Source organism: Orcinus orca, chromosome 4 (genome assembly GCF_937001465.1).
Source record: "Orcinus orca chromosome 4, mOrcOrc1.1, whole genome shotgun sequence".
Lineage (NCBI taxonomy): Eukaryota > Metazoa > Chordata > Mammalia > Artiodactyla > Delphinidae > Orcinus > Orcinus orca.
In genome coordinates, this window is record NC_064562.1 from 78789315 (window position 1) to 79865431 (window position 1076117).

The window sequence follows — 1076117 nt, forward strand, 5'->3', positions numbered from 1 at the left end:
ATTGCATGGCTCTTCTGTCAAATCTCTCTTTCACAACACAGATGTTTTACTTAACATTTAATTTTATGCACCTCTGCTTAGAGGAAGAAGGAAGCCAGCAATCTGCCCCCAGGGAGAAGAGAACCTAAACAGGAAGTCAGGTCTACTGAGTCTTAAAAGGGACAGCTGTGTAAAGACTGATCCAGGCCCTGAAGCTAGCTGGGTGGAAGCCCAAGCCCAGGACAGAGGATCTGGAAAGGGAATCTAGTGTTTAGATTTGAGACATGAGGGCTGGCCAGCAGCCCGTGTACTTCCGGCAGGAGCGCCATGGGGTTCTTGTTCACATCTGCAGGGAAAGGTACCGCAAGCAGAGAATTCGCCTTAGTCATCCCCAGGGCACTGGATACCGTACTGTTGGACATTGGAGAGCCCCCCAGTGAAGTCGGACTCTGGCAAGGTGGGGAAGATTTGAGCCTAGGAGAGCTGTCATGGATTCCTGGGTCAGCTGATGCCAGATGAATTTTATCCATGTGTCATCCTGCAGAGTTTTGTAGGATTATTGACAATAACTCTTTGCATTGCTTTCCTTTATCTTCCTCCTCTCCCCTCCTCACCCCCACCCGCTAATCTCTTTTCTTCAAGACACCAGGTGCAGAGTTGAGGTGAATAGGCACCTTATCGCAGAACACATTCGCATCGACAGACTGTGCAGGGCCCTTCTCTTCTGTAATATTTGCTTTCCTCCATTCACACCAGCCACCCATTCCCATTGCCTGGGAGGGGGGTTTCCCTTCACATTTCATTTCCTTCCCACCTTCCTTAAGGTATGCAACTTGCCATCACTTGAAAAATGTCCTCAGAGTGTTGTTGGTAAATGAAAATGTTTATAAAGTAAATCCAAATTTAAAGATAAATTTTTGATGAATACTCTGTATTCACCACATAAACCCAAGTGAAGGAGGAAATATTTCAAGGTGCTAAACTAAAAAAATAACAGGAAACACTCTCTCCAAGTTTACCTCAGTTGTGCTTCTGAACAAGTGTTGTACCCCTTGCTGTACCTTAGAAACAAATGTACAGTCATTGATTGTAACTTAGGTGTCTTTGGGAACAGTGCTAAATTGCACCACTAGCTTTCCTGGGTCTCCAGCTTAACAGACAGCAGATCTTCTCAGACTTTTCAGCATTCATAATCATGTGAGCCAATTCATCATAAGAAATCCCCACAAATCTCTCTCTGTCTCTTTCTCTAACTCTATCTTTATCTCTGTCTATCCTATTTGCTCTGTCTCGGGAGAACCTTGGCTAATACAGTGGTCTTTGGGGGGAACTGCTGATATTTTCATTATCCTGATTCTAACATGTCAATCCCAGCAATGCAAATTTCTCTTGATTTCTTTTCAATATTTTTTTCTGTCTAGATATTAGCGTGGATTTATTCTTACACACCCATTCATTCTTGTACCTGCAATTATCTCTCGAGCACAGTGAAGGGACATTTCACCCCCGTTGTTTACCCCCCTGTGCAACCTGCAAGAAGAGTCCCTGGGGGCCTACTTACCACTGCATTTCAAGCTCTAGTACTAAGGTCCTGCTAACCCTATACTGAAATGAACTAGTGACTGCATTGTTTTCCTGATGGAGAATCAACAAGCATTTCCTCAGCTCTTGGCAAGAGCTTACTTTACTATTTACCAACTCAGAGGCTGAGAAATTGGCAGAGCCATTGGCAGGAAGGGTGAAGAGCAAAGAGGTGCTAAGTTTCCAGAGACACCTAAGTTACAATCAATGACTGTACAGCTGTTTCTAAGCAACAGCAGGGGTACATCACTTGTTCAATAACTGGGACAGAAGCACAGCTGAGATGAACTTGGAGAGAAACAGATCTTCATCCCATTTGAGAAGACCCAGTGAAACAGGAGGACAATGGGCTGCTCTGGCAGTCAGTCTTAGGAAATTCTGAGACACACCTTCAGGTCCTGCTTGTCATAGCCATGCCACAGCCATGACTGTTTCTTTGCTTTGGAAAGTGAGAGCTACTTCCTGCAGCAATTAGATTTAATTCAGCAGTATCTTCTCATCAGAAAACCCAGGCTTCCAAGGTCCTTGTCTCCACACCATTCACTTGGCTCCAACAAATCCATGTTTTCTCATTGCTCTTGGCAATTGGGTGTATATGTCTAATTTCTTCAAGCCAACATATATGTATTAGTCTCATAATTACATAGTTCTCTGCATCACAAGCTCAGGAAGCAATTTGGTGAGTTGGCGCATGCCCTAGTGTTTACGTCTATTTAGTCCAATTCAGCTCTCTTCGTGCTTAGAAAAGCACCAACTGATCCAAGACAGAAAACTGCTGCCGAGCAGGCCAGGATAATTCCCACACTGCCAATGACTACTGTCAGGAAGTGGCGGGAAGGGGAAAGCATCTCTGTCCTCTTGTCCCAGCCTTCCCAGATCCAGAACCAAATCCTATCCATGCACACGTACAGTAGGTCCAAGGCAGCACTGTAAAGTCCACCAAGAATCTGCACCCCACATTTCTCTATTCTGTCTTTTTTCTCTATTCATGGAGTCCCGTTCCCAATCTCTAGGTACCTGTTAACTCTCTTCTTCTCCACCTTATCACCTCTTTTTAAAAAATTCCTCAACTCTCTTGGTCACCCCAAATATTGATAGCAACTCAAAATATTTTTTTTCCCGAATGTGCCTCCATTTTAGTAAGGATCAAAATCTCTGGTTAAGGGAATGGAGTATTGACAATGGAATTCCAGGCATCACCTAGAATGAGCAGGTAAGAAGGCTTTGTAGGGAGCTGCTTAGGTCCCTAAAATCACACTATGGAGGCAAAGGTACAATCCACCTGCCTTAACCCTGGGTGGGCTCCCAGATGGCTCCTGGATGAGGGCTGGTCTCCAGAAAGACCACGCCATACTTAGAAGCTTGGAATTTTCAGCCCTGCCCCTCATTCTCTTGAGAAAGGAGAAGGGCTGAAAATGGAGTTAATGATCAATCATGTCTACATGATGAAGCCTCCATAAAAATCCCAATAGTATGGGGTTCGACAAGCTTCCAGGTTGGTGAACACATCTACACACTGGGAGGGTGACACACCCCAAATCCACAGGGACAGAAGCTCCTGAGCTTGGGACCCTCCCAGACCTCGTTCTATATATCACTCTTCATCTTGGTGTCCAGCTTTATCTTTTATCATACCCTTTAATAAACTAGTAAATATAAGTAAATATTTCCCTGAGTTCTATGAGCTGCTCTAGCAAATTAACTGAACCTGAGGAGGGGGTCATGGGAACCCTTGTTTGTAGGCAAATCGGGCAGAAGTTGTGGGTAACCTGGGGACCTACTACTTGTGATCGGCATCTAATGTAGGGTAGAAGCAGTCTTTTTTTTTTGGTTTTCTGGTGGTACATTTTTTTTAACTTTTTATTTTATATTGGAGTGTAGTTGATTAACAATGTTGTGCTAGTTTCAGGTGTACAGCAAAGTGAATCAGTTATACATATACATGCATCTATTCTTTTTCAAATTCTTTTCCCATTTAGGTTGTTACCTAATATTGAGCAGAGTTCCCTGTTGTTGGTTATCCATTTTTTTAATTATTATTTTATTTTTTAATTAAAAACATTTCTGGCCACACCGTGAGGCATGTGGGATCTTACTTCCTTGACTGGGGATAGAACCAATGCCCTCTGCACTGGAAGTGTGGAGTCTTAACCACTGGACCACCAGGGATGTCCCAGGTTATCCATTTTAAATATCGCAGTGTGTACATGTCAATCCCAAACTCCCTAACTAACACTCCCCACACAACCTTCTCTCCTGGTCACCATAAGTTTTTTTCTAAGTCTATAAGTCTGTTTCTGTTTTGTAAATGAGTTCATTTATATCATTTTTTTTTTAAAGATTCCACATGTAAAAAAAAAAGATTCCACATGTAAGCAATATCATATGATATTTGTCCTTCTCTGTCTGAATTACTTCACTCAGTATGACAATCTCTGGGTCCATCCATGTTGCTGCAAATGGCATTATTTCATTCTTTTTTATGGCTGAGTAATATTCCATTGTACATATGTACCACATCTTCTTTATCCATTCCTCTGTCGATGGACATTTAGGTTGCTTCCATGTCTTGGCTATTGTAAACAATACTGCAATGAACATTGGGGTGCATGTATCCTTTCGGACCATGTTTTTCTCCAGATATATGGCCAGGAGTGGGATTGCAGGATTATACGGTAGTTCTATTTTTAGCTTTTTAAGGAACCTCCATACTGTTCTCCACAGTGGCTGTGTCAATTTCCATTCCCAGGTTGGTAGCAGTCTTAATGGGACTGAGCACTTAACCTATGGGATCTGACACTATCTCCACCTAAATAGTGTTAGAATTGAGTTAAATCGTAGGACACCTAGCTCGTGTCAAAGAGGATTCCTTGGTGTGGTGGGGGAAAAACCAGCACATGTTTAGTAACGAGAAGTGAAGTGTTTTGTGGTGGTAAAGGAGACACATACGAGGGAAAGACTAAGTTTTTCCAATTCATTATATCAAAGCATGCTCCTGCCTCACAATCTATGTTATGAATGCTCTAACAGTATTGTGGCTGCTGCAGTTGTAGGAGGAAGGATAAAACCTGCCCTGGAGAGTCAGGGAAGGCTTTCACAGAGGAGGGAATGCTTGAACCAGGACATGAAGGGCTTGTGCACATTGCCAGCTGGACATCAGGGTAGGGCAGAGAGAAAAGGCCATGCAAAGGCAGGGAGGTCTAGCACATTTGCGGAGTTACAAAGAGTTTGATGTTCTTAGAGCATAAAATGCAGCATGAAAGGATTTATGAAAGTATGAAATTGGTGTAAGACAAGGAAGTTTAGATACAGAGGGACCATGTTATATTGTCCTGGATGAGGATCCACTGAAGGTTAACAGAGAATTCATATCTAGAGCTGCTTTGGAGACACTATGGTGGATGGGGGGGGTGGGCCAGGAAATGGGTCTGAAGTCAGGGAGACCAGTAAAGGAGGCTAGTGTTTCGTCCAAGCGAGAAGGGATGAAAACTTGAAAAAAAAAAAAAAGGCAGCAACAATAGGAACAGACAGACAAAGGCAAACCTGAGAAAGATTTCAGGGACTAGTGGTCAGGACTTGATGGTTTGGATGTAGAGTCTGTGAAAGAAAAGGGAATCTTGGACGATTCCCAGTTTTGTGGTTTCAACATTTAGTAGATGGTGTGACATCCATTGAGATGGGGGGAAATGAAGAAGACCAGGTCTTCAGGGGAAGATGAGGATCTCAGCTTTGGATATGCTGAACTCCAGGAAACACTCAGTAGACAGCTGGACAGATAGGCTTGGAGGTTAGGAGAAGCTGGTATTGGAGATTAAAGTTGAAACCCATCTGTATATGGTTGGTAGTTGAAAACATGGGAAAGAAAAATTTACCCAGGGAGAATGAATAACGTCAAAAGGAAAAAGGGCCAAGGAAGGACCAATAGCTGCAAGATGTAGGAGGCACATGATAGAAGAGAAACCTACAGAAGACTGAGAAGTGACTAGAGAGATAGGAAGAGAAACGAAGTGGGTGAGTGGTGACATGGAAACCAGGGAGGTGAAGAAGATACATTCCCACTAGGGAGGAGCTCACAACCCACTGAACCAGTTAGACCAAGAGGAAAACGCATCTCCATTTACATGGAGGGTTAGTCTGAGCCAAAAAGTTAGAAAATCTAGGGGCTTCATTCTGGTTTTTCCACTTTTGCACAACTCTTCTCCCAAGGCTTGACTTCTCTTTCTATAAAACAGGCAACTATGAGATTACTTATTATATATAATAATATAATTACATATAATATAATTAGCAGGGTTCTTTTCTTACATGAATGAAGCTATGTTTACAGGATTCTTTGAAGTCATAGGGAAACGGGATTCTCATTTTCCTTTCTCATCATTTTTCCATCATCTGTAAAATTAATAGCTTTCAACATTTGTTACCTTCACTCTGGACTGAAAAACAAAACTAGATCTTAAATTTCTTGATGCCTAGATACAGCCTCTGAGAAACATGTTTCAAATGACCACTATCATTCAGCCACCCATATCAAATGTGTTCAAATTATTTTTTATATATTGAAATAGACAACCAAATTTTCGCAAATACAATGTTAATGCCCACATTTTAAATCTGAGAAATCCATACTATCTTTTGAATAGTTTTTTTAGCCTGAAGATTCTAGAAATCACCTATTTTAAGAAAATGTTGCTACATGTTCAAAATGCTTTTCTTGCTAATAAAATATTTAATATTATCATTTGTTTGAGCTTATTCAATAATATATCAGGTCCACCTAAGGAAATTTGGACATTGTCCTAAGACATGGAGTTTAAAACTGTGTGCCCACCTTGTAAGGAAAATCCTGAGAAATACTCAGGAACCAGAGAGAGACACATGTGAGTATAGCTTCCCCCAACCCCATTTTCCACCCAAGTTTAATATGAGGTAAGTAGGTATTTATAAAGCACTTATTATCATAACACACTGGTCATTTATTTCTCTTCGTCGGCTTGCGTCATCTCTGTTTTTCAGAGTTGCACTTAGTTTTCAACTGCATTGTATTATTTATACAATAAATTGTGATTTTTACAATGACATCATCACCTACATTTGTGACCACTTATCGATAGAAACTTCTATTAGGCCTCTCTGTGCAGAGATATCACTATCATTCTTTATGTCTGGAATAATTCAGGGCACTAGTAACCCTCACTAAATGGTGCTGAAGTTAGGCAAAAAAAATCCTACCAACTTAGAGATGGGTGGGTAGAATGAGCCTCATTTTGAGAGGTTTAAATGTTTGGTGACCAATTTAATAAAGCAGAGGAAGTAATGTGTTTGAATACACTTTGTAAACTACAAAATGTTCTGTAATTGTTGCAGCAGTGATAGGGCAGCTAGAATTTTTACCCTATTTTGAGTGTTTTGAAGGGTATCTATCCTATAGTAAGTACTCACTGAATATTTGTTGAATCAATGGATGATTGAATGAATAGATATGAATTGTCTTCCTATAGACCTTGTGGGCCAGGAGTAGAAGGCCATTACAAAGACCAAGATAATGGACTTGGGGATGACGAGAGGGAGCTAACAGGCAGAAGGAGACTTGTCAGCAACATATGATATTATACCCATGATATTGCTTTTGGGTAACTGGGAATTGGCTATTTGAGTAAGTGGAGATAAAATAGTGTCCTCTTGCTCTATGTCGCAAGAACGTATTTTAGGTAAGACAGCCACACAAAATAACCATTGACTCAGTAGTGATTCCCTTAGGCAGTGGTAAAAATGGAATTGCCTTATACTAACTGTGATGTTGTAAGGTCAGATTAGAATAAAATTTTAATTTTAATCTAGGTGTACAATATACTCCATTCTATTACATTTACCTTTCATTCCATCCCTGTATCTTTTAGCTTAATGTTTTTAAATTTCATGTGTTTTTTTATACTTGTAAAACTTTTAATGCATGCTCTTTCATAAGTAGCTTTGTTTAATTTAACTAACTCACTTACTGTAATAGAGAAAGGCCATGACCTTTGGAGTTAAGCATGGAAGGAGGAAAGAGATCCTGTACCCTAATTTCAGGCTTAAACTGACCTGTGAAAGCTATGAGCTACACTGAGACTGCTAAGGGGATAAGAAAGTGATGGTACTTTGAGCTCAAATCTTACATACTGTTCCTAAAATATTTGAAATATCAAAAGGGAAACAATTAAAATTTTACAACTTTAAGCAGATAAGAGATGACAGTTAAAAAGTTCACCTTTGGGATGGACCTAGAGATTATCATACTAAGTGAAGTAAATCAGAAAGAGCAAGACAAATACCCTATGTTATCACTTATATGTGGAATCTAAAATATGACATAAATGAACTTATATATGAAACAGAAACAGACTCACAGACATAGAGAACAAGCTTGTGGTTGCCAAAAGAAAGGGGAGGTCGGGGAGGGATGGATTGGGAGTTTGGGACTAGCAGATGCAAACTATTATATATAGAATGGATAAACAACAAGGTCCTACTCTAGAGCACAGGGAACTATATTCAGTATCCTGTAATAAACCATAATGGAAAAGAATATGAAACAGAGTATATATGTGTATGTATAACTGAATCACTTTGCTGTACAGCAGAAGTTAACACAACATTGTAAATCAACTATTCTTCAGTAAAATAAATTTTTTAAAAAGTTCGCCTTTGGAGTAAACTACCTTTTTTTTTTCCTGTGCATTTCTTGTATGACAACAGGTTAAGTCGCAATTATCTATAGTTGCATAACAATGCACTCCAGAACATAGTGATTTGGGGCCTCTCAACCAGCTGCAATGGTGGGAGAGTGGTAATGGCTGGAACCTTCAAGAAGGCATCATTCATATGTCTGCAGCCTTGGCAGAGATGACTGGAAGGCTGGGACCTCTATCTACATGCCCTCTCCCTCTACATGGTCTCTTCAGTAGGGTAGTCTGACTTATATGGTGATTCAGGGCTCCCAAAAGTTCAAACATAGAAGCTTCCTGGCCTTCTTTACCTTAGGCCTAGATCTGGCACAATGTCACTTCTGTCTCGTTCGATTGAATACGTGAGTCATGAGGCTAGCCAAGATTTCGTGTTAGAGAGGACTTCACAAGGATTTCATACCAGGAGGTATGGTTTTTTGGGGGGTATATTCAGAGATTGGCTACCATATCTTCTAGAATGGATGGATTTGATACGTGTGGCTCCAAGAAGTTAAAATGCCCTGAATGATAATGTGTAAGGTATAGATAATATATTATTTCTTATTTTTGGTAAAGGCATGCATATGTATTGCTGTGCAAACAGGAAATCAAGACACAAGACTCTGAAAACAGCTGGAGCGTTATTCTCTTGAATTAAAGGAGATTCTAAAAAATAAATTTGATTGGACTAGCTGTGCCTGACCTGGCACTAGACTGTGATCCTATAAAGTACTGAATTAGCTGGACCTCTTGAGAAACTGCTTGCCCAGTTGGGGCAAGGTTAGCCCTGTTGGTTGGGAAGGGGACATTTCTACTGTCAATCATTCTGGGAAAATGTAGGTCCTAGAACATGAGATAAGGCTTCTGGAAGAAGGCTTTACACAGGTGTGAGTGGGCAATTCCATCCTCTACTTGGACCTGAACTCTTGGAAGAGAAAATGTACCCAGTGACTCACTCATGGGTCTTCTCAGGAGAAAAATGATGTTTAGTAGCCTCAGTATGTGACTGCAGGCTGGGGTTTAAGTAAAGCTATGCTCCACGAGGGACTCCTGTGAAGCATTCAAGGACTGTGAAGATTCTAGGTCTGTGTTATAATTCCCTCATGTTAGACACCAGCTTCTAGAAAAATCTTTTCTAAACATTACAGCCTGGTTTCCACTGGTGCTCTGTAGAAATGAGGAAGAGGTCTGTGCCTGGTTGGGATGAAGCGGTAGAAGGGAAAGCAGCAGCAACCAGAGGGAGGGCGTTTTAGGAACTTCCAGGGGAAGAATTTGGCAGAAGAAATGGTGGCCCAAGATGGCTCAGAGGTGATTAGTCACTGCTGAGGAGGAAAGGGACAACCAAGATGAATTTCAGAAGTAAGCATTTTCCAGGAATTTCAGTGATACTTGGTGTGGAAAACACAATCAAAAAACACTAGATTTCCTAAAGGCAAGTGAAATGAGGGCTTAAGCTAATGATACCTGGCAATGAGAGGAAAATGTGGCAGTTTTTGTAGTCTCTGGTGGGAAAGGCCTAGGCCTACGCATTTAGAGTCTATTTAAGATATACGTGTGTGTCTGTCTTTCTATCTATCTATCTATCTAGTGTACATGCATGTTTGTGTGTGTGTGTGTGTGTGTATGTGTGTGTTAAAGGATTTAAGAATTCCTCTATTTTCCCATAGCAATCATTCCTTGGCATGATTCTTTCAAACTAAATTCCCCATTCAACAATTTGAAACACCCCAACGTTCATTGCAGCACTGTTTACAATAGCCAGGTCATGGAAGCAACCTAAATGCCCACAAATGGATAAGGAAGATGTGGTACGTATATACAATGGAATATTACTCAGCCATGAAAAGGAACGAAATAGGGTCATTTGTAGAGACATGGATGGACCTAGAGACTGTCATACAGAGTGAAGTAAATCAGAAAGAGAAAAACAAATATCGTATGTTAACGCATATACATGGAATCTAGAAAAATGGTACAGATGAACCAGTTTGCAAGGCAGAAATAGAGACACAGATGTAGAGAACAAATGTATGGACACCAAGGGGGGAAAGCAGGGGTGCAGGGTGGTGGTGGTGGGATGAATTGGGAGATTGGGATTGACACATATGCACTAATATGTATAAAGTAGATTAACTAATAAGAACCTGCTGTATAAAAAATACATAAATAAAATTTTTAAAAATTAATAAAATTTAAAAAAAGAAAAAAAAATTGACAGCCAAGAGAAACTTTGACACAATCTATTGATACTTAGTTTCTACCTTACATCTCCATGAATACATCATATCTGTTGAAAGTTGTAGTCAGAGTTAGCCCTACAGCTAGCTGTACCAAAAACTATAACAGACCATCTTGGATTTCTGGAGGTGAGCTCATCTAGCCCCAAATTTCCCCTCCAATTATGCTCTGGTCATAAGAGAAACCTACCCTGTTTCCATTTGCTATCGTCATCCCTTTTGTGCTCTACTAGTGATGTATGTAGAAGAACAGGTGAGCTTTGTTACTGGGCTTGCGCTGACATCTGAGCTCTGCCAGTTCATTTTATCCCATCATCTCACTGTGTCCTTCCTGACCTTTGGCATTGCTTGCTTTGTGTGCTGGTCTCACACAGGCAATTGCTTCATTAAATTTTAAAAATTCCTGATGAAAAATTTGATCACATCTATTATCTGCTTCATAGCAACATACCAGGTTGTATTCTTTGTCTACTATGTGGTTTCCTACCCGTTTCCACTTTTTTTCTTATAGTATTTTTGTGTAGCTTCCTGTACTGGTTTCTTTTATATTATTCATCCTTGCAGGATATGAGTTTTTCCTTGATGAGCTGTTTTCAGAAGGTTTGTGTAGGAGAAGGGTCAGGCTAGCTGCAACTTTTCTTTATTTGGGGTTTTAAGTGAGTTTGTTTAGCTTTTGCATCTCCTAAGCAATGAAGATGAGCAGCTGTGAAGTTTTTACAACACAAAGACTCTTCTGTGCTGCCACAAAGACAGGGTTTCTCCCAAATGTGGCTAATCTCCGGTTCCTAGGAAGGTTTATCTTTGTCTTTTGATATGAAACAGGGTGCAGGGAAATTCTTGATACCAGCAGAGACATATTTACCCGAATATAGCAAACAAGAGAGTTAGGTTTTGCCCCTTGATTTGGAGAAGTGCATCCAGCTCTTTCTGAGATAAACAGCCCCCGTGTCCCCTTGCTGTAGGTTTTTTCTCTTCTTGTTCCCACATGTCCCCTTGGTTTTTACTGGTTTTGGCAGCCCTTCCAAATAAATGGGGACCTGGGGTTTTAACTATCTCCTACATTCTAAGAAAAAGAATTTTGTATTTTTGTTTCTCTATCTCTTTGTTGCTTTTGGCTGATTTCAATGAAGAGAAAAGAGAGATGCTACCTTTATATCACCATGTTCAAACCAGAAATTGAAATTCATGGGCTTTCAAGTCAGATAGACCTGGATTTAAATCTTGGCTCCACTACTTGCTGTGTGACAAGCTATTTAACCTTTTTGCTCCTCAATTTCCTCATCTCTAAAGTGGGGCTCTAAAGGGCCATCTCTAAAAAAACTATTGAGAGATTTAAAAGAGGTGATGCTTGTACAGCTCTCAGGACAATGCTTGGTACCCGACACATAAAGCAGGTTCCCTGCTGTTATTTGGGGAAAACGTCCTCCTAAATTAATAGAATCACCTGGAAGAGATCAGGGATTCCAGAAATGTGTCTCACAGGACACTATTCGAGAAATAATTCCTAGGTATGACTCAGAAACCAAGGGAGGGGGTGGATTTCATGGACAAATACACCTAAGAAACACTATGTACCCTTTCAAGATTCACAAGGCACATACCTCTATGATGATGTTGCAGTGGGTTCCACGGGGAATGTAATATGCATTATCATGAAGCACAGAGTGTCTGTTGCATTTATGGGAAAGAGCCCCTCCCACATATGCACGTAAAATGTCTCAAGTGAAGATGAACGAATTGGCAACCCTCCTCCCACAGAGAGAAACTGCAGAACCTTAACCATTAAGTCTGAGAGTCCTGGGATAACAAAGGGAGCTGCTATTCAAAATACTCTCATGTCTTTGTTATTCTGGTAAGCATAGCACTCACAACATGCTGGGCACATATACCAACTCACTACTCTACAACTGTTTGAAGAGATTATTTATTCCCTTTTATAGATGAGGAAAGAATTCTTTTCCAAAGAATAGGGAAAGTGTTCCCCTCATGAAAATAAGGACCTAAATGAGAATTGCTGAATATGTCCTTTCTAGTATGGCTGTACATTTTATTCATTTAACTAAATGTATTCACTGGTAAAGAAACCAGTGTGTATGCAGCTCATACTGGTGAATTACTGAAAGCAAATCCTATAAGAAGAACATAGGTCCCACTGACTTTGAGATCTAGAGGCCCCAGCTCCCTACCCCTTAATGCCCTTGATGTTTTGCAACAGGGACATGGAGCATCATATTAAAGCCCATGTGGGGAGACTTCCCTGCTGGTCCAGTGGATAAGACTCCACGCTCCCAAAGCAGGGGGCCCGGGTCGATCCCTGGTTGTGGAATTAGATCCCACACGCATACCACAACTAAGAAGTCCACATGTTGCAACTGAAAAAAAAAGATCCCATGTGCCACAACTATGACCCGGCACAGCCTAAATAAATAAATAAATATTGAAAGCCTACATGGGGACTTCCCTGGTGGTCCAGTGGTTGACTCCATGCTTCCAATGCAGGGGGCACAGGTCCCTGGTCAGGGAACTAAGATCCCACATGCCGCAAGGGGTGGCCAAAAATAAATAAATAAAGCCTGTGTGTGTGTGTGTGTGTGTGTGTGTGTGTGTGTTCGTGTAGGGCATCACAGTGCTCTTGCAACCAACACCCGTGAAAGGGAAGGAGAGGAAGCAGGATGGGGACAAAGGGAGAAGTTGAGTTGTGCTGCAGACCCAGCAAAGGGCTTTAACCAACCCCACAGGGAGATTCGGGTCTGAAATGGTCCTGCAGAGATGCCCCAAGTCAGAGTGAGGGGGTTGGGCCTTTACACCCTTGTGTTGATTAGTCATTGTATGTGTGCTACCCTTGGAAAGAGGTTGACTTGGGACAAGGCAGTTTTTATCGTTAGAGGCAGTCTTCAAAGAGAGGGCTGACAGGCGAGAGCTGTCTTTTGGCCACATTTCCACAGCAGGGGCAAGTCCTTCATTCCAGGAGGGGACCCAGGGACTACACTGCAGCATCCACACAAGGTGCATTTTGAGACAGAAAGTTTTTATACACTGAATGTGAACAGGTAAACCGCTCCAGGAGTGAGCTCCCTCCTTGTAGTTAAAGCCTGAGTTTTCATAGGAATGAATAGAGCTTTTAGACAAAGAGTCTAAAACAAAGAGTTTTGAAGGAGATTCTTGGAGAAAGGCACATCCTTGTCAACATTTCTTATAGTCTTTTAGATAATGGTCATCCTAATGGGTGTGAAGTGGTATCTTATTGTGGTTTCGATTTCTGTTTTCCTAACAAGTAATGATGTTGAGCATCTTTTCATGGGCTTGTTGGTCATTTGTGTATCTTTTTTTGAGAAATGTGGGGTTTTTCTAAATAATTTTTTTGGCCGCACCTCGCAGCTTGTGGGATCTTAGTTCCCCAACCGGGGATTGAACCTGGGTCCTCGGCAGTGAGAGCTCAGAGTCCAAACCACCGGACCACCAGGGAACTCCCTGGAGAAATCTTTTGTTCACTTTTAAATTGATATATTTGTCTTTTTTGTTATTGAGTTGAAGAATTCCATATATATTCTAGATACAAGTCCCTTATGGGATATACAATTTGCAAATATTTTCTCTCATTCTGTGTGTTTTCTTTTTACTTTATTGGTAGTGTCCTTCAATTCATGAAAGTATTTAATTTTGAAGAAATCGAACTTATCTATTTTTTTCTTTCATCATTTGTGTTTTTTGATGCCATGTATAAGAAAGCGTTGCCAAATCTCAGTTCATGAAGATGCGTTCATGTTTTTCTTCTAAGAATTTTATAGTTTTAGCTCTTACATTTAAGTTTTTGATCAATTTTGAATTAATATTTGTATACAGTGTGATTTTGGGGTCCAACTTAATTCTTTTGCATGTGGATATCTATTGTCTCAGCACCATTTGTTGAAAAGACTATTCTATTTCCACTGAATTATCTTGGCACTCTTGTTGAAAATCAGTTGGTCATAAATGTGAGGGTTTATTTTTGGACTCCCAATTCGATTCCATTGATCTATAGACCTATCCTTATGTTAGTATTGCATTCTTTAGATAACTGTAGGTTCGTAATAAATTTTGAAATCAGGGACTCCTTCAAAGTCCTTTGTTCTTTTGCAAGGTTGTTTGTCTAGTCTGGGTTCCTTGAATTTCCATATGAATTTTAGGATAAGTTTGTCAATTTCTACAAGAGAGCTAGGATTCTGGTAGGGAATGCATTGAATCTTCAGATCAATTTAGGGAATATTGCTGTCTTAATATTAAATGTTCATATCCATAAATACAGATGTCTTTCCATTTGTTTAGTTCTTTAATTTCTTTCCACAAATTTTTTTTTAGATTTTTTTGATGTGGACAATTTTTAAAGTCTTTATTGAATTTGTTACAATATTGCTTCTGTTTTACGTTTTGGTTTTTTTGGCTGCAAGGCATGTGGGATCTTATCTCCCTGACCAGGGATCAAACCCACACCCCCTGCATTGGAAGGTGAAGTCTTAACCACTGGACCCTCAGGGAAGTCCCTCCACAATGTTTTGTAATTTTCAGTATACAAGTCTTGTACCTTTTTTGTTAAATTTATTCCTAGATATTTTATCCTTTTTCGTGTTATTGTAAATGGAATTGTTTTCTTAATTTCCTTTTTGGATTAGTCTTGCTAGTGCATAGAAATACAACTGATTTTTGTATATTGAGCTTGTATCCTCCAACCTTGTTGAACGTGTTTATTAGTACTGTGTGTGTGTGTATGCAAACATACTGAATAGAAATAGTGAGAGTGAACATCCTTGTTCCTGATCGTAGAGGGAAAGCAGTCAGTCTTTCATCATTAAATATGAGGTTAGATACAGATTTTTTGTAGATACTCCTGAGTTATGTTGCTTTTGACTGAATGAAACAGAACACCCTGACTAAACTGATGAAAACCAAAAGGGATCTCACTGTGACACTATAGTGTAAGTCCAGAATTAGGATGGGCTGCAGTAACAGTGTGCATCAGTTTCTCAGTGACATCCTCAGAACTACAATGAGCTATCACCTCACACTGGTCAGAATGGCCATCGTCAAAAAATCTACAAACAATAAATGCTGGAGAGGGTGTGGAGAAAAGGGAACCTCCTACACTGCTGATGGGAATGTAAATTGGTACAGCCACTATGGAGAACAGCATGGAGGTTCCTTAAAAAACTAAAAATAGAGCTACCATATGATCCAGCAATCCCACTGCTGGGCATGTATCTGGAGAAATTCAAAAAGATACATGCACCCCAATGCTCATTGCAGCACTATTTACAATATCCAAGACATGGAAACAACCTAAATGTCCATTGACAGAGGAATGGATAAAGAAGATGTAGTAGATATACACAATGGAATATTACTCAACCATAAAAAAGAAAGAAATAATGTCATTTGCAGCAACATGGATGGACCTAGAGATTATCATACTGAGTGAAGTAAGTCAGGCAGAGAAAGACAAATATCATATGATATCACTTATATGTGGAATCTAAAAAAATGATACAAATGAACTTATTTATAAGACAGAGTCACAGATGTAGAAAACAAACTTATAGTTACCGGGGGGAAAGGGAAGGGAGGGATAAATTGGGAGATTGGGATTGACATATACACGCTGCTATATATAAAATAGATAACTAATAAGGACCTACTGTATAGCACAGGGAAATCTACTCAATACTCTGTAATGACCTATAAGGGAAAAGAATCTAAAAAAGAGTAGATACGTCTATATGTATAATGATTCACTTTGTTGTACACCTGAAACTAACACAACATTGTAAATCAGCTATACTCCAATAAAATTTTTTTAAAAAAAGAACTCAGGCTCTTTCCACTCCTCTACTCCATTGTCCTTAGCTTCACCTAAGGTCGATTTTCCTTAAAGTTGTAAGTTACCTGCCAAGTTATCAGGGCTACAGTGCTTCCTTGTTGAGGCATACCTGGAGAGAAAGGTGGTACAAAAGGGGGTTGGGGATGTCCCGGGAACCATTAGGTATGAGACACCAAGTTAAAGGTACAGGAGGATGCAGATGGTACCTCAGTGAGCGCAGCAAAGTCCCTTGATCTTTTGATATCGCCTGTCATCTTCACAGCTGCAGAGATACAGAGCATCTTGTCTGGGGCCTGAAATGTCTGCTCTTCCCAGTACTTTGGAACAAGGAAGAAAGCTTAATAGTAACACAATTGCTGGGGCTGTATTTATTTATGCTGACTAAGGGCTGTCCCCTCTCAGTGGCAGGTGATTGGATGTCGTCCTTGGGAATGAGGTCAAGCTTCAAATTCTTGAATAAATATTTTAAATCCAAAGAGACAGAGATGATGCTAATGGGAATCCTCCATTCTTTAAAGTTCCTGCAGCTCACTCATTCACAGGTGCACCTGACTGTGCACAGGATCTATAGCCAGGAAATGCCAGGCAGGGCTGCTTTATTCTCTAAGGGGAAAGGCAACTGCCAGAGTCGGGACTGTGCCCCACTTTTGCTGGGTGATAGGCACCTACGACTGACATCAGTCAGGGTCCTGCCACAGACAGATGCCACACCAACAGAGGTCAATGGAGGAAGAGGGTTTAATATAAGGCTATTTACAAGGTGTGGGTAGGGTTAAGGAAACAAATGAGGAATGCTGAGACCCCTCAGGGCTAGAACACCCCCTACCCCAGGTCTAAAGAGACAGGGGGAGGGAGTAGTTACAAAGCTCAGAGACAACAACTGAGAAGAGGCACTGAACAGCTGGACCCTTCAGTGGAAGAATGCAGCCAATCTGAAGCCCAGCTGGAAGGGAGCCAGGGGACTAAATACCCCAACCTTCTCTTCTCCCTCCTCTATCTTCTGCTGTTGCCTCCCATTTTCTTAACCCAACTCAAAGACAGGGCACCAGGGATCCTTGTTGATACAGTTTATAGAGGCCATCCTACTTAAGCACAGAGTGGGGCAGAAAGTGCATCTGGTGGGAAAGAATGGAAAATACCCAGCACACCACCCTTTTATTCATCATTGCACAGTTGGTCTTCCAGGGCAGCAGTGTCTGCCCAAGGAGGGGATTTTCTACCCGCTGGGCAAAAGGAAACAAAGAAAAAAGTAAATATCAGTGGTACTTCTTCAGAATGTCATCCCAGGCTCCCACATATAGTCAAAGTGGATTTAACCTCCTATTTTCTTTTCTGTCTCTGCACCCCCCTGGGTCCCCGTACGGCTCATCACACGGTGATCCTGCACGTAGTTTTCACGAAACAATTCTACTCTATATCTGGTGGTTACTAGGATGCCACTGATCATCATCACTGTCATCCAGTCCATATGTCTAATCGTGAGGGTCACTGTCCACTGTAGACTTCAGTTGAAAGTCTATCTCAGGGAGACTTTCAAATTAATCCAGGCAACACTGATAGAGATACTAAGAACATGTGATAAAATCCACATGCACAGTAATTGAATACATAAGCAGTCGTTAAGGTGTTTGCATTCAGTGGAGACAAAAGGACGGGGTCACTTTTAGCAAGGTAGTGAGTGATGAGGGTATCATGGGGGTTGACACCTGAAAATTTCTCTCCATCCCTCAATCAGAGAAGAAGTAACCTTATCCTCACCTGAAGCAATTGCAGGTGCTTGAAACCTCAGAGAAGAAAGTGTCACAAACACAATGTAATCACCCATGACTAGCCCTGGGTTCTGGACTCATATGAAACCTGGAATGGTAATAAATCTTTTTAACTTGCTGGAAAAAAAAAAAAAGAGTCATGGACAGGACCTGTCTTCATTTAAAATTTTGACGATTTGTTCATCATGGATTTTTTGCCTTAATTTTGATTTGTTAGAATATTACATTAACATATTATTCATCTTGATTGCTAAGTATTTTGGCCACCCCTTACTTGCTTCACTCTAATCCTGGCCCTGCAAGAGCCTTGCTTTTATTTATTTATTTATTTGGCTGTGCCGGGTCTTATTTGCGGCACACAGGCTCTTAGTTGCGTTATGTGGGATCTAGTTCCCTGACCAGGGGTCGAACCTGGGACCCCTGCATTGGGAGCATGGAGTCTTAGTCACTGGACCACCAGGGAAGTCCTGAGGCTTACTTTATGAAACTTTCTGGTGAAGGTTCTTTGGAGAGCTCATCTATTGCACTATGAATAGGAGTCCGTTTAGAAATTTTTCATATAATTTTTCAGGAACAAAGCTAGTTTATAACAAAAGGTATAACTCTTCTCTAATTTTGTTCTTAGTGTTTTAAAGCCCGTAGATGCAACCAAATGCCTGCAATACCATAGGGTGGGTCTCCAACTCCAGGGCTCCAGCTTGTTTTTCCCCCAGCTCCGAAACTTCGCCCAAGCCAACGGGCATTCTTTATTCTGAAGAGAAGTTTGTTTAACCCTGAGTGGGAATTAAATTCAAGTTATGTGAAAACAAAACATTTTTTTAAGTCTCCTTATTTGACTTTCATCCTGGCCCCTGGTATTTACTCAAAGTGCTTTTTTAACAAACTAGTCTGACAGAAACTGATACTGCAGGAAGCTGGAGATCAAAACAAACAACCATATTAAAAAAAAAAAAAAGCACCTAGGTTTAGCCCCTGCAGAGCTGAATAGGCTCCTAGCGAGTAAAACCCAGTTCTTTGCACTAAACTCACCCACCTCCACATCTTATCACTGAAAGTCAAATCCTGGCAGTTAGCCCTTGAATCCCTGTCCCAGGCTTTCCATTGTTAACGGTCTCTCCTAATTCAGTGCCAAACCCAAGGCTCCAGAGATGCCAGATTTCATCCTGTGTCCCTCCCCCTTGACATCCTGAGCAGGGGCTTCACACTAACAGGGCAGAACAGAAGGTTGGGTGCCAGGACACTCCCCAGCTACTTGAGTATTTGTGGGAGATGCACTGGATTCTCTCAAGCAACAGATCAGTAGGCAGGCCAGCAGGGAAAAAGACAATAACATAATTTGTACTTGTACTTTCTTAAAAGAAAAACAAAAAGGACTTCCCTGGTGGCACAGTGGATAAGACTCCGTGCTACCAATGCAGGGGGCCAAGGTTTGATCCCTGGTCAGGAAACTAGATCTCACATGCATGCCGCAAGTAAGAGTTCACATGCCACAATCAAGGAGCCCGCCAGCCACAACTAAGGAGCCTGCCTGCCTCAACTAAGGAGGCTGCCTGCTTCAACTAAGAAGCCCACGTGCTTCAATTAAGGAGCCGGTGAGCCACAACTAAGGAGGCTGCAAGCCACAACTAAGGAGCCCACAAGCTGCAACTAAGACCCAGTGCAACCAAATAAATAAGGTGTTTAACAATGTCAAGTCCATCCAGCCCTACCAGCATACCCTAGCTGCCCGTAGCTCTCAGATTGTTTGATACGCTGGTGCTGCCTGCAAGGCCTGGGTATGGAGGACCCCGCTGCACTGTCTGAGTATTTTCCCACTGCATAAGCCCACAGACTGCCAGCGTTCTGCCTCTGGCCTGGTGTACACCCTGGATCTTTGGCCATTTCCATCTTACATCTCCCAGAGCCCAAGCTGGTTTGAGATGGCACAGGGGTGACCTTTGAAACTGGCCCAGGCTGGGCCTGGAACACACCATCCAGACCCAGAATCAGCCTGAAGGACCAAGCTGCCTGGGGTCGGGCAGTGAAGCCTTGACAAGCACCAAGCTGGCTATTCTCCCAGAGGCAGAGCACGCTGCAGCCCTAGAGGCCAGGAGTTGAGTCCCTTGGAACAGGCTGACCTGTCGGATTAACAGCTGCAAACTAGGGGGTGCAGGGAGCCTCTTCTGGACCTCCTCCAAGCCAGCCACAGGCTTCGTGTACTGGTCTTGTTACAAACTGTTCAAATAGTAAAGTCTTAGGGTGTTCTTGCCTCTCCTGCTAATGCAGGATCCCAGCCCCCTGCAAAGTTCTCCCCACTCCTCATTTTAAATAATTCTGGATGCCCACAGGGACCTTCTCTTGGGTCCTTAGGATTAAGTCAGCTCAGTTACAATATTATGTCCCTGGCCTCTGCTGCCAGCATCCTGCACTGTCCCCTTGCGCTACTGAAGTTCAGGGCAAAGCAGGGGGAGAGTACCTTGTCTCTTAGTTTAAATTTTACTCTGCTTTTAGGGTATTTAAGAGTCATGTAGTAAGCCAAAAAATAGCCCCCAAAAGATATCCACGTCAAATCCCTGGAATCCATGAATGTTATCTTATTGGGGAGAAAAGGTCTTTACCCACGTGATTAAATTACCCATCTTGAGAGGAGGTGCTTATCCTAGTGGGCCCTAAATGCAACCATATGCATCCTTATAAGATACAGACACAGAGGAGAAGAGCCAGACATACAGAGGAGAAGGTAACATGAAGAGAGATTTGGAATGATGAGGCCACAAGCCCAGAAATGCTAAGGCAGCCATTAGAAGATGGAAGAGGCAGGAATGGATTGTCCCCTAGGACCTCCAGTGGGAGTACAGTCCTGCTGACATCTTGATTTCTGATTTCTGGACTTCAGAATTGTGCCACAATAAAGTTCTCTTGTGTTCATCTACCCAGTAGTGGTAATTTTTTTTTTTTTTTTGCGGTACGCAGGCCTCTCACTGTTGTGGCGTCTCCTGTTGCGGAGCGCAGGCTCCAGATGCGCAGGCTCAGCGGCCATGGCTCACGGGCCCAGCCGCTCCGTGGCATGTGGGATCTTCCCGGACCGGGGCACGAACCCGTGTCCCCTGCATCGGCAGGCGGACTCTCAACCACTGTGCCACCAGGGAAGCCCAGTAGTGGTAATTTTTTACAGCCGCCTTAGGAAATGAATACGAACAGTGTTGCTTATATTCTTTCACCGTCTCACAGAGGTTTTTGGTTTTGTTTTAATTGAGTGAGTGTTCTTTAACTGAAAGCTCTTTTATTTGCTGCTCCCATAGCACTCAAACACGATTATATGGGGATCCCGGGCTGAGACACCAGGCTGAGTGGCAGCCCCCAAACTCTACTTGACATCACATCTCTCTTCTGCACAAACTTGTCCTGTCTGGTTCCCTCTTCCTTTAGGAGCAGTCCTCTCCAAGGGCTTCCTCAGCCCCTCATGGCAGGCCTGGGGACTTCAGATGGGCCACCCAGCAACCCGCATGGATGGCAAGTGAAGATCTTGATGATGGCGGGAGATTGAACTCAAATTGGAAATAACATGGGTCCACAGGCCTGCATATACACAGTGTAGAGAACTTGTCTGCCAGGGTGCCTAGCAGATTAAAATGCACAAAGAGAGCAGGACAAGCTGATCTTTTTAGAGGACATAAGATGAAATCCCATTACAAACTGTATTCCAATTGCCCTTCAGCTTCTTGAAATGGTCTTCATTGCCTAAAACATTCTCCTCCTCAGACTTCAACAAGATGGAAAACTCTGAAAATCTTTCTTCTGTTGAAAATTTGTACTGTAATATATTCTTCATCTGGAGAACCAGTTATCTCAGAGTGTAGCAATTTTTAAGGAAAGGTACCCTGAGCCACAGTTTACAAAATTCCTAATAAATTTTGTACAGGAAGAAATTCCTGTAGAAAATTCCTAAATAAAAGATTGTATTTAGAGGCTTCCCTGGTGGCGCAGTGGTTGAGAGTCCGCCTGCCGATGCAGGGGACATGGGTTCGTGTCCTGATCAGGGAAGATCCCACAAGCCACGGAGCGGCTAGGCCCGTGAGCCACGGCCGCTGAGCCTGAGCGTCTGGAGCCTGTGCTCCGCAACGGGAGAGGCCACAACAGTGAGAGGCCTGCGTACCGCAAAAAAAAAAAAAAAAAAAGATTGTATTTAATATGATTGGATCAGTGGAACAGAATAGAGAGCCCAGAAGTAACCCGCACACCTACAGTCAATTAATCTTCAACAAAGGGGGCAAGAATATACAATGGAGAAAAGACAGTCTCTTCAGCAAGTGGTGGTGGGAAAGCTGAACAGCCACAGCACTTCACCGTTTCTAAGCCAATGAAGATAGAACATTCCTTCACACTGTACACCAAGATAAACTCAAGGTGGCTTAAAGTGGCTTCTTAACCACTGCACCACCAGAGAAGTCCCTTTTTTGTGTGTGTTTTGTTTTGTTTTGGGTTTCTTTTGGCCGCAGTGTGCTGCTTGTGAGATCTTAGATCCCCAACCAGGGATTGAACCCAGGCCGCGGCAGCGAAAACACCGAGTCCTAACCACTGGACCTCCAGGGAATTCACCAGCAATGTTTTCTTAGGTCAGTCCCCTAAGGCAAAAAAAATAAAAGCAAAAGTAAACAAATGGGACCTAATCAAATTTATAAGCTTTTGTATAGCAAAGGAAACCATCAACAAAATGAAAAGACAACTTACGGATTGGAAGAAAAAAATTTGCAAACGATGGGACCTACAAGGGCTTAATTTCCATAATATACAAACAGCTCATACAACTCAACAACAAAAATACAAACCACCCAATCAAAAAATGGGCAGGAGGGGCTTTCCTGGTGGCGCAGTGGCTGAGAGTCCGCCTGCCGATGCAGGGGACACGGGTTCATGTCCCAGTCTGGGAGGATCCCACATGCCACGGAGTGGCTGGGCCCGTGAGCCATGGCCGCTGAGGCTGCACGTCCGGAGCCTGTGCTCCGCAACGGGAGAGGCCGCAGCAGTGAGAGGCCCGCGTACCGCAAAAAAAAAAAAAAAAAAAAAAAAAAAAGGGCAGAAGACTTAAATTGACATTTTGCTGAAGAAGACATACAGATGGCCAGTAAGCACATGAAAATGCAAATCAAAACTACAATGAGGTACCATCTCACACCGTTAAGAATGGCCATTATTAAAAACTCTACAAGTAACAAATGCTGGAGAGAACGTGGAGAAAAGGGAACCCTCCTATACCGTTGGGGGGGAATGTAAGTTGGTGCAGCCACTATGAAAAACAGTATGGAGGTTCCTCAGAAAACTAAAAATAGAATTACCATATGACCCAGCAATCTCACTCCGGGCATATATCCAGACAAAACTCTAATTCAAAAAGATACATGCACCACTATGTTCATAGGAGCACTATTCACAATAGCCAAGACACGGAAACAACCTAAATGTCCATCAACAGATGAATAGATAAAGAAGATGTGGTACATATATACAATGGAATACAACGCAGCCATAAAAAACCTGAAATAATGCCATTTGCAGCAACATGGATGCAACTAGAGATTATCATACTAAGTGAAGTAAGTCAGAAAGAGAAAGACAAATACTATATGATATCACTTATACGTGGAATCTAAAAAAATGATACAAATGAACTTATTTACAAAACAGAAAGAGACTCACGGACATAGAAAACAAACTTTTGGTTACCAAATGGGAAAGTGGGAGGCAAGGGATAAATTAGGAACTTGGAATTAACAGATACACTACTATATGTAAAATAAATAACAAGGTCCTACTGTATAGCACAGGGAACTATATTCAATACCTTATAAAAACCTATAATGGAAAAGAATCTGAAAAAGAATATATATATATTCACTGAATCACTATGCTATATGCTGAAACTAACACATCATTGTAAATCAACTATACTTCAATAAAAAATTAAAACAACATGATTATGTTGAGCAGCATGTCCAGTGTAAAATTTTTTTTAATATTTATTTTGGATGCCCTGGGTCTTAGCTGCAGTATGCAGACTTCTTAGTTGTGGCATGCAGGATCTAGTTCCTTGACCAGGGATTGAACCCAGGCCCCCTGCATTGGGAGCATGGAGTCTTACCCACTGGGCCACCAGGGAAGTCCCTGGTCAGTGTAAATTTACTCTTAAAATAACTTTTAAAAAGCTATCAGGGGGCTTCCCTCGTGGCACAGTGGTTAAGAATCCGTCTGCCAATGCAGGGGACACGGGTTCGAGTCCTGGTCCGGGAAGATCCCACATGCCGCAGAGCAACAAAGCCCCTGCGCCACAACTACTGAGCCTGCGCTCTAGAGCCCGCGAGCCACAAATACTGAGCCCAGCTACTGAAGCCCGCGCACCTAGAGCCCGTGCTCCACAACAAGAGAAGCCACCAGAATGAGAAGCCTGCGCACGGCAACGAAGACCCAACACAGCCAAAAATAAATAAATAAATATATTAATTAAAAATATATGGGAACATATGTATATGTATAACTGATTCACTTTGTTATAAAGCAGAAACTAACACACCATTGTAAAGCAATTATACCCCAATAAAGATGTTAAAAATAAATAAAAATAAAAATAGAAAAAAAAATAAAAGCTATTGGAAAAAAATAAACTATCGGAAAAAAGTTACTGTTTTGAATAGGTAATACACTCAAATGATTCAAAAGTCAAAAAGTATAAACGGGTGTAAACATGAAAATTTCCTCTTGTTTCTATCCTCCAGTCATCCAGTCTCTCTCCGTACTATACAGTTTGCTTATTCACAGGAAACAGAGGGGCAGTTTGTTTCTTATTATACTTCCAGAGATGTTTTCTGCACAAATGGTGGCATCCTATGCACAGTTTAAAATTTAAAAACCTTTTAACTGAAGAATAACATAAAGAATAATGCAGGGAATTCCCTTGTGGTCCAGTGGTTAGGACTCGGTGCTTTCACTGCTTGGGGCCCGGGTTCAATCCCTGGTCGGGGAGCTAAGATCCCACAAGCTGTGCAGTGAGGCCAAAAACAAAAATAAAACAAAAAAGAATGCACACTTCAATTAATTTTCATACACTGGACATATTTATGTTACCAGTACTGAGATCAAGAAACATCACTACCTGAACCCCTTGGCCCCCTCAATGTCCTCAATGTCCCTTCCAGTCACTACATCCTTCAAGAGTCCACTATTCTCATTTTTAACAGTATACTTTTGCTATATTTATATAAATAGGGCAACCTTGACTTTTAACAGCATGCGTTACTTTTGCAGTCTATGTATACCTTACATAAATGGAATTATTCAGTAAGATTGTGCCTGGATTCTTTCTCTCAACATTACGTTTGTGAGATTCTTCCATATTGACAGATGTAGTTGTAATTTAGTCATTCTCACTGGTGCTTAATTAATATTCCATTGTTATACATACTATTTTTGCAACTTGCTTTTGTTTTGTTTTACAATATATCTCAGAGAAATTTTTGTATCCATATTTTGAGTGCCCTTATTCTTTCTTTGTGTAGGAGTATTCCATTATGTAAATAACAACTTTTTTTTTTTACTTGTGCCCTAAGATAGACATTTAGCAACAACCTATATTTAAAAGTAATATGTGCTTTTAACAAAACAGGGACTAATTTCATAGGACTCTCAGTACATTGGTAAAATATTTTCTAATGAAAAAATTATGTTTTAAAAATATCTTATCTTTAAAAAATATATTGAGTTATAATAATAAATGTATTTGTTTTATAGAGAACCCAGATTCAGTAAACCACCAAATGCCCCACAGAATGGGACTGTGAGGGCAGAAAAACAGGGTGAATGACCCCCATGACCTGGGGGGCGAGGGGCTGCAGGGAGTGGTGCAGAGCCAGAAGCACAAGTTAGTCCTTCTGACCCCATGACTGAACCATTATCCTGGACCAATCCCAAGGCCATTTGCTCTGCCTGCCAAGTCTAATGGTTTTCCAGCTTTTGCCATTGAAAAACTAGGAATAGAGAAATTTATTTAAGCTACCTCCAGCTAATGAAGAAAAGTAGAAATTCTTCATCTGTAGTTGGGTCATAAACATTTCAGCAAGAACGTAAGTATAATTTTCCCGGGTAACATTGATAACATATTCTAATCCTTTGATGTCCGTGTGGGAAACAACTGAGTAATTTAATAGTGAGCTTATGCTTTAAGTGCAAAGAATTATTGTGGAATAAAATGTTCATTTCTGAATTTAGTTGTCACTTGCTCTTCAAGTACTTGCTCTTCAAATTCATTAACAATAAATGTGTTTAAAAAATTTTTTTGATATCATGCATTATAACAGCTTGATTAAAATTAACCAAGTGCGTCTCACCTCCTATGTCTTTTACACATAAAGATAAGCCCTCAGGTCAAATACTTTTTCTCTTTCTAGTTCGTAGAAAAATGGTTTGCGATTTGGTCTGTTGGGGAGGCAGTTTCTCGCTCTGTCTCTCTCTAATGACAGCATGAGATTACCCGTTACATATCGTTTAAACGTTCATGTTAAACATGCATATTTAACATTCATAGAGACAAGACTGGGGCCAATTTAGGGCAAAATCATGATGTTCACAAATTGAGGGGCTCCTAACCCCTGCTGGGGAAGAGATCAAGAAGCAGAGCACTGTGGTAAAGTATGAACATCCCAATAGACACTCCTCTGTGTTTCTGAACTCTTAGATCATTATGGTAAATTCTTAGGAGTTGAACTGCTGTCAAAGGTAGGTGTATTTTAAATGTTGATGCATATTGAAAAATTAGTTTTTAGAAAATTGGTAACAATTTATATATTTAATGAGTGTGTTTTTCTTACATCCCTGCCTACACTGCACATTGACAGCTTCCCTCCCTGTTTTTTTTTCTTTAGAGTCTGTAAAGTATGGTAGTTAAGAGCATAAGCTATGGCTTCAGAGTACCTAAATTAGAATCACGGCTCTGCTACTTTCTAGCTGTGTGACTTTGAGCAAATTACTTAATATCTCTGTGCCTCAGTTACATAATCTATAATACAATGAGCGTAATAATATGTACTTTTGGGTTGTTGTGCAGATTCAGTGAATTAATTTTTGTAAAGTGCTTAGCAATGAACCTGAATATCTCAGGTTGAGCCATTTGAAATTAATAAACAGTAAAAAAAAAAAACCAGCAATTGCATAGGGTTCAGTGCAAGTGTTAATAAATGTAAGCTATTATTATCTTTGCACATCTGATAAGTAATATGTATTTTTAATTTAATATAGGTGTTATCTAATTAAAGTAGGTTGGTACTGGACTCTGGCTAGACAGTCAAACGAATGCCTCAGGAAAGGGAACTCTGAAATCAACCCAAAACTGTGAAAATTTAGGCTATGATAAAGGTACCATTTCAAATCATAAGAAACAAGGATTTTTAAGTAAATGGTGCTGGGACAACTGGCTGGCCACCTGAAGAAAAGCAAAGCTAAGTCTCCAGTTAATTCTATACACTGAAACAAATTCCAAATAGAGAACAGATGCAAACCTAAAGAGTTTAGCCTATAAATTATTAGAAGAAGACACTGGAAAAATTATTTAAAATCCCAGAATGGAAAAAGACATGTTACCTTGAATTCATAAAAAAGAACATTAAATTATCAAATATTTCTGCATGGTGTGGACTTCCCTGGTGGTCCAGTGGTTAAGACTCCATGCTTCCACTGCAGGGACCATGAGTTCAATCCCTGGTCATGGGACTAAGATCCCACATGTCATGTGGCACGGCCAAAAAAAAAAATTCTGCATGGAAAAAATACCTTAAACAAAGTAAAAGATCCCAGAAAAATACTTAAAACAGTTATGACAGACAAAATGCTAATTTCCTTTATATACAAAGAACTGTTACAAAACAATAAGAAAAATACCAATAGCATAAAAAGAAAAGAAATGGATGAAGGATGTGAAGAGGCAGTTCACAGAAAAAGCTTTTAAACATTGGAAGAGTTGCCCAACTTCATTCATCATTAAAGTAGTGCAAATAAAAAGAAGATATCACGGGACTTCCCTGGTGGTGCAGTGGTTAAGAATCCAACTGCCAGTGCAGGGGACATGTGTTCGACCCCTGGTCGGGGAAGATCCCATATGTCGCGGAGCAACTAAGCCCGTGCCCCACAAATACTGAGCCTGTGCCCTGCAGCCTGCGAGCCACAACTTCTGAGCCCGCGTGCCCATGCTCTGCAACAAGAGAAGCCACGGCAATGAGAAGCCCAAGCCATTTGCAATGAGAAGTTTGTGAACTACAGTGAAGAGTAGCCCCTGGTCCTCACAACTAGAGAAAGCTGGCGTGCAGCAATGAAGACCCAACGCAGCCCAAAACAACTAAACAAGATATCACTTTTCACCTGTCCTATTGGCTAAGAGTTGTACTGCTTGATTCTTTTTATTGGTTGTATATTTATCTTTCAATAAAATAATAGTAGTATTTCCAATAAAACAGTAGTTTAAGCCAATCTACAAGTTTAAAAATGGTAACATATAACAGTGGATTTTGAAACCAGAAATCAAAGACAAATTTTCTCATTTATTCAAAGTTTACCTAAAATCTTGCTTTATTTCAACGCTTCCGAGATCCTTACGTAAATGGACTCTTCCTACTATAATAAGTCCATGAGTATTACACAGAATATGCTTTAAGAGAGGCAAAGCACCCCCCCCATCAACTTTCTCCTCTTCCCTGTGCTGCCATCAAGAAGAAAGTTGGGGGCTTCACTGGTGGCGCAGTGGTTGAGAGTCTGCCTGCCGATGCAGGGGACACGGGTTCGTGCCCCGGTCCGGGAAGATCCCACATGCCGCGGAGCGGCTAGGTCCGTGAGCCATGGCCACTGAGCCTGCGCGTCCGGAGCCTGTGCTCCGCAACAAGAGAGGCCACAACAGTGAGAGGCCCGCGTACCGCAAAAAAAAGAAGAAAGTTAGTATGGATTGTTCAAATTCTAGGACTTTTAAAAATTTTTTTAGGCTGTGTTGGGTTTTCATAGCTGCCCGTGGGATTTCTTTAGTTGCAGTGAGGGGGGCTACACTTTGTTGCGGAGCACGGGGTCTAGGCGCGCAGTCTTCAGTAGTTGTGGCATGCAGGCTTCATTAGTTGTGGTGCAGGGGCTTAATTGCTCCGCGGCATGTGGGATCTTCCCGGCCCAGGGATGGAATCCGTGTCCCCTGCATTGGCAGGCAGATTCTTAACCACTGTGCCACCAGGGAAGTCCCTCTAGGACTCTTATTGGATCAAATTTACTAGCGATTAATGTACATTAAAATGTCACACATTTTGGGTATGGGAAGACTGAAACTCTTTCAGCATTCTCTTCTCTCCATGCTGCAGAACTGGAGGGCATCAGGGCCCATTCCTAGCTCAGTGTGTGTGTCTGTGGGTGTGTGGGTGTGAGCCCCAGGTTGCAAAATAGTGAGTGGACATAGGGCCTGCTTATCCCAATGCTACCCAAGGCCAGCTCTTGGGCTCTTCTCTCCCTTCAATCACTGACAGGCCAAGAGTCTGTTCTCCTTCCTGCTTCCCTTTTGCACAGACACACACAGTGCTCACTACCCCAGCAGCAGTTCAGGCCAGCTCAGCACTGGCAGTGAAAACAAGTACCTTCTATCTTGCTGCCTGCCTGCTTCTTTCTGGACACTCTGTGTCTTGCTGGATGTGTTAGATTGGCTTTCGGTCCGAAGGTTCTTCGTTCTAACCAGACTGGCCAAAAAGGACTGATGCACACATTTCAGTTCAAATCACCCAAGTTCTTCTTACTGAGTTCCAGGTCCAAGCCCAGTCAGCAACAAAGGCACACCAGCTACTCCTGGGTGTAAAGCATCAATGCAACTTCCAGACCCTACTTGCTAAATGGGGAGGGGACTTGCTTAGATGTGGCTGAATGCTCAAGAGCAGCTGGCCTGCAGCTGAGGGGACTGAGGAACATAGAAGTGGACTTGGATTTGATTTAACCCACTGCCAGGGCATAGCAGGGGCTCAATAAGTGTGGACTGAGGTGATGACTGAAGTTGGAAAGACAAAAGAAACACATAGTGAATACTGTTTTCACAATGTAAGAACATGTCATCAAATACTACATTATGAGACACAGCTGAATTTATTAGGAGATTGTGCTAGTTAGGATAGAGACTATGCTACTGCAACAAAAACATCCACAGATCTGACTGGAAGAGGATAGAAGTTTATTTCTCTCTGATATAACAACCATTTACTCTAGGCTACCAAGACAGCGCTACTCTGTGTGATCATTTAGAATCAATGCTTCTTCCACCACTGCTTAGGGCTACAGTTCCCAAGTTGGCCCAAAGAGCCTCAGTGAGCTCACAGGAGCACCATGGGACGTGTCAGATTTTTGAGGAAAACACAGTAATCCTCAACATCTGATACACACCACATAAACTACTAGCTTGAGGTTCTTCACAGTTTCAACATCAGATAGCACTGCTTTCCTTTTGATGACATGAGATATTTCTGAATCTAGGTTTTTGGTGGTTGCCGTGATAAAAAGCAAGTCCTCTAAGAAAATCATTGTGGAACAGGGAATGGGGTAGTGGTGTCCAATCTGATTCCAAGGTTTGAGGAGTTGTGCAGTGCCCCATAGGTATACACATTCCATCATCAAGTGACTGCAGTTGTTTAAAGTAAAATTTTTTTCTTTCAATTTATGCATATTATTTGTTACAAACGTCTACTAAATGTTGGGAGACAATTCTCCATGGATCTCTCATTGTTTTGCATATGTTGTAAGCAGAGGCATTGACTGCCATTGATCCAGGCTATCTTTTTAAGGATGCTTGTATAACTAATAGGCTTGGAAGACAGAGATAGTGACTGTCTCTGGAACAAAGGGTGGGTGGGTCTACTTACTGTCTAGTCTAATAGAAATAACGTTTCCCTTGGGCTTCCCTGGTGGTGCAGTGGTTGAGAATCTGCCTGCCAATGCAGGGGACACATGTTCGAGCCCTGGTCTAGGAAGATCTCACATGCCGCGGAGCAACTAGGCCCGTGAGCCACAACTACTGAGCCTGCGCATCTGGAACCTGTGCTCCGCAGCAAGAGAGGCTGCGACAGTGAGAGGCCCGCGCACCGCGATGAAGAGTGGCCCCCGCTCACCGCAACTAGAGAAAGCCCATGCACAAAAATGAACACAGCCAAAAATAAATAAATAAAATTTTTTTTTAAAAAAGAAATAACGTTTCCCTCTAGGGCAAAGATCAGGCAGGCTTACTACCCGTTACAAAAGATTCAGGTTGCCAAAGCTTGGTAACGAGAGACTCAGGTCACCTCTCCTGTAACGCTACCTGCTGCCTATGCAGGTGTCACACCACCCTCTTCACAGAGCCCCATAGGAACTGGGGCTCAGGAAACCAAAGCCAGTGCTGACACGCTGACTATTGCTCTTGCCATGAGTAATGCATTCCATTGTCTCTGACCCAAGAGTCTCCTGTCTTCTGCCAACACCCATGAAATTGTGGCTGGCTAACTTGTTAGTTTACAAATAGGATAAAACCTCAGACTCTTTACAGTTCTTGACACTAAGTGGTTAGGACATAAGTACTTGTTAGGTTGTTTGGACAAAACTACTTAAAATACAGAACTATTCTTTCTTTTGCCCCAGGAGCACCATGATAAAATTACTGAGACACTAGGGGGATGCTATGAACTGGAAAGTTTGGGAACTTCTGGCTCAGTGCATTGTTCTCATCCACATGTTTAAACGTGAGACCTGTCACTTGCCAGCTGGCAGGGAGGGGAGAGGAGAAAGTCCAGGGAAGCAATTTTTTTAAAAAAGAAAACCAGGTATGAGTTACACACATCTCTCCTGCTCATGTTCCACTGGTGAACTTAGCCACAGGGCTACAGCCAGCTGCAAAGGAGGCTGGGAAGTGGAATCTCTGCACAAGTGTCCCTATGCTTGGCCTAAAATCTATGTCTATGGAAAAGGGGGAGATGGATTTTGGCAGACAACTAGCATTCTACACCACAGAAATATTTCCCTATGGCTGGCATTGCTTGAAATAGTGCAGGGTGAGATGTGTAAACAATCTTTTAATATCTTTACTGTGAGATGGCTCTGTATGGCTTTTATCTGAGAGGCATTTGCCTTGGTAACCTCTGCAGATTTCTTCCTTCCTTAGCCTCTCTTGGCACTCTACCCTAACCCTTACTTTCAGGAGCTCGCTAATGAGAATCTTTTCGTTAGCAGACTCTGGGATGCTCTGCTTCTGGTCCTGGGTGGAAGGTCCTAGGATCAGCAATGTGTATGGCTGGGCTTGGAGCTCTTGGTGAAGGGGGAGCAGTGAGTAGGGAAGGGATACTGGACTCGTGCTTATGGCATGGTGGAGTAATCACATTTTGCACTGTTCAGGCAGGGTAGATCCAGGCTTTTATGTGCCTGAAGCTTATACAATTTGGGAGCCTTCTTTAAAAAAAAAACTAATACAAAATTATGAATACAAAATTAACTATGTATCAAGAACACAAAATAAATATTTATTTAGAATGAGGAAAGAAATCATAGTAATTGTCAAAAAATACACAAAATTAATCTGAAATTAAGGTATATAGAAGAGCAATTTAAAATTGCTTCTTGTATTGATCTCCATAATTATGTAATCAAATTATTTTTATATTACTTACATTGACTTATTAATGGAATGTGTATGGGACTTTTGATACAGGAACCCTTGCTTCTTTGGGCCATTTTCCTGTGTCTATGGTAATGTTGTGTTTGTTTTCATCAACCGATAGACTTTGTCAGCACAAGAAGCACCCGGTAGGCTAAGAGGTAATCTGATTTGATCTGATGCATAAAACATGAGTCTTCATACACAGATGTGCTTGTCATTGACAATACTGCTACAGGTACCTGCCCTATAAACCTAGGAATTGTGATCAATTCTATTTTGCAAGATTTCCATCAAAAAAGAAACAATATATGACGCATTAATAATTGTGTACATTGTACCATCAAGTATATTTCTGAAGTAGCAAACTTTTAAGTAAGTTTCAATGAGAACTGAGCCTTCCACTTACAACTGTACACATCTAATGATTGGAAGAACTTCCTGAAGACTAGCTTTTGGTCCCCTACTTTCCAAACCTTATTTCTCCTCCATTACTTACATCTATTTCTGGTGTTGGGTACCTTGGGACATGTTCATACCACTATTTTGCCCTTGGCTCTGCACTTTTATGTTATGGTGCCTGATGAGTTGGCATGGGAGGGTCAGGAGTATTCTTAGAAGCCATTTCTATACCAGGAGGCCTGTGATAACATGACCAAACCTGGAAGTGACTACAAATCACAGATATATATGCCAGTCAGTCCAAACTTCATGTATCCTCAACTCAACTTCTCTTTAGCCAGTTACCAAAAATGCCTACTGCCACACATCACTGTTCAGTAGGAGAAGACTGATGGTGAGAAAGTCGGAGAGGAAAGACACAGTCGTCTTAAACCGTTGCTGTTAAAATATCCTTATTTCCCAAACTTTATAAAGACGTGAGACCATTGGAATACATTGTTAGGGCTGCTCAATGGGCCTTGGATGGGGCATGTACAAGTGAAGCTTAACCTCCATGAGCTTCCCCTGGCTAGAGGTTGTAAGTGACCCTGAGGAGATCCGTCTTAAAACAAATGCAATATCCTCAAAAACCAACTGTTATTTTGCAGTACTTTATAACTTACAGAGCTTTCATACTCATCACTATAGTTGATCCTCAGAGCAGCCTTTAGGTTGCCAGAGCTGATACCAAAACTTTGGGAAGTAGAATGTTTTGCTCCAGCAAGTGAAACCTCCTAGACTCAAGAGTGAGGTCTTTTTTTTTTTTTTTTTTTTTGTACGTGGGCCTCTCACTGTTGTGGCCTCTCCCGTTGCGGAGCAAGGCTCCGGACGCGCAGGCTCAGCGGCCATGGCTCACGGGCCCAGCCGCTCCGAGGCATGTGGGATCTTCCTGGACCGGGGCACGAACCCGTGTCCCCTGCATCGGCAGGTGGACTCTCAACCACTGCGCCACCAGGGAAGCCCAACAATGAGGTCTTTTAACTTCAGAATTCATGCCTTTCTACTGTATCATTCCAGAGAAGACTCATACAAGACATTTTTGCATGACATATATTAACTGCTCAATAAATATTCATGAGACAAATGAAAGAAAAGAAAGAAGTCAAGCAGGAGCCAGGAATCCTTTAAGGGGCCAAAGAAAGACAATCCGTCAGTAGGAAGGAAAACGGGCCAGAATCCCACCTTTCCAGCTGGGACAGACACTTTCCCTACATTTCTTACAGATGTCAACCTGTTTTCCATGCTCCACGGTCCAGACCAGTATATGGAACAAAACACAGATGATGACTCTGTAAGAGGGCTCTGGGTCCACATGCCCTCATAAAGCAGTTTCTATTTTTCTGGGTAACAGGTGGGGAGAGGGTTGGGTTTTTCTCTGTGGGTGGGGTGGGGCAATGGGGAGAAGATGGATGAGCCTTAATTAGGTTAATTGTAGCTTTGGTAAATAAATAATGAAAATACGCCCAGGTAGATTTTTGATGAATGTGTCATTCACCAGTTCAATGCCTGTTGCTTAACTTTAGTTGTTAAATGAGAGGAGGCAGGAAAGGAAATCTGCACTTTGAATTTAAAGAGCAGCTGGCTTGATCTTTATTTCAGATGTAGTGAGATCAGTGATATGCTCTGTGCTTCTCTTCTGCTTTGTCAGGCCTCAGACAAGAGGAGGCTTTTAATGCTGAATTCCAACACCTTAAAAGCAGACAAAGGGATGGAAACTTAGGAAAGTTGATTTAACATGGCCCAGGCCTTTCAGGAATCTCATGGGTCTCTGGAATTTCTGACAGCCCAGTTTCTACCCTTTAGCATGAGGGCAGAGAAGGGCTTATTTAAAACTGGGGCCCAGGGCTTTCCTGGTGGTGCAGTGGTTAAGAATCCGCCTGCCAATGCAGGGGACACGGGTTCGAGTCCTGGTCCGGGAAGATCCCACATGCCGTGGAGCAACTAAGCCACAACTACTGAGCCCATGCGCCACAACTACTGAAGCCTGCATGCCTAGAGCCCATGCTCCGCAACAAGAGAAGCCACCGCAATGAGAAGCCCGCGCACCGCAACGAAGAGTAGCCCCCACTCACCACAACTAGAGAAAACCCGCGCACAGCAACGAAGACCCAACGCCACCAAAAATAAAATAAATAAATTTATATTAAAAAAAACAAAACTGGGGCCCAGTAATTTGGAGAGTTAAATGGTCAGGATAAGGAGGTCTCAGCCAAGGAGGTGAGGTCTGTTCACAACCAATTCCATCTATGTTTAAAACCTTCCATGCACCCTTTGAGAGCTCAGCTGGTAGAGCGGAGGACTATAGACCTGACATGTGTGGATATCCATCTATGTTTAAACCTTCAAAGGCTTCCTTACTTCCCTTAGAATAAAAGCCAGACTCCTTACTGTAGCCCAGCAGGACTTGCATGTCCTGGTCTCTTATCTCTCTTCCACTCCCCGTCCTCCAGCCACACTGGTGACCCTTCTGGTCCTCACACATGCCACCCCCTTCCTTTCTTGTAGCCTTTGCATATGCTGCTCCTCTGGCTTTTCACAGATTCAGCTTCTTATTATGTTTCAGGTCTCAGCTTAGGGTAGCTTTCTCAGTGTGGCCTTCTCTAACCATCTCATGTAAAGTAGCAGCATAACCTCTGCTCCTGCCACTTTTACCTGCCATCAATCTCACTGTTTCCTCCCTAGTACGTCTTAGTTTATAACGTTCTTATTTATTTAGTTGTTTCCTTACTTAGCTTCTGCTTCCTCCACTAGACCGTAGACTCCATGAAGGCAGAGGACTTATTTCTCTCATTCACCAGCATATACCAGCTCCTAAGACAGTATCCAGTCCGTGGGAGGTGCTCAATACATATTTGGTGAGCAAAGACTGAAAGAATTGTTTCCCTTCAGGGCACTAGCTGCTGTATTGGTGGAAGGTTCCTCTTAGCTCTCATAGTGGTTTTCAAACTCTCAACATGTTTTGTTGCCTTCCTGCCCTGGGCTAAGCCTTTCATCCATCCAAAGACCAAACAAAGTCTTGACTCGGGTCTCTCTGAGGTCTCTCCCCTGGTACACTGAGCACTCTAAGGGAGCAGATGTTTTCTCAATGGGTGAAACAACCTGGTTCTCAAGGGTGTGCCCTCTCCCAGTCAGACAGGATGTGCCCTCAGAGCTTGCCAGGGCACGCTTCTCCAGAAATGCAGGCACTGCTCAAGCTCAACTGAGCCGCCGGAGCATGGCAGCCGGGAGCGTCCACAGGAGACGACCAGCAAGCTCAGGAGAGATGCACATGGAAAAATAAAACTCTTAACTTGGGGGCCAACCTGGGGCTGGAAAGTCCACTTTGAAAGAAATCCCAACAAGAGCCAAGAGAGTTGGAAAAAACAGGAAAACTCCCATCGACACATACATTTTCACTGGAGCCATTCCATCTGTGTTTGTTTCTCCAGGGCCTTGCCGTGAGGACCTTACTTGCATTGACCATCAAAAACATTCAGTTCAGGGACTTGCCTGGCAGTGTGGTGGTTAAGACTCCGCGCTCCCACTGCAGGGGCGGCAGGTTCCATCCCTGGTGGGGAATTAGATCCCACAAGCTGTGCAGCAGAAAAAAAAAAAGAACATTCAGTTCAGGGTGAAAAGGGAGAGGAGAGTAGAATGAAGATAACAAGGCCACGGGCACGGGAGAAGGGCTGCTGTGGAAACACTTCCTGGCTCTAGAGGGTGATGATCTCCAGAGTTTCCCTGGGGTCTCCTTTGGACCCCTCCTCCCGGAGAGGAGGGAGTATGTTACAACAGGGAGAGCCTTGGCCTGACAGCCAGCAGCCCTGGGTTCTGCTGCTCTCAACTGTGCTCCTCGCTTTGCTGAGTGACCTTGGACAAGCCACCTCACCTTGAAACGTGGGTTCTTCTTCTATTAAATGAGAAATTGAACTTTTTTTTTTATTGAGGTATAGTCGATTTACAATATTATAGATGTTTCAGGTGTATAACATAGTGATTCACAATTTTTAAAGATTATACTCCATTTATAGTTATTATAAAATATTGGCTATATTACCTGTGTTGTACTATATATCCTTGTAGCTTATTTTATACCTAGTAGTTTGTGCCTCTTACTCCCCACCCCCGTCTTACCCCCTCCCCCATTCCCTCTCCCCACTGGTAACCACTAGTTTGTTTTCTATATCTGTGAGTCTGCTTCTTTTTTGCTATATTCACTAGGTTTTTTTTGTTTTTAGCTTCCACATACAGTATTTGTCTTTTTCTGTCTGACTTAGAATTTGAACTTTTAAAAAAACATGGTAAAATATATGTAACATAAAATTTATCACTTTCATCATTTTGAAGTGTATATAGTTCAGTGGCATTAAATATAATCACATTGTTGTGCAACCATCACCATCCATCTCTAGAACTTTTTCATCTTCCCAATTGAAATTTCATACCTGTTAAACAGAAACTCCTCATTCCTCCCTCTCCCCTACCCTGACACTCACCATTCTACTTTCTGTCTCTATGAATTTGCCTACTCTAAGTACCTCATATAAGTGGAATCATACAGTATTTGTTCTTTTGTGACTGACTTATTTCACTCACCATGATGTCTTTAAGGTTTACCTATGTTCAAGGTTCACATGTTGTAGCATGCGTCAGAATTTTTAAGTCTGAACACTATTCCATCGTATGTATATACCACATTTTGTTTACCCATTTATCCATTGATTGGTTTGCTTCCGCCTTTTGCCTATTGTGAATAATGCTGCTTTGAACATGGGTGTGCAAGTATTTGTTTGAGTCCCTTCTTTCACTTCTTTTGGCTATGTACCCAGAAATGGAATTGCTGGATCATACGATAATTCTATGTTTAATTCCTTGAGGAACCACCAAATTGTTTTCCATAGTGGCTGCACCATTTTACATTCCCATCAGCAATGCACAAGGGTGCCAATAAAACATTGAACTTTTATTAGTCAGAGAATCCATTTTTCAGAAGAAATGTTCCAGGATGCTCTATATGCAAAAGACATTTAGAGTGGAGTGCTCCAAAGCAGTGGGGGCGAGGAGTCCAGTAACCCCAAGAGTGTCTCTATGGAACAAAATGAAAACTGGATAAGACGTTCTCTAAGGCAGGGGTCGCCAACACCTTGGGCCGCCACAGACCGGTACCTGTTAGGAGGTGATGGCAGGCAAGTGAGCGAAGCTTCATCTGCGGCTCCCCATGGCTCCCTATCGCTTGCATTACTGCCTGAACCACCCCTGCTTCCCCGCCCCTGGCTGTGGAAAAATTGTCTTCCATGCAACTGGTGCCAAAAAAGGTTGGGGACCGCTGCTCTAAGGCTCCTTCACATGTCAAGCATCAATGAGTCTACATTCACGTGACATACTGAGCAGCCAATAGGCATAAGGCATATTTGATTTACTTATACATTACCTGTTCCACAAAGGATTTGAGAAGATTTGCAAAAACCTATACAATAGAAAAGGATAAAATACATAGTCAAGAGTATCAGGGCAGAGAAAGGTGGGAGGGATACCTTTAAGATATATGAGCAGACACTGCCTCTGTCCATAGGCTCTCTCAATCTGAGCATTGTAGGTGAAGGAATGTCAGAGAAATCCAGAGCAAGATTGCCCTATGAACATGTGGAAGCTCCAGAGGCGAAGGAAGACAAGACTGTTTATATTATACATTACTTCACCCAAAGCCACATTGCAAGACTCAAAGAATGAAGAAAGAATCTAGTTGGGGCCTAACAAAAGCATGCTGAGGAAGCAGAGTTAGTGCTTCTAAGAATGCACCTAAGTCATAAGCCCGAGGTTTACATCCTAGCTCCACTACCTGCTAACCCAGGGCACAATACTTGACCTCTTTAAGCCTCCATTTTCCCATCTATAAATGAGGGTGATGCTAGGGATTGCTGTGAGGATTAAGTGAGACAATGCAAGTCCAGGGCCTAGTAGAGTAAGCTATCAGTACATGGTAGCTGGAATTATACTCCGGAGGGTCCCATACCATGTCTTTCTTGTTCATCACTCTCTCCCCAGCACTTAACAGAGTGCTGGTCTTAGTACGTACTGAATGGATACTTGCAGACTTGATTTGATATAGATGCTTTTCCTGTTTGACATGCCACACTCCCACATTGATGGGTGACAGGGTCACAAAGCATGAGGTCAGGCTAGTTAAAGGCGTTGTCCACTAGGTAACACCGAGACTAAATGCTCATGGAGTTTGATGAAATTCATGCTATGGAATGTATATGACCCAGGTCAAGGGCCTCTACTGTGCTCTCCCTCATGCCCTCCCTCTTCAAAGGAATGTGTTTCGTTTATTCCAGTGAAAGATGTAAAATGATAAATTGGATAATAAATTAGGACAGGAGAGATATCAGCCCTGCAAACTTCATTTCAGTTCAAACTTCTACTATTTATTGAATGTTTAACATTTAAGGCTCTTCATTGGGCACTGTTGGAAATTTGAAGATTAGCAAGAAAACACCTCTTCTCTCAAAGCATATACTTTCTAATAAATGGGTAGCATATAGATATGCTACTATGAGAAAAATGCCATAAAGATGATCAAATGAACAATATGGGAAATGAAAGAAGGCAGAAATTACATTCAGCTGTAATTATCTGGTTATGTTTCTCAAGAGAGGTACCCTTCCAGATGGTCTTTGCATTTGGTACCATGGGGTAGGGGAGGAAAGTAGATTAGAGGCAGGGGGAATGAGAGGAACAAAGTATAGCGTGCTTGGCAATCAGTGAGTCATCTATTTTAGGTGGATCATATAATACATGTAGAAGAATAAGTCTAGAAAGAGGGCTTTGAGGGCCTTGAGGTTCAGATGAAGATTTATAGGGAATGGAGAGCAACTGAGAGATTTTGAGCAGGGAAGTCGTGTGATCAGACTGGTAATGGGGAAAATTAAACTAGCAGTGTTATGTGAAAGGGATTGAGGTGGAGCACGGCAGGAAGTGGGGGATGACTTAGGGAGCAGCTGAAGTGGATCTGGGAAGAAATTACGAACGAGGGTGTGGGCAGCAGGAATGGGCAAGAGGGGCCTATTGGAGAGGCTTTGTTGAGGTAACTACGATAGGATTTAAGTCAGTTCCCTTGTTTTACTTGGAGAGAAAATGAAGTTTGGATGCTTCATCTTTCCCAAATCAACTCTCACTATCTTCCAGTGAAAAGACCCCAGGCTTGGAAGCAAAGTGTGGACCCTGGGTCTGTAGTTTGGGAGAGGGGCTTGGAGAGCTGGAAGCATCTCTTATTCTCCTTGGTGCTCCATGTGCTTTAGCCCGGCCTGAGAGGAAAGAGCTAGAGGAGCGAGCTGTGAGAAGGAAGCTTCCCCGCCCCTCCCCAGGTTCTCAGTTCTGTTTGGACAGCCCCACATCACAGGATGAGGCTTGGCACCCTCATCTGTGATAATAAAAACATAGCACAACAGTCATGTATCTCTTGGAATGTGACAACGACCAGCTTATTAGCTTACGTGTTCTTAACCTACTGTCCTTTCTCCCCTCCACACCCTCCACCAACTAAAGAGAGTTTTTTTTTTTTTTTTTACTGCTTAGCTTCTTCCCCTCCTCTACTCTCTAAGAAGAATTCTGTCTACTGATCCTGTTTTTCTTGTGATACAGAAATAGGGAGAGAGAAACCAGACTGGACAGTTAGGAAAAGGGATAAAATTCTGATGGCTTGGTCCAGTTCAGGGTTACCCTTCTCTCTGTAAAATTCACGTCAAGGACTGTATCGACTAGATACTAAAGAATGAAGCCAGAAGATCAAGTCAACCCATATAATACGGACCTAAGAGAGAAGTAGGAAAAAAAAAAAAGAAAAATACTTTGGGCTGGGCTTCAGGGAACATTTGCAGGGGGAGTCTTGATAAATGAAAGGCTCTGAGATAGAAAATATGTTGTTGTATGGTATGGATTGAATCTCTTTTAATACTAATTAAATGTTGCAATTTCGGTTTTGGCTGCTCACAGCTTTTAATGTTTTATGTTTTTAATGTTTTGGTTTTATGTCATACCATGCTTAGACTAGACAATATTGTATTCCAGCTTAACAGCAGGAATTCTGGGACCAAACTCTTGGATCTCAAATCCCATTGCTACCACTTAATAGCTGTGTGACCTTTGGCAAGATACTTCATTCTCTGTGACTCAGTTGCTTTGTCTGCAAAATGAGTTAACAAGAGTATCTACTTCAGAGAGCTGTTGTGAGGATTAAATGAGTTGATATTTGTAAAGCTCACGTAAAGCCCAACATGTAGTTAGCACTACATAAGCATTAGCTATTAGTAGTACAGGAAAATTTGAGGTCATGAGATTTTTCTGCCTTGGTTCAACCAAGATGGCGTAGATGACTGTCAGAGAAGAATTATTCTCAGTAAAACAGATCCTAACTTTTGGGAAGGAATGGAGGTTCTAGGCAGTTGTACTAGGCGGATTTCTAAAATGAAACCCAAAGATCCCCACCTCTGGGTTTTCACACCCTTGTGTAATCCATTTCCCATTGAGAGTGGGCTGGACCTGGTGACTTGTGTATAACTCACAGAATATGACAATGATGGTAGGATATCATTTTCGTGATTAGGTTACAAAAGGTTGTGATTCTGGTCTTGCTAGCAGACTCTTTCTCTTGCTGGCTGTGATGATGCTAAAGCTGCCTTGGTGGGGAGGCCCTCATGGCAAAGAACTGGGGGAATCCTGGGGCCAAACAGCCTGTAAAGAATTGAGACCATCAGTCCAACAGTCCGTGAGGGACTGCCAACAACCACTGAGTGAGCTGGAAATGGATCCGGCCTCAGTTGAAACTTGATTTCAGCCTTTTGAGAGACTCAGGCAGAGATCCCAGTTAAGCCATGTCCAGATTCCTAACCCCAGAAACTGTGAGATAATTAATGTGTGTTGTTCTAAACCATTACATTTTAGAGTATTTTGATACATAGCAATAGATAACTAATTCAGCAATGTACCAAAGGAGGAACTTGGGAACCCAGAGACCCAGCTCTAGGATATGAGGGTGGAAGTTGGGGAGGCCTTGAGGGTGAGAGTCCCCATTGAAGGAGCATCCTATTGTCACACTGGGGAGAGCACACCCTCATCTACGTGGGGAGGAGAGCAACTCAGGCACAGCCCTTCAGGATGAAGTGGCTGAGGCTATCCTAGGGCTTCCTGTTCAAGTGCCTATCAGCCTGGGAACACTTAGTTCTCATCTTGCATCATTGACCTCTTTGCAGCACTGGAGTGTTTACTCTTCTAGAAATGCCTCCTTATCTTTATGACACCACTCCATTCAATTGTTTATTCATTCAGGCAACAGCTATGAGCCGGACACTTCTATGAGGTCTGGATACATTATGAACAAGGAGAAATGGCCCTCACACAGTATAAATTTCTTCTGGCTTTATTCTATCTTTTTAACTTCTCCTCTGTCTTCTTCCCTGGGGCGACTTTTGTTCACATACCCCTTAAAGCCTAGTGTTCTCCATGGCACTGTCCTTGTCCCTCTTTCCTTTTTACCTTACACGTCCCCCTGCATGATTTCAGGCTGTATCTATCACCTAACGCCATGTCCAGGCTGACCTCTCCCATTTCTGAGTTCCTATTGCCCTTAGGGTCAGGACCAAGCACTTAAGTTCAACCTCTGTTGTTTTTTTTTTTTAATTAGTTAATTAATTTATTTATGGCTGCATTGGGTCTTCGTTGCTGTGCACGGGTTCTCATTGCAGTGGCTTCTGTTGTTGCGGAGCACGGGCTCTAGGCACGCAGGCTTCAGTAGCTGTGGTTCGAAGGCTCTAGGGCACAGGCTCAGTAGTTGTGGCGCACAGGCTTAGTTGCTCTGCGGCATGTGGGATCTTCCCGGACCAGGGATCGAACCCATGTCTACTGCATTGGCAGGCGGATTCTTAACCACTGCACCACTAGGGAAGCCCAACCTCTAACTGTTGATCTATGGAACCTTTCCCATGCCTGGGAGTTTTAGTCCACTAGTGAATATCTGTATCTCTTTGTATAATAGAAGGGTATTTGACAAATCAAGAAGAGTAGGTAATTAGAAGGACTGGCAAAACCCAGAGTTGGCAAGACTGTGTAGCAATTGAAACTCTCATACACTGCTGGTAGGAGTGAAAACTGTTCGGCAATACCTATTAAAGCTAAATATTTATATATACTTTGACCCAGTAACTCCATTCTTGGGTAAACACCCAAGACAAACAAGTGCTTATGTCCACCAAAAGACATGTACAAGCATGTTCATGCCAGCTTTATCCATGATAGCCAAAAACTGGAAACAATTCAAATGTCCATCAATAGTAGATTGGATAGGGGCTTCCTTGGTGACGCAGTGGTTGAGAATCCATCTGCCAATGCAGGGGACACGGGTTTCAATCCTTGGTCCGGGAAGATCCTACATGCTGCGGAGCAACTAAGCTCGTGCACCACAACTACGGAGCCTGTGCTCTAGAGCCTGTGAGCCACAACTACTGAGCCCACATGCCACAACGACTGAAGCCCACGTGCCTAGAGCCCGTGCTCCACAACGAGAGAAGCCACCACAATGAGAAGCCTGTGCACTGCAACGAAGACCCAACACAGCCAAAAACAAATAAATAAATTTATTTAAAAAAATAGTAGATTGGATAGTATTTTATACAATAGAATATTACACAGCAATGAAAAAAATAAACTACTGCTATACATAATGACATGGATGAATCTCATAGACATAATATTGAGTTGAAAGAAGACAAACACAAAAGAACATATACTGTATGATTCCACTTATGTGAAGTTCAAGCACAGGCAAGATAATCTATGGTGTCTACACCCTTTTTGCAGAGTTATCTTTGCAGAGTTATGACTGGGAAGGGACACAAGGGAAAATCTGAGGGTTCTGAAAATATCTAAATATTGATTTGGGTGGTGATTATGCAAGAGTATATGTAAAAAGTTATCCAGCTATACACTTAAGATTGGTACATTTCACTGTCTTTAACTTATACCTCAATAAAGAGTTAAAAAAAAAAAAAGAAGAGTGTGTTATAGATAGCTTTTGTTTTTGCTATCCAGCATTTTTTGTCCTTTTCTTAAAGTAATTAACCCTGATTTACCACTGTCCTTTACCTTTACGGGGTGTAGACAATGCTCACCTCATATATATGTCACATGATCCAGGACTGGCCATCAGAGTTTTCCACACCTTGGCCACAGGGATGGACCTGTGATTTAAACCAAAGCAATGAGATTCAAACCCAGGACTTTAAAACAAATCCTATGCTTATGTGTACATTTACAGGGAGGTGAGTGGTTCTATGGCCATATCTATCTGTTGTTAGATATAGCTCCTCAGAGGGAAAAGGACAGAAAAATACCACCTAATCCTCACAATCGCCCTACTGAAGCTGTTGCCTGAGTCTGGGAAACAATTCCCTTCTATGTCCACCCCGCACTTGCCTGGAGGTTGTTGCCTCCCTGGTGAAGTGGACATGAGTAGAAAGAGTATGGTTCTGGGAATTCCCTCTTGGTCCAGTGGTTAGGACTCCATACTTCCACTGCAAGGGGCCTGGGTTCAATTCCTGGTCAGGGAACTAAGATCCCACAAGCTATGCAGTGCAGCCAAAAAAAAAAAAAAAAAAAAAGAATATGGTTCTGGGTTTGTCAGATATCTTCCATACAGACTCAAGGATCACATGATCACAACCTAGCTACAAGAGAGGCTGGGCACTGTAAAAGTGTGAAAACAAACACATTTGGTGGCCCACATCACATCCCCTTGGCCATCTCTGATATCAGCCACGGCTACAATGGACAGTCATCCTATGTGAGCCCAGGTGTTGTTCTGACAGCATTTCTCCTCCAGTGTGAGGTCTCAGCCTTCCGTGTTCTGCCCCAGGGCCTTCTTCAATACCCTAGGACCCTGCTCAGCCTACAGGTAATAGTACCCCAAAGTACAGGGGTGTTAATGTCTCTCTCGGCAACTTCCAACCACTGGGGGATGGAAGCTAGTGGATAAATTCCCTCACCTTTAGGTGAATGGTTGTAGGAGGCCTTCTGTACTGTTCTCATCTTGATAACACATTTTCCTTCTTGACATCACTCTCCCTGCTCCCCCCATTCCTGTTTCAGGGGATCCCTCTTCAGTAAACTACCTGGACCAAGTCCTGCTGTCAGATTCTGCTTTGGGGGGAACTCAAGCTAAGACAAGAACTCATGGAAAATCTGGGGAGCACTAACTGTTCTCAGACAGCAGTTTGCAGGGCTTTATTTGTCAGCTTAAGGTAAGGTAAAGTTTGGAGACGTGAGAATTTATTGGAAAATTACAGGTTAAGGCCTCAGGGGTTTTGCAGAGCCCTTGGGAGAGGCAGGAGTATCAGAATATCTTCGCCTCATTCCTTCAGGGCTACATCTTGGATTTTACTCCAAATCATTTCCAACTCCCATTTATTATCTCATTGGCTTATGTTAGAGCAGAGTTTTGCTGAAAATATTGTTCAGGGCTTAGGTCCTTCATGTAAACGGCAGTGGCATGTTATAATTCTGCTGCCTTTCTGATGAGATGATGTAATTGTGTGGCTTTGATTTTCAAATAAGATTATACCCCAATTTCAGCCTTAATTGTTGGCAAATCTGGCTGACACATACAAAGTTTAATAATTATTACTTAGGCATTATCTTACTTTGCCAAGGTGTGCCTCAAAGGTAATACATATCCTTTAAGTGTCCGATTGGGCCTAGATGTTTCTGGGCTTCAGCAAGTACATTTATAAATTTAAATCCCACCAAATCAGCAGTGGTCAAATAACTACTTCTTAGTAGGGGTTTCAGAGTTTCTCTGATTTAAAAAAAAACACAAAAACATGGGACTTCCGGGAAGATGGCGGAAGAGTAAAACGCGGAAATCACCTTCCTCCCCACAGATACTCCAGAAATACATCTACACGTGGAACAACTCCTACAGAACACATACTGAACGCTGGCAGACCTCAGACCTCCCAAAAGAAAAGAAACCCCCCACATACCAAGGTAGGGCAAAAGAATAAAGAATAAACAGAGACAAAAGGATAGGGACGGGACCGGCACCAGTGGGAGGGAGCTGTGAAGGAGGAACGGTTTCCACACACTGGAAAGCCCCTTCCCGGGTGGAGACTGCGGGCGGCAGACGGGGGAGCTTCGAAGCCGTGGAGGAGAGCACAACAACAAGGGTGCGGAGGGCAAAGCGGGGAGATTCCCGCACAGAGGATCAGGGCCGACCGGCACTCACCAGCCCGAGAGGCTTGTCTGCTCACCTGCCGGGGCGGGCGGGGCTGCGAGCTGAGGCTCAGGCTTCGGTCGGAGCGCCGGGAGAGGACTGGGGTTGGCGGCGTGAACACAGCCTGAAGGGGGCTAGTGCGCCACAGCTGGCCGGGAGGGAGTCCGGGGAAAAGTCTGGACCTGCTGAAGAGGCAAGAGACTTTTTCTTCCCTCTTTGTTTCCTGGTGCGCGAGGAGAGGGGATTAAGAGCGCTGCTTAAAGGAGCTCCAGAGACGGGCGCGAGCCGCGGCTAAAAGCGCGGACCCCAGAGACTGGCAGGAGACGCTAAGGCTGCTGCTGCCGCCACCAGGAGGCCTGTGTGCGAGCACAGGTCACGCTCCACACCTCCCTTCCGGGAAGCCTGTGAAGCCCGCCACTGCCAGGGTCCCGGGATCCAAGGACAACTTCCCCGGGAGAACGCACGGCGCGCCTCAGGCTGGTGCAACGTCACGCCGCCGGCCTCTGCCGCCGCAGGCCCCCAGGCCCCCCCCCCCGCCCCCCCGCCCTGAGTGAGCCAAAGCCTCCGAATCAGTGGCTCCTTTAACCCCTTCCTGTCTGAGCGAAGAACAGACGCCCTCCTGCGACCTACACGCAGAGGCGGGGCCAAATCCAAAGCGGAGCCCCGGGAGCTGTGAGAACAAAGAAGAGAAAGGGAAATCTCTCCCAGCAGCCTCAGAAGCAGCGGATTAAAGCTCCACAATCAACTTGATGTACCCTGCATCTGTGGAATACATGTATAGACAACGAGTCATCCCAAATTGAGGAAGTGGACTCTGAGAGCAACATTTATGATTTTTTCCCCTTTTCCTCTTTTTGTGAGTGTGTATGTATATGCTTCTGTGTGAGATTTTGTCTGTATAGCTTTGCTTCCACCATTTGTCCTAGGGTTCTATCCGTCCTTTTTTTTGTTTTTTCAATTTTTTTTCTTAATAATTATTTTTTATTTTAATAACTGTATTTTATTTTACTTTATCTTCTTTCTTTCTTTCCTTCCTTCCCTCATTTAGACAATGAATCATCCCAAATTAAGGAGGTGGACTTTGAGAGCAAGATTTATGATTTTTTTCCCCTTTTCCTCTTTTTGTGAGTGTGTATATGTTTGCTTCTGTGTGAGATTTTGTCTGTATAGCTTTGCTTCCACCACTTGGCCTAGGGTTCTATCCGTCCGTTTTTTTTGTTTGTTTTGTTTTTTGATTTTTTTCTTTTTTCTTAATAATTATTTTTTTATTTTAATAACTTTATTATATTTTATCTTACTTTATTTTATTTTACTCTATCTTCTTTCTTTCTTTTTTTACTGCCTTCCCTCCTCCCTCCCTCCCTTCTTTTTTTCTTTCTTTCTTTCTACTTCTACTAATTCTTTCTTTCTAATTTTTCTCCCTTTTATTCTGAGCCGTGTGGATGAAAGGCTCTTGGTGCTGCAGCCAGGAGTCAGTGCTGTGACTCTGAGGTCAGAGAGCCAACTTCAGGACACTGGTCCACAAGAGACCTCCCAGCTCCACACAATATCAAATGGTGAAAATCTCCCAGAGATCTCCATCTCAACACCAGCACCCAGTTCACTCAACGACCAGCAAGCTACAGTGCTGGACATCCTATACCAAACAACTAGCAAGACAGGAACACAACCCCACGCATTAGCAGAGAGGCTGCCTAAAATCATAATAAGTCCACAGACACCCCAAAACACACCACCAAATGTGGACCTGCCCACCAGAAAGACAAGATCCAGCCTCATCTACCAGAACACAGGCACTAGTCCCCTCCACCAAGAAGCCTACACAACCCACTGAACCAACCTTAGCCACTGGGGACAGACACCAAAAACAACGGGAACTATGAACCTGCAGCCTGCAAAAAGGAGACCCCAAACACAGTAAGATAAGCAAAATGAGAAGACAGAAAAACACACAGCAGATGAAGGAGTAAGATAAAAACCCACCAGACCTAACAAATGGAGAGGAAATAGGCAGTCTACTTGAAAAAGAATTCAGAATAATGATAGTAAAGATGATCCAAAATCTTGCAAAATGAATAGACAAAATGCAAGAAACATTTAGCAAGGACCTAGAAGAACTAAAGATGAAACAAACAACAATGAACAACACAATAAATGAAATTAAAAATACTCTAGATGGGATCAATAGCAGAATAACTGAGGCAGAAGAACGGATAAGTGACCTGGAAGATAAAATAGTGGAAATACTACTGCAGAGGAGAATAAAGAAAAAAGAATGAAAAGCATTGAGGACAGTCTCAGAGATCTCTGGGACAATATTAATTGCACCAACATTCGAATTATAGGGGTGCCAGAAGAAGAAGAGAAAAAGAAAGGGAATGAGGTAATATTTGAAAAGATTATAGTTGAAAACTTCCCTAATATGGGAAAGGAAATAGTTAATCAAGTCCAGGAAGCACAGAGAGTCCCATACAGGATAAATCCAAGGAGAAATACACCAAGACACATATTAATCAAACTGTCAAAAACTAAATACAAAGAAAACATATTAAAAGCAGCAAGGGAAAAACAACAAATAACACACAAGGGAATCCCCATAAGGTTAACAGCTGATCTTTCAGCAGAAACTCTGCAAGCCAGAAGGGAGTGGCAGGACATATTTAAAGTGATGAAGGAGAAAAACCTACAACCAAGATTACTCTACACAGCAAGGATCTTATTCAGATTTGATGGAGAAATTAAAACCTTTACAGACAAGCAAAAGCTGACAGAGTTCAGCACCACCAAACCATCTTTACAACAACTGCTAAAGGAACTTCTCTAGGCAAGAAACACAAGAGAAGGAAAAGACCTACAATAACGAACCCAAAACAATTAAGAAAATAGAAATAGGAACATACATATCGATAATTACCTTAAATGTAAATGGACTAAATGCTCCCACCAAAAGACACAGATTAGCTGAATGGATACAAAAACAAGACCCATATATTTGCTGTCTACTAGAAACCCACTTCAGACCTAGAGACACATACAGACTGAAAGTAAGGGGATGGAAAAAGATATTTCATGCAAATGGAAACCAAAAGAAAGCTGGAGTAGCAATTCTCATATCAGACAAAATAGACTTTAAAATAAAGAATATTAGAAGAGACAAAGAAGGACACTAAATAATGATCAAGGGATCAATCAAGAAGAAGATATAACAATTGTACATATTTATGCACCCAACATAGGAGCAAATACTAACAGCCATAAAAGGGGAAATCGACAGTAACACATTCATAGTAGGGGAATTTAACACCCCACTTTCACCAATGGACAGATCATCCAAAATGAAAATAAATAAGGAAACACAAGCTTTAAATGAAACATTAAACAAGATGAACTTAATTGATATTTATAGGACATTCCATCCAAAAACAACAGAATACAGATTTTTCTCAAGTGCTCATGGAACATTCTCCAGGATAGATCATATCTTGGGTCACAAATCAAGCCTTAGTAAATTTAAGAAAATTGAAATTGTATCAAGTATCTTTTCCGACCACAACGCTATGAGATTAGATATCAATTACAGGAAAAGATCTGTAAAAAATACAAACACATGGAGGCTAAACAATACACTACTTAATGACGAAGTGATCACTGAAGAAATCAAAGAGGAAATAAAAAAATACCTAGAAACAAATGACAATGGAGAAACGACGACCCAAAATCAATGGGATGCAGCAAAAGCAGTTCTAAGAGGGAAGTTTATAGCAATACAATCCTACCTTAAGAAACAGGAAACATCTCGAATAAACAACCTAACCTTGCACCTAAAGCAATTAGAGAAAGAAGAACAAAAATACCCCAAAGTTAGCAGAAGGAAAGAAATCATAAAAATCATATCAGAAATAAATGAAAAAGAAATGAAGGAAACGATAGCAAAGATCAATAAAACTAAAATCTGGTTCTTTGAGAAGATAAACAAAATTGATAAACCATTAGCCAGACTCATCAAGAAAAAAAGGGAGAAGACTCAAATCAATAGAATTAGAAATGAAAAAGGAGAAGTAACAACTGACACTGCAGAAATACAAAGGATCATGAGAGATTACTACAAGCAACTCTATGCCAATAAAATGGACAACCTGGAAGAAATGGACAAATTCTTAGAAATGTACAACCTGCCAAGACTGAATCAGGAAGAAATAGAAAACATGAATAGACCAATCACAAGCACTGAAATTGAAACTGTGATTAAAAATCTTCCAACAAACAAAAGCCCAGGACCAGATGACTTCACAGGCGAATTCTATCAAACATTTAGAGAAGAGCTAACACCTATCCTTCTGAAACTTTTCCAAAATATAGCAGAGGGAGGAACACTCCCAAACTCATTCTACAAGGCCACCATTACCCTGATACCAAAACCAGACAAGGATGTCGCAAAGAAAGAAAAGTACAGGCCAATATCACTGATGAACATAGATGCAAAAATCCTCAACAAAATACTAGCAAACAGAATCCAACAGCACATTAAAAGGATCATACACCATGATCAACTGGGGTTTATTCCAGGAATGCAAGGATTCTTTAATATACACAAATCAATCAATGTGATAAACCATATTAACAAATTGAAGGAGAAAAACCATATGTCATCTCAATAGATGCAGAGAAAGCTTTCGACAAAATTCAACACCCATTTATGATAAAAACCCTGCAGAAAGTAGGCATAGAGGGAACTTTCCTCAACATAATAAAGGCCATATATGACAAACCCACAGCCAACATCGTCCTCAATGGTGAAAAACTGAAATCATTTCCACTAAGATCAGGTACAAGACAAGGTTGCCCACTCTCACCACTCTTATTCAGCATAGTTTTGGAAGTTTTAGCCACAGCAATCAGAGAAGAAAAGGAAATAAAAGGAATCCAAATAGGAAAAGAAGAAGTAAAGCTGTCACTGTTTGCAGATGACATGATACTATACATAGAGAATCCTAAAGATGCTACCAGAAAACTACTAGAGCTAATCAATGAATCTGATAAAGTAGCAGGATACAAAATTAATGCACAGAAGTCTCTGGCATTCCTATACACTAAGGATGAAAAATCTGAAAGTGAAATCAAGAAAACACTCCCATTTACCATTGCAACAAAAAGAATAAAATATCTAGGAATAAACCTACCTAAGGAGACAAAAGACCTGTATGCAGAAAATTATAAGACACTGATGAAAGAAATTAAAGATGATACAAATAGATGGAGAGATATACCATGTTCTTGGATTGGAAGAATCAACATTGTGAAGATGACTCTACTACCCAAAGCAATCTACAGATTCAATGCAATCCCTATCAAACTACCACTGGCATTTTTCACAGAACTAGAACAAAAAATTTCACAATTTGTATGGAAACACAAAAGACCCCGAATAGCCAAAGCAATCTTGAGAACGAAAGAAGGAACTGGAGGAATCAGGCTCCCTGACTTCAGACTATACTACAAAGCTACAGTTATCAAGACGGTATGGTACTGGCACAAAAACAGAAAGATAGATCAATGGAACAGGATAGAAAGCCCAGAGATAAACCCACGCACATATGGTCACCTTATCTTTGACAAAGGAGGCAGAAATGTACAGTGGAGAAAGGACAGCCTATTCAATAAGTGGTGCTGGGAAAACTGGACAGCTACATGTAAAAGTATGAGATTAGATCACTCCCTAACACCATACACAAAAATAAGCTCAAAATGGATTAAAGACCTAAATGTAAGGCCAGAAACTATCAAACTTTTAGAGGAAAACATAGGCAGAACACTCTATGACATAAATCACAGCAAGGTCCTTTTTGACCCACCTCCTAGAGAAATGGAAATAAAAACAAAAGTAAACAAATGGGACCTAATGAAACTTAAAAGCTGTTGCACAGCAAAGGAAACCATAAAGAAGACCAAAAGACAACCCTCAGAATGGGAGAAAATATTTGTAAATGAAGCAACTGACAAAGGATTAATCTCCAAAATTTATAAGCAGCTCATGCAGCTTAATAACCGAAAAACAAACAACCCAATCCAAAAATGGGCAGAAGACCTAAATAGACATTTCTCCAAAGAAGATATACAGAGTGCCAACAAACACATGAAAGAATGCTCAACATCACTAATCATTAGAGAAATGCAAATCAAAACTACAATGAGATATCATCTCACACCAGTCAGAATGGCCATCATCAAAATATCTAGAAACAGTAAATGCTGGAGAGGGTGTGGAGAAAAGGGAACCCTCTTACACTGTTGGTGGGAATGTAAATTGATACAGCCACTGTGGAGAACAGTATGGAGGTTCCTTAAAAAGCTACAAATAGAACTACCATATGACCCAGCAATCCCACTACTGGGCATATACCCTGAGAAAACCATAATTCAAAAAGAGTCATGTACCAAAATGTTCATTGCAGCTCTATTTACAATAGCCCAGAGATGGAAACAACCTAAGTGTCCATCATCGGATGAATGGATAAAGAAGATGTGGCACATATATACAATGGAATATTACTCAGCCATAAAAAGAGACGAAATTGAGCTATTTGTAATGAGGTGGATAGACCTAGAGTCTGTCATACAGAGTGAAGTAAGTCAGAAAGAGAGAGACAAATACCGTATGCTAACACATATATATGGAATTAAAAAAAAAAAAAAAGTCATGAAAAACCTAGGGGTGAAACAGGAATAAAGACACAGACTTACTAGAGAATGGACTTGAGGCTATGGGGAGGGGGAAGGGTAAACGGTGACAAAGCGATAAAGAGGCATGGACATATATACACTACCAAACGTAAGGTAGATAGCTAGTGGGAAGCAGCCGCATAGCACAGGGAGATCAGCTCGGTGCTTTGTGACCGCCTGGAGGGGTGGGATAGGGAGGGTGGGAGGGAGGGAGACGCAAGCGGGAAGAGATATGGGAATATATGTATATATATAACTGATTCATTTTGTTGTGAAGCTGAAACTAACATACCATTGTAAAGCAATTATACTCCAATAAAGATGTTAAAAAATATATATATATTAAAAAAAAAAGAATTTTTGTAATGATATTATTTTAAAATTAATCTGGAAGAGTAAACATTTTAGAATATCAAAGAAAGTTCTGGAAAAAGATAACCCTGAAGGGGCTAGACATTTTAAAGGGTAAAACTATTTTAGAGTTACAGTCATTAAAACAGTATATTAATAATTCTGGAATAAACAGGTAGTTCAGTGGAACCATCTAAAGTAGAAACAGTCCAACTCAATGGCCTTTTTCTCAGCACAATCTCCTCTCCTTCCATCAGCCTCCTTTAGTTATCCCTGTAGACCTATTTCTTCACCCTTATCAAAATCTTGAATCCCTGGTCCCTCTGCTTCTTAGTATCCATCCCTACCTATTCGTCTCTTGTCTTCACTCCCTTCCCAACGTGATGGAGACTCCATGTTTCGTTTCAACAATTATTTGCTCATACTTTCAACTTCCTTGCTCCATTTCCCTGCCATTATACCCTGTGGCAGAAACCCAAAACAAATAAAGATAAACAAACTTGGATCTAGTGACTGGAAAGAGACACAAAGTTAGTATACTAGGTTGAATAGTGTCTTCCCAAAATTCATATCCACCCAGCACCTCAGAATGTTCCTTATCTGGAAATAGGGTCTTTGTATATGTAATCAGTTAGGATGAGATTGTAGTGGATGAAGGTGGGTCCTAAATCCAATGAGTGGTGTCCTTATAAGAAGGCTATGTGAAGACAGAGAGACACAGACGCAGACATACACCAAGGGAAGAAGACCGTGTGAAGTGGAGGCAGAAATTGGAGTGGTGCATCTACAAGTTGAGGAGGCCCACGGATTGCTGGGGAACACTGGAAGCCAGGAAGAGGCAAGGAAAGGTCCTTCCCTAGAGCTGACACTTTGATTTCACATACTAGCCTCCAAACTGTGAGAGAATGGGTTTCTGTTGTTTTAAGCCATATTGGTTGTAATTTGTTACAGCAGCCCTAGGAAACTATGATAGGGGCTTCTAGGCTGCTGGATATACAAGTGTCTTCTCTGTGTGAATTCATCATGTTATATGTGATGTATGCACACTGCTATGTATATAGTGTACTTCAATTAAAAGTAAAAAAGTAAAAAGAAAAAAAGCATCGCTCTTCCTTATCTGAGCCCACACCTGTGCCGTTCAGCGCTGCTGGAGAAAATCTCCCAACCTCTGTGAGTGGTGCCTAATCTCTGTGGGGCTCTTGTGCTGCCCACCGATCCCTCCATATGTCCCTGGGAAGGGCTTTCTCTTTTCTCAAAATTCTTTCCACAGGAGTATCTCCTCCTTCACTCTCATCAAATGACCCTGCTTCTAACTTGTCAGTGAAAAAGACACCACTTGAAGGCAACTCCAGAGTATCCAGCCATTCCTCCTACACACATCCCACTTTTCCTCTTCCCTCCCAGTTAAAAGAGAAGAACTTTCCCTCCTCCTGCCAAGAATCATTCTGGTCTCTGGATCCCATCTCTTGTCAGCCTCTGAAAAGATCTTACCCTTTTGCAATGTTCTCATATTTATAAATAAATCCACACTCCCTTTGGCTAAATAGAAAGATCTCACCAATCCCTTCTCACCCCATGCCCTGGAGATTCTGAAAGGTTTCCCTAGCAAGGTGTGCTCTGGTGCCCTTTGAGAATCCCTCCATCTTCTCTGTGTCTTCATTGGGTAAGAAGAGTCTAGAGCATCACCTTCGGTCATTTGCCTCATGGAAACATTAGGGGGACTTCCCTGGTAGCATCCACTTGCCAATGCAGGGGACACAGTTTCAAGCCCTGGTCCAGGAAGATCCCACATGCCTCGGAGCAACTAAGCCCGTGCACCACAACTACTGAGCCTGCGAGCCACAACTACTGAAGCCCGCGCGCCTAGAGCCCGTCCTCCCCAGCAAGAGAAGCCACCGCAATGAGAAGCCCGTGCACCGCTCGCTACGAAGAGTAGCCCCTGCTCGCCGCTACTAGAGAAAGCCCGAGCACAGCAACGAAGACCCAACGCAGCCAAAAATAAATAAATAAATTTTAAAAAAGAAAAGAAACATTAGGTACACGTTGTGTGTTGTTTTCTGAACGCTTTGTCCTGGTATTTCCTGTTTACCCTTTCCCTGACCCACATTTAGGAAGCTAGGCAATTTGTTTTGTTGTCTCAGGGATGGGGTGACACAGCAGAATGTGGATAACAAAAGAGGCTCATTTGGGGCTTTGCACTTTCAAAATCCCAGGCCTCAAAGCAAACACAATGAATCAGGAAAAATATAAAAAAGCCAGGCTACCTCTGCAGACTAGATAATAATGAGTGAAAAGAGAGAGCAGCCAGGGGCACCAAATGAGCTCAAAGGCCGGTTGGCCATGGTGAGGGTTGCTGTGGACGCTGCCCAAATCCCCCCTTTAGGACTGAACACTCACCCCTCCCCCAACTTCTGGGAGTGCTGACTGCTGTTGGCTCACACCTGAGTCCCTGCCCAGGTATTACAGAAGGCTGCCTTGCCCAAGATTATGTTCCCTCCCTAGGGACAACCAGTAATAAAGATTCTTCTATGTGGAAGAACAAAGGTCCAGCCCCCTTGCTTCAACTTAGGATAACTCTGAGAGGCCATCCAGTGTCAGAGCTTCCTGAGGCATTGGTAGGGGCCTCTGCAGCAACTGCACCCCAGTTCAATCTCTCCCTTGGCCCAAACGTAGCTGCTGTTCCCAAAAGTCTCCCCATTCCCTCCCCTTAGTAGCTTCTTGCACTCAAATGTTCATCTACCTAAAGGTTCCTGGCACCTCCTGGGAAGACACCTGAAAACTGAGGAATGGAAGTCACCTGGAGAGGTCCCCAGAATCCCTGAAGCTTAGCCTAGTGCAGGAGAGTAGAGGAAAAGTGACATGCAGCTTGTGTCAGCTGAGAAGGCCCAAGTGAGTCTCAGTATTTCCCACAGGCCCGAGCTTCTTCCAGAACAGTACAGGATCACTGATCTGGTCAGGAGGGTCCCAGATGTGGCACTGGCAGACAATGGACTTGAAGAGGTCTCAGGGCTGGGACCTGCATGGACCCACAACTGATGACCAGATGGTAATGAGGGCACCTCAGAAGGCACCACCATGATGGACTGTGATACTGAGAGCACAAAATTCCAGCCCCTCTCCTCAACATCTTGATACTATCCACATCCCCCTGAACTTCCTCAAGAAAAGGAAATCAGCTTGGTAATGGGCAGAAATCTAGTTTACATAGGCTATGAAATCATGTTTACCAAACCTCCATGTGACCTCCAAGCCAATAATCAAAACAAAAAATAAACAGTAGATTGGGGGAAATACTTAGCAAACAGGAAGACAAAGGACTACTGTTTTTATTTTTAAAATAAATTTCGTTATTATTTATTTATTATTTTTATGTTTTGGCTGTGCCGTGTGGCATGTGGGATCTTAGTTCCCTGACCAGGGATCAAACCCTTGTCCTCTAGCAGTGGAAGAGCAGAGTCTTAACCACTGAACCACCAGGGAAGTCCCCATGACTTTTTTTTTTTTTTTTTTTTGGCTGCGTTGGGTCTTTGTTGCTGCGCGCGGGCTTTCTCTAGCTGCGGCGAGCGGGGGCTACTCTTTGTTGCGGTGCGTGGGCTTCTCATTGTGGTGGCTTCTCTTGTTGCAGAGCACGGGCTCTAGGCGCGCGGGCTTCAGTAGTCGTGGCTCACGGGCCCTAGAGCACAGGCTCAGTAGTTGTGGCGCACGGGCTTAGTTGCTCCGCGGCACGTGGGATCTTCCTGGACCAGGGCTCGAACCCGTGTCTCCCGCATTGGCAGGCGGATTCTTAACCACTGCGCCACCAGGGAGGCCCCAGGACTACTATTTTTAATATAAAGAATCCATACACGGGGCTTCCCTGGTGGCGCAGTGGTTGAGAGTCTGCCTGCCGATACAGGGAACACGGGTTCGTGCCCCGGTCCTGGAAGATCCCACATTACGCGGAGCGGCTAGGCCCATGAGCCATGGCCGCTGAACCTGCACGTCCGGAGCCTGTGCTCCGCAACAGGAGAGGCCACAACAGTGAGAGGGCCGCGTACCGCAAAAAAAAAATAAAAAATAAATAAAGAATCCATACACATGGACAAGAAAAATGCAAAGACCCCAAATGGGGAGGGGGAGACACTATACTCTGTTATTTGTATCCATTACCTCATTCAGCTATCTCAGTTGTCTTTTAAGCAAGTTCTATCATTTTCTCTGCCTGAGGAAAGTGAGGCACAGGAGAGGATGGGCATCACACAGCGGTGGAATTAGGATTCAAACGCAGAGCCTGACTCTGTAGCCATGGTCTTGACCAGTATGTTGTATATATATGGGTATACATACATTTATATTTTCTGTTAAAATATTTATAAGGACAATTACAAACATTTAAAATGCCAATGAGATAACGTTACCTAAAAGGTGACCCCCACGAAATGTGTGTGCACGGTGAGTTGTGATTTTCTACGTACATTAACATGCATCTCTGAAGAGGCTGTAATAGTGGTATGCATGATGGTGATTTTTTTATTTGTCAAAGTGCAAAAAAGTAAGTATCAACCAGGAGCATAGGGTTGAACTCATTCATATGTAGTTCAGGTATCTGGGCTGGATCAGCTTCCTCTCCTTCCTATTCCACCACCCTGGCTTATTGTGCCAGGCTATCATTGTTGGTGTCATTGTTTGTGTCCCCAAAAAACACTATGAATTCACAAGAGAACTGGAGATCACAGCTGGGAAGAAGCCAAGCATAGACTTGAACCAAGGGTTTTCTAGATTTGACCCTGTTTCTTCTGACTTCTGTTATAGTTGCTATTTCCAGTCCATCATTCTACTTCCTTCTCTATCTAGGAATTGAAGGTTATTTTTTACAAAAAAATTTTTTGGAGTATAGTTGATTTGCAATGTTGTGTTCGTTTCAGATGTACAGCAAAGTGAGTCAGTTGAAGCCTATTTTTAAAATACACTTCGTATTTTGGAATAAGTTTAGACCTACGAAGAGTTGCAAAGATAGTACAGAGTTGTGTATGGTCTTCACCAGTTTGCCCCAACATTAACATCTTTCAAACTTAACTTTGTCAAAGTTAAGAAATTGGTATTACTATTATTAACCAAATTCCAGACTTTATTCAGATTTCACCAATATCCTTTTTCTGTACTAGGATCCAATCTGAGATACTACATTTAGTTGAAACCCATTTTTCTTTCATACACTAAAAACATCAAAACCCACTCTTTAATTCCAGTGGAAACACTGCATAATTCTGGCTGTGGTTTTCCAAGTCTGCTCAAATAACTTTTTGTTTTTTCAATAACCATCTTCAGGAATATACAGTCTAGTCAGTTTTGACTACAAGGAACAGAGAATACCTCAAACTAGCTTAAATAAGGCCAAGGAGCAAGTCCATGGGTATTCATGGACAGGAAGCAAAGAATCAAGGACAGGAACTGGAACAGCTGTCAGGAACAGATGCTATTCTCTCAAGTTTGTCTCACAGTTTCTCTCTCCTTTGCTTACCTCGGCACCTCTCCTTTCTCACCTCTGCACCTCTCCTTTCCCTCTCCTGACCTAGTTCCCCTGCTTACTTGTCCTACACATGCCCACGCTGGCCACTCTGGCCCACAATCCACATAGTTTAGCATGTGCCACCAAATGCAACTTCACTCTGCTGAAATCCCAGGTCGTATATTCCAGCCAACCCCCAAGCCTTACGGGTGTTAGACAACAGATGGTGGTAAAACTTGGGTCTATTTTTCATCCTAATCAACCTTGAAATATATCTTATATATTTACATATGTACAATTGTATTAAATATATACAATTTTTTGTTATTGTGTCAGAAAAATCAATTTATCTATGATGCAAGTTATCACTGATATTTGACAATAGCATTATTAGAATGCACTCGTAAAAAATTGGAGGAAGGAGATCATCAAAATCGAATTTTTTTTTTTTTTTTTTTGTGGTACGCGGGCCTCTCTCTGCTGTGGACTCTCCCGTTGCGGAGCACGGGCTCTGGACACGCAGGCCCAGTGACCATAGCTCATGGGCCCAGCCGCTCTGCAGCATGTGGGATCCTCCCAGACCGGGGCACGAACCCGTGTCCCCTGCAACGGCAGGCGGACTCCCAACCACTGCGCCACCAGGGAAGCCCCAAAATCGAATTTTTATTTGAGGGGGAACTAGAAGAGAATAAAATCTCTAAGCATTATTAAATACAGGGCTGCAGAGATTCTATCTCAAAGGAATTTGGACAAACTGTATGGGCTTCAAACATTTCCCAGAATCTCAGCTAAAATCCTAGAAAACAAAGTCCACAGCAAATCTAAATCTGCTAATTAATCTAATAGAACACATTGGCTTTTTTTGGCTTTCTCCTTTGGGAAAGGAAAAAAATAACTCTGCTTAAAAACTGATGTTTCCTTAAACAGACAGATTAAAACTTACTGCAGTTCTTCAGGGATTTTAGGCTTCAATAAACCAATGGGAAAGTCTATCCTTGAATACACATACACACCTTGTTACCCAAATAACACTTCCTACCCTTCCTCTCTTCCTCTCCTTCCCCCCGCCTTCCCTTCCTTCATTCCTACTACAAATACTTATTGAACACCTATCACGTGCCACATACAGTTAGTCCTTGGTGAAACAGCAGTGAACAATAAGTAGGGAAGGGGTTTAGAATACAACATCCCAAAATATGCCACTTTGGCATAACGATTATTTCGAGCTAAAGGCACTTGAAAAACAGGTGCAAGAAGGGCACTCTGACATCCCATTTTCTTCCTGAGAGCAGGAGATGAAACTCTCATGTGAAAGATGCCCTCCCAATACCAGGAAGAAAAGAACAGTCGTATCACTAGAGACAGGGAGTCGAGGCTGAGAGAAATCAATAGAAACCGACATTGTTAAAATAACTCTTATCTTCCTTTAGCCCCTTCATGTATTTTACTTACTTTTCCACAATCGTCCCTCTTTGTTCAACCTAGCATATAAACGGGTCTTCATTTTCCTGTGAGGACTCCGATGTACATGTAAAATTTTATTATAATGAAATTTTTATGCTTTCTTCCCGTTAATTTGTTAAGACAGTCCCAGGTGGAAACCCTAAGAGGGTAAAGGAGAAATTTTACCTCCCTTATGGTAGAAAATAAATAAAATAGAATGTTAGATGTGTAATGTGCTTTGGGGAAGTATGAAGCAAAGGAGGGGTCAGGGAGAGTTGGTGAGGGGCACTACAATTTTAAAGGGTCAGGGAAGGCTCCTTACGAGGGTGATATTTGATCAAAGGCCAAAGCAGGTAAGGGAGGACACTTTGCAGATATTTGGGGCAAAAGCAAATGGAAAAGTGCTGCTGATGGAGTATGCCCAGAAGCTTGAGAGCAATAAGGTTCAGGGCTGGGATTAGGGGGAGGCAAATTGTGCAAATGCAGGGTCGGGTCCTGTCTTTCTTCTAACTTTTTTTTTTTTTTTTTTTTGTGGCACGCGGGCCTCTCACTGTTGCGGCCTCTCCCGTTGCGGAGCACAGGCTCCAGACGCGCAAGCTCAGCGGCCACGGCTCACGGGCCCAGCCGCTCCACGGCACGTGGGATCCTCCCGGACCGGGGCACGAACCCGCGCCCCCCGCATCGGCAGGTGGACCCCCCAGCCACTGCGCCACCAGGGAAGTCCCTCTTCTAACTTTTAACATTTTGTGCTTCGTGGATATTTTTTGCATTAATTCTGATATTAAACTAAAATATTTATCTTGATTACTGAGTTTTTTGGCACGTCGAGGCCTGTGCCTCGCAAACTACACTCTAGTTCAGACCCTGGAGTTGTTGGAGGGGTGAGGGGAGAAAGAAGGGAGTGTGAGGAAATGATGTCACAGCAAAGGGCGCAGGGAATCAGAGGGGCGTGGCTTTTACCCTGAGTAGCATGAAGTCACTAGAGGGCTGAATTCATTTTCTATTGCTGCCATGACAAATTACCTCAGACCAAGTGGCTTAAACAACACACATTTGTACCTTGCAGTTCTATCGATCAGAAGTCCAACACGAGTCTCACCAGGCTAAACGCAAGCGGTTGGCAGGGCAGCAGTTTTTACCGGAAGCTCTAGGGGAGAATCTTTTTTCTTGCTTGTTCAGTGTGTCAGCAGAATTCAGTTCCATGCCGGTGTAGGACCGAAGCCCCCCCTTTCCTTGCTGTTGGCCGTGGCCTCTTCCTCCATTTTCAAAGCCGGTGGTGGAGGGTCAAGCCCTTCTCACAGCAGATGTCTCTGACCACTCTGAGGCCTCGCTCTTCCATTTTTAATGACATGTGATTAGATTGCACCCACCTGGTAATCCAGGATCATCTGCCTATTTCGAGGTCCATACCCTGAGCACATCCTTAAAAGCCCCTTTTGCCATGTCAGGTAACAGAGTCACGGTTCTAGGGATTAGGACACAGACATCTTTGGGAGACCATGATTCTGCCCACCATGAGGGCTCTGAGCGATGGAATAATGATCACTCTAGCTGCTTTGTTGAAAACAGTTGTGGGGAGGGGCAGGGAGGCCAAGAAAAGAAACAGGGAAACTGGTAAAGAGGCTAAAGCAATAATTCAGGGGAGAAATGCTGGTGGCCCGGCTCAAGGGAGGGCGCTATGGAGGGGAGAGTTGAATTTGGATAAGTGACAGTAGGTTTTATATGTCACCTTGACTAGGCTACAGTCCCCAGTTATTCAATCAAACACTGACCTGGGTGTTGCTGTGAAGATAGTTAAAGTCTCTAATTAGTTGACCCTTTTTTTTTGGCTGCACTGGGTCTTCATTGCTGTGCGTGGGCTTTCTCTAGTTGTGGTGGGCGGGGGCTATTCTTCGCTGCGGTGCGCAGGCTTCAGTAGTTGTGGCTCATGGGCTCAGTAGTTGTGGCTCGCAGGCTCTAGAGCGCAGCCTCAGTAGTTGTGGCACACGGGCTTAGATGCTCTGCAGCATGTGGGATCTTCCCGGACCAGGGCTCGAACCCGTGTCCCCTAGCATTGGCAGGCGGATTCTTAACCACTGCGCCACCAGGGAAGCCCTAATTAGTTGACTTTAAGTCATGGAACTCATCCTAGATTCAGGGTGGGCCTGATTCAATCAGCTGAAAAGCCTTGTGGGCAGAGCTAAGGGTTCCTTGATGAAGAAGAAGATTTACCTGTGGACAACAGTTTCGGCTCATGCCTGAGAGTTCCCTCCTGCCCTTCCTGATGGCCCACCCTACAGATTTCAGACTCACCTAACCAGCCCCTGCAACTGTCAAAGCCGGTTCCTGGCAATAAATCTCCTACTGGTTCTGTCTCTTGTGGAACCATATATAGTTACAGATACTGAGTACATCTTGTGATTTAGATCGTTATAAATACGGACTAACTTTTGAATGGGGAGCCAACACGATATGCTGGTGGACTGGAAATGGGACGTGAGGAAGAAAGGAGTTAAGGATGTTTCCAGAATTTTCACCCTGAGCAGCTAGAAAGTGGCTCACTTGTCTCCTTCTAAGGTAGGAATCGCTGTACCATGAAAGCCACCCAAAAATAGCCCATTCAAATGACGTGAAGGCAGACGCCCCATTTCCCCCCGAGGCAGCCCCTTGCGAGGAAGGGTGTCCCAGGCAGGAATGGGCAGGTGGGCAGTCTCCAATCCAAAGGGGAAAATAGGGAAGAGAGTCCCCACTGTGTTCCGGGCCACTCATCCAGAAATAATGCGGTTTTCCCCTGCATTCTGGAAGAGCAGATCTTTTTACTGTTCTCTGCTGCAAACCCCACTTCCCCCGCTGGTCTGCACTGTGTGGGCACCAGTTAGCTGAACCCTGTGTCAAAAACAAGCAAGGAGAGCTGAATAGAGACTTTATGAGTAAATGTTGCTCTGTGGGCTTCTTTTTTCCTTGTGAAGGAACAGGGTGTGCTTGAAAGCAGAAAGTGACCTGGGCTTTTGCTTCTGTGGTTTTAAAAATTCTTCCTGGAAGGCAGAAAAGAAAAAGAAAAAAAAGAAAGCACAGTATTTGTTTGTCACTTGTACTGCTCTGGTTAACGCAGTGGTTGGGACCCTGATCCCTCTCCAGGTCTCCCAACCTGGCACTGAATGAAACTGAAGACGTGAAAGGAGCTTTTCCATGAGTCTGGCAGCTCAGACAGAGGCTGAGGCGGCAGAACTGTGAGGTACCAGCTCGCACGCAGAGGCCTCCGTTTCCTTCCACCTTCCAGAATGCGGCAAGCGGAGCTCCACAGACCTGCAGTCCTGTTCGGGCAAACCTCACCTGCACGTCAGCTCTTCACAGAGAATTGAAACCTCCAGTCCTTTGAGCACAGGGTGGATTCCTCAGTTTCTAGCCCAGTCGCTGCCAGTATAAACATTTGAGGGCCTCTCCGGTAAACAAAGCAATAGAGCGTCTTTAATCTGAAGGGCCCAGGTACTGGGCTTCTTCAGTCTCAAACAAATGGCCAAAGATTTCACGCCAGGAAGCACTTCGTTAAACCAGCTTAGATTCCAGAGCCTTCTTCCTCCCTCTCCCTCTATCTGCACTGGACCTCCAGTGAGAAGTCAGAACCAGATCCTTTGACCCAGAGAAGTATCAGGTGTTTGTTTTTCCTCTAAAAGCCAGGTACTCAAGTTTCAGGTGGACTTTGAGTGATTTCTGCAGGGTCTTTGCTCTCTCTCCACCTGAAAGGCTCACTGCTGAGGTAAAATTGGACGAGGTCCTAATCGCCTCAGGTCTGTATTGCAAAGAAAGTGAAATATTTTTGTCCTACCTCCCTCTGCCCTTGATCTCCACAGGAAAGGAGAAAAGCCCCGAGGAGTCTGGTTTGGAATAAAAACATGCACCATACAAGGTTTTTGTGAGGATTAGACAACTTGGGCCAAAGTATCTTGGAAGCTGCCAAGGGCTCTACAGATGAGATATACACAAGTCTTGGCTGCAAGCCGACTTAGATTGGCAAGCATAATACAGATGTAAGAAGCTGAAATGGCCTCTGCAGTCCCCGAGGGGGACAAGGATGGGAAAAGGAGTCTCCCAGGAGAAGACTAGAAGAATCCTTGGCCCAGCGAAAAAGAGGAAGAGGGGGAGAAATGGCAGGTAGCAAAGTAAAAAATGCTAGTGATATAAGAGGATCTGTGGTGTTTTCCCATCTCTAGTTTCTAGGACTTTAGTCGTACGAGGAACACAGTCATTGCCAAGGGCACAGCCCAGGGGTCTGTGGGAAAACCAGCCCTGGGAGTCCCTACCATCTCTGTCTCAGCACAAAGGGTGAAGGACGTGGGATCCCAGAGCGTGGGATCGGGGGAGCGTAGGGAATTTTGGCTCCTATATGGTGTTTCCAAACAAAATATTTGTTACTTTCTGTTCATGAAGCTTCTTTTCTGATGATCTTGTGGTATGCATGCTAGGATGAGGACTGAGCTGGCCATGTCTGTCCCACATCTTAGCTCTTCCCAGAAGTGCTTGGCAAAGGAAAATATGGGTGGAAAGTGTGACAGCAAAATGCCTTGGAAACATGCAGAAGGGTGCGCAGCTGCTGAGGATGAGAACAAAGCTAATGTAAACTGATTGATGACTTGCTATGGGCCAGGCAATCTTCCAAGTGTTGCGTTTGTATTAGCTCATTTGATCCTCAGTACAATCCTATCAGGCAGGACAATTCTCGTCGCCATTTGATGGACGAGGAAGCTGAGGCACAGAAAAGTTAATTTGCCGAAGGTCACACAGGTAAAGCCAGATTTTGAACACAGATCACCTAGCTGCAGAATCTTCCATTAAGTGGATAGAGCGTGTTTCCCTAGCCTGTCTCCCATCAGAAAATGGGGAAATAACATGCCAGCAAAGGCAAGACCTAGGGTGGACTATAAAGACGTAGCATCACAGGGCTTCCCTGTTGGCGCAGTGGTTGAGAGTCTGCCTGACGATGTAGGGGACACGGGTTCATGCCCCGGTCCGGGAAGATCCCACATGCCGCGGAGCGGCTGGGCCCGTGAGCCGTGGCTGCTGAGCCTGCACGTCCGGAGCCTGTGCTCTGCAACAGGAGAGGCCACAACAGTGAGAGGCCCGTGTACCGCAAAAAAAAAAAAAAAAAGATGTAGCATCACAGCTTAGAATGTTAAAATGTTTTTGGCCACTGCATCAGTAAGTTACTCTACAAATAACAATATCTAACCAAAATTAATTAAACAATAAGGACATTTATTCTTTCACATAGCAATAAGTCTGGATTCAGTCCAACTTTAAAAGATTGGATCAATGACGTCTTCAGGATCCAGATATGTTTCATCTCTTGGCTCTGCCTTCCTGGGTATCTCAACCATGTCTCCCTTCTACTAACCAGTTGGCTGCAGCAGTTCCAGGCACCACATGTCAACAACATTATATCCAGTGAAGAAGGAGTTTCCCATAAGACCCTCAGAAGACATCACCAGTCAGTTGGACTAAACTGGGTCTCATGTCTGTGCCCAGCTACAATTCGCAGCTCTACTGAAGGACAAGCTCCTCTAGCAAGTCAGAATGAAGTGGGGTAAGGGGTGTTGTGTCACTGATTTGACCATCTACTTATTGTTTTTATGTTTTATGTTTCTTTTTAAAATTTATTTATTTTATTTATTTATTTTTGGCTGCGTTGGGTCTTCGTTGCTGCACGTGGGCTTTCTCTAGTTGTGGCGCGCGGGCTCTAGAGCGCAGGCTCAGTAGTTGTGGTGCACGGGCTTAGCTGCTCCGTGAAATGTGGGATCTTCTTGGACCAGGGCTCGAACCCTGTCCCCTGCATTGGCAGGCGGATTCTTAACCACTGCGCCACCAGGGAAGTCCCTGTTTTACTTTTCTTTATCTCTAAGATGTAGATGCACAAAGGACAAATCAAGGTCATGACAATGCAAATTGCTAAACCATGACCCATAGCCAGCTCCAGGCACATTTTGATCTGAGGCTTAAGATCTACACAGCCTGAAACATCCACTTCTGATGCTGTTACATGAGTCTCTGAAGAGACTGTGTCAACAGTGAAACTCTACCTGCCCCGGTGTCCCCAGGGTGTCATGGGCAGTGGCAGCCTAGAGTCCCCAATTTTAATGCTGTCCTGCCTCCTCCCATCTATTTAGAAAGACTCTATATCTGTTTCTCTCTCTCTTTTATTCCTCAATCTCATATTTTTCAGCTCACTCGAAAGAGAGACCTGGACAGTGTGGGAAAGACTGAAATTGAGTCATTTCCTCTTACTAGAATTCTTTTTAAATTTTATTTATTTTTTATTTTTGGCTGCGTTGGGTCTTCGTTGCTGCGTGTGGGCTTTCTTTAGTTGCAGTGCGCGGGCTTCTCATTGCGCTGGCTTCTCTTGTTGCAGAGCACAGGCTCTAGGCACGCAGGCTTCAGTAGCTGTGGCACGCGGGCTCAGTAGTTGTGGCACAGGGGCTTAGTTGCTCCGCGGCATGTGGGACCTTCCCGGACCAGGGCTTGAACCCATATCCCCTGCATTGGCAGGCAGATTCTTAACGTCTGGGCCACCAGGGAACCCCCTTTACCAGAATTTTTAATACGAGCAATGAAGTTCCTAATGGCCACCAGAGAGAAATTCTGCTACACCCAGCACCAGAGAGACAGGAATCGTGCCTGTTAGAATTAAGCTCAGCTGCAACAGGGACATTAAACATGGACTAAATATGACTGGCGTGTATTTCCCTCTCATTGTAAAAGTCCCAATTTAGCCATTCAGAGCTGATCTGAGGGCTCCACAGCTGGGCACAGCTAGGGCATGAACTTCTTGTCTCATATGGTTGTCATACCAATTAAATAAGGTCATTTATACAGTGTCTAGTAGATCATAAACCATCTCTTGTTTGATAATGAAAGTAATAATAACTAATATTAATTGAGCTTTATCTGTGTGTCAGGCCCTGGGTAAGGGCTCTCTGCATATTAACTCATTTAATCCTCACAATAGCCCTATGAGGAAGGGATGGTCATTCTCCTCTTTTTACAGATGGGGACACTGAGAGATTAGGTGTCCTAATAAGACTGTCTCCTTAGTTAGTTGGTGCAGAGCTGTGGTTCAGACCCAGCTTGTCTGATTTCTGTGCCCAAGAGCCTAGCCACCAGCCCCACCCCTTACCTCCCCGTGTCACAGCCCTCCCACCACCCCTCTCCTTCACTCCTCTGGCTGGAAGTCAGTCACAGTGTAACCGGGAAAGCAGAGCATGTGCTAATGAAAAGCTGATTCCTAATGCTATAAGGCAGTAGGGGCTGAGTGCCTCATGGGCGGTATGATTCAGATAAGGGAGAGGCTCCTTGCCCTGGAGTGAGCAGGGAAGGGGTCACAGTGGGGAGGGGCTGAATTGAGTTGTGACGGATGGGACAGAGGAAGGTGTGCCAGGCGTGGGGAATGGAGTGGGTAGAGTCTTGGAGGTGGGGAAGGAAATGGTGTAGTTAAGGAATAACAAGGAAACAGTCCTGGCTAAATCACAGGATTCTTACAGAGGAGTCCTGAGGGAGCAATCTGAAAATGCAGATTGGAATTAGCTTAAGAAGAAACTTGAATGCTGTTCCAGAAAGCTGAACTGTGTTCAGGAGACACTGGGTAGTCATGAGGGGGCAAGGTTTGACCAGTGAAATCACATGATGGAAGCAGTTTCTTTAGGGATAACACGGAGGTTGTGGGAAGGGTGTCTTAGAGACATGGAGGCTGGGAGAAGAGCTAAGAGGCTCTTGAAATGATCTAGACATGAGGTAATGAGAACTTGAAATGGAGTGTTAGCATGAGGCATGAACGGAATGAAAGGGATGTGAGAGGCGTCACTTTAGAGCAGAACAGAGGTGCTTGGGAGGAAGAAAAGGGAGGGGTCGGGGCTGACTGCCAGGTTTTAAGCCTGAGTGATGGGAGAGTACTGTTATAAACAGAAGCTCTGACTCTGCTAGTCAGAGGGGAACCCTGTTTTCCACCCATCCTCTGAGGTCTCTGTATCCACTGACCATCTTCACATACTCAGCATTCCCCAAAGGTACCTGGACCAGCCAGTTGTCTCCTTTTTCTTCTTTGCTGCAAAGTACCACTTCCTCCAGAGAAGAATCTAGGGCACAAGGCAAAGCATGGAGTTAGGGTCAAAGATAGGAATTTAAATCTTCCTTCTCTGTCACCAGCATAGTAACCTCAGGCACATTTCTTAATTTCTCTGAGATTCAGTTCTCTTTAAATTAGGGATGACAATACCTACTTGATGGGGGATTTGGGGGATTTGATAACATAAAGCAGTTAGTACTGTGCCTGGCACAGAGTAGATGCTCAATAATAATGGCTAATGCATGGAGCTTATACAAGCACCGCTCTAACTGCTTTACACTCATTCATTCCTCACAACAGTCCTGTGACAGTGATAACACCAGTACCTCCAGCTCAGAGAGGAAGAAATGAGGCACAGAGAAGATACAGGACTCACTAAGGTCACAGGGACAACGTGAGGCTTTACCAGGGCTTGAACCCAAGCAGTCCAGCTTGAGGGTCTGTATTCTCCATCACTATCCTGTCCTTATATTAATAAGCAGAGCTATTGTTTGCACTAAAAGGAGGCAAGGGGGTTATGAAAATACTTGCACTAAAAGGAGGCAAGGGGGTTATTAAAATACATCACCAGAATGGCTAGACAACCAAACTTGAGAGAATGGCTACAGGTCAGAGCTGGATCCTGGGGAAGGTGCAGGAGGGAGTGGTCCCAGGCAAGGGGCAGAGGTAAATTGCTGTGGCATGTGCTAAGGAGGCTCAGGGCAGTGTCTTTAAACAATTCATAGAGAGATGTCAACATCTTAACTTTCCAGTATGGCAGGATAGGTGTTTGCCAGCAAACTGTCAGAACTGGTTATCTCTTACCAGTGTTCTCTAATCAACCTGTGCACAAAACAAATAATGACTTTCTAAGGACATTCTCAGTGTTGAATAGTATACTGTTTTTTAAAATGTATTTTATTTATTATGAATACCATGCTTAAATTATTAAGAAAAAAAGATTTGACATACCTTGTAGTAAAAAACTCTTTGAAAATAAAATCATTAAGACTGGATAAATAAGAAACATCGTAAATATTTTATACCTGAAAACCTAAACTAAGAATATACAATGAAACTGAGCACTAAATTTGGCTCTGAGACTCTCAGCAGCCAATGTGAAATGAGAAATAGGATGAATTTCCTAGTATTGATTATGAAAACAGGCCTAAATGCTTCTATCCACATGCTTAGAATTGATGGGTGCAGGACACAAAGGTGGCACTTTGATATGAAAACAAGAAGCCTCAATTTATATCCTTGCTCATAAAGAAGTCCATATCACATGCTATTCCATGTAAGTATCATATAATCAAAGTGAAGCATACCTTACTAGATACACTTCGGCCCAGTAAAAAGCTAGTCCCCGTTTTCAAGTAAATGACTAAAGAGAAAAGCAAGGAAAAGGTGTGTTTGGTAGCTCAGGAGAGGAGAATGTGATGAGTTGGCCTCTTGCTTCTTGTTGGCCTGCCTAAGAGGAACATGCCCATCTGGGTGGCATCTTGAATTACCTTAAGCAAGATAATGTGCATGTCATTGATTTCCCTCCACTCAAGGATAGGACCAGCCAATTATATGCAAGCTTTCCTCACCAGAGAAATAACTGAGAACTTTGCAAATACCAGAGGGCATCATGGTGCCTACTGACCTTCCTGGGGAGGCAACCACACAAGATGCCTGGGATTCTTTCCTGCAGACCTTCCTTGAATTAAGGGTAAAATTTGCTATTGCCGTTTATTGGCATAAGACCAGACCAAAGTATTTTGGGGGGCCTGTTTCTAATAGAGTCTGCGATTAAGAAGATTACAGTTTTCTAGGATTAGAAGGAACACCTTCCGTATCTTTTTCATTATTATCATATGACCTGAATTTCTCAGATCTCACCACCCAGCAAATGCAAAAGAGATTGCACTGGGATGCCCACCTGCTGACTCAGGGCTTCATATTCCAAAGTTTCCCCTTAAGATTTCTGGGACTCTCCAGGGGGTGTTTTACAAACACTAATAACAAGCCTGCTCTCAGTAGGTATCTGCTAGGCATCCTTATTTGCTGGGCATCTGCTAACTCCTGCCTTTCCTGCTGCCCCTCTAATGACTGCAGAGCAAAGGGGAAAGTGGGCATTTGGCTTCTGGGAAGAGAAGAAAAGGATGTGGTCATGAAAATCTACGCCTGGGCTTGCACAGGACAAAGTTTTAGTTCATAAAATGGTGGATATCTGGGTCTACTCCTCATTTGTTATTTCACCTTGCAAAGGTCACCTTGGTTCTTTTGGCTTCAATTTCCTCTACTTAAAATGGCAAGAATTGGGCTTCCCTGGTGGCACAGTGGTTGAGAGTCCGCCTGCCGATACAGGGGACACGGGTTCGTGCCCCGGTGCGGGAAGGATCCCACATGCCGCGGAGCAGCTGGGCCCGTGAGCCATGGCTGCTGAGCCTGCACATCCGGAGCCTGTGTTCCGCAACAGGAGAGGCCACGACAGTGAGAGGCCCGCGTACCGCAAAAAAAAAAAAAAAAAAAAAAAGGCAAGAATTCTCATATCTTACAAAGATGTAGTAGGAACTGGCTATTTAATGATTGGATGGTATTTTAAAAACATCAAGTGCAAGGTAAGTGCTAGGTTAGAAAAGCCAAAGACTTGTGGCTTCCCTAATGAGGCAGCGGGATGTGCCTGTTTTATTTTCTTTTTGCTTTAGACGTCCAAAGGAAATAAAATTTAAAATGTCTGCCTAATACTGAGAGAGAAAAATCTCAAATCCCCCAAATCAATAAATTGCTCTTTAAGCCTCCTTAAATGAACTAGGTTGTTGTATAGGTGAGACCCAGGTTACAAGGAGGATAAAGTCTTGAAAAATGCTATGCAATATGAAGTTGCATAACTAGGGGCATTAGGACGATAGAAAATTTGGGAGGGAATGAGACCCCATAAGCAATATTTGATCATTGCGTTTTAACAAAAAGGACATTTAATCCTAATATACTCTAATGACATTAAAAGCCTTAATGAAAACCTTTACTTAAAATTTAAAGAAGGTGTTTAGGAGATACAAGAGAATGGCCAGGGCCATGGAAAGGGGAAGATAGATATAATATTTGAAAATTTTACCTGGGATTGGGCCCTGCTCTTCCATTCATACTTTCAGAAACCACGTCAAAAGAAGCTCCTTCTTTCAAAAAATGAGAGACATGTTATGGGTTGAGTTGTGTCCCCCCCCAAATTCATATGTTAAAGTCCTATCCCCCAGTACCTCGGAATGCGACCTTATACGTTAACAGGGTCATTGCAGATGAAATTAGTTAAGATGAAGTCTTACTGGAGTAGGGTGAGTCCCTAATCCAATATGACTGGTGTCCTTATAAAAAGGGGAAATTTGGGGGCTTCCCTGGTGGCGCAGTGGTTGAGAGTCCGCCTGCCGATGCAGGGGACATGGGTTCGTGCCCCGGTCCGGGAGGATCCCACGTGCCGCGGAGCGGCTGGGCCCGTGAGCCATGGCCACTGAGCCAGCGCGTCCGGAACCTGTGCTCCGCAACGGGAGAGGCCACAGCGGTGAGAGGCCCGCGTACCGCAAAAAAAAAAAAGGGGGGGGGGAAATTTGGACAACATACATGCACTCAGGGAGAATACCATGTGAAGATGAAGGCAGAGGTTGGAGCAATGCTTCTACAAAACAAGGAGTAGCAAAGATTACCAGCAAACCATCAGAAGCTAGGGGAGAGGCATGGAATGGTTCTTCTGTTATAGCTCTCAGGGAAAATCAACTTTGCCAAGACCTTAATCTCAGATTTTTAGTCTCTAGAACTGTGAGACAATACATTTCTGTTGTTAGAGCCACTCAGTTTGTGGTACTTTGTTATGGCAGCCCTAGCAAATATAGCACATTACACCCAATTGTTCTACCCTAAACAGTCATAAGTAATGTGGAGAAGAAGAGACTAAAGGTAGTTAATGTAAGGTTCTTCACTACTTATTCCACTAATATAGAGATTTATTTGGACTAACATTATTTTCTTAAAATACAAAAACTGCTTTTAAAGGCTATGATCATCAGTTATTTATACCTTATGGCATATTATATTTTCCAAAGATGGTCACAATATCTCCCAGCCCACATTGCTCTTCGAGAGCCTTGCCATTTCTCCACTGAGGAGTAAGTTTAATTCCTCCTTGAATCCAGGTGGGTTTGTGACTCACTTGTAAGCCATGGAATGTGGCAGAAGAGATGCTGCGTGACTTCTGAGGCCATGTCATGAAATTTGATGTGGCTGCTGTCTTGGAAGCAGAAATACTTGCACTGGAGCAGTTTTAATTGTCCTGAGCCTGCCATGTTGTGAGGAGGAAGCACAAACCAGTTCTTTTGAAGAGAGCACATAGAGAGGCCCCGAGACTGTATGAAGAAAGAGAGAGATACCCAGCAAGACTGCAGCTCCTCTAGCCCCTCTGCTGTTCCAGCTCCAGCCGCTATCTGATTGCAGCCACATGAGGGATCCCAGACCAGAATCTCCCCACCAAGCCCTCCCTGAATTCCTGACCACAGAAACTGGGGAATGTAATAAAATAATTGTGGTTGATTTAAGTCGCTGAGCTTTGGGGTGATTTATTATGCTGTTAATGGGCATGCCTTAATGTGCTACTCTGATAATCCAATTTCTTGACTTTTTTTTTTTTTTTTTTTTTTGCGGTACACGGGCCCCTCACTGTTGTGGCCTCTCCCGTTGCAGAGCACAGGCTCCGGACGCGCAGGCTCAGCGGCCATGGCTCACGGGCCCAGCCGCTCCGCGGCATGTGGGATCTTCCCGGACCGGGGCACGAACCCGTGTCCCCTGCATCGGCAGGCGGACTCTCAACCACTGCGCCACCAGGGAAACTCAAGTTTCTTGACTTTTAAACTAACTGTTCCAGAATTTAATTTTCTTTAGAAAAGAGTGGGAAGCACAGGAGGAAAGATGATCTGGTAACCTAGAAACATCTACATTGCAGATTTCCCCAGAATCTGGTGGGCCATTTTGTGTGCCCCCAAAGCCAGCAATGTCGCTGTCCTTGGCATTCTGCCCCTTCGTTACTTTAGAACGTAAATGTGAAGGAGGTACTGTAGGCTTTGAAACCCCCGGTCACACTAAATGTTTATGTAAATCAGTAAATTCCTGATTGGAGAGCCCTTTTTTCTCTCTATTCCCAGAGGTGTCCTAATTATGCAAAATTGTGCCATTTTGCCTTGGACACAAACTAGTTTGTTATCACTGCCAGAGTCTCGCATGTTGAATTTTCCAACGTTTGAAGACTTCTATTTTCAGTCAGAACCTGGCACTAATTCTAATGATTCTTACTTCATTTGCGATGGGGGTGAGAGGCCTGGGGTGCTGAAGATGTTTGCACTTTGAATAGTCCCCTGCCCTTGGCATCTTCCTAATAAGAGGTCCCTCCTGTCGTCAGCACTGACAGAGCTCTGCTCAATTAATGAAGGACCATTTCCCCCAGTCTTTTCCTTCCTTTCAGAAAAAGCCTGGATCCCTTTGACACCTTCATGTTCCAAATACTCCCTATCAGCCTGTGGCTTGTTTTCTATGGTGTCTTTGATTAAGGCCTTCTTTTATCTGGGCATTTGAATAATAATCCCCTCCGCCTCTCTTTTGTTATCTGAGTTCTTGCTCCGATGCTTCTGGTCTCCAAGACAGCCCTCAGCCATCACTGCCAGGGATTAAGATGCTTGTGAAATCCACCCTTGTGCTGCAAATGCCTTGCAAGGGTGTCCTTTGAAAACATTGACTTCTTTTCCTTTTTCAGCCCTGAAACAGTACTTACTGGGAGACAGTCATTCAGGAAAAAAAAAAAAAAAAAGAAGAACAAAAGAACATGACTATTAGTTTAGAATCTTTGCAGACGATAGTCAAGGGGCAGCAAAGAAACTGAAAAGAAAAGGCTTCATAATCCCTTATTTGTGACTCCCAAGTAGTAGCTCTAAAAGTGACTTCCGCAAGCAGGCATCTGCTTCTGCCATCACTTAATCAGATAATCATAGGGCTGGGAGAGCCCTTAATCCACCCTTCTGCATTAGCCAGGGCCTGCAAGGCTTTCTGAAGATGGTTCCAGAATCTTCAAGTGCTGTCCTCACACCTACACTGGGAAAAGTAAAAACACTTGGGGAGAGGAGACATCTACTCCTTCTTGGAACAGAGGCAGAAAGACATAATTTTTGTCACCCAATCCTCTTTTCTTCCTGAACAATCTATGGATGGATATCAACCCTAGTCCTCTAATACCATATATTGTTATCATTATCCTCATTTCACCTATGGGGAAACTAAGGTTCAAAGAGTTTAAATTACTGGCTATGAAGTGAGAGAACTAGGATAGGGTGACCAACCATCCCAGTCTGCACAGGACTAGGGGGTTTTCTGGGACATGGGACTTTCAGTGCTAAAACCAGGACAGTTCTGGGAAAACCAGGAAGCTTGTTCACCCTAGGTTTGAACCAGATCTCCAAAGGCTTTCCTTTGAACCCTGGTACCACCCTGAATCATCCTCAGCCTGAGATCTGGCCCTGGGACAGATGGGGCATCCACTGGCAGCACCATGACGAATGCAGAGTTCATTTCCCTCTGAGTCAGAGAACAAAGTCAGGGGTGTGAGCTTTGAGAGATCAACTCAGGACAGCAGGCCCTCTTGCAGGCTCCTCAGAACCATTGGAAAGATGAATCCGGGAGCTGACTCTCCAGAGAGGTGAAAACCAGACACAAGGGTGCACCCCACTGTTTATGCAATGCGTCACATCACAAGACATTTTACAGGAGACCTCAAATCACTGCCCACTGCACTGCCAGGGCCTCATTACAGAGACCTCAGAGAAGGTCACAGAGGAGTCAGGGTTTTGCTGAAATGCGTAGAGCAGAATTGTACTGAATTAGTTAACAAAATCAGACCACAGAATATTTTTGCCAAAAGCAGAAATGAAGACCTTCACACATTTTTTTCAGAGATGATCTACACTCCCTTCCCTCCTTCTTTCCCCACCTTTCCTGGGGTTTTCTCTCTCTCTCTCTCTCTCTTTTTTTAAATAAATATATTTATTTATTTATTTTTGGTTGCACTGGGTCTTTGTTGCTGTGCGGGCTTTCACTAATTGTGGCAAGTGGGGGCTACTCTTCGTTGTGGCGCACGGGCTTCTCATTGCAGTGGCTTCTCTTTGTTGTGGAGCACAGACTCTAGGCATGCGGGCTTCAGTTGTGGCTCACGGGCTCTAGAGCGCAGGCTCAGTAGTTGTGGTGCACGGGCTTAGTTGCTCCGCGGCATGTGGGATCTTCCCGGACCAGGGCTCGAACCCATGTCCCCTGCGTTGGCAGGTGGATTGTAAACCACTGCGCCACCAGGGAAGCCCAGGTCTGTAGCTTCTAATGAAAACTCTTCTCTCCCTTCAGCTGATCCACAATTTTAGCCCAAATTATTTTCAACCCTTTCTTTCTCCACTTTATAAAGCATGCAAATTGTTTTGTTCTGTCTTCAAACTTTATATATTTTTATTAGCTCAGTCCTCCTTTCTTCTTCCTCTGTTCCCAAGTAAAATCATTCACAGAAGTCAAGTGTCTTAAACAAACAGAGCTCAGAGCTGGGGGGACCCATGGGGAGGAGTTGGGGCTGCTCTTCGTCTCCTGCCTGGGGCTCTGTGAGTCGCTGTTAGAAGCGGCTGTAAAGATCCGCCCCCGCCCCCACCCCGCCGTGCAACAGTCAGAACAAGGACTGTGTCTGGCTTTGACACCCAGTCAAGCGAGTTTTTACCTAAGGATTTTGTTTTTTTCACTCCTGCTCCCCACCCGCTACTTTCTAAAAGCACAGGGCCCATCCCTGAAATTTCAGTAGTGGGTGTGGTGACACTCTTTCCTCACCCGTGTGTTAGGGGAGTACAAGCAGGCCGAGGTGGCCCCGACCTGCAACATCCTTCAATTATTCATGGAAGAGGAAGCCTCTCAGGTGAGGATCCACCGTCCCCCCACCACCCTGCCCCGCCCCTTGAGAATGGCACACACTGCTTCTCTTGCAGCTCCTGCCAGCGGCGTTCAGTCCTAGTGCTGAGGGAGTCATGGGCGAAGCCAGTCATCCATGGGTGAAGAGAGATGCCTCCCTCCACCCTCCTCCCACAGACGTGGGGGAGGCTCCACATTACCAAGGGCCTTCCCCTCCTCTGACCATTAGCATGAATGGGATTTCAAAGGAAAACAATGCTCATGCCCTCCCTGGGTGAAACGAAATGGAACCGCCTTGCCCAGGCCCACTCATTCATGGGCGCTGCTTATAGGCTGCAGCATCTTAACCCCCAATCATCAGCTGACTCAGGACTCCATGAGGACAACAGATGGATTAGGTAAGGGGATGGAATCCACACTTAGAATGAAATACCCGCAGTTCACCGAGTGGATGACCTAATCATTACTAGGTATACAACAAATTACCACGAATACAGAGTGTGATTATGTCATAACTTCCAGTCCCTCTTCACCAGGGAACTTGTGAAACCCACTGCCGGGAGTAGCCAATGGAAGCACCTCCAACCCAGGCCAGCTGGCATCTTTTTCCAGATCCAGATTCTCTGGCGTCTCCTGATTCTCTTCTACTTCCCACACTGTTCTGCACCCCAGCCAGGCTGGACCAGGAAGGGCACTCTGGGAGTCAGAACTCCCACACCATCTGTAGAGAATTCTCAGTCTCTCTGTCTGCAAGTTCATACCTGGTGGGGCAGAACTTTCAGCAGGTATGCTTCTATATTCTGGTTACCCCTTTTCCCCATTTGCTTCTGTACAAGTCAGATTTTGACCCTTGGGAGGTTTGTATCCTTCACAGTGAATTTTCTTAAATGCCTTTGGTAGTTTTCTATCCCTCAAGGAATGGCTTTTCTCTCTCTGCACCACTGCTTGGTTCCATATGTTCCATATTTGTAATGTGGCTCTCTGCACTTCAGGGATCTCTAGCTTTGGGCAAGAAGAGAACAGCTGTCCAGATATCACTGCCTTCTATGTGGCTCTACCAATCACCTCTGTTTGCTGTAGCACTTGGGGGTTTTAGGTTTAAATACTTTGTGCCCCATCGTGTGTGGGCTCCACAAAGAAGACTAAGGAAAATCTGGCATCCTGTTTTAAGTATTAGCAGTAGCTACTAATTATTGATCATGTACTATGTTCTAGACACTATGCTAAGATAATTTACCTATAGTACGTATAGTCCTTACAGCAAACCTGTGAGATAAGTGTCATTATTCCCATTTTACAGCTGGGGAAACTGAGTCTAAGAGAAGTTATACAACGTTCCCTGGATCACATGGATGGTAAATGGCAGGGGTGGGGCTTGAATCCAAGTCTAAATGATTCAGAAGCCCATATTCTTTCCTTTCCGCCATTCTTCCAGTCACTCAGCAAAAACTTATTTTTTTTTTTTACCAACCCCCAGACATTGCTATTTCCTTGTGGAGCGTAACATCTAGCTCACCTCATCCTTCATCCTAATTCTCGATTGTGACAATTGAGAAGAGAATTCCTGAAGCTTACCACAAGGAAAAGGTCTAGAACAGCGAAGAGAAGAAAGTACCTATCTGCAGGTATTAATTGGAAGTTTGTTAACCACCAGGAGAAAAAGAACTATGTGAGAATTACTGTATCAATCATATATTTCTAGTTCACACATCCCAGGCAGCAGCTGGAAATCTGAGGCAGAGACAGATGCAAACATGTAGGATTATGTTATCCACCGAAATATAATAGACAAGAGGAGGAGCAGGAAAATGAACCTTAAACCCCTATAGCCTGTTTTGCAATCTTTTATAATTAGTTGCAGTATTAGACTTGACGTTTCTAAAACGTCAACAGCATCCTCAATCCCATTTGACACAGGAGAAGAGGAGAGGCTGATAGATGGTGTGCTATTCCTTGGATATGCAGAAAATCAGTGGTCATATAAAGACCTCAGATCTAAACCTATAGAAAAAAATCACTGCAGCCAGCTATTTCCCTTATTTGTGGGTTGATGAAATAGTTTGTGTTGTTTTTTTTTGCGGTACGCGGGCCTCTCACTGTTGTGGCCTCTCCCGTTGCGGAGCAAAGGCTCAGGATGCGCAGGCTCAGCAGCCATGGCTCACGGGCCCATCAGCTGCTCTGCGGCATGTGGGATCTTCCCAGACCGGGGCACGAGCCCGCGTCCCCTGCATCGGCAGGCGGACTCCCAACCACTGCACCACCAGGGAAGCCCGATGAAATAGTTTTAATTTTGCTGAGAGCCAAAGCGTTTTCTCACTTAAAAAAAAAAAAAAAAAGCACACAGAAATTGAGAACTGATATTGTGAAACCCAATTTTTGAGACCTGGATTCGTGCCTAAGCACTAAAGCTGTTTAGGTTATCATACTTTAAAGGATTTCTTGGATTGGCAGAACTGTTGGTAGCACTTCTCAGCTACCTCCCTATTAACTGAACCCTGATTTTGTTTAGATATCAGGGAAATTTGTCTGGGGAATGTGGAACCTTCTCCTGGGCCCATAAAATGAAGCTTGATCAGTGTGATTCATTTCCTCTTTGCAGATGATGGATTTAGCCAATGTGGTGGTCATTTGATCCACTTCTCAGTAAGGAGACATAACTGGAAAACTGCTAAAGTCTTCTGGATAGATTTTCCTCTCTAACAGAGATACTAAGGAGAAGGCCCACATCCCTTCCTACCTGTCTTTGAATGTTCCTGTTTAAGGATGTAATGTACTGAGCTACTGCAGCAACATTGCCACCATGAGGATAGGCAACACTGCCACACTGGGGGCTACAAAATGAAAGATAGAAAAAGCCTGGGTTCTTGGTGACCTCATTACACCACTGGACAACCTGAAACCACATACCTGCAGAGTTCTTAATTGATGTAAAACTGCTCTATGGTTTTAGCCACTTTTAGTTTCATATCCATGATACATGGATAAAGAGAAACAGCTTGAAGCCAATGCATTATACAAGAGCAAAAAAAATGTGTCTGAAGCAAGATGAGACTCTGCTGATGTCAGACCATCTGTCTGTTGGTTTGCACAGCCTTCAAAGGAATTTAGAAACTGAGTAAATAGCACATATTTATTGAGCAAACCCTTATCATGTGCCATACACTGTGCTGGGTGCTGGGGTTACAAGAGTGGACAAGTAGGCAAGGTCATTAAGGTCATGGAAATCACATTCTGGGAGACCGATGATAAACAGGTAAGCACAGAAGAATAGGTGAAAACATTCTTAGGCAAGTTTCAAAATATTTCTTCAAATCAGTCCTGAGTATAAACCTAGACACTGGAACCAGATAGATCTGGATTCAAATTCTACCCTTTGCTGTGACCTTGGGAAAGTCATTTAATTTTTCTGAGTATCAGTTCCCTCATCTGTAAAACAAACTCATAGGGTTGTGAGGATTAAATAAGCAATAAGAAGCTAACTCATAGAGTTATGAGGATTAAATAAGCAAACTCTGTAAAGTGTTTTACACAGAACCTGGCACGTAGTCAGTTTCTCTAGATTCTAGATCACCATGATCATCGTCATCCTCACCGTCATTGTCATAATAATTTGTGCCAGGCACTGTGGGTGTCAAAAGATGAACAAGACATAGACCCTGCTTTCAGGAAGTCTGGGAGGCAAGAATCCAGATTTGGAAGTCAAAGTTAGGCAATGAATTAGGCAGAAACAAAAGAATTCCTCTGGTAACCAGGGTTGGGGTAGGCTAAGACCCCTGTCTCTGCTTTTCTCCCACACATGTTTTATAACCATTATTCCCTTTTCCAAGAGAGAAAGAAATATTCTGAATGATTGCTGCTGTTCTTTCACATACAGCTGCTGTTCCCAAGAGAATCAAGTGGGCCTTTTCTAGCTCCAGTGAAGTGAAAAATATAGGATGTGTATATCTGGGTGGCACTTAGCAGTTTGTGCTGTGTACCAGCAAACACACACAGATATTCCCATAAATGATCTCACCAAACCCTCTCTCTCTTCCTTCATCCTCTTAAAATCAAACCCATTTAATGTGTTTAGTGTCATGCAATTGACTGTTGACTGCTCTATCTAGCTGTAAAATCCAGATAAACACTGACTAACTGGGTCCCCACGCCCACACACATACCCTCACCCTTAGGAGCACTTCCTTTGATGGTCATACAAGCCACTGAACACTTACCCTGAGAGTGCATCTTCCCACAGGCTTGCTCACACACTGGCTTTTTATTTGAGCTCTCTTGGGGAATCTTGCAACTCTCAGATAGGAATTTCATTAACAAAGGAAGGGGAGGGGCAATTGGGAGGGAAGTCCAGATGCAGAGGGAAAGAAATTAAAATTGCTTTCTAAGGGGACCTAAAATTGTATCATGCTAGCCTGATCCTCCCTTATAACTATTATTTGTATGTTCTGTGCCTGGGAAAAAAAAAACAACAACTTTTCATTGATTGGGCAGTTGTCCAGGCTGTTAGCTTGGCATCCAGCCCGCAGAGCTGTGAAATCATCCTCACCAAGCCTACGTTTTTAAAGGAGGCAACATCTAACTGGAAGCCCACTCAAAATAAGGAGCACAGCGCAAGGGTCCAGGGTCCGGTGTTTCTTCCTTCTCTTAGCCGCACATCTTTCATCCGATCTTGCTGAAGAGATCTACTCAGCTAAGAAAGAGATCAGGGACAAGAAGCAGTGCCGAGAAAGTTCCATGAGACGCTCAGAACTCTCCGCCTGAATACTAAACCTGAATAACCAGGAGAGATGGAACTCTCAGGTGTTCTCCTCCTGCCCATGCTGCAGGTTTTTCAGGTCCCCGCTTAAGTGTGCACTCACAGGCATAAATAAACGTGCTACCCACAGCCTGCGTCAGCCAGCCTAGCTATTTAAGCAGGCTGGCTTCAGCCAATTTAGCTTCCAAATCCAGGGCTTGCCATTGCCACCTCCACGTAAGTAACTTTCAGAGGTTTGTTTTCATGCAGGGGAATGAACTTCTATAGAGATTGGACTGAAATGCTGTCATGACCATGTTTGCTATTCTGATGGGAAAAGGTAGAGGTGAAAGGGAGAATGGAAGTTAAGAGCCGGCCCCAAGCGGGGAGCCAGAGAATGCTGTGGGGTGTGAGGCATCAGAAGCTTGAGAACCTGCGTGGGGTGGAGGTGGATTTGGAGCTGGGGGGAGTCCGTGTTGGCCTTTGGGCCAGCAGGTGAGATGTCTTTCTTGCTCTCTCCTATCTGAAAGACACAGTGAAACCAGCGCTTATATGACCGTGCCAGAGGCATATGAATTTCTGTCATTTAGAAGTCGATATTGCAATTCTACTTCTTACTGTAAAATCAGACATAGTATCATTTTAAAATATTTTTTGACCCAAAAGGAGTCAAAACTCCCAGAAGGGGAGGTGTCTCTGGATTGATTAGAGGTGGCTCCACTGAATTTGCAGTGCTATTTGTTGTTACGTCTGGTTCTCATAACGCTTAACAGTTATAACAACGAAAACATCGGTCTTGTTTAAGGTGAAAAGGAATCCCATGCTCTGGGGTTTTGAGGAAATAATAGGTTTGTGATATTTGAGCACCAGGTATCCAGTTAAGTTGTTAAGTAAAGTGGAATAAGAATTAAAGGCACAACACACCACAAAGCTTAGGTGAGAACATCTAAAAGGTAAGAGGAATGCAAAAAATTCCCAGGTAGCCCTGACAATCAACAGGGCCCTGGAGTGTATTTAGTGAGTAGGGTTAAGCATAGCCAGAGCCCAGAGAACAAAACAAAGGTACTGGGGACTGAGGAAGGAAAGAGTTGGGGGAGCAGATAGTAGAAGGTTTATAATTAGATATCATATTCATAAAATGCATGTAGGACTAGAATAAGGAATAAAGCATGGCATGAATTCTATAGTTCCTCCCTTTGGGTTAAGAATCTGGGGAAATCCAAGAGCTTTTCCCAGGTTGCTCCCCTGCCCCCTGCCCCCAACACTCATGTTGATGCTCATTTTCTGGACTCCTGGCAGTCCGTGCTGCTAAATGAAGACCTCTGGTTTAAACAAATGCGTTATGTTTTAACTGAAACTGCTGACTAGGAAGCTACAGAGAAGTAGTGGGGAGTTGAGACCATTAACACAGGAGGCACCTCTTGCCACCACACTGAAGCTCAGTTGTAAGGTCATAAAGGTCTGATTGCCATTAAGCAAATAATGATTAAGGGGCTTCTCTGAGCAAAGATAAATTGGGGGCCAGGAGGAAGAGACAAGAAATAAAAGGTGGCTCTTGTTCTTAAAGAGCTTGAAATCTCAAGTACAAGGACATCAGTAATAAGAAGCCAGGCAAAAAAATAGTACATACTGTATGGTATAAAATGATAGAAAATGCAAACTAATCTATATTAACAGCAAGCAGGCCAGTGGTTACCTAGGGAAGGGGAGCCAGAGAAGAGGGTTATATGGATGAGGAGGGTTTGGGGGTGATGGGTATGTTCACGACCATGATTGGGCAACCATTTCTCGTATGTGAAAATTTATCAGAGTGTACACTTTAAACGTGCAGTATTAGATGCCAATTATACTCAACAAGCAATACTTTAACAATCCATCTTTTTTAAACAATTAAAGCATTTCTAAGGATTCACCTATGCAACAGACTGAAAATGAGTATTTTTGGAAAAAAAAATCCATTCAAAAAATAAAGTGGAGGACCAGACCGTCAGGATTGTGGACTTTTATAGAATTGGAAGGGTCCCAGAGATCATCTAATGCAGTGGTTGCACACCTGGAGAACTGTTTTTAAAAATACCTGGGACTGAGCTCAGCCCCAACTAATTAAATAAGAACACCTGGGTGGGTGGCCCCCTGGCACTGCTTTTTAAAGCTCCCCAGGTGATTCTAATGTGCAGTTGAGGATGAGAACCGGTGACAGCCAAACCCCTCACTTGACACAGAGAGAGGGCAGGGTCTGCCCTTAGCCACACGACCACACAACCCCCGACCACCCTGTCCCAGGGCCCAGGGAGGACAGCAACAGGACCTCAGAGGATGAGGGATCCCCAAGACCATTACTTCTAGGTCCTCAACACCACATTTCCAATTCTAGCTAGGATAGGGTATCCGGCTCATTTCCAGCAAATCCTTAGAACCCAGACATGCTCCCGGCAGCAGGCGGGAGGAATTAGAGCCTCAAAGGTACATTATATAAGGATTGTGCTAACGTGTGAGAAGGGATGTTTCAAAACTTAAAGCTTCGGGTTTCCCTGGTGGCGCAGTGGTTGAGAGTCCGCCTGCCGATGCAGGGGACATGGGTTCGTGCCGCGATCCGGGAAGATCCCACATGCCGCGGAGCGGCTGGGCCCGTGAGCGCAACGGGAGAGGCCACAACAGTGAGAGACCCGTGTACCGCAAAAAACAAAACAAAAACTAAAGCTTCCTTTTGTTTCCTACATAATATCTGGTCTAAGCCAGAAGATTATAATTGTTGAAAAGATCCGCAGTGGACGCACCAGGCGCCCTGCTCCGGGGGACAGCCAGGTGGTTCTTTGCGGAGCCAGCCCGGGTTCTCAGCACTGGGATGGGTTGATTCAGCACCACAAGGTTTTTTCATCGTGATTTCCGGGTCAGCACAGGCAGAAGCGTGAGTGGAGTGAGGTTTGTGGTTTCTGTTCTTCCTGCCTGTCCCTCACCTTGGCACCATGTGCCCCTGAAGGGGTAGCTGTAGGGCCGCCCCTGGGGCCACAGCGCCTCACCTGCTCTGCCTGGGCCAGCTGGTCATGTTTCAAGTGACTTCCCATCTCTCCTCCAAGTCCGATAATTTCTAGTGTCTCATCCCCTTAGGGCTTTTCTTACCCAGCTCTGGAAAACTAATTAAAGTTATAATAGGGCTTCCCTGGTGGCGCAGTGGTTGGGAGTCCGTCTGCCGATGCAGGGGACATGGGTTCGTGCCCCGGTCCGGGAAGATCCCACATGCCGCACAGTGGCTGGGCGCGTGAGCCATGGCCGCTGGGCCTGTGCGTCCGGAGCCTGTGCTCCGCAATGGGAGAGGCCACAACGGTGAGAGGCCCGCGTACCGCAAAAAAAAAAAAAGTTATAATAGACAATAATTGTTTAATGAGTTATGTCCCTCCCTGGTATATTAATAGGTTCCAGCAAGATAATGTTTATCTGGGAGTTCTTTGAAATGTTATATAAATATCATTACCATTTGGAGTAATCAGGAGAATCAAAGTTTTAGGCAAAATTTATAATCCCTACTGGTCAGAATCCCAAGCAGCTTGCTGGGGGAAAATATACCAGAATTGGAAGTTTTCAATAGAAATCCTCAAATCACATCCCATAGGGAACTCCCTGCACACTGTGGGCCTTGAGAGATTTCTTTTTCTGCAACAGTCTATTCTTTGTTAAATGCATTCGTCCTCATCGGAGATGGCTGCATTTCATTTATCTTTCTGAGAAATGGAAAGTCACATTAAGGTCACTACAGTAGAGATAAAAAGTCAATACATTCTGCTCACAGGGCTTTATAAATATTACCAGCTTCCTTCTCCAGGGCAGAAGGCTGGCACTGGCAGAACAGCTTGCCCAGGCTTTGTGACAAGGGGCTTCTTTCCTTGAGGACCCAGTCCTGCAGCTTGGGTCCCCTTAGTTCCTGTGACTCCGACGGCCCTTTCTTCCATACAGAAAGCTCAGATTGCTGCAGCTCTTGTTGGCAAGTGGCAGCTGTACTAGGTAGGTCCAGCCTCTGAAGAGGGATGTGGTCAGGGGTGCACTTAGCCTCCCTCTGGGGAAGTAGAGTCTGCAGGCTGTGGGGAGCCAGGTGGCACAGAGACCTCATTGGTGAGAACAGCAGTGAGGAGGGGAAGGGGAAAGTAAGCATTATCCTGGGTCCCAAGGATATGGGGACCCAAGTGTTTGGGGAAAGGATTAGGCTGTTGCCACCAGGGCGACACCCCAAAATTGGTTTAATGCTGCTGTTCGGAAGCCAAATGTTCCTTCTTCTTGCCATTCAGAGTTTCACCAAAAAAAAAGTATTTTTTAATGAGTAAATTAAAAAAAAATTTTTTTTGCACCGCTGATGAAATAGGGTTGTAAAACAGCGACAGAATTTCTGCCTTCTTTGGATGACTTTTTAAAAAACATTTTCCCCTAATCTTTGTTTCCAAATTCTCTTAGTGTGGAATGGCTTATTTCCCTTGGGCACATTTTGTTAAGATTGTGTCATGACCTATAACACGGATTAGTTTTTTGATGTTGTTGATGGCTTCCTCCAACTTTAAAAAAGCCAGGTGAACAGGGCTGTGCAATGATGAAATTGTTAGAACGTGGCCCGTGGCCCAGAGCGATTTATGAAGTACTAACCTGCCCGTTAAAAACCAACACCTGAGGAGGGACTTCCCTGGCAGTCCAGCAGTTAAGACTCCATGATGCCACTGCAGGGGGTGAGGGTTCGATCCCTGGTCGGGGAACTAAGATCCCTCATGCCACGTGGTGAGGCCAAAAAAAAAAAACAACCAAAAAACCCAACACCTGAGCATCCCAAGGCAGCCCCTGGATCACCCCATCCTGTCCACAGGCCTCGGGCCAGTGGAGAACAGGCTTGAGGCTGCAAATAAAAGGGGCTGTCCTGACACAGGGGCTGTCTGCATCTGCCCCCTTCCTGGCCCTGGCTCCCTTGGCCTCCCCTGCCTTTCATGTGACCTTGATGTGGATTTGGCGTTCCATTGCTGTTGATTCTGAACACAGGTGGGGTTTGGGATGTATGAGTGCCTGACCAAGCAGGTGCAGGTCAGGCTGTCCTTTTTAATTGCTGGGAAAATGCCTTCATTGATCTTTAGGTGATATGGTGAACACTCTTCCACAGAACCCCAGTATAGGCAGGTCCTGGCAGTGTAGACAGGTCTACAGTCCCATGTAGACAGCCTCTCCTGGGAAGCAGAGTAGGGGTCTGGTGGTCAGGAACCCAGTCCTATTTTCAGCTCTACTTCAGCTATAATGGAATTTTAAAGCAGGAGGTAAAAGCCTAAAACATCACTGGTCCCAGTGGATTATTAATAGTGGCCCCTTGCATTCTCAACAATTCCTGGCCATGAGCAATATACTCTATGGTCACTTGTGAATACAGTATATGAAGGTACAAGAGAGTAAAGAGAGTTGCCCTGTATCTTAGGATTAGTTGGAGGCTGAGCTGACTCTGAGCCCAGACCTCCCCATGCCTCATTCTGGCCTCTCTGCCGAGTCACTCACTCCCGCTGTGACTCAGGTTCCCTGTGGGAAGCACTGTATCCGTCCTGCCCGGACAGAGAGCTGTTTATTTATATTGGCTCACTAAAAAGAAGTTCAGTATGAATGCTGGGCGTTCAAGGAATCGTTAATCACAAGGTCAGCTTACTCTGATATTTGCTTTAGGCTCTTGTTAGCTTATGGCCATGTTTAGGTCATGATAGAAGCTCTTTTGAAAGTAGGGAAGTTAACTGTTACCCACCCTCATATAATTTCTTGTAATTTACTTCTGGTGGTTTTGATAAAATGTGACCAAACATAAAAATCCTCTCAGATCTTTCATGAATGAACTATTCTATCTTTACATGTTAAAACAAAAACAAAGTCATAAACAACATAAGGCAGACATTGATCAGCTCTAACCTCTTAGAGTACAGTGGGCAGAAAACTAATGGTGGTCATTCCAGCCATTAGATCTAGATGGATCACGATGGAAATTTCCTGTAATTCTTAAGAACATGACAGATCTGCTTAGATAGTCTAGTCTTTGTTGATGTCTTTTCATTTCCTTCCTGTGAGGTTTCTCCCTTAGGAAATTTACATAAACAATTTTCCCTAGGGCTTATATTCCCTGCCTCCTTTCCGGATTTCTAGTCTATTGGTTCAGGAGTAGAATCTGTTTTATAAAAATCTTTAATTCAATAATTTATGCCCAGAAATGTCTATCACTTTATTGTGTATTCTTCACACTCTTTGTGGATAGTATTGGGTTGGCCAAAAAGTTCATTTGGGTTTTTCTATACGATCTTATGGAAAACCCCAAATGAACTTTTTGGCTGGCCCCAATAGACTAGCATCCTTTGGAAATGACTAAAACTGAAGTTTTTGAAGCAGGAGTGAAGAAAGAGGGAGGCCTCTTCTGCCTTCATTAGCATGGTACCCGGTTCAGGGGTCCACAATTTAAAAGGGAGGAGAATCCTTGGAACTAGCTAAAAAGAGCTCCTAGATGACGAAATAATTTTTCAAAGTCTATAAAGAGTGGCAAAAGGACCTGGTGTTATTTAAATTGGATAAGAGAAGACTAGAAAGCCATTTGATGATGGTGTTGAAAAGCATGGAGTACTGTCATGGAGAACAATGACCAGCTATTCACCTTGCCCTTCGGGGAAGAAACCAAGCCCAGGGATTGGTGTAGGCTGCAGCATGAAGGTTATTAGGTGAGCCATGAAGTATTCCCTCATTATGCAAAAAATACACTGGAAAGAATTACACAGACAAGCTCTGAAAGATGGGGCAGTCCAACAGTGTTCTAATTTCAAGTCCTAATTCATTTCAAGTCCTAATTCATGTTCTAATTTCATTTCTAATTCAAGTCCTTTTTTTGGTCTTTAGGCTCATGTTGAGTTAACACATTCCTGAATTCATAGTGCACACAAGACCCTTCTTAGGTTTTACATCTCATTCTATTTCTTCTGTTCTCCCACTCTCCCTCTTTTTTGCTCTCTCTTTTAACTCAACACCGTATTTTTATGGTCTATCTACATAGCTGATTATATTTCTAATGTTTCCAATGCATTACTTCTAACTCCATATATATAGTAACTTTGCTACTTATATACACTATTGGCTTATCTAATCCTCTAGTGTTGGGCATGTCTTCTGCCTCCAGTTCTCACCAATGATGCCATAATGAATACACTCGCACGTATACTCAACCACCCTTTAGATCTGGTTGGTGGGAGACAGGGGAAGGGAGAGGTGTGGGCTAGATGGCCTACGCTTTCTTTAAGCAATATGGAATATTGAACTGTCCATAAGAAATGGAGATGCATGACATCATAAGTTCTAGTCTAGTATTTCAAACATTTAGGAGATTCTCTGTGTTCCTTTACTAAGACTTTAAAAAGTGACCGAAATAATTTTCTGGAACTTAAAGAGTGTGATCCTCAGCAATCTCTCCTTCTCAATGTCATCTTCTTAAACTTGGCTGGTCAGTGTTAGAAGCATTTAATTTCTCCGTATTGGTGACTGATTACTGGACAAGGCAAATGAAATGTTCTAAGAAACCTTTTTAGGCATAAGTTTGATGAAGTTTCTACAATGTTTTGCTACACTAATGGTCGCAAAACCGAATGTTATTAGTTGCCCAACATTATATCCTGAATCACTGGGAAAGCTGGATTAGAACCTTAATAATGGTATTTTGTATCTATATACTGTTTATAATTTATAATGCTATTCATAAACTTAATCCATCTCACTGAATCCTACTACAACCCTGTGGTTGTAGTATAACAGCTTCAGTTGTAGATGAAGAAATGGAGATTCAAAGCAATTAAGTGAGTTGTCCACAGTCACTTGGGGATTTAAGTGCTACTGCTGGAAGGAGAGTGTGGGTCTTTTGAGGCTCCATCCAGCCTCTTTCTGCAACATTATGTCTGATGCTCAGAGAAAGGATCTACTGTAGGTTCAGAGCTAGCTTTCTGGTGTTATCTGTCCTTTTCAATTATTTTGTGATGTTAATGATTAGGCTAGAGCAGCACACCCTCTGTTTATCCCATTAGTTGAACACCTGTTCATAAAAACCACTCAATGGGGGAAAAAATAAGGTCCATATAACTGAGTATCATGGCAACAAGCAGCATGCATGGCTGGACTTTGGCATAACTTGGAGCTCTACAAAAAACCAGGTGTGTGTTATTTTATCCATTACTTAAAGTACAGTCATAAAATAAGAATGGTAGTTGGACCATAAAAAATAATAACTGATTCAAGTGTATTTGTGCAAAGAGAGAATTCCATTCTATCAAAGAGTCTTTTCTGCAAATGCACAAACAACCCGAGGAAGTTATGCCTGCTTGCATTGGGCAGGTTTCAAAGGCCTATGAGCGGGCACCCTAAACATCTACCGATCATGCATGTGCCATCCCATGCAGGTCCCCAACTACTGTTCCTTACTCGGTAATTAGGGTTCAGGCAAAAATATTGTAGAATCCAGAATACATTTTCAAAAACAATAAATCATGATGACATGTCCCCAGAATTACAAATGAACAGCCCTTTTCAGAGTCAGGCACTGGAATGAGAACATTTTCAGAAAGAAACTAATTTTTTAACATTCTAAAGTGACTGAATTGTCATAGAGAAATATGACAATTCTACTTGATTCTCAATTATCTATGTGTGGCTTATAGGGACTAAATTTTTAAAATATCAGACTGATTTCCATCATCAGCATTTAAATTTTTGAGCATCCCTCCTTTTCTATGCAACAAACATACACGCCTCCCTAATGACTTAATTAATATAATTAATGTTCTACTAAATAAAACATAATTAGGAAGCTCAATGGGTCACACAAAAATTAATAACATACTCTAAAACATAAAAAGAATATTTATCTGCCATTTTGACTTATTTGTGCCATTTTTCTTCTCCACAAACTCTTTAGAAATTTGATCTTTTTGTTACTTGCATCTAGGTTTAGCAGTGCAAATTTCCCTTTATGTTTAATGGTTTTCTTTAGAAATATTGAGACACCACCCCCCCACCAATAACAGAACTCTGTCTAATTTCTTGGTGTATTAGGGAATCAGAGATTTTCAAAGAGGAGAGCTGATGATTCAATTTACTTCACAAGTCTCATGCTTCCTGTGTTATCTGGTTTGAAAAGCCCTGGCTCTGCACCATGGAAATCTCTAGTACAAGCCAGTTTTGTTCCTTTGTTTATATTTGATCATAGGACCAAACTCTGTTTGATATGTAATGGGTATTCACACTTACTAAGCATTAGCACAACTATACTAACAATACCCAAAGCAGGCAGAAGCCCAAGCATTATTCACCCTACCAGATAAATTTCTGTTCTATGTATTCAAACTGCAATAAAAATGAAAGGTCAGGAAATTTGAAGCTATGGTATATCCTCTTATCTTTAACCACAGAGCTGCAACAAGTATGCTTTCTTAAGAGCAAAAAGCAGCCTCCTGTTCATTACTTTGGGTAGGTGTATGTGGTTCTGTCCTCTAAGATCCTAGTAGACCTGCATCTTACTAACAGCAGCTCAGATGCCTAAATTCAACAGGTGCATTTTTACTCTCCCACACCTAAGTGAAAAATTTAACCTTTTACATATAATAAGGGGACCAGATATCTAGGTGTGCCTGGGACATTTCTGATGTAGGCCTGTTGTTCTGGTGTAATTATTCACAGCACCCCTTTTACAATTAAGTGTCCTCACTTAAGTGATGACAAATTATATGTCATGTTAATTTAACAGATAGGCTGAATATTAAAAAGCACCTTGGTTCAAAATATTTCATGGGCCCCTCAGTTGTTCTTTGAAGTGGAAACTAGGCACAAAGTGTTCAGCAAATCAGAGACATAGGCTAAAAGAGGCCACTATACTCCCCTTGCTCAGGTCAATGACATCAGTAAACTGTTGATGAAGAATAACATGATGATTTGAAACCCAGACCATTCTGATCATCAGAATATTAAAAGAGAAATGATCTCACAGGTCATGTGGCCCAATAGCTTCACTTTTCTGGCTGAAGAAATAATCATAACACTTCTAGAAATGTGTATGTTATTTTACAGTTTTCTAAATTGTTTCATGAGAATAATAATCTCACTGGTTCACAACTGGAGTAAATAGGCAAGAAAGGAAGTTTTTAGTCACATTTTACAGAGAAGAAAACTAAGCTGCAAATAAGTAAAAAACAAACCAACCATGGATTGGTTCAAGATGGCGGAGTAGAAGGACACGCTCTCACTCCCTCTTTTGAGAACACCGGAATCACAACTAACTACTGACAACAATCATCGACAGAAAGACACTGGAACTCACCAAAAAAGATACCCCACATGCAAAGACAAAGGAGAAGCCACAATGAGACGGTAGGAGGGGCACTATCACAATAAAATCAAATCCCATAACTGCTGGGTGGGTGACTCACACACTGGAGAACACTTATACCACACAGGTCCACCCACTGGAGTGTAGGTTCTGAGTCCCCCTCAGGCTTCCCAACCTGGGGGTCTGGCAACAGGAGGAGGAATTCCTAGAGAACCAGACTTTGAAAGCTAGCAGGATTTGATGATAGCAGGACTTTGGCAGGACTGGGGGAAACAGATTCCACTCTTGGAGGGCACACACAAAGCAGTGTGCGCACTGGCACCCAGGGGAAGGAACAGTGACCCCAGGGGAGACTGAACCAGACCTACCTGCTAGTGTTGGAGGGTCTCCTGCAGAGGCGGGGGGCAGCTGTGGCTCACCAAGGGACAAGGACACTGGCAGCAGAAGTTCTGGGAAGCACTCCTTGGCATGAGCCCTCCCAGAGTTTGCCATTAGCCCCACCAAAGAGCCCGGGTAGGCTCCAGTGTTGCGTTGCCTCAGGCCAAACAACCAACAGGGAGGGAACCCAGCCCCACCCATGAGCAGACAAGCACATTAAAGTTTCACGGAGCTCTGCCCACCAGAGCAACAGCCAGCTCTATCCAGCACCAGTCCCTCCAATCAGGAAACTTCCACAAGCCTCTTAGATAGCCTCATCCACCAGAAGGCAGACAGCAAGAAGCAAGAACTACAATCCTGCAGCCTGTGGAACAAAAAACACATTCACAGAAAGATAGACAAGATGAAAAGGCAGAGGGCTATATACCAGATGAAGGAACAAGATAAAACCCCACAAAAACAACTAAATGAAGTAGAGATAGGCAATCTTCCAGAAAAAGAATTCAGAATAATGATAGTGAAGATGATCCAGGACCTCGGGAAAAGAATGGAGGAAAAGATCGAGAAGATGTAAGAAATGTTTAACAAAGATCTAGAATTAAAGAACAAACAAACAGAGATGAACAATACAATAACTGAAATGAAAAATACACTAGAAGGAATCAATAGCAGAATAACTGAGGCAGAAGAATGGATAAGTGACCTGGAAGACAGAATGGTGGAATTCACTGCTGCGGAACAGAATAAATAAAAAAACAATGAAAAGAAATGAAGACAGCCTAAGAGACCTCTGGGACAACATTAAATGCAACAACATTCACATTACACTGGTCCCAGAAGGAGAAGAGAGAGAGAAAGGACCTGAGAAAATATTTGAAGAGATTATAGTCAAAAACTTCCCTAACATGGGAAAGGAAATAGCCACCCAAGTCCAGGAAGCGCAGAGAGTCCCATACAGGATAAATCCAAGGAGAAACACGCTGAGACACATAGTAAGCAAATTGGCAAAAATTAAAGACAAAGAAAAATTATTAAAAGCAGCAAGGGAAAAATGACAAATAATATACAAGGGAACTCCCATAAGGTTAACAGCTGATTTCCCAGCAGAAACTCTACAAGCCAGAAGGGAGTGGCATGATATACTTAAAGTGATGAAAGGGAACACCCTACAACCAAGATTACCCTACCCAAAAAGGATCTCATTCAGATTCGAGGGAGAAATCAAAAGCTTTACAGACAAGCAAAAGCTAAGAGAGTTCAGCACCACCAAACCAGCTCTACAACAAATGCTAAAGGAACTTCTGTAAGTGGGAAACACAAGAGAAGAAAAGGACCTACAAAAACAAACCCAAAACAATTAAGAAAATGGTAACAGGAACGTACATATCGATAATTATGTGAATGGATTAAATGCTCCAACCAAGAGACACAGGCTTGCTGAATGGATACAAAAACAAGACCCATCTATATGCTGTCTACAAGAGACCCACTTCAGACCTAGGGAAACATGCAGACTGAGAGTGAGGGGATGGAAAAAGATATTCCATGCAAATGGAAATCAAAAGAAAGCTGGAGTAGCAATGCTCATATCAGATACAATAGACTTTAAAATAAAGAAGTTTACAAGAGACAAGGAAGGACACTACATAATGATCAAGGGATCAATCCAAGAAGAAGATATAACAATTATAAATATATATGCACCCAACATAAGAACACCTCAATACATAAGGCAACTGCTAACAGCCATAAAAGAGGAAATTGACAGTAACACAATAATAATGGCAGACATTAACATCTCACTTACACCAATGGACAGATGATCCAGACAGAAAATTAATAAGGAAACAGAAGCTTTAAATGACACAATAGACCAGATAGATTTGATTGATATTTACAGGTCATTCTATCCCAAAACAGCAGATTACACTTTCTTCTCAAGTGCGCACAGAACATTTTCCAGGATAGATCACATCTTGGGTCACAAATCAAGCCTCAGTAAATTTAAGAAAATTGAAATCATTTCAAGCAACTTTTCTGACCACAACGCTATGAGATTAGAAATCAATTACAGGGAAAATAATGTAAAAAACACAAACACATGGAGGCTAAAAAATATGTTACTAAATAACCAAGAGATCACTGAAGAAATCAAAGAGGAAATCAAAAAATACCTAGAGACGAATGACAATGAAAACACGACGATCCAAAACCTATGGGATGCAGCAAAAGCAGTTCTATGAGGGAAGTTTATGGTTATACAAGCCTACCTCAAGAAACAAGAAAAATCTCAAATAAACAATCTAACATTACACCTAAACGAACTAGAGAAGGAAGAACACAGAAAACCCAAAGTTAGCAGAAGGAAAGAAATCATAAAGATCAGAGCAGAAATAAATGATATTTATGAAATGAAATCATAAAGATCAGAGCAGAAATAAAGAAATCATAAAGATCAGAGCAGAAATAAATGAAATAAAGATCAGAGCAGAAATAAGTATATCATGCCACAAAGAAAACAATAGCAAAGATCAATAAAACTAAAAGCTGGTTCTTTGAGAAGATAAACAAAATTGATAAACCATTAGCCAGACTCATCAAGAAAAAGAGGGAGAGGACTCAAATCAATAAAATTAGAAATGAAAAAGGAGAAGTTACAACAGACACCACAGAAATACAAAGCATCCTAAGAGACTACTACAAGCAACTCATTGCCAATAAAATGGACAAACTGGAAGAAATGGACAAATTCTTAGAAAGGTATAACCTTCCAAGACTGAACCAGGAAGAAATAGAAAATATGAAGAGACCAATCACAAGTAATGAAATTGAAACTGTGATTAAAAATCTTCCAACAAGCAAAAGTCCAGGATCAGATGGCTTCACAGGTGAATTCTATCAAACATTTAGAGAAGAGCTAACACCCAGCCTTCTCAAACTCTTCCAAAAAATTGCAGAGGAAGGAACACTCCCAAACTCATTCTATGAGGCCACCATCACCCTGAAAGCAAAACCAGACAAAGATACTGCAATAAAAAGAAAATTACAGACCAATATCACTGATTAATATAGATGCAAAAATCCTCAACAAAATACTAGCAAACAGAATCCAACAACACATTAAAAGGATCATACACCATGATCAAGTGGGATTTATCCCAGGGATGCAAGGATTCTTCAATATATGGAAATCAATCAATGTGATACACCATATTAACAAATTGAAGGAGAAAAACCATATGATAATCTCAACAGATGCAGAAAAAGCTTTTGACAAAATTCAACACCCATTTATGAAAAAAACTCTCCAGAAAGTGGGCATAGAGGGAACCTACCTCAACATAATAAAGGCCATATATGACAAACCCACAGCAAACATCATTCTCAATGGTGAAAAACTGAAAGCATTTCCTCTAAGATCAGAACAAGACAAGGATGTCCACTCTCACCACTATTATTCAACATAGTTTTGGAAGTCCTAGCCACAGCAATCAGAGAAGAAAAAGAAATAAAAGTAATATAAATTGGAAAACAAGAAGTAAACCTGTCACTGTTTGCAGATGACATGATACTATACATAGCGAATGGTAAAGATGCCACCAGAAAACTACTAGAGCTAATCAATGAATTTGGTGAAGTTGCAGGGTACAAAATTAATGCACAGTAATCTCTTGCATTCCTATACACTAATGATGAAAAATCTGAAAGAGGAAATTAAGGAAACACTCCCATTTACCATTGCAAAAAAAAGAATAAAATACCTAGGAATAAACCTACCTAGGGAGACAAAAGACCTGTATGCAGAAAACTATAAGATGCTGATGAAAGAAATTAAAGATGATACCAACAGATGGAGAGATATACCATGTTCTTGGATTGGAAGAATCAATATTGTGAAAATGACTATACTACCCAGAGCAATCTACAGATTCAGTGCAATCCCTATCAAATTACCAATGGCATTTTTTACAGAACTAGGACAAAAAAATCTTAAAATTTAGATGGAGACACAAAAGACCCCAAATGGCCAAAGCAGTCTTGAGGGAAAAAAACGGAACTGGAAGAATCAGACTCCCTGATTTCAGACTATACTACAAAGGTACAGTAATAAGACAGTATGGTACTGGCACAAAAACAGAAAGATAGATCAATGCAACAGGATAGAAAGCCCAGAGATAAACTCATGCACCTATTGTCAACTAATCTATGACAAAGGAGGCAAGGATATACAATGGAGAAAAGACAGTCTCTTCAATAAGTGGTGCCGGGAAAACTGGACAGCTACATGTAAAAGAATGAAATTAGAACACTCCATAACACCATACACAAAAATAAACTCAAAATGGATTAGAGACCTAAATGTAAGACCAGGCACTATAAAGCTCTTAGAGGAAAACAGAGGAAGTACACTCTTTGACATAAATCACAGCAAGATATTTTTTGATCCTCCTCCTTGAGTAATGGAAATAAAAACAAAAATAAACAAATGGGACCTAATGAAACTTCAAAGCTTTTGCACAGCAAAGGAAACCATAAACAAGATCAAAAGACAACCCTCAGAATGGGGGAAAATATTTGCAAATGAATCATAGGACAAAGGATTAATCTCTAAAATATATAAACAGCTCATGCAGCTCAATATTAAAATAAACAAACAACCCAATCCCAAAGTGGGCCGAAGACCTAGACATTTCTCCAAAGAAGACATACAGATGGCCAAGAAGCACATGAAAAGCTGCTCAACATCACTAATTATTAGAGACATGCAAATCAAACTACAATGAGGGATCACTTCACACCAGTTAGAATGGGCATCGTCAGAAAATCTACAAACAACAATGGCTGGAGAGGGTGTGGAGAAAAGGGAACCCTCTTGCACTGTTGGTGGGAATGTAAATTGATACAGCCACTATGGAGAACAGTATGGAGGTTCCTTAAAAACTAAAAATAGAATTACCATATGACCCAGCAATCCCAGTACTGGGCATATACCCAGAGAAAACCATAATTCAAAAAGACACATGCACCCCAATGTTCGCTGTAGCACTATTTACAATAGCCAGGACATGGAAGCAACCTAAATGCCCATCGACAGATGAGTGGATAAAGAAGTCATGGTACACATATACAACAGAATATTACTCAGCCATAAAAAGGAACGAAACTGGGTCAGTTGTAGAGACGTGGATGCATCTAGAGACTGTCATACAGAGTGAAGTAAGTCGGAAAGAGAAAAAGAAATGTCGTAATTTTTTTTTTTTTTTTTTTTTTTGCGATACACGGGCCTCTCACAGTTGTGGCCTTTCCCGTTGCGGAGCACAGGCTCCGGATGCGCAGGCTCAGCGGCCATGGCTCACGGGCCCAGTCGCTCCGCGGCATGTGGGATCTTCCCGGACCAGGGCACGAACCCGTGTCCCCTGCATCGGCAGGTGGACTCTCAACCACTGTGCCACCAGGGAAGCCCACAAATGTCGTATATTAACGCATATATGTGGAACTTAGAAAATGGTACAGATGAACCGGTTTGCAGAGCAGAAATTGAGACACAAGAGTAGAGAAGAAACGTATGGACACCAAGGGGGGAAAGCGGCGGGGTGGTGGTGGTGGTGGTGGTGTGATGAATTGGGAGATTGGGATTGACATATATACACTGATGTGTATAAAATGGATGACTAAGAAGAAAAAATAAGTAAATAAAAAATAAACATAGGGCTTCCCTGGTGACACAGTGGTTGAGAGTCTGCCTGCCGATGCAGGGGACACGGGTTCGTGCCCCGGTCTCGAAAGATCCCACATGCCGCGGAGCGGCTGGGCCCGTGAGCCATGGCCGCTGAGCCTGGGCGTCTGGAGCCTGTGCTCCGCAACGGGAGAGGCCACAACAGTGAGAGGCCCACGTACCGCAAAAAACAAATAAATAAATAAATAAATAAAGTAGGCAATTACAGTTAGAAAAACGAAACAAACAAACAAACAAACCAAAAAAAACTACCTCAGCCAAGGTCATGTAACTATTAAGTGGAGAAGTTAAAGTTGAAATCCAGGTCTGACTCCTTTCCCAGTGCTCTTTCTATTATTCTATACCAGTGTAGTATTTTCAATCATTAATGAGTAATTTCACTCATTAATGAGTGCAGAATAGTTCCTACATATAATTTATCTATTACAGATATACAAACATTCCCTCTGTAATTAATGCTATATACTCAAAAGAACTTTATTTCTGCTTCTCTTTCTCTTTCCACCTACAAAGAGCTCTGGCCAGCAACTAAACTGTTCTTGTCTGACAGCACCACTTAGGGGCTGGCTCAGGAAACATGAGGCACAAAATCTTTCTTACCCTCTTCTTCCTTGTTCCTTGGGTAGAAGGATGAGGAGAAGACCATGCAAAGTAACCTCTGGCTTTTTCTTTATCGTTCACCATTCACATCATTAATCATATCTTAGGCGACCTACTTTTCACATCAATACTTCTCAGCATTCCCCTTCTTTCCTTCTTCCTCTTTCCACCTCCTTATTTCATCTATGACACACAAAAACTACAGCTCTAATTATTATGCCTTTATATCAAGATAAAGAAAAGTCATACTTCTTGAAGTGAAAAGAAAGTTCAATCAACATGCATTCAATAAGTATTCACTGAACACCCAACAATGTGTCAGGGACTATTGTGTATACTTGGCATATATCGTAGTTGTGCTATAAACCTCTAATATTCTCAAAAGCTCCCTGAAAACCCCTTTAGTATCTGCACCAAAACCTCACCTCTCTAAGTCAAATTTTAATTATTGGGTTGGCCAATAAGTTTGTTTGGTTTTAAGTAAAAATAAAAGACCCATTTTTCATTTTCACCAAGAACTTTATTGAACAACATATTCATTAACCGAACAAACTTTTTGGCCAACCCAATAAAACTGTTTTTTCTTAAGCATTACTTTCAAAATAAACAATTTCTTATTAAGTTTCACTAGGATATTTCATCAGGATTATTTTCTACTTTTTACCAGTTATGAATACATAGCATTTCAGTTACACTCCCTTTTGTGGGTTAGCCTGGGTTTCTATCTACAATTTACAGTGTTCTTTCTAAAGAAAAGATTTTCTGAATTCGTAACAATCATGTGGAGATAGACCTTTGGAAAAGCGACCTGTTTACAAGATGGAGAGCTCCTCTAAGGAGATTGTGGAAATGGGATTGCTCTCTTTCATTTGCCCACTTATTTCTAAGAAGGTAGACTAAATGCTCCACTTATTTCACAGAAGAAGTCTAAGGTTTTATTATTGGCTTTCATCATTTTTCCATGTTTCCACATACAAATCTTTGGATTAGAACATGAGCTGGGTTATCAGTGAAAATAACTCAGTGTGCATGCAAAGAATTTTATATCCAGGGTTAATTAATGATTAATTCACTGCTGGAAATCAGTCACGGACACCCTCCCTTCCAATAGCTTTTCATAATATCTTGCTATTTTCTGTAAGCGGCTGTAAAAAGACTAAACCACGGATGGATTTGTCACAACAATAGTTTAAGGAGGTTCCCCAATCAAGTCAACAAAACTTTGTACATGTAGGGATTAAAACAGCAGCAATAGTCACTAAGGTCCAGCTGGTCTGGTCGAAGCCAACTCTTCTATTCCCTTCTGTCAGATGCTGTAACTTTTTCTCATTTGTGTACTGTATTATTCACATAATGTCATCTTTCACTTACATCTGTACCAATTAAAGAAGAGCATGTGGGGAAAAGAAAGCCAGCCTGGCTGGTGGTGCTGGTGGTATTAACTGAAATCTCTAGCTAATCCATTTAGCTGGGTCAGAGCCACATCTGGTCACCAAGGTTGAGAATCGTGTCACAGGGAGGGAAGCTCTGCTCCCAGACTAGCCCTGCCCCACAAGGAAGCCGGAGCAGACAGAGGACACTGCCTGACTCCTGTCCCAGGTGCACCACTCGGTTTTACTGCCCCTTTTCCACTACCACCCATCAAGGCTCTTCTGTCTACATAGCTACTTGGTACACAGAGGAAATGCAGTGTGGTAGTTAAGAACATGGATGCAGAAGTTAGACTTTCTAATGCCTTTCTAATGGGTTTTAATGCCCGCTCTGCCACTCACTTGATTTGTGATCTGGGGCAAGTTATATACATCTCCTTGGGGAAGGTATATGTTTCCATCAGTTTACACATGTGTAAAATGGAGACAATAAACGTGCCTAACACATAGTGTTACTGTTCCTCTAACGATTAAATGAGTTAATATGTCTAAGACATTTAGGACTGTTCCTGGCACATAGCAATTAAAAAATATATGTTGTTATTATTATAACAGGTGAGGTTTCTGTATCTGATTCAAAAGTAGGAATCAGCTCTGTGTTATTTGAGGCAGTGAGGACCAAAGTGTATTAGGAGGCAAGAATGTTATTTTTCCCAACGTTATGTTTTGGTTTTGAACATGGCAGTTCCTGGTTGTTGAAAACACAGAGCACCGTCTTCCAAACTTTTGTCCTAAATCAAGTCATGCCAGATGCCACTGGTTACATTCAGTTCAACAGTCATACAATGAGCACCTATTAAGTGGTGGAACTCTTAATGAATGCTGGAGAGATGGAAACGTATAAGAGATGACACATCTACCACAGGAGAGCACATGATTTGGTAGGGAAGACAAGCCCATGAACAAATTATTTCAGAACAATTAGGTCATTATTCTCATAGGCCAAGATGGCCTCAAAAAATCTACTCACCAATTCATAGAATAATTGTTCCTGCTTATTATTAACTTCCTCACTACTCATCTTCTGTCCTAGTGATGCTTCCTCAGTAGTAGATGAGAGGAAAGAATAAGTTAGGGAGTGGTGGTGAGGAGTGAGCAAAGAAACAAATATTTTAGTGAAAATGTCAACAACTAAGTTCAAATCAACGTACAATGTGTAGAATTTTGCTAGTGAGAAAACCTGCCACCCCCATGTGTTAGGCTTGAGAAGTTCCATCCAGAGACACATCTTTCAATGAAGCAGTATATACAGCATTTGATTTTTTAAAAAAAGGTTCTGATTTCAACCATTGTACATTACTGTTCCAGAAAGATTAAAAAAGGGATTGAAACCCAGAAAGAGTGAAACTTACAAACAATTCTTACCAGTTTGCCACCCAGAAGATGCCCTACTGAACTCCTTGCTCATGGTCATTTAAAGAACAATAGTAACAGTATCTTCCACAAGCAAGCACTTTACAGTTTAGAAACACTTTCCCTACAATGATATCAGATGAACTTTACAACAGAGCTGTGAGCTAGACTCAGGTGTGTATTATTATACCCCTCTTCGCATGAAAGAAATGGAGGCTCAGCAAAGTGATATTTCAAAGGATTCGTATTCAGGATTTCTAATTATTTGACCTTTTCACTACGTTAACTCAAATTTCATCTTACTCTTAATTCTGCTGGGTTTCCTGAAACCGAGGGGCTTTTAAGCCAAGAGGAAAGCAAGTCTAAAGGGGAGGACCTGGAAAGTACGAAGCTGAATTGGCAATTACACAGAGCACATATAAAAGCGCATGTCAGATATGCAAAACTTAAAAGAAGGCAGCACTTCATATTTTTAAGCCTTGACTTAACTACTAAGAGATATGCAACCTCTGAGCAGGGCTGAAACACTGAAAACCAAATCTGATGACACCTGTGCCTGACAAAACTTGGGGAATGAGACGTACTTGGGATGGTATGGTCACTGGCGACCAGTTGGAATGGCATGAATTCAAGCACTAGTTGGCATCTCAGCCTTCCTGCCCCATGGAGTCAAGTGCAGCATGTTCTGGGAGAACAGCGTGCTTGTCATTGTGAGATGGCGGGTGGTTCTGTGTGTGCCCGTAGCTGTTACACTGGGTCAAAAGTTAGGAGCTCAGATCTTACCAAACTTGAACAAATTTCCCCAGTGTATCTGCACCTCAAAATGTGGAGTCAGAACAAAACTTGAAAGGGGCGATCCCTTTCTCTCTGTTGCCTTGGTGTCAAGTAGATACTAGGGCTTTCCCAGGAGATGTGAGGAGGTCTGCAAGAGTGCTAGGCTGTGGCAGCCGCTTAGGGAATGAGGCTGGAGACCCCACAGTTGGTCAGCAATGGCCTGGCTGCCCCAGCCCCAGTTATTCACTAAACTGACAGACTATGACTAAAATTAGAGCTCAAAGATCCAAGTAGGGGATTCAGTGATATCTTAGAATTTCTGACATCAAGAGAGTATAAGGAGACTACATTTTGGAAGTAGGCATCAATCTCGATGCTCATGACATCAAGAGCTGCCTTTACAGCTGTGGCCAGAATCAAAGAATTCAGAGTCTTTCTTTGATGCTGTAGGTAAGTTAGTTAACCTTTCTCCACCACAAAACAGGACTAATTCCATTCTGACTTCTAAGAGAGGACTGAGAGTGAAACTGGAAGAACGAATGGCGACCTGCTTTTGAACTAGAACTCAGCACCCCCACGATCATGGTATTGCAGTTCAAACACTGAGCACATTATTTGACTTCACATGTTTATATCCTATTTTAAGCCCACAGCCAAATAATCTCTCTCTTTTACACTTCCTATCTATCCCTACATCCTTTCTTCTTCCTTATTCAGTCATTTTAAATCCATCTCTGTGGTTTTCATCTGGAGACTTTGATTTTTGCTTTAAGGGCGGGGGACAATAAATTGATATGGTTATGCAGTTTTTAAGTGCAGAGTCAAGTCCTGATCCCAGGAGATCTGTAGAAGGGAAGATAGTAACATCTTTAGCATCATACAGACAAAAGATCTGCTGTAATTAGTTTTCCATATATCTTCCGTATGGCTCTTGGTGACCAGTGGAGATAACAAGCTAGCCTGGAGACAGAGTCTAAACCCTCCAAAAACACCTCAAATCTCCTTCTGGGCTGGAACAGGAAATACGTTTTTAGAGTAAATAGCAAACATGTGGAACCTTTTAGCCTCAAGAAGTTAATCAGGATGGAAACATAAATAGCTTCAAGTAGCTTTAAATATTATTCATGGACAAAAAGAATACATAACAATTTTGGGAAAAAATTCAGAAGTTTGACAATCCAAGCGTTGATGAGAATGTAGAGCAAAGGAAATGCTATATACTGCTGATAGGAGTACAGTTTTGTTCAACAATTTTGGAAAAGAAGTTGCTATAATGTTGTAAAGCTACTAGTCACATACGTTATGACCAGTTCCACTCCTAGAGAAGCCTTCCTAGATGTGCTTCAGAGGATATATACAAAAATGTTCAGAGAAAATTGTTCATAATAGCAAAACACTGGAAACAACCCAAATATCCACCAACAGGAAAAGACATAAATACATTGCAGTATATTCACTAAATGGAAATAGCACAGAATATGAATGAAGTTCTCTGCATGCTGAGATATGAATGAATCTTGGAAACATGTTGATGAACAAAGCAATAACAAAAGAATTACATATAGTATGATGTTTTTATGTATCTAAAAAATACAAAAACTAAAAGAAAAGGTCTTTTAGGAATCCATACATATGTGATGGAACTAATCTAAAAAAGGAATAATTTTTTAAGAAAAAAATTTTCATTTCTAATTTCAGGGTAGTAAATGTGAAAAAACAGAGCAATAAAAGAAGAAAAATTTTAGGTCATCTGTAGTCTCACTGTGTAGATATAAACACTGTTAACATTTTGTTGTATTTTCCTCCAGTTTTTTTAATATGTAAAACTGGAATCAATAGACCATTAAAAAATGTTTTTTCCTATTTAAATTTGGAATCTTGTTTCTCTGAAGACAGCGATGATACTATGTGTATATGGTGCATTCATAATCTAATGTTCAGCTTTAAGTTGTATTATATAAATTGTCTATATAAACCATAACTTAAACTTTAGCATTACCCTCACTGGAAAATTTAAGAATTTAGAGGACAATCATTTGTCAAGGTTGACAAATCTCTTCCACTGTAATTTTTGGCTTCCAAATCAATTATGAAAATTCGTATGACAAGGTGGAAGGAATTTTTCTTTTGATGACCTGCTTTCTTAAACTCTGATCTCAACAAAAGAATGGGTTTTTCTGAAAAAAAATTTAAAGAGTTTTATATTATTTCTGAATTTTTGAAACCGTGGGGAAATTTCTCTTAATAATTCATAATTTTAAAGACAATTTCCACATTCCTGACCATATATACAAAAGGTAAATAGCATAACGTCTAAATTTCCTCTCCAATGTATATTTTTAAAAGCTTATTCTTTTAAAACTACCTCAACATACTGTCTACTCAAGCGTTGAGACGATATACAGCATCAGAGTTAGAAGATATTTTAAAGCATCTTAACGGTATAAGGTATAAGAAGCTGTAAACATTTACAGTTGATTTTAATGATTAAGTTGCAAACTCTTGTGAGAGCTGAGATACTTTTTGTGTCTCTCCCATGCTGGATTCCTACAATGTGGTTTTGGTTCAGGAGGTCAGCAGTGTGCCTGCACATGTCTGCAGGTGATTCTGAGGCCCAGCCAGGCATGAGAACTATCCTAAGCTTAAGGATATTAACCACCAGGTTCATAAGTAAAGAACAAACAAAAACAAAAAAATCCTTTCTTTGAAAACCAGCCTTGTTGTTAACCCAGGGAAGCAGATCGATATTCCACTCCCATTTGTCAGTTTCTGAGAAACACTGACAGCTTGCATGATCCCCCCTCAAACCCCATCCAGAGTAGTTCAGTAAGTGACAAGTGAGGAAACTCTATCCACTTCCAAAGACCCACCGCTTCTCTCGGGGAAACGGTGGTATATTATTTTTCTCACTTAAGAAAACACAGAATACTTCAAGAGCCCACTGCTTCCAGAAAGTCCACCGTGAGCATAAAGGAGATTCAGGCTAAAGTAAATTGGGAGACAACACTACAGAATGATCCATCTGCTTTCTTTGCTTTTGGTCAGCTCACCATGGGATTGTTTATGAGGAGTATCTGCCACTGATAATCTTCTTCTCTCGGTTTAGAATTAGCGGCATTACAAAGAGGTCAGAATGGCTGGGTTGGGGAGGAGAAGATGGTAAATGTGACCCTAAAGAGAGTCCTGCAGGTTCCAGTTTGTAGCACTCTCCATGAGCTGGTTCATATAGGTAGATACTTTTAAAATAAATGACTACAAGATTAGGGGACAAAGGCAAAGCTGTCTTATTGGCACACATTGTCTACCCAGGCATTGGAATTTAGAAAAAAGCCAGCAGTTTTCATCTAATCTCTTGAAAAGGTTTATGCATTGTCTTCCCCCAATCACAAAAGAAAACACAACCACAGGACAAATTACTCTTTGAATGTTTCATATGAATAACTACAGCAACAATAGAACTTGTGCTCAGATTAAAGTTTAAGAAGCTTTAAAATATTTCTAGTTCTTTTCATCTGACATTGTTTAGACTACCTTCAGAGATACTTTTCAACAGTTTCCTTACTGGAAAGAGTTGAGAAGTTTTATAAGGCCAAGGTTACTAGGGTGATTTGATTTATAAGTTTCCTTTGAAAGAGAGGGAGGGAAGAAATGGAGAAGCAGCAGCAAACACATGTCAACCAAAGAGGGCTGAAATAACAGAGACTGAGTTTTGTGGAGAAATGACAGGCAGATATCTCTATCATGGTTAGATCTTCCATCCTCATTTCTAGAAGTCAAGTTTGTTTGTTTAGTGTACCTTAGAGAAGTAGGTACTTTCAAATTGTCCTTCCACAAGTCTCCTTAGCAGCCAACCAAGTCCAATGGCCCTCAGCCAACTAACCCAAGGAGTACTTTAAAGTCAAGTGGACCTATCCATGAAACCTCGTACAAAGTCCTGTTAACGGAGAGCCGCAAAAATGTAAGAGAAGATGCACCTGATTAAATGTAAGAACATGAGTCACCCATGGATTATATAATAGCAATTAAAAAACCAAAAGAGGGAAGGAAGTACATGTAGAACAGTCCTTGAATCTGAGTCCAGTTTAGAAATCTGTACATTTGATGAACACTTCTGAAGGACTGGGGAGTCTACAAAGCAGCAGCAAAAATTTTCCTGGAAGAGCCAGCATAACTGTGTAACTGGAATTAGATGGAACCTTTCTAGGGCAAGGAATTAAATCAGAGGCAGCAGTTTCCCCTCTCCTGTGTTTTTTCAGGCAAAATGCGCAGTGGTGGGTGGTTCCAGTGGGCAGCTTTGGCTGGAATTGGTGTCCTACGAGGGCAGTCAAAGCCCATTCAAAACTGCAACAAGCCCCTGCCTGCATTTACACGGTTGCCCTCCTGATTTTTTTCTGCCAAACTAAAGACAGAATGGCCCGCTGAGAAGGGTCTAGAAGAGCACAGGACTGAAACTGAAGCCAAGGCTTTCCATTCTAGGTTGCTGGTCACCAAGTTTCTTTCCAGCTCTGAAGTTCTGTGTCAGAGAAAGGGGGAGATGGTGCCAACAGGAGAAGAGGTATTTACCACCTGGCTTGACCCCGTCCTTCCTCAGCACTGTGACAGGAATCACTGGGACAGATTAAGCGGGGGAGCACAGAACTCCCTAAAATCATGAAGATTTCACTATGACCTGATAACTGGCTTAAGCCCAGAATCCCTCACAGTAGAATGGCTTCTTGTCTCACCTGAGAAGCCTCTTCAGGTGACCAAGAGGAGAGGGAAAGACATTTATTCAGGGAGCCCAGGATGCAGGTCCTGGTTGAGAAGGTTGTCACAGCATCGGGGACATTATGCAGGCAGATCAGTGGAGTATGGCTCATCCCCAGGCACAGACCACAGCAAAACCTACTCAGGATTGTGCTGGACGATTGTGCAATTGTTTGTTAAAACAACAAACCAACGGGATTCCCACACTTGTGCTTGTCTTTTACTGTCAGCAATGGCAAGTGCTGACCTGTCTGTCTCAAGTGCTCAGCCAGGAACTTGAAGATAGACTCTAACTTCTATAGTTAGAAGTTAGAGTCTAACTTCCTATACCTCAATACATCTAAGATTGGGGGGAGGGGAGGGGTGCACATCTGCCGTTTTTTGGTCCCATTTCAGAGGCTACTTAGGTATAAGAGATGTAGCAGGAAGTCATGTTGCCCCCGATCTGCTAGAGTAACGTTTGGCTCTAAAGTAAGGAAATACAAGAGACCCTGAAGCTGGTAACCGACCAATTCTCTTGACTTTACAGTTAATTTTAACACAATTAGAGGGGATGTCTGATTTCAAAGACAGCTGCTGTAGATCCTCCTCAGTTGGGTTTTGGCTCTATCTTGGAAGGCCTCATCTAGGGAGGAACATAGCGCAGTGGACTCTGGTGGGCCCTGTGGAACAATGTCCAGGCCACGCTGGGAAGTGAACAGCCGGGTTGACTGGAGGCCTCTGACTCATGGCTTTAGTTAGAAAAATCGGGGGTGAAGGGAAGGAGAAGGAGGTCGCAGATTGTAGAGTGACTCACACAAGCCCTCAGGTGGAACTTTCTCCTTACGCTGTTCCCTGTTCCCGGCCTTAGGAACTGCAGGGGTAAATCACTGCGGACCTACCTTCACCTCTGTAAAAGGAAGAGATTAAAAGCGCCCCCCGATTTCCCCAACTTTGAGAAGTAACTTCTGTCCTGTGGGTCATTTCCCTGAAGGAGGTGTAGGGGTGTGCAGCCCTCCCTGGCGAGGGCTGCAAAGTGCTAAACTACTTTAGAGGCGGCAGGGCGCGCACGGGTGAGGCGGCCCCGCCGCGGACTCGGGGCAGCCCAGCCACGCCATCTGTCAGGACTGTACCCAGGGCAGCTCCTTCTCCCAGGAGGAAGCTTTGAAGACGGCTTTTCAAAATCACCGCCGCGCTTCCTCCACTCCTTCCTTAAAGGCTCACGGCCGGGAGGGCGCGGCGTCAGCTTCTTCCCACCACCCCAGACCACTGACCCCGGGGAAACTTGTAAAAATTCGGGGCAGGAGCGCAGCCCAAGGACGCGCAGCTCAGCGGCGGGACCCCTAGGTGCGCGCCCCTGGAAGGAGCCCGGGCAGGCTCCCGCAGCAGCCTGCAGCGCCGGGGACCCGTGCGCCGTGCGACCCTGGGCGGGGACAGCCCCGGGGGCTGAAGGTGCCCGGCAGCGCTCCGGATCGCCGTTCCTCCCTGCGTCCCTCCCGCCCGGGGCCTCGCTCACCCCGCCGCTTCTCCCTCTCCCGCAGCCGTGTCGGGACCATGTCTGCGGAGACCGCGAGCGGCCCCACTGAGGACCAGGTGGAGATCCTGGAGTACAACTTCAACAAGGTCAACAAGCACCCGGACCCCACCACGCTGTGCCTGATCGCGGCCGAGGCCGGCCTTTCCGAGGAGGAGACCCAGGTAAGCCCCCGCGCGCGCCCGACTCCTGCCCGCGGGGACCCGCCGCGCCCACCCTCGCCTGGGAGATCTCGAGAAGGTTGGGGGTCGCCCTTGCCCTCGGCTCCCGCTTGGCCTCCTTCCCCCGGCTCTTTCGTCGCTTCTGCCCGTACCCCGGGAGCCCAGACCTGTATCGCTCCCACAGCAGCATCCCAGCTCCCCGGCTCCACGGGCGCCAGGTCTGTCCCTCCACCCCAGCCCGGTGGCTCTCGCGGGAGCTGCTTAGAAGCCCCACGCCCACCCTCCCTTCTCCTTGCTTTTCCACTCTCCCCTACAGCACGGGATAAACGCTCTGTCCTCCCTCTGGGCTGGGAGCAGCGTCCCTTGGCCCACTTTTGTCTCGCTTTCCCGGGTTTATTTTCTCCTCTGGGCTGGAAGCGAAACCTTTAGGAGAGGTGCAGTGTGCGCCCTCTGAGCCCAGCGCCCTCAAATCTATTCTCAGAGGGAGTGTCAGAGCTGGAAGGGATCTTAGTGATCAGCTATAAATTCAGTGCTCAGGTTTGGTAAACGAGGAAACTGAGGTTTAGAGGGAGAGACTTGCCGTGATGGCACAGGTCGTTAAGCATGCTCTTTGCATCACATCGCGCTGCAGCTTCCGGTTAGCTGCAGAGCTAAAATTGCACGGAGCCAGGAAGATTTGGTTCCGGTTTTTAAAAATTCCACGGCTGTAAGGTTTAGGGTCCTTTTCTGGAGTTTTCTGAGAAGGTAGACATCTGACATTACAACTGAAGGAACAGGAAAAAGATGTCACCATAAGTGCATTGATTTATTTATCTATTTTAAAAGCTCCTCTATTATCCTGAAAATTGTTTAGGGTAGAGAATGCAACACTGCCCATGATTTTTAACCGCTAGGTACAGTAGGTGCAGTATTGGCTCCTTCAACTGACTTTTTTTTTTGTTTTTTTTTTAAACCCCTGTCTAAACTCTTCTATTTCCCCTTTGGTCATGGAAAGACAATTAGTTCTGCATGATGATACCACTTGGAACTCCTCTAGCACCTCTCCCATGGGAGCCCAAAGCAATTCACACCTCTAGTCGCAGGTCTAAAGCAGAGACTTTCTTATTCTTCCCAACTTATAGACCAGAGCATTCAGACATTTTGTTCTCTCCTCACCATGAATCATACTTAGCTGAGGCTTAAAAGCTTGTCATGGGTGCTCCAGTGAATCCTAGAACCAAGACCCCAAGATCCATTTTGGATCCCAAGCCCCAAATGATTTTTTACCAATTAAGCCTTTGGAGAACTTGCCCATAGAAAATCCTCCCTCTCCTAGGTCAAACAGAAAGTCCAGCATATCAGTCTTTTGCAAAGGGAACAGATATCTGGCTAGCCAGAACCAGAACTTAATGGAAGGTGATGTACTGTAACCCAAGCCTAACAGCTCATGTTTCTCAGAACCCCAGCTCTCCCCAGGAGGCAGCCTGCTGAACTGTTGTCATTTACAATCCCACACTATATTTAGAAAAGAGGAGTGATCACAGAGACAGTAACTCAGCTTTAAGGCTGTGGGTTTACCATGGGCCCCGTATTAGCCTGATTCTCCCTTGGCAAGTGACTGTCATTCCCTAAAGCAGAATGGTTATGCTGGCCTTTGTAACAGATGACACGTGCCGCCTATTGCTCCAGGTACTCTCCGAGTAGTAAATCATTTATTTGCCACAACAGTGCTATGAGATGGGCACTCTTGGCTCCACTGTACAGAAAGTTTAAATAACTTGAAGACCACCACTGGGGAGTAGCAGCGCTGGGATCTGAACCCTGGCAGTCTGGCCCCCTGGCCCAGATGCTTAACTACCATGCTGTTTTGTCTCCACAGAAAAGGAATGGAAACAACTGGGTGGGTGGGGGGGAAGCACTGAAAATTCAATTTATGTTCTATTTCTTCCTGAAAAAAAAATCCATGCAGTAAATGACAGTCATCTCAGGCTATATTCAATCTTTCCTCAAGATTCACCTTATATGAGAGAACTGAACTGAGATCAGGTTGGGGGCAGGAAGAAAGAGAGGGCACCCTTCTATAACTGAGGTCAGTCAGCCAGTTCAGACCCCTACAGAGCAGGTTCCTCTGCCCCTTTCAGGCAGCCCTTCTCCCACCACCCCCCCCCACACTTCTCCCATCCTCAAATGAGTAAATGGTAGACTCAGCCCTGAAGTAAGCATTCGGGGGAATGAGTCAGCCTCATAGCAGGGCTCCTTGCTTCCTTTTCCTGCCGTAAGGCTAACACCTTCTTCCTCCCTGAGATTGCCACGGCTCAGCTTTCCCCTCTGTCTTCCGGCATCAACCACAGGGAAGCATCTGAGACCCAAGAGCTCAGAGAGAGGAAAAATTTAGCAGTTTCAGGGAAAGAGGCTTCCTAGGTAACCCTCCGTCATCCCTTACCAGATTGGATCTCATCTTCCAACTTCCCATCGTTCCCTCCCATCCCCGTAACCCCTTCCCAACCCTCTCACCCCCATGTTATTGGTGGGTGAGAATGGTTTCCCTGTGGGGACCCTTTAAATAACTGATGGAGACCAGGTTTGTTGGGCCTAAACATAAGCAGTGTCTGGTATCAGCACTTGCCCTGTTTCTTCTATTTGTTAGCATTGCCCTTTTCCATGAGAAAAGGTCATCAAAGCCAAAATAATATTTCTTTCATATGCTTGGTCCCTTATGCCTAATACCACCCACTTCCAGAATTGGATTCATATTCATTTTCCTAGAACAAGTAACCCTAGGAGAAGAAAAATAAGCATGTGATGGTCCTATGAGATAGTTAACTCAAGCTGATTCACACTGCTGATACTTTGGCAAAGGCAAGAGGGACTAAAATGCTGAAATATTCTCTGACTGGGGCCTTTGACCTCTTTATAACTGTCCCACTGTAGGACAATGTTCTTTACTTGGGGTGGTGGTGGGGGGGAGGGACACCTATAGGAACCCAGAATGAAGTGAAGGATGCTCTAATGGAAATAACTTTTTAAGGTGCATTTGCTGGGGTCCTAGAATGGGTTTTTTCTCATGACAGTAATTAGATATGTCCTATATTTAAATTAGAGAAAGCTTACAGAATCTCGACCCCTGTGTCTTTCATTATTTTGAAGTCAGTGTGAGAAGGGGCTGGGAAAGCTCTTATCAGCCCCTTGGGAGGTTAGAATGATCTTGCATTTTCTATTATCACTGATTCAATCCCAGTGTAGTTGGCGTTGGTTCTTAGATTGGTTTCCAGGATTTTTATCCCCTCTTGATGTCCTGGGACTCTTCCTAGAACCCTGGTTTTAGTTGTTAGATGTCTTATCAATGGAATAAAGACCTCTAAAGGTCTCCTCCTAAAAAGAATGAAATGTTAGTTACTAGAGAAAAGGACAGGAACAATATTATTCTGCCTCACCCCTTCCCCATCCCAGTGTCTAATTATCATCTGTTCTCTCAGAGTAAATAAACCTCCATCAATGGGCAAGGCTAATGAGGGCATCCATTCATAAGCAAGCAAGGGATGAATGTCTTTCCCGGGGCATGACTGAAACAAAGAAGAGAAGGAGAGAGCCAGGTGGAAAATTAGGATGGACGTGAGTGAGATGCGATAAGATTCAGCTCTGGAGGTGAAAAAAGCAAGCAAGGTGTTTAATGACTTTTGTTGGAGAGCAACTGGTTTGCTAAATTATTATATACATGTGTGATTTAAAATATATACATCTGTGCAAAACAGTTGAGCTTTTCTTGAACCTCCTCCCATCCCCCAATGCTAGGGTGCAATTTATTAATCGTTTGGATGCCAACTCACCGATTCACAGATTTGGTCATTGCTGAAGTTATGTTCAGTAACTGTATGTTAATATTTTGCTTCATTCCTAGTATAAAGGTGTGGGTGGCTCTTCTGAATGAAGCCAGCTCAATCATTCTGTCTTAAAGGAATCCTGATAGAAAATGAGCCTTTCCCCCTCCAAGCTTTAATTAGTCAGTCTGTAAAACTCTGCCATTTATTCAGCTCTAGAAACTGCAAATTCTGTTCAATCAGACCTCGTCGCCTTGAAACCCCTGCAGAGCTACCTCATTAATGAAACTGGAACTATGCTGCTCTCACACCAGATTCCAGAGTTAGCTAAATACACACATGGATCACAGAAGCAAATAGGCCCACCTTTAGCAGTAGAACGTTGGTTAAAGCCACCAAAGATACATGAGCTCTCTATTCTCCTTAAGGTTGGAGATCCCCAGGAGTGAACTATGGCACCCAGAGAGCAACCCCCAAAGAGAAGGCTTCCCTACGAGTAGTCTGCTGCCCTTGGCTTTAGATTACTTTTCTCTGCTGCCACCCCACAGTACAAAGGTATATAAGACAACTGATCTTGACAGGTGTTAGGCTGTCCCTTGCTGTTCAGCCAGGTGAGCATTGGTGCAGAGCCCTAGGCCGTGCTGTGGGCTCACTCCCTTCTAGCTCTACAGACCTTGAGCCTTAGAAGCACTCCTTCCCCTGTGGTTCTCACCCTTTCTTCTCATCTTGGGCTTATGCTGAAATGCCTTTTGACTCCCTAGATCTCCGCAGAGATGAGGTCTTCCCACGCATGGCCCTAGAGCCCACCCTGTTTGTTCAGAGGTTGAATCTGCATCTGGCTGTGCCAAGTCAGAGCCCTCTAGGTGTTTCTCACCATACCATCTCCATCAGCACATTCCAGGTCTGGCACCCATCTCACAACTGTGTTCTTTTTGCTTCCTTTCTGTCCCCTCATCTACTGACCCCTAGAACAGGTAAATTTTAGAGACACTACAAGGGACAGTAGATAGCCCCTAAGTTTACTTCTTCATTTACAGTTGAGCTGACTGGCGCTCTAACTTCCTCAAGTTCTGAGCCAGTTGGTTACAACAAGCTTCCTGTTGGCAGGGCCCAGGACTGGAGAGCCCCCAGTGGTCACCTACCCAAGCAGTATGACATGAAAACGTCTTCATTCTCAAAGTGTGCCATGATGTGTGAAAGGTTGGGAAGCACAGGAGAATAAAGCCTGGAGGTCCTGCCTTCCCACAGAGCCCTCTACTCATCCTCTCCCATGTGGATTAATGCTTGCTGCTTCTATTTCTTCACTATTGCCTCTTCAATGTTGTTGTTCAAAAATCCAGATTCCTCCTGGCCAACCTGGTTCATACCCCAGACTATTCCCCAACATGGGTCTCCTTATCTCCACTTTGCAGAATCCCCCGCCCTTCAGGGGTATAATAAAGGCAGATCTATATGCCTTTATATGCATTTTAAAATGTGTAAAATATGTTTTAGCCCTCACATGGTACCTTGTCTAGAAGTATCCCATCTGGGGCTTTTCCTAAATCCATGGTCACTTTTGCAAGGTGTGAATATTTGGGTCACACAGAGCTAGAAGATTTTGAGTAAACTGGGAATCCCACTTGCTCTTTTCTCACTGTTCAGTGGCCCTGGAGCAGGAACGATTGGTCTAGACTACTCCATGGATCCTCAGAAAGGAGTACCCCAAGGTTGTTCAGCGCTTAGTTTTTCATTCATTTTATTCAACAAATTCTTACTAAGTGCTACTGATGACCAAGGCCCTTGAGATCATCACACATTGATGAGGTATAGCAGCCATACAGATTTATCTGGGGCATCAAGGAGATGCTTCAATTTCTTTTATTCATTCAACAAACATTTATTAATCTCTGTTAAGCCCTTATGCTGGGGCTAATGATGATAAGATGGATGCAGACTCTGCTTTCATGGATCTCATATTCTAGAAGGAAATGTAGATTAAAAACAAGTGAATACACAAATAAATTAATTACAGATATTAAAAGTTCTGTGAAGGTAACAAAGTATGAACACAGAGAATAGGAGATGGATGGAGAATCTACTTGATAAAATGGTTAGGGAAGGCCTTATTGAGAAGGTTCTATTTAAGCTGAGCCCTGAGAATTATTTATCATCAGATAAATAATGAAGGTCAGATATTCTAAGCATAGAAAACAGTATGTACAAAGGTCCTGAGGCAGAAATATAAGTATCACAATGAGATGAACCATCCCCAGGGACTCAGACTGCTTTCCTCTTTTCCAGCTGGGCCACAGAAGCTACTTTTAGAAAGGGAATGAACATTTCAGTTTTTCAGTATGTGACAGGTAATTTTGCACATTTCCCTCCTCCAGAAATGGTTCAAGCAGCGCCTGGCCCAGTGGCGGCTGTCAGAAGGCCTACCCTCAGAGTGCAGATCCGTCACAGACTGAGGAGATGGTGGTCATTGGCGGCTTCCCTCCATGAAGACCATCTGCTGTTTCTCTCCTCAACTTAATCAAGCTCTTTTGGTTTTTCAGTGTAGTGTCATATGCTCTTCTGTTAGCTGTCCTCCTATTTAACACAACGTTGTTTTTTTTTTTTAATGTATATAACTAGAAAAGAAAATAACAATAGGAAGCTATGGGCAGCTTCTGTGTAAAGCAGTGGCTTGGCTGGAAGTGGTGTGGCTTGCATTTCCTTTGGGTCATGATGACAGATGGTGTGAAAACCATCTAAGTTTTCTTTTTGACCATCACCTACCAGTAACAATTTACTTTCACCATCCATTTCAGAGAAGACAAGGCCTCTGTTGAAAAGGTAACATGACCAAGAGGGAGAAACATTTCCTTCTAATTCTACTTTCCTAAGTCATTTTCCTTGTGTTTCATTTAATACACTGAGATTGAGTGAGAATACAGAGTGAATTTGAGTTATTCAGATTCCATAAAGCAGTTCCTTGGATTATAGCTGAATTAACTTGGAAAGCACTCAGGCTGGAAGACAGAAACTTCCACTGGCAGAAAATCAAGTAACTAAGGAAAAAAATCCACAGAAGTCTTGAATTTACCTTATTTAAATGCATTTGTTAAATTCATTTTGCTAAACAAAATGAACAGTGTTTTGTCTCTAAAATGATTTTCTAAATAAAACCTTAACATTTTGTTGAAAATGCATTGAGTCCTCTGCAGATTTTTAACTGAATAATAAGCATATCAAAGAAAAACAGAATAGCTCAACATAGAAGCCGCCTGACAAAAAAGCTGTCATTTTCTAAATCCTTGCTACTCAGAGTCGTCCAGGACTGGCGTCATCAGCATTAGCTGCAAGCTTGTGAGAAGTGCAGAATCTCAGAGTCCAATCCAGACCTACTGAATCAGAATCTGCATTTTCAACAAGCTCTCCAGGTGGTGTCTATGCACATGAAAGCCTGATCAGCACTGCTCTAAAGGACTCTACAGTGGATTTGCATCCATTTTCTGTCAGAGCACATTAAACATCTTAGCAGTCCATTAGTTAAGATTGCGTTTGATTGCATGGAGCAGTAACTTGATTACAATGGATTAACCAAATAGGCTTTTTGTATGTTTGTTTAATTGATTAGTTATTTTTACATAAGAAATCAGCAGGTAGGTTGCTCCCTAAGATTGCCAAGAACTTGCAGACATTTTATCTTCCTACTTTCCTATTTTTAGCATGTGGCTCTTGTGTTTATGGAGACAAGATGGATGCATTTCAAGTAAAAAAGGAAAAAACAAAGGGAAATGCCAGCTAAGACTTTTCCCTGTAAAAAAGGTTCCTGGAGGCCCCCATCTAGGGACTTCTCCCTACATGTCATTGGCCAGAACTGGGTCACATGGCTACTCCCAACTGCAAGGGAGTTGGGAAGGTGAGCCTTTTTAATTGGACATAGTACTGCCTTGAGAAAAATTAGGGTTCTGTTGGTAAGAAAGAAGGGGAGGATGGATATTGGAAAAGCCACTAGCAGTGTCTGCCAGCCCAGCCCAGAATGATGCTGGTATGCACTTCTGAACTCTTACCTACAACGCAGGCACAGTCTTTTCAGTTCTTTAAAATAAAGAGCCCAGAATAAGAAATACTAGCAGTTATGCAGAATACAAATGTTTACAAGATTCTTCTCTAAACAATACACAGTGAACCACGGTCTGAGCAGAACAGCCTCATCTGGCTTGCTCCTCTGCAACCTAACTGATGGTGGTCTGAGAATCTGTCAGCACAGGGCTGGATACTGACATCACTTTCTGGAAAGAAAGAAGGGAGGAGGTGGGGACAATACAGGAATGTGAGCACATCATACATACCCGCATAGAGAGAGTATTCTTTACCTTTCAAAGCACTTTCATAGACACAGACTAACAGAGAGAAAAAAGAAAAGTGCTGTTAATATGACTGTAGGCAAAGCAGATCCAGACAGAGCATGGAGATTTGCCCATGTCAGGCAATGAGAGGGATGCTAAACCAGGTCTAAGCCCCAGCTCAGAAGTCTTTCTCCAGCACACCAGAGACATGATTCTAGAATAAGCCATCTGAGACAAGAAGAGTTAACCAGCTGGGCAGAGAGTGTGCCTTTAGCTGGGAGCTGAGAAGCATGTTTAGGACAGAAGGATCACTTCCTGTGTTTATCTGGCCCAAGAGTCAACAGTCCTTAAATAGCAGGTGCTGGAAGGGAATGAGGATCAGGCATCCTTTAACTAATTAATTATTCAATTAATATATAGGTTTAACTAGAGCCAAGTTTTTTATTTGTTCATTTTTGCATTTGAAGTACTCCTTGATGATACCACAGTCCTTAACCACCACACAACTGCAACCAGCCACTTTGCCAAGTTTTCCTCTCTGTCAGTTTTTCAGAGGCCTACCCATTGCCCTAGTTTCTCGGTGTCATCAACCTTAATTAGGTTGATTGAGTGTTCAGCAGGTGGAGTGAAATCTTAAATGTACCTGAGTCTCCACCTCTGCACTGCTGGGCAGCCTCAGGGAAAGAGTCAGTGCCCTTTTAAATGTAAATTTGTTACCAATATTAACCTCCTTGAGTTTACTTTTTCAACTGTAACACAAAGATAGCAATACTCTACTAAAAGAAAAAAAGCACTTTGTAAATAGTAATAATAATTACTATTGCTAGTACTCTAGAGCGCTCTAGCTCTAGATCAAAATCTTTTTAGAGCTCCCTCCAACTCTAGATCAGCTCTCTTTAGAGCTTGCTGCGCAGTCCAGTTTGGTAGCCACTAGCCACATGTGGCTACTGAACACTTGAAATGTGGCTAATCCAAACTGAGACGTGCTGTAAAGTGCACACCAGATATCAGAGCCTGAGTATGAAAAAAGAAAATGGAAAATATGTCATTCATAACTTTTCTCTTGGTTACATGTTGAAATCATAGTGTTTTGGATATACTGGGTCAGATGAAGTAAATGATTGAAATTTGAAAAAATAATAATAATTACTACTGCTACAAAGTACTAATGAGGACAGGGAAAGGTTCATTTTGATGCCTGAGATAAGCCTTAACCAGAACCCAGATCTCTAACTAACTTTTAATATCAGGAGTCTCTTCTGGACACCCAGGGTCACACAGCAAAGTGGTAATACCCACCCCAGGCTGGGAAAAACTCTGCACAATCCCCTCTTTCTTCACTGTGTGTCCTACTTCTGTTGCTGACACTGTTGGCTGCTTAGCCTGATAATTATTCCCAACCCCTCTCTCTGTTACCTCCTTTGTCTACCAAGGTTGCTGAGGCTGGAAAACCAAAATACAATACTACACCTCCTTACGTGGAGCTGTGGTCATGTGACACAGTCTGGCCAATGAGGTTTAGGTTTAAGGGGGGGAGGGGTGGTGGTGGTGGTGTGGGGAGGGGGGAGGGGGCAGTGTTAGAAGGCTTTGGGGAAGAGTTTTTTTGTTTTGTTTTTTTTGGCTGTGTGGGTCTTTGTTGTTGCGTGCAGGCTTTCTCTAGCTGCGGCGAGTGGGGGCTACTCTTCGTTGTGGTTCATGTGCTTCTCATTGCAGAAGCGTGTGCTTCTCTTGTCTCAGAGCACGGACTCTAGGCGCGTGGGCTTCAGTAGTTGTGGTGCGTGGGCTCAGTAGTTGTGGCTCGCGGCTCTAGAGCGCAGGCTCAGTAGTTGTGGTGCACGGGCTTAGTTACTCCGCGGCATGTGGGATCTTCCCAGACTAGGGCTTGAACCCGTGTTCCCGGCACTGGCAGGCGGATTCTTAACCACTGCGCCACCAGGGAAGTCCTGGGGAAGAGTTTTGTGTTTCTTGCTAAAAGGTACAGAAGCAGCAGGCTCTGTCCTTTTCTCTTGTCTTGAATGGCACCAGTTTCATTTGTTAATTGTAGAAACAGATAAGCAAAACCAACCCCAAACAAACATACAATAAAACAAACAAACCCATAAAAATTAACCATGAGGGGCTTCCCGGGTGGCGCAAGTGGTTGAGGGTCCGCCTGCCGATGCAGGGGACACGGGTTCGTGCCCCGGTCTGGGAAGATCCCACATGCCGCAGAGCGGCTGGGCCCGTGAGCCATGGCCGCTGAGCCTGCGCGTCAGGAGCCTGTGCTCCACAACGGGAGAGGCCACAACAGTGAGAGGCCCGCATACCACAAAAAAAAAAAAAAAAAAATTAACCATGATCTCACCATGCAGAGGTAACCCTAATATTAACCTTAATATTCTTGAGGGTAGGCATGTTTTCAGTGCATAAATACACAGGGAGCTGGGAGAAGAAACTATTTTAGGACATAGCTGCTGTTTGAACCACCGCTCTGAGAGGATGTATAAATGAAAAACTCTTGTTTTTCTCTGCTACAACACTTTACTCAGAATATTTCACTTCTGACACCAGATATGTGGGGTTTTTTCCCCCACATGCAACAGTTCTGTGACACCAATTGGATGTCTTGCAATTCAATTCGGTCTGACACTGTCTACCTGGAGTTAGCATCAGATCCCACAGGTTAAGGGCTCAGTCCCACAAGACTGCCCCCCACTTCAGATGCTAGTTGCAAGCCCAGGTTGTTACCTGTGCTTCTGATTGATTGGCTGCAAATTGAAGGTTTCCAAGACCCCCTCCTCGGATTGGATTGATTTGCTAGAGCAGCTCACGGAACTCAGGAAAAGTTTTCTTACCAGATTACCAGTTTATTATAAAGGATATAACTCAGGAACAGCTAGATGGAAGAGATGCAAAGGGCAAGGTATGCGGGGGAAGGATGTGGAGCTCCCAGGCCCTCTCTGGGCACAGAACTCTCCCAGCACCTTCACCTATTCACCAACCCAGAAGCTCTCTGAACCCTGTACTTTAGGGGTTTTTTATGGAGGTTTCATTATAGAGGTGTGATTGATAAAATCATTGGCCATTTACCATTAAACTCAATTCCCAGCCCCTCTCCCCTCCCTGGAGGTCAGAGGGGGAGGGGTGGGGCTGAAAGTTCCAACCCTCTAATCACCTGATTGGTTCCCCCAGTGACCAGTCCCCATCCAGTGGTTATCCAGGGGCTTTCCAAAAATCACCTCCGTAACATAAATTCAGGTGTGGTTGAAAGGGGCTTGTTAATGAATGACAAGATGCTCCCTTCACCTTTCTCACTCTGGAGCTACTTCAGAAATTGGAACTATTTGAGGGCAAAAGACCAAATCCTGTAACACAAGATGCTCACATGACTCTTATCACTTAGGAAATTACAAGGGTTTTAGGAGCTGTGTGCCAGGAGTAAGATGAAGAGCAAACATATGTATTTCTTATTATGAATCACAATATCCTTAGAAAGATTCTTCCTAAGGGAGAATTTGCTCTTTTGTTTATGAAAGCGTCCTGATGAGTGTTGTTGGCTACAAAACACAGGTCTAGAAGGAGAAAAAAAAAAGGAAGAATTCAGTGGCTGTGCACAATAAAGTAGCAGGAACTTGGGACTGTGTCCCAGGGATGCTCAGGGAGGAGGCTAGCTGGGGCCCTCAGGCACTGAGAGGAGAGATGGAGAAGAATGATCTGGTATGGGCGTGCAGGCTCCAGCAACAAGTCTGCTGACCCAGAAGACTGGTGGATTTGGCTCAGAGACTTCAAAATGTCAAATATTCATTTTAAATGAACACCTGTACGATGCTGGTCCACTGTTGCCATTCAGTCACTGCTCTTTGTTATCTTCTACCTTTAGGAAAGCACTATTGTACAAAATAGCCTTGCATTGGTGATGCTTTGGGAGCCGGGAAAGGAGCTGCTTGGGCCACATGTGTGGCCCACAGTGGACAGCAGAAGCTCTGCTTCTGTCTGCTCTCTTCTTATAAAGGGGTAACAGCACCCCTTTACATTTGGGGAACACCTCCCACTTCATGTGGTCCTGGTAGAGCAGTTAATCACAGTGTCCCAGGTTCCCCACTCTACTCAGAATTAGACACACGACCCAGACTGGCCAATCACAAAGCCACCTCCCTTCACACACAGGGACTGAACCAAGGTATGGGCTCTTGACCTAAGCTGAGCCAATCAAAATCCCTCACCAGAGTTTTCCCAACTGGACCGGGAGGGGCAGTTCTCTATTAACCTTGTGCATGGAGAGTTGTGAGGGTGGAGGCCTGGGGTTGCAGGCAGCCATCTACCCAGCCACGTAGAGAAGGTTACACTGTAATGAGAGAGAATGGAGGCAAGCAGAGATGGAAGTTAGAGAAAGAGACAGACAGACAGACAGACAGCAGCTAGGTCCACTCTTCCCTCAGGCCATCCCAGCCTTCCTAACTCTGTGAACTAGTGAATTCCCTTCTTGGTGTGTCTGTCATTTGCAGCAAAAATAATCCTAACTAATGGGAGAGTGAAGAAAGGAAGAGAGGAGTGCGTGGAAGGAGGAATATTGGCCACTAGGGGAATTATGAATCCAGGAGAAGCAGGAACTTAGAGTAGAAGAGAGCCAGGAATACATAGGCCAACAAACCCTGAAAGTAACTGGACAGAGTACCAGACATTTCTCAATCACTGGGGACTTGAGAAAAAAGATTATTTTTCCATATTAATGGAAAAGATGATTACTAACAGGTAGATAATATATGGATATTAAGTACATACGTTTTTGAATTAAGTGCAAACATATGGTAGATATGACTTTGTTACCTTCCTGGGGACATCTGGCTACTCTCCCTCAACCCTGGCCATCTCCATGTAGAAATCTTGTTCACATATTCCACTGTCCACTAAAGGGTCATTTTAAAACCTCACATCGTTTCAAATGTATCCCTGCCCAAACTCAATGTCAAAGTAACTAGCAATAATAATGGTATAATTTAAAACTTCATATTCTCATCCCATGATGGAAGTACTAGGAGGTAGTGGAGTACACGTAAGTCAGGCAGGGATGCAGGACATGAGCCACGGTTTATGTTAACGAGGAAGGACAATAAGATTTCTTGGTTTTCAGAAGGCTGGTGCTTTGATAGTGTGGTCTCTATGAACAATTATAGGCATGCAGAAGCAAAGGTTTCTAGAGAGCCTCTCCCTTCAGCTTCACCATCAGCTGTATTCTGACAAATATTTCAGCACTGCTGCACTGGGGATGTACTCCTGTAAACATAAATTTCAATGTGGCTTCTTGTAAGAGTCCACCACCTAAACTTAGGAAAATATGAGAGGGCTTCCCTGGTGGCGCAGTGGTTGAGAGTCCGCCTGCTGATGCAGGGGACATGGGTTTGTGCCCCGGTCTGGGAAGATCCCACATGCCGTGGAGCGGCTGGGCCCGTGAGCCATGGCCGCTGAGCCTGCGTGTCCGGAGTCTGTGCTCCGCAACGGGAGAGGCCACAACAGTGGGAGGCCCGTGTACCGCAAAAAAAAAAAAAAGAAAAAAAAAGAAAAATATGAGAAACATTGGACTTGAATCTCAATTTATGTAACTCATCCAACTACTCAGATACAATGACAAACTGACTCACAGTTCCTATGACTCATCCTTGGAATTCCAGATGAGCAATGCAGAAGGATTTTCTTTCTCTTTCTCCCAGATGGAGGCTTCCTCTCCCCACCCCTTTTTTTTTTTAAAAAAAGGTTTCTACTTTGGAATTTGGCATTGCCTGGGAGTGAAGAAGGCAAGTTTCTGGGGATAGTGATGCTGAGGATAAGAATCCTCGGGGCATAGCATAGGAACCATAATCCAGAAGCTTAGAATCTTTTCAAGATACAGAATGTGTGTTCATGTATGAGAAAAACTGTGTGTGTGTATATATATATATATATATATATATATATATATATATATATATATATGTCCCCTTTCTCCAGAGGGGGAGAGCTGAGGCAGAGAATTCTGGTTGTCCCCTTAGCCCTTCTCTCTTTCTTCCTGTAATTTTATCTGAGGAGAATGGCTGTCCAGCTAAAGAGTAAATTTGCTCACTTCCCATATAGTTAGGTTTTATAGCCAGCCTCCAATGAGCTCTGCCTTCTGGTATTCACACATGTGCATAGGTCCTTTCCACACTGAGCAGGGGTTGGTCTGTGTGACCCAGTAAAAAAAGCAGAAATGATGATGTGTCACTTCTGATATTAGTTTCTAAAAGACACTGCAGCTTTTCTCTCTCTCTCTCCCTCTCTCTCTCTCTCTCTCTCTCTGGGATTAGTTGCTCCAGGGAAAGGCAGCTGCCATGTGGAGAGGTCCACGTGGCAAGGAACTAAGGCCCCTGAAAACAGCCAGTGAGGAAAGAGGTCTGCCAAGAACCCTGTGAGTGAGCTTGGAAGTGCGTCCTCCAGCCCCTGTCTAGCTTTCAGACAACTGCAGCCCCTGAGCCACAACCACTCAGCTAAGCTGCTCCTGAAATGGTTTGATAGAATAAAGGTCTGTTGTTTTAATCTGCTAAGCTTTGGGATAATGTGTTAGCCAGCAATAGATAACTAAAGCTCTGGATGTGGTCAGTGAAGTGATGTGTGCTACTTCCAGGTCATGTCCCTAAAAAACTACGTGTGCTCTCTTGTTTCTCCTTCCCACTTCCCATGAGCTAGAATGTGACTATGGTAATTGGTTGTCTCATATCATGCAGATGACCGCAATCCCTTACGTGCTGGAGGGCAACAAAACAGAAAGAGCCTGGGTCTCTGTATTAGTCAGGAAATAGCAGGTTTAGCTGCACTAATAACCAACTTCTGATCTCAGTGGCCTAAAAGCAATGCTTTACTTCTCACTTCCACAAATATGCTGCAGCTCTGAGAAACTCTTCAGGATGGCTGTCCTTCATATCAGTAGTGCTTCCACAAATTTCAGTGAACAGGGAAAGGAATGCGAAAGCCTTGCGCTGGCAACTAAGTGCTTCTCTGACACACCTTACACTCACATTTCACTGGCCAAACCAAGTTGCATGACCACAACTAACCCCAAGGGGGCAGAAGAGCACATTTCTTCCTTACTTCCAGAGGAAGAAGACTGGAAATACTTTTTTCAGCAGAACTAATAATCTACCAAAGCACTCAGCACCATCAAGTCATTCCACCAACCCTGGCCTTCTGTATAGGACTATACCTGATAGAGAAATAAAGTTACATCTTGATTAAGTCACAGTGTTGGGGATCTCTTATTATAGAGCCTAGCCTTTACCCTAAGCAATAAAGGCATATAGATTAAAGAATGGGTCTAGGATCTGCCTACCTACTAACTGATTCTAAAGTTATTGACAAGGAAAATGAAGGCACACAAATGGATAGTCCTATTTGTCCTTCCACATCCACTCGGCATCCTTTTCTACCCGACTCTGTGGCCAAGGAGGGTGACATTACAGATACTTCAACCAGGCTCCCTTGCCCCCTGATTTCTCCTGGGGTTTAGCCAATGATAGTCACTAGCAGGAGATCAGAGGATAAGAGTAGAGTAAGATCAGGGTATTTTTTCCCAGTCTACGTCCATCCAGAGTCATGGTTTGACAGTGACTATGTTCTTCTAGCCAAGGCCACAGCCTCTGTCAGGAGGCCCTTTCCACAGCTATAAGTCTCTCCAGCTTTCAGTAACCTCTTCCTCTCCTTGACCTATTCTAATCCTAGAGGTAGTAACACTTATTAGCCCCAGTGTTTCACTACCCTTCTTGATTTCCCTTAAAACTCCTCAAATCTTTGTAGAGTCCTTTCATTAAATTGTCTTAATTACTTCTGCCATCTATTTCCTGTCAGTACCCTAACCAATGCCACACTTCTCCCTTGACTTATAGTTATTAGTCAAAACAACAAATGACATAAGAAATGGGCAGACATGAAAATCCCAAAAGGGTGATGATGATCTTTTAGATCAACAATGTAATAATGAGATCAAATAGGCATTAGCACCCAAATCTCACAGTGCATGGGAAAGATATCCCCTGTACTGGCATCATCAAGACAGTGAGAAGCCAAGTGGCATCTTAAATATTTGCAACTTTATGCCAAATCGTTCCAGCAAAAGCTCTTTGACATACTTATTCCAAAATTAAAGCTTATCCCCAAATATCTCCATTATTCATTTCAAATATCATTGGCTTACCAACTTAATTCCTTAGCTGGAGTTCCACTGAGTTCAGTGAGGAAGCTTTGAATTAGAACATGGAGTTTGCCAGGTCCATGTTTGAACAAGATTCAAGGAGCCTCCAAAAATCTCACAGGTCAAAGAGAGTACAGCTCACAGCCCAGTTCATCTGTGGTAAAAGAAGGAGAGAGAGAGAGAGAGAGGTTGGGTGGGGAGGAAGGGAGGGAGCAAATTTAGGGGGGGAGGCAGGGAGGAACGAACCTGCCTATCAAGTTCACAGAAAGAAAGATGATTCTTCAAATGAGAAGATGCCTCTTCCACATTAAAAAACCCAAACACCCTCATAACGGAGTGCTCCCCAAGGGGCACACATCTAGGGGACCTAGAAGAGAACGTGGCTTTGCTGCCAAACATGTCAGCTTCCAGTGGGGGGGATCTGCAGTGGCCAAAAGAGGAGACAGATCAAGGAAAATGATTTTTATCCATAAAGATGTCTGGGATATAAAATCCTCCAGGATCAAACAGGACAGCTGAGAGGAAAATAAAAAAATATCAGAGTCTTCATCCATTTATTAAAATATTCACTCATTCTAATCCAAAACAAACAACGCCAACAAAACCACGCGTATTTGTTAGGATGATTTTGGCTACAAGTGAGTGAATATCCAACTGAAAGTGTCTTATCAGGCTTTCTATTTTCTCATATAAGAAATGTAGGAGATTCCAGGTTTGGCTAATTTGACCACCTAACTAGGCCAGAGCTCTGTGTCATCCTCCCTGAGATTCTCTTCTCTTTCTTTTCGTGGTCGCAAGATTACTACTCCAGTTCCAAGTACCACATCCCACATAACACCACCCACCATCCGGACACAGGAAGGAAAGCCCTGCCGTTCTCTTCAGGCAACTCTCATTTTATTGTTTTAGGGAGGAAAAGCCTTTCCCAGAAGCCCCCCAGCAGTCTTCCCCTTGCCCCTCACTGTCTGGAATTGCACCACATGTCCACCCCATGCTTATAACTGGCAAAGATAGTCAGCACTTAGAACAGACTGGCACATAGCAGGAGCTCATTAAATATTTGCCAAATGAATGAAAGGTGAATTGGACTACCATGGTTGCCGTAGACTAATTCCAGCCCATTTCATAGAATCTGTTTTCCTAGAACACACTGTTGTTTGATAGCTGAAGAAAATTTGCATTTTCTTTTCAAAGAAGAAGGAAGGAATAGCTTTTGAGCAGTCAGCCAACAGCTTATGCCACATTATGCCATTTCTTTTTTCTTTTTCCTTTTTGGCCAAGCTGTGCGGCTTGCAGGATCTTAGTTCCCTGACTCCCCGACCAAGTTGATCCCGGGCCCCGGGCAGTGAAAGCACCGAGTCCTAACCACTGGACCACCAGGGAATTCTCACACCCTTTTTTTTTTTTTGCTTTGTGTATTTCAGTATTATCTTTTTTTTTTCAACATCTTTATTGGAGTATAATTGCTTTACAATGTTATGTTAGTTTCTGCTGTATAACAAAGTGAATCAGCTATATGCATACACATGTCCCCATATCCCCTCCCTCTTGCATCTCCCTCCCACCCTCCTAAAGCACTGAGCTGATCTCCCGGTGCTATGCAGCTGCTTCCCACTAGCTATCTATTTTACATTTGGTAGTGTATATATATCAATGCTATTCTCTCACTTCGTCCCAGCTTATCCTTCCCCCTCGCCGTGTCCTGAAGTCCATTCTCTATGTCTGTGTCTTTATTCCTGTCCTGCCCCTAGATTCATCAGAACCAGTTATTTTTAGATTCCATATATATGTTAGCATACAGTATTTGTTTTTCTCTTTCTGACTTACTTCACTCTGTATGACAGACTCTAGGTCCACCCACCTCACCTACAAATAACTCAATTTCGTTTCTTTTTATGGCTGAGTAATATTCCATTGTATATATGTGCCACATCTTCTTTATCCATTCATCCGATGATGGACACTTAGGTTGTTTCCATCTCCTGGCTATTGTAAATAGAGCTGCAATGAACATTTTGGTACATGACTCTTTTTGAATTATGGTTTTCTCAGGGTATATGCACAGTAGTGGGATTGCTGGGTCATATATGGTAGTTCTATTTTTAGTTTTTTAAGGAACCTCCATATTGTTCTCCATAGTGGCTGTATCAGTTTACATTCCCACCAACAGTGCAAGAGGGTTCCCTTTTCTCCACACCCTCTCCAGCATTTATTGTTTGTAGAGTTTTTGATGATGGCCATTCTGACTGGTGTGAGGTGATACCTCATTGTAGTTTTGATTTGCATTTCTCTAATGATTACTGATGTTGAGTATTCTTTCATGTGTTTGTTGGCAGTCTGTATATCTTCTTTGGAGAAACGTCGATTTAGGTCTTCTGCCCATTTTTGGATTGGGTTTTTTGTTTTTCTGATATTGAGCTGCTTGTAAATTTTGGAGATTAAACCTTTGCCAGTTGCTTCGTTTGCAAATATTTTCTCCCATTCTGAGGATTGTCTTTTGGTCTTTTTTTTATGGTTTCCTTTGCTGTGCAAAAGCTTTTAAGTTTCATTAGGTCCCACTTATTTATTTTTGTTTTGATTTCCATTTCTCTAGGTGGGTCAAAAAAGATCTTGCTATGATTTACATCATAGAGTTTCTGCCCATGTTTTCCTCTAAGAGTTTTATAGTGTCTGGCCGTACATTTAGATCTTTAATCCATTTTGAGTTTATTTTTGTGTATGGTGTTAGGGAGTGTTCTAGTTCAATTCTTTTACATGTAGCTGTCCAGTTTTCCAGGCACCACTTATTGAAGAGGCTTTCTTTTCTCCATTGTATATTCTTGCCTCCTTTATCAAAGATAAGGTGACCACATGTGTGTCAGTTTATCTCTGGGCTTTCTATCCTGTTCCATTGATCTATATTTCTGTTTTTGTGCCAGTACCATACTGGCTTGATTACTGTAACTTTGTAGTATAGTCTGAAGTCCGGGAGCCTGATTCCTCCAGCTCCGTTTTTCTTTCTCAAGATTGCTTTGGCTATTCAGGGTCTTTTGTGTTTCCATACAAATTGTGCAATTTTTTTGTTCTAGTTCTGTGAAAAATGCCATTGGTAGTTTGATAGGGATTACACTGAATCTGTAGATTGCTTTGGGTAGTACAGTCATTTTCACAATGTTGATTCTTCCAATTCAAGAACATGGTATATCTTTCCATCTTGTTTGTATCATCTTTAATTTCTTTTATCAGTGTCTTATAGTTTTCTGCATACAGGTCTTTTGTCTCCTTAGGTAGGTTTACTCCTAGGTATTTTATTCTTTTTGTTGCGATGGTAAATGGGAGTGTTTCCTTAATTTCTCTTTCAGATTTTTCATCATTAGTGTATAGGAATGCAAGAGATTTCTGTGCATTAATTTTGTATCCTGCTACTCTACCAAATTCATTGATTAGCTCTAGTAGTTTTCTGGTGGCATCTTTAGGATTCTCTATGTATAGTATAATAAAATCTGAAAACAGTGACAGTTTTACTTCTTGTTTTCCAATTTGTATTCCTTTTATTTCTTTTTCTTCTCTGACTGCTGTGGCTAGGACTTCCAAAACTATGTTGAATAACAGTGGTGAGAGTGGGCAACCTTGTCTTGTTCCTGATCTTAGAGGAAATGTTTTCAGTTTTTCACCATTGAGTATGATGCTTGCTGTGGGTTTGTCATATATGGCCTTTATTATGTTGAAGTAGGTTCCCTCTATGCCCATTTTCTGGAGAGTTTTTATCACAAATAGGTGTTGAATTTTCTCAAAAGCTTTTTCTGCATCTACTGAGATTATCATATGGTTTTTATCCTTCAATTTGTTAACATGGTGTATCACATTGATTGATTTCCATATATTGAAGAATCCTCGCATTCCTGGGATAAACCTCACTTGATCATGGTGTATAATCCTTTTAATGTGCTGTTGGATTCTGTTTGCTAGTATTTCGCTGAGGATTTTTGCATCTGTGTTCATCAGAGATATTGGCCTGTAGTTTTCCTTTCTTGTGACATCTTTGTCTGGTTTTGGTATCAGGGTGATGGTGGCCTCGCAGAATGAGTTTGGGACTGTTCCTCCCTCTGCTATATTTTGGAAGAGTTTGAGAAGGATAGCTGCTAGCTCTTCTAAATGTTTGACAGAATTCGCCTGTGAAGCCATCTGGTCCTGGGCTTTTGTTTGTTGGAAGATTTTTAATCACAGTTTCAATTTCAGTGCTTGTGGTTGGTCTGTTTATATTTCCTATTTCTTCCTGGTTCTGTCTTGGAAGGTTGTGCTTTTCTAATAATTTGTCCATTTCTTCCAGGTTGTCCATTTTATTGGCATAGAGTTGCTTGTAGTAGTCTCTCATGATCCTTTGTATTTCTGCAGTGTCAGTTGTTACGTCTTTTTCATTTCTAATTCTGTTGATTTGAGTCTTTTCCCTTTTTTTCTTGATGTGTCTGGCTAATGGTTTATCAATTTTGTTTATCTTCTCAAAGAACCAGCTTTTAGTTTTATTGATCTTTGCTATGTTTCCTTCATTTCTTTTTCATTTATTTCTTATCTGATTTTTATGATTTCTTTCCTTCTGCTAACTTTGGCTTTTTTTGTTCTTTTTCTCTAATTGCTTTAGGCATAAGGTTAGGGTGTTTCAAATTATTCTTGTTTCTTGAGGTAGGATTGTATTGCTATAAACGTCCCTCTTAGAACTGCTTTTGCTGCATCCCATAGGTTTTGGGTCATCATGTTTTCATTGTCATTTGTTTCTAGGTATTTTTTGATTTCCTCTTTGATTTGTTTAGTGATCTCTTGGTTATTTAGTAGTGTATTGTTTAGCCTCCATGTGTTTGTACTTTACAGTTTTTTTCCTGTAATTGGTATCTAGTCTCATAGTGTTGTGGTCAGAAAAGATACCTGATATGATTTCAATTTTCTTAAATTTACCAAGGCTTGATTTGTGACCCAAGATATGGTCTATCCTGAAGAATTTACCATGAGCACTTGAGAAGAAAGTGTATTCTGTTGTTTCTGGATGGAATGTCCTGTAAGTATTTATTAAGGCCATCCTGTTTAACGTGTCATTTAAAGCTTGTGTTTCCTTATTTATTTTCATTTTGGATGATCTGTCCTTTGGTGAAAGTGTGGTGTTAAAGTCCCCTACTATTACTGTGTTACTGTCGATTTCCCCTTTTATGGCTGTTAGCATTTGCCTTATGTATTGAGGTGTTCCTATCTTGGGTGCATAAATATTTACAATTGTTATATCTTCTTCTTGGATTGATCCTTTGATCATTATGTAGTGTCCTTCTTTGTCTCTTGTAATAGTCTTTATTTTAAAGTCTATTTTGTCTTATATGAGAATTACTACTCCAGCTTTCTTTTGGTTTCCATTTGCATGGAATATCTTTTTCCATCCCCTCACTTTCAGTCTGTATGTGTCCCTAGGTCTGAAGTTGGTCTCTTGTAGACAGCATATGTACAGGTCTTGTTTTTGTATCCATTCAGCCAGTCTATGTCTTTTGGTTGGAGCATTTAATCCATTTACTTTTAAGGTAATTATTGATATGTATGTTCCTATTACCATTTTCTTAATTGTTTTGGGTTTATTTTTGTAGGTCTTTTCCTTGTCTTGTGTTTCCTGGCTCGAGAAATTCCTTTAGCATTTGTTGTAAAGCTGGTTTGGTGGTGCTTAACTTTTGCTTATCTGTAAAGGTTTTAATTTCTCCACTGACTCTGAATGAGATCCTTGCTGGGTAGAGTAATCTTGGTTGTAGGTTCTTCCGTTTCATCACTTTAAATATGTCCTACCAGTCCCTTCTGGCTTGCAGAGTTTCTGCTGAAAGATCAGCTGTTAACCTTATGGGGATTCCCTTGTATGTTATTTATTGTTTTCCCTTGCTTCTTTTAATATTTTTCCTTTGTATTTAATTTTTGATAGTTTGATTAATATGTGTCTCGGCATGTTTCTCTTTGGGTTTATCCTGTATGGTACTCTCTGTGTTTCCTGGACTTGATTGACTATTTCCTTTCCCATGTTAGGGAAGTTTTCAACTATAATCTCTTCAAATATTTTCTGGGACCCTTTCTTTTTCTCTTCTTCTGGGACCCCTATAATTCGAATGTTGGTGCATTTAATGTTGTCCCAGAGGTCTCTGAGACTGTCCTCAATTCTTTTCATTTTTTTTTCTTTATTCTGCTCCTCAGCAGGTATTTCCACCATTTTATCTTCCAGCTAACTTATCCATTCTTCTGCCTCAGTTATTCTGCTATTGATTCCTTCTAGACTATTTTTAATTTCAGTAATTGTGTTGTTCATCACTGTTTGTTTGCCTTTAGTTCTTCTAGATCCTTGTTAGATATTTCTTGTATTTTCTCCATTCTGTTTCTGAGATTTTGTATTATCTTTACTATCTTTACTCCGAATTCTTTTTCAGGTAGGTTGCCTACTTCATCTTCATTTATTTGGTCTTGTAGGTTTTTACCTTGCTCCTTCGTCTGTAACATATTTTTTGTCGTTTTTTTTTTTTTTTTCTTTTTTGATGGGTGGTGCTGTATTCCTGTCTTACTGGTTGTTTGGCCTGAGGCATCCAGCCCTGGAGTTTGCAGGCAGTTGGATAGAGCCAGGTCGTGGTGCTGAGATGAAGACCTCCTGGAGGCCTCACTCCAATTGATATTCCCTGGGGTTTGAGGTTCTCTGTTAGTCCAGTAGTTTGGACTCAGAGCTCCCACCACAGGAGCTCAGGTCTGACCTCCAGCCTGGGAACCAAGATCCCACAAGCTTCGTGGCGCAGTAAAAAAAAGAAAGAAAGAAAGAAAGGAGCAGTACAAATCAAAGAATAATAGGAAAAATATAAGTGAAACAACTGCAACAAGGTAAAATAAAACCACAACAGAAAAAAGAAAAGAAAAAGGGGGGGGGGGGAACAAGCGAAAAGGAGAGAATAGTAACAAAGTATAAAGAATAAAATTAGAAAAATAAAAGATTTATTAGGAAAAATAAAAATATGAAAGAATCAACTGCAGTGAATCAACAAGGTAAAACAGAACCCCAATCTAAAAAAGGAGAAAATAAAATAAAATAAAATAAAAAAGCCTTGACTATGGGGGCGGAGTTTAGGAGGGGTGGGGTTTAGGGTGGGTCAGGCCCTAGGCGGGTGGGGGGGGTGACGTTTGAGCATGGGGTGGGGCCTAGGCTCAGGACACACGCAGCCAGAAAAGGCTTTGGGGGCGGGGCCTAGGCAGGGTGCCGTTCAAGCGTGGGGCGGGACCTCTGCTTAGGATCTGCACAGAAGGGGAGAGGCAGCACGTGGAAAGGGGGGCCTTCGGAGTGTGGAGTTCCGGAGTTTGGAGGTAGAGCCCTGGGTGAGGATGTGTGGGTGGGGTTTAGCCCCAGCGCGTTGGAGGGGGTCTCAGAGGGGGTCACAGAGTGTAGAGGTGGGGCCCTGGGTGGGGGTGTAGGGGCGGGGCTTGGGCTCTACGCATTAGAAGGGAGGATCTGAGGCCCGGGAGCCCAAAAGGCTCCCCGGTGCCTAAGTGGACAGGGAAAGCGCTGGCCCCGTTCCCTTCCGTTCCTTTGTGCCCCTCCCCCCCATCTCCCCCCAGGGTCTCCCCCGTCGCCGCTGGACCCCTCACCATGGGTGGGTCCCGCTGGGTGTAGGAACTCCTCCCCTACCCCAGCCGACCCTCAGGGGTTTCGGTCTCGGAGGTCCGGCCTTTAGTTTTGCTCTGCCTTCCCTCCCTCCCACTCCCACAGGACCCGCCCAGCTGGAGGGGGCCTCGGTGGGCAGACAATCAGGCCCGGGATCTCAGCAGGCTCTGGGGGGCCCAAGTAGGCAGGAGAAGCCTGGCTATGCTCCCTTTTGATCCTCCGCCCTCCCAGTGGTCCCCCAATTTCCTCCTTCGGGTGTGGTATCCCTTCCCCTCCCCTAGCCGCCCCTTAGGGGCACCAGTCCCGCCTGGCCTCCACTTCTCCTCCCCCTTCACTCCCCCCATGCCTCACATCCTACCCGGTCACTGGAGGTTCCTCCCGTTCCCTTAGTCGTCCATGGTTCCCCACCAGTGCCTTGTAGGTGCCCTAGTTGGGCGGAGACACGAATTATGCGTCTTCCTAGTCCACCGTCTTGACGCCGCCCATTTCTCCTTAAAGCAGAGAACAAGAGGAACCCAAGAAAGGGCTTATTATTTTCTAATGGTTACTTTGGGGAAAAAAAAAAGGTTTTTGGATTTAAACAAATTGTTCATGCAAGGGAGTAGTATCTCATTAGGGGACAAGTTACCATATTGTAGAGAGCAGTGAACTTTTTTTCTGCCAGCTTAGGCATCAGTTCTTCAGGATATTCTCTGCCCAAGCTCAGTATGGGTTAGGTGTCTCTCCTGTATATTATCAAGCACCCTTTACCTCCCCATAGTACAGCACTTACCACACCAGATTATACTTCCTTGTCTACCCCTGCAGTAGAGACTGTGTGTGTTCACCAAACTCTTTCCTTTCTTTTCTGCGTACTCAGCTATGTTTCCCAACCTCCTCTGCAGTTAGGTGTGGCCACATGTCTCAGCCCGGTCAGTGCAATGTGGGTAAAGTGATGTCCGCCACTTCCAGGCTTGGCCGTATCATGAAAACTACCCGTGCAGTCTCCTAACTCTCTTTTCAATCTGCTGGCTGAATGGAGAGGGCTCTGTGGACATAAAAGAATGTGGAAGGAGCCTGGGACCCCGAAGGTCTGCATGGAGCAGAACACCCATCCTCTCATCAGCCCAAATCAGACTGAGACGAAACGAGTGAAGAATCCATTTTTTATTGAGCTAAGCCATTGAGAATTAGGTGTCTGTGTGTTTTCATTAGAGAAGTTATCCCACCCTGACTAATACAGTTCCCCATTAGAACGCAAACCTCTTCAAAATAGAAACCTCCTCTATCTTTTCCACCACGGTATTCCTTGCTTTGGCATAATGCCTGTCACATAACAGGCACTTAATATATTTTTTAATGAAATAAATGTAATTCTCTCAACATGTGTCAGGTACCTACTATGTGCCAAAATAGCTTTAACTTTGCAATGATGTATCAGTAGTTTTTGATATCTCCTCAGAGCTCTACATTGAGACTAACAGTAAATCCTTTTAAAAGGGGATTGGGGTCACCTAGGTTGATCATCCTCCTTGGCAACACGAAGGGAGGAAAGAAGCCGACTCTCACTTTTAAACCTTGCATTACTGAGAAGAAGACCCCCAGGGGGCAAAGTGAAAGGTGGAAGCTTTCTCCCAATTTTTATGTGTTTAAAAGAATACTCGACAAAACATTTAATGGTCAAAAAGGTCAGTGTCAGTAAGGTGCTATGATGTAGAGTGAGATGGGAATATTCTTACTTTTATTCCCAGCACACATTATGTGCTAGCATTGCTGAACCTCTAAACAATGTTTTGGAGTAGTTTTTGAAACAACAGTGATATCACCTGGGATATCTCTTTAAAAATGCAAATTCTGTATTTTTAACCAGAATTTTCCTGCCCAGTAAAGTATGAGGAACATTACTACCTACCCTGCTTTTTTTTTTTTAATTACTGTTTTCCAACAGGTTAATTGGAAACAACTTTAGCGTCTCCCTTTCTATCAAATCCCTTTCCCTTTTAACTAGCTAATGTCCCTGCTAGGAAACTATCCCAAAATAGCTGTAGGGTTTCCTTCCTGCTGGTACTGGTTGGGGTGGGACAGTTACAGGCCCCTCCCTGGCCTCTGTTTTTATTGTTTTTCTTTCATCACTCAACCGCAAATATCCCAAATTTTATGCTGCCAGGAAGTTGGCCCAGGTTAAGGTATTTGCTGATTTTCTTTTCATCTCAAAAACAACCACTGGAGTTCTCACTGTTAGTGAAAGTGTGAAATGATACAACCACCTCTGAAAAACTGTTTGGCAGTATCTACTAAAGTTAAACATATACCTACCCTATGACCCAGAAATTCCACTCCTAGATATCTCCTCAAGAAAAATGAATGTGTATGTCTATGAAAAGGCCTGTACCCCCAATGTTCATAGCAGCTTTATTCAGAATAGCCCCAAACTTTAAACAAGCCAAATGTCCATCAACAGAGGACTGGATAAGCAATGTGGCATATTTATATCATGAAATACTACGCAGCAATAATAAAAGAACAAACTATTGATACACATAACAATACGGGTAGATCTCAAAAACATTACGCCATGCAAGAGAAGCCATATACAAATGAAAATATGTTATATGATTCCATTCATATGATGATCAAGAAAAGGCAAAGCTAATTTACAGTGATATGAATAAGAATAGAGGCTACTTCTGGGTGAGGGGAGGAGGCTACTGGGCTGGAGGGGGCATGAGAGAATTTTCTGGGAAGATAGAAATGTTCTAGGTATTGATTTGGCTGGTGGTTTCATAGGTGTATATGTGTAAAAATTCACTGAGCTATATATACTCAAGACTTGTGCACTCTATTTAATTCTAGAAAGATGGCTGATTTCTACTACCTTCAAGGGGCAGATCCACATGCTTCTGCTTGTTACTTCCCTGCCCTTTCTTGTCTGGGTGGGTTTCCTCCACCCCACAGGCCTCTGCAATTTTCTGTGTTCTTGCCAGAAGTTTTTGGAAGTTGCTAGTCTCTGATCAGTCTCCCTTCCAGAGTTCTTCTCTCGTTGTCCCTGTGAGTGGTGCCAGAGCTGATCCTGTGTACAGCTGTCCCTTGGGATCCTTGGGTGATTGGTTCCAGGACCCTCTGCAGATACCAAAATGCCTGGATGCTTAAGTCCCTCCTATAAAATAGCATAGTATTTGCAAATAGTCTGTGTACTTCCTCCTGTATACTTTAAATCATTTCTAGATTACTTATGATACCTAATACAATGTAAATGCTATAGAGATAGTTGCAAATACAATGTAAATGCTATGTAAATAGTTGCCTGCGCATGGCAAATTCAAGTTTTGCTTTTTGGAATTTTCTGGAATTTTTTTTCAAGTATCTTTTGTTCCATGGTTGGTTGAATCTGCAGATGTGGAACCCGGGGTACAGAGGGCCAACTATATTTACCCCCATCACCTACCACCAGGGTGGGTTACTAGCTAAAACCTTACTGGTCCTCCTGTAGCCTAAAGTAGCTGTAGCTGATCCTTTCTTTATGGCTCTTTAAAATCATCTAACTTCTTTTTTTTTTTTTTTTTTTAACCCATTTCCATCTTTTTCACAAATTGGCTTCAGCTTCTGGGGACAAATGAAAAAAAAAGTTAGTACTTTGATTGGTGGATTTAACTAGGACCACTTGTGGTTTGGGACACAAGACCACATGGGTTTGCCAAACAGAATGAATACTGCGCAAAAGCAGGTTGCTGTGCTGCTGGCAACGGAGGATTTAGGACACTAACGGCTAAGGCTCTGGGAGGCCAAGAAGATGGTTAAATAAACTAAAGTATTACAGTTAGATGATAAATACAAAAGAGAGCACATAGGCCCAGTATAAGTCCTCACATTTCTAGCTCATTTCATCTTAGGTTTTTGCTCAGAACTTCATAAACTATAAAATCCAGGTTTTTCAGGGCAAAAGTGCCAACCCATTTGGACAGAATTCAACTTTTGTTCCAAAGTGGAACAAATGATTCTCTGCCCACAGCTGAATCACAGCAACCTAATCCAAAATGAGAAAAACACTGCAAAGCATAAAATATTCCCTCTTTAAATTACGGAACATTCTGGGTCACCCACAGAAAGGAAAATAGTGGTGAATTAGGAGAAACTAAGAGGCCGTCTTGACTTGGAGGAGGAGTCTGTCCTTGAGGACAAGCGGCTTTCTTTGCTGATTACTGTTAATGGAAAGAAGATAGGGTGTGAGAGTGGTCACTTCTTGAGGGAACCCAACTTGCTGAGGAGTCATGATGCTCTAGGCTGGCGGTTCTCAAACTTGGCCGCACGATGGAATTTCATGCGGCACCCTAAAAACCACTGAGGCCTGGATTCTACCCTAGAGATTATGATTTAACTGGTCTGGGGTGTGGCCTGGACATCAAAAATTTTAAAAGCTCCCACGTGATTTTAATGTGCCACTGAGGTTGAAAACCACTGACCTGGGTTCTAGAACCCAGACACAGCAGGGTACTTAGCAGGCTACCAAACATTCAGTAAATATTTGTTACCATTGGTCACAGTAACTTAAAAAAGAATTCTTATTGAGATAAAATTCACATAACATAAAATTCACCATTTTAAGTGTAGAGTTCAGTGGATTTTAGTGTATTCTCAGAGTTGTGTGACCAGCACCACTATATAATTTCAGAACATTTCCACCACCTCAAAAAGAGACTCTGTACCTATTAGCAGGCAGTCCCTATTCCCCCTTCCTCCAAGCCCCTGGCAAACATTAATCTGTTTTCTGTCTTTACAGATTTTCCTATTCTGGACATTTCATATAAATGGAATCATACACTATGTGGCCTTTGGTGTCAGGCCTTTTTCAGTTAGCATAATGTTTTCAAGGTTCATTCATGTTGTAGCATGTATCAGTGCTTCATTTCTTTTTATGGCTGAGTAACATTCCACGGATATACTACATTTTGTTTTTACGTTCATTAGTTGATGGCCATTTGCATTATTTCCACTTCTTGGCTATTAGGAATAATGCTGCTATGATCATTCATGTACAAGGTTTTTTTGTGAATGTATATTGTCATGTCTCGTGGGTGTATACCTATGTAGGAGTGGCATTGCTGGGTCATGTGGTAATTCTATATTTAACTTTTGGAGGAACTGCCAAACTGCTGCCACAGTGGCTGCACCATTTTATACCTCAGTGTGTGAGGATTCCAGTTTTTCCATATTGTTGTCAACATCTGTTATTCTTCATTTAAAAAAAATATAGAACATGGATGGACCTAGAGATTGTCATACTGAGTGAAAGAACTCAGGCAGAGAAAGACAAATATATGATATCGTTTATATGTGGAATGTAAAAACTGGTACAAATGAACTTATTTACAAAACAGAAATAGAGTCACAGATGTAGAAAACAAACTTATGGTTACCAGGGGGAAGGAGCAGGGAGAGATAAATTGGAAGATTGGGATTGACATATACATACTACTCTATATAAAATAGGTAACTAATAAGAACCTACTGTATAGCACAGGGAACTCTACTCAGTACTCTGTAGTGACCTATATGGGAAAAGAATCTAAAAAAGAGGGGATATATGTATAACTGATTCATTTTGCTGTACAGCAGAAACTAACACAACACTGTAAATCAACTATACTCCAGTAAAAAAATTAATTAAAAAATAAAATAAAATAAAATATAGTATGTATGAAGTGGTACTCATTGTGATTTTGATTTGCATTTTCCTAGTGACTAATGATGCTGAGCATCTTTTCATGCACTTATTGGCCATTTATATACCTTCTTTAGAGAAATGTCTATGTAAATCCTTTGCCTTTTTTTAAATTGGGTTATTTGTCTTTTTATTGCTGAGCTCTAAGAGCTTTTTATGTATTTTGGATATTAGACCTTTATTCCATATGTGGTTTGCAAATATTTTCTCCCATTCTGTGGATTGTCTTTTCTTTCTTGATAGTATCCTGTGATAAGTAAAAAGTCACTTTTCTCTCTTTAGCTGGGGTAGGCACCACCTAAGATGGCTTCAAATCCCTACACCCGATATTCATGCTCTTGTGGAATCCCCTCCCCTTGACTGGGCTAGACCCTGTGACAAAATTGATGGGGTGTCACTTCCAAGATTAGGTTACAGAAAGACAGGCTTCTGTTTGCTCTCTTTTGCTCACTCTCGCTCACTCTGAGGATCCTGCTGCCACGCTGTGCACTGCCCTGTGGGGAGGCCCACATGTCAAAGAACTGAGGGAAGTTTCTAGTCGACAGCCAGCAAGGAGCTAAAGCAACCACCTAAGCTGCACCCAGATTCAAGGCCCACAGAAACTGAGATAATAAACACTTACAATTTTAAGCCACTGAGCTGTAGGTTAGCTTGTTACACAGAAATAGATAACTCGTATGATGACTTTCTGCAAAGGCAAAATGAGGAAAAAGGATAAACTAAACTAAAGCTTGGCCGTGAGGCACTCTCGCCTCTAAAGTAAGGCAGCTGGAATTCAGGTGCTTAACCAAACAGTATTCACTGAGCCATCACAGCACAAGTTGTTTTATTTACTAAAGGGACTTCCAATTAAATATATATAATTTATATTTAATATAACATACATTATATGTTATATATTAATATATCAAATGTAAAGTAATGTATTTATCAATAAATTAAATATATGTTCATATTAATGCATTATATATTAATAGAATACATTAAATTTAATATAATGCATATACTTATATATTGTATTAATATATGCTATGTAATGGAAATAATATAATAAAATACAAATAACTAATTTTAGATCAGTAGCACCTGTATCTCCAAAAATTCATTCAGAACACCTGAACCAGTTTGTCTCTTCCCGTCTTTCTCTTACCCGCAACTGTTTGCCATACCTTCAAATTGGTGTGAGGTTACAGAATACAAGTAGTTATAGTATCTGTCTAAGCAAAACAAGTTTAGGCAAATGACTTCGTTAACCAAGTAATATGCAATATACGTAAAGTGACCATACGACTCACTCCCAGGACGGTTTTGATTTCAAACCTCCTTTCTTACATGTCCTGTATGGGGTTCAGAGAACAGTTTGCCGCACATATACCACAAGGTCAAACAGCAACCATTTAAAATCTTTTGCAGGTTTAGATAATTCGGCTGCACTTCACCTAAGTTATTCCATTTGCACCAAGAGTTGGGAGCTGTGAGGGTTAATGAACCAAGAATTCGAGTTTCTGTAATTAATAAATCAATCACAGACCATCTTCAAAGCCCAGAAAGTTTCAAAACAATAGCAGCAACCTAAGAGGTCCTGTTTATGAGTTTAGCTGAGTCTAAACAAGGATAATAAGCAGGGAACTTGCCTTACACAGTCTGGGGAAAAACCACAATAGGATCAGGTCTAACACAAATCCCAGACAGACGGGTTGTTTTGCTCCAAGGAGCTGAGCAGCTGGCCAGAGGAAGAGAAAGCCTTTGATATCCCCCCATCCTGGCCAACGCGGTCATTCCTTTCATCTTCTCTCATCAGGAACCCACTTTGTTGTCCAGTCCTGGTACAAAATACTTATTCCACAAAAGCACATGAGAGTCTGGTCTGACGATAAGAAGGGGTCTTTCCCTCTGCTTTCTACTTCTTTGCACGTTGCACTGCTTGATACTTGCGGAGCACGGAGAACAATTAGAAAAGCAAAGACAAAGAATTAGAATCACCTGAGTCAATTAGTAAAATCAATTTATCTTTTTCAGAGCCTGAGACTTATTTGGGGATATTAAAAGGCTTGGGGAGGTAGACCCAAATTCCACAAACATGGACTAAATGCAGCTCATTTCAGCACAGCACACATTGCAGGAGTGGCCCTGAGGTGGCAGACACAGGGCTGGGCGCTGGGGTGCAGGGGTGAATGAGGCCTGGACCCACCCTCACTAGATCTGCTGCTCAGCACCCAGCCTCAGTGTTTCATACAAATAGCGAGTCATTATGTTGCACACCTGAAACTAATATAATGTTAGCTGTCAATTACATCTCAATAAAAAAATTCTTAAATTGATACAGCTGAAAAAAAGTTAATGGCCTTGACAAGGTTCAGGGCTGTGAGGGGCGGGGGGCGTGGAGAACCCCATCAGCCCTGGGCAGTGGAAGCAGACGAGGAGAAGTGCTTGGAGCAAAGAGCTTATTCCGCCTTCTCCATCAGCGTGGTGCCCTCCCAGTGGTGAGCCACCCACGGCCCTGGGACTCCAGCCCACACAATGGAAACCCGGGAGGAGCTAAATACCACAGCTGCAGGCTCCCTGCAGAGTTGAGGGGAGAATGAATAAAATGCTCATCGGACAACTCACAAAAAAGAAAGTTGATGGGCTCACACACCCCCTTACCACAGATGCAGGGCCTACCCATCTTGGACAAAATTACAAACCTTTGGGTTGGTTTCTGAGACCCTTTCATATTCCATTTCTCACCCCAGTCTGCCATGGGAGGCTGTGGTCTTCTCCTTTCCCCCTCCCACCTTGTTTCATCAAAACTTACCTGTCCTGTGTCTCATTCCTTCAGGGTTTGCTCTTTACTGAGTAACCAAGGTCATCTAAGAGCATCACCAAAGAGCACGTTTACATTTTAAGACAGGCCTTCAGTGCTTCAGCCTAGAGGAGTATCTGATGTGAGGATTCTGGAGAAGCACTGTGGCATTTTGGGGTAGGAGACTCAATGTATGAAGGTTTCTACCCCTTCCCTCCCCCTGCCATAGTAATATGGTTATAACATTCACCATCCTCTTAATAATTTGGACCAAACCTTTTCTATTTGATGAAAAACAGTTTTAGGGCTTCCCTAGTGGCACAGTGGTTGAGAGTCCGCCTGCCGATGCAGGGGACACGGGTTCGTGCCCCAGTCCGGGAAGATCCCACATGCCGCCGAGTGGCTGGGCCCATTAGCCATGGCCGCTGAGCCTGCGCGTCCGGAGCCTGTGTTCCGCAACCGGAGAGGCCACAACAGTGAGAGTCCCACGTACCGCAAAAAAAAAAAAAAAAAAACAGTTTTAAAATTTCACCTGTTCTGGTGAACTGTGTTCAGAGGTATCCAATGTCTCCAAAGGTGGCCCAAAATGTAATAGCTGGCAACAACTAGGAACGGAAGTCTTATGATGTAGCGGCGGGGATGTGACCATCACGACCCCACAGGAGCGCTCCAGAGCTGTCCTCAAAGCTGGTCAAGGCTAAAGGAAGAACAACCAGAGATTGTCAAGGGCACACCTTTTCACTCCACAAATGCTAGGGAGGACATGAGAAAACAACTCATGCTATCAGACAGTCTAAAATATACTAAGGGAGATAAGGCCTCCATACAAATAAAATACATGGCCAAATAATACTCTGAAATATGGGTTTCTTCCTTTTTCTCTGTAGGGTTCCTTTCCCTTCCTTCCATCCCAGCAGGCTCTGGCCTCATTGCCTTAAGGAAGGGATGTACAAGGGAGAAAACATATAGTTTGAAAGTATTTGCTTCTTGTTCCAAAAACTTAAGCCCTTAGGGAATCCTAGGGGTGGGGTGTTGTGGAGAAGATTAAAGAGAACCCGTGTCATCCTCACACTGGAAAGTGTTTTTAACAGGTGGGAGTCTAGAGGGAAAAATGAGAGGTCGTGGATTCCAGGAGCAGAAAAGACCTGTGCCTGGCTTTGCAGCACAGTCACTACTAGTCACTATTAAGGGAAACAATCCCAGAGAGAAAATGGCTGTGTCGAGGCAGATAGGATCAAAGGCAGCCCTGCCAAAGACTCCCACGTGCCACTCACAGAGGAAAGCAGCAGAAAGCGGGAGGACCTGCAGGGAACATGTGGAGAGGGATGACATGTCTAAGCAGTAACCTGCATGGACCATGGCCCAGAGGATCTTCCCCCCCCTCCCCACCACTCAACATCTTGGCACTCGGAGGCTCCTGGAACCCCGGAAAGACGGGAGGCTGTTTTTCCACCAGCTAGGCGTAATAAAGCTTGAGGTCAGAAAGCAACCTGAGTTGGAGAGAATAAAGACATGTTTTTTTCATAGACCTGAGTTTACACCCATGATTCAAGGCAGAGAAGGTGGTGAGTGGCCAGAGGAGAAAGGATGCAAGTGGCTCCAGGGCTGGAGGAGACTGGGATCTGATTGTGAGAGCGAGTTTGAATTCTCTAGGATTACGGAGCTTCCACTGACGAGAGGGGCTTACTGACCTGGTTCACCGCCTGAGCGAAAGCTGTGTGTTCTGATGAAGTTAAATGTGTGATTGCTGATCAACAAGATACTAACAATAAAGCATATATGTTTGTTGATGTGGTGAATCCTGTAGTGAGAATTTCTAAGATACAGGGTTTACTTCCTAAATAAATGGAAGAAGATTTGGAACTTTTCCTATAAAGGGTGAAATGTATTTCTCTGAGTGGATTGACTTAAGGTTCATGATAGTCAACCAAATGGGAAAGCTTATTTTGGCAACGGGTGCAAGACATTCTATTGCTCTCATTTCGTTCTTAATCCTTACACCCTTGCAAAATAAACAGTGCACCTTTAAGCAAAGTAAATAAAGAACCGGAAGCATGTTTTAGCCTGACTTGTGTTGGATGATTCAAGAATCAGCAATCTCTTTGTCCACCAATTTAGTTTTTTTTTAATTAATAGACTTTATTAATTGGGGGGCAGTTTTACGTTTTCAGACAAATTGAGTGGAAAGTACAGAGTTCCCACATACTTCCTCACCCCTACTCCCCACCCCCCAATTTCTCCTGCTACTAATATCTTGTATTAGTGTGGTACAATGGTTATAATTGATGAGCCAATACTGATAATTATTATTAACTAAAGTCCATTGTTTAAATTAGGGTTCACTCCTTGTGTTGTATAGTCTATAGGTTTGACAAATGTATAATGATATACATCACCATTACAATATCATGCAGAATAGTTTCATTCCCCTAAAAATCCCCTGTGCTCCATCAATTTATCCTTCCTCCCTTCCCCTCCCGAAGCTGGTGACCACTCCAATTTGCTTTTATCATTAACACAAACAACTCTGGAAAAAATGAGGACCCAATGAATATAAGTCCTATTTACATAGGTTTAAATTAGGTCCCCATCTTTATCAGTAGACAAGCTTGTATTTTGTCCATAGCTAAAATAACTGTACTATTTTGAATTCTATCAATAATTGTTTTCAATCAACATTATTTCATAGATCTATTTCTATGTGAACTATTTCACAAATCTATTTCTATGTGAACTCAAGCAGAGTTCATATACTTATCATCTCTGATCTTGTCATAATTTTAAGGATGAATTACTTTATAGTTGCCATGAGTTTGCAGAATTAATTGCCCTACAGTTTTGAGATGTTTGTTCAACTTCTAGCTCTTCTACATAAACACCTGCCATTGAATTGCAATTTGATTCTTTGCTCATGAACTAAATGATGTCTTAGCTTTTGTCCATCCTCTTATAGAGAGGTCATATTTTACTCAAGGAACAAGTTTTGGGAGATCTCTCATAAATCAAGCTCATTTTCCCAAAGGAATAAAGAGTATGAGGAATGCATTTGTAGAGTACAAAAATCTATAACTACTGGAGCACATTTTTACTTTAATGTTGCTTTTTTAATTTTTTTTTTGCTTTTAATTTTTAAGCACTATTTAAAATTTTTCCTATAGGGCTATCCTTTAAATTAATAGCATAGTATTAATTTGGTTGATTGGCTTTATTCATACCAATTTATCTAACTTTTATTCTGAACTTTTTGATTTATGGTTGCATTTTTTAAGCCTTGATTTTAGCAATATCATAACTTGAATAATATTTTTATAGGATTTATAAAATCTTTCAAATTATAGTAATAGCATATGTGAGAATAACAATGTAATAAATGCTAAATTTCAAAGAGAATTTCAGATGTCTTCAAATAACCATAGCTCTCCTGGCACGGAGGATGAAGAGGATTTCAGCTTGCCATCTAAAGGGGCACTGCCAGGTGCTAGGCAGCAATAGAGAACAGTTTACAAGTCACTTCCTTATGCAGCAAGACAGTATTTCTGACTCATACTATTGTGGGGACCTAGAGCTGATATGAAGATTATTTTAAGCTGAAGCATTTGAGATTCAACAGATGTGGAAAGAAGCCTTCTCAGAGCTTCCCTTAGCTGACTAAAAGCAGCAACATTTGGGAAATAAGGCTGCCATAAATCCCCTGTCTGGGGTAGTTTTATGGCTGCGTTGGGTCTTCGTTGCTGCGCGCGGGCTTTCTCTAGTTGCGGTGTGCGGTCTTCTCACTGCGGGGATTTCTCTTGTTGCGGAGCACGGGCTCTAGGTGCGCGGGCTTCAGTAGTTGTGGCGCACGGGCTTAGTTGCTCTGCAGCATGTGGGATCTTCCCGGACCAGGGCTTGAACCCGTGTGCACTGCACTGGCAAGTGGATTCTTAACCACTGCACCACCAGGGAAGCCCATCACCAACTTTCTTATCTCCCATTTGTTCTCCTAAAAATCCACTTGTCTTTCCTAAAGAAACCTATTTGTCTTCCCATAACACCTTTTTTCCTCCCTCGTCTCTACTAAGTCAGTCCATAAACTTCTAAATTTAACTATTTAAAGAGCTGACTACTGCTTTTGTTGGTTTTCACATACATACGAATAAACCTTTTTCTCCTGTTAATCTCTTGTGTCAGTTTAACTCACAGGCCCACAGACACTAAACCTAACAGAGTAGAGTAAAAGTTTTTCCTTTCTAACATTTTAGATTCACAAAAGTCAAATTTGCTTACAGTGCATTTCCACAACTAAATGCACCCCTCAGCCTGCCCCGCTGAAAGTCATGTGCCTTAAAAACACGAGAAGTTTATTTTGTTCCCTTAAAGCTGCAACTCATTTTATCTGATCATCAAAAAAAAAAAAATTGGGGGGCTTCCCTGGTGGCGCAGTGGTTGAGAATCCGCCTGCCAATGCAGGGGACACGGGTTCGAGCCCTGGTCTGGGAAGATCTCACATGCCGTGGAGCAACTAGGCCCGTGAGCCACAACTACTGAGCCTGCGCGTCTGGAGCCTGTGCTCCGCAACAAGAGAGGCCGCGATAGTGAGAGGCCAGCGCACCGCAATGAAAAGTGGCCCCCACTTGCCGCAACTAGAGAAAGCCCTCGCACAGAAACGAAGACCCAACACAGCCAAAAATAAATAATTAAAAAAAAAAAATTTGTGTGTGTGGAATATAAGCTGTGTTTTTTGTTTTTTGTTTTTTTTTAGAAAATTGAGGTGTAGTTGACACACATTATATTAGTTTTAGGTGCACACATAATTATTTGATATTTGTATACATTGCAAAATGATCACAATAGGTCTAGTTAACATCCAAGTATTTTCTTTTTTTCAACATGAAAAACTTCCAAGGAGCTGGACAACAGCAACTAATTTAAAGAGGTTTCACCCTGGCTGTGCAAGAATCAGTCTGATTCTTGGGCTATGACTTTATTTTCCTTGAGAAGTTACTTTGTGTAAATTGCAGGCAGGCCGTAGCTGTGGTCTGCCATTTCCCGTGCAGGACTTAACAACTCGCTGCTGCAGGAAGGCCCAGGGAGAGGCTTCGAAACAGCAATTTTTCAGCTAACTTCTTACATTCATTTAGGTAAATGTAGATGCTGCAGAATCCCAGCCAGCCGGCCTTAGCTGTGACTCTGCAGTGCGTGCTAGTGTGCTAGTGCTGCCTATGATTTTATTCTACAAGAGTCACTCCATGTGTATCAAACCTATGTAGACTAGTTTTTGTTTTTTTTTTTACAATGGAGTTGCAGGAGTTCTTTTTACATATTTTAGAGATTAACCGCTTATCAGATTAACCCCTTTTCAGATACAAGGCTTACAAATATTTTCTCCCTTTCATTCTCTAGATTGCCTTTTCACTCAGCTGACTGTTTCCTTTATTGTGCAGAGGCATTTGAGGTTGAGGTCGTTCCACTTGTTTATTTTTGTTTTTGTTGCCTGTCATATAGCCAACCTATGGAAAGAACTTAAATGTCCATCAACAGATAAATGGATAAAGAAAATGTAGTATATTCAGACAATGGAATACTCTTCAGCCTTTAAAAAAAAAAAGGAAATCCTGCAATATGCAATAACATGGAGGAACCTTGAGGACATTATGCTAGGTGAAATAAGCCCGTTACAGAAAGAAAATTCTGCATAATTCCGCTTATATGGGGTATCTAAAACAGGCAAATTCATAGAATTAAAGAGTAGAATGATGGTGTTAGGGGTTAGGGGGAGGGGGAAATGGGGAGTTGCTAACCAACAGGCATAAATTTTCAGTCCAACAAGATGAATAAGCTCTGGAGACCTGGTGTACAACATTGTACGTGTAGTCAACAATGAGGTATTGTACATATAAAATTTGTTAAGAGGGTAGATCTCATGTTAAGTATTCTTACCACAATAAAAAAATTTTTTAAAAAATGTTAACCCATTTTAAACTAAAACAGGGAAATGGGCAAAGGAAAATACAGACACCTTGCCATGGAACATCTCAGTTGGCTGACGAATGATGGTAAAGGAAGATCTTAATATATGAAGATCTCCCGCAGCTTGGAATATTCAGCGGAAGGTCACAATATGGAGAGCCCTCATCTCCTTCTGTGAAAAGACCTCATAATCATCTACAAAGCCCTGGTTCCTGGCTATTTCTCTGACCTCAGACCTCTCTGTCCACCTCTCTACCCTTTGCTCACTTCACTCTAGAGGGAAGGGCAAAGAGAATTCAGAGATCTCATTAATATCAAAGGAATATATAAAAGAAGCCATTCCATTAGGGATCATATTTCTTATAAATGACTCTTAACTGGTGAACCCATACTGTTTCTTTGATCTGTGGAATCTAGAGCCTTCCTACTCAAAGTGATGGGGTCCACACACCCAGAAGAAACCAACCTTGCTGAAACCTTGATCTTGGACTTCTAGACACCAGACTCGTGAGAAAATAAATTTCTGTTGTTTAAGCCACCCAGGCTGTGGTCCTTTGTTATGGCAGCCCTCCGAAAACTAATACATAGCATCAACATCACCTGGGAGCATCTTAGAAGTACTGATTTTCAAGCCCTAACCCAGACCTACTGAATCAGAATCTCTGGGGAGTGAAAGCCCAAAATCTGTGTTTGAACAAGTCCTCTGAGTGACTCTTGTGCAGCTAAAGTTTGAATAGCACTGATCTGGAGCAGTGCTTCTTCAAGCTGTGTATCAGCATCACCTGGGCAACTTCTGAAAGAGAGCAGTGCCTGGGCCTCACCTTAACATTTTGGTCCAGTTGCTTGAGCGTTGGACGGTCAGGGTTTGCATGGGCAGACCTGGTTTAGGTATTTTCTTAAGCTGCCCTGTTGACTCTAAGGTATAGCCAGGGCTAAGCTCCCCAGGTCTAGAGCCTGTTGGCATGATGTGGAAACCTGCAGAAGATATGACTGAGTGTAGGTACTTCGGGTAAAGTGGGGCAGCTTACTAACTCCCTAACCTAAGGAGCTTCACTGGTAGTGTGTGATTTCAAAAACATACCTTATTCCTTCTCTAGAGATAATGACGCATACCTCTTCCACCTGCAAATCCCCACCCCCTCTCCATGACTGGGTGAGACGGTTAGTTTTATATGTCACCTTGACTGGCCATGGGGTGTCCAGACTAAACATTATTTCTGGGTGTGTCAGTGAGGATGTTTTCAGATGAGATTAACCATTTGAATTGGTGGACTCAGTAGATGGCCCTCCTCCATGTGGATGAAGTTCACCCAATCCACTGGGGACCTGAGTAGAACAAAAAGCAGAAACAGGTGGAATTTCCTTCTTTTTTTCTTACCTCACTGCTAGAGCTCGGACATCTCATCTCATCACGTCAAGCCCCCAGACTGGGATTTATATCATCAGCTCCTCTGGGTCTCAGGCCTTCAGACCCCAGATGAATTACACCACTGGCTTTGCTGGGTCTCCAGCTTGCAGACGGCAGATCATGGGTCTTTCTCAGCCTCCATAATCTTGTGAGCCGATTCCTCATAATAAATCCCATTTAGATAGATAGATAGGATGAAAGAAAAGAAAGAGACAAAAAGTGAGAGAGGAAGGAAGGAAGGAAGGAAGGAAGGAAGGGAGGGAGGGAGGGAGGGAGGGAGGGAGGGAGAAAATTCCCTACTGGTTCTGGAGAACCCTGGGCAAGCACAAATGCCAAGGAGGTAAGAGCATCTTACTAGATGGGAGCAGCCTGACACCAGATTGAAAGGGGGAAATTCAGATGTTCTGGACCTAGTGTTACTGTCCTTAGTCTTGCATGTAATTGGGCACGTGCAAGGCTCCTCAAGAACAGCTTAGGGATGTATGGGGCCATTTCTCCTAAGGGATTAGTAAAGCTTATATTCTAAGCTTCCAGGCTTCCTGTTTAGGATTTTATAAACTCCTCCATGCTGAGGTGTAAATGCCTGATTAGGTTTAGTGAGGTACCCTTTCTGCCTGTGTTTACATTTTAAAAAGGGATAAAGCCTTAGGTTATGAGAAAACAATTCTGGAGATGGAATTTTATGCACTAGCAAACTGGCAAGAGAAATGGGGGTTGGACTGGAAAATAATGCACTAATAGCAATAATCACTGAACATTTATCAAGTGCTATGACTATACTTAGAGCACTTCATCCATTGTCTCATTTAATCCTCACAGCAGTGCTGGAGGTAAATGGGAGAACTTGAACCTAAACCATCTGTGCCTACACAGATCACTGTCTACATTAGCATGACTTTTACCCACAGCCTTCAGTAATAGGTTTTTGGAAACTCTTGCCCAGGAAGATGAAGTTACATACAACTTTTGTTATTGTCATGAAAGTACTCCACTGGTCTCATCAATTCTCAAAGACTCCTTTGGAAACCCTCACCCTGCTGTGTCTGTCAAGCCCTTGCACAATCCTAAACAAGCTGAAAACCTATAAATACCCCACCACTGCCCTGTCTTTACTAGATGCTTCTAAAACTCTGCTGAGGTAGGGATCTCCCTTATCTCAGTGAGCTATAAACTCAGCTTTGCTTTGTCCACAAGCTCTTTGGTGGTGCTTTGGGGAGCAGCATTTGACAGCATTATTCTTAGCTCCATTTTGCAAGTGAGGAAATTGAGGCCCAGAGGAGTTAGTTAATTTATCCAAAGACACAGAGCTAGTAAGTGGCGGGTCCTGGGTTCAAATCCTGCCATTCTGATTCCAGAAAGCACATTCCCAGCCACATCTACACTGCCTCCCTGTATTATATGAGATCATATAATACAGTCACTTATGCTTTCTCTACCAGCGATCAACCAAGAAAAATCAACACAAACTGTGAAAGAACATGTGTCTTCAGCCTCCCTCTCCTTACTGCCTGTGCTATGTCTCTGCTGTCAATGGTGGTCATAGGCCAGGACCTCCTCAGATAGGTCCTTAGTTGCAAAACCCCCTGTAAGGAGGAGGGGGGAGGTAGGTAAGGTGGGAGGCTCGGCTCTGTCAGTGAGCAATGCACTCCTCTGCCTCAGTTCATGCAGCTTCTTACTAGACAATCACGGGTCACGGGTCACTTAAAAATCCCAGAGAAGCCAGAACTTAAAATGGCTCCCTGACCTAGGCCATGCTTTAAGCTTTGCTGAAGCCAGGAATGTGGTGCTTTTAAACTATCCAAGCCCCAGGGCACTCCTGCCTGCTTAGATCATTACAGAAAACGCGGTGTGTTACCTGGGGTCTGTTACTGCTTTCCTTTCATGTCCATCTGGCCAAGCCTCAATCACCCTCTCCCTGTTCACAGAGCAGCTGCCCACCCACTGCCTACGTGTCCCTAGTATCCTGGGGTGAATTTGCTCCCCACTTCACACTGAAGACCAGCTGCTTCTTTCTGCTCCCCTGCTCCCCCAGCCCCCTTTCTCTGTCTCCAGCCTTCTGCCTGCCCTGTCTTGCAATCCAGCCTAGGATGCCCAACAACCTGACAGTTCCAACAGACCACGCCCTGGCAACAGAGAGCAGGCAGGCAGGCAGATGCATGCTGCTACGGGTGGGGAAGTTTTCCCACCTGGCAGCACCTCCCAGACTGAGAAGAAAAACCAACACAGGGCTTCCCTGGTGGTGCAGTGGTTGAGAGTCTGCCTGCCAATGCAGGGGACACAGGTTCATGCCACGGTCCAGGAGGATCCCACATGCCGCGGAGCAGCTCTGCCTGTGAGCCATGGCCGCTGGGCCTGTGCGTCCGGAGCCTGTGCTCCACAACGGGAGAGGCCACAACAGTGAGAGGCCCGCGTACCACAAAAAAAAACCCCAAAACAAAAAACAACACAAACTGTGAAAGAATGCATGCCTTCAGGCTCTGTCTTCTTACTGCTTGTGCTATGTCTCTAAGGATGGTCATAGGCCAGGACCTCCTCAGATAGGTCCTCAGGAAGCAAAGCCCTCTGAAGGAGGAGGGGAGAGTTAGGGAAGGTGGGAGGCAGCCCACTCCTCTGCCTCAATTCATGCAGTTTCTTACTGGCCAGTCAGGGATCACTTAAGTTCAGGTCTGCTGTAGGTTAGTTCACACAAGTTGATAAAGGCACTTAAAACAGCTAATTGAGGGAGAAGTGTGTGCCTGCTCCTTTAGCAGACCCTAACCAAGTACTTGCTCACAAACCTCTGAAAATCAGCTGGCTGCAGTCCGAACCCCTTGCTGCCCTCCCTACCACCCACGGCTTCAGTCTCTTACTCTTACTTACTTTCTCTTACTCCTTCTCTTACTCTTTCTCTTACTCTTTCTCTTACTCTCTTACTTCACTGTTTCAGTTCCACACTGCTGAATAACAAACCAACCCCAAAGAGGAGCTTAAAACCATCATTTTCCTTCCTGACCTTTCTGTGGGTTGGCCAGGCAGTCCTTCTGCTGGTCCTGCTGGCTCACTCACATGGATGCATTCAGCAGAGGGCGAGCTGGCCGCCGGGCTCAGAGGGGAGGTCTGGACTTCTCTTGCTATGAGGTCTCTCAGGGAGGCTGGGTTTCTTTCCATGCAGTTCTGGAGCAGCATGCCAAGAAGGCAAGGCTGCTCAGGGCCTGGGCTTGGAAGTCATGCAATGTCACTTCTGCCACCTTCTGTTGGTCTAAGCAAGTCACAGGCACCCCAGACTCAAGGCATGGGGAAGTGGACTCCACTTCTTGATAGGAGGATTGTGTTTTCATTGGGACTACAATGAGTACCACCAGAGGAAGTAAACTCCATTATCCAAAAAGATGTGAGAAGCATCTTAATATCCGCTAATAATAATGACTAAGAAAACAAAACCTACTTACCATGTACTGGATACTGTGCTAAGTACAATACTTCACAAGAACCCAGTGAGGTAGGTGTTAGAGATGAACAACTGTGCTCCCGTTTCCATGTGGAGAGGGAGAATTCCCCAGAGAAGAACTTCCTGGGTTTTGCCCTCACCCACCCCTATTTCCTCCCGTGGGAGCAGTGACTCCTCCCCTGGTGAATCTAGGAGAAGGAGTGCATTTCTCCCTCCTTGAGATCTTAGAGCCATAAGCAGAGTGTGTTCAGCCTGCTCCGGGGGCAGGTGTGTCTGGTGAATTAAGCCAGGGGCTCAGTTCAGTTCAGGAGGAGGGGGATATTAGAAATCCAATTGGTCCACCAAAGTCACCTTCTCCAAACAGCTTTACCAATTGTAAATGAGTTGTTCTGAACTCCATCTGCCTGGGTTTCTCAATTGTTTCTTAACTCAGGCAGGGAAAGGATGGGTATAATGTACTGGAAACTTCCTAATCTTGACAGCAAACACTATTAGCCCTTTTCCATTGAGAAGTTAAGTAATTTGTACAGGGTTGCACAGCTAATACTTGGTAAGGCCTCATTCCAGACCAACCACCTTGAACCAGAAACGGAATTGCCTTCACCCCCTCTCTCCTAGACTGCAGGAAGCCATGTAATATTGATGCTCCAATTTTTCTTCCTTCAACCAAATCCAGGTTAACAAACAAGTCTTTAACACCTTCTCTGTTCCCACTTGTTCACATCTTCTGTGTCAAGCACTTGCAACCTAGAGGTCGACAGAGGTATCCTGACCTTTGAAAATTTAATTAGAGTTGACTCAAAATCCCTCCCCCACCAGAAGTGTGGGGAAAGTCCTGAGTCCCTCCCATTCCCCTGGATTTGGGGTGGGAACACCAGTTTATCTCGTTTTACCTTATTTCTAGTGGGTTGTAAATCCACGATCCTGTTTCCATCAAATTATAAACTAGCTCACCATCTTGTATGTGCTAGTTCTTCCCCACACTGTCCCCAGCCATGGAATACAGACACATTGCCTTGATTTCTCCCCTTAAACAGCCCTAACACTGAATGTGTGGGAGTGAAGCAGACCTGACTGGTATGCAGTGTTGGGGGAGTTCTGAATTGCTCAGGCCCCTCAAGCCTCTGCTGAGACCTGTAACTGTCCATCCTAGCTCCCCTCCTACCTTGCACTTTATTATGTAAAACTTCAAACATATCTAACAGAAGAGAGACTATTGAATGAATAGTCTAGACAATGAACCCTAGGATTCCATCACTTAGTTTCAACAGTCACCAACTCACAACCAAGAGTCGTTTCCTCTATACCCTCATCCACTCCCCTGTTGGGATTATTGCAAAGCAAACTCTAGATATCACTTTATTCACAATTGTCTTAGCTTGCATCTCTAAAAGAACTGCTTTTAAAAGCATAACCACCATACCAATACCCTTCTAAATATAATTAACAGCAATTCTCGAATTTCAGCAAATATCAAGTCAGGATTCCCTCTGTCCTGGCCCTCCCTCTTACCCCGTAGCTCCAACCACAGCTAACTGAGATGACTTGCACATGTACACCTGCAGCAGGTCTCAGGTCTCGACGCTACAACACAGACCCATGTAAGGACTGCCTACCTGAACTCGGCCGACTGCTCCATTGGGCACAGTGGGCCCATTGCCTACAGACCATAACATTTTCAGGAGATTACAAAAATGTTTTAGTTCTTTTTATATGAGAAAAAAAGATGAACTTTTAATTTGAAAAAGTCTTAATATATAATATTTATATATTCATCTTTATACTAATGCAGTCATAAAATATAATTTTTAATGTTATTTTAAGGAAGAAAGGAACCAGAAAAGCAAAAGTGCCTAGGGTCCCTGAAAGTCATAATACAGCCCTGCAGCCGCCATCTCCTTTTAGATGTCTCAAAGGTGTCCTCTAATCTAAGTGTCCTGAACTGAACTCATGCTTTTCCACTCTTTTCTTCCAGTCATCTCCCGGTGTTCCCTACGTCAGTGAAGGGCTCACTGTTGTGGGAAAGATCAGTCAAATGAGAACACACCCAGCCTGTTTATTCAGAGCCTGCTATGGCCAGGGAGTCAGCCACCATTACTTGCAGTTGGCAGAGACTCAAAGGCAGAGGAGTGGGACAGCTTTATAGTGGGGGGGGCAAGGGGGGAAGGGGATGGAGACTTTAGGAATACTCTGTTAGACCCTGTTGGCATGGGGAAGGTGGAGACCGCCTAACTAGAAACAGGGCATCCTATGTGATTGGCTTGGGGAATATATTTGGCCTTCTCTACTTGGTCCTGAGATGGAAGTGGGGGCAAAAAATAGGTATCAATTAGGACCACTGGCCAGATCCTGACCATTCTGGGCTGACTGCTGCAGAGGCTGTGGTTTGGATTCCTGACCTGGTTGCTGCACAGGTGGTGAGTCAGAGTTCTACTGTCATATGTGGCCTGGCCATTGTCCACTTGTATATTCAGACCCTCACTATCTATACATTGTTTCATAAGTCAGAAATCGAGGAATTATCTTGAATGCTTTTCTCTCCCCAACCCCACATCCAATCCGTCACCAAATACTGTGAAAATACACCTCCTCAAATATCTCTCAAGGCCTGTCTCTTCCTTGCATCTCCACCATGGTACCACCAAACTATTTTCATCTTTCATCTGATCTACTAAGTAGCCTCCTAACTTGGTCTATCTACCTCCACTGCCCCCTCCCCAATTTATTTGTAGAAGTAATGTTTTCAAAAGGCAACCATGGTTACATTATCCTTATGCTTAAATTATTTCAACAGCTCCCACTGGTTTTAGTATAAAGACTAAAATCTTCAAGGTGGCCTCCAGGGCCCTGTACAGTCTGGCTTCCATCTGCTGCCTCCTCACTGATCACACAACCCCTTTTTTCTTCCCATCTGAGCCACGCTGGCCTTTCAGTCCCCAACACCTCTACCCATCTGCCACAGGGGATTTACTGCAAGGCTGTGCACAGCTCCTGAGGCAGATGAACAGGGGAGGGCCGCGGTGGGGGCCTGGGCAGCTCCAGGTATCAAAAGTAGGAGAACAGTGAAGTCTCATCAGGGCACCACTACTGGGAACGACCGCCTCCAACTACCCCTGCCTCTGCACTGCTCTGCCCATGATCCAAAGCCCCAGAGGACAGTTCAATGAGCTGGCTCAGGTCACATGCCCATCCCTCGGCCAGGGTACCTGGAGTAAAAGTCTCAATAAACCTTTATTGATGAAGAGAAATCCCCCAAAGAAAATTGGGAGTTCTTACCAGAAGGAGAAGGAATGGGTGCAGGGTCGCCCCCAAATCAACAAATATCCACTAACCACATTTCCCACTACCTGGACTGATTTCCTGTCCTTTCTTTGTTAGTTAACACGACTTAATTTTTAGATTCCAGCCCAACGTCCTTTCATTAAAGAATCCTTCCCTCACCTTCCCAAGGGAGTCAAAGTTCTCTATTCTGTCATTTTATAGCACTATAACCTCTCCTTCATAGCACTTGCCACTGCTGTGTTTTACATTTATTTGTGAATGTTTGAATAACATCCATGTCTCCCAATTGGCTAAATAGCCTATGAGAGCAGAGCCCATATATGTCTGGCTTACTATGACAGCTTTAGTGCCTAGCACAGTGCCTGGCAAAGCAAAGGCATCAAACAAACATTCACTTAATGTATGAATCAAGCCATAAAGATATTTCTTTTCCCAGTGATATGAAGTATGCCACTCCCCCCTTAGAAGGCAAAAGGAGCTAAATTTTAAACAATTTTTTCCAATTCATACTTTATTACATAATGTTCTTATTTACTCTTTACAATAATGCCACAGGAGCTCACTTTATACATAAAGAAACTGAGGTACAGGGAGTTAGGGAATTTTTTCAAAATCACATACCTGGTAAATGATCCACGTGGGATACAAACCCAGGTCTGATTCCAAAATTCAAGTTCAAATCTACCATATGATGTCATATACCAATCTCACCTCAAAAAAAAAAAAGTGGTTGAGGTAAACATATATATATATATATTTTAAATTATATAATTATATAATCTATATAGTTATATAAAATTCTTCCTCCTAGTTCCAAAAGAAGCTATTTAGAATTGCTACTAATTTTTAAAACAATCTGGAGAGATTGTTCAACATGTTTAGTTTCAGTCCTTCAGATAAAAATCCAGAGTACCGAACATTTCATTGATTGTTCAAGAAAAGCATTAAATCCATGGTTAAATCACAATAAAACAACACCTGGATGATTCATAGTTTAGCACTTTTATAGTTAAATAAAGGTACATAACTTCTAGTTCTGTTTTTCAGTAAGAAATCTAAACAAAGTAGAATATCTTCTCTATCCCTTCTTATAGTATAATTGAAGGTAAAACTAATAATATTTGGGAATTAAAGAGGTTAAAATTATTACTTAAATGTGAGGTATTTCTTTGATATTACTTTTCTTTCTTTTTAATAGATTTTATTTATTTTATTTTTGGCTATGCTGGGTCTTCGTTGCTGCACGCAGGCTTTTCTCTGGTTGTGGTGAGCAGGGACTACTCTTCATTGCGGTGCATGAGCTTCTCATTGCGGTGCGTGGGCTTCTCATTGAGGTGGCTTCTCTTGTCACAGAACACAGGCTCTAGGCGTGTGGGCTTCAGTAGTTGTGGCACGTGGGCTTCAGTAGTTGTGGCTCGCGGGCTCCAGAGCGCGGGCTCAGTAGTTGTGGCGCACAGGCTCAGTTGCCCCGCGGCATGTGGGATCTTCCCGGACCAGGGCTCGAACCCGTGTCCCCTCCATTGGCAGGCGGATTCTTAACCACTGCACCACCAGGGAAGCCCCTTACTTTTCAATTATAACTATCAGAGTAATAGTGGTCAATTATTACTCACTAGTACACTATTTAAATTTAGTAAAATACAACACCCATTAACAATGGAATGCTTTCCTTTTTACCTCCCTGTAAAATGTGCTGTTATTTATTAAATAGAGGTATTCATTTTGGCACTTTAAGGTCAGTTGACTTTCTTCATACAAATTTTAACACTACCTTCTCTTTTGAATATTTAGATGAATATATTTAATTTTTCCTACTGTTCAAGAAATCAAAACAAAACATATTTTATATCAGCATTTTAATGAGCTTTTCTTTAATGATTAATTCAATGTGAAGTTAGTCTATACCTGAGTTATGAAAATAGAAAATAATTATTCAGATGCTTGAGTTAGGGGTACAATGATAGTCAAGTATAACAAAATGCTGTTTAATTAAACTTATCTAGTGGGAACTTTCAGTTAAGCTTTCATTTTGTTTTCGAGAACCAGAGGAGGGAAGAAGGGAATATTATCAGGTAAGGCAGAATAAAACAGTTTTAACCTTCATCTTTTGTCCTGAGAAATTTCAGGCCTTCCTGAACTAGTGGCTTTAAAAAAAATCCTTCGATAGTTTAGGTAGACCATGAATAGTCTCACTGATGGCATATTCCAAAATGAACAATCTTAACTTACCTAAATTTCACAAATCTAATAATAACATTCTCCACCTTTCTCCTAACAGGGAGCTGAAAATCACTCCAAGGCTTAACAGAGACAGTTAATACAGTAGTCTGGGAATAAAAGCTGCAGAAAGGTGGACATTTACAGCTATTACACTCGACAGCTAAAAGGGGTGAGAAGACATTTGAGCTTCTTAGCGAAGTTATTATAACTTTTGGTAGTTAATCACAGGCCTCTGTAGTATTCCTCAATGAGATTATTTAATTATAATTTAACCACTTCTTTAACGGATTCAGGAAGTTTTCAATTTACACGCAAACACGTAATAAAGACAAATACAGACACACGTTTATGAACATGCACACACATATACACTCCACGGAACAAGTAAAAATAAATTCAGATTAAAGTACCGGAAACCAAGCAGAAGAGGGGCACAGATGAGCTGTCAATCTCCTGCGGTGGTGGTGGAGGAGGGGATGATGGTGGCGGCTGTTATTGCTTGGTTTCCTGCTATGACTAGTCGTGATGCTAGGAATTTTACTTGCTGAGGGGCTCACCATGTTTGAACATTACATTCATTAGGCTCTAAGATTCTTGTATCCAAGTCAAAGGGAGGAAATAGGCAAAAGGTGAATATAATTTAATTTGAATTATAAATTAATTTTTAAATCTGAATTTAAAAACAGAACCGTAATTCATGGCAAGAAACAATCTGCTTACATGTAGTTTGAATATCACAGACTCTCACCTTTCTTACTGAATTTTCATAGATATCCCTGAATAGATGTTTTTCTTCATTTGTTGTTTGTCCTAAGGGCCATTTCCAGAGGCTTTAATTTAAAAAAATAATAACATTCACTGGAGAGTGTGGTCACTGGAGCTCCCATGACACCTTGCTGGAGGTCCATCTCTTCAGAGTACTTTTTAATGGATACATTTCATCATGTTCTGAAACATACAAACATTGAAGGTATCTCAGAAATGTACTTGGGTTTTATAAATGTCATGACTTATTCTAGACCCAGACAAATTCCAGTTGGACTTTTTGTCCTGCAGTAATCAATTTACATACTAGGTTCAATTTGGGCAATTTAGGTGATTTATTCCAATAGTACAAAAAATACACTTGCTGTGCAATCCAAGGATGGACAAATCTACCACGGGCCTATCTCAAAAAGCAATGACCGTGAAAAGTGACTGTCTCTCTTCCTGTTTGTTGGATTCAAATTCAATAGCTCTAGACTTGTTTATTTTCATTAGAGCTAGGAAAAGAATTTAGCTTCATTTTAATCAATACACCTACCTTTTTTTCCTACCTAAAAAAAAAAAAAAAATACTAAAACAAAAACCAACCAAAACTATTGTATGGTATTGCCTCTCCAGGACACTAGTTATCTCTCTTTTTTTTTTTTTTTACTAGTTATCTCTTTAACATAAAGGCCTTAGAGATAGAACTCATTCATCTGTAAAACTGGTTTTCAAACAAGTTCATTTTCATGTAAATCTAGATAGGCCATAAAAGTTAGTTTACTTTGTAAAATACTAATCCATGGAGAGAATAAAGCAAATGAAATAAAAACTCTGGGCAGATGCAATCTGACAAAGCATTATAATGCTTACCAAACGTTTAGCTTCTTCTGTCATTCATGATAAATGACACTGAGCATGAGTGAAGGAACAGAAGTTGGTGGAGATGTGATCATTTAAGGTAACGTACTCCCTCAATTTCATCTACAGATTATATAAAGCATTTTGACTTAGCCACAAAGGCTTCACCATTTCAGTGTTATTTCTTGGTAATGAGGGGACGTTGGAAAAGTAACACAAGGAATGATTTCAGTTCTCAGGATTTATTAGAGAAGGCACTGAGGTGAGATCAGCTACTGGAGAACACAGATCTCATGGGGAAAAGAAAAGCAAAACCAGCAAATATAAGGAAGAATGTATCTTCAGGTCAGTCAGAGCAATGAGACAGCCAAGATGCACGTGAGGAGATAGTAAGGATAATAAGGCAGGCTATCATTTTCTCTTTTATTGCATGCTGGAGTCCCCAGACCTGCTAAAGACATGATTACCGGTAACAGCAGCAGTGGTGTTCCCTAGAGGTCTCGTGTGCTTTGAGGGAGTGGGGGCTATAAACTGACAGTACCAGACAAGGGAACTAAGTCATCTAATATGTCTTCTAGAAACATAATGAGTTTGACTGATGTGGCTTTCTGTGCTTAACGCGTAAGAGGTTGTGCCAACTCATGGATCCTCGGAGAACACTGTGCTTTCAAAGCAGCTGGCTTGACTTTAAAGACTTCTGGATCGTAATATACAATACGCACAGGAGTCCTGAAATGGAAAAAAGGATTTGACCTAAAATAAGATGAACAGAAAAGGGAACTAACATTTCTCAGGCATCCACTATGTGTTAGGCACTATATTATCTCATTTTGATTTTCTTAAGCACCACATAAAACAGGTATCATGACCTCCACTATACATATAAGGAAATGAAGGCTCAGGGACGTTGTAAGAGTGACCTGTGGTCAAGTCTAGATGTGTATATGTGTCAGATTCCGAAGGCTTTCCTCTTTCCATAGAAAGTAAATTCTGGAAATTTCTCAATAACTTGACGATGTTAAAACAAGCCAGACAATCCACTGGTGAACTTAAAGAAATCAATTTTTTGAAGTTTTCATCCTTAATACCTTAACCACCAAATAATAATCTTGCTACCAGGACAGACTCTTGAGCACTTGGTCTTACTCCTCACCTTCTTTTGTCAGTGTACAGAGAATGAGTGTCATTTCATTTGATGTTGAACTTTTTTTTTTAAGGAAAAACACATTATAAAAATTTTAAAAATCTGGACTTCCCTGGTGGTACAGTGGTTAAGAATCCGCCTGCCAATGCAGGGGACATGGGTTCGAGCCCTGGTCCGGGAAGCTCCCACATGCTGCGGAGCAACTAAGCCCGTGCACCACAACTACTGAGCCTGCGCTCTAGAGCCTGCGAGCCACGACTACTGAAGCCCGTGCACCTAGAGCCCGTGCTCCACAACAAGAGAAGCCACCGCAATAAGAAGCCCGCGCACCGCAACAAAGAGTAGCCCCTGCTCGCTGCAGCTAGAGAAAGCCCATGCACAGCAACAAAGACCCAAGGCAACCAAAAATAAATAAATAAATAAATTTATTAAAAAAATAAAATAAAAATTAAAAAAAATTTTAAAAATATTTTATTATATAAGACCAAACACATTTCCTATTCCCTGAGCTCAAGACTACTACTTTTTCAGTTAGGTTTTCTTGATGGTGCTTTAAAAAGGGGATCAGGTATTATCCCCTGAAGGTAACAAAATGAATTGAGGTTCAGGCAAGTTGAGAGGTCTTCTAAAAAATGAGTAGGAATTAGAGGCAATTTCTTCTTCGTTGAATATATTTTCTGATTTATTTGAAATAGTTCATACATGTACATGATGCAAAAACATTGAAAAATACAAAAGCCTATTTAGTGAAAAATAAGTCTTCCTACCATCCTGGCTCCCTAGGCCCCCAAAGTAACCATTGTTACTAGCTTCTTACATACTCCTGTGAGATAGTATAGGCATATGTAAGCAAATATATGGCATATATGTATTTTTTTCTTACACAAATTACAACATATTATGTTTCTGTTCTGCAACTTATTAGATCAATATATGTTAGATAAATAATCCTTATCAATATATGTTAGATAAATAATCCCATATCCATAATTACAGAGTTGTCTCCTAGGTCTAAAGTTCAATACTAGTCCACTAACCCTTTAACTGTAGCCTTATATTTATGGTAAGAAGACCATAGATTTCTCACAATAAATGTAACAAATAAGATGATTTTTAAAATTTTTACTATTTCTATGATTCATTTCACTGAACTTAATAGGTCAACTTTTCCCTGTCCCTAGCACCCCCTGCCTTTCCTGTCCCATCTTAGCCTCAGATTGACATACCTTGTATTTGGATTAGCTAGTTCTTGAATTCTGGGAGATATCTTGGAATGGATAGCAGCACAAGATACTGGCCAGTAGGCATCCCGGGGAGGTAAATAATCTTGATGAAGAGGCCTGGGCTTAGCTAGAGCTAGTATTCGAGAGCTAGGTTTGGCGAGCAAGGCAGCACAGGATATCTATAGTGGAAAACAAAACGACACAAAAACATACCTCAAATTTCACCACGTCTCCCTCTATTTTCAACTATAGCCCTAATCGAGTCACCATCCTTTCTCTCCTGGATTACTGTAACAGACTCTCCTAACTGATCTCCCTGCTTCCATTCTCACTCCTCCACAACCCAGCCTTCACACAGCAGTTACTGAGGGAGAGAAGGAGCATTTTAACAAGTGTATTCCATGAGCTAGACAGTGTTCTCAGCGATCTGCCTAAATCATTCCCATGCAATCACCATAACAACTTCATGAGGGAAGTACTTTCCAAGGCCCAAGCCAGATCATGTCACTCACAGTGTTTAAAATCTTCCAGTGGCTTTCCATTTTGCTAAGAATAACACCTAGGCTCCTTACTGTGGCCTAGAAGGTCCTACATGATCTGCCTACTATACCCTCCTCCAACCTCACCTTCCTCCCATCCCCACCTCAATCACTATGACCCTAGTCACACAAGGCCCCTCTGGCCCAGCTCTTTCCACCTCAGGACCTTTGCATTTACTAGTTCTGCTTGAAACCCTCTTTCCTCAATCTTGTCATGGCTGCCTCTTTGTCATTCAAGTCCCTAGACTCAAACATCACATCCTCAAGGAGTTCTTCCCTGACCATCCAAGATATATCAGCCTTTCTAACTACCCTCTTCCACAGTACTTATTTAATCTTCTTCATAGCACTTAACAACACCTGACTTAGCTCATTTATTTCATTGTTGGTTATGTTTACTGTCTGTTTTTCCCCACCAGAATATAAGCCGCTTGAGAGAAGTACTTGTTTGCCAAAAGCTAGACTAGGCTCTGTTGTATAACTGGTGCTGAATAAATATATTCTGACTGACTGACTCATCAACTCCCTTTGGTCTTACTTTGGAAACCACATCCGCCAGGAGGCCTTTCTATTATGTTGCTTTACTGGTAAAATAGGAAAGGTGACATATAGCTACTATTCTCTCTCTCAAGTGCTCATTCAAAAGAGTGAGGACCACAGCAAACACCACTCAGTAGCCCTGAAAATGTTCTATATTTGCACTGATACAGATTAGTTTGGGTTCTCAGAGTATGATTATGTGCCATGGTATCACTTTTTTAAAGGATTTTTTAAAACCCCCGAACAATCCACTGAGCGTGCCAGGCTCTGTGCTGAGCACCTGCCTTATCTATTATCACAAGTCTGAACAGCCCTGAAACTGGGAACTGTTATCTTCACAATCCCCTTGCTCACCTTGCTCCACCCAACTTCAAAGCTATCCTACTTAAGGACTTTGTCATGTGCTCTTCCCGCTACTAGAACATTCTCTTATCAGATCTTCAGTTAGCTGACTCCTTCTCATTATTCAGGTTTCAGCTCAAATATCCCTTCCTTAAGAGAGGCTTTCCCTGACTACCGTATGCAAAGAAGCTTATTCTCCACCCCCAGCCATAGTCACTCATTTCCCATTTTATTTTTTATTTTTTTCCATTTTATTTTCTTCATAGCACTTACCACTACCTGACATTATCTTATCTGTTTCCTTATTTATTTTCTGTCTCCTTCCATCTTGTTCACTGGGCACGGTGCCGGGCACACAGTAGAGATTCAAATCCTTATTGAATGAATAACGCTCAGGAAGGTTATTACAACATCACACAACTAGTAGTGGTGAGGCAGGAATTTGAACCCAGCTCTTACTGACCCCAAAGTCCATGCTCTTCATCCTCTACCTGCAGCCCCTCTCCATATCTTGCAGCTAGGTCTTCCTTCCTGCCACAGACCACTCTTTCAAGGTTTTCTTTTCCAATGACTTTGGTCTATACCCTATAGAAGCAAAACAACACCCTAGGAATAAACAGAAAGTGAGCTGAAGGATGCCAAGGTAGTGATGGCTTACAGGACGGATGGGCATTTCAATTCTTTCTCTTTCAAAGCACAGACCCTCTATCTTAATCCTTGGATAGGCAAGGTCTACAGTTCTTGGAGTTGCAACAGCAGTCAGGGCAGACGTCGCAATTTTGGTTTTAGTCTAGGGGAGAAAAAGAAAACAGTACCTGTAAGCATCAATCAATAAACACTATCGCAATCAAAGTTACAAAGTAGTATCTGACCACTGGACCAGACTTCTCAGTAAATCCAGCAAAAAGGATGAGAATACTGCAGTAACCTATGATCATAGCTGAAAGGATCAGTTTCCATCCTTCTCAAACTAGGTTGTATAAATTCCAACCCAGATTTTTTGGAACTTACTGTGAAACTAAAGATGGGGAGAAAATGACAAGTACACAAATGGACTAAGAGATAAATGGCAATGCTGATTACTAGAACAATAAACTCAGCCAAGAGGGAAGTTCTCAGCCCTATCACATGAGAACACTATAAGGGGGAGAGCTCTGCTCTGTTCTTAATTATCTTGCCCTTTGGAAATTGGAATTCACATTATTACAAATCCCCATGCTTAAAATGAATTTAAGTAGCTCTCTTCTAATTGGAATGGACAATACAAAGTAACCAAAGACAAGAGGAAGAAAGGCAGAACAGAACCATATCTCCATAGACAATGTTGTACTGGTCCCCCAAGACACTCCTCACTACCTTAATTGTGGAAATGTGTTCAAATTACATCGTCTTCTATTTAAATTACTTATATCCAAACTCAAAACTTACCACAAAACTTTGAGGTGGGAATATAATCAATAACTGGAAATGAAATAGGGTTTTAACTGTGGGTAGAAAATTAACACACAAGGTATGTTCCAAACCCCTTCTTATGTTGTTTAAAATGATGACGATGGACTTCCTTGGTGACGCAGTGGTTAAGAAGCTGCCTGCCAGTGCAGGGGACACGGGTTCGAGCCCTGGTCCGAGAAGATCCCACATGCTGTGGAGCAACTAAGCCCGTGTGCCACAACTACTGAGCCTGTGCTCTAGAGCCTGCGAGCCACAACTACTGAGCCCACGTGCCACAACTACTGAAGCCCGCATGCCTAGAGCCTGTGCTCTGCAACAAGAGAAGCCACTGCAATGAGAAGCCCGTGCACTGCAACAGAGAGTAGCCCCCGCTCGCTGCAACTAGAGAAAGCCTGTGCCCAGCAATGAAGACCCAACACAGTCAAAAATAAATAAATAAAAATGATGACGATGATGATACTAACACAGACAGTATTTTATACCTATTAATTCATTTATTTCTCACCTGCATATCATTTTTATTTCTATTTCACTAATGGAGAAACCAAGGTATTGTGAAGTTTGGCGTTTTATTTAACTTTATATAGTTTGTAAGTGGCAGAGCTGGGATTCAAACAAAGGTCCTATCTATCTACACAATACCATGAAGTACTAATCAACCATTTCCAATGAATAAAGCTTTGTCCCCTATCAGCCTCTTGGAAAATCAAAAAAATATATGACAACCAGTGCCTTCAATTAAGGCTTACAATCAAAAAGGAAATAAAACATCATTCATTAATTCGTTATACAAATATCTCTTAATTATATTATGTAAGACAAAACAAAGAATAATAAACAGTACCTTTCCTTAAAGTAGTTTTCAACTTAGAAGGAATCATAAACCTATAAGCAAGTCACTGATTATTTGATATCCATAAAAGAGAATAAAGTTTTGAGGAATATCAGAGGAAATATGGGAGAATCCAAGAAGAATTCTCTTTTCATGGATAAAGAGATATTAAATTGGGCCTTGAAGGAAGGATCAGATTCTGACAAGTAGAGGGAGGAGAAAAGATAGGGAGAATGAAGGAAGGAAGATTGAAGGGAAAGTCTGGACACAGAAGCAAGGAGGCATGGAGCAGATTGTGTCTGGTCAGGCAGGGAGATCAGGCTTGCAAATACATCTGAAACTAGGTTAGATGTGGAGGGCACTGCTCACAGCTAGCGAAGAACCATGAAATCTTTTCACTGGAGAGGAAGCATGGTCAGGGCTGGAGATTAATCTGTCAGGCATGTGGGAGAAAGACTGAAGCGGGAAGCCAGAAGGACAATAAGAAAGTATGGCCAAAAGAAGAAAAGGGTATACATAACCTACCCTATTCTAATATATATATATATATATATATATATATATATATATTTAAAATAAATTTATTTATTTATTTTTGGCTGCATTGGGTCTTTGTTGCTGCACGTGGGCTTTCTCTAGTTGTGGCGAGTGGGGCTACTCTGCGTTGCGGTGCACGGGCTTCTCATTGCAGTGGCTTCTCTTGTTGTGGAGCATGGGCTCTAGGTGCATAGGCTTCAGTAGTTGTGGCTCCCGGGCTCTAGAGTGCAGGCTCAGTAGTTGTGGCACACAGGCTTAGTTGCTCTGTGGTATGTGGGATCTTCCCGGACCAGGGCTCGAACCTGTGTCCCCTGCATTGGCAGGCAGATTCTTAACCACTGCGCCACCAGGGAAGCCCTAAAATATTTTTAAATTTACAATAATTTAAGCAAAATGATACTTGCATAAAAATAGATCAGTGTAACCAAATAGAGAATTCAGAAATATTATCTAATACAGTGGTTCTCAATTTTTTTGGTCTAGAGCCCATTTACACTTTTTTTTAATTGAATAAATTTGATGTGTAACATTCTTTACCCTCTTAAAAAGTGACTGAGGGCTTCCAAAGACTGAGACATTTAAGAACATTTATTATTTCAAGTAAAAAGAACCCATTACATGGAAATACAAATATTTTTTATGATGAAGAACTATATTTTCCAAAACAAAAAAAATTGTGACAAGACTGATATGTTTACATTTTTGCAAATCTCTTTAATATCTGGTTTAAGAAGACACTGTTTTTTGTTTGAAGTATATGAAGAAAATCCAGTTCCCCGTACTAGTTGGAAAAGAGTATATTTCAACAGCTTTTTCAGATAATTGTGGATATTCTTCTTTGATACTAAAATAAAACTTGACAAAGGGTAGTTTCTTAAAAATAAGAGTTGTGGGCTTCCCTGGTGGCGCAGTGGTCGAGAGTCCACCTGCCGATGCAGGAGACACGGGTTCGTGTCCCGGTCCGGGAAGATCCCACATGCCGCGGAGCGGCTGGGCCCGTGAGCCATGGCTGTTGAGCCTGGCGTCCGGGGCCTGTGCTCCGCAACGGGAGAGGCCACAACAGTGAGAGGCCCGTGTACCGCAAAAAAAAAAACAAAAAAAAAACATAAGAGTTGCAATGTACAATCTGAAACTGTCAAGGAACTTTTCATACTCCATTACCATAAAATCCATTTGCCTATCTTACACATTGAGTGAACCTTTTACTTGTGCATAATTTTGAACTTTCAGATTACTTAAAAGGTTCTGGGAAACCTTTATGCATACCTGGGTCACATTTTTGAAAACCGTTGCCCTAGTATAAATAACATTGTGGTATATAATAACTGTGGCAGTGAACAAATAAAGGCTGGGGCAATCATGGGGGAGAGGCAGATTCTTACCGCATATTTTACATAGAAATATACTTCAAATAAGTTGAGGATTTATCTACTTTAAAAATAAAAAGAAACCACAAAAATAGTACAGGAAAATAGAGGTGACCAGTGGTGTGCAGGTAAATGTTTAACAGTTAGCTCCTCAGAGAAAAAAGACTGATTTGTAGTGCTTGCCAATTTCTATGGTGCAAAAATTCCCACCATGGTCAATTTCAAACTATGAAGGTGATGGATCTCACTAAATGCAAAGTTAGAAAGAGATGTGTACCATCAGCTCTTGTGAGCCAGTACAAGCACACTACTGGGGGTGATTTTCTGAATTCTTTTGGGGTAGAATTTTCTAATCATAAAGCAATGGAAGAAACCTCAAAATAATAAGATTATGGGTTTTACCACACATAAAATTTTAACCTCAAGATAACCAAAACAAAATTAAAAGGCAAATTAGAAGTTCTGCTTCCAGTAATAGCAGAGTAGCTTGTATTGAACTAATCTTCTTGCCTATAACAGTTAGAGACTCTGAATAAAACATTGAAAACAAAACAAAACAAAACAGAACTCTTTGAAAGCACTGGAAAGAAATCAGAAGTAGGCAGAAACTAGACAGGATAAGACTCTTGAAAGAAGGAAAGCAGTTCATCCTCGCCCCTTCCTGATCATTTGGGAGAGCAAAGCAAGGTAGGTGTCTCAGTCTGGTGGGAAGGGAGAAGGCACAGTGGCCCATAGCAGGATGTTAGGGCCAGAGCATCAAGAGAAGGGTCGACCAAGTAAGAGGGATTGAGATATCAGAGATACCAGTAAGAGATCAGAGCTTTGGGAAGGGGCCTCCCAGTATGAAGTGTCAGAGACTGAGTGGCATAGTGCAGGGTGTAAGAGCCCATATGCAGAAAGAGAAGACAGCAGAGATGGGGGAATGATTATACACAGAGAGGACATGTATTAAGGGTAATGGGAGCCAGGTTTTTAACTTTCAGAGACATTACAAATAAGGCAAGGGAGGAAAAGAATAAACTCGGTAGTGTTGGATCAGAATTGGAGGTAAAGGTGAAAAATCATATATAAATCGATATGGAAATAAATATAGATGAAAATGTGTGTATGTATGTGAATAAACACCAAAGATTCATAATCTTACCCTAATTACAAGAAACATTCAGACAAATTCAGTTTGTCCGCTATTCTATAAAATAACTGGATGGTAATATTCAATAGTGTTCAAGGTCAACAAGGCAAAAAACGATTGAAGAACCATTCCAGACTGAAGGAGACTAAAGATACTTGACAACACATGATTTTGAACTGGATTATTCCTCTATAAAGGATATTATAGAGGAAAAATAAGTGAAACTTGAATGGGGTCCAAAGATGGATACAATGGGGTCCAAAGATGGATACAATGAGTGAAGGATACAATGAGCCTGCGCGTCCGGAGCCTGTGCTCCGCAACAGGAGAGGCCACAACAGTGAGAGGCCCACATGCCGCAAAAACAAAACAAAACAAAACCAAAAAAACAACTCTAAGCAACTATGCACAGAAGTATGCACATTAACAAAATAAAGAGAAAAGATCATTTGGGCTTCTCAGTCAAGAATAATACTTATTCTTGTATCTTGATTATGGTGGTTAATGAATGGGTATATATATTTGTTAAAAGCTTATTAAACTATACAAGATCTATACATTTAAAATTTTATACATATATTATAATTTTAGTATATTATATATATTATTATTATATAAATTATAACCCCAAACTTTAAGTTACAAGCTGGGAAAAATATGCACATCATATATAACAGATGAAGGATTAATATCCCTAAGATGTAAAGAATTTTGTGAATCAATAAAAAATGAACAGACCAGTAGAAAAATAAAGCCATGAACAAATTTAGAAAAGGAAAATACACATGGCAAATAAATGTAGAGAACGATATGACTTTATTAATAATCGGAGAAATGAAATTTCTCCTAATCCATGAGGTCATTATACCAACATGTCTCTCCCCCATCATTCTCAATCTTGATTATTTTCTGAGAATAAAAATTCTAGAAGTAAAATGACTGAATCAAAGGTATGAACATTTTTGAGGTGATTCACATAAAGTCCGAAAATGTGTTACAACAAAAGTGATTTTTATTTACATATTCACTTGCATTATTTGGGCTGCCTTTTTTTTACTGCACATAATATATTAATTATTTTACAAAATATTAATTTTATAATAAAATAGATCTCATTAAAATAGTTATGGATTAAGTGAGCTATGAAACCAACCCCTTTCTTTTTAAGTTTTGAGGTCCTAACAGCTATTATAAAAAGAGACTTGGTATGACATTCATAGAGGTAAAAGGACTTCCTACAGTGTATCCATACAAAGTCTCTGGTGGCAAGTAACCTCAGGTACCTGTAATAGTAACTTGACTTCTTTTGTGAGCATGTGTTATTTTTAAACTCTGAGAAGATTTAGAATTAACTGTCAAAAGCCTAAGAAAATCAAAATCATAGAATTAATACTTTGTCTTAATAATAAATATGTGCAAGAATTGATGGAATTTGAACAGGGACCATAGATTAGTTATAGTATTATACCAATGTTAAATTTCCTGATCTTGATAACAGTATGGTAGTTATATAAGATAATGTCCTCTTGTTAGGAAACACACACTGAAGTACTGAGGAAAAGGGGTATATGATGTCTGTCATTAACTTTCAAAAATGATTCAGGGAAAAGATTAAATACACACACACACACACACACCACGGAGGAGAGAGAATGATAAAGCCAATGGACTTTAACTTTTGCAGATTTTCAGTAAATTTGAAATTATTGTTAAAACAAAAAATAAGTGTATATTATTAAAATAAAAAGCAGGGGGCTTCCCTGGTGGTGAAGTGGTTGAGAGTCCGCCTGCCGATGCAGGGGACATGGGTTCATGCCCCGGTCCGGGAAGGTCCCACATGCTGCGGAGCAGCTGGGCCCGTGAGCCATGGCTGCTGGGCCTGCGTGTCTGGAGCCTGTGCTCCGCAATGGGAGAGGCCACAACAGTGAGAGGCCCGCGTATCACACAAAAAAATAAATAAATAAAAATAAATAAAAAATAAAAAGCAGGTATATGTTTTAAGAGAATTTGGCCTGTAAGAGTGATAACACTACAATTGCAATTTGAAATATATAACAGAGTAACTGTTTAGAATTATGACATTAAGTTGAAATCTTAAATTTATGTCATTCTGAGACTGGCTGGGACCTGAGACCCTTGACTGTAGTGCTTCCACCTTAACAAATGCCTCCTGGAGCAACAGAATACAAATAAACTAAAAGGGACTAAAAAGAACTGCACGCATGCGCAGTTGGGGCAAATTATGAACAATAAGAACATACAAAAAGGCCAAAACCCAACTGCCACTTTTGAGGTACCAGGAGCAAAAGTAGGGTACTATGCATGATCCCTCTACCCAGCACCATCAAGAGGGTGGGCCCACCACGTATGCCACCCCCCAGCCCGATCCACCTATTGGCCCCTATCTTCACCCTGTTTAAAGAACCAGCTCGCCTCCTCTCAGGGAGTGAGCAAGGGCATGTGTTACTTGTTTTCCCTCCCTCCTGCTATAGCACGAGTCCCAGTAAAGCCTTACCTGAATTTCTCATCTGGCCTCTTATCAATTTCTATTGATTAAAGAGTCCAAGAACCTTAGTCAGTATCAATTCTTACAACGTTAAAAAACTTCAGGTTCACTATAAGTTTAAAGTATTAGATTTTTAATAATTATTTAATATTTGAGAAGGTTTTGTTAATGTAGATGGTTGAAATAAAATACTTTAAAAAGAAATCAAATTTAATGTATTTATAAAGTATTTGAAGGTATTTAATTAAGTTTGGAAACCAAATCAAGCATTATTTAGGACTCTTAAAAGTCACTGTCAAAAACTGCTAGAATTGGGCTTCCCTGGTGGCGCAGTGGTTGAGAGTCTGCCTGCCGATGCAGGGGACACGGGTTCGTGCCCCGGTCCGGGAAGATCTCACATGCCACGGAGCGGCTGGGTCCGTGAGCCATGGCCGCTGAGCCTGCGCGTCCGGAGCCTGTGCTCCGCAACGGGAGAGGCCACAACAGTGAGAGGTCCGCGTACCGAAAAAAAAAAAAAAAAAAAAACCCGCAAGCCACGTGGGGTGGTAAAAAAAAACCCAAACAATAACAAAGTAAAACATAAAATTAGACTAGGAAACTAACAGATATGTTAGAAAGAATGCAAAAATAGATGAATCAACAACCGGAAGGTATGTTAGTACCACAATAGTGAAAAAGAGGAGGAGGTTTTTTTTTTTCCCTTCAGAGTCAGAGAATCTGGGTGCATTAATCAAAAATAATGAGTAAAATGATCCGTCTGACAATTCTCATTGCTGCCTAGGTTTCAGGAGAATAACGAACTAACTTTATTAATCAACAGTTCCTGATTGTTACAAAGTGTCATCCATAAATCTCCCTTCATTTTAATAATACTTGCTGAATGCTAAAAAGAAAAGAAAAAAAAAAAGAGGTCATGAAAGGCCTTGGCTGTTGAGGGCGGGGCCTAAGCAAGGGCAAGTTTTGGGTGGTGGGTGGGGCCTATGCTCAGGAACCACAGGGCTGAAAAAGGCCCTGTGGGCTGTGGGGGTGGGGCTTAGGCTCAAGGAACAGAAAGGGCCCAGGCGTGCCCCCTACCCCTGGTCTCAGAGGGCAGGAGACCTCACCTGGGAGCCCAACAGGCTTCCTGGGCTCGAGTGGGCGGGGCAAACTCCCTCCTCTCCTCTCCCACTCCTCCGGTCTGGGGTCCGGGAGGGCCCCTCTCGCCTGCCTCTCCTGATCTCCTGGCCTCCCTCCTATGCCCTCAGGACCAATGGTGGGGGGCCTTGGAGGGCAGGGAACTGGCCTGGGAGCTCAGCAGTCTCCCCAGGCCCCAGTGAGCAGGGCAATCACCCTCTGGTCCTCTCCCACTTCTCCTGGATGGCCCCTCCCCGCTGCCACTCCTGATCTCCCTGGCCTCCCTCCTAAGCCCCCAGGACCCACGCGGCCTGGATGGGGCTTTGGAGGGGGGGAACCAGCTTGGGAGCTCAGCAGGCTCTGTGGCCCCAGTGGGCCAGGTGATCACCCGCTGCTCCTCTCCCGCTCTTCCCGGAGAGTCCCTCCCGCCTGCCTCTCCTGATCTCCCCGGCCTCAGGAGTGCCGATCTTCTCTGGCCTCCACTTCTCCTCCCTCAGTCCCCCTACATCCTACTGGTTCACTCTGGGATTCCTCCCGTCTCCTTGGTGGTTAGAGTCCCCCACCAGCGGCCAGCAGGTGCCCTAGTTGTGGGGAGAGCTAACTCCGCAGCTTCCCACACCGCCATCTTGACTCCTCCCCCCTGGCTGTTGTTTAAAATCACTAAGTTTGGGGGTGGTTTGGTATAAAGCAACAGATAACCAGATCAGAACTTTAAGGATGGGTTCTTTGTTCAGGCATACTGTGTTTTATTGTACTTTGCAGATACTGCGTTTTTCACAAATTGAAGTTTTGTGGCAACCCTGCATCAAGCAAGCCTATCGGCACCATTTCCCCACAACAGCATTTGCTCACTTTGTATCTCTGTGTCAGAAATATTCTCACAAGTGCCCATCATCGGATGAATGGATAAAGAAGATGTGGCACATATATACAATGGAATATTACTCAGCCATAAAAAGAAACGAAATGGAGCTATTTGTAATGAGGTGGATAGACCTAGAGTCTGTCATACAGAGTGAAGTAAGTCAGAAAGAAAAAGACAAATACCGTATGCTAACACATATATATGGAATTTAAGAAAAAAAATGTCATGAAGAACCTAGGGGTAAAGCAGGAATAAAGACGCAGACCTCCTAGAGAACGGACTTGAGGTTATGGGGAGGGGGAAGGGTGAGCTGTGACAGGGCGAGAGAGAGTCATGGGCATATACACACTAACAAACGTAGTAAGGTAGATAGCTAGTGGGAAGCAGCCGCATGGCACAGGGATATTGGCTTGGTGCTTTGTGACAGCCTGGAGGGGTGGGATAGGGAGGGTGGGAGGGAGGGAGACGCAAGAGGGAAGACATATGGGAACATATGTTTATGTATGACTGATTCACTTTGTTATAAAGCAGAAACTAACACACCATTGTAAAGCAATTATACCCCAATAAAGATGTTAAAAAAAAAAGAAATATTCTCACAATATTTCAAACTTTTACATTTTTATTATATTATGCTGATATGTGATCAGTGATCTTTGACATTACTATTGCAAAAAGATTACAACTCACTGAAGGTTCTGATGATGGTTAAGATTTTTTAGCAGTATTTTTTTAACTAAGGTGTGTACATTGTTTTTTTAGACATAATGCTATTGCACATTTAATAGAATACAGTAGTGTAAACATAACCTTTATATGCACTGGGAAAGCAAAAAGTTTGTGTGACTTGCTTTATTGCAATATTTGCTTTATTGCGGTGGTCTAGAACTGAACCCAAAATATCTCTGAGGTATGCCTGTACTGGTTCTAGACCATCTGGAATTTGTTTTCTGAGCAGATTAGATTTAAAGCTATTAATGATCCTATTGCCAGTCGTTTAAAAAAAAAAAAAGACACTGGTAATCCGTGGCATGCACTGACAAAACAGAAAGCAAGATTTGGTAATCAAGCAGCTGCTGACAGAGATCATTTTAGTGAAATAAAGAGGTATAGTGAGGTGGGCTCATTGCTTCTAAGTGCACTGGAGAACTTGAGGAAAGAAATTACCAGCTCAGGCCTTTAAATTCCCACCTTAAGGCATAGTTAAGGGACCAGAAAGTTTTTGTGACTTACCCAAAAGAAACCCTTATCTTTAATGGTCACAGGACTGAAAATTCTCAAAACCAAGCTCAAAATCTAATTCTGTGAGTGGATGAATTACAGCACAAATTGAATTCCCAAACTTATATGGTCTCCTATATTAAAGTTAGGGCAATGATTGAGAAGGAATTGGACCTTAAAAATTGGAATCGGAACATAAGGGCACATTCCAATGAAGGGGGGGCTTTGAAGCCCTGAACATACCTGAGCCTTCCTTAGCAATAGAATCAGCCCTTCCTCCCTTGTCTGAACAGGCAAGACTCTCCTATAATTGCCTCTCCTGAAGTAAATATCTTCTAGGGGACTGCTGAACTACCCCAGTCTCTCTCATTTCTTCTAGATCTATGACCAGACCCAAGTCCCAGCTGCTGTAACAGTCTTCCATAGACTTCTCATCAGCTCCCACAATTGCCTAAGGTTAATTCTATAATATGCATTGTGGTTCTGCTTCTCTCATCAAATCCTGACTGATACATTAGGCACAGGGCAGATAGTCAGAAAAATTCATTTGATAAGAGGGGAAAATAAACATGAAGAAAAGGAAAAAACACATCTAGAAATAAGAGGGGAGCACATTACAGTTACAAACATGCTACATGTTACAAAGTGCATCAGGAACTGTTTCTTTCACATGGACCCACTTACGCTTCTTGGAGGAACATAGTTTGGATTTGTGACTTTGGGTATTGAGAGTTGTAATATCCGGGGAGAAGGATCAGAGATTTGAAGAGAATCTCTTAAGTAATCACTGAAGGGCCTATATGCAAATGGAACATGAAATATTATAATCACTGGAGGAACAATAACTGCATTCTTCATTGCTATAATCAACCTCCAATCAATTATATTTATTGTTTCTATCTTAGGAACATCTTTTCCCATAATCATTAGTGTTCTTTCTACTAGATTGGTGTTTCTTAAAGTTGTTTTACTATGATCCACAGTAAGAAGTACATTTTATATTGTGATACAATATATGTAAATCTGTGTATCTGAAACAAAATGATCATGAAACGATGCTTTCCCTAGGCAATGCATTCTGATTTTTAAATTTTCATTTGATTTCATAAAAACAACAACTGGAATTGATTTCATGATCCACTGATAGGTTGAGACTTGCAGTTTAAAAAACACCTCACTTCCTACCAAAACCTCCTATTAAAACCCTGAGATAAAAATTCCAGTCACTACCAAGAACCCTCTGTGATGGCCAGTCTCCTCTGCAGTGCAGTTTGAGATAGTGCTGGACATAACTCCCAGCAACCTGGCCGATTATCATAGGTGGTTTCCCCACATACTCCTTTCCCAGAACAGAAACCTATCAACCAACAAACCTACAAACCTAATATGGAAAAAGGTTTTCTCAAATAAATATGATTACCCTCTAGGGGTAGTCTGTTAGTTTTAAAACTTGATATATAGTTAACATACCGTAGAAGTTACCCTTTTAAAGTGTACAATTCTATGCTTTCTAGAATATTCACAAAATTGTGCAACCATCACCACTACCTAAATTCAGAACGTTTTCAACACCCTAAAGAGAAATCCTATACCAATTAAAATCCCATCCTATTACCCCCTCCCCAGCCCCTCCCCACCACTAGGAACTAGTAATCTACTTTCTATCTCTATGAATCTGCCTATTCTGGAAATTTCAAATACATGGAATCATACAAATAAGTCACGTTTTGTGTCTAGCTTCCTTCACTTGGCATATTTTTAAGAATCATGTATGAGTATGTCTTTCCTTTTATGGTTGAATAATATCTCATTATATGGATTTGTCACATTTTGTTTATCCATGCAACCACTGATGAACATTTGAGTTGCTTCCACTTTTTGGCTATTTTGGAATGATGCTGTGAATATTCATGTACAAGCTTTCGTGTGAACATATGTTTTCAACTGTCTTGGGTACATGCCTAGGAGTGGAGTTGCTGATCATATGATAATTCTATGTTTAACATTTTGAGGACCTGGAAAACTATTTTCCACGTAAGCTTCACCAGTTTACATTCCCACCAGCAATATATGAGGGTTTCAATTTCTCCACATCCTCTCCAAGTAATTTTCTCTTTATTATTATTATTGCCATTCTAGAGGTGTGAAGTAGAATCTCAGGGTTTTAACATGCAGTTCCAAGATGACTAATGATATTTAGCATCTTCTCATGTGCTTCTTGTTCCTTGTATATTTTCTGTGGAGAAATGTCTATTCAAGTCCTTTGCTTATTTTTTAAATTGGGTTATTTGTCTTTTTTGAACAGTATTAAGAATTCTTTGTATATATTCTGAATACTAGTCTCTTATCAGATATATGATCTGCAAATATTTTCTCCCAATTTACGAGTTGTCTTTTCATTCCCTTGAGAGTGTCCTTTGATGCACAAAAGTTTTTACTTTTAATGAAGTCCAATTTATTGTATTTTTGTCACATGTGTTTTGGGTGTCATATCTAAGAAACCACTGCTTAGGTCATAGAGATATATGCCTATGTTTTCTTCTACGAGTTTTATAATTTTAGCTCTCATATTTAGGTCTGTGATCCATTTTGAATTAACTTTTGTGTATGGTGTGAAGTAGGGGTTCAACTTCATTCTTTTGCATGTGGATATCCAGTTATCCTAGCACCATTTGTTTAAAAGACTATTCTTCCTCAATTAAACTGTCTAGGCATCCTTGTCAAAAATCAACTGACATATACCATAAGGGTTTATTTCTGGACTCTCAATTCTATTCCATTGATCTATATGTCTATTCTTATGCCAGTAATACTGTTTTGATTACTGTAGCTTTTTAGTAAGTTTTCAAATCAGAAGCTGTAAGTCTTCCAACTTTGTTATTCTTTTTCAAGATTGTTTTTGCTATTCTAGGTCTCTTGCATTTCTGTATGAATTTTAGAATCACCTTGTCAATTTCTACCCAAAAAGGAGAGCTGGACTTTTAATAGGGATTGTACTAAATCTGTCGATCAATTTCGTGAGAAGTGTCATCATAACAAAATTAAGACTTCTAATCCATGAACAGAGAATGTCTATGTATTTAAATTTTCAATTTCTTTCAACAATGTTTGTAGCTTTCTGTGTACGTACATTGCACTTCTTTTGTTAAGTTTATTCCTCAGTATTTTGTTCTTTTATTTTTAATTATATTAAAATATATATAACATAAAATTTACCATCTTCACCATTTTTCAGTGTATAGTACAGTAGCATTAAATGTATTCACATCGTTGTGCAACCAACCTCCAGAACAATTTTTGTCATGCAAATCTCTATACCCATTAAACAACTCCTCATTCTCCCCACCCCCTAGCCCCTGAAAACCACCATCTTACTTTCTGTGTATGAATTTGACTACAGTTGGTACTGTGTATAAGTGGAGTCATACAGTATTTGGTTTCTTGTGACTGGCTTATTTCATTTAGCATAATGTCCTCAAGGTTCATCCATGTTGTAGCATTTGTCAGAATTTTCTTCCTTTTTAAGGCTAATATTCCATTGCACGTATTGTTTTGTGCTTTTTGACGTTGCTGTAAATGGAACTGTTTCTTAATTTTATTTTCAGATTGTTCATTGCTAGTGGATAGATATACAATTGATTTTTGTATATTGATCTTGGATTCTGTGCCTTCCTGAACTAATTTATTAGCTCTAATCGTTTTCATGTGGATTCCCTGAGGTTTTCTATATATAAGATCATGTCATCTATGAGTAGAGAGTTATCAATACTTCTTCCTTTACAACCTGAATAGCTTTATTTCTTTCTCTTGCCTAACTGCCCTGACTCAAACCTCTAGTATGATGTTGAATAGAAGTGGTGAGAGCTGATGTTCTTGTCTTATTCCTGATCTTAGGGTGAAAGGTTTTAGTCTTTCACCACTAATTATGATGATAGCTGTGGGCTCTTTGTAGATGCCCTTTATCAAGCTGAGGAAGTTCACTTCTCTACCTAGTTTGTGGAGTATGATACGTGTTAAATTTTGTTAAGTGCTTTTTCTGAGTCTATTCAGGTAATCATGTAGTTTTGGGGTTTTTTATTCTATTAATTTGGTGTATTACATTGATTTTAGTATGTTGAACTCAACATATTCTTGTATTCCTAGAATAAATCCAACTTGGTCATGGTGCATAACTATTTTTATATATTGTTTGATATGCTTTGGTAGTATTTTGGTGTGGATTGCTGCATGTATATTTGGATTTGGTTTGGTAGTATTTTGGTATGAATTGTTACACATATATTCATAAGAGATATTGTCTGTCATTTTCTTCTCTTGTCATTACAAACGTTTTTTGGTTTGGTATCAGGGTAACATGGACCTCATGGAATGAGTTGGGAAGTGACCTACCTTTTGGAAGAATCTGCAGGATTGGTCTAGGGCTTCTCTAAGCATATCATTGAATTCATCAATGAAGGCATCTGTTCCTGAGCTGTTCATAGGAAGTTTTTAAAAAGTATTGATTAAATCTCTTTATTTGTTATGGGTCTGGTGAGATTTTCTATTATTCAGTCAGTTTCAGTGGTTTGTCTTTCTAGGAATTTGTCCATTTCGTTTATGTTATCTAATCTGTTGGCCTTACAATTGCTCATAGTAATCCCTTATAATACTTTTTTCTCTATATAAGATCAATTTGCAACCCTTCTTTTGCAAATGATTCCTTAGAAAGGTCCCTTCTTTCTTTCATGATTTTAGTAATTTGAGCCTTCTGTCTTGTTGTCTTGATAAGTCTAGCCAAAGGTTTGTTTTGTTGATCTTTTCAAAGAGCCAACTTTCAGTTTTGTTGATTTTCTCTGTCTTTCTGGTTTCTGTTCATTTCCACACTAATCTTTATAATTTCCTTCTTTCTGCTTGTTTGAATTAGTTTGCTTTTCCATTTGTAATCTCTTAAGATGGAAGATTAGGTTACAATTTGCAATCTTTTTTATTTTTTATGTAGGTATCTTCAGCTAAAATTTCCCACTAATCACTACCTTAGCTGTGTCTCATAAGTTTTGGTATATTGTTTTCATTTTATTAATATTAAAGTGAGTTATTCTTTGACCCATTGTTTGTTTAGGAGTGTATTTAACTACACATATTTAAATTTTTTCTTCTGTTATTGGTTCCTAATTTCATCATTGTGGTCAGAGAACAGATTTTGTATGAATTCAATTCTTATAAATTTATTGACATTTGTTTTATGACCTAATACATGATCTATCCTAGAGAATATTCCATGTGCACTTGAGAAGAATGTGTGTTCTGCTATTGTTGGGTATAGTGTCCTATAAATGTCAATTAGATATTTTTGGTTTATAGTATTGTTCAAGCCTTCTATTTCCTTGTTGATCTTCTGCTTGTTATTCTTTCTATTATTGAAAGTACAGTATTGAAAAACTGAACTTGTTGAATTATCTATTTCTCTTTTCAATTCTACCAGGTTTTGCTTCATCTATTTTGGGTTCTTGTTGTTAGGTATATATACGTTTATAATTGTTATAGTCCTCTAATGGATTGACCATTTCATTACTATAAAATGTCCTTCTTTGTCTTAAAGTCTAATCGTCCAATATGAGTATATCCACTCACTTCAGTTAGTTTTCATAGTATATCTTTTTTCGTCCTTTTCCTTTCAGCTTATATATTTCTTTGAATCTAAAGTATGTGTCTTATAGACAGCATACTACTGAGTACATTCTTTTAAACCATTCTGTCAATCCCTGCCTTTTGATTGGACAGTTCATTTGCATTTAATGCAATTACTCATAACATGGAATTTATGCTTGCCATTTTGCTTTTGTTTTTCACATGTTACATCTTTTTATTCCTCTATTACTCCATTCCTCCCTTCTTCCATGTTAGATATTTTCTAGTGTACCCTTTAAATTCCTTGTTATTTCTTGTACTATATTTTAAAAATTATTTTCTTAGTTGTTACCCTGTATATCTTAACTTATAACAATCTAATTCAGATTAATATCACTCCATTCCCTCCCCTCTTTGGGCTGTTTTTTAATACATTGTATGTCCATCAACACAGATTTATAATTATTGCTTTATGCAGTTGTCTTTTTTTTTTTTTGCCCATGCCACGCGGCATGTGGGATATTCATTCCCTGATCAGGGATTGAACCTGCGCCCCCTGCATTGGGAGCATGGAGTCTTAACCACTGGACTGCCAGGGAAGTCCTATGCAGCTGTCCTTTAAATTATGTAGGAGAATAAAAGGGTTACAAACAGAAAAATAAATGTATACTATCTTTTATGTTTACCTATGTAGTTAACTCAATTTTATTTCTTTATTTCATGTGGATTCAAGTTATTGTCTAGTGTCCTTTCATTTTAGCCTGAAGGACTCCTTTTAGTATTTACTGTAAAGCAGGTCTGCTGTGATGAATTTTCTCAGTTTTTGTTTAACTGGAAATGTCTTAATTTCTTTTATTTTTGAAGGATAATTTTGTTAGCTAGAGTATTCTTGGCTGACAGTATTTTTCTTTCAGTGCTTTAAATATGTCATGCCACTGCCTTCTGGCCTCTATGGTTTCTGATGAGAGGTCACCTGTTAATCTTATTGCAGATCCTTTGCATATGATGAGTCACTTCTCTTGCTGCTTTCAAGATTCTCTCTTTGTCTTTGATGGTGGACAGTTTGATTATGATGCGTCAGGTTGTAGATCTTTTTGAGTATATCACACTTGGAGTTTGTTCAGTTACCTGGATGTGAAGGTTGTTTTTCATCTAAGCTGGGAAGCTTTTGGCGATTGTTTCTTTAAATATTCCTTCTGCCCCTTTATCTCTCTACTCTCTTTATGAAATTCCCATTATCAATATGTTAATACCCTTGATGCTGTCTTACAGGGCTTTGAGGCTTTGTTTATTTTATTTTATTCTTTTTTCTTTCTGTTCCTCAGACTTGATCATCTTCACTGACCTATCTTTAAGTTTGCTGATTCTTTCTTCTGACTGCTCAAATCTACTGTTGAGCCCTCTAGTGAATCAGCTAAAATATATGTCACAAAGTCCAGGCTCATGTAGTACATTTATTGGACAACCCTGTGTGTCTTCATTAAGCACTTGCATTTTCCCCCTCATACAATTCTGAACAAGCTTGGTTATCTGTTTCCAGAGCACAAAAGATCAGAAAAGAGGCTACTTACAGACTATTCTCCCAATAAAAAGAGAAATGACAGGAAAGCTATGAAAAGTGAATATCATAATCTAAAGAGGTCAGACCACTTAGCCTAAGCAATGTGCTTCATACTTAAACACTTTCTGAGAGGTTTACCAAATTAAATCATTATGTGATAGTTGATATTCATAATAAATATCTCAAGCCAATGGAAAAAGGTTACATGTATGTTCAGTATCAAAAGAATCTCCTTAGGAAAGCAGGGAAACAAACTTCTAAAAATACAGGAAGTTTTAGCACTCAAGGGGGTTTCACTTATATGAAATGTCAATCTCAGATGTGTCAAAAATTGGTAACAGATAATTAAAGTATTCTTCTAGTTTACAGATACAGATCTTTACCAGATTTACATGCATATTTTAACTAACTTAACAGATTTTATTTAATAAACTGACAAATAAGCAAATTTTGTGGAGGAATTGGGCCACTTTTGCTGGATTCTATGATGGAAAAAGACTCAAGTTGTCCAGTTCAACCTATGCCTGAATACAGGAATCTTTTCTAAAATCCATGTACAGTCATCATTCCAGTTTGTGCTTGAACATTTTCAGGGATTTGGGTGGAGTTGGCAGTTGACCTTTCCAAATAAACGCCTCCATTACTGCATAGCTACCAGAAAGATTTTTCTACACTTAGTTGACATCAGCTGCTCTGTAAATTCCTTGTTCTACTTCTAGTTCTGAGTAATTTTACTTTGACTTCCCTTTCCTCTTTCAGATGCTGACCCTTGAAACATAGCTATCACTGCTACTTAGGTGTCTTCTCTAAGCTAAACATATTATTTCTCTTAACTATTGTTCATATAACAGCTTCCAGAAGAATCAACATCTCATTCGTCACCTCTGAATAGCCTCAAATTTATTATCAGTTTCTTCAGGTATAACATCCATAAGTGGACACATATATGTAATGTGTTCTGATTAAAGTAGTGTACAGTAGTACTATCACACTCCACACTTGGTGGAACGTGTCCAGTGTACATATTCCACTAATGCAACCTAACATTTTTTCCAATAACCTTATCACAATCTTAACTCCCATGTGGAAAGTAACACCTAAGCTCTTTTTTTCTTTGGCCATGCTGCATGGCTTATGGCATTTTAGTTCCCCCAGCAGGGATGGAACCCAGGCCCTCAGCAGTGAGAGCATGAAGTCCTAACCAGTGGACCACCAGGGAATTTCCTAATCTGTCTTTTAAAGACAAGGAGAATTTCAGAATTTAAAGCAGAAGGAAGAGCATTTGCAGTCACAGAGGCGTAAGAGAACATGAATTGAAAAAACCTGTAATGTTTCATTTGCATATTTTTAAATTGGCTGACAGCGGTAAGTTTAGTGTGAATTTTAGCTTCACTACAATTTGAGTCAAATGTAATTATTGATGATCATCTTCTGATTACCCACAATTGCTGCAAATATTTGATTTTTCACCCTGATGCTTTGAAACACAAGTGGACTTCTATTCTATGAAATTGCAGACACTAAAATTAGAACAACAATATTGTGACATTCACCAAATTAGATGAGAATTTATGGAGATTCTCAAGGTACTTTACCTATTTATTAGATACCCTTTCTTGAATCTGTTGGGCTGTGCCAGCTTCTGGATCCTTTTGGAAGGTTGGCCAAGCAGTGCAGGAGAAGGGATCTCCCAGATTACAGACTCTCTACCGCAGCTGTAATAATACTGAACCCTGCAAGTTGTAAAAGAGAAAAGAAGTGAACGAAACAGACATGAATTCAAATTACCATAGTAATTTCCAACACTGACCCCCATCCCCCAGGTCTAGGGGAGTGGGTATGACAGTTTATCCCTTCGCTGCTGAGCTATTTTCTACATAGGGAGAAATTAGAAACAGTTATAAGCCATCAAGTTTTCAGCTGTCTTCTAATATCCTATTCTAAAACAGACAATTTTCTGTAATAAATGAAGTTCATTTTCTAAATAGACCAAAAATTACCCTGATGAAGAGAAAATTTGCTGCTTTTTAAATAAAATATTTTCTTTAGCATCTATATAGACAATTTAAATATTTTTACTAAATTTTTAGTTAATAGGATAAATTACATGATGCTTTTCTTTATGTTAAAGACCTCTGAGCTTAGGAATAAATGCTACTTGATCATGGTTTGTAGATTATTTAATCATTATCAGGCTCTGTTTATTAAGATTTTATTTAAGATAATAATATTGTTCTTCTTATCACTCCTGCCCTTCAATCTTTCCTTTATCAAAATATTATCATTAGTGGAAAAAGAAGTGATATTGACTACTTTAACCTGGCGTTAATTTAGATCGTAGTCCCACTCCTGCTTCTATTATTTTCCAAAGGACCTCTGCTCCTTTAGGACATTCATAGATATGGCTCTGCGTTCATCTGCCCAGGCTTCTGTCTGCTGGTTGCTAATATAAGCCTTGGTCTGGGTTTAAGCCTGTATTTCCCTTGCTTTTGACCACTCAGACTTGAGACCCATCTATACCATCACACATCTGCTTTTAAGGGGCTTGAGACTATGCAGCCCTGGCTCTACTGCCTGACAGAGCTGACTCAGCCACTGCCACCCACATACACAGCCAAGCTCTGACAGGCAGAGAACCTCCAGCACTTACCTGGGATTTGCCTTTTGCAGGAACTGGGAGTTCAGTTTGGGAATTGGAGACAGAGAAGGAAGAGGTGATTTTGAACAGGGGGGCATTTGGAAGAGATCAGACCCAAGAAAGGAGGGCACAGTGGGTGGAAGGAAGGAGTGAGCAGCACAAAAGAAAGATGCTCTTGGAGAGTAGGGCAAAGGGTAGAAGTCCAAGAAGCAAATAAAACAAACAAACAAAAAAAAGAAGAAGAAGAAAGATGGGAGGACACCAGAGACATAACTCAATTATTCAACATTCTCTGAGGTGGGAGTGGCTAACACCAAACCATAATACTTATGCCTTACTCTGCCAACAACTAGAAGTACATGAGCATTCTAGAAGATGGAGAAAATAATACATCTTATGGTGGTTATGAAGATTAAATAAGAGAATATAAGTCATTTAATTAAGTTACAAAGCACTATTCAAATAAAATTTTATTAACTAACTTGTATATTAATTCTAAGTTTCATGTGTACATATCTTTTCTGCTTATAGATACTGTATATTAATAGAATGTATAGCTGCTGCCTTTAGGTGCTTCTCCTGTCTTGTAGTCATTTACACACCCAAGTCTCACCATTCCATCAATGTAGCAGGTACTCAAATATTATTTTAATATAGAGTACTCTGCATTTTTCTCATTGTAAAAGAGATAAATATTCATTATAGAAACTTTGTAAGAGCAAGTTTAAGAGAGAAAAACAAAAAGCATATATTATCCTGCCATTCAGAGACAACAATACTTTGGAAAAATATTTCCTGACTCATACACTCAATACTTATTGAGCACCAGGCACTGTTAGGCACTAAGGAGAGAGCAGAAAGTAAGACAGACACAAAATCACTGCTTTCTTGGAGCTTCTTCTCTATGTTGGGAGGAGAATAGCAAAAATTCGGTAGATAGTTGTGATAAGTGCTATGAAGGGCACTGGCTATGCAACAGAGATAGAGGCTTTCCGAGTAGGTTTGTGAGGAGGTGGAATGTTATGTGGAGAAGAGCAGTCAGGAAAGTCCCTCTGAAAAGCTGAGACCTATGCTGAGACCTAAGGACCAGAAAGTCTTAGTCATTGTAAGCATTGCAGGCAGAGGGAGAAATATGAATAAGGTCTTGAGATGGTAAAGATCATGACATGTTTGATGAATAAACATTATTAAAAATAAAAAGAGGATCATATCATAATACAGTTTTCTATTTAATTTTTTTCACTTAATATTATAGCATAAGCATTTCCCACATATAAAAAAAGCAGCAAACATATAAAAGCAGCAAATTATTACCAATAATGAGAAAAATCAATCCCTAGAAACAGACCCACAAATGACATAGTATAGAATTAGTAGGCAAGGAGATTAAAAAATTGAGCAAGTAGAGATAAGATATAAAAAATACCCAAATTGAACTTCTAGTGATAAAAACTATGACACATGAAATAAAAATTACCCTGGATAGGATTCATAGTATATTATATACTACAGAGAAAATGGCTAGTGGAAACACAGAGAGAAATAAAACAGAAAGAGAGGGAAAGAGAACAGATTCAATGAGCTGTAGGACAAATCCAAGCAGCCTAATGTGTAATTGGAGCCCACAGAGAAGAAGTAATAAATACCAATTCTATACATTTTCCGATTGATTCTATGAGGACAGCATTGCCATAAACAAAGACATTACAAAAAACAAAGATATTACAAGAAAACTACAGACCAATATCCCTCATGAACACAGATGCAAAAATTCTAAAATTTTATTGGAACACAGGCATTCTCGGTTTACATATGTCTGTACCTGCTTTCCCAGAGTTGAGTAGTTGCTGCAGATATTTAATGGCCAACTTTATATCTGGTCCCTTCCAGAAAAAGTTTGCTGACTTTTGACTAAAGTTGTATATTGAAAGAGGAGAGAAATGGCTACCTCAATTATCATGGAAACCAAATTTCAGATAAATAATAGCATCTTCACTTTTTTCTTTACTTTAAACTCCCTCACTGCCTGTACCCATCTTCCCTACACCTCACCATCTTTCCTCAAAGAGCCAACCAGCAGAAAGTCCAGTCATTCAACAAACATGCACCAAAAACAAATTTGCAATGGGCGTCAAAAGTCTTAACATTATTACCTTTAGATGCCCTAATTAACTTACGGTAACCATGCCCATGGGTGGTATACAAAATTCACAGTTTCATGCACAAATAAGTTCACCCACAACAGTGTTATATATGGTACATATCCTTGCATACTACCTTATTTTATTAAAAAATCAAAATTGTGATAAGCCAAGACACTATAAAATATAATACAAGTCTGCAACAGCTAAATATTAGATGTTGCTCTGGAAAAGTTTTACTGTAGCATCAGATTGGAAACAGATATAGAATCCCTAATCCCCAATAAATTTGTGTTCCTGATAACACACAAATACTAACCTGTTAGGTACATATTCGTGGGACACTTCCTTAGGCTGGGCAAGGTTCTCAAGTCTTTTGGTCAGTTGAGCTTTCAAAGCATTCCGGGAAACAGGGCGAATAGGATCTTGATTTCCCCAAAACAGTTTTCTGTTAAAAAGCAGAAAAATATAATGGTAAGAAATTCACTGCTAATTGGCATCTTAGAAATGGCTCTTGATGTCTTCTCTACTAATTTTACTTCACTTCAAGAACTATCTCTATTACAAAATTTTACAGTTTCCAGACATCAGAAGCTGAATAAACTACTTATGGAAGTAAGAACAAGACTGTTGTATCTACTGTCTTAAAAGATGCTGACCAAAAATGAACCTATTAGAGATAGTTCTATTTCTGCCAACATGTAATTAACACTGTAATTTATAGTCAGGTCAGCAAAAAATGGGCATGCCACTTATCTACACTGTGCTCCCAGTTTGGGTAAAGCACTGTACCAGGTGGTCAGACCTAATCAACTCCCAAAGGCCCCACCTCCAAATACCATCACACTGGGGGTTGGGATTTCAACATATAAATTTTAAGGGGACATAAACATTCAGTCTATATCATCTGATAAAATACTGGTATTCAAAATATACAAAGAACTCTTAAAATTCAACAATAAGAAAACAACCCGATCAGTGGGCAAAAGATCTGAATAGACACTTTACAAAAGACAATATACAGATGGCAAATAAGCATATGTAATAGGCTCATCATCATGTCATTACGGAATTGCAAATTAAAATAATAAGATAGCACTACACACCTATTAGAAGGGCTAAAATATAAACCACTGATGACACTGTGGAGCAACAGGAACTTTCATTCATTGCTGGTGGGAATGGTGCAGACATGCTGGAAGACAGTTTCGTAGTTTCTGACAAAGCTAAGATCATATTCTTACCATATGATCCAGTAATTGCACTCCTAGGTATTTATCCAAATGAGGTGAAAACTTGTATCTACACAAAACCTGCATATGAATATTTATAGCAACTTTATTCAAAACTGCCAAAAATCAGAACCAACCAACATGTCCTTCAGTAGGTGAACAGATAAACTATGGTACATCCAGACTACAGAATATTACTCAATGCTAAAAAGAAATTGCTACTGAAATGAAAGCCATGGAGGAACCCTAAATGCATATTTCTAAGTGAAAGAAGCCTGTCTGAAAAATTTACACATTGTACAATTCCAACATTATATGGCAATCTGGAAAATGTAAAACTATAGATATAGTTAAAAGATCAGTGGTCACCAGGGGTCTGAAGAAGAGGGAGAGAGGGAAGGGATCTATAAGTGGAGCACAGGTAATTTTTAGGGCACTGAAACTATTCTGTATAATAATGTAGTAATGAATATATGACATTATGCATTTGTCAAGACCCATAGAACTGTACAACACAAAAAGTGAACCCTAATGTAAACTACAGACTTTTGTGAATAATAATGTGTCAATATTCATTCATTAATTGTAACAAGTATATCACATTAATGCAAGATAATAATGTTAATAACAGGGGAAACTAGTGGGTGGTAATATAGAAACTTTCTCTGTACTTCTGTTGAGTTTTTCTGTAAATCTAAAACTGCTTTAAAAAATAAAATCTATTAATTTAAAAAATAAAAAAGCAATAGGAGATCAGAAAAAAGAAAAAAAAAAAAATCAGGCTTCACTCGGGAGCCAAAAAAGAAAAGGGGGAGTCCTGTGACCAAAAGTGGAAAGACAGTGGGTCCAGCCTGCTGGAAATCTAGAACACAGATATGCTCTAGGCAGGGGCTTCGAGACAGCAGGACCAGCTGTTAGAAGCAACAAAGTTGAACTTGGAGGATAGACACAAGTGTTTCACGTGAGTGTGGAATAATGCCCTGGGACAGCCGTTGGAATCATCTGGGGAGCTTTTCTCTCTGTGTTTTCACTAGCCATCAGCGTATTGGAATCATCTGGGGAGCTTTTAACACTCCTGAAGCCTATGCTGCACCCTAGGCCAAATGAGTCAGGATTTCTGGGAACAGGACTCAAGCATCAGTCAGTTTTAAAATTTTCCAGGTGATTCCAGTGTGCAGTCAAATTTGAGAATCAATGACCTAGGGTTTGCCTTCTATGTGTTGACTCAACTGAGGTGAAAATATTGATTCAGTGGATCCAGTTAGTGGACAGGTAAGAATAATACTTACCTACTTAATGTAAGGAATACATCATCACACACAAGACTACATAATATTTATTGCCTTACCTATCTGGGGCTCCCCATTGTTTCTTAGGCCTAGAAAGATCTTGAATTCTCTTCCTAGAAAAAGAACTAACAAATACCAGCTGATTAATTCAAAGAGAATGTTTAACAAATATGATTACATTAGATGACTCCTACTCAAACAAATCTCATTAGAGGAAGAAAGAAAAACCAATGTCTTATTTAATGTGATTTTTTTTAATTTTCTTTTTTTTTATGTAGCAGGTTCTTATTAGTTATCCATTTTATACATATTAGTGTATATATATATCAATCCCAATATCAATGCCACTTTCCCCCCTTGGTGTCCATAAGTTTGTTCTCTGCATCTGTGTCTCAATTTCTGCCCTGCAAATCAGTTCATCTGTACCATTTTTCTAGGTTCCACATATATGCGTTAATATACGACATTTGTTTTTCTCTTTTGGACTTACTTCACTCTGAATGACACTCTCTAGATTCATTCAAGTCTCTAAAAATGACCCAATTTTGTTCCTTTTTATGGCTGAGTAATATTCCATTGTATGTATGTACCACCTCTTCTTTATCCATTCATCTGTCGATGGGCATTTACGTTGCTTCCATGACCTGGCTATTGTAAATAGTGTTGCAATGAACATTGTGGTGCATGACTCTTTTTGAAGCATGGCTTTCTCTGGGTATATGCCCAGTAGTGAGATTGCTGGGTCATATGGTAATTCTATTTTTAGTTTTTTAAGGATCCTCCATATTGTCCTCCATAGTGGCTGTATAAATTTACATTCCCACCAACAGTGTAAGAGGGTTCCCTTTCCTCCACACCCTCTCCAGCATTTGTTTGTAGATTTTCTGATGATGCCCATTCTAACTGGTGTGAGGTGATACCTCATTGTAGTTTTGATTTGCATTTCTCTAAAATTAGTGATGTTGAACAGCTTTTCATGTGCTTCTTGGCCATCTGTGTGTCTTCTTTGGAGAAATGTCTATCTAGTTCTTCTGCCCATTTTGGGATTGGGTTGTTTTTTTTTTAATATTGAGCTGCATGAGCTGTTTATATATTTTCGAGATTAATCCTTTGTCTGTTGATTCATTTGCAAATATTTTCTGCCATTCTGAGGGTTGTCTTTTCATCTTGGTTGTAGTTTCCTTTGCTGTGCAAAAGCTTTTAAGTTTCAGTAGGTCCCATTTGTTTATTTTTATTTCCATTACTCTAGAAGGTGGATCAAAAAAAGATCTTGCTATGATTTACATCAAAGAGTGTTCTTCCTGGGCTTCCCTGGTGGTGCAGTGGTTAAGAGTCTGCCTGCCAATGCAGAGGACATGGGTTCGTGCCCCGGTCTGGGAGGATCCCACATGCTGTGGAGTGGTTGGGCCCGTGAGCCATGGCCGCCAAGCCTGCGTGTCCGGAGCCTGTGCTTTGCAACGGGAGAGGCCACAACAGTAAGAGGCCTGTGTACCGCAAAAAAAAAAAAAAAAAAAAAAAAACCCAGTATTCTTCCTATGTTTTCCTCTAAGAGTTTTACAGTGTCCAATCTTACAATTAGATCTCTAATCCATTTTGAGTTTACTTTTGTGTATGGTGTTTGGGAGTGTTCTAATTTCATTCTTCTACATGTAGCTGTCCAGTTTTACCACCACCACTTATTGAAGAGACTGTCTTTTCTCCATTGTATATCCTTGCCTCCTTTATCATAGATTAGTTGACCACAGGTGCATGGGTTTATCTCTGGGCTTTCTATCCTGTTCCATTGATCTATATCTCTGTTTTTGTGCCAGTACCATATTGTCTTGATTACTGTAGCTTTGTAGTATAGTCTGAAGTCAGGGAGTCTGATTCCTCCAGCTCCGTTTTTTTCCCTCAAGACTGCTTTGACTATTTGGGGTCTTTTGTGTCTCCATAAAAATTTTAAGATTTTTTTGTTCCAGTTCTGTAAAAAATGCCATTGGTAATTTCATAGAGATTGCAGTGAATCTGTAGATTGCTTTGGGCAGTATAGTCATTTTCACAATATTGATTGCTCCAATCCAAGAACATGGTATATCTCTCCATCTGTTTGTATCACCTTTAATTTCTTTCAGCAGTGTCTTATAGTTTTCTGCATACAGGTCTTTTGTCTCCCTAGGTAGGTTTATTCCTAGGTATTTTATTCTTTTTGTTGCAGTGGTAAATGGGAGTGTTTCCTTCATATCCCTTTCAGATTTTTCATCATTAGCGTATAGGAATGCAAGAGATTTCTGTGCATTAATTTTGTACCCTGCAACTTCACCAAATTCATTGATTAGCTCTAGTAGTTTTCTGGTGGCATCTCTAGGATTCTCTATGTATAGTATAATAAAATCTGCAAACAGTGACAGTTTTATTTCTTCTTTTCCAATTTGTATTCCTTTTATTTCTTTTTCTTCTCTGACTGCTGTGGCTAGGACTTCCAAAACTATGTTGAATAATAGTGGTGAGAGTGGACATCCTTGTCTTGTTCTGATCTTAGAGGAAATGCTTTCAGTTTTTCACCATTGAGAATGATGTTTGCTGTGGGTTAGTCGTATATGGCCTTTATTATGTTGAGGTAGGTTCCCTCTATGCCCACTTTCTGGAGAGTTTTTATCATAAATGGGTGTTGAATTTTGTCAAAAGCTTTTTCTGCATCTATTAAGATGACCATATGGTTTTTATCCTTCAATTTGTTAATATGGTGTATTACATTGATTTGTGTATATTGAAGAATCCTTGCATGCCTGGGATAAATCCCACTTTATCATGGTGTACAATCTTTTTCATGTGTTGTTGGATTCTGTTTGCTAGTATTTTGTTGAGGATTTTTGCATCTATATTCATGAGTGATACTGGTCTGTAATTCTCTTTTTTTGTAGTATCTTTGTATGGTTTTGCTATCAGGGTGATGGTGGCCTCATAGAATGAGATTGGGAGTGTTCCTTCCTCTGCAATTTTTTGGAAGAGTATGAGAAGGATGGGTGTTAGCTCTTCTCTAAATGTTTGATAGAATTCACCTGTGAAGCCATCTGGTCCTGGACTTTTGTTTGTTGGAAGATTTTTAATCACGGTTTCAATTTCATTACTTGTGATTGGTCTGTTCATATTTTCTATTTCTTCCTGGTTCAGCCTTGGAAGGTTATACCTGTCTAAGAATTTGTCCATTTCTTCTAGGTTGTCCATTTTATTGGCATAGAGTTACTTGTAGTAGTCTCTTAGGATGCTTTGTATTTCTGTGGTGTCTGTTGTAACTTCTCCTTTTTCATTTCTAATTTTATTGATTTGAGTCCTCTCCTTCTTCTTGATCAGTCTGGCTAAAGGTTTATCAATTTTGTTTATCTTCTCAAAGAACCCATTTTTAGTTTTATTGATCTTTGCTATTGTTTTCTTTGTTTCTATTTCATTTATTTCGCCTCTGATCTTTATGATTTCTTTCATTCTACTAACTTTGGGTTTTGTGTGTTCTTTCTCTAGTTCCTTTAGGTGTAAGGTTAGATTGTTTATTTGAGATTTTTCTTGTTTCTTGAGGTAGGCTTGTATAGCTATAAACTTCCCTCTTACAACTGCTTTTGCTGCATCGCACAGGTTTTGGATCATCGTGTTTTCATTGTAATTTGTCTCTAGGTATTTTTTTACTTCCTCTTTGATTTCTTCAGTGATCTCTTGGTTATTTGGTAACATATTGCTTAGCCTCCACGTGTTTGTGTTTTTTACGTTTTTTTCCCTGTAATTCATTTCTAATCTCATAGCGTTGTGGTCAGAAAAGATGCTTGATATGATTTCAATTTTCTTAAATTTACTGAGGCTTGATTTGTGACCCAAGATGTGATCTATCCTGGAGAATGTTCCATGCGCACTTGAGAAGAAAGTGTAATCTGCTGTTTTTGGATGGAATGTCCTATAAATATCAATTAAATCTATCTGGTCTATTGTGTCATTTAAAGCTTCTGTTTCCTTAGTATTTCTGTTTGGATGATCTGTTCATTGGTGTAAGTGAGGTGTTAAAGTCCCCCACTATACTGTGTTACTGTCTATATCCTCTTTTATAGCTGTTAGCAGTTGCCTTATGTATTGAGGTGGTCCTATGTTGGGTGCATATATATTTATAATTGTTATATCTTCTTCTTGGGTTGATCCCTTGATGATTACGTGGTGTCCTTCCTTGTCTCTTGTAACATTCTTTATTTTAAAGTCTATTTTATCTGATATGAGTATTGCTACTCCAGCTTTCTTTTGATTTCCATTTGCATGGAATATCTTTTTCCACCCCCTCACTTTCAGTCTGTATGTGTCCCTAGGTCTGAAGTGGGTCTCTTGTAGACAGCATATATGAGTCTTGTTTTTGTATCCATTCAGTGAGCCTGTGTCTTTTGGTTGGAGCATTTAATCCGTTTATGTTTAAGGTAATTATTGATATGTATGTTCCTGTTACCATTTTTTAAATTGTTTTGCATTTGTTTTTGTAGGTCCTTTTCTTCTCTTGTGTTTCCCACTTACAGAAGTTCCTTTAGCATTTGTTGTAGAGCTGGTTTGGTGGTGCTGAATTCTCTTAGTTTTTGCTTGTCTGTAAAGCTTTTGATTTCTCCCTCGAATCTGAATGAGATCCTTGTTGGGTAGAGTAATCTTGGTTGTAGGGTGTTCCCTTTCATCACTTTAAATATGTCATGCCACTCCCTTCTGGCTTGTAGAGTTTCTGCTGAGAAACCAGTTGTTAACCTTATGGGAGTTCCCTTGTATGTTATTTGTCGTTTTTCCCTTGCTGCTTTCAATAATGTCTTTAATTTTTGCCATTTTGATTACTATGTTTCTTGGCGTGTTTCTCCTTGGCTTTATCCTGTATCAGACTCACTGCACTTCCTGGACTTGGGTGGCTATTTCCTTTCCCATGTTAGGGACGTTTTCTACTATACTCTCTTCAAATATTTTCTTGTGTCTTTTTTCTCTCGCTTCTCCTTCTGGGACCCCTATCATGTGAATGTTGTTACGTTTAATGTTGTCCCAGAGGTCTCCTAGGCTGTCTTCATTTCTTTTCATTCTTTTTTCTTTATTCTGTTCCACGGCAGTGAATTCCACCATTCTGTCTTCCAGGTCACTTATCCATTCTTCTGCCTCTGTTATCCTGCTATTGATTCCTTCTAGTGTATTTTTCATTTCAGTTATTGTATTGTTCATCCCTGTTTGTTCTTTAATTCTTCTAGGTCTCTGTTAAACATTTCTTGCATCTTCTCGATCTTTGCCTCCATTCTTTTTCTGAGGTCCTGGATCATCTTCACTATCATTATTCTGAATTCTTTTTCTGGAAGGTTGCCTATCTCCACTTCATTTAGTTGTTTTTCTGGGGTTTTATCTTGTTCCTTCATCTGGTACATAGCCATCTGCCTTTTTATCTTGTCTATCTCTCTGTGAATGTGGTTTTTGTTCCACAGGCTGCAGGATTGTAGTTCTTCTTACTTCTGCTGTCTGCTCTCTGGTGGATGAAGCTATCTAAGAGGCTTGAGCAAGTTTCCTGATGGGAGGGCCTGGTCACCACTGTATTCTTCTTATTGGGCCACAGAACCACATCAATTTATTTGATTCAAAGTAGATACTTTGTCCTAGAGTCTGTAGGCACCATCCTCAAAAAGAATTATATCTGAGCTGCTGCTTCAGCTGTGCCTTCGGTAGGTTGTTCCATCATTCAGTGAGGCCAGCAGCTTCTCCAAAGTCCGCAACTCCACACTCCAGAGGCCCTCCTTTCCACATGCTCTATTTTATGTGATTTGAAGAGTGCTAAAAAGTGCAAAGTATTCAAAAATATTGTGGACCCAAAATACTCACTTCTAAAATCATTAAAAATACAGTACATAATAAAACAAAGATAATATATATACAATATAACCAAGAGCATATTGCCTCCAGAAGAACCCAGGTAAAATGCACACTTAATGGCAAACTCCCACAATTTTCATATTAAGTAATTTAAGTAATTTTGTAAATGGCTTGATGGCATTGGATTCTGAAGAGACTGTATAGATAAATTTCAGACAGAATATCTGGCTTTGAGAAAACTATGAAACAGGCAAAATATACACTGGGTACTGCTCATCCCCTGTTCTGCCCTACTCTGCTCCCTTGGACCTTCCCTGACTATTCTGAATCCACTGATAGCAGACACAGTTTGTGCTCCCCAAGTATCCATGTGATCCTTTACATTTCCCAGCCTCCTTTGCGGTTGTTTGAAGCCATGTGACCACTTATGTCTACGTTTAGCAGAAGTGTTGGGTATCACTCCAGGGCAATGCACTTAAGAACTAGTTTCCTGGCGGGGGGGATGGGGAGGGATAAATTGGGAGACTGGGATTGACATATATACACTACTATATATAAAATAGATAACTAATAAGAACCTACTGTATAGCACAGGGAACTCTACTCAATACTCTGTAATGACCTATATGGGGAAAGAATCTTAAAAAAAAAAAGAGTTGATATGTGTATATGTATAAGTGATTCACTTTGCTATACAGCAGAAACTAACACAACATTGTAAATCAACCATACTTCAATAAAAATTTTTTTATAAAAGAGAGAGAACTAGTGTCCTCCTCCTCCCTCTCTCTTTTCCTGTTGCAGTGACCCTAGAAACTACATATTCTGTACAGCACAGCCAGCTAACTCACACTGGATCGTGACATGAGGGGTAAATACACTTTTATTGCATCTAGTCATTGAGAGTTTTGTACCTTGTTTGTTACTGCAGCATTGCCTATCCTATGCAGACTAATACACCACATATTTTACTATAGCTCATGTTATAATTATTTATGTACTTGCTTGGAGTTTGAAGGACCCAATAAATAACAACGCTTTTTGCCTACCACAATTAGTAACTAACTGAAAAATAGGCACAGAAGTCAGACAAGTAGAAAAAAAATACTTCCTCTGTTATTGATAAGATGATATTGAAGAGAGTCCTGCAGATCCCTGACATCCCTGTATTGAACTTGTCCCCCAAGGCTGCAAGCCTCCCCCTTCAGAGGCTAAGTTTGCTATGTGACAGAAAGCAGATCACAAAGATCATTCAGTGTAGATAAGCAGGTCCCAGAGAGAGAGGACCCAGAAGTGACCAGTTCTCTCTCCCAATCCCATCAAACAAATGTCACTTCTACCCCCTGGGGGGTCTAATTATGGGATAAGGAAAGAGGCCAGAAATACTCAAGGAAAGTGCTTCTATGTACAAAAAGGCAGGTGAGAGGAAAAGCATTCTCCCTAACACTTGCCTGAGCTCTCTAATAGGCTCTAAACTCTTTATGTTAAAATAAGCTCTGGCCCTGCCTGGTGTCAGGTAGGATTCGGGCAAACCCTTACATGAAGTCTTCCTAATTAAATGGTGATTGATGCATCATGAAGCTCCTTTTAAAAAGTGGGAGGAGGCAAGGGGGGATTAACAGGAACTCCCGAGGCTGTACAGTCACAAAACTGGGCCATCCATCCTGAAGATCAAGCTGAAATCTTTCAATCAGTTTATCTATTTCCATGTTACTCTCTGTTTAATTCAACAACTTTTGTTGTCCCTCAGCCTTTAGTAATGACTTATTTGCCCCTTAATGCCTTGCCTTAGCTGTGCTAGCAGAGAAATGCAAGTCAGGATTCTAGGCACGCATCCAGGCCACAGCATTAACAATGGAACATTTCCCCTGAGGCCAGTGTGATGGTGGCAGCACTCAATCTTAGAAACACGGAACGTTTGATCCAACCATTTTTCTCATGTAAGAGATTATTATTCCAGTACCAACAATGGATATTCTGTGTTTTCTTATTTTTAAATGAAGTGCTATTTTCTTACCCCGGAGCAAGTTACTTAATTCTCTCAGCTTTCATTCATCTGTTCAACAAATATTTATTGAGCACTTACTATGTAACAAGTAGTGTTCTAGGACTGAGAGTATATAGGGGAACAAAACAGACAAAATCTTTGCCCTCAAGTCAGGGCGGAAAGACAATAATGAAAAAATAAATACACAGTATATAAGATGTCAATAAGAGCTACAAAGAAAAATAAAGTCAGTAAGGGGATGAGGAGTATGTAGAGGGGAACGGGGTTGCAATTTTAAATAGGGTGGTCAAAGAAGGCATCACTGAACAAGGATAAGGTATATAAACTTTTCAAGAAAAGATCATCCCATTGAAGCAGTGATAGTAAGTGCAAACACCCTGGGGCAGAAGCATGCCTATATGTCTGAAAAATAACAGGAGGCCAGTGCAGTTAGCCTCATTTGTAAATAAAAATAACTATATCCATCTTGGAGGGTTATGTACCTAGCACATTCTAACCATGGAGTGAGTACTCAATAAATGTTAGTTCCTTTTTCCTTTCTCATTCACAGCACCTAGTATGATACCTTGCATGTATAATAGTAAATGCTCAGTAAATGCTAATTGAATTGAATTGAATTGGTATTTAATTGTTTAAAATATAAATTGAGTTTAAGCATCTTATAAGGGAAAATCATGGAACCATCAGTAAACCAGATAAAGTAATACATTTAAGATTGTTTAAACTGTGTTATCACTCAAAGAATTTGCTAGGTAAAATACAGGTTTGAAGGCAGTAAGAACAGTATACTGCTTCTACACCCTTTTCCCCCAGTGTCATATTCTGGACTCTTCTAACTACCCCCTTTCCTATTGCAACTAACCTAATCTGCATTTTGTCCCTCAGGACTACTCTGATGCTTACCTCAAGGGTTCCCAGCCTAAAGTTCCCCAAACCTTAGGAGATCTATGAAGACAATAATGGGAGTCCACAACCTTCAGAACATCTCAGAAAATCAAATGGACTCTGACACCACCCACTAACAGGCTGTTGAGGCTCCCCAAAACACCAAATTTGTTTCTGAACTATATCAACTCCATACATTACTTCAGGCGGATAGAAGACTCTGTTTAGTACTTTTGCATGTCCTTAATTTTTTTTAAAGTTAACAAATATAATGAACAATAACAACAAAAAATATTTCCAAACATGAAATCGTGGTGGTGGATTGAGATAACCAAAAGATCCTTTCGTGGTGAAAGTTTGAGATCTGCTATGTAATTGATACAATGCAATCCCTAAGACATGTTACTGTCAGGAAACAATGAAGACACTGTCCATTGCCAGAAGGAAAAAAAAAACCCAAAAAACTACACCCTTACTCAATAAAACAATGGTTTTGACATGCAGGTACTGTTTGAGCCCTGCTGAGACAGCCTGAGCCAACTCCAGGGGAGGTGGCTTGGTAGAGGAAAACAGCAAGCCTTAGTGCAGACAGAACATTTTATTATATATTAATCTTTGCAAGCAAGTCAGCTTCTGGCTCCCATCATCACCTCCAAGCCAAGATTTCCCTCCCTACCTTTTCTTCATCAGCTAAACAATATTCTTTTAATGTACCATTTTACACAAGACAGTTGACAGTTTCCTCGTTTATTCCTATAGATACTTAAATTGGATTGTTACTTCTATTGGAAATTATCTCATTAACATCTGCTAATCCTATGTGGAGGTCTGATTAATATCTCTCCTTTTCATTCACTTATTGTGTATTATGTCACCATAGCTACATCTGCAACCTACATCTCTTCATCTTAAGGCAGGCTTCCCTTCTCTCTCAGGTATTATATTACCTCACAATGTCTAGTCGTGATCCTGTGCAGAAACAAGAAAATGTGGTCGAAGGATTTTAACTCTTGAAGGCAAATTTTTTTTTTAATAAGGATTCCCTTGCTGTTCCATGTCTTCATTGATAATTAGTCTCCTATAGTTTGACAATAGCTAAGAAAGTTTTGGAAATCCTTACCTTAGGTGCAGAGCAATAAATATATGTTTATATAGCAACAATTATGGAAATGATTTCAGGTCTGAATTGATTGGGTAACTCAAATAATTCTCTCTGTCAGTCAAAATGCTCTTTTACACTTGACTATTTTGCTTATATTCAGAAAATATTTTCTTTTATAACAATCAGGTACAGCACATTTGTTTAACAAGGTTGTTTGAGAGGACTGGGACAGGGATAGAAAATGGAGATAGAACAATTTTCTCACAGAATCAAACCAAATTAAGCAATAAAACAAAAGCAACAAGTAGTATAACAGTAAAAACAAAGACATTTTAAAAACACTCTCTTGGGCTTCCCTGGTGGCACAGTGGTCGAGAGTCTGCCTGCTGATGCAGGGGACACGGGTTCGTGCCCCGTTCTGGGAAGATCCCACATGCCGTGGAGTGGCTGGGCCCGTGAGCCATGGCCGCTGAGCCTGAGCGTCCGGAGCCTGTGCTCCGCAACGGGAGAGGCCACAACAGTGAGAGGCCTGCGTAACGCAAAAAAATAAAATAAAATAAAATAAAATAAAATCTGATATTATTTACTTCTCATCTATATGAGCCATTGATATGAACCCTTGGTATTTTCTCTTTAATGATTCTATTCTGTTACCTCTTCTAAGTATATCTTAGCCAAACCAAGAGTATGCATCTGTTTTCAGGAGGCATGTAGTTTATACACTGTATGTACACACATACACACATTTTTTTTTCATAGAGGTCACTTTCTTGAAATTTCATTAACTACTGAATTTGAATTAGAGGCAAGAGGAGACTGGGATACATTAACTTGGAGCTTCACAAAATCTATGACATGAGATTGTCAGTGCAGAATCCCAAGTCCCTTAAAGGTTCAGCCCTATTATGTGACACACATAGCATGGAGCAAACAAGTAAGCACTGAGTGAATATAAGAAGAGTTCTCCTAAATCTTCATTTTAATCACTTCACCTCTCTTCTTTCCTTTTTCCCACAGGAATTACCATGAGAAAAGGGCTTATGACAAAGGGAAAGCATAGGAATCTTCTCAAAACCCCCAAGACAGGGCTTCCCTGGTGGCGCAGTGGTTGAGAGTCCACCTGCCAATGCAGGGGACACGGGTTCGTGCCCCGGTCCGGGAAGATCCCACATGCCGCGGAGTGGCTGGGCCCGTGAGCCATGGCCGCTGAGCCTGCGCGTCCGGAGCCTGTGCTCCGCAACGGGAGAGGCCACAGCTGTGAGAGGCCCGCGTACCGCAAAAAAAACAAACAAACAAACAAACAAAAAAAACCCCCCAAGACAGGCTTTCACCTCAAATGCCCCAGATTGAGTGCCCCATTCAGCTAGTAAAGTCTGGGAAAATGGTACTATATCTATAGTCTTACCATTTCCTTACAAAGTCACAGGGACTAGGATCTGCAAAAAGAAAAGTAAAAGCAAAAATTAGATTCAGTAAGAATCAAATATATGATAAAAACAGCCATCACAAATCAATAAACAAAGGAGCTAGGAAAAGTAACTATTTAGGGGAAATACCAAATTAAATATATCACACTACTTTATCAAAGTAAACCACAGGTAAATCAAAGATTAAATTAAAAAAAAATTGAATTAGAGCAAAAATAAGAGAATACCTACTTAATCACTGGATTTTAATCTGCATTAAAGGTGACAGAAGATACAGAGGAAACATACAGATTAAAATATTTAAAACAAAACTTCTGTGTGTCAAAAAATAAAACTTAGAATAAAAACTTGGAGAAATATTTGTTAAAATGATAAAGGCTTTATAGTCTTAATAACTGAAGAGTATAAAAGGATAGATGAATAAGGAAAACACTAAGGAAGGTGTCAAAAGTTAAATGGACAAAGAAGAGGAATTCATCTATGGAGACACAAAGGGCTAATAATCATAAGAAAAAGTTCAAACTTGCTTGTAATCAAAACAATGCAAATAAAAAATGAGATTTTTAAAAACTATCAAACGAGCAAAATTTTTTTACAAAGGATAACAATGCAGGGACTTCCCTGGTGGTCCAGTGGTTAAGACTTTGTGCTTCCACTGCAGGGGGCACAGGTTCAGGTTCAATCCCTGGTCAGGGAACTAAGATCCCACAGGCCACAAGGAGCAGCAAAAAAAAAAAAAAACAATGCTGGAGGGGTAAGATGAAATGAGTACTTGCATGCTGCTGGGGGATATTTAAATCAGTACACTTTGTGAAAAATAATTTGGTAGTACGAGTCAGCAATGCTTATACTCCTTAATCCAATTCTACTTCTAAACATGTACCCTAAAGAAATAATTCCAACTGTGGGCAAAGATTTATGCACAAAAATGTTAATGGTGGTATCTTTAACAGTAGAAAGCTGGATACACCTGAACTATTCAAAACAGACAAAATGGAAGCAAATTAAAATTCATGTTTAGAGCAACTTCCCTGGTGGCACAGTGGACATGGGTTTGATCCCTGGTCCGGGAAGATCCCACATGCCGTGGAGCAACTAAGCCCATGTGCCACAACTACTGAGCCTGCACTCTAGAGCCCGTGAGCCACAACTACTGAGCCCGTGTGTCACAACTACTGAAGCCTGTGAGCCTAGAGCCCGTGCTCTGCAACAAGAGAAGCCACTGCGATGAGAAGCCCGCGCACAGCAGTGAAGAGTAGCCCCCACTTGCCGTAACTAGATAAAGCCCGCACACAGAAACGAAGACCCAGCGCAGCCAAAAATAAATAAAATTAAATCTTAAAAAAAAAAAAATTATGTTTAGAAGTTTTTTTTTTACTATGGGAAAATATAGGCGATCATACAGGCCAAATTATCCAAAGGCCTATTATAACAGGCCTCATTATGACAAATTGTTCCAGACAGTTTCTCCTTGGGAGTTTTTAATCACGTCTGGGAGTCCACCCTCTGGAGTGTTTGGGGTAAAGGAAAGTGGGTGTGCTCTGGCATCAGACAGACATGGCTCAAACCCCAGTTTTGTTACTTACTCAGCTGTACAATCTTGGGCAAATTCCTTAACTTCTCTGAGACTCAGTTTCCTCTCCTCAGATAGGAGGATAATGGGTAGGTGTGTGTAAAGATTAGTGACATGTATGTAAAACACCCTGCATATAATAGATGCAGACAGTAGATGAATGGTAGAATTATTAGTTACAACTTTAGTGCATCAATGTAGGAGCACTGTAGGAAACACAGCACTCAGGTATTGATTGGGTTTCTAGTATGTGCAGCCTGGTGCCAAAGTTGAGAGAACAAAATTTATAAGATACGGTTGGTTTCTCTTTACAAGGAGTTTACAGCCCACTAGGAGATAGGCTATGACCTTAAAAAAAAAAAAAAAAAGTAAATGAAAATTTTGAGTTCGGCTATTTTCTATTAGTCTCCTTTTAAGGCTAAACTGACTCAGACGTAAGGAAGAGGGGAGGGTAGTCTACAAAAATGCCCTTGTACACAGTCATGCTGTCCCTCATGAAAGATACAGCACTTGTTTTGTGGATTCTGATGCATCACCAAGCTTGGTTTCCAGCTTTATATACACAAGTCAGAGTCAATATAACACTGAGTTAATCCTAAAATAACTTCTACAAATGCTGGTAATACGAATGAATTATGCTATTTCCTTTTGCCCTTTCATGCTATAATTTCTCCCACAGGTAGAGCTTTCATGCTTCATTTTAGAAACACATTTTTGATGTTATCTCATCAACTGGCAGGAAGGAATAGCTCTCAGGTGGCCATTGTGTCAGCTATGTCCCAAGCAAAGCAGTATTACAATGGTTTCCAAACTTGTCTGCACATTACAATCACCTGGAAATCTTTTAAAAATTTTGGGTCCCAGCCCAGTTAAGTCACAACCTCAGGGGGTGGGACAAGCACTGGTATTTTTTGAAGCAAACAGCTTTAGGGAATACTATAATATTGTTTAATGGATAGGACCACTGGCTCTGGAATCAGACTGCCTAGAACCAAATCCTGGCTCCAACCTCTGATCTTGGGCAAGTTTACTAAAGCTCTCCATACCTTAGTTTTCTCACGGTCATGTACCACAAAAGGTTGTTGTCTGAAAGTTAAATAAGATAATACATGTAAAGCACTCTGCATAGTGCCCAAAACATAGTAAATACACAATAAATCATAGCTATAATCCTAAAAATTTAAAAATTAAAATTAATTTTAAATGCTTAAATTTCTGTAAATAAAAAAAAGTTTAAGTAACTGTTAAGTTTCAGTAATTGTAAAGTTTAAGTATTGGGTTGACCAAAAAGTTCATTTGGGTTTTTCTCCAACACCTTACAGAAAAACCTGAACGAACTTTTTGGCCAACCCAATAATTTACTATTAAAGATTCCACCTATGAAAATTAATGAAATGAGAACCTAATTGTGATCATGTACTCACATGTATTTTCATTGGTTTCCTTATGTATTTATACCCTCCCCTCATTTCTAAATGAATTTTAGATTGCTTACATAAACGCATACACTACAATAGGATATTATCTGTTTTAAGATGAAAAATTCAAGGAGAGATAGAAAAATAGTGGAGGGAGAAGAGAAAGGAAAATAAAATGAAACAAAAGGAAGAATGTATAATTAAAGCCTTGTACAGTTATATCTGAACATTCTAATTCTACCATTGAAAGCAAAAAACATCAACTTTTCCTAATATTGAAATCTGAAAGAAACTTCTCTTGTGAGGTCTCAACGGTGTTATACACACACAAAATAAATTATAGGACTTGAGAATGAAAAGGTGAAGAGAATCCTATTTTCTTAGTTTTCTTCCTTCTTTAAACTTTACTCTTGATATATGCGTTTCATGAAACCATGATAAATTTTAAAAAATAAGAAGTTTTCAGTAGAGCACCATAAATAACTGAGTATAAGGAAAGATTTTGTTCCCAAAAATTATTCCTCAGAAACGAGGTTACCTTGCATGCAAGTTCTTATAAATCTCATCTTATGAGACACTTTCTCAATTACTTTATTTTCCCAACAAAGAAATGAGAAATGAAAACATATCAGCCTGAAACAACTTCAATTAATGCTAAAATAATTATAGAGCTCTCCCTACAATTTAAATTTAAATCAGTATTTAAAAAGAGGGACGAAGTAAAGAAATTTAAAACAGATTTAATAATTATTCTTGGGGATATGCTTTTGTAATCCTAAGCATTGGATGTTGCTCTAAATAATTAAACATCATTTTAAAAAGCAAAATAGAAACACAAAGAATGAGGTAGTTGTATTGTGCAGATAAAAGTACAGCTACAGAATGAATTTTTTTTAAAGTTCTGTTACATTACATGAATGGGTTCTGATGGCTTGTTACATAATTTCTAGTGACAGCATAAAACACAGGTTCAAAAGGTGCCTATCTTATCCCTAATGATATAATGGAATCTAGGCAAAGAACGAAACTGGCTGCTGAAACCAGCTGGTAAAAGGTGGATGGGGAACTTTACCATGGAGGGGTTGAGCCAACCTCACCTGAACTCACTCATCAATCTTAGAACCACCACAAACGTCAGAGCCTGACAGCGTATGCCCCCAAGCGTGGCACCACCTATGAAAAATTCTTGCTTGAAACTATTTTCAGTCTAAGCAAGCCTCTTAATCTATATGCTTTGCAAAAAAAAAGGGGAGCTAGAAGAGCAAGTTAAAGACGTCACAAAGAACAAATTAAATTCAGAATATGGTATATTTTACCCAAAGTTTCTAACAAACGTGTTTGAAAAAGGGAGAGAGGATTAGGGTAGGTGTTAAAGAGTAACAGAGGGACTTCCCTGGTGGTCCAGTGGTTAAGACTCTGTGCTTCCACTGCAGGGGGTGCAGGTTCCATCCACGGTCTGGGAACTAAGATCCCACATGCCGCTCAGTGCGGCCAAAAAAAAAAAAAAAGAGTAACAGAGAAGAGACAATGTGTGGCCCTTGTGTGAGGGCTAATTCAAACTAACCAACTGTAAAAATACACTTTTGAGACAATTAAGCTTAAATATTTAGCAGGTATTAGACAGTATTAAAGAATAATTGTAAATTTTAAGTGTAAATAATGGCATGATAATTTATGGGTTTTTTAAAGTCCTTAGCAATGAGAAAGGCATATAAGATACTTATGGGCAAAATGAAATGGTGTCTAGTATTTTCTTTAAAACAACTTGTCTGATGAGGCCCATGAGTGATGTTGCACAAGCAGATGACAGGTTCCCCAGCAAAGGCAGAATCAGACTAACAAGGCAGCTTCTGGAACTGTGCTGTTAAGTACAATGCCTGGTACCATAAGTATTTGTTCAATAAATTAATAAATTTATCCTTCAAGAAAAAAAAATACTCAGCCATAAAAAGAAACAAAATTGGATCATTTGTAGAGACGTGGATGGACCTAGAGACTGTCATACAGAGTGAAGTAAGTCAGAAAAACAAATATCGTATATTAATGCATATATGTGGAAGCTAGAAAAATGGTACAGGTGAACTGGTTTGCAAGGCAGAAATAGAGACAGAGATGTAGAGAACAAACGCATGGACACCAAGGGGGGAGAGCAGGGGGTGGGGGGAATGAATTGGGAGACTGGGACTGACATATATACACTAATATGTGTAAAATAGATAACTAATAAGAATCTGCTGTATGAAAAATAAATAAATTAAAAAAACAACCAAACAAAAAAACTTGTCCTACAGGAAGCCCCAAAATGTGTGTGTGTGTGTGTGTGTGTGTGTGGTAGGAAGGGTTGGTAAGAGAATACCTAGATGAAATGAGATTAGCAAAATGTTAATAATTATTAAAACTAAGTGATGGGTATACGGGGGTACACTATAACATTCTCTATTTTGGGTGTGTTTGAAAATTTCTATAATAAAACTCTTAAATTTTCTATCTCAAATAACTTAAGAAATAAAAATGATTTTCCTGGAAAAAGTGTTAAATTACTCAAAAGGTAACTCTAGTGATGTCAAGCATGCAAGTGAAAAAGTTGAATAAAACGGCTTTTCCATGAAATGTAACGTTAGAAATAAGAACTATTTCTAAATTATATCATTGATTTTAATGTTATTTTAATTTTATAGGTGTTAATATACATTAACACCTTTCTAAATAAACATTTGTCTAACTATCTTTCTTCCTAAAAGTTTATCTATTCAAATTGGCTAGAGTTTTTCCAAATTTCCTTATATTCAAGAATATATAGTAATCTCATTTTGGCAACATCTTGCTGTATCAAATTAAGCAGCTGTATTAAAATCCAGATTCTCAGCACTAGAATCCTCATTTCACTAGGAAGGAAACAGACATGCAGCTATGACAAAACCAGAACTAACCTCCTAGTTTAGTGCCCTTTCCAGTGGCATCAAGCTCCCTCTTCTACTATGTGCTCAAATTGAAATCCCCAGTATGTGGGTGGAGCCGTGACTCAGGCACAGCAGTGTTCAAGCATTCACATTTCTTTGGGGGCAGGGGCAGGATTTCAAACATCCAATCCATCCTAGGGGCAGATCTTCCTGAGTACAACTCCAGTATCACTCCCTGTTCCTAAAATATTTCCCAGCTCCTTTTTCCTAGAGAGTAACAGCAGTGCTTCTTTTCTCCATTCTCCATTCTTTTCTCCTGTATAGCCACTGCAGTATTTCACAGGCTTTGGATCAAACTAACAGGGCTTTGAATGCTGGTCCCACCACTACATGCCCACAGACAAATGCTGAGTCTCAGATTCCTCATCTGTAAATTGAGGACAAAAATACTTTGCAGAACCTTTTTTCAGGCAGCTTGGAAGATGGCGGACATTCAGACTGAGCGTGTCTACAGAAAGCAACTGACCATCTTTCAAAATAAGAAGAGGGTCCTGCTTGGAGAAACTGTCAAGGAGAAGCTCCCGCAGTACAACAAGAACATCAGTCTGGGCTCCAAGACACCGAAGGAGGCCACTGAGGGCACTTACATTGACAAGAAATGCCCTTTTACTGGTAATTTCTCCATCTGAGGGAGGATCCTGTCTGGCTTGGTGACCAAGTTGAAGATGCAGAGGACCACTGTCATCTGCCGAGACTACCTCCACTACATCCGAAAGTACAACCACTTCGAGAAGCACCACAAGAACATGTCCGTGCACCTTTCCCCCTGCTTCAGGGACATCCAGATCGGCGACATTTACACAGTGGGTGAGGGATGGCCCCTGAGCAAGACGGTATGCTTCAATGTGAAGGTCTCCAAGGCTGCCGGCACCAAGATGCAATTCCAGAAGTTCTAAGACTGGACCCCTGCCCACTGTGCCAAACAAAATAAAATTATGTTCCCAGTCAAAAAAAACAAAACAAAACTTTGCAGGGTGGTACAAGAATGGGAGATAATTGTATGTAGAGGTAGAGTGTCTGGTTATGGTTGGACTGAAGGCCACATCACTCATCTGGGCTCTAATTACATATTTTGCTACGTTTATGTCTATATTATTTCCCTAAGCTTGTAAACATGTGAGGAAAGACTGCTTTATTTTGTAGTCCTCACAGCACATAACATACACAGTTGAATAGATAGAATAGACAGGCCCACTATTTACAAAACACTATAATATCTATTGAGCACTTACAATGTGCCAAGCACTGTGCTGAGCTCCTTCCCCTCACTATCTTCCTATCTACTTCCCCTGTCACCCATAGCACCTAGCACAGGTAGAAGTGTGGTGGTGAAGTGGAGCAGGGTGTGGGATTGCCTGCCTGGGCCCAATATCTGCTCTGTTACTGTGTGTGTGGCCTTTGGCAAGTCACTTACCTCCTCTCTGCCTCAGTTTCTTCATCTGCAAAGGGGGGACACAAATAGCACTTACACCAAAGGGTCGTTTTAAAGATGAAATGAGATGGTGTTAAATACGTAGGACACTCAATGGACCTAAGTTGCTGTGAGCTGAATAACGACGACTGGGTGAATCTAGACCACGTCCATATGAATGACTTTTATTCGGAATTCATCTCGACGTTCTAAGCTTTGGACTAGAGAAGGGTCAAGATAAAGTCCCTGTCCTCCCCTCAAGCAGTTCGCCTTTCAGGTGGACAGACAGACAATAAGCAGGTGAACAATTTCAGACGGTGGTGAGCACCGGAAGAAGATAAACTAGCATGACGTTCACTGCGTGGAAGGAAGGGGGCACCTAGCTTAGGGAGATAGGGAGGCGTCTTCGGAGGAAGTGACACTCTACCTGTGGAAATGAAAGACAAGAAAGGGCCAGATATAGGAGAGGGGAGAAAGGGAAATGAGAGAGGAAGAGCATTTCAGACCAAGAAACAGCAAGTGTGAAGGCCCTGAGGTGAAATTAAGAGAAAGGCGCAGCAAGACAGCAGTCAGGGTGGCTGGAGGAAAGGGAGCAAGGAAGAGGAGAGCAGGATTTGTGGTGAGGCCAGATCACAATGAGCCCTGGAGGAGTTTGGCTCTTATTATAAGGCCAACAGGAAGGAGCCTCTAAAGGATTCTGAGCAGAATGATGACTAGCATCTCCCTTTAAGAGATAATCAGAACGTTATGGCTGTGTTATGCCCTTTAGATGTTTGTATTTTATTCCGCAGCAAACAAACCACACTGCTCCTGTTGCCACTGGAGCCAACAGTGGGATGATCTGGCTTGTGCTCCAAGCCATCTGCTGGGGAAGGCTGCCATCTGCTGGGAGGAAGCATGATTAAAAAGCTGTTGTTCCCTGATGGGGACTGAGGCACTCCTACACGGGGATTCCCGTTGCATGTAGAAGTAAAGCGTTTTGTAACACCGTAAGGATGAAATGTCAAAGTATAACTACTCTCCACTTGCCCTCTACCCTGCCTCCTTAAGGAGCCCATGTGTGAGCTGCTCAGCCTCAGGTACGAATGGGATACCACTGACCTATAAAGGAAAGGCAGGGAACACCTCTCAGGACAGAACTAGGGGGCACAGGCGGGCAAGAGAGAGGCAAGCTGCAGCTTGAGAGAAAGAGGAAAGGTATTTGTGGGGAACAGCTGCCATGGTGACTGGGACTTGGGAAGAGATGTGCCTCAAGAATATTTCAGCAGGATTTGCTCTGTGTTAGATGGTAGAATTCCCTTGAAGGTACTTCGGTAAGACCTAGGTTATTTCTCAAAGCTTTCTGAAGTAAAATTTGTGCTTGTTTTTAGGTACACTATGGTTTTGAAGATCGGTCTTAAAGCAGTCCAGGTCTATGCTGGGTATGACCATGTAAACAGACATTGGGATGTTCTCTGACATGACAGATTAAGCTATATAATCATTACTACTATTCATTCTTCCTCAATCCTCTCCTAGGCACAGCTCCCCACTGCCTTAGCTCAGGGTCATTTGGGCAAGAGATAGGAGAATGTGGGAAAGGGTTTTGCTTGAGGGTGAGAAGGCAGAGGCAGGAAGAGGGCAAGCCCTTCCATCTGGTTCAACAACAACAAAAACTGGGACCTCCATGCAAACTAGAGCTCAAAAATATCACATCACCAAGCTAACTATTAAGCTGTGTCTCCTCTCACACCCCCTCGGTCTGCATTTTTGTGACCTTTTTCTCTTGTTTCAAATATATGTTTCATGTTCATTTTCACCTGATTTCATCTGTGTCAAGATAGCACTGGCAACTGAGTAGGCACTAAGAAAGCTGGGTTTATAACTCATACCATACACCAGGATAAATTCTAAATGGATCAAAGATTTCAATGTTTAAGAAAAGAAAACCCATGGTGAATTCTTTCATCACCTAGAAGTAGAAAGAGACATTTCTAATTATGATTCAATACAGAAGCCATAAAAGAGGTCAGTACTGCCATTTAACTCAGAAAAACGAAGTGACAGTCCTATAGGATACTCCAGTCCACTTTACTTTCTATGCCAGGGATGTGTTGAGGATGTGTTTGGCCTCCCCAACCACACTGACAGTCCAAGGATGGGATCCACGTCTTATTCATCTACAGCTCAGTGCCTATGCCCTGAACATAGTAAGTGCTCAATAAAGTTTAACAGTGACAGTGATGATTAGTGACGACACATTAGTAAGGTGTTAGAATGATGGAACTTACTCTACAATATACATTTTTTAAATGTGCACACAACCAAAACTGCCATGTCTCAGTCATCTCAACACCCTCACAGGACACAGAAGAGTGCCTCAGTATATTCTCAGTAAACGTCTTTCATATGAAGGAATGTTTGAGTTAGAGGGGCATGGTGACATGCTGACTACATATGGCCTAATGTTTACATTATTTTATGTAAATAATATATAAATATACTCGCTGCTTATTGAATTAACATAAAGACTTACTGGAATTTTTAACAAGGAAAATCTAGAAGATAAATTCAGAAGATAGAAGCTTTAAAGTAGTCCTTTCTAAAGCAAAGTCTGAAAACTTTCTATACCGGGACTTCAGGGGGGCTATTGTGGGGCAGCACAGACAGGCAAGGCCCTCTAAAAGGTAGGCTTTCCCACCCTTTAAAAACATGGGCTGAGATCTGAACAGGAATTAACCATGAGATGATCCTAGGAAAACAATAAACATCTAGGGAGAGAAAACCACCCATGCAGATTCTGAAGCAGGAGCAAGTATGGGATTGGCCTTTTAGGGGAAGAGAAAAGAAGCCAGTGTGACTGGGGCAGAGTGAGCAGTAGGGAGAGTGGTAGGGAGTGAGGTCAGAGAGCCCGTGGAGCTCTAGAGACCCCTATAAAAGGTTTGGGTTTATCCTAAGAGCAATGGGACACCACAGGAAGGATAATATAGTAAGGGAAAGATGTGATCCAATATGGTTTTTAAAATATCCCCTCTGGCTAAGGTAGTAAAGACCTGAAAGGGAACAAGAGCAGAAGCAGGGAGACTACTCAGGAGGAGAACGTAGAAATCCAGGTGAGAAATGACTAAGCAGGATGAGTGGGATGATGACTGTAAATGACCGCAAGTAGCAGAGGAAATGAATGGATTCAGGAAATGGTCTGGAAAGAAAACAAAGAGAACTTACATTGGATGCATTGGATTTGAGGGTGAAGAAAAAGGAATCAGGGAGAAATAGATTTTGGTGGGGGGGAAATCTTCAGTCTTCAGTTGGAAGACCAAAGGAGGAACAAGATTGGGAGGAAAGTCAAGACTTCTGTCTCAAAGCATATTATATTTGAGGTGCCTATGATACATCCAAATGAAGATGTCCAGTAGGCAGTTGAATACAAAAGTGTGGGACTTTAAAAACATGAGCAGACCAAAGAGTGTATTTTTGGCAGAGTGATCCGGTACACCTTTATAAGGAGGTTACAAATACTTGAGGGAAGAGTGTCCTGGCAGAGGAAAAAGCAAGTGAAATGATCGAGGTGGGAGCAAGGAGGCCCACGTGGCTGGAGAGCAGAGACAGTGGGGAGAGTGGTGGGACACGAGGCTGGAGAGGCAGGTCAGATCATGTGGGCCTTGTAGGCTTACCTAGGACTTTAGACTACAAACTCTGCAAGATGAGAACCCCCTCTGGAGAGGTGAGAGCAGGAGAGTTGTGCGTAATTTATGTTCTAAGGGATCCCTGTGACTGCCACATGAACCATGAACTGGTGGAAATGATGTGGGGAAGGCATGAATGTGGCAAGAGTGGAAGCTACTGAAGCAGACCAAGCAAGAGATGACAGTGGCTTACAAAGGTGATGAATGCTTGGATGTTAAGAATGGTCATTGTCGGGCTTCCCTGGTGGCGCAGAGGTTGGGAATCCGCCTGCCAATGCAGGGGACGGGGGTTCGTGCCTCGGTCCGGGAAGATCCCACATGCTGCAGAGCGGCTGGGCCCGTGAGCCATGGCCGCTGAGCCTGCGTGTCCGGAGCCTGTGCTCCACAACGGGAGAGCCCACAACAGTGAGAGGCCCCGCGTACCGCAAAAAAAAAAAAAAAAAAAAAAAAAAAGAATGGTCATTGTCATGACATATTTCAAAATTAGGGTTTGCTAATGGCTTGGAGGCAAAGTGTAAGGGAAAAACGGGTGTCAAGAATGACTCCAAGGTTTTTGACCTGAGCACCTGGATGAATGAATTGTGGTGCCATTTGCTAAAATGGGGAACAGTGGAGGAAGAGCAAGTTTGGGGGCAGAAGTAAGAGTTCAGTTATGGATATGTTAAATTTTACATTTCTACTAGATATTCGAGTAGGGCTGTTAAAGAGACAATTGGTTACAAAACTCTGGAGCTCAAGAAAGAAATGGAGGCTGGAGATAATTTGGGAAGTCATCAGCATGCAGTTAAAGCCACAGAACTGATGACATCATCCAGAGAGCAAGGAAAGTTCTAAAGAATCTGAGAGAACTGAGCCATCGCCCACTTCAACCTAGAGGCTGGGAAAACAAAGATGATCTAGCAAAGGAAACTGAGTCAGGAGCATTCAATGAGGTAGGATGACAATGAAGTGGTATCCCAGAAGTCAAGTAGAGAAAGACTTCCAAGAAACAGGGAGTGAATGTGTCAAACAAGTAAGATGAGGATGAAGAATTAGCCATTGAATTTGGCAAGGTAGAGGTCATTGTGATCTCAACAAGAGCAACTTCAGCTAAGTAGAGGGGATAAAAGCTTAAGTCGGTTCTCAAGAGAATGGGAAGAGAGGATGGAGACAATAACTCATAAACTATTTTGAGGAATTTTCCTCTAAAAAGGAGCAGAGTATAGGAGTGGTATCTGGAGGGGTACATGGGGTTAAGGGAAGGTTTGGTTTCTTCAAGATAGGAGTTATTGCTGCATGTTCATGTGCTCATGGGAATGATCCAGTGGAGAGGGAAATAAAATGATGTGGGAAAGAGAGGGGCTAATTTTAGGGGCAAAGAGCTTAAAATTAGGTGGAATAGGATTCAACATACAGGTTGAGAGAATGGCCTCTGGTAAGAACAAAGACAGCTTGTCTATTATTAACAGGACAAAAGATAGAGTATATATGTATAGATCCTGGTAGTTTGGTAGGTTCCATGTTAGCAAATGAATTGATTAGGGAAATGTAGTATGACTGCCACACAACCACTGAGAGCAATGAAAGCACACTTGAAGTTCAAGGTCATGGATTTAAAGATCAGTCAACACAGTTGTTTGTTTTCCCTTGTCATCTTTTTTTTTTTTTTTTTTTGCATCTTTTCAAGTGCAGGCAAGAATTGGATTTAACTAAGCAAGAATGACGAGAGGGAGAGACAAGGGAGCTAATACTTGCAAGGAAGTGATTCCATTGGTAGACTATGGACTAAGGTAAGGAGAGACAGAAGGACATAAGGTAGTAAGTGGTATATAATGAACAGTTGATAGCATCAGTGGATTAGAGGTCCCTTTGAAGCTGAAGAATTGAGAGGGTACAAGGAGGAGTAAGTGAGCTGGAAAGATAGATGTGCTTAGAGATTAGAGTGCTTGAAACAGACATTTTGGAAGTGCTACAGCAATTGACATTATCAAAGGCTAATGCAGTGGGTGTCTAAGATGCAGTGAAGGATCCCATCATTCAAAGTGAAGAGGTCAAAGAACTAAGAAGGCAAACGGATCACCTATACTGAAATATCCACACAAAAGGAGACAAAAGGGTTGGCGGTGGGAGAAAGACAGTAAACTAGAGCAGTTTCAGTGGAGTGGAGGAGAAAGACGCCTAACTAGGTGGGTAGAGAAGAGAATGGCAAGCAGGAAAAAGGAGTCAGTGAGTACAGATAACTCTTTTGACAAGCTCTGTAGTGACTTGCAGAAAAATGGGGCTGATGGTGCGAGAAGGAAGGGTCTGAAGAAGACATGGGGTTAAGGGTTATTTCAAGATAGAAGATTCTGCTCAACATCATTAATCATTAGAGAAATGCAAATCAAAACTACAATGAGATATCATCTCACACCAGTCAGAATGGCCATCATCAAAAAATCTACAAACAGGGGCTTCCCTGGTGGCGCAGTGGTTGGGAGTCCGCCTGCCAATGCAGGGGACGCGGGTTCATGCCCCGGTCCGGGAGGATCCCACATGCCGCGGAGTGGATGGGCCCGTGAGCCATGGCCGCTGGGCCTGTGCATCCGGAGCCTGTGCTCCGCAGCGGGAGGGGCCACATCAGTGAGAGGCCCGCATACAGCAAAAAATAATAAAAAAAAATAATAAAATAAAAAAAAATTTAAAAATCTACAAACAATACATGCTGGAGAGGGTGTGGAGAAAAGGGAACGCTCTTGCACTGTTGGTGGGAATGTAAATTGATACAGCCACTATGGAGAACAGTATGGAGGTTCCTTAAAAAACTAAAACTAGAACTACCATACGACCCAGCTATCCCACTACTGGGCATATACGCTGAGAAAACCATAGTCCAAAAAGAGTCATGTACCACAATGTTCATTGCAGCTCTATTTTCAATAGCCAGGACATGGAAGCAACCTAAGTGTCCATCGACAGATGAATGGATAAAGAAGATGTGGCACATATATATACAATGGAATATTACTCAGCCATAAAAAGAAACAAAATTGAGTTATTTGTAGTGAGGTGGATGGACCTACAGTCTGTCATACAGAGTGAAGTGAGTCAGAAAAAGAAAAAATAAATACTGTATGCTAACACATATATATGGAATCTAAAAAACAACAACAACAAAATGGTCATGAAGAACCTAGGGGCAAGATAGGAATAAAGACGCAGACCTACTAGAGAATGGACTTGAGGATATGGGGAGGGGGAAGGGTAAGCTGGGACAAAGCGAGAGAGTGCCATGGACATATATACACTACCAAACGTAAGGTAGATAGCTAGTGGGAAGCAGCTGCATAGCACAGGGAGATCAGCTCGGTGCTTTGTGACCACCTAGAGGGGTGGGATAGGGAGGGTGGGAGGGAGGGAGACGCAAGAGGGAAGAGTTATGGGGATATATGTACATGTATAACTGATTCACTTTGTTATAAAGCAGAAACTAACACACCATTGTAAAGCAATTATACTCCAGTAAAGATGTTAAAAAAAAAAAGATAGAAGATTCTAGAGTACATGTGTATGCTCATGGGTCTGATTCATTAGAAAGAGAGAGACTGATGCTGTTAGGAGAGAGAGGGGATAACTGCAGGAACAAAGGTCTTCAGGAGACAAGAGAGGAATCCAAAGCACAAGTGGAGGCTTTTGCCACTCATAAAAAGAGGCACAGTTCTTCCCTGAAATATGAGAAAAGGCAGAATCCATGGGTGCAGGTTAGAGTAAGGCAATAGATTAGTGGTAAGAAAATAAGGGAGTTCATGACATCGCTTCTATTTTCTCAAGTGTGAGGCAAAGTCTTCAGATGTTTGGGGTCAAAGGTGTGAAGGCTGGAGTAGAGTAAAGAAGGCATTTAGTCATCTCACAGATTAGGAGAACTAATTTATTAGGTGAATAAAGTGGGCTTGCCAGGCAGTGCCAAGTGACCAGCTGAGATCTGTGGTTATGAAATTGAAATAAAAGCAGTCAGTATGATTGTGTGATTTTGTACAGGAAGAGTCAGATGCTCAGGTGTAGGCAGAGGGTGGATGGGTGGGCTTAACCAGGGTTGAGGTTCTCCCAGGAGAAGTACGGTGAACAGCCAAAGAGCCAATGGGGAGGTGAAGATGTTGTAAGTAAGCAACTGACATGACAGACCATAGAATCAAGGCTGATAAAGACAAGTCAAGGAGAAAATGAGATGAAACGTGGTCAGCCAAGGAACTGGAAGCCCAGTGTGGACAAGGAATTGTTCTGGGTGGAGTCATCAATGAGAGGCCATAAGTGAGCTGGATGTTTATACCCAAGTCCCATCAGCCCTGTTAGCTTGTGAACTTGGTGATGACTGAACATACAGCAAGCACTTAGTAAACATACTGTTTGAATTTTTGTTCAATGAGTGTTTTGTTACTACATCTTTAACAACATAATAGCATTTATTGAGCACCACCATGTGCTAAACACTGAGAAAACTATCCTCCCTTCAAGGATCCCTCCCCTTAGCTGAGGAAAAAGATAGTGATATAACCCAAAATCTTAAGTGCTATAATAGAGGTATGTTCAAAGTGGCAACCCAGAGGACTGCAATGACTAACTGTAGAGAAGCCTTAAGAAGGGCTTCAAAAAGAAGTGACAGTGATTAATCGAGGACAGCTAGTGACAGTGACTAATCAAGGACAGCTAGCAAGTCCCCAGGTGGAGAGAGAGCAGAGTGAAGAGATTGTTTCATCACCAGTCTCAATTTCCCATCAGAGCTTCTTGAGGTCCAAAGACAGGGCATTGCAAAACAGCAGGTAAATGACACAAGTGTTATCCTCCTTTAAAACAAAATGGGGGGGGGACTTCCTTGGTGGCACAGTGGTTAAGAATCCACCTGCCAATGCAGGGGCCACGGGTTCACGCCCTGGTCAGGGAAGATCCCACGTGCCGTGGAGCTACTAAGCCCGTGAGTCACAACTACTGAGTCTGCACTCTAGACCCCGCGTGACACAACTACTGAGCCCTCGTGCTTAGAGCCGGTGCTCCACAACAAGAGAAGCCACCACAGTGAGAAGCCCGCGCACGGCAATGAAGAGCAGCCCCGCTCGCCGCAACTAGAGAAAGCTCGCGCAGCAGCGAAGACCCAGTGCAGCCAAAAATAAATAAATAAATAAATTTATATTAAAAAAATAAAAGGTTCCTTGCAGGCAAACCTTCCCATTAGAACCCCCAGAGGGACCCCCAACACCTACCTCTCAGGGAAGATGGCAGAAGCCGTGGCGGGGATCTGGTCAGCAGAGACGGGGAGATCATCACGCCAGCTCTGGGAAGCAACTCGACTTCGTGAGGCTTGTGGGGCTCGCGGGCCTCACGGGGTGGATGAGGCTTGTAAGGTGCATGGGGTTTGGGGGGCCTGTGGGGCTCACAGGGTTGGTAGAGCTCATAGGGCTTGTGGGGCTTGGGGATCTGGTGGGACTCTGCACACCCCTCTGACTCGCCTGGCTGGTCTTCCTCGCCGGCCTCCTCGGCTAACCCCGGCTCCTCGGACTCCCCAGGCTGGTTGAGCACGTCAAATATCCTGACTACAATGGGCTTCTGGAGGGCTTCTGAGCGAGTGGATATTTCTGCCATGTCGTGCCCATCGGACAGCCCAGAAGAACCCGAAAACTCCTGGCTCTCCATTGGCGGCCCAGAAGCTCCCGCTGGGCGACGACCGGAGGCTGCTCACCTTCTAGAAGATGGGAGAGGATGGGCTGACGGCCCGCACTCCGCGCGCCCCGCCCCAGCGCGCCCAACTCAGACGCGACGAGGCAGCGCGTAACAAGCCCCGCCTCTAGGCCCCTCCCTGCACGTTCTCCCGTTGCCAAGACGACGCGCCAAGTTGCGGGGGCCCACCTGGGGCCCCGCCCCTTAGAGAGGAGGCAGGTGAAAAAGAGAAAAGGGGCAGGCTCCCTGATCAGCTGTTTTTGCTTCCCTTACTTTAAGTCTGTTTCTAAGCGCATACACTTGCATGTAGGATCATTACATCTTGCAGAGTTGACCTCTTTATTATGTAATTCCCCTCTTTTAAAAAATTATTTTTCCAGTTTTATTGAGAAATAACGGACATACATCCCTGTATATGTTTAAGGTGTACAGCATGATGGTGTGATTTACATGTATTGTGAAATGATTACCATGATAAGTTTGGTTAACATCCATCCTCTCATATTGATACAATAAAAAAAAATTTTTTTTCTCCTTGTGATGAAAATTCTTAGGATCTACTCTCTTAACAACTTTCCTATAATGCATACAGCAGTGTTAACTAGAGTCATCATGTTGTAGGTTCCATCCCTGGTGCTTATTTATCTTATAACTGGAAGTTTGTATCTTTTGACCACCTTCCTCTAACCGACCCCCTCCCCCCAATCCATATAACCACAAACCTGATTCCTTTTTCTGGGTTTGGTGTTTGTTTAAATTCCACACATCAGTGAGATCATATAGTATTTGTCTTTCTCTGTCTTGTTTTGCTTAGCATAATGCCTTCAAGGTCCACCCATGTTGTTGCAAATGATAGGATTTCCTTGTTTTTTAATGGCTGAATAATATTCCATTGTATGCATGTTTGTATGCATGTATATACATATATATACACTACAAATTCTTTTATCCATTCGCCCATCCATGGACACTTAGGTTGTTTCTATGTCTTTGCTACTGAAAATAATGCTGCTAGGAACATGGTGGTGCAGATACCTTTTTGAGTTAGTGTTTTCATTTCCTTTGGATATATTCTCAGAAGTGGAATTGCTGGATTGTACGGTAGTTCTATTTTTAATTTTTTGAGGACCCTCCATACTGTTTTCCACAGTGGCTGTACCAATTTACAATCCTACCAAGAGTACCAAAGATTCCCTTTTCTCTACATCCAAGCTGGCATTGGTTATCTCGTCTTTTTGATGATGGCCATTCTAATAGGCTTGGGGGGATACTTCATTGTTTAACTGGCATTTCCCTAATGAGGAGTGATGTTGAGTATCTTTTCATGTACATGTTGGCCATTTATAGATCTTATTCAGGAAAAATGTCTATCAGGTCCTTTTCCGTTTCTTATTTTATTTTTTCTGCTATTGAGTTGTATGTGTTCTTTATATATTTTGAATATTAACCCCTTATCAGATATACAGTCTGCAAATACTTGTCCCATTCCATTGGTTGTTTTCTCATTTTGTTGATGGTTTCTTTTGCTGTGTAGAAGCTTTTTAGTTTGATGTAGTCCCACTTACCTTTTATTTTGTTGCTTGTGCTTTAGGTATAATTCCCCTCTTTATCTTTGATAACTTTCATTATTCTCAAATCTTCTGTGTCTGAAATTAATATAGCTACTCCTGCTTTCTTTTGATTAGTGTTATATCTTTCTTCATTCACATAATTTTAATCTATATGTCTCTTTATATTCAAAGTGAGTTTCTTGTAAGCAAGAAGTGTGTTTATGGATCTTTTATTTTTTAATCCACTCTGAAATTTCTGTCTTTTAATTGGTGCATTTAGACCACTGACCTTCAAAGTGATTATTGATTTAGTTGGATTAATAGCTACCATATTTTTACTGTTTTCTATCTGTTGTCCTTGTTCTTTGTTTCTCTTTTTGTCTTCCATTCTTTTTCTACCTTTTGTGGTTTTAATTGAGCATTTTATTTGATTTCATTTTCTCTTTTCTTGGCATATCAGTTATAACTTCTTTTATTTTTTTTAGTGGTTGCCCTAGAGTTTGCAATATACATTAACAACAAATCCAAGTCTACTTTCAAATAACACTATACCACTTCACAGGTAATGTGAATACCTTATAATAACTAAATAATCCAAATTCCTCCCTCTCATCCCTTGTATCATTGCTGTCATAACATTTATACACACATATAAGCATACATAGTCAAATATAATGTTGCTATTATTATTTTGAAGAAACTAATGTTAGATCAATTAAGAATAAGACAAATGAAAGTTTTAATTTTACCTTCACTTATTCCTTTTCCAATGTTCTTCCTTCCTTTATGTAGGTCCAAATATCTGACCTATATCATTTTCCTTCTGTCTAAAGAATTTCTTTTTAACATATCTTGCAACAAAGAAGTACTGGCAAAAAATTCCCTCAATTTTTGTCTAAGAAATTTTTCTCCTTCACTTTTGAAGGATTTCACAGGGTACAGAATTCTAGGCTAACGGTTTTTTTTCTCAACACTGTGAATATTTTACTCTACTCTTTTCTTGTTTGTGTGGTTTCTGAGAAGCCTAATGTACTTATCTTTGATCCTCTATAGGTAAGGTGTTTTTTCCTCTGGTTTCTTTCTGGATTTTTTCTTCAACTTTGATTTTCTGCAGCTTAAAAGTGATATGCCTATCTATAGTTTTTTGTTGTTGTTGCTGTTGTTTTTTTGTGGGGGAGGGCATTTGTCCTCCTTGGTGTTCTCTGAGCTTCTGGGATGTGGTTTGGTGTCTGACATTAATTTGGAGAAATTCTTAGTCATTGTTTCAAATATTTATTCTGTTTCTTTCTTTTCTTTCTTTCTGGTTTCCCATTACACACATGTTGCAACTTTTGTAGTTGTTCCACAGTCCTTGTATATTCTGTTCTGTTTCTTTCTAGTCTTTGTTCTTAGACTTTCAGTTTTGGAGGTTTCTATTGAGATAGTCTCAAGCTCAGAGATTCGTTCCTCAGCTATGTCCAGCCTTTTAACAAGCCCACTAAACACATTCTTCATTTCTGTATGGTGCTTGTGGTATCTCTTCTGTATGTTTTGTGTTTTAGTATGTCTTGTTGTTTTTCTTGATAGCCAGGCATGATGTACTGGGTAAAAGGAGCTGCTGTAAACAGGCCTTTAGTAATGTGGTGGTGAGGTTGGGGCGGGGGAGGGGGAGCGTTCTATAGTCCTATGATTAGGTCTTAGTCTTTTAGAGACTAAGTGCCTCTGGACTGCAAACTTAAGTCTTAGTTTTCTGCCCTTTTAGGTGGAACAGAATGTCTAGAGTGGGCTGGAGTTGGGTATTTCCCCCAGGTCAGTTAGGCTCTGGTAATAACCCAGCAGGCTAGGCTCTGGTTAACTAGTTTCCCCTGAGGGCAGGCCTTGTTAAGAAGGACAGAGTGCTCTGGCATATTTCAAAAAAATTTTTCCCCTCCCTTGGAAGCACCAGGGGATTTCTCTCCAATATTTATTATAGGAATCTGGTCGAGGTTCTGGAGGTAAATCTCAAATAATTGGGGGCCCCTCCAATGACTGGGTTCCCTAGAGTGTTTTAACTTTCAGATTACACCACTTGGAGCAACCAGCAATTCATCAGTCACCGTTCCGTTTTTTCTACCCTGGGGTTCCCATGGGCAGTTTCCCACTATAAGTCTCTGCTCTGGTAAATTGTTAATCTCTGTATTCTCCTGTTGCTCCCTCCAATGCTGATTTTTTAGTCTGTTCAGCTTTTTAACTTGTTAGAATGGAGTGGTGGCTTCCAAGCTTCTTACATGCTGGGCTCAAAACTGGAAGTCCTTTTTTTTTTTTTAAAAAAAAAAGATCAAGACAGGACACTAAGGTTCGAAGTTGGATTTATGTCTGTAGGTAAACAGAGTTATCACTCTTACAAAATATTTCTAGTAAAGAAAGCTTACCTATATAAAAAAGCTAAATAACAAGAATTTAAAAAACAAATCCTCACGGTGTTCTTCTTTTAGTGCAATAGTTTCTTAAAAAGAAGCCTTTCCTAAATCTTTCTGAATGCTGTTAATTTATATTTCTATGTGGGTTTGATAGTGCTTACTTTTCTTATTGCCCTATCCTGATATTTTTTTCCCTACAGTATTAAACGGATCCACTTAAAGGAAAGACACCTGGATTTTTACTTGAAAAGAGAAAAGTTATTAAAATATTTTAATGTAAATCTCATTTCATTGAGAAACTACAAATGGAATGAATGCTTCCTACTGTTCACTTTAATTTGGTTGATTAAAAATCCAAATCCCGGGAATTCCCTGGTGGCACAGTGGTTAAGAATCTACCTGCCAATGCAGGGGATGTGGGTTCAAGCCCTGGTCTGGGTAGATCCCACATGCCATGGAGCAATGAAGCCCGTGCACCACAACTACTGAGCCTGCGCTCTAGAGCCTGCGAGCCACAACTACTGAGCCAATGTGCCACAACTACTGAAGCCCGTGCACCTAGAGCCTGTGCTCCGCAACAAGAGAAGCCACCGCAATAAGAAGCCCATGCACCACTACGAAAAGTAGCCCCCGCTCGCTGCAACTAGAGAAAGCCCGCATGCAGCAACAAAGACCCAACGCAGCCAAAAATAAATAAAAATTAAAAAAAAATCCAAATCCCTCTAAATACATTGTTTTACCAATATTTTTAAAGTTCAAAATATAAATAGAGATCCTCTTAATCAATTAACATTATCTTATATATGTGTATATGCCCTGCATTGAGAAAATAGGAAATGCCTTATTTTTTATTGGAAAGTGGAAACTTTTGGCTTCCAGCCTGCCGCTAAACATTCCCTGGTGACGTTCAAATCATGAGCCTCACAGTGGGCCTAGGCCTGATCACTGCATGTCTGCAGCCAGCTGTGCAATCAGGTCTCTGGCATCTTGCATGATGGAGGGTATCTCTGAGCCATTCTCAGTCACCTGGGTTCCAAACAAGAACATCTTCCTGTCATTTCCCACCTCAGATAATGCCAAAGCTTCATGGATATCTGTAATGTGATAGGCTGCTTCAAGATCCTTCACCAAGAATGAAAAAAGAATTGAGAAAAAGTTGGTTATTTTGCAATCTTTTTGGATAGATACATTTATTACTCTCATTTATTGCTCTCAATGACCCCACCTCCATTCTAATATGGAGGATACTGTAATCCCATTACTATGATCTTAATGATTGTTTGAATATAATGATTTTCATTGGAATTATATCAGCATTTATGAGTTATCACCAAAAAAGTATGTTCTGGAATGAAGTTAAGTCGATATAATACCTTAATCAATTTCCTAAACAGTGCAATCTATCTGCTTCTAATTTTGTTTTTCCATTTTTATCTTTATTTTCCTAATATTATTTTTAATTTGTCTTAACAATAGAAATTTGATTCATTAATTGGTTTTTGCCCATATCATATTTTATTGATTAAGCATTTGCCAAATGTGAGTTTTCCTTTGCAACCATTATTTCTACTGAACAAAAAATTTTGGATCAAATTTGGAGGGATGGAGGGAGACAGAGAAGGGATAAGGGAGGAAGTGAATTTAGAAAATGGAGTAGTGGGTAAAGGAGGCTAAGAGGGGAGGGACAGGTGGAGGGAAAAAGGACAAGATGGAGAAGCGGGGAAGGCTTAAAGGACAGAAACCCACTGGGAGAGGTAGAGAGAGGAGAGATTAAAATGAGGAGACAGAAAGCATGTGTTTATGCTGCATGCCAAGGTCAAAACCTCCTTGAGGTCAAAATGCCAAGGTCAAAACATATTTCTTTGCCTCTCACACATCAAGAATTATTTATGCAAATGACCTCTGACATTCCCTCTTCTAAATACATACACAGATTCAGTTATAGTTTTTAAGTCCTTTGCAAAAGTTTAAGTATTTTCACTCCTAAAATTGCATTTGTATTTGGCTTTTTGTTGTTTCATAGTGTTTTCCCATAGCTTTAGGACATCATCTGGAAATAGTCCAATATTGTGTCATTTTTTTCTTGTACTAATATGAACCTATCAAATTCCATAACTGGGAGCCTGTGAGACTTTTCCTGATGTGGTATGATTACCTTTCTGGTCCTCCCAATATATTGCCTGTCTGAAACCTGAATTCACTTATTCCTAGAGCCCGCAGTGAATTTTGCAACTGTGTTAATGAATCTAGTAACATGTGGACAATGTCTCAAGTTAAAAAAAAAGTCACTGATGGAATTGGAGAGGAAGAAAATAGAAGGAGGGTGTTGCGTGGGAGGAGGGGCTCCTTGTAATGATAAAAGCACATCAGGGATAAATATCAGATGCATTCCACACTTACATAACTGTGCCTTAATAGAGATCATCACTCAAAGAGTAAAGATAGTAAGTCGACGTTTTAAAAATACTTATGTAATAACTTGAACCAATGAGTCATACAAAAAAATAAATTACTTTGGCCAAGGAGCATCAACCAAGATGCATTACACTTAAACTAGAATATCCAAACCTTTTATTATTAAACCCCAGTAAAAGTTATAAATTTGACACAAAATAGCTCTGTTTATTCAATTTGATGAAGAGATATAAACCACAAAGGAGAGTATTGCTAAATTTGTCTATTAAAAATGAAAACCTGGGACTTCCCTGGTGGCAGAGTGGTTAAGAATCTGCCTGCCAATGCAGGAGACACAGGTTCGAGCCCTGGTCCAGGAAGATCCCACATGCCACAGAACAACTAAGCCCATGTGCCACAACTACTGAGCCTGTGCTCTAGAGCCCATGAGTCACAACTACTGAGCCCGCGTGCCACAGCTACTGAAGCCTGCGTGCCTAGGGCCCGTGCTTCACAACAAGAGAAGCCACCACAATGAGAAGCCGGAGCACCACAACAAAGAGTAGCCCCCGCTCACCACAACTAGAGAAAGCCTGTGTGCAGCAACGAAGACCCAACACAGACAAAAATAAAAATAAAAAAATTTATTTAAAAAAATGAAAACCTATGTATTAAAAAGAGAACCATAAACAAAGTAAAATCATAAGCTAATAGATTGCTGGGGAAGATATGTGTAATGTATGTAACAGACAAAAGTTTTTCCAAAGGACACGAAAGACTCCTACAACTCAAAGGAGAAAAGATAAACACTGTAACAGGAATTTGGGGAAAGATATTAAAAGATAATTCACAAATGTGGAAGTTCATTTCAAAGAATGAAACTAATTTGAAACTAATAACCAGTGAACATCTGAAAACATGTTCAAGCTCACTAGTAATTAAGGAAATGCAAATTAGAATAATAAGATAAAATTTCATCCCCATGAGACTGGCAAAAATGAAAGTTTGACAAGCCAAGTATTGACAAGGATGTGGAGCTATAAAAACTGTCATATACTGCTGGTAGGAAAAATAAACTACTTCAATATCTTTGGAAAGCAACTTGGTAATATCTAGCAAAATTGAATATGGACAAATCCAAAACCCAGCAATTCCTCATGCACTAGAGAAATGTTGGTACACATCAACGAGGAGACACATACATGAAGATTCACTGTAGAACTGATTTTAGCAATAAAACATTGGAGATAAACCAAATATCCAACAAGAAAATGGTAAAGCCTTGGTATATTCATGCAATGGAATACTATACAGCTTACTTAAATGTACCAGGATCCTCTAAATCTTTACAGTTTGTGGTACTTAAGATGCTCATTAAAAAAAAATCTCCAGCTTTTCTTTTAGAAATAATCTGCTGGACTAGCATCTCTGCTGGACTTTAATATAGGCTCCTACTTTTAGATCATTTGTAATTATTTAGTTTACTTCCATAAATATTCATCCATAGAAGTAGTGGAAGAAATGGCAGGAACTGAGCTCTCTTATGACTGGCAACCCTAGCAATTAAGAGAGGGGTTTTAGCATTACAGGCATACCTCAGAGATATTTCAAATTTGGTTCCAGACTACTGCAATAAAATGAATACTGCAGGGCTTCCCTGGTGGTGCAGGGGTTGAGAGTCCACCTGCCGATGCAGGGGACACCAGTTCGTGCCCCGGTCCGGGAAGATCCCATGTACCACGAAGCGGCTGGGCCTGTGAGCCACGGCCGCTGAGCCTGCGCGTCTGGAGCCTGTGCTCCGCAACGGGAGAGGCCACAACAGTGAGAGGCCCACGTACCGCAAAAAAAAAAAAAAAAAAAAAAGAATACTGCAATAAAGCTAGTCACATGAACTTTTTTGTCTCTCAGTGCATATAAAAGTTATGTTTACACTATTGTAGTCTATTAAGTGTGCAATAGCATTGTCTAAAAAAAGTACATACCTTAATTAAAAAATACCTTACTGCTAAAAAATGCTAACCATCATCTGAGCCTGCAGCAAATTGTAATCTTTTTGCAATAGTAACATCAAAGATCACTGATCACAGATTATCATAACAAATATAATAATAATCTTAAAAGTTTGAAATATTGCAAGAATTACTAAAATGCTACACAGAGACATGAAGTGAGAAATGCTTTTGGGAAAACGGTACCTATAGACTTGCTCGATGCAGGGTTGCCACAAACCTTTGATTTGTAAAAAACAAAATATCTGCAAAGTGCAATAAAATGAGGTATGCCTGTACAATGCTATAGATGTCTAATACCTTTTTTAACTTTCTTTATTGTAGTAAAATACACATAAAGAAATTTGCCATATTAACCAATTTTAAGTGTCCAGTTCAGTGTACAAAGAAGTACATTCACATTGTTGTACACCATCCATCTCCAGAACTCTTTTCAACTTGTAAAACTGATACTCTGTACCCATTAAACAATAACTTCCCGTTTCTCCCTCCCCCAGGCTCTGGCAACCACTATTCTACTTTTCATTTCTATGAATTTGACTGCTCTAGGGACCTCACAAAACTGTTTTCAGGGACTTCACTGGTGGCGCAGTGGTTAAGTATCTGCCTGCCAATGCAGGGGACATGGGTTCGAACCCTGGTCTGGGAAGATCCCACATGCCATGGAGCAACTAAGCCCATGCGCCACAAGTACTAAGCCTGTGCGCTAGAATCCGCAGGCCACAACTACTGAGCCCGTGTGCCACAACTACTGAATCCCGCATGCTTAGAGCCTGTGGTCTGCAACAAGAGAAGCCACCACAATGGGAAGCCTGCACACCGCAACAAAGAGTAGCCCCCATTCACCGCAATTAGAGAAAGACTGCACGGAGCAACGAAGACCCAGTGCAGCCAAAAATAAATAAATAATTTTTTTTTAAAAAGTGTTATCATACAGTATTTGTCTTTTTGTGACTGGCTTATTTCACTTAGCATAATGTCTTCAAAGTTCATCTATGTTGTAGCATGTGTCAGAATTTCCTTTTTTAAGGTTGAATAATATCCATTGTATGTATATATCTCATTTTGTTTATCCATTCATCTGTGGATGGACACTTGGGTTGCTTCTACCTTTTGGCTACTGTGAATAAGTCTGCTATGAACATGGCTGTGCAAATATCTGTTTGAGTTCCTGCTTTCAATTCTATTGGTTATATACCCAGAAGTGGATTGCTGGACTATATGAAAACTCTATTTTTAATTTTTTAAGGAACTGCCATACTGTTTTTCACAATGGCTGCACCATTTGACATCCCCACCAACACTGCACAAGGGTTCCAATTTCTTCATGAACATTTAATATTTTAATGCATGTGTGTGAAATAAATTCAGGTCAGGCTAATTGATCTAAAACCACTTCTTTATACATATTAAACACGCAAATATTTTGTAGAAATCAATTCAAAAGTCAATAAATGTTCACTGAATTAAATTCAACGATTGGTTCAAGATGGTGGAGTAGAAGGATGTGTGCTCACTCCTTCTTGCAAGAGCACTGGAATCACAACTAACTGCTGAACAGTCATCGACAGGAAGACACTGGAACTCACCAAAAAAGATACCCCACATCTAAAGACAAAGGAAAAGCCACATTGAGATGGTAAGAGGGGCGCAATCACGATAAAATCAAATCCCATAACCGCTGAGTGGGTGACTCACAAACTAGAAAACACTTATACCACAGAAGTCCACCCACTGGAGTGAAGGTTCTGAGCCCCACATCAGGCTTCCCAACCTGGGGGTCTGGCAACAGCAGGAGGAATTCCTAGAGAATCAGACTTTGAAGGCTAGCGGGATTTGATTGCAGGACTTTGACAGGACTGGGGGGAAACAGAGACTCCACTCTTGGAGGGCACACTCAAAGCAGTGTGTGCATCAGGACCCACGGGAAGGAGCAGTGGCCCCATAGGAGACTGAACCAGACCTACCCACTAGTGTTGGAGGGTCTGCAGCAGATGACTGGGGGTGGGCTGTGGCTCACCAAGGGACAAGGACACTGGCAACAGAAGTTCTGGGAAGTACTCCTTGGCGTGAGCCCTTCCAGAGTCTGCCATTAGCCCCATCAAAGAGCTGGTAGGCTCCAATGCTGGGATGCCTCAGGCCAAAGAACCAACAGGGAGGGAACCCAACCCCACCCATCAGCAGACAAGCTGATTAAAGTTTTACTGAGCTCTGCCCACCACAGCAACACCCAACCCTACCCACCACCAGTCCCTCCCATCAGGAAGCTTGCACAAACCCCTTAGATAGCCTCATCCATCAGAGGACAGACAGCAGAAGCAAGAGTAACTACAATTCTGCAGCCTGTGGAATGAAACCACATTCACAGAAAGATAGACAAAATGAAAAGGCAGAGGACTATGTCCCAGATGAAGGAACAAGATAAAACCCCAGTAAAACAACTAAAGGAAGTAGAGATAGGCAACCTTCCAGAAAAAGAATTGAGAATAATGATAGTGAAGATGATCCAGGACCTCGGAAAAACAATGGAGGCAAGGATCGAGGAGATGCAAGAAATGTTTAACAAAGACCTAGAAGAATTAAAGAACAAACACCTAGAAGAATTAAAGAACAAACAAACAGAGATGAACAATACAATAAATGAAATGAAAAATACACTAGAAGGAATCAATAGCAGAATAACTGAGGCAGAAGAATGGATAAGTGACCTGGAAGACAGAATGGTGGAATTCACTGCCATGGAACAGAACAAAGAAAAAAGAATGAAAAGAAATGAAGACAGCCTAAGAGACCTCTGGGACAACATTAAATGCAACAACATTCTCATTATAGGGGTCCCAGAAGGAGAAGAAAGAAAGAAAGGACCTGAGAAAATATTTGAAGAGATTATAGTCAAAAACTTCCCTAACATGGGAAAGGAAATAGCCACTCAAGTCCAGAAAGTGCAGACAGTCCCATGCAGGAAAAACCCAAGGAGAAACATACTGAGACACATACTAATCAAATTGGCAAAAATTAAAGACAAAGAAAAATTATTGAAAGCAACAAGGGAAAAACGAGAAATAACATACAAGGGAACTCCCATAAGGCTAACAGCTGATTTCTCAGAAGAAACTTTACAAGCCAGAAGGGGGTCGCATGACATATTTAAAGTGATGAAAGGGAAGACGCTACAACCAAGATTACTCTACCCAGCAAGGATCTCATTCAGATTCGATGGAGAAATCAAAAGCTTTACAGACAAGCAAAACCTAAGAGAATTCAGCATCACCAAACCAGCTCTACAACAAATGCTAAAGGAACTTCTCTAGGCAGGAAACAAAAGAGGAGAAAAGGACCTACAATAACAAACCCATAACAATAAAGAAAAGGGTAATAGGAACATACATATCGATAATTACCTTAAACGTGAATGGATTAAATGTTCCAAACAAAAGACACAGGCTCGTTGAATGGATACAAAAACAAGACTCATATATGCTGTCTACAAGAGACCAACTTCAGACCTAGGGACACATACAGACTGAGAGTGAGGGGATGGAAAAAGATTTTCCATGCAAATGGAAATCAAAAGAAAGCTGAAGTAGCAATACTCATATAAGATAAAATAGATTTTAAAATAAAGAATGTTACAAGAGACAAGGAAGGATACTACATAATGATCAAGGGATGAATCCAAGAAGAAGATATAACAATTATAAATATATATGCACCCAACATAGGACCACCTCAATACATAAGGCAACTGCTAACAGCCATAAAAGAAGAAATCGACAGTAACACAATAATAGTGGCAGACATTAACACCTCACTTACACCAATGGACAGATCATCCAGACAGAAAATTAATAAGGAAACAGAAGCTCTAAATGACACAATAGACCAGATAGATTTAATTGATATTTATAGGACATTCCATCCAAAAACAGCAGATTATACTTTCTCTCAAGTGCCCACGGAACATTCCCCAGGCTAGATCACATCTTGGGTCACAAATCAAGCCTCGGTAAATATAAGAAAACTGAAATCATATCAAGCATCTTTTCTGACCACAATGCTATGAGATTAGAAATCAATTACAGGGGAAAAAACGTAAAAAACACAAACACGTGGAGGCAAACAATATACTAAATAACCAAAAGATCACTGAATAAATCAAAGAGGAAATCAAAAAAAACCTAGAGACAAATGACAATGAAAACACGATGATCCAAAACCTACGGAATGCAGCAAAAACACTGCTAAGAGGGAAGTTTATAGCAATACAATCCTACCTCAAGAAACAAGAAAAATCTCTGATAAACAATCTAACCTTACACCTAAAGGAACTAGAGAAAGAAGAGCAAACAAGACCCAAAGTTAGCAGAAGGAAAGAAATCATAAAAATCAGATAAGAAATAAATGAAAAAGAAATGAAGGAAACAGTAGCAAAGATCAATAAAACTAAAAGCGGGTTCTTTGAGAAGATAAACAAAATTGATAAACCTTTAGCCAGACTGATCAAGAAGAAGGAGAGTACTCAAATCAATAAAATTAGAAATGAAAAAGGAGAAGTTACAACAGACACTGCAGAAATACAAAGTATCCTAAGAGACTACTACAAGCAACTCTATGCCAATAAAATGGACAACCTGGAAGAAATGGACAAATTCTTAGAAAGGTATAATCTTCCAAGACTGAACCAGGAAGAAATAGAAAATATGAACAGACCAATCACAAGTAATGAAATTGAAACTGTGATTAAAAATCTTCCAACAAACAAAAGTCCAGGACCAGATGGCTTCACAGGTGAATTCTATCAAACATTTAGAGAAGAGCTAACACCCAGCCTTCTCAAACTCTTCCAAAAATTGCAGAGGAAGGAAAACTCCCAATCTCATTCTATGAAGCCACCATCAGCCTGATACCAACACCAGACACGGATACTACAAGAAAAGATAATTACAGACCAATATCACTGATGCAAAAAACAGAATATGGATGCAAAAATCCTCAACAAAATACTAGCAAACAGAATCCAACAACACATTAAAAGGATCATACACCATGATCAAGTGGGATTTATCCCAGGGATGCAAGGATTCTTCAATATACGCAAGTCAATCAATGTGATACACCATATTAACAAATTGAAGGAGAAAAACCATATGGTCATCTCAATAGATGCAGAAAAAGCTTTTGACAAAATTCAACACCCATTTATGATAAAAACTCTCCAGAAAGTGGGCATAGAGGGAACCTACCTCAACATAATAAAGGCCATATATGACAAACCCACAGCAAACATCATTCTCAATGGTGAAAAACTGAAAGCATTTCCTCTAAGATCAGGGACAAGACAAGGAGGTCCACTCTCACTACTATTATTCAACATAGTTTTGGAAGTCCTAGCCACAGCAGTTAGAGAAGAAAAAGAAATAAAAGGAATACAAATTGGAAAAGAAGAAGTAAAATTGTCACTGTTTGCAGATGACATGACACTATACATAGCGAATGGTAAAGATGCCACCAGAAAACTACTAGAGCTAATCAATGAATTTGGTAAAGTTGCAGGATATAAAATTAATGCAAAGAAATCTCTTGAATTCCTATACAATAACAATAAAAGATCAGAAAGAGAAATTAAGGAAACAATCCCATTCACCATTGCAACAAAAAGAATAAAATACCTAGGAATAAACCTACCTAAGGAGACAAAAGACCTGTACATAGAACACTATAAGAGACTGATGAAAGAAATCAAAGATGACACAAACAGATGGAGAGATATACCATGTTCTTGGATTGGAAGAACCAATATTGTGAAAATGACTATAGTACACAAAGCAATCTACAGATTCAATGCAATCCCTATCAAATTAACAGTGGCTTTTTTTTACAGAACTATAACAAAAAATCTTAAAATCTGTATGGAGACACAAAAGATCCTGAATAGCCAAAGCAGTCTTGAGGGAAAAAAACGGAGCTGGAGGAGTCAGACTCCCTGACTTCAGACTATACTACAAAGGTACAATAATGAAGACAATATGGTACTGGCACAATAACAGAAATATAGATCAATGGAACAGGATAGAAAGCCCAGAGATAAACCCATGCACCTATGGTCAACTAATCTATGATAAAGGAGGCAAGGATATACAATGGAGAAAAGACAGTCTCTTCAATAAGTGGTACTAGGAATACTGGACAGCTACATGTAAAAGAATGAAATTAGAACACTCTCTAACACCATACACAAAAATAAACTCAAAATGGATTAAAGACCTAAATGTAAGACTGGACACTATAAAACTATTAGAGGAAAATACAGGAAGAACACTCTTTGACATAAATCACAGCAAGATCTTTTTTGACCCAACTCCTAGAGTAATGGAAATAAAAACAAAAATAAACTAATGGAACCTAATGAAACTTAAAAGCTTTTGCACAGCAAAGGAAACTATAAACAAAACGAAAAGACAACCCTTAGAATGGGAGAAAATATTTGCAAACGAATCAACGGACAAAGGATTAATCTTCAAAATATATAAACAGTTCATGCAGCGCAGTATTAAAAAAAAAAAACAACCCGGGCGTCCCTGGTGGCGCAGTGGTTGAGAGTCCGCCTGCCGATGCAGGGGATATGGGTTCGTGCCCCGGTCCGGGAGGATCCCACATGCCGTGGAGCGGCTGGGCCCGTGAGCCATGGCTGCTGAGCCTGCGCGTCCGGAGCCTGTGCTCCGCAACGGGAGAGGCCACAACAGTGAGAGGCCCGCGTGCCGCAAAAACAAAATAAAAACAAAAACAAAACAACCCAATCCAAAAATGAGCAGAAGACCTAAATAGACATGTCTCCAAAGAGGACATACAGATGGCCAAGAAGCACATGAAAAGCTGCTCAACGTCACTAATTATTAGAGAAATGCAAATCAAAACTACAATGACGTATTACCACACCAGTAAAAATGAGCATCATCAGAAAATCTACAAACAATAAATGCTGGAGAGGGTGTGGAGAAAAGGGAACCCTCTTGCACTGTTGGTAGGAATGTAAATTGATACAGCCACTATGGAGAACAGTATGGAGATTCCTTAAAGAACTAAAAATAGAATTACCATATGACCTAGCAATCCCACTACTGGGCATATACCCTGAGAAAACCATAATTCAAAAAGACACATGCACCCCAATGTTCATTGCAGCACTATTTACAATAGCCAGGTCATGGAAGCAACCTAAATGCCCATCGACAGATGAATGGATAAAGTAGATATTGTATATATATACAATGGGATATTACTCAGCCATAAAAAGGAACGGAATTGGGTCACTTGTAGAGACATGGATGGACCTAGAGACTGTCATACAGAGTGAAGTAAGTCAGAAAGAGAAAAACAAATATCATATATTAATGCATATATGTGGAACCTAGAAAAATGGTACAGATGAACCGGTTTGCAGGGCAGAAATAGAGACACAGATGTAGAGAACAAACATGTGGACACCAGGGCGGAAAAGTGGGGGTGGTGGTGGGATGAATTGGGAGATCGGGATTGACATATATACACTAATATGTATAAAACAGATAACTAGTAAGAACCTGCTCTGTAAAAAATAAATAGATAAAATTAAATTAAAAAAAATAAATTCAACAGGTGTTTGTTGAATTCCTACTATGTACAAGGCATTATGCTAGGTTTTACAAAGGACACAAAGGTGAATGATAGTCTCTGTTCTCAAGGAATTTACTGCTGTCCCTTGGTATCTGAGGGGGATTGGTTGCAAGACCCCAGCAGACACCAAAATCTGAGGATGCTCAAGCCCCTTACATAAAATGGCACAGTATTTGCAAATAACTTATGCACATCCTCCCATATACTTTAAATCATCTCTAGATTACTTATAATACCTAATACAATGTAAATGCTGTGTAAATAGTTGCCTGTGTACGGCAAATACAAGTTTTACTTTCTGGAACTTTCCAGAATCTTTTTTTTCCCAATCCACAGGTGGTTGAATTCACAGATATGGAGGGCTGACTATATAATCCAATAGATCTAATAGTATAAACTGAACTGAACGTACAACATATTATTGAATATCTTGCTATTAAAAGTAGACATTTCTACTTCTTGTATTAATAATAAAACTATTGAGTACAATTTATATTTGCACCAATTTTTACCTGTTTGTTTGCAAACACAACCAGAGGAAGGATTGGATTTGTCCCAATTAGTTGATGAAGGTGCTTCTTGGCTTCAGGTAATCTGTTGTGATCTGCTGAATCCACCACAAAGATTAGCAGCAATCCCTTGGACAGGTACATTTCCCAACAGGAACGGAAAGGTTTGCTGCCACCAACTACAAAGAAGAGTAGAGAAGGAAGACACACACAAAAGCCTCAGGAGAGTCCACAGAGGGGGGCAGGAAAGACACATTTTGATAATTCGTGAACACTGGATACATATTCTAATAAAAGACCTCTGTGAGACTCTACCCAATTCTTCAAACAACTTCAGCGATGTTACTGGGGAAATGATTGGTGGGAATATTTACCCTCCACAAGCGGGTCACTCATTCTGGAACACAAAGGAGCAGCATAAAGATCTTAAATTTGTACTACAGTGGATGCCTCCTGATCTGTTATACACAGCAGCCACGATGGCCAATGCCTGTCTGTCAGGTATAGCTCAGCGAATGGGAGTAGGATACTAAAATAATTCAGGGTGGTGGGTTAAAACACATATTTCTCTAAAATAAGTTTTAAATGGACTGATTTAAATGTCATTGGCTAGCCTCACTTGCACAACTTTTTTCCTTTGTCAAAATCCCAGAACTAATTTCCTCTCTTAATCTTGCACAAAGAGTTAATATGATCCTGTGGGCATTCAGGAATACTTGCTTCAGAAAAAATTCCTTTGGGTTATTTCATTCTGCTGATTCTTCCCAGAAGAGACCTTTTGGAATGATAATAATTCATACACAATGAATTCAGTTTTTATTTTTCTCCTGGGACAGAATATGACAAACAATGGCCCACAGCCTAAATCTGGCTCACTGCCTATTTTTGTACAGCCCACGAACAAAAAATGGATTCTACCTTTTTAAATGTTTGGGGAAAAAAAGAATACCATTTTGTAACACATGAACATTATATCACATTTGGATTTCAGTACAAATAAAGTTGTATGAGAACACAGGCACATAGATATGTGCACATATGGTCTCCGGCTGCTTTCGCAGTACAACTGCAGGGTTGAGTAGCTGCACAGAACCCATGCCACAGAGTCTACATTAGCTACTCCCGAGCCCTCTGCAGAAAAAGTGTGCAGACTCCTGTTATAGGGACTTAACAATACCATTTAAAAAAAGAATAGGAAAGGGTGTTGATTTCTCTTTGTTTTCTTTTGTATGGAGAGCCAGGCTAGTCATTCTTTGAAGTATTTTGTGTTTCTAATTTTTTTAAAGAATGTGTATAATCCAAGTAATTCATATGGTTTTAACACATGTAGTTTAAAGATGAACATGTCGTCCCCCATGTTTTTGGCAACACCATGACATTTCACCTACACAGGGATTGCTATCTTTTAGGTATTAACTTCTAACTTGACAGCAATGTAGTTGAGAACACAGTTTGTATGATGCATCCTCTTTGAAAACTTTGTTAAGACTTGCTGTATGGCCCAGTAAGCGGTTTTTGCTGGTAATTGTTCTGTGAGTGTTTGAGAAGAACGTGAATTTTAACTTTTGTATGTGGCTAAAATTGTCTAATTGGACAATTTTATATTATTCACTAGATCGAACTTGTTGACTGTGTTCAAATTTTATATATCTCTGCGGATATTTTTTCTCCTTGATCTTATTAATAATTGACAAAGATATGTTGAAACCCCCACTCCAACGGCAGATCTGTCCATTTCTCCCCCTAATTGGAGTTTTCTTTTTCTTTCCTATCTCCCTTTCTTTTTTTCCTTCCCTTTCCTTTCCTTCCCATTTTTCTCTTCACTTTTTATATTTTGAGACTTTTGTTAGCCATCCATTTCATTAAAAATATTGTTTCTTCCATAGCTTCTGGGGAAATTGAAAACTCTATTCTTAACAATGCTTTTATCATAAAGATTTGTCTGCAGGCTTACCAATTTCTCTGCCCACCATTTTCTCTTCGCAACTGAATGAAAGCAAAAATTCATAGCATTTTACTAGCAGGCTGGAGGTGGGGTACAAAAGGGGGTACAGAAAACTCCCAGTTTTCTGGCTTGAGCATGTTGATGGGTGAGGAGACATTTACTGACCAGCTGGATTACAAGGGAAAGGAACAGATACGGAGATATATCAAACATTTTGTCTTGACGATATTAGGCTTGAGAGGCCAGTGAGATAGCCAGGTAGAGATGTCAGGCAACATCTGGATATGTTTGGCTGGAGAGATAAATTTGGGAGTCATTAGCATATAGATAGTATTTAATGTCAAGAGGAAAGGTGAAATCATCCTAGGAGAGAGTGTAAAGAGGAGACAAGAGGATCTAATGCAACTTTGGGGTACAGCAATATTTTGAGAGGTGGTGACTCCAGAACTGCTAGAGGAGGGGTTTCTGGGTTGCCATCTGGTTACAAGAGGTTTGGAGGTTACCGCTATTTGCATTTGCAGAGAAGGAAACACACTGTATTTACTTAGATTGCATTTATATTTGGGGTAGTAAGGGAGGAGGGAGGCTGTTATAGGAGGGGTGCAAAAGCCTTCCCCTCAACTCCCCTTTATCGCCACCACTGCAAAAAGAAGAAAATGAAAAGAACAGAAAGTGATTCCCACACTGTACCCAAGCACTAAACTACACATGCATTCTGAAAGTCTAGGAAAATCTGACCCAGTGTTTCATTTCACAACGACCCAATGTTGATAACATTAAATCTGGCTTAAGGTATAACAATAATGTGGCTATAGGCTATCGGTTATCCCCAGAACTACTGAGAAAGACAGCTTACTCTCCAGGAACTCCAACTGGCTGTCTTCAGTGCTGATGCACACTGCATTGAAACCTTGGGTTGGTGCCACGCTGTGCTGGACTCTGTTTAAAGCTAGAGAGTGGAGAACACTGGTCTTTCCTGCTCCATCCAGGCCCAGCACTAGGATCTGCTTATTTTTCTCCTGTGAAACAAAAGATAAGTCAATAAACCTATGCTATCAGGGCCCTGGTTTTCCTGACTCCTGGCAGTGTGCCTGCCAATAATATTGTGGAATTGTAAACCAGGACAAAATATCGCAAAACATTTAATAGGTCTAGAACAAACTGTACCAGTCAGTTTGTATTTTATATAATCAGCCATCAGTTATGTGATATTAATTGTATACCCCCTCTCCATCCCCCAACTCCTGGTCAATCTATCAAATATATACTATATATATATATATATATATATATATATATATATATATATATATCAGGATTTATGGGAGGTACCATAAATCTTCAGGGTCAATTTTCAGACTTCACTTTGCTTCCTGAGTTCATGTCTATTGGAGACTGCAACAGAATTCAATTTGTTGTATGGGGTCTTGGGGCCTACTTGTTCCATATATTGACTTTGCCACTCAGCATGTAAGCATCTAAGGTCTCATATTATTAATCTGTCTTGTCTTCCCAGTTGAATCACTAGATTAAAAGCTCTTAGGGCAAGGTTACCCTCATAAATGAAAAGGCGAAGATTATAGAAACTGTTAAACCTGTTCCAATCATAATTGAGTATTTAAAAATCTGATGCTAAAACCTGATGAACTAGATGTAAACTTTAGGAAGAAGCATTCTACCAACATACCAACCTTAGAAAATTTTATGACAAGTGATTGAGGGGCAAGAAGGGCAGGCTGGTATGAAGACAGAAATAGAAATTTCAGAGTGCTCAGAAAGGTGACTTTTAGGGTACAAACTTTAATGTAAACCAGTAATAAATGAGCAACAATCCAGCCAGACTACTCAGAGGAATTCCATTTCTCAAACAGCCTACTAAAGAGATTTCTCATGCATAAAAAACACTAATAAATGTCTTCAGTGGCATTGGTTTAAAAATAATAATCTTATACATTTCTGCTTGAACACTAAATGTTGACATTAGACTTAGACCGGATTTCTGTTTAAAAAAAAAAAAGTGATCCTAAACAGCACTAAATGTCTATCCCACCTCCCACCTCTTTTTTTATTTTTTAATATATAAGATCTATGTAAAAGTAAGATGGTTTAAGGTCTGGTCTAATAGGGTCTTGTGTACAGGGCAGCATTTAATAACCTGTCTAGTGAATAACAGAATGTTTGTTTTTGGAGTGAATTCTTGATGGCTCTTAAAGCAAAAGGTATTTCCATAGGTGTTTCCTCTCTCCATCCCCACTTCCTCCCCGTTCCCTCTTACCCACACCTAAATGTCATAGTATCATTCTGAGAGAGTGATGGTAAGGAAGAGGGACTTGATGCATGAAGGGGATGTTTTAAAGCAATGATGCCACCAAGAACTGGCTGCAAGATGTGGATTGTGTCCCCCTCATTATCTCCACCAATGGCTCTACTCAGGCTATCCCAACATATTTCATCAGTTCCAAGATGCTGTTTGTTTTCTGTTTGTTTGTTTTTTTTCACATTTTAACATCTCTGAAATGAGGACTTTACAATCTATGGTATGTCATATTTTGGTTGGCAGCATTTTTTTTCTTTGTTTGTGTTACCTAAAATACTGGCACCTTAGATCCTATGAAATTTTGTGAATAAAAACAGTTCCCTACTCCCTTTCCAACCACATCGCTGCTCCTAAACCCCTAGAAATTCTGCAGTCACTGATGCTTTACATTTTGCTTATTTTTTAGTCTAAAATACAAGCCTCCTCATATTTATAATCTCTTAAGAAAAGCTGGGGTTACTGTAAACCAGGAGTTCAGACCCGAAATGTGATTCTCAACACCACTGTTCCTTGCAAAAGTTATTCATTTAACTATATGTGAACCTATGTAGCCTGTGTTTTACCAGAGATCAAATCTCCATTAATAATTCACATTGTTTAGAACTAGAAAGCAGCTGTGAGCTCAGGAACTCCAGGAGCCCAGAGCCCACTGAGCTGATCCAAATAATGCCTGTTTTTCCTTCTTCCCCCTCAATTTTTAAATCGTGGTAAAATACACAACATAAAATTTACCATCATAACCATTCTTTAACATACGGTGATATTAAATCCATTCATAATATTGTGCAACCATCACCACTATCCATCTCCAAAACTGTTCATCTTGTAAGATTAAACTCAAACTCCGCACTCCCCCTTCCCCCAGGCCCCACCATTCTATTCTCTACGATTCTGACTACTCTAGGTACATCATATACATGGAATCATAGGTATATGTCCTTTTGTGACTGCAGTGCCTGGTTTCTGAGACCTCTCAGTTAAACCTTTGTGCCCGTCCCTTCTGGGCGCTGGTGGTCTGAAAACAATGGAAGTAGTAACCTCAGCGCCCACAGAAAATGTCCAGAGGGACCCAAAACACATCCTGCACAAATTCAGGAACCCTGCACCTTCCCACATGGAACTTACGAAACAGAAAAGACTGGGAGAGAGAGCGCATGTGTGGTGAGGGTTTGGGACTGGTTTCAGTGTCGTGGGCGGACTGGGAGCTAGCGTTGGGCGTCGGACAGAGATGGGGCTGGAAAGAGGGCTGTTCCCCGCGCTCCCGTGAACCCGACTAAAGCCTCCTCTTCAACACTAGACCAGACGAGACCTGACCTTCCTCAACACTAGACCTAGACCTTGGACGCAGGGTCGGGGTTAGGGGTGAGAGCGGGCAAGGGGCTGGGGAGATGGCGTTCGCAGCTTGCCACACCTGTTCCATCCGCGGTTACAAAGCCCGCACACGAGACCGGATTCCCTCCGGCGCGAGAGCCGGCGCTCCGGCCAGAACGCTGACAACGGCCTTGGATGAGGGTCTGAGGCACCCGTCTCTTACCGGCAGCTCCAGCGGCGGCTTTGCCAACGTGCTGTTGTCCTTCTCTTTCTCTTCTTTTTCCGTAAATTGTTCCTTCCCCTTCTCCGTCTCCCGCCCTTTCCTCTTTTCCTCTTCTTTACTCTTACTTTTCTCCTCCCTCCCCCTTTCCTTTTCTTTTTCCTTAATTTTCTCCTTCTCCACCTCCTTCTTTTTATCTTTCTCCTTTCCTTTTCCCCGTATTTTCTCTTTCTCCGGCTCCTTTCCCTTCTCTCTCTTCACTTACCCCCTCTCCATCCCCACCACCCTTGTTTCCCTCCCTCCTCCCACGCGCCCGCGCGCTGGAGCTGCGGTGCGGGGTCCCGGCAGGAGTGGCCCCTGCGGGGGACGCAAGGAGGAGACGCAGGTCCACGCAGCATACAACTCCCCCGCAGTCACCACGCGGCGCCAGCACCCCAGCCCCGAGGGGCGACGACTGCAGTCCGGCGCTCGCTCGCCGGGGGCTGCGCGCAGCGGATTCGCCGAGCCCTGGGGCGGTATGCGAATTGGAGAGGGTAAGGCGCGGGTAGCCAGAAGGGTCGAGCCCAGGCGAGGGGTCTGGGAGGCCCGGCCGCGGGAGTTCGGAAAGTCTGGTCAAACAGGAAAATCGTCCCCAGGTGCCACTTCCTCGGGAGATCCCCTCGGGCTGAGCAGGGTGTCTCAGAAAGGCCTTTCGAGACGCCCAGATCTTAGCCTCTCACCTCTCCCGCCTCCTCCCTGAGCCCGCCCAGCCCTGTGTCTCCGACCCGGAGAACGCTTGAGGCGCACCAGAGGATGCCTCGCCAGTAGTCACAAGCCTGGAGAGTGAAGTTAGGGATCTCTCCGCCCTCCGTCCTGTTTAAGTCCACCAGAAGCGTCTAGAGAAACTATCCAGGATGCTTAAGGAAAAACAGGAATGTGAATGGTTCCCTTATTTTAAATCTGTTACATTTCACTTAAAAAAATTTCTCTGGAGATCAGTCTGCCAGGATCACAGATACTGGTAATACCATGTATTAAAACCACAACTAAACAAAATAGCCTAGTCTCTCCCAATGATCTAATATGTAACAAATTAGGCACCCACGGGGCTTTGCAAAGGTGGTGTGACGTTGCTTACACTGCTTGAGAAGTATATGGATGGTTCTTTTTTATTATTTTGTTAAATTGGACCCTTTAGTATAGTTTACAGTCTAACAAAATTATCTTAATGCAATAAACTGACTTACCTTCATCAGATCTACATTTCAAACAGGCTTAAAGGAAACAATGAATGAACTGCAGGTTTCAGAAAGCTTCAGTGATACAACAGTTTTTAAGTAGTTCCTAAGGTTAGCAGTTTCCAAGCAGTCTTGAAAATGCTATGCTTAAAAACTGAAAAAATGTATACTCAATTTGTTTATATACAGATATCAACATGATGAATTTTCAGTCAAGTTAAAACTGGGTTCTCTCAATCCCATTAGTTTAGTTTTCCCGTTTTGGGGGGAGAGGCAGGGGATAATTTTAGATACTCAGCTTAAAAAATTCTTAGATATACTAACAGAAGTCCTCTGTAAAACGCCAACACCCCAGAACACCTTAATCCATACTCACCGCTAGATTATTTTATTTTAAAATGTGCTACAGTGAATGGATGTATCCATATTGGCTTTTATAAATGCACACACACACACACAGACACACACACACACAGACACACACACACACACAGACACACATACACAAAGTATATAGGTCATTGGTTAAAGACCTGTCCAAAAGAATAATTACTAGAAAGTTAATGTAGGTGTTTACATTTCATTTGACAATTACAATTTATTTGAACTGAGGTTTCAGTTGCTTAATAATGACTGATAATAACGACTGGCAATTACAATGACTTAGAGAACTATAAATTTCTCTGTGTGCCTTGGGTCAAAATTTTCATTGGCGGATAATTTTCACCAAAATTCTGTAGCTTAGTTAACCTAAAAAATTATTATCCTTCACCACAGAAATTTAATGGAATCCTAAAATCATAAATTTACTAACAATTATTTTTGTAATGGGGTTTATATTCAGAAGGAATAAATATCTGTCACTTACCAAAAGACTGTTCTGAGAGCTCAAAAAGTATAATGCCATAATAAATCATTCATATATGAAGGTCTCTTGTTTAGATGCTGCCACAGTTTATGTTAAACAGAAAGGCAGCACCACATTTCTTACTCTTGTAAAGGAGGAAAGCCTTTTAAAAAACTCTTTGAAGAAGTTTCAGTAGATATGTTCAGAGTCAAACACAGCAGCACTTTATTAACAAGGACAGAGCAATATGATCACAAGGAAATACTCATAAGTCTAAACTGAATGCTATCTTGGGCAGCATAAAAGGAATACTAACAAGTGTAGGCATCCCAGTGTGTCTGTCTCACACCTGTTCAATGGGAAGGTGACTCATAAGCAAGGCAAGAACAGAGCGACACTGATACCACACACTGACTACTTCATTACTTTGAGAAGGCTAGTGAATGGTCATACCCCCAACTAGAAAGAGGAATCATTTGAGACCTATCAGTTGGGCCAACAGTTCTGTTAAGCTTTAATACTGCCTACTCCTGAACTCTGGTATTAACCTCCTCTCTGTGTAGGAAGTCAATGTTCATGCTCTTGATAGGGGCTGTTTAAATCTTTCTGATTTCTGTCAAATCCATCTGACCTCAGAGCACTGGGTCTAAGAGTCAACTTCTTGCAACATTGATGTCTTTCCCTTGAGATCTTTAATAGTGCTAAATCAGCATAATGTTATAATTTGAAAATGACATGGGGGCACAAAAAAGTCCTAATTTATATACATGTGTATATATGTATATACATACACATTCTTTTCATTACTATATGTGTGTGTGTGTATATATATATATATATATAGCATCCCATATTCCAGTATCACATGGCAGAGAATTTACAGTCAGAATAATCAAGACATTTAATTTAGTTTTCCTGTGGCCACTCATGTAGTGAACTGAAAAATACCAGTGTATTAATAAGGTCCCTTTTTATTACATGCTATTTCTAAGCAGATATTTGGAATGCTCAGAAGACTCCACTTTCAGTCTCCTAAGGCCTCCTAAGACATAATTTAAAGTGGGACTTGATAGAACAAATATCTTTGCACTCTAGTTGAAACAGAAGTAGCTTCTGTTTATATCCTAGGAAACCTTGGATAACATGCCTTGTTTGTGAAATTGAAAAAAACAGCAGATCAGCACACAAAGAGAAAGGATGCAACAGATCAAAGTGGGTAAATGCCCAACTATTCTGACTCCTCCTCATCTGTGCAAAGCAAGGTGGTACAAGTAGGCCAAGTCTGACTGGGCAGAGTTTGAGGAAGATGCTTTTCTGTTTGATGAACAAGAAAATAATTTTATGAAAACGTGGGGATGGGAGAGGGAGCAGCTCTGTGCTTCTTGCTGTGTTACCTTTTTTATGTTCCCAGTGTCACTGAGACTAGTTTAAAAATAGCCTACAAAAAGAATGTTCTAATCACCAGCCACCTTTTCCACCTTTCTTCTTTTTCTGTTGCTGTTTCTTTTTTGTTGCTGGAGCCCCTGCAGGTTTCTGGTGTCTTGGGGGTATGATATTACTTGTAGATGTAGATGCTGTTGCTGCGCTGCCAGGTCGTGGGGAGGTGGGTGGGCTGCTCACAGTTTTACTGGCATCCCTGAAATCATCAGATCAGGAAAGTGTTGGTCATTCATATATTCAACAAAGGAAAAGGCTATAAAAATGTATGTACATGGATTTCACCTCTCACAATCTCCCACACACATTTTCTTTTTCTTCCTTTCTTTCTTTTTTGGCCGCGCCACATGGCATGCGGGATCTTGGTTCCCCGATCAGGGTTGGCACATGTGATCTTGGTTCCCAGACCAGGGATGGAACCCGTGCCCCCTGCAGTGCCTCCAAGCTCGGAGTCTTAACCACTGGACTGCGCGGAAGTTCCCACACATATTTTCTTTTAAGGTGCGTTCCCCAACTCCCTATCCATTTTTCTTTTGAATAAAATTTCTACTGCGTTATAATTTTTAAAAATGTAATTGATGGTACATGTCAATTTTTAGAAAGCTTAGAAAATAAAGAAAAAAAAAACTTTTAACGACCTATAATCCTTCCATGTAGAAATAACTGATTTAGTAACATTTTAAATTCTGCTTTCTAGTCAAATTATTTATTTATATCTGTTTCTCTAGATATTTAGTTAGTTGAATTACTCAGTGTATATAGTTTCCTTTTGAAGGTACTGTAATCCTAACATCTGCAATACAATCCTACAATTCTAGTATTTACAATACAACCAAGCCAGAAACAGCATGTTTTCTTTCCTTTACATAAGCATATTACAAAACATTTATTAAAGATATCTGACTATACTTCTCATACTATAAACATAACTCAAAAATTCTTAATGATGACCCTGAGTCAATCTCAGAAAGAAGCAACCTATGCCCTGAGGACTGGGAAGCAATGACTTACAATTCAGATGAAGCTCCTACAGTTGCTCCCTGGGTCCCTTTTCCAATCTGATCCTTCTTTTTACCCTTCTTTCTTCCTCGGTAGTAAGAACGTTCACGCATTGGTAGCCATCTTTCTGGATCTGGGGTCACTTTTGGGTCATAATTTTTAGGCAGTTTTCCTGTTTAACAATTAATTGATAAAGAAATGAGAGATCTGTCCATAATGTTTTCGAGATAGTTTGTTTAAACACTGTGTCCAAACCTGGGAATAAATAACATTAAAACTGAAATAAACTTATCTGAGAAAGTTTTATTTGTATAATCTAGCAGCGGAAAAAGGACTTATTTCTAAGCATGACACAAAATTCAGAAGGCATAAAAAGATTTCATAGATGTATCTGTATAAAAAAGTTTAAATTTTCATTTGGTAAAAGATAATTTTTAAGAGAAATAACAAAACAAGAAAACATTTGCGTACTATGTAACAGAGCGAATTAATATTCTTAATATAGAATGAGTTCTTGATAATCAGTAGGTAAATCATGTAAAGAAAATGGGCATAGCTGTAATTAGAGTAAGCCAAGAGAAATAAAAGTCATTAACTATGTGAAAAGATGCATGACCTCACTAATTAAAAATAATAAGGATAGGGGAGTTCCCTGGTGGCCTAGTGGTTAGGATTCCAGGCTTTCACTGCCGTGGCCGGGGTTCAATCCTTGGTCAGGGAACTGAGATCCCATAAGCTGTGCAGCGTGGACCCCAAAAAAAAAAAAAAATAAATAAAGGATAAAAAATTCTATATTAAAAAGTGTAATATGCAGTGTTTGTGAGATAGTGGGCAACTCTCAAACACTATGGCAGAAGTATATACTAGTATAGCCTCTGTAGAAAGCAAATAATTGGCAGTACCAGTCAAAATTTATACTTTTAGAAATTTATCTTGCAGAAACTCCTAAGTCACAAAGCTATATATGTGTTAAGAATACTCTCTGTGATATTCTTGAAAACAGCAAATTAACTTAAATGTCTATCAATAAGAGAATGATTATAGTATCCTCACACTATAGCAAGCTATAAAACTGAGTTAAAAAATGAAATACATCTATATTTAATAATTTGGAAAAATGTCTGCACAATATAGTCTAAAGTAGAAGATTAAAACAAATTATCCTGATGTGTTTATATCAGTTTTGTAGAAATATTAATTGAGCATGTAAATGTGTATGTGTTTATATATACAAAAACCGTTAAGTAATTATCTCTGGGAGAATGAATTTGGGGTAGGGAATTTTCCATTCTTTATGCCATTCTATAATGACAGAAGTCTCTTACCTTTATTTTGTTTTTATTTTCTTTTGTTTTTATAATGAACATATCTCTTGTAAATTAAAAAAAATACTCATCTGGAAACCACGAAAACAGAAAAACTGAAACTGGAGATTACTGATATCTACAGTTATCAGCTATTTCCTGGCAGTATTACTAATAAATAAAACAACATGAAACAAATACTTTAGTTTTTACCAATTTCCAAGTACAGTGATAAAAGTGAAGAACTAGTAAGACTTGTAGGTAAAGACAGTGGAGTGAATGCAACACTGGCTTCTGCACTATCCAAAACTCCACTAAAATAGTAATAAACCCATTAAAAGGAAGAATAGTAGAAAAGATATTTTCAGTAAAATTCTAGAAGCTGGAAAACAGATGGAGGAGTGGTAATAAATTTAGCAGATTTGGGAAACCTGAATCCTTGATTTTGCACTAAGCAAAATCAAGAAGCAAACTGATTTCTACCACAGATTTCCCAAAGACTCGGGAACAGGGAGGTGGCTCCAGGGATATCCTCTGACTAGTTGAAGCCAAGCATGGTAATTCTGCCCTCTCTTGCCATGGATTAAAATAGGTAAGCCAATCAATGCATGACATTCCTCTGGTTAATGGTTCAGGGCTGGACACTGACCTATACTGGCCCAATCAGGTTAATGGGAAAGACTTGCCAAATGCAGAGGCTCTCTTTACATCCTGCTGGATATAAATAACAAGTATATGGCTCTGTTTCCAACAAACATCTGATTACTCTAGTGGGATTCATTTTTGTGTACAGAACAAAGAGATACAACTACTGGATAAACTAACCCTGATATAACCTTCCTCTACACTGCCAGTTTCATAAACAGTAAATTTTCTTAAGCCAGTTTCACGGAGTTCTATGGTACTTGTAGCCAAAAGCACTCTAATGTAGAAGAGCTTACTGTTGCCAGGCACTGTTCTAAGAGCTTTACATGTAGTATCTTATTTAATCCTATGAGGTACATACTATCATATTCCATCTTACAAATGAAAAACTCAGGAAGGTATGTTAACCTGTTCACAGTCACAGTGACAAAGAGCAATGTTACTAGAGCAACAATTTGAATTCAGGCACTCGTAAACTTCAGAATTGCACTCTTTAAAGTTATAAATTTAAGTAAATGTTAGCTATAGTCAAGACAAAACTCAGTTTCAAAGATATGAGAGTTTATGTCTGAAGATTTCTATGTAAGGCCAAACTCAAGCTTTTACCTTATAGAAAGAAATCTAAAGATTAAAAAAAAAAGCCTTACCCTTCTTTTTTTTCTTCTTTTTTTTCAAATCTCCCTGTCTACAAAGAGAAGAAAAATCATTACCATCATTGTGATAAAATATTTATAGAGCATTAAGCATGTGCAAAAGAGTGAGCTGGGTACTTTGTCATAAAGGTGTTTAAGATTTGGCGTCACCTCACCAAAGCTAATAAACCAGTTGGTTTATTAATTTAATCAAATTTAATCAAGCTTCAAACACCATTACTTTTTGGAAGGTACTTTAGAAAAGAGGGGTGACAACTGTTTTCAGAAAATAGATACCATTTACACTGGCACATATTAAGTCTATGTAAAAAGGTAAGAAATCTGTACAAGCATAAAAATCTATAGTTCTATGCTAAGTTACCTTATATTTGGCAAAACTAGAAAACAGATAATTTAAACTCTTTGCCAGAAGAACATGTAAAGGTATCATACATGCAAAGAATATTTCTGGGAGGATATGCAAGACAAGTAACATTGGTTGTGGCCTTGGGTGGGAAGAGGGCAGACAGGGGTGGGAGGAAGACTGTACGTTTTTGATCTTTCAGGCTTTGAACCCTGTGAGTTTACTGAATTTTTTAAGTAAGTAAAATCTTTACTAAGTACACTGACAAAAAATAAATAAAGGTATTTAAAGAGCATAAAAAGTCAGGGGAATACTTCAAAATAACTATTAAGTACTCTGACAGCTATACTCTGACAGCTACAGTAGAAAAGAGGAAGACATTAAAAAAATCCCTCTGGATACACTCATGTGATATATCTCTACGGGAACTATGAAACAGTGAACCAAAAAGATAAGACAGCAACAATGTCTGCCCAAATTTCATTCTACCAAGTCATTCAATTGTGAAAGTTCTTTTAGGGTACCCTGAAGAATAAGAAATGCAACATACAGCATCTTACTTTAGAGCTTCATCTCTCACTCAGACTATGCAACAGTCTTCTGAATTGTCTCCCTACAAATCATACTACACAGCCATATCTGCAATTTCCTAAGACTCTCTGCCATTTCTCACTTCTTTGCCTTTGCTCACATTTTGCCCATCTCATCCTCGTCTTCCTCCAGAGTCAACACAGTCACCTCCTCCATGAAGCCTCTCCTAACCTCCCACCGTCCCCAGGAAGGACTGACTATTCGCTCTGGTGTACTCCTCTATGCTTGCACAATCACAGCACGTGCAACCTTTATTTCAATTACTGGTTAAGTATATTTCCTTCTGTTAGACTGAACTTCTTTTCAGCAATGATTTACTTTCGTCACCAACACAGTGTTTAACTTCAAAAGAAACTACACCTTTTTATGTGTCCAAAAGTCAACATAAAATGAAAGACATTAATAATGCCTAATGAAAATACTGTGCTGAAACTGAGAAGCTTTAAAGTCAATGTACATCTTAATAATTGTCTAATGGAAAAGATAAAGACGATTAAAGGATTAGAAAAGAACTGTATGTTCTTACTAATTACCCAACCCTGTTTTGGAAAAGGTAAAAAAATTCTGAAAATATTTAAATACACATTGTATGAAAATCTCCTAAGACCTGGCTTTAATTCATTATTTTGGAGTTCTTGATAAGGCTTGAAATTGGGATCATGATAAAATGAAATTTGGAACAATGCAATATCTCTGAGACTGTAATTTCTTATTTAACTTTTAAAAATCTATTATGAGGATGGTAATACCTTTTTAACAAACACAGAGTTCATAATGAAGTCAATCATATACTGTTGCTGATATATATATTTTTTTAATTATGAAAAATCAGATTTCAAAAGTCATTCAAAAAAAAGAGAAAACTGAAAAATTATGAAAGTCACAAAACTGGGGAAGTGCTATATCGCTTCCATTCTCTATTCATCCTGAGTGAAAAACAGAATCTTAAAACAGTTTATTTAGTAGGCCTCTGCTATTTTTGAGATGACAATATACGAGAACAAGAAAAGAATTGGAATTTGACTTCTTGTAAGTTATTGAAGCTGGCTAACTTTCCTCCAAATCAGCAAAATAAACCTTATCTGAAATTTGGTCTAGAATTCTAAATGATGTACTAAATGTACATCAATATCTCACAGGTAAATAAAGTAAGACACATCCAGCCTATGGAATACTATGCATAAAAAGAATAAAATATGTCTACATTGAGAATATGGAAAAATCTCTAAGACTTATTAAAATGAAAGAAAATTCGAAGACAGTTAAATACAATATAATCCCATTTCTATAAAAAAAAATCTAATCTAAGGAAAGTATTTCTACATCAGCTCTGTGTGCAAACACAAAGAAAAAGATCTGGAAGTAAACACACTAAATTAGTATCAGAGGTAAATTGTGGGTGGGGAGGAGGAGGGGAAACAAGGACAAAAAGCTGGGCACAACACAAGAGAAGGGAAAAGAAACAAAGTGGACTTAAACTTTATTCACATAGAATTTTTACAAGAGTGCATTTTTTATTCCTTATATAACTTAAAATCAGCATTAGTGAATGTTACAATGAAAAACATTACCCTTGCTCCTTTGGTTGACTATCTCCAGCAACTTTTCCACCCTTCTTCCGAATGTACGTAGCACCAGGAGAATTTTCAAGAGCCTCAACATCTACTTTTAGAGACATACTATCTGATGAAGGCAAGTGTTTACTAAGGCTGGGATAGAACAAGAGTTCAGGAACACAATATATATACATATATATGTTTGGATCTATCACTGTATTTTTCAGGCACATTGATCAATAAATTCTCATTTTTGCTTTTACTAGTTAGAGGAGGGGTTTTGTTTGTTGAAATTTATAACAAAAAAGCCCTGGTCAAAACAGGTAAGGGAAGGGATTTATTGCACTACTTGGGAGCTGTCTAGAACAATCAAAAGGATACGCTTTTGCCTTCTCAGGATCTACAAGTGAGTAAGCAGAAATAAGCTGTGCCAGGGTGTGAATATCTTTTGGATTTTGTCTAAAAGAAGAAATAAGAAAGTCACTAAACAGTTTATAAAACTGGAGAAAGTAACATAAACAAGCAAAATAACTCCCTCATATCAAATAAAACTTGGATTTCTGCACCTCCACCTTTCAGAGCTTACTTCCATAGCTGTTCTAGGTCACTAATTGCCTCCTTCTTCCGTCCATATTTGAGTTTGAAGTTTGCAGCTTCTCTTATCAAAGACAAATGAGCAGGAGATTTGGGCTATAGATTCAATAAAGAAAGAAAAAAAGTTTTAAGCTAAATATCTAGCAAGTCAATGAAGTTATATTCATTATATCTTTAAAATGGACCTACCCATTAGATTTCTCATCTTAAGTTTTACTGAATGCACGAAACAACAAAAAGAAATTCACACACACACACACACACACACACACACACACACACACACACACAGAGGGAAAGACAAATTAGTACAAGTGAAGACCAATTTATGAATTTGGTATACAACCCATCTCTATTTAGATTGTCTTGTCTACAACTAGAAATATTGCATAACCAAATCTTAAAGTTACGTCACTATCGTTCTCAAACATTAATTTGACACAATACTTCCTAGAACACTGATATCTCTTCACTGCTAATAGTGCTAACAGTATTAATGCCCCCTGTGTGTATGTATATCTATAAGTTGGATAATGCCTATGCAAAGACCCATACTGGAAAAAACGAAGATGTTCCTATTAGATAGAGATACACAATTATTCTATGTACTGCTGTTGTACCAAGTACTACCATCCATGGGCTCTCTAGCCACTAAAGATGAGCTGTCTTATACACAAGCACGTACAATTAATATTCTTATTTCTTGAGATTACACACACAAACACACATACATACACTCAGGAAGGAGCTTCAGAAAATATAACTGAGCTTTTTTTTTTTGGTAGCCATTTCTTTCTTCTAATAACATTATCTGGATCTGGTATACATAAAAACTGAGTGACAGTCTAACAGCATTCCATTTTTTAAACAGTGAGTTGAAATGTTTCAATTCTTAATTTTGAGTTCACTGCTGCAGCTTTTTATTCTTATGCAAAAATGTACCCTCATAACATTTTACTCCATCTTTTTACCTGACGGTTTTGATACCACTGGATAGCTTGTGTGAAGACCTCAATGGCACTGTCAATATCTTCCTCATGGCTGTACATTGTCACTAATGCAGACACCTACCCAGCCAAAGGTATAAATTAGTGAACAGAATTCCTCCTTCTCTCTCAGAATAAACTTTTTGAAAATGAATAAAGTTAAAGAAACAGTAAATAAAGGTTGCTAGGCTCTGTACTAGTACCTAATTCATCATAAAAATTGCTAATGCATAACTAGAAATACCATGAACAACAATGGTGTTTTCCAAACACAAAGGTGATTATCTGTAAAAAAAATACCTCCCCTAAAGCTCATTCACAAATGGTTTGTTACCAGTACACAACAAGGTAAATACAGAAGTTGAGAAGAAGCACTTAGAAAATTAGTTTATATCATCACTGAGGTACACACACTAGAGAGGCTAAACTTGCATGTGGCCTCCACTACATGAAGCCAATGAAAGCTTGCCTAGTGTGCTGGAGGGACAGCAAAGAGGGCCATGTAACTGGAGTGGAGTGACAGGGGGAGGAGCCATAGGCAGATGAGGACAAAAAGGAAACAGAAACAAAAAGCCAGATCATTGAGAAAAATCAATAAAATTAACAAACCTCTGGCTAGACTAATTAGAAAAAAAAGATAATAGGAACAAAATGTCCTACAGATATTAAAAGGATAAACAGGGAATATCTGAACAACTTTCATGCCAATAAATCCAACAACCTAGATGAAACATTATTGTTAGCCAGATATAATATTTGATTCTAACATAATCACAGCCCAGTCTTAAAGTATGATTCTTCAAAAGAGAAAACACTACCATAATACTATTATACATTTATTGAGTGCCATTTGTAAACAAGCTGTGTTGGAAAATGAAACAGTCCCTGTACAATAAATGTACATACCACCACTACAGAATGTTTTTACTTCGAAACAGATGTGCTCACAGCTATATTAGTGATCTAAACCTGTGATGCTTGAATAATCAGAGAACTAAAAACTAAATTCGTAGGCCATTATTACCAAATTGTTTTAACTCAAAGAAATCACACTGAAGACATGATAAAATAATAGGCTAAGAAATTCCCTATATATGTCTTAGGATATTTAAGGTTGGCTTTCAAGTGGTAATATAAGGCCTAAACAGTTCCTGACACATTTGACTAAATAATAAATCAATGCAAAGCAGAGCATAAAATGTAATGAAATTTACACCAGAAAGCTATTATTTTAACTACAACTTCTACATTTTGAATAAAGAAATAAGCAGAAATTAAAGTGAAAACAAATATCAGACATACCAATGAACTATTAATTCCATTACTTTTTCAGTCTTAAAATATTTTAGTTATAAACTCACCATGCCTGGTTTATGCTTTAACTGCTCTATGCTTCTCAATATCAAACATGCTTTGGAAATATTACCTTAATAGAATAAAAACAAAATCAGCATCACATTGAAGAAAGCATCTCATGGAGGAAAAAAAAGATAAAAAATTTAAGAGTCATATTTTGTAACATCTCTAAACACTCAAGCTTTGGGACCTTGGGAATAATGTATTCTATTTATTCATTTTACAAACAAAGGAAATTAAATCCTAAAGAAACAATATATCTTGCTTATGCCCACAAAGTTAATGGCAGAGCTGCTACCAGAAAAAAAGTCTCCCAGCTCCCAATCCGTTGAGTTCTATTTCTCCCTTTTCAGAGTGTAACTTAAAAGGTAGGAGTCCTTCCCTAAAGGCCTTGAAATTATTACTGTAGATATGAGTGCAATGGATAGTTTCCTACAATGTTAAAGTCTGATTTTCTACTCATTGCAAACCTCAATTGCAAACCTACTCAACAAACCTTCCAAAGTCTTTAAAGACAAAACAATAACCATGTAACAGACTCATTCTCAGTAATATTAGTATGATAAATAATCCTCACAAAAATAAACTGAAAACTGGATGAGAAAAGAAGATACAGAGGAAAGCAAGAAAAAGAAGAAAGAGAGGTGGGAAAAGGAAAAAGAAACAAAGGAGGAAGATAAGAAATGTGAGAATAGGGTAGCTATCAGGTCTCAACCTGATTTTCATTACTACCCCACTGAGGTGCCTTTTTAGACATTGTTTTTTCCTAATTGCCAACTCCCCTCCCCTCTACCCATGAACTTTTCATTTTAGCCATCACAATATCTAAGATTTTTTTCAATCCTGTGCACCAAACCAATTATCACCTCCACTGAGAATGTATGGTCTACACCAGAGTTGTCTGATGGAACTTTCTGTGATGATGGAAACAGCCTCTATCTATGCTGTCCAACTACACACATGTGGCAATGAAACTTCTGAAATGTAGCCAGCACAACTGAGGAACTGAATTTTAAATTTAGTTTAATTTTGGGACTTCCCTAGTGGTCCAATGGTAAGAAATCCACCTTGCAATGCAGGGGACGCGGGTTCTATCCCTGGTCAGGGAACTAAGATCCCATATGCCGCAGGGCATCTAAGCCCATGCGCCACAACTACTGAGCTTGCGCACCTCATCTGGAGAGCCTGTGTGCTGGAAACTACAGAGCCCACACCCTCTGGAACCCGCATGCCGCAACTCAGAGCCCGCATGCATTGGAGCCTGTGTGCCACAACTAAATGAGAGAAAAAACCCTCACACCACAACTAAAGAGAAGCCTGTGTACCACAGCAAAGAGCCTGTGCACTGCAATGAAGGATCCCACATGCTGCAACTAAGACCCAACACAGCCAAAAAATAAATAAATTAATAAAATAAATAAATCTTTAAAAAAATAAATTCGGTTTAATTTTAATTTAAACTTAGAATAGCTACATATGGATAGTGGCTACCAGACAGGGACAACACAGCTCTAGATACTCAACACTGGTTCAAAATTATAAACAAAAAACTGTCAGTTCTCTGTAAGCTTCAAAAACACAAGTTCTCATTAAACGTACTTGCCTCTTCTCTACCAAAGATATGGGTTATAGAGTATAAATGAAGAATAAAGGGCTAAGAAAATTTGAAAACTAGGAAGCAAAGTAACTCTTAATTCATGCAAATACTACCAAGTGACAGATATAAGCATTTCTACACATGACGTACACAGGAAATTCAAGTATAGAACAGGGGAATTCTATGCTTCTACAGACTTTCAAAGCATGGATTGAGAAACATTCTAACAATTTAGGAATTAACCCAAGAAAAGGCCTCCTAACATTACTAAATATGTTGGAGTTCACACAATCTAGCTTCATATTTGAAACAGCATTATGCTTCACTATTATGCAAAAATTTTTAAAAATCACATAGTCCACAACTATTTCAGAATCATTCCAATCATATGTTTCCATTAACAGGGTTATTTTAATCATAATGAAATAATCATGACTACCTTGGGAAATTTTCAGCTGTGCCATGGTCAGCTTAATTTCAGCAGCGTTTTCTGGATGCTGATCTGCAAATTCCTAGAATTTTTTTAGTTGGGAAAAAAAATCACATTTACACAACTAAGCGCACATATTCTAATTACTTATTTCAGCCTCATTAAATTTTTTTTAAAATTAATTAATTAATTAATTAATTGATGACTACATTGGGTCTTTGTTGCTGTGCGCGGGCTCTCTCCAGTTGAGGCGAGCGGGGGCTACTCTTCCCTGCGGTGCACGGGCCTCTCACTGCGGTGGCCTCTCCTGCCGCGGAGCACGGGCTCTAGGCACGCGGGCCTCAGCAGTTGTGGCACGTGGGCTCAGCAGTTGTGGCCTGCAGGCTCTAGAGCGCAGGCTCAGCAGTTGTGGCACACGGGCTTAGCTGCTCCACAGCATGTGGGATCTTCCCGGACCAGGGCTCGAACCCATGTCCCTGCATTGGCAGGTGGATTCTTAACCACTGCGCCACCAGCGAAGTCCCCTCATTAAATTTTAAATCCAGTTTTGAAACATTAAACTTCTGGTTTCAGGTCAAAATTTTAAATTTGGAAAAATTTTATTTGACATCCACTTTGCTTAAAATTGTGCTCTGAGGGCTTCCCTGGTGGCGCAATGGTTGAGAGTCTGCCTGCCGATGCAGGGGATATGGGTTCGTGCCCTGGTCCGGGAAGATCCCACATGCTGTGGAGTGGCTGGGCCTGTAAGCCATGACTGCTGAGCCTGCGCGTCCGGAGCCTGTGCTCTGCAATGGGAGAGATCACAACAGTGAGAGGCCCGCGTACCGCAAAAAAAAAAAAAAATTGTGCTCTGAAAGAAACTGCAATAATGTCAAGTCTCTAGGAAGTCACCAGTAGAGAAACAATAATTAAAATTACTACATAGATTTTTCTTTTTTTTTAAAGAAAGATACTCAGAAAAAAAAAAGACGACTCCTTACTGAGGATCCCTGCTTGGCAACTTTGCCCCTCAGGATGGTCCTAATTTTATGCTGTCCAACTTTCCAACGTAGTCTACTCTCAGGAAATTCGAATGTGATTTAATGTTTGGTTTAGCTTAATTAAAAACCAAGTCAGTATCTCTGTAATTGTTTGAGGTTTTGGATTGGGACTTACTAGAAAATACATTATTGAAAAAGGGGCTAAGCATGTTCTGGTATTTTAAGTCTAAAACAAACCGTTAACTAGTGTTACATCAATCTCCAAATGAAAAGCATTCTTCGGAGTTTACAGCAAACATTTACTAATGCAAATTTATATAAAACAAAGCTGCGGCCCAAGAATTAACTAAAGTGACACTCTGGCATGTGTATAGTGGTATATTACCTATTAGTTTTCCCATGAAATTTACAAGCTTGTACATTATTTTAATAATGAAAATAAAACAAGGCTACAACTACCTGACATCTCATTAAAAATGCAAGTAATTGTTTTACCTGAAGCAACTCTATTGCTTTTGTGTGCTGCTTTTCACGGCAGAGCTGGGCAGCTTGGATTAACACAGGAAGGAGATGCTCAGGACTTTGGGACTGTAAACTGGCAGATATTTTGCGACACTGTTCTGCCTAAAAGACAGTATTTACCCCCCCACAAAAACAAGCCGGTTAATTAAATCAAACATTAAGTGAATGACCAAAAAGAAAGAAGGATGGGGAGGTGGAAGGAAACCAGCTGAAACAAAATAGTAAGTGAAGAACTACCTAGGGTAAGAGAGGTGGTTTACAGTACCCTCAAGTTTTTCCTGAAAGAAAAAGATTTCCATTTACTGAATGTAAGCTATGAGTTCTTAAAGCATTTAGGAAAGAATAAGTCCTAAACATTCATTTGGATGCTTAAATTGCAGAATTTTGTTTAAAAAAACCCAGAACACATCAAGTGTCAGCCTCTGCTTCAAAGCAACAAAACGTATAGGTATTTCTTGCTACAGTATTTAGGAACAACTTGACTCAGTTCTAAATAATGAAAATGTTACTGCCTCTCAGTCCCCCACTGAAAACCTCTGCTCTAGAAGAGTACAAAATCATAATTTAATTAGAATTTACACATATTGGAGTTAGAACTGCCCTTCTTATTTATAACTTGATGTGATTATGCACAAACTAAAAAGACGGATCTTACATTTATAATCACGATCAGCATCTTTGATGATTTTTCCTTTAATTCAGAGAAATTAGAAATAAGGTAATGAGAGAATTTTCTCATTTACAGCCGTGAATAGTGTTTTCTTCTTAAAAGCCACCACTGTAGACCTTTACAAAGAACTGGGCAAATTACTTACTTAACAGATAAAATCTATGATACATGACCTTCTGAAGACTACATGAGTCTAAGACAAAATATAAGCAAAAATATAAACAGACTGGACTGATACACCCATTATGCCTCATGTGCCATACTCCAAAAGGTTTAGCCAGGGGAACCAGAGGTCTGTTGCTTACCTGGTTTGTGTACATAGCAAGTAAAGCTTTGTTAAATTCTATAGCTTGCAGTTGTTTCTTGGAAAGCTTAAACTCCACTCCTTCTGCATTGGTTAATTTCACCTTCTTCTTGGAGTCAAAGACATTTTGGTCCTGACAAAGAAAAGTTCATTCACCATTAACAGCAATCTCAGACTTCAACTCTTTTAACACTCCAAGGCCTTATTCCTCTTTCATTTTGTTATTTTATGTAAACACAACAAGAGAGCTTGGAAGATAATACACCTACCTGGCTGGGGTGCCTATGCTCCTAAGGTACATATAAATTTGGCTTGGTTTCTTGGTTTGGTTTTATCTTTCTACTATTAATTGCTTTCTTTAGCTTTTTGATGAAAAGTACAAAGGGACTGCACAAATCTTACAGTGGAAATTAGGACTACAACGATACCTAAATTTGTAATATCTACAAACTATCTTTAGAATTTAGATGACAAATGAGGAAAGTAACTTATTCCTCTCTGACATATTATCATACATAAGCAAATGGAATGGAATAAGAATGGAAGACAATTAAGTCACACTGCACCCTGAGAAGGACAAAAAGGGCATCTAAGTGTCTACTATGTGCACAGTATTCTAACTTTGTTAAATATTATTTGCAAATATGTGTTACCATTGTGCTTTTTAAACCATGTTTTCTACTAGTTTAAAGACTAAAAGGAGGCAAAGAAGAAATCTAAAATAAATTCTGCTTTTAACTGTGAAGCTCCAAACCAATGTGAAATTATTTTAAATGTACAGCAAGAAACTGGCTTTCATATAAATCAATCCTCAAGAAACCATATTTCTAGTTGGTACTCCTATGTCACTATTTTAGTACTTAAACTCACCATGCATGCCACTGCCAGACTTCTCTTAAACTTTACTACCATGACACTTATTAACATTTTTGATTTTTCAAGGTCTCCCACACCTTGGTTATTATTCAATGTAACCTTTTTTTTTTTCTTAACTAGCCAGCATGTATGTATCCTCATATATTTTGCTCTCTCACTTTCCCTCCATAAGTCATTTGCTTATGCTGTTGCTTAACCTTCAAACCATATCCCTCCTTCAAGGCTCTATTCAAATTAGCCAACCCAGATCTTCCTTCACCAAATACTGTAGTTACAAGTATACAACAAGAAATTTAAATGTGCACAATTTTTTTCAACACTAGAATTTTTTATACTATGTAATGATTAAGATGACGTTTCATATTTATTTTTGCATTTCCTATTGCATCCAGCACCATACTGAATAAAAAATTAGAAATAAATGTTAACTGAAGAAAAATTAAGTGTATAAATACATTTAGATTGAGATATTTAGTACTTCACATACTCTCCTCCCCACAATTATATATCGGATAAAAACAATTTGTCCTCACTGGCATTTCAAATTGTTCATAAACATAGGCAGGTACATCTTGCTGCTAAGAGTCAAATGCCAGCATCAATTTTTGGAAACCTAAACCATGCCAATGCCCTACAACATCCTATATCTATTACGCCCCTAATGCCATTATCCTACATCTGAGAACCCTCTGAATTTCTGCTATAGGGGGAGAGAGATACCACACAGGCCTAAAGGACAGTGCATTGGAGTCAGAGACTAGAATCTGAATCCAAGTTTTACCTCTTAGTGGCTGTGATCTTATACAAATCACTTGACTCCTTTTAGCCTCAGATTACATTCCTATAAATTGGAGACATGTACTGCCACCTAAAAAGATAATTGTGAGGATGAAATAAGCTGGCACTTGGAAAATCACATAGCCTATCAAAAGAACCTAAATGTTACTTTTCTAATTTTCTATTGACTTGAATTTCAAATTTGAACTTGAAATATCTTCCCATTAGAACAATGTTCCAAAAGGTGGTTAATTTGACTAGTACAGTACTCTTTAGGATTGTTTACATACATGCTTGTAATAGTTTACACAGGGCTTGCGGGCGGCGGGGGCAGAGAAGGAGAGAGAACCTGCCCATGCCTCCTCTCCCCCAAAATAAAAACCACTGGAAAGAGAAAAACTATATACGGAAAACTTGTATTCAGACTTACTAGATGAAGAAATCAAAGTCCAAACAACTTATTTCTCTAATAAGTATTCTCCATATAATGATAATAATGGGAAATAATATTATAATTATATTAATATTATAATTATATAGAATAATAACTTTAAAAAACAATGGGAAAAGGGTAAGATTTTTAAGTCCAGGGTATGTAACTACAAAATAGTTTTATTATTTGAATATACCTTGCAGAATCATTATGCGAGTTAAATAAAACTCTCCATTGTGATTTTGCTGCAACTGGACTCTGTCATGGAAAAACTTATCCTAGAACAAGGCTGGAGTAATATGCTTCCAGCAAAAAACAGTGTAAGAAAACCATGGATATTCCATACCTTGTTAATTGTAATGATGTTATTTGCAATCACAGCTAGCAGTGCTACATCTGTTGGTCTGCAAACAAAAAGCACCAGTCAAAAAGGAATAAACCTTTAAAAAGAAAACTCATACCCTATAAAAGACACTTCATTTTAATAACCCACTTACTTTAGTTTTATTATCTGATTGTAAAGTTGCAAAGCCTCCTCTGTATGACCCTGAAGCTGCATAATATAGGCCATCTGCCCGTGGATGATGGCCAGTTCTGCCTGTGGGTCTTCTTCAGTCCCATCCTAAGCAGAAAAAGAAATATTTTTTTTTCCTGTGAGTTCTCCAAATTGATCCACATATTAACCAAGTGATCCAAACATTCAGAAGATATATCATCCTAAAGAAGACATACAATTTTCAGGAATTTTCCTGTAAAGTCAGTTTGTTAAAATTTAGGAATAGCTACCAAAAGAGGGAAGCTTAAATGAGAATGGCAAAAAGACAAATTCTGGAAGGACATGGCGACAAGCTCAGGAATACCATTCACTGATCATTTTTATTCTCTAAAAAGTTAAGACTAAAAAAAAAAAAAAAATGTGAAAAACAGCATACAAGTTTAACTTTTTACAATACCCCTAAATTCTGGAAACAATTTTCTCATAAGAAACACATTTTCAAAATGCTTCACTCTTAATTCTAAAATAATTCTAATCCAAAGACTACAAAATTCTAACTAGTAACTATCACTGTACAAAGAACTTCAAAAGCTGAAATTAATTCTGTAATTAAAGTAGCAGCTCTCTTAACTGATACCCCAGATCAATCTGTATTTTCCATTCCTTTGGAGAGGTTGACTGATGCCCACGTAGAGAGAATGCTCAAGGCTAGGAGGCTGCTCTTTTTTGCCATACCAGGCGCTCCTACTCTCACCTGGTAAGCATATGTTGACCAGGTCAGACTTGTTTGTTTCCAATCCCATTATGCCAGTTGTGTTTGATAAAGAAATGATAAAACTTAAGTATTGCAGTAAGACAAGAACTATGCATGAGAAAAGAGACTTGCTTCGATGAAAACTATGTTGAATGCTCAGAAATATTTGACAAAGGTTGAGTTCCTAAAGAAAATTACTATCTAATTAGGTATGAGCCAGAAAATGAAGAAAAAAAAAAAGGACTCTGTAATGAAACTAATTCACAACTGTCTTTAAAGTATTGTTATACTTAAGGAAAAAACCCTGGAGATCATGACTGTTGGATTATGTATAGTTTATGTAAGGAATATGCATGGAATTCCTATGAATAGGACCTTACTCAAAGACCTGAGCCCTACATCTAAAACAGGAGAATTAATTTATATGAATTTAAAATGAAATGCATAAGGCATATAAAATTTTGTATTGTCATTCTCACCCTAAGAGAGTCCATCAAATAACTGGTCAAGAGGGTTTCTGTGATTCTTATCTAATGAATCAATATCATTTCAAAAAGTCAGTAAATACTACAGAGAAGGCTCCTACAAATTTATATTAGCAGAAGTGTAAAATCTGGGTTTAACCACAGTGGAATACTTACAGAGTCTTCTGATAATGAACGGCGGCAAAGATCTATAGGAGAAAATGGTTTTAAAATTAACATTGCTGGGTAACTCTCGTTTCTTTCATGTTCCAAAGAACAAGAACTAAATTCTTAGGGAGAAGATTTAAGATAATTTTAATAACAAGCAAATTTGGAATTTATCGTTAACATCAAATATATTACATAAATATTATCAATCCTTGATTACTCTAGCTCTTTGGCATTTTCTTTCACTTGCAATCCCTATGTTAAAAAAAATTTTTAAGGGAATTTAAAATATATAAATGTAACAAATGTTGATTGCAAAAAATCAATTATAGAAAAGTATAAAAATAAGGACAATAATCCTGTCACCCAAAGATAACCACTGTAGCATTTCAGCTATTTTTTTTAATGTAAATGCACAGCTACATTTTTAAATGAAAGTGGGACAGTCTACTATTTTGAAACTTCCCTTCCCCCATTTAATATACTGTGGACATCTTTATGTTACAACACATTTACATCTACATTATTATTTTTAACATGATTATTGTTAATGACTGCATGGTAATCTATTCTGTCATTATAATAAAGTCTTCTAATAGGACAGAAACTCATGTTCCTAAATTTTTGTTCTTATGAACATCCCTTCAATTAAATTCAAATATATATATATATCTGTATGGATGTTATCTAATTATTCCCTTATTTCCTTAAATTTCTAAAAATGAAATTCTTAGATCAAAGGGTATGAAAATTTCAAAATCTGCTACAGCACCAAACTGCCCACTGCAAAGCCTCTACTACTTTTACATTCATACCTGCAATATATGAGGATGTCCTCCCATACCACTGTCAATACTGGGTATGATCCAGAAATTATCATTATTAAACATATTTTTCTCCTCATGATGCTCTAACCTCTGCCCTTATTTTAACCATCAATATTTAAGAATAAAACAGACCCTGTTTCACCATTTTTCCTTCCCACCATTCATCGCAGTCCCTACAACATCACTTTTATAGCTTCCAAGGGAAATGTATGGAGAAGAAAGTCGAAATGTTTCAGGAGTTGAGACCAGACGTAAGTTCTCTAATAAATTATTTTCTTTTTCACTTAAGAGCTTCAAAGCATGCAGATATTGTATATGGAAACATACTAAGTGGAGTTAAAATGTGCTTGAATAGTGTTATCAATGCATAAATGTGGCACACCATATTGTTACTATATTTGTGTACTTGTTTAATACCAATAATAATGATGATAATAATATTTACCGAATGCTTACTAACTCGGTTAATTTACATTTAACATTCACAGTAAGTTGTTCAAAAACCTACTCCTCAAAACTCAAAATTAAGGTTTGGTGTGGCTGAAAATGGACAAGTAGACTGGCTTAGGAATAACATAGTAACAGAGGAGAGACAACAGTCAAGAACCCAAGAGAAAGGCTAGATGGATTTTGAGAAATTTCCACTGCATCAATAATTTCCATTTAAAAACTTCCCAAAGTTTTTAACTTTTTAACTTTTGGAAATACTTTGCAAAGTTATATGCACATTACATTTACATATCATTTTAACAAACTTCCAACCTTCAGCTTTTTGCAGGATTTTCATTGCCTGGTTCAGCTGGCCTTGTCCTATCAGCGCACATGCAGCATTGTAGCACAGTTCGTGTGTGCCTTCTTGGAGACCCAAGTTCTCCTGTCACAGAGAATACCAGTCAAACACTAGACAGGAATATTATGTCATGGCTGTGTAAGTACACAGAGATACTCACTGGAACCACTTTTTCCCAGTTACTTTGAGCTGCAACAACTGCTGAAAGGTTTGTTTTTCTCTCCTCATCATAATCATCTTGAGAGTTTCGGACAAGATCTCTATACACAGCCAGGCATTCATCATAGCGTTCTAATCGGTACAACTGAAGAGATAAATAGCAAGTAAAAAATCAGAGAAGACAAATATTGTGTTACATCCCTAACACCATATAACCCCTTTTTTGGAACCACCATGTAAGAAACCTAACTCAGCATAACGTGGGCAATTAATTGTTTTTCCTTTACAATTTTTCAATTAGTTCTGTATGCTACTAATACTTCCCAAAAGTTACTTGCAATGAATCTCTACTATATTGCATATTTGTAGGCATGATTCAGTTAGAAAAGCCATTGTATTGACCATCTTGAGGTGAGGTAAGTGCCTAAGTGGGTTGTGATAGAAAACCATTCTGTAGAAATCAACCAATCTGACTTACAATCCCACAAGTTTACTAAGCCCCAGTAAACAGGAACAAAATTAGATGTTAACAAAAGGACTTACTATTTCCTAGTTCATTATACTGAATCTTCATTTCTCTTTTCCAGAAACCAACTATTGTATAGGGTAGTATCAAGTATACACAACATAATTCTTGCTTATTTCATTCAAGTTGTTCTTAAAGGGCGATAAGAACTGCCACTTGAGTCAATTAGTCTACATGTATGACAGAGATGGGTGCCCTTCATCAATATCAAAATGCTGGAATCTACCCTAAGCTAACCCAGTTTACATGAAAAGTTCTTTATAGACCTACAATCCATGAACTTGCCCAAATCTCTGTTAAACTCACACTACCTTTTGCGGACAATATATTCAATACATTATTTGCCCTAAACTGACATTTTAAAAAATTTTAAGAGGGTTTTGCTAGTTCTAATATAACATTTCTGTCCTCTTATCATAAATAACCCTATTTTACATTAGGCTTAATTGTATGTCTCAAAATTCTTTTAGAATAAGATATTTCCAGGGATTTAATGAACCATCTGAATTCATCCAAATTCTTATTCATCATGATTTTCTTTATTTTACATTTAGAATATCAGTTAAAAACTAAAAAGACTGTTTCAAAACTGTGTAAGTATATAAGCTTACTGGCCTTCATCTTTCCAACTAAAAAGTCCAAATTTCATAGGATAGTTCTTAATTTTCCAATTACCCTTAGGAAGTCATTTGTTCATAGAACACTATACATGCAATTGTTCATATGAAGAGCAAGGAGAGGGAATATGTTCAAACCTCAAGCACTGGTTTGGTGGCAAGTTTTATGGAGCATCAGGATGGGCTGGGGTTCCTCATCCCTGCTCCTTGCTATAGGTAGAATCACTTTCATGCAGGATGACTGTCAAACAGGGATTTTAAGGCAGTAATTACCACTTGTCCATAAAGCTCCTTTAGTTTGTCTGTCTGCTGGTTGGCACTTTCTATTGTCTTCAAGGCATTCTCAATTCTGTTCAGCCTGTACTCACAGTATGCCTTCTCGAAGGAAAGAGAGTTACTGAAAAAGGAAAAACCAATGTCTGATTATTAGCTAACACTGCAGAGCACCCACTGTAAGCCAGACACTGCTCTAAGCACACTTGATACATATTATTTAATCCCCATTAACAACAGACGACAAAGGTTAGCGACTTGTCTAAAATCAGACAGCTCGTAAGTGGCAGAAAATATTACAAAGATTTCCCTAGGCTCTCTTGCTTTCATGGATATTCTTATTAGAATTACTGGCCTTTGAAACGAATATATAAGAATGAAATCCTGAATTAGCTAAAAACTGTTTCAGATATAAAGACAATCTGAACATGTTTTAAATGGGTTGTTATAGAAGTTTCTTAAATCCATTTAAGAACCTATGATAAGCCATATAATGCTACTCTAACTTGTCAAGAAGCAAATAATTAGCAAAGAAAAAGTAACAAGAAATCTTAAAAGAACATAGAACTTGTAATTAAACAACTGGTAAACAGACAACTACAAAAACACTACTTACATACACAGACTTAAAAATTCATCTACATTAATGTCACATATGAAACATTTTGAAGTTTCAACCATAATCTGTGAGGAAAAATAAACATCAAGCAAATGGCAACATCCTTTATTCACCTAACAAAAGATTATTTGAAAATTTCCCTCTCTCACAAAATGGCCAAAAATCAAAACACTGAATTTTAGCATAAACATGTTTACTAGTAGAAAGCAGTTTCCCTTTTATTACCCTTTTATTTTTAATAAAGTTTAAAAATTTGTTTTTAATCTGTAATACATGCAGTTGGCCCAAGTAAAAAAAAACAAAAAGGTATACATTGAAAGGGTTTTACTCCCACTGTTATTCAAATCTACTCTGTTCCGCTCACCTCCTACAAGTAACTATTTTTATTCATTGTTTCTCCATCTATTGTTTGTCTTTGCATATACAAAAAAATACACATAGAAATTCTTATATCCTCCTTTTCTTATACAAAAGGAAGTATACAATATACTGTTCTGTACCTTATAAACATTAAACAATAAATATGCTGCAACCTTCATTTCAACACACATTTCTTTTGGGGCTTAGGCATAACTGTAAAGAAAAATGAAATTACAGTACCAATTCAGATTATAAGTTCACGTTTCATGAAATGATAAATTAAATAAATAAATGAAAAAGATTAAGAATAATAAAAAACTGCTATAGGGCTTCCCTGGTGGCACAGTGTTTAAGAATCCGCCTGCCAATGCAGGGGACACGGGTTCGAGCCCTGGTCCAGGAAGATCCCACATGCCTCGGAGCAACTAAGCCCGTGCACCACAACTACTGAGCCTGCGCTCTAGAGCCCGCGAGCCACAACTACTGAGCTCACGTGCCTAGAGCCCGTGCTCCACAACAAGACAAGCCACCTCAATGAGAAGCTGGTGCACTGCAACGAAGAGTAGCCCCTGCTCGCCGCAACTAGAGAAAGCCCGCACGCAGCAACAAAGACCCAACGCAGCCAAAAATAAATAAATAAAAAAATAAAAAGTAGATTGAAAAAAACTGCTATATATTCTAAAGGCTGCTAAAGAACTCTGACACTGAAAGATCTTGGCCTAAAATCATACTCACCTAAACAATTCTCAAAGGAGGCAGGCACAGAGGTCAGGCTAAGACTGCCATACCATCCTAGAGGCCTCGACTAATACATCCCTACCCTGTATGTTCTGCCCTCTCTGCTCTTTTTTTTTAAATTAAACTTCTGCTGAGTTGTTCTCCCTATGTCCTCCAAGAAATCTTGCGACTCTTGTTTATGCCCCACATCCCTCCAGTTTCCCTTCTTAGTGGTTCAAAGGGAAGACAGGGTAAGGAAAAGGTTCCTTAAAGCAGAAAAGAACAAAAGTTACTATTGCTCTTTCCAGTTTCAGAAGCACCATTGGCAGGCAAAAGGAAAAAAGGGGAAGGAAAGTAAAAGGTCAAAAATCACTGAATAGTGGGGAAAAAAACACGGAAATGGTTATAGCTATGGTAAACATGCACAAACAACTAATTAAATCACTTACTTGGCAAACACTTTGGTGTGAGTATTGATGACATTCAAGGCTTCCTTGAAACTTCCATTCTGGATAAGGCACACAACTTTACAGTGTAGGGCAGTTACATCATCCTTGTTGATCTGCAGTACTAGACAGCAATTTTAGGAAAGCAATTTTTAAATCCATTCCCTTTCCACATTTCCCATCTCAGGAAGCTACATTTCCAATTTTACTGCAGCAGAAATGATTAGTCAAAACATTTTTTTAAATGACTGATCTTTATTTTTAAGTTAAGAAGTGACAATAAGGAGAGTTAAGTTAGACTTTCCAGTGAGATAGCTTCCCAAGATGCATGTACCAAAAAAGTAAAGTGAGATAAAGAAGCAAGAATGAAGTTGTTTTCTACTGCTTTTTCATCTTGCAATGCATGCTATATCCTACATATTTCATTACTTCACAGGGAAAGAAAAAAGTTCATATAAAACTTGGCAGCAAATGACTTAGGTTTGAGTACAAGCTTGTCACTAAATGCCTTGAGGTCTTGGACAAGTCATTTGATTGCCAAATCTCAACTTTCTGATCTGCAAAACGAGTATGAAAGCATTACCTATTTTACAAGGTTATTAAAAAAATTACATGAGAATATTTTGAAAAAAATCTATAAGCTGTAAAGTATACAAACACAATTTGTTTTGCTGGCAATATTTCCAAACACCATTCAAAATTTCCCTTTTCAGGGAATATAACTAAAGAGAAGTGCAAGGAAGGAGTCAGGTGGCCAAATTTCAATGCTAAACAGCTGTTCAGTGTCAAAATGACTAGGATCACTCCCCTTGCTCCTGGGCAACTATAGGAATTCAAATCTCAGTCTAAGAATCAGAGTAATTTCTATCAATTAAGAAAATATATATTGGAGGGCTTCCCTGGTGGCGCAGTGGTTGAGAGTCCGCCTGCCGATGCAGGGGACACGGGTTCGTGCCCCGTTCCGGGAAGATCCCACATGCCCCAGAGCGGCTGGGCCCGTGAGCCATGGCCGCTGGGCCTGCGCGTCCGGAGCCTGTGCTCTGCAACGGGAGAGGCCACAACGTGTACCGCAAAAAAAAAAAAAATATATATATATATATATTGGAGAACTGACAGCCCTTGCTGATTAAACAATTCCTGCACAGTACTTACTACATTGCTGATTAATATTGGTTGCAGGCCTAGCAAAGGCCAAAGTCAATTCAAAACAAGTTTAACAATCAAATAATTGTCATTAGTAGCTGTTTTCCTCAATGTCTGAAATCACCAAAAGTGCACTGTGGGCACAATCATTTCTTTTCACATTAACCCATCAATAGTTTGTTGAAAATTCACACTTGTACGTTACAGACATACCATGTATGTTATTACTTCTTTCAACAGTCAAACCCTGTCCTGGTAATTACATTTCCAAACCTAACAAATACAGGCAACACCTTCAATAAAGAATTTAGCACGACAGAGAGCATTAAAAAGCATGGCCGTATTACAGTTAGGCAGTAAAGGATAACAGAATATAATGAGTTGAACCTCACACCGAAGACAGTTCACTCAAAATGATCAGTTACCGGGCAAAAAACAGGATTAACATTTATCTTTGCAACGTTATTGCAAATGTTAGCGCTTTCACACACACATTTTCTGGTCTAAGGACGCTGGAGGGATTCTATCTGTGGGAATGACAGGCCTGACATCCAGATCCAGCCCTTCCCTCTACCCCGAGTCTGTACAGCTTCCACTTGTCAGCGCCAGCTTCCAAATTACGTGTCCCAGCCAGGTTCCTCCCCCCGCTGCGACCCAAAAGAAAAAGCTCCCTCAGCAATACTATCTTGATCACTCCGCTATAAGGAAAGCGAAAAGGAGGCAATGTGGAGTATTTGCGAAATAAGGCGTGAAAACAACGGAGTAAAATAAGAAAGCAGTTTGGAAGAGACGTCGGGAGCTGCGGTCTCTTTAAATCCTTCCCTCGCTTTCTGCTTTGGGGGGGGGGGAAGACGGAAGTACACGTGGCTCTAAGCTACCCAGGACACAGGGCTGGCCGTGGGGAGCTGAGGCACCGCGACCCGCGCCCACTGGGCGTTCGGGCCCTAGCAGCGGGCGGCTGGGGTCTCCCCTCCCGCTGTCTGCTCGGAGGTGGTCACGCGCCACGGAAGGAGGCTGCATCCTCCCACCTGCCCGGGCCCGCCCCCGCCCCGGCGCCCGCCGGGACACTTACTCTTGTTGACGGTTTTGAGAGCGCGCGTGAAGTCGCCGTTCTGGCCATAACGGTTCACTTCACTCCAGAGCGCAGGTACCGAAACCCCCCCACTGCCGCCGCTCGCCATCTTGGAGGAGAGGCGGGGCGACCTCTTGCCCCGGAAGAGGATCTCGGAGGTGCCTAAGCGGAGAAGGAAGCCGGTGGTTGCTAAGCGTTTCGCAGTCGGAAGCGTCTTTAATACTGAGTTGGCGTCAAAGGCCGCAGTCTTCACTCTCGTACCTAGAAATTTGCGAAGATTGAGTCGATACTCCTTTCTAGAAGCGGGTCTGGAGGAACGAGGCGTCGGATCCTGGGAAGGGGTTTAAAAGGATTCACCAAACAGATTCGGCTAAAAACAGCGTGCGTTTCCGGGGCGACCGCTGGGGGCGGAGAAGTGTCCAGGTCCCTAGAGGCGGAGCTGGGCGAAGGTCTATGGAAAATAAATAACAGATCTATGGCGTGGTAAAATACCAACTAGAAACCGTAGGGGGTCATCTGAAGGAGTGGGAGAGAAGGGGAGGGGGAGAGAGACGGCTTCTTGCTGCCTGGGAATACTTCATAGAGGAATTGGTATTTGAATGGGATCTTGAAAAACCTGGGGTTGGTTCTGGGTAAAGTTCAGAGAAGCGAATATGAGGAAAGGCAAAGAAGAAGAAAAGAATCTCCAAGTGCAAAGCACGTTTGGTGAAAACCCCCTGGCTACCCTTTGGGCTGCATTTCAGGAGCAGTTGGCAATAAGGCTGGAAGGGTGATGTGTTTTGGTGTGAGAATACCCAGGTTCAGACGCTCTAGATGTCTGACTTGTGAACGTGTTATCAGAGTCCCAGTTTTCCCGGCTGTAAAATAGGGATAATATATAATTGTTCTAGGGATAAACGATACTTCCTGCACCCTGTCATAGTAAGCACTCAAGTAACACAGAGACATAGGGGATTTAGAGTTTTTGTAAGACCTTAAATATCAAGATGTGCTTGTCCAAACCGAGTACCTACCGAGTATTCTTGATGAGAATGACAGGACATTTTATTGAACGCCTACTGCAGGCTCATTTCTGGTAACGATCCTACCAGTTCCTGCCTCTTCCCCCCTCCTCTCTTTCTCAGCAAAGTAGCTAATTCCTTTTCATCCTTCAATATTTCTGTATCCTTCTGGTTCCAGGTTAAAAGTTACCTCTTTGACTTTGCAGACTGTGCAAGGTTCCCCATTACACTCTCTTATGGAGCTCTCTACTTCTGAGCACTGCTCATCGTTTAAGGCCTGTCTCTCTCCAGATGTACTGTAATTTCCATGAGGCCAAGGACTATATTTGCCTTGCTCACTGTAGCATCCCTAGGATCTAGCACACTCCCTGGCATATAGTTGGTACTCAACTTTTTAACTGAGTGAGTGTTTGCTTCTTTCTCCCTTAATCTGTGAGTTCCTTGTGAGCAGAAACTATGTCCAGCTCATGGCTATATCCTATGGTGCCTGGCACATTTCATGTCTGGTTAATATGTACAAGGCAGAAACAGCAGTAATGATCCAGTGAGCTCTAGCTCAGGAGGTTATAATCTCTGTGAATTAGTAAAAATCATGAGAAGGGCTGTGGACTTCTACTAGCTGTGGAACTGTCATGTATTTCAAGCTAATTATGCTTGGATTTCAGAGGGTTTAAAGGAGTTCGGGAAGACATTTGGTATACGCAAAATTTTATTAGAATTTTTCTGAGGAAAGATTTTGTAGCTTCCATTTGATTCTCCAAAGGTGTTTATACTAACTCCCCTCTCCCCCTCCAAAAGCTAAGAACCACTGCCTTAGTAGTGCATTTCTCTCTTTTCAGAATATTGACTTTATGTAAGGATTCACAGTTTTGGTTTCTGTATCAGTCTGATCTCATATACTTGGTAGCTTCTAGAAATTTCCTCAGAATTCTTCTGCTGTGGATTCCTGTGTTTCTGTTTCTTCTGTCATTTTTAATGGGGTTTTGTGGCAAACAAGATATAAATGTATGGATTTAATTTGCCCCTTTTGAAACAGGAGTCTTCCAAACCAGAGTGATTTTTTTAAAAAATAAATTTATTTATTTTAGGCTGCATTGGGTCTTTGTTGCTGCGCACAGGCTTTCTCTAGTTGCAGCGAGTGGGGGCTGCTCTTTGTTGCGGTGCATGGGCTTCTCATTGCGGTGACTTTTCTTGTTGCGGAGCACGGGCTCTAGGCGCATGGGCTTCAGTAGTTGCGGCACGCCGGCTCAGCAGTTGTGGCTCACGGGCTTAGTTGCTCCGCAGCATGTGGGATTTTCCCGGACCAGAGATCGAACCCGTGTCCCCTGCATCGGCAGGTGGATTCTTAGCCAGTGCTCCACCAGGGAAGCCCCAGAGTGATGTTTTAAAGCATATACCTGATGTCACTCTTCTATCCTCCGGATGAAATCCAAACTACAAAGCCTAGCATGTAAGGTCCTTTATGATATTTTGTTACTGTCTACTCCCCTTGCATGTTATACTCCTCTAATATTTAGTTATGTATGGTTCCATGTTGCCATACCTATGGGAATTTGTACATATATTCATTACACAAATATTTATTGAGTGCCTTCTAAATGCCAATGTCAGGCATTATATCAGTACTAGTCGCTTGGGATACAATTAACAACAAAAAGACAACCTAGTGTACTCATGGAATGTATTTTCTAGTTGGGAGAGAGAGGCAATAAATAAATATATACCATGTTTGGTGGTAATAAATTCTACGAAGAAAAGTAAGGAAAGGTAAGAGGGATTGAGGACAGAGTGCAAGGAGTTACTGAAGCTCAAAGAGAAACGTGCCCAAGGAAATCTTTTCATTCCCATTCTACTGCTATTTTCACTGTACCACAGTGCTGGGTTAACAACCCCACCCCAAGTATTTGAGGTTGTGAGGAGTTAAATGCAAAAGGCACCATTAAAAGTAAGCGTTTCCACTGGCTTTCCAAGGACTGCTGGGCTGAAGATGGCAGGGAGAAATTGTGGATGTTCTATGGCCTGTCATGTTTTATTTAAGTCACATTATGCTGACTCTGCCCTTTTTTCCTGTTTTTAGAAATTAAATCAGCTGAAGGGAATATCAAATTCAAGGTAATTTTCATGGAATCAACTCTACTCATTCTATACAGTCAGCCAAATAGATTTTTACATAATGCATTCATGTGCTAGGATATACTTTACATATATTGACTCATTTAACTCTCAATCACCCTGAGGTTGGTAGTATTAGTCCCACTTTACACACAAGGAAATTGAGGCACAAAAAATTTAAGTAACTTGTTGAAGGTCACATCTTCTCTCAACTGGACTACAGTAGCTTCTTAACTAATCTCCTTGCTTCTCCTCTAATCCACACAACAGCCAGAGAATACTTTAAAACCTGTTGAATACATCATGTCAGCCCCTGCTCAAACTTACCAATGGTTTTTCCTGACACACTTCAGTGTGGTCTGTAGGCCCTAAGTTATCTAGCCTTTGCTTACATCAATATCTCCTTCCACTCTTACCCTTGCTCACAGAGCTCCAGCAATATTAGCATGTTTGCAGGTCCTCAAAAAGGCAAAGCTATTTTACTTTCTGTTCTTTTAGTCTGGGAAACTATTTCCCCATATCTTTGCATGGCTTCCTCTTTTACATCATTGCCCTGCTCTCCTTAAAAACCTTCCTCTTACCCCATCACTGTCCTCTCACCTTGGCTGTTCTTCATGTGCACTTAATACTTCCCTGAATCTATCTGATTTATCTTTTATGGTTTGTTATCCCCAATAAAATGTAAATTTTGTGAGGGCGAGGGCCTTGTCTCTGTTCAGTGTTGCTTTCCTAGGGCCTAGAATAAAATAAGGCAAAATGTGTATTTCACACATGGATGAATGAATAAAGCTTCACACAAGAGCTTATCCTTGCCTTTTATTTGGCTGCTTTGTTTTAAATTTCAGGAGGCATTAAAGCAATTCTAAGTGTGGCTTTAAGATATAAAGTTTAAGTACAGTGTTATTCGGACACAATTTTTCTTCCTCTATTTAACTATAAGCCCACAGAAAGTATAAACACCCAAAGATGGCAAACCAGGTAGGTTTGTGTAAATTACTTTTTATAACAGTTAAAATACTTTCAAACAAGTATTTACTCTAGCATTGATGAACTATACTACTGAGGGTTATATGTACTCTATTAAGAAACTAATAATGACCATTGATAAAGGTCAGTCCTATCTATGAGTCTCAATCAGTGTTTGAAATTTTTATGTACTGCACAGAAACAGGTGGAGCTTTTGCTCGGTAGGGACAGAAGAGTTGAAATAGCAGCCAATGACTATTCAGAGACTATGAAGCCCAAGTTCAAAGATGTTAAAATTAAATCTTTTTAATTGTTCTTGTGATCTAACTTTAGAAAATAAAGCAGTACATGATTTTTATAATTCCCCCATTTCTAACAGACAGCTAGGCATTAGCACATCAGAGCATAAGACAATGTAAGGGAAATAAACTGTAGAATTACATTTTCTCCTCTTTGGGAGCTTACAATCCAACAGAGAAAGTACTTGTAGCCACTGTAGCTGGAAGGTTTATCAGGGAAGGTTTCATGGAGAAAGCGAAGATGAAGCTCTAGTAACTTAACAAGTAGATTTTAATGACAAATGAGAACATTCTAAGAACTAAACGTACAGATATGCAACAGTCTGAAAAAGAGGAAAGCAAGTTCCCTTGATGGGTTACAACAGCAATTCTTAACCTACAGACTATGGATAGGCTTCAAGGAACCCAGGAACAAATGGAACCTGTTAGTAAACATACTGTGCAATTTTCTAGGGAGAGGGTCAACAGCATTCATATTTTCAAAGGAGTCTATGTTGCAAAAGAAATTTATTTAAGAGTTTTTGTTGTAAGTCCTTGGACAATCAACCTCAAAAAGGTTGGGTTAAGAAGGAAGACCTAGGGCTTCCCTGGTGGCGCAGTGGTTGAGAGTCCGCCTGCTGATGCAGGGGACACGGGTTCGTGCCCCGGTCCAGGAAGATCCCACATGCCGCGGAGCGGCTGGGCCCACGAGCCATGGCCGCTGAGCCTTCGCGTCCGGAGCCTGTGCTCCGCAACAGGAGAGGCCACAACAGTGAGAGGTCCGCGTACCACAAAAAAAAAAAGACCTAGATCAGGCTAATACAGAATTTGACCCTTGCTTGAGGTTTATGTACAGTGGATGGGTAAACAGGGTAAATTCAAGACCTGGTAATGAGTTAGAAATGAAAGGTCAGAGAAAAACATCAAGGATAAAATTAATTTGGGACAGTGAGTGCAGCCAGATACAGGCTTGGTGGAAGATGAGTTAAGTTTAGACCATTCAGACAGAAATGGACAGCTGAAAATACAAGTCTACAGACATTGTAAAGAATTAAAATTATCCTACCATTATTTGTAAACAATGAACTCAATAGTAGGAAACATCAATACTTAAGGGAAAGAGTAAAATATGAGGAATGATTAAGATTGAGGTTGGAACAACTTGGTGTATAGCCCAAGAAAGGAAGTTAGGTCAGTCATACCGCACAGAGATCAGGTGAAGGAAGTGATGAGATGCCAGCTTGCTAACAGTTGAGAGGGAAGTGAAAAAGCATAGACCGGGTAGGCCAGTGTCAAGATTTCATCTTGATTTGTCAAGATTTCATAGCAGAGATTCTTAACATTTTGAGGGGGGGGGGACACATCTTTTTGGTAAAAATTGATTGCCCCCTTCTCATAGAAGTGAACATATACATAAAATTTTACATGTAAGCTTAAGGGGTTCATAGACACCTGGATTAAAGTTTCATGATCTATAAAATCCTCAAGGCTGTGTAATGTAACACTGATATTTCCAAATATGGTTTATAGACTCATGATGAACTATCATACCTCTCAGTAACAACTGCTCCTTTAGAAGTGCATTTTGCTGGGTATACTAGACTTAATACTATTACAAGAAAGAAACTAGTTATGGGTATTAACTGGGAGATTCCAATTTTTGAAAATGATGGTAGTTTGGGGATTGTTAGTCTGGCTAAAATATGTTATCAGAATTAAAAGAATTTTATGACCTACAGAGCCAAGTAAGATTTACTAACTCATTTGCAATGGCAAAGGTGACTCTACTTCTTTTCCATGGGAAATTGCCCTGACACTTAACAGAGAAGTTCTCAGAAGTCTCTCCATGGTTTCCACAGTGCCCCTTCATCTTAATTCATGTCTTTCTTACCCCCAGAGTCAATCTCAGCTTTTCTTAAAAAAGGCAATATCAAACCCAAACATCATCTCTAGCTATAGCTAGAGATAAATACAACATCATTTTCTGACATACTGACTGCAAATAAAAAACCATGCCCTAGAGTTTTGTAAAGATCATAATGTGAAAGAGGACTATATTGCTCTTAACCACCCTAAGATACAACCATTTTAAGTTTCTAAAACTTATGGACTCAGATGTAGGAAGTAGTAACTTTAGAGCTCTATAATAGAACATTATTATCATTTAAGAAATATATTTAATTATACTGCCTACCTAACTGACCATATGTGGGTAAGAGATTAATTTTAAATGTATACTAATTTCACTACTTATAAAGAAATACTAATAAATATGTACATTTATTCTACTAATTCATGAATCTAGAGAGGCATTCATTCACTTTTAAATTTTGTTTTCTCTGATTGATTTAAAATCTTTTCATCTTGCTTGATTTCTTTTTTCTGCAGCTAAACTAGAAATTTATAGTTTTTCTCCTAAACAATGCAATGATGTTCTTTCTTATAAATTGCCCTCTCTGATTTTCTTGTCAGCCTGCTTCAAGGAAATCCAGGTGTTCAATACACTTGCTCGCAGTTTGGCCCAAATCAAATGGTTGTTTAATCCAAATATCTGAGCAGCAAACTGAGCTGATCCTTCTGGAGAAAGTATGGTTGAACAGCCAAGACCTATTCATAAAAGAAAAGACAGAAAATTGAGCTGTAAATTAATAATGAAAATACCACTTACCCAACTATTTTATACTCTCAGAAGCCCTGCTAGCCACAGACAATACAGCTACAATATTATCCTTGTCTGAAGTAAGATCTGTAGAAGGAGTTTCCATCTTTACTCTTTAGAGTGATAAAGTGATTATAAGATGATAAGTAATATTTATCAGCCAGGAACAGATATTTTATATACAACTATCACTCTTCTCACTGAATCTACTTGCAAAGAAATTTACCTTTTTTCAAAGTTCTTTTCACATACATTATCCCTTTAAATCCCTGGTGAAACGCAATAGAAATAAAACAAGGAATGAGGTAGAATCATCTGTTCTTAGACAAACCTGAGGTATGTTAATTATTTTGGTAATTTTCTAGTTATTCCTTTTGTTTTTGCACTTGAATTATCCTAACATTTTTAAGCAGTGGAAAAGTCAAATCCATAAAATAATTTTAAGAAATATTATAAATAAATTCAATAGTAATAAGATCTAAAAGACAGTAGACTAGAAAGTAACTTCCTCGGGGACCACAGGTTTGCTCAGGCAGTTTCTCGAGGTGGTACTATTATGTCTGTGTCATTAGAGTCAAGGACTAAATAGGTTATAGATCCAAAAGATCCAATTTCCCTAAATACTCTTGGAATTCATCAGGCTCTTTGATGCTCACTATCCCCAATAAGAACAGACTAAAATATAAATCACAAGATTTAATTTGTATTAATAAATCAATTTACACAGCTCTGCTACTTACTACATAACCAACATCAGCCAAATTAATTTTAGTGTCCTTATCTGTAACATGGGGATGATAACTAGTAGCTACCTTATGTGAGGATTCAGTGAGTTAATACAGATAAAGTGCTTGGAGCAGTGCCTGACACATAGTAAATACTCAATGAATGTCAACCATTAGTAGTAGTAGTAATAAACTAGGTAGAGCATTCCACTCTAACAACTGAAGTACCTGTGCCTACTGCCCATGACTCACTTTCTGATGTCAAGAAAACCTAATTAGCAAAAAATTAAGTTACCTGGTGAGCATGCCATAAGAGCAAGAGGAACGAAGTTTTCAGGATCTTACACAGGCCACTGTGAAAACACTCCTCAAAAGATTCTCCCCAATTCTAATGATCAGAATCTAAAAATATTCTAGGTTCTGTCTCTCCCTGGATATTACTAGGTAAAAACTGCCACATATTTGCTCAAAATTCCTTTTTCTAAGCTCCATGGATAATAATATCTATACTATTCCTCTGGCATAAATTTGGGTATAGTTTCATCTATAGTTACAGATTTTTAACTTGGGAAGTTGATATAATCAGATCAGTCTAGCTAAAGACAGATTAGTCACAAGATGTATGTATCTCTGAAACCTATAAAAACAACAGTAAAGGGAGTAAAGAAAATAAACATACACAAACAAAGAGATAACAGCAATAACATTTTGGCAAAGGGAGTACTAACTAACTTAGCAGACCAAGAAAATTTAATCCTAACTAGAAGCAGGGAAAGATGAGAAGCAGCCTGACATTACAGAACCCACTCAAAGGTTCAGGAACTGGTGACACCAGATACCTTTTAGGGGAGGAATCAGGTTGAAAATGGGGCTAAAAAGAAGAAGACTGAGTGAAAGTCAAGAAGAAGTAAGGCCATCAGATCCTCCTCCCCACTCTATGTACCTGAACAATGGCCCCTTCTGCACCATGGCAGAGTTTTAAATTCTTCTGGAGGCAAAACAGACTTTAGTCCAGACTTCTGTGCCAACCGGGCACAGGTGAAGTAAGGAATGCCACAGTGAAAACATGGGATTAAGTTTGCACATGTTAACAAACTCAGGCAGGAGACTGAGACTAAAAATGTTCTCTGGGTAATTCTGGCCAACACATGAGAAAAGATCAAAGACACTGATGTGAGGGGTTATTCAAAGAATGACCCTACAAGATCACTCACAGTGGAGGCCACTTTTGACAAGCCCTACCCACTTGCAGAGCTTCCAATTGGTTTTTTATGACACTTAAAAAAAAATTATATTTATTTATTTGGCTGTACCAGGTCTTAGTTACAGCACACAGGATCTTCATTGCAGGATGTGGGATCTTTTAGTTGCGGCATGCATGTGGGATCTAGTTCCCTGACCAGGGATGGAACCCGTGCCCCCTGCATTGGGAGCGTGAAGTCTTAGCCACTGGACCACCAGGGAACTCCCTCCAATTGGTTTTTACAGTGCCATTTTTAAACAAGAGAAAACAGCCAAGGCTTATTAGCAAACAGCTATGGAAAGGAACTAATATGAAAGGAACAATAATAAGCTCAGAGAGATAAAGGAGGTTATTGCAAAGATTAAACAAGAAAAGGATGTTTGGGGAGGTGGTAGGGGGAGACCAGAGAACAAAAAAGAGCTGTAAGAAATTCAAAATACCACATTCAAAATGAAAAGCTCAATAGATGGGTTGAAATGTGAAAGATGGGTTGAAATGTAAAGTTGAAGAGATCTTCCAGAAAGTATGGCAACAAGAATAAGAAAACAGGGACTTCCCTGGTGGTGCAGTGGGTAAGACTCCATGCTCCCAATGCAGGGGGCCCGGGTTCGATTCCTGGTTGGGGAACTAGATCCCACATGCATGCTGCAACTAAGAGTCCACATGTCACAATGAAGTTCCTGCGTGCTGCAACTATGAAGTCTGCATGCCACAACTAAGACCCAGCAGAGCCAAAAATAAAATAAATATTAAAAAAAGAAAGAATAAGAAAACAAAATAGAAATCAAGGCGGTGAAAAGTAAATCCAAAAATGAAAGAAGAAAGAAAATGGAGGCGGAAGGAAATTATTAAGTAATTCAAGAAAATTTCCCAGGACTAAAGAATCAAAGTTCCAGATTAAAAGAGCCCACTACAAGCCCAGGATGAAAACAGACTCACCAAGATGCATCTTCGTGAAATTTAAGAATAATGGATTGATAAAAGATCCAAGAAGTTTCCAGAAAGAAACAAAATTCATAAATGACCTAGAACCAGAATGGTGGAAGGGCCCTGGAGTTCTCAATAACTCTGGAAGCTAGAAGACAGTGGAGTAATAACCTCAAAATTCTGACAGGGCTTCCCTTCCTGCCTGCCAATGCTTCCCTTCCTGCCTGCCAATGCAGGGAACACAGGTTCGAGCCCTGGTCCAGGAAGATCCCACATGCCACGGAGCAACTAAGCTCATGCACCACAACTACTGAGCCTGCGCTCTAAAGCCTGCAAGCCACAACTACTGAGCCTGCCCACCACAACTACTGAAGCCCGCACGCCTACAGCCCAAGCTCCGCAACAAGAGAAGCCACCGCAATGAGAAGCCCGCACACTGCAACGAAGAGTAGTCCCTGCTCACTGCAACTAGAGAAAGCCTACAAGCAGCAACAAAGACCCAATGCAGCCAAAAATAAATAAAATAAATAAATTTAAAAAAGAAAAAATTCTGGCAGAAAATAGTTTTCAACCTCGAATTCTATTCCTAAATTATCAAATCAGACTGAGCTGCAATAAAAACGTTTTAGGTATACAAGGTCTCAAAAAGTTTATCTTCTGTACCCTTTCCTCAGAAAGTTCACTAGAATGCTCTCCAACAAAAAGTAAACCAAGAAGGTAAAGATATGGGACCTAGGAAACGGGAGATCCGAGACTAGAGAAAGGCAAAATGAATGTCCAGGATGCTGTAGAGAGAGATCCTAAGACGAGCAGTGCAGCAGGCCTAGAGAGAAGCCAGTCCATATGGGAACTTGTCAGAGGGCACACTTACTTAACACGTATCAAGAGCGGATTTACACTTACACGACTGTGAGAAAAATATGAGGTATATTAAGTGATAAGCAAATCGACTCTTACTGAAACAGTATTGACACTCAGGCCTTATAGATCAGATCATTATCTTGGACCATGATGAGCATACAACAATATTGTTATTTTATGAGATCCTGCTCAGCCAGCCAACTGATGAAACTTCCTTGGTTTTAATCATTCTAATACCTAAGTTTTAAATATTTTATTTCCTCTACAGAAGTAACAATCACATTTACAAAAAACAAAACAAAACAAACAACAAAATACCATGAATGATGTATTCTTGGGTGGGGGAAAAAACAAAACCCAAAACCAAATATGAACTTGATCTAACTACAGATTTTACCACCACTTTACAGAAAATGGGGGATGGAAGAGCATGTTAAACAACACCCAGGAATGTAATCAGCTAAGTCCAGAATGCGGAAAATTCTATAGGAGAAATGAAAGAGGAAGAAAAAAAAAGAAGATTAAAAGAGACTTTAGGGCTTCCCTGGTGGCGCAGTGGTTGGGAGTCCGCCTGCCGATGCAGGGGACATGGGTTCGTGCCCCGGTCTGGGAAGATCCCACATGCCGCGGAGCGGCTGGGCCCGTGAGCCATGGCCACTGAGCCTGCGCGTCCGGAGCCTGTGCTCCGCAACGGGAGAGGCCGCAGCAGTAAGAGGCCTGCGTACCACAAAAAAACCCCCCAAAAAACAAAAACAGAACAACTAAAAAAGAGACTTTAGAGATATATCAACTAAATGCAATATAAGGGCTATGTTGGATCTTAATTTGAATAAACTGTAAAAACAAATGAGACAACTGGAAAAATGAACACTAGTTGGAAATTAGATTTTAAGAAATTACCATTAATTTTCCTTAGGTGTGAATATGGTATCATTATGATTTTAAAACTAGAGTCTTTATCATTTAGAAAGACATATGTAAATATTGAAGTATAAAATGCCATAATTTCTCAGATCTGCTTTAAATAATCCAGCAGGAGAGGGCTATAGATGCAACAAGATGTTAATTTCTGAAGCTGGGTAATGGGTATGTGAGATTTCATAATGTTATTCTCTCTATTACAGTGCATAGTTGAAACTTTTTAATAAACTTTTTTTAAAAATTCAATTATCTTACCACTGGGTAATCGAAGAGAAGACCACACATCCTGAGCTCCCCAATCTGGAGTGAGGGGAGGACAGCTGATAACTGGATATGCTGTGTTACCAGACATCACTGGTCCTAAACCATTGCTTCTGCCTGCCACTGCCACAAATACAGTAGGAATGCCATCCCCTAGGCAAATTACAAGTTTATAATTAGGCTAAGCACTCAAGAGATTTAAAGATAGGTTAAAAAAAAAAAAAGGGCCCATGTGTAGTAACTCCTTGAGTTAACAGTAGTCTCCAGAAAAAGCACTATATTGACACTATTATTAAATATATATTCAAAATATGAGGTTCACTCTGCCACTTACTGTATATCAAGTAATGAAGTAGCAAGAAGAAGTTTGGCCATCTTTGAGATCTGTAGTATAAAGGAGGTATAACACCAGGGCGTGAGTGAGGGAATGGTTCAAAGGCCCCTTCCACTATTGCTACTTTGGCTCGCTGAAGCAAAGAATGACACCACCTGAAGCGGCATCTGTCCTGGTGTCTTTCAACCAACAGGGTATGGGAGATACAATTAATAGAGACTAGAGGTTTAGTGACACTTCTTTTTTTTTAATTTTTCTATTTTATCTTTTTTTATACAGCAGGTCCTTATTAGTCATGAATTTTATATACATCAGTGTATACATGTCAATCCCCATCGCCCAATTCATCACATCCCCACCCCCACCCCCGGCGGGTTTCCCCCCTTGGTGGCCATATGTTTGTTCTCTACATCCGTGTCTCGATTTCTGCCCTGCAAACCGGTTCATCTGTACCATTTTTCTAGGTTCCACATATATGTGTTTAGTGACACTTCTTGAAATAAGAGTTGAGGAACTGAATTCAATAATATAGTACCAAAATATTTAAGACCCTTCAATATATTTTTAAACATACCTCATAAATATTTTATTCTTTCATAAATTCATAAGTTATTCCTTTGTTTCCTACAACAGTGATTCCGAACTTAGAATCCAAAATTTTACATTTGAATTTTTCTGGAGAAAGAGATCTGGCTTTTATTAGCTTATCAAAGAGGTCTGAGACCTTCCCACCCACCCCCTGAAAAAAAAAACCCTCCAAAATTCAGTAAATATGCTCCTATAGCAACTACCTTCAGAAGGAATACTCAACCAATATTTTTTCCAGTTGAGAAACATTCCAATCTACAGGGCTCCATATTTTAGATGCTATCCCATCAAGACATTTCTTTTATATACTAAATTCTGAAACTATTCCTTAATTTCATGTTTGACTGCCTCCCAGGAAAGGCTGACCCTTAAAGATACTTGAGAGGATCTGCTGCTTCAACCCTAGGCCCTCCTTCTGTAATTGACGTGGGGCCTATCTTCTGTTGGAGCATATTAGAAACGATGCTTGAGGGGATTAGGTAAAGACTAATTCTAGTCTTCATTTTCCTCCCATGCTTGCATTTTCAGTTCTTTCTCCCTGGTCCATTCTTTTTTATAAGCTCCTAGAGCACCTTAAAACTTTTGGAGGTAAACATCATGAAAGCCTAGATATCACATTTTTTCCCTTGGAATGTGGTGAAACTATTTTTCAGCATTATTAGTCTAAATATAAAATTTGGGGCAAAATCAGGAGAACTTCCTGAAATGCTCCAGTTATTCTACATTTACCTTCATACTCAGCTTTAATCCTCAGAGTTTCATCTGGTCCTTTATGGGCAGATGTTACCCTAAGTTCACAGGGAATGCCAAAATTTCCACAAGCCTTCTTAATTTTTTCACAGTGACTAAGATCAGAGGTTGAGCCCATCAGTACTACAACCCTGCACTGACTTTCTGGTTTCAGAAGCAACTGGAAAAGAAAAACATGAATATGCAAAAGAAGGCAAAGACAAAAATGAATAAATATAGGAATGAGTACTGTAAGAACAGTCAGTTTACAGAGCTATAGCTTATAGTAAAATTACAACCTGCCACAATATTTCCTTTAATAGACCAAATTTAAGACAGACAAGCAGAACAAAATGATAGAGGATTTATTTTTCAAAATAACCTCTCTATATAAAGGAAAGTGGTCTTCATAACTAAGACCTAATGAGTAAGATTTTTAATCAGATAAATTGTTTACTATTGTAATAAAAAGCAAGGATAAATACTCAAACCTTTTAATTAATATTCAGGAAGCTACAATATAAAATATGTCATTGAAGATTTGTAGTACATTCTGTTCAATGGGGGTTTTAAGGTATAATCAGCCATAATAGAAGTCATACTATAAATCTTTTTAAGTTAGTTGCTTGGAATTCAAAATGCATGTTCCTATGGAAATGATGTTCTAAAAAGTAGTTACTACCCTTGGATAACCATAAACCCCATTCAATTTCCATGGAATTATACTAATAATAATAATACCATAAATTTTAGAGTGACATTTTAATGTCACATGGAGTTCCAATTCTAAACTCTTGCTAGTGGAACTCTGAGTAGCAGTGGAGAGGTGGGTAGGAAATGTAAGGCTTCTCTTATAGGGGGCAGGGAGGAAAGGATTCCAGGTTTCCCCAACAGGATTTGGGAGATGAGGACTGGCCAGTTTCATAGCAGGGAGTTCCAGTATGCCAGTGAGGATAGTTCAGCTGGTACATTTTTTTTTTTTTTTAACATCTTTATTGGGGTATAATTGCTTTACAATGGTGTGTTAGTTTCTGCTTTATAACAAAGTGAATCAGTTATACATATACATATGTTCCCATATCTCTTCCCTCTTGCGTCTCCCTCCCTCCCACCCTCCCTATCCCACCCCTCCAGGCTGTCACAAAGCACCAAGCCAATATCCCTGTGCCATGCGGCTGCTTCCAACTAGCTATCTACCTTACTACGTTTGTTAGTGTGTATATGTCCATGACTCTCTCTCGCCCTGTCCCAGCTCACCCTTCCCCCTCCCCATAACCTCAAGTCCGTTCTCTAGGAGGTCTGCGTCTTTATTCCTGCCTTACCCCTAGGTTCTTCATGACATTTTTTTTTTCTTAAATTCCATATATATGTGTTCAGTTGGTACATTTTTTAAAGGTGCTCCTTTCTTTAAAGTCACTGGAAAAAAGAAAAGCACTGCACCCTCTCATTTTTTTTTTTTTTTCTTTTTGAAGCAAGATTTTCTTGGAGAAAAACATACAATACAACTGATTTATTACAAAAGGTTTACCTCTACTCTTTCTGCAACCCACTCAAAATTTTTCTTTACCATCTGCAGCCCTTCAGGAGTTACTTCCTTGAGGTCACGATACGACTAGAAAATAAGATAGAAAGTTTAGAATACAACTACTAGATGTGCATGAACTCCCCCTACTCCTTCCCCCAAAAAACACCCAGCAACTAGATCTAGTAAGCAAAGATGACTGATGTGAGCCACCATTATAGAGACTCACTACCTCTCACCCAATTCCCAGACCTAAGTCAGTTCAAAGAGCCAGAATTTTCTGATAGAAAAGAAGACAGGGTAAAGTATTCCATTAGTAATATTCTTCCTATCTGAAATTATTTGGTTTCTGAGTTTTGGGTACAGATTATGAAGAGTTTGCATAGCAAAGGATATATCTGAAAATGTATGTGAGTCAACAAATTGATTTCCTGAATTAGACTAGAGAAACTTCAGATAGTGATGTATACTTGTATTTTCATTTGAGTTACTACACCAGCAACTACAATTAGCTGCCCTGACAATTCTTACGTATTAAGTATAGAGAGGGTCTTGCCCTAATTTTGTTTTTCACAGGAAAGAGCAGATATGGAGCCTGATAAGATCTGCAAGACCCGAGTTCCAGATCTGCCACTAACTCTTGTAACTGTGAAGATATCTATCATCTTAGAGCCTTAGGTTTCAATTAGCCAAACAAGGATAATACTTACTCTGTGTGAGAGTCTATTAAAATAACAAATGAGAAATCTGCTTCATAAATGTAAAGTATCACTCCTATCTTTTTTCCATGATATATGAAACATAAGAGATATTTATCTTTAAAAATAAATAGCAATCAACAACTCAGGTTCATATCATAAGTAACAATAACTGACTTTTCTTTTCCTCCCATCTTCCCTTTCTCTTCTATCCCAGCCTGATCTTGCAAAGGATTAAAGAAAACCTGAAGCATTACCTACCTGTTTGTCTTTTTGTTGGCTTCGATCTCCTGATGGCCAGAGTCTCCAGGAATCATTATCAATAACATCAGCAAGAACAATTTCTTTGGTGGTTACATCAACACCAAATTCAATCTAGAAATAGCACATCACCAAAGAGTTTTTCAAAATTACTACTAAAGACATTTCTCGGTTATAACCTTTACTTTCAAAACTCCATTTCATTTGTACCTTCATATCAACCAGTGTACAGTTCTGGGGCAACCAGGATTTCTCCAGTATTTCAAAAATAGCCTGTGTAGCATGACTTATGATATCCACTTCAGTTTGGCCTATAACAAGTCCAGCAAAGCAAAAATTTGCAGCAATTAGCTGTTCCTCAGACCACTGCGGATCATTATTAGCATCATCCTGAGAAAAAAGTACAGAAGTACAATTAAATACAAAAATTTTGAACTTTTTCAGATAAACTGAAATCCTTTTTCTCTTGAGCATGATAAATTCCTCAGAAATATTCATTTTCTCCAAATATTTGATGTTCGTTTAAAATACCCTTTAATTCACAGCAATCATTTTAAACTCTTCTATTTTCAATAGCTACTTTAAAATTCAAAATTTTGGGGTAACTTATTCTATGTCATAAAGTATTTGTAAAGAATTTGCTTTCCATATATAAATAATTTAAATACAAGTTTGTGATTTTTACCTTTCCTTAATCAGAGGCAACAGAGATGGTAAGAAGGCCAAAACACATTTTAGTCCACAAAATCTTTCCAGAGTGCAACTTTCATAATCCCCTGACATTATTTTTGATAAGAATTCATACAAGACTATAAGTCCTCAGTGACATTACTTGATAATTCAAGAGACTTCGTGCAAAGTAAAGAGATGCGTGAAAAAATAAAATACTTTCATTTTATTCTAAGTAAGTGTCCCGACTGAACACGAAATTTTTCTTTTATGGATTCTTGATTTATATAATTATAAGACAATGCTTTAAGCTGTGCAGTTCACTGAATAAAACTGCAACAGCAGGGAATTCCCTGGTGGTCCAGTGGTTAGGACTCCGTGCTTTTACGGCCGAAGGCCTGGGTTCAACCCCAGGTTGGAGAACTAAGATCCCACAAGTTGCACAGCGTAGCCCATAAAAAAATAAATAAAAAAATAAAATAAAAAGCAACAATAACAGTGCTTCTGAAATAGAAGAAATATACTTAACAGCATAAACAAAGATGAAAAGAAAAAAGCAGTTTCAATAAAGAAAACCAATACAAATTCATGACCGTTGATTCCTACATCCTTTATTGTATGTTTTTGATTATAAGAAACATTGAGAGTAACAGTTTTTCTGTATTAGACTATAAAAAGATCCCCTGGGAGTTCCCTGGTGCATAGTGGTTAGGATTCCAGGCTTTCACTACTGTGGCCTGGGTCCAATCCCTGGTTGGGGAACTGAGATCCTACAAGCCACATAGTGTGGCCAAAAAAAAAAGAATATAAAAAGGTCCCTTATTAGCCTTTACCTCAAAATCTTCAATAATAGATTTAAAAATTTACTAAATTGTTACTTTTCTCTTCTTCCTAATAACTGCTAATTGTACTTTTTATTTATTTATTTTTTAACATCTTTATTGGAGTATAATTGCTTTATATTGTTGTGTTAATTTCTGCTGTATAACAAAGTGAATCAGCTATACGAATACACATATCCCCACATCCCTTCCCTCTTGCGTCTCCCTCCCACCCTCCCTATCCCACCCCTCTAGGTGGTCACAAAGCACCGAGCTGATCTCCCTATACTATGAGGCAGCTTCCCACTAGCTATCTATTTTACATTCAGTAGTGTATATATCTCAATACCACTCTCTCACTTCGACACAGCTTACCCTTCCCTGTCCCCGTGTCCTCAAGTCCAATCTCTACATCTGTGTCTTTTTTCCTGTCATGCCCCTAGGTTCTTCAGGACTTTTCTTTTTTTTTTAAGATTCCATATATAGGTGTAAGCATACAGTATTTGTTCTTCTCTTTCTGACTTACTTCACTCTGTATGACAGTCTCTAGGTCCATCCACCTTGCTACAAATAACTCAATTTCGTTTCTTTTTATGGCTGAGTAATATTCCATTGTATATATGTGCCACATCTTCTTTATCCATTCATCTGTTGCTGCACACTTAGATTGCTTCCATGTCCTGGATATTGTAAATAGTGCTACAGTGAATATTGTGGTACATGTCCCTTTTTGAATTATGGTTTCCTCAGGGTATATGCCCAGTAGTGGGATTGCTGGGTCATATGGTAGTTCTACTTTTAGTTTTTTAAGGAACCTCCACACTGTTCTCCATAGTGGCTGTATCAATTTACATTCCCACCAACAGTGCAAGAGGGTTCCCTTTTCTCAACACCCTCACCAGCATTTATTGTTTCTAGATTTTTTTAATGATGGCCATTCTGACTGGTGTGAGGTAATACCTCATTGTAGTTTTGATTTGCATTTCTCTAATGGTTAGTGATGATGAACATCCTTTCATGTGTTTGTTGGCAATCTGTATATCTTCTTTGGAGAAATGTCTATTTGGGTCTTCTGCCCATTTTTGGATTGGGTTGATGTTTTTTGATATTGAGCTGCATGAGTTGCTTGTATATTTTGGAGATTAATCCTTTGTCAGTTGCTCTGTTTGCAAATATTTTCTCCCATTCTGAGGGTTGTCTTTTCATCTTGTTTATGTTTTCCTTGGCTGTGCAAAAGCTTTTAAGTTTCATTAGGTCCCATCTGTTTATTTTTGTTTTTATTTCCATTACTCTAGGAGGTGGGTAAAAAAGGATCTTGCTGTGATTTATGTCACAGAGTGCTCTGCCTATGTTTTCCTTTAAGAGTTTTATAGTGTCTGGCCTTACATTTAGCTCTTTAATCCATTTTGAGTTTATTTTTGTGTATGGTGTTAGGGAGTGTTCTAATTTCATTCCTTTACATGTAGTTGTCCAGTTTTCCCAGCAGCACTTATTGAAGAGGTTGTCTTTTCTCCATTGTATACTCTTACCTCCTTTATCAAAGATACGATGACCATAAGTGCATGGGTTTATCTCTGGGCCTTCTATCCTGTTCCATTGATCTATATTTGTTTTTGAGCCAGTACCATACTGTCTTATTACTGTACCTTTGTAGTATAGTCTAAAGTCAGGGAGCCTGATTCCTCCAGCTCCGTTTTTCTTCCACAAGATTGCTTTGGCTATTCAGGGTCTTTTGTGTTTCCATACAAATTGTGAATTTTTTGGTTCTAGTTCTGTGAAAAATGCCAGTGGTAGTTTGATAGGGATTGCATTGAATCTGTAGATTGCTTTGAGTATTAGAGTCATTTTCACAATGTTGATTCTTCCAATCCAAGAACATGGTATATCTCTCCATCTGTTTGTATCATCTTTAACTTCTTTCAAGTATCTTATAGTTTTCTGTATACAGGTCTTTTGTGTCCTGAGGTAGGTTTATTCCTAGGTATTTTATTCTTTTTGGTGCAATGGTAAATGGGAGTGTTTCCTTAATTTCTCTTTCAGATTTTTCATCATCAGTGTATACAAATGCAAGAGATTTCTGAGCATTAATTTTGTATCCTGTAACATTACCAAATTCATTGATTAGCTCTAGTAGTTTTCTGGTAGCATCTTTATGATTCTCTATGTATACTACCATGTCATCTACAGTGACAGTTTTACTTCTTCTTTTCCGATTTGGATTCCTTTTATTTTTCTTCTCTGATTGCTGTGGCTAAAACTTCCAAAATTATGTTGAATAATAGTGGTGAGAGTGGGCAACTTTGTATTGTTCCTGATCTTAGTGGAAAAGGCTTCAGTTTTTCACCACTGAGAACAATGTTTGTTGTGGGTTTGTCATATATGGCCTTTATTATGTTGAGGTAAGTTCCCTCTATGCCTACTTTCTGGAGTTTTTATCATAAATGGGTGTTGAATTTTGTCAAAACCTTTTTCTGCATCTATTGAGATCATCACATAGTTTTCATCCTTCCATTTGTTAATATGGTGTATCACATTGATTGATTTGCATATATTGAAGAACCCTTGCATTCCTGGGATAAACCCCACTTGATCATGGTGTATGATCGATCCTTTTAATGTGCTGTTGGATTTTGTTTGCTAGTATTTTGTTGAGGATTTTTGCATCTATGTTCATCAGTGATATTGGCCCATAGTTTTCTTTTTTTGTGACATCTTTGTCTGGTTTTGGTATCAAGATGATGGTAGCCTTGCAGAATGAGTTTGGGAGTGTTCCTCCCTCTGCTATATTTAGGAAGAGTTTGAGAAGGATAGGTGTAGCTCTTCTCTAAATGTTTGATAGAATTCACCTGTGAAGACATCTGGTCCTGGGCTTTTGTTTGTTGGAAGATTTTTAACCACAGTCACAATTTCAGTGTCTGTGATTGGTCCGTTTATATTTTCTATTTCTTTCTGGTTCAGTCTTGGAAGGTTGTGTTTTTCTAAGAATTTCTCCATTTCTTCCAGATTGTCCATTTTATGCATATAGTTGCTTGTAGTAATCTCTCATGATCCTTTGTATTTCTGCAGTGTCAGTTGTTAGTTCTCCTTTTTCATTTCTATTTCTGTTGATTTGAGTCTTCTTTTTTTTTTTTGATGAGTCTGGCTAAAGGTTTATCAATTTTGTTTATCTTCTCAAAGAACCAGCTTTTAGTTTTATTGATCTTTGCTATCATTTCCTCCATTTCTTTTCATTTACTTCTGATCTGATCTTTATGATTTCTTTCCTTCTGCTCACTTTGGGTTTTTTTTTTTTTGTTCTTCTTTCTCTAATTGCTTTATGTGTAAGGTTAGGTTGTTTATTTGAGATATTTCTTGTTTCTTGAGGTAGGATTGTATTGCTATAAACTTCCCTCTTAGAACTGCTTTTGCTGCATCCCATAGGTTTTGGGTTGTCGTGTTTTCATTGTCATTTGTTTCTAGGTATTTTGTGATTTCCTCTTTGATTTCTTCAGTGAACTCTTGGCTATTTAGTAGTGTATTTTTTAGTCTCCATGTGCTTGTATTTTTTTACAATTTTTTTCCTGTAATTGATATCCAGTCTCAGCATTGTAGTTGGAAAAGATACTTGATATGATTTCAATTTTCTTAAACTTACTTGATTTGTGACCCAAGATATCTATCCTGGAGAATGTTCCATCAGCACTTGAGAAGAAAGTGTATTCTGTTGTTTTTGGATGGAATGTCCTGTAAATATCAATTAAGTCCGTCCCGTTTAATGTGTCATTTAAAGCATGTGTTTCCTCACTTATTTTCATTTTGGTTGATCTGTCCATTGGTGAAAGTGGGGTGTTAAAAGTCCCCTACTATTATTGTGTTACTGTCGATTTTCCCTTTTATGGCTGTTACCATTTGCCTCATGTATTGAGATGCTCTTATGCTGGGTGCATAAATATTTACAATTGTTATATCTTCTTTTTGGATTGATCCCTTGATCATTCTGTAGTGTCCTTCTTTGTCTCTTGTAATGGTCTTTATTTTAAAGGCTATTTTTGTCTGATATGAGATTTGCTACTCTAGATTTCTTTTGATTTCCATTTGCATGGAATATCTTTTTCCATCCCCTCACTTTCAGTCTGTATGTGTCCATAGGTCTGAAGTGGGTCTCTTGTAGAGAGCATAAATACAGGTCTTGTTTTTGTATCCATTCAGCCAGTCTATGTCTTTTGGTTGGAGCATTTAATCCATTTACTTTTAAGGTAATTATAGATATGTATGTTCCTATTACTATTTTCTTAATGTTTTGGGTTTGTTATTGTAGGTCTTTTCCTTCTCTTGTTTTTCCTGTCTAGAGAAGTTCCTTTATCATTTGTTGTAAAGCTGGTTTGGTGGTGCTGAATTCTCTTAGCTTTTGCTTGTCTGTAAAGGTTTTAATTTCTCTGTCAAATCTGAATGAGATCCTTGCCGGGTAGAGTAACCTTGGTTGTAGGTTTTTCCCTTTCATCACTTTAAATATGTCTTGCTACTCCCTTCTGGCTTGCAGAGTTTCTGCTGAAAAATCAGCTGTTACCCTTATGGGGATTCCCTTGTACGTTATTTGCTGCTTTTCCCTTGGTGCTTTTAATATTTTTTCTTTGTATTTAATTTCTGATAGTTTGATTAATATGTGTCTTGGCATGTTTCTCCTTGCATTTATCCTATATGGGACTCTGCACTTCCTAGACTTGATTGACTATTTCCTTTCCCATATTAGGGAAGTTTTCAACTTTAATCTCTTCAAATATTTTCTCAGTCCCCTTTTTTTCCTATTCTTCTTCTGGGACCCCTATAATTCGAATCTTGGTGCGTTTAATGTTGTCCCAGAGGTGTCTCAGACGGTCCTCAATTCTTTTCATTCTTTTTTCTTTATTCTGCTCTGCAGTAGTTATTTACACTATTTTATCTTCCAGGTCACTTATCCCATCTTTTGCCTCAGTTATTTTGGTATTGATTCCTTCTAGAGAATTTTTAATTTCATTTACTGTGTTGTTCATCATTGTTTGTTTGCTCTTTAGTTCTTCTAGGTCCTTGTTAAACATTTGTTGCGTTTTCTCCATTCTATTTCCAAGATTTTAGATCATCTTTACAATCGTTACTCTGAATTCTTTTTCAGGTAGACTGCCTATTTCCTCTTCATTTGTTTGGTCTGGTGGGTTTTTACCTTGCTTCTTCATCTGCTGTGTATTTCTCTGTCTTTTCATTTTGCTTAACTTACTGTGTTTGGGGTCTCCTTTTCACAGGCTGCACATTCATAGTTCCTGTTGTTTTTGGTGTCTGTCCCCAGTGGGTAAGGTTGGTTCAGTGGGTTGTGTAGGCTTCCTGGTAGAGGGGACTGGTGCCTGTGTGCTGTTGGATGAGGCTGGATCTTGTTTTTCTGATGGGCAGGACCGTGTCTGGTGTTGTGTTTTGGGGTGTCTGTGAACTTATTATGATTATAGGCAGCCTCTCTGCTAATGGGTGGGGTTGTGTTCCTGTCTTGCTAGTTGTTTGGCATGGGCTGCCGAGCACTGGAGCTTGCTGGTCGTTGAGTGGAGCAGGGTCTTAGCACTGAGACAGAGATCTCTGGGAGAGCTCTTGCCGATTGATATTACGTGGGGCCAGGAGGTCTCTGGTGGTCCAATGTCCTGAACTCGGCTCTCTTACCTCAGAGGCTCAGGTCTGACACCTGGCGGGAGCACCAAGACCCTGTCAGCCACAGGACTGTAGATAACAGTAATTTTTTCTTTAATCTTTCTACTGGTTTTCCTTTTAGAAAACAGGTAGTTCAATCTCATTATGTGAAGGCCTCACTCTGGCTTCACCTAATAGGGTTCAAAGAGTACAGGTGATTTGAACCTGGTTCTTGTGTTCATCTTCTTTTCTTCACCCAGGCTTCCCACCAACCTGTTCCTGGCAATTCCCTGGCTGTCCAGTGGTTAGGACTAGGGCACGCCTTCAATCCCTGGTTGGGGAACTAAGATCCCACAACCCACCTCCAAAAACAAAAAACACCTTTTCCTGAGGACAAAGTGTCACTCCATGCTTCTGTGAAAGGCTCTCCCAGTGACTCGTAACTGCTAATTTTAATTTGTTCATTTTGTTAGTCACGTTGGTCCAAAATAAGATAAGCAGATTTTCAAAGGTTTTCTTTTAAAAATCTGAATTATCATTGCTAATTAAAGTGTACATTTTTGACAAATATTTCTGGAATGACAACTGTAGTATCAAAAGCTTTGATAATGTTTAAATCTTTTGACTTTGTAATAAACTTGTTGCTATGTTATAATAAGACAGAGAGGTATAAAATAATTACCTTGAAAAACATCTCTACTTTAGGTGGGTAGAACTTATATCCTTCCTTGACACCAGGATTTCTTTTGAGAAAAGAACCAGTTGCTATTCTTCTACAAACCCATTCAATTGGAATCATTTCACACTTAGGTGCAATGAAAGCTGTCTCTCCACATTTTCTGGTGAAAGCAGTTTTGATACCTACAGATTGATGACAAAAAGAAAAAAAAGCATTAAAATTGTATTTAAAAAGGGAGATCTGAGGCATAATAAAACTCTACCCTTTACAAACAACAAAACAGAAAGCCTATGTAGCCAAATGCATTACCTTTAAATGGCACTATCAAAAACAAATGTAAATTTTTTTAAAAAGGCAGAAGTAGAAAAAAAAATATTAATATGGCTTTCTACTGCTTATCAAAATATTCAGGAATATTTCATGTTAATGTTGCAAGGCAAGCTGGATCAAAAAATCTGGGTCCCGATGTTTTTACCATCATTCATTTGTTCAAAAAATACTATCTCCTCTGCCACTGTGCACCTAACTTTGCACAAGGCACATGACTAAGTGGCACTAAATCATCTCTAAATCAGATCTGGTGGCAGAATTCTCATTCTATGGTCTGGGATTATATGGGCCTTATAAAATATTAATCTATTTATCATAATCAGATACAGCTGTAAATTCTGGACAGCCTTTTTCTCTCAATATTTAAAGCAAAGAGTCCTTGAAAAAAGCATTCAACAGGTAGCAGCAGGAACATGGAGGCCAATTTGGCCAAGAGCAAAGAAAATATTTGCCCATCCTCTGTTCACTCTTAAGCAAACTGTTACTGGAAAACTAAGATAAAGAGCTAGTTTACGTGGCGGCCTTGGAAAATAACAACCTCTCTTATAGTGGTTACAATGTATTATAAGCTATATGATCCAGCAATTCCACTCTAAGTATATACACAAAAGAACTGAAAGCAAGGTCTCAAACATATTTGTACACCAATGTTCAGAGTATCATTATTAACAATAGCCAAAAAGGGGGAAATAACCCAAGTGTCTAACAACAGATGAGTGTAGTGGACAGACAAAATGTAGTTTACATACAATGAATTACTATTCAGTCACGAAAAGGAGGAAATGCTGATATATGCTACAGCATGATGAATGATTCATGAAAACATTATGCTGAGTGAAATAAAGGTGAAAATTGTATAATTCCACTTATATGAGGTACCTAAAACAGGCAAATTCATAGAGACAGAAAGTAGAATAGAGGTTATCAGGGGAGAGTTATTGTTTAATGGGTCAGAGGTTCTGTCTGAAATGATGAAAAAGTTCCAGAAATTGATAGTGGTGATGGTTGCACAACATTGTCAGTGTACCTGAACGCCACTGAATCCTACACTTAAAAATGGTTAACATGGTAAATTTTATGTGTGTGTATTTTACCACAATTTGCAAGACCTACTTTAGGTCAGGCATTATAAATTTATTTTCTTTTTGCTTAATCCTCATAGCACCTGATAAGGTATGATGTTCATCCAGTGAAACAGATAACAACACTGAGACACAGGAGTTATGTCAGCTAGTACTAGGTAAAGCAGGGTTTCTAACCCACACTCTCTGAACCCTTTACACTGCTCACTTAACCACTATGCTATACTGCCTCTCCTAGACGTGTTATTACATCATAGCACTAACGTGAATTAAAGTATCTCCTGGAAACCTGCATGGGTTTAACATAATAATGCTCATCTTCGGGCTACAATATTAGTACCTCCAATCCCCAACTAAACCTCTAATAAGGTCAAATTTTTCTTACCAGGAAAGGACTGAAGATCTTTGATCTTTATGTATCTATCTATGTATGTACATATGTATGTATCCATATGTAAAGGGAACCTACATTTATGGAAACCCTGCATCATGCTGAGTGTTTTATTTATTTATTTAAAAATTATTTATTTACTTTGGCTGCACCAGGTCTTAGTTGCAGCACGCAGGATCTTTAGCTGCAGCATGCAAACTCTTAGTTGCAGTATGCATGTGGGATCTAGTTCCCTGACCAGGGATAGAACCCAGGTCACCTGCATTGGGAGCATGGAGTCTTAGCCACTGGACTACCAGGGAAGTCCCCGAAGTGTTTTACATATTATCTCATTTAACCATACATAAAATTTTTGAGGTAGCGTTATTATTCACATTTTATAGTGAAAGAAGTAGAGGCTCACAGCAGTTAAGTAACTTAACAAGTTAGGTCATGCTGCCAATCCGTAATGGAGCCTGGACCTGAAATGCACTATCCAGTTTTTAAACCTGTACTGTTTTCTCCACATTCCTTCTGGGTTTGACCAGGAAGATGCAATTAAAACAGGGAAAAGAATAAATTGTGGACTGCCCTGGGGGCGCAGTGGTTAAGAATCCAGCTGCAAATGCAGGGGACATGGGTTCAAGCCCTGGTCTGGGAAGATTCCACGTGCCGCTGAGCAACTAAGCCCATGCATCACAACTACTGAAGCCCGCGCACCTAGAGCCTGTGCTCCACAACAAGAGAAGCCACCACAATGAGCAGCCTGCTCACCGCAATGAAGAGTAGCCCCCACTTGCCGCAACTAGAGAAAGCCCTTGTGCAGCAATGAAGACCCAATGCAGCCAAAAATAAATAAGTTTATAAATAAATAAATAAATAAATTGTTGTATGCTGCACGAACAGCAACTCTGGGAAAGAATGTTAAAAGTGTCAATATTTAGGCCATTTTAACCTTTAATGAATGATTGGGCTCATGGGCAGGCAGATGATTTAAATCAATCCTTAACTTGAGGTGGTAAGTACATGTCTGGGTTTAAGAGCTCTTCTTCTTTTTTTTTTTTTTCTTTTTTTGCGGTACGCGGGCCTCTCACTGCTGTGGCCTGTCCTGTTGCGGAGCACAGGCTCCGGATGCACAGGCTCAGCGGCCATGGCTCACGGGCCCAGCCGTTCCACGGCATGTGGGATCCTCCCGGACCGGGGCACGAACCCACGTCCCCTGCCTTGGCAGGTGGACTCTCAACCACTGTGCCACCAGGGAAGCCCAAGAGCTCTTCTTTTTTAGGTTTGTTACCTAGTAGTCATATTTGCTCAGTTGTCTATCAAGCTTGATAGACTAGTATCCAAATCTATTGTTCAAATATACACAACAGTTACTGTTACTCAGAGGAAAGTCCTCCCCTATATCTAAGGGAATCAAAACCACAGAATCAACTTATGGTAATGATCTTGTACATTAAAAAAAAAAAATTGCTACTAAGAAAAAAGAGATTCAGTTTAGATGATATAATGATTGCTTCTAATATACGTGTTAATCATTAAAGCAAATTCCATGGCTTCATACGGTGAGAAAAAGAAATCCTCCCATTAGTCTCAGTTGTTTACAAAATTCAAAACTCCTATCAAGACTACTAAGAAAATGTAAATGTCATTTCACATTCTGAATTACAATGGCCAAGTATGACAGTGCTGGAGCCATCCCTCTATTAAGGTTGCCCAGCTCCCCACCTGTGGTTTAACAACTGCCAAGACTGTTAGTCATATCACTACTATCACACCAAAATGTAATCATAGTGTGTATCTGTGCAGGAGGGAACTGAAACTTAAAAGGTTAAATTTTGATTTTTTAGTAATGAGACTAAACTCAGGAACTTCAAAATTCAGGTACAGCATGTGTAATACAGTCTTTTACAGTTTGCTCATGAGTGACAAAGAGAAAACTAGAATTATGATTTACTGATTCTCATTCTAGTGCTTTTTCCATTCCAATTTCTAGAAATATCTTAATTTGGAATATATGCCTGTTTATAAAGAAAGCAGTTTTATTTTACTTTTTAAATAAACTTATTTATTATTATTTTTTTTAATTTTATTTTTGGCTACATTGGGTCTTCGTTGCTGTACACAGGCTTTCTCTAGTAGCGACGAGCAGGGGCTACTCTTTATTGCGGTGCACGGGCTTCTCACTGCGGTGGCTTCTCTTGCTGTGGAGCATGGGCTCTAGGCTCATGGGTTTTAGTAGCTGTGGCACGTGAGCTCAGTAGTTGTGGTTCGCGGGCTTTAGAGCACAGGCTCAGTAGTTGTGGCACACGGCCTTAGTTGCTCCGTGGCATGTGGGATCTTCCCGGACCAGGGCTCGAACTCATGTCCCCTGCATTGGCAGGTGGATTCTTAACCACTGCGTCACCAGGGAAGCCCCAAGAAAGCAGTTTTAAATAGACCACTGATGGTCAACTAGACATAGCATTTAACTACTAGCAAGTAAAAATTATATAAGGCTTAACAGAACTCTTAATCCATACCATAAAACTAATCATCTGTTTAAGAATTTTTAAAACCTTAGATTTTCCACAGTATATAAAACCTGGAAAACACCTTTCAGCATTTCTTGTGAACCCAGTAAGTTTTAGCTATGTTAAGTGTGCCAAATAGATGACTGCTGGAGTACTTCACGTGGATGACCAACCTTCCCAGCTGCATGCAGGACTTTGAGAGTCAAAACTGGATCACCCGAATTCACCTGTCCTTAAGCCCTGGCAAGTACACTGAATAGGTGCCTTATTAAATAAGCAAATAAAAACTTGGGCCTGTACTTATCCCCCATTACTTAAATGCATATATATGATCCCATAGATGGGTACAATTACTATGGGGACACAGAAGCTAGTTGTATTGTTAACAGCTTATAGTGTTAGCAACTATAAACCATTTTAATATGTATGGGGAGGAGACAACTTGTGAGGTTAAAAAATGGAGCACTTATTTGTACTGCAAAAGAAACCTAATATTAGTTTGATGCTCTCTCTAGAAATCTACTCAGTCATTGGGAAACCACCAATCAAGGAGGCCTTGAAGTAAAAATCCTGGGTTGTATTACTTATGAACTGAGGGAGGTGCTTTAAATTTACAGCAATATTTTCACCCTCAGTGCATAGAGGGATTTATGATATGGATGACAATTTAGGTTGTCGAGTAAACATATTTTTTACACACTAATTAAAAATGTGAAACAGGGTACTCTGAAAGAGGCAAAACTACTCAAGAACCTATTCTGTATGGACGGAATGGGTTTAACTTGAATTACCTTGTTATTTTGTGGAAGGCAGATCTACACTGGAAACAAAGGTATTAAATTCCCCTTTGGATTTAAGAAAGAGTAATTAATTAATTTTTAATTACTAATAATTAAGATTAATGCTTACTGGAAAATCTAAGAAATGTGAGGGCAACTGGGAATATTGGAAGTAAATGGAGACAATGATATTAAACTGTAAAATTAGAACTGGAATGATAAAGAACAAAGCTTTTACTTTACAGATAAGGAACTGGAGGCTTCACACGTTGAATGATCCAAGGCACAGGGTCTCTTACACTGTAGGCAAAGAGCTCAAATCTTTTGCTAGCTGAGATTTTATACACTACAGACCAATCAGCTTTTGCCTGAATCCCTGAAGAAAAACCATTATCCTAATTTCCCTTCTTTCACTCCAAACGCCCTCCACAGAATGTTTTGATCTGAATTTCATTTTTTGAATAGATTTCTCTATTGGAAATCATCTTCATTCAGTTTTAGAGCAGGAGGTAACCCTGCAGATCTTGATCTAGTCCAAATCTCTCACTTGGGGTATGACAGGATGAGAAGGCGTGGTTGCAGTATTCAATTACTTTTTAGGGCTTTCAAGTAGAAGAGGGATTTGAAGTTCTGTATAATCTTCAATGGGTGGAGCAAATTTATATAGAATTTTAGGGACTAAATTTCAATTCATCAATTAGAGCTGCCAAACACCAGAATGTGCTTCTTTCACAGGTTAAGTTCCTTCATAGGTAAGCCTCTCCTAAGATGTCCTAGCAGAGGAAAGCTGCAGAAATACATGCCAGACAAAGACTGTAGCAAACTGTTAAGATTCCTTTTAACTAACTGAATGATACTACTTAAGTAATTCCAAACCAAGTAAAGTGTTACAGTGAAATTTAAGTTTCTGGTTTAATTTAAATAAGTTTAGCATGTGAGGCATCCCCAAACATGTTGTTAAACCGGATAATGCCATCTCCCCATTAAAGAGATCAGAGTGGTACAGGAGGCTGTAGGGGGAGTCACTTACCTGCTTCCTATAACAACTGAAAAAAAAAAAAATCAACTGGTTATCAACATCTTATTTATCCAAATAATGTCATTTCCTGATGAAAAGGACCAGTATGTATATGTGAGAAAGAACATGAAGGGGGAGGCTACTGGGAGAGCCACTCACCTGCTTCCTGTAACAGCTGAAAAATACAACTGGTAATTTTATTTGAGATTGCAGCTTTTCCTTCAAGGTGATTCTTCCTGGCTGCATTTCCTGCTGTAATCTGGTCCTTGGACTGCAGGAGGACTTTTCCTGGACTATCCAACAATTCATAGACTTCTTTTGTTTTACCCTCATAGAGTTTTTTACCAATCTTCAGTACTGTGGAAATAAAACAGAAACATCAGATTTCAGGAAGTTTCGTAGAGAAGATAATTCAGAAGACTAAATTGTCTAGAATGATGAATCAGTGAACATAGCATAATTAAATAATTTTAATAAAAATGAACTCATCTGCATAGAACCTTACATTCTACAATTTTTAATGCATCATCATCACATTTCATTCATAAAATTTTGTGACAATTTTAATTATGTAAATAATTATATAGATTAGGAAACTAAGTATCAAAAAGTAGAGGTCACACAGTTAAGAAAGAGCAGAGCCAGAAAAAACCCTGTCTTCCAATATCTAATGCTGTGTCGTGTTCTTTTCACTATCAACCTGCCTCTCACAGCAAGCAAAACTGAAGTAGAATTAGTTAAAATACATTAAAATTAATGCAACAACATGAGTAGTTTCATATATGTTCTCACAATACAATAACTAAACTAGCTTGCAGGTAAAAAAATGCTGTATTTTTCCCGTCTTCTGCTTTCCATGGCAGGCAAAATGGGAAAGTTCAGCCAGATGTGTTTCTTTTCTTTTTCTTTTTTTTTTTTTTTTTGCGGTACGTGGGCCTCTCACTGTTGTGGCCTCTCCCGTTGCGGAGCACAGGCTCCGGACGCGCAGGCTCAGCAGCCATGGCTCATGGGCCCAGCCGCTCCGCGGCATGTGGGATCTTCCTGGACCGGGGCACGAACCCGTGTCCCCTGCATTGGCAGGCGGACTCTCAACTGCTGCGCCACCAGGGAAGCCCCAGATGTGTTTCTTGATTTCAAGTTAATGTGCAAGAGGAGGCACCTCCACCCACTGAAGTTAGCCCATTTGGAAGCACCCCCCCATCCTTGATCCCCTCTCCTCACTAACAGCTATAGAAAACTGTGAGAAGTAAGGACAAGAGAATCCAATTTTGATACAGGTCATCACACCTAAAGAAAAGTAGACTTGGGTCATTAGAAAGAATGATTTCGATGAAGATCAGAGATAATAGACATTTAAGGACTTAAAATTTCCAAGAGGAGAAATCACCCCTCATTCTCCCAGAACATCGACTCATTCTCAGTATCTGCATTTTTTAGTGTCCATGTGCCAGGTACTAGGGATGTACCAGTAAACCAAGTTCCTGCTCTCAAGTGACTGGAGTCTGAGGGAAGCTGAAATTAAACATCATAATGAGTATAATGTGAGAAAAACACAGACTATGGGATCACAGGTTCATAGCAGGATCACTTAACCTAACCTCTGATGTCTAGACGTCAAAGAAAGAAGTCTAGAACAAAGTGAGGATTAGGCTGAGATCTGAGGAATAGTCAAAATTTAGTTGGAAGACGGCAAGGGGTAGGGACTGGTGGTGAAAAAGACCAGGGGATGAAAGAGCACCTGGCAGAACTTCAGTATGTTTGGAGGACTGTGTGTGTACATTGCTGTTGGGGGTGAAGGGGTGGGGCATGGGATCCGGTAGCAGCTAAGGAGTAGAAAGGGAAGGCAGGAGATAAGCCTGAGGAATTGGGCAGGGATCACATCACCAGTTAATGAAGGTAACGATTAAACAAAACAGTTACAATTCAATTTAATAGTTGCCACTGCAGGGTACCTAATTCAGAGGATGAATTCCCATCCTCTTACTGTAATGTCTTGATTCACTGACAAGGTTTAAAAGGTCTTTCCAAGAATGGAGTCCTAGCTCAGGGCTCCAAATTCAGATTTCTCTATTCCCTTCCTAGAACTCCAACTTTGTAACTGAATCTCTACATCCTCCTCTCAGGCTTCTAACATGCTCTTCCCTAGGCCTGAAACACTGTTTCCTTCCCATTTCACTACTCACCCTTGGGGTCTCACAAGCCATGCTGACTGAGTTTACACTTTATCCTAGGAGCAACTATAAAGCTTTTAAGTACTTCAGTAAAATGACAGTTTCTATATTAGAAAGACCATTATGGCTGCTGTGTGGAGAATGAAATGAGGAAGGGGTGGGTGGAAGAAAACTAGAGACTGAGAGACCACTTACGATGCTGTGGCAGCAATCCAGGCAAGAAATGTCCTGGTCTAAAGAAAAAGCAGTTGGGTAAGACTCAAGATATTTAAAAGGTAAAAGTTTTTATAACAATTGACTCAATATGGGGGATAAAAGAAGGGAAAGTTCAGATGTTGCCTGGGTTAGATAATTTGTACCTACTGCTCCTCTCTCTCGATTTATTTGAAGTGGTATGTATGTATGTATGTATTTATTTACATATGGCCTCGCCGTGCGGCTTGTGGGATCTTAGTTCCCCAACCAGGGATCGAACCTGTGCCCCCTGCAATGGAAGCAAGGAGTCCTAACCACTGGCCCGCCAGGGAATTCCCTGAATTGGTATTTATTACTTAATTTTTAAACTGGGTAGGAATTTCAACTAATGGATAGAAATAACGTAACATCATAGGAGACATTTGCTATAAGTGCCAAAATGCCTGCTACAAATTCATAGATGAATTCAGAAGAGATTGATAAGGACTGAGAATAATTCATAGACCTGACATTTAAGAGTATTGAAAAGTACAGAACTTCCACAAAGAGGTAAGAACATCTAGGACTGTGCTGTCCCATAAGGTAGTCACTAGCCACATGTGGCTATGAAATACTTGAAATGTGGCTACTCCAAATTGAAATGATGTAAGTTAAGCGTAAAATACACAGTGAATTTCAATATGAAAAAAAGGTTTGCAAAAATCACAATTTTTTATATTGATTACATGTTGAAATGATACTGCTTTGGATATATTGGGTTAAATAATATATATTAAAAATCAGTTCACCTGTTTCTTTTTACTTTTTAAAATGTCGCTACTAGAAAACAAAGTTACATAGAGTGTCACATTATATTTCTATTAGACAACACTGTTCTAGAAGGAACAGCAAAAACAAACATAGAGAAGAGTAAACTTGGTGAATTAACCTGCCTGGAATGTAGGCTTAGGATTCATAAGAGAGAAAAACCTAAGTAAGGGTTGAAGAGTTTGGAAGGAAGCAGTATGCAGGATGTGAATGAAAAGTTCTTCAGAATGGATTTCAATAGCTTTCGCACTGCCAGAGAACATTTTTGGGCAATGAAGTGCCATTTAGAAACCATAAAAGTGAAAATTTGGAATAATTAACCTGCCCCCCAAAAAATGCAAGATGGAAGGAAGTGGAAGAGCAAAGATTTTAGAGATCTGTCAGTTTAGAGGTATGGCAGGGAAAATTCTGGTCTAACGCATTGATTTTATGGAGTTGTTACTTGTTATCAGGACCATTTTGTTCAGTCTATAGTTTTTTACCTAAATTTAATTTTTCTATGTGGAAGAGAATGTAGTGACTGGCCAACACAAGGAATTTGGTTCACCGTAAGTATGGGGGATGGGGGAAAACGTTTTACAGTAAAAATAGCACAAACGATCTTTCCTGAGTATCCTAATCACGAGTGGCCAAAATGATTATATAAATATGTAATATAATAAGTGCAAAGTGAAGGAAGGAAACTTTTCCCTGGTGGTTTTGTAACTCTCCAAAGCCATCACTGGCATAAAAAGGCTAAAAACACTCATAAAATCTGCACAGAAAATAGCAAATTTTTCAGAAGGGTCAATTATTAACTTTCTGGAATAGCAGGTTATTATTAGCCTAACAGGAGAAAGCAAGACTTTGGTTTCAAGAGTCAACACTAGATGCTTCTGCGATTGTTTTGCAATATCTACTGATGGCAAACGCGATTTCCAAGCACGTCTCCAACCCCTGGCCATTTCTCTTCCTAATGACCCTTTGCGCCTTTTCCCCATCCCAGAAGCAGTTCTGGATGTTTCAGAAAGTTCGGAGGCCCGGGAGCGCTTTGTTTCCGACGCACCGCTCGGCAGCTCCTGGGCCACGTGCCCGCCAGCCCAGTGGCCTAGTGGGGCGGGTGCAGGGAGACCGGGTTCTGCCCGGGGAAGGCTGCCGTCGGGGCCGCGGAGCGCGCACGTGCCGGCGTGAACCCTCGAGCTCAAGGCAGAGAGGCAGGAAGACTGTGGATGGCAGGGAGTCCCAAGTCCTGGGGACGCCTGTTACTCACCCTCGGCTGTCGCCATTATCCGGAGTGGTCTGGAAGCAGCGGCAGCTCTAGGAAGAGAGGCAGGACTCTGGAAAAGAGGAGTGATCAGAGAGGCTCACGGGGCGGGGAAAGGAGGCACGGCCCACAGACACGCCCCCGCCGGGGCCGCGTAACCCAGAGTGCCCCCTCGCGGTCTCTTCGAGCACCACCGCGGTGACGGAACCTCGGGGGTCTCTGCGGATCGAGAGGAACTTGGACTCCGGGAGCTAGTGCCTTCCGCAAGATTCCCGCCGCGCAGGCGCAGCGACGTGGACCGTACCCCGCCCTGCGCGGGCGCAGTTACAGGAAAGAGGAAAAGTGGCGCGCACTGGCGGCCCCTCCCCACCCTACAGCAGCTCGCTGACTTGGCCCCCTCCTCGGCAGCGAGAGTGGCTCAGAGGTTGGAGCATACCAAGTAGTGACGGCCTGGGGGAAAGCATGTGGGGAGGGACATACAAAATTTACATCCTCTAAGACAGAAATGACGTTAACCCCGCTAGTCTCATCATCTCAGTCTTGGGTATTGGAAAATAACGGAGATTTCCACGTGCAGAAAAATGATCTTCCCCCAGGGCTCCGGTGGAGGGCTAGCTCCACCCCCACAGGGCCTTTGACTCCGCCCCTCAGCCGCGGAGCCTCTCCCTCCGTCCTCGGTCATTGGTGGGCCTGTAGGGGCGGGGCAGGGTGGCGGTGGGCGAGCTAATCACTCTCACTTAGGGAAAGCACGCGCCGCCGCAGTAGCGAGGGTCGAGCCGCTGGTTAGGAAGCGGCTGCAGCTGGCTCGAGCTTCTGAGGCTTACAGGCCGAACGAACAACTGGTTGGTGCTTAGACCCCTGCCGCAGCGGCGGGTCCCTCCACGTGCTTTCGGCGGCGACATGGAGCTGGAGGAGTTGGGGATCCGAGAGGAATGTGGCGTGTTCGGATGCATCGCCTCAGGAGAGTGGCCCACGCAGCTAGATGTGCCTCATGTGATCACTCTGGGACTCGTGGGGCTGCAGCACCGGTGAGCGACTGGGTGAGGGGTGGGGATGGCGGCGCGTGTGCTTCTTCATCTGCCCGAGCCGCTTCCCGCGGCCGGAGTTGGCGATCTCGTGGGCGCTTGAGGACCGGAGGCCGGATCTCTCCCTTACCTGGACGGGTACCTGCCTGTGGCGTCCACCGATTGCCAAGGAGTGCGCGGGGGCTACCTTGCCTCTCTGGATTTCAACCTGTCCCCGCAACTCTTCATGCTCTTTTGGGGCTCTCCCCTCTCTTCCGGTGTCGTGCACCCCTCCTTGGTCTGGCCAGTTTATAAGGCTCCGATTCGCTTGGACTAGCCCAGTCGGGGTTCTTTCTTGACTGCTTGCGAGTTTTAATCTCCCAGAGCCTGGAGCTGTTCTTGTGATAGGCTTGTGTGGGGTGACTGCTGGTCCAGGACCTACAATACACCTTGAGGTTTCGCGCGGAGCCTGCAGCCACCACAAGCTTTTGTTTGCAAGGGCAGAGCTACTGGGCAGTTTGTGTATTTGAACGTAGGCATAGCTGTGGGAATTTAGGGATTCAAACCCGGGGAAGCTGAATTAGCTTGGTGTTCGAAAGGAACTACCGGTTCTAGATCTCATCTGAATTAACAGAAAATAACCCAATCGCAGGGAAGAGTGCATCTGTAAAAAATTCATTGGTAAACGTTTTAGATAACGAATGAAAAGGTTGGTAGTAAGGAAATGCCAAAATAACTCCCCTCTTTAAAAGAGGGAGAGGAAAGTAGTTCCTGTCTGACAAGATACACATTGACTTTGAAAAACTGATAGATCCTTTGAGTTAAAAAATAACTGCTTCTGTGATCTTTCCACTTCCTACTAACTGAACTAACTGGAAGTTGATATAAACAATTTCCTTAAGAAATATAAACCTAAGTTTGGCATTATCACTGAAAGTATTACAAAGTTTCCATAAGGCAATACCTCAGCAACAACTTCTAGAACAGTTAAGGAACTTGGCAATAATGCTTATGGGCAGTATGAGAGCAATATGTATAAATGCATTACAAATGATTAGCTTTCCCTCACCAAACTTAAATTAGAAGTAGTCTCAGCTTTTTTCAGGGTCCTGAATACTTGAGTTTGAGTTTCACATCTTGTGTACTCCCTGTTTACTAAGAGCTGAGAGTAACTTAGAATCTGGGATGAATCAAAAAGAATATTTCTAGTTTGACTTACTCTAATCTTGGATAATTGTGGGTTAACCATAATAGAAATCTTATTTTAAAATACATTTACATTATTGAGAGGATTATATATAATCCAAGGAAAAACTGAAAGCTATTCTTATGGTAGTCCAGAGCAACATTAGTTTATAACATTCTTCGGAGAAGTTATTGTGGATAATCTGTCATGGGAAGAGGTATAAAAAACAAGGGATCTTTAGAATTGCCTGGTGGTCTGTGAGAAAGAAATGAACTGACCTTGAATTTTTTTTTTAACTATTTATTTTTTAGCTAAAATAACTCAGAAAGTTCATCCCAAGATCTCCTCTTTAAATGTGTGTGTAAAGAAGAGGGGGGTGATTTTTTTTTTTTTTTAATGAATAACTTCATTCCTAACTACATGCACTTTTCTGCAGTGACTTTTAAGTGAAAGAATTATGAGATTAGATAATACAAGGTAAGGGCAATAAAAATGTGATTACTACATGATGGTAGAGAAAATTAAATGGATTCTATCAGGCTGCTTATTTGATGGAGCAAGTATTTGTTAAACTGTAGTATTGAAAATTGACCTTGTGATATTTTCAATAACAGTGGCAAAAAAAACAGTAGCTTCTGGGGGAGAAAGATGTTAATGGAAAACTATTTAAATTTTCCTTGTGTAGGCATAGAATCATTAAGGTTCATTGAGAGGGCTGGTTCTTGCCCATAATCCTATCCAATTCAAAATTTTAAATTAGCAAAAGTCCTCACCCTTTAGGGAAACTGATTCTGATTCTAAGAATATGAAACTTCTTTATGCCTAGAAGATAAAATCTTCTGCTTCTCTAAGCTCGTAAGTAGGGGTCGAAGGTTAAGAAATAATGTTTTTAATGGAATGGTTAAACAACAAGGTCTTACTGTATAGCACAGGGAACTATATTCCATATCCTGTGGTACCAGTAATGGAAAAGAATATGAAAAAGAATGTATGTATATGTATAACTGAATCACTTTGCTGTACAGCAGAAGTTAACCCAACATTGTAAATCAACTATACTTCAATAAAATAAACTAACAAAAAATGTTTTTATATGGCATTGAATCAAGGAATGTCAAAATTAGAAGCCTAGATAGGTTATAGTTTAATATAGAGTTAGTTATATACAGTGTACACTGGCAAGTGGTGGTTTGTTGCAGAAGGCTCTATCTACCTCTTCACCCTCCTCCACTCAATGGCTAGTTTTAAAACAACAGCAACAAGATTCAATTGATTTTTTTCCCCCATTTTTGATGAAGGGATTTATCCCTTACACGTTTTCTTCCTAAGACATGGAATCTAGAAGGTGAAATTTCTATCACTTTTGCATTGTATTTGGTTCTGTTTTTGTCTTAGGCATAGACATTTAGTGTCAGGGATAACAGAATACCTGAAAGTTGTAATGTTATGTATTTTATATATAAAAACAAATGGAGTATCAATTACTAGACAGTCATGTACTGGATGCTTAATTCAGATGGGTTCGTCCAGAAGTACTTCTTTTTAGTAGTCTGGCTATTTGCAGATTTATACCATAGCTCTACTTTCTGTCAGGGGGACTTTTCTTTCTTTTTTTTTTTTTTTTTTTTGCTGCGGTACGCGGGCCTCTCACTGTTGTGGCCTCTCCCGTTGCGGAGCACAGGCTCCAGACGCGCAGGCCCAGCCTCTCCGCGGCATGTGGGATCTTCCCGGCCCGGGGCACGAACCCGTGTCCCCTGCAACCGCAGGCGGACTCTCAACCACTGCGCCACCAGGGAAGCCCCTGTCAGGGGGACTTTTCAATGTTAAACTAACTAGTTGTCCTCTTCAGCTGTAAAACTGTGTGTGCATGCTTGTTCATGCCAGATTCATATAATCACCAAGTGCTTTTTCAGCCCTAAAAATATTAGTTCAGTGGTTTGCACAATTCTGGACAAATCACACACCCCCTGACAGATCAGAAATCTTTAAACCACAGTCACATTTTATGGAGACTAGAATGACATGGACATATTTGAAGGTTCCATAAAAGGAATTACTAAAATTTCATAGATTTATCCCATGAATCAACTGGCTAGCCTTTCCTTGGTTAGTTAGGAGATGAAAATGCCTTTCAGTGAATTATCATTTCCCTGGGTTAGGAATTGAACCCTACAACTGATAAACATTTTCATACTTTTTCTAAAAATTTATGACATTTACCTGATGAAGTTGGGTCACGTAGGGGGTCTCCTGACTGCAAAAACATTCTGTACAATCTTTTGGTTCTGTTCTTCTTTGAGGAAACTGATTTGCAGTGATCTCAGGAGCAGTTTTCTTAAGAGATACTGCCGCTGGTTCTGCAAACAGAGTATATAACGTATCAGTAGAAAGACACTTGCGAGATAGAGAGATGAACTCAGACCAACCTGGGGAATTAGTTCCCAGTTATCTTCATTTAGTTTGTTGGAGAACACAGGAGTAGATTATCAGAGAACTTGCTTTGAGTTGCATATTAAGGCTGGAGTTAACTTTTTTGATTTTTATCTCTTAGAAATAATGACCAAACATGTTACATTCCTATAGTGTTTTACAGTCCCTTAGTTGGAAAAGTGACTTATCCCCAAAAGGGTCTTAAAGTACTACTGCTTTGTCATTCTGGTGAGTATTAGGAACAGCCTCTTTAACATAAGACTTGAAATCTAGTCCCAAGTTTGCTAGTAACAGTTTGATCTTGGTCAAGTCTCCTTAATTTCTGAGTCTGGTTTCTTACCTGTTGGGCTAGACTTATGTATTTTAAAGGTCCAGTACACAAATTCAGTGTATTGGGAATGATACTTTTGTGTGGTTAATCCTTAGCAGTTTCCCTTTTCAATAGCATATCCATTAAAGGGCATTAAGAGAAGGCAAACATGGGGCAACTCGTCTGATTTGTAATTTATGTCAAAAAATGGAGAATAAAATCTTCAGCTCACTTGAGGTATAAGCATTGTTGGCAGGGCTGGGGGGCAGTGGATTCCTGCTATTCTCTAATACTTTATTCAAAAAATATTTGCTGAGCTCTTCCTGTGTGTATGCAAGGCACTAGGAATACTGTACTACGCAGGGCTGATGTGGTCCCTGCCCCTCACAGAGAGGCAATGGAGCAACAGCACAGACTTCTTTATGCCTCCATTTCCTCCTCTGTAAATTGGGGATGATGATAACACCTATACCTCATAGGGTTGTAGTAGGGATTAAATGCGTTAATATATAAAGTGCTTAGAACAGTGCCTGGATATATGCATACCCAGTGACCCTGCATCCCACTCTTGGGTGTATACTCCACAGAGATGCATACATATGTTTATTGGGAGACATGCACAAGAATTTTTATAGCAGCATTATTCATAGTAGCCCCAATCTGGAAACATTGGATAAAGAAGGTAGTGGGATGTATGTTCCTATAATGGAAAATTCTACGGCAATAAAAAAGAACAAACTCCTGCTACAAGTAAAATCATGGATGAATGTCACAAACAATGTTGTGTAAAAGAAGCTTGACATTAAAAAATACATACTAAAGAAAAAACATACTGTATGATTCTAAAACTAATCTGTGGTGATGGAAGTCAGAATATTGATAACTGTTATGGGGGCTAAGAGGATGATTAATGATGATGGGGGGCCTCTAGGGTGCTGGTAATGTTTTATATCTTGACTTGAGTAGTAGTTCCATAGATGTCTTCACTTTGTAAAAACTGAGCTCTTTAACTATTTATGTGAACTCAAAACAATTCAATAAATTATAAATCTATATGCTAAAGTTGGATCATCTTAGAGATCCAGAGAGATGCAGTCATTTGCTCCGTGTTGAATTTTTCAGGTAAAGGGAGACTAGAACTCAGGTTTTCTGAGTCTCAGACCAGTGCTTTTTCTTATATTCTCCGTTTTTCTTCTCTGTGCTATACTATATTATGTTACCTTTTCTGATACTTATAATGGGTCAGTTTGGAATTACAGCTCCATAATTAGCTGGCTTCTGCGTTTGGCTTATTTGTAGAATTATCAATACTAAAATGTCACAACCATTGCTGGCTACCTTTGGAGAAAACCAAAATTCAGAACTTACTAGTTTGTGGGGGGTTTTCCTTTTACATCCTAGTCTTCTAATAGCAATCACTGAAAAGTGTAATTTAAAGGCTCATGATAAATGCATAGCTGTGCAGAAATTTCTGATCTGGGAAAGTTTCTGTTTACTTTCTTACTTTCACTCTTAATAAGCTATGAAAGAAATCATTTTTCAGCATTTTTTGCTCTCACACAACTCAAACAATATAGTCTAATTTGTCAAGGACAGGAATAAACATCTCTGATCAGGAAAAAGCTACAGAAGTTTTTCTCAGTGTGGAAAAAGTTGGCATTTCTCAGACTCTTACCGTCTTCATGTGCTCTTCTCTTGATTCTCAAAGTTCTTGGGTTTTGGGTATGACTTTCAAATAATTCTTAAATGAGAACATAGGAGAAGAATCATTATATGACATCGTCTAAAATACATTAGTCTTCAAGCATTCAAATCCACTAAAGTTAGAACATTTAAGCAGTTGGACAGATGAAGAATGAGTTTAAGAATTAGGAATATTTTGGTACAAGATTTGAAAAGACATTGAAATTCTTGACTTATATTAGGTATGTGATTTATAATAATTTAGGGGGTCATTTGAACATAAAATAGTGTTAGGAATTTACTACTGAAGAATATCTTGCTAAGTTAAATGCAAAGAGGAAAGTTTATAGTATTTTCATTTTGAAAGGGTCACTTCCAAGGTTACCATGTTTCCATTTGGCAGTTCTGAGAGATGGTTGTCTTAGGAGGCCATCAACTTCTTCATAAAATCTCATTTTTCCTTGAGGGTTGCCAGTTTTCTTTTGTAAAACTCTGTATTCATATTTAAAATTTTTGTATTTGGTACGACATTGTTTCCAGTCTCTGTCTATTCCAAACTGCATTAGTCTTCTGGCAATTTCCTCAAATATTTCTTTGTTTCTTGTGGCCCCTTCAAGCATTTGCTTAATTTTTTCGTCAGACCATATGTTTATAAGTGCTCTGACCTCATTGTCACACCAGTGTTTTCCAGCCTCTGTGTTGCTCACTGTTATAATCTGTAAATGACTTTTAGCATCTTCTAAAGGAATATGATTACCTATGAATCGACATGGGTTACAATTATTCAAACTTTTAGATACATCCTGTATTTGAATATCATTCATTTAAAACAACCTGGATTGATGTAAAGCACTGAGAATTTCAGTATAAGGATCATCTTTTTTCATATATTCATATGCAAACAAAATATTTTTTAAATTATAAGGCAGACTAATCCCCAATATTAGTGAGAATATTAGCTGCTTTTCATCAGTAGGTATTCTTCATTGGATATTTATGAATATGGAGAGTCTCTGTATTTACAGATTTTTTTAGTAAGAAGTGGGAATAGGGACTTCCCTGGTGGGGCAGTGGTTAAGAATCCGCCTGCAGGGGACACGGGTTCAAGCCCTGGTCTGGGAAGATCCAAGGTGCCGCGGAGCAACTAAGCCCGTGCGCCACAACTACTGAGCCTGTGTTCTAGAGCCCACGAGCCACAACTACTGAAGGCCGCGCACCTAGAGCCCGTGCTCTGCAACAAGAGAAGCCACCGCGATGAGAAGCCTGCGCAGCACAACGGAGAGTAGCCCCGGCTCGCCGCAACTAGAGAAAGCCCGTGCGCAGCAACGAAGACCCAACGCAGCCAAAAATTTAATTAATTAATTAATTAACTTAAAAAAAGAAGTGCGAATAGACATTTTCTTTACTCCCTACCATATTCTCTACCAACTCAGGCATTTGGGATAATACATAATAGAGATCTTCCCTGTAACTATTTAAACTGGTATATATTAGATTTTCAGTATCAAAAGAACATTTAAAATTCAACAATGTATATGCTGTACCTGACCCAGTGATACTGTGCAGTGCTGTGGGGCCACGCACCTCTTCTGAGGCAGTACTTACAGTGTCTTCCTCTGTCAGAAAACAAACAGTAGCAATTTAAATTTGTTGTTCACAGAACCCCAATCTACTTTTGCAATTGAAGATTGTGCTGAAAAAGTAGTAAGACTGGATCCCAGCATCAAAACTGTAACCTCAAAGCCAGCAACATTTGCCATCTGTAACCAAACTTTGAGATGCCCTTATAGAATTCACCACCAACACCAAAATGTTGGAAGTATGCTGCCTTAAAAGTCTCGAGGCAGTATGCTCTGTTTGGGAGTATGAAAGTGCTTTGTGATCCAATTTGGTAACGTCTTTCATTGTTACATTTTAATGCCTGCCAGAGTGCTCTTACATCTCTTTTTTCATTTGATCCTCCTTTTAACTGAGAATGATCCTTATTGCAATACATATAAAGGAATGAAAGACTCTTAAGATTTTAAGTGGTTTTAGCAGTTTTCACATTCAGATGTTAACAGCAGATAAGTGATAAATATTTTAAGGAACTTAAAATGCTTAGCCCGGTAAATATAACAGGGATTTATTCTAGTGGACCAGTATGTGTTTAGGATGTTTACAAGTCACATGTTTGTAATTTGGGGACGGCTCCTCATATGGGTATGTTGGATTGCTATGTTGAAGTACAGCAATGCTGTGACAGTCTTCTTTTATCCCAGCTGTACTTTCCTATACACTGGGATATTTAAAAAGAAAATCTATATTACTATGATTAGGTGTCTAGTTGCTTGCAATGATTATTGTAAAATTAGACAAAGGTTTGTATTAGTAGATCTGCGAGGCAAAAATGTAGTTAAGAGGGCAGTAAGCATATGCAGCAATGGGTACGTGGAGATTTTATAAACCGTAATATTCTGTTACTTCAAGGATACTGACTGGTACAATCTGCCACTATGTTCTGATTTCCCAGATCTTATTTGCACTCATTTGTGAATGTGTGCATGTGCACTTGCAGTGTGTATTAACTTCTATAATAATTTTATCACCTTTGTAGGTTTGTGTCTTTACTATCAAGGTCAAGATACTCAACAGTTTCATCAAAAGGTTGCCCTTTTATAACTACACCTACCACGTCCTTCCATGCCCAAACCCTTCCCCTACCCTTGCCTCAGTGGTTACTTTTGGAGATCCCAAGTCCACGGTAAACTTTGAGCTCAAATCTCATTTCAGCAAAACATGAATTTATACTTCAGTGAACATTTTACTTAAGTGACTAAAACTGTCAGTTCCTAGGCTGAGGCACATGTTCTATTCCAGGACATAACATTTACAAAGATTAGGTATTATGGAGAAATTTTGAGTAATTAGTTCTAGACAGTAAAATGTCAATGTGGGGGGGGAGGGAGGAATCCCTAAATTTAGTATCTTTTAAGGAAAGAGGAGCATTTAGTTTCTGTTATGTCCACCCCAACTGTGTGTACGGCAATTCAATTCTGACACTAACTGCCCAGAATTAGCATCAGACTCTGCAGTTTTAAGGACTCAAATCTTCCACAAGACTGCCTTTACTTCACATGCCGGCCACACTTCTGGCTGCCTGGCTATAAATTCAGGGGGTGCCATGACCTCCTCAGGTTCGATAAATTTGCTAGAACGACTCTTGAACTTAGGAAAGTGCTATACTTAGGATTACAGTTTTATCGTAAAAGAACTCAGGAACAGCCAAATCAAGAGGCATGTAGGGCAAGACTGAGCCGGTCCAGGAAGCAGGATGTGTCACCCTTCCAGCATATCAATGTGTTCATCCAAGAAGCTCACCTGAGTCAGAGTTTTCATCCACATGATTGATTTATGGCATGACCTACCTCCTGGAGGTCAGGCTGGGCCAAAATTCCAACTCTCATCGCAAGGGTGGTTTTTCTGGTGACCATCCTGAAGCTACCTAGAAACCCACCCTGGATCACCTCATTAGAATTTAAAACAAAAACAACAAAAAAACCCAAAACACGTCTACCACTGGAAATTCCAAAGGTTTTTGAAACTCTGTGCTAGGAACTAGGGGCAAAGACCAGACATAAGCTTTATTTTGTCACAGCTTTTTAAAAGTTTATTAAAGTATAAACAGTAAGAATTAGAAAAATGACACCTTTTTAATTAACAAGTTGCCTGTGTTTAAATTTATCAGCTTACCTACGTCTTAGCTTTTTTTACATGCTTATAATTTTTTAAAAGTTCTTAACACTGTTTCATATGACTAAAGTACATTAGAGTATATAATAACTTTACTGCTAAGTTTATCCAAATTGTATACAAAATATACAGAAGTGTTTAAATATTCCATTTTAAAGAAAACTAGACTATTCTTCAGTCTGTTAAAAGAAATAAATGAATTGGAGAAAACAAAATGCTTGGCATGCCTTCTGAGGTACTATCAATAGATACTTTAATGCCCTCTGCTGGCCATCACATTGCTAATTTTTGTGAAATTGCCAAGCTAGTGACTATTTTAATTTTGGAAATACATTTTACTACAGCCAAAAGGAAAATAGTTTTAAGATTATTCTTAAAAGAACCATGTAGTCTTTCACATGTGAATTTTAGGCTGACGATAAGAGTGGCCTCTAATAGGATATATGTGCCGGTCTCTACCCCTCTGAGTTGATCTACCTGTGACTGTCCTATACTAGAAAGCAGTGACTTTGGCCAGAATGCCAAGGTATTGAGGTATTCTACCTCATTTAAATAGCAACTGATACGGAGATTCATTAAGGCAATTTAATTTCTCCATATTCAGAAGAGACAGGTAGCTAGCTGATAAGATTGTCAAACACAAATTTCCCTTCAGACAACCAGTCCTTTCTCCCGCGGTAGCTTTCTGATTCCTTTTCTCCTCTATTGCCTATGCTCAGACCGGGAGAAAAATAAATTTATTTTAGATCCAAAGAAGTAGTTATTCCGTTTTCATGGGCCATTTCTTTTTACTTAGGCATAGCCTAAGAGTTCTATGATTCTTCCCGGTGATTGATTAACTTCTTCATATTTCGTTGGTCATACATTTTTAAAGTGATAATTTGCTGGAAGTAGCTGATTTTTCTACCCCAAGTGGAATCAAATTGAATTTTATGTATTACTGTCTTCAGCCGTTTGCTGGTATTATTCTCTAAAACCACGACAACCTGGCTGTGCTTGATGATCTTCTCTAAAAATACAGGTGCCTGAATCCACTCTACAACACACACTAAACCAAAATCTCCAGGAGTTCTAAGTTGGGAACTAATTACTTATCCAGAATTCAGGGGTCCACAGCTCTAGCTGGATTTTTATTTGAAATACGAAAGAAGCTTATAGTATACTTTTAAGGTAGGAAAGTGTTACTTTTGGGAAATCGGTTTTATGACCAAGTGTCAACATTAACAATATGGAGCAATGGCAACTCCGATAATAATATTTATTAGTAAAATGTATAAAAAAAATGAGGTGACCTCTACCTATTGATGTGAACTTTTTTTCTAAAGATAAATATCCATGTCTTTAACCTCAACAGAACAATCTTCCAAATAGTGGACTGGCAACTTGTGCATCAAGTGGTATATATTGCAGGTGTGCCTAAAATTCTTGCCTATTTAAATTGTTTTCATACGTATTTAGCTGCTGAGATCCATGTGGGTTTATACCTTTGCTTTTATTTTCACCTGAAGATTTAAAATAGTATTATTTCTAGAATGACTGTAAACATCCTGTTTCATATTTTCTAAATATATTCCATACTAACATGTAAATAAACCAAACAACTTTTTAAAACCTATCAGTTTACATCTGACTTAATATTTTCCTTTTATATATAAAAAATTACCTTGAGGTGTTGTACTTAAGTGAGTTTTCCAGAGGACTAACAAGCTTACATCTTCTGAATGCTAACGTTTTTAACTTTTTTCATGGAAATCCTTCTGCCTTATTAAACACTATAAGTAGTAATCTGATTTTAACTCCTAATGACAAGGGCCATTGCAGTGATATCTTTAGAATCCTTAGGAGCACAGAGCTTTGTTTACTTTTGTTGTCTCACTCTAGTCAGCTGCACATTCCTGTCTAGTTAGTCTCCTTAATTTCTCCCATTTATACCTGTCAGTGTTCTGGCAGCTATCCTTTCTCCCATCAAGCTTTTTATCTGAAGTTTGCCAAGACCGTGGGGCACCTGAGTTTTTAATCAGCATTGGTCTGTATACTTCCCAAGGCTATATGAAGCTTTCGACTGAAAGACTACATACAAGGTCTGTGATGGCTAGGCTTGTGCTTGGGGGCTTAGTGATCCCCTCTTCCCCCAACTTTGGTTTGTGTAAAAGGCAAACCATCCGATAGGAGAAACACACACTCTTCATCCCCTTACTACCCTATACCACAGGGCAGTGGTTCTCAAATTTGACATATATCAGAATCACCTGAAGTACTTAACAGATTGCTGGGCCTCACCTTCAGAGTTTCTGATTCTGGATGGGGCCCAAGAATTTGCGTTTTGAATATGTTCCCAGATGATGCTGATGCCGCTACACTTTGAGAACAACAGCCTTAGGGAACTTTACAGTCATTAATAATTTCCACCTTCCATTTCTGTATTTTGGAAATGTATTATCCAACAGTACTCCATAATGTTATAACATTCTCGTATATGTTCTTTTTTTTAAATAGATCTTTATTGGAGTATAATTACTTCACAATACTGTGTTAGTTTCTGTGGCACAACAAAGTGAATCAGCCATATGCATACACATGTCCCCATAAAACTCATCATGAAGGCCTCACCCTTGTGACCTCATCTAAACCTAATTATCTCCCAACGGCCCCATCTCCAAATGTAATAACAGCGGGGGTTAGGGCTTCAACATACGAATTTGGGGGTGACACAGTTCAGTCTGTAGCAGCATCTTATAATAACATCTTATGTATTTTGTCACAGACCAAAAAAGAACCAAAAACGAATACTGTTTTACCTGTGCCAGGGCTTTGTCTCGTATCTGTCTCTCTTAGGTCTTCTGACATATTACTGACCGAGTCATCTTCAGCTGCATCTCCAGTAATGACTGTATGAACATAGTGGGATATATGGTGGTTTGTTTTTTATTCATTTTCAGATTTGTGTTTTAAGTTCTGATATATTATTTTCCCCTTTAGAGTGAACCTGATACTAAAAACTGTGGTTGTTCACTTTTCTGTAGCTTAGATTCCCCATCCTTAAACATATTTTTTAGTCTTAGGTCACTATAAATACCTGGTGTTACTAGGTCTTCTGACATAAAACTGACAGTCATCTTCAGCTGCACCTCCAGCAATTACTGTAGGAACATAATCAGGCCGCTGCTGTTGGGCTACTTGATCACCAGTTATTTTACATTTTAATTTTAATGGGGGAGATGTATAGTTCTCCAGCAGACCAGTTTCTTTTCTTGTCCACCAGTGAAATATTTTAGGACTTCTCACCACCCTTTCCCAATCCTAACTCTCTATCATTTCCCTCTCTTTCCCCTAGACACACACTCATACTCTTAAGAATTAGAACTGCATCATTTAATGATGTTGAGATCTAGAAACATTATGTTTGGTAGAGGTCTTTAAGAACGTCTTGTCCAGTCTGACCTTTTACATAGTCAGGTCTAGAGGAGAGACTTGTGAGTTCAAAGTTCCACAGAGACTTGAGTTAGAACTTGGATTTCCTGACTCCTGGCCTAGAACTCATACAGTTTATTTCATGCTGTCTGTCATGTCTTTGTGTATATTGCATCTCAATCCTCTGGGTTAAACTCGTTTTGAAGAACTTTATGATGTGTCCCAGGACAACTCACACTTACATTTTCACAGGTTTTGTATTTTTCTAAGTTTTTCAATGCCCCTTTTCTGTTTACTCATGATTTTACCACAACTGGTATGAAAATTTGCTTTAACTTCTGCCATCTGGAATTGCATTTTTGCTTTATTAAAATTGGTCTTTTTAAACTTCTAGAAATTCAAATTTCTTTCCTCCTTCTGTGTAACTCTGTACTATTTTCTGTGTTCTGATCAAATATATGTGAAATCTGTTTCATGATAAATTGAGCAATTAGCTTGTTGAATAGCATTTAATGAAACCTATTTAACTTAAACTGTATTCATGTATTGACATTTTTTTATATGGTAGCATGATGTTAAGATTACTTTTCTTTGCCTTCCTACCTGTCTGATCCTCTTCCATTTTTACATTGGCACATCCTGTGGCTTCCTTTCCATCGTGGGATTCCTGTTCTTGTGAGTTTTCTGTTTTACTGTGTCCCAGAATAGCATCCAACTCAGTAAAAAATTTCATACTCTTAGTCATGCCTAGGTCTTGAGCCATTCTTACAATCTTGTATTCATGTTTTAAGTTTTTGTACTTTGTTCTGCACTGCTTCCAGTCTCTCTCTATTCCGAGTTTCTGAAGCTCGGCAGCAATTTGTTCAAATATCCTCTTATTTCTCACTGTTCCCTCTAGTTGTTGTTGTATGCCTTTATCAGACCAGATGCCTATCAGAGCCCTGACTTCTGGCACAGTCCAGTGTTTTCCTCCTTCATTTGCTACAGCTGGAATGAAAGTTGGATTATTAGGGGGTTCCATTATTGGTGGAGAGTTACCTGTACCGGGTGGGGAGGGAAACAGATATATGGGTTACACACGTCAGCTAAGATAAATAATCGGATGCAACATTAGTAAAGGAAGTAATTTTCTCTGTAGGAGATGAAATGTAAATCGTAGCTTAGCTTTTCTCTTAAACTAGTTGGGAAATGGAAGCACAGAACCTGAATCTGTTCCTTACCGTGACAGTGACTGGCTTTAATAAAGCTGTGTTTTTAATTAGTTACATTTCGATCAACTTTCTTCTCTTTCGTTTCTTTCTCTTCCATTCCACTCCTTTAGTATGTGGGATGTATGTTAGTATATAGTGAAAGTCGAATATATAATTTTGTAATATTTATTTGTCAAAAGCAATAAATATAATTACATAAGAAAAGAGCTTGTTGAAGACAACTTTTTCATGATAGGTGTGAGCAATTTATCTCCTTCCCATGCTTTTTCTTTATCTAATGGTTTCCATTTGCCGCATATCAGAATCTCCTAGGGAGCTTTTATAAACCACTGCCCTCACCCCTCATCCCTGGATTGTGATTCTAGTGTGCAGTTCAGGGTTGAGAACCAAGACTATTCATGAATGAAGGGCTTGGAAGAGGCACATTAATAACTGGTGCTTCCTACTCTTTGTGAAAATAAAAGATGTCCCATTGGTTAAAGACCAAATGCCAAAGTGAAATATTATATTCTTTTAATGCAAGGAAATGTGCCAGAAATTTCATAATGCATTAGGCAGAATGTCTCCACTTAGTTATAAATATTTTAATAACTTTGTATTACATCTCTGGTACAGTTTTGCAACTCGTTTTATGGTAATGGCATTACTTGACATTATATTGGTTATTTAACAACCCATTATCTTGTTTTTCTCAGATTTCATGTTTAATAAAAAGGTAGTTTGGACCTCAGCATCCATAACATTACTCATTAAAAAACACTGTAGTATTTACTTGAGGTAGGGAGTTGTTTTTATTTTGTGGTGTATTTAATTTCTTTTCTTTAAGATGCTTTTCAGTATTTTTCCATACTTGGATTAACTTTCAGTAAGAATTTAGAAGCAAGAAAGAGATTTATGTTGACTTTTTGGGTCAATAAAATCATCCTTGACTTCATTATGGATTTGATATTATTTACTTTCAAATATAAAATTCTGTTCTTCTTAGACCCCAGAAATGCTGAAGTCATATGCTCATTAATATTAAGCACTTACTATGTGTAATTTTGGCCATCAGATGCCTTACTATATTTAAATAATAAAGATTGGAGGTTTGAAGGCTAATATTTCCAGGCAATTTACATTTTGTTAAGGAAATCATTTGTTTTAGAAATGATTTTCTTTTTTTTATAGGTTGGTAAAAAAGAGGGAAACATAAATTAATCTTAAGTGTTTCTACCAGGAAAACTCATCCATTTTCTCAGATTTGAAACCAATCTTACTTTCCAATTTGAAATTGGATCAGTTTCACTATATATTTGGCCCACCATACCATACCTACCTAGTTCCATTGGTCTGACATGAGAAACCAAAAGTAAAGGATTTCCTGGGATGTCTTCCTTGTCTACTGATGTAACTGACATTTTGCCTGGAAAGAGAGAATTCCTTTTAGAAATAAGTACGAAGGAAAATTAAAATTGGATTATAACTGATAATGCTAATAGTTTGAGTTGAATTTGTTCATATTCATGAAGGATTATAGATTTAGGTTAGATGCTTTTTGTAATAGTGGTATAATATGGTTTAAATATTTATGTCCATAAAGAGAAATCTAATTTCTTCCATCACGTTGACATTTTGAACTTCCACTAGAATTGTTTGCTTCTTTTATAAGTTTCTAGAGATGGTTGTAGTTAGTTTTCAAATTAAATTATGTCTTTAAAATGAGGTATTTTCTTTTTTTTTGTATTTTAGGTGCTTTAACATAGTCGGCCCTTTAAGTGATACTGGTAATGTGAAAGAGAAATCCTGCAATGAGATAATCAGAAAATCTTGTTTTATTGGCATATATGGTCAAATAGCTGAGTTTGTATGTATCGTATGTAACTAGTTGATTGATACATACTAAACTTTCCAGAAATTAATCTAAGTTTTGCTTAAATGGACCAAGGAATGTACCATTTAAAAGAACCATGCCAGCCTTGAAAAATGAAGACATCCCTCCTTGATCTCCTTATATCATTTCCACATGTTTTTCTAATTTTGTTTTACTGAGTAACAGAAATAGCATTTTACATTAGGAGATCAATGTTAGGTAAGATTTTGATGGTGTAAACGTTCATTTTAAAATTACTATTCACCATTATAATTTCAAGGCATTCCATTAAAGAATAAGAAAATGAATGCTGTTTATCATCTTAAACATTATACTGGGGATTCTTATATTAAAAACAAACAAGTGAAAAATAAGGGAAGTATCAGTGTTTTCAAATGGCATAATTATATAAATTTAAAACTCAATATAAAAATTGTCAGTTTTTAAAAAAAAAAAATTGTCAGTTTTTAAATCAAGTTTCATAATTATTTGAGGCTAAACTGCAGTTAGGGGATGTTTTGGATTTAGTTGGGAATATGGGAAATAAAAATCTGAAGTTACATAAAAATTCTCTTTAGAGAGAAGAACAAAAGATGTTAATATCCCCAGGTAATTTAACAGCCGAGCTTGATGAGAACAGAAAGGAAAGGTAGGGTTTGCTATTCTGTTTTCAGCTTTAGGGCCTACTTTTGTTTACTGAAAAGGTCCTGGAGCTGAACATACAGGTGGGGGGAAGAAAAGAAAAGCTCTCTCCCCAACTTCTTCGGGGGATTTCTCTTTTTTTCCCTTAGGTTGGTCATTCCTAGCATGAATCCCAAAATTGTATGTAGGGGCCCCATGCCATGGAGATTTTAAACTGAAACTCTTAAGTCATTATTCCTAATGCACCTGTATGTAGGAAGAGGAGGAAAAGAGAGCGGAAACTTTCTTTCAGCGAAGGAATATGATTTGGCCGCAGTCGGCCAAAGGTATTCTGAGGTTGAGGATAATTATAACTTCCGGAACATGAAGCGTCTTAGAATTTGTATTTGGGTCTTTTGCAAAGGCTCAGTCAGACTACTTGCTGCCTAACAGAAGGGACCAGATCCTCTGTCCTTACCCCTTGCATGAATGAGGTTGATCCCAACAGTAGAAAAGGCACATTCATTTCCTTCCCTTCCTCTTTTTACCCTACACCAATAAAAATTCTGCTGCTTCCACCAAGAACACCAGAAGACATTATAAATGAATTAGACCTGGAGAAAGGAGAGCTTTCTAAGCCTTAGAAAAGAAACTATGTGACTATATTAAAACTTTCAACTTTTGTGGGTCGCATAAGAATCAGCCAAACTTGTAAGGCCAAAGAGGTCATGCAGATTTTTCGAAGACCTCAATTGACATGAACAGTCAATTTGTAAAACTGAATAAATATGTAGGAAAATGTTCCACAGCACTAGTAATTAAACAAATGCAAAGTAAAAGTTATTTATTGCATACACTGTTGTACTCGGTTCTTTATTAAATTAGCATACTCCATTATTTATTAAATTAGCAAAGTCTCTCCCCCTTTCAACCTCACTCCATAATCTTACTTGACAGTGTTCTATAAAAGGGACAGTCTCATTGTTAAATTACAATTCTTTTGGAAAGCAGTTATTTTAGCAATATGTTTCAAAGTAATTATACCCCCCGCCGAACCAGAAATTGAATTCTGATAGTCTATCCTAAAGTAATAATTTTAAAAATGGACAAAAGATAATTGTAGGGAATTCCCTGGCGGTCCAGTGTTTAGGACGTGGCGCTCTCACTGCTGGGGCCCAGGTTCAATCCCTGGTCAGGGAACTAAGATCCCGGAAGTCGTGCAGTGTGGCCAAAAAAAAAGAGAAAGGTAATCGATTGCAGCATCCGTTATATAAGGGGGCAAAGACCCAAACTCTGGTATATGCACTCAGTTAAATATTATGGAACCATTAAGTAACATTTAACCCTAAATTATGGTCAATTCTGGGTATAATTTAAAGATTATTTTAAATGTAAACAAAATGCTAATTGTTTGTAATTTTATAATTTAAAAAATTGTATAAAAACAATCAGTGGCATTGTGGAAGATAATGTGAGAAGGGGCTGAAAACTGGGGAGGCCAGTTAAGAGGTTATCCTAATATTCCATGCGATGAAGTTCTGGATGGTGGTAATGAAAATGGAGCAGAGAGATAAATTTATGAAACATGTCAGTAGATTTTTTTTAAGGACTTAGTGACTGACAAAAAATCAAGGTTGTCTCAAACATTTCTATTTAAGTGACCAGAAATACAGTGATAGTAAGGTGGAAGCAATTTGTAGGAGGATCAGTTTTGATGGGGGAAGAGAGTTGGTTTTAGAACTGGGTGTTTGACATACCTTAAACATACATGGTTAAGGTGTATTGTGGGCCCTCTGCTTATGAGTGAAATGGGGAGTTTGGAGCCATGCAAGTAGCTGAAAGGGCTAGAAGATCCCATTAAGAAGTGGAGATATTACCATCACATCTTCATTACACCAACCTGTGGTTAAATCAAGGCCTTTCAGAAGCTCAGTGAGTGATTTACTTATTGTTAATCAATACTTAAAGCATTTAGATGATGATGAGTGCAGAGTGATAAACTGAATAAAATAATATAATTACTGTTTAACTTGGTAATGACTGCAAAGCTTTCTCAGAATTTGGTTTGGTATTAGAAGTGTAAAGGCAGTAAGTTGGGTGGATTTTTTACCAAAGGATTTTATTATTGAGCTTTAAACACGAAGTTCAGATAACCCAAGTTAACTCAACTGTAATCTCTCATCTTTAACCCCCCTTCTTATTTGGTACCTTTATTATACCACTTACCACTTTCTTTTGGGTTACATTTATTCACAGTTCCCTCCTTTCTGTGGTTACATCCATGAATGCATGTAACTCACTGCTTTGCACACGGTGTACACAGACAGTAGGTATTAAACAGATTTTGAATTGAATTGAACAACTCTGTTCTTAAAAATAGCTACGCTAAGATTTTGGCCATGGGAGAAATCTCATTACTGCCATTGATTTTTCCCAATTTGCCTAGTGATACATTCGGCTTCCACAGCGAGCAAATTCTATGTAAATAGTGTTGGGTTTAACAACACAGCAGCTCAAGAACCTTGTTTTAATAAGGCATATATTACTTTTCAGATATTGTATTTTTGGCAGATTAAAGGTTTGTGGCAACCCTGTGTCAAGCAAGCCTGTTAGCGCCATTTTTCCAACAGCATGCTCGTTTCTGGTCTCTGTGTCACATTTTGGTAACTCTCAAGATGTTTCAAACTATTTAATTGTATTATGGTGATCTGTGATCAGTGATCTTTGATGTTACTGCTACAACTCACTGAAAGCTAAAATGATGGTTAGCATTTTTTTAGCAATGAAGTATTTTTTAATTAAGGTATATACATTGGTTTTTTTTTTTAGACCTAATGCTGTTACACATTTAATAGACTACAGTATAGTGTAAACATACTGTATATGCACTGTGAAACCAAAAAGTTTGTGTGACTCGCTTTGTTGAGATATTTGCTTTATTGCAGAGGTCTAGAGCTGAACCCACAATATCCCTGAGATATGCCAGTATTTAAATCATTAATCATAAATCATTTAATCTATCAAATCTATTTGTTTTACTTACTGTTAAAATGGAGATGTTCTTCCAAACAAGTAAGGAAGTTCTTTATCAGTTATTAGTATTTTAGTGCTTTTATTTATAAATTTAGGAAAATGGGAACATAATATAGAGCAGAAAGTTCTATCTTATTTGGAGCTGTGGGAAAACAACAGTTGAGCAATATATTTTTTTTTCACGACTCTTATAAAATTAAGACTTAAAATATTTTCAGAACACAATCCATTTTCCAAAAACTGCATCAACATGGGTAAGGAGCAGTTGGCACTAGCAGTTGGTGTCATTTTAACGTGTTTTTTCTGTATTTTACAGGTTTTTAAAATGGTTGGCATTAAACTCTTTTGAGATTAATTTTTACCTTGTGCAAAATAGCATATACATAACAGGTCAGTTATTTTTCTCAACCTTGATATTTCAGGCTATATTTATCATATGGACTCAAGTCTGGTTCTTTTACAGTTTGCTGGGTAAAAACAAAAGAATGGTACTTTTTCTTTTTACCTTCTGTGATCTCTGGGGCTGTACTTTGGCTCAGCGTTGCCAGGCACCTGTCATTTGCATCTTCCTCTGTTAATTGTGTGGCAGGTTCATACTGCAGGATCGCATCCAAATCATGGAAGAACTTCATAGTTTTAGAGCTGTCTCCAGAGTTGTGGGCATATTTAACCGTTCTGTATTCATATTTGAGATTTTTGTACTTTGCCCGGCACTGTTTCCAATCTCTGTATACTCCTAGTGCTTGCAGCCTTTTAGCAATGTAGATAAATATTCCTTTATTTCTCAGGGTTCCATAGAGTTGTTTTCGTATATTTTTTTCTGCCCAGATACTTAGCAAAGCTTTAACCTCTTCCTCAGTCCAGTGCTTTCCTGCTCCACTCTCCATGTTGAAAGTGACCTGGAAATGATTCACTATTTCTAGCCAAGGTTTTGTTTCCTAGGAAACCAGACGGCTGGTTGTCAATAAGCTCTGAAGAGCTGAAAGGATCTAGTTTAACTGGTTCAAGCTGCCTGAGGGGAGTAACTTGAGAAACTGCCAAATAAGCAGGCTTTGTGATTAAAGAAGCCTGGACCTAAATGATTCCTAATGTTATTCATTTCAGCTTTAAAGGAAAAATTACCCTTGAGACAAAAGGGAAAGAAAACTTTTTTTGTGTTTATTTCTAGTTTACTATATGATTGTTGATTTTTTGTTTGTTTGTTTTGGAAATGGTTGGCAGAGGTTCTTTCTGCCCTAAGGTTTATGGCTAACATTTTTATTTCTCCTCTGATATGAATCACTTAGTCTTTGAACATTGGTTAACTACAAACCACATCATTTCACTAAATAAATAAATCCTAAGTCACAAATTATTCATTTATATAGGATGTATAGTATTACGCATGTCTGTTTTCAGCATGATAGTTCATAGTATTTAAAGCATTGGTAATTTAGTAAAATCACTTCAATTTTAACTTTTTAGATTTTTACTTTGCAAGTACATTTAATATTGTAATTTTTCTTGTCATTAAAATGTCTAAACAATTACAATTTTGGAAAAGATCCTTTTTACCAAATAAATCATGTATTAGTTGTTAATGTATACATACATATTATGGTAGAGATTTACTTTTTATTTCTACCCTGATATATATTCTTTGGAACAAAAATTTGTTAGTAAACATCTAGTATTTATAGCACTTGTTCAGAACTATTAAAAATTGTTGAGCACTTTGAACCTTTATTGTATCTTTTGAGTTTGTACTCCACTGTGGTACAGATCCTCTAAGTCTTACCAGTGTGTTACCCTACCTAGCTAGGAAGCCTAGCTTCTGGCTTTCTTTGTATCATCACCTAAAAATACTAATGCAGGAAATGAGATACAGAGTGTCTCATCAGCTTGGGCTTTTTTGAAGTAGCATTTATTTTCTGAAGACAAAAGTGATAGGTATTTGACAGAAAAAATTTGATGAGTGCAAAAAGCAAAACAAAACAAAAAAATTAATTTTGTTCATAATTCCAGTACCCACAAGCATGTTGCCTGCTACTTTATTTTGAGCTTTTTATTTATATCTACATACTCAACCTTATTTAGAGGTCACATAATACAGAGGTTAGAAGTCAGAAGTTTTGAAGTCAGATTGTCTGTGTTCTAATCCTGGCTGTGCCACCATTCTCTGTGTGACATGAGACAAGTTACTTCTGTTTCTTTAGTGTTGTCCTTTTCTGTAAAATGTGAATGGTAATCATAGTACCTACTTCAGAGGATTGTTTTCAAAGCCTAATAAATTAGATCATTCATGTAAATGCTTAGGACAGTGCCTGGCATATTAGTTAGAACTCAGGCAGTCTCATCTGCAGCTATTGCTAATCGTTGTCATTGTCATCATCATGAGTGGAAGTGGCACCAGTGCTAGTAGCATTTAATGTGGTGTAAGACTGAGTTCATGGATGTTACTGAGAAAAGTATGTTTCATAAAAGTCATTAAGAAGCTTATCAATGGGGTAAATTTAACAGCTGATACCTTTTTATATTCACAGGGGTCAGGAGAGTGCTGGTATTGTGACCAGTGATGGGAATTCGATACCAACATTCAAAACACACAAGGTATATTTAAGCATTAAAAAATGTTGAGTATAAAGGTAACAATAGCCCGAAGATAATTAGTATATAGTGGTGAGGGGAGGAACTTTGAATAAAAATAATTTGTAATTAGAAGTATAGTTGACCCTTGAACAATGCAGGTTATGGACGCTGACATTTGTTCAGTCCAGTATCTGCATATATCTTTTGACTTCCCCAAAACTTAACCACTAATAGCCTACTGTTGACGGGAAACCTTAACTGATAACATAAACCGTTGATTAACACATATTTTTTATGTCATATGTATTATATACCGTTCTTACAATAAAGTAAGCTAGAGAAAAAATATTATTAAAATCATAAAGGAGGGAAAATACATTTACAGTATAGTACTGCCTTTATCGATACAATAAGCTTATGTTGTCTTTTCACAAGATAAATTCTGTTGGTACCTATGTTAATGTAGTCTTAATACAGAACACTGTAGATGTTATATGTATTACTAACACTAGACCTCAAAAATGAAAAGATAATGTGAAAAACTTCATATTTATAGGTATAACAATTCATGCATTGGTAACAAAGAAGAAGCAATATGATTGCTTTATGGTTGCCTAGCCTATACACTAATAAATGAATCGTTATAAAATATCACTCACTTTATGCCTATGTAAAGATGGGCTGTCCACTTTAATACCGGTCTTCCACATGATATTGTACACAATGACTACTTAGGCAATGGTGATGGTGGTGACACCAAAATGTCTCATATGGTTTCTGCTGTACAGTTACTAGATTTTCACAAGAAGACTCTCACACATCCACAACAGGTAAGTTTATTAACTGTACAGTATGTTGATGATTCACTCTTCATTAAGTGGAAGTGAATCATCATAAAGGACTTCAACCTAGTAGTCTTCATTCCTAATGAGTAGGAGGAAGAGGAGGGGTTGGTCTTGCTGTCTCAGGTGTGGAAGAGGTGGGAAGGGGAGGCAGGAGAGGCAGGTACACTGTATGTAACTTGATGGAAATATGTCATAATTTCTGTCTGACTTTTTGCTTTTTTTATTTCTCCCAGAATGTTTCTATGTGGTACCAATTGTTCCACGGTTTGCTTTAGTTTCAGTGCCTGTATCATAGAAGGGTCCATGTTGTAAAAGAAGTCCAAAAAGAGTCTTGAATAATCGGAACCCTACTGCCAGAGTGTCAGTTTGTTTCTGGCACTGCTTCTTCTGTGTCTTATTCCTCATCATCTGGCACTGGTTCGAAAGCACTCATCTCCACCAAGTCATCTTCTGTTAATTCCTCTGGTATGGTGACTGTTAGCTCTTGAATTTCTCCAAGATCCATATCTTCACTTCATCCCCCACCATTTTTATTTATTTATATTTTTTATTTTTTTTACCATATCCACAATCTCTTTCATGATTTCTTTGACTGGTTCTGTCGTAAATCCTATGAAGTCATGCACAACATCTGGACACAGTTTTCTCCAGCAGGAATTTATTGTTTCAGGTCTGACGGCTTTTCCAGCTTTTCCTATAACAACTGCGGCAACTTCAGTGGTGTAATCCTTCCAGGCTTTCATGATGTTCTTTCTGTTGGGTTTGTCTTCCATGGCGTAGACAGTGCTCTCCATAGAGTACCTTGTGTAATGAGCCTTGAAGGTCCTTATGATCCCCTGATAGGGAGGCTGAATTAGAGGTATGTTTGGGGGCAAGCACACCACTTTGACCACTTGGGTCTGACCGTGTTGAACTCATGGGGTTCTGGATGGGAGGGGCGTTGTCCAATATCAAAAGAACTTTAAAAGGCAATCCCTTACTAGCAAGGTACTTCCTGACTTCAGGGATAAAGCATTGATGGAACCAGTCCAGAAAAAGTGTTCTTGTTGTTCAGGCTTTCTTGTTGTACAACCATGTGTTAAAAGACTAGCAGCCAGACTTCCCTGGTGGTGCAGTGGTTAAGAATACGCCTGTCAGTGCAGGGGACATGGGTTCAAGCCCTGGTCCAGGAAGATCCCATATGCCACGGAGCAACTAAGCCCATGCACCACAACTACTGAGCCTGCACTCTAGAGCCTGTGAGCCACAACTACTGAGCCGGCATGCCACAACTACTGAAGCCCGCATGCTTAGAGCCCGTGCACTGCAATGAGAAGCCTGCGCAATGCAACGAAGAGTAACCCCTGCTCGCCACAACTAGAGAAAGCCCGTGCGCAGCAACAAAGACCCAATGCAGCCAAAAATAAAATAAATAAATAAATAAATTTATTTTAAAAAAAAAGAAAAAAGACTAGCAGCTGCTGTTTATCTTTTCCCCTTAAGGCTCGGGGTGGGGGAGGGGGTGTTAGCAGCTTTATAGATAAGGGCAGCCCTGATCCTAAACCTGACTGCATTTGCACAAAACAGGAGAGTTAGCTTATCCCTTACTGCGTTAAGTCCTGGTGTTTGCATTGCTTCACTTCCTTACTGATAAATGTCCTTTGTGGTATTTTATTTCCCACAATAGGTCTCTTTTGCTTTGCGTTAAAAACCTGTTCAGGCAGATATCCTTTCTCCTCAATGATTTTCTTAATGCTGTCTGGGAGCTTGCCTGCTGCCCCTTGGTCTGCAGAAGTCACTTCTCCTGTTATCTTGACATTTTTTAAGCTAAATCTCTTCCTAAAAGTATCCAGCCATCTTTTGCTGGCATTTAATTCTGCAGCTTTAGATCCTTCACCTTCCTTTTGCATTGCTATCATATAATGACTTCACTTTTTCTTGAATCATATTAGATAGGTACGCCTTTCTTATAGCAATCATGCACCCACATAAAAGCTGCATTTTCAATATAAGATAAAAGGGTATTTCACAAAAAGTGCAAGATTTTTGTGCCCGCTGGTATAGCTGCAGCAACGACTTCACATATTTCCTTTTCTTTTTTTTGCAATGGTCTTTATGCTGGATTCATTTATCTTGAAATGGTGGGGCAGCTGCAGCTGCAGACCTCAATCTACAGTAGACATCAAGCAATTCAACTTTTTCTTGTAAAGTCGTGACTGCTTCTTGGGAGCACTTTCAGCATCACTAGTGGCACTTTGAATGGGTCCCACGGTGTTACTCAAGGTTTACGGTATTGCAGTAAACACGAAGAAAAATACGCAGGAACTGGGAGAGGAGACTTTTTACTGCAATAGGCAACTTGAGGTAGAGATGAAGGGCTCACCCGGAGAGGATTAGTGTCACATGGAATTTTAAGTGCGTACTTGCAGCACTTGAGCTCCCTGCAATATTAACAGGAGGTGGCTCCGAAATTATTACAGTATTACAGTACGGACTGCAGTTCATTTTATGCAGTTATGATGTAATACTGCACCTTTATGTTTGTTTACATTTCTCGAAACAGCAAATAGCACAGTTTATGGTTTGTGTTTGTTGTGTGCATAAGTTTTGATAAATGTTAACATTTTATAATAGGATTGTGTATATTTTGTGGTAGTAAATGGTAAAATAGACTAGTATCTAAATATATTTTATTTATGACATACCCATCTTTTTCTTAATTTTTTTCAGTTACTCTAGGCTACACGGTTCATCTGCCAAGTATTTTTAAATTGTTGCAAATCTCCAAAAAAATTTTCTGATATATTTATTGAAAAAAATCCATGAAAAAGTGGACCTGTGCAGTCCAAGCCTATATTGTTCAAGGGTCAACCACTTCTATTTGTCATTACTATTTTTATTTCTCTCCCAGTGATGATTTGCTAGACTGACTCAGACAAGTCATTTATTTGAATACTTTAACATGCTTTAATTTAAAATTACAAACAATTTAGTTTATTGTATTTGACAAATGTTAACGCTTAGTACATCTGTTCTTCAATGTTTTATCAAAAAGTATCTTATAAAACAAGCACTTCAACATTGTGACCACATTAAATACCACTGAATTTTTCACTTTAAAATGGTTAATTTTGTTATGTGAATTTTACCTCAAATATATATTTTAATGCATCACAGTTCTTACAATTAGGTTAGTCCCCCCTTTGTTTTTTTTTTTTTTTTTTTTGCGGTATGTGGGCCTCTCACTGTTGTGGCCTCTCCCGTTGCGGAGCACAGGCTCCGGACGCGCAGGCTCAGGACGCGCAGGCTCAGCAGCCATGGCTCACGGGCCTAGCCACTCCGCGGCATGTGGGATCTTCCCGGACCGGGGCACGAACCCGTGTCCCTTGCATCGGCAGGCGGACTCTCAACCACTGCGCCACCAGGGAAGCCCACCCCCTTTGTTTTTTAAGATTAGAATTCTGCAGCACAGAGAAATTAAGTGAACTTCATTTTCTAATTTGGGATTGTCTGAGCAAAGGCATATAAAAATGCTACTAGTGTTTTTTTCCCTAAAATGAGCTCTAACTTTGACTTTGCAAGGGAATGGGTCTTGTAAATCACGTCTTTACTGAAGACAATTTGAAGAAATTATATACTTCAAATCTTGGAATTGGACACACGAGGTACGCCACTAAAGGAAACTGTGAATTAGAAAATTGCCAGCCCTTTGTTGTTGAAACACTTCATGGGAAAATAGCTGTGGCACATAATGGCGAATTGGTAAATGCGGCTCGCTTAAGGAAAAAGGTAAGGTTTTTTTAATGCATTTTCATGATTGTAATAAATTACTGAAAAGAAGTTATTGAGGAGCTTGGAAAAGGGTATTACCCTATTGTTGCTACCTGTTATCTAACTTCAAAGAACAACTGTATCAGAATTAGCTGGAGTACTTGTTATAATTACAAATTCTAAGAGATTTCCCCCCCCCCCCCAGAGTCTGGGGAGGGGCCGGTTGCTGAGTCTGCATTTTAATATGCTCCTAGGTGATTCTGATGCACTGCTTTGGAGTTGAGATTTGTAAAATTGATTTAAGTATTCCCAGAACTTTGTCCTGCCCTCTTCTTAGCCTCTGCCATTGTCGTTACTATAATACAGTTTTTTTGCTCCGAAATGAAAAAAAATTTTTTTATTCAGTTTAAAAAATATGAAGTAAAAATTATTTAAAAACTCACTATTTAGAGGTACCACTGGAAGTTCCATTCTAAACAATACCCAGGGCATTATTTTTCGCCTAACCCCTTACCCAGATGCTAGACTTCACCTCTACACATTTCGCTGCATCAGGGATGATCAGTGAGGATGGATAGCCACCATCGCCACCACCAAAAAACCTGAGTTGAGAGTCTGCACTGCAGTGTGCCACTCTTACAGGAATGTGTCCTTTCTCTCAGGAGTGTCGAGGGCTGAAAAAGTTAGAACCATAATCCCAAACCCTCATGCTTTCTCCGTCCCCCTCCTCCAGCCACCCACTGCAGGTCTACATTCCATCAAATTTAGTTTTCAAAAGCTTTCCTGTATACCTCCTAAAGCACTTTTTTTTCCCCCTTTTTTTCCTGTTTGAAAAGATTCAGAGACTTCCCATTGCCTCCAGCAGCGGTTCTCCGTTATTATGCATACATACCTACCATTGGTAGGATGCAGGATTCCTTAACTGAGCATCTACAGGATGCCTGATCTCTTTCTGTGATGGCAGGCTATTGGGTGAGGGGTGAGTTAAAGCTTCCCCTCTAATGACTGCAACTTTTCTCCTTTCCAAATAGCTTCTGCGTCACGGTATTGGTCTGTCAACAAGTTCTGATAGCGAAATGATCACCCAGTTACTGGCGTATACCCCTCCTCAGGAACAAGATGACACCCCAGACTGGGTGGCAAGGTAATGGTAAAAGTAGGCCGAGTGTGCAGGTCTGGTAATGAGAGCTTGGTCTTGCATGTGTTTGTAACTAAAATTATTCATTCAATTATTTAATTGATTCCAGGATTAAAAACTTAATGAAGGAAGCACCCACAGCATACTCTCTGATTATAATGCACAGAGATGTGATTTATGCAGTACGAGATCCTTATGGAAATCGTCCTCTGTGCATTGGTCGTCTTATTCCTGTATCTGATATAAATGATAAAGGTAATGAACTTCAAAAGAAATATAATTTTATAATGCTTTCCCAAGTCATTATCCTACTATTGGCACACCTTGAAATCTGTAGGTATAAGGAGCTTATTGAGTAAAAGCTAGGTAAAAAGGAAAAAAATGACAGTTAGTTTTCAAAGTACATTTCCTTGAGTATTTCTGAGCTGAGCCATTTTTAATATATTTAGTGGACGTTCCTGTTTTGTCCTGTCTGAGTGGCCTATTCATATCCTTTGCCCAGCTTTTTCATTTGTGCAGTATGATTTCAGCGATTTTCTTTTTGACTTATCAGATGTCTTATTCAGGCCATGAAACCATATTGTTTGAAGGAATCTTGGGATTATTAATTTTATCTTTGGCTCTAGTCAAATGAGGAACCATATGCTCTTAAAGTCATAGTAATGGATATTCTATGAGCTCTTTTGCTTATCTATTTGGTGTTTAGCTGTTCTCTTGAAATACGTAGCCTCTTTTAAAATTTCTTGAATTCAGTAACTGAATCGATTGTCTTGTGATTTACAGAAAAAAAGTCTTCAGAAACAGAAGGATGGGTGGTGTCTTCAGAATCTTGTAGCTTTTTATCTATTGGTGCAAGGTAAGTTTTATCTCACTCCGCACATCAACTTTTTCCACATGGATAAAAAAAAATTTTTTTTTTTCTGATGTCTGCAAGAATACATGTTTATCAATGCAGTTCCTTTTGTGCATTGTGCTCAGCAGTTGCACTGACATTAATGTCCCAGTAATACCTTCTAATCCTGGAACTGGCATCCTGTTTTCAAAATACCATGAGACTTATTTTAGAAAGGAAGAATCTCCTCAACAAGTAATAGTTATGAGCAAAACATTTAAGCCAGGATAAAAATGTTCTCTTTAGACTTCATGCTTTTAAAAATCAATAAAATATAGGGCTTTTAATTTTTTTAATTCTAAATTTGAATTTAGGGGTAACAGATTTATGGAAATTACTGCTGGAGGAATACTACTTTTCTTTTTTAAAATTTATTTATTTATTTGTTTTTATTTTTGGGTGTGTGTGGGCTTTCTCTGGTTGCAGCGAGCAGGGGCTACTCTTTGTTGCAGTGCGCGGGCTTCTCATTGTCATGGCTTGTCTTGTCGGGGAGCATGGGCTCTAGGTGCGGGCTTCAGTAGTTGTGGCTCACGGGCTCTAGAGCACAGGCTCAGTAGTTGTGGCGCACGGTCTTAGTTGCTCCGCGGCATGTGGGATCTTCCCGGGCCAGGGATCAAACCCGTGTCCCCTGCATTGGCAGGTGGATTCTTAACCACAGCGCCACCAGGGAAGCCCAGGAATACTACTTTTTAATTTTTTTAGCCAATAGACTTTATTTTAAATTGAACCATTTTTCCTTCATAAGGGAAGGGACTCTGTGTGCTTTATAACAGATAATTTGCCTTAATTTGACTGGTTTATTTTTAGTCTTCTTTAATATTGTTTCCCAAGATATTACCGTGAAATCTTGCCTGGAGAAATTGTGGAAATATCCAGACATAATATCCAAACTCTTGATATTATACCAAGGTCTGAAGGAAACCCAATGGCTTTCTGTATCTTTGAATATGTTTATTTTGCAAGACCAGATAGTATATTTGAAGGTAAGTAAAGTATCTCTAACTATTGATATAAATCTATTATTTACCTCATTGAAACATGACAATTCTTGGGCCCAAAGGCTTACCTGGTTCTTTGAAGGCACATAGTTATATGTTGTAAATTTTGGGACTGAGCTTACAAGTCATAAAAATCACAGTTTTTCCTTTTCATCTGACTCTTGGATTTTGTTTTCCTTTTAGGAGTAAGGATTATGATTTTCAGATATGTATTAAGGTTAATTCTCTTTTTAAAGAGTGAATTCCCCCAGTTTATGTGTTTCCACTTTAGTGTTTTTTTGTCTTGCTTTTCTTTTTCAATTAATTAATTAATTAATTAATTTTTGGCTGTGTTGAGTCTTTGTTGCTGCACGCTCAATTCTGTAGAGTTCTAACAAGCTAGTTTCTTAGAATAGTGATATGCTGTGCTATATTATACTAAGTAAAAATTTGTTTCCTTTTCCAAACATTCCAGACCAAATGGTTTACACAGTAAGATACCGTTGTGGTCTGCAGCTGGCAATTGAAGCCCCTGTGGATGCGGATTTAGTTAGCACTGTCCCGGAATCTGCTACGCCTGCTGCCCTTGGTTATGCAGCAAAGGTATTTTCTCTTAATTAACACACAGTGAATTGCTCATTTAGCACTGAGATTAGAAGTCCATGTATATAAAGAGAAACTCATCAATTTACTGTAAGGAAAAAGAAAGTGTTGGTTCTTTTGCAAGAGTTACTTATTTTCCAGCCTTTTCATTCAGTGGCACTATTTTTTAATGGGTCCACAAAAAGTTTACCCAAAGACTAGGAAAACGATCCCCTTCATTTAAAAAAAATAATATCATGACTATATGTAGAAGTTAGTGGTAATATTTGCTTATTATTAAGTACCTTCACAAACCACTGGTGTATTTATTCCCTACTGAGTGTGGGTGATAATAAAGTTGTTTATGTTAATTTTGTATAATGTTCTTAGTACTATGCTTAATTTCATTTTTCATAACCAGGAAGGATATGTAGTTATAGTGATCCTGGTGTATAATACCCAACATTCACTACGTTGGAAAGTTTAGTTTGTGAATTTTTAAAAGAAATAATATGCATACATTTTAGAGAAGTATTACCTTGTTAGATGGATAAGTCACCTTCTGTCCCTCAGAAAATATCTCCTTAGCCTACCGGTTTTAATTCATTTCCTGCTGACAATTTTTAAATATGTGAATTTTTCTGACAGTGATTTATTCTTTGTCATGTGTTCACATTCTTGGTGTTCTTTTCCAAGATAGAGAAATAATATGTGTTTAAGAAAGAAGCATTACAAATTCTAGCAAAATGAGTTGTTTTTCCTACTAAGTAGAGGACTTTCAATAATTTTTCTTTTTGCCTTTTCTTCCCTACAGTTTAAATAGTGAAGGAAAATTATAATCTGATGATGGAGAACTCAGAATAACAACCACATTTAAAATTTTTTACGTAGATGTTATAACGGAAGCATGACCTAGAGAAAACAGAACCCTAGAGTTCTCTGTATATGTGCTGCTCATTGTACTTTTATTCCTTCTCTGTCAGTGTGAGCTTCCGTATGTGGAGGTGCTATGTAAAAACCGGTATGTAGGAAGAACATTCATTCAGCCAAACATGAGATTAAGACAACTTGGTGTTGCGAAAAAATTTGGAGTATTGTCGGACAACTTTAAAGGCAAAAGAATTGTTCTTGTAGATGATTCAATTGTGAGAGGCAATACCATTTCACCCATAATCAAATTGCTCAAAGAATCTGGTGCAAAAGAGGTAAGTAATATTAAAACACCTATCCTAAAGCACCAATAATTACAATATGATAGTCATGAAAATTTTATGTTAAAAGTTTTATAAACCTAATTTTAAAACTAACAAACCACAAAATAGAATACTTTTAAATTTGTAGAGTATTGATTACTTTTTCTTTTTGAAGATATGGAAGCAATCCTAGTGTAATAAATTTGACACATTAGGTTATATTTTCAAATCTCAAAGCTTATTCTAACTAAATAGTTCAGTAATTCGAATTACTGAAGTGAGATGTCATTTACAGCTAATAGTTGATCAGATTTAGAAATAAAATCTATAGTGGAGAAAATGGTATAGAAAGCATTATGACAGTCTATTTAGAAAGCATTACAATAGTAAAAAAGAATAGACACAAATAAACAAACAAAAGAACTGGAAATAGCTCATATATCTACCAGCAGGAAATAATTTAGTAAATCGATACATCAGTATAATGAAATACGATGCAACCATTAAAAACTATAATTATGAAGACTGCAAAACATGGGAAAATCTTTGCTGTTACAAGAAAGGTAAAAAGTAAATGTAGACACTGATTACAGCTGTGTAAATGTTCCTGACAAAAGGCAGAAAATAATGATAGATAAAAAAATAGACAAACACAGCTCTTTGTAGTAGTAGTAAGGTTTTTATTATATCCTGGTAGATGTTATTTTTCTTTTTAAAAAGGTTAAATAAGAGGTAGGCAAAAGTGTCATTCAAGTGTTAGAGGGAAAAATGAAGATGGTCCTAGGAATATAATAAATGAGAAATGACAGATCAGAAGAAAGAAATGTCCTTGTTAGTAGGTGACAGAAGGAAACAATGGGCATCTCTGTAAAAAGAACCCTTTACAAGTGGCTAACATTTTGAAATTCTTGTTCAGGACACTTTGGAGTCTAGGACAGGGCTGCTTAAGTAGGATTCTTGGTAATGAATTAATTCTAAAAGTAGAATTACTTTTAGAACACTGGAGTTCTATATGTATATCACATGATTTTATAGGATTCTTTTCCACCTATTATAGTGAAAGAAATTTTTTAGTATGCTTTATTACCCGTATGTTGTTAAAGTATTCTGTAAAACAATTTTATGTTGTATTTGTCAATGACAGAATTTTGCATAATTGTTCTCACAGTGAATGTCAAACTAATGAATGTGTGAAATGCTTTCTTTCCAAGGTACACATTCGCGTAGCTTCACCACCAATTAGATATCCATGCTTCATGGGAATAAACATACCAACAAAAGAAGAGCTTATTGCCAATAAACCAGAATTTGAGCATATCTCAGATCATCTAGGTAGGTATTACAATTTCTATAAATTTTATCTTTATTCATTTATTAACAGAAAATCCAAGCTTGTCAATCTTTACACTTTTAATAAAAAATAGTGTTCAGTGTTTATTGAAAGTAAATGTTGTATGTGTTGAGCAGATGAATAGTGAAGGAGCCTGATATGTGTGGACACCATAATGAATGCTGTGATGGAGAGCTAGGCTAAGGTGAGATCAGAGAAGAAGGAAGAAAGGCTTTCCTAGTAGAGAAAACTGCTAATCAGTTAAAGCCTCCCAAAGGTCAGATCAGAATAAAAACAAAAGTAATTTCACCACAGATTCTAATAGAATAATTTGGATGTGAGTACAAATCAAAAAGTGAAAAGCTTATGTAGGCTTATCTTTAATAATGAGGTCAGAAGTCTTGGAGATGGAGGTTATCCTTGATAAGACATTTGCCTTTCAAATTCAGGTGAGGTATAAACTATAAATATCACATACATGTTCATCTATGTATGGTACCTCCACACTGATTGTTTACAGCTGTTGTTTCTCTTGAATGGTCATACCTGTACCTTACCAGTTAAATTTTTTTTTGTAAATTTATTTATTTATTTATATTTTATTTTTGGCTGCGTTGGGTCTTTGTTGCTGCGTGCGGGCTTTTCTCTAGCTGCGGCAAGCGGGGGCTACTCTTCATTGCGGTGTGCGGGCTTCTCATTGCGGTGGCTTCTCTTGTTGCAGAGCACGGGCTCCAGGCGCACGGGCTTCAGTAGTTGTGGCGCACGAGCTTAGTTGCTCCGCGGCATGTGGGATCTTCCCGGACCAGGGCTTGAACCCGTGTCCCCTGCATTGGCAGGCGGATTCTTAACCACTGTGCCACCAGGGAAGTCCCCAGTTAAATTTTTTTTTTTTCTTTTTTTTTTTTTGCTTTACGCGGGCCTTTCACTGTTGTGGCCTCTCCCGTTGTGGAGCACAGGCTTCGGACGTGCAGGCTCAGCCGCCATGGCTCACGGGCCCAGCCGCTCCACGGCATGTGGGATCTTCGCGGACCGGGGCACGAACCCGTGTCCCCTGCATCGGCAGGCGGACTCTCAACCACTGCGCCACCAGGGAAGCCCCCCAGTTAAATATTTTGAATGTCAGCCAACTGATATATTGTGAGCACTCACTCTTTGCCAGGAACATATCTATATTATCATAATAACATCACAAAACTGCTACAATTAGGCAATATTTCCCTTATCTGATAGCTGAAAAAAAAAGTCTTAGGAAAAGTAAGTGACCTTGAGCTTAAATTTGAAGTCTTTCGGACTTCAGGATCTGTTATTCAAGAAAATGACTCCTAAAGCCTTCTGAAGCCATTCTAGACTTAAATCCTCCACTGCTATTTTAAATTGTTATCCCTTAAATTCCAATTTAAAATTAAAAAAAAAAAATAAAGGCCCTGAGTTTTACTGATTCTCCAGCCACCACCACCCCCGCCTTTTTTTTTTAAGAGAGGCTAATGGAGAAAATTCCCTGGTGGTCCAGTGGTTAGGACTCCAGCTCTCACTGCCGAGGGCCTGGGTTCAGTCCGGGGTCAGGGAACGAAGATCCCACAAGCCACGCAGCCAAAAAATAAATAAATAAATTTTTAAAAATTAAAAAAAAAAGAGAGATAGGGGCTAAAGGAGAAATTTTTATTTTGGCTTATGTTTTTCTGTTTGTAACTATTCTCCGTTAAGGCAATTCTTCCTTTCCAAAGGAAGTCTCATGACCTTTTTCCCTGTCTTTCCCCCGTAGGAGCAAACAGTGTTGTGTATCTGTCAGTAGAAGGACTGGTTGCATCTGTACAAGAAGGGATAACATTTAAAAAACAGAAAGTGAAAAGGCAAGATATTATGGTTCAAGAAAATGGGAATGGTCTGGAATGTTTTGAAAAGAACGGTCATTGTACAAAGGAAGATGTTATTGTTCAAGAAAATGGGAATGGTCTGGAATGTTTTGAAAAGAACGATCATTGTACAGCTTGTCTGACTGGAAAATACCCTGTGGAACTGGAATGGTAGCTGCTAGGGGCAGACACGATGTTTCAAAACACAAAGTTAGTGGAGAAGTTATAGTGGTTACACCTCCATTTACTGTTACTCGGTACAGTGTGAAATGCCACGTGCTTGTGTTATAAGTTTTGAGATTTTTCTCTGAAAAGGGTACCAAAGTGCTATGATTTCTTTAGTAATCCTAGATAAATATTTTGGTATTATCTAGGAACTTGGATGATCCTTTCAGTTTTATTTAGTAGTTTAGTACTTTTATTTTTAGAAATCGTGTACATTTAACTTCAGATCATCAACAGTAATGCAACGAATCGGTAAATTTCTGTTCAAGAGAGGATTGCCAGGTACTCTACTCTCCCACAGGTTCTTAGAGAGTTTTGTGGAATGTTTGAGAGTTATGGAAATTCAGTTATGGAATATTTTCATAATTGAACCTTGCTAATTACATATAAAACAACAATATGTGGTATTCTTTTTTTTCGCTCAAGCATTGGCTAGCCTTTTTCACCTGGTCAGAGAAGGTAGGTGGTCAGTGGCATTTGCCAGGTCCATGCTTTAAAGAGTTTGCAAGAGGTTAGACTAAGGTGTTGTGATGCAAACAGGACATGTGAGTTAAGTATAACATTTCATGCAAACCTTGAATCCATTATACCCCAAAGTTACCTAGTATCAAGAGTTCTCTTTAAAAAAAACAAAAAACAGAAGAAACACCTTTTTGTGCCTCACTTTCCCCACCTGTGCAATGAGGTGCTTATATTACTAAATTAAATAACTTACAGCAGTTATTTTGGTGGTTAGAGCCATTATTCCACCCCTCAGTTTTAAGACAGTGCATGATTATTAGCTTTTGAAATGTTGGCCGTTGGTCTGCAATTGAGATTTCAAGAGGGAGACATACAGCAGTAATTTGCAACCTATCTTTGAGATGCTCTGAGAATGACTGTAAAAACATGGCTGTGCAAAATATTTTCCTACATTTGACTAGAAAGTATGATCCAGACTACTTAGTGCCCTTATAGTAGAAGCCCAGCAAGTAACCTGGTACATTTGAAGTAAAAAATAATTTTTTAGATTCTAACAAACCTTTTATCCTTAATTTGATTATATGCTTTTTTAATGAAGTGCTTGATCACTTGCAAATATACTGTGTATGCAATGAGATGATCAAGTAGAAACATTGTAGGGGCCAATTTTATGGAACAAGGAGACAACAACTTTTTTCAGTTAGCATGCTCATCTAATTCTGAGCATCAACGTATCACTTTTTCTACTTTGTTTTATTGGGATCTAATGAATTAGATTTTTTTAAAGGTTTTTGTTTGTTTTTTAACATCTGAGATTTAAAACTTTAAAATGACTTGCCCTCAACCCTTGTTTATGTAAGATTTTGAAAACATAAAAGGGTTTGTTTCTGTGTTATTACTATGATTTGGTGTACATAGTGTCCAAATCCACCTAGAATTGTAATATTTATTAATAACCATAATCTTTTGTCTTCATTTGGTATTTAGTCTCATGTGTTGTATCATGGCAGGCCAAGAGAAAACGTTGACAGCTCTTTAAGCCCATGTGCAGCGGGCAGCAGTGGGTCAGATAACCCTGTGGTGGTACCACAAGCAAACTGGCATCTGAATAAAGCCCTGGGACCATTTGTGTGTATAGCCTCTTGCCTTAAATGTATTCCTCATGGCAGCATATGGAGGAGGCAAGACCTTATGGGTCAGTTTTGAACCAGCCTTACTTTGATTTTTTTAAAAACAAGAGACTCAGGGAAAGTACTAAACCAAAATCTCTGATATGACTTGTGTTTTCCATAGTTTTGTTTTATTGAGATGCTTTTATAAAGGAAAATGATACTGTGACAGTTTGGTAATTCTACAAATTTCTTACTCTTTCTCCATCATGGCCTTTTATTTCACAAGTTTCTGAAGTGTGAATTACAATTTTATACCGGTGTAATCTCAAATGTTGTTTAACTGCTTTAAATTTTTATAGGTATTGTAAACTGCAGAGCAAATGAGAAATGTGTTTTCACAGGATCTATATTGTGAACTAAACTAAGCCTACTTTTTGTGACTTCCTTGTGATGCGTTGGTGACAAATACATGTAATGAGTACATTGAAATATGTGTGTGTACTTTTTCTAAATAGTGACTTTCAGGTACTGCATTGTAGTGAGCAGCACAGTGACAGTCACATCCAGGATCCATTCTTGGTGCCAGCTAGTCATATCTTATTTCTCTGGTTCAGGCATTTCAGTAAATAGACCATCTCTTATGAACCAGGCAAAACTGCTGGCTGAGTAGGAGGGACAAATAAAGTAAATAGAAATGCAGTGCTAAGTAAGCGCTATGTTAGTGCCAAGTTCTGTGGAGACACTAGCAAGAATAGGGAAGGTGTCACAGAAGAGGAGGCTTAGATTCCCAAACTGCGTGTGTGTGTTGGGGAGGAGTACTTTTAAAAATAAAAATAAAGTAGGTACATGAATAAACTGTGGTATATCCAGACAATGGAATATTATTCAGTCTGAGAAGAAATGAGCTGTCAAGCCATGAAAAGATGTGGAGGGAACTTAAATGGATATTACTAAGTGAAAGAAGCCTATCTGAAAAGAGTACATACTGTATGATTCCAACTATATGACATTCTGGAAAAGGCAAAACTATGGAGAGAATAAAAAAGATCAGTGGTGGGCTTGCCTGGTGGCGCAGTGGTTGAGAGTGGTTGAGAGTCCGCCTGCCGATGCAGGGGACACGGGTTCGTGCCCTGGTCCGGGAAGATCCCACATGCCGCGGAGCCTGCGCGTCCGGAGCATGTGCTCCGCAACGGGAGAGGCCACGGCAGTGAGAGGCCCGCGTACCGCAAAATAAAATAAAATAAAATAAACATCAGTGGTTGCCAGGAGCTGGTGGGGAGAGGGATGAATAGGTGAAGCACAGGGGATTTTTAGGATAGTGAACATATTTTGTATGTTACTATGATGGTGGATACATGTCATTATATATTTGTCCAAATCTGTAGAATGTATGACACCAAGAATGAACCCTCATGTAAACTATAAATTTTGGGTGATAATGATGTGTCAGTGTAATGATCACCTGTAACAAATGGACTACTTCCGGGGGGGATATTAATAACGGGGAAGATTATTTTATGCGGGGGTAGGGGGCATATGGGAACTCTGTACCTTCTGCTCAATTTTGCTATGAACCTGAAACTACTTTAAAAAACAGTCTGTTTAAAAATAAAGATATCAGGGTCCTACCTCTAAAAAAAACGATCAAAATAATACATGCATATAGTTAAAAATGAAGAAAATAAAGAGGTCACTGCCCTCTCCAGTCCTCTGTAGTGCATCCACATTTAAATATTTTTTCTGTTGTTAATCTCTATGTTTTAAACAATTAGCTCATACTATTTACTTCTTACTGTACCAACTTTAGATATTATCTCTATTTCTTCCCTGGAATCTAGCAAAGTTTGCTCTGACAGGTAGACTTAAGTTCATCATATTAATATGATTAACTCAAGTACTTGTGTTTCTGATGCCTTTCTTAGGGTTTCAAGTAGGGTGTAGTCAACTCCTCTAAGGAAAATTGCCTTCATGTTTCATAAAGAGGTCAAAAAGAAAATCCAGCCCTCTCAGAAAAAAACTGCTCACTCAGACATTTTAGAGAAAACTGCAAAAAATGCCATGTAAATTTATGTTTTTGTGTGCAGAAATTGTTTTCTCATGTAGCTGAGAATTTGTTGGATGGCAGGAACCAATGCTTTTAACCTTTTTAGAATTTCTTTTTTTTTTTAACATCTTTATTGGAGTATAATTGCTTTACAATGGTGCATTAGTTTCTGCTTTATAACAAAGTGAATCAGAATTTCTCACTGCACTATGACAAACAGAAAATGATTACACAATGCAGACGCAAGTGGGTGCCTGCACTCTACCTCAATCATTGAAGATTGCTTGTTTGGCTCCACTGATGGTATGTTAGATGTGATGGTTAATTTTATGTTTCAGTTTGGCTAGGCTTTGGTGCCACGTTGTTCAAACACCAGTCTAGACGTTGCCTGGAAGGTATTTTTTTTTACCTGGGATGAACGTGTAAATCAGTAGGCTGTGAGTAAAGCAGATTACCCTCCGTAATGTGGGTGTGCCTCATCCAGTAAGTTGAAGGCCTTAAGAGTAAAGACTGAGGTTTCCAGAAGAAGATAGAATTCTCAAGACTGCACCCTAGAAACCCTACCAGAATCTCCAACCTGTTTCAAGACTGCAACATCAATTTTTTTTTTTGGCCACGGCATGCAGAATCTTAGTTCCCCAACCAGGTATCGAACCCATGTCCTCTGCAGTGGCAGCGCAGAATCCTAACCACTGGACCGCCAGGGAATTCCCTCTAGAGAACTCGAACGGGCTCACTCTTGCAAAGAGCCTAATTTCCCTCATCCCTCCGTTCTTTCACAATCACCTGACAAAAATGCCAAACCTGAATGAACCCACGGGCAGCTGAGCTCCCTTAGAGTAAATCACACACTCCTGTCCCAAATGTGATGTGGGCTACAGTGCTACCAGAGCACATAACAGGGACCTAACCTTGTCTTGGGGTAGGGTCAAAGGTTTTCAAATTTTTTTGTTGTTGTTGTTTAGAAATTTTTTAAGCGTATTTTTTATTTTTTAAATTTATTTATTTTGGCCGTGCTGCGTGGCGTGCGGGACCTTCCCCGACCAAAGATCGAACCCGTGCCCCTTGCAGTAGAAACGCAGAGCCTTAACCACAGGACCTCCAGGGAAGTCCCTCAAAATTATTTTTGAAATAATTTTTATTTTCAAAAGAAACAATGACATTGACAACTGAGAGATGAATTGGGAAGTAGCTGAAGAGAAGCAGTGAAATGAGAATGTACCAATAAATGTGCAAAGGATCAGCAAGGTACTGGGGCAGGCATTTGATACTTGTTGGGAATTGGAATGATGTAGTAAATAGATGGGGAACAGTAAAAAGATAGTTCAGGAAACAGGTGCAAAACACATGAATCTCTGCTGTCAAGAAGGGATTAAATGAAGACAGACTTGGAAATAATGCAGCTGTTACAGGTTCTATGAGAAGTGTAAGTCACTGTTTGGGAAGGCTTGTACCCTGTTTAAAATCTAATAAGCCAGTTTGTTACTGTTTCGTGGTAGCGGACATGAGATTCCTGAGTCAAAGAGAACTTCATTACTCATGGCAAAAGCAGTAGCCGCAGCTTCATGTCTGTCAATTCTCCATGCCTCCTAAGACCCCCTCGGGTAACTAAGATAGACATAAATGGATGTCTGCACACACAGTGGGTTGCATTACAGGAAAGGAATACTAAGTTTGGGGGGATTCATTCCTTTTACAGTAAGTGGAAGAAAGCTTGCTGCTTGGGGAAGACATTACCTCAGCTCTGAAGATTGATCACCCCCAACAGCCCTGAAAAATGACCTGGATAAAGAGCAGTCAGTACCTTGCATTCTTTGCGTACCCAGCAAAAATTTGCAGGGACACTCGAGGCCCATGGCAAATTGATTTTCCCAGCAGTATGCTAGGTTTATGGGATGGGGGTTGGAGGAGGATAGGTAAATTCTCATACAAGGCTTGAAGAAAGGCATTGAGGAGGTGATGTTAGAACTGTTTTCATATGAGGAATAAATGTTGATCAAGCAGGTGTGGGGAGGGAAAGGGTTTTTCAGCCTGTGACTCAGCCAAAGCACAGGTGTGGAAACTTGATAAGGGCTTGGTAGGCTCAGAAGACTTACTAGGGTCTTATTATAGCTGGCTCTTACAGTACCAGGTGTGGGGAATGTGGAGCATGGGGTGAGGAAGCAGTAGCCAACTGTGAGGGATTAGGCTAGAAAGATAACGAACTATCTTGTTTACCTTGCTAGAGTCTGAATGTCATCCAGGCAATGAGAGGCCACTGAAGCTTCTTAAGCAGGAGAATGCTGTTACTGCTCTGGTGTATGTTTTAGAATGATCGCTCTAGATTACCAGGTAAAAATGAACATAGTCTTCTACATTTGCTCCCTCTTAGACCCCCTGAAAATGACAGTGAAGGGATTTTTAGAGTCACAAACTCTCAAGGATAGAGCGAAAGAGATAACAGAAACAAAATTTTAAAATCAAAAGCAAAGGGCTCAGGGAATTCCTGGGCGGTCCAGTGGTTAGGACTCTGCGCTTCTACTGCAGGGGGCATGGGTTCAATCCCTGATTGGGGAACTAAGATCCCGCATGCCACATGGCGCGGCCAATAAATAAATAAATAAACAAACTCATTTACTTTTTTTAAAAAAGCAAAAAAGCAAAGGGCTCGGCTGATTTGGAAAAGCTAGACTAAACCAGCAGTGAGCAAAGCCAATAAGCAATCCTATTTACATCATAGAGCACCCTTAAAAACTGAGAAACTGGCATTTGGAAGCAGGGGTAAAGATGGTAACTAAAAGGATTGGAAATTCACTTAGGAATGAGTTATACCCTTATGCTACCTCCCATCAGTCACCCTTAAGCTTAACTCTGAAGGCCATTTTGTTTGGGAGAGAGTAAAACAGAGGGTCTTTGGAGGACATCAGGCACCTGGAATAGAATTAAGTGAAAAATTTTATTCTGAATTCTGAGACCCTCCTCCCACCCCTGCAGCCCTTTTCTCTCACTTGATTTTCGAAACACTTGCTCCACGGATTCAGAGCTTCCAATCAGCTTTTAAATGCCCACTTTTAAATATGATCAGATAATCAATGATTATTACCAGACACCCGTGGAAGCCTCTAACATGAAAGAATCCAAAACCGACAGAAGAAATAGAGACTGCAAGGGGGGAAAAAAACTAAAAAAGCTATCATTAATATCAGAATTGAAAAATGATATTTTCAATAATGAAACAGACATTATCCTGGCAGCAGTTCAGAGTCTACTGTAGCCAAGCAAGACTGGAAGGGCTTTAGGGAAACACTGACCAAGAAGACCTGAACTAAGATAGCAGTAGTGGAGATGACGATGTTATCATTTAAAGAATGCAGATGGGGGGCAGGGGAGGAATGCAGATTGCAGGCCCCTCCATCACTAGAAAATGAATTCAGAGCCTCTTGGGATGGAGATCCAGGAATCTGGAATCTGTGTTGTTTAACATTACCACAAGCGATTCTGATATAGACAGCTGGGCATTGGTCTAGAGATTGGGGAGTAGAGGACGTAGGATCTAATTGCATACAGGAAGGTAAAAAAGAAGTTGGGTGGGAGTGGATATCTAGGGTTTCTTTACTGTCTCACTGGGTGGATAATGGTGTCATTCCCAAATATAGAAACAAAGAGACACCTTTGAGTGGCCCCTCCCCAAATAAAAGACCCATAGTACAACTTGGTGAAAGTCTCATGGGCAAGTGGAGGTATGTCTTGCTTGGATTACTGCTACAGTTCCTTGCCACCAACACCTAAGGACACGAAAGCATCCTATGCCTTTTCATGTATCGTTTGTTGATGCCCGGCTGCCTCCTCAGTCCTTCCCCTAGCCAAAACAAAACCAAAACCCTGATCACTTTGTAACTGAGCAAGGGATCCTGCGTGCGGGGTGCAGAAAGCCAAACTCTTTGACAGCAGGTGTTTGCAGCAAAGTACGGGTTTATTTGCAGGGTGCCAAGCAAGGAAGTGGGAGATAGATCTCAGATCCACCCCATCTTGGTCTTTGAGTTAGGGACGTTTTAAAGGGGAAGAACAAAGAAACGGGGGTTAATCACAGTCTTCTTACATTTCTTAATCATGGTTTTGTGAGTCAGGTTGTCTCCAGTTTATGATTCTGGCCAGGTGATACAGGTCTGTGAGCTCATCTTACCTTGGAGAAACATCCTGAGTTTGTATGTTAATGATGATGCATATATCTACAACAGCAATTTTAGTACATTAACGATGTTATCAACAACAGCAGTCTTACTCATCTGACTTTGATTAGTGTTCAGTTAACACAGGATTGAGGTCAGAGGGGACAAGAAAGGGAATACAGTTGTGGAGGGAGAGATTAATCATAAACTCAGTAGGGGGGACTCGGTTTCAATTTCCTCTCTGCTACCGGCACAGTAGCTTTAAAAAATATCACTATTATTGCTGTTGACATTTTAGATAACTAACTTAAACGCCTCCAACTAAAATTCCCTTAAAAACAGATTTTTATTCAGCGTATAGCTTAAGTAACTCTCCTCAGACCTGTTTTCTTTATAGCTGTTTGAAAGTTAAAATTTTCTTAGTTACCGTTTAAATTCATCTCTTCCAATTAAAATGTCAGCCTACTTATGACAGGGACTTCGTTTGCAGGCTTTATTGTTGAACAGTTCCCCACAGTGTAGGGCAGGTTATAAAAAAAAGTCCAACGCATGAAGTCCAGTCACTCTTATTTCACAATGATTTCATCGCTCTTCACGTTAACTCTACGTAATATCTTTATCCCCACTTTGTGAACGAGGAGACACCTGCTTGGAATTAAAGTTTCTTGCCCAGAGTTTCTTGGCAAATATGAAAGGGTACGACTCCGACCAGGTCAACTTCAAAGTCCTTGCAAACCCTGTCCAAAACCCAGCAAGGCCGCACCTGAGATCTGAAACGAGACCCGCCAGCAAAGCAGCCAACACTTCTCTCGCATTGGCTCCGTAGCTCCGGGAAGGGGCGGGGCAGCAGGACGCTGCTTGCCCCGGGTCGCTCGTGCTGACGTCAGCAAGGCGACGGGGAAGATTTCTAGGAAGCCGAGAGCCCGGTGGGCTGCGCGGTGGGCCGGCTTTAAGGTGTTGGTTTATTCGCTGTATGTGAAGAAGTGTTGGGGTTGGATTGTCGGGAGAAGGTCCGGACGGGCTCGGACCTCCCCGCTACCTCCTCACCCCTACGCCTTCTGAGTGGGTCTCGGCAGGAGGCGGTATCCACTGGGGACACGTGCGAGGGAGGCGAAGTACGAAGACGCCTGCGGCTGACTGCGCACAGGTTTGCTTAGCTTCGGGCAACCGCCTGGCTCGGAGTTGAATCAGTGGTGTCTGGAGGGATGGAGTGGTGCAAAAGCTGAACTTGACCCGTGTGCTCTCCCCTCACCCTGCCTTAGGCCCTCTGCTCCTTATTTCGAATGGAAATAAGCCTACCCTGTCTTGTTAGCGTGGTTTCGAAAAGCAATTGAAAAAATGTGTTGGAAGGTATAAAGTGCATTGTTATTAAACGTAGTTGCTTAGTGAAAGTTAAGAAGCCGGTGGATACGGGAAAATAAAGTTTTTAGATTATTTATGTCTTTACAATAGCCAATAACCTAGGAAGAGCCCCTGAGACTTCTGATAACTAAAGTAGCAGCCTCTACAGATAGAAAGTAGCAAATATCTTAAAACTTAATGATCCCATTACATATATAATCTGTTTATCAGATTTTGCTTCCCCCCGCCCCCTTCTTATATGGTCCCAGAAATGTTTGGGCATCCAGTTATTATAAAATTCTCTATTGGAGCGAATGTATTTATGATTCAGTTAATGAAAATGAAAACCTTAGACAACAAGAATAGATTTTGCCTTAATTCTCTATAGCAGCCACTGGGAAACTGGCAATTAAAAGTTTAAAAACATCTTCATTGTTGTATAGCTATGTGGGGCGAATCTTGTAATTTGTCATAAAAAAGACTTTTTAAAAAAGAATTTAATCCATTTTATAATCTTGCCCCTTACTTTGATGTCAAGGGATTTTAGATTATAGTATATTAATTAGATTGTCCTCCTGTGGAAAATTAACTGCTGGATGTGTTTTTGCATTAAAACAATGCTTTTTTTTTTTCCGTGTAGACTATAACTTTTTGTTAAAATGCTTTAGTATAATACATTCTGTAGTATAGGCAATTTGTTATTCATTTGGGGAGAGGGAAGCAGAAGGTCCCCTTCTGCACTTGCAGAATGGACTCATTCCCATAATCTTAGTGCATGTTATGAAAAGCTTTCCTTATATTTACGTAATGGTCATTTGTGTGTATGAGGAAAGCTTACAAATTTTATCTTGTGCATCACAGAAAGAGCTAGTATTTATAGAAAAGACTAAGTACTAAAGTTATTTTATATTTTAAAATTTTGTGTTTAGAAATCATAGCATTTCCAAACCTTATGGGTGTCAGCAGTTATTGGTTCATTTTGCTCTCTTTAGAAATGTTTTATTTTCTGTAATTGATATTGATTAAATGACATGGATGAATCAGTAGGGAAATGAGTTCAAATAAGTATAAACAAATAAAAAACTTGAATAATTAAAATAGACTGTTTGATAAATCTTATTTGCTTTGAAATCCAGAAAATAAATTTCACAGCGGGAAAACAAAAATCACCTTTACCTTCAAGGAAATACTAGGAGTTGTGAAGTTTTTTTGTTGTTGTTCAGTCATCCCTAAAGTTTCTTTGATGAAATACTGTTTCAGATTTTCCTTTTTTTTAACTTAAAAAAATTTTTTTATTTTATTTATTTATTTTTGGCTGTGTTGGGTCTTCGTTGCTGCGCGTGAGCTTTCTCTAGTTGCGGTGAGCAGGGGCTACTCTTCGATGTGGTGCTCGGGCTTCTCATTGCGGTGGCTTCTCGTTGCAGAGCACAGGCTCTAGGCATGCAGGCTTCAATAGTTGTGGTGCGCGGGCTCGGTAGTTGTGACTCGCGGGCTCTAGAACGCAGGCTCAGTAGTTGTGGCGCACGGGCTTAGTTGTTCCGAGGCATGTGAGATCTTCCCGGACCAGGGCTCTAACCTGTGTCCCCTGCATTGGTAGGCAGATTCTTAACCACTGCGCCACCAGGGAAGCCCCAGATTTTCTTTTTATAGAATCTGCATTGAGAAGCCCAGAGAATATTGTATTGATACAATACTTTATTGAGTTGTAATACTATATTTAGAGTCTAAATTTAAATGAACTTATTGACAATTTAAAAATCAAACTAGAGGGAATTTCCTGGCGGTCCAGTGGTTAGGACTTGGCGCTCTTGGGGCCCTGGGTTGGATCTCTGGTCGGGGAACTAAGATGCTGCAAGCTGCCAAACAAACAAACCAAACAAAAAAACAAATAAATAAATATCAAACTAGAGTATGAAGAACTTACTTCTTAACAATTATAAAAGTGGCTTGCTGTGTTATAATAATAATAAGCACAGTTTTTATATACAGGACTAAAACTGGATGGATGTAAAGGTTTTTTCTATCAGAGGTTGGTTTTGCTTTCACCTAAATTCAGTTCCTAAAAGCAGACTTCATTTGCATTAGTCTTTTCAAAGTTACCATGCAGGATTGTAACCACTTTATTTTAATCAATCTGTAACAACTGAAGAAAAATGAAAAAATTAAGCATGTGGTACTTTAAATTTGCTTTTATTTTGGGTAATTATTTATTATTATTCATTTCTTTTTTACTTTGTGTTCTGTTTTGAGAGAATTCTACATTTCTGCTTGTTTCATCCTCATCTATGTATATACCATTCCCCTCTCAAGTTTTCTTCCACCTCTGACAGGGAGTTAGGTTGCTTGTATCAAAATTTCAACCTCATTGTTCTCAGCAAAGTTACCATAGACAGTTGGTAGTTCAGAGATTCTTTAACTGTGTGTCTTTGATGTAGTTATTTTTGTGAGGAGTGATTGTATAGAATTTTTTCTCTACTTCCCGCCCCCCAGCAAACTCTCTAAAACTCATTGTCCCCCTAACATTTCTGGAAATAGGTAGAACTCTCTGCTACCAGTGATGTTCAGATAAACTTCAGTGAAATGACTCTTCAGGAATTGGTGCATCAGGCTGCCTCCCGTTATTCGGATAAAATAGCTGTATGTTTTGATGAGTGTAACAACCAACCTCCAGTTTATTACACCTACAAGACTGTGGTTAACGCTGCTTCAGAATTATCAAATTTTCTGCTGTTACATTGTGACTTTCAAGGAATTCGGGAAATTGGTCTCTACTGCCATCCTGGGATAAACTTACCCTCTTGGATTTTAGGGTAATATTTTTTAGAACTAAAAATTTGATATCTTAAAGTAAGATTGTTTTCAAAAGATATTCTGTGCTGACTCTGTACTTTGTTTCTTTAGAATTCTCCAAGTCCCTGCTGCTTATGCACCTATTGATCCAGATTCACCACCAGCATTATCAATTCATTTTATGAAAAAATGTAATCTAAAGTATATCCTTGTTGAAAAACAGCAAATTAATGTAAGTGTGGGTATCTAAGTTGTTTGTTTGTATTTTTATGTGTTATATTTACTTTTCAATTGAAGGGGTCCCATCCCCTGTCTTGATTTCTAAATTCACTAACTCAGCAAAATTCTTGGTCTCAGCACTGACATTTTGGGTTGGGTGTTTGTTGTGAGGCGTGTCCTGTACATTACGGGATGTTTAGTAACCCCCATGGCCTCATCTAATAATTACCAGTAGCACCCCCTAGTTGCAACAACCAAAATTGTCTTCAGACATTGCCAAACGTCTCCTGGAGGCACCCTCCACCCTACATGCTCCACTGAGAACCACTGCTCAATGGCATGGACGTATCTTCTAGCCTCATAATAATGTATTGTGCATTGTTTTGAATTTACTTTCTCTTTCCAAAGTTGTTTTTATAGTAGGAAACTTTTATAATACTTGATACTTTTATCTTGGTGTATTTATGGTAACTTACAGTGGTCAGCAACATTAAAGAACTATATCCAAGCTTAGATTTTGAAAAAGAGATTGGCACTTAAATCAGACCTTTCTGGAAAACTAAATTTATTACTTTTTTTTATTTTTAAGTGACTGCCAACCAGAGATCTAGCAAAGAAACACTGCTTTAGGGGCAAGAATTGGTATTATATGTTAAGCAGGGTACCCCATGTTTCATTATTATTTCTTCATTTCTTGCTTATAAAATATTGTTTTACCATGGAGAAAACATTATAGAAACTATATTCAATTTAGCCTATCATTACCCATTACCTATATGAACCATTTTATATTGGGGGTAACTTAAATGAATTTTACCTATTTGTGTATATGTGTATGCATCTATATCTGTAATATATAGCAGTAAGACAATTCAAAAGCTTCAGATATTATATGGAGGACTTCCTAGAGAATAATGGGTATTAGAGTAAGGCCTCCAGAAAGAGACAATAAAGTATTAATTTAGTTAATAAATATTTTCTAAGTACACATATATCAGTGTCTGGCCACAGTTTTCTCTTCTGTTCCTCACATTGGTTATTTGTTGATAAGTTAGAAAGACTAAAATGAGGATGTGATATTCATTTTTTTAACAACCTTGGTGAAAGTTTTTATAGACAAGGTGGGTGGGTGGGAGAATTAATTGTCAATATCAAGCTATTCTTCATAACTGCATATAGGAAGGAGTTGAGTACATAGCAGCAAACCCCACAGAAAGTACCTTGCTTCCTGTTCCATGATTTTGATGATGGTGTAAGTGTTCTTCCTTCACTTAACACAGGAACAATCAGTGTATTTATTGAGCATCTACTGTATGCCCATGATCCACTAGAGTAGTGGTTTTCAGCTGGCCATGATTTTACCTGCCAGGAAACATTCTGCAATGTCTGGAGATATTTTTTATGGTCATGATGGAAAGGGGGTGCCACTGGCTTCTAATGGGTAGAGGCCAGGGATGCTGCTAAAAACCCTACAATGCATAAGACAGTCCCCACAAAGATTTAACTGTTCCAGAATGTCAGTAGTGTTTAGATTGAGAAACTCTGCACTAGAGACAGAGTGTTTGGGAGGGCATTGGTATGTGAAAGCAGTCTAAGATATGATTCTTGCCCTCTAGTTGCTTATATAGTTGGAGAGAAAAGGTTAGTACTTCCCAGGTCTGCATAGTGTGATATTGCCCTAAGTGAAGTATACGTAGCCCAGTAGAGACAGGACAGTTTTAATGGAGGAGGATGGTTTTTGAGCTAGGTCTTAAGAATATGTGGGCCTTAATTTTTTTTACATTACAGAATATACCACACCTTACACCTAAAACCACAACACAGACACAAACAGAAAACTCCTGGTCCTGGGTTGTGATCTTTTCCTCTCGTTTAAATTGATTTCTTTATTGTGAAAACTTGTTATGCTTCATTAAGCTGCTGCTTATCAACCTAAAAAGATATACTCAAAGGAAACTTCTGTATTAATCTATTTCCATCTACCAAGTAACTGAGCCAGAAACTCAGCAATCTTCTCAAGCTCACTCCCTATCCAGAAAGTCATCAAGTCCTATTGATTCTTTCTTCATAGACCCTTTCTGTCTACTTCTGCTGCAACAGACCATTCAGGCCCATATAGCATATCTGAATTGTTATGAAAGGTTCATTAAAGGCTCTCATTTATCAGAGTCTTGCATATAAGTCTCTCCTTGACAAGCAAAGTCTAGTCTGTGCTACTGCCACTTTCTGTTGGATCCCATCACAGGTTAAGGTCTAAACTCCTTGGTGTTGAGTACACAGTTATTAAGGATTAGCATCTCATCTCCTATCAACAGCACTACTTATCTTCTCCATCTTCCCCAATTCTGCAGCTTATTGGAATGCTTACTGTTCTCCATAACACCAGCTTTGTCAGGTCAGATACTGTGTATTGACTTGTTTGTTTAAAGTACCCCTCTTTATTTGGAGAATAGCTACTTATAACACACAAATATTACATATGAAGAATCAATCTCTGACCTTCCAGGCAAGTTAAGTTCAGCCTTCTCTGTTCTCATTCATGTTTTTAAATTTTTTTTGATTGACGGATTGATTGATTTTGGCTGTGCCGCGGTATGTGAGATCTTAGTTCCCGGACCACGGATCGAACCTGCGCCCCCTGCAGTGGAAGCATGGAGTCTTAACCATTGGACCACCAGGGAAATCCCCTGTTCTCATTCACATTTAAAGCATATTTCATTATTACACCACATTGCACTGCAGTTGTGTGTTTTTATGTCTCTATTTTAAAGATGAGTTTGAAAGTAAGCAATGCACTTTATTCTTGGAGGTTTCTCATTTATCTTTTTATTCTTGGATATATAGCAAGTACAGTTGACCCTTGAACAACTCAGGGGTTAGGGGCAGTGACTTCTGCGCAGTGGAAAATTCGCCTATAACTTTACAGTTGTCCTTGGTACCCGCATCCGCAGATTAAACCAACCTCGGATATAAGTGGACCTGCGCAATTCAAACCCATGTTCAAAAGTCAGCTGTACTTAAAAAAAAAAAAAGCTGTGTTGAATGAGTAAATGAATACTTAATATTCTATATAAAAGAGAATGCGTTTTAACATATTAATGGTGTAAAACTTTGTTCCCCATTTAACATAGAAATTCAAATCTTCCTATGAAACGTTATTGAACTATGATACGTTTACAGTAGAACATAATGACCTAGTACTCTTCAGACTTCACTGGAAAAATGTTGAGGTGAGCTTGATGCTAAATAATAGCATAAGAAGAGAGACATATGAAAAAGAAAAAATGACAAAGAGTGTGAATTCTGAGAACAGCAGTGAAGAAAAGTTAGAAGAGCACATGGATGTGAGGCTAAAGCATTGCTTGGCCTATGTTCTCCGTACATCAGGCACCACGGGGATACCTAAGATTGTCAGAGTCCCTCATGCATGTATAGTGCCAAACATCCAGCACTTCCGGTAAGTTCTATCCTTAGAATCCTTCTTCAGAACTTGTAATTTAAAGGGAAAAATGAATTTTGAAATACCTGTTCTTTATAACTCTTGTTCCTAAATTGACAGTCCTAAGTACTTGGGTCTCTTGTTTCAGCTATATCTGAACTTTAGCTCTCTTTAGCAGAGTAGGGCTTTACCTGTTTGATCCAGACCTGGAGCCAAACAGCAATCAAATGATACGGCTGGAAGCTTTGCTTCTTAATTATTAGTAAGAAGAGAGGAAACATATTCCTGGCAGAGGTACCTACAGAGGTATGGGAGAAAGAAGGAGTTTGGCTTGCTAGAGTGTACTGGGCAGAGCTGAAGAGTGGGAGGGTAGGAGTCGTATGACCTGAGGGGGCAGGCATCTGGTGTGCTCTGTTGGAGAAGTTTGAACTTAATCCAAGGAACCATTAAAAAATTTTGCATTTCATTAAGTTTACTCTTGTAGCATCGTTGAGTTGGTTTTACTGTTATGGGAAATGAGGAATCTCTATAAAGTTGAGATTCTCAACTTTTGAAGAAAGGAGGAAATAGAGGAGGAAGGGAACCAGAGAGGAGTAGGCTTAGAAAATCAGAGGAGGAAACAGAAATAGAAATGGAAACCTCATGGGACACATCTGTAATTTTATGTCATTATAAGTTTTATGTAATTAAAATTTTTTTAGTAACCACATTTAAAAAGTAAAAAGTGGGGACTTCTCTGGTGGCGCAGTGATTAAGAATCCACCTGCCAATGCAGGAGACATGGGTTCGATCCCTGGTCCGGGAAGATCCCACATGCCGCGGAGCAACTAAGCCCGTGTGCCACAACTACTGAGCCTGCACTCTAGAGCCCTCGAGCCACAACTACCGAGCCTGCATGCCTAGAGCCCGTGCTCTGCAACAAGAGAAGCTATCGCAATGCGAAGCCCGCACACCGCAACAAAGAGTAGCCCCCGCTCACCACAGCTAGAGAAAGCCCGTGTGCAGCAATGAAGACCCAACGCAGCCAAAAATAAATTAATTTAAAAAAAGTAAAAAGTGAAATTAATTTTAACAATATATCTTATTCAGTATACCCCAAATATTTTAATATGTAATCAATATAAAAATTTAGTGAGGTACTTTACAATTTTTTTTTTTTAATTTTTTAAATTTTTGGCTGTGTTGGGTCTTCGTTGCTGCACAAGGGCTTTCTCTAGTTGCAGTGAGCGGGGGCTACTCTTTGTTGCCGTGAGCGGGCTTCTCGTTGCAGTGGCTTCTCTTGTCGCAGAACGTGCAGGCTCAGTAGTTGTGGCTCGTGGGCTCTAGAGTGCAGGCTCAGTAGTTGTGGCGCACGGGCTTGGTTGCTCTGCAGCATGTGGGATCTTCCTGGATCAGGGATCGAACTGGTGTCGACTGCACTGGCGGCAGTTTCTTAACAACTGTGCCACCAGGGAAGTCCTACATTCTTTTTTATATACTAATTATTTTCAAAATCTAGCACGTATTTTATACTTAAACATCTCTATGTGGACCAGTCACATTGTTAGTGCTCAGTAGGCACATGTATCTAGTGGCTACTATATTGGATGCCCAGGTCTAGAAGGAAGGAATGGTTAAATGCTGCAGAGGTATCTATTGTAATTGGCAATCTGTATTTTTTTGGTTTTGTTTTGTTTTTAATATTTTATTTATTTATTTAAATTTTTGGCTGCGTTGGGTCTTAGTTGTGGCATGCACAATCTTCATTGTGGCGTGTGGGATCTTTTGTTGTGGCGCATGGGCTCTTCATGTGGCTTCTCTCTAGTTCTGGTGTGCAGGTTTTCTCTCTCTAGTTGTGGTGTGTGGGCTTCTCTCTAGTTGAAGTGTGCAGGCTTAGTTCCCTGACCAGAGATTGAACCCGCACCCCCTGCATTAGAAGGCGGATTCTTTAACGCTGGACCACCAGGGAAGTGCTGACAATCTGGTCTTTAGTGCTTTCACTTCTAATTCCCAGGGCTGAAGACAGTACAGGCTGGAGATAAGAGAATGAGAGATAAGGAAATGGAGACAACAAAAGTAAAGTGTTATTTTCTAGAAACTAGTTTTAATAGAAGAGAAAGGATTCTGGGAGGGTGTAGCTTTTTTGTCTTTGTTTTTAGATGGGAGAGACTTGTAGGCTGAGCATAAAGACCTGGTAGAGAGGATTGGTTAGAAAAATCAAGTGGTAGGAATATGGTAAAGGAGTAAGATACTTTGAGATGGGAGGAGATGATATTTAAAATACTCTCTGTTCTTTAGAGAGCCTTAAAAGGATAAGAGGGATAATAAGTTACATAAATTCTTTATGTAATAAGGAATGTTAGAGGAAGTTGATGGATTGTAACTTTAGAAAGAAATAGGATGCAATGTCCTATGCTAACGTTATGGGAAGTGAGGTGGGGATGGAGATACAGGCAACTTGAGGAGAGTGGAGCTGATTTGGAATCTAGGAGAGGTGGGAGAGACAGCTGACTAAGAGGCACTGGGCCTAACAGGCAGGAATTGTCTGTAAGGTGAGAGCAAATATGTGCTCAGTGAGGGATGAGGGGCTAATTTGTGAGTAGAGTGTACAGATTTCTTGATAGCTATTTTGTGCTTGAACTTAATGAAATCTATTTGCTTATTAAACCCTTTTTGGTTTACTTTTAGGTTCACAAGTAAGCAAAGTGCTAAATAATTGGATTCTGAAAGATGAAATGTTCAGATATCCAATTTAGAAATTGAAACAGTGATGTTAAATTTTCTATTTGATTTGGACTTAAATCACCAAGCTAGGAAGTACCAAATTTCAGCTGACTCCCCAGATATTATCAGAATAACCTGATAGTAAGATAAAGCTGAGTTTATTGCTTACATTGGTAGGAGAGAATGTTGCCTACCTCCAAGAGTATGATGGTCTCAGAGGGAGAAGGGCAGGATCTGATTTACTGAGATTTTGAAGTAAGGTAGATCTTTTTTTTTTAATTAACTAATTTATTTATTTTTGGCTGCATTGGGTCTTCATTGCTGTGCACGGGCTTTCTCTAGTTGCAGCGGAGCAGGGGCTGCTCTTCTTTGCGGTGCGCGGGCTTCTCATTTCGGTGGCCTCTTTTGTTGCAGAGCATGGACTCTAGGCTCGTGGCCTTCAGTAGCTGTGGCTCGTGGGCTTCAGTAGTTGTGGCTCGCGGGCTTCAGTAGTTGTGGCTCGCAGCCTCTAGAGCACAGGCTCAGTAGTTGTGGTGCATGGGCTTAGTTGCTCCACAGCATGTAGGATCTTCCCAGACCAGGGCTCGAACCCGTGTCCCCTGCATTGGCAGGCGGATTCTTTATTTATGTATTTATTTTTGTCTGTATTGGGTCTTCGTTGCTGCGTGAAGGCTTTCTCTAGTTGCGACGAAGGGGGGCTACTCTTAGTTGCGGGTTGCGGGCTTCTCATTGCAGTGGCTTCTCTTGTTGTGGAGCACAGGCTCTAGGCGCGCGGGCTTCAGCAGTTGTGGCTCGCGGGCTCTAGAGCACAGGCTCAGTAGTTGTGGTGCACGGGCTTAGTTGCTCCGCGGCATGTGGGATCTTCCCAGACCAGGGATCAAACCCGTGTCCCCTGCATTGGCAGGCAGATTCTTAACCACTGCACCACCAGGGAAGTCCCTGGCAGGTGGATTCTTAACCACTGCACCACCAGGGAGGTCCCTAGACCTTTCAATACAGGGGCTTAATTTAAGGATTGGGTAAGGTTTGTGATATAACAATGATGGATTGGTGGAAATAGCAAAGGAACTTTTGAGGAAAGAGGTTCAGAGAGTCTTGGGTTGTAAACCGTTTTTGATGCTTTTGTTAAAGAGATGATTTGGTTTTCATTAATGAACAGTAAAGTTATATGTAACTTCTGTTTTCTTGGTTTAGAATCTCCTAGAATAATAAAACTGTGCTAATGAAGACAATGTAAATAGTAAGTCCTATTAATATAGGCAGTAAACTCAGCAAACTGTGTGAGGGTAAACCTTTTTTGCTTTGTTTTTTTTAGCTGTGACAGTGCTACTCTCTGAAAGCAGATTATGGGACTTTGATTTGTTGTTTGTCTTTTGCTTTATTGTTTTATAAGAACATGTGAGAAGAATTGTGTTGTTTATGCCCACAGGCATTTTACAAAGACAGATATAGTATCTTCTGTAGTGATAACATGGAATTGAACTTCCCTTAAAATATTTACTAATCTTTCTAGATTATGCCAAAAAAAAAAAAGAAAAAAAAGCTGAATAGCTGTGCATCAAATATATAGTCTTTAGTTGTATAAGCATTTGTGAGCCTTTAGGGTTTTTTTGTTGTTGTTTTTTTGTTTTGCGGTACGTGGGCCTCTCACTGTTGTGGCCTCTCCCGTTGCGGAGCACAGGCTCTGGACGCGCAGGCTCAGCGGCCATGGCTCACGGGCCCAGCCGCTCCACGGCACGTGGGATCTTCCCGGACCAGGGCATGAACCCGTGTCCCCTGCATCGGCAGGCGGACTCTCAACCACTGCGCCACCAGGGAAGCCCTGTGAGCTTTTAGTTTATAAGGAACTATTTTGTTTTTGTGCACAATTACCTAGTTTGATTGCAGAGTCAGAAATGAAGTGGAAATTTAAAACTCCTTTTGTTTCAGTCAAACAAGAAAAGTAGCTCAGTGAAGTTAAAAAAAAAAGTAAAAAAAAGAAAAAAAAAGTAGAACTTTTCTATTATTTTATTGTGGCTTCTTTTTTTAAGCCCCCTTTTACTTCTGGAGCTTGATGACTTAATATAGTACTCTGAAGGAATGCCCAGCAAAACTTATCCTTTTTATATATTTGTTTAGATTATTTATCTTGTTAAATATATTTTTGTAATCATATCTTAAAGAGAACTACATGGACTTCCCTGGTGGCGCAGTGGTTTAAACTCCACCTGCCAATGCAGGGGACATGGGTTTGAGCCCTGGTCCGGGAAGATCCCACATGCTGCGGAGCAGCTAAGCCCGTGCACCGCAACTACTGAGCCTGCGCTCTAGAGCTCACGAGCCACAACTGCTGAAGCCCTTGCACCTAGAGCCCGTACTCCACAACAAGAGAAGCCACCGCAATGAGAAGCCCGTGCACCACAACAAGGAGTAGCCTGCTCACTGCAACTAGAGAAAGCCTGTGCGCAGCAACAAAGACCCAACGCAGCCAAAAAAAAAAAAAAAAAAAAGAACTATAGTTATTTTTCTTGCTGAATTCTCTTCTCAGTTGACCTTCCTAAAATAAATTGTTGGACGGACATCTTTTCTAATATTACATATCTTGGATATTCTGTTGAAATTAAAACAGGAACATACAGTTGTAAAGCCTTTTAAAAATGATATTTAAGTACTATTTTTTTTAGTTGATATTTATGACTTTGTACAAGTTACTTAACCTCCCTGAATTTCCTTTTCCTCCATTTTTAAATGGTGGTAATAACCATATCTGCAACATAGGGTGGTTGGGAAAATGAGAAACAATAAGTTAGATATACAGCACGTAAGCCTCAGAAGTAGTAAGCTCAACAAATATTTGTTCCATGCTATCTCTTTTCTTCTTTAAAATCTGTCTCTTTTAACTTTTCCTATACTGGATACTTCTTAAGCTACGTTCCTTAACTTCCAGATTCTCCATGAATGCTTAACACTGCCCACTTTGTTCACAGAATTGAGACAAAAAAAATGATTTTCAGGGCTCAAGCATTATTGAAAGCCTGTTATATGTTCTCCCCTGAATTCTAACTAGGAAACCAGACAATATTTGTGAAGAATAAGTCCATTAAAAATTGAAGTTTGAGTGTAGCTTTTATCGTACATTGATTTTTTTTAGCTTACCTGAGACACAAATATATAATTAGATTAAATTATAATCAGATTTAGGGCTTCCCTGTTGGCACAGTGGTTAAGAATCCACCTGCCAGTGCAGGGAACATGGGTTCGAGCCCTGATCCGGGAAGATCCCATGTGCCATGGAGCAGCTAAGCCCGTGCGCCACAACTACTGAGCCTGCACTCTAGAGCCTGCGTGCCACAACTACTGAGCCTGCGTGCCACAAGTACTGAAGCCCGTGTACCTAGAGCCCGTGCTCCACAACAAGAGAAAACACCGCAATGAGAAGCCCGTGCACCGCAAAAAAAAGTAGCCCCCGCTTGCCGCAACTAGAGAAAGCAGCACAGCAGTGAAGACCTAACGCAGTCAAAAATAAATAAAACAGGGGGGATAAACGATCTTTTACAGTGGAGGAGGCATTCACATCTTTGAGGAGGCTTGGTTAATGTGTAATGTAGATGCACGCTGCACAGTTGGAAAAGAGGTGGGGGAGACCCAAACAGACACAGGGAATTTTATGTTTAAATTTTCTTCTCCCACCTTAAAACGTAAATTTTATTTCATCACTTTTTACCCTCTTAGGGTTCTTTTTGGCTAGGTCTGAGAATTAGATTGACAAAAGAAAGGTCAATGGAAGAAAAGCGTACATTTAAGTATAACAAGTTTTATGTGACACAGGATCCTTCATAAGGAATGACCCAAAGAGATGACAAGACTATATTAGGTTAAACAAAGAGAGACAATTGTGGAAAAGTGACTAAACTGTGTGGGGAGGCTAAAGGAAGATAAGAATTATTTTAACCAAGTCTGTTTTGTATAGAGTTCTCTTGCTTTCAGCGTCTCATCCTTGATATTAAGAATATTACTTTCCTTCTGGTATAGGGAGGACATCTTTCATGTGGGAATTTCATCTGCCTTTATGAAAAACAGGAAGGTCACAGTGTTTTTGTTTTGCAGTTTTTCAAGTGCATTTAACTCAAAATGGTCAATATACCAGAGCTGCATATTTTGGGATAGCATGTTCTGAACTCCATCATTAAATGCTTAACGTTGGGGCTTATCTACCTAACTTAGTAGGGGAAAGGGAAGGGAAGAAAGGCTTCTATGGGAAATACAAATTGGTTTCTTTAGGAAAGACAAAAGCAGATAAGAAACTTTGTGGTAATGTTGGCCTATGCATATGAGGGTAGTTTCATCCTGTCGTCAGGGCCATAAAACTCCCCAGTAGAGGGGGTTTATGGTAGGTTTACTCTTGGTGTACTTTTGGGAGTAAAAGTCATCCTGAAGATGGAATTTATGGTAGTCTCATTCCCCAGAAGTTTCTGCTATCAATCAGAAAAGGGAAGCTCCAGGAAGGCTTCTTTCTGCATCTGTTGAATCCAAAATGTCTTCAGCTTAAAATAATCTTCATACCAACCCTGGGGTTCCAAGTGGGTGCCCACAATACCATACTTGAAGATATTTTGAAGTTAAGGTAATCCCTGCTTTTAGATAGAATGAGTTTTGTGTCTTTAAATTGAAGAGTGTTATAGGCTCATTGCTGACCATCCATGCTCTATAATACCCTTATCACATATATTCTGTTCTGCTCTTTGTTGAGTTACTGAGAGAAAATGCCAAATAGTGGGAAAAGGGAGTCAGAGGTCTCTATTAATCATCATTCAATAAGTAGTATAGAATAAGTCAAGATTCTACCTGAAAAACAGAACTGGGTGTATATATCAGAGATCTATTACAAGGAATTGGTTTACACTTGTGGGGCTGGTAAGCAAGACTGCAGTCCATTGGGTAGACAATTAGGGGTGATTGTGAACAGACTGGAATCCCACAGGCATGTGCTTGTCCACAGGCAAGTCAGGAAAGAGGATCCAGGGGAAAGGGAGAGTAATTGCTGAACTAGCTAATTGCTGATCCAGCTGCTGTTTGGAGTCTCTTCAGAGAACGCCTAAACACTCTCTTAAAGGCCTTCCAACTGAGTAAATCCAGCCAACGCAGGATAACCTCCCTTTTGATTAAAGTCAGCTTATCAGGGACTTTAATCATATCTACAAAATCCCTTCACAGCAGCACCTAAGCTAGTGTTTGATTGAATAAATGGGAGAAGGTGTGTGTGCTGTCAAATGACAGCTGTCCGCCTTCTGTCCTCCAACTGTCTAGAGAGAATTTCCCTTGTCTTCTACCCTAATGGGAAACACACTATCAATAGAAAGGGAATTCTGAGGACTGTAATTCAGTCCAGTCAAGTTGACGCATCAGAAGGGCATCACATATGATAAAATACGTCATGGTAAAAAGTGGCTTTGCTTTAAATGGCTTTTAATCCTTATATTTATAAAGAAGAGTTCTAGAATTAATAGCACCGTTTTGGTTAATCTAAGAGAAAAAAAAATCTGGCCAACATCTGGAAACTTAATGGTTATAAATACTTCTTTAGGATATGTGTTTACTAAGGCATTTCTCATAATTAGGCATTTATTTATGCCTTTATTTATTATTCTCATAATTAGGCAATTATTTCTCATAATTACATTCTGTTTTGCCTTAGGGTGCTTTTTGAGATCACTCAGGAGGATGTTTTGTTTCTGGCTTCACCTCTGACCTTTGATCCTTCTGTTGTGGAAATATTTGTTGCTCTATCAAGTGGTGCCTCTCTGCTTATTGTACCAACTTCTGTCAAAGTGCTCCCATCAAAATTAGCTGCTGTTCTCTTTTCCCATCACAGAGTGACTATTTTACAGGTACATTTTAGTAGCAAATGAAATGTTTTGTTTTTAATGATTCAATATTTTAAGTGTGTTAGAGAATATTTTATATTCCTGTAGCTCTTTACAATGGATTAATGATAATCTAGTTAGAATGTCAAGGGCTGTCTTCCTGATGATGTCATTTGTTTGAGAATGAAAAAAATCAGTTAATTCTGTCTAGAAAATTCTTTTACTATGCACTTTGTACATACTATAATAACTAAGGGAACTTTTACTCAAATCCATTGGGATATGCCTCTCTTGTCTTAAAGTATTGAGTTTATTGTGTTTCCCACTAAAAACTGCTTTAAGTAAGTTAAATTATAATTGACTTAGAAATTTAGATTTTCTGATTTTTACATCGGTATGTTTTATATTAACCTAAAAAATGTATTTTTTAAGTTTGGCATTTTTGAAGATTTAAAAAATATATATGTGAAAGTATGTGACTTGTACTGTAGACTTAAGATATAACACTGCAAGTGGTTAATGAAACTAGAGAGAATTAATAAAATTATATGCATATCATGATAAATGAAAATTTTTTTAAATGAGACTTGAGAGGATGTTAAATTTCTTCCCAGAGACAAAATTTGATGCTGACTTTCTTTTTAGGAAATGTGTTTTTCATCCTATTAAAAAAACCATTATATATAAATGAAATGAGTATAGCAATGCAGTTTTGCTAGGTATCAGTGGTATAAATTCTCATCTCTTGGTGAATCATTCTATGAATCTGGGCAAGATTTTAATAATACAACTTTTAGGGGCTTCCCTGGTGGTTGAGAGTGGTTGAGAGTCCGCCTGCCGATGCAGGGGACACGGGTTCGTGCCCTGGTCCGGGAGGATCCCACATGCCGCGGAGCGGCTGGGCCCATGAGCCATGGCCGCTGAGCCTGTGCGTCCGGAGCCTGTGCTCCGCAACGGGAGAGGCCACGACAGTGAGAGGCCCGCGTACCGCAAAAAAAAAAAAAATAATAATAATACAACTTTTATTTTCCTGTAAAATTCAAGGAGCATAATTTTTCAGGGAATATTTGCTAAGTACCTTAATAGTGTCTTATACCTCTTTAAATCTGACCCCCTTGCTTAATGTTAAAACACAATCTCAGATAAATTTACTTTAGCAGTGGTTTTTTTTAACTTTTCTGGGATCATAGATCCTTCTGAGAAATGGATACACATTTACTAACTCTGTTCCCAAAATACAGCAAATTTTGCATATAGTTTCATTGTGATTTTATATAACTCACAATACATATTTACTTGGAATATTATGAGCAGATCACATATGACTTGGTTTGAGTAAGGAAGAAAAGCACAAAAGCTGACAGGCTAACCTTTCTTTTGTATAAGACACATGTCTTATAGTGTATTTTTGCTTTATTTTATTATCATCGTTCATCTTTTCCCTCCAGAGTCAATTTCTTACCAAATAATATGTAAGTCATCATGGATATATATATATATATATATATATATACACACATATATATATATATATATATTTTTTTTTTTTTTGCGGTACGCGGGCCTCTCACTGTCGTGGCCTCTCCCATTGCGGAGCACAGGCTCCGGACGCGCAGGCCCTGCGGCCATGGCTCACGGGCCCAGCCGCTCCGCAGCATGTGGGATCTTCCCGGACCAGGGCACGAACCTGTGTCCCCTGCATCGGCAGGCGGACTCTCAACCACTGCGCCACCAGGGAAGCCCTATATATATATTTTTAAGAGCTTCTTGTACAGATTTTATTTACAAATAACCTTGCCCAAACCTAATTGGATATTAAGCAAGGATCTTAAAAGCTCTCAAAGAGAATACATGCTACTAAAGTTTTGAAAATTGGAAAAAATAGAATATCTTGAGTTACTGCGGGAGAGAAAGGCCCCAAAGTGAGATGGACTAAGCTTTTGAGGAAATTAAGAACCTCTTTATCTCAGGAATAAGAGTTTTCTCTTGCGAAGAAAGGGCCAGTATCTGGTTTCTTAGAAACCTAAAGTATATTTGGGAATTTTTTGCATACTCTGGGTAACAAAGTTATATTATTTAAACTTGATGCCTTTTAAAAGTGAAACCTTTTAGTTAGAGCAAAATCTTAGGTTGCTATCTACCAAAGTGTCAACATAAGTGTTTTTCATTTTTACATAAATTTTTACTTAGGCAATCTGGAAGAAAACTATAACATTTTCTATCACTTTTTTCTGTTATTTGCTAAGTCCTGTTTCCCTATGCCTAAGATGATTTGGTAGCAAAGGATGTTGAGTTGTCCTGTGCCAATAAATTGATGATTTCAGTTTATGAGTATCCGAAAAGTGTTACTATGCTTTACCTTGCTGAATATTCATAGTTGTGCATTCATTTGTAGAGTTCAAAGTTGAAATTATCCTTAACACTAGAAATTAGGCCAGAATGTTTCAGATTTGCTTTACTGAAAATGGAGAGCAGGACCATTCAGTCGTCATTTTGACAAGAGATTTTCCATATGATAAAAGTCTTGGGGGCTTCCCTGGTGGCGCAGTGGTTAAGAATCTGCCTGCCAATGCAAGGGACACGGGTTCGAGCCCTGGCCCAGGAAGATCCCACATGCTGCGGAGCAACTAAGCCCGTGTGCCACAACTACTGAGCCTGCGCTCAAGAGCCCGCAAGTGACAACTACTGAGCTCACGTGCCACAACTACAGAAGCCTGTGCGCCTAGAGCCCATGCTCTGCAACAAGAGAAACCACGACAATGAGAAGCCCATGCACCACAGCGAAGAGTAGCCCCTGCTCACCGCAACTAGAGAAAGCCCACGCACAGCAGTGATGACCCAACACAGCCAAAAATAAAAACAAACAAATAAATAAATAAATTTGTTAAAAAAAAAAAAAACCCAAAAAACTCTTGGTGGAACAGTTAAGAGCTTGATTTAGGATCATTTCAGGATAAATAGGATGACCACTGTAATTTATTACCAAAAACTTGGAATCCTGAGAGTGAATGAAAGCACTAAGTTCCCAGATAGTAATCTGGAACAATAAGTACGTACTGGGATATAGGGTCATCCTACTGCTTAAATATTTTGACAAGCCATGACCTTAAATAATCTCCCCAAATTAAAATTCAGGTTGTCCTTTTAGCTTTTATTGAAAGAAGCCATTTTAAAATCTTCATTCATGTAACCTCTGGCTATAGCCAAGTGAGGAGGTTGGCAGATATTCTTCCCAAAAAGCAACTATAAAGCTGGACAAAATTGACAAAAATAACCATTTCAACACTTTAGAAATCAACTAAAGGCATATAACTATCTGAAATATGTTTTTTTGTTTTTGTTTTATTTTTTTTTACAGAAATATGTTTATGTTTTTAAAAACTGCTGAATTTTGCTTTAGAAAAGGGAATCTGTGGCATTCTAGCCAGCAAGAAGGGCCTACAGCTCCAACAGCCTGAGGTTGCTATGGTGAGGAGGGCAAGCACATTCCTGACTGACCTTGAGGCTATGTGCATGCACATAAGAGACACAAAAGAGCCCATGGAAAATAAAAGCTGGATCAGACTTGAAAATGACGTAACTTTGAATGAGCTCCCCTATCCACACACAGATCCATCTACACAGACAATCTGTCCAGTCACTGGTTGACATCTGAGCTATGCAGACATGAGGCGACGCTTAGGAAGTAAGACTTAAAAATGAAAACAAGAATATGTATTTTGGGACTTCCCTGGTGGTCCAGTGGTAAAGAATCCGCCTTACAATGCGGGGGACACAGGTTCGATCCCTGGTCAGGGAACTAAGATCTCACATGCTGCGGGACAACTAAGCCCGTGCGCCACAACTAGTGAGCTTGCGCACTTCAACTAGAGAACCTGCGTGCCGCAAACCACAGAGCCTACGCACTTTGGAGCCTGCGCACCACAACTAGAGAGAGAAAAACCCTCATGCCAAAACTAGAGAGAAGCCCGCATGCCGCAACGAAAGATCCTGTGTGCCGCAACTAAGACCTGATGCAGTCAAAAAAAAAAGAATATTTTAGGAATTCCTTGGTGGTCCAGTGGTTAGGATTCCAAGCTCTCACTGCGAAGGGCCAAAAAAAAAAGTATTTAATTTAATTTATTTTTTGGTCATACCATGCAGCTCGTGGGATCTTAGTTCCCCCACCAGGGATTGAGCCTGGGCCACGGCAGTGAAGATGCTGAGTCTTAACCACCAGATCACCAGGGAGTTCCCAAATACCTATTTTAAAAGCCAACTGAGCAGTGACATCAGTGACCATACGGGGGAGACGATTCACATTTAGCCCAGGCAAGTTACAAACAAAGAAATAAACAAGCAAATAAAAAATCAGCAACAAAACATTTCATAATGATAAAGTGGTCAGTACATCAAGAAGTACATTGCTGGGACTTACCTGGTGGCGCAGTGGTTAGGACTCTGTGCTCCCAATGCAGGGGACCCGGGTTCGATCCCCGGTCAGGGAACTAGATCCCACATGCATGCTGCAACTGAGAGTTCTCATGTCACAACTAAGGAGTCCGCCTGCTGCAACTAAGGAGCCGGCAAGCAGCAACTAAGGAGCCTGCCTCCTGCAACTAAGACCTGGTGCAAAATTAATTAATTTTTAAAAAAGAAGTATATTGTTATATCAAGAACATGATATCTGCCTGAAAATAGAGGTTCCAAATACATGAAGCAAAAATGGACAGAACTGAAAGGAGAAATAGATGACTCAATGGTTTGAAATTTTAGTACCCTACTTTCAGTAATTCATTGAAAAACTAGACAGAAATCAGTGTGCATGTAATAAAGAAGACTTGAATAACATTATCAACCAAATTCCACATGTAGAGCACTCCATCCACCAAATGCAGAGTATACATTTCCTAGGATAGGTCATATGCTAGGCTACAAAATAAGTCTCAGGAAATGTAAAATGTGTTGATGAATAATTAATTAGTCAATCTAAGAAAGAAACAAAGAATGTTCTTTGAGCCAAACTGAGGATTATAACCCGAGGGACAGTCTTTCAGAAAGATCTGAGGACCCTCCTGCCTGTTAGAAGTCAAAGCACAGTTATATACATTTTCGAAACAAAGAGTTATACATCAAAGTGACATATTGATAGTTTACATAGTCTAGATCTGCACATATAAGGCGAGTAGTGGGTCATTGTGACCCATCACAGGATTAAGAAAGGAATGTTATCTTCTAAGGAATTACCTTGTTGGTGTGAGGAGAAATTTGCTTTTTACGATGTAGCAGGTATTTCTGTGTCTTCTAAGGTGGTCTGGTTAATGTATAATGCAGATGCACATTGCACCGTAAAGCGAGCGTAGTGGGGCCCAAATGGGCAGAGAGAGAATTTTATGTTAAAATATTGTTTTTGTCCTGCCTTAAAAATAATTTTATTTCATCAAATGTGACTAAGTGGGATTTGTCCCAGGAATGCACATTTGCTTTAACATCCAAAAATCCACTGATGCTATATACTAGATAAAGAATAATGAACAAAAAGCACATAATTATGTCAGCAGATGCAGAAAAATATTTGGCAAATCCAATGCCAATGATAAAAAAAAGTCAACAAACTAGGAATAGAAGGGAACTTCCCCAACATGATAAAGGATGTCTACAAAAAGACTACAGCTAACATTATAATTGGATAAAAGACTGAATGCTTTCACTCTAAGATTGGGAACAAGGCAAGGATGTTTGCTTTTTCACTTCTTTTCAACATTATTCTGGTTGTTCTAGGCAGTGCAATAAAGCAAAAAGGAAGAAGGAAATTAAGCACCCACACTGGACAGGAAGAAGTAAAACTATTTGCAGACGACATGGGGGAACTACTAGAACTAATAAACAAGTTCAGCAAGGTTGGAGGGTACAAGATCAATATGCAAAATCAACTATATTTCTACATTATATAAAAAAAGCCCAAAAATGAAATTAAGAGAATAATTATATTCACAATAGCATCAAAAATAATAAAATAGGAATAAATTTAAAGAAGAGCAAGGCTTGTACGATGAAAACTATAGAACATTGTTGATAGAAATTGAAGAGCTAAATAAATGAAGAGACATTTCATGTTTATGGATTGGATGTCTCAATATTGTCAAGATTGCAGTTCTCCCTATAAATTAAACCCAGCCCCTATCAAAATCCTGATGGACTTCTTTGGGGGAGAAATTGACAAGCTGATCCTAAATTTTATATGGAAATTCAAAAGGTAGTCCTGATCCATACAATAGAATAAAAAGTCCTATGGTCTGAGTGTTTGTGTCCCCCCAGAATTCATATGGGGCCTTTGGGACTGCTTAGGTCATGAGGGTGAAGCCCTCATGAATGGGATTTAGTGCCCTTGTAAAAAAGACCCCACAGAGCTTCCTATCCCCTTCCACCATGTGAGGACACAGCAAGAAGTCTAACCTGGAAGAGAGCTCTCACCAGAACTGGACCATGCTGGCACCCTGGTCTTGGACTTCTATCCTCCAAGAACTGTGAGAAGTAAACTTCTGTTGTTTATAACCTACCCAGTCTACAGTATTTTGTTATAGCAGCCTGAACAGACTAAGACAAAAAAGAATGAATTATTGATATATACAACATGAATCACAAAGTATTTTCACTGAACATAGAGTAAAAGATGCTAGGTCAAAACAGAATACATGTTGTATGATTCCATTTTTATAAAATTCTAGAAAATGCCAGCTGATCATCAGTGACAAAAAATAGATCAGTGGTTGTCTGGAAGAGAGGTCCAGTTGGAGGGAAGAATTACAATGGTACATAGGTGATTTTAGGGTTGAAGGATATGTTCATTATCTGGATTGTGGTGATGGTTTCACCAATAATATATCTCAAAATTTGTATTGTACACTTTAAATATGTATAGTCTATTGTATGTCAATTATATTATCTTAATAAAGTTGTTTTTTAAAATCTTTATTCATTGTTTTGCTTAGGTACTTCCTTAACACTTTTATATACTTTTTCTACATAGGAATAATGGGAAAGGAAATGTAAATTCATTTAATAAATTTTTGTCCTTTAAACCTTTTTGTCTAAACTGCATAATGAAACATAATTAATATTTGCTTGTTTTTTACTGAAGCAAAATTTATGTCCACATTAAAAAGGTAATGCTGCTTCAGTAGTTTTCCAAATATGATTTGCCATTTAGTAAACACAGCCTTAATTTCCTTGTGAGCTCCCAATGTTAAGCTTTGGACTAATCACTACAGTGTGGTTTTTTGTTTTTTGTTTTTTTTTTTAAAGAAGTGAAGGGAAAGAAATAATTTATTTTTAATGTATCTACAGGCAACACCGACATTGCTTAGAAGATTTGGATCTCAGCTTATCAAGTCAACTGTTTTATCAACCAATACTTCTCTTCGAGTATTGGCCCTTGGTGGCGAAGCATTTCCATCATTAACTGTTCTCAAAAGCTGGAGAGGAATAGGCAATAAAACACAAATATTTAATGTTTATGGTATCACCGAGGTCTCAAGTTGGGCGACTTTTTACAGGATACCAGAGAAAATTCTTAACTCTACTTTGAAGTAAGGGTTTCAGTTACTTCAGGGTAGGGTAGAAACTGTTATTTTTCCAGTATCTTAACACAAATAGTATTTTTGATAGGCACTGGAGTAATATTTTATAAACACTATTTTATCTAGAATTTTAAGCTGGGAATCCAGAACCTTTCTTATTTTAACTGGTGCTACAGATCCTGCTAGAGGTTTTCGTAACTAAACAGCAATGAATAACATAACTTTTCCACCTAACCTTTTCCTCTTGTCAATCTTTGAATTATAACAAAAACTTTTTTTTTCTTTATTTGGTACAATGTGATTTAAATACACTGGTAAATATTCTATTCAAATGAAAAATTTTTAATTTGGTTTGGGTTGTTGTGTTTTCATAGATGTGACTTGCCTGTACAACTGGGATTTCCACTGCTTGGAACAGTAGTTGAAGTCAAAGATACTAATGGTTTCACAGTTCAAGAAGGCAATGGCCAAGTATTTTTAGGTTGTTTTACATTTGTTGATTGGGAATAATTTTTTTTTCCAAGAAAAAAAATCTGATGTGTTAATTTTATTCTTTCCTCAATTATTCTTAAGTCTAGTATTCTTTTCGGTGATGGTAATTTTTAATCTCATTCTCACAGTCATGAAACATTTAATTAGTTACCATAATTATTTCAGATAACAATGTCTAATACTCTAAGAGAAGATATAAAAGTAATTTAGAAACTGTAAATTGGTTGTTTGTATTTCTGTTTATAGCCAAAATTCTATTAGTATTTTAAGAATGTTTTTAATCACATGTATTTTTAGAACTAGATTGTGTTTCATCCCTTTGCTTACTTTACTAAGGTTCTTATTGTATATAATTTTATAAGATAACATTTAAAAGTGAGTCCCCCTTTTTATATAAATATTCAGACTTTGAAACTTAGTAACTGAGCTTTTGGAGATGTTCTGATTTCTTGGTTTTTATTATATTTTCCATGAATTTTTAAAATTACATTGTTGTTTATATCTTGTGAAGGTGGCAGAAATAGAGTATGTTTTCTTGATGATGAAATGACAGTACCACTTGGCACAATGAGGGCCACAGGAGACTTTGTGACTATAAAAGATGGAGAGATATTTTTCTTGGGACGAAAGGACAGTCAGATCAAACGTCATGGCAAACGTCTTAACATTGAACTTGTGCAACAGGTAGAACTGTTTAAATATTAAACATCTATTAATATATGTAGGTATTAGAGGCAGCCATAACTACTCTTCTGTTCCAGGGTTCTCTGTCAGTATTATTTAAACCTAAGACTTTTGTGTTAATGATGAATTACAGTAGAAGATATGGATAATTCATTGTGCACTTTATTCTCAGCATGAAGAGTTGTTTTTTAAATAAGTGACAAAGGGGATTTTGATAACTGAAGATAAGTTGACTTATTTTGCTCTGGGAGCTATTATTTTTGGAAAACATTAAGAACCCAGTGTGCTGGTAATAGTGATAGTAGGAAACAATTTTTTAAAACTCTCTAGTGAATTCCAGATTTTAATTTGACTGTATTGAATGCAGAGTATTTAGGAAGTTTGTTTTTAAATGTCCTTATTGGCAAATTGAGATAATCTCTCTCATAGGTTGCTGAAGGTCTTCAACAAGTGGAATCTTGTGCAGTTACATGGTATAATCAGGAAAAATTAATTTTGTTCATGGTGTCCAAAAATGATTTAGTAAAGGATTACGTCTTTAAAGAACTGCAGAAACATCTTCCAAGTCATGCAATCCCGGATGAGCTTGTATTGACTGATTCTCTACCATTTACATCTCATGGTAAAATAATTTGAAGCAGCTATGTTTCAGTGCCAAATGATACTAATTGTATTAACTAGTTTAAAGGCCACTTAAATCCTTATTATTATAAGTAATACTAATATATATTGTGGTAGACCCTCTGTCATTTTATCTCCAGAAACTCCTGTGAGTAGGTTGTATTATTCCCATTTACTTATGTGGAAAATAAGGCTTAAGAGGTTAAATAATTTCCCCAAAATCACATTGCTAGTTAGTAGTAGAGTTGAAATTCTGTAGGACTGTTTGACTTCAAAACATGTGCTCTTAATCACCATATTCTATTACTTTCCCAATTTCATCTTTAATATTTCAGAATGTGGTTATTGCTCAGTAAATAGTACCATTTCTTTAGCTCTTTAAATGAGAGCAACATTAGCCCCTCCTTTCTTTTTTTTCTCTTTTATTTAAAATTATTTATTTTTTGGCTGCATTGGGTCTTTGTGGCTGTGCGCGGGCTTTCTCTCCTTTTTTTTTTCTTTTAAAAATATTATTTATTTTTGGCTGCGTTGTGTCTTCGCTCCTGTGCGTGGGCTTTCTGTAGTTGCGGCGAGCGGGGGCTACTCTGTTGTGGTGCACTAGTGTTGTGGTGCGCAGGCTTCTCATTGTGGTGGCTTCTCTTTTTGCGGAGCATGGGCTCTAGGCTCGCAGGCTTCAGTAGTTGTGGCTCGCAGGCTTCAAAGCACAGGCTCAGTAGTTGTGGCGCACGGGCTTAGTCGCTCCGCAGCATGTGGGATCTTCCCAGACCAGGGATTGAACAGGTGTCCTCTGCGTTGGCAGGTATCGGATTCCTAACCACTGCGCCACCAGGGAAGTCCCTCCTTTCTTCTTATCTGCTACCCACTACATTCTGGGTAGCATGGGACTGTCTTCTTGATTATTGATTCTGCATGACAAACTATTTTATAGGATTTCTAACCTTAACAATGAAAAATGTGTGTATTGTGACTAACAAAGACATGAAGGGGTCAAGCTGAAATTTAAAAATTGTTATTTCTCTTTTGTATTAAGGCAAAATTGATGTTTCTGAGTTAAATAAGATTTATTTAAACTCCATAAACTTGAAGTCTGAATGTAAACTCAATGGAAAAGAGGAACTTTGGGAAAAATTACATCATTTGTGGAAGGTACAACTTTTAAGATACAAATTTGTTATTATAAAGAGGTCGTTGTATATCTTCAGGGAATGTAGCATCCTAATAAGTCTGATAAAATTTTCTAAGAATATTACTGCTGCCCAGATGTTAAGTAGTATAGCTTTGTTTTATTCAATTTGTATTCAAATAAGGGTTAGGTTCTCTACTGCAAGATTAGATTAAGCTCCCTATATAGAAATTTATTGGAAGTGAGGTAGTCATAAAAGGCACGAGTAGACAAAATGCCTCTTGACATAACTTTTCCCTAAGATGGTCAGTCAAGTGCAGTAACACTTGTCAGAGTTGAAAAAATAGCCAAATCTTGCTGTACCACAATCTGTGGTATAAAGGCTTAACATAATTATTCCAGAAGAACTTTCAGTAACAACATGTATGCTTCTGCTTAAGGGAATTAATATATATATGTATATAACAATTAAAAACTTATTTTAAAATATATATATTTTATTACCTATGATTTACAGGTCAGTATAATTTTTCTTAGATAAAATTCGGAGTTTTCTAAAGGGTTCTAACAAGAGGATGTAACTGTACAGTCTTGTCTGAAAATAGATATCTAGATAAAAGTAATATCCACTTCATTTTTAGATTCTTGGAAAATAATTTCGGTTTATGTGAAGTTAATGAAAATAATTATTCCCATATTATAGAAATATCAGATATTGTTAATATCTGATATTAAATTAGGTGTTTTTATAATTCCATTCCCTATTGTATGGGTAGAAAAACTGCTCTAAAGGGAAGTATAATTTGCAGTTCTAGGGTAGTTTGTGACAAAATTGGTAGCATAATGATGGTCTCCTTTACTATATAGAAAATAATTTTAAAATTTACTTTAATTGTTAAAAAATTTATTTTGTGTTCATCTCATTAATGTAGTTACCATCATCTATATATTACCTTTAAATGCTGAATTCTTTTGGTTTTAGATCTTTAACTTCACCATATTTCTCACTTCTCTAATCTGTAGTCTGTTCTGAGTCTCTCAGAAGACCCTTTGAAGGTTCCTGATGAGTCACTCTTCTTAAATAGTGGTGGAGATTCTTTGAAGTCCATACGGCTCCTCAATGAGATTGAAAACCTTGTTGGCACAGCAGTACCTGGGCTTCTGGAAATTATTCTTAGCAGTTCTATTTTAGAGATTTACAATCACATCCTTCAAACAGTGTTTCCAGATGAAGATCTGACATTTAGCAAGAATTATTCCACAAAAAGAAAATCCAGCGATGTTAATCAAGAGGAAACCAGTGGAAAATCTTTACATCAGGCATCTGTCATGCCTTTAAATTGTGACAACGAGATCAATGCTTTTATTGCACTGAGCCGAGGGAGTCAGATTTTGTCTCTGAATACTACTAGGTTTTTAACTAAGTTGGAACATTGCCCTTCAGCCTGTTCTTCTGATATAATTTCACAGACTAACATTCAAAATATGAAAAGCTTAAATCCTCCAGCTCTTATTGGGAAGTCAAAAGATATGTCCTGTGTTGCAAAAGTTTCTGAAGAGGAAACATCTGTGATGGGGGCTGAGAAAATGGAGTTTCATGTGAGGTGGAGGTCAGACACAGGCAAATGTGTGGATGCTTCACCTCTGCTTGTAATACCAGCTGTTGATAAGTCATCTGCAACTGTGTACATTGGCTCCCATTCTCATAGAATGATGGCAGTTGATCTTTACTCTGGAAAGGTGAAATGGGAACAGATTTTGGGAGATCGCATTGAATCCTCAGCATGTGTATCTAAGTGTGGAAACTTTATTGTAGTGGGTAAGTTTCTGAATTTGAGGTTTATAGAGTTAAATTTAATTACCATATGGTAATGCTAGTAGGGCCAAGTTAAATTTAAAAAAACCTATGCATAGTAGGTTTGGTTGCTGTCAAAGAATAATAGTTAACTACATGCTGATTCATAGTGTGGGCCTTGGGTCAGAGTTTCTGGATTTGAAGCTAACTCTAAAGCTGTTACCAGCTCTGTGACCTTTAACGAGTTGCTGAACTTCTTAGAATTTCAGTTTTCTTATGAGTATATGGGCTTAATAAATAAAACATGGTGCTGCATCACAGATTATCGCCAGACTTAATGGTTTAGAATAATAAACATTTATTTATTTATTTATTGGGATATAGTTGCTTTAATAAACATTTATTATCTCACAGTTTCTATGGGTCAGGAATTTAGGAAGGGTTTAGCTGAAAGTTCTGGCTCATGGTTTTTCATGTGGCAGCAACCACCTGAAGCCTTGACGAGCTGGAAAAATCTGCTTCTAAGATGGCTTATTCACATTGCTGCAAACAGAAGACTTCAGTTTTTGCTGGCTTTTGGCAGGAAGCTTCAGTGTCTTGACACATGGGCTTCTCCGTAGGCTGCTTGAATGCCCTCGCAACATGGAAGCTAACTTCCCTCAGAGTGAGTGACCCAAGAGAGTGATTGAGGAGGAACGCAGTACTTTCAGTGTCTAAAGTTGTATACCATTATTTGTGCCTTATTCTGTTATTAGAAGAACATCATTAAGTCTGGCCCACACTCAGAGGGAGGGGAATTAGCTTCACCTGTTGAATATCTCTGAGTATCAAAGAATTTGTGGATATATTTTAAAACTACCACAATAATCATAGAGCTTTTGAGAGGATTAAATGAAATAATTGCTTGTGAATCCTTTAGTACATTGCTAGGGACAGACTAAGTGCTCAAAGAATAATAGTTAACTACATGCTGATTCACAGTGTGGGCCTTAGGTCAGAGTTTCTGGATTTGAACCTAGCTGTAAAGCTACTACCAGCTCTGTGACCTTCAACAAGTGTTAGCTACTACCTTCTCAGTTTCATTAAGGTGTAGGTGACTCTTACTTTACAAAGATATGGGGGTCTAGGCGTAATGTCTCCTGAACTACCACTCTCTTTTTACCCCCCAAACTACATCAAGTTTTACTTTAATGCTCATGGCATGTGCTTACCAAAGCTGTTCAGACTAAGTGCTTAGGAATATATCTCCCTACTTATGTTAGCCTGGCTAGAATCTACTTGAATCTGAGTTTGATTCTTCTGTATTGAAAACTTACATTTTGAAAATTATACTACAGGAAACTTTCAGTTATACATGTGAATGATCATGAGTAATCCCTATCCATGAAAGTCAGCTCATTGAGGTTACTGTTTGCATTCCAAGTGTCTAAACCCAAAGCCTCTGGCACGTGGTGGTCACTTAGTACTTTTTTTCTCTTTTTAAAAAAATTTCCAGTTTTATTGAGATGTAATTGACATACAACATTTTATTAGCTTAAGGTATACAATATAATGTTTGATATGTGTATATTGCAAAATGATTACCATAGTAAATCTAGTTAGCATACATCACCTCAAATATACAGTTCAGTGTTGTTAACTATCACTTAGTACTTTAAATATTTGTTATGAATATAATATACAGTAAAACCCTTTTTAGTATATGGTTTTATATTTTGACAGATACATACTATCATGTAACCACTACCACAATCAAGAGTCCACTGCTCCAGGGACTTCCCTGGTGGCGCAGTGGTTAAGAATCCGCCTGCCAGTGCAGGGGACACAAGTTTGATCCCTGGTCCGGGAAGATCCCACATGCAGCAGAGCAACTAAGCCCGTGCTCCACAACTACTGAGCCTGTGCTCTAGAGCCCATGCGTCACAACTACTGAAGCCCACACGTCTAGAGCCCATGCTCCACAACAAGAGAAGCCACTGCAGTGAGAAGCCTGTGCACCGCAACGAAGAGTAGCCCCTGCTCCCCGCAACTAGAGAAAGCCCGTGCATAGCAACGAAGACCCAACACTGCCAAAATTATATATATATATATATATATGCATATAGTAGCACTTCACTGTGAGCATTACATGAGTTAACAGATATAAAATTCTTAGAGTAGTACCCTTCACAAGGTAAAAGGTCAATAAACATTTGGTCATTGTTAATGTTAGCATTTCTGGAACACCTACTATGTACTGGGCATTTATCCTAATTATCACAGTAACCCTGCTGTAGATGTATCCACATTCAGCAGAAAGATAATCTAGGCCCAGTGATGCTAGGTAATTTGCTCGAAGGATGGCCATGACAAGATCTGAATCCAAGTTGTCAAAGCCTCTTTCTGCTGCAGCATGTTCATGTTCATTGTTTTCCTGGTAGTGAAGCACTTTATGGTACTTTTAAAATGTAAGATGTACCTACTAAATAGGTTTTTTATACAAATGGTTGCTGCTTTGCTGAAATGTAAATCGAGCCAAACATAGAGCCTAAGTACACATGAAGAACATCGAATATATATTGTCATGATTTAAGCCAAATAATTATTTTCCAGTGACATATCTAAATCTCATCTTTTGTATTTTGTTTCCCAACAGGCTGTTATAATGGGTTGGTTTATATTCTGAAGAGTAATAGTGGAGAAAAATACTGGATGTTTACTACTGATGATGCTGTCAAAAGCTCAGCAACTGTGGATCCAACCACAGGACTTTTTTACATTGGTTCTCATGACCAGCATGCATATGCTTTAGATATATATGTAAGAATTCACTTCATCAATTTCATACCATAAGCATAGATAGAAGAGTGTGAAACTATCAGGTGGTGGTGACTAGGGGAGCAGGTATTAACTATTCCCAAGTTTGTGATCTGGGAAGATTAAGGGGTTAATTAACAGCCATAATATCTTAAGACAATTTTAACTTCCTTACCGAATTTTCACAAATAAATTTACTACTCAGAGTTTTGAAATATAAGGAACTTAGAATGCCATCTTGACAATAGAGAAGAATCACAAAAATATCAATAAGAACTGATTACATAAAATTTTTAAATTTAAGAATTATAAAATTAAAAAGAAATAAGTTGGGAAAAGTTTTTGAAACAAGTGTGACAGAGTTAAAATATTCATAAGTATAAAGAGCAAATACAAATTAATAAGAAAAATGTAAAGGTCCAGATAGAAAAATAAACAAGGGATATAAATGCACAGGACCCCAAAGAAGAAATAGCTAGTAAATGTATTTAAATATTTCATATGTTTAAGAATCAAAGGAATGAAAATTTAAAACTTTGAGATAAAGAAGCAAATGTTATTAGAGTGTAGCATTAAATGCTGGTGACAATGGTGGGAGGTAAATCCTTCGAGGAAAACAATTTGACCATAGGTAACAATTTCATATCCTTTGATTCAGTAAAATTCTTCTAGGAATCTGTCCTGGCAAAATAATCAGAAACATGGACAGATATATGCACAAAGATGTCTATTTCCAAATTGTTTATAACACCAAGCAATTAGTTCAAGACAATTTTCAATGATAAGGTTGAGAAATTATTTTGTGTTCATATGGGATATGATTCATTAAAGTAATATTTAAAGAGTTTTACAAAGTAAGTGAGCTAAATTAGATACAAAGTGTATGATATTCAGAGTGATGATCTCAAGTATATTAAGCTGTGTGTGTGTGCGTGTACCAACAAGATCACAAGGGAAAATGCTAAAATGTTAACAGTGGTAATCTCTGGGTATTGGCTTTTGTCATCTTTTTATACTAACTTGATTCTCCACAGTGAGTATATATTATTTTTATACTAAAAATAAAAGTTATATTAACTAAGATAGACATAACATCAGGAGGGACAGGATATGTATATTTTGTTAATCACCAGCAGAAACCAATTAATTTGCTTTCTTTTTCTTTTTTTTTTTTTTTAATTTGCTTTCTTATTTGCAGAAAAAGAAGTGTGTTTGGAAGTTGAAATGCGGAGGAACTGTTTTTTCTTCTCCTTGTTTGAGCCTGATTCCATATCACTTGTATTTTGCTACGCTGGGAGGACTTTTGCTGGCTATAAATCCTGTAGGCATAAAAGAATATTTATTGATTTTATTACCTGTTTTTCTTTAATATTTTTTATTTTTGCTTTGAATTCTGCAAATTTGAAGTAGATCTCAGTTAGATATAGTCCATACATTACTGAACCAGAATTCATTAAAAATGACTGACATAAAGTATAGAAAGATGAGAAAAATCTAAGTTCTGTGTATGTCTTTTATCAATTTTTTATTTTATTTTATTTTTTTGGCTACGTTGGGTCTTCATTGCTGTGCATGGGCTTTCTCTAGTGGCAGAGAGCGGGGGCTACTCTTCATTGTGGTGCGTGGGCTTCTTATTGCGGTGGCTTGTTGCAGAGCACGGGCTCTAGGTGCTCCGGCTTCAGTAGTTGCAGAGCATGGGCTCTAGGCGTGGGCTTCAGAAGTTGTGGCGTGTGGGCTTAGTTGCTCTGTGGCGTGGGGATCTTCCCGGACCAGGGATCGAACCCATGTCCCCTCCTTTGGCACGCGGATTCTTAACCACTGCGCCACCAGGGAAGTCCTATCAATTTTTAAGTTGGCAGACTGTTCTCGGTCCTGTCAAGAACTTCGTGTCCGTTCTAAGGATGGAGTTTATGTGCTAGTTATTTCTTTCCTGGTTTTATTGCAAGTTTTTAGCATTCATAAGTAGCACTCATTAATTTTATAGCTGTGTATATGTGTACTAGCTTCATTTATAATGTCAGCATGCCATTATAGCATTTTCTGGTGTTTATAGCTTTACCTCTGGGAGATTTATGAGTTTATTTTATAAAGGGTAGTTGATTAGTAGAATGATTTAAATGCTGTGAATTGCTTTTTGCCCCTGACAGGCCACTGGGAAGAGAGTTTGGAAACATTCCTGTGGAAAGCCACTCTTTTCTTCTCCACGGTGTTGCCTACAGTATATTTGTATTGGCTGTGTAGATGGGAATTTTCTCTGCTTTACTCACTTTGGAGAACAGGTAAAAATTTCTAGTTCTGTTTTATTTACATTTCTCAAAGGCATAGTAGCTGGTGACAACTGAAGTAAAATTTTAAACATTATTTGACCCATTGTGTTGAAAACTAATTCTATTTTAATTGTCAAACCACGGGTTTTTAAAATTTTGAATGACGCTATAATAGATTTAAAAGATTCTATCCAAACATTGTTTTACTTTTGCCATTCTCCTCTCACAATTTAAAAAATGTCATCAGCTTTTTTTTTGTTTTTTTTTTGTTTTTTTGCGGTACGCGGGCCTCTCACTGTTGTGGCCTCTCCCGTTGCGGAGCACAGCCTCTGGACGCACAGGCCCAGCAGCCATGGCTCACGGGCCCAGCCACTCCGCGGCATGTGGGATCTTCCCAGACCGGGGCTTGAACCCGTGTCCCCTGCATTGGCAGGCGGACTCTCAACCACTGCGCCACCAGGGAAGCCCATGTTATCAGTTTTTAGCCAACTTTATTATAACCTCTATTCCGATTGTGAACATAAACTCCTGCTTTTTCTATGAAAACCTAAATCTGTTACATAACCCAATTTGCATTGTGTGGAAGTTCCATCTTCAACTTCATGATCCGCAGGGTAGGCTCCTTCTGAGTCATAATAGGTCTTTCGTTGGGATAATAATCTCTACTTCTTTACCCATAAGTGACTGTGGCACAACTTCTGTGTTTTTGATTTTGGGGATTATTTTGTGGACTTGAGAGTGTACTAGTTCCAACATAAGTTAGCCCATTGCTGGCTAGAGTTGACTTTGGGTGCTTTTTATTCTACATTCACCCCTCATAGCCTAGCAGTTTCTTTTGTTCTGTGTGACAATTACTTTGTGATGAAATCTTTTATTAAGTTCACTTAATATTTTTTATTTACAAAGTAATTTGAATATATTCTCACCTTTGGATTTCTAAAAAGCAGCAAATGCTATTACCCCTTTTTTTTACCTTTTCTGAATGAACCAAAGAAAGATTAAAGTGATTTTGTCCAAGTCAGGGACAGAATTGAGATTACAAATCATATTTCATGAATATACCCACTCTTTTTATTTTGCTTTTACTGTACTGCTATTACTATGGATTTGTAAACACTATCTTAGACTTATGCTTTTTCTTCCTTGTGTGTTTTCTTTAAAGTATGGCTGACAAGTTAATCTATAGTAGCTTTGAAATAAGCAAACAGTGTATATATCTACAGGGTAGACACACAACTCATAGCTCTTTGTTTAAAGCTTTAAATTATTGCACATAAACTTTTCCTTTCAGCCTACTTACCCCCTTATTCCTCCATTAGGAGACCAGAATAAGATACAATTTTTAATAACATACACTGAAAACTGTGTAGTTTTTTCTTCGAAATAAGTGTCTCTGAACATATAAGTAATAACTTTTGAATGGGGTTCGAAATGAATTTTACTTCATAATATTATGCATAGCGGTGATTTATGTAATAAGGACACTCACTGGTGGGTTTTGTGCTAGATTTTACCATTGGGACAGAGGTCTAATCTGAGGGTGCTACTTTTGGGAGAAAGCCATTATTTTCTCTATGTATAGTTACCATTCAGTAGCCTGCGTCTCTCACATTTTATTAAGAATTTCAAAAAGCTTTATAGAATTGTTGAAATGAGATGAATGAATTATTTTTGCCTTTATCACCCTTCAGATTTGGCAGTTCTCTACCAATGAACCAATCTTTTCATCCCCATGTACCTCAGCATCAGAGCAAGAAATATTTTTTGGTTCCCATGATTGCTTTATCTACTGTTGTAGTATGAAAGGTCACCTCCAATGGAAATTTGAAACTACTTCAAAGGTGTATTCAACACCATTTGCTTTCCATAACCACAGTCGTGGCAATGAAGTGTTGCTGGCAGCAGCATCTACTGATGGGAAGCTATGGATCTTGGAATCTAAGAGTGGAGAGTTGCAAAGTGTGTATCAACTTCCTGGAGAAGTTTTCTCTTCTCCTGTGGTCTGGGAATCAATGCTTATTATTGGATGTAGAAATAATTATGTTTATTGTCTGGATTTATTGGGTGGCAATCAAAGATAATGAAGGACAGTCTTTACTAGAAAATATCTGTGAGATGTTGGAAAATATTTTACATTATGGAGCATGTGGATAGGTCTTATTTTATGTTAAAGATTATATTTTGTTTAAGAAACTTGTCTATTACACTTTATTGGAAAACAACCGTATTTTACTTCCTATAGGAGCAACAAATGCTTTTAAAAGGAATTATGCTTTTAAAAGGATGCTTTTAAAAGGAATTATAGAACAAAACACATCAATATGTTAAGTGACAGTTTCTTTTAATTAGGCTACAGATGTTCTACTTGGTTTTTTATAAAAGACTTCTGGAAAAAAAGATCAGAATATACTTGGTGGGTTAAAAAATTAGTCTGTGATGAGTCCATTGAGTCCATTCACTCATTTATACTGAGATTCATAACAAGATTTTCAAAGAAAGGATCTATTTATCAAATTAGTTTCCATAATTTTAAATTTTTTATTATTATTTTTATATTTTATTTATTTATTTATTTGGTTGCACCAGGTCGTAGTTGGGGCAGGCAGGCTCCTTTAGTTGTGGCTCATGGGCTCCTTGGTTGCAGCACGTAGCCTCCATAGTTGCGGCTCGCCAGCTCCTTAGTTGCGGCACGTGGGCTCCTTAGTTGTGGCTCACGGGCTCCTTAGTTGTAGCACGCGAACTCTTAGTTGTGGCATGCTTGTGGGATCTACTTCCCTGACCAGGGATCGAACCCAGGCCCCCTGCACTGGGAGCAGGGAGTCTTAACCACTGCGCCACCAGGGAAGTCCCTGTAGTAGTCTCTTATGATCTTTAATATTTCTGTGGTGTCAGTTGTAACTTCTTCTTTTCCATTTCTGATTTTATTGATTTGGGCCCTCTCTCTTTTTTTTATTGATGAGTCTGGCTAAAGGTTTATCTGTTTTTTTTTTAAGCTTTTCAAAGAAGCAGCTTTTAGTTTCATTTTATTGTTTTTTAAGTCTCCTTCATTTATTTCTGCTCTGATCTTTATGATTTATTTCCTTATACTAACTTTGGGTTTTGTTTGTTCTTTTTCTAGTTTAGATGTAAGGTTAGGTTGTTTGAGATTTTTCTCATTTCCTGAGATAAGCTTGTATTGCCATAAACTTCTCTCTTAGAACTGCTTTTGCTGTGTCCCATAGATTTTGGATCATTGTTTTTCATTTTCATTTGTCTCCAGGTATTTTTTTAAAATTTCCTCTTTGATTTCTTCAGTGATCCATTGGTTTTTTAGTAGCATATTGTTTAGCCTCCACGTGTTTGTGGTTTTGCAATTTTTTTCTTGTAGTTGATTTCTGGTCTTCTAGCGTTGTGGTTGGAAAAGATGCTTGATATGATTTCAATTTTCTTAAATTTACTGAGGCTTGTTTTGTGGCCTAGCATGTGATTTATCCTGGAGAGTGTTCTGTGTGCACTTGAAAACAATGTATTCTGCTGCTGTTGGATGGAATGTTCTAAATGTGTTTATTAAGTCTTATCTGGTCTAATGTGTCATTTAAGACACAGTGTTTCCTTACTGATTTTCTGTCTGGATGATCTGTCCATTGATGTAATTGGGGTGTAAAACTTTCCTACTATTATTGTGTTACTATTGATCTCTCCCTTTATGTCTGCTGGTATTTGCTTTATGTATTTTGGTGTTCCTATGTTGGTGTTTATATATTTACAGTTGTTATGTCTTTTTGAATTGATCCCTTGATCATTATGTAGTGTCCTTCTTTGTCTCTTCCAACAGTCTTTATTGTAACATCTATTTTATCATATATAAGTATTGCTACTTACCCTGGCTTTCTTTTGATTTCCATTTGTGTTCAATACCTTTTGCATCTCTTCACTTTCAATCTGTGTATGTCTTTAGATCTGAAGTGAGTCTCCTGTAGGCAGGAAGGCGGGATATATATGGGTCTTTTTTTTTTTTAATCCATTCAGCCACTCTGTGTCTTTTGATTGGAGCATTTAGTCCATTTACAATTAAAGTAATTATATGTATGTTCTAATTGCCATTTTGTTAATTATTTTAGGGTTTTTTTGTAGGGCTGTTTTGTTCCTTCTTTTGTTCTCTTGTGATTTGATGACTATCTTTAGTGTTATGTTTGGATTCCTTTTCTCTTCTTTTGTGTATCTATTATAGATTTTTGGCTTGTAGTTACCATGAGGTATTTATATAGTAATCTGTATTTCTACATGATTGTTTTATGTTGTTGATCTCTTAATTTCAAATACATTTTAACAATCCTGCATTTGTATTCTCCTCCCCTCACAATTATTATTTTTGGTATCATATTTTACCTCTGATTGTTTTGTGTAACCCTTAACTGCTTATTTTAGATATAGATGATTTTACTACTCTCTTAACCTCCCTGCTAACTTTGTGCATGGATGATTTCCTACCTTTACTGTATGTTTGCCTTTACCAACGAGTCTTTTCATTTCATAATTTTCATTTATCTAGTTGTGGCCGTTTCTTATTTGTTAAGAGAAGTTCCTTAAATATTTCTTGTAAGTTTGGTGGTGCTGAACTCTTTTAGCTTTTGCTTGTCTGTAAAGATTTTGATCTTTCCATCAAATCTGAATGAGAGCCTTGCTGGGAGTATTCCTGGTTGTGGGTTTTTTCCTTTATCACTTTAAATATGTTGCCGTTCTGGCCTGCAGAGTTTCTGATGAAAAGTCAGCCGATAGCTTTATGGGAGTTCCCTTTTATGTTATTTGTTGTTTTTCTTTGGCTGCTTTTAATATTGTCTCTGTCTTTAATTTTTGACATTTTAATTACAACATGTTTTAGTGTATTCCTCTTTGGGTTAATCTTGTATGGGACTCTCTGTGCTTCCTGGACTTGGATGTCTGTTCCCTTTCCCAGGTTAGGGAAGTTTTCAGTTATTATGTCTCAGATATGTTTTCAGTCACTTTCTGTCACTCTTCTCCTTGTGGGACCCCTATAATGAGAATATTAGTGCACTCAGTGTTGTCCCAGAGGTCTCTTGTACTGTCCTCATTTCTTTTCCTTTCTTTTTTCTGTTCAGCGTCAGTGATTTCCACTACTGTGTCTTCCAGCTCACTGATCTGTTTCTCTGTATCATTTAGTCTACTGTTGATCCTTCTAGTGTATTTTTAATTTCAGTTATCATGTTCTTCATCTGTTTGGTTATTCTTTATATTTTCTAGCTCTTTGTTAAAAACTTTTAATTTTCACTCTGTGTATCCATTCTTTTCCCATGTTCTCTGATCATCTTTATAATCACTGCCCTGAGCTCTTTTTTGGGTATTTGCCTGTCTCCACTTCATTTAGTTTTTCTTGTGGGGTTTTATCTTGTTCCTTCATTTAGAACATGTTCCTCTGTTGCCTCATTTTGCCTAAGTTGCTGTTTGCATTTTTATGTTTCTGGTAGGTTGGTTATGTTTCCTGACCTTGGAGAAGTGGCCTCCTGTAGGCGACGTCGTATGTGTCCCAGCAGTGCATTCCCCTCTTAATCACCCAAGCTATATGCTCTGGTGGTTTCCTGCTACGAGGGCTGTGTGGGTCCTTCTGTTCTGGTGAGCTAACTATGTGGGCCGTCTGGTAGGCTTGGTTGGCCCCTGTTCAGGTTGGTTGCTAAGCCCTGCCCTGTGCAGAGGCTGCTGGCCACTGGTTGGCATGACCAGGTCACAAGATGGCTGACTGCAGAACCCCAGGGGCCCCAGGGCTAGTGCTGGCTCACTGGTGGGTAGAGTCAGGGTCTAGAAAACACCAGGGCTGTTGCCCATCCTATGGTGGGTGAAGCAAAGTCCTGGGGTTAGTGCTGGTCTACTGGTAGGCAGAGCCAGGTCCTGGAGTCTGGATGCAAGGCCAATGGTCCCAGATCTGTTGTCAGATCGCTGGGGGGAAGGGGGAGGGGCTGTTCCTGACACAGTTGGGTATGGGGTTTGCGATGTCCCAGAGCTTATGTTGGCCTGCTAGTGGCCAGGGCCAGGACCCAGGCCCAGAGAGTCCCAGGACATGGTCTGGCCTACTGATGGGCTGGATGGGTCTGCAGCCTGTGGGATTGTGGTTTTCTTGCATCTGGTGTCTGCCCCCTGGTGGCTGAGGCTGGTCCAGAGGCTAGAACTGGCTGCCTGGACAGCACGGCCAGGGCACGGCTGGGTCTTGGGGCTAAAAACCAGAGGGAGGATTTGACAATGGCCCTTGCCAACACCAATGTCCCTGTGGTAGAAGGAACTCCCAAGAATGGCTGCCACCAGTGTCTATGTCCCCAGGGTGAGCTGCAGCTGCCTCCTGCCTCTTTAGAAGACTCTCCAAGATCAGCAGGTAGGTCTAACCCAGGCTTCTATCAAATGACTGCTTTTGCCCTGGGTCCTGGATCATGTGAGATTTTGTGTGTGCCCTTTAAGAGTGAAGTCTTTCTTTCCCCCAGCCCTCTGGGACTCCTGAAAGTAAACCTTACTAGCCTTCAAAGCAAAATGCTCTGGAGTCTTGTCTTCCTGGTGCAGGACCCCTGGGCTGGGGAGCCCGATGTGGGGCTCAGACCTCATAGTGCTTTGGGAGAACCTCTGCAATGTAGTTATTCTCCTATATTTGGGTCTTCCTTCCAGGGGTATGGGACTTGACTATATCACAAATCCTACCCTTCTACCCATCTTGTTGTGTTTCATTCTTTATGTCTTTAGTTGTAGAAGATCTTTTCTGGAAGGTTCGGGTCTTTTTCATCAAAGGTTATTCTGCAAATAGCTGTGATTTTGGTGTGCCCATGAAAGAAGGTGAGCTCAGCATCTTTCTATTCCACTGTCTTGGCCAGTCCCTCCAGAATGAATTTTTAAAAGAATATTGAGTCTCCTGCAGAATTACAAAGAGGGCTAGAGCTATATACAGCCAGAAACAATGAATGCCTGAAATCATATCATTTTGGCCAGAAGTAGCTGCTGTCCTTGAGGCTCTAAATGCTTATTACCTTATGGCTGACCCCACTAACGCTGGCCACTGTTTCCTACCACTGCCAGACTTCCTCACAGTCCCCCCATCTTTTGGTCAGTTGCTCCCAAACCACAGTCCCTTCCAATTTGAAGTGAAACATGTTGTTATGCCCACGAGAGAGTATAGGAAGGCACCTAACAGGCATTTCAGCTGCCCTCTACCAAGACCCACAAGGTAGAGATTTCCGCAAACACAGAAAGGGGATTGAGGCCATAGGTGGCCCAAAAGAACATATCTTCTGCTAGGTTTTAGACCCGTGCGGATTCATCTTTAATGTATTAACCACCTGGAGCTCTTGCTAAATGCACATTACAATTGAGAGGGCTGGAAGGAGGGGGGCTTGGCTTAGCCACACTGGAGACTGAGGCAAAAGGAAAAATCAGTAATACTGACCCTGTCTTTATTTAAAATTTTGATATTTGTTCATCATGGAATTTGCGTTAACCTTGATTTTTAAAATATTGCATTAAAATAGCATTCCTCTTGATTACTTGGTTTTTTGGCACCCAAGGCAAGTGCCTTGCTCACGTCACTCACCTTGCCCTTGTCTGGCCTCGTGAGTCAGTAGGTCTGGTCTGTGGCCCTAAGCTGCGTTTCTCACATGCTCTCGGCTTGTGCCCATGCTGTTGTTCCATGGCCCATGCTTTGAGTAAAGAGGTTGTAGGATCATTTTGTCTGAGATGCCAGACCATTCAATTCCAGTTTAGGATTGAGATAAACATTTTATTTGTCCCTACTCATTATTTTTCTCCAAAAACATCTAGTTAAAAGTATAATAAGGTACCATATAAAATGCCTTGAAATTTTTCTTTCTCAACAAAAGCTTTGTATAAATACAAGCTTTCTATAGATGGTCACTGAAATCAGTAAAAACTTCAGCTTGAAATTCCATCAGTGCCGAAGATCTTGTGGGTATTTTTTATTGAAAGATCTTTTTCCTTCAATAATGGACATTTTACATTAAAACTTTATACAACCAAAATCTCAGGATAATAATAAAATCACACTAAGGTATTTTTATTGTTAAGTCTCTACTTCATTTTATTGTTGATAAAAATATTGCAAGACAATTGTAACTCTAATGTTTCTGCTTTAAAATAAGCAATTAAAACTAAACATCACAAGAAGAGACAATGAATACATACTACAATTTGCTAATAACTGGCTAAAATGATAATTTAATAGTAATTAATGTATAAGAAACAATTGCACTTGAAAAATTAAAAAAGTAAAGAAAAAACCTCTAGTTTTGTAATATGTTTTATGAACAGAGGTTAATCATCTATAACCTTGCCAGGAGAAGTGTATGTTTGTTTAAATTAAAAAAAAAAAAAAGCTTGTGTATTTAACTAGCAATCATTCATTTCTTTTAAGTCTTGAATTTTTTATATGCTTTATAGAATTTCCCCCGTAGTTTGTTGATCAGAAAAGACTGCAACACAACTAAAGCAAAATAACACTTCATTGGTATTTAGTGCAAAGTAGGAGTAATTTTTACATGAAATATTAAACATGTAGCCTTTAGAAGTTGTTGGAAGTAAGTGTTATGACTTACTTCCAGTATACTTTCCTCAGTATCACTCTTAAAAAGATTTTGATGGAAATTTTTTAACTGAGGTATTTCTCCTCCTTTGTATGGGATCAGTGGTAGGTAAGCCAGTACAGAGTTGACTGGTCTACCATTCTTTGTTAATCTGATTTATGCACCTGTTCTCTGCCATTACTGTGATATTATTCAAAGCTGACAGGATGACAGAAAAAGACAATGCAGAAGAATTAATGTAGCAGTATAATTCCAGGGCTCTAGGTGGAGAGATTCCTATTAACAAGTGTTATATTAGTGAGGAAATCATTGAAACTAACAAATGTCTACATATTTGATTTAGAAATGAACATCACTGTGGAAAACATGCAGTGGAATATTAATTGCTTCTCATAGCCATAAAAAAATTAACGTTCCATTGATTCTTAACAGTCTGAAGGTCCACTATATATAATATTAACTCCAACTTGCAAAAGTACAACTATCCACTTCACCACACATGCCAGCTGCTACCATGAGGCTGAGCCATCGTTTCCAGAAAGAAAATGCCTTGTATATGGTAAATAACTTTGCTGTCATCCTTTCTTTAAGGTACATAATAGTGTAACAGCACACTGTCTATTGAGTAAGCATAGAGGAAAATGATACTAATAAAATACTAATGTGTTTTTGTAGGAGAGGAGAAAAGGATGTAATTCCTTCCCCTGCTGTACTAGGCAAAGGATTTGTACTTAGATTTTGAAGTCAGGATTGAAGAAAAAGGTAATATGCCAACACCACGAAATGTAGGTTAGTACCAGCAATGTGTGGGTTTGCTGTATTTCTGTGTGTCATGTAAAGCAAATTTAGGGAAATAAAAGTGAATATATGTGGCTTTTAAATTGCCAAGTCCTTTTTTTTATCACGTGTATAACAACAAGGCCACTTAAAACTCTGAGATGTTTTTAAAGGTAGCAAGGTGAATGCTCTACATTATAAATGCTATTGAACATTTGACTCTAAATATGAATTACTTGATTATGGTAAAGAAAGAAACTTCCCACAGGAAGTCCTTTAGTACAAAGACTTCAAATCTTGTCTTACTGTTAACTTTCCCTAAAGATTTAAAAGATTTTCAGAGACATGTAATGTCAATAAGACTCTTATACCCTGTAATAAATGGCTGGTTTGGGGGGGTTTTATTATTTTTCCTGTCTCACTTTTGCTGCTTTGGGTGAAATGAGCCTCCCCTTCAGAGTTTTAAAAACTAGATTACACTAGAAGCAGTGTGTCCCACACTTCTCAACCTCTGTGATATACCGGAAGTATCTGAAGAGTTTTTACCAGAATATACACATCTGGCCCCATCCTCACAGGATCTCTGATGATTGAGCAGGTCTGGGAGGGAGCCTGAACTTCTTAAGAACAACTGCACTAGATGGGGATTCTCAGAGACAGAGAATTTGTAGCTTCTTTTTTTTTTTTTAATCATTTTAAATAAAAATGTTCCCTAGGAGCCAGCTGGGCCAAATGGTTAACGTGTCCTTGAGGAGAGTTGTGGTATAACGGGGCCCGTAGCTCAACAGTGCGGTAGAAGAGTCAATGGACTCGCTGTCTGTGTTACAGTTTCCTGTTGGGGCAAAATCATGAGAAGCAGACATGGGCAGAGTTGGGAGCCAGACTTTAACTTGCAATTCCCAGTTACTCACTGCATTCAGGCGAATGGGCACTCTTGTTTATATAAGATCCTTTCACCATTACTATAGAAAAGGGTAGAAATCCCCAAGCACATGGTAAATGGTTTGGAACAAAGAAACAGGAGTACAGAATCGAGAAAACTATTACAAAGATTGGCAAAAGTACATGTTCTGAGTGGTGTGTGGGTGTACGTGTGTGGAAGGGCCATGGAATAGGTGTGGCAGGCGCTCGTGAGAAGTTCTCAGTCTGGAGATTTTGCTTCATGTGGTCCCTAGGACGGAATTTTCTCTTTAGAATTAGGAGGACCTCAAGGCACCAGGACCTAGGGCTGTGCAAATACACTCTTTACAAGGAACACCACCAGTTCAGTTTCTGAACATTATTTTAGAGCCTATAAAACATGCTGCTTTTCCCTAGCTTCGTTTCTTTCTTTACCTCATATAAAAAATAAATAAATAAAAAGGGCAAGAGAAGAGCCAATAACTGGCAGTAGGAATGGATAAGAGTCACTCTTTACTTAATAATCTGTGGACAGTCGCTCCAGGCCTTGGCTTTCCTTTTGGCCAAAGCCAGCCAGGCTGGTTCTGTTGACACGGGGGCAGCGTCTGGGGTAGAGAATCTCTTTGTGACTTCTTTCACCAGTGGTGCTGGGGGAGCCGAATCAGAGATCTCCACTAGATTGCATTTTGAAGGAAAAGGAGAAAGGAATAAGTCAGAGCCACATTTTGATTTAGCAGAAGTATGAGATTCAGAAAGGAAAACCCAGTGAAACACTGGGTATCTTTGGCGAGAAGAATTAGAGAAAGAAAGCTACGTGATCATAACTGTTACATACAGAATTATGGTGATCACAGTGCAGTCGATTCTAATTTCAGAGAATTTCTAGAAACCTAATTTTCTCTGTGCACAGAAGCTATGCCTGTGTAATAATAAGAGGTAAATTCTGTGATTCTAGGCATACAACCAGTCAATTACATGAAGAAAAAGCTTAAACCAAGTAGTTTGAAGTTTGAACCTGTTAGCTGGTGAGGTTAAAAGCTACCTCCTCTACCAAGCATGCCCTGGGTCCCTCCTCCCTCTGAGGCCCATGGATCCTGCCAGCTCTTATCACTCAGACTCCTCTGACAATTCCTTTGCATCCTATCACTATTTATCAGACCTTAGAGGCTTTGTGTGGTGAGTGTTCCTTTGTGTGGTGAGGCTTTGTGTGGTGGAGCCAGCTCTGAATTGCATTAACCCTTTGGTGCTCTAAGAAATCAGGCAGACAGAGGTTGATCTCTGACCTTGGAGCTTTCACTATTCTGCAAGAATTCTCTCTTGACACACACCAATATGATGTTTAGAATCCTTAATTCCTGAGTATAAGATCAAACGAAATAATGCCCTTGGAGGTTCTTGAGAAAATGCTCCAAAGTGGTTTTCAAATATAAAGTTTTTTTCTCCTCACCTAATAGTAAATATAGCTTTAATAGTGAGACCTCTTTACATTTCCAGACCTCAGCTAGCAGGTATCCAAGGCATAAAAAAATCTTGGGTCCAGAAGTTGGGTGTCCTCTGAGGAACAGGGCTGCCTAGTGGGAAATCAGATGCCCTAATAACCCCTGAGAGGAAGTTCTTTCAGACCCTCCATCCTCCAAGTGATATGTAACACAGAAATAGTTAAAAACATTATTGGATCATTTTATCTTTTAACAGAATAAAGAGTTTTTTTTTTAATGTGCATGTGTCTCCTATGTGTCATGAACATATAAACACTGCTGTTGTTAATTAACATCAAGGACTTAGAGCACAACAACTTTGTAAAGTCACACCTGGGTCAGAAATTTGCTGTCTGAAATCACATCAGTGAGAAGGGACCAGGGACCACCCCACTTTTGCCTGGAGCATCTGAGCCACTTGGATGACCATGATTCAGAGAAACGATTTCCATTTCCAACTGGAGCACAGCTCCAGGTAGGGGTTTTCCAATGTAGCTTCCTCACATTTACCTTAAGTTTGTGGTATCAAAGGAAACAGGCTCCTGAGTCCACTTTTCAGCTCAGGCTTGATATCAACTACTTTGTTTTGAGTCACTGCTTCATTTAAATTTTACCTAAAATTCACCTTTCCCCTGAATCCTAATATAATCTTATCTCTTGTTTTGTTTAGAAGGTGCTTATGGTGTGCAGTCTTCCTTGCTGCAGGAAGTTAATAAACCTAATTTTGTTGGACTACAGGCAGTGGAGTTGGAGAGGGCTCATATCACCTTGTTAAAGGTTCAGGAATATAACGAGTCACTTGGTATCACATTAGTAGCTTGAAATTAGCCATGGTTGCGAGTATATACACCACAGCAAATACTACAAATCAGAGGTCTCTCCACTCCCTGAAGAACTGATTGTTAAAAGTTTATCATCACACCACTGATAGTGGGTGAGTTTCTGATGAGCTTTATCAGTGTCAGAGTTGATGAATGGGGTTCTGAGAAAGCTTGTGCTCTGAAATGCCTAAAATGCTGTGCTTGTTATGACGCTAGAGGAAATAAAACACACCCTAAGAAGAAAAACTTTTAAGTACGGTTAAATAGAAATGGACCTGTTCTCTACCTGTCACAGATGTAGGAAGAGTGTTGGCCTTTTTCAGCTGTTCTCGGCGCTCGAGCCTGGACGCTGCTGTCTCTGGCTTCTTCTCTTCTGGCTGAGCGGTGGACTTGTGCAGGGAACCAGCTCTGCTGACACTGCTGCTTCCAGGCTGCGGGCTGACACTGACCTGGATGGACAGAGAAAGTCAGGGGGAGACTGACCATGCAAGGCAAGGCCTTGGAGGCTTCCATTGGCCAGCCCCCCGTTCTCTGGTCCCAGAGGAGGGGCCAGACTGCAAGGGGGAGCAGTGTGTGCTCAACCACCGAGCTGCTCAGTGCACATGTCCCGAAGAGGGGATGCTACATACTCTCCCAGAAGAGCCCTTCAAATTAACTATACCGTCAGGGCCACAGAGCAAGATTCCTAATTTCCTCTCGACTCACTGCTCAAATAAAATGCTTCTTGTATTTCTCATATAACCTGTGTGAGCGGATTCTGCCAAATCAGGCTAACCGAAGAGCATAAGGAAACCAAATTTCTAACCTAAAACGCCTCCTTGTCCTAACAGTGGTCAGCTTATTTATTGCTCTACTGTCTAAGTATTCTCCACCACTCTCAGCTAGCCTTGTTTTGTTATTGTCGTCTTAAATCCTGTGAACTAAAAGAGCCAAGCTCAGGAACTCCCTGGCGGTCCAGCGGTTAGGACTCGGCCCTTTCACTGCCGGGGCCCAGGTTCAGTCCATGGTTGGGGAACTAAGATCCCGCAAGCTGCGCAGCGCAGCCAAAAGAAGAGAGAGCCAAGCTCAGGAAAACAAAGTTAAAGCTGAAGGCTAAGCTACTTACGTTTTCTTTGGAGAGCTTTTCGGCCTGCTTGGCCTCCCTGGCTTGCTTCCTCTCCTCTCGAGTCGCTTGCTGCTCCCGAAACCCCTTCTGCTTTTGCAGTGCCAACGTTATCCACAGTGGCTGCGCGGTTTCAACTTTCTCCGCAAGTTTGGAGCTGTCTAAAGAGTGTCTGCTCTGAAGCGTCGGCTTTTCTGTGGGAAAAATGACTGTGATATTGTGATGTACAGTAAGAAATACTTATTTGGTCTTTGTCCCTGTTTCTGGCACAGAACTAAAACCCTTGCGGTTTCCTAAGTGATGAGAGCATAAAGGTGTCTTCTGTTCTGCTAATGAGGTAACTTTTGGAAAGCACCTAAAGATGGAGGTTGGTTGCCAATAGAACCAATCATGTGATTAGAGTGTTAGAACTTTTAGTCCCACCCCCAAGCTCTCGGGGAGGGGCGAAGGGTTGGAGGCTGAGTTCAATCACCCATGGCCAATGATTTAATTGATCACAACTATGTGATGAAGCCTCCATAAAAAGCCAAAAGGACTGGTAAGGAGAGCTTCTGAGTTGGGAACACATGGAGGTGCTGGGAGAGTGACTAGCTCCAAAAGCATGGAAGCTCTATGCCCCTTTCCCCATTCATCTCTTCCATCTGGTTGTTCCTGAGTTCTATTCTTTATATATAAACTAGTAAGTGAAGTGGTTCCCTGAGCTCGTCTAGCAAATTAATTGAGCAACGTAAATTTGCAATTGGCATCTAATTAGATGGGGGCAGTCTGGTAGGACTGAGCCCATAACCTGTGCAATCTGATGCTATCTCCAGGTAGAAACTCAGAACTGAGAGAAGTGAGTTGAATTGACACCAGCTGGTGTCAGAGAATTGTTTGGAAGTGTGGGCATCCACCCCCCACATCTCCCCAACAGAGTCAGTAAAAAATCAGATGTGCATTGAAACTAACTACTCACTTGTCTCAGTCCCTCATCCCCTAAAGCTAGTGACAGTCATCAGGCCAAGAAATAGTCAACTATCCCTTTCTAACACAAACACGGTGCCAATACCTGAGTGACTCCACTGGGTGGGAAAGTAATATATTCAATCAGTGGAAAAAAAACAGGAGCATGTGTCTCCCCTCAAAATGGAAGAAAAAGTAGTCTCAAGTGTCAAAAAACCTCAGGCCTACAGAGAACCCAGGTAGTTATTTGATTCATTGTCCTGCTTTTATTTATTGCTTTTTCACATTTTTTTCAATGGAAACTTCTCCATGTCCCCACCCACCCCCCTCCATCCAAACAAGTGGAATCCCAACGTATGAAAGAGGAAAAGGGGACACTGCAGCCTAGTGGGGCTGCTGAGGGCACCAGGACTCTGAGGAACACAGTGGGAAGCTGTGATTTTGGTCCAATGCCCTCATTTTTGCTTTAAATTTTTATTTATTTATTTACTGGCACACTGGGTGGCGTGTGGAACTTCCACGACCAGGGATAGAACCCGTGCCCCCTGCAGTGGAAGCGCGGAGTCTTAACCACTGGACCGCCAGGGAAGTCCCCAGTGCCCTCATTTGATAGATGTGAGTACTTGGGTCCATAACCATCAACTGCAGTGACCACGGTCACCCAGCACTTAGTGCACGAGCTGAAGCCTGAGCCTAGGACTTCTGACTTCCAGTCTGTGCTTTTATTGTGGTGGACTGTCTTGCCTACGCAACTGGGGGCAACAAACTTCCCAGGTAGATGGGATCAAACACTGAGTAGTAACTGGGCTCTGGAATTGAGCAGACCTGGGTTTGACCTTATGTGACCTTAGAAAAGCTACTTAACCTCTCCAAGCTTTCATTTTCTAATCCATAAAATGGAGATGAGAATGGCACATGCCTCATCAGGCTGATGTGAAGATTAAAAGAGGTCCTCGGTATGAAAACATTTAGAATAGTGCTTGGCATGTAGTAACCGCTCTACAAAAGTGAGTGTTCTTGTTATTTATGTCTGTGAGACAATGATCCCCACTCCCCTTCTACTCCCCAAGTAAAAATTATGTGCTTTTAGAGATAACCATTCTGGCATTGGCATTGAATCCTTTGCTATCTCCAAGGGAAAGGGCCCATTCTAGTCCTGTTCTTTGAAACCAAACAGAAGTCTACACTTTGATCCAGACCTTACCACACAGGGCTTTCAGTTAAGTGAACTTCATATTGAGGAGAAAGAACCAAAATAAGTTTGAATTGGGAATTCAAGCACAAAAATTCAGGCAGATCCTTAATCTTCTACAGCTCTTAGATCTGTAATGCTGTACAAAGAATTCATATAATGAGCCTTGTGAATTGTAATATTCCTAACCAAATAAGGATTCAGTTATGATCTAACATAGGAAAGAAAACCGACACATTTCAGAAGTATATTTTTAAAAAACTAAAACTGAAACTGAAAGGAGTTTTTGACTAGTTAACCAGAAAATCAAAAAATATTTACCACTTCCAGCATTCTACTTAACTGAGAAGCTTTACGTACATTGGAACGAAATGAGTTTCACCTTTTTACTCAAGGGCTGTGTAACACGTGTGCAAAATGGCTAAAAACCAAATTCCCCAGGTCTAAGTGATCTCCATTTAAAGCAGTTATGTAAAAGAGTCTCACCTGAACTTGCTTGGGAAGGTCATTCAAGCAACAGGCCAGTTTCCTGCCAACAACTTTGACTGGGTTTATCACAAGGGTCGAAATACCTTTAAAGCATAATTGCCTAAACTTACAGTTGACTAAAATCATTTGAAAAGATAAATCTCTAGCCAATCTCTAGATCTGTAGTTTGAATAGTACATCCTGGAGTTATGGACCAGACTCTTTGAAAGGCTGTCACATAATATGTATTAAGGGCCTAGCGGGTCTGGATTGTAGTTGGGGATCAATAAACAGAAAACAGGATGTTAAAATGGGACTCATGCCTGAGTTTCAGCCAGGGATGCCCCAAAAGGTCGTAACAAATAATAAATGGCACTTCCTCCCGTGTTCTGAAGTGATGTGCTTGATCACCTACTCAGTACTAGCCAACGAGGTGACCAAAACAGCCACCTCAAGGTCCTAGGAAAATCAGAGCTGAGGCAGAAGCAGCTAGCATAGAGAATTTCTTTGAAATACATTGTTGGAGCATGGTGTGTTCCCACGTCCTCTCCCCAGCAGAGGAAAGGGGGCTAAGCCAAGTGAGAGGATCTCTAATGAGAGCACTCAGATAAACTCCTAGAGTCTGTGGGGCACAGACTTGAGGTTCTATTTACACCAGGAAAAGTCCAAAGGCGAGGACGGTGGCTGCCAGGGGCCTGGAGAAGAGGCGTTTGTGCTGGGAAGACATCTGTTATTGAGTGATGCTTGAGGTTCAGGTGCTAGCCATGTGGATGGGGGAGAGAGGGGCAGTCTGGAGGGGAACCAGGGACCCAGGGCTGCCTGGAGGAGGCACCACTGAAGTAGGGGAATTGCAGGAGGAGAAAGAGCCCAGGTGGCACATGAGGGGTCTGAGGAACACACAGAAGAATCAGCACTGAACATCCCCCAAGAGCAGTGAACGTTGCTGCCTCACCTCTCTCCCTTCCTTTGCTCTAGCTATGGAGCCTGTTTCTGGGCCAGGAGGAAGGGCAGAAGTCGACCAGGCCTGCACCCCCACTTTAGGCATTTCAGCCCAAAGCAGGCCAAATTAGGAGGGAGACACTTAGTTTGAAATACTGTTTGGAGTTTGATTATGACACTGGAGGCAGCATATAAATTACTCACATGAGATAGTTGTTACTAAAGGTGCCTAGAGGACTTTTTACTATCAAAAAGTAACTGAAAAGATAGAACTCCAACTCAACAACAACTAAAAAACCCAATTAAAAAATGGGCAAAGGACTTAAATGGACATTTCTCCTAAAAAGACATACAAATGACCAACAGCATATGAAAAGGTGCTCAACATCATTAATCATCAGGGACATGCAATCAAAACCACAATGAGGTATCACCTCACATCTGTGAGAATGGCACGTGTGTGTGTGTGTGTGTGTGTGTGTGTGTGTGTGTATCTCCCAGAAAATAACAAGCGTTGAACAGAATGTGGAGAAATTAGAACGCTTGAGTGATGCTGGTGGGATATAAAATGGTGCAGCCACTATGGAAACAGTAGGGTGGTTCCTCAAAAAATTAAAAATAGAATTACCATATGATCCAGCAATTCCACTTCTGGATATTTATCCAAAAGAACTGAAAACAGGATCTAGAAAAGATATTTGCACATACATGTTCATAGCAGTGCTATTCACGATAACCAAGAGGTGGAAGCAACCCAAATGTCCATCAACAGATGAATAAACAAAATGTGGTGTATACATACAATGGGATACTATTCAGCCTTAAATAGGAAGGAAATTCTAATAGGTAACTAATGAGAACCTATTGTATAGCACAAGGAACTCTACTCAATGCTGTGTGGTGCCCTAACTGGGAAGGAAACCCAAAAAAGAGGGGATACAGGTATATGTATAGCTGATTCACTTTGCTGTACAGCAGAAACTAACACATTCTAAAGCAACTATATGCCAATAAAAATTAATTAAAAAAAAAGGAAATTCTGACACATGCTACAATATGGACAAACCTTAAAAACATTATGTTTAGTGGAAGAAGCCAGTCACAAAAAGGACAAATCCTGCATGATTCCACATATGTGAGGTATCTAGAGTAGTCAGATTCATAGAGACAGAAAGTGAAACAGTGGCTGCCAGGGGCTGGGGGAGATGAAAACGGGAATTGATTAATGGATACAGAGTTTCAGTTTTGCAAGACGAAAAAGTTCTGGAAATTGGTTGTACAACAGTGTGAATGTAGCATTACTGAACTATACACTGAGAAATGGTTAAGATAATAAATTTTACATTATGTATTTTTTACCACAATAAAAAGAACTTGTAAAAGTGACTGAAAGAATTATGGGGGGGGGGGAATCGGGAAGACGGCAGAAGAGTAAGAGGCGGAGATCACCTTCCTCCCCACAGATAAACCAGAAATACATCTACATGTGGAACAACTCCTACAGAACACCTACTGAACGCTGGCAGAAGACCTCAGACCTCCCAAAAGGCAAGAAACTCCGCCACGTACCTGGGTAGGGCAAAAGAAAAAAGAACAAACAGAGACAAAAGGATAGGGATGGGACCTGCACCAATGGGAGGGAGCAGTGATGGAGGAAAAGTTTCCACACACTAGAAGCCCCTTCGCGGGCGGAGACTGCGGGTGGCGGAGGGGGAAGCTTCAGAGCCGCGGAGGAGAGCGCAGCAACAGGGGTGCAGAGGGCAAAGCGGAGAGATTCCCGCACAGAGGATCGGTGCCGACCGGCACTCACCAGCCCGAGAGTCTTGTCTGCTCACCCTCTGGGGCGTGCGGGGCTGGGAGCCGACGGTCGGGCTTTGGTCGGAGCGCAGGGAGAGGACTGGGGTTGGCGGTGTGAACACGGCCTGAAGGGGGCTAGTGCACCACAGCTGGCCGGGAGGGAGTCTGGGGAAAAGTCTGGACCTGTCGAAGAGGCAAGAGACTTTTTCTTCCCTCTTTGTTTCCTGGTGCGCGAGGAGAGGGGGTTAAGAGCGCTGCTTAAAGGAGCTCCAGAGACGGGCGTGAGCCGCGGCTAACAGCGCAGACCACAGAGACGGGCATGAGGTGCTAAGGCTGCTGCTGCCGCCACCAAGAAGCCTGTGTGCGAGCACAGGTCACTATCCACACCTCCCTTCCGGGGAGCCTGTGCAGCCCGTCACTGCCAGGGTCCTGGGATCCAGGGACAACTTTCCTGGGAGAACGCACAGCGCACCTCAGTCTGGTGCAACGTCCCGCCGGCCTCTGCTGCCACAGGCTAGCCCCGGATCTGCACCCCTCCCTCCCCTCGGCGTGAGTGAGCCAGAGTCCCTGAAGCAGCTGCTCCTTTAACCCCATCCTGTCTGAGTGAAGAACAGACGCCCTCCGGCGACCTACATGGAGAGGCGGGGCCAAATCCAAAGCTGAGCCCCGGGAGCTGTGCGAACAAAGAAGAGAAAAGGAAATCTCTCCCAGCAGCCTCAAAAGCAGCGGATTAAAGCTCCACAATCAACTCGATGTACCCTGCATCTGTGGAATACATGAATAGACAACGAATCATCCCAAATTGAGGAGGTGGACTTTGAGAGCAAGATTTACTATTTTTTCCCCTTTTCCTCATTTTCTGAGTGTGTATGTGTATGCTTCTGTGTGAGATTTTGTCTGTATAGCTTTGCTGTCACCATCTGTCCTAGGGTTCTATCCGTCCATTTTTTTCTTAAAAAATTTTTTTTTCTTAATAATTATTTTTTATTTTAATAACTTTTATCTTACTATATTTTATTTTATCCTTTCCTCTTTCTTTCTTTTCTTCCTTCCTTCCCTCCTTCCTTCCCCCCTTCCTTCCTTCCCTCCCTCCCTCCCTCCCTTCTTTCCCTTTCTTTCTCCCTCTCTCTCTCTCTCTTTCTTTCTTTCTTTCTACATTTTCTCCCTTTTATTCTGAGCTGTGTGGATGAAACGCTCTTGGTGCTGCAGCCAGGAGTCAGTGCTGTGCCTCTGAGGTGGGAGAGCCAACTTCAGGACACTGGTCCACAAGAGACCTCCCAGCTCCACATAATATCAAATGGCGAAAATCTCCCAGAGATCTCCATCTCAACACTAGCACCCAGCTTCACTCAACAACCAGCAAGCTACAGTGCTGAACACCCTATGCCAAACAACTAGCAAGACAGGAACACAACCCCACGCATTAGCAGAGAGGCTGCCTAAAATCATAACAAGTCCACAGACACCCCAAAACACACCACCAGACGTGGACCTGCCCACCAGAAAGACAAGATCCAGCCTCATCCACCGGAAAATGGGCACTAGTACCCTCCACCAGGAAGCCTACACAACCCACTGAACCAACCTTAGCCACTGGGGACAGACACCAAAAACAACGGGAACTACAAACCTGCAGCCTGCAAAAAGGAGACTCCAAACACAGTAAGATAATCAAAATGAGAAGACAGAAAAACACACAGCAGATGAAGGAGCAAAATAAAAACCCACCAGACCTAACAAATGAAGAGGAAATAGGCAGTCTACCTGAAAAAGAATTCAGAATAATGATAGTAAAGATGATCCAAAATCTTGGAAATAGAATAGAGAAAATGCAAGAAACATTTAACAAGGACCTAGAAGAACTAAAGAGGAAACAAGCAACGATGAACAACACAATAAATGAAATTAAAAATACTCTAGATGGGATCAATAGCAGAATAACTGAGGCAGAAGAACGGATAAGTGACCTGGAAAATAGTGGAAATAACTACTGCAGAGCAGAATAAAGAAAAAAGAATGAAAAGAACTGAGGACAGTCTCAGAGACCTCTGGGACAACATTAACTGCACCAACATTCGAATTATAGGGGTTCCAGAAAAAGAATAGAAAAAGAAAGGTACTGAGAAAATATTTGAAGAGATTATAGTTGAAAACTTCCCTAATATGGGAAAGGAAATAGTTAATCAAGTCCAGGAAGCACAGAGAGTCCCATACAGGATTAATCCAAGGAGAAACACACCAAGACACATATTAATCAAACTGTCAAAAATTAAATACAAAGAAAACATACTAAAAGCAGCAAGTGAAAAACAACAAATAATACACAAAGAAATCCCCATAAGGTTAACAACTGATCTTTCAGCAGAAACTCTGCAAGCCAGAAGGGACTGGCAGGACATATTTAAAGTGATGAAGGAGAAAAACCTACAACCAAGATTACTCTACCCAGCAAGGATCTCATTCAGATTTTATGGAGATTTTAAAACCTTTACAGACAAGCAAAAGCTGAGAGAGTTCAGCACCACCAAACCAGCTTTACAACAAATGCTAAAGGACCTTCTCTAGGCAAGAAACACAAGAGAAGGAAAAGACCTACAATAAAAAACCCAAAACAATTAAGAAAATGGTCATAGGAACATAACATATCGATAATTACCTTAAACGTGAATGGATTAAATGCTCCAACCAAAAGACACAGACTTGCTGAATGTATACAAAAACAAGACCCATATATATGCTATCTACAAGAGACCCACTTCAGACCTAGAGACACATACAGACTGAAAGTGAGGGGATGGAAAAAGATATTCCATGCAAATGGAAACCAAAAGAAAGCTGGAGTAGCAATTCTCATATCAGACAAAATAGACTTTAAAATAAAGACTATTAGAAGAGACAAAGAAGGACACTACATAATGATCAAAAGATCGATCCAAGAAGAAGATGTAACAATTGTAAATATTTATGCACCCAACACAGGAGCACCTCAATATATAAGGCAAATACTAACAGCCGTAAAAGGGGAAATTGACAGTAACACATTCATAGTAGGGGACTTTAACACCCCACTTTCACCAATGGAGATATCATCCAAAATGAAAATAAATAACGAAACACAAGCTTTAAATGATACATTAAACAAGATGGACTTAATTGATATTTATAGGACATTCCATCCAAAAACAACAGAATACATATTTTTCTCAAGTGCTCATGGAACATTCTCCAGGATAGAACATATCTTGGGTAACAAATCAAGCCTTGGTAATTTAAGAAAATTGAAATTGTGTCAAGTATCTTTTCCGACCACAATGCTCTGAGACTAGATATCAATTACAGGAAAAGATCTGTAAAAAATACAAACACATGGAGGCTAAACAATACACTACTTAATAACGAAGTGATCACTGAAGAAATCAAAGAGGAAATAAAAAAATACCTAGAAACAAGTGACAGTGGAGACATAACGACCCAAAACCTATGGGATGCAGCAAAAGCAGTTCTAAGAGGGAAGTTTATAGCAATACAATCCTACTTTAAGAAACAGGGGCTTCCCTGGTGGCGCAGTGGCTGAGAGTCCGCCTGCCGATGCAGGGGATGCGGGTTCGTGCCCCGGTCCAGGAGGATCCCACATGCCGTGGAGCGGCTGGGCCTGTGAGCTATGGCTGCTGGGCCTGCGCGTCCGGAGCCTGTGCTCCACAACGGGAGAGGCCACAGCAGTTAGAGGCCTGCGTACCGCAAAGAAGAAAAACAAAAAAAAAAAACAAACAAAAAAAGAAACAGGAAGCATCTCAAATAAACAACCTAACCTTGCACCTAAAGCAATTAGAGAAAGAAGAACAAAAAAAACCCAAAGTTAGCAGAAGGAAAGAAATCATAAAGATCAGATCAGAAATAAATGAAAAAGAAATGAAGGAAATGATAGCAAAGATCAATAAAACTAAAAGGTGGTTCTTTGAGAAGATAAACAAAATTGATAAACCATTAGCCAGACTCATCAAGAAAAAAAGGGAGAAGACTCAAATCAATAGAATTAGAAATGAAAAAGGGGAAGTAACAACTGACACTACAGAAATACAAAAGATCATGAGAGATTACTACAAGCAACTGTATGCCAATAAAATGGACAACCTGGAAGAAATGGACAGATTCTTAGAAATACACAACCTGCCAAGACTGAATCAGGAAGAAATAGAAAATATGAACAGACCAATCACAAGCACTGAAATTGAAACTGTGATTAAAAATCTTCCAACAAACAAAAGCCCAGGACCAGATGGCTTCACAGGCGAATTCTAGTAAACATTTAGAGAAGGGCTAACACCTGTCCTTCTCAAACTCTTCCAAAATATAGCAGAGGGAGGAACACTCCCAAACTCATTCTATGAGGCCACCATCACCCTGATACCAAAACCAGACAAGGATGTCACAAAGAAAGAAAAGTAGAGGCCAATATCACTGATGAACATAGATGCAAAAATCCTCGACAAAATACTAGCAAACAGAATCCAACAGCACATTAAAAGGATCATACACCATGATCAAGTGGGGTTTATTCCAGGAATGCAAGGATTCTTCAGTATACGCAAGTCAATCAACGTGATACGCCATATTAACAAATTGAAGGAGAAAAACTATATGATCATCTCAATAGATGCAGAGAAAGCTTTCGACAAAATTCAACACCCATTTATGATAAAAACCCTGCAGAAAGCAGGCATAGAGGGAACTTTCCTCAACATAATAAAGGCCATATATGACAAACCCACAGCCAACATCGTCCTCAATGGTGAAAAACTGAAAGCATTTCCACTAAGATCAGGAACAAGACAAGGTTGCCCACTCTCACCACTCTTATTCAACACAGTTTTGGAAGTTTTAGCCACAGCAGAGAAGGAAAAGAAATAAGAGGAATACAAATCTGAAAAGAAGAAGTAAAGCTGACACTGTTTGCAGATGATATGATACTATACATAGAGAATCCTAAAGATGCTATCAGAAAACTACTAGAGCTAATCAATGAATTTGGTAAAGTAGCAGGATACAAAATTAATGCACAGAAATCTCTGGCATTCCGATACACTAATGATGAAAAATCTGAAAGTGAAATCAAGAAAACACTCCCATTTACCATTGCAACAAAAAGAATAAAATATCTAGGAATAAACCTACCTAAGGAGACAAAAGACCTGTATGCAGAAAATTATAAGACACTGATGAAAGAAATTAAAGATGATACAAATAGATGGAGAGATATACCATGTTCTTGGATGGGAATAATCAACATTGTGAAAATGACTCTACTACCCAAAGCAATCTACAGATTCAATGCAAACCCTATCAAACTACCACTGGCATTTTTCACAGAACTAGAACAAAAAATTTCACAATTTGTATGGAAACACAAAAGACCCCGAATAGCCAAAGCAATCTTGAGAACGAAAAACGGAGCTGGAGGAATCAGGCTCCCTGACTTCAGACTATACTACAAAGCTACAGTAATCAAGCCAGTATGGTACTGGCACAAAAACAGAAAGATAGATCAATGGAACAGGATAGAAAGCCCAGAGATAAACCCACGCACATATGGTCACCTTATCTTCCATAAAAGGAGGCAGGAATGTACAGTGGAGAAAGGACAGCCTCTTCAATAAGTGGTGCTGGGAAAACTGAACTGGTACATGTAAAAGTATGAGATTAGATCATCCCCTAACACCATACACAAAAATAAACTGAAAATGGATTAAAGACCTGAATGTAAGGTCAGAAACTATCAAGCTCTTAGAGAAAAACATAGGCAGAACACTCTATGACATAGATCACAGCAAGATCCTTTTTGACCCACCTCCCAGAGAAATGGAAATAAAAACCAAAATAAACAAATGGGACCTAACGAAACTTCAAAGCTTTTGCACAGCAAAGGAAACCATAAACAAGATGAAAAGACAACCCTCAGAATGGGAGAAAATATTTGCAAATGAAGCAACTGACAAAGCATTAATCTCCAAAATTTACAAGCAGCTCATGCAGCTCAAAAACAAAAAAACAAACAACCCAATCCAAAAATGGGCAGAAGACCTAAATAGACATTGCTCCAAAGAAGATATACAGACTGCCAACAAACACATGACAGAATGCTCAACATCATTAATCATTAGAGAAATGCAAATCAAAACTACAATGAGTTATCATCTTACACCAGTCAGAATGGCCATCATCAAAAAATCTAGAAACAATAAAGGCTGGAAAGGGTGTAGAGAAAAGGGAACCCTCTTGCACTGCTGGTGGGAATGTGAATTGGTACAGCCACTATGGAGAACAGTATGGAGGTTCCTTAAAAAACTACAAATAGAACTACCATATGACCGAGCATTACGACTACTGGGCATATACCCTGAGAAAACCATAATTCAAAAAGAGTCATGTACCAAAATGTTCATTGCAGCTCTATTTACAATAGCCCAGAGATGGAAACAACCTAAGTGTCCATCACTGGATGAATGGATAAAGAATATGTGGCACATACATACAATGGAATGTTACTCAGCCATAAAAAGAAACAAAATTGAACTATTTGTAATGAGGTGGATGGACCTAGAGTCTGTCATACAGAGTGACGTAAGTCAGAAAGAGAAAGACAAATACCGTATGCTAACCCATATGTATGGAATTTAAGAAAAAAAATATATCATGAAGAACCTATGGGTAAGACAGGAATAAAGACACAGACCTACTGGAGAACGGACTTGAGGATATGGGGAGGGGGAAGGGTGAGCTGTGACAGGGCGAGAAAGAGGCATGGACATATATACACTAACAAACGTAAGGTAGATAGCTAGTGGGAAGCAGCCACATGGCACAGGGATATCGGCTCGGTGCTTTGTGACCGCCTGGAGGGGTGGGATAGGGAGGGTGGGAGGGAGGGAGACGCAAGAGGGAAGAGATATGGGAACATATGTATGTGTATAACTGATTCACTTTGTTATAAAGCAGAAACTAACACACCATTGTAAAGCAATTATACCCCAATAAAGATGTTTAAAAAAAAAAAAAGACAGGAATAAAGACACAGACCTACTAGAGAATGGACTTGAGGATATGGGGAGGGGGAAGGGTAAGCTGTGACAAAGCGAGAGAGTGGCATGGACATATATACACTACCAAACTTAAAATAGCTAGCTAGTGGGAAGCAGCCGTATAGCACAGGGAGATCAGCTCGGTGCGTTGTGACCACTTAGAGGGGTGGGATAGGGAAGGTGGGAGGGAGGGAGACGCGAGGGAAGAGAGATGGGAACATATGTATATGTTTAACTGATTCACTTTGTTATAAAGCAGAAACCAGCACACCACTGTAAAGCAATTATACTCCAATAAAGATGTTAAAAAAAAAAAAGAATTATGCCCAAGATATTATCCAAGAGATGGGGGAAAAATGAGCAAAACAGCCAAAAAAAAAAAAAAAAAAAAAGAAAAGTAAATAAAACAAGGTTTTGCTAAATTCTATGGAATTTTTGAATAATTTTTTTGAACAAATATATGACTATGGTCATTCAGTCCAAGAAGTAACATTAGGAACATTAATGTAAAAAGTGTTTCTAGAGGCTTAATTACAGCATTTTACAAATACCAGGTGAGAATTACAGCAAGAAGTCCTAGAGTAACAAATGGGAAGATCATTTAACCCGGGAAAGAACTCCTCATCCAGGTTTTACCACTATGAGCAACAGGCAAGTCACCTAACTTTTTGGATGTTGATGTCCTCATCTGTGAAATGGAGCCAGGACAATGCACACGTGCTGTGAGATGAAATGAGATGGTGTAAACAGAAGCCCTTTGTAAGTGATTAAGCACAAAGGATTACTGTTGTTGAAATTTTCCACAACAGTAAAATCCCTAACTTCAGTCAAGGTTTTAAAAGACAGAGTTCTTTGTTAATCGCATAATCTTTTTAATGGGGGAGTTCAAAGTGTCTAATTAAAATTTTATTTTGTGACAATGCTTAAACCTATTCTCTTTCATTCTAAACTCACTGGATGAGGAGAACCACAGCCAGCCCACTCAAGTTCCCCCCTCTAGGCTCTGGGGAGACGAGCAAGTGTATCCTGGCATCTAATCACTGCTCCTGTAGGTCACTTCTTGGGAGAAAGGACCACTTAGTATCTGTCCTACCCACTGGAAGGAGGTGAGAATCTCAGCATGAGATGATATCTGGTGATCTCTATAATCAAAGCATTGGAGGACAGACACTGGGGGATTATCATTGCTATTTCCATTCCCACTGGAGTGGGTTCAGTCAATGCCTTCCCAGGGCCTTGGGCCCATGTATTGGTCCTTGCTGACCTCTACCTAGGGAATGGAGACTCCTTTCTAAATCGGTGTCTCCAAAAAAGTGTGTGTGTGTGCCTTCAAGGATGTGCAAGGCAATTCACTGAGAGTGAAGAAAGAAAAGATTAAAATTTCTATTTACCTATTTTAAAATCCAGAAATAATAGAAGCAAGCTTTTCTAATACTGAGTACCCAGATGCAGACACCTCACTCAGCCCATGTATCGGAAGGCCGTGTATAACCAATGGTATGTTTAAGGACTCCGGAGGCGGGGAGGGATGGAGATGGCAGAGTAGGAAGATGTAGAGCTCTCACCTCCTGCCATCAACACATTAAAAATACATCTACACGCAGAACACTTTTCATGGAACGCTAGCTGGAAACTGGCAGAAGAACTCCTATCAACCAAAGTTGCAAGAAAGATTTCCACATGACTGGGTAGGACAGACAAAAGGCATAGGGTTGGGACCCCTGCCCCTGAGAGGGATCTGAAAGGAAGAGAAGGTCGGTATGGGTGGACCCTTGCCCTGGGGAGCCAGCAGGTTGAGCCACAGACTGGGCATCCCAATCCTAGTGTTGTACATGGAAGGAGACAAGTCCCCTTGGCTGCCGGGAGAACCTCTGGGACAGACAGAAGGGCTGGAGAAGCCTAGACTCCACTCGTGAGGAGTGTGCATGCACTGGTTGGTCAACAATCATGGTGGAGAGAACTCTGCACTGGTGGCTGCCACCTTGCTGCACTCCCCAGTCTGAGCTGGGTGAACACCCCAGCCCCACTCACTCCACACCACCGCTTGGCGTGAGACCTGGGCCAACTGGCCCCCTGGGGAAAGACTCAGTCTAGCTACACAGAGACACACTGGGGGCCCTGGGTGTGATCCGGTGGGGTGGTGGTCACTGTCAGTGTGTGCTCAGGCGGCCCCACAGGAGCATGCCGCAGTTTGTCTCCCTGCCTAGCAAGAGCGCCCCACCCACTCCACACCGCAGCTTCGCTCTGGATCTGGGGCAGACAGGTCCCGGGAGAAAACGGCCACAGAGGCAGCCCGTGCTTCTGGTGGCAGCACAGCCATCTCAATTCCTGCAGCCACAACACCCGGGTCCCCAGCCTACTCCACGCCACAGCCTTGCACCAGATCGAGGATGAACACGACAGGGGAAGGGACGTAACCCTGCGCTGCGTCTGAGCAGAACCGCGGACGCCTACAAAGGAGGTGCACAGGTCCTCTGGACATGTGGGCCTCACTTGCTTCAGCAATCCCCTCCTTTGGGGCAAGGCTTGGTTAAAAAGGATGATAGTGTCTTCCATAAGGCAAGTAACCAAACCAACATCTCTGGGAAACAGCTGTTTTCTCTGCAAAAATCACCCCAAACCTAAACAATTACCTAAATCTTCCCTAAAAAACCTGAGGGGAGAATTTCTCTGAGAAATACGAGTAACTTCCTGGGCTATGAACCACACGTGACCACCTACTCTGCAAAACAGAAAAGAAAAAGTATCAGGTGAAGGTTCTTGGGGCCCCAAAGCCAATCCAGGTGATCACCATGCTGCCCCAAACATCCAGCATGAAGAAACACTAGGGGCAGAGGCAGGAGTAACGGTCGCTCTAAAATTTCCGTATCGGAGGGCTTCTCAGTGGCAAGCTGGTGGGGTCAGGATGTATATGTGGGCATTGTGCATTAAACTGAGACAAACTTGATTATGCACACAGAGGCTCCTTAGGGGGGCTGTCCAAAGCCCCCTAACTTCCCACCTGGGTGCCGCTAAGTGCCCAGAGACAGAACACAGACACGGGTCTAGGAAACTCCAGTCTTTGCTGTCACTGCACAGTCCCCCTCATAAAGATTAATGACATCTGCATTAACTTGGACCACGTTTCAATTTCCACTGCCAATCGAAAGCGAAATCAGTCTCTGCCAGCACCTCCAACTTATTACTTGGGTAAGTAAGGATCATTAACAGTGTGAACTGCAGACACGCAACCGTCAGTCCACGTTTCCAAAACTGTAAAGAAAAGTAAAGAGCCTCACTATGATCCATGAGTGAGGGCCCCTGGGGAACTGGGCACCAGCCTCTAATTAAAGGAAGTGCTCCAACGCCAGCTCCGGGGGCTACTTCTGGCCCTGGGCACGGACAACAGGCTGGACAGAGGCAGAGGTTCTGCAACCTACGGTTACGCACCTTTCCTCCCCGCCTCGGGTGTCGCGGAAGGCTTTTCCTGCCGGGCGGCAGACGGCGCCGGGGAAGCTGGCTTCCTCTCTGTTTCCACCTCTTCCTCCTCATCCCGCTTTTGGTCCTTCCTCTCCTCAGTCGGCGGGGGTGAGGGCGTCCGGGGGCCACCGTTGTCCCGGCCCTCCTTGCATGGCTCGCCGGGCTCTGGGTCAGGCTTCCCCGCCCGGCGAGCCAACAGCTCCACCAAGTAGGGCCTGCTCAGCTTGGAGATAGGGGAGGACGGCGGAGTCTGGCCCGCGGGCTTGGGAGCCAGGGCTGGCTTCTGGGCCAAGGGCGTTCTGTTTGCTGCCCTGTCCTGCTCTGGAGCCGGGGGCCCAGGCTGGGCTGCAAGAGGAGAGTGGCTGGGAGGGCTTTCAGCAGAGTCCTTCCAGGGGGCCGGGGCTTGCTTCCTCTCGGTGGGGAGGGACGGGCCATGCTTGAGGGCCGCAGCCTCTGTCTCTCTCTCTCCAGCTGTGCTCCCCGGAGCTGACGGCGCCCCATTGATACTGTCCCCCGTGCTGCTGTGCCTTTTCTTCTTCTTTTGTTCTGTTTGTTGGTCGCAGTGGAAGCGCAAGGAGTAGTTGGTCCTTCTCAATTTTATTCCAAAAGGGGAAGCTTTATCCTCCCCACCTGGCATCACGGGCTCCGGCTTTCCTGCTCCACCTGTGGTCTCGCTGTCCGAAGTGACCACGGGTTCTGCTTGGGCCACTGCTTTCTGTGGAGGGTAAGGAAGGCTTGGAACAAGGAAAGATGGAAGGTCTTTGGCAAATTTGCACCCCTCCGTGGTGTCCGTTGGCTCCTGGTGTGCCCCCGGTTTCTCTGCACCCTTCACGGGCTCTTTAGTATCAGCAGCAGGGAGCTGGGGCCGGGCCTCTTCGCTGGGACCCGGCTGGGATCTTTTTCTAACGCTTTCCGCTTCCGTGTTCTGTTTGGAGATCTCCCCGCCCCCATCAGAGAATTTCTGCCAGGCAGGCTTAATGGAGAACTTTGCATTTACCGGCGGGGTCCTCCGGAGGTTCCCGCGGGAATCACATCGGCCCCTGGGCGTGTGTTCATCACCCGGCCGAGACTGGTCTCTCTCGCCGCGCTGGTCACTCTCTGCGTTCCTCAGGATTCTGGACCGAATGGAAGCCCATTCAGCGAGCGCGGTCGCGCTGCTCGGAGACTCCTGGGAGGGCCTGGTCTTCCCACTGCCTGCCCGGGGGTCGCCTGGGGCTCGGGGTGGGTTCTCCAGGGCGGGGACATCCACATGCTTCTTTTCTTCTGACAAGCCCAGGAGAGACTTGCACGCCGTGTCCTTGATCTGGCTCAGGTTGACGGCCGGGCCGCAGAGCTGGGCTCCCGTGACCAGAATGGCCGTGTGTGGGATGCTCAGGGACGAGGGCAGGGCGTGGGAGGCCGGGCTGGCTTTGGGGGCCTTTGGCTCTTGGGGACCAGAGGCGAGCCCCTCATCTTTCATGGGCTTCACGGGGCTCAGATTGACTTTGGGGAAGAGAATTTGTTTCCCTCCGGATGACACCTGGAAGGTGTAGGGTCTGGGCATGGTCTGCCTCTCATCTACCTCCTGCCATCTGAGCTCCTCCACCTTTCTGTCTGTTTCTGGAGCGGCAGCTTCTTTCTTCTCTCCTGGAGCCAACGCCTCTTCCACCTGGGCCTCTTGTTTCTGGGGCAGCTCTGCGTTGGTTTCTTCCCTCTTTTCCCGCCATCCACAAGGTTGATCCCCGGGAACATCCCCCTGCTTTCCGGCCTGCTCGCCTGATGGCTCGGTGGCCTCTGGGCTCTGCTTCACCCAAACACTCGGCTCCTCAGAGTTTTCTCTTGGCTTCTCGGGTGTCAGATGTTCTTGTTCTGCTTTCTCTGCAGTGTCGCTCTGAAGTGGGCTCCTCAAGCCCCGTTTGTGGTCCAGCAGCGGCTGATTCTCCTCTTCCACTCTCGGTGCTTCCTGAAGCTTCTCTTCCGCTTCCTGCCTCCTCTTCGCCTCCGCGTCCTCCTGCCGTCTCTGCGCCTCCAGCTCTTCCTGCCTTCTGAGCTCCTGCAACCGTTTTTCCTCCGCCGCCTCCTCCTCCCGCCGCCTCTGCGCCTCCAGCTCCTGCCGCCTCTCCTCCTCTTCCTGCCGCTGCTTTTCGGCCGCCCACCGCCCCTGCTCCTCCAGCCTTCTGAGTTCCTCCAGTGCTCTCTCCTCCTCTTCCCGCCGCAGCTTCTCGGCCTCCTGCCGGCTCCGCGCCTCCAGCTCCTCCTGCTGCGCGCGTCTCTCCAGGCGCCGCGCCTCTTCCTGCAGGCGACCCGGCTCCTCGGCTCCCAGGCGCCCTTCTTCGTCTTGCTCCCTCCGAGCTGGGCCTGGGCAGCCCGGCTCTTCCGGACTCTGCGCCTCCTCTTCACGCTGCCTCTTTGCTGCCTCTAGCTGGACTCCTTCCTCCTCTTCCTCCCCTTCCTCCTCCAAGAGCTCCTCCTGCCTTCTTTTCTCCTCCCAAAGCCTCCTCTCCAGGGCCTGGAGCCTCTGCTCTTCCAGGCGTCGCCTCTCTGCCGCTTCGGCCTTTTGCCGTTTGCACTTGGCCTCAAGTTCTTGCCAGTATTCTTCTTGGCGTCGCTTCTCTTCCTCCGAGTCCAGCGCCTCTGGCTCCTCTTCATGCCAGATTGGCTTGTCTTCTCCAGGGTGCCCATTCTGGTCTAGGGACAGCTGATGCGGGAAGCCACCTTGCTCGTTCTGTCGATCCTAACATTGGTAAGGGAAACAGAATTAGCTTTCCTTGTGCACAGGCTACCATTACAATCCTACTCACAATGTGGGTGGCCCTCCTAATCTCAAAAGTAGGGGCAATGTTCCCCTCTCTACGCAGAGACAGGTAACCTTGGGTATCCCTCACACCAAGAGTAAACTGGGGGTGGGGAAAAGAATTTCATCTTTGTGTTTCCTCTCTACATGTCATCCTCAAATTCTTTTTTTTTTTAATACACATGAATAATCATAGGAAAACTGGTAGTCCAGCATTAGAAAGGGGAGGAAAAATGCAATTTGTGCTTCATCAACGTCCCCTGAAACTTGTGACTGAGAAGTCTCCTCTAATCAAACTGAAGAAGCTTTGGCTAAGCCGTGGCACAGGAAAGTGGGCCACCCGTCTGTTGCAAAGCACACAGTGTCCGGAGCCCCTCCGCAGGCAGCCTCTCTCTCTCTGAGGTCCACCAGCCACCGGCGGGCAACACGTCAGAAAGGGTGGTGGAAAGGAAATGGGCCCCTTCACCCTTGTGCCTGAGACACAGCCATCCCCAACGGGGACAGACCGAGTTCCTTCCATAGGCCCCTCAACAGCACCATCCTGCTAGGCAACATTAATGCCCAGCCAGCAAGGGTGTCTACCGGGCCATACGTACCCCGACAAGTCGCCTGTGCTTCCTTGACACCCTCTGGTTTTTTGGCTTAATGGACAGTTTGTGCTTGGCGGCACTGTTGTCCAGGCGGGCGATGGCCAGGGGGATGGCATCTAGGTTGACACTTTCGATGGTGCCGGCAGAGGAGAAGTGCCTTTTTGGCCGAGACGTTTTAACTGGAGCAGCCTACGGTGGAGATTGAAATGTGAAGTCAGTCCGGATCAGACAACAACCTGCAAGGAATCCCGGCATGGCGGCACTGGTTGGAGCTCGCACCTTGCCCAACCTGGCCCAGGAGATGCTGGCATGCGGGCGGGGCTTGTGGGCACAGTGAACACTGCTTTTAGAATCAAAAGACGTTGAGTATTTGTTTTGCCAGTGATAATCTGTTATTAACTTGTAAAGGTCATTTAATCTTTCAGGGACTAATTTTCCTACTCTGAATGGTACGGGGGTTAGATTAGATCAGGGGTCAGTAAGACACAGGCGAGGTGGGCCAGTCCTGCCTGAAGACTGTTTGGCTGAATAACGTTTTCCTGGTACACAGCCACACCATTGCCCTTGGCTGCCTTTGCGCTGAAAGGAAGAGCAGAACAAAGCAGAGTCTGGTAGTTGCAACTTATGGCCACGAGGCCTAAAATAAGTAGTAGTTTGCTAAGCGCTGGACTAGCTCATCTCTGTGCTAAGAACTCTGTAATTCTAAGAGCCTTCCACTGCCACAGACATGGTGTGTACATACCTCAGCTCCTACTTTAGCCTCCTCAAACAGGGAATGTGTCTTTCTGGCCTTTGTATCAATCCTCTTTATGCCCAAGTAGCAAATCTCATTTGGTAAGTGCTCAATAAATATTTGCTAAAAGAATGAAGGAACAATAAAGTATAATAACCTCTCTGCCTAGGGCATAAAATTTCTAATCAGCAAAAATGTTTTAGCACGATCATGCCAAAGTCACCGAGCACTGGTGCACTGGAAGTGAAAAGGAGGAGGCCTGGGTGAGAAGGTGAAGGGCAGAAATGTGCTACACACAGGGGAAAGGCAATTCTGCAGAGGATGAACCGCAGAACTGCTTGCGGCTCTGTAATACAGGTGTGGTCACTTACAAAGCGCAACCTCAGACCAACCGTATACATTTAGTTAGGTCAGAGAGACCCAGGCTCACAGTCCACGCTGAATCAGATGGTAAGGAGCCACGCCTGTAACTTCAGAGTATTCACAGGCAAGCAGCGAGGCAAGGGCTCCTGGCCACAGCACGCCACCGCACAGCAGAGGGCGCTCACGGCCCTAACTGCCTTCTCCAGCAGCTGAGCTACAGGCTCAGCATCAGCGGAGGCCAGGGTGCCCCTGTTTTGACTGTGTCCGTGCACAGTAAGGGCAGAGTCAATGGGGTTGAGCTGGTGGCTTTGCTTTTTGCAATTATCTTCCATATTTATGCACAAAGATAAAGGAGCCAGCTAGCTCCAAGAGCAAAACGAACGCTCGGTAAATACTAATTTATGACAAGAAGCACGGAAGTAAGGAAAAATAATCCCAGCCTTTGGTCTCCTAAGCTTTTATTTATTTATGGTTGTCTTTATAATAGGTGTCAAATTCTAAACTACTGTTGAAGAGAGATGAATTAAACATTTATTTCCATCCCCTAATGGATGTGTGAGTAAGAGGAGTTAAAGCCAAATGTGATAGACTGAAGACGCAGATAAAGCATTTCAAGCTGAGATTTAATGCCATGTTTCGTCTCTAGTTATTCAAGCTGGGCCTCTTCATCTGGGTGGTGGAACTGTCTTGAGTCATCCCCTTCAGAAGACTCAGGGACATGCCCTGTTCTCACCGTACTGTCTGCCAGACCCCGGGAAGACCCCTGGACCCCTGTGCAGGTGAAAGGTCCTCATGCGAGCGGACTGGCCTCTGTAGAAGTGGCGCACGTGATCTCCACAGGGCTCCCTAGGCTCCTGCAGGTAACGTCGCAGGTTTCAGTGGAACGTGTGTAAGTTAAAAACCAAAAATACACACAAGTAGAGAAATGCTAAGGTCTTTTGGGAGGCATCTCTAAATAGAAGGAGACTTTTCCTTACACACTCTTTACGTTCAGGTGTTTTTGAATGTTTTTTTCAATGGCTTACTGGTGTCTTAAAATACACGCTACACCTAGGAAAACTACCAACACCTGAGACCCCAAACACAGGCGTGGCGGGAGTGTGGCTCTTTTTCAGAGCAGGGTTCAGTTCCAGCAGTTACATCACCATAGAAACAGATGCTCCAACATCTACCACTGGTTGCATTTTGAAGGAATTTAAAGTAATGGACAAAGGTAGCATTTATGAATGGGAAAATGAGGCAGCAGATCGCCCAACAAAAGGAAGAATAGAAGTTAAAGTAAGGAAGCTGCATACACAAGTTCAAATCATACTACCTTCTCTTCCATCTCACTTCCGGCTCCAGGCAGATTCAGAGGACCCGGAGAACTTGGCGTCTCACTGGACTGGAACAGTAGAGAGAGTGCTCAAGTCAAACGCCAGCACAGGAAGTCCTGGGCAGACAACCAGACAGTGTCTGTGCAGGCAAGGGCCACCCCCTCCTCCACGCAGGGGCGCAGCTGGCTGCAGAGAGCCGGCAGGTTCACGGCGGGGACTCTGCTAATGTCCGGACTCCACCAGGGCTCCCGGGGCACAGTGTGTGCTCCCCTCTCCCCCGAGTTCAACACATCTCCCATCTGGGCGGTCTCCAACCTCCGTCCTTGATGTGTTTCCCCACTGATGAGAGAATCTCAGGTGCTGCCCTGCTGCCACCCTACCTGGGAAGCAGGGCCCCAACTTCAGAGCTCTCGGCTTTGCTGGCTGCCTTCCACCCCATGAAAAGGAAAGAAGGGCCCTTCCAAGGGCACACAGGGGCTGGGCTGAGGAAGTGGATGACCAGAGGAGGCAAGAAAACTTGGAAAGAAGGGAGGAAGGGAGGGAGGAAGGAAGGAGAAGAAAAAGGCTGATGATTCACCTCCCAGTCGCCCTGCCTGCCCTGGGTACATGCACATCACGTCATCTGCACCAAGCTATACCTTCTGTCTTGTTTCGCCCATATTTACAAAAGGGTCTCATTGGGGGCTTCCCTGGTGGCGCAGTGGTTGGGAGTCCGCCTGCCGGTGCAGGGGACGCAGGTTCATGCCCCGGTCCGGGAAGATCCCACATGCCGTGGAGCGGCTGGGCCCGTGAGCCATGGCCGCTGAGCCTGTGCGTCCGGAGCCTGTGCTCCGCAGCGGGAGAGGCCACAACAGTGAGAGAGGCCCGCGTACCGCCAAAAAAAAAAAAAAAAAAAAAAAGGGTCTCATTGTCTCTTACAGAGCCATAACATCAGCTTGCCCTACCTCAGTCCCTTTTCTGTACCACACTTAGAAACACCTTTAGAAAACACAAATCAGATTATCACTGCCCTGCTTAAAACTACTCAGAGGTTTCCTATTACTTTTTGAACAAAATTCACCCCTTCTCCTGTGGTCTACATGATCCAGCCTCTATACTGTGCTCTACCTACCCTTTGCCCTCATCCCCACTGGCCTGCTTTCTGTTCCTCCTTCAGGACAAGCTCAGTCCCACCTCTGGGCCTCTGTACTTGCTCTCCCTTCTTCCTAAAACACCCTTTACCCCTCCGGTTCTGCTCATGGCTATTCTGACCTCCTTATCTAAAGAAGCAGCCTCTCTCCAACCATATTACTCACTTTTCCATCACCCTGTTTTATTTTCTGTGCAGCATTTTTATTAATCCGAAATTATGATGTGTATCTATTTGTTGACTTGTTTGTTGTCTGACTCTCCTCTCATTAGAATGTAAACGACACGGAAGCAGCCCCTTGTCTAATCTGACCCATCTCTGCGATGCCCACAGCTGGGGGAGCACCTGCTGAACGAATGACCCTCCTTCTCCCCCAGGCCACAGTGCCCTGCACTTATTACATCTTCAGTAACAGGGAAGATATTTGCTTTGGTCCATAGGAAATCCCTGAATCAAGGCTGATGACCCACGCTGCTGCCCAGCACTCAGGAGGCTGGAGAGAGCATTGTTGGACCAGTGGGAGAGATGGGCCCCACGCCTGCTTCACCACCACCCACAACTGTGGGTGCCAGGAGTCATCAGGGCCAGGGCCAGGGCCAGGCAGAGATGGGCAACAGAGGAGACTGTCCACCTTTTCTTTCCTTCCTTTGCTCTACAAGTCACTTATCTTTTGTTCTACTCTTATGACATGTTAGCTGATAACAAGCACAACTTCTTCCAGGGGCATCTTAATAACACCCAGTGTCATTTCAGGCACCATGGTAGGCACAGCACAGAGAATACTTTCTTTTAAGCCTGGGAAGACTCAGAGCCTCAGCTAGAGAACAGTTTATCTAGCTACTGGTAGGACTTTTCTTCCTTTTCCCGTAAGAGGGCTGAGGGTGTCCCTTCTGCTGCTAGAGGGACTCTCATTTCAGGATATGCTCCGAGTGTTTCTTTCAAAGTGTCAAGAGACCAAATTTAGATAGGACAGTGCTGGACCAGTGTGACTTTCTTTCCACACTAAGTAGACTTCAAGCTGGTCTGTTTGATATGTTCTGTCTTATTGAGCACCTACTTCTTTCCTCATTTCCCTTTAAATTAGTCCAATTTGACAAGTAATCATTCAGTGCAAGTAAGCAGTAACGATGTCCTGGGGAGACAGAGACACGTAAGATCCAGTCTGTCCTCAAGGAACTCAACGTTTAGAGATGCAGAGAAAATAGTTACGTGGACACAGATGCAGACGGAGTACAGATGTGTAAGAAGCACTAAGGATGCACAGTGAAGGCACAGAGGAGATAGTGCAGCTTGGAGGTGAAGCCCGGCAAGGCTCCCAGAAGAGGTGGGTCAGCCCGGGTCTCCGGGAGTAAGTGGAAGACACTGGGAAGAGCTGGGGCAAGGGGCACGTCTCCCCTGCCTCCCCCTCTTCCAAGCTGGCCCCCCTGCAGATCAATGCACTGTCCCGGGAAGTGCCCTCCAGCCCTGGGCTACTCATCAGGAAAGCTTCTCCCACCTTATTCCCTACATTGCAGAGCCCAGGGTTACTGATGCCCCTGTCCACTGCCCAGCACCCTCCTGGGCTTCTTAGCAATCAAGTCATTCCCTGGAGGAGCCTTACTTTGTTCTCGGTGTCTGAGAGGATGACGTCCTGCTGAGTCACAATTTCCATGGGACTGGTCAGGACCGGATCCTCTTCCAAGCGAGCCTCGCCACTGTCTGCCTTCTTCATGGGAATGGCATTGGGTGGTGGCTGCCCAAACTTGATGTTCTTACCCAACTGTCGCTGGAGAGAAACAAAAGAAAGACATTCTGAAGCAGTGAAGCGGTTCACAATAACCACAGCCAGATTCCCCATAGCTAGCAGGCACTGAGGCATATTCTGTACACGACTAGTTTCCAGACTAGACACCATGCCAGTAAACCCTGATGCAGTCCTGTAATAACTGAATCTGTTTCCTGGTATTTCTTTCCCACCTTCGAGCCGTGAGCTTTTTCATCCAGCCACCTCTTTCATGGAGATGCCAACATTTCCAGGGGGGTAGAGAGACCGTATTTCTGATCCAAAAGTTGGGCATGACAAAAATTTTTTGATTAACCTATAAGTTTATTTATATAAAAGTCTTTTAAAGGTACAAAAATTGGATAGAAAATAGTTTCATGAAATGCAAAAACCACTGGGGGAAATCAAGACCCTTGTGGTTGCACAAAGAAGGGAACCCTTCAGCCCTTTTGGACATATCTCCCCTTGAATATTTAGGTTTCATCTACCTTCCTCACCAGCCCCTAGCTTGAACATCCTGTTCGGGTTACAGTGGGTACCACTGCCAAATGGAAGAAGACCCCAGGGCCCACAAGTCTTTCCATGATTGATGCTGAGTTCACGGAAAAGATGGAAGCAATCTTGTCCTGCCAATAGGACGGCCTCTTCACCTTGCTGCAGCTACCCACTGTGCCCTACCGGCCGGAAGGAACCAAGTGGGTAAGGGACAGAGAAGGAGGCCAGAGGAAGGGCCAAAGAGGGACTGATCACTGGTGGGAGGGAGCTGAATGGATGGGGAGAAGGAGGGAAAAACAGGGGACAGAAATTAGGAAGATAAATAGTATTCAGAATTAGAGAAAAGCCAGATTAAAAAAAGGAATTTTATTCCCTGAAGAAAAATATATAAACATAATAGTTTTTAATAAGAGACAAAATATTTAATGGGCTAGATATATTAGATATAAAATATTTAACGGGTAGAGAAAGTGAATGACACTCAGGAAGGAAAAGAGGTAAGCCGTGGTCATCTGAAAGACTACTGTACTGAATCGAACATATTGTACAAACTACTGCCTTTATCTACATCAGGGATTCTCAAGCTCGGCGCTACTGACATTTGAGGCCAGATAATTCTTTGTTGTGGGAGCTGTCCTGTGCACTGTAGGACGTTTAGCATCACCCCAGGACAGCAGATGCTAGTAGCAACCCCTCTTCAACCTGTTTAGACAACCAAAAATGCCTCCAGGCTTTGACCAATGTCCCCTGGGGGCTAAAGTCGCCTCCGGCTGAGAATTACTGTTCTAGATCTAGGTACTTGGGTTTCACAGTCTTTTTATGCTTCAAGGGGAAAAAAAAAAATAGAGACTACATTATCGGATATTTATCTCTAATGTGACCAATATTTAATCCCACAAAGCTGCAAAAAGCCTTAGCAATCACATTATCCAACCCCCTCACTTTACAAAAAAAGTCAGAAGTCCAGTGGGGAGAGGTGACTGGCTCAAGCTTATGGAAAGAATGAGTGGCCCCAAAGGGATTTGAATCCATGTCTTCTAAACCACATTCAGTGTTATTTTCATTGCACTCCACTGGTTCTCATAAATTTAACATCACACTTCCTTCTTCTTTCAGGGGCAGAAAGAGAGAGGATGCAGCATTTTTTACTACCTCACTGAAGTTCCCCAGCAGAGGGCTCTCTCGAGGGAAATATTCCCCTTCTCTCTCTGAACTCCAGGATATCAAATCCACCCACCTTCACTCAGCTCCCCCTCGGCCTTGCATGGTGGATGGTGAGATTTGCAGAGACATGAAAGAGATGAGCCCCAGGCCCCCCTCCCCACATCCCGGGGGGCACGCACCCCAGCATGCCAAGTCAGGAGCACAGAGAGACAAGGACTCGTATTTGATCTGCTGGTATCTCAGCCTGAGCCTGGCTCCCCTGGCACCCCAGGGAGGGAGCACACATCAAAAGCCCGAGTTCAGCCAGTGAAGTACAGCTCGAGCAGCCTAAAAGGGTTTCGGGGAGGAGAAGGCTGAAAAATTGTATCTTCTAAAAACAAGTTTAGCAGGAAGCGGCAGTTAGTATCTACTCTAAGCAGATCAATAAGCAGGCACAGTTAGAACAGCCGATGGCGTCAGACGAGAGGACACGGTGTAACAAAGCCACAGGCCCGTCTCACTTGCTGCCCTGTGGGAGAGGGTCACGGACGTGGGCAGAAGTGGCCGGAGGAGTTCCAGCATCCTAGTGACAGCCTGAGCAGGGATTCATTCTGGGACTCCCAGCCCAGCCTTTGGTTGACCAGTTATCCCTTCTCTAGGAGTGCTGGCCAAGAGCTGGAAACTTCCCAATCACCTTAGACAGAGACCCCCTGCTGTCAGGGTGTACCATCTACCAATGCTCTTGAATGTCTAAGATGAGGGTATTTCTTCTTGAATGTCTAAGATGAGGGTATGTTCAGAAAAGAGTAGGCTTAATACCCTAAATGCCCTTTAGTTAGGATTTCTGCCACCATCACAGAAAAGAATGAATATTATTCTTCATTAGGGCACTTTTTAGAACACTGACGTTGGTCCACCGTGATGCTTAGGTTAAAAAAAAAGAAAGAAAGAATATGGCCAAATGTAATCCTAGTCTGGATTGAAATAAACTCCAAAGATGGGATGGGTATCATGGCTGCCAATGGAAAATGAAAGAGAAAATGGGAGAAAATAGTAGATGCAATAGGAACAGGTGAAATAAGGTACATGGGACAAAGCTGGGAAATGGAGAGAGTGATATTAAGAAATGAAGTAGAGAGTTAAAGAGGGGGCAGAGAAGAGGCACAGGGAGAAGCTGCAGCCTTGGTGGCAGGGACAACAGCTGAAGGGAGCGGGGTCGGGGTCGGGAAGGTGGGTGGGAAAGAAGGAAGAGGAAGAGGGAGGGAGGGAGGGAGGGAGGGAGAATGTGTGTGTATACCAGAGGGTTGATTTATGTCACAGATATGGGCATCCTGGCAAAAGAAACACAATGCTGTTGCCTTTGAGAATAACGATGAGCATCTCCATAAAACAGCTGGATTTAAAATCCCTCTAGAGAAAACAAGTTTGGGCTGCTGGCTAGGGAGCTTGAGAGGAGGGCGTGGGATGGAGGAGGGGAGGACCCAAGTCATGAAAGAAATAGGGCTTCCCTGGTGGCGCAGTGGTTGAGAGTCCGCCTGCCGATGCAGGGGACACGGGTTCATGCCCCGGTCCGGGAAGATCCCACATGCCGCGGAGCGGCTGGGCCCGTGAGCCATGGCCGCTGAGCCTGCGCATCCGGAGCCTGTGCTCCGCAACGGAAGAGGCCACAACAGTGAGGGGCCCGCGTACCGCAAAAAAAAAAAGAAAAGAAATGACGGCCATCGTCTAGGGAGAGGGCTGCAGCCTCTCTGTGCAGACAAAGGGCTGTCTTCACAGACACACCCTGCAGTGGTTGGGAACGAGACAGTGGAACAGGCCAGACCAGGGCTGAAGGTCCAAGGCCATGGTGAATGAGCCTTGGGCTCTCGAGGCCAAGGCTCTTGTACCTGCCCTGTGGGGTTCCTACTTCAAATGCTTCCTTCAGCTGACTCGAAGGAGACTGGGCTGTTGGACACTTTGTGTGATTTACTGACAGCTAAAAGGTGACTGCTGAAACCTATCTGGCAATCTCAGGTGTCGAGTGAATTGAATATGGGGATAAATGTGGCTTTTTGGTGACTTTTATTCTGCCCACCATTCAGGCATTGTCATGGGAAGAACTGTGATATAAGCAATCACTGAAAACCAGTCTGTTGAGATGAGCTTGCCCTTAAGTTTTCAGGAAAATAAACTATTACCACTCCCTCCATATATAGATATATATTTTTTACATACTCATGGATTCTTTATATGTACTGAGATAATAGCCAGAGGGGAGAGTGGAACCGCTGTGCCTAAACTGAGTCCATGTTACTTGTGGCTATGAATGGAGTTACTGTTAGACTGGAATGTGAGCTAAAAGGGGTGATATTTTATTCACTCAAATGGGGCCATTTTGTTGTAATATGGAATGTTGGAGAATGATGTTATAGGAATGCACATCCATATTTATGAGGCTTTTCTCCTATGGTGTGGAAATTCCAAGCCCATCATATTCTGCAGCTCTCACACTGCCAGTTTAGATTTCCCCAGACTTTTCACAGCCATCCTTCAGACCACGTCTGTAAGAACAAGGCAGAAGAAGAGTAAAGTTGCTGTCCTCTTGAGCGAACTACGTATACTCCCATAGTTAAAATGAATTTAAAAGAACAAGCAAAATCAAAAGCACACAGATTTAAAGACGTTCGCTCTGTGCACAAGTGGCTAAGAGCAGCTATTTATTCTTTGTGTCCTCGACAGCTGCATGAGGTGCCCAAATCCTCAAAGGTAAGACACTTTGGCATTTTTTAAAGTGAAATCCAGCTCAGCAGGAGATAGCAGCTACTGAATATGGAGGTTTTCCCTCCTGAGCTAAACAGTCTGTGGACTAATAGACTAAGCATTTTCTGACAAAGATCTGGTATAATTCTAAAAAATCACTTGCAGGCTTAGACTGTGATGTTCCTGAGTCTTATCATCGATAGGTGCATACACACTTCACAGCCTGGTTTGATCTGAAATAAACAGCCACCTCCCTATCTGTGCTCTGGGCAGCTGGAGGGAACATCAAGGTCACTGTGGTCCAAAGGCAGTGAAGTGCAAAGCTTACAAAGCCACTCTGTGCTACAGCAGGTGAACAGTGATTCTGTATAAATGGCAGATTTTAATAACTGGAGGGGCCCTTCACATCATCCATCACATGCATCCTCCTATTTTTCAGATAGGGCACATGAAGGTCAGAGAGGTTAAAGGACCTGCTCCAAGGCTGCACAGCTAGGTGGCGGCAGAGGCCTGCCGGGGGCTTTTTATTTCACCCACTGGCCATAGAACAACCGGCTGTTATGGATAGGGTCCTCAAAAAGGGCAGCACTGTTGTTTCTGTCCCTGTAACTGTCCTATATATTAAAATCTGTTCTCACTCTGCACATGAATTATTTTTATACTCAGGGGAAAAAAGTAATTTTTCTTTTAAAGGTTCAGTTGCTTGCCACAGAAATTTTGGCAGGTGGTAGATTCACTTTGTTCAGAGAAGATGTTCAGAAAAGAGCAGGCTTATTTACGCTGTATTCAGTCATTCTGTACTCAGCATCAGCAGACAGATACTAACCATCACGGGTGCAACACAGGACAGTTCTGGCTGAGATGACTACATGTGGACACTAGGGGGCAACCTTTCCAAGTGCAGTCATTACAGGCGTGGCTCCGGTTTCCAAGGACTAGGAAGTTTCTTAAGCCAGAGAAAAATGGCATTTTTTTTTTTTTAAATGACATTCCAGTAGAAATCTCATTTCAAAAGAATGTCTTAATAATGGTGGCAAATCAGCTTGCTAGGACATTTACTGTCAAATAGGTGTTAGCCATTAGTTCTCTCTTTTTAAAATAAACATACACACATACACAAGGACAATTTCAGACATAAAAAACATACATGCCTCTGACGTAACTAAACACCCTCATTCCATGCTGGAGTCTACGAGGGGGCGGTCTTTTATGCTGCTGACTAAGCATCAATACCAGCATAACGTTTTTATGGAAAAATGCAAAGCATTCATGCAAGTTAATAAAGTTAACTACTATTTCTACAACTTACCAGGAACATACTGCTTAGTCGACTGAAAAATAAAGCACAGTCTTTTGGGGGTGATACAGTTATATCTTATGTCACTCCAAAAATCACATTTGCTATGATACTGGTCCCCATTTCCCTCTTCGAAGAGCAAAAGTCTCTTATTTTATTGTTTAAAAACATAACTTTAGAGCTGTAAGGAAGCTCGTGAATCCATGCAGCAGAAGCAAAATTAGGCAGACCTTGTATGAGTAGATAATGTCCAAAGGAGAGCACTCCAATTAGACAGCTATTCTGCTTCACTCACATTTCTTCTCCTGTTTTATCAGAATTGTTGCTTCAGGGAAGTTAGTTGTTTTACATTTTATTAGTTATGAGATCAGATTCTTTAAACTTATGGCTTACATCATTAAGACAACCAACTGGCATTCACATATTTCTATTGAGTTTCTGTATATTCAATACTGAGGAATTATCTATTTTTTACAACTCCAAATCCACTTCTTGGAGTGGCAGTGGCAGGTGGTGTGACATTACAAAGCTGACACCATTTAAGACGACAGACTATTATCTGATTTTTAAAGAACTCCTTGAAAGCCCTTGTAAAATACAGTTGTTTTGTAGACTGAAATCTGTAAGTCATTCCCCTTAGAAAGGGAGTATTATGAGGGTTCATTACTTCGTAGCAATAATATTCCAGGAAATAAAAGACTTCAAGAAGGAAAGGTAAGGAGGAAGGGGATCGAGGTTTTCTTTGGCCGTCACACCCTTCCCCCTTCTCCAGCTTATGAAAAGACACAGCTGACTTTTTCTTCTGAGTCTATAAAACGTGTGGCAGTACAACCAGCAAGAACCAGAACGGGGGAGCTAGTTAGGAAAGCTGAAACTTGAAGGAATGCCTAGTTTAGTTCTGAGGGCAGGACTATGGCCTTGGGCAGGGGTGTGGTAGGTACAAAGATCTAGGCAAGTTTGGGTGTGGTTTCAGGGTGTTGGCTATTTCCCACCTCACCATATGCTATATTCAGCTGAGTGTGTGTGGAATATGTAACCAAACAGAGATCACAAAACACATAGCTAATAACCAGTAGAAACAAGAATATTTCAAGAAAATAGAAAAATTTGAGTGTCAGTAGCTATTCAAGCCAGCTGTCCCCTTTATTTTTTATGTTTTTGCTGGTTCATTCACTCATTCATTTATTGGTTCATTCGTTGTTGTAGACTTAGATGGAAACCAGCAGACCAGAGCCCCCTGTTCATCGTCTGCGTTGCCTCCAAGCACCCCCAGCTCAGAGAAGTGCTTGCCTAGGCACTTCTGTTGGGTGAGTGAATTCTACTGAGCACTCGGGCAAACTTACTTGGTCAGATCCCAGGGGTCTTTGCTCCCCTTGCTTTTCCTGGACTTCCCATTATTTCAATCTCATTTAGTGAAAAATTATTTTATTATATTTTCATTCTTAAGGAGTTACCATCTGAGTCAATTTTATGTAGGAAAACTGCCCAACTCTGCAGTGTGAACAGGAGCGAAGCTGAAGAGCTTCGCAGCACCCCTCTGAGACAGGGTGGCTCAGGGCAGCCAGATTTACAAACACAACAGAAGAATAAAGAGTCTCACCATTCACTGTCCAAGTATGGAGACTTGGAAAGGGAACACTTGCTGTGCATACCCTCAGCTGGCAGTCAACCCTGTGCTCAGGGATTATGGCCAACACTCAATGGTCAGGAGCTCTTTCCTCTCACCCAAGTTCTGCAGCCTCTCTAGGGTACTTGTCCTCATTAAGTCCAGTTAAAAATGAGGGAACAACTTGAGAGAAAAGGAGAGGGGGTGTTATGTAGGTACAACGGTGATAGTGAACCTCTCACAGGTGGACAGAGGCTTCCAGAAAACTGAGTGAGGTTTGAGAAAGCAAACATTCTCCCCAGGAGCTATCCCCTGGACCTCCCAATCCACTACTCAAGGCCAAGTTAGGAACTTTCCCCACTTCCCTCCATAGCCGGGCCCCTTCCCTATGGCTCTGACCTTCCAATCTCAAGCTGTCTTACCTGAAGAGTTTTGACTTTGCCCAGGATGTTGTCCTGTGACATTGCTTGAACTGTCTGCTCACTTTCTGCTCCCCCATCAGGGATAAAAATACTGTCATGGGAAAACGCCCGGGTTCCCACAGAATAGTTGAAGGACCTGGAATGCAAATCATGTGCTTCATTTTATTAGGATGATAAGATTCCTTTTGGCAATTCAATTTCCTTTTCTTCCTGATTTAGGGGACTCCACCCACATCCCCGGTCTCATTCAGAAAGCACTTCCAGCATGGTGTCCTTTTCTGTGAGAGGTCAGCCAAGTAGCTGGGTAGACAGAAGGGTCCCACTGGAATAAGGGAGCATGTCTCCAACACAACAATGTTTCAGAGCCACTCAGTGGGAGAACTCAGACTGCTACTTGTTTGTAGAGAACCCAGGACAGAAGCACTGCAGAAATGTTAACTGTAGGAGCCTTTCTCCTGATGAGCTGTCACTATCAGTTTTAGCTCAGTAAAGTCTTGCCAACAAGTAGTTTTTAAGTAACATGCAGATCTAGAAGTAAGAGGCAAGAGTTTCTTTCTTTCAGATTGCAATCAAATTGGAAGAAAGATATATACATCTAAAACAAAGACTTGATGAGGGCTGAAATTGCTATAGGGACTACAGGAATAAAGAGTCTCTCTGGCGAGACTCTAGGAATTCAGAGAAGAAGAGGGGAAATGTGTGTTAAGGAGATTCTAATGGGTGTCATGCATTGGGCAGCTTATAGGTGGTAGGTACCCAACAATAAACACTTTTCAGTTGAAAGGTTGGACTTCAAGGAAATCTGGACTTCTGACTGTGAGGTATAGGCCAGGTGAACTGCAGCAAGAGGAAGCAGCAGACACCAACCGTTCCTTACTTGATTTTGGAAATTAAGTTACCTCTGGGAAGGAACACACAGGGGCAGAATCACACACTCCCCATAAGGCAAGGCAGGCACATTTCCATGATGCCAGGCACACAGGCAGGTCTCTCAGGGTGAGAGAGCCCCACTTCTCCCTCTCCCCTCCCCAGAAAGGGGTTCCACCTGGAGGTTTTATCAGTGACCTAGGGCAAGAAAGAAGAGGCAGTACTGGGGGAAATGGGCCGCCAGCTGTACCTCTGAACTGAATTACAGAAATGCAGCAGGCAGGTTCCCGACCAAGTTTAGACCTACTTGGAAAGACTGAGTACCAAATTTTTTCATCAAATTTGCCAAATTACGAGCAGCATGGTAACAAAGCATGTGAGGTTTAGAAACAGAAGACTGGGATGTGAGCCTCCTGGCTGTGTGATCTTCGGCAATAATACTATATATATATTAAAATTTATTTATTTATTTTTGGCTGTGTTGGGTCTTTGTTGCTGCTTTCTCTAGTTGCGGCGAGTGGGGGCTACTCTTCATTGAGCTGCGCGGGCTTCTCATTGCAGTGGCTTCTCTTGTTGCAGAGCATGGGCTCTAGGTGCGCGGGCTTCCGTAATTGTGGCACGTGGGCTTCAGTAGTTGTGGCTCACAGGCTCTAGAGCACAGGCTCAGCAGTTGTGGCACACGGGCTTAGTTGCTCCGTGGCATGTGGGATCTTCCCAGACCAGGGATCGAACCCGTGTCCCCCTGCATTGGCAGGCAGATTCTTAACCACTGCACCACCAGGGAAGCCCCCGGCAATAATAATAATAACCACCAATCCCTACTTTGATGAAAACACTGTGCTGAGAGTTTTACTTTCATTATCTCATCACCAATATTTTGTGGCAAATAAAACTCAGGGAGTAAATAACCTTATTTAAAGTCGCCTAAATAGAAGTTGTAGCATAAGAAACAATTCAGATCTGCTGAATACAATCCCAGGCCAGGCAGCTGAAGTGTTTTAAAGTGGTGGAAGGTCTCTAGTATTCCTTCCCATGAGTGAGATGGGGTTTGGGCGGATCAGTGGGAGAGGAAGACAGGATGCCAATGCCATGTGGGCTGGAATATGGGAGGGCTGGAGACACTAAACAGCTGGAATAATGGGTAAGCCTTCGGCTAAATAGCACAAGGCACTATACCCACTTTATGAGATATGAGGCATTGTTTTAGGATATGAATATGAATATGAAAAGGAAATTAAATGTACCACTATCTCCCTGTCCTCAGAGACTTTGTGATCTATGCTACAAAATGAACTTCCAAGTTCACCTAAAGATGCTATGAAATAAACTTTCCATTCAAAGTTATGGAATCAAACCTTTTAATATTGTGTCTAAACTTTTTTCTCAGATCCCTGGCTATGATTCAGATGAAAGAAGAGGTAACTGACTTCATTTTCTACACAGTGTTTTTACAAATGGCTTATATACGCACTCAGGCTCTGAAATATTCTTATAAACACATATATGGACAAGTCCACTTTAGATGCTTAATAAATGCTTACTAATGTCTCACAGTTGTATGTACATTACACACCAGCGCTAGGCCAAGTTCCCTTCCAGTTTCCAAGTCAATCTTTTGACTGATTCATGAAATTTAACTCTCTGCTCTAATTCTTTTTTCCAGAAAGGCTAAGAACTGACAGTTTCCTGCTCTTCTGTGTTGCCCCAAATATTCCTTGTTGCCAACCAGGATTTAATGTCCCCACTTCCAGATGATCTTACTGAAAAATAGAGAAAATGAATAGTAATCGTAGTAGTAGTGATAATTATAATAATAGTGGTAGTCACAGTGGTAATATTAATACTGGCTAAATGTTACTGGGCACTTGCTATGTCCCCTCCATGTGTGCTAACTTCTTTAATATAACACCTAAATCCTTGTGATATATAATATTTAAACCTTATGTGGAAGGCACTATTATTAAGCCTATTTATAGATGAGGAAACTGAGGCTTAAAGACAATGAGTGACTTGTCGTAAATTGAATGACTGTATACGTGTGAACCTGTTTCTGGACTGTGTTCTACGGGTCTATTTGTCTGTTTTTACAGCAGTAATACCACACTGTCTTAGTTACTATAGCTTTTTAATGAGCCTTGATATCTAGCAGTTTATGTTCTCTAGCTTTGTTTTTTTTTCCCAGATGGCTACTCTTGTCTCTGCATTTCTACATAAACTCCCCCCCCCCCCCCGCCCCACACACACAGACTGTAATACACTCCTAGGATTACTTTTGTGATGGTATTGGATCTATAGATAAACTTTGGGATACCTGACATCTTTACAACAGTCAATCTTTTAATCCATGAACACTGGATATTCCTTCATTTATTAATATTTAGATGCTCTTTACTTACTCTCAATAATGTTTTGTAGTTCTCTGTATAGAGGTCTTTTACATATTTTGATAGATTTATTGCTACATATTTGATGTTTCTAAATCTACTGTAAATGGTATGGGCTAAAATTTTTATTTTTCTAATTGTTTATTGGCAGAATATTAAAGTGCCACTTGGTTATTGATTATTGATGTTATAACTAGGCTTAGATAAATTTATTTGTTAATCATAATGACTGTTGATTCTTTTGGATTTTCTATGTATACAATCATGTTATCTATGACAAAAGAGTTTTATTTGTTCATTTTCAATCTCCTTCTCTCCTTCCTCCCTTCCTTCCTTTCTCCTTCCTTCCATACTGCAATTAGCTAGGATCTTCATATGAACTTAAGTAGAAGTGGTAATGGTGGACTTTGTCATATTCCCAAACTGAGCAGAAAAGTATTCAATATTTTACCTTAAGTTATGATGTTAGCTATAGAATTTCTATAGATGCACTTATATTACTGCTTCTTTGAAAAGACAAGCAGTCTGTCTCTTATAGCTGACTTTAAGATTTTTCTTTGTCTTTGGTTTTCTCACTTTTAGTCTGTTGTGGCTAGGTGTGAATTTCTTCTAATTTATCTAGCTTAGGGTACATAATACTCCTTAAACCTGTGGCTTGGTGTCTTTCATCAGTTTGGGAAAATTCTCAGCCATTATTTCTTCAAATACTGCTTCTGCCCTGTTTTTCTCTATTCCCCCTCTGATTCTCCAGTGTTAGACCTTTTCAACATGAGCCACATGTTTTTCATGCTCTTTTCTGTATCTGTTGTTCTTTTTACTCAATATGATTCAGTCTGGATTTTTCTACTGACCTAGCTTTTAGCTCATTAATCCTCTCTTTAGTGGTGTCCAGTCTGTTGTTAAAACTACCTACTGAGTTCTTACTATCAGTAGTATTTTTCAAATCAAGAATTTCCAACCAAGCGTAAAATCGAAAGCTCGTGGGAAGCAGCCGCATAGCACAGGGAGATCAGCTCCGTGCTCTGTGACCACCTAGAGGAGTGGGATAGGGAGGGTGGGAGGGAGATGCAAGAGGGAGGGGATATGGGGATATATATATAGCTGATTCACTTTGTGATACAGCAGAAACTAACACACCATTGTAAAGCAATTATACTCCAATAAAGATGTTAAGAAAAAGAAAGAATTTCCATATGATCCTTTTTAATAGATTCTAGTTCTCTAGTGAAATTATCCACCTTGTCAACTCTTTTGTTGAATATATTAATCACAATTGTTTAAAAGGCTCTGTCTGAAACTATAATATCTTAGTCCCCTTTGGGTCTATTTCTATTATCTCGTTTTCCTCATAGCCTGATTCTTAACTGCCTGGTAATTTTTTAATTGAATTCTGCACATAATGCACACAAAACTGTAGAGGCTGGGTTCTCTCCTTTCAGAGAGGACTTGCTCGCTCCTCTAGCAAGCAGCAAAGGAGCAAAAACACCTCAGTCCAATCAGAAACCAAGCTGATCTTGGCTGGTTAGCAATCTTTGTCAGGCTCAGACTACCTCTGCTTCATCCCCACTTGTAGGGTACAGGCCTCCTGGAGTCTTAACTAAGAATCCGTGTTATTTCCTAAGGTCCTTCTCCTTGGTGGATTCTCAAACTCCAATTTTTGTCTTTCCAGCACCATAGACTGCCCTGTTTTTCAGCCTGCATTCCTGTGCAGCTGTATCAACAGATTCCTCAAAAGGAAAACTGTTGCCTAGATTTAGGTTCATTCTGGGCTTCTCTTCTCTTGGGGGGAACTTAGTCCCTCAAGTCCTGGCTGTCATGGCAGCCTCAAACTCTAATTTTTGTGTTCCCAGCTTCATGAGATTGCCTACAGCCCTGCTGCCTTCTCCTCCTCTTGGCAGCCACCCTGAGCCTTGACCTGCACCTGAGAGTCAACTAATGCCAACAGGAGAGAAGCAATTTGCAGAAAGTTGGCCTCAACTCAGTGGGCCTCCCTTCTCTCCAGGATCTCACTGCTCAAGTCTGGTGCCTTAGCAGCAATCTGACACCTTCAAACAGATGTCTCTGTTTTAATATTTTATATGTATTTCCAGTTGTTCTTGGTGGGAGCACCGATTTGCTACAAGCTACTTCATCATAGCCAGAAGCGAAAGTAACTAAATAATTTTTTGATATTTATTAACTCTCTACACATGACAGAATCTACTTTTTTTTTTTTTTTTTTGTGGTACGCGGGCCTCTCCCTGTTGTGGCCTCTCCCGTTGCGGAGCACAGGCTCCGGATGCGCAGGCTCAGCGGCCATGGCTCACGGGCCCAGCCGCTCCGCGGCATGTGGGATCTTCCCGGACCGGGGCACGAACCCGCGTCCCCTGCATCGGCAGGCGGACTCTCAACCACTGCACCACCAGGGAAGCCCCAGAACCTACTTTTTGATAAGGCCATTGTTCTTAAGAGGATTACTTTTCAAAGTGATAAAAAACATTTGTACCTTTTTCTTCCTATATTTGGTTTTTAAAGCTCTGAGAAGAAACAGTACAGGAGAATGGTCATTGGTTTATTAGTTACACTAATGAACACTCTCTTCTAAATAATTCAGTTTACATAATGCAAGTTAACATTACATCCTTGGCAATTTGTGTCACTTTAGATCTTCGGTCATCATGGTTACCAATGTCGGCTCCAAACAACTCTACAATGTAGATTATTTCCTTTTCTCTGAAGGGGAAGCTGAGACAAAGAGTGGGTAAGAAGGTTGCCCAAAGTTCCAGATTTTCAGGCAGGGTTGGAATGGAAACTGAATAGCCCACGTGTGGCGATCTCAGCTTGAAATTATGTTCTAGTGAACAAAGAGCTCGGTGGGAATATTTGTCCTTAACCAGCTGGGAACTATAAACTACATGATTAGGAGATGGAGGGGCAATTTACCACAAATTGTACCTTAACCGAGTTCATCTGGACTTCTTTACTCTTGACATTTAAAGATCTTTCACAACTGATTGCACAGTAGGCCAATTCTCCCCCCTTCCATTTACTATGAGTGGGTCAAGAGGCGAGGGGCCTCTGAGCCTCAGTGCTGCAACTTACCCTCAGACTATCTGCTCAGATGGAAGAAATGGGACTTGCTGTGTGGGAACCTTTTCTTGTGATGCTTAGAACACGGAGTAGCCTCTTGATCGATAGTGAGATATAGAAAGGCCTCTAAAATCCCCCAGATTTTTAACTTGTAACTGAAGGATTGTCAATACAGTCATTTAACAGACATCTTAATGTAAACAAGACCTGAGGTCAAATGTCAAGCACATGTGGGAAAAGCAAACTCTAGAAGGAGAGGAAAAGAGGTCCACTTGGGAAATCTGGAACAACATGGGGCTCTGAGGAAGAGTTTTCATAAGCTTAGAGAAGAATCGCAGAGCCATGACTTACAGATGCCAGAAAAATGGTCCGTTTGGACTTAGAGGTCCAAAGAGCAGAAGTTCCTGGGGCCTTTATGCAAAGAAAGGTTTTGTTGTTGTTGTCATTGATGATATTGTTATAGGCAGAGAGGTTGGGATTCCAAACATCTAATCAGAGGCTTCTAAGCAGCCCATGGAGGCCAGCTTTGCATCTTCTCCTCAACTCTTCACTGACTTCTATGGTTATCTTTCCAAAGGCAGAGAGAGTAGAACAACCTGAGGCTACTCCTTGGGCTTTAACAATCACTTTTAATAACTGTCTATCTAACTCCAATACTACACTCTCTTCTAGCCACGTGTCTCCAGCCCACTGTCTCTGCAAACTCAACATGAACAAAACCAAACTCATCAAGCGTTTCCCACAAAACTCCAATCTTTCCTATTTCTGTGTGACTATCATCCCTCAGGTTCTGTGCTATATTATTTTGTAAGTAAGGTCAGACCCAGGTTAGGGGAAAGGTATTGTGCAAAAGACCTTAGTGAGTAACATGATCTGTCCTTTCACAGGCAGAAATCCTTCAAAAACGATACAGAAATCAATGAGTAGGACTGCAAATCCTGAGCTCCCAGACCCATTTTAGGCTTGCACTGGATTCTGCCTGCCACACTCCTCCACGACTGTGCTTGGAGGCCCGGAGAGCCGCTCATCACATCTCTAGTGGGTCTCTAATGGAAATGAGCATCAAGAGAGGGAGTTGTGAATCCAGGGCAGCGGCAGCTCTGGCAGATGGCAGCCCCGGCACAGCCAGCAGTCTCTGCTGACTCTGTGATCACGGAGGCCACGACTGGAATCCTTTCGGACAAAGAAGCTAAGGCGCTGGGAGCTCAGGCCCTGGAGAGACTTGATCAAGACAGAACTGAAACCAGGGGGACAGTGACAGTAATACTCGCTGGCCTTTCGACTGCCCTCAGAGGATCCTCTGCTCATTTCTGTAATATGTTGACACCTGTAAATGGTCTCCACCTGAAGTCCTCTCCAATTCCACTTCCTCTCAAATCCTACATCAATCTTCAAGCAATTACTTTGCCAGCTCAGAAACCTCTAGTGCCAAACCTCTTTTTGCCAAAGTCCTAACAGACAAAGCTGTAATGGTTGCTTGGCATTTAATGCTCTTCATGTTTGGCATTTAAGGACACTGAACCACTCTGGCTCTATGAAACAGAGTCCATGCAGTGCAGGGATTTAGCGCTCAGACTCAGGCCAGTGTGCCTCCTTGTGAAACCTGGTTCTCCCACTTCTAGCTGTGTGGCCTTGGGCACGTCACTAAACCTCCAGGTGCCTCAGTTTCCTTATCTGTACATGAGGAGGATAATAGGACCTACCTCTTGGAGCTTTTGTTAGGATTAAATGAGTTAAGTTCTTATAGAAGTGTTACCTATTATTATCAAATGTCACCCTACTTCAAACATCCTGTAAGGCAAACCCAACCATTCAGTTCCCCAAATACCCTCTCTGGGCTCTATCACTGCATGGGCTCTTCCTCCCCATGGATGGAATGCCCAATGCCAATCTCTCAGTTCAGGTCCTACCCATCCTTCAAGGTCCAGCTCACATCTTATCAACCCCCACACAGCCTTTCCTGTTTCCCTGGAAGAAGGGGATCTTTTCTCCCACTGAAAGCCCTATGCATGCATCTCTTGTTACATACATGTCTATGTTATGGTTACTATAATCATGCCTTAAATGAGAGGGAAAATAAAAGTGCTTTGCATGTTGTAAAATGCTCCACAGATGTGATTCTAATAATGATAATGGTATCATCTTGTCTCCACCACAGTACTAGGAGTTGCGTGAGGGCAGGGATCACATCTGTTAACTTTGTTTCTCCCACAGAACTTTACCAAATAAAGTTTGTGAATAAGTTTTTTTTCAGTGGACGAGTAAAGGATTAACACTGAAGGGTAGCTAACCGGATGTGTTTCCCATGGAGAGGTCACTGAGGGAGTGAAAGCATGATGCAAACATACTGATGGGAGGAGGGGGAACATTTTCTGATGGTGGGTATTGTTCAGGGAGGGCAGGCCTATGTAGGAGGCCATCAGAGAAAGTTCTGAGAAGCCAAAGGGTGGGCAAGTCAGGATGTTCAGCACCTTTGAAGGTTCCTTCCAGGCCTCCTTTTCAACTCAAACCAGGGAATTGCTCCAGGCTTTGTTTCCCACCTTCTATTTCATGCCGTCTCTCTCACCCACCAAGTTTTTCAGGTTTCATTCCGTGTCAGTTATAGTTCTTTGCTGCAAGTTAACAGAAACTAACTTTGTCTCACTCAACCAAAAGAAAATCTACTAGATGAACAGTGAGGGCTCAAAGAACAATGAAAGCTAGAGTCAAAGCTTGGAGAAAGACAGGGGTAAAGAAAGGTCTAGAGGTCTAGGCATCAGGGACCACAGCGGCCATCACACGGTGCAAAGAGCCCAGTTACAGGCTGCTCTCGTGGTTGTGTCCTTACTTCCTGGACCCACCTGCCAAGTCAAAGCCCTAGGAGACAAAGACTGATGGGCCAGGCTGGGTCACATGCTCCTGCCAGGCTTCAGCGGGAGGGCAAGTAAAAGATCTGGCCCTTTTGGCTTCTGTCCTAGGAAGCAGGCACTACATCCTGTCATAAGGGCACACAGCGAGGCAAAGTTGATTCCCTGAAAGGAGATGTGGGTGCTGTTGAGAAGAAGAACCGCATGCTAACAGCTGAATGACCAAAAACAGCCATCACACTATGCCTTTGGATCTCCTTTGGATTCTCCTTTCCCACCTAGCCCCTCTGCATGGACAGCTCATTTGAACAGTTCTCTGGTGTTCTGATATCACTTCTCCCCCAAGAGGCTGCCTTTCTCTCTTGGTGGCATATGCTGCTGCCTGAGAGCAAAGGATGACACGCCCCATGCTCCTAGGATGTCCAAGCCCAGGTCCAGTGCCCTTTGCCCATGCTTATCTGCAGAAGTGGTAGAGGTCAGACAGAGGGTGTGTGATGGGCCTGTGGCCTGGAGCTTAGGCACTGGAAGGTGACAGTAAAGAGAGAAGGTGAGAAGGAAAGCAAAACCAAGTTATCTCTTAGACATGCTATTCCATCCTTCACCCACTGCGCAGTTAGTGCTAAGGAGCACAGGGAGGAGTCAAGCAGAGCCATCTTCATTTTAAGTTCTGTTGTCTGGAACTACTGTTTGCAGTGGGGTCTGCTGTGAAAGGAACAATGAAAAGGGAGGGAAAGTTTGCTGGGTGAGGCGTTTCTGGGCAAGGTCTCCTCATGAATAAAATGTGACACAGGACAGGGACGATCCCCTTTCCGTTCCTGGTCTGTGTCGTCTGCATGTGACACCTGGAGCAGTGGCAGCCATCTTGGAGCTATGAGGTAACAAGCCTGAGGACAAGAGCCTACTCCCTGAAAATACGAGAGAAAAAAAGGAATCAGACTGGATCTTGCTGATGTTGCTGGGTTGCTTCATTAATGGACCTTGGAACTTGGAAAGTCTTCCAGACTATCAGGAATCAGATAATATATTTCCTTACTGTTGAAGAAAGATACCAGTAGAAGTGTCTTCTGTTACAACTGAAATCATCCTACCTGATACAGTCTTCTAGCCACTACTCTAAACTCTGGGCACATCTAAGACCCACTGACATCATCTAACCTTGGAGTATGAGCCTACAGAGGGAAATTCTCCCCACCCAAAATAGGAGAAGGCTCTCTGCAGCTGCACAGTTAACACATGTCTCAGGCCAGCCCTTCTACTTCTCCTTTGTCTTTTTTGGACAAGCATCATGTAATTTGGGACCATAGATATTGGGTAATTACCATGGCAATGATTAGGGATTCACTTCAGGAATAAGGAAATATAATTATAGTCCAATTGCAGCTTGTTTCCATGACAACAGGGGCAATTGTAATTGATCAGCACTTTTCTTCCTAAGCAGATCCGTGAGTCTCATTCAAATGAAATGCTAAAAAGCAATTAACTATCCTCATCAAACAAACTAGAGTTGCTGGAAGAGCCTGAAGTCAGATTACACTTTGTGTGGCGTCTTGGAGGTTCATCCTGGACTCTGGTAGTTTATGAAAATATTTGGTACTCAATAGGCTATAGAGTACCAAATCACCTAATAATTACAATAGAAACAGGATACGTCATAAAAAATTCAAGGAAGAGGAAGAAAGTCTGGAATCTTAAAACACAGATTCTCAGAACTGGAAGTCAAAGGATCATCTACTTCAGCCCCTTAGCTCAGTCCCATGCCTAGATCACGTAGGACGAGCAATCGTCTAGCCTGCCTCTAACGCTCTGTAGGGGTTCCACGGGCTTCCACGCTATCTGTTCCACTCCTCAGATGCCCCACCTGGAGAAAGATGTTTTCATAAACCTCTCTAGCCAGGCTTCCCTGGTGGCGCAGTGGTTAAGAATCTGCCTGCCAATGCAGGGGACATGGGTTCGATCCCTGGTCCAGGAAGATCCCACATGCCCGTGGAGCAAGTAAGCCCGTGGGCCACAACTACTGAGCCTGTGCTCTAGAGCCCACGAGCCACAACTACTGAAGCCCACGTGCTCCGCAAAAAGAGAAGCCACCGCAATGAGAAGCCGGTACACTGCAACACTTGCGCACTGCAACAGAGTAGCGCCTGCTCGCCGCAACTAGAGAAAGCCGCGCACAGCAGCGAAGACCCAACACAGCCAAAAATAATAAATAAATAAATTTATTTAAAAAAAACCAAAAAAACCTCTCTAGCCACTGTTGGAATCAATTTAGTCTTGGTCTATGCTCTGGAAATAGAAAGCTAGTTATCGACAACCTCTTTATCTCAGTAGTAATATTATGTCCTGCATTTGTAAAGTGCTTTTTTATAGCAGATAGTGTAATGTCATGTGCATTTTTTTGTCCTCATAATAATCCTTGAAGACGGCATATCCATTTAACAGATAAAGAGGCTGGCTTGGTTAAGGTCACACAGCTCATGAGTGAAAGCACCTGTATTCACAAGAGGACCCTAGTTCCTGATCTGCTGCTCTCCCACATCTCGTATCTCCAATAATTGCCGAAACTGATTCATCATCCTTCTTTCCCCCAGACTTACTCAGCCCAGCTCTATTTGTTCTCCTGCTTAGTCCTAATTTTCATGCATTTAATGCTTTTGTACCTCTTCTCTACTCCCTGTTCAATTTCAGCACATTCCAGGTTCCTATGGACAGAGGATAAATGATCAAGTAAAATAAGTCTTTTCTGACTTCATCTTCTGAAAAGCAGCAAGGCCAAGGGACCTAAGCACACGTGGTAATCAGGGAGCCTGAGCTTCACTGTAATTTCACTGGTGACATGCTGTCTCACTACACCAACCGTGTAATTTTCCTCTTCCAGCAGGTCAGAGGGACAGCGATACTCTTCATCATGATGGGAAACTGAAGGATGAATTAGACGAACACTGACTGGTACAGTGGGAAGAGTCAGTATGGTAACAAGGGCAGGATTTATGTACTCATTCATTCAATGAATAATTACTGAATGCCTGCTATGTGCCGGGCACAGTGCTAGAGGCTGGAAATACGATGAAAGGCAAGGCATGCAGGCCTGCTTTTACGGAAGTTGTGTGAACATTGGTGGCAGGGGTCCTGATCTAGGCTCAGGGGGCCAGAGAAAGCTTGCTCCCTCAAGGAAGGTGCATTTGCGCAGAAAACTGAAGGATGAAGAGGAATTAGCTGGGGGAAGGAGGTGGAGATGGGGGTGGGGCTGTTCTAGACGAAAGGATTACCATGTGCAAAATCAGCTGACCTGGAGTCCAGTCATATCTCTAACACTAACTGCACTTGTGAAGGTACTGGATCAGCACTAAAAACGACCTGAAATTTTAACACTGGTGTGCGCACGCGCGTGTGTGTTTGTCTGTAACTGTGTGTGCTGGTGGCGGGGAGAGACTACTGAATAAGGGTCTCATACAATTTACATTATTGGGGGGGCAGGGGTGTGGGGTCAGCCAGAGGCACATATTTCAAGTAGGCAGCCTCAAACATGACCTGTATCTTTCCCCAGGTCCTCTCTCCGCTATCAAGATGCCCATGGACCCCCCCAATGCAGGGCACAAAACCCTCAAGTAAATGGGAGCAGCTGCTTACCCTTCCAAGCTAGCCTGTTACACTCTGCACCTATGTCCTACTTCAAAATTATCCCTTTCTGTTCCACCTCAAATTCCTACCTCCTATTTTAGGGTTTCAGAGGAGGAAAATATGCCCCTTGTCTCTCCTGCCAACATGAACTTAACCACCTCAGCCAGGTATAACCTCATCAAGGCTACATTTATTCCTTTCTTAAAAAACATCTTAAACGGGTGGGGTCCGTGCAGTCCGCCCAGAGGATTGAACCCGGCGATGGGTCTGGCTGTGCTGGCGGCCCCAGCGGATCATTCCCGCTCCTCGTTCCTCCTGGCCTCTCCCTCTGCGTCTCCGCGGGTGGGTGTGTGTGTGGGGGGTGGTCCGCAAGGGGGTGGGCGGGGCCGGGGGTGGGGCCGGTGGGGGACTGACCCCTGGTTGGTGACCGGCCGCCACCAGGCGCACTTCCACTGCAGCAGTGTGCTACGACCAGCTCCGGGACGGCTGGGAAGGCCGTCAGGGAAGGTTGCTCGGGGGAGCCCCGTCATCTCCACAGCGGGCCCACTCTCCCTGACAGTTACAGCCCCCCAGCAGCAGGGTTATAAATATATATGCACCCAACATAGGAGCACCTCAATACATAAGGCAACTGCTAACAGCTCTAAAAGAGGAAATCGACAATAACACAATAATAGTGGAGGACTTTAACACCTCACTTACACCAATGGACAGATCATCCAAAATGAAAATAAATAGGGAAACAGAAGCTTTAAATGACACAACAGACTAGATAGATTTAATTGATATTTATAGGACATTCCATCCAAAAACAGCAGATTACACTTTCTTCTCAGGTGTGCATGGAACATTCTCCAGGATAGATCACATCTTGGGTCACAAATCAAGTCTCAGTAAATTTAAGAAAACTGAAATCATATCAAGCATCTTTTTTGACCACAATGCTATGAGATTTGAAATAAATTACAGGGGAAAAAATGTAAAAAAAAAACACACACATGGAGGCTAAACAATATGTTGCTAAATAACCAAGAGATCACTGAAGAAATCAAAGAGGAAATCAGAAAATACCTAGAGACAAATGACCATGAAAACATGACGATCCAAAACCTATGGGATGCAGCAAAAGCAGTTCTAAGAGGGAAGTTTATAGCTATACAAGCGTACCTCAAGAAACAAGAAAAATCTCAAATAAACAATCTAACCTTAAACCTAAAGGAACTCGAGAAAGAAGAGCAAACAAAACCCAAAGTTAGCAGAAGGAAAGAAATCATAAAGATCAGAGGAGAAATAAATGAAATAGAAACAAGAAAACAATGTCAAAGATCAATAAAACTAGAAGCTGGTTCTTTGAGAAGATAAACAAAATTGATAAACCATTAGCCAGACTCATCAAGAAAAAGAGGGAGAGGACTCAAATCAATAAAATTAGAAATGAAAAAGGAGAAGTTACAACAGACACCGTAGAAATACAAAGCACCCTAAGAGACTACTACAAGCAACTCTATGCCAATAAAATGGAGAACCTGGAAGAAATGGACAAATTCTTAGAAAGGTATAATCTTCCAAGACTGAACCAGGAAGAAACAGAAAATATGAACAGACCAATCACAAGTAATGAAGTGGAAACTGTGATTAAAAATCTTCCAACAGGGGCTTCCCTGATGGTACAGTGGTTGAGAGTCCGCCTGCCGATGCAGGAGACATGGGTTCGTGCCCCAGTCCAGGAAGATCCCACATGCCGCGGAGCGGCTAGGCCCGTGAGCCATGGCCGCTGAGCCTGCACATCCGGAGCCTGTGCTCCGCAACAGGAGAGGCCACAACAGTGAGAGGCCCACGCACCTCAAAACAAAAAAAAAAAGAAAAGAAAAATCTTCCAACAAACAAAAGTCCAGGACCAGATGGCTTCACAGGTGAATTCTATCAAACATTTAGAGAAGAGCTAACACCCAGCCTTCTCAAACTCTTCCAAAAAATTGCAGAGGAAGGAACACTCCCAAACTCATTCTATGTGGCCACCATCACCCTGATACCAAAACCAGACAACGATACTACAAAAAAAGAAAATTAAAGACCAATATCATGAATCCTGCAATTTTCCTCTGCAAAAATCCTCAATAAAATACTAGCAAACAGAATCCAACAACACGTTAAAAGGATCATACACCATAATCAAGTGGGATTTATCCCAGGGATGCAAGGATTCTTCAATATACGCAAATCAATCAATGTGATACACCATATTAACAAATTGAAGAATAAAAACCATATGATCATCTCAATACATGCAGAAAAAGCTTTTGACAAAATTCAACACCCATTTATGATAAAAACTCTCCAGAAAGTGGGAATGGAGGGAACCTACCTCAACATAATAAAGGCCATATACGACAAACCCACCGCAAACATCATTCTCAATGGTGAAAAACTGAAAGCATTTCCTCTAAGATCAGGTACAAGACAAGGATGTCCACTCTCACCACTATTATTCAACATAGTTTTGGAAGTCCTAGCCACGGCAATCAGAGAAGAAAAAGAAATAAAAGGAATACAAATTGGAAAAGAAGAAGTAAAACTGTCACTGTTTGCAGATGACATGATACTATACATAGAGAATCCTAAAAATGCCACCAGAAAACTACTAGAGCTAATCAATGAATTTGGTAAAGCACCAGGATACAAAATTAATGCACAGAAATCTCTTGCATTCCTATACACTAATGATGAAAAATCTGAAAGAGAAATTAAGGAAACACTCCTATTTGCCATTGCAACAAAAAGAATAAAATACCTAGGAATAAACCTACCTAGAGAGACAAAATACCTGTATGCAGAAAACTATAAGACACTGATGAAAGAAATTAAAGATGATACAAACAGATGGAGCTATATACCATGTTCTTGGATGGGAAGAATCAATATTGTGAAAATGACTATACTACCGAAAGCAATCTACAGATTCAATGCAATCCCTATCAAATTACCAATGGCATTTTTTATGGAACTAGAACAAATCATTTTAAAATTTGTATGGAGACACAAAAGACCCCGAATAGCCAAAGCAGTCTTGAGGGGAAAAGATGGAGCTGGAGGAATCACACTCCCTGACTTCAGACTATACTACAAAGCTACAGTAAACAAGACAATATGGTACTGGCACAAAAACAAAAACACAGATCAATGGAACAAGATAGAAAGCCCAGAGATAAACCCATGCACCTATGGTCAACTAATCTATGACAAAGGAGGCAAGGATATACAATGGAGAAAAGACAGTCTTTTCAATAAGTGGTGCTGGGAGAACTGGACAGCTACATGTAAAAGAATGAAATTAGAATACTGCCTAACGCCATACACAAAAATAAACTCAAAATGGATTTGAGACCTAAATGTAAGACCAGATACTATAAAACTCTTAGAGGAAAACATAGGAAGAACACTCTTTGACATAAATCACAGCAAGATCTTTTTTGATCCACCTCCTAGAGTAATGGAAATAAAAACAGAAATAAACAAATGGGACCTAATGAAACTTAAAAGCTTTTGCACAGCAAAGAAAACCATAAACAAGACAAAAAGACATCCCTCAGAATGGGAGAAAATATTTGCAAACGAATCAACAGACAAAGGATTAATCTCTAAAATATATAAACAGCTCATGCACCTCAATATTAAAGAAACAAACAACCCAATCCCAAAATGGGCAGAAGACCTAAATAGACATTTCTCCAAAGAAGACATACAGATGGCCAAGAAGCACATGAAAAGCTGCTCAACATCACTAATTATTAGAGAAATGCAAATCTAAACTACAATGAGGTATCACCTCACACCAGTTAGAATGGGTATCATCAGAAAATCTACAAACAACAAATGCTGGAGAGGGTGTGGAGAAAAGGGAACCCTCTTGCACTGTTGGTGGGAATGTAAATTGATACAGCCACTATGCAGAACAGTTTGGACGTTCCTTAAAAAACTAAAACTAGAATTACCATATGATCCAGCAATCCCACTACTGGGCATATCCCAGAGAAAACCATAATTCAAAAAGACACATGCACCCCAATGTTCGTTGCAGCACTATTTACAATAGCCAGGTCATGGAAGCAACCTAAATGCCCATCGACAGACGAATGGATAAAGAAGAGGTGGTACATATATACAATGGAATATTACTCAGCCATAAAAAGGAATGAAATTGAGTCATTTGTAGAATCGTGGATGGATCTAGAGACTGTCACACAGAGTGAAGTAAGTCAGAGAGAGAAAAATAAATATTGTACATTTATGCATATATGTGGAACCTAGAAAAATGGTACAGATGGACCAGTTTGAAGGGCAGAAGTTGAGACACAGATGTAGAGAACAAACGTATGGACACCAAGGGGGGAAAGTGGCAGGAGGTGGGGATGGTGGTGTGATGAATTGGGTGATTGGGATTGACATGTATACACTGATATGTATAAAATTGATGACTAATAAGAACCTGCTGTATATATATTTAAAAAACCCCTAAAAAACAAAGAAACAAAATTTTTTTGAGATGCAATTCCAAAACCATAAAATTCACCCTTTTAAAGGGTACATTTAAATGATTTTTAGTATATTCACAAAATTGGGCAACCATCACTGTCACCTAAGTTTAGAAGATTTTTATAACCCCAAAGAAACCACGTACCCATCAGCAGTCACCCCCACCCTACCACACACCTGGCAACCGCTAATCTTTCTGTCTCTGTGTATTTGCCTGTTTGGAACATTTCATATAAATGGAATCATATAACAGGTGGTATTTTTTTATTTGGCTTCTTTCACTTAACGTATTGTTTTCAAAGTTTATCCATGTTATACCATGTATCAGGATTTCATTCTTTTCCATTCCCAAATAATATTCCATTGTATGGACATGCGCCATGTTGTATTTATCCATTCATCTTTTGATGGACATTTGGATGGTTTCCACTTTGGGGCTATTATGAATAATGCCGCTGTGAACATCTGTAAACTAGTTTTTGTGTGGACATATATTTTCATTCCTCTTGGGTATATACCTAGGAGTGGAATTGCTGGGTCATATGGTAACTCTATGTTTAACATTTTGAGGAGCTGTCAAAGTGTTTTCCAAAATGGCTGCATCATTTTACATTACCAGCAATGTTTGAGGGTTCCAATTTCTCCACATCCTCACCAACACATACTATTGTCTGTCTTTTTTATTATAGCCTTCCTAATGGGTGTGAAGTGATCAGGTCAGAACCTGCGTCCCAGGGAGGGGTTTCTGAGGGAAAGGCAGATTATATGGGCAGAGAACCTCCCTGGGGAGTGAGGGGTTCAAGCCACATATTGGATGCCCCAGTCCTGGGGTCCAACACAGGGGAGACGAGCCCCTTGGCTGGTTGGAGGGCCAGTGGGACTAACAGGAGGGCTGTGGGAAGCCTGCACTCTCCTCAGGAGAAGTAGGTACATTGAAATGCAAAAACCCTAATCTCGTATTTTGCAGTCTGTTTCAACTTTATTAGTCAAATGGTTTATTTGTGGATTCCTTAGGATTTTCTATATACAGGATCATGGTATCTGCAAATAGATAGCTTTTATTTCTTCCTTCCCAAAATTGATGCCTTTTATTTCTTTTTCTTGCCTAACTGTCCTAGCTATAACCTATGGTATAGTACAGTACAGTGTTGAATAGCCATTCTTGTCTTTTTCCTGATCTCAAGGGGAACACATTCATTCTTTCACCATTTAGTATAATATTAGCTGTGGATTTTTGTAGATGTCCTTTATCAAGTTGAAGAAGTTCCTTTCCATTCCCAGTTTTGAGTGTTTTTATCATGTAAGGGTGTTGGATTCTGTCAAATGCTTTTTTCTACATCAACTGAGATGATCATGTGGTTTTTGTCCTTTATTTTATTAACATGGTGTGTTATATTGATTGATTTTTGTATATAAAATGAACCTTGTACTCCTGGCTTAGATCCCATTCGGTCATGGTGTAGAATCCTTTTTTATATGTTTGCGGATTCAGTTTGCTAGTATTTTGTCTGGGATTTTTTATGTCTTTATTCGTAAGAGCTATTGGTCCGTAGTTTTCTTTTGTGTGTGATGTTTTGGTGTTAGGGTAACACTGGCCTCACACAATGATTTGGAAAGTTTCCTCCTATTCTATTCGCGTCACACTCATTCTTGTGTGAAAGTCTCTGCTCATGCCATTCCGGATCTGAAACACCCGTGCCTTGCCTCTCAGCACTCCAAGTCCTGTCCCTTGTTGGGAGACAGCTCAAGTTCTCCTCATTCCTGAGCCACTTCCTATCTGCTCCAGCCCCACAGTGAGCTCACCCTCCGTGAAGCCCCTTCGGTTCTCACCATGCTTACAGCTGGCGCTTACTGTAAAGTGCTGTAGCTATTCATGATCACAGTAAATGCCAGGTGTTAGGCAGAAATTGGAAGTAGGACAAGTGGTGTCCCAATAAGTAGCAGAGCCTCCATCAGGCAGCTGAAGGCAGGAAGATACCTGAGCCTGGTGACCCAGGACCAGCAGGACAACTCAGGGCCATATGACTAGCTCCCTAGTACGGCCGCAGCAGAATACAGAGGCAGAATAGCAGCAATGCACTCGTTACTGCTTGAATAGTGGCTCAGCAACTTACTAGCAAGTCATTCTCTAGCCCTAGTTTTCTCATCTTTGAAATGGGAATAATAATGTCAATCTCAGAGTCACGGTAAATATTACAGGAATTCACCTATGCAAAACACATTGTATTAAGTTTAATACATGGTAGCTTTAATATACACCAATGGATATTCTCTGTGAAACAAAAGTTTGTGGTTAAATCTTGGAAATGCTGCAAACTACAACCCTCTTCTCGGAAACTCCCAGGGCACACTGGCATAGTAAAAGATCTGAAAAGTCCCATGTAAAGAATCCTATTTAATTCATTTTGGTCCAGGATTTCCCAGATCTCTTTGTCAAACTGACCCTCTCCCCCTTTTAAATTTAACATCTATTCAACACACTTTGGGAAACACAATATTAGCTGTATTTAGTTACTAAAGGAAGTCACATTCAATTGTTAAAAACTGATCACGTTTTACTGTTTTGCTTTTCCCATAGGCATGTATAATTTAAAAGTAGTAGCCTAGGAGAAATAAAGGCTTCTAACCTAGAGAGAACAGAATGCTTTGAAACCCAAAGGAAATGAGAAATTTCAGGCAGAAGGAGATCAATAAACAGCTATTTTTGGCCATGGAGACATTTCTAGAATTACAGATCCTTAGAGTTTGACAGCATGTTAAAGTTCAGCTCCTTTAAATTCTCACCTAGTACAGAAGTGCCCTTCATCAGTTCCAATGCCTCTGGCACATACCCAGCCTCCCCATTTTTAAGCAGCTCTAGTAATTAAGAAATTTTCCCTCACATTGGGTTGAAATCTGCCTCCTTGGAACCTCCACCAGAGATCATGTTAATGGAATTTTGACTTTTGTGCTGTAGTGAGAGCTGCCCATTTTGGAAATAGCAAATAAAAGGCACAGACATTTTTTGAATCCTTACGCAATGTGAAGTAACGTATCTGTTAATTGAACAGTGAACTGAAAATAAGAATTGTTGGAAGCAACATTTTTCATTTTCTCCATCTGTAAATAGGGCGAATAATCAAAAGTTCAGTCATACTGTAAGTGATGCATGTAATATTTACTTTGTGGGCGGAATTATTTTTCAATTGGAAGTTTCTGAGTAGGAAGAGGGAATATATATTTTAAGCAACTTCTGTTTTCCTATTTTTTTAATTTTAAAGAGCCTTTTTTAAACTCATTGTCCCAAGCTTATCCTTCTAGCTTCCTGTATTATACAAATAAGTATTAAATAATTAAAATATAGTATATGTCTCATAAATATAGATTTATCAATAAGAACAGGTAACATTACCTACATTTAATGGAAATGTAGCTGTTTGATCCAATGTAGATTTCCCCAAGGCAAATCTTAAAATCTTTAAGTTTTAAAACTTAAAACCTTAAGGAAAACCCCAAGGGGTAAACAGAATACCACTTAAATGGGAAGAGAACAAGGGTCTAGGGTCTTCTAAGAGTCTAATAAAATTCAGCAAGAAATCAGAGACTTGACAAAACCATAACCTGTTATAAAAAGGACAAGTTGTGTTTTCATAGGACAGTCCTTCCAAAGGAGAACTTTCCAAACTTGATCTCAGATTTTGCCTTGAACTGCTGCTTGGTCACATTTTAGTATCTGTACCTCATTCTGATGCTGTGAAGCAAAAAACGTTCACATTCTTATTTTGCAAGGGAAGAAACCAAAGTAAAGTCAAACCTGATTCGTGCTGGCCAATACTCAATTCTATATTGATACTAACATTCCAACAATTGGGTTAGTTTGGTGCTAGCTGTGTTCTCCTTTCAGTGAAATTGTTCTCTTTGGTTAAATTCAATAGTTTCCCTAATAAAGACAATGGAAAACCAATATAGGCCTGTGGAGGAAAAGAGTCAGCATTACTTAGGGCGAACAAATGCTGTTGTGGGCACTGTAATGCTTAATGTGCACGGCTTGCCTGAGGATTCTGTAACCTGGGCTCAACTGTAGTTGACAACACTGTACTCACAGACAGACCACCGAGGCTGTTTTCGTCTTTGTCCTTCAAACACAGTGAGAATATCACAGGTTACATCATCTATGCCTCCAACACGTACTAGGGCAACTTAATGCAGTGCCAGTCATTCATAGGAAACACTTTTTGAGTGACTAAGGTGAGGCTGAATAAAACCTGGTCCCTGGCTTCACAGAACTGGCAGCTGAGTGAGAGAGACAGACTAGCCGATCAATCATTTCCAAAGAAAGTAACAAGTTCTTTGCGGGAGCCACGCAGTCAAGGGCAAACGAATCAGATCGGGTAGTGGGAAAGGGCTTCTCAGAGGAGCTGACTTCTGAGCTGTCAGTAGCAGAACGTAACCATCTCTGACTTCAATTCCCAGCACTCAGGTGAGAAAGTACCTCCTTACCCTGCTTGTCTGAGTTCTTGACACGGTAACAGCCAGATGTAGTGCCTGTGCTCTAAGAGGAAGAGAAAGAGAGAGAAAAGAGGAAAGAGCAACGAGAAGGAGAGAGAGAGGAGAAGGACGACGAGAGGGAGACGGGAGGGGAGGAGAGAGAGAGAGAGAACAAGAAGCAGAAACTAAAAGTCCCATTGTAGGCAGGGTCTGGAAGTTGCTAGACATGGCCAGGGGGATGAAGGGTGACACCCTGTGCCCCAGCAGTTTGCATCCTCAACGCGGGTGTAAAACCTAGTGTACGAACCACCCTTCCTCCTTGCCAGGCAATGGGACAGGGGGACATGGTCTCCTCCAACTCAAGGAGCTTGGGTTGAGCCAAGGCAGTGAGCTGCTGCCTTCCTCCCCCAGCGAGGGCAGCAAGATGAAGGCGCACATCCCTATGCTCTCCCACAAAGTGAGGCCAGACACGTATGCTAATTCCCCGAGGTAACGTCTCCGCACAGAGCGCACTCGCACCCCGGTCCTCCACCTTCCCAGAAGTGGAGCCCATGATGATGCCGCTCTGCCTCCTTCGGGACCCCACTCCCCACCCCGGAACTCCGCTGAAGGTCAGAAAAAAAAGTGCGAGTGATTACCTCAGGCTGTCCTCCAGGGTCTCCTCGTCGGAAGAGAAGGTCCCATTGCTGACACTCGGGGGAGAGCGACACTTGCGCCCTGCAGACGCCTCCCGGGCCGTCGACGTGCCTTTCTTTTTCCTTTTGCCAAACAACTTCTTCAAAGGCTGGAATTTGCCTCCCTTCTTCTTGTCTGTGGATTACAAGATAAACACAGGCTGCAGTTTGACAGGGCTGCCCCTCTGAGCCTAGAGCGAATTACCACCAGGCTGCGAGCCGGGGCAAAGGGCGGCCCAGCTGTTGGAGCCAAGAGCCACCCGGCCGCGCGCCAGCGCCGTTGCTGGGCAGCCAGTGCGCGCAGCAGCCGCAGCAGTGGGCGAGGCGGGCCCCGGGCATGGGTCCTCCGCACCCCACCCCACCCCACCCCCGCCCCGGCTCTCGACAAGCGCCCGCGGGCACCACGAAGGGCTTCCAAGCTTCACGGTGGTCAGCAGGGCATCCCCTGCACGTGCCACACGAAGCTGCTGCCGGCTTTCTTTTAACAAAGCAGATGGCCAGGGCCCCTTTCCACGGAAGAAGCTGAGAAAAACACCTATGTCAGACAGGTGGTTAAAAGATTTATATATCTATGTATGTGACTTACATATATATATCATCTCCCCTGAGAATCACTCTCTTTCAGCCTTTGTTAGGTAACCGAAGATAACTGCTAACTCATGGCGTAAGCTTTGTCCCCAATTCCCTCCATCCCCATGTATTTCCAGTTTATTCCTCTTGTCTCCTTTTAAGGTCTACTATGAAGAGCCCCCAGAGGAGCTGCTATGAACATCTTTCCATATATTACTTGATCCAGTCAGGACCCAGGCTCACTGCCAGCACTTTCTACAGATATTTTAGGTAATACCTTTCAGTTCTGCTCCTTCAGATACAAATCCCTCCAAATTACTCCATTCCTACCCCAGAAAAGAAAGTGTAAATCACCCTCTACTAGGAGAAGTATCTTCTCAGATCTTTCCTTAAAGAGTCATTTATCCAGTGGTCAATCTTTTTTTAAAATTATTTAACCCTTACTATGCATGACTGCTCTAAGACCTTTACAGATATTAACTCAGTTATCTTCAAAACAACCCTGGGAAGTAGATACTACTAACATCCCTATTTCACGGATGAGGAACCTGAGGCCCAGAGAGATGAAATTACTTGTCTGTGTCATGGGAGACATATCTTGGAAGCTGAAGTCAGGAGCTATGAGGGAAAAGGAGAGATGAACACTCACAATGTGTATAGAAAAGTACTTGCACAAAACACACAGGTACGAGCCCGCAGCTGGGTATCAGAGCCCCCAGATCTCTGCTGGCCAGAGTCTACAGAGAGATCTGGGTACAAAAATGAGGTTAATGATGTTCAAGGTAGTCATCTCATTTCCTCTGGTGATCTGCAGTTCTGGCCTTACTAGGAGTTCACAGAAAATCTGACATGAGGAAGAAACTACTTTGCTCTGAGCAGTGGTGTGAGACAGTGAGGAAGCAGAAAGTATAATCACCAATTACAAAAAGATAACAGTCTGGGCTTCCCTGGTGGCGCAGTGGTTGAGAGTCCGCCTGCCGATGCAGGGGACACGGGTTCGCGCCCCGGTCGGGGAAGATCCCACATGCCGCGGAGCGGCTGGGCCCGTGAGCCACGGCCGCTGAGCCTGCGCGTCTGGAGCCTGTGCTCTGCAACAGGAGAGGCCACAACAGTGAGAGGCCTGCGTACCGCAAAAAAAAAAAAAAAAAAAAGAAAAGATAACAGTCTGGAATCCTTAGTATAAATACAAACACACCTTCAAACTTCATCGATCCCTTAAATAACATACTGTATCACCCTTAAAAGGAAAGGAGATTTACAACATAGCAGATGCCCCCATACATAAGGCACTGTGCTAGGTATGTAGTCCTCAGAGTTACATTATTTAAAAGACAAGGAAATGTGCAATATAATTGAGATCATATCATTTAAAAATGGTAAAAAAAAAAACAAACCCTAAAATTGGAGTGTTTAATTTCAGAATGTCTGTATGTTTTCGGTGGTTATTTATTCAGGAGTATAGGCCAGAGATTTTCACGAAACCTACTTTTGGTTCCCATCAGTAAAATCTCCAAAGGCTAATATAAAAAATTATAATCAGTAGTTTTTGAAGACCACCACAGAATATTAGGGAAATGTTAGAAGAATTGATTCTATATAAAATGAGTCAATTTAAAAAATTTAAATTAAAAGAATTCTATAAGGTGCCACAAGTATCATTACATTACTACAGAATTGGTCTTTGGCACTGCCTGATGAAATAAGTGAGTACTTTCTCTACAACTGTCCAAGGCTCAAAATATGTAAGTGACATCTGATTCCTAAGTTTGACAGCATCATAGTAAATGGTCAAACAGTCACTTATGCTACATTTCACTTATTTCTGAGGTAAAATTCTTTTTTTTTCCTTTTATATCAATTGCTTTTTTTCCCACTGTAGAAATACCTAACCCCAAATTCTCTAATCAGAAATATTCTAAAAGGCCATAGCAAAATTCTAAAAGTATCAGTTATGATAACATCATTACCTCCAGCCTTGGCCCACAAATCTAGCTTTTAAGCTAAGTAGAGAATTTTAGAATGTTAGAATTTATTGATGGGGGAAAAAAGTCATCCCTTTCTCTAAAATCAAGGTGGATTTGGTGGGGCTCAGTTGAGCTGGAAGCAAGAGAGTTAACTATAATTAAAGGCAAATTAAATTACAGTTTCTTGCATGGGTATTAACTAATGGGTGACTTGGTCTACATGGTCAGCCAAGAAGGCTGATGAGGGCCTTTGTAATGCTCGGTGTCTTTTTTTTTTTAATTGGGGTATAATTGATTTACAATGTTGTGTTAGTTTCTGCTGTACAGCAAAGTGAATCTGCTATGCAAATACATATATCCACTCTTTTTTAGATTCTTTTCCCATATAGGCCATTGCAGAGTATTAAGTAGAGTTCCCTGTGCTATACAGTCGGTCCTTATTAGTTATCTGTTTTATATATAGTAGTGTGTATGTGTCAATCCCAATCTTCCAATTTATCCCTCCCCCCATTACCCCCTGGTAATCATAAGTTTATTTTCTACATCTGTAACTCTATTTCGGTTTTGTAGATAAGTTCATTTGTAGCCTTTTTTTTTACATTCCACATATAAGCGATATCATAGGATATTTGCCTTTCTCTGACTTACTTCACTCAGTATGAGAATCTCTAGGTCCATCCATGTTGCTGCAAAGGGCATTATTTTGTTCTTTTTTATGGCTGAGTAATGCCTCAGTCCTTTTTTTTTTTTTAATTTATTTTTGTCTGCCTTGGGTCTTTGTTGCTGTGCGTGGGCTTTTCTCTAGTTGCGGTGAACGGAGGCTACTCTTCATTGCAGTGCACAGGCTTCTCATTGCAGTGGCTTGTCCTGTTGCAGAGCACGGGCTCTAGGCATGTGGGCTTCAACAGTTGTGGCACATGGGCTCAGTAGTTGTGGCTCATGGGCTGTAGAGCGCAGGCTCAGTACTTGTGCACGGGCTTAGTTGCTCCGCGGCATGTGGGATCTTCCCGGACCAGGGCTCGAACCCATGTCCCCTGCATTATTAGTAGGTGGATGCTTAACCACTGCAACACCAGGGAAGTCCTGCTTCAAGTGTCTTGAATGGGGGCAGCCACCAGATAAAATATTTGCTGCACTGGTCATATTGGGGGGGGCGGGGCAGAAAGTGAACAGACAGTCTGGGAGAGGACACCAGGGTATGGAAGCCTCAGCTCGGAGAACTTGGTGGGCTTCATGAGGGTACAGAATGGCCTCCTTCAGGTGACCTATCTGTAGAGCTGGCCGCTTGAGGACTGCTTGTAATCCAGGCAGCCTAGCACTTTGTGCTGCATATTATATGGGCAATCACTTGGCATGAGTCCATACACATCATCCTGGAAGACGTGTCAAAGTCCAGATGTCAGATAGCACCCGCCCTTCTCATAAATTACTTGGGGAAGGCTGCTTCATCAATGCCTTACTTATTAACCGGAAGGTAAAAGAACAGTAAAACCTACCTGAACTCTCCATCCAACAAACAATCCTCTTACCATGAGAAAAAAAAAGATTCTAAGTCCTAAGAACACCAATCTTTCTTCGGAGGAGGAGTCAGAACACAGAAGCTTTTGTTAGAAGTCTGCTTCAAAGTCTTAGTGTTTGGTGACATCTCAGTTATAAAAAAAAAAAAATTTCTCCCATTCTCATTTCCGAAATTAATTATACATTCCTGTCAGAAATATCTTTACATTTTAAATAAAATTTAAAAGTTTATTTTTATGATTATTTTATTACTGACTGTGGCAATTAATTATTTTTCCAGGATTAACTTTAGAAAAAACTCAGTAATTGCAACGAGGTCCACCCAACATTCGGACAGCAAACTGTGATTTAGCAACATTAATAGGGAATAAAATTTTATAAATCAGGGAAGGAGCTATACTCTTATTTACTTGATTCCCCAATTTTCTTCTCAATGTTTAGGTCTAAGATCTTTTATATCAAAAAAGCGAGTACTGGGCTTCCCTGGTGGCGCAGTGGTTGAGGGTCCGCCTGCAGATGCAGGGGACACGGGTTCAAGCCCCGGTCCGGGAAGATCCCACATGCCGCGGAGCGGCTGGGCCCATGAGCCATGGCCGCTGAGCCTGCGCGTCCGGAGCCTGTGCTCCGCAACGGGAGAGGCCACAACAGTGAGAGGCCCGCGTACCGCAAAAAAAAAAAAAAAAAAAAGCGAGTACTAAGAAGCAGCCCGGGTCTCCTCCGAGTCTCAATCTTGTAGATCCCACTTCGCTACACATTTAAGATGCCTCGTGGAAGCCGAAGCCTCACTTCCAGCGTGGCCCCTCCGGCCAGCCGGGCACCTCAGATGAGAACTGCACCCAGGCCAGCGCCCGCCGCTCAGCCACCCACAGCGGCTTCACCACCTGCTGTTGGCTCCCCTGCTGCTGCTTCCCGGCAGCCAGGTCTGATGGCCCAGATGGCAGCCACTGCAGCCGGCGTGGCTGTGGGTTCTGCCATCGGCCACACTCTGGGTCATGCCCTCCCTGGTGGCTTCAGTGGATGAAGTAATGCTGAGCCCTCAATGCTTGACGTCACTCACCAGGAGCCTCGAGGAACCCAGCCTGCACAGCAGCAGCAGAGTGGCCCATGCTTTTTTGAGGTGAAACAGTTTTTGGAGTGTGCCCAGAACCAGGGTGAACTTAAGCTGTGTGCAGGTTTCAGCGAGGTGCTGAAAACAGTGCAGATTGGCGAACGGGTTAGCTTCATCACGAAGTTTCAGTTGGAGGCATGAAAAATCATCTCTCATGACCACGTTGGTTTAGCATTAAAAATATAATTGATAGTGAAGATATAAAGTGTGAAGCCACCAGTTAAACCTCTCCTCGATCATTAATAGCTTTTGTGCTTCAGGACTGCAGTGGAAGAGGGTATTCTCACTATATAGAAGCTCACAGTGATGGTGTTGAGTTTGGGGCTGGGTGCATGTTTGTGTGGCCACTTAAACATGCTTTTGTTTGTGAATTAATTAGACTAAAGTGATTTTCTTTCCAAAAAAAAAAAAAGCAAGTACCTAAATTTTATGAAGCACTTGCAATTCTATGCTACAACCACCATTATGAAAACCTGAGCATGTGTCCGCACATAGCCACTCAATAAACTATTTTATGATCAGTTTATGATTTGGGGGCTGTAATAACTGTCTGTCTCCCTGGAATCAACTGGATTAAGTGCACGGTCATCAACAGCAGCTATTTTTCTTGACAAATAACGCCAATTGTCATTGTGAATATATTTGTACAGATGGGGCCTAAAAGATCAAAGCAATTTTCACAATGCAGTAAAACAGAGCACTTCTGCAATGCTATTAACATTCCAAAATACAACGGTCATATAGAAGGAGTATGGCTTCGCAAAGTATTCTCTAACATTAAAGTATTTAGAATGGCATTTTAGAAGTTTACAACAGAAATTTACTTTTGTTGGGTGGTTGGGACAGTGGGGAGAGGAGGGGAGGGAGAAAAAAGAAATGTTATTTCTACTAAATTTGTTTTTTTAATGACTGCAGCTCTAGTTAGGGGTTAAGCATGTAGGCCCCAGAGATGAGAGCAGTTGGCCTGAATCCTGATCCCATGTCTTACTAGCTATGAAACATCTGCTTACCAGCCTCTGTGGAAATTGACCATCTTAAATGGTAAGATTGAGTTTATAGGAGAAAAAACAGTGGGTATCACATTTTCTTAATATTTCAGCATTTCTCTGCCATAATTTTTCACATGAAAGAACCTATATCTGCACATACACTGCTTCAGGGATCACAGTAATTTTCATTCTTTAAGTACTGAATTGAATTAATTTATTTTCATCATCCAATAATTACTTTAGGGAATTTGTTTTCATTTAAAAAAGTACTCACTATCCATTATTTCATGGATATAATTACATACCATTTGATGGCTGCATCATCATAATTGCTAGTTTATATAGAAGATTCTAAAAATTAAAAATCGCTGGGCAAGTCAAGCAAATCTGATTCATTTTCCATTTGTCATAAGAATGCACTTCTTACATTTTCATTTCTAAACCTAAAATAATAAAAGCATACAATTTCTCTGCATTGGATTTATACGCTACACTTCCAAATGAGAAACAGAATTTCCTCTCATAGTTCTTCTGGAATCATAAACGCCTTAGTCTGGAGTTTCTCAGAATGTGCTCTGTGGGTCAGTACCAGGTTGTTATTCAAAGACAAGTACATTTGAGAATCCACGTAAAACAAAGTTAAACATGCTTCTTTACTATGGGACCTTTCAGAGTCTTTACTATGCTGATATCATTATTGTGCTCCAGAAGGGCAGAGAATACGCAGTGCTGCCCAAACTTGACTTTCTGGACATCCATCATGACTAGTGTTCCTCTGAACACACTCGGGGAAACAATGTCTTCACTATTTCTTTCAAATACCTTTTAATTTCTTTAGGTACCATATATTTTATACACACTAAATTCCTCCCCTAAATTCCGGAGCACACTGCTCAGTAAACATGAGTTTACATTACTAGAGTGTACGTCTAGCAATCTTTTTTAACTGAACAGTTTCTTCTCTAAAGTATTCTGATGTTCCAGGGCTAAGAAAAGCACTGCAAAATTCCTCTTAAATTAGTAAAATGATAGGATTCAGGCAACTGCTGTGTACCGTGTCCTAACACGATGCCTCACACAAAACAGACACTCAGTATACAGATGGACTGTTCCCTATTCCCTTAGAGCTAGACATGCTTTAGAAATCAGAAGTTTTCAGATTGTACAGAGGCATATTTAAACCCCAGTGGGGTCTGTAACAGCGCTTTACAATCAAATGCAGTGTTTCTGGAAAACATTTATATTCACCTTACTTTTTGCTAACAAATGAATTTGCGCCAAACTTACAAAGAACCTTTGTGAGTTTGAAAGTACAGATAAAGGGTGGTGATCTCTTTAGGCAGCACCGTTAGCCCCGTAATCACACTTGTTCTGAAAATGCAAGTTTGTTCCAATGTGATTGACATATGTTATCCCATCCACGAGAAACACTGAGTGCGGAAAACTGCACTCAGCTGAATTGAGGTGTGTAGGAACACACAAACCCCCCCACACATACACCTCAAATGTCTACCAGTTCCCGCAGATTGCCACCTGCGTTATGAGATAAACCCAAGCACATGTGGTATTACAGCTTTCTGTCCAATTTTGGGAAAAAACTCCTTCCACAGCCCCACGATAACTCACAAGTTGCAGCCATCCGATGCTCTAGTCCACGAGAAAACTTTATCTTTTTCAAGGTAAAGTACTATATATATTGGAGTATTGTTTTATTTCATCATCATTTAACATGTGTAAAACTGTGCTACAATTTTTATTAGGTGCCTACCCTTTTCAATAAGTCACAATTTTTTGTGTTGTGCGCCTATCCCATTTTCCCATTAGCCCTTGGTTTTCACTTTGTGATTCTGCATAGCTCATTGATTTTCAGCAATACCTATGTCATGTTATAGCAAAATTGACTGTACATGCTAAGCAGAACCTACTGAAATAGGTTTGTACTGTATTTACTAGGTCTAAGCAAGGACCAATCGTTTCTTTGGCCCTTTATTTCTCCAAACCACATTAATGGTTCATTTTTCTGGTTTTTCCCATTGGACTATCTCAGAACCCCCTTTTCCATGTTTCACAATTCACAAGAGAAACCAAATAATACTGAGAAGCAGTAACAGAGGCAGATACGATTTTTCATGTGAAGTTTCAGTGTTTGGCCACATTTCTCCCACATGCTAGAAGACGTGTGGGTGGTGGTTCTTTTCACTGCCAATTTCTGCCACTTGAGTTTCAGAGGGTGCTGTGAATCAACGCCCGACTCTGAGCGGAGAATATGGGCAGGGGGAGCTGCCCGATACCTTGCCCTGCATATTTGGTTCAGCAGCCAACTACCTCAACAAAGGCTACCTCTACACGAGGGCTGAACACCTTAAATTCATTTCAATTCAACACATACTATTGAACACCCAACACCTGTGGGGTCCGTGAGGGGCCCAGCTGGCAGCACTAATGGGTAAAACAAAAGCTTTAGGGATATCTGAGGCTGTATCAGTCAGAGTTTAATCAGAGAAACAGAACCAGCAGGAGGTGTTTTTGCACGGGCATGTGTGCATGTGCATGAGTATGTGCGTGTGTGTGTGTGTGTGTGTGTGTGTAAAATACATTAAGAGATTTATTGCAAGAAATTGGCTTATGCCAGGTGGAGGCTGGCTAAGCAAGTCTGAAACCCATAGGGCAAGTCCTCAGGAAGGGCAGGCTGGAATTTGCTGCTGGTTCACAGGTGGAATTTCTTCTCCCAGGGAAGCCTCAAGTCCTGTTTTTAAGGCTTTTCAATTTATAGACTCAGGCCCACCCAGATTATGCTGCTTAATCTCCCTTGCTTAAAGTCAACTGATTATGGACTTTAATTACATACAAAACATCTGCACAGCAACAGCTCAATTAAACAATATTTGTGTTTGATTAAATAACCAGGGAGTATAGCCTAGTCAAGCTGACGCAGCAAAATGATCACACTCCACCCTCTGTCAACTTGGCACTTGTGCTCAGCTCCTCAAACCACGCTTCATTTCCACATAAAGCCAATAACAAAGCCATACTTCCACTGACATGATACAAGTATCCTCCGTACATCTGAAAACACACTAACCCGTTCCCCAGAAGAAGTGAAGTCCTTGAGTGATGCTCACACTTCTCCCGTAACTTATGAGACATAGAGTTATTATTAATACATCTTATGTTAGATGACAAGGAGATAAGAAAAACATATTTGGTTAATATATATACACAAACATATTCATAACAAAATAAGGAAGAAATACTCATAGCTATCATGGGTTGTTTCTGCAACGGTCATGTGGTTGTACCTGGTCTTTATAGCTATCTTCTTCCACTACCCATTCCACATTCCTTTTGCTCTCGGCAAGGACCTCAGCTGGTTGTGGTTCTTTGCCTGGTGAGTTGACTCAAACCTGCATTCCTGAGGAACTTGGTCCATCAGCTGTCCTGAACTGGGTTGTTGTAGTTTTTGATTACCGCACAGGACATGGGAATGCTAGTATGCCCTAAGGGACCTCCTCTATTCCAGAAAAACTCTTCCTTACCTCCATTATATAGTAGCAGCAATTTTCCCTTGGTAATCAGAATCAATCACTCCAGCTCATACAGCAACCCCCTTCCTTGCCTGTTGATTGAGAGGAACCCAAAGGAGCCATGTGAGAGTCTCAACAACTAGTTCAGTGGAATCATTGTTGTGTCTCCTAGTGGAAGCATTCCACCTATTGGAACTAAGAACTCTAGACAAGCAGAACCTAAGGTCAAGGGGACAGAAAGAAAAATCTTCCTGCTGGATCACTAGGGGTAAAAGAAAATGAAGTCACTCCCATTTCCACCCACTGATTCCTGGACCAATAAGCCTGGCTATGAGAGAAACAGCACCATATATTGGATACTGACTTAGGACATATACTGCATCCAAGAGGACATTGTCCCAGCCCCACCAAGTATTGCTACCTCACTGGCACTGTAACTGAGTCTTCTAAAGGCCGTCCCACCACTATATCAAGCCAGCTGCTACAGGATGATGGGGAACATGGCAAGACTAGTGAATTCCATGAGCATGGGCCTATCAAGTTCCTTGATCAGAAGTGATGCCAGGTGACCTATCATTATAGTAGATGAGATAGTATGTAACTGCACGGATGATAGTTTTGACAGAAGCATTGTATGCAGAGGAGGCAAAGCTGTATCCAGAATGTCTGTTCTAGTAAGAACAAAGTGCTGCTCCTTCCATGATGGAAGCAGTCCAATTTAATGAACTTGTACCAGGTAGCTAGATGATTACCCCAGGGAACGATGTCATACTGGGGACTCAGTGTTGGTTTCTGGTCCTGGTGAGTGGAAGTCAATAATGCTGCTGAGCTCACCCACATCCTCCATCCCTGACACCATGGCCATTTTGTTCATGAGCCCATTGGGCAATGACAGGGGCGTGGCTGGGAAAAAGGCTGACAGGTATCCATAGAATGGGTCATCCTATCCCTTGACTATTAAAATCCCCCTCAGGTCACTCTTTGGAGAGCATCTACATGAGACACAAATATCTTTTTTTTTTAACTTTTTATTTTATATTGGAGTATAGTTGATTAACAATGTTGTGTTAGTTTCTGGTGTAAGTGATATCATATGATATTTCTCCTTCTCTGTCTGCTTACTTCACTCAGTATGACAATCTCTAGGTTCACCCATGTTGCTGCAAATGGCATTATTTCATTCTTTTTAATGGCTGAGTAATATTCCATTGTATATATGTACCACATCTTCTTTATCCATTCCTCTGTTGATGGATATTTAGGTTGCTTCCATGTCTTGGCTACTGTAAACAGTGCTGCAATGAACACTGGGGTGCATGTATCCTTTCGGACCATGTTTTTCTCTGGATATATGCCCAGGAGTGGGATTGCAGGATCATATGGTAGCTCTATTTTTAGTTTTTTAACGAACCTCCATACTGTTCTCCATAGTGGCTGTATCAATTTACATTCCCACCAACAGTGCAAGAGGGTTCCCTTTTCTCCACACCCTCTCCAGCATTTATTGTTTGTAGATTTTTTGATGATGGCCATTTTGACCGGTGTGAGGTGATACCTCATTGTAGTTTTGATTTACATTTCTCTAATAATTAGTGATGTTGAACATCTTTTCATGTCTTCTTTGGAGAAATGTCTATTTAGGTCTTCTGCCGATTTTTTCACTGGGTTGTTTTGATATTAAGCCACATGAGCTGTTTGTAAATTTTGGAGACGAATCCCTTGTCGGTCACATCATTTGCAAATATTTTTCTCCCAATCTGTGGGCTGTCTTATCATTTTGTTTATGGTTTCCTTTGCTGTGCAAAAGCTTTGAGTTTAATTAGGTCCCATTTGTTTTATTTTTGTTTTTATTTCCATTACTCTGGGAGATGGACAGAAGAAGATATTACTGAGATTTATGTCAGAGAGTGTTCTGCCTATGTTTTCATCTAAGAGTTTTATAGTGTCCGGTCTCACATTTAGGTCTTTAATCCATTGTGAGCTTATTTTTGTGTATGGTGTTAAAGAATGTCCTAATTTCATTTTTTTAACACGTAGCTAGTCTGGTTTTCCCAGCACCATTTATTGAAGAGACTGTCTTTCCACCATTGTATAGTCTTGCCTTGAGACACAAATATCTTAAAATCCTTCACCCAATCAGGGAGGTCTGTCAACATACTTCTTGCCCAGATCTCTCTGTCACCAATTTTCCAATCATATTCCTTCCAAGTCCCTGACCATCCTGCTGAACCACTGGCCACAACCTATGAATTGTTATAGACTTATACCATTTCTCCTTACCAAAAAACAAACAATCAGATGTGCTGACCGACATTCTACCCACTGGAAGGATTTCCCTTCCCCACTGTCCTTCAGGGCTGCCCTAGGATGGGGCTAGAGCATTACAACTTTCAAGTGGTACCTGAATATCATGCAAAACCATCAATAACGAGCCCCAATTTTTCTCTTCCTCAGTCAACTGGTCATAGGGAACTCCCCATGAGGCCATAGGTGCAAGCTGGGAGAGACAAGGCAGTGAGCAGGAGTGGGGACCAGGGGCATCTGGGCCACTTCTTCATATGATTTACTTGTGCCTTCAGGGCCTGCCTGAACCTGATTTAGTCTATAGCACTTCCTTCTGATGATGGAGTGCTGCCATGCATGCCCAGCTTTATGGCTTAGTGGGTCAGACAACACCCAGGTCATGAAGGGCAGCTCAGGTCACATGGTAACTTGGTGGGCCATGGTTAAGCGTTGAGTCTCTGCTAACACCCATGGGCAAGCCAAAAGCTGTTTCTCAAAAGGACAGAGTTATCTACAGAGGATGGTAGGGTTTTGTTCCAAAGTCCTAAGGGTGTGTGCTGTGATTCACCTATAGGGACCACCAAAGGCCCCAAACACCATTCCTATCTGCCACTTAGACTTCAAGCAGCCCTGCATCTACTGGATCATATGGCCCAAAGGGCAGAGAAGCTTGTGCGGCAGCCTGGACCTGTTGCAGAACCTTCTCTTGTTCTAGGCCCTACTCAAATGAAGAGTTTTCAGGTCCCTTGGTAAATGGGCCTGAGACCCAGGTGAGGAATATGTTGCCTCCAGCATCCAAAGAAGCCAGCTGGGTGCTGGACCTCTTGCTGGTGGTGGGAGGGGCCAGATGCAACAACTTATCCATCGCCTTAAAAGGGATATCATGACATGCCCCAGGCCACTGACCTCTAGAAATTGTATTAATATGAAAATCCCCTGAATTTCAGTGGGATTTATTTCCCATCCTCTGGGCATGAAAAGATTTTACCAATATGTCTACAGTAATTGGTCTTCTCTGCTTACCATGTCCAATCATCATGTTTGCAAGGTTGTAGCCTCTGTGATATTATTATGCATCACTTATTTCTTTAAAAAAAACCCGATTTTTAAAAGATTCAGTGGTCTCAGTTTGCTATTCTTTCAATATTGAACTGTTAACAGTTCAAGTTCAAAATCTTTATGTCTTTACATTGGTACCTTCATTAAAGTGAGAGCTGGGTGGTACTCATAAACCAGAAAAGGGCCCTAAAGAATGTAATGCTTAGGGCTTCCCTGGTGGCACAGTGGTTGAGAGTCTGCCTGCTGATGCAGGGGACACGAGTTCGTGCCCCGGTCTGGGAAGATCCCACATGCTGCGGAGCGGCTGGGCCCGTGAGCCATGGCCGCTGAGCCTGCGTGTCTGGAGCCTGTGCTCCGCAACGGGAGAGGCCACAACAGTGAGAGGCCCGCATACCACAAAAAAAAAAAAAAAAAAAGAATGTAATGCTTACTGAGGATTGATGAGTGGAGGATATTTAGTAACTCATGTGACTATAATGGGTTTAACTGGAAATGAGCTAAGTGGTTAGACAGCTGAAAATTCTGAGAAAAAAATGTAGTAATTATTGATAATAGAGATTCAATTAAGGTTAGTTAAATAATTAGTTACAGATTTCAGAATGATTTGATTGACTAATATTTTTTTTTAATTTATTTATTTGGTTGCTTGGGGTCTTTAGTTGCGGCACGCGGGATTTTCGTTGCGACATGCAGGATCTTTAGTTGCAGCATGCGGGATCTAGTTCCCTGACCAGGGATCAAACCCGGGCCCCCTGCATCGGGAACGTGGAGTCTTAACCACTGGACCACGAGGGAAGTCCCTGACTAATAATTTTTTAAACTTAAGGGCAGGTGCAGTTTTAATCCCCACAGGATAAAAGGTGACTTGAGGGTCAAATTCTCAAACCTTGCCTGAGTATGTAAAATTCTTAGGGATGTAAGACAGAAGCCACTAGGTTCTACTATGTGAGCATCGATTCTTGATAAATTTAGCAGGCATTCTCGATGGTACTAGTGGGAAATGAACCAAGGTCAGAGTGACATTCATGGGTCTTGGAGCCACTGGGCTAAGTGCTTGTTGCTTACTGAGTCGATGACCTTGTGAAATACAGACCCAAGTGGAAGCAGAATGAAACCGCTAGTGTTCAAATGGTCTAGGAAAGGAATACAACCTCACCTGGTCCTCTGTGCCTACCTATGGGTAGAGCTACTCTGATATCATTTCTGAAAACAGAAAAAAATACTGTTTTAAAAGATTTTCAGATGAAATTATATAGTCTGTCTCAGTACTCCAGGTTGGGTCAGACAGTCCGGTCAGGCTATGCTTCTTTGATCCGAACGCCATTCCTTTGCACTAATACCAAGTTTCTTTCTTTTGGCCCCTTACTCTGTTCTCACTGGAGAGCACTCTGTGGGGATGAGGCAGTCCCTTGAGAATCACTGCCCTCCCACCAGGTTTCTCATGCCCAGACTAAATCTTGGACAATAGCTCAGACAGGTAATAGATTCACTCTAGCAACGTCCTATCCTGGAGAGACAAAAAAGACACAACCACTATCTGTTTTGTAGAACCTTTCCATTAATTCGTGCACCAGATACTGGCAGAATAAATGACAACTTAATTCTGAGATTCCAAGGGTCAGTGATTGAAATTAACACCCGTATCTTGGATGTGTTACTTCTTTGACTAGTAACCACTGGGTTTGTGTGATGTGGGATCAGGGGAAAAAATCCAAAGCTGTCCTTTGCCTTTTATGGTTGGGAATCATTTTGGTGAAGAAATCTAGGTTCTGTGGTGACAAGTGTCTTAGAGATGCAAATATTTGCCACACAACTCACTGTCCAAAGCCTTCAAGGAGAGTCACAGGAGCTCTACAACAAACATCAGGGAACCTCACAAAGGTCACTCCTGAACCACTATGGCTTTAATTTTATCACCTAAATGCAGCCCTCTGGGCAAATATTTCTGCTTTTTGGGTTGTCTGTTTAGCATCACCAAGTCCAACAGTGGCTAAAACTGTGATGTTTTTGTGTGTACTCTTTCTCAACAATAAAGAGACATGCTCTTCATCTCAACAGGTCATGAGAATGTGGGGAAACAAGCCCCAGAATCTTGAAGATCTGGGTTTATTTAGTCACCACTACCATTTTCTTGCTTCTTGGGACCTCAGTTCCCACGTCTGTAAAATAAAGAGACTAAACTATATACTATCTAAAGTCCCTCCCTGTTCGAAAATTCTATGAACCATTTCTTTAAAAAGTTAGGGAAGTTTAGAATGTATTCTGGCTCATAAAACCTGTAACTCTTTTCATAAATTATCTATTAATTATATTCATTATATTTTCTCCATTCCTGGTTTGTCTCCTAATTACACTTGTTTTGTTACATCATGCTTATTTTGCAACATTAAGGACCTTCAGGGTTTGGAAGAGGCAATATCATAGTCTGCAAGTTGGCAAAGAGAGCCAAGTCATTCCATTTCTTTGTGTCAGAATCCAGGTTCCCAGTCCTAGGAATGACAGTGCTGATAGAGAAGGAATAGTGCCACAATCCTAGAACCTGAATCCCCAAACCTCATCCCCCAGCTGCCTTCCTGGGTCGGACTCAGTGAGGTTTTCTAAGAAAAATGACTACTATGAGCCTCAACTCTGGGCAAAACATGTGGACCTGCCTTGAGACACACTTCTAAGATATCAGGGATTACATTAGCCACTCAGGGTTCTTTTTAAGTTCTGAAGGGCAAAGTCAGATGGGTCCCAGACAATCTCAGATTTATGGGTCAATGATACAAATGGAGACAGCTTTAGTCGATGACCAATTCTGCCCCAGTACATTCAGATTTTGCCAGCCTTGGATTTGCCTGTTTTTCTCAGTTGTATATTAAGGAATGTACACCCTATCTGGATTCTCATTCTACCTAATAATCCCACAACTTTATGCCCTGTCTACCAAACTCAGTCCATCTATGGAGAAGCAGTGTTATTCTGTCTAGCACAAGTCAGCACTACCTCTGCAAGAGCCCTGTTTCCATGGTGATCAGTGCAGATCCGGGATGATGACTAATCAACAAATATTGACTGCAGTCCTACTGGGTACAGGGCACTGAGCTGGCATTGGCATAACACAGGAATTCTTGAGTTCCTCACACCAGCTAATACTCAAAATTTAGAAGGAGAATAATTTGTTTTTCAAAAGTCACAAAGTTTTCAAGATTCTGGCCTCCTATGAGAAAAAGTTGGAGTCTTGCTAGGGGAAAACCCCCTGATAGCAGTTGATAGGGTTTTCTCTATCCAACGATCCAAAGGTTTTAGTGGTAGTGGCGACGGCGGTATGTGTGTGTACTGGGCGTGAGCTGAAAAGAAGATGTAAAGTCTTCCCTCGGGGGCTCATAAAGCCACGGAGGTTTGGTCTAAGGGGAATCCTAAGGCCAGTGTCCTTCAAATAGTGGGTGACAGCCCATTTAGTAGACCCATTTAGTAGACCAATTTAGTGGGATTTAGAATGTTTTAAAACTCAGTAGAAAAGAAAAGAAGAGAAGAGAGTGGAGTAGAATACAAAACAGGGTGAGTACAATTTCATGAAACTTATGTTTCTAGTTTATATATGTGTGTTTCTGTCTATGGGTATTTATGACTTTATACCCACATATGTTCTGATATAAGATATATTTCTTGCTCTAGATCAAGTCATAAATACTTGAGAAATGCTAATAAAAAAATTAACACACTTCCCAGTAAGCTAGGCATGCATTTCGATGCAGGAGTCAACAACTATTTATCGACACAAGCCATGGCATATGTGGCAGGCACTCTGGCTAAATGAGAGAAAGTAATGCATGCAAAAACAAGCTAAGAGCTGCCAAAGTGATTAAATAAGCTCCCTGACACTGCCAAAGTCAGACCTGACGTTCATACTGCTGAAATCTCTACTCTGGCTTTGATCATTCTGCTTCTCGAGCAGCGAAACTCTATCTCAGAGTTGACCAAAATCTTCCACTTCTTAATTTAAAAAGGAAGAAATCTTTATTAAACTTGAGTCTTTATGGCTGTTGAGCTTGGTTTTGGAGCATTACTTTAAAACTCCTAATTTGGGGCCTAACTTTAAAAAAGGTACTATGCTTTACCTTTTGTATATGGTTTCCCTTCAATATAAAATTCCTTCAATAAAAAATTTCACGCAGGAAGTCAACTCTGCTTGCACCAGATTCATTTCTGCCCATTCACATCACTTTAGTTTTCAAGTGCCTTTCACAGAACAATTTCAAGGAGTTGGGAGTGACGGTTAAGTCACTACTTGCTTTCCATGTCGGACTAGAGAAGCTAAGTTAGCTGAACAAGGTCAGATGCCAAGTGAATGAAGAAAACAGGTCCCCGGACTCTGAGCCAGGCAGGCACTCAGATCAGAAGACAGTCTGTTGAGGAATACTCTATTCCTCTCCATCACTTTTGGGAGGATTCCCTTCCTAGACCAATATCTATCCTTTCCTAGACCAATATGAAGCACCAGGATATTAGGCAAAAGACTGAAGAAGGGCATTCTGGAGCTGTTAAACAGAAGTAACGTATTAGGCTACAAATCATGTGGGAAATTTCAGAACTTGGTGCTCAGCCCCCCAACCACATAGGATGAAGATATGAATGGATTCAAGGAATCTTTAGATATACTCATGAATGATAAATTCCCAGTGGTTACAGGGGACACTTAAGAGATATTTCAAAATATGTTCGTAATGAAATGAAATTGCTAGCAGAGGGGGTAGATGCTATTTTTTCCCATAAAGAATAAGACTAGTAAACTTTGTTAAACTTTGGCTATGTGCCAGGCTTAAAGTTTTACATGTAATATCACACAGCCACTCTGTAAATTATTATTTTTCACATTTTATAAGTCAGGAAACTGAGGCTCAGAGAGGTGAAACGATTTGTCCAGTGCTACATGGCTAAGAAGTGGCAGTGCTGAGATTCAAACCAAGTCTGTCTGATTCCAAATACCACGATCTTAACCATTTTACTGCATTCCCAACGTGTGTCTTGGTGACACTACTTGACACCAAGTCAAGTACATGAGGCAGATGAGCTCCAGGGTCAGATACTGGGTTTGAGTCTCAATTCACTTACTAGCTATGAGACTCTGGGCAAGTTCCATAGTCTCCTAAATTTCTGTTCTATTGTCTGTAAAATACGAATAATACTACAAAGCTTACTGACATCTAAGGATTAAATTAAATACTGCATATAAAGTATTTAGCAGAACGTCAGCATGTGGTAAGTACTCAAAAAACGTTAGCAATTATAGTGCTAGTTAGTATTAAGAGATTCACTGAATTGATGAATGGGTATGTCTTGACCTTTATGGGGCATTTCTTAGTTGTTACTAAAAAGAGAAAAGATGAGGAAAAGGAGAAGGGAGAGGAGAAGAGTGGGAAATAGGGGACCAAACGGGAGAAAGAAGAAAAAAGAGGAAAAAAGAATGTTAAGAAGTACTTAATGAGAAAAAAAGTTAAAGAGCTTTAGATATTTGTCAGAGTAATTCAGATTTACTCAGAAAATGTAAATAAGGTTTCTTGATCCTGTTTCACCCCAATCCCAGAACATATTAAATCTCACTGGCACGTGGTAGTATTCTAGATAGTGAAAGTAATGTTAACCCTCTTTCAGGGTGCCTACGATTCTAGACAAACATATAAACAGGTAATGTTGGTAACATACAGATATACAGGCAATAATAGACATATATACAGTTTGCAATTAAAGTTCAAATAACCATGAGGCGAGGCATTCTCTTGTTTTCTAGGAGGGCTAGAAACCGACCTATGTCCTGATAATAGCACTATCTCTGCAGGTGCTGCCAGGCTCTGGGGTAAAAGGCACACAGACACATTCCTAGAGGAATCCTCCGCCCTCCAATACAATCCAAGAGGACTCTGGAAATGGAGGCTTTAGCAGACTCTGAAAGACAACTGTCAAGATAGGGACCTGGTGTTTCAGTGAAATATAGTGCCTCTAAATAATGCACTGAGTCTTGACTGCATCTTAATTTTTAAAAATCCATGCTGATGTTTTCTCTCCAAGCAGACCGTAAGCTCCACGAGGGCAGTGTTCTCTGCTTCCTTGCACCCACCCCTTATGTGACCCACCTAATTGTGGTGGAAGCAAGGAGGCACTTAATAAATATTTCCTGGCTGAGCTGTACTTCTAGCTCACTGAAACTGAGCAGGTTAATTACCAAAGGTTTAAAACACAGAGTCTTTCATGCATGAGCAACACCAGGTCCCTCAAATGTGCATTTTTCCTAGTAAGGCGCCAGCTCTGACTCAGGATGAGTTATTTCGAGAAATATTTTCTAATAACTTGAATGAAGGAAGCTCTCTGAAAACAAATCGCACCGTGCCACCCTCTGTGATGCTCCTTACTTTTCAGTGGGAAACAAATCAGGCTCCTGGTCTGTCTGCAAGGAGAGCCTGCATGAGAACGATAAGCTGAGTATTCTCTAATGGGATCCCACAGCCCTGCCACTGGGAAGAAATTCCACGTCTGGGGCTGCTGGGATGTTTTATTCATTTACTTATCTATTTGGGGAAGGGGGTACCATATAGAATTATCCTCAGCCTCACGGAATCCACTCTCGCATATTATTTATCTTGATAAGATACTGTGGGATGCTGAAAGCAGGAAGCAACCCATGCAAAATCCCCTTCCAAATTTTACGACAGAACTCTCTGGTGAGTTTTCCTCTCCCAGTTATTGATTGGAAGGTCCCCAACTATGGGAAGAGAGGAAAGGAGTTGAGATCCCTCATGTAACTCTGCAAACCAAAATGGGCTTTTCTTTAGATGCCGGAGTCACCACCAGCTGCCACTCAATGACTGCCAGAGGACACAGCCGGAAAAGTGGCTGATACATTATCACTCACTCACAACACAGAAATAAAGCCAGGTGAGAAAAGACCATGCGGAGAACAGTGCTTCATTGTACAGGATAGATCTAGCAACTCTTTTGAGACTTAAGAGTTTCAAAAGATATTGACTACATCTGGGCCCCGACTCTCAGCTGATGAGACAGAAACAGAGGAATAGTTTGCAGAAGGGTCTCAAGCCACAGTGGTTCTTAGGCTTTTAGTCTTTCCCACAACCCCCATGACAGGTGATGGTCACAGAGCACAAAGCGTGGATTATGTGTAACTCCCTGCCTTAGCAATAATGCATCCTTTTCCCTCACATCCAACAAAACTTATTAAAATGAAGGTAAGTGGGAATGGTTTGCAGACGGCTAACTCTGAATGCCCTCAGACTTCTTTTGAGAACTTAAGTCCCTGACTAGTAATAACAGAGTGCTTAGGGGATACACTGCTATAGAATACTGTTGGATGGAGGCCAGAAGCTGGAGGCCATGCTCTGATGTCATTAAGGGTGACACTGGTGCCTATGTTTCCCCCATTGCCCAATTTCAGACGGCAAGTCCGGGGCCTTTTCTTCACATTCCACACACTTACCTTCTGGGCTCACTAAAGCCTGAAGTTTCCCAATCAAACAAATGAGACTCTTCCAGCTGGCAAATTATCCCAGTCAGAGACACTGCAATATGGGGGGATGCATGGCCCAGTAGGGTACGTAGGGTAAAATCTTCCACAGCACGACTCAGGTTAGGTACAGGTACCGCGGGGTTGGCTTTTGACGTGTAAGGAGAAAACAGCCAGCGGAGGACTCAACTCAGGATTCTGTCCCTGACAGTTACTCCAAGAAACACTGTGTGAAACGGCAGAGCTGCCCTCCACGCTACTGTGCCTGCTTTCCTTCCTGACCCTGAAGTTATCTGTACGCCAACTAACTTCACTTACCTTCACCTCCCACACGTGGCCCCAGGTGAAGATATGTACATAGATAAATAATCTTGTCATTAAAGTAAGGGAGTTGAGAGGGAAGAGATTAGATATTTTAGTTCCATTCAGCATTTCCTAGTGTTAGAGGATAGGAAAACGGCATCTCAAGGAAGTTTCCCTTCCCCTATATCTGGCAAAATAAAGATCTTCGGAGCATTGCAGACAGGAGATGCGGTCAGGCGCTCAGGCCGGCAGGTTGGGGCTGGATGTCATAGTCTTAAGTACCCGCGGGGCTCTGCCAATGCCTCCTCTCCATCATGTCTACCTAGAGCAAATGCCAGACACGGCCTCTGAGCAAAACAGACTGAGCCATCACATGAGAAACACATCATAGTCTATCTTTTGCCTGAATCTTATTTAAAAGAAGAGAGAATGAAAGGAATTAGATGTATGCTAATATAACAATAACCTTAAGTGCAAATTATCTGCTACCTCAACCAAACATTGGAAGTTTGATTTTTATTTCACTTCAATGCAGGGCAATAGGAGAGTGAATGTTTGAGAGAGATTACAGGTAGCAAGGTACCATTAGGTATTCTGCTCTTGCATCTGACTTCAGGAAAACACTCTCCCAGCCAAAGCAATGACTCATCTGCTGCTGCCAATGTTACAACACGAGCTTGATTTGCTGCAGCAGAGCAAACAATGTAACACTCCTTAGAAGAAAAGCTCTGCTGTAGCATTTCTGAAAGATTAAAGTCAGTGCAGAAAATGGAAAAACACTATCACTATCACCCTTTTACGTTAAAGAGAGATGACCCAACACGACTTGAAAGTACCAAAAGCCTTAGTTCAGAAAATCAGCAAACATTTCTACATCTGTTTGTTTTTCATTGTTGCTGTTTTGTCTTATTTTGCCTTTTTGGCATGTAATGAAATATTATATTATAGAAATCAGGCCCAGGGAGATTTGGGGAGAACCTGAGGTTATACTACATGGACATTCTAAAGAAATGATGAAACCGCTAGCAACTATATGCCAATGATAATTGGTAGAGAGTCTTTAAATTTAGATTCATATTCTCATTCACCCAACAATGATTATGGCCTATCCACTATGAAAAACTCTCTATAGAAAGGATAAAGATATCACCAATATAAGATAGGAAATGATATGCCACATGGGAAGGGGATGGTTATTTCAAGGAGGGAATGATCATTTCTAAGATAAGGAAGGCTTTCTGGTAGAAGAGGAAAAGGGACTGGCCTTGAGGATGAATAAAAACACGGAATGTTCAGAAATCAGGGTGAAGACTTTATGAGTAATGAGCACAGAGATGAAGGTGAGAAAGCGCAGGGAGTCAGGGAGCAGTGAATAGTTCAGATTGCCGGAGGCAGACAAGACTTAGGAGAGCTACCAGATTGGGAGGCCAGATGCGTGGAAGGTCATGACACAGACTAGACAGACACACAGATACATGGAGAGTGGGTTCAGCCTTCCCGAGCTGTAAGCAGGAGTGAAATAAAAACTTTAACAGGACAGCTACAGGGCTGGGACAGTCCACTTCTGGGCCTGATGTTAACTCTTTAGTTCCTGTAAAGGATTGAATGGGTTAGGATAGGAAGCGTTAGGACAGCTAGGGTGTGGGGAGGGGTGGCACTGGGGGGCTTGGAAGAGGTTACCATTTACCAATGAGTACAGAGTATTTCATAATTTTAGCAACTGACACAACCAGACCAATGTATGCTAGCTGGATTTCAGTTCTAAGGTAAGGTAGATAGATAGATAAAGAGAGAGACAAATAAATAAGTAAATACATGCCAAAAACTAACTAAAGCTTCTGTTTTTCAGATCTGTGGACTGGATCTCTACTTGGATATCCCATAGACACCTCAAACTCAGTAAGTCTAAAACGAAACCCATCATATTCTTTCCTAAGCAGGTAACATCTTATGATCACTTCAGGAAACAGCATCATAAACTACTCAGGCACTCATGTCATGATCTGGGAATCACTATCAGGCCTATAACATCATTGCCAGCATATGAACCCCCTTCCTAGCTTGGGGGAACCATCATTGTGTGAATTTTGATGGGAGCCAGGTCAACTCTCTCTTTCACTCTCTATGCTTCTGTCTTCAGAACCTTCTAAAGTTTCCAGAACATATCAAATATAAGGTGGTCCTGAATCTCAGGCATTCTCACATTTTTCCAGGAAGACCATCTTCCCATTCCCTGACTTCGATCACTATACATACATAATATTTTAGGGATATAGTTGAAATACAGTCAAACATGTTCTTAAAATATTATATTAATTTAATTATGCCTATGTTAAATTAAGTAATATATTAATCTGGAAATACTCTATTATTCAACTATGACATTTTATAAATCAATAATAAACAAACTGTTTTTGATAATTTCTTTAATAATCTTTCTATTTCTCTTCCCACTCTTTCTGAAACTTATATTAATAATATGTTGGACTTTACTGGAATATTCTCCAGTTTTCTCACTTTTTCTCACCATTGCCCATCTTTTTTTTTTTTTTTTAAACTCTCTGGGAAATTTCTGCAATTTCATCTTCCAAACCTTTTACTGAACTATCTACTTTGTAAATGATTAATTTCCGAGAGTTCTTTCTTATCCTCTGAATGAAGAGCATCCTACTCTTTTTTCTCATAGGCACTGCCTTTCTCTTATCTCTTTGAAGATTTAACTATGTTTTCTTTGAAGTTTTCTTCTGCTCCCTGCATTGCTTCTGATGCTTTTGAGTTCCTTTTTCCTGTTTCTTCACTCTGGTCTCTGCCTTTCATGCTGGATGCTTTAATCAAATGTCTAGTGATTCTCAGCCGTCTATTCATATTTCATAATGAAGCACGAAAAAGCTGTTTTGAAGCTAGCATATGATATGAACTGGTAGGCTTCACTATAAAGTATTTGAGCAAAAAGCCAGGTTGATTTTTTGTTTTTCAATACATAGTATATAGGTTACAGGCTAAGTTGCTACAACAAAGAGGTCCCCAAATACAGTGGCTCGTACATATTAGGAGTTCACTTCTTTCTCTTTTAACATTCCATAGTCGATGGTTGGTGCTGGACAGGCTGCTGCTGGTCTATTCTTCCTATTTTGCTGTTCCACTGTCCCCCAGAGTCTTGCCCTTGTCCACATAGCTGAGGCTGTCTCACCAGCAACACATCCACATCCCACCCTTGAAGGGAGCAAGAGAAAGGGGAAGACAAGCAAGTTGAAGAGAGTGAAGCAGAAGCTGCTCACAGGGCTCAGAAGAATTTAGTCAGTGGTGGCACCTCGCTGCAAGGGAGCCTGGGAAATGTCCCCGCCTAGGCAGCCCTGTTCCTTACCAAAACTCAGAGGTATTCTGCTGGTAAAAAGGATAAAAGGGAGAATAGATACTGGGGGGCTTTAGAGTCTTTTCCAAATCAGGGACTCTCAAATGTCAGGATCCCCAGGTATTTCTTCTAGAGGTGGATCGTCCAACCTCTCCCCTGGCATATGCAGGCTGCTGGCATTCACTGTCAAGTGTACATAAGGTTCCTTACTCCTACCTCCTCTGTGCCTGATATCTGAGTCCAGCGGTCCTCTGGTTTACTTCTTCCAGAGGATAAACTGCTGGTTTTATGTGAGGGTGGAGGGGGAGGAGGCCTGGTTTCCTGTCCATTGGGAATGGGGGTGGGGAAGTGGGGTACAATAGCTCCTTGGACACACTTTCTTCTAAGACCCCTATTCTCAGCCTCCCACCCCTCCCATTTCCTGTGGTCCCAGACGCCTTTATTTCTGAGCTTTTCAGGAGTTCTCTTTAAACATCTTTATGGGAGTATAATTGCTTTACAATGGTGTGTTAGTTTCTGCTGTATAACAAAGTGAATCACCTATACATATACATATTACCCATATCCCCTCCCTCTTGCGTCTCCCTCCTTCAGGGGTTCTTTGGATGCCTGAAAATGAGGGAACCTAAGTTTGACCTTCCTGTTCTCTTACCATTCCTCTGACACTTTTCAGTCTTCAAAAATTCTAGTTCAAGGTTACATACATCTTCTAGCGTCCTCAAAGGTGAAGTCTGAATTTCTGCTTCTTGTTCACTTTATTATTTCAGGGAATTGAAAAAGGAGAAGGAAATGAAAATGGCTTTCCTTTACTATCTTGAAACCGGAAATATTTTTTTCCTCTGTACATGATGTTATCACTGGAAATTTTATCTCAAGCCACAAATATCCATTTGCTTAAAATAAGAACAGTTTTATTTTTCCGTTCATCCTGTGGGTGTATACTCATTATCTCCACAAAGTAACCACTAATTGTATTTCATTTTAAAGTGATCTTTAAAAGGTTCATTTGCGATGATATCCAAGATGTGCAGTTGTGAAGTCATTCCCCACCCCTGCCCCCCAATACTTATTAAATCTATATTGAATTTCTTTGCTTCCTTTGTCAAATGACCTCTATAAGCATGCAAACCAGCAGTGACATAGGTAGTTCGGGGCTATTGTGTCTTTCCTAAATAATTCTTTGTAGTTCAAAATAAAGTAATTGTGAGAGTGTCTTATAATGTAAAATGGTTTTACAGACCTGAATATAAGGCAACTCTCTTTATCCTGAAAGATAATTTTTGGGAACAAAACTTTATATAAAAACTTTATAATCTGGCATGAAAGAACTGGACTTTTACTTTCCTATTTTTGCCTATGTTAGATTATGTACACGGTACACACTCTACAGCTTCTTTCTCTGGCTAACTCATACTCATCCTTCAAGACTCATTTCAGGTGTCAGCTCCTACAAGAAGCCTTCCTTGACTGCCTCCCAGATCTCTTCCAAAGGTGCTGCCCCTCTGTTTCCATATCACTCAGTGCTCCCCTAAATTGCATTTACTGTATTGTAATTCCTGGTTTGTCCTTCTCCTCCACTAAACCGTGAGCTCCTGGAGGACAAGGTCCATGTCTTATTTATCCTTACATCCCCAGCACCTATAAACCATGCCTGGAACATAGCAGTTGCTGGTTATATATTCGCTTATTGAGTGAATAAGAGAAGTGCTGGTTTCCAGTTGGAAATAAAAGTCTCTTGATGAAATGAGGAGAAGAGGAATCAGGAGGGATCATTCCCTTTGGTTACTTCCATTCACTCCTTCCATCAGTGGCTCAACATAAACTGAGCCAAGCATAGAAACCGTCTTCAGTAAGACTCAATTGAATGAAATTTCAGGAATAGAAATTTACCTCGGAGAATTAAGCCAATGGATTGCTGGTCAGATAAAAAGATGCATAAACGTGGGGCTTTGAGTATTTGTTTTAGTCAAGCCCCTTTTGTTGCAATGGACGGAAACCCATCCAGGTTAAAAAGGGGGTGCGGGGGAGGTGGGGAGAGATTGGGACTGCCCTGGTGGTCCAGTGGTTAAGACTCCACGCTTCCACTTCAGGGGGCGCAGGTTTGATCCCTGGTCAGGGAGTTAAGATCCCACATGTGGGATCCTGCGCGGAATGGCCAAAAAATAAAAAATTTTAAAAAGGGGAATTAATGGACTCAGAAAACACAAAAGCCCTATAATGTGCAGCCATATTGGAGAGAATAGCCATAGAGGGTAGGGAAATTTCGTGAGCACTGGGTTATAGTCTGCCCTTTTCTATATGTCAACCAGATACGTGGAAGAAAACGGCATCTGCTCTAGCATGGACTCTGACTCGTAGGCTGAACAGCAGACTGCAAGGTTGGAGCTCCTCTACTGCTTTCCTCCACTGCAGCTGCCATGATGTGACCCATCCATCAGGCAGACAGTGTGGCGGGACGTCTCCCAAGCCATGGGGGATGTGCCTACGGACTTAATCACAGCTGCGCTAATGCAACTCTTGGGAGGTGGGAGGACATAAGTTTCTGAGATGTAGAGGAATGGGCTGGAGGAGCAGCAAATACAACCTACGAAACTTCCTTTTAATGATCAGCCATGCAGCTGGCTAAATGCAAGAGCAACCCTGTGGCTGAGCCCAGCCACCCAGTCCCCCGCTTATAGTCGTGGTTGGTCTCCCAGGACCAAGCAAGCAAGGAAAGAGGCAAACAGAGCAAAACGTGAACCACATATACTCAGCAAGACGGTGTTGATGATATTTGTGTCGTTTACCTATCCCTCCAGGGACTGTCTCTTGGGGGTGCCCCACTCCCCTACCCCAGTCTGTGTTAGGTGCTTCCTCCCCAGCCACCGAGTGCTTTGTCAGATCTTTGGCGTATCTCTCTCAGGATATTTATCGTCTGCATTTCTTGTCAATCTTCCCCACTTCTTGAGGTTGGGAATGATAGCATATACCTTTTGGTAGGAAGAAGGGTATACTTTTAATAAATGAATATTATGCCATGTAGCTCTGTATTTCTTGGAGCCTAGTATAGACCTGGGTCATGTTAGATGAATGAACAGTAAAAAAAAAAAAAAATCAAGAATGAAATGAAAACATCTGGAATGTAATTGCTCTTTAAAAAGTTCTATAGGTTTAATAGTTTCTCATGACTTTCATCTGATTTCACACATTAATACCAGCAGAGCAGATGTCCATCTGTCCTTCAAAGAGTATTCATCTTCCAGAAGTCTGTAAGTTTTGAGGTAATTATAAGACAAAACTTTATTATGGTCTGGTGTTCTTAACACAGAGGAGCGGGGGTGGGGTCCACGACATCCTCAAGCAGAGGGCTAATCAACTCTGATGGGGGCTGATTTTATTTTCACAATGGTTGATTTAACCTGACAATAACCATCCTATTTCTAGATTTAGACACTTTTTCCCCGGGTGCAAAGATGACCTGAATTTGCTCCAGGTTCAGTCCTGCTTAAATGCATTTAGATGCGGTGTAGACCATTGCTCATTTCCGCTGAACTTGGGGGAAAGGGAAGTTTTGATGGTTCTCTTTATTATTCTTTGATGTCGATGTTTTACATTAAAGGTCAATTTCCACATCTGTTCATTGAACGTGATGACATCCTTCTCCCAAGGCTACGTACGGTGAGGGATAAATGAGACGACGTCAGTTCACCACAGTGCCTGGGACATGGCAGGATTTTGGTATATGTTTGCGGATCTGAATCAGTTTAATTAAATAAGGATTCTAGTTCAAAGATGCTTTTATTTATTTTTTTCCTCATGGAAGGCAACTTTCTTACAAAGAATTTCTTTCTTAGGGCACTGCCGCAGAGAAAACAGAACGTTTTGATAAAACAGTGGGGAATAAAACGTCTGCAAAACAGAGGATCTGGAAGTTGTCCCCATTTCCCTCTAAGCTGCTCCATGCCACTCAATTCTCTTGTTGAGAAACCCTAGGCCTTCATTGTGCTATTTCTCCTCTGCTTCAGGAAGTGAGGAAAAGCCAAAGAGAAGTCAGAGGGCATGTCAGCCGGCTTCTTTCCCTCCCTTGCCCTGCTGGAGCATCGACTCAGAAGACCACAGTTCACTCCGGACAGCCTTGGCACCACAGGGCCACACTGAAGTTGCTCTGACATGTTAGGGACAGATTTAGAAGAGGACACCGTCAATAAGGGCAAAGCACTTCAGGGCCCCGGGATACAGGATGAATCAGAGAGTACTGAAGTGTGAAGCAGAACGGCAGTAACCCCTACCTTAAAATATTTGTCACATTTTTGCCTATCTACCTCCAGCACCCTTGTCCAAGACACTCTCATTTTTGCTTACCGACCCCAGCCCTTTCATAGTAGCCAAAGGATCTTTTAACAAGTAGGTCAGATAAGGGCCAGAAACTTGATTGTTGGCTCACCTGCTCTGGCCTTGCCTGCCTCTCCAGCTTCATCTTTGCTCACTCCCCTCAGGGAACATGGATATCCTTTCAGTTCCCCCTTTCTTTGGGTCTTTGCCTCCTCAGGGAAAACCCTTCGCCTAACTCTCGCTGCCTCGGTATTCCTACACTTCTTTCAGGTTTCAGCTGAAGTGTCACTACCTCAATAGCATTTCAATAGACCCCCTACTTGGTGTTTCATGCACCCTGCACTTTTCCTTCAGGACATTCATGGCAACTTACAATTTGATATTTGTTTTTGTGACTCTTTGTTTCTTGTCCATTGCTACTGGCAGAGGAAAAGCTCCTAAGGGCAGAGAGTGGGTTTTACAAACCACTGTGTATCCAGGACCCAACACAGTGCTTGACTCATTGTTGAGGAAGTGGAAGCAAAAAGGCGTCTGTTAACCACATATTCTTTTGTTGGGGATGTACTCTGGAGTAGTACTGAAACCTTTTCTAAGAGATATTATATAGTTAGGATCCTCTTTATAGAGACAGGGTTCCTTTTCACAAAATTTCTACCAAGACATTATCTTCAGCCCATCACAGTTCCACATACTGGCTTATTTTCCATCAAAGCCACACCCATCCAGTGTTTAGTATCAGTTCGAAGTGCTGAATTACCTGTCATAAGCTTTACATTGAGTTCATGGAACTCTGACCTTGGGGCTCTTTGTGACTCAGTTTCCCTATCAGTGAAAGGAAGGGGTTTGAAGAAACTGCCCTCTGGGACTTGAATTTAAAATTAAACTTATAATAAGATATTATGACTATCTTATTATTTCTGGAAACTGTGAGAACAGGCAGCTCACAAGATAAATAAAAATGGCCAACAGTAACCAAAAAAGTAAATTAAAAAAATGAGGTATCTTCTCTGCTGATCAGATTGGCAAAGATGAAAATAATAATACCCTTGTTTAGCATTTCCTTTTTCAAAAAAATAGTTTTCATCACTGTACAATATTTGAAGTGGGCTGTTTGGCACTGTGTATAAAAAATCTTAAAAACATATGTAGCAGATTATATTTTCCAAAGATGGCCACACCAATATAGCCCATCATCCCATTATGCTCTTCTGACAATGTGGTGCTAATGCCCCTCCGTTGAAAGGTGTGAGTCTATGTGCCCTCCGCAACCTTCATGGGCCTGTACAATGGAAATGATGCTGCAGGATTCCAAGGTCAAGTTAGAAAAGGCCACATTGCTTCTACCAGTGCTCTACTGGGACACAAGCCTTTGGAGCCCAAAGCTGCCATGTGAGAAGCCTAGCTACCCTAAAGCTGACATGCTAAAAAGACCACATACAGATGGAGAAAAATGCCTGGGGAGTACCAGCTGTTCCAGCCCCCAGCTATTGAACTCTCCCCTGCCTAGTACCACACAGGTGAGTGAAAGCCTTCAGAAGATTCCAGCCTCCCTGGCTAATGTCAAATGGAACAGAAATAGGCCATCCTAACTGAGCCCTGTCCAGACTGCAGATTCATGAGTAAAATAAATACTGTTTGAAGTACTAAGTTTTGGGTAGTTTGTTATATAGCACTAGATAACTAAAACATTATATATACTGCTGGGTTAAAAGATATCTATATTCATATATATATATATATACACACAAATATAGAGTTCTGCAGTAGTTTGTTATATATTACTAGATAACTAGAACATTATATATTATATATATGTTAATATATCAGAATATATCATAATATATATTGCTGCATTTAAAGATATCGATATAATTTATACATCTGTATTTATGCATCAGTCTATCTATATACATACAGATGTATAGATATAGGTATCTTTTAACCTAGCAATTTCAGTTCTAGGAATTTACGCTAAGAAAATACTTGGAAAATATACAAAAATAGCTCCATAGCATTATTTAGAAAATTAAATATTTTGAAGCCATCTAAAATGTTCAGCAATAGGCAAGTGATTAAATATATTACTTTATACTCATATGATCAATTACTAAGCAGTCACCAAAAAAGTGATGATGTGAAGCTGCATTTGCTGACAAGACAGTGTGTCATGGATCAAAAATTATAATTAATCAAATTATTTGTGCCTAAGGTCCATTTTTCTTACCAGTTTTTTTTACAGGAACTTATGTGCAAATAAATGGACCTTAGGTGTAAAAATCTAGATTAATCATATTCATCAGTGGCTCACGCGTGGCTCTTTTTAAGTTATTTATTCATACAAAGATATTAAAGCATATTTCCCTGCACCCTCACCAGCAACTAACTACCTCTCTCTCTCTCTCTCTCTCTCTCTATCTCTCTCTGTAATGGGTAGAAAACAGTCTCAGTGCTATGCACTTTTTAATGTATCTAAGATATAAACCACTTGTCATATGTTGCAAATATTTTGCCTGTTTGCTTTTCAACTGTTTTCATGGCATATTTTGTAGTGCAAATGTTATAATATGGTCAGATTTTTTATGGTCAAATCTATCAACCTTTTCCTTTATAGTTGCTTACACCTTTGTTTTAAAAGCTAAATACACTGTTAATGATTAGCATTAGTGGGTACGGGAATGGTTGAATAGATTCATCTGGACAGGATTGTCCTTTCTACACTGAGCACCTGAAGTATGACCTTCAGTTAATAGTTTGCTGCCACTGTTCAGGGAGACTGTATACTTGTGTAATTATGAGTTCTAGATGAGTGGTTTGTCTGATACCTTTGTTCAAAAGAGAGCAATTCCATTCCTCCGTGAACTTAGCTTTACTGACAGGGATGTGAGTTGGTATTTAATGAGTCTATAGCACTACAAAGCATGCTAATCTATTTCTTGTTCCTCCAAGGGAATAAAAATAACCTTCAAAATAAGCTTTCCACAGACATCTCATAAAGTGCAAGTTTCTAAGTTCTATAATTTTTCACTGTTCCTAAACAGAATCCTTTAGTGGTTTATGCAAATCCAGGCAGCTCCAGCTTAGATGTCTTATCTGCTTTTGATGAAAGCCTTGACTTGACAAATACCCTAAGATTTATTGCTTTATGGCATCTGGTCAGGTATGAGTTAGTAAGAGATTTTATAATTCTTCCCCCAATCCCACTGTATCTTTTCAAACACATAATCTTGCGTTTTTATCTATCAAATGAAAATAGGGCGAGGCACTTTAATTATTTTAAAATCCACAGTATGAAGACACCTTAAAAGTCAATTTTGGGCTTCCCTGGTGGCGCAGTGGTTGAGAGTCCGCCTGCCGATGCAGGGGACACGGGTTCGTGCCCCGGTCTGGGAAGATCCCACATGCCACGGAGCGGCTGCGCCTGTGAGCCATGGCCGCTGAGCCTGCGCGTCCGGAGCCTGTGCTCCGCAATGGGAGAGGCCACAACAGTGAGAGGCCCGCGTACCGCAAAAAAAAAAAAAAAAAGTCAATTTTATCCTAAGTCTACAAATGTCAACGAATTGTTGAAAACAGCAAAAGTTGAAAACAATGATCTGAAACACAATAGGACGCTACCCTTGAATAAGATCAGAGGGTGGAGCGAGGGCAGTATATGCTTAATTCCTTATTAATGCTTGGGAAAAATCAGAAAGCTCCCCTGGCTTTAACAGTACTGCCATGGTAATTTCTAAGTCTGTATTTTCAGCCTTAATCTTCCACCTAAGTTCAAACTGTCCACCAAAACTTTTCCACTTGTGTTATATACAATGATGTCATGCAAAACCAAATCAATCAACATCCCCACCATTTCCCAGCTCTGTCAATGGCACCACTAGTGCTTGAAATGTTGTAGTCACCTTTGCCCCTGCCTTTCCTTCACCCTATCAAACCTGTTGACTTTTTAACCATTTATTCATTCAATAAACATTTATTGCACATCTATTCTTTTTTATTGTAGTAAAATATACATAACATAAAATTTACCATTTTAACCATTTCTTAGTATACAGTTCAGTGTCATTAAGCACCTTTACACTGTTGTGCAACCATCACCACCAACCATCTTCAGAACTGTTTCATCATCCCAAACTGAAACTCTGTACCCATTAAATAACTCCCTATTCCCCTACCCCTAGGCCCTGGCAACCACCATTCTTTCTGTCTTTATGAGTTTGAACACTCTAGGTATGTCATGTAAGTGGAATCATACAGTATTTGTCCTTTCGTGAGTGGCTTCTTTCACTTAACATTATGTTTTCAAGGTTCATTCACATTGTAGCATGTGTCAGCATTTCCTTCCTTTTAGAGACTAAATAATATACTACTGTATGTATATCCCACATTTTGTTTATCCATTCATCTGTCAATAGTGAGAAGCCTTCATTTTTTGCATGTATTTTCCCAACATCAAAGACTGTCCTTTCTCCATTGAATGGACTCGGCACCATGGTTAAAAATCCTTTGACCATATATGCGAGGGTTTACTTCTGGGCTCTCCATCCTTTTTTTTTTTTTTTTTTTTGGCCATGCCGTGTGGCTTGTGGGATCTAGTTCCCTGACCAGGGATTGAACCTGTGTGCCCTGCAATGGAAGCATGGATGCTTAACCACCAGACCACCAGGGAAATCCCTCCATCCTATTCTATTGCTCTATATGTCTGTCTTTATGCCAGGACCACACCGCTTTGATTACTGTAACTTTGCAGTAAGTTTGGAAATCAGAAAGTATGAGACCTCCAACTTTGTTCTTTTTCAAGATTGTTTTGGCTATTCAGAGTGGTCTCTTGAGATCCCACAGAGCCTGTAGGATGGGTTTTTCTATTTCTTAAAAAAATCATTGAGGTTGCACATCTACCACATGTACGGCAGTGTTGCTTGTATTTATTCCTTTCTTTCCACTTTCATCAGTCACTTTATGAATATGCTACAATTGCCTCCTTGCTGGTATTCCTCTCACAAACTCTCCACACTATAATACATTCTACAGGCTGCTACAGATAAATAGCCCTAAAACATCACATTTTTATATTACTCATTGGATTAAAGACCTATAGTGCTTCCTAGTGCCCATTCATACACCTCTTCTTGCCATTTAAGACCCTGCATCATTTGTCCTTGATCTGCTTATAATCTTTATTTTCTACCACTTCCTGGCACCAAACCTTCACTCTCATCATTCTGTTTTCCTTTCCCCATGCTTTCCTATCATTTGAAATAACCTCACTCCCCCACTCCCCCATTCCACATTTTTATATAACCTCACCCATCCTATACGGCCCATTTCTAGCCCTGTATCCTTAATTAAACCTTTAGTGACAATACTGTCTCACCATGATCACATCTTTTCTAAGTTTTTTGTCCTACAATTTTCCCTTTCTACAAAATTAATACTTTATTTGTAGCAAACTGAGTTTAAAATTGGTAGAATCACCACACAAAAACTTGTATACAAATGCTCACAGCAGCATTATGGATAATAGTTTAAAAGTAGAAACAATCCAAATGTCCAACAATTGATGAATGAATAAATAAAATGTGACAGATTTCCATACAATGCAATATTATTTAGCCATAAAAAGGAATTAAGTACTTATTCATGCTACAATATAGATGAATCTTGAAAACATTATGTTACATGAAAGATGCCAGTAACAAAAGGCCACATATTGTATAATCACAATTATATGACATTCTAGAAAAGACAAAAAGTAGAGGGACAGAAAACAGATCAGTGATTGCCAGGGGCTATCGGGAGGGGAGGAAATGGGGAGTGACTGCTAAAGGGTATCGGTTTGTTCTTTGGGAGATGAAGATGTTCTAAAATTGATAGTGGTGATAACTGCATGACATTTTGAATGTGCTAAGAAACACTGAATTGTATAGTTTAAAAGAGTGAACTTTATAGTATGTGAATTATATCTCAATAAAACATAAAAATTATGGAATCTACAAATAAGTTACCGGAACTAGTAAATGAGCAGCAAGATTGCAGCATACAAGATCAATATATAAAAAATTGACTGTATTTCTATGTGACAACAATAAACAATTAGAAATTAAAATTATGAAAACAATACCATTTGTAAAATATAACATACTTAGAATAAATCTGACAAAAGATGTGAAATCTGACAAAAGACCTGTACATGGAAAAAATACAAAACACTGATAAGAGAAATTAAAGATGACCTACATAATTGGTGAGATGTACCACAGCCACGAATTGGAAGACTCAGTATTATTGTCAATTCCTCCCCAGATTGACCCACAAATTCAACATGATCCCAATCAAATTCTCTTCGGGGTTTTTTTCTTGAAACTGACTGATTCTAAAATTCATATGGAATGGCAAAGGATCTAGAACATGAATAAAATGGGAGAAATAACACTGCCTGATTTCAAGTCATAAAGATGCAGTTAGCAAGATAGTGTGGTACTGGCAAAAACAAAGAAATAAAAGATAAACAAAAAATAAATAGAACAGAGTCCAACCCTCATATACATTGTCAACTGATTTTTGACAAAGGTATAAAGGCAATTTAGTGAAGAAATGTTAGTCTTTTCAACAAATGATGCCAGAAACTTGGATATTCATATGTGAAAAAAGAACTTTGACTCACTCTCACACCATATACAAAAATGAACCAAAAATGTAATATAGACCCAACTATACAACCTAAAACTATAAAACTTCTACAGGAAAACAGAGGAGAAAACTTTTGAGAACTTGGATTAAGCAAAGATGTCTTAGACTTGACATCAAAAGCATGATCTATAACAAACTCATAAACTGGACTTCATCAAAACTAAAAACTGTTCTTCAAAAGACACAGTTAAGAGAATAAAATGATAAGCCATAGACTGGGAGCAAATATGTACACATCATATATCTGATAAAGAACTTGAGTCCAAACTATATAAAAAATTCTTGCAACTAAGTAACAAGAAAACCAGTTACCCAATGAAAAAATGGGGAAACATTTGAACAGACATTTCACCAAAATAGATATAAAATGGCAACTAAGCACATGAAAAGTTCAACAAAATTAGTTACTACAGAAATGCATATTTTAAGCTACAGTGAGATACCACTATTACATTAGCTAAAATTAAAAGGACTGAACATACCAATTGTTGGCAAGGATGTGGGGGAACTGTAACTCATATACTGCTAGTGGGAATACAACTCTGGAAAACACTTTGGCAGTTCCTTAAAAAGTTAAGCACACAGCTACCAAACGATCAGCCATTTCACTCCTGGGAATTTCCCCAAGAGAAATGAAAACATACCCAAGAGAAAAGAAAGACTTATACTAGAATGTTCATTCATAGCAGCCCCAAACGGGAAACAACCTAAATGTCTATCAACAGACGAATGGATAAACAAACTGTGACATATCCATACAATGGAACACTACTTGGCAATGAAAAGGAACGAACCATTTATACATGATACAACACAGATGAATCTGAGTTGCTCAAAATAATTATCCTGAGTTAATAAGCTAGACAAAAAGGAGAATAAACATACTGTATGATTCCATTGTATAAAATTCTAAAAAATGTAAACTAATATAATGTGACAGAAAGCAGATTAGTGGTTGCCTGGTGGGTGGTGGGGGAACAGGAATGGGAATGGAGGAAAGGGGCAGGAAGGGGGAGGGTTACATATATCTCTGCTGTTGGAGATGGATTGTTTTCATTTTTCTCCATGTTTATAAATGTAACATAACTGCCATAAATAGCATTATTCACCGTTAGTATTCCTTTATGATGTATAGTATATATTCAATAAATGTTTTTTAGTGAATTAATCATTGGGTGACCAATTGTATAGCTGCTTGAATGTAAAGTCTGAAAAACTAAATTGCTGGGTCAAAGAATAGCCACATTTTAATACTTTTTATACAATGGCAAATTTTATTCCAGAATGATGCCAATGGTTAAGTGGGTTTGTATTTATCTATTCCATACCATAATTTACCCATACAAACAAGCTGCTGATTTGTAGATGAAAATGTTCACTCTCCTTTTGATATATAATTACTTATCTATTAATGAGTTTGAATTTTTTATTGTTTATTTGCTTATTAGCCATTTTCACTCCTTCTTCTAGCTCTTTTTGCACCAAATTTGTATAGCACACAATTAGCACTATATTATATATTTTTATTTGTATTGAAAAATTTGGCACTTTATCATCTTACCATACAACGTGGTTATATATGTTGCTGTTGTCCTTTCTGTATCTTAATGCAGAGGCGTGACAGGGTCGCTTATGAGATGCCGCTGTCAGTCTTATAATACCAGCATGCAATATTATTATTCACTAAGTGTTTTTCCCATGCTGTATATAGAATATATTTGTCTTTTTTCCTTTTTCCTATATATTTTTATTCATATTTTAAATTAACTGACATAGGGACCATACAAATTATACATTACCAGTATAAAGGCAGATTATGGAATCTCGTTATATGTAATTAGTGGATGATCTGACTCGAAACATAAAAGATTATCAAAGGACAGGATGGAGTGTTGGTCTGATATGATTCCAACTGTGGTTCTTGCAGCACTATTTTTAAGTGATTTAGAGCACAATCCTTTATCATCAGTTTTCTCCCATATAAAACGTGTGCAAAATCAGGATAAGGGGGCTTCCCTGGTGGCGCAGTGGTTGAGAGTCCACCTGCCGATGCAGGGGACACGGGTTCGTGCCCCTGTCAGGGAAGATCCCACATGCCGCGGAGCAGCTAGGCCCGTGAACCATGGCCGCTGAGCCTGCGCGACTGGAGCCTGTGCTCCGCAACAGGAGAGGCCACAACAGTGAGAGGCCTGCGTATCGCAAAAAAAAAAAAAAAAAAGAAAAATCAGGCTAAGGGCATCAACTTTGCAGAACATCATAAATAAAACAGTATAATGACTACCAAGAGCCCAGGACGGTGCTCCTATTCACAGATCCTGCTCGTGGGGACTATTCATTCTATCCTCTCAACAAGTGCTTGAGTCCCATCAGCTGCTGAGGATATAATAGTGATCAAGCTAGACAATGTTCCTGACCCCCCAAAACTTAAAATCTGCTGTGGAGAAGAGAAAAATAGACAATTATAATATAGTGTGATAAGTGCTATAACAGGGAACTATAGTGACATCAGAGTACATCCAAGGGGTACCTTAATCAATAGATGCATAAGAGATTCCATTCTACCTTTTTAAGTGAAATATGATTAAATCCTTAAAGTACTTAACAGTGATTTACTATTATATTGGATGACCTATAATTTAGAAAACTACAGGAGGTCTTTCAAAATTTTATATATAATATACATATGGAAAGCTCATATGTCTTAAGTGTACAGCTTGATTAGCTTTTGCAAACTGTTACAACCATGTAACCAGCCCCTAAATCAAGAAATCAAACAGTGCCAGCACCCAGAAGCCCTCCCCATGCTCCCTAAACTGGCTTCTAACAGCACAGATTGGTTCTTCCCGGAACTTTTAAATGGAATCACGTGGCACGCACTCTTTTGTGTCTAGTTGTGGATTGTGCATTAGCATTGCTGTTTTGTATTCCTTGTGTGAATCCACAGATCTACCTCAACATATGTTGACAGGCTGCTGGGTCATTTCTACTGGGTTGGCCAAAAAGTTCATTCAGTTTTAAGTAAGAATAAAAGACACATTTTTCATTTTCATGAAGAACTTGATTGAACAACGTATTCACTAACTAAACGAACTTTATGGCCAACCCAATAGTTTAGGGCTATTATTAGTATTGCTCCTACAACATTCCAAAACTTGTCTTTTGGTGAATATAAGTATGCATTTCTATTGGATATTCACTACGAGTGGAGCTGCTAGATCCTACAGTGTGCATATATTCAGCTTTAGAAAACAGGCAACAGGAGCTTCTACTATCACAGAACAGGCAGAAATATAACTTTTACATTTGCTTGGGATTAACTTAACAAATAACTTGATTAGTTACTATTTTCTGAGCACCTCCTGTTGGCCAGGCATTGTGCTACGTGTTTGTTATATACTGGCTTTTGCCTTGCAGCCCTTAGGAAAACATCTCTGCTCTAAGATTAAATAAAAAGCCAGGATATAAAACTGTGTGTGTATATATACTCAAAACTATGTTAAAATATCATGGTATACAGGAAAACGACCTGGAAGGAAAATAAATCAGCAATGTAAGAATGACTGTCTTTATTAAGTAGATGATCTATTAGCAATATTTTTCTACTCTTCTGTATTTCTAGGACTACCAGCCATATAAAATTTCACATACGTTTTGATCCGAATCCATGGAATACCTAACTGAAGACAGTGTGGTGTTCAGAAGCTACGATATTCTCCAATCTGCAAGGAGCCTAGTGAAAGTTGAATGACTGATGGAGAATTCTGTCACACGCTTAGCATGTGCTTACATATGTTCTTATATTTTGTTGCAAAGGCATAGGCTCACAAAAAATCAGAATTGGAAGAGATGCTTTCAAATACTTTTATCTCTGCAAGACTTCATTTGAAAATTTACATGGAAACCTAATGTATAAAAGTGAGAGACTTGAAGCACTTGGAAGAAGTCTTGGGAGCCAGAGCCCACCCTGCTTATTTAGCACGCTAAGGTAGATGGTCTTTGTAAGGCCAGCAGGTCCGGGGAAGGGCCCAGGGAGTCAGACGGAACCCCCGCCAGGGTGGCTGATGCAGCCAGACCCACGAGTAGCATCACCCCGGGACTTTCCACCTGCTCAGGAAACAGACCCGGGACTTTCCACTCGGCCCCGGTCTTCCCGCTCCCCGAGGGGCGGAACCAACGGCTCTGAGGCTGATGCAACCGACCGCTCCCCGAGGGGCGGAACCAACGGCTCTAAGGCTGATGCAACCGACACCTGACATTGCCACAACACCCGAAAGATTACCAAAAAAAGGGGGCTGCTTCACACAGCAAGCGCCTCCCCTGCGTCCACCCCTATAAATTTTGTTCGCGCCCGCACTCAGGCGCGACTTCTCTGGCCCCTTTCTCTCGGACCAGTGAACCTCGCCCGGGAGCGTTCCCAAATAAAGCTTGTTTAAGCTCTCCTCCGTTTTTGGTGCTGTTCCTTACAGTCTTAGGTGTCAAGAATCTTTGAGAGAGGCTGTTTGAAACCATTGATCCAATTCAATCCATTCATTTTCTAGAAAAAGCTGAAACAAGGCCATAAAGCAAGATAGCTGCAGATCTTCTGACTTGGAGTCTAATCTTTTCCAACACACCATTGCGTTTCAAGCGGACTCTACATTCTCCAAATTGCAGGAGCAATGCCTTACACCTCCGTGTCTCCGATCCAGGCCAGCACAGACAGGCAGCAGTGCTTAGAACATCTTTTTAAATCAGCTATTCAACTAGAAAAGGCCAGATCACCACCCAAGGTGAATTACATACAGAAAAAGCCTACGCATACTTTTTATAAAGGAACTAAGGATCCTTTCAGTCTCCATACCTAACGTGCTCATAATAAGAGGAAGATTAACAATTTAAACAATAAAGCAGCTGGGGTTATGAAATGGACTTAAAATCAACAGCAGGAAGAAGACCTATATTGAAGAAACTCCTTCCGTCCCAGAGCCATTAATGTGGTGAACAGATGGGAAGGGAAGTGGATTATTTTCAAGCTTTAAAGATAAAAAACACAAAGAAATAATAAGCAGTAAGGCCCACAGTGCAGGGGCAAACACGAAGGCATGTCTTTCTTTTTTTTCAAAAGATATTTGTATTGCTATAAAAATATTACTATACTTGCTCCAAGATCTATCCTTTTAGTTGTTTTTCCATTAATAAAGGAACTGAGTACTGGAGAGATGGAATAACACAACTAGAGAGAAAGTGCAGAGCAGAGACATCAACGGAAGCAATGGGGACGAAAATGGGCTCCCGAATTCTGGTATGTGCCTTCCCCTAACCGAGTTTATGAAAGGGCAAGCTTCCCTTTATTTAGAAGATACCATATAGTACTTTTAGAATTGAAGCTTATAATGATGATCATGAGGTGGCATTTGTATCGGCAAAGAAGTATCAGGGTATATGTTCAATGAAGTCTTACTGTGGATTCTTAAAATAGTGTTTGTGTTACTTCTCCATTGGTAATCCATACACAGCACAGTACAGGTTCTCTTCAGTGATTCACGTGCTACTGAAACAAGCTTGTCTCCTATGTCTCGTTCATTACAAATCCCGTGGCTCATACCTACACGTGCACTCTTCCTGGATCACCACTGTCGTAATATCATTGCAGTGTCTGGCATTTGTAGAGAATGTTACGACGTTCAAAACACTTCTCCCATCTATTTTTTCATTTCACCCTCATGACATCTCTGTGTACTTGCCATTTGACAGATAAGGAAACTTAGGCTCAAGGACTGCAAGTAATGACTTCAAGGTCTCCGAGTTAGTAAGTGGCAGCATTGAAATAGGAACCTTGAACTTCTGGTTTTTAGTCCATCATTCTTTAATAAAAACTAACTTTCCACTAAACTACATTAAACACCATCAAATGTTCCCTATTGTCCTCTTGATAAACTCCTCAGCCTCAGCGTGGCTTTCCAGTTCCTCCCCACCCGGTGCCTTGCCCTGGCTAACCTTCTCTCCCACTCCCCTCCAATACACTCTAGCTGCTTGCTCGTAACAATACCCTCCCTGGAATGTCCTCCCTTCTTCATTTCACCAAACTCTACATGGCTTTCAAGGCTCAGCACAAGTGTCTGGTAGAGATAATCTTCCACCAAAAGCAATTCACGTCTGAAATGCATATTTTAGCATTTCATTATATTCAATATAATTAGTAGTAAACCACAGTTATTAAATTATTTGTTACACCATATTAGTTAAATTATTTTATATTAAATTGTTTAACATGTCGAAGTCTTGTTTCTGCTAAAGACCAAATCCTTTGGCAGTAAAGGGAGGTATCACATGCTTTGATTCATGGACATGTACCAGTGTCTAGCACAGGGTAGACACTCAATAACAAAAGTTGATTATTTTGGTTTTGTTTCAACGAAGTGCCTAGTGTTGTGTAAGGACATAGTCACTGCCATGACTGGGGTTAGGAGGATAAGTTAGAATTTCAGTCTTAGAGGAACTGAGGTACCAGGAAGCCTCCAAGGTAGAGATCCAAGCCCTGAAACTAAGTACACAGTGAAAGCAGAACAAGTAGCAGGGCTGACTTGATGCTCCTTACACATTTTCTGCTTACGAAAGAAAATTAGCTTCAATACTGGGCCAGGACTGAACTATGGGTGGAGGTTAAGTAGCTCCTAAAAGACACAGAAGGAGAGGAAGACAGAAAAAGGGAAAGAGAGACGGTGACAAGGTAGAACGTTGGTGGGCTGTGTGCCATAAAATAGTTACCTTCTGTCGGACAGTTTGTATGATATATAACGCACCTGCTGCTGATCATGGGAAGTAGCACTCACTCCAAGAATCCACGTAATTCTCTAAACAGACTTGTGGTTACCAAGGAGGAGGGGGAGAGGGAGAGGGATGGCCTGGGAGTTTGCGGTTGGTAGATGCAAACGATTACATTTAGAATGGGTAACAACAAAATCCTAATGTACAGCACAGGGAACTATATTCAACATCCTGTGATAAACCATAATGGAAAAGAATATAAAAAAGGAGTGTCTATATGTGTATAATTGAGTCACTCTGCTGTACAGCAGAGATTGGAACAACGCTGTAAATCAACCATACTTCAATTTAAAAAAAAAATCCATTCTCTAAAACAAGGTCCAGCCCACACTTGTTTTTGTAAATAAAATTTTATTGGAACATAGACACACCTGTTTGTTTAAGCACCGTCTATGGCTACTTTTACACTATGAGGATTGAGCTGAGGAGGTGCAGCAGAGCTTAAAATATTTGCCATCTGGCCCTGTACAGAAGCTTGCCGACCTCTGCTGTAAAATCTGGTTCTGCTTTTTATAAGGAGATCACATAGCAATTTTTGACAAGGGAGACCCAGAAGCTGTCAGTAGATTCAGAAAGGCCAGAAAGTTTCCTTCCTTATGATCCGTTGCTCTGGTCTATGACCCCATCACTCGACCACTCTGTCTTACTTTATCTATTTGTGAAGCTGAGGTTATTCTTCCCACTCTTGGGTCTTGGATCTGAAGTTTTCTAGCACGTGTGCACTGTGTCTAACTATAATTATTCCCTAATGCTCATGTTCATATGAAACATGTTAGGGTAGACAAAGAATGAGTTGTTCATGCAATAGTCGGTAGAAGGAGTCAGAGCAACAACTTGCTTTATCTGACCATAAGGAAGTAGCATATTTTTTGAGTTAACAGAAGTATACCCTCATATTATGTTTACTACTTTTAATGGAATTTTAAAGTCTTAGCAACAGCCTATAGAAAACATAATTTAACCTCTTTTTGCTGACTCAGACTCGTCATAATGAAATTTGTTACATTGTAGGCCTCTGGGACCACCAAGGAAGGGCAGTTAATTGAGCTAACACAAAGAGCTGAGAAAATTGATTTTATAAGTTCTTGTATCTGCTTTTCTCCTTCCCTTATTCTCAGAAGTCATCCTGCCCTGGATGCCAGGATTGGAAGGTGATCTAAGTCAACCACCAATCTCATGCCGAAATTCCTAGATTAATAAAAACACTGCCTATCTATTGGGATGGTCTGTGTCTTAGTCCTTTTGGGCTGCTATAACAAAGTACCACAGACTGGGTTGGGGGGCTTATAAACAACAGAAATTTGATTCTCACAGTTCTAGAGGCTGGAAGTCTGAGATGAAGGTGCCAGCAGGCTCAGGTGAGGGCCCTCTTCGGGGCTGCAGACTTTTATATCGTCACGTGGCAAAGGGGCCAGGGAGCTCTCTGGAGTATCTTCCATGAAGGCTCTAATCCCATTCAGGAAGGCTCTGCCTTCATGACTGACCACTTCCCAAAGGCCCCACACCTCCTAATACCATCACACTGGGCATTAGGATTTCAACAAATGAATTCTGGGGGCACATAAACATTCAAACCATAGCCATCAGTCAAGTTCACCAAATCATCAAATATTTACAATATGGCTCCTCACGGTTTTAAATTCAAAGATAATTAAGACATAATTTCTGCCTTTATGAAACATAAGATTCCATCCTTGGTAGAAAGCCCAATGTTCTCATATAAGATTGTATGTGGATAAGAAGGCCCCATTTCACCTTTTGCTATTTTGCTCTTTCAATGCTATCTGATACAGTCAAATATCCTTTTAGGGCCCCCCACACACAGTTATTATATTTTCTGATGACAGTGAACAATGTCTAAATGGATAAGAAGAAAGTTCATGAACAGTCAGAATACTTGCTTTTCATGGTCAGGATTTTGCCTCACAACAAGAGCTTTAAGATGTGGTTTCCAAGAATAAATTCTATCTTAAAATGGAGATTTCTCTGTATTACACTGGAATATCTCAAAGAGTTGTTTTACAACTAATGTTCTGACCTTGAATTACCTCCTAAAGGTCCAAGAGACATTAGGGAAACTCCAAAATGAGGCTCCTGCTGCTCTAACCTGTCATTCCTGCCTCAGTTTCATAACGATGAGCTAAAAGAGAGTCCTAAATATTTCTACCTAATAAAGCATGGCTAGTCCAGCTATAAGATTATTTCTTTATAAAAAGAATTTAACAACCCCAAGACTCAAAATCAAATATAATACAAGGAATAAGGGGGAACCAGGAAAAGAGAAAAATGGAAGAGAGAGAAGAGAAAAATAAAAACAAAAGAGAGGTAAGAAGAAAAGTTTCCAGGGAGGCAGAGGGAAATGGAGGTGAAAGAAAAGAGGATCAAAAAGAGTAACACACACGTCCACCTGAGACTGACACAACATTGTAAACAACTATACTCCAATAAAATGTAAAAAAGGGTAATATACATGTCCACCTGAGATGACACAACATTGTAAATCAACTATACTCCAGTAAAATGTAAAAAGGGGTAATACATAGATGGGCTTCCCTGGTGGCGCAGTGGTTAAGAATCTGCCTGCCAATGCAGGGGACACGGGTTCGAGCCCTGGTCTGGGAAGGTCCCACATGCCACAGAGTACCTAAGCCCATGCGCCACCACTACTGAACCTGCGCTCAAGAACCCACAAGCCACAACTACTGAGCCTGCATGCCACAACTATTGAAGCACGCGTGCCTAGAGTCCGTGTTCCACAACAAGAGAAGCCATTGCAATGAGAAGCCCGCATACTGCAACAAAGAGTAGCCCCTGCTCACCACAACTAGAGAAAGCCCACGCGTGGCAACAAAGACCCAACACAGCCAAAAATAATAAATAAATTAATTTTAAAAAAAGAGTAATACATAGAAGGGTAAGATTCAATCAAGATCTCTATTCAAAAATTACAGTGTTGAGAGAACACCCAACTCTCCCTAGATCTGATACCAGTTGATCACACCTGGCACCCAGCTCCAGGGCAAAGGAGGGAGTTGTGTCACCTGCTGCCAGGTAGTGCTGGAAAAGTTGGATTTAAGCCAAAGCAACTATGCAGTAAAATAGTACTAGCAGCTGAGGAGAAAACAGGTGTGAACCAGGATTAAGTAAGTGAAAGAGTTAGCCAACACAATAAAAAGGAATTAGATGAATAAAAGACTGGAATAGAGTAAGTTAAACTATACTATTTACAGACGATATGATGAAAAACCAAAGAAAGTCAACTGAAAAAGTACTAAAATAGAAGAGAATTTCTAAGTCTGATGGCGTATGGATCAATGGCTTCATAAACAGCAAAGAGAAGATATAACAGATGAAAAGTCCTTAATTATAACAACAGCCAAAACAACAAAATACCTAGGAATAAACTTAATAAGAATTTGAAGGGATTGTATGAAGAAAACTTCAGGACACTTCTAAGGGACAGACAAGTGATCAAATGGAAAGGTATACCATGCTCGTGGGCAGGAAAACCTGACATCATGAAGACATTATTTTCCTTAAATTAACCTAAAAAAAGTCAAAGGCAATTCCTATAAAAAAGAATAATGAGCATAGCTCTGAAAAAGAAGAGTAACAAAGGGAAACTAGCTCTACCAGATATCAAGATGTTTTATATACCCTCAATAACTAAGACTGTATGAAACTATTGCATGAATACACAGATAGATAAATGGAACAGAATAGAAACTCAGAAAATAGACCCAAATACATTTGGGAATTTAATATATGATAGAAGTGTCATCTTAAATCAGTGGGGAAAGATTGGTTCAAGATGGCGGAGAAGGACATGTGCTCACTCCCTCTTGCAAGAACACCAGAATCACAACTAACTGCTGAACAATCATTGACAGACGCTGGAACTAACCAAAGACACCCCACATCCAAAGACAAAGGAGAAGCCACAATGAGATGGTAGCAGGGGTGCAATCACAATAAAATCAAATCCCATAACTGCTGAGTGGGTGACTCACAAACTGGAGAACACTTATACCACAGAAGTCGACCCACTGGAGTGAAGGTTCTGAGCCCCACGTCAGGCTTCCCAACCGGGGGGTCCGGCAACAGGAGGAGGAATTCCTAGAGAATCAGACTTTAAAGGCTAGCGGGATTTGATTACAGGACTTCGACAGGACTGGGGGAAACAGAGACTCCACTCTTGGAGGGCACACACAAAGTAGTGTGCACATTGGGACCCAGGGGAAGGAGTAGTGACTCCAGGGGAGACTGAACCAGACCTACCTGCTAGTGTTGGAGGGTCTCCTGCAGAGGCGGGGGGTGGCTCTGTCTCACTGTGAGGACAAGGACACTGGCAGCAGAAGTTCTGGGAAGTACTCCTTGGCGTGAGCCCCCCCAGAGTCCACCATTAGCCCCACCAAACAGCCTGGGTAGGCTCCAGTGTTAGGTTACCTCAGGCCAAACAACCAACAGGCAGGGAACCCATCCCCACCCATCAGCAGTCAAGCAGATTAAAGTTTTACTGAGCTCTGCCCACCAGAGCAACAGCCAGCTCTACCCACCATCAGTGCCTCCCATCAGGAAACTTGCACAAGCCTCTGAGATAGACTCATCCACCAGAGGGCAGATAGCAGAAGCAAGAACAACAATCCTGCAGCCTGTGGAACAAAAACCACATTCCCAGAAAGATAGATAAGATGAAAATGCAGAGGGCTATGTACCAGATGAAGGAACAAGATAAAAGCCCAGATAAAACAACTAAATGAAGATAGGCAAACTACCAGAAGAAGAATTCAGAATAATGATAGCGAAGATGATCAAGGACCTCGGAAAAAGAATGGAGGCAAAGATTGAGAAGATGCAACAAATGTTTAACAAAGACCTAGAAGAATTAAAGAACAAACAGAGATGAATAATACAATAACTGAAATGAAAAATATACTAGAAGGAAACAATAGCAGAATAACTGAGGCAGAAGAACAGATAAGTGACCTGGAAGACTGAATGGTGGAATTCACTGCTGTGGAACAGAAAAAAGAAAAAGAATGAAAAGAAATGAAGACAGCCTAAGAGACCTCTGGGACAACATTAAACGCAACAACATTCACATTACAGGGGTCCCAGAAGGAGAAGAGAGAGAGAAAGGACCCGAGAAAATATTTGAAGAGATTATAGTCGAAAACTTCCCTAACGTGGGAAAGGAAATAGCCGCCCAAGTCCAGGAAGCGCAGAGTCCCATACAGGATAAACCCAAGGAGAAACAGGCCAAGACACATACTAATCAAATTGGCAAACATTAAAGACAAAGAAAAATTATTGAAAGTAGCAATGGAAAAACAACAAATAACACACAAGGGAACTCCCATAACGTTAACAGCTGATTTCTCAGCAGAAACACTACAAGCCAGAAGGGAGTGGCATGATATACTTCAAGTGATGAAAGGGAAGAACCTACAACCAAGATTACTCTACCCAGCAAGGATCTCATTCAGATACGATGGAGAAATCAAAAGTTTTACAGACAAGCAAAAGCTAAGAGAATTCAGCACCACCAAACCAGCTCTACAACAAATGCTAAAGGAACTTCTCTAAGAGGGAAACACAAGAGAAGAAAAGGACCTACAAAAACAAACCCAAAACAATTAAGAACACGGTCATAGGAACATACATATCGATAATTACCTTATATGTGAATGGATTAAATGCTCCAACCAAGAGACACAGGCTTGCTGAATGGATACAAAAACAAGACCCATATATATGCTGTCTACAAGAGACCCACTTCAGACCTAGGAACTCACACAGACTGAAAGTGAGGGGATGGAAAAAGATATTCCATGCAAATGGAAATCAAAAGAAAGCTGGAGTAGCAATACTCATATCAGATAAAATAGACTTTAAAATAAAGAATGTTAAAAGAGACAAGGAAGGACACTACATAATGATCAAGGGATCAATCCAAGAAGAAGATATAACAATTATAAATATATATGCACCCAACATAGGTGCACCTCAAAAAATAAGGCAACTGCTAACAGCTATAAAAGAGGAAATTGACAGTAACACAATAATAGTGGGGGACTTTAACACCTCACTTACACCATTGACAGAACATCCAGGCAGAAAATTAATAAGGAAACAGAAGCTTTAAATGACACAATAGACCAGATAGATTTAATTGATATTTATAGGACACTCCAACCAAAAACAGCAGATTACACTTTCTTCTCAAGTGCACATGGAACATTCTACAGGCTAGATCACATCTTGGGTCACAAATCAAGTCTCAGTAAATTTAAGAAAACTGAAATCATATCAAGCATCTTTTCTGACCACAACACTATGAGATTAGAAATCAATTACGGGGAAAAAAATGTAAAAAACACAAATATATGGAGGCTAAACAATATGTTACTAAATATTCAAGAGATCACTGAAGAAATCAAAGAGGAAATCAAAAAATACCTAGAGACAAATGACAATGAAACCACGATGATCCAAAACCTACGAGATGCAGCAAAAGCAGTTCTAAGAAGGAAGTTTATAGCTGCACAAGCCTACCTCAAGAAACAAGAAAAATCTCAAATAAACAATCTAACGTTACACCTAAAGGAACTAGAGAAAGAAGAACACACAAAACCCAAAGTTAGCAGAAGGAAAGAAATCATAAAGATCAGAGCAGAAATAAATGAAATAGAAACAAAGAAAACACAGCAAAGATCAATAAAACTAAAAGCTGGTTCTTTAAGAAGATAAACAAAATTGATAAACCATTAGCCAGACTCATCAAGAAAAAGAGGGAGGGGACTCAAATCAATAAAATTAGAAATGAAAAAGGAGAAGTTACAACAGACACCACAGAAATACAAAGCATCCTAAAAGACTACTACAAGCAACTCTATGCCAATAAAATGGAGAACCTGGAAGAAATGGACAAATTCTTAGAAAGGTATAATCTTCCAAGACTGAAACAGGAAGAAATAGAAAATATGAACAGACCAATCACAAGTAATGAAATGGAAACTGTGATTAAAAATCTTCCAACAAACAAAAGTCCAGGACCAGATGACCTCACACGTGAATTCTATCAAACATTTAGAGAAGAGCTAACACCCATCGTTCTCAAACTCTTCCAAAAAGTTGCAGAGGAAGGAACACTCCCAAACTCATTCTATGAGGCCACCATCACCCTGATACCAAAACCAGACAAAGATACTACAAAAAAAGAAAATTAAAGACCAATATCACTGATGAATATAGATGCAAAAATCCTCAACAAAATACTAGCAAACAAAATCCAACAACACATTAAAAGGATCATACACCATGATCAAGTGGGATGTATCCCAGGGATGCAAGGATTCTTCAATATACGCAAATCAATCAAAGTGATAAACCATATTAACAAATTGAAGAATAAAAACCATATGATCATCACAATAGATGCAGAAAAAGCTTTTGACAAAATTCAACACTTATTTATGATAAAAGCTGTCCAGAAAGTGGGCATAGAGGGAACCTACCTCAACATAATAAAGGCCATATACGACAAACCCACAGCAAACGTCATTCTCAATGGTGAAAAACTGAAAGCATTTCCTCTAAGATCAGGAACAAGACAGGGATGTCCAATTTCACCACTCTTATTCAACATAGTTTTGGAAGTCCTAGCCACGGCAATCAGAGAACAAAAAGAAATAAGAGGAATACAAATTGGAAAAGAAGAAGTAAAACTGTCACTGTTTGCAGATGACATGATACGATACATAGAGAATCCTAAAAATGCCATCAGAAAACTGGTAGAGATAATCAATGAATTTGGTAAAGTAGCAGGATACAAAATTAATGCACAGAAATCTCCTGCATTCCTGTATACTGATGATGAAAAATCTGAAAGAGAAATTAAGGAAACACTCCTATTTACCATTGCAACAAAAAGAATAAAATACCTAGGAATAAACCTACCTAGGGAGACAAAAGACCTGTATGCAGAAAACTATAAGACACTGATGAAAGAAATTAAAGATGATACCAACAGATGGAGAGATATACCATGTTCTTGGATGGGAAGAACCAACACTGTGAAAATGACTATACTACCCAAAGCAATCTACAGATTCAATGCAATCCCTATCAAATTACCAGTGGCATTTTTTACAGAACTGGAACAAAAAATCTTAAAATTTGTAGGGAGACACAAAAGACCCCAAATAGCCAAAGCAGTCTGGAGTGAAAAAAGTGGAACTGGAGGAATCAGACTCCCTGACTTCAGACTATACTACAAAGCTACAGTAAACAAGACAATATGGTACTGGTACAAAAACAGAAATATGGATCAATGGAACAAGATAGAAAGCACAGAGATAAACCCACACACCTATGGTCAACTAATCTATGACAAAGGAGGCAAAGCTATAAAGTGGAGAAAAGACAGTCTTTTCAGTAAGTGGTGCTGGGAAAACTGGATAGCTACATGTAAAAGAATGAAATTAGAACACTCCCTAACACCATACACAAAAATAAACTCAAAATGGATTAGAGACCTAAATGTAAGATCGGACACTATAAAACTCTTAGAGGAAAACACAGGAAGAACACCCTTTGACATAAATCACAGCAAGATCTTTTTTGATCCACCTCCTAGAGTAATGGAAATAAAAACAGAAATAAACAAATGGGACCTAATGAAACTTAAAAGCTTTTGCACAGCAAAGAAACCATAAACAAGACGAAAAGACAACCCTCAGAGTGGGAGAAAATATTTGCAAAGAAATCAACCGACAAAGGATTAATCTCCAAAATATATAAACAGCTCAGGCAGCTCAATATTAAAGAAACAAACAACCCCATCAAAAAATGCGCCAAAGACCTAAGTAGACATTTCTCCAAAGAAGACATACAGATGGGGAAGAAACACATGAAAAGCTGCTCAACATCACTAATTATTAGAGAAATGCAAATCTAAACTACAATGAGGTATCACCTCACACCAGTTCGAATGGGCATCATCAGAAAATCTACAAACAACAAATGCTGGAGAGGGTGTGGAGAAAAGGGAACCCTCTTGCACTGTTGGTGGGAATGTAAATTGATACAGCCACTATGGAGAACAGTATGGAGGTTCCTTAAAAATCTAAAAATAGAATTACCATATGACCTAGCAATCCCACTACTGGGCATATGCCCTGAGAAAACCATAATTCAAAAAGACACATGAACCCCAATGTTCATTGCAGCACTATTTACAATAGCCATGTCATGGAAGCAACCTAAATGCCCATCGACAGACGAATGGATAAAGAAGAGGTGGTACATATATACCATGGAATATTACTCAGCCATAAAAAGGAATGAAATTAGATCATTTGTAGAGACGTGGATGGATCCAGAGACTGTCATACAGAGTGAAGTAAGTCAGAAAGAGAAAAACAAATATCGTATATTAACGCATATATGTGCAACCCAGAAAAATGGTACAGATGAACCAGTTTGCAGGGCAGAAATTGAGACACAGATGTAGAGAACAAACGTATGGACACCAAGGGGGAAAAGTGGCGGGGAGTGGTGGTGGTGGTAGGATGAATTCAGCGATTGGAATTGACATATATACACTAATATGTATAAAATAGATAATAAGAAAAAAAGATGCTTATCAAAAATAAATAAAAATAAAATGAATAAAAACATTCAGATTAAAAAGAATCAGTGGGGAAAGATTGATCATTCCATAAATGTTGGAATTACTGGATAGCCAATTGGAAAAAGATAAATTTGTAAGCATACTCACACCATACACCAAGAAAAACTCCAAGTGGGGCAAATATTAAAATGTTAAAAATGAAGCCATAAAAGTACTAGAAGCCACAGAAAAAGAGACAGCCTGGTATTGTCTGCCCCTAGCTGGAAGAGCACACCACCTATGAAACAGTCTTGGGAAAAAAATCTAATCTAAATCTGACAGTGCTTTGATCCAACTACCAATTTACAAAAAACACAGAGGACAGAGGAACATATAAACTCCACTGCAGGGATGCAATCAGCAAAATCCAGACTGTGGGAGACTCTACAGGACACTCACAGTGCAGAACTCCAGTGAAAACAGCAAGCACTGTGTGCCTGACATACATATTTGTTATAAGGGGTGAAACAATATAGATTAGTCTCTTCTTATATATACATGAAAAAATCTCTGGCGAGATTCACATAAAACTAAAAACAGTGGTACCATGGAGAGGGGGAAATTGACATGAGAAATGGGGTGGGAAGAAGAGTTCACTTTATACCTTTTAAACTTTGGTATTTTTGATATATGTAAATTCATTACCTGTTTAAAAATTAAATTAAAGAAAGATTTAAAAACCCAATGAACTTCAAAAAAAAAGCGCAGCAGCTCTTAACCTTGTAACGACCATAATAAATGCTCCTGAGTAGAAGCTCCTGAAGAGGTTAACAGCAGGCAAGAGGAAATAAGCACCTGAACCAAGGAAATAGGTCTTGCTTTTCTCAATGTGCTATTGCAATAGTTTCCAAATTCATTTTCCTGACCGTGGTTTTGGGCCTTGCAATCCATACTCCATGTGGCTGTCAGAATGATCTTCCTAGACTGCAGATCTGATCATGTTTAAAAACTTTCAGTGTCTCTCTTACCCCACAGGGTCAAGTTTAGCTCCCTAGCATGGCACAACATTGACATCTTTCATAATCTAGCCTTAATCTACTCCTTTTCCAGGGGTTTGCCCCGTCTCTTCTTACTACAAACCCTCAAACTCAAGCATGCTGGATTACTGGCTGCATTCTGAATACATCAAGCACTTTCTTCTTTGCCATGGTTATCCATCTGCCTGGAACTTCCTTTCACTTCTCCATCTAGTGAGTGTTTACTCTCTACCCCTCCTTTGAGACCTAACTAAAATGCTACATCTAGGAAGCCTGCCCTCACTTCCTCCAAGCAGGACTCTCAGGGACCGTGTTCCCCTTGCACTCATCTCCCCCCTTCCACTAGGCTCCCAGAGTCCTTTGTTCAAGCCTCTAATATAGTGTGTGTCACTGCATTCCGTAACTATTATTTCTTCTAGTCGATATTTAATAAATGAATAATCATGCCTTACAGCCAACCAAACTCCTTCTCCAAGAGTTCTAAGCTCAAAGCACAAAATTCAAAAAAAAAAAAAAAAAATCAAAAGACAGGCTTGCAAAAAAATTACTAGGCCATTAAAATGAATTTATTGGCTTGTCCTCATTGCAGATGGTCCTGAAATCAACATCCTGTATTATTCACACAGCACACCAAGAACTGCAGTGAGGCTTGTGCCCTTCCTCCAAAAGGCTCCAGCAGGCTATCCAACTCCTTCAAATAAGGGCAAGTTTCCCTTTGGCATAAACCAACTAAAACCCTACCATCTCATTTCTCAGGGAGAGGAGTGAAGTTCAAAGAGCTTGTTTATGGAGAGCCAAAAGCTGGTCACAAGAGCGGAGACTAGAAATCACAAGTCCTCCTAATTAGACTCCTGTGCTGATCTCCTAGGAAGAAAAGAAAGCCTGTGATCTGATTACTTTTTTCTTGCATGTTCAGGATATTTGAGATTATGGGGAAAGTAAATATTTGGCTTCAGAAATACACCTGAGCGGTAATAAAGATACAGGTGTGGCTACTGATCAAGGTACTGGAGGAGAGGGGGGAGCAGGTAGGTGCCTGCCTACCATAGCCATGGGTGGGTTTCTGAGAGCTTCTACTCCTCCTTTTCTTTCTTTCACTCAAATAAATCTTTTGGTCTCCTTTCTCATATTTCTTACAACTGAGTTTCCCCAATTCGTTTCCTCATTTTACCTCCTTGCAGTGTAAGCCTCAGTGCACCTGATAATCATTCATGTTTTCACAGATTATGTTGAGTCTCTGACCCAACACCTTTTAAGACTTCCCCAAGCACAACATTTGGGCACTGACCTAAATCATTACTGTCTCTTCTTGTGTAGCAGTGACTCTGGAATCACAGGACTTTAAGTTGGAAGGTCACCTAATGATCTAATGCCCACACCGTACCGTCAGTAAACAGAAAGGTGAATTTACTTGTCCAAGGTCACGTTAGTTAATTGCAGAATCTTGACCAGAGTCTGTTTCCCTAATATCCGGTTCACTGTTATTTCTATCACATCAAGCTATCTTCATTCCTTCCATTTTATTTCCTTAATCTTAGATATTATATTCAAATTTCTGTTTCATAACAAACTGTGATTGAGCCCACCAGAATCTTCAAATGGAGGAATTTCCTGATACTAGAAACATCTTCCCGAATTATATTCAAACTCCTCTTAAAACAGGGCGTAGAAGTGGTGGGGAAGAGAAGAACTGGGGTCAAGAACTGGGGTTCAGATTCAACTAGAAGAACTCATCTTCAGGTCACCTACCAGTTAGAAGGTTCTGAGGTGACCTGCTATTATCAATTCTTTCACAACATCTTGTATTCAGTCAGTTGTATTCAGGCCAGTGAAGGTCAAAAGTCAGCCCAGGCTCCACTGCAACTACTTGGCCAAATATCAGAAAGATGGTAGATTTAAATGCTCCATGTTACAGCCCAAAATAAATAAAAGGAACCATATCACTATAAAACAAATAATTCTTGTGAGAGTCTTCCTGCAATCATCCAAAAGTCTTTTAGGGCACAAATTATTTGTAGCTATTATAAGAAGAAAATTTCTGCATATTCAAGTAGACATCTGTTATGAGTTGAATGGAGTCCCCTCCAGAAAAGATTTGTTAAGAGTCCTAACCCCCAGTGCCTCAGAATGTGACCTTATTTGGAGACAGGATCTTTACAGAAGCAATCAAGTTAAAATGAGGTCTTTAGGGTGGGTCCTAGTCCATGACTGATGTCCTTATAAAAAGGGGAGATTTGTACAGAGACACACATAGAGGGAAGACGAGGGAAGACGATGTGAAGACACAGAGAGAACATCATGTACAAGCCAAGGAACACCTGAAGCTACCAGAAGCTGCGAGAGAGGAATAAACATTCTCTCTCACAGCACTCAGAGGAATCAAACCTGCCAACACCTTGATTTTGGACTTCTAGCCTCCAGAACACAAAGAACAAAACAATCAATTTCTGTTATTTAATCCATCCAGTCTGTGGTACTTTGTTATGCCAGCCCTAAGAAATAATAACAACGTGTGAGGATCAGTGGGTTTCCAATGAACACCTGCCAGTGCTGGCAGGAATCAACTTCAGGTTGCCAGAGGGAATACCTCTGAATGTTAACAGAGGTATATAGCTTAGCTTACTGCAGAAAATAAATCCAAGGGTTTCTCCACTTTAGAATATGTAATTTACATATTTATGCAAAGGCCAATTTTAAATCATGCTTCTCTGTAAATATCACACTGCTACTTTTGCCAAACCAGGGTACAGAAAGAGGTCACACACACAGAACTCCCCCACACAGAGTATATTCCTGTATTTGGCCTCGAATAGACTGAAAGTTCCCACAGTTGCTAGGACAATGATTCCAACAATTCCTGTCGGTTTAGCAGATGAGATTGGAACAGCTGCATCTTCAGTACACATCATTGTCTTAAAAAGATGCTCAGAGTGAATTACAATTAAATTACAGAGCTGTCAAAAAGGGTTATAATTATAGCATTTATTCACCACATTTACAAGGCCAGACATACACAAAAGGAACTGAAAGCTGAAGAGAAAAACAAAAAACCCACTCCACATTCCTTACCTCAGCAGGAAATCTGGTTGAGGGGAGAGGGGAAGATGAGTTAGTTATCATGCAAAGAGCCCATTTACCTCAACAACAATGCTTCCTGCTTCCAGAGGGTCTTCCATTCCAGAAGTCCAAAGCACTTTAAGACATCTGGTGGCAACTCATCTCTCTTTTACAATTGGAAAAAGGAGGGCAGCAAGGTTGCCATGACTCACCCACAGTTACAGACAGCAAGGGAGGAACTGGGACCAGAACCAAAAGGAAGGACACTGCCGCCAGTGGGCTGCACAGGGAAAGCAAAATCAGGGCAGCCAGATCTGACCCCTTGTTTTGCTGTCATCTAGACAAGGATACTAATTTATCCAGCAATTATTTATCATGAAGCTTGGAGAGGCTTGAAAATTGTCCTTCACTTCTCCTGCCAAAACGACACAAGGTAAAAGAGAGGAAGAAAATCCTCAACTGCCATTTATGCTAGTAGTCATTCTGCTTACTAATCAATAATGCATTCAGAACCACCGGAAGAATGGTATAATTCACTTAGTCACCTTCAACCTCAGCGTCCGGAAGACAAATAGAGGTAGTAACGCCTATGCAGTGAGCAAACTCCTTGAATACACACAAAAAATTGCAACCTAGAACATCATGCATGGTTTCAATCCAGCAATCAACAAATATCTATTGCACTCTTTCTCTCTGTGTAAGAGGTTGTGGGTAGACTTTTTCTCAAGACCTCATACATAGCTAGCTGAAGAGAAAAGACACATTAAAAAGATAAAGCAAAACAAGGCAGCACACACAGAATTTGAAACTACAAACTCAGTCATATAAACAAATTCAGAGCTAGGAGAAAATTAACTGATTCTTACCAATCTGTTTCTCACCTTTTCTTTTCTGAATATGATCACATAATGGTGGCTTTCTTAGTGCCTTCAGGTTTTCTTGTGTGTTCTAAAAATTTATCTCACTTGGTCCTTCAATTGAACCTGCCTTTCCACTAGTCAGTGGTATTTCCCTTATATATAAAATCCCAATCGCATCCTCCAATTTAAATACTTGCTTGGTGGCGATGGAATGAATCATTGGGAAAAAAAGAAAACATCCCTTAACAGTGCTACTGACAACAAAATCTATGACTTTATAAGAGTTGTTCTCTGAATTAAGATGATGAAAACAAATATACGATGTTATTTTCCTATCCTGGGCCCAGGCAGGTATCACTTATTGATCATGTAATTATTTTCCTGTTCAGTGCAAATACACAACTACAATCCTTCTTAACAAGCCACAGGCAGCCACTGGCATATAATCAAAATTGACTGGTGATACGGAAGCCATTTGCAATTCATGTCAGATTTTGCACCTAACTGCTTTTTTTGTTGTTGTTGTTGTTGTTGTTTTGTGGTACGTGGGCCTCACACTGTTGTGGCCTCTCCCATTGCGGAGCACAGGCTCCGGACGCGCAGGCTCAGCGGCCATGGCTCACGGGCCTAGCCGCTCCGCGGCATGTGGGATCTTCCCAGACCGGGGCACAAACCCGTGTCCCCTGCATCGGCTGGTGGACTCTCAACCACTGCGCCACCAGGGAAGCCCTTGTTGTTTTTTTTAACATCTTTACTGGAGTATAATTGCTTTACAATGGTGTGTTAGTTTCTGCTTTATAACAAAGTGAATCAGTTATACTACATATGTCCTCATATCTCTTCCCCTTGCATCTCCCTCCCTCCCACCCTCCCTATCCCACCCCTCTAGGTGGTCACAAAGAACCGAGCTGATCGCCCCGTGCTATGCAGCTGCTTCCCACTAGCTATCTATTTTACGTTTGGTAGTGTATATATGTCCATGCCACTGTCTCACTTTGTCCCAGTTTACCATTCCCCCTCCTCGTATCCTCAAGCCCATTCTCTAGTAGGTCTGCATCTTCATTCCCGTCTTGCCCCTAGGTTCTTCAGAGAATTTTTTTTCTTTTTTTTTTTTTAGATTCCATATATATGTGTTAGCATACAGTATTTGTTTTTCTCTTTCTGACTTACTTCACACTGTATGACAGTCTCTAGGTCCATCCACCCCACTACAAATAACTCAGTTTCGTTCCTTTTTATGGCTGAGTAATATTCCATTGTATATATGTGCCACATCTTCTTTATCCATTCATCTGTTGATGGACACTTAGGTTGCTTCCATGTCGTGGCTATTGTAAATAGAGCTGCAATGAACATTTTGGAACATGACTCTTTTTGAATAATGGTTTTTGCAGGGTATATGCCCAGTAGTGGGATTGCTGGGTTGTATGGTAATTCTATTTTTAGCTTTTTAAGGAACCTCCATACTGTTCTCCATAGTGGCTGTATCAATTTACATTCCCACCAACAGTGCAAGAGGGTTCCCTTTTCTCCACACCCTCTCCAGCATTTATTCTTTCTAGATTTTTTGATGATGGCCATTCTGACTGGTGTGAGATGATATGTCATTGTAGCTTTGATTTGCATTTCTCTAATGATTAATGATGTTGAGCATTCTTTCATGTGTTTGTTGGAAATCTGTATATCTTCTTTGGAGAAATATCTATTTAGGTCTTCTGCCCATTTTTGGATTGGGTTGTTTGTTTTTTTGATATTGAGCTGCATGAGTTGCTTGTATGTCTTGGAGATTAATGCTTTGTCAGTTGCTTCATTTGCAAATATTTTTTCCCATTCTGAGGGTTCTCTTTTCGTCTTGTTTATGGTTTCCTTTGCTGTGAAAAAGCTTTTAAGTTTCATTAGGTCCCATTTGTTTATTTTTGTTTTTATTTCCATTTCTCTAGGAGGTGTGGGTCAAAAAGGATCTTTCTGTTATTTATGTCATAGAGTGTTCTACCTATGTTTTCCTCTAAGAGTTTGATGGTGTCTGGCCTTACATTTAGGCCTTTAATCCATTTTGAGTTTATTTTTGTGTATGGTGTTAGGGAGTGTTCTAATTTCATTCTTTTACATGTAGCTGTCCAGTTTTCCCAGCACCACTTATTAAAGAGGCTGTCCTTTCTCCACTGTATATTCTTGCCTCCTTTATCAAAGATAAGGTGACCATATGTGCGTGGGTTTATCTCTGGGCTTTCTATCCTGTTCCATTGATCTATATTTTTGTTTTTGTGCCAGTATCATACTGTCTTGATTACTGTAGCTTTGTAGTATAGTCTGAAGTCAGGGAGCCTTATTCCTCCAGCTCCGTTTTTCTTTCTCAAGATTGCTTTGGCTATTCGGGGTCTTTTGTGTTTCTATACAAATTGTGAAATTTTTGTTCTAGTACTGTGAAAAATGCCAGTGGTAGTTTGATAGGGATTGCATTGAATCTGTAGATTGCTTTGGGTAGTAGAGTCATTTTCACAATATTGATTCTTCCAATCCAAGAACATGGTATATCTCTCCATCTATTTGAATCATCTTTAATTTCTTTCATCAGTGTCTTACAATTTTCTGCATACAGGTCTTTTGTCTCCTTAGGTAGGTTTATTGCTAGATATTTTATTCTTTTTGTTGCAATGGTAAATGGGAGTGTTTTTTTGATTTCACTTTCAGATTTTTCATCATTAGTGTATAGGAATGCCAGAGATTTCTGTGCATTAATTTTGTATCCTGCTACTTTACCAAATTCATTGATTACCTCTAGTAGTTTTCTGGTAGTATCTTTAGGATGATCTATGTATAGTATCATGTCATCTGCAAATAGTGACAGTTTTACTTCTTTTCCGATTTGGATTCCTTTTATTTCTTTTTCTTCTTAATTGCTGTGGCTAAAACTTCCAAAACTATGTTGAATAATAGTGGTGAGAGTGGGCAACCTTGTCTTGTTCCTGTTCTTAGTGGAAATGCTTTCAGTTTTTCACCATTGAGGACGATGTTGGCTGTGGGTTTGTCGTATATGGCCTTTATCAGGTTGAGGAAAGTTCCCTCTATGCCTACTTTCTGGAGGGTTTTTATCATAAATCGTTGTTGAATTTTGTCAAAAGCTTTCTCTGCATCTATTGAGATGATCATATGGTTTTTCTCCTTCAATTTGTTAATATGGTGTATCACGTTGATTGATTTGCGTATATTGAAGAATCCTTGCATTCCTGGGATAAACCCCACTTGATCATAGTGTATGATCCTTGCACCTAACTTCTTAATAAGCTAATTATGTTATATCACATATAGTGCTCTGGGTTCAAAATGTGAGGAGCAGAATGATCTCAGAGATGAGTATGACAGAGACTGACAGCTGTCAGTCCCCCAGTGTCCACTCTCCCTTTCTTCAACGACATTAAGCTCCATGGTTTTCAGCGAGGTGCCTGGCTGTCCACTATGAAATTTATGGCTAAGGTCTGGCTAATGAGATATAGGCAACTTCCAGGATGTGTGCTTAAAGGGAAGGCATATGCTGTTTTTCTTCCCCTTCCTCCATCTTGGTCCTGAGAACATGGACATGGTAGCAAGCCACCTGGGACCACATTGGTGATGAACACACACTAGTGATGGCCGAGTAACAAGGGAGAAGGAACTTAGGTCCCAGAGTAGGGTCACCATACTGTCCTGAGCCGTCTATCCCTGAGGTGTTACAAGAGAGAGAAATACATTTCCATTGTATTCCTGTTACTTGGGGTCCTGCTCTTCATGGTCAAGCTTATATCCTAACTAGTAAAATAAGCACATATTAATTCACACTAACCTAGAGATCCAATTCTTTTATCAGAAACAAAGCAGTATGGAAGAGTAAAAGGAAATTCTGCTTTCAAATAAAAATCAAAGAAAATATTCTTCTCATCTGCCTTAAATACTTTTAATGGCAGGAATCTAATATTCCTATAAATTCCAGATCTATCTATAGGAAAGGGGAACAAGAACACATGCACACATATTATGTATCTTTGTTTATAAATCTGTTCATATAGAATAACTCTAAATTCACAGTTACAATACTAAGCCACAGGAGTACCGAAATCTGTTTCAAAACCATAGACCCTGAATTTCTGCCATCAGAAATGGCAAACCAATCAGAAACAAATGTGAGGCTCCAAGCAGGTAAATAAAAGAAAGGGTTTTTTTCTGTAATAAGTACTGGACTTTTTTAGTTTCCAGCCCTCTCCCCAACACACACAGACACATGTTCCCACGCTCACACACACATATGCACTCACACACACATTTAAACAGGTAATAAAAGAGTTTAGCAGAGTTCATGGGGGCTTAGTCTGTTTTGGATGATTTTCCCCTGTGCCCCCTCAACCCATTCCTGGGCTTGACTGTAATCTGAATGCCAGGCTGCATGGTCCGATAGCAACTCAGCATGGCCCTTCTGCTGCTTTACTGTGATTTCATGGGAGGAATGTATGCAGCGTTTTAAACGGCCAACATGAACAGATTCCATCTCCCACAACTCTTTCTGCGTGTATGCATTATTTCCTTTTGGTGGGTGTGGAAAGAAGGGAATCTGACGTCCTTTTAATTTTTAACGTGTCAAAACCCAGTCTGAAAAAACCCTCTCGAGAACCTGACTTCACTTGTTTTTCTCCTCTCTTACCTCAGTCCTCACGTTTCCCTGGCTTACTCTAAAGCAAAGCTATCCAGGAATCACAAAACACTGTAAAGAGTATAATAATTCATGCTTCTTTTTATATTTCATTCATTTCTTTTGTTTAAACGTATTCCATCTTAGGAGTGAGACTGAAAACCCCACCAACTTAAAACAGAACGATGGGAGGAGAGTCTAATGGATCTGTACCTGCTACTAAAGAAACTCATGCAGCAAAGCTAAGTAGATGGATCCCAATAACACACGATTTGTAATCATAAAAAAGGAATTCTGGAAATAAGTGAGCAAAACCAAACAATAAAAAGGGCAAAGAAGCTTAGCCTAGAGTGCAAATCCAAGAAGCCTCAAGTCAAGTGATTGGGATGGTCATGTGGGAACAATTAAGGAGAAAGGACGTTCTAGCCTGCTGACCTTGCCATTCTGTGACAAGGGATCAGCCAGGTTGTTCCCTGGGCAAGGCGACTGTGTAGGATTATGCAGCCTATTCCCTGCATGAAGGATGCCCAGTCAGGCATGCTGGAGGTGAATGAAATCCAGCTTGCCTGCCACTCAGCGAGTGCTGAGCCCCAGCACAGGGCTGTGTCTGCAGGAGGGAAGTGCAGTCTTTTTTGAATGTGTACAAGGTGTCAGATGGGCTACGTGTGCCCAGAAAGGACACTGTAGGATAGCAGAAAATGCCCCCCCCCAATATATGCCACTCTACCATAAGGATTATTTTGAGCTGAAGACAACCGAGAAAAAGCAGACACAAGAAAAGATCTCTGTGTCCCCCTATTTGCCTAAAAGCAGGACATAAATTTACAAAGGTGTCCCCCGTCTCTCTACCAGAAAGGACAAAAGTTAACCACCAGAGACAACTTTAGACCTGTGTCAGCCCAGAGGTGGCACCAGAGGAGTCTGCATGACAAACCTTACTGACTGGCTCTTATTCCTTATCCATTAGTTTCCCATATACTTGCTAACAATTTGCTGTCCCTAGACACTCAAAGTCCTTTTCCTTTCTCTTGTCACTTCTCTAAAAATGTATTGTTATTTTGCTAAGGTGCTATATAAGCCCAAGTTCTAACCATCCCTTGGAACTACTCAACTCTGGGTACTCCCATGTGTAAGTGTTTTGCACATGTTAATAAACGTTTGTTTGTTATCCCCTTGTTAATCTGTCCTTGTCAGTACAATCTACAGGGCCCCGGGTGGAGAACCAAGGAGGGCAGTAGGAAAGAGAATGTGTTCCCCCACTACAATACCTGTTCTTATCAAAGAACAGTTTTGTTCCAAGGATCAGAAGGCTGGTAGCCCCGTACGATGTTAAGTACTAGATGAACTCAAAAAAGGAAAGGAGGAGGAATGAGGGTACTATCTATGTGCCTTCTGTCAGTAATAGGAGACCTCTGGTCAGGAGGTAAGGCTAAGGTGAACAGAGCCAGCTTCGTGGGCAGGCAAACTGCAGTTCCAAAAGCCCCCCACCCCCGCCACCACCTGTTCTAATGCTTTGCCTACACTGTCTCAAAATTCTACATTTTTGAACAAGGGGCCCACATTTTTGTTTTGCCCTGGACCCCACAAACTATGTGCCATTGTTAAGGTGAGGATGGCATAGTAAAGTGCCGAGGAGTCGGAAACTACCCAATGTTCTGAATGTAGTTAGAAGCTACTCAGAGCCTGTGGGAGCACAGCTCACTACGCAATTTTGGACTTGGGGGTGAAGGGAGGAAGGGATCTCAAAAAGCTACTGACCAGAACTGCCTGTGACGTATGGGCTGATCACGAGGGAGGAATCGGGGTCTGGCATGGCAAAGGGGAGACTTAAGGAATACTACCGGGGTGAGAAGCGTAGGATGGTTAACTCTGTAATCCAATCTCTCCTCCTACAAGTATATCGTGAGGGTCAAGTCCCTCAGAGAATTACTCTCCGGGTACCAAGTAACACAAGTACTCAGGTCACTGATGGTTCTTTCCACTCTCGCCAGCTCCTCAATGATTGTTGGTTGGCTGCCAGCACTGACAGCAGGAGGGGAGAAACAAAGGGAAATCGCTTTACTGCCTAGTTTGATCACAGCCACTTCTACTCCCTTCTTTAATAACGTGAAAATGTAGGAATTGCCTGTCACACTTGTCTGTCACTGGAGCTCCCTTCTTTTTTTACCTTTCAGCATTTCTATCCTACTCTTTTCATTCTGATTACAACATGCAATATTACCAAAGCTAATTTTCTACAGGAAACATTCAGGGAACTTCATTAAGATTGTACGGATCCCACCTCTAATTCAGCAATTAGACAAGGTGGTTAGGGTGATGCACACACTCATTGTGAAAATAAAATCGTTTTGAAATTTCAAGTTGATGGCACAGATGAGGTTTTAAGACTTAGCCTACTATTATCTCTACGTGATAGAATTACAGGTAATTTTTATTCTCTTCTTTATATTCTTATTTTTTTCAAAGTGTTTTATAATGATATTTTACTTTTATGATTAGAAAAAAATAAAAATTATTTCAAAAGATTTAGCCTGAGTAGACACTATTTCCATCTACTTTAGAAACATCTTTTTCCATAAACTGCTGATATACTAATTAGAAATCAATGCTAGCTAGTCATTAAAGCTGGTTTCTTAAGGAGTTCCACCTGTCAATACTTCAACAGCCTGGCTCGAATTGTTGCATTCTTTCATCTGTGAGAGACTTAAGAATGTCACTTAATTTTCCAAATTTGGGGTTTGAAAAACGCATGGGGGAAAAAAAAGTAAAAATCACTCACAATCCAATCAATTGAAAAATCATATAAAACAAAAAGTAAAATAACCCTCAACCTGTTTTCCTACACATAGACAGACTTACCTACAAATGCATTTATTTTTTAAAAAATTTTAAAATTTAAAAAAAAATTTTTAATTTTTTTAAAAAATAAAAGGGAAGTTATAATAGTTCCACTTTTTTAAAAAAATAAATTTATTTATTTTTGGCTGCATTGGGTCTTCATTGCTGTGCGTGGACTTTCCCTAGTTGTGGCGAGTGGGGGCTACTCTTCGTTGCAGTGCACGGGCTTCTCACTGCGGTGGTTTCTTTTGTTACGGAACACGGGCTCTAGGTGCGGGGGCTTCAGTAGTTGTGGCACGCGGGCCCAGTAGTTGTGGCACACGGGCTTAGTTGCTCCGCAGCATGTGAGATCTTCCCGGACCAGGGCTCGAACCCGTGTCCCCTGCATTGGCAGGCGGATTCTTAACCACTGTGCCACCAAGGAAGTCCTAGTTCCACTTTTTCACATGTACATCTGTGCTGGGAAATACATATATTATACCTTTTCCATTTTATTGTCTGTCTGAACCATAATTTATTTAACCAATTTTCCTATTGCTGAGCAACAGACTGTTTCAAATTTCTTGTCATTGCAAGTATGGCTTCAATGGACATCTCTGTACATGTTTTTATATATAATGATATTACTTCTGCAAAATTCTTAAGAGTGGTATTCTTCAATTAAAGATGATAGTCATTCTAAATAAATACTATCAAATTAGCCTCTTAAAAGACTGAAACATTACACTCTCAAAGTATGTGTCTCATTTCCCATGTCCTTTACTGCATTTAACATAACCCATTTTTTTCAATTGTTCTTACTCTGATTCCAGAAAAAAAAATGTTTTCATTCACATCCCCAGAGTATCTTTTCATATATTTTTTTGCCATTTGTGTAACTTCTATAAATGTGTTCAGATCCACTGTCTATGTTTCTACTGTCTTTCTCCTATTGTTCACTCTTATACACTTATTGTCCGACGCTCATTGAAATCACTCCTTCACAATGCCTAGTACTGAATCTGCCCTTAGTTTAAGGGGACATCATCATCTAAGGACATTCCAGCTTTATTAAATAAGTTAAGCTTTTAATGTTTTCATACTGTAGCACAATGGAATAAAAGACATCTGTTCACTACTAGTGACCAAAAGTCTAAAGCTTTAACAGTGCATTGGATGCTCAAATACCAAGAGAAATAGCATCACACCACAGCATACACAGCCATGAAGTTATTTCTTCACTTGAATAATTTCATGTCTACACACAGCAGTAAGAATCACAGCACACTTCATCACACTGGGAGCAGCTTAAAGAGACAAAGCCATCTACTCTCAAAAGAAAAATTTTGAATAATGACGTAGAACACTCTCATCATTCTTCATAAAAATATCTCAATGCTAAAAAATCTAAAATAAAATGCACCCAAAATGACAAGAATTTAGTTAGAATGGGGAGTTAGAAGGATATTTTTTCTTTTTCTTTATATTCTCTAAATGATATTTTAATTTCATCATTTAAAAGTAAATTTTAATTATGAACTTAGAGTGGTGACGGTTGCACAACTCCATGAATATACTGAAAAACAGAATTCTACAATTTAAAAGGGTAAATTTTATGATATGTGTATAGTATCTCAATGAAGTTATTTTTGTATAAGTAGAATTTTAAAGTTAAAATACTACACTGATTGACTTTTCTGTGAACCTAAAACTGCTCTAAACAATAAAATGTATTTAAAAAAAAAAACTAGAGTATCCTGTGTTAAGTTCCCATTAATTTCATGTTGAAAATTCTGGAAGACAGTAGGATGCATAAAGCTATAGCATGACAAGCCTCTTTGCAACCCCTTGTTCTTGGCAATGATATCTGATGAGCAGGTGGAGTGGCTTCTTAGAGAATCAGTGAAGGGAGTGTCAGCGTATCCAAAACTTCTGGGTGACTTTTATCCTAAGGCAACTTATAGAGCCTGCATAAGAGTGATCCACGTTCCCATTATGCTTATTAGTATTAACACTGTTAATATTGGGAGAGAGGGACACACAGTTTTGAGGGCATTAGCCTCCTGTGGCCTCCTTTGCCTGCCAAAGCAATAAAGCTATTCTTTTCTATTTCACCCCCCCCAAAAAAAATATTGGGAGAGACATAGCCATTCCTTCTCTTTCTATTCTGGCTCAGCTTCTGGGGTCCCAGCTGATGATTACTGAAAATTTCATTGAGTAGAACTATTTCACAGGGAAAAAAAACATGTAAGTTCTAGGTTAATTAAAAAGCAGCAGAGAATAAATTAATTCCATTTATCACTAGCATAACATAATGGATGAGAGCACCCTGGGGCCTGATTATGCTTTTAGAACGTCCTATATGAATGCTAAGCCAAAAAGAAAGGAGAACCTGCAACAAATATTGCATCTAGGATGCTAATCAAGAAGCCAGAGTAGTCATCAAGATACAAGTGAAACTGTTTTACTCAATGAATTTGATAAAAATAGACTTCTGCATGTTTTAAAGTTTCCACTCCTTGAAAGGAAATAATAAAAATAAAATCCATTTTTATTCCCAAATCGAGAATGAGGGACTTCCCTGGTGGTCCAGTGGTTAAGACTCCACGCTCCCAATGCAGGGGGCCTGGGTTCGATCCCTGGTCGAGGAACGAGATCCCCCATTCATGCCGCAACTAAAGATCCCACATGCCGCAACTAAGACCAGGCACAGCCCAATAAATAAATAAATAAATATTGAAAAAAAGAATGGGAACAAAAGAATATTTCCACATTATGGCAGTCTGGTCGATGGAAAGAGCCACTGTCCTCTACCTGGGAGTCTAAAAGTCAGAAACTTCAATTAACTTTCAGTGATATGAAATCCGTTCTTGGAAGTTCAGGGAGGAGAATATTTCTTTCTGGAAGGAAACTTGAGGTTTTCTTAGGGAGTGAGGCATAAATCACACCAGTATCAGTCAGACTTCGAACTAAGGGCATAAAGAAACGTTAGGTTCTCTCTAACCAAGCCTCTCCCTCATTTCCAAATTAACATACCACCAAAAAGCATGAAAAAGATTTAAACAATATTTGCCACAGAATTCCAGCACTTCTACTTTCAGTTTGGCACCCTGACAGTATTTTTGTGGGCCACACCTCATTCTAGTGGCTGTATTTTCCAGATCTTCCCAAGACAGCGTAACTTAGGAGGAGCATCTAGGACTGGAGATAACTTCCTTTAGGATTTGTCTTTCCTGCTATGCCTCATGCTGGGGGGGCTGACCTCCCTAAAAGGTCACTCATTTCTTGGAAGAGCTGAGAAGGAACCCACCAAAACACAAAGGGAAACCTGGGAGCTGATAAAATACAAGGAAATCCACTCGACGAAGGAAAACGGGGGGAAGATTTTGACTGAAGCTAAGTGATCTATGGCTGCTCAGGTTTTACGAAATTTGAATCACCAATCAGCAGCACAAAAATTCGTGCCCTAAGATAACATTTTGGTCTCATTTTAAAGTACTTTATCTTCTCTATGCCATTTTATTTTCCCCTTCAACTTTAAGGACACCGATCTTCTATTCTGCCTTTTCTTTCTTTTAAGTCAGCATGGGAAAGGGACTAATTTTCTTTTTCTATCCTGTGTACAATATAGCCATGGCTCTAAGAAAAAATCATTCCTGTGAAGTAATGTAGAGTACAGTGCCCGGCACACAGGAGGTAATAAAAAAAACCAAAAAACTCCTGTAGGTACAGAATGAGAGCATGTTTATGTAGGTTTCATGTGTCTTCTTTGCCACAGGTACTAAGCAGCTCAGCAAATACTTTTTCTTCCTTTCCTTTTCCTGTATTAAATACTACCCCTACCCTGTGCAAGGAATAGATAGAAATATCTTACTGTATTACAGGAGTGTAGGAACGAGATCATTATAGGTTTGTTTCTTTACCAATTAAAGGCTAGAGTCAAAGACCTATGATATCACAAATTCCCTCAGGAAAAATTGCCTTCTCCCATCTTCTTATCGAGGTTCATGGTCAATGGGCTGAACCATTTCTTATATCTCAAAGAAACGATAGCTTAAAATAGATGGCAGGTGTACTGCCATTCTATGTATGGCAGTATACATGCATTTTTTTCTAATCCAAAAATGGAATCTGGTTAATTTGTCGGTAAGGTAAGAGGAACTTAAGAAACCGACACTTTTATACCCCAGATAACAACACATAATTGTAGAACTATGTGGATGAATCACACAGCAAAGTTGTGATTTCTAATGAGGTAAGATAAATAATGTTGTCAAGGCAGGCATCTGATCAAGAAAAATAAAATACATTTCCTAAAACAAAATCTACCCTACACAATAAGGAAATAGGGAAGTCTAACAGACCTTGCAACCTCCCTAGAAATGTAGTAAAAGCTTCACAGCACGAGTCACAGAAAGTTACTCTCGGGACAGCCTTTCACAAACACACTGTAAAGTCATATTGGCCAGATGGGTTTATGTTGGGGGTAAAGAGGGAGAATGGGAAGTTTAGTGCAGGCATCATGCAGAATGTCTTCCAAAGCTCTCACTTACCCTAACTGAGATTTCTACTGTCTCAAAGAGAAAAGTGTATAACAGCCAAGTAATCTATTTTTAACCTACTATTTTTTTTAAAGGGAGAGAAACTGCTCTGGATAAAATAAAACAAAATAAAAACACAGAACACCCAGGAAATTAACCAGCAAGAATGAGCTAGTATACACTAGTTCCTTTTATCTCTGCCAAGGAAAGTAGGGTAAATCCAATTGTTGGCAGTTTCCATGTAATTCATTTGAAGGAATTTTGAGGAAAAAAAAAAAAGAAATTGAAGGGGGAGTTGAAAATCAAAATGTTCTGATTACTAGCAATAAAAATAGATGTATTTTAAGGGTTCATTCAATGCACTCTATTATAATGCTTATTTATATGGTATTATTGAAGGAAGAGGTTAACTATATGTTATCCCTATCAGTATCAACATTTTTAAAAACTAAAACATTTTGAACAAAAATTTCTCTGTGAAAGATTATACATTGAATAGAATATAAACTGTTCTTGATGTCTCAGGGCTATTACTACTAAGCTTAGATGCAATAAAATGATATCTGGAAGAGAAACTAGACAGGATGGTCTCTCCCTATCAATGGCCCATCTGCCTTCAACAATGTTTGTGCCTGCTCTAAAATAAGTATTCTGCCTCCTTCTTTCACATGTTTAAATGTCACTTCTTATTTGGTTGGTGAGTCTGATTATACTTCCTTCTCCTTTCTAATTTAGTGCTTCTTGTGCCTATGAGTTAGGAAGTTAGATCATCCACCATGATAGAATTATACGTAAAGGGAAAATCGCCAGGTGCTGAGCGAAAGCCTAGGAAGCTCCCCCGAGAGTTTAGAGGATGAATTGGCAACTCTTTCAGCTGCCTTCGCCTTGCTTCCCTTACATCTGGGTGCTTCCCTCTGTCCCAGACAGCTGAGATGATTGCACGGGTTATTTGTGGTTAATCCGCTAAAACCAACAGGGAAAAGATGGCTTCTGTCTCTTTAATTTGCAACTCAAGAGTAGCCGCGTTGTACCATACCTGAAACATCAGCACTCAGAGACTCAGCATGGACATTTTGTATAAGTTTAATTTCCTCCATGGCCATGATTTTGTTAAATGTTACTGAAATAAAAAGTACAGCATACAATCTATGAGCACAGAGCTTCTGAAAGGGGAAAAAAAAAAGTGGCCCACACTTAGATTACCAGTTCTGTTCTACATCTTCCGCTTCAGCGAAAGAAAACACATTACCTTTCAGCATGTTGATGCATATAATATGCAATAAAATGGAAGAGGTGGAGGAGACAAAGTGATACCTGTAATAAAACACTGAAATTATTATTGTATTTCACAGTCCACAAAACTGCAAATTCACTGAATTACAGTCTCCATCAAATTGCTGACCCCTGCCCCCAGGGAGAAATCTACTGTGACCCCTGCCCCCAGGGAGAAATGTACTGTATTCCTCATACCTGAAAAGGAAAGGTAGGATTAGTTCAGGGATGCTTTCCTTTTAGTAGTAATAGAGCCAATGTTTATGCTGGGTAAAACGACATAATTTCCAAACTATGCATAAAAAAATATATCTTGCCAAATTTACAGCCTTCTCATAGCTCACCTCTTCTGTTTCAAAGTGCTCTTTAATACCCAAGGTTTGTATTCTGTTATTACAGTCTAATTTCTCTTAATATTTTTAGGATAAGAGAAAAGGTTTAAAAAACATCATCATCATCATGTTTTCTTTTGTTCCTGCATTATTTTCCAAGTAACTCAAAATTGTTTGCAAATATTCATCCTCACAGAGGTATTGGAGAAAAAATTATCCTGGATTGACAAACTAAGGCAAAAATCATTTTTGAAACATTTACACACTTATACAAGGTCAATGATTATCCTCCTGCTTTGCCAGATATAACACATTTCCATTTTAAGTTCTCTTTCTTTAGAAAAATTAAATTCCATGAGCTTTTCTAGCTTATGCCCACAGGTTCCTCTGGCCATCTTTCTACTTGGTATAAGTAATCTCCAAAATTGTCTTAATATCATAATGTCATATATATCATTTTACCTTTATTAAACTTTTTCAAATACCAATCACTTTTTTTTTTTTTTTTGCGGTACGCGGGCCTCTCACTGTTGTGGCCTCTCCTGTTGCGGAGCACAGGCTCCGGACGCACAGGCTCAGCGGCCGTAGCTCACAGGCCCAGCCGCTCCGCGGCATGTGGGATCTTCCCAGACCAGGGCTCGAACCCGTGTCCCCTGCACTGGCAGGCTGATTCTTAACCACTGTGCCACCAGTGAAGTCCCCACAATATTGCTTTTGAATTCAGTTTCCTGGGGCTGACTCATAAATGTCCTCTGTTCCATTGGCCTGGAATCAGATACATGTTTTCTTTTATAGCATCTATTGCCACTGTATACTGCAAATTACTGCCTGTGGATCTGTGTTTTACAATCTACCCAACCGAATGTGAAACTAGTGAAGAGTTGGGAAAATATATCAATATAGTTCACTGTATATGAAAATGTGTTTCTAATCATTTTCTGCCTACCCACACTGACTTTTACAGTGCTCCTATTGGTATATTTTCCCATTTAATCCAAGTCCTCTGCTACTTACTGAGGGCGCATGAAGCCCACACAATTGAACTACACAAATTGGGGATAGAAAAAAGAGGCATAAATCGTATTCTGTCCTCGGCAAATTTATAATCTCAACGGAGGCAGGATAGAGAATGCTCCAGTATTGGAATACAAACAAAAGAAAACTCTTCTACCTAATCTTCTAAAAGTAGCCTATGAGCATTCTTTGATTAAGTACTTGCCAATTTGATTATCTGCAAGTGATTTTTGAGATTATGTATACAACAGTGGCATACAACAAGTAACAATATGCAATTTAGTTGAAGAATGATTCTATAACTTAGAATCAACATTGGAATCTCAATATACTTTTGTTGTTCTCTATTGATAGCGCATATGTTTTTCGATGGAAAATTTTAGTATAACTGTAGTGAAATTAACATTTTGGGAGTGAAGAAAATCTCTAGACATGTCCTTTGAAAATCTCAACATACCATACTCTTTTTCTTTTCTCATACACCCCTTCTGTGTCAGTTTTTTCAAACATAATTTCCTCAAAATGAGTCAATATGCAGGAAGGGACCAACTCTGCAACCGTTTTACTTGGTGAGCAGCAAACACTATGACAATATGCCACATTACGTGTGAGGGCTGGGGACTCGAAGATTAATCAGACATTGTCCCTGCCCTGGAGGAACTCACTGTCTTATGAGACAGTGCTGTCTGTGTGGGGTGAGGGGAGGCTGGCATTAATCAGTCTTACACTGCTCCCTTTTAATGACTGAGATTATAATTCTGTGTGGAATTTCAAAGACCTTTCATGCTGTAGTTTGCAAGAAAAAGTTCATATTTTTGAGACTAGGGAAAAGTATTCTCATTCTACTTATTTGCAATCAAACATCTTCCTTTGATAACTTGGTTTCCTCTGCACAGGACAATGTTTATGGATTTTTCCCCCAAAGTCTTTTAAAACATGACACATGTTAGACTTCAGTTCATAACTCTATCCCTTGGCCAGCTTTCTTTTCAACTCTAGTTTCATTTTTCCACTTGTCCTCACGGTCAACCTCTTCCCACAAGTCTTCAAACATTCTTAACCTTCTCATACACCATGTTTCTATTTTAATACTTGCATCATGCCCTACTTAGTGACTACAGTATTGGATAGCTGTTGCTGAAGTCTACAGGGCAGTGGGCAGGACATGTTTAAAAGTTAAGACTACCAGCAGAGTATAGCCTCCTGAACAAAGAGTAAACTCATTACAAATGATGTACAATAGGTTTGTATTTATCTACAGTTTAAAAGGTCTTGAAAAACTCTGAAGTGAAAAATGATGCTAGTGGGCAGTTCTATCATAAAATTTGTCTGATGTACTCTGAAAACGAGGGCTATATACCTGGGACTGCGAGAGAAGAGTGTAACCAGATTTGGGTGCAGGAAGGCCATCAGTGATCTTTATTGTTATAACTGCTGAGGTTACTATACAAAGAGTTCACAGTTTAATCCATGGTTGTGTATCACAGATGTGAGTTTGTTTTGTACCACAACTCAGAATCCACTTTCCCTTAGAAATAATGTTATACGTGGTGGGTATTCCACCCAGTTCTCTGTTGGGGAATGAAAGGCTTATTCCCCTAAGTGCTGCAGTGCTGCAGACACATGTAGGTAGAATAACGGCCCCCAGAGATGGTCACTTTCTAATCCCTGGAACCTGTGAATATGTTACCTTCCATGCAACGGAATTTTGCAGAGGTGATTAAGTTAAGGGTGTTGCAATGGGAAGATTATCCTGGATTTTCCAGGTGGGCCCAATGCAATCACAAGCACCCTTATAAGAAGGAGGCAAGAGTGTCAGGAGTCACAGGAAGAGATGTGATAACAGAAGCAGAGGTCAGAGAGGGAGAGAGATTGGAACGTACTACTGAAGGCAAGCAGAATATGTCACCCTAAAACATGCCATTTTGACACACTGATTATTTAGAATTAAAGTTACTTGGGAAACAGCCAGTACAAGAAGGACACTTTGACCCTCCCGTGTCCCCCCTAAAAGTGGGAAATAAATCTCCCATGTGAAAGGTACCCTCCCTGCACCAGAGGATGGAAGGCATCCTTATCACCAGATATAGGGAATTCAGGGCCAACAAACAAGCCTTGTTACTTCTTCACTAACTTACTATTCCAAGCCCAAACCACTTTGTTTTGTCAATTCTTCACAAATTTACTGTTTCTTTGTCTAAGAGGTATAAAAGCTTCCTACTTTGGTGACTTCTTTGAGTCTCATATTTTTATGGGACTCTCATATATACAAAATTAAATTTGTTTTTCTCCTGTTCATCTGTCTTATGGCAATTTAATTATTAGACTAGCCAAAGAACCTAGAAGGGAAGAAGAGAAAAATTTTCCATCCCTATGCTACATGGCCAGCTTTGAAGATGAAGGGGCCACAAGCCAAGGAAGCCAGGAGGTCTCTAAAAGCTAGAAAAGGCAAGGAAAGGGATTCTCCCCTCCAGCATACAGAAGGAACACAGCCCTGCTGCCTCACTTTAGACTTCTGAAACTATAACTCCTCAATGCTTACAATTTGAGAAGTTTTACAATAGGAATCCTGTTTAACTTTGTTGAGAATTTCCCAAAGTATTTAACCATAGACATTTTAAGGATTATTTTTTAAACATTCTTTAAAATAACTGTTCATGGAACCTATTTTAGGAAATAATGGTTTAAGGATTTATGCTATGGATGATGGCATCTGGAAGGGATGCAGACATTCCTGGATACATTTAGTGAGACTGAAATTCCATCCACTGTCTCCATTCAGTGAATTATTACCAAGTGTCTGTTATGGCTTTACGTTGAGATATGTATTGGGATGAGGGAAGAAGGGATGAGATATAAAGACATAAAGAAAATATCACTGGGACTTCCCTGGTGGTCCAGTGGGTAAGATTCCATGCTCCCAATGCAGGGGGCCCGGGTTCGATCCCTGGTCGGGGAACTAGATCCTGCATGCATGGCACAACTAAGAAGTCCACATGCCGCAACTAAGAAGTCCACACGCCATAACACGGCATAACTAAGAAGCCCCCATGCCTCAATGAAGATCCCTTGTGCCGCAACTAAGACCCAGCACAGCCAAAATAAATAAATATTAAAAAAATATATATATATATATATATCACTGACTCTACAGGAAGTATCATTTAGTAGGGGGTATGAGATATTTACCAAAAAATTATAAACCAGGTAGAAAATGTTAGGTTTTGCGTGTGTATGGGTGGAGGAAGGGATGACGGTGCAGTGAGCTGCTGTGGATGTTCGGAGGACAAAAAAAAGAACCACTTCTGGAAAGAGGGGGAGCTGTCAGAGAATGAAGTATGGAAGATCTGGAATATGAATTTGAAGTCCTTTAAGGACAGCTAGGCTGATGACAGGAAGAGCAAGAGAGAAGACGGGGGGGTGGGGGGGGGCCGGGTGAGCAACCTTAGCTGTTACAGGCACTACCCAACTCAAGAACGACATGGGGAAAGCAAGACAAGCCTAGCTAAGCCACATCCTTCTCTGTGCAATAATCAGAATTATAAATCGGGGTTCTAGTTCTAAGAAATTCTTAAGTCCCACAAAACACCAAAATTTATCACAAATAAATGAAAAAAAAAGCGACAGAGGTTCTTAAAAGACTTGCGTATATATAAGCAAATGCTTAATATAAAATTTAAGTCTGTCTTAAATGTTCCTTTTGGGGGTATTTTTCCGCATGGGAAGGACCTTCTGAGGCTTCTTAAAATATATACCAGTCAAGTTTAGACTAAAGGTGCTTTTTCCTTTTTCTGGTAAATCTTCCGGTAAGTATAGTTCTCCTCAGTGTTCCCTGGGCCTCTAAACGTCTAAACTTCAGTTCAGGATTACAGTCATTTATTTCGAAGAGTCTCAATGTCAATTCTGCGTGCATGGAAGACTTTGCTTTAATAGTAAACGGTAGAGAAGGCGCATTTCTGTGCTGATGTTAGCTTCCTGTTTGGCGTGCATTTCAGGCTCTTTGGGTGCAGAAACTGTCTCCCCGTTGCTTGTTTGTAAGCCTCTGCTGCAGAGGAGTTGCAGCCATCCTGTACACGTTTGCTACAATGGTGAGAGGCTCATGGAAGTGAAATCTTGGCTCCAACTCGAACTCGTTTAGGAAATGAAACTTTGAATTTTTAAAACTTATTTCAATATGGAAAAGTAAGATTAAAGCAAGTGGCGTTTTAGGGGTGAGGAAGTCAGCAGAGCTTTATTTTGGTGGGGGAGGGGCTTTAGCCCCTAGAAGAAACAAGCCTGTCACTTTCTGCAAAGATGCCTATTCTGTCCCAGGGCTATATCCAAAGCAAATCAAGCAAATCATTTACTTCCTGAAATTTCATTAAAGAAGGAAAGGGTAGGATTTAGAGGATCAGAGAGCCCCTCCCAAGAAACATATTCACACAGGTGTGACCTCTGGAGACCGTGTGCCCCCCTTGTTTGTCTGGCAAACACCTTCTCATCTTTCAAGACAGCTCCAATGACACCTCTGGGAGGCCCTCTGGTTCCCTTTGGCAGTTGTTTACTCTGCCTTTTGTGCTTCCAGGCACTCTGTGCAAAAACTCTCTCAAATATCACTAATCGAATTTTACCCGGTTATCTGTTTACATATCTGAATTCAATTCAATAAAGTTCTGCTAGGGCAATGCTAGATTCAAAGGCTCAAAGGCAGGAAGAACTCTGGCCTTTAGAAGCTACTTCCTACCATAGGTGACAGACAAATATACAACTGCTTAGAGTTCTCTGTAATAGCAGAAGAACAGAAGGCAATGGAGAGAAGAGAGGAAGGAGGGGGTGACCAGGATCTCCTGGGTGGCAGGGTCTAATTTCATATCCTTAGCCCTTAGCACAAGGTCTGGTGCATAACAAGTTCCATACATGTTAATGAAGGGAGGGAGATGGGGAGAGAGGAGAGAAGGAGGGAACAAGGGAGGGAGGGAGGGAGAGAAGGGAGGGGAATCAACAGAAATGCCCCACCGCATCCCAGTCACTGCTGTACGCTGTCAAATCCATCAGTTACTCTAAAGTGGTATTTTCAGGCTCCTGGAAGAGATATTTCAGAGCAGACAGTTGATGATTCAATTTTACCTAGCACATAAAACAGTACATGATAATGACCAACTGAGGGAGACAAGTCATAATTTGTCCCATATTTAACTGTCATCCCACAGAGCATGTTAATAACACTCCCAGGGGGTCTACGGAAAAGAAACTTGCATTCACTAAACCACTAGCACTACACCAATTATTTCTTGGATTCTGCATTATTAGATCAGCAGGCTCTTTTGCTCCCACAAAAGGATTTAGCTAGGATTTTCGTCCCCTTAGGACCTTGTTTGCCATCCAGTTCCCCATTTCTTTGCCAGCTTCATCTGTGCAACTCATCTTGGGTTACCTCTGGCAGATGGAGAGAGGAATCTAATTTCAAGCCTCTTCTGTCTGCATCCCAAAGCCCTCCCCCAACAGCCTCTATTTCATCAGGAAGAGAAGGGAGGAGGGAGGATGAGCAACCTCCCTAAGAGAGGAGAGTGTAAAGTATTTCTCAAATTTTCGTCTTCAACGGCTGGTATCATTTTACTCCCTGAGGGGAGACTATGCTTTGTTGTTTAGGCCAGCCATATAATCTCTAGTATCCCGATGCCACAATATCAATTACAGGTTCATTTGGATAATGGGATAAATTGGTGTCCAGACTGCTAGACAAGACATAAATTGGAGGTGGTGGGGCATGGTGGAGGGGAGAGGATGCTGGAGGGGATTGAGGATATAAGTGAAATAAGGTAAAGTCGAATTCTTCATACCCTTGCAAATTAAGTAGCTTAATTCTGAACTGTTACTTGTCTCATGAAGAGAAGCTCACCAGCAACCAAAGTGAAGCAGATATTCCTGAAGAGGTTTTCTTAGGTCCTAAGTAGAGAGAGATGAATTCTCCCATAGCACCCCAGCTCTCCCAGTGTAATGCTAAGAGCAGACAGGAAAAATAAATGACTTGTAATTTAAAATACATGTTTTACCAGACACAGAAAGTCATGTATCATAAGATTCTATTTATATGAAATAGCTAGAATAGGTAAACTCATAGAAACAGAAAGCAGAGTGGTGGTTTCCAAGGGTTGAAGAGAGGGAGAAACATGGAGTAATTACTTAATGGGTGTGGCGTTTTATTTGGGGGTCACGAACACATTTGGGGACGAGATAGAGGTGTTGGTGTACAATATGGTGAATGTATTAAGCGCCACTGAATAGTTCACTTGAAAGTGGTTAATTTTACGTTGTGTGCATTTCACCTGAATAAAAAATAAATATTTTATAATGAGATGTTTTCTAGTTAATGGCCTAACTATTTCTCATTGCTCAACAATCTACCTGGAAACAGGGAGGATTTTATTTCCTTCCATAGTGAAAAGAGGGATTAAATAGGTCTCTAGGTTCTAATATTTGTCACCTTTTGGTTCTTCTTACAGAAAGTCTAGTGTTTTCCCAGAATGTCTGTTGCACAGAAGTAATTCTAACCTACTACCCCTGACTTGCTTGGCCCTGTACCATCAGCAGCAGTGACCGGTGTGGCCGGAGAATCACAAGTGGATGGGGTGCACCTGTGTTCACTAGCCCCTGCGCCCCCTGCCGGCCCGTGTGACCCAGCCGTCCTCTGGGGAATGCCCTTCTGTGGTGGTGACATCAGACAAAACTACGGGTCATTTCAATTCAGTACCAAAATACGAAGAACTGGCTCTCTCCACACACTTTTAGGATCAAAGAAAATAGATTTTAACAAAGAACAGAAACATCTTTGGAAGAAACACAGTTTTTTTCCCCTTCTTTTTGATACTAAGAAGAACATACGCTTCCACACACAGATCCAAAGCGGTCAGCTGTTAAGCGGAAAGAAAAGCCCAAGAACTTAGGAGGAATAAAAATATTGAGAACAGAGGTAAATAGAAGGGAACTTGAAAAGAAACTGAAAGATTATGTAACAACAACAAAAAAAATGGCTAACAATCATATTTAGGAAAAGCAGGTATGGGACTGCTCAGTCTTACCCAACACCTTCCGCCTTGTGCCCTACGCCATGCAGTCAGGGCCATAGACTAACAGGCCTCCCAAACCGTCACCCAACCAATTTTCTAAACCACTCAGTTGGTCTCCCACTCTACTTCTTGATGTAGCTGTAATCTTTCTGGTTTTGCCCTAATGACATTTTTTCCAACCATGGCTCGGTCTCATCTCCTAGACTTAATGCTTAGCTTTGAGTGTTTGGTTTCGTTGACCAAGGTTTAGACATTCTTCTGGGACTCCTGCCTTCAATGGCTTCATGCATTCAGCCTGGACCAGGGATGCTGAAACAGAGTCCCCCTAAAACTGAGTTCCTCTGCTGAGTTTATGACTAACCTCTCTATCCAAAACTTTACTTCCTTTCTTTTCCTGAACCTGTTCCCCTTAAGACTGAGGAGTATCAAAGAAAAGGGGAGACTGAAACCGTATACAAGCCCCCGTGTGTCTGTCCTTTGAAGTAAAAGGCTTTTGCTTTCGTCTTCCAGGCCTCCCTTGAGTCTCTAAACGCTGGCTCAAGATTTAATGATTATGAAATGTGAAGATGCAGAAACAAAGAATAGCTGTTGGGCCAGGAAACTGGTAACAATTTAGACTATAAATCCAACATATCGCAGAATCACCAAACTCACAGTTCCTTGAAAGATATAGATAAAGGCCTGACACACATTCCTATGCTGTTTTTACAGGAAGCAGCCCCTACCAGATGAAAACTGTGACCACAAGCACATAGGCCCTAGACTGGTTGAAACCAGAAGGCTGATGAAGTTTGAAACTTCACCTTGATGCCAACCAATCCGAGAATTGTCCATGAGCTGATATGCATCCTGAAGACCCCTCCCTCACACTGCCTTTAAAACCCCTTCCCTGGGCTTCCCTGGTGGCGCAGTGGTTGAGAGTCCGCCTGCCGATGCAGGGGACACGGGTTCGTGTCCCGGTCAGGGAAGATTCCACATGCCGCGGAGTGGCTGGGCCCGTGAGCCATGGCCGCTGAGCCTGCGCATCCGGAGTCTGTGCTCCGCAACGGGAGAGGCCACAACAGTGAGAGGCCCGCGTATCGCAAAAAAAAAACAAAAAACCCTTCCCTAAAAGCCATCAGGGATTTCAGGTCTTTGGAGCATGAGCTGCCTGTTCTCCTTGCCTGGTGCCCTGCAATACATGCTGTACTTTCCTTCACCACAACCAAGTGTCAGTAGTTGACTTTACTGCACGAGGGTGAGTGGACCCAGGTTTGGTTCTGTTAACGATGTCACTCCTCCCTGTGACTCACGGAAAAGTGTTCAGTTCTGTTTTGGTGAATCCTTCCTTTTCTTGGTGTATCCCTCAAGACTAAGCCTAAAATAAGGTTCTAATATTGATTTCAGGCTCACAAATGGCTAGACGAGCTGCATATCAAGAAGAAATGTTTAAATATAATGAGAAAGCAAAATATATTAAACGCTTTCAAAATCCCCTAATTCTATTGCAATATGCCAACTGACTCAGAGAGTCTTATTTTTTCCCCATGTTGTGTGAGAAAAAAACATGTGGTCCTGTCACAAAATGTTCTACATGCCACAGAAGTTGTAGCATGATTTTTCTGGAAAAAATCCTAAACGAGGGGAAAAGCATCTGTTTCCTATGTTTGTCATGCTATGAATGAAATGCAAAATGGGGAGTGGGCTATGCAGGGGCATCTATTTTCCCTTTGATAGCAATGCTGAGGTAGAGCATCAATTTTAGGCTATCTTATGGTTAAGCAGCATGGATGAGGACTGCAATGTCGTATGTGTGTAACTCCTGTCTTAAGCTGAGCAATTCCCTGTCACCTCCATCCTGACATCACTGCCACACCATGATAAAATCACACTGATAAAGCCCATGATAAAATCACACTGACCAGGCTCTTCCGCTTACTGACTCTGACCTTGGGCAAGTCATTTAACCTTTTGGAGCTTGTTTCTCCACTTTCAAGATGGTAATAGTAATGCCTATTATTTATTATTTAAGGTGCCGCTATGGTTGAATGTGTCCCCCCGAAAGATGCATTGAATTCCTAACCCCCCAGTCCCTCAGAATGTGACCTTACTTGGAAATAGGGTGATTGCAAGTGTCATAGTTAAGATGAAGTCACACTGGAGTAGGTTAGACCCTTAATCCAGTATGTCTGGCGTCCTTATAAGAGGAAGGACAGCCAAGGGAAGACACAAACCATAGGGAGAATCTCACATAGGGAGACACAAACACATAGGGAGAATGACTGTGGACGGAGAGACTGGAGTGAGGCAGCTGCAGGCCAAGGAGTGGCAGCCAATGCCAGCCATCACCACAAGCTCCAAAGAGGCCGGGAAGGATGCTCCCCTACGTGTCTCTGAAGGAGCACCGGCCCTACCTTGCTTTTGGACTTCTAGCCTGCAGAAATGTGAGACAATAAATTTCTGTTGTTTTAAGCCACCCAGTTTGTGGTATTTTGTTACAGCAACACTAGGAAAGTAATAGGGTGGTGGAAGTGTAATTTACTTATTGTATGCGTGTATATTTTAATTGCGGGAGGAAAGACACTTAGGATAAACCAGATAGACAAGAAGAAAACAAGGTAACTTTTCTTATGTATCTAAACCAAGGAAATGACATTATTTCCTCTGGAGCTGACATTGCTACTCTCCTTCCCACCCACAGGCCTCCTGGCTGTGCCTGCGACATCTGACCGTGCTCCCTTCTTAGGGGCTTTGCATCAGCTGCATCTCTGCTGGGAACACACCAGGGCTAACCCCCAAATTCCTGTCATTCTTCAATAAGGCAGACCCTGCTACTCCATTTAACCCTGCAAACTGTCCTCCCACCCACCCAGCATATTCCCAATTCCCTTTACTTGGCTCTACTTTTTTCTTTTTTCCATATTCTTACTGACTTCTAATAGCCTAGTAATTTATTTAATTCTCTATCTCATGCATTATTTATTATCTTTCTCCCTCTGTGATAGAACAAGCTCCAGGAGGGCAGGGATCGTCACCTGTTTTGTTCATTGATGAGAACAAGCATCTAGAACAATACCTAGTTCATAAGAGGTGCTCAACAAAGATTTTTAAAAATCCATTTTTTTTGTGGTACGCGGGCCTCTCACCGTTGGTGGCCTCTGCCGTTGCGGAGCACAGGCTCCCGACGCGCAGGCTCAGCGGCCATGGCTCACGGGCCCAGCCGCTCCGCGGCACGCGGGATCCTCCCGGACCGGGGCACGAACCCACGCCCCCTGCATCGGCAGGCGGACCCTCAACCACTGCGCCACCACAGAAGCCCCCATTATTTATTTTTAATTAGCCACTTTATAATTACAGAAGCTGTACCTGTGCATCAAAAAACATTATAAAAAATTAAAAACTTCAAATTCCCTCCATCCAATAATATCTCCCCAATCACGATAAACCAAAACAGTTTTTATCTCCTTTTAAGTGATTCCCTAAGGAATCCTGTCTCTTGAGGAAAAATGTCATGATAGGAATAACACCCATCTTCCAAGGCTTGGTATGTGGATTAAACCAAACAATACTTAATACAATGCTTGTTGTAACAACTACCACAGGTAGCTGTTATTTTCTCTCCTTTGATCTTGTCCTTAACTTCCACCCTTCCCCGCCCAACTTTCAAAAAGTAGGTGACAGATATCTGCAGCAAAAAGAATGGTGTGATGCTGTTCTTACAGGGGGGCAGGTGGGGAATGCCTTCCACTCCCGGCACTCAGGACAAAGCCCCCAAATTCACGGTACCAAGCTCTAAGGTCCAAACGCACCATGAGACACAAGGCCACCAACTATTCCATAGAATTTTACAACAGCAACCAATAACAGTAATTAACAATAACAATTAACACTTTTATATTGCACTCTCCCATTTGCAAAGCATTTTCATATGAAATTTTCTTTTATAGGTGAAAGAACTGGGGCTCTGAGAATTTACATGATTTGTCCAAGTTTACACAGCTGGTAAGTAAAAAGACTGGGAATTAAATCTAGAATTAGAAGATCATCAGTGACAAGGATCTTTTAACTTGCTACTTAGTGAAATGTGTACTATCCATTTTGAGTTCCATTCACAATAAATGAAATATTATTTAGTATTTTCTTTGTAAGCTACTTCCTTCCCCATCCTCTAAACAAATGACTTACCTCTCTGAATAGCCACACGGCCTTTCCTTGTTAGAGAGCTCTCCTCCAAAATTTGCTTCTTGTAAAAAGGAGACTTCACCCTCAGTGGTACATGGGCCAGGAAATAGAGTACATTGTTGAGAAAGCCTGGGAATCACTGCTCTTGTGAACTGTTGAGAAAAAAACAAAACATCAAGAGCTTTATATCATCAGTTCTCTCCGGGGACACCTTTAAAATAAATCCCTTATCCATTCTTTGGCAGAAGTCATTACAAAAGAGGCTTTTTGTTTTTGTTGTTTTTGAGGTTTCCAATTAGGTTTAGTAATATATTTTTTAATGAATTTATTTATTATTTAATTATATTTGGCTGCGTTGGGTCTTAGGTGCTGCGCACGGGCTTTCTCTAGTTGCGGCGAGCGGGGGCTACTCTTTGCTGCGGTGTACAGACTTCTCATTGCGGCGGCTTCTCTCGTTGCCGAGCACGGGCTCTAGGTGCGCGGGCTTCAGCAGTTGCGGCACGCGGGCTCAGTAGTTGTGGCTTGTGGGCTCTAGAGTGCAGACTCGGTAGTCATGGCGCACGGGCTTAGTTGCTCCGCGGTATGTGGGATCTTCCCGGACCAGGGCTTGAACCCGTGTCCCCTGCAATGGCAGGTGGATTCTTAACCACTGTGCCACCAGGGAAGTCCTAGGTTTAGTAATATTAAATTTGCATTCCTTAGCCTAAATTTATTCTAGGGCCTTCAAAGCATTTATTATAAACTGTTCCCACTTTTGAAGGGACTGAAAGAATCACATTCATGACTACTGAGGCTCCCATCCTTCCTATCTACAGAATTCTCGCATTTATTTTTCATTGTAATTTAACTAAAATTCAAGGAGCTAGAAGACACAAAGTCAACCCAGCAGAGAAGTGAAGGCAGTAATCATTAGATTATTTCCTCCCCCAGAGGTAATAAAGCACCTTTTTATTCAAATACCAACCACTGTGTTAACTAGGTTGATGGGCTCCCCGTGGGCAGGGCACACACTATCGCTTCTAAACACATGAAATGAAAACCATGACATAATGACTGTACATTTTAACTGGAAAGGAGGTGGGAAGTGTCCAGGAAACAATCCCAGATTCAAATATGCCCTTTGCAAAGCCCAGGAAAAGAAGACAACATTCTGGGGCAATGATGCAGGAAGAAATCACTTCAATTGTCAGGATGACGATGGCTGTTGGGCCCTTTTGAGGAGTTCACAGTGTGGGCTTAGAGAAGGATTCCCAGTCCTGGCTATGAGGGACGAGCTTGTATCAGACCAACTCCCACTGAACACAGCTAGAAAAGCTAGATAAAATTATTTTTAAAACCTATTTGAAGGTACTGGAGTGCTACCATGGCAGCCAGGACATGAGAGGACAAGATCTTGGGAGAAGGGAAATAGAAATGAGGCAAGTCATCATACTACTTTTCCCCTCAAGAGATCTACTGATCTTTAAGAGGCGCAGGGCAAAACTGCTGAGAAGCCAAGCTGAAAGCTGCTGCTTAGAGGCCTGCTTTTGCCAGGTTCACAAGGCTGAGGAGACTCCAAAGAGAAGGGAAGTCCAGAGAAGCAAGCTCAACATTCCGCCCCTCTAAGCGTTCGCTCATTGATAAATGACGTAACCCAAGCAGAAGACGGCAGCTAAGTGGCTGAGGAGTTAAACAGAGCAGTTGCCAGTTTCATGATGCTGGAGGAATGAAAATTAGACTTCAGGGCCCACCAGGCCCAGGTAAACAACCCATGCTTTCAGTTAGGACCCCTTAAAGGGCTACACCCTAGGATGAAGGCCTTAAAAATACTGGAACTGAGCCTCAAATCAGGTCAGTCCCTCATTAAAGAGGTCTGCCTTGCTCTAACTGCCTATCAGAAGCAAAAGCCAGCCTCTGGAGAAGGACACCATCATCCACAGTCTCTATGATTCGTTATACATAATGTCCTGCGTTCAATCAACAATTACTAGGCATACCAGGACACAGGCTTAAGAGAAAAAGAGACAATGAAAACAGACCCAGAGGTGACCCAGATAAAGTCATGGCACATGGTCTTTAAAATACCTATGATTAATATATTTAAAATTGTAAAGATTATAAAATATTTTAACACATATCTCTCAGTAACTCACAAAACAAGCAAAAAAAAAAAAAGTAAGGACACAAAAGATTGGAACAACACAATTTACAAACTCAACCTTAGTAAATTTATTTAGAATACTGCACTCATCAACTGATTACGTAGTGTTTAAGGTACACACATTGACATTTATGGAAATTAACCACACGGATCATAAAAGTTTCAAGAAATTTCAACAAATGGAAACCAGAGTACTTTTTTGAACCTATTATTTAGAAGTAATACAGATTCACAGGAAATTGCAAAAACAGTATCATTTTTTAAATTGAAGTAAAATTTACATACAGTAAAATAGACTGGCTTTAAGTGTACAATTTTATACATTTTGATAAAGAAATCCAACTGTGTAATCGCCAACAAAATACAAATATGGAAACATCACTCCAGAAAGTTCCCTAAGGTGCCTTTTAGTCGATCCCCACATCCCAGAGGCAAGCACTGTTCTCATTACTATTACCACAGATTAGTTCTGCCTGTTCTTGAACTTCATAAAAAATGGGCTATAGTATGTACTCTTTCGTGTCTGGCTTTATTTACTCGGCATAATGTCTCTGAGATTCACCTACACTGCTGGGTGTCTCAAGAGTTCACTCTTCGTTATTGCTAAGCAATACATAGTCCATTGTATGAAAATACCACAACCTTTTAATATATTCCCTTATAGATGGATGTTTGGTTGTTTCCATTTTAGGGTTATTACGAGTAAAGCTGTTATAAATATTCTTATACAAGTCTTTCTGTGAATATATATTTTCATTCCTCTTGGATAAATACCTAGGAGTAGAACTGCTAGATTACAGAGTTGGTGAATATTTAACCTTACAAGAAACTGCCATTTTCCCAAAATAGCTGTATCATTTTACACTCCCATCAGTAACACGTGAGAGTTCCAGCTTACACAGCCTCATCAACATTTGGTATTGGCAGACTTTTAGTTTGTGCCATTCCAGTGAGAGGTTCTGATGTGCATATCTTCTTTGTGCAGTGTCTGTTCAAGTCTTTAGTCCAGTTTTTTCAAATTGTGTTTTTTTTTTAATTACTGATTTATAGGAGTTCATTTGATATTCTGATGCCAGTCTGCATCAGGTATATGTATTACTTATATTTTCTCCCAGCCTGCGGTTTGCCTTTTCAATTTCTAACAGTCTTTTGATGAGCAGAAGCTTTTAATGCTGATGAATCTTGACTTATCATTTTTTTCTTTACATTTAGTGCTTTTGACATCCTTTAAGAAATCTCTGCCTACCTCAAAGCCTAAAAGATATTCACCTACTTTTTTTTCAAGAAGTTTTAGTGTTAGCTTTATGTTTATGCCTATGATATATCTCAAATTAATTTTTGTTTGTGGTGTAAGGAAGGGGTAAGAGGTTCATCCCCCCCCCCACTTGTTCCCCTTCATCAAAGTTTTGACATATATTACAGTACATTTTCAATTAAGCTAGAAATCAACACAAAAACGTTAACCAGAGAAATCTCAAATGTTTGAAAATTAAGCAGTACACATCTAAATAGCATGAGTCAAAGAAGAAATCACAAGGGTAATTAGAAAAAAATTTGACTTAAGTAATAATAAAATGATGACAAATAAAAAGCAGTGAAATGCAGCTAAGCTATATTTTAAAAGGTCAGAAACCAATAATTTATATATCCATATCGAGGAATTAGAAAAAGAACATAGAAATAAATCTGAAGAAAGAAGAAATAACAATAAGAGCAGAAATAAATGAACTAGATAGAAAACAATCATAAGTAGAGAAAAATCAACAAAGGCAAAAAGTTGGTTCTTTGAAAAAGATAAACACTGATTAACCCTTTAGCCAGTCTTCGAAAAGCAGAGCCAAAGCTTCTCACCCCAACTCTATGACCCAAGAATCTTCTCCCTACAACACTGATTTCAGACAGAACAAGTCTCCTCATCTCCCCTATTGTTGGTCTGAAAGACACAAGGTCTATTTTACTTGTAAGAGTTTTGCTTTTATTCTTTACAGAGAAACAAATAGAGGAAAACAAAAATAAACACAAGGACGTCGCAAAGCTTCCAGAATTTCGAATGTGAGCTCTTGGTCAACAACGTTATGAGGTGAAAACAACGTGGACCTGATGTTTCATGAGACATCAGCTCCCAAGATGTGAAGCTGTCAATACGAGTATTTGAAATACTGATTTACATCCACTATCATTAGGAGTGAACCCTATTCTAAGTGCCTTAAAAGGACAACTAACAATACTGTACAGCCAGTGTGATCAGCAAGACATTTTACAATTAAGTCTACAAAATGTGAATACAAATCTATTTTTCACTGACGTGAAGTCACTATGATACTCAATACAACACTCAGTAATAATTATTTTTAAACAAAAGACAACAAGCCACACGTCATCTGTGAAATATTTGTTCTCCCTGCCTCTGTAAAAAATGATTTAAATAATACACAAAAATCAACCAATGGTATTGATAATTTACTGATAATTAAATAATGCACAGATGAAAATTGGCAATCAGTCAAATTCACTCCTTAGTCAATAGATGAAGAAAATGTTGGTAGAGATCTGAGGAAATAAATATTTAAAAATTACTTGACATGCAAAATTTATCATACTATTGGATGAAATACAGATGTTTCTGTCTCAATAATGAAATTCATAAAGAACTATTTTTTTAGTAAGCCACTAAAGGAAGAAGGACAGCAGAAGAAATATACGTTCTAATAATAAATGACTTCTTTAATAAAAACAACTGTTTTATGGAGAGCCTGTGACATCGATGGAGTGAAGAAAGGAGTCCAGGAAAAGATAATACCAGCTGTGAAAGGCATTTGTTGCATCGTTCAGAGGCAAACTATTACATAAAGGAGGTTGACTCTGGAAAAGCACCAAGTTCGACAGAATGTCAATGGCACGGTTAACTTAGTAGAATCCCTGTAAAACCTTGGCATAACATGGGATTGAGCATGAAAATATTTTATACTACACAGTGGTTCCCTGGTTAGTTCACACCACTGCACCAAGAAGACTTGTCAAATTTTAAGTTGACTCACATTTGCTCTTTTCAAGTAGATGTGTTCTAAAATATCCTGACTGCCTCAGTGAAGGCAACTGTCAGCTCTATGCTTCAGAAGAGATGTTTTTAGGTGGAGGAAAAAAAAAAAAAAAAAAACCATATATATTCTTTTTTTCCCCCTCCAGATTTTCTAAATAGCGTTCAGGCTGATAAGTTAGTTGTCATTTACTTTTCTGATAAAGTTGATGCTTTGATAATGAGTGATAAATAACCACTTTTCAAGGAAACTGACTCTAAAAAGAATACTTTGAAAATGGGTGTTTGGAGAGTTTTCCATCAGGTGATTTTGTTGTTGCTGAAAACGATGGAAGTCATCACCTTCAGGAATCATCCTTAAATGATGATTCACACTCTCTTTCTCACACTTCCCACGACGAATTGTCCCGAGCCTAATTTTCTTGTCCGACAACTAACTGATATACCTTTAAAATACATCAAGACCACAACCACTTCTCATCAGCTACGAGGCTCCCAGGCTAGTCCCAGCTACCATCATCTCCCTCCCAGATTACAGCAGCAGCTTCCTCGTTGATCTGCCTGCATATACTCCCCCAACTCCTTCACTGCACCATTGCCCCCAGCAGCCAGAGTCATTCTGTTAACAATCATCTGCTCAAAACCATCTAATGGTTTCTCATATGTCTCAGAGTAAAAGTCAAATTCCCTACAATGGCCTACAAGCTCCTATGTGATTGGTCCATTATACTATTACCTCACTGACAGCATTTCTTCTTCCCCTCTTCTTTACTTACTCCACTCCAGCCCCAACGGTACTATGACTCAAAGAAGCCAGGCACATGCTGCCTCAGGGCCTTTGCACTGGCCGCTCCCTTTGCCTGTAATATTTCCCCAGATACCTTCCTGCACCTCCTGCAGATTTTTACTGAGATATCACTTTCCCATGAGGCCTTCCCTGGCCCCCATCTAAAACAGCAACTACTCCCAACACTTCCCATCCCCTTTAATTGCTTTATTTTTCTCTTTAACGTTTATCACCATCTAACATATTTTAACTACACTTGTTTATCTGTTATTGTCCATCTCCCTCTCCCACTGAATGAGGGCAGGAATTTTGTCTGTTGTATGTTCATTGTTCTAGCTCCAAAGTCTAGGACAATGGCTAGCAATAATACTTGAATATGTGAATACTTGATGCTCAAAGAACAAGTAGCTTGTAAAGACCTTCATATGTACACACTTTTAAAAACTTGGAAACAGAATTTTCTAAATCTTCCAAATGAATTTTAATGAGTTTTAACTCTTTGTTAGAAATATAAAAATGTAATACCTTAATAATAATTTGTAAGAATAATTGTATGGCATGGGAAAATAACATTAGCTGAATTGAAACAAAAATCTTGGCATAGTTGTTGAATGTGATTGAAAAAAAAATATTTTGATTCACTAAGTGCAGCCAATGATGTCATTCTTCTATTTGGATCAATACCTCTTTATGAATTATCTCTTTTGGCTGTTAAAACTCAATTATCAAAATAAAATGAACTCATAACCACACCATCAAATGTATCACACAGCGTTAAACCAAAACAAAACAAAGCAAAACAATGATATATATTCAGTTGCTGTGCTCTCATAAAGCAAAGGGAATTTTTTTGAAATGTTAATCAATAAAATAAAATTTAAAAATTTTATCTTTATCTCACCCTTTAAAAATTTCAATTTCATGAATGTTTTATGATATTCAATATATTCAACACTTATAAACAAACATTTTTTTGTTTGAAGGAAGCGAATCTTCATTTATAGCTTGGAAACCGCTGTGCTAGAGAGTTGGGAAAGAGGGAAGAGGCACCTCTTGCCCTAGCTGAGAGAAACAGAAAAATCATCAAATAATTACCACCATGTTGTAAGTATCATGATAAAAGGTCCTTTATGACTTGGCCTCTGCCCTCTATAGCTTTGTCCCTCACTACTCCCTAAATGACTCCAACTCTATAAAGCTTATGCTCCAGCAACACCTAATTTCTGGTAATTTCTCATGCACAACTCTTGATTCTGGACCGCTTTGCATGGATCTAGGGTTGCCAGGAAAATACAGGATGCCCAATTAAATTTGAACTTCAGATAAACAATAAATAATTTTTGGTGTAGGTATATCTGATGCAATATTGGCGTCTCCTGCATTTTATCTGGCAGTTCTATGCCATGGAAACCCACAATTACGGCCCCTAACTCAGGCTGAATTGGAAATGCTTCCTCAAAAAGGTAATGACTTGAGATGACACTTGTCCTCCGTTTCCTTTTCTTAGGGTGTACAAACCCTTAAAAGGATAAAGCATTGATGGCAATTCAATAATCTTGGAGGATATCTTTGGCTACTTTATAAGATTTCAGAATAAAAGTGGAGTGAGGAATCTTAACATAATACAGTATCATATTGTATCTGTCAGGATTCATTTATTGCATGTAACAGAAACTGACTTAGGCAAGCTTGAGCAAAAAATTATAGTTATTATAAATATAATCTATTATAATTATACTTACATATTTACACAGAACTTTTGGGATAAGTGTACAGATTGGCTGTAGAAAAAAAGTTTAAAACTTGGACCTACAGACCATTGCTTGTATCTGCTTCTCTCCTTGTATCTACTATTTGTTTTTCTCTCTACAGGTCATTTTTGGTACTCTATAAGGTAGGCAGAAGATGGGTCATGTCACCTTTTTTAGATCTCTTCTTTTTAACAGTACAGCCCAGATTAAGGTTAAAATCTCTTAATTCCAATTCAAATTGGACTCTGATTGGGCCCAACTGGGGTCAGTATAATTTACTATAACCTGAGAGTCAGAGTTAAACACTGTGTAAAAATGGGTGCCAGGGAGTCATCCCTGAAGAATGGAGGCCAGGGAGTGGTAATTCCCAAAGAAAAAGGAGTTGAAGGCATGGACATTTGGGCGAAACTACAAAAGGGCACCTAGCACATACATCCAAGTGTGGGCTACACACAACACTCACGTCCACCACCATCACCCTCCCCATCATCACCTACTGCCATCTACAACTACCACCTCTACCACCTCTACCACCGCCTTCACGTGGTGCACATCCTCCTGTCAATCTCCACTCTTTTTATCAAGCAGGTAATCCTTTCCTGGCTTTAAGGAAGAGGTAAGGCAACTAAAGACTGGGGTCTTTGTTACTGTCTATGCCTCCCAGCAAGAGTTTGGCTCCACCAAACCAGCTTCATGGAAGCCCCTGTACTGTGTAGGCAGCAATTTAGAACTCATCTTTCGTCCCACGCTGAATACTTAGGTTTGAACCCCCTCCCCATCTCTATTCATTTCCTATGTCACATCCTCAGGAGGAACTTTGCAGAACCCTTGAAATGTTAACAGTTTGTTTGCAATTCAAGAATGACTACATCTGGGTGTTTCCAGACACAAAAACAAAATCAGGAATAATGAGGCCATATATAGTTGGTACCATACCCTAGGGCCTGGCTGTGATCCTTCAGTGGACCCAGAGTACGTATCCCCAGGTAAACTCCTTTGAATAAACTGAAATGTGGACATTTGCCATTTGCCATGGCCATGTGTAGGATGTTTCACAGCCCCTGCTGGCTGTGCGGTCCGCCCCCAGAAAACAAGTGCTAAGAATCAGTTCCCTGTATTTCAAGCTCTCGGTCCAGCAGTCAGGAAGCCTGGGTGTCAGGACCACATCTCCAGGATTCATTTACTTCTGCAAGTCATGATGCCTGTGACCTGCCACTTGAGAACAGATTGTAACAGAGAAACTGCAGCTGAATTTCTTGGAAGGTTTCTGCCTAGACTGGTAACCGTGATGCTGGGTCTGGCCAGGGAGAATTAGGTTTCTGTCTGAGCGGCTTCAGCTTTGCAGGCAGACACAACTTCGAGCCGCGTATGCTCAGCCCATTCTCAATACCAATTGGCAAGAAAAGCGGTGACACCAGTTTTGGTGACTCTTAGCGGACAGCAGGACCTGAGTAGTGATACTATCCTCCTTTTCCTCCTGTAAGGCCCCCAACCTGACAGCAGGGTGCAGTAGAAATGATATGGACTTCAGGCCAGGAGAGCCATATTCCAGTCTTGGCTGGATGTGAAATTACATTGTGCAGTTTAAAAAAACTGATATAAATGACCTCCTTCCCTCTCTCCTCCATCTCCACGCACTAGCGGGAGGAGAACAGAAATTCTGCTCCTTCATCTCTCCCTTTCCCAGCCTCTTACCCAACAGAACTTCTAGGAATGTGCAGGTACAAAAGATACCCCCCTAAAGCCGTGTGGCTGGAGATATAAAGGGGAACAATCTAAAGCCATTAGCACATGGAAACATCTTCACAGATGTCCCATCCACAAGAGTCAGGCTCAAGGATTGAAATCCACCCTTTCCCCTTCCCAGATCTTATAATTTTCTACTATTCCTCTGCACAGAAAACACTTAGCTGAACTACAAGTTTGGGTGACCTATAAGGTTGCTGCTACTATTAATGGTCATGAGTTAATAGTTTCCCTTTCACTGTTAAACTTCAGAGGCAAGTGGTCTACATCTTTTATTTGTCTCAGCATTGTTCTCTCCTTAACCCCTCCCCCAAATCACTCCTGATCTCACTGTTCTACTCAAATTGTACTTCTGAAAGTCACCAATGACCTCTGAGTCCCAAACAAGTCTGTGCTCAATTCACATTTGTCTTGACACTCACCACCCTCCCATCGACAGCCCTTAATATGTGATGCTGCCAACTGGACGTCACTGTTTGAATTTGTCTGTTTCTTTAGGTTCCTTGAAAACTGTCTTCCTGATTGCTTTTAACCTTCTACATACTCTTTTTCCCTTCTACTGATAAATCTTCAAAGCAAAGCAAATATTACACAGTTTTTCTAAGACTAACACTTGTCATTTTACTTTTTCATTTCCGTCATTCTCCATGCCTGGTTAGTTTTTTTTTTTTTTTTTTAATCTTATTTGTTTCTTTCCTTGATGCCTCTTTAATCTGTTTTCTCTGTTAATCCAGGCTCTCATCTAGTCATGCCTGACTTTCTCAATATCCCATTATTCAGTTAGTCTGCCTCTGCTATGCCCTAAACATTACTGTCATATTAATTCAGGAAATTCTGCTTGCATTAAGTTACTCCCTTTCTACAAAACATGCAATGACTCCCCGTTATTTATTTCAGAATAAATTTCTAGCTGAGTCTGGCATTCAAGACCCCCTCATCCAAAAACCTGGCCCCATTTAACCTACCCAAGCTATTTTTATTACCTAACATCTACCATCCCCCATCACAAATTATCTCTTGGACAAATCAGTGTCCTTGCATCTCACAAATATCTAGGATGAGTCTCAACTCTAAGCCTCCCTTACTTTCAATGAGCAGCAGAGAAAAACACCTGGTTTTCTCTGGACCTTCCATTTAACATTCCCACTACCACTGTGATTCATGGTCACCATTTCCAACAGAGCCACAGCACACGCATACCCCCCAGCAAAGAGCTTGCAATCTTCAGGGCTAACTGGATTCTACCAGGAAGTATTACTCCACTCAAACCAGAATGCATGTGATAGGCAGGGAGTGGCAAGCCAAGAGATGAAGAGTCCTCTGTGTTTGTAAAACAAGTGCAAACAGAACCTGAGCATCATAGACTGAACTCATTCAATTCTTTGAAGTAAAGTAGCTCACCAGATAAATACCTCTGCTGGTTGTTTGAATTACAGATGAGTAAACTAATCTGTTTCTTTATCTGTAACTTCTCAAAGGCAACTGTTCAAAAGCACATCTTAAGGAATAAACTGAAATCTCTCTGATATTTGGTTGGAGAATAAATGGCTATTTATTTCCTATATTCTTAAAGGAAATTCTAGGGTTCAGGCATGAGAGGCATGAGACTTAGCATGGGATCACGAACTTGTTCACCTGTTCACCAGGTATGGAAGGTAGAGGTTTGAGAGAGATGGCCAACAATCCTTCTGAGAGTACAGTACGTACTACTACTTAAGCTAAGGCTAAGCAGCCATGGTTCTTGACCAGATGATAAAAATGATTTATACTTTAGACATAATTCTAAGACAACAATTCTCAAGTGTGTAACCCTCTTGATGGCTCTCCAGAATTTCCAATTCTCCTATTTTCATTTTCCCATCTCTTTTTCACCTCGTTTTACCTTGTAAAGTACTTTTTGACCCAACCCAGCTTTGGTCTCCTTTGATGGGATTTGAGAATACAGTAGAGAATCTTCCCTGATTTAGCTACAAAGAAACTTTCTCACCATTTGTTTGCTCTCTAGCCGTGGGAATAGACTTCCAGTGATCCAGCCACACTCCAGCCCCGGATGAATCTTACCCGTTTCAGTAATGCCTTTTTTTGTGGCATTAACATAGGTAGTCTTTAACCCCCCAAAATATGATTTTATATATTAGTTTGTAAAGTCAGCCTCTGTTTTATATGTTGGTCTTGCATGTTGGCTTGTAAAGCCAGTTGTGAAAATGCTGATGGTCTGTTCCCTATAGAAACCATGTGATAAATGGTTGTTAGGCTCTCAGGCTGGTTTTGTGACTAATTATCCATACCACTGCAGTAGTATGAGAAAGATACAAAGTCTTTCTGTTTCGTGTTCCTGAATTGCATTGATCTCAAGGAAGGTGGGTAAGGATGGTTTCAGCTTCTTCTATGTCTTTCCAGGGATTCTCTGTATATATAATATACATGTGTATGTCCTCAACTCTTTTTCCCTTTCTTTTTCTTAACACAAAAATTAGATATAATACATGCTGTCCTACATATTTCTATTTTCCCTTAACAACTGAGGCGATTGCATCAGTACAATGTAGATCGGCGTGGTTTTTTTAAATAGCTCTATGGAAACAACATGGCTTACTAAAAAAAATTAAAATATAAAGGTATTAATAATTTAATAAACTGTGTAAAGTAAATTTTAAATTCCATTTTTCACTGTTAAAGCCACCACAAAAGAAAAATCAAGGCATTAAAAAATTATCCACAATCCCACTAAACTATGTTGATTTAGTTCTTTTAAGATAGTGTTCTTAAAGTCTGGTGGGGCTTCCCTGGCAGTGCAGTGGTTAAGAATCTACCTGCCAATGCAGGGGACACAGGTTTGAGTGCTGGTCTGGGAAGATCCCACATGCCGCGGAGCAACTAAGCTCATGTGCCACAACTACTGAAGCCCACGCACCTAGAGCCCGGGCTCCGCAACAAGAGAAGTGACCACAGTGAGAAGCCCGTGCACCGCAACGAAGAGTCGCCCCCGCTCGCCGCAACTAGACAAAGCCTGCGCGCAGCAACGAAGACCCAACGCAGTCAAAAATAAATAAATCTATTAAAAAAAAAAAAAAAAAGTCTGGTGGGTGGACTGTTCACCCCAGAATCACGTCAGGTGCCTGTCAAATAGGCAGATTCCAGGGCACTCTCATACACTTATTAAATCAGAATTTCTGAGTATGGGGCCTTAGCACTGCAAGATTTACAGTTCAAGTTTGCAAACTGGTACTTGAAGGCCTTTGCTTTGCCTTAAGAGAAAAGTTTCAATTATAGGTGACATGCAATTCTGTATTCCCACTTTTTTCAATATTTAAAGCTAATGTTTTATAATAAGCATTTTTCCATATTACTAAATTGTCTTCACTATCACCATTTTATTTGCCTGCTTACTACTCCATTTCTTAATTTACTTATCTGTTCATCTGTTGTGGACTTTTAGGATCATTCAAATTTTACCTTCACATTTCTTGCTCTTTCGTATTGTCCTTTGAAACAAGTAAGTAGTTGAAAGCCAAGACTGATACTTACAAACACATTATTCACATACAGCTCATTGAATACAATTTCGCATTTGAGACAAGTTGATTGAAGCCCACCATGTCCACAGTACTGTGCATTTACACTGGGGGCCAACCAAGATGAGGAATTCAAGACCCTACCTATCAAGGAGTTTAAAATCTAGCAGATAGTTTACAATCTGGAAATAATCAGCCAAAGTTCTATTTAATGTCAGTCCTGGGAGGCAAGAGAAACAACTTAGGCAGTTGGAATGTCCTGACCCAGATGGCAGTTTTAATGCCTCCAAGGTAGCTACTCCTATGATCCCTAGTTTGCAGAGGGAGAAACTCCAGCTTAGGTTAATCAAGCAGTTTGCGCAGCATCACACAGTAAGTGGAAGAACTGAGATTTGAACCTGGACGGTATGACTGTAAGGCAGGGATTTGCAAACGTCTTCTGTAAAGGACCAAACAGTACATGTTTTAGGTTCTGGGGCCAGACGGTCCCCGATGCAAGTACTCAACTCTGCTGTCGCAGAGAAAAAGCATCCACAGAGGATACTTTAATGAACAGGCGTATCTAGGTTCCAATAACTTTACTTCCAAAAACAGGCTCCTGTTCTAAGATATATAGTCTTTATTCCCAGGCTATTCTACTTCCTCATTCAGCCAGTCTGATATATTGAGCATCTTCTCCATGCAAGGTAAACGCACAAATGAAGCCACAAATGAGGCTGCAAAATGAATAAAATGAGTCTCTGCCCTCCAAAACTCCAAGGTGAGAAAAAGATCATGTAACTTCGAGTAAGACATTTAACCTCTGTCAATGACTCCATTTTAAAACTATAAATATTGATAATATTTCCCTCATACAACACAGATGTTGTGAAGATTAATGAGACAGTTCACGTATTCTGATTTACTTAGCTGAATGACTTTTTCTTATGTTAAATTGTTCCTTGCTCTTTCGAAGTCCTAAAGGAGATGAGTAAATAAACCAATCTATCCTTTGCTCATGTAGGAAGGCATCCCCTTACGTTAGTAAACTAGCAATTTTTATCCAGTATTGCAACACTTTATTTTTATGAAGCACTTTTAAAATTTATATGTAATTTTCTACTGGGACCAAATAGTTTTGTTTTTTTTTTAATAAATTTATTTATTTTTGGCTGCCTTGGGTCTTTGTTGCTGCGCACGGGCTTTCTCTAGTTGCGGCAAGCGGGAGTCACTCTTCGTTGCGGTGCACAGGCTTCTCATTGCGGTGGCTTCTCTTGTTGCGGAGCACGGGCTCTAGCGCGCAGGCCTCAGTAGTTGTGGCACACGGGCTTAGTTGCTCCACGGCATGTGGGATCTTCCCGGACCAGGGCTCGAACCCATGTCCCCTGCGTTGGCAGGTGGATTCTTAACCACTGTGTCACCAGAGAAGTCCCGACCAAATAGTTTTTAAACTTTTATTTCTTAACACAATAGAAAGGAACACAAAGGAAAAATGGAAAGGAACACAAAGGAAAAAAAATATGTATAATTCAGAAACACCGTGATATGTGCTCAAAGTTACACATCCACGATATCCTCCCGTTATTTAGATTTTCTGAGTTATAAAAGTTCTTTACTTGTACCTCACAGTCATTCTGACATTCATGGAGTCTCTGTAAAAACAGTCAGGAAGAGTCAGTCATTTACTCTTACAGGGTAGTTTTTAAATTGCTCAAAAAAGTATACACCCAGAAATAAAAAGGGAGGTGACTCCCCTGGTGGTCCAGTGGCTAAGACTCCACGCTCCCAATGCAGGGGGTCCTGGGGTTCGATCCCTGGTCAGGGAACTAGATCCCACATGCATGCCACAACTAAGAGTTCGCATGCCACAACTATAGATCCTGCGTGCTACATCTAAGTCCCGGCACAGCCAAATAAATAAATAAATATTTTTTTGAAAAAGATTAAAAGAAAAAGAAATAAAAAGGGAGGAGATACTGATACATGCAACAATGTGGATGAATCTCAAAAGCATTATGCTGAGTGAAAGAAGCCGGACACAAAAGACTGTATGATACCACTTACATGACACTTGGGAAAGGGCAAAACTGTGCAGGCATATTTCAGATCAGTGGTTGCTGAGGCTGGGGACAAGAGGAGGGGACTCATGGTAAAGGGATGTGAGGGGACTATCTGGAGTGATAGGAATGTTCTGTACTGATTGTGATATGGCCACATTGTTCAAAGTGCACCTGGAAAGGGCCGAAGTTTGCTGTTTATAAACTAGACCTCAATAAACCCGTCCAAAACTACTATAGAGAGTTCCTCGGGCAAAGATAAATGGAGAACAGGCCCCAAAGGTTGCAGTCAATTGCTCTTCAGGTTAAATTCTGAACGGGAGCTAGCACTGGGATCTGGGCCAGAGGCACTGCATTTGCTGACTCTCAAAGACAGCCCAGCACGCACCTGGGGCAGGGCCAATCTCCGAAAGCAACTGGGAGGAAAGAGAAACAGCGTGGGCAGTTGGAAGGTCCTGACCCAGATGGCAGTTTCTGGCCATTCTTCACAGACTCCTGAGAAGCTCCTGTTTCCCTGTGTTACGGAGGCTGAGGTAAACTGTACCACTTTCTCCTATGTACAGACTGACCCACATCTCTACCTCAAACTGCCCGGGAAAAAGAAAAGTGCCAATTGCACACACTTGGGTGGTCCTATTACTGCTCTCAATAATGTTTCTAGGACTAGTCATTTAAGGAACACCCACTGGGGATTCTGCTGAGCACCTGACGTAGCAGCAAACCAGACTGAAGGCGCTGCTCTCCTGGAGCCTGCCTTCTAAAGGATGGCGAACAGCTCACATTTATTGAGTGCTTGCTATGTGCCAGGTGCTACGGGGACTGACACATTGAATTGATACAACTATGGAGTGCAGAGGCTATTATTACCACACCTATTTAAAATTTAGGAGCCTGAAGCCCTGCAAGCAAGGTAACTTGACCAAAGATGTGCAGCTAGAAGGTAGCAGAATCTGGCTTGAAACCCAGGCAGACTCACTCCCTCAGTCCATGCCCTTAGCTACACTGTCTCTCTGAGTGGTGGACAGGTCAGCAAAAAGACTGTCCTTATAGGGTCCCAGAATGTCAGTACTAGATGCCTTGGGAAATATCTGTAAACACTGAATAAAGCTATCCCATTTACATAGAAAGAGTGTTACCTCATGAGATAAAAGGTCAAATATCACTAATAGACAATTTCCCCCCCCCCAAAAATAAATAAACACTAGTTAACGTACCTACAGAAAAATGATTACCTTACAATCGAAGGAATAAAGCAATACAATGGGATGTATGTTTTGCTTATTAAATTAGCAAGCAAAGAGTTCAAATGCAGACAGCTAAGATGAATGCACTGCTAATGGAAATGCAAATTAATACAGTTTGGAAGGCAGTTTGCATTCTGAACCATAAACATATTAATTCCTCTTAACCAGTTTTTCCATTTTTATGACTTTATCTTTAGGAAATAATCCAAAGTATGGGAAAAGTTATGTGCAGCAAAGATATTTGTTGCAGTGAGTGGTGTTTATAAATTTATGACAACATTTATTATTTATACAATATATTCTCTATATAATTTATTCAATTTAGCAATCCAATCATAAAAATAAAAAGTAAAATAAAACCTACACATCTCTGATCCAAAACTGTGCTTTTCAAAAAAGTAGGTCTCTATAGTTTCACCTGCCCTGGTTAGGCTGTGGTTAATATCAGCTAACAGACCGCTTAAGCAGAAGTGTGTCAAAACACGAAGTATCAACAGTTTAAAAAGGAATATATTTCACTTGTCAGAAATGCAAAGAGTCTGGTGGGCATACTGATAAGATCATTCTGGGGCCCCAAATCACATCAAACTGTGTGGCCCTTCAGAAAGAGTTTTTTCTTTCCGCAGTCTCTCCTAATTTTACACATTGCTTAAACATGCAAAGGTATGCAAAAGCAATATACTATTTTAGTCCTTCCTGATAGAATCACTTTCATTAAGTGATCTTCCTATAAAACCAAACATCTCATGCTGTCTTACCCCTAGAAATCCAAAGGCTGAGAACTAGTTAGGAATAGTAGGAATAATGAACATTTCTCAGCTAATTATTTTCTTTATAGACATCAATGGTTTTTTTTAAACTATAGATTTTATTTAGGATGAGGAATATCTCTGTAGTTATCTCACTATATCCAGAACCCCCAGGTAAAGCCTTTGCCTGGAGCCCTTTATCTTCCTCTACATCTTTCTCCTGCACTAGTGAACAGCATCAGATGCAAAGAGAAATGAGTAAATCTTCACAAGGTATTCTGGTCTAGTTGGTGAACTGCAGGAAGTTCAAATGGCAGAATCTCAGAGGGCAAAGGGCACTGACAGTGAAGCTCTACAGGTAGGTAGAGGTGAACAGACTAAAAACATTATGTAACAGTTGTGCATATGCACATCAAATCATTTCATTTTCTAAAATATTTATTTATTTATTTTTGGCTGCATTGGGTCTTTGTTGCTGGGTGCGGGCTTTCTCTAGTTGCAGCGAGTGGGGGCTACTCTTCCTTGTGGTGCACGGGCTTCTCATTGCGGTGGCTTCTCCTATTGCCGAGCACAGGCTCTAGGCGCATGGGCTTCAGTAGTTGTGGCACGTGGGCTCAGTAGTTGTGGCTCGCAGGCTCTAGAGCGCAGGCTCAGTAGTTGTGGCGCACAGGCTTAGTTGCTCTGCAGCGTGTGGGATCTTCTCAGACCAGGGCTCGAACCCGTGTCCCGTGTTGGCAGGCGGATTCTTAACCACTGTGCCATCAGGGAAGAACAAATCATTTCATTTTTATAGCGCCTGGGAAAGGTAAGCATAACTGTCCTCATTTTACTGGTGAGGAAACCAAGGCTCCCAAGGTTTAAGCAGATTGCCCGAAGTCACATAGCTGACAAAGGGCAAAAGCAGAATTCAAACCTGGATTCAGTGCACAGTCTCTCTCTATTTGGTGTCCTTAATGAACTGTCATGCAGTACCTGTCTTCTGTAAAGAGGGACACATCTTCTGTAGAGTCTGCTCATATTAATATGAACTTTATAAGTCGCTTGGTTTAAAAATCAGGTAGCAGAATAGTATAAAACTTTTCCCTATTCAAAATATGGGATGGTTAAAAATGTCAAAACACAGTAGTGACTTAGCTATGAGTTTTCTTGTATGGCTGCTTTTGCTAGATTTTCTATAATAAGCATTAATTTTTATACAAAGGTAAATTCGAATAAAAGTTATTTTTAATAGTTTAATATTTTTAAAGTCCAAGATAAGAGCACAGGTGCTAAGTAGCACGACACCTGGGAGGCGGGGGTTAGTTAACATTGGTGACACAGCATTTGGACAGCGTGACTACATTTAGAAAGATTTTGTATACCTTTACTAAAGAGACCCTCTCCCAAGAAATAGGAGAAAATATACTAGAGATACGGCAGTAAGTGCTAGAAATTTTTTCCTCCACGGTGAATATTAATGACAATTTTCCTTCCTTTTTCATGATAGTTTCATGACAGGACTTTAAGAGTGAGTCTTCCCCTAGAGGGGTGAGCTATCATAACACTAGAAAGTAATAACTGCTATCACATAACATACAACATGCAACTACTTCTGCACAGAGGAGGTGGGCAGTGGTCCACAGAGAAAATGACTTTGGGCTGAGTATGAAGAATGAGTCAGATTTTTGCCTGCTAGGAAAGCAATAGAGCCTTTAAAAGTTCAGAGGAGCAACAGGGCGAGCTTGTATTTCTCTGGAGTTCAAATGACATTACTGAAAAAGAAGCTGTGCTCTAAAATCTGTCCTGAAATGGTTCTCTATCTTTCATCAATATGCAAATTTAGAATTCAGCCAGAATCCTTAAAGAGCTCATTGCTGGCGGTGCTAACTCAGTGACATCACCCTGATGGATGTAGCGCTGTGCTGTCACCTTGGGACATACATTCTTCTTTCCTGTTGACATATCATCACAAAGGTGACAGCCAGCCATAAAGATAAGGCATGATTTCCCCTTAAAACAAATATCAAGTAGACAAGCTGTAGGTCTTTATGCAGAGATTTATCCTGTTCTACAAACCACTAACAAAATAGTTGCCAACCGAGCTGAAATGGTCACAACTCCCCAAAATGTCCTTTTTTGAGAATAACAGGCAGAGCACAAACAAGGTCTACCTTTATCCAAGAAGGCAAGAACTTACCGGATGATCTCTGCTCTTTCCTTTGAGGAAGTTAGAAAAAACATTAATTTATTTATAGGATGGGCCAAGAGACTTTCAGGAAAAAGCACTACTTTAGCAAACTGAAAGAACACAAAAGTAGGCCACTCATCTTCAGAAAGCTACACCTGCCTGAGCCATACACTTTAAAGAACTTATTTATACCATAGGAACCAAAGGGACAACGCAAAGAAACAGCATATGTTAGTTCTACTTGGTCTGTGGAAAAGAGATTCTTCCTACTGTCAGCAACCCAATTTAGAGGGCTTTGTATAATAAGTAGTTGTTTTGGGACTGTAAGAATTCATGCATGTGTATTTATTTATAATTTACCTCATTCTATAGGGATTTGGCGTGGCTTTCAGCAAGTACATGTGTAACCAAATGACAGTAATATACTAATAGACATTTTAAAGTCCAGACAGGGAAAACATAAGTGAGAGCAGAAATTCAAGACCACTGAAATGAAAGACACAAATATATGTGCTATAATTATACTCCAAGTTTGACTCTGGGGCTCCAGGCAGTCAAAATGAAAGAAGGGGCACAATTAGCCACATCATTCTCATAAGCAGAAAGGAGGAGGCATGAAACACTTCGAGAAAGCAAAGTGTTCCTAGCCCGAGCTTTTAAAAAGAAATTCTCAAATGGAATGTTCTTTTGGGTGCGGGGGAGAAGGGACTGAATTGAGACACTAGACGCTGCCCTCAAATCTTCTGTAATAAAGGCAGTAACTGATTTTGTTTTTATTTCCTTGTATCATCCTTTGATTTTTTTTTTTTTTTAAAAACACAGGACAAAACATTAAAACTCAACTCTGTGCAGGGGATTCTTTGTGACTAAGGTGATGTTGCTCAGTGGTGTTATCTGCTAGCAGATTGAATGATAGGACTCAGGAGTTCAGAAAAAGAATGGATGGATGACATTTCTTCCCATCGATCTTTCAGAGAATAGACACTCATCCATCCATCATTTGTCCATTCATTTCTTGAGCTTCTCCTAAACGCTGGGAATCAAGCTAGGTGTGTGGATTCAGAGGCACAGTAAGACACAGTCCCAGTTCTTGAAGAACTCATGGTTTGGTAAACTCTATTTTCAAAGATTTTTTTGTCAGGGACCTTGTCTCCACAAGTTTTGCCTATAACTCTTCATGGCAACTTGGAAAGAATGAGACATAGAAGAGTATTTACCATGCTTCACGAAAAGCATTCAAAAAAAACCCCACATAATTTCAAGGTAATGCAAATAGACATCTAGTCAGAGTGTCATCAAAGAATGAAAAATAATTGTCTAAGAGTACTTGTAGCCTTAATTTAACGTTAAAAGATACAGTCTTGGGGCTTCCCTGGTGGCGCAGTGGTTGAGAGTCCGCCTGCCGATGCAGTGAACATGGGTTCGTGCCCCAGTCCGGGAGGATCCCACATACCGCGGAGCGGCTGGGCCCGTGAGCCATGGCCGCTGGGCCTGCGCGTCCGGAGCCTGTGCTCCGCAACGGGAGAGGCCACACCAGTGAGAGGCCCGCGTACCGCAATCTTGATGGTTTACTTTTAAAACATTAACTCATTTTCCTACAGAAATCTCAAAGAATTAATTTTTTTAAATAGAAAGGATGTTTTAATTCAATGATAGTGAATGACGAATCATTATATGCCAATAAATGTATCTAATAATCAGCTAAAATTTAATCTCTGAATATTCAAAGATTAAAATAAAAGCAAAGATTTAAAAAAAGCACTTGCTACATGATTTCACCCTGCCCTTTAATTTTTTTTTCCTCTACAAGGCTTATCATATTCACTCATTCATTTAACAACTATTTATTGAGTACTTATTATTTCTAGGCACTGTTCTTGGCACTGGGTTATAGCCATGAAATCACTGCCCTTATGGAGAGCATACATTCTAGCAGGTAATGATATATATCAGGCAGAGATCTAAACTAATTAGATATATTAATTTAATCCCCACGATAAGCCAAGAGATAAAGGTATTATTACTGTTTCCATTTTAAAGATTAGAAAACTAAGGCAGGATAAGGTTAAATACCAAACTGACACAGTGAATGCATGGTAGAGCAGGGATTTCAACTCAAGCAGTCTGGCCTCAGAGTCCGTGTCCCTAACAACAGGGGCTCAGGAAATATCTGTTGAGTGAATCAACAGAAGAGAAGAGGACAAAAAGGTCAGAGAAGAAGTCAGGAAGAATGTTATAAAGATTCATCAAATCCTTATAATTTTGCAGAAAACCTTAATGGTCACAAAGTACTTTCAAATGAAACGTTACTGAAGCTTCATGACCATTCTATGAGATATATATTTTGATCCTTTTTACTCAGAGGAGATAAAGCCTGTCCCCAGGTCACATGGTTGGTAAGTGGTGACGTCTCCTGGGCTCTTTCTAATGCACCTCAGAGGCAGGAGTGGCAAACTCAGCTTGAGGTGCCAAGGAAGGTTTCCCAAGGGAAGAGACATTGAGCTGTACCTTTAAGAGAACCAGCGGGATTTTAATGTCACACTTCTAGCAGATTAAGAAAATCAAGAAAACCAAAGTGCTAGGCAAACAGTATGAACTCAATAAATACATGAACCAAGTATATTTATTTCCATAGGTTCACAAATCAGAATGCTGATATGAAAGACAAATTGGAATGGAGAGAATTCTCAGGTCCTTAAGAGATCAATGGATTGGTCCATCTAGTTATCACAGTTAGTATCCCTTTAAACTTTTAGCTCCTTGGAAATATACTATACCTAGGAGAATAACCACTCATACAATTTAACATCAATCATTATGCTGCACTGTCCTCAAAAAGCACACACAAAATGTTTCAATCAACAACTTGTCTCATTCTCAAATTTCCTAGAGTGAGGATGCCTTCAAACCTAGATGCCTGGGTTTGAAGTCTGGCTCTGGTAGTTACCAGCTGTGTGGACTTGGGCCTCAGTTTCCACACCTGTAAAATGGGAGTAATTAATAATACCTATCTGATAGGATAATTGTGGGATTCAATGAGTTAATAAATGTAAAGCATGTGAAAAAGTACCTGGCAAATAGCATTTGGTAAATGTTTGCCAATGTGGTACATTGTCCTACTGTTTCCAAATACTCAGTTCCCTTCCTGGTTCCTCAGGTATCCACAGGATGTGCCCTAGTACCTCCACTGGTTCCATGTGGTTCGCAGGATGCTGTAGGAGGATTACTTATCCCCAAACCACTGACAATGGGCTTCGCCATGTGACTCGCCTTGGCCACTAGCCTATGAGTAGACATGACATAGCTAATGCCTGATCAGAAGTTTTAATGGGCAATACATGTTTCCACTGGCTCTCTCTCTTTGCCATGAGCACACCATGTCCCAGAGAGAGGCTGCTCCTTTGGCCTGGATCACAGAATGAAAAGACACAGGGCGCAGGAGCAGATTCAATGCCAATCTGACAAAGACATGTAACGTGGGCAAGAAATAATCCTCTGTCCTTGCAAGCCACTGAAATTTGGGGGCTATTTGTCATCACAGAAGAGTTGACTAAAACAGCCATTGTTATCGTTATTGTTATCATTATTATTGTTATCATTATTATTATTATCATTATCATTATTATTAACAGCTATTATTATCATTATCAGATTAGATTTCTATTTTAACCAAAAAAATTAGCTTTGAAAAACTTTAAAAAATCAATAGGTAAAAATCTCAGATCTTCACAACAGATCTCAATGGGTCTAACTGTTACAAAAAGCTCTTAGAAAAGGAACTGAGTTCCTATTCCTTACTGCTGATTGTTTTCCCTTTACCTAGTAACCATGTGCCCTGACAAAACCTTATAGATAGTGACGAGCATCTCTGCTGAGCTCAGTTTTCCACTCTGCGTATAAGTACAGTACATCCTTCTTGGAAGCCATGATTTACACAAAGAAAGTTGGGAGACTGGCTTTCAAAAGCCTCTCTCATAAGCTCTACAGCCTTGTAAAAGAAGCTGTTTTTCATTTTAAAGGTAAGAGAACACACTGATGCAGATTTCATCATGGTTTATTAATAGATTCTCACTGATTCTGTTTTCCTGTCTCAGCCTTTTGTAGTTTTGGGAAAATTAGCTTCTAAAAATCATTTTATTCTCTTACATCAACAATAGCATTTAATCTTCTTCTCCATACCTCAAAAAGGGTGCATTTCCTCTTTTAGGCAATTGCACTGTGTTCATTTCTGGTGGCACTGAGTACTGAACCACTGTTACTTTCTTCTAACACTCTGTTAGCACTTGGGCACAGGCTGCTATGCTCCTGAGCCTGCAGTCTAATGGGGAAAAGAAAACAACAAGCAAGTAAAGAACCAAATGCCTTCAGAGCATGTTAAGTACTATGAAGAAAAGAGGGTGTTTAGTAGAGAGTAATGAGGTATGGGGAGAGATGAACTTCAATGATAATCCAGGAAGATCCATCTCAGGAGGGGACAATTAAGGTGAGACCTGAAGGCTAAGAAAAGTGCAACTGTGTGAAGGGCACGAGGACACATGTTCAGATGAGGCCTTGAGGTAGAAAAGACCTTAGAAGGTTTAAGGAACTGAAAGAAGGGACTGTTGCCCTTGCTCTCCACATTTTAGCAAGAGAAAGAGGAACACGAGATGGAGTCGAAGAACAAAGCAGAAGTAAGAGCATGTGGAGCTTCATGGGTTTGGACTGGATCCTGAGAGGGATGAGAAGACATTACAGTGTTTTAAGCAAGGAAGTGACCTGGTCTGATGTGCACTGATAAAAGGTGTGTGGAAATGGACTTGAGTGAAGCAAGAATGAAAGTGGAGAGGGCTTCCCTGGTGGCGCAGTGGTTGAGAGTCCGCCTGCCGATGCCAGGGACGCGGGTTCGTGCCCCGGTCTGGGAAGATCTCACATGCTGCGGAGCGGCTGGGCCCGTGAGCCATGGCCGCTGAGCCTGCGCGTCCGGAGACTGTGCTCCGCAACGGGAGAGGCCACAACAGTGAGAGGCCCGTGTACTGCAAAAAAAAAATTAAAAAAAAAATAAAAAAGAATGAAAGTGGAGAAACCAGTAAAGAGGCCACTGTAAACATCCAAGAGGAAGGAAAGAGTGAGCCAAGAGGAACTGGAGAGAAACAGACAGACGTGAGGCATATTTAGGAGGTATATGCACAAAACTTGCTGACAGTCTGTATCTGGGTGTGGTGGGGAAGACAGCAAAGACTAAAGGCTGACATCTAGGTTTCTTGGGCCTGAGGAAGATGACGATGCAACTGAATGAGATGGAGATGCCTAGGGGAGAAACCCATTTAATGGGTAATGTCGGGAACTGTATTCTGAACAAATAAAATTTAAGATGCCCATTAGCTACCCAACTGGAAATGCCAGATAGGCAATGGGATAGACAGGGATGAAATTCAAAGGGGAAATCTGAGCAAGCAATAAATTTGGGAGCGGTTACCTATAGGCAAAGAGGGCATTCCCATGGGAGGATGACTTAGCATGGAGAGTCGATGCCAGAAAGAAAGGAAGTAGTAATAGAGGGTGAACGGTCAAAAGACAAGTCAGCTTGAAGTGACTCTCACTGGCCAAAAACACTTATTTATTACAAAAAGAGAAAAGAGTAATTGTATGATGGAGAAGCTCAGCAGTCACAACCTTAATCAAGTGTTCATCAGCTGCAGCAGTAATAAGATGAATCAAAATCATCCGCCACTGGATAGGATGCAATGAGAAGAACACAGTAGACCATCTTCTGTGATACTCCTGGAAAGATATCTAACTTGAATTTAATCATGAGGAAACAATAGACAATCATAAACTGAGAGATATTCAACAAAATAACTGGACTAATATTTGCAAAAGTATCAAGGCCATGAGAGTCAAGACAAGAGTGGTTCCAGACTGGAGACCAGAGGTATGTGGCAACTATACACAGTATGCATTCTAAACTGGATCCTTTTACCATAAAGGACATAAGTCAGACAATTAGTGAAACCTGTAGGGGGTTTGTAGATTGGATGGTCACGATGTTATCAAGTAAGTTTTCTGATTTTGTTGGTTATATTATGGATACATAAAAGAATGTCCTTGTTTGGAGAACACACAAACTAAAGTATTCTGGGACATTACAGTATCATGTTGGCAAATTATCCTCAAATGATTCAAGAAAAAGGTTATTTGTATTGTACTTGCAACTTTTCTGTAAGTTTGAAAGCTTTCGACAAAAGTCAACACCCATTTATGATAAAAACCCTGCAGAAAGTAGGCATAGAGGGAACTTTCCTCAACATAATAAAGGCCATATATGACAAACCCACAGCCAACGTCGTCCTCAATGGTGAAAAACTGAAAGCATTTCCACTAAGACCAGGAACAAGACAAGGTTGCCCACTCTCACCACTCTTATTCAACATACTTTTGGAAGCTTTGGCCACAGCAATCAGAGAAGAAAAGGAAATCAAAGGAATCCAAATCGGAAAAGAAGAAGTAAAGCTGTCACTGTTTGCAGATGACATGATACTATACATAGAGAATCCTAAAGATGCTACCAGAAAACTACTAGAGCTAATCAATGAATTTGGTAAAGTAGCAGGATACAAAATTAATGCACAGAAATCTCTGGCATTCCGATACACTAATGATGAAAAATCTGAAAGTGAAATCAGAAAAACACTCCCATTTACCACTGCAACAAAAAGAATAAAATATCTAGGAATAAACCTACCTAAGGAGACAAAAGACCTGTATGCAGAATATTATAAGACACTGATGAAAGAAATTAAAGATGATACAAAAGGATGGAGAGATATACCATGTTCTTGGATTGGAAGAATCAACATTGTGAAAATGACTCTACTACCCAAAGCAATCTACAGATTCAATGCAATCCCTATCAAACTACCACTGGCATTTTTCACAGAACTAGAACAAAAAATTTCACAATTTGTATGGAAACACAAAAGACCCCGAATAGCCAAAGCAATCTTGAGAACGAAAAACGGAGCTGGAGGAATCAGACTCCTTGACTTCAGACTATACTACAAAGCTACAGTAATCAAGATAGCATGGTACTGGCACAAAAACAGAAAGATAGATCAATGGAACAAGATAGAAAGCCCAGAGATAAACCCACACACATATGGTCACCTTATCTTTGATAAAGGAGGCAGGAATGTACAGTGGAGAAAGGACAGCCTCTTCAATAAGTGGTGCTGGGAAAACTGGACAGGTACATGTAAAAGTATGAGATTAGATCACTCCCTAACACCATACAGAAAAATAAGCTCAAAATGGATGAAAGACCTAAATGCAAGGCCAGAAACTATCAAACTCTTAGAGGAAAACATAGGCAGAACACTCTATGACATAAATCACAGCAAGATCCTTTCTGACCTACCTCCCAGAGAAATGGAAATCAAAACAAAAATAAACAAATGGGACCTAATGAAACTTCAAAGCTTTTGCACAGCAAAGGAAACCATAAACAAGACCAAAAGACAACCCTCAGAAAGGGAGAAAATATTTGCAAATGAAGCAACTGACAAAGGACTAATCTCCAAAATTTACAAGCAGCTCATGCAGCTCAATAACAAAAAAACAAACAACCCAATCCAAAAATGGGCAGAAGACCTAAATAGACATTTCTCCAAAGAAGATATACAGACTGCCAACAAACACATGACAGAATGCTCAACATCATTAATCATTAGAGAAATTCAAATCAAAACTACAATGAGATATCATCTCACACCAGTCAAAATGGCCATCATCAAAAAATCTAGAAACAATAAATGCTGGAGAGGGTGTGGAGTAAAGGGAACGCTCTTGCACTGTTGGTGGGAATGTAAATTGATACAGCCACTGTGGAAAACAGTATGGAGGTTCCTTAAAAAACTACAAATAGAACTACCATATGACCCAGCAATCCCACTACTGGGCATATACCCCGAGAAAACCAAAATTCAAAAAGAGTCTTGTACCAAAATGTTCATTGCAGCTTATTTACAATAGCCCAGAGATGGAAACAAACTAAGTGTCCATCGGATGAATGGATAAAGAAGATGTGGCACATATATACAATGGAATATTACTCAGCCATAAAAAGAAACAAAATTGAGCTATATGTAATGAGGTGGATAGACCCAGAGTCTGTCATACAGAGTGAAGTAAGTCAGAAAGAGAAAGACAAATACCATATGCTAACACATATACATGGAATTTAAGAAAAAAAAATGTCATGAAGAACCTAGGGGTAAGACAGGAATAAAGGCACAGACCTACTAGAGAATGGACTTGAGGATATGGGGAGGGGGAAGGGTAAGCTTTGACAAAGCGAGAGAGGGGCATGGACATATATACACTACCAAACTTAAAATAGATAGCTAGTGGGAAGCAGCCGCATAGCACAGGGAGATCAGCTCGGTGCATTGTGACCGCATGGAGGGGTGGGATAGGGAGGGTGGGAGGGAGGGAGATGTAAGAGGGAAGAGATATGGGAACATATGTATATGTATAACTGATTCACTTTGTTATCAAGCAGAAACTAACACACCATTGTAAAGCAATTATACTCCAATAAAGATGTAAAAAAAAAATGAGTTCCAATAATATAATCTACATACCAGATTGTACAAATTAAAAGTCTAACCTGGACTTCCCTGGTGGCTCAGTGCTTAAGAATCTGCCTGCCAATGTAGGGGACATGGGTTCGACCCCTGGTCTGGGAAGATCCCACATGCCTCAGAGCAACTAAGCCCATGTGCCGCAACTACTGAGCCTGTGCTCTAGAGCCTGCGAGCCACAACTACTGAAGTCCATGCGCCTAGAGCCTGTGCTCCACAACAAGTGAAGCCACCACAATGAGAAGCCCGTGCACCACAATGAAGAGTAGCCCCTGCTCACTGCAACTAGAGAAAGCCCACACACAGCAACAAAGATCCAATGCAGCCATAAATACATAAATAAATACATAAATTTATACTAAAAAAAAGTCTAACCAATACCAGGTATTTGTGAGAATATGAAGTAACAGAAACCCTCATTCAGGGCTAATGAGACTGAAAATTTGAAGAACAATTTTAGAAAAATGTTTAGCTTTATCTCAGAAAATCGAAGATGCATATCCTTTATGACTCAGCAACTGCATTCCTAGAGAATCTCTTGAATATGAGGACCATGATGTTCATAGTGGCACTGTTTTTAAGAATCAAAAACTGATGGGCTTTCCTGGTGGCACAGTGGTTGAGAGTCCGCCTGCCGATGCAGGGGACACGGGTTCATGCCCCAGTCTGGAAGGATTCCACATGCCGCGGAGCAGCTGGGCCCGTGAACCATGCCTGCTGAGCCTGTGTTTCCGGAGCCTGTGCTCCGCAACGGGAGAGGCCACAACAGTGAGAGCCCTGCGTACCGCAAAAAAAAAACGAATCAAAAACTGAAAATAGCTTATATATCCATCAATAATAAAACAGACCAATAAACTGTTTATATATTTATATAGTGGAATACCATACAGCGATGAAAAGGAATGAATTAGAGCAACACTCATCCACAAGGATGGTTCTCAATGATAGTGCTGAATGAAAGCAGCAAAATACAATCATTTAATAGAGTCCAAAAATAGTCAAAACTAAAATATATTGTTTAGGTGGTAAAACTTTAAGTAAGAAAATGGTTATAACAGATGTCTAGATAGTGGAGGCAGGGAGGGAATGAGCTACGATGGGGATAATGCACAGAGAGTCGGTTTCTTGAGGCTGGCACTGTTCCATTTCTTGCCACTGGAGTGATTCCATCAGAGCTCATTTTACTATGATTTGTTAATGTGTACATGCATGATTTGATCACTTTCTGGATATATATAATTTTTAATCATTTAAAAATTACTAAAAACAACTGCTTACATTTACTGAATGCTTACTATGTATCAGCTACTCTACTGAGCATATAAACATGTTTTATCCTATTTAAACTTTCCCAGCCTATGAGGCAGGTACTATTACTATACTCTCCATTCTACATATGTTCAAACTGAAGCTGACTTATCCATCATCAGCAGTAACAAATGGGGATGTGAGGCTGACTTGGAGCTTGCAAATTTAACCACTAAGTTATGCTTTCAAGTACTGCTTTGATTTTTCTCTATTTTTTGATATATGTTATTAGAATTTGGATTCATGAAGGATTTCTCTGTAAGTTTCCATAGTATTTAGTACACTGCTTTAAAACTGAGGCTTGATAAGTATTGTTGACTAGCTGAGCCATTTGTTATTTCTAATAGAACCATAAACTATTGTGTAATGTGCTGAGATATTTTTTAGTCCTTCCATCAATGCTGAGAGCCTGAGTTTTAAATTATAAGGCAGAAGTCTTTAAAAGCTCATTTAAACTAGAAAAGCATTTACACTGAAGTAAAAGGCAAGAGGTTTACATGATTTTGACAGCAAGAATGCATGTAAGTACATTAAAACACTCTCAAAGAGACTAATGGGCATGAGACAGCATTCCACTACAGCCCATTTGAAGGAATTATGTGTAACCATAAAAATTCAAACTCACTCTGAAAACCAGGTTTTTATACTTGACAAAAATCTACTGAGCCAAATTCACTATATCGTATTTTCAAAAGAAATCATAGCTTTTGATTTTCTTCACTGGCTTTGGATTTATGTAACGTCTTTCTCCCTAAAAAACTTCACATTTTGTTTGCCCAAACATTATCCCACTCACTTTCCATTTTTCAGGAGTTAACATTTCCAAAATTTACAGATAAATAAATATAGAACTTTTTAAAAAATAACTTTATTTATTTTATTTTTGGCTGTGTTGTGTTTATTTTTGACTGTTCATTGCTGTGTGCGGGCTTTCTCTAGTTGTGGTGAGCGGGATCTACTCTTCGTTGCGGTGCACGGGCTTCTCATTATAGTGGCTCCTCTTGTTGCGGAGCACGGGCTTTAGGCGCACAGGCTTCAGTAGTTGTGCCTTGCGGGTTCTAGAGTGCAGGCTCAGTAGCTGTGGCACATGGGCTTAGTTGCTCCGCGGCATGTGGGATCTTCCTGGACCAGGGCTCAAACCCGTGTCCCCTGCATTGGCAGGCGGATTCGTAACCACTGCACCACCAGAGAATCCCAATATAGAACATTTAAAAGAAACTTTAAAAGGCAACGCCCAAAAAGGAATCAAATTTTTTTTTTTTCTATTTGAAAGATTTACCAATCTCAAGCTGTAGGACTCGAGAAGTTTGAGAATTGTTATCTTTCTTATTGAAAGGCTAGAACTTTGTACTGAACTTTCAGTACAGTTCAGCAATAGGTTTCATCCCTTATGTGACTCTTATTTGTTTTAAGATGACAAAGAAAACAGAGTTGAGATCAATAAGCAGCAATGGTAGGGGATCAGGGAGAAGAGTTAGCAGTCATGGTACTGGTGAAGAGAAGAAAAAGATTGCTTTGGGTTCTTGCCATGGACAGAAAATATATGTTTAAATACATTCATAAAAACCTAAGGGTTGGGAGTTTCCCTGGTGGCACAGTGGTTGAGAGTCCGCCTGCCAATGCAGGGGACACAGGTTCGTGCTCCGGTCCGGGAAGATTCCACGTGCCGCGGAGCGGCTAGGCCCGTGAGCCATGGCCGCTGAGCCTGCACGTCCGGAGCCTGTGCTCCGCAACGGGAGAGGCCACAACAGTGAGAGGCCCGCGTACCGCAAAAAAACCCACCAAAAAACCTAAGGGTAAACATTATTACAATTGAAGTAGGATTTTTAACTTATGAATCTGATCAATTCAGCAAAAGATAGGAAAGAAAATTAAAGGAACAACATGAAATCATAATAAATAGAAGACATTAAAAAATGCAAGGGATAATAACAAATATAACCTTCCTACACTGTAAGATGGTGTAACCACTTTGGAAAATAGTCTGTTAGTTTCTCAAAAGGTTAAACATAGGGTTCCATATTATCCAGCAACTCTACTCCTAGGCATATACTCAAAAGAAATGAAAGCATATGTCTACACAAAAACTCGTACATGAATGTTCATAGCGGTATCATTATAATAGCCTGAAGTGGAAACAACCAAACATCCATCAACTGATGAATGGTTAAATAAAATGTGAAATATCCATATCATCGAGTATTATTTGGGAATAAAAAGGAATGAATTATTGATACATGTTACAACATGGATGAACTTTGAAAATATTATGCTAAATGAAAGAAGTCAATCACAAAAGGCTACATATTATATGATCCCATTTATACAAAATGTCCAGAACAGGCAAATCTATCGAGACAGAAAGTGGATTAGTGGTTGCCTAGGGCTAGAGAGGGGAGAGAAGTTGGGGGAAAATGGTAGTGACTGCTAGTGGATACAGGGTTTCTTTTTGGGGTGATGAAAATTTTCTAAAATTGACTGTGATGATAGTTGCAAAAATCTATGAATATATTAAAACCCACTGAATTAATATACTTTAAATAACTTAATTATATAGTGTGTGAATTATATCTCAATAAAGCTGTTAGAAAAGAAGAAATATGTCATTGCCAAAATATATGTAAATGGATTAAATTCCTCTATTAAAAGGGCAGGACTCTCTGGGGATGTAATGTACAGCACGGTGACTATAGTTATTAACACTAATATACTGTATATTTGAAAGTTGCTAAGAGTGTAAATCTTAAAAGTTCTCATCGCAAAAAAAAATCATAACTGAGTGGTGATGGATGTTAACTAGGCTTACTGTGGTGATCATTTTGCAATATGTACAAATATTGAATCATTATGTTATATACATGAAACTAATATAATGTTATATATCAATTATACCGCAATTTAGAAAAATAGTAAGCAGAACTCTCAGCATGGGTTAAAAATATCATATATTAGTGACAAGAAATACATAAAATAAAAATTGCAAAGAAATTTTGAAAATAAAGACTGCGCAAAAATATATATCAGACAAATGTAAAAAGAAAAAAGGGTGGCAATATTACTATTAGATAAAATATTCTCTGATCATGCTTACAAAAAAATTAATAAAGTACTGAACACATTTATATTTAGTCAACTGTAAATTAAAATGACAAGCAAGAGACTTCCCTGGTGGTCCAGAGGTTAAGACTTTGCCTTCCAATGCAGGGGGTTTGGGTTCAATCCCTGATCCGGGAGCTAAGATCTCACAGGCCTCGCAGCCAAAAAAACAAAACATAAAGCAGAAGCAATATTGTAACAAATTCAATAAAGACTTTAAAAATGGTCCACATCAAAAAAACATTTTTTAATAAAATAAAATGACAAGCAAAATCTAATGAATCACTGGATACTAGAAAGCACTCTTTAAAATAATTCTTGGGTAAAAACAACAGTCAAAACTGAAATGACAGGTTATTCAGAAATTAATGACAAAGGATATATAAATAATAAAATCTACAGGATGTAGTCAAAGCTATATGCAGGGGAAAATTAATAGCCTTAAAATGTTCTTTATGATAACCTTGAAAGCTGCTAATGAAAACACTAGGCATTTAACTCTAGGGAAATAGAAAAAGAACAAGAAAATAAGCCTAAAAAAGTAAGAAAAAATAATATAGTTAATGAATTAGAAAACAAAGAGGGAATTAATAAATAAAACTAAGAGCTAGTTCTTTGAAATCATCAAATTGTGTTTCACTGAATACCCATTATAGGAGCTATTAATAGATGTTCTGTGGGGAGGAAAAGATTTTGTAGCAAAAATGTATGAAAAACACTGCTTAGTAAACCTTCCACTTAAGAATTCATAATGCAGATTACCTTATTCAAGATTCTGAAAAATCCTAAAGCATGTAACTATTTCAAATAGTGGGATCCAGTCTCACAAAGTTATTTGAGCATGAATACTTTTACTCATCAGCATTCTTTGGAATGCTCCATGGAATACCCATTTGGGAAATGATGATATAGGTAAATCTCTGATATGTATAATCAAAAATAAATGAGAAGATATGAATATGGAGCATCTGGAATGGAAATGAGGTTTAACATAGAAATGGATGAGATTAAAATAAGAGGACTGCACGTAAGCTTTATACTTAAAATTTTACAAATATACACAAAATGGACAATTTTCAAGAAAAATACACATTACCAAAGTTTATTCAGAAAGAGGTAGAAAAATGAATCATCTAATAAACATGTAAGGATACAAAAGGTTATGATTAAACACAAGTACAGTCAAAATCAATTAACTCTTCTTGGAACAGAGGAACTTCCTAATTCTGTAGCATTCAGCTACCCTACTTTTCACTACTGCCATCCCTCTCTAGGATTAACACAACAGCTTTCCAACTGGTATCCTCCTTTTCTATCCAGCAAGTGAGATTCCTCCAATAAAGAAATTTGATCATACCACTTCTCTGCTTAAAATCCTTTAATGACTCCTCATTAATCTTGGGAAGAAAAATCCAAACTTCTGGACATATTCTACAAAGTTCTGTAAGTTCTGATCTGTAGGAAGCACTCTAGCCTCATCTCTCAACTCTTTCCTTCCCCGACTTTTGCTCCATTCCTACTGAACACTTTTCCTTTTTTCAGAAGCACCATGTTCTCCCTCACCTTCGGGTCTTCCCACAGGCTCTTCCATCTCCCAGGGACACTCTCGTCTCCACTCCACTACTCTTTTGAATGGAATTCTTACTTAAATTTTGTTTTAAATGCTGGAAATCATCTTCCAATTTCCCTAAATATAGGATAGAGGCTCCTCCTATTTTTCCCATATCCTTATTGTAGCATTTACACAACACTGTTCTAATATCCTGTTTTCTTAACTGCATTCCTCAATAGACTACAAGCTCCAAGATGGCAGAGATTTTACTATCTTGTGTACCACTTAATCCCCAGTACCTAACAACATTCCAGGCACCTAACAGAAATCCAATGTAAGTTTATTGAGAGAATGAATGAAATTGAACATTGATACCAAAGATAAAAAAGATAGCATCCATAATAAAACTGTAGGTCAATCGTATTTATGAATATAGATGTAAAATCTGAAATAAAATATTAGCAAGTCAAATCCAACAGTCTAACAAAAGAATACTATATCATGGTCAAGATGCATTTACTCTAAGACTACAAGGATGACTCAACATTAGGAAACCTAAGAAGAAAAACTATATAATTGTTTTGATAGATGATAAAAAACATTTGATGGATTTCAAAATTCATCATATAATCATTCAATAAATTTAAAAGAGAAAGATATTTAACTTGACATAAAGCATTTATTGGGAGAGAACAGAAAATTCTATCTTAATGGCGAATCAACAGAGACAAAAACAAATAAGACAGGAGGCCTGTGAAAACTGCTATTATTGTTTTGAACATTTTAGCTGAAAGGCAGTAAGACAAAAAAGAAACAGTAAAAATACTGGAAAAGAGACAAAAGTCATTATTTTAGCTAATGACTATCTTATTACTACTTAGGACTAATTGGAAATTTTAATAAGTTTTCTAGTTACAAGATAACTTTCCCACATTAACTAGTTAGAAAGTATAATGGAGGAGGAGAAAAGGTATCATTCATGAAAACAGCAAAAATATTAAATTCCTGAGAATAAACATAACAAAAAAAATACAGAACTTAAAGGAAGAAAAATTTCCCAAACTAATCCTTAATTTATTAAATCAAGTCCAACAAAGTCAATGAAATTTTAATGTCTGGAATTGGATACTATAATCTAAAATTCTTCTGATAAAATAAATAACTGAAAATATGTAAAACAAAATTGTGAGAAAGAAATTCAATGAAAAAGTGCTTGCCTTGTAAAATGAAATACAACACTGAAATTTAAATAATGTGCTACCAGACAGAAATATCGAAAATAATCATGGGGCCAAGCTGGAAAATATATAAATAGATGTAAAAATTACCAGAATTCAATATAGGTGACATATGGACTTTTAAATTAGTGTGGAAAGAATGTATAGCTTAGTAAATTCTCTTCTGACAACCAAATAAACATTTGGGAAAAATTACGATGGATGACTACTTTATAAGTTATACCTAAATATTATCCCAGGTAGATTAAGAGAGTAAATATTTTAAAAACTCATTAGAATACTAAAAGAAAATGTTAGAGTGTTGAAAGATGTAGGCTTTTATAAGCATGAAAACAAAGCCAAACACATGAGAGGAAAGACTGGTAGATATAATTACATGAGAATTTACATTTCAACTAGTATAAAATACTTAGCACAAAAGTATTCTTAAAAAAGGTAAATTGGGAAAAGAACTGATAATTCCCCGATTTCTCAAGGATATGGAGAAATGGATATTTTTCTTACAAGGTTGATAGTACAAAATTGTATAAACTTTCAGAAGCACACTCTGGAAATATTTTCACAAAAAAATAAAAATGAAGAAGTGGAATCAACCTACATGCCATCATCAGAGAAGTGGTTAATTAAATTGTGGCATAGCCATGCAATATAACACTATGTAGCCATTAAATATATATCGGTCTACATTTCTTTTTGGAAGAACACCCACAATATATTCAAAAGAAAAAAGGTTTAAGAAATAATCTGTGTAACATAATCCTTTTGTTGTAAAATACTTACATATATATAAAAATAGACAATAAAATGTTAACAATAGCTACTTCTGGGTTTAAAAAAATGGAAGATCTTAAATTTCTTCTTTAAAACTTTTCTTACATCTAATTTTTTTCTTTGAATACCTATTTCTTTCATAATTACTGAAGGGTATTAAAACAATCAAAACAAGAGAAATTGAAATTTTCTGAACTGAACAAAAATTATCTTTAAGGAAATTTTATTCGAAGTTCTAGGGTATCTCTTGAAAGCTTTCATGACAGGTAAATCACTGTTAGATGACAGGTAACTACAAGAAAATATTTCCAACAAGTTTTAAAATCCTCTGTCTAGTATTTCAAGACCTTCCAACAACTGGCCAAACTTTATCTTCCAGTTGCCCGTGACTCCCTATGTAAACGTTCTGTCAAGTCAGTCTGTATTCCTTTAGTGGAAAATATACAAAAATCTGTTTTGCGTTTATCTCTGGTATGTAGAGTTTAAACAACTTTAGTTTTGTTGTTAAATATTTGGGTTTGGCAATTCATAAAATCCTGCTTGGTAGCAGATACCAGAAGTAATGGCAGGAAACTGAAGAGAAGGTAAACCTCATCCCTTCTCTGATTATCCCAGTCCACAATGATCTCCTCTTTCTCCGACTTCTCTTGTGTGCCACCATAACTTTCTACTTGTTCATATACTTTGAACAGTACTTTTCTCTCGTTCATTCATTCATTTATGCTTGGTTGTCTGATTTAGTGTTTTCCAGATGAACTCAGCAGCCTGGGGCAGGCATGGAGAAAAGCAAAAATTTGGGATTCATTCAGGATTTGGCTTTTGCAGGGCTTGTATTATGGAAGGGCAAGAAAGTTCAGGATATTGCCAAGAGCATGGCTGAGAGAATGGACTATGGACTCTTAATGTGGATGGGATAAAAATGAGGACGAGAGAGCTGACAGGGAGAAAGTGGATGTTTCAAAGATCTAGCCCTATGAAAGGCTCCCTAGGCTTTGCAGGATTGTTTTTCATTTACCTTTCATTATCTGAGACTATGACTACACATATTCAGAGAATAGTAATATTTGTGTGCACCAGTAATTATATCTTAGGAATATTTATGTCATTCTGCTAGGAATAAGAAACAGAAATTCAATAGTAGAGAGAAGTTCCATCAATCACACTTATTAAGGAAAGATTTTTCTCTTTTTTTAACGGTGAGTATAATGCATGCTTCCGAGACTGAGCTTATTAAAAGAGCAAAACAAACACAAATAACAAAGGGCAACTATAGTAGAAGGTGACGGGCCACCAAAAAGAGCGTGTTAATAACTAAGCAGTATTTATTAGCCAATGTAACTTCCCCAAACCCATTCAAAAATCATTTGTAGTCTCTGCTATGATCCAGAGCAAAGGCTAAAGAACAAGGTAAATGTGATGCACAGTGACAGTGCTTGAGAGACTTCCAGCCCTTCTAGATCTCAGTTAAAATGAACCTTGGAGAGGTTCTGTGGACAGAAGGGATAAAGGGCAGGGCAGCTGAGGCATAAAATGTGAAAAGGGGTTAAAATACACATTTCCCCAAAGAAGAGATGAAAATTGATTTTGTCTTCTGGTGACCATATTTTTTGGGGTTTTTTTTGCGGTACGCGGGCCTCTCACTGTTGTGGCCTCTCCCGTTGCGGAGCACAGGCTCCGGACGCGCAGGCTCAGCGGCCATGGCTCACGGGCCCAGCCGCTCCGCGGCATGTGGGATCTTCCCGGACCGGGGCACGAACCCGTGTCCCCTGCATCGGCAGGCGGACTCTCAACCACTGCGCCACCAGGGAAGCCCTGGTGACCATACTTTTAAATTTACTTATTTATTTATTTTTGGCTGCACTGGGTTTTGTTGCTGCACGCAGGCCCTCTCCAGCTGTGGCGAGCAGGGGCTACTCTTCGTTGCGGTGCACGGGCTTCTCACCACGGCGGCCTCCCCCAGTGCGGAGCACAGGCTCCAGGCGCACAGGCTTCAGTAGTTGTGGCACTTGGGCTCAGCAGTTGTGGTGCCTGGGCTTATTTACTCCGCGGCATGTGGGATCCTCCCGGACCAGGGCCCGAACCCATGTCACCTGCATTGGCAGGCAGACTCCCAACCACTGCGTCACCAGGGAAGCCCTGGTGACCATACTTTTATAAATATACTTAATTATGCAAAACTAAATGACTTCACAGAAATCCAGAAAAAACCTGTTGAAAGTGTGTAAAATTTGTACTATGTAAAGCTGACTTAAAAAACCTGAATATCAAGTTGTATTTATGTTCTGATTTTTATTTCAAAATCTTTATGCATGTGGGCAAATATTGAAAGGGAACAGAAAAGTTTAAATTGTGGGGATGGTCATGGACTTTTCCCCTTTATTTATATATACATATATATGTAATTATATTTGTACAAAAAAGAAAAATGCAAAAAGAAACCCACACTTTTTTCTCTTATGTAAGAATTTTCACATTCACTGTATTCCCAGGGACATAAACTCATGTTCTACCTATATGTCAATTACCTCAGCATACTGAAGCATTTCTCTTCCTCTCATATGGTCACTGTTTCATTAGCAAGCATTCCTTCTGAGGTAGGTTGGAGATTCAGGGACTGTGATATAAAATGAAAACTGAACAGACAATGCCTCAGCATTCGTTTCAGAACCTCCCCTTTCTTTCATTATCTATTCAAAAACAAAGGAATCCATATATATGTGTTAGCATACGGTATTTGTTTTCCTCTTTCTGACTTAACTTCACTCTGTATAACAGACTCTATACATATAGCTGATTCCCTTTGTTATACAGCAGCAACTAACACAACTACGTAAAGCAATTACACTCCAATAAAGCTGTTAAAAACAAAAAAAGGAATTGCTCTAAGCTTTCCAGTTACTACGTTTAAGGAGGATGGCTTTTCCTGTCTACATCCTTGCCTCTGGGGATAAAGCAAAAAGGAAAGAACAAGGCTCTTTGCCAAGCAATCATGAAAAAGACAGAGAGACAGACACAAAGAGAGAGACAGACAAACAGAGAGACGACTCTACTTCAAGACTCAAAAAGAAGAGAAAGAAGTAAGGCAAGGTTTTTTCCCTTGCTCCTAAGAAAGCTTCAGAGGCATGACAGTAATATTATGACATACAATTATTATTAAATATTAAAGCAATTTCACAAGTCAAGTATCATAAGGAAAAGAGATTTGATCACTTAAAGATATTTGTAATTGAGTATATGGAAGAATCTTTTGGTGAAAACAAACTTCAAAATGACTTTTCTGCCTTAATTTGGACCCACTGATAAATAGACGCCATTGACAACTTCATTAGGACTTTTCTTTATGTCATCAGTAGTCCTCCCTTTCATTAGAAGTATTATACAGACTGGCCTAATTTTGAAGTCTACTGAAGTTATGCTTATTATTGGAGGCACTGATAATCACAGCTTTTTGAAATCTACTGAATAAAAAGAAGATACCTTCAGAAAAGTCTGAGAAACAGAAATCATCAAATGTGTTTTCTTTGTTGAATGAAAGAGAGACAAGTTATTTTCAGTCTTCTAGGTCAAAAGGTTTCAAATTAGAAGAGGACTTTCTTCTAGTCTTAGGTAGAGTCAAACCTTTTCAAATCTCATGTTTCAGACTCTTCTGATAGAGGATGATAAAATGTCCTTTTACACACAGGTAGTTCAAGTGCAGTCACATGGTACAGAATAGTTAATACATAGAGACTGAAGTGTTATCATTCCTTCATCACTCAATCTATCTCTTAAATCAATGATTTAAACCTTTAGATCATACAGGCTTCCATGGTGGCACAGTGGTTAAGGATCTGCCTGCCAATGCAGGGGACACGAGTTTGAATCCATGGGCCAATGCAGGACATGTCCTGGTCCGGGATGATCCCACATGCCGCAGAGCAACTGGACCCGTGCACCACAACTACTGAGCCTGCGCTCTAGAGCCCAAGAGCCAAAACTACTGACCCCAAGTGCCACAACTACTGAAGCCCACGCGCCTAGAGCCCGTGCTCCGCAACAAGAGAAGCCACCGCAATGAGAAGCCCATGCACTGCAACGAAGAGTAGCCCCCACTTGCCCCAGCTAGAGAAAGCCCACACACAGCAACAAAGACCCAATGCAGCCAAAAATAAATTAATTAATTTTTTAAAAAAAACCTTTCGATCATAATCTCAGAGAAAGTCATGAAGGCCAATGTAGAAAAATTAGGGGCCACTGTCACCCAAACCTGGACTAGAACATCTAATCCTCTGAAAGACATATTCAAAGGAAAGGCTTAATGAGCTAAACTAGGCTTAATGCAAAAGCTCTCCGCTGAGTTCAGTGGAGAAAGAAGCCTTATCTAATTTTGCTACCCCCACCCTTAAATCAAAATGATCAGAACAAATGGGACCTACGTGAACTCAGAAGATTTTGCACAGCAAAGGAAACCATCAACAAAATGAAAAGACAATCTACATATTGGGAGAAAATATTTGCAAACAATGTGACCAACAATGGCTTAAGTTCCAAAATATACAAACAGCTCATACAACTCAATAACAAAAAAACAAACAATCCAATCGAAAAATGAGCAGAAGACCTAAACAGACAGGTCTCCAAAGAAGACATACAGATTGCCGATAGGCACATGAAGGATGCTCATCATCACTAATTATTAGAGAAATGCAAATCAAAACAACAATGAGGTACCACCTCACACTGGTCAGAATGGCTGTATCATTAAAGAGTTTACAAATGACAAATGCTAGAGAGGGTGTGGAGAAAAGGGAACCCTCCCACACTGTTGATGGGAATGTAAATTCGTGCAGCCACTATGGAAAACAGTATGGAGATTCCTTAGAAAACTAAAAATAAAGTTGCTATATGATCCAGCAATCCCACTCCTGGGCATATATCTGGAAAAAGTGTAATTCGAAAAGATACATGGACCTCAGTGTTCATAGAAGCACTATTTATAAGACATGGAAGAAACCTAAAAGTCCATTGATGGATGAATGGATAAACATGTGATATATATACTCAGCCATTAAAGAGAATGAAATAATGCCTTTTGCAGCAATATGGATGGACCTAGAGATTATCATACTAAATGAAGTAAGTCAGAAAGAGAAAGACAAATACCATATGATATTGCTCATATGTGGAATCTAAAATATGATACAAATGAACTTATTTATGAAACAGAGGCAGACTCACAGACATAGAAAACAAACTTATGGTTACCAAAGGGGAAGGGAGGCGGGGCAAGGATAAATTAGGAGTTTGGGATTAGCAGACACAAACTATTATATATAAAATGGATAAACAACAAGGACCTGCTGTATAGCACAGGAAACTACATTCAATATCCTGTAATAAATCGTAATGGAAAAGAATATGAAAAATATGTATATATATATGCATAACTGAACCACTTTGCTGTACAGCAGAAATTAACACAACACTGTAAATCAACTATACTTCAATTAAAAAAAAAAGATCTGAGTATCTGAAACAATACTCTTTAAATCCACACTCTTTGCATTTTTCTCATTCTTTAAAATGTTATCTGAATTGTGGCCATGATGAAGTAAGAGGGACCAGATTTTCCTTCTCAGCTTAAAACAGCTAAAAACTGGACAAAATATATGAAGCAATGTTTTTCAGACACTAGATAACCATCAGTGCAGGACAACAGTCCCCAAGAGAAGGGAAATAAAAGAGGTAAGCCCTACAATTGCCCTAGTTTACTGATTGGAGAGAATCAGTAAACTATGGTGCAGGAGGAAAGAGACTGGGAGCAGCCCAGTGATATCTCTGAGTTGAGGAAATAGAGTTGAGAGTTAGGAAAACCAAGTCAGCTGGCATTCAGGGACAGGGTAGTAATAAGGAGAAGGCTACAGAGAGAGAGGTCTGGAGATCTGTAGAGGATTACCCTGAGTCTTTAGCAGGGTACTGATTGGCAAATGCATGGAAGAAACTAAACCACGGATTAGAGGGCACAGTAAGTGGAATTCACACAGGACCATGAATAGTTCATGTTCCCAACGGCCTGAATGGAAAGACCTTCTAACATATGGGCAAGGAGTACAATCCTCAGAGGGTATTGCCTGAGTTGTGGAAACAATTGAGCACTAGACTAAAGGCTTTTATGAGCTCACTTAACAAAGGCCAATAGGAAAATTTGAACAGATCAACTGTTTCTCAGAAGGTCAAACTGTTCCCCAGTTAGCTGCATCCTAGTACAAAGTTCAAAACTATTCTAAGGAATTAAAAAAAAAAACTATTTTAAGGAATTACAAAGTCCAGCACCCAACAACATCAAACTCACAAGGCCCAGCGTCCAAAAAAAATTTCCAGACGTAGGATGTAAACAAAAAAAATATGACCAGTAATGAGAAGAAAAATCAATCAATAGAAACAGACTTGGAAATGACATGGACAAGAAGCTTAGTAGACAAGGGTGTTAAAATAGCTAATAGCCTGAGGATTTGTTTATCGGACTCTAAGCATATATAAAATATACTCAACATGTTTCAGAAGATACAGTCAAATATGAGCATGATAGAGAGAGAAATAGAAGATATAAAGAAGGCCAAATAAAACTTCTAGAGATAAAAAATACACTGGATGGGATTAACAGTAGATAAGATAGTGCAGAAGAAAAGATTAGCAAATGTGAAGACACAGCAATAAAAATTCTCCAAAATGAAATACAGAGAGCAAAATTACTGAAATAAAGGAAACAAACAGACCAACAGTGGGCTGTGGGAAAGAGCAGTGGCCTAACATAAGTGTAACTGGAGTTTCAGAGGGGGAGAATAAAGGTAAGAAGAGAGAAAATTTATTTGAAGAAATAATGGTGACCATTTCCTGAAAGCTATATATTCAGATCCAGGAAGCTAAACAAATCCTCAGGCAGAAAAAATACAAAGAAAACCATACCAAGATACAACAAAACCAAATTATTGAAAACCAGTGGTAAAGAGAAAAATCATTAAGGAGCCAGAAAAAAAAAAAAAGATACAGTATACACAGAAGAATAAAGAATGGCAGTGGATTTCAATAGAGGCCAGATAATAGTAGTATGAAATTTGTAAAGTCTGAAAGGAAAAAAAAACTTGTTAATACAGAATTCTCTATCCAGTGAAAATATCTTTCAAAAATAAAGGTGAAATAAAATTCATCACCAGCAGTACAGCACTACAAGAAATTTTAGGTAGAAGGAAAGTGATACTAGATGGAAATCTGAATCTACACAAAAGCACCAAAAATGGTAAATTTGGAAGTAAATACAAATACCTGTTTCTCTTAAATTTAAAGTATCTTCAACAGATAATGAAATGTTTAAGGGCTTCCCCAGTGGTGCAGTGGTTAGGAATCCGCCTGCCAATGAAGGGGACACAGGTCTGAGCCTTGGTCCGGGAAGATTCCACATGCCACAGAGCAACTAAGCCTGTGTATCACAACTACTGAGCCTGTGCTCTAGAGCCTGCGAGCCACAACTACTGAGCCCACATGCCACAACTACTGAAGCCCACATGTTTAGAGGCCGTGCTCCACAACAAAGAGAAGCCACCGCAATGAGAAGCCTGCACACCGCAACAAACAGTAGCCTCCGCTCACTGCAACTAGAGAAAGCCCGCATGCAGCAACGAAGACCCAGTGCAGCCAAAAATAAAATAAGTAAAATAAATAAATTTTTTTAAAAAGATAATTAAATGTTTAAAGCAAAAATAACAATAAATTACAGGGTTTATAATCCCAAATCATGTAGAAGGAAAACATATGATAACAATATACAAAAGTCAATGGGGGAAATAAAAGCATACTATTATAAGATTCTTATAGTGTATGTGAGGTGATATAGTATTACTTGGATATATAGTAAATTCTAGAGCAACCACAAAAATATAACTAATAAGCCAATAAATGAAGATAATTAGAATCATAAAAAATACTAAATCCTGTCCCCCCAAAAATACTCAATGCCAAAAGAAGGCAGGAAAAGAAGAAAAGAGGACAAAGAACAACTGGAACAAATGAAAAACAAGTAGAAAGATGGTAGCTTTAACTGCAGTAACCAAAACAGCATAGTACTGGCACAAAAACAGACATATATATCAATGGAACAGAACAGAGAGCCCAGAAATAAACCCACACACCTATGCTCAATTAATGTATGACAAAGAGGCAAGAATATACAATGGAGAAAAGACAGTTGCTTTAATAAGCAGTGTTGGGAAAGCTGGACAGCTACATGTAAATCAATGAAATTAGAACACTCCCTCATACCATATAAAAAAATAAACTCGAAATGGTTTAAAGACTTAAATTTTAAGACATGACACCATAAAACTCCTAGAAGAGAATGTAGGCAAAACATCCTCTGACATAAATTGTAGCAATATGTTCTTAGACCAGTCTCCCAAAGCAAAAGAAAAGAAAGCAAAAATAAACAAATGGAACCTAATCAAACTTAAAAGCTTTTGCCCAGCAAAAGAAACCATCAACGAAACAGAAAGACAACCTAGGGAATGGGAGAAAATATTTGCAAAAGATGTGACCAACAAGTGGTTAATATCCAAAATATACAAACAGCTCATACAACTCAGTATCAGAAAAACAAACAACCCAATCAAAAAATATGCAGAGAACCTAAATAGACATCTCTCCAAAGAATATATACAGATGGCCAACAGGCACATGAAAAGATGCTCAACACTGCTAATTATTAGAGAAATGCAAATCAAAACCACAGTGAGGTATTACCTCACACCAATCAAGATGGCTATCATCAAAAGGCCTACAAATAATAAATGCTGGAGAAGGTGTGGAGAAAAGAGAACTCTACTACACTGTTAGTGAGAATGTAAATCAATAAGATTGATAAAGCTCTACCCAGATTGATGAAGAAAAAATGAGAGAAGACATAAATGATCAATATCAGGAATGAGAAAAGAGATATCGCTACATATTTTAAAAACATTAATAGCAAGGAAAATTAAATAAAATGGACAAATTCCATAAAGACATAAGCTATAATAACTTCCTTGGAAATAAACAGATAACTTGAAAATCCCAACAGTTATTAAAGAAACTGAATTTTTAGTTAAAGACATTTCCACATAAAGACCTCTAGGCTCAGCTGCCTTCACTTATTTTTTTTTCTTTCAGTTTTATTGAGATATAATTGACACATAGCATTGCATAAATTCAAGATGTACAATGACTTGACTTTTATTAGATGATTATTACAATAATTTTAATTAACAGCTATTATCTTCCTTAGATACAAAAAAGAAAAGAAAAAACATTTTTTTTTCCTTGTGATGAGAACTTTTAGGATCTACTCTCTTAGTAAGTTAGCACTTATTAATTCCACCTATCATTTAAAGAGGACATAATACTATTCTACAAAACTTTTTCAGAAAATAAAAGATGAAGGAATATTCCCCAATTCATTCTGAGGCCAACATTACCCTGACACCAAAACCAAAGACACCAAAAGCAAAAAACAAAAACAAAACAAAAACACCCTATCTACCTATCCCCTTCGTGAATGTACACACAAAAATACTTATCAAATAAAATCTAACAATATATAAAAAGGTTAATACAAAGACCAAGCGGGGGGCTTCCCTGGTGGCGCAGTGGTTGAGAGTCCGCCTGCCGATGCAGGGGACACGGGTTTGAGCCCTGGTCTGGGAAGATCCCACATGCCGCAGAGCAACTAGGCCCGTGAGCCACAGCTACTGAGCCTGCGCATCTGGAGCCTGTGCTCCACAACAAGAGAGGCCGCGATAGTGAGAGACCGGCGCACCGTGATGAAGAGTGGCCGCCGCTTACCACAACTAGAGAAAGCCCTTGCACAGAAACGAAGACCCAACACAGCAAAAATAAATAAATTAATTAATTAAAAAAAAAAAAAAGACCAAGCGGGTTTTATTTCAGTACTGCAAAGTTGCTTTAACAATAAAAAATCAATCAATTTATTTTACCATATCAACAGACTAAATATGGAAAATATATATCATTTCAATAAATATAGATAAAGTAGTTAACAAAATCCACATCCATCCATGATAAAAGCTCTCAGAATACTAGGAACAGAAGAATAAAGAACATCTACAAAAAATCTATAGCTTACAACATATCTAATGGTGAAAGACAATGTTCTTACCCTAAGATCATGAACAAAGCAAGGACGTCTGCTCTCACCAATTCTATTGAACACTACTAAGAAAATCACAGCCAGTTCAATAAAACAAGAAAGAGAAATGGCATACAGTTTGAAAAGGAAATAGTAATGTTGTCTTTATTTGTAGATGACATTACATTAGCAGAAAATCCTAAGGAATTTATAAAAAACTACGAGCACTAATAAGTACACGTAACAATATTACATGATACAAGATCAATATAGAAATAAATTATATTTCTAGACACTAGCAACCCACAATTTGAAATTGAAATTTGAAAAACAATACCATCAACAGTACTATGAAAATATGAAACACAGGGAAAATGTGACAGAAATATGCAAGATGTACACTGAAAACTCTGAAACATTGCTGAGAGAAATTAAAGAAGACCTAACAAATAGAGAGTAATCATTCATGCTCGTGGATTGGAAGACTCAATATTGATAAGATGTCAATTCTCACCAAACTGATCTAAGTGATTTAATGTAATCCCAATCAAAACTCCAAATCCCTGCAAACATTTTTTTTCTTTGTAGAAAAGAGAAACTGAGTCTAAAATGTCTATAGAAATACAAAGGACCTAGAAGGGCAAAAAATAATTTTGAAAAAGAACAAAGTTGGAGGACTTTATGTGTTTTCAAGACTTATTATAAAGCTACACTACTCGGGACAGTGTGGTATTGGTGTAAAGACAGACCTAAAGATGAACAAAACAGAACAGAGAATCCAGAAATAGACCCATGCATATATGCCAACTGATTTTCAACAAAAGAGTGAGGGCAATTCAGGGATGATATGCATAAGCAAAAAAATAAATAAATCTTGCTCACTCCTTACTCACACCATAAACAAAAGTTAACATAAGACGGACAACAGACCTATGTAAGAACTAAAACTAAAACTTCTAGAGGAAAACATAAGATAAAATCTTTATTTTGGATTAGGCAAATATTTCTTAACAGGACACAAGCACAAACTAGAAAACAAACAATACAGTGGACTTCACCAAAACTAAAAACTGCTGCTCTTCAAAAGACACTGTTAAGAAAATGAAAAAGCAAGCCGTAAAGTGGGAGAAAATATTTGTCAAGTATCTATCCAACAAAATACTTGAATCCAGAATATGCAAAGAACTCTCATAACTCAATAACAAGAAAAAAAGCCCCCAGTAAGAAAATGGGCCAAATATTCAAATAGATACTTTACTAAAGAGGATATACAGATGGCAAACAAGCACATGAAATGTCATTCAACATTCAATGTTCAACGTCATTAGTCATTAAACAAATGCAAATTAAAACCACAAATAGACACCATATCCAGTGGAATGGCTAAAATTTAAAAAGACTGACAATAGCAACTATTGTGGAGCAACTGGACCTCTCAAATACTGCTAGTGAGAATGCAAAATGGTACCGCCACTTTGGAAAACAGTTTATCAGTTCCTTACAAACTTAAACATATATGTACCATACAATCCAGCCATTTTACTTCTACATATTTTTATTCAAGAGAAATAAAAGCATACATCCATACAAAGAATGGCACATGAATGTTCATGGCAGCTTTATTTTAAATTTCCATCAATGGGAAAATAAACAAAATTATATACCCATACAATAGAATACTACTCAGCAATAAAAAGGAATAAGCTGGTATATACAACATGGATGAATCTCAGAATTATTATGTTGAGACTAAAAAGAAGAGTACATATTGTATAATTTCATTTAGATAAAATTCTATAAAATGCAAATTAGGGGCTTCCCCTAGTAGCACAGTGGTTAAGAATCCGCCTGCCAATGCAGGGGACACAGGTTCGAGCCCTGGTCCGGGAAGATCCCACATGCCGCGGAGCAACTAAGCCCGCGAGCCACAACTACTGAGCCTGCATGCCACAACTACTGAAGCCCGTGTGCCTACAGCCCATGCTCCGCAGCAAGAGAAGCCACCTCAGTGAGAAGCCCGCACACGACAATGAAGAGTAGCCCCTGCTCGATGCAACTAGAGAAAGCCCGCGTGCAGCAACGGAGACCCGATGCAGCCAAAAATAAAATAAAATAAAAAAATTTATTTTTTTAATGCAAATTAATTTATGGTGACAGAAAACATATAAGTTGTCTGGAACGGAGGTGGAAGGAAGGATGATTTCAAAGGAGCATGAAATATTCTTAATTGTAGTGACAGTTTCCTCATTATTTCCCTAAGAGAGTAGAATACAGTTCAGGTGTATTCATATGTCAAATTTAATCAAATTGCACACTTAAATATGTGCAGTTTATTGTATGCCGATCTCATCTCAATAAAACTGTTAAAAAAACAAATACCCTGGGCATTCAACTGTTCACTGTTCCTTCAACAAGCAGTTTCACATTTCCTCATTCCCAACTCAATAGCTTTTTAAGTGGCGTTGGCATCCATCCATGAAATACTATTTTAAATAAGACCCTGTTTTCCTCTACTAGAAAGTGGAGGTGGAGGTGACGGCATCCGGAAACAATAGAGCAAACACCTGATCAACACTAAGGGAGAGTGGAGGGAGCACTGAAAGTGGACGCTGGAATTTCCTCGTTCCTTTCTATGCCATCTGCATACCCCCTTAACCTGGAATTGCTTTGGACCTCTCAAAGTTAACCTGTCCTTCTTTGCCAAATAACACACTGTTCCAAGAAACTGCTTGAATTGCCACATGGCTTTTAGCAAAAACATAACTCAGCTTGTGTTCATAACTCAGCTATTACTACATGCTAGTCAGAAAGAAAAAAAAAAAAAAACTGTGTGAATCTTTTCTTTCCATCTGAATCACAGACACAGCTCAAGTTCTACCATCTCGAGGCAATCAGCCTTCCCTGACCATTCTAGGACCCTCTGACCTCCCTTCTCCCTGATCTCTGCTCTAGGTAGAATTCTCTGTTTGTGTCATGCAGTTTATCATTGCAGTTGTCCGTTTTCTTACCTAGTGTAGAGGGATTTCTTCTATTCCTCTCCCCAGGTTTCCAGCTTTGCCTATACCATGGGAACTTCTGCCCACAGTTTTGCTCTCTTAGGGAAGTGATGACGAGGAAGTTTTCACTCTTACCATTTCTCATATTTCCTCCCCTTAATAGACATAAACCATCTAACTGGGGAGAAAGGCAGTGCTCAGGCATGACCGAGCTTCTGGTTGGCCCCTTTTCTCAGACAGAGCCTCTTGCCCATAAGCAGAGCACATCCTCCTCTGGAAGGCAACATGCAGTTTCGCAGCTCATGTGCCTCTGAACGAAGAAGACACATGAAATTGAGTAGAAGGAAAAACTTTGTAGGCCCCATGGGTCCCAGGCACATTCCTCAATCCAGCTTGATCAGCAATTCATCTGATGAGATATTTTAATCTCTACCACCAACAGGCGTGGATGACAGGTATGATTAATTAGCACCACCATCTAGAATGCCTTTCCTTCTTTCATTTGATGGTCAGAGTGTCTACCCTTCTAAACTGACTTCTTATTCATGGAGTCTTTTGCAATTCCTGAGGTCTCGATTAATGATTTTCTAGTCTTTGCCCCAAAGTACAAGCTTTATTCTGCCTGGCATTCTAGTCAGTTGCATATATCTTTTTCAACACTTAAAGTATAAGCTCCTTAAGAAAAGGGGCTATGTCATAGTTATCTTTGTATCAATCAATGCAGTTTCATTTTATACACATTTAATCTAGATCACCTTTGTAATTACCTGTTTACTGTTTGTTTTCAGGCAGATTATAAATTCAAAGAGGCAGGGAGTCAATTCTTGTTAACTGCTGTATCTCTTCCACTGGCACAGGGCTTGACACCGAATAAATGCTCTGTAAATATGTGTTGAATTGAATTACATTTTCTCTCACACATTTATAATCATGCCTGATAAATATTTGTTGATCGATTGCTTATTTGATGGAAGGGTGAGATGCAGCAGATCAATCTAAAATCAAAGTGCCATCTTTTAAAAATCCAGAGTAGGGTTTCCCTGGTGGCGCAGTGGTTGGGGGTCCGCCTGCCGATGCAGGGGAAGCAGGATCGTGCCCCGGTCTGGGAGGATCCCACGTGCCGCGGAGCGGCTGGGCCCGTGAGCCATGGCCGCTGAACCTGCGCGTCTGGAGCCTGTGCTCTGCAACGGAAAAGGCCGCAACAGTGAGAGGCCCGCGTAAGGAAAAAAAAAAAAATCAAAATATCAATATATCAAAATATAAAAATATCAAAATATCAATAAATAAAAATATCAAAAAATCAAAATATCAATAACAACAAATATGCACTTCCTTTGAAGACAATGTTGAGATGATGAAAATTATTCCCTTTCCCACACTACATACTGTCTTTTGGAGTTTTCGTACCTATAAGTTACTAATCTATTAAGAGCACCTAATTCAAAGGGTAAAATCCTTGCCTCATCACTGATTGCTCTAGTCTCTAAATGATCAATTTATAACGAAATAAAGGTTTTTCACATTGCAGGTATAAGAAAATGCTGAAAATAGAATCCAGCCCATTTAACAGAGTTCTGAAACAGTGACTCAGCATATGAGTGTAAGGTACAAGGGCAATCAGACCTCCAACTACTTTCTGCTGTGTTGTTTCTATTGCAAAACTGTTCAGTATTAGAACTCTCTGCTCTCCACAGCCAGTGGCAATTGGTGCCTCTTGGCCTCACAGAGGTCCCTGGACGTTTCTCCAATAGCTCAGTAGCACTATATAGCATTTATTTTAGATGTTTGAATTTAGATGTATTAGTTAATTGATTAAAAGGCAAAAAGAGAAAAATAAAGCTCAAGAAAGTGCCGAATAACTTAAAGAAGTAAGTACCTAGTAAATGACTACTGACCATCCAGTCTTATGATGGGTCCTCTGGGAGGAAAGTGTCTGTCCTCTAGAAGTCCACAGGATGTCTGATTTATACTGAAGCCATCATACAACAATATGAAGCAGAATATAAGGAAGTGTGAGTGATGGCGGTACAGCCAATCAGAGCAGAGGAGAAGGGTAAGGGGGGTGTTTCATTGAGAAGCTGAGTCTTGAAAAAAATGTAGGATTTAAACTGGTAGAGGTGAATACAGGAAAGGAGGTGAATCCCCAAAGTCACACTCTACTTGCAAGAATACTTTCAAAAGCTCTTCCTCAGAGCAGGTAACAGTCCATTGACAGATATGGGTTACAAAATCAAACCTGATTAAGACTCTCCTGAGTAGCTTCTGAGTGGGTCCCTGTTTTAGAAAAGCCCCTGAAATTGCTGCAATCACTAAGGCCAGGAAAAGGGCACCCCACAGTTGATACATACTCAACAGAGCATTTACTATGACCATTGAATGATTACTATTTTACAGCAGACTTTCTGGAAGATGTCACCTACTAGTAAACTAGGTACACCTGGGTGACTTGTCTATCTTTCTCTTTCTGACTTACTTCACTTAGTATGATAACCTCTAGGTCCACCTATGTTGCTGCAAATGGCATTATTTCATTCTTTTTCATGGTGAGTAGTATTCCATTATATATATATATATATATATATATATATACACACACACACACACATACCACATCTTCTTTATCCATTCATCTGTCAATGGACATTCAGGTTGCTTCCATGTCTTGGCTATTGTAAATAGTGCTGCTATGAACATTGGGGTGCATATCTTTTTGAATTATAGTTTTTGTCTGGATATATGCCCAGGAGTGGGATTGCTGGATTGTATGGTAACTCTGTTTTTAGTTTTTTAAGGAACCTCCATACTGTTCTCCATAGTGGCTGCACCAATTTACATTCCCACCAACAGCATAAGAGGGTTCCCTTTTCTCCACACCCTCTCCAGCATTTGTTATTTGTAGACTTTTTAATGATGGCTATTCTGACCAGTGTGAGGTGGTACCTCATTGTGGTTTTGATTTGCATTTCTCTAATAATTAGTGATGATGAGCATCTTTTCATGTGCTTATTGGCCATCTGTATGTCTTCTTTGGAAGGTGTCTATTTAGGTCTTCTGCCCATTTTCTGAGTGGGTTGTTTCGATCCACTGAGTTTTGATATTAAAAAATTTAGGTAATTGTTTTTAATTAAAAATTTGTTTTTAATTTAGGGTAATTTTAAGATGGTTTTAAACCAAGATTGGCATAAGAATTGGTTGTTAACAATGGGAGATTAACCAGATGATAATTAAATATATTAGGACATTTATATTCTTTTAAATTTTGTTCCAAATAACTTTCCTACAGGTATTATATTAATTATTATTTTTAGTAATTGGAGACCTAGCATTTTTGATTTGAGTTTATGCTTATAATTTTCCACAAAAACACAACTTATATAAGTATGTTTTCTTGGAATCAGTTGTCTGCAAGACTATCCTCATTTCAACCTAACTCACAGTCACCCTCAAGGTGCGGCTCCATAGCAGGTCCCTTCAGGACATCTTCCATAAAATCAAGGTTAGCGATTTGTTTTCTCTTTGTCCTTCTGGAGCACTGTATGCATAATTCTAGTGGTTTTGTGTCTGCGTCTTACAGGCAGGGATTCTGTCCTATTCATCTTTGTATTCCCAGCACCTCACACAGTGCCTGACGCATAGTAAGTTCAATAAACTCTTGTTAGATTGCTGAATCACTGCCTTCCAGTTTCCAGTTTGGAGCCCGTAGCAATGGCTAGGCACCAGCATCCACCTGGTGGCAGCAGCCCCATGGTGCAGAATAGCAAGGAGGAAGTAAACAGTCTATGGAGAATTACTCTTACAAGCCTAAAACATCTGCAAAGCAACAGTAAATCTACATATACTCCAAATTCCCCACTTTCCCTCCACGTCCTCCCCCACCTAAATATCTAAATCCATACAACAAAAAGCCAGTTCATACAAAGTTTTAATGCTTATCTGTTTTCTCAGAATCAATCAGATGCTTGTGATGAACATTGCAAGAAAAAAGTTTTACAAGTAGATAAAACAATTCAGTAGTACTGTTAGATTTTTTTAAAACAGATTCCCAAAATAACTATGCTTGACATATTTTCTACAGAAAATAAATACTAGCAAGAAATTTTATCTCAGAAGTATTGTTGACTCAACATCATTTATTTTAAAGTATCTTTAGCACTTGTCCAGTTATCACAGAATATGGTCTTTGATTGTTTTTCAATGCAGAAGAGGACATTTTACGTGGGAGGTTCAGCAACTTAAGAAATATTTGTATTTATATCTTATTTGAACTATTATTTTTATCCATCTACTGCATAAAAATAAAAATTGAAACACCTTCCTAATTGCCTTACCAGTTTGTTTGCATCTTAAAGCAGCAGAAAACGATGCAGTCACCCTTGTCAAGAAGCATTTAGGGGGATGGGATGAGGGATCTGCCCAGTAAACAAATTAATTACAATATCAGGCATCAGACTAAAGGATTCCAGAATCAGCAGTGACTAAGGATTCCTTTACACACAAGGAGAAAGAAACAGGAACTCCGTTGCATCCTGATAAAAGCTCTGTGATCGATGTTCTCAAGGGTCTGCAGATCACGCTTTGCAGACTATTTTATACTCTATGAAAAGCAGTAAATTAAAGTCATCTATTATTTTACAGACTCTCAGTGTAGCCTGTTTGGGTTAAAATCATTCCCTGGTTTGCCTACATTTTAAGAAGCCTGTATTTTTCCAGCATTATTTAACTTCCACCCCTCTCTACACCACCACGGCCCCCTCTACACACACATACAGACCAGGAAATATTGTTAAGATGGGACCTTGTGACAACTTCCATCTTATTTTGCTCAAATTCTACTGCCTGCTTGTACTTCAGTCAATCTTCCACTACAAGAAAACATCAGCGAGAAAGTGGTAACATTTCCCTCTTCCACCCACTGTGATACCAAGGACACTGTAAGAGAAGTGTCCCTTTGTGCAAACAAAGCCTACAGACAGCCACAGTCTGTGCTGCCCTGGAGCTGGCTTTGGCTCTCTGGAGCAAGGCCGAGATGTATTGAGGCTTTCCAGATAGAAGGTCACAACGGTGTGTTGAATAGCACGGTTTCTGCAGAAATCCTTAAAAACTACATTAATCCTAAAAAAACTGCATATGGCTCAGAGACAACTGAGACATGCTAATAGAAAATACCCGGTGACCAATGACAGCATTTCATAAAGCCAGCCACACGCACCCAGATACCTATCTTAGGCGACCCTTAGGTAACAGGTGCTGTACCAGAGGGAAAGCTCCCATTCATAGGGAGAAGAGTTCCATCACCCATTCATGTCCCAAAACGTTGTGTTGGCCTCTGCCTCCAAAGATATCAGCAACGTTTCACACTAATATTAGAGTGAAGAAAGCAAGAAAGAGGAATTATAGAAAACATAATTTCAGTAACAAAGAATTCTATTCTTTTGAAACTGGAAAACTCAGGTGCCCTGCTTCCATGGACTCTTGTCCTTAAAATAAAAATCCACTCCTCCTCTCTTCACTCTATAAGGCCATTCTTTTTATTTGAAGATCTTTTTCTCACTACATTCCAGAACGTTTTGTGAGATATAGCGGGGGCAAACCAGCTGTTTTTCATGAGGATAAAAAACAAACAAGCAAAAACCTCTAGGCTCTAGTTTATTTCTGCTAGTGTATAACCTTAAGGAAGTCACCTAAACCTTCACAGACCCCAAGCTTCCTTATACGAACATAATAGGGCAGGGTTGGAACACAACCTAGGATCTTATATAAGGGGGGTTTCATAGAGATAACTGGGCTTTAGAAGTCTAAGAACCCAATAAAATTATATGTAAAATGTTTGTGTATGAGCATTTTTCCTGGGTTAGCAGCCACTTTCATCAGATTTTCAAAATGGGCTGAGACTCAAAACTGGCAAAGACCCACTGGTTAAGACAGTTTCTAAGTAAAAAGTTGTAAACTGAAGAGTCTACAACTCTGATTCTTCAGTAACAACAGAGCAGGTAAAATTTTAATTGGAAGAGAAAAGAGTCTACAAATTTTCATCCTTAGAGAATAAACAAATGTCAGTGGAAATCATACTCTATTGACAACGCTAAGGGATCTGTGATGAAGGGGTTGCCTCAGCACCTGGTATCTTCCCTGGTATCTATAAGGGCCTGGTATCTTCCTTCCACCCTCAGCAGAAGATTTAGGGCCACGTCAAAAAGGACACGGGGGCTTCCCTGGTGGCGCAGTAGTTGAGAGTCCGCCTAACGATGCAGGGAACGCGGATTCGTGCCCGGGTCCGGGAAGATCCCACGTGCCGCGGAGCGGCGGGCCCGTGAGCCATGGCCGCTGAGCCTGCATGTCCGGAGCCTGTGCTTCGCAACGGGAGAGGCCACAACAGTGAGAGCCCCGCGTACCGCAAAAAAAAAAAAAAAAAAAAAAAAAACGTACACGGAAAGAAGCAATGAGAACACCGAGTGCCCAGATCTTGGTTTTTAAATACCGTTCCTTACTACAGAAGTGGGAACCCTTGAAGAAACAGCTGAGTTCTAATCTGGGGGAGGGGAAAGTATGAGGCGACCCTGAGATGTCTTGTTGGACAAGGGAGTGCTGGAAGACTAATGCATCATGTTAAAAGCTGACAGGAGCTGGTGTGAAGGGGATCCCACTGGCCAAATCTAGGCAATATGAACATCAAAAAGGATGACAGTAAAAGATTATAAACATTAAAACTTTTAATCCCATGAGTATAAAATGAGGAAATTAAAAGAGGGTGTGGAATCTGAGCATATCAAAGAGAAAAATAAGGAAAGTTTTTCTTTACAGAAGAATGCCAACTAACAAATGAAGAAAAAACAATAAAATTAGAAAAATCACCATTTTGCAACCCCCATGTAATCACTGATTTAGGCACAGATCATCAATGGATATAAAAATCACTGGGCAATAAGACATTTACATGGTCTCAAAGTATCACGCAACATATTCCTTAACACCAAAGTTTCCATTTCTTGAATCTAGACTTTAAGAATAAACATAGCATTGCATATTCTAATTAAACTGTATCCTAATTAACAGAAATTAGTGTTATTGAAATCTGTGAACTTATTAGTTTTCAAAGAATTAGAACATATCAGTTAATCCATACTCAGCATCATTTGATAATTATCTGAGGATTCAGAAGGTCTTCCTGTACCTTTCTGTGCCTCTTTATTATCAGTATGAACATAAAAGATAAAAGGATCACTGCTCAGAAAGAGGTCCCCAATAGCACACTGGGATCATCAAACTAGCTGTTGTCCCTCTCAGCTTCCCAGTGGCCAGTGGTTCCACTTAGGGATATCACAGTCCACACTGTTCTACTATCCTCTCCTACACTTCAGGGAAGTGAAAAGCAACTCTTTCTCACCCAAAAGTTAGAGAAAGACAACATAGAAAATTCTAAAGAACAAATGACCATGTTTCTTTGACAAGTTGTAAGAGGGGGAAAGAATAAGGAAGAGAGAGAATGTTGATGGGTTGAAAGAGACTCAAGAAATATATCAACCAAAAGCAACATAAGAATATTATTTGGATCCTGACTCAAACAGGAAAATTTGAACACTGCTAGATATTAGATATTAATTAATTAATTTTAATTTTTAGGTGATAATGTGATTGAGATTACACTTTTAAAAGAGTCCTTTTTGAAAAATAAATAAATAAAAGAGTCCTTTTTGGATAAGATACATACTGAAAAACTTGCAGCTAATACGATGTCTGAAATTTGCTTTAAAATATTCCAGCGAGGGTGGCAGTGGGGGGGGGGGTGGGATATAGAGGGAACAAGAGTGGTCACTTGATAATTGTCAAATCTGGGTAATGGGTTTGCAAGCGTTCATTATACTATCCTCTCTACTTCTGCCTATGTTTGGAAATTTCCATTGTTAAAAATCTTTTTTAAGTAAGGAAGCCCTATTAGTCATAGGTATGAACAAACTGTGGTTAGTCGGGATGTGTTCAGAGTCTGGATTTATGTATAATTAATTTTATTTCAGTTAATTTTATTTCAGACCATTTACTGACTGCTTGCTTGGTTCTGGCATTTCTAGAACTAGGTGATACTCAATGGTCCTTTTAAGTACCATCGAGAGTGTAATGCTTAATTGTGCAGTGTCTGGAGCCAGATGGCCCAGACTAGAATCCCAGCTCTGGCACCTACTAGCTGTGTGATATGGATAAACTGCTTGATTTCCTTATGCCTCAGTTTCCTCATCTATAAAATGGGAATAACAAGAGTACCTACCTCAGCAAACCTGTGTGAAGTACTCAGAACAGTGTACTTAGAACATAGTAAGCACTCAACAAATGTTAGCTATTAACAGCATTCACCAGCTGATCATATTAAACGTAAATCTATGACTTCTACTCCACTGCCATATAAAATCTCATATAAAACACTGTCTTACTTTGACAGCTATCAAACACTTTGATACCATTCCAGATTTCCTAAAATTTAACAGATGTGGCATTTGGTGGTGACACATCTATGCTTATAACAGTTTGAGGAAACATTATGTTCCTTCATATTAATTGACCAAAAAAGATATCAAGATGCAGAATAGCAAGAAGTCACCCCAGCTGCCCTTTAGTAAATCAATTTATTTGAAAATACATCTTGTCCTCAGGCAATACATCACTGAACCTCATCTGCACATATGAGGTCAGACCAGGATAAGCAGGGCTGGAAAATGCAAATCAAGATGATTCACCAATAACATTTACTACTATTGAGATTTTGAAATATAATAAAACTAAAGCTTAATAAAAAGGGACGACCTCCCGCCTCTTCCCTGACAGCCAGTGTTTGATGAAACTGCTTATATTACTGAGGATGAGGAATGAAGGTCAGGAGGGAAGATGTAGGAGATACTGCAGGCAACTGAATCTGGGACAACTGAATCCGGGACAGAGGTCAGGCTCCACCTGAGGAGAATGTATAATGCATGTTCATCAGCATAGGTTGCAATAAATGAAGACATGAAAGAGAAATCAAAACAACTCAAGACTCTGATCAATGGTGTCCAAAGCGCAGGGCAGTGGGAGTGGTCTGCTCTAGTATATAGAATTTAAAAACATGGATAAACTGATGAAAACCCAGTGCACGTTATATTATCATCATGCGCTGGCAAATCAAAACAGTGATGAAACATTCCTCCCCCAAAAAGTCTTTTGTTAGTCTAAACTCTAAACCACTACCGCAGTCACTGTCAAATTTTAATAAGATACATGTAATCTTCAAATTAGCATATTTTTCTAATTTTGTAACAAACAGAAAATTTGTAACAAAATTTTCTAATTTTGTAACTCATTTATTCTATATACAAGTTAGGCAAATGCCCATTTATACGCCTGTGGAAACAGATTCAGCTACAAAGATTCATTTTCAGAGTAAATGAATTTGTAATGATTCAGAATTGTTCAATCTGGCTTCACAGTTCATGTAACCCCTGACATGCCACATATTCCTGCACTGAAACAACAGATCCAAATAAACAATGATAGTCCAGTGACTGTCATGAAGAAACAGAATTTTAGTTACTTCATTTCTGTCATTTAGGTAACCATCTGACATTTTTAATTTCATTTAAAACACTGAGACTTGAAAGATGCAATATTTTTGTTTGGTAAGTGTAAAGTTTATTTTATACAAGAAACACTTTAATGAATATAAATAATACCTTTATACTTGGAATTTATTATTGTTTATAACTGTTTTTTTAAACTAAAGTATATAATAATTCTTTAATGAAATGATTATTTACTGATAATGGGCTTCCCTGGTGGCACAGTGGTTAAGAATCTGCCTGCCAATGCAGGGGACACGGGTTCGAGCCCTGATCAGGGAAGATCCCACATGCCGCGGAGCAACTAAGCTCATGGCCACAATTAGTGAGCCTGCGCTCTAGAGCCCGTGAGCCACAACTACTGAGCCCACGTGCCACAACTACTGAGCCCACGTGCCACAACTACTGAACCCTGCACACCTAGAGCCCATGCTCCATGACAAGAGAAGCCACCACAATGAGAAGCCCAAGCACCACAACAAAGAGTAGCCCCCACTTGCCATAACTAGAGAAAGCCCACTTGCAGCAACGAAGACACAGTGCAGTGAAAAATTAATTAATTAATTAATTTTTAAAAAAGGGCAGGACAACTCAAATCAGATAGATAACTGTCTTTCACAAAAGAAATATGAAACGAGACCCAAATTGCTAATTGCTGGAATTACTGCTACTGAATCATGATTCACAAATGAACATTTATAACTATTCTAGTTACTGTGGCATACTATCTACCTTATTTTCATATCAGATTTTAGGATCCTTCAGGCAGGAAATCAGAGACTGGAGCTTTATAATCAGAGTTGAAAGGACACTTGATTAATAGGTAATGAGCAGCTACTCAAGATTTTTAAGCAGAGACATTGTATATTCTGAGATTTAACCCTTTGTACTGTGTGAATTGATGTTAAAAAGGCTAAAATTTTTCTAAAGTTATTTCACTGACTGCTTATTAATAGAGAACAATTCGATAACTTCTTAGAAAATTACATTATGCTTTCCTAGTCTATTTGTGGTTAATTTTCATTTTTAAAATTATTGTGAATCAGTTCTTCAAACACCAAACATTATTTAAATGTTTGCTCTGTGTCTGGCACTGTGCTTGTGGGTGGTGGTTGGGTCTTTCAAAGACACATAGGACCACAGTCTCTGCTATTCAACAGAACGGTAAACATAAACAAATAATTATGAAAATGTGACTAGTGAGATAACAGAGATACATACAAAATGCTACAGGGGCAGAAAGAATTAGCTCATAGTAAGTTCTAAACCTCAACTACTTTGAAATCTAGACAGAATTCTGACATGTATGTTGAAATTAAATATATAACCAGTGAAAATTGATTTTGCATGGACTTTCTCTTCACATTCAAGCAGTGTGATCATTTTGAACAGTTTCATCTTCATGAAACCTATTTAATAAATCAAGCCTATTTAATTAATTCACCACAAAATCCTGAAATCAATGTATTAAATAAATGGGCACAATGAAAATGGCAGATTAAAGTGAAGTCAGAGCAGAAGCAAGAAGAACTACAATTCTGCAGGCTGTGGAAGGAAAACCACATTCACAGAAAGATAAACAAAATGAAAAGGCAGAGAACTTTGTACGAGATGAAGGAACAAGATAAAACCCCAGAAACACAACTAAATGAAGTGGAGATAGGCAAACTTTCAGAAAAAGAATTCAGAATAAAGATAGTGAAGATGATCAAGGACCTCGGAAAAAGAATGGAGGCAAAGATTGAGAACACGCAAGAAACGTTTAACAAAGCCCTAGAAGAATTAAAGAACAAACACCAAGAAGAATTAAACAACAAACAAATAGAGATGAACAATACAATAACTGAAATGAAAAATACACTAGAAGGAATCAATAGCAGAATAACTGAGGCAGGAGAACAGATAAGTGACCTGGAAGACAGAATGGTGGAATTCACTGCAACAGAACAGAAAAGAGAAAAAAGAATGAAAAGAAATCAAGACAGCCTAAGAGACCGCTGGGACAACATTAAACACAAAAACATATGCACTATAGGGGTCCCAGAGGAAAAGAGAGAGAGAAAGGACCCAAGAAAATATTTGAAGAGATTACAGTCAAAAACTTCCCTAACATGGGAACCCAATGTCCAGGAAGCACATAGAGTCCCAGGCAGGATAAACCCAAGGAGGAACACACGGAGACACATAGTAATCAAACTGACAAAAATTAAACACAAAAAAATTACTAAAAGCAACAAGGGAAAAATGACAAATAACATGCAAAGGAACTCCCATAATATTAACAGCTGATTTCTCAGCAGAAACTCTACAAGCCAGAAGGGAGTGGCATGATATATTTAAAGTGATGAAACAGAAGAAACTACAACCAAGATTACTCTACCCGGCAAGTATCTCATTCAGATCTGACAGAGAAATCAAAAGTTTTACAGACAAGCAAAAGTGAAGAGAATTCAACACCACCAAACCAGCTCTACAACAAATGCTAAAGGAACTTCTCTAAGTGGGAAACACAAGAGAAGAAAAGGACCTAGAAAAACAAACCCATAACAATTCAGAAAGTGGTAATAGGAATATACATATCAATAATTACCTTAAACGTGAATGGATTAATGCTCCAACCAAAAGACACAAGCTCGCTGAATGGATACAAAAACAAGATCCATATATATGCTGTCTACAAGAGACCCACTTCAGACCTAGAAACTCACACAGACTGAAAGTGAGGGGATGGAAAAAGATATTCCATGCAAATGGAAATCAAAAGAAAGCTACAGTAGCAATACTCATATAAGATAAAATAGACTTTAAAATAAAGAATGTTACAAGAGACAAGGAAGGACACTATATAATGATCAAGGGATCAATCCAAGAAGAAGATATAACAATTATAAATATATATGCACCCAACATAGGAGCACCTCAATACGTAAGGCAACTGCTAACAGCTATAAAAGAGGAAAATGACAGTAACACAATAATAGTGGGGGACTTTAACACCTGACTTACACCAATGGGCAGATCAACCAGGCAGAAAATTAATAAGGAAACACAAGCTTTAAATGACACAATAGACCAGATAGATTTAATTGATATTTATAGGACATGCCATCCAAAAACAGCAGATTACACTTTCTTCTCAAGTGCACATGAAACATTCTCCAGGATAGATCACATCATGGGTCACAAATCAAGCCTCAGTAAATGTAAGAAAACTGAAATCATATCAAGCATCTTTTCCAACCACAATGCCATGAGATTAGAAATCAATTACAGGGAAAAAAAAGTAAAAAACACAAACACATGGAGGCTAAACAATACATTACTAAATAACCAAGAGATCACTGAAGAAATCAAAGAGGAAATCAAAAAATTCTTAGAGACAAATTACAAAGAAAGCACAACGATCCAAAATTTATGGGATGCAGCAAAAGCAGTTCTTAGAGGAAAGTTTATAGCAATACAAGCCTACCTCAAGAAACAAGAAAAATCTCAAATAAATAATCTAACCTTACACCTAAAGGAACTAGAGAAAGAAGAACAAACAAAACCCAAAGTTAGCAGAAGGAAAGAAATCATAAAGATCAGAGCAGAAATAAATGAAATAGAAACAAAGAAAACAATAGCAAAGATCAATAAAACTAAAAGCTGGTTCTTTGAAAAGATAAACAAAATTGATAACCTTTAGCCAGACTCATCAACAAAAAGAGGGGGAGGACTCAAATCAATAAAATTAGAAATGAAAAAGGAAAAGTTACAACAGACACTGCAGAAATACAAAGCATCCTAAGATACTACTGCAAGCAACCCTATGCCAATAAAATGGACGACCTGGAAGAAATGGACAAATTCTTAGAAATTTGGAAGGTATAACCTTCCAAGACTGAGCCAGGAAGAAATAGAAAATATGAACAGACCAATCACAAGTAATGAAATTGAAACAGTTATTAAAAATCATCCAACAAACAAAAGTCCAGGACCAGATGACTTCACAGGTGATTTCTATCAAACATTTAGAGAAGAGCTAACACCCATCCTTCTCAAACTCTTGCAAAAAGTTGCGGAGGAAGGAACACTCCCAAACTCATTCTATGAGGCCACCATCACCCTGATACTAAAACCAGACAACGATACTACAAAAAAAGAAAATTACAGACCAGTATCACTGACGAATATACATGCAAAAATCCTCAACAAAATACTAGCAAACAGAATCCAACAACACATTAAAAGGATCATACACCATGATCAAGTGGGATTTATCCCAGGGATGCAAGGATTCTTCAGTACACGCAAATCAATCAGTGTGATACATCATATTAACGAACTGAAGAATAAAAACCATATGATCATCTCAATAGATGCAGAAAAAGCTTCTGACAAAATTGAACACCCGTTTATGAAAAAACTCTCCAGAAAGTGGGCATAGAGGGAACCTACCTCAACATAATAAAGGCCATATACAACAAACCCACCGCAAACATCATTCTCAATGGTGAAAAACTGAAAGCATTTCCTCTAAGATCAGGAACAAGACAAGGATGTCCACTCTCGCCACTATTATTCAACATAGTTTTGGAAATTCTAGCCATGGCAATCAGAGAAGAAAAATAAATAAAGGAATAAAAATTGGAAAAGAAGAAGTAAAATTGTCACCATTTGCAGATGACATGATACTATACATAGAAAATCCTAAAGATGCCACCAGAAAACTACTAGAGCTAGTCAATGAATTTGGTAAAGTTGCAGGATACAAAATTAATGCACAGAAATCTGTTGCATCCCTATACACTAACAACAAAAGATCAGAAAGAGAAAGTAAGGAAACAATCCCATTCACCATTGCAAGAAAAAGAATAAAATACCTAGCAATAAACCTACCTAAGGAGGTAAAAACGTGTACTCAGTATCCTATAAGACACTGATGAAAGAAATCAAAGATGACACAAACAGATGGAGAGATATACCATGTTCTTGGATTGGAAGAATCAATATTGTGAAAATGACTATACTACCCAAAGCAATCTACAGATTCAATGCAATCTCTATCAAATTACCAGTGGCAATTTTTACCGAACTAGAACAAAATATCTTAAAATTTGTATGGAGACACAAAAGACCCGAATAGCCAAAGCGGTACTGAGGGAAAAAAATGGAGCTGGAGGAATCAGACTCCCTGACTTCACAATATACTACAAAGCTACAGTAATCAAGACAATATGGTACTGGCATAACAATAGAAATATAGATCAATGGAACAAGAAAGAAAGCCCAGAGATAAACCCACTCACCTATGGTCAACTAGTTTATGACAAAGGAGGCAAGGATATACAATGGAGAAATGACAGTCTCTTCAATAAGTGGTGCTGGGAAAACTGGACAGCTACATGTAAAAGAATGAAATTAGTGCACTCCCTAACACCATACACAAAAATAAACTGAAAATGGATTAGAGACCTAAATGTAAGACCAGACACTATAAAACTCTTAGCGGAAAACGTAGGAAGAACACTCCTTGACATAAATCACAGCAAGATCTTTTTTGATCCATCTCCTAGAGTAACGGAAATAAAAATAAACAAATGGGACCTAATGAAACTTAAAAGCTTTTGCAAAGAAAGAAAACTACAAACAAGATGAAAAGATAACCCTTAGAATGGGAGAAAATATTTGCAGATGAATCAACAAAGGATTAATCTCCAAAATATATAAACAGCTCATGCAGCTCAATATTAAAAAAACAAACAACCCAATCAAAAAATGGGCAGAAGACCTAAATAGACATTTCTTCAAAGAAGACATACAGATGGCCAAGAAGCACATGAAAAGCTGCTCAACATCACTAATTATTAGAGAAATGCAAATCAAAACTACAATGAGGGATCACCTCACACCAGTTAGAATGGGCATCATCAGAAAATCTACAAACAACAAATGCTGGAGAGGATATGGAGAAAAGGGAACCCTCTTGCGCTGTTGGTGGGAACGTAAATTGATACAGCCACTACGGAGAACAGTATAGAGGTTCCTTAAAAAACTAAAACTAGAATTACCATATGATCCAGCAATCCCACTACTGGGCATATACAAAGAGAAAACCATAATTCAAAAAGACATGTGCACCCCAATGTTCATTGCAGCACTATTTACAATAGCCAGGTCATGGAAGCAACCTAAATGCCCACCGACAGACGAATGGATAAAGAAGTTGTGGTACATATATACAATGGAATATTACTCAGCCATGAAAAGGAACGAAATTGGGTCATTTGTAGAGACGTGGATGGATCTAGAGACTGTCATACAGAGTGAAGTCAGAAAGAGAAAAACAAATGTGGTGTATTAACGCATATATGTGAACCTAGAGAAATGGTATAGATGAACCGGTTTTCAGGGCAGAAATTGAGACACAGATGTAGAGAACAAACGTATGGACACCAAGGGGGGAAGCGGCGGGTGGTGGTGGTGGTGGTGTGCTGAACTGGGCAATTGGGATTGACATGTATACACTGATGTGTATAAAATTGATGACTAATAAGAACCTGCTGTATAAAAAATAAAATATAATTCAAAAAAATTTAAATAAAATAAAGTGAAGTCAGCTATAGGATGATGGGGAAAAAAAGGGCATCATCTGGTTGCCTGTGCTTTGGAGAAGGGCATAGACAGCAATGCCATTAACGAATTCTGGAATAAAATGAGTAGATCGAATGAGCATCTCATAAATTTATTTTTAGACACAATGAGTATGAGATGTCTATGGGACAATAATATGCACATGTCCAGCAAAAGGTGGAAAAGCAGGTCTGGAGTCATAAGAGAGGCGGGGCTTGCTGATTTAGCTTCAGCACTCATCAGTTGAGAGATGGGAATTCGAATCAGCAGGTTGGATGAGATTGGCTAGAGGGAGTATGTGTAAGTGGAAGAGAAAGGACTAAGAATGGAACTTGTTTATACATGGTTTCACATTATTGCTCAAAATTTTACCTTGCCATAAAAAGCAAAAACTTTCCTAATCCCTAGCTTTTACTTCTTTCATCCAGAGTAGCTGTTAAGAGCATGGGCTCTGAGAAAGGTAGTTCTAACTCTGCCACTAGAAGCTCAGTGATTATGGGTAAATTTCGTAATCTCCCTGGGCCTCAGTTTCCTTATCTGTATAATAGGGATATCACAGTAACCACCATGTATGGTTTTTGTGAGAATTAGATGAGGTGATGTGTGTAAAGTGCTTAGCACAGTGTCTGGCACAGGGAAAGCACTCAATAAATGTTAGCTACTATGACGGTGGTAATGAAGAATCCTCCACAGAACTTACTACAACTCTGGCCATATGACAGGAACTTAATAAATACTGGCTGTACTGTTCTATGGTTTTTGTGTGTGTGTGTGTGGTATACGGGCCTCTCACCGCTGCGGCCTCTCCCGCCGCAGAGCACAGGCTCCGGACACGCAGGCCCAGCGGCCATGGCTCACGGGCCCAGCTGCTCCGCGGCACGCGGGATCCTCCCGGACCGGGGCACGAACCCGCGCCCCCTGCATCGGCAGGCGGACCCTCAACCACTGCGCCACCAGGGAAGCCCTGTTCTATGTTTTTAACATCTATTTTAATTTCTCAGTGGGTGGCTCGTATAAAGAGTATTTTGTTGATTTGAGTAAAACATAATTCACTATATAATAAATACAGACTCAGTGAGCACAGGGAACTGTATTCAGTACCCTGTAATAAACCACAATGGAAAAGAATATGAAGAAGTATATATATATATATATATATATATATATAAAATATATAACTGAATCACTTTGCTGTATACCAGAAACTAACACAACATTGTAAATCAACTACACTTCAATTTTAAAAATATATATATAGACAGTGTATTCTCTGATTATGTACATACAGTAACATATTGTTACTATATAAAAAACTTGACTGAGAAGTTACTGCATTGAAAGAAATGGCATTCTTGTATTCTTTTCCTGTTGATATTAGTAACAACCTTCTGTCTCTGATCCTTTCCTACTTTAAACATTCCAAGAATCCATGAACAAAAATAAGTTTCCTAATCATCTACTACAAAAGGATGAAACAGGGGCATGCAGGACAGGAAAATGGATAATTTAGACTGTACAAAGTAAGGAGGGTGGGCCAGATGATCTCTGCTGTCCCTTCTGGTCCAGTCGATGCTGAGTCTATGGTTGATGCATCTTTTAATAATGGCATTACATATGTCCACTGTCATTAATGATGAAAATCTGTCAGTTGAATAGAATCAAATGATACAGAGGACAGGCTTTGTTTTAGTTGTTTCAATATTCAAAAAGTATTGCTGTTTTTATGAAAAAGCAATTTTAAAAATAAAAAATCCAGTCACTTGGAAAAAGCCAAAAAGATGTGTTATGGCACATATTTTTTAATTGCTTAAGTTTACGTACAATAAGGAGACTAAAAAAAGACAGGGCAGAAATTTGACAAACTTGGTGATGAGAACAGAAATTACTGCAGCAGAGTCTATGAATATCCCAGCCTTTTAAGAAACCTACTATTAAGCAATCTCTTTCTATGTCCTATATCACCAACGTGCAGCACAGAGTGGAATTAGAAGGACCTGAGATTGAATTACAGCTCCATTACTTTGACTTTGTAAAATGAAGACAAGAACATCTACCCCATAGATATGAAGACAATGATACCCACACTGGTTGTCTACAGGGTCTATCCTGCCACGTCTAGGCTGTAGATAAAATTGGTTCCGTTTATTTTGTTCTTAGAAAAGTTCCTTTTCCCCTATGCTATTATGAAACCAGAACATCAGTGTCAGGCTTCCTGAGTCAAGCAGCAGGAGTCACATCCTTTATGCAACTGGATAAGATCTATATACCCACCTGAGAAAGAAAATTTATTATAATCTCTGATAAGATAGAACTGGTACAACTTATCACCTTCCACACCAGCAGAGAAGATGACTAAGCTTGTTGGTTAAAGCAATTATTCAAGAGTGCAGGCAGAGGAAAACAAGGAGCGGCCAACACCTAACACTGACTGGCAAGGAGACAGATTCGCTGATGTTTTTGATTCTGAAAATGGGTCACTGTATCGCCAGCAGTAACCTTGGAATTCTAATGACTGCAGAACCCAGTCGGCGAAACAGAGAATGCTGACCAGAGAACAGAACAGTGGGGACGAAAACAATGAACTTTGGTAGTTCTGACTACATTAGTATCACATAATTTGCAAAGTGTGAAGTCACTTTGTTTCTAGCAAGAATAGGTCTTTTTTTTTTAACATCTTTATTGGAGTATAATTGCTTTACAATGGTGTGTTAGTTTCTGCTTTATATCAAAGTGAATCACAGAACAGAAGATCTTAAAATAGCATTCTCCCAGGTTCTCACTTCCTCTTCCCTCTTAAAATTACTAACTGGAGATAGTAAAACATAGCAACAGACTGGGAAGTCAATGACCCAGGGGGGGTTCCTGGTTTATGCTTCATTACTTTAACTTCTTTGAATCTTCATTTCCTCAGTATAAGTTAGGTGAGGTTGGACCACCTATCTCTGAAGGATCCTCCAACACTAAAACTCCAAGTCTAGGTGCACTCTGATTTTAAAACAAACTTTGTTTTATCTTACTAGCAACACCAATCTTATATTTCTATAATAGCTTTACCATTATCTCACTGGAAAAATAAATGAGCACATATATGATCCTATTTTTTTCCAGTAAGATAAGAACAGCAATTACTATCTGAGACCTGGAAGTAAAGATGATTTGTCCAAAAGTCACCCTAATATTCTGGGATTTAGAAAATGCAGTCATTTTTTTAAAAGCCAAAAGGAATAGGTCCAGAGTGAAGCAGTGAAATAAAGGTATTCTTAAAATTCTTACAATTCTAAAATATTTAGTTCTGAAATGGGCCCAATCAGCTCTGACACAGGTGTGAACAATGCCCAGTGCATTATGGGAGCAGGTAAAAAGGAGGACCCTCTGATCCATCAAGTCTCAGTTCAAATGCCACACTCCCTTCAAAGACCTTTCTGGTCTGGACCTCTGCTTACCCCATCCCCTCCCCGTTAGAATTACTATCAATCGAACTCCACTGACCTCACACAGCACTTTTTATCAGTATCTTTTATAGCACATACGGCTTTCTTCCTAGATTACAAATATTTATGCACATGTTTTATCTCCTCTATTTTAAGTTCATCACATTGCTTGTAATAATAAATAAATACTTGTAAGATCAATGATTCTCCAGAAAAATGGCTCTCTTTTTTTACTAGAATGCACAGGTAAGAAATATTTTACATTGTGACCCAGTACACATGTACTACGTATAAATATAAATATATAAATGAAACAATAGATAGCTAGTGGGAAGCAGCCACATAGCACAGGGAGATCAGCTCAGTGCTTTGTGACCACCTAGAGGGGTGGGATAGGGAGGGTGGGAGGGAGATGCAAGAGGGAGGATACATGGGGATATATGTATACATATAGCTGATTCACTTTGTTATAAGCAGAAACTAACACAACATTGTAAAGCAATTATACTCCAATAAAGATGTTAAAAAAAAAAAAGAAAAAGAAAAACCAAAATAAATAAATAAATAAATGAAACAAGTATTTCACAAATACTTGCCCTAATCAAGTTAAGATACATTCTGATATTCTCTATTCTTTTCTATTTTAGTCTGTTTCATTTTTTTAAATCATGGTAGAAACTGACTAGATTTATGTTTATGAATATCAGCCTACAATCTGAAAATTAGTGCTCTATGAGAGTTATTGAAAAGAAAAAAAATTTAAAGGAATATCTATTTTCTGAAATTTATTTTTTTAACAAAATTATATCATCTTCATTCTTGGGCTCCCATCCTTTTTTCTTAATTAGTTTTTACTGGAATATAGTTGATTTATGAAAACTCATTTTATACTTGGACTACCCAAAAGTCATTCATGATTTACTTATTCCTCACCTTCCTACAGATGCTGAAAAGCTAAATATTTATCTTCCCAGGCTCCCTTGCAGCTATGCACAGTCATGACCCATTTCTGGCAAATGAAGTATAAGCAGAGTCACTGGAGTGCCTTCAGGAACGTTTTCTAAAGCGGGCAGATTCTCCTGCCATGCCCCTCAGCCCTTTGACTTCTCCCCCTTCTTCTTGTCTGAAATGTGGAGACAACATGTGGAGGTGTGATGGGCACCTGACAAGCATGATAACAAGACCTACAAGGAGTGGAAGAAGAGAAGGAACCCAAGTCCACGGTATCATCACAGAGCCACCAGCTCAGCCATGGGCTGTCCACCCCAGACATTTTATTACGGCAGATAAACAACATCCTTACTTGCTTTAGCCACTGTTAGGTTTTTGGTTATTTATAGTTGAACATATTCCAAAAGATCCTACACTCAATAAACCTTTTTTGGATTCAATGATCCTCCATGGGAGGTAAATTTTTTAAAAAGGAAGGGTATCTTTTCTGAAATTTATTATGGAGGGCCTCCAATGCTTTTATTTATACAAGAAAGGCTTTGGAGACCTCCAGTATAGAAAATGCCTACAGTGATCAGTTCACAGAATTCTTTTTTGTAAAAATTTTAATTATGTATTAGTTTAATTTCATCCTCAGGCACAGTGCTAGTCACTGAAGATACCACAAAGACTAGAACCCTAAGAGGCTTATAGTCTGGTGCAAGAAGTAAAGAGATAACAGGTCTGTACAATATCATGAGATAAATGCTGCGATAGGTGTCACCAGGGCACTGGGAGGGAACCAAGATGAGGCAGAAGGGATTCACATGCCTTTCAAAGTGTCACAGGCAATAAAAACTAGCAAACTTTGTTCAATTGTCTTCATTCTCCTCTAAAAATGCACTGAACAGGATTATTTGTAAATGGAATAATGTGGAGAAATATCTTCCCGTGGCCTCCAGTGAAACCCTTCTACGATCGCTAAAAATGTCCCATGGAAAAGAACTTCATTTTTTCAATTAAATCTCCAAATAGCTTTTTGCAAACTAGGAAAAAGACTTAGTGCCTATCATCTCACATCACACTTATTTTGCATCTGTCAGTTAAACTGGTGCCATTGTGGGTATCAAATGACTTCTATTTTAGCACTTTGAAAAGATCAACAATCAAAGATAACTGATATTTTTATTAATCATCACATCCTAGAACAACAGACAGTTGACTAACCAGAAGAGTAAGACAGTAAATGTTGTCAAATTAAAAAGATAAAAATAAAAATTTTAAACAATGCATACTAGAAACAAGGATTTTTATTAATACAGCAACTTAGCTAATCGAATCAACCTATTAGAGCCAAGTCCACATTAAGATCACAGTGACCTCAATACAGTAGTTTCAACATTACAACAAGACTCTGAACAGACAGACAGATAGATCCACTTAAGTCTACCTATTTTTTTCTTTTCTTTTTTTTTTTTTTTGGTATTAGATCCAACACCTTTACTCACAGTGGCCGTTATTTTCAAACCAAAAATTAATTGAGCCTAATTACTAAGACTGAAACTAACCTAAAAAACCAGTGACAATACAAATAAACACCATGCCTGATCCCCAGACAGCCAGAAGAAATGGGGGTGAGGGAGAGTAAGGACTGAGTTAAACACAGATTTCAAGCAATATGGTTTAGGTGCAATGTTAGCCCATAAGTCTTTTTTTCTGAAAGAAAACAAAAGGTTTTCAAGAAGGTTTAGGTAAGCAGGACAATTGGCAAATTGTCATGTACACAAAGTCAGTGCCTCCTCTAACTATAAATCCTTCAGCTGCTTTTTATCCCTCTTAAGGTTGCCATTCAGAACTATAAAAATTCACTTCTTAGGGCAAATTAAATATTTTTAACTTTCTGAAAAACTTACACCTGGAGGGTGTTTCCACTTCTATTCACTTGTTTTCCTTTTTTATATTTATGCTTCCTTGACTCCAAAGTTACACACACAGGTAGTTTACAGAATCAAATCGTTCTGCATGGCCTATTACACAAGCAGTGTCTTCCCACCCCACTTTTCCCACTTCCCAGAGGCAACCACATTCAAGTTTTTTAGTTGTTTCTTTTAGCACTGATCTCCATATCTTCAAATGCAATGTTTCTACTCTTGGTTTCTTAGCTATGAAAGTTTATTATCTTCTGCTTCCGCATTATGGAAACCAACCCTCCTCCCAATCCACATCTACACACACCCCTACTTCCCATCCTCCCAACCATTTTGAATGGTTCTATATTCAATGTCTATGTTATTACCATGTAAACACTTACAGCTGAGCCAAATGGTACACTAATGATTATTCTTCTTTTCTTGAAAACCTCCTATTCCTAACCCCACCCTCAATGACTGTCTTATCTTTTAGTTTTCTTTATGTATTTAACACCAATTATTTTTGAAAATGTTCCACAAACTGTTTAAGTCTTCTCTTAATGGGTTAAATCAAGATTTACATCAATTTCATCTTGGAGACACGGCCCCTGAATATTTCTGACCTGCTCAAATTTGGACTACTTTGCTCTCAAGGCCTCCCACAAAGCTGTCATCTGGAGATTTTCCTTCACTGTCATCCTGAAGATTCCCTTTGCCTCACTTTTATGTTGAATCTATTATTTCTTGCTTTTCATGTTTTTCTATCTTTTTTGACACCCTTACTTCTACAAAGCCTACCTTCCAGTAACTTCCCGGGAAGTAAAATTTTTGAGACCCTGAATATCTGAAAATGTATTTATTCCACCCTCATTTACTGCTGACCAAAAGACAGCATCCTAGGGTGAAAATACTTCACTGAATTTTGAAGGCATTTGCTTCATATTCTTACTGTATTCTTTCCACTGCCTTATAATGTCCATGTATTTCAACAGTGCTGTTGAGAAGTCTGATGCCATTTTGATTCTTACCTTTGGGTATGTATCATGTGTTCTCTCTTTTCTCTGAAAGCTTTTAAGACCTTCTCTTTATCCCCAATATTTTGCAATGTCACACCAGTACGCAGAGTAGGTCACTGGCAACTATTATGCTGAGTGCTCAGTGGGCCTTCTCTGTATAGAAACTCACGTCCTCCAGGAAATTGTCCTGAAATATTTCCATAATGATGTTCTCCCTTCCATTTCTCCTTCTTTGTGGATTCCCTGTGATTGGGATGTTGGGCCTCCAGTACTGATACTCTGATTTTCTTCTATTTTCTATCTCTTTTGTCTTTTTTCTCTACTTTCTGGGAGTTTTCTTCAACTTTATCTTCCAAATCTTTTTATTATATTTTTAAATTTACCTGTGATATTTTAATTTCATCTTTTTCATATTTAATTTTGAAATAATTTTAAATTTAAATAAAAGTTGAAAAATTTTACAGAGTTTATACATACCTTTCACTCAGCTTTCCCTAATGTCAACAATGTACACACCCACCTTAAAACTAGCAAAACCATAAAATTAACATTGGAATAATACAATTAACTAAACTTCTAACCTTATTCAAATTTCACCAGTCTTTCCCCTAATGACCCTTTTCTGTTCCAGGATCCAATCCAGGATCCCACATTGTATTTAGTTGTTACGGCTCCTTAATCTCCTCTAATCTGTGACAGGTCCTTAGTCTTTCCTTATCTTTCATAACCTTGGCACCTAGGATGAGTACTAGTCAGTTAATAGTATTTTGTATAATCTCTCAATTTGAGTTTGTCTGATATTTCCTCATGATTGGATTGAGGTTATGCATTTTTGATAAAAACACCAGAGAAGTGATGTTGCATCCTTCAAAGGGCATTGTATCAGGGATACTTGCCTGATACAAAAATACATTGTATTTTTGGTGGTGTTAATCTTGATCACTTAGTTAAGGTGGTGCCCGCCATGTTTCTCAACTGTAAATACAATAATTTCCCCTTTGTAATTGGGAAAAGGTAGCAGGCAGGCAAGCACCTAACTAGCCCATTTTAACCAAAAGTAAGTGCTCTGGGTTAACTTGTTACTGTTTTTCCTGTACTCCATCGAAAACAAACAGAAAAGGGCTCTTTTCCTTCTGAAAACTTCAAAAATAAGTAGTTGTCCAGGGAAAGAGGACTCCCAGCATCCTTAGATCTAACATAGTCTGGGCATCTACAAACATAGTGTTTATGTTTATGTTATGGTCCCTTTTGTTAAATAGGACTAAAATTTTGGCAAGTAGCTAGCAATGGTCTAATGTTTGAATCCTAACTTGGACAAAAATATAGGTACCTCCGGGCTTCCCTGGTGGCGCGGTGGTTGGGAGTCCGCCTGCCGGTGCAGGGGACGTGGGTTTGTGTCCCGGTCCGGGAGGACCCCACATGCCGCGGAGCGGCTGCGCCCGTGAGCCATGGCCGCTGAGCCTGCGTGTCCGGAGCCTGTTGCAGCGGGAGAGGCCACGGCAGTGAGAGGCCCGCGTACCACAAAAAAAAAATATATATATATATATATATATATATATATATATATAGGTACCTCCCGAAGGAGAAAAGGATTCACATACAGTGTGTCAGCTCTGTCACCCATAATGTCTTCTCCAGCTCAATCAACCCATTTTTGTCTTGCCTCCCAGCAGTAAATGCCCATCTCAGCTAGGACACCAGCTGTGTTCACCTTCTCTAAGGTAGAATGAATGTCTGGGTTCAATGATCTGAAGACGAAGCTCTAATTTGGAAACTCCATAAATGAAAAGGACATCTCTTTCCACTACAAGAGGTGTCCCTGAATAGATCAAAGGGACTGCCAAGGGCTGGCGGTCCCTGGGGAGGTCAAAAACTAAAGACATGACAAGTTGGAAAACTGAAAAGAGGGAAAGAAGAGATGAAAAGAAGTGTCAGGTTAGAAACAAGAAGAGAGAAGAAAAGGAATAATAATACTAGCTAAAATTTACTAAGTACATATGTGCCACTGTTCAAAGCGCATTATGAACACAGCAACAGCCCTTTAAGGTGGGTACTATCACTGCCCTCATTATACAGAGGGAAAAATGGAGGCAATAAGAGGGTAATAACCTGTCCAAGGTCATACAGTAAGTGGCCAGTCCAGGATATGATCCCAGGCCATTTAGCCACTAATGCTCTTCAAATATTATGTCCGCAGCCTCCATTAGAAGTCCACATACATGGTTGGCAAGTTCCACCAATTACCTCCGGTGCCACCCATGGCACTATTATCTTAAGTTGCATAGCCTTAGTGCGGAAACAGAGCTCGGCCTTACATATGCCTTGTGCTTTTCTAGTAGATATATTATTTGTGCTTTTCCACAAGGACAACCATCACAGTTCAACGGTGTTCATTAAATATTCTCAGGTTCTTGTACAACCCAAATGATATCTGATTATTAAAGACCAAGCTATTACAGAGGAACCAAGAAAAAAGAGGAAAAAACAATAATGATTTCCCTTACTGCACTCAGATAAGCCAGCCTGCTATTTGCTTTAGGGAACTATGTGACCTGCTCTGACTAGAGAACAGCTTTCTTATGGCTGCTGAGAAAACTTCCACACAGCTAACACTGAAAAGGTCTGCAGACTGGAATAAATCAATCTTGCCAGCCTAGGAACTTTCCAAATATACTATTCAGATTGACAAGTGTCAGAAAGTCAAGACAAGTACAGATCTCCTTCGATAAGGATGAGTGTTTTTAAACACAAGCAGTCTTCGGGGTTTGGTTTTTATAATTCTGTAGAGTAGGATCCACTCTTGGGACTCTTCATGTCTCCTCTCACTGTGCTTTTGGCTGTTTACAGTTTATAACTCTGAGGATCCCATGGGCCTTTCCTGACTTCTGCAGAAGTCTAAAGGACAGAAAGGGTTTGGCTTAAAGATGTGTGGCCTGGGGACAAATGAGATTATAAAGAGCTTTAAAAAAACAAGAAGCCCAGACTTGCAGGGACAGCCTGACTCTGCATCCAGGCCCCCAACTGGGAGATCAGAAAGGATGCTGCTGAGAAAAACGCCCTACGTACCATTTCAGCCTGGCCTGAAAGTCCTTGAAGAGAGACCAAGCTCTAACATAATAACTTCCACATACACCCAGAAACTTTCCAGAAAGCAGGTTTTAATGAGGACAAGAGCTTGGGGATGGAAAAAAGATTCTGAAGGAAGTCAGATGTCACAAGGATTACTTGGAGGCACTAGCCCAAAGCTCAGGAAGAAAGAATTAGATTTTCCGGGGATGGATTTGCAGAGTTTCAGGAGTGGAAAGAAGAGAGTACGATTAGATGTAATATATGTCCAACAAACATCACAGACAGTCCACATTTAGAATCGTATTCTAGCTAATGTTCAGACTCAATAAATTTTGACAGAAAACAAAGGCATTAACGGTTGGAAAGGATGCTGTCTCATCACTGAAAAAAGACAACCTAGGTTTGTTATCGTGAAAGGCATCAGATAATAGTAATAACTATAAATAATTAATAACCAACACTTAATATAGAGCCTATTATGTGGGAGGCAAGCTCTAAATCTATAAACTCATTTCTATTACCCATGTGACACACAACCATATCAGGTAGGTCCTTTAATGACAGATTAGTAGGTCCTATTATTTTATTAGAAATGAGAACAGATTTAAGTGTGCACTTTGCTCCTAACACATGAAACAACTCAAGCTCACTGCTCCAGTTATTTTTCCTTTGTCAAAAATCAAAATAACTGGATATTCATAATAACTACCTTAAAGAGTCCTTTGAAAGATCAGTGATATACTACAGGCAAATATCTTCTCTTCTGTAGCAAAAGACATGACTTGGCGGCAGGTAGTTTTATTTAATTAGCTTTGATGTTCTTACTCTGCATTCTTGCAACATCTTAGTTGCTCTTTGCTTTTAATGAAAACACAGAGCTCAAAGAATGTGTTCCACTGAGAGCCCTGAGTTCCCAAGGCTGTGAGCAAAGTGAAGACTTGCAAAAGTTCTTAACTCCTTGCCTAAGAAATAGATACCAGAGCTAAATAGAAAATAAGACAATTCGTTATCATCCATCTTAAAAACATGTGTTTGCTACCAACTGCTAAGTGAACAATGCTAAGAGAATTTCTTTCTTTTGATAATGAGTTAGGAATAACAGAAGAATTATAGCTATTTAATGTTTTTAATAGAATTATGGACATGCCTACAAAAAGGTAGAGATGTCTCCTCTCTTCTTCTATCTTAGGCAATGCTGAGTTTACAAAAGACAAAGGATAGAAAATCTAATAATAAAAGTAAGCTTTCTACTTGGATGTAGAATCTCACCACTTGGACTTTGCCAGGAGTTCCATTATTCTTTAAGAATTAATGTAATGAAATGATTAGTCATATATAGAAGCCGCTTTCATCTTGTGCAAGTAAAAGTAATCATTTGGGAGGAGGGGAACACAAAACGGCTTCTTACTCTTATACTGTACACTCATTTTGAGTTCTTCAAACCAGAATCTTGGAAGGGAAGGCCCAGCTAAGATCTACTCAGAGGTTTCCCCCTCTAAGTTAATAATAAGGGCTTCTAGAGTAGAAGTGACCCATCCTACCACGGTCCAGACCCTCTTGGGTTTGGAGTTTAGCCAGCCAACCAGCTGTACTGGAAACCCTCAAAGGGAGCTCAAATGGCCCACCCTAGGGGCTGCCTGATTAGGTACCTACTGATCTAGCGCTCCTTTTCCCAAGGACCAATTTGGTATTTTTCCTTTTTCTCCTCTTCTGCCTATCCTCTTGCCATATCCTTTAAGCTATGAGGGTAAATCTTTAATACAGTCCATCTGGTTTTGCTCTCTTCCGGAAGAATAGGGTTAGGCGGCATAGGGTTAGGCTGAGAAGGAAATGGGGGAGTCCAATTAGATATAGTTTTGCCTCCAGGGAGTTAGGTAAGATGAACTTCTTAAAGACTCTGAACATTTATTCATTCACTTATTCCACAAATAGTTATTGAGTTCCAACCATCTGTCAGGCACACTGCTAAAAGCTAGGGATAGAACAGTGAGTGAGCAGAAACAGATGCAGGCCCTGACTTCGTGAGACTCAGTGACAGATGGGGAAAGAGACCTTCATAAACAATCATACATGTAAATGTAAATCTGCAGCTGTGGTGAGTGCTGTGAAACGTACAAGGCCTTGAGAGCATAAAGGAGGGATGTGGTCTAGTAGGAAAGCTCAGAAAGGCTTCCCTGAGGAAGTGACAGCCGGAGCTGAGAGCTACAAGCAGAGAGAACCTAGGGCCCTGTTGAGGAAGGGGGCTGGCTGGGCAAGTGTGAAGCCAAAAGCAAGCCTTATGGCCAGAAGAAAGACAGTGAGGGATACAGGAGAGCTGGAAGAGGCAGTAGGGGCCCCATCCAGCAGACTGAGCTAAGCAGCTCTGACTTTCAAGCAAGCAGTGGGAAACCAGAAGGGTTTTCGACAAGGAGGTGATGACTCAGGTTTGCAGAAAATTCAGATACAACAAAATCCCGTACGTAATCCGCCCACAGTCACCAATTAAACTCTCCTGATAGGTCAGTTTAGCCCTGGACCCTATTCGCAACAACACCAAAAAGGTCATTCATCCAAACACATGATGTGGCTATTTGGCATAAGAGAAAGAACAGTCGACTGGGAGTTTTTGTCTGTTTGGGGGCAAAGAACTAGTCACTACATTTCTCTAGTATATCCCTTTGTTTCTGCCTTTTTTTAATGAGGAGGTGGGCACTGGACCACTTAGTCCATTCTGGCCCTGGGACTCTGACTGAAAAAGGAAAAAAAAAAAAAAAAAGATATACTTTTAAAAACTCAAGTGGCCAATAAACGTGGAAGAGATGATAATATTCATACATAACTAGAGAAATTAAAATGCATTCGATTGGCACAAAAATCCTGCCAGCAAGGATGTGAAACAACGGGAACCTACACTATTAAGCAGGAGTATAAATAGGTACAACCACTTCGTAGAACGATTGGGTGGTATCTTGAAAAGACACAACCCATGACTTAGCAGTTCCACCCACAGATACCTGCCCTAAATAAACTTTCACACATGGAAAGTTTATGCACAAGGAAATATATACAAAAATAGTTATAGCAGCATCATTCCTGAACAAAGTAGAAACAGCCTAAATATTAGCAAGAGAATAGAGAAATGTAGTATACTCATAAAAGGGAAAACTCTACAGCAGTGGAGATGAATGAGATGGAGCAATGTATACAGCAACAAGGATAAATCTCATAGACAAAACTGAGTGGAATAAAAACAAATCGAGAAGTATACATTTAACATGATATCTTTACATAATGTTTAAGACATACACAATGATGCTCTATGTTGTTTAGTAATATAGTCATTTTTGGTAAAAGTACAAAGATACATGGTAAAACTAGTCACCTCTAGGGGAAGGGAGGGAAATATGACCAGGGGAGGACTCTAACTCAGTTTGTAATATTTTAACTGCTTCAAGGAGGCAGTGGATATACAAGGTAATTATCATGTTACCTTTATGCCTTTTTGTATATAGAAAGTATTCTTAACAACAACAACAGAAAGGATGGGAGGAAGGGAGGAAGAAAAACAGGTTGCTTTTCTAAATCAAATATGTCAAAACAGTAGAACTTGATTACGTATATACAGATACAGCCTTGAGAAGAAAAGGAGTTGGGCTCGGCTTTGAGCCAGAAAGTGAGAGACCTGGGCATGGAGTTGCCCATACGTAATACTGCTCCCCTGAATCAATCCTCTAAGCACTCCAGGTGGTAGTTCCCTCGTCTGTAAATCAGGAGGTTGCAACAGAGGATGCCTAAGGTCCTTCCTTTCCAGACCTAAAATCTCATGGTTTTCTACTATACTCCACCTCCACAAGCCCCATATTAGCGGGGACTCTGGCACTGGCAACAGAGAGGCTAAGCCCTGATTTTCCCCACTCAGATCATTTGTAATCTAAATTAAGGTTTTAAAACTTGCATTTAGCTTTTTATCTATAAAATCATATGTTTTTATTCTCTTGCTCACACCTGATATGTGTATTAGCGTGCTAAGGCTGCTATAACAGAGTACCACAGACTGGGTGGCTTAAATAACGGAAATCTTTTTTCTCACAGTTTTGGAGGCTGGAAGTCCATGATCAAGGCAGGGTTGGTTGCTTCTGAAGCCCTCTCTCCCCTTGGCCTGTAGATGGCTGCCTTTTCCCCATGTCTTTACATGGTCTTCCCTCTGTGTGTATCTGTGTCCAACTTCGCTCTTCTTATAAGGAAACCAATCATACTGGATTAGGGCCCACCCTCATTTTAACTTAATAACCTTGGTAAAGACTTTATCTCCAAATGGTTACATTCTGAAATACTAGGGGTTAGGACTTCACCATATGAATTTTGGTGGGGGACATAATTCAACCCATAACAATAAGAAAGCCCTAAATCTTCCTACTGATAGGTTTGTGGGAAGAAGTAGCAAAAACTTACTAACTTACCACTAATTTAAATTTGTTAGCTACTCTAATTCTATAACTGTTTACTTCCTGTCACTAAAATGTCACACATTTATCTTAGTTGCGGCATGCATGTGGTAGTTCCCCAACCAGGGATTGAACCTGGGCCCCCTGCATTGAGAGCATGGAGTCTTGCCCACTGGACCACCAGGGAAGTCCCACTATGTCTTTTCTTTTAAGAAAAACTCATTCATTTTCTAGAAATAATTTGGTTGGAAAAACACACAACTGGTTTCCAAGAACTAACGTCTGGTGCCAAAAATGACACACACACACACACACACATATATATATATATATATATATATATATATATATATATATATATACACACACACACACACACACACATTTATATATGTGCCATATATGCCATTATACATATATATATGTGTGTGTGTGTATATATATATGTTATATATATATATATATATATATAATTTCTCCAGCATATCATTTCACTAGACTCTGCTAATGGAGAGACATGGTCATTTCAGAGTTAGTCCACAGCAACACATACGGCATTATATGATGTGTAATTGGCCAGTTTGTCCCACTTCCAGCGTGCTACTCACTTAATTTAGCCCAGTGAGTGACAAACTGAACTCTGTTGGCTTGGCAGAAGTCTCAATGTCTGCTAACCCACACAGAGCCTCCTTTCTTGAGCCTGTAATCATAGGAAAGAGAGCCAGGTCTCATTAGGGCAAAACCATCAAAGGACACTGGGAGTCATGGAAACTGGCCATTCTGGAGCAGTCAATATGCCAAAACCTTAAATGGCCAGTGTGGGCAGCTGAAGGACACTGTTCCTTAAGCCACAGACATGTCTATTTTTCACTTGGGGAAACTGTGGTTTTAGCCAAGACATACCTTACACCAAAGACAGGTGAGTACATCATCAAAGCATGTCCCCAGAGAGCAGGTACTTAGAAGATCCAACTTCATTTGGAACAACAAAGGAGCCAGAGGAAACAGAGAATATCAAATACTAATGTCAGATCCTGGTCGTAGAAATGGTACTTGAATAAGGTAGTCACTAGCAGACAGATACAAATCCAGCAGACCCAAAGTCTTCTCGTGAAAGATGAAGAGAGACTCTCAAAAGAGTCTCTCAAAAGAGACTTTGATGATTCAGATAGAGGCCCAAGGTTACCTAAACCTTCAAGTGAAACTAAACAGCTACCTGTTCCTCAATGAATGGTCACCGAATCTATACGATCACTGTTTCTCATGTAATTAACAGGGCAGAAATTCAGCAGAGAGTTCATGCTGTTTACCTTGATAAAGAATAGCTAATGGTGGCAGCATCAAGTTTAAATGTGGAGGTCTCTTGGGAGACAAGCTGTTGACCCCTGGAATTATCCTGTTGACACCTTAAGTTCTCATTATTATTAAGTGGAAGAAGTGTTAAGTATATCAGTTTTATTAAAAATGAAGCAACAGTGCTCTAAATCTGTGACAACTGATATTATTCTTAAAGCGTGGGTCAGAATAAGCCTCAGTAATTAATGTTCTTTTTAAAGTTGATCACACTTTGTAGAATTTCCCAAAACCATAATAATATTTACTTACATTGTTACCAAAGCAGTATAAGTATATGCATACATAAAGAGTTAACATTGAACTTATGTCATCATATGTGAAAAAGAAAAACTTCAAAAGTTTTTCAAAGTTTCATATATGAAAATATGAAAAATCAAGGCAGATTTTGCAACCTGTCCATAGCAAAATCTATCACGCTGCTCCACCAGAAAACCTTAGGTCCTTACTGGTTTTCACATTATGCTTTAAATGCCAGAAAATTTCACTACAATTTCAAAGAAACTTTACTCTACGTATGCTGCAGTAAAACATTTGTCAAGTAAATGTGCAAAGCTAGCTTAAAGCACCGGAACTTCAAACCAGAAGGTCTAAATTCACTGGATTTGCCAAAGGGCATTTTGAAAGTATTTTAAAGAAGGAGTAAAAACCAGCAAAGCACTTAGGGCTTTAAAAACTTTTTTTTTTTTGAAAACTAAACACACATATAAATGTTTTCATTTTAGTTCTTTTTTTTGAATTTTTTTTCATTTTAAGGTTCTTTTGGAGAAATTTAAGCGTTGGTTAACAACTGAGGGGAGAGTAGGTCAAAGAGATAATTGTTTTAAGTAACTGCCAACTAAAAATCAGATAAAAAATGAAAATGTCACTTCTCTAAAACGATCAATAACAACAACCCCTCCATCCAATTCTCTATCACTTCCTTTTTTTACTCCAAACATCTCTAAAAATTTCTTGACCCCTCTGTACTCGCAAATACCTTTTTCACCATCATTCACTGTTTTCTTGTCCTCAGATGTCATCTAAGCCAGTTTCAATCCGTGGTCTATCATAACCATCACTTCCCTGCACACACCTTTACCTCGCTCACTCCTGTTCTCATTTCATCCTATTCACACGTCAAAACACCAAACCCAGCGAAACCCAATCCTTACCTCTTCCACAACTGTGCCAGTGTTTTTGAACATGGCTAGAAAAATACAGTCAACTAGAATGACAGGTCAAATTTTCAATTCATGGTCATGAACCTCAAGCAGTGGAGCCCTTAGCGTGGTCAGGCAATCCTAATATAGTACCATACCATCCATTCTTCCACTGTCATGGACAACCATTCCATACCTTTCCCCTTTCCTCCAACATCCAACAGCGGCTCCCCGCACCCTCACTCTCATCTGGTGGAATAGAGGCAACCAGAAGAGAACTTCCACAAGCTCTCAGCACTGAATCTACTTACCTGCCTGTAGCTGGGCCCACTTATGGTATTCTCTCTTCCCTCCTATTACTATGGATGACATGTCCATTTCCCTAAGACCAACCCCTCCACTTTGTGCACTAGACCCCATTCACTCTCATCCACTCAAGGGGAAACATCCAGCAATTCTCCCCCTTCTCCTACATCATTAATTTTCCCACTCTACTTGGACATCCACTGGCACATATGGGAGCACAGAAACATACTATATTTCCCATCTTAAAAAAAATACCTTTCTTGACTCTTGTTTGCCTTTATAGCTTTGGTTCCATTTCTCTGTTCCACATGACAGTAACCTCAAAAAGTTGTCTCTATTTGCCGTCTTCAATTCAACTCCTTTTATCCCTTAAACCTATTCTGATCAATTTGTCGCCACCAACATTCCACTGAGCTGCTCCTGTCCGTGTCACCAATGATCTTCATACCATTAAATCCGATGGTCAGTTCACAGTCCTCATCATCCTTGACTTCTCAGCAGCATTGGAGATGGTGGGTCGTTTCCTCCTTTCCTGAAACACTGTCTTCTTCAGAACTTCATCATCACTGGCTCACCAGAGGCTTTCTCAGTTGAGTCCCCCGCTTATCGCAAGCCTTTAAACATTAAAGTATTCGAGGGCTCAGTCCTTGAACCTCTTGCTTTTGTCATTTATACTCACTCTTTGGGTTACTTCATCCAGCCTCACAGGTTTAAATACCAATTATGGACTGATGCTTCCCAAATGTGTATTTCCACCCAGATCTCTCCCCTGAACACAAGCCTCATGTAGCCCTCTGCCTCTTCTACATCTCTACTTGAACGTCTAATACACATCTCAACTTACTTTGTCCAAAACTGAGCCTCTGGTCTTCCCCTCCAAACGTGCTCCTTCTACAACCTTCCTCATCTCAATAAATAGCAACTCCACCCTTCCAATGGCTCAGATGAAAAAACTCTGGTGTCAGCCCTGACTCCTCTCTCTCACCTCCCACATCCAATGCATCATCAAATCCTGTTGGTTCTACCTCTGAAAAATATGAAAGATACAGACATATTTCAAATCTGACCATTTCTCACTACTCCATAGCTAACACCATGACACCTCCAAGGGATGAACAAGAGCCTCTCACCTGGTCTCCCTGACCCCTCACTGTTACTCTCCACACAGATGTCAGAGTGACCCTGATAAGTCAGGTTCTATCCCCCTCTGTCAGAACCCTCCAATGACTTTCCACCCCTCTGAGGTAAAAGCCAAAGCTTCTGCAATGACCTACAAGGTATCAGGCATGAGGGTATCAGGCTACTTCATCTCCCACTACTCTTCCCCCAACTTACTCCATTCCACCCACATGATCTTGTTCCCTGAACAAGCCAGGCACACTCCCACCTCAGAGCCTTTCCACATGCTCTGTCCTCAGCTTGGTTCATTCTTTCCCATTATAACCACATGCTACCATCTCAATTTCTTCAGGTCTTTGCTCAGATGCCACCTCCTGACTGAGACCTCCCTAATAATTCTACTTACAATTGTAACACTCCCTATTCCTTTTCCCTGATTTTTCTCTATGGAAGTCATTGATATTTCTCCACTGCAGTACTGATAGTACCGATAAATTACATGTTCTTGATTTTTAGTTTATTATCTGTTTCTTCCACAGTGCAGGAGAGCAGGGATTCTTGTTCACAGTTATATCCTCAGAGCCCAGGAGAGTTCCTGGCATATTATAGGAAATAAGTATTTAGAATGAATGAATGAACATATTACATGATTTAAACTATATACTATAATATGTTTTAAATTTTGATATAGTCTAATTTATCAATCTTTTTCTTTATTACCTATGCATTTTAATGTCTTATTTAAGAAATCCTACTTGACTCAGATATAACTTTATGCCATTTCTTTAAAAAGAAACAAACAGGGACTTCCCTGGCAGTCCAGTGGTTAAGACTCCACACTTCCAGTGCGAGCGGTGCAGGTTCAATCCCTGGTTGGGGAACTAAGATCCCACATGATGCACGGTGTGGCCAAGAAAATTAAAACACAAAACAAAACAAAACATAAAATAAAGTGAAACAAACAGTACAAATTATAAAGGAGGGAATTGGTAAGTTGCTTTACTTCTTCCTAAGACAGCATAAATAAAGCTAAAAGACAACAAACAGATGGAGGTAAGATCCAAAATATATAAATACTTCCTTGAAACTAGAAAGAAAAAGACCATAAGAATTGAAAAATAAGGGCTTCCCTTGTGGCGCAGTGGTTGAGAGTCCGCCTGCCGATGCAGGGGACACGGGTTCGTGCCCTGGTCCGGGAGGATCCCACATCCTGCGGAGCGGCTGGGCCCGTGAGCCATGGCCGCTGAGCCTGCGCGTCCGGAGCCTGTGCTCCGCAACGGGAGAGGCCACAGCAGTGAGAGGCCCGCGTACCGCAAAAAAAAAAAAAAAAAAAAGAATTGAAAAATAGACAACACTGATGATGAGGCAATTCACAGAGAGAAGGTTCAACAGGTCAATAATTCTAAGAAAAAATGCTCAGCCATACTGCTGATCAGAAAATGCAGATTGAAAGAGCTGTGAAATACCATTTTATATTCATGAAATGAGGGGAAAAAATCAAGCTATCTGCTAATAGTAAGTGGTGGTAAGGATGCCAACAAACTGTAACTTTCACACTTTTCTGGTGGATGTATAAGTGGGTATACAAAATAAATTATATTTCTTTTATTACAGGAAATTTAAGTTTTAAGATTTCTAGTAGATAATTCTGTTAAATGTATATAGATAAATGTGCATGGAGTTATGGAATACACATAAACGAATATAGATGAAGTCACTATATAAATTCCTTCCGTATTTTCCTATGCCTACATTTCCAACTAAAACATGGCAGTAGCCAACAGAGTCGAGTCGCAAACATTATTATGACTTGTTAGGGAAGAAGGAGAAAGCTCTTTGTGACACAAGGATTCAAAAGGAACAAGCGATTATTGGAAGAAAAGGTATATGTACACCGACCCAGCTTTTATTGCATTTCAAACAGTTTCCTTCAAATACAGTTTTAAAATCTCTCAGACATTTAATAAAACAGCAAACTATTTTTCCAACATTGAACTCAATAACTGCTACTTGAACTAAACTTTAAGCAAACCTTTCCACGTTATGCAATCAACTCCTAGTGACCATCTTAAAACAGAGCCAAATTCAGTCCTCCAAATGATATCATTTCAAGGTGTCCTTAATTCAAACCAAATTATCATGACTGGGTGTCCCAATCTGAAGCCTAGAAACTGCCAGCCATGGTGCATACATTACTGACAGGGAAGGAAAGACCTTTGTGTTTCTGCCAAAAAAAAGAAAGAAAGGCATCAGCATTTTCTTCTAACCAATCACTATCTAAAATGGCAGGAGGCCAGAAGGGCCTCTGATTACCTACCCTCCTGAAGCATAAACAAGGTCTTCAGGATTCTGATATTGTCACTTGTGTAGAACAAGAGTATCAAAAACATTCAGAAGATAAGGCATCGCTTTGGCATGGAACCTGGCACCAGAATTCCTATTCAGGGCTTCCAGTGGAAGAACTTACCTACCTTGTGGAGAAAGACAAGAGCATTTAAGGGAAGGGAAGTTGGCCTGGTCGCAGGAAACATGAGGCCAGCCTCTATGTGCCTAAAGGAACTCCAGAGGGCCACTCTGGATATAATGTAATCTCTTTACTTGTAAAATGGGAATAATTATTTTCATCATACGATAAAGACCTCGGAAACCTCACGTGAAAAGAATAAGACAAAAATGCAAATGAAACTACTGTCATGAACATGCATAGCCATTTCTCAACACAGCCACTCTCTGAGTTCCAAACATATTCCCAAATACCCACAGGCAGGTATGACTAACTTATGTCACATCAGAAAGTGAGGGAAGGAACCAACATTTATAAATCAGAGGCTAGCAGGATTTCCCCGTGCCTGATACACAGGAGACACTTGACCAAAGCTGATTTAACCCTCAAAACAACCCCACAAGGTAGTATTTGCCCCATTTGATAGATGAAAAAGGCCTGAGGAGAATCAAATAAATTGTCCCTAGTAAAACAAACACAGAAACTACCACAAAATCCTTAAGTACTCAAACCCCCATCAGGCTTGAGTCCAAAGCACCGGCTAATTCATCTACACCAGTGCCGTCCACTGGAAACATAACACAAGCCACAGATGCATTTTTTAAAAAAATATTTGGATCTACTTCCTTTTTTATTTTTTTTTTTATTTTACATATTTCTATTGAAGTATAGTTGATTTATAATGCTGTGTTAGTTTCAGGTGTACAGCACAGTGATTCAGTTACATCTATAGACACATATTCTTTTTCAGATTCTTTTCTCTTATAGGTTATTACAAAATACTGAGTATAGTTCCCTGTACTATACAGTAGTTCCTTGTTGGTTATCTATTTTATATATAGTAGTGTGTATATGTTAATCCCAACCTCCTCATTTATCCCTCCCCCACTCCTTTGGTAACCATAAGTTTGTTTTCTCTGTCTGTGGGTCTACTTCTGTGTTGTAAATAAGTTCATTTATACACAGATGCAATTTTTATTTATTTATTTACTTTTGGAGCCGATGCAATTTTTAATCTTCTAGTAGTCTCATTAAGAAAGGTAAACAGAAATCAGTGAGATTTGTCAATATGTCAAAATATTATCAATTCATTGTGTAATCCATATAAAAAAATATCGGAGGGCTTCCCTGGGGGCGCAGTGGTTGAGAGTCCACCTGCCGATGCAGGGGACACGGGTTCGTGCCCCGGTCCGGGAAGATCCCACATGCCGTGGAGCGGCTGGGCCCGTGAGCCATGGCCGCTAAGCCTGCGCGTCCGAAGCCTGTGCTCCGCAACGGGAGAGGCCACAACAGTGAGAGGCCCGTGTACCACAAAAAAAAAAAAAAAAAAAAAAACTGGCAATGTTTACATTCTTTTTTTCATTCGAAGTCTTTGGAAGTCTGGTGCATATTTTACACTTACGAACATTTTGGTTTGGACTAGCCACGCTTAGTGCTCAAGAGCCACTTGTGGCTAGTGGTCACGGTACTGGGACAGTCCATGTCTATACCCCACTGATTTCCACAAGCAAGGAAACTGTTCCTCAGGGCCCAAGACTGACGAGTGCTCTCCATCTCACAGCTGGTGGCATGAGGGGCGAGTTCCTGGAGGCATCATGTTCCCTTCTTTCCCTGGGTCAGATGCCTCTCACCTGAAAACTTCCCTCTTTAGTGGTGCCTTTCCTGACCCAAAGTCACTCTCCACCCCACCCTGGCCACCTTCTTCCACCACATCCTCTTTTACTTTTCTTCATGGCGCATATCACTAACTAAATTATCTGGTCATTCATTTGTTCACTGTTTTTTGCCCATCTCCCCACCCTAAAATTTAAGCTCCGTGATAGCAGAGCCTTTTCCATATCTTTCATCACTGCTGCCAAAGCTTGGAGCAGTGCCCGACACATAGAAGGTATTCAAAAAATATTTGTTGCATTAATGAACTGTTATAGCCAAAGGGCAGAAATTCTCCTTCCCACCAACTAGGAAAGGCATTTACCACAGAAACAATGTCATATGGAAGTCAGTTTCCCAGACTAGCCCACCAAAGTCTACTTAAGCCACAATGTATCCAAAACCTAGGAGGAAATAACAGTACGTGGGACAATGTCAGCAAGTGGCTTAGTAAAGAGCGAGTCAAAACCTCCTCCAAGGCCCAGGTCATTATAATCACTTTACTTTCCCAGGTCCTGGTATAATCCCTGGGACACAGCAGGCCTTCAATATGAATGAATGAATCCATTCAAAGGGGAAACAGTAATCAATTCCAGCTATGCGTTAGATCATCATGTGTAGGTTATCCTGGGAATCTAACCAACAATTACAACACTGTGTAAAAATATGCTGTAAGTGGCTTTCCCTGATTCCTTGATTTGGGTTAGGTCCCCATGCTATACACGTCTGTATTACAAAAGACTGCTCTGGTGTCATCCAACAGAAATTCAACCCAAACTACCTTAAGTAAAGAAGTGATATTTATTGTAAAGATTCTCATGGAGAACTCTAACCAGAAACCCAAACAGTGTGAGAACTTTCTCTCCATCTCTGGTACCCACACCTCTGAGTATCAGGTTCATTTCCTCCCATTCTCTTCCTGTGGCTTCCTTCCCTCATCCGGGCCTTATGGTGACCCTAAAGGCTCCCATGCTTTCACATTCCTGTTTAGACACCCAGAAATTCCTTGGCCTTTCTGTCTCTGTTCCATCTTCCAACATTCCTGGGGAAGAATAGTTACTGGCCTAGTTTGACAGGTGCTCACCCTTGAACCAATCAACTGTGACTCCCAGCATTGGTTCAACTTGTAATAACCATGTAGATGCTTGGGTATAAGAGGTGATTCCTAGAAAAGGGGTGCCAGGTAGACAAACCCACTGCAGTCCATTACAGTCCTCTAAACCCTGCATTTCCCCTTTCACTATATTCATCACACATAAGTACAACTACTAATTTAAAGTTTACCTTTCAGATTATGCCATAAACTCAAGGAAGGCAGAATATGTCTCCCTCTTGGTCTCTAGCCCCTCACCGGGAGTAGTTTCTGGCACGTAGATGCCCTTCAATATACTTCTGTTAAATAAATGAAACTATTTTAAAAGGAAAATTTAAGGTGAAGACATACAGGAGAGGTAAAACTCCTCATGGAGAACTTTGTATATAAATTAATGATATCAACCCATGAAATAAATCCTCCTCCTTTATAAGCAGACACCTGCAGCAATTCGACTGGGAATCCAGTGTTGCAGACCATAAAACCCTATAATACCCTCACCAAAACCACTTTGTCTGAATGACTCCTGTACACACTAGCTAGGCTCCCTACAGGAAGTAGTGCCCAAAGGCGGCAACTTAACAGTAGACATTCTATCAAGAAAAGTGATAGGGTTCAGAAAAAAAAAGTCTGCAAAGTGAACCCTCAGGTAACAAAAGCAACAACAGAGCAGTGCGGGAGAGGGAAGCATCGTGTTTACAGCTTAACAAAAGGAAGGATAAGCAGCCCTGTGTCTGGAGCAATACAAGCTCCTTTCACTTAGAAAGCGACCCAATTTAGCTGGCATTTGAAATCCTACTTTGGAGCAAAGGTATGAACTCTTCAAGACATGTACATTTGTACTCCCAGAGTTTTGTAGGGCATTCTGAATGTTGTACTTTACCGGTGATACTAAGTATTAACTCATTTACTCCTCAAAACTAAAGGAAAATATCTCTAATACCGCAAAGAAACGACCATAATTTGCCAGAATTTGGTCTCTGAGGTGTACCCACATGTGTAAACTCAAATGAAAAACTAAGTTACAAGTCCTATTTGCATAACCCTTACAAAGCACTCCCACATGCTGTATATGGTTTGAATAAAGGCTCAGGGGGAGGAAGTAACTCGGCATGAATCAGTTTGGCTAGAAATGCCTAAAACAATACTTCAAACTAAGCCTTTGATACCAAACCCATTGTTCTTTTTTTTCTTCCAGTTTTATTCAGATATAATTGACATACAGCACTGTATAAGTCTAAGGTGCACAGCATAAAGATTTGACTTCCATAACATCATGAAATGGTCACCACAGTAAGTGTAGTGGACATCCATCACCTCACATAGATACAACATTAAAGAAATAAAAAAGGTATTTTTTTCCTTATGTTGAGAACTCTTGGGATTTACTCTCTTAACTTTCATATATAACATACAGCAGTGTTATATTTATCACGTTGTACACTCTCTCCCTAGTACTTATCTTATAACTGGCAGTTGGCACCTTTTGACTGCCTTCATCCTATTCCCCCACCCCCCGCACTCCACTGTTCTTTCTACTGCCTCAAAAATCACAGGTAAATTCTAGTAAAGTGAGTATTTCTTAAACTTACGACTGCAGGTTACTTGTTTCACTCTGGATGCATAACTAGCATGTGTAAATACTAACTAAATCCCAGCTCTCCTGCTACACAGCTACGTAACATTGAGCAAGATGTTTATTTAGCTTCTTTTGAGCCTTAGTTTCCTCATCCATAGAATGGGTATAATAATGCCAGCTGCATGGGGTTATCATAAGTGTTAATTGAGAGGGATGCTCTGGATTCAATGAGAAACAAACAAGATTCCTCTGTCTTGGAAGAGTGCACAGTCCATGAGTAAGACATAGATAGCAACAAATAACTTCAATAATAGTGGTAAGAGAGGGATGCACAATGTGTGGGATCAAATATGAGCTGAAGTCCATGAAAAGGAACAGTTGGGACTTCTCTTGTGGTGCAGTGGATAAGAATCTGCCTGCAATGCAGGGGACACACGTTCAATCCCTGGTCCGGGAAGATCCCACATGCCGCTGAGCAAGTAAGCCCGTGTGCCACAACTACTGAGCCTGCACTCTAGAGCCCAAGAGCCACAACTACTGAGCCTGCACGCCACAACTACCAAAGCCCACATGCCTAGAGCCCGTGCTCCGCAACAAGAGAAGCCACCGCAATGAAAAGCATGCACACCACAAGGAAGAGTAGCCCCCGCTCACCGCAACTAGAGAAAGCCTGCGCGCAGCAACGAAACCCAACGCAGCCAAAAATAAATAAATAAAATAAAATAAATAAATTTAGAAGAAAGAAAAGGAACAGCACAAGGAAGAGCATGGAAACATGAAAGAGTATAGAGCTCCCTGAACTCCGAGAAGGTGGTATTACTAGGCAGCAAAGGACAAAGAATGTCAGGAAACAGGTCTGGAGAGGTGGAGGTGCCAGATCTAAGGAGCTGGGTTTTATTCCGTAGATGATGGGTTGCCACTGAAGAATTTTAAGGAGTGTGACATGGTAACAGGTGTGAATTTTAGATATGGCTACAGAGGGAAGGATGGATTTAAGGAGGACAAAACCAGAGAAAAAGATGGCAGAGAGAGGTGATGAGGGCCTGAATTAGTGATGTGGTAGCAGAGAAGGAGGGATACAGAGGAGAGGCAGTGATGGGATAAAATCGGCAGAGCTTACTAAGTGACTGGAAGGGGAAGGGAACGGACAAAGGAGAAATGTCGAGGTCTAGGAAGATGTTCGTGCTTCTGGCTTGGGAGAGTTGGTTAATGGAGACAGGGAACAAAAGAAGAGCTTCAGGTTTGGGGGAGAAGGTGCTGACGTTAGTTTTGCACAGACTGAATTTTGTGATGCCCATGGGGAATCTAAGTAGTGATGTCCAAGAAGGCATCTGGATAAAGGAGTGTGAGGTTTAGGAGGAAAGGCTGGGACGAAGATGCACATTTGGCAAAGCAATGCCTCAAGAATGAACGAAATCAGCTCAAGAAAGCACGTAGGAGAAGAGGGTTTTGGAAAGCACCTGGGGAAGGGAAACTGCCACATTCAAGTGGTGGGCAGTGTGGGAGCCAAGAGAGGAGACCACGGGAAAAGGAGCAGAGAAGCATGAGAAGAATCCAAGAAACCTGGTAAGAAGGCATCTCAGAGCGTCAATGGCTAACAACGTCTCTGTGACAAACACGTTCAGTTAGAGAAGGACTGAAAAGGCATCCATTCTATGTATCAATGCCCAAATTACTGCCATCCTTCCGAAAGAAAAAAAAAGGCAGAGTGCATTTTTGTGGAGTAGGGGGAATGATTACCAAATTACTGAGGTGGAGGAGAGAACAGGTGAAAAAGTGGAGTGCAGGCTTCTTTTTGAAATGTGCCTGACTGAAAAAAGTGTTCACAGCGGTTCTGGAGTCAAAACCCCAAGGTCATATTCAGACTCCAAGGTCATAATCAGACCCCCTGGCATTACTGGAGGCTGGGACAACTCACTAACTGTACCACCAACAGCAACAGCGCAGAAAGTTGGAAGAAACTCACTGGGCCTTGCTGGGAGAGTGATATGGCTGGACAGTTCCTGACCACCACGGAAATCAGATAAGAGGGGCAGAGAAGAGGAGGAAACAGGAGTGGGCACTGGACTGGGGTGTACGGGTGGGGGAAGAGGTGGAGGGAAAGCGGGGGAGTTTGGGGCACACGGTCCAGAGCGCCCACTTCTGGGTCTTGTCCTCCGGGAAACCAAAACGCCAGCACATCCCAGTATGGGCTAAGGGGTCTCTTTAAATAGAACTTTGGACTCTTGGTTAAGTGTGAGCAACAGGATGCAACTCTATCAGAAAGGAAGGACTGGGGGGCTTCCCTGGTTGCGCAGTGGTTGACAGTGCGCCTGCCGATGCAGGGGACATGGGTTCGTGCCCCGGTCCGGGAAGATCCCACATGCCGCGGAGCGGCTGGGCCCGTGAGCCATGGCCGCTGAGCCTGCGCGTCCGGAGCCTGTGTTCCGCAACGGGAGAGGCCACGACAGTGAGAGGCCTGCATACCGCAAAAAAAAAAAAAAAAAAAAGAAAGGAAGGACTGGGGTATTTCTTAACATTCATTCCCACCCCCATTGCCATCCCCTGCTCCCTCCCAGCCACTCTCTCCCAAAATTCAGAGCAGCTGGGGTCAGGCCTGTTTAATACTTATTTCTTTGCTTAGGCCTCCAGGGGCAATAAAATGGCTGCTTTCTTTTAGTAAGTGAAAGGTCACATCTCCATCTGCAAAGAAAGCCATTCCTCTAACTAGTTTGCTTCTCTGGGCAATTTGTATGCAATAAGAAATCTGCCGAGTGCTACAAAGGGTAGACAGCAATATGCTTGTAAAGTTGAAGAGTAGGACTTAGGAGTGAAATCAAATTTAAAACAGAGAAAATTACAAAACGGAAACTGTGTCATGAATAAATACATAATATTTAAAATAAAACAAAAAGCCAACAAGCAAACAAAAACCCTTGCCTCCAGAATCTCCTCTCTAGCCTGGTGTTCCTCAGAGCCTTACCTCTAGAAAGTGGCAGTTCAAACTCCTCCTTTTGACTTTCCCCTGTCCTTTTCTATTATATATTGGTATATCAATAGATTGGGGTGGGCAAACGAAGGCAAGGGAGCCAAAGTCAGCCCCCAACCTGCTTATGTGTGGGCTGGGAGCTAAGAATGGTTTTTATATTTTTTAAGGGTTATAACAAACAAATAAAACCAAAGTAGAATACTCAAGGGCGACCGTATGTGGCCTGGGAAGCCTGAAATATTTACTTTCTGGTCCATTACAGGAAAAGGTTGTCCCCTGAGTACGATGAAGACTTTGGTGCGCAGCAGGGCAGAGACTTTCCTGGAGCCACACAGCTGTTTAGCAGGAGAACTTCCACAAGAATCCTTGGCTCCCAGCCCCGGGCACCCTCCCAACCACCGCACTGTAGAGCTGACAGAACTGTCAGCCAAACACAGACTTGCAGTAATTCCCACTTGAAAATAAAAAGGGGAGACTTTAAGGTTTCTGAGAGAGCCACATAAATAAACGTGAGAGATTCTACTACTATTTTTTAAGGACTTCTGGTTGAGGGTATGAAACGGGAGGGAAATATTTACTGATGGGCAACACACATCCCTCAGACTCTCCCTTTCTACACTCACCTTTTCCTCTAACGGTGCCTCCTGAAATCTAATCTCTGTCCCCTGGATAAGAATGTTTGTAGAAAAGATATGTCAGGAAGTAGGATTTGTTCTTGGCCAGGCACCACTCCGCTCGGACCTACCCGCACTCACGCATAAAGCCACACTGTGAAGCTATGTGACAATCACACTGCCTGCAGGGAAGGCTATGCCCCAAGAGATTTTTCATGTGGCTTAAGTGGTAATCCAAGTCAAAATGTCTCTCTTTTAATATTTAAAACTGTTTCCTACGTAATTCATTTACCTAACTTTTGATGAAGTTATGTGTGATAATCAAACTCACCTTGAAACGGCCAAGGAAAATTCACATGGTACTGACCCCTGCATAAATCTTTCCATACTAACCAGACTATTTTCCGGTTTACCTCTCTGTCCTGAATGGCCATTCAGAAACAACTCATCTCGAGGCAGATATTTAATATCATTCACTAAGAAAGGGTGGTGATAATGTATCTGTCTTTCTAAATCACAACACATCCCCACTCATCTCATCAGACATTTCTCAGTGCCCGTGGCCTCATTCTATCCTGGAGCTGGGCAGAGCTGATCCTGATGATAACAATATTATGAACACCATCATAAAAAACCTAAAAGGCGGGCTTCTCTGGTGGCGCAGTGGTTGAGAGTCCGCCTGCCGATGCAGGGGACACGGGTTCGTGCCCTGGTCCGGAAAGATCCCACATGCCGCGGAGCGGCTGGACCCGTGAGCCATGGCCGCTGAGCCTGCGCGTCCGGAGCCTGTGCTCCGCAACGGGAGAGGCCACAACAGTGAGAGGCCCGCGTACCGCAAAAAACAAAAACAAAAACCTAAAAGGCAAGAATCTGGGACAAGAAGATAAATGCAGATTTCATACTGAGTATTATTTTCAAATGTTAAAGTAAATTTTAGAAATCTAGTCCAGGTTTTTCAAAAAGATACTAGGACATCATCATAAATAACAGAACCCAAGTATAATGTCTTAACTGAGTGTTCTTTCATGTCTCTTAAGAACATATTAATAATTCAAAAGAAAAGAAAAAGGAAAGATGGAGGGAAGGAAAGGGGACGGATGAAAAGAAAAATCCTCAGCCCAATGTACTTCCTGACTTTTCAGCCCAATGTAGTTCCATGGCTTTTAAACTTTCTCAATTACTTTTATTATTTGTAATAGTTTCACTGGTCTTTTGGGGTGAAGCAGACTGGAGGTCCCAATAACATACCTCCTTTTACAGTACACCTAGCATGTTTCTTGGTCTTCTTATTACACATTTATCTAAAATCCCTGTTCCTCTTATCTCCTTGTTGAATTGATTCATTTGTAGGTCCTTACAGATTGCTAGTAAACACATTTTTAACCAATATCCAATTTTAAGAAAATTAACAGTGAGTCTAGGATGGCTATAGATCCTACTTACAATAATCAAACAAAAAAAATCTCAAATTGTTTTTCTATTCTAAATGGAGACTATTACGTCAAGAAATGTAGGTGGGTTTAGGGTATGGTATGGCATGGTATGGAATGTATGCATGTGTTTACTGTGTATTTGTTTATGAGTTTATTCCCGCAGCTCAGCTTAACCTGTTAATTGATGGTTAATTTCTCACTTTTTCCACTAAGAGGAAGAAATCCTTCTGGGAGCCTCTTTTCTTTACAAAACGAATAATTGTACATTGCTACTGATTTATTTTTCAGGTCATATTCAACCTGCTGCTTAGCTAATAACAAACTGTAAAAAAACATTTTCATCCTGGAAACATTTCAGGGTACAAGATCCTTTCTAATAACAAAGAATGGAATCAAGGCAATTTCCTACTTTTGAAAACGATTTGGTCTCATTTGCTTTTGGTTGGTGTGCTGGTGTCACTTCCACAGTCAATTACAAGAAAGAAAAAATGTTGTGACCTCCTTACAAGCCTCCAGATCTGTCTTTGGCTCTAAGGGCAGAAAGCAGGAGAATGCAGAATCTGAGTGGGAATGTGTGTCCTTTGTGTCTCTAATTTTGAGCGTCCGTCTCTTTTGTCCGTAAATTTTCTTTCTGTATCTTTCCATCTCTGTGTCTTTCTCTGACTTGCTTATTGCTCTTGTTTGTATTTTCCACTCTTTTTTCTTTTCCCCAAACTTCCTGTCCCACTTCTGCTGACAGGCCAGCCTGTAGAAAATACGATACATTTATAATGTTTTTTCTCTTTTTTCCAAATGTATTGAATAGAATGTGATGTCTCTGTTCTTGGAAGCACTGGGGAAAATCTTTTGGTTTTTACCAAATCTTAAAAGCCTACCCCCTAAGCCCTATCTTTTCCTACCTCTGTATCTGAAACCCTTGGCTCCTTTTCTCTAAATTCCATCCTTTCTCCAAAGTTCGCCATCATTTACCCAGTTGCTTAAGCCAGAAATCTAGAAGTCATCTTTGATTTCTAATTTCCTCATATCCCATTTCATTTTTTTAAAATTCTCATATAGTTGATTTATAATGTTGTGTTAGTTTCAGGTGTAGAGCAAATTGATTCAGTTATTAACTATATATATATATATACATATATATACATATATATATTCTTTTTCATATTCTTTTCCCATATAGGCTATTACAAAATATTAAGTATAGTTCCCCATGCTATACAGTAGGTCCGTGTTGTTTATCTATTTTACATATAAAATATATAACACCCTGATATCCCACTTCAAATCCATAAGCAGATGCTGTAGGCTCTACACCCAAAACACATGCCAAATCTATCCACTTCACCCCATGGCCCCTACCACCCTTCTGTAGAAGACACCATAATCCCTCACTTGGACTTCTATAGTCGCCCCCTATTTAGTACCTCTGCTTCTGCTCTTGCCTTCCTGAAATACATTCTTCACACAGTGTCCATAATGAAATTCAGAAACCAGCTCATGGCCCTGCTTTAAGGCCTCCCATTGTTTACCACTGCAATTAGCATTTCATCCAAACTTATCAAAAACCCCACAGGTCCATATGATCTGGGATCCCTACCAACTCTCCTGATCTCATCTTCTTGTTCCTCAAACATACCAAGCTCCTTCCTGCCTTGGGGCCTGGGCACCGGCTACCCCTCTGCCTGGAGGGCCCAAATGTCACATGGCTGCTTCCTTCTTGTCATTCAAGTCTCAGTTAAAACATCACCACTTCCAAGCAGCCCATGTTGACCAACAATCTAACGTAATCTCCCAAGGTACTCTATCATACCACCCTATATTAAAGTTCTGCAAAACCATTATCAAATATTTCTTGTTAAATAGATTTTTTTGTTTACTGTCTTGTTCTCCCACCAGAACATAAGCACTTTAAAAGCAGAGAACTGGTAAGTCTTGTCCTCTGCTGTATGCCCAATACCTAGAGAGATTCCAGGAACTTAGTAAGATCTCAATAAACCTTTTTCTATTTTTATACAATTTTTAAAGGTTACTTTCCATTTACAGTTATTAGAAAATATTGCTATATTTCCTGTGTTGTACAATAAATCCTTGAGTCTATCTTACACCCAATAGTTTGTGCTTCCCACCTTCCACGATTCTTGACCACTAGTTTGTTCTCTATATCTGTGAGTTCACTTCTTTTTTGTTATATACACTAGCTTGTTATATTTTTTAAATCCCACACATAAGTGATATCATACAGTATTTGTCTTCCTCTGACTTATTTCACGTGGCATAATGTCCTCCAAGTCCATCCATGTTGCTGCAAATGGCAACATTTTGTTCTTTTTTTGTGGCTGAGTAGTATTCCATTGCATATGTATGTGTATGTGTGTGTGTGTACACACACACACACACACACACACACACACATCTTCTTTATCCATTCACCTGCTGATGTACACTTAGGCTGCTTCCATATCTTGGCAATTGTAAATAATGCTGCTGTGAACATTGCTGTGCATGTATCTTTTTGAATTAGTGTTTTTGTTTCTTCCCGATATATGCCCAGGAGTGGAACTGCTGGGTCATATGTAGTTCTACTTTTAATTTTTTGAGAAACCTCCCTACTGTCTTCCACAGTGGCTGTACCAATTTACATTCGCACCAACAATGTACAAGTGTTCCCTTTACTCCACGTTCTCGCCAACATTTGTTATTTGTGTTCTTTTTGCTGATAACCATCTGACAGGTGTGAGGTGATAACTTGTGGTTTTAATTTGCATTTCCCTGATGATTAGTGATACTGGGAATCTTTTCATGTGCCTGCTCACCATCTGCATTTCCTTTTTGGAAAAATATCTTTTCAGGTCTTCTGTCCATTTTTAATCAGGTTGTTTGGTTTTTCTGGGGGGGAGAGGTCTTTTTTTTTTTATTATTGAAGTATAGTTAATTTACAATGTTGTGTTAGTTTAATCGGGTTGTTTGTTTTTTTGATGTTGAGTTGTATAAGCTATTTATATATGTTGGATATTAACCCCTATGGGTCATATCATTTGCAAACATTTTCTCCCATTCAGTAGGTTGTCCTTTCATTTTGTCAATGGTTTCCTTTGCTGTGCAAACGCTTTTAAGTTTAGTTAGGTCCCATTTGTTTATTTGTACTTTTACTCCCTTTACTTTGGGAGGCGGCTCCAAAAAAATATTGCTGCAATTTATGTCAAAGAGTGTTCTGCTCTTGTTTTCCTCTAGGAGTTTTATAGTATCCGATCTTACATTTAGGTCTTTAATCCATTTTTAGTTTATTTTTGTTTATGGTGTTAGAGAATGTTCTAATTTCATTCTTTTACATGTAGCTGTCCAGTTTTCCCAGGACCACTTACTGAATAAATGAACAAAAATCCCCACAGTCTGCCCAAAGTCGCTCCTTACCACTCTAGCCTAAAATGATAATTTTCCTTTACGACTTCAGAGCATTTATTTGACTCTTTGTGCCTTGCTACATCTCTTGTACTGATGCTTTCAATAAATACATGATTTAACTTTTCATGATGTCACCATTATCAACCACAAATATTATAAATATTAAACATGTACCTCCTATAGTTGAATGAAGAGAGGCAGGAAACAAAAAATATTTTGGTCAGAAAATTAATTAGCCTTTTTACCTGAGCATTCTACCTCAAGGAGATCTTTGAGTTTCTGGCAGTCATGCTGTACAGGTGCTCAGATCATTAAAAATAAAACTATACCTGATACATTCTGCATACACCATCCAGGTGAGTCTTAGGCAAAATAGTACTAAGTATAAAGTGGTGTTGATATGAAAGAATTTGAACAGAAGATGTCACATAGGTGTTTAATTTGATCTATGGTAACTAGATATTTGGGGCAAGAGAAAATAAGTGTACAGATCTAATATAGCTTGAGAAATGAGACATTTTTGGAATTTTGTTTTTAGAGAGAAGGGCATCGCTGCTCTAAACATATCATTTATCTTCGTTAATAAAGGTCTGGTGCCTTGCTTGCTGGTCACAAAAGGGCGGATGCCTTTAAAAGCAATAAATATTTTAAGTCTTGTCACCTTGACTTTGCCACTGAAACTCTCTGTTGATGAGAGAGGGGCCTTTATTTTGTAACTATATCTTCTAGAAAACTGACCTTACTAATGAGTTGGCAAACTACCACCCGCTAACACAGCGTATTCCAGTTCAAAGGAGGTTCCATAAAAGTGGGAGCCACTCTTTAGTTTATAATCAGAGATTATCTGACAAACAAAACAAGACTTCTTTAATCACCCATGCAGTAACGCGTGTGTGTAACATCACTGTAAAAAAATAAATAAATAAAATGAAAACGTATGTAGGGCTTCTTAAGCAGAGGTGACATCTGATCTCTAGCCACACACCACAACAGGTTCTAAAGGCGAGGGAAAATCTGATGCAATTTAATATCTGATCCAGCGTATGTGGTCGCTTACAATGTAAGATGATTTATGGAAATCAAACTTAGAAATGTTTAAGCCATTGCTGAAAAAGAATATAACATTCTATGGGCCAGAACCCATGATCATATTGAATTGTTTAAGCCATCGCTGAAAAAGAATACAGCATTCTATGGGCCAGAACCCATGAGCATATTTCCAGCAAATGCTACTATTTTATTTATTTATTTATTTATTTTGCAGTACACGGGCCTCTCACTGCTGTGGCCTCTCCCGCTGCGGAGCACTGGCTCCGGACGCGCAGGCTCAGCGGCCATGGCTCACGGGTCTAGCCACTCCAAAGCACGTGGGATCCTCCCGGACCAGGGCACGAACCCGTGTCCCCTGCATCAGCAGGTGCACTCTCAACCACTGCGCCACCAGGGAAGCCCAAATGCTACTATTTTAAAAGAATTCCTTCCAGTTTTCTTTTTGCCACCATTTCTTTTAACATCGTTCGGAAAAGTAAATTTAAAATATTCAATACTCAGCTAATAACACAAATTATAAGCCATTAGAAAACAGTGCTTCTGAGTTGCAGTTTTCCTTATCCTGTCTCCTATACCCCCTCTCATCTCACTCTTCTAGCGCTCATGTCCTGATCACTCAAATTATTAAACTGTTCACATGGTAAACCGACACTTGCCTTCTGTTGCTGGGGAAAAGACAAATCTGCTATTGCACAAAGTTGCGGTTTTTTCATTTTAAGGAAGAGAAAGAAGATTAAAAGAAAAGGTTATTAGGGGGACATGAGAAATAAGCTTGGTTTAGACCCAGATGCAATCAACAATTATTAGACAAAAAAAAACAAATCTTAAGCATCTAACCTATAAGCCATGTCTATTCCTACCTCCTCTGAAAAGGGGAAAAGAAACCAAAACAGGGTGATGATTCAAATATGAAGTAATTAAAAATATATATTTTTAAATCTTCCTTCCAAAAATGAAATCAGAAAGGAGACATCTTTGCATATAGACCTTTAGAGTTGATGGTAACCTTCAGTATACACAGTGCACTGAAAAGTCTATTCAGCCTCCCTCTGAAGTCGTTTTGGGAAAACCTCCAGAGCCTGGGGACTGGGCCGGCATGGTGCCTTTAAATGGCTTCCCCTGCCCTGGCAAGACACGCTGGACTTCACATAAAAGGAGCCTTCTACCACCAGACAAGTGTCTGCAGACTTCGTTTTCTGAACAGCCCAACTTCACCTGCCCAGTTTTTTCGCTCCATTCCCTGGACCTGCTGTGCCTCTGAGAGTTCCATCTGTGGATTCTTCCCTTGTAACTAAAATAACCCAGACTCTCCCAGGTTCCTCCCAGCCACCCTGCTGTCTCACCTTCTTGGTTGAATGCATTCCATTAATTGCATCCGGGGTAAACTCTCTCTGCCAACCAGGCTAAAAGACACATTTTCCCCATGTACTTCAGCAAATAACCCCCCTCCAGGCCTATCGTGGCGGCCCAGATGAGAGCCAGACAATGAAAACTCAAGGGAAAAGGAAACTTGGGGTCTGCTTAGCAAAAAAGGAACCAAATGGTACCCTGTTCTGTGTCTTCTCCTTAAAAACCTAATAACAATTTAGTCAAATGGGCAATACTAGGTTTTAATCTGGATGTTAAATTAAGTACAAATACAGGGAATGACAAAGTAATTCACTCTAATGCTCTGATACAGTCATCACAGGCTTTTCTTTCATTTTATTTTGAGTTATGAAAACACTAGAGCAACAATATTAAAGGAAATTCTGAAAAAGGAAAAAGAAACCTACTGATAATTCCACAACCATAAAACACCAACTATTTATTTAGGGATATTCTTTTTCAGTTTTTTTGCCACATACACATTCATCTTTGGACCAGATCTTTCCATAGGTTGGTGCCTTTGTGTATTTCTTTCCCACTTTTCATGTGGCAAATTTCCACTCTCCTTTCAAACCCAGCTCATATATGATGTCCTCCCAAAATATCTCCAGGAAGAGCATCTGCTGGGCTCGTCAGGCCTCACAGCATCCTCTCTCTATCTCTGCTGTAGCACTGAACCTGCTGAATTCATCTGACCCTGCAGAATTCATCTGTTTTCATGACCAGTCGTGAACAAACTGCATGCTCCATGAGAACAGAGGCCTCCCTTAGTCAACTTTATATCCCAGGACCTAGCCCACCACTTGCAGGTGGTACATGAAAAGAAGGAATGAAACAATTACAATTGTGTTGTACATACAATTTGGATTTACTTTGGTTAGCTTCATGTTGTATCATAAACATTGTCCAATACCCATCTCAAGCAACTGCTGAAGGAAGGAGGAATCTGTTTGTATCACAATCTCCAATAAGAAGTACTAGGAAACTATAAAAGGACTAATAGGAGTCTTTTTTTTTTTTTTTTTTTTTTTGCAGTACGCGGGCCTCTCACTGCTGTGGCCTCTCCCGTTGCGGAGCACAGGCTCCGGACGCGCAGGCTCAGCAGCCATGGCTCACGGGCCCAACCGCTCTGCGGCACGTGGGATCCTCCCAGACCGGGGCATGAACCCGTGTCCCCTGCATCGGCAGGCGGACTCTCAACCACTGCGCCACCAGGGAAGCCCTAGGAGTCTTTTTCAATGAGGTAGGTAGCATGAAATCCTCTGGGGAACAAGTCAAAGTTGAGTCCATTATACACATACACACACACATACATACATGCATGCACACATATATGCCACACTGGCAGAATATGAAAGGGACCTACAGTACATGCAGAGCAGATCCCACTAGTATTCTTTTGTACTTAGAGACAAAACCACACCCATTATGACAAATAATTCAGATGAATTATTAGAGAAGCAGCATGGTATTGTTGAGAAAGAGCTGAATTTAGATGCTAAAAAAACTAAGTTCAAATTATTAGCTATAAGATCTGATACATCCATAAACAAAATATCCTGGCACTCTGCTGGATGCTGGAAATTCAGTGATGAGAGACAGAGCTCCCATTCACAGGGCTGCCAATCTGGTAAAGGAAACAGACAACAAACGGGCAACACAATTCAGGTGGTTGGCACCATGGTGGGGAAATAGTACTAAGAAGGTTAGCAGGTCAGGGAAAGCTAGGTCCTGAAAGAGTTTAGCAGAGAAAAGAGGTGGTACGTAGGGAGGCAGGGAAGTGTCTTTCTAGGCAACAGGAACGACACGTATAAATGCCCACAGGCATCTATAAGATAGGAATCTGAATGCCAAAGCACCGCATGGAGCAATTCTGAGGTTCAAATTAGATATTGGTGTGGAAGGGTAAATTCCTTTGTGAATGGTACTTATTAATAAGATTATAAAATTGAAAAACAATTTTGCAATTTTTTAATAACATCGAGAACTGGAAAGAAATAGATGTGAATTTAAAAGAACGTAAAATAGAGTAAGTTATTCTACATTGGTGTTTCTCAACCCTTTTGTCATGATTACCCCCCTTTATAAGTCTGCTAGGGATGCCATAACAAAGTACTGTGGCTTAAACAACAGAAATTCATTCTCTCACAGTTCTAGAGACTAGAAGTCCCAGATCAAAGTGTCAGCAGGGTTTTCTTCTAAGGCCTCCCTCCTTGGCTTGTAGATGGCCACCTTCTCCCTTCGTCTTCACATGGTCTTCCCTCTATGCTCAACTTTGTACTAATGTCCTCTTCTTAAAAAGACACCAGTCATATTGGATTAGGGCCCATCCTAATGACCTCATTTTACCTTAATTACCTCTATAAGGCCCTATCCCCAAATTAGTCACGTTCTGAGGTACAAGGGGTTAGGACTTCAACATATGAATTTGAGGGAGAAGCACCCCCCAAGGAACCTTTTAAGACATTTTCTTCCCTAATCACTCCCCTCACCCATGAAATGTAAATATCTGCTTATATATTGTGGCATTTTGGAGGGCCACAAACCATTGTTATATCTAAGATTTTAGCCCCTCCGAGAACCAATTTTTGTGCCCTTGAAGGCAGTATCCTCCCTGTTGAGAACACATGCTCCTCATTATAAACAACCAGATCAAGGGACTTCCCTGGTGGTCCAGTGGTTAAGACTCCCCGTCTCCAATGCAGGGGGTGCAAGTTCATCCTCTGGTTGGGGAACTAAGATCCCGCATGTCACACGGCACAGCCAAAAAACAAAACAAAACAACCAGATCAACATCCAGCCAAAGGGCATGAGATGGTGAATTATACTGAACTAAAATGCCATGTGACCCCAATGTGGCTAACAGGATGATTTTTACTTTTTTGTTAATACTTTTCTGAGTTTCATACATTTTTTACAATGATTATGTCACATTCTCTTTAATCAGGAAGCTAAGCAAACTATGTTTTTTTATTATCTATTTGGTGTCAAGACAATTCAATGGGGAAAAGAAGAGACAATTCCACATCCACAGGCAAAAGAATAAAGTTGGGGTCCTACCTTACACCATATACAAAAATTAACTAAAATGGATCAAAGGCTTAAAGGGCTAAAACTATAAAGCTCATAGAAGAAAACATAGGCATAAATCTTCATGACCACTGATCAGGCAACGGTTTCTTATATTTGACATGAAAAGCACAAATGATAAAAGAAAAAATAGATAAATTGAACTATATCACAATGTAAAACTTTTGTGGTTCAAAGGACACCATCAAGAAAGTGAGAAAACAACCCACAGAACAGAAGAAAATATTTGCAAACCCTATACCTAGAATATATAAAGTACTCCTACAAAATAATTTTTAGAAAACCAACCCAATATAAAATTGGCAAAGAATCTCAATAGACATTTCTCCAAAGAAGATATACTAATGGTCCATAAGCATATCAAAAGAAGCTCTAAGTCATTAGCCATCAAGGAAGTGCAAATCAAAATCACACTGAGATACCATTTCATAGCCACTAGGATAGTTATAATCCAAAACACTCTCATAATAATAAGTGTTGCAAGGATATAGAGAAACTAGAACCTTCATACACTGCTGGTGGGAATGTAAAATGGTACAGCCACCTTGGAAAAGTCTGGCAGTTCCTCAAAATATTAAACACAAGTTACCACATGATCCAGCAATTCCACTCCTAGAAATACACCCTAGAGATTGAAAATGTACATCCACTCAAAAACTTGTCCACAAATGTTCATTATGTACAAAGTATAATATAAAAATATGTACCCAGATAGAAAAACTTATCTAAAAATAATTTATGAGAGTGAAAGGATAAACAGAAGCATAATTTGTGTCTCTTATACTATGAACTTTAGTCGGAGTTTATACTTTATCTGAACCCAGATATTCCAATTTTGAAACTTTTGTAAGAACTAAAGAAATAAATAAATACAACCTTCACTAACAGTGATTGTTACCATCACAACATATTAAGGTAGAGAAAAACAACCTAGATCTTCTATTGACAAGGTAAATACAATTTACCTTGAGCAAAGGTAAATACAAGAGGATGGATCCTTCATTACTGTCACCAGGGAAGCTCTGGTATATCTCAGACCCTGAAGGAAGAAACTGCCTACCTGAAAAGATACCAGCTAGCACGGGTACACATCACTGTCACCAGTATCTTTCTTGCAAAGAATCAGTTTTCTCTTTTCCTTGGTTGTCCTAAGTTTATCCTAGTGCAAAAACTTAAGGGGAATGAAAGTCTTAACCAAAAGAAGTTAAGTATTTGATTCTTAGAAGTTGTCAGTACTAATAGGGTTCTTAACGCTAGCTATTTTAATCCAGATACTAATATGAGAGGAATCCAACTTTAAAGCCTTACAAGGTCTTTTTACAAGGTAATAAAGACTGGCAAAATGTTACACAGGTCATGCCAGACACAACACAAAACTTCTGCTAGGAGAGACTCATCAGGCGAGCTGCCAAGCAGAAAAGACAGTTTTCCTCTCGCTGGGAACCCAAAGGTACACCTGCCCATGGGGGTGCCCTGTGCATGTGTGCTCACACGTACACACACACACACACACACACACACACACACACATACACAACCCACAGCCCCTGGGCTGCTTTCCTCCATATTTACCCAGCAGGTTCGGCTCTGAGGCACAGGCAGGAAGCATCTGCAGAAGAGGGATGGGGGACTGGAAGCTAAAGCATTCTACTCCCCACTACCACCACCAGCATAGCTGCAGCACCCACATATTGTCCTGGGAATCATGCTAAAGAATTTCAAAGAGGAAGAGAGAAATGTGACTAGACAGGTCAGGAAGGAATTCACAGGTGTTGTCAGAGCTGTGAAAATGGGCCAGGACCTGGACAGGGAGAGAGGAAGTGGGAGGGGCTGCAGGCAAAGCACACAGGGGGAAAGCATGGAATTGACAGGGACGGATGGCAGCAGAGAGGGGGTGACTGGAGGCACTGAGCAGAGGGTCGAACAAGAGAGTGAGACGCAAGACACGGTGAGGGAGGAAGGGGGAGGGGGAGGAAGTGGAATGGAAATGGAGCTGGAACCAGAAAGCAGAGAGCCTTAGGTGCCAAGCGAATGACTTTTCACTGATTTCTCTTTTTGTGTAGCTTAAGGGAATCGTTGGTTCCTGAGCATCTGAGTCTCAATCTCCTTATCTATAAAGTGACAGTTTAGGATTAGAAAATAGCTATTAACTAATAATAATTACATAAGTTGCTCACCCATTACATGTAGAGCTGTGTGCTGTGCGTGTACACACACTATCACATTAATTAAGCCCCTTCCAGTCTCAACCTGCTACAACTCTTTGAAAGAGTCTGTCTCTCTAATTGATTCTAATTCCTCCTTTGACCAGGCGTATTCTCTGAAGTGGGAGAAGAGAAAACAGCACACAGCTTCTCTGCCGCTCCAATTTATTCTGGCAGCTTTCTATGCAAGCTCATTCTTGAACTGGATAAAGGGTCCCCCATCCTTTCTTCCTCCTCTGATATAAAGTGTTCCCTGGTGGAAGATATCTGAGGTTAGTACAGAACAAAAACTAGGGACTTTCCATGGCGGTCAAGTGGTTAAGCCTTCACACTTCCACTGCAGGGGGCACGGGCTCCATCCCTGGTCGGGGAACTAAGATCCCACAAGCCATGTGCCATGGCCAAAAACAAGAAAAAAAAAAAAAAAGGTAAAAAATTAGTGGGGAAAAGGAGATAATCTGAGAAGATGGGAGGTAATAAGGTCAAGAGAACAAACACAAAGTTTGACTTCAGAAAAAGAGAAGTTTTTCTTCTGGAACACTAAAGAAGAGAAGCTTGGGTAAAGATTAAGTGAGATTAATGTATATGCAAGCACCTTGTGAAGTGTACTGCTCCCTCTAAAGTTAGTTATTATGCAGCATCTACCAAATGCCAAAAGAGCAAGCATTCAAAACGTGTCTTTAAAAACAAAAATGAAAACCATGTCTGTTAAAATAAATGAGATCTTGGGTCTTCCCTGGTGGTGCAGTGGTTAAGAATCTGTCTGCCGGGCTTCCCTGGTGGCGCAGTGGTTGAGAGTCCGCCTGCCAATGCAGGAGACACGGGTTCGTGCCCCGGTCCGGGGAGATCCCACATGCCACAGAGCGGCTGGGCCCGTGAGCCATGGCTGCTGAGCCTGCGCGTCCGGAGCCTGTGCTCCGCAACGGGAGAGACCACAACAGTGAGAGGCCCACGTACCGCAAAAAAAAAAAAAAAAAAAAAAAAAGAATCTGTCTGCCAATGCAGGGCACACGAGTTCAATCCCTGGTCCAGGAAGATGCCATATGCCACGGAGCAACTAATCCTGTGCGCCAAAACGACTGAGCCTGCACTCTAGAGCCCGCGAGCCAAAACTACTGAACCCACATGCCACAACTGCTGAAGCCCGGGCGCCTAGAGCCCGTGCTCCGCAACGAAGAGTAGCCCCCGCTCGCCGCAACTAGAGAAAGACTGCACGCAGCAACAAAGACCCAATGCAGCCAAAAATAAATAAATAAATAAATGAGATCTAGAGGAAATCTAAGATAGTGAAATAGTTATGGGAACTGAAATGCTTAAGAAAAAGAGAAGAGAAGCAAGTTCATGCTGAATTTCCTGAGAAAAGCAAGAGACTAAGTCACCCAAAATTGAAGGCAGATTTGAAACGTATGGAAAAGGTTTGAAATAACTGCTTTGAAAACTGCGTGAAGCAAGAGGGAGGAGATATGGGGGATGTATGTGCATGTATAGCTGATTCACCTTGTTACAGAGCAGAAACTAACACACAGTTGTAAAGCAATTATACTCCAATAAAGATGTTAAAAATAAATAAAAATAGGGGCTTCCTTGGTGGCGCAGTGGTTGAGAGTCTGCCTACCGATGCAGGAGACAAGGGTTCGTGCCCCGGTCCGGGAAGATCCCACATGCCGCAGAGCGGCTGGGCCCGTGAGCCATGGCCGCTGAGCCTGCGCGTCCGGAGCCTGTGCTCCGCAACGGGAGAGGCCACAACAGCGAGAGGCCCGCGTATCGCAAAAAAATTAAATTAATAAAATTTAAAAATAAATAAATAAATAATAATTTAAAAAGAAAACTGCATGAAGGAGTCAAGGGCAGTAAAATAAGTCACTGAAATTTTTAATTAGTATTTTATTGGAAACCTTTTAGTCCTGACAAACAATGATGGCTCAGTCAAGGACTGGCAATATAAATGTGTAACTAACAGTGAAGAGGACTGGAGGCAGGGGTGCAGCAGCTGAGGTTGGGGGTGTCTTTAGGGTGTTAGGAGGGAAGTACTGGTGCATATTGACACGTTTGCTCATGGAGCCCAGGCTGAGCATGAGGGTGAGTAAAACGAGGAGACTGATGCACTGGGCAAATGGGAGAGGGTAGAAAAGGGGAAAAACTCAGAATGAAGGCAGAAAAGAAAGACTATCACTATGAGGAAATGGTGGGACTGAAAGGCAAGAAGAAGGCTGTGGTCAGAGAAGGAGGCTCCATCCGCAGGGTCTGGAGCAAGAAGTCCAGAATGCTAGCAGGTGGGGATGAGCTCAGCGTTCAATCCTGAATCCTAGCTGTCTCTACCCTTTAAACAGCACAGAGATATTGGACAAAATGAGATCCGCTAAGGCCAAGGTCCAAAAGTTCCAATCTACTCAGAATGAGAAAGTGCGTATTTATTTCTTCTCTTGTTGCAAGGTTGGTGGGTGGTATGGAATTTATATTAAACTATTCTTAGCTCTGGGACAGATGCTAACACATTCATCACAGCCGAAGGAAGGAGGTCAAAGAACACTGCGAGACTCTATAACCTGAGGCTAGGTACAGAAATGGCTCATTTCTTTTACATTGAAACATTACTTGGTGCAGTAAAACTCTGAAATATCCTCTAAGGAAATACTTGTTTCCTTATTACATTTTTAAAGATACTGGCTCTCTAACCAATCAAAAACAAATACTCTATTTGGAGAAACTATTTTTAAACAAGTTTGCATAAAAACAAAGTCGTACGTATATATGTACATGCACATTTATACACATAAAAAATTCCGTAACTGTAAAATTATTCCAGCAAAGCAGTTTTATGATGTTTCATAAAACTTTTTAAAAAAATAAAGATTCAACTGCATCTAAGAATAATCCTTGTTATCTTACAAGAAGACAAAAATGCCCCCCCAATTCTATACTGGCTGAAACTATTTGTGCAATACTGGGGACATGAAATTTACCCATTCTTGAGAACTGAGATGGCACCCTGGGATTGGAAAGAGGACATGATTAATAGCTCTATTCTAGTTTTTATATTAATCTATTCGTCAATACCAATTTTACACTTGGAGTTGATCTCATGCACAAAAATTGGGTTCTTCTATGCACCCCTCTTATCAATTAAAGATGGAACTATAGGGCTTCCCTGGTGGCACAGTGGTTAAGAATCCACCTGCCAATGCAGGGGACACGGGCTCGAGCCCTGGTCCAGGAAGATCCCACATGCCGCGGAGCAACTAAGCCCGCGAGCCACAACTACTGAGCCTGCACTCTAGAGACCACGAGCCACAACTACTGAGCCCACGTGACACAACTACTGAAGCCCACACAGCTAGAGCCTGTGCTCCACAACAAGAGAAGCCACCGCAATGAGAAGCCCACACACTGCAATGAAGAGTAGCCCCCGCTCGCTGCAACTAGAGAAAGCCCATGTGCAGCAACAAAGACCCAATGCAGACAAAAATAAATAAAAACAAATAAATTTATAAAAGAAAAAAGATGGAACTATAGTGGTTAGCATCTTTGCATCTCTACAGACATGTCAGGAAACATCACTAATTCTAAACTTCTTAACAACCCTCAATCTCCTAGAGAACTATTTCTGTTTTGTTTTGATTTTACATATTAGACTTAAAGACAAGGGACCACATACTGAAAACTTATGCTACCTCCTCATGCCGTTTCTCCATCTATCACATGTAAAGACAATTTCCTGAAAATCTGTACTGCAAGTTTTTTGCTTACTTACTCAGCCTCACATACCACCACAAATTCTTCGCCAGCTTGAGAGAACCAGTAAGTACACAGTTGGGACTTCCCTGGTGGTGCAGCGGTTAAGAATCCGCCTGCCAATGCAGGGGACACAGATTCAATCCCTGGTCCAGGAAGATCCCACATGCTGTGAGGCAACTAAGCCCGTGTGCCACAAATGCTGAGCCTGCACTCTGGAGCCCACGAGCCACAACTACTGAACCTGTGTGCCACAACTGCTGAAGCCCACGTGCCTAGAGCCCATGCTCCGCAACAGGCGAGGCCACTGCAATGAGAGGCCTGCGTGCCGCAGCAGAGAGTGGCCCCCACTCACCACAACTAGAGGAAGCCTGCGTACAGCAATGAAGACCCAATGCAGCCAAAAATAAATGAAAAAAAGAAAAAAAAGAAGTACACAATTGTGTTTTCTTCCCATTGTCCTAAGTATGAGTTTAGGGAGATAATAAAGGAAATTTTCTTCATTTTAACAGTGAAAACCATAAGTACCACCACTGTAAGCTTCAGGTGATAAACAAACAATGACCGTTCCAGTCAAAAAGGCAGATTGCTTGAGAAAGTTGGATACGGCAGCTGCAAACAGAAGATTTATAATTTAAAAAATCTTGTAGGTGGAAATGTAATGGATAATCCTGTCCCCAAAAGAAATAACAAGAGTGAAAGTGTATCTGGTTACTCACTGAACTAGTGTACAGCTTTTCTCTCACCAACATAAGAGACACTAGGACAAACATACAATTAGCACAGAAGGAGATACAACAGGGAAAAGCAGGTGAGCACCACAGGCAGAATATCACTGCTGAATCAAAGTGGATCAAAATTTGTAAGAAAACCAGAACATGGGGTTATCAGCAAAGTTTTGGGAAGCAACATGGAGGAAAAATATATGAATGACCAATACTAAACTACACTCTATGTCAGATGCCCTGGCTGTAGGAAGCCCTACATTTCTCAGTATTCATTCATGGCTTTGCCCACTGGCTTCCCAGAAGGAGCACTTGTAAACTCTCAGGGACCCTGAATCCAGATTGTGACTCAGAGACTTCATCTTGTCTTCTCCTGGAAGCTTTAATCAAACAGCATCAATATTACCATCTACTTGAAGAGCTGAGTTTGTGGCTTGCTTTTTAAGCCTCTTCCACATACATATATTAACTTTTACAGTTAAGAAAACATGTAAACACCATCAAGAAAGTGTAAAGACAACCCTTAGAATAAGAGAAAATAGTTACAAATGATGTATCTGATAAGTGATTGATATCCAGAATATATAAAGAATTCCTACAACTCAACAACAAAAAAAGCAAACATCTCAATTCAAAAATGGGCAAAGGGGGCTTCCCTGGTGGCGCAGTGGTTGACAGTCCACCTGCCAATGCAGGGGACACGGGTTCGTGCCCTGGTCCAGGAAGATCCCACATGCCGCACAGCAGCTGGGCCTGTGAGCCATGGTCGCTGAGCCTGTGCATCCAGAGCCTGTGCTCCACAACAGGAGAGGCCACAACAGTGAGGGGCTCACGTACCGCAAAAAAAAAAAAAAAAAAAAAAAAAATGGGCAAAGGGGAGAGGGGTTCTGGGAAGATGGCAGAGAATCTGTCTCCCCACCTAGAAAACAACTGCACTGGCAGAATCTGTTAGATGTAATTATCTGGAATTCTGGAGTCTGTTGAAGGCTTGCAATTTCCAGAGAAAGACCTGGGCTGTAAGTTGTGGTTAATTTAAGTCAACTTCAGCTCTTAGCACCATGGCAGTTATCATCCCCCACTCCAGCCACATGGCAAGCAGCTGTGCATGGTTACTGGAGCAGCTTGCACACAGCCTGAGACAGCCAGGGTGGGCAAAAAGGAATCTGTCCTCCAAATACTTGGGAACTGTGCTGTGATTGTTGATTGCTGTCCCTCATCACAGAGGTGCAGACAAAGGGGCTGCCAGCCATTGCTGTATCTCTTCCCGTTGTTGTAAGCCCCTCTCCCTGTGGCTGAAGTGACTTATGGGAATTTACAAGGCCAGTGCCCTTCCCCCACCACCACCATTTTTCACTTTTTCCCCTTTTTGGAGCCAGATATTGAGGACTAGGACATTCAGAAACAACTGCATATATGGGGAAAATTAGAAAGTGGCCATACATACTCTGGGAAAGGTTCAGAAAAGATCTGAGAAGACATTAAGTTTACACTTCAGACTAATTCTCAGCACAGAGACAGCCTACAACAATCACAAAAATACAAAGTAAAAGAAAATAGCAAATCCCAGAGAAGGTAGAGAATCTGATTTCCAGAGTTAGAGTCAAATGTCCAAGGTTCAACAAAAAAATAACATGGCTTACAAAGAAACAAGAAAGCAAGGTCCATTCAAAAGAGAAAATAAATCGATAGAATAGTAACTGTCCCTGAAAAAGACCTAATGGCATATATACTAGACAAAGACTCTAAAACAAAGACTCTAAAACAACTATCTTAAAGATGCTCAAGGAACTAAAAGAAGATGTGGAGAAAGTCAAGAAAATGGAAATGTCAAAAAAGAAATACAAAACTTGAAAAGAAATTCTGGAGCTGAAAAGTATAACAAAAAGGAAAAATTCACTAGACAGATTCAAAGGCAGATTTAAGTAGGTAGAAGAATGAATCAGTGAACTTGAAGACAGAACAATGGAAATTAATGAGGCTGAGGAACAGAAAGAAAAAAGATTGAAGAAAAGCAAAGAGAGCCTAAAGGACCTGTGGGACACCACCAAGCTGACCAATATTTGCATCATGGGAATCCTAGAGTGAGAAGAGAGGGAAAGGGACAGAGAGAGTATTTGAAGAAATAATGGCTAAAACTGCCCAAATTTGATGAAAGACATGAATATACAAATCCAGAAAGTTCAATGAATTTCAAGTAAGATGAACTCAGAGACCCACACCAAGACACATTATAATCAAACTTTCAAAGCAGCAAGAGAGAAGCAAATCATCACATACAAGGAATCCTCAACAGAAAAAGACCTGAGATTATCAACAGATTTCTCATGGGAAACTTTGGAGGCCAGAAGGCAGTGGGCTGGTATATTCAGTGTGCCAAAAGGAAAACACTGTCAACCAAGAAATCAACATCCACCAAAATGTCCTTCAAAAGTGAGGGAGAAATTAAGACATTCCCAGATAAACAAAAGTTGAAGGGGTTCATGATCACTAAACCTGACCTGCAAGAAATGCTCAAGAGAGTCCTGCAAGGTGAAATGAAAGGACACCAGACAGTAACTTAAAACCATATGGAGAAATAATGATCTCAATAAAGGTAACCATATGGGCAATTATAAAAGCTAGTATTATTGTAACAATGGTTTGTAACTATGCATTTTGTTTGCTTTCTATATGATTTAGGAGACTAATTCATTTACAGAAAAAAATAATTATTAATATAAAGCTAGTATAACTGTAACTTTGGTATGTAACTCCAAATCTTGATTTCTACATAAGTTAGGAGACTAATGCATTTAAAAGAATTAATAGAGTATGTACTTTGTCATACAATGTATATAAAGATATAATTTTGTGACAAAAACAACCAAAAGGGATGGGGACAGAGCTATAAAGGAGCAGTTTTTGTATGTTATTGAAGTTAAGCTGATATAAAGTCTAATTAGAGTATTATAAATTTAGGATGGTAAATGTAATCCCTATGGTAACCACAAAGAAAATAACTATAGAATATACACAAAAGGAAATGAGAAAGGAATTTAAACATTTCCCTAAAAAAAATCAAGTAAACAAAGATGACAGTAATGCAGGAAATAAGGGATAAAAACATCATAGGGCAAATAGAAGACAAACAGCACAATGACAGAAGTCCCTTCTTATCAGTAATCACTTTAAACGTAAATGAATTAAACTCCCGAATCAAAAGACACAGACTTCGCAGAGTAAATAAAAACACATGACCCAATAACAGGTCCCCTATTTATGAAGGCTCAGTTCATAATTCTTTGAATTTACGACAGTGCTAAAGCAATATGCATTCAGTAGAAACTGTACTTTGAATTTTGTTCTTTTCCTGAGCTAGTGATATGCAGTACAATACTCTCTGGTGATGATGGGCAGCAGCAGCGAGCTGCAGATCCTAATCAGTCATACAATCATGAAAGTAAACAACCAATACACTTACAACCATTCTGTTTTTCACTTATAGTTCAATAGTCAATGAATTATATGAAATATTCAACACTTTATTATAAAATAGACTGTGTCAGATGATTTTGCCCAACTGTAGGCTAAGTGACTGAGTGACTGAGCACATTTAAGGTAGGCTAGGTATGATGTTCAGTAGGTTAGGTGTATTAAATGCATTTTTGACTTATGATAGTTTCAGCTTATGATGGGTTTACTGGGACATTACCCTACTGTAAGTCAAGGAAGATCTGTATATGTTGTCTATAAGAGATTCATTTGAGATCCAGAGATACAAACAGGTTAAAAGTGAAAGGATGGGAAAAAGATATTCCGTGCAAATAGTAACCAAAATAGAATATGGTGGCTATACTAACATCAGAAAAAATAGATTTTAAATCAGGAAAAGTTTACAAGGATATTATAAAGTAATAAAAGGTTTAATACATCAAGGAAATATAACAATTACATAAACACTTAGGCATCTAAAAACAGACCATCAAATTATATGAAGCAAAACTGACAAAATTGAAAGGAGAACTAGATAGTTTTAAAATAGCAGTTGGAGACTTCAATATCCCACTCACAATAATGGATAGAACAACCAGACAAAAGATAGATAAGGAAAGAGAGGACTTAAACAACTTAATAAACCAACTAGATCTAACAGACATACAGAACACTCTACCCAACAAGTGCATGTGGGATATTTTCCAGGATAAACCATTTGTTAGACCACAAATTAAGTCTCAAAAGATTTTAAAACATAAGTATCATACAAAGTATCTGCTCTGACCATATCAGAATAAAGTTAGAAATCAATAACAAAAGTAAAAGTGAAAAACTAACAAAATTGTGGAAATTAAACAATACACTTTTAAACAACCAATGGGTCAAAGAAGAAATCACAGGGAAATTAGAAAATAGAGATGAATGAAAATGAAAACAACAATATACCAAAATATATGAGACACAGCAAAAGCAGCACTAAGAGGGAAATTTATAGCTACAAACACTTACATTAAAAAACAATAGGGCTTCCCTGGTGGCGCAGTGGTTGAGAGTCTGCCTGCCAATGCAGGGGACACGGGTTCGTGCCCGGGTCCGGGAGGACCCCACATGCCGCGGAGCGGCTAGGCCCATGAGCTATGGCCGCTGAGCCTGCGCGTCCGGAGCCTGTGCTCCGCAACAGGAGAGGCCACAGCAGTGAGAGGCCCGCGTACTGCAAAAAAAAAACAAGAGCTCAGGGGCTTCCCTGGTGGCTCCGTGGTTAAGAATCCACTTGCCAATGCAGGGGACATGGGTTCGAGCTCTGGTCCAGGAAGATCCCACATGCCATGGAGCAACTAAGCCCGTGAGCCACAGCTACTGAGCCTGCGCTCTAGAGCCCGTGAACCACAGCTACTGAAGCCCGCATGCTACAACTACGGAAGCCTGCACACCTAGAGCCCATGCTCCACAACAAGAGAAGCCACCGAAATGAGAAGCCCGCACACCGTGACGAAGAGTAGCCCCCGCTCAGCGCAACTAGAGAAAAGCCTGTGCACAACAACAAAGACCCAATGCAGCCAAAAATAAATAAATAAAATGAATAATTTAAAAAAAAAAAAAAACGAGCTCAAATCAACAACCTAACCTTATAACTTAAGGAACTAGAAAAAGAACAAACTAAACCCAAAACTAGCAAAAGGAAGGAAACAATAAAGGTGAGAGCAGAGATAAACAAAATAGAGAATAGTAAAACAGCAGAGAACATCAATGGAACCAAAAGTTGGTTCTTTGAAAAAAATCAACAATATTGACAAGCCATTAGCTGGAATAAGAAAAAAAGAGAGAACACTCAGATTACTAAAATCAGAAATGAAAGTGGGGGTCATTAGTACTGATTCTATACATATAAAATGTATTATAAGAAAGTACTATGAACAACTGTATGCCAAAAAACTGAATAACCTAGATGAAATGGACAAACTCCTTGAAACAAAAAACTGACAGCTTCACTGGTGAATTCTACCAAACATTTAAAGAAGAACTAATACCAATCAAACCTCAAACTTTTCCAGAAAATTCAAGAGGAGGCAACGCTTCCTAACCCATTCTATGAGGCCAACATAACGCTGATACCAAAGCAAAACATACTACAAGAAAAGAAAACTATAGACCAGTATCTCTTAGGAACACTGATGCAAAAATCCACAATAGAATACTAGCAAGAAAAGAAAAATACCACATGATCATCTCAACTGATGCAGAAAAAACATTTGACAAACTCTAACACCCTTTCATGATAAAAAGACACAACCAAATAGAAATAGAAGAAATAGAAGGAAACTACCTCAACATAATAAAAGCCATATATTAAAAACCCACAGCAGGGCTTCCCTGGTGGTGCAGTGGTTGAGAGTCCACCTGCCGATGCAGGGGACACGGGTTCGTGCCCCGGTCCAAGAAGATCCCACATGCCACAATGCAGCTGCGCCTGTGAGCCATGGTCACTGAGCCTGCACGTCCAGAGCCTGTGCTCCGCAACGGGAGAGGCCACAACAGTGAGAGGCCGGCGTACTGCCAAAAAAAAAAAAAAAAGCCTACAGCAAACATCATATTCAATGGTAAAAGACTGAAAGTTTTCCCCCTAATATCAGCAAGAACATAAGGATGTCTGCTTTCACCACTTCTATTCAACATAGTACTGGAAGTTCTAGCCAGAGCAATTAAGCAAGAAAAAGAAAAAAAGGCATCCAATTGGAAAGAAAGATGTAAATTATCTGTTTACAAATGATAGATCTAGAAAATCATAAAGACTCCACAAAAAAAGCTGTTAGAACTAATAAATGAATTCAGCGAAGCAGCAGGATACAAAGTCAGCACAGAAAAATCAGCTGTATTTCTACACACAAACAATGAACAATCTGAAAAGGAAATTACAAAAACAATTCCATTTACATTAGCATCAAAAAGAATAAAATACTTCACAATTAACTTAACCAAAGAGGTGTAGACTTGTACAATGAAAACTGAGGAACACTGCTGGAAGAAATTAAAGAAGACATAAATAAATGGAAACACATCCCATGTTCATGGATTAGAAGACCTGATATTGTTAAAATGTTAATACTACTCAAAGCCATCTATAGACTCAGTGTAATCCCTATCAAAATCCCAATGATGTTTTTTGGCAGACATGGAAAACTCATCCTAAAATTCATATGGAATCTCTAGGAGCCCCAAGTAGCCAAAATGATCTTGAAAAAGAAGTACAAAACTGGGAGATTCACATTTCTGAATTTCAAAACTTACCACAAAGCTATAGTAATCCAAACAGTATAGTATTGGCATTAAGGACAGACATATAGACCAATGGAATACAACAGAGAGCCCAGAAATAAACTCTTGCATATAGGGTCAAATGATTTTTGACAAGGGCACTAACACCATTCAATATGGAAAGAACAGTCTTTTCAACAAATGGTGCTAGAAAAACTTGATATCCACCTGCAGAAAAATGAAGTTGAACCCTTGCCTAACACCATATACAAAAATTAACTCAAAATGAATCAAGGATCAAAACGTAAGACCTAAAACAATAAAACTCTTAGAAGAAATCATAGGACAAAAGCTTCACAATATTGGATTTGGCAATGATTTCTTGGATATGACACCAAAGACACAGGTAACAAAAGAAAAAATAGACCAATTGGACTTCATGAAAACTTTAAAATTTTGTGCATTAAAAGACACTACCCACTGAGTAAAAAGGCAACCATAGAATGGAAGAAAATATCTGCAAATCATATATCTGATAAGGGATTGATATCCAGAATATATAGAGAATTCCTAAAACTCAACAACAAAAAAAGCAAACAATCTGATTCAAAAGAGGGCAAAGGACTTGAATAGACATTTCTCCAAAGAAGATATAGGAATGGACAATAAGCACATGATAAGATGCTCAACGTAACTAATCCTTAGGGAAATGCAAATCAAAACCACAGTGAGATATCACTTCACACCTGTCAGGATGACTATTATGAAGAAACAAAAGACAATAAGTACTGGAGAGGATGTAGAGAAATTGGAACCCTTGTGCACTGCTGGTAGGAATGTAAAATGGTATAGCCACACTGGAAAACAGTATGGTGGTTCCTCAAAAAATTAAAAATAGAATTATCATATGATCCAGCGATTCATTTCTGGGTATATATCCAAAAGAACTGAAAGCAGGTTCTCAAAGAGATATTTATACACCCTTGTTCATAGCAGCATTATTTACTATAGCTAAGACATGGAGGGAATTCCCTGGCAGTCCAGTGGTCAGGGCTTTGCACTTCCACTGCAGGGTGCACTTAGGGGAACTAAGATCCCACATGTCGCACGGCACAGCCAAAAAAAAAAAAACCACCCATGGAAGTAACACAAGGTTTCACTGACAGATGAATGAATAAACAAAATGTGGTATATACATACAATGGAATATTAATTGTTATAACAAGAAATCACCAGTGAGGCTGTGGAGAAACTGAAACCCTTGTACATTGCTGGTGGGAATTTAAAATGGCATAGTTACCATGGAAAACAATTTGGCAGGTCCTCAAAAGGTTAAACAATGAATTACCATACGACCCAGCAATTCCACTCCTACCTATATATCCAAAAGAATAGAAAGCAGGGACTCAATCAGATACCTATATAACAATGTTCACAGCAGCATTATTCACAATAACCAAAAGGTGGAAACAACCCAAATGTCTATCAACAGATGAATGGATTTTTTTAAATGTATACACACACACACACACACAACACACACACAGTGGAAACTTATTCAGCCATAAAAAGGAATAAAGGTCTGCTATTTGCTACAACATAAATGAACCTTGAAAATATTATTCTAAGTGAAATAAGTCAGCCACAAAAGGACAAATATTGTATGATCCCACTTCTATGAGGTACCTAGAATTCATAGAAAATTCATAGAGGCAGAAAGAAGAATAGAGGTTACCAGCGGATGGGGGAAATGAAGAGTTATTGTTTAACAGATACAGAGTTTCTGTTTGTAATGTAAAGTTCTGGAAATGGATAAAGGTGATGGTTGCATGACTTTTTTTGTTTTTTGGCCACACAGTGCAGCTTGCAGGATCTTAGTTCCCCGACCAGGGATGGAACCTGGGACCCGGGCAGAGGAAGCACAGAGTCCTAACCACTGGAGGACCAGGGAATTCCCCCCAACCTTTTTTTTTTTTTGCATAACATTTTGAATGTACTTAATGCTAATAAACTGTACACGTAAGAATGGTTAAAATGATACATAAAATGATACATTATAAATATTTTACCATAATAAAAAATATTTTTAACATTTGAAGGAAAAAAAGCAGAATATTGTAAATTCATATATAATGAGCAAATCAAATACTAACATGACCTGTTAGTACAGTGTCCAAACAGAATTCCCTTTCTTCTTTCCCTCCTTTCCTTCCTTCCTTGCCTTCCTTTCTCTTTCTTAAGCTATACCAAACAACAAAACATTCTAAGGAAGACAGATGCATGAGGGAATTATAATGAAAATTTAACTTTAAAAAAATAAATCATATTGCAACAGAGACTGGCAGAATGAGGTAATCCAGAGCAGGGATTATAAAAAACTAGCAGGCAGAACCAAAGACCAGGAGGTATTTCTATCTTCAGTAAAAGTGAAAATGAAGAAAAGACAAAAATGTATATGCAAGCCCCAAATTTGTAAGTCATTTAGTTCTAGAACAACTCCTTGTAATTATCTTAAAGGATGAGTTAAATAATTCAGGTGGGGCCAGTCTCACTGGCTGTGAACTACTAGGCAAGGAGACAAAGCAACAGCCTGGATTCCATGCCAGCGGAGGCCAGGGATCACATCTTACACCATCTCGGAAAGTACAGTCTACCACTCTAGCTTCCCAACGCTGCAGACATAATTTGCGGGAAATCAATTTAAAACTCTATGTGAGGGGGCTTCCCTGGTGGCACAGTGGTTGGGGGTCCGCCTGCCGATGCAGGGGACGCAGGTTCGTGCCCCGGTCTGGGAGGATCCCGCGTGCCGCAGAGCGGCTGGGCCCGTGGGCCATGGCCGCTGGGCCTGCGCGTCCAGAGCCTGTGCTCCGCAGCGGGAGGGGCCGCAACGGTGAGAGGCCCGCGTACCGCAAAAAGAAAAAAAAAAAACTCTATGTGAGGAAAAAAAAAAACAACTCTATGTGAATGGTCCTCACTAAATAGTAAGTCCAGATTTCCCAAGCTCATAGCTCATGTTCAACAACAAGCCAGTTTTAAGCATGCTCTTCTGCGGATTACTGCTCAGCTGTTTCACATCTCCAAGAAAAAGGTTTAGGGCCAAAGAAGAATGTTTGTATTCTTCTGCCTTTCACTTGATTCGACAAGAATCATCTATAAAATAAACTTTAAGACCTCAGGAAAGACTCAGCTTATTAAGGATTCTTTTAAAAAATCATGCCACTGTTACGATTATAACTGGCAGAAATGGTCTCCTAAGATGCATTCCAACTCTAATTAAAACAGAGCTTTCCCAGGGCTCCCACTTAATTTTAATTTATATTACAATAGAAGAGCCATTCAATATACTGAACAACCACCCTAAATCTAGTGGCTTAAACAGGAGCACCTTCCCCTTTCATAAGCCATAAGCTTTGAGATGGGTAATGCGCTGAGGGATAACGTGCAGAATTACCCACGCAAGGGGGATTTTTCCAAAACACTGAAGAAATTGTTTTCTAAAATGCGATTATGCTGTACTTAGTCGATTATGCTGTACTTTCAAAGATGGAGCACTAAAAAGAGTCTGTCCATCGACAGCCATACCGGTGGACCTAATGGAAACTGTAAGAACAACATCTATTTGGAAACTGACTTTAATCAATATTGAAGAGATTGAACTCCCATAGCTTTTCACTTAATTATACCTATGATTTGAGATCTGGAAGAGATTCCAAAGAGTCCCATGGCTTCTTTCACTTCATCCAAAGTTTTCTGGGCTGCTCTGTGGAAACTTCTCACTCCACTCGCTCAGCTTGACTTTCCTTACAGCACTTATCACGACATGACACCGTGCTATATACTATTTGTGCACTGTTTCTTGTCCCTCTCTCCCACCAGAATATCATCTTCACAGCACAGGAGCCCTGGCTGTATGTCTGCTTTTGTATCCCAGCACCAAAAGTAGCACCTAGCACAGACCAGGCCCTTGGTAAGTCCCGTCTTTGTTTACTGATTGACCGGATAACTCTTGCCACACCCTTTTGGGGTTTTTTTGTTTTGTTTTTTTTGTTTTGCAGTACGAGGGCCTCTCACTGCTGTGGCCTCTCCCGTTGCGGAGCACAGGCTCTGGACGCGCAGGCTCCATGGCATGTGGGATCTTCCCAGACTGGGGCACGAACCGGCGTCCCCTGCATCGGCAGGCGGACTCTCAACCACTGCGCCACCAGGGAAGGCCCACCCTTTTGTTTTATACACGAGATTATTCAAGGCCCAGAGGAGTAAAGTGACTTGCCCATGGTCACTAGACTAATTAGAGGGAAAGCTGGCCTTAGAGCCAAGCTTAACTCCCAGTCATCCTTCCAAAGTAGATACAATTATGCCACGCCCTGCTTTTGATAGCTCCTAAAAATTGTCAGTATTCTTCAGCCTTTCAAATCTCTCCAAATTTTGCCTGATCCCCTTCCTCTAGTCTTCTCTCCTGCCACTCCCTACCATGCCTGAATGTTCCTGCCACCTCAGTATACCATGGCCTCATGCTTGCCATATCTTTGCTCACTCTGTTCCCTACCTCTGGAATACCTTTCCATCTCCTCTCGATCTGTCAAAATTCTACCCACCCTTCAAGACCCAGCTCAACTATCACTTCCTCTGTAAGCAACCTCCTTATCTTTCTTCATTCTATCCTCCTTCCCCCGAACAGTCACTCCTTCTTCTGAGTCACCATAGCACTTGGACCTTCTATCACAGCACATTTTACATTCTTGTCTTTCTTCTTTACTAGAATGTGAATTCTTCATTTTGGCAGTGCCTGGTATGAACAGCTGGATCAGGGAAAGAAGGAGAAATACAGGGGACATACGCTACCTTTCCATATTCAATATGATTCCCAACATGACAACAAGCCTCCCAGCACCCCAACTGACTGTCCCAATGACCCAAATTAAAAAAAAAAAAAATCGGTTACAACTAGAAATGGGACGTGACAGCACATGAAATCAACTAGTGAATTGTATGACATAAATCATAATGCATTCATTCATTCTGCAGCAATGTAAAAACGCTACATTCTTTTCTCAAGCTAGAAACTACAAGAAAAGTTCTCATTCAAGTGACCTGTACTTCCCTAATCTTTGTTCTTTTCACGCTATGTCCATGGTGCCCAGCCCACGGTTCGCAGCACTCAACACACGTCTGCTGACGTGAGATAAACTGGATTTACGATGACTCAGGCTGCATGGGATGTGGATGGTCATGGTACTTTTCATTAAGCTTCATACCGCAGGACACAGTTACTTATTTCTGGCCTACTCCAAGGTAAGCATTTAAGACTGCTATCTTGTTTTGTTCCTCCGATCAACTTCGGCTGTTTGCAACAGACAAAAAGCATAGAAAAATGATCTCTTGATATATTTTTATAAGCCACCCTTCTGGAAGTAATTGCCTATCTTCTCTCAACCTCCACACTGCCCCTAGTAAAAGGATAAGTTCGTGCACATTACTAGCTAGTAGGGATGATGAGAGTAATTGAAGTGTAAAGAGGTTGCCTGACAAAGTTGCTGCTCATGAGTTGTCACTGATAACAAACTGATAGTAATTTACAACTCTGTATGGGCAAGGGGGAGAAAAAGACAGACTAGATCTGAGCTGCATAATGAAAACATCTTTAAGATGTTAATCTGAGCTGCCTATGTGGATTAGGAAAACAAAAATCTCAACTAAAAATAACAAATTTGGTCCTGAGGTTTTCTTCCTCTCTATCTTTGCCAATTAAAGACTACTATGTCACAAAATTGACAAGAAGCCCCCACTGGGGGCCACGGCTTTCGCACCACCTGATCCTGGCTATTTCTTCTTTGACTGGAACATCAGTCACATCCATGGTTAAGAGATAGTCACTAACAGCTCATAAGCTCTTCCTGTGGAACACCGGCTAAGCAATCTCTCTTCACTTCAGCTCTCCTCCCTCCAAAAGGAATACAGCCTTTAAATCTTGCTGCTTTGTCCTCAAGCGTCATTCAAAATTGTCTGAAATCTTCACAATGTATATTAAAGTATTCACTCAATTGAGCACCATATTTATTCCAGAGTTACAACTGTTAATGTCTAATAATTTAATGTGCTTTTCTCATAACTAAATAAAGCCATAGGGCTTCTGGCCTATAATAGGAAGGTAAAACTGAGCCTAAAAATCAACACCATAAACAAAACAAAGCCCCCCTCCTACACACGCACGCGCATGCGCGCGCACGCGCGCACACACACACACACACACACACACACACACACACACACACACACACCCCTGGCATAATACCTAATATGCAGTGACTCAGGCACAGATCTTGCAACATATGATAATTGCCATGCAATAAATGGTCTTTTAATGGTTCAAAGGGTTCCCATCTTCCTGAACACCTAACCTATTAGCAGGGAGAGATTACAGGCAATGGAAAGAACTCAGCTCAGTTACTTAACCTCTGAACTTAGCCTTCTCATCTGTAAAATGAAGGGTTGGTCTAGAACAACAGCACCCAATAGAAATATAATGCAAGCCGCATATGTAGCTTTTATTTTTCTAGTAGGTACATTTTAAAAAGTAAAAGAAAAAAAAAGGTAAAATTAACTTTAATAATGTTTTAGTCAATCTAACATAGCTAAAACATTATTTCAACATGTTATATTTTTAAATTATCAATGATATATTGTACATTTTTTTCATACCAAGAGTTTGAAATCCAGTGTGTATTTCAAACGTAGGGCTGCTCCCAATTTAGACAGGCCACATTTCAAATGCTCAATAACCACATGGGGGACCAGTTACTGTATGAGACAGCACTGGTCTAGATGATCTTGGATATTTCTATCGACACTAGAAGTAATTTTAATAAAGAGAATAAGAGATTTGGAGATGAAGGTATGCTTAAAAAAAACTATAAAGTGTTTTCCGAATATTCTCAGTCTATTCATTCTCATTCAAAATGGTGTTTTGCTTTTTTTAACTTTTATTTTTTTAATTCAAATGGGGTTGGATTTGTAAACAACTGACTAGGTCGTCTAATCTATTACTGTCAGACTTACCCTGTTCTCACTAACAGAGCCACTGTCCTACAAACCTATAAGGAAAGCTAACATTCAAGACAATGTATAACTGATAAATAAATGAGACTTCTAAAACCTCAGAACTAGAAAAAACAACTGTTAAAATGGGAGTTCAACAGAAATGACAAAGAAAATTATGGGACAACCATGTTATCTTCCACATATTAAGATAATGCCAGGAAACACCAAACGTGCACGTGCTTTTGGAATTGTTTCTCTAATTACTCAACATCCACTGAGGAAGATTCATGCTACTCCTCCCACACCGGTCTTGCTTATTAGTCCCTTTGTGATCAATGATCTGCCTTCGCCAGATGGCTGGTCTGCGTTAAGAGCACAATATGAGATCAGAGAACAAAGCAAAGCTAACTGGCCTTCCCGGGAATTGAACCTGTGACCCTGACCTCATTAACTCTAGAAAACAGTTAACCCATCACAAACATGCCTGGGCAGCTGCATCCTAAGTCGTGCCAAACAAGCCCACTGCATCTGTCACAATAATACTCTGGTAGAGAAAGTCACTCTACATCTATTAAGAACTTTTCAAAATGAAGAAAAGCTGGAATGCAATCATTGAGGGCAGCTGGAATTCATCGGCAGTGTCTTACCAGCTCTGCTGAATCCATCGCAGGCTTCCCTAAGAACTTCAGCAGTGGCCCTGGCCTGAGATCACAAATGGCTTTGACAATGGGGTCCTGATGTTTCCTCTTCCAAAAACCATGATCTTGGGGCCATGGACTTTCCTTTTTTTTCTCCCAAGTTGGGAAAGTGTGGGTTAACAATTACATACAAGAACTTTCACAGATTATTTGTTGAATCCGGCTTATCCCTGATTTAAACAATAACTGAGTTTCTCTGTTGCCCCCGCCTGCTCCCCTTCTCCCCTATTAGTGCCAGCCAATCCCTGACCAGGGGAGTGGAGACAGGCCCGTGGACCTCTGGGTGGCTTATTCCTACTCTCCCTGGTAAAAAGCCCAACACCTTTTTTACAAGTGCTCCCTCCTTTCTTGTTAATGAGAATAATTCTTAGCAGCTGGTATCAGCTCTAAATTCTACTCTAAAAACCTGTCTCTAGTGAGCTGAGTACTTGCTGCCAATTTCAATATTTCCCAAAGTGTTTCAGGGATGCAGCTTCTGTATCTTTTCCTCAAAGACACATTTTTAAAATATTACCAGTTTCAGAAGTAAGTTTATTAAAATTTCCACGCAAGCCTCAAAGAATACTATTTGAAAAATTCTACAAACATCTGGAAGAGCTGGTGAAGATTTTAAAATCTGAAAATACTTCTGCATTTCATTTTTGACATTTTAAATGGAATCATCTTTCCACATGCAAACTCACTAGAATATAAAAGCTATTACGTACAGTTGTTCTATTTGGCTTCTTAAATATTTCTGATAACATGTGACTAAAGCATTCAACATCTCTTAAATGTTTTTACTCGGTTTTTTCATTTCCACAAAGTTACTTGAGATAATTTTTAAATTTATGGATTAATTTAAAATTGTAACCTTGCACTTCTCATGTAACTGTGGAAATCATACATATAAGTAGATTCAAAATATGCCTATGTATCCGCCTCAAAGGCACTAGTACAAGTACATATCTAAATTGATTTTGCTCTTTTTATCTCAAAGAATTTTCACATCAAGAATAAAAGTAGTACAAAATGTAATGGGAACCCAGTTTACTTGCCTGAATGTAAAAACATCACAGTGACCATTCAATAGCTGTAATGTTTCTTGATGCTCATAAAAACTATACCAATCCACTAAGGGTCAAGTGTTAGACAAAAGGAATAAATTAATAAAATAAGCATAAAACATAAGCTTATGACAACTGTACACAATTTCGTCAGGGGCAAAACAAGTTTTTGAGGGCTCATCTAAGGATAAAATCTGATGTCCAACAATAAATGAAACAATATACTCACTTTTATCTAATCTTAACAGAAAATGATGGTTTATGAAAAATATGTGGTTTCACATAAACCATGAAACTGCTGATCTTTGTCTAATATAGCATCATGATCTACACAAACTCTGATTTTAAAAAATTGTCAGTTTTGAAAATACCAACCTTAATTCAACAAATAAACTAGTTAAACATACCGGTGAAAGTTCAAAGCTCCATACACACGGAAGCTATAATGCAAAAGCAAAAGCGTATTTATATATCTTTAAGCACCTGGTATTTATCTTATTTATAAGATACACTCCTACGCGTTCAACCAGACACTGAAAAAGCCTGAATCTGTCAGACATAAGTGTGAAAGAAACAGTGAAATTTGCCTTTCCATTGTCATGTAAAATTATCTATTTGTGTTTCAAAGTACTCTTTATAAAATATATTTCCTAAATTCTTTCTCACAATATTTTTTTCACAATATTTTTAAAAGAGGAGGAAAGTCCCAGAACTACCAAAAAATTAAAATTAAAACACTGCTAAAAATTTAAGAAACATTTGCAAGGAAGTGAAACACAAAACCAAAAAATTAATAGTACAGTTAGTGGTGGTTTCTTACAAGTACTTTACAAAATAAATACTTTCAAAAATAAATAAATAAATACTTTCACTGCCTGGTGAGTTTGAAACAAATCAATATCTATAAAGTACTCTCTCTCGTAGCTCTTAAGTCTTCATTTTGTGCCTTAACAAAAGCCGACATTCATTTGTAATGAAATCTTTTTACAGTGACACAGCTATTTCATGTCTCTTCTGAATATGTATTAAACCTTTGGGTACACAATAAAACTGACCAATTGAGTGACTCTGTCATAAAAACCTGAGAAATTATTCCAAAATGTTTACATCAAAGACCAGCCAAAGTCAAAATGAAGTACTAGTCTATGCAGTATACTTTCTTACTTTACTAACTTGAAGATTTTCTTTAAATGGGTCCTTTCAAAGGAAACTACAAAAGATGTACCACAACCGGTAAGTTCTCAATATTACCATTCAAATTTATGCAAAAGAAGGAATGATATGTCTTCAGAAATCACTGTGAGAGAAACTCAGAACACAGTGTTGAGGCTGAAAGAGTATAGAGCTTTGGGGTCAAACAGAACAATTCTTGCTTCAACTCTCACTAACTTTGTGACCTTGTGCAAGTTCCTAAAACCACTTTGAGTCTTAATTTCAATTACCAAATGGAAACAGAAGACCTTCTTACAAGGCTGTCATGAGCACTAAATTAGATAACATACAAAAATAGACTGCTTAGCACCGTACCTAGATGGTAATAAATACTCAATATGTGGTTATAATTACTAAGAAATGTTTAAAAACCTATTTTCAGTGTAATTTAATATTCAAATTCCAAAAGATGCTGTAAATCATTAGAGGGAAAAACAAAGATTCAATAACAGATTTTTCTTTAAGGCACTCATTAACCTGATTATCCTTTACATTAGTGCTTTTCAAATTGCAGGTCCTGGTGCATTAACGGGATATGAAATTATTTCGTGTATCTCAACCAGCATTTCTAAATAAAACAGAATGAAAAATATAAGAATGCATTGCACATAGGAAGTATGAGCACTGATTAATGAATTTTTTTTAATTAAACACACTTGTAATGTATCTGTATACTGGATGGCAAAGTAAAACTCATCTCTTATTGTGCCCCCAAAAAAAGTTTAAAAGCCACTGCTTCGTTACAATAATGAGAATAAAAGTAATTAGCTGACACTGAATGCTTAGTTTCTACTAGACACTGTGCTAAGCATTATGCTAAGCACATTGTTTCATTTGATCCTCCCCCAAATCCTGTAAGGTAGGTAGGTACTATTACTTTCACCATTTTACAGATGAGAAAACTGAGACTTAGAGAGATTAAGTCACTTGCCAAAGATGCAGAACTAGTGGCTGGTAAATCCAGAGTTCAAGTTTAGTCACCTGTCTCCAGAACTCGCACATTTAACCACTTCACTAAGTAGTGGGTTATAAGATATAACTTTTCCTTATGTAAAAGTTATTCAAAAGGTAGACTTTAATAAGGCCTAATTCAAGAGAGATTTTCTGGAGGTGCAGCGTATCTTGGAGAAGACAGTGTGATTCAGAGATGAAAGCACCAGGCGTGAGGTCGAGCTTCTGTCCCTGGCATTGTTGCTTCAGTGGCGAGGAGTTGGCAAGTCATTTAATCTCGCTGTGTCTGGATTTCCTCACCTACAAAACGGGAATGATAGTATCTGCCCTGCCTCCCCACAGGCCATTGTGAGAAAGTATTTGTACATATAACAAGTGAAATGTTCTATTGTGCTACTCAGTTACATGAGATGATCATTAACATGACCCAAGGGGCCCCAGTCTTCATAGAAACATACATCACACATGATCAAAAAAGGAAGGTCACCAGGCTTTTATTATAAACTGTGTGTGGAAACAGTCTGTACAGTTCTTGGCACACAGTAGGACTTCAGTAAATGTTCATTAAACTAAAAGAAGTAAACCAATTCGATCTGTATGCATATTTTATCCATTTGCATTTTATTTTTCATTAATTCATTCTTTCTGCAACTATTTATTGAACACTTAGTATATACCAGACTGTCCCTTACCCTGGAGAAGTTCATATTAATTTCAAGTAATTTTCCCAAAATTGTGTAAGAGAAAACTGTAAAATACAGCTTCTTCACCTAGCTGTATAATATAATAACTTATATTTATTACAGTGCTTTACAGTTTTTGGAAAGAACCATGTGGAAGCTTTTGTTTCTCACACCAATTGCCTAAGTGTGTCAAGTCAGTATTATTATGTTCCTGACTCCAAATTCAGTGCTAAATGACTGCTAAGTCTTTAAAGTGAAAGTTTCCCCATTTCTGAATATTGGATTTGAAGAAGCTACCTTTTAATTCTGGAAAGGGGCAATCTAGTAGCCTGATTTTCCTCCCTTCACATGTCTGAGCTGAAGTAACGCAACCATATCGCCTACATAAGATGCATTTTTCAAAATGTTTCTTAAAAAACCTGCCTTTGAAATCTTTTTTTCTTACAGTTAATTTTCTGTTGAATATATTGAACTAGGATTCAGTTTTCTCATAGCATAAAGGAGGGAGTAGTGGAAGTGTCTTTCCTTTGTTGACTTTTTAAAATTACTCAAAATTGTTGTTTTCAGATTCCTGAGTCACATACAACACCAAATAATTGTTAGCCTTTTTATATATAATTCAACAACTACTACAGGTGATTTTTACAGGGAAACGATGATTTAATGACAACTTGATGAACTGAAAATTTGCTACATGATACTAAGAAGCCTTTACTAAAATTGCCTTATCCTTTGTATTCTAACCACTCCCTCTCCATCACCACCACCCCCAACACACACGCACTCCCTCACCTACACCAGATCAGTTTCCGGGCCATTATTCTTAAAACCATATTAAAATTTCACAACACACGGTGGTAGTTACTAGGTTTTCTGCCCCCTGCCACCCCGCCCATTCACTGAATCACTGTGTCTTTAAATATATATATTTTCTCTGAAAATGCAAAATTCAGAAGATGATTACGATGCCTCTATTCTGAGACTATCTCAAATGTAGCCGTCTGCCCTTCTGTTTACTGATAAGCCGGAATAAAAGCCATACCCCACGCACCGTCTCGGTAGGGTTAGGAGGTCCAATCTCGCCACTACAGAGCTCTGCAAGAAAGGAGGGTTATAGAACCAGAAAAACCTCTGGGAGGAGATAAGGAAAACACATTCTACACCACTGGCAGCGTGCAGTCTCCCGATTCCAGCCCTTGTAAACAGGGAAAACCTTTGTCTTGCCTCAGCCATCAAACTGGTGGCTCATCAGAATTGGAGCAACAAGAGTTCGTGCGAAATGGCTCGGCAGAGGTTAAACAAAGCAATGCAGTCAGGCCCGGGGAGAGGGCTGAGCCAGGTCAGCGTCCGAGATCCCAGACGGCGAGGTCTCGCTTTGACCCCCGCCACAGTCGGGACCCGAGCCGGGGACCCCGGGACAGGCTGCTGCGGCGCGGGAAGGACAGAGGGAATTAGAAGGTCCCACGCTCTCTGCAAGTTCCCGGGGGCACAGCCGGTCCGCAGGTTCCTCGGGTGGGATCTAAAGCGGCGCACACCACGACCGGGTGCCTCAGGGAGGGTCCGCGCAGAACGCGCGGGGACACCGCCCCAAAGTCCACGGCCCGCCACGCCGAGCCCACGCCCCCAGGGCAAAGGCAAGGTCGGGGACCCCGGGACGCCGCGGGGGCCTGGCCCGCGGGTCGCGAGGGGAAGGGAGAAGCCCGCCCGCTGCACCCATTGTCTGGCTCTGGCCGCGGGCCGGGAGGGCGCTCACCTGAGGTCCCCGCCTGGAGCCGGGGCTGGCAGAGGGGCTGGACGGCGACGGGTGGTCCCGCGCGGGCGGCGGGCGCGGATGCACAGCCCGCGGCGCTGCCGCAGCACCAGCAGACTCCTCAGCAGCACCGGCAGCGCACCCGCCTCTCAGGCGCCCGCGGCCTCCATTGCTCTCCCCGCCGCCGCCAGCGCGCGGCACTGCGCTCCCGGCCCCGCGCGGCGTGGTCACATGCTCCGCCCGCGCCTCGGGCGCTCGGACCCGCGCCGCGGCCCCGCCTGGCTTCGCGCGTGGACCGCCGGGCCCTGCTGCGGGGCGCGGGGAGCCCCGAGTTCCCTTTCGCGCCCTCCAGGAAAGACAGGCGCCGGACGGCTCCCTTCCCGGGGAAGTACGGGGGGGGGCCCAAAAACCGGAGCCAGGCACAGGGAAGGGCGTGGGATTGGTCAGTGCCCTCCCTACCACTGCAGGGATGTCCCGGCTGAACCCGTGGCGTCGGAGGTTACTGTGGTGAGCTCCCAGGGAGGCTCACGTGGGGCAAGAACCGGGGACCGTAAGTCACCACCCCACGGGATGCAAGTCTGGCCCCTGGTACCTGGATGAGTCAGAGACTCACGGGAACGACCTGGACTCCAGAAGGAGTTGCGCCCTGCAGAGCCCAGACAGTGAGAAATGGCAGTGGACTCCTGAAAGTCAAGTTGAAAGATGCTACACAAATAGAAAGGCTCAAAATTGCTTTGCTGAGTCGCTGTACGTCTGAACAGACTGACACTGACATTGGGCATTATTATCCCTAGCCATAATTAAATATTGACTTTGATATTTTAAGAAAACTATTTATCTTTTCCTTTTTTGGCCTAACTGGAAACACTAAGGTTTTTTCTCCATATGTTTTGCTATGACTATTTCGATGGAACTTGGAAATCCGTTTCTAGTGATCTTTTCCTTCAGTATGCATGCAAAGATGCTAAAAACAATTTTGTATCATTATTAATCAAGAAGTTGAAAACAAAGCAAAAAAAACAATTTCTGTGACAAAAGATGCAGAAGATGAGGGGTAAACTTAATAGGTGCTCCATCTTGAGTTGGATGTCCCAATGCCAAAACCAGGGCTACTAATTTAAATGCAGGTGCCTGACTTACAAGAGCAACTTTGATAGTGGGAGAATAGTGCATATTGCCTTATCCAACTGAGTTTTTCTAGATAAACAATTAACTACAGAATATGGTTGTGTATTTTTGTAAATATAGATATCATTGTTCAGTGTATGCATATTCTAAATGATGTCTGCTTTATTCCAAATAAGCATAATGAAGAGTTGTATAAAGGCTTGAGCAAGTTCTCTTTGATTTGATCTAGTAGCACTAGAAGTTCTCAGAAGCCAAAAATTAAATCTGTGTAGAACATATAACTGGGGTCTTTTTCTTGACATATTATAGTCTTGCCAAGGACATGAATACACACACTATAAATATTCAAATTTACATAAATCAAGTGTAGGTCTACTGTCTTTTAATTTTGCAGGGCAAGGAATACCAAATTATACACCCTTAAAATATTGAAAGAGTTCTAGAGGATTTATGCTTATGTTAGAGTTCTCTAGCTCTAATGGACTTTTTGTCTCATGGGCCTCAGAAATCAGCAGCAATCAGGCACCACTTTTGACAGGTGCTGTTTTTTCCCTCACTTTTCAAACACATTGGTTCCTAGTTACTACATTCAGGGCTATAATAACAATGTGGCACATCAAACCAGGTATCAGTCCACTATTCCACTTTTGACATGTAAGACATGGATTTTCAGAGACCATAATACAATACAAAAGAAAGATGCAGAACATTAAGAATTTTTAAAATATTTAACCATTTAACTGCTGTATTAGAGGATACAGGTTAAAGGATATAAGAAAGAAATTATATAGTTAAACCAACAGTTCTCAATTGTGAGTGATTTTTCCTCTAGGAAACATTTGGCAGTTTCTGGAGACATCTTTAGTTGTCACAACTGGTTCGTAGGTGCTACTATGAGCATCTAGTGGGTAGAGGCCAGAGATGCTGCCAAACATTCTACAATGCACAGGACTACCTCCACAACCAAGAATTATCTAACCTAAAATGTCAACAGTGCCAAGGCTGAGAAACCCTGAATTAGATCATGGACTTCCAAAACCTCAGGATACTATACTCCACCATGTCTGCTTAACATCCCTTTCCCTGTGTATTCACATGGAATTTTCTTAGTGCTCAGGAAAGGAGTACAATAGTAAAATCTTTCACTGGGAGGAGAGACCAATGAACTGAATAGGACAAAAAGTAATGGTGCAAATAAAAGTTATATAGGTAATAAATAAATAAAGATAGGAAAAAGCTAAAGTAGTAGAAATACTGTGGTGTAGGAAGTATCGTGATTGTCCCTTGCAACTTCTTCAGAACCTTGTTGTGTTCCCAACAGCCTTAACCTCCAAAGTGAGTAAATTGAAGTATGACATCATTTTGCAAATTTCTATTAGTCAAGGATAAGGTTAGTAATTCCCTTCTGACCACTCCAGGGGATGGGCTGTTGTGAATATTCAGAGTTCAAGGTGAGTGAGGTGGACTTATTTAAAAGACTCAAAGGGCAGGCAGTGGCTCTTGGGATGGGGTGACACTCGGAATAACACCTACCCTATCCATAGTACTGGCTCTGTGTTCTGTGCATGGGATAATTCACTTAATTTCAGACGTTTCTTCAGGTCTGTAAAATGGGGATAATTGTTGCATGTTACATATCTTACATCTAAATTACAAAGTTATTCCTGTGATAAACCATAATGGAAAAGAATATGAAAAAGAATGTATATACATGTATAACTGAATCACTTTGCCATACAGTAGAAATTAAAACATTGTAAATCAAATATATTTCAATAAAATAAATTTTAAAAAATAAATTACAAAGTTATAATGGTGTCTAAAAATAAAGTAACAGCAAAGTATACTAGGCAAACACTAACAAAAAGAAAGCACATGGAGACAACTGGATATTAGTATGCAAAAGAATGAAACACCATCTCACACCATATACAAAAATTAATTCAAAATAGATCATAGACCTAAAAGCAAAAGCTAAAACTGTAAAACTCTTCAAACAAAACATAGGAGTAAATCTTCACATCCTTGGCTTAGACAATGGTTTCTTAGCTACAACACCAAAAGCACAAGCAACTAAAGAAAAAATAAATAAGACTACATCAAAATTCAAAGCTTTTGTGCTGCAAATAATATCATCAAGAGAGTGGGACTTCCCTGGCGGTGCAGTGGTTGGGAGTCCACCTGCCAATGCAGGGGACACGGGTTCGAGCCCTGGCCCAGGAGGATCCCACATGCCGCGGAGCAGCTGGGCCCGTGTGCCACAGCTACTGAGCCTGTGTGCTGCAACTGCTGAGGTCCGCACGCCTGGAGCCTGTGCTCCGCAACGAGGAGTGGCCCTGGCTCACCGCAACTAGAGAAAAGCCAGTGCACAGCAATGAAGACCCAATGCAGCCAAAAATAAATTTAAAAAAAAAAAAGTGAAAATATGACCCACAGGGTGGGAAGATATATAGGTTTCCCCTGCTATCTGAAAGCAGAGCATTCTTATGAAGACTTTCATAATCCAAAGTGGTGTAAAGCAAAGAAGCAATTACCTTAGGACACAGCTTGCTAACAGATGCACAAAATAAATCAGGGTAAAGCACTTAGACAATAAGGTCCTCCCGTATAGCACAGAGAATTATATTCAATATCCTATGACAAAACATAATGGAAAAGAATATAAAAAAAGAATGTATACATATGTATAACTGAATCACTTTGCTGTACAGCAGTAATCAACACAACATTGTAAATCAACTATACTTCAATAAAAAAATAATAACACAATTTTAAAAAGATAAGGCACAGATACATACAGACACAGTTCAAACTATGGCAGCTTGATGCTGAGATGCTAAGTGTAGTTTCTGGGGAAAGAGCTTGGCAGTACCACTCTCACTGCTTGGGATGCACATCTTCTCTATAACAGCTTGCTGTAGAACGCTGACCACTATTTTTGCTTTTTGACTTTTTCTGTAAAGAGAAAATCCTCTTTGGATTTCTTTCAGTTAGCAAAAACAGGTACTAATACAACGAAGCGGCATAAAGCAAACTTTTGAAAATCCGGGGATACCTGTATTTGCAAATCATATATGTATCTGATAAGGGACTTGTAGGCAAAATATATAAAGAACTTGTACAACTCAATAGTTTAAAAGAGAAATATCCGAATTTTTAAATGGGCAAAGGATCTCAACAGACATTTCTCTAGTAAAGATATACAAACGGCCAATAAGCAAATGAAAAGATGCTCAACACCATTAACCATCGGGGAGATGCAAATCAAAGCCACAATGAAATACCACTTTACACCCACTAGGATAGCAATAATTTAAAAGATAGATAATAACAATTGTTGGTGAGGATGTAGGAACATTCAACCCTCACACATTGCTGGTAGTAATGTAAAATGGTGCAGCCACTTTGGGAAATAGTTGGCAGTTCTGAAATATGTTAAATATGGAGTTACCTACCATATGACCCAGAAATTCCACTCCTAGGTACACACCTAAGAGAAATGAAAGATATGTGGCACAAACAATGTACATGAATGTTTATGGTAGCGTTACTTATAATGGCCAAAAGTGGAAATAATCAAAATGTCCATCGACTCATGAATGGATTAAACAAAAGGTGGTATTATCCATACAGTGGAATATTTGGCAATAAAAAAGGAATGAAATACTGATACATGCTACCACACGGATGAACCTTGAAAACGTTATGCTAAATGGAAGAAGCTAGGCACAAAAGACCATATATCACATGATTCCATTTATATCAAATGTCCAGACAGGCAAATCTATAGAGACAGTAGGAGATTCATGGCTGGGGCGAGGGGGAGTGGGGAGAATGTAGAGTGACTCTTAATAGGTATGAGGTTTCTTTTTAGGATGATGAAAATATTCTAAAATTGGTTGTGGTAATGGTTGTACAATGCTGTGAACGTACTAAAAATCATCAAATCATACAATTTAAATGGGTGCATTTTATGGAGATATATAAAGTATATCTCAATAAAGCTGTTCAAAAAAGAGTAGAAAGCATAAGCAGCAATATTAATATTTGATAAAAGAGATTTTAAGGTAAAAAGTATCAAATGCTAAAAGGTACAAGCCAACAACAAAAAAACAGTCTTGAAAATTTACGTATCTAACAATAGAAATTTTGAATTATTTAAGCCAAAAACGGAAATAAAAGGAAAGGTTAAAAATCTGCTGTCATAGTGGGAGAGCTTTCAACTTTTCTTAGAAATTGACACATCACATAAACAAAGATAACTACACAGAAAATTAACAAGCTTGATTTAAAAGATGTCAAGAAATGTGTATCCAACAGAAAACATGCACATTCCATACAGCACCATGCGGCACAGTCACAAAACTTTACCAAGTCTTAGCGCCACACACCCCCAAAAGCTCAATAAATTAAAAAAAAAAAAATCCTTGCAGACCACATTCTGTGATTAAAATATAGTACATTACAAAGTTGTAAAAAGATCCTATGTCCTATGTGAAAAATTTTAATTTCCTTTTAAATAACTCATGTTAAAAATAGGGTGGTTCACCAGAACCTTTCTGGTTCACCCTAAACAGTCCCAGCTTACACTTATTGTCTGGACATAATATGCATATTTCACTCACGAAAGTATCCCAGTTTGGATGGTGAATTATATAGTGACCCCAGTTAATGAATAATCCAGAACAGAAAAAGGAATCTATTTAGAAAACAATGACAAAATACCTTTGGGGGTACAGCCCAAGGTTCTTAGAGGAAATTTAAGAAAGATTAAAAGTAAACTAAGTATATAACTCAAGAATGAAAACACATAAAGGCAAAGAAAGCAGAAAAGAGGAAATGAAAGCAGAAGTAATGAAATAAAAACAAACAGTAGATGTGATCAGCAAAATAAAATGTTGATTCTTAGGAAAAGGTCAGTCAGTGAAGAGACACAAAAAATAAGCGTTTCACAAGAGAAACAATTAAGGTATGGATTTTTTAAAATCTAGATGAAATAGATTTTCCAGAAAAACTGAATTTCCAAAAGTGACTTGAGAAGGGGAAGAAAATCAGAATAGATGAATATTATAGGAGAAATCAAAAAGGTGGTCAAATGTTTTCTTCTAAAAAAGACACCTACCCAGGTAATTTCATTAGTCAGCTCTAACAAACGTTCAAGGAGTCAACAATTCCCACGTAAGGCAAAGGGTTCCAGGGCATGGGAAAAGAGAAATTTCACTACCCATTCCAGGACATTATTGGCCAGAGACGTATTAATACGTCTTTTGTTACCCGAACGTTATTGACCGGAGACGTATCAATACGTATTTTAGAGAGTGATTAATTAACATCACCTTGTGAAGCTGTTAGAGCTTAAAATTGATCAAGAGTTAATTATACAACTTATGATTGTCGTTATCATTCATATTTCGCTCTGTTAGGTTTTTGTTCCAACCTTGTGTGTATTATAAATGCAAGTTTATTACCATAAAATTTTCAAAAATGACACCATGAAATTTTGAGTGAAGAATTTTTCAGTGAATTTTATGCAGATACTTTCTCTGATTGTCCAAGTGACATATATACTAATGTCTCAGAAGATGATAGTTCTTCAGACGATGTGAATATTAGACCAAGAGAAAGACAAAAAACGTTAGTGATTGATTCTGATACAGAAAGTGAAAATGAAACTCATGGTGCTGGAGAATGCTCCTTTGCTTCTACAGAAGAATGGATTGAACATTTCACGAAAAGTAGAAGACTTTACAGGTGTGTCAGGTGTAACTACTGAATGTAATAACCCGCAAAGTGTTAGTGAAATAACAGAATTAATTTTGGGTAACGACTTTTTTTTTTTGGTTCATTGGGTCTTCATTGCTGCGCGCAGGGTTTCTCTAGTTGCAGTGAGCGGGGGCTACTGTTAGTTGTGGTGCACGGGCTTCTCATTGCGGTGGCTTCTCTTGTTGCAGAGCACGGGCTCTAGGCGCCTGGGCCTCAGTAGTTACGGCTCACGGGCTCAGTTGTTGTCGCTTGAGGGCTGTAGAGCACAGGCTCAGTAGTTGTGGAGCACGGGCTTAGTTGCTCCACTTCATGTGGGATCTTCCCGGACCAGGGCTCAAATCCATGTCCCCTGCATTGGCAGGCGGATTCTTAACCACTGCGCCACCAAGGAAGTCCCGGTAATGACTTTTTTGAGTTGGTTGCTTCTCAAACAAACTTGTATCGTCAACAGAATGAAGAATCATATAAAAAGTATGATAAGGCTTTAAAATGGACTGATGTAGCCAACAGTGACATGAAGAAGTTTCTTGGATTAATAATTTTGATGGAAAAAATAAGAAAGTCAAACTGGAAAAATATTGGTCAACTGATCCCTTACTTGAAACAATTATCTTTCCAAAGATTATGACGAGAAGAAGTTTCAAACAATAATTTCTTCACTTTAACAATAACTCGGAAACTCCACTTCCTGTGGACAGAATTTCAAAAGTTAAACCTCTTTTGGATTATTTTTTCTACCAAAATTTCAATTGATCTATATACCCAAACAAGAGCTATCGCTTGATGAGGCAATGATAAAGTGGAGAGGACAACTCAGTTTCGAAACCTATAATCTCGAGGACTTCCGTGGTGGTCCAGTGGACTCCACGCTACAGCGCAGAGGGCCCGGATTCAATCCCTGATCAGGGAACTAGATTCCACACGGGCCAACAAAGATCCTGCATGCTGCAACTAAGACCCGGCACAGCCAAACAAATAAATATTTTTTTAAAAATCCTATAATCCTGGAAAACTTACAAAATATGGAGCTTTGGCCAGGATGGTTAGCGAAAGTGGAACTGGATATATATGCAAGCTTGAGATTTACACAGGTGAAGGAAAGAAACTGCAAGAAACAATATTATCAGTCCTACAACCTTATCTTGGTTCATGGCACCATAGTTACCAAAACAATTATTACAACAGTGTGTCCACATCTGAAATATTGTTGAAAAATAAAACCAGAGTTTGTGGGATTATAAGAGAGAATAGTGGTCTACCAAATCAATTAAAGGAGAAATCTAAAAATCTACAGAGGGGAGAAATGACATTCTTACGGAAGGGAGAAGTGATTCTTCTCATGTGGAAAGACAAGAGGCTAGTCCACATGGTGACAACTATTCATGACACCTCCATAGCATCTCCAGGAAAGGAAGACAGGAGGACTGGCCATCAGATACCTAAGCCCACTTGTATATTAGAGTATAATAAATATATGGAAGGAGTTGATTGATCCTATCAATATCTGGCAAACTTCAATATCCTCTGGAAAACTCGAAAATGGTATAAGAAAGTGGGTTTCTATTTGAGTAATTGCAGTTTATTCAATGCGTTTAAAATTTATTGTAGCCTTAATGCACAGAATAAAATGACTTACAAGCAATTTTTGTTAGCACTAGCTAGAGAATGGGTAACTGACCATTCTTGTGAATGTAATGGTAGTCCAACACCTGGTCCTTCTTGTGGAGTTTCTAAAAGAGCCCCCTGCAAAGATTCACCTTGCCGATTATCAGGTAAAATAAAGGAATATATTCTAGAGGAAATAATACCCACAGGACTAAGAAAAAAAGTGCCGCCAGAAAGTGCAGTCTGCTCTTCCAGGGAAAGGGCAGTGAAACACGGTATAGTTGTAATAGATGTTCTGTTCCCCTGCACGAAGGTGCCTGTTATAATGCCTATCACACTCTAACAAAATATTAAAATGCCTTAGTATGACATGTACGAAGTTTCAAATAAATACATGAAGTGCAAAAAATGTTGTTGATATTTACTCAAATGCAGGTGTTTTAATATTCACTTACATAACACATCACCGGACACAGGCATTAGTTTCTGCAAAAATCCCCTCGTCAATAATGTGCTGGTAAGCAAGGATGACTATGACATCAAAGCTAGACAACACTGCTTTCACACAAAAGATGACTATGGGCCAGTCCCACCTATGAACACAGATAAAAAATTCAAATTAAATGCAAAACCAGCGGTGCATTAAAAATAATATTACAGCTCTGGAAATGAATAGTGGTGATAGTACTACAACATTGTGAATGTATTTAATGCCACTGAACTGTACACTTAAAAATTGTTAAAATGGTACATTTCATGTACATCTTACCAGAATTTAAAAAAAGATAACATTACAGATGTTGGAGACAACTCTACACAGAGCTCTCATTTCTGCATGTTTTTTTCGCTGAGGTAGGGACAGTTTTTGTTCTGAACAATCTTTTCAAGGATGCTTGTAAAGCTTTGGGAGGTAGAGACAATGTCACCCCAGAGAACAAGGCAGCTTTGTTTACCATCCAATATAAGAAAGATAACATCTCCTTCCAGGGCAAAGGTTGTGCAGGTTTGCTTGAAGCCCCTTATTTGAGACTGAGGTTTCCTAAATTCCAATTCCTCAGTTGGGATATAAACCCATTGCATGTGCAGCATCCATCTAGGTCTGCCTGAATGCCCCCTGTGGGATATGGGGACAGGAGGAACTGGTGTAAAACTCACACTGCCTGCTGTGCAGTGATAAAGAGCTTCCTCCCTGACCCAGGAGTCTCTTGTCCTCTGCTGGCGCTCGTGAACCTGTGGCAGGCTACATACCAGGCTGTGAGCAGAACCAAGTCTCAGATCACTCACGGTTCTCCAGTTTGGGCCACAAAAGGATGGGTGCTGACAGACATGGCTCTCTGAAGAGAAAGGATGAAGTTAGGGGACAGGAGAAGGTTGCGCAGGAAATGATTGTAGTGAACGCTCTCACCCAAGTGTTGAGTGAAGGCGAGGAAATAGGCGTCCCGGACTGTCCTACCTGTTAGTGAATATTTAGAAGCTGAGCCATGAGAGGTAGGATTGAAACAAGCTGTTGGAATGGTGTTCTGCTCAGGTGGGACAGGAAAGAGATGTCATCGTGACAACGGGCAGCAAGCCCTACAGCCCCAGTCGAAAGGCAATACACTGTGGCTGCTGAAATAAATGGTGTCAGCAATAAGGACATAGAACTTTGGTTCAGCCACTTGAAATTAGAAGTCAGTGCAAAGCTTTGCTTATTGGGGATGTCAACTGAAAAAAAAAAAAGGTACAACCTAAAAGTTGGGAATTATGTTTTATTTGGTGGACCAAACTGAGGACTTAAGCCTGGAAGACAGCCTCTCAGCTCTGAGGGACTGCTCCAAAGAGGTAAGGGAGGGGCCCGGGTACATAAGGGAGGGGCCGGTTTTCTTTGCAACAAAAACCAGGTAGTTGGAACATCAAAATGTTACTGTTAATTAAAGAAAAACAGATCTCTCAAGTTAATGAATTTGGTGCTTTTCTAGGTATGGGAGGATGCAAGGGTCTGGGCTCATTGAAATCATCCCTTTGATATGAACCTTAGCTATCCAGGGCCAGGATCCTGCTTTTGTCCATCCTGAAATGCAGTCCCTGATGCAGTCACTGATGGCTTGATGGCCACAACATCCTTAGCTTACTGATATGGCAGGCGACATTCTTTGTCCAAAGGGAGGAGCTGCTCTCTCCCTCTGCGCCCTCCAATCTCCCCCTCCTTCTTTTTTCTGACCTCAGGAAAGTCTTGTTACTCTAAGAAACCAAATGTTTGGGTTTGTCCCAAAGGAGGACTGAAGGCCATACACACTCTGTACAAATATACTTAGGAACCTCAGGGAGGGGAGGGACTCAAATTTCTATGGCTTCCTTGGATATAGGCACCCAAGTCACCATCCTACCTGGTCCACTGATGCTCAAATTTAATTGATGGGATTAGGACAGGGTTCTGAATGGGGAAGAGAAGCTAATTTGACCATATGGATGGAACTAATTCCATGTGCTGCTGTTGCCTGTACATCTGAATAAATAGTAGGAATTGAGGTGCTATAGGCTTATACTCCCATCCTGTAAGAATCAGAGGGGATTATCCCAATCAGGGAAGTATAGAAAGTAGAGACATGCTTGTGAGATGAACTCCCTGCCATTTGTCACTAGTGGGTGTGCCTTTACCCTCTGATTTCAAAGTTTTCACCCTATAGATGACATCCTATTGGTTGGCAAGTCAGAAGCCTCCATCTCAAGGCCCCTATCACACCTACACTAGCGGGGTGGCTGATAAACCCTAACAAAATTCAGAGGCTGGCTTTCCAAGTGAAGTTTCTTGGACTTAAATGGGCAGATTCACAACCCTCTATTTCTCTGGCACCCCAGGAAAAAGTGCTGTATATCTGCTCCACCTACCGTCTTCCTCCAACCACACCTTTGAGGTTTAGCTTCTTGTTGGACTTTTGGGGAACTGGAGAGAGTATGTGCCCACTTGGTCTTTCTATTTAGTCCTTTATATCAGCTAACCCACAAATCAGCATTTTTTGAGCAGGGCCCAAACCAATAGCAATGAATGCTCTCTTTGTCCCCTACAAAAAGCCTACATTGCAGCCTGCAAAAAATCATATGGTCTGCCTGAAGCAAGAAACTGCAGTGGCTGGCAATCTGACCTGCTGCTGTGTCTGTCACTCCTGTCCACAGGCTATGAAAACAGAAAAACTCATCCACTCTTGAACCATTTATTTTGCTTCGCCCAATGCCATCGATGGAAGCTCCCAGGCATGGACTCCGCCTTGTACATGTACAAACACACACACCAACACAATCTTTTAAAAATCTGATCGATACAAATTCATATGCTTCTCCTGACTGCTGAGCAGCTTTGGGTTATGCCACATACAACTCTCAACGCTATCACTACCCAGTGACATAGCCCAGGTTTCTCAACCAAACCAGTGCGATGATGATCCCAATCAAGTTTAACCACAAACCCCAAACTGGAGTGACCTGTGACCTTTGGGCTATCTGTTTGTATGTGGGGGAGAGATGGCCATGGACTCTCCATTGTGGATGAGGGTTGCTTTTTTGCTCATCTATTGCCCCATTGGCAATGACACCAGAGATTAACCAGTCAATCTAAATTGCATGAGTCATAATGGATAACAGAATGACTTTAGACCACATCCTTCATGTTTAAAATAACACCCTCTGCTCCCCATGATAACTATAGTGGGCTACGTCTGGGATCCTGGAAGGCACAATTGAGATCAGTACTGCTGGTTAGCCTCTTCCTTCTGCTTTTGGGATCTTACTGATATTAGCCTTAATTAATGCTATATGAGACACATTGAACAGGTTTGGTCCCAGCCTCTGTTGGGCATTTTCAGCAGGTGGTCAATGGAGTGGCATACTCAACTTCGGCCAAGAATGTATTAAGATCAAGGGATAGAATATCCTTGGGAGAGGCAATGTGCCATACACCCCTGAGTATCCCTGTACATTCTTTATAAAAATTTATTTATTTTTGGCTGCATTGGGTCTTCGTTGCTGCACGCGGGCTTTTCTCTGGTAGCGGTGAGCGGGGGCTACTCTTCGTTGTGGTGCGCGGGCTTCTCATTGTGGTGGCTTCTCTTGTTGGCACAGGCTCTAGGTGTGTGGACTTCAGTGGTTGTGGCACATGGGCTCGGTAGTTGTGGCTCGGGGGCTCTAGAGCGCAGGCTCAGTAGTTGTGGTGCACGGGCTTAGTTGCTCCGCAGCATGTGGGATCTTCCTGGACCAGGGCTCAAACCCGTGTCTCCTGCATTGGCAGGCGGATTCTTAACCACTGCACCACCAGGGAAGCCCCTCCCTGTACATTCTTGTTGTGGGTATGCAAAGAATGCAAGGCCCTGATTTATCTTCATCCAGGCCATTTCTCAGCATTGTGTTTGCAGTGAGCAACCTTGGGGGATGAAGTGATGCATCCTTCTGGGACAAAGAGCAGGCTTACTAATTGCTTGCTATAAAAGAGATGGATTAACTAAGTTCAGTGCTCTAGGCTGCTACGTGAACCTCTGCATGCTTAGTATTCATCTGGGCCCCTCCACATTGCCCCTGTGGGGATTGAGGAGGTAAGGAGGTAAGTGCAAACATGATGCTTATGCTGCTTGCTGTGCCATGAGTAATAAAGGCCTCTGTCTCTGATCCAGGAGTCTCCTATTTTATTCCTGCATCTAGGAAACAGTAATAGGTTAACTTATTAGCTTGCAACTAAGGTAAAATAAAATCCCAACCATTATATTTGACTGTCTCTCAATTTCTTTAGTACATATTGTTCTCGTTGAGTTCTATTTTATTTCTTGTACCAAGTTTCAGCATTTTTAGTTTTCATTGCATTTATCCATTTCATATATTAACATATGTTCACTCTTCATACTTTTATTTTCTTAATATCTAAAATATTTGTAGTTATTTCTCCCTTCTGTGTTTTGACTATGTATTTGTCTTGTTTCAAGTAAAGTTCATTAATCAGTCCTTTTATAGATCCAGCTCTTAATTTTGTAAATCTCAATTTTTGTGGTTGATATTATTGTTCTCCAACTCATTGTTTTTTGTCCTTTATTATTTCTGTTATTTTTGGCGGAGGAGGAGCAGGGGTTACTGTTACTTTTTTCCAATCTCTTGATTTAAATGCTTGCTCATTTGTGAACAGTTTTATTTCCTGATTAACATATTTAAAATTACAGGTTTCCTCTAATTACTCATCTTTAGCTGTGTCCCACAATTTTGATTTTAATGGTTTATTACTTGATTATCAGTCTAAATTATTTTACTTTCTTTATGATTTTCATCTTTAACAAAGGGTAATTTAGAAAGACATTTTTAGTTTCCAGACATATTGAAGTTTTTTCTATCCTTTTGAAAAATTATTTTCTAATTTTATGCATTATGGCCAGAGAAATGATTTATATAATTCTTTTGAATCTGAGGCTTCCTTTAAGGGCTACTATATGGTCTATTTTTTCAAATGTAAGAGATATGCTTGAAAAACGTGTATTCTCAGTTTATAGGGTGTGGAGTTTTATACATGTATGTACATATATAGCCATACGTTTATGTTGGCTATATCTTCTTGTTCTATTGTACTTGTTATTCTTCTTGTTGTTCACCACTATTTCACACTTTTTCTCCACCCCAAGATTCTATCTTTTTAGATAATAAGGTTAGTACTCCAGCTTTCTTTTGGTTCCCATTTGCCTGGTGAGTCTTTTTCTTTCCTTCTATTTTCAAATTTTAAAAAGCATATCCCTCTTGTAACGCACATACTGTCTTTTGTTTTAATAAATTTATTTATTTTTTAATATTTATTTTTGGCTGTGTTAGGTCTTTGTTGCTGCGCGTGGGCTTTCTCTAGTTGCGGTGAGTGGGGGCTACTATTCGTTGCGGTGCGCAGGCTTCTCATTACAGTGGCTTCTATTGTTGCGGAGCACAGGCTCTAGGCACGCGGGCTTCAGTAGTTGTGGCATACAGGCTCAGTAGTTGTGGCTCGCAGGCTCTAGAGTGCAGGCTCAGTAGTAGTGGCACACAGGCTTAGTTGCTAGATGGCATGTGGGATCTTCTTGGACGAGGGCTCGAACCCATGTCTCCTGCATTGGCAGGCGGATTCTTAACCACCGCGCCACCAGGGAAGTCCCCTGTCTTTTAAATCTGATTCTTTTTTAAAAAATAAATTTATTTATTTTTGGCTGCATTGGGTCTTCATTGCCATGCGTGGGCTTTCTCTAGTTGCTGCAAGTGGGGGCTGCTCTTCGTTGCAGCGCGTCGGCTTCTCATTGTGGGGGCTTCTCTTGCTGTGGAGCACAGGTTCTAGGCACGCAGACTTCAGTAGTTGTGGTCGTGGGCTCAGTAGTTGTGGCTCACTGGCTCTAGAGCACAGGCTCAGTAGTTGTGGCTCACAGGCTTAGTTGCTCCGCAGCATGTGGCATCTTCCTGGACCAGGGATCAAACCCGTGTCCCCTGCACTGGCAGGTGGATTCTTAACCACTGCATCACCAGGGAAGCCCCTGATTCTTTCTTTTTATTGATGGATTTTATCCATCAATTTACAATTTATTGTGGTTACTCTTGCATAAGGATTTATTTCTGCCATTTTGTTTCATATTTTCCATCTACTGTACTTCAATTTCGTTTTGTTTTGATTTTTTTTCTCTTTTCCTGCTTTCCACTGCAGACGTCAAGTGTTCTTCTGCTGGTTTAAATATTAAATCACTTTTGAAAGCATCCCAAAATGACTTCATCATTATTAGTTAAGTGGTCATGGGCAAGTCTTGCCTGTGCTCTCATCTGTAAAATGAGAATAAAGGAGAATATGGTTGTTGTGGGAATTAATTAATATATGTAAAACTCTTGAGAAAGTGCCTGGTAAGAATAAAGTTCTATGTGTTTACTGTTATATCATTTTGATAGTTGCTCTTAAGACACCTGTTTGTGTTACCCCTCCTTGTTGATTTCTGAAATATCGAGATTTGTATGTTCTCCTGACAGGTATTTTACCTCATGTGCCTTTCTTCTCTTTCTGTCCTCCTCCCCACTATCTAGCATGTTGGTATTATCCAGATTCTAAAATTTTTGGTCTTAATTTTTATAGATATATTTTGTTTCTTTTTTTGGTCCCTCCTCTTCTTAATATGCTTTACCAAGCTATTTGATTATCTTTAATTATCACATCTCTTGCAGCATCTTCTATACCTACTTCTCTAATTGATTACTTCCTTCAAGTTTTTTCAATGTTGATCTTCACTTGACATTCTGAGACTTTGTATGCCTAAGAACATTTTTATTACACCTTCAGATTTGAATGACAGCATAGTTATAAAATAGGTTCAAAATTCATTTCTTTCAATGTTCTGAAAATACTATGTTGCTCGTTTCCAGTGTAATTATTGAGAAGGTTGATGTTGTCTCAGTCTGTTGGAATTGCTATAATAATTTACCATAGATTGGTAAACAATAAAAATTTATCTCTCATGGTTTTGGAGGCTAGAAGTCAGAGATAAGGTGCCAGCATGATCAGGTTCTGGTGAGAGCCCTTTTCTGGGTTATAGACTGCTGACTTATTATTGTACCCTCATACAACAGAGAGTGCAAGAGCTTTCTGGGATTCCTTTTACAAGGGTACTAATCCCATTCATGAGGGCTCCATCCTCATGACCTAATTATCTCCCAAAGGCCCCACCTCCTATCACCACATTAGAAAATAGGGTTTCCACATAGCAATTTTGGGAGACACATTCAGTCCACAACAGATGTAAATCTGACCCTTGTTCCTTTTTAGGTGACCTGTTTTCTCTCTGAAGCTTTTATAATTTCTCTCCTGTCTTCAATATTGTGTCTAAATGTGGGTTTTTCCTTCTCTCCTACTTGGCTTTCTCTGAGCCCTTTTAATAAAGACCTCAGACTTTATTAAAGTATGCTTAATTTGGGGACATTTATCTCCATTATTTCTTAAACTATTTTCTACACTCCTGTCTAATATTTCTCATTTCTAAGGCTCATTATTACCTGGATGTTGGCACTCCTACACATATCCTCTATGATGCTCATCCTTTCTTTTACATTTTCAATCTCTTTTACTGATGCCTTCTGGAAGAAGTCCTCAATCTTATCTTCAAATGCACTATTTTAAAGCTATATCTGTACCTAATCCTTCCTCAAAGAAAAATAGGAGCAGTATCAAACATAACGAAAAAGCACTAAGTGGAAAGATTAGGTATGAAAAAGGTAATAGTGGAAATAAAGAACACATGGGGGTTGTTGGTGCCTTGATAAGAATGGTTTGACTGGAGTAACGGGAATAAATTGTGATTAGGTGATTAGAATAGTTCAAGAAGGAAGGGTGGCATGAAGTGAGTATGGATAACTCCTTTCAAGGAACTTTTGCTACAAAGAGTATGAAAAATGGAATGGTATGGTTCAAGAGGGTTTTAAAATGGGAGATTAAAAATGGGAGGTATTTTTTGATGATGGCCATTCTGACTGGTGTGAGGTGATACCACATTGTAGTCTTCACTTGCATTTCTCTAACGATTAGTGATGTTGAGCAACCTTTCATGTGTTTGTTGGCAGTCTGTATATCTTCTTTGGAGAAATGTCTATTTAGGTCTTCTGCCCATTTCTGGATTGGGTTGTTTTCCTGATATTGAGCTGCACAAACTGCTTGTAAATTTTAGAGATTAATCCTTTGTCAGTTGCTTCGTTTGCAAATATTTTCTCCCATTCTGAGGGTTGTCTTTTCATCTTGTTTATGGTTTCCTTTGCTGTGCAAAAGCTTTGAAGTTTCATTAGGTCCCATTTGTTTATTTTTGTTTTTATTTCCATTTCTCTAGGAGGTGGGTCAAACAGGATCTTGCTGTGATTTATCTCATAGAGTGTTCTGCCTATGATTTCCTCTAAGAGTTTTCTAGTGTCTGGCCTTCATTTGGGTCTTTAATCCATTTTGAGTTTATTTTTGTGTATGGTGTTAGGGAGTGTTCTAATTTCATTCTTTTACATGTAGCTGTCCAGTTTTCCCAGCACCACTTATTGAAGAGGCTGTCTTTTCTCCATTGTATATTCTTGCCTCCTTTATCAAAGATAAGGTGACCATATGTGTGTGGGTTTATCTCTGGGGCTTCCTATCTTGTTCCATTGATCTGTATTTCTGTTTTTGTGCCAGTTGGCCATCATCAAAAAATCTACAAACAATAAATGCTGGAGAGGGTGTGGAGAAAAGGGAACCCTCTTGCACTGTTGGTGGGAATGTAAATTGATACAGCCACTATGGAGAACAGTATAGAGGTTCCTTAAAAAACTAAAAATAGAACTACCATACAACCCAACAATCCCACTACTCAGCATATACCCTGAGAAAACCATAATTCAAAAGGAGTCACGTACCACAACGTTCACTGCAGCTCTATTTACAATAGCCAGGACATGGAAGCAACCTAAATGTCCACTGACAGACGAATGGATAAAGAAGATGTGGCACATATATACAATGGAATATTACTCAGCCATAAAAAGGAACGAAATTGAGTTATTTGTAGTGAGGTGGATGGATCTAGAGTCTGTCATACAGAGTGAAGTAAGTCAGAAAGAGAAAAATAAATACCGTTATGCTAACACATATATATGGAATCTGAAAAAAAGAAATGGTTCTGATGAACCTAGGGGCAGGACAGGAATAGAGACGCAGATGTAGAGAATGGACTTGAGGACACGGGGAGGGGGAAGGGTAAACTGGGATGAAGTGAGAGAGTGGCACTGACATATATACACTACCAAATGTAAAACAGATAGCTAGTGGGAAGCAGCTGCATAGCACCGGGAGATCAGCTCCATGGTTTGTGACCACCCAGAGGGGTGGGATAGGGAGGGTGGGAGGGAGACGCAGAGGGAGGGGATATGGGGATATATGTACACGTTTAGCTGATTCATTTTGTTATTCAGCAGAAACTAACACAACATTGTAATGCAATTATACTCCAATAAAGATGTTAAAAAAAAAAAAAAGAAAGTGCCTGGAATCTGAGTTCAGAGACTTCTCCATATCCCACCATGATAAAATTTGATTTGAATAAATTACACTTAACTTTAGAATTAAGAATATTGCTACCATTATACAAAATTATTTCTAAGAAAGAGAAAATAAATGGACTGGAAAGTTTATTGGAAAATCTATGTCAAGCTCCATAATTTAAAATTATTTAAAACAAATTAAAAACATCTATAAAAGGTCAGAACATTCAGTATTTCAAGATAAAACTACTTTAAAAAATTGTATCATGGTTATGAAAATAACAATTATGGCAAACTATACATTTTTAAATTATAGAAACATTAAAAATAAAATATTGAACAAAATATGCCTTGCTGTTGTTTTGGGGAAAAGGTGGGGACAAATTTTAAAATTTTATTTACATATATTTATTAAAAGATTTTCCATATGACATTGTAAATAGTCCCATTTCTATTGTATTTTGCTGTAATACATGAATTCACACACAGGAGATAGAATACATAAAATTACATAGATGGTGAAAAAGTAAGCCACATCACACCAAATACACAATTACTGCAAAGGGCATAATGAGAACATATAAGGAATATTAGTTTTAGAAAAAGAGTGCTGTCCACCCCCAGGTACACACAAACACTCACACATAAGCTCCACTTTATTAAACCACAGGAGGAAATAAAATGTATCATAAATAATTGGTCTTCCATTTTCCAATGCTAGTTTTTAAGTTCTTTTTCGATCATAATGAAATCTATTAAGAACAGGATTTTCTTCAAATGTATGGTTTAAACACGATTAGTTTTTGTATGACAATCTATTTTGTACTTTTGTTCTTTTATTAATATCTGTATATATCTAAATCCTTTAAAGTTACAACTTTGAAAATTCACTGTAAAAAGCTGTTTTCTATCTAATATGCCACAACAGGTCAGTGTTTACATACTATTCTGGAAGACTGATAAATTACAACACACAGGTTTAGAAGCAAAAAATTGGATATTATTGAATGTATAATGGAATTTTAACAAAATGTTTTACTGTATTTACCCTATATATTGATATTTTTGTATTCAAAATTTTAGATTCGTACAGTGATAAATTTTATTTACTGAAAAGTATCCCAAATTTCTGTTCTATCGTTTTACAAAATTCTAAATACAGCTTTTAGTTTAATTTTGATAGCGTTTATATTATGTGAAGAGTCCATGTGGTAGCCAAAATAGTATATTGTATATAATATATGAATGTATCTTTTCTATCACAGTTCTTCTAGTTGGCAATAACAAATTATATATGGCAACCATTATTTTATCAAGACCTTTGCTATTATAAGAATAGACCTGAATATAGTCCCCTCAATGATAGACAGCATATTGGTGCATAATTAATTTTACATTTAGAAGAAAAAAGTTAAACATGACAGCATAGCATCAAAGTTGATCATCCCTTGTGAATGTATTAAAGATATGGGTTATAAACACAGGCATGGAAATGAGAATATTTATATACATATATCATGGTTCATTAAGAAAAAAATTATTAAAGCATAATGTGAGTAATACATCATAATAATTCACAGTATAAACACACTTTGAGAAGTAATTTAAGTCAGGAATAATAAAAATACAGATATAACATTAGCACTATCCATACATATTCTGTTCTGTCATATATATGAAAATATACACATGGATATAGCTCTTTTAAACCAAATTTTTACATAAATATTCACTGATTTAAATAAAAGTTGACAGAGGTAGAATTTGTGTCAATGTTCATAATTTTCAGGAACAAGTGCTTCAAATATTTCATTACTGTCTGTCCTTTAAAAAAATCCATATAGCCAACTCATGAAAGCCATCATTCTGAAAAAGCGGGGAGGGGAAAGGTGGATTAAGAAAAAAATGATAAAATTACTCAGTACTTTCATGAAAAATTGCAATTCAGTAATGTTTTAACTGAAATTATAATCTCTAATAAAATCTTTGCCCACAAATTATAGTTAATAGTCAAGAAGTATTGTTCTATATTTCAAAAAGATATTCCCTTTAAACTATTATACAAAAGCACTTCAAAGTATAAGAGTACTGAAAGAATGATACACAGTGAAAAGAATGGGGTAACATAGAATGTTAATTGAGAAAAATCGTTCAAAAGAAGGGATACTATGATGTATAGGTTTCATAAAATTACAAACAAGTACTGTAAATTATGTTGTCTGAGTCTTAAAATAGCATGTTAAGGATAGTCAAATATTTTTCCAAGTATTTTGACCTTACGTGCTATCTAACCACCCTCCCAATTAAAAAACACAGACATTAAAATATAAAAAAATCACACAATGGAAACACTGAGAAAGTAATTATTTTTTTCTATATTGAGGAAGACATACTTAAGAAGAAATTATCAGGCAGGTTGTCAAATACTGATGTAAAACATTGTTTATAAGAAAAAAAAAGCTGGAAACAAACTATCGATATATGTTCCATAAGAGGAGAATGATTAAATAATTTATGGAATATCCATGTGATCAACTGTTAAATCACTATTTTAAAATGGCATTTTTGAAAATGCTTTTAATGATAAGAATAAATGTATGCAACTATATTAAGGGGAAAACCCCACAGAACAGAACAGAACAAAACAAAAAAACTGATAAAAACTATTTTGAGTATGATTTCTATTAGAATTATACATGTATGTCTATGCTTGTGTGTATATTTATTACAAATTAAACATAAGAAAGGAGTAGGGGCTTCCCTGGTGGTCCAGTGGTTAAGACTCCATGCTCCCCTCCCAATGCAGGGGTCACGGATTTGACCCCTTGTTGGGGAACTAAGATCCTGCAAAGATTCTGCATGTCGCGTGTCACGGCCAAAATAAATAAATAAATAAAGTTTAAAAAAAGTAAATAAATAAACCTTTTTTTTTTCTTTTTAAAAAGAAGGGAGTGTACCAAATGGCTAATTGCTATTTTCTCTGGGTTGTAGGATTAAAAGTGATTTTGATTTGTACATCCATGTTCACAGCAGCATTTTCACAATAGCCAAAAGATGGAAGCAAGCCAAGTGATGAATGGATAAACAAAGTGTGCTATATACATAGTATGGAATAATATTCAGCCTCAAAAAGGAAGGGGATTCTGACACATACTCCCTCCCTCATGGATAAAACTTGTAAACATTATAGTAAGTGAAATAAGTCAGTCACAAAAACACAAATGCTGCATGATTCCACTTATTTAAGGTACAAAGAATAGTCAAATTCATAGAGACAGAAATTGTCACGGTGATTGCAAGAGGTTAGGGGAAAGGGAGAATGGGGAGTTAGCGTTTAATGGGTACAGAGTTTTAGCTGGGGAAGATGAAAAAGTTCTGGAGATTGATGGTAGAGATGATTTTTGCACAAGAGTGTGAATGTACTAACTGCCAGAGAAATGTACACTTAAAAATGGTTAAAATGATAAATTTGACCTTATGTATATTTTACTCCAATAAAAAAAATATAAAAAGAAGTGATTTTGGTTATCTTCTTTCTACTTTTGTATTTTATGTTTTCTCAGTGAGCATTTTTTAGATGCAATAATCAAAACAGTAAAAGCAAAACTGGATTATATATGTTAACTATTAGAGACACTGTAAATACGACTTGATATGAATATTTCATATTCATTTCTGGGTACTTATGGGGAAATCCCTTAAAATTAGTTTTGGTGACAACGTTAGAAAATATGAATGGAAATGTGCTACCAATTAACAACATCATTAGGATACTCTGGGAATTTGTTAATGGTTGTAGACATTTTCTAATCTACATCTACTAGAATGGCTATAATAAAAAAATGGAAAATAACAAGTGTTGATAAGGACTTGGAAAACTGGAACTCTTAGACTGCTGGTGAGAATGGTACAGTTATGTGGAAAAAGTTTGGCAGGTATTCAAAAAGTTAAACATAGAATTACCTTATGACCCAGCAACTCTAGGTACTCACAAAAGATATTAAAACAGACTAAAACAGATACTTGTACACCAATGTTCACAGCAGCATTATTCACAATAGCTAAGAGATGAAAACAACCCAGGTGTCCATCAACTGATGAGCAAAAGAACAAAATGTGGTATAAACACAAAGGAATATCATTCAGGGATGAAAAGGAATGAAGTTCTGATACATGCTACAACACAGATGAACCCTGAAGACATTATTCTAAATGAAGTAAGCTAGATGCAAAAAGACAAATATTGTATAAATTCACTTATATGAAAATCTAGAGTAGGCTAATTTATAGAGATAGAAAGTAGATTAGAGGTTATCAGGGGCAGGGAAGTGAAGACAGGGGACTGGAGAGTTATTGCTTAATAGATACAGAGTTTCTGTCGGGGTGATAAAAAATTCTGGAAATAGTGGTGATGGTTGTACAACATTGTGAATTTAATGCCACTGAGTTGTACACTTTACAAAATAGTTAAGAAGGCAAAGTTGAGGGACTTCCCTCGTTGTCCAGTGGTTAAGACTTTGCCTTCCAATGCAGGGGGTGTGGGTTCGATCCCAGGTCAGGGAAATAAGATCCCACATCCCTCCTGGCCAGAAAAAAAACAAAACAAAGCATAAAACTGAAGCAATATTGTAACAAATTCAATAAAGACTTTAAAAATGGTACACATCAAAAAAACTTAAAAAAAAAGTAGGCAAAGTTCATGTTATATATATTTTATCATAATTTTAAAAAGTTTTCTAATTCATTACAGCTTTAGAGATTGCTGGAAAGCACTATGTTCTAGATCAGTGGTTCTTTTTTTTTTTTTTTTTTTTTTGCGGTATGCGGGCCTCTCACTGTTGTGGCCTCTCCCATTGCGGAGCACAGGCTCCGGACGTGCAGGCTCAGCGGCCATGGTTCACAGGCCCAGCCGCTCTGCGGCATGTGGGATCTTCCGAGACCGGGGCACGAACCCATGTCCACTGCATCAGCAGGCGGACTCTCAACCACTGTGCCACCAGGGAAGCCCCCAGTGGTTCTTAGATTATAGTTTGGGGATCCCTGGGAGTCAAGCCTCTTTTCATAAACTAAGGAATTACTTGCTTTTTCACTCATATTATCTCACAAGTATACAGATAAGTTTTCCAGGGGCTATGTGACATGAAAGGCCAGTTAGTAAATAAATATTTCAGATTTGCGGGCCACAGGGTCTCTGTCACAACTCCCTAATTCTGCCACTGCAGAAAAGCAGCCTGAGACAATATGTAAACAAATCGGTGTGGCTTAATAAAGCTTAATTTACAAAATTAGGCAGTGGTGTGGATTTGGCCTACAGGGGCCTAGTTTACCAACCCTTGATCTAAAATGCAGCTGTGAATCAAGCATGAAAAAAATGCTTGTGTCACAACTGCCAAGAGGCTTTATAATGAGAAGCAGAACCTCCATCTAATCACATTCAAATTAATGCAGCAGCTTAGAAGTTGTGAGGACAAAGTGACTGCTGCCAGCACTAGGAAGTGGTCCTCAAAGTGAAAGAGGAAGTCAAATGTTTTAGTCAAATAAACAAACACAAAAGCAAAAAGCACAGCAATCAGGAATCATTTAAACATAGGCCCTACAAATACCAATAAACCCTGGGGCATCAGTATATTAAAGAATAGAACATAGCTAATACTCTTATGAGGATTCTGAAGTCACCAAGGAAATGCTTAATTATCTCCTATAAAATTCTATTGAGAGAAGCCAAAAAATGAATAATTTTTAAAAGGACTGACTTTACTATTTCTGTCAATAAGCCTGTACTTTTCAGTCATCTACTTTTCAAACCCTAGGTCTGACATGCTTCTTTCCCATTCACTCCCATCTCCAATGAATGAGCACATCACTTTGACCCTTCCTCAGCCAAATGTGTCCTAGCTCTTTACAATCACTCTGGAAAACTGCCTTACTATAACTACTCAAGCTCGAACACATGCACGTCCAGTGACCTGACAATCTCACCCCTAAGTGTATACCCAAAAGAAATGCACACATCTGTTCGCCAACATAAGGTACTAGAATGTTCATCATAATTCTATCTGTAATAGCCCAAACTGGAAATTATCACATGCCCATCAAAAACAGAATGAGTAAATGGACTGTGGTATGTTCACATAATGGAATACTATACAGCAACAAGACTGAACCAACTACAAGTACACAGCAGTATGGATGAATGTCACAGAGGTACTATTGAGAAAAAAGCCAGAAATATATGATTTCATTTATAAAATGTCCAGAAACAGACAAAAGAAATCTATGCTTTTAATAACTGAGACAGTTACTTTTAGAGTAAGGCTTATGACCAGAAGGACACCCAAGAGAGGTCATGTTTTGTTTCTTGATCCGGGTGCAGGTTGCATAGGTGTGTTCAGTTTGTAAAAATTCATTGAGCTGTATATCCTATGATATAGCACTTTTCTGTATGTATATAATAATTTATCTTAAAATATCTAGCTTTCAATATTAAATAATATTTTCTATGTCTTTGTCCACACTTTCACTATCTGTTATTTGTACCTTGAGTTTGGCACTTTATCAAATATTACCCTGTGATACATTGTCATTTAATTTTTGTTGTGGATGTCTTCTCTCTCTCTCTCTTTTTTTAAATCTGCATCGGGTCTTAGTTGCGGCGTGTGGGATCTTCATTGAGGCATGCGGGATCTTTCGTTGCGGCGTGCAGGCTCTTCCTTGCAGTGCACGGGCTTCTCTCTAGTTGTGGTGCGTGGGTTTTCTCTCTCTAGTTTTAGTGGCACATGGGCTTCTCTCTAGTTGTGGCGTGCAGGTTTTCTCTCTAGTTAGAGCGGCACATGGGCTTCTCTCTAGTTGTGGTGCGTGAGTTTTCTCTCTCTAGTTGTAGTGGCGCATGGGCTTCTCTCTAGTTGTGGCGTGCAGGTTTTCTCTCTAGTTGTAGCGGCGCGTGGGCTTCTCTCTAGTTGTGGTGCGTGAGTTTCCTCTCTCTAGTTGTGGTGTGCGGGCTCCAGAGCATGAGGGCTCTGTAGTTTGTGGCACCCAGGCTCTCACTGAGGCGCGCAAGCTCAGCAGTTGTGGTGCATGGGCTTAGTTGCCCCACGGCATGTGGGATCTTAGTTCCCCGATCAGGGATCAAACCCACGTACCCTGCATTGGAAGGCAGATTCTTTACCACTGGACCACCAGGGAAGTCCCCAGATGTCTTCTTTTTTAATTAATGTATAATTTATGTACAATAAAATACATGGACTGTAAACGTTCAGTTCAACGAATTTTTACAATTGTATACAGCCATGTAACCATCACCACCATGACACAGCACATTCTATTACCTCTGAAAGTTCCCTACCACCTTTATAGGCAATCTCCTCTCCCCCCACACAGAAAACAACTCTTGTAATTTTTATAACCAGAGATAAGTTTTGCTTGTACTTGGTGTTACATACATACCTTTCTGATAATCAGTTTGTATGTTCAGGAGAATGTAAAGGAGACTTCAGAGTAGAACTAAGGGGTGGTGTGCGAAGACCGTGCCGACGCATCTCTTGGATTGCTCGTTCTCTGTCAATAAAGACAAAATAAGAGATTATACCAAGAAGTGGTAAACAAATAAAAGGTCCTGTTATTGTTGTTAAGTAATTTCTACTCAATTGATTAATTAGTATTTCTACTAAATTTAAATCCTTTGAAGGGACTTCCCGGGTGGCACAGTGGTTAAGAATCTGCCTGCCAATGCAGGGGACACAGGTTTGAGCCCTGGTCCAGGACGATCCCACATGCCGCGGAGCAACTAAGCCCATGTGCCACAACTACTGGGTCGGCGTTCTAGAGCCCGTGAGCTACAACTACTGAGCCCACGTGCCACAACTACTGAAGCCTGCACGCCTAGAGCCCGTGCTCCACAACAAGAGAAGCCACCGCATAGAGAAGCCTGCACACCTCAATGAAGAGGAGCCCCTGCTTGCCATGGCAACTAGAGAAAGCCCACGCAGCAACAAAGACCCAACGCAGCCATAAACAAATAAATAAATCCTATGTCTTTATATCATTTCTAAGTTGAGGATAAAAGATGTCAATTAAAGGAATATGTACTTTAAGAGATTGTTCAAAGCCCTTCTGAATATAGATTTTCAAAGTTGGTTGGTTCCCCTCTCTGCCCCTACCTTTCCCACCTCTTCTTGCACATAAATCTAGTCCTCTTCCTTCCTGTCTCAAAACGCCCAAATGTTAGAAGTAAAATAATCTACTTTCTGTTATGTCTGGGTCTGCCCCACAAAGCATGATGACTGTGTTGCCACCTCTACTGTGGGCTATTCACAGTCCCTGGCCCAGACTTTCTGACTTGAGCTCTTCAGTACCTAGGATTTCTACCTAGACGGGTGCTTCACAAACTTTTTTCATTATAATCCCCTACAAAAACTTTTTTAGATGCCCCTCCCCAAATTATTCCCCCTCCGTCCAATTTTAATACATCAGATTTTAATACATAGATACACTGTTAATACACTGTGGCCCTTCCGAGGGCCATAAATCACTGTAGTACCTAAGGTTTCTTTGCCATTCCCTCTCCCCCAAGAATCTATATTGTTCCCTGCAGGGACAATATCGCCTCTTTAAAAATGCAAGATCTAGTTGCATGGTAAACAGAAGGAAAGACATGGTCATGTGGGTCAAGGTTTCTTTGGGGACCAGGGGCAAGGAAAAAGGAGAAGAATTAAGGGAGTCTATAACCCTAGGCAACAGAGGGCTTGGTTTAGGACCCTTGAATTGAAGAGAATTTCAGTTGTCATTAATAAATGAAAATCATTACATATATACAGTTTAGTACATTCAGAAAATAGATCTTCTAAATAACAAGAAATTAACAACACTGCTTTCATGACACTGATGCAACCTCAGGCTTCATTTCTCTTTGAAATCACAAATACTGATTTCCTAGCAAATTCCATCTATAATCCAAATTGCACATCACTTAAAAGTTTTGAAGCAAATGGTTAAGAATAAGATTAGAGAACTCAAAATATTGACCTAAATAAGCAATCTGACCACTATTTGAGAATGAAATCTTAGGAATGCTGATGCCTATGGTATTAATACAGTAGGAAAGAATAATGGAAGAAAAGTAAATTGACAAGTTGATTCACAAATTAGACTTGGATTTTAACTGTTAAAGCAGGTCTCATTCCTGTCTGTAACACTTGGAGATTAAAATTTTCAACATAATAAAGCAAATGAACTGAAATATAAGTGTCTATAAAAATTCCTAAGCTGTAGGGAATATATTGAAAAGATTAAGAGCACAGGCTTTAAAATTAGACAAACCTATATGGATTTTAGTCTTGGCTCTGCTATTTACTATTTGCGTGACCTTAGTTTTTAATAACAATATAGGCACAATAATAGATAGTTAATAGGATTAATCAGATACATACATAGTATCTGGCATATATTTGTTAAGTGCCCTTAAGATCATCAGTATCATCGCTTTCATGATGATTTGTATTTGGAATTTCCTATTGGACCATAATGTTTTGGGCTCTTGTAGAATCCTTACTAGCTTGCTGATTCCCTAACTATATCCTTTGAAATAATGCCCTAATTTTGTCCTGAGGAATGCTACAGCAAACATTCATACAATACTTGCTACTTTATTGTGGGGATATTATCTTCTACAACACTTGTTGCCTTTTTAGGAAGAATTACCAAAGAAATTTATTTTACATATTAATGCTAAGAAAAGTTTGCTATTTGTAAGCCATATTAAATCCTTTTGGAATAGAATAGGGAATAAATAAAAACGCTGTTCAATGCTAAAAATATATTCTTACCGTTCATATCTTTCAGTTGAAATCTGCCTTTTCAGAACATCAAGATCTGTTTGTAATTGTGCCATTTTAGCCCGAAGCATGGTGTTTTCCCGGCTTTGACTATTTCTTAAAAACAAATTTAGAAAATCAAATAAATAATAAATATTCTGTTTTATAGCATCAAGTGCTATGGATTTTTGTTTTTGTTATTAATAAATACAAACGGAGGTGACATATAAGGATGAAAAAAAGAGAAGACTTTCCAACAATAATTCCATAAACGTCTGGAGCTTCTATCACAAAGTTTTCTTTTTCATTCATCTCATATATTTAACAAACATTTACTAAGCTTCTAGTATGTGCTAGGCACTGCAGCAATGCTGGAGATACCAATGTGAGAAGACATGAATTGTAACATCAAAAAGTAAAGTATCTTTATTGGCTCTTTCTTGATTCCTACCTCAGAAAGAGATATATTTCTAATTCCTTTTAAAAGTTAATTATTCCACTCATACTATCTACTCTATGTTTCCTCCCTTCTTCCAAAAATATGTCCAAACTTCTCCATTATCAATCTCCTAAAAGGTAATCAATATTATGAGGGTCAATTTTCATGGCCTTTTCAAAGTCTTTTTCCTAATTCATAGCATGAAACACAGCCAGTTCTCCCCATTCTGAAATGCTCTCCCCTTCGCTGACTTCTCTCTTCAGTCCTCAAATTTAGGTATTTTTCTAAAGTCCACTCGTTCACTTCCATGGGTACCACCTCTGTGGAGAACATATACAAATTACACGCCCAAACATGATGTCTCTTCTGAGCTAAACCCCCTGAGTTTCCCAAAGCAGCGGCCATGTAATCAAAATACTTTGCTTTGCACTCCCATCCCCCAGTCCCCCAACACTTTGAAAACAAAATTTTTTTCGTTCCTCCACTATTTTTCTATCATTTGTTTTATGCTACAAATCTATAAAAAATTATTCATATTGAAAAATTATTTGTGACAAGCTATTTTCCTCACATAAGTTGATTCATGACGCTTACAATTTGCTTTCTGAAAGGGTTAACTTCTCTTTAAGTAGCTGAATTTCTGTATCCTTCTCGTGGGAGGTTAAATGGGAATGAAATTCTTTATCTCTATTTGTAGCCAACAATGATTCAAGGTTTTTAATCGTATGTCTCTCACTTGACAGTTGTTTTTTTAACAGCTCTGATTCTGATTTTACATTTTCTAATTCCACTGCAACCTACAAGAAAAACAAAGCAAGATTACTTCAGTATAATTTTAGACTTACTCTGAAAAATTATCTGCACAGCTATACACACATCAGTTGCTTCATTTTGGGTACTGATTAAAGATTCTGTAATACTTTTCACATATAGGAAAAACATCTTATTTTCAAAATAATCTTTGTTATTTTTAGCAAAGACCTATCCCAACCCTCAAATAGTTTTCTTTCATGTTATCTTGTCAAGAGGGGGTAATTAACGTAAAATCCTAAAATGTGGCCACCCTATCAGTAAGGAGGCCCTTCTGGTTTATTAAATATGTATATTCTGTTTACATAGTCAAACCAGTCTTGAAGCTTCTCAGTACCTGAAAATAAAGTTACTACTAAATAAGTGAAAACTGGAAACACCCATGTTTAAAAACACACATTGGGTTGTTTAAAGTAATGCTTTGGTTTGGGAATGGGACGTTCCAGTTAACTCGACTTTTAAAATTAAGTAAGATTTTTATCAGGAAAATATTCCACTTAGAAAGGAATCAACTGCTCAATTCTTCATATAAGTCTTACTTTTAAGCAGAGAAAGAATGTATTGGGATATGTTCCTATTCTATAATTAGAAGACTTATATTCTCCTAAATACCCATCTGCTTCAAAACAGCACCTAATTTTATCATCATGTTTGCCAAAGAAACCTCGACAAAAAATGTAGTAGTCAAATTAGAGTAGGGCTGAATAAAACAATATGCTACTGGGACTTCCTGGTGGTGCAGTGGTTAAGAATCCGCCTGCCAATGTAGGGGACACAGGTTCGAGCCCTGGTCCGGGAAGATCCCACATGCCTCGGAGCAACTAAGCCCGTGCGCCACAACTACTGAAGCCCACGTGCCACAGCTACTGAAGCCCACGCGCCTAGAGCCCATGCTCTGCAACAAGAGAAGCCACCGCAATGAGAAGCCCGCGCACCGCAACGAAGAGTAGCCCCCACTCGCCACAACTAGAGAAAGAGCGCATGCAGCAATGAAGACCCAATACAGCCAAAAATAAATAAATAAAATAAGTAAATTTATATATAAAAAAACAATATGCTACAATATTATCTTTTAAGTTCTTACCCTCTCAAATTCAAGGTTTTTGGAATTCAATTGCTGGGTCATAATATCTTTGCCTGAATCAAGCTTAATGCAAAGGTCTCTAAGAGATGACACATCATTTAATACTGCTGCTTTCTCATCTTCTTGGTGTCTCAGCTCTTCTTCTAATCTAGACATGGCTTTTGCCATGGATGAGATCTGAGATTCATAAGCATGATGTGCATTTATGTGCTGAAAATAAGAAAACAGGTAAAAAGTTAAAGTAACCCAGTAATATTAAAGGTTTGAATCTGTGTAACTACAACGTCCCTTTATATAACTATAAAAGCCAATTTTTGCAATTTAAAAAATTTTGCAATTTTAAGATACTCTCAGGAAGCTGTCTTCTATTTAAAGATGGCCTATTTAATGCTTAAAAAAATAAACTGTGTTTAATTATTAATCATGGTAACTAAGTACCTCATGTATATATTTGGAAGATGAAAATTACTGCTTTAGGGTTGTGAACATGAGAGATCTTTTAAGTCATATTAAATTTTTCCTTTATAAACTCTGTTATAATAATGCTTTTTAAAGTAACATATATACTTATCACTCCTCAACTGCCTTTAAATTCTGAATTTCAAAAATGGAGTTTGCTTTAAAACTATATACCTAAACTCATATTTAAATTTAACTTAACCTAATAATAGTATACAACTTTATAAGATTTTAATAACTGAAATGATGAGCAAAATTTGAAATACTGATAAACACTTCTTTCCTAAAGTAATATACATTAAAAAAAATTAATTTATTTATTTTTGGTTGCGTTGGGTCTTCGTTGCTGCACACAGGCTTTCTCTAGTTGTGGTGAGCAGGGAGGGGCTACTCTTCGTTGCGGTGTGCGGGCTTCTCATTGCAGTGGCTTCTCTTGTTGCGGAGCACGGGCTCTAGGCGTGCGGGCTTCAGTAGTTGCAGCACACAGGCTTCAGTAGTTGTGGCGCACAGGCTTCAGTAGTTGTGGCTCATGGCTCTAGCGCTCAGGCTCAGTAGTTGTGGTGCATGGGCTTCATTGCTCCGTGGCATGTGGGATCTTCCTGGACTCCTGGGCTCGAACCCATGTCCCCTGCACATTCTTAACCACTGCATGGGCCACCAGGGAAGTCCCAAGTAATGCACATTTAAAATTTTTCACAATTTAAAATGTGAGTGATAAATACAAACAGATATAAACTCTACTTCTAGAATTTAGGAAGAATTCCACATTTGAAAATTAAATTATTAAACAAGCTTTACTAAAATGAATCAACATTAAAAATCTAATACACTGCTATGAAGATTTAATAAATTTCAACAATTGTAGAAAAGTACTTGGATTTTCCAAATACTAATGAATTAATTAATCAAAATTCCCCCAAAGAAATATAAATATGTAAGTCAATCTTATATACCACATAAGAACATGAACAATGACAAAGAACAAAAGAACTAAAGAATAGTTTCTCCCGAGAACTATTTTGAAGGTTGAAAAACATTCCTTTAGTTATTATACTCTTAACAGAAAAACTTACAGAAATAGTGTATTCGTTTCCTAGGACTGCTGTAACAAATTACTGCAAATTGCTGGGTGGCTTAAAACAACAGAAATTTATTCCCTCACAATTCTGGAGGTTACAAGTCTGAAATTTAGATGCTGGCAGAGTTGGCTTCTTCGGGAGGTTCTGAGGTAGAATCTGTTCCACGCCTCTCTCCAAACTTCTGGTGATTGCTGGCAATCCTTGGTGTTCCTTGCCTTGTAGACACATAACTCCAATCTCTGCCTTCACCTTCACTTGACATTCTCCTTGTGTCTTCTGTGTCCAGATTTCTCTTATCTCATAAGGATACCAAACATTAGGTTATGGCCTGCCCTAGTCCAGTATGACCTCACCTTAAATTGATTACACCTGCAAAGGTCCTATTTCCAAAAAGGTCACATTCACAGGTTCTGGTGGTTAGCATTTCAATATATTTCGGGGGGGCATAATTCTATCAACTCTCTGGCTCCCCCAAATTCATGTCCTTCCCATGTGCAAAATATATTCATTCTATCCCAACATTCTAGCATCAACTCTAAGTCCAAAATCTTATCTAAGTCAGAATGGGTAAGACTCTGGGTATGGTGCTTCCTGGGGCAAAATTCCTCTCCTTCCACAGACCTGTGATACTAGAAAACAAGTTACCTCCCTCTGAAATAAAATGGTGGAAAAGGCATAAAATGGTCCTATTCTGAAAGGGAGAAAATAGAAGGAATAAAGGAGTTACTAGTCCAAAGTAAGCCTGCAGCCAAGTAGGGCAAATTCCATTAGATTTCAAGGCCTAAAAATAATTATCTGTGTCTTGATACTCTGTCCTCTGGACCTGCTAGGGCAGCCCCACCTTCTCAGCCCTCAGGTATAGCCCCATCTCTTGGCTCACAGTGGCAGTGGCGCTGCTTTCTGGAATCAAGGAAGAAATAGCCCAGTCCCCTGGGCCTATGGTAGCGTAGCAGGTCCACCAGCTTTTGAGCTGCCCTTGGCAGCCCTGCTGATCTCTGAGCCACCTTCATTCTTCCCTTTTCTTGAAGAAGAACATATGTTCATAACTCTAGTGGCCTGTTTTCTGCTAGTAGGATCCAAGAAGTTTAACCTTCTTTCCTTGTATCCTGTTTCTGTCCCTTTCAGCCCAAGCTGGCAGTGTTTCTGCTGAGGTGATTGGTTGGGTCTATGAGTCACTCACCTACTCTCTTTGCCTAGCCACACTCTCGGCCCTGCCTCCAGAACACGCTATCTGGATAGGCTAAGACTTTTCCAAATCATCAAGTCCCAGCTCTTTTTTTGCTTAGCAATTCCTTCTTCAATCTGTCTCTTTCCTTCACATCTTACTATAAGCAGCAAGGAGAAACCAGGTTGCACCTTTCATACTCTGCTTGGAAATTTCCTCAGCTAAATATCTAAGTTCATAACTTATAAGTTCTACTTTCCTAAGAGTATACCATAATTCAGTCAAGTTCTCTGACATTTTATAATAAGAATTACCTTTTCTCCAGTGTCCAATAACATGTTCCTCAATTCCATCTGAGACCTCACTAGAAGAAACATTCTTATTTCTGGACAAATTCCATTCATGATGATTTATGTATTTTGTAAATAATAGAAGTTTTCTCTACAGCTTTCCTCTTTTTTTCTGCGGTACGCGGGCCTCTCACTGCTGTGGCCTCTCCTGCTGTGGAGCACAGCTCTGGACGCGCAGGCCCAGCGTCCATGGCTCACGGGCCCAGCCGCTCTGCGGCATGTGGAATCCTCCCGGACCAGGGCACAAACCTGCGTCCCCTGCATCGGCAGGCGGACTCTCAACCACTGCGCCACCAGGGAAGCCCTCCTCTTTTTTTCTGAGTTCTCGCCAGAATTGCCTTTAATATCCATCTTTCTATCTACAAACTTTTCAAGGTTGTCTAGACTTTTCTATCACGCACCTCAAAACTCTTCCAGCCTGTACCCATTACTCTTCCAGCCTGTACCCAATTCCAAAGACCCTTTTTAGGTTTGTTACAAAAGCATCCCACTTCCTGGTACCAAAATCTGTACTAGTTTCTTAACGCTGCCATAACAAATTACCAGAAACTAGATAGCTTAAAACAACAGAAATGTATTCCCTCTCAGTTCTGGAGGCCACAAGTCTGAAACCCAGATGTCAGCAGGATCGGTTCCTTCTGGAGGTTCTGAATGAGAATCTTTTCCACACCCCTCTCCCAGCTCAAGTGATTGCTGGCAATCCTTGGGGTTCCTTGCCTTGGTAGACACATCATTTCAATCTTTGCCTCCATCCTCATATGGCATTCTCCCCTGTGTCTTCTGTGTCTGAATCTCCCTTATTTTACAAGGACACCAGTTATCAGATTAGGGTCCATCCTACCCAGTGTCACCTCATTTTAACCGTCTTAAAAAGTATTTATTTATTTTTGGCTGCATTGGGTCTTCATTGCTGTGCACGGGCTTTTCTCCAGTTGCGGCGAGCGGGGGTTAGTCTTCGTTACGGTGCACAGGCTTCTCACTGCGGTGGCTCTCTTGTTGCGGAGCACGGGCTCTAGGCTCACGGGTTTCAGTAGTTGTAGCTCGTGGGCTCTAGAGTGCAGGCTCAGTAGTTGTGCGCACGGGCTTAGGTGCTCCGCGGCATGTGGGATCTTCCCAGACCAGGGCCCGAACCCGTGTCCCCTGCACTGGCAGGCGGATTCTCAACCACTGTGCCACCAGGGAAGCCCACCTCATTTTAACTTGATTAAATCTGCAAAGATGCTATTTCCAAATAAGGTCACATTCACAGGTACTGGGAGCTAGGACCTAAATATATTTTTGGGGGGAGGGGTGCATAATTCTACGCACTACAGATAATCAATACTTTCTTCTAAAAAATAAAGACCAACTACGATACTATACCAACAAAACAAAACAAAAGTAGAACTAATAGCCAACTGTTCCTTATCAATCTAACTTATTTAGGGTCCCTATATTTTAACTAAACTCAAAATTTTATCATGAGACTTTTTTTTTTTTTTTTTTTTTGCAGTATGCGGGCCTCTCACTATTGTGACCTCTCCCATTGTGGAGCACAGGCTCCAGACACGCAGGCTCAGCGGCCATGGCTCACGGGCCCAGCCGCTCCGCGGCATGTGGGATCTTCCTGGACCGGGGCACAAACCCACGTCCCCTGCATCAGCAGGCGGACTCTCAACCACTGCGCCACCAGGGAAGCCCTAAGAGACTTTTATTAGACTGTCTTTATGACAAAAGCTTATTTAAATCCATATGCAAAAGAATGAAGTTGGAACCTTACCTTCTATCATGTATAAAAATTAACTCAAAATGGATCAAAGACCTCAACATAAGAGCTAAAACTATAAAACGCATAGAAAAAACAGGGGAAAAGCTTCATTATGTTCGATTTAGCAACGATTTCTTAGATATGACACCAAAAATACAGGCAAGAAGAAAAAAATAGATAAATTGGACTTCATCAAAATTTAAAACTCTTGTGCATCAAAGGATAAAACTGAGTGACAAGGTAAGCCATGAGATGGGAGAAAATATTCACAAATCACATATCTAATAAGGGATTGAAATCCAGAATATACAAACAATTCCTACAACTCAACAACAACAGAAAACAACCTGATTAAAAACTAGGCAAAGGGGCTTCCCTGGTGGCGCAGTGGCTGAGACTCCGCCTGCCGATGCAGGGGACACAGGTTCGTGCCCCGGTCCAGGAAGATCCCACATGCCGTGGAGCGGCTGGGCCCGTGAGCCACGGCCGCTGAGCCTGCACGTCTGGAGCCTGTGCTCCGCAGCAGGAGAGGCCACAACAGTGACAGGCCCGCGTACTGAAAAAAAAAAAAAAACTATGCAAAGGATTTGAATACATATTTCTCCAAAGAAAATATACAAATGGCCAATAAACACACAAAATACGCTCAACATCACTAATCATTAAGAAAATACAAGTCAAAACAAAATGAAATACCACTTCACTCCCATTGGGATGGCCATTATTAAAACAAAAAAAAACAAAACAAAAAACCCCAGAAAATAACAAGTGTTGGTGAAGATGTGGAGGAACTGGAAGCCTAACATTGCAGGTGGGAATGTAAAATGGTGCAGCCCCTGTGAAAAACTGTATGGTGGTTATTCAAAAAATTAAACATAAAATTATAATATGATCCAGTAATTCCATGTCTGGATATATCCTAAAGAACTGAAAATAAAGACTTGAATAGATATTGTACATCCAAGTTCATAGCAGCATTATTTTCAATAGCCAAAGATGGAAACAAACCAAATGTTCATTGACAGATGAATGTTTAGAATGTGGTATATGCATACAGTGGGATATTATTCAGCCTTAAAAAGGAATGAAATTCTGACACATGCTACAACATGGGTGAACCTTGAGATTTAAGTGAACCTTAGGCCTAAGTAAAATAATTCAGTCACAAAAAGACAAATATTGTATGACTCCACTTATAAGAGGGACATGGAGTAGTCAAATTCATAGAGAGAAAGTAGAATGGTGGTTGTCAGTGGCTGGGGGAGGGGAGAACGAGGAGCTAGTTAGTATTTAATGGGTACAGAGTTTTAACTGGGGAAGATGAAAAAGTTCTGGAGAAGGATGGTGGTGATAGTTGCACAACAATATGCATGTACTAACTGCCACTGTATACTTAAAAATGGTTATAATGGTAAATTCGATATTATGTATATTTTACTTACAATATAAAAGTAATGGGGCTCTCCTAAGCAAATTATCAGAATGACAGATTACCATTGAACTTGATTTTTACCAATGCTTAAACCTCACTTCAATAAAGTGCCTTTGAATGTTTTCTGTTTTACTAAATTCTGTCTGTGCAAGACAAATGAATATATTACCTCCTGAATTTCTTTTTCTAGTAGCTCCACTCTTTCTCGAAGGTGTCTCCTCTCGGTGTCAATAGAAAGAAGTTCCAGTCGAACTGAGCTGCTTTCTCCCTCAGCTTGATGGGCTTTGACCTCCCAGTCTTCAGCACGGTCATGAAGCATCTGAAATCTATCTAACAAATCTTGATTTTCTCTTTCCTGGTTTAACCACAATTAAATTGTTTCTAAATTAGTCATCATTACTCACTGGAATATCCATGTCATAAACATATACACACACTGGGATTTTTGTTTTAATTTAGGAAGCATAAGCTATCTGTGCAGACACTATACTAAGTAAGATCTGTAAGAAAATATACAAAGACAGTAGGCAAGATCTCCACTTTCATATGTTAATATCTAATAGAGGAGACAGAATAAAGAAACATGAAAAAGTTAAAAAAAAAATCAGTCTTAAATCCAACCTAAACAATGTTTTTTCACCTTAGAAGCCATTAAGCTCTCCCATCGTGACACTTCAGTTATGTAATTATGAACTCTACTCTTCATTTCTTCTTTTTCTTGCACTGCTGCTTCTAATTCCAATGAAATTTGCTATAAATCAGAAAATTGAAGACAAATCTAAAATGAATGTAGCACCTAATGAGTTCTATTTATGTTCAAATAGCTCTTTCTGAATTTGGGGAATAAGTGAGAGTAGGAAAAAAGGAAAACTGTTCCTGACCATTATTTTCACATGTTTTTCTGGACTGATCTTGACTTTTTAACCAAATATTACCATATATCTCCCACAACATATGTGACCACATATCTGGTATTTAAACTAAGGGCTAGCTACACTCAGGGGTTGACATTTTTAAAAATTTATATATCAGCAATATACTCTATAATGAATAATGTTTAAAAATAAAATATTTAAAATAAGAAAATTATTGGTTTTCTTGGTGTAATCCTTTGATAAACCAGCACAAACAAAACCAATACCTTTTAGTATTTGCCATTCTAAAATATTCATTAATTAACTTACAGGCATATCTCTAAGCCACTGGAAGTAAGTACGAATAATTAAAATCTATCATGGGTCTTTAAAACACAGCAACTTTGCCCTGGGAGTGATGCTGAGGTCCTCACCCAGTAGAGTAACACCAATTTCTGCCATAGAGAACACCATGCTCCCAGCTTCAGGATTCCTTGCAACAAAGACCACAATGGTGAGGGGACTACAGTTGTACCCATTACACACCCTGTAATATACCGCAGCATTCTAAACCACATTTTAAAATACCCTTATAAACACTATTCTCCTTAAAGAATTATTTCTTTTGTTGTTGATATTTATATAATTAAAATTTAGAAAGCATATTTAAAGCTTTAAAATTTAGCAAACAACGAATACATTGTATAACTGTATACTATAAAACTATCAAAGTTTATGCTTTATGCTCATACCTGGTTTTCTCTTGCCACTGTAGCCAGATCATCCTGTAATCTTCTGTTTTCCTTAAAAGACATTTCTTTAGATCTTCCTACTTCATCAAGTTCCTTGTGAGCTGCATCAAGCTGGCGCCAGAGGCTGCTTATCTCACGGTCCCGATTAATCAATGTTTCCTTTAGGTGGCTGTTACATGGGTGGTATAGCAATAATAAAGAAAGCTTTTTGGAAAATTTAGTTCATTTAACTGTTGTACTCTGATTTAAGTATACTAGGAATGCAAGAAATTACAACTACTCAACCTATGGACTGGGAGAAAATATTTGTAAATGATGTAACCAATAAGGGTGTATACCAACAGCTCACACAACTCAATAACAAAAAAACAAACAACCCAAGCAAAAACTGGACAGAAGACCTAAATGGACATTTCTCCAAAGAAGAAACGCAGATGGCCAATAGGCACATGAAAAGATGCTCAACATTGCTAATTATTAGAGAAATGCAAATCAAAACTACAATGAGGTACCACCTCACACCAGTCAGAATGGCAAACATTAAAAAGTCTACAAATAGGGCTTCCTTGGTGGCACAGTGGTTGAGAGTCCGCCTGCCGATGCAGGGGACACAGGTTCGTGCCCCGGTCCGGGAGGATCCCACATACCGCGGAGCAGCTGGGCCCGTGAGCCACGGCCGCTGAGCCTGTGCGTCTGGGCCTGTGCTCCGGAACGGGAGAGGCCACAACAGTGAGAGGCCCGCGTACCGCAAAAAAGAAAAAAAAGTCTACAAATAACAAATGCTGGAGAGGGTGTGGAGAAAAGGGAACCCTCCTACACTGTTGGTGGGAATCTAAATTGATACAGCCACTATGGAGAACAGTATGGAGGTTCCTTAAAAAAGAGAGTTACCATATGATCCAGCAATCCCACTCCTGGGCCTATACCCAGACAAAACTATAATTTGAAAAGATACACACGCCCCTATGTTCATAGCAGCATTATTTACAATAGCCAAGACATGGAAGCAACCTAAATGTCCACTGACAGTGAAATCTATAAAGAAGATGTGGTACATATATACAATGGAATACTACTCAGCCATTAAAAAGAATGAAATAAAGCCATTTGCAGCAACATGGAGGGACCTAGAGATTATCATACTAAACGAATAAGTCAGAAAGAGAAAGACAAATACCATATGGTATCACTTATATGTGGAATCTAAAATATGACACAAATGAACATATCGAAGAAACAGACTCACAGACAGAGATTGTGGTTGCCAATGGGGAGGGGGCTGGAGGAGGAAAGGATTGGGAGTTTGGGATTAGCAGATGCAAACTAGTATTACAGAATGGATAAACAACAAGTCCTACTATATAACACAGGGAACTATGTTCAATATCCTATAATAACCATAATGGGAGACTTCCCTGGTGGTGCAGTGGTTAAGAACCTGCCTGCCAATGCAGGGGACACAGGTTCAATCCCTGGTCCGGGAAGATCCCACATGCCTCGGAACAACTACGCTCGTGTCCCACAACTATTGAGCCTGCGCTCCAGAGCCCACGTGCCACAACTACTGAAGCCTGCGTGCCCTAGAGCCTACGCACTGCAACTACTAAAGCCCGCGCACCTAGAGCCTGTGCTCCACAACAACAGAAGCCACCACAATGAGAAGCCTGCGCACCGCCAACGAAGAGTAACCCCCGCTCACCGCAACTAGAGAAAGCCTGCGCGCAGCAACGAAGACCCAATGCAGCCAAAAAAACAAAAAAAACATAATGGAAAATAATATGATAAAGAATATATATATATAACTGAATCATTTTGCTGTATAGCAGAAATTAACACATTATAAATCAACCATACTGCAATAAAATTTAAAAAAAGAAATTACAACTACTGCATTAAGATACTGATTAATTAGGTGAAGCAGATATTTTAGATCTCTACCAATCATTATGTGCAAATAAAGTCATAAAATAAATTTATTATTCCAAAAGTCAAGTAAAAACAGAAGACTTTCAAGTGTTAGGAGAACATAAACGATTTAATTGGCAAACACTTATTTAATGTTTAAGTCCCCACTATTATATAATATGTAAGGGTGTATAAAATAAATACAATTAGTGACTTTCGTCTTGAAGTAGAGACCAGACATAAAATGTAAAGTCTTGTAACAATGTTCAAAAAGGTTTAGATGTGGAATAAATTAAACACTGGCTACTAGGGTAATCTAAGTTTTAATGATTAGGGCCTGCACAGGGTAATTACTGTAGAAATAAGGAGCAAGTAGATATGTAAAAGAATAATTAATAAGACATAATTGTTTAGATGTGGATGACAGAGGAGGGAAGAAAGTTAAAGAGGATAACATTTCCATGCAGGAGACTGAGAAAATAACTGCTACTGATAAAAATAGGAAAATAGAAAAAGAAATTTTCCTATTGCCAGATTGCTATTCAAATAGATAAAGCTGCATTCACTGAAAATTTCTAAAAAAACCTGGATGCCGGGGCTTCCCTGGTGGCGCAGTGGTTGAGAGTCCGCCTGCCGATGCAGGGGACACGGGTTCATGTCCCGGTCCGGGAAGATCCCACATGCCGCGGAGCGGCTGGGCCCGTGAACCATGGCCACTGAGCCTGCGCGTCTGGAGGCTGTGCTCCGCAATGGGAGAGGCCACAACAGTGAGAGGCCCGCGTACCACAAAAACAAAACAAAACAAAACAAAACAAAACTGGATGCCGTTCCATTGATTACTTACTTCATAGAAGATTCATACTCTGAGACTGTTATCTTCATCTGAGTAATAGCTTTTTCCTATAGAAATTATAAAAATATGTAAGATTCTAAACCATTCATATAGAAATGTCTTCATTTGAATTGATACAATGTCACATTTATATAGTTTAAATCCAATTATATAAATTATATTATAAAAGAAACCTCCAAGTAAACATATTTCCATGTACCAATTATATTTCATATATTGGCATATTTCTACTCACTAAGAATTTGAATTGTTCCTTGAGTTTGCTATAATCATATATGATAAAACTGTCTTCTAGAAATAGAACTTTTAAAGATTCAAATTATTGGTATAAAATGAAATTTAAACACATTAGAAGATATGGCTTTGGGTCTTAGGAGCTTGTACACAGGCAATAAGAACTGCATACCTAAAACAGAGAATAAAATAAGCTTTTCTGTTCAGATGCTGGATAACATTACTTAACAGTCACATACTTTATTAGCTAGGTTTTCATGCAAGTTTGCAATCTTTTCTGTCTTCTCATCTACAGTCTCCTGAAGAATGTCTTTTTCTTTATCAATAACACCAATGGTCTTTTTCATTACATGAGCCTCTTCATTCTGTGAAGTCATCTTGAAGTGTAGTTTATCTATAAATGAAAAAGAAATGTTTGTTAGACAAAGTAAATTAGGATTGCAAAAACAAAATTGAAGAATACTTACCTATTTTTTCCTCCAGTATTTTAACTTGTGCTTGTGCTGATTCAAGTTCACTTCTTTTCATGGAAAGTTGGTGCTGATGGTCCTCAAGTGACCGCTGTAGCTGCTCATTTACTAGCCTAAAGAGTCAGTGGACAAAAACAAATGGTATTCTTTATCTCTGGTAGAAATAATTTTTTTTAAATGAAAGATCTTAAAAAATATTTTTATTTTTAAAGTTTCTTTTATTCCTTATTTTAAAGCTCTTCCAGTATAATCAATGGCATTATACTATATATATTATTCCTTTCTTCAAAACTGTTCCATCTTCCTCAAAATAATACAGTGTAAAAATCAAATTAATTGTATACTTTTTTCTAGAGGCTTCCTAGTAGTTTTAAAGCTTTTCTCCGTTTCCTAATCACAACCCTCTTTCTCTTAAAATCTATTTTCAATAGTCAAGGCAAAGGAAAAGTCTTGCTTTTACAGAATGGCCTAGCACTTCAACATCCTGACCATCCTGACCAGCAAGCTTTGAATTCTGCTTCCCATTCTGACTTTTTTTGATAGGTAGTCAACGGGAGGTCACAGTAAACAGGGAAATAGGTATTAACTGTAGTGCAATGAGGATTTAAGACTAAAGATTGGTTTCAGGGAGCAAAAAAAAAAGACATACAGCAAAAATAAAGACAATTTCAGACGAATCCCTTACTGATCAGTAAGATTAATTTTTTTTCAGAAGTAACAAGAATTTGCTCTCATGTCATCTAGGGTCTTTGGAAGCTTTTAGTCCTGGCCTAGGAATTCTTAGTCTGGCCTTGCTGGAAAAACATGGCTCTCACATTAGGCTATTTATTGGGGACTTCCACAGGTTCCTTTTAGGGTTTGTTTGAAGATGAGATAGTAGAAGATACTAAAGGTGGCTTAGTTTAGAATTACCTAATAGGGAGGAGGTTGGATTCTGAAACCACTAGTAAGATGGGACATCTCCCACAGAAATGAAAAAGTTTTACATGCAACACTGAGATATTCTGAAACACAAAAGACATGACCTTGACTGCTCTAATAGCAAATGAATGATGACCCAGAGGCAGCGAGGGAAGTCAAGGTGAGGCTGACTTCTTTAGAATTGCACAACCAAATAAAACCAAGTCAGAAAGACTCTCGGTTCAAGCAATTTTACTTCATAAAATCATCTGTGAGGTCCAGGTGACTCACTGTCACTGCTTGTAAAAGCTACAACTATTACTCTGAGGGATATAACTACACGGAGTGGAGAAAAAAGAAAGCTAATATTCACTGTACTGATAATTTACAGACATTACCTCATTTATTCCTAGAACAGTTCCATAATTAGAACCATTATCTTGATATTATAGAAACAAATAATAACTTGTTCAAGATGGCAAAGCTATTAAGGCAAAGAAAATATATAAATCCAGTTTAGTCTACCCTGATATCAATGTTTTTCTACTACATCACACTGCCTACTACGAAGAGCACAGGACATCTTCCGTGTGGAAGGGAAAATGTCTGCCAGTAAGCTATAAAGAATCCTTTCAAAACTGGAATGGCTCCCAGAGTTCCTACTGAAGGACACTGAGTAGTTGGCAGTGCTTGAAATCCTAAGTAGAAATGTAAAGATTTTTTTACATCTAAGTTCATTAGCAGGGTTAATTCCTAATGAAAGTAGGGTTGATAAATGAAGGCAGGATAACATCTTGATTGATTATACATATAAAGGAGGCCCTTAGTGAGTCTTAAAAATAGCTTTGCCTTTTCATATTCTAGTGTAGGCAGGCAAGGGAATAATAGAGATTCCACACAGACCTCGGCAGTAACTTTCTGACAGAAGGATTGCTGCTAAGATAAAGGTCTTCTTAACGAAAGAACTGAGGTATAAAGTTCATAGGAAAGAATAGTTGAGTGACTATCATATTATTTGTCATCATGGTGTTTGGAAAGGAAAATTTGAGAACCTGTTGAGAAGTAAGTTGCTAGGATGAGCTAATTTCTTAGCTTCGAAAGTGCTATAAGCAAAAAGCAAAGGGAAGTGATGACTTCCCACCAGAGAGTGAAGCAATAAAACTTAGAATCAAAATTCTAGCTCTCCACTTACCAGCCATGTGGCTGGATAAGACCATCTCTCTGAGCCTCAAATTCCTGAGTTTTATTACAGTACATGGATGTATACATGCTCTCATCTTAGGGGGCAAAAGTAATTACTTCTCTTCATGATAGAGTATATTTTAAACAAAGACAGCATCATAAAGGGTCCTTTATTCATAAGAAGTGTTCAAGTTGTAAAATGGAGCTGAAGCTCTATCTAAGAGGCATAGGTTTGGAATTTTAATGGCCTCTTAGAAGAAAGAGAGATTGATATGGTATCCCTGTTTTTTTTTAATTAGTTAATTTTTGGCTGCGTTGGGTCTTTGTTGCTGCCCATGGGCTTTCTTAGTTGCAGAGAGTGGGGCTACTCTTCATTGCGGTGAGCAGGCTTCTCATTGCAGTGGCTTCTCTTGTTGCGGAGCATGGGCTTTAGGCGCATGGGCTTCAGTAGTTGTGGCTTGCAGGCTCTAGAGTGCAGGCCCAGTAGTTGTGGTGCATGGGCTTAGTTGCTCTGCGTTATGTGGGATCTTCCCGGACCAGGGCTCGAACCTGTGTCTCCTGCACTGGCAGGCGGATTCTTAACCACTACGCCACCAGGGAAGCCCAGTAACGCTGGATTTTTTTTTGGTATCCCTGTTTTATTTCAGATGTCTCCAAGACTCTATGGTTATGACCACCACTAACTGAGAAAGTATCATCTCTTGATAACTGAGAGAGGGGAATAGGGATAAGGACTGGCTTTTCTGTCACATTTCTGCAAAAGGATGATGATTTATATCTGGTGGTCCTAGGTCCCTTGGCCCTTCTAAGTCCAGTTCCATGAGCTCAGCTGTCTTTACTTAGGGCCCTGGCTCCTCTTCCTGTCTTGGTAGAAAAAAATGTTAGACATGCCCAGAAGATAATTCTTAGGCATCCTAAGGAATCTATGAGCCTTATCTAAAATGGTTCTCAATTCCCTTAACAAATAAATACTTCTCAAAGGAGACCAGTTATATTTGGTTTTCTGAATATACAAACACACTCTACTATAAAAGCTGATACTTATTGCCATAATAATAACTCTAACTAGAGCTTATGGGCTCTTCCCAGGAAAATCAGCTAATGCATTTATTTGATCCTGGATAAGTACATAACCCTCTAGTTTTAAAGAAGGTACACAGAATAACTAAAGACTAAGGTGAAATGAAAACAGTCTGACGGTATTTTCAGCTGCAGAAATCTAAATGTTTAGAGGCTCATAGCTAGCAGTGGTGAGGATTAAGGCTATTGTCCTCTGCTGCTGCACCAAGAGACTAGACCAAAGATCCTCTATTTGGACAATTAGAGACTGTGCTTGATATAGAAAAGACTGTTTGGTGGCACTGAAATTTGATGAAATATGCCTAACTCAGGAAGGGAAAGAGAAAAATGGGCCCACCAGGTGGATGAAAAGGAATATATGCTTTATCTATCTGAGTATCAGCTTCTTAAATGTCTTCATGTTAAGGGAAACAGAACTTGATGTGATTAAAGCGACAGCAAGATCTCTATTAAACATATCAAAAGTTGCATGAGGTTTGGACAAGGCGACTTTATTTCCATACAGTTCTTGGTATTATGTTTGTATTGGGTTCAGCTTTGGATGTGAACCTGACAGCTTGAACTCATAGTTCTAATGTTTACTGATGTATACTGATATGGAGAATATGACTGACACACCTTCCTCAGAGACAAGTCTGATATTTGTCAGAGCAAAAAAAGTTATGGAATCCTGCAATCCCCCCATTATTACCTGTCTCTGTTTACAGACAAACAAAGGTAAAGAGAAAATTCTCCACAACCCATTCCTATAACAAGGTAAAGAGAAATTCTCCACAACCCATTCCTATAACACAGTGACTGGATTATTCCTAGGTGAGGGAAGTAGGAGGCTGGGTAAGAGAAAAGGGTATTAGTATAGCGGAGAAAACGCCCAAGGAGCTGCACGGTAGGGGATCCAAGGGAGGGCACTGAAAGCTCTGTCTTATAAGACTGGAAAGGGTATCCTATGAGGGAAGGAAAGGGGAGTTATAGCTATAGTTTGAAGGAAAAAGCAAAATGGACTAAATGCAGCTCCAATCATCTGGACACAAAACGGAAAAGGGTAGACTAGTAATTCTGGGTGACAGAAATATACCATGGTATTTGTACTTTGGAGTTGAACATAGATAGACATGAACCAGAGGGGGAGAGGCCAATCCATTCAGGTAGCTCTCCTTCATAGGATGTATGTAGTGCCTTGCAAGGAAAAAAAAAAAAAAAAAAACGGAAAAAGAAGCTTCTACCTTAGTTCTTCCTAAACAGTATTCCTTAATTAAACAGACAAACAGCCAGTTCTTGGTCTTATTACATAGTTTGTTTTGATTTTGTGTAACAAATGTTTCCTGAATCTCGCCACTGTTCTCCAAGTTCATTGCCACTGTTTCACTCCAGACACATTGTCTCCATTGTCTGCCATCAGTCTCTTAAGACTCCAAATTCACCTTCCCTATTTTTGTGAGAGTTCACTTCCTAAGAGGCATGGTAGGAAGTCATCCCCTTGGTTAAAAATTTGTTTGTTCTCCATGTTTATAAGATAAAATCCAGACACTCTTGGTTATCATACCAAGTTCTTTATTACCTGACTTCAACCTGTAGATACAGCCTACTTGGGCCATACTGACTTTTTTTACCATTTTTCAGACACATCACCTTTTAGACTCTGTATATAAATATTCTGATTTTACACTTCTTTGAAAGAAGAACGAGAAGAACAATGACATAGGTAGCAAAAAACTCTGTAATTTCCAGCAATTCTACACTAAGGAGTACAAATAATCTGAAGTACAGGCATACCTTGGAGATATTGTGGGTTTGGTTCCAGACCACCACAGTAAAGAAAATATGGCAATAAAGTGTATCATGTGGATTATTTGGTTTCCCAGGGCATATAAAATTATGTTTAATACTCATAAACATAAAAAACAAACTTATGGTTAACAAAGGGGAAGGGGGAAGGGGGAAGGGGGAAGGGGTAAATTAGGAGTTTGGGAATAGCAGATACAAACTACTATATATAAAATAAACAACAAGGTCCTACTGTATAGCACAGAGAACTATAATCACTATCTTGTTACAAAACATAATGGAAAGAATATGAAAAAGTATATATGTGTGTATATATATAAATATATATATATATATGCATATATGTATTAGTGAATCACTTTGCTGTACACCAGAAACTAACACAGCATTGTAAACAACTATATTTCAATAAAAAATATTAAATTAAAAATTCAAAGCCATTAAAAAAATAAGTAAATGAAAGTTATGTCTGTACTATACTGTAGTCTATTAGGTGTGCAAAAGCATTATGTCTGAAAAAAACGATGCACACACCTTAATTTAAAAAACCTTATTTCTATAAAATAGTAACCATCATCTGAGCCTTCAGTGAGTTGTAGTAATAGTCAAAGCTCACTGATCACAGATCATCATAACAAATATAATAATTACGAAAAAGTTTGAAATATTGCAAGAATTACCAAAATGTGACACAGAAACATGAAGTGAGCAAATGCTGTTGGAAATACGGCACCAATAAACTTGCTTGATGCAGGTTTGCCAAAAACCTTCAATTTGTAAAAAACACAACATCTGCAAAGCACAATAAATTGAAGCACAATAAAACAAAGTACACCTGTATCTGTTAGGGAGATTTTAGAAGGAGGTAGGTACAAAAATTTGCCTGCAATCATATCAAGCTATGAAAGTCTTTAGAAGTACAGATACGCAAAACTTACCCAGATTCACTCAGTGAACAGGAACCTCCAGAGATCAGTCCCTAAATCCATACTTTACAAAAGCTCCCCAAGTGATTCTGCTGCAAAGCCAACTTTGAGAACTACTGCTTTTCAAAGGCCTAGTCCAAAATGCCACCATTATGAACCTTATATAGCAACAAGCTTGTTCCCAGAAGAGAAATGAAACTTTCAATAAACTTACCTAAGTGAGTTCATCTCTGTTTTCTGATGAGATGAGTCACCAGCCACATGGCTAAGTTTTTGAGCTTGGAGTTTTACTTTTTTCTCTAAAGACTCTATTGTTTCTTTCATTTTTAACATTTTAGACTTTAATTCACATTTTTCGTTTTCAAGCTATAATTAAATTTTAAAAATTAATAGGTATATGTCTCAGTTTCTTTTCCTTAAGCACTCTTTCATAATATCTCTGGAAGAAAACTAAGGAAATAAATTAGATTTATTTAAAAATACTTTAAAAGTCACGTGTACACTTTAGGTTCTAGATGTCAGAATAGGCAAACACATTTTTCTCTCTCTCCTCTTCAGTATCATTGAAATCAAAGAAAAGATACCAAAAAAGAAAGGCAAGAAAGGAAGAAAAGAATGTATCCATAACAGCAATGAAGGGAAACCACTAGCAGGCCAAAATTTTGAGAAATTTCTAAAAAAAAAACGTAGCTAGGACTGAACTGAAGAAAGATCAGAGCAGAAAATACCGTAACCCAAACACAAAATGGACAAGATTTATATGAGGAACCTGTAACATGTTCCTGAAGAGCATAAAACACAACCTGACAATGTGAAGACACACCATATTTCTGAATGGGAACACAATATTGGAAAGGGATTAAAATTTCCTGAAATAATTGTAAATTCAATAAAATTTCAGTAAGAATCCTGACACAACCTTTTTAAAATTAGATGGGTGACTCAGATTTCATTCTAAAATTCATTTAGGAAAAAAGAAAGTTAAGGAAAAACAGTAAAAATGGGGGGCGGGAGGAAGACTGCAGTTAGGCTTGCTTTATGAGATATCAAAATAAATGAAAAAGCTACTATAATTAAGACAGTATGGATTTCACATATGGATAAGCAGATACATCACAGATGTAAGTTTAGAAAAGGCAGCATTTTAAGAAAGTGGGAAAAGAATAAACTTTTTAAAAATAGAGCTGGGATAGCCACTCATTGAAGACAAAAAATTAGCTAGATTCTATTTTATTTTACGTACAAAAATAAACTCCAGATGCAATAATGATCTATATACAAAATTCAAAACCAAGAAACATTAGTGATAAATTTCAGTCTTCCAGTTGAAACTGTAGACTGACCATACACATTTTTAACACCCTTCTTCTGGAAACAGTGCTAAAATGACAGTAAAGAAATAAGGTTATATACTCATAAGGACAGAGAGAACAAGAGAGAAAACAAGGGTGAACAAGTGACTTCAAAAACTTGTGGAAGACAGAGCAGAGAGTGGTTCAGAGTGGAAGAAAGAGATATACAATCTAAAGCAGGGTCTGAACCTAGGAACTAATGACCTTTGAGGCCAGATAATTGTTTGTTGTGAGGGCCGTCCTGTGCACTGTAGGACGTTTAGCAACATCCCTGCCTTCTGCTTACCAGATACAATAAGTACTTTTTCCCCTAATTGTGACAGACAAAAATTCTCCAGATATTGCCAAATATCTCTTAGGAGGCAGAACTGGCCCCAGTAGAGAATCACTGACCTAAAATGGCCACAGTAGGGAATACCAATGAGCGCAGCCAGTTGACGTAGCCTGAAGAAGCTCAACACGTGGAGGCATGAAGCCGTGAGGTGGGGTCACAAAGAGAACTGAACAAGGAGATTGGCTGAAAGTCTATATACTGGGACACTCATACCCCAGTTATCTCTTTCTAGAAAGTTCTCTTGGAAATCAAATATATTTAAAAAATCAATAGAAGGGCTAAAAGACAAAGTTGAGGCAATCTCCCAGAAAGTTGAACAAAAAGTCAAAGAGAAAATAAAGGAGAAAGGATAAGAATATTAGATCTCTTTAGGAAGTCTAAAACCAACAAATAAAGCTCCAGAGAGAGAAAACAGAAGAGTATAGTAAATTGAAGACATAAGATAAAGAGAAAACCCCAAATCCTTTCAGAAATAAAAACATGTCATGTACAGAGGACTCAGAAAAGAATAGCATCAGACATCTCAAAGAAAGCTGAAAGACCAATGGAGAACAGTATTCAAAATTTTTAGTGAAAATAATTTTCCAATCTGGACTGCCATATGCCTAAGCCAAATCATAAATTATAAAAGTTCAATAAAGACATTTTCAGACAAGTAGAGTACCAAAAAAATTTCCTCCCATGTATTCTTTTTCAGGAAACTGCTGGAGAAGATGCTATACCATAATGAAGGAATAAACCAAGAAAAGAAGAAAACATGAGGTTCAACACAGGAGAGGGGGACAGGGAAAGTCTTATGAGGACAGCTATGGAGAGACATAGCCCATAATGAATCAAGACAGAAAGCTCAAGAAGGAGGAAAAAGGGGGGAAAAGACCAGAACTGGTTAAGTTTGAAAACTCAAAAAATATTGAAAGGCATGTGGCAGAGATGGAGTTCTTGATAAAAATTAGCAATGAAAAACAGAAAAGTAACAAAAAACAAAATGAAACAAAACAAAACAAAAGCAATTATTAACTCCAGGAAAATGGTCTACAAGAAAAAAGGTAAGAGTAGTACTGTCCCACTTGGCTGAGCCGTAAACCACGAGAAGTCTTGGTAATATAAACAATAACTACTTAAGTGAGCAAAATATGTAATTAAACTATGTAATGGGGGAAGAAAAGGGGAGTGCTAATCCATCATCTACCATCACGGAGACTCACTAAATAACCTTAAATCAATAAAGACTAAATAGCACGAGCACATTATTTAGAAACAGGGAAGTAAACACCAGGAAAGAGAGTTGTGGATGGTAATTTGTGGGATATGGAGGTGGGAAAGGAAAAAAAAATTTTTTTGCACTAAAAATCTTCCAGAATTCTTGTTCAAACAAGAGTACATGTGTGGTATAAAGACTAAAAACAGGAACGTTTGTGTACCCATCACCTGGCTTAAAAAATATTACCTGAACCTTTGACACTACTGTGAGCAGTCTCCAGTGACATCCCCTAACTCCTGCCCACAGTATCCACTAACCTGAGTCTTCTGTTTCTCATTTCTTGCTTTTCCTTAGCACACCACATTTGTATGAATCTCCAAACAATTTACAGTTTAGGTTAGCATGTTTTTCAACTTTACATAAGCAGAATCATACTGCATGTTTTCTTCAACATCATATTTGCAAGATTCATGCATGTTGATGTTTGTAGCTATTATTCATTCATTTTTGTTGCTCTGTAACACGCATTGTATGACTTACCACTGTTTATTTTCCTCACAACTGACATCCAGATTGTTTTCTTTTTTCTGTCAGAGAGTAAACATTTTAGGTTTTGTGAGCCATATGGTCCTTTGCCACTACTCTACTGTAACAAAGACACAGCCATAAACAATGTATTAACAAATAAGCATGGCTGTGTTCCAATAAAAACTTTATTACAAAAACAGACTGGAGACCAGATTTGGTCTAGAGGCCATAGTTTATTGACTTTGATCCAGGGTTCATATCTAGAAATGTATTTGCTGGCTAATAGAGCATGCCTTTGCTAACCTAGAACAATGCCAAATTATTCTCCAAAGAGGTACCACCAGTTTGCACTCCCAGAAGGTTCACAAAACTAATAATACTAGCCATAACTTGTTAATTTCTGATGGATGTGAAATGATTTTGCTGTGGTTGTAATTGGTATTTTCCCTCTTATTGAGGTAGAACATCTTTTTATATTTATTAACCATTTATAATTTCTTCTGCCATGAAGTGTCAATTCACATCTTCTGTTGAGGTTTTTTTAGGTTAAATGTATAGTAAGTTGTTCTCTGCATTATTGGCTTGTCTTTTCAATTTATGGCAATTTGATAAACAAAGATGTTCTTGTCAATGTGGTCCTATTTATCTAAATAGGACTTATTTGTGTCTTGTTTAGGAGCAAACACTGGCACCTGACACCTGCTAGCTGTGTGATCTTGGGCAAGCTTCCCCTCTGTTTCTTTATCTGTGAAATAAGGATAATATTAGCATTTACTTCTTATGGTTGTTGTAAGGATTAAAATTATATACATAAATATATATAAAATGTTGAGAATAGTACCTGACACACAGTAAATGCTATATAAATGATTGCTATTATTATTATTTTGTCAAGGTAAAAAAGATTTTTCTCTTGTATTTTCTTCTAAAATTTGTAGCTATTTCTTGAACATTCAAGGTTGCAAGTAACCTTGAACTGATTTTTGGGTCTGGTATATTTTAGGTAGGATCCAATTCTCTTTTATTTTTTATTTAAAAAAATAGCTAGCTAGCTAGCTAGCTAGCTATCTACCTATCCATCCATTCATCCATCCATCCATCCATCCATCCATCCATCCATCCATCCATCCATCCATCCATCCATCTAGCTAGACTGTGCTGGGTCTTAGGTGCGGCACACAAGATCTTCATTGCAGCATGTGGGATCTTTTAGTTGCGGCATGAAGACTCTTAGTTACGGCATGCGTGTGTGATCTAGTTTCCTGACCAGGGATCAAACCTGGGCCCTCTTCATTGGGAGTGCAGAGTCTTTCCCACTGGACCACGGGGGAAGTCCCCAATTACTTTTTTATATACATATATATGAACAATTGTCCCAGAAACAATTTTGTGGGTTTGCTCTCTACTGGGTTTTATCACTCTCTTAATCCCTGAGCACTACCACCCTATCTTAATTAATGACTCTAAAGCCTTTATATCTAGTAAGACAAGTTCCACACCACGTTCTTCTTTAAAATTTCTTTGTGATTCTTGGTTCTTTGCTTCCATGTAAATTTTAAAATCTATTGTCAGTGTTCACTCTCACACACATCCACCCACCCAGCCATCTTCTTGGGATTTCAGCTGAAACTACATCAACTCTACAGATGAATTTGGCAAGAATTTACATTATTTTATAAACATAATATCTGTCACCTTTTTAATAAATTGGATATATCTCTCCACTTATTTAGGTCTTCCTTAATGTCTTTCACTAAGGATGCAAAATGTTTTCTATTAAGATCCTGCAAAATTATACATAGGTATCTTGTATTATTTATTGCTACAAAAATGGTATGGATTTTCTTTTTATCTTGCTTAGGATTTGTCATGCTACTAGAATTCACTGTACATCCTGAATCAGAGGATTCCTGTGTTTTCTATCATACCTAGAAAAGTATCAGTTATTATGTCTTCAAATACAGCCTTCTCTCATATTTTATTATATTCTCCTAGAATTTTGACTAAATAAATGTTGGACCTTCTCATTTTATTCTCTAAGGCTTTAACTTATTTTATATTTTCTATCTCCTAGTCTCTTTCCAATGATTTCTAGTACTTCAGATATATTTTCCAGTTCATTAATTCTTGCTTTCAGATTCTGGGCAGGCTAGAGTGACAGGGACCCTTCTACCTGAAATAACTAAAAATTTGGGCAAAGCATATGGAACAATGGTTTTCAAAACACTGGCCATTAGGCAATGATGGATAGTGACCCCTGAGAGATGAAACAAGTGAGATGAGCCCTATAATTGTTCCAGTTTATTGCCTGAAGAATTTCCAAGCTGTGGCACAGGGAAAGAAACCAGCTGGACCTGGTGATTCCCGTAAGTTCAGAATACAGGACTGAGAGTCAAGGGAGGCCAAAGCCGTTAGAATTCGCAGGGCGGATACTGGAGGAGAACTGCACAGAGTAAGAGCACCAGAGATCTATAAAGGGTGCCCCTTGAATCTTCAGCTGAGGAGAGCACAGCTCACAGAGAGCTACCCAAGGCCAGGGAAAGAACCATCAAAGAATTAGAGGGAACAGTACTGAGGGCTCATGCAGGGCCAGGAATAGGTTCTTTTCCCATCAGTCATTTGAAAACCTCATAATTCATGAGGCAACTGGTAGTGAGCGTACTCAAAAAGATTTGGATTCAGTAGTAAAACAAAATTAGTCCGAAACTAAATGCCATTCTAGTCCCACCTAATTAAGCTTAAAAGCAAAACCAAAAAGTAACAAGCTACTTCCATCTGACTTAAGCGTATCCCAGAACAAACTTCAAGAGTGTTTCTAGGAATACAAGCTCTCCAGCAACCAAGAAAATAAAATTCACAATGTCTGACATCCAATCTAAAGTTACCAGGCATACAAAGAAGCAGGAAAATACAACCTATGAGGAAGAGGGAAAAAAATCAAGTGGCCCAAAGCTGATAGAAACAGATGATAGAATTAGCAAATAAAAACAATGAAGACAGGGAAAAAGAAACTAGTCAAAACAAAACACAGAAAGCAAAAAAGACTATCAGAACACATACCAATTTGTTAAAAGCCCTATCTCTAGTGAGAGCAATAAGGAATGAAAATGATTTTCACTTTTTACTCTAAGTCTGTATTACATGATTTTTTAAACAAGAGCAAAACAACAATAATCATAGCTAACACTTACTGAGTGCTTACGATATGTCAGTAACTATACTAAGTTCTTGATATCTATTAACTCATTTAATTTTCACAAAAACTCTAAGAAGTAAGTATTAGCACCATTTCTATCTTACAAATAAAGAAATTAAGGGATGAAAAGTTTAAGAAACTTGCCTACAGGTAACAGGTGACAAAGATGGATTTGAATCTAAGTAGTCAACCTTCAGAGTACATACTCCTAGTCACTGTTATACAGTTTCTCTAACATATTATTTTTTAATTTTAAAAACATAAAAAAAAGAAAAAGAAAAACAAATACCATATGCTAACACATATATATGGAATCTAAAAAAAAAAATGGTTCTGATGAACCTAGGGTCAGGACCGGAATAAAGACACAGATGTACAAGATGGATTTGAGGACATGGGGGCTGGGCGGGGGAAGGGTAAGCTGGGATGAAGTGAGAGAGGGCATGGACATATACACTACCAAATGTAAAATAGATAGCTAGTGGGAAGCAACTGTATAGCACAGGGAGACCAGCTCAGTGCTTTGTGACCACATAGAGGGGTGGGATAGGGAGGGTGGGAGGAGACGCAAGAGGGAGGGGATATGGGGATGTATGTATACATATAGCTGATTCACTTTGTTATAGAGCAGAAACTAACACAATATTGTAAAGCAATTATACTCCAATAAAGATGTGAATTAAAAAAAATGATAAAAACAAACAAAACATACAGTACATTAAAACTATAATTAAAATAGTCATTCATACAACAAAATATACCCCAAATTCAGTTTGATAAATTACCTGGTGATTAACACATGTCAAATGTTCAACAGTTTTCTCTAATTCGGATTTTCCCAAAATACTCATTTCATGGAGATTCTGTAAGAGAATTTTATAGATGTTCACTCACGTCAGATAATAAAACAAAATTACCAAAGTAAGCAATGCAAGTCTACAGTACTATTTTATCTGTCTTTTTATAACATAGAAATGTTTTAGAAAGAAAATCATTCGAAATTTTACCAAAACAATGCTTTTGGTTGAAAACAAAAACACAAGAGGTTCTCATCTTTTATGCTTTACCTCCATGTATGACTATAACAGAAGACACAGATTGGTATGGGTTCATTTATAAAGATTTACACAGATCAATCCATTAGCACAACTATAAAGGGAAAAACCCAGCAGGTTAAGTAAGCTCAGGAGAATGCCCTCATGAGAGGAGATGAAAGAGGAAAAGAGTATAAAGGAAGAACAGATGGGATCAGAAAGACACAGGAAGCAGAATGCTACAGGGCCATGCAAGTGATCAGTTTCAACAATGAGCTGGTCAACAGCGTAAACACGAGTGTTGTTATTTTTGGTTATATTACCTTATCCAACTTTTGCTGATGCTAAGTCTAGGACAAGTGATATGCTGGTGTTCTGTGAGAATTTTTCGTGCAAATTCTTACTTCCATCCATGTTATTCATTAAAAATAAGTAAAGACATCTGATGTTTGGATTATATATTTCATTGAAAAGATCACTGTGCTGTATGCATTTTTTTGTTTATTAAATCATTCAACCGGTATTGAGTACATACTATATACCCAGCACCAAGTAAGGTATTAGGAATACAGTAAAATGGATAAAGTCTCTGATGTCATAGACATTATAGTCTATTAAAGACAAACCTTAAACAGATATTAAAATAAAATCCATGAATATTCTGCTAGGAAAAGGAACTTTATGGCGACATACTGAAAGGAGTCTAGGATCTAGGGTTCATTTCCTTTGTGAGGAAATGATGTTTAACTTGGCTATAAAGGATGAACAGGAATTAGCCAGGTGAGGGGACTGGAAGGGGTGAAGGATTTTTTCCTTAGAAAGTTGAGGGCAAGAAAAAGTCCATTAAGCCTAGCGTTGAGAAACTGAGGGGTGAGGAATAGGGGGGATGAGCTTGGGGAAAAGAAGCTAGACCTTGAAGTAGGCAAGGGCCAATCATCGAAGTCCCTGAAAACAGTTAATGGATTTTAAATAGGAAGTGATGTGATCGGATTTATATCTTTGAAAGATGACTCTGACTTCAGTGTGAAATACAGATTTGAGAGGCCGCTAATACACTAGTGCAGTTGAGAGAGAATAATGGCCAGAATAGGATGGTAGCAGGGGAACAGAAACAAGTAGGCTGATTGAAGAGAAACCAGTGTGAGCTGAGGAGCCAGATTCTTTGTGACTTCATTAGCAGGTGATCTTGGACAAATTATTATTACTGCTTTTTTAAAATTAAGGTATAGTTGATCCACAATATTATATGTCTTAGGTGTACAACGTAGTGACTCACAATTTTTAAAGATTATACTTCATTTATAGTTTTTATAAAATATTGGCTATATTCCCTGTGCTGTACAATATATCCTTGTAGCTTATTTATTTTATACATAGTTGTTTGTACCTCTTAATCTCCTACCCCATTTTGCTCCTCTCCCCTTCCCTCTCCCCACTGGTCACCACTAGTTTATTCTCTGTATCTGTGAGTCTGATTCTTTTTTGTTATATTCACTAGTTTGTTTTATTTAGATTCTATATATAAGTGATAACAGACAGTATTTGTCTTCCTCTGACTTACCTAAGCATAATACCCTCCAAGTCCATCCATGTTGTTGCAAACGCCAAAATTTAATTCTTTTTTTATGGCTGAGTGGGTACTCCATTGTGTGTGTGTGTGTGTGTGTGTGTGTGTGTGTGTGTGTATACATATATATATATATATATGTATATATATCACATCTTCTTTATCCATTCATTTGTTGATGGACACTTAAGTTGTGTCCATATCTTGGCAACTATAAATAAGGCTGCTATGAACATATATCTTTTCGAATTAGTGTTTTCATTTTCTTCAGATATATACCCAGGAGTGGAATTGCTGGATCATACAGTAGTTGCATTTTTAGGTTTCTGAGGAACCTGCATACTGTTTTCCACAGTGGCTGCACCAATTTACATTCCCACCAACAGTATACAAGGGTTCCCTTTTCTCCACAACCTTGCCAACATTCGCTATTTGTGTTTTTTTTTTGACGACAGCCATTCTGACAGGTATAAGGTGATATCTCGTTGCGGTTTTGAATGTCATTTCTCTGATGATTAGCAATGTTGAGCATCTTTTCACGTGTCTGTTGGCTGGGCAAATTATTTAAACTCACTGTAACTCAGAGACCACATCTGTAAGCATTACCTGACTAAAAAGGCAATTGTGAAGATTTGTTGAGATAGCTCTTGTAAAAAGCACTCAGAACAGAGCTTCCCACATGGAAAGGGCTTAATAAATGTTAACTATTATTTAAGAGGTAGCATCAATAGGACTTTGTGATTAAATGAGAGATAGGAGCTTTCAGGGAAAGAGGACTCAGTGCCTGGGTTCAACAACTGGGTAGATAGTGGAACAACAGGAAACTACTAGAGAAGACTTAAAGACTGAGAGGATTAGTTCAGTTTTTATGTAAAAGACCTATTGCAAACTCATAAATCCTGACTCTTGTAATCCAGAAAGATTCTGGTCATATGAATGTCACTTTTTCTGAGTTTTTGGTACAAGTGCATTTTTTTAATCCTGTTTTTACATTCCTTAGTCATTTCAATGATATGGAAAAGGCTAAACCAGTAGCTTGTACTAAAACTTGCCATATTGCACAGAAGTTTTCCATTTGGTAATTTTAACAATTATTTTTATAAAAAAGCACTTTCTGGAAGGCAATATTCCAAAGGATCCCAATTAAAAGTATTTTGTAGGGGTAAAACTTTAACTGAAAATTTATGACATAAAGACTACCCTTATAATACTTAAAATGTTTTTATTCTTAATCTTAGCGACTAATTTCTAAGCATTAATTCAATAATATTTATTGGAAGTAAATTATGGACTCTGTAATAGTTAACAGTAATAGTTTAATATTGAGTTCTTATAATGTACTGAGCAGTATGAAGTGCTTTATGTATATTAAAATTTTGGGGGAGATTATAAAATATAAAATACTGTCCCTAGATATTATACCAAAAGCACACGCAATAAAAGAAAAAATAGATAAATTGGACTTCATCAAAATTAAAACCTATCTGTGCTTCAAAGGACAATACTAAGAAAATGAAAAGACAACCCACTGAATGGGGCAAAGTATTTGCAAATCATATATCTGATACGGGGACTATATTGAGAATATATTGATACAAAGTATTCTTATAATTCAATAATAATGAGACAACCCCATTTAAAAATGGGCAAAGGATCTGAATAGACACTAAAGAAGATATACAAGTGACCAAATAAGCACTGAAAGTAAGCACATTAGCTAACAGAGAAATGCAAATGAAAACCACAATGGATACTACTTCACACCCACCAGCATGATGATAATAAAAAACCTAATAACAAGTACTGGTGAGGATGTACAGAAATTAGAACTCTTGTACACTGTTGGTGGGAATATAAATGGTAAAGCCACTTTGGAAAACAGCTTGGCAGTTGCTCAAATGGTTATAGTTATCATATGAATCTAGGTATATGTCCAAGATAAATGAAAACATATATCCACATAAAAAGTTGTATACAAATGTTCATAGCACCATTATTCATAACAGCCAAAAAGTAGAAACCACCCCAATGATAAAATATTTTCTATCCATAAAATGGAATATTATTCCACAATAAAAAGGAATAAAGTATTGATACATACTACATAATGGATGAACCTTGAAAACATTATGCTAAGCTATGGAAGCCAGACATAAAGAAACACTTACTGAATGATTCAATTTATATGAAATGTCCAGAGTAGGTAAATCTAGAGATAGAAAGTAGATTAGTGGTTGTCTAGGCCTGAGAAGGCTGGGGAAAATTAAGAGTGGCTGCTATTGGGTACAGGGTTTCTTTTCGAGGTAATGAAAATCCTCTAAAATTGATTGTGGTGATGGTTGAACAAGGCTGTGAATGTACTAAAACCAAAGAATTGTACACTTTAAATGGGTGAATTATATAGTAAAGTGAATATCTCAATGAAGTTGTTTTGCAAAAAAAGATAATGCCCCTCCACATGAAGGACTTCCTATTGAGATCAGAGGTTGGTTCTTTTCTATAAGGAACCAGATGATAAATATTTAGGCTTTGTGGACCATACAGTTTTTATCGCAGTTACTCAACTCTGCCACTGCAGCACAAAAAAAGCTACACAAAACACATAAACGAATGAGTATTCCAATTAATGAGTATTATCAGCAATGAAATCTGAGTTTCATAATTTTCATGTCTCATGAAATATTTTTCTTTTGATATTTTTTCAATGATTTTAAAATGTAAAAACCATTCTTAGCACACGGGCCATACAAAAACACAGCGTTCTGGATTTGGCTCATGTGCCATTGTTTGCCAACCCCTGATCTAGATTCAAAGTAGTCATGTCACAGGAAAACATATAAAAAGACCTCCCCTTTTCTCAATAAATTATCTTTTAAAAATAAGTCAATTAAGTCAATACGTACTTTTAACTTTTCTTTTAAAGCTTCTCTTTCTGCCATAATCCTTCTTAAGTCAGATAATGCAAGTTCTTTTTCCTTTTCCATAAGACTAACAGTATTATGGGAGACTGTGGTTTGGGCAGATTCTTGTCTGAGTGCAGATAATTCTTCCTGAGCCTTAATGTATTAAAGATATAAATTAAAAAACATTGGACATGCTCCCAGTTTAAAAAAGGCAACTAAACATACGCTACTTTTGCTCTCTTCCCAAATGCCACCAAAATGAGAGTAAAAGGATTAATGTAATAACAGTAATAATAAAAACAAAGGACAAGGAGATTGAGGGAAGTGCCAGCCACAAAATTTGGGAAACCAAATAGCACATGGACAACTAGTAATAAACTAAGCAGTCCCAAGAAAGCAGAAATCTAAGCTAACAGTGGGAAAAGCCCAGAAGTGGATCAATTTGTACTGCAGAATCCCAAAAAAGCACCAGAAGTGAAAACGGCTTTTTCAACTTGGCCTCTTAACCCGTATGTCCTTCTCTCCCTCTAAAAAAAGCAATAGGATTTCATGGGAGATTGGTATGGGAACAAATTTTGGTGATAAACACCATGCTTTGCTCAGACTCACCTTGCCCTCTAACAACTGAGGCTTTATAATTAGCCCAAACTGTATTGAATCTCCCCTCCCTATCCCTAGAGGCTAAGTCCTTAATATCCAATTAGTGAGTGCTACCCACTGTTTCATAGACATACCCCAACATGTCTGAATCCCAAGGATACACTTGGCTCAGAGTCAGGCTGAGACTCATTCAGTAGTTTTAGAAATAGGGAATTATCCCTAACTGACCTGACCCATAGATAAGCTAGAAAAGAGGAAGAATAAATATGAAAAAGCAATAGAAATCTCTGCTTTGGGAACAGAATGATAGTAGAAACTATTACTTATTAATTCTAACTCTGAAGGAAAATCACTAAGGTCCATATATTACAGTAATTTAAAGGATATATACTGGTACCATTACAGTTAACTGGTGCTATATAATCTGTTGGCTTAATTATAATCAATATCTTACTTCATTATATAAGACACTTAGTTTATCTCTTTCTGCTGTCAATAATTTAACATTGGACTGTATATCCTCCATATGTTTTTCAAATCTCTCTAGCATATGCTGAAGTTCATCTCTTTCTCTTGTGATCACATGAATTTCTGAGTTGTAATCACCCTGAAACATAATTCAAAAACAGAAGTTATCATTTGTTATAATTATCACCATTTGGTTGCCACAAGGATGCTGATGATGAGACTGACTGAAAGATGCTAACAGACAAAAAGAACACAACTTCCTTTAATGTAATTAAGGAACACAATTTTTAATCTATAAGGAGAGAAGGAGAGAGAGTGCTGGCAGTACTGGGGCAAATTTCCTGGCCTTCAAGTTCCCAGCAAGGGACCCAGTTGCCACTGATACTACTTGATCAGATTCCATGAGATGTTTCAACTGTCATTCTCCCTGAGTTGTTTATACTGGTGGTAACTAAAGTATAATCCCCAGACCAGAAGCATGTAGCATCTGAGAACTTGTTAGGCATGCAAGTTTTGGGGCCCACCCCAGACCTACTCGATCAGAAACTTTGGGGACAGGGCCCAGTAACTGGTTTATCAAGCCCTCCAGGTGATTCTGATTCATACTGATTGTTGGGAATCCCTAGTTTATAACCCTCTCCAGGGGAGGAATTAAGAGGGTATGTGTATAGCTGCTCATCCAGTACAAGTAACTGTACAGCCTAGCACATTCCTCAGTGTCTTCTGTGACTGAATCTAAGATCAATTTCCCTAGCACACCAAACCCCAACTATCCCAGCTTCAAACCTATGTGAGGTCTATTTTTGCAATCAGATAAATATAAATATTTCTTTTTTTTAAGATTTATTATTTATTTATTTTTGGCTGCATCGGGTCTTAGTTGCAGCTCACGGGCCCTTTGTTGCGGCACGTGGGATTCTCTCCAGTTGTGGAGTGTGGGTTTTCTCTTCTGAAGTTGTGGTGTGCAGGCTCCAGGGAGCATGGGCTCTGTAGTTTGTGGCACGCGGACTCTCTAGTTGAGGCGGGCGAGCTCAGTAGTTGTGGCGCGCGCAGGCTTAGCTGCCCTGCGGCATGTGGGATCTTAGTTCCCCGACCAGGGATCGAACCCACGTGGCCTGCATTGGAAGGCCGATTCTTTACCACTGGACCACCAGGAAAGTCCCAATATAAATATTTCTACCAGACGGTGTACATTAGGGATGTTCACTGAATAAGCAACTACTTCCAACATTTCTAAAACAAGATTTTGCCTATTATTCCAGTACAATTCAAAAAATCCACTATCTTCATAGCTATTGTAGAAAATAAATACAGTAAATGTAGACTTGGGATCTGTGGTATATTAATGTTCAAGTACTAAATGCAGAAGCTCCAGATAGTGATAATCTGATAATTTGGTACACTGGGAAGCATCCTAATCTGTTATTCAGTATCTACTGTGCACATACCATGACCAATATAGACTTGGTAAATGGTAGATATCTGTGAAGTTCCCTTCACCTGCCACTTGGAAATAAGTTATCCTCTTGGTTAAACAAGCAAAATTAAGGCATAATGGATGAGATTAGCTATATGGACACCTTAAAGGACAAGATGTATTATAGGACAAAAGCAATTAGGGTGAGGACTTAATCAAGGTTTAAATAACAATAAAAGAAAATCTGTAACTTAACAGTATCTAAATAAAAATATCTTACAGAAGGGAGGTGGGCTGCCTATGTTTTAGAAAGGAGAGCTCAATGAATAAGGATTTGACAGTCTATTTTCATTACTGTCTAGGTCTCAGCTTAAACATCACTTTCTCTAAGGAGTCCTTCAGGATTCTCCAACCTAATTCAGATCTCCCTCAATGTACTCTCATAGCATTCTGAATCTTTCCTGTATTCTTTCCTCATTAACACTTACTTTACATGAGATTATAAAGTTATTTACATGATTGGGTGTTTAATGTGTCTTTACCACTAAAATGTAAGCTCTATCAGGGACACAGTAGGTATCTGGTCTTACCACATCTTCAGAACCTAGCATGGTACCCAGTAAAATGAATGAATTCTCTACTTTTCCAAATAGATCTTGTATGTAGGCATTTATATTTGTGTTAATAATTCCCTTTTACCACTCCATTGTTCCTAATACACACACACACACACACACACACACACACACACACACAGGCACACACACAATGCTAAAGACTGTGAGGATAGGAAACAGGTCTTCTTTATCGCATATTCTGGGTGTCTCATTCATAGTACATTCTCAGTGTATGTCTACTGAACTGAACCTAACTTTCTACCTAGACCTGATGTGCTTTGAACCAGCAAATAATAAGGAAATGAAACATTTACTAGGAACTAGGTGTTAATGCTGAACCCTTCTACAAATTATCTCATGTAACCTTCACAAGAGGCTGTAGTTACTTTCCTCACTTTGCAAATGAGGAAACGTGAAGTTAGGTAACTTGCCTAAGGTCATAAAGCCAGTGTGCAGAGTTGAAACTTCTATCAGGTTTCCAAATCCAAAGCACTTTCTGCTACACTATACTCAAAACTCACATTTGGAACCCTAGTCAGTACAACGTGAAAGAGGACAGTGCCGTCCCTACACAGACAACAGAGAATCAATGGGTGTACTGTTGACAAAAATCATTGATATTAAAAATGTCAATATTTTACTGAGTTGCTGCAATCCCAAGAAACTCTGCCTAACAATTTGCCATAAAGCAGGGGTTGAAAACTCACAGTCTGTACCTAATTCAGCTTTAGAGAAGTCTTTGTTGTCTGCCAACAAGTGTTTCTAAGCACGTTTAAAATACCCAATTTTAGGTGGGAATTTACTCTAGTTCCCAGCACTCACAACTGTCTTACACTCCATCCATTTCACTCATGTACATCACCTATTATTCCCCACCATGCCTGAAATTTATTACTGGGACTTTAAAATGCTATCAATGTCCCAACTTTCTAAACTTTAGAAAGTGAATTCTTTATCTACGTCAGGTAACATTAGAATATTTCAAGAAGTAAATAAGTTGAAGGGGGAGAAAGTCTCTCCTAATTTCACCAGTACCTTACCAGTACATCTCAATTTGTCTTTCAATTATGAATTCACACCAAGCAAACAAATCAAATATTTAAAAGCGTTGAGGTACTTATCTACTCAGTTCTATTTAATAAATACTTGATTAAACTCATCAACCATCTTGTAGAAGATTGTCTGACACAATGAAGGTGATCAATTCAGTGATTTTTCCCGATCCCTAGGTATATATGGATCTTGAAAACAACTCAGTACACATAAATTAACTTACACTGCATTTTCCAGCAATTCATTGTGCTTGTAACAGATAACACAGCATAGTGTTTAAACTAAACTTTGTAAGTCAAATTCAGCCACTAGCCAATGAGGTTAAAAAACAGTCTAATCAGAAAATGACTCAAAACCATTTGACAATGGACAGAGATCTTCAGGAAAAAGATGACATAGTTGGTTAATAGAGCCAAGTCTGAAATCAAATGTTCTGAGTTTTAATGATTTTACTCCTAACTTCCCCTAATTTTATCTAGTGTGTAGACAACATTAGGGTCACATAAGCCTCCAGGACTCCCATAGCTCCAAAGCTTAAAATAAAGAAAAATCTAAAGAACCCAAATGATATTTATAAAATGTTGAAAATAATTAAGACCTAAAATAGAGACACATGCTTTTAATCTCTTATAAATCATGGTTAACTTTAAGTAATATATGTCTTTAGACTACCGAGTTGCAAATGTGATTGTAGTGGACAAATGGGATGATCTGTCCAGCACTCACTGACATTTTGTACCTTCCCCTGTTGCATAGTTATCATGGAAGATGACTGGTCTGTACAATGTGGCCTGGCTTTCTGACTGGTCCAAGGCTGGGAATGGCATGAAGCCATATAAACAAAGCCACTTTGCTTCAAGAGACAAAATGCATCTGATACAGAAAGTAAAGGATAGAAAGAGAGGGAATATCCAATAGCATGAGTTCCAGTTTCTGGAAGCTCAGATGCCCCTGCACTCCTCCCATATATATAATGAGCTATTCAATCTTTCCTTAATTTCCAGGAGTCAGTATGCTTTGCTTTGTTCTTAAGTAGTTTTCCTAATTAATACAGTGTTCCTAAAGTACAGGTCATGGAAGAAAACAAAAATCAAAATTAAGAAAGACTTCTTAAAAGCAAGTAGAATAACGTTAGATTTAATACAATAATAAACCATAAAAGTTTGCTCATAAAGATACTTTCTTGCCTTATCAATTACTCTCATAAAGAGATATTACCTTTTCTAGTGTCTTAATTACTGGAATTTTTTCACATGTAGAATGACTTCGAGAGCAAGATCTTCGCTGTATTAAATGCTGGAGTCTTTCTAGCTCTTTCTTATAAAAATCTCGTTCATCTTCTATACCTTTCAGAAACGTATCTAAACGAGAAGGTGACTTGTCTCGTCGTTTTATTCCATGTTCTAGCCTCATCCTCTCAACTTCCAAAGTAAGTTCTCTTTCTGCAAATTAAAGTATAAAATATTAAAACAATGTTGCATATAAAATGTATAATCAGCCAAATAAATTGTATCAATAACTTTTACAATGTAAGTTACTAAAAATCATTAGCTATTTCGTATATCACCTATAACTGCCAGGTATCAAAGAGGTAAATGCTGAAAGGAAAAGAGAAAAAAAACAAAAGCAAAAATTAAAAGTTTAAATAAAATCCAATAAGTCAAAGTCCTCTGCTTTTGTCATATACAAGGATAGGTACTATTTAGTACTACACAGTGAAGCAGTAAATCATCACATGGTACATTCTGATGACCTGAAAATGCACTAAAAGAAAATTTACCTGTAAACAATTGATCATAATGTGGGCAATTTTAACATTAAGCTTGAATTTAATATAGTATATATACAAAGAGGTCAAAACAACTAGTCTTTCTTTAAATAAACACAATTATTAACTTTTACCATAGAAATCACCTTTTCAGGAGTCATAAGTAGCCTAATACTGGCAATTTCATATAGTTCAATTTAACTGATATTCTTTATAGCTCTAAAGCATGAAATGATTTTCAAGACATATTCTGATTCACTTCCCATCTTTTCTTTCATTCATTCCACAGATAATTATTGAGTATTTACTATATGCCCAGCATGAGCTAAGGATACAAGTATGAAAAACATAGCCAAGGTCAAATAATTATTCTAGTTGTAGTAGTACAAGAGCTACAAAAGAACAGCATGCAATGCAATCTGGAGGATGAATAGGGAAATTCATTCTGAGGAGTGACCAGAGAGGTAAGAAAGTATGAGAGTGGAAGGAACAGGCAAATGTGTTAAATGCTAAGTCAAATAAACTGATGAATGGAAAAGTGTCCACTGCATTTAGCATAATGGAGGTGAGTGGTGACCTTAACAAGAGCTGTTTTATTGGTGACGTGAGGACAGAGCCAACTGGAGTGGACTGAGGTGATAAAGGGTAGTTGGTGATCAAGCAGAAAAGTACAGATGACTTTTTAAGGTGTTAAAGCTATGATGAGAAGGAAAGAGTGGCTGGATAGGAATGGGTACAATTTTTGCTTTTAGAATGGGAGAAGGGTAAGCATGTTTGAACACTAATGGGAAAAAAACAGTACAAAGGCTAAAGTTAGGAAAGGAGATAATTAATATGAAAGCGTTATAAAATTAGAGAGAATGGGATCTAGAGAACAGATGGAGGCAGTGGCCTTTCATAAGAGGTACAAGTAACAGGAGGGACGATAAAGATGGACAGGTTCAAGATCTGGGGACAGGAAACCGACAGAATGCCTCCCTGATGGCTTCCATTTTCTTAGGGGAAACCAAAGGTTAAGATCATCCTCTTAGAATGGGTTTACTGAGAATGAAAAACACTTGAAAATGTTCCCTGCAGAGACTGGGCAACTAAGCAGTAAGAAGTATAGAGTAAGATTTCCACACATCACTGAGGGGTGGGTGCTGTGGTTTGGGACCATACAAGTTACAGTGCCGTTGATACTGTCGGGTGCACACGCAAGGACTGCTTAGCTGCTCATGTGTGAGTACTTTGGTTGATCCATGGCTAGGTTTTGTGCAGGGGGATATATTCAAAACACAAAGGAACGAGGGAGTTTCAGGTATCTGAAAAATTACACTGAAATGGCAGGATAGAGCTAGCATGAAAGGAAGTAAATTGCAAAGTTTTATATGTAGGTCTAAGCACTTTAATAATATATTAACCCATTTAATCCTCACAACAACCTTCTGGATTAGGTGCCACCATTAACCACACAGATATGGAAACTGAAGCAATGCTAAGGAACATGCTCAGGTCATAAGTAGAGAAGCTGGTAAGTAGAGAAGGTTAGACAGATTATCCACATGAATGCTGAAGAGCCTAGGATATAGCTTCTTCTTAAAATAGCACACTGGCTTTCTTTCACTACATGGAGTTTGATGGCACCAGGCTTCCACACTTGCCATCCCCTCTGCCTGGAAAATTGCCCCAGATCTTCATATGGTTGGTGTCCTGTCACTAAGCCCTTGGATCAGTTGATCTCTAGCATACCCTCCCATTGTATTTGAAAATTCTTACCACCTAAAACTAACTTCTTCACTTATGTGCTACTAGTTTGTCTCCCTAACTAGATTAAAGCCACCACAAGAGCAGGGGCCTTTGTGTATCTTGTTTACCATTATGTACCCTGGCACCAAAACCGGTTCATAAACACTTGTCAAATGAATGAATGAACAAATGAATGAATTCTTACAAGTTCCTTAAATCAACTCATTTAGGATGGGGTACCTGGCAGAAAGCCTATTTCAAGTGTGTGTGTGTGTGTGTGTGTGTGTACTTTAAGGTGATAAAACTGCATTTACTTAAAAAGATTCTATACTTCAATTTTCCACTATTTCAGAATGGTCTTCCGCGTAATCGTAATTAATTCTATTACTGCATGCCTCAAAGAAGGATATATGTACATTGAAAAATATTCAAACGGGGTTCCCTGTACCAACTAGTCAGAATGTAAAAGGCCCCTGTAAGGTCCCTGAGACAGAGAGGTTTTCTACTGTATCTCAGTGCCTACTCTGGTTTCTGATACACAGCAAGCACTCAACAAATATTTATTGAATGAATGAATGAAAGATCATCTACTACTAAAAATAATACATTAAGAAGACATCACAATCATTTTTTAAGTTACCAACATTTCATATTTTACCTGTAACTGCGAAACTTTCAATTTTTTTGTTAAGTCTTTGCTTTTCTTGTTCAAGCTGATGAACAACAGTTTCCAGGTCTGATTTTATAAGGAGTTCATCACTCAGCCTCTCCTTTTCTTTATGACATAAGTTTAATTCCTGAAAATTTTAACACTATAATTAAGATTTCTAGCAACTTTATAAATATAGCACTTAAAACAGATATTTGTAAGCACATTTATTTAAGAGTAAGTCACATACACACTTTTAGTCAGTCAAATATATATGGTTTCAATGAAAGTTAATTATCAATTATGGCTAAAAGCAACAATAAAACCCAAATTCAACAGTGCTCCTTTCTAAAGTAGTAGAACTATCAGATTTTATTTTCTTTTAATTTGTTTCTTTTAATTTGTTAGCATACTGTCTTTTTAAAAAATGAATATGTACTTGTGCAATAAAAAATTTTAAAGTTTTTTATGTTTAAAGGAAAGCAGAAGTTAAGACAGTGCTCTAAGACTACCATAGGTATACATAAGTACAAAGGTTTCTCTCTCAGCCTCATCTGCACAATGAGGATAAGACCAGTACCTGGACACTGAGGATTCATCTATAAATGGATGACTCTGTGAATGTGAAGCACTCTGTACAGTGTCCGGCACATGGCAAGTACTTAATAAGTGTTAGCTAATGATATCATTAGTATTTACCTTAAAAAAAACAAAAAATGTAGTGCCAATGGAAAAAATAAGAAGGTCAGAAAGTACAGCAACATCTTGCTGTCAGGCAACAATACTAAAATTTGGTCAGAGTTCTGAGATAAGCATTATGAATCACATATAACTGTATACAGCGTGCATAAAAACAGCACTGAACAAACAACAAAAATCCCTGTCCTCACAGAGCTTACACTGTAGTGAAAACATCAAAACATCTACTTTACATTTATTGACCTCACTGGAGAATTTAAAAATATCTACGAAACTCAAGAGTAGACAACATTTAGCAGGTTTAGCTAATTCAATTATTCAATATTGAGCTGAACTGAATACCTGCAGTTGAGTAAAACAGGAAGCCATTGTGATGCACTGTTTATAGTGAGCATATAAAAATCAACAAGTATTTGAACACCTACTATGTGCCAGCATATCACAAATGGCTTTGTTTTTTAATTTGCCTTATGACTGCCACCAGAACATTACAGCTTGACTGTAAAAAGAGTATAAGTAATGAGAAAACTTGGAAATTAGTATTAGTCTTTTCATTATTAGTGGAAACTCATCCAATTTAACAGGCTATTAAAAAAATTCTTAACAATCTTTTGGATGACCACCTAGAAATTTCTACCTGTAAGACATTCTTTCTGCCAGTTCTAGACTCTAAGACTATATGCTATATCTAGGTTTATGCTGGGATGATTATTAGTTTTCTCATTTGAAGACCACCAGAACAAACAATATGACTAGTAAAACGGTTTGTAATGCCAAACAAAATTATTAAAAGACGACTGAGTGCTTTTAATAAAAGTCAACAAAATTTTACAAAGTAACTATCAATTTTTAGTTTAAATATTAGTAAACTGACAAGTCATGAAGTCATTTAAAGAATATAAAATTCCTAACAGGTTTTCCAAATTTGAGTGTAACTTGCTACCTATTATATATGATATTAAAGAATTATAAAAATATAAATGAAACTAAATATATACATACAATGGAATATTACTTAGCCATAAAAAGGAGTAACGATACATGCTATGACATGCTTGAACCTTGAAAACATTGTGCTAAGTGAAAGCCAAACACAAAAGGTCACATATTATATAATTCTATTTATACAGAATATCCAGAATAGGCAAATCTACAGAAAGAAAGCAGACTAGTGGTCGCCAGAGGCTGAGCAGAGGAAAATGAGGGGTGACTGCTAATGGATATGAAGCTTTTTCCTGGAGTGAAAAAATGTTCTGGAATTACATAGTAATGAAAAAAACCACTGCACCTCCTATCTTCCTCCTCACTTTTTTGCCCACGCCAGCCTTGCCAATGGCAAGTTAAAGACTGACCAGACAGCCCCTCAGGGAGTAGATACAAAACTGTGGGAGCAGAGTAGCAATGAGACCCCCGAGAGATGAAGATCATTTTAATACCTTAAATTACTTTCCCACATTTTCTAAGAAACCAGTTCATTCATTGGAAACTCTGATGCCTTTGTCTTACTCTGCTTACACTTTAGATGGCTTTCTACTGTCCACTAGAATAAAATCCAAACATCCTGCCATGGTTTAGAATGTCTTCCATAATTTGGACAAACTATGGTTGCACTCCTTTGTGCCTATACCAAAACCGCTGAATTGTTCACTTAAAAGAGTGAATATCATGATAGGTTAATTGTATCTTAGTTAAAAAAAAGTATAATAAAACATAAAAATTTTCTTGATGAAAATGCTGGCAATTCAATATAACAGCAGTCCCCAACCTTTTTGGCACCAGGGACTGGTTTCGTGGAAGACCATTTTTCCACGGATGGGGGTGGGGATGGCTCAGGCGGTAATGCGCGTGATGGGGAGCAGCAGATGAAGTTCTGCTCATCCGCCGCTCACCTCCTGCTGTGCGGCCCGGTTCCTAACAGGCCACAGACCGGTACCAGTCCACGACCCGAGGGTTGGGGACCCCTGCAATATAACACCTACTTACCAGTTGAAGTTTTCCCATTGTTTCTTCAAGATTCTGCATTTCAGATAGCTTTTTTTTAATCTCTTTCTAGGAATAAAAAGCCTATTAGGTAAATACCTAAAAGTCAAGAATACTTATCACTAAGTCACAGTGCAAATGAGACCAAGCCATTTTCCGAGCAGTTCATGTTCCCTCTCACCAGTGAGACCTGAGGCATTAGCCAGCCCTAAGCCTCAGTTTCAATGAGGAGGAGGCAAAGTTTAGGTTTCTCTAATTTCTTGGTATCCTGAATGCTTACAGGGACCTATCTGTAACATATGAAACGAGAGGGCTACTTGAAAATCTTTTTCTATCTGTATACTTGTAGGACTTTTCTTGATCCTTGATTTTTAGGATTCATCTTGTGGCCCTGTCATTTCCTGACTTTCCTATCTTATTTGCTTTCTCACCACCTGCTACTACCAACCTGGATCCTCTACACTGCAACTGAGAGTGCTGAATGCCAAGATTAAAATATTATAACCTAGGGGCTTCCCTAGTGGCGCAGTGGTTGAGAGTCCGCCTGCCGATGCAGGGGACACGGGATCGTGCCCCGGTCCGGGAAGACCCCACGTGCCACGGAGCGGCTGGGCCCGTGAGCCATGGCCGCTGAGCCTGCGCGTCCGGAGCCTGTGCTCCGCAACGGGAGAGGCCACAACAGTGAGAGGCCCGCGTACCGCAAAAAAAAAAAAAAAATTATAACCTAATAGGAATCTTCTATTGAGCCAAGGTGTCATTCTTGATTACTGCCAATTGGACACGTGAAGCTGTGTTCAATATGTTGTATGCACAGCACAGAATATGCAAAAGGAAGTGGAAAAGGAGAGGAATGAGATATAGGAGTGTTGCAATGAAACTAAAGCCACAAAAGCAAAATTAAAACTGCAATAATTATGTTCTTCATTTTCAAGGCTGTCTTGACTATTCTGGGTCCCTTAAGATTCCACATGAATTTTAGGATTATTTTCCTATTTCTGTAAAAAATGCCATTGGGATTTGGAGAGGTATTACACTGAATCTGCACATTGTTTTGGGTAGTATGGACATTCGAGCAGTATACAGTCTTCCAATCCATGAACACAGGATATCTTTCCATTTATTTCTGTCTTAATTTCTTTCAGCACTGTTTTACAGCTGTCAGGGTACAAGTCTTTTGCCTCCTTGATTAAGTTTATCCCTAAGTACTTTATTCTTTTTTGATGCTATTGTAAATGGGATTATTTTCTTAATTTCCTTTTTGTATTTTAATTACTAGCATATAGAAATGCACCAGGTTTTTATGCAATGATTTTGTATCCTGCAAGTTTGCTGAATTTATTAGTTCTGTTTTTGTTTTTTTTTTTCTTTTTAATGGAATCTTTAGTGTTTTCTACACATAAGATCATCTCATCTGGAAACATAATCTTACTTCTTTCTTTTAATTGGATGCCTTTTATTTCTTTTTCTTGCCTAATTCCTCTGGTTAGGACTGCCAGTACTATGTTGAATAGAAGTAGTAAGAATGGGCATCCTTCCCTTGCTCCTAACCTTAGAGGAAAAGTTTTCAGTCTTTTGTCACTGGGTATGATGTTAGCTGCGGGCTTTTCATAATATGGCCCTTATTATGTTGAGGTAGTTTCCTTCTATTCCCCTAATTAGTGGAGGTGACACTATAAAATTAACTCATATTATTCAACTGATATAAAGTAGTGATCTTCAAACTAGGTTATACTCATTCCTGGGATAACATAAAGACTATCCAAGTATTATGTAAAACTATCATATATATATATATATACACACAAATGATATATTATTTACAATATATATTATATATATGTATATATAGTTTCAAGGAATCAATATCTGGATTTTTTTTTTTTTTTATAAATTTATTTATTTATTTATTTTGGGGTGTGTTGGGTCTTCGTTTCTGTGCGAGGGCTTTCTCTAGTTGCGGCGAGCGGGGGCTACTCTTCGTCGCGGTGCGCGGGCCTCTTACTGTCACGGCCTCTCTTGTTGTGGAGCACAGGCTCCAGACACGCAGGCTCAGTAGTTGTGGCTCACGGGCCTAGCTGCTCCGTGGCATGTGGGATCTTCCCAGACCAGGGCTCGAACCCGTGTCCCCTGCATTGGCAGGCAGATTCTCAACCACTGCGCCACCAGGAAAGCCCTGGATTCTTAAATTTGCACATACAGTCCTTCTTAAAAATTATCTACCTGAGAACCTGCTTGTGCTCTAGGTATCATGTGAGTTCTTCTTTCCCACTTCCCCTTCCAAAACTGCCTTTTCTCCACTTTTCAAAAGAAGGGCATGCATCTAATGTAATTCTATCTCTACTTATAAAAAACTTCCGAAGCACCAGACAAAAAGATAACCTGAAATGTTGGAGCTGGCCGAAGCCTTTGATTAAGACACTATTTTCTCCCATTATATCTTACTAAGAGATGTATTTCCAATAAAATTTTACTTTTTAATTTAATAAGTATTTATCAACATTTGTACTACAGTTGTCACTTTGATCCACTGATTACTAATAATTATAATGATAACACTATTTAGAGGAAAATACTAACACTCTGAACCTTACAGTCGCAGGACATTTTTTAAAATAAAAAATTTCAATTCATGTATTTTTTTAACTGCAGAGACATTTGATATGAGTTATTATAAAAAGATATTCAAGCATAAAATATGTTAAAATAGGATAAAATTTTGTGAGGATTTCAAGAAGGGTCATTTGGATTATACTGGCTATATTTAAAAGAATGATATGACAGTTTTAAGAGATCAATACTTACAATTGATTAGAAATTACATCCTTTGCATCTATTTAAACCTGAAGATGAAAAATGTTAGCTATCAACTTAAAAATGTGCAAGGACATACACAGTTTTAAAAAATACCTTTAAAGGTTCATGAGCACAAAATGACCTAGAGGACAAACTTCAGAAGCCTGCTCACAATGCAGAGATAAAAGGACAGAGATGAAAATCTTGTAGAAAAAGAGGATAGAGTCTGGAGAGCTGTCCTAGGAAGAGATGTGCTTCAGAAAGACAAACAACTAGAAAAAGGGCAAGAATTTAGGGGATGTAAACAACACCTTAGAAAAACGTGAATTACAAAACAAACCAAAAGGCCTGAATAGGACATCAAAAGGTCTCAAGCTCACCATACTCTAGGAGAATTAATGAGCACCTCCACAACCTAGACACACCTTTGCTTCCTCAAGTTCTTTGTCGGCAGTCTCGAGCACTTCTTCTTTATGTCTTTCCAACTGCTGTGCTAACTGGTCTATTTCAGTTAATTCCTGGCAGAGTTTTTCATTTTTATTACTTAAATTAACAACTTCAGTAGTTACTGTTTCCTTGGTTTCCATAAGCTCTTGTATATGCTTTTCCAGGTCTTTATTAGCTTGCTGAAGAAAGTCAACCTAAATTGAATTTGTAATTCATAAGGTATATAAATTGGAAAATTATTAAAATACTGAACTTCCAAAATATTTCAAAATACTATATTTAAAAAAAACCCAAAAGTTAAAACCCCAGCTCTTTTACATTTGCAAACTTATACTGTTTCTATTTGCAAAACTGACAATGTGTGGTTTAGTAAAAATATATATCCACTGTCTTCAATTTTCAAGCATGGACGGAAAGGATAAGTAAGAAATTTGTGTGAACTTTTTCCCAATGCAGAGTTTTAAAAATATGACAAGATTATCACTACGAAGATAATATTAGTCTAGAGTGCTGTCCAATATAGTAGCCACTAACATCCACACATGGCTACTGAGCACTTAAAATGTGGCTAGTCCAAACAGAGATGTGCTATAAATGTAAAATACAAACAGGATCCCAAAGACTTAGTACAAAAAAAAGTAAAACGCTGCAACGATATTTGACAACATTGATTACATGTTGAAATGGTAATATTTTGGACATATTTAGGTAGATACATTATTAAAATTAATCTCATCTGTTTTCTTTTTACTTTTTTAATCAGGCTACTAGGAAGTTTTAAATTACATATGTGGCTCATATCCTATTTCTATTGAACAGCACTGCTCAAGAGTTACTGCTGATATTTGGGGCTTACTCTATTCTGGTTGCAGTCTAGGCAGCAGTGACATTTAAATTTCTGAAGGTCATGGAAACAACCTAAATGTCCATCAGAAGAATGGATAAAGAAGTTGTGGTGTGTAAATATATACACACACACAACAGAATCTTACCTAGCCATAAAAAAGAATGAAATAATGCTATTTACAAACACATGGATGGGCCTAGAGATTATCATACTAAATGAAGTAAGTGAGAAAGAGAAAGACAAATACCATATGATACCACTTATATGTGGAATAAAAAATAATAATACAAATGTACTTATTTACTAAACAGAAACAGACTCATAGACATAGAAAACAAACTTATGGTTACCAAAGGGGTAAGGGGATGGAGGATGGATAAATCAGGAGTTTGGAATTAGCAGATACAAACTACCATATATAAAACAAAGAACAAGGTCCTACTGTATAGCACAGGGAACTATATTCAATATTATGTAATAAAACATAATGGAAAAGAATATGAAAAAGAATAATATATATAACTGAATCACTTTGATGTATACCAGAAACTAACACACATTGTAACTCAACTATACTTCAATTAAAAAACAAATAAATAAATTCCTAAAGGTCATTTGTCATGCTTCATAGAAGTCTCTTGTTCTTTCACTCTTAGGTCAAATGCATGACAAGGGAAACCACTACATAGGTAAGTGAAAACTATATGTTTAATTTTTATATTTATTTTAAAAAACCACCTTTTATATATTATAAAAGAAATACTGTCATAAAAATTTTGAAAATGGAGAAAATCATAAAGAAGACTATCGCATCACACAAAGATAAACATTGCTAGTGTACTTTGGTGTATTCTCTTCTAGTGTTTTCTCTTTCTGAATGCATACACACATTTTTTTGGTGTGTGTGTGTGTGTTCACCTAGTGTTTTTTTTATTTTTTTATACAGCAGGTTCTTATTAGTCAGCAATTCTATACACACACACTTTTTTTTAAAAGCAAATTGAAGGTTACATTTTACCTATGGTTTATTCTCTTCTTTTAAATATTTATCATTATGGTGTATATATTCCTACCTCATTAAATATTCTTAAAAAACATGAGTTTTCAATAGCTGTACCCAATTTTGGATACTTTGACTCCATCAAATTTTTTCCACCGTAAATAACAGCCAAGAAAACAACGCTGTCACTTTCACAAACCCACAGACCATTATAAACACTTATGATTTCATATGCTCAGTGAAATAATTATAAAACTCATTACCTGAATATTTAAATGAGCAATAAGCTTTTCGTTGGCTTTATTTTTAGTCTCCAGAGAAAGGATATCAGGGGAGCGACCCCCATCCAATGCAACCGACAGTCGTTCTATCTCTCGTTCTCTTAGTTCAATCTGAAGACATAAAGTCGTGCTATCATTTTAAAAACTCGGGTTTTCAACTGAAATGATTAACACTGGACAAACATTTATTTGGATATACTTCCATTTTTCTTAGGTCCCACAATATATACAAAAGATTAACATTCATATATATACCCACACATAAATGGGATTACGAAATGCATTTATGCAGAGCAAAAATATACACAGAAAATATCAACCTAAGAACTGTCGACATAGGTTTCATAAGTATTTTTATTGAAGAGATTCTTCCTAATTTTTTTGTTTTGTTTTTTCCTCCTCTAAGAGTAGGCAATGTTTATATAAAAAGAAACTACTAACTACTGGAATTGAGTCTGAACTACTTCACTGCCTGGTGGAATAAATGTGGGATAAACAAATGAATGTAAAACACAAAGGAAAGTGATTTGCTACTGAAACTCAATATTAAAAAGGATATGAGGCTGGAGTGAATTTAATTAATTATCTATTATTTAGAAAACAACAGACTATGATTAAAAACATCACTACCAACCACGAATTCACATACAAGAATCTGGAAAAACAACCTGAACCAAGATGGCGGAGTAGAATGACGTGCTCTCACTCCCTCTTAGGAGAACACGAGAATCACAACTAGCTGCTGGACAATCATCGACAGGAAGACACTGGAACTCACCAAAAAGGATACCCCACATCCAAAGACAAAGGAGAAGCCACAATAAGACTGCAGGAGGGGCGCAATCACAGTAAAATCAAATCCCATAACTGCTGGATGGGTGACTCACAGACTGGAGAACACTTATACCACAAAAGTCGACCCACTGGAGTGAAGGTTCTGAGCCCCACGTCAGGCTTCCCAACCTGGGGGTCCAGCAGCGAGAGGAGGAATTCCTAGACTTACAGACTTTGAAGGCTACTGGGATTTGACTACAGGATTTCGACACGACTGGGGGAAACAGAGGCTCCACTCTTGGAGTGCACACACAAAGTGGTGAGCGCACTGGGACCCAGGGGAAGGAGCAGTGACCTCAAGGGAGACTGAACTAGACCTACCTGCTTGTGTTGGAGGGTCTCCTGCAGAGGCGGGGGGGTGGCTGTGGCTCACCGTGGGGACAAGGACACTGGCAGCAGAAGTTCTGGGAAGTACTCCTTGGTGTGAGCCCTCCCACAGTCAGTCATTAGCCCCACCAAAGAGCCCACCATAGGCTCCAGTGTTGGGTTGCCTCAGGCCAAACAACCAACAGGGAGGGAACCCAGCCCCACCCATCAGCATTCAAGCAGATTAAAGTTTTACTGAGCTCTGCCCACCAGAGCAACAGTCAGCTCTACCCACCACCAGTCCCTCCCATCACGAAACCTACACAAGCCTCTTATATAGCCTCATCCACCAGAGGGCAGACAGCAGAAGCAAGAAGAACTACGATCCTGCAGCCTGTGGATCAAAAGCCACATTCACAGAAAGACAGACAAGATGAAAAGGCAGAGGGCTATATACCGTATGAAGGAACAAGATAAAACCACAGAAAAACAACTAAATGAAGTGGAGATAGGAAACCTTCCCGAAAAAGAATTCAGAATAATGATAGTGAAGATGACCCAGGACCTTGGAAAAAGAATGGAGGCAAAGATCGAGAAGATACAAGAAATGTTTCACAAAGACCTAGAAGAATTAAAGAAGAAACAAACAGAGATGAACAATACAATAACTGAAATGAAAACTACACTAGAAGAAATCAATACCAGAATAACTGAGGCAGAAGAACGGATAAGTGATCTGGAAGACAGAATGGTGGAATTCACTGTTGTGGAACGGAATAAAGAAAAGAGAATGAAAAGAAATGAAGACAGCCTAAGAGACCTGTGGGACAACATTAAATGCAACAACATTTGCATTATAGGGGTCCCAGAAGGAGAAGAGAGAGAGAAAGGACCCGAGAAAATATTTGAAGAGATTATAGTCGAAAACTTCCCTAACGTGGGAAAGGAAACAGCCACCCAAGTCCAGGAACTACAGCAAGTCCCACATAGGATAAACCCAAGTAGAAACACAACAAGACACATAATACTCAAATTGGCAAAACTTAAAGAAAAAGAAAAATTATTGAAAGCAGCAAGGGAAAAATGACAAATAACATACAAGGGAACTCCCATAAGGTTAACAGCTGATTTCTCAGCAGAAACTCTACAAGCCAGAAGGGAGTGGCATGATATACTTAAAGTGATGAAAGGGAAGAACCTAAAACCAAGATTACTCTACCCAGCAAGGATCTCATTCAGATTCGATGGAGAAATCAAAAGCTTTACAGACACACAAAAGCTAAGAGAATTTAGCACCACCAAACCAGCTATATAGCAAATGCTAAAGGAACTTCTCTAAGTGGGAAACACAAGAGAAGAAAAGGAACTACAAAAACAAACCCAAAACAATTAAGAAAATGGTCATAGGAACATAATATCGATAATTACCTTAAACGTGAATGGATTAAATGCTCCACCCAAAGGACACAGGCTTGCTGAATGGATACAAAAACAAGACCCATATACATGCGGCCTACAAGAGAACCACTTCAGTCCTAGGGACACAGACAGACTGAAAGTGAGGGGATGGAAAAAGATATTCCATGCAAATGGAAATCAAAAGAAAGTTGGAATAGCAATACTCATATCTGATAAAACAGACTTTAAAATAAAGAATGTTACAAGAGACAAGGAAGGACACTACACAATGATCAAGGGATCAATCCAAGAAGAAGATACAACAATTATAAATATATATGCACCCAACACAGGAGCACCTCGATACATAAGGCAACTACTAACAGCTATAAAAGAGGAAATCGACAGTAACACAGTAATAGTGGGGGACTTTAGTACCTCACGTACACCAATGGACAGATCATCCAAAATGAAAATAAATAAGGAAACAGAAGCTTTAAATTACACAATAGACCAGATAGATTTAATTGATATTTATAGGACATGCTATCTGAAAACGGCAGATTACACTTTCTTCTCAGGTGTGCATGGAACATTCTCCAGGATAGATCACATCTTGGGGCACAAATCAAGCCTCAGTAAATTTAAGAAAATTGAAATCATATCAAGCATCTTTTCTGACCACAACGCTATGAGATTAGAAATGAACTACATGGGAAAAAACGTAAAAAACACAAACACATGGAGGCTAAACAATACATTACTAAATAACCAAGAGATCACTGAAGAAATCAAAGAGGAAATCAAATAATACCTAGAGACAAATGACAATGAAAACACGACGATCCAAAACCTATGGGATGCAGCAAAAGCAGTTCTAAGAGTGAAGTTTATAGCTATACAAGCCTACCTCAAGAAACAAGAAAAATCTCAAATAAACAATCTAACCTTACACCTAAAGGAACTAGAGAAAGAACAGCAAACAAAACCCAAAGTTAGCAGAAGGAAAGAAATCATAAAGATCAGAGCAGAAAAAAATGAAACAGAAACAAAGAAAACAATAGCAAAGATCAATAAAAGTAAAAGCTGGTTCTTTGAGAAGAGAAACAAAATTGATAAACCATTAGCCAGACTCCTCAAGAAAAAGAGGGAGAGGATTCAAATCAATAAAATTAGAAATGAAAAAGGAGAAGTTATAACAGACACTGCAGAAATACAAAGCATCCTAAGAGACTAATGCAAGCAACCCTATGCCAATAAAATGGACAACCTAGAAGAAATGGACAAATTCTTAGAAAGGTATAACCTTCCAAGACTGAACCAGGAATAGAAAATATGAACAGACCAATCACAAATAATGGAATGGAAACTGTGATTAAAAATCTTCCAACAAACAAAAGTCCAGGACCAGATGGCTTCACAGGTGAATTCTATCAAACATTTAGAGAAGAGCTAACACCCATCTTTCACAAACTATTCCAAAAAATTGCAGAGGAAGGAACACTTCCAAACTCATTCTATGAGGCCACCATCAACCTGATACCAAAACCAGACAGAGATACAAAAAAAAAAAAGAAAATTATAGACCAATAGCACTGATGAATATACATGCAAAAATCCTCAACAAAATACTAGCAAACAGAATCCAACAGCACATTAAAAGGATCATACACCATGATCAAGTGGGATTTATCCCAGGGATATGAGGATTCTTCAATATACACAAATCAATCAGTGTGATACACCATATTAACAAATTGAAGAATAAAAACCATATGATCATCTCAATACATGCAGAAAAAGCTTTTGACAAAATTCAACACCCATTTATGATAAAAACTCCCCAGAAAGTGGGCATAGAGGGAACCTACCTCAACATAATAAAGGCCATATATGACAAACCCACAGCAAATATCATTCTCAATGGTGAAAAACTGAAAGCATTTCCTCTAAGATCAGGTACAAGACAAGGATGTCCACTCTCACCACTATTATTCAACATAGTTTTGGAAGTCCTAGCCACGGCAATCAGAGAAGAAAAAGAAATAAAAGGAATACAAATTGGAAAAGAAGAAGTAAAACTGTCACTGTTTGCAGATGACATGATACTATACATAGAGAATCCTAAAAATGCCACCAGAAAACTACAAGAGCTAATCAATGAATTTGGTAAAGCAGCAGGATACAAAATTAATGCACAGAAATCTCTCGCATTCCTATACACTAATGATGAAAAATCTGAAAGAGAAATTAAGGAAACACTCCTATTTGCCACTGCAACAAAAAGAATAAAATACCTAGGAATAAACCTACCTAGGGAGACAAAAGACCTGTATGCAGAAAACTATAAGACACTGATGAAAGAAATTAAAGATGATACCAACAGATGGAGAGATATACCATGTTCTTGGATTGGAAGAATCAACATTGTGAAAATGACTCTACTACCCAAAGCAATCTACAGATTCAATGCAATCCCTATGAAATTACCAATGGCATTTTTTACAGAACTAGAACAATCTTAAAATTTGTATTGAGACACAAAAGACCTCAAATAGCCAAAGAAGTATTGAGGGAAAAAAACGGAGCTGCAGGAATCAGACTCCCTGACTTCAGACTATACTACAAAGCTACAGTAATCAAGACAATATGGTCCTGACACAAAAACAGAAACACAGATCAATGGAACAAGATAGAAAGCTCAGAGGTAAACTCACACACCTATGGTCAACTAATCTATGACAAAGGAGGCAAGGATATACAATGGAGAAAAGACAGTCTCTTCAATAAGTGGTGCTGGGAAAACTGGACAGCTACATGTAAAAGAATGAAATTAGAACACTCCCTAACACCATACACAAAAATAAAATCAAAATGGATTCGAGACCTAAATGTAAGAGCAGACACTATAAAAGTCTTAGAGGAAAACATAGCAAGAACACTCTTTGACATAAATCACAGCAAGATCTTTTTTGATCCACCTCCTAGAGTAATGGAAATAAAAACGAGAATAAACAAATAGGACCTAATGAAACTTCAAAGCTTTTGCACAGCAAAGGAACCCATAAACAAGAAAAGACAACCCTCAGGATGGGAGAAAATATTTGCAAACAAATCAATGGACAAAGGATTAATCTCCAAAATATATAAACAGCTCATGCAGCTCAATATTAAAGAAACAAACAACGCAATCCAAAAATGGTCAGAAGACCTAAATAGACAGTTCTCCAAAGAAGACATATAGATGGCCAAGAAGCACATGAAAAGCTGCTCAACATCACTAATTATTAGAGAAATGCAAATCAAAACTACAATGAGGTATCACCTCACACCAGTTAGAATGGGCATCATCAGAAAATCTACAAACAACAAATGCTGGAGAGGGTGTGGAGAAAAGGGAACCCTCTTGTGCTGTTGGTGGGAATGTAAATTGATACAGCCACTATGGAGAACAGTATGGAGGCTCCTTAAGAAACTAAAAATAGAACTACCATATGACCCAGCAATCCCACTACTGGGCATATACCCAGAGAAAATCATAATTCAAAAAGACACATGCACCCCAATGTTCATTGCAGCACTATTTACAATAGCCAGGTCATGGAAGCAGCCTAAATGCCCATCGACAGACAAATGGATAAAGAAGTTGTGGTACATATATACAATGGAATATTACTCAGCCATAAAAAGGAACGAAATTGGGTCATGTGTTGAGACGTGGATGGATCTAGAGACTATCATACAGGGTGAAGTAAGCCAGAAAGAGAAAAACAAATATTGTATATTAACGCATGTATGGGAACGTAGAAAACCGGTTCATCTGTACCATTTTTCAGGGCAGAAGTTGAGAGACAGATGTAGAGAGAAAACATATGGACACCAAGGGGGGAAAGCCCCGGTTGGGGGGGGGGATTGTGGTGTGATGAATTGGGCGATTGGAATTGACATGTATACACTGATGTGTATAAAATTGATGACTAATAATAACCTGTTGTATAGAAAAATAAATAAAATAAAATTCAAATATTAAAAGAAAAAGAAAACCCCACACACTTTCAATATTTGGTTTTGTTTTCCAAAAAATTTGAAAACAAAAACCAAGTATTCAATTTAACAAACAATTATTGAGCTTTGTTCTTAAGAATACAAAGATGAATAAAACACAGTCCCTTACTTTCAGGAACACACAGCTTTACAGGAAAAGCAAGCAAGCTAACCAATAATTGCTTTAATATGTTATTCAATGGTAAAAAAATAGAAATAGGTATATGGTACCAAAGTAGTCAAGGGAATAGAGTGATTTAGACTCCATTATACAATCATTTCTATCGAAATTAATGAAGGTCTTATCAAATAAACAAGTCTAAAAAACGTATAAATGATGCTAGTCAGAGAAGAAAGGAGGGATGTTCCAGGCAGTGACAGAGAAGCATAAAGCAACACGATATGTTTGAGGGAGCAGAAATGACTCAGTATGACTGGACTGTAATGTGCGAGGAAACTAATAGTTGGAGATGAGTCTGAAGAATTAGGCAGGAACTAATTATGATAAGCACTGAATACTTCGCTGGGAGAAATATTACTCTGGACTAAAGGATGAATTTGATAAGAATAAGACCAGAGGCAGGAAGACCATTGTAGGAATATATGAGAGATGATTAGGGCCAGTGGGATAGGGCAGAGCAGAAGTAGTAAGTTTAAGAAGCACTCAGAACTGACAGAGCATGGTGAGTGGTGTGTGACAGGAGGAGAATGAGATCTAGAAAGACTACAGAATGTTGGCTTGGGCAAATGCTGATGCTTCCAACCAAAGTAGAGAATATAGGAGGAAAAAGAGATTTGAGACAGAAGTTGGGAAGTTCAGTACTAGGCATATGTGTACAGAGAGCATTCATCCAAGTGAAAATGCCCAGTGTCAAGTTGGGTATATGGGTCTGGACCTCAGCAGAGAGGTCTGAGCCTGAGACACTGGGGAGTCATCAGTATTCAGGTAATAAACTAAGAGAGTGGATGAGACTATTTGAGAAAACACAGAGGGAGAGGAGAAGGAGTCAAAGACAGAGTCTTGAGAGACAGTGATATTTTAGGGAGCAGGCAAAGGAAAAAAGCAAAGAAGATATTATAAGAGGTTAAAAAAAAAAAAGCAAGAAAAGGAAAACCAACAGAAAATGAAGCCATGGATGAGTTTCAAAGAAAAATTATGAATGATGTCAAATACTACAGAGTGGGTCACAAAAATGAAGACTTAAAGTATCTTTCTGGAGGTAGCAGTTGATGTCAGTGGTATCAATTACTAGGTCAATTTATAAAGTGTGGGACAGAAGCCAGAATGCAAAAGGTTATGGAATGAACAGGAGGTGAAGAAGCAGAGAAAGAAGAATAAGATACTCTTCAGAGAAGTACTTATGAGGAAGAAAACATTAATTAGCAAGAGGGAAAAGTAGTTAAAAGAGATTTTTAACGGGATATTAGTGATGACACTAGTGCCTCCTCACCGGACTGTTAAGAAGACTAAAAAATTTATAATTGTAAAGCGGCCATGTAAGCTTGTTAAAGAATAATTGATTAAAGCAATATCCTAAGGAGAAGAGAGGAAATGGGGCCAAGTGCCCAGGCAGAAAGACTAAACCTTAAACAGGAAGAAGTACCACCCTACCCACTAAGTCTTAAGGAGAGCCTGAGTGTGAATATTGCTCATTTTAAAGGGGTAGAGATAGGAAATTGAGAGAAAGGTGATATCCTGAGAAGGAGGGTCTTATAGTCCAGGGAAAGAGCTTGAAGAGAACAGTAAAATCTGGAATATATGCTGAAAAAAACAGAACAAGTTCAAACAAAAAAAAAAACTGATAGGGAACAGAGTGGACTCAATCAAGATTGATAACCACAATAGATTGGTGGTTTCAATCAGAATGGTCAGGTTATTTTCTCCAAACACCCCAGCCACCTCATGCAGAGATAGTAAAGATTGGTCAGTTTATGTTCATAAAGTACTTGGAAAAAAATATGATGAAAGAATGACTGAATATAAATTGAAAAATATCAATACAATTCATCTCATCTCCATGAAGTAAGTTTTTTGGTTGACATTATAACAATTCCTTTTAACTCCATTTTATCCAAGTAATCTTCAAAGTACTTTATAAACTTAACAGTTACACCAACACATAAGTTACATCTATATTTGTATGTGCAGATTTCTTCACTCCAAAAAAACGTAGTCATGTGCAGAAAATGAAAAACATGTTACCCAATTTAAACTTCAGTAAGCTGTTAAGAAAGAAAGCCTATAATTATCCAAGTCAGAATTTAGCCAAGACGTCAACAGAAAGTAGGAAAGAACAAAGCTTGTTAAAGTTATAATCTAACTCTGCATCTATTAATTCCCCTGCTTCTTCAGAAAACTGTGTTATGGGGTACTAGTGCTTGTAGCAAAAACATGCAACAAATATGGTAACACAGAAAAGTAACTTTCGAAGAGCCTTATATTCAAAATGACAAAATCTATAGTAAGATTAAAAAATTATTTAAAATACCATTACAAAGCATAACACACTTTAATAAAATACCTCCTGAGATGGAAACAGTTAATATGGTTATATTTGGGGAGACAGATGATTCACCTTAAAAAAATCAAAACAAAACAAAAAACTACTATTCACCTCCATGCATAATGAAGGAAATGGACTGAATGCCCTGAAGCCATCTAAGCCATTCCATCTATTAATTCTAAATATTAACAAATTTATGAAAAAGAAGAGCTGTTTTAAAAACTCAGTATCAGTAATATCAAATATAACTTAATTTCACTTACAATCACACCTACTATGCAAGTAAATAAAAATCCTACCTGCTTGTTATAATCTCTCAGTCCACTTTCCATCACTGCTAACTTTTCTTGTAACTGGTAGACTTCTTGCTGAAGTTCTTGAATTCTGAAACACATTTATAACTAATGTCAATATACTTTTGTTAAGAAATACAAAATAACAAGAAATGAAACTAGATGCCTTCTCTTAAAAACCCTCTACTTTTTGTTTCTCAGTGAGGTAGGAGGTGCTGTGCCAAAGGGTTCCGAAGCCATGGCATAGAGTACATCATCTTGCAGATTTAATTTTCCAAGAATAGACAAAAAATGGAGTGGTAAATAATTTGAAACTCAGATACATTATGCCTACTACTGCATTTTAATCCTCAGGACAACTCTTCCAGGTACTGTTGCCAATTCTCAGGTTCAGGGAACTAAGCGTCTAGTCCAAAATTCACAATATTATAAAGTGAAATAAGGGATCCTACATGACCCTGTATTTTCTAATGAACTATCCTGCAATCCTAGAAAAAAGAAAAATATTGAGAAATACTACCACTTTCCAAGTAACTACAGTAAAAAACCTACTCCTTTCCAGAACTCGTTAATTCTAAGAGAAACAAGATTTGTCTAAATTATCTGAATTCTGCAACTGCCCAAATGTATTTGTTTTACATCAAACTTTGCCATGCATTAACATAAATATGACACAACCACTTTCATACCAGAAAAATAAAGCCTGAAGCCAGGTCTGCTTTTAAGAGAGGGGCTTCCCTGGCGGCGCAGTGGTTGAGAGTCTGCCTGCCAATGCAGGGGACACGGGTTCGTGGCCTGGTCCAGGAAGATCCCACATGCCACAGAGTGGCTGGGCCCGTGAAGCCATGGCCGCTGAGCCTGCGCATCCGGAGTCTGTGCTCCACAACGGGAGAGGCCACAGCAGTGAGAGGCCCGCATACCGCAAAAAAAAAAAGAGATTTTCCATGGAGTAGGGGTGAGTAAGGCTAAACACTGCTCGTCCCTGCCGTTACTGGAACCAACATTTCCTACTAATCTAGGTGTAGGAGAGCAGTATGTATGCAACCACACTTACATATGCACGAATGACTCTGAATACAGTTAAATGTGCACATGCAAATTAAAACAAACAAGATAATCAAGAGACTAATGCTACCTATGATGGTTTGATAGAAAAGAAGAATGAAGAAGAACATTAAGGTGAAAGAAAAAGACAGAAAATGATAACACATGTAGCCCCCAAAAACTTCTTGCATAATACTAACACACTGTCTAAGTCCTAGATTATAACTGTACCATAAAAACAAAACACGAGGTATTTCATGGGTAAGGTCAGATAACTATATAAATACAGGTACATAATACTGTGTGAGATGAACTGAGCTAAAAGATCCTAATTGGTTCCTCAATCAATGTCTTTTTTTTTTTTGCTATATTGAGATTAATAAAGTAGAAAACTCCCCCATATTCTCTGCATAATCTACAAAGTAAAAAGCTAACTGCACTAACCATTTCCACTAGTGTGTTCCGTACTTTAAACTGTTTCTGCAGCTAAGACCACAGAGGCTGTCACTAGTGCTCTCTCACTCCTCTGTACCTCTTATAATTTTCTTAATGGCATTTTGTGTATTCCTTTGTCTCATCTTTATTATACTGGGTTATAAGCTTCTCAAGAGCTGCAACACCACCTTATTCATCTTTACATCCCCAGAACAGTTACATAGTGCCTTTTCCAGAGAACTTAATGAAGTTTTAATTAAAACAATTTATATCTGATTCCAATTTAAGGAAATATCAACATATACAGCTAGAGAATCATGAAGCAGAATTTCAAAGCCAGTTACAAGTCTACTCATGTCTACTGGTATTTGACAAAAATCTGAAGTTATAAGGAGTCTGTAAAAGATTTACTGGGTGATGAAACTAAATGTCAAAGCAACTCTACTGAAATAGGCTCTAGATGGCACTAAATTGTTTTAAATCAAATATGGACAGAAACATCAGATACATGATCTCTTTGAAATCAAAAGTTTCAAAACAAGTAAAAACCTTCTATATTCAGAATACACTCAGAAAGCATTTACTGAGTGCTTGTGCAAAGTTCTGTGCTAGGCACCAGAGATACGCTAGTTAAGAAGACAGAAGCCCTACTATGAACAGACTGAAGGGGAACCAAGTGATCAATTAACTGAAGCCAACAAAGAATTATTTAATGCACCTGTTATCAGCCACTTGCAGGAGGTCTGCAATGTAAGGGTCATCTGGCTGAGGAACTGGATAAGAACTGACTTCAGAGGGAGGGACTGGTTCATCAATTTGCATACGCTGGCGCCTGAAAGCAATACTTCTTTTCTTGCCACCTAAAAAAAGCAAATGTGTATTTCAAAAAAAAAAAAAAAAAAATTAAAAACAAAACAAAACACTGTCTTAGAATTAAATATTTCAGAAGGTTAGCCTTTTAGTTATAAAGTGTGTCTCTAGCTCATATTACATACGGATAAAATGTTTTCTTCCTTATATATAAATACCCACCTGATCTTTAAACAATGCATTCCTAAAAACCTCAACAAGATATGGTTATAAAACAAGCTTTATTTTCTGCATGCTTGGTACATATGCCCAGATTTAATCCGTTCCTCCAAGAGATGAGGACCAGCCCTCGGCAAGATGAAAGTTGAGTGTGCCTTGTGGTATTCGCTATTATGAGCTCAAGAAATCATCACCAGCAGAAAACTGTCAAACGAGGAGCTTAAGGTAGTGATAACTAAAATAAACATGCTTATTAAGCAATGCCAAAGGAGAAGATAACTGAAACTTTAAGAAGCCAAATTAGGATATAGTGGAATGTATACCCTGAATTAGTATAATTTCTTAAGTAGTAAATTGTCTCAATTATCCTTAAAACTAGCAGGAGTAATTTATTTTTATGGTTAGATATATCTTGCCTTGGTCCAAGCCACATGGATAATTTACCTTTTCCAGTATCTGGCCCAGATTAGACATGTACTTGAAAAACTAATCGACCCTCACAAAGAAAAAACATAACTCTCAACTTTGTCTTCATTAGAACCCTAACAAATTTTTTATACTCCTAATCTTTTGTTTTGAGGATGAAGAAACCGGGTCAAAAGTATTTAAATGACCTGCTTGTATACACACCTGAACAGGTAAACCATTTTCTTCTTCCCTTATCTCCTGGTTTTCCTCCTTGGTTGCTCCTCAGTTTCTTTCAAAGACCCTCTTCTTCCACCTGTGCCTTAAATGCCAATTTTCCTAGGGTCTGTCTTTGGTTCTCCTCTCTTTCCAGTCTACATAATCTTACTAGATAATTCCTACCACATTCAGAGCTTCAATTCTCATGATATTCCAATGATTCCCAAATGTGAATCTCCATCTGGGAATCATACTGCTGAGAACAGATCTACATATCCCACTGCATACTAGAAATCTCAGCGTGAATGTCCTGTAGGTATAACATACTCAACACACCCTTTGTGGAGGGTGGACTCCTGTTCTGCTTTCCACATTCTCTACCTTAAGAAATATTACCATCATCCACCCACTCATTCCCTTCTAACAGAAATTTAGGAATTCCTCTACTTCCCAAGTCTACCATATTCAGTCACTAAATTTTAGAGATTACACCTCCTAAATCTCTCTTGAATCTGTCCCACTCTTTTCTCAGAAAATCCTCTTTTTTGTTTTCTTAATCTTCTAGGTACTTCTGAGATCTTCTCCCACATTTCTCCATCTTTTCTGCCTTTGGCTCACGGTCCTCCCTCTCCATCTCATTTCCTGCCATTTCAAATCCCACTGATTCCTCCCCGACCCTGACCCCTCGGTTCACAATTCCTCAACTCTCATGAGTCTCCTCTTCACTCAGCTATAGGCCCACAATAACATGATTACGCCTGGACTTTGTCACTGGTTAGAACTGTGCCAGTGCCCAGATCTTCAACTCTCTTCTGATGGCAATCTTCATTCTGACCAAATTACTTCAGTCTCTACCTAGTCTCATAATTCAGCACTTTCCTACACCTCACTTACTTCCATAATCTTAATCCCATGGTTTAGACATCTCAATGATCTGGTTACTAATACTGGAGATTGTTCCACTGACTTTATGACCAGACAACCACCAACTCTGCATATACCCCATCATTTCTTTTTTCTTGCTTGAGAACTACTGAGCATAAAGCTAAAAAGAGTAAAATAGGGCTTCCCTGGTGGCGCAGTGGTTGAGGGTCCGCCTGTTGATGCAGGGGACGTGGGTTCATGCCCTGGTCTGGGAGGATCCCGCATGCCGCGGAGTGGCTGGGCCCGTGAGCCATGGCCGCTGGGCCTGCGCGTCCGGAGCCTGTGCTCCGCGGTGGGAGAGGCCACAGCAGTGAGAGGCCCGTGTACCGCAAAAAAAAAAAAAAAAAAAAAGAAAAAGAGTAAAATAAACTAAGAAATAAGAAAGTACATCATTTCCAAATTCTTTAATGAGTATGAATTACTTTTATAACTGAAATAATAATAATGATAAAAATAATAGAAAAAAGAATTTAAATTAATGATTAAGGAAATAAAACTCTGGGCACTGAAGCCAGACTACTTGTATCTAAGAAGTTATTATTACATAAATTTCTAAGCACATGTATAGAATATAAGCTGGATCTTCAGAAATAAATTTAAAAGTTTTTGTGACTAGCCAAGTACATCTTTTCAAATACTAAAGTCTAAGCATGAAAATTCAAAGTCCCATTTCAGTCAACAGTTCTAATACCTTTAAAATATTACATACGTACAATTTGTTTTGAGAGGCAACAGACTCACCTGGAGTTTGTACTATAGCTTGCAAATTCTTTTCTTGAAGTTGTTGAATTTTTTCATTCTTAGCTTTACTCTCTTTCTCCAAAAGTTTGAGCTTATGAACATATTGATTATTTAGAAATTTCAGATCAGCTGTTTCACGTGCACACTTTTTCAATGTGGTTTTCAACTCTTAAAATGAAAAAGATTCAAAGAGTATTTTACAATCTAGAAATTCTTCCATTTCACAAAATACAAAAAGTCATAGTAATTTGAAAGGCTCCACCTGATTCTCACGTATGCTTTGTTAGAAAGGCTATACCTTTTCTACCACTATTAACAAACTGCAAATAAGTCACTAAGCACAAAAAGGAATTATATTTTTCTTCTGTGGTATGAGCCTAATATAAATCATGACTTTTGATCCAGTAAATTGAATATGAAGCTAAGGGATTATGAATTCATGCCAGGTATCAGACAGGGCTTCCTATTGAATATGAGAAGATTTTATAATAAGTTAGCTATATAATTACCCTTTGCCCAGTACCTTTGAAATCATTCTAATTCTACCTTCCAGATCAAAGACTGGATATTAAAGAATCAGAACGACAGATACATGGCTTTCTCTCAGTTAAGAGAAAAACAAAAGTTATTTCAAGAACATTTCTTCAGTTCCAGCATTTAATATTTTCTACAGCAATTTTTTTAAAAATTAATTAATTTATTTATGGCTGCGTTGGGTCTTTGTTGCTGTGTGCGGGCTTTTCTCTAGTTGCAGCGTGCGGGGGCTACTCTTTGTTGCGGTGTGCGGGCTTCTCCTGTTGCACAGCATGGACTCTAGGCACACAGGCTTCAGCAGTTGTGGCACGTGGGCTTCAGTAGTTGTGGCACATGGGCTCAGTAGTTGTGGTCCATGGGCTTAGTTGCTCTGCGGCATGTGAGATCTTCCCAGACCAGGGCTCAAACCCATGTCCCCTGCATTGGCAAGTGGATTCTTAACCACTGTGCCACCAGGGAGGGCCCTCTACAGCAATTTTAATTCTAAAAATTTAATCCACATAAAGTAAAAATGAATACAGTTATGGAATGCAAATTTACTTTCCTTCTTGGAAACTCTTCAACACACCCTACAATATTTCAAGAGGTGTCAATAGGATGACTATCACATTTTCTAATCAACAGTTTTAAAGGTAGACTAGGCTTTCTTACATATAAAATAAAAAGGGCAAAAATATTGCATTTTAAAAATCACAAAATTTGGGCTTCCCTGGTGGTGCAGTGGTTGAGAGTCCACCTGCCGATGCAGGGGACGCGGGTTCGTGGCCCAGTCCAGGAAGATCCCACATGCGGCAGAGCGGCTGGGCCCATGAGCCGTGGCTGCTGAGCCTGTGCGTCCAGAGCCTGTGCTCCGCAACGGGAGAGGCCACAACAGTGAGAGGCCCGCGTATCGCAAAAAAAAACCCAAAAAAACCCACAATATTTTACCTTTAATGTGTTGGCCTGATTGTTCTCTCAGTTTCATTAATTCCAGGTATAATTCATTATTTTCCTTACTCAATCTTGCATTTTCAAGTTTATAAGGTTCCAATACAAAATCAAAATTGGCACTTTCTTTTTCAGCTTTCACAGCAGATAATTTTGATTTCCGAAGACTTTCTGTTGTATGAACTAGATCACTAATATTCAAGAACAGAAAATGTAAATACAAGGAAACATTCCATTAACTTTTAATAACTAAAAACATATTTGTAAAAAGACTTAAAATAAATGTTAATGTTAAGTGAGCTCAAATCTAAAAACAAACAAACAAAAACAAACACTAGGAGTCTTTCAAGGTACCAGAAAGTACTCAAAAACTTCTCAAAACAGGATTAAAGTTTTTTTTAATATAAATTTATTTTATTTTTGGCTGCATTGGGTCTTCGTTGCTGTGCACAGGCTTTCAGTAGTTGCGGTGAGCAGGGGCTACTCTTTGTTGTGGTGCACGGGCTCTAGGCACGTGAGCTTCAGTAGTTGTGGCACGTGGGATCAGTAGTTATGGCCTGCGGGCTCTAGAGCGCGGGCTTAGTAGTTATGGCCCGTGGGCTCAGTCACTCCGCGGCATGTGGGCTCTTCCCAGACCAGGAATCGAACCTGTGCCCCCTGCATTGGCAGGCGGATTCTTAACCACTGAGCCACCAGTGAAGTCCCAAAACAAGATTAATTAAAAGTTATGAAACAGGCTTCCCTGGTGGCACAGTGGTTGGGAGTCCGCCTGCCAATGCTGGGGACACGGGTTCATGCCCTGGTCTGGGAGGATCCCATGTGCCGCAGAGCGGCTGGGCTCGGGAGCCATGGCCGCTGGGCCTGCGCGTCCGGAGCCTGTGCTCCACAGCGGAAGAGGCCACAACAGTGAGAGGCCCACATACCGCAAAAAAAAAAAAAAAAGTTATGAAACATATACACACAGGCAGAATCATCTTTCAATCCCCCCTCTAACTTACCCCCCCATGTCTAATTAGTCACCTAATCTGGTGGAATCTGTGAAACTTATTTGTTCATTCAGCAAACATTTACTGAATACCTGCTATATGCTGTGTCAGGGACGCAACAAATAATGAGTCAGTTCCCGACCTCTAAGAACACAGACCAGTGGAATATTCATTCCATCAACATTTATTGAGCAGGGCACATGGTAAAGAACCCACTATCACGGATCTTATATTCTACTAACAATTTGTCAAAAGTTATAATACTATGTGATAACCTCAACAAATATTTCAGTGCCAACAATGTGTTCAGCCTGTTCTAGGTATGCCAGTTATAAAGTCAGTCTCTAGTCTCATGGAGTTTGCATTCTATCGGGAAATAAAACAAGTTTCCAAGAATGATAATAGCTAATAACATGCAGCAGATGTGACAGAGTCCTGCAGGCCATATGGCTAACTGAACATAAGGGCAAGGCAGGAGGGAGAAAGGGACTTTATAGGCAGATACAATAGCATATGGAGAGACCAAGGGAGAAAGTGAACACATGTTTAGGAGCTTCAGGTGGTTAATACAGGGGAGATGAAGGTGTACGAGTATAAAATCACTGTGGAAAAAGTTTGTCAGTTTCCTGAAAAGTTAAATATACTTCTACCCTATAACTCCGAATTGTCGATCTAGTACTCGATCATGAAGGATTCTGCAGGCCATGCTAAAGACCATAAAGTATCTTTCATCCATTCTCTCCTTTCCATCATCATCACTTATAGTCCTACTGCAAAAGCCTCCTAGGCCACTTCCCTGCTCTAGTCTCAAATCACAGTAGTAGAATTCATGTGGAAAAGAACAAAAATCACAAAGACTCTTTCAGTTAAAGTAACAAGTAACAGCTAAAGTCATGGTCAACCACATTAGAGAAACATTATAAATGTAACAGTAATTAGAGACCAGTGACTAACATAATGTCAACTATATTTCAATAAAAAATTAATGATCAGTGAATAAAGCAGTTACAGAACTCTCAACTAGATCAGAAAATCACATTAAAAATTGTACTTTTACTCACAGACAAAACCTGCAGAAACATTCACTCTGAATAGTATAGTGTGAATGGTGACCCTAGAGTTTTGCAATGTGGAGGCCCTGAATGACGACAGCAGAGTAGAATCTAAGAAGAATAGAGAAACTTCAGATGACTTAAGGACTTTTAAAAAATCTACCCATTTCTCTACTGAAGGATAAAGTTCAATCAGAAACTAGATAAATGGGATTAAGGATCACACAGGTTTAGAACCGTATTTTCATCTTTACCTGAAAAGTTTTTCTACCAAAGGTAAACACTCCACTGTCAGAGTCTGGCGGTATCCCAACTGATCCAATCTTTTCCTAATATTAATATATTTTCTTTCTGCAGCTGTAGTCATCTTGTCTTCCAAACTGGTTTTATTCATTTCCAAAAGTTAAAATCCTAAAAGAAAAGAATGAAACATCATTCTGTTATCAGCTATTATTATTGTTTCACGTTAAGAAGAAAAGAATCTTTTAATATGAAGCACTTATTCTTTGTTTCTTTTCAGGTAGGCAGTCTTCTGGAATATTTAGATTGATTTAAATCCAATGTTTATGATATTCACATTGCTGCATTAAAATAAACATCTCCTCATAAGCCTATACAGAAAAGTTAAAACAGGGACTTCCCTGGTGGTGCAGTCGTTAAGAATCCGCCTGCCAATGCAGGGCACATGGGTTCGAGCCCTGGTCCAGGAAGATCCCACATGTCGCGGAGCAACTAAACCCCTGTGCCACAACTACTGAGCCCGCGTGCCACAACTACTAAAGCCTGTACGCCTAGAGCCCGTGCTTCACAACAAAGAGAAACCACCGCAACGAGAAGCCCACGCACCACAACGAAGAGGAGCCCCCGCTTGCTGCAACTAGAGAAAGCCCACGTGCGGCAACGAAGACCCAATGCAGCAAAAAATAAATAAATAATTTTTTTAAAAAAAGTTAAAACAATAAAGCTTCTAGGAAAAAAAAAAAATTTTCCCAAGCCTGAGACAGGCAAAGAATACTTAGAAAAGCCTCTTTTAACAGCATTAAATACAAAGGAAAAACTTGATAAATTGGATTTCTTTAAATTGAAAAGTCTGCTCATCAAAATATGCCCTTTTATTTGACAAACAAAAACAAAAGAGTAGGAGAAAAATATTCATAATATCTAACAAAGGATTTGTATATGGGATAAAGAACCCTTACAATTCAATAATAAAGACAACCCAATAAGAAAATGGGCTAAGACTTGCAAAAGATACCTGAATGGGAATAATCATATGAAAAGTTGCTTAATACCATTAGACATCAGGGAAATTGAAACCACAATGAGATACAATTATGCCCATACTCGAATGGCTAAAATTAAAGGTACAATATCAAATGTCATTAAGGACTTGGAGTAACAGGAATCTTCACATTGCTGACAGGAGTGTAAAATCTCTGTGGAAAAAGCCTGGTAACTTCTTATAAAGTTAAACATACTTCTATCCTACGACTCTCTAATTCTATTCCAAGGTATTTACTCAAGGAAATGAAAATAAGCATCTACAAAGAGACTCTACAAGAATATTCGAAGCAGCTTTATTCATAATAGCCCCAAACTGCAAACAAACTATTTATCCATCAATAGAGGAAAGATGTTACATAACATACATATACTGTATGATTCCATTTATATGAAGTTCAAGAACAGGCAAAATTAAACTATGTGCACAGAAATGAGAACAGCAGTGGCCTAGGGCTATGCGGGTGTGAGGAGAGCCTGACTGGAAGGGCTACAAGGGAACTTTCTGAGGTAATGAAAATATTGTGTTGATGGGGACAGACGTCACACCAGTGTATACATTTATCAAAGCTTTTCAAATAGCACACTTAAGATCTGTGCATTTCACCATGTAAATTTTACTTAGTTTAGAAAGAAAAAAAGACACAAACGCATAAGCATCTCTGTACATGTTTTTATCCTTGTCTTTTTAAATATTTATGAATATATTATCTATCAACCTGCCCTAAAATGGAGTCATTCAAAAATCACTTCTTGGGCTTCCCTGGTGGCACAGTGGTTGAGAGTCCGCCTGCCGATGCAGGGGACACGGGTTCGTGCCCTGGTCCGGGAAGATCCCACATGCCGCGGAGCGGCTGGGCCCGTGAGCCATGGCCGCTGAGCCTGCACGTCCGGAGCCTGTGCTCCGCAACGGGAGAGGCCACGGCAGTGAGAGGCCCAAGTACCGCAAAAAAAAAAAAAATCACTTCTTAAGAAAAATGTGCTCTTTTCTAATTTTGCCAGGTAAATATGGTCCTAATACTCGTATTTCTAAACCAAATAAAAACTCTGTTATATATCTCTACTGTTCACAATTTATAAAACATGCAAGTATATGAATACATGCAAAATTTGGTCCTCACAACCACCCTGTGAGGGAGACAGGGTGCAGGACACCCTCCCTGTTCAAAGATGAGGTAAGACTGCCTCAAGAGAGTAACTTTCGGGACTTCCCTGGTGGCGCAGTGGTTAAGAATCCGCCTGTCAATGCAGGGGACACGGGTTTGAGCCCTGGTCCGGGAAGATCCCACATGCCGCGGAACAACGAAGCCCGCGTGCCACAACTAATAAGCCTGCGAGCCACAACTACTGAGCCCGTGCACCTAGAGCCCATGCTCCGCAACAAGAGAAGCCCACGCACCACAACGAAGAGCAGCCCCCGCTCTCCGCAACTAGAGAAAGCCCGGGCGCAGCAATGAAGACCCAAGGCAGCCAATAAATAAATAAAAAGAGTAACTATATTCCCAAACCACAAGGCCACGAAGTAGGTGGGCATTCAGGTCCCCTGAGTCCTGATCCAGCACTCTGGTTTCTGTACTATGCTGCCTCAACTTATCAAATCACTAAATTAGTACCTCTCCTTGATTACTCCTTTCTACAAATCTTTCCTTCTCCACACTCTTGCTAGCCTTTTCTTTGAATGGAGTCCCCATTCTATACTAGGTTCCTTCTAGGTTCCTTCCACAAGAGGGACCTGACTGATGCAGGGTGTTCTAGAAAAAGTCCTGGAGACATCAGAAATTCACCGGTCAAACCAAGAACTAGTAGGGCCTCAACATTCAAACATGTCTCCATTTTGTCTGGTACCCACTTTGGTTACCCAGAAATAATACTTCCTCACATCCTTCTGAGAGAGAGGGAGAATATGAATATGAATCAAAAAATCATCCACACACAGGACAGATGAAAAAGATTAAAATCCTCCCAACAAGGACAAAAAACACGTATTAGGCTTTCCCCACCCATAGGCTGCTGTCCTCCACCACCGCCCCCATCTCCATTACCCAAACACTGTGGCTATACTGAAAATTTCTAGCAAAACAACATAAAAGGTAAGGTTTGGAGGTCCTCCACACATACGTGTTTAGAACCAGCCACTTGCTTAACTCTGGGGGGTTGACGTCTGAAAGCCACTACAGCTTATTTTTACAAAAATATCCTGTGCGTACATATGCACAGGGGCCAAAAAAACAAAACATAACAAACCCCCAAACCAACCTTAACTGAGTTTATCTCGGGAATCCTCACTCATTTCAGAGAGTGGAAGCAAGAGGGGATGTTTACTAAGGTGCTGGCCAAGGGTTAATAAACGACTCTCGTCCTACGCTTTGGGGCACTTTTGTTTTTACAAAGAGCCTGTATGATTCTTATATGAAAAGAGCATTTTAACTTTTAAATCAACCCATCAGTCAGTAGGAGGCGGGTCCGCGGGGGCCGCACAGACGCTCGCGGCGAGAGGGTTAGGAGGAAACAGGGGGCTCCCGCGGCCCCAGGCCGACCTCTGGGCCGCAGCTCCGCAGTCGGGTGTTGAAGGGAAGGGGTGTCAGCAGCGGGGCGGCGGGGAGTCTCCGCGCCCCGTCCGCCAGCCCGCCCGGGCCCCACTTCCTCCCAAGGTTGCGCGGCCTCCCTCCCGGCCGCGCCCCGGCCCGCCGGGACCGCCCGGGAGGCGGAGGCACTGCCCAGCTCGGCCCTTCCGCCCCGCGCCGCGCTCACCCGCAGACCCGGCCGCTGCTCCCTCCGCCTGCGGTCGCATTCTCCCTCGCGCCTCGCCTCCCTTGCTGGCTCCTTCCGCCCCAGACACCGGTTCCGGCTCCAGGACAGTTTGAAAATGGCGCGGAGAGACTATCAGGGCCGGCGCGGAGGAGGCGCCGCGGTTGCCTCGGTAACGGGAGCAGCAGTCGTTTCGCCGCGCGCGGCGGGGACGCGCCTGACAGAAATGGCGACGCTAGGCCCGGCCCGGAAACGCAACGGCCCGCACGGCGCGACGCCGCGGCAACCCCTAGCGGCGGGCGAACCCCGAACCTCAGCGGGCGCCAGAAACTGTGTCATCCTCCCCGTCGTGTGCCTTAACCTTCTGGACGCGGGGTTAAAACCCTGCCCAGCCCTGGTCCCTGCTGCGGATTGGCCTTCACCTGCTAGGGGGACGCCTACTCACCACGTAAACTCCAGCTTAAATAGCCAGTTGTCTGTGCAACTTTCCCTGAGAACCACCCACACCCACGTCCCCGATGCGTAGACCCTTATATTATATTCATCCCATTATGATGAGTATAATATCACTATGTTTTGATCCCATGAGTTATAACTCATCCCGTCAAAAGGTAATTATTTGTTTATATGTCTCTCCCTGCCTCCTCCAATTTTGAATTCCTTGAGTCAAGATTATTTTACTCAGCTAGTTTCTCTGGCACCGACCGCAGTAAACATGTGTGAATGAAATTACATTTAAATCAACTGGTTATAGAGAGCCTGCTCATATATAGAAAACACATGGTCAAATCCTAGAATTCCATTTCTCGCGTGAAAACTTCTAGATGATCAGAGAGAAGCTCATTTCCTCCTTTCTATTTACTACTCTCTAAAGTAGGACTTCCGTTCTGAAAATGTACCTAATCTTTGGGTATCACCTAACTGCTCTGTGGGTTGTGAATACTTCGTACTCATTCATATATTGCTTTAACCATTTTCATTGTGTGTGCCTTGTCTGTTTTCCCACGTGCTTTAATAAGTTGTTTTATGAATTGTGGGGCAATCCTGTTGGGGCCACCCTCAAACCTGATAACTGGGGGGAGGAGAGCCAGATGCAGAGAGAAAAAAAAATAACCTTTCACTGAAAGTGCGCTTACAAACCAAAAACAATGAAGAAATCTAATGCTAACAAGGATAGCCAACAAAATAAAACATCAAAACATGAATTCTCTCTAGATGAAATGAAAGAGTCTGATGAAGCCTTTAAAATGAATATGTGTAAGGTGATCTAGATCGAAGTTTCTCGACCTTGGCACTTTTGACATTTTGGGCTGAATAATTCTTTGTTTTAGAGGGCTTGTCCTGTGTATTGTAGAATGTTTAATAACATTCTTGGCTTCTACACACTAGATGCCAGTAGCATCCCCCAAGTTGTGACAACCAAAAATCTCTCCAGACATTGCCAGCTGTCCCTTGGGAGGATAAATCACTCCTGGTTGAGAACCACTGGTCTAGATAGATGGAAGGAATAACAGCCATTAGAAAGAACAAGAATTGTTAAATGAAACAAGAACAGATGCATATGAAAGGGAGTCAATCAGAAAAATTGGAAATTAAAAATACAGTCATCAAATTTTTTTTTACATTACGTGGGATGAACTGTAGATTAGATATAGTGAAAAGAATTAGAAAATTTACCTATAACCTAGTGCAAAGGAATATATTTAGAAAGCAATAAAGAAATACAAATAATAGCTTCAGAGACTCAAAGAAGGTCCCAGAGCTATGAAAGGCAGACGCCCCCCGCAAAGGTGTCTACACCCAAATTTCTGGAACCTATGAATATTACATGGCAAGAGGGATTTTCCAGACATAATTAAGGTCGTTAAAGGCCTTAAAACCAGGAGATTGTCCTGGATATTCCAGGTGGGCCCAATGCATTTGCACAAACCCTTAAAAACAGACAAGTGTGAGCAGGACTTGACGGCTGTTGGGGGTTTGAAGATGGAGGGTGCGGTGTGATGAGGAATGCGGGAATCCTAGGTCAGCTGAGGGAGGCTAAGAGCCTGCAGAGTATCATGAACCTCAGCCCTCCAGGAGCAAGGAATGGAATTCCTGCCAACAACCTAAGTGAATGTGGAAGCAGATTTCCTCCTTTATTCTCCTACCTTGAGATAAAAGCCAGGCTACTGACACCTTGATTTTGGCAGCAGGGCCTACCTAGACTTCTGACCTACAGAACTATGAGATAATCAATTTGTATTGTCTTAAACTGCTATGTTTATGGTGACTTGTTACAGTAGGAAGAGAAAAACTAATTCAGCAAAGAAACAATGTTTGAAGAGATAATCGCTAAGAATTTTCCAGAACTGAATCAAGGTACAAATCTTCAGATAAAAATTTTGCATCATTTTAATTAAAGATGGCAGATTAAATGTACACATTAGCTTCAGCCTTCCTCTCGCCCTCCCTCCCTCCTTCATCCTTTTAAAATGACAGTAAAGGTACTTTCATTAATTAATTAATTAATTTTGGGCTGTGTTGGGTCTTCGTTGCTGCGCATGGGCTTTCTCTAGTGGCGGCGAGCGGGGGCTACTCTTCGTTGTGGTGTGCGAGCTTCTCATTGCGGCTGGAGCACGGGCTCTAGGTGCGCGGGCTTCAGTAGTTGTTGCACACGGGCTCAGCAGTTGTGGCGCATGGGCTCAGTTGCTCCGCGGCATGTGGGATCTTCCTGGACCAGGGCTCGAACCCATTTCCCCTCATTGGCAGGCCGATTCGTTGTGGTGTGCGGGCTTCTCATTGCAGTGGTTTCTCTTGTGGAGCATGGGCTCTAGGCGTATGGGCTTCAGTAGTTGTGGCTCTTGGGCTCTAGAGCGCAGGCTCAGTAGTTGTGGCTCAAGGGCTTAGTTGCTCCGCGGCATGTGGGATCTTCCTGGACCAGAGACCGAACCCTTGTCCCCTGCATTGGCAGGTGGATTCTTAACCACTGTGCCACCAGGGAAGTCCAAAAGTACTTTTAAAAGCCTTTAGAACCAAGAGAATAGTGGAGGAGACAAGATCAGTAAAATTTGGGGACTGGCAAGCAGTTGGACAGCAGAAAACAGACTTCTCAGCCTTGAAAAATCTGAATCCCAAACAGCAGTGGTAAAAGCTAAGAAGTAAGCTAACTACTCTGCAGAAACCCCAAAGGCCCAGGAACTGGTAGTATCAGGTAGCCCTGAGGGGGCTAACAGCAGCAGACTTGTTCTTGGTAGTTTCCTACTGTCTTGCTCTGTAGGCAATCTGGAGCTAGTTCCATGTAGCTCCACCTTCATCAGGAGTAGATGCTTTGCCCCCTCACCTTCATTACTTCATTACAGGTCCCCCAGCAGGATGGATCAGATGCAGGCTGAGCAAACTCTGGGGGTACAGACAGGAATTATTCATGCCAGCCCTCAGCAAGCTATTTGCTGGCTGCTATCAATGTGGGGTGCTCTCCAGATAGTAATGAGAAAGACAACTGAGAAAGCTCCTAGACACAGTGATATACACGCACAGACTAACCTGTCTCCCAGAAGCTCCTTGGCACTTGCTTGTTCAGTGTGTGGGGCTGTGGAAGGCAGGGATTTCCTAGGCTCTGGGCTTTGATATTGATTCTGTTAAGTCCATCTGATCCCTCCCCTACTTTCACTCCCTGTATTAGTTTCCCGGCTGCCATTATAAATGATCACAAACTGGGTGGCTTACCACGACAGAAATGTAACCTCTCACGGCTCTGGAGGCCAGAAGTCCATGTGTGTCTTTTATAAAGGCACTTATCATTGGATTTAGGGCCCACCCAGATGATCTCTTCATCTCAAGGTCTTTAACTTTTCACATCTGCTAAGATCCTTTTTCCAAATAAGGTAACATTTGCTGGTCATGGGAATTAGGATGTAGACATGTCTCTTGGGGGGGCTACCATTCAACCCACCACACTCCCCTAGTTTTTGACATTTTTATTTAGTCTGGGTGAGGGGAAAGACAAAATACCATGTCATGTATTCTACAGAGCCTCACACTTGCATAAGGTTTTTCATCTTTTGTTTCCTTCCTTTCTTCCTCCCTCACTCTCTCCCTTTCTGTTTCACTTAAAAGCTGAGAACTTTCTATATTTGCTTATTTGTTTAGTTATGGCTGAGGTGGGAGAGGGATGGAGAGGGCTGTCCAGGTAAAAGTGAAAGAATTCAGTGAAGTGTAAAAGCATTATTCTGTCATTGCTGTATAGTGAAATAGAGCAGCCCAGCAAAATAAGAGATAGCATCTCAATGGAAGTGAGATTATAAAGCCAGACTATAGGGCAAATATCACATATTATCAAATACATATTTTTAAACATTAGATCACATTCAGAGTGACTAGATGCTGAGTTTCCAAGAAGCAAAACGAAATTGCATCTGACTGAGTGAACAGCAGAATCTCATCTTGCATCTCAATTTCCCCTGGGGAGCATAAATAAAATAGTGGGTAAAACTGCCTAGATTATTCAAATTGTGCTTTTTCCTTTCTTCCTATTTTTATAGTTCTTGGCTGAGAGCATTTTGCTGAATTTAAATGAGTGCTTTGTGTTAGAACTTTATATATTGTTATGGGTTGAATTGTGTCCTCCCCAAAATTCATATATTGAAGTCCTAACCCCCTCAGAATGTGACCTTATTTGGAAATTGGGTCATTGCAGATATAATTGATTAAGATGAATTCATATTGGTGTAGGATGGGCCCCTAATCCAATATGCCTGGTGTTCTTATAAAAAGAACACACTATGTAAAGAGAAAGAGACACATACAGAGAAAAGACAATATGAAGACAGCGAGAATGCTGTCTACAAGGAATGCCGAATATTGCCAACAAACCACAGTTAGGAGAGCAGCATGAAGCAGATCCTCCCTCACAACCCTCAGAAGGAACCAGCCCTGCCAACACATTTATCTCAGATTTCTAGCCTCCAGACAATAAATTTCTGTTGTTTGAGCAGCCCAATTTGTGCTACTTTGTTCCTGCAGTCTTAGCACACTAATACATATATGTTTAACTACCAGTTGATGGCACAGAATAAGTGTCTCAGGAATTCATAAAAGAAAAAAAATCCTTTGAGGAAAAGGACAACCAAAATTTCATGGATCAGATGGAACTTGGAGTTGAACCTTGAAACAATTAGAACTTAGATGTATAGAGAACAGGAACAGACCACTTCCAAGCCCTCTCTTTGTGGCTGTTGGCAGCATGGCTTAGTTTCTTCCCATGTGGGTCTCCCTGTAGGGCAGCAGGAGTGTCCTCATATCATGGCAGCTGGCTTGCCGCCAGAGAGAGAGAGGTCAAGGAGGAATCTGCACTGCCTTTTATGACAGTCTCCGAAAGCACCCACAGTCACTTCTTCCATTTTCATCATCATCGTCACCATCATCGTTGTCACCATCATCGTTGTCATCATCATCATCACATCATCATCATCACATCATCATGTATTCCATGGTAGCAAGCCACTAAGCCAGCCTATACTCAAGAAGAGGGGAATTATACTCCACCTACTGAATGGAGCAGTGTCAAACAATTTGTGGATATCTCTTAAAACCATCACATTCCCAATAGAGGATGAAACCAGGTCAACAGGGGTAGGTTTAAACCAGACGATACACTGAGAGATATGTTGGTACATCTGCCTGACTGCCAGCAGCCTGAAGATGCTTATTTGCTAGTCCTTGGCTTGGTGTCTCTGAGACTCAATTATTTGCTGTCTCCCTTAGAAGGAATTGACAAAGAAAGGGAATTGGATCCTTCTAGCTGAGCCACTAAAGCTGATTTAATTGGAGTAAGGATTTGTCAAGCAAAGGGAGCAAATGTGAATTAGATATTAGGTTACTGGGCTGAAGAAAAGTTCACAGTTCAGATTCAGGGTGAAATAGATGATAGTATCTGGAAGTCAGGTCCCCACCAGAATCAATGCTGGGTACTTAATCCCTCCAACCACACTACCTTAAACGGACTTGAGCAGGCTCTCCCATCCAAGAAGCCACTTCTCAATAAAGTAGGGAACATCTGGGAACTAGAAATGTCTATCTGTGCTTGACTGCTCCTTTAAATCCAGTGTGCAGGTTAACTCTATGGGGTCCCCTTGTCCTGGGCTTCCTGATGGAAATGTGTTCTTGAAGAGAACCAGTCCTGTCTTCACCCTCAAGAGAAACTTATATGAAGCTTGTCAGTTCAACACATTCTTAGTGAATGTCTACTGTATTTCTGGCACCCGTGACCAACCAAGTTTTTAGAGCTTTCAGGCATCTTCAAGATGCAAATTTCTGTTTAGATTTACGCTCTGCCTCTTCCTACCATATTCTTATCTATAGCCTTGCTTGCTTTAGAATATACTTGAATGAGAAGCATTGCTGCTGAGGCAGCTTATTCAAAAAAAAAAAAAAAGTACTTCTTCCACAAGTCAGGAGCTCATATTTAAAGCACCTTTAAATAAATTTTCTTTTTCCTTCTGATTTTGAGATGGAGTCAAAATAGATGGTCTTTTATTTATTTATTTATTTTAACTGTTTGGGTTACCAGCTTTTTGGGACTCTCAGAATTTACTGTCTCAGTTCAAACATTTCCATTAGAATGCAGCCTGCTAGCACTGTTTACAACAGCCAAGACATGGAAGCAACCTAAATGTCCATTGACAAATGAATGGATAAAGAAGATGTGGTACGTATATACAATGGAATATTACTCGGCCAATAAAAAGAATGAAATAATGCCATTTGCAGCCACATGGATGGACCTAGAGATTGTCATACTGAGTGAAGTAAGTCAGACAGAGAAAGACAAATATTGTATGATATAGCTTATATGCAGAATCTAAAAAAAAAGATACAAATGAACATATTTGCAAAACAGAAACAGACTCACAGACATAGAAAACTTATGGTTACCAAAGGGGAGGGTGCTGGGATAAATTGGGGGTATAGGATTAATAAATGCACACTACCATATATAAAATAAACAAGGATTTACTGTATAGCACAGGGAGCTATATTAAATATCTTGTAATAAACTATAATGGAAAAGAATAAAAAATATATAGATACATATATATGTATAACTGTATCACTTTGCTGTACACCTGAAACTAACACAAAATTGTAAATCAACTATATTTCAATTAAAAAACAAAACAAAAACTCTCACCCTGCCATCTTTCTAAGAGTGGGAGGCTGGCAGAGAGGAGCTGAAATGCTTGATAGTCATTTGGCCACACTGAGATTTCCAAAGGGAGCACTTGCCAGTGCTTGAAACCAAAATTCCTGGACACTTCAAACTTAGAGAATCCCATGAATCCAGCACAGAATATCCATTCTTGCTCCAATGTACCCACTTACTCTCTATCTTAATGTTAAAACAAAACAAAACAAAGCGAAACCTCTAGCCCAGACCAAGGGTAATTTTACAGGAAACCAGGACAGCTGGGGAGGGACACTGTAGAGATAAGGGGCAAGAAGTGTGGTGAGCCATCCTGCACCCATTGTCTGTATCCAAGTCACCGAGGACTAGGAGCCAGTGCCTCTCCTTCACCTGAAGATGGAGCCCATCTCTTTGCACCTGGGTGAGGAGACCCTCTGCTTCCCCAGGGATCAATCCGAAAGATGTCCTGCAGAGCCTAGAGGACACTCTCATTTGCAGGTGTCCAGTTAAAGCATCTTTTAAATATTTTATATATATATATATATATATATTTTTTTTTTAGCTGTACGTGGGCCTCTCACTGCTGTGGCCTCTCCCGTTGCGGAGCACAGGCTCGGATGCGCAGGCTCAGCGGCCATGGCTCACGGGCCCAGCCGCTCCGCGGCATGTGGGATCTTCCCGGACCGGGGCACAAACCCGTGTCCCCTGCATCGGCAGGTGGACTCTCAACCACTGCGCCACCAGGGAAGCCCCATAAATATTATATATATATATATATATTTAAAAACCCTTTCCTGTCTTAGTGCCACCAGTGGCCCAGTTCCATCCATTCTGAATGGAAAAGCAGAGACTGCCAGTACTTTCCTTGGTCTTCTCTTCATCTCTGTTGATCTGGAAGTTCCCCTACCCATCCCATTTATCTCTCTGTTGTGGACGGATTACAGAGGGCACCAGGCAGTCCTGTGTGACTCCTCCATGATCAGTATTTTTGTGTCTTGTTTTTGTAACTGTCCTTCTGAACCAGCAGGTGTTTGGAAATTAGGGAAAAAATTAAATTCTCACCAGTAGTTGCTGTTATAGTTAAATCAATAAAGATCTTGAGTATTAAAAAAAGAAGAGCGGGTAAAAAAAAAAACAAAAATGGTGCTTTGTGACCTCCTGGAGGGGTGGGATAGGGAGGGTGGGAGGGAGGGAGACGCAAGAGGGAAGAGATATGGGAACATATGTATATGTATAAATGATTCACTTTGTTATAAAGCAGAAACTAACACACCATTGTAAAGCAATTATACTCCAATAAAGATGCAAAAAAAAAAAAAGAAAAAGAAAAGCGGGAGAGAGAGATTTGGAGAGGGGAGAAAAGGAGGAGAGGAGATAACATGATGAGAAAGATACTTATGGGGAAGATGACTGCTTCAGTAATAACAAAGGCAGCAAACTGATGGGGGCAGAGTGGCATAGATGACAACACTGGAAATGAAAAGTGATATCAGGGGGTGGGTGGTGGTGGTGGGATGAATTGGGAGATTGGGACTGACATATATACACTAATATGTATAAAATAGATAACTAATAAGAATCTGCTGTATAAACAAATAAAATTTAAAAAGACATGAAAATGAGCACTGAATTAAATAAAAAGTGATATCAAAAGACTAAAACAGTCACCGAATGTTAGATTTCAGAGCTTGAATTTTATCCAGTATATAATGGAGAATTACTGAACATCTTTTAAACTGGAAAATTGCACGATGAAATTAGTTTGGGGAAGGTTAATTTGGGTAGTAGAAGGATGGAATGGTGAATGGTGAAGAAAGCAATATTATCTAGGACAAGAGATTATTTTAACGATGAGATAAAGGCCTGAGGGAAATGTGAGAAATATTACAAAGGAGGAATGGACAGGGCATAGTGAGGGGCCAGACTCTAGAAGAGAAGGAGTGGAAGGAATCCAGGTAAATGTCAAGGTTTTGAGTTTCAGAGACTGAAGAATGTGCTGTCGTGCAGACCCCTGGGTGTATAATCAGGAGGCCATCTTGAAGGGTGCTGGGGCAGGAAGGTGACAAGGGGTGGATGGTAAGCGTGGCCTGTAAGATAAGGGGCTTGAGGTGATATTGCAAAAATGTCTTGGGGTGGCATTATAGGAGAGATGTTTGGTCTTTTTCCCCAAACAGAGCATCTAAAGTCCTTGGAACTTCCTGAGTGACAAGGGTGAGAGGTACATCTTTTGTTCTAATGAGTGACAAGGGTGAGAGGTACATCTTTTGTTCTAATGAGTGACAAGGGTGAGAGGTACATCTTTTGTTCTTCCTGAGTGACAAGGGTGAGAGGTACATCTTTTGTTCTAATGAGGTGACTGTCAACAGGGCACTGGATAGCTTCAGGATGGGGCTGGTCACCAGAAAGACCAAGCCTTGATTAGAAGCTTGGAATTTTCAGCCCCACCCACAATCTCTAAAGAGGACAGAGGGACTGGAGCTTGAGTTAATCACCAATGGCCAATGACTTAAACAATCATGACTACCTACCGGAACTCTGTAAAAACCCTAAACTAAGGGGTGGGATCGGGAGGGTGGGAGGGAGGGAGACGTAAGAGGGAAGAGATACGGGAACATATGTGTATGTACAACTGATTCACTTTGTTATAAAGCAGAAATTAACACACCATTGTAAAGCAATTATACTCCAATAAAGATGTTAAACAAACAAACAAACAAACAAACCCTAAACTATGGGAATCAGAAAGCTTCCAGGTGGGTAAACACATCAGGTGCTTGGAAGGTGGTGCACCTGGTGAGGACTCAGAAGCTCTGTGCCCCTTCCCCGCTTCCTTGCCCTGGGCATCTCTTCCATTTGGCTGTTCCTGAATTCTATCCTTTTTAATAAACTGGTAATAGTAAGTAAAGTGTCTTCCTGGGTTCTGTTCTAGTAAATTATCCAACCTGAGAGGGGGTTACGGGAATATCCAATGTATAGCTGGTCAGTCAGAAATATGGGAGGCCTGGGACTTGTGACTGGGATCTGAAATAGGGACAGTCTTGTGGGACTGAGCCCTTAACCTGTGGGGTCTCTACTAACACAGTAGTAAGTAGTTCGTGTCAGAAATGAATTGAATTCTGGGGACTTCCCTGGTGGTCCAGTGGTAAAGCATCTGCCTTCCAACGCAGGGGACACGGGTTCAATCCCTGGTTGGGGAACTAAGATCCACATGCTGCGGGGCAACTAAGCCCGCACGCCACAACTATTGAGCTTGCGTGGCCTGGAGCCCGCGCGCCACAACTAGAGAAGAGAAAACTCACACGCTACAACTAGGGAGAAGCCCGCATGCCACAGCCCAAGGGCCGCGGTGAAGAGACCGCGTGCCGTAATGGAAGATCCTGTATGCCTCAGTGAAGATCCCGCATGCCGCAACTAAGACCTGAGTCAGCCAAAAAAATAAGGAAAATAAATAAATACTTTTCAAAAAGGAAATGAGTTGAACTCTGGACAAGTTGGTGTCCAAGAGAGTTGGAGAAGTGGTTTTGGAAAAGATACCACGTACTTGGGGGTCAGGAGGAAAAAACCCTCTCATTTGGTGTTTAAAGTGTTGTGAGTAAAGAAAATTCACCAGGAAACATCTGGGTGTATGCAGATAACATCTAGGAGAAACTGAGAGATAACTTGAGGTTCCTTTTTCAGGTTTCTGCTCTGTGTATTCAAAACATATTCTGTGTATCTGGATGTTGCTAACTCACTCTACTGTAGTCACAGATTATCCTGTTTCCCCTTTTAGACTGTGAGCTCCTGACAGTACACAGAAGACTAATGTGTTCTTTTTTGTGCCTATAACCCAGGCAGAGTGTCTGGCACTTAACAAAAGATCAGGATGTATGAACTGAATTGAATTGAACAGAACTGAACTGAATGAACCAGGCCTTCTGATACAAGTCCAGTATAACAGAGCTGCCTCCTTTCAGTGACTGGCCTAAAGATGGGGCTGAAATATCAACATTCCTGTCAACGAATTCAGGTCCTTTTATTTAAACAGCAGGGACTCAATTTCCCTATTGCCAGAGGTGTATAGTTTGGCTGGCAAGTTCATTACTTACCGGCAGATAAGGATAATGGTTATGATAGTTCCAGTCTGTCTGGAGTCTTGCAGTGGAGCCTCTGTAGTGACTTGGCTACAAAATAATCAGGTGCTATGAAAAGCTATTCTTTAGCAGCAGAAACACTGGAAAATTATTGGCAAGAAAGGGCGAGTCCCTTTTAAAAGCACAGTGCTGAAGCATCTTGATGATGGAGTAGTTTATTTTGTGTGTCTACAAAGACATCAGAATGTTCATTTCATAATTTTAATGCAAGGAACTACACCTTTAATCACCTTTTGGAGTCAGTAAGCATAGAGATAAGAGCGGGGGCTCTGCATGAATAAAAAGATTAATAAATACTAATATGTATATTAAAAACCTTCTACATGCTCTAACCTTCAAAGGAAACTTCAAAAGTTCTATGGCCAAAAGACAAAGGATAAGCTGGGGAAAATGTTACAACTATTATCATAGACCTAATATATAAAAAGCTCCTACAAATTGCTAGTAAAATGACTAACACATGATAGAATATATCAGGAAATTAATTTTTAAATGAAAATGTAATTGCTCAAATAGCTCTTTATCATGTGAGAAGAGACTCAAACTCACTGAAAATAAGAGACATATACATTAAAACCAACAGAGACTTGAAGGATGAGTAGGTAGCCAAGTGAAAGGTGGAGAAAGACAATAGTGAAGATGCTAAGAAACTAATAACAACCATTGGGTATTGAGTGCTTGTTAGGTTCTATTTTAAGTGCTGTGCATGCTTTACAGGTACTATTTCATTTAATCACCATACTAACCCTATGAAGTAGGAAGTATTGGTATCCCCATTTTACAGATGAGATTGAGTAATTTACCAGGAGTCACAAAGTAAGTGATAGAGCCTTGACTTTAACTCTGGAAGTTAAAACAACTCTGAATTTGGCAGACTATCAAGGAAGGGAACGCTATAGGACAACGGCTAAAAGGAGAATATTCAGATGATGATCAGTTAAACTTGGTGGAGACAGAGAGTTGTCAGGGTCCTAAAATGTCAATTAGACCAACTTCCCACATCAAACACAGATTTCTTCCGCAATGCCTCCAACAGATGGCCATCCCAGCTGCCACCTGACAATGACAAGAGGACTCACTACTTTTCAAAGCAGCTCATTTTATTGCTGAAATCTTTGTTAGAAAAATACTTCTTTATATGATGCCAAAATCTGCCTCTCCTTGTGTGTGAGCAATTTGTTCTGAACAATCAAAAGAAAGTGAATCTTTTCCCTCATACGTGAGATGACCTTTCAGAATACTCATATCCTTCCGCCTTTGCTCACATGACAGGGTCTCCAAGCCCATCACTTATCTGGCTACTTCCTCTGGAGTAGAAACACTGTAGTTTCTCAGTTTTCTTATTGAGATTTATACCCAGAAATGGTTGCATCAGATTAGGACTGAAGCTTGGGATATATTTGTTTCTCTTGCGATATCTGCACAGTACATTCAATGTATCCTAATACTGTCTTAGTATCACATTAGTCTTTTTAGTAACTGAGTCACATTCTCCAGTGAAGAACCATGCACGAGCCTCTTTCTACAGCTGACCGGTTTTTAATATCTATATTTATGTATATTATCCTGAATGCAAATATGAGGTTTCTGGTACAGAGATCAGTTTTTATTACTTACATCAATAATTATCCTTGCTCAACCCCCCAGGGCGAGGTGAAGGGAGTCAGATGCTGCCGTATATGTACCGGGTTCTGTACTGCAGGAGAGGAACTCCCCCCGCAAATAAGAATCTGAGAGTTTATGTATGAGAGGAATAGCTCTCTTCCTTCCTCTCTTGAGAAAGGGAGAGAAAGCTTTGCTGCCTGGTTAACACTAATTTTCCTCGAGAAGATAAGGGAAAGGTCCTGGGCTCTGACCTTCTGGAATATAAATAGATGTCTCGGGGAAGACAAGTGAAACCTCTCCTGGCTTAAATATCCTGGGAGGTTTCCTTAGTTCCAGGTTTTGCCCCCATTTGAAATGTAAACACATACCTCCAGGGAGGTAACTCTTTCCAGAGTTTTCTCACTATCTATTCTGTCATAGTCATAATTAAACTTCCAAGCCTTGTTCTTTAACCCGGGTTCTGGTAAATCTTACTCAGAAAGTCCTGACTGTGCAGAAACATGAAAATACTCACTTGCTGACTTGGGCTCCAAATCACTCTCTCTCTCTCTCACTTATCATGGGTTCCAGTGATTCACCCTGAGTGTCAGTCAACATGCATTTGGCTGCAAGTATCAGAACGCCTGACTAAGAACTGGTTAAGTAATAAAATCCTTTCGTGGTCTCACTTGACAAAATACCTGACAGAAGTGAGTCCTGTCTTGGTTTGTCGTTCAATGGAGCCATCAAGGACCTGACCACTTTTCATGCTTCCACTCTCTCTCCTCAGTGGATGACTTTCATCGTCAGACCATTTGCCCCATGGTCACAGGATAGCTGCCACAAGTCTAAGTAACAGGTCCACGTGCATCAGCACCCAAAACAAGAAGCGAGGGCAGGGAGCAGGTATTTCATGGCAAGAAAATAAGAGGTTTTTCCTCATAGGCCTTTTTCTCATCAAAGAGAAATGTCTCCCAGAATCCACTGGTAAAGTTCCCTTTACTGGCCAGAACCGGGTTCCAGGCCCCCTCCTAGAGCAGTCACTGGCAAAGAAGGCCTGAATAATTTATGACCTATTCTCATACCAAATTAGGGTTCTATTAACAAGTGTAACCAAATGTTAGAAGTGATCCAGGAATTTTTGGAGGACTCCTCTCTTCATCTCAAATCAAGAGAGAGGGCACTTAAAAAGACCACTTAATTCGTGTCCCCTGAACAAAGGAGAGAATCCTGAGTTAAGGGCATCCTCTCACACTTTGCCGTATCTTTTCCACAATCAGGTATGAGCCTCATGTGAGAGATCTCTGTTCCTGTACCAGATCCTGTGAATTGGGTCCCTTGGCATCAACTCCAGGCTCCTGGCATGCCTTCCTGTCTGAGAGGCTGGAAAGCTGAGTGTTGTTTTTCCTGGATTGCCTGCAGCTGAAGTTCCACCACCATCTGCACTCATGTGAGACACATTAGGAATGGGATAGAGGAAGGAAAGTGGGGGACCGGAGGCATCCACTTGGCTGGGATGGGTGGTGGAGCAGGTAGCTTCAGGAGCTGCCGGCAGCATTGGTGGAAGCTTTCCTGACCACAAAGGAGATGTGATCTTGGGAGTGGGAGCTGTTTCTAGAACAGCTGTTCCTCTATCCCTTCCAAACAATTCTGTAAGCCTCCTGCAACCTGGTTGTAAGTCCATTTCCATTGAAACAATCTAAAGGGGTTTCTCTGGTCTGCAACTAAACCCTAACAGAAGAAGGTCCTGTCTAGGAAGGCCGGCAGGAAGACGAGGCGTCTTCTGCTGAGGGGAGCTGGGGCTGGTGCCAGTTCGGGAGGCAGAGAAGAAGTAAGAGCCCGCTGGGAATTGAGATGCACTGACTCTTGGCAAATGAGCTGTAGGTGAGAAACCCACAGAGCAGGGAGGAGGGTCTCCAAAGCATCTGCAACAATAGTCAGGTTTAAACACCCTAGAGCAGACGTTGGAGCACATAAACACTGGTCAAGTAAGAACTTTCCTGCCTCTCCCCTCCTCTCCCTCCTGTAGCAATTTGGGTAGAGGAGGAATTGAAGTGCGAATGGGAAAAGAGGAAAACAAGGGACCACTTCCCTTTGTTTCTCTGCCAGCAGTGGACCCAAGCTGGAAAAGGGTGAGAACATTGACCACCAAGCCACATTTAATGTTCTGCTTATGACAGGGAACTGTTGTAGGTATTTTAATTACTAACCAAGGACTTCTTCTTCAGAGACACAAAAAAAGTCATGGGTTCTGCCTGAGCTATTATCCAGGGGCAAGAGGAAGAACTGGACGTGAGGAAATAAAACTTATGTTTTGAGCCATTCTGAGCAAACTATGCTTACTATCTAAACCTCAAACATAAATAAACATGGTGGCTTCCTTTTTTCTCAAAGTAGGGGAAAAACCATCTGAAGAGGAAGATGCTGATACACAGAGAACCTGCCTTGCCTCACTCTTCCTAACTCACCAAAATTGGGTGATGACGAACAGAACTTTCCGAAATAGCCTCTAAACAGAGATTTAAAGCCTCCAAGAAATGGTGCAGATGTATAAAAATGTTCAAGGAGAGTTGTGGAAATCACTGGATGCCAAACTGGTGATATTTTAAGGAATGCCCTTAAGTTTCCAGTTAATGAAATGCCAAGTCAAAATCAACCACGCTCCCTCGCTCGGCCCCTCAGCACATGTGCACTGGTTCCCCTGGGAGGACCAAATCCTGGGTGGGATGCTCTATGGGTCTGATCTAATACATTAATTACTTCTGCTGCATAGAGCTCCCATAGCAGCTTCTTTTCATAGCATTTAATACCCTGAATTGTAATTGATTTTTAGACTGACTTAGCAGGATTGTGAATTTAACTCACACCACATCTCGGAAGTTTGGAGAAACTGTGGTCCCTTTGTTAACTGATCCAGCCTTCTTCCCTGGTCCGCACCTGCTGGTAAGGAGTAAAAACAATTAATGTTTAGATCTGACCCAGTAACTTAAGCACTCCCTTTAAAGGGGGTTGTTAGTATGTCTAGGAAAATAAAAGCTCAGTCTGTCAGATTTCTCACCCTTTGGGCTCCAAGACGTGAACTGGGTGTATGCATGTGGGGAGGTGTGGAGTTGCCTCACCTTGTAGCTGAGGGAAGACTGTGGGCCTTGGGAACCTCTTCTACCCTTGTCTACCTGGTTGCTCTTACCGTTGCCGGCATTGCAGCTGCCTGTGGCTGGTGTGAGGCATGGATCTCTCTTTGTCTCCCTGGTGGCGCTCTCTCTCTGCCTCCCTGGGGCTCCTCCCAACACAACTTATTCCTCTGACTTCTGGCTGTGACTCGTCCCAGCCCATGTCGCAGGCCCTCACCCACCTCACTGGCACTATGAGTCCCCAGCCAGATTCTTGGAGAGTCTTGGTCACAGGGGCGCCATGAAGAGAGTATAGCTGACTCTAAAGTTAAACCTCATGACCTCCCTCTGCCTGGTCATGCTGGCCCCACTAGGGTTGATATGAAGCAGGCTGGAATGAGGCCTCTTCTCCAAGTCTCACATGGGGAGTGGAGATAAGCGCCCCCTTCCGCCTTTGACGTCTTCCCCAGCTAATACTACATGCCAGGATGCGTGTCTGACCACTCTGTTCCTCTCTTGCTCTTTCCTTCCCACAATCCTGGGGCTGAAGGGGAATGGCTCCCCTTCCCATCCCTCTGTATCACACCTTCCTTCCACCATAGAGTAATTAGACCCTCTCCAAGGGGTGTCTTCTCTACCCCAGGTGAGAATTCTCTGAGCCAAGGCATCCAGGCTTAGTACCTAATGGATGGGGGCTGAAGGTGAATAAAAGAATTTAGAATATCCCCTCCCAATACAATAGCCTGGCTTTTGAACTATTGTTTGGCTGCACAATCTTATTTTGAAGGCCAGAAGCTGAGTATTAATTCTTTCTCCTTGCATTACATGTAAATTGCTTACAGCAGTGTCTGGCACCCAGTAAGCAATCAGTGTTCTCATTCTGTAACAGATCTCTTTGTCTCCTTCTGAGACTGGTTGATGTCTTGGGCCAACTAGAAAAATATGTGCTAGGAAAAGCAAAAGAGAGCAATTATGTTGATGATGTCTAAGATATTAACCTTATTAACATTTCATTTTACCATGTTTCAAATTTATCAACTAGTATATGCTTGTAGAGGAATTCAAACCATACAGGAGATTACAAATCAAAAGTCACAAGAAACTTCTAATATTTTCCCTGCTCTGGTCCCCCATTTTACTCTTTTCTCTAAAGATAATGACTGTAAGCATTTGGGTTGGATATTTTTACTTGCCCATCTCTACCATTACACTATGCGCTTTTTGATCTTGTCTCTGTAGCCCCACAGGCCATTAGTAAGTGTTTGATGAATGAATAAATGATTGAATAATGAATTATCAAATAATATAAGTAAATGAAATGTCTTAAAAATTTGCTGTTATGTAAACTTGTTAAGATGCTAGTTTAGTTACTTTTTGGGCTTTCTTCATAGGATTACATCTGATTAAAATAGAACAGCAATTAAATTATGATGCTTCATTTACAGTTTTCTTTTAAATGCTTCCCATTATACTTAAGGAACCTTATACTGAGTAATAGAATGAGGAGTTTGGATGATGACAAGGCAATTCATCAAGGCTTTTGGGTTTTTGTGTGAATACCTGATACCATAGCAGTAATGTCCACAGCTTCATGGTTTATTTTATTTTTGATGTGTTATAAAGTATAGCCAGTATATACTCTGCTATCTAATGTGCTCAAGTAAAATGAACTGTGGCGATTGATCAATTGGATTCATCAATGTTTTAAAAGGTAGTAATATAATTCTTTTTTAAATTAAAAAGGATGTAACTTTGGCGGTCTGATTAAAATGGCAGAAGAGACATGCCAATCTAGTGAATAGATCATTGGTGTAGGAATAAGAAACAGGACTCAGTTCATATCTAGTTTCCAGGATCCGTGAATGAGCCTCTTTTCCATGTCATTTGGGGGAATTCGAAACCACTTTCTTGGAAGTCTGGATGAAGCTAGAAACTTTCTTCTGTGCTTTGTCTCACAGGTTTGCGAAAGGCTAATGAAATAACATTAGCAAGTTACTAAAGACTTTGTGGGTAATGGCTTCACAGACAAAAGACTTGATGAGACTCCCTCTGTCCTGAGAACGTATGTGAGTGCGTCATCCACTCACCCTGGAGAGATGAGTCCGATTTCTCAACCATTGCAAAGAAATGCATGATTGATTTGTTTCTTTTTAAAATTGAATTTTTATTAGTACTGTGCTAAACATTTTACAAACATTATCTGGTTTAATCCTTACAATGAACCTATGAGAGGAGTACTACTCTTTCCATTTTACAAATAGGGATAATGAGGCACAAAGGCTGACTTACTTGAACAAGATCATACAGCCAGAGAGGGGAGGATTTGAGCCCAGTTCTCTCTGACTTCAGAGCCTGAGCTCTTAGCTCAATGTTACACTGCTATTTATCTTCATGGCTGCTGCCCAATGGATGGGTGAAGGTAACTCAGTGATGCATATCCCAATTTCTTTATAAAGTCTTTCTTGACTTTATCAGACCACAGATATATCTAAGTCCTCTGAGCTATTACAACACTTACTGTCTGTATCGTACATTTGGCATCTATCATTTATTGTCTTATATAGTTGGTTTGATTTTGTGTACATACATGTTTCAGTCTGCATTAATTGGGGCTCTTTGGTTGCAAGCTACAGAAACTAACTTCAGCTAACTTAAGGGCTCCCTACCACTCCCTGACTGCAATATGGGAAGGATATTGGGTGATTCACAGACTCAGAGGAAAACAGAACCACTTGATCTTGGGAGGAACAGAAACGAGGACAACTTTGGAGATCTTTATAGAAGACATTTATGGGTGGTCTCTTTTGGTGTGACCATTGGAATGATTTAACTCTAAGTGCCTTCATCCCACTCAGAGTCACTCTACCCAAGATTCAGATTCCTGGCAGAGAAAGACAGCCTGATTGGTCCAGCTAATATAGTCATCTGCCTAATCTTTGTAGAGCATGGAGACTGTGATGGATAGTCTTACCAGGATCCAGAATGATTCTACTATTATATAGAAGGAGAAACAGTTCAATTCATTTCTAGATTATTTTGATAAATTTTATACCCCCTGATGAACAGCAATACTATAATATTTCAGGCAGAAAAAAAAAATCTGTGGTCCAAAGACAAGGCTAAGAGGCAGGAAATTATTTAAAAGACAAGGGACCCTGAGAATAAGAAGAGAAATCACAATTCTTAAGGTGATGCCCTAGGGAGAGGTGCATAATTTCAGGCTACATCAGTAAAGGTTAAAGTATTCATCTATTACACTCTCATTAACGGTTGCTCCTCTCTCTTCTACTTAGAGAACTGTTCCCTGTGATAAATGTTATGGTTTGAGCAATCTTACAGAAGATTACTCCTCCTGAATAAACAAATATGGGAATGACTTTTTATGAGCACAAGTTAGATATAGTACATTTATAGCTGTAGTTAATTTAAAGTAAACTTGGCTTAAAAAAGTAAGTAAAATTATAATGAGTAAATTTTAATACAAACCACTTCAAGATTCTTTGTTTTTTCAAATTAAATTTAGGGCCTACAAACTGTCTCAGAAAAGCATGTGGTGTTTTGGATTAAATGTTGTATTATTCCACTACTTAGAAATCCTTTTAGAAAGTTCTCTTTCCCTAAGTGCTACAATATTGACTGTCAACCTGACCTCAAAGTAGTTGCAGAGAATCGATATTGGCTTAGTTACACCTTGGCAAAGTCTAGGGGAGTAAAATAAGAACTGTTGGTCCAGAAAAATATCCAAAGATAAAGGGCTCTTTTAAAGTATAGCAAATGAAAGAAATATTAAATTCTAATAAAACAACATAAAATTTCTTCCAAAGAACTCTCAGACCTGTTTGCAATACGATTATTTAAATCGTCTACAAAGCTAAAAGGATCATGATTGTGCAGTGAAAATTAAAGAGAAACCTCTAATGATTAATAGTAACATTTAGATAATCATTAAAGAAATTAAATCCAATACCCTAAAATTTCAAATAATTGTACCTACTCTCTCTACTGTTTATATACATATTATTTTTTGACATGTATCATTCCATGATTTACATTTTCTTTGATGGCTCAGGTAATCCTCCTACCTTCATGATCCTACCTCATGATCTCTTCATATCACAACGTACCAAGAAGGAAGAAGACATAGAGGATAAAGACCCTGCATATCTTATGAACTTCCTCTTACGTCAGGGTGGAAAATCTTTTCTAGGACCCCTTAGCAGATTTTTCTCTTACATCTCACTGACCAGAACTGGGTCGCATGGATGCATATTCCTAAATTAACTACAGGCAAAGGAGAGCTGGATAGTCATGGCAGGCTTAGACCAGGGCAAACATGCTGCCCATTATAATCACCCGGGAGGTTTGTAAAAACTTGGGCTCCACCTTCAGAGATTCTTATTTATTTGGCCGGGGTGGGGTGCAGATATCAGTATATTTAAACGTTTCCCCAACAACTGTAATATGCAGCAGGTTGAGATCCAAGCGTTTACGCCAACCTTGATTTTTCACTTTTTCTGGCATGTTCCTACTCTGTAACAAGCAGAGCTCTGTTAGCAAGGAAGAGTAGGCAGACGCCATAGCCCACAGTATCTATCAGAGGAATTGACAGTAGATCTAGAAAACCCTCCTCCCCAAAAGAGCATATCTGAAGTCTACAGAAGACATTGTTTATTTAGGTCCTCCATGAATTTAATTCATCAAGTCTTTGTTGAATTTATATCACTGTGCAAGACCCTGTATAAAAACAGGGAGTAGAGCAGTTTTTCTTTTTGCTTTATCTTGTGGCTCAATTTCCTTATAACAGGTCCTTCACTCAGCACCTAGAATGAACATTATCTTCCACATCTAGTTACTGAGCACTTAAAGCAAGGTGGCACATTAAGTGCTGGGCTCAAGCAGTGAACAAAGCAGGCAGAGCCTCTGCCCTAATGCAACTTACTTTCAAGAATATGGTTGTACTGTAAACATGGAAGAGAATCGTAAAGAAATACACGTGAAGGTTTCCTCCTTTCATGCATTAACAATTCAGGTCTCCCTGTTCACTTTTTATTTATTTATTATTTAAAAAATATTTTTTATTTGGCTGCATGGGGTCTTAGCTGCGGCACATGGGATCTTCGTTGCCGCATGTGGGATCTTCCTTGCGGCCTGTGGGATCCTTTTAGTTGTGGTGTGCGGGCTCTTTTTTTAGTTGTGGCATGTGAACTCTTAGTTGCGGCATGCGGGATCTAGTTCTCTGATCAGAGATCAAACCCGGGCCCCCTGCATTGGGAGCTCAGAGTCTTAGCCACCGGACCACCAAGGAAGTCCTACTTTTTACTTTTTAAATTCAACATTTATTAAGTACTTACGTGTGCTAGATAGATACTGGTAAACAGAACAATCTTGATTCTAGTCATAAAGACTGCAGGCTAAGTAGGGGAGATAAGACACTGAAGAAGTAGAAAGACAAATAAATATACTTCATATTATGGTAAATGCCATGAAGTAAAAGAATAGGCTCTTACGAGAGAATTAAAGGGCAATGTAATTTACAGGAGATTCGGAAAGGCTAACTGTTTAAAATTAAATGGAGACAAGTATAAAATTCAGATTAGAGCACATTCCTTCAATTTCTTAATTTCTTTTCCACTACCTTCTCCTCTATCTAACTAGGCTGGAACTTCTTGAAGGACTCACCATCTTGCAAGTGAAATTGATTGAGATGCTGATCTCACAGAAGCTGCTTTCTCAAGATGGTTGGGCAAGTGATTTGCTCATAGATCGACGTTGCTTTGTCTTGCTTGCTGTATTCTCCATTGTTAGCACCTGCTTTCCCTGTCCGTTTTCATATATACCTCTCCCCGTTTCCATCTACCCCACTGTCTTTTGAATGCTCCCCCTCCTAAATGCATTTAGTACTATACTCAGTCAGGGATTAAGTGAGCATTATACCATGGTATCACGGTGCCACCAAATATTACAAACTGAGAACTCTTTTAAAACCACAAGCATAAATGTCAGCTATCTCCCAAAGGTGAACAAACCCAAATTATCCTGATTTGTTCACAGGTATGAATGATGTAACTCTACATCACTGTTAAGCTTTGCAACACAAACTGTGGGCTGTAGACCAGCGGCATTGATATTACCTGGGATCTTGCTGGAAATGCAGAATCTTGGACCACACAAAATCTGCTGGATCAGAAACTACATTTCAACAAGATTCCTGGTTGTTCCCTATGTACAATAACATTTGAGAAGTGCCGATGTAGAGGATCCCAAAGCAGATAGTTATGAGAAAATAATCTTACGTCTTTGACACCACTCTAATATTGCATATTTAACCTTCCTGGCATAGCCATTTTTACTTTCTCAGCACTTTTTCATTTATTTATATTCTCTAAGTCAGCGGTCTCCAACATTTTTGGCACCAGGGACCGGTTTCGTGGAAGACAATTCTTCCATGGACTGGGGTGTGGGAGGATGGTCCAGATGGTAATGCTAGTGATGGTTCTGGCAGTAATTCAAGCGACGGGGAGCGGCAGATGAAGCTTCGCTTGCTTGCCCACCGCTCACCTCCTGCTGTGCGGCCCGTTTCCTAACAGGCCGCGGACTGGTAGCAGTCCACAGCCTGGGCGTTGGGGATCCCTGCTCTAAGTTATCATCTTCAGTAGTTTGTTTAAAAGTTCTCTGTTTCTCCTTCCCTATCCCATCTAGTATACAATAGTATAGATCTTTAAGATCCAGAAAACTATAGCTGATGGGAGTCATCCACTGCCTTTTCTTTCTTTTACCTGCCATACCACCTCAGGTAAAATTAACCTTTGCCTGTTAATGGAGATATTAGATAGTGTTTGGTCCTTAGATGTAAGTATATTTATATTTGTATCATTCCTGCTATCAACAGGGTAAAAGAAAGGCCAGCACTTTGAGAGGAAGGTTATTGTTGTGTGGAATATCAGCTCTGTTAATATTTGGCTTAGACCCTGAGCAAGTCACTCGATCTTCTTTGGCTCCAGATCACCATCTATAAATGTTCAAGTTTTATTATGTATCAATAAAGATATATACACACATATATGTGAGTTTGATTTTATGTTTTTAAATTAAATGTTGAACTAATATAAAATAAGATTTATAAGGTATATGTAAGGTATAAAGTGTCATGGTACAATGAAATCCATGTAGCCACTACCCAGTTAAGTAAAAGAACATGACAATATGCCTTTAACATCCTGTCCCCGGGGCTTCCCTGGTGGCGCAGTGGTTGAGAGTCCGCCTGCCGATGCAGGGGACACGGGTTCGTGACCCGGTCCGGGAAGATCCCACATGCCGTGGAGCGGCTGGGCCCGTGAGCCATGGCCGCTGAGCCTGCGTGTCCGGAGCCTGTGCTCCCCAACGAGAGAGGCCACAACAGTGAGAGGCCCGCGTACCGCAAAAAAAAAAAAATCCTGTCCCTGCTAGGTACCATAAACTTCCCTTCTTGGTCCCTAATCACTCTCCAGAATTTTATGATCATTTCCTTGCTTTTCTTCAGTTTTACCACATTTGCAACTCTAAACAACATATAGTTTAATTTTGGGTTTTGAACTTTTATAATAATAGAATCATACAGTATGTATTCTTTTTTTTTATCTGACATTATTTTCCTGGCATTTATCTGCACTGTTGTATGTAGATAAAATTCACTATTTTTCACTACTGTATTGGCATATAATGAAGATACCTTAATTTATCCATCTACTGTTAATGGACATTTGGGATATTTGCAATTTTTTGCTATTACAAACTGTACTGATAGGGTCTTTGTTAAGACTTTGTGCTAATGCCTAAGTACATGAGTCTCTTTATGGCAGTGATTCTCAATCCACACTGAGTACCAGAATCACTGGGGAGCTTTGAAAAACTATAGATGCCTGCCCTCCACCCTGGCTCAGCTGAAATTTAATGTCCCAGGCATCCGTATTACACAAGCACACCAGGTGATTCTAACGTGTAGTTTGGATTCAGATTGACTGCGTTGGAGCACAGACTTAGGGGTGGAATTGCTGAGTCATAGGTTACACTCATCTTTAACTTTACTAGACAGTGTTAAATTGTTTAAGTGATTATACCAACTTAGGCTTCCTCCAGAAGCATTTGTGTTCTGTTGACCTCACATCCTTTTAAATTTAATTTAAATTCAATCAGGGAAAACATTTCCCTAATGTCAAGTGAACGCTCCATGTGCTTATTAGTCATACTGTCACTTTCTTCTGTGACATGCCTGTACGTTTTTTTTTTTTTGTCCTTTTTGTCTATTGGTTTGTCTTTTTCTATTTTTGCTGCACCGTGTGGCTTGCAGGATCTTACTTCCCCGACCAGGGATGGAACCCTTCCCCGCTGCAGTGGAAGCTCAGAGTCCTAACCAGTAGACTGACATGGAATTCCCTGGTTTGTCTTTTTTGTTTTAAACTGATTTTTAGGAGCTCCTTATAAGTTTTGGATGCTGATTGTCGTATGTGTTGCAGTTATCATCTCTCAGTTTGTGGCCTGTTGTTTCATTTTCATGAAAGATGAACACAAGTTCCTAATTTGGACATAGTCAAATCTATCAACTTTTTTTCCCTTATGATTTGCATTTTTGCGTCTTGTTTAACAAAATCTTTCCCATTCCTGAGGTAAAAAGATACTCTCTTAAGTTCTATAGTTTTACATTTCACAATTAGGAATCCAATCCATGTGGAATTCATTTTGTACATGGTGTGAGATAAGGGCTCGATTTTTACCTTTTCTCTTACGGACAACCTGTTCCAGCACTATTTATTCCAAGCCTATCTTTCCCCCATTGATTTGCCATGCCACATCTGTAATAAAGCAAGGGTCTCTATTTGTATGGGTCTGTTTCTGGACTCCTGGTTTTGTTCCACTTGTTTATTTGTTTATTTATCTTTGCACCAATACAATGCTGCTTTAATTATAATTCTTGATAAGGAAATTCCTTCTACCTCATTCTTCAGGAGTGTCTTGGCTATTAGCCTTTTGTTTCGCTGTATACATTTTAGAAACAGCTTGTTGGGTCCTATGAAAACCAACCGAACCAAAACAGTTGTGACTTTGACTGGAACTGCATTGAGTCTTTAATCTCCAAATATTTTGGGATTTTCCCGTTATCTTTCTGTTTTTGGTTTCTAGTTTAATTCCACTGTGATCTGAAAGCAGACATTAGATAATTTATATTCTTTCAAATTTATTCTGAACCATTTTTTATGGTCCAGAATGTGGTCTATCTTGAATGTTCCATATGATCAGGAGAAGAATGTGTACTCTGCTGTTGTGGATGAAGTAGTCTATTGATGTCCATTATCTCCATTTGATTGATGGTACTGTTGAGTTCAGTTATGTCCTTACTGATTTTCTGTCTGTTGGATCTGTCCATTTCTGATAAAGGTATACTGAAATCTCCAACTATAATAGTGGATTCGTTTATTTCTCCTTGCAATTCTATTAGTATTCGCCTCACATATTTCAATGCTCTGTTGTTAGGCATATACACATTAAGGATTGTTAGGTCTTGCTGGAGAATTAGCCTCTTTATCATTATGTAATGCCCTTCTTTATCCCTGATAACTTTCCTTACTCTGCAGTCTGCTCTGTCGGAAATTAATATATCTACTCCTGCTTTCTTTTGATTAGTGTTAGCATGGTATATTTTTTCCCATCCATTTGCTTTTATTCTGTATATGTCTTTATATTTAAAGTAGATTTCTTGAAAACATATGGTTGGGTCTTGTTTTTTGATCCACTCTGACAATCTCTGTCTTTCAATTGGTGCATTTAGACCATTGACATTCAAAATGATTTTTGATATAGTTGGATTAATAGCTACCCATATATGTTACTGTTTTCTATTTGTTGCCCTTGTTCTTTGTTCCTAGCTTTGTCATTCTTTCTTTTTCTGTCTTTTGTAGTTTTAACTGTGCACTTTATATGATTCCATTTTCTCTCCTTTCTTAGCATATCAGTTATACTTCTTTTAAAACTTTTTTATTGTTTGCCCTAGAGTTTGCAATATACATTTACAACTAATCCAAGTCTTTCAAATAACCCTACAATGTGTCATGGATAGTAAGAGTAGCTTATAATAATAAAATAATCCTAATTCCTCCCTCTCATCCTTTATCACTGCTATGATTCATTTCACTTATACATAAGCATATTTATATATGCATAAATAATTGAATACATTGTTGCTATTGTTATTTTGAACAAACTGTTATCTGTTAGATCAATTAAGAATAAGAAAAATAAGTTTTAATTTTCCCTTCACTTATTCCTTCTCTGATGTTCTTCCTTTCTTCATGCAGATCTGAGTTTCTGAACTGTGTCATTTTCCTTCTAAAGTTCTTTTAACATTTCTTGCAAGGCAGTTCTACTGGCAGCAAATCCCCTCAATTTTTGTTTATCTGAGGAAGTCTTTCTCTCTCCTTCACTTTTGAAGAATAATTTCACAGGTTACAGAATTCTAGGTTGGTTTTTTTCTCAACACTTTAAATATTGCACTCCACTTTCTTCTTGCTTGCATGGTTTCTGACAAGTGGGATGTAATTATCTTTGTTCCTCTATAGCTAAGATGTTTTTTTCCCCTCTGGCTTCTTTCAGGAGTTTTTTTATCTTTATCTTTCATTTTTCTGTAGCTTGAAAATGTATGCATAGGTATAGTTTTTCTGGCATTCATCCTGCTTGTAGTTCTCTGAGCTTCCTGGATCTGTGATTTGGTGGCAAACATTGATTTGGGGTTAATTCTCAGTCATGATTGTTTCAAAGATTTCTTCTGTTCCTTTCTGTATTTCTTGTCCTCCTGGCATTCCCATTACAAGCACATTATACCCTCTGTAGTTGTCCCATAGTCCTTGGACATTGTTTTTTTAAAAAAAATCTTTGTTCTCTTCGTGTTTCAGTTTTGGAGGTATCTATTGTGATATCCTTAAGATCAGAGATTCTTTTCTCGGCTGTGTCCAGTCTGCCAGTAAGCCTATCAAAGGCCGTCTTCATTTCTGTTCTTGCATGTTTTCTACTTTATCCATTAGACCCCTTAGCATATTAATCATAGTTATTTTGAATTCCTGATCTGATAATTCCAACATTCCTGCCATATCTGAGTCTGTTCTAATGCTTGTTTTGTCTCTTCAAACTGTTTTTTGCCTTTTAGTATGTCTTATAATTTTTTCTTGGTAGTCAAATAATGATGTACTGGGTAAAAAGAACTGTTGTAAATAGGTCTTAGTAATGTGGTGGTGAGGTGTAGAGGGAGATGAAGCACTCTATAGCCGTAAGATAAGGTCTCAGTCTTTTAATGAGCCTGTACTCTTGACTGTGAACTTTACCTGTGCTTTTCAATGCCCTCTCCCCCTTTAGGTGGAAAAGGATGACTAGAGTGGGCTGAAGTTGGGTATTTCTCTTCCATTCCATGTGGAAGGCTTGAGCCAACTGGATTTGGGTATTTCCCTTCTCCCAGATCAGTTGGGCTCTGGTTAAATAATTTCTCCTGACAGCAGACTTTGTTAAGAGTAGAATATTCTGGCATATTTCGAATTGGTTCCTTTTTCCCTCCCTTTGCTAGAAGCACAAGGGAATTTTTCTCCGATATTCAATGTGAGAACTTGGTAGAGCTATAGGAGGTAAAACTCACAAAAGTTTTACCCCCAAAGACTGTGTTCCCCCAGAGTTTTTCTCTGACTTATCCACACTCATCTCCAGCAAGCTGTCAATTACAGTTCTTTTTCCTACTTTAGCACTGGTTCCTATGGAGGTTTCAATAAGTTGTAATTCTCCCTGTTCTCCTATTAATCTCTCCAACTGTGGCAGTGGTTTGCCCTGTGACCTTGCTTCTCTTACAGATCTAAGAAGTTGCTTTTAAGTTTTTTCAGCTTTTCACTTGTTGTTAGGACGGAGAGGTGACTTTCAAGCTTCTTACTTGCTGGACTGGAAACTGGAAGTTTGCACTGAATTTTTAAATTTGGGAATAACTCTCATTTCTACCATGTTATGTGTTCTTATCTGGAAACATGAAATCATCCTCTACTTATTTAAGCCTTTAAAAATATCTTTTAATAATTTTATAATTTTCTCCATAAAGGTCTTATACTCATCTTGTGTTAGTCAGCTCAGGCTGCCATAACAAGATACCAGAGATCAGGTGATTTAAACAACAGAAATTTATTTTCTCATGGTTTGGGAGGCTGGAAGTTTGAGATCAGGGTGCCAGAATGGCTGTGTTCTGGTGGTCTCTCTCTTCCTGCCTTGCAGATGGCTGCCTTCTTGCTGTGTCCTCACATTGTAGAGAGAGGGCTCTGGTGTCTCTTCTCATAAGGGTACCAGTTCTACTGGATCAGGGTCCACCCTTATGACCTCATTTAACCTCAATCACCCCCTTAAAGGCCTTATCTCTAATACAGTCACACGGCAGGGCATGGTTAGGGCCTCCATATAGCAATTTTGAGGGGACACAATTCAGTCCATAGCACATGTTTCGTTAGACTTAGTCCTAAATACTAAATGTTTTTAATGCTATTATAAATGCCTTTATTTTTCTTATTATTATACTTTTAAGTGGTTTATGGTAAATGGACATGTAATTCATTTTTATATACTGATTTTATAAGAACTTGCTTTTATACAAATAGCATGATAGATCTAAGAATAATACAACCAAATTTTAATTTTTTTGAAAACTTCTTTATTTTAGATTCACTGCTACACAGAGTCACATAATCCTCAAATTCCAAGTTTACAACTGATCATCACAAGATCCCTATCCATATATACATTAGTTAGAGGGAAAAAGTTCTATACAAAATTTTAGTAGTAACATTTGTAAGCAATACTGAATTAATGAAAGCTGAAGAACTCCCAATGCATTACACATAGGATAACCACTCTTTTTTTTTTTTTTTGGCGGTACGCCGGCCTCTCACCGTTGTGGCCTCTCCCGTTGCGGAGCACAGGCTCTGGACGCGCAGGCTCAGCGGCCATGGCTCATGGGCCCAGCCGCTCTGCAGCATGTGGGAACTTCCAGGACCGGGGCACGAACCCGCGTCCCCTGCATCAGCAGGTGTACTCTCGACCACTGCGCCACCAGGGAAGCCCAGGATAACCACTCTTAAATATAAGAAGCGAGGCAATACAGGAAAATTTCCTGGACAGTCTGGAAAAATGATAAAGGCATTTATGATGAGATAAATGCTTTAATTATTTATTTTTGGCTGTGCTGGGTCTTCGTTGCTGCATGTGGGCTTTCTCTAGTTGCAGCGAGCAGGGGCTACTCTTCGTTGTGGTGCGCAGGCTTCTCATTGAAGTGGCTTCTCTTGTTGCAGAGCATGGGCTCTAGGGTGTGTAGACTTCAGTAGTTGTGGGAAACGTGCTTAGTTGCTCCACGGCATGTGGGATCTTCCTGGACCAGGGCTTGAATCCATGTCTCCTGCATTGGCAGGCAGATTCTTAACCATTGCACCACCAGGGAAGCCCGAGATAAATGCTTTTAGTACACAACCTATTGGGCAAATGAAACTGCCACATAGGTTGGTACTTTCGCTTTTGAATATTTGTGGTATGGTATTACCCATTTATCTGACATTCATACATAAAATTTTAAGTCTGGTTCTCAAAACGGTTGCTTGATGTTTTTGAATAGTGTCTGGTGTACTCAGAGTGGTTTTTTCATTTATCTTTTCTTCTTTTGTAAGGTTTAGTGGGACTGCGCAATGCTGGAGCAATAGTCCAGAATGTCCTGAATAGTGAATTCCATTGTAACACCAGATCCAGGATAACAGCGAGCTATCAAACCTTCAAAATGCTTGTACTGGCGTATAAATTCATCCTGCATGGAGTGCCACACCACCTATAATAAAAATGAAAATAAGAGTCGTTAAAATATGAATGGAAATAATACAGTCAAGTATGTAGAAATAATGTCAGGATATATTCTAAGGATTTAGAATAATAGTTAAGAACATACATTCTGGAGATAGAAACTGGCTCCTTCCACTTATAAGCTTTGTGACCTTGAGTACATTACATCATTGCTCTGTGCCTCAAGTTCCTTATCTGTAAACTGGGGTAATGATAATAATACCTTCCTCACAAGCTTCAGGTGAGGTTAAATGAGTGGATACACGTAAAGTGCTCAGAACAGTGTGACACAGTAAGCACTCATTACATCTAGCTGTTATTATATTTACTCCAATATCCAACACCAATGTGGATATGCACAACTATGTATGAAACTAAGACTAATGATTAAATGAAATGCAACACTGAATGCCTGAATTTCATTTCATATGAAAGTTTAACAATTTCTTTATCTAAAATTGATGATGCAAAACACTGCTTGATGCCATGGAGGACACCAAGATGAGTCAGACCAATCATCTGCAATCAAAGGAATTTATAATCTGGAAGTGGAAATCACGATGCAGACAACTATCAAGATAGAATCTGATACACACACTGACATATGAGCTAATATTAATAGGTTATATTTATTGACTTATTTCATATCAGCACAGTACAAAGTGCTTTATGTATACATTATCCTTTTTAAGTCTCATGACAACCTGGTGAGGGTGGGTACTATGAAATCATCCCTATCTGCCAGTTGAGGGGATTTTTCCTTATAAACCCTAAATCTCATAAACCCTAAATTCCTAATAGACAACTTAAGATGATTTACTAAACAGTTTTACTTACACTTTTTTGCTTCTCATCTTTTAGCTCATGGTATTTCATCCACCTGGAAGGCCACTTCTCCTACTTTATCTGTTAAGTTAGTATCTGACTTTCAGAGGCTAACACAAATGCTTTCCTTCATGAAGCCTTCCATGGTGTTAAAATCAGAATTATTCTCACTCATCTCTGGGCCTTTTAGTACGGCTTATAAAGAATGATGGCTCAGTTGGCAGTTTAAATCTGACTCTACCATTCATTAGCTATAGGATCATGGTCATATTACTCCACCTCTCTTAGCTTTGATTTTCTCATGTATAAAATGGCAATGACAGTAATAGTAGTGGCCAGTATACAGAGGAGGTATTATTTCTACTTTTCAAATAAGGAAATTGAGGCTCAGAGAGGTGAAGTAATTTGCCCCAAACCATGAAGCTTTATCTGAAGCCAGATTATGAAACCAATTCCAGCTCCAACCCCTATGCTCAGAATCACTCCACTGTACTATACACCATTCCATTTCCTTGCCACCCTCAAAACTAAAACAAAACAAAAAAGCAACGAAAAAACCCATCCCCAAACAAAAGAAAAACAACTTAATGCCTCAAAACAATAAGAAAGAAATACAAAATAAACAGGAATAGTCATATAAACTTATATAAATATTATTCCTTTCTTCCCCTCACAATTCATTAATCTGGTCTGTACCTTGTGGAACTTTCCTCCTTTTCTAATTTCCTAAAATTAGAAAATGCATAGTATTTCTAGAGGAATATTTTGGAGAAAAGCGACATATGTAAGGATGTGCAATCTAGGATGGTTCAAAGAACTAAAGCATACCTGAAGTAAGTTCTCCTCTTCACATAAATGTTTGTCAACCTTCTTGTAGAGGTTATCTAGACCTTTTTTTACTTCCTTTCCAGGATACTCTTTAATAACTTTTCGGAGTTCTTGTTTGTTAAATGCAAGTTGATAGCTTACTTCCTCTTCTCTTATACCCTGTGCTACCCGAGCTTCAACGCCTTCAAAGAAATGCTTCGAGGAAATGGAAAGAAATAATGGCTAAGAACTGCTTTCATTACCACTTAAATTAAAAAAAAAAATCTGATTATAAAATAGTATATATTCATTATGTAAAAATCAGTGTGTGAAAATATAAAGGATAAAATAATAATCAGCTATTATCATGCCACTCAGAGATAACCACTATCAACATTTTAGATTTCCTGCTAGTCTTTTGATGTGAGTACATAAATGAGATTATAATTTTGCACGCTGCTTTTCCACTTAATATTTTATATGTTTTCCCAAAGTATACATTTTAATGGCTGCATAATGTTCCATCCAATGACTGAACTACAATTTGTTTATTCATTCCTCCAGTATTGGGTATTTAATATTTTTCACTCTTTTTTCTTGGAGTTGGCAAAATCTACTCATCAAAAAAAAAATAAATCTCTTATAAATACAGTTGTCACAAATAACTTTTATACGTAAGTGTTCACCCACATTACTGATTACTACCCAGCATAAATTTCTAGACTATAATTCCTCAGTTGAGGAGTATAATTGTTAAGCATTCTGAAGACTCTTCATATACATACACAAATTGCTTCCCAGAGAAGTTTATATTTATATATCAATCGGTTTATATTTCTGTCAACAGTATATGAGACTTTTACCTTACCATACTATCATCAGCATTAGCACAATTAAAAAACAAATCTTTGCCACTTTAAAAAGTGAAAAAAGTTTGTCATTTTATTTCACAATTCTTTGGCTATAAATGAAGTTAACCTGCTTTTCAGATGCTTAGTGGTACATTCAGAACCCTTGCCCATTTATATGTTGAGGTCTTAGTGCTTTCCTCATTGATTTTAAAAAGATCTTTTAGATTAAATATACTGACATGGTGTTACAAATATTCTCCTCAGGTTGTCTTTTAATTATAATTGGTCTTTTAATATGCATATTGATTGGCAAGTCTTTATTTGAGCACAATATGACTTAATACCGACAAGCCAAATCCAGTCATTACTTTTCTCTAAAATTTTCTTAGCAATTATTATTTATTTATTCTTATAAATTATTAATTTTTTGACAGTAATTTTTGGACAAGTCTATCCCTGGTAATTTTAAAATTTTGTTTCTACAGAGACTTTTAATTGGTTATTATAACATATAGGAAATAAACTATTTTTTGATATATTTATCTTGAATCCTATTACTTTACCAGATAAAATAATTCCAACATATTATATACAGGTAATTATAACCTTGACTCTCCTTTGTATATCTTTATGTTTCGGTCTTATTGCATTGGCTAAATCTTCCATAACGATGTTAAATAATAAGGGGTCTATCAATGTTTCTGCTTTAAATTTGATTTCAAAGGAAGTGCCTCTATGTTGCAGGTAAGTATCATGCAGGCTTTAGGTCTGAGACCAACCTTCTACCCTAAAGGAATATCTGTCAGTTCTTAAGTTTTAGAAAGAATTGGTTCTGCATCTGATTAAATGTCTTTTAATCAAAACAATTATTTGAATTATTGACAACAGATACATAATTTTTATTTGACTCATTTCAAGTTAAAAACTTATAGAAGATGACTAATCATACTGTGGACAAAGTTAGTTAGACGGGTCCATTTAAGCTTCTACTATGTTGCACAATTCTCTAAAACTATCATTTCTCACTTTTTAAAAATATTTATTTTGTTTATTTATTATTTTTTGGCTGTGTTGGGTCTTAGTTGTGATATGCGGGCTCTTTTGTTGTGGCGCACAGGCTCCAGAGCACGTGGGCTCTTGTAATTTGCGGCACTCGGGCTCTCTAGTTGAGGTGCACGAGCTCAGTAATTGTGGCACGCGGGCTCAGTTGCCCCGTGGCATGTGGGATCTTAGTTCCCCGATCCCGTGACCCCTGCATTGGAAGGCAGATTCTTTACCACTGGACCACCAGGGAAGTCCCTCATTTCTCACTTTTAATGATCAGACTTGCTCTGGGGAATGAGAAGTCAAGAAAAGAAGCGAAAAGAAAAGGCAACGAACCAAACAATTTTTGGTTTTCCTTTTATCTTGATAAAGTTTTCAAAATCTTCATCTGAACTAGGGATAAAGGTTAGCCATTTATGAGGTAAGAAATAAAAGTCTGGTATAATGGAAAAGCCTAAATCTACAGTTCACCCCCCAGCTTTGCTACTTTCCAGTTATTATAACTTTTCATTTACTTTCAGTTTCTTCGTTTGTAAAATGGGGATAATACCATCTTACTCCACATCACTGTTCATAGGAATTAAAAGAAATAATGTATATAAAACATCTAGCAGTGTCTGGGCACACTGGCAGCTTAAGTATCTGAGTCTCTCCTTCCTTATCCTCCTGCATCAATATATGAGCAAATTTAAAACAAATGTCTGTTGTGTTATTCATATGTACACAGGTTCAAAACCAGGAAATATATACTGAATGAAAATATACTTACATTTAGTTTTTCAAGAGGTTGTCCTAAAGAGTAAATGACATAAGACTGAAGGTGATCTGTGTATTTTTGTTTGGCTTCTTTTTTTTCAGCTTCTAGACATGAGATTTTCAAACGAGAAAGTGTTGCAAAAATATGGTGGAAGTTTTCCATCATGACTACATCCCTGGGCGTCTTCTGGCTTTCGTTAGCTACTTTCTCCACTAAAATGAAAACAGAAAAAACATAGTAACATCCTGATATAAGTATAACCATATTTAGCTAGGAAAAATTTACAGGATTTTTTTCATTTGTAACTTTAAGAAGTAAGCACATTTCTGGACTTAATAGAATAAAATATATTGTATTGAAGGATTTTCACATCTACCTAAACCTAATAAAAAATCATTCTAAAACAGTCCCATATATATATATATATATACATATATATATATATATATATATGGAAACTTAGTATAGAATAAAGGTGGCTTTTCAAATCAGTGGGGAAATGATGAATTATTCAAAATGTTTAGGACAACTAGCTGGTCCTTTTGAATACACTAAATTTGGATTCTTATTTCACATCTTTCAGACAAACAAATTCTAAATTGCTCAAGTACTTAAAATGTTAAAAGCAAGTAAATAAATGAATATAATCGTAAGTACTAAGAAAAATAAAGTAAATTAAAGAAATAATTTTGTGATAGTACGAACTCTCTAAGAATGGCACAAAACTTAGGATCATAAAGAGAAAGACAAATAAATATGATGAATAAATATTTCAAATAAAATTTGAAAGCTCTTGCACGGTAAAACATATCATAAACAAAACTGATTTATAGTCTTTCAGGTTTACAAAGAATAAAAAGATTGATAATACCTAGTAATATTGGGCTTTGATGCAGATGTGACAGAAACTTTCACCAAATGCTCAAAGCACTAAACTGGTATAATCTTTCTGTGTGGCTATTTGGCAAAAGCCTCAACACAGACCCAAAATTTTTGACCCAGTAATTCCATTTCTAATAATTGATCCTAAGGAAATTATTGGACAAGTGTACAAAAATATATGGAGGAAACTGGAAACAAACTAAATGCCTATTAACAAAAGATCTGGTAAATAAATAATGATACATGGAATACTATGCGATCATTAAAAATGATTATGGTTATCTATATTAATAGACAAGGAAAGACACTAGAAGTACAGAGTCTAGTAGGTTCCAAAACAGTGTGTAAGGTATGATAAAACTTTTAAAATTAGAGAACACACACACACACAATATGTACATATACACCAGTGAGAGAGATATACTCAAAAGTTTAGCAGGGAAAAAATTAAATGTTATCTTTTCATGATTAGATTACAAATTATCCTTATTTTCTTCTTGATTTTTAAAATCAGTTTGCTGATTTTTGGGGGTATGTAATGAGCATATATTACTTTACAATTAGAAAAAGCAAAGCTACTTTGAATTTTAAAAGAACTATCAACCATACAAACATTCAATCATATAATTTATCTATCTTTCCCCTAAACCTGTTTCCACTGAAAATATGTTATCTATAACTGGTGATATCATTCCACTTCCTGTCAATGTTTTAGCTTTAACAATTCCTGAATAGATGCAATCAGATCATTTATTTCAAATTAAACAACACATCCACACTGTTTCTGTAACTTAATTGTGTGATCTGACATAGGAAGACGGTGAATTATAGTATTTTAGCATTAATCTACCTTATGTGACACATATGAAAACAGGCCTAAAGAAGTGAATTGATTTGTTTAAGGTTACACAGACATCACTGCTGATCATCTCTGGAAGACTCTTGCTAAAAAGCAGTGTAATCCGGGAGATCATTTTTTGTGTTTAAACAATGAATTTCAATTTTGCATAGTGATAAGCACATATGAACCCTAAAATATAAGTGGTTCCTGGTGAATACAAATGGGTTTTATGTATTGCTTATTTTTCAAATTTAAGAAATCTTTAATTTCAGAAAACTTAAAAAAGACTATAGAACATGGAAAATAATGAACATATCTGTCCCCAACTTCTAACATACCAGAAATAATGAAAACCAACCAAAAAATTCTTTAGAATGTAACAAAAGCTTACCATTAACAAACACTCCTCTGATAAGTTTAGTATATGCTTTATCTAGATCTCCACGACGCTCAGCATTTTTAAAGATTGATTCTGCAAGTCCAGCAAACTCTTCAAATTCAGCAACAAATGGGAGAATTCCTACTTTACTCTTCTTTGAGATCTTTACTTCCTCCATTTGCCTTATTTGGTTACTCTAAAGATAGGCAGAACGCAAGGGAGAAAAATAGCCAAGCAACTTAGAAACAGCATATAATTTAAAGCAAATGCATACATCATAGAGACAGGACATAATTTAATACCTAGAACATTTTGAATGTTTACTAAATAAAGATGAATACAATACGGATAACTAAGAAAAACTATTTCTACAGATTAAAAAGTACATATATTTTACATAAGAAAATAAAGTCAAAAAAATATACAAATTATTTAAAACAAGATGCAATCAAAGCTTGTGAACCTCAGGTCTTTGTTTAAAGTAAAAACAACCAATAAACATTTTTATCATTTACGAAAGATAAGTATACAGTGATTGCCCATTCTGGGACAGAGCAGATATCAGAGCACACACGGGATTTCTCAAGATTATTTCTGGTTGGTGGCTATGCAGTCAAGTTTGAGAACCATAGCTTATTTCCAAATCATAGCAGCCTAAAACTTGTTTGGATAGAGAAGTTCTGTATTTTTGGGGTATGAGGACAGAGAAGGAGAACAGGCATTTCTACCATGGATTTGCATTATATAATTTTCCATGTATCTATTAGTTACTTATTCTAAATTTGTAAGCAAAGTGCTTCTGTATGATGGTGACAAAGTGCAAAAGGGATGTTTCATATAGACAGAATCTAGACACTTGGGTTCAAAATGATCCCTGGGTTCAATTACGGTTCTGTGTACTTCTCAGGTTATCTAGATCTATTCACAGTAAGAATTACATTGCCAAGTAGTGTTGGATCATTTTCAACTCTTACCTAAAATTTCACTGTGTTGAGGTTTTGGGGGTAAAACCTGAAAACCATATGACATGTGGATTAGAAAAGTAATTGTTCTTTTATTCAATATGTTATTGCAAGTCCCAGTCACAGCAATCAGGTAAGTAAAAGAAATAAAAGGAACCTAAATTGGAAAGGAAGATGTAAAACTCTCACTATTTGCAGATGACATGATAGTATACATAGAAAATCCTAAAGATGCCACCAAAAAACTATTAGAACTAATAAATGAATTCAGCAAGATTGCAGATAACAAAGAAATCTTGTTTCTGTATATTAACAAGGAACCATCAGAAAGAGAAATTAAGAAAACAATCCCATTTACAGTTGTAACAAAAAGAATAAAATACCTACGAATAAATCTAACTATGGAGGTAAAAGACTTGTACTCTGAAAACTGTAAGACACTGGTGAAAAAAACTGAAGACAACACAAATGGAAAGATAAACCCTGCTCAACGACTGGAAGAATTAATATTGTTAAAATGACCATACTTCCCAAGGCAATCAAGAGAGTCGATGCAATCCCTATCAAAATACCAATGGTATTTTTCACAGAACTAGGACAAATAATTCTAAAACTGGTATGGAAACACAAAAGACCATAATAGTCAAAGCAATCTGGAGAAAGAAGAACAAAGCCAGAGGTATTATGCTCCTTGGTTTCAAACTATACTACAAAACTACAGTCATCAAAACAGTATGGCACTGGCACAGAAACAGATACATAGATTTATGGAACAGAACAGAGAGCCCAGAAATAAACCTGTGCTTATATGGTTAATTAATCTATGACAAAGAAGGCAAGAATAAACAATGATGAGACAGCCAAATCTTATCATTTTCAAAGGTTTAAGAGTGCAAATCCATGTCACTATAGTGTGAGGAATCCTGAAAAGCAAACTAAACGCAGCTAAGAAATGTACCCGATTGCAGAGTCCAGCTTGGTAGTACTTGATGTGTCAGTTACTTTCTAATTTTATCTCTGGTTCTTGCTAGGCTAACATTTTTAGCACTGTTCCTTGAAGAATAGTTTGGGCTTGGCCACCAGATGAAAGTGCCAAACTCAGGTGCTATCTATTCCACTTTCTGCAGTCATCTGACATTCATGTTTCTGTCTTAATACACAAAGACCCATTCATTACCCATTCATTATGCCCTAGGTTCTGATCTTGTCCCATGTACCAAAACATGTAACACTGAGCAAACACAATCAACCAGACACTGAGAAGATGTGAGTTAAAATAAGACACAGAGAGTGATGACAGTCAGCAGAAGGAACCATCCTTCTCCCTTTGGTGATAAGAGGTATATCCTTTAGAAATACACGCAATTTAGGAGAAAATGAGTTTATACGTTTGTCTAGGTTAATTTTGCTTAATTTCTTCACTTCCCACTCTTGAGAGTAACATGAACATTCTTTAATAAACTATTATTAATTACTAGTACTATTATCACCATCACCATTGCAAGTGATCCATTAGTAAGCTCTTATTCTGTGCCAGGCAATGTGCTAAGCACTTCTTTTGAACCCATGTCTACATCTACCTGATACTACATCTTACGCTTTCAACAACTATGTTCTATTGGGTTGAGAGGTATTATATAAAGTTATATTTTCCTGATAAAAGCAACAGAACCTTCATATTCTGTAAATATATAGTGTCCTCATGATTCAGTGTTCCAGTTATGTTAAATGGGACTCATTATCTTAGCCTTTGGTAGTTCTTCCTTTTCCTTTTGGCTATCAGCTTGCAATCAGACCTTCCAGGTTTATCATCACCTCTGGAGAAGGCAGGGTAGGGAAGAGGATAAGCCTTAAATGGTTAAATTTCATAATACTTCAAATGCCAAGTGAAATCACTTGGTAGGGAAGGAGGATTAACAAGACTGTTGAGGTGACATTTAAGTTTCTACAGTGGACACAGACTGTTTTTAAACTTTTAGAATCTCAATAAATATTTTTAGAAAGTATAAAAAAGAATATGGATTTTAACTGCGCTTAATATTTTTATTATTCTCCCATTCTTCTATGGCTATTCAAAAGCTGGATTTAACTTAGAGGTTACATAGTAGAAAAATTCAGATAATAAATATCCACTTTTATATACTAAATATATTAATAAAATGAAACTTTTTTTTTAGAACCTGGCCCAGTCCAGTTCATACCTACAAGCTTACCAAAACCTAACAGAAAAAAAAAAGTTAATGATCTTTGTTCCCTATTAGAAGGAGGAAAATGGTGATTGCCAAAAGTTAACGTAAGAACAATTTATTCTTAAAATAAAGCAATATGATTATTAATTAAAGCTATTAAACTAATAAACTAATTTAAGTAAGCAATTAAAATAATCCAGTTATTAATTATCTTATTGGAGTATATTAAAAGAAGCAAAACAATAAATTCAAGTGATAGTTTCAATTGTTTCATTAAATCTATGGTCATTAATAGTCAACTGAAATTTCAGTTACTTAGTGGATCTCTTATGCAGCTGCTGCCTCTATGCCACCTACTCCAGAACTTGCCAAGATTCACAGTGTAGATGGGAAACTAGATGGCACAGCACCATCCAACTAGCTCTGTTCATGTAAATTGTAGCCAACACTCTGCTTCAAGGCTTTGGGCAGTAGATCCCACAGTGGAAAGCTGGAAATCTCTTGGTTTAAATACATTTTTTTTGCAACGATTAGAATTCTAAGTTACTAAAAAACAAACAAAAACAAAACAAAAAAAACGAACTTACAATACATTTATCAAAGTTCCTTTTGACAGTCACCAAAACATTTCCCAATGTAGTACTTAGAAAAGAAGCAGGGTCCACATTTTGTGCAGTCCACACATGATGACTCATTTTGACTAGCATGTAAAGGGAGTTAAAGCTATCGATTTTGTCTCCTAATGCAATCAGGTTGTTCAGTTCTGGCTCAATGCAGCGAAATATTTTAATCATCATTTGGCGAATCATATCTTTCCTGTTCAGAAAACATACAAAATATAGAAGTTATTACAAGCTTCAGGTGTATTCATCTTCAACTTTATCCCCCGGGTATACATAAAATGACTAAAATTTGGTATTTCAACTAACACTGTCCAAATATGATGAACTAATTATCCTATAGTGGTTTCCAATATAAACATATTTTTTTGAAGTTAAGTTTTATCACTCAAAGTAACTTGGTCATTTGTAAAACCGGGTCCTGAAATGTACTTTGTGATTTCTGAGAAATACACTGCAATTCAAATGCTACTTCCTACCAGCAAATATCAAAATTGATTGCATTTCTGTGGCTGCTATAGCAAAAAGAGCCGAAGAGCCATAAACAGGACCAATTTTACTTCAGTAAGATGTTCGATAAGACATTGGGCACACAGGCTGATGCTCTGAGTGCTGTCAGTTATGGAGAGTCATGTGAACTCTTCACTGAGCAGCACTCCTTCCTGCTCAATTTAAAGTTTATTTTTTTTCCAAAATAAACAACAGATAGTAACAAACACATACTCAGATGAAACAGGCAGTGGTGTGCCAGCATTATGTTGCCGTGACGACGTTCCTCCATCTAGCTCCTCTGCTTCAGTCTGCAAAAATTATTCAGGTACTTTACATAATAAAAGACCAACAATTTGACTAGTTTATATAGCAATAGCCTGCTCAGTCTTAAAATTCCTAGGAGAGAATATATTATGAGAAATAATGATTTTTAAAGGCAGTATTACCGACAAAACTATACAATTTAGGATGCTGTTTAAGAATGCTCAGGAAGTGCTATGTTCTTAGATTTTATCTTAGAATTACTGTGGCATGAGAAGTTGTGTTTGTGTGTGTGCAATGAGGGGAAAGGAGGAGAGAGAAGGTTGAGGAGGCTCAGAGGAAGCATGGGAATGGAAAGGCAGCTCAACAAAAACATCCAGAAACAACTTTCAAGAGAGAATTTTCAAAATTAAAGAAATCTCAATGATCATTTTAATAAAATTTTGGTATTAAAAAATGCTATCGAAAGTTCTTACAGAAGCTAACAAGTAAACATATTAACTACCTGGACCACCTACAACAACAAATCCCTAACCATTTAAAATAATTAATTTGTCATTCATTTTAGGCCTGCTTTTGATATGTTGGTTCTCTTTTTTAAGATGCCCTTAATCTAAAAAAAAACTTATCTCAATTTGCACTGTGCTTTTAAGTTCTTCAAAATATTCTTACAAATCTCTCATTTTACTTTCTTACACTTATGCCATCAGAGAGGCATGATGAATAGGTACAATTATACCTATTGCACAGATGAGGAAAAACAGGGATTAAATAATTGCTTTAAGGACTCATAGCTAGTTAGTAACAAAGCCATAAGATTCAGATTTGAGGCCTCCACATTTTTTTTCTTTCTTACTTTCTTTTTTATAAAGACCATGGTATATATACACAAACATCTTTTTTATTTTTTTAATCCTATTTTTTCTTGATGATTACTAAAACTGTTTTTTAAATAATGTTTTGTGGGAACTGCCTAGCAGTCCAGTGGTTAGGACTCCACGCTTCCACTGCACGGGGCCTGGGTTCCATCCCTGTTCCGGGAAGATCCCGCATGTCACACAGCACAGCCAAAAAAAAAAAAAGTTTTTTGCAAAGTAAATTCAGACATTCTCCCCCCTTACTAATTTAGACAATGTTTAGGCCTAAAATAGTCTGGAATATTAGATTAGATGCCCAAACTCTATCATTGTTTTTAGTATCTTGTATGACAAAACGTATTTTAAAAATCCTTAATTATAAATTTTGTCTTTTTCTGTTCTGACATTGAAATTGTGGCAATATATTAATTAGGCTAATTATGCTACAGGTCATAAATACTAGCCAATAAATAAATGTGAGCCATACCATAGTTCCAGGCATGCTTTGATGTTGCTGTAGTTTGAAAAATTTACTTATGAAGTCCTGTTCTGCCAGACACAGGGGCTCCAGTTCACTTAGTACCTGTTCAAAGATCTGAAGAAAACCAAAATGATCCTACAAAGAACTGAACAAAAATGCTTAAAATAACATTCCACATTTAATTACTTTTCTGCAGGGACCAGGGATGCTTCATCTATAATCTCAATAGAATCCCCAAAACAAACACTTTCAAGATTGAAAGGACAATACAGTATTATCAAGGCATAACAGGGCCAGAACATACTTGAAATAAAACTCACAACAATTATTTACTCAAAATCTGGAAAGAGGAACACAGAGATAAACTTTTTTTTTAACATCTTTATTGGAGTATAATTGCTTTACGAGATAAACTTTTTAAACTTATTTAATGCATTGCAGAGAACAGTTTAGCTTCATAACAGCTATTTCCTCTTTACTCTGTAGTTGCTCAAATAACTGGATTTATGATTGCAAGCACTTTATGATTTATAACAAACTTTAATAAAACTGTTATGTCATTTAATTGATAAATCACATTTCAGTTGACATGTGACTATTTTTTTCAGATTCAGAACTGTAAAGTAAGATATGGTTAATTAAAAGAGCCAACGGAGCCCAAATCTTTGAACACAATTAAAGGAATAACAAACTGATGCTAGAAAACTAATAGTAATGTTTAAGAAGTACTTGTTATTTTATTTTACCTTATCAAATTTGGTTCTGTCGGCAACATCGAGATCAGAGGCTGACATGTTTCCCATATCCAACAAGGAAGATGACTGAGATCTGCGATTCCCTGAACTCTGAACACTGAGTTTATTTAGACTAGAAGTAGATCCAGTTAATTTCCCGGAACTTCCATGAAGACCTAAGAAATAATACAACTTTAAAAGTTGTGAACTTCATGAATAAAAGATCCATAGCATAAATCAGGGCTATCTTCTACTGTCTTGGTCTTCTGGGGCTCATACTAGTTAGGGCACAAATCTACCACAGAGGAGAGATTGGAGGCTGTCCTTCTCTTTCATTAACATTTGTGTCCTATTCCTGAATATACTGTAAAGAGTAGTGAAACTATACAGCATCACAGAATAGGACTGAACAAGATCTTAAAGATCACATTATGCCCCGCCCAGTCTCACCATAAAGATTAAGCTGCCTGATGATTTCTCTAGACTAAAGTAGATGAGGATTTCTTTCCCACTCAAACGACATGACTATGGATGAAAGTCACTGACCCCCTAGTGTACTAGTTAACATGACAGTTATATTTCCAAAAAAACCTGCCATATCCCAAAATTACTCACCTCCACATCAAATCAACACATTAGGTGGAACCATATCAAATTAATCTTGCCCTACCAAAAAGGTCAATTATACACGATTCAACTTAATACACTCCTGAACCCAGAAACTCTTTTACAGTAAGTGAACTGATTAAAGTTCTTTAAAAACTAAACAAAATGAAGAGAAAAAAAACAACACCCTGAAAATTTGTTATATTTAAAATACAACTAAAATATAATACATACATCATTAACTATAGATATATATTTTTTTAATTTAATTTTTTTATACAGCAGGTTCTTATTAGTCATCCATTTTATACACATCAGGGTATACATGTCAATCCCAATCGCCCAATTCATCACACCACCATCCCACCCCCACCCCGCCGCAGCTTTCCCCACTCGGTGCCCATACGTTTGTTCTCCACATCTGTGTCTCAATTGCTGCCCTGCAAACCGGTTCATCTGTACCATTTTTCTAGGTTCCACATATATGCATTAATATACAATATTTGTTTCTCTCTTTCTGACTTACATCAATCTGTATGACAGTCTCTAGATCCATCCACATCTCAACAAATGACCCAATTTCGTTCCTCTTTATGGCTGAGTAATATTCCATGGGAATATATATACCACATCTTCTTTATCCATTCGTCTCTCGATGGGCATTTAGGTTGCTTCCATGACCTGGCTATTGCAATGAACATTGGGGTGCATGTGTCCTTCTGAATTATGGTTTTCTCTGGGTATATGCCCAGTAGTGGGATTGCTGGATCATAAGGTAATTCTATTTTTAGTTTTTTTAAGGAACCTCCACACTATTCTCCATAGTGGCTGTATCCGTTTATATTCCCATCAACAGCGCAAAAGGGTTCCCTTTTCTCCACACCTGCTCCAGCATTTGTTTGCAGATTTTCTGATGATGCCCATTCTAACTGGTGTGAGGTGATAACTCACTGTAGTTTAGATTTGCATTTCCCTAAAGATTAGTGATGCTGAGCAGCTTTTCATGTGCTTCTTGGCCAGCTGTATGTCTTCTTTAGAGAAATATCTATTTAGGTCTTCTGCCCATTGTTGGATTGGGTTGTTTAATATTGAGCTGCATGAGCTGTTTATAAATTTTGGAGATTAATCCTTTGTCTGTTGATTTGTTTGCAAATATTTTCTCCCATTCTGAGGGTTGTCTTTTGGTCTTGTTTATGGTTTCCTTTGCTGTGCAAAAGCTTTGAAGTTTCATTAGGTCCCATTTTTTACTTTTGTTTTTATTTCCATTACACTAGGAGGTGGATCAAAAAAGATCTTGCTGTGATTTATGTCAAGGAGTGTTCTTCCTATGTTTTCCTCTAAGAGTTTTGTAAGTGTCCGGTCTTACGTTTAGGTCTTTAGTCCATTTTGAGTTTATTTTTGTGTATGGTGTTAGGGAGTATTCTAACTTCATTCTTTTACATGTAGTTTTCCCAGAACCACTTATTGAAGAGACTGTCTTCCCTTCATTGAATATCCTTGCCTCCTTTGTCATAGATTAGTTGACCATAGGTGCATGGGTTTATCTCTGGGCTTTCTATCCTGTGCCATTGATCTATATTTCTGTTTTTGTGCCAGTACCATATTGTTTTGATTACTGTAGCTTTGTAGTCTAGTCTGAAGTCAAGAGTCTGACTCCTCCAGCTCCAGTTTTTTTCCTTCAAGACTGCTTTGGCTATTAGGGGTCTTTTGTGTCTCCATACAAACTTTAAGATTTTTTGTTCTAGTTCCATTAAAAGTGCCATTGATAATTTGACAGGGGTTGCACTGAATCTGTAGATTGCTTTGGGTAGTATAGTCATTTTCACAATATTGATACTTCCAATCCAAGAACATGGTATATCTCTCCATTTGTTGGCATCATCCTTAATTTCTTTCATCAGTGTCTTATAGTTTTCTGCATACAGGTCTTTTGCCTCCCTAGGAAGGTTTATTCCTAGGTATTTTATTGTTTTTGTTGCAACGGTAAATGGGAGTGTTTCCTTAATTTCTCTTTCAGATTTTTCATCATTAGTGTATAGGAATGACAGAGATTTCTGTGCATTAATTTTGTATCCTGCAACTTTATCAAATTCATTGATTAGCTCTGGTAGTTTTCTGGGGGCATGTTTAGGATTCTCTATGTATAGTATCATGTCATCTGCAAACAGTGACAGTTTTACTTCTTCTTTTCCAATTTGTATTCCTTTTATTTCTTTTTCTTCTCTGATTGCCGTGGCTAGGACTTCCAAAACTATGTTAAATAATAGTGGTGAGAGTGGACATCCTTGTCTTTTCCTGATCTTAGAGGAAATGCTTTCAGTTTTTCACCATTGAGAATGATGTTTGCTGTGGGTCTGTTGTATATGGCCTTTATTACGTTGAGGTAGGTTCCCTCTATGCCCACTTTGTGGAGAGTTTTTATCATAAATTGGTATTGAATTTTGTCAAAAGCTTTTTCTGCATCTATTGACATGATCATATGGTTTTTATTCTTCAATTTGTTAATATGGTGTATCACATTGATTGATTTGCGTATATTGAAGAATCCTTGCATCCCTGGAACAAATCCCACTTGATCATGGTTTATGATCCTTTTCTTTTTTTTTTTTTGTGGTACACGGGCCTTTCACTGCTGTGGCCTTTCCCGTTGCGGAGCACAGGCTCCGGACGCACAGGCTCAGCAGCCATGGCTCACAGGCCCAGGTGCTCCGCGGCATGTGGGATCTTCCCAGAACGGGCACGAACTCGTGTCCCCTGCATCGGCAGGCGGACTCTCAACCACTGCGCCACCAGGGAAGCCCTATACGATCCTTTTAATGTGTTGCTGGATTCTGTTTGCTAGTATTTTGTTGAGGATTTTTGCATCTATATTCGTCAGTGATACTGGTCTGTAATTTTCTTTTTTTGTAGTATCTTTGTCTGGTTTGGGGATCAGGGTGATGGTGGCCTCACAGAATGAGTTTGGGAGTGCTCCTTCCTCTGCAATTTTGTGGAAGAGTTTGAGAAGGATGGGTGTTAGCTCTTCTCTAAATGTTTGATAGAATTAACCTGTGAAGCCATCTGGTCCTGGACTTTTGTTTGTTGGTAGATTTTTAATCACAGTTTCAATTCCATTACTTGTTGATCTGTTCATATTTTCTGTTTCTTCCTGGTTCAGTCTTGGAAGGTTATACCTTTCTAAGAATTTGTCCATTTCTTCCAGGGTGTCCAGTTTATTGGCATAGAGTTGCTGGTAGTAGTCTCTAAGGATGCGTTGTATTTCTGCGGTGTCTGTTGTAACTTCTCCTTTTTCATTTCTAATTTTATTGATTTGAGTCCTCTCCCTCTTTTTCTTGAGGAGTCTGGCTAATGGTTTATCAATTTTGTTTATCTTCTCAAAGAACCAGCTTCTAGTTTTATTGATCTTTGCTATTGTTTTGTTTCTATTTCATTTATTTCTGCTCTGATCTTTATGATTTCTTTCCTTCTGCTAAGTTTGGGTATTGTTTGCTGTTCTTTCTCTAGTTCCTTTAGGTTTAAGGTTACATTGTTTATTTGAGATTTTTCTTGTTTCTTGAGGTATGCCTGTATAGCTATAAACTTCCCTCTTAGAACTGCTTTTGCTGCATCCCATTGTTTTGAATCGTCGTGTTTTCATTGTCATTTGCGTCTAGGTATTTTTTGATTTCCTCTTTGATTTCTTCAGTGATCTCTTGGTTATTTAGTAATGTATTGTTTAGCCTCCATGTGTTTTTCACGTTTCTTCCTCTGTAATTCATTTCTAATCTCATAGCGTTGTGGTCAGAAAAGATGCTTCATATGATTTCAATTTTCTTAAATTTACTGAGGCTTGATTTGTGACCCAAGATGTGATCTATCCCAGAGAATGTTCCGTACGCAATTGAGAAGATAGTGTAATCTGCTGTTTTTGGATGGAATGTCCTATAAAAATCAATTAAATCTATCTGGTCTACTGTGTCATTTAAAGCTTTTGTTTCCTTATTTATTTTCATTTTGGATGATCTGTCCATTGGTGTAAGTGAGGTGCTAAAGTCCCCCACTATTATTGTGTTACTGTCAATTTCCTCTTTTACAGCTGTTCGTAGTTGCCTTATGTATTGAGGTGCTCCTACGTTGGGTGCATATATATTTATAATTGTTACATCTTCTTCTTCGATTGACCCCTTGATCATTGTGTAGTGTCCTTCCTTGTCTCTTGTAACATTCTTTAAAGTCTGTTTTATCAGATATGAGTATTGCTACTCCAGCTTTCTTTTGATTTCCATTTGCATGGAATATCTTTTTCCATCCCCTCACTTTCAGTCTGTCTGTGTCCCTAGGTCTGAAGTGGGTCTCTTATAGACAGTATACATATGGGTCTTGTTTTTGTATCCATTCAGCAAGCCTGTGTCTTTTGGTTGGAGCATTAATCCATTCACGTTTAAGGTAATTATCGATATGTATGTTCCTATGACCATTTTCTGAATTGTTTTGGGTTTGTTTTTGTAGGTCCTTTTCTTCTGTTGTGTTTCCCACTTAGAGAAGTTCTTTTAGCATGTGCTATATAGCTGGTTTGGTGGTACTGAATTCTCTTAGCTTTTGTGTGTCTGTAAAGCTTTTGATTTCTCCATCGAATCTGAATGAGATCCTTGCCGGGTAGAGTAATCTTGGTTGCAGGTTCTTCCCTTTCATCACTTTAAGTATGTCATGCCACTCCCTTCTGGCTTGTAGAGTTTCTGCTGAGAAATCAGCTGTTAACCTTATGGGAGTTCCCTTGTATGTGATTTGTCATTTTTCCCTTGCTGCTTTCAATGATTTTTCTTTGTCTTTAATTTTTGCCAATTTGAGTACTATGTGTCTCGGCGTGTTTCTCCTTCGGTTTATCCTATGTGGGACTTGCTGTAGTTCCGGACTTGGGTGGCTATTTCCTTTCCCACGTTAGGGAAGTTTTCAACTATAATCTCTTCAAATATTTTCTCGGGTCCTTTCTCTCTTCTCCTTCTGGGGCCCCTGTAATGCGAATGTTGTTGTGTTTAATGTTGTCCCACAGGTCTCTTAGGCTGTCTTCATTTCTTTTCATTTTTTCTTTATTTTGTTCTGCAGCAGTGAATTCCACCATTCTGTCTTCCAGGTCACTTATCCGTTCTTCTGCCTCAGTTATTCTGCTATTGATTCCTTCTAGTGTAGTTTTCATTTCATTTATTGTATTGTTCATCTCTGTTTGTTTTTTAATTCTTCTACATCTTTGTTAAACATTTCTTGCATCTTCTCGATCTTTGCCTCCATTCTTTTTCCGAGGTCCTGGTTTATCTTCACTATCATTATCCTGAATTCTTTTTCTGGAAGGTTTCCTCTCTCCACTTCATTTAGTTGTTTTTCTGGGCTTTTATCTTGTTCCTTTATCTGGTACATAGCCCTCTGCCTTTTCATCTTGTCTATTTTTCTGTGAATGTGGTTTTTGTTTCACAGGCTGCAGGACTGTAGTTCTTCTTGCTTCTACTGTCTCTTCTCTGGTGGATGAGGCTATCTAAAAGGCTTGTGCAGGTTTCCTCCATCATTAACTATATTAATATGGGACATGTGAGTTTAGGTATAAAGAAAGGTATCTATCGTAGCCATGGGGAAAAATGATAACAATATGTCTGGACAATATCCTACATACATAAAAGAATTAAAAGATTCCATTTACAAGAAAATGTCATGTTTTTACTAGAATTAAATTTAAACAATAAAAACATTTTATTCTTCTTGAATATTTCTCAGCTAACCTGCATTATCTGCTTATGGTCAGGAGGGACAAATGGTATAATAAGTGCTAAAAAGGTATAAAGACAATTAGAGATAAACTTTGGTTTCATTATGCAAAATCTGACCATACCTACAAGAATTTTTATAGTTTCTAAACACAGCCTGAAAACAAAAGTATAATGGTTAAAGACTTTTTATAAATTTCTGACTACCCACCAAATATTTTTAACTATATTATGTATTTCTTGGATGTAGTCATACCACTACCATTATGTTGTTTTTCTTTCACCAATACCTGGCAACTCAGAGAAATCAGTATTTTTGGTGTAACTTTTTTCAAGAAAAATAACTAATTTCTAGACAAACAAACATGCATTGAGAATACCTACTAATACACTAAGCATACTCACTCTCTGTTTCCTGTTTGACAGCACTTTCTTTTCGAGGCAGTGTAGCTGTGATGGATTAGGTTGCAAGCATCAAAGACAAAGACAAGTTAATAAACTGCAATTTGCACAAACCATGCACAAGAGGAAGTTAAAGCTCTAGTTTTAAAGACACATGCAAAGAACCATGAGCATCAAGTAACGAGAGATGCAACGTATGTTTAGTTGGTCAGCTATTGTTTGAAAAATTATATGAGAGAAAAAACTTTACTAGTCTTTTAATGTACTGTTTTATGCAAATATTCAGGTAAAAATATCTACATCTGTAAGCCTCCCCCACACTTTTAAAGGATTTTTTAAAGTTTATTGAGCTGATGTACTTAAATTTAAAGACTATATTTGCAAGTATTGTTTTCTGAAGAAAACAGAGTTCAAGTAAATAATTTAATACAGTGAAAATTTATCAGAATGAAGTTGTAGATTTAGACTTTAAATGCATTAACAGTCTTGTATTCACTGAAAGCTCCTGAAAGGAATCTCCACTGTACTAAATAATTGTACACTCCATTTGACAGAACGTTATACAAGTGGGGCTTTAAAACCATTTTAGAATAACAACCTGAACTACTAAGAAACTTAAACTGGCTTTGTGAACACCTAGAATGAAAGGTATGTATAAAAATACTAATTATTAGGAGATGGGTAGATGGAAGGGTAAAGCTGAGGGAACAGGTTTAATGGAGGAAGTGGAGCTCTTTTAGGGTCATCTGGCATTTCTTTTATCTAAAATCTCTCTCTAGAGATTAGATCAATTGTAGAGATCATCTTGTGAAACATTCTAAACCCAAATTAGAAGTTAATTTGAAAGGCAAAGAAAGAAATTACAGAATGAAACAGAAAATTAAAGAATATAACTCTAATCTAGAAATATTTAAAAAATAGAAAATGTGTCAACTGTCACTATTCCTGCCAAACTTCAAGGCACAATCCCAAGTATGAACTACTAACTTGCCACACCAGAGACATGTGAATGTTCCCAGCCTTGGCTACCCGAAGCTCAAGGGAATATGAAACAATAAGGCTGGACATTAAAGTGGCAAGCAAGGAGGGATGTGCTGGAGCTACTAGTTGGCCATCCTGAATAGTACCTTCTGGTGGCCTTAAGTTGTCACTCTACTAAGTTCACCAATTCCAGAGCAAAGCCTAATGCTTTACATATACACACACACATACATATTTTAATAGTCAATAAAGAATACAGAGTTACTAGTAGTGTCCCATTTGGGGCTCATAAAAACTGTATATTATCACCAACAAGCAACAATATGCTGGTAAACTTTTAAATATCTTTAAATAATTCCTGCTAGACTATAAGCTTAAAGAGGGTAGGGTCTTTGCTCATTGCTGGATTCTCAGTACCTAGCAGTGCTTATTACATAACAGGTAATTAATAAACATTTATTGAATGAATCTTCCAGTCAGGACTAAATTCAGTCTTTCATTCAAGACTCCCTTTGGAATCAACAAGATTTCTTAATTTAGTGGAGAAACAATGAAAAAATGTTTCAGGCATATCAATTTTAAATTTTGGATTATAAATATGAGGAAGTAATTATGTAAATGTATATGTTAATGGGCTTAAGTAATATATGTATCTGTGTCTATTTCAGCTGCAGAAAGAAAAAAAAACAAGCAACTTAAAAAATAATTACTAAATTTCGTTTTCCTGACTTTTCATTATCTGTAGACTACAAAGGGAAAACAAAACACCAAAGTATCAATCTTGGGGGGAAAATTCACCTTTGAGGATATCAAAGTAAACCTACAGATCAAAAAAGGCAGACCTACAAAAAGTCCTTATCACAAAGAAAAAGTACTTTACTGGCATTTTAACATTATTTTAAATTATTTGAACTAAGTAGATGTTAAAGACTTGAGTCAAGAGTGATTGAAAAAGAGAGAATTCCCCTGAATCTCCATGACTATACTGACTACACAATTTCCTTTTGTAAAACACATTCAATCTGACTTCCTACTCTTATTAGTATCTGTGACCCAGCATTTTCACAGCAAGTCAAAAACAAAACAAATTAAAATTTTACTCATAATTACTTAATTTTAATTCATTGAAAAGTTATCTTCCCAAAGTTTTAGATGTTCCTTTTAATTATAATTTCTACTAAAAACTAATTTAAACATAATTTATATCACTGAAAAGATACCTTTAGAAAGTTTACATTCTACCTATTTAAGAACTTCTTAAGCCATTTGTATTTAACTGGAAATTTATTTTTAAATGTTGACTAACAAGTTAGATCTTCAAAGATGAACAAAACCGTTTTTATCTTCTGAATTATTATTTAGTTTTTCTTCTCTTGTAACTGATAATATCAAAGTAATAGAAACTATAATTTTTTTGATTACATCAACTGTTACAAATTACTCTCCTATTCTTTATTATTTAATAGATACATAGAAGAGATATAATTTTAACACTGTTTTAAAACTATAAAAGTATCTTCTGTATCTTGTATTAGGTTAATTTAAAAAATTTTTTAACAAGATAATTAAAGAACTTCTCAAGGGGTAAGAAAAGTAAAAACGTAACATTTCAGGTTAATGCAATGATACCGTTAAGATACTACTGTACTTGATTTAAATTAGATTTCTATTATGTCATTTATCTCAATGAGAATCTTAGGCTTGATAAACTATTATGATATCGGCATTAATAACCTCCTGAGGAGATAATTTTAGAAAGATTTCTCTTTTACTTCAGTTTTCACTGTAGAAGAGTTCTCTCAAAATAAAATGGTTCACTAACAAGTGGTGACAAATATACTAAATGAAAACATTAAACATGTAACTGTATTAATATGTCATTTACTAAAAAAAAAAAGTATAACATACCCATGGTGAAACATTAACAAGGATATAAACACACTGCTTTTTAAGAACAATTAACCTTTAGGATGAGTTAGCATTTCTGTTTCCAAAAGCCTATTGTCCCAAGATTCTTATCAGTGTCTTTACCAAGTGTAATCAATGCATTTGTACACAGATTCAAACCATTTAAAAAATCTGGACTAGTATCATCAATATATTAGTGTTGGATTTAAAAAACAACAACCACAGGGCTTCCCTGGTGGCACAGTGGTTGAGAGTCCGTCTGCCGATGCAGGGGACATGGGTTCGTTCCCCGGTCCGGGAAGATCCCACATGCCGTGGAGTGGCTAGGCCCGTGAGCCATGGCCACTGAGCCTGCGCATCCGGAGCCTGTGCTCCACAACGGGAGAGGCCACAACAGTGAGAGGCCCACATACCGCAAAAAAAAAACAACCACAAATCAGTGTGATTCACACGAAATAATTACCCACTAAAGATAGTCTTCTTTGTCCTAAAGAAAAGAATGGAAAGATGAGCTATCAATTTCAATCCTATCTCCTGATTACGGAAGTTGCTTAGGGCATAGGCTCCTTTCAACAAGCAAATGCTAAACTCATGGTTCTAAAGGGGAGCTATGCAGACACACTGAGTACACACTGTAGCCATTTAAGGCCAGGTTTTGACTTGAGTAGGCACAGAACTCCATCCAAAAGGAAGTCCAGAGATGGGTACATGCAAGAGCAGAATGTGGCCTCGGCAAATCACTTCCTCGCAACTTGATACTTTCACTGGTTATCCTTTTAAATCATATTTTTGATTGTTTTAACATATTTAGAAGCAACAAAAACCAACTTGTTTCAAAAATATCTCTTTGGAAAAATAAGGTATAATTACAGGAGAAATTTTGGTGACATTTTTATAGCCCCTTGGCAGGGGAGAAAACACTTAAAACCTTCTTTTTGATTCAAAATAGCCAGTGAGAAGTAAGAAGCCAGGAATCACTTTCACTTCCGTGTGGAGAGCAATGACTTAAGAGATCACAGACTTGCCTCCAACTGTTATGAAAGGTCTTTTAGGAAATCAGAAACTGAACTTTCAATATGTGTCTCTTAGTTTAGTTCTTTCCTCTATCAGACTGCACTTCGTTTTCTGGTCAACTGCTTCTCCTATGAATATACACAGTTATCCCTCGGTTACTGTGCAGGATTGGTTCCAGCACCCGTCGTGGATATCAAAATCCATGGATGCTCAAGTCCCATAGGTGGTCCTCCATATCTATGGGTTGCACAGCTGCGGATATGAGGCTAATTGTACTTTTAAACATAGCATGAATACACAATTGCTGTCAGATTCACATACTGCAGAATTTTAATTAGTAAAAAAACGTATTTACAGATATAAATATTTTTTCTATGAAATACCTATAAATTAAACCAATGCATTAGATTTACTCTTTCATTAATTCTACTGTATCTCCTTCCACCTTCCCTAAAAAGTCTCAGAATTATTTGTCATAAATAAAAATAAAACCATTTTTAATAGAATAGAAAACAAGGGACTGAGGTGCCTAAGCTTACCAAACTTCTTGCTTTCTTTAGTTGTGCCAGTCATCTTGATCTTTGCAACTTCAAAGAAATCTTTAATTTCTCTCTCATAGAGTCGTGATAAATAATCCATGTAATTCTTAAAAAGAAAAGTAACACGTACTTCTTATGAATAAAACAAACATAACAATTTCCATTTTCCACCCCCCCCCACCACCAAGTCCTTTGTGCTTGTTCTGAATTTTGTGGTCTTAAAATTTTTTTTTGAATTTTATTTAATACAGCAGGTTCTTAGTAATACGTATTAGCGTATATATGTCAATCCTGATCTCCCAATTCATCAACCCCCCCCCCGCATCCCGGCTTTCCCCACTTGCTGTCCCTACGTTTTTTTCTTTACATGTGCTCTTAAAATTTTGATGCATTTCATAGGATATAAAAAGAAGGCTATTTTCTGTCCTTTAAAAAAGTTAAACACATAACATTAAGAATTTACAAAAATATGAAGTTGAACATAACCACACTTACATTTTCATTTTTACGTATTACCTTTCACATACTTTAAATATAATTGCAATCATACTGTATAGGGTATTTGGGTTACAGCAATTATGTTTCTCCAGTCTCACACTCTAATGACTGCACAGTATTACGCTTTGTTGATGTGCCACAATTTAGTAAACCAATCTCCTAACACAGGCCACTTCAGTGGTTTCAATGTTTTGCTATGATAGTGTTACAATAAGCTTTTCATCTCTAATGAATTGTTTCCTTGGAATCATTTCCTAAGGGTGGAATTACAGTGCCAAAGAATAAGGGAATCTTTATAACTCTTCCTCCATACTGCCATGTTGCTTTAAAAACAATTATACCAATAGACAGTGTCAATGGCAATGAAGGAGTACACTGAGTTTTACCATACCTTGCCAGCATGGGGTATTACATTACCCCCAAATAGGTTACTTTCAACAAGAATTTAATTAATACATCTTACAGTTTTCATAATTAAATAATTTATTTTTAAAAAAGCAAATTTAATTTATTCTAGTTCAAATAAAAAAATTATTATTTAACATGAAAACTCATTTCTTCATCATATTTGCTTATCATCACATAAAAACATCTTATACCCTTACGAAAAGATTCTTCAACAGTGGGAGACCATGTATTTTTCCAAGTCCTATGTTAAATGCCACATGTAGAGTTTCACTAAATTTAAATAAATCTACAGCAGAAAAACTGTTGTACCTAGCTATTCTTTTAAATTTATTATGGAATCTATGCTTCAACTTCCTTTATTATTTCAAATTAACATACCCAGTTTTAGAGCAGGTTTACTTTGCTTTAAACATCAGATGCACCTTTCAAAGGTATACATTATTTAAATATTTGTATACTGATTCATAGTCCACCACTGATTTTTTTTAGATATTTTATAGATATATCCTTATAAAACAATTTTTGGATAAAACATAATATAGATCCTGCTTTTGTCTATCTGTAGGCCATATACATTCTCACACAGTCTCTGTAAGAAAATTAGTCAAACAGGAAATTCTTTCCTGTGATCTTTGTGTAACTTTAAACGGAAATATAAATTAAAATATACCCTAAAATTATTCCTATTTCATTGGGCTGTTTCACATTTTCAGCATCTCATTTTTTCAAGTTTAAATTCTCATAAAAATATTGATCACTGCAAATCATTGTAAAGGACTGACAAATGGGAAATTAGCTTCTTACAATTCATAAAATCTTCATTAGTGGTTTCTACTCAAATCACTCAATATTACAGACTGCATTCCAATACCCCAATTGTTTAAAGAGCAAATTATGACCCAAGCAATTTAAACAGTTTCAAAACAGCTATTTTGGTATTTTGAAAACAGTGATTTGAGCAGACTACTGAAAATCATCTTCGTTTTCAATGCAATTCAAATGACTGAATAGCTTCCCCCAGGTCCTCAACAGAATTCACTGGTGGGAAAGGCCACAGACAGGTGTGACTCTCAGTTCATTCATTTACTAAATTCTGACAGATATCTCTCACTGTGAGTACGTATTCTTCTTAGCACCTTGTATACAGCACCTTACTTAAAATTTAACTATTATGAGTATAAATACTGTTATTTCAGGTAGTGTTTTCAACTTTATTTTGTGCTGACTGTAGAGCCTTACAGATAACTCCGTGTTTCACTTTCTCTTTACACAAAAAGAAAATTCCACAAATGTAAAACTGAGGTTAAGAGAAGATGTCTGAGCAATCTTCAAGACTGACTGCCAACCTCAGGGGGCTAATTAGGAGAGGAAACCTCATTTCCTACCTAAGCATGGATGGACCATCTCCATTATGAATTGCCCTACATGCATAACCCAGAGCCACCATTGGCGAGGAAGGACTCTGACAGCAGAGCTCATTACATGACCAAGGCACCTCTATTTTCCTTAAGCTCTAATTATGTATACCAAAAATCAGGGCTTTGCTTAGATTCAGCCATAAGTAGAGTTGGGACAGGGTCTAGTGATTCTTATCCCTCAAGAATTTAAAACAGGCATTTCCTGGTCCTGCCAGAAAGTGTGAGCTGTGTACACCCAACCAAGTGCAAATAGTACCTGGATTTAATTATTTCTTACTAAAGAAACACTGGTTTAGACTGTTTCCTTCTTTCATTCCTTTCTTCCTTCTTTCTTTTTAATAAAATCCTGTTTAGGAAAACACTTCAGCTACCAAATTAGATTATGAGGCATAAAATACATGGTCTGTCAAAAGTTCAGAACACAGGATCAAGTAATATTCCTGGGAAATAAGTCAATTTCATTTAAAAAATCACATTAATATTGTCAGTTAAAAATATTCTGTGAGCAGAAAATGATTCCATAATTCAGTGCTAGATTGGCTATCGTCATGTTTCTTCACTTTAAATTACATTAATGAATACATTATATATAAAGATAGGGCAATAATACTCACTGAGAACACAATTAGGCAAAAAAGCTTACTGAGTATTTTACTTATTTGAATACTCACTAGGGGACAAAGCACTTGTTGGCACAAAACTCTTAAGGAGATGTAACCATGTTTAATTATCCAAAATATTAATCCTCTTACAACTTCAAAAGGCAAAGATTCCAGTAATGCAAATATTTTTCTTTAAGCTATCTGCAAATCAGAATTCTGCTGAATCAAAACAAAACAAAACAACACACAACAGTAGAGTACTGAACCCACGGATTCCTGCTACGATGGCCATGTATCTAAGTCAGATCGTGTCATTCCACTACTCAAAGCCCACCAACACCACTCCCCCATCTCCCTCAAAGTAAAAGCCCAATCCTTACAATGGTGCACAGTCTCTTCCAGATCTGCCCTGCCACACCCACCTTACCTCTCCCACCTGCCCTTCTAATCCTGAACCTGGCTCGCTGTGCTCCAACTACACTGGCCTCCTCGCGCTCCTCAAGTGCTCCAGGCTGCTCTTGCCTTGGGGCACTTGCACTGTGCCGGGAAAGCTTTCCCTAGAAACTCTCGCTGCTCACCCCTCCTTGTTTTTAAAATCTGTGCTCAAATGTCACCTTCTCATGACACCTTCTCTGACCATCCTTTTTGAAACTGCAAACCTTTCTGACGTCCTGGCATTCCCTGCTTTATTTTCTCTAGAGTCCTCAGCAGTACCTTCCAACAGGCTATACAACTGACCTTTGTGTCAGTCCTTCTCCACCGGCACATGCACTCTGAACAGGCAAGTGTTCACCTACTTCCTTCAGCGCTGCATCTCTAGAGCTTACCACAGTGTTAGCACATAACAGGTGCTCAATTCATTTGCTTAATGAATATATGAATGACTCTTATCTTGTCCACTTGCTGATATTTAGTCAGTGGTATATACCACTGTTCTTCTAATCTCCAAGTCTAGCAAGTTTGGCATCATTCCGTCCCTTGTCTTTGGATTCTCTCTCTTTTTATTTATATTCTCTATTCCTATTATCATCTTTCTGGTTCAAGATTTCATTTCATTTCAGTTATTACATTAAGTTCTAAATTAGTTTCCCCCATCTAGGCTTTTCCCATGTGTGAAGAATGCTGTTAGGTCTAAAGGTTCAGATTCTTTACCCTAACTTCTCACTCTTCCAGAATACGGAATTTCTGCTTTAATCAGGCTTGCCTTCTTATAGTCTTGGGAAAAGGGCATATTTTCTCACTTTTGTCTGCACATCTTGCTCCTCATCCCTGGAATGCCCTTCCTCTTATTTCTGGCTAATTTAATTCCACTCATTACTTAAAAGTCAATTCAAGTCCAATGTTTTCCATTAAGTTTTCCCCCGTGGCTTCCGTTCATGGATTTCCCTTCTCTAAACTGCCACATATTTAAACTCATTTCCAGTTTAGCACTTAATTTTTTGCTGATTGTTTTAATTATAATTGCTCTTCCCAGTTGTCCCACAACCAGGAATAGAAATACCATGTTTCTGTGTGCCTAGAAGAGTGGAATGTTTGCTTAATAAAGAGGCACACTGCACTTGCTTAAAAGAACAGATTATAGATTCTTAGAGGGCAAATGTCTCACAGCATCTTCATACTCCCTAGTTTCTATATTGTATATAAAGAAACTCAGGAAATAATTATAGCATTTAACTAAACTGAATGATGCTTCAGGTTACAGTATGGCCTAAAACTACATTATATTGGAAGTTCAAAATCTAGCTCTTCTCCACCCAAGTAAATAAAATAAATGTTCTCCCTGGCTAATGAGCACTTAGAAATTCAATTATTTCCTACTTTGCCAAGAATATACAATAGTATTTCAAATGTCACCTGGGGAACTGAACACATGGCCTCTTGATTCTAAAAGATTATGCTCTATACTCAGTAACTGGCATCAAATCCATACCTTTGTTAGTCCCTCATATTTTCCATAATCGGTACTCTTTAGCCACTCCATCAGCTTGGCATATCGGAGCAAGTCTCTATGAAATGGATGATGATTAGGTAAAGTCAGTTCAACAGAGTGCTGAGCAAGAGTTGAACTCTGATCATGGCCCTAGAATGAGTAAGTAAGTAAATAAATATCATAGACAGTATAAAGAAACATTGTTGTAACTAAAAATTCTAAACAGTGATCAAATATGGCCAAGCAAAACCAACAGCACATAGAAAAATAAGAACTGAGTACTTACTTGGCTTCTTTTATCATCCTGTGTATGTGAACTGAACACCACCATTGAACAGTCATAAACACACAAGAGTGGTTCTCTGATAAATCAACTACTTGTTTTATCTTCTCAAGGAGTTGAGAATGAATGTTTTAATCAAGCTTGCCTCTCCCATATCATTTTACAATTTACTAAGCAAATAAATATCATGATACAAACAGTATTAAGAAACACAGCAAATAAGGAAGTCATTCAGAACAAATTGTCTACATCTATGGTATTTCCATTGGAGTCTACAATATTTAAAGCAACAAATGAAAATATATAGGATATAGAATTTCGGAACTAGGAAGGACTACAGATGACTATAACCTGGGCTTTCCAGGATAACCCCTAATAATAATGTAATTTTAATTTTCCCAATGATCTGTTAAGCAAATAAATATATGATTTTGTTTTTCATCCTTGACATGACTTATATAAATTAATAAGTTTTCAAACAGTCTGAGACAGATAATGCTTTCTGACTTTTGTTTTAGAGTATATGGAACTAGTAGATCATCTGATCCAATAGAAAAATTGAAGAACAAATTGAAACTCAAAGAGTTAAGTGATTTGCACAGGTCACACAGGAGGAAAGCTAGAATCTGAACCTTAGTCATCTGAGTCTCACTTCTGTTTTCTTTTAAAAACATGTCAAACAAAATCATTTTAACCAGACTCAAAAATTGCCAAAGGTCAATACAAACATTACATTAATGTTTTCTAATGGCCACATCAGAAGGATGACTGGGATTCCATTAAATCACAGATATTAGACACTAGGCATAAATAGATATTATAGTTTTAAGTCTGCTAAGGTCTCCAAATTGTCTTAACTAGTTACACTGACTAAAAGCAAAGAACATTTGACAAAACTGTTATAGCTTATAAATGTTTTTCAAACATTCTGTCTTTATTAATAACAATATTAGATATCTTTTCATTATCCCAATCTTCCTCATTAATTTTTCTCAATGACTTAAGACTCAAAATCATTGTTTATTTTCTTCTACAACTGTGTACTCAGACCATTACATGTTAAGTTATATTATTTAATTTAATGTCAGGAAAGCTCTTCAATTAAAAACCTTCACTTCTCCTGCAAAATGGAAGAGTTAACATTTATAGAGGATTTTACAGTTTACAAAGATCTTTCACATATATTACTATTCAAAGCTTTCTTTTGCAACAGCATTTTAAAGATCACCATCATTTGAAAATTCACTGATATAAAGAACATCATTACCTTCAAACTATTACTATTAAGATAGATTAAATGTTATTAGTGTTAACAGAAAGATCTTAGAGAAAATGGTTCCAAAATACCTATAGGAAACAGGAAAATCAAATACTTAAATTGTTTAGTTCAATCAATAATATAGAGGGACTTCCCCCGTGGTCCAGTGGTAAAGAATCCACCTTCCAATGCAGGGGACAGGGGTTCAATCCCTGGTAGGGAAACTAAGATCCCACACGCCGCTGGGCAACTAAGCCAGTGTGCCGCAACTACTGAGCTTGTCCGCCTCAACAAGAGAGCCCATGTGCCACAAACTACAGAGCCTGCACGCCACAACTACAGAGCCCATGTGCGCTGGAGCCCGTGAGCCACAACTAGAGAGAGAAAACCCGCACGCCACAACTACAGAGAAGCCTGTGTGCCACAATGAAGAGCCCGCATGCCTCAACAAAGACCTCACGTGCCACAACTAAGACCCGACGCGGCCAAAAAAAATAAAGAAAATAAATTTAAAAAAAAATAGAAAACGATCACATCTAGAACTCAAATGTGCTAGGAATTTTATTCTTTATATATTTTTAAAATTAAGACATTGTTTAAAGTTTCTTATTATAAATAAGTAAATTAGTAACAATAACAATACCATGCTAGGTTCTTTATATATATAAATTCTAATCCTTATAATAACTCTGCAGACTACTCTTCTCCTCATTTAAAAAATAGCAAAACCCTATTATTAACATAATTTAAAAATAATATACTATATTTTTTCCAAATTAAGCTAAAACAAATACGTTTTCTAGGAACTTAGTGAATTATAAATTTTCATTAGTGTGTATGTATATATAATATATATTATTATACTATAATAATATGTATTATTATAATATATAATATATATTAATATAATATGTAATGTATATATAATATATATACATATACCTGGAATTTATAATAAAATTAGCTAATTTTGAACACTTTACTAAAACCAAGCACTGTTCTAAGTGCTGACCATATAACAACACATTAATCCTCATACCAACCCTATGAAGTAGGTATTTTTATTATCCCCATTCATTTGATAGGGCAACTAAGATGGCACAAAGAGGTTCACTTGCCCAAGGTCACCCAGGCAGCAGAATCAGGATTTGGAATCCAGGAAACTTGGCTCCAGCATCCATACTCTTAACCACTATGCTTTACTGCCCTTCTAACAGAAATGACACATTCATGTTAAATACTGAGCAAATTTTCAAGATTTGGGAACTCTTTCTATGTTATGGCATGTTTATTTTTATTTTCTTAAAGGAAAAAGAAAATATGAGCAAAGTTTCAACAAATATGAAAACCGATCTTAAGTAATCACAGTCCTTTCTAAGTTTTTAACCACATCAACCTATGTTTAGAAGATTGTGAAATGTGCTTAAGGAAATAATTTTTGTGGCATGAACTGAATATTGTTGGTTTATTACACAGGTTTTATTTTGCTATATGATGTTTCTATAAATATATGTTGAAAGAAAAATTTCCAAATTTAAGCATATAGCAAAACCTCCCACAACTTCAGTTTTTTCCTGGCTGTACTTTTAGCTCAGTGCATAATTGGTCTTATCATGTTGCTAAAAGTGGAGCACAGAATCATGAGGTCTCTGTAGAACCAAAGGGGGAAAAGGGGCAGAGAACAGTTATCCTTTCAAGACAAATCTTTCAAAAAACCAAAAAATTTTTTACAATGACATATCCCTTCTGCAAATATTTCCTCAATTTTATTAGCCTTAATTTGATTGCCTGCTTCCAATATCAGAATCCTAATTAGTGTAACTGGTCTGATTCCCCCAGATGAATATATTTCTAGATACATGAATCCCTAGTAAACGTGTAAGTTATGGGTAAGAGTCTATCATTTCAATGGAAGCTGAGTATGTAAAAAGATCTAAAAGAGCCAAAAAAATCTGCCAATTGTTAAAAATATTACTCATATTACAGTAAGAAGTGAATATTAAAAACACATTTCAAGTTTCATTAAAATATAGCTATGTGGACGTATTACTGTGAAAGTTGCATCACAGAGAGTGTGCTCTGAATCAGTGATTCCCAAATATGAAGATGTTCTCACTGGCCCGCAGCAATAAGAAAACAAGAAAAGGATGGGAGCCAGTTTCTCATAAAGGTAAATGTATTAATTTAGAAAGTCTGAAATTATGTTCTTCCTTTTTTTTTAGTACCAAATGTCATTTTAAAAATAAAACGATAGTGAAAGCAGATGGAGATATTTCTTTTTTAAGGTTTTTACTTGGTAAAATAAATTGGTGACTTGGTCAGTTTCCAAATTTAATTTTATTGATGTGTGAATTTTAAAAAGACCAGAAATCAGTGCTCTTAAATCGCTGTTATGTTGTGGTCATTAGATTATTTCCACCAGATTCTTCTGTACAGTAGTTATATTATACCTATACATTTGCTATAAATTGCATTGCAAGAACTCTGTTCAAGACTTGTCTTAATCTGTGATGCCATATCTGACTATTTAAATCCTCAGTAAACTCACTTTTGATTAAACCTCTTTAGCACTTATACATATGAATATTATGTATATGTGGCTATACAACTAGCAATTTAATATACAAGCATATCTCATTTTATTGTGCTTTTACTGCGCTTTGCAGAAATTGCATGTTTTACAAATTGAAGGTTTATGGCAACGCTGTGTCAAGCAAGTGTACTGGCGCCATTTTTCTAAGAGCATTGACTCACTCCATGTCTCTGTGTCACATTTTTTTTTTTTTTTGCGGTATGCGGGCCTCTCACTGTTGTGGCCTCTCCCGTTGCGGAACACAGGCTCCGGACGCGCAGGCTCAGCGGCCATGGCTCACGGGCCCAGCCACTCTGCGGCATGTGGGATCTTCCCGGACCGGGGCACGAACCCGTGTCCCCTGCATCAGCAGGCGGACTCTCAACCACTGCACCACCAAGGAAGCCCCTTAAGTCTTATTATTTAAGAAATAACATTTTGTAAGGCCACTGCTGCCATAGATATAGTGATTCCTCTGATAGACCTGGGTAAAGACCACTGAAAACCTGTTGGAAAGGATTCACCACTCTAGATGCCATTAAGAACATTCGTGATTCATGAGAAGAGATCAAAATATCAACATTAACAGGAGTTTTGGAAGAAGCTGATTCCAACCCTCATGAATGACTTTGAGGGGTTCAAGACTTCAGTTGAGGAAGTAACTACAGATGTGGTAGAAATAGCAAGAGAACTAGAATTAGAAGTGGAGCCTGAAGATGTGACTGAATCGCTATAATCTCAGTTAATGGATTTTAACGGATGAGGAGTTGCTTCTTATGGCTGAGCAAAGAAAGTGGTTTCTTGAGATGGAATCTACTCCTGGTGAAGATGCTGTGAAGACTACTGAAATGCCAACAAAGGATTTAGGCTATTACATAAACTTAGTTGATAAAACAGTGGCAGGATTTGACAGGACTGACTCCAGTTTTGAAAGAAGTTCTACTGTGGGTAAAATGCTATCACCAGCATTGCATGCCCCAGAGAAATTGTTTGAGAATGGAAAAGTCAATCATTATAGCAAACTTCATTGTCTTATTTTTTAAAATTGCCATAGCCACCCCACTCTTCCGCAACCACCACCTTGATCCCTCAGTGCCGTCAACATCGAGGAAACACCCCCCACCAGCAAAAATATTATGACTCATTGAAGGCTCAGATGATGGTTAGCAATTTTTAGAAATAAAGTATTTTTTAAATTAAGGTGTGTACATTTTGTTAGACATAATGCTATTGTACACTTAATAGGCTACAATATAGTGTAAACATAAATTTTACATGCACTGGGAAACAAAAAAATTTGTGTGACTTGCTTTATTGAGATATTCATTTTATTGTGGTGGTCTGGAACTGAACCTTCAATGTCTCCAAGGTACTCTGTATACACTGCTGTAGAGCTTTAAGTACATTACTTTAAACACCTCCTCACAAGCATCTTGAGGGTGGGAGTCATTTCTTATTCTTATATATGGATGACACTGAGTACAAAACAGGCATGCAATAAAAATCTGGTGACTGACAAAGAGATAAACCATAATATGGTAATCAAATTTTCCCAGCTAGTGTGTCCCACAACCAGGAATAGAAATACCCATGTTTCCCAACTCTTTTGCTAGGTGACACAATGCATTAAATTTAACACACAGAAAATCTCTTTTCTATACTTGGGACATTGTCCTCCACCTTCTTCAGCACATTCTAGGTTGTTGCAACATTCTGGTTTTCAACATGCATTACTCACATGTAACAATACATATTAGATTTTCAGAACTCGGAAGCATTCACTTTAAACAAAGCCATTAGTTTATAAGGCAAGGAAGCAAAATCATAAACAGTAGCATGTTACAACAAACAATTAAGGGTGCAGAAAGGATTATCGTTTACTGACTAGTATTTTCAGTACCATCTACAAGTGTGGCCTGTATCACTGTCAACAGGATTATTTTTAAAAACTAGGGAACTGTGTAGAAATAGATATTATTGAAATAATAGTGTAAGTAAAATGTGCATTAGTATTTCCTACATGATTTCTAGGTTTACTTTTTTCTTGATGCTTTTCACGTCAAGTAAAATGTTAAGAGAGTCTTCCCCAATTTCCCCCTTGCATGCTTAGTTAGATGGCCTTCCTTTATGCTCCCACAGTACCACTATCATAACATATACCCCCCCTCAGTCCATCAGTCTATTATATCTCCCTTCTCTAGACTGTGAGTGACTTGAGGGCAGAATCAGCCTCTCATCTATTCCAAGTAAATGTCTGGTATGCATCTCTAATCACTTGGCAAATGATTTCTAAATATATGAAGGAGAAAGTGAGTGACTGATAGAATGACAGGAAGAAAGGCAAGCAGACTGAGATTAAATGCTTTTTTGGCCTAAATAAACTTTTTGTTATGGGACATTAAAAAACTGCTATAAATATGGTTAACAGGTAGCTTAAATCAGTAAATTATAATCTATAAAGATTCTGCTGCTGTTAAGTTTAGTAAACTTTACAGAAAAAAGAAAAGAATCAAAGAAGCTGGAGCCAAAGTTGATGTACTCACAGGCACCGAAAGAAAGTAGGACCTGTTATAGAGTTGAAGGAGGGCCTGAGTAAACTAATCAGAAATAAAATATAGTAAATACAATTGTTTTAGAATACTACAAAGTGAAAACAAAATAAGAATCTAGTATTTCAGACAGCATTTCTTGATGAACAGAGTTTCCCTCAATTTTTTTTTTGCCCAATAACCCTATTAAAATAAAGGAGATGAAAAATATATGAAACCTAATTTATTAAAATGCCCAGATATTAAAATGCCTTCTATTCAAATCCCTCTAAGGTACCCTTAATAATATTATTAGCATTATTATCATTGCCACAACCTTAATTATAATATCCCTTTCCATATAAAAATGCAAAGGGTTTATATAAGATTAAATCAACTGGAATTTACAACTGACTTAGTCATTTTTCTCATATATGTAAGTACATGAAGCCAATGAAACACTTCAAACATGGAATCAAGTCCTAGTTCTCAGTATTCAAAATACTAAAAAATAAAACAAGCCAAACAGTAAACATGTTAACAGGTTTGGACTTATTTTTATAAATAAGAATGTCTAAATGGTATATGCAACATGTAAGCATAGTTATTTAAAACTCAGGGAGTTTTAGCTAAAAGGAACTAGACTGTCTTCCTAAGGAGGCCACTGAGGCCCCAAATACATCTACGAGCAAATATGCGCGTATTTGCTTGTAGATGTTATTTACAAATATTAAAATTTAAAAATATTAAAATCAAAGAAATGTGTGCAGGAATATACTGTGATCCCAATTAAACACATTAAAATTTTTTCTGGGAATTTAATTTTAAGCTAATATATATTATTTTTAAGTTAATATATATATAAACAGGTTACAGGAACATGCCGGTATTAATAATAAAATAAAATTACCTGTTGAACAAAAACATTGTTGAGGTGACTGGCTAGTCTCCGGGCAAAATGCTCTCGCAAATCACTGAAACGCTGCTGTTGCTGTTTGACCGCCAGAAGCATGTCATGGCCTGAAATCATAACATTTTTTGACTTATTTAATGCGTAAAAAGAGTTCCTCGATGTTTAATGAATACCTTTATAACAGTATCCATATTTCAGTTTTGAAGAACCCAAAGTTTTACTGGTTTATTCGTATGCTTTGTAAAAGAAAGGTAAAGGGAAAAAAATAGTATAGCACAGTGGTTCTCACAGTGTGGTCCTGCCTCAGCATCATCTGGGAACTGTTAGAAATATGGATTCCAAGGTCTCAGCCCAGACCTACTGATTCTGGAGGTGGCACCTGGCAATCTGTATTTTCGTAAGCCTTCTAGGTCAGTGGTCCCCAATCTTTTTGGCACCAGGGACCAGTTTCGTGGAAGACAATTTCTCCACAGATGGTGGTGGCGGGGATGGTTCAGGCGGAATGCGAGCGATGGGGAGCGGCAGATGAAGCTTCGCTCACTCGTCCGCCGCTCACCTCCTGCTGCGCGGCCCAGTTCCTAACAGGCCGCGGACCAGTACCAGTCGCAGCCCCGGGGGTTTGGGACCCCTGCTCTAGGTGATTCTAATGCAAACTCAAGTTTTGGAACTGCTGGCATAGCAAAACCTTATGTCATCTACTTTGTGCCAGGTTCTATAGACAGTACTGAAGAAAAATCCTGGTGTTAACCAGTCATTGATGGTCAATCAGAAGGAACTGAAATGAAAAATTTCTTAGTGCTAATATGAATTATGTTTGATAATAAGTGAAACTTGTTTTAATAGCTAAGAATGTAACCCTAAACCACTTGCCCCATGCACTTCTTGTCAAAAGCTTTATACTAAGTCACAGGCTTAGTCTCAGGTTCTTGGGCAGAGTTTGTTGTCGTACCTGGTCGAAGAGCCACATTCATGCACTGCAGAAGGGCATCCGCGGCGTTGGTACAGGCCTCGATGCCCCTGGAGGAAGCAAGATCTCCTTCCTGAAGGGCCTTTATATGACCTTTGGCCAAGTCCATGTGGTTCTGGAATATATATAAATACACCGTTTGTACATGTACTCTTCAGGAAATTTACAGGTAAGATGCTACTCAATCCTGTTACTAGCTCCTTGGAATTTCAGTATTTTTAAATCTTGCTCTCCTAAGGAAATTAGAAAATGTTTACAAATGGGCTTTACGTATTATCATTAGATTTTTTTTATTGTTGTTGGTAACTTATAATCATGCTTACCACAAGGAACTCTATCTCTGATAGGAGTTTTACATTATTAGTGTTACTAAGATGAATCAGGTGGTTGCTCTCAGAGATCTGATCCATTTGTTCTTTTACACTTTGGAGCATTTCCTCATAACTGCTCAGTTTCAATTCAATCTGATCCACCTCCTTTAGAGCCTCGTCCAGCAAGTTCATTAGGATGTTTACTTGCTTTTCGGAGGCCATGATTGACTGGATGTTGGCCTACAAAGTTAAAAAGATAAGTAATACTTTGTATTCTTCAAATGTGTAAAAGAGGTATAAAAATGAAATATTGATAAATCTCTTTGACAGCAGAGTAACAAAGGTTGACATACACATTTAAACATCTAATTTATCATTTTGTGTTTACATTCCACTTTTTTACACAGTATTTCAGGAAAGTACACTTTTCCTTATATCAAGGTTAGGGACCATACCTCAGTATTGCATATTTCTGCAGACTGAACAAGTAGGGCTCTGCCCCACGATGTATCATCAGTAATGGTATATTCTCATTTCTATAAATTAAGTGGCATTACACTATGTCATCTCTGATACTTCTTCCAACTCTATTAGCTATAAAAATTTTCTATACTCTGTAATATTTACATAAAACCCTAAACAAAAGCAGAATCATCTATGTTAATACCTTAGTCAAGAGGGTAGCAGTAGTATGCCAGCCTTTGAAGAATTCATGGAACTAATTTATAACTGTTGTATGATTTCTACTAACAGGATGTGGAAGAGCCTGTTGCCATAAGATAGCTCCTTCTATGGTATTCTTTCTTTTCTCTTTCATTTGTGACTACTTTTTTTTCGAGGCAAAACAGTAACAAACCACCATCCCTTTATTAATGTTTTCTAAATGATTCTGACTATTGATTCTGAATTGACTGAAATATGGAAGCTTTCAAATACAAAATTAAACTGCAAAGTAATATGATGACTTGCAACACAGATGCAATATTAACTAGAAGATAATACAAATCACTAAGCCACATTAAGAAGGCAGATAACACAATATGAGGAAAAAATTTGGAAAAGGAATTAAAAGAGTATCATTGTACAGTTGATGTTATAATTTCACATGTGTTATTTTATACACTATTCATAATAACTCAATTGTAGGTGCAGCCCAACTGTAAAGGCAGTAGGGCTCAGACCCACTGACATCAAGCAGCAGAGATGGGCTTGAACTGACCCAGGACAATTTCTACTTTAACATCTTGAAGTCTCTTCTAGGCTTTACTTCCAGAGGGTTTTATAGATTTGTAAGCTTGGACTGTTCGTGTAATCTCTAGGCCTGAGTTCAATCACATAACTTCTGTACCTTTCATGTACCTTAACATTCTTTAAGTCTTTAAATATTTTTTATTCTCTGAGGATTTTTCTTAAATGCATACCTTGTCTAAACAAAATAAAAAACCCCCAAATGTTCCCATTTTAGGCTTTTCTCACAACAGAGGTGCTACCTGCAGCTTTTTACTTTCTAAAAAAAGTAGATAAATAAAGATACAAACTTAGAAATTTGCATACAAATGAATAGAGTCTATTCCAAAACATTTCAGCAGGGGACTCAAACATCCTTTTCCCCTGGCTCTCTGTTTTCACCACACTATCTTGCTCTCTTTGGGTACATGATTCACTTCTTTCAGCCCAATTTCTCTCTTTCTAACCTGTACCTTTTTTTTTTTCCTTCAAACCACAAAAACGCTATTCTTTTGCATTGAACTATTCTGAGGTGTTTCAGAGGCTGGGGGAATCAACCCTCAAGTTGGTTTCAGGCTGGCTACTTTTTACTTCCATCACTTCAAATCAAGAAGCTCCCCAAATCCAGAACCTCAGCCAACTGCCTTCATTGGCCTATTAGGAATGGTTGTCTTTTGAACAAGAACAGTGAAAGACTGATGGCAGCTGGTAATGCACTTATAGAGAAAGACAGCAATAATCACACTACCCAGGCTTAAGTGCTCAGGCAGTAAAATATGAACATCACCAGTCTCCTCAATTCACTACACACACATCACTAATCATAGATTACAAGAAAGGCTTACCCCATCTAGCACCTGCAGCTCTCTGGACAACCTTTCTGCAAAGGCCTCGGCATTTGAAATTGCATACTCACAGCCTTCCATCATTATCTCAATATCCTGCTCTTCTCTTGCATTTAACTCTTGGTATTCATCCACTGCTTCTTCATCGCCTCCTGTCACACTCTGATTTTCTCCACTTGGAACAGATTCTTAAAGAGGGTAAAAATTAAAAATAAAGTAGTAAAAAAAAGTAGGATGGACAATAGCACTGTACTTATAGGTAAGGTCAGTTATAAGCACAGGTCACATTTAGTGGCTGAAAAATAGGAAAAAATGATTCAAAATATATGAAAAAAAACCCTTATTATTATGAAGAACTGCACGTGTTAACATAATTATTATAACAAAAGCATGCAGTCTAATTCACTGATTTGTGTTAAAATAGGCTTTAGTCACAGTTTCCCAAAACATAAACTATAAAACAAATACAAAACCAGAAACAAAGCATGTGTGCAAGACTAACCTTTCCCCCTACCTGAAGTGACTGTCGCTCTAACAAAACAATGATTATGAGTTCGGGACACATGAAAAATAATTCGCTTCCCTTTTTTTCCCAGGTAACATTTTCTTCTGTTATCTTTGTTCTTTTTGTCTTTGTTATGTTTTTTTTCTCCAAATAACTTTCAATTGAAATTTTAAAAATGCATCTACAATTCACAATTTATTTTGGGCACTGAAAATATTAACTGAATTTTCCATTTCTTTAAAAATTTTTCACATGTGTTAATAAAATTTCTAAAGATCAGCTAATAGAAACTTTCTCAGTAACTGTATACTGTAGTAAGAAGAGCAACAACTACACGGCTGAGTGAAATTACAAAAATTTAAACTGTTTTCCTGCTTCAAAACAAAAGACCATGAGGTCAAATCTGAGATGCTTTCTGGGTAAATGTCTCAGTTCAGTTTTTTGAGAGAATACACTCAGCAAGTGGGATTTATATAAATCTTGAGGTTAAGAGAGGTAAAATGAAAAAAATAATTTTTACCCCTAAATAAACCTCGAAACAAAGTCATTGATTTTCATCAACTCATGTGACATGTTAAAATCACAAACATTGGATGTTTGAAATATTCATTATTTTGTATGAAAATGAATATTTGCATTCAGTGTGACATATGTTCATTTGTCCTAGAACAAAAAACACCTAATTCAAAGTAACAAACAGTTTACTCTTAAGAATGGCAATTAGGCCGATTTAGATAATGTCCCAGAAAAAAAAGGAGGGGGTAAACTTTTGGTACAGGCAATTACAGATTACAGTATATAAATATAAGTTCCCTACAGTAGCATCACCGAGCTCCTAGTCCTTTGAGACAGTCACTGTGGAAATGTTAAACTGTCATGTGTGACAGCTTCTTAGCCACTAGGGGGCAGGGAATGCCTAAACCATTCTGTACAGCTCCTTGCACAAGTAAATATTTAAAAATAAACAAATATTTTAAATGATCATAACTGCTTCAGAAGTATTTTCTCTTCCATAAAACAGCCCTTTGGAAGTCAATAATGAATACTATCATCGATTTTTATTACCATATGGATTTTGTAGTAATATACTTTTCCCTGCACACAATTTCATAAAGTATGCAACCAACAGTACATAACAACGTCAAGTAATAAAAATCTATGGAATAGAATAAGAAGAAAAGGTGTTACGCACCTTCTGTAACTTTAGGCAGTTCTGGAGAGTAAAAAGGTATGAAAAAAGCAGAGGAAAGTAAGCAAAGAATATTAGCTGGCTAGAAACGTACACAGGTTTAAATTTTAAAAATACTACCCATATTTCATTCGAACTTCATGCTACATTAAAGCTTAAAAGACAATGTCAAATACAACTACAAACTGGAAATATCCACAAGAAGCTAAATTTCCAGTGTTCATTTTTTTAATTCATTTTCTGACAGTGACTAAAAATACATTTATCTTTCTATTTTCTCTTAGTCATTTATGAAACAGTACTGCCGAGTCCTTGGAGGAGAAAACTGGGAAACAGATCACTTCCTGGGGATTGCTTATAGGTCAGTTGTGACTCATGCGTTTAGTCTAGTTATTTTCACTCAAGGCCCAAACCTTTACCCAGACACTCCCTCACAATGGATTAGTCATAAAACATTGTTAGAAAGGACAAGATGGAAGCAGTTTAAAAAAACACACACGATCATCAGTTCAAGCTGGCTTTTAAGGATTCAAGTCAAAGATTTAAAAAAAAAATCTGGCTGCAAGAAAGAAAAAGAAAAGCCCAAACAAAAACTTCACTCTACTTCAACTGCTAACAAGGTCCTGCTTTAAGAACCTTATTCTACTAAGAAGCCCCAATTATTAGCACGAACATTCAATTGTCACCAATAAAAACTACTAAAGCTGCTACTGCTAACATTCCCAATGAACAGTCTTACTTACTTGAATGATTACTTAGCTCTTAAAAGGAGATGTTGATAATTTCTCATTTGTTTTCTAACATAACCCAAAGCTTAGAGACTTTTTTTTAAAAAATGGGAGTTAGTGGTCATGATTTTAAAGTCCAGTAAAACATTAAACAAGTTTATGGACATTAATAAAGCTACTATATGAACTCCATTAAACCAAAGCAACAGTTACTAATTTATAGAAAGTGATTTTCAAAATGAGCTCCTTAAGGATCTCAGTATTCTTAAAATTGATCTCAATTAGGTAATATTTATAAAAATAAAAATGTCTACACCTTCATTTAAGGCCCTGAAAAATTAAATGTCTTGTCTTTTTTTAAAGCTAGTCACCTCATTCTCAAAAAACAGCAATACTCTTCTCATTGATTTTGGTAATATTCCTTAATGAGGTAAATACAGGTAGGTATGTACTTGCCCATATTGTTGACTGAATGAAATATATTGGTTTAAAATACATCTCAGGCAATAAGTAACATCTGGAAACACATCATATTCAAAAACAGAACAGAAAGCTTATGAATCATTCACTGATCAGAATGTTCAACCCTGAAATGGTTAAAAAAAAAAAAAGAAAGCTACTCAGAACAAATTAAGCCACTATTCAAAGCATGGAAAATTACCATAAATTTCTTAAAGGTTATTCCCTCAACACACTCAACCAAGACACTGGAGGCTTAATGTTGGCGAGATGGCAACCCTGAGGGCTCCGACACAAGGCCAGCCCCACTGTAGGGAGAAGCATGTGGCCTGAGAGATGTGACTTGCCTCTGCCAGTTCCAAGCATCAAGCCTGAAACCAGTAATGGCCTCACTAATTAATAAGTGATGGACAAGAATACTACATTTAGGGAGAGAAAGATAGATGACCAAACAGCAAAGGAATTAAGTAAAACAAAATGGAGAAAGGACAGAGGCAAGTGACTAAGTCAAAGAATAGTCTGAAGCATCTGAAACTGCCATTTTTATAGGTCAAACTGGTTGAATACTGGCAATTTCAGATGTTTCACTTGACAGAACAGAAGCTTCTATTTTGAAATGCTAATATACAACTTAGGACAAATCTAAGTTTTCTTTCTAATATATAATTTAGAACAAATCTACTTTTTTTTTCCTCAATAAAGGGGCAACAACTCTGTCCACCTGCTGTTACTTCAATTGCTTTCTTTGAGATAAAGAATACAACTCAAATTGCATCCCCAAGGCACACAGAACCCATCTTCTCACAATGTGTATGTCTTCATAAAAGATATTTTAAAAGAAAAAAACCTCATTGTATGTTTTCAACAATTAACAGTAGAGTTTTTGTCTTATAACACAAAATAATCCCTAGTAATATTCCTGAAGACACACTGATCTAAAATACCCTAATTAAGCTCACATCTTAAGACTTTATCCTGATAATAGAATAATAATTGTTAATATATAATTGAGTTCTTACTATATATCTGGCATTGTTCTCATCATGTTCATATATTAATTTAATCCTTAAAACAATCCTATGGAGTCGATACTATTATTATCTCTGTTTCTGACATACGAGAAACTGAAACATAGAGTAACCCAAGGTCACACACAGCTATAGTAAGTGACAAAGCCAGTATTTGAACCCAGGCAGTCTGACTCCAGAGTTGTTTCTTAAACACTACACCTACACTCTACACAAAAATACAGCTACAAGGATATTCATCTCAGAGCTGTTTAAGATAAGCAAAGATTGGAAAAATTTTTTAAAGTGATTAGTTAAAAAAATTACAGTATATCCAATACAATGGAATACTATGGTGCCATTAAAAATAATGTCGGGGTAAGTGTTTAATAACGTGGAAAATGTTCATGAAACATTATATGAAAAGGCATGTTAGGTAGCAACATAAATTTCTTTATTTAAAAAAAAGCATTTCAGTATGCATAGAAATGCACAGTTATCTCCGAGGATTAAGTTTATAAGTGATTTTCATTTAATTTAATGAATCAGTTTTCTATAATGAACAAGCATCACTTCTGCAATAAGAAAAACTATCTTAAAATTCCTTTACAAAAAAGATAATTCAGAGTTTTAAATACTTTGAGTAATGCCAAATTATATATTCACTTACAGATATACCTGATTTTACATATACATTTTTATTTAACTTTACCTTCCAAAAGCTGTGAGCTAACATTGACAAAATCAATTTTCTTCCGGAGATATCGCTGGTTCAGTTTCCAAATGCATGAAATAAATGCATTCTTTTCAGCAGTGCTGCTGGCAACCCATTTATATATTTTTTCAAAATGCAAATCAAATTCAGGATTTTCCTGAAATAAAAATATACAAAAGATATTGTTTTTGATCATATCCTCTTTTCATTATTGTAAAATATATATTTCAATAAAACAAAAAGAAGTTGAAGCTGTTGTTGGAAAAAAAAATTACCATTACAAATCTACTAAAAGGGGGACTTCCCTGGTGGCACAGTGGTCAAGAATCCGCCTGCCAGTGCAGGGGACACAGGTTCAAGCCCTGGTCCGGGAAGATCCCACATGCCGCAGAACAACTAAGCCCATGCACCACAGCTACTAAGCCTGCGCTCTAGAGCCCGCGAGCCACAACTACTGAGCCCATGTGCCACAACTACTGAAGGCCTCATGCCTAGAGCCCGTCCTCCACAACAAGAGAAGCCACTGCAATGAGAAGCCCATGCACTGCAATGAAGAGCATGAGAAGCCCATGCTGCAACTAGAGAAAGCGCGCGCATAGCAACGAAGACCCAACGCAGCAAAAAAAAAAAAAATCGACTGAAAGGATTTTTCCCTCACTGAAACTGGTAATGTCAGCACAAGCAAAACTAAGTTATGTCAATATAATGTCATACCTAAATAGCTACACAAAGAGATAGTCTCCAATAACTATAAATAAATCAAAATGAAATTCTACTCGAAATAGATGAGATGGGGAATAGATTAGTGGTTGTCAGGAGTCAGGGATTGTTGAGGGGAGGAAAGAGGATGGGTGTGCTATAAAGAGGTAGCTGAGGGAGCTCTTTAAGGTGTTGTAATACTTCTGTATCTTGATTGTAGCAGTGGTTACATGGACCCGCACATAATAAAATGGCAAAGAACTGCGCGTGCACGTGCGCACGTGCGCACACACACGCACACGCGCACACGCACACACACAATCGACTAAGTGACTTGCAGAGAATGGTTCGGAGAATTCAATTTATAGCACAAATTTTGTGTACCTCTCAAAAGAAGCTGGATTAAAAACAACATATTATTCTGGTAATTTCCTTTCTATGCCCCTTAGGTCTATGAGTGAAAGTATAGGATGTCTGATGGCCTGTGGCTCAGCTTCCTAGTTTATAAGATGGCAATGGTTTCTGGTTTTGATGTGGACCTAATTTTTCTTTTTAAATTGCCTATGGGGTTTTACAGTTATACTTTTTCTTTGATAATGTGCTATTATTCACAGCTGTGAATCTTCTCATTATAACATGTGAGAAAAAATACAATCTATACCCTAGTGTGATTTCCAAGAACAAATGAGGTGAAAAGCAGGGACTGCTCCTGTTTACAATTCTGAAAATACAGAACAATTAAAGGTGTCTCAAAAGTAAAAAATACAAGCCTTTTAAGGTCATTTCAAATGAAAAAGAAGTTCAACTGGTGTGAGAGAACTGCACTATGCTTTCTACATGTCTCTTAAGCCACATTACAGAAATATTTTCATGCCTTGATATTCTCCCTTGAATTTAGAACTACTTGACTACTGTATAAAATATGGAAACATATGGATGTATACTTTCCTTCACATCCAAGGAATTAAAAATAGGCTCAAATGTTTTTAATGTTCTATAGAAGGCTAAACATGTATTCAATTAACTTAAAGTGTTATTTAGGGGGAATAAAATGTAATAAAGACCATAAGTAGGCAAGGAAAGTGATATGACTTTCACTGTGAAGATCTGGGATAATTTAGGGATCAAGACTTACCTATGGTACAATCATATTACAGTAGCATGGATGTACTAATGAATTTATAGCTCAATAAGCAGAATTAAAGTGACAAAAGATTAAAAACTTTCACTTATAACGAAAAGGTAATTGCATTATAAGTTGGTGCAGCCACTATGGAAAACAGTATGGAGGTTCCTCAAAGAACTAAAAAGAGAGTTGCCATATGATCCAGCAATCCCATTCCTGGGCATATACCTGGACAAAACTATAATTTGAAAAGATAAATGCACCCCAATGTTCACTGCAGCACTATTTACCACAGCCACGACAGAAAAACAACCTATATGTCCATCGACAAATGAATGGATAAAGATGATGTGGTACATATATACAATGAAATACTACTTAGCCATAAAAAAGAATGAAATAATGCCATTTGCAGCAACATGGATGCTACTAGAGAGTATCATACTAAGTGAAGTTAGTCAGACGGAGGACAAATACATATGATATCACTTATATGTGGAATCTAAAATGTGACACAAATGAACTTACCTGTGAAACAGAAACAGACTCACTTACATAGAGACCAGACTTGTGATGGCCAAGGGGGAGGAGAGGTGAGGAAGGGATGTACTGGGAGTTTGGGATTAGCAGATCCAAACTATTATACATAGAAGAGATAAACAAGGTCCTACTGTATAGCACAGGGAACTATATTCAATATTCTGTGATAAACCATAATAGAAAAGAATATGAAAAAGAATGTATATATATATGTATAACTGAATCACTTTTTTGTACAGCAGAAATTAACACAACATTGTAAATCAACTATATTTAATAAATTTTTTTTAAAGAAAGGTTATTGTGGACAAGGATGTCCACTCTCACCACTATTCAACATAGTTTTGGAAGTCCTAGCCACAGCAATCAGAGAACAAAAAGAAATAAGAGAAATACAAATTGGAAAAGAAGAAGTAAAACTGTCACTGTTAGCAGATGACATGATACTATATATAGAAAATCCTAAAGATGCTACCAGAAAACTACTAGAGCTAATTGATGAATTTGGTAAAGCAGCAGGATACAAAATTAATGCACAGAAATCTCTTGCATTCCTATACACTAACAATGAAAGATCAGAAAGAGAAAGTAAGGAAACAATCCCATTCACCATTGCAACAAAAAGAATAAAATACCTAGGAAAAAACCTACCGAGGGAGACAAAAGACCTCTATGCAGAAAACTATAAGACACTGATGAAAGAAATTAAAGATGATACCAACAGATGGAGAGATACCATGTTCTTGGATTGGAAGGATCAATACTGTGAAAATGACTATACTACCGAAAGAAAACTACAGATTCAATGCAATCCCTATCAAATTACCAATGGCATTTTTTACAGAACTAGAACAAAAAATCTTAAAGTTTGTATAGAGACACAAAAGACACCAAATAGGCAAAGCAGTCTTGAGGGAAAAACACAAACTGGAGGAATCAGACTCCCTGACTTCAGACTATACTACAAAGCTACAGTAATCAAGACAATATGGTACTGGCACAAAAACAGAAATATTGATCAATGGAACAGGATAGAAAGCCCAGAGATAAACCCACACACCTATGATCAACTAATCTATGACAAACGAGGCAAGGATATACAATGGAGAAGACAGTCTCTTCAGTAAGTGGTGCCAGGAAAACTGGACAGCTACATGTAAAAGAATGAAATTAGAACACTCCCTAACACCATACACAAAAATAAACTCAAAATAGATTAGAGACCTAAATGTAAGACTGGACACTGTAAGACTCTTAGAGGAAAACATAGGAAGAACACTCTTTGACATAAATCACAGCAAGATCTTTTCTGATCCACCTCCTAGAGTAATGGTAATAAAAACAAAAATAAACAAGTGGGACCTAATGAAACTTCAAAGCTTTTGCACAGCAAAGGAAACCATAAAAAAGACAAAAAACAACCCTCAAAATGGGAGAAAATATTTGCAAACAAATCAATGGACAAAGGATTAATCTCCAAAATATATTAACAGCTCATGTAGCTCAATATTAAAAGAACAAACAACCCAATTCAAAAATGGGCAGAAGACCTAAATAGACGTTTCTCTAAAGACATACAGATGGCCAAGAAGCACATGAAAAGCTGCTCAACATCACTAATTATTAGAGAAATGCAAATCAAAACTACAATGAGGTATCACCTCACACCAGTTAGAATGGGCATCATCAGAAAATCTACAAACAACAAATGCTGGAGAGGTGTGGAGAAAAGGGAACCCTCTTGCACTGTTGGTGGGAATGTAAACTGATACAGCCACTATGTAGAACAGTATGCAGGTTCCTTAAAAAACTAAAAATAGAATTACCATATACCCAACAATCCCACTACTGGGCATATACCCAGAGAAAACCATAACTCAAAAAGACACATGCACCCCAATGTTCATTGCAGCACTATTTACAATAGCCAGGTCATGGAAGCAACCTAAATGCGCATTGACAGACGAATGGATAGAGAAGATGTGGTACATATATACAATGGAATATTACTCAGCCATAAAAAGGAACAAAACTGGGTCATTTGTAGAGATGTGGATGGATCTAGAGACTGTCATACAGAGTGAAGTAAGTCAAAAAGAGAAAAACAAATATCATATATTAACGCATAGATGTGGAACCTAGAAAAATAGTACAGATGAACCAGTTTGCAGGGCAGAAATTGAGACACAAATGTAGAGAACAAACGTATGGACACCAAGGGGGGAAAGCAGTGGAGAGGCGTGGTGGTGGTGGTGGTGTGATGAATTGGAAGATTGGGATTGACATGTATACACTGATGTGTATAAAATGGATGACAAATAAGAACCTGCTGTATAAAAAATAAAATAAAATTCAAAAATTCAAAAAAAATAATTGCATTAGTATTTATAAAGAAATCTAAGAGTCTTGGCAACTCATATGAAGCTTGACGGGAAATGATCTCTTCCCTGGGAATATTTCACATAATGCCATAAAAGAGGCTGACTGCACCAGCAGCAACACTCACACAAATCAATGCGTGATGCAGGGACTTCCCTGGTGGTGCAGTGGTTAAGAATCCGCTTGCCAATGCAGGGGACACGGGTTCGAGCCCTGGTCTGGGAAGATGCCACATGCCGTGGAGCAACTAAGCCCAGGAGCCACGACTACTGAGCCTGTGTGCCACAACTACTGAAGCCTGTGTGCCTAGATCCCGTGCTTCGCAACAAGAGAAGCCACGACAATGAGAAGCCCGTTCACCGCAATTAAGAGTAGACCCCGTTCACTGCAACTAGAGAAAGCCCGCGCGCAGCAATGAAGATGCAACACAGCCAAAAATAAATAAATAAATAATATTTTTAAAAAAATTATTAATGTCTGATGCAAAATGGCTAATGTTAGGCTATGTATAAAAATATTATGTTTTATATCCATATGTAGCGTACACACACCAAGGTGCCTGCATAAAATGAAAAAACTCCATTAAGCAAGTCAGCAATGAGGTGTCAGCTGAGGAAAGCATTCAAATAAGCATTCAGCAATGTTAGTGAATTACACAAGTCAACGGGGTTATGAAGTGTGGAACTACTGAAGAGAAAAAGGCTTTTTAATAAAGGTGAATTTCTAAAAAGCCTTTCAAGTATTTTGTCTTAAACAGAAAATCTCTACTCTTGATCCTTCCCATAATAACAGAAATTATTAAATAATTGAAGTGTTTTTTAAAATCTCATTTTCATGTTCTTTCCAAATACATATACATGCACCCACATTCAAAGCACCTGTGAGACCCCGTTTTCCACATCCCCCATTTTTCTAAAAACTGGGTGCTTTTTAGGAATAAAGCAAAGGCCCAGTTTGCCTAAAATATTTAAAAAACAGGCATTCTCTACATTTTGGAAGAAATCTCAACTCTACAGATATGCAGGACTCTCCTAAAGCTGTTTCTGCTTCATTAAAAAAATCTTCTTGCACCTGACTCAACTGCCTGTCATGCTGTCCAGCTTTTAGTTCCTCAGAGGTTTGTACCAGGTCAGCATAAAACCAGACTTTTATTTTATCAGACTGCTCTACAAAGGTAGTTTTCACTTCTTTGTGCCTTTTTAATCACTGTATGAGACTTGTAGAGTTCAGTCAATGGACACATGTAGTTACAGTACTGTAAGCCTTGCTATCAGCCCCATCCACAGTACAGTAGATGTGGTGCAAGGCATTCCCTAGAGCTCTGGAGGTGCCTCTGGGCTGCAGAGGAAGATGAGGGGGAGGGTTAGAGAGGCTGAAGAGGAAGAAGCACCTACTTTAACCTGAGGGGGTCTACTTTATTTCTTTTTTTTTTTTTTTTTTTTTGCGTTATGCGGGCCTCTCACTGTCGTGGCCTCTCCTGTTGCGGAGCACAGGCTCCGGACGCACAGGCTCAGTGGCCATGGCTCACGGACCCAGCCGCTCCGCGGCATGTGGGATCTTCCCAGACCGGGGCATGAACCCGTGTCCCCTGCATCGGCAGGCGGACTCTCAACCACTGCGCCACCAGGGAAGCCCTATTTCTTTTTTTTTTTAAAAAAAAGGGTATTGCTGTGAAAAGCCTTGAACTGTCAGGAATAAAGGTGGCCCTTTATCACGATTATCGTATTATTCAACTTTCCTGGAGTTTGAGTGTGACTTAAGGTGTAAGGTATCTTATTAATATCTTATTTAATATCTTATTTAATGTCTTATATCTTATTCTTCAAAGTCCTTAAAATAAGGGGTGAAACTTACTATCACTGCCATCACTTGAGCCACAATATTCAAACCACAGCTTCAGAGGGCCAGCTTGGCTGCCTCAGCTGGTGATTCTACATTATTTTTAAGGACTACCTAAGGAAGATTCACTTTGGTTATATTTTCTGTGATTTCTGAACTAGGTTTCGCCAAAACAATGATTTTTTAAAAAACTACTCACACAACACACCACTTTAAAATCCATACTAATTTATGGATTTTATACTAAGTATACCTAATCTAAATACAGAAATGTACAGTCAAGGTTATTTTGCTCTAGTTATGTAGCCTGTGAACAAACATAATTGTAGCTAAAAAAAAAAAGCACAAACAATGAAACAAGCTTACATACATACTTATTTTAAGTAGCCTGAGAATGAGAAGTGAGAGAATGGAAGGTTGGATAATACACTTTAGACTAATTGCTAGTTAGGTGGTGAACTACTGGGTCACAAAACAAGTTTAGATCATCTTAGAAGACAACATACTATGTTATAAAATGAAAGACACTTTCTGAATTCATGTCAAAGAACAAAAACATACTTTAATAGCATCCTTGGCATCTACCACAGCAAGGTCTCGAAGGGCCCAAGCAATCTGCCTTTTGTAGAAATCTCCTTTATCAGATTTCTTGACTTTGACCACCTTCACCTGCACGGGGCGTTCAGTTGTCACTGTTGAATAAAACACACACTTTCATTAGAGACATTATTCATTTCCTCATTCTTCATTAATTCATTGCAAACACAGCTGTCAGGTGTCTGTACACAATACTAAAACAGGAATAGTATTTCATAACAAATGCTATGACTGAGGAATACACAGAATACTAATGGAAGAATCTAAATCAGACTAGAAGGTCAGAGGCAGATTACTTGAGAAGTAAAACTCTTAAAACTCAAAAATAAGAAAAAAAATTCAGATTAAAAACATGGGCCAAAGACCTTGACAGACACCCGACCAAAGAAGATATATAGACCACAAATAAGCATATGAAAAGATGCTCCATAGCATATGTCATCAGGGAAACGTAAATTCAAATGACAATGAGATACCACTACACACCTATTAGAATGGCCAAAATCCAGAGCACTGACAACGCCAAATGCTGGTGAGGATGTGAAGCAACATGCACTGTCATTCACTGACGGTGGGAATTAAAAATGGTACAGGGGGCTTCCCTGGTGGCGCAGTGGTTGAGAGTCCGCCTGCTAATGCAGGGGACACAGGTTCGTGCCCTGGTCCGGGAAGATCCCACATGCCGCGGAACGGCTGGGCCCGTGAACCATGGCCGCTGAGCCTGCGCGTCCAGAGCCTGTGCTCCGCAACGGGAGAGGCCACAACGGTGAGAGGCCCGCATACCGGAAAAAAAAAAAAGGTACAGTCACTTTGGAGGAGAGTTTGGCAGTTTCCTAACAAAACTAAACGTACTCTTACCATATCATCCAGCAACTGCATTCCTTGGTATTTACCCAAAGGAGCTGAAAACATACGTCCACACAAAAACCTGCACACGGATGTTTATAGCTGCTTTATTTATAACTGCTAACTTGAAAGCAACCAAGATGTCCTTCAGTAGGTGAATGGATAAATAAACTGTGGTACATCTAGACAATGGAATGTTATGCAGCACTAAAAAGAAATGAGCTATAAGCCATGAAAACACATGGAGGAAAGTTAAATGCATATTACTAAGTGAAAGAAACCAATCTGAGAAGGTTACATACTATTTGATTCCAATTACTATATGACATTCTGGAAAAGGCAAAACTGTGGAAACAGTAAGAAGATCAGTGGTTGCCAGGGATTGGGGAAGAGATGAACAGGCAGAGCACGGAGGATTTTTAGGGCAGTTAAAATACTCTATATGACATTATCCATTTGTCCAAACCCAACACCAAGAGTGAAACCTACAGTAGACTATGGACTTTGGGTGATTATGATTTGTTAACGTAGGTTCATTCTTGCTAACAAATGTACCACTGTGGTGAGTAGTGTTAACAAAGCAAAAGGCTATGCATGTGTGGGGAAAGGGGCATAAGGGAAATCTCTGTACCTACCTCTCAATTTTCTTATAAACCTAAAGCTGCTCTAAAAAAAATAAAGTCTTAAAAATGTATTAATGCTAACAGGAGTTATTATTTACAATAGTATTAAAAATCTAGGAATAAATAAATATCTAGGGGTAAATATAAAATATAACACATGTGCAAAGCCTTTAAAATTATAAAACTTGGGATTTCCCTGGTGGTCCAGTGGTTAAGACTCCATGCTCCCAATGCAGGGGGCCCAGGTTTGAGCCTTGGTCAGGTAACTAAATCCCGCATGCCGCAACTAAGAGCCCACATGCTGCAACTAAAGATCCCACATGTGGCAACAAAGATCCCTCGTGCTGCAACTAAGACCCAGCGCAGCCAAATAAATAAATAAACATTAAAAAAATAGTAATAATAAAATCATAAAACTTATTGAAAGTCTTTAAAACTATAAACCTTATTACAAGGCATTAAAGAAGACCAAGATAAATGGAGAACCACACCATATTCATGAACAAGAAGACTTAATATCATAAAATGCAAGTTCTCTCCAAAGTGAACTACAGATTCAAAACAATTCCAATCAAACTCCCAACAAAATTTGGAACTTGATTCTAAAATTCAGATGAAAAAACAAAATACCCACAAGACAACATAAAATCCAGATATAAGAACGGACCCAGAAACAAACACACTCACACTCATCACTATAAACATGGACACAGGTAAATCAAAGACTGAAATGTGAAAGGTAAAATTATAAAACTTGTAGAATGTAGTATAGGAGAATACTTTTATTACTCCAGGGTATGGAAGGATATCTTAAATAAGACACAAAAAGGGGAAGCCATAAATGATCAGACTGATTAATCTGATTTCATTAAAAAGCATCACAAAAAGTGAAAAGATAAGCCATAAACTGGGATGCATACAATCAGCAAATTAGTATCCAAATTACATACAGAACTTAAAGAAATCGGTAAAAGGACAACCAACAGAATAGAAAAACGAGTAAAAGGCTTAAACAGGCAAATTTCTTAGGCAAGAAAATTAATGGCTAATAAATCCATGAAAAGAGGCTCAATCTCATTATTATTTAGGGAAATGCAATTTAAAACCACGAGATTCTATTTCACACCCACCAGATTGGAAACAACAGTCTGTCAAAACCAAGTTTAGACTAGGATGTGGAGAACCCGAAACACACACTGCTTGTGGGAGTGAAACCCAGTACAACTACTTTTGAAAATAATCTGGTATTAGGGTAGTGTTGACCATTCACTGCCTATGACCCAGCAAGCTCACATTTAGGTGTCTACCCTAGAAGATTCTTGCCTGTGTACACTGGCAGACAAGGACAAACATGCTCACAAAAGTGCTGCCCGAACAGCAAAATCTGGAAACAAACCTCCTGGTCATCACTGGTAAGATGGGTAAGTAAACAGCAGTACTCTCAGAGCAGAATACTACACAGCAGTGGAAATGAAAGAATTACAGCTATGGGAGAAAAACAAGAGACACTCACAAACATACTGTTGAGTGGAAAAAGTCACAAATGAATACCTGTGCTATGATTCAATTTATGTAAAGTTCAAAGACACGCAAATACAACAATGTATATTCGAGATTACAAACACATATGGTAAAATGATAAAGAAAAGCAAGGAAAGAGTAAATCAAAACTCAGGATACTAGTTACCTCTTAATGAGGGAGGGAAGGGAATGGGAGCAGGGCAGGGCACACAGGAGACTTCAAAGGTAATGGTAAAATTCTTCTTATTCTGGACAGTGGCATACACAAGTGTTCACACCTTGTATGTATGTTACAGAAATACTTTTGTGGGACTTCCCTGGTGGTGCAGTGGTTAAGAATCTGCCTGCCAGTGCAGGGAACACGAGTCTGATCCCTGGTCTGGGAAGATCCCACATGCCACGGAGCAATGAAGCCTGTGCGTCACAACTACTGAGCCTGTGCTCTAGAGTCCTGAGCCACAACTACTGAGCCCGCATGCCGCAACTACTGAAGCCCAAGCACCTAGAGCCCGTGCTCCACAACAAGAGAAGCCACCACAATGAGAAGCGCAAGGCAACTAGAGAAAGCCCGCGTGCAGCAACAAAGACCCAACACGGCCAAAAATAAATAAATAAATATTTTTAAAAAAGAAATACTTTTGTATCTACTCAAGATTTAATTAAAGACAATTGAAAAAAACGAATTTTTTGGCCCGATTTTCCAATCACAGAAACAATGAGAATATTTTATTTTTGAAATTGAATTTCTTTTTTTTTTTTTAAAGTGATACATGGTCATTCTTTTATTTTTTAAATTTATTTATTTGGCTGCATCAGGTCTTAGTTGCAGTTCACAGGATCTTCTTTGTGGGATGCAGGATCTTTCACTGCAGCACACAGGCTTCTCTAGTTGTGGTGCGCAGGCTTAGCTGCCCCGTGGCACGTGGGATCTTAGTTCCCTGACCAGAGATCGAAGGCATGTCCCCTGCATTGGAAGGCAGATTAACCACTGGACCACCAGGGAAGTCCAAGAATATTTTAAACAATGAGGAAATGACCCCTAGGGAATAAAAGAATGCCAAACAAGAACTTTGACTTACTAAATACCCACCTGTGGCACACAAAAAACAGTTCTTTTTCTTTTTTCCTGCTTTGCAGACATTGACAATACTCAGCAGGCGTTCATCATTTGGTGTAAAAATGTCTCTTTGTAATGCGTGCTTGATTGCTGTCATCTTTACTCAACTGAAAAAATTCAGAGTACAGATATTATACTCATTCTCAAAATCATTCTATCTTACATTGTTCCATTTAGGATTAAAAAAATGATCTTATTTATGGCAAATAAGTGTAGGATGAATGATTTAATACACTAGTACACCTACATCATAAAAATAAAAAGCTGTATGTTTGGAAAAGAAATTAGAGAACCAGTGATATCAAACTCTAAAATCTTTGGAAGTGTTCACCAAATATTATAATATTTTTTAAAAATTTAGGAAAAAATTAAAAAACCCATGCCCAATCCTCAAATATAAATTTCCTATATAAAGAACTCTTACAACTCAACAATAAAAAGACAAGTATCCCAGTTAAAAACTGAGCAAAGGATCTGAACAGACATTTCTCCAAGGAAGAGATACAAATGGCCAATAAGCACATGGAAAGATGTGCAACATTAGCCGTCAGGGAAATGCAAATCAAACCACATTGAGATACCTACCACTTTACACCGCTAGGATGGCTAAAAATTAAAAAGACAAGTGTTGGTAAAGGTGTGGAGAAAAAGGAAGTCTCATATATTGCTAGTGATTATAAAATGCTGCAGCCACTTCAGAAAACAGCTTGGTGGTTCCTCAAAAAGTTAAACATGGTTTACCATATGACCCAGCAATTCCACTCCTAGGTATATACTCAAGAGAACTGCTAAACATATGTCCACACAAAATCGTGTACCTAAATGTCCATAGCAGTATTGTTCACCACAGTCAAAATGTGGAAACATCTCAAATGTCCTGATGAACAGCAAAATGAAATATATCCATACAGTAGAATATTATTTGGCCATAAAAAAGGAACAAAGTACTGATACATACTACAACATCAGTGAATCCTGAAAACATGATGCTAAGTGAAAGAAGCCAGTTACAAAGAACTACATATTTTATGATTCCATTTATGTGAAATGTCCAGAGTAGACAAATCCATACAGATGGATTGATTTGTGGTTGCCAGGGGCTGAGGGCAAGGAGGAATGGGCAGTGACTGCTAATGTGTATGGGGCTTCTTTTTGGGGTGATGAAAATGTCCTTGAGTTAGGTAGTAGTGATGTTTTTATAACCCTTTGAATATACTGGAAACCGCTGAATTATATACTGAAAAAAGGTGAATTTTATGGTATATTAATCATCTTTTTTCAAATATAACTTAAGTTACATATTTCAAAAAAACACTGCAACTTTATTTTTTGAATATACTGTATATATATATTTGTGTGTATATACATTATTATTTCCAATGCAGATGTATAGTATTTCATACGTGTGAGCTTGCTTAGGAAATTAACTCCTAGTTCTAACACTGCTGCTATGGGAAAATGAAGAAATTATGAGTTTTAAATAAATGACTTAGAGTGAATTTTTATAACACACAGACACTTTTGTAAACTATAGGTATCTCCTATATTTTACTCAATCTGTAAAACTTCTATCTCTGCTCCAACTCAAAAAATTGCTTTTCTCACAAAACTCACACTTCTATCCCTCTTTCACCTCATCTCTCCCTCTAGTCTCCTGACGGCCCCCTCCTTCCTGTTCTCCTAGTCCATCTGGCCTCTCCAAGCTCAATTTCTTTTCCAACCTAGCCTAGAGGCAGTGTTCATTTCCCTACGCCCACACTATCCCCTTCAACATCTTGCTCCATTTGTAGACCAGTTCACTCTGTTCACCAATCTCCATAAACTGTCTTTTTTCTCTACTTCTCTTGGCTACCATATGCCATTTAAGAAGGCCTCATATCCATGTTCACTGCACTCATTACAAATATTTAAATCCAATTAAAGCTAAACTTTCAAAGTTGCTCAGCAATTCCTTAATACCTTCTTTGATGATTCCTCTTCCTACTCCCCATCAGTATTGCAAATCCTTATTTCTCTCCTTCAACCCCCAATTCTAGTGTCAGTCACCTCCCTCTCTGCAAATGGCTTCACCATCTACCCTGCAGAGAATATAGAAGCTATGAAGATCAAGTTTCCCCAACTGCTTTCTTCTTCATCTCTCTACATTTTTACCCATCCTAACCTCCATTCCACCTATTATAAAATGTCCATGTTACTATCCCTTAATACGTTCTAGGGCCTACACACTGTGTTAAAAGCTCAACTCTATCCTACGCCCAAGCCACGCTGGATACTGACAGTTTGCTTTTCTGTCTCTAGGCTCTTGTTTGTGCAATTTCTTTTTCCTGAAATTCTTTTCTCCCTGGGAAATTCCAATCCATCCTTAAGATCCTGCTGAAATGTCACCTCTTCTGTGAAGTAGTCACACACTCAAAGAAAAAAAAAATTCCTTTCCCACTTCTCTAATATTCCCCTCTATTCTGCTAACATAGCACTTACAAACCATATTGTCTAGCTAGTTGTATTCTCTCCCCCATTAAAAGTATTTCCTTGCAGGCAAGACCACGTCTTATTCATCTTTGTATTCCAAAAACTTGGCAAAGACATACCAGGCATTTAATAAATTAACCAAAATGACAGCACCAAATAACATGACAACTAAAGCATTCTGCTGATTTTCCTTCATCTACACATAATTTATCCTTTCTGCTCCTGCTGCCAACACACTAACCCAGGTTCACATCAACCACATCTATTAAACACCACAGCATCTGGTTACCTCTTTGCAAGCTTCTACAACCCCAAAACTCTCGACAAATAGTATTAAAACATAGCTTTCATCACGATATAACCTTGCTCAACATTTTCCTAATGTTCCCAAATACAAACCTTCCACTCCAAGCTCTCTGTTCATTCTGGTCTTTAAATCTTTGCTTAGGAGCTTTTCCATGCAGGGAGTATCATGTATCCAAACCCTAATTACACTCCATAATTTATATGAAGTTGATTCAATAAAGATCTTAATCCAAACTGATCTCTCCTCTCAACTGCTACAGCACTTATTGCATTTACTAAACAATCAAGCACTTGCTGTCCAACTGGTTCGTAAATCACAAGCTCCTGGATCTCAACAACTCTCTTGAAAGAAAGGAGGGATGGGGGGTGTTTTAGCATAGTTCTGTGTCCTTTATTTTTTTTTAATTTTTTTATTTTTGTGTCCTTTATTAGTGGGTACTCAACAAATATCTCTTGTGGTAACTTGAACTGAATAGTAAAAACTGGTTAAATGAATGACTAATAGTGGTCAGCATCTACCACCCAGACCCTCTTTGGTCAAAAGCAAAGGACTGACTGTATGGTAAGTGGTAAAACAAGACTGGACTGGGCAGAGTTCATAAAGGAGTTAGTCATAATGAAAAGCACTATGCGACTCTCCTTCATTCGGCAAATATCGATGCCTGCGAAGTGCCAGGCACAATTCTAGGTTACAGTGGTGTGTATGACAGATATGTCCATGAAGACAGAAAGAGCCATGCCTCCAATGGCATCTACATTCTCAGGGTGAAGTGATTAACTCTCCAGTCTTTACAGTACATTTTTTGTAAGTCAGTGAATGAACCATTAGAGGTCCTCCAAAACTATTTCCCCCGTTTAAGAACCCATGTATGACCATGTTCCAGTGGCAGTCAGCCACAATACTCTACACGCTGGTTCTTGTTTCCTTAAATTCAGCTGGATCATAACAGGGTGTGGCAGGTAACTTGTCTGTAGGAGTGCCATGTCAGTGAGTGAGTGTGGGCTGGGTCTTGTATGCTCTCGAGACATCTTAGCGCGTGGAGCACTGTCCTCCAGAAAAGAACAAGGTGCCTGGAGCCAGGGAAATGCACTTAAAAGATTTAGAAGAAAATGTGGATTTGGACCCCTCCTGGTTCACGCCAGAGAGCAAACGGATCAGGGCCGTTTTTTACAGTGAAATCAGGTTTTCATGGGCGGAACTGGAAAGGGGTGTCAGGATTGCACTCCCAGCCCCTCCGGGGCGGGGGATGCTCCTACTGGACTCTGCGTCTTACCCAGACAGGCAGGAAGAGAAGAGGGCCCTGACGGCGGCGGGAGCGGCACCCGACCCCCCGGTGCTGGGCCAGCAGCGGAACTGAGGAGCCGCCTCAGACCCTGGCGTCCACCCGTCCGCTCGTCGGTGCGCCGCCGCCAGGACTGCCCGGCAGCCGCGGCCGAAGGCTTACCACAAGGCCGGACCGAGCCCGCCTGTGCCGAGGCGGATCCTCCACGACAGAGACGGGACGGGGCTGTAGCGGCCACGGCTACGAGGATGCGCTCCTCAGTCGAGCGGCCAACCGGAAGCGGCCGCTCGGCCCCACCTCCCATATCCGGGCACGTGACCGGCCTCCGCGCCGGAAGTCGGTCGGGTAGAGCCGGAAGGAGTCGCGGCAGAGGCCTTGGCGAGGGGTGGGGTCAGGTCTCGCCGTAGGGGAGCGTCTAAGACAGGCTGGGGCGGGACCCCGTCGCTCGGAGACTGACGCGGGAGCTGGGGCATTTGGTACTGCGTGTTAGTTCTCTTGAAGTTATTTATTCAGCTGTTTTCAGCAGTTCATTTAAGAAGATATGCGATTACATGTTTTCTTTCTTGCACACATAAAGCTTTGTTAACTCTAGATACTTGCTGCTTATGGCATGGAGAGCTTAAATGAGTTAAATCAGAATTTGGGGGGGGGACGCTGGGGACCAAGACACCAGCACTTAAAAAATTTTTTTTTTTTACTTTTTTAGGCCCGCAGCACGCGTGATATTAGTTCCCCTACCAGCAATCGCACTCGCACCCCCTGCAATGGAAGGGGGGAGTCCTAACCACTGGATCACCAGGGAAGTTCCCACCAGCACTTTTCACATCTTTGGGGAAAATTCTAATATGCAGCTATGGTGGAGAACCATTGATACAGTGACGTTGGTATTTTAAAATGTGGTCTGTGGACCAGCTGCTTGGGCATCATCTGGGGGTTCTTTAGAAAATGCAGCCTCTCAGGCTTACTTCAGATCTACTGAATGGTAATCTACACCTTAACGAGATGACGCCTGTGCACGTTTAAGTTTGAGAAGCACAGGTGATGCCAGTGTTGCTGGTTGCAAGGCAAGTGATTTATTTATTCCATATGTTTGGCACCTGTTTTATGCCAGGCACTTTGATCGAGGTGCAGAGGTGATTCAGACATGAATCTCAACCTGAAGACGTTCCTGGTATGGTAGGGCCAAACAAGGTATACATAAAAATACATATAAAATAAGACAAAATAAATGACCAAAGAGAGATACAGGTCCGATAAATGTGCTGGTAATTCAGAGGAGCGACGTCTTTGCTCTAGCTCAACACCATCCTTTGCATGGGTTCTGCAGGGACCCATTCAATGCAAGCATTCGTTCATTTGAAAACAGAGCCACCTCAATGCTGGACACTGTATTAGGTGCTGGAGATACAAAGACAGGGATCCCACTAAGAAGGGAACACACCGTCATTGGAGAGACAGAATTAAATAGAGGGATAAATTACAGTCTAGTGTGGTAAAGTAAACAACAAAAGTAGAAAAAAAGAGATGTAGCGCCATAGGAATGCAAAAGAGGGTGTAACTCACTCTGTCAAGATGGAATCACTGAGAAAGGGACAAATGAGCTGTGCAAAGTATCTTTCAGTGTTTAGCTGAAGATATAATTTGGTGGAAAAATCAGCAGACATAGTAGGGACCTGTTTGCTACTGAGATTAATATGCTCTAGTCAATGCTACTTGAAATGCTTTTCAGTTTCATTGAATGACTTCCCTTTTAAGAGCAGGATCTGATCTGATCTTTAGAAAGACCTCTTGGGTCCTTCCTGCTCAGTCCCAGAATGCTTACTGTGGACACTCTTTATATGACAGTTGCATGTGCTATTTTGTCGTGTTTTTTTTCCTTTCTCTTTTCTTTTCTTCCTTTTTTTTTAAACCTGTATGTTTACAGCCCTCTTCAAAGTTAGGAAGTGAATTGCTTTTCAGAAGCCTGGACTTCTTCCCTGAACTCTAGATTTGTTGTTGTTGTTCTCTAGGTTTTTGGTTTTTTAAATTAATATTTACTGCAGTATAGTTGATTTACAACGTGAACTCCAGATTTGTGTATCCACTGCCTCTCCAACATTTCCACTCGGATGTCCATTAGGCATCTCAAACTAAATTTTAAAAATTTCTGGGCTTCCCTGGTGGCGCAGTGGTTAGGAGTCCGCCTGCCGATGCAGGGGACGCGGGTTCGCGCCCTGGTCCGGGAGGATCCCGCGTGCCGCGGAGCGGCTGGGCCCGTGAGCCATGGCCGCTGAGCCTGCGCGTCCAGAGCCTGTGCTCCGCAACGGGAGAGGCCACAGCAGTGAGAGGCCCGCGTACCGCAAAAAAAAAAAAAAAAAAAATCTAAAAATTAAATTCTCCTTTCTTCCCTCCCTTTGGATTCCCCTCAAATTAGAGGCTGAAACAAAGGCTTATGTGCAGTATTTTATTTGGGGCTTTGATAGCAGGGAGCAAGAGTGAGAGAAGAGGGAGGGGAGGTAAAACAAGGAAGAGGGAGAGGCAGTATAAGGATGTATTATTGAGTTCGTGGTCACCATATCTGAATGTTTTCTTGATCCCTTAGGACTTTCTGGGAAGCTTCGTGAGATGATTCGCAAAACTGTCCACTGAAAGCCAGAATGGAAGAGACATTTATCTGTCAGCTCCTGTCTCCCTTTGATCAAAGGTTAATGCCCCTGGCCATTAACTACTCCACACTTCCCAAATGCACAATTGTGAATGCCAAGCTGACTTCCACATCAGAGAAGTCCTGAGGAAGAAGAGAGGTGCAGTCATGTCGTACTTGCCCAAAGTTCATCAAACTCTCTTCAGAAAAGTTTGCTGCAGCAGTGGTTGGAATAAGTGGCTGAAAGGATTTGAGGTGGTGACAGAAGATACACAGATGCTGTCCATTTCAGTCCACTCTTTGTACCACTCACATCTGCTTGGCCTTTTGTTATGTCTGGTCTTTTACAGAGTCCCCTTCAAGGTGATGGCCACCTACTATCTCTGCGAAGACTTAATATAAGAGAGTTGGTGGAATAAGCTTCAGTCCCTGCTGCTACACTGATGCCAAGACCGTGCTTGTTTTCATTAACTCCCTCCTCTACTATCCATCCTAACCTCCCTTCACCCGCACATCAGCTGATCTAGGTTGTTTCCTCAGCGAGGTAACTGGAACCTTCAGCCTTTGTTTACCTTGCTCTGGTTGGGCCATGATTGTGTAACTGCCTGTTCAACTTATCCTGGGGTACAGAAACACCAAGGTAAGCCTCAGTTGAATTCCTTCCAGATTTATTCCTCCCTACTGCTATTGTATAGCAACAATCCCAGATTTTTTGCCAGTCACAGTTGAGTACTTCCACTACTATAGTAACTCTTTCTGTTGCTACGTGACTACTGCCATGAGAAACCAAGTAACCAAATGATAGTGAGGGAGTTTCAAGTTCAGTGAAGCATCCTCCACCCAACTCGTGGAGAGCTAATTATTGTAATCTAGCAAAGCCTAAATTTGGGAGGCAGGAAACACAAATTCTGTGAGTGCGTCACTGGAAGTGATAAAATGGGCCAATCCTGCTCCCGTTCTGGGGTTTCCAGAGCTATGTCTTTAGCTGTTGGGGACACTCTTTATTGTTTGGTTTTAAGCATTTACCACATCAGAAGCTGGCTACTTCTGAGTGATGAGGGATATGGCAATATCAGTGGAGTCTCTGGTCATGTGTATATTGTCACCTTTTTTTTAAGGAGGAGGCTGTAAAGTGGATTCCTTGGTTAAAGTAGCATTGATCAGGATACTATAATTCTGGTGTTATGGATGTTGGCAGAGTCACTTCAGGCAGGAAAGACAAACCTAGGAGTCTGTAAATATTTGTACTTCGGGCCACTTCTCTCTATAAACAAAGCTAATAATAAAGAATACTGCTCCCAGCTCTACCAACTGGCAAGATTTCACTTCACCTTTGTTCTTTAAAGCCACCGCTGAGTGGGGCTATGTGCAACAGCAGTCCAGTTTAGTGTCCAGCAGTCTCTGGTTTAGTGGGTTCACTCTTACAAATAACCCCCTGGTTTCTATTAGACAGTTTGCAATTCTTTTTGAGTTCATCTAGAGTTCAGTGGTTCTCACCTGGGATGATTTTGACTCCCAGGGGACGTTTGGTAATGTCTGGAGACATTTTTGATTGTCATTATCAAGGAGGTTCTACTAACATCTAGTGAGTAGAGGGCAGGGATGCTGCTGAACAGCCTGCAATACACAGGACAGCTCCCACAGCAAAGAATTATCCAGCCCCAAATGTCACTAGTGCCGAGGTTGAGGAACTCTGGTCTGGTTCTCCCTGGAGCAGGGATTGCAATCCCCACATAGGTTTGCTGAGCTCTGACCCTGGTTACAGGCTTGAGGCAGTGGTCGTTGGGGGAAGATATTGGGAAAATTAAGGTAATAAATTAGGCTCTTGCCTCAGATATATTCTTTGAAGTAGTTCCAGACAAGAAGAGGCTGCTTTCCTTTATCAAGAGAAAGGAGTCTGTTGGCACAGAGGATGACAAAAAATCTGGGGGTTTAAGATTATAAGACATGTGCACACAAATGTCCCCATTCTAGATCTCAAGGTTTCATTATTTTCCTATCAGAGCCCTAGGTTTGACATGGGTAATATTTTAAGGCTGTGCATTTAGACACTTTTGCCGCTCTGCCACCCTTTTGATTATATGTCGGAGCTGATTTTTAGCACAGTCGGCTCAGTGGCTACTCTGCCCTAGAGGCTTCTGGCTTTCACAGTGTGCCATGATTTGATTGTTGGCTGAATAGAGCCTGTCATTTTCTTTTGTTAAGATCTCCAAAGCAGTTAACAGATGTCAGCCCACTTTGTGACTATCATTGCTCCATAACGCTCAAGTACCATAGCCACATGTAATTCAATGTTTCATCTTCTGTCTGCACCTCATTCTAATCTATAACAGTAGAGAGTCTTGGTAATTAGCAATCCTACTGTATGCCAGGGGTTGTCACCACTTGCAATTTACCACCAACTACTTAACCACCAGCAGGGGTCCTTATTGTCTTGTGATCAGTGCTGTAGGATCAGCCTCCAAAATCCCATACTGAGGCTTTACAATCTGGAGTCACCTTTTTTTTAAATCGGATTATAGTTGCTTTACAACATTGTGTTAGTTTCTGCTGTACAGCAAAGTGAATCAGCTATATGTATACATATATCCCCTCGTTTTTGGATTTCCTTCCCATTTAGGTCACCACAGAACACTGAGTAGAGTTCCCTGTGCTATACAGTAGGGTCTCTGGAGTCAATTTTGATGCCCAGTGTTCCCCTTAAAGCAGAGCCCCAAACAAAGGCTTAGGTGCTCGTAGTTTATTTGAGAAAATGAGTTCAGGGAATAGACTAAGGGGCCCAGGGGAAACAAAATAGAGAAAGCGGAAAAGCCAATACAAGGATGCATTATTGAGTTGACAAATGCAGTGGGCGATTTGTTGATTGATACTGTGGAACCTTCTGAGAAGACTTAGCGAAATGGGTCTCAGAATTCTGTACTGAAGTGAAGAAGAACAAAGAGGACGCACTTATCTATCGGCTCCTGTCTGCCATTGGTTAAGCTTGCACCACATGCTTCTAATTGCGCATGTGCACTGTGGGCTGGTTTCTGCAGTATCCCACGCGAGAAGCAGGGAGTGAGAGAGGCAAGGTGCTGGAATATTGTTCTTGGGAGATGATCTTGAGGTTGAGGCCTGCACAGAATTGGTCACTGCAGCAACACCTGGAATAAGAGGTGAGGCTGAAAGGATTTAAAATAATGCATGAAAGATTTCTAAACATGGCTTCTCCCTGGGTTTTCTCCATTTGAGTTAATGGTATCTCTACCTTCTCAGCTGCTCAGGCTGGTCCTTGACCTCTCTCTTTCTCTCATATTCTACATCCAATCTCTCAAGAAGTCTTATGGGTTCTACCTCTAAAGTATTTCCAGAATCTGACCACTTCTCCCCATCTCCATTGCTACCCTTTCCTTGATTATTGCCGTTATCTTGTCTCTCCTGAATGACTGCTTATCTCCCTACAGTGTATTATTAACACAGCTGCCAGAGGGATCCTTTTTTGAAACATGAGCCATATCATGTTACTCTTTGCTCAGAACCCTCCAGTAGCTTCGGAGTGAAAGTCAAAGTTCTTAAAATGACCTACAAGATCCTGCACAATCTCCCCATTTCCCCACCCACCAGGACTTCATCTTCTACTGCCCACCTTGGTCACTCTACTCCAGTTCCTTAGACCTCCTTGTTGTTCCTTGAAAAGTCTGGGCAAGCTGGACTTTTGCTCTTGCTTTTCCCTCCGCTTTTCCATTAAATATCTGCATGGCTCACTACTGCATCCCTTTCATGTCTTTGCTCAAAGGTTACCTCAGTGAGGCCTTCCATGATAGCCCTATTTAAAATAGTGCCCCAACCTAGCATTCTTTATCTTTCATTTTTGCTTTGTTTTTCTTCATGGTTCTTATTACATCCTGCAATACTATGGCATTATATCTGATATATATATATCAGATATAATGCCATATGTGTATATATATAAATATATATAGTTAATATATGTTATTTGTTTATTTATTTACTTATTCTTTCCCTTTCACCAGAATGAAGCCTTATGAAGACAAAGACTTCTGTTTTGCTCACTGATGTATTCCCAGTTCCTAGAACTCATATCAATTCACTTATTATGTTCTCTGTACTATCCTAAGCATTTTACATGTATTAACTACTTTGGTCCTATGAGGTGGGAATCTTTATTATCCTTATTTTAAAGATTAGAAAACAGCACAGATTATTTAGCCCAAAGACACATAGTAGGCACATGGTAGTATTTCAGTGAATATCTCTTTATATTACTATAGTTCGCTGCATAAAGTACACTTGGGAAGCAACATAAGACAGTGGAAAGAACATGGTTGCTGGGGTCATGCAGACCTGGGTTCAAATCTGGTCTTTACTGGTTCAGTGATCACAGGGCAAATTACTTAACTCTTCTGAGCTTGAGTTTCCTCATCTGTAAATTCAAAATTATAAATGCCATCTTTTGGGGCTGTCCTGCAATTCACTGAGATATATTTCTTGTAAAGCACTTGCACATTACTTGGCACATAGTAAGCACTCAATAAATGGTAGCTATTATTTATATGCAGGTTGGTTAGAAGATTAAATTGGGTAGATTTATGTTCTCAAAAGACATGAAATAGTCACTCAAGCCCTGCAGTCCTGCTTCCCTTTCATAGGCAGAAGGCCACATATATTAACATATATCATATATGAGGCAATCTCATATTTGGATAGCATGGAATAAATTTTTCATTGTTAATGAGCTCCAAGGGAAAAGTTTCTTCTAAATGGCCAGGAGTAGTGAGTATTGATGTTTGAACAATATTGGTAAAATTGAAATTGGTTCAAGATGGCGGAGTAGAAGGATGTGCTCTCACTCCCTCTTGCAAGAGCACCAGAATCACAACTAACCGCTGAATAATCATCAACAGGAAGACCTGGAACTCACCAAAAAAGATACCCCACCTCCAAAGACACAGGAGAATCCTCAATGAAATGGTAGGAGGGGTGCAGTCACAATAAAACCAAATCCCATAATTGCTGGTGGGTGACTCACAAACTGGAGAACAATTATACCACAGAAGTCCACACACTGGATTGAAGGTTCTGAGCCCCTGGGGTCCGGCAATGGGAGGAGGAATTCCCAGAGATTCAGACTTTGTAGGCTAGCAGGATTTGATTGCAGGACTTCAACAGGACAGGGGGAAACAGAGACTCCACTCTTGGAGGGCACACTCAAAGTAGGGTGCACATCAGGACCCAAGGGGAAGGAGCAGTGATCCCATAGGAGACTGAACCAGACCTACCAGCTAGTGTGTTGGAGGGTCTCCCGCAGAGGCGGGGGGTGTCTGTGGCTCACCACAGGGACAAGGACACTGACAGCAGAAGCTCTGGGAAGTACTCCTTGGCATGAGCCCTCCTATAGTCCACCATTAGTCCCACCAAAGAGCCTGTAGCCTCCAGTGCTGGGTTGCCTCAGGCCAAACAACCAACAGGGAGGGAACTCAGCCCCACCCATCAGCAGACAAGGGGATTAAAGTTTTACTGAGCTCTGCCCACCAAAGCAACACCCAGCTCTACCCACCACCAGTCCCTCCCATCAGGAAGCTGGCACAAGCCTCTTAGCCTCATCCACTAGAGAGAAGACAGCAGAAACAAGAACTAAATCCTGCAGCCTGTGGAACGAAAACCACAGTCACATAAAGGTAGACAAAATGAAAAGGCAGAGGACTATGTACCAGATGAAGGAACAAGACAAAACCCCAGAAAAAAAACTAAATGAAGTGGAGATAAGCAACCTTCCAGAAAAAGAATTCATTATAATGATAGTGAAGATGATCCAGGACCTCAGAAAAAGAATGGAAAAAAAGATTGAGAAGATGCAAGAAATGTTTAACAAAGACCTAGAAGAATTAAAGAACATACAACTAGATAGGAATTAAAGAAAAAACAGAGATAAGCAATACAATAGCTGAAATGAAATACACACTAGAAGGAATCAATAGCAAATAACTGAGGCAGAAGAACGGATAAGTGACCTGGGAGACAGAATGGTGGAATTCACTACTGTGGAACAGAATAAAGAAAGAAAAATGAAAAGAAATGAAGACAGACTAAGAGACCTCTGGGACAACATTAAATGCTCCAACATGTGCATTATAGGGGTCCCAGAAGGGGAAGAGAGAGAGAAAGGACCTGAGAAAATATTTGAAGACATTATAGTCAAAAACTTCCTTAACATGGGAAGGGAAATAGCCACCCAAGTCCAGGAAGCACAGAGAGACGCAGGCAGGATAAACCCAAGGAGAAACATGCCGAGACACATAGTAATCAAATTGACAAAAATTAAGGACAAAGAAAAATTATTAAAAACAACAAGGGAAAATGACAAATAACGTACAAGGGAACTCCCATAAGGTCAACAGCTGATTTCTCAGCAGAAACCCTACAAGCCAGAAAGGAGTGGCATGATATATATAAAGTGACAAAAGGGAAGAAACTACAACCAAGGTTACTCTACCTGGCAAGGATCTCATTCTGATTTCATGGAGAAATCAAAAGCTTTACAGATAAGCAAAAGCTAAGAGAATTCAGCACCACCCAACCAGCTCTACAACAAATGCTAAAGGAACTTCTCTAAGTGGGAAACACAACAGAAGAAAAGGACCTACAAAAACCCAAAACAGTTCAGAAAATGGTAATAGGAATATACGTATTGATAATTACGTTAAATGTGAATGGATTAAATGCTCCAACCAAAAGACACAGGCTCACTGAATGGATACAAATCAAGACCCATATATATGCTGTCTACAAGAGACCCACTTCAAACCTAGGGACACATACAGACTGAAAGTGAGAGGATAGAAAAAGATATTCCATGCAAATGGAAATCAAAAGAAAGCTGGAATAGCAATACTCATATCAGATAAAATAGACTTTAAAATAAAGAATGTTATAAGAGACAAGGAAGGACACTACACAATGATCAAGGGATCAATCCAAGAAGAAGATATAACAATTATAAATACATATGCACCCAACATAGGAGCACCTCAATATATAAGGCAAGTGCTAACAGCTATAAAAGAGGATATTGACAGTAACACAATAATAGTGGGAGACGTTAACACCTAACTTACACCAATGGACAGATCATCCAGACAGAAAATTAATAAGGAAACACAAGCTTTAAATAATGACACAATAGACCAGACAGATTTAATTGATATTTATAGGACATTTCATCTAAAAACAGCAGATTACACTTTCTTCTCAAGTGCACATGGAACATTCTCCAGGATAGATCACATCTTGGGTCACAAATTAAGCCTTGGTAAATTTAAGAAAATTGAAATCATATCAAGCATCTTTTCTGATTACAATGCTATGAGATTAGAAATGAATTACAGGGAAAAAAACGTAAAATACACAAACACATGGAGGCTAAACAGTACGTTACTAAATAGCCAAGAGATCACTGAAGAAATCAAAGAGGAAAACAAAAAATACCTAGAGACAAATGACAATGAAATACGACGATCCAAAACCTATGGGATGCAGCAAAAGCAGTTCTAAGCGGGAAGTTTATAGCTATACAGGCATACCTCAAGAAACAAGAAAAGTCTCAAATAAACAATCTAACCTTACACCTAAAGGAACTAGAGAAAGAAGAACAAACAAAACCCAAAGTTAGCAGAAGGAAAGAAATCATAAAGATCAGAGCAGAAATAAATGAAATAGAAACAAAGAAAACAGTGGCAAAGATCAATAAAACTAAAAGCTGGTTCTTTGAGAAGATAAACAAAATTGATAAAACACTAGCCAGACTCATCAAGAAAAAGAGGGAGAGGATCAAATACTTCATTGTATTATAGTCATTTTCCTGTTATGCTCAAATTGTCTTGTCTTAGGCCAGTGGGAGCGACTTCAAGTTGGCTCCTGTGTCCTTGGACTGGCCCCAGTTGACTTTGATAGCTTCCTTTCTTCCTGGTACATCAAGATGTCCCATGTTCATCTTGTACATTTTCTGTCCCAGACCTGGAATCAGTAATTTCTTTAAATAGACTCCAGTCTTTTCAGTGGGAGATGGTATTGGCAGAACACTCTTGCATGCTAAGATGCTCATGCCTCACGATGTCTTTGCTTCACGGTTTCAGTAGACAAATCTAGAAAATGCGTGCTTTTTTTTTTTAAAGAAAGAGGGGTTTATATTAGTAAGTTTATATTACCATTTCCAGTTAAATTTACTGTTACTGGGCTTTAATTTCTTTGATTTTTTTACTTGTATATTCCCTCTGTTAGGCTTAAAAATCTCGGTTTCTAATGACATTAACGTGATAACATGTGTTTAATCTTACAGTACTCACACTCCTATGATACTGTCAAAATAACACTACCAATATTACTAACAATTAAGCTTCTGGATATACTTTTAGGTTCGATGGATTTTGACAAGTGTATACAGTCATGTAACCATCACCATAAACAAGATATTTCTGAATATACAAATGGACAATGGCCAGATTATATATAAAAATAGAACTCTGCCCCACCACCTGCAGCAACCAGCTGAGGAAGCCATACTAGTATGTTCAGTAACCAGTCCAGGAAGTCAAACTACTATCTGTAGCAACCAATCTAGAAAGCCTAATAATAGCCCCTGTAGTAATGGGCCCCAAATGACCAGGACTTGATTAATAACCCAGCTTCCCTGATTTTGGCCCCCACTTCTGACTTAGGACCAACTATAGAGAAAGCCATATACATACCTTTAACCAATCACCTAGTATGCTTGGCTTCTTGTTAGCCCGCCAACTCCTCCGCCATGCCAATGACCTCCAATCAGGCCTCTTCCTCTAAAGATGGATATTCGGACTATTTGAAATATTTCACTCTTGCAAACAATGTCACATGCCTTATGCATTTGTCATTCTGTATCTTTGCCAAAGTACCTTTGGGATGCCTTTGAGTCCTAGAAATAAAATAAAATTTCCATATAAAAGAGTAAATGTATACATAGTTCTGCAAGATATTCTCAAATTCCTCTCCTATCAGATTTGTACTCTCTTGCATTTCCAACAGCCGCGAATGAGGGGAACTGTTTTCCCATTCCCGATGGAATATTGTCAAAGTTTTGAATTTTTTCCAATAGAGAGGTAAGAAACAGGATCACACTGTATATTTAATTGGTATTTCTCCTATTATGGGCAAGGTTAAGCATCTTATATGTTTAAGTGTCATTTGCAATTCTTTTTCTATGTATGTATCTTTTACTAATTTTTCAGCAAATTGCAGTTAGTTTTTTTAACTCTTCAATTTTAGGAGCAATCTGTATATGAAAGGTATAAATGTATTGCTACATAACTGGCACTTTTTCCAGTTTGTCATTTGTCGTTTGACTGAATATAGTTTTTCTTTTCATGCAAAGGCTTCTTATATTGATGTAGTTAAATTAATCATTTTTCTTCATTGTTTCTAGATTTGAGTGATAGCTAGTTTTCCCCACTCTCAGTTTATAAAAAAATTCACCCATGTTTTCTTCTAGTAGATTTAAAGTAGTCCTTTTTTTCTTGTTAACATTTTTATTGATGTATAATTCACACACCATGCAATTCACCAATTTAAAGTGTACAATTCAATTATTTCTAACATATTACATTGTTTTTAAAAATTATGGTATAATATATATAACATTAAATTTGCCATTTTAACCATTTAAAAATGTATAATTCAGCAGCATTAATTACATTCACAGTGTTGTGCAACCATCACCACCATCTATTTCCAAAACTTTTTCATCACCCCAAACAGAAACCATTCAGTAATAACTCCCCATTTTTTCTTCCTCCCAGCCCCTGGTAACTGCTAATCTACTTTCTGTCTCTGATTTTGCCTAGTCTATATATTTCATATAAGTGAAAGCATACAATATTTGTCCTTTTGTATCTGGTTTATTTTACTTCACCTATTTTTGATGTTCATCAATGTTGTAGCATGTATCAGAACTTCATTGCTTTTTATGGCAGAATAATATTCCACTGTATGGATATATCACATTTTGTATATCCATTCATCTGTTGATGGACACTTGCATTGTTTCCATATTTCGGCTACTGGGAATAATGCTGCAATGATTATTGGTGTACAAACATCTATTCAACTCCTTGCTTTCAATTCCTCTGGGTATATACTTAGGAGTGAAATTGCTGGGTTGTTTGGTAATTCCATGTTTAGCTTTTTGAGGACAAGTCAAACTGTTTTCCACCATGCTATACCATTTTACATTCCCATAAGCAATGTATAAGGGTTTCAGTTTCTCCACATCTTTGCCAACACTTCTTGTTTTCTGTATTTTTTAAAAATAGCCATCCTAGTAGGTGTGAAAGGGGTTACATTTTGGTTTTGATTTGCATTTTCCTAATGAGTAATGATGCTGAGTTTCTTTTCTTGTGCTTACTGTATACTTTGCAGAGATGTCTATTCAAATTTCTTGTCTATCTTTGAATTAGGTGTTTGTCTTTTTGTTACTGAGTTGTAGGAGTTCTTTACATTAAACCTTTATCAGATATACAATTTGCAAATGTTTTCTTTCATTCTGTAGGTCTGTTTTTCACTTTCTTGATAATGTTCTTTGATGCAAAAGTAACTGTTGAAGTCCAATTTATCTAATTTTTCTTTTGTTGCTCTTCCTTTTGATGTCATAAAAATCCATTGCCAAATCTAAGGTCCCGAAGATTTACCCCTATGTTTTCTTCTAGGAGTTTAATGCTTTCAGGTTTTACATTCACACCTTTAATCCATTTTAAGGATATTTGTGTATGCTGTAAGAAAGGGGTTCAGTTTCTTTCTTTTGCATGTAGATATCCAGTTGTCCCAGCACTAATAATAAGAGATTATTTTTTCTCCTTTGAATGAACTTGGCATCCTTTCCAAAAATCAGTTGACCATAGATGTATGAGTTTATTTCTGAACTCTCAGTTCTATTCCATTCATCTGTATGTCTATCTTTATGCCAGTACTATACTGCTTTGATCATTATACCTTTGTAGTAAGTTTTGAAATTGGGAGGTGTGAGTCCTCCAACTTTGTACTTCTTTTTCAAGATCGTTTGTCTATGTGGGGTCCCTTGCAGCTCCATATGCATTTGACTATTGACTTTTCCATTCCTACCAAAAAAGCCATTGGAATTTTGATAGGGATTATATTGATCTGCAGATCACTTTGGGTAGTACTGACATCTTGACAATATTAAATCTTCCTGTCCGTGAAAACAGGATCTATTTCCACTTATTTAGACCTTTCAAGGTAATTTTTGGTACCCCTTAGTAGAATACTAGTTTAGGCAAAACCATCCAACTCCTTCCAAAGTTACCATAGGCAAAAGTCCAGAATATTGAATGAATGCATCGAAACACATTTCACTGCAATTCACAAAGCATCACTTTATTTTCATATGAATAGTAGTCACTGATAAAGGGAAAAAACAAAATCATGACTATCAATATTTACTTAGGGAACCATTTTCATAGAACACTGATGAAGGAACATGGTATACATATTCAGAGTGGCAGGGGACACAGGGAAAAGCACACTAGACTGAAAGCATAAAAGCATATTCTCATAAGGACCAAGCAATCCTTGTTGTTGGAGGACCAAATGGAATCATCATTAATGTAAGTAGAATCAAAGTTCACGATCCGTAAGTCCTTCTTAAGGTATGCATGATTCAGCTTGTTTACAGTTCGAACAAAGGCATATTTGGAAGCACAACTATATGCTTCCAAAGTGTACACTTTCTTGAAGTGCAGATCAAAAAATGGATTGTCCTAGAAGAAAAAGAGAGACATGATTTAGCTTGTAGCCAGGAAAGTAGCTAGATTTCCTGGATTCTCTCATATTGATTGTTGTATTGATTGTAAAGTATCAGTATCAAACATTTTCCCAAAATCTACAAATGAGCTTTCCAAAACTACCTGTTTCAAACATGTTGCTTCTATAAAGAACAATAAGAAAGATTATTTTTGAAGCATCTGTGATTTTTCAATTATGCAAATAAATATGTGTCAAAATGTGCAGTTACCAAGTCTTCCCAGGGCAGTGAATTTGAGAGGATGGATGGGGATGGAAGAAAAGAATAAACCCAATTATAGACTTCCACAGGAGAGAAAAGGTTTCTCCTTTTCTCTACTAGGAGGTCAGTCCCTTGTGCTATTTCAATAGTAGAAGGGGGAAATACAGAATGGCTAAGCAGCCTTTGGCATACAACAGATCACCAACTTGCTGGCTTTGAAGTTAATAGCAAGGAATTACTTTTAAAGTTAATAGCAAGGATCATTAAATCATTTGACTGAAACTGACAATTTACTAAAGACTGACTCACTGGATTGCTCTAGGCTGTATACTTCTAGTGGAGATGTTTCAGGGAAAAGTAGGCATCAAACCTGACCTAGGTCCTACATGTTAAAATAATAATCATTGCTACTGTTACTAATAGCAGTAACAACTGTGCCTTGCATTTATAAAGTGCTTTTCAGTTTACAAAATGCTTTCGCATTCATTATCTGCCTGACTCCTAACTCTCTTTGAAGGCAGAGGTTTTCAGTTTTTTATCTTTTGTGTATCCACTCAACAAATGTGTGGTGAACTGATCTGAAGTCATCCTATAAAAAGAGAAGTGGAGGTAAACATTGCCCTAAATGTTAAAGAGGCAGAGAGACCAGACCAAGCAAAAGTATTAATGACTTTTTACCATGAGGTGTGTAAAGTTTGTATATAAGAACTTATGTATTTGCAATTTCTTTTTCAAATAGGAAAATTCTTAGAGGAGACAGGAAAAAGAACAAGGGTTTTGGAGTTAGCCAACCATTTTGACTCTGATGTAACCATGGGCAGGGCACGTATTATATTTGGCCTTCACTTTTTGGATAGGGTGGCTATGAAGTTTGTATGAGATTAATCATTTAAACTGTGATACTAGTGTGGAGCTTAATGAATGATAATTCCTTTTCCCAAATCTGTCCCCAAAGATTGTGATACTGGTGTTAATATCACCTTGCTTTACACTATTAAAATTTTTAAAAAACAAAACAATACTTTAAGAAAAAGAATGTACAAGGGTGTTGTGATTTTCAGTACAATGTTCTCTAGTCATACCTTGCAAAATGTTTCCTAGCTGTCATGATTGCAGATCGAAGGACAGTTCTTTAGAGAATTTCAATGAAAGGAAATCACACCCATTCCATCACCAGATACTAAGCATACTCCTTATGTAGTTTCCTCACAGAAACATTTACTACTTATCATGTAGAAAATATCCTTTGTTCTTTTGAGATACTTGGAGAGGATTAAGTTTTTCCATTAGCCTGATAATTGAAACCTAAGCAGGTATGAACATAGAATACAAGTTCATCCATCTGTCCCTTCCTTCCTTCCTCCCTCCTGCCCTCCCTCCCTTCCTTCCTTCCTTCCTCTCTCCCTCTGTCTCCTCCTTCCTCTCTCTTTCTTTTTTTTGATAGAGCTAAAAGGGAATCTCATTGTTCATTCAGTAATCCCTTGTTTATAGTAGGTTAAATATAATATAATATAATGTAATGTAATAGTGAATAATAGTTTCCAGAGGGGTGAAGCCCAGGTCACACATGTAGTTATTGGCAGAGCCAAGACAAGGACTAAGCTCTCACTCAGCCCAACCCCATTTCCTGCTACATCATTCTCTCTTCTGTTGCACCACGTCAGTCTCCAAATCCCCAGTCATTCTGATTTCTGCTTTATAAATTGACTTCAATTTCAATTCCATTCCATTTTAAAGTTGACAACTTTTGGCTTGAAATAGCTCTATTTAAAACTGTATCATTGCTATCGAGAAAAATATAATATATGCTGACTCCTGAGGATTCAATTACAAGAGGGAGGACAAGTGGAAATTCCCAGAACAACTGAGATATTTTTACTTCATCCACAGAAAAGAAATATTTAAAAGAACTACTCTTTGGATATTATAGGTTTTCTTCTGGCAGTTTAATATTTTAGGCCCTAAAGTGATCAGAAAAATAGAAATACTCAATTTCCCTTTTGTATCTAGTTCACTATGAAAGATAACAATCTTCAAATGGGAAAGGGAATAATTAACAACATAGAGATGGAATTAAAGGCCAGAAAGGTGAGGAGAAAATAGAGCAGAGCTAGCTGCTTCCAATGAATCTAAGCTGACAGGCTTGATTAATACATCCCCGGGCACTGACCAAGCTTATAGAAAATAATTATGACATTAGTAACATTTGGGGTATTGTTCTTGGGGTGGGTATAAAAGATGGGGTCTGTAAAATCTTTCTTTCTTAGAAATTTATTTCCTAGTTCTGTAGAAATGGTTGTATTAGATGTTCTCTATCATTTAATAATATACTTGCAGACTAAAAGATATAAGTGCTGTATAATTGGCTGTATAAAATCAGCCAATTATGTTAAACTAGCATATCTACCTTTATTGTGTTTGTCATTAGCCTGAATAGAAAGACCTTTAAAATTGATTTTTTTAAGAAAGCATTTGAATGCATTTTGTTTGGCATTATATTTATTCAATAAAGTATTTAATTAGTGCTAAGTTGGACCCTGTTGCTAAGCCCCAGCAAGCAATCATCCTAGATAGGGTTAAACCCCCAGTAAAATTGCCATATTGCACATGTCTTAATGAAGTTTGAATGTTAAATAAATTGTATATTCACTTGAGGACTTGAGAAAAAATTAAGAAAATGGTCAAAAAAAGAGGTGAGCATGATTAATTCTTGAAACTACAGATTAGTGAACTTGACACTGACTTGTGATAAAATTCAATGCAGTATAGAAATTTTGGCAAATACCTAAAAGTATATAGAAGAAAGTACTTTAAAAATTTGTACTCTTATGACACAGAGATAATTATTGTTGAAGTACTGGTTAGTTTCATATATACATTTACATACCCACATACATTTTTTTGTATTAAAATTTAAGGTTCAGCTTTCAATTTTCAATACTATGATAAATTAAATATGTAAAATGAGATAATATTATAGAAAAGTTTTGTATTCAGCTGACTTTTAAAAAACGTATTAAATGATGAACAATTGTGTTCTGAGGTATTCTTTTGGAAACATGACTTTTAATGACCATGTAATGTTCCAGCATAATGACATGAAAAAATATATTTAACTATTTCCTAAGTGTTGAACATTTAGGTAGAATATAATATCAGAAAAATGCTATGTGATTACTTAGGAAAGAAAGCAATGAAATCCAGCATGTCTTCACCAAGAAGTCATGCCAAACACACCAAATTTTAAAAATAGGATTCCTAGGTGATAAGATAATAGCAGATAACATATATTGATTTCAGTAAAGATCTTAAGGGAAAAATTTAGATATTCAGACTAGATAATTAATAAGACAGAATTAAGTGGCAGAATTAAGAGCTTGTGTCCATCTAACTTACCACCGTATCCTCAGAGCCTAGCAGAGCCTGGTATACCATAAATTCTCAGTGAGTGACTGAATACACAAATTTGTAGAGATGATAAACAGCCAGTCCAAAGAAGACAAATTGATAGATTTGGAGGTAAAGTCTAGTTCCATCTCTATAGTAGTTATTTGACCTTAGGCAAGTCAGTTAATCTCTTTATGTCTCATTTTCCTCATCTGTAAATCAGGAGTAATGATAGAATCTAATTCATGGGATTTTTGTGACAATTATGTGAAGTTACATATGGAAAGAGCTTTTTGTGGTTCCTGTCATCTGGTAAGAGTTTACTGAGTGTGAGATGGTAGCAGGTAGCAGTACTACTAGTAGTGGTAATAATAGTAGTAGTAATGGTAACCTATCAATTACCTAGAGGTATGCACTTAGCCCTGCCTGCTTCATCATTTTTATTATTGACTTGAATGAAGTCCTAAATGCTGTGTGCATTAAATCTGCAGCATACTATACTGAATATTAAAAAATCAAAATATTAGAAGATTTGATAGGTAGGAACAATAGGCCAACCTAAGAATATGGCATTTAATCAGATTAAGAAAAAATGAGCTTAAATTCTAACTCATCCAACAATAACAGAAATATTTATTGAGTCCCTGATAACTGCCAGGCAGAAGGCTACAATAAAAGATGAAAAGGAATGGTTACAGTTTTTTATCCAGAGGGGAGACAGAGTAAGCCAACAGTTGCAGTTTGCTGGATTATTTACATCCACTGTGCAATGGGGTTATAGGGCAGGGGGACATGAGTAGGACTTTACTCCATGGGGAATCTGAGAATGGGGTGAGGGATGGAGGTGACTGAGCTTTCTAAGCCCCGAGAGTATTAAAGCACCTTTGCTGTATAAAGTTTTAGGAGAAATGACCAGATATAAAGAAGCCAGATAATGAAGGGCTTTTATCTAGATTTTATTCCATGTGCGTGGCAGGTGCGGCAGATCAGGGTAAATGGCAATTCATGCCCCAAAGACCTGAGGTCTCAGTTGAGTGTTTACTAGAAATAAGAATCCAGATCAAAGGAAATACAAATTGGTCACGCTAATTCTAAAGTATTGTATTTAATTCTGGAAAAGCTGAAACATTCCAGAGGAGAAGAGATTGCATAGTGAAGGGTGTTGCAGCAATGTCATGGGAGAAAATAACAGCGCTATGACCTCTTAGTGTTTGTATAACCTGTCATATTAACTTATTTGATCTTCATATGAACATTATTTAAAGAATGAAATGGTTACATTTAACCCAGAAAAGAGAAAACTTGAGGGAACCTTATTAGTGTCTTCAAACATTGGAAAGGCTGCTATGTGAAAGAAGGATTGGGTTTGTTCTGGTTGGTTCAAATGACGATGCTAGGACTGATGGGTGGATGTTATAGTGAAGGAGATTTTAGTTAAACATAAGTGGGACATGTAAAAATAAAGGATGTTAATTTGGAAGTAGAATGGATTTACTCATGTGGTAATAAGTTCTCCATCAGTAGAAGAGTTCAAGGAGAGACTGGGAAAACCACTTTCAAGTGGTCACACAAGAGATTAAAGTACACACCCTTTCCCCACTTTCAACACTGAGGTTGTAGGATTTCCAAGGGTTATTGATCCTTCCAGAGGATCAAGCAGCTAACTGACAGTAAAATCTGAAGAAGATGATGAAAGGAATCCCCACAAATTATGGAGGAAACTGGGCTGGGAAGAGAGTGGCGGTGGAAGCATCAGATATTTAAAATTTCATAACTGGCTGGAAGATTGTGTTTAACCTGTTAAGAAGACCTTGGGAAAGATGCTTTAACTCTAATCGAAAAAATTCAAATTTAAACTCATAAAAACAGAACAAACAAACCAGTAGATCATCCCAGTAAACTGTACCACTTAAGAATAATATGTCATTTTAACTGTCAGTACATGCCAAAAATATATGAAGTAAGATATTAACCATAAAGGTCTCCAGCATATTGATCCCATATCTCCCTTACAAAACATAACACTTACTGTATCTGCTTCTTTTCCATCGATCATCCGCAGATCGTTCAAAGACCACTTTTTGGTTACTTCATATTTTTCATCTAAACCTATTCTGTAGTGTTTCACCATAATTATTTTTACTTCTTCAGTTTTGGTCACTGTAGGACAGAAAAACACTTCGTTTACCTAGACTCTTAGAATATAATAAATTATTCATCATCATATTTTTCAGTATTTATGAATCTCCTTTTCCTATAATAAGCTTGAACATACATTGTATCTGCACCCCAGTTATGAACCCTGAGGTATCTGAAGCTTCATGAGTATGCCCTCAAATTTCCTCAGTGTGTTAACTTTATTTTTGCTGCAATTGTGGTCACATACAGCTGCGGTAATGTCTGTCAGATAGAACACCGAGCTCTGTGCTTTCAGCTCTGAGCTTTGTGGTGGAGGATAGAGTTCAACTCAGGGCAGGAAATAGGAGGCTTAGTGTGAGCATACAGTCAGTGCCAAAGTGTTTACCAGAACAAGTTGGAATTTTAATTTATGACAATATAAGAAAATGAGCACAGGAAAGTAAACAGTTCTGCTCACACAGCAACCCACTGTTGAAGACTGACCATGCAAATACTTGTGCACACTTTTATTTTTTTAAGTTGCTGTGAGATTTTTGATGTAAGAGTGCTTGCAAAACAGCAACTACTGACCTATTTGGTATCGTTTGAGATTTTTAATCCTCCGTAGTGTGTATCCAAAATCCTAGTATTCAAAATGTGCCATCGAGACAAAAAACTTTAGTTCTATACTTTGAAAGGTATGGGAAAATCATTGCTTATTTTATGTGAACAACATGAGGGAAATAATTTCCTCGTCTTAAAATCATTGTGTTTGGTCTCATATGAACACATTAGAAGAATCAACATTTGATGTTAGAGTTCCTGGACTGAAAGTTATCAATGAATTCCCAAGGGAGTATTTACTGGGTATCCACTATTTGCCTGATAGAACTATTACAAATGCCACAGGGGGTACAAGTATGAGACATGGTCCCTGCCCTCTGGAAACTTATGGTTTTGTTGAAGAGACAAGGCTAACACACATGTGTCACATAAAATATATAATATGAATGTGTACAGGTATATTATAAAGAGGTGGCAGTGGTAACTGAATATCTTAAACTTTCAAGGTGGATGATGTCACTTGGAGAGTTACAAGCTGGTTCTGTCTTCTAAGAATGAGACTGGAATTTGTCTTTGGGGAAGACTCTCTTCTGGTTCTGGAAAGCATCACTTTGGCATGACCTCCGAGTTAAGAAGATTAAAACAATATATTACAATATAATCATAGGGATAGATAAGCAATATGGAACAGACTGTATGTTTAACAGAAGTTCTAAGAAGGGAGAGGATTCGAATAAAGGAAACAATTATGGAAGAAATAGAATTGGAGATAGAGCTTTAAAATTAGTAAAGGCAAGGATGATACTGACGGCATTCTAGGTGAAGGACAGTATGACAAAATGAGTAGACAATAGACCCTGAACTTCACCGGGTAGGATTAGAGACAGTGGATTGTATAGATTGATTGGTGTTAGGATATGGTGGACAACAAGGTTAACCAGGTTGTGAATATGTTTTGAAAAGTGACAGAAACCACTGTGGACTCATGGTGTCTCAACCCCCCTCTGATGGGAGGGATTGGAATCTGGCCTGGACAGTAAGGGCTCCAGAGTTGGGACTGGTGAAGGGAGTAGTTATCCTCTGTAAGTGCAGGTGATACTGAAATTAAGGCAAACAGTTGAGCTTAGACTTCATGATGGAGCTGAGCTCAGTCTCCCAGAGAAGGGAGTCTGAGAAGGTTGACAAATCTAAGAAGAGGGCACTATGTCAGTTCAGTGAAAGCTCATACTGTAATACATATTCAGTAAGTCTCTTTCCTCCTTGAACAGGAGACTAATACAGTGGTGCCCTGTTGAAGGAGTATTTTTCTGGAATCAGTGATGCCCAGGATACACTGAAGAAGAAAAGAAAGAAGAACTGGAGGTCCCTAGAAGAGTCAGTGTGTCTTAGTGGGCTCTGGCATTAAACATTCCAGATTCAAATCATGACACCACTTCTTACAGTGTGGTCTGTAATCTCATTATTTAATCTCTAGAGAGATTAAACCTCAGTTTTCTCATGTTGTAAAGTGGACATCAGAGTGATACAAACCCATAGGGTATAAAGATTAAAGTATATAAATGACTTAGGGTAGTGCCTGGTTTATAGTAATTGTTTCCGTTTTTGTTTTGTTTTGTTTATGAGGCTGTTGTTGGAATCTAGGCGTAGGATGTAGGCAATGGAAATAGAGGTGGTAAATCTAAGTTAGATTTTAAATGAGGCATTCACACCACTGGATGGAAACCAAATACGTAAGCATGGTTGGGCGGAATAGTGAATTTAGTCTTTGATGTACAGATGAGCTCCATAAACTATCTCAGAAGAGAAGGAGATGATGGAAGTTTATAGTTTAGGAATGAAGGTACAGACTTGGGATTTTTCTGTGGGGACAGGCTTCCAAAACTAGGTTTATAGGGAAAAGAGCAGAGGAAAGAGGTGAAACAGAGTAGAGAATAAAAAAGGTGCCAGTAGAGAGGTCTAAGAAGGGACCGGCAGAAAAGAGACAAGCCCAACAGTGCAATCTATGGAAATCAAGAGGACAGAGAATTTCAAGAGCTGGAGACAATCCCATGAAGTTACATTGTTGGGTAACTTTGTTCAGTCCTGGCACGGAATCTGACTTGGGGAAGATCATTGATTTCTTCACTGAGGGCAGTTTCTCTAGAATGGGGAGGGCAGAAAACAGCTTGTAGAGTGCTCCTTCATGGACTAACTATACTGAGTGTGTACTATGCGCCAGTTCTCATGTTAGGTAGGGTTTAGAAAGAGAGATAAGAGAATAAAGGCTATGATTTAGATCACATATTCCAAGAGTCTGGAAGAGGAGTGATGGCATATTTTGAGGACAAAAGGAGTGATTGAGGGGCACGTCCTGGAGGGGACCTAGTGTGGAAGATCTTAACCCTGGGTAAGAAAACTGGCTCAGAGCCTGTGAGTCTCCTGAAACTGTGCAAAATTTGGTGGGTTTCTGCCCGTGTATACTTCTCCAACCCTAAAAAAGGTCCACTTCCACTGGTCTAGATGTTAGCTTTGGGAAGAGGAAAGGAAAAGAGAAAAGAAGCCATTAGGCTGGTGTGTTGAAGTGGAAGCATGGTTGATTCTGTCATACTTACTTAGGACAAAATTTTGGAGGCAGTTCCTTCCCCTAGTAGGTAATTGTCTGTCCAGACAAAGGCTCTACCTCAGAACCAAATAATAATGTTCTTGTTCTGGCTAGCTGTCTCACTGGTGACTTAGGAAGTGGGAGAGGATGGGGAGAAATAACTGGATACTGTATAAAAATATCATTTGAAGCAAATTCACTGCCTCATCTACATGTTACGATAACCAGCTAATTGACTGTAGACCCACTGATTTGTTTCATTAATTTGATAAGTATTTGAGTGCCCCTTTTGTACAAAGCCCTGGGCTAGGCATTGAAAAAGTGCATTCCCCTATGGCACTGTTCCTGCTCCTGCTGAGATTACAGAGAGTGGGGTTTCAGAGAGAAAACACACGATCAAGTGCTGTGGATGAGGCATGGACAGGGTCTTATAGGAACATGGAGAAGGGACATCTTCATCCCACTAGGGGTCAGAGAGAGCTTCTTGAAGGAGGTTATCTGAGTTGTAAAGGACCATGGGAGTTAGCAGAATGAAGAAAGGGGTAAAGGGAGTTCTGGAACAGCATGTGGACAAAAGCGTAAAATACTTGAATCTTTTGAGTCCTTACAGGCATTTAGTATTGCTGGCATGAAGGGCAGGGGTGAATAGGTGGTAGGAAGCAGGGTAGGCAGGAGCTGGTTCCTGAATGGTCTAGAATGCTACGCTAAGGAGTTCAAATATTATCCTGAAAGCTCTGTTTTTGGGGAGATTGATGAGGGTGAGGAGTGTTGTCGCTGAAGGACTTTAAGTGAATGGTCAGGCTGAGCTTTACATTTTAGAAAGTTTTCTTGAGCAATTCTGTAAAGGATGGGTGGGAGGGAGGGAATGAAGAAAGAGATGTTAAGAAGGTAGGATCTACCAGTCATCAAGTTTTCTTGCATTAATGGTCACTGTCCCACTAATAACAAACTAAGAAAATAAAATGCACGCTTTAAAAGTTAACCTTTTGATATAGTGATGCAGCACAGAGACGGTACAACCTACTCAATTTGGCAAAATAGTCTCCTCTGTAGCCAAGGAGTTTCCAAGAACTGTCTTTAGCCAAGAGTCAAAGTCTGATCAGGCTGGAGTGGACCCAATCCCTAAGTTCCATACTTGTGTTCTGCTGCTAGCTAAAATTAAATGGCCATATTCACATTAAGGCAGCGGCAAAGTGGAAACATCACATTGTCTTAAAACAGAATTTTGTTTGTATAGTCAAAATGTTAACAGAGTTGGTTTCCGTAACATCAGATGTGCCGCTAATTATGATTTAGTGATATCTATAGACCCAGGGACTTTCAGAATGAACCTGCTCCAGTTTCACTATTTTAGTTAGCATTTTCAGAACAACCATCTTAACTTCATGCTAACAACTTATCTTCACTTTTAATTTCAAAATAAACATTGTTGTTAATAACTGCCTCTATTATCATGGTGAAATAATCACTATTATTCATGAGGCTAAGTGGAAAGAAGATTGGCCAAGTGAACCAATATAATTTGGCAGAACAGGAAAAACAGTAGCTCACGAGTAAACTGCACAGAAAAACTTTAAATACATAAACCACTGTTATTTTACAATCCCAGTGTTACATAATTGTTTTCATCATTGAAATTAAGTAATAGGGAAAAACTACCATGAGGTATCAAAGACAAGAAGCCTCAGTGAACATGTTTCAGTGTATTGGTGATGTCTTGGGGTTGTTGAGAATGCTATTATAGATTTCATCAAAAAAGTAACTTTCAAATAATTTTTCTAGAAATATTTTAATGAAATCGATTTTGGGGCAATACTGGGTACTCTAGGTTTAATGTTTGTCCCTCCTTCCCCTCAATTCCTATGTTGAAATCCTAACCCCCAAGGTTATGGTAGTAGGAAGTGGGGTCTTTCAGAGGTGATTAGGTCATGAGGGCAGAGCCCTCATGAATGGCATTAGTGTCCCTCTAAAAAGACCCCAGAGAGCTCCCTTGCCCTTTCCACCCTGCAAGGTTAGAGGGAGAAAAAGGTGGTCTGTGAGGACACAGATCCCCACCAGACACCGAATCTGCAGGCACCATGTTCTTGGACTTCCCAGCCTCCAGAACTGTGAGAACTAAATGCTTGTTGTTTATAAGCCACCCAGTCTCTAGTATTTTGTTTCCTTTTCTTGTTAACTTATTTAACACTCTTTTTGTGAACAGTATAAATGATTTCACAAAATTATTCAATTCTCCGGTTCACAGAGAAGAAGTTCTTTTTTGGCATCAACATGTAATAGGTATGGAGAATTTATGCATACCATCTTCATAATTCTAGCAAATGCCATTTATTTTCAAATGAATTACCTGTGAATGGAGAATGTTTTTCTAAATATATGTGAATACTTAAATCTGTATCTGAATATGTATACAATTTTTATTTATAAAATATAAATACTTCCATATGTTTACTGTATATTTTATTTTTTTATAAATATTTATTTACAGCATATACTATTTATACATAAATACTTCAGCATATGTTTTCACAATAGATACATTCTTTTCTGTAATTTTAACAATATAACCCCACCTTCCAATTTGGAATAAAATTCTAGCCCTATTTGAAGTAGAATTTATCATTTTTTCCCCCTAGTTAGGATTTAAGAGGAGAGCACTATGTGTAGATGTAAATGTTATTATTTCTGGTTCAGAGAGGTCAACACGGAGGCCACAGCGTTGCCCCATATATCACAGCTGGCAGGTGGGCAAAGCAGAGTCATGTTTCACACCAGCTGTGTCGGACTCCTAGCCTTCCAAAGTCCATTCCACCATGCCCTGCTACTTCCCATCCAATCAGCCATAATCACTTTACATACGATTTCAAGTCCTTCAGAATTTCTTTAACTCATTTGCATTCTCATCACTGCACAACTGACTTGTCAGTTTCTTTTTCCGTACTTTATAGAGCTCCTCCCTCCTTCCTAAGAAGTTGCCGCTTTTAACAGCCAGGGATAATGATGGTCTAGGCTAGGGGAAGCTAATTTCAAGGGGAAATGACCATGTAAACCCTGATGTGGGAGGAGACAGAGGTGCCAGGAAATCCCCAATGTAAATCCTAGCAAACTTCAGAGAGGGAGACAGGATTTAAGACATCTGCTTTTTGACATTGACCAAGTAAGTTATCAAGGCAACAGTAAATCACAATCATCTGGTTGTGAGACCCCTGCAAAAGCCAGACTCTGATTGGATAAATAGAAAGTTTAACTTATTTAAACATATCTTCTTTAATTTGAGAAATGCATGTTGGGATTTAACTACTCTAGACTTGATTCTCACAAATTTAGAACTGCTGGATTGTAGAATATAAAGAGGAAATCATAACTATATGTCTCCCTACTCCCAGAAGGTGGCCAACATTCAAAACCTAGAGTTACCTGCCTCAACAGTTGAGATATGGCCTGCTTGATTCCTATCAATGGAGATTTTCTGAGTAAAGCATAGTCAAAGATTTAGGACTAGCAAGCATCACCCTGACTTTATTTTAAATTACTGTTCTGTCTAATTGCATTCGAAATGGTCATAAAGAGATGCCAAATTTGGGGAAAGTGCTCTCAAGTTGATGGATGTGATATGTAGAAGAATCATAAAGTTGGTGAATGAACATGACTTATAATGTTAACTTTTACCTGGAATATCACAATATTGTCTTCTCTTTCTCACATCTAAGAGAACCTTGTTTTTCCTTTGCTTCTAACATGACAGAATCATTGAATTTTACTAATGAAAGTGATCACCTACTTTATGTGGCCATTGTCCAGGTGAAAACATTGAACCCTAAAGCAGTTGCCTTCACACATGTTAACAATGCCAACCCCTTGTTGTTCCAATCCTGGTTAAAAGGATTCATGTCATTTATGAAAACAGACAGCAGGTGACCCCAGCCCACAGTGTCTTTCTCAGAACTTGAGGATATTGGGGAAAAAATTACATCCATTTCCAAAAATTTAATTCTAGGAGTGTTTTTTTTTTTTCCATGCCAGATAGAACAAGTTAATTATATAGTTGGAGGCGGGCATTAAGATACATGTGGTAAATTAGATGTAAATAATGCCTGGTAAATAAATATTCATTATTGATTGTTCTATTTTTTATAAGTTTCTTAAAAAGCACATATACACTAATGTTATGTGATGAGTAATTAGCTTTATAAAGTAGGATTATAATAGGCATAAAATTATTAAATTTTCATGTTGGAATGAGCATATTCTCTAATATATTAAGTCAAGATGCTTTGAGATATAGTGATCTGATCATTTGTATATAACACAGTTTCTAAAATTGTTTCATTTGACCTTTTTCCCAGACTGATTTTAAGTTTTTTACCTTGCTGATATGCTAAGCCTTACACTTTTTATTTATTTGGCAAAATATGCTAGGTAACGTATTAGATAAATGTTAGTATTCTTATGATTAAGTAAATATTCGTATACTTATTAGGAATTACAGAATTTTAAAGAGTTCTTAGCACTTTCTCTAAAGATGTTCTACTTCCCTTATAGTAGCCCCTCTTGACAACTTTTGAAAGTTCTTCTATGCAAAGTATCAGGAAAGGAGTTATAACAAATTTTCTGAAAATGCTGAACTGTGTGCCTTAAAAATCAAAGTCTACAATGAAAACTTAGAGTTTCTAAGCTCTTTCCTCCGAAGCCCCTGAGAACTATTAAAAAGCATGGATTGGGAAAAGGAAATGCTTATATTAAATTCAATAATGGCACAAGAATTTCTGTCTAAATTCAGCACAAAAATTACTGGTTAGGTAAATCATAATTAAGTGCAAAAGCTTATTCCTACCTTTGGACAATTTTCATGAATTTTTAAAATATGAGGGAAAATATTTTAATTAGTTTAGAGAACATTTCCTTAAAGTTCCATCTTCATGAACTAATTTCTATCATTAAAATAGTGTTTCTGTGAGCATACTGTGAGAAAGAATTTTTAAAAGATCATTTCTCTTTTCAAAATAAGCCACCAGGAAGTCTAAATAAGCCTCAGAAGAAAATCTAAGGTCTTTTTTTTTTTTTTCTTTCCTAGCATGAAAAGGGAGAACCCTAGTTGTCCAGATTGGTTGGAAATAGAGCTGTATAACTCAATTCTCCAATATGTTTAAAAATATAAAGAGAGCTCTCCGTTGAATTTTTTAAAACAAGCTCTTACACAAGAAAACTGCATGCCATGCAAGTGAATTAAATAAAAGACAGGAGACTAAATAATCAAATCAGCAAAAGCACATACCCAGTTTCATTTCTGAACAATTAACCAAAATATTTTTAATACAATATTTTTTTGTCTTCCATTTTAGCACTTAAAAAAATTCTGTAGAATCCACATTCTTAATCTTCGCATAGTTAAGTTCTATCACAAGAAGATACATCTGCTGTTATTGCATAGGAAAATAAACACCCAAAAATGTCCTTCTATCACCCAAGCATCTTGGGGTTATTTACGTTTTGAAATGATAACAGAAAGAACAGATTACCTGACACACAGAGGTAATACCTGTCCTGGACCGAGAACTCTATTTCAATAAACTCGTACAGATTCTGCGAGAGTGGCTTAAATAGTTTCTTCTCCAAGTCCTCCTTTACCAATGATGACATTTCCTCCAGTTCCACTTGGCCTGAGGTCCTGGCTCCAGCTCGCTCTTTCTCTCCTTCTGCTCCCTAGATTTCTTGTTTTGGTTTGCAGCTCCTATGTGAGTCCTGCCCACCTCCCAACCCTCACTTTCAACTTCTCATTCCTAGCCAGACCCAGGCTCCTGAGAGCACTCAGCGCAGTCAGACCCCTCACTGCGGTATCTGCCCAGTGGCAGCAGCGACGGCAGCCAAAATACAGCAGCGGCATCAGCCCCGCTGTCACTCTCCAGCATCCAGGCTCAAGGAGGCTGCTCTCTGGAGCTCTCCTGTGGTTTGGGGATGGGCAACATATTTATGAACACCAGCAGATACACTTGTGGAGTCCCCTGGCCTCCCTAGTCTAGTAACCTTTTCCGCTTTCACATCACTCTGCAGAAGAAGACCACTACTTCAGCTTGATTCCGTTACATAAATCAGCTGTCTGGCTCTATCGATTGGGATCATCTTCCATTAAGAACTTTGCTGTCATCGGCAAGAGAAAAAGCACCCGTGCTTTCTCCTGACACTTCCAACAAGTCTCTTTCCCTCCTTTCTTTCCCCTCCTGCAATTCATTCAGACCTTTGTTTTCAAGAGAGTCAGCATCCATTCCTGCGTCCAAATTATTTTTTAAATGGGCTTACTTTAATGTTCTTCATTTCTTTACTCACAAAGAGAAATTTACTAGGTACCTACTGGAGCAAAGCATGGTATCTGTTTCTTGGGAGGGTGGATTTCCTATCCTCAAGAAGCTTATAATCTAATAGAGATGAGTACACCAAATAATTAACATAAATGTTTAAAAGTGATAAATGGCACAAGAGAAAGGAAATATAGAAAAGTTATTTGTACCTGGAGAGTGTCAGAGACAGTGCTATGGGGGGGAAGATCTGGAACTTGAAGGGTGAGAGGGAAGTATCCAAGTGGAGGAGGGGGAGATGCATATTCTGTGGAAGGAATGTTGGAACGAAAGCTCTGATCAGTAAGCCACAGGGGGTGCTTGGGAGGACAGGAAGCAGTCCGGTTTGCTTAAATTATATAATTTGTGGAAGTAAAATATAAGGGTGGAAAGGTAAATTGAGTGGGACTGGCTCATGAAGGGCCTTGAATGCCAGAATAATCCTTTGGACTTTATTCTATGGAAGTAGAGAACCAATGAAGATTTGGGGGCATTCATTCATTTGACAAATATTTTTCAAGGGCTGATTTTTGTGCCAGGCTCTGCTCTAGGACTGGGAATATGGCAATGAAGAAAATAGGTCCATTCCTTGCTCTTCTGGAGCTTAGTGGGGTAGATGGAAAATAAATAAAGCAGGAGTCCATCCAAGGTATACTCAGCTGCAAGTAACAGAATACATGACATCAAGTTGTAAATAGGAAAGACGTTAAACAATCTCTCATAATAAGAGGTCTGCAAGTAGGCAGTCCCAAATTTAGCTCAGGACTCATAGGTGAGGGTCCCAAGTGCTTGCCATTTTCTGATCTTCCGTCCTCAGAGGCTGGCTTTTTATCCTCAGGCCACTGTTGTTCAGCTCCAAAGACAGGAAGAAAGAGGAGTGGTTGTTGCTGTCCTTGATTTCTCTTTTTGTCAGAAGCAAACTCTTTCTCAGAAACCAGCCAACAGGCTTTCTTTTACATCTTGGTGGCCATGACTGGGTCACATGGCCATTCCTTGGAAAGCCAGAATTTGTCATTTTTGGTTTCTATCACGGGAAGACAGATTTTCTAACAAGGAAGAAGGGCTGGGAATGACTGCAAGCAGGGAGCCAAAAATGTCGTCCGTGGCTCCCCTAAGAAACGTTAATGGCATGTGTGACTAGGCTGAATCGTGGGGTCCTGGGTGAGACATTTGCCTTTCTGAGCCTGTTTCCTTATCTGAAGAATGATCTCTAGGCTCTTTTCCTACTTTAACATCTCCTATTCTGTTTGTGATTCTGGGAATCTATTAAAATAATTTGGGTAAGAGGACCAGAGAACTGGTACTCTGCTTTTGGGTATGGAAAATGGAGAAGAAGGAATGAATATAAGATATATTTGGATGATAAAATCAATAAGCTGTGGCACCTAATTGGATGTGAAAGGAGGAAGGTGGAGTCAATATGACACAACTACTTTCCACTTTCATCCAGAGAATGAGTAAATGGGTTCACATCACAGGAGGTAGGTTTTCAGAGAATTATTTTCAGCTTTCACTTAAAAAATTATTTTCCTATGGAGGAAATAAAGACTGGAACAACTCATCAGCAATACTGTCATAAATATTTGATTAGATATTTATTTATGTGATTCTTTGTTTTATGTTTTTCTCCCCTCCTAGACTGTAAGTTTCATGAGGGCGGGAACCCATGTTTTTCCCACTTGCTATACAACCAGGGTATGTGATACACAGTACCTAGCACATCATAGGCATTCTTGCATTCATTTATTCACTCAATTTATTTGTAACAATTTACTAAAAGAACAAATAAGAATCAAATAGTCTTCTAATGACTTAAATTTTTTTTTGCAAAGTTGATTTTGCAGTGAAATATCTTCACAGCTGGAGCAGACAGCTGTTAGTGCTGGGGAGGGGGGAAATTTCCCTTTACCCCTCTTGAATTCTTTTGGCTGGTCTAATAATTAAATTGATGCAAGACAGATTAACAGGAGAAAAAAAAACTATTTAATTCGTACACACGGAGGTCTCATAGAAATGGGACTCCTGAAGTGGCCAAAGCAGGCTGTATACATATCATTTTTAGATAAAGAAACAATTATTTGTGAAGATTTAACAAAACAAAGAGGATTGTGCTTGGGGTAGCAGACTAATGGAGAAGTAATAGGGTTTTTCTATACAGCTTTCTTAACCTTGAATTCCCTAACAGTGATAAGGATGCTTTCTATCCTCCTGGTATAGGGAAAATAACTTCACATGGGAAATTTATTTCCTGCTTTCAGCGGGAAAGAAAGGGGTCAGAGTTGTTTTTTTTTTTTTTTTTTTTGCGGTATGCGGGCCTCTCCTGTTGCGGAGCACAGGCTCCGGACGCGGAGGCTCAGCGGCCATGGCTCACGGGCCCAGACGCTCTGCGGCATGTGGGATCTTCCCGGACCGGGGCACGAACCCGCGTCCCCTGCATCGGCAGGCGGACTCCCAACCACTGCGCCACCAGGGAAGCCCCAGAGTTGGTTTTTTAACATCATTTTTTTCCACTGGCTGTTTCTCAAGTAACTTTAATTCAAAATAATCAATATGTCATTGAGGCACATTTTGGGGCAGCCTGTCTTGGCCTCCAACATTAGTGTTACCAATCACTTATCCTGTATCAATATGCATTTGCTCCTGTTGCCATGAACACATGGACTTTAGCTGTGAGACTCAAATACACTTCTGAAGGAAATAAATGCTAAAACTTTCTCTGGACGTTCTTAAGAAAAGAGTGGCTGTGCCGAGATAAACCCATGCACCTATGGTCAACTAATCTATGACAAAGGAGGCAAGGATATACAATGGAGAAAAGACAGTCTCTTCAATAAGTGGTGCTGAGAAAACTGGACAGCTACATATAAAAGAATGAAATTAGAACACTCCCTAACACCATACACAAAAATAAACTCAAAATGGATTAAAGACCTAAACGTAAGACCGGACACTACAAAACTCTTAGAGGAAACATAGGAAGAACACTCTTTGACATAAATCACAGCAAGATCTTTTTTGACCCACCTCCTAAGGTAATGGAAATAAAAACAAAATTAAACAAATGGGACCTAATGAAACTTCAAAGCTTTTGCACAGCAAAGGAAACTACAAACAAGATGAAAAGACAACCCTCAGAATGGGAGAAAATATTTGCAAATGAATCAACAGACAAAGGATTAATCTCCAAAATATATAAACAGCTCATGCAGCTCAATATTAAAAAAACAAACAACCCAATCCAAAAATGGGCAGAAGACCTAAATAGACGTTTTTCCAAAGAAGACATACAGATTGCCAAGAAGCACATGAAAAGCTGCTCAAGATCACTAATTATTAGAGAAATGCAAATCAAAACTACAATGAGGTATCACCTCACACCGGTCAGAATGGGCTTCATCAGAAAATCTATAAACAACAAATGCTGGAGAGAGTGTGGAGAAAAGGGAACCCTCTTGCACTGCTGGTGAGAATGTAAATTGATACAGCCAGTTTGGAGAACAGTATGGAGGTTCCTTAAAAAACTAAAAATAGAATTATCATATAACCCAGCAATCCCACTCCTGGGCATATACTCAGAGAAAACCATAATTCAAAAACACATGTGCACCCCAATGTTCATTGCAGCACTATTTACAATAGTCAGGTCATGGAAGCAACCTAAATGCCCATCGACAGACGAATGGATAAAGAAGATGTGGTACATATATACAGTGGGATATTAGCCATAGAAAGGAACGAAAATGGGTCATTTGTAGAGACGTGGATGGACATAGAGACTGTCATACAGAGTGAAGTAAGTCAGAAAGAGAAAAACAAATATCGCATATTAATGTATATATATGGAATCTAGAAAAATGGTACAGATGAACCGGTTTGCAAGGCAGAAATAGAGACACAGATCTAGAGAACAAACATGGACGCCAAGCAGGGAAAGCGGGGTGGGTGGTGGTGGTGTGATGAATTGGGAGATTGGGATTGACATATATACACTAATATGTATAAAATAGATAACTAATAAAAAATAAAAAGAGAGTGGCTGTGTATTCCAGTGTGGTCTCAAGTAACATTGAAATTAGAGGCTCAGGAACCGACATAGTGAGCTTTCAGTTCCAAAATGAAATGTTTGCTATCAACTAAGTGTGTTTGGAAATGATTCGCCAGCTGGTTTGAATATTCTTAAAGTATCAATTTGGTTGACAGGGGAAAATCGTGTTAAAATGATAATAAATGTCTTTTTTAAGGTTTTAAATAATTCTATAAGAACGATCTATCAAAGCATTATCTACATTATAAAGAATCAAAAGAGTCAACCTTAAAAGAAATGCAAATAACAATTCATTAAAAGTGGAAATAAGGAAGATCTTTAGAGACCCTAATTTCTTTGTCATTTAAGAGGAGTACAGTACTAACCCTTTGGAAACATCAACAGAAGAGATAATAGAAAAAAAAACAAATAGACCCTCCCAAAAGTGTTCATTAAGATACTTAATAGAGATATTAAAACGTTCTTTTCTCATAGCCAAAGATTATTCTAGTCTCTAAATTTATTTTCTGAAATGCTATAGAATTGTCAATGAGATGAGGGGAAAACCATAACAAAATGGCATATTTCTGGAAACACTTATTTTTAAAACTCCAACATTCCCTAAATATATTTCCAACCGGGAAAGAATTTTTAAAAATCCATTGATTCACTAATGAGGCCCTGATAGTCCACAATCCTGGGTAAAGTAATGAAGCTCATGTGTATGTAGATATAGCCCAGCTGGTGTACAGGGAGGCCAATTACTCAGAAGAATTTCCTTGCATATAAGACTCATAGATTAATGAACTGTTGTGTTAATTGAGGAACGGAAGCCTGGATTCTAAAAGACCCACAACTACAAGAGTGGACTATAATTTCTAAGTCTATAAACTCTTACTATTCTTTTTCAGAGACCAAGGAACTCTTTTTCTTTTAATTTTCAGTTCTGGAATCTTGCTTTAATCACTTTCCAACACAGTCTTTAAAAATTTTTAATTCTCTTGCAACCACAGAATGATTTATTTGCTGAAGAAATTGGGGAGCAAGTGTCCTACCTGTCCATAAGTAACAGGATCACAGTGTTCAAATGGTAATATGATTCTCCCTTTTGCACATTCACAAATTAAAGGAGGGTAGGTCTCCACAGAGCTCAAGGCTAAGGCAGCTCATTGGTCTTCAGGAATTACACATTTGGACTAATTGGGAGTATGTTGACCAAAGTTCTGTTCTTCTCAGTGTGCCTGAGGAAGTAGTGGTAAACACTATAAATACAGGCTGGGCCCCAACTCTTTGTCTTCTTTCAGACTCACATCCCACATCCCTTTTGCTTCAGCAAAATGCTTTGGTTGTGTCCACCCTCATGTGAGTAAGTCTTAGAGTGGCCTCCAGGAGAGGAGGGAAAATACTATTTGTCAGCAGGAATCATTGCCAGACTCTGTGTGTTGGCCTTTGCAATACATGTTGTTTAATCTTCCAACAAAGCTAAGAGATAAATATGATTGTCCCCATTTTTCCTCTTAGGAAATAGAGTATTCTGTGGAAACGTGGTAGCCCTCCTCAAAGCTTGACGAGGAAGATGATGCACCTGTGTCCCACATTTATAGCTTCTACCTTTGGTAAGAATATCTTCAGTAGTAAAATGTTTTGTAAATCTTCATTCATAGATCGTGAACTTGATACCTTTTTATGTGTGATTCTATACCAGATTGAAAAACGCCAGTTCTATGTTGTATTTGTTAAACTTTTATTGCAGGAATCAGGATCGTGTTGGTATCAAAACATTTAACCTTCTTTATACACAAAAAATTCTATTACTGTACCATATCATATTTTACTTAATCAAGCAAATATTTGTTCTTTAATCAAGGTATTCCTTGGTAATTCTAGTTTAGGGACATTGTGTGTATGTGTGTGTGTGTGTGTGTGTGTGTATGTGAGTGTGTGCAATGGGCTGAATATTTATGCCCCCTCAAATTCATATGTTGAAACCCTAACCCCTAGTGTGATGGTATTAGGAGGTGAGGCCTTTGGGAGGTGATTAGGTCATGAGAGTGGAGCCCTCATGAATGGGATTAGTGTCCTTATAAAAGAGACCCCAGAGAGCTCCCTTGCCCCTTCCGTGAGGAGGACACAGGGAAAAGAAGCAGAAAGCAGGCCCTCACCGGAAACTGAATCTGTTGGCACCTTGAACTTAAACTTCCCAGCCTCCAGAACAATGAGAAATAAATTCTGTTGTTTAAGCCACTCAGTCTATAGTATTGTTACGGCCGCCCGAACAGACTAAGCATGAGTGTGCGTGTGTGTGTGTGTGTGTGTGTGTCTGTGTGTGTGTGTGTACACACTTTGATGATTTAGGATAGATTCCAAATAGATGTACTTTGTAAGGTGTTTTCTCTTGTTTCTATTTGTTTTCTTCCAGGTATGGATACTCCATATAGTCCCATAACTCTGACTGTTGTAAGAGTTATTAGAGAGCACAGCCCTATCCCTGAGAGGAGAAGAAATGCAGTTCCTTCTTTTCATGCCCATTCTTCCCCGACATCTTAACATTCACCGACGAGGCCTTGCTGAGAGACTCAGTATCTGAGACTTCAGCTTATCACTAATGTTGCAGAATGTGTCACTGTTGGAAGGCTTCAGTGGTTCACAGTCAGTGCCAGAGTCCTCATTAGGAAAGGGTTTCTCTGACTCAGCCAGAGAAGGAGTACATTTCTTGCTCGGAATACTCAGAGGCAGTTTCCTTTTAAAAACAAAAAAAGAAGTTCTAAAAGTACTCTGTGAAAAAATGTTCTTTTGACAAGATATATACACAAATCCATTTTCAGGGAAGAGTTTTTCTTTTCATACAATTTTATAAACATTTAAAGAGAGACGATAAAAGAAAGGTTTGTATTTTCTTCCATATGCTGTAGAATAACACGAAGAACCAGTTTTTGTTTGCTTTTACTTGGTTCCATGGGATACATGATTTAAGTTCATAAAGAGACAGAAAGTAGTGAAAAGAATAAAATTATTTTTATAGAATGGCCTCTTTTGGGGCTTCCCTGGTGGTGCAGTGGTTGAGAGTCCGCCTGCCGATGCAGGGGACGTGGGTTTGTGCCCCGGTCCGGGAAGATCCCACATGCCGCGGAGCGGCTGGGCCCGTGAGCCATGGCCGCTGAGCCTGCGCATCCAGAGCCTGTGCTCTGCAACAGGAGAGGCCACAGCAGTGAGAAGCCCGCGTACCACAAAAAAAAAAAAAAAAAAAAAAAAAGAATGGCCTCTTTTGTGGGTGCTAAAATATACATAGCAGTTAGATACTTCTAAACAAAAAAAAATTTCTTATTTTGAAGATAAAAGCATTTCAAATTAGTTAATGGAGAGAAAGTCGCATTACTTGATATCCAGCTAATAATGGCAAATTCATAATAAGTGCTAATGGTCATATAGTACTTACTTACTATGTGACAAGAGCTATTCTAAGAGCTTTACAGATGTTAGCTTTTTAATCTTCCCACCAATCCTAGGAGGTAGGTATTATTGTTATTCAAATTTTGTATGTGAGAAAACTTTCATAAAAGTTACCACTTCCCTGCCCCATGTCACATTGTAGTGAGACTGGATTTGAGTTCCTGCATCCTGCTCTACAATCTGTGCTCTCAACCATGCGGTCTTCCTGCCTTGTTCTCATTTGACCATGAGTAGTATTTTAAAACTTTGCTACAAAGGTGTAGATACATCTCTTAGGACATTTAATCTGTAAATAAAGGTACCATTTTCTTGTCTTAGCCTTTTTTCCAACTGCCTTTTCATTTTTAGACCTTTTAATTCAGCCTGTGTCCACAAAGATATCAGCGGTCCAGGACTAGTGAGGATGAGCTCCTCTTATAGTAGGTGCTTAATAAACATCTCTTGAATGAATTAAAATGCAGTTATCATTCTTAAAGAAAGGCTTTAAGTTTTCCTTTCCTATATGAACAAATCCAAATAAAACCAGATGTTTTAAGGTCAAAATACAACATACAAAGGACAGCTATTGTTTTTATTTGCCTAGCACTCTCCTTTCTTCTGGTTGAAGAATCCATCTGTTCTATGGAGAAGCCACTCCATGCATAGTGGTGGGGCTGCTCCTCCTACCACTTGGTTGGTCACAGCACAGGTATGAGCACATGACCCTGGCCTGCTGGTCACAGGGGAACCTATGACCTGAACCTGGTTGGTTCAGGACTGTGTGGTGATCCAAGTAGGATGGTGCCTAACCTATTGTCTCTCCAAATCCACCCTTCTTTGCCTTGCTTTTTGATCTTAAAGCTGGGCCCTTTACCTGCTAATGGAATACTAAACTTCATCAATAGAAGACAATAGAATGACCCTGCATGGCAATAGCAGGAGGAAGATACTTCCCTTCCTGCTTCTGGTCCTCCATCATCACTACTATTTAGGATGGGAGCCTAGCAAGTGCACAGGAGAATTCTAGCTGTGCCCTCAGGCCATGCTCTTATCAACAGCAGCCACCTATCCCCTCTGGCAACAGTTGACTCTTGTACGGATCAGCTGCAGCCTGTCCACACCCTCTCTCAAGGGCAAGCTGCTTCTATGGCTTGGCCCTGGCTGGTGCCCTGTGGCAAGTTTCTTGGCCAGCAGCAAGCTTCTGGCCCTTGTGTTAGTTCTGCCCTCTTCAAAGAGGCCTGAATCTCATCCTGGGTGGAGAGGGGTCTCCTTTGGTCCTTAGTCTTTTATTGTTCAGTCATCCTTAATCTAAAGTAAATAACTGCTGTTTTGTATCTGTTCCCTGATCCAATATCCAATGTGGTTTTTATCTCCAGACTGGATACTGACTGATGTAAACGTCCATCAGTTTCCTCTCTGAAATTTTACATAGGGAATCTGGGGGAAAAGAGATGGCTTCTCTCCTTACAGAATCGAGAGCTGTAAGTATAAAGTAAGCTGGAGCTGCTTGAGGCCATTGTCCCCAAACACAGAGAAGCTATTTGGAGTTTAAAAAAAAAAAAAAGATGAGGTCATGAATAGAGATAAATAGATGTGAGAGACAAATGAAGATGGAGAGAATTCTGATGACATCATTTGACCTCTTATACCCAGCCATGCCTGTAAATTTTTTTTTAAATTCTATTTAAAAAACCATTTTATTGGAGTATAGTTGATTTACAATGTTGTGTTAGTTTCTGCTGTACAGCAAAGTGAATCAGTTATACATATACATATATCCGCTCTTTTTTAGATCTTTTTTCCATATAGGTCGTTACAGAGTATTGAATAGAGTTCCCTGTGCTATACAGTAGGTCCTTATTAATTATCTATTTTATATATACTAGTGTGTATATGTCAATCCCAATCTCCCAATTATCCCTCTCCTCGCCTTTCCCCCTCCATTTTTTTTCTTAAGCAAGTTTGAGTTAGATTTCTGTCTCTTGAAATTGAAAGAACACTAATTATGATACAAAGTAGTTTTGCCATAAAAGAAGTAACCAGTCTTATTCATTTTTCATTTTTTGTTTTAATAGTATCTTTAATTTTTAAAAGGATCACTTATCTAATTTTTGTTCACAATCTCCCAAAGGCAGACTCAGAAGGCTGTCTGCTGTCAGCCCTCCTTCACTGAAGGGGGATTGGGGCCATGTGTTGCAGTGTCCACCTCAGGGATGCCTACCTTAGTCTGAGGGCCTCCCTGAGAGAGTGACCACCACTGAAATGACACACAATCGTATATGAGAGTTGTCCAACTCCAGCAAAGTTTAAAAGTCAAAGAGAGGATGTATTAACCTGTCACTCAACATACCTTTACTGAGTCTCTCCAATATTATGTACAAAGGATCGCGGTGGGTGTCAGGGACACAAAACTAAATAAACTCCCTCCCATACTTTTAAGGAGATTGTATCAATATTAACCGTGTGTTTTATTTTCTGTACTCTGTTGGTTTAACATCTGCGGGCTTGCTGACCCTGGAAGGGTCACACCCACATCACCTTCTTTATCAGGTTCTCATACTCTGGGCCACTTGTCATAATCACTGCAGAGCCATGTAGCAGACATACAGGGACAGCCCCTAGCCCCAGAGCCTGCTGAACTTAATCAAGCTAGCCAATCCTAAGCCTGCTTACCCTACCTTGCTTTTTCCTTCCCTTTCCTTCTGGTGGAAACCACAATAAAGACATTTGCCCATGATTTCCCCCTCCCCCTCTGCCTCCTGACAGACCCCGGTGCTCCCCTTGTGGTCCCCTGTGGTGTGGCATGGCATGCCCCCTCCTCTTGGGATCTGTGAATTTAACAAACCATCTCTTCAGTGACAATTGTCTCCTGAACTTTTGATCTTATTGAACCTCCAATATCCTATTTCTATACTATATTTAAAAACAGAGACCATATTAGGGAAATTAAAAAATTTTTTCCTACTCCCAACTAATCTAAAGCTCATTGAAAACAGAGGCCGTGCCCACCTGTTCACCGTTGTATCCTTACCAGTAACTCAGTTACTATTATAATTATCACCACTGAATTTCCAAGCGTTGTTCATCTTGTATCACTTATATTCATTTCTTCTGTCTGATTTCTACTGATTCCACTCCACTCCAGGCTCTTATTGGCAGCTAAGTAGGCTCGCTCTTCTGGTCATTCCCTGCATCTTTCCCTCTTTCACCTGTTCACTGTCAGTTCAAATAGCACTAGACCCACAAAGCCTCTTCTGACTCTCTCAACTACGTGTATGCCTTGTGTTTCATTAACTGCCACGCTGATTTCTTTCAAATTTAATTGCACATTCTACCACTTGTTCTAGTTATCTGTGGCCTTGTTTTAACTCTATCAGATTGTGAGCCCCTTGAATGAGAGAGCCATATTTTTAGACATCTCTGTATTCTTAACTCCTGGCACAGTGCCTGGAAGGAGGTGCTCCATTACTGTTGAATGCATAGAAAAATACTGGAGTATAAATTCCTTGAAGTCAGGGACCATGTTTTACTTCTCTTTGTATATCTTGGAATACCTACCTATAGATGATCTATAAACACTTAGTGAATTGAGTAAGCCTGTAAGGTACATGGAATAAGTAGTATTAATAATCCCATTTGGCAGATAAGGAAACTGAGGCTCAGAGAAGTTAATGCTTTTCCCAAGGTCACCAAGTTAGTATGAAGTAGTATAGCTGGATTAGAACCCAGGTACTTTGCCATCTACCAGAGTACTTCTCACTACCCACCATCACAGTAATAGCTGGCATACCTGAGTCATTCTTGCATACTAGAAGATAAGGATGTCCTCTCACAGGGCAAGATCTTGTTCTCTATTATATATGTTGTTGTGGACTGAATGTTTATGTCTCCCCAAAATTCGTATGTTAAATCCTAACTCCCAATGTGATGGTATTACCAGGTGGGGCCTTTGAGAAGTAATTAGGTCAGGAGGGTAGAGCCCTCATAATGGGATTATAAGAAGAGGCTAACAGCTAGTTTACTCTCTTTCCTTCATATGAGGATACAAGGAGAAACCAGCTGTCTGCAACCCAGAAGAGGGTTCTCACCAGAATCCGACCATGCTGGCACTGATCTCAGACTCCCAGCCTACAGAACTATGAGAGATAAATGTTTGTTGATAAGCCATCCAGCTTATGGTACTTTGTTATAATGGCCCAAATTGACAATGACATAAGTTTTTGAAATCTGCTTGATTTTCATAAGATTAGAAATGTATCATGACCTTTATTGACAACAAATACTTGGATATGTCTCCAGTATTGATCTAATAAAATGTGAAGATGTAAAATAGCATTTCTGCATAAGATGAGGAATTGGCAGGTATGAGGAATTTAGCATTATTTTCTCGAGAATGACACATTGTAAATTGATCTGAATCTCTTTGATTTCCCAGAATTTTTACTGGCTGAGTGTATTCCACACACCACCCCTTCTACCTTGGCAATATCTCATGAGCTATTGATAAATTATTAAGCTCTGATGCAAACCCAAGTGCCAGCATTAACCATAAAATTGTGTATTCATCAGGGTCTAGTCAAGAGGCAGAAAACACAATGGTTATTTTGACAGAGAAAAATTAATATGAAGATGATATAAAGAGTCTTTATTGAAAAGGTAAAAGAAGCATTCAGTGTCATGGAGGTAGCAGGAAGCTACCACCACCTTAGGACTAGGGAAACAAAGGAAAGAAGTTGAAATTATTAAGACTTAGAAACTAAGAGGAGAAGCCTCCTGGAGCTGAAAGTCAGGTCTCTGAGGAGGGGTGCTGTTAGGCTGGTGTGTTGAGAAATGTACTTGGGATTGTTTTTAATCAGGTATGGAGGGCTTCCCTCGTGGCACAGTGGTTAAGAATCCGCCTGCCAATGCAGGGGACATGGGTTCAAGCCCTGGTCCAGGAAGATCCCACATGCCACAGAACAACTAAGACCATGTGCCGCAACTACTGAGCCTGTGCTCTAGAGCCCATGACCCACAACTACTGAGCCCGTGCACCTACAGCCCATGCTCTGCAACAAGAGAAGCCACCACAATGAGAAGCCTGCGCACCGCAATGAAGGGTAGCCCCTGCTCACTGCAACTAGAGAAAACCCGTGCGCAGCAACGAGGACCCAACGCAGCCAAAAATAAATAAATAAATTTATATAAAAAAAATTAGGTGTGGTAAGACATGCAGACAGAAATGGTTTTCATGCAGGAGGAAATTTATACTCATAGATGTCTGGAAACAGGAGGTACAACATTCCACCCAGGGCTGCATAGGGAAGCACCAGGGTGGGTCAGGAGGCAGAAGGAAGAGGAGAAAGCATGGGCACAAGCTTTACCGTGATCTCTTCAGGAAAGGCAAAGCAGGGCACATTAAACAGTTTAGGATTGGGTAGTTTGAATAATTTCTTCAGGTTCTGGGCTATAGTAGTGGTTCCTAGCTATCTAGTACCTAGCTCTGGAGTGATTTAGGGCAGGGGGAATATTGGCTTGGTGTGTGAGAGTTTGATGAAAGAGGTGGTTGGAGTATGGGCTCTGGATTGGTTGATTTGCATATAAAGGCATGCTCATGACAAGTTGTTTCCATCTCTAGAAACTAGCCAATCCTGGGAGGGGCAGCCCTCCAGGGTCTGCAAGGCCCCCACAATGTCAAAGTATCATAAAATATAGAAAACAAAAACCATGATTAATAGAGCTGGGCTGGTGTTCCTAAGTTCCGAAGGCTGCCACCTGCTTTCCCAGGCTTCTCTTCCCATAAATTAAACCTCCTCCCTCCTTCAGGATCCGAGAGGGTAGCTAGCATATACCTTTCAACGGGAAGAGAGTTTCTGCCCTAATCATTGAACTTAATGGCAATTCAAAGAGTCTATATTAGAAGTGACTACCTAAGTATTCTAGATATCCTAGAAGAATAAACACACCCATCTCCTCACCTTACTTGAAGACTTTCTCTTTTAGATTCTATGTTCATTACTAAACATCAAATATCTGCAGAGAGCAGTGATGTTAAACTGCTTTTTAAACTGGAGACAAAAGTGGGGGCCTGTGATGAACATTATGTTACCTTCTATCTCTTCTGTGCTTCCTCCTGTATGTCCCATCTCCCCATTATCAGGACTCAGGAGATTTCAGGGAAAAAAAAAATTTTTTTCTAAGATAATTGCCAGCTGAGTTTGTGAAAGGATATTTTTAATCTGTAAGAATTTTATTTCTCCAAAATGGAAACTTTTATGGTTTGAGTTGACTGAAAAACAGAGCCCAAGACAAAGCCTTCATGTGAATGTTTTATTGGGGGGTGCAATCCCAGGACAGCAAGAGTGAGGAAAAAGGGAGTGTGAGGCAGAGAAGGGTGGACCACTCCTGCACTGGCCACAGCTTCAAAAGAAAACACAGCTGGACATTTGCTCACACACGATGTCTCCAGATAGGCCATATGGAACCACTGCATGTTGAAGCAGTTCATTGCGGGAAAGAAACGAAATGAATTTACCTGTTGGTTCCCTCCTTATGACTCTCATCAGTCAAAATTTGCCCCATTTTTGTTGTGTTACTTGACCCCTTTGGACATCTGATGGGAAATTCATATCCCAGGCTTCGCAGCCCAGAGCCCCTGTGGGTCTATAAGAGCTGCCATGGCTTCTGCTATGGTGGGCCATGCCAGCCTCCAGTCTTCCCCCCGTAGAAGAAGGAGACTTCAGCAGTGTTCGGTGGAGCGGCAATGGTGGCAGTAGGCAGAGCTCTCAAGTTGCAAGTGGCAAAGAGCCCATGTGAGGATGCACATAAATCGCATCTGATATAGATAGTAATGGGTAAGGAATAAATCAGAGGTTGGAAATATCTGTAAATACAAATGAAATTAATTGGAGAGATGAAAAGTCCCAGAATGATATGTCTGGACTATGCGTTTACAGAACATCGGAACCAGAGGTCTCTATCAACGCATGGAACCAGCGCGTGTGTGGGGGTGGGGAAGCCCTGCCTCAGGAGGGCAGGAGACCTCGTCCCAGTTCCCTGTCTTCCCTTAGCTGTGGCAGGATCTTAAATTAGTTTCTTCTCTCTGAGCCTCTGCTGCCTTATTTAAGAAATGAAAGAGAATCAAAGCTGACGTTTTTCTGTTCTAAGATACATGTTTCAGAGAAACAATTTTACAGGAGTAATCTACATGTACAGTCTTTTCAAATTTCATTATAAGAAAATGAGGAATTATAATCAAGAGCATCACAAGACAGAAACCCATTTTTTAAAATATCTCTACTGGAGTGTAATCGCTTTACAATGGTGTGTTAGTTTCTGCTTTATAACAAAGTGAATCAGCTATACACATACATATATCCCCATACCTCCTCCCTCTTGAGCCTCCCTCCCACCCTCCCTACCCCAACCCTCTAGGTGGTCACAGAGCACCTAGCTGATCTCCCTGTGCTATGCGGCTGCTTCCCACTAGGTATTTTACATTTGGTAGTATATCTAAGTCCATGCCACTCTCTCACTTCGTCCCAGCTTACCCTTCCCCCTCCCCGTGTCCTCAAGTCCACTCGCTAGTAGGTCTGCATCTTTATTCCCGTCTTGCCCCTAGGTTCTTCATGACCAATTTTTTTTCTTTTTTTTAGTTTCCATATATATGTGTTAGCATACAGTATTTTTCTCTTTCTGACTTACTTCACTCGGTATGACAGGGTCTATCCACCTCACTACAAATAACTCAATTTTGTTTCTTTTTACGGCTGAGTAATATTCCACTGTATATATATGCCACATCTTCTTTATCCATTCATCGGTCAATGGACACTTAGGTTGCTTCCATGTCCTGGCTATTGTAAATAGAGCTGCAATGGACATTGTGGTACATGATTCTTTTTGAATTATGGTTTTCTCAGGGTATATGCCCAGTAGTGGGATTGCTGGGTTGTATGGTAGTTCTCTTTTTAGTTTTTTAAGGAACCTCCATACTGTTCTCCATACTGGCTGTATCAATTTACATTCCCACCAACAGTGCAAGAGGGTTCCCTTTTCTCCACACTCTCTCCAGCATGTATTGTTTGTAGATTTTTTTGATGATGGCCATTCTGACTGGTGTGAGATGATATCTCATTGTAGTTTTGATTTGCATTTCTCTAATGATTAATGATGTTGAGCATTCTTTCATGTGTTTGTTGGCTATCTGTATATCTTCTCTGGAGAAATGTCTATTTAGGTCTTCTGCCCATTTTTGGATTGGGTTGTTTGTTTTTTTGATATTGAGCTGCATGAGCTGCTTGTAAATTTTGCAGATTAATCCTATGTCAGTTGATTCATTTGCAAATATTTTCTCCCATTCTGATGGTTGTCTTTTTGTCTTGTTTAAGGTTTCCTCTGTTGAGCAAAAGCTTTTCAGTTTCATTAGGTCCCATTTATTTTTGTTTTTATTTCCATTTCTCTAGGAGGTGGATCAAAAAGGATCTTGCTGTGATTTATGTCATAGAGTATTCTGCCTATGTTTTCCTCTAAGAGTTTGACAGTGTCTGGCCTTACATTTAGGTCTTTAATCCATTTTGAGTTTATTTTTGTGTATGGTGTTAGGGAGTGTTCTAATTTCGTTTTTTACATGCAGCTGTCCAGTTTTCCCAGCACCATTTACTGAAGAGACTGTCTTCTCCACTGTATATTCTTGCCTCCTTTATCATAGATAAGGTAACCATATGTGTGTGGGTTTACCTCTGGGCTTTCTATCCTGTTCCATTGATCTATATTTCTGTTTTTGTGCCAATACCATACTGTCTTGATTACTGTAGCTTTGTAGTATAGTCTGAAGTCAGGGAGCCTGATTCTTCCAGCTCCATTTTTCTTTCTCAAGATTGCTTTGGCTATTCGGGGTCTTTTGTGTTTCCATACAAATTATGAAATTTTTTGTTCTAGTTCTGTGAAAAATGCCAGTGGTAGTTTGATAGGGATTGCATTCAATCCCTAGATTGCTTTGGGTAGTAGAGTCATTTTCACCATGTTGATTATTCCAATCCAAGAACATGGTATATCTCTCCATCTATTTGTATCATCTTTAATTTCTTTCATCAGTGTCTTATATTTTTCTGCAGACAGGTCTTTTGTCTCTTTGGGTAGGTTTACTCCTAGGTATTATATTCTTTTTGTTGCAGTGGTAAATGGGAGTGTTTTCTTGATTTCACTTTCAGATTTTTCATCATTAGTGTATAGGAATGCAAGAGATTTCTATGCATTAATTTTGTATCCTGCTACTTTACCAAATTCATTGATTAGCTCTAGTAGTTTTTTGGTAGCATCTTTAGGATTCTCTATGTATAGTATCATGTCATCTGCAAACAGTGACAGCTTAACTTCTTCTTTTCCGATTTGTATTCCTTTTATTTCCTTTTCTTCTCTGATTGCTGTGGCTAAAACTTCCAAAACTATGTTGAATAAGAGTGGTGAGAGTGGGCAACCTTGTCTTGTTCCTGATCTTAGTGGAAATGCTTTCAGTTTTTCACCATTGAGGATGATGCTGGCTGTGGGTTTGTCATATATGGCCTTTATTATGTTGAGGAAAGTTCCCTCTATGCCTACTTTCTGCAGGGTTTTTATCATAAGTTGGTGTTGAATTTTGTCAAAAGCTTTCTCTGTATCTATTGAGATGATCATATGGTTTTTCTCCTTCAATTTGTTAATGTGGTGTATCACGTTGATTGATTTGTGTATATTGAAGAATCCTTGCATTCCTGGAATAAACCCCACTTGATCATGGTGTATGATCCGTTTAATGTGCTGTTGGATTCTGTTTGCTAGTATTTTGTTGAGGATTTTTGCATCTATGTTCATCAGTGATATTGGCCTGTAGTTTTCTTTCTTTGTGACATCCTTGTCTGGTTTTGGTATCAGGGTGATGGTGGCCTCATAGAATGAGTTTGGAAGTGTTCCTCCCTCTGCTATATTTTGGAAGAGTTTGAGAAGGATAGGTGTTAGCTCTTCTCTAAATGTTTGATAGGATTCGCCTGTGAAGCCATCTGGTCCTGGGCTTTTGTTTGTTGGAAGAGTTTTAATCACAGTTTCAATTTCAGTGCTTGTGATTTGTGTGTTCATATTCTATTTCTCCCTGGTTCAGTCTCAGAAGGTTGTGCATATCTAAGAATTTGTCCATTTCTTCCAGGTTGTCCATTTTATTGGCATAGAGTTGCTTGTAGTAATCTCTCATGATCTTTTGTATTTCTGCAGTGTCAGTTGTTACTTCTCCTTTTTCATTTCTAATTTGATTGATTTGAGTCTTCTCCCTTTTTTTCTTGATGAGTCTGGCTAATGGTTTATCAATTTTGTTTATCTTCTCAAAGAACCAGCTTTTAGTTTTATTGATCTTTGCTATCATTTCCTTCATTTCTTTTTCATTTATTTCTGATCTGATTTTTATGATTTCTTTCCTTCTGCTTTCTTTGGGGTTTTTTTGTTCTTCTTTCTCTAATTGCTTTATGTGCAAGGTTAGGTTGTTTATTTGAGATGTTTCCTGTTTCTTAAGGTAGGATTGTATTGCTATAAACTTCCCTCTTAGAACTGCTTTTGCTGCATCCCATAGATTCTGGGTCGTTGTGTCTCCACTGTCATTTGTTTCTAGGTATTTTTTTATTACCTCTTTGATTTCTTCAGTGATCACTTCGTTATTAAGTAGTGTATTGTTTAGCCTCCATGTGTTTGTAGTTTTTACAGATCATTTCCTGTAATTGATATCTAGTCTCATAGCATTGTGGTCGGAAAAGATACTTGATAAAATTTCAATTTTCTTAAATTTACCAAGGCTTGATTTGTGACCCAAGATATGATCTATCCTGGAGAATGTTCCATGAGCACTTGAGAAAGATGTGTATTTTGTTGTTTTTGGATGGAATGTCCTATAAATATAAATTAAGTCCATCTTATTTAATGTATCACTTAAAGCTTGTGTTTCCTTATTTATTTTCTTGTTGGATGATCTGTCCATTGGTGAAAGTGGGGTGTTAAAGTCCCCTACTATGAATGTGTTACTGTCAATTTCCCCTTTTATGGCTCTTAGTATTTGCCTTATGTATTGAGGTGCTCCTATGTTGGGTGCATAAATATTTACAATTGTTATATCTTCTTCTTGGATCCATCCCTTGATCATTATGTAGTGTCCTTCTTTGTCTCTTCTAATAGTCTTTATTTTAAAGTCTATTTTGTCTGATATGAGAATTGCTACTCCAGCTTTCTTTTGGTTTCCATTTGCATGAAATATCTTTTTCCATCCCCTTACTTTTAGTCTGTATGTGTCTCTAGGTCTGAAATGGGTCTCTTGTAGACAGCAAATATATGGGTCTTGTTTTTGTATCCATTCAGCCAATCTGTGTCTTTTGGTGGGAGCATTTAGTCCATTTACATTTAAGGTAATTATCAATATGTATGTTCCTATTCCCATTTTCTTAATTGTTTTGGGTTCGTTATTGTAGGTCTTTTCCTTCTCTTGTGTTTCCTGCCTAGAGAAGTTCCTTTAGCAGTTGTTGTAAAGCTGGTTTGGTGGTGCTGAACTCTCTCAGCTTTTGCTTGTCTGTAAAGGTTTTAATTTCTCCATCAAATCTGAATGAGATCTTTGCTGGGTAGAGTAATCTTGGTTGCAGGTTTTTCCTCCTTCATCACTTTAAATATGTCCTGCCAGTCCCTTCTGGCTTGCAGAGTTTCTGCTGAAATATCAGCAGTTAACCTTATGGGGATTCTGTTGTGTGTTATTTGTTGTTTTTCCCTTGCTGCTTTTAATATGTTTTCTTTGTATTTAATTTTTGACAGTTTGATTAATATGCGTCTTGGCGTATTTCTCCTTGGATTTATCCTGTATTGCACTCTCTGTGCTTCCTGGACTTGATTAACTATTTCCTTTCCCATATTAGGGAAGTTTTCAACTATAATCTCTTCAAATATTTTCTCAGTCCCTTTCTTTTTCTCTTCTTCATCTGGAACCCCTATAATTCGAATGTTGGTGCGTTTAATGTTGTCCCAGAAATCTCTGAGACTGTCCTCAGTTCTTTTCATTCTTTTTTCTTTATTCTGCTCTGCAGTAGTTATTTCCGCTATTTTATCTTCCAGGTCACTTATCCGTTCTTCTGCCTCAGTTATTCTGCTATTGATCCCATCTAGGGTATTTTTAATTTCATTTATTGTGTTGTTCGTCGTTGTTTGTTTCATCTTTAGTTCTTCTAGATCCTTGTTAAATGTTTCTTGCATTTTGTCTATTCTATTTCTAAGATTTTGGATCATCTTTACTTTCATTATTCTGAATTCTTTTTCAGGTAGACTGCCTATTTCCTCTTCATTTGTTAGGTCTGGTGGGTTTTTATCTTGCTCCTTCATCTGCTGTGTGGTTTTCTGTCTTCTCATTTTGCTTATCTTACTGTTTGGGGTCTCCTTTTTACAGGCTGCAGGTTCGTAATTCCCGTTGTTTTTGGTGTCTGTCCCCAGTGGCTAAGGTTGGTTCAGTGGGTTGTGTAGGCTTCCTGGTGGAGGGGACTAGTGCCTGTGTTCTGCTGGATGAGGCTGGATCTTGTCTTTCTGGTGGGAAGGTCCACATGTGGTGGTGTGTTTTGGGGTGTGTGTGGACTTATTATGATTTTAGGCAGCCTCTCTGCTAATGGGTGTGCTTGTGTTCCTGTCTTGCTAGTTGTTTGACATAGGATGTCCAGCACTGTAGCTTGCTGGTCGTTGAGTGAAGCTGGGTGCTGGTGTTGAGATGGAGATTGCTGGGAGATTTTCGCCATTTGATATTATGTGGAGCTGGGAGGTCTCTTGTGGACCAGTGTCCTGAAGTTGGCTCTCGCACCTCAGAGGCACAGCACTGACTCCTGGCTGCAGCACCAAGAGCCTTTCATCCACATGGCTCAGAATAAAAGGGAGAAAAAGTAGAAAGAAAGAATTAGTAGAAGTAGAAAGAAAGAAAGGAGGGAGGGAGGGAGGGAGGAAGGAGGAAAGGAAGGAAAAAAGGAAGAAAGAAGATAAAGTAAAATAAAATAAGATAAAATATAATAAAGTTATTAAAATAAAAAAATAATTATTGAGAGGAAAATAAAAAAAATTAAAAAAAACAACAACGGACGGATAGAACCCTAGGACAAATGGTGGAAGCAAAGCTATACAGACAAAATCTCACACAGAAGCATACACATACACACTCACAAAAAGAGGAAAAGGGGAAAAAATCATAAATCTTGCTCTCAAAGTCCACCTTCTTAATTTGGGATGATTCGTTGTCTATTCATGTATTCCACAGATGCAGGGTACATCAAGTTGATTGTGGAGCTTTAATCTGCTGCTTCTGAGGCTGATGGGAGAGATTTCCCTTTCTCTTCTTTGTTCTCACAGCTCCCAGGGGCTCAGCTTTGGATTTGGCCCCACCTCTGTGTGTAGGTCTCCGGAGGGCGTCTGTTCTTCGCTCAGACAGGAAAGGGTTAAAGGAGCCACTGACTCGTGGGCTCTGGCTCACTCAGGCGGGGGGCGGGGGTGGGGGGTGGGGTGGGGGGGTGGAGGGAGGGGCACGGAGTGCGGGGTGGGCCTGCGGCGGCAGAGGCCGGCGTGACGTTGCCCCAGCCTGAGGCGCGCCATGCGTTCCCCCCGGGGGAGTTGTCACTGGATCCCGGGACCCTGGCAGTGGCGGGCTGCACAGGCTCCCCGGAAGGGGTGTGTGGATAGTGACCTGTGCTCGCACACAGGCTTCTTGGTGGCAGCAGCAGCAGCCTTAGCGTCTCATGTCGGTCTCTGGGGTCTGCACTTTTAGCCGCGGCTCGCTTTAAGCGGCGCTCTTAATCCCCTCTCCTCGCGCATCAGGAAACAAAGAGGGAAGAAAAAGTCTCTTGCCTCTTCGGCAGCTCCAGACCTTTTCCCGGACTCCCTCCCGGCCAGCCGTGGCGCACTAGCCCCCTTCAGGCTGTGTTCACGCCGCCAACCCCAGTCCTCTCCCGGCGCTCCGACCGAAGCCCGAGCCTCAGCTCGCAGCCCCGCCCGCCCTGGCGGGTGAGCAGACAGGCCTCTCGGACTGGTGAGTGCTGGTCGGCCCTGATCATCTGTGTGGGAATCTCCCCGCTTTTTCCTCCGCACCCCTGTTGCTGCGCTCTCCTCCGCGGTTCTGAAGCTTTCCCCCTCCACCACCCGCAGTCTCCACCCGCGAAGGGGCTTCCTAGTGTGTGGAAACGGCTCCCTCCCACTGGTGCAGGTCCCGTCCCTATACTTTCGTCTCTGTTTACTCTTTTTACTTTTGCCTTACCAAGGTACGTGGGGAGTTTCTTGCCTTTTGGGAGGTCTGAGGTCTTCTGCCAGCGTTCAGTAGGTGTTCTGTAGGAGTTGTTCCACGTGTAGATGTATTTCTGGTGTATCTGTGGGGAGGAAGATGATCTCCGCGTCTTACTCTTCCGCCATCTTCCCGGAAGCTCTCTACAGACCGTCAACCCCCACGTTCTAACAATGAAATCTCTTCTTGAAAGTTAATAAAAACATAAAGCACTTTTAAGAGCTATGTATTTCATGTACACTTAACATCGTACATTCTAAACAGTTCATACTACTGTTACGGCAAAAGAGAATAAAAAATTATACTTCTATCAGGGACAAAATGAAGTAGGTGAAAAAGTTTATTGAAATAGATTTCTAACAGATAAAACATTTTCTAACATGTTCAGCAACTGATCTGAGGCAACATAAAACTACAAATTAAATATTTAATTCTTCACTATTGGAAATGATAAAGCATAGTAGAAATTCTTCAGTAAATGCAATGTAATATTTAGTGTATCAGATGCATCAAATATGATACAATCTAGAGTCTGTGTGTGAGATAATAGAAAATATATATATTGGTCTATGTCCCTGGTTCCTGACACAGTGCTCCCCAAACCTTTGTAAATTCTCAAGTGGCAAGGGCACTAGAAGCATCTTTTTTTCTATTGCATCGACTCTGAGTGGGCTCCTAGATGGGGGCTGGTCACCAGAAAGACCACGCCATACTTAGAAGCTTGAAATTTTCAGGCCTGCTCCCCATTTCTCCAGAGAGGGCAGAGGGGATGGACATGGAGTTAATAATTGATCGTGCCTACGTGAGGAAGCGTCCATAATCCCAGTGGTACTCTTTGGAGAGCTTCCAGCCCAATGAATACATTCACCTTTGGAGGGGTGATGTACCCCAGCTCCACGGGGATGGGGGTTTCTGCGGCGGCACCCTCTCAGACTATGTATGTTTTCATCTGGCTCTTCATCTGTATCCCTTACTTATCCTTTAACAAACTGGTAAACATCAGTAAGTTTTTCCCTGAGTTCTGTAAGCTATTCTAGCAAATAATCGAATCAAAGGGGAAGTGGTGGTGGGAAATCAGACCGAAGTTGTGGGTAACCTGGGGACCTGCTACTTGGGATTGGTATCTGAAGTAGGGCGGGAGCAGTCTTGTAGGACTGAGCCCTTAACCTCTGGGATCTGACATTGTCTCCAGGTAGATAGTGTTAGATTTGAGTTAAATTGTAGGGTACTCAGCTGGTGAGGTAGGGAATTGCTTGATGTGGGAAAAACCTCCATATACTTGGTGTCCAGAGGTGAAGTGTTTTGTGTGAGTAGCAAAGGAGAAACACAGAAGAAAGACACAGCAGGAGAACTGTAGGTTAATTCCAATGCACTGTTTCTCTCCTAGGACCCTCCACTCTTGAAGGTCTCTGAAAAGACAATGTAAACTTGTTATTTTTTCTCTCCAAGAAAACATAAAAAGGCAATCTTCTTCTTCATTTGTATTTTCTCCCAACTGAACATTGCTGTAGAGAGATTCCATATATTACTGGCATAATTCCATTTTGAGGCCTTTGTAATGGAAGGAACCTGTTACGTGGCAGGTGTCTGACGAAATTGTAGGTGTTTGACGAAATTCTAAGTACTTGAAAACAACCAAAGTGTATCTAACTTCGTTTACCAGGAAACTTAAAGCAAACGGGGCTATTCTGCTGTTAAGTTGCCCCACCCAAACGGGCAATCACATAAATCGGCCTAGTAAAAGACCTCCTAGGGCCCTTTCAGCCGTCATCTACACTACAGCCAGTCTCTTGGCTTTCACTGCCCAAGTTCCCTCAAGTTCTGCTTGTGGTTGTTTAAAGCCCGTCCTTACAGTTTTTGCCAAGAAGGCCCAGATGCAGCAGGTCTCACGATGTTTCAGTAAACGAGTTTGACCGCAGGATCAGGAGGTGGATTTGAGGTCCACTTCGCAGAGGAGCTCGCCGCGGGGAAGCTCCACGCCCAGCGCGGGACAGGGCATCTCCTGGATCCGGGCTCAGGGCGTGCAACGAGAGGCAAGAACTCGTTTGCAGAAAGAAGTATCCGGGTAGGTGACAGCATTTCTCAACCTTGCCCCCGAGGGCGCCTCCCTGCAGATCGCTACCCCGAGGGTCTCCCTCCCCTTCGCTGAATTTATTTTAAAGTCATGTATTATTCTAAGAACGCATGCATATGTTACACTTACTTCCACAGCTTAGCCTCATTAGTTTCAGTATAAAAATAAAAGTTCACTTTTCTCCACCTCCACGCACCCATTTCCGTTCCTGCCGCAGCGGAAGGTTTGCGTGTCCTCCCCGGACCCTGCCCCTCGCCCCTCACCGCCTCCCTGTAGGGAGCGGAGCCCACGGCGTCCAGGGGAAGGGGAGGCTGAAGGCTTTCCCGTGGCCGTGGCCGGGCTTCCGAGCGCCGCCGACTCCTCCCGACCGCGGCCGGCGGGGGCTAGGGGAAGGCTCCTGCGGCCGGCCCGGATCCTGGCGCACGTCTGCGGATTGACCCAGTGCAAGAAAAGGTAACAGCCGCCCAGGGGCCTTCCCGCAGCGGCCAGGTCCGCCTCTGCCGCGAGGGCTTCCCTTGGTGTGCTTATTCCCAAAAGCCGCCGAGCTGAGGCGAGCCAGCCACCTCAGCGAGACCCGCCTCCTCGAATTCGCTGGCATTCCTTCCCTCTCCTGGGAAGCGAGTCTAGTCGCCACTGACCCATCCCACTTTCTTTAGTCAGCTGTAAGAGATGTCAATTTGGTTTCCAAAACTAGGAGAGAGAACGAGAGGAAGAGTCTAAATTTTATGTGTATTTGCTTCTGTAGAATGCAAGAACCAGAGAATTAGCCCCTGGGACTTTAAGTGTTGCTCCAAGTATGGGGTGTATCTGTGGGAACTCTGTTGCTTGAGGAAGACTGGTTTCATGATTGGGGTCACGCAGCATAGGTGAGAGAGGGGTTTTGTTTTTCCTATTACACTCTAAATGAAGACCATTTAATGAGGATCTCCCACAGAAGTAAAAAGCAGCTGATGTGGGGCTTCCCTGGTGGCACAGTGGTTAAGAATCCGCCTGCCAATGCAGGGGACACAGGTTGGAGCCCAGGTCTGGGAAGATCCCATGTGCCGCGGAGCAACCAAGCCCGTGCACCACAACTACTGAGCCTGCTCTCTAGAGACCGCGAGCCACAACTACTGAGCCCATGTGCAATAACTACTGAAGCCCATGTGCCTAGAGCCCGTGCTCCGCAACAAGAGAAGCCACTGCAACGAGAAAACTGCGCACCGCAACGAAGAGTAGCCCCCGCTCACCACAACTAGAGAAAGCCCGCATGCGCCCAGCAATGAAGACCCAAATGCAGCCAAAAATAAATGAATATAGACATAAATTATTTTTTTAAAAAAAGCAGCTGATATTGAGATACCACCATTCCCACTCTTTAAAGAGAAACAGAAAAGGTTATCCTTGCTTGATTCTGAACTTGGGGAAAATGTCAGATAAAATGGATATGTTTATCTAGGGAGTCACCTAAATGTGAAATCTTTAGATTGCCCTTAATTAAGTAATGTTGGGGCAAAAATCTCTCCCGGGTGTGCAGCTGTGTAGGGCGTTTGGATTACACTTGGGCAGTGAGACGCCCAGTGTGGACATCTCTGAAGACACAACAGCAGCAATAACATTTATTGAGCATGTGCTATGTGTGATTCTAAGCGTATGAAGTAGCTGATGTCGTTAGTCCCATTTTACAGACGAGGAAACGGAAACACTGGGTTTTTCAGATGGGTAGGTGCCCTCATTCTCCAGCTGCTATGAGTATAGGCTGCCAACAGCTCACAGTTGTACCTTCTCTCAAGAACTGCCCTCGCTGATGGAAGCTGCCTTTCCAGGACATGCCCAGGTGGTTACACCCCAAGGCTTTCAGGTGTGGTCTGTAGCTAAAGGATGATTGCTAGGAGGGCTCCTTCCTGCTCCAGGGGGAACAGGTTGGCAGTGTCATTCCTGCTCCACAGTTGCTTGTGGGATCAGGCTGGGGTGGACTGCAGCGGCACCCACATCTTTGCTTTGCTTCTTCCCTTTCCTTGTCTTGCACTCCCCATTTCCTTATAGTTTTCACCTGAGAGCCTCAGATCACTAGCACAAGAATCCCCATCTCAGGCTTCTGTGAAACCCAACCTAAGACAGCTACTGTGCTCCACATGCATACCTCAGGTTCGGTTCCAGACCACCGCAATAAATCGAATGTCACAATGAAGTGATTCACATGAATTTTTTTTTTGTTTCCCAGTGCATGTAAGAATTATGTTTACACTATACTGTTGTCTATTAAGTGTGCAATAACATTATATCTAAAAATGTACATACCTTAATTTAAAAGTGCTTTATTGCTAAAAAATGCTAACCATCATCTGAGCCTTCAGTAAGTCGTGATCTTTTTGCTGATAGACTTGCTCAGTGCAGGGTTGCCACAAGCCTTCAGTTTATAAAAGCAAAAAAAAATGCAGTGTCTGCGATGCACAATAAAATGAGGTATGCCTGTACTGGATTGTGAAGTTTTCAGAGTTTTATTTTTAATTCCCTAGAGATAATTCTGTGGAAAGACAACCCACTAGTTTCGAACATATTTCAGATGAGTTTTTCCTCTGGTTAATACAATGAAATACATTAAGGAAGCTATGCTGCTAAAATACTACTTTATTTGCGTAAAGGAAATACTAGAATGGCTTCTATTAGATGCCGTTTGGCCAAGAAAACATTATTTCTACCAGGGATGGAGATAGCCAGAGTAGGTGATAGATAAGTATTTATTCATTAATTTCTTGATTGGTGAAACTGATTATGAGAAGGAAACATGTTAATACTGTTTTTAACAGCTTTATGGAGGTATAATTGATATAATGAAGGTGCATATTTTGATAATATATGTGTATACCGATAAACTATCATCACAATCAAAATAGTGAAAATATGCATCACTCCCCAAAGTTTATTCAGCCCCTTTCTGGCTCCAGGCAACCGCTGCTTTTTGTTTTAGTAACATAAGGTTGAAAAAGGTCCTGAGCTTCAGGTGTTCAGTAGTTGGGCATGCCTGAGTGCAAGGCATGCAGGGATTTCCATGGGGTAAGAACATGAGTGAAGTTGAATTAACTGGGGCCAGGCTGCCTTCTGCTTATTGGAAAGGAGATGGATACAAAGCTGGACGCTGATGACAACTTTGGCATCCAAGGCACAGATTCCGTAGCATGTGGCAAATTCTTATGAGGTTCAGGCAAACTTTGGGATTGGGACAGCCTGGGGTTTTGTTATAGGTTAAAGGAGGCTCTGTGAGGGAGTGATGCCATCTTTGAAATGCACAACCAAAATAAAAACATACAAACAAAACTCTCCACCCAGACTCAGAACTCCCAGGCTGACACTGGAAAAAGAATCTCCTGGGTGGTGGGGCAGGGGAGGCGGGGGGAGTTGGCCAGCTGATTTCTGCCCTTCCAGTTCATTGTCCTCTTGGTTCTCTTATTGGCAGTTCCTGGATACAGGAGACATACTTTCCCATTTTAACCCTTGGGCTCAAGCTTGCTACCTCGTAGTCCAGCTCAGACATGATTAGTGTTCTGAGGTACTACTGAAGGCTCTGGCAGAAGCAGCAGAGAGATAACACAGTGAGAGCCATAGTTCTAGAAAATCTGGCATTTAGAACCTAGTTTTCTCATCTTTGCTTTATGGTCCTTGCTCCCATGCCTGGAAATCCCCTTCCTTGACTCCAGCCAAACCCAGTTCACAGCTAGCTCCTTCCTCCTCTCACTTCTTTGCTCCTTTCTGGAGTTCTTAGAGCACAACAACGGATGGTTAGCTTCATAATCTAGCCCTTGATTTCAGTGGTCTAGATCTCAATGGTGTAGGTCATTGCTGTCCAATAGAAATATAATAATGTGAGCCACACATGTAACTTTAAATTTCCAGTGGCCACATTTTTAAAAAAAGGGGAGGGGAAAAACAGGTGAAATTATTTTTTAATAATATATTTTCAACTCAGTATTTCCAAAATACGATCATTTCAACAAGTAATCTATATAAAAATTATAATGAGATATTTTACATCCTGTTTTATACTAAGTCTTTGAAGTCCAGTGAATGCTTACAGCTCACCTCTGTTTGTATGAGCCATATTTACGTATTGCACATTACAAGTCTAGATATAACATCATGGCCTGGATCCAAAATTAACTAAGTGTTCTGTGGGGAAGAGAGGAAGAATATGAGTTTTCTTTTGGACACACTGAGTTTGGGATACTGGTAAGCATTCTTGTTGACAGTGACAATAAGCTTTTGGGAATGCAATTCTAGAACAGCAAGACAGCATCTTTCAGCTTCATTTGTCAGAGCAGCTAATACACCTCCACAGTAAGTTCCCAATTTCATCTTGTTTTTTGAATCCATACCTTAGAGTTTTTCCCCGCCTCCTAACTTGCACATTAAGGATGTTCTATGTATGTTCTACTCCAGTCAGTTCATCTCCACATTAGCTGGTTTTCCTGTACGTTTTCTCTATCAAGTAAGTACTTATCATATACATTTTCTGTATATTTATATCATCTCTCCTTCAGATACCTTGAAAAGAGTTGAGCAAAAGGATGGGCACTGTTTTACTTGAACATAAAGAACCATTCAGCTAATGAACTTTTATTCAGCATGAGCAATTATCCTAAATATAGCTTGGTTAGTATTTTTTAACTGCATCCTAATTAATAGCTATCTAGAATTTGCTATCTAAGAATAGCAAAACCTGTAATGTCTTAATTTTTTTTCTAATTGTAAAAGCGACGAATGATAATGATATCACTCTGAAGTTTTAAAAAAGGGTGACAATACTCAGTATTTAAAAGATACAAAGAAGTGGACACTTTTATCCATTGATGGTGGGAATGTAAATTTCTACAAGGATTTTGGAGGGCAATTTGGCAATATTTATTATAATTCAAAATGTGCATACCTCTGTCTCTGCAACTCCAGTTTTAGAAATTTATGCCATGGGAATAATTGGATTAGTGCACAAATTTGTGTGTGCAGGAATGTTGATTCTATTATTGTATTTTTATTTAAAAAAAGGAAACAACTTATATTTCAACAGCTATTTATTGGGCACTATAGTAGGTATGGGGCTACAACATTTAATCAGACATAGACGGTCCCTTATGGTTTAGGAAAGAAGACAGTCAGCTAGACATTCATTGAGTGCAGTGTTGACAGATAGATTGTGGTTGAAATGCATCTGAAGGGAGCTGAACCCAGACTTGGGAGGAAGTGAAAGCTTCTTTTTTAAAAAAATTTATTTATTTTATTTATTTTTATTTTTGGCTGTATTTTGGCTGTGTTTTATTTTTATCTTCGTTGCTGCGTGTGGGCTTTCTCTAGTTGCAGCAAGCGGGAGCTATTCTTCATTGCGGTGAGCAGGCTTCTCATTGCAGTGGCTTCTCTTGTTGCGGAGCATGGGCTCTAGGCACATGGGCTTCAGTAGTTGCGGCGTGTGGGCTCAGCAGTTGTGGCTCGTGGGCTCTAGAGCACAGGCTCAGTAGTTGTGGCACTCAGGCTTAGCTGCTCCACGGCATGTGGGATCTTCCCAGACCAGGGATCAAACCCATGTCCCCTGCATTGGCATGTGGATTCTTAACCACCGCGCCACCAGGGAAGCCCTCTTATGCTTGTTTTCTGGAAAGACTTTACCAGTTTATAGTTTTGACCAACTAACGTTAATTTTGTCATTCCTACTAATTTTTTTTTGGAAGCACCTTATAATTTATTATTATTTTTAACATCTTTATTGGGGTATAATTGCTTTACAATGGTGTGTTGGTTTCTGCTTTATAACAAAGTGAATCAGTTATACATATACATATGTTCCCATATCTCTTCCCTCTTGCGTCTCCCTCCCTCCCACCCTCCCTATCCCACCCCTCCAGGTGGTCACAAAGCACCAAGCTGATCTCCCTGTGCTATGCAGCTGCTTCCCACTAGCTATCTACCTTATGTTTGGTAGTGTATATATGTTCATGCCTCTCTCTCGCTTTGCTTCTTAAGTGATGTCTAAACTGGGTTCTGAGGGGTAATTGACAAATTATATAATGGAGTACAATGCAGCTATTAAAAGTAACTGTGTACATGTGGAAAGAAGTAAATAGTATGTCACTGAAGAAAAAAAAATCAAGCCAAAAAACAGAATAGTATAATTTTATTTTTATAAAATTATGTATGTTTCTTTAGTGTACAGATATGTATATATGTGAATATATATTCATATACACACACAGAAACAGAGACACAGAGCTCTAGAATGCATCAAAATATAACTATGGTTGGTAGGATTTCAATAGATTTTCAGTTTTAAATGTAAATATATTATTTTCATAATCAGAAAAAATTGAGCTATTTTTTAAAATTTGAAATAAAAGTAAGGTAATACAGGTTAAGTGTAGGAAATTTGGGTTTTAAAAAGATGAAGAAGAAAATAAAAATGACCAAAAATTCTATACCCAGGGAGACAGATCATCAATTATGACATTCTGGTGTATATCCCTCCATTCTTTATATGCATGTGAATGTATTAGCTCTTTTCATAATGATATGTGTTTTGTAGGCCAGTTTTAAATTTTAATATATTCAGTATTAAAAGTAATTTGAACTTATATGTATTCTATCTATCACAGAGTAAAAGTTAATTCCCCAAATTACAGTTTATTATGCTTAATAGAGTTAAATTCTTATATATATTTGGGGAATATATTGACATCAAATGAAACAACTCACTTGCCTCTGTTTTCTTTTTTTAATTTGGCACAATTAACTTGTTATATGTTAATCCTATCAGTAATTTCTTCTTGTTGCTGGCATTTGTATGAGTACATTATGGGTAAAAATTCACTTTTCATGAGCACAGATGAATAATATTACTAGATCCCGTTAGAACAGTGCCGGCCAAGATGGGAGTGCGTCACACTGTGCAGTGTAGTTTCCAGCGTAGGCAGGAGATGTAGTGAAGCACAGTTCCTTGATTTAAGGATTATGTGTTGCATCATCTCTGCTATATTGCTTGGGTAGACTGTGGTAGTGTTGTCATTCATTCCATTTTAAAAATAGCTACTACAAACCAGAAGAATTAAGTCAGCATATTCCCTGTGTCATTGACAGGCATGTTAAACAGCCAGAGAGTTTATTCCTTACATAGGAAGTCAAAAAATATAAACTGCTTTTATGAGTTAATGGAGGTAAAGTACTTGAAGCAGTGCCTGGTACATAATAAATGCTCAATAAATTGTTATTATTACTATTAATAAGAACAAACAAGCTATCAGAATATGTCTAGGAGTATCTTAGATCTATATTCAGTTTCTCATCATTGCCTATGGGATATGAAGAGTAAATTGATATCAAGATTTGGCTGGAGGTCATGCTTTTTCATGTTGATGCCTAAGACCTGGAATAAAAAGTTAAGGAAAGACGCTGTATTGGGATAAATAAACTTAACTAAACTGAGTTGTATTTCACCTTAGAGTGTAGCCCTCAGTCAGTAACACTGTTTTGAAACTGAATTCCCTAGATAAAAAGGAAACAGTTACTCTTGATACTTTTGTGTAGGTTCATGGACTCTGGTGAATGTGATCTCTATTCAACTGAGCTGACATGAGAGTAGGTTACATTCATGGGGTGACTTGTAACAAGCAAACAACTCTCAACTTGCTATAATGGTCCTGTTTGTTAGAATCAAACTTGTCTGTCTATAACATGACAGTGAATTCCATGCTTGGTGCTTTAGTTGTTTTAAGTAAATATGTTTCTTAAAGTTATTTCAACAAAGTTTACGTGCAAAGTTAGAAGTCACTATTACATAAATATAACACTCTATGTTACCCAGGCTATAAATGCTTTCCAAATTTTTAGAAGAAGTTGTATCCTTGGGGACAAGTGGGATGCATTCAATGTAAATACACTTTGTTTTACAGAGCAAAGAATTTGGAAAGCTGAAAACATTGTTGTTCATTCAGCCTAAGCAAAGAAGCCAAGAAAATCTCAGAGAGGTAAAGAAATTTAAAAAGTTTTTTTCTGATAATGGTTATTCCAATGTTATTAATAGTGCTTTTCTTCTATAATTTTAAGCGATACAGGTTAATACTATGAAAACATCATGCCAAATTATTTTTCTTATACTTCTACTCTCCTAATCTTTGCCTTAATTTTATGGTTTTATTTTTTTTAAAGAAGATGTTAGGGGTAGGAGTTTATTAATTAATTTATTTATTTTTGCTGTGTTGGATCTTCATTTCTGTGTGAGGGCTTTCTCTAGTTGTGGCAAACGGGGGCCACTCTTCATCGCGGTGCGCGGGCCTCTCACTATCGCGGCCTCTCTTGTTGCGGAGCACAGGCTCCAGACGCGCAGGCTCGGTAGTTGTGGCTCACGGGCCTAGTTGCTCCGTGGCATGTGGGATCCTCCCAGACCAGGGCTCAAACCCGTGTCCCCTGCATTAGCAGGCAGATTCTCAACCACTGCGCCACCAGGGAAGCCCAATTTTATGGTTTTAGAAAACAAAATGGGATTAAATAAAGATGGTTGTAATATTTATATTTTATTTTGGTCTAGTGAAGCAATCTTTCATTTATTTCATATATGAATTAAAGAAATACTGATCATTGAGTTCCTACTGTGTGTTATGTTTGAGGTATATGTTTAAGATAAATCATTGATTTTGAATATAAATAAATTTATTTAAGCCTATTAAAATGTTTTCTGTAATTTTAATTTACTAATCTTTGAACAAACTTCAAAGCAATCCATTATGTAGCTATGAATTTCTGTTCCTAAGATATTAGGTGGACCTTCTCTACTTCTATTAAAATTTTTAATATACTTAGGTAAATTGGATTTACATTTGTTGTTTTTTAGCCTCTAAAGGATGTTTTGTAAACCAGCTCTAAAGTAAAAAGAGATATTGATTTTAAACATTTTAAGGTATAAAGCATTTCAGAGTATCCTAAACAATAAAGTGCTATATTACAAGTATTCATCATCTTTGGCATCAGACGTTTCTAAAAGTCACTGTTTTCTGTGCTTATGACATTGTCTTGAATCCACCTATACCATTTTAGTCCAGGAGATTCCAACACTGGTATCATAGCCATGTAAGTTCTTGTAATAACGAGCTGAAATTCTTGTCTGGTTACACACAGTCCTCGACTTAGCAGTGAATTTACAATTTGGAAAAAGGAGTATAAACAAACATGATTTAAGTTCAATTTATCTTTCTTATAGAATCTAATTTAAATATAGAATTGTGTTCCTGAGGTGTAAAAATAGATATTTACTCTTTATGAATCATAGACGTACTATGAGAGATTTTAGTTTGGAAAACTTGGACATTCAGATTGCATGGGTGAATAGTAATAACTGGATACAGCTGATTTGCTTTTATTTTGGGCTTCAGTTACGTGGGATTGAGACCCATTTATTTCAAATTACTGTGTTTAGCTGAAGCTAAAAAATTTTTAAACTTTTTATGTTGATAATTTTAGGCTTACAGAAGAATTGCAGAGATAGTACAGATAATTCTGGTATACTCTCTACCCAGTCTCCCCAGATGTTAACATCTCATGTAGCCATGGAACAATGACCAAAACTAAGAAATTAAGATTGGTTCAACAAATACTGTAAATTAAACTACAGACTATTTAGATTTCCCCAGTGCTTCCACTGTCTTTTTTTCTGTTCCAGGATTCAAGTCAGGAGACCACAGTGCTTTTAATTTTCATGTCTCCTTACTCTCCTTCAATCTGTGACAGTTCCTCATTTTTTTTTCCTTGTCTTTCATTACATTGACAGTTTTGAGGTGTACTGGTTAGATGTTTTGTAGAATGTCCTTCGGTTTGGGTTTACTTTTTTTTCTCATGATCAGACTGAAGTTATAGATTTTGGGTGCATGACATTAATGTCTTGTTACTGGCGATGTTATCCTTGATCAGTTGGCTAAGGTAGTATCTGCCAGGATTCTCCATGGAAAGTTACCATTTCCCCTTCCCATATTCTGTCCTTTGGAAGTGAGTTACTAAGTCCAGCCCAGTCCAGGGGAATTAAGGTCCATCTTCTGGAGGGAGGAATATTTAAGAAATTGTAGGCAGATGTTAAACCTCCACAGTTATTAATAAATATTTTATGGGAGATACTTGGAGGCAATGTGGATACCCTGTTTCTCTCACTAATTTTAGCATTCATCAGTGGATCTTCCCTGCAGCAATTATTACTTTGGTACTCTAGTGGTGATGCTCGGTTTTCCTCATTCTTTTTGCATTTATAATTCTTCTGAAAGGAAGAATTGCCTCTTTTCATTTATTCATTCATTCATTTGCTTGTATATTTATATCAGATGGTCTCATAGATATTTATCGCCATATGGATATTTATTTTATTCTTTGGGTTATAATTCTTTATTATCATTGTTTATTATATGGCTTAAATTATTCTAGCTCTGGGTATCAGGACCTCTTAAGGGTGGCTCATGTGTCCATTTGACAGACCCATGTCTTTTATTTATTTTATTTTTATTTCATTTATAATAATAATTATTATCACCAACTTACTTTCTGGCACTGTAAGATTCTCCAGGCTTATCTTGTATTTTCTATGCCCTGGCCCAAGAACCAGCCATTCTTTAAGAAGTATAGCTCCTTTTATTGGAGAATGGTATTTAGAAACCAAAACCTGTCCACTAGGTGTTCTTGTTGCAACTGGAGAGTCATTACTTCTAGGCCCTCTCAGTGCATAGAGCTGGCAAGTGTTTGTAGTATATTAACCCATTTATCTATATTCATTTCTGTATATATCCATCTGTATATATATTAAAATAAACATTAGTTCAAATGGATGTCTCCAACTTCAGCCTGTTACCATCGGATTTATTCTAGCATTCCTCCTTTGCTTGTTTGAAACGTCCTTCTCCTACAGATACAGACCTACTGTCATTATCTGTTGTATAGTACCATTTGTTGGAGAGACTGTCCTCTCCCCATTGTGCATTCTTGGCACCCTTGTTGAAGATCAGTTGACCATACATGTATGGATTCATTTCTGGGCTCTCTATTTTGTTCAATTGATCTATATCTGTCTTTATGCCAGTACCATACTGTTTTAATTACTGTAACTTTGTAATATATTTTGAAATCAAGTAGTGTGATATTTCCAGCTTTGTTCTTCTTTCTCAAGATTGTTTTGGCAATTCACTGTCTTTTGTGGTTCCATATGAATTTTAGAATGTTTTTTCTATTTCTGAAAGAAAAGCTGTTGGAAGTTGATAGGGATTGATTGAATCTGTAGATTGTGTAGTATGGACATTTAAACAATATTAAGTCTTCCAATCCATAAACATTAGATGTCTTTCCATTTTTTGTATCTTCTTTAATTCCTTTCATTAATGTTTTATAGTTTTTAGTGTACAGATCTTTTACCTCCCTAGTTAACTTTATTCCTAAATATTTTCTTTTTGATGCTATTGTGAAGGGAACATCCATTGTGGCAGTGATCTTAGCAATTATTTCATTGATATGACAGAAGCTCAGGCAACAAAAGCAAAAATAGATGAGTGGGACTTGGAACTTCCCCGGCAGCCCAGTGGTTAGGACTCTGCGCTTCCATTGCAGGGGGCATGGGTTATCCCTGATTGGGGAACTAAGAGCCACATGTGGTGCAGTGTGGCCAAAAAAAAAAAAAAAAACCATAGACAAGTGGGACTACATCAAACTAAAAGGCTTCTGCACATCAAAGGAAATAATCAACAAAATAAAAAGGCAACCAATGGAATGAGAGATAATATTTGCAAACCATTTATCTGATAAGGGCTTAATATCCAAAATATGTAAGAAACTGCAACAGCACAATAGCAAAAAAACAAATAACCAGATTAAAAAATGGGCAAAGGAACTAAATAGACATTTCTCCAAAGACATACAAAAAACCAACAGGCAAATGAAAAGATGCTTAAGGTCAGGAAAATGCAAATTAAACCACAATAAGATATCACCTCACAGCTGTTAGGATGGCTATTATCAAAAATTCAAAAGACAAGTGTTGGCAAGGATGTGGAAAAATTAGAAACCTTGTATACTGTTGGTGGGAATGTAAAATGGTGCAACCACTGTAGAAAACAGTATGGAGGTTCCTCAAAAAATTAAAAATAGAACTACTCTGAGATCAAACAGTCTCGCTTCTGATATTTTTCCAAAAGAATTAAAATCAAGACCTCGAAGAGATATCAACACTCCTGGGTTCATTGCAGCATTATTTACAATAGCCAAGATGTGGAAATAATCTAAATGTCCATTGACAAATGAGTGGATAAATAAGTTGTAGTATATCTGTCTAGTGGAAAGTTATTTAGCCTTCAAAAGGAATGACAGTTCTGATACACATAATCGTATGGATGACCTTGAAGACATTATGTTAAGTGAAATAAGCCAGTCACAGAATGACAAATACTACATGATTCCACTGACATGAGGTATCTAGAGTAGTCAAACTCAGAAGCAGAGAGTACAACAGTGCTTGCCAGGGGCTGGGGTGAGGGGTTATGGAGAGTCATTACTTAATAGTTACAGAGTTTCTCTATGGGGTGATGGAAAAGATTTGGAAACAGTGGTGATGGTTGCACAACAGCGTGAATGTAATTAATGCCATTGAAATGCACACTTAAAAATGGTTAAAATGTCATTAAAAATTTTAAAGGTATGGTCATAACATGTAGAAGTTGATACTTAAGGTTTTAAGCACCCTAAAATTTCAAAATTTTTAATCAAATTGCTTTGCAGAAAACTTACCTAGCAGGTCAGAAAATGAGGTCTTTTAGTTAGTCAAGTGTTTTTATAAATAGTAAATTAAGTCTGTACATCATAAACACCAAATTTCAAAAAATTAAAATAAAATATTAACACAAAACTATACTCATTTAGGAATTAAATGGAATTTTAATTAGTAATGAAAAGGGAAATTTAAGGATCATCCTTATAAATATCCTTCAACAGGTGAATGGATAAACAAACTGATATAGCCATACAATGAAATACAACTGAACAATAAAAAGGAACAAACTGTTGATTCATACAAGACGCGGATGATCTTAAATGCATTTTGCTAAGCCAGACACAAAAAGTAATGCATTGTATGATTCTATTTATATGATGCTGTGGATGGTAAAACTGTAGGGAGAGAAAACAATTAGTGGTTGCCAGGAATTAGGTGTCAAGGAAGGGGTTACCTAAGAGTGGAATTGCTGGGTCGTATGATAATTCTGTAGCTTTTTGAGTAATTGCCATACTGTTTTCCACAGTAGCTGCAACAATTGCATTCCCACCAACAATGCCCAAGGGTTCCAATTTCTTCACATCCTCATCAATACTTGTTATTTTCTACTATTACTACTACTATTATTATTACTGCTGTGCTAGTAGGTGTGAAGTGGTATCTCATTCTGTGTTTGATTTGCATTTCCCAAGTGACTAAGGTGGTTAAGCATCTTTTCATGTACCATTTCATGGCCATTTGTATATCTTCTTTGGAGAAACACCTATTCAAGTCCACTGCCCATTTTAAAATTGGCCTGTTTGTCTTTTAGTTACCGAGTTGGGAGTTCTTTATATATTCTGGGTATTAAACCCTTGTCAAATATGTGACTTGCAAATATTTTCTCCCATTCTATAGGTTAGTTTTCTTTTCATTGTCTTTGATAATGTCCTTTGATGCAAAAAGTTTTAAGTTTGGATAAAGTCCAGTTTATTTTTTCTATTGCTGCTATACCCCTATATTTTCCAGTTTAATATTTTTGGATCTTATATTTACATCACTGATCCACTTTTTGAGTTAATCTTTATATATGGTGTGAGGTAGGGGTTATGAACATATCTTTGTTTTCAGACCTTTTAGAAATTCAAACATTTTAAAGATTTAGTAGCCACCTCACAGTTCTTTCTCAGTGATAGCAGGCAGATGCAATATTAATGCGTATTAAAACCTAATACTTTGGAAAAGGAAAAAAAGGCATGCTTGAACTTTTTACCTCAAAGTCTTCCAGTAAAGGATTCCTGGACACCATCAGATTTTACTTTTCTGGTCCTTGGTTTGTCCTAACTGTTTTGCTGGGCAATCTAGGTTCTGAAGGATTCCTTACGAACTTCTTCACAGAGGTTGAGGGCCTAACACCATGGAACTTCATGAGTACTGGGGAAGACCATCTCCTCAGTGTCTCAATGTCTCCTTCCTTTCCATAGGAAAAGTTTTGCTCTGTTAGGATCATACCAAATTCTCATGAATCCAGATATGGAAGATTTTAATTACCAATGTCTATCACATAAAAAATGGCTGGACCTTGGGAAACACATAAAATCTACTCTTGTTTTGGTTATCAGAAACGTTGAAGGGATCTGAGCTAATTGCAGAGCATCATAATCTTTTTCCTTTAGCTCTTTTCTACGCTATTATTTATTTATTTTCTTTCTTCTTTTTGTAAAAGCTTCAACTATGTCTAAAGAAGAATAGGTCATTACACAGTTTGCCAAATGAAGTACAGCTTCAACTTTGCCAGACCACAATCTATCAAGAGTAAGTGACACGAAAATATTCCATTTGGGTCTTGGCAATCCCCTAAGATAAGCAGTGGCAGATGGTGAATAGAGTTTAACAAAACTTTGAAGACAAAAGACATGTTACAAATTGAATGTTGATCAAAAGAAATGTGTAATAATTTGGGGTTTGTGCTTTGAACTCTGTAATGTAATGATGAATTTTCCAACCAACCTAGAATTGAAAATAGGATGAAGATCAAACTTATAAGCAAAATTCCAAAACAATAAAAACATGACTGGACTACTATAACAGTCTACTTATTTGTCTAGAAAGAGGAAAAACATGGCAAATATATTAGATAAGGTACCCTGAATTTTATGATAAAGTTGAAGTTGACATTTGCAATCTGGGGTTACCCAAAATCTTTTGAAAAAGTGCTACATTTTTATATTTCCCCATAATGTAAACCCTGCCATCTCAGTATAGAATATTAACCAAAACAAAACAAAAATCTGCCTTTTCCAGCCCCTCCTCACTTTCTTTTAGTGTATCAGTACAAGGTTTAGATTCTGACAGATGTATCTTCATGACATTTGGTTTGCAATTAATATATGGGGCGGGGAAGAGTAGGACATGGGACATCTGTTTTGCTGGTGCAGGAACTGGCAAAACCCACAGGATTCCTTGTTTAGGTGTGGTAGCTCCAGTTTCCTGACTGTGGTGGAGACAAAGTGGTTCTGGGATCTGCCCAGCATTTTCATCAAAGTTATTCCTGTAAGTTTGGCTTAGAAACTATTTCACTAACCTTTCCAAAGATTCTATAAGCTATCTAGTACCTGTAGTAAATCCTTTCTTTCTTTAAACCGATCAGAGTGGATTCTTTTGTCTGGAACCCAGAACCCTGCTTAATACAAGATCCATTGTGTATGTGAGTCTTTCTTGGAAAAAGTTAAATAATGTAGTATTAACATGAAGTCTCATTTTTAAAATCATGGATATCTAGAAATTTTAATGGGGAGTTACTTTTATTAAGCACCAGGTCATTCAGTGAAGAGTGATATTAATATTTATTCAAATTTACCATTTTAAATGGAGAATAAAACCAAAATGAATCAGTGTATCTATAAATAATAATATTCATAGGTTTTTCTTAGAGTTCAATATACAATATACATGTATAGCCATATGTATATTAATGAGGACATTTTAGTTTTTGATTGTGAGGGTATTAAGTCTTCCTTTTTCTGTTCCTAACAGAAGTACTCTGATTTCTATATTTGTCAGGTTGGAACAGTTGTAGCTATATACTAAACAAGAAAACAATGCTTGAGGAAGATGATGATTCGAATCAAATTGTAAATATTCACAAGTGTGTCAAATGCTCCGGAAGTATAAAATTAAATGTTAAACATGAGAAACCTATTTAGTATTGTCATTCCTTCACATCACTCATGTAGGCTATTGAAGAATCATTCCAGAGTTACAATATAATACAAAAGTAGAGTACAGGCCCATGTGAATATTTTATGGTTTACTGTATGTGTGGCGTTCTTAAATTTTAATGCTGCAGGAGAAATGGGTAGCCCTGGAATCCTTGTGTCAATGAGATATAGAGGAAACTGGTGATCCAATTAGTATAATGGGCATCTGGCAGCCAAATGATGCACTTCAAAACCTGGCTGGGAATGACTGGCTCTCATCTGCACTTGTACAGTATAACAGAGAGAAAACAGAATGTGGAATCCTCCTGCTCTTTCTGTGATGCTTTAAATCCAATTGCGTGTTGAATTCCAGACTTTATTCATTAAAGTGCTTGTCCTAAATTTATTAGTTTTCAATTCCCCACACCTTCTCCTTCCTTTTCCATCACATACTTATTACTGGCCTCATTCTCATGATTCCTCGGTGCTCCTATTGACTGTTCTCCTATTCTTGGTTCATAGAAACTAATCATTATCTTGAGGATATTTCTGGGATGTGGCAGTTACTTCAGGAATTTTTGATATTTTGTTCAAGTCTACAAAGTTTGAGTAGTGGTTTTTAAAAATTGCTATTAACATAATCGAAAGTCAGGAGTCTTCCCATTGTAATCTCGTGAATCCTTTTCGCAAAGGCAGTGAAAATAGCATTGTAAAACTTCTCCTTGTATTTTTTTCCTTTTGGAACTAGAATCATAATTCTTTAGGTAACCGTCTAGCTTTATTTTAAAATTCCATTCATTTGTATTATTATGCCCTGTATGTTGAGATACAGTCTGCTTGGAGCTTCTTGTGTGCCTAAACTTCTTACTGAATGTACTAAAATCCCAAGGCTTCGACTGTTCTTTTACCTGGGCCATTTCTCGGATTGGTTATGCAGCTGGCAGTCCTGAGAAAAGTAATGCATTGCTGTTCTTCGTGGCACCTGGTTGCCTTCCAGACAAACCAGCTTGCTTACTGCCTGTTATAAAAGCAGCAGATACCCTATGCACAGGATCCTCCCCTGTGATTCACCCCACTGCATATGCGGGCTCCACTGGGCCCCCCACATTGCCTTGAGGGATTTGGGGACTGGTGCAACAATACTGATACTCTTGTTACTCCTTTTGCTGCAACTAGTAAAGTCCTTTGTCTCTGACTCAAGAGCCCCATGCCTTCTGTCAGCATCTATGGAACTGTGACAGGCTTACTTATCAGCTTGTATGGTTGTTTTGTTGGGAGTTTTCCTGCTTCTAACTCTCCTTCACAACATCAAACTTATTGAAGTAGGGCAAAAAATCCCAATACTTTATAAAATATTTTCCTTTTGAATAATTAAAATCATTGCTATATATTCCATGTTTTTATGTCTATTAAAGTTTACCATGTATTATTACTAGAGGTAGGTTGTTTCTAGAAATTAAGGGTGGACAAACTGCTATTTCTGGCTAAAGACCTATGAATAGGGGAAATAGCAGATTTGCAAAACTGATCTTGAATATAGTACTTAAAAAAAGTCTTGATAAAAGGAACGCCAATCAACACCAAATTTATGTCTCCCAGAAAGTGAAAAATCTGGCCTTACGTCATGAATTCAGCAGTAGTAGTTTTAAAAAATACCTATATTTTGTGAAGTAGCAGGGCTCATCTAATGAATTAATTTGTAGGGAGACCTTCTGTGGTTGTGTGACACCCCTATTTTGCCTATTCATAAATCTACTCAGTATATATTCATTGAGTGTCTACGTTCTGAGCCAAGCACCATTCTAGGCTCTGATGCTATAGCTGTGGACAAGTTGGCTAGGGTCCCTGCTTCAAGGTCTTTACCAGAAGAGGATGAAAATTGCTTCTTAATAAAAAGTAAAATTCTTTACAGATGAAGTTGACAGGATTTTGTTAGCCAGTAATGACTTCAGACTTACAATTTTACAGAAGAGATGTTTTTAATATTCTTTCTACTCAGATTTGAAGCTGAAAGTATGATTCTAAGACAAGGACACATACCCTTAGAACACTACTTGGTTCTTGCTGGACATTTAAAGGTCATGTCAAGTAATACAAGCACAAACAAAAATACCAACTCTGAAATTTTAAGTGAGTTTGAAGAAGGTTACTTCATAGGGGTAACTACTATCTTAATTTCTCAGTCTCTCATCATCATTTTTTAGATTACAATGTAAAATAATTATGTGTCATTGCATTAAAATAATTAACATAGTATGCTATAGTATTGTCCTTGAGTATTAAATTATTTCAGTAATTGAAGTGCTTAGAAAAAACATGTTTCTTTAACATTGTAGAGCCAATATATAGCCTGTTATATAGTTTATCAACGTACAGGACACACAGGAAGATTCACGAATGATTGCTATATGAATGACTGACAAGTTAAATGAATGAGTTACAAACCATGTAGCTTGGGAGGCAGGGTGGTATTAAAAAATAGAGAAATTATACCAAAACATTTATTGATTCAAGGAGCTCTTTTTGATTCTTTAAAGAAATTTATGCTTCCAAAAGATTTTATGCAAAAGGGATAAGATTTAGGCTAAGAAAAGATGCTTGTATGTAATGGTAAAACTTGCTTCATTTCTATATTTGGTCAAAGGCAGATTGGATTTAGAGATCCTTGAATCCAAAAGTCTCTAAGTGTAGAGATCTTGGGAGGTGAGAGCTGTTGCTGGAATTGAGGTCAGATACCACATTGGAAACAATGCTAAAGAGTCTGGACTTAATTCTACAGGCAGTGGAGCTCACTGAGGGTTTTTAATTAGGGAGGGAGATGGATCATATTAACATTTAGATAGATGACTGGTGAGATGATGTGGGGCTGTATTATCAGAGAAGGAACAGCATGGAATTGGAGAACAGTTGGGAGATCAGTGAGCAGACCCTGGACCAGGGCACTGATCCTGGGAATACTAATTAGGAGATGAATTCAAGATATTTTATTGGTAACAAATTCAATGAGAAGGGCAGAGAAGAAATAAATCAAACCTGATTTTTCCATGGCATTCCTACTGTTAAATTAATTATGAATCGTCATCGGTGAGTAAAAAATTTCTTGATAGGTTGAGCAGTGGTTAAGGGTTGGCCAGCCTGGGCCTGAATGGACCTTCTAGTGCTGGAGGCTCTTTGGAGGCACTCTTAGAACCTGATGATCCTCCGTGGACTCCAAGATCTTCCGCAGGATCAGCGACTGGTAGTGTTAGATGGAGCCTCACAAGTCAGCCACACAGAGCCTTTCACTTTACACCTTAGCGAATGGAGAACCAGGGTGGTTCACTGAATTGCTCACGTTGACACAGGTAGTGGCAGAAATGGGAGCAGAACCCTGAATTCAGTGCTCTGTTCACTCTGCCGTGCTGCCCCAACTGTGTGCAGATTAAATAGAGCCATTGGTTTTTCAACTGAAGAGAGGAAACCTGGAGATCATCTGTACTGGTGTTTCTCAGCCAAAATCTGTACTAGTCAGCGTTTTCCAGAGAAACAGAACCAATAGGATATATTATATAGATATGTATAAGAGGAGATTTATTATAGGAATTGGCTTATACTTGCATGGAGGCCGAGAAGTCCTATAATCTGCCGTCCGCAAACTGGAGGACTAGGAAAGCCAGTGGTGGAATATGGTCCGAGTCCAGAGGCCTGAGAACCAGGGGGACCAATGGTGTAAGTCCCAGCTGGATTCCAAAGGCCTGAGAATCAAAGGGCCAGTGGTATGAGGCCCAGTCCAAGTCTGAAGGCCTGGGAACTAGGAATGCCAATGTCCAAGGCAGGAGAAGATGGATATTCCAGCTCAAGCAAAGAGATTTAAAATTCTTGCCACTCTCCTTTCTCTAGGATAATCTCACCTTGATTCTTTACTGCTAAATCTTTTCAATATTATAATCATTAAAGTGTTACAGTTTTTGTATACAGTTACACTAACATCATCCCCCCTAACTGAGCATCATGGATGCAGGTCAGCGTCTCCACCCCAAGTTTGCTGTCTTCAGAACAAAGCACCCTCTTTTCTTAGTAATAAAGTGTTGAGTGGAGCTAGGATATAGCCTTGTGCATGTTTGTAGATCATGCTGCTGTTTTAGCACATAAATATTCCAAACTAAGAACTCATTCAGCCGGGCTTCTGTTTTTATAATGTAGTTTGGGGGCTACAAAATAATCCTGCTGGGGCTGATAGACCATGTGAAAGTCCAGGCCAGTCGTTATTTATTAATCCTATAAGCTCAACTTTTATTTAAAAAATCATTTGTTTACAATGATGCATACTTATAATTTCACACGTTCCCAGAGTTTCATTGTAAGAATGTCAGAAATTATTCTACAAGATATGCATTTGTTTTTATTTTTCAGGAAATTTGCCTGTTAACGAATGCAAATTGACCTACTTCAATTTTATGTAGAACAGGTGTAAAACTTCTAGTAATAAGTAAAGTATTTGATTATATTCATAAAAATGATTGTTTTTTTTTTGTTTTTTTGTTTAACATCTTTATTGGAGTATAATTGCTTTACAATGTGTGTTAGTTTCTGCTTTATAACAAAATGAATCAGCTATACATATACATATATCCCTATATCCCCTCCCTCTTGCGTCTCCCTCCCACCCTCCCTAGCCCACCCCTCTAGGTGTTCACAGAGCACTGAGCTGATCTCCTTGTGCTATGTGGCTGCTTCCCACTAGCTATCTACCTTACGTTTGGTAGTATATATAAGTCCATGCCACTCTCTCACTTCGTCCCAGTTTACCCTTCCCCCTCCCCGCGTCCTCAAGTCCATTCTCTACGTCTGCGTCTTTATTCCTCTCCTGCCCCTAGGTTCTTCATAACCTTTTTTTTTTTTTTTTGGTTCCATATATGTTTGTTAGCATACGGTATTTTTCTCTTTCTGACTTACTTCACTCTGTGTGACAGACTCTAGGTCCATCCACCTCACTACCTCACTACAAATAACTCAATTTCGTTTCTTTTTATGGTGGAGTAATATTCCATTGTATATATGTGCCACATCTTCTTTATCCATTCATCTGTCAGTGGACACTTAGGTTGCTTCCATGTCCTGGCTATTGTAAATAGAGCTGCAATGAACATTGTGGTACATGACTTTTTTTGAATTATGGTTTTCTCAGGGTATATGCCCAGTAGTGGGATTGCTGGGTCGTATGGTAGCTCTATTTGTAGTTTTTTAAGGAAGCTCCATACTGTTCTCCATAGTGGCTGTATCAATCTACATTCCCACCAACAGTGCAAGAGGGTTCCCTTTTCTCCACACCCTCTCCAGCATTTACTGTTTGTAGATATTTTGATGATGGCAAAATGATTAATATTTTAAGGAAACTTTCTTGGGAAGCCTAGATAAATTTCAAAGCCAAAAATATTTACATTGAGAATGAATACTAAGGCAAATTAAGTGTCCATATTTTTTAAAAATGTTAGATCTTAATGCTTTGTGCTGATGGGTCAGTGGATTTAATTAGATAACAAACCATCACAGATGTAGGGGAGGCAAAATTTTCTCTCTATCCTCTTAGGGTTTTTCAACTAGGCCTGAAAATCAAACTAACATAAAACAGATTAACGGAAAAGCATACAAATTTCCATAAGGTTTACATGACACAGGAGCCCTCATAATGACATGAAAACCCAAAGAAGTGACAAAATCTAAATACTTTATACCAGGCTGAACAAAGAGAGGCAATTGTGGGAAAGTAACTAAAATACATGGGGAGGCTGAAGGAAGATAAGAATTATTTTAACAAGTTCTGTTTGTGAAGAATTCTCTTGGCTTTGACTGCCCATGGAAGAATGTTTCTTTTCTCTTGGTACAAGGAGGGCATCTTTCACATGGGAATTTTTAATATTCTATTTTCAGGAAGAAAAGGGAGATTAGAATGCCCTTCTTAACATGTTGTTTTTTAAGTGTCTTTAGCTCTAAATAATTCTTATGCCAAACTGGTGTATTTTGGGATGGTATATTCTGTCACCTATCACAGACCATAAAGGTTTTTCAGGGATTAAAATAGATAATGCACATAAAATAATAGATCGGTGCCTGGCAGAACAACACTCAGTAAGTGGTAGTTGTTACTTTTGTTGTTACTAATTATAACAACAATCATGTGCTATTGATAGATACATGCCCTTCAAATTAACTTTAAAACAGTGTGCTTATAACTGCTGCATTGTTAATGAAGATGGTTGGCTGGTTCATTGCTAGGTTTATAATTTGAACTTAAAGTGCTTATTCACAGGGATGTGCTGTGATGCTGCTGAAATTCTTGCTGAGGCAGGAGTTGTGTGTGATTCTCTTGGTTGGCAGTTGAAGTGCATTTTGTTATACAAGCCTGTGTCAAGCGCAAAGCAGAGTTTTTCATTTTCATTATTTTTGGAAAGTGATTTACAAGTGTTTAACAGTTCTTAGAGCAGGCTCAGGGGTGTACTATCATTTCCGTATTATTTAAAAAATATTTCTAAGATAAATTTCATGAGACATTGCATTAGTTTCAGGGTGTTGGTAATCCAACAGCAGCTGCTGTAAGTTGTGTGTTTTTTTTTTTATTATTCATTACTCAAGACAAATGGCTTTCCAAAACTATTTAGGCCATGTGTTCCTAATCTGCCTATAAATCTTGATGTGCCAGCTACTGGAGCGATTGCTTAGTTGATCCCTTGGGAAGCCTGAAGTGAAAGCATTGATTAGGCTTTTTTGGGCTGAGAGCCCTTTTCAGCTCTTTAGCTGGCGGGAAAGTCTTCATTTCTTCATTAGAGAAGCTAGTGGCAGGAGAATCTTGCCTAGAGCCATTTATTACTTTTAGCATGGTCACAAGCACTGGCTACTATCTACTCACAAGTTCTGTTGGTAAGCCATCTGGAAGCAAAGGAATGCTCTTGAATCTGTGTTTGTTTAGAATGTTTTAAATGGAGATCTTTGTCAATACTTAGCAGATAAAGCTCATGAGATTTTCTGTATATTTGCTAGGATAAATCATTCTGTGATACACTCCTCGAACTCAGAGTGGAATGTACTATCATCTGATTTGAAAATGGCATAGGAAATTTCGTGAACATTTTACTATTGATAAATATAAATTTAGTAGACACATGCTGTGTACTTCTTTACTGAACCCGTGCTGTGGGAACTTGATGGACTGTAACAATTATGGCCATAGTAAGTGCCGGTACTCAAATGTCCTATGAAAAAAAGCATCAGAAATACAATGATGTGCAGGATGTGGTTTTCTTTTTAAATATTATATTTGATTTATTATTTATGGACTAAAAAAGGAAGGTGAGCTCCATTAACCCAGTGACCTTTATTTATTCCCATACAGGATAATTGCATTATAATGGAAATATAGGAACAGTAGGTATTGTAAATACAACTCCCTGTACAAGTGGGGCTGCTCACTTTAGCCTCTGAAAGCATCCAGTGGGTTTCAACATAAATTTATAAGCAACTCAAATTCTTTACTACACAAAATAGAAAAATGATGTCAATGTGTTAGCATCAGGAAAATCTAATAATGTTCCTGGAGTTAATCTTATATTTTATTTAAGTGTATTATGTTCTCTTTAAAGTAATGGTCATCAGTTTCATTCAAGACTGAAATTACAGCCTTCAATGTCACTGTGGCGTATCTCAAAGATTGCAGTCATGGTGCTCTTATTTGGGAGTGCTATGCACATCTTGTGTGAAAACCACAAATTTAGGGCTCCTATTCTGACCACTCCTCACAGACTTTCTGTATTTTTTGATCTGATCACATCTTCTGAATCTTAAGAGACTTAATTTTGAGAACTTCCTGGAATCCAGCCAGGAGAAGGATGGAGTCTCAGTTCTGCTTTTGGGTCCTTGGTGTTCTGGGGTCACAGAGAGATGCCCAGGGGAGGCTGTCAGTGGTTCTTAAATGCTAGTTCATGCATCATTGATATTCTCTGATATTTCTTCACCTGCCAGAGAGCAAATGAGAAAGATATGGACAAGGTATGCTTTTCAGAAAGCTGAATTTATTCAAAATTTAAAAACAAGGTCCTGTTTTAGATGTTCTTTCTTTCTTTCCTTCTTTCTTTTTCTTTCTTTCTCTTCCTTCCTTCCTTCCTTCCTTCCTTCCTTTCTTTCTTTCTTTCTTTCCTTTCTCTCTCTTTCGTGCTTAAGTATCATTTATTTCATGAAATAATGTTGACAGTCCTTGGTAGCTGTTGTTTTAATGTTCTTACTTGACACACACAAGCAAAACAGAGGTTGCCAGCTGCACATCGTCTTCTTCCACTGCCCAAATTAAAAAAAAAAAAAAAAAATGAACTGAACTGGGAAATCCCCAAATCTGGATGCTAGTGTACTTTGTTAAACTGTTTTGTCTTTATGAGGGCTCAGAGCTCAGTGTTGGGAAATGCATCCTCTAAACTGCTGGTTTGCTATTACTAGTTATATGTTATCTATCAAAACAGCATTACTTAGTCTTGAAGAGCCTGGGCTGCGAGCCCAGGCAATTATGGTTCCAATTTCAGTGCTGCCTTTGTGAGCACTGGGCCACTTATTTAATCTTTCAGAGCCTCAGGTTCTCATCTGTGTAAACAGTGACAACAGACTGCTAATTCATAGAGGGTTGTGACCACTGAGTGAGTTAATACATGTAAAATGTTTAGAATAGTGGCTGGCATATATTAACATATATGAATTTTGCAACTGATTGTATTTTCCTTCTTTGTTTTGGTAACAGAACATTTATAGCCAGACTTGTCCCTCTTTAGCCCAAGATTGTCTGGGACACGATCAAGTGAAATCATATGGCTGGCCTTGGTTTTTTCCAAGCTGTATTCTCTCCACCCTCTGATTCCCTCAACTGTTTATTTCCACCATTGATTATGTACATTTTAAAAACACCCCACCAATATTGGGATTGGGGTAAGATATAAATACATTAAATAATTAACTTAAGGGACTTTCCTGGTGGTCCAGTGGTAAAGAATCTGCCTTGCAATGCAGGGGACACGGGTTCCATCCCTGGTCAGGGAACTAAGATCCCACATGGCGCGGGGCAACTAAGCCTGCGTGCACCACAACTACTGAGCTTGTGCGCCTCAACTAGAGAGCCCACATGTCTCAAACTACAGAGCCTGTGTGCCCTGGAGCCTGCGCGCCACAACTAGAGAGAGAAAACCCGCACACCACAACTAGAGAGAAGTCTGCGTGCCACGACAAAAGATCCCGCCTGCCTCAACGAAGATCCAGTGTGCCGCAACTAAGACCCGACACAGCCAAAAATAAATAAATAATAAATCTTTTAAAAAAGTAATTAACTTAAAAGTCCCATTTCCGGCACCAAGCCTTCACATGCCTCTTCAGGCTGGAGTGATTTCACCATCCTCTGACTTTAGAGCTGCTTTGATTATGCAACTCACTTGGCCATCCATGGACTCTTAGAATATTAGAGCAGGAAATGTAAGTGAGTTGGCTATGGCCTTGAGGCTCTGTGGGACCCCAGAGAGCCAGCTGCCAAGAAGAGGCCATTGATAGAGCCAAGCCCAAGTAGGAGAGGAGCAGAGGAACTGACACAGCTGTAATTCACAGTATCAAACACTACCATTTACTGGACACCTTTTAAAAAAATTGGATTTGTGATAAGTATATTACTTGCAGTAATATTTAATTCATTTAAGTCTCATAACTCTATTAGCTTTTATTCTTTTTTTTTTTTTTTTTGTGGTACGCGGGCCTCTCACTGATGTGGCCTCTCCCGTTGCGGAGCACAGGCTCCAGATGCGCAGGGTCAGCGGCCATGGCTCACGGGCCTAGCCGCTCTGCGGTATGTGGGATCTTCCCGGGCCGGGGCACAAACCTGTGTCCCCTGCATCGGCAGGCGGACTCTCAACCACTGTGCCACCAGGGAAGCCCTATTAGCTGTTATTCTTATTCCCTTTCACAGATTAAGGAAAAAAGCTAAAAGATCTTTTAAAAGTTGTTCCAGGGTCCAAGACTAATAAGCTGTTGGACTTATTAGCCTCACACTCAGAGTCCCTGACTCTAAAACTCTGCTCCTAACCCCTGTAGTTTGTCCATTGAGTTATTTCTAGGGAGTGAAGCAGTGAAAGATATAGGTCTCCCATAAAGTTCCAAAAGATTGCCCTGGCAAGCTTGGAGAGATAGTTGTGAAACTTCCTGATTTCCAGGATAATTAAAAAGGCCTTTTACAGAAATATAGATCAATGGGACAGGATAGAAAGCCCAGAGATAAACCCATGCACATATGGTCACCTTATCTTTGATAAAGGAGGCAAGAGTATGCAATGGAGAAAAGACAGCCTCTTCAATAAGTGGTGCTGGGAAAACTGGACAGCTACATGTAAAAGAATGAAATTAGAACACTCCCTAACACCATACACAAAAATAAACTCAAAATGGATTAAAGACGTAAATGTAAAGCCAAACACTATCAAACTCTTAGAGGAAAACATAGGCAGAAGACTCTATGACATAAATCACAGCAAGATCCTTTTTGACTCACTTCCTAGAGAAATGGAAATAAAAACAAAAACAAATGGGACCTAATGAAACTTCAAAGCTTTTGCTCAGCAAAGGAAACCATAAACAAGATGAAAAGACAGCCCTCAGAATGGGAGAAGATTTTTGCAAACGAAGCAACTGACGAAGGATTAATCTCCAAACTATACAAGCAGCTCATGCAGCTCAATCTCAAGAAGACAAACAACCCAATCCAAAAATGGGCAGAAGACCTAAATAGACATTTCTCCAAAGAAGACATACAGATGGCCAACAAACACATGAAAAGCTGCTCAGTGTCACTAATCATTAGAGAAAGGCAAAACAAAACTACAATGAGGTATCACCTCACACAGTTCATAATAGCCATCATCAAAAAATCTACAAACAATACATGCTGGAGAGGGTGTGGAGAAAAGGGAACCCTCTTGCACGGTTGGTGGGAATGTAAATTGATGCATCCACTATGGAGAACAGTATGGAGTTTCCTTAAAAGGCTACAAATAGAACTACCATATGCCCCAGCAATCCCACTACTGGGCATATACCCTGAGAAAACCATAATTCAAAAAGACTCATGTACCACAATGTTCATTGCAGTTCTATTTACAATAGCCAGGACATGGAAGCAACCTAAGTGTCCACTGACAGATGAATGGATAAAGAAGATGTGGTACATACACGAAATTGAGTTATTTGTAGTGAGATGGATGGACCTAGAGTCTGTCATACAGAGTGAAGTAAGTCAGAAAGAGAGAAACAAATACCATATACTAACACATACATATGGAATCTAAAAAAAAAAAATGGTTCTGAAGAACCTAGGGGCAGGACAGGAATAAAGATGCAGATGTAGAGAATGGACTTGAGGACATGGGGAGGGGGAAGGGTAAACTGGGACAAAGTGAGAGAGTGGCATGGACTTATATATACTACCAAATGTAAAATAGATAGCTAGTGGGAAGCAGCCACATAGCACAAGAAGATCAGCTCAGTACTTTGTGACCACCTAGAGGGGTGGGATAGGGAGGGTGGGAGGGAGGGGATATGGGGATATATGTATAATATAACTTATTTACTTTGTTATACAGCAGAAACTAACACAACAATGTAAAGCAATTATACTCCAATAAAGATGTTAAAAAGAAAAAGTCCTTTTTATTCGTGTCAAGATTTATTGTATAGCAGTCCATCCCATAACATGCCAGAACAGATGTATGAACCTAGCTTTGTGGCCTGACTCACTGTCTTAGTCACAGACTTGTACACTCTATGCTTACTGTCTGGTTGAATCACGGGTAGAAATGTTTACTTACTATTGTATATACTTCCAATTTTCCCTAATTAAAGGTGGTGCTGGGTACTGAGCAGTAAGCAGCTGGCACTCCTAGGCCACTTTGCACTTGGCAGCCGAGCAGTCAGGGAAACCTGAGCAATGGAAGTTCATCTCAGGATGTAAGCATGTCCGAGAAGTCAGTGACTGCCCTGTATTTGGGATAAGAGTTTCACGCAGGTACATCTAGTACCATGCAGGTATTCTTTTCTTGTCAGGCAGTGGGGTGGTCTCAGCAGTGTTTGCCTTTTGGGGAAAACAAATACTGTGCCGGAGACTGAGTAGCCACAGGAAACATGGAAGCCCTCATTTTATATTTTGAACACGTGCATTACAGGTTGTACCTAAAATTGAGTGGGTGGTTATCAGCGGTACCTGGTGTGGTTGCCTAAGAAAGTTGTAGTGGACATTACAACCTCACAGTTTTCTTTTACTAGTTTTGTTTTGTTTGTTGTTTGCTCAGAAACTCAATGCATCAAAACTATTTCAGGTTTTATGGGATCTGGAGTCCTAGAAAAGAGAGTTCTAATTATTGAGAACTGGATATTCCTTTGGGAATGGCAATGAAGCCTCTTCAGCAGCATGCGGCTGATTGTTCAGCCAAGGTCCAGATTATGTAAAAGCTTGTCCCCAACAACTTTAGGAAATTGAGTGATTTTTGCATGTATTTTATCCAGTTATTCACAGCACACTTATAGTTTCCAGTCTTGACTTTATTTCTAATTCAGTTGGAACAACTCATTTAATATAAGCAACTTACTCAAGAAGTCTGAAAGCACTATAGTTTAGTGAACAGAGTTTTGCAGTCAGAGAGGGCAAAGTTCTAATCCTGGCTCTGTCACTCCCTTGCTGTGTGACTTTGGGTAAATGACTTACCCTCTCTGAGCCTCAGAGAACTCATTTTTAAATTGGGGATGATAAGGCCTGTCATGCAGAGTGGGTGCAAAATGAATTCAAGAAAGCAACTCAAAGTAGTTACTGAGCCCTTACTATGTGTCAGGGACTGTTCCAGGCTTATGAATACAATGGTGAACTTGAACGTGCCTTCAAGGAGCTTGTGTTCAAAGGAGGGGGCCAAGCTAATGAGTGATTACAATAAAGCAATATGCAGGCTAAGATAGTTTGAAGCATGAAGGGCCTCAGGTGCTCAGGGAAAATAAGTAACTCAGTTTAGCTCAGTGGTTGTCTGCCTTGACTATTGATTAGAATTCCCTGGAGAGTTAAAAAAAAACCCAATACCCTGGACACACCACTGACCAGTTAAATCAGATTTCTAGGCTGTAGCTTGGGGATCAATAATTTTCAAGTCCCCCCAGTGATTCTGATGTGGAGCCAGGTTTGAGAACCACTGGTTTAGGCTGTGATCCAGGGGGTAATCAGAGGAAGCTGAACTCTTGAGGCTGAAGCCTGCAGGACGATCCAGAGATGGACAAATGTAGAGGGTTGTGAACCATATGTAAAACAAGAAAAGCCGTGTGTGTGTGTGTGTGTGTGTGTGTGTGTGTGTGTGTGTGTGTGTGTGTGTGTTTATAGAGCTGCAGGGGAAAGGCAAACGATTCTGTCTGGGTTGAGCACGGAGTCAGAGAAGAGTGGGGTGGGAGAGTTAAGCTGGGGTTGGAACCCAGGGGTCTTGAATTACATTCTAATGAAATGCCTGTGTAGAGGGCTTAGCGCTGGCTCGTGGCAGGTCATCAGTAAATGATAACGATGGCTATTAAGTTCTTAGACTCATTTACATCTGGGGTGGGAGGGACATTCTAATTATGTCTGCTCAGGGGTCTTAATGGAAAATTAATTCTCAAAACATTTCAATATCCCAGCCTTGTGAGCAGGAAGAAGAGGTTACACTGTCTGGGTTGCTGGTTTCACTCCATTCAAATTGTGCCTTCTGAGTCTAGTGAGTGACTAATTCCTCACTAGATTTTTATTTGTTTTTATTGTGGTAGGATATACTTAATACAAAACTTACCATTTTAACCATTTTTGAGTGTACAGCTCAGTGGCATTAAGTACGTTCACGTTGTTGCACAACCATCACCACCATCTACCTCCAGAACTTTTTCATCATTCCCCAATGAAGGTCTGTAGCCATTGAACAAGAACTCTCATTCCTCCTTCCCCTGGGCCCTCGTAACCTCTTTTCTGCTTTCTGTCTCTATGATTTGACTATTCTAGGTACCTTATATAAGTGGAATCATACAATATTAGTTCTTTTGTGTCTGGTGCTTTTCACTTAACACAATGTCCTCACTAGATTTTTTTAAAATTTTATTTATTTATGGCTGTGTTGGGTCTTTGTTTTTGTGCATGGGCTTTCTTTAGTTGCGGCGAGCGGGGGCCACTCTTCATCGCGGTGCACGGGCCTCTCACTGTCGCGGCCTCTCTTGTTGCGGAGTACAGGCTCCAGACGCGCAGGCTCAGTAGTTGTGGCTCACGGGCCTAGTTGCTCCGCGGCATGTGGGATCTTCCCAGAGCAGGGCTCGAACCCGTGTCCCCTGCATTGGCAGGCAGATTCTCAACCACTGCGCCACCAGGGAAGTCCCTCCTCACTAGATTTCAATAGGTCTTTTGCTTGGACCTTTTTTTTTTTAAATTTATTTATTTATTTACTTTTGTCTGCGTTGGGTCTTCGTTTCTGCGTGCGGGCTTTCTCTAGTTGCAGCGAGCGGGGGCTACTCTCCGTTGCGGTGCGTGGGCTTCTCATTGCGGTGGCTTCTGTTGTTGCGGAGCACGGGCTCAAGGGCACGTGGGCTCAGTAGTTGTGGCTTGCAGGCTCTAGAGCACTGGCTCGGTAGTTGTGACACATGGGCTTAGTTGCCCCACGACATGTGGGATCTTCCCGGACCAGGGCTCAAACCCGTGTTCCCTGCATTGGCAGGCGTATTCTTAACCACTGCGCCACCAGGGAAGTCCCTGCTTGGACTTTAAACTCCAACCTTTTAACAGTGTAGGAGTAACTTCAGTGTTAGGGAGTTCATAATGTTTCAACCCAGCATAACATGACAAAGCAGTGTCTAGAGTGTGTGCAAAGTCCTGCTGAGTCTCCATGACAAAGGTATGAGCGTCCTGAATTACCTGCCATGGCTTATCTCTCTCTGTTTCCTCAGATGACATAAGGACAACGTACGGGTTGTTATTCTCTCTTTATTTTTCTGTCAATCATATTTTTTGGTTGTAACTCATCACTGTAGGCTATTTATACCTGAGTCAAGTACTAGACAAATACAGTGGCTTTCAGATGTCTCTTTTCTTCAAGCTTGATAATACGTAGGAAATGGTTTTTAAATAATCTCAGTTTGTGTTTATATTAAAGCAGGGACAACTTGCATCTTCACAGCCTTGTGTTGTAATGAGTAGTCCAGTTACATGACTGATCTGTTTTCACAGTTTTCTCTGTCCTCCGAAAATGTTTATGAAAACTACTCAAAAGGATGGAAAGCACTTGGCCTAACAGTCAGCTTAATCTTCTGGAAAGAACCTGAATTCTTTCTCTTTTTTTCCTTATCTTACTTTTTCCTTTCTTAAAATTTTATTTATTCAAAAATATTTCTTGGGTCCCTAATATATGTCAAGCACTGCATTAGGACCCCAAACAAACAATAGATATGGTGTCTATTCTTGTACAATCTGATGGGGTTGATATCGGTTATTGATTTGTAGAGTTGATTTCTGATTCACCATCATCTACTGCTAAGTTCACAGGATATTAAGTGGATCATGTATTCTTACATGTTTCTTTTTTTGTAACATGAGAGGGTAGAGCCACTTAAGGGGGTCTAGCTGACTGGCTGCTAAGATGCCCCACAGGGTGGTGAAATTCCTGTCATGTGGGTTTGATGTTAGATTTGTAGTTCCAGAAGTTTATATGCCAGTGCCTCGTAATATAAGAGGAGAAGACAGACTCATGTTAATATATAAGAGAATGGTGTAAATCCAAATGTTGATTTATTAATTTTGATGGAGAATATCTGTTTCCAGCCAAAAACATATTCATTTTTTATCATTCTATGAATCCTTTCTGCATCAGGGTAACTGAGGGGCTGAATTCATAGTCAAGGGGATACTTAAGTGAAGACAAAATTGAGGTGAAGTTATGTAGGTGGTCTCAAGGGATGTTTTATCCAGACCAAGAGATGGCTGGTGTAATCCAAACCCCGTAGCTGAGAGTACATGGAGGGTGAACCGATGTATCCCCCCAAGTCATGTCTGGCCAGTGATGGGTCCTTACTGCGCTTTCCTTTCTATGCCCTCTTTCCTTCTGGTTCTAGGCTGATTACTGTTCTGAGTGACACATTCCCTCATCACATATGCTAACATCATCAAGATTGAGCTGTAGTCAGATCAGACTCTTAATTGAGCTATTCCATCTCTTATCTTTGCTTAACTCTGATCTCATCCGTAATGGGTTATGATTGCCAGCCAAACTCTAAGAGTTCTAGGACTCTTCTTGTATCTCTGTCTAATCATACTGTTCTCTCTCTCCACTATCACTGCATTCAAAAAAGTGCTAGATTTTTTTAGGACAGAAACATTACCCTTACATAATCCATGAGGGTTTTTTTTAATTAATTAATTAATTTTATTTTTGGCTGCGTTCGGTCCCTGTTGCTGCACACGGGCTTTCTCCAGTTGTGGTGAGCGAGGGGCCACTCCCCGTTGCGGTGCACGGGCTTCCAATTGCTGTGGACCCCCATGCTGCAGAGGATGGGCCCTGGGCGCGTGTACTCAGTAGTTGTGGCGCATGGGTCTAGCCACTCCACAGCATGTGGGATCCTCCCGGACCAGGGCTCGAACCCATGTCCTCTGCATTGGCAGGCGGACTCCTAACCACTGCACCAGCAGGGAAGCCCTGGTTAGGCCTTTCTATTCCTTCATCCATTGAATCCATTTCTACTGTATTTGCCTATTGACTAAATTTTAAGGAAGTGCTTTGAACTGAATTCAGACCCAGGCTTTCAGGGAAAGAAGATTTGGTTCTTCATCATGACCTAGACTGCAAGGGTTTAGTTTGAAAATATCAGAAATACCCATTTTTCACTCTTTCATCACTTTCTCAGGGATCCCATTTTGCCCTGAGACTGGGTCAGTTTCCCTGCTTCTGGAAGCCAGTCTCCTCCTTTTTCCTGTGGGCCCTTTCTAGACGGCAATGTCTTGACTGGACCTACTTGAGTTATAACCATCTTGGATTTATGTGCCATTTTTATGAGAGTCTTTGAAATGTGATAAGGTAAGCAGCCATTTGTTTTATATGTACTAAGTCTGGGCCTTTGTCCAGATGTCTTTATATTTTCAAAATAATACCTACTTAAATTTTATACTTTTATATTATATTCCTGACAATTTTACATTATCTTTCATAGCTGGAGAGAACTGAGTTTCTTTTGTTCATGGACTTCTAACAGTGACTTCACGCCCCTGGACTTCATTATCCATTTGCAACCATCTGTTGGTAAATGCAAACTATGGAGTTTAACCCTTCACACTTCCCACGTGGGAATATAGTGCATTGATATCATCTTTGTCATCACTTATGATATTGCTTACCTCTGGAAAATTAATGTGCTGGCTAGTGGCATTTTCACTTCCCATTTTAGGACTTCTGGGTGTGATGCATTTTTATGAACTGTCCAGTATATTAATAATGGACGAGCGATGGAGTCATACAAGCACACGGGGCCTTGGCGATTAAGGTCCCTGGGGATTCAGAAGAGCAAATTACAGAGCACATTTTATGTCTTGGAAAGGGAGCAGATACTATAATGAATTTTTAAGTTAGCATTTTGTTCAGTCTTCTGAGACCCTGGCAGCTTGCTGAGTTTACAGGGGTAAAAAGCACCTGCAGAGAGGAATTTCTGTCAGAACCGACATTTAAAGTAGTGGTGTGTTCATGCTGAGACAGAAATCCTGCATGCATTTTTTAAAACTTCTAGCTTTTGCAGCTGGATCTAACGAATGATGCTCCAAGAGGTTGAGCCAGCTTGCCATTTTCCAGGCTCCAGTTCCATTATTTATGTCCTTTCCAATCAAGTCTATGGCACATACTTAAATTAAAGACTTAGCTTTGCTAAAAGTACAGCCCAGTACCTGAATGGACGCCTGTGTAAATGCCGTTGGACCTCCATGGTTTTCTTCTTAACCCTGCTATTCTTATTTAGGTATACTCAGCGATTTAACTTAAAATCAAGTACGTTTTCAAAGATTCTGAGTTCTTGAGGCTCTTCTTTGGAGAACGAATCTTATGTGATTAGTGTTTGATTAAGTGTTCAAAGGGGACAGTTTTCATCACAATGTCAAGTGGAGATGTGTCCTAAAAAATCGGATCAGAACTCAAAGGTAAATTGAAGATTCCATGAATTTTTATGATATTAGCACAGAGGAATTTGAGATTAAAAAGAGAAACCAAGTATTTTGGCAGTCTTCAGCAACAGGCTAAAGAAGTTATGACCTAAAATCAAATGTAATCCTATAGGCCACAGTTTTTTTAAGGCACCAAAACCATGGAAGTAAGGAATATATAATCTACTCTCCTGTCCACCCCCCATCAGAGCAGAAGCTATGGACCTTGACTCTTGGACAGGCTGACTAACTTCTGATACCGTGTTTGATAGTGCACACGTGAGCCCCATATAGGCCTTGAGTACACATGTAGTCCTATTGTTGTCCAGATCATAGTAAGTCTTGGCCACCATTTTATCGTTTCCTTAAATGTCCCTCCGTATTTCAGGCATCCCCAAGGTGGTATCTTCTTGTGTTTCGGAACTTATGCACTCAAGTTCTTCTGCTGCCCTGGGAATGTTTCTGGTCACAGAGCCAATTCTATACTATGATCTTTCGGTCTGTTGCTGGATGGGGTGGGCTTCTTCTCCAGGGCCTTCAGTTTCATGGTTAAACCTTCTTTCCATCACGGTTCAGACCAAGGCCTCGGATGGTGAAGGGCAAGACTCCATCCTATTCCACCCATCCATCTCCCTGTCTTTCTTCCTCCAGGCACCCCTGCTAACCTGGAAAAGAACTGATTCTTCAGTCAAAGAATGATCCCCTTTGATTACCAACTCAGGCTGATAGATTTCTGCAAGGATCACTAGGTTGTCAGTTCTGTAGACCACAATCAGTTTGGACACAGGACACCCTGCGGCAAATGCAGTTTACGTGAACAGCAGGAAATGAAGGAGCTGTAGAGATACACTAGTCAGTGCAACAGTGAGTTTTCAGACAAGCTTAAAGGACAAACAGGATTCATCCAAGGAATGTTAATACCTTTTGACTGATCTTTGAGATTCTCTGCTGTCCATGATAAATAGAACCTTATTTATTTATCCCTCATTCCTCTGTGCTACAACTGAACACTAAAAAAGATGTAAAAACTGTAGAAACTTCAAAATGGAAATCCAGTGTTTCTACGCTCAAGAAGTAACCCCTAAAAATGATCCATCATATATAACTCTCTTTTTCATGTGTGCATGCTCTCTTTCTCCACACACATACATTCTGTATGTTGTATGATATATCTTCCTTTTTTCTCCTTTATTGGCATATATAGATGTACTTCATTTTTATAAATTTATTTTATTTATTTATTTTTGGCTGCATTGGGTCTTTGTTGTTGCACATGGGCTTTCTCTAGCTGTGGTGAGTGGGGGCTACTCTTTGTTGTGGTGTGCGGACTTCTCATTGCGGTGGCTTCTCTTGTTGCAGAGCACCGGCTCTAGGCGCACGGGCTCAGTAGTTGTGGCTCTCAGGTTCTAGAGCACTGGCTCAGTAGCTGTGGCACATGGGCTTAGTTGCTCCGCGACATGTGGGATCTTCCCGGACCAGGGCTTGAACCCTTGTCCCCTGCGTTGGCAAGCAGATTCTTAACCCCTGCGCCACCAGGGAAGCCCAAGATGTACTCCATTTTTAATAGGTATATTGTATGGTATATTATGTAGAAAATTAGAATTTTATTAACTAGCCATTCATTCATGGACATTTGAATTATGAAATATTGTATTTAGAAACAAAGCAATATAGCAAGATTATCTGTCATAAATAGCAGTTGAATGCCTGCCAGTGTCACAATGCATTTTTCAGCAGAATCAAGTCTGGATACTTTCTGTGCTGATTATTCTAATCAATGTTCACAGCAGCAAAGAACTCTGAAGAAGGATCTTGTTTGTGTTTATTCCATCTAGGTAAATCAGTTGTGTGTTTAAATTATAGGTTTGCCAAATCATTAGTGTTACAAGTGTGGTTGAGACCATAAGTTTAGTTCAAAAGCATGCTTGGAATTTTGTAGTTTCACCATTCACAGCAAGAACCAAACTGATTCAGTTCTTTCTAATAAATAATATCTTTAATAACTGTCCTACTTAAGCAGGTAAATGATTATTCTTTGTTGAACAATAGAACCAGAATGGTGATTAATTAATTTTCTGGTTCTTTCTTTCTGTTCTGTTGTGCCTGCACTGCCAGCCCCTCCCTGTGTACAGACAGGTGAAGGAGGCCCTCACCCCCTGGCTGCTTGCACAGGCCACCGCACTGTCAAGGTCAGCAGGAGAGGACTGTTGCCCAGTGGCCCCGTGTTGTTCAGCTTGGCCTGGACACCCAGCCTCCCCAAGGGCTCATCAGAACTGATCCCCTCAGCCTCTCATCCCACCGGAAGCCCACACCCCTCCAACGCTTCCACCTTGTCTGTGCCCTCTGCTACCGCTCACCACCTCCACTCATCTGACCCAATTTCCCGCTGTTCTCCAACCTCCCAAAACTCCTCCCTGTGCCATTTGAATTGATGGACTGCCAGGGCAAACTGGTGCTCTGAAGGCCCTTACCACCTGCCTGACCTAATCGAAGCCCGGGTGCTTCCTGTGGACATCACTTCCCCTGCAGCCCTCTTCAGTGGAAGCGGCTTATTTTCACTGTTCTATTATGATTATGTTATTATTAGTACTAGTAGTCACAGTGCAAGTACCACAGGCCCTTGAGCTTGAGGTGAGTGTCCTCCTAGCACCCCATTGCAGCTTCCAGACCATATCTCTTCTGTCTTCCTTAGAACACCCAGCTCCTTTGAATTTTGTGCCTTCAGACTTGACTTCCCATCTCTGTTGCTGTTATCTACAGCCCCTATGTCCTCCCCATTCATTGCTGACCAGACTGCTTCACTGTCTTCCTGTCACTAGTGCCGGGCATCGTTCTTGGAGATTTGCATCCAGCACCTCGCTTCTTTGATCCTCTCCCCCTCTGTCACTCCTACAGTCCTAACTTTGACCTTTCTGTCACCAGTAACTGGACTACCTCCCAGATCTTTACTGCAGACATTCATCTCTTGACCACTATCTTCTGTGCTTCCAGCTTGCCTCTTCCAGTCCTCGCATTTCAGGTCGTTTGGACCTTTACTCCATTGACCTTTCTTTCTTTTTGTTTTTCTTTTACTATCATTCTTCTGCTCCTATTGTTGGTTCCCTCCATGTCCAGCTTAGATTCTTTGTTCTGTCACCGTGATCACACCCCAGCAAATATCCGTACCCTTTCTTGTCTCCTTCCCTCTCTTAAACCTGAAACTAAATAAATAATGTTAGCCAGCCTGTCTTTAAATTCTTGGCCACTGCACCGTAATTCTACTTTATTTCCTTGATATATTAGCTTTCGCATTTCCTAAAGTGACTGTTTCAATTAGTTTCCGCTCCTGAATTCTTCTCCCCACTTGCATTGATCCAATGATCTTGCCTTTTATACTGCTTAATCAGATAAATAATAAAGCAGGAACCCCCTTATCATTCTGTCATGGTTCCATCAAACAGCTTCTCTCTACCTGTAACCACAGTCTTCAATTCACTCCTGTTACTGTGGATGAAGCTCTCCTGAGCATATTTTTTATTTAAAAAAATTTTTAATTGAAGTCTAACTGCTTATTATATTAGTTTCAGGTATACAACATAGTAATTCAATATTTTTATACATTACAAAATGATCACCATGATAAGTCTAGTTACCATCTGTCACCATACAAGATTATTATAATATTATTGATTATATTCCCCATGTTGGACATTCCTGAGCATATTGAACATCAACCTCCTGTTGTGCCCTGGTCCTGTCATAGTGAGAGCTATGAGTTTCACTTTTATTTGGGAACTTGCTGAGGACTATAGCCCGGGAGACAGCCTCTCAGTAGCTCTGAGGAGCTGCTCTGAAGAGGTAGGGGAGGAACCAGGAGGTATATATGAATTTTCCAGGCTGGGAAATACATGTAGTCAAGCATACATCTTGGCAAAAGGTTACTGCTAGCCACGAGGATCAGATATCTCAGTTAATGAATTTAGTGCTTTTCTATGTATGGGAAATGCAAGAGTTTGGGCTCATTGAAATTCTCCCTTAGATATGCATTTTAACTATCGAGGGGCCCATATATCCAAAACACAGAATGCTTCATCCTGAGTTCCTCTCAGGGTGTCCTTGTAGGTCAGCGACTTGCAGTGGCCAATGACTTGACCCTTGTAGGACTGGAAAGGCGGGCAATGTTCTTTGTTGACCGTCCCGTATCCCCTCTCATTCATGTCTTGGGGTCTGGACTCCAGTGGTAATCACTTGCCTTGGTGGCTAAGTACACAGGCAAATCTCGTCTCTGCCACCTCCTCGGTGCATTTAGGAAAACTATGTAACTTTCCTGTGCCTCACTTGCCCCATCTGTGAGATGCGGTGTTAATGTTGTATACTTTGCAGAGTTTTTATGCAGATGAAAGGTGAATTTAGTGACGTGCATAGGACAGGCTGTGTCTGCCTTAGCTGTTCTTCACACGTCAGCCCTTCCCTTCAGCAGGCGGACTTGCTCTAGTAATTTCATCTTGAACCAATAGACCCTTCCCTTCTCTTTACATTTCCTTTGACCCCCAACTCCCACTTTGTTTCTCTGCTCCTCCAAACCACAAAGCTTCTTGTTTTCATCTGCTTCTCTTCACCTTCAATCATCTCGCTTTAGTCCAAGCTTCTCTTGCCTGGATTGCTGCAGTGGTTTTATGATACCTTCATTGTTAATCAGATAATGTGACTGACTTTAAAAACCTCTCCCAGGAATAAAACCAACACTCTTATTCTGGCATACAGAGCCCCACAAGATCAGGACTGGTTAGATATTGCTTCAGTGATACTGAGAAGCAAACCACCCTAAAAACTCTGGCTTAAAACAACTCTCGTTCTCCTGGATCTGCTGATGTCAGCTAGTTTGCCCATGTGCCTGCAGGTTGGCGGGGAGGGCTGGGGTTGCTGGCTGACCTGGGCTCTGCAGACTGGGCAGCCCTGCTTCACGCTGCAGGTTTGCTCGGGGCCAGTCTGCTCCAGTTGTCTCTCATTCTCCTCTTGGCATCAGTCACCAGTGGGCAGTAGCAGAGCGCAAGAGGGCTGCCTATGCACCCGAGCACAATTCTTGTGTCCTATCTGCTGACATCCCATCGACCAAAGAAAATGTCATGGCAAACCTGGAGTCCAGGGGTAGGGAAATACTTCCTCTTTTGTGAGAGGAGTTGCAAAGGACATGGCGAAAGGCATGGACACGTGTGTGTGTGTTTGTGTATGCATGCATGTGAGGGAGAGAGAGATAGATTGGGTCTAATATTTCAATTTACCACACCGTCCTATGACATCTCACACCAGTTACCTCCTTGCGCACAATGCTCCAGCCATACGGGGCCTTTTCCCTGTTCCTTGAACACAACCAATTCCTTCCCGTTCTAGGGCTGTTTGTACTACATTACACTATGCTATAAATTTACATGTAGATTTAGCACTGGTTTGTTTTCCAGAGGATTCCAGTGACATGACAGCTATTCCTTTTCTCTCTTCTCTGTTTTTAGCCCTTAAATTTTATTTTAGTTTTGATGATCTATTCCCTTAGAGTCTTCATTAACTTGAGGATAAATCTGAAAGCCTTTCAGATTTAACATCAAATCAACAAAACACTTTTATTTTCCTCTAATACTGTGAAACCTGCCAGAAGATGAAAAACAAATTAATTTTCTCTACATTTGCTCAATAGGAATAATGGATAACAGGCAGAACACTATGAGGAAAAACCAAATTTAATGGAACTTCAGTATTTGGGAGTTGAGATGATTTGGATTTTGTGAACTTCTGCATTTAATAGATGTCATTTTCTAAGCATTTGTGAGCTCGTTTATTTTCTTTATTCACATTACAACATATTCAGTGGTCAGTTGGGTGTTAATTTGCCAAGTGCATCCCAGGCAGCTTGTGGGGTATCCTGTGACTCTGGGGGAGCAGGGTTTGCAAAGATGGAAGGACCCAATATAAAGTGCAGGTTGGGGTTGGGGGTCGACCCAGGAGGCCCTTCAGCAGCAGGTTCATGGATGAGAGGGACCAGTGGAGGGGGAATTCAAAGCGTGGTACTTTTTGCTTCCAAGAGAGGAGTTTGGGACCTGGGAGCAAGGCATGCTGTTTTCTTATTCAGCAGGCATAGGGAGAGCAGGCAGGAACCACTTTCCTGGTGGAGAAAAAGGGCAGCTTTACAGCATTGCTTGGTAGCCCCAGGCCCAAAGTGGGGGAGGGTGTGTGTGTGTGTGTGTGTGTGTGTGTGTGTGTGTGTGTGTGTGTGTGTGTGTGTGTGTCCTTCTGCACAGCTGAAAGGCACATGTTTATCACGATCGTGATTAACATAACAGCAGTAGCTAACATAAGTGAGGGCTTTCTGCAGGTCAGCTATTATGACAAATGTTTTACAGCTGAACTCATTTAACCCCTGTAATAACTCTCAGCAGCTCTATTAGTGCCATTTCCATTTTAAAGATGAGTTAATAGAGGAGCAAAGAGTTTTCAGAGGACATTCAAGTGATAGAATCAGATTTGAGCTCAGGTCTGTCTGATGGTAGCACCGTGTGCTTAACCGCTGTGTGACTCTGCCCCATGCAGGGGGCTGCAGAGGCCAGGTGAGAATCACCAGGACCCACTATAGCCTGCAAACCCCTCTACTACACCCCCTCCAGGGAATGCAGTACATACAGCACCTGGGGCTCCAGGAGTGGCAGCAGCCCAGCAGGGAACAAAGGGACTCAGTCTGCAAGCTGCTACTGCCTGCGTTTCAGCCACTCTGGGAGGGAAAGGTACTGTGACTGCGGTGGCCACAGGTGAGGATTGCGTCAGAAGCAGTGAGCTTGTTGACATCTGGGTCAGGAACAATCTGTGGGGCACCGTGGGCCCCTTCTGGACACCAAAGGGCCTAACACCCCTAAGAGCCCTGGCTGAGTTGTATCAACTGGGAATTCACCTACCTTATTACCTATGCCGTCATGTTATTTATTAACATGAATCCAGCAAGGTACACCTGGAGCAGACACCCTGCCTTCTCATTATGAATATTTCTGTCGCTCTTCAGGGACGCAGCTGCACGCTGGCACAGCTCCGTGTCCTCAGATCTGATGACCAGGCTTCATTACCCTGGGGCAGGGGCGGGGGGGTTCCTTGGGTCCCACTACAGCCCTGTCCTGTCACTCACCTCCCCTCTGGCCCCACCCACTCCACTCCTGGGATTATTCGTGCGGACAAGGAATTGGGAGCACTCAGAAGGCGGGAACTAGAATGGATGAAGCTGGTGGGCATGAGAGCAGCTTGGAAGGAGCCTTGGTCTGGGTTGGTCCCTCCCCTTGTGTCAGTCTGATTGGCTGATGTGGAAGACCAGAAATAGCAGAAGCAGTGCACACTGATGAGTTCGTTCAGCTGAAATGCTCTGCAGCATATTCCCACTTTCCTGTACCTTGTATCACCAGGGGCTGTTATCAGGATCAAATGAGATGATGTAGATAGCGTATTTCATGAACTATAATCCTAGGTATAGGGTACTTTTTGAGCTTGCAGAAGACTGTATTATTTGTAAACATTTAATGGCTCTCTGTGGAAGGACTGTTCATCCCCACCCTGTTGCTATCAGGCTTGGTCATGTGACTTGCTTTGGCCAATAACCTGTGACTGGAAGTGATATATATGTCATTTCTGGGCAGAAGCTTAAAGACCCAGCCCATGGTTCTCCATGTTCTCTCTTCCCTGCCTCTGTCTTCATTAGGATGGAGCCAATGTCAGCTTGGGTTCCCTTGTGATTCACTGAGCAAACAAAGCCCATTGCTGACCCAGGATGGATATGCACATGAGTGAGAAATAAAGTTTGTTTTAAATTGCTGAGAGTTTTCAGGTTGTTTGATCCTGTAGAATAGCCTAGCCTAGCCTGAATGATACACAGATAAACCCTGAACATCTTCAGATATTTCTGGAAATTAGTGCTCAGTTGTGAAATGCAAATGCTGCTATCAATAACCAAGTTTGTAACGCTTAGGAAAAAAGCAGAGGAACAATCCCATCCTTGGTTTCAGTTTGAACAGAATAGAAAGATGCCTTTTTATTCATTGTTGTATTTTTTATTTTTCTCCATATCTTGTGCTTTGGTCTTTAGTGGGAGTTTGGTTTTTAACTGGCATGTACACATCCCAGTGTGCAGAAAATGCAATACAGTGTATTTCTTTACCTTCACTGCACAAATTTTATATATTTTTTATATTAGTGCTAGGGGATATGACAAATCTGATTATTGTCTTAAAAATTATTTTATACATTTGTACTCCATTATCTTTTTATGTAGTATTATGCACTTTGTGGAAAAATATCATCTATGACATAGATTAGCTTGTTTGAAGCAATTAATGTCACTACAATTTATATCTAAAAATGAAGGAGAAGTTTATTTTAACAAATTTACTTTAGAAAAATTAAGGCTACCTGAAAGTATCATGCATTTAAGTTTTAAGTGAAAGTGGAAATACTTTAAAAATATTACTGCCATTGAAATTTATTTCATGAAATAAATGATGAATTTTTTTTTAACAAATCTGCACCCCAGGGGAGGTATATGAGATGTAAAAAAATTCAAGTCTTGTGGCTTGACTGGAGGAAGATAGAGCAGATGACTTTACAAGGTTGCTTCATATGTGTGTGTGTGTATAGTTTTGTGTGTTTTTGTATATGTGTGTGTGTGTAGTATGTGTGTGTGGAGAGAGGGAGAAAGACTTATTCTTTTTTATTTTGGTTTTTAGGATTTTTATTGTATTCTTGCACAGAGAGTACAAGAACAATATCAAGAGACTTGCAGCTTTTTAAGGCATGCATTTCCTGTAGACAATTCTTACAATTTTAAAGGAAAGTCATTAACAGATTCATCTGATATTTTTGACTTGAAATTCAGGGCAATCTCCTATAAATGTTCACTGTGGTGGAAGGCAGCAAAGGGTATTAAACAATACATGGGCCTTAAAGACACACAGACCTGGATCTGAATCCCAGTGTTATCACTTCTTAGTTATGTGCCTTTGGACAAGTAAATATACCTCTTACCCTCAGTTTTTTTCATATATAAAACGGACATAATGGTGCAGTTCTCTATGCTATAGATTAAAAAAATAAGACAGAATTCTTTTTTTGGATCTTTGTTTTAATCAGGATACCTAGAACAGTGCTTGAAACATGTTCAATAAATATTTGTTGAATGAATGAATGATTGAATGAGTGAATAGCATAGGTAAAAATACTAAAACAGTTCTATAAACCATATGAGTTTGTATCTATTTCTGGATCCCTTATTCTCTTCCTCTGCTTTGACTATTCCTGGAACACCACCAAATCAGGCAGTGCAGTCATCTGTCAGAAACCAGTAGTGTATTTGTGTGTGTGTGTGTTCTTTAGAATACTGTTCATTTTAAGATTTCATGACACCAATGCACCCAATAAGGTAAATACATTTTCATGCTTTTAATTTACATATGATTTATGCATTTCCCACAACTGATATCAGACCAGCTGTATGTTACATTACCTATGAATAAGTGCATGAATTAAGACAAGACGAGTAGTGGAAACATTTTTAAAATCAACAATAATAATCACCAAGCAACTGAGAGCCACGAAGCTTAAAAGCAGCTCAATTGGTTTCTTATTTCATTTATTTTTGGTTTTGTTACTGCAGTATTCTTATAGCTCATTTATGCTCATGCCTCCTTCTTACAGCCTGGACTTTTACATGGGAATAATGGCTCAGAGAAAGGAAAGAACAAGAGACACAGGATACTTTTGTCAATAGGAAGTTTGTAATCTAAAAAGAGACAAGCCACAAAAATGTGTCATTCAGTCCAATAAGGTACCAGTAAGGTACCTTAAGGTACTTTGTAAGTGCACCAGTAAGGTACTATGTAAAGTCTCAAAATGTGTAGCACAGACAATGGGAAAATGAGAGTAGATAATAAGGAACAAAATGTGTCTAACTACACCAAATTCAGAAGTCAAGGTAGGGAGAATCAAGGTGAATGGGCATTTTCAAGAGAGGCTTCACCTATCAATCTTGAGGTAAGGGCTACTGATCCCACAGTCGCATATTCAGATCAGAGTCTTAATAGCATCTTAGAAATAGGAAAACCGCTATGTATCTTTGCAAAAGATTAACCATACCATGATATGTAATATCAATTCTAAATGACAGGTAAGTGAAAAATTAGCCATTGATATTCTGGGTAGGTGTGAATTCTCTGTGTTATTGCTTGAAGGGAACAGCACTATTGTAGCTTGGGCGTTTGCTTCCAAAAGTGATATTTTCCCTTCCAAGAAGGATCAAAAAAATCTTTTTCATGGGGTTTTGCTTTTGCTATTGTGGAGTCTGAGTCCTACGCCCCATATTATCCTACAAAGAGACTGGAGTCCCCGGACCAGCGGGAGGTTTGTGGAGGTACAGTAGAAGTAGTGTGGCATGTTAGCAAGGAACTGGGCTTTTTAGTCCTGGTGTTGCCTCTGATTAGCTCTACAACTTTGGACAAGTTCCTGAACCTATTTTAGAGTATGTTTGGATATAAGTGTATTAACCATGCTTCTAGCTTCTATAAATTTGATGCTTTCACATCTGCCTTAACACGCATATGCTGGACATCCCTTGTTCTGGGCAGCCCAATAATATGCCTCAGTCACTTTTCTTGGCCTCCCACCTCTCTCATTCCCTCCCGGCCCCCTCAGGAGGAGCCCTCTCACCAGGGGCACACTTCTGCAATGCAGACCACCCAATCCAGAGTTCACACCACCGACCATCTCCTTTCTCAGGCTCTTACACTCTGGGCCATTGCACACTTGTTCTAGTGACCCCAGGGCCAGGCACCAAACAACTAGGGACAGCTCCTGTGCCCCAGAGCTTGCTGACATTCTTCAAACTTGTCAATCCTAAACCTACTGACTCTGTCTCCCCTGTCCCTTTCAGTGGGAACCACAATAAAGGCTCTTGATCACTGTTCCCGTCTCCTTCTTCTTAATGAGCAACCCCGGTGCTTCCTCCTGTGACCCACTGCTCTTGGGAACTGTCTTTCCATGGCAGTCATCTCCTGATCTCTTGGCCTAACTAGACCTCAACTTTTCTATTAATATACTCTATTTTAAGACCGTAAGGAACTGACTCCACTCTAAGTCCACTTAACTATAGTGGAGGCTCAGAAGTATGAGAACTGGGAACTGTGGAGAAAGTTTTTCTAGGTTGCCAGGGCTGCTTCTCTGTGCTTTGCTTTGTGCACCTGCTTCATTCCTCTTGCTTTCTGAGAGCTGGCTTCCTTTGCTGTCCTGGGCGTGACTCATCTGCACTGCCCTCAAATGGTGCCCTTGGCTGACAAGTCTGTTCAAACCCAGAGTTAATACCTTACTGCCTTAGGCTTTCTCTGTCCTTCTTCCAAATTCCTGTGAGAAAAAAAAATCCCATCAGGCCAGTCCAGACTTGGGTCAGTTGTCCATTAATCAGCTGCTGCCAGGGGGTAGGCCGGACATGGCTTACAGAGGGGAAATGGGAGGAGCAAGACCTTTGACTAATGTCTAGTACCTGAGGGCATTTTGCAGTATTTTTTCAAAAAAGTATTTAAAGGGATTCTATTTTAAAAAATCATAAATAACTGAAAATATGACAAGTTATTATTCTTCAAAACCAGATTTGCTTGGTCAGGTAGCTCACTTCCCAAAGAACAAAGATAAAATTGAGAGGTCTAGAATGTTATTAAGTCCAATCTCCTGATAGGAATTTTAAATTGAAGGCTTCCCAGAGTTCTAAAGCAAATCTGAAAAAACGTCGTACCTATTGTTTACATTATAAGTAACAATAAATTTTATTTTTTGAAGTCCCAGGAAAGCTAAAACTTGGAAATTATTTAGCAATAAAGGAAGGATTGTTTCAGAGACCAAGTTGAAACATTATGAAAGGCTAGCAAATAAGGTAACAGCAAATATACCTATTAGAGTTTGAAAAGATTGTAGGTCAGGGTAAAGAGATTTGAAAGTAATTTGGCTAAAATAAAGAATCCAACATTAGAACTTATAATTTTAAAAAATGAAATGATTTAATTATCAATATTTTGGTTTCAAGAGGAGTTCTGCAAATGATAAAGAAGTACAGTGCAGCTCCTTTATTATGGGCTGAATGTTTGTGTCCCTTCCCCCACCCCCAAATTTGTATGTTGAAGCCCTAACACCCAGAACAGCTGTGTTTTGAGATGGGGTTCCTTAGGAAGTAAAGTTAAATGAGGTCATAAGGGTGGTGCCCTGATCTGATAGGTATAGTGTCTTATAAGAAAAGACACCAGAGGGCACTCTCTCCATGTGCATGCAATGAGGAAAGGCCACGTGAGGACACAGCAAGAAGGTGGCTGTCTGCAAGCCAGGAAGAAGGTCCTCATCAGGAACTGAATCAGCCAGCACCTTGATCTTGGACTTCTAGCCTCCAGAACTATGAAGAAATAAGCTTCTGTTATTTATGTCACCCAGTCTATGGTATTTGTCATGGCAGCCCAAGCAGACAGACATCTTTTGTCTTTTTTGCCATGATACTTTTAAAAATATCACGGTTTTTAAAATATCATGGTTGTGTCCTCTATGAGTTATTTCCATGCCAAACAAAGAACAAAAAATTCTGCACTGTTTCCTGGAGAACTCTGAGGAAGGAAGCTAATATTTTTCTCTTTAAAATGTGTAAATGGTGTCAACATCTTTCCTACGTCAATTAGCAATTGGTTGCCTCTTATTGCCCCAGTAGAGTGTATGGATGGGGAAGCTTAGTTGTAAGGTAAGATGGCCCAAATTTGAGTTAAGGTATTTTTTGCTTAAATATATTCTAAAACTTGCATATTAATTTGTTTGGAAATGCAGTGCAAACTTCAAGCCCACGAGCTCCACAGCTGCTTTTCCCAGCTCTGCTAAATTGTTTCTAGCTGGAGCTGAAATCTGAACCTTGGATTATTTCAAGGCACATGGATAGTCACAGGGATAAAAGGCCACTGCCAGGACATCTTAACTCTCCATGATCCTGTATTAAGACTTTGTTAAGGAACAGGGGATAATGACACAGACTTGCTGATTGTGAAGTGGTAGAGGTTCTTGGGCATGGTAAAAGTGATGTGCTTAGGGATTGAATTGGGTTTTAGCTGCAGACTGCTCATTCATAGTCTATCATCCAGTGAATGAAGTCCAAATTCCCACAACTTCAAATCAGAGGTTGGCCTATGGGCCACTCCTGGCCTGCAGGCATTTTTTGATAAATTCTCTCATAAAAATCAAGCTTTTCGGCTTCCCTTTATTTTTCTGTTAATTTTTATTATTTATTTATTTAATTATTTTTGGCTGTATCGGGTCTTAGTTGTAGAATGCAGGATCTTTGTTGAGGCATGCAGGATCTTTCATTGAGGTGCACAGGCTTCTCTCTAGTTGTGACGTGCAGGGTTTTCTCTCGTTGAGGCACGCAGGCTCCAGGGCACATGGGCTCTGGAGTTGTGGCGTGTGAGCTCCAGAGCACGTGGGCTCTGTAGTTGGCAGCACGCAGGCTCTCTAGTTGAGGCGTGCAAGCTCAGTAGTTGTGGCGCGCCGGCTTAGTTGCCCCATGGCATGTGGGATCCTAGTTCCTTGACCAGGGATTGAACCTGCATCCCCTGCACTGGAAGGTGGATTCTTTACCACTGGCCCACCAGGGAAGTCCCTTGGCTTCCCTTTAAAAACAGAAAGAACTGGCAGGATCAGAATATTGTATACCTCTGTGGACAAGTCATGAGGTCTCTAGGTCCCCAGTCTCCACCACTCCCTAATGTCTTTGCTTGTCCCCTTCTACTCATTCATATTACTAGTGGGTCATTTGGGATCAGAGACGTTTAAGACATTTGCTCCAAACCAACCTTCTCTTTCTCAAAAGTCAGTGGGCAGCTAGATCAGGACAACTGGCTAAAACACTATAAGTTAGTCAACTTTAGTCATTATTTACAAATAAAATATGAAAGAGGGGTTCTAACAGGATGACGGTTTCTATGTAAAACAGATGAACAAAAACTCCTCCTTGGAAAACACAAACCTATCCTTGAGAAGAAAGATTCAGTCTCTGGAAGAAGACTGAATTTTGCAACTTCAAATATATTTGCCTTTGTACTTGAAATTTAGAAACCCCTTAGATTTTATGAAATTAAGCATAAGCGAGCCCCTTAGCCACTCTGAAGACTCAGCGGTACTCATAGAGGCAGGACAAGCTTAAAGTGTAAACAGAGGCAGGAGAGATTGGATATGAAATGAAAAGAGGGAGAGGAGGAGAGAGAAAAAGAATGAGAGCCAAAGAGAGGAAAAAGAGAAGGGATGAGCCTCGCAGGGTTCCATCACCCGTTGTTTCAGAGCCATTTTGATTCACTTTTGTTCTGGGCTGTTATTGTTAACTAATCCACCAGGTGGTGCTCTGAAATACCAAATAAATTTTGGTCCTTAATTTTAAAAAATTACATTTGCCTGGACTTTCCAGTGCGGATTGTTATCAAAACTGGAAAGGATACATGTCTGATTATTCTTTATTTGAAAATATTTATATTATAAAAATACATGAAGTATTTTTATAGAAGGATGAAATTTAGGAGGAAAATTTGAAATCCATTTAAATTATGTTATTATCAGCACTATTAAAAATGTCGTTATAAATTACAATGAATATTTGTGCCCCCCAAATCAATATGTTTACATATCCTCTTCCCAGTTTCTTAGGGCTGAAGCCCGCCCCCTGTTAGAGCCATCTGTCCCCACTATGTGCCTGTGGAGTGCTGAGAAAAGTTCACTGGAGGAGTCTAATTTTCTGTATTCAGCCTGGACTCACCAGTCACACCCCAGCTCCATTCTTCATGTTTTGGTCTCTGCTTTTGGTATAGCTGTATCCTCTGGGGACCCTCAGAAGCCTAGGTCTGGCTTGTTCATCCAGCATCCGCTTTCCTCTTAGCCGGCTGTTTCCAAGCACCATTCCAGGATAGGTCTGACTCTACTCCCCACCCCAGAGCCACTGGAAGTGAATTCAGACTATTTTAAAAGTCTCTAATTTATGGTACAATATAATTCAAGGAGGAAAAAACAAATGCCATGAGGAGAAATATGCTTTGGGCAAATATGCATTGGGGGCTGTGTTCTCAAAGATTTGGCGTTAAATAATCATAAATATGATAAATGATAATGTGAATTTAGCAACAATATCTTTTGAGTTAGACTGTCCTGAGTTCAAATTCTGCTACCCCACATGTTACCTCTGTGATTATGGCAAAACTAGATAGCCTCTTTGAACCTCAGTTTTCTCTCCTGTGTAATGAGGATAATTCCTATTTTGCATGGTGGTTGCGGGGATTAAATGAGATCATGGTGCTTAAAGCACCTAGGTTAGTCAGCTGCCTAGCAATTTCAGTGCCCTTTCCTTTCCCTTCCTTACCTTATACCTGTGCTCCAACTCTAAATTTGTACTCCAGTGCCAGTAACAAGGACAATTCTGTGCTCCCCGAAGCCTTACTCCTGCCGCGGTAATCTGCTTCCAAACTTTCCCGACCCTGCCCACTAGCTGCATCTCCACCATCTTGCTTCTTCTAGCTGCTCATTGCCCTGTGCTCTGTCCTGCTGGGATGACCACCTCATGTGGTTTGTTGTACCTCTTTGTGGCCTGTTGTCTACCTGCCTTCTGGAATGGCTACTATCCCTAACACCATGCCCTCTGGGTACATCTTCCACTCCCCTTCCCCCAATGAGATCCTACTCCCGCTGCTGGGTTAACCCCCTAACTAGTTAACCCACTTTGAAGATCTCTTCTTAATCACTGGGCCTGATACTTTAGGAAGAGAGCTGTCCAGCTGCACTGTGCATAGTATCTCTTGCACACCTGGACGTGTGCAGAAAAGTTATGATTTTTAAGTTGGACTTGGAATCGGGTGGTCTGTATGTCCTGACAGAGACTGCTGGCCTCTGGTAGTACAGCTTGAGGATCTGCAAAGGGACCCCCTGGGTCCCTCATAAAACCTGTCTCCTCCCTCATAAAACCTGAATCCTTTCAAGGCAGGAGTCCACCTAGGGGAGCCCAAGGCAGCATTGCCAAGGTTGTAATAGGAAGTCTGAAAAGTGAGGGGAGGCTATCAACAGAAGACTGAATGAAGAGCTCAGAAGCTCTGTGTCCTCAGAGCAAGTGGTTCAGGCTCAAGTCCAAATACACTGACAGAAGTAGTTATAGGAGCCTGTGGGAATGGAAAGCTGCCAGCCGGGAATACCCATTAGAGACGTGTGACTGTTACAGTAGTGGTTTAGCTGGGCATTCCCATTTACATATATTTAAAAACTAATTTAATAGTTCCTGGATACAACTTGCTACCATATTTCTGAAACAGTTTTTATGCTACAAAGAGCCCTTTAGGAAGTCCACTTTTCTGAATTATTTTGCATTCTCTACAAATCCTCTTTCTGCCATGAAGGATTGACTCAACTTATTAAAATTTAGCCTCACACAGATTTTACATTAAAGTCTTAAAATCAAAGCATTTAAAATTCTGAGAGAAGTAACAAACATATTTTAATAGACTCTTTGCAAATGTGCCACTTTGTTTATGATAGAAATGGTTGTGAAAATCTGCTCCTTTTCCTAGATAGTATTCCTGATTGCAGATACAGAAATAGTACAGTAATTGGCATTTGATCAAGTTCAGGGTTCTGTTAAACTCGTTCTTTTTTTTTTTGTGGCTGTGTTGGGTCTTCGTTGCTGCACGCGGGGCTTTCTCTGGTTGCAGCGAGTGGTGGCTACTCTTCGTTGAGGTGTGCAGGCTTCTTGTTGCAGTGGCTTCTCTTGTTGTGGAGCACAGGCTCTAGGTGCTTGGGCTTCAGTAGTTGCAGCACGCGGGTTCAGTGGTTGTGGCATGCGGGCCCTAGAGTGCATGACCTTCAGTAGTTGTGGCACACGGGCTCCGTAGTTGTGGCATGCAGGCTCCGTAGTTGTGGCTCATGGGCTCTAGAGCGCAGGCTCGGTAGTTGTGGCGTAAGGGCTTAGTTGCTTGTGTGGGATCTTCCCAGACCAGGGATCAAACCCGTGTCCCCTGCATTGGCAGGTGGATTCTTAACCACTGTGCCACTAGGGAAGTCCCTACACTTGTTCTTAATGCAGATTTTATCTTCAAAACTTTAGTCTGCTCTCCACAAACAGTAACAACTATTTGAGCAATAAACCAAAATGCTTGTGGTTCCAGTGATCCCAATGTCATAGTTTTAGGGAGGCCAAAATAAGATGCTTCAACTTGCCAAAGCCGTTTCTTCTTAACCTCCTCCAAAGAGTAATGCCATTAGCAGCTCTGCATTTCATTCCAAATTGCACATGCAATCATTCTCTCTCTTTTAAAAAACAAAACACTAATTATTCTGAATTTTTTTTTCCCCGAATAGTGCAAGTGGAAAAAACTTAGATAAGTTCTGATCACAAGGTGTTTTTGGTTTTATTTTAAGTTTTGCTTAAGTGAACTTTAAAAATCAATGTAAAGGTTGGATCTTAAGGGCAAACACAAAAAGCCAATCTCAAAAGCTTATGTACTATATGATTATATATTATAACAGCCTCCAAATGACAAAGTTACAGTAATGGAGAATGGATGGGTGTTTGCCTGGGCCAGTGCTGGGGGAGGGGTGTGACAATTAAGGAATAACACTGGGGAGTTTCTTTGTGGTTATAGAACAGTTCTATATCCTGATTGAGGTGTTGGTTACTTGAATCTACACCTGTGGTAAAACTTCATATAACAATAGACCAGAAAAAGAAAAGAAAAAAATGTATGTAAAATTTGTGAGATCCGAGTAAGGACTACATGTTAGTAATAAGGTGAGTTAATAATATTGAAAAACATCAATGTCCTGTCTTTGGCTATGTGCTAAGGCTGTGTAACATGTTATTATTGGGGAAGCTGGGTGAAGGGTACATGGGAACTCTACTATTTTTATAATTTCTTGTCTGCCTTAAATTACTTCAAAGATAAAGTTTATTTTTTAAGAAATACTTTTAAAAAATGAGTGGAAGGAAATAATTAGATATATGAAAGGTTTCTTTTTTCTTTTTAATGCCAGAGTGTAAGTTCTTTGAGTACCTATGGAAATGATATTAAATGTTTTAGGAAAAAAGGAAGGTTAGCAATAATGCGTAGCAACTTTCCAGTAATGATTTCCTAAATAATGTTTCCTTTTAGTCATAGTTTCTTTTTCCCTCAGTAATTTCCATTTATAGTTATGAATTTGGTCCCTAGTCTGTGTGCATTTCTGCGTATTTCTGGAGAGAGGATAGGGTATTGGAAGAATCTTGACCAGCAGGTATAGGTGAGGCAGAGAAGAGAAATTCTTATTTTTTTATACTTACCAAGGGTAAGAACCTAAGCATTTAAACTTATGAATTATTCCTTTGCATGGCAAGGATGCATTTAGATTGGAAAAAAAAAAAAAAACTACAAATGAATAAAGGTACCTCCAGTTGCCCTCAATCCCTAGATGGCTCACTTTTATGAGTGTTCTTCAGGAGACATTTGGGAAGGGGCTGGAATAAACAAGAATAAGGTGGTAATATTTTCTGCAGTATTGGCCTTAGTCAAAGTGTTAGCAATATAAGAACATGCTCAAAATTGCTAATTTTCTCATTCCAATGCAAGACCTCTTCATACTACAGAGGTCAAAGTAAATTTTCCCAAAATTGTTTTAAGGTTGATGCTTACCCTGAATCTTTAGGTCAATATGGCACCAAATATCAAGGCAATACTCCTGAGTTGATTTTTAGTCTATCCTTAAAAGGAAAAAAAAATATCAATGCAAAAGAAGATTTCTGTTTGATATTCAAGAATGATTCTACATTGCTCAGTAATATAAACAAACTTTCGAGATTCTTGGAAATGGCTTGCTAAGTTTAATTTCCTTTGTAGTTTTGGCCACTCTAAACTCTTCTCCAAAGCCTTTGGACATTTTGAGGTCAAGGGAGGCCACAATAGGAATTACAATTGCAGCTACATGGAGTGTCTGTGTGGAATGGAGAATATGACTTCTTTTATTAAATATGACACAAATAATTACCAAAGTGGACCCTGGTACCTACGGCTATATAATATGCTTTGGTGCTGTAGAGTAGTAGTAGTTGCAGATGAATCATGAAATTAACATTTATGAGACATTAATTAGTCCCTTTCTAATATCATTCAGTGCCTGTATGTCTTCTCTGCCTTTCATTGATTTTGAAATAAAGAAAAAAGTTGCCCTGGTTCTAGTGAGCCTTATAGAAATGACGGCAGAATATCTCTGGATGGGGTTCTTGTTGATTTAGGACCCAGATAGCATCGTCATTCCTTTCTCAGTGTCTCTCCAGACATTTTAAAGATATCTTAAATATCCCGAATGATGATTTGAGAATCCCTAGAATATAGATCCCTTGAAGACAGGGCTTTTATCTGTGTTCCATGCAATACCCCTGATGTCAGAACAGGTCCCGACACAAGTGCTCAATAGCTTTTTCATTGACTTGAATTGGTCACTTGGTGTTGGGAAAAGAACTATCTCTGGAGTCAGACCAACCTCGGTCAGTATCCTAACTCTGCCACTGGATGACCTGGGACAAGTTGCTTCACTTTCCAGGAGCTTCAGTTTTCTCATGTATAAGCTGCTCTCCAGACTGAAATAGCATGAGCAAAGTGCAAGGCACAGAGCTTGGGAGGTACTGAAGGGCTTAGTGAGTGACTGACCATTCCCTCATTAACTCCCATCAATCCCATCCTTTTCCTGTTAAAGCTTTCTGTTTTTCAGAATGTCACTGATTTAAAAGGAAGCATTTCAGAGAAGGCTATCATGATATCTAAGAATTCCTGGGCAGTAGAACTAACTCCTTCTTGTATTCCTCAGCTTTACCAACCCTAAATGAACTTCCACATTGGATCTACGCCAACATATACGTGGAAAGCACCACTTTCTAGATTTCCACCAATGTTCACATTCATTATTTTCAGGTAGGAGGGGAAGTCTGGGTTTTGTTGTGTTTTTGTTTGTTCTATTTTATTTTCCAGTTATCCAGTATATTCATATTTGGCCCTCTTGGATGTCTAGGATGGCCCAAAGAGCTAAAAATGCAGACCTTTCTTCTTCCTTGACATTCATGGTTGATACATGAAATTCCTTGACATTCATGGTTGATACATGAAATTCCTTGACATTCATGGTTGATACATGAAATTCCTTTAACAAATGATTTTCAGGCATTCTAGTCTTTGCAGTTGATAAACGTTCTCACTATCACTCAGCAGTGATATAACTTAAGCCTCTCATTTATTTGATTAGTTAATGCTGTAGTCAGTTTTTGATTGCTTACTGTGTATCTGTGCATTCTAGTGCTGTGAAGGATAAGTAGGATTAAGAAAGAAGTTGAGGGGGGCTTCCCTGGTGGCGCAGTGGTTGGGAGTCCGCCTGCCGATGCAAGGGATATGGGTTCGTGCCCCGGTCCGGGAAGATCCCACATGCCGCGGAGCGGCTGGGCCCGTGAGCCATGGCCACTGAGCCTGCGCGTCCAGAGCCTGTGCTCCGCAATGGGAGAGGCCACAACAGGGAGAGGCCCGCGTTCCGCAGAAAAAAAAAAAGAGAGAAGTTGAGAGTATGGACTCATTCTCAGGGAGATAATAAATATAAAGAAAAATTTTAATATATTATTGTATTTATAAAATAGCTTGCATAAATAAAAGTGTTAAATAAGTGGTTAGTATAATTTCTGGGTTTATGGTTAAACTCTGTAGACTAATTTTGTATGCATTAGACAACAAGGAAAAATATTTGGGAATATAGGCATATGCATGACAGTGTGGTTTATGCCATATTTATATGTTGTTTTGAAGAGCAAGAATGATCATAAATAGGCTGCTTACATCATAGGCTGTCCAGCAAAGAGGAAGCTGCCAATAAGGACCAAAAGAAACTAATGGGTATAAAGAGCTGGTGCCCTTTCAGGAAGGCCCAGAGATTAAAATCACCATGTCCATGGAATGTAGAAAATTCCGTTCTGGTATGGGCCTGCAATTCTGTTCAAGGGAGTGAATCCAAGAGGGTCAGCAGATGGGGGTAGGAACTCTTAGGTAGAGATGGTTCTCTATAGGCAAGTGACAAAATCATGTGTCAGGGAGGTCCTTCTGGGTAAAAGAACTGTCATGGTCTGGGTGACCCTGTCTGTAAGACATGCTGGGAATGTGGAAGGAAGAAGGGCTGGATTAAGAGCTGGCCGGGGTTGGAACCAGGGGGAATTAACTGGGACAAAAATGTTGACCTCCCCTTTAGAAAGGGACTAAAAGTCCAAATCACTAGGTCTAAGAAGGTATAGCAAACTCTAATTCACTTTTTCCCTAAGTGGCAAAAAGTCCTAGGGATGGATCATCTAGGATACTTGTTAAAAATATGTTGTCAGGCCCTCCTTGGATGTCCTGAACCAGCACCTCTAGGAGAAGGGCTCGGGATTCTGTATTTTTCATGAGTGCACCTGACATTTTATGGCAGTAAGTTTGGAAAATGCTGCTTTAGTCCAATGCAGTCTGGCATCAGAATTCAAGTTCTGTTACCCAAGAGGCAGGACAAGGCTGGGAAGCAGGGCTTTTTGGATTCAGAGGGATATTGCAAAGAGTATGTCAGGAAGGGATCCTGGAAACAGGATGCAGTCCTGAGAAATAGGACTGTTACTTTCTGGGTGTTAGAATTAGGGCTCCGGTGAACTGATCTCCTTACATACGGCAGGGCTCTAGTGCTCATCGGAAACTAGAGGAGATCCTGAGAGACAAAATAGCAGTCCAGCATCCCAGCCACAGATGAGTGTGGTGGTAAAACTCCTCCAGCCCTCTTGATGCAAATGAAAGATTTAGGCTTGTGTGGTATTCCTGTCTGATGGCCTGTGGAGGCCATGGGGTAAAGCCACACACTTGTGGGCAAGCAGCAGGTGGTGTCTCTCTTGAAAAGGATCTTGTTCCTGGATGACAGCCATTGGGGAAAATGGATAGTCCCTGACCAATTTATTTCAAGCCTTCATTCTTTGGGTCCAGATGTTAAAGGGTCTGGGTGTCCTTGAAGCTTCACCCTCTTGAGTTCATCAGGGTCATGTGATAGATCTCCCTAAAGAGAAAGAGGGATATGAGAGGATTTGAATAGTGCTGTGAAGCTGAGGAGACCCTTCCCACAAGAGAACCTAGTCTCCTGCAGCCTTGGAAGATGCTCTGGAGGTGGACATTACTCTCAGGTGAGGCTAGAGCAGGCAGGTAGAGGTGAGCATGAGATGTAAGGAAATGATTAGTGGGTTCTATCAGGCCAAGAGTAGGACTTGCTAGCCTGGGAAGTAGTGCATTTTGACTTTGATCTCTCCTAGAAACTGAATGTCTGTGTTCCCCACCCCCCCCAAATTCACATGTTGAAACCTAATGCCCAGTGTGATGATGTTTAGAGGCATTTGGCAGGTGATTAGGTCATCAGGGTGGAGTTATCAAGGATGGGGTTAGTGCCCTTTATATAAGGGGATGAAGAGACCAGAGTTCTCTCATTCCACTCTCTGAGGACATAGGAAAAACATGGCCTCTGTGAACCGGAAAGTGGACCCTCACCAGACTGAATCTGCTGGCCTCCTGATTGATCTTGGACTTTCCAGCCTTTATAACTGTGAATATTAAATTTCTGGTGTTTATAAACCACCCAGTCTATGATATTCTGCTTTAGTAACCCGAATGAACTGAGACAATCATAGAATGAATAATAGACATTACAACTGCTTAAAAAAATTCAAATAGTAGCTTGGAGTATCCTTAATCCTAAATTCTGATAAATTTGTTTTCCTCTCTCAACTGGAATCTCCCATTATTCTTTTCATGGCCGAAAAAAAAGATAGACTTCCTGGTTCACTGTTCGTTACGCCGATACTACCAGTTATATTGTTATATTTTGTATCCTAAGCTTCTCTCTTAGAATCAGTAAATAAATATTTGAGCAAAATTTATTAAACGAATTAGAAGAGTAGGCTCTCTTCATCTATCAGAATCCTCTCTGCCATCACATTCCTATCTATGCTTATAGGAGTGTCAAAATCACCTCTTTGAAACCTCACTGGGCTTCTGTATCCATATGTGACTTCTCCATCCTTTGAAAGCCCATAGCACCTTGGTTTGTAAGTCTTTATGACACCCATTCACATGGCACTGTTTACATTCTTCCTTTTGCTCTTCAAGAACATTTCATTTACCTTTATATAGTATTTACTTATAACACTTCTTGTTCCATGAAGGAAACCTGTGAAAGAAAATATAAATAAAATGGTAAGAAGGGAAAATAAAATAGGAATATGAGATAAAGCCAACTGTTACAAACATTTATTGGGTACTTGCCATGTCCTACATGCTAGACAGTCCCTGCTTTCCTGGAATGCAGAATTGAGTCAGGGCAGAGCTGTGACTAATAGACCAGTTCAACCCTAGGAAGCTCTCAGACACCAGCTTCAAACCATCACCAGAGGTTTGCTGTTAATAATTTAGCCCCCATACCTACCCAGTTTCTCCCTGAAGCACCCACTTCTTACTATTGTTCATCCCAGAAATCGGTCAACATTGTATTCTCAATTTTCATTAAAGGACTTATTTTCTAACTCCACGGATATCTTGGTAGCTCTTTCCTGAACCTTCTTCAAGGTTGAAGGGCTTGCATACCAGACTGTAAGACCATTCCTATAATTATGCTGGGGAGACAGGGTATCCCTCAATTTTTCCAGGGAATTTCCATTCCAGCTTGTAAGTACTTTAACATATAATATGTAGGAAAATGATTCCTTGTCAGTTTTTCATCAAGTTATAGCTGCCTTTGTAAAAGAAACCTCATTTGTATGTTGTTTTCTCTACATTGGCTAAATGGCAGCAAATAAGATAAGGAAATGATTATCATTTTTTAAATGTTATGAGAGCAACTGATGGCACCAATGTAGTCATTTTTGGCTCCAGAGCAAACTGTGAATGGAAAGTTATGACTATACAAATATGTGGAAATATCGATTATTACCATGGTAATGTAAAAAGCTATAAATTTCCCCCAAATCACTACCTAATTTCTATATTTTGACCAAAATAATTCTGGAGGAAGGTCCCTACTAGGTCATTTTTAAAAGCAAAGCATTTGCACTGGGAACATTTGAAAAAATTATAAGAATATTTACTTTAGTTTTCTATTTATATCTCTATGTATGAAGCAAGAATAAGAAAAAGTATGACTGCAGTATAATTGTCATTCTAATTGACCTTTAAAATAGTATTTTTATTATAATAACTATCACCTCAGACAATAACTAGTAATTAGAATTTTTTAATGCTGAATTTTTGCTGCTCTATTTTCAAAATTTAACTAAGTTGTTATTTTAAGATCATGGGTTTAATTGCTCCTCCATGAATTGGAGTTTTACTCCTAGGGAGCGCCAAGAAATGTTCCTCAGTCTTATTTTTCATTATATAATAAAGTCAGTTACTTTAACATGGAAAGAGGATATTAGACCCTCCTCCCTAAAAGAGCCAGCTGTGTGCATTTATATATATCAGGAGCTTTGCCATCATCATCTCTGGGCTTTTTCTTGAGACAAGTTTGGATCTGGTACAACGTAAGAGAGAAGAGTGTAGAGACCAAGGCACACAGGGTTAAAGTGGATGGCTGCATGCAGGGGTCAGCCTGCGATCCATGGGGCAGGCAGGGTCTAACCTGGGAGGTCATTAAGTGATGCTCGGAGCCAACAGGGGTGACATCAAAAGCCAAAGGGAAATAAGCCAGGAGCCCAGGAGCAAGGGCTAGGGGGATCCAAATAAATGTGCAAAAGGTAGCTTTCTCACTTAGGATAAATATGTAGTCAATCTCTGGCCATATTTCTCAAGGTTTTCTGATCATAACTTAGTAAGAAATACATTTTATATCATGGTCTAATGCACATTCACACACAGCCCTGTGTCAGATTTTTAAAAATATCCTTGCCCTCACCATGGAAGAGGCACTCTGAGGTGCTATTCTATTTCCTGTAAAAGTTGTTGGTAGGAGGCTTACAAATCTGATTTCATGATCTGCTAATTGATAGAAATCCATAGCTTAGAATGTATTGTTTTGGAGACTGGGGAGATGGGTTGAACAGAGTACCAAAAAACCCCCCAAAACTAAAATAAACAAACAAACAAGAAAACCAAGAAACAAAGACTGGAGGACATGGTATCTGATTTTAAGGAGATTGAAAGTTCTTTGGGAAGTTAGCATGAAACAACAAAATAACATATTTGGAGTAGAATAAATCAAAATAAGCAAATTAATAGGCGTCACTATTAATGCAAGTTAGTTCTAGAAGTGTCTGCTTGAGATGTGAATAGTTAAGGTCAGTGACTAGAGGTTTCCTGGAAAAGTAAGTGTAAAGCCTGCTTTTGAATTATATGGATTGAAGGAGGGTCCAGGGAAGTAAACAGCCCAGATAGCATAACAGCAGGTTCCTACAGAGGACCCTGAAGTGTGGTTCTTGGTTGGAGTAGAGAGTGCATGTAGCACAGAAGGAAGATGAAAATAACTCAGGAGAGAGGAGGTAGGTAGAAGCTTTCGGTACTTTAGCTAACCTCAAAGGCAGTAGAGGAAAACTACCTTTGCTTATAGAAATGACATGATGTAACTGTGTTTAAGCATTATTCTAGTGACGTTGCTGAGAGAGGATGCATTGCCATCAGATTTTTTTTTTATTGCAGTATAATTGCTTTACAATAGTGTGTTAGTTTCCACTTTATAACAAAGTGAATCAGTTATACATGTACATATGTTCCATATCTCTTCCCTCTCGCGTCTCCCTCCCTCCCACCCTCCCTATCCCACCCCTCCAGGCGGTCACAAAGCACCGAGCTGATCTCCCTGTGATATGCGGCTGCTTCCCACTAGCTATCTACCTTATGTTTGGTAGTGTATATATGTCCATGCCTCTCTCTCGCCCCGTCACAGCTTACCCTTCCCCCTCCCCATATCCTCAAGTCCATTCTCTAGTAGGTCTGTGTCTTTATTCCTGTCTTACCCCTAGGTTCTTCATGACATTTTTTTTCTTAAATTCCATATATATGTGTTAGCATACAGTATTTGTCTTTCTCTTTCTGACTTACTTCACTCTGTATGACAGACTCTAGGTCTATCCACCTCATTACAAATAGCTCAATTTCGTTTCTTTTTATGGCTGAGTAATATTCCATTGTATATATGTGCCACATCTTCTTTATCCATTCATCCGATGATGGACACTTAGGTTGTTTCCATCTACGGCTATTGTAAATAGAGCTGCAATGAACATTTTGGTACATGACTCTTTTGGAATTACGGTTTTCTCAGGGTATATGCCCAGTAGTGGAATTGGTGGGTCATATGGTAGTTCTATTTGTAGTTTTTTAAGAAACCTCCATACTGTTCTCCAAAGTGGCTGTATCAATTTACATTCCCACCAACAGTGCAAGAGGTTTTCCTTTTCTCCACACCCTCTCCAGCATTTATTGTTTCTAGATTTTTTGATGATGGCCATTCTGACTGGTGTGAGATGATATCTCATTGTAGTTTTGATTTTCATTTCTCTAATGATTAATGATGTTGAGCATTCTATCATGTGTTTGTTGGCAGTCTGTATGTCTTCTTTGGAGAAATGTCTATTTAGGTCTTCTGCCCATTTCTGGATTGGGTTGATTGTTTTCTTGTTTTTGACCTGCATGAGCTGCTTTTAAAGTTTGGAGATTAATGCTTTGTCAGTTGCTTCATTTGCAAATATTTTCTCCCATTCTGAGGGTTGTCTTTTGGTCTTGTTTATGGTTTCCTTTGCTGTGCAAAAGTTTTGAAGTTTCATTAGGTCCCATTTGTTTATTTTTGTTTTTATTTCCATTTCTTTAGGACATGGGTCAAAAAGGACCTTGCTGTGATTTATGTCATAGAGTGTCCTGCCTATGTTTTCCTCTAAGAGTTTGAAAGTTTCTGACCTTACATTTAGGTCTTTAATACATTTTGAGCTTATTTTTGTGTATGGTGTTAGGGAGTGATCTAATCTTATACTTTTAAATGTAGCTGTCCAGTTTTCCCAGCACCACTTATTGAAGAGGCTGTCCTTTCTCCACTGTACATTCCTGCCTCCTTTATCAAAGATAAGATGACCATATGTGCATGGGTTTATCTCTGGGCTTTCTATCCTGTTCCATTGATCTATATTTCTGTTTTTGTGCCAGTACCATACTGTCTTGATTACTGTAGCTTTGCAGTATAGTCTGAAGTCAGGAAGCCTGATTACCCAGCTCTGTGTTTCGTTCTTAAGATTGCTTTGGCTATTCGGAGTCTTTTGTGTTTCCATACAAATTGTGAAATTTTTTGTTCTAGTTCTGTGAAAAATGCCAGTGGTAGTTTGATAGGGATTGCATTCAATCCCTAGATTGCATTGGGTAGTAGAGTCATTTTCACAATGTTGATTATTCCCATCCAAGAACATGGTATATCTCTCCATCTACTTGTATCATCTTTAATTTCTTTCATCAGTGTTTTATAATTTTCTGCATACAGGTCTTTTGTCTCCTTAGACAGGTTTATTCCTAGATATTTTATTCTTTTTGTTGCAGTGGTAAATGGGAGTGTTTTCTTGATTTCACTTTCAGATTTTTCATCCTTAGTGTATAGGAATGACAGAGATTTCTGTGCATTAATTTTGTATCCTGCTACTTTACCAAATTCATTGATTAGCTCTAGTAGGTTTCTGGTAGCATCTTTAGGAGTCTCTATGTATAGTATCATGTCATCTGCAAATAGTGACAGCTTTACTTCTTCTTTTCCGATTTGGATTCCTTTTATTTCCTTTTCTTCTCTGATTGCTGTGGCTAAAACTTCCAAAACTATGTTGAATAAGAGTGGTGAGAGTGGGCAACCTTGTCTTGTTCCTGATCTTAGTGGAAATGCTTTCAGTTTTTCACCATTGAGGATGATGCTGGCTGTGGGTTTGTCATATATGGCCTTTATTATGTTGAGGAAAGTTCCCTCTATGCCTACTTTCTGCAGGGTTTTTATCATAAATGGTTGTTGAATTTTGTCGAAAGCTTTCTCTGCATCTATTGAGATGATCATATGCTTTTTCTCCTTCCATTTGTTGATATGGTGTATCACGTTGATTGATTTGCATATATTGAAGAATCCTTGCATTCCTGGAATAAACAAACCCCACTTGATCATGGTGTATGATCCGTTTAATGTGCTGTTGGATTCTGTTTGCTAGTATTTTGTTGAGGATTTTTGCATCTATGTTCATCAGTGATATTGGCCTGTAGTTTTCTTTCTTTGTGACATCCTTGTCTGGTTTTGGTATCAGGGTGATGGTGGCCTCGTAGAATGAGTTTGGGAGTGTTCCTCCCTCTCCTATATTTTGGAAGAGTTTGAGAAGGATAGTTGTTAGCTCTTCTCTAAATGTTTGATAGAATTCGCCTGTGAAGCCATCTGGTACTGGGCTTTTGTTTGTTGGAAGATTTTTAATCACAGTTTCAATTTCAGTGCTTGTGATTGGTCTGTTCATATTTTCTATTTCTTCCTGATTCAGTCTTGGCAGGTTGTGCCTTTCTAAGAATTTGTCCATTTCTTCCAGGTTGTCCATTTTATTGGCATAGAGTTGCTTGTAGTAATCTCTCATGATCTTTTGTATTTCTGCAGTGTCAGTTGTTACTTCTCCTTTTTCATTTCTAATTCGATTGATTTGAGTCTTCTCCCTTTTTTTCTTGATGAGTGTGGCTAATGGTTTATCAATTTTGTTTATCTTCTCAAAGAACCAGCTTTTAGTTTTATTGATCTTTGCTATCATTTCCTTCATTTCTTTTTCATTTATTTCTGATCTGATTTTTATTATTTCTTTCCTTCTGCTAACTTTGGGTTTTTTTTGTTCTTCTTTCTCTAATTGCTTTAGGTGCAAGGTTAGGTTGTTTATTCGAGAGGTTTCCTGTTTCTTAAGGTAGGATTGTATTGCTATAAACTTCCCTCTTAGAACTGCTTTTGCTGCATCCCATAGATTTTGGGTCATCGTGTCTCCATTGTCATTTGTTTCTAGGTATTTTTTAATTACCTCTTTGATTTCTTTAGTGATCACTTCGTTATTGAGTAGTGTATTGTTTAGCCTCCATGTGTTTGTATTATTTACAGATCTTTTCCTATAATTGATATCTAGTCTCATAGTGTTGTGGTTGGAAAAGATAGTTGATACAATCTCAATTTTCTTAAATTTACCAAGGCTTGATTTGTGACCGAAGATATGATCTATCCTGGAGAATGTTCCATGAGCACTAGAGAAAAATGTATTCTGTTGTTTTTGGATGGAATGTCCTATAAACATCAATTAAGTCCATCTTGTTTAATGTATCATTTAAAGCTTGGGTTTCCTTATTTATTTTCACTTTGGATGATCTGTCCATTGGTGAAAGTGGGGTGTTAAAGTCCCCTACTATGAATGTGTTACTGTCAATTTCCCCTTTTATGGCTCTTAGTATTTGCCTTATGTATTGAGGTGCTCCTATGTTGGGTGCATAAATATTTACAATTGTTATATCTTCTTCTTGGATCAATCCCTTCATCATTATGTAGTGTCCTTCTTTGTCTCTTCTAATAGTCTTTATTTTAAAGTCTATTTTGTCTGATATGAGAATTGCTACTCCAGCTTTCTTTTGGTTTCCATTTGCATGGAATATCTTTTTCCATCCCCTTACTTTCAGTCTGTATGTGTCTCTAGGTCTGAAGTGGGTCTCTTGTAGACAGCAAATATATGCATCTTGTTTTTGTATCCATCCAGCCAATCTGTGTCTTTTGGTGGGAGCATTTAGTCCATTTACATTTAAGGTAATTATCGATATGTATGTTCCTATTTCCATTTTCTTAATTGTTTGGGGTTCGTTATTGTAGGTCTTTTCCTTCTCTTGTGTTTCTTGCCTAGAGAAGTTCCTTTAGCAATTGTTGTAGAGCTGGTTTGGTGGTGCTGAACTCTCTCAGCTTTTGCTTGTCTGTAAAGGTTTTAATTTCTCCATCAAATCTGAATGAGATCCTTGCTGGGTAGAGTAATCTTGGTTGCAAGTTTTTCTCCTTCATCACTTTCAATATGTCCTGCCACTCCCTTCTGGCTTGCAGAGTTTCTGCTGAAAGATCAGCCGTTAACCTTATGGGGATTCCCTTGTGTGTTATTTGTTGTTTTTCCCTTGCTGCTTTTCATATGTTTTCTTTGTATTTAATTTTTGACAGTTTGATTAATATGTGTCTTGGCGTATTTCTCCTTGGATTTATCCTGTATGGGACTCTCTGTGCTTCCTGGACTTGATTAACTATTTCCTTTCCCATATTAGGGAAGTTTTCAACTATAATCTCTTCAAAGATTTTCTCAGTCCCTTTCTTTTTCTCTTCTTCTGGAACCCCTATAATTTGAATGTTGGTGTGGTTAATGTTGTCCCAGAGGTCTCTGAGACTGTCCTCAGTTCTTTTCATTCTTTTTTCTTTATTCTGCTCTGCAGTAGTTATTTCCACTATTTTATCTTCCAGGTCACTTATCCGTTTTTCTGCCTCAGTTATTCTGCTCTTGATCCCATCTAGGGTATTTTTAATTTCATTTATTGTGTTGTTCATCGTTGTTTGTTTCATCTTTAGTTCTTCTAGGTCCTTGTTAAATGTTTCTTGCATTTTGTCTATTCTATTGACAAGATTTTGGATCATCTTTACTCTCATTATTCTGAATTCTTTTTCAGGTAGACTGCCTATTTCCTCTTCATTTGTTAGGTCTGGTGGGTTTTTATCTTGCTCCTTCATCTGCTGTGTGGTTTTCTGTCTTCTCATTTTGCTTATCTTACTGTGTTTGGGGTCTCCTTTTTGCAGGCTGCAAGTTCGTAGTTCCCGTTGTTTTTGGTGTCTGTCCCCAGTGGCTAAGGTTGGTTCAGTGGGTTGTGTAGGCTTCCTGGTGGAGGGCACTAGTGCCTGTGTTCTAGTGGATGAGGCTGGATCTTCTCTTTCTGGTGGGCAGGTCCACATCTGGTGTTGTGTTTTTGGGTGTCCCTGGACTTACTATGATTTTAGGCAGCCTCTCTGCTAATGGGTGTGCTTGTGTTCCTGTCTTGCTAGTTGTGTGGCATAGGATGTCCAGCACTGTAGCTTGCTGGTCGTTGAGTGAAGCTGGGTGCTGGTGTTGAGATGGAGATCTCTGGGAGATTTTCGCCATTTGATATTATGTGGAGCTGGGAGGTCTCTTGTGGACCAGTGTCCTGAAGTTGGCTCTCGCACCTCAGAGGCACAGCACTGACTCCTGGCTGCAGCACCAAGAGCCTTTCATGCACACGGCTCAGAATAAAAGGGAGAAAATGTAGAAAGAAAGAATTAGTAGAAGTAGAAAGAAAGAAAGAAAGTAGGGAGGGAGGGAGGAAGGAAGGAAGGAGGGAAGGAAGGAAATAAGAAAGAAGATAAAGTAAAATAAAGTAAGATAAAATATAATAAGTTTATTAAAATAAAAATATAATTATTAAGAAAAATTTTTTTTAAAAAAACAGAGATAGAACCCTAGGACAAATGGTGGAAGCAAAGCTATACAGACAAAATCTCACACAGAAGCATACACATACACACTCACAAAAAGAGGAAAAGGGGAAACAGTCATAAATCTTGCTCTCAAAGCCCACCTCCTCAATTTGGGATGATTTGTTGTCTATTTATGTATCCCACAGATTCAGGGTACATCAAGTTGATTGTGGAGCTTTAATCCGCTGCTTCTGAGGCTGCTGGGAGAGATTTCCCTTTCCCTTCTTTGTTCTCACAGCTCCCGGGGCTCAGCTTTGGATTTGGCACCGCCTCTGCGTGTAGGTCGCCAGAGGGCGTCTGTTCTTCGCTCAGACAGGACGGGGTTAAAGGAGCCTTTGATTCGGGGGCTCTGGCTCACTCAGGCCTGGTGGAGGGAGGGGCACGGAGTGCGGGTGGAGTCTGCGGCGGCAGAGGCCGGCGTGACGTTGCACCAGCCTGAGGCGTGCTGTGCATTCGCCCGGGGGAGCTGTCCCTGGATCACGGGACCCTGGCAGTGGCGGCTGCACAGGCTCCCCGGAAAGGGGGTGTGGATGGTAACCTGTGCTCGCACACAGGCTTCTTGGTGGCGGCAGCAGCAGCCTTAGCGTCTAATGCCCGTCTCTGGGGTCCGCGCTTTTAGCCGCGGCTCGCATCCGTCTCTGGAGCTCCTTTAAGCAGCGCTCTTAATCCCCTCTCCTTGCACACCAGGAAACAAAGAGGGAAGAAAAAGTCTCTTGCCTCTTCGGCAGGTCCAGACTTTTCCCCGGAATCCCTCCCGGCTAGCCGTGGCGCATTAACCCCCTGCAGGCTGTGTTCACGCCACCAACTCCAGTCCTCTCCTGGCACTCCGACCGAAGCCCGAGCCTCAACTCCCAGCCCCGCCCGCCCTGGCGGGTGAGCAGACAAGCCTCTCGGGCTGGTGAGTGCCGGTCGGCCCGATCCTCTGTGCGGGAATCTCTCCGCTTTGCCCTCCGTACCCGCGTTGCTGTGCTCTCCTCCGCGGCCCCGAAGCTTTCCCCCTCTGCCACCCGCAGTCTCCGCCCGCGAAGGGGTTTCCTAGTGTGTGGAAACCTTTCCTCCTTCACGGCTCCCTCCCACTGGTGCAGGTCCCGTCCCTATCCTTTTGTCTCTGTTGTTTCTTTTTTCTTTTGCCCTACCCAGGTACGTGGGGACTTTCTTGCCTTTTGAGAGGTCTGAGGTCTTCTGCCAGCGTTCAGTAGGTGTTCTGTAGGAGTTGTTCCACGTGTAGATGTATTTCTGGTGTATCTGTGGGGAGGAAGGTGATCTCCGCGTCTTACTCTTCCGCCATCTTCCCGGAAGCCTCTGCCATCAGATTTTATTGGAGACAAGGAAGACTGTTGTTGTAACCTAGGGAGTGTGAAAAACTTGATCTAATGTCACGGAAATGAAAATATAAGAAGGGAGGGTCCAGGAGGTGGGAACACATTTGGCTGTTGTAGATCAGCTTTGTGACTTGTCTTCTTAGTATAAACCTCCAGTGCTGGGTGTGACTTGAGAGGTGATTAAAGGGGCTAGTTGTTCACAGTTATATCTTTGTTGATCTGGCAAGGCACTGTCTTTCCTCCAACTTGACCTGGAATTGCCAGTGTTCATCGCTGGGTTAAACCACAAAGACAAAACTCATTTGAAAGTCTTTGTATCTGGTAGGGTGGGACAGTAACCTTTTATCAGCCTGCCTCCCATCTCTGAAAAGTATTGTTAGTATTTAAGGAAATCTGCCAGCTCTTTTGAAAAATCGGCCGTAGACCCTCCAAGGCAATGAAAGTGGCTGGACCTCACAGCCCAGGCTTCTCTTTCTAGAGGTTCATCTTTCCCTTGGAGATCTCACAGATTCCTCCCGTTAGTGCTGGAATTGCTCTTCTCTACCTCTCCTACCTAGGAAGACCCAGGCTGGGGTTCATTAAAGGAGCTTGATGACAGGTGCAAGAACCTATTGACCTAAAGCAATGCTGTACCCCAGAACCTCAAAAGTTCATAAGTGGCAGCCTGTGTGGGATGAAAGCTCAGCCCTCTCTTGGCCCTCATGCCCATGCCGTCCCCGCTGTTCACTGCTTTGAATAAAGTTGCTCATGTATTGATCTCTCCTCCTTATAAGGTCCCTTATAAACAAGATTAATGCCTTATTCATCTTTGTAGCCCCTTACCGTTGAACACACAGTACCTTGCATTGGTGCTTGTAAGTACGTTAACAGCACAATGAGAATATACAGCATTGTTGTTATTCTAGGTTTATTTAGGAAAATAACCCTAAATTAATTAGTAGAAATCAGTTCATCAGATTAGTTAGGATAAACTAGTTTAGTAGATGCTTTAGTAGAAATTAGTTTGTCAAATTAGTTATTTGGCCTTGGATTAGCTTTGAGGCCGTGGATAGTGAACATCAAGGCCTTAGGAAAGTGCCAGGGAGCCTCAGAGACACCGAAAGAAAGGAAATATATAAAGACAGAAGCAGAGAACCAAAGTCAAACTTCATTTACTTAATAATCTTACCTCAAATTATTCTGCCTATACCATTGCACATTCACTTGAATGATATCTCCGCCTGCCCTTTTTTAATGGTGTATTTCCTCAATATCTCCAAAGAGAGTACAAATAGAGCATAGTATTGCTTTTCAAGACTAGGCACTGTGGGCTGTCTCTCCCCCCAACCCCCCGCCCCAAATCTATAATATTGGCACAAAGACAATGCTCAAGAATTGCTTGTGAGTGGAAAATACATAAAACTTCATACAGTGAGGCACTGTCTCTTTCTTGTTCCTTTTATCTTTAGCCTAGCATGCAGTAGTTTCAATGAGTATTTTTGTATGAATAAATATATTTTCTCGGTGGTCTTTGAATCCAGCCCCCCACCTTTTTCAGGGCTGGAACAACCAATATCTCTGACAACTTAAACTCTCACTCCCTTGTATTGATCACATCTGTAAGTACACAATAGGAGCATTACACACTTCAGTTAAAATTCCAGCAGGGAGCTATGACCAACAATTACTTCCCTTAAATGACTTTCATATCTGTGATCAGCTCTAGAGCTAAGGGGCTAGTTGAACCTGACCACAGATGACATTAGATGATTTAATAGTATCAACTCGGTTTTGAAGTTGTAAGTTAAATAACGTTGATATGTCAATATAGAAGATGACGCATTTAAGAACCCCAAGTTTCTTTCATATTCAGTTATTCAGAGTCTTTTTCAGGGTCATTGTCAGATAATTGCTCAGATGAACTCTAAGGAAATACCTGTATGTTCCAGTGTAATGAAGACCAGTTCTTGCACCCTGAAAGAAGTCCACACCATTCCTCCATCAAGAGGAACTCTTGATGTAACTGGAAGAATTTTAGAAAGTAAGAATATATCTGTGTAATAATGTTGCACAAACACTGGAATTTATTTCTGAGTTGCAGTTCATCAATTCTGGGTCCATATGCTTATTTATTTTTATTTATTTATTAATTTATGATATGAATTATATATGTAATTTGTATATTTTATTATATTTTTATTATATGAAATATTTTTCGATATACCATAGAAAGAAGGAAAATTTTAAATGAACATTAACTTTTTCATTAAATTGTTCTATACTGCCATTTTAAGAAGTACCTAGTATTCCATTCATCCATTCCATGAATGGATCATAATGTGAATAAGTTTAAAATAAAATTTGCTAAAACAAAATATCTTCTCTTAGTCAGCCATCCACAGTTTCTTCCAAGACTTCATTCTCAGCTGCTAGGGAGAAAACACTCAACACAAAAGAACCTCAGCTCCAGGTAAGATAAATGGTTTAAATTTCACTTAAAAAAAAATTGAAATAGAGTTGATTTACAATGTTGTGTTAATTTCTGCTGTACAGAAAAGTGATTCAGTTATATGTATATATATATACATATATATATATATACACATCCTCTTTTTTAATATTCTTTTCCATTATGCCTTTTCACAGAATATTGAATATATTTCCCTTTGCTATGCAGTAGGACCTTGTTGTTTATCCATTCTATATATAATATTTTGCATGTGCTAACCCCAAACTCCCACTCCATCCCTTTCCTCCCCTCACCCTTGGCAACCACAAGTCTGTTCTCTATAACTGTGACTCTGTCTCTGTTTCATAAAAGTTATTTGTGTCATATTTTAGATTCCACATAATAAGTGATATCATATGGTATTTCTCTTTCTGACTTAACTTCACTTAGTATGATAATCTCTAGTTCCATCCATGTTGCTGCAAATGGCATTTCATTCTTTTTTATGGCTGAGTAGTATTCCATTGTATATATGTACCACATCTTCTTTATCCTAAATGGTTTAAATTTGATGTCTCATTGAAGATCTGGATCTCAGGTTCTTTTCTCTCTAAAATACAGGAGGTTGGTCCCAGGATGCCCAGTAGATACCAAAATCCAGGGAGCTCAAGTCCCTTATGGCATAGTATTTGCATATAACCTATGCAATCCTCTCATATACTTTAAATCATCTCTAGATAACTTATGGTACCTAATATAATGTAAATACTATGTAAATAGTTGTAAACACAATGTAAATGCTATGTAAATAGTTGCCTTACATGGCAAATTCATGTTTGGCTTTTTGGAACTTTCTGGGTATTTTCAATCTGTGGTTGGTTGAATCTGCAGATTTGGAACCGTGGATAAGGAGGGCTGACTGTATCAAGGATCTTTGTTCCAGGGGGTGCAGAGTAGACATAGAAAGATCCCTTTTGTCTTGGTTCTCACCAAGGGAGCACCCCAAATTCCTGTGTTTGTTTCTTTAAGTCTTGGGTAGCACCTAGATGTCAAACAGATAATTTCTTTTTCAGGAAGTTTTCTGGATGAGAAATCCACTCCTTCTCTGTGATATAGGGTGGTCTAGCAAGCTAGGTAAAATAAATAGCAAGATTTTGTAGGCTCTTCCTTGATTATACTTAAATCACGTTCTTGCTCATACTTAAAGTATAAATCCACAGTCATTTATAAAGCAGCAACTCTTTGCTGAAATTGGGGCACAAGCATGAGTAAGACTGAATCTTTTAAAGAAGAGAGCTTTCCATCTCTATTGGCAAAGTGAATCATTATTGTAAATGCTTCTGAAGAATGTAAATTATTTGTAAATAACATTTGTAGGGTTTTTTAAAATGTAAAATTTATTGTCATACATATATTTATGGCATAAATGGCCTGACCTGCTTCTTTCAGAGTCTCATACTTCTTCTGTCTTGAGGCCCCATACCTGGGACTTCGGGTTGCTTCCATATTTACTAGTCCTTAGTAATAAATTACCAATAAAGAAATGTTTAATAACTAAAGACAGAAGTTGTATTTGATATCTACATTGATAATCATCAACTTGATGCCATTCCTTAATGTCCCACAAAAACACATGTTCTTTCAGAGGAGGATCTAACCATTGCATCTTCCTCCATTTTGTGGATGTCCTATCAGTCCTTCTTAAGGTTAATGGCTCCCTATTCAAAGAGGGATTTCTGTCCTCCTCGCAGCACTAGCCACGTCTTTTTTCTTTCATTGATTCATCAGATATTTACTGAGCGCCTACTCTATGGTACTGTTCTCTGCTTATGATACCACGTCTTGGGCCCAAGGCATTTCCCTGCGTCTGTCAAAGTCACAGTTTTGATCATCGTTCCAGCACACGTCCTAGATACACTAGAGGTTTTCCCTGGGACTTGGACTAAAAGTAAGGTAACTCAGCTTTAATTGAATATGCTCTGTCTTATTTGATGAAACTAATGAAAATTACAAGCATTTAAAATTATGAATTACTTTAATAAGGACAAAGTAATTTCATAAATTAATTAATATATCATTTATTAACTGCCATTAAATCCTTGTTAATTAAGTAAAATGGTAAAGTTAAATTAAAAGATGGATGATTTCCTAAAGGAGATGAAATTGTGATTTAAACATCTTTTCTTAATTGGTTTAATTGACAAGCACGGCATTGTACAATATAATTCATCCAGGACTGGGAACTACAGGCTGACAAAAGATGTCACACAGATAGAGCATTTTGTGAGCAGGAAGCAGTGAGGATTATTCTCTAGAGAATGATCACATTGTATTTTACTCTACTCCAGTGGTTATGAACTTTGTCTTGGTTAAGAGTTCAATATACATAAGTCAACTAATGTTTATTGAGTATCTCTTATATGCCAGGCATTTAGAGTATAAGAACTAAGGATTTATTTGAACAAAAATAGATCCTTTTGAGAATTTGATGAAAGCTAAAGACTTCTTCCAACAGAATAAATAAAATATAAACATGCAAACTCACACCAGCTTTTACACGCAAACTCTCAGGAGGTATATAGACCCCTAAAGTTCATTCATGGAGACCCTCAGGTCTGTGGACTTAATTTAAGGACCCTCCCCTATTTGAAGTTATTCAAGCAAGGAATGATGTGTGTGTCTTAGGACCAGGCACTTCACCTCTCTAGGCTTCCATATTTTTGCCTATTAAATGAGAGCAGTAGATGAAAGCCTTCCATTTTTAAAAATCTGTAAATCTATGAATGGGTGTTTATATGCCTGTGTGTTTACATCATCTGTCTCTCTGTTGCTCATATTTGTGTGTGGAGGTAGGAAAGAATAGCACAAAACAGAGCATAACAAAACAGAATAGGAATCAGAGAATCCTCTGGAGTTTAGATATCACATCAACTCATCCATGAGAAGAGACAGTGGCAATCCAGATGGTAAATGGTCCCACAGTGAGTGAGTGTCAGAGTCGGGACTTGGCTCTGCATTTCCTGACCTCCAGTCAGCTGACCACAGTGCCGCAGTGTGTATGAAGATTTATCTCCCACTAATGCCTACAAGTGGTTACACTAGCTTAATAACATCTTTCAAAATGGATATCAAAATTCATACATTGAAGTTCCACCCCCCAGGACCTCAGAATATGATCTTATTCTTTACCAAGGTAATCAAATTAAAATTAGATCATTAGAGTGGGCCCTAATCCAATATGTCTGTTGTCCTAATAAAAAGGAGACATTTTGAGATGGGTGCTCACACAGGGAGAATGTCATGTGTAGATAAAGGCAAAGATCAGGTGATGCTTCTATAAACCAGGGAACACCAGATGTTGTTCACAAACTTCCAGAAGCTAGGAGAGTCTTGGAACACATTCTCTCTCACGGCTCTCAGAAGAAACAACCTTGATTTTGGACTTCCAGCCTCCAGAAATGTTGTTTAAGCCACCCAGTTTGTGGTACTTTGTTACAACAGGCCTAGGAGGTCAAATGGCCCTCTGGGCTTTGGTTTCCTCATCTGTCAAGTGAGGGGTAACCCAGATAGGTAAGTAGTTCTCAGATGGTGTTCTGGGAGCCCTTCAGGGGCCTGTGTGTTTGTGATACAAGAAAACTGCGAAGAAAAAAATATATCTATGTATGTATATAAGTAAGTATGTCTGTTCGTTCAGGATTCCCCTCACGCCTTCCTCCTCCTCTGTACCAGCTGCTTCCCCAGAAACAAGTCCTCTCTATTTTCCTGTTAGGGAAAGATCTCTAAGATACTGTGTGGAAAAAGCAATCATGCCGCAGTGTGTATGGTATGCTCTCTTATTTTGTATTTAAAAATTGGAGGTAATCGGGGCTTCCCTGGTGATGCAGTGGTTGAGAGTCCGCCTGCCGATGCAGGGGACACGGGTTCGTGACCCGGTCCGGGAAGATCCCACATGCCGCGGAGCAGCTGGGCCCGTGAGCCATGGCCGCTGAGCCTGCACGTCCAGAGCCTGTGCTCCGCAACGGGAGAGGCCACAACAGTGAGAGGCCCGCGTATCGAAAAAAAAAAAAAAAAAAATGGAGGTAATCAAAAAGACGAACAGTAGCAACTGTTGGTGAGGATGTGGAGAAATTGGAAACATGCATACATTGTTGGTGGGAATGTAAAATGATGCAGCCCCTTTGGAAAATAGTCTGAAAGTTTCTCAAAAATTAAACATAGAGTTGCTATGTGACTATTAGTTCTACTCCTAGGTATATCCCAAGAGAACTGAAAATATGCTTACACAAAAACTTATATGCCACTGCTCTTAGCAGCATTACTCATAGTAGCCAAAAAAAGTGGAAACAACACAAATGTCTATCAGCCAATGAATAGCTAAACAAAGTGGATTTAAAATTCCACTAATGGGCTTCCCTGGTGGCGCAGTGGTTGAGGGTTCGCCTGCCGATGCGGGGGACACGGGTTCGTGCCCTGGTCCGGGAGGATCCCACATGCCGCGGAGCAGCTGAGCCCATGAGCCATGGCCGCTGAGCCTGCGTGTCCGGAGCCTGTGCTCCGCAGCGGGAGAGGCCGCAGCAGTGAGAGGCCCGTGTACCACAAAAAAATAAATAAATAAAATTCCACTAATGTAATTAATATAAACTTCCATTTTGTATTCTTAAAATGGAATATTCAACCATAGAGAGGAAGGAAGTACTGATACATGTTACAACATAGATGAACCTTGAAAACATTATGCTAAGTGAGAGAAGCCAGTCATCAAAGGCCACCATCAAAGGCGATCATATGATTCCGTATATATGAAATGTCCAGAATAGGCAAATCTATGAACTCAGAAAGTAGATTAATAGTTTCCTAGGCATAGGGGAGTTGCGGGGGGGGAGGTGATAGCTGAGGGATGTGGGCATTCTTTTTGGAGTAATGACAAAGTCCTTTAGTTAGATAGTGGTGATGGTTGTACAGCCTCGTGAATAAACCAAAACCCACTTAATTGTACACTTTAATTTGTACGTTTTTGAATTTTATGTTATGTGTATTGTATTTTAATTTAAAAACCCTCTGGAAGGGAATAAAAATTTTTTAAAGGGAGGCAAATAGTTCATATTTTCTTGACTATGCACAAAGAAATTCTGTAAGGAGACATAAGACACTTATCAGTGGTTACCAAGATTGGGATAGGCTTCGGAGAGAGTGGGAACTGAGCAGATGCGAGACAGATGAGAGAGAGAGATTTTTAAAAAACCACAGAATTATATACACCTTTTTAAAATGTATTTATTTATTTTTGGCTTTGTTGGGTCTTCATTGCTGCGCGTGGGCTTTCTCTAGTTGTGGCGAACGGGAGCTACTCTTCGTTGCGGTGCACGGGCTTCTCATTGTGGTGGCTTCTCTTATTGCAGAGCACGGGCTCTAGGCGCGCAGGCTTCAGTAGTTGTGGCACATGGGCTCAGTAGTTGTGGCTCGTGGGCTCTAGAGTGCAGGCCCAGTGGTTGTGGTGCCCGGGCTTAGTTGCTCCGCGGCATGTGGGATTTTCCCAGACCAGGGCTCGAACCCGTGTCCCCTGCATTGGCATGTGGATTCTTAACCACTGAACCACCAGGTAAGTCCCAATACACCTTTTAATATTTTATAATTTTATATTAAAATTTGAACCATGTGAATAGATTGTCTTTTGAAATTTAGGTAAGCATAAAATTAATTAAAACTATATATGTTGTATTAGCGTTTTATTATGGTTAGTTTGGTATCCTATAGGTTTCAATTCCTAGATATGAGATATTGAGTACACATATTTAACTTTTGTTTTTACAACATTTGGTTAATTTATCATTAGGAAACGGGTTTGTTGGATCCCTTTTGTACATGATTATGTTGTTTGATTACCCATGCTGGACAATCCTTTCTCTTTATTTTTTTCTTTTTAACTAATTAATTAATTAATTTATTTTTGGCTGTATTGGGTCTTTGTTTCTGTGGGAGGGCTTTCTCTAGTTGTGGCAAGCGGGGGCCACTCTTCATCGCGGTGTGCGGGCCTCTCACTGTCGCGGCCTATCTTGTTGCGGAGCACAGGCTCCAGACGCGCAGGCTCAGTAGTCGTGGCTCATGGCCCAGTTGCTCTGCGGCATGTGGGATCTTCCCAGACCAGGGCTCGAACCCGTATCCCCTGCATTGGCAGGCAGATTCTCAACCACTGCGCCACCAGGGAAGCCCTCCTTTCTCTTTTTGATGCAATTTCTTTTTTTAATTATTATTTTTTTACTGAAACATAGTTGGTTTACAATATTATGTTATTTTCAGATGTACAACATAGTGATTCAAAAATTCTTAATAGACTGTACTCTTTTAAAGTTATTATACAATATTGGCTGTATTCCCTGTGTTGTACAATATATTCTTGTAGCTTATTTATTTTATACATTGTGGTGTGTACTCTTAATCCTCTATCCTTGTCTTGACCCTCTCCCCTTCCCTCTCCCCACTGGTAACCACTAGTTTGTTCTGTATATCTGTGAGTCTGTTTCTGTTTTGTTGTATCATTCGTTTTATTTTTTAGATTCTACATATAGGTGATAACATACAGTATTTGTCTTTCTCTGTCTGACTTATTTGCCTAAGCATAATACCGTCTAGGTCCATCCATGTTGTTGCAAATGGCAAAATTTCAATCTTTTTTATGGCTGAGTAGTATTCCTATGTGTGTGTGTGTGTGTGTGTGTGTATCAGTCACATCTTTATCCATTCATCTGTTGATGGACACTTAGGTTACTTCTGTATCTTGGCTATTGTAAACAATGCTGCTATAAACATTGGGGTGCATATATCTTTTCAAATTAGTGTTTTTGTTTTCTTTGGATATATACTCAGGAGTGGAATTGCTGGATCATATGGTAGTTCTAGTTTTAGTTTTTTTAGGACCCTCCATACAGTTTTTCACAGTAGCTGCACGAGTTAACATTCCCACCAACAGTATACAAGGGTTTCCTTTTCTCCACATCCTTGCCAACATTTGTTATTTGTGGTCTTTTTGTTGATAACCATTCTGACAGGTGTGAGGTGATATCTCATTGTGGTTTTGATTTGCATTCTCTGATGATTAGTGATGTTGAGCATCTTTTTATGTGCCTGTTGGCCATCTGTATACCTTCTTTGGAAAAATGTCTTTTCAGGTCTTCTTCCCATTTTTAATTGGATTGTTAAGGGGTTTTTTTGATATTGAGTTGTATGACCTGTTTATATGTTTTCGATAATAACCCCTTATTGGTCATATCATTTGCAAATATTTTCTCTCATTAAGTAGGTTGTCTTTTAATTTTGTTGACAGTTTCCTTTGCTGTGCAAAAGCGTTTAAGTAGGTCCCATTTGTTTACTTCTGCTTTTGTTTTGTTTGCCTTAGGAGACAGATCCAAAAAAATATTGCTATGATTTATGTTAAAGAGTGTTCTGTCTATGCTTTCTTTTAGGAGTTTTATGGTTTCAGAGCTGAAATTTACCTTTTTAATCCACTTTGAGTTTACTTTTGTATATGGTGTGAGAAAATGTGCTAATTTCATTTTTTACATGTAGCTGTTCAGTTTCCCCAGCACTGCTTATTGAGGAGACTGTCTTTTTTCCATTGTATATTCTTGCCTCCTTTGTTGTAGATTAATTGACCATAGGTATGTGGGTTTATTTCTGGGCTTTCTATTCTGTTCCATTTATCCATATGTCTGTTTTTGTGCTAGTACCATACTGTTTTGATGACTGTAGCTTTGTAGTATTGTCTGAATTCAGGGACCATGATTCTCTTCTTGGTACAATTCTTATTTCTTGTAGGACTATTCAGTTTACCTTTTATTTCTCTGCATTTGTTCTTCTCAGCATACATAAAAGGAAATAAGTACTCATCTTGTATACACATAAGCAGACATGTAATTAATGAAACAAAATGCCTACGTGTAAGACTATTCCTACTTATCAAAACCTTAAAATCAGTAAAAGGGAACCTTATCCTTTTTCATTTCAACTAACTTTTTGTAATTTTAATCAGTGTTTTATAAACTATAGATTGCAACTAACTGTTTTTTTATGCAGTTAGTTTCTTAAATTGATTAAAAAGTTGAATAAAATAGAAATAAACAGTTCATGAGACATAAGAAGAGTGAGTAGAATTTTGTGTAGCATTTAAGGTGTGTGATGTGTATGTGTGTATAGTATAATTCTAGCTGTGGGCCTTGGTTTAAAAAAATGTCTGAAAGTCACTGCTTTCTATTAATTCTTTTCTTTAGAGTATTGTTATGAACTTGTGTCTTTTATAGACTTGATTTATTTCAAGTAACCAAAATGATGTGTAATTCTTATTACTCAGGTTACTAATTACTATTATTCATATTATTATAATTAATAATAATTATTGTTTTCATGGATCGCCAAATTATGACAACTTGACTAGTGAGAGATCTTTTACATTGACTCCTGTGAGATTCATCAGTCGTAGTGTATCAGTAGTTTGTTCTTTTTTATCATACAGAATTTCATTGAATCAATATCCACAATTCATTAGTCCATTTTCCTCTTGATGTATATTTGTGTTATTTCTGTTTTGAGACTATTATTAATAAAACTGCTACAAACATTCTTGTATAAGTCTTTTTGTGGACATAAGCATATCTTTCTCTTGGATATACTATATAAATATATGAGGGGTAGAATTATAGGTCATTGGGCAGGCAGATGTCTGTTTAACTTTCAGAGAAATTGCCAAGCAGTTTTCCAATGTGGTTGTACAGGTTTATACTTCCACCAGCAATGTATAAGAATTCTTATCGCTCCATATCATTGCCAGCATTTCATATTGTTAATCTTTTAATTTTAGCTATTCTGATAGGCATGTGGTGGCATCTCATTGAAGTTTTAATTTGCATTTTCCTGATGACTAAAGATATTGAGCACCGATTCAGCATGCTTATTGGTTATTTGGATATCTTCTTTTGTGAAGTGCCTGCTTAGCTCTTTTGCTCATTTTTTTAAAATTACTATTTTTTAAAATCTTTTCTGTTAATCTGTGGCTTGCTTTTTCACCATAATAATGAATTCTTTTGGTGAACAGATGTTTTTAAATTTGATGAGATCCCATTCATCTAATTTTTTTCTTTTAGGATTAATATCTTTTTTGTGTTAAGAAATCATTGTCTACCCCAGTATCTTGAATAGTGAGCTATTCTGAACAGAAACAGAGGAGAGGATTTTTTTTAAATAAATTTATTTATTTATTTGTTTTTATTTTTGGCTGTGTTGGGTCTTTGTTCTGTGCGTGGGCTTTCTCTAGTTGCAGTGAGTGGTGCCCGGGCTTCTCATTGTCGTGGCTTCTCTTGTTGCAGAGCACGGGCTCTAGAGTGCAGTCTCAGTAGCTGTGGCACACGGGCTTAGTTGCTCCGTGGCATGTGGGAATCTTCCCAGGCCATGGATTGAAGCTGTGTCCCCTGCATTGGCAGGCAGATTCCCACCCACTGTGCCACCAGGGAAGCCCAGAGGATGTATTTTTTTAAGGTTATGAGTTCACATCTATTTTTAAATTTCGCCTATTATTTATTTGTTTCATGTTTATTTCTTATTTAGCTTATTATTCTCTACTTTCCTCATAGTATTGATCACTAAGACTTTCTACTGCATTTATAACATAATCTTTTATTTGAAAAAAATGGTGTTGAAACTTAAGAGAAAGATATATGAAACCCCCTACCAGACTAAATGGTATTTAAAGTCAATATCATCTTTTAGATATTACGATTCACTGTGTGAGGATAATCTAGGAAGAATTGCATACAAGGGACAAATCCAGGTTTTATGGGACTTGGAGCTTATATGAGTTAGAGATCGCCTTTTTTTTTTTTAAGAAGATGTTGGGGGTAGGAGTTTATTAATTAATTTATTTTTGCTGTGTTGGGTCTTCGTTTTTGTGCGATGGCTTTCTCTAGTTGTGGCAAGCGGGGGCACTCTTCATTGCAGTGCGCGGGCCTCTCACTATCGCGGCCTCTCTTGTTGCGGAGCACAGGCTCCAGACGCGCAGGCTCAGTAGTTGTGGCTCACGGGCCTAGTTGCTCCGCAGCATGTGGGATCCTCCCAGACCAGGGCTCGAACCCACGTCCCCTGCATTAGCAGGCAGATTCTCAACTGCTGCGCCACCAGGGAAGCCCCGAGATTGCTTTTTAAGAAACAGAATTTTACAGGCCATTTCTCCTGGGGTTGCCACATTTCAAGATGTGTCAGTCATGCCAAGATGTGATCTGATGTGTTGAGATGCATAGATATGTGAGTTTGCTCACAGAAACACTCATTGTTTGTGGTGTTGCTGTAAATTTGTACCCTACATTCATAGGAATTGTAAAAACTTTTGTAAGATTTCCATAAAAAATACATATGATGTATTTATATTTGTATACATTGCAGTATAGAGCATATATATGAAAAAAATAGAAATTCCATTTTGACTAGGAGACAATGAGGTCAAACCTTCAACTTACAATTTTATACATCTGATAATTGGAAGAATTCCTCACAGACTAGCTTTTGGCTGTTACTCTCCAGTTTTCATAACACAATATAGTCAGTGCCCTTCATCTTCATATCATGATGCAAGATGAGTCAGAGTGGGCACTGGAATTGTTCTTGGAAGAAATTATGTCCTGGGAGGCTAGCAGTACCTAATTATATAGAAGAGTGACTGATAACTGCATCAGTTTATCCCACTAAATCCAAGTTAACTGTGTCTCCAGCTCAACTTCCATTTAGCTGGATGTTTAGAATACCTCTGGTCACTGCAATATCACTCAACAAGATGGAAAATGTGATTGTATTGGAAAGAGAAAGCTACCTTAAACAGTTATAATTAAAATATTTCACTTCTACAAAATTTACAAAAATATAAGTTCATGTGAATATGTTGCTGGAGCCTCTCCTAGACTTTGGAAGGGGAGTGGCTCTAAAGCTTAAGATTCATTATTTCATGGTAAATTTGCCTCTGCTTATTACTTAAAATTAGAAATTTAAAAGAAGCATGATATACACATTATTTAATAATTACTCCCTGCTGTAAATATTAGATAATATTTAAATTTTAGCTTAGAGTATATTAGGTGCTGATGCATATGCAAACATCCACCATGTGTTGTAGAAAACAACCCCTCAGTACCTGGTCCATATCATGTGGTCAAGAATGTTTTAGGAATAAGTATATGCATGAAAAAAATACTTAAAATATGTGATAGTGAGGACCATTACCAGAGACTAATGTAAAAGTAACATATCCCCATTTTCATTAGATCTTACTATTGAAAATGTCATGTGATAATGTAATAAAAAAAGGTTCCATTTATTGTTACTCTGTGCCAAATATCATGAGACAGATAAATATACTATGTTACTTTATTTACATTAGTATCTTTCTGAAATCTTTTTAATATTTCAACAATTATAAGGGCTATGCCTTTTTATACCACTAAATGACTCATGCACTCACTGATGTCAACAATATTTGAGTATTTGAGTTAAAATGTGGTTCCAACATTAAATAAATCTACCACATTTCACAATGAGTATTTTTAGAAAATATTTTCCAGTATCTATTTTAGTAGAAAAATAGTACATTTTTCCATTAACTGTTTGCCCTGATCTGAAAAATATTTCTGGCATCCACAGTTACATATTTTGACAGTCATGTGAATCTAATAAGAACAAAGCAAACTCTGAGGTACTGAGAGAAGATACCATGGAAAGAGAGATAAAATAATCATTATGGAGGAAATTATTATTTACTCCATGGCATAATTCAAATGCATAAAATGAAAAAAATTTTAGAACAATTATAATAAATTTTGTAAGCATATTTTTAAAGCATGATTACTGCTATAAATTATTTGAGAATATGCTTAAAAATGTTATAAAGCATACTGAATATTTTAAGTTTGACATTTTCACGATGACGAGGTGGGTCAAGGCAGAAATTTAGGAGTCTGAAGAATGATCTCTTGGGTAGCTAAATTAGTTTAACCAGCATTTTTAAGTTGATAAAAATAATACATCTTGTTTGTCCATCCTAAATGCATAATGTTTATGTGTGACTCACATTTTATTCCATTTAATTAAATAAAATTATTCATGCAAAGTACCAAGATCCTTGCCTGGAACAGAGAAAATTCTTAAGTACGTTATTGCAACCCCTTATCTCTTAATTATATTTAACAGAGATGTCAGTTGCATACTGTTGTGACCAGTTATGGCAGATTATCTAATTAAGAATATATATCTTTTGTTTAATTTATTTAAGATTTAAATGTAACTCAGACTTTGAAAAAAAACTGTGAAGAGTAGCATTCAATCCAAAAAATATCGATTTAGGGAATTCCCTGGTTGCCCAGGGGTTAGGACTCCACACTTGCACTGTAAGGGGCACGGGTTCCATCCCTGGTGGGGGAACTAAGATCCCACATGGCACACTGCCAAAAAGGAAAAACAAAAAACAAATAATATTGATTTAAGTTTCAAGCTATAACAGGTAAGAATTTTTTTAAAGGATTCTGACATTGTCTCTACCCTTGAGGAGTTTATAGCTTTGCTGCCACAATTTGAGAATAAAACCATAAGCAAATAGACATTTCTCCAAAGAAGATATACAGATTGCCAACAAACACATGAAAGGATGCTCAACATCACTAACCATTAGAGAAATGCAAATCAAAGCTACAATGAGGTATCACCCCACACCAGTCAGAATGGCCATCGTCAAAAAATCTACAAACAATACATGCTGGAGAGAGTGTGGAGAAAAGGGAACCCTCTTGCACTGTTGGTGGGAATGTAAATTGATACAGCCACTATGGAGAACAGTATGGAGGTTCCTTAAAAAACTAAAAATAGAACTACCATACAGCCTGGCCATCCCACTACTGGGTACATACCCTGAGAAAACCGTAATTCAAAGAGTCATGTACCACGATGTTCATTGCAGCTCTATTTACAATAGCCAGATCATGGAAGCAACCTAAATATCCATCAACAGATGAATGGATAAAGAAGATGTGGTACATATATACAATGGAATATTACTCAGCCATAAAAAGAAACGAAATTGAGTTATTTGTAGTGAGGTAGATGGACCTAGAGTCTGACATACAGAGTGAAGTAAGTCAGAAAGAGAAAAACAAATACTGTATGCTAACACATATATGGAATCTAAAAAAAAAAAAAAAGAAAAGGTTCTGATGAACCTAGGGGCAGAACAGGAATAAAGACACAGATGTAGAGAATGGACTTGAGGACATGGGATGGGGGAAGGGTAAGCTGGGACAAAGTGAGAGAGTGGCACTGGTATATATACACTACCAAATGTAAAATAGATAGCTAGTGGGAAGCAGCTGCATAGCACAGGGAGATCAGCTCGGTGCTTTGTGGCCACCTAGGGGGGTGGGATGGGAGGGTAGGGGGGAGACGCAAGAGGGAGGGGATATGGGGATATATGTATAGGTACAGCTGATTCACTTTGTTATACAGCAGCGACTAACACAACATTGTAAAGCAATTATACTCCAATAAAGATGTTAAAAAAATCATATGCAAATAAGTGCTCAATTGTCTTATATAAATGGCAGGTAGGTAACCCTTTAGGGAAGGGCAGTTGCATGGCCTGGACTGGTCAGATAGAATGTGAACCGAATCTTAACGAATGGGAAAGGTTTGGCTAGGCGATGAAGAAAGAGCTTCCTGGGAGAGTAAATGTTTTCTCATTCATAAGTAGAGCAGGTAGTTTTTTAAAACTGTTTTGAAATTTACTCTACAGATTGTGACATTTGGTGATGCCCTGTTAGATTTAAGGTTATAGAACCCTCCTTTAACAGGTGCTTTGCTTAGGTCATGTTCAGAATCTCCTTTAGAAATTCAAAGGACTCAGAATAACCAAAACAATCTTGAAAAAGAAGAGCAGAGTTGGTCAAGGTTGTGCTTAAACCTCCTTAGCCAGTTATTTTTACCTTTTACCATTGAATGTGTGTGCAGCTCAGAGGCTGCTACATAGTTCAGAGAGTTTATTACTTTGGTTGTGTTTGTTGTTGGACCTTTATAGCCAGAAGCAGGAGCTTGGAGCTTTCTTCTCTGATTGCTCCTGAGGTATGTTGGGAAAACATAATTAAAAACAAAATCTCTCAACCCAGGGAACTTCTCCATAGAGACCATAGAGAAAGAAAACAGTTTTATTATCGATTAAGAATTAAACCAGAATGTGATGTGCATCCCTGACAATCACTAAAAGATTGTAAAGACAGAAAGAAATCCTCACTCTTAGGCAGCCAAGCAGGTACAACCCATCGCATGCATGTTTTCCAGATAAACAGCGGCTAGTCAAGTAAGAGGTCTTGATGGCACGTTTTGTCACACATAAGTTTGTACTAACTTTACCTGGTAATTGGGGTGACCATCTGTGTTGGCTAATTGGCTTTATCCAGAAAAAAAAAAAAGCGAATTTCTCATGTTTTTATGACAGCTGGTAGTTTTGCAGCTTGGAACAAGGTCCCAGGCTCTTACCTTCCCACAGACACTGGGAGATAGAGGTGCTGTCTCTGCTGATCACTGATAGTTACATTTCAGAGAGATGGCTCCCAGGTCCTTGAAAAAGACAGTTCTGGGTCTTAAAGCTGAAAAAGGCTAATCTAGTCTTCGAAAGGATTTATATACATTTCAAAGAGAGGAGAAAGTACTTACCATTATAAGTTTTCTACAGCAAATGACCTGAGAAAAAGGAAGGTAGGCACACAGTTTTCTAGCCCACCAGGGGTGACTGTGGTGTTATTTTTAAGCCTGGCTTCCTAGGAGTTGCCCCGCAGTCAGAGCAGCTTATTGTCCAGTCAGCATTTGCTCAGAGGTTGTGTTTAAGCCCCTTGTGCCAGTGAGCCTTCTGCCCTGGGTTGATGGGTCTGTGTGCAGCTTGGAGAATGCTTTCCACTTTGCCCAGTGATTGCTTCTGAGTAGGGGCTGCCCAGGCTTCCTGACCCCTAGAGTTGACTCTGATCCCAGGATGCCTCTTCTTGGCTATTTCTTTCCTGTTTCTCTCTCTTAAACTTCTAGCTGCTTTACTGTTTGGCTAATTCAAGGAGCTACTAGCCACCTCTTAATGGTTCTCCGCTGAGATGGGTATTATTTTTCAGCAATGCCTGTAGGCATGGAGTTCTTCATTCTCAGTTCCAAATAAAGTCATTCTTCTCAGGCAGAGCTACAGACCTTCATCATGTGGACTGCCTTTCCTCTTGGGAAGAACCCCCTTTCCACTCTACCACATTTGGCTGTGAGGACTCGCTTTCCCTGGAATGACACTCCTGCTCTATTAGTTTGCACTGAGGTGGGCGTGGGGAGGAGTTGGCAGCCCCTGGTCTTCTCAGCTTGCGCCTCCAAGTGGGAAACTTTTACCCCATGAATGAGCTGGGGTGGGGGTAACTGGAGCCCCAGGATATTTGACCTTCTGTACCTGGGGTATAGCTTCTGCCCTATGAGTGGGGCGTTGCGTAGAGGATGAGAGACCTGGTCCTTAGCCATGCCTGCCTATAATAGAGCTTCCTAGAATAGATGAGAACTGTCAACAATGTGTCCTTCCTGGGATGAAACTGTAGCCCCAGACTGTAGCTGAGGGGGAGAAGGAGCTCCCATTTTTTTGTCTGCACATGAATAGAGCTTCTATAATGAGGAGCTGGTGAGATAGTGGAGTGGGTTGTGGTTCAAATACTACTATTTTTACTGATATTTAGTAGATTTTCTTGAATGAATATTTCTCTATTTGCTGTTTGCCCCAGGACAATTTCCAGACTTTAAAAAAATAAAAAATTATTTTTTCACCCGTTAAATTATTTTGCTGGAAATTCAATTGAGCTCCTTACTTTATCATTCCATAAGTCCCACTTCTCACCTTCATTTTGAAATATGTTTTCACTAGATATAGAATTCTTGAAATCTTGGTTGACTTTCTTTCTTTCTTTAAGTATTTTGAAGATGTTGCTGTATTGTACTTTGACTTGCATAGTTTCTAACAGTCTGATGTCATTCATATCTTTGTTCTCTGCAAGAATTTTTCTTTATTTGGCTTTCAGCAGTCTGACTATAATGTGGTCAGGTGTAAATTTTTTTCTATTTTTCCTGCTTTGTGTTCTCTGAGCTTCTTGGATTTGTGTTTGTTGTCTACTGCTAATTTTGGAAAAATTATCAGCCATTATCTCTTCAAATATTTCTGTTGATCTGTTCTCTCCTTCTGGTACTTCAACTATATCTATACTAGACCATTTGATATTGTCCCCAGAGCTCTTAAGATGTTCTGGTTTTGGTGTTATTGTTTAGGTTTTTTTCTCACTCTGTTTTTACTTTGTGTTTCAGTCTGGATAATTTCTGTTGGCTTATCTTCAAGTTCGTTGATTCTTTCCTCCGTTATGACCAGTTGCCTAATAAGCCCATTGAAAGAATTTTTCAACTGTGTTACTACAATTTCTTCAATTTCTAGAATTTCAATTTGACTGTTTTTTATATGTTCCATCTCTTTGTTAAAATTCTCCATCTGTCTGATGTTTCTACTAGAGACTTTAACATATTAATCATAATTATTTTAGTCTCTATCTTAACATCTGAGGCATCTCTGGTTCTACTTGTATGGGCTGCTTTAACTTGTGACAATGATTTGGCTTTATTTGCTTTTTGTGTCTTATAACTTTTAAAATTGAATGCTAGAAATGTGTAAAAGAACAGCAGAGGCTAAAATTACACCTGGAAATGGACGTGCTCTTTCTTCAGTTAGGTTAGTCAGTAGTTTAGCTAGGTTATTCGTTGCCGTACTTGCCTTCAGTATAACATAGACTTCAAATTCCTCCATCAGTGGATTACTGATACCTGTACTTAGTGTGGAACCTGGAGTGAAAAAGAGTTTTTCTTAGTTTTCCTGCTCTACCTTCAGTCTTCAGTGGGCTCTGCATACTTGTATCACAAAGAGGTTCTCTTGTCCTCCCCCAACCCCTGGCCCACCAACAGTGGTATACTGTTATTGCTTGTTACTTGGTACAATAATTAGGGTGGGGACATGGGGTTTCTCAGTTCCCCTGCTCTGTTTTCAGCGATGGATAAGCCCTGTGTGCCTGGGCCCTAGAGCTAATGTCTTTCTCAGCCTTTCTGTCCTTTCATGTCAATGAGCTTTGCTTTGTTTTGGTGGGGGATCTTTGGCAGGAGCTAGTTTCACACCTCCCCTTCAATAGATGTGGGCCTTTCGTTTGTATTAGTGTGGGATTCTGGGCCTGAGTAGGTTTACTTCCCCTCTTCCAGTGGCAGAGAACTTTTGTTTCTATCTCTTTCTCAGTGAAAAAGGGCATCCTGGGGCTTCCCTGGTGGTGCAGTGGTTAAGAATCTGCCTGCCAATGCAGGGGACATGGGTTCGAGCCCTGGTCCAGGAAGATCCCACATGCTGCGGAGCAACTAAGCCTGTGGGCCACAACTACTGAGCCTATGCTCTAGAGCCCGCATGCCACAACTACTGAAGCCCACACGCCTAGAGCCCGTGCTCGGCAACAAGAGAAGCCATCACAATGAGAAGCCCGCGCACTGCAACCAAGAGTAGCCCCTGCTCGCCACAACTAGAGACAGCCTGCGCGCAGCAGCAAAGACCCAACACAGCCAAAATTAAATAAATTTATTAAAAAAAAAAAAAGAAAAAGGGCATCCTCCTAGAATGGGGGAAATTGGAGGATTTCCTACCCCTCCTCCAATGGTAGCAGGTCTTTGTCTGGGACCATGGGGTGGGAGTGTTTCCTTTTCTTCTCCTGGAATCTAATATTTTTTGCTTTTTATGAGACAAGGGTCTTTGAAGCAACTGGGTTTCCATGTCAGTTACCTGGTGGGGGGGGGGTGGTTCTCTCAGTTTTCCTACCCTGACCCCAGTTCTTTTTGTGAGTACCCAGTGACTGTCCATGGAAATAGCTGGTGAGAAAGTTCAGACTCCTTTTGTGTCTGGGGTTCCTAGAGATTCTAAAGCGTTATGCTATCCCACACTCATCTTTTAAGAATTCTTTGGAATTTCATTTATTTTCCGTTTGTCTGCTTTTTGGGCAGCCACCTCTTCTCTGTCAGCTCATCTCTCTTTGCAGGGGCTTGTTATCCTTTGGAATTGTTTTTGCCTGGTTGCTTTATGACCTCAGCTCTCTGATAGTGGTGTGTCAGTCCATTACAATCATTATACTTTGCCTAAAGGCTAAATGTTTAGCCTTTTTTAAACGTTTTTCCTCCTTCATTTTGATTCCTGTACCTTTGGGGATGACCCAGTAATCTTTGAGTGTTTCCTTCCTTTCTGACATAATAAGATAGCCCAGTCTCATCTTGTATGTTTCCTGCTCTACACCTGGTATTAGACGTTTCTTCAAGAAGATCTAGTTCCTTTTAGTGGGAAGTAATATTTAGAAATCACACTCTGGGGACTGTGGCTGTTTTTGACATTGAGTTGTATTTGCTTCTACACTTTGCCTTTATAGTACATAGAGCTAGAAAATATGTGCTTTTCTTTAAGAGGGAAAAATCTTATGGTTTATACTGATATTTTTAGTTCATGTCTAAGATTATTTAATGTGTTTAATTTTATACTTGTATTGTTTTATGTTACAGTTGAAATCTTGGTTCCTAATGACTATAAGATACTTATTTGCTTTATCCTACAATATATATGGAATACTTTCAAAACAATGATACAACTATTAACGGTAAGATTCTTGAATGCAGTTTAAGATTTCTTTGCAATTCTTTTAGTCATTAAGATATATGCCAGTGAAGTACAAGTGTCCAACTCAAAATCCACTTTCTCTGTGAGACCTTTGTGTTGGTCTACTCTACAATAGCTTTTTTCACCTCTGAACTTTTATAATTTTGATCTTAAATCTCATACTCCGCACCTGACTCAGAAGATCTTGAATTGCCTTTTCCTTATTTAAATATCACAGTTGAGTATAAGGCAATGAGAACAATCTTCCTGAGAGGCCTGTGGAGTCAATCTAATTTATTATTGCCACAGTAAACTCTGAAGGGCAGGTGCATTTCTTCTTTTATATACCAGAAGGAAATAGTCTCCCTAATTAAATTAAGTGTAATTAGATTCTTTTGAGAACTTGTCTCAGAATAACACAGACTGGACAGGTAGACCCTCTCCCAGGATCAGGAAATAGGAAGGATCCCCAAGATTTAATGAGAGATGACAGGTGGGACTAAGGTCAGAAAAAAGCAGGGCAAGATATTTGAGCATCTGTGCCAGTCCATTGAAGCTGGATAGTATGCAGATGAACGGATCTTGTGTTCAGAAACCTACACTTTGGAAAGCTATCTTCCCCTTCACATTTAGTAAATTTCTCCTTTAGAAATGTTTGCTCATCTCAGACAAGGACAGGATATTTCTTTGTCCTTGCATGAACCACCATACTTCAGGGACTTGGACAAGATGAACTCGATAGAAATCAAAGCACGAGAACCCCAAGAGGGAGCCACATTCAGGAAATCAGAGTGAGAGATGGGGCATAGTCACTTTTTCCATGCCTTTCAGAGCTGAGCCAGCCTTTGTTTTCTTTGGGTGAGTGGCCATTACCTCTCATGTTCCCCACTGAAGCACAGTGTCAGGGGGAGAGCAGAGGGACCTCAAGCTATAAATTAGAAGATTCAAGCTCTAGTCCTTATTGCTTATGCAGCATCAGAATAATCCCTAAAGCCCAGCATGATCTGACAGCTGCCTCCCACGCTGGCCTTAGCTCGTATCGTCTCCCACGCTCTCAGCCCAGTCACTGTGCTCAGTGGCCAGCTTGACTCCAGGCCCGCTGCTTCCTGACTGACCACTACACTTACTGTTTGCTCTGCCCGGATGCTCTTCCCATGCACTTTCCTCTCATTGTTCCCATCTCAGGTTTACAAACCACCTCTTCAGAAAGGCCCTCCCATAACATGACCTCTTCCCACCCAGTCTCTCTCACATGTCTTTATCAAACTTTTCAGAGCTCTTATAAGTTTCTGAAATCATCTTGTATTTCTGTTTGATCTCATGCTTATTGTCTATCTTCCTCCCTCTGAATGAGCAGCTTCACAAGGCACTTGGTAGGCACTCAATAAATATTTGTTGAATGAATTGAATAAATGATGGTGAAGTGATTTCTAGAAGAAGTTATATGTATGTGTATGGGTGTGTGTGTGTGTGTGAGCATGCATTTATTTATGCCTTGATTTATTTCACAAAAGGGTATGAGGTGGCTTATGAGAAATACCCGACCTTGAGTCTAGGGAGCAATTGATTTCTCACTTTATTGGTACTTATGCCATTTTCATTGTGATCTGCTATTCAACTGCAGTAAAGGGCATAGATTTTACTTTCTGGTTCTCACTGACTATATAAAATGGCTGCCTCTCTTCTTCCTGTCTGTGACACACTGTTATTAACCTATTGCTACAGTTGCTAGTTATTTATCAAGTCACCACTAGCTGTTTCAGGTTTTTTTTTTTTTTTGCTCTGTTAGATACAGTATAAAAATCTAGGAGCAACTAAAACAAGTTATATATTTTATTGGCAAAAAGATCAATGAGTTTTCTTCAAATGCGAGAGTACTTGTCAGTATTTTGTTGACCTACCAGGTTTATTCCCATAAGACATGAAATTTTAGTAAATTTGCATCTCTATCATTATTCATGACCAGTGAAGACATGTAAAAAGAGAGGTCAGATTAAAATTTTTAAATGACATAATTATAAGGCAGAATGCCAGACCCCAAATTGCTTGCTGTCTCCTTGCAAGAATTAATTTTGCCATTCAGGCAATAGAAAAAATGCATCTAATTGGTTTGTTTCTTGTATATAATTGGAGTATGGAAGGATAGCAATCCATCATTATAATAGGAATTAAAGGAGTGAGACTATCATTTGAAGTAGAGTCCAGGGAAACCCCACGAAAGTGGTTTTCAGTAAGTTGCTTATTATGTCTTTGTTTATTATTCCTGCCTGTCTCCTCATCTGTAAGTCTAGAAGATTAGACCCCCCTAAGCATCCACTTCTAGCTCTGGAATTCATTGATAGATCTGTCTTCTTTCCTCAGTCTCCTTTGGTTACATTTCAGAGGACACCAGTAGGCATCCCCAAACTAATATAAATTTTCTAAAATGATCTCTTGTGAATTTGGGGAGAGCAGAGAAAAAGTTTCCAACTGAAGAGGTGATGGGCAATACTCCTACCTGCTGGGCATCTCTTCAAGTTTATATCGTAGTCACAGCCATCTTGGACCTCCAGTCTGGCCTGTGGCTCGTGGTCAGCTTGTGGGACATCGTGTTCAAAGGACAAACATTACAAACATTACAAGATACAAATTTTCCTTTTGTTGTTAAAAAGAATCTCCCGATTAGAATTCACCATTTATCAGCGGTATCTGGACATTCAAGCTACGTGTGGATTAGGTTGTTTTTATTTAATCGTTTGCAGTGTAGTTTATCTCAAAGTATATGGTCTGTGGACCTCAAGCATCTGAGATCTCCCCCACCCCACCCCTCCCTTTGTGTGGCTAAAATACACATTCCTTGGTCTCACCCCAGACCTGCTGAATCAGAATCTGGTGGAAGCAGATGGTGCCCAGGGATCTGCAAAGTTTCACAAATTCTCCAGGTGATTCTTACTCACACTCAGGTTTGAAAACCATCATGTTAATGAGCTGGAAATAATTCCTCTCTTGACTATCCTGCTGAAAGCGTAGAAGTAAGGCAGACCTACACAAACTTAGTAGGTGAATCCTACATCATTATACTGAAAGAAAATGAGCTTGACCTATATATAACAGGTTGATTTGCCTTGTAATATGTAATTTGTACAACAACTTCATTTGAATATTGTCCTCTTTAATTTCTGTTCTTGAATTTATTTTTGAGTGATTGTAAACACAATTTGTGGTATTTCTGCTGTTTTAAGCTACTATTTAATTAAAAGTAATAGAAAACATCATTTGATTCCCTTCTTGATGTTCCAAAAATATATACTAGTTTGATTTAATTTAGCATCAAGTGGGAGGTACAGTGTATAATAATTTCTTTGACTATGAACCACTACCTCCCTCCAACAAAAAACAAAATAAGAAAAGAAACACCTCACACTTTTTTTTTTTTAAGATTTATTATTTATTTATTTTTGGCTGTGTCGGGTCTTAGTTGCGGCACGTGGGATATTCATTGAGGCACGCAGGATCTTTCGTTGCAGTGCGCAGGCTTCTCTCTAGTTGTGGCATGCAGGTTTTCTCTTCTCTAGTTGTGGCATGCAGGCTCCAGGGCGTATGGGCTCTGTAGTTTGCAGCACACAGGCTCTCTAATTGAGGTGCGGGAGCTTAGTAGTTGTGCATGCAGGCTTAGTTGCCCTGTGGCATGTAGGGTCTTAGTTCCCTGACCAGGTATCAAACCCACATCCCCTGCATTGGAAGGCGGATTCTTTACCACTGGACCACCAGGGAAGTCCCCCCTCACGCTTTAAATGTTTTGAAACTAACTCTTTTATATCATGTTCATTGTTCATAGAGCCCTTTAATGCAGTTTTTAATTTATTAAAGATCATCAATATATCATCAGTATATTTTAAAGTCATAGCAAAATACACTTAACATAAAGCTAACCATCTTAGCCAGTTCGAGGGTAAGCCTGTTCACTTGTGTTAAATATATTCACATTGTTGTACAACCAATCTCCAGAAATTTTTTATCTTGTAAAACTGAAATTTTATAACCATTAAATAACAACTCCCCATCTTCTCCCTCTCCCAGCCCCTGGCAACCACCATTCTACTATCTGTTTCTATGGATTTGACTATTCTAGGGATCTCATATAAATGGAATCATAACAGTATTTGTCCTTCTATGACTGGCTTATTTCACTTAGTGCAGTGTCCTCAAGATTTATCCATGTTGTAGCATGTGTCAAAACTTCCTTTTTTTTTTATAAAGGAAATGAATAATATTCCCTTGTATGTATGTACCACACTTTGTTGATCCAGTCATCCCTTGATGGATACTTGGGTAGCTTCCATCTTTTGTCTATTATGAATAATGCTGCTATAAACATGGGTGTACAAATATCTCTCTGAGACCCTGCTTTCAAATTTTTGAATACATACCCAGAAGTGGACTTGCTGGATCATATGGTAATTCTGTTTTTAATATTTTGAAGAACTCGCATACTCTTTTCCATACATTCCCATCAACATTGCACTAGGGTTTCGTTTCTCCACATCCTCGCCAACACTTATTATTTTCAAAGATCATCAATATTTGAATTTTTTCTTTTTCTGGAACTTCACCAGCAATATGTTTTGTTGAGATAAGAGTTCTGGAACAAGGTGAAATTTTTTCAAGTCTCTTTAATTTATTATTACAATTCATTTCTGATTGAAAATTTTGTTTCATAGGTTTATTTATTTAAATAAGTACATAGAATTCATATTTTATCAATCATGCATGGTCTATAATATAGCAAATCATGACTTATATTGAACTAAGTATAAAAGCAAACATTTATATAGTGATTTATATAGTGATCTGCAGTTTACAATGGGTCTTCTTGTTTTCTTATAACATTCTCATACTGATTCTCCACTCTATAGCTATAGTCTTTCTCAAATGCAGATTTGATCATTTCACTCTAACTTAGGGGTTTTTAAAGATTTCCCAATGCCTGTAGAATAAAATGAAACCTCCTCAGCATGGCAGATCATCCTCCCTAGCCTCATCTCTAGCTGCGTCTTCCTTCCACCCTGCGTTTCAGCCGAATCAGGCTGCATGTAGTTTGCTGGCTATCACACTATAGCATACCTTTGAGTATTTACTTATGTGGTTCCCTCCAGCTGGAACACCCTTTCCAGTATCACACCCCAGATTCACTGGGAAAAATTACTTATACTTTGCCAGCTCGTGCGTCACTTCATGACGCCTGTCTTACCCCTCGCATGGTGTCAGTGAGATGTCCTTCCAGCCACCTTTCACCAAGTAGAAGTGACGTCTCCTTTCTGCCTGCTGTGGCCAAGACAGGTTTTCTTTACAGCACCCACCACATTTTACTCCACTCCTTTGTGCCTTCCTTTATATTCGTCTGTTTCTCTTCCTAGACTGTGGACTCCTTGAGGGGAAAGTATGAATCTAATTTAACTCTAAAATGTCTCCAGTGACTGGCACTTAGTAAATGCTCAATAAATGTATGTTGAATGAATCATTGAATAAATGAATGGGTGGGTGGATGAGTAGGTAGGTGGGTAGGTGAGTAGATGGCTGGATGGAGTCAGATAGGTATTAATATTCCTACAAGATTAAAAGCGATTAAATGAGCTGCCCAGGATCATACCACAGTAATCTGGGGGCTAAAAATCAAATCCAGATTTTCTAATCTAATGATTTTTCCTCTCCACAGTGTTGTCTTCTAAATTTAAAATGCCAACATTAAAAGCATTGCATAACAGGACAGTAATACATTTATTTAAATTTTTGAGTCTTTTTAAATAGGTGGATAAAGCTAATCTGATTCTTTTTTTTCAAATTTTATTTATTTATATTTTTGGCTGCATTGGGTCTTCATTGCTGCACGTGGGCTTTCTCTAGTTGCGGTGAGCAGGGGCTACTCTTCGTTGCGGTGCGCGGGCTTCTCTTGCGGTGGCTTCTTCTCACCGGCTCTAGGCATGCGGGCTTCAGTAGTTGTGGCTCGTGGGCTCTAGAGCGCAGGCTCAGTAGTTGTGGCGCACGGGCTCAGTTGCTCCGCGGCATGTGGGATCTTCCCGGACCAGGGCTCGCACCCGTGTACCCTGCGTTGGCAGGCGGATTCTTAACCATCGCGCCACCAGGGAAGTCCCGCTGATGGTTTTTCTTAGGCATGTGTATTTATAAAGTACTTCTCAGTAACTTTTATGGATTATCATTCACTATGTATCTCAAACAAAGAAATGACTTTTCCTGGAATTTCAGATGGTCACCAATGAAGTTAAGGTGACTGATGATGGCCTTTGCATGTTGTCACCATGCTACATGTTTATGGATGGGGCCCAGGCAGAGAATCAGAAACAAAGTTCATTTGGCTTTTATGTTATCTGGCTTTTTATACTGACTCCATTCCTGATGATCTCTGGAGGAAGGAGGCTTGAGATTAAATTATAGTCTTCTCAGAGTCTGCTATTAGAAATCTAATATATACAGTATTTAATTTTTAGATTGCATAGATGTCATTAAAACGGTCATTTTCAAATTAATATTTACATATTCCCTCAGAGTCTAGACAACTATAATTTTTAGATTGAGGACGTCTGTGCTCCCTCATACAAAAGGAAAAGTCTCTCATTTGCTGAGTACCTAATACAGGAACACTGCACTAGGGGTTTCATGTATGTTCTCTCATTTGATCCTTACAAAAACCTTGTAAGTTAATTATTATCTCTGTTTTACAAATTAAAAAAGAAAACAAAACTGGGCTCCATGGAGTTAAGGCTCCAGGGTCCCTTAGTTAGTAAGTTGCAGGACCAGGATTGATAATGGGGTCTATCTGTCTGATTCCCCAACTCCTACTCTTATAATCATAACCAGTATTTTCCAATGATGAGACAAAAGATGTGGAAACATAAGCTGGAACGATGTTCACAAACTTAAGTAAGAACAAGGTTCACAGGTAGTAGAAAAACATCACCAAACAAATTCAGACATATGTTCCAGAAAATTTTAATATTTTATGTGGAAAGAATTATTAAAAATTTTCTTTTTGGCAAAACCTATATTTGATCAGAAAAATATTTCTAAATAATTTTAAGTTGTTAAAGGCCAAAATATTTTAATTAATAACAGCTGTATTAGACTAGCCAAACTGTTTGTTACATAATCACATACGTGCACACTTTGAAAAGTTCTGTTTTTCCCTCCACAAACATTTGCTTCAGAGACATTAGAAACACCTAGCTTTGGGGTGCTGAATCCTCAGATTGGCTTGCAGGTTCCTTCTTATTTCCAGTGTTTACTTTCTTGTATGGAAGTGCAAACTCAATGTTGATCAGATGTTCACCAATAAACGGTCCAGTTCTGGGTTCCATAACTTAAGAGAACTGTGTAAAAATCTCATGAGTTAAGGAATGAGGATCATGTATGGGTGGGGTGGTAAATAAGACACATCATATTGGTTACTAAGTAAATGGAAAGTAATTTAGATCATGTGTCCTCCAGAGAGAAAACTGTTCTGTTCTACAAGTTCCAGCTTAAGTCCCACTAACTCAAAAAGTAATAATCATTCATTTCTGCTGTTAGGAAGAATCTCTTAAAGCTTAATATAAATATAGATTATCTGCCTTGGATATGTTAAGTTTTAATTGGTGGTGTGGCTCAGTCCTTGTAAATATATGGTTCTTGGCTTTATATGGATTTTAGAGTACTGGAAACATAGGTTAGATTCCCATTTTATTGACTTCTGGAGAACCATGTGTAGGTCTATTGCTATAGTAGAAGTAATCAAAATCTATGTTTCTGCTTCGACTCTTCTCGTCTCTTGCTTAATTTAACTGATGAAGAGTTACCTTTGATTTTTAGTGACTTGGGTTCTCTTACAATTTTAGGGCTTGGTAGAAACAGTGGACAATTCATGTGATCTTCATTTGTGCCTGGTAAGAGCAGTCCTTTTTCCAAAGTGGTCTCTGAATCATTCTTAGCAAAGTCATGTGCTTTGTCTATCTGGTCAGCTCGCAGGAGCTCACAGACAAGACAGGGTTTCTAGCAGCATTTTACAATGTAGAAATCCAAAGAGGAGGATGGTCTCATGGGAATCAAAAACTTTAGGTTCAGAATTATTGAAACAATTTAAATAGAATTAATTTTTTTTTATTTGCCTTGGAATTTTACTTGGTCTTACTGTTTTTTTTTTCCCTCCAAGAGTAAATACCTTTCTTTGATCTGCCATTTTCCATGTCATATGTATTCAGGATTTATCCTATATTAACTAAAACCTTATAGATTTTCCTAAGAGTAGATAGACTCTTAGGCTTTTTTCTAACATTTTGAGATTCACAAAAGTTTTCAAACAATATGAAGTAAGATTATTCGAGGAAGTTTTGAAATTCATAACCAGTGCAGAGTTAGCCTGCAGAGCTGTTCACTATGAGGCCATCTCTGTCCTCTAGAACAGGCAGTTGCAATGGAAACATCTGTGTTGGAACAGAGGCACAACTCTAGAAGAAGAGCCACTTAAGTAATAAGACTGCATTTCAGGCATATCCAACCTAGAAGATTCTCTTTTCCTCTTTTAAATTTTTAGAGGGTTCCAATTCATTCCCATCCTGCTACAGAAAGTATTTAAGAGGCCCTAATTTCTGATACATTGGCATTGGGCAATAGCAATTTTAAAAAGAATGAAAATTGCAAAGCCAAAAGAAATAACCCTGCTGAAACTTGAGCGTGAAGATTTTTTGAATAATTGAAGAGAGAATGAAGCCTAATATGAGAAAGTGATCAGTCTCTTATTCACAACTCTATCCCTGGCACATAGAGACCCATCTAGAACATAGAAGTGTATAGTAGAGGTCAGAAGCATAGAATCTGATCCAATAGAAGAAAAGAAAGATCTGGACTGGGACCAGAACAGAGGCACTATGTCCTACAGAGGGAAGGTTAATAATTAATATCAGACCCATACTCCATGCTACCTGCAAATTGTGATATAACTACCTATGTTATATACAAACTGTGTATGGCTTGTCCCATTAGGAGTTCTTTTTTTTTTTTTTTTTTTTTTTTTTTTGCGGTACGCGGGCCTCTCACTGTTGTGGCCTCTCCCACTGCGGAATACAGGCTCCAGACGCGCAGGCTCAGTGTCCATGGCTCACGGGCCCAGCCGCTCCGCGGCATGTGGGATCCTCCTAGACCGGGGCACGAACCCGCATCCCCTGCATCGGCAGGCTGACTCTCAACCACTGCGCCACCAGGGAAGCCCCGAACTTTGCAGATTTTGAAAGACTAACACAGTAAATAAAGAGGGGAACACACCTAAGCAGAGCTTCATGTTACATGAAACCTGTATGTTATCCTAGAAAAGTTAAAGGCAGTATTATCATGAAGTACTTCAGCAGATGCTTATTGGTGTCCCCACCTCACATACTCTCAGCCCCCCTATGATTTCTTCTGTGTTTGCTTTGGCATGTTGACAGCGTCGCACATCCAGTGCCCACTCTGGAATTCGGGTTATGTGGATAATTGCCTCAGCCTCCCAGACTGTGATGGAAGGTTTCTGAGGTGTATTAATACAGTTCCTCAAAGGGTCCTATATTAGTTACCTGTGTAACAAATTACCTCAAACTTGGAGGTCTAGAATAACAAAAATTTCTTGTTTCAGAATTTCTATAGGTCAGGAATCAGGGAGCGGCTTACTTAGCTAGGTGGTTTGGGCTCAGAGTTCCTTACAAGGTTAACCATGTGTCAGCCAAGACCGTAGTCATCCGAGGTGTGACTGGGTCTGAAGGATTCACTTCTAACTCACTCATGTGGCTGTTGGCAGGAGGATTCCCCTCACTATGTGGACCCCTTCCTAGGGCTCCTCACCATATGGCTTCCCCCAGAGCAAGTGGTCTGAAAGAGAGAGGGCCAGTGCCCAAAATGGAAGCCGTAGTCTTTTTTATGACCTAATCTCAGAAATGACATAACATCACTTCTGCTGTATGCTCTTGGTCACATAGACCAACCCTGGTGAAGTCTGGAAGGACACTGCACAGAGGTGTGATTACAAGGAGGCAGGGACCACTGGGGACCCACTTGGAGGCTGGCTACCAACAGTCCCCATCAGGATTGAGTCTCAGGTGACTACAGGGAAAGTTAAACTAATAATGAGTTCTTGTGTTGTCTTTTTCTTCTTCCCTGTGTCGCTCTCCCCATCCCCTCACTTCTGTCTGCTTCTTGAGATGACCCTCCTTCCAACCCCAGAAAAAACTGACCTAAACCTAAGTCTGACTTAGGTTCTCATTTCAGAGGGACCCTAAAGAAGAGAAATCCTGCCCATTATGCAAAATGTCAGTCAGGGTCTACCTTGAACTTTGCTAGTTGAGAAAAAATGGGCCCACTTCAAATTTTTAACTTTTTATTTTGAAATAGCTTAAAACATAAAGTTACAATAATACTGTAAAGAGCTCCTATATACCTCTACCCAGATTCACCAGTTTTTAATGTTTTGCCACATTTACCTTCATTCTCAAAGGCCTGGATTCTGAACCTAATTAAAATATCAAGTGTCATTCATGCTTTGCTGTTATTCTATATTCACAATATAATTTAGTTTGATTTCATTTTCATTGAATTTGCATTTATCTTTGGGAAGCCCCTCAATCTTTTTACACTTGCTTTCTCATCTGAAATGTGAAGATATTTATGGTTTAGGGTTGTTACAAACATTAAATGAGACAGCGCATGCAAAGCATTTAGCACAGGGCTTGGCACACAGTAACTGCATAATAAATATTACCCTTTTGTTCACTGCATCAACAAATATTTATTGAGAAACTGGATGTTGTTGTCGTTATTAAGTGTCTTTGATGACTGATAGATAATTCAATCCCAGGAGGTAAGCACTGATAATAATAGTTAGAATTGGAAGGGGCAGAGCCAAGATGGTGACCTGGGAAGATGCAGAGTTCGCGTCTCCCCACCACTAGGGTGCCTTCCAGATGCTGGTGGGGGACCTCAACACCCAAGGAGATGGGAGGGACCCCTAAGCAAACCGGTAGGATGTGGGGGAACTGAAGGGGAAGAGAAGTGGAGGCCAACAAGACCAGTGCCCCAGAGGGGTGGCTGGGAGTGGGGAGGGGTTCCCATGCCTGGGGGGACCCTCGGAGGCTCGGATCAGGGGGAGATTGAGCCCAGCGTTTCCCCTGAACAATCGGGAAGTCTGCCCGGCTCTCAGGCCATGTCCTATGCCCTCAGAGGCCCCCTCCAGGCCATGTTGGTCTTGGGGACATAGGAGGGAGGTGGGGGAGAACAGGAGAGGCAGGCCAGGAGGGGCCCTCCAGGACCAGAGGAATGGGAGAGGAGCAGAGGGTGTTTGCCCCACCCACTTGGGCGGGGAAGCCTGCTGGGCTCCCAGGCCAGGTCCCTCACCCTCTGAGACCAGAGGCACGTCTGGGCCCCTTCTGTTCTGTTGGGCCTAAGCCCCACCCCACACCACCCTGAAGGCCTTGTCCAGCCCTGTGGGTCCTGAGCATAGCCCCCACCGCCTGCTGCCTAAACCCCACCCCTGCCTAAGCCCCTCCCCTTCCTAAGCCCCACCCCCACAGCCAAGGCCTTTTCCGTCTTTTTATTTTTTTCCTTCTCTTTTTTACTATTGTGGTTCTGTTTTACCTTCCAGTTGTTGTTTCATCTATATTTTTATTTTTATATTCTAACATATCTGTTAGTTTCCTAGTCTAATTTTATTTTTTACGCTTATTATTGTCCTCTTTTTTCCTTTTTTTTTTGCTGCCCCACGTGGCTTGCTGGATCTTGGTTCATGAGCCACAGGTTGGGCGGAACCTCCTGCGGTGGGAGCTCTGAGTCTGAACCACTGGACTAACAGAGAACCTCAGACCCCAGGGAATATTCATCAGAGTGAGGTCTCCTCAGGTTCTTGTCTCAGCACCAAGACCCAGCTCTACCCAACAGTCTACAAACTCCAGTGTTGGAAGCTTCAGGCCAAACAACCAGTAAGACAAGAACACAATCCCACTCATAAAAAAAAAAAAAAAAAATTAAACGGCCAAAAAAATGTGTCACAGATGAAGGAGTAAGATAAAAACATATAAGGCCAAATAAATGAAGAGGAAATAGGCAATCTACCTGGAAGAGAATTCAGATTAATGATAGTAAAGAAGATCCAGAATCTCAGAAATAGAATGGAGACATGGATTGAGAAAATACAAGAAATGTTTAACAAAGATCTAGAAGAACTAAAGAACTAAAGAACAAACAAACAGAGATGAACAACAATAACTGATATGAAAAATACACTAGAAGGAATCAATAACACAATAACAGAGGCAGAAGAACGAGTAAGTGAGCTGGAAGACAAAACGGTGGAAGTATCTGCTGAGGAGCAGAATAAAGAAAACAGAATGGAAAGAATTGAAGACAGTCTCAGAGACCTCTGGGACAACACTAAACACACCAACATTCGAATTATATGGGTCCCAAAAGAAGAAGAGAAAAAGAAAGGGTCTGAGAAAATATTTGAAGAGATTATAGTGGAAAATTTCCCTAACATGGGAAAGGAAATAGTCGCCCAAGTGCAGGAAGCACAGAGAGTCCCAGACAGGAAAAACCCTAGGAGAAACACACCAAGACACATATTAATCAAACTAACAAAAATTAAATTCAAAGAAAAAATATTAAAAGCAGCAAGGGAAAAGCAAAATATAACATACAAAGGAATCCCCATAAGGTTATCAGCTGATTTTTCAGCAGAAACTCTTTAGGCCAGAAGGGAGTGGCAGGATATACTTAAAGTGATGAAAGAGAAGAACCTGCAACCAAGATTACTCTACCCAGCAAGGATCTCATTCAGATTCAACGGAGAAATCAAAAGCTTTTCAGACAAGCATAAGTTAAGAGAATTCAGCACCACCAAACCAGCTTTACAACAAATGCTAAAGAAACTCCTCTAGGCAGGAGACAGAAGAGAAGAAAAATACCCACAAATCAAACCCAAAACAATTAAGAAAATGGTCATAGGAACATACGTATCGATAATAACCTTGAATGTAAATGGATTAAATGCCCCAACCAAAACACACAGGCTGGCTGAATGGATACAAACACAAGACCCATATATATGCTGTCTACAAGAGACCCACTTCAGACCTAGGAACACATACAGACTGAAAGTGAGGGGATGGAAAAAGATATTCCATGCAAATGGAAATCCAAAGAAAGCTGGAGTAGCTTTGATACCAAAACCAGAAAAAGATATCACCAAAAAAAAAGAAAATTATAGCCAATATCACTGATGAACATAGATGCAAAAATCCTGAACAAAATACTAGCAAACAGAATCCAACAACATATTAAAAGGATCACACACTATGATCAAGTGGGATTTATCCCAGAAATGCAAGGATCCTTCAATATATGCAAATCAATGTGATACACCATATTAACAAATTAAGGAATAAAAACCATATGATCATCTCAATAGATGCAAAAAAAGCTTTTGACAAAATTCAACACCCATTTATGGTAAAAACTCTCCAGAAAATGGGCATAGAGGGAACCTACCTCAACATAATAAAGGCCATATATGACAAACCCACAGCAGACATCATAAGCAATGGTGAAAAACTGAAAGCATTTCCACTAAGATCAGGAACAAGACAAGGATGTCCACCCTCACCACTCTTATTCAACATAGTTTTGGAAGTCCTAGCCATGGCAATCAGAGAAGAAAAAGACATAAAAGGAACACAAATTGGAAAAGAAGTAAAATTGTCACTGTGTGCAGATGACATGACACTATACATAGAAAATCCTAAAGATGCCACCAGGAAACTACTAGAAATAAATCAATGAATTTGGTAAGGTTGCAGGATACAATATTAATGCACAGACATCTCTTGCATTCCTATACAGTGACAATGAAAAATGAGAAAGAGAAATTAAGGAAACAATCCCATTTACCATCACAACAAAAAGAATAAAATACCTAGGAATAAACCTACCTAAGGAGGTGAAAGACTTGTACTCAGAAACCTATAAAACACTGATGGAAGAAATCAAAGATGACATAAACAGATGGAGATATATACCATGTTCTTGTATTGGAAGAATCAGTATTGTGAAAGTGACTATACTACCCAAAGCAGTCTACAGATTCAGTGCAATCCCTTTCAAACTACCAATGGCATTCTTCACAGAATTAGAACAAAAAATTTTGCAATTCGTATGGAAACACAAAAGACCCCGAATAGCCAAAGAAATCTTGAGAAAGAAAAACAGAGCTGGAGGAATCAGGCTCCCCAACTTCAAACTATACTACAAAGCTACAGTAATGAAGACAGTATGGTACTGGCACAAAAACAGAAATATATTATCAATGGTACAGGATAGAAAGCCCAGAGCTAAACCCACGCACATATGGTCACCTAATTTACGACAAAGGAGGCAAGAACATACAATGGAGAGAAGACAGCCTCTTCAATAAATGGTGCTGGGAAAACTGGACAGCTACATGTAAAAGAATGAAATTAGAACACTTCCTTGGGCTTCCCTGGTGGCGCAGTGGTTGAAAGTCCGCCTGCCAATGCAGGGGACATGGGTTTGTGCCCTGGTCTGGGAAGATCCCACATGCCACGGAGTGGCTGGGCCCGTGAGCCATGGCCGCTGAGCCTGCACGTCCGGAGCCTGTGCTCCGCAATGGGAGAGGCCACAACAGTGAGAGGCCCACGTACCACTAAAAAAAAAACACAAAAAAAACCCACTCCCTAACACCATACACAAAACTAAACTCAAAATGGATTAAAGACCTAAATGTAAGACCGCACACTATAAAACTCTTAGAGGAAAACATAGGAAAAACACTCTATGACATAAATCACAGCAAGATCTTTTTTGACCCACCTCCTAGAGTAATGGAAATAAAAACAAAAATAAACAAATGGGACCTAATGAAACTTAAAAGCTTTTGCACAGCAAAGGAAACCATAAACAAGATGAAAAGACAACCCTCAGAATGGGAGAAAATATTTGCAAATGAAACAATGCACAAAGGATTAATCTCCAAAATATACAAACAGCTCATGGAGCTCAGTATTAAAAAAACAAACAACCCAATTAAAAAATGGGCAGAAGACCTAAATAAACATTTCACCAAGGAAGACATACACATGGCCAAGAGGCACATGAAAAGCTGCTCAACATCACTAATTATTAGAGAAATGCAAATCAAAACTACAATGAGGCATCACCTCACACCAGTTAGAATGGGCATTATCAGAAAATCTCCAAACAACAAATGCTGGAGAGGGTGTGGTGAAAACAGAGCCCTCCTGCACTATTGGTGGGAATGTAAATTGATACAACCATTATGGAGAACAGTATGGAGGTTCCTTAAAAAACTAAAAATAGAGCTACCATATGACCCAGCAATCCCACTACTGGGCATATACCCTGAGAAAACCATAGTTCAAAAGGAGTCATGTACCACAATGTTAATTGCAGCACTATCTACAATAGCCAGGACATGGAAGGAACCTAAGTGTCCATCGACAGATGAATGGATAAAGAAGATGTGGCACATATATACAATGGAATATTACTCAGCCATAAAAAGAAACGAAATTGAGTTATTTGTAGTGAGGTGGATGGACCTAAAGTCTGTCATACAGAGCAAAGTGAGTCAGAAAGAGAAAAACAAATACTGTATGCTAATGCATATATATGGAATATATAAAAAAATGATAGTGATGAACCTAGTGGCAGGGCAGGAATAAATACGCAGACATAGAAAATGCACTTGAGCACATGCAGCGGGGAGAAGGGGATGCAGGGCTGAAGTGAGAGAAGCATGGATATATATACACTACCATATGTAAAACAGATAGCTAGTGGGAAGCAGCCGCATAGCACAGGGAGATCAGCTTGGTGCTTTTCGACACCTAGAGGGGTGGGATAGGGAAGGTGGGAAGGAGGCTCAAGAGGGAGAGGTTATGGGGGTATATGTATGCATGTGGCTGGTTCACTTTGATGTACAACAGAAACTAACACAGCATTGTGAAGCAATTGTACTCCAATAAAGATGTATAAAAATATACGTATATAAAATAATAGTTAGAATTCCCGGAAATAAAATGACATGTGAGCTTTGCTTCAAAATAATTTGTAGGGGGAACGGGTGATGGGTACATGAAGTTTCATTATACTGTCCTCTTCTTTGCATATGTTTAAAATTTTCCATAATACAAAGTTTAAAAAAAGCACAAAGATACACATACCAAATTAACCATTCTCAAATGCCTAGTAAATGTTACATTTTCCCAGAGTTGGGTCATTTAATTGGTTTGAAAAATATTAAAATGAGTCAATGAATCTTAAGATTCCAGTGGTCACAGAGGTCGGCTTCCTGTACTTTCACCATTAATTTGACAGCCACTTTTCTGCGGTTTTTAAGCATTGAACCTTGACACTGTTGTGTCCAGAAAATTACCCATTGGCTATGGCTGAATAGTACATTGTTTGTTTATATCTTGCTTATTCTGTTATGTAGGCATTCAGAAAACTACATTTATAAATGTGATTCTTAAATCTACTAATCAATTCAGGCCTTAATTAATGGGAACTCAAACAGCTTCAGTGCCATGAAGCCAATATAGTTTAAATTTGTATTATGAATGGCAAAATTTTTTGAATTATTATTATTTTACTATATTACTTTGATAAGAAGAAACAAATATAAGCAGTAGAGGAGTTGTAAAGCTGAATAGTTTCTGATTTAGAGAACTCTGAGCTTTTGTAGCAGACCTCTGGAACTGAGTCTTAAAATGACTTTTCAGATGAATGAGCATTTGTTAGACCCCTTGCACTTCTTCCAAAATCTTGCTCCATTAATTATCTCCTTGCCAACTGTATCTTCAGTCTTTTTCCATGTTCTTACTTTTTTCAGTTTTGTCAACAAGTCTGATATTATATTTTTTATCTTAAAATACAACAAAACTCTTCCCAGGCACAAAACTCTTGTAGATGCACAAGACGGAAACAAGAGTACATACTCTAGGTGTTGAGACACCTGGACAGAGAAAGCAGTGACTGCTGAATGTCCCAAGGGTAGAGGCCATGGAGTGTGGCACTAATTTGTCTTCAAGCTGCTTCTCACATGGCCATCTCTGGGCAGCATGTTCCAGGAAAAATGAGAGCAGATATATATTTAATAACAATGGATGCATCTCCGAAGACTAAGCCAGAGAGTAAAGAATAAAATAAGTTGCACAGAGAAATTTAAATGGGTAAAGAGTTCATTTTGTTCTCTTTAAGGCCAGAATCAGCTCTGGGCTATTCCTTCATGAGCCTCTGTTCCTTCTATTCGTTCATGATCCCCTCTGCACACCTCTCCTGACAGCAGGAGCCCAAAGTCTGGCTTCAGTCTTCCATCAGAGGTACATGGTTTTAGAATGTGAAAGTTACATTTAAAAAAACAAGGAATTCTAAATGGAGGCTTTCACTGCTGGTGACATCCTGGTAAAAGGGAATTTGAATTTTTTCATCTCTGTCCTTACACATTTGGACTCTTTGGAAGGACTCGCTGGAAACAGACTCAGCTGGGCTTTGTTTAGTGTACTCTTAAGAAAGGCTAGTCGGAATCACTGGGGTGGTTCCTTATTTTAGTTCTCACAGTTGCTTCCCACAAGATATTAACTTAATTCTCCCTCTCCCATTCTTTGTTAATTATAGCTATGGCTCATCAAAAAGGAGTAATTCCAATATTCAAAGTCCATAATATGTCTTCAATGAAGTTAGATATGACTGCAGTTTGGGATGGAAACCTGGTCCCGAATGTCATACATTTTCGTTTTTTCTTTTTCTGTCTTAAGGTGTTAAACAGATTTGCTCCAGGTAATCACCAGCTCTTAGAATGGAAAATTCTCTTATACATCAGTGCAGGCATTGATTCAGAACCTAGCTCCTGGAACACAGTATGTGCTTAGCAGATATTTGCTGACTGGCTTGAGCTGGTTCAATCGTTCCACCAGCACAGGAATATTTTCAACCCTTTGCTTGAAAGATGGTCCTTCATATCCTCTGCTTGAATCTTTCTAGTTCTGGGGAGACCCTTCTTCCTCCTCCTCTGCCCCTCCCCTCCCCTCCTTGTTCAGGAGGTCTGTGCTGAGTAGATCTATGCAGGCACCGTGCTGGGCTCTGGGATACTGTGAGTAACGATACATTCCCTGCCCTCGTGGAATTCATGGGTTAGTAGGGGAGACAGACATTATTAAAGGGCCAAAGAAGACAAGTAAAGCCACAACTCTGACAAGTACTAAGAAGGGGAGCACAGAGGGCGGAATGAGCTCCTCCAGGAGGTAGAAAGGACTCCATGAAGATGGGAAAACTGAGATCTGAAGGATGAACCGGAGTTGGTTTGGTATAGAAAAGAAGGAGGGCCACACAGGCAGAGGGACCTGCACATTCAAGATGAGAGGTGGTAAGGAGCCTGCTGTGCTCCAGGGACTAAAGAAGGTCAGTGTGGCTGCAGCCAGCGGAGTGACAGGGAGTGGATACGAGCTGGGGCTGGACACCAGCTGAACGGCCCGTCCACAAGGAACTCATAAACTCTACTAAGGACTTTGGACATTATCCCAAGAGGACTAGGAAACCATCCAGTGGTTTTTACAAGGGAGCAACATGATCAGATTTGCATCCTATGCACTGCTAGACGTGTGTGTGTGTGTGTGTGTGTGTGTGTGTGTGTGTGTGTGTGTGTGTATGTGTGCATATGTTAGAAAGTTCTTCCTTCCATTGACTTAAAACTGCCTCCATATGACTTTCTCTCACTGCTCTTGGTTCTGTCTTTTTTCTGGAGCTCTGCAGAAGCAAGCCCTCTCCCTATTCTCAGTGAGGACTTTCCAAATTCCAGTTCTGTTTCAGCTTCTTAGTATCCTGATCATATCTTTCTGTACTTCCTGCATCATCAGTCATCAAAAATGCGGTTCATAGAGTTGAATACGATCCTCCAGAAAGTTTCAGAGAACAGATTAGTTGTTTTCTGTGATCTGGACCCTATGCTTAAGCCACACACGTGACCAATAGTTTCATGCTAATTTTGTAGTCTATGAAACAACCCCAAAGCCCAACTTTTTCGGGTGCAATGCTAATAAATCAGGAGGTCTCTCTTTTTCTGTTTTTGCTCTTGTTTTTTAAAACACAGATAAGTAAAACAGCTCTGGCTTTCAGCCCTGACACTGCCACCAATCCTGGAAAGTTCACATATTCTCTCTGGGCCCCCATGCTTTACAGAGGGGCAAACTTCTCTCCCCACTCCTCATGTTTCCTTCTGTGTGGTGGGAACCCCATTCCTGAACCAGGCCTGGGCTCTCTCCACTCCTCTCACTCAATCTTCCCAAAGGAGAAGTGGCATCATCTGATGGGAGGAGGAGTGACTTCATCTGATGGGGAAAATGGACATCCTTAACTCAGTGCCTTTCTCTCTCCTCTTTGGGAGCAAGCTGGCCCACAGAAAGCACGTGCTCTGGCCTGCTCTCCCTGTGCTGTAAGTTTTGCAAAGAATTTTCGTCCCAGGGAGCCAGCAATAGTCCAGTGGGGCTCTGTGAAGCCTCCTTGTCTACAGATTTAAGTCAGTTTCTTCATTATCAACTTTATCAGTAATAAAGTAATAGTCTTGCCCGAATGGCCTTATGTCATTATCTTGTTTCTCTATTGGTTCAGCACTCAGTGCTATTTATTGGGCTCTTCCAAACAATGAGAGGATAACCAATGATGGTTTTCCCAAATTCCTTGTCCCTAGGAACATGACATTACATTTATCCCACTAAATGTCTTCAGGTTGGTTTCAGCCCATTCTTCATTATAGCCAAAATTAGCACTAATTGGTACCCAGTGGTCTGGAGGAATTTACTCATGTCCTTCACCAATTAGTTAACTCCGAGGAAGTAATGTTGGCCCTGGGATCCATTCTAGGTTGCAGTATGCTGGGATGTTGCCATAGCTTTATTCTCAAAGCCATATTACAATTTTATGGGAGCCCCCATTAGTAAAATGTCATTTCAAAATCAGATCTGCTCTGTATTCAATTCCACTCTATCGTAGCTAATGTCACAGCAAGATCATATGCTTCACATTTGACGTATCTTTGAAGAGTTTGTCCGTGGTGCCTGTCATGTAACAAATGCAGAAGTAATCATACACATTGATGATGGTGATGATTCAAAGTGTTAGTAATAGTAGTTTATATTTGCCGAGTGCTTTGTGTGATTCAAAGAACTTTCGGGTACCGTATCTCACTTGAGCTTCCCAGCTGCCCTGTGCAGCAGACAGGGCAAGAAGTATTGTCTTCATTTTACAAATGAGGAAACAGAGGGGTTCAATAATGTGTCCCAAATCACATGGTATACTTAGCAGTAGAGTCAGACCCAGAACACAAGCCTGCAAATATTGTCTAAAATTTGCCACTAAACCTGATATCCACTTCAATAGTACTTATCTTCCACCTTGAATGGGTTCTTCTTTATGACCCTGATTTAGGCGTGAATATCACACATTCATCCCTAGACTCAGCGATCCTAGTAAGTTGCATCTTCATGTGGTTCACTGGTGTCCATGGCACAGTGACTGTCTTCATTAGACCCCAGGGTCCTCAAGACGGGGCGGGGTGGGGGGGGCACGTGCATGCTGTTCTTTCAGCAGCCAGCTTAACCTATAAATGGCAGAAGCATACTTGACTTTTTAAAGCACTGGGAGAAAATGTGTTATCTGCCTTTTCTTTTTTCTCTTTTGGCTTGGTTTTACAGATACATTAATGTTGACTCACAGTGGGGAATGTCTCTAAGACCACGGGTGTTGGAAACAGATGGTTCAGGTTCCAGTCCTGGCTCTGCCAATTGCTGTTTGGCTTAGGGCAAGTTACCTAATCTACTTGCTGTATTTTGGGTTCTCCTGAGACAAGAACTTGGGTGAAGATAATTTACTTCCGAGGTGATCCCAGGAAGCAGAAGTGGGGAAAATAGGACTTGGAAGGAAGAAAAGCCAATAAAGGGTAAATTAATGATTTGGTTGCTGTTGGGGGAACTGGACTCAGTTGTTCTGGGGACATTCTAAGGACTTGTATAGAACTGTCTCATCACAAGATGGAAATCCTGGTGCATTTACCTGCTGATTCTTGCCCACATTGGTTGAGAGTGACTCTGAGAGTCATTAATATTTCCCCACTCCCTTTCCAGATTTCTGCATAGCTGAGCAGCTTCCCAAGGCTTCAAAGAAACTTCTGGCAGCAAAGCAGGGAGATGCTGAGGCCCAGAATTGATGTGGGACACTGGCCTCATGCATGGAAATGTATATGCAAGACACGCTGAAACCAAGTGTACTAGGGCATGTTGCATGATCCTCCACAAACATCTGCTACAGTCCTCAAGCTTTGGTTATTGCATCTGTGATAAGGAGTTGCAATATACCTCTTCACAGAGTAATAATGATGATTAAATGAGAAAGTATACAGTTCCTGGCATATTTGATAGACTGGATAAATATTAGTGATAATGATGATGGTGATGTTATTTATCTTATATTAAATCCGTAGTAATTCCAACTGAAATTAAGGTCAGCAAACAGGTCATATTTTTGCCATTTCTTTGTGTTCGTATTATTGGTCAGATTCTAACTAATCTGGAACTATTTATCTAGAACTGGCTATATGCTACATTGCTGCATTAAAGATTGTCTCTTAAGTTTAGTAATCACTAACAAATTAAAAATAGCAATTGATAATCCTGTGTATATGTCACCATATAATTAAAAGCAATAAATTTATAAGAGTACAGAACCCCAAGGATTGGGGTGTATGACCATGTGCGTGCACATACATGTATGTGCCTAATTTTAATAATTCATGAAAGATTTAACCCATGTGATCTTCATATTTCATATGTTTTATATTTTGGATCCCCAGTTTTGTTAGTTTTCAGTTTGGCATTTTCTTAAGATAAAATCTGATACTGTTATCTTTGTTCTCAAAAGTACCGTATAAGTACCTTCTTCTTCCTTAAAAAATCTTCAGTTCTTTAGGAAGCCCCAAGATCAGTTCAAGCTTCAGTTCTACTATTGTTTACCAGCTCTGTGACCCTTGGATCTGTTACTTGGCTTCATTTCCCTCATTCTAACACAATAAAAACTCAAAAATGTTAGTACTCTTATCTTTCACTTTCTTAGTAGGGAATCCCTCTCCTTTTCCATTGTACAGAGTGTCCGTAAGAGCAAAATTAAAATTGGCAGGTGATTTTGTGGCTGTGGTTCCTTCCACATACATTTGCTTAGTGTAGCAAAGGCAACTGGAAAGTACTCATATTAGGCTGAAGTTCGAAATGCACTTCAAACTCAGTTTTAAACAGGGATGGCCAGTGTAGCTATGACTTTCACTATAGGATGACTTCCATTTAAAATATGACATTTATAGTGAAATTTTGGCATCTTAAGATTTTCCTTAGCAAGTGATTTAAAAGTTACAGGATGAAAGCTGAGTCCAGGATTTATGATTTTGGGTAATTCCTCAATGAAGAACCATGAATAGCAGAGGTGGTTAAAGGAATATATCCCAGAGTGTTTCTGTCCTTTGGAGACATTCCCCACATTTCCAACCTTCCCTAAAAGAGGACATATTTGGGACAAATATAACTTTCTTCAAGGTGACCAGTAGCCACTAAAAAACAATAAACAACTGCCTTATTCAAACATAGGACCTACACTTAGAATTTGGGGCTAAAATAATCAGCCTTTGTCTTCAAGTCATAAATCACTCCCAGATTCTGTGGAAGTTCACAACTTTCTTAGAAAGTATAACTAGAGTTTCAGGTATGGAGAACAACTTAAAACCAGGAGAATTTTGCCCTAATTTCAGTTCCCAAAAGTTTAATAAATTAATACAACTAAAACTTAGGATAATTTTTTAGGGATAATTATATCTGAACTACCTACCTAAAAGAGCTGGAAATATCCAATTAAATAACTGTTCAAATGCTTATTCTGGTTAAAATAATACAATTGCAGTTAATTTTTCAATTGTTTCAAACATAAAATTTAACTCTGGAGTTACTAATGGATATACTAAATATTTATTTTACTCAAAAGCAATGTAGAAGTGCTTTGATGCTAGCATCCTTTATTATTGTAATTGCTATCAATAGTGATAGTAATGTGTCACCTAAATCAGTCCAGTGGAGAAAAGTTCATCTTAATTTATCAAAAAATACTTTCAAGTGCATGCAGTTATTGGAGTTAGGTAAAAGGTTCTGGAGACCTTTCGTGAATGGGTAGGAATTAGTGAAAATTTCCAAATAGTGGGTTGTGAGTGTATTCGTAAGTCAAGTCTTTGGAACTTTGTCACCTTTTCCCAAATAAATGGTATAAGAAGTGGAATTTAAGATGAAACCCATAATTCCACACTATGACAGCATATGTAAATCATACTGTGCCCTGCATTGGTACTAATAGGACGCATCTGAATTTGGGTCCTGGCGTTATGGAACCAAACCTGGGTCCGCTCACCCGTGCACAGTAAAGCCAATCTACTGACATTGGGTTATGGTGAAAGAAAGTGCAGCATTTACTGTAAGGTGCCAGGCAAGGAGGCCAGGACAGCTAATGCTCAAAAAGCCAGAACTGCCTGATGGGTTTCAGGAAAGCATTTTTAAAGGCATGGTGAGGGAGGGGAGTCACAGGGTATGTGATCATCTCATGCACAATTCTCTGATTGGTTGATGGTGAGGTAACATGGTAGCGTCATGGGGGTTAACGCTGTCATTCCTCAGGCTCCGATAGGTCTGGGGGTTGCATGCTCATACTCAGCAAGTAGTTAACATTGTCTTCCATTGGGTGGGGTTTTAGCCTCTAGAAAACAACTCAGGAAATGTGTATCAGGTACTGTTATGTAGGTACTTCAGAGAGGAGCTACAACAGAGGACATGGGGGAGAGGTCTGTCCTGGGAAGTCCCCATAGGGTCCTGCTCAGGGTTACACTGGGAACAATAATGAGGTGCTGAAGTGAAGAAGGAGAGAAGAGGTGTTTCCTCTCTCTTATCTGCGTTATGAAGTACAAAGCTCTGGCCTCTCCTATTTCCTAAGGTGTCTCCTCCCCTTCCTATTATGTTCTACTTCTGCCCCATTAAAGGCTCTGAGCCTAAATGCCCACCCTTCACAGTAATCTGAGGATGACTAACCTGACCTTAACAGTCTCTGTAGTACTTGAAATTTTTTTTTTTTTTTAAACCCCACATTTGTTTATTTATTTACTTTTGGCTGTGTTGGATCTTCGTTTCTGCGCAAGGGCTTTCTCTAGTTGCGGTGAGCTGGGGCCACTCTTCATCGTGGCGTGCAGGCCTCTCACTGTCGCGGCCTCTCTTGTTGCAGAGCACAGGCTCCAGACGCGCAGGCTCAGGAGTTGTGGCTCACGTGCCTAGTTGCTCCGTGGCATGTGGGATCCTCCCAGACCAGGGCTCGAACCCGTGTCCCCTGCATTAGCAGACAGACTCTCAACCACTGCGCCACCAGGGAAGCCCAGTACTTGCATTTTTTAACGGAATATTTGTGAACCCAAGGGAACTGCTAATTGGTAGAATTTCTGGCTAGATGATCAAAGCAACATGTAAAGATCCAGGTAGTGAGGGAGAAGGAGTTTGAGGTTTTGCAGGCCGCTTTGTTGGCAGTGCCTCACCCCGTCACAGTTGATCATTCCTCCTTCTTTTCTTCCCCTTCAACTCCACAGTTTGTCGAATATCACTGAGACTTTTCCCCCCCGACTATTTGGCAACCACAGATGTTCCGTTCGGGTCAGGAGCAGAGGGTGGACATAAGGATGTGACTTCTTACGTGGACGAGGACTCAGCAGTGCCATATTTCTGTGGACTTCCGTGCTTTTTAAAGGCTCAAAACTGCGTCTTCAGAAGAAAAATTATTTTGCAATCTCGTTTATAATATTAATTTGCTTAGTAAATCTTCCCTCCTTCCTTCCTTCCTTCTTCCCTCCCTCCCTCCCTTTGTTTCTTTTTTAGTAGATAGGGCCAAGTTAAATTGTACCTTTGTCACAAATTCTGAACTAGTCTAAAATAGTGAGCAATCACAAAACATGGGCAAGTAGAATAAAATTCATAATCTGTAGTTTCTTAGGTGCTGTGCTTAAGGAATAAATGAAAAAACTGAGTTTGAGTATATGGGTGGGCAAATATGCACACACTCCCGTGTGCCGTAATCACTCTGAATAGCAAGGTAACTAAGTTCTGTTGAACTGTCACATCTATCTCCTCCTCTCCATGCCCACTGCCTGAGTCAGTCCTGAATGGGCACAATAGTCCTTATCTCCTGGCTCACTCTTCTCCCATCCAGCCTCCCACATTGCCTTAGAGTGGTCTATCTAAAACACAGATCTTACCATGGCATCTACCCACTTGAAACTCCTGATGGCTTCTCATCGCCCTCTGAATAACGCCTGTGCATCTTAGCACAGTAAACAAAGCCCCTTTCCAACCTCGCTAAGCCCGACTCTCCAGGCTTGCTTCCATCCACCCTCCCCAACAGTGAGATTTCTCACTGTCCTTTACCTGGGCATCCTGTGTACATTCCTACCGATGAGGCTTCTCTCCTGCTTTTCCCTCTGCCTGGACTTCCTCTTTTACTTTGCTCACCTGAGCTGCCTTCTCAAAGGCAGAAATAATCATTCCCTCCATGTCCTTGTACATTATATATAATATAAAATGTTGCAATTTATTATAACATCTATTGTGGTAGTTATTTTTGTTTGCTTTTCTGTACTCCAACCTAAGAAGTGAGCTCTGTCAAGACAGGGACTTCAGTATTTCTGGAACATAAAAGATGCACAAATGTCAAGATCAAATATTGAAAAATGATGGAAGCAGAACAGGCAATACAGGGTGGGGGAGTCAGAGGTACAAGCTATTGGGTGTAAGATAAGCTCGAGGATGTAGTGTACAGCACAAGGAATATAGCCAATATTTTGTAATAACTGTAAATGGAAAGTAACCTTTAAAAATTGTAATAAAAATTTTAAAAAAATTTGTTTTAAAGACAACTATGTCTAGCTAATGTTAAGCCATGGGATGATTAAATTTACGCAGTGAGAGAGTATAAAGTGAGAAGAGTTCCAAAGCCAGCATTCTGGGAAAGCCTATATTCAAGGAAAGAGGATCAGAATAGGTTGAGGTGTAACCAGAGAGCCAGGAGGGGAAGTGAAAGAAAAGGTTGGCATAGATGCCAAGAGAGGTGAGTCAGGAGGAGCTGGTCATTGGGTCAGATGCTCTAGAGAAACAGGATGTGGTGAGAGGAGTTTTGTGTTTTCTTTGGGTTTTTTTTTTGCGGTACGCGGGCCTCTCACTGTTGTGGCCTCTCCTGTTGCGGAGCACAGGCTCTGGACACGCAGGCTCAGCGGCCATGGCTCACGGGCCCAGCCGCTCCGCGGCATGTGGGATCTTCCCGGACCGGGGCACGAACCCGTGTCCCCTGCATCGGCAGGCGGACTCTCAACCACTGCACCACCAGGGAAGCCCAAGAGGAGCTTTTGAGTTTGGCTTGTAGAAAGCCGTTGGTGATCTTTGATGAGGGTATTTAGTGAAGTAGAGGAACTGGAGGCCAAGTCATCGGTGGTGAGTAATTATGCAGGAATGAAGAAGGAGAAATGCAAACTGCTCTTTCTAGGGTTTTTGGCAGGGTAGAGAAATAGAGCTAGAGCTAGTGAAACAAAGTGCAGAGACTGGTTGTGCTTCTGGGCTGTGGGAAAGGAGCCAGGGGCCGGGGAGTCTGAAGTTCACAGTTGTAAACTGACCAGGGTGTCATTCTCAGCATTGTATGATGGCTTAAGTGGGTGATTAGACTGGGAAAAGTTGTTTTTTGTTGGGAACTGAGATCTGACCCTGGTAAATGAGACAGAGTTTGTTTTGTGGCCTGTAGAATGTCTCTGAGGGAAAATTCCAAGGTAAAGTTCCAAAAAAGCATTTTGAAGAGTAGCGTTTTTGCAAAGAACATAGAGGTGCTTAGGATGAATTCGGAAGACAGTAGTTTTTTGTATATTTAAGTTCTGGTGCTCTGGCAGGAGCAGATATTATAATTATTTCCATTTTACAGATGAAGGTAGAGGTACAGAGTGTCCTGGTTATCCTCCCCCGCAAAGTCTGGCCTCTTCATGCTGTACTGGCCCTCTTTGCCCGTGTGTATTGAGAAAGTTCTCTTTTGGAGATGTTTTTCCACATTTACTACTAATGTGGGTAATACTATCCAGTTTGAAGGTACAGAGATCATCTGGGTGAGGGTTGCTTCACTAGTTGTCTAGAAAGACGTCATAGATTAACCTTAACCTTGGTGAAGTCACCGGACTCCCAAGTCTGGTTCTTAGCTTTGTGACCCAGGAACTTCCCTTTCTCAGCCTACCAAAAAAGTCATCTGATGCAAGTGGTCAGACTTAAACTTAACAACACTTACTAAGCTATCAGTTTATGATGGGGGCTGTTCGTTCACCATGACATGTACTCATCTGCCCTCCAGGAAGCTCTTCCTGGTTTCACAATATCTTAAAACCTGTGTGGACATAAATCAGGTGGTTGCTCTATGAGCACAAAGACAGAGCAAAGGAGGTTGATAGTATAGACGGAACTCTCAGGAAGCTAAGTGAGTTGTTTCTAACTCAGAGCAGGGCACTGCCCTTCAGTAAGCATATTTATTTTCCTTAGGGTCAGTGTTTTTTCCCCTGAGCAATGTTACATGGATGAACTCTGCCAACTTTAGCTGTTCTGATCCCCATTTCTGTATTTTCATGTAGACTACCCTCTCATATTGAAACATTCCTTATTAAGAGATATTAATATCACCCGGATAAATTCACTTTTTCTGGTTTTGAGTCAGAATCCGTTTCTTAAAAATTTTGGCTACCTTTGGCATATGTGTTGATTTTTTTCAGTCAAGTCCATTCTTTACCCCCTTTCCCTACCTGCACTGTACTGCCCGCACAGACATGGCTTGATCTGAAGGGGGTAACTCACAGAACTCCTTGCAAGAAGTTACTTTTTTAAAATTGCATTTTGCTTACTAAGATAGCTGTAAAAACACTGCTTGGGGAAATTAAAGAAATAACATAGCACTACTCCCCATAAGCTATTGTCAGAGATTCTAGCCATTTATATTTTCCTCCTATATTGGTTTGTTCTCCGTAAAACTCCCTTAAGAAAACCCAGAGATCTTTGGACCACAAGCACAGTTGCATTGTATGGCTATTCAGGCTCTTAAATACCTTTTTTCCTTTGAGGTGTACTCTTCCAGGTCCCATTTGCTGACTTCTTTATTAACTTGATCTTTAGATGTCTTTATATTTATTTGACTTCTCCATGACTGAAGGCCATGTTCTTCATTTGCAGTTTGTGCTCATCTTGTTTTGACTAAAACATCTTTAAAAATTTCTTGACGTATAGTGGATATTCAGCTATTCCTTGAAGTTATAACCTCATCTATAATGCAAACATAATCCTGGTACCAATTTATATTAGACTTTATCCATGGGTTCAATCTCATATTACTTTCAGGCTTCCAACCACCTATGTTCTTCAGTTCCAAAGATAGGGAATTTGTGTTGTGTTCTAGGAGTTAAGAAACTACTATCGGGACTTCCCTGGTGGAGCAGGGATTAAGCATCCGCCTGCCAGTGCAGAGGACGTGGGTTCGAGCCTTGGTCCGGGAAGATCCCACATGCCGCGGAGCAACTAAGCCCATGCGCCACAACTACTGAGCCCACGTGCCACAACTAATGAAGCCCACGTGCCGAGAGCCCGAGCTCCACAACAAGAGAAGCCATCTTAATGAGAGGCCTGTGCACCACAAGAAAGAGTAGCCCCCGCTCGCCGCAACTAAAAAGAAAACCCGCGTGCAGCAACGAAGACCCAGTGCAGCCAAAAATAAATAAATAAATTAATTAATTAATTTAAAAAAAAAAAAAGAAAGAAAGAAACTACTAACAAGTGAGAATGACTGGAAACCTTCCAGAATTCTAACTTGCATTTCTCCTCCACAACCTTGGGGGATTTCTTTTTTTTAATTTTTTAATACAATTTTTAAAGATTATACCCCATTTATAGTTATTACAAAATATTGGCTATATTCCCCATGTTGTACAATATATCCTTGTAACCTATCTTACACCCAATAGTTTGTACCTCCCACTCCCCAACCCCTTCCTTCCCTCCACCACTGGTAACCACTAGTTTGTTCTCTAGTTTGTTTGAGTCTACTTCTTTTTAAAAAAAAATTATTTTTATTTATTTATTTATGGCTGTGTTGGGTCTTCCTTTCTGTGCGAGGGCTTTCTCTAGTTGTGGCAAGCGGGGGCCACTCTTCATGGCGGTGCACGGGCCTCTCACTATTGCGGCCTCTCTTGTTGTGGAGCACAGGCTCCAGACGCGCAGGCTCAGTAGTTGTGGCTCACGGGCCCAGTTGCTCTGCGGCATGTAGGATCTTCCCAGACCAGGGCTCGAACCCGTGTCCTCTGCATTGGCAGGCAGACTCTCAACCACTGTGCCACCAGGGAAGCCCTACTTCTTTTTTGTTATATTCACTAGTTTGTTGTAGTTTTTAGATCCCACATATAAGTGATATCATACAGTATTTGTCTTTCTCTGTCTGACTTATTTCACTTAGCATAATAGCATCATGCCCTCCAAGTCCATCCATGTTGCTGCCAACGGCAAAATTTTATGCTTTTTTATGACTGAATAGTATTCTACACGTAACGCGTCTTCTTTATCCATTCATCTGTTGATGGACACTTAGGCTGCTTCCATATCTTGGCAATTGTAAATAATGCTGCTATGAACATTGGGGTGCATGTATCTTTTCGAATTAGTGTTCTTGTTTCAGATATATACCCAGGAGTGGAATTGCTGGGTCATATGGTAATTCTGTTTTTAGTTTTCTGCACCTCCATACTGTTTTCCATAGTGGCTGTGCCAATTTCCATTCCCATCAGCAGTGTACAGGGTTTGCTTTTCTCCCAATCCTAGGGTGTTTTAGAGTGGCTTCCCAGCAGACACTGTCAGCGCCACACCTAGATTCCTCCCCTGCCACTGCGGCATGCTCTAGGCCGCTTCCAGATGCCAGGATCTGCACCTCTTTGACTAAGTGCTTTTCCAGAGCCACGTGCTTTTCTCAGTTATAAAGGGAGGGCTAGGGGAGTTAATACCCCAAACACCCTCAACCAAGGACTGATGGGACATGGTGTACAAATACCCAACAACCCTTCCTCTAGGGTTTTTTTACTTTACTGCTTCCTTCCTTTCCCTGTCCTAGTTCCTCATCCCCTGCTGATGCTTCCTGCACCTCCCAAACTGCTTTCACTGCAATCCTTATCTCAGGATTTGCTTCTGAGCCCAAACTGAGGCGTGATATAATGGAGAAGAGGAAACTTCCTAGCCAAAGGGCCAAAGAAATCAATATCCAGAAGTTACAGCTGATGAATTATAGTGAACATAGAGCCTGGTACTGAATAATAATTGTTTCACGAATGCTTTCCAAATAATCATTGTTTGCGGTCCACCTCTCAAGGAGTGCCCAATCCAGTGGGAGAGGTTGATATATAAACCATGAGACTTTAGTATTGTGTAGTTAGTGCTATAGGGAGGTGTGAGAAACTTCCTGCAGGAGAAGATGTGAGGCAGCAGTTCCACAGGATGAGATTAGGAGTGAAAGAGGGGTTTAGGGAAAGCTTTATTGATGGAGTGGTATTAGGTACGGAAGTTGGGAGAGAACACTTCAAAAGGAGGATCGTGAACACACATACAGAGAGAGAGGGAGAGAGAGAGATTTGAACAAGCCAGGAATACTGCCATGGTGAGTGGAACAATGGGCTGGAACAAGGGATGTTGGGTGCTGGAACAACAGTGGCTGGGATGAGATGGTGAGAAGCCTCAAATGCCATGCTAAGGAGAGTTGGCCTTATCCTACAAGTGACAAGTAACATGATCATATTTTTGTATTAGAATATCTTGTTTCTAGGTATATATGGAGTAACTATGGGATACTTAAGGCTATTCTCAGAGCTCAGTTTACATAGAAGGTACAGTAGAAGGTGAATTGTTAACGTGTGGGATGCCTTTATTTGAATCCCAACCCTGCCGCTTACTAGTTGTGTGATTAAAATAACTAACATTTAAAAGATTTTTATTGAAGTATATTTGGCATACAATATTATATTAGTTTCAGGTGTGCAACATAAGGATTCAGCATTTGTGTGCATTGCAAAATGATCATCACAATAAGTCTAGTTACCATCTGTCACCATACAAAGTTAATACAATATTATTGACTGTATTACCCATATTGTACATTACATCCCCATGACTTATTTATAACTTGAAGTTTGTACCTCTTGATCCCCTTCACCCATTTGTTCCCTCTCAACTCCCCTCTGCACTAGCAACCACCAATCTGTATTTTGTATCTATGAGTCTGGATTATGTTTTGTTTTGTTTGTTTTGTTTTTTAGATTCCACATGTAAGTGAAATAATGTTGTATTTTTCTTTCTCTGTCTGGCCATTCACTTAGCATAATACCCACAAGGTTCATTCATGTTGCTGTAAATGGCAAGATTTCATTCTTTTTTATGGCTGAGTAGTATTTCTCTCTCTCTTTCTCTCTTTCTCTATCATATTTTCTTTATTCATTCATCTATCAATGGATACTTAGGTTGTGGTCATATCTTGACTATTGTAAATAATGCTGTAATAAACATAAGGTTGCAGATATCTTTTCAAATTAGTGTTTTTGTTTTCTTCAAATAGATACCAAGAAGTGGAATTGCTGGATTGTATGGTAGTTATATTTTTAATTTTTTGAGGAAACTCCACATTGTTTTCCATAGTAGTTGCACCAATTTACTTTCCCACCAACAGTGCATGAAGGTTCCTTTTACTACCAACACTTGTTATTTCTTGTCTTTCTGATAATATCTGTCCTGGAGAACGTTGCATATGCATTTGAGAAGAATGTACATTCTGCTACTTTTGGATGGAATATTCTACATATATCTATTAAGTTCATTTGATCTAATCTGTTGTTTAAGGCCAATGTTTCCTTATTGATTTTCTGTCTGGATGATCTATCCATTGATGTAAGTGGGGTGTTAAAGTCCCCTACTATTAATGCTGTCAATTTCTCCCTTTAAGTCTGTTAATATTTGCTTTACATATTTTGGTGCTCCCATGTTGGGTGCATGTATATTTATAAGTTTTATATCTTCTTGCTGGATTGACCCCTTTATCATTATATAATGCCCATTGTCTTTCATCACAGTCTTTGTTTTAAAGTCTGTTTTGTCTGATAAGTGTATACTTACACCAGCTTTCTTTTTATTTCTGTTTGCATGGAATATCTTTCTCCATCCCTTCACTTTCAGTTTGTGTGTGTATCTTTATTTTGGAAGTGAGTCTCTTGTAGGCAGCATATAGATGTTTTGTTTGTTTGTTTGTTTGTTTGTATCCATTCAGCCACTCTATGATTTTTGACTGGAGAATTTTGTCTATTTACCTTTAAAGTAATTATTGATAGATATGAACTTATTACCATTTTATTAATTGTTTTCTGAATGTTTTTTGTAGTTCTTCTCTGTTCCTTTCTTCTTTCTTTCTCTATTCCCTTGTGGTTTAATGACTTTCTTTAGTGAGAAATAAGTAGCATTTATTGAGTCTACTATGTGCCTGGCACAGTTTTAAGTCCTTTACATGTACTCAATTATTAAGTCACTTGCCCTTCAGATTCCTCATCTATACAATGGAGATAATGTTACTTTACATTAATAAAATATTACTTTTGTGACAATATTTTATGTAGCTTCCTTGCAAAATAGTTTGTGTAAACTTCTTATAACAGTGCCTGCCTGGTACATAGCAGGTAACAGGTGCTGGGTAAGTGCTATTGTTATTATTAAACGCCCCTCTGCTCTCAGAGGAGCTCATATGAAAGGGAATCTATGGCTTTGCTTAAGTTCCCCTACATCTGAGTTCAGACATTACCGCACAACATCTCTGGCAGGCACTTGCCCTAGTTGAAGGATAGGTAGGAGGCTGATATGGTGCAGTACTCCATAGCCTTACTTCCCTTATACAGCTCTAAGAATTTTTGTCCACTGAAGAAGCTGTCCAACCTAGACCAGAGCCTGTGGAGAGCTGTCCTTTGGTGGAGGTGCTGAAGGGGTTAGGATAAGTTGTTCAGCTGTCAAGGCACCTGAGCAGTGTTCTAGGTCTTAGAACCTAGAAGGAAAAAAAAAAAAAGCATAAAACCAGCCGTGAGTTTCAGGATCAGGATTTGGAGCAGCATCTGTCTGATGTACCTGACTCCAAGGAAGTTCTGCGCTGCTGTCTATGGGGCTGTCTGTGGAGACTCCAGTGAGCAAGTAAGAAGTGGCCCATGGCGCTTCCCTGGTGGCGCAGTGGTTGAGAGTCCGCCTGCCGATGCAGGGGACACGGGTTCGTGCCCCGGTCCGGGAAAATCCCACATGCCGCAGAGCGGCTGGGCCTGTGAGCCATGGCCGCGCCGCTGAGCCTGCGCGTCCAGAGCCTGTGCTCCGCAATGGGAGAGGCCACAACAGTGAGAGGCCTGCGTACCGCAAAAAAAAAAACAAAACAAGAAAACGTGGCTCAGCCCAAGGAGAAGATTCACACAGCTTTGATTGTCTGGGGAAGGAGCTGCTGAGTTTCCTTCTGGAAGGCCCTTACTCCTGAAGCTTCAAGTTCTAGTTCTGAATGTCCCAACTGAAGCTATGACATCTTGAGGGACAATGGGGACTGTGGAGTAAAAAGTTATTAAGTTTCTTATCCAGACATCTGATGGAATTGCAGATTCAGAATTAGGAATGTGAGCTCTAGGCATCCATGACCATTTTGTATTAGAAATCAACTTTCAAATTTCTGGAAACAAATGAGGTCTGAAAAGAGAGAAGTGCACTGATATTATGATTTAATTTTTATATTCATAATTTGAACTAATTATAACTTTTTCAGAAAACCATTGCATGACTATACTGCTTGCTTCAATATATCCTTCCTGATTTTTGTCCTTTTCACTGAGTCTTCCACCCCGAGGCAAGCAGAAGAGGTGGAATTCAACTTTCTTAATAAAATATGATGAACTTGAGTCTTAAGAAGTTTCATGTTCACAAGGAGCTGCTGGGCCATTTTCTGGTATTGATAATCTCAGTACATACTCTTGGCTCTTGCTTGAGTGTGTCTATGCGTGTTTATGTGTGTGAGTCTGTCTGTACTATTTTTTTTTTTTTTTTTTTGTGGTACGCGGGCCTCTCACTGCCGTGGCCTCTCCCTTTGCGGAGCACAGGCTCCGGACGCGCAGGCTCAGCGGCCATGGCTCACAGGCCCAGCTGCTCCGCGGCATGTGGGATCTTCCCGGACCGGGGCACGAACCCGTGTCCCCTGCATCGGCAGGCGGACTCTCAACCACTGCACCACCAGGGAAGCCCTGTCTGTACTATTGACATCAAATTATATATGCTGGTCTGAAAACTGTGTACTTTCTTTTTTGAATAATACATCATATTATGCAAATACCTTTGACATTTGCCTCACTTTTTGAAAGGATAGGTGTGAGTTACCATTTTGCAACTTGTGCTCCCTTGTGCCATGTAGGCAATAAATATTTTTGATCTACATTCTGTAGCCCACTTTTTAAATCCAAACTTCAGCATCTTTTCAAAATAATATATATAAAATATTTTTATTGTTTGTTTCACTATGACAGAGTGCAATAAAAGAGAATTCACTTGTGTCTACAATCTGGAAATTAAATTACTATTTTTTACTATCTATTTGGTTCGTGTGTTTATTATTTTAGGTAAAATTTGAAACATTAAGTAGGTTAAGTATCAACTAAGGAAATAACATTAGCAACTATTATCATCAGTGAGGTAAGAAACATACTTTAGAATACCTTCATGCTAAACATATCAGTGATACCAAATTACAAGAGTACAAAAATTCAGATTCTCACCACGGAGTATCAGAAACCATTTGACTCTCCCTTTGCCCCTCTGCGGAGCATTTCTAAGTCCTACTAACAATTAGATTGGAGCAACCTCACAGACTTGTAGGATGAAATGCTTGCTACATAATCTATTTAGCAAGAGGTGAGACTGTGATTTTATGCATTAAAAAATATATATTTATGCATCCGGTGGCCTCGCTACTCAAAGTGTGGACCCTGGACCAGCAACATTAACGTTAAGTTGGAGCTTATTAGAAATGCAAAATCTTGGGCCCTACTCTAGATATTCTGAGTCAGAATCTGCATTTTAAAAAAGATTCCTGACTCATTCATATGCCCATTAAAGTTTGAAAGGTGTTGCATTGGAGAGATAAAATATTACTGAAGTAAGATTTTGAAGTCTACATCTATCTAATTGTTTGTAGAACTTAGCAATACTCCCCAGATGAGCAAAAGAGAGAGTCCAATGGCCTCCTTCCCTTTTACTATATTGATTCTCTGTATAGTAAGGTCTACTGCCTTGTGTTGGAGGTATCAGGCCACCTCGGTTTCAATCCTGCTTTACCATTTATATAACTTCTCTGTGTCTCGGTTTCCCCACCTGTATAAGAGGAATAATAATAGTATCTCAAACAGTCGTGAAGATTAAATGAACTAATACTTTTAAGGCTCTTAGAACAATGCTTAGCACATAGTAAGTGCTCAAAAATGATTCATTACCATCATTTTCAGGGTCTGAGTTTTGTAAGCCATTATCTTAAAATCTCAAGTCTTCCTCTAAGGCTGTTGCTGGCAGAATGGTCCAGAGACAAGGCTGGTCAGCTCAGAGCACCTGGGGTGGAAGGATTTGGCTGAAAGTCCTTTAAGGCAGGTCTAGACCTGGCATAGACTGCCATTTAGTAGCTTAGTGCCCAAGTGTAATGACCATGGGATGTTAATTACTGACTTCTCTTTTCCCAAATTTTACTCATTAAAAGTCACAGAAGATTTTTAGCCAATTCCCTGAAACCTTATTATCTTTACTTTGTAAAATAAGCCTCTTGAGTATAGTGGAAACCCACTGTGAACATATCTCCTAATTACATAAGCTGATGTAATTAATGGACTAGCTTCTGGCATCTTCCCATTCTTCTCTTTACCCCCTGCAAATAACTTTAAATAGAGTTAAGATGATAGACTGAATGAGATGGAAATGATAGGAACCTGATTCCATCCTTCACCAACCATCTACAAGAAGAAATGTGCCAGACCAAGGAACACTTATCAGCTAGAGATTTGGTCTCTGATTTCAATATGGAGCCCTGGGGTATTAGGAGGAGTCCTCTTGCCTAGGTCACCGCTTCTGAAATTTTAATATACAATAAATCACCTAAATATTTTGTTAAAATTCAGATTCTGACTTAATCTAGCTGTGTAGGGCCTAAGATTCTGCATTTCTAACAAGCTTCCAGGTGGAGTCAATGCTGCTGATCCATGGACCACATTTCAGTGAGGTCTAGGCTGGAACCAGTCTAAGTAGGTTAGAAGGATTCTTCCACACCTGCCTGTCTGAGCCCTCACCTGAATCTTTTTTTTTTTTTTTTTTTTTTTTTTTTTTTGCCGTACGCGGGCCCCTCCCTGTTGTAGCCTATCCCGTTGCGGAGCACAGGCTCCGGACGCGCAGGCTCAGCGGCCATGGCTCACGGGCCCAGCCACTGCGCGGCATGTGGGATCTTCCCGGACCGGGGCATGAACCCGTGTCCCCTGCATCGGCAGGCGGACTCTCAGCCACTGCGCCACCAGGGAAGCCCCCTCACCTGAATCTTGGCCCTCTACATAACTGGTTCTCAGCCCTAGCTTCACATTACAATCGCCTGGGGTCCTGGTCCCAAATTCCAGATATTCTGATTTAATTGGTTTGGGGTTTATGGAAGAGAGCCAAAAAGGAAGCGTCAGAAAGACATGATTCTGGGAAAGCTTGGACTTTTCACTCCTCTGCACTAACAATGAAATTCCTTCTTGGCACTGTGATCCAATAAAATAACCTTGCCCTTGACCCTGATCCACATTTGGAGTAGAAAGTCAACAAGAGTGGGGATCCTTGAGCTCTTCACGGAGGTAAATAATAACTGCATGCAATCAACATGGGTGTCAAACCAGTTTTATAGAGCAGTTCCAGAGTATTTTTCAAAATGTAATACTGAAACATGTTCTTGGGAGAAAACTAAGTTCAGGGATTTTGAAATGCTGATTTGCTCTGATTCTGGCAAAGAGACAATCAAGTATGTATTCACTTCAGGTAAAACTGTGTAAATATATGATCCTTTTCTTTGAGGACCATGTGCTCTAGTTAGGAAGATAAAACCAATACATGTGTGCAGTAAAAGGTTAACTTAGCAGGTCTGGGTTTCCCTAAACCTGTGCATTCCAAAGAAAGCCTATCTCTATAGGACTGACCCGTGACTAACTCCTAGGAGATAACCTCTGATCCCTTAGAATATACTCACTGAAAAGAGTATTTTTATATGCTTGAGGCCCGACCCTACATTGAGTGCAATCCAGAGCCCTCAAGATGGTGGCTGGCCACAATCCCTACAAAAGACTCAAGTCAGGACAGTTGATGGGACAAGCTACACTCCCTACTGCTGCAAATGATCTCAAGACTATAGTTGATATTTGTTATCTACCTCCTCTATCATCCATTCTAGATTCCCCTCACCCTAAGCCTGCAACCTAGGCTAGCAAAGTTCAAGCTATAAGAAGTGAGCATCTAGAACATGTAAAAGGAAATAAATGAAATGTATTGGATGTTTCTTAAAACCCAATCTGATACACTGTCTTGTTCTCTTGGACTCCAGGCATAGGAATTGTTGCTGGCTGTGTAAATATTTTGTGAATTGCTGTTACTGAAGGGAATATGTTGTATCCCTCTGTGTTTTGAGGCAGAAAAAAGAAGCTTGAAAACTACTGATCTAGAAAACCACTAATCTTTGAAAACTTGATTTAAATTTAAAATTTTCTAGAGAGTAAAGAAATAGCTTGATTAAATATGTACAACTGATCATCCATAATTTATGAGGCAAAGAAACATTTTTTATGCTTATATGAGAATTATATCCTGTCATTTTCTTAATATCTGCCAGAACCCTATTTCACAACACTGGTCACTAAAGCCCTTAATTTGTTACTGTGGTCAAATTGTATTAAGACAACTAAATAAAAATTTAGTGCCATTCCTCTTTAAATCAAATCACCAGAGAGGCTTCTATTTAAGAAAAACTTAGAAAAAAGAAACACACACACGCACACACACACACACACACCAGCATTCTCTGTTTCTGATTTGAATTCATTTCTATTTTAAGAAGTTAAAAACCAGGTCTTTTTTTGGAGTATAGTTGCTTTACAATGTTGTGTTAGTTTCTGCTGTACAGTAAAGTGACTAAGTTATACATATACATATATTCACTCTTTTTTAGATTTCCTTCCCATTTAGGTCACCACAGATCATGGAGCAGAGTTCCCTGTGCTAAACAGTAGGTTCTCATTAGTAATCTATTTTATACATAGTATCAATAGTGTAAATATGTCAATCCCAATCTCCCATTTTGTCCTACCCTCCCTTCCCCCCTTGGTAACTGTAAATTTGTTCTCTACATCTGTGATTCTTATTTCTGCTCTGCCAATAAGTTCATCTGTACCATTTTTCTAGATTCCACATATAAGCGATATTATATGATGTTTGTTTTTCTCTTTCTGACTTACTTCACTCTGTATGACAGTCTCTAGGTCCATCCATGTCTCTGCAAATGGCACTATTTCATTCCTTTTTATGGCTGAATAATATTCCATTGTGTGTATGTACCACATCTTCTTTATCCATTCCTCTGTCGATGGACATTTAGATTACTTCCATGTCCTGGCTATTGTAAATAGTGCACTATAAGACTCCCAGAGGAAAACATAAGCAGAACACTCTTTCACATAAATCACAGGAAGATCTTTTATGATCCACCTCCTGGAGTAATGAAAATAAAAACAAAAATAAACAAATGGGATCTAATTAAACTTAAAAGCTTTTGCACAGCAGAGAACACCATAAACAAAACAAAAAGACAATCCACAGAATGGGAGAAAATATTTGCAAATGAAGCAACCAACAAGGGATTAATCTCCAAAATATACAAACAGCTTATGCAGCTCAATATCAAAAACACAAATAACCCAATCAAAAAATGAGGGGGGATCTAAATAGACATTTCTCCAAAGAAGACATACAGATGGCCAAGAGGCACATGAAAAGATGCTCAACTAATTATTAGAGAAATGCAAATCAAAACTACAATGAGGTATCACCTCACACCGGCCAGAATGGCCATCATCAAAGAATTTACAAACAAGAAATTCTGGAGAGGGTGTGGAGAAAAGGAAACCCTCATATACTGTTGGTGGGAATGTAAATTGATACAGCCACTATGGAGAACATTATGGAGGTTCCTTAAAGAACTAAAACTAGAATTACCATATGACCCAGCAATCCCACTACTGGGCATATACCCAGAGAAAACCATAATTCAAAAAAACACATGCACCCCAGTGTTCACAGCAACACTATTTACAATAGCCAGGACATGGAAACAACCTAAATGTCCATCAACAGATGAATGGATAAAGAAGATATGATACATATATACAATAGAATATTTTTTCTATAAATTTATTTACTTTATTTATTTTTGGCTGCATTGATCTTTGTTGCTATGTGTGGGTTTTCTCTAGTTGAGACGAGCGGAGTCTACTCTTTGTTGCAGTGCGTGGTCTTCTTATTGCAGTGGCTTCTCTTGTTGTGGAGCACAGGCTCTAGGCACACGGACTTCAGTAGTTTTGGCACACGGGCTCAGTTACTGTGGCTCACGGGCTCTAGAGCACAGGCTCAGTAGTTGTGGTGCACGGGCTTAATTGCTCCACAGCATGTGGGATTTTCCTGGACCAGGGCTTGAACCTGTGTCCCCTGCATTGGCAGGTGGATTCTTAACCACTGCACCACCAGGGAAGCCAATACAATGGAGTATCACTCAGCCATAAAAAGGAATGTAATTGGGTCATTTATAGAGATGTGGATGGACCTAGAGAGTGTCATACTTAGTGAAGTAAGTCAGAAAGAGAAAAGCAAATATCATATAATAATGCATATATATGGAATCTAGAAAAATGGTATAGATGATCTTATTTGCAAAGGAGAATTAGAGACACAGACATAGAGAATAAATGTATGGATACCAAGATGGAAAGGGGTGGGGTGAGAGGAATTGGGAGGCTGAGATTGACACACATAAATTATTGATATCATGTATAAATAGACAACTGGTGAGAGCATACTGTATAGCACAGGGAACTTTACCCAGTGCACTGTAGTAACCTAAGTGGGAGGGAAGTCCAAAAGGGAGGGATATCTCTATGTGTATGACTGATTCATTTTGTTGTGCAGTGGAGGCTAACACGATATTGTAAAGCAGCCATACTCCAATAAAAATTAATAAAAAAAAATTTGTATAGCCACTATGGAGAACAGTATGGAGGTTCCTTAAAAAACTAAAAATAGAGCTACCATATGACCCAGCAATCCCACTCCTAGGCATATATCCGGAGAAAACCATAATTCGAAAGGATGCATGCACCCTGATGTTCTTTGCAGCACTTTTTACAAAAGCCAGGTCTTTTGATGTCAGGTTACATATGACCAAGAGACTTCATGGAGTCAAGAGCTGAGTCATGTTTTTTCTTCCCTCTAAATAGATAAGCAGGGCAAACCTATTCAAAGAAGTTAGGAAGTTTTCACATTATGATGACAAATGCAATAAAAATATATGTGAGGGCTTCCCTGGTGGCGAAGTGGGCAGTGGTTGAGAATCTGCCTGCCAATGCAGGGGACACGGGTTCGAGCCCTGGTCTGGGAAGATCCCACATGCCGCGGCGGAGCAACTGGGCCCGTGAGCCACAACTACTGAGCCTGCGCATCTGGAGCCTGTGCTCCGCAACAAGAGAGGCTGCGACAGTGAGAGGCGCGCGCACCGCGATGAAGAGTGGCCCCCGCTTGCTGCAAATAGAGAAATCCCTCACACAGAAACGAAGACCCAACACAGCCAAAAATAAATAAATAAATAAAATTTAAATATATATATGAAATTATTTTATAAAAAAGATGATATAAAACTGTAAAATTCAACTTTTACTATCAGTGTTATTATTATTGTTGCTGTTGTCCTTCAGATCTCTAATTCCTTGCCTAAAACCCTTGGAGCAGATGTGTGTCAGAATTCAGAATTTTTTGGCTTTTGAAAAATAACATCATATGTTTACCATGAATTACAAAAAAACTCCCATTTGGTCTGGGGAAGAATCCTGTAATGAACAGATAAATATCTCTGCTGCAAAATGTTGAATACTCAAAGTAAATGTTATAAATAAGGGCTATGAGTAGTCTTTACATTTCAGGCCAAGTTTTGCCACCAAATTAATTCAGGTCATGTCAGATTCCTCTGCCAAATGAGTTATAAAACCTAGTTTGGGCTTTTGTGACTTAAAAATTGCAGTTATGGGTTTGTGGACTGTATTATTATTATTATCATTACATAGCTCAAACTTGGAGTTCAAAGGGCAAATATCACCTGTACCCAGAATGTTTGCTCAAGTGTCACTGCTTAGAAGGTCCTACTCATGGCGGAAGGAAATAGGCTTTCTTGTTAGACAGATGTGGGTATGAATCAGACTTGAGAAAGTCACTTACTGTCCGTGAACTTTCTTTTTCTCATATATAAAATACGTATAGTAACTCTGTGGACCCTTGGCCTTCTCCCATGATATATCTTAAGAACTTATGAAACTACAAACTCGTGAATATCTCTAGCTAATATAAATTCCCTCACAAAATTTAGTATATTGTTACTGAACCCCATTGCTTATCCTGTAGCTAATCTGTTGATAGTTACAAGTAGTGGGGAGGTCTGGATGGTGGAGCTCATAAGAAATGATTATTCAAAAGGCAGTTGGAACAAAAATGACTGTTGTTGGTATGTTTGGCTGCCTCTAATGCAGCATCTCTTAGTCACTTATGGGGAGACACACTTTGTTCCTTATGTGCAGCTCTGTCTTGCCTTGGGCATGACACATCCACGAGAAACATCCAAATACGAAAGAAAAATATGAGGCTTAGCTTGGACTTTTTATATCATGAAAGAAAATGCTGTTTGAAGGTCACTACTAGAAGAAAAAATGTGCATGGAAAGTGTTGAAAAGAGTAGTCATGTACATCAAATAACTCAATCATTTGAAATGAAAATTTCTCCAAGAGATTGAGAAAAAATAGTAAATATATTTTCAATAATGTCTGCCAAAGCAAGGGCACTTTAAATACCTAAGTTGGCAGAAGGTTTGTTCATAAAACAAACTTTTATAAACTTAAAATTTTCACTTTTCTGTTACTTGTATTTCTGTACAAAAAAAGGCATTTGGAAATAGACATTCTGCTGATGTTATTTTTGATATAATTCATGACAGGCATATAATTTTCAGGTACTTTTGTGATGTTTAAGGATCCTTCACTTGAGGAGATACAGGATTTAGGGCATCTCTAGAGCCATTTACATTTACCATAATCACAGTCCAGCTGAGCTTAGTTAAGTACGGTTCATGAATCTAGAGTTGTACAGGGTAAAGTGAAATAATTCAGGATGCCTGGAGTGTGTCATTTTTTGGTGTATGAGATTCAAAAATGAGTCAAATGAATTTTAAGATTTCCCTATTAATAACAAAAAAAGTAACACTTCAGTTCTCTCTTGGAAAATTAAAATGACTCTCATGAAATCATATCCTCACAGAGTAGAAAGTCACAGAATGAAATCATCAGTCAAACCTTGGAGAAGAAAGGAGACATTATCCACTTGATATCTTTATGTTTTAAATAAGCACAGTGTGTGCTTGGAACTGAAAGTCTGGCCGTCAGAGCTACTGACAGGCAATGAGAGCCTTCTTTGCTTCTGTCCCAAGAGAATGTTAATAATGCTTAGGGATGATGTTTAGAATGAGCTGTGTTCTCTGAGCTGTCCTTTGACATAAGAGTGATCAGTTATCTTGTGTGACTGGGTCTCGATGGTGTCCTTTTTGAGTGTGTCCTTACTGATAGCAACCATTATAAATGAGAATGCTAATGTTTGGCAGTTTTGATATCACCAATAAATATTATAACTAACTTCTAACAAATAAGAACAAAAATAATACATTAGAAATCTATATCCAAAGATAATTTTCTTTCTCATTTATTCATCTGTCATCTGGACAAGTTATTTAGTCTCCTTAAGTTATTGAAAATAATGCTAATGATTTAATAATAATTTGATTACAGTGACTTTATTGTTTTTCTAGATTTCAATTTTCTTTTATTCTGACAGTTTTCTAATGTTTACAATTACACTTCTAAACATTTTCCTTAAAGTGACAGATAACGTTTAAAGAGAAAAATTTCTGACGTTTGTTTTACCGGTTAATGCCTATCTTTTTATATCACAATATTGCGTTCCTGACATTTTTTAGTCTAATATACAGGAGTTTCAGGTGTGTAATGTCAGGATTATGATTATAAAATTCTGTTTAGTAGAAATGTGAATAATCTTACAAAGAGATTTCAAAACAGGTAAGAAAACATATCCAATAGGAGGTTATAGATTTATGTAGTTGAAATCAAGGGCAAGTGATAGTACTTTTTACAATTTTTCTAGGAAGCATTTCCAAGATTTCTTCTTTTTTCTCTGAAATATTGAGGAGAAAATCTTTTAAAGTAGTTTCTATACAATATAAATTACATGTAAACAATATTTCTTATAATTGATACATTTTTGTTTATTTTTAGGAAACATAGTCCAACATTTACAGCCAATTTGTTTTTTGGAAAGTCTTACTGGAAGGAAGAGTTATACCTACCTAAAGCCTCACAACCTGTTTTACTCCTTTTAACCTTGAATATCACACTTTACAGACTGAAAACACTCCATCACTAAAAAGCTTAATTAAAAGATTTCCACACTTTGTCAGGAAACCTAGGGAACCATGATTTCAAGTTAATATCTTTATAAATTTGGTGTTAAACTGTTACCAAAAAAAGTATGTATTGTATTGTAATTTCCCCTATATACAGAGACACAAAATAAAATTAAATCCACGATCCCTCACAGCCCTCTGAGCTTATATTCACATCCCAGATTCACAGTAAACTATGGCATACAGGGTAACCATCCCCCCAAATGGCAGACTCCAAGCTGACATACACAAAGCTCTAAAAGAAACTTTACTTGAAAAGCAGGATCCCAACACCAGGTCATTCAATTTAAGGCCTTAGGAAATTGAACTTTGGTCAGCAGGTTTTTGCTATACCTATCTTATTGTCCACCAATCAATCATGGGTGGCACATCATTCAACAAATATTTATTGAGCACTTACTACATTGATTACAGTGACTTTAAATAGTTTTCCATGTTCCTAGGATAATCAAAGTACTTAGAGAAAAAAAGTTATTATGAATGCTTCTATTTTCTTGCCAATAGATTTTTCTTAGATGGTACAACTGATACCATCAGGATTTCACAAGAATTAGCCTGTGTGAGAATCACCCATGTTAGTCAGAAAAGCTCTAAATGATAACATTTCCTCGTTATTAAGACTTGTTTCTTGGGCTTCCCTGGTGGCGCAGTGGTTGAGAGTCCGCCTGCCGATGCAGTGGACACGGGTTCGTGCCCCGGTCTGTGAGGATCCCACATGCCGTGGAGCGGCTGGGCCCGTGGGCCGTGGCCGCTGGGCCTGCGCGTCCAGAGCTTGTGCTCCGCACCGGAGAGGGGGGGGCATGAGAGGCCCGCTTACCGCAAAAAAAAAAAAAAAAAGACTTGTTTCTCTCTGAAATAATCAAATCATGGGACAATAGAGCTGTTATATTACTAAATGTAACAATGATATTCTTTTATACAAGAAGGGTAGTTTTTAAGGAGAAGTTGTATGTAAGGCACTTATACTCTATTAACTTTTAGTACTCTGAGGCAGTTATTTGCTAAGTAATACCTAAGGAACAAATTTTAGACGTTCCCAAGTGAAATATTGTGGCTGGTTCAACAGTTTAAATACTTGGTTCATTTTCTAAAATGTATACATATATTTAAAATTTTTTTACTTTTTTAACATTTTATTAGGACTATTTCAAACCACATGATTAGAAAGGTTCAATGAACACCTAGGCATTCATTCCCCAGCTACAAAACCATCAAAACATGTTCCATCTAACTCAACCTCACTCCCTGCCCCTCCCGCCACTGGATTATTATGAATGAAGATAACATTTAATTTCATTTGTAAAAATTTCAGCATTATCACTAAAGTATAAGGCCACACAAAAAATTAACTCCAATCCTCTCATCACCTTAAAAAGTAATAATATTAGGAAAGCTAAAATTAAAAATGATTGATATCAAAAGTTGGTGAGCATGTGGAGCAACTGGAACTCTCATACATTGGTTCTGGGAGTGTAAAATAGCGCAATTACTTTACAGCTTCTTATAAAGTTAAATATACATCTACACTATCACCTAACAATTTCACTCCTAGGAATTTACCCCCAAAGAAACAAAAACATATACAGAAGGTCCTGGCTTAGGACTTTTCAGCTTTACAATGGTGTGAAGGTGATATGCATTTAGTGGAAACCATACTTGGAATTTTGAATTTTGATGTTTTCCAGGCTAGCAATATGTGGTACAATCCTCTCTCATGCTGCTGGGCCAAGCAGTGAGCCACATTTCCCAGTCAGCCATGTGATCACAAGAGTAAACAACCAATACACTAAAAGCATTCTGTACCCAGACAATCATTATGTTTTTCACTTTCAAAACAGTGTTCAATACATTACATGAGGTATTAAGCAATTTATTATAAAATAGGCTTTGTGTTAGGTGATTTTGTCCAACTGTAGGCTAATGTAAGTGTTCTGAGCATGTTTAAGGTAGGCTAGGCTAAGCTATGATATTTGGTAAGTTGGATGTATTAAATTCACTTTCGAATTATGATATATTCATACCATGGGTTTATTGGGAAGTAACCCCATCCTAAGTTAAGGGATATCTGAGTCCACAGAAAGACCTGTGCAAGAATGTTGATAATGTTTTACTCGTAATACCCCAAACTGGAAACCACCCAAGTGTCCATGAACAGGAGAATGGATTGTTTTTAAAGTGGCATATTTATACAATGGAATGCTACTGAACAATAAATAGAAATTAACTACTAGTATATGCAACAGCATGGATAGATCTCAAAAACATTATTTGATATATATTCATTAGAATGGATGCAATCAAAAAGACAGTAACAGATGTTGACAAGGATATGGAAAAACTAAAACTCTTATACTTTGCTGGTGGGAGAGTAAAATGACATAGCCACTTTGGAAAATAGTTTGACTGCTTCTTTACAAGTTAAACATAAATGTACCATATGACCTGGTAATGCATCTACTTATCTACACAAGATAAATGAAAACATATATGAGGACAAAAACTCACATGTGAGTGTTAACAGCAGCATTTTCACACTAGCCCCAAATTTGAAACAACTCAAATGCTCAATAAGAGATGAATGGATAAATAAAATATGGTCTACCTGTACAATGGAATATTATTCAGCCAATAAAAAGGAATGCTACAACATGGATGAACCTAAAAATATTATGCCAAGTGAAAGAAGCCAGACACAAAGACCACAAATTGTATGATTCAGTTTATATGAGTTGTCCAGAAAAGGCAAATGTGTGGAGACAGAAAATAGATTAGTAGCTGCCTGGGTTGGATACAGAAATGGGGACTACTTGAAAATGACCCTACTGGATCTTTTTTTTTTTTTTTTAAATTTTGGTTTCTGCTCTGATTCTTTTTATTTATTTGTTTGTTTGTTTTGGGCTGCATTGGGGTCTTTGGTGCACATGAGCTTTTCTCTAGTTGTGGTGAGCGGGAGCTACTCTTCATTGCAGTGCATAGGCTTCTCATTGCAGTGGCTTCTCTTGTTGAGGAGCATGGGCTCTAGGCACGTGGGCTTTGGTAGTTGTGGCACAAGGGCTAAGGCTCGTGGGCTCAGTAGTTGTGGCTCACGGGCTCTAGAGTGCAGACTCAGTAGTTGCGGCACACGGGCTTAGTTGCTCCGCAGCATGTGGGATCTTCTCGGACCAGGGCTCAAACCAGTGTCTCCTGTATTGGCAGGCAGATTCTTAACCACTGTGCCATCTGGAGCCTGAGCCTACTGGATCTTACTGGGGTGATAAAATATTCTAAAACTGGATTATATGATCGTTGCACATCTTGGTAAACTTACTAAAAGTCATTCAATTGTATACTTAGAGTGGGTGAATTTAATGATATGTAATGATATGTAAAGAAGCCAGATACAAAAGAGTATGTTAGTGTATAATCTTTTTATATGAAGTACAAGAATAGGTGAAATTAATCTGTTGTGCTAGAAGCTAGAAATTGGTTACTCTGAGGTAAGAGTTGGGGGTTATTGACTGGAAAGGAACAGGAGAAAACTTTCTGGGGTGATGGAAATTTTCTACGTCTACATCTTTATCTTATTTTGGGCGGTGGCTACCCAAATTGTTAAAGCAGATACAATTATTAAAACTGGTCATACTGAACACCTAATATCTGTGCATTTTATTGTATGCAAATTATACATTCATTAGAATCATACCAATACTTCCCTTAATACTATAGCATATTCAGTTCTGAATCCCCTAATTGTTTATCTGTATATAATTGATTTGTTTGAATTAGTATCTAAACAAATTCCATACATTGCCCTTAACTGGTATGTCTCTCAAGTCTTTTTTTTCCTCAAGAAAAATAACAAAGTTGATTTATAGGTAGTGCGTGTTTTGCACATGCATTTCCTTCACTCCATTTTTTCAGTACTTTTTAAAGAAATAACTTACATATGATAAAATGCAAAGTGTTCAGTGTATAGCTTGATGATCTTTTGAATATGAACATGTATTTCTAATTTAAAAGGTAAATTGGCCACATTGTAAAACGCGTGAAATTGAGAGAAAATAAAAACAATCACAATCACCATTTTGGTGTATTTCTTTTTATCTTTTTTTGCAACCGCCTCTTAGTGAAATAATATATATAAAGTGCTAGATCATCATCATCATTTCACAGGCATATATTGCTGAGGAAATGGTCAAATTTGCAGCTATAAATCTTAGTAAATCAACCATATTGGATTTTGAAGCCCCAAGCATACTATCTGATGCTATTCTATCGTGTTCATATCTAAGCCACAGTTAGGCAAAGGACATACATGTGTGCAGCAGCAGTGTGTAATTCGCCTGTCTTCTGACGGATTGATTTCTTTCTCTAGGGTATTCACAAACCTGCACAAATTTTCCCGAGGATTGTAAAGGTCTTTGTGTTGGATGCAGGGGGAAAGAGACTATTATTCCATCCATCTCCAGACCCATACTCACTTTCCAGTGTAATTTTCCAGTTGACAGAAGGATCACGCAGTTCTTTCCTTTGACATTTTCAAGTTCCAACCGGAGTATGTTTTCTTGAAAATGAGGTCTTGTCCCAGCATATGTTTTGATCTACACTTACTGTAAACTGACTTATTCCTTACATGGGCTTTTTGGAAACAGTTTACTGACTTATTCCTTACATGGGCTTTTTGAAAACAGTTTCCATGTAATGCTTGAGGTGTTGATTTTTCTTGTGATCGCATTAATTCCCATAAAAATGCCAGGTTTTGTTGAAGAGGAAGAAACTAGGCTAAATGATGGTACCCTTGGGACATGGATATTATTACTTTTACAAGCAGCATTTTTCTCTGGTCTGGAGAAGTTCACAGCATTTCTGTTTTTTTTTTTTTTTTTTTTTTTGCGGGGCGGTCGGGGGGGCGCCGCTGCTGTTCCCTTTCCTGAGATGTAATGAGATGCAATTGATCTGTTAGCAAAAATGGCTTTCAGAGGCTGCAGATACAGTAAAATCTAATCAAAGCAAACAATATTATCCTAAATTGACTTTGAATAAAAAGTGGTTATCCCACTTTCTGAACAGCTTTTAAAATAATACCAAAAGGATGAAAACACAATCAAAGGCAACTTAATATTCTTAAAAGTTTATGATAGGGCTTCCCTAGTGGCACAGTGGTTAAGAATCCGTCTGCCAATGCGGGAGACACGAGTTCGAGCCCTGGTCCGGGAAGATCCCACATGCCGCGGAGCAACTAAGCCCAACTACTGAGCCTGCGCGCCTAGAGCCGGGGCTCTGCAACAAGAGAAGCCACTGCAATGAGAAGCCCACACACTGCAATGAAGAGTAGACCCCGCTCACAGCAACTAGAGAAAACCTGCATGCAGCAACGAAGACCCAATGCAGCCAAAAACAAATAAATAAAATAAATTTTTAAAAAACTGTTAAAAAAAATTTATGAGAGCTTTTTCAAAAAACAGTACTGGAGCAGTTAGACATCCATAGGCAAAAAAGAAAGAAAGAAAGAAAGAAAGAAAGAAAAAACAAAGAACTTGAGTTAAACTTTATACTTTATGTAAAAATTAACTTAAAAATAATCACAGACTTAATTAAAAATAAAATACAAAAATATAAAACTTTCAGGGGCTTCCCTGGTGGCGCAGTGGCTGAGAGTCCGCCTGCCGATGCAGGGGACGCGGGTTTGTGCCCCGGTCTGGGAAGATCGCACATGCGGCGGAGCAGCTGGGCCCGTGAGCCATGGCCGCTGAGCCTGCACGTCTGGAGCCTGTGCTCCGCAACGGGAGAGGCCACAACAGTGAGAGGCCCGCGTACCGCAAAAAAAAAAAAAAAAAAAAAAATATATATATATATATATATATAAAACTTTTATATTTAAGAGAAAAGCTTCAGAACCTAGCACTGGGCAAAAAGCTTTCAGACTTGACACCACAGGCATGACTCATAAAAGGAGAAATGTGATAAATTGCATCTAACCAAAATTAAAATTTTTACACTGTATGATATCACTTCTATGTGGAATCTAAAAGATAAAACAAACTAGTGAATATAACAAAAAAGAAACAGACTCACAGATATAGAGGACAAACTAGTGGTTACCAGTGGGGAGAGAAGAGGGGAGGGACAAGTTGGGATAGGGGATTAAGAGTTACAAACAACTATGTATAAAATAAGTAAGCTACAAGGATATATTGTACAACACAGGTAATATAGCCAATATCTTATAATAACTATAAATGGGGTATAACCTTTAAAAATTGTGAATCACTATGTTGTATACCTGAAACATATAATATTGTACATCAGTTATACCTCAATGAAAATTTTTAATAAAAATTAAAATATTCTAGTTTCAAAAAAATTAAAAATTTTGCTCTTTATGAGGAGGAGGAGGGCCAAGCTGCAAACTGGAAGAAAATGTTTGTGAATCACATATTCAACATAAGACCTTGTATCTAGAATACAGAAAGAGCTCTCAAAACTCAATCTAATTAGAAAATGAGCAGAAGACATTAGCACACATTTCACTGAAGAGAACATACAGATGGCAAACAAGCAAGTGAAAAGATGCACAACATCAATGGCTATTAGGAAAGTGCAAATTAAGCCCACAACAAGATATCACTATACACCCATCAGAATGGCTGAGATAAAATCAAAAATAACAATAACATCAAATGCTGGAAAGGATACAGAGAAACTGGATCACTCTTTGCTGATGGGAAAGTAATATGGTACTGCTACTCTGGAAAATAGTTGGTCAATCTCTTATAAAATTAAATAAGCACTTACCATATGACCCAGCAATCGCACTCTAGGGCATTTATCTCACAGAAGTGAAAACTTATATCAACACAAAAACTGTATGCAAATGTTCACAGCAGCTTTATTCACAATAGCCCCAAACTGGATGCCCTTCTGTAGGTGAATGGTTAAATGTAATATAATAAAAAGGAACAACCTCCTGGTAATATATAACAATTTAAATGGATCCCAAGGGAATTATGCTGAGTGTGGGGGAGAAGACATTCTCCAAAGGTAACATAGTATATGATTCCATTTATGTAACATTCTTAAAATAACAAAGGAAAAGCAGGTGGCTGCTGGAGTTAGGGGTGAGGAGAGGGGGTGAGTATGGCTAAAAGAGGGTAGTACAAGGGAGCTTTGTGGTGATGGAATTGCTCTGTGTCTTGATTGTGATGGTGGTTATAAGAATCTGTGCAATTCATAAATTGCACAGATTTGCATAGAACCACAAATTACATAGAACTACACACACACACACACACACACACACACACACAAGTACACGTAAAACTGGTGAAATCTGAATAAGCTCTATGGATTGTACCAATGTCACTTTCCTGATTTTGATATTGTTCTATAATTATACAAGAAATTACCTTTGGGAGAAAATAAGCAAAGAACACATAGGACTTCTCTGTAAATTGTTTGGCAACTTCTTGTGAATCTATAATTATTTCAAAATAAAAAATTTATAAACTTTATGAGAGCTTGGGCTGTGTGTTTAGGAAGAGGTCTGGATGGTAAAAGACCGTTGTAGTCATTTGTCCCATCTCCTCCTTCTGCCTTCCTGAAAAATTGGTGGGTCTAAATCTTGAAAGTTTCATGGAAGTAAATGAATTCTCCTTCTTGTGTCTGTTCTTCCTATTCTCGGCATTGACAGTCTTCATTATGAAATACACAAAAATGGAGTAAAACTTTAGAAGGAGTTTTCAAAACCCTCTCTTCTATTTAATGATTTCTCTTCCTCATCTACTTGTTAGTCATCACCAGCATAGTAAAACTTACTGTGCACTTATTTCGTGCCGGTCACTGTTGTAAATGTAAGAATCCCAACTTAAAAGAAATGGAAATTTTTGATTTACTTAACTCTGAACATCAAAGGATGACCTGGCTTCAGGCCTGGCCAGATGTCAGCATATATAACAATTTCCATCTCTCTCTCTTTCTGTGTCTCTCCATTTCTCATGGCTACTTGGTATCATTCCAAGACAGCCTCTCTGCATGTGGTAACCCACATGGTCCATGTATGTCAGACTCACAGAGAAAGAGAAAGCCTTTGCTATAGCTCTGAGGCAAATTCAGGGATCAATCCTTGAATCATGTGAGATTCTTACAGAAAAAGGAAGGGATGTTATGCAGGCAAAAAAAATTTATGCACTCTTAGTTTACAGATAATCAAAACTGGATCTTTCAAAGGTCGATTAGTGTTGCAACGTCTTGCTGCCAGTAGGTGGTGCTGCTCTGAATCAAGAGCTAGATTGTCTAGGTCCTCTGCTCAAGTTCTCAATCATGAGGTCATACTGCCTCCAAGAATTCTTGCTCTCCTGGTTACATAATCCCAGTGTCTAACAGCATTTCTATATTTATGTTTATTTTCTACCATATGCTGATTGACTCTTTTCTTTATAAATTCCATCTTCTCAAGTCTCCCACACTCACTAGGTCAGAATAGGAAACAGAACCCAGGACAATGAAAGATCGCTTTATCATTCCAATATAGTTATAGGGTGTATCACCATTTATACAGTAGATATATGCTTAAAGGTTGTACACTATTTTAAATGAAAGTTTTATAGATCAGTTTTTTATTTTCCTTATTCATGTATATATATTTTTGTGCTTATTGCATGCCAAGTACTCTTAACACCGAGAACTTGAGTTATAGAACAATATGAAAGTGACCGTAAGTGTTTTTAAAAGGATAAAAGGATTAAAAACCTGAGTTGGTATTCTCCTAGCAAAGGGAGACAAATAAAAAAACAAACCAACAACTCTAGATAGAAGTATCTAGTATGATGTCAGGTGGTAATAAGTGTTAAGGTGAAAAAGGTGTGTAAAGGAGACGGGAGGTGCTGAGAGGAAGAGGGTGCTATTTACTATCCAGGGATCAGGGAAGGGAGACATCATCAATTATGTAACACATTTGCCTTGAGTGCTTTGCGCAATATAGAATTTACTCAACATTCCTGAAGGTCTCTATTATATGATAGAGTATAATGTGGTAGGATAGGAAAGGAGTTGAAGGCAATTCTTTGGTATATTTTTAAAGAGAATAAAAGTACAGGAGGATAGAAGGATGAGAAAAAGAAGATCAAATTATTTTTATTGATCAACTACAATTGCCACAAATCAAGTGGTAGTTAAACCATTAAACATATCGATGTCATAATGAGAATATCAGGGTTGATCTGCTTGGAAACACACTGAATTAAGGCAATGATTGCCTTAATTTTATTTTTCAGTTTTCTCTAAGAAGTAAATCTATTATTTTGCCTACTTCTTCTTTTTCCCTTTAAGCTGTTTAAAAACTCTGAAATCAGGGTTGAAACTCAAGATTGAAAGCAGCTTACATATGTACTAATGGGTGAAAACATAAAAAAGGACCTGTGATTAATTTTTGAGAAAAAGGGATTTGATCACTTCATAGATGAACAAAGAGAATGAACTACTCAACATTGACTAAGTTTATTCTTCTCAGAAATGTCTTAAATTTCTAGTATTTAATTTAGAGCAACATGACATACATCCATATACAACATGACATACATCCATATACATTGAGCAAACTCAAATTATCTGTTATGGTCCACTTAAAAAATCAGAGCTAAAAGTATTTGAGACACTAGAGATAAAATGAGTAGTCATTACTCCTTTTATGATACTAACTGAAATGGTGCTTATTTTTATATTCAGAAACTCATTCCAGGTCTCTTTTGATTATTTTATTTTAGCATTTTTTAAAAGATCAAATAACATCAATTTTCTTTTCCTTTCTTTCAATTACCTTTGACCAAATGCAGTAAATAATTTTATTTTAACACACCTATGTAAAGAAATTACATATTTTTTCATAAATACAAATGTCTTTAGAAAATATAATTGTTTTGACTCATTTTTAAATAGATTGAAAAACCAGTCTAGTGATAAAAAATTGTTGTACAACTTATTGTGTAGAAATAATAAATTTTACTTTATCCGTGTATTTTTTAACTGTCATTTAATTTTAGGTTCCATTTTTATAAAACTTCCTGTGTCTGGAAGTATCTGTTTTGCTGCCAGCTTTGCCAAGATGTGATTCATAAGCATGTCAAGAAAATCTAATAAATCTTTCATTAGTGTGTATAAATATTTTAATTGCAATTTAAGGAACAGAGAAAGGTTCTGCCTTCAACAGATTGGAATTTTTTTTAACGTCATGTTTCAAATTAGTAATAACAGTGCTGCATTTCTATAATGGCTTTACCCTCGGAACATCTATCATGTGAAAATCTAGCCCTGTGGGCACCAGTGTAACTGCAAAAAGTTATTGACTTTTTGCTTTTTAAGAAATTCTCTTATTACTTTTCTCAAAAGGAATTTATCTCTAAAGTCTCTCTGCAATAAATCTATGCTGCTTTCAGGCTGCATGGCAACCTTCTCTGGCCTGTACTTAGAGAATTCACCAACAGTATCTCCACCCACAGCTCCTCCTGAATGCAAGAGATTGAAGAGATGAAAGCTAGATCCTTGTGCAAAGACATTAGCAAGAATGTCTCTTGAACATACAAATCTTTTATTCACCATTAGTCCACATTTCACTCACTATGTGCATCGGATGAACCTGAAAAACAACCTCAAGCGGAAGGACTTTTATTCCTGTAAACTGTTTAAAATAAATTTTATCAAATAATTAGAGAAAATAAGAAGAGTTTCCCTCTCCTGTAAAGGATGATGTTGCATTTCTTAAATTTTGTGAGCTGCTACATCATTATCAGGGCAAAGTTAATTATCCTACAACAGAAAGCCTTAAGAAATGTAGATGTATTTGGTCTGTGGTCCTCCATTTCTTGTATTCATTATTCTTTTCTTGTCTCTTAGAAGAGTGTTTTTCCTGCGTTGATTTCTCAGTACACTGTAGTTCATCCAAAAGTCTTTCTGAGTCGAGAGATTTTCCTGGAAGCAGAGAGGTCGATATCTACCTAGTTTGAAGGCACAGATGGGAAAAGGAAAAGTTAGGATTATTGGAGTTATTATAAAATGTATGAAATACTATTGTTCAAAGAGAAGGCAAACTCAAGTTATAAACTGGGAATTTCATCCAGATGCCAAAGTTGTTTGTGGAAAGAGCTGAAAAGTATCCTTGTCACTAAAGAATAGATACCCATCTTCAGAAGCAAATAGACCCCCAATCATTTGGTCATTTTCTTGTAATTGCCACAAATGACCCTCTCGCCTTGAACCTGTGCTCTGTAACCCCACAGTTGGCTTCTCCCCTGAATTCTATTTAGAGACCAAAGGCTAAATTGAGTCTTTGGAGCAGTTTGCTTTTAACTTCCATAATCTCAACAGAACTTTACTCTTCAGTATTAGATACCCTTAAGCAAAAACTTTTCTCTAAATTTCAAATTTGATATTAGGGTGGTATTTCTAAGTGGATCATCCTGCATGAACTTAAGCAGCAAGTAACAGAAAATTGGGAAGATGCATGACAAGGTACAGGTGGTCTTAGAAAAGATAAAACAAGACGCAGAGTTTTCAGCTTCTTGTTAGTCTATAAATCTTACAGGTGACGCTGGCTTAATAAATGTTTCCTGAATGAGTGAGTGTCCTATAAACCGTTTAGAACAGGTCATCACAAAATCCACTTGCCATTATTTATATAATGATGCTATTCATAAATAACAGTTATATCAAAGTGACTATTAAGACCAACGTTCTCCATCTGGGTTTTATGAAGTATATATTTTCTGCCCTGAAAAAATTAGTTAATGACTATAGCATGATACAGACATGTCATTGATACAGACATGTCTTAGGTGAAAGCCTTCACAAAGTTCTAGAGGAGGATTTCATAGTTACCAAGAACATCCAGGACTGTTATTTGTTAAATAACAAAATTTGTTATTTTGTACTGTTATTTGTTAAATAACAAAATTTGGATATTTAATGCCAAAAATAGACAAATTTTTCTTGTGCTAAATTGCAGAGGCTGCCACCATCCTCTGCCACAGGTCATCATCATCGTATCTGGCCTGAACTTCTTTCTTTTTTTCTTTAAATTGAGATGTGATTAACATACCATAAAATTTATCCTTTTAAAGTGTACACTTCAATGATTTTTAGTATATTCACATCATCACTGTCTAATTCCAGCACACTTTTTATCACCCTAAAAGGAATGCCCCTAAAAAGAATCCTCTGTTCTTATTAGCAGTCACTCTTCTTTCTTCCCAGCCCCTGGAAACTACTGATCTATTTTCTGTCTGTATGGAGTTGCCTCTTCTGCATATTACGTATAAATGGGATCATGCCATTTGAAACCTTTTGTGTCTGACTTCTTTTACTTAGCATAATGTTTTCAAGGTTCATCCATGTTGTAGTATGCATCAGTACTTCCTCCAGTTTTATGGCTCTGGTGTGGACTTCTACCATGTTCTCCCTGCTTCTACTGGGGTCCTCCACAGTCTGTTCTCCACTGAAGCCAGGGAGATGTTTTGCAAATGTAAATCGAATCATCTCACTCTTCTACTTAAAATCCTTCAAAGACTTCCCATTTTACTTAGAGAAAAATATTGAACTCCTTCCCATGGTCTCTAAGACCTTTCAATGATCAGGACCCCACCCTGCCTACTTCCCAGCATCAGCTCCGCATATTCCACTTACTCACTCTGTACCAGTTCTGTGCCAGTTACACTGGCTTCCTTCTGCTCCTGGCAACTTCAGGCTTGGCATTTCTTTCAGTTCCTGCCCCAGGGCCTTTGCACTTGATGGTCCCATTGCCTGAGGCTCTTTTTTCATAGATCTTTCTGGTTTCTTCTTATCTTTCAGGCCTCTCATATCATCCCCTCAGAGAGGCAACCCTAGATAATCCTGTGTCAAGTATCTTTCCCCCAACTCCCAGTCATCTTCTATCATTTCATTACCCTGTTTTCTTTATAGCATTTACTACTATCTGAAATTGTTCTGTTTTCTTTCCTTGCTTATTATCTACCTCTCCTTGAAAATCTGTCAACTCCATGAAGGCAGAGACTTTAACTGACTTGGTCTCTGCTATATCCCAAACTTCTAGAATGGAGCCTAGAATGTGCTCAATTAATATTTGAAGGAATGCATGGCTATCTTGCCTAGAACTCCTAAATCTTCCAGATCTTGCCCCTACTCTCAGCTCCTAAAGCTGGGTCTCTTTATTAGACTTCACTAGACTTAGCTATTGCCAACTACTGCCTGCCTGAGTTTCCATCTGTTGCTGACTCTCCCATTCTCCTGACATTCAACCATCCCCCCCTTCCTAATGCTCTCCATGATGACTTTTCTAGATACCCCTGTCACAAGCTAGCAGGTCTCACTAATCTGTAGGTCCATGATCTAATTTAGCCTTCATTCTTACAGGTTGTAAACAGAAAGCACAGTCCAGTTGCCAATTTGCAAGAGATAAATAGGTGAGAGGAATCAGCATTGTACCAAGAATCAAACTTTCAGTCTTGAACAGAGTAAGTAGGAATGCATTAGATGCTGCACTATACCTGGTGGTAGATACTGATGTATAAGCTCATGTTAGATGAATGTGAACTAAATACAGATTGGAATGTTCCTAACTAAATTGTTAAGCCTCCACTGTAGAGATCTGGGATCTTGCTTCTTTGGAATATTTGGACAAAAGGGAACCTTGGGAATCAGCTTCTTCCCATTTAGATATTTGTGGAATTCCACACCCCACCCCCGCCCCACTTAGCTCCTAGGTAAATAAAGTATCTATTTTCCCTCATTCCCTCATCCATCTTCTCTTATCATCCAAGTCACACAATAGCACGACCATTTGTCTGCAAGTCATTTTAAGCATTTCTTAAGCATTTCTTCAAAATAACAACTCATATACAGTGAGTAAAAGGAAAAGCCACATATAGGGAGGAAATAGTTGCCACACAGTTAACCAACAAAAGCTCCAGATGCATAAAGCATTTCTATAATGGGTAAGAAAAAAACTAACAGCCCAAAGGGGAAGAATGGGCAACAGAGATAAATGGACATTTCACTGAAGAGAAAACAATAATGGCCAATACATTTGTGAAAAGATACTCATCCTCATTAGTAGTGGGAGCTGCAAATTAAATCCACAGTGAGATACCACACCCACCAGGGTGGCAGACGTTTTTGCAAGGATGTGCGGCAATGGAAACTTCATGCGCTGCTAGTGAAGTGTAAATTGGTACAACATATTGGAAAACAATCCAGTGTTTAACTAGATATCCCTATGACCTAATAACTCTATTCCTAGGTATATAACTCAGAAAACTCTTACATATGTGTACCAAGGGCCCTGTACAGGAACATCCGGAGCAGCCTGATTCATTCAGGAAAAAACCTCGTAATACACAAGTCATTTCTTCTCCTGACCTGCTGGGGGTATAAAAAGCATCAAGCCCACTATTTTCAGGTTTTTCTGCTCTCACTGACAGCTCACCCCACACAAGTGGCTGAGACTAGTGATCTCTCACTGCGCCTCCAGGGGACAAAAGAAGGCAATGGGAAACCAGAGCCTTCTTCCCCCGGCCAACATCCTTATTTCATTTACAGTCTTTGCACTACTTTTTTACTACTTTGGGGATAAATCAAGGTACACACAGTCTTGACTCAAATCTCTTCTCATCCATCTTTGAACCTGGACCAGACTCTATAATCTGGCCTTGTTCACATGCTTCATGGGTACAAGGAACTTTAAAGTGGTAGGCATTCTTTTTTCACTTTATCTATCAGGGTTATTCTCTTGCCTCTCTGTATTTCTGCCTGAGCACCATCCCAATGGGCCTTGTAATACAGCTATTTGAGTGTGGGTTTGGGGTCCTTTATTAAATTGTGATTTCCTTTAGGAAGATTACTAAATGTTGTATTCTTAAGGACATGTCTTGCATATGGTGGGTTGCACAGTGCATGTTCTGATCCATTAAAATCCCTGATATAGAGGAGAAGCACCTTCAGAGAGTAGAATGGCCAGTGGCTCCCTCACATGCTGATACCCTTAGATTGTTTAATATCTCTAAGCATCATCAAATGAGAATCATAATACTTTCATATCCCAGAGGTGCTGTGCATTTTAAATGAAATAGCACAGGAAAGTGCCTGACATAAAGATGTCCCTTAAGAAATGTTAATGTACTTCCTTTTCTACCCTTTCCTCAGCGTTCCTTTCAAAAGGAGGTCAAACAAGATCAGTCTTCCATCTTTCTGGAGAAGGAAATTAAAACTGTATCAGCTGGTGCCCTGGAGGAGGCTGCTTCGTGGATGTTTCTGCTTAAGAAGGAAAGTATGGAGAGGGATAGCAGAAGTCAGGTCACTCTGGAAATCAGAATGCAACAGCTAGGGAGTGACAGCAGGAGAAATGCATACGAAAGGGAGTTACCTTAGGACTGGAATTCCACAGGACAGCCAGAGACCTTCTAGAACTGTTAGAAATGTGGTGTGGTCAAGCCTCAGCAGCCCTTTCTTCTTAACCGTCTTTAACAGACAACTGCTTTTCCCTAAAAGGTCTCAGACCAGGTAGGAATTTGGGGAACACCACCACCATGAACCTGTGTTGCTCTAACATGCCCGGGGCGTTGGGCCAGGACCTGAGGATGAGCAAGGGAACAGAACAGAGGTGCTTGCACCGAGGTGGTGACTGGAGCGCTAGGACAGGAGGGAGGGGCAGAGAAGGCTTCCCGGGGAAGGTGCATAAGGGGTGTCCCAGGCAGAGCATCGCCACCGTCCAGCGTAAAAACCGGCATCCCAGCCTCTTCGGGCCGCCTAGCTTGCCATTTCCCTCCAGCTCCCATTCATTGCTTCCAAAGAAGGGAAGAGACTCGCCTCGTTTTAATTCCATTCTCCTCTATCCCAGAGACCCTAGGGCGGGGGCGACGAAAATGAGTGGTACTCTGAGTCAGAAACTTGTGAAGGGGGCGCGGGAGCCGGCAGCGGGTTGGGAGTGACGCGAGGGAGGCCGGGGGCGGGGAGGTGACGCGCGCGGGGACCTCGCCGCCTCAGCCCACGTGTCCGCGAGATTTAAAAGTTGGCAGAGCGCGGGTGGGTCAGTCTGGCGGCCGAACTGGGCGAACAGCGCGCCAGGGACGCAGAGGCTCAGCCAGAGCATCGCTTGGAGCGCGGGCCGGTGCCGTGCAGGGTCCCGGGATGCTGCGAGCCGCGAGCCGCCGCCCCGGGCCGCCCCCCGGTCAGGTGGCCGCTGCGTCCCCGCTCCTCCTGCTACTACTGCTGTCTTGTTGCGCGGACACCTGCGGAGGTAAGCCGACCCCGTGCCTCCCAGGGCACCCGCGCCACCGCCTGGTCCCGCGCCGCTCCTCCCCGCTGTGATCGCCGCGCTCTCTTCCCTCCCTTTCTTGCCTCTTCTCTTGGCTTCTGAGATTTGCCACCCCCTCGTGCCGCAGGGCTCCCCAGGTTCTCGCTCTTAATCACAGGAGCGGGTCGGCGCCCCAGGGCAGCCAGCGGCTCAGGTGCCAGTGTCCGGGCTCGAGCGCGGAACTGGGCCTGGCCTAAATCCCCAGGCCGGGCAGCCTGAGGTCGGTGGAAACTTGTAGGGCTCCCTCGGGTAATGGGAGTTAAAACAGTGAAAATGAAAATGCTTTTCCTTTGACTGCAATCACTGGAGGGATTGACAGTGAAGCAAAACTAGAGTAGGTTTGATACTTCCCCTGATGTTGCGAGGTCAACTTGCAAAGTGCTCAACTTCCTTGGTGAATGAGCTCCTGTCTGTTCAGATAATCCCGAGCAATAACATGCCCCGTTCTGGCCGTATAGATGGGGAAAGAGTCAGCTCTGTGCCTCATAGGTTTTCAGGGACCAGATCAGGAAAAGGAATAGAGACCTTCTTACAATGCGGAGTTGGAGAAGCAAATGTGCAAGCTGGGCTTTCAGTCAGTGCTACAGCTAAAGCCAGTGAAGGCAGATGTGGTTTGATAACAGTAGGGACTTCCTGAGCTTTGCTTAGAGGAAAGGTGTGGGAAAAGCAAAAGCAAGGTCAGGAAGGGGTGTCTGAAGCTTGGGAGACAGTGTAGAGCAGATGCAACTTGTTCCAGTGGAGAGATCACTTCCCTGTTCCCTTAAGGTTACCTTTCCAGGTACCTTGAGGGGACCATCCCTCATCTGCCAGCTCTGAGCCAGGGCCCCTCCAGTGACAGCCACTGACCTACTAAGATCATGAATTTTCTAGCTTCTCAGCAGGTCCCCTTAGTTTCCTCTGCTCTTCTTCCTGTCAGTAGGATAAAGGAGGGCTGACTGTTTCATCATTGCTCAGAATGTTAGGGACTTGAAACCATAACTGTAGGGACCTTTCTTAGCATGTAGCCCAGCCTTCAGGTAGAGGTGGGGGAACTGAAACTATTATTCTTTTCCTAATGTTTTTTTTTTCTTTTCTGTCCTTTCATTGTTTTCCCCCTTTCCTTAAGGAACTGGAGATGTAGGGAGGTGGGAACACCCGTGCTTGAAAAGCAAGGTAATTTGGCTATGAAATCTAAGCAGTCAGAAGCTAGGAGACCTAAACCTTCTCCATCACATATTCAGCAGTGCTACAGCATGACTTATGCAAAGTAATATTAATCTTTTATTGGTAAAATTAGTTTGGTAATTTTTATTTACCTTATTAAGGAAGCAGATAATCATAGTTTAACTTTTTTCCTCTGTAAACCAAATGTACTTTCCATGCATGTTACGTACTATATGCTTGCAGTGATTTTTGCATCGGTGGGAGGTAACTTCTTTTTGGTGGGGAGGCAGGGGAATTTTCAGTCTTCTGGTGATTGAGCAGAAACTATAGAAAGCAGCAGCTGATTTCTAAAAAAGGCAAGTCTTGTGTTTTATTTTCAAAAGAGCATATCTGGTGATTGACCAATCATCTCATAAATATACCCAATATTTCTCAAGCAAAGGGATGAGATACCTCTTTCCCTACACAGAGACCCCATAGACTACCCTTTTCTGTCTTCTTTCCCCTTCAGATCTGCTCTTGATACCAAAAACTTAATCTTATCTCTCTAAAAATGTGATGGGGAGGGAAGAGGGTGAATTTTTCCTAGTCTGATCTGCCCTAGTCCTGAGACCCTAAAGATAGCACTGGAGGGGAAGCATGACATATATAAGCAAAACTGGGAGATAATCTACCAAGATTAATCGTTACACAACACGCAAGTGGATGTATTGAAAAACAACAAAGCAAATGCCACAATGCCAGAGGAAAAAAAAAATCATGTCAATAAGTACAACGTCCTTGGCAAAAATGAGTTAGCAGAGCATAAAATAGCAATGGGAAGATAAAGGACCAGCCACAGATTCGGTGGCTGGAAATGGTTTACTATTCAGAGAACATTAAAATAAAGAAGGACATTTCCTGAAAGAGGGGCACATTTGTATATCTGCAACAAACTGTCGCGTGAGGTGGCCTCTGACAATAAGTGATCAAGTGCCCAAGACTAAATTGATAAGTGTCTTTTCCTACTCAGGCCCTTATTCATGGAATAATTCTTAAAATTCAGTCAGCAGTAACAGTTTCTGACTTCCAAACACTACACTAGTTAAGTACTAGCAATGAGAAAAGAAAATTGATACCACTTTTAGAATAATCGTCTGTTTTTCTTTCTCTTACACATGATATATTTACAGATCACAAGCTGTCTATCCATATTATTTGCATTAGTTAGATTGCACAGTATAAGACTAAAGATTTCACTTAACTTGAAACTGATTGATCAAAAACAGTGCAGTTTTTAGGCTGTAGATGACAGCGGCACCGTCCCTGGCAATACTTGCGAAAGTATCTAGTATGGCTATTTGATTAGTATAAAGCCCACATCTGGGGTATCTTGAGAGGAAAATCACATCAACTTCAGTTAACAAATAGACAAAGGGGGAAAATTTTTCCCTTATGTTTGGATTCAGTCATAGGATGTTAATGGTTTTCTATAAATTATAGATAAACATTTTGAAATTTTGGCTTCTCTGACCTTTTTACCCTGAGACTGTGTTTCGTGTAAGAGCCCCAAAGTACCCCCTTTCGATTATATAAGTGCTTGGGACTAGGTTAGACATAATGGCAATTTTGGTGTGGCCCATGCAAGCTTGGGGACATGGAAGGAGGCAAACTCTCCATGCTCTTGATAAGGCAGTAGGGAGGGGGAGCTTCCACTTTTACTGGAGGATGGGGGTTGGTCAGGAGAAGAAATAATAGGAAACTGTATTCTTTAAACAGGAATGACCTGTCAAACAGAGATTAACCATGGTACCTTGAGTGGAGAAATCAGAAGTACAGGCAGGTGAAGACTGAATCCAACACGTGGAATTCCTTGTGCATTTCCCTGCATCATACTTGACTCTGGTTCTCTTCAATCAAATACTGCTCTCTCCCTCCATTCCTCTTTCTTTTACCTTCCTATTTTTCAAAGCTGTGCACTCTTAGTAAAAACAGATGAGTAATGCATCCAAGCTGTAAGGAATGGGCCTATGGATTTTAGATTTTTTTCATGACAACATTCATATACCCCTTTTGGAAATATTCAGACTTGTTAAAAAGGTTACACCTAAAATGTTTATTTGAGCTCCCTAGTTCTGTCAAATAAGAGGCATCCTCTGTTTCTTTCTACAATACGGTGCTCACTCCCCCTGGCTATTCACAGTTATTCATAGACCAGCAGCATCGGTATCAGGTATCACCGGGAAGCTTGCTAGAAATGCAGACTCTTGGGCCTGTCCCCGAATGACTGAATCAGAAGCTCATTTAAGTAAGATCACCAGGTGTTTTGCATGAAAATTTGAGAAGCTTTATCCCCTCCTGAAAACAGAATCAGCTCAAAGTAATATCCACCAGACAACAGTGACTTTGGGATATACATTTGTGCTAGGGTGGGAAATATTTAATTGAGAAGTGTGTAAGTTCATTTGTCCATCTTGAATAGCTGTCCCATGAAAGGGGATTCAAACAAATCAACTCTCTTCTATGGACTACATGACCCCTGTAAGTTACTTCTAATGCTGGGTACAGAAAATGTAGCGAAATACTATTACTATTATTAGAACATAGATTAAATACTAGCACAAATTTTTGTGCACTCAAGGCAAGACATCTGAAAAGTGGTAAAATTAAAAAAAAATCTGTCAGGATTTGGAGTCTGGTTTGAAATCTGCTTCTGCCATGTATATATTTTGGTGACCTGAGACAAATTACTTAATCTTTCCTTCCTTCAATTTCCTCATCTTAAAATGGGAATAAGTAGAATAGCTAACTTAAAAGGTTGGTATGAAGGTTAAAGGACATGATACATTTTATTTTATTATTATTTTTACTTCTACAGACAATTTTATTGACCTAGATTGAACATTTTAGAAAAACATTTTCTAAATGTTTACTGTAATGTATAGTTAATTTTCCCAATGTTAGTTAACCCTGGATTTTACAACTAAGCCTATAATTTTGTTACCAAATGTAATATAAAGCTTTTAAACCCCTTTAACAATCAGTGGTATAAGTTTCACATTCTCCTGAATATATAAATTTGCTATAATTTACTTCTACTGATAACATTTGTATTGTTTCTAAGAGACCTTAACTCTTTATTTTCTGGAGCATATTATCATTAGTCACAAATAGTCTTTTTTTTTCTGGTGATAAGAATGAACAGCAGGAGCAGCATTTGTGAAACCAAATCTAATATGAAACTGACTCTTTCTTGTGAGTAAATTTGAATTTTGAAGCAGTAAAACAATAAGGTTTAATATAAAGCAAAATAAATTTTTTATGTTTATGATCTGCCAATTTCCCAGAAAAAGTTTTGTGGTGACTTTAGTTCTATTCCAGATACGTTAAAATCACCAATGGACAACACATCTTTTATTCAGGTGCCATCTGAAAGTTTTAAAAATTTGTTGACTTAATATCACCGAACTGTCCACTTTAAAATGGTTAAAATGAGAAATTTTCTGTTTTGTGTATTTTACCACAATTTTTTAAAAATGTGTTTGACGATTTTTAGTTTTTATAAAGGTATTATATTAGCATGACAATGAAAATTTTAAAAGACCACCTCTAATCTCATTATCCTATCAAACAATATTTACATATTTATTTTCTCTTCCTGTTATCTATAAACATAGTCCCACATAGCTTCAATATAATTTTCCATTCTTATCTTTTCATACTAAATTTAAATTTTATGATTCATAGTCATATATATATATATTTTGTGGTACGCGGGCCTCCCACTGTTGTAGCCTCCCACTGTTGCAGAGCACAGGCTCCAGACACGCAGGCTCAGCGGCCATGGCTCACGGGCCCAGCCACTCCGCGGCATGTGGGATCTTCCCGGACCGGGGCATGAACCTGTGTCCCCTGCATCGGCAGGCGGACTCTCAACCACTGCGCCACCAGGGAGCCCCATAGTTATACTTTTTAACATTGTATTCACAAGGTTTCATTGAGTTGGTCAATTTTTTTTTCAAGGTAACAGTAGTGTTTGTTTTTTATAATTGCACACGTCTATAAACCTAATAAATAGGTTTTCTCTTTTTTTTATACAGCAGGTTCTTATTAGTTATCAATTTTATACACATCAGTGTATACATGTCAATCCCAATCGCCCAATTCATCCCACCACCACCACCACCACACCCCCCGCTGCTTTCCCCCTTTGGTGTCCATACATTTGTTCTCTACATCTGTGTCTCTATTTCTGCCTTGAAAACCAGTTCATCTGTACCATTTTCTACGTTCCACATATATGTGTTAATATACGATATTTGTTTTTCTCTTTCTGACTTACTTCACTCTGTATGACAGTCTCTAGATCTATCCACATCTCAACAAATGACCCAATTTCGTTCCTTTCTATGGCTGAGTAATATTCCATTGTATATATGTACCACCTCTTCTTTATCCATTCGTCTGTCGGTGGGTATTTAGGTTGCTTCCATGACCTGGCTATTGTAAATAGTGCTGCAATGAACATTGGGGTGCATGTGTCTTTTTGAATTACATTTTTCTCTGGGTATATGCCCAGTAGTGGGATTTCTAGGTCATATGGTAATTCTATTTTTAGTTTTTTAAGGAACCTCCATACTGTTCTCCATAGTGGCTGTATCAGTTTACATTGCCACCAGCAGTGCAAGAGAGTTCCCTTTTCTCCACACCCTCTCCAGCATTTGTTGTTTGTAGATTTTCTGATGAAGCCCATTCTAACTGGTGTGAGGTGATACCTCATTGTAGTTTTGATTTGCATTTCTCTAATAATTAGTGATGTTGAGCAGCTTTTCATGTGCTTCTTGGCCATCTGTATGTCTTCTTTGGAGAAATGTCTATTTAGGTCTTCTGCCCATTTTTGGATTGGGTTGTTTGTTTTTTTAATATTGAGCTGCATGAGCTGTTTATATATTTTGGAGATTAATCTTTTGCCCGTTGATTCCTTTGCAAATATTTTCTCCCATTCTGAGGGTTGTCTTTTCATCTTGTTTATGGTTTCCTTTGCTGTGCAAAAGCTTTTAAGTTTCATTAGGTGCCATTTGTTTATTTTTGGTTTTATTTCCATTACTGTAGGAGGTGGATCAAAAGAGATCTTGCTGTGATTTATGTCAAAGAGTGTTCTGCCTTTGTTTTCCTCTAAGAGTTTGATAGTGTCTGGCCTTACATTTAGGTCTTTAATCCATTTTGAGTTTATTTCTGTGTATAGTGTTAGGGAGTATTCTAATTTCATTCTTTTACATGTAGCTGTCCAGTTTTTCCAGCACCACTTATTGAAGAGACTGTCTTTACTCCATTGTATATTCTTGCCTCCTTTATCAAAGATAAGGTGACCATAGGTGCATGGGTTTATCTCTGGGCTTTCTAGACTATTCCATTAATCTATATTTCTATTTTTGTGCCAGTATCATACTGTCTTGATTACTGTAGCTTTGTAGTATAGTCTGAAGTCAGGGAGCCTGATTCCTCCAGCTCCGTTTTTGTTTCTCAAGGTTGCTTTAGCTATTCGGGGTCTTTTGTGTTTCCATACAAATTGTGAAATTTTTTGTTCTAGTTCTGTGAAAAATGCCAGTGGTAGTTTCATAGAGATTGCATTGAATCTGTAGATTGCTTTGGGTAGTAGAGTCATTTTCACAATGTTGATTCTTCCAATCCAAGAACATGGTATATCTCTCCATCTGTTGGTATCATCTTTAATTTCTTTTATCAGTGTCTTATAGTTTTCTGCATACAGGTCTTTTGTCTCCTTAGCCTAGGTATTTTACTCTTTTTGTTTGTTGCAGTGGTAAATGGGAGTGTTTCCTTAATTTCTCTTTCAGATTTTTCATCATTAGTGTATAGGAATGCAAGAGATTTCTGTGCATTAATTTTGTATCCTGCTACTTTACCAAATTCATTGATTAGCTCTAGTAGTTTTCTGGTAGCATCTTTCGGATTCTCTATGTATAGTATCATGTCATCTGCAAACAGTGACAACTTTACTTCTTTTCTGATTTGGATTCCTTTTATTTCTTTTTCTTCTCTGATTGCTGTGGCTAAAACTTCCAAACCTATGTTGAATAACAGTGGTGAGAGTGGGCAACCTTGTCTTATTCCTGATCCTAGTGGAAATGGTTTTAGTTTTTCACCATTGAGAATGATGTTGGCTGTGGGTTTGTCATATATGGCCTTTATTATGTTGCAACTCAGTGATTTTTAAGTAGACTTAAGGAGTTGGGCAGTCATTTGCCTATTAATGTTTTCTTTTCTGTATTGATTTGAAAGAGTTGTATATTATAAGGATATTTACCATCACATTTTATTAAATATGTTTCATACATTTTGGAAGTTTTCATTTGTCTTTTAATTTAAATTAATTTGTGATTTATGGTAAGATAAGTTTGGATAAAGGTGATCAAAAGGTACAAACTTCCAGTTATAAGATGAGTAAGTACTAGGGATGTAACATACAACATGATGACTGTAGTGAACACTGCTCTGTGGTATATTTGAAAGTTAAGACAGTATATTCTGAGAGTTCTTATCACAAGGAAAAAAACATTTTTTTTTTGGTATCTATATGAGGTGATGGATATTAACTAAATTTATTGTGATAATCATTTCACAATATCTGTAAGTCAAATCATGCTGTATACCTTAAACTTATTCAGTGCTGTATGTCAATTACATCTTCGTAAAACTGGGAAGAAAAAAAGCAGAAGAAAAAAAGATCCTCACTCATCATAGTTAATGTGCTACAACATCATGCCATTTACATAAATTTTATCTGATACTTCATCATCCAAATTCTGTTTCAGAATCACACTGGCAATACCCTGGAGGTATTGTCTTACTTGAAAAATGTTATTTCAGTTAGTTGAATATCATTCTTTACAAGATTTAAGTCAAACAAGGTCCAGCACTAAATCCAAACCAAAATATATGTGTCTGTAATAAATTTCTGCCCCTGCATTATTCATACATAGTGGCATAGATGATTCTTCAAGCGTTCTGAATTAAGTACAATGGATTTCTCACTTTTTTATGTTCTGTCGTATAAGCCTTTTTGTACTTTTACTCCTCCTTAACAAATAAAGTATTGTTTCATCTCCACCAAAAAAAAAAAAAAAAAAGTTGTGCAGCTATCACAATTTTCCATCACCCCCCAAATATCTGTTATGTCCATTTGCAGTCAGTCCGCATTCCTACCATCAGCCCTAAGCAACCACTCGTCTTTCTATCACTATAGGTTTGCCTTCTCTGGACATGCCATATGAATGGATTCATACAGTATTTGATCCTTTGCATCTGGCTTATTTGATTTAGCATGATGTGTTTGAGATTCGTCTCTGTTGAAGCATATATCAGTAGTTCATTCCTTTTTATTGCCAACAATTTTCTATTGTGTGGATGTACTACATTTTGTTTATCTATTTACCAGGTGATGGACATCTGCATTGTTTCTGCTTTGAGCTTATTATGAATTCTGCTGCTATGTGCATTCATGTACAAGTTTTTGTGTAGACATATAAGAAATTCACTCTTGAGAGTAATGTCTTTGTAATGTTTTAAGGTTTATTTAATAATTATGTCTCTTTATACTAAGTCAGATGTTGAAATATCTAGTTGAAATAGGAGGGTAGTGATGTACAGTGAAAAATGAGAAATATCATCCAAAAGTAAATCAAAACTTTATCATCCAAAACTTTATTTTTAGGTGCTCCAATATTGCCTCAAGGATTACAGCTGGAACAAGAATTACAGTTGTGGAATGAGGTAAAGAATTATCCTTACGCAAACTAGTGGAAACTTTACCCTTTTTAAAATTATCATGGTGAAGTGAAATAATGTAATTGAGCTTTGGGACAACTGTGATTTTACTGACATTCTGAATTCAGAATTATTCTCTTTATCAAGTGAAAGAAGGAAAGACGAAGAAGAAACCAAAAATACAGTAAGTGGTAAATTAAGGTGGCAGAAATATGTCCTAATAATAGAGTAATTATAATAAATATGAATGTGCTAAACTACACCCCTTAAAAGAGATTCTCAGGCTGGATTTTAAAAACAGATTTAGTAATATGATCTCTGTAAGAGTCACACTGAAAGCAGAAAACAAAAAATGGCTAAGAATGGAAAATGACATACCAAGCAAATATAAACTGCAAGAAAATTGGAGTAGCAGTCTTAATATCTGATAAAATAGAATTCAAATACACAAACCATTTTAACAGACAAAGCAGGATCTTATATGCTGGTAAAAGAACAACAGAGCAAAAAGGTACAGCCATCACTAATATATATTAACAGAACAATCTCAAAATTTATTTAACAGTTGATAGAAATTCAGGGGAAAATAGATAAATGAACATTTGTAGTTGGATATTTTAATATTCCTCCCTCAAAACTGATAGTTAAAGCAAATAGCACACAAGTAGATATGTCAAAGACCCAACAGTACAATTAATAAATTTGAATTTGAACTATTAGAAATATTTTTTAAAACCTGTACTAAACAGTATGAACATTCTTTTTGAGAATAATTGGGGCATTTTAAAAAAACAGACCATGTCTTAGAAGACAAAGAAAGTTTTCATCACTTAGGATCCATTTTAAATGTTTTGCAATCATAATGCAATAAAGTTAGAAACTATTAACAAAAGTATAACTTAAATATCCCATTTGTTAGGAAAATAAGTGGAATTTCGGTAAATAGCCCTAGACTGAAAAAGAATGACATAAAAATATTATGAGTCAAAATTTGTATGCTACAACTAAAACAGTAGCTAGAAAGAAATTTTAACTTCATATATATTTATCAGGAAAAAAGAAAATTTAAAAACAAATATGCGTAGCATTCAACTGAAAAATGTGGGAGAAAAGAACAACAGAGAAAATTCAAAGAAACAGGAATGAAGTAAATAATAAAAATACGGGCAGAAATAAATATTAAAAAGAGAGAGGAGAGAAAAACTCCACAATATTAACAAAATCATATGTTTGTTCTTTCAAAATGTTAATAAGCACTGGCAGTACTGATTTAAAAAGGCAGAGGAGAAGATAAAGATAAAAAAAGACATACACTGAAAAAGGGTAGATCACCAAGAAAAAGAGAGATTTAAAAAATGTTTTATACGATATTTGCTTTTCTTCTTCTGACTTCCTTCACTCTGTATGACACTTTATAGGTCCATCCGTGTCTCTACAAATGACCCAACTTCGTTCCTTTTTATGGCTGAGTAGTATTCCATTGTATACATGTACCACATCTTCTTTATCCGTCCATACCAAGGGGGAAAGTGGTGGTGTGGGAGGAATTGGGAGACTGGGATTGACACATATACATTATTGATACTATGTATAAAATAAACATCTGATGGGAACATACTGTAATAGCACAGGGAACTCTACCTAATGCACTGTGGCAACCTAAATGGGAGGGAAGTCCAAAAGAGAGGGGATATCTGTATGTGTATGGCTGATTCATTTTGTTGTGCAGTGGAGGCTAACACAAGCAACCATATGGTTTACATACCATATGGTTGTAAAGCAACCATACTCCAATAAAAATTAATAAAAAATAAAAACAAAAAAAATTTTTAAATGTTTTAAATAAGTATTATGGACAATTGACTGGCAAAGTTTGCACAACTCAGTAAATAACACTAAAAACTAGTGAATTGTGTCATGTTGGTCTGGAGTCATCATACTGGTCTAGACAAAAGTTATCAACTAAGGGATGGACAGTGGTGGGTCATGACTTGTAATTTAAAAAGTCCGTGGCTGCAAAGGCCCTATGGAAAGACCCCTTGTTATTTGTAGCTCTGAACCAGAGAGTTCCTATATTCTGTGGTTCAGTTTGAAGGTCTGTATTCAAAACATGAACTTTAGGTCCAGTAACAAGGTAGTTAGAGTATAGATTTACTGCTTTACCTATCAATGACATCACCCTCTAAACTGATAAAGAAAAAAACAGATTGAGGAGACTCAGTGCCCCTCTAATCTGGTGGGACTCCCATCCTGCGTTAGTCCCATAAACCCACAGATTTAGGGCATATCTGAGGGAGAGAAAAGAAGGGCACTGGGAAGCGGCAGCTGTTCTACTACCTTAAGGCATTCTCTGCTCTAACTAGTTGAGTTATGGCCTTCATCTGAGGTAAGCTAATTCTTGCTACCGTCAGGGTTAAATTCTGACATTTATCCTGACCCACAAGCCTAATTTCTGTGTGTACATATATATTCTCTAGAAGGCTATTATATCAAGCTGTTATTTTCTTTCTAGATAAATGGGATAATAGCTTAAAAAAAAACTAGTGAATTGTACACTCTAAATGGGCAAATTGTACAGAATCTGAATTATATTTCAATAAGCTATTACCCCTGCCAAAGTATTATGGACAGTTATATGGTAATAATTTTGAAAACTTAGATGAAATGAATAAATTCCTAGAAAAATATCTGATGCCAAAAAGGTGCTATAGTAATACAATAAGCACCGAAGAAACAATTTCTTCTTTCCTTCTAATCATTGGCCAAAGGCCTCCAGTACTATGTTATACAAATAAATGTAACTAAAGCTTCTCCATAGGGTATAAATTTGCTCTAGAATTTTGTTATATAACCTTTACCTAGTTAAGGAACTTCTATTCTTCTCCTGTCTTCCTAAGAGTTTCGTTAATCCTAAATAAAATGTGAACTTAATCAAATATTTTATCTGCACCAATATTGAGATAAGCAATATGCCTTTTCTCCTTTAATCTATAATCATGATGATTTACATTAATAAATTGCTCGCTCTTAAACTATTAGAGCTAAGATGAGAATTCAGAAGAGTTTTGGATATAATACCAATATACAAGAATCAATAACATTTCTTTTCACTAGGAAAAAGTAACGTGAAAATATTACATCATTCACAATGGCAACAAAAACTATAAGTATCTAGGAATTAACCAAAAATACACAATAGCTTATGGAGAAAAAAATAAATTTTAATAAAGGAATTAGAAGATAATGTGAATATATGGAGAGACGTTCTTTGCTTTTGGAGGGAACAATTAATTTAATGTAATAAAAATATCAATTCTACCTAAATGAGTCAATGTAAACCCCATAAAATCAATGCAACCCAATCAGAATCCCACTTAACTTCTTTTTGGAAAGTTTATAAATTTAACCTAAAATTGATGTGGAAAAATAAAGGTCTACAAATGGCTAAGGAAATTTTAAATATACAGAGCTAAGAGCCAGAACTTGCCCTACCAGATTTCAAGATATACTAAGAAACTGTACTAATAAAAAAGGTATGGTGAGGGCGTAAGAATAGATGAATGAGCCAGTGGAACTGAGACTAGAGCTTGGAGAGTTTAGCAGACACTGTCAGTGCCCTGTCATATCCCTTTGTCATTCACCATTCTAGCACGCTCCAAACTTACTGTTTCTAATTGCGAGCACCTGTGACTCTGCCTGTTTGGCCTATGCTCAGGACAGACCAGAAGTGCCTGGAACCAAATGCCCCCACCACAGGAATAGCCATCAGTTGGTGACCCAAGAGAGTTGGTGGATGAATACCTTAGCTGCCTCTCCCCTCAGGTGGGATAACTCTGAGATGTATTCTGCATTGTGTCTCAGAGTACCCCAGGCAGATTGATCCCAGTTACAATGGTGGTAACCTGCTTGATAACATACCCTTGATTGGATTCCTTCCCTTCCCTGTTTTACTTCTCCACTCTTCTACCAGTGCTTTTTGGGTTATCTTCCAAATGATCTACTCATATCCACATCCTTATCTCAAGGTCTGTTTCTGGGGGAACCCAACCTAAGACAACCTGAGACAAATGCATGTGCACATAAACTTAACTTATAGTAGAAGTAACACTAAAATTCAGAGGCAAAAGGACAGATTGTTCGGCAAATGAGGGTTGAGAAACTGGCTCACTGTATAGAGAAACATAAAATTAACACCCCATACAAAGGTGGGCTCCAGGTGGATTAAAGGTCTAAACATACAGGGTAAAATTATAGAGTTAATAGGAAATATCTTTTCTATTAGAAAAACATCTTTGTGAGCTAGGAGCAGGGAAAGGCTTCTTTCCACAAATTTTAATAAGTTTTTCCATAAAAAATTTCCATAAGTTTTTCCATAAAAAACTTCCACCATAAATTATAAGGCCCAAAACTTCATGACTTGAATTACATTAAAAGTAAAGATTTCTGGGCTTCCCTGATGGCGCAGTGGTTGAGAGTCCGCCTGCCGATGCAGGGGACGCAGGTTCGTGCCCCGGTCTGGGAGGATCCCACATGCTGCGGAGCGACTGGGCCCGTGGGCCATGGCCGCTGGGCCTGCGCATCCGGAGCCTGTGCTCTGCAACGGGAGAGGCCGCGGCGGTGAGAGGCCCGCGTACAGCAAAAAAAAAAAAAAAAAGTAAACATTTCTTTCAACAAAGGACTCCATTGAAAAAATGTAGGAGTCTTTGAAAGAAGATATTGACAGTGCCTAAAACTGATAAGGAATTCGTTTCTAGAATATCTAAGAAATTCTAGCTCATTGGATAAAAACAGGAATCCAAAGTAAAAATAGTCAAATTATAGAACAATTTACAAAGAGGAAACCTAAAGATCAACAAGCATCTAAAGAGATGCTCAAATCCATTAGTAACAATGACATAAAAATTAAGACAAAAATATTGTCACTTTCTATCCGTTACACTGGCAAAAAAATTGAAATCTAGAGAATGGCAAACATTAGCAAGGATGTAGGGTGTAGGAATCCCCATGCATTGCTGATGAGAGTGTCAACTGGTGTAGCCATCTGGAAAGCCGCCTAGATATCCCCATGGTCTAGCATGCCCTCTCCTGAGTATGTAGCCCAAACATATTCTCCTACAGAACCATATGTGGAGGACAGATACAAGGAGGTAATGGGAGGAGTGGAGGGAACCGGCCTCGCATCACTGGGGAGTAGGTAGGCAACATGTGGTGCATGCACATTATAAATACTCTATGGCAGTTAGGAGCAACACACTAGAGGTATCCAGGAGCAGGGAGAGGTCTTAAAGTATAGTGTTAAGTTAAGAAAAGTAAGGGCTTCCCTGGTGGCGCATTGGTTGAGAGCCTGCCTGCTGATGGAGGAGACACGGGTTCGTGCCCCGGTCCGGGAAGATCCCACATGCCGCGGAGCGGCTGGGCCTGTGAGCCATGGCTGCTGAGCCTGCGCGTCCAGAGCCTGTGCTCCGCAACGGGAGAGGCCACAACAGTGAGAGGCCCGCGTACCGCAAAAAAAAAAAAAAAAAAAGTAAGAAAATACCATATGTGCACAGCAAACAGCAGTACAGATTTTATAAGAACATAAACAGAGGATACACATCAAATACATTAGAAGAGCTGCTTATGGGAGGATGGTATAGGAGTATGAAATGGAAATATAAAAGGATAAAGAAAGTGAGTCCAGTGATGATAGAAAGCTATGAACTGAGGAGAATACCCTTTATACCTAAGCCACCCCCTAACAAAATACATAAGGGCAAAGGTAAGACAGATGATAAGGGCCAAGTACTAAAGAGTCTTAAATAGCACAGAAATTTGTAAGAGTATTTTAACGGCCTCTGCCTTGGTATATCATAATACATGCTAGAAAAATATAAGCAAGATGAAGAATAGTTTAAAAACAGATATGAATGTAGAGTACAGAAACATTTAGTTTGGCTTGAAATTATATTCCTGAGGAAAATCTTTGAAAAAAACTTTTAGATGATAATGCTGGGGAAAAACTCAAATGGAGCTGTAAAAGCACTGTATGCTCTTTTATAGAAAAAGATACTTAAAGAAGATGCTAAGAACATATAGTTAAGCTTTCTGCTGGAGGTTTTAAATGTTACATGGCTATTCAGATGCTAGAAACACATACTTTTCAAACCGTATACAGAGACCTAACCATTTTCAAATGGGTTCGTCGATGGACTCCACAGAGTTCTCAAAAGCATTAGTGGCACTTAAAACCATTAGGGTCATAAGCTGAGTGAAGTGAACAAATGCTTACCCAAAGGGAGAGTGGGTGGGCAGTGCAGCCATGCCTTTTAAAGAAAGGAGAACACAGACTGAAAAGCTTTGCAGTTATCTCCTAATTTGATTAATTGGTGTTTTTTCTTATTCTGATGTTTTTATCCAAGCCATATTGATGCACTGATTAGTGAGCCCTGAAGTTCAAGGGTCCGCTGTCCTTGAACACGGCCACCTCATACAAATGAGCAGCCTGGGCTGGGGGTGGACAGCTTTCCCCTTGAGCATGTAAAGTCTTCAGATACCTACACATCACCACAATTTCGAGAGGGACCACTTCCTCCTACCGTACTAGAGCAAATTAAATCGCATTTGGGGGTGATATATAAAGCATTAGTCACAATTTGAAGCTTAAAAGAGTATCTTTTTCGCTTTCCCTTCTCAATTGACTTCTCTTTTTATTTTTTTCCCCACAAACTCAATGCAATTTAATTAAAGAATATTTATTGAACACTTATTTGGGCACATTAGGTAGCCCCTTCCCTCAAGAACTTTACCACTGTCTGTGTGTGTTTGTATCCATGATTCTGGGTTTATATGGCATGGATGGACACAAGGGACAAATAGAATAAAACAATTCTCCCAGTATTTGTGATATATAGAGAGGATAAGTTCTGTGAACATAAAAAGGAAACATAAACGTATGCTTTTCTATCATACCGTATACCTTTGTTATTCTCTAAATTAGAGAATTCTATATATTAGTTCATGTTCAACTTGGAAACCAGAGGAGCTTGAGAAATTACGACTAAAGGGTATGATTATCCCCCTTCAGTTTAGTGTGAGAATGGCAATTAAATTAAATTCAACAAACAATTCTGAAACTAGAAGGGGGCCCCTGAGATGTTATGCCATAAATAGGACTCAACCTAAATCATCCCAGACAGACAAGAATCAGTACCATTTTTTCCAGTCCCGTTTTAAAAGGCCGCCAAAGAAAGAAATGCCATAGATAACTCTAGACACCTAGCTTAGTGCTTAACTTCTCAGCACAGTTTTTTAATGATTAGTATAAATCTCATACTACAGTTTAAGATCTTTCAAGGTTTCTTTTAAGGATAAAAGCTGAGGACAGAGCACGGGAGCCTACCTGGCTCTTTGGTGGGGCTAATTGTGGACTCTGGGAGGGCTCACGCCAAGGAGTACTTCCCAAAACTTCTGCTGCCAGTGTCCTTGTCCCCACGGTGAGCCACAGCTGCCCCCCGCCTCTGCAGGAGACCCTCCAACACTAGCAGATGGAAGCTTTAGACAAAACCGATCAAACCTCACCTCTCTACTAGTGCACCCCATCTCAGCATCTCTCGTCGCAAAACTCATCTCTTCGCTGAAAGATAGAATCACACACAGTGCCTGTAGCCCTCTAGAACTTCCAAATAATGAGGAAAGAATTGTCAGCATGCAGATTTAGACAGTCACAAAATTTGAAACAGTTACTAATGTTGTTGGATATTTAAAAGGCTCGGGGCTTCCCTGGTGGCGCAGTGGTTGAGAGTCTGCCTGCCGATGCAGGGGACGCGGGTTCATGCCCCAGTCCGGGAAGATCCCACGTGCCACGGAGCGGCTGGGCCCGTGAGCCATGGCCGCTGAGCCTGCGCATCCGGAGCCTGTGCTCCGCAACGGGAGAGGCCACAACAGTGAGAGGACCGCATACCGCAAAAACAAAAACAAACAAACAAAAAAAGGCTTGACATCTCCAGACCATTATATCATAGTTGGCAGCCATCATCATACCGCATACAGTTATAATGGACAAGAATGGGCCAGCAGCACTGCCATCATCACAGCTTTTATTCGGGCCTTGATGTTAAGAGTCAAGAAAGGGTGGAGACCAGACCGCACTATTGTTTTCTGTTCATGGGGTGGAACAGCTTTTGGAAATATTGGCTCATATGAATGGGGAGAGGATTTCAAGAAGGTTCTGCAGAAAAATGTTGTGGCTTATGTTAGTCTCCACAGTCCTGTAAGCGGTAACTCAAGTCTCTACCCTGTAGCTTCACCATCTCTTCAGCAACTGGTAGCTGAGAAAAATAATTTCAACTGTTCCAGAAGAGATGAGTGCCCAGAAACAAATATCAGTTCTGTACAGATGCAAGATGATGCCGATTACTTCATCAACCATCTTGGAGTTCCCACCGTGAGGTTTACTTATGAGGACATCAAAGCATTAGAGGGTCCAAGTTTTCTCTCTGAAGGCTTTTTCCCTAAATGTGCAACAAAAATTGAAGAAATGGATCCTTTTTTCAACCTTCACGAGACCATTACCAGGATCTGGTGTACCCCCAGCAGAGCTTTGTAATAACATTCAGCAGAAAGTGCTTCACGAATGTGTGTGCAGAACAGTGGAAACAAGGTCTTTAGCAAGGCCTCCTAAACATCTCATCAAAACTCCACAGAGGGACTTCCCTGGTGGCTCAGTGGTTAAGAATCCACCTGCCGATATAGGGGCCACGGGTTCAATCCCTGGTCTGGGAAGATCCCACATGCCGCGGAGCAACTAAGCCCGTGCACCATAACTATGGAGCCTGCGTTCTAAAGCCCACAAGCCACAACTACTGAAACCCATATGCATAGAGCCCATGCTCCACAAGAGAAGCCACCGCAATGAGAAGCCCACACACCGCAAGGAAGAGTAGACCCCATTCGCTGCAACTAGAGAAAGCCAGCACACAGCAACAAAGACCCAACACAGCCAAAAATAAATAAATAAAATTAATTAATTAAAAAAAATAACTCCACAGAAAGAAGCCCTCAAGATAAATTAGGAGTGTGGGATTAACATATACACACTTCTGTATATAAAATAGATAATCAACAAGAACCTATTATACAGCACAGGGAACTCTACTCAGTCGTCTGTAATCACCTATATGGTAAAAGAACCTGAAAAAGAATGGATATATGTATATATATAACTGAACCACTTTGCTGTACACCTGAAACTAACATAATGTTGTAAATCCACTATATCCCAATATAAAATAAAAATTAAATGAGTTGGCAAAAAAAAACCCCAAAAAGCCAAGGACAGCTAGTTGGCAAGCATAGTTCAGTAAACCTTCACTGTAAAATAGAACTATTTTCTCATGCTGGCTTCTTGGTAGAGAATGGGAAGATGGCCCATGTTGTGTAAGCCTTTTTACTTACACTCTTTGTCATTTAGCACATATGCTATTATCATGTTAATTTAGATGATGTGATTAGATTTATATGTAGATATGATTAGATTTAAAGAACCACATAGCAGGGTGCTCCTTAATTTTGAGGCCATTCTTTAGTCACTACTCAGGTTTCTCAGGCCGAATAATACCATAAGTTTTTCCCTTCAATGTTTGAAGCATCTTTATGCTCTGATGATCCCTACTGACTGTTAATGGGGATGTATATCCCTGTGCCTGGGGGTGCATCTTGGGGAAATCCCAATTCCAGGACTTCCTTAGATAGTGTAAAAGGCTCCTGCCTCCCAAATCCAGAGTCCTGAACAGTCATGGAACTTTAATTAATGTTGCATAGGTAACTTGACTTCGTAAAATCTGCTTTCCATTTTTCGCTATCTTCTCTCTGTTTCCAAGATGTAACTGGCATTTTTGTTTTCTACAGATAGATGATGCTTGTTCGTCTTTCCTGTCCATGGATCCTCTGCCTCAGGTAATTCCAAATGGAGGTGTTTCACAGTGATGTAAGCATTTGTGTCATGCTGAAATACTCCATCTCTCCCTTTGGACCCATCATTATTTTATGGACTTACTAAAGTGTCAACGTATTAGAAATTATTACAGCATCTGCAGGTAATAATGAGTGCTCTGAGTTTATGGTGTAAAGTGCTAGGGCTTTTATCTCTAAGAAAAATAGATTTGCAAATAATATACCCATATTTTTGAAATTAAAATGCTAATTTCAAAATCAAATTCTGTGTTAGATTAAAAATAATGAATCCATTGCTCTCTTGGGGGACTAATATCCTGGCCCTCAATAGAGTTTGCAACCCATGGAGAGATGAACTTACAGAGTCAGACTTAGGAGATCAAAATATCATTGTAACTGAAAAGTCAACTTGTGAATGTGGCCTTAGATCTGCTGCTAAGTGTGTCTGCTAAAACTACCCCCAGAATTAAACTGAGGTTAGACTGTGACTCAAGCCTCCTGCCAGAATCAGGTTTTCTGCCACGGGGCAGCAGTCAGGCAAGAACAACTGGCCAGTGTGTTGGCTCTCTAAGAGGAAAGGGCTCAACAGAGCGTGCCCGATTTCCTCCTCTCAATCATCTGTCAGGTAACTCACTCCTTTTCCCACGGGAAAGAGTTAAGAGGACTGGGGAGAGAGGAGTGGTGGTCTAGCTTCTGTACCTGGAAATGATACAGACCAGTGTGCTTGGCCTTCCCTAATCAATAGAAATTGACTAGAGGCCAGACAAGAAATTCAGGCAAAGCTTTACTGGGGCCCCTGCTGCAGCAGGGGGAGCTAGAATGAGTAACAGGTGCCCTTGCTCACTCTCCGAGGGGGGCGAGCTAATTCCTTATATGGGGTGAGGGTAGGGGTGTGTCCAGCGGTCAGGCTGGAGGACTGGCGTAAGTGTTTGGCCCACTCCTCTGGTGGTGTTGAGTGCAGGGAGCATGCTCTGTACCCTGCTTTTGCTCCCTACACCCTGTTTTTGGCCCCCAGCTCTTCAGAAGTGGCAGTAAGGTTTTTTGGTCTGTTTGTATCTTTTTGTTCATAATTTGCCCCAACTGTGCATACACTCAGTTATTTTTAGTCCCACGTGGTTTCTTTCTATTTTGTTGGTCAAGGAGAGGTCTGTCCAGGTTCACGCCTTGCAGCACTGCAGCAAAGGGTCCCAGGTCCCAGCAGTCTCAGAAACACGAGCAGTGGGAAACAAGTGTGTCCTTCTTACACGTCTCTACTGGACGCTGCTCCCTCTGTCTGCAGCTCTGTCTCTGAGTGCAGGTGTAGCAGTGTTAGGCTTGGTGTCTTAACTTTCTTAATCAGCATCCCTAAGTCTCCTGAACAGAGGAGAGGGCTCAGCAGAGGCTCTTGGCTCAACCCTCTCAACACAGTCAGCTGTGTGGCTGGGGCAAACCCCTACATGGTCTGGCCAGGGCGCGATGCCTGTCCTTCACGTAGTCCTTCCAGAATGTCATCCTGGCCAGTGTGAAGAAGCAGCCTTTCTCCTGCCTCGACCGGTTCCTCAGCCTGCAGAGGATCACTTGCAGCAAGTTAGAGGCATTAAGTGATAAAGCAAGACCAGAATCATAATAGACAACATTTATGAATGATATTTCAAATTGCTTGAGGAGCATTGACGGATATATAACATGTGGTGGATATTAATCAGCACACAAGCTTTTGCATTCCATTGGAAATTCAGGAACACCCTCAGGATCACTTGTATGTCTTCAAAATTAAAAGGATGAATTTTAAAGCACTCATCTAAACCCCATCAAGGTAAACTAAGCTTTTATTGGATTTGGAGGCTGTACCTTTTGAGGAGAGCTTTGTAAATTTACTGTGAAACCTTTTACACTAACTGATACCATTTTTAAAAAATCGTTAATTTCCTGTTAACTATTATTATAGTATATATGTGATTATCTGAATAGTTCTTCAAAACATTTTTACCAAATAGAAAATAAAGGCTCTTTAAAAGTTCCACAAATAAAAAATAAAATATTAAAAATCTCATATGAGAAAAATCCTTAAAGAATAGTTGTAGCTCAGTGAATAATGGCTTCATGTAAAAAGCTGCTGGAGAAAATGCAATTTGTTTTGAAACTTTTTCTGTCAAACTTCAGTCTTGTTGCCAAGCCTCAGCTGGCTTAGAAGCTGTTTTCTAAGGAGACACTCATATAACTAAATTTATTCTTCTTTGAGTTAAGAGACACGTGGTATCACTAGATTTTTTTTAAAAATTATTTTGTATTTTTTCAGCATTTCTAGATGGGCCATAAGAGGAATTTTCAGGGATTTATTTCTAGATTTTTCTGGGGGTGAGCTGCATACCCAATCCTGAAGGGGAAAAGTGAGAAAAGATGTATCAGTGTTCACGCTCTACTTTTCCTCTCATCCAACTCCCAACCGTAGGCTTAACAGTCAATACCAGTGCAACACAGGGATACCTATAGATCAGACGACCTAGCCGTGTGTAGTATTGGGCAAGTGACAGTCTCTTAGAATCTCACTTGCTTTATATGTGAGAATAACAGTTCCCATCCTGTATATGTCAAGCTGTGTTTTAAAGACAAAGTGTGGATTATGTATATGAAAATGTTTGATAATTTATTGAAATACTACTTAAATATGAGCCATTTAATACTATTAATAAATATCCCAACAATTTGCATTGGGCAGGCAAACAAATAGAAGAGAACAAAGCAGGCCTTCGACATGCTAGGTGGGATGCTCAGAGACGCTGTTTCATGGCTCCAACTGTATCCCTAAACTATAGCCAATCCTGTTAAACATGTGCTGTTGTTCAAAGGGTGAGGATCTTGCTGGCCCTGAGCAATCCTTTATGACACGTCTTCTGAATTAGCAGTAACTGCAGTTGTTAAATCAAGCTTTACAGGTCACACATTTTTCAGCACTACTATTGTTAACTAATTGCTCTGTATGTGGCACTGTGCTAAGAGCTTTACCTACGCGTAATCCTTCCAAGAATTCTGCATTGATGTTGTCATCCCCGATTTACGGCTGCAGGAACTGAAGTTTAGAGAGGTTAGGTAACCCGTCCAAGGTCACACAGCTAATAAAGAGGAGAAATGGAATTTGCACTGCTCTGGAGTTGCAGGCCGCTCAACTCCACAGCCCTACCCCACTCCCACACGGTTTCAGCTCCTCATTATTTCCCATATGTATTTATTAAGTAATCAATTACTCCTGGTGCAACCATGCTGAATTCTGTGCAAGGTGGGTTTCGCCCCTGCTTGTCCTGTTGGGCTCCACCTCACCACACCCAGCTGGCTGCAAACCACAAGAGCCCTGCCCTGCTTCTGTGCTCAGGTGCTTTGAAAAACCTGACCCTGGGGTGTGCAGTCAGCAGCCTGGAAGGGTGGGAACTCATATTAGGTGCACCATACACGGCTTCTTCTCCTCCAAACTCCCATTGTTTGCGAGCAATTGAAGGATTTTCAAATTAGCCAGTAATGAGTACTATTCAGCAAGGCTCACCACTTTGGCATGTAGATTCAGACTTTGCTGCAAGGTGGGAAGAATAATCCTTTTTTTGGCACTGCCTTAGTTACTCTCAGTCACAGAATTTCATAGAATTTTAGCAAATACTGAGAATTTTTTTTTTTTTTGGAGGGGGGCGTGTGTGGGCCTCTCACTGTTGTGGCCTCTCCCGTTGCGGAGCACAGGCTCCGGACGCGCAGGCTCAGCGGCCATGGCTCACGGGCCCAGCCACTCCGCGGCATGTGGGATCTTCCCAGACCGGGGCACGAACCCGTGTCCCCTGCATCGGCAGGCGGACTCTCAACCACTGCGCCACCAAGGAAGCCCCCAATACTGAGAATTTTGTATCTGGACCCACAGTGGAAGCCTTAATCAGTGCATATAGACAATATGTAACTTTTTTTTTTTCCTCTTTGGAAGGAAGGTTTTACTTTTAGGGCCAAGTTTTTGTCGTGAGAGAAATCAAGGGATTCCAACAGAGTGTCAGTGGGCCACAAGGATTCTATTTGGTGTAGTTGTGTTTCAGGAAGGGGGACCCCTTCCAGGGCCCGAGAGTGGGCTCTTGTCTAACACTCGTAAATGAATTGTCCGAGGAAACACATGTGCTGACAAAGCAAGAGACTTTATTGGGAAGGGGAGCCCGGGCGGAGCGCAGCTAGGTAAGGGAACCAGGAGAACTGTTCTGCCACATGGTTTGCAGTATCGGGTTTTATGGTAATGGGGCTAGTTTCCGGGTTATCTCTGGCCAATCACTCCGACTCAGGGTCCTTCCTGGTGGCGCGCGCATCACTCAGCCAAGATGGATTCCAGCGAGAAGGATACTGGGAGGTTGGTAGGACATATGTGTAACAGGGAAAAGCCAAATCTGACTACATGTTGGATCTGTTTGTTTTACTTTAACCTTTGCTTCCCATTGCTTTTGTTCAATAAAAGGATATTGTCTCTACATAATGGCCTGCCTCGGGGAACCCTGCCCCTCTGCCTGAATGTTAAACCAAAGTGCCTTTGTTCAGGGAAACATCCAGACCCTGTCCACCTGTGGATGGCTGCAAGAAAGAAGAAATTAACACATCCCCTCCGTGAGGCTGGCCATTCCAGGGGTTATTGCAAAACGTATGGCCTTTTTACTTCCTAATCTCCTCCCCGTCTCTGTGCTATAAAGGAAACTGTCATCCAAACCCCGATACAATGGTTATTTTGAGACATTAGTCTACCAGCTTTCCAAATAAAGTCGTATTCCTTGCCTCAACACCTCGTCTCCGATTTACTGGCCTGTTGTGCGGCAAGCGGAGCGAGCTTGGACTCAATAACATATGGACTGGAGTCTCTTCTCTCCTTTGACCTTTCCTGAATTCTTCACTAGCTTGTTAGTTCCACATTCTTACCAGGACCTCCTGTTGTAAGATAACTCATGCAAGTGGTTACTGTGGTGCCTGGCCAGGGCGGGCAGTTTCGGTCAGTGGTTCTCCTAACGGTTGGAATGTCCTTGTGATCCTAACATTTTATGGTTATCTCTTCTATGCAAATGATGATAACGCAGAAGCATGGCCTATATATCTTCCCATTTCCATTAGGCATCCAATGCATTGGAGGAGCTTTGCTTCATAATTATGGGGACTCTACCAAAGCCCCAGGTAAGGTTCAAATAGTGTTTAATTTGTAGGCAAAAAAAATTGCTCAGTGGTATCTTGGAATTCCTCCTGGAAGAAAATATACCCAATTTAGGAAGCATGCCAAGAGGAGCTAGAAGAGCATAAATTGACTTTGGATAAGAAACAAATACTTCAGTTTCTTTGATGCCTGAGAATTTAGGGTTATATTAATGGAGTTTGCAATCATCTAATTGGAAAATGGTGTGTCCCCTTCAAGTATAAGATGTGTTCTAGTTCTGATGAGGGAAATTTGAGGTCATTTTAGCTCTTTCTCTCTTCTTGAATCATACTACAATTGGAGAACAGATGCATTTTTCTAAGCCCAGAGGTTAGGACAGTGTACTTTGTCAGAGAGGACATTAAGAATGCAAAAAAAGCAAACTATATTGTCAATGTCGGTTTGAAAATTATATTCTTACTGTGATGTCTTGGTTTTTATTAAAATTATTATTTGATTCTTGTGTGAGAACTTTTTGTCCCAAAGTGAAGCAATGGGAACTTGAAAAGTGGCATGAGGTACCATACCTCAGTTATGTCCTGTATCTTATAGGTAAAGTAATTTTAAAATTACCTTATTAAGGATAAGAGCCTTAGATTTAGAATGTATTTTTCATTAGCAGTTTAACCTATGATCACAGGTTTGGTCTGACTTCCATGACTTTCACATACGGTAATTCAAAGAAAACTTGATATTTTGAAAGCATAAATGTTTTCTTAAACTAAATAAGTGTTTACAACTGTATTTTTTCCCAATGTTTTTAATAGTGACATTTTCCAAAACACTTAATTGAGTTTTTTCCTAATTAAGAGAAAATAAATGGCAATGGTGTTTATCCATGAGTTTCTATTTATTTTAAAAGCAAATGAGAAAAAAAAGAACAACAAAAAAGGAATGATATGTCTTGTCCTTAAAGACAGATTTTTGTAGGGAGAGAGGACTATAAAAAAGTTTATGGAAGAAAGCAAAAATAACTGATAATCTTGTTCTTTCATGATAACAACTACAAATATTTTGATGTGATTCCTTCTAGTCTTTTTCCCTGAATTTTCTATCATGTGATCATATCAGTATTTCCTATTCCACCACTACTGAACATTTAGGATGTTTCTAGTTTTTCACTCTTATGAGTAATGCTGTAGTGAAGATCTTTGTTCATACTTTTATTTATAAACATACTTTTATTTATAAAGCTTTTGATTAATTGCCCATTTATTTTTAGGGTAATATATGCTTAACCAATTGCAGTCTTATGTTTTATGTATAACATATGTGTCATATATTTTAAAAATTATATAATATAATCTTATAATAAATTATAAATTTTAAACTATACATTTATATTATACATATTACGATTTTCTAATATAATATAATGACATTTCTATATCTCTCTTTTCAATAGGAAACAGATGAAAAAGATAATACCAAAAGGGTAAGGTGATTTCCATAAATATATACATTAGAAAATAATCAAGGAAACCACTAATTATCTATAGTAAAGCTCACTATTTTTTTAACAGTTCTTATTTCATTATTCGAAGACACAAAAGTTGGCCAATTCAAATGCTGTGGTAAGTTGTAGAATTACTTCTTATTAGTAATCACTAGTATTTTTTTTAAACCTGTTTTTGCAGTTTATCTTAATAGAGTAGATCAAAATTCATGTTTTTTTCTTTAAAAGTTTACATGTGGGTGAACAAATGGAATTCAGTATTTATTATACATTTATTTTATATCTCAATAACTACAAGTATATTAAATTCATTCAATTATTCATTCAACAATTATTTACTGGGTATCTACTATGTGCCAAGCACAAGTCTAGGTACTAGAAATATAGCAGTAAATGTCATGCAACTTACATTTTAGAGGAAAGAAAAGCAAATGATTAAATAAAACATATTGTTTTAGATGGTGATTAGTGCAAGGGAAAAACAGACTTATGCAAAGTCATTTTAAGAATTATTTTAAAAGATGATTGTCAAAAATGTATTTAAATATAATTAGAAATACCACTTGTATTCCTAAGAGCTCCTTATTTGTAACTAGGCACTTAATTT

At 39.7% G+C, this 1076117-nt stretch overlaps 12 protein-coding genes, 1 long non-coding RNA gene and 2 pseudogenes across 71 annotated transcripts; 5 read left to right on the plus strand and 10 right to left on the minus strand.

The window, feature by feature from the left end:
- Window positions 1-21086: 21086 nt before the first annotated feature.
- LOC117200819 (uncharacterized) lies at window positions 21087-108493 on the minus strand. 11 transcript variants are annotated; one of them, XR_007477142.1, is made up of 5 exons: window positions 108421-108480; window positions 68495-68559; window positions 44357-44425; window positions 36601-36784; window positions 21094-22725 (listed from the first exon to the last, which is right to left on the minus strand). XR_007477142.1 is itself a non-coding variant. In XM_049709330.1 (4 exons), exons 1-4 carry the CDS (start codon window positions 106195-106197, stop codon window positions 22713-22715), a joined length of 429 nt encoding a protein of 142 aa, XP_049565287.1. In that variant the 5' UTR covers window positions 106198-106416; the 3' UTR covers window positions 21087-22712. The 11 variants fall into 11 exon arrangements, 4 of the variants coding, with proteins under 4 accessions (XP_049565287.1, XP_049565285.1, XP_049565284.1 ...); XR_007477139.1 differs by lacking the exon at window positions 108421-108480 and adding an exon at window positions 105930-106049; XR_007477140.1 differs by lacking the exon at window positions 108421-108480 and adding an exon at window positions 80696-80745.
- Window positions 81040-172569, plus strand: HOPX (HOP homeobox). Of its 7 annotated transcripts, none has more exons than XM_049709332.1 (3): window positions 81040-81450; window positions 108100-108256; window positions 172039-172557. In XM_049709332.1, the coding sequence occupies exons 2-3, from the start codon at window positions 108113-108115 to the stop codon at window positions 172351-172353; spliced, it is 459 nt and encodes a 152-aa protein (XP_049565289.1). In that variant the 5' UTR covers window positions 81040-81450; window positions 108100-108112; the 3' UTR covers window positions 172354-172557. The 7 variants fall into 7 exon arrangements, with proteins under 7 accessions (XP_049565289.1, XP_049565293.1, XP_049565291.1 ...); XM_049709336.1 differs by lacking the exon at window positions 81040-81450 and adding an exon at window positions 107033-107050 and having other exon boundaries at window positions 172039-172562; XM_049709334.1 differs by lacking the exon at window positions 81040-81450 and adding an exon at window positions 107057-107440 and having other exon boundaries at window positions 172039-172569.
- On the minus strand, window positions 114637-216202 carry THEGL (theg spermatid protein like). 14 transcript variants are annotated; one of them, XM_049709325.1, is made up of 21 exons: window positions 215325-216202; window positions 199063-199093; window positions 187890-187955; window positions 185629-185757; window positions 182126-182263; window positions 174047-174158; window positions 162996-163127; window positions 160920-161095; window positions 158562-159278; window positions 157690-157889; window positions 157352-157534; window positions 155343-155432; window positions 147983-151165; window positions 141191-141355; window positions 140935-141104; window positions 139504-139803; window positions 138496-138557; window positions 135030-135757; window positions 132534-132666; window positions 124546-124696; window positions 114637-116309 (listed from the first exon to the last, which is right to left on the minus strand). In XM_049709325.1, the coding sequence occupies exons 1-9, from the start codon at window positions 215752-215754 to the stop codon at window positions 159164-159166; spliced, it is 1329 nt and encodes a 442-aa protein (XP_049565282.1). In that variant the 5' UTR covers window positions 215755-216202; the 3' UTR covers window positions 114637-116309; window positions 124546-124696; window positions 132534-132666; window positions 135030-135757; window positions 138496-138557; window positions 139504-139803; window positions 140935-141104; window positions 141191-141355; window positions 147983-151165; window positions 155343-155432; window positions 157352-157534; window positions 157690-157889; window positions 158562-159163. The 14 variants fall into 14 exon arrangements, with proteins under 14 accessions (XP_049565282.1, XP_049565275.1, XP_049565278.1 ...); XM_049709318.1 differs by having other exon boundaries at window positions 139504-140783; XM_049709321.1 differs by having other exon boundaries at window positions 140671-141104.
- Window positions 204392-212726, plus strand: LOC125964270 (40S ribosomal protein S11-like; annotated as a pseudogene).
- Window positions 216203-219638: 3436 nt separating the features above from the next.
- On the minus strand, window positions 219639-238737 carry ARL9 (ADP ribosylation factor like GTPase 9). Its single transcript, XM_033425343.2, is given in 4 exon segments — window positions 219639-220828; window positions 232275-232450; window positions 235073-235235; window positions 238068-238737. Coding segments are annotated over 4 exon segments (792 nt in total). The 5' UTR covers window positions 238341-238737; the 3' UTR covers window positions 219639-220648.
- A 1592-nt stretch (window positions 238738-240329) lies between these two features.
- On the minus strand, window positions 240330-266919 carry SRP72 (signal recognition particle 72). 2 transcript variants are annotated; one of them, XM_049709310.1, is made up of 19 exons: window positions 266613-266774; window positions 264401-264521; window positions 262256-262379; window positions 260841-260984; window positions 260653-260764; window positions 259073-259104; window positions 257679-257803; window positions 257528-257585; window positions 255097-255228; window positions 254095-254223; window positions 252629-252701; window positions 250598-250662; window positions 249222-249317; window positions 248243-248346; window positions 248038-248115; window positions 247672-247809; window positions 245161-245198; window positions 242577-242736; window positions 240330-241764 (listed from the first exon to the last, which is right to left on the minus strand). In XM_049709310.1, the coding sequence occupies exons 1-19, from the start codon at window positions 266719-266721 to the stop codon at window positions 241587-241589; spliced, it is 2016 nt and encodes a 671-aa protein (XP_049565267.1). In that variant the 5' UTR covers window positions 266722-266774; the 3' UTR covers window positions 240330-241586. The 2 variants fall into 2 exon arrangements, with proteins under 2 accessions (XP_049565267.1, XP_049565268.1); XM_049709311.1 differs by lacking the exons at window positions 240330-241764; window positions 245161-245198 and adding an exon at window positions 266874-266919 and having other exon boundaries at window positions 242631-242736.
- Window positions 266920-268670: 1751 nt separating this feature from the next.
- Window positions 268671-322375, minus strand: PAICS (phosphoribosylaminoimidazole carboxylase and phosphoribosylaminoimidazolesuccinocarboxamide synthase). Of its 4 annotated transcripts, none has more exons than XM_049709308.1 (17): window positions 321979-322375; window positions 317286-317372; window positions 315360-315743; window positions 314144-314233; window positions 309158-309229; window positions 307999-308370; window positions 307606-307671; window positions 305411-305547; window positions 301007-301073; window positions 296744-296941; window positions 290496-290674; window positions 282909-283088; window positions 282699-282812; window positions 281746-281829; window positions 280218-280398; window positions 278561-278719; window positions 268671-273576 (listed from the first exon to the last, which is right to left on the minus strand). In XM_049709308.1, the coding sequence occupies exons 1-17, from the start codon at window positions 322358-322360 to the stop codon at window positions 273410-273412; spliced, it is 2919 nt and encodes a 972-aa protein (XP_049565265.1). In that variant the 5' UTR covers window positions 322361-322375; the 3' UTR covers window positions 268671-273409. The 4 variants fall into 4 exon arrangements, with proteins under 4 accessions (XP_049565265.1, XP_049565264.1, XP_004268301.3 ...); XM_049709307.1 differs by having other exon boundaries at window positions 315360-315794; XM_004268253.3 differs by lacking the exon at window positions 315360-315743.
- On the plus strand, window positions 301753-338889 carry PPAT (phosphoribosyl pyrophosphate amidotransferase). The gene is made up of 11 exons (XM_004268254.3): window positions 301753-302028; window positions 323996-324062; window positions 328448-328654; window positions 329668-329780; window positions 329884-330029; window positions 330558-330630; window positions 331498-331649; window positions 332119-332246; window positions 333209-333430; window positions 334630-334750; window positions 336511-338889. Exons 1-11 carry the CDS (start codon window positions 301901-301903, stop codon window positions 336774-336776), a joined length of 1623 nt encoding a protein of 540 aa, XP_004268302.2. The 5' UTR covers window positions 301753-301900; the 3' UTR covers window positions 336777-338889.
- A 5488-nt stretch (window positions 338890-344377) lies between these two features.
- On the minus strand, window positions 344378-345497 carry LOC117200822 (uncharacterized). The gene is made up of 2 exons (XR_004482518.2): window positions 345020-345497; window positions 344378-344652 (listed from the first exon to the last, which is right to left on the minus strand). It is a non-coding gene; the product is annotated as an uncharacterized LOC117200822 (long non-coding RNA).
- A 2-nt stretch (window positions 345498-345499) lies between these two features.
- On the plus strand, window positions 345500-387712 carry AASDH (aminoadipate-semialdehyde dehydrogenase). Of its 6 annotated transcripts, XM_049709294.1 has the most exons (16): window positions 345776-345942; window positions 348469-348743; window positions 348835-348955; window positions 352074-352399; window positions 360759-360951; window positions 368254-368495; window positions 368861-368967; window positions 369490-369662; window positions 370092-370284; window positions 371314-371429; window positions 372430-373225; window positions 375837-376000; window positions 377196-377318; window positions 378145-378276; window positions 379956-380223; window positions 387507-387712. In XM_049709294.1, the coding sequence occupies exons 1-16, from the start codon at window positions 345931-345933 to the stop codon at window positions 387524-387526; spliced, it is 3261 nt and encodes a 1086-aa protein (XP_049565251.1). In that variant the 5' UTR covers window positions 345776-345930; the 3' UTR covers window positions 387527-387712. The 6 variants fall into 6 exon arrangements, with proteins under 6 accessions (XP_004268303.2, XP_033281238.2, XP_049565251.1 ...); XM_004268255.4 differs by lacking the exons at window positions 345776-345942; window positions 387507-387712 and adding an exon at window positions 345500-345739 and having other exon boundaries at window positions 379956-380457; XM_033425346.2 differs by lacking the exon at window positions 387507-387712 and having other exon boundaries at window positions 379956-380457.
- On the minus strand, window positions 347216-660561 carry CRACD (capping protein inhibiting regulator of actin dynamics). 5 transcript variants are annotated; one of them, XM_049709290.1, is made up of 10 exons: window positions 660295-660561; window positions 528986-529134; window positions 446570-446741; window positions 416287-416451; window positions 413557-413625; window positions 411152-411334; window positions 407753-410495; window positions 391913-392103; window positions 391094-391256; window positions 386610-389182 (listed from the first exon to the last, which is right to left on the minus strand). In XM_049709290.1, the coding sequence occupies exons 4-10, from the start codon at window positions 416395-416397 to the stop codon at window positions 389022-389024; spliced, it is 3621 nt and encodes a 1206-aa protein (XP_049565247.1). In that variant the 5' UTR covers window positions 416398-416451; window positions 446570-446741; window positions 528986-529134; window positions 660295-660561; the 3' UTR covers window positions 386610-389021. The 5 variants fall into 5 exon arrangements, with proteins under 5 accessions (XP_049565246.1, XP_049565247.1, XP_049565248.1 ...); XM_049709291.1 differs by lacking the exon at window positions 660295-660561 and adding an exon at window positions 424151-424286 and having other exon boundaries at window positions 528986-529116; XM_049709289.1 differs by lacking the exons at window positions 386610-389182; window positions 446570-446741; window positions 528986-529134; window positions 660295-660561 and adding exons at window positions 347216-347789; window positions 422135-422156.
- On the plus strand, window positions 451336-451941 carry LOC101287046 (coiled-coil-helix-coiled-coil-helix domain-containing protein 2-like; annotated as a pseudogene).
- Window positions 660562-678911: 18350 nt separating the features above from the next.
- CEP135 (centrosomal protein 135) lies at window positions 678912-758399 on the minus strand. 8 transcript variants are annotated; one of them, XM_033425361.2, is made up of 27 exons: window positions 758262-758399; window positions 754484-754640; window positions 754239-754340; window positions 752192-752382; window positions 750731-750898; window positions 748131-748272; window positions 745940-746024; window positions 736537-736665; window positions 734405-734620; window positions 731190-731255; window positions 728517-728655; window positions 725581-725804; window positions 721262-721414; window positions 720208-720360; window positions 715489-715566; window positions 708307-708458; window positions 702217-702332; window positions 701989-702143; window positions 701507-701562; window positions 698758-698926; window positions 697792-697902; window positions 697321-697506; window positions 690920-691129; window positions 689620-689822; window positions 688599-688703; window positions 686221-686331; window positions 678912-680643 (listed from the first exon to the last, which is right to left on the minus strand). In XM_033425361.2, exons 4-26 carry the CDS (start codon window positions 752226-752228, stop codon window positions 686232-686234), a joined length of 3153 nt encoding a protein of 1050 aa, XP_033281252.2. In that variant the 5' UTR covers window positions 752229-752382; window positions 754239-754340; window positions 754484-754640; window positions 758262-758399; the 3' UTR covers window positions 678912-680643; window positions 686221-686231. The 8 variants fall into 8 exon arrangements, with proteins under 8 accessions (XP_033281252.2, XP_004268305.2, XP_033281249.2 ...); XM_004268257.3 differs by lacking the exon at window positions 754239-754340; XM_033425356.2 differs by lacking the exons at window positions 678912-680643; window positions 754239-754340 and adding an exon at window positions 683569-685917.
- Window positions 758400-786924: 28525 nt separating this feature from the next.
- EXOC1 (exocyst complex component 1) lies at window positions 786925-848293 on the minus strand. Of its 10 annotated transcripts, none has more exons than XM_049709141.1 (21): window positions 848154-848293; window positions 843907-844040; window positions 839791-839921; window positions 832644-832803; window positions 829741-829761; window positions 828044-828231; window positions 825984-826211; window positions 825643-825775; window positions 824691-824800; window positions 823796-823849; window positions 817140-817289; window positions 812284-812389; window positions 807845-807889; window positions 801114-801277; window positions 800374-800481; window positions 799000-799076; window positions 798244-798472; window positions 794518-794701; window positions 792416-792615; window positions 789773-789967; window positions 786925-788108 (listed from the first exon to the last, which is right to left on the minus strand). In XM_049709141.1, exons 2-21 carry the CDS (start codon window positions 844028-844030, stop codon window positions 787956-787958), a joined length of 2760 nt encoding a protein of 919 aa, XP_049565098.1. In that variant the 5' UTR covers window positions 844031-844040; window positions 848154-848293; the 3' UTR covers window positions 786925-787955. The 10 variants fall into 10 exon arrangements, with proteins under 10 accessions (XP_049565098.1, XP_049565099.1, XP_049565100.1 ...); XM_049709142.1 differs by having other exon boundaries at window positions 847983-848206; XM_049709143.1 differs by lacking the exon at window positions 829741-829761.
- A 12707-nt stretch (window positions 848294-861000) lies between these two features.
- Window positions 861001-877180, minus strand: EXOC1L (exocyst complex component 1 like). The gene is made up of 3 exons (XM_004268330.3): window positions 876830-877180; window positions 868077-868207; window positions 861001-862415 (listed from the first exon to the last, which is right to left on the minus strand). The coding sequence occupies exons 1-3, from the start codon at window positions 876948-876950 to the stop codon at window positions 862149-862151; spliced, it is 519 nt and encodes a 172-aa protein (XP_004268378.2). The 5' UTR covers window positions 876951-877180; the 3' UTR covers window positions 861001-862148.
- Window positions 877181-1076117: the final 198937 nt, after the last annotated feature.

What these genes read in the sequence shown, in the direction of transcription:
- HOPX (XM_049709332.1), top strand. Translation starts at nt 108,113, where the DNA reads ATGTCTGCGGAGACCGCGAGCGGCCCCACTGAGGACCAGGTGGAGATC. An exon ending in TTTCCGAGGAGGAGACCCAG is followed by an intron (nt 108,257 to 172,038) that starts GTAAGCCCCCGC and finishes TGTACTTTGCAG; the next exon opens with ATACTGCGTTTTTCACAAAT.
- LOC117200819 (XM_049709327.1), bottom strand. Translation starts at nt 108,443, where the DNA reads ATGCTGCTGTGGGAGCGATACAG. An exon ending in CTGCTGTGGGAGCGATACAG is followed by an intron (nt 68,560 to 108,420) that starts GTCTGGGCTCCC and finishes CTTGTGCCCTAG; the next exon opens with ATTCTTCTCTGGAGGAAGTG. An exon ending in GAGACAACTGGCTGGTCCAG is followed by an intron (nt 63,472 to 68,494) that starts GTACCTTTGGGG and finishes TCTGCCTTCCAG; the next exon opens with GAAGAATTTTTAAAACCACA.
- THEGL (XM_049709322.1), bottom strand. Translation starts at nt 215,754, where the DNA reads ATGGAGAGCCAGGAGTTTTCGGGTTCTTCTGGGCTGTCCGATGGGCAC. An exon ending in CAATGGGGAGCCCCAGATAG is followed by an intron (nt 185,758 to 187,889) that starts GTAAGGCAATAA and finishes GCTTTTTAACAG; the next exon opens with AAAACTGTTTTGGGGAAATC. An exon ending in CACGAATATGTACCTAACAG is followed by an intron (nt 182,264 to 185,628) that starts GTTAGTATTTGT and finishes TACAACTTGCAG; the next exon opens with GGTTCAGTATTATTACAGCT.
- SRP72 (XM_049709310.1), bottom strand. Translation starts at nt 266,721, where the DNA reads ATGGCGAGCGGCGGCAGTGGGGGGGTTTCGGTACCTGCGCTCTGGAGT. An exon ending in AAGCAATAGAGTTGCTTCAG is followed by an intron (nt 252,702 to 254,094) that starts GTAAAACAATTA and finishes AAAAAATTCTAG; the next exon opens with GAATTTGCAGATCAGCATCC. An exon ending in GATCCTGAGAAGGCAAAAGC is followed by an intron (nt 247,810 to 248,037) that starts GTATCCTTTTGA and finishes GTTCTATCCCAG; the next exon opens with CCTTAGTAAACACTTGCCTT.
- PPAT (XM_004268254.3), top strand. Translation starts at nt 301,901, where the DNA reads ATGGAGCTGGAGGAGTTGGGGATCCGAGAGGAATGTGGCGTGTTCGGA. An exon ending in ACCCCAGACTGGGTGGCAAG is followed by an intron (nt 329,781 to 329,883) that starts GTAATGGTAAAA and finishes AATTGATTCCAG; the next exon opens with GATTAAAAACTTAATGAAGG. An exon ending in TTTTTATCTATTGGTGCAAG is followed by an intron (nt 330,631 to 331,497) that starts GTAAGTTTTATC and finishes TTGTTTCCCAAG; the next exon opens with ATATTACCGTGAAATCTTGC.
- PAICS (XM_049709307.1), bottom strand. Translation starts at nt 322,360, where the DNA reads ATGGAGAGTGGAGCAGGAAAGCACTGGACTGAGGAAGAGGTTAAAGCT. An exon ending in GGGTTGCAGAAAGAGTAGAG is followed by an intron (nt 280,399 to 281,745) that starts GTAAACCTTTTG and finishes TTTCTTTTCCAG; the next exon opens with TTGCTTCTGAAACCAGAAAG. An exon ending in GATTAAAGCTGAGTATGAAG is followed by an intron (nt 278,720 to 280,217) that starts GTAAATGTAGAA and finishes TAATTTGCCTAG; the next exon opens with GGGATGGCATTCCTACTGTA.
- AASDH (XM_033425346.2), top strand. An exon ending in TTACCCTCTTGGATTTTAGG is followed by an intron (nt 348,744 to 348,834) that starts GTAATATTTTTT and finishes TTGTTTCTTTAG; the next exon opens with AATTCTCCAAGTCCCTGCTG. An exon ending in CATATGCTTTAGATATATAT is followed by an intron (nt 376,001 to 377,195) that starts GTAAGAATTCAC and finishes TCTTATTTGCAG; the next exon opens with AAAAAGAAGTGTGTTTGGAA.
- CRACD (XM_049709291.1), bottom strand. Translation starts at nt 424,192, where the DNA reads ATGTCACAGGACAACATCCTGGGCAAAGTCAAAACTCTTCAG. An exon ending in GAAGTGAGATGGAAGAGAAG is followed by an intron (nt 411,335 to 413,556) that starts GTAGTATGATTT and finishes TCTCCACCGTAG; the next exon opens with GCTGCTCCAGTTAAAACGTC. An exon ending in ACCCGAGGCGGGGAGGAAAG is followed by an intron (nt 392,104 to 407,752) that starts GTGCGTAACCGT and finishes TTTTTCCCACAG; the next exon opens with AAAAGCCGACGCTTCAGAGC.
- CEP135 (XM_004268257.3), bottom strand. Translation starts at nt 754,623, where the DNA reads ATGAATAAAACCAGTTTGGAAGACAAGATGACTACAGCTGCAGAAAGA. An exon ending in CAGTGGCAAGAGAAAACCAG is followed by an intron (nt 697,903 to 698,757) that starts GTATGAGCATAA and finishes TCTGATTTATAG; the next exon opens with CAAATTTCATTGGAATTAGA. An exon ending in TCAACTGAAAGATATGAACG is followed by an intron (nt 686,332 to 688,598) that starts GTAAGAATATAT and finishes CTTTATTGACAG; the next exon opens with AGAACGAGCAATCCAAGAGA.
- EXOC1 (XM_049709141.1), bottom strand. Translation starts at nt 844,030, where the DNA reads ATGACAGCAATCAAGCACGCATTACAAAGAGACATTTTTACACCAAAT. An exon ending in ACTGCCTAAAGTTACAGAAG is followed by an intron (nt 828,232 to 829,740) that starts GTGCGTAACACC and finishes ACCCTCTTTAAG; the next exon opens with AATCTGTTCCAAGTGGAGAA. An exon ending in AAAGCATGCCTGGAACTATG is followed by an intron (nt 799,077 to 800,373) that starts GTATGGCTCACA and finishes TAATTTTTGCAG; the next exon opens with ACTGAAGCAGAGGAGCTAGA.
- EXOC1L (XM_004268330.3), bottom strand. Translation starts at nt 876,950, where the DNA reads ATGTCATCATTGGTAAAGGAGGACTTGGAGAAGAAACTATTTAAGCCA. An exon ending in GTATTACCTCTGTGTGTCAG is followed by an intron (nt 868,208 to 876,829) that starts GTAATCTGTTCT and finishes TCTGTCCTACAG; the next exon opens with TGACCAAAACTGAAGAAGTA. An exon ending in ATGGAAAAGAAGCAGATACA is followed by an intron (nt 862,416 to 868,076) that starts GTAAGTGTTATG and finishes TTTTTCTTCTAG; the next exon opens with GACAATCCATTTTTTGATCT.